This window comes from Lithobates pipiens, unplaced genomic scaffold (assembly GCF_037356315.1).
Source record: "Lithobates pipiens isolate NorthernLeopardFrog02 unplaced genomic scaffold, aLitPip1_a1.2 Scaffold_22, whole genome shotgun sequence".
Taxonomy (NCBI): Eukaryota; Metazoa; Chordata; class Amphibia; order Anura; family Ranidae; genus Lithobates; species Lithobates pipiens.
In genome coordinates, this window is record NW_027507784.1 from 218,979,389 (window position 1) to 220,132,821 (window position 1,153,433).

At 45.0% G+C, this 1,153,433-nt stretch overlaps 1 protein-coding gene and 1 long non-coding RNA gene across 7 annotated transcripts; both read right to left on the reverse strand.

The window, feature by feature from the left end:
• Positions 1 to 420,840: 420,840 nt before the first annotated feature.
• NUBP1 (NUBP iron-sulfur cluster assembly factor 1, cytosolic) lies at positions 420,841 to 937,083 on the reverse strand. 6 transcript variants are annotated; one of them, XR_013261876.1, is made up of 12 exons: positions 936,941 to 937,082; positions 934,541 to 934,648; positions 924,463 to 924,596; positions 850,705 to 850,773; positions 839,612 to 839,644; positions 838,450 to 838,540; positions 694,181 to 694,335; positions 693,514 to 693,624; positions 528,830 to 528,932; positions 527,889 to 527,972; positions 428,576 to 428,709; positions 420,841 to 421,029 (listed from the first exon to the last, which is right to left on the reverse strand). XR_013261876.1 is itself a non-coding variant. In XM_077448859.1 (12 exons), the coding sequence occupies exons 1-12, from the start codon at positions 936,969 to 936,971 to the stop codon at positions 420,989 to 420,991; spliced, it is 1,092 nt and encodes a 363-aa protein (XP_077304985.1). In that variant the 5' UTR covers positions 936,972 to 937,082; the 3' UTR covers positions 420,841 to 420,988. The 6 variants fall into 6 exon arrangements, 5 of the variants coding, with proteins under 5 accessions (XP_077304985.1, XP_077304982.1, XP_077304981.1 ...); XM_077448859.1 differs by lacking the exon at positions 428,576 to 428,709 and adding an exon at positions 508,426 to 508,557; XM_077448856.1 differs by lacking the exon at positions 428,576 to 428,709 and adding an exon at positions 508,426 to 508,557 and having other exon boundaries at positions 936,904 to 937,031.
• Positions 937,084 to 1,121,469: 184,386 nt separating this feature from the next.
• Positions 1,121,470 to 1,122,716, reverse strand: LOC143925482 (uncharacterized). Its single transcript, XR_013261999.1, has 4 exons — positions 1,122,579 to 1,122,716; positions 1,122,322 to 1,122,439; positions 1,122,152 to 1,122,234; positions 1,121,470 to 1,121,745 (listed from the first exon to the last, which is right to left on the reverse strand). It is a non-coding gene; the product is annotated as an uncharacterized LOC143925482 (long non-coding RNA).
• Positions 1,122,717 to 1,153,433: the final 30,717 nt, after the last annotated feature.

The following is a 1,153,433-nucleotide window of genomic DNA, read 5'->3' on the forward strand; positions in this document are numbered from 1 at the left end:
TAATGATATGTGTCTGCGGAGCGTTTTACGTAGGTAAAACCATTAGGGAATTTCGCCAACGTATAGGAGACCACCTTTACTACTCATCGGGCGGTAAGCTCACTGCAGTGGGTTGCCACATAGGCATTCATCATCGGTATCAGCCCCAAGTGGTTAAATTCTTTGTCCTCGAAGTAGTTCGCAAAGACACCCGTGGTGGGGACTGGGACAGAGAGATTTTAAAACGAGAAACCCTATGGATAGAACGTTTAGACGCTCTGGTCCCGCCAGGCTTGAACGAAACAAAAACATATAAGTATTTTCTCAAATGAAAAATCTATACTCTTATTTATTAGCTGTTTCTTCTTGTTTACCCCAGTCCCTCAGTCTGTATGGTATCTTGAGGGCCTGACCCACTGTCTCTTTCCTCTGACACCACCACAAATTTCTGGTGTCTGGTCATCAGTGCACTATGTGGACAAAGGTGTCTATTTTGTTTTAATACTTTAATTTAGTTATTTATCTAATTATGATTTCGCATTATCTTTCCACAGACCAAGTTAACGTATTGGTGAGAATTGCATATGTTGCCATTGTAATAGTTGTAATGCTTTTTCCTTTTTTTGTTTACCCCCCTTTTTCTTAATATCTATTCACAGTGTAAAACGAGGCATGTGATGCTCTAATCATGCTGTTGTAGGACCTAGTTTGGAGTATGGGAGGAGACTCCCAGGGACGGGCATGCGCCTCTCCGGTGGTCCTGATAGGCCCCCACACAGTGGGTGGCAATGGCTGATGCGCGTCGCCACGTTCTGGCGCATGCGCAGTAGGAGCGGCGGACCCGGCGACGTCATAGCCCGGCGCTCGCGCCGTGTTCGTGACGCCGCCGGGTTGGAGGTTAAAGGCGCGCCATTATGGCGCTCCTTTACAGCGTGCGAAACGAAGAACAGGGAGCTTTCAGGCCAAAACCGTCGTTCGGACGAAGGAGGTGCAGGAGATACGCTGCCGATTGGTATGAACTCCCTTATATATTATGTACCCCAGAATCAAATCTATACACTTGGTTGACCGAACGAAATTTTTATTAGGTCAACACCGCACACCGACGACAGTTTGGGCAAAGATTTGGACTCTCCCTTTGACATAGACACAATGTCCACCGTGCACTAGATCCAATATAGATATATCCTTCTGGGCTTTCCTGGCACACCGACAATTGTACCTGGACTTTAATGTCTATCGGAACTGCCGCACTGCTTCACTTTTACCCATGCTGCTTCTTTTAAAGCTCCTGGCTATATTGGTATGTAATCTTTATACCCAAACTGTGACATAAATGCCCACGCTAAAGCTGTGCAAGTCGTTTACATATATATATCTATTATTTAAAAATTTCTTACTATTGTTTTGTAGCTGATTTTGAACCTCCCGTGTCCGCCCCAAAGGGTGGTCAATTACCTGACTCGGTAGGGACTACCCGAACTCCAGTTGTCCTCCGATATCTGCATGGTGGTGAGCTACATGCTTCGTATTCATATTTTTTTCCCTTCTCTTATTAAACTGATTATAAACAATACATCAAATACTTTGAAATAAATATTGTTGTTTGTTAAGTAATATGTGATAAATTTCGTTTTAGACAAAAAAGGTCTCCTGAAGAAGCGACAGAGTAGTCGCAAAACTAGTAGAGAAACCAAAGACCGTATTGGACACAAAATACTGTCGTAACAAATTTTGTCTATGTTATAGTCATAATATGTATTTATTTATATATGTATAAATTTTCTTTTTTTTTAAACAAAACTTTTTTATAAGTAATAATAAATATTTGTATTTTTTATATAAACTTGGTATCAAGACAGTCCATCATTCTGTTGGGTGACTTTAAGGCGAACCATGGTTATGATGTTCCTTTGGTCTTTTTCCCCCCCAAAAAATCTTCAATATATAAGGATGAGGATACCATATACCTTTCTTTTATAATTAGGCACAATCTTATAACAGTTAAAGGGCAAAAATTTATAAACCTATTACAGGACAATTTTATGGTCCAGTTTATTGAGGGCCTAACTAGGAATGAAGCTCTGTTGTACCTGGTAATCTCAAACCATGCAGAGCTTATTACTAATGTCCAGATAAAGGAACACCTGGGTAGCAGTGATCATAACATGATTTCTTTTGAAGTTAGAGCTAAACAAGAAATATATACGGGTAAGATTAAAACACTTAACTTCAAGAGAGCAAATTTTCCAAGGATGAGGGCTGCTCTCTAGGACTTAGACTGGGAGAGAATATTCGCTTCAATGGGCACAGAACCAAAATGGGAATTCTTCAAAAAGACTGTTCGGGACCTCACTGCAAAGTATATATTCCCATGGGCAATAAGTTTAAAAGGCAAAAAACAAAACCTATGTAGCTCACAGCCAAAGTTTAAAAAGCTATAAACTATAAGAGAAGAGCTTTTAAAAAATATAAAAATGAAGGAACACTAGTGTCATTTAAATGTTACAAAGAATTTAACAGAATATGTAAAAAGGAAATCAAGGATGCAAAAATTCAAAACGAATGACAGATTGCAATTGATAGTAGGACAAACCCCAAAACATTCTTCAAATATATTAATAGTAAAAAGGTCAAGTCTGAGCATGTAGGCCCTTTACAAAATAATCTAGAGTGGGTGACAGGGGACACCACATTATTGCCACACCTGTTCACAATCAAGGCATCACTTAAATAGGAGCTGCTTGACACAGTAAGGTCCACCAGAAGATCCTTAAAAGTTACACATCATGCCGAGACCCAAAGAAATTCAGGAACAATTGAGAAAGAAAGTAATTGAGATCTATCAGTCTGGAAAGGGTTATAAAGCCATTTCCAAAGCTTTGGGAATCCAGCGAACCACAGTGAGAGCCATTATCCACAAATGGCGAAGACATGGAACAGTGGTGAACCTTCCCAGGAGTGGCCGGCCGCCCAAAATTACCCCAAGAGTGCAGCGATGACTCATCCAAGAGGTCACAAAAGACCCCACAACAATGTCCAAGGAACTGCAGGCCTCACTTGCCTCAGTTAAGGTCAGCGTTCATGCCTCCACCATCAGGAAAAGACTGGGCAAAAATGGCCTGCATGGCAGAGTTCCAAGGAGAAAACCACTGCTGAGCAAAAAGAACATCAAAGCTCCTCTCAATTTCTCCACAACACATCTTGATGATCCCCAAGACTTTTGGGACAACATTCTGTGGACCGATGAGACAAAAGTGGAACTCTTTGGAAGGTGTGTGTCCAAGTATATCTGGCGTAGAAGGAACACTGCATTTCATAAAAAGAACATTATACCAACAGTAAAATATGGTGGTGGTAGTGTGATGGTCTGGGGCTGTTTTGCTGCTTCAGGACCTGGAAGACTTGCCGTGATAAAAGGAACTATGAATTCTGCTGTCTACCAAGAGATCCTGAAGGAGAATGTCCGACCATCTGTTCGTGTACTCAAGCTGAAACGAACTTGGGTTCTGCAGCAGGACAATGATCCTAAACACACCAGCAAGTCCACCACCGAATGGCTGAAAAAAACAAAATGAAGACTTTGGAGTGGCCTAGCCAAAGTCCTGACCTGAATCCTATTGAGATGTTGTGGTATGACCTTAAAAAGGCTGTTCATGCTCGAAAACCCTCTAATGTAACTGAATTAGGACAATTCTGCAAAGATGAGTGGGCCAAAATTCCTCCAGGACGCTGTAAAAGCCTCATTGCACGTTATTGCAAATGCTTGGTTGCAGTTGTTGCTGCTAAGGGTGGCCCAACCAGTTATTAGGTTTAGGGGGCAATCACTTTTTCACACAGGGCCATGATGGTTTGGATTTTTTTTCACCTTTAATAATAAACACCTTCATTTACAAATTGCATTTTGTGTTTACTTGTGTTGTCCTTGACTATTGTTTAAATTGGTTTGATGTTCCGAAACACTTAAGTGTGACAAACATGCAAAGGAACAGGAAATGAGGAAGGGGGCAAACACTTTTTCACACCACTGTATAAGGGGTCCATATAGTGAACTTGGTGTTGAGTTATTCTCTGTACGGTCAACCCAGAGCACACGGGGGCACTCTTTTCGTCTAGAGTAAAAGAGATTTCATCTTCAAATACGGAAAGGTTTCTTCACAGTAAGAGCTGTGAAAATGTGGAATAGACTCCCGCCAGAGGTGGTTATGGCCTGCTCAGTAGATTGCTTTAAGAAAGGCCTGGATACTTTCCTGAATGTACATAATATAACTGGGTACTAACATTTATAGGTAAAGTTGATCCAGGGAGAATCCGATTGCCTCTTGGGGGATCAGGAAGGAATTTTTTCCCCTGCTGTAGCAAATTGGAGCATGCTCTGCTGGGGTTTTTTTTTGCCTTCCTCTGGATCAACTGTGGGCATAAAATTGGGTATATTGGATTGTACAATATTTTTTATTTATTTATTGTTTTTAAGGTTTAACTGGATGGACTTGTGTCTTTTTTCAATCTGACTAACTATGTAACTATGTATGTAACCCAGAAGAATCCCCGGCCATTCAGGAGATGCAGTGGGCAGCCAGCTCACCAGGGATTTCTCACAAAGGAAGCAATACAAGGAGAACTGGCACATATCAGCAATATGAAATGTTGAGCTTACATATTCTTGAACTCCCTGTATGTAAAGTGAGATTCAATTTCCCCAACTGGGAAGCAGACAGCAATTAAAGAAAAACTCACCCTTACCCCCTCTATCCAAAACAAAAAAATAAAATTCCACTTCAGCAATTTTTTGGATAGGAAATACATAAAGAGGTTCTTCAGTCTCTCTGTAAATAGTCCCGCAGGCTACTGGGACCTTCAGCATGTCCCGGGTAGGTGGAGGGGAAGGGGACTTCAGGTGGAATCACCTAGGTAATTCCATATAAATGGAGTCCGGTACCTGACAAAACTGGGGGGTGAAAGCCAAACTTCCCTGTTAGGTGAAGATCCACTTTCAATTATTTGTCTTGTTTGTTGCTGGGACATCAATGGGGCAATTTTCTTTACATTCTGTCCATATGTCTGAGCAAGAGTGATGTGGTAGTTTGTAGAAAAACCTTAACCTGTTGCCGGCCACGTAAAACATATGTGCAAAAGGGCGGCTTTAACGCCCACATTCACACAGGTTGGACTTGTGTCTTTTTTCAACCTCACCAACTATGTAACATGTCATGCATATCACTGGGCAGCCAATGCTTCTGCGCTGAGGTTGTGCTCCAAGCAGAGACTGATTTTTCAAGAAGCTCTACAAGAGCTCTACCTGTAACACACTGGTATTTTATAACTTTTTGTAGAGTTCACATGTTTCTACACTGAAAAAACAAGAAAGGAGTGTTAGGGACTTTGAGGAAGCCAAAACCTGGTAAGGTCACGTATTTCCATCCCTTGGGACTTTTAATGAAATCATGGCCCGGTAAGGTCATGCATTTCCATCGCTTATTGGATCAAAAAGAAAAGAGCACAGAGAGGTGGGACTTTATATGAAGAACATGGTTGCAAATAGGTAAAAAGGTGAACACTGGAAATTTATTTGATAAAACATATAAACAAAATTGATATCAAGAAAAGCAATGAACATGATACTCACAATAGACATGATGATGACAAAAAAAAAAAATCATACAATGTCACCATTGCCAATAAACATGATAATAATGTACAGTCGCACAATATAACCATTGCCATAGATAAACAATAAACACGATTAGGATCATTGATGATAATAATAATACTACTACTACTAATAATAATAATAATAACAAAGAATTCATATAATCAAACAAATGATAAAGAGTCACCGAAAAATTGGAGTTATATACAGTAATGCTAAAATTTATATCTGCAGGACCTAAGGCCTCACTAAACTTGTACAGATTGGGGTTGCATGATATTGAGTGGTTGGATAAAAATGAATAAAGGTTGAGGCACATGGCAGATAGCTTGATGCGTTTGAATAAGGTGTCACAGGGAGCATGTGCGGATGCCTAGGAGGACGGTAATGCCGGCTTAGAGCTCCGCACCTGTGACGAACGTGCCGGAGGACTACAGGTCACAGAAGTCCCTAATTCTACATAGAATGAGAGAAAAACCTACTACTAAGACTCAGGCACATATAAGTATGGTTTTAAAGGGTACAAAAGGTAAATTTAAAAGTGGAACAAGCAAAGAGAAATTACCTCAGCCGTCTTCCAAGATGGCTGCAGCAGTCTCCTCACAGCCTCATTCTTCATAGCTGGCTAAACCTCCTAAATCCATTATAAACACCACAGAAAATACTGAGGACTCTGACTCTGATTGTGGTGCTTCTGTATTAGAATCAGAGTTTCAATCTGTAATATTTAAAAAATTTGAGCATATTTTACAGAAGGCTTTGAAACAGACATCAGATCATATTACTGACAAACTGACAAGAGAAATTAGAGATCTGGGTCAGAGAACAGCTGAATTAGAAATACGAGTAGATGTCAAACTCAGCACTACATTTCTGAATTTAATAGTCTCAAAGAAGAGAATGTCATATTTCAGTCACGTTTAGAGGACCAGGAGAATAGGGACAGAAGGGCCAACTTGAGGATCAGAGGAATTCCAGAGACTGTCATGGATGTGAATGCCACTATGATTGCTTTATTTCAGGAATTGCACCCTGGTATCTCTGTGGAGCTATTAGAAATGGACAGAGTGCATAGAGCGTTAGCGCCACGTAAACCTAACGCCCCTCCTAGGGACATAATTGCCAAAATGCACTATTTTCGTACAAAAGAACAATTGTTGGCAGCAGTGAGAGAAAAGGGTTCCCTAATGTTCCAAGGACAAGTATACCAACTCTTCTCAGATTTATCTCCTATTACAGTGGCTAAAAGGTGAGCTCTTAAACCATAGCTACAAATACTTCAACAGCACCAGATAACTTATCATTGGGGGTTTCCTTTCTCCCTCAAATTCACACATCTGGAAACCAGATATGTATGTCGCTCTTCAGAGGACTTACAGTCAGCCTTGGTCGAATTAGGTCTTGCAGATCAAACCACAATTAAAGACCAATTCCGCAGAGGATCAGCCTCCAGGTCCCCTCAACAAAACACTGCAACCAGCTCTAAGTCATCTACTCCTTCTCGCCATAATCAGCATAAACGTGGTCGATTTGAACATCAGCCTCCGAATACTGAAGACTCTATGGACTGAGTTTAACATAAATATTTTTTTCTCCTCTTTGATACATTTCCTCTTTTTCAGAACTGCAGGATTCCACTTTTTCTGAAACAACTTAATTTTTAAGTTACTAATTTTTGCAACTTTATGGCCCTTTGGCTTACAATTCTTTGCTGGCCCTCTTCTATATAAAACTTTTTTTTTTTTTTTACTGCTTATTTACTTAAATCCCCCCCCGCTTTTTTTTTCTTATCTTTTTTTTTTGTCTCCCTCTCTCATATCAGTCAAAGATACTTATGTGGTCATTTCCTGAGGTTATAGTCTTGATAGTCTTCCAACCCCCCCCCCCTTTTTTTTTTCTGGATTATATATATATACAGATATTATTATGATAGTATAGATGCTTTTTGTATAGTACCTGTGGTTCTCCGGCGTGGTTCGTCACTTTAGGAACTACTTGCTGCCGTTTCGCCATCCTCAGACCCTTGCTTTTATTATGCGAGACTCTGATGATGGCTCTGGAGCCCCTGTGAGTCCTTTGTTCACTCCCAGGAGTTGCTCTCATACCCTAGTGATTTCTTATTGCATTAACTCACAGTTTTTTCATATTAGGGTTATTCTTCCAAGCTATGTTCTTCTTTATTCTATTCTTTCTTCTCTTCTTTTTTCTCTCGAGGTGGTGACCTGTATTCTAAGTTCCATATCATTGTTCTTATTATGAGCTAGTTTACTTAGACTTTTTATGGCCCCCATAAATATTTTATCTCTTAATGTACAAGGATTTAATATCCCACACAAACAAACAAAAGCAATGAGATCTTTCTCGGCCAAGAAGGCACATATAATCTGTTTGCAGGAAACCCATTTTATTGACAAAGCTGCCCCTAAATTTATTTCTTCCTCATACCCGCAATTTTTTACCATTTCTACCATGGTTAAACAACCGCGGAACTCTTATTGGATTTCAACGCTCCATGCCATTAACCCTCTTAACACAACTAAATGATCCCGAAGGTAGATATCTACTCCTTACTGGATATATAGCAGATATAGTTATTACAATTGTTTGCTCCAAATAAAAAAACTGAATCTTTTTTATCCCATCTTTTTCAAGTGGTTGAGACACATAAATTTGGTACTGTAGTCCTATGTGGTGACTTGAATACGATGGTATTTCCTTTTCTAGATAAGTCTCCCCCAGCCCCTATCACTAGCTCTAATAAGCTTAATCTTCAACATTTACTTGCCAAACATAATCTGGTTGATACATGGCGTGAAACCAATCCGACTAGTAGACGTTTTACATATTAGTCCTACCCACATAAATCTTTCTCCCGTATTGATCATATTCTGGTCCCTTCTAGTATGCTACCTGAAATTCTATCATCTAATATTATTCCGTTCACATGGTCCGACCATTGTGCCGTATTCACAACTATTGCTTCTATAATACCCAGATCACATGATACCACCTGGTGCATAAACGACTCTACATTAGCTAACCCTCTACATCGACAGACGATAGAAAAAGAGATAAATGACTATCTTTCATTTAATGATACTGGTGACACTTCCGACTTGACATTGTGGGAAGCCCATAAAACCGTTGTTCGGGGTAAGTTGATACAACCTGCTGCAAAGCTTAAAAAAGAACGTAAACTCATGTTTACAAAGCTGGAAGCTAACTTCACTTCCTGTCATGATATGTTTCAATCTTCCCCAAATGCCATTAATAATGCTAAATTAGATAAAGCCTGTTTAGATTTAGACCTATTTTTAATGGATTCGGCAGATAAACTCCTCCGTAAACGCCAACATACACAAAACCTCAAAGCTAATAAACCAGACTCCCTTATGGCCAGAAGTTTAAGATCAATAAATCAAATCAGATCCTCCATAAGATTGAAAATGTCCCGTGATTCATATACCAGTAATCCAGTCAAAATTTTAGAGGTGTTTCGTTCCAAATTAGCTAAAATTTACTCCCCTGCTACTGATTTCAATCAGGCCAGTGTGGACAGGCTATTTTCTAATATTAATCTCCCTACTCTTGATATTGAACAAAGAGAGAGAATAGAAAGCCCTATTACTACTAATGAGGTTCAGACTGCTATAAAGGGACTAAAATTACATAAAAGGCCTGGCCCCGATGGCTACTTGACATCGTATTATAAAAACTTTGAGCATATTTTAACATCAGTCTTAACCAGAGCCTTCAACTCCCTTCTGTTGGGTCATTTATTTCAGCCTGAGTCATTATCTTCTATTATAGTTATGTTACCTAAACCACGATCAGATTTAACTATCTGGTCTAATTATCCTCCCATTTCTCTCCTTAACTTAGACATTAAAATATTAGCTAAGGTCCTTGCGTCTCATTTGAATAATTTTATAGGTCACCTAATTCATCAAGACCAAACGGGTTTTATACCCAAGAGACAGGCAGGAGACAATATTAGAAGAACACTATTACTTATTTAAGCCGCTAAAAACAGATGTATCCCAACTTGCCTTCTATCTTTGGATATCAGTAAGGCTTTTGACTCAGTCACCTGGCCTTATATGAAATTTACTCTCAAAAAATTGGGTTTTGGTAATCATTTCCTGACTTGGATCTCTTCCCTCTATAACAATCCCAGGGCATATATTAAATATGCAGGTTATAAATCAGCAATAATAGACATCAGAAGAGGCACAAGACAGGGTTGTCCCTTATCCCCACTACTTTTTGCCCTACTTATGGAACCTTTGGCACAATTAATTAGATCTAACCCAGATATCAAAGGTATTGAACTAGGTGGGCATCACCATAAACTGTGTCTTTATGCGGATGACATACTTATTTATCGATCTCATCCCCACATTTCTGCCCCAATTCTTCTGCAAATATTGGATACATTTTCACATATTTCCGGTCTCTTTGTAAACCCCACCAAATCAAATGCATTGACTATTTCTATAAAACACTCTGACCTATTACAGGCTCAATCCTCTCTACCTTTCAATTGGGTTGATCGCCAATTACCATATTTAGGTGTACATCTTACATCCTCACTTTCTGATCTTTTTGCAGCTAATTATTTACCCTTGCTGAAGCAAGTTGCAGGCTTATTAAAGCAATGGTCCGCACTACCACTATCATGGATGGGTCGGATTAACGCAATAAAAATGTCAATACTGCCTAAGTTTTTATATTTATATAGGGTACTTCCCATTTCCATACCTTTATATTTTTTACGACTCACACAGCGTAGAATTATGTGTCTTTTATTTGGAAGAATATTAAACCCCGTATACCTAAATCCACTTTATATCTTAGTAAAACCAGTGGAGGCATGGGGCTACCTAACTTCGGTTCTTACTACTTTGCAGCTCAACTATCGATACTCCCTAAATATCATTCAACAGAAGACATACCTTTATGGGTATCTATTGAAGCCATTGATTGTGACCCCATATCAGTGGCCATTCTACTATGGATTCAGCCAAAGGACAGATCGCATCTGACTAATCCTATCACAAAACATTCATTGGTTATCTGGGATAGATTTGGTAGTTCATGTAACATAATCCACTTCTTTCCTTTCTAGGGAATCCAGCTTTTTATCCTGCATGGACATTGCTGAAATCTTTTTCAGCATGGTCTTCTACTAATCTGACTAGATTCTATAAGCTATTATCCTCAAATAACTTTCAAACATTCCCTATGCTATGTACGAACTACGGGCTCTCAAACAATGAGATATTTCGATATCTACAAATTAAAAATTTCTATATGCCTCTTATTGGGTCGGGTTTAGCACTTAGTCAGATGTCTAAATTTGAACATATTTGTATAAGTGACCCACATGTTAAAGGTTTAATTTCATATGTGTACCAAACCCTTATTACTACCCCCAATTAGGTACTTCCATCATATTCTGTTAAATGGGCACAGGATTTGGGTCGAATATTTAACAACAATGACTGGTCCAACATTTGGTTAGCTACTAAATCATCATCTCCCAACTGTTATGCTTTGGAAACTAACTTTAAAGTTCTGGCACGATGGTACCTAGTACCAGCAAGGATTGCAAAATTTTCTCCATCTTACCCTAATCATTGTTTTAGAGGTTGCTCCTCTCCTGGTACTCATTTTCATATATGGTGGGATTGTCCGGTGGCGCAAGAATTTTGGAATAACATATTTGCAATGGCCTCTAAAGCTTTAGATATCTATATTGCCCCAGACCCAGCTATTGCACTTTTAAATCTCAAACCAGATTCACTCACACGGACACAATTCAAACTACTTGTTTATATTAATACGGCAGCTAAACAAACCATAGCTAAGGCATGGAAAACCAAAAATGTAATTGTGGCGGAAGCCAAACACAGACTGAACAAAGCTCTCATTTTCGATAAAATTACAGCTATTGAAAACAATATTAGTAAATTTCACATGATTTGGCAACCATGGGTTAAACATTTCTTTCCTTCTGATTTTGACCAGTCATTGCTGTTCCCACAATAAAATCTTTGTGTATCGCTGTTGTGCTATTGATTTATGTCATGTACCAGGTCACTACCTCGAGAGTTTTCATCTCATCCCTTTTCTTCTCTTTTTTCCTCCTTTACTATCCCTCGTCTTCTTTTTTAAATTTTTTTAATTTTATTTATGTTTTATATTTCTCGTTCAAAAGTTTTTATTTTATTTTTTTACAAATGTACTTTTATTCAAAGGGCAAAGAAACATGGAGCATAACAAGTAAGCATTACATTGAACTGATACCACTTGGCATAAAACATTGCACCGATCGGTACGAAATACATCTTGCCCCTGAAGCCTACCAACCAGTAGGGTGAAGAAAATGGGCCAACCAGAGCTTCATCATTGAGCACGCGATACTCTCTCCTCTGCTTCACCGCCATGAGCTTCTTCCTTGTCGGTGATGCCGCTTCAGTTCCGCAGAGGGCAGAGACCAAAGTAGCAAATGACATGCCAGAAACAACAACTTGCCCCATAAATCTCGCCCTGATTTTCCAATTTTTTCAGAGAGAATAAAAGAAGAAAAAAAAAAAGGGGGGGGGGAAAGGTATCGAGGGCGTGGAGGACACTGCAACGTTCTCTCCAGGCCCCACTCCTTCAAAGAGAAAGGAAAGAAAGAAATAAAGAACAAGTCAAGAGTGTAAATAAGAGTAGGACAGAAAGGGATGGGGAGGGAAGGGTAGGAGAATGGGAAAGGAAAAAAGGGGGGTGGAGGCGCTAGGGGCAGTGGGGGGGGGGCAAGGGTAAGGTGGGGACCATGGAGGCAACACAACCCCCCCAATCCAGCCCCCATCTCCAAGCACCCCAGCCAACAGTGTCAGCCCATTAACATCTACTGAGATCTAAATCCGGGACACACCCTCCTCCAAAAGGGCCCTGCCTTCCCTCGAGAATATAAACATGTTCCAAGCCGTCCATGTTTTAGTGAATTGCTCGTTCCGGCCCCTATTAGTGAGGATTAAATCCTCCATTTTTTTGATGTCCTCGACTTTTTTAAGCCACATACCAATTGTCGGTGCTTGTGTATGCTTCCATTTTAGAGGAATACACGCCTTGGTGGCATCTAAGAGATGACGGGTCAACGAGGTCTTATACCGTTTTCGGGAAACATTAGTGGCATGGAGCAGAAAAAAGACAGGATCATCCGGAACAGGACTGTCAGTAAATTTCGATATCGTTTCCCGAACCGTCTTCCAGAACTGCTCCAACAGAGGGCAGCTCCAAAAGATGTGGAGAAACGTCCCCTCCTCCCTCTGACACCTCCAGCATCTATCTGACGATGTCGGGAAGATCCGGTGCAATTTTGCCGGAGTGTTATACCATCTAGTTACAATTTTGAAATTGGTCTCCTGTGTGCTAGTGCAGATGGAAGACTTATGCGTGAAGTAGAGGATATTTTGCTTCTGACGGGTCGAAAAGCTGCACCGCGCGTCCCTCTCCCAGGCCCCGAGGCAGATCAAGTCATAATCATCCGGCGACGAGACCAACATCTGATACGTGGCGGACAAAGCATGGGGCATGGTACCCTCCTCTGAGCAGCAGACTTCATAGGCGGTTAAATCTAGGGCGAAGCTACCAGGGGGAGGTAAAGACTGCAAAAAATGGAGTAGCTGTGACGCTCTCAAGAAATCCAATTTGTATTGCCCCCGCGGGTCTACAAGGGTGGCCGCAGAGGGCCATTTACCCCCCGTAATGAAATGAGACGCCTGAAAAATCCCTGACCGTTTAAGGGAACGATATTGTGGGTCCGTAAGCCCGGGGGTAAACTCAGGTGTTCCAATTATCGGACGAAGCGGAGAGGCCTGCGACACTAGCTTGGCGCTCAAAAAAAGAGACGCGCACACCCGCAAAAGTTTTTATTTTATGTTAAAATAAATTACATGTACAGAATATAAGACAAATTATTTGATACCAGAAATAAAAAGACATATTGAAGTACGGATGATATAAAGCAAATAAGAATTTCAATATATTCTCGTGGGAATGACAATAAATGGCCTTATATATTTTAGAATTTGAAAACATTCTTATAGCTGAGTTTTAAACATTTTAATCACAAGAAAATATAAATATGTCTAAAAGAAAATATATGATTTTAAAGTTTTGACCATAACTTCTAAAGTATGTTTATAGTAAGTATTATATAGTAAGGGAGGAACATAAAAGGTATATAGGAGGGGAAGGGGAGGGAATAATTCTCCAGAGGAGATTTTATATATCAGCTAATGTTGTAATTCTATAAAAAATCTTAATCACCATAACAATAAAACTCGGTTGTCAATATTATCTGACGTATAATATTTAATCCAGGGTTTCCATATGATATCAAACTTTGTCATCTGGTTTTTATCTATAGCGTCCATTTTAGCATGGATGAAAGTCATTCTACGTTTGGTTTCTGCAATATTCACCACGTCTGTTTTCCACGCATTGGCTATAGTCTGCTTTGTGGCTATCAGGAGTGTAAGAACTAATTTGAATTGTTTCTGATTCAGAAAGGCTGGTTTTAAATTAAGGAGAGCTATAATTGGGTCTGGAAAAATTGGACGATCAAAAAATTTTGTAATTATCAGAAAGATCTTTTTCCAAAATGATTGTACAATTGGACAATGCCACCAGGTATGTATATAGGTACCTTTTTCTGGACAGCCACGAAAGCAGAGGCCAGTGTTGTCTGTTGAGAATTTGGCGATTCTCGCAGGAACCAAATACCAGCGTGTGAGAACTTTATATGATGATTCAGACGCCAATATATTTATAGAGGAAGATTTTGTGAAAGACCATATGTTGGACCAAGACCTAGAATCGATCGTACAATCCAAATCTTTTTCCCACTTGGCCACATATTTAGGTATTTATGTATTATATATTTCAAAAGTTGGTTTATTTCTCATCAACATAGAGAAACGATCTCTCTTTTAGAGGGTCTATTCTTCAAAACTTTCTTTAAATACTGGTTGTGCTGAGCTAAAGTTAACCAGGAAAAGAGTTTTACTTTTTAATTATATCTGCCCCCACCTGTTCACAGCTTGAACCCATTTGGGGTGGACAGGTGATAACATACCTTATCTATGTGATCAATACCTGATTATAACTATATTGTTAATTTACGATACTCATGATATGATGCTCGTTATGATCTGTAAACTTCCTTTTTTTTTTCTCTTGAAATTCAATAAAAAGATTTAACAAGGTGAATAAGGTGTCACAAGAGTGACCAAGGAATGGAAGTGAACAAAAGGTGATATGATGCTGGAAGAGGAGGCTGAAAACCAAAAAGGGTGCCAGGAAATGTGACAATGATGACATCAGTGAAACGAAGTGGGGGTCCCAAGCAGATACCTGAAAAGGTGAGAATAAGGGGCTAAGTGAGCCAAAGAGAGGAAAACAGGTTTACCTCAATAAAGCAAAGTGACCAGCTAGAGAAGAGAGTATTCTGTGTATGTTGAAGTAACATAGACAGAGAGCCTCGAGTAACAAACCCGCCTGGGGATATGCCCATGTATAGGCTACCGCAGGACCACCCACCAGCGTCACGCCGTGTGGCAAACTATAGGAGGAGGAGGGGGCCGCCGCCAGCTGGAGGTAATCTCCAGTCAGACGACACCTGGGAGCTCCCCCATTGCTCACAAGGAGGAGAGCCAGCAGCATGGATGCAATAGCGCCAGTTAAGACGCTGCAAGCCCAGTGTGGCTGATGTGTCGGTGACACGCATTGACAGAGCATCCATACCCCTGGGAATCTGAGGAAGTGGGGGCAGGGGCGGAAGCCCGCAAGGCGCGTCACGGCCCCCGGGTGAGAAGACTAAGCCAGAAGCCGGAGAGGCTAGCCAAAACATGCCCAGACCAACAAAATCAATCCATAATCATAATGTCAGGTATAAAAATGGAAAAATATGTAGCTTAATAGAACTAGTAAACAAGGGGAGGCTAAATATAAGATCATTATGTGCAGAAAATGTAAAACCTGAATGACTTATAGAGCAAAACCATGTACTTCCATCCCTGGTTATATTGAAAAAACAAGAAAGGAGTGTTAGGGACTTTGAGAAAGCCAAAACCTGGTAGGGTCATGTATTTCCATCCCTTGGGACTTTGAATGAAAAAATGGCCCGGTAAGGTCATGCATTTCCATCCCTTATTGGATCAAAAAGAAAAGAGCACAGAGAGGTGGGACTTTATATGAAGAACATGGTTGCAAATAGGTAAATACTGTAGGTTAACTGGGAATTTATTTGATAAAACATATAAACAAAATTGATATCAGGAAAAGCAATGAACATGATACTCACAATAAACATGAGGATGACATAAAAATCACACAATATAACCATTGCCATAGATAAATATGATTAGGATCATCTACAAGAGCTCTACCTCTAACACATAGGTATTATATAACTTTTTGTAGAGCTCACATTTTGTTGGTTGAACATTTGACAAAGTGGCACGTTAAAAACGAAAGTTGCGCTTTTGACTGCTGTTGGTTGCAAATGTTTTATCTTCTGTCACTTTTTAAACAACATTTTTAACCTTTCCTTCAGTCTGCTAATTAAGTGGAGTGGTTAAAATTTGACAAGTGCTACATGTACTGTATACATTTTTGTAAAGCTCACATGCTGCTGGCTTGAACTTTGACAAAGTGAAAATTTGACAAAGTGGTGAGTTAAAACAAGAGAACTGTAACCTACAAGTAACATCTAAACCCCCCTTTTTTAACTGCTTAGTGACAGCCCCATGTACATTTACTGGGGCAGGGCGGCCTCTGTGCGCTGGATCACATATCTGGTACATGATCAGTCCCTCTGAGTAGGGCATGCATGCCACCTTCCGCCCCAGCTGTGCTGTGATTTGTTACAGATCAAAATGATTAGCGGTCCTGGCTAATGATTGATTACTGGTACCTGCTGATCGGCTCCGTGATTCACAGAAGAGAGCTCTGTTTTGGTAAACAACACAGAGCTCTGTAAACTGACAGGCGATCTTGCTGTTTTTTTTATATTTCCTGCAAAGATTGTTTAGTAAAAGCAGTACATATTACACACATTACACATTGTTAGGCACACAGTTAACCTCTTGATCACCCCTAGCTGTTAACCCCTTCACAGCCAGTGTCATTAGTACAGTGTATCGTATTAGTACTGATTACTGTATTAGTGTCACTAATGACATCAGTGTCAGTGTCACAGTCTGGAGTCAGGCTCAGAGGCCAGTAGCTATAGCAGAGGAACAGGTCACCCTGACTGATTACGTGGGTTCATCTGAGGTGCGGGGTCTAAGTTCTAACCGATATTCAACAGAGCTCCTGATGGTGGAGATGGTCATTGCTGCGTGTTAGTACCAGGATAGCCCCACCAGAAGGTGAGCAAGCCAGGGTCTGGTAGCAGATATAGCAGGTAGGCATCAAGCAGAAGCGTAGTCGAGTAACAAGCCAAAAGTTGGTAATAAATAGTTGCAGGTTGGGATTCAGCAGAAGCGTAGTCGAAGAACAAGTCAAATGTCAATAACGAATGGTAGCAAAGATACGGTCGGCAGCAAGAGAGACAGGAGCAAGATATTGGCCTGTGAAGGCACAATATTCTGGAGACAAGGAAGTGCAGATACATGGCTTAAATCAGGAATTTTATGGGAGGAGAAAAGAGTTCAAAGTTCAAGGCAAACAAGATTCAAGACAAGATCATTCAAGGAATTGTCTAAGGAACTGTCCAAGGAGATGTCCAGCATTCCAGGTGGCTTAGCAAGCAGAGTCACTGTCTTAGGGCCAGGTTTCTGAGGGAACCTCTGGTGGAATTCCCTTGTTAATCTAGGGGCATGGACATTCTCTTCAGGCTCCCACGAATTTTCTTCTGGCCCATATCCTTTCCATTGAACCAGATATTGCAATTTGTTCCTAGAGATCCTGAAGTCAAGAATTTTTCCCACCACAAATTCTTCTTTACCCTGTACCTCAACCGGTGGAAGAGGAGGAGGAATTCTTCCAGAAAAAATATTTTCATGAAAAGGTTTGAGCAGCAATATGTTACGTACCTGGGATGTGAGCCTGACGTGCAGAGGAAGGCCTCTCGTACAACTCCGACTCGCAGACCACTGGTAGTGATACAGCAGCCAAAGGAGCACGGTGGGGTATGAGTGCCTGTAAACAGTTCAATAGTCCCTGTAGTAGTGGTGATCAGCAGGCAGGTAGTGGATGAGCTCACACGATGCTTGACTGGTGGCAGGCTGGGATGAAGCACAGAGCAGTATCAGATGCAGGCTTGCAGGGCTGGTAGCTGAAGCAGGCTGGATGAGCGAGATGCAGGGTCAGACAGGCCGGTTCGGTAATAATCAGGCAGATCAGGCATAGACAATAGGCAGAAGAGTGGTCAGGTCACAAGCCGAGTCGTACCGGAAGATCAGCAGACAGAATCAGCAGGCAGGATCAGAGTCAAAGGGAAGCCGTGATCAGAACAGGCAGCAGGCAATCACAGGTAACAACAAGCTGTTTAAATAGCCCGCCTGGCTTCAGTATTAGTGACAGGTGTGTGTCTTAAAGTGCTAGTACCCATGCGTGCACGCCGGGATCTTACATGGAAAGCGTGTCTTCATTGCCCCCTCCCCCCCTCCCTACGGGCAACCTCCGGGTGCCCAACTGGTTCCTCTTTTGCGGATTCCTGTGGAAGAAGGCCCGGATTAAGTCTGTGGCATGTACATTTCGTGCAGGTTCCCAGGAATTCTCCTATTGACCATAACCCTTCCATAACCCTTCCACTTGATTAAATATTGTGTCTGACCCCTTCTTTTCCTGCAGTCTAAAACAGCCTCAACCTCAAATTCCTCATCCCCATCAATAATAATAGGTGCGGGAGGACCTGGTCTATGATCTGGAAATGGATCTGGCACAACAGGCTTCAGCAAGGATACATGAAACACTGGGTGGATTTTTAAAAGACTCACGTAAGGTTAATTCAAAAGAAACATCATTAATTTTTCTCCTTACCGGAAATGGTCCTACGAACCTGGGTGCCAGCTTCCTTGAAGGACATAGCATCTTCAAATTCGTTGTTGAAAGCCATACTTGATCTACTGGTTGCAAGGTCAGTTTCCCCCTTCTTTTCTTGTCAAATGATTTCTTGCTGTCTTCCTGCGCTTTCGCGATGGTTTCCTGTAACAACATATTATTGCGAGAGAAAAAGTCCAGAGTATCCTGGACATCTGGAACAGAAGATTCTGCAACAAGATTAGGTAAGAAGGTGGGATGGAATCCATAATTAGCAAAGAACGAAGATTGCTTGGTGGCAGAATGGTTGGCATTATTATAGGCAAATTCCGCCAGGGGTAATAATGATACCCAATCATCCTGGACAAAAGAAGTAAAACAACGGATGTATTGTTCTAGGGTTTGATTAGTCCTCTCTAATTTGATTAGCCCATTGGTTTGTGGGTGGTAAGCAGAAGAGAATGAGAGTTCAATTTGTAGGATCTCACACAAGGCTCTCCAAAATCTGGATGTGAACTGGACACCACGATCAGACACAATATTTGCAGGGACTCCATGGAGCCTGACAATTTTTTTTTATAAACACCCGAGCAGTTTCTGAAGCCGATGGTGTACCTTTTAGAGGAATGAAATGAGCCATCTTTGATAACCGATCCACTACCACAAAGATAGCAGTACATTCTTCAGATGGTGGAAGTTCAACTATAAAATCCATAGCAATCTGCCACTGTCTGTCAGGTATAGGCAGAGGTCTGAGTAATCCCCAAGCCTTGTTACGGGAACTTTTACTCCGGATGCAGGTGGTGCATGCATTTACATAGGCTCCGCAGTCTTTCTCCAATCCTGGCCACCAAAATGAGCGTTGTACAAGTTGGACAGTCTTATGAACCCCAAAATGACCTGCCAAAGGGTGGTCATGACAAACCCCCAAGATCATTGCTCGAACCTCTTTAGGTACAAAAATCTTCTTACCCCTCCATAATAGTCCATTCTTTGCTTGTAGTGCGACCCCTGGAGAACTGGGTGTTTCTGCAGAAGCTTGCTGTAACTGAGACAAAAGGTCATTGTTTAATAGTAGGAAGTTTCCAGCTGGTAAAATGGTGTCTGGTATTAGGATGTCTCTTGGATCTTTGAACATGCGTGACAATGCATCAGGCTTAGTGTTCTTTGATCCGGGCCTGTACATAATATGGAATGAGAATATTGAAAAAAAGAGTGCCCAACGAGCTTGGCGTGGTTTGAGGCATTTAGCGGATCTCAGGTATTCAAGATTCTTATGATCTGTGTAGATCAGAATCCCTCCAGCAAGTACTGCATTCCTCCAATGCAGCTTTGATCGCCAAAAGTTCCGGATCCCTTACATCGTAGTTTCTTTCAGCTGACGTGAGTTTGCGTGAAAAGAATGCCACTGGATGGATTACTTCTTTGAGGCCTTGACGTTGTGATAGAATGGCCCCAAACTGCACTTTCTGAAGCATCCACCTCCACAATATAGGGCAAGGTAGAGTCTGGGTGACTTAAGACAGGAGCAATGCTAAACCGTCTCTTCAAAGTTTCAAAAGCAGCTTTAGCCTCAGAAGTCCAACAGAAATGGATACCTTGTTTGGTAAGCTGTGTAATAGGGTGAATGATAACGGAAAAGTTTTTGATAAACTTGCGATAAAAATTGCCAAAGCCCACAAAGCATTGTATTCCCTTCTTGTCTGTGGGGGCTGGCCAATCTAGTATCGCTGACACTTTCTGTGGGTCCATCTTGATCCCTTCGGTCGAGATGATCAGACCTAAGAACTGGATGCTCTGTTGCTCAAAGTCGCATTTCTCGGCTTTGGCATAAAGTCCATATTTACGGAGCCGGCACAATACACTTTTAACATGCCCTCAGTGCACCTCTAGTGATACAGAGAATATCACAATGTCATCAAGGTAGACAACCACGAAAATATCCAGAAAGTCTTTGAAAATATTGTTAATAAAGTACTGAAAGGTGGCAGGGGCATTACAAAGGCCAAAGGGCATAACTAGATATTCAAAGTGCCCAAATCGGGTGCGGAAGGCAGTTTTCCATTCATCCCCTTCTCGTATACGAACCAGGTTATAGGCCCCTCTTAAATCCAGCTTGGTAAAGATACTTGCTGATTTGAGTCTTTGGAACAGTTCAGGAACTAGAGGAAGGGGATAGTGATTTTTCACTGTTATTTTATTTAGGTCACGATAGTCCACACATGGTCTCAGGGAATGATCCTTCTTTTCTACAAAACATTTACCAGCACCAGCTGGTGAGGTAGAGGGTCGGATGAATCCTTTCTGCAGATTCTCATCAATATAGTCCTTCAAAACTCCTGATTCCCGTTCAGATAAAGGAAAGATGTGCCCAAATGGAATCTCGGCCCAGGTAGGAGCTCAATGGGGCAATCATAAGGTCTGTGTGGAGGAAGAGTGTCTGCTCCTCGTTTGCTGAAAACGTCCAGGTATTCGTAGTAAGAATCTGGAACTACTCAACATAATTCAGGGTCTGCATCCATACACAGCAGGGTAGCAGGTGATTGTGGTGAAGTTTCCAAACAGTGTCTCTGGCAATATTCTGACTGGAACTTGACACTTCCGGATTCCCAGTCTATCTGTGGTTTGTGGGCCTGTAGCCAGGGCAGGCCCAGGATGACGGGGAACAAGGGTGAAGAGATTGCATCTAAACGCAGAAGCTCTCGATGGTTGGTGGAGGAGATGGTCAGCATCGGTGGTGTCTCCTTGGTTACCAGTCCAGATTTAATGCGAGACTCATCGGTCAGAAATACAGTGAGTCCCTGTCCTCTGGTTTGTAGAGGAATATGTTGCTGAGCTGCGAAAGACTGGTCGATTAAACAGCTACATGCTCCAGAATCAAAAATAGCGGTCACTGATACGGTTCTTCCCGACAGCTGGAAAGAAACAGGCAGAGCGATATGAGCTGAGCTGGCAGATAAGGTGGGCAGGGGTGACTGTTTGAGTGAAGAAAGGGAAAGACACTTACACAGCTTGGCAGGACAGGTACGTACAAAGTGACCGGCTTCTCCACAGTACATAAGGAAAAAAGACTAATATTGAGTGGACTTTATACGGCACATGAGTATTTAATCTAAAAAGTATTAGAAATATTTTATTATTTAATTATCAAAAATGTCATACACATAAAACAGTCACATAGGTACAGCAATTATTTGAATAAATTATAGTGTTGCTTGACCCATATTACCTGACCACTGATATTCTCCAGTAAAATATATAATACAATAGTTAACAATACAAAGCCATTGGTTTGGTCTCCAGTAGTAGAAAAATATTCAGAGTCCCAGAGAGTGGTGTCAGGTATCTGGGTCCGTATCTTTAGTTAGCAAGATAGCTCGACATGTTCCGCGCTAGTTTAGCGCTTCTTCAGAAGCGATTCGCACGTAGGATTTGAAAAGCTCTAAGTATATACATTTTTCAGCTTGCTGGTAAGCAAGCAAAATATGCTGTGGAAATGTTCATGGCTGAGAGTCACTTTGTATATACCCTTCACAATTGAGTGCGTCTTTAACCAGAGATAAAGTGCCAAACGTATCGCTGAATATTGCAAAAGATAGTATATACTGGACACTAAAGCCGCGTACACACGGGCGGATTGTATGGCCTACTTAGCCCGTCATACAATCCGACGGGCAGTCCGTCATACTTTCGAATGAACGGACTTGACCACACACGGATGCACAAACAGTCAGTCGAAAGCTTGCGCGATGACGTGTACAGCACGTACGACGGGACTAGAAATAGGAAGTCCAATACACAGCAATGCAACCTTCCACCGTGTAAATCCTTTCTGAGCATGCGCCATTCTTAGTCCGTCGAACTAGCCTACTCACGAGCGGATTGTCCGCTGAAACCAAAGTATGACGGACAGTATTACGGAAATTCCGAAATACTTAGTACGCCAGACTGCACGCTGAAAAAGTCCGCTGAAGCCCACACACGAGCGGACTGTCCGCTAAAATGTGTTTCGACGGACTAAGTTGGCCATACAGTCCGCCCGTGTGTACGCGGCTTTAGATCAAATCGTACCTACTGCAGTAGGTATAGCTCTGTCATTGATGCAGCAGGATTCAGCTATGGTGGAGGTGTTCACTCTCCTTCAGGAGATTTCAATTTAGCGGGTGATACTTTGGTCTGGCCATTTGATCTAAGTGTCCAGTATATACTATCTTTTGCAATATTCAGCGATACGCTTGGTACTTTATCTGTGGTTAAAGACGCACTCAATTGTGAAGGGTATATACAAAGTGACTCTCAGCCATGAACATTTCCACAGCATCTTTTGCTTGCTTACCAGCAAGCTGAAAAATGTTTATACTTAGAGCTTTTCAAATCCTACACGCGAAACGCTTCTGAAGAAGCGCTAAACTAGCGCTGAACATGTCGAGCTATCTTGCTAACTAAAAATACGGACCCACATACCTGACACCACTCTCTGGGACTCTGAATATTTTTCTACTACTGGAGACCAAACCAATGGCTTTGTATTGTTAACTATTGTATTATATACTTTACTGGAGAATATCAGTGGTCGGGCAATATGGGTCAAGCAACACTATGTTTTATTCAAATAATTGCTGTACCTACCGTATATGCCGGCATATAAGACGAGCCCCTAATCTTACTGTTGTTTAAGCATTTTTTTCTTGTACTTACCGTATAAGACGACCCCCTTCCAAGGCTTCCGACGCTTGATATTTCATCCTTCTTGCTGGAGCAGGAGCTGGCGCCATATCCTTCTTCTTGCTTTTGCTGGAACCAATCACGGCGAGCGATGTATTCTATTAATGAATACAAAGCCTGCTTGGATTGGCAGAGGCTGTATCATCATCAGCCCGCGCCTCTCTGACTCTCAAAGCCAATCCGAGCAGGCTACAAAGTAGCCTGCTCAGATTGGCAGAGGTTGTTACTCCAATCCGAGCGGGCTTTGTATTAATTTGAATACATCGCTCACTGGGATTGGCTCAGCGGTATATACTGTATGTAGCCGAAGCTACATACAGTATTACCGAACCCTCAGCCAGTTTTTTTAAGTGTAAAAGGTCGTCTTATACACCGGAAAATACGGTATGTGTTTTATGTGTATGACATTTTTGATAATTAAATAATAAAATATTTCTAATAATTTTTAGATTGAATACTCATGTGCCGTGTAAAGTCCACCCAATATTAGTCTTTTTTCCATATGTAACCCATATCGGGATGTTGGCACATTAATACTGGTGTGTTCATAGTGTCACCCTACGATACATACTATCTCTGCTAGACACTTCCTCATTCTCCACAGTACAGGCAGAGGTTATTCACTCGTCGACATTGCCGTTCTTCTGGAGTCAATGAAGGACGAATCAGGCCCCATTGCATGGGTTCAGGCGCCTCTGGAGTGGTGAAAGCGGAGTTTCCAGGAGCCGGGTTAGGAGGTGCAGGGATCTTAGTTAACATCCAGGCTGGACGGAAGTGCTGTGTGGTTCTTTCAGACCTGCGTTCTCCTAGGCGGCAGTCAATCTGAATGGATAGAGTGATTAGGGCTTCCAGAGAGCTTGGCACCCCAACCCGAGCGAGCTCAACTTTCAGGCTTTCTGAGAGACCCAGACGAAATTGATGACGTAGGGCTGCGTCATTCCAGCTAGTGTCTGCACTCCAGCGCCTAAAGTCAATGACATAGTCCTCGGCCGCTCAACGGCCTTGCTGGAGTGCATAAAGAGCGGCTTCAGCGGTGAAGGTACGTTGGGGGTCATCATAAATAAGCGCCATGGCATCAAAGAACATTTGCATGGTGTTTAGTTGTGCGTTGTTCTCTTCTAACAGCCGTTGGGTCCAAGACTGTGGTTCCCCTTGGAGGAGGGAAATAATGAATCCCACCTTGGTGGTTTCCAGGGAAAAAGTCAGTGGCTGTAGAGCAAAGAAGAGCTGACAGGCATTGTGGAAGGCTCTAAATTTACTCCGATCATCGGAAAACCTCTCAGGATTAGCTACACGGGGCTCAGGGGGTAACATTACTGTATGGCTGGCTGAAGTCCCAGCTTGGGTGGTGGAGGAGGCAGGATCAGATGCAGGAGCTGTAGTTGTTGGAGTGGACAGGGACTTTACCCGCTCTTCCAGACGCACGTATCCTTCCTGCAGCGACTTAACCGCCTGTGTAAGAGCAGCAAGGCGCTGACATATTTCATCCACTGGAGAGGGTCCTCTTGCAGGCTCAGACATGGCTGTTTGGTACTGTTACGTACCTGGGATGTGAGCCTGACGTGTAGAGGGAGGCCTCTTGTACAACTCCGGCTTGCGGACCAGATGCAGGCTTGCAGGGCTGGGAGCTGAAGCAGGCTGGATGAGCGAGATGCAGGGTCAGACAGGCCGGGTCGGTAATAATCAGACAGATCAGGCATAGACGATAGGCAGAAGAGAGGTCAGGTCACAAGCCGAGTCATACCAGAAGATCAGCAGACAGAATCAGCAGGCAGGATCAGAGTCAAAGGGAAGCCGGTATCAGAACAGGCAGCAGGCAATCACAGGTAACAACAAGCTGGATCAGATTCAGAGGTCACACAGGAAACAACACAGGATTTGCAGACCAAACAGCAATGAACCTCTGTTGGAGCCCTGTTTAAATAGCCTGCCTGACTTCAGAATTAGTGACAGGTGTGTGTCTTAAAGTGCTAGTACTACCCATGCGTGCATGCCGGGATCTTACATGGAAAGCCTGTCTTCCCTGACACAATATATGAAAAACAGGTTGAATCTTCATATTGTCAGGAAGTTGTAGGCGAAAAGTTGATTTGAGCAGAAATCTCATAAGGTCCCACAAACTTTTGACCCAACTTGTCACATGGAACCCAAACATTCAAATTTTTGGTAGATAACCAAACTTTGTCACCTACATGAAAAGGTGGGAATATACCTACGATGTCTGTCAGCGGCCTTCTTGTAATATTCCTGTGCCTCCTTCAATTTATCAGTCAATTTCTCCCGGATCTCATGTAATGAAGTTAGTCTGTTGGTAACAGCAGGAATTGAAGTTGAAATAGGGAGATCAGGAATAAAAACTGGCTGATGCCCGGTGTTTAAGAAAAATGGGCTTTGGGAAGTTGAGCTATGTTTAGAGTTGTTATAAGAAAACTCTGCCGAAGGAAGCTAGTCTACCCAGTTATCCTGAAAATAACTCACGAAACATTGAAGGTGTTGCTCCAAAATTTCATTGGCCCTCTCGGTCTGACCATTAGACTGCGGATGAAAAGCCAAGGACAGATTAGGCGGCACAGTAGTGTAGTGGTAGCAGTAAGCAGTAAGAAGAGGTCGCTGGTTTGAATCCCAACCACGACACTACCTGCCTGGAGTTTACATGTTCTCCCTGTGCCTGCGTGGGTTTCCTCCAGGCACTCCGGTTTCCTCCTACACTCCAAAGACATGCAGGTAGGTAAATTGGCCCTAGTATATGAATGGGGACCTTGGCTTGTGGGCTTCTTGAGGGTAGGGACTGATGTGAGTGTGCAATGTACAGCGATAGGGACAATTGTAGACACTCACTCAGGATGGACTGGTGTCTTTATTCAACCTTACTAACTATGTAGTTACCATGTAGATTAATTGTAAGACCCCCGTACACACGGTCAGACATTCCGGCAACCAAATCCGTTGGATTAATTCCGATGGATTTAGTCCAGAAGAGGTCCAGATGTGATGTTGCATACACACGGTTGGACTCAGTTGTCGGAATTTCCGGTTGCCAAGAACGCTGCGACGTAAGCAGCGTACAGCGGCACTAGAAAAAGGAAGTTCAGCACCACGTCCGGCACCCTTTGATCTCCTTCTGCTGATCTCACGTCTATCGCGTGTTAGTAGAAGTTTGGTGAGAGACAATTCACGCTTTTCAGATTTGTGCTTCAGTTCGGTACTGCTCTTCAGTTTCTGCTTTTCTTTGTGTATCTGATTATCAGTGCATGTAGTCAGTAAGCATTTGTTTCTCATTGTGGACTATATCTTGGTATAACAAAAAAGAAGAAAGAGTCCCTTGGGGGTGGATTTTTAAGGCACGTACAAACTAAAATGATATACAAGTTATTTTATTACATAAAACAGACAAAAAGCAAATTAGTATACAGTATACATAAAAAAATACCCCAACAGGTATATATACAACCAATACTGATGCTATATTCGATTACGTCGTATCATTCATTTGAAAAGAATCACCCTATGCGCTTCGGAGCTTAACAAAGCATGTCCTTCTTCAGGGGTGTAAATACAACGTTTTTCTAGAATCTGATAAATAGCAGGGAACAAGGTGTCACAGTTAGATAATATCTAGGCAGGGAGTGGCACACAGATGCAACGAATAATTAACAGGCAAGGTTTAGAAATACTTACAATACTGCTAACAGGTATGGCAATAACCACTAGGCACCATTTGATAAAAACAACTGCCCCACCCCAATAATAAATCTAAATCCACAGTGAGCACTAAGCGCCTACATCCAGGTGACCCCACTGAAATTCAACAGGCTAAGAAACTTACATTTGACATGACCACCTCTTCCCAATCCACACTCTCACCTGCAGCACCTCTTGAGCAGCCGGTGCCCCTAGCAGTTGCAGGGGATCTCTCCCACACTCACACTAACACTATATCTCACAATCCTACTATTAAAACTTCCACCAATATTATTTCTAACGACCCCTCTTTTTTAGAATGTATTCTAGCAGGCACTCCCTCAGTACTGGACAGTCTCAACACATACACCCAACTAGCCCTCTAGTATCCCCTCAGAGGCAGTACCTGACTTAACTATAGTCAATTTATCTTCCCATGAACTTTCTAGTGATTAAATTAATGTCCTTAGAAAAGTCCTCAATTTTTGCCCCAATCAAGATATGGATGTTTTTGAGGTATATAAAGACCTCCAGCTTTTTGTTCGCAAATGATTACTCAAAAAACTTTTTTCCACTAGGGCAATCCCACCTACATTTACTCTACAGGAAACACAAGCTCTTCACCAATTAGTAACCCTTCTAGAAGAAAATCACCCCATTGATCTTATCGACCAACTAGATTTATCCTCATTGTTAACAGACCCTGGTAACCCTCAAGATACCAATACCCAACCAGTTAAGTCTTTCCTGAGGAAAAAATCTGACTTTTGCCCCCCCCCCCCCCCCAAGTACCTGCCCGAATGCTGCTGCATTTTTTAAATTGATTCATAATGATCTGGAAGCACTCAAAATTAGGACATCTACTTCTAATTTAATTTAATCTAATTTGAGCAAACAGGAACATAGAGCCCTCCAGTAGCTTCGTCGCAATAAAAGCATCACAATTAAAACATCTGACAAGGGGGGCAATATTGTCCTTATGGACAATACAACATTTGTAGATATGTGCAACAATGTACTGAATAATGTTGACCGCCGAGTCCCAGCCGACATTATAAAAAAGTACACTCTTAATTTCTATGCCATTATCGATTCAGCTTTTTCAAATCAAATTATTACTCAACAAACTCGGGATTTCATTAGAAATAAATTCCCACATGTCCCTGTTTTCTATGCTCTACCTAAAATCCACAAGAATGTAATTAATCCCCCGGGTAGGCCTATCATATCAGGGGTTGGCTCACTTAGTGATAACGCTAGTAAATTGGTGGACGAATTCTTAAAACCATTTGTTTTTTCCCTCCCCTCTTTTGTTAAGGATACCCTGCATTTCCTGCAAATTATTGATACTTTAACCATCTCAGATCATGCTATTTTCATTACGGTAGATGCAGAATCCCTTTATAATACTATCCCCCATGATAAAGGGATATTCGTTATTCAACATTTTCTATCTAAGAACTCTGGAGTCGACCCCAGATATGGAGAATTTATCGTCTCAAGTTTGGATTTTATTTTGCAGCATAACGTATTTACTTTTATTGGCTCCCATTTCCTCCAGATACAGGGGGTGGCAATGGGGACATGTTGTGCCCCGTCCTATGCCAACCTGTATCTGGGGGAATGGGAGGCAATGGTCCTGGATGATGAGGACTTGTCGATCTAGTCGGACCACATTATATGTTGGTACCGGTACATCGAAGACATCTTCATCATCTGGGACGGCCCCCAAGAGCTACTGGAACAGTGGCTTCTGAGAATCAACAAGAACAACTTTGAATGAATTTTGATCCGAATCGAATCACCTTCCTCGATGTGGAGATTTATAGGGGGGAGTCAGGCACTGTGCTAAGCAAACTTTTTAGCAAGCCAACTGCAGGCAATTCCATTTTGTTTGCATCAAGCTTCCACCCAAAGCCGCTACTTGACTCTATTCCATATAGTCAATACCTCCGGGTAAGGCGCAATTGCTCTGATGAGGCCGTGTTCCGGGAGGAGGCTAATCAGCTCCACGGGAGACTACTCCAGCGTGGCTATTCTCACACCTCCCTGAAGCGAGCCTTCAAACAAGCTAACTCGTATACGAGAGCTGACCTAATTTATTAAAACACAAAAAAGGAAACTGACCAGGTCAGAATTATCACCAATTACAGTACTCAACATGAGCAGGTTAAGAAAATAATCGCCAAATATTGGCATCTACTTACGTGCGACCCTATCTTAGGAAAAATCGTGACACCCCAACCTTCATACACCTTTAAACGTGCTACCTCCCTTGGGGATACTCTTATGCAAAGTGAATTCCGCGATGCCACTCTTCCTGTACACTGTAAATACAAGGGTACCTACATGTGTGGCAAATGCCACTACTGTAGATATATGATGATACAAAAGAATCCACTTTTACCTAATGGTAACATTTTCTATCCTAAACATTTTGTGAATTGCCGCACCAGCGGGGTAATCTACCTGCTCCTGTGTGAGTGCGGCTGTTTTTATGTCGGCAAAACAAAACAGGAGTTTTGGAAACGTGCATATAGGCACATTAACAGCATGCGTACGTGCGACCCAGATCTCCCCCTGGGCCGCCACTCCAGTTTAGTTCATGGGGGCAAATTTCCAAAAATCTAATTTCTCATTTTAGACAGGGTTCATCCCAACCCCAGAGGTGGTGAATGGAATAAAAATCTCCTGCAGATTGAATCTAGATGGATTCATTATTTAAAAGCCACTCAGGCCCCCGGTCTCAATGACACCATCTGGTTCAAACCATTTTTGGAAGGCTTTGTCTCAGGGGGGACGGAACAATAATGTATGGGCCTCCAAATACCTCTCTGAAATACCTCTGTATTTATAGTGTATCTATGTTTTTCTAAAAAAAAACTTGTGTTTTGCCATTTTGCTCGACCCAATTTGGAGTTGTGGTTTTTGTATATGTAATGTCACAATCTTATCGCTTATTGTGTAATTTTCTTACTGTATTTGACCCCGCCTGTGCTCCTGGTCACCACCTGTTGTTTGTGTTTCTATACTTACTTATAAATACCATTACTAGCAAAATTTACCACCTTTTATTTTATTTTTTCTTTAGTATCTTTTTTTTTTTCTGCTCCGCGGGTGGTCTGTGGTTGCGAGCAGGGTTCGCCCGGCACACCCGGCTGCCCAGGATTCTTTCTGCGGGCGGCCGTAAAGAGGGTGACATGGTGGCCACTGTTATTTGGCAGCCTGTCTTGTTCCTCCGGCGGACATTATTTGCTCGCTGGAGTTTCTGTGCCAGTGGGAGGAGTGGGCGGGGCCTCGTTCCGGCGCTGTCGGGCCTCTGTTGCGGACGTCGTGGGCGTGGCCCGGCGTACTGCACGCCGGCGCCATCTTGCTACTCCCGGGGCACATGCGCTGTCCCCGGGATGGGCTTCCTGATGGCGCCGGGTGCGGTGGGCGTGTCCTCGGCCCGACGCCGCTTGCTCATTGGCTTGGGCGGCGTGGGGGCGTGGCCCCGCGCACACCGCCCAGGGGGCTGACGTGTGCAGGGAGTTACGAGCTCTCTAATAGCTGGTGCATCCTAATCAGCACCAGCTGTTTGGAGTTATTGGTGCCTTTATTACCAGCACCGCCCTGACCGGCATCTGCAGACTTCACTTGCAGGACGCCGGCTGGACGGGCTGCCTATCCTTTCTCACAACCTTACACCTCCAAGTAAGTTATTAAAGTGCTGCTTAAACTCTTGCTCTACTCCTCTGTACATTTATTGTGGCAGTCTAAGCTTTCTCCTTCCCCTCTAACTACTAATGCGACACCTGCTTTACTAATTAGTGAATATCCTTTTATCTGCATTAATGATACTTGATATCTGAATACTCCCCATTCTACTGCATAGTAAGCAGGCTATTTCAATATATATAATACATAGTTGCGTTCTTTTGGTGCACTTCCAGTGCTGGACTTTTTGTTATTGCATTGCTGGCTGCTACCTTATTTTATGAATTATCCAGCTTCAGTTCATACTTTTTATCTCTTCAACTGCACTTCTTTCTTTCCACCGTTTTCTACCCTGCACTTTAATTGTCAGCCCCAGTGTTTCCCCACTGGCGCCGCTCACCTTCTGGGGTATAACTTTTTATTTAGTCTTTATATTTTTTTATTTATTCATTTATTATTTTTTAATTTTATTTTAATTTTACTTCATTTTATTCTATCAATTTTTTCATTATTTTCTAATGTTCAATTTTTATTTTTATCCTATCTTAGTTATCATTATTTCTTTATTTATTTTTATAAAAAAGAAATTTACTATTTGATTTTTCTTTTCTCTTCTTGCTTTTTCTTTTCTTTTTTATTCAGGAGTAGTTCTGGGTAAAGAACTATTAAAGTTTCAGTTCACATGAACTTCTCCCCCAATTGGGGACTGCAGAATTTTCTTTATATCACTTCTGCATGACATCTACAATACTTACTGGAGTATAGACAGACTGGGGGATGTGCCTCGAACACTGGCGGAGTCAAACATACCTATATGGTCCTGTTTAACTACTTGTTTTTATCAAATGGTGCCTAGTGGTTATTGCCATACCTGTTAGCAGTATTGTAAGTATTTCTAAACCTTGCCTGTTAATTATTCATTGCATCTGTGTGCCACTCCCTGCCTAGATATTATCTAACTGTGACACCTTGTTCCCTGCTATTTATCAGACTCTACAAAAACGTTGTATTTACCCCTGAAGAAGGACATGCTTTGTTAAGCTCCGAAACGCGTAGGGTGATTCTTTTCAAATGAATGATACGACGTAATCGAATATAGCATCAATATTGGTTGTATATATACCTGTTGGCGTATTTTTTAATGTATACTGTATACTAATTTGCTTTTTGTCTGTTTTATGTAATAAAATAACTAGTATATCATTTTAGTTTGTACATGCCTTAAAAATCCATCCCTAGGGGACTCTTTCTTCTTTTTTGTTATGTTCTAGGATGTGGCACAACAAATTCACGTGGCTCTGTCATACCCTCTCTCTTGTCTATATCTTGGTATAGTACACTTTGATTTGCATTGTTTGCTTCTGCTTTTCAGGTCGTTCTTTCAGGCATTGCTGTTTATCAGTGCTTTCTGTTGTCCGTTCTGACCAGCCAATCGTTTTAAACCATGTTTCGTGTACATACTCGTCGTAGAGTTTGTGCTGTGCAAGGGCTTCATGTTCTTACTTTGAATCAAGCCCGGTCCATGAACATGGAGAGGAGGCGTTTGTGGACTAGGAATTGGTTGCGCCAGCGTGACCAGTTCTCGCACATGCCTTTGCTCCATGAGATCCGGGAGAATAATCCTGATGATTTCAGGAATTATCTCTGGATGACGGACCCCGTTTTTCACCGTCTGCTGGCTTTGCTGTCCCCTTATATCACCAGGCAGGATACCTGCATGCGGCAAGTCATCACTCCGGAGCAGAGGCTCATCACCACGTTGCGCTACTTGGCGACAGGGAGAAGCCTTCAGGACCTGAAGTTCTCCACAGGCATCTCCCCCCAGGCTCTGGGGATCATTATTCCAGAGACCTGTTCTGCCATCATTCAGGTCCTGCAGAAGGACTATATGAAGGTAAGTTTTATCCTTTAACATCACATTCTATGTATTTAATGATTGCTAATGTATTGCATTTCTTTCCTCCTTCCCTAATTACCATGATTGCAATATGCTCTATTTCATATGCTCTGCCCCTTTGTCCTCATGCATATTTGCCTCACTAACTTCCCCACCATGCTCTTCTTGGCCCATAAAACTATAGTCTAGTCAATTAGCAATGTCTTTTGTCAGCTCCATAGTATTGCTTTGTCTTAAACACCCCCTAAAATGTCTACAAATGTTATGTGTGTGCTTCAATTCATGCAGAGTGACATTTTTTTTTTTTTGGTTATGCCAAACTCATTAGGAACCCCCCTTCCCCCAACTGCTAGGTCAGCTGATAGCAATCCTCTATCTGCTGACTTTACCAAACCCAATACACACTCTACCTACCTTTTTGATGGTCACATTTATGGACGAATTCACCAAAGCATGTAGTGCAAGGGCCTGCCTCAATACTTTCAAATGCTATATTTTTTCCCCCCTATTATTATCTTGATATGTAATAGCAGAATGTCAAAATGTGCTTCCATTTTTTACAATTTTTGGTATTATGACACTTCCTACCTGTCCGGTGGGCTGCCAATAGTGTAAGTAAGGAGTGGCTTCCCAAAGTATCACACATTATTTAGGCATTCAGCTCTCAATCAAGTGGAGAGGGTTACCTGTCCAAAACACCCCCCCCCCCCCCTATTTTTTTGCAAGGGCCCATCAGATGAGGGGGATGGGGGGGGGGGGTGATGACTCTGATAAGGGGACCTTATACTTTAGGCTTTAAATACTCATTTCCCAAAATGTTATACTGATCTTGGCCAAAAATGTTGGTGTCTAATCTGCTTGCAATGTTGATTAGCAAAATTACAAATTTTTTGTCCTGTTTCACTCCACAGTTTCCTTCAACGCCACAGGAATGGCAGACTGTAGCCTCCCACTTTGCCAGTCGTTGGGACTTTCCCAATTGTGGAGGTGCAATTGATGGGAAACACGTCTGCATCATCCCCTCAGGGTCGTACTATTATAATTACAAGGGGTTTAATAGTATCGTGATGTTGGCAGTGGTGTCAGCGACCTATGACTTCCTTTATGTGGACGTGGGGCAAAATGGCTGGATGTCGGATGGGGGAGTGTTCTCACGGATGGAATTCTACTGGCATCTCCAGAGTGGCAGTCTGGGCCTGCCATCCCCAGAGGAGAATCAGGAAGGACTCCCGCTCGTCTTCGTCGCGGATGAGGCGTTTGCCCTGGCAAACCATCTGATGCGGCCTTTCCCGATGAGGACCCTCACCCCGGACCAGAGGATCTTTGATTTCCTACTGGTCAGAGCCAGAAGAGTGGTGAACACTTTTGGAATACTGGCCAGCCGGTTCCGCCTTTTTTAATGTCTATCCACATGGCAAAATATAAAATAAATCACATAGTGTTTGCCTGCTGTGTTCTGCACAATTTCTTAAAAAGACATTCAGCAAACTATGTGGTCTCAGTTGGCCAAGATGCAGACTTACTTGAAAACGAGAACCTCACGTCCCTTGAAGCTGCTCGTCCTGGCTTGCCCCCCCAAAGCGCCCGTGAGGTCCGAACCCAATACATAGCGTACTTTGTGGGTAGGGGGGCCATTGATATGCCAGACAATGTCTGAGAGGCATTTTGTAATAAATTTTTCTTTGAAACTACAATAATCTTTGTTTTCATTTACTGCTTGGCTTGGTTTTAGGTGTCTCCTAGGTAAATTTTAGATTTTTGTTGTTGTACCTTTTTCTACAACAGTGCAAACCCAAGTTCTGAGCGAGGTGAGGTGACAGTCTCTTCTTCAGATAATCTTATTATGTTGTGGGTCTGCTACACACACACACACCTTGTTTTTGTTAACTAATGTATGTAGTGCATTACTGACAAAAATCTTGCGCATTTTCAGCACCATGGCAGAAATATGTGGGGTCATGAAAATGGCATGATTGTGAAAATGATCACATCACTGTGGGTGTTATTTACTAAAGGCACATCCACTATGCACTACAAGTGCACTGCAAAAGTACACCTGTGACTGCACTTGGAGTGCACATTGGAGTTGCCTTTAGTAAATAACACCCATTGTCACCGAAAACAACAATTTTACTCCACATACTGCTTTTGCTCATTGAAAAAGGAAGCCACACATTGTTGATAATTTAACTTTTTAATCAAAGCACATTCACATGTGCGTTTAGAAAAGGGTTTTACAACAAACCAACATATTGGGTGTATCAGAAAACATTATTTAAGGTAATTTTTTGGTAACTTGGTGTTTTTGTGTAAACAGGCATGTATCAAAGTGTAACATACAGAACACAGGAACTTACAAAGTTCAACTTTGAAAAGTGAAGACAATATCAGACATGAGTATGTACAAACTGGGCTGATATTGCCTTCATCAGATGGGGTGTCACCCCTGGAAAAGCCAAATTTGGAAGATGCACACAGTGTGTCAACATGTGCTATCTCCCATCATGGGGGATCAATGTACACGTTTTGGGGCTGCAACCCCTTCATCTCAGCCACTTTCCACAAAACGCGTACATTGATCCCCCATGATGGGAGATAGGACATGTTGACACACTGTGTGCATCTTCCAAATTTGGCTTTTTGTAAAATACAAAAGTTGTTTTTTCAAAACACAAAAATAAAACCCTAGCTAGTTTGGGGTATTTCACACTCTCCCCAAAACATCAATGATGTTCTTCATTTTATTTTGAACATCATTGATGTTTTTCTGTATATTTTCTAAATCCTGATTGCACCCCATCATCTCCCCAGTCAGGATCTGGCCACTTTCACTGGTAAAATGAGATTCTTCTTCCACATCACCTACAAAAAAGCAAAAAAACACACCATGTATTATAAATATGCCAACATACATTGGTGGCAATTTGTCCAACTTCAACGATCTCTCCTTCCTCCTCCTCCTGCTCCTCTGCTTCTGGTGTTGGAATTTCGCCTTCTTTGGGAGGGGTGGGGTCCCTGGTGTCCTCAGACTTCCCGAGTCTTCTCTCCCCTATGAGAATGTAAAAAAGGAATACTTAGCACACAGAGGGCATAAATAGGAATATGAAACATTGCTTGGAAGTTTGGTAAAATTGTGTTTTTTTTTGGGCCGAGTTCAAAAGTGAGAACATTATTGTGGACACTTTGTTAAGCTGGAATACTTACCTGCAGAACAATGTTTCTTACGAACGATCAAACCCATGAAGTGGCCATTTTAAACTGTACAACATGAAATCAAAGCACATGGAGCAGTATGCAAGCAAGAATAATCATATGAACACACGACAACTACTTACTTTTTTGAAGAACACGCTTGATCCTTCTGTACTGAGCGTGCTCCCTCAGTTTCAGGTCTGACCAGCGTTTTCTCAGTTGATCCTTGGATCGTCGTACCCCAAAATTCTTCTGAAAACTCTTCACAACTTTAGTCATGATCTTGGCCTTTCTGATATTTGGGTTTGGGTAAGGTCCATACTTCCCATCATAATCGGTCCTCTTCAATATGTCCACCATCTCCAACATTTCTCCAAAAGACATATTTGAGGCCTTAAATCTTCTCTTCCAGGATCGGGACGTTTCAGGTTCCGGCTTTTCTTGCCCTCCTCCTCGTTAGTGGAACTCTGATTGCGCACCTGCATTCTCTCTGCCATGTGCTCTCTCCACTGCGCCGAAAGCGAAGGGGCGGGGAATAGTCTAGAAAGAACGTCAGGGGCGGGCGGAAAATTGTGTGTGTTTGATGAACCAAAAACTAAAACTATGTCCCTTTTTCATACACAGGAAGACATCAGCCAGGAGGAGGGTGTGGAATGCAGCAGCCAGGAGGTGGCTGTGGAAAGTGGCAGCCAGGGGGAGGCAGGGGTAAGTGGCAGCCAGGCGGTGGGCGGGCGGAGGAGCCTGACAGAATGCCAGGTCCCTCCCCTCTGCCTTCCACACAAAAGGGCCAGAAGGGGGAGGAATGTGGAGGAGTCGGCTCTGAGGCTCATCGAGGAGGCTTCAGCGGCCCTCCAAGCCACCCCCACCTATCAAGAGGCCTTTGCCGCCTTGGCTGCATGCAAACTCGAGCAAATGGAGGAGGAGCAAAAGTTCTTGTGCGAGGAGCTAATTCTCCGCACCCTCAACAAGGGTCCGTTGGGCCAAATCACACAAGCAATGCACTTGTGTGATTTGGCCCATGCCCCTCCTCCTCCTTCTGCCACACCTCCAGCACCACAGCCACAGCCTGGATGGAAGCATGGAAGGAAGACCAGAGTGTGATTACCTGGGTCGAGTCTGGTCTGACAGAAGATGCAGCCTCTTGTAGTACCACAGCCTGTCAACATAGATGTCATCTGCTGCTGTTCCGGGCTTCTTGGACTTCAGGACCAGACTTCTCTCCCTCAGACATGTACTCCTCAGGCCACCAATTTTTGCATTTAAATAGTTGATGTGTGCCCTGGGGGCCAAAGGCTTCGCTAATCTCCCCAGTTTCTCCAGCGCTGCCTCCCTCTTTATTCGTTGATGACACCTAAATAAAGTTTTTTTTTTTGTTTGAAGAAATACTTGCGTATGTGTTTTACTTCAAAAAGCACAGTTTATTTGTGAGCAGGCAGGTACATTTCAAAAATACAAAGTTAAATGAATAACAATGGGCACCAACACTAAACAACCTCCTGTAGATTAAAAAAGAAAAAGAAAATACAAAAAAGATAATAATGATGTTGTGGTAATTTTAAAGAAAAAGGCTTGAATGGGAATACCGGGTAGTCGCTCACACCAACCCCATACGTAGTTCCATTCAGCCATATAATGGATTGGACTATACCGGTACTTGGTAATGGAAAAACACTAGTAAAATTTAAAATCGATAATAATTTTAATAAAGGTATAAAACAAAACAAAACAATGACAGAATATCACTTGAAGAAATACAATAATATGCACATCACAGTTAGAGTATTCCTGACGGAGTCTCCACAGGAAACATTCAACCATAACAGGTGCACAACATTTTCCTCGACTAGTTTCGCGGGAAACGCCCGCTTCTTCAGGAGGATATCTATATGAAAATATCACAAACATTAAGCAATATATACATAAAAGAATACATGAGCAATTCAGTTATCACACTATTATTCATTTCACACAAGTGCATTCCCTATGTATTTAAAAAGGAGATCAGCTCACCCCACCTCAAGGAACAGGCTGCAGGCAGAGAGGTCCGTACAATCCCCCCACGGTGGACAAGGGGGATTGGTAAGGGCTGGCTCTGAGTAGATAAGGTTATAATAAATTACAAAAATAAATAAAAAATATACCTTTGGTTAGGGAGAGGAAAAAAGGGGGGGGGGAGAAGAACCAGGGGGAGAAAGGAAGCCCTCGTGATGGTGGACCAATGGAGTGAAAGAAAGGTGGTGTTAGTTTCAAAACTAGTGCAATGAATCATAAGAGCCACATTGGAATAAAATCCAAGTGGCTGCATATCATCCTAGGAGTGTAAAATTTGAGAAGGCGGTTAGGCCAGGAGACTCACATCAAAAGATAATATATAAGTATATATGTGAAAAATGTGTAACAAACCAACCGTGAACATCATGCACCCAAATGCATCCAGAAACAATTAATTAAAAATGTGTAGAAAACAGTAAGACAAGGGGGGGGGGGGGGGGGGGTTGGGGGGGGAACGGGGAAAGGAAAAGGGGGGGAAAGAAATAGGCGGGGGGAAGAAAGGGGGCAGGATGAAGGGGGAGGGGAAACAGGGAAGGGGAAAGGGAAAAGGGGAGGAGGAAGACATGGGAAAAAGGAGGGGAGGGGAAAGGGAGAAGGAAGGCGGGGGGAAAAAAAGGAAGAGGGGGAAGGGGGGGAAAGGGAAAAAATGCAAGGGGGGGAGGGAGGGGGGAAAGGAGGGAGGGGGAAAGGGGGAGGGAGGCATAAACTGGGGGAGGAAGAAAAAAGAAATATACAACATACAGGGGACCACCACCGGGCTAATTATCCTTAATTCCCAACCCAAAAGGAAAAAAAAAGAGATTGCAGTAGAAGCAAGTCGGCTTACCACTAAGCCAATCACCAATCACATAGAAACAGGACATCAAGATTGAGATGGTTTGATCAAATTTGTAAGGACACTGTACTGTTTGCTGAATATCAGATACCAAGTCCACTATTAGATAGCTAACTTAATGGCCATCGATGCTGCAAAAGGTACATAAAACATTGGGATGTATAAAAGGTAAAAGGCAGGCAGGCATCATGAAGCCAGGACACCCAGAAAGTAATTAGGCAAATTTATAATTAGGTAACATAAGGTGTGGTGGTTACCTGTAAGCCGAGACAATGTCCTATTAGGAGCCCTGGAGGAGTGCCATGCAAACCCGTCTATTCAGCGGTCAAACAGACCGCTAAATAGGCTCCCCAACACACACCACGTCTGACGCCCGCCGGAGGTCGGCGACGTCTGACGTCATGTGGTCCGCTTCTCCGCATTGCGCAGGCGCACTGACAAGTCGCTACTGCGCAAGTGCGTCTGTTCGGCGGTCAGATAGATCGCCAGACAGGTTCCTTAGCAACCACTACGTCAGACGCACGCCAGACCTCGGCAGCATGTGGGATTGTACGGACCTCTCTGCCTGCAGCCTGTTCCTTGAAGTGGGGTGAGCTGATCTCCTTTTTAAATACATAGGGAATGCACTTGTGTGAAATGAATAATAGTGTGATAACTGAATTGCTCATGTATTCTTTTATGTATATATTGCTTAATGTTTGTGATATTTTCATATAGATATCCTCCTGAAGAAGCGGGCCTTTCCCGCGAAACTAGTCGAGGAAAATGTTGTGCACCTGTTATGGTTGAATGTTTCCTGTGGAGACTCCGTCAGGAATACTCTAACTGATGTGCATATTATTGTATTTCTTCAAGTGATATTCTGTCATTGTTTTGTTTTGTTTTATACTTTTATTAAAATTATTATCGATTTTAAATTTTACTAGTGTTTGTCCAATACCAAGTACCGGTATAGTCCAATCCATTATATGGCTGAATGGAACTACGTATGGGGTTGGTGTGAGCGACTACCCGGTATTCCCATTCAAGCCTTTTTCTTTAAAATTACAAATTCTGGATGATGGTACTTTATATGATATTATAACGGTATGGATCAGAGGCGATACTCATAGTATGCGGTGTTGTGGTAAGTTGACACACAAAACACACCCCAAAAAATGCAAAGCTGAGCAAACTGACAAAAAAGGAGATGTTGATGAAAAAAAACAACCACAAAATTCCCAAAAAAACAAAAACAATTTAAAATATTGTAGTGCTGAAATGAGTAAAAAAGTCTCCGGAAATACGTTCAGGAGAAGTGTGTTACTATGAGCATCAAAAGAAGTTCATTCTTGCAGCATTGTAAAGAACAAGAGAATGCGCTTCATGAAAGAATATTTAACATTGCAGCGTGACGAATGTGCTATATTGATTACGAGCAGTAGTTTTACCTGAGCGAGCGCTTCCATGTCCGAATTTGATTGTGAGCATGCGTGGCACCTTGTCCGTCGGAGTAGGCTACACATGATTGGAGTATGTCCGATCGAAGCATTTTGTCGGAAAAAATTTCCGGCAAGTTGGAAAAGTTGGTCCATCGGATATTCCAACGGAAACAGTCCGATACAGACCACACACAGTCGGAATATCCGACAAAACGGTCCGATAGGAAACATTCCGTCGGAATCTCTGATCGTGTGTAGAAGGGCTTACACCCAAACCTGAGCAAACAACCTGACCAGCAAGTTTAGAGTTGTGAGCCAACCTGAGGGCTTCTACCCAAACTGATTCAGGTACATAGAGTCAATGCATTTGAGTCCAAAAACCATTGTAATTGAGGTTAATGTCCTTAGGAGGATTATATGGAAGTGTGTCATTCTCATACTCTTCCTTTAGAAGATTAAGAAATGTCTTTGAACTTGTGGCCCCTAGAAAGTTCTTTTGAGGCAGGATTATACATTCAGAGTTTCTTTCCTGGAGAGACCCAGACAACATCTACGATAAGGCATCAGCCTTACCATTCCTTGACCCAGGGCGGTATGAGATAACAAAATTTAACCTGGAGAAAAGGGTCCAACTTGCTTGTCTAGATGACAACCTTTTGGCAGAATGAATAAATTCTAAATTTCTATGATCGGTGAGAACGGTTATAGGGTGCTTAGCAAAAGTGTGGGAACTCCCACCCAAGATCCACTCCCCCACCAAAAAAAAAAATGATACGCTGATATGCATATATATTTCACACAAAATACAGTGCAACATTTATTGTAAAGTGTCAGTTTACAAAAACAAAATAAGTTAACTTGTCAAACTAACAGAATAATCACCACAAGAACGGAGGGGGACAGCAGAATGGAGGGGGGAAGCAGAACGGAGGGGGACAGCAGAACGGAGGGGGACATTGAGGAAAACTGGAGGGGGACAGTAGCAGAATGGAGGGGGACAGCAGCAGAATGGAGGGGGAGTGGGGGACAGCAGCAGAACACAGGGGGAGTGGGGGTCAGCAGCAGAATGGAGAGGGGTGAGCATGCTCACTGTAACTAACAAACCTGGAAGTTTGTCAATGACTCTGGCGGCAAACTCGCAGCGGACCTCGTGGGCGGGACGACTCGGAGGCTCAGGAGAGGAGAAGTTGAACTGGAGAAGTCTGGCAGCTCAGAGTTAGGCTGCACTGCTGGCAATGTGCTACGGCAGCTGTGGGAGTAGTCGGCGGTGGCCCGGGACTGTCTGGGACTGACTGGGTAGTGGGCACAGGCTGTATCCTTACCAGCAGTAAGTGTGGCCTTGTCTGGTGTTGTGTCTGTGGCTGGCTGTTCAGCCTAGCAACCAGTAACCAGTTAGCATAGGATGCGGCTGCTAACGGGAACTGAGTTCCTGTTGTGGAAAAAGTATAGGAACACCGTTCCCATGCGTTCCCGCAGGACTTAAGCCCTGCTTAGCCCCTTCCATTCCGGCAGAAGCCTCCACTCAGAAAATGCTTCCTTAATTGCCAGCAGCTCCTTGATTCCAATGTCACAATTCTTCTTGGCTGAAGACATCAGTCGAGAGAAATAAGCACAAGGATGAAGTTGAATTCTTTTTCCCTATTCGCTGAGAAAGGATAGCTTCCACAGCAGAATTAGAAGCATCAACTTCTACGATGAAAGGTAGTTCTGGATCTGAATGTACCAGTATTGGTGCAGAAGTGAAGAGAGTTTTTAGTTTACTAAAGGCAGCCTGTGCCTCAGGTGACCACAAAAAGGGCATCCCTTTCTTAATCACCTGTGTAATTGGAGCAATTACCTTGGAGAAATTCCTTATAAATCTTCTGTATAAGTTAGCAAATCCAACAAATTGCTGTATCTCCTTAACATTCCTAGGGACAGGCCAATCCCCCACTGCTTTGATCTTATCAGGATCTATACTTACCCCTTCAGAAGAAATTATGTATCCCAAGAACTGGATCTGAGTTTGTTCAAACTCGCATTTCTTTAGTTTGATGTAGTTTATTCCGCCTTAAACTCTCAAAAACAATACTGACATGCTTACGGTGTTCTTCCATATTATCAGAGAAAATGAGAATGTCATCCAAATATGAAATTACAAACTGATCAAGCAAATCTCAAAAAGAATCATTAATGAAATGTTGAACAGTTGCAGAAGCATTGCAAAGTCCAAAGGGCATAACCAAAGATTCAAAATGTCCATAAAACTGTTCTGAAAGCAGTTTTTCATTCATCTCCGGGACAAATGCGGACAAGGTTGTATGCACCCCGTAAATCTAATTTGGTAAAGAGCTTGGCGGAGTGGAGTCTCTCAAGCATTTCTGGAATCAGTGGGAGTGGATAGCGATTCTTAATTGTGATCCTCTTTAAATCTCTGTAGTCAATACACGGATGCAAGGTGGAGTCCTTTTTCGCCATGAAGAATAAGGCTACCCCAGCAGGAGAGGTTGAGTGTCTGATAAAATCCTTCTCTAGATTCTCATTAATCCACTCCCTGAGCACATTCAGTTCAGGTTCTGATAAAGAATAAATGTGACCAAATGGTATTTCTGCCCCTGGAAGCAATTCAATGGGACAACTATAAGAGAGATGAGGAGGCAGCTGATCTGCTTACCTTTTATCAGAAATATCCCAAAACTCAATATATTGCGGAGGTAGCTTGTCGTATGACTGGATAGTTGTCAAAACTGCTTGTAAATCTTGGGTTGGTGGAAGGCTTATTTAATAAGATTTTTTTAAATGTTTTTTGCAATGGTCAGATGTAAAGCTTAAAGAATATGTCTCCTAGTTGATGGAGGGATTATGGATAGAGAACCAAGGAATGCCCAGAATGATAGGGAACTTGGGTGATGCGATTAGCTGAAAGCAGATAGTCTCCTGATGGTCAGTCTCAATTAGGAGTTTAAGCGAAACGGGCTCATGGGTAACAGGTTATGAAGACAAAGGTGAGCCATCCACAGTTTCCATATCAATAGAGGTGACTTTATTTATTATTTGAATGTTATTATTTTGGGCAAATTCAATATCCATAAAGTTTCCCCCCGGCCCCTAAATCCAGCATAGCAGAGCAAGGTATTTCATCGATTTCAAGTCTTTAAGGGATGACAAAATGATAAAGAATTAACTTTATTTGCTTCCTGAATGAAAGGAGAGATGGACTGAGAAATTGAATTTATTTGTTCAGATAGTGTAACATCCATCACTGCAATTGTCCTTTTAAATTTATTGGGACAATTAACTGCGTAATGTCCAGAGTCTCCACAATAAAGACATAAGTTCTCTGAACATCATCTTTCTTTCTCCTGAGTAGTAATAGATCTTTTAATAACATCCACCTGCATAGGTTCAGGAGTGTCAGAATCCAGAAGAACCCTTGGACCCTTAGGAATATACTAAGTAGTAGAAAAACGCATGCACCATTACTGCCTAGGATTCCCAGTCTCTCCTTTTGCATTTCAAGAAGTCTCTGATCAATTTGAATACATTATTTAATAAAAGCCTCAAGGTCGTCAGGACTTTCTACTCTGGCAAGTTCATCTTTTACTTGTTCCGAGAGTCCTTGACGGAACTGACTCTTTTGTGCTGCTGGATTCCAATTTGTATCTGAGATCCAATGTTGGAATTCAGTTGTGTGCTCTGCAACAGAGTGTCTATCTTGCCATAAGTTGTGCAATTTTGCCTCAGCAGTAGCGCAGCAGTTAGGATCATCAAAAACTTGGTTCATCACAGTCACAAAAAGAATTGAAATCATCCAGGACGACATCATCTTTCTCCACATAAGGGGAGGCCCAGGCTAAGGCTTCCTCAGTCAGGAGTTTGATAATAAACAGCACCTTTTTCCTGTCAGAAATAAATGCAGCAGGTTGCATCTGAAAGTACATACAACATTGATTAACCGCTTGCCGACCAGCCGCCGCAGTTATACTGTGTGCGTGACTTACCATCATGTTACGTCAGTAACATAGATGGCCAACAAGGGGGGTGCATGTGCACCACCGGAGGCACGCTCCATTGCAAATGCCCTGTGATCGTGATCGTTCGGGGCACACAGAGAACTAGGATCTGTTTGTGTAAACACATAGTGTCCGGTTCTCCCAGAGGAGAGCAGACAGATCGTCTGTTCATACAGAGTATGAACAGCATTCTGTCAACTCCCCTGCACAGTCCCCTCCCCCCTTCGGTTAGAACACAATCTGCCAATGATATTTTTACAGTAATCAATGCATTTTCATAGCACTGATCGCTCTATAAATGTCAATGGTCCCAAAAATGTGTCAAAATTGTCTGACGTGTGCGCCATAATGTCGCAGTCTTGATAAAAATCACAGATCACCGTCATTACTAGTATAAAAAAAAATTAATAAAAAAGCCATACAACTATCCCCTATTTTGTAGACGCTATAACTTTTGCGCAAAACAATCAATACATGCTTATTGCGATTTTTTTTACCAAAAACATGTAGAATGTCCTAAACTGAGGAAAAAAAAATTTTTTAATATATTTTTGGGGGATATTTATTATAGCAAAAAGTTAAATATATTGCGTTTTTTTTCAAAATTGTCACTCTTTTTTTGTTTATAGCACAAAATATATAAACCACAGAGGCGATAAAATACCACCAAATGAAAGCTCTATTTGTGGGAAAAAAGGACGCCAATTTTGTTTGGGAGCCACGTTGCACGACCGCGCAATTGTCAGTTAAAGTGACGCAGTCCCGAATCGCAAAAAGGGGCCTGGTCCTTTAGCTGCAAAATGGTCTGGTGGTTAAGTGGTTAAGCCATCCAGTCGAGAGGAGCTCTGCCTTCACCTTGGTCACATCACAAGAAACTATCTCCTGTATGCTTGTTTTAAAGACTGCCTTTGCTGACATCCCTTCAGGCTACATATCCTGCTTGCTGTTAACGTTTATCCTCAAGGTTGATGCTTCTGAGAATGGTGTTGGCGCCCTTCCGTCTCAACGTCCTACCTCTGAGAGCCCTATGCATCCTTGTGGCTACTTTTCCAAGAAATTGTCACCTGCGGAGTACAGTTACAAGATTGGTGACACAGACCTGTTGGCGATCATTTTAGCCCTGAAAGAATGGAGACATCTGCTCAAAGGTACCACTGTGCTGGTTCTCATTCTTACTGATAATAAGAATCTCACATTCTTGTCTGAGGCTAAACGCCTCTCTCCCAGAAGTGTGCGATGTGCTCTTTTCTTTTCAAGTTTCAATTACATTGTCTCATTTTTACCCGTTACTAAGAATGTAAGGGCCGACGCCTTGTCACAACGATTTTCCTCCACTTCCAAGTTGGAGTCGGTTCCTGTTCCTGTGATTCCTAGCGATCGTATTCTGGGGTGCCAAAATTCTTGCTGCTCAGATCCATGCTCCTCCTGAGAAACCTTGTTGCTGACTGACTGCTGCTTTGTCCCAGAGAGTCTCCGTATTGCCGTGCTCCAGACTTGCTATTCTCCCAAGGCAGCTGGCCACCCTGGGAAGAATCCACTCGTTTGGGCCATTTTCCAACAATTCTGGTGGCCTAGTCTACATGCTGATGTAATTGCCTCCGTAGCTGCCTGTTCCGTGTGTGCTCAGAGTAAGCCCCTGTACACAGAAATTCAGACGGAAAATGTCCAATCGGACCATGTTGTCGGATAATCCGTGTGTGGGCTCCATCAGACTTTTTCCATCGGAATGTCCGACCAACAAAGTTTGAGAGCTGGATCTAAAATTTTCCGACAACATGATCCGATGTGGATCAATTCCGATCGTCTGTAGGCTAGTCCGACGGACAAAGTGCCACGCATGCTTAGAATAAATTCTCAGACGGAAGCGCTCGGTCAGGTAAAACTGGCATTCGTAATCGATATAGCACATTCGTTACACTGCAATTTTAAAAATTGTTTAATGCAGAGCATTCTCTTTTTCTTTATAATGCTAGAAGAATGAAGTTGTTTTGCTGCTCATATTCACACACACTTCTCCAAAACGTATTTCTTTATTCTTTTTCCTGATTTTATGAATAGAATATTATTATTCATCAGATCTTCCAAATCATTTTTTATTTTATTTTTTGTTTAAATGTTGTGGTTACTTTTTTAATCAAGATCTCCTTTTTTTGACATTTTGCTCATCTTCGTAATTTTTTTGGTGTTTTGTGTGTCAACTTACCACAACACCATTATTATCTTTTTATTTTATTGTTTTATTTTTTTGATCTCTAGGAGGTTGTTTGGTGTTGGAGCCCCTTGTTAATTTGACTTGGTATTTTTGAAATGTACCTGCATACTCACAAATAAACTGTCCTTTTTGAAGTAAAAGACATAGCAAATATTTCTTGACCCAAAAAAACTTTATTTAGGTGTCATAAACATAAAATAAAGAGGGAGGCAATGCTGGAGAAACTGGGGAAATTGGGGAAGCCTTTGGCCCCCAGGGCACACATCAATTATTTAAAGGCAAAAATTGGTGGCCTGAAGAGTACATATCTAAAGGGAGAAAAGGTCTGGTCCAGAAGTCCAAGAAATCCGGAACAGCAGTAGATGATATCTATGTCCCCAGGCTGTGGTCATACAAGAGCCTGCATCTTCTGTCAGACCAGACTGAACCCAGGTCATCACACTCTGGTCTTCCTTTTTTGTGTCATTTGGCCCTTCAACCCCTTATTTAAAGATTGGAAAATTATTTCCTCACACATGAGGCGTTGCCCCTCCTCCATTTGGTCCAGTTTGCAGGCATCTACGGCGGCAAAGGCCTCTTGATATGTGGGGGTGGCTTTGAGGGCTGCAGAAGTCTCCCCAGTTAGCTTGAGTGCCGACTCCTCCACATTCCCCCCATTTCTGGCCCTTTTGGGTGGAAGGCAGAGGGGAGGGACTTGTGATTAAGTCAGGCTCCTAGGCCTGCCAACCTCTTGGCTGCCACTTACCCCTGCCTCCTCCTGGCTGCCACATTCCACAGCCACCTCCTGGCTGCCTCATTCCACGTCCTCCTCCTGGCTGAGGTCTTCGCGTGTATGAAAAAGGGACATAGTTTTCGTTTTTGGGTCATTAAACAAACACAATTTTCAGCTCTTGACTGTTGCAACATTTTTCATTCTTGGCCCAAATATTTTGGCCACTACTGTCTATTGATATGTAAAACACTTTATAAAATCAGCAATTAGTGAGAAAAAAAAACATCACTCATTTTACTCCAAAAATATGTAGAACAATACTGTACCTGGCTCAAGCTGGGCTCCTCCACACCTTCCTGACTGGAAGGCCCAGGTTGGGTGTCAGAAGCCTCAGCAGGGGTGGAATGAAGCACAGAAAGAAGCATGGAAGGAAGAGTGGAGAGTGATTCCCTGACCTCACTCTGGTCTGCCAGAAAATGCATCCTCTCATAGTACCACATCCTGGGGACATAAACTTCATCTGCTGCAGCTCCAGTTTTCATGGACTCCTGCACCTTCTTGCACTCCGTCAGATATGTATTCTTCAGGCCACCAATTTTCATTCTTAAATAGGTGATGTCTGCCCTGGGGACCACCGGCTTCACCAACTCCAGAAGTTTCTCCATCGCTGCCTGCCTCTTTAATTTGTTGCTGTAGTGGGGATGTTTAGCCTGCCACAGACAGGGCAGCTCCCTGTAATTGTCGATGAACAGGGGGAGATAGCTATGGTCATTAAAACCCATCCATATTATCTGCAAGACACAACACAAGACAAACCCTAATGTCAGGCTAAACTCTCCTAATCGTGTCCCAATATAGACCTCAATCTAGAAGCAATATAGGCTAGTGATGTACCAAGTGAAAATTGTACCTTTGTTCAAACAATTGGCGTGTCAGTTCCTCCCTCTGCTCACAGATCGTACATACGACACACGCGTGTTGCGGTTTATATACAGTGTGCATGCTTGAAACTCCACCCACCCGTGACATTCTTTCTAGTCTATTCCCCGCCCCTTCTCTTTTGGCACATTGGGGAGAACACATGGTGGAGACACAGCAGGTTCGCACAAAGTATAAAAGTAACGAGGAGGAGGAGGATGAGGAAAGCCCGGAGACAGAAACGTCCCGATCCCAGAGGAGAAGATTTAAGGCCTCAAATATGTCTTTTGGAGAGATATTGGAGATGGTGGACATATTGAAGAGGAACGACTATGATGGGAATTATGGACCTTACCCAAACGACAGTCCATGGATCAACTGAGGAAACGCTGGTCAGACCTGAAACTGAGGGAGCACGATCAGTACAGAAGTATCAAGCGGGTTCTTCAAAAAAGTAAGTAGTTGTCTTGTGTTCATATTAATATTATTGCTTGCATACTGCTCCATGTGCTTTTATTTAATGTTGTACAGTTTAAAATGGCCACGTTCATGTTCATGGGTTCAATCGTTCGTAATAAACATCGTTCAATAGCCCACTCCAAAGACGATGTTTTGGCAAGTTGCACTTGACTACATTTGTTCACAAAACAGGTAAATATTCCAGCTTTAGAAAGTGTCAAAAATAATGGTTTCAGCTTTGAACTCTGCCAAAAAACACAATTGTATGACACTTTCAAGCAATGTTTCATATTCCTATTTCTGCCCTCAAATATCTGCGTGCTAAGTATTCCTTTTTTACATTCTCATAGGGGAGAGAAGACTCGGGATGTCTGAGGACACCAGGAACCCCCCACCTCCCAAAGAAGGGGAAATACCAACACCAGAAGCAGAGGAGGAGGAGGAAGGAGAGATTGTAGAAATAGGCAAAACTGGAACCACAACAGGTGAGACCACAGCTTCAGGTAAGCTAATCAATGTATGCCTGCATATTTATAATACACTGTGTTTTTTTTGTTGTTTTTTTTTAGGTGATGTGGATGTTGTGGAAGAAGAATCACATTTTACTAGTGAAAGTGCCCAGATCCTCATAGGGGAGATAATGGGGTGCAATTGCGATTTAGATAATATAAAGAAAAGCATCAAAGATGTTCAACAAAAAATGAAGAACATCATTGATGTTTTAGGGAGAATCTGAAACACACAAACTAGCTAGTTAGCATCCATTTTCATAAAAAAAAAAACACTTTTATATTTTTAGAAAAGCCAAAATTGGAAGATGCACACAGTGTGTCAACATGTGCTATCTCCCATCATGGGGGATCAATGTACGCATTTTGTGGGTGCAACCCTTCCTTGCTACTAAAGTGGCTGAGAGGAAGGGGTTGCACCCCCAAAACACGTACATTGATCCCCCATAATGGGAGATAGCACATGTTGACATTACAACAGAACAAAAAAAAAGGGAAAACCCTGCGCTATTTCAAAAAACAAAAGTAGTGAAACTACAAAATTCCTGTGAAGAACACAGCCCAGCTGCTAGCACACAAACAAACCAAGTTCACATTAACATAAATAAATCAGTGCAGCGCTTAAAGGCACCTATCTCAATAAGTGAAAAATGTGTATATCTGACAAACAGACAAATAATATTAATGAAAAGTCCACAAAATGTTTAAAAACAGTCCTGGAATTAATCACTCCGGTGCATCTAGAGCTTTGTTAGAGTCCTCAGATGGCATTCAAGGCTAAATATCTCGCCACGTTCTCAGGCCGCGTACACACGGGCGGACTGTTCGCCCAACTTTGTCCGCTGAACAGTGTTTGGGCGGACAGTCCGCTCGTGTGTGGGCTTTCAGCGGACAGTTTCAGCGGACAGTTTGACGAACAAGGTTTTTCGGAAATTCCGTAAAACTGTCCGCTGAAACCTTGTTTCAGCGAATAGTCCGCTCGTGTGTAGGCTTGTTCGTCAAACAAAGTTGCGCGCATGCTCAGAAAGGATTTTCACGCCGAAAGTTATAATGCAGTGTATAGGACGTCGTATTTTTCGTCCCGTCGTACGTGCCGTTCACGTCATCGCGCACGGTTTCAGCAAACTGTTCGTTCGTCCTGTGTGGCCATGTCCGTCCATGCTAATTTTGAGCGGACTGTTTGCCGAAACTGTTGGACGGACAAAGTTGGGCGAACAGTCCGCCCGTGTGTACGCGGCCTCAGACTTCAAAGCCTCTTGAAAATAGATTATAGGCAAGTAGAGAAGGTAAATACTCCTACCAGATAGGTTGGACACATCCACCGTATAGTAGTGTGTCTTAAGAGCTTGTGGGGGGGCTCCAGCCACTCACCCCAATACACCGGCCAGATGGTATTTTCCTCTTGGGATTCCTTACAATATCCAAATGGGGAAGATGAATAGAGTTTCCATACCACAAATTGCTGTAGAACCTGGTGCCAGAAGTCTCATGAAGGTTCACCATAAAAGGGACAAAACATAAAAGACTGTCAACTCATCTCGCACAGAAATTGGGTTTGCACTGTTGAAGAAAAAGGCCCAAAAAACAAAACAAAACAAAAAGACACCTTAAAACAAACCCAAGCAGTAAATGAAAACAAAGATTATTGCAGTTTGAAAGAAAAATGTATTTTAAAAAATTCCTCTCAAACATAGTCTGACATATCAATGGCCCCCCTACCCACAAAGTACTCCATATTATTATTATTATTATTATTATTCAGGATTTATATAGCGCCAGCAATTTACGCAGTGCTTTACAATATAAAAGGGAGACAATACAGTTACAATACAATTAAATACAAGAGGATTAAGAGGGCCCTGCTCAGAAGAGCTTACAATCTAAAAGGGTGGGGCAGGTGGTACAGAAGGTTATAACTGTCGGGAATGAGTTGATGGAAGTGGTAGGAGATTCGTTTGAGACGTGATAGGCTTCCCTGAATAGATGAGTTTTCAGGGATCGCCTGAAGGTAGCAAGAGTAGGGGATAGCCGGACTGGTGGAGGTAGCGAGTTCCAGAGGATTGGAGAGGCTCTGGAGAAATCCTGGAGACGAGTGTGGGAGGAGGAGACGAGAGAGCTTGAGAGTAGGAGGTCTTGAGAAGAACGGAGGGGACGGTTTGGGTGATATTTGGAGACAAGATTGGTGATGTAGCTCGGGGCAGAATTGTGAATGGATTTGTATGTGGTGGTTAGTATTTTGAATTTAATTTGCTGGGTGATTGGGAGCCAGTGTAGGGATTGGAGGAGAAGGTTGGCAGACACTGAGCGGTTGGTAAGGTTTTAGAGAGGTTTAGTTTAAGGAAATGGTGTGACATCCATGCTGATATGTCAGTTAGTAGGTTAGTAATGTGAGAGGAGACTGAAGGAGTGAGGTGAGGAGTAGATAGATTTGGGTGTCATCGGCGTATAAGTGGTATTGGAAGCCATGGGCGGTTATCAAGTGACCAAAGGAGGAGGTATAAATAGAGAATAGAAGGGGTCCAAGAACAGAGCGTTGGGGGACCCCCAAAGAAAGAGGCAATGGAGAGGAGGATACAGAGTTGTAGATGACACTGAAGGAGCGCTGTGATAGGTAGGCAGAGAACCAGGAAAGAGCAGAATCTCGGAGGCCAAGGGAATGTAGTTTGTTGAGGAGGAGTGGGTGGTCAACAGTATCAAAGGCAGCAGAGAGGTCAAGTAGTAGGAGTATGGAGTACTGGCTGTTGGTTTTAGCAGTTAGTAGATCGTTAGTGAGTTTTAGTAAGGCAGTTTCCGTGGAGTGCTGCGAGCGAAAGCCAGACTGTAATGGGTCAAGAAGGTTATTTTCACTGAGGTAGGAGCTAAGGCGGTTGTAGACTAAGCGTTCTAGAAGCTTAGAGGTGAATGGGAGCAATGAGATAGGTCTTAAGTTGTTCAGGTTGGTGGGGTCCAGTGAGGGTTTTTTAAGTATGGGGGTGATCTGTGCATGTTTTAGAGGTGCCACTTGAGAGGGAGAGATTGAAGATGTGAGTGAGGGAGCATAGGATAGAATTAGACGGTGACTTTAATAGTTGTGAGGGAACAGGGTCCAAGGGACAATTGGTTAGATGAGCATCTGAGAAAAGTTTTGCAACCTCTTCAGTAGTAGCCAATTCAAAAGAGGAGAGTGTTGAATGTGCTATTTGGCCAGGTATGTTGGGTGGGGAAGATGTACGCACAGCGGAGGTGTCCTCGCGAATTGCATCAATCTTGTCTTTGAAGTGATTGGCAATCTCTTGTGCAGTGAGTGAGTTGGTGGGTAGAGGGGGTAGGGGAAGAAGCAGAGAGTTAAAAGTTGAGAAGAGCCGACGGGGATTGGATGACAAAGTATTAATAAGAGATACAAAGTAGGCTTGTTTGGCAGCATGGAGGCAGGAATTGTATTTTAGAAGGGCAGATTTATATATGGTGAAGTCTTGGAGGCATTTGGTTTTACGCCACAGCCGTTCAAGAGCACGGCAACGTCTCTTGAGATTTCTAGTGTTGTCAGTTTGCCAGGGTTGTAATGGTCAGGGACTGATTCTGCGTGTGGTTAGAGGAGCAAGTGCATCTAGTGATGAAGAGAGTGAACTATTGTAGACAGAGATGGCAAGGTCAGGACAGGGGAGAGATTATATCATATAGGTGGTCAGTAGCAGAATAGAGAAGAGAAGGCTTAAGGTGGCGAAGGTTTCTACAAGTGATAGTTTGCTGCTTGGAAGGATGGGTGGTTGGAGACAAAGATACAGTAAAACTAATGAGGTTGTGATCAGAGAGAGGAAAGGGGGTGTTTATGAGGTTGCCAGGGTTGCAGAGATGGGAGAATACAAGGTCAAGGGTATTACCATTAGAGTGAGTGGAAGTATGTGTCCATTGGGTTAGGTCAAAAGATGAGGTTAAGTCAAGAAGTTTAGCTGTAGTTGGGTTGTTAACGTTGAGAAATACATGGCTTTAAGAATATTATAATGATATGGCTGGTAATGTGCGACCTCATCCCATTAATTTTAAATAGAAAGAAGGTGTTGACATTTTGAGTCTCCTATCAAAAATATCAACAAGGGGGTGTGAGCATGGGGACTATTGCGGGGCACAGATACATTTTTTTACACAGAATAGTATCGAAACACTAATATTACATAAAAAACGTTTATTCAAAAACTTATATACAAACATAAAATTACATATCACAAAGTGGTAGAGACGCGTATGGTAATAATTCGACTAGTTTCGCTTTGCAGCTTCATCAGGATATTACCTAAGTCTGAAAATACATAAATTTAGTATGATAAGATATTGTACATTCGTCATTACAGTATCAGACTATAATCATTTTCAAATGGAGACATGATTAGAATGTTTCAAAGTGGGACTGCGCTCCTACCTCTCCAAACCTATTCCTGTGCCTGGTCAAACCCAACGGTGCACATCAGGGAAAGGATCCTTCCCGGCGACTGGGAGGGGATTATATTGTCAGACTGGTGACTCGGATCCAAATCTAATTAACATAGACTAAGTATATATAAAAAAAAAAAAAAAAAAGGGTAAAATTATATGAGATAAAGGTATGATAAGGTGCTCCAGGTAAGGGAAAAGGGCTCCAGTGATGGAAAAAACACTAATCCAGAGGAAAGGGTGGGTAATGATCACCAGCGTAAAATATAGTGAATGTAGATCAAACTGTTAGAGTGAGAGCGTGAATTGGTCCCAAACCTCAAAAAGGATTCCACTTCAAAGTGTAGAGAGTGAAGGTGGTGTGAAAGGTTATGAAGAAAGAGGATTGTGACTAATCATCACAAAGAAATGCCGAAAAGAAGAAACCTCAGAGACAAAGCCACCAAGTGAAAATATCAACCCAGTAGTTAAGCATAATTACCCTCTCATCAAATTGAAAAGAGAAGAGAAAATATAATAATAGTTGGTCCCGGAGGTACAGGGCAGGGAACTGATTAACCAGTAAGGTAATCGGCAGGGGATGTAAAGCAACAAAACATACGATAGAGATTTCCTTTTTAATTAGTTGAGTAGTAAGTACAGAGTCCACAGCTCCCCGATGCCATACTAATAAAAGAAAGGCAAAGCATATTACCGTTTTTGTAACGTAAATAAATACCTAGATAATCCCATGTAATGTCCCAAGTTGTATCACTCACCCCTGAATCACCTGCACCCTGGATTTCCTCCGGGTCCGGTCGCCACCGCTGACTGGCGTATGATACGCCATTAAATACCCCTCAACCCCGCCGTAAACGCAACGCTGTGTCGCCGGCGTATAGCGTCAGCGGGGTCAATGGTCTGAGCAGGGCGCATGTCATTGACCCCCATGCGCACGCGCCCTAGTATTCCGGGCACCAAAAACATGGCCGCGCCGCTAGTGTAGCAGCGTCGGTCCAAGCAGGTGTCCGGTAACTGGCGCATGCACGAGGGCCACAGCAGACATGCGCAAACTGCGCCTGCAAGAGGGGGAGGAAGCGAACCGCCCCCTCGTACATCAGCACGGACAGGGAAAGAGACACCAATCCCACAGTCAACACTGGACGTGGGTGACCGCCCCCTCCCATCCGCAGACCAAACCAGCCGCCGGAAAAGAAACCACCCGCACACCACTGAGTATACAGGACTGATCAGAAACAGGGACATCTGTCAGGAGATGATTGAAGCGCAGCAACACCTCTCAAAGAATAAAAGAAACAATTTTATATTTAAATAGCACATGTCAAATATTTAATGTGTAAAATACAATACAATGGAGTAATAGATTACAAGTGTAAAAAAACAAAAACATATGTACAAAGACATAAATTTTTCTACATTGATGCTATTAGGAACACAGCTGGTAATTATGTCCAACAAAGTCCCCACAACACTTGGGGGTATCCCACATGAAAGACACATAGGACGGGGGTGCCTTAGGACCCCTGTTCAGGGATCCTACTATAGACCATGGGAAACGGATCTAAAATAAGATCCTTCAGAGTGGAAGACCACATATTAAGGGTTACTTATTAGATACACGTAATCATTAATATGGAATTATAAAAAGGCTTTATAATTCCCTGTGCTCAACGAGTTAGTTTCGTTGAGCCCAGGGGGGACAAGTGCATTCAATTTTTCTATCCATAGGACCTCTTTTTGTAGTAGTATTTTGTCCCTGTTGCCACCCCTGATATCAGGCGAAACCACTTCAAGTGCCACAAACTTTATAATTCCTACTTTAAATCGATGATGTAAACCGATGTGTCGGCCAATGGTAGTTAGTTTCCCATTAGTAGTATAATATATGTGGTCTCCCATTCTCTGTCTAAATTCGCGTATGGTTTTGCCAATATAGTATGCACCACACTGGCATGTCATTAAGTAGACAATGCCAGTGGTGCCACAATTGGCCGAACATTGTAGTCTGTAATTTTCTCGATTCGGGAGGATCACAGATGTTCCAGAAGCTATCCAGGGACACATAGAACATTGGTCGCAGGGAAAAGTACCCTTGTGAGCAGATCTCGGGTTAGATTGTATTTGATAGTGGCTGCTAGTCAGCCGATCCCTAAGTGATCTGGCCCTTCGAAATACAATTTCCGGGGTTTGCCTTACATATTGGGTAAGTATATGATTCTCTGTGAGTAGATGCCAGTGTTTAGAAAGTATAGTTCTAAGTGTATCGTGATGGGCCGAGAATTGCGTAATAACTTTAACTGTTTCTGTCGTGGTTTTTTTCCTATTGGGGTACAATAAAGAAGTTCTCTTATGGCCCATCGCCCGATTAAAAGCCTTTCTTAAATTTGTAGAGGAATAGCCCCTGAGTAGAAGACGTTCTCTAAGGGCTGCTGCTTGTATATAGAAATCCTCATCTCTTGTACAGTTTCTGCGAAGCCGCAGATACTGTGCAAATGGAATGCTGCGTAACAATGGTTTGGGGTGAGCACTGGATGCATGCAACAGGGTGTTGCCTGCTGTTGACTTTCGGTAGAGACTTGTCTCAAGGGTTCCATCTGGATTTTTTAAAATATATATATCCAAGAAGGGAATCTTCAAAGAATCTGAAGACACCGTAAATCTTAAATTCAGATTATTTTGGTTAATTACTTTAACAAATTCCAAAAGTTGGTTTTTTGAGCCAGTCCAGATGATGAATAAATCATCAATGAATCTGAACCAGCATAAAAGATACTCCAGATGGACCTGAAACAAGTCGCTCGAAAAGACTTGCCTCTCCCATGCGCCTAAATATAGGTTCGCATAGGAGGGGGCACATGAAGTGCCCATGGCGACACCCTGTGTCTGCAAAAAATATTGTTCCTCAAACAAGAAGAAATTACGAGTAAGGATAAATCTTAATAATTGAAGGATAAATTCATTTAAAGGCCAGGAGGACTCCTCCTGTTCCATAAGGAACATCCTGGCTGTCTCGACTCCCCCCTTGTGGGGAATACTTGGGTAGAGTGCTTCTACATCCAAGGCCACGAGGAGGGAGTCGGGAGGAACCACGATGCCATCCACATGTCTCAGGAGGTCCGTAGTGTCACGGATGTATTACGGGAGACCTGAGACGTGTGGTAATAAAAAACTATCTACAAACTTACTGGCATTATCAGTTAATGAGCCGATACCCGAAATAATGGGTCGGCCAGGTGGTTTTCTTAGGTCTTTATGTGTTTTAGGCAAGCTATAAAAGGTGGGAGTACGGGGAAATTTGGGAACCAGGAAATCCAAGGTTTCCTTATCGATCAGATCCTGACAATAGGCTTCCATACAGATATGTGTAAATTCACTAATAAAACCTGATACTTCAACCAAAGAAATTGGTTGATAACAGATCCTGTTATCGAGTATTTGATGACACATGTCACGATATTGAGGACTGGACATAATTACCACATTGCCCCCTTTGTCTGAGGGTTTTATGACCAGTTCATTTCGCATTTCTAAATTCTTGGGGACCTTTTGTTGTTTGGGAGATAAATTCGATGTATATGGATGCAAATCCGTTTTTTTGAGATCTCTGATACATTCGTATAAAAAAAGCCCAAATCGTCGGACATGTCATCAAATCAGGGAATTTTTGGGATTTCAGTTTAAATTTACGGCTTTTAGATGTACGTGACATCTCGGTAGCAGGAAGATCCAAAGGTAAGGAAGTCACCAGGGTGTCACATTCCATCATGGGTTCCTTCGTGGCTCCCTCGTCATAAAGAAGAAGGAGATCCCGGAGGGCCCTGAATTCCTCCATTGTGAAATGCTTGGTCTGTTCTACTAGTTCTCGTTCAAGGTTCGCATTCAATCGTTTATCATCAAAAATGTACTTAAATGTAAGATTTCTCGAAAAAAGGTAGAGATCTTTAATTGTTTCAGTTGCATTAATTGGTTTTAAGGGGCAAAAGCCCAATCCCAATTTTAAAACCTGAATTTCCTCTGCGGACAGGGGAAATTGTGTTAAATTTATAATGTCTAGATTGGTTGATTGAGAGTGCTGGGAAGGGGAGTGGAAGGAAGTGTGGATTGTTTGCGGGTGAAAGTATCTATTTTGGTTTGCTGTTTTTTGCTTTCCAGCTGTGTTGGATCTAAAAAATCCCCATCAATTGGGGATTTCCTAGAAAGAGCAATGGATCCCAAAACTTTTGGGATCACATTATGTAATGTGGAAGTACTAGGTGTAGCTGATAAAGAAGTGGGAGAAGGAGGAGTCTCTACAGTATTGTGTACCATCTTTTGTTTAGAGGACGACTTTTTTCCTTTGCCCTGAGTGCTCGGGGGTGTATTGCTTGGTCTATTCCGTTTTCTAGAAGATTGTGTACTGTCTGATTTGCGAGAATCTGTCCTATACGGTATAGAGGATGATAGTGAAGAATCTGATTCACTATAGTATCTCGTCTCCTCCATTTTTTGGATACTCTGTGGAGCTGTGCGTCTATCCCTAAATTTGCCTGTCCATTTATAAGCGAAGCCTTCTGAGAAGGCCAGCTTATCTTTGCTAAATTTAATCTGTTTTGATGTAATGATTTCCTTGTTCATTTGTTCAATTTTTCCCGAACTTCAATCCAATGGTTATTGAAGTTAGGTTGCTCTAAAATATGTTTATATTGTAGATTTAATTTATTGATATCAATGTCTAGGACATTCATATCAGAGGTATATTGCGTAATTAATATCTGCATCAGATCCAAACTACAATGGGTTAATGTTTTTTCCCAGGTTAATTTAAAGGACGGTGAAGGGTCCTTTATTGTGGGAAAAACTTGGATTCTCAGCCCCATAGGGCATGGCTCCTCTTTAACATATTGTTTCAAGTATTCCAAATGCCAATGGAGGTGTGACTTTTTTTTGAGTAAATTGTACATACGGTCTAGAAAGGTCCTCATTTCCTGATCCGACCTGTTCCCTGCGGCCAAGCAAGATTCCTGGATTTGAGTCATAAAACCCGTCCACGCTGGACCCAAGATGTCCATGGTTGTGTAGGCGGTAAATGTTGGACCACACACAGCTGTGATTACACCGCTAGCACCAGTGTAGATACAAATACAAAAGAAATATTTTTAATAATCATATAGTAATAATGTCCAAACAAGAACAGAAAAAAACACAATGCATATATAAATATTTAAAAAAAGCCAAACCCTATTGTGCTAAGATAGGGAATTAAAGAAGCAACGAGCTCTGAGGGTTGAAAGTATAGGGATATTCACTGCACAGGGGAGCGGAAGGAGTCAAGTCACCGATTAGGTGAAATCCTATCAACCACCCCAATGGAGCGATCCCATCAACGCCTCAAGGTGTGTTATCCACCTAAATATCTAAGAGAAATAAATGGCTTTAAGAATATTATAATGATATGGCTGGTAATGTGCGACCTCATCCCATTAATTTTAAATAGAAAGAAGGTGTTGACATTTTGAGTCTCCTATCAAAAATATCAACAAGGGGGTGTGAGCATGGGGACTATTGCGGGGCACAGATAACATTTTTTACACAGAATAGTATCGAAACACTAATATTACATAAAAAACGTTTATTCAAAAACTTATATACAAACATAAAATTACATATCACAAAGTGGTAGAGACGCGTATGGTAATAATTCGACTAGTTTCGCTTTGCAGCTTCATCAGGATATTACCTAAGTCTGAAAATACATAAATTTAGTATGACAAGATATTGTACATTCGTCATTACAGTATCAGACTATAATCATTTTCAAATGGAGACATGATTAGAATGTTTCAAAGTGGGACTGCGCTCCTACCTCTCCAAACCTATTCCTGTGCCTGGTCAAACCCAACGGTGCACATCAGGGAAAGGATCCTTCCCGGCGACTGGGAGGGGATTATATTGTCAGACTGGTGACTCGGATCCAAATCTAATTAACATAGACTAAGTATATTAAAAAAAAGGGTAAAATTATATGAGATAAAGGTATGATAAGGTGCTCCAGGTAAGGGAAAAGGGCTCCAGTGATGGAAAAAACACTAATCCAGAGGAAAGGGTGGGTAATGATCACCAGCGTAAAATATAGTGAATGTAGATCAAACTGTTAGAGTGAGAGCGTGAATTGGTCCCAAACCTCAAAAAGGATTCCACTTCAAAGTGTAGAGAGTGAAGGTGGTGTGAAAGGTTATGAAGAAAGAGGATTGTGACTAATCATCACAAAGAAATGCCGAAAAGAAGAAACCTCAGAGACAAAGCCACCAAGTGAAAATATCAACCCAGTAGTTAAGCATAATTACCCTCTCATCAAATTGAAAAGAGAAGAGAAAATATAATAATAGTTGGTCCCGGAGGTACAGGGCAGGGAACTGATTAACCAGTAAGGTAATCGGCAGGGGATGTAAAGCAACAAAACATACGATAGAGATTTCCTTTTTAATTAGTTGAGTAGTAAGTACAGAGTCCACAGCTCCCCGATGCCATACTAATAAAAGAAAGGCAAAGCATATTACCGTTTTTGTAACGTAAATAAATACCTAGATAATCCCATGTAATGTCCCAAGTTGTATCACTCACCCCTGAATCACCTGCACCCTGGATTTCCTCCGGGTCCGGTCGCCACCGCTGACTGGCGTATGATACGCCATTAAATACCCCTCAACCCCGCCGTAAACGCAACGCCGTGTCGCCGGCGTATAGCGTCAGCGGGGTCAATGGTCTGAGCAGGGCGCATGTCATTGACCCCCATGCGCACGCGCCCTAGTATTCCGGGCACCAAAAACATGGCCGCACCGCTAGTGTAGCAGCGTCGGTCCAAGCAGGTGTCCGGTAACGGGCGCATGCGCGAGGGCCACAGCAGACATGCGCAAACTGCGCCTGCAAGAGGGGGAGGAAGCGAACCGCCCCCTCGTACATCAGCACGGACAGGGAAAGAGGCCCCAACCCCACAGTCAACACTGGACGTGGGTGACTGCCCCCTCCCATCTGCAGACCAAACCAGCCGCCGGAAAAGAAACCACCCGCACACCACTGAGTATACAGGACTGATCAGAAACAGGTACATCTGTCAGGAGATGATTGAAGCGCAGCAACACCTCTCAAAGAATAAAAGAAACAATTTTATATTTAAATAGCACATGTCAAATATTTAATGTGTAAAATACAATACAATGGAGTAATAGATTACAAGTGTAAAAAAACAAAAACATATGTACAAAGACATAAATTTTTCTACATTGATGCTATTAGGAACACAGCTGGTAATTATGTCCAACAAAGTCCCCACAACACTTGGGGGTATCCCACATGAAAGACACATAGGACGGGTTGTTAACGTTGACAGGAATGTTGAAGTCACCAAGAATGATGGTGGGTATTTCAGAGGAGAGAAAGTATGGTAGCCAGGCAGCAAAGTCATCAAGAAAGCATGACACCGGTCCAGGAGACCGATAAATTGCTGCAATCCTCAGAGAAATAGGAGAAAACAGACGAATACAGTGCATCTCGAAAGAAGGGAGGGAAAGAGAGGGAGAGATGGGAAGGACTTGGAAGGTGTATTGTGGGGATAGAAGGAATCCAACTCCACCTCCTTTCTGTCCATTGGGTCTGGGGGAGTGAGTCCAATGGAGACCACCATGGGAGAGGGCAGCAGGAGAAGCTGAGTCCAAATTTTGAAGCCAGGTTTCAGTTATGGCGAGTATGTTAAAGCCACGAGAGATGAAGAGGTCATGTACAGATGTTAGTTTGTTACAGATGGAGCGGGCATTCCAAAGGGCGCATGAGATAGGGGGGCTGCTTTGAGGAAGGAGGGGGATAGAAACTAAATTAAGTGGATTGTGGTGGTTGCCAGAGAGGTATTGAAGATGTGGCTTGCAGTTTGAGAGTGGCGGCCCAGGATTAGGAGAAATGTCACCTGAGACTAGGAGAAGGAGGAGGATGACGAACGCAAGATGGGAGTGAGATGAGCATGAGCGCATGTGTCTAGTGTCCTTGGAGTTTATGCCAGCATATGGATGCAGCAAATGCAGGAGATGATGGGTGCAGTAGTAGGGAGAGGGTAGGAGTGAGGGTGATATGTGCATGCTGCAGGGTAGAGGGGAGGGATAGAGTAAGGAGAATTTGTGGATAGAAGACACTGATGTGAGAAGGAAGAGAATGAGGAGCATCGTACTAGAGAGAGTGGGAATCTGACTTGATACAAAATAAATGAGAACTGCTGGTTTGCTTGTTGTCTTGCAGAGTGGAGCAGAGTTCTTGTTGTGTCTTCATCCAGCTTTAGTTATCCTGCTTTCGTTAAACTGCGTCGCTGAAACTGCGCATCACTCGTGACAGAGCCACTCAGGAAAGAGCCATGATGTCTGCGCCTTGCCCCGGTCTGCGCCACCCCATAGACTTATTTAAATTTATAGGGAGAGTAAGAAGGCATGCATTTCTCTATTGGTCATCATAGGGTCTGATTTAAGACACCTGAATATGGGAGAGAAGATGGCCCATACCAGACACAGGCTAGGGTCGTAAAGCTAGTTACTTCTCTTGATCACTCAAGCCAAATGGGGTTTAGAATCAGTCACCATTAATGTTGCTATTGTAGTGTGGTTGTTATATGGCTAGCATTAAATATGGAAGTTTAAAGATTTGACAGTAGAAGACATTTACCAAATGTGTTACAGCAATGTCAGTTCAGCAGAGTAGAGTGTACAGATGCATAAGACATTTACCAAATGTGTTACAGCAATGTCAGTTCAGCAGAGTAGAGTGTACAGATGGATAAGACATTTACCAAATGTGATATACTCCATATATCTTGTTCTGACTTTGCGAGAAAAAAAAGGTGTACTGGCGTCTTCCGCCAGTTTTACTTCACTTCCGGTATCGCGTCACGACCACTCCCTACGCGTTACATCAATCACGTGACTTCTTCAGGGGATATCCCCTGAAGAAGTCACGTGGTTGACGTAACGCGTAGGGAGTGGTCGTGACGCAATACCGGAAGTGAAGTAAGATTGGTGGAAGATGCCAATACACCAATATTTCTTTATGCGCTGTCTCATTTCTTAAATGTGAGAGTCTGATTTTATTTGTAATTGATTTAACTTCATTCTTTTAATAAATACTACACTATCAGAGCCCCTTTCCTCTCCCTATGTTTTTCTTTTGAGTGGCACTTATCAGTGGAAATCGCCACCGCAGTCACTATCAGTTAATACAGGGATGAATGGCCCCCTGGTGGCCTAGCATGGATATTTATGATGTTCCAGTCAGCTATTACTGAAGACCCCCTGGTGGCTAAAGATAAAACGGAGGCTGTTTGGTTTGCTTGATGTGCCTGCTTTTAAAGATCTGAGGTGAGAGTTCTGGGAGCCCAGAGTTTCCCGTTTTTATAGGAGCACCTTTACCTGCTGTTTCTTTGAAATATCGTTTGAACACATCTGACGCCATTGAATGATTATTCTGGGATTTATTTATGGACTGTTTTTTGTGCCTGTTTTTTATTTATTAATATTTTTTAAGCACGTGACATTTTATTAGTATTTGGTTTGCGCAGGACCATTTTATATCTATAGCTGTCACTTTGGTATTGTGTGTAATATCATTAGGTCCAGCTGCAATACTTTAGCACTTTATTGCACACTTACACGTATACATTTTTTTTGAAAATAGTTGTTAAGTGCATTTTATTCATTCGCACATTTATGTACTGTTCTCTATGAGGTATATTATTACCCTTCCTTTTATTCATATATTTTTTCACTTTGAAATAGTAGTGCGAAGGCTCTGTTCACTTTAATAAAAATAAATAAATAAATAAAAATATACACCGCGGTGCTTGTCAAAAGGTGATGCGGGCGTGAGGCACAAAATTCAGTCATATTAAGGCACTGTGGGGGCATACACAATATTGTATAGAAATATATAAGGTGGAATTAATAGGTTAAAATACACTACCCAGTTACCCTCTGGAGGACAGAGCCAGACGTAGAGGATGAGAGGAAAGGAAGGACACAGTCAGAGTAGGATCTCCTGAGCCAGTACGACAGACAAACCATCGACCAGCAGAGGAGGTCCATAAGCGTCACCAGGAGGAATCCTGTGATGCTTACCGGCCGCACAGTGCCCAAAGACCGGCATAGCGCGACCACCCACGTTGCCTCCTAGAGACAAGAAGCATGAATGAAAATTATCATGAAATTACAAATAATATGATAGCAATAGGTATATTATACAAAATAATAATGTATATCAGAGAAAATAATCGAGTGGACAGAAAGAAAAAATCAAAAGGCAAATCACAAAACAAAGCCTTGTTTCCTCTCATCCCCTACGTCTGGCTCTGTCTTGCGCAGGCGCATTGGGAGATGGGCGGTGCGGATGTGATACACGTCTGAGTTCATGGCTGGCCCATCCGATGTCATCATTGGCTTTTCGCCTATTGGACAACGGGGGGTGGGGCATTCACATTTAGGGAGACGTCGTACGAGCGTCTCCTTGAGACTGTAATTCATTCACATCCTCCTGCTGGTCCGTTCGACACCAGCGTTTTTTACCTCGTTTGAATAGGTAATCAATCTTCGCAGATTACACTCATTACCATTATCTTTCCTTTCCTACTGATACAACCATATTCTAACGTATACCTTTCAGATATTAGCCTTTTTCGGTCTGCTTTACTGGATGTACCTGCGAGCTGGCTGTTTACATTTGATGATTAGAGATGTGTTACCATTACTATCCACATTGGATTATTCTGGAATCAATGCAGTAATTACTAGATACTGGTGAGCTTCCCCCAATATCACTACCATGTTACTACATATACTCAGATATTTATATAGTATATAACACACTGGTATTCTAATATCTTTACAATAATCCCCCTCTTTTATATTTTAGCTTCTGATCCACATACTCTGCATTCCTATTTATACGCCTACCTGCTTACTAGCGCCACCTCCAGAGGGTAACTGGCTAGTGTATTTTAACCTATTAATTCCACCTTATATATTTCTATATGATATAGTGTATGCCCCCACAGTGCCTTAATATGACTGTCCTTTGTGCCTCACGCCCGCATCGCCTTTTGACAAGCACCGTGGTGTATATTTTAACCACTTCGCACCCGCCCTATAGCAGAAATACGGCTGCAGAGCGGACGCTAACTGCCGGGAGGCCGTTACTGAACGGCCTCCTGTTTACTTCCACAATGCGCGATCCCGCGAGCGCGCATCGGGGAACTTCTATGCTGGCCGTGTCCCTCGGACACAGCCAGTCACAGATCGCTGTAAACGGGCAATCACAGCGGCCGTTTACAGCGCGATCGTCGTGTCCAATGTGAGATGATCTTATATGTAAATATATGAGATCATCTCTCAGCGCCGCTCTCCCTCCTCACACAGACAGCGTGTGAGAAGGGAGAGATCAACGGCTGCAGCAGCCGTAAGTAAAAAAAAAAAAAGGAAAAAAGTGCCATCCGCCCCAGTGCCATCCTCCCCAAGTGCCATCCGCCCCAGTGCCATCCTCCCCCAGTGCCATCCGCCCCAGTGCCATCCTCACCAGTGCCATCCTTGCCCAGTGCCATCCTCCCCAGTGCCATCCTCCCCAGAGCCACCTGCCCCAAGTGCCACCTGTTAGTGCTATCTGTTCCCAGTGCCACCTGTTAGTGCTATCTGTCCCCAGTGCCACCTGTTGTCAGTGCCATTTGTCCCCAGTGCCATCTATCATCAGTGCCACGTATAAGTGCTATCTGTCATCAGTGCCACGTGTCATCAGTGCCACATAGTGCCATCTGTCATCAGTGCCCCATATTAGTGCCATCTGTCATCAGTGCCACGTATCAGTGTCATTTGTCATCAGTGCCACCTGCCAGTGTCACGTGCCATCTGTTGTCAGTGTCACGTGTCATCAATGCCACTTATCAGTGCCATCTGTCATCAGTGTCACGCGTCATCGGTGCCACGTATTAGTGCCATCTGTCATCAGTGCCATGTACTAGTGCCACGTGTCATCAGTGCCACGTATAAGTGCCATCTGTCATCAGTGCCACGTATAAGTGCCATCTGTCATCAGTGCCACGTATAAGTGCCATCTGTCATCAGTGCCACGTGTCATCAGTGCCACGTATAAGTGCCATCATTGCCATGTATCAGTGCCATCTGTCATCAGTGCCACATGTCATTGTCCTGGTGCTCCAGGGCCTTCAAAAGTGTAATAGGTAGTCAACAAGTTAGATGTGTAATTTATGTTTTTAGAACATGTGACGTGCTCCCTGCATGTTGGGCCTCTCTATGTGGCCAGGCTGTGAAAAAGTCCCACACATGTGGTATTGTAATACTCAGGAGGAGTAGCAAATTTTTTTTGGGGGTGTCATTTATGGTATACACATGCCACGTGAGAGAAATAACCTATTATAATGACAATTTTGTGGTAAAAAAAAAAAAATCTTAATTTGTAAAGAATTGTGGGAAAAAATTACAACATCAAAAAGCTCACCATGCCTCTTACTAAATACCTTGGAATGTCTACTTTCCAAAAAGGGGTCATTTGGGGGGTATTTGTACTTTCCTGACTTGTTCGGGTCGCAGGAAGTGAGATAGTCCACCAGTACATCAGATGTGATCAATTTTGTGCGATTCACACCACAGCTTGTGGACTTTCTAACTTTCTCAAAGACCAAATAATATCCACTGATTTGGGTTATTTTTACCAAAGACATGTAGCAGTATAAATAGTGACCAAAATTAATGACGAAAAATTTATAATTTGCATAATTTTGTCACAGAAACAAAGAAATATGCTTTTTTTTCAAAATTTTCGGTCTTTTTTCATTTATAGCGCAAAAAATAAAAACCCCAGAGGTGATCAAATACCACCAAAAGAAAGCTCTATTTGTGGGAAAAAAAGGACAAAAAATTCATTTGGGTACAGTGTTGCATGACTGAGTAATTGTCATGTCATTGTGGGAGAGCACCGAAAGCTGAAAATTGGTCTGGGCAGGAAGGGTGTTTAAGTGCCCAGTAAGCAAGTGGTTAATTAATTTATTTATTTTTATTGTTTTTATTTTTTGTTATTGTTAACAAAATGTAGCTTTGTATTGTATTTGTGATGTATGTTTCTTTCTTTGTCTTTAAGAGCTTTATTGCGTCCCAGAAGAAGCGTCTTTGGGACGCGAAACATGTCGGACATAAGCATGGGACCCTATATCAGCACATCATTTTAGTGAATATATATCTAAATGTTTATTCTTAATGGCTCATTGTTAGCTATCTCATATTCAAGTATTACATGTGTTGCAATATGATGTTATTTGCTGATTCAGGTCTTGGCGAATGAATGTACCCTCTATCTTTGGCTATTAATTATTCTTTGTATATCTTTTGAATAAATTAATAAAAATTATTTACTGTAAAACTATTTTTGGTTTATACTGGTGCCTATAAAGTCCATAAGTCCCGTCAGTCTTCGTTTTTTGAATACATTCTGCTATTACCTATCAAGATAATAACAGGAGAAAAAACTTAAAACAGTAGCATTTGAAAGTATTGAGGGAGACCCTTGCACTACATGCTTTGGTGAAATCATCCATAAATCTGACCACCAAAGAGGTAGGCATAGTGTGTATTGGGTTTGGCAAGGTCAGCAGATAGAGGATTGCTATCAGCTGACTTAGCAGTTGGGGGAGGGGGGTTCCTAATGAGCTAAAAGCCCAACACTAGGGATGAGCTTCATGTTCGAGTCGAACGTACGTTCGACTCGAACATTGGCTGTTCGGCCGTTTGGCGAATTCCGAACGTTTGGGCCGTTCGCGTCAAAATTCGAGTGGCGCGCGCGGACCACAATGCACTGCGGTGGCGCAGTGCATTGCTGGCTCATGATTGGCCAAGCATGCACTGTGACCCCGCATGCATCCAGCAGCGAGGAGAGCCATGATTGGCCACAGGCATCCTGCCTGTGGCCAATCATAGCTCAGGCTGTGTAGTGCACGCCCCACACTATATAAGGCTGCCTTTGAGGCGGCCTCGTGTAGTGTGTTAGCATCTGAAGCAGTGGGTGTTCTGTGTACCTTCAACACAGTACACACCAATAGTTTTTGGCTGATTTCCTATCTTGCTGCTGTGTAGTGGTTGTTGTCTGTGCCCTGACCGCAGTATACACCACTATATTCACCTCACCTATATAGCTAGTGATCTAGCTTTAACCACTTAACAACTGCCCATTGCCGATTAACGGCTTCAGGGTGGTTGTTTAACTCTGAGAGGCCGTTAATTAACGGCCTCCCAGAATTCTGCTCTCGCGCGCCCCCTGGGGCGCGCACTCGAGAGCATCCGTGACCGCCGGGTCCACATCACGGATCACGGCTTGTCGCGGCCGTTTACCACGTGATCGCTCCGTCAAATGATCACTTGTAAACAAACCGGCGTCATGTTATGACGCCGGTTCCTCCCTCCCCTCTCTGTACCGATCGGTACAGCGGAGGGGAAAGAGATCGGTGTCAGCAGCGATGTGGGCTGCATCTGCAGTGCCCACATCGCTGCTCACCGAATTTAACCCCTCAATTCCCTGCCAATACTCTGCAATACCAGTGCATACTCTGCAGTACCCTGCCATTACTCTGCAGTACCCCGCCATTACTCTGCAGTACCCCGCCATTACTCTGCAGTGCAGTACCCTGCCATTACTCTGCAGTACCCCCCATTACCCCCCATTACTCTGCAGTACCCCCCAATACTCTGCAGTACCCCCCAATACTCTGCAGTACCCGCCATTACTCTGCAGTACCCCGCCATTACTCTGCAGTGCAGTACCCTGCCATTACTCTGGAGTACCCTGCCATTACTCTGCAGTACCCCCCATTACTCTGCAGTAACCCCCATTACTCTGCAGTACCCTACCATTACTCTGGAGTACCCCCCAATACCCTGCAGTACCCTGCTATTACTCTGTAGTACCCCGCCAATACCCCACCAATACTCTGCAATACCCTGCCATAAATTGCCATACCCAGCCATACTCGGAGATACCCAGCCATACTCGGTGATACCCTGAAATACCCAGCCATAGACGCCCCCCACCCCTCACCGCCCTCCGGTGCTTCTACCAACTCGCCAGTACGATCAAAGCCAGAATCTTTTTTTTATTTTTTATTTCAGGCTTCCCAGCCTAGAGGTGAGATGTGGGGTCATATTGACCCCCAGATTTCACTGTAAAGAGGACCTGTCACCCCATATTCCTATTACAAGGGATGTTTACATTCCTTGTAATAGGAATAAAAGTGATCAAAAATATATTTTTGGGGAAAAAAATGTCAAACTAAAATAAATAAAGTAAAATGAACAATAAAAAAAAAAAAAAAATTTTAAAGCGCCCATGTCCCCATGTGCTCGCATGCAGAAGCGACCGCATGCGTAAGCCCCGCCCACATATGAAAACGGTGTTCAAACCACACATGTGAGGTATCGCCGAGAACGTTAGAGCGAGAGCAATAATTCTAGTCCTAGACCTCCTCTGCATCTCAAAACATGTAACCAGAAAAAAAAATTTAAGCGTCGCCTATGGGGATTTTTTAAGTAGCGACGTTTGGCGCCATTCCACGGGCATGTGCAATTTTGAAGAGTGACATGTTTGATATCTATTTACTCAGCATAACTTCATCTTTCACTTTATGCAAACATTGGGCTAACTTTACTGTTTTTTTTGTTTGTTTTTTAAGCACAAAACAGTTTTTTCCCCCCCAAAAAAAAAATTGCTGTGCAAATACCGTGTGAGATAAAAATTTGCAACGACCACCATTGTATTCTCCAGGGTCTTTTGGTATGCATATGCTGTGTGTGTGAAATAACCTGATAATATGACAATTTTGTGGGAAAAAAAAAAAAAAGGAAATAGGCCATCAGTACTTCAGGTGTGATCAATTTTCAGATATTGGCACCATAGCTTGTGGACTCTATAACTTTCACAAAGACCAAATAATATCCACCAATTTGTACTTATTTTTACCAAAGATATGTAGTAGTATGAATTTTGGCCCAAATTTATGAAGAAAAAATTACTAATCTGCTAAATTTTATAACAGAAACGAAGAAAAATTCATTTTTTCGCAGAATTTTCGGTCTTTTTTCTTTTATAGCACAAAAAATAAAAAACTGAGAGGTGATTAAATACCACCAAAAGAAAGCTCTATTTATGTGAAAAAAGGGACAAACATTTCCTATAGGTCCAGTGTTGCATGACTGAGTAATTGTCATTCAAAATGTGAGGGCACCGAAAGCTGAAAATTGGTCTGGTTATTAAGGGTGTTTAAGTGCCCAGTGGTCAAGTGGTTAATAATAGAGCTTGCAGTCAGTAGTGTTAGGAGATAGTGCGTGCTGTCTGCGTGCTCTGTACCCAGTACATACCGCTATAATATAGGGCAGGCCCCTACTTTCAAACATCCAACTTACAAACATCTCCTACTTGCAAACGCAAGGAGACAGCAGCAAGTGAGATGAAAAAAGATGGACGACAAAACAAATTATACAGGGGTGATAACCCTTCCCTATGTTTTCCAAAAAGCTTAAAAATAGTTTGTTTGACTGGAGCTACACTTTAAAAATGTACCGGTTGAAAATTACAAACAGATTTAACTTAACACAACACTTAACACAACAAACCTACACAGTCCCTGTCTTGTTTGCACCACCTGTATACTGCTGTTCTGAGTATATAGGGCCTGGGGGCCACACGCATTTCCTTTTTTTAATATGGGTACGGGGTTCACCTTAATATGCGTACAAGACCCAAATAGGCTGGTAATGGGCAGGGAGGGCTACCCATGCCATTTTTCTGAATGATTTTCAACCATATTGCAGGAACCAGATATAACATTAATCGTCATTAAAATCAGTGCTCCCGCCAAAACGGCAGTTTTTAAAACTTTTTTTTGCAGTGACCCATGTCCCCTGAGGCAGGAGGCAGGTCCCCAAACCCTTTTTAGGACACTATCTTGCATATTAGCCGTTAAAATTAGCACTTTCCATTTCGAACGTTCGAGTCCCATAGACTTCAATGGGGTTCTAACGTTCGTTTCGAACGCGGGGGTCGTTCGCAAGTTCTGGTGCGAACCGAACCGGGGGGTGTTCGGCTCATCCCTACCCAACACTAAGCCCCTGCACAGCACGCACTCTACGGCAAGTACGTACACGAAACATGGCTTCAAAATGGTCGGCTGGTCAGAATGGACTATCAGAAGGCACCGACAAACAGCAAGGCCTGAAAGAAAAAACTGAAAACCAGAAACGAGCGGACAATAAGCACTGAAAATCAAAGCGTACTATATCAAGATATAGTCCGCAATGACCAACAAATGTAAACTGACTACATGCACTGATTTCCATAGATGTTTTCCCCTCAAGCCTGGTGGTCCTCCGAGGGGGAGGTGTCGTTGAGGGGGGGTACTGTCAGGACTGGGCTCAGCCCTTCCTTCTCTGAGCTGGTCGCTCAGCTGTCGGCTAATTGCCATCTCCCATCTCTCTCGACAGTTACTCCGCTGTTGATAATCCTGCTCGTCAGTCCTTCCTACTTAAGCCGTCCAGTCCAGAGGAGCTCTGCCTTCACCCTGGTCACATCACAAGAAACTATCTCCTGCGATCCTGTTTAAAGACTGGCTTTGCTGACATCCCTTCTGGCTCCTTATCTTGCTTGCTGTTCCACTACTTGGATCCCTGATTTCTGGCTTGGCTGACCATCCATTCCGGTTACTGAACTTTGGCTATGTTTTGAACACATTTGTTCTTTTTACTTTTATTATTAAACTACTGTGATTCAACTGAACTTATGTCTCTGCCTGATTTCATGGTTTCTGACAAATGTAATTGAAACTTGACAAGAAAAGAGCCCATCACGCCCTTCTGGGAGAGAGACGTTTAACCTCAGACAAGAATGTGAGATTCTCATGGTCAGTAAGAATAAGAACCGGCACGGTGGTACCTTCGAGGAGATACCTCCATTCTTTCAGAGCTAAAATGATCGCCAACAACTCTCTGTCACCAATCTCGTAATTGCATTCCGCAGGTGACAATTTCTTGGAAAAGTAGACACAAGGATGCATAGCACTCTCAGAGGTAGGACGTTGAGACAGGAGGACGCCAACACCAGTCTCAGAGGCATCAATCTCAAGGATAAAAGGAAACAGTGGATCAGAATGTGCCAACACAGGAGCAGAAACAAAGGCAGCCTTGAGACTCTCAAAGGCCTTAATGGACTCCGGAGACCAACTCTGTGGATTACCATCCTTTCTGGTCATATCAGTTAGGGGCTTGACCAGAGACGAGATGTTACGAATAAACTTCCGATAATAGTTGGAAAAGCCCAAGAAATGCTGCAGAGGATGTAAACCCACGAGTCAGGGCCATTGTAGAACTGCCGAAAGTTTCTCTGGGTCCATCGAAAAACCAGCAGTGGAAATGGCATAACCCAGGAATTTAACCTGTTCACGATGGAACTCGCACTTCTTCCAGTTTACAATAGAGATTGTTCTCTCTTATTATCTGAAACACACGACAGACATCTGTGTGGTGGCTCTCCAGGGACTTGGAAAATATGAGGATATCATCGAGATAAGCAACCACACATAACTGCACAAATCTCGGAGGACATCGTTAATAAATTCCTGGAAAACTGCTGAGGCATTACAAAGGCCAAAAGGCTTTACAAGGTGCTAATAATGTGGGCAGCACAGTGTTGTAGTGGTTAGCACTCTCACCTCGCTGGTTCGTATCCCAACCACGACACTACCTGCCTGGAGTTTGCATGTTCTCCCTGTGCCTGCGTGGTTTTCCTCCGGGTACTCCGGTTTCCTCCCACAATTCAAAGACATGCAGGTAGGTTAATTGGCTTCTGTCCAAAATTGGCCCTAGTATATGAATGGGGACCTTGGATTGTGTGCTCCTTGAGGGTAGGGACAGACATGAATGTTCAATGTACAGGGATATAGACAATTGTAGACACTCACTCAGGTTGAACTGGATGGACTGGTGTCTTTATTCAACCTAACTAACTATGAAATTATGAAACTATAATAGCCTGTTCTGGTATTAAACACAGTTTTCCACTCGTTGCCCTCCTTAATCCTCATGAGATTGTATGCCCCTCTTAAATCAAGCCTCCGGAAAAACATTGCTCCCTTGAGGTGGTCAAATAATTCCGTTATCAATGGAATCGGATAGGCATTCTTAATCGTGAAATGATTGAGACCCCTATAATCAATACAAGGTCTAAGTTCACCACTCTTCTTCACAAAGAAGAAACCAGCCCCAGCAGGAGACAAGGATTTGCAGATGAAACCTTGAGAAAGTGCGTCTCCAACATACTCCTCCATGGCCCTATCCTCCATGGCCCTATCCTCCAAGACCGACAAAGGGTAAACCCGGCCACGAGGGGGTATGGCACCAAGTTTAAGGTCAATTGCACAATCATACGGCCGGTGTGGAGGCAAACTACGGGTTTGAACTTTGTCAAAGACTTCACTAAAATCCTCCTCTGGCAGGGATGAGGGTGAAGAGGTGCACAGGACCTTGGCTACCTTCCGGAAGCATGTCTTACTGCATTGTGGTGACCAGGAGAGAACCTCAGCACAGAGCCAATCAAAATACAGGTTGTGCCTCTGTAACCAAGGATAACCAATAACTTACCGCACAAGGACTAATTAGTGGCGTCCCTAGAGACAGCACATAAGACAACCGGGGCTTGATGGCTTTCCTGCTGAATTGTACTCCCAATTTCAGCACTTACTTTGCCCCTCTCTTCTTAAAACATATAATGAAGCCCTAACAGCTGGAATTCTTCCCCCCACAATGAGGGAAGCCCTGATTATTTTACTACTAAAACCCTGCAAAGATCCAATTAAAATGTGACTCATATCATCCAATCTCTCTTACCAACGTGGATGTTAAGATCCTCGCCAAAATATTGGGCAACCGTCTGAATACCGTAGTTGTGAAATTGGTCAGATGTGATCAAGACTATTTATAAATCTTCAATTTCCATGTGAATGTACAGTACACCTACCTGAGCTATTGTATCCCTAGACACGTGTAAGGCCTTTGATAGCATGGAATGGCCCTATCTTTTTAAGGTACTACAATGGTATGGCTTTGGCCAAAGTGTTGCTTGGATAAGACTCCTTTGCACCTCACCACAGGCTTGCATTCGAGTTAACTCTTGTACTGCAGACACCTTCTCCATTAATAGGGGCACTAGGCAGGGTTGGCCGCTAGGGATGAGCCAAACACACCCCCCCCCCCCCAACCGCCGGTTCGGTTCGCACCAGAACCTTCGAATGGACAGAAAATTCATACAAACATTAGAACCCCATTAAAGTCTAGGGGACTCGAACGTTTGAACTCAAAAGTGCTAATTTTAAAGGCTAATATGCAAGTTATTGTCCTAAAAAGGGTTTTGGGACCCCGGCCCCTGCCCCAGGGGACATGGATCAATGCAAACATTTTTTTTAAACAGTCAGTTTTTTTTGGGAGCACTGATTTTAATGACGCTCAAAGTGAAAAAAAAGTGAAATATTCCTTTAAATATCATGCCTGGGGGGTGTCTATAGTATGCCTGTGAAGTGGCATGTGTTTCCTGTGTTTAGAACAGTCCCTGCACAAAATTACATTTAACGGAAAAAAAGTAATTTAAAACTGCTTGCGCTTTAAATGTAATGTCTGGTTCCGGCAATATGGATGAAAATCATTGCGAAAAATGGCACTGGTAGCCCCCTTGCCCATTACCAGCCCCTTTGGGTCTTGTACGGATATTAAGGGGAACCCCATACCCAAATTAACAAAAAAGGAAGGAGTGGGGCCCCCAGGCCCTATATACTTAGAACAGCAGTATACAGGCGGTGCAAACAAGACAGGGACTGTGTAGGTTTGTTGTGTTAAGTAAAATATGTTTGTAATTTTGAACTGGTACATTTTTAAAGTGTAGCTCCAGTCAAAAGCTTTTTGGAAAACATAGGGAAGGGTTATCACCCCTGTATATTTTTTTTTGCCGTCCATCTTTTTTCATCTCACTTCCTGTTGTCTCCTTCTGTTTGCAAGTAGGAGACATTTATAAGTTGGACGTTTGAAAGTAGGGGCCTGCCCTATCTTCTCTGCAGAAATTTGGGCCTAAGGTGTTGGTGTCTTTAAAAGGACTGAGACCTACAGCCGGGTATTTATGGAGTAAATTCAGGAGGAAGGGCCAACAAACGAGGGAGGTGGGTGGGAGGGGGATTAGGATATACTATAGGGGAAGTTGGGGGGAGGAAAGATAGGAAGGATAGGAAAAATAAGCAGGTAGGACAGAGGGTAATTGATAGTAACATTAGAGTAATTTGTCTTGACTACTGGTTTTTACGAATTTTGGTATAGGAGGATTGTACTGTATATGTAACAATTTTCTTTGTGATCCTTTCAACGGAAAAATTAAATAAAGATTAAATAAAAAATAAAAATAAAAATAAAAAAAAGGTGTTGGTGTTGCCACAACACTGTAAGCACTCAAAGTGACTCTTGGCGTATGCTGGAATGCCCTGCTGTGAACTATTAAATCAAGAATTGTAATTACATGCCATTGTTGAACGATGGTAGAAAAATTGGGCCTTTGGTGGTGGTGGTGGTGCTGGTGCCACAACACTAAGTCCTCACAGTTTCTCTCGGTGGGCGCTGGTATGGGCCCTGCTGAGAAATATTATATCAAGAATTGTAATTACATGCACTTGTTAAACAGGGGCTGAAAAATTGGGCCTTAGGCACTGGTGCAGGTGCCACGACACTGCAATCTCTCCCAGATACACTAGTTGGAGTGCAGGAATGAGCCCTGCTGCAAAGCATTGCATCAAAAATTGTAATTACATGTCCCTGTTAGACAGGGGCTGAAAAATTGGGCCATAGGCACTGGTGCAGGTGCCACGACACTGCAACCTCTCCCAGATACTCTAGTTGGAGTGCAGGAATGAGCCCTGTTGCAAAGGATTGCATCAAAAATTGTAATTAAATGCCCCTGTTAAACAGGGGCTGAAAAATTTGGCCTTAGCCACAGGTGGCGGCGCACAGAATGAAAAATGTTCTTCCAAGCTATCAGCAGGATCATTGAGGAGGAAGAGGATAGTCGGTCAACATAACAGGATAGTCACTCAGCCACAGCAATAGCAGTCTTGAAGGTATGTGACAAAAAAATAAAATAAAAAAAAGTGATTCAGTTACATCAGCTTCAGGTGCTTGGTAGCTGGTGGTGATCCAAGACTGATTCCTCTTTATGAAGGTCAGTCGATCAACTGAGTCGGTGGACAGGCGCAGCCTGTGATCGGTTACAAAGCCACCAGCAGCACTGAATGTGCGTTCTGAAAGAATGCTGGATGCAGGACAGGGCAGTAGCTCAATTACATATTGTACAAGCTTTAGCCAGTGATCCATCCTCAAGACCCAGTAACCCAGAGGATTTTCAGTGGTGTCCAAGTCTGGCCTTGCCCCTAGGTATACCTGCACCATGTAAATCAGATGCTGGTGATAGTTGCTGGAACCGATCATACCTTGGGGCTGCGAACTAAAAAATTGTCTGAACGCATCGGTCAGATGACCACCTTCTCCACCTCTCCTTCTGTGACTGACTGAAGCCTCAGCAACACGTTGTCCAGGACCAGGAGTTTGTAACCTCCCAGTCTCTGGGAACACATTGCACAGACCTTACTGCAAGGCCTCCCGGAGATATCTCATCCTCCGCTCCGTCTGCGATGGCAAGATAAGGTCCGCAACCTTACCTTTGTACCGTGGATCAAGGAGAGTTGCCAGCCAGTAAGGATCCCTCTCCTTGATCCAAAGAATACAAGGATCCTTCCGCAGGCTTTGCAGGATCAGGGAGGCCATGCAGCGTAGTTTAGCTGAGGCATTCGGTCCGGAGTCCTCTGGGTCACTAAAGATGACATGATCCGCAGCCACCTCCTCCCAGCCACGTACAAGTCCACGTGTTTCTTGGGACTGTAAATCATCCCTAAAAGACTGCTGCTGCTAATGCTGAGTGCCAGGCTCCACCTCCATGCTGACACGATCCTCCTCCTCCTCATCCTCTTCCTGTGGGATCGGCGGGACAGCAGGAACACTGTCTGGATAAAGGGGGTCTTGAGAGGCAAGGAAGTCCTCCTCTTCCTGCCTCTGTTCTGCCTCAAGTGCCCTGTCCATTATTACACGTAGCGTATGCTCCAACAGGTGGACAAGAGGTAGAGTGTCACTAGTGCATGCACTGTCACTGCTCACCATCCTCGTGGCCTCCTCAAATGGTGACAGGACAGTGCATGCATCCCTGATCCCTGCGTGGTGAAAAAAAACCAAGCTTCTCTGACCCTGTCCGGGTGTCGTAGTCGCACAGGTACTCATTGATGGCCCTCTGCTGCATGTGCAGCCACTTCAGCATGGCCAACGTAGAGTTCCACCTGGTGGGCATGTCACAAATACGGAAGTTCATGGGCAGGCTCAATTCCTTTTGGAGCTCAGCCAGCCGAGCACTGGCATTATATGACCAGCGGAAATGAACACAGACTTTCTTGGCCTGCCTCAGGACATCCTGTAATCCTGGTACCTGCCCAAGAATCGCTGCACCACCAAGTTAAGGATGTGAGCCACACAGGGCCACTTACGCAGAGTGCCCGCAAGTACTTGGCTGTGACACACCTAATTCTACACCTTCATTCCTTTCAGTGCAGGTTTCAGAGAGGACTGAAGGTATAGTGGGGTTGGATATCACAGCTGATGAGGAGCAAGGAGAGGTCTGCTTTGATCTTTGGTGTGGGTCTTTAAGGTACGATTGCCAAAGAGCTGCATGGCAGGTCAACATATGTCTGGTCAAGCATGTGGTGCCCAAGCGAGATACGCTTGAGACATATGTTGCAAATAGCAGCGGTGCAATCTGATGCACTCGTCTCAAAAAAGGCCCACACCAAAGAACTTTTGGAATAACGCGCAGAGGCAGCGCCCTACACAGGCGGAGCTCTGCGGTGTGATTGAGTTGGTGTGCTGCCGTTAAGCTGGCCCCTGGAGGGCATCATGCCTCATTGGAGATGTGCCTCCTCCCCCTCCTCCTCTCTCCTATCAGGCACACACATGGAGTCAGTGACCTCATCATCCCCTCCCTCTTCATCACTGGAGCAAACCTGGCAGTATGCTGCAGGCAGGAATATGACTGCCAGATTGCTGTCCTTGAGCATCCCCTCTCTCTGGGCTCAGGCTACTGCCTTCCTCAAGCTGGGTATCATCACCAGAGCCTTCAAAATGCTGGGCATCTTCCTGGAGCATGTACCCAACATTGTGCTCAAACAGTTTGGGGGACTCCTCAGGAGGACATGGTGGGTCTAGGGAAGGCGTGACTGATGACATTGAGACGAGGGAAGAGGACACGTTGGCAGCTGCCTTGCCAGTTGGCTTGGTCATCCACTCTACCAAATCTTCAGCATGTTGCGGCTTAACAAGTCCAGCTGCCGAAAATAAGGACAAGTGTGTCCCATGGCCACGTGCTGATGACGATGCACCGCGTCTACGACCAGCACTGTTGCCTCTAGACACAAAGCCTGCTTGCCTTCTTTTATTGGCTCGTGACTGTCTGCCTCTCCTTGTTGGCCTTCCAGACATACTGATGGCCTGCAGGGAGATGAGAGCACCAGCAATTGGGGGTAGCTTCAGGTGTATACTGTGCAGGAGGCCCAATACACCGACTGCAACTGCTCCAGATGCCTGTGGTATAGAAATGGAACAACACCAGCAATTGAGGATAGCTTCAGGTGTATACTGTGCAGGTGGTACAATACACCGACTAACTGCTCCAGATGCTTGTGGTATAGAAACAGAACACCAGCAATTGGGGGAGCTTCAGGTGTATACCGGGCAGGAGGCCCAATACACCAACTTTAACCACTGCAATACCGGGCACTTAAACGCCTTCCTGCCCAGACCAATTTTGAGCTTTCAGCGCTGTTGCACTTTGAATGACAATTGCGCGGTCATACTACACTGTACCCAAATTAAATTTTTATCATTTTTTTCCCACAAATAGAGCTTTCTTTTGGTGGCATTTGATCACCTCTATGGTTTTTATTTTTTGCTAAACAAATAAAAAAAGACCGAAAATGTAAAAAAAAAAATGTTTTTTGTTTCAGTTTCAAAACTTTGTAAATAAGTACGTTTTTTCCTTCACTACTACCTGATGGGCACTGATAAGGCGGCACTGAAGTGGCACTGATGAGGTGGCATTGATGGGCACTGATATGTGGCACTGATAGGCGGCACTGATGGGCACTGATAGACGGCACTGATAGGTGGCACTGATGGGCGACATGGATGGGCACTGATAGCTGGCACAGATTGGCATGGATAGGCGGCATGGATGGGCATGGATAGGCGGTACAGATGGGCATGGATAGGCGGCACAGATGGGCATGGATAGGCACTGATAGGTGGCACAGATGGGCACTGATAGGCGGCACAGATTGGCACTGATAGGCAGCATTATATTGTATTATACTGTACCGATGGATGCCAATCAGTGCCAAACAATAATGCATGCCAATCAGTGATGCCCATTGTGGGCACTGATTGGCATCCATCGTGGGCACTGACTGGCATTCCTGGTGGTCTAGGGTGGCATACATTGTGCTGGGCATCCCTGGTGGTCTGGTGGCGTCTCTGGTGGTCCAGTGTGGGCATCCTCGGGGAGGCTGCGCTGATAATTGATCAGCACACACCCCCCCTGTCAGAGGAGCAGTCGACTGGCTCTCCTCTACTTGTGTCTGACAGATGCGAGTGAGGAAAATCCGATCATTGGCTCTTCCTATTTACACTGTGATCAGCCGTGATTTGACACGGCTGATCACGTGGTAAAAAGTCTCATTCGGAGACTCTTTACCGAGATCGTAGTTGCGGGGTGTCAGACTGACACCCCGCAACAACGATCGCCGCGATGCGCGCCCCTGGGGGCGTGCAGCGGCTCAAAATCCTGATCACGTCATATGAAGTCCGGTCAGGATTTTTAAACCACTTTGCTGCTGTGTTTCTGTTATAGGGCAGGCGGCAAGTGGTTAACTGCTGCAGATGCCTGTGGTATAGGAACAGAACAACACTAGCAATCGGGGGTAGCTTCAGGTGTATAAGGTGCAGGAGGCCCAATACACCCAACTGTAACTGCTGCAGATGCCTATGGTATAGGAACAGAACAACACCAGCAATTGGGGGTAGTTTCAGGTTTATACAGTGCAGGAGGCCCAATACACCCACTGTAACTGCTGCAGCTGCCTGTGGTATAGGAACAGAACAATACCAGCAATTGGGGATAGCTTCAGGTGTATACTGTGCAGGTGGCACAATAAACCTACTAACTGCTCCAAATGCCTATGGTATAGAAACGGAACAAAACCAGCAATTGGGGGTAGCTTTAGGTGTATAGCGTTTCAGGTGGCTCAATACACCCACTGTAACTGCTGCCGCTGCCTGTGGTGTAGAGACAGAACATTAGCAATTGGGGGAGCTTCAGGTGTATACTGTGCAGGAGGCCCAATACACCCACTGTAACTGCTGCAGCTGCCTGTGGTATAGAAACAGAACAACAACAGCAATTCGGGGTAGCTTCAGGTGTATAAGGTGCCGGAGGCCCAATACAGCCACTGTAACTGCTGCATATGCCTCTGTTATAGGAACAGAAAAACACCAGCAATTGGGGTTAGCTTCAGGTGTATATTGTGCAGGAGGCCCAATACACCCAATGTAACTGCTGCAGATTCCTGTGGTATAGGAGCAGAACAACAACAGCGATTGGGGGTAGCTTCAGGTGTATACTGTGCATGAGGCACAATACACCCACTGTAACTGCTGCAGCTGCCTATGGTATAGAAACAGAACAACACCAGCAATTCGGGGTAGCTTCAGGTGTATACTGTGCAGGAAGCACAATGCATCAACTCTAACTGCTGCAGGTGCCTGTGGTATAGCAACAGATCACCAGCAATTGGGGGTAGCTTCAGGTGTATAAGGTGCAGGAGGCCCAATACACCCACTGTAATTGCTGCAGATGCCTGTGGTATAGGAGCAGAACAACACCAGCGATTGGGGGTAGCTTCAGGTGTAGTGATGGACAAACTTCTGACGGGACGCGGCCGATAGTTTGCAAACCGTAACGTTCGCGGCGGGCCCCATTGACTTCAATGGGAGGCGAACTTTGCAAACCTACAGGTCAAATTTGCAGCCACAAAATAATTACTAGCTGTGCAAACATAGTCGCACCACATGGCCAATGACATAACACATGTATGAGGTGAATCTGGGATCGACAACTACAAGCATTCTTTTTTTATATGTGAAATTGTGACAATTCAGGACTGTGGAGCTCATGAAGGCAATGGAGGAGAGGGAAGGTCAGGGTAGGCAAAGAAGGAGATGATCACCAGCAGCGTGACATACAGCAATGACACCTGCACTGTGATAGAGGGATCTGACACCAGCACCGTGATAGAGAGCACTGACATCAGCAGCGTGACATAAAGCACTGACACCAGCACCGTGATATACAGCACTGACACCAGCACCGTGATAGAGAGCACTGACATCAGCAGCGTGACATACAGCAATGACACCTGCACTGTGATAGAGTGATCTGACACCAGCACCGTGATAGAGAGCACTGACATCAGCAGCGTGACATACAACAACGACACCTGCACCGTGATAGAGTGATCTGACACCAGCACCGTGATAGAGAGCACTGACATCAGCAGCGTGACATAAAGCACTGACAACAGCACCGTGATATACAGCACTGACACCAGCACCATGATAGAGAGCACTGACATCAGCAGCGTGACATACAGCAATGACACCTGCACCATGATAGAGTGATCTGACACCAGCACCGTGATAGAGAGCAATGACATCAGCAGCGTGACATAAAGCACTGACACCAGCACCGTGATATACAGCACTGACACCAGCACCGTGATAGAGAGCACTGACATCAGCAGCGTGACATACAGTAATGACACCTGCACCGTGATAGAGTGATCTGACACCAGCACCGTGATAGAGAGCACTGACATCAGCAGCGTGACATAAAGCACTGACACCTGCACCGTGATAGACAGCACTGACACCAGCACCGTGATAGAGAGCACTGACATCAGCAGCGTGACATACAGCAATGACACCTGCACCATGATAGAGTGATCTGACACCAGCACTGTGATAGAGAGCACTGACATCAGCAGCGTGACATACAGCAATGACACCTGCACCGTGATAGAGTGATCTGACACCAGCACCGTGATAGAGAGCACTGACATCAGCAGCGTGACATAAAGCACTGACAACAGCACCGTGATAGACAGCACTGACACCAGCACCATGTTAGAGAGCACTGGCATCAGCAGCGTGACATACAGCAATGACACCAGCACCGTGATAGAGAGCACTGACATCAGCAGCGTGGCATAAAGCACTGACACCAGCACCGTGATATACAGCACTGACACCAGCACCATGATAGAGAGCACTGACATCAGCAGCGTGACATACAGCAATGACACCTGCACCGTGATAGAGTGATCTGACAACAGCACCGTGATAGAGAGCAATGACATCAGCAGCGTGACATAAAGCACTGACAACAGCACCGTGATATACAGCACTGACACCAGCACCATGATAGAGAGCCCTGACATCAGCAGCGTGACATACAGCAATGACACCTGCACCGTGATAGAGTGATCTGACACCAGCACCGTGATAGAGAGCAATGACATCAGCAGCCTGACATAAAGCACTGACACCAGCACCGTGATATACAGCACTGACACCAGCACCGTGATAGAGAGCACTGACATCAGCAGCGTGACATACAGTAATGACACCTGCACCGTGATAGAGTGATCTGACACCAGCACCGTGATAGAGAGCACTGACATCAGCAGCGTGACATAAAGCACTGACACCTGCACCGTGATAGACAGCACTGACACCAGCACCGTGATAGAGAGCACTGACATCAGCAGCGTGACATACAGCAATGACACCTGCACCATGATAGAGTGATCTGACACCAGCACTGTGATATAGAGCACTGACATCAGCAGCGTGACATACAGCAATGACACCTGCACCGTGATAGACAGCACTGACACCAGCACCGTGATAGAGAGCACTAACATCAGCAGCGTGACATAAAGCACTGACAACAGCACCGTGATAGACAGCACTGACACCAGCACCGTGATAGAGAGCACTGGCATCAGCAGCGTGACATACAGCAATGACACCTGCACCGTGATAGAGTGATCTGACACCAGCACCGTGATAGAGAGCACTGACATCAGCAGCGTGGCATAAAGCACTGACACCAGCACCGTGATATACAGCACTGACACCAGCACCGTGATAGAGAGCACTGACATCAGCAGCGTGACATAAAGCACTGACACCAGCACCGTGATAAACAGCACTGACACCAGCACCATGATAGAGAGCACTGACATCAGCAGCGTGACATAAAGCAATGACACCTGCACCGTGATAGAGTGATCTGACACCAGCACCGTGACAGAGAGCAGTGACATCAGCAGAGTGACATAAAGCACTGACACCAGCACCGTGATATACAGCACTGACACCAGCACCGTGATAGAGAGCACTGACATCAGCAGCGTGACATACAGCAATGACACCTGCACCGTGATAGAGTGATCTGACACCAGCACCGTGATAGAAAGCACTGACATCAGCAGTGTGACATAAAGCACTGACACCTGCACCGTGATAGACAGCACTGACACCAGCACCATGATAGAGAGCACTGGCATCAGCAGCTTGACATACAGCAATGACACCTGCACAGTGATAGAGTGATCTGACACCAGTACCATGATAGACAGCACTGACATCAGCAGCGTGACATAAAGCACTGACACCAGCACCGTAATATACAGCATTGACACCAGCACTGTGATATACAGCAGTAACATCAGCAGCGTGACATACAGCAATGACACCTGCACCGTGATAGAGTGATCTGACACCAGCACCGTGATAGAAAGCACTGACATCAGCAGCGTGACATAAAGCACTGACACCAGCACCGTGATATACAGCACTGACACCAGCACCGTGATAGAGAGCACTGACATCAGCAGAGTGACATACAGCAATGACACCTGCACCATGATAGAGTGATCTGACACCAGCACCGTGATAGAGAGCACTGACATCAGCAGCTTGACATAAAGCACTGACACCAGCACCGTGATATACAGCACTGACATCAGCACCATGATAGAGAGCACTGACATCAGCAGCGTGACATACAGGAATGACACCTGCACCATGATAGAGTGATCTGACACCAGCACCGTGATAGAGAGCACTGACATCAGCAGCTTGACATAAAGCACTGACACCAGCACCGTGATATACAGCACTGACATCAGCACCGTGATAGAGAGCACTGACATCAGCAGCGTGACATACAGGAATGACACCTGCACCGTGATAGAGTGATCTGACACCAGCACCGTGATAGAGAGCACTGACATCAGCAGCGTGACATAAAGCACTGACACCAATACCGTGATATACAGCACTGACACCAGTACCGTGATATACAGCACTGACACCTGCACCGTAAGCAGCCCCGGGAGGAAGTCAGCATAGCACAGGGATGGTGGGAGCCCCTCATAATGAGCATAGCACAGGGATGGTGGGAGCCTCTCATAATATGCACAGCAGAGGTACAGCCCCAGGAGAATGACACCTGCACCGTGATAGAGTTATCTGACACCAGCACCGTGATAGAGAACACTGACATCAGCAGCGTGACATACAGCAATGACACCTGCACCATGATAGAGTGATCTGACACCAGCACCGTGATAGAGAGCACTGACATCAGCAGCTTGACATAAAGCACTGACACCAGCACCGTGATATACAGCACTGACATCAGCACCGTGATAGAGAGCACTGACATCAGCAGCGTGACATACAGGAATGACACCTGCACCGTAATAGAGTGATCTGACACCAGCACCGTGATAGAGAGCACTGACATCAGCAGCGTGACATAAAGCACTGACACCAATACCGTGATATACAGCACTGACACCAGTACCGTGATATACAGCACTGACACCTGCACCGTAAGCAGCCCCGGGAGGAAGTCAGCATAGCACAGGGATGGTGGGAGCCCCTCATAATGAGCATAGCACAGGGATGGTGGGAGCCCCTCATAATATGCACAGCAGAGGTACAGCCCCAGGAGGAAGTCAGCACAGCACAGAGATGGTGGGAGCCCCTCATAATAAGCAGCCCCAGGAGGATGTCAGCATAGCACAGGGATGGTGGGAGCCCCTCATAATAAGCAGCTCCAGGAGGAAGTCAGCACAGCACAGGGATGGTGGGAGCCCCTCATAATGAGCATAGCACAGGGATGGTGGGAGCCCCTCATAATGAGCATAGCACAGGGATGGTGGGAGCCCCTCATAATATGCACAGCAGAGGTACAGCCCCAGGAGGAAGTCAGCACAGCACAGGGATGGTGGGAGCCCCTCATAATAAGCAGCCCCAGGAGGATGTCAGCATAGCACAGGGATGGTGGGAGCCCCTCATAATAAGCAGCCCCAGGAGGAAGTCAGCACAGCACAGGGATGGTGGGAGCCCCTCATAATGAGCATAGCACAGGGATGGTGGGAGCCCCTCATAATATGCACAGCAGAGGTACAGCCCCAGGAGGAAGTCAGCACAGCACAGAGATGGTGGGAGTCCCTCATAATAAGCAGCCCCAGGAGGATGTCAGCATAGCGCAGGGATGGTGGGAGCCCCTCATAATAAGCAGCCCCAGGAGGAAGTCAGCACAGCACAGGGATGGTGGGAACCCCTCATAATGAGCATAGCACAGGGATGGTGGGAGCCCCTCATAATATGCACAGCAGAGGTACAGCCCCAGGAGGAAGTCAGCACAGCACAGGGATGGTGGGAGCCCCTCATAATAAGCAGCCCCAGGAGGATGTCAGCATAGCACAGGGACGGTGGGAGCCCCTCATAATAAGCAGCCCCAGGAGGAAGTCAGCACAGCACAGGGATGGTGGGAGCCCCTCATAATGAGCATAACACAGGAATGGTGGGAGCCCCTCATAATATGCACAGCAGAGGTACAGCCCCAGGAGGAAGTCAGCACAGCACAGGGATGGTGGGAGCCCCTCATAATAAGCAGCCCCAGGAGGAAGTCAGCACAGCACAGGGATGGTGGGAGCCCCTGATAATATGCACAGCAGAGGTACAGCCCCAGGAGGAAGTCAGCACAGCACAGGGATGGTGGGAGCCCCTCATAATAAGCAGCCCCAGGAGGATGTCAGCATAGCACAGGGATGGTGGGAGCCCCTCATAATAAGCAGCCCCAGGAGGAAGTCGGCACAGCACAGGGATGGTGGGAGCCCCTCATAATGAGCATAACACAGGAATGGTGGGAGCTCCTCATAATATGCATAGCAGAGGTACAGCCCCAGGAGGAAGTCAGCACAGCACAGGGATGGTGGGAGCCCCTCATAATAAGCAGCCCCAGGAGGAAGTCAGCACAGCACAGGGATGGTGGGAGCCCCTCATAATAAGCAGCCCCAGTAGAAATATGACACCGCTCAACCTCTTCAAACAGGAGGGTACGGGCATATAGTATGGTGTGCTTTTTTTGGACAAGGAAGTGAGCCAAATGAAGAAAGAAGGTCTGTGTGCTCGATTAAAAAAATCATTTATAGGTATATACATGGTCTACTGGTCACATGTGGTGAATTCCTCCGAGATCCATGCCTCATTCATTTTTAGAAATGTGAGGTAGTTAACACTGTCGTGAGCTAGGCGAGTACGCTTATCGGTCACGATCCCCCCTGCTGCGCTGAACGTCCTTTCGGACAGGACACTGGACGAGGGGCAAGCCAACAGTTCGATTGCAAATTGGGCAAGCTTTGGACAGAGGTCAAGCCTGCCCACCCAGTAGTCCAGGGGTTAATCACTCCTCAGAGCGTCCACATCAGCCGTTAACCAGATGTAGTCAGACACCTGACGGTCTAAGCGTTCCCTGATGCTGGATCCGGATGACACCTGTCGATGGGTCGGCTGAAAGAATGACCTCATATCCAAAGTCACCAACACATCTTCAAACCGGCCTCTTCTTGCAGGCGCTGTTGGATTGGTACCCGCAACTCCTTCTCTGGGAGTGGGAATTGCTCCTCTGCCAGCGCACGCAAAAGCAGAATGCAGCATTTCTCCAAGCAAGGCCTGGAAGTACTCCATTCTGATAGCCCTCTGTGACGGCGGTAACATTTCCGCCATTTTGTGTTTGTACCGGGGGTCTAAGTACGTTGCCACCCAGTACTGGTCCTTGACCCTTATGCTTTTTATACGGGGGTCCCTATTAAAACACTGGAGCATGAAGGCCCCCATTTGCACTAAACTGGAAGCGGTGTGGTGGCCTGGCTCCTGCTCATCATCCAGGATAATGTCGTCCTCTTCATTCTCCTCTCCCCATCCACGCACAACAACAGGGATCCCAGAAAGGTTTAAAGCATGCTCTTCTTGCTCCTCCTCATCCGCCCCGGCACCATCCTCCTCTGACTCCTCTTCAGACTCCTGTTGTTGACTTGTCTCAGATAGAGTAGCCCCCCCTGGGAATTCATCCAGCATTGCGACTTCCTCATCTTCCCGCTCCTGCTCCTCCACAGCTTGATCAATGACACGACACAATGCACGCTCCATAAAGAAGGCATAAGGTACCATGTCACTGATGGCGCCATAGCTGCGACTGACCAGTTTGGTGATCTCCTCAAATGGCCGCAGAAGTCTGCATGCGTCGCACATGAGCAGCCACTGGCGCGGTGAAAAAAAAACAGCTCCCCAGAACCTGTTCTGTCGCAGAGTTCATACAGGTAGACGTTAATTCTACGTTTCTGCTGGAGCAGCCTATCAAGCATATAGAAGGTTGAGTTCCATCGCGTCGGGCAATCGCAAATAAGACGTCTGACCGGCAGATTGTGTCGCCGCTGAATGTCAGCAAGGCGAGCCATGGCCGTGTAAGATCTTCTGAAATGGGCTGAGATTTTCCTTGCCTGCCGCAAGATGTCCTGGACCCCAGGGTATTTGACAACGAATCGCTGCACGACCAAGTTTAAGGCGTGTGCCATGCATGGCACGTGCGTAATTTTGCCCTGTTTCAATGCGCTAAGCAGATTGGCACTGTTGTCACACACCACTTTACCAACTGTCAAATTGAGCGGTGTTAGCCACTGATCTGCCTGTGAACGCAAAGCTGAAAGGAGTGCCGGGCCAGTGTGGCTCTTGGCTAGAAGGGGGGTAGGTTGCGCTATGGAGCAATTAGCTAAAAAGTGAATTAAGGATAAAGGATTCGGTAAGAGCAGCCTCTATTAATTTCCACCCATTTGGGTGGAACAATGGAATAAAGAGAGAGAAAGGAATAGATATGGCGCTATACCATTTTCTGCTAAAACCGCATGAGTAAATAAGAAAATCTGATTTGCATAGAATTCTCAGCGTGCTGGCAATTAGTGAAAATTAGTGAAATTAGGGAGTAGAAATAAAACCATAAAGTAAAAATGTTTGTCAATAGACCATAAATGACTATAACAATATACTATTCCCTAATTACAATTATTAAAGTGCAAGTGCCAGTGAATATACATGTGCCAATTTTTACGTCCACAGAGACAAAAAAATTATATCTGCATATCATAAATAAAACATAAACATAAATTAAATTAAAGAGGAAAATTTTAAATTAAAAGGAAAATTTTGTATCTGTGGACTGCAGGTGAATAAGGTGATGGTGATTTGTCAGGTTGATGTGGCAAAAAAATTGGTGCAGAATATGAACAAATTAATATTGCAATTGGTGACACAATATATTAGTGAATAAAATTAAAAATGAAAAATGTACAATAAAAATTAAAGATGAAAAATATACAATAAAAATGGGGATAAGCTAAAATAGGTGACGGAATCTTCCGTGAGTGGGGGAGGGGGGTGACTTCCAATGTTGTTCCTAGTGCTCAGTGGCCACTTATATAATATGCTCTCACCAGAGAAAAGACCCCATCCGGGGTGGATCAGCCTTCACAGTATCAGCCACTGTGTCGATCTCTGGCTTGATTCTGGTGTGATGCTGGGGGTCCCTCGTTTCTCCGTGAGTGTAGTGTGCCACGTTATATATGATAAGAAAGAGGCATATCCATAGTGTGATATCGTTTTAAAATGTGGAGTTTATTCAAATGAATTAAAACTACTTACAAGAGAAAAGGTTGCAATTGCGTTTGTTTGTGTTGTACAGCTTTAAAAGTCCCACTCGGCTTCCTCGCCGTCTGAGCTAAAGGTGTACGCTGCCTGGCCATGCCCTACACGTTTCGTCATACAGACGTCATCCGGAGCCTTTGTTCATATTCTGCACCAATTTTTTTGCCACATCAACCTGACAAATCACCATCACCTTATTCACCTGCAGTCCACAGATACAAAATTTTCCTTTTAATTTAAAATTTTCCTCTTTAATTTAATTTATGTTTATGTTTTATTTATGATATGCAGATATAATTTTTTGGTCCCTGTGGACGTAAAAATTGGCACATGTATATTCACTGGCACTTGCACTTTAATAATTGTAACTAGGGAATAGTATATTGTTATAGTCATTTATGGTCTATTGACAAACATTTTCACTTTATGGTTTTATTTCTACTCCCTAATTTCACTAATTTTCACTAATTGCCAGCACGCTGAGAATTCTATGCAAATCAGATTTTCTTATTTACTCATGCGGTTTTAGCAGAAAATGGTATAGCGCCATATCTATTCCTTTCTCTCTCTTTATTCCAGTGTGGCTCTTAGCTTCCAGGCACAACAGACGCAGCACGGCATGGCAACGTCTCACCTGGCATGTCAAATAGGTTCTGGGGAGCTTGCGCGGCGCAGCGGAAGAGACGCTAGCAGCGGAAAAGGAGGAGTCAGCCGAGGAGGAGAGGGAGGAAGATGGAGTAGGAGGAGGAGGAGAAAAAGAGCCAGGCCTGCATGCAATCCGTGGCGGTAAAACCAAATCTACACGGGTGCCACAGGTTACATTCTTGATGGCCGCCAGAAGGTTCACCCAGTGGGCAGTAAAAGTGATATACCTTCCATGCCCCTGTTTGCTAGACCACATGTCTGTGGTCAGATGTATCTTGGCACAGACACTGTGTGCCAGAGATACATTCACTTGCCGCTGAACATGGCCATATAGCTCTAGGATGCCCTTCTCTGAGAAATACTTCCTTCCTGGGACCTTCCATTGTGGTGTTCCAATGGCCACAAATTTTCGAAAGGCCTCCGAGTCCACCAGTTTATATGGCAGTAGTTGGCGGGCTATCAGTTCTGACAAGCCAGCCATCAACCGTTGGGCCAGAGAGTTATCTGGCGCCATCATTTTTTTACGCTCGAACATTAGGCCCACGGAAGCCTGCCTTTTTGCAGAAAAACGTGAGCTTGGCGTGATGGAAGGTGGAGTGTAGGACAATTGTGAGGAGAGAGGAGAAGGAGAAGTAGAAGACGAGGCTGGACGGGGAGAGCCTGGAGTGTGGCTTTGTGTGTTCCGTTGCTCCCACTGGGCTCGGTGATGGCTGCTCATGTGCCTTCTTAAGGCGGTCGTCCCTAGGTGAGTGTTGGGCTTACCGCGACTAATGCGTTGACTGCAAAGATTGCAGATGGCAACACTATTGTCAGCAGCGGACACGTTAAAAAAAGCCCACACTGCGGAGCAATGTGCCGGCGTCCCGGGAGCCCAAGATGTGACCGTACATGGTCAATGACTCACTCCTGATACATTAGCTGGTCTGCTTTGTCCCTCCTGTGCAATTTAAGTTATTCCTGCTTCTCCTCCCTATCTGCTGGTCCATATCTCCCTCTGAACTCCTCTCCTCTTCCTCTCTTGTGGGCACCCACGTGACATCACTAGACACGTCATCATCGACGTCACCTTCCCCACCGCTATAAGTAGAGATCTCGGAGTAGGCAGCAACACCGGGGACCAACCTCCTCCTTGGGCTGATCTGGGTACTATCGTCAGACTGCTGAGTGGCGCATGTTGCTACCTCCTCTTCCTGATCCAATGCCAAGAGTGGCTGCGCATCAGAAATGTCTTGATATGGATCGGAAAATAATTCCTGTGACTCAAGCGGAAGGTATGTGGTGGTGGTGGTGTTGTTGGTGGTAGTGTCTTTGGGGGTGCACATAGCAGAGAGTGAAGAAGAGGGTGCAGATCGAGAGGATGAGGAGGGTGCAGAAAAGTAAGGCTGAGTGAGCCACTCAACCAAGTCTGGTGCGTCCTTTAAAGTAATTGAACGCACCTTCTGCAACTTCCCACTTTGGCTCAAGCCTGTTGCTCCTGCCCTACCCCTACCACCCCTGCGGAAGGGCCTGCCTCTTCCTCTGCCTGTCATTTTTTAAATGACCCTTTGACAAAACTCTCAGTCCCTATACTGATAAAGGACTGCTGCAGAATAGGGCAGGAGTCATCAGTAGTGCACCTCAACCCTATATATTGTGGACCTATACCAGTCCTTAAGGAATAGCAGACTGTACCTCACTCAACCCTATGTACTGTAGTAAACTATACCTTACCAGTCCTTATAAGGACCTTTGTGGAACTAGTAGGTTGTGATTAGCAGACTGTACCTCAGTCCATATACTGATATAGGACTGCTGCAGTATATGGCAGCAGTCAGCAGCAGTGCACCTCAACCCTATATATTGTGGACCTATACCAGTCCTTAAGGAATAGCAGACTGTACCTCACTCAACCCTATGTACTGTAGTACACTATACCTTACCAGTCCTTATAAGGACCTTTGTGGAACTAGTAGGTTGTGATTAGCAGACTGTACCTCAGTCCCTATACCGATAAAGGACTGCTGCAGTATAGGGCAGCAGTCAGCAGTAGTGCACCTCAACCCTATATATTGTGGACCTATACCAGTCCTTAAGGAATAGCAGACTGTACCTCACTCAACCCTATGTACTGTAGTACACTATACCTTACCAGTCCTTATAAGGACCTTTGTGGAACTAGTAGGTGGTGATTAGCAGACTGTACCTCAGTCCCTATACTCATAAAGGACTACTGCAGCAGAAGGGCAGCAGTCAAGTATAATATTCTTTCTATATTTGGAAGAAAGAATATTATACGTGTACAAGCCTATTACCATACCAGTCCTGAAAAGAACCTTTGTGGACCTAATAGTAACAGCTACTGATTAAACTGACTGTCCCTCACTGCCACACACAACTTCCTGACTGTCCCTGTTTAAACTTACAAAACACAGGCTGCTGCAACAATAACTTGAATAGCACTCAAAACTATATCCTGTACTACTTTACCATACCAGTCCTGAAAAGGACTTTTGTGGACCTAATAGTAACAGCTAATGATTAAACTGACTGTCCCTGCTGCACACAGCGTCCTGTCTCTCTCTCTACACTGACAAAAGACAGGCTGCTGCAACAACGACTTGAATAGCAGTGCCTGAAACCTATATCCTGAACTACACCTAACACCTATACCATACCAGTCCTTAAAAGAACTTTTGTGGACCTAATAGCTAGCGATTTGTGTCACTGCAGTCTCTCCCTGCTCCACACAGCAACCTCTCCCTATAGTGACATACCAAAGAATGTAAAATGGCCGCCGGATCGGGTCTATTTATAAGTTAGGGGGAATGTCCAAGTGTCCATGTGCTGTAATGTCTCAATTGGCTGTCCTGTACCACATGATGGATGTGTCATCATAGGTCAAAGTTCTTTTACACAGTAAACACAGAAGTCCGCCGGGCGAACAGCGGCAATAGTCCGCCGATCGGGTGGACCGCGAACAGCCGAAATTCGCAGCAAAACGACCGCCGGGCGAAACGTTCGGCCATCCCTATTCAGGTGTATACTGTACAGGAGGCACAATACACCAACTCTAACTGCTGCAGCTGCCTGTGGTATACGAACAGAACAATACTAGCAAATGGGGGTAGCTTCAGGTGTATACGGTGCAGGAGGCCCAATACACCAACTCTAACTGCTGCAGATGCCTATGGTATAGGAACAGAAAAACACCAGCAATTGGGGGTAGCTTCAGGTGTATACAGTGCAGGAGGCCCAACACACCCACTGTAACTGCTGCAGATGTCTGTGGTATAGGAACAGAACAATACCAGCAATTGGGGGTAGCTTCAGGTGTATACTATGCAGGTGGCACAATACACTGACTAACTGCTCCAGATGCCTGTGGTATAGAAAAGGAACAACACCAGAAGTTGGGGGTAGCATTCATTGGTTCAATTTTCTCTTCTTCCCGTCTTTTTTGTTTTTGGGACGGTAGACAAAACAAGCTACAATCTGGATCCTCTGTCAACACTGACCAATATTTTGTGAGAATTTTTTTTATTTTTTCATGTTCATTTGAAAACCGTAGTATTAATCTAGTTGTATTCTCAACCTTATTAGATTTCTTTTTTTCAAACAACAGAGCTTGTCTGTCTTGGTTTTTGACACGATTGAAAGCCTTTTTCAGGCAGGATTTAGTGTACCCTCGTGATAGTAGTCTCCTACTGAGTTCGTCCGCCTCTTCTTACAAGGCTTCATTGGTTGTACAGTTGCGTTTTATTCGCAACATTTGGCTATATGGAATCGATTTTTTTAGAGACTCAGGATGGAAACTGCCGGCATGCAAAAGTGTATTGCCGGCAGTTTCCTTCCTGAATAATCTTGTAGTGAGTCTTCCTCCCTTATTTTTCATGATGGTAATATCCAAAAAATCAATTTGAGTCAGATTGTAGGACATTGTAAAAAAAAGGTTTAAGTTGTTTTGATTCATCTTATCCAAGCATGTTTTTAACATTTCTTCCGGGCCATTCCAGACCAAGAATACATTGTCTATGTAACGTTGCCATAGTACGATGTTTTCAGTATACATGGCCAATGCATCATTGGACAAAAAGGGTTTTTCCCACTCCTCAGATAAGATGGGGGCTCATACAATGTGATTTTTCCTCATCTGCTGGGCCAATCGGACATATGTCTAAAGGAGTTTTCCATTCCCATCCTTTGTTGAGTCAGTGTGACTCCAGGGCTTTGTAGTGCGGTGACATATAAGCAGACCCTTACCATCTTCATTCATTGGTTCAATTTTCTCTTCTTCGGCCCTTTTTTTCTGTTTTTGGGACGGTAGCCAAAACAAGAAAAAAACGCCCTTTAGGCACTGAAAATAAACATGTGAGTATTCAAGTGTTGGAATTCAAGTACACTATGTTAAGTTTATAAGTGTGTTTTTTTAAATATTTATTGCTTGTTATGTGTTTACAGAAAGTGGCTTCCCTGAAGAAGAAACTTTTCATACATACTTTTCGAAACACATAGGAAAAATAGCCGCTTGTTTTGTCGCATAAGTTTACGCATGTGGTATTGTTTTATGCCATACACGTATGTCAGCACAACATTGTCATTTTATGGATCTTTATTTGTTGTAATGTCTTTTGGTATTTGTAATACATTTATATTTTTTATATATATTCAGTATAATTCTTTCTATATTGCCTTAAAAATCCCAAACAAATTTGAGGTTTTGATCAATTGTATTCACTATTTCTGGGATGATGGCAATAATATGCCACAGCTCATGAGTCCAACAAATATTCTTTATACGATGCAGGAGGCCCAATATACCCACTGTAACTGCTGCAGCTGCCTGTGGTATAGGAACAGAACAACACCAGCAATTGGGGGTAGCTTCAGGTGTATACGGTGCAGTAGGTACAATACATCCACTGTAACTGCTGCAGATGCCTGTGGTATAGAAACAGAACAACACCATCAGTTGGGGGTAGCTTCAGGTGTATATGGTGCAGGAGGCCCAATACACCCACTGTAACTGCTCCAGATGCCTGTGGTATAGGAACAGAACAACACCAGCAACTGGGGGTAGCTTCAGGTGTATACTGTGCAGGAGGCCCAATATACCCACTGTAACTGCTCCAGATGCCTCTGGTATAGGAACAGAGCAATACTAGCAATTGGGGGTAGCTTCGGGTGTATATGGTGCAGGGGGCCCAATACACCCACTGTAACTGCTGCAGTTGCCTCTGGTATAGGAACAGAACAACACCAGCAATTGGGGGCAGCTTCAGGCGTATACCCTTTCAGGTGGCACAATACACCCACTGTAACTGCTACAGCTGCCTGTGGTGTAGAAACAGAACACCAGCAATTGGGGGAGCTTCAGGTGTATACTGTGCAGGAGGCCCAATACACCCACTGTAACTGCTGCAGCTGTTTGTGTTATAGGACGGGAACAACACTAGCAATTGGGGGTAGCTTCAGGTGTATACGGTGCAGGAGGTCCAATACACCCACTGTAACTGCTGCAGGTGCCTGTGGTATAGGAACAGAACACCAGCAATTGGGGGTAGCTTCAGGTGTATAAGGTGTAGGAGGCCCAATACACCCACTGTAACTGCTATAGTTGCCTGTGGTATAGGAACAGAACAACACTATCAATTGGGGGTAGTTTCAGGTGTATACAGTGCAGGAGGTCCAATACACCCACTGTAACTGCTGCAGGTGCCTGTGGTATAGGAACAGAACACCAGCAATTGGGGGTAGCTTCAGGTGTATAAAGTGTAGGAGGCCCAATACAGCAACTCTAACTGCTGCAGATGCCTGTGTTATAGGAACAGAACAACACCAGCAATTGGGGGTAGCTTCAGGTGTATACAGTGCAGGAGGCTCAATACACCCACTGTAACTGCTAGAGCTGCCTGTGTTATAGGAACAGAACAACACTAGCAATTGGGGGTAGCTTCAGGTGTATACGGTGCAGGAGGCCCAATACACCCACTGTAACTGCTGCAGATGCCTGTTGTATAGGAACAGAACAACACCAACAATTGAGGGTAGCTTCAGGTGTATACTGTGCAGGAGGCCCAATACACCCACTGTAACTGCTGCAGGAGCCTGTAGTATAGGAGCAGAACAACACCAGCAATTGGGGGTAGCTTCAGGTGTATACTGTGCAGGAGGCCCAATACATCCACTGTAACTGCTGCAGATGCCTGTGGTATAGAAACGGAACAACACCAGCAATTGGGGGTAGCTTCAGGTGTATACTGTGCAGGTGGCACAATACACGACTAATTGCTCCAGATGCCTGTGGTATAGAAACGGAACAACACCAGCAATTGGCAGTAGCTTCAGGTGTATACCGTTTCAGGTGGCACAATACACCCACTGTAACTGCTGCAGCTGCCTGTGGTGTAGAAACAGAACACCAGCAATTGGGGGAGCTTCAGGTGTATTCTGTGCAGAAGGCCCAATACACCCACTGTAACTGCTGCAGGAGCCTGTAGTATAGGAGCAGAACAACACCAGCAATTGGGTGTAGCTTCAGGTTTATACTGTGCAGGAGGCCCAATACACCCACTGTAACTGCTGCAGCTGCCTGTGGTATAGAAACAGAACAATACTAGCAATTGGGGGTAGCTTCAGGTGTATATGGTGCAGGAGGCTCAATACACCAACTCTAACTGCTGCAGATGCCTGTGGTATAGGAACAGAACAACCCCAGCAATTTAGGGTAGCTTCAGGTGTATAAGGTGCAGGAGGCCCAATACACCCACTGTAACTGCTGCAGATGCCTGTAGTATAGGAGCAGAACAACACCAGCAATTGGGGTTAGCTTCAGGTGTATACTGTGCAGGAGGCCCAATACACCCACTGTAACTGCTGCAGCTGTCTGTGGTATAGAAACAGAACAATACTAGCAATTGGGGGTAGCTTCAGGTGTATACTGTGCAGGAGGCACAATATACCCACTGTAACTGCTGCAGATGCCTGTGGTATAGAAACAGAACAATACTAGCAATTGGGGGTAGCTTCAGGTGTATACGGTGCAGGAGGCCCAATATACCAACTCTAACTACTGCAGATGCCAGTGGTATAGGAACAGAACAACACCAGCAATTAGGGGTAGCTTCAGGTGTATACTTTGCAGGAGGCCCAATACACCCACTGTAACTGCTGCAGCTGCCTGTGGTATAGGAACAGAACAATACTAGCAATTGGGGGTAGCTTCAGGTGTATATGATGCAGGAGGCCCAATACACCAACTCTAACTGCTGCAGATGCCTGTGGTATAGCAACAGAAAAATACCAGCAATTGGGGGTAGCTTCAGGTGTATACTGTGCAGGTGGCACAATACACCGACTAACTGCTTCAGATGCCTGTGGTATAGAAACGGAACAACACCAGCAATTGGGGGTAGCTTCAGGTGTATACAGTGCAGGAGGCCCAATACACCCACTGTAACTGCTGCAGCTGCCTGTGGTATAGGAACAGAACAACACTAGCAATTGGGGGTAGCTTCAGGTGTATACTGTGCAGGAAGCACAATATACCCACTGTAACTGCTGCAGATGCCTGTGGTATAGAAACAGAACACCACCAGCAATTTGGGGAGCTTCAGGTGTATACTGTGCAGGAGGCACAATACACCAACTCTAACTGCGCTAAGTTGAATCACAAGAAAAGAAGACAGTGTTCCTGCCTATTCTATCTCTCTGAACGCCGCAACACACTACACAAGGCCGCAGGCTGCCTTATATAGTGTGGTTCGTATACTAAACCCCCTGAGCTTTAATTGGTCACAGGCATCCTGCCTGTTGCCAATTATGGCTCTTCTCTCTGCCGGCGCTGTGATTGGCCAAGCATGTGGGTCACAGTGCATGCTTGGCCAATCATCAGCCAGCAATGCAATGTGCTGGCGCAGTGCTTTGTGGGCCGTGAGCGCCACACGAATAAGGCACAAATGGCCAACAAAGTTCTGGCTTTCGCTGAACGGGTGAACAGCCGGTGTTCGAGTCGAACATGCGTTCGACTCGAACACCCAGCTCATCCCTAGTGGCCGCTATCGCCCCTCCTATTTGCTCTGGCCATGGAGCCGTTGGCAGTACGTATTCGCTGCTCTCATCAGATTAAAGGTCTTCTCATCGCAACTATAGAGTGGATTTTGCTATATGCGGATGACACCTTAGTATACCTAGCTGACACTCAGGACTCACTAAAGACACTGTTACTAGAAATAGATAAATTTGGTGTTTACTCTGGATTCAGCATGAATTGGGACAAATCTAACCTTTTTCCCCTGGACCCAGATGCAGCGGTGCAGATACACCCAAATTCCAAACTAAAAGTGGTGTCCTCTTTCAGATTCTTAGGGGTCATAGTGCAATTACCCTTATCCACAACTTGTGTCCCTTGCTGACCCACCTATTAGCTCAGACTAAACAATGGATGGACCTTCCCTTAGATTTAATGGGAATGGCTAACATCCTGAAAATGATCTATTTACCCAAACTGGCGGGATTAGCATTCCCCAACTTCTATCTATATTATTTAGCCTCCCAACTGGTGCATATCCACGACTGGCTACACCATTGTCTCCTCATTGGAGACGCTCCATAATATCATATACAGAGGCTGGGCACCAGCTCACCCAGGCACAGCTATGCTAAATACTTCACTATCTCTTTTTAAAATGATTGTCTCTAACATTACAAAAGAACCATGGTTGAAGTCCCCTAATAACCCTCTGTGGCTTAACCCCATCTATAAAGAACTGTACTCTTTGCCTGGCCCTCAGCAGGAACTTAAGTACATGTGCCATCTATATGACTCACAGGGATTTAAATCCTTCCAATACATGCGTGCTTACTTTGATTTATTATGCTCATATATGTTCTTCTACTACCAACTCTGGCATGCTATACATGCCCAATTTGGCTTGTTGGGTAATCCTATAGCTATACCTCAGTTAGAGAAAGTACTGTGACACCCTGATCCCACTAAGCTCATCTCCACATACTACGCTACCCTCATGACTCAACCCCAGATTCCGAATGGCCCAAACAAAATGGACCCTTATGGACTCTACACTTTCTGAAGAAGGCTGGACAGAATTTAGCGAAACATACAAAACGTCAGTGATATCCTCTAGGGACTGCATCATTAATAAAAAACAAAAAAATGTAGCGCTTAAAATAGAAAACACCTCGTGGAGAGAAGTGTTATTATAACACACAAAAAATATAAATGTAATAGATAGCGTAGCCAAGCTACACCAAATAAAGGCAAGTGCACTTAGTGTATAACTACACAAGTGTGAAAAATAGGATTTTTATATACAGCTTACCTGTAAAATCCTTTTCTTGAGAGTACATCACGGGACACAGGAGCTTCATTACATAGTGGGTTATATAGGCACCTCTGGTGATTGGACACTGGTTAACCCCCAATTAAGGAGAATTCCTCCCCTATATAGCCCCTCCCATATGGGAGGCACCTTAGTTTTGTAGCAAAGCAATAAGAAACCACGTAAAACCCAAGAGGGGCGGGAGCCCTGTGTCCCGTGATGTACTCTCAAGTCTTACAAGGACACATAGTCCTAAGCTACAAAGCAGAGGTACTAGTACAAAGTGCAATCACTGTTGTGCTTAAAGTCTCACAATAAATATATATGCTTAAACTGCACAACCTGATGCTGAGTAGGTGTCTTAGGTTTGCCTGGATCCAATCCCTTGGGATGCTTACTGCCCACAGCTCCTGTGTCTCACACTTACAGCCCCCTGACGCTCTGGGCTTTTTAAAACTGCTGCCTGGCGCCTGCGCAGTACAGCGCCGTGCACACCGACGTGCGCGGCTCACAACCACACTGTCATGGTCGTTCCGGTAATCCAGTGGCATATGGAAGACCTGCCCGCAGAATCCCTATGTTAAGAACTAATCGGTATCCATGGGCGCGCGTTGGCACGAACGGATGCACGCGGGTGCGTGATGGTACGAACAGGCGCACGCGGGTGCGCAATGGTACAAACGGACGCACACAGGTGCGCGATGGTACGAACGGATGCACGCTGGTGCGCGGGGTCACAAACGGGCGCACGGTTATACGCGGCGGCGCGCAGACACGCAGTGCGACCGTTTTTGGCACCCAAAGGGCTACTTAAAGGAACCTGTCACTGTGCCTCCTTGCTGTCCAGTCTACAGCGTGTCCAGTGTTCCTGCTTTTGCTACTCTGTTTACCTTGATCCCATTTTACCCGGCCTGTTCCTGACGACGTCTGTTTGCTGCCAGCCTCCGACCCTTGGCCTGTCTGACTACACTTTTGCCTCTCCCTTGGAACTGTTTGTTGCCCACCTGTTACCGACCCAGCTTGTACCTTGACTATCCCTGGCTATCCGCTGTTCCTGCTTGACCGCTGAGTTTCTTCTGCCACCAGCTGCTCCAGCCTGTCTACTGGTTGTTCCGGCCACCGGCTTCTTCTGCGCTTCAGGACATCTCCTCCCTGCCAGCTGTTCCAGCGCCTCTGCCAAGCTCCTGTGTATCACCTGCTACCTGCTGATTCTGCGGTTCTGTGTTACTCATGCTTCTCCAGAGGTCCCGGCCCCAGTCCTACACTTGCTTGGCACTTGTGCCCTCTGAACTCTAGAGTCCCTGTCCCCACTTTCAGGGGTTCTCGAGCCAGAGGCTTACGAGAAGCCGCTCCCTGCATTCTGGGCTCCTTCACCAGGTACATGACACACACTCCCCCCTCCTCCATTAGCCGGGAGCACGCTCAGCGCGCGTGCACGAGGACCGCCAGAATCCAGGGGGGAAAGATGAATCTCCATCGGAGCTGCGTGGGACCCCCAGACTACGTGGGACCCCTGTATTGCCTATATTGTGGCAGGGATTGCAGTGGAGACATGAGACATCTGGAGAACCAGGCTTCACTGAGCATCTGTACTGAAAGGCATGTAAGTATGCATCAGGCTGCTCTTACTCCCTCTAGTGGTGGAAACCAGGTAAGACATACTACTACTCAAAAGAAGAAATCCATAATATAATTATATATAGGATTAACTTCCCTTACCTGTCCTCGCCGCAGGAATTGCTGAAAACAGACAGATTCCAGCCTTCACCCATCACGGCGGGCAGAGTTGTGCCAACCTTCAGGTTTTTTGGGGTTCTTTCTTAGAAGAACCTCCTACCTGGACCTTGTAAAAGACTCTGCCAGAAACTTTCGTGCCACTGTGTAAATATTACACCAAGTCTGGTTTTCCCAGAGCCCAGTCTTCCAATAGGAGGGGACTTACAGGCAAAACCTTGTTTCTTCGGATGACGAGGCCCGGGTACCATACCATCTTGGGAGTCAAAATATCGGCCCCACATATGGATCCGGTTAGTTGTAGCCCTTAGGCTCCCGCAGGTACCCGCACAGAGCTTTCTTCATAGCACATGTTTTACGTGACCAACCACCATAGACACTGGCGAAAAAACTGAGGTGCCTCCCATATGGGAGGGGTTATATAGGGGAGGAATTCTCCTTAATTGGGGTTAACCAGTGTCCAATCACCAGAGGTGCCTATATAACCCACTATGTTGTGTCCCGTGATGTATGATCAAGAAATTACATTTGCACTATTGAAGAAAATGTCCAAAAAGAAAAGCCCATTGGAGAACCTAGGAGACAGATAAAAGAAACCCAGGCAGTAAAACAAAGGAAATCTTCTTTCAGTTTAAGTTCAAAAATTTGCTGCACTAAGAATCTGAAACAAGGAGCTTGAGACGATCTGGCAATATGTGATAATCAGCCAGCTGAGGTAAGCATTTTTCTTAAATTTCAGTTATCAGACTTCCTTGATCGGTAAGGCATTTTTGGGACAAAGGGTATCTATTTTACTCCCCTTAATCAAACTGTATTGATTGGTGGTTATATGTTATGTTATCACTATCTACTGTCCATTGGAGTGTTATAGATAAGAAAGGGAAGAATAGTGCTGTTCACAAGCATATGTAGTACATTTGCTAGATAAAGTAGTTCAGAGACAAGAGAGAATAGGCACAAGTAGAGAAGAGAAAAAGACTGGCCAGTCATTATGGGCATTAAATTAAGTAAGGGAATGAAGGGTAAGAGACCCTCAAGAATGCCCAGCGCAAGAGGAGCACTATAAAATATATGAACCAAAAGGTGCGGTTCCACCTATACTGAGCCCCTAGAATGGTTAAAGTGGATAGGGATTCACAATGGGTAACTGGTTTACCACCAAAGTCCACAGGGACTAAGAATTATGCAGAGTAAACTGCTAAAGTAACAGCTATCTATGTGAGCAGGGTGGATCAAGGGTGATAATTAACACCAGACAGACAGAAACATTTTGATGTTGTTGTGGGATGAATTTGGGGGTCAGACACTACAATTAGTTAAGTCAAAACAGAGAAATGAGAGGTAAAACAAATACTTTATATGTTGTCTGAGAGGGAAGATGGGATGATCAGTGGCACTATGGCTGCCCATCTGATCTATCTAGAGTATGTGAAGTATGGGATTACAATACATGGGATGCAAAGGATATAAGAACAAAATAATGAAAGCAGAATTTAAAGCAGGGAAATATTAAAGAGCATTTAAAGAAAGTGAGAGACTGATCTGCATGTGTTGCCCTGCCGCGCTGTCTGCTGGGACACACACGGATCCCAGTGACAGCGCAGAGATTTCCTATTGCGCGGCGCGGCTCGCGCATGCGCAGTAGGGAACCGGGAAGTGAAGCCGATTCACTTCACTTCCTGATTCCCTCACCTAGAATGGTGACTACAGCAGCCGAGAGCCGAGCGATCGATCGGCCTCGGCTGCCGGCATCGCTGGAACCCGGGACAGGTGAGTGTCCATTTATTAAAAGTCAGCAGCTGTAGTATTTATAGCTGCTGGCTTTTAATATTTTTTTTTTTTGGTGGAATCCCTCTTTAAGTCAAAACAGAGAAATGAGAGGTAAAACAAAATACTTTATATGTTGTCTGAGAGGGAAGATGGGATGAGCAGTGGCACTATGGCTCCCCGTCTGATCTAGCTAGAGTATGTGAAGTATGGGATTACAATACATGGGATGCAAAGGATATAAGAACAAGATAATGAAAGCAGAATTTAAAGCAGGGAAATATTAAAGAGCATTTAAAGAAAGTGAGAGACTGATATGCATGTGTTGTGTACAAATGGAAAAAATGTAAGCGATTTTAGAGAGATATTTGTGTAAGTGTGTGAATGCTGGACCTTTAGGTCTATCTCTTGTGTGTGTCATGTATGCAGATGTGACCCCCCTCCTTTGTTCTTTCATAAAAGAATGTAGCTGGGATGAGAGGTCAGTGATAAGCTGGAAAAACACCATGCCAATTTTTGTTTTTTAGACAAAACATTTATAACAAAATGTGCTGGGTTAATGAATCTAATGATAAACAATGTGATCACAATTATTTTTTAATCTGTTTTCCAAACATGGTAAAATGAAGGTTACATTTAACTGTGTATTACACAAATTGAATATCCTTTGATAGTGGAAATTAAGTAAAATGTCCTCATTAACCACTTGACAACTGAGCACTTAAACCCCCTTCCTAACCAGACCAATTTTCAGCTTTCAGTGCTCTCGCATTTTGAATGACAATTACTCAGTCATGCAACACTGTACCCATATGAAATGTTTGTCCTTTTTCACACAAATAGAGCTTTTGGTGGTATTTAATCACTGCTGGGTTTTTTATTTTTTGCGCTATAAATCAAAAAAGACGGAAAATTTGGTAAAAAAAACCTTGTTTCTGTTAAAAAAAATGATTGACGAGTATTGCACATTATTGCAGATTATTGCACATAATGGGGACAGAGCAATGCTGTGGGCACTACAGATCCAGCCATCAGTGCTGCTAACAACGATCTCTCCCCCTCTCCCCTCTCACTGTAGAGATCGCTACAGAGAGGGGAGGGAGGAACCGGCCTCATGACAAACGTTTGTTTACAAGTGATCGCTTTGTAATTTATCGTGATCCGTGATGTGCTGTAGCCGTCTTTCAGCTTTGGCCCGGTCGGCAAGTGGTTAAAGAAAATATATCTGTGGATATATATTAGGATTAGGATGTGATATTGAGATTATCACTTGAGTATTAATTTCTGATATGAGTTTAACAATGTTATTAATAAATATAGATATATTGTAACTGGTTTAGACAACCTTTGGTTGGAAATTAAATCCAGGTTATTGGGGAAATTTGTAAAATGGTATTGGTTTAGGGTTAAGATAACAATTTTGTAATTTTACATTTATAAAATAAACCCTTATGGAGAAAAAAAAGATTAAGGTGAGGTTGTTAATTGGAATACAGCTGCCATAATATTTACCAAAGACAAGATGGATGGGATACATAAGACGTTTTTTTACAAAAATGAAATCTAAAGGTCTGATAATAACTTGATGTGTGGTCCATGATGTGAAAGTAATAATAAATAAAATGTAACTATAACATACCCATCACATCAAGTCCACACACCCTGTTAGGATAGACACTGGAGACAAAGGAAGCCACATGTGTTAAATTGATGATGTAGGAATCAGCTGCTGTGAGCCCAGTGCATGACACACTCCCTGAAGACCCAGATATTTAATTTTTTTGTAGATTTGATCCTGTTTTTTTTACTGAGGATGGCAATACCCATACTGAGCATGCAGTTTATCACCCAGAAGGATACTCTATATACAGAGTCGTTGGATCCTTTTTCCCCAACTCAAGAAGCAGAGCTCCATGTTTTAGCAAGCCTGTGAGCTAAAAAAAAAAAAAAAAAAAGAAGTATATATTTATAGATAGTCGAGATAAAGAGAGCTTTTGGTTCCATTTGAAGGGCCAGAAGTTTGTTTTTTACTTTGGCAGGTAAACCAATCAAGCATGCTAAGTTAATTTGATTGGTTGTTTTTAGCCTTCCAGGTTCTTGCTAACATTAAAATTCACACATGGAAGCAGATCAGGCAACTAAGGATGCTGCATTACAGCCCCGGACACTTGCTGGGTCTGTGCAACTCACAGATCCACCCTAGTTTTGGCCCGTATAGCTGGGATTAATAATTCAACTTTATATATAGCCTTTGAAGAAATGGTGGAGATGGTGGACATCTTGCAGAGAAACAATTATGATGGGAAGCATGGACCGTACACCCAGCGGAATTTGCACAAGGCCAAGATCATGACAAAAGTTGTCAAGACTCTGCGGCAGAATTTTGGGGTACGACGCTCCAAGGACCAATTAAGGAAACGCTGGTCAGACCTTAAACTGAGGGAGCCGGTTCAGTATAGAAGAATAAAGAAAGTGCTTCAAGAAAGTTCTTGTCATGTGTTCATATCACTATTATTTACTTGCATGCGCCATGTGCTTTTCTTTACTGTTGTACATTTTAAAATGGCTATTTTCATGTTTGCGGGCACAGTAATCTATCGTAGGAAACATTGTTCACTTATTAAATACAATGTTTTGGGCAGATACAGGGTGAATACATTTGGTCATGTCTATTTGTCTAAAAATAAGTTTTGTACATTGAAGTGAAATGCCAGCTTGATTCAGTGTAATGTAAGGAAAGGACACTCAGCAGCTGTTTACACATCTAGACTCAGGAACACTAGTGTGGGACACAAGAACAAACTTTTTAAGGTGTCCCACACATGTCTTCAGCTAGGAACTCTGCCCAGAACAGCCAATTGTACCCCACTTCACAGCAATGTTTCAAATTCATATTTGTGGACTGAAATATCTCTGTGCTAAGTATACCTTTTATTTCATTCTCATGGGGGAGAAAAGACTCAGAGTTCACCACTCAGAGGACAGCAGGGACCCCCCACATCAACAAGAAGGGGAACACAGCCCTAGACCATCCGAGGATCTTGAGGAAAGAGAGGAGGAAGTGGGCGAGATTGACACCCAAACAGGTGAGTGTCTAACACCTCAGCTTCAGGTAATTTATGTATGCCTGCATATTTATAATACATGTTTTTTTAACCAATTTTCAGGTGTTGTGCTGGTTGTTGAACCACAACCTGAACCTTTCACCAGTGACAGCACCTAAAGTCTCATCCACGATATCATGATGTGGACTGGGGAAATAGACATTATAAGGGAGAGTGTTATGGAACAACAAATGAAGAACATGATCGATGTGTTGGGGAGAACATAATTGTTTTGCAAATCCAATACATTTTCCCATTTGTTGGACTTTAAAACTTTAAAAGCCAAATTTTGAAGATGCACACGGTATGTCAACACATGCTATATGCCATCAGGGGATCTCAATATATACGTTTTGTGGGTGCAGGCCTTTCTTCGTAACTCTAGTAAGTGAGGTGAAGGGGTTGCACCCCCAAAACACGTCCATTGATCCACCATGATGGGAGACAGCACATGTTGACATGAGGCATGGGATCAGGAGGGAAATACCCATTTGGACTCACATTTTGTGTGCATCTTCAAAATGTGGTTTTTACAGGGGTGACATAACCACATCTGATGAAGGCAATATCAACACATTTTTGACACTATAATGTCTGATATTGCCTTCAATTTTTCTATGTTGAACTTTGTAAGTTCGAGGGCTGTGTATATTATGTTTTAAAACATGCCTGTTTCTAAAAAAAAAAAAGGAATTGCAAAAAAACAAAAAAATGTTGCACAAAAATTTGGAACGCACGTGTGAATGTGTACAGAGTAATTTTTTTTGGATAATCAACAATGTGTGGCTTCTTCTTTCAGTGCTCAATACCAGTTTTGTAAATAGTTTTGTGTTTACAGTGACAATGGGGCTTATTTACTATAAAGGAAAATCCACTTGGCACTACAAGTGCTCTAGGAGAACTGAGGAGACAGACAAAAAATAAACACAAGCAATAAAGAAAATGCAAGATTTTATCAGCTCAAATTTTTTTATTTGTTAAAAAAATATTTAGACATTGTCTGGCATTGCAATGGCCCCCCTACCCGTAAAATAATTAACATATTTCTCCTGAACGTCATGATGCTTTGGGGTGTCAAGCCAGGACGACAAGTATCCAGGTCCATCAGAGGATTGGAAGTAATAAGTCCCGCCTCAGGCCCAACTGAGGCTATATAATTTTGTGAATTTTTATGTAAAAAGTTGTGCAAAATGCAGCAGCATAAGATTATGTGGTTGAGTTTATACTCCGCCATGTGTATGGCTGTCAGAAACAGGTGTAACCGGCTGACCATTATCCCAAAGGCATTCTCGACGACTCTTCTGGCTCTGGCCAGCCGGTAGTTAAAAACCCTCCTCTCCGGGGTGAGGGTCCTCTGGGGGAATGACCTCATCAGGTGCTCACCCAGACCGAATGCTTCATCAGCAAGGAAGACGAACGGGAGTCCATCAATGTTGTCTGCATTAGGTGGCAATCCCAGGCCACCACTCTGGAGCCGATGGTAAAACTCCATCTGGGCGAAGACTCCTCCATCCAACATCCGGCCATTCTTCCCCACGTCGACATAGAGGAACTCATATTGTGCCAACACCACCGCCATTAACTATGAAACCCTTTATATTTAAAATAGTATGACCCCAAATGGGGTGGTGGCATGATGTGGACGTGCTTCCCATCTATAGCCCCTCCACAGTTGGGAAATTCACAACGGTCGGCAAAATGGGAGGCCACAGTCTGCCATTCCTGTGGCATTGAAGGAAACTGTGGAGTCAAAACAGAAAAAATAATATTAGTACTTTTGCACATAACATTGCAAGCAGATTAGACACAAACATTCTTGGCGAACATCAGTATAAATTTAATTTTAAGGAGTATTTAAAGACAAATATTTAAGGCCCACTTATCAGATTAATCCCCCCCTCTGATGGCCCATTGTAAAAATTTTAGGGGGCTAGGGTTTGAGATGAGTTTGGGTCACCCCAAAAAAAAAGCCTTTGGCACTCTGCCTGAATTTGAGGACAACAATAACATTTGTGCACATTTTAGGGGATTTTTGGGGTAATGCACTACAATGGAACTGACTAAATACATTGTTAAGTGACTAGGCTAGGTGTATATGGGCCCAGGATAGCATGCTGGGGAGGTTAGTGAAGGAAAATATGCATGTAGGCCAAAAAAAGGAGCATTAAAAGATTACAGCATGCACGAGGACAAAGAGGACATTCACAGCATATTACAATCATGGGAATTATGAAAGAAATACAAAACATTATCAAACAAATACATAGAATGTGATGTTAAAGGAGAAAACTTACCTTAAAGTGGTTGTAAACCCTTACAAACCACTTTGACCTACAGGTAAGCCTAGATTAAGGCTTACCTGTTGGTCCAAGAAATATCTCCTAAACCTATACGGTTTAGGAGATACAGTTAGGGCCATAAATATTTGGACAGTGACACAAGTTTTGTTATTTTAGCTGTTTACAAAAACATGTTCAGAAATACAATTATATATATAATATGGGCTGAAAGTGCACACTCCCAGCTGCAATATGAGAGTTTCCACATCCAAATCGGAGAAAGGGTTTAGGAATCATAGCTCTGTAATGCATAGCCTCCTCTTTTTCAAGGGACCAAAAGTAATTGGACAATGGACTCTAAGGGCTGCAATTAACTCTGAAGGCGTCTCCCTCGTTAACCTGTAATCAGTGAAGTAGTTAAAAGGTCTGGGGTTGATTCCAGGTGTGTGGTTTTGCATTTGGAAGCTGTTGCTGTGACCAGACAACATGCGGTCAAAGGAACTCTCAATTGAGGTGAAGCAGAACATCCTGAGGCTGAAAAAAAAGAAAAAATTCATCAGAGAGATAGCAGACATGCTTGGAGTAGCAAAATCAACAGTCGGGTACATTCTGAGAAAAAAGGAATTGACTGGTGAGCTTGGGAACTCAAAAAGGGCTGGGCGTCCACGGAAGACAACAGTGGTGGATGATCGCCGCATACTTTCTTTGGTGAAGAAGAACCCGTTCACAACATCAACTGAAGTCCAGAACACTCTCAGGGAAGTAGGTGTATCTGTCTCTAAGTCAACAGTAAAGAGAAGACTCCATGAAAGTAAATACAAAGGGTTCACATGTAGATGCAAACCATTCATCAATTCCAAAAATAGACAGGCCAGAGTTAAATTTGCCCAAAAACACCTCAAGAAGCCAGCTCAGTTCTGGAAAAGTATTCTATGGACAGATGAGACAAAGATCAACCTGTACCAGAATGATGGGAAGAAAAAAGTTTGGAGAAGAAAGGGAACGGCACATGATCCAAGGCACATCACATCCTCTGTAAAACATGGTGGAGGCAACGTGATGGCATGGGCATGCATGGCTTTCAATGGCACTGGGTCACTTGTGTTTATTGATGACATAACAGCAGACAAGAGTAGCCGGATGAATTCTGAAGTGTACCGGGATATACTTTCAGCCCAGATTCAGCCAAATGGTGCAAAGTTGATCGGACGGCGCTTCATAGTACAGATGGACAATGACCCCAAGCATACAGCCAAAGCTACCCAGGAGTTCATGAGTGCAAAAAAGTGGAACATTCTGCAATGGCCAAGTCAATCACCAGATCTTAACCCAATTGAGCATGCATTTCACTTGCTCAAATCCAGACTTAAGACGGAAAGACCCACAAACAAGCAAGACCTGAAGGCTGCGGCTGGAAAGGCCTGGCAAAGCATTAAGAAGGAGGAAACCCAGCGTTTGGTGATGTCCATGGGTTCCAGACTTAAGGCAGTGATTGCCTCCAAAGGATTTGCAACAAAATATTGAATAAATAAATATTTTGTTTGGGTTATGTTTATTTGTCCAATTACTTTTGAGCTCCTAAAATGTGGAGTGTTTGTAAAGAAATGTGTACAATTCCTACATTTTCTATCAGGTATTTTTGTTCAACCCTTCAAATTAAACTTTACAATCTGCACTTGAATTCTGTTGTAGAGGTTTCATTTCAAATCCAATGCGGTGGCATGCAGAGCCCAACTTGCGAAAATTGTGTCACTGTCCAAATATTTATGGCCCTAACTGTATTTATCCGAAGACAGGCACCACTGTCTACGGCGCATGCGCCGTAGACAGCGGCGCGCAGGTGCACTGAGCGCGGCATTTCCAACAACGGAGCTGCCGCGCGTGTCGCCTCCCATGCGCATGCGCAGGGAGTGACGTCATCGCGGCTCTGCCGAATGACAGCGGCGGAGCTGCGAGACCCCCCCGAAAAGATGGATGCGCCGGACCACAGGGGATAGCGGTGACATCGCTGGCTCCTGTGTCAGGTAAGTGAGACATAATGGGCTACTATGCGATGCATAGTAGTCCATTATGCTTTGCCTTTGCAGGGAATGAAACTATCAGGGTTTACTTCTTCTTTAATATAGGCCTTCTGCAGGACCTGATTAATAACAGAACAGGTCCCTGGGATAATGATCCCCAGAGCCTGGGGGGGGGGGGAATAAGAGAAAAAATTACTGTGCTCCTAATCTAAAAGATTAAAAAACAAAAACCCAGTTACAGCTGCAGCTACCAGGATGTGATACACATCCAAAATACAATGCATATAAAGAACAAAATTAGCTGCGCTACCTACCTCCACTGAGGCTATTACTGTTTGTGAAAAAATTAAAATTAATCAGATAATTCCAATAAATTAAGTGAAATCAGCTAGAACTATTTATATGCAATCAAAATTAAGTGATAAATGCTCAAAATTAAATATGATTGAATTAATATAGTGATTAATAACAGTTAATTATATTCAAAAAGTGAATAAATAATTATAAATAAATAAATACATTCATTAATTATTGACTATAAATAAATGAATTTAAATATTCAATAAATAAATAATTATAAATAAATACAGTGATTATTAATTATAATTAAATAAGATAAAAACCCAGTGACAAATTAATAAAAAATTATATTCATAAAAAAGTGAACCAGTGACCCACAACCAATGAGAAAAAGTCCAAATAAAAAGTCTTTATAATGGAAGAGATATCTCTTTAAGAGGGTGCCAGTCAGCCGCGCGTTCCACCTTCACCAAACCAGAACCCGTCATCAGTGGGAATGCACGTTTACCAGAAGGCGGTATGTAAACGCTCACTAAATTTGTCACCCGAACTGCACCAATCCTGACTCCTATTGCGGAAACACTTTTGAATGGACCATGGAGATTTTCACATAAACAGGCAATGGTTTAGATGGTAACTCGGAAAACACAAAGAAAGCCTCCCATAGCGTAAACCGAACCAGATATTTTTATTTAACCACTTCAGCTCCGGACCAATAAACACCTTAAGGACCAGAGGTCTTTTTGCAATTTCGCACTGCGCTGCTTTAACTGGTAATTGCGCGGTCATGCAATATTGCACCCAAACGAAATTTGTGTCCTTTTCTTCCCACAAATAGAGCTTTCTTTTGATGGTATTTGATTGCCTCTGCGATTTTTTTTTTTTGCGATATAAATGGAAAAAGAGCGAAAATTTTGAAAAAAAAAGATATTTTCTTCTTTTTGTTATAAGAAAAATCGAATAAACTAAATTTTAGTCATACATTGAGGGCAAAATTTATTCAGCCACATGTCTTTAGTAAAAAAAATGTCAATAAGCGTATATTTTTTGGTTTGCGCAAAAGTTATAGCGTCTACAAACTAGAGTACATTTTCTGGAATTTACACAGCTTTTAATTTATGACTGCCGATCTCATTTCTTGAGGTGCTAAAATGGCAGGGCAGTACAAATCCCCCCCAAATGACCCCATTTTGGAAAGTAGACACCCCAAGGAAATTGCTGATGGGTATGTTGAGCCCATTGAATATTTATTTTTTTTGTCCTAAGGGATTGAATAATGACAAAAAAAAAAAAAAAAAATTTTTTTTACAAAAAGTTGTCACTAAATGATATATTGCTCACACATGCCATGGTTATATGTGAAATGACACCCCAAAATACATTCTGCTGCTTCTCCCGAGTACGGGGATACCACATGTGTGGGACTTTTTGGGAGTCTAGTCGCGCACGGCACCCCGAAAACCAATCACCACCTTCAGGATTTCTAAGGGTGCAAATTTTTGATTTAACTCCTCACTACCTATCACAGTTTCGAAGGCCATAAAATGCCAAAATAGCACAAAACCCCCCCAAATGACCCCATTTTGGAAAGTAGACACCCCAAGCTATTTACTGAGAGGCATGTTGAGTCCATGGAATATTTTATATTTTGCCAAAAGTTGCGGGAATATTACAAACTTTTTTTTTTTTGCACAAAGTTGTCACTAAATGATATATTGCTCACACATGCTATGGGCAGAAGTCAAATTACACCCCAAAATAAATTCTGCTGCTTCTCCCGAGTACGGGGATACCACATGTGGGGGACTTTTTGGGAGCCTAGTTAACTAGCTACCTAGCGACACTAGCGACACTGATGCAGCGTTCAGAAAAATTATCGCTTAGTGACACTGGCAAAAGGGGGTGAAAGGGTTAACTAGCGGAAATCAGGGGGTTAAAACCATTATTGGGTAGTATATCGGGGTACCTAGCGCTATAAAAACCTGGCGGTGAACCTAAAAAAATAACTAGCTACCTAGCGACTGTAGCGACACTAATGCAGCGATCAGAAAAACGATCGCTTAGTGACACTGGCAAAAGGGGGTGAAAGGGTTAACTAGCGGCAATCAGGGGGTTAAAAACATTATTGGGTAGTATATCGGGGTACCTAGCGATATAAAAACCTGGCGGTGAACCTAAAAAAATAACTAGCTACCTAGCGACACATGCAGCGATCAGAAAAATGATCGCTTAGTGACACTGGCAAAAGGGGGTGAAAGGGTTAACTAGCGGCAATCAGGGGGTTAAAAACATTATTGGGTAGTATATCGGGGTACCTAGCGCTATAAAAACCTGGCGGTGAACCTAAAAAAATAACTAGCTACCTAGCGACTGTAGCGACACTAATGCAGCGATCAGAAAAACGATCGCTTAGTGACACTGGCAAAAGGGGGTGAAAGGGTTAACTAGCGGCAATCAGGGGGTTAAAAACATTATTGGGTAGTATATCGGGGTACCTAGCGATATAAAAACCTGGCGGTGAACCTAAAAAAATAACTAGCTACCTAGCGACACTAGCGACACATGCAGCGATCAGAAAAATGATCGCTTAGTGACACTGGCAAAAGGGGGTGAAAGGGTTAACTCTAGGGGCAATCAGGGGGTTAAATCTTTATTGGGGGGTGATAGGGGGCTACCCTGGACCTAACACTAACTGTCCTGACAGTTTTTACTGTCACAACTGACACTGAATGCATTGATCAGTAAAGAAATGATCAATGCAATCAGTGACACTGTGACTGGGGGGGGAGGGGGGGCGGGGGGGGGGGATCGGGGGGCGATCGGGGGGGGGATCGGGGGGGGGTTTGTGTGCCTGTGTGTACCTACATGTCAGTGTAGTGTTCGTGCAGACTTACTTTTACTCTTCTCCTCGTAGTCCAGTCAAAAAGACCGCCCCGAGGAGAATGACATCACTTCCTCCTTCCTGTGTAAACAATACACAGGGGAGGAAGCTTCTCATTGGCCAGGAGCGATCCAGAGGGGGTGGCCGAAAACGAACGGCCATCCCCTCATCACGGAGCGCTCCTAGACCGAATCGGACCGCCGTAACCAGCGGGAGGGGGTCCGATGGGACCCCCCACCCGCTGGAAGGCAATCACGTAGATGTACGTGATTATGCCTGCCTGTGCCATTGTGCTGACGTACAATGGCAATACGGCGGTCCTCAAGTGGTTAAATAAACAAAATAGACTCACAAACATATCAGTAAAAAAAGCATGAAATGCCGGCTGGCATGCGAGCGCCCATTCAGAAGGTCAACGTAATTGCGTCAGCACATCTGGACCACCCTTTTTTTTTTACACGCGTTTCATCATACGGTGACGTCGTCTGGGGTATGGGCGACGCGCTGATGCATCACGTTTAAATAGGGACAGTAATAAAACCAAGCCTCATTGTGAATAATGAAAACCGGAAGTGTAACAGCACTGACAACCAAGCCTTTTTCTGAGTTGGAGGAAACAGGAAGTAGTCATCATTAACAACCAAGCTTCTTTCTGATTTGGAGGAAACAGGAAGTGTAACAGCACTGACAACCAAGCCTTTTTCTGAGTTGGAGGAAACAGGAAGTAGTCATCATTAACAACCAAGCCTCTTTCTGATTTGGAGGAAACAGGAAGTGGTCATAATAACCACAACTAAACACAGTTGCCATATTGAGAGAGGGTACAGCTAATGGCAAAAATAATAAAAATCATAAAAAATCTTTGTATTAGCATCCAAACCTATTAAATAAAAATATAGAGAAAAAATAAGAAATAATAAAATAAAATAAAAATAAATAAAATGAAAGTAGAAATAGGAATAAAAATTAAAATTAAAATAAATATAAAATAAAAATAAATAAATAAAAATAAAAATAAAATAAAAATAGAAACAAAGAAAATGGAAATTAAAATGAATATAAAAAATAATAAAATAAAAATGAATAAAGAAACATAAAAAATGAAAAATGAACATAAAAAATGAAAAATGAAAAATAAATAAAGAAAGAAATGAAATATAAAAATTACATGAAAATGAATATAACTTGAATAGAAATTCATATTTACAAATAATTGCCAAAGAAATATTTTATACCAAAAGAATATATACATAATTTATCAAAAATACTTTTATTTTTCTCCTCAGAAAAAATATTTTTCCCAAAAATGTTTTTCCTTGTTAACAACCAACGAGTTAACAAAATTATCGCAACTAATATCTTACATCAAAAAACCTCCCATATGCCATGTATCATGGATGACTATAATTCCCAACCCAAATCCCAAACTGACCAACCCGATCTCAAGAGTTGTCAATAAATGCGTTGACATCTACGTCTACATTGAGTCCATAGGGGGTATAACATTTTAAACGATAAATCCAGGACATCTTCAATCTTGATATGCCCTTGACAAGAGAACCACCCCTCCAAGGCAGACTAAACTTGTCTATCCCTAAAAAAAATGGTTTTGGCTGGATTTTTATTATCATGTTCAAGATAGTGTCCAGAAACAGAATGTTTGGGAAAACAGTTTATGATATTGGTGATATGCTCATTTAACCATACATAGAGAGGTCATTTAGTCCTCCCCATGTATTGTAGCCCACATTGGCACTGGAGTAAATAAACAACACCTTCAGTGGCACATGTGATGAACGGTTTGATGGTAAATACACGTGATGTACTAAAAGAAACGAAAGTATGAGTTAGTCCCTGGGAGCAACCATTAAAAGAACAAACCCGGAACCTACAGCGCTGGTAATACCCAGTTAAATTTTCAAAGAAACCTTTCTTCGAGACCGGAGGATCTAATACATTGGGTGGCAGCCTATATCTAAGGGAATGGGCACCTCTATACATTACCCGGGGGCCTAGATGGTAAAACGGTGCTCAACACAGGATCATTGTTCAAAATGTACCAATGTTTGTTGATCAACTTTTTAATATTATTGTGTTGTATTGAGTAGGTCGTAATAAATGGAACAGATCCAGACAGATCATTAGAAGAAACCTTGGTTTTAACATTAAGCAGATATTCTCTATTGGTGGCAACAACTTCCTCCAGGGCAAACTTTATCACCTGATCATCATAGCCTTTATCCCAAAAACACTCAGAGAGAACTTTTGCCTGCGTTAAAAAACTGTCAGTCTCCGTACAATTCCTTTTTACCCTTAGAAATTGGCTCTTAGGAATTGACCTCAGCCAAGCCTGATGGCGACAGCTATCAGTAGGAATATATGAATTCCTATTCATACATTTGAAGTATGTCGAAGTAATGAAGCGGTCGTTAGATTTAGAGATGGTTAAATTGAAAAAATTGATACTAGTTTGACTGGCCTCAAAACTTAGACAAATCCCTCTCTCGTTCGAATTTAGAAATTACATGAAAGCATCTAACTCACTACGATCCCCATCCCACAGGAGGAGGATGTCGTCAATGTACCGAGCCCACAGCTTAAGCTGGGGTCTGTGGCCAACATAGACAACATCCTCCCCCCATAGGGCCATAAACAAATTCGCCAAGCTGGGGGCATACTTAGCCCCCATCGCCATGCCCCTTTCTTGCGAAGAAAATCTTTGATCAAACCAAAAATAGTTGTGTGTAGCTGCAAATCTTAAGAGCTCCATAATAAAAAAGACTTCATCTACAAGGCCAGAATCCCGCCTTAAGTAGAATTCATCTGCTAAAAAACCCAACTCATGGGGAATAATTGAATACAGTGATGCCACGTCGGCCGTTACCAACCACATGCTATCAGTCGGGGTGTAATTGGATAACAAATTAATGGCCTGAGACCAAAGGCTGTAAGAATGAATCGATATACATGCCCACCCGGGACGTAAGAGAATCAATCACACTGGCAATAGGACGTCCCGGGGGGCAGGTAAGGTTTTTTATGAATCTTTGGCAAGTAATAGATAATGGGCGTGCGAGGTGCCTTAGGAACAAGATAGGATCTTTCTTTCTTGTCAAGGATACCTTGATCAAATCCTCTCTTAACGATATCTTGTAACTCGTTAAGATATAGAAACTTGGGATAGGATTTGAGTCAGGAATAGGTTTCACGGTCATCCAAGATACAATACATTTCAGCAATATAATCGGCTCTATTTAAAACAACAATCCCTCCCCCTTATCAGCATTTCTAATAATGAGATCCTTATTATTGCATAACGAATCTAGGCCGGCAATAAGCTCAGGACGAGGTGTAGTTCAGATGTGCTGACACAATTACGTTGACCTTCTGAACGGGCACTCGCATGCCGACCGGCATTTCATGCTTTTTTTACTGATATGTTTGTGAGTATATTTTGTTTATTTAAGTAAAAATATCCTGCCTGGTTTATGCTATGGGAGGCTTTCTTTGTGTTTTCCGAGTTACCATCTAAACCATTGCCTGTTTATGTGAAAATCTCCATGGTCCATTCGAAAGTGTTTCCGCAATAGGAGCCAGGATTGGTGCAGTTCGGGTGACAAATTTAATGAGCGTTTACACACTGACTTCTGGTAAGCGTGCATTCCCACTGATGACTCACGGGTTCTGGCTTGGTCATGGTGGATCGCACGGCTGACTGGCACCCTCTTAAAGAGATATCTCTTCCATTATAAAGACTTTTTGTTTGGACTTTTTCTCATTGGTTGTGGGTTCACTTTTTTATGGATATATTTTTTTATTAATTTGTCACTGGGTTTTTATCTTATTTAATTATAATTTATAATCACTGTATTTATTTATTATTATTTATTTATTGAATATAGTTCATTTCAATTAATTTATTTATAGTCAATAATTAATGAATTTATTTATTTATTTATAATTATTTATTCACTTTTTGAATATAATTAACTGTTATTAATCACTATATTAATTCAATCATATTTAATTTTGAGCATTTATCACTTAATTTTGATTGTATATAAAATGTTCTAGCTGATTTCACTTAATTTATTGGAATTATCTGATTAATTTTCATTTCTTTGCACAAACAGTAATAGCCTCAGTGGGGGTAGGTAGCGCACCTGGGGGGAGATGCCTGTTGAGAACTTGAGGTCCTGCAGGCTTCTCCCAGTCGCCAAATACCGCAACTGGCGACTAGCCTCTGCTCCGGAGTGATGGCTTGCCACATGCAGGTATCCTGCCTGCTGATATAAGGGGTCAGTAAAGCCAACAGATGGTGAAAAATGGGGTCCGTCATCCTGAGAAAGTTCCTGAAATAATCAGGATTATTTTCCTGGATCTCACGTAGCAAAGGCATATGAGAGAATTGGTCATGCTGGAGTAACCAATTCTTGGTCCGTGAAATCCTCCCCACCCTGTTCATGGACTGGGCTTGGGTCAAAGAATGCACCCCAACACCAAGCTTCCACACAGCACTAACTCTACGACGAGTACATACACGCAACATGGCTTCAAAGCGGTCGACTAGTCAGAACACACTAACGGAACGCACTGAACAACAGCAAGGCCTGTGAAGAGCGAGCTGAAAATCAGAAATGAGCGGACAAGAACACACTGAAAAAACAGATAAGAACTGTCTACACCAGGCATGTCCAAAGTCCGACCCGTGGTCCGGTTTTGAACAGCCCGCTTGTTTATCCCTCTCTCAACCAGTGTGCCATGGGATCAGGGCTGTCAGATGAGACCGATCTCCAGCACTGTGAGAAGCTCTGTCAGCTTCAAAAGTGAAAGTAAAATACAGAGGTGTGTGCTGTGCTCTCTGCTTCCCCCTACAGTGCAGTATCCAGCTGAATGAGAAAGCTGGAAAGGTACAGTACTATGCTAAAAGCTAGATTATTGTTAAAAAGGGCTTTATTCATGTGTCTGTATGTATGTGTGTGTGTCTGTATATATGTGTGTGCATATGTATGTATGTCTGTATCTATGTCTGTATGCATGTGTCTGTATGTGTGTGCATGTATGTCTGTATGTATGTTTGTATGTGTGTGTATGCATGTGTCTGTATGTATGTTTGTATGAATGTGTGTGCGCGCATGTGTCTGTCTGTATGTATGTCTCTGTGTATGTGTATGCATGTGTGTGCATGTATGTGCATGCATGTGTCTGTATGTATGTGTGTGCATGTGTCTGTATGTATGTCTGAATGTATGTGTATGCATTTGACTGCATATCTGTCTGTATGTATGTGTATGCATGTGTCTGTATGTATGTGTATGCATGTGTCTATGTGTGTGCGGCGTGCATTTGTCTGTATATGTGCATGTGTATGTATGTCTGTATGTATGTGTGTGCATGTGTCTGTATGTATGTGTATACATGTGTCGGTATGTGTGTGCGGCGTGCATTTGTCTGTATGTGTGCATGCATCTGTATTTATGTATGTGTATGCATTTGTCTGTATGTGTGTGCATGTGTCTGTATGTGTATGCATGTGTCTGTATGTGTGTCTGTATGTATGTGCATGCATGTGTCTGTATGTGTGTGCGCTTGTGTCTGTATGTATGTGTATGCATGTGTCTGTTTGTGCATGTGTCTGTATGTGTGCATGCATCTGTATTTATGTATGTGTATGCATTTGTCTGTATGTGTGTGCATGTGTCTGCATGTGTTTGCATGTGTCTGTATGTGTTTGCGCTTGTGTCTGTATGTATGTGTATGCATGTGTCTGTATGTATGTCTGAATGTATGTGTATTGTGGTAGTATGGTACCCCACCAGCAGAAGGATGCAGGGTTCTCAACCAGGCAGGTTGAGGGGCTCCAGGGGAGTTGTTTGTTTGAGAGGAAACTGGCTTTTCAGTTTCCTCATCGTTTTCAAAAATCCAGTTTGGGACCTGGAGCCCGGAGATTCCATAGTGTTATGGGTGGGACGGAATCTCCAATCCTGGGACTGGGTTTTGGGAACAGCCAGAAGTCATGCTGGTTGATTGCACAGGTGGGTCCTGGGCTTATAACAGAGCTAAGACCATGGTTCTGGGCTCCACCCTCCTGAGGAGTCCAGGCAAGCAAGGGAGAAGCATGCATGGCTGTATGGTATAATCAGAGGGCCCAAAGCTGTGGGCTGAGCAGCAAAGAAGAGAAAAAGAGGTACAGTAGTTGTACGACATCCCTGTTATAGGGACAAGAGGGCTGAAGTGTAAGCCTGAATGGCGGTATTGCTGAGGAGAGCCAGGTGGCTTGGCATTTTTCATTTTTATTATTACGCTGTTGCTGTGGAAAGCTGAAACCCCTGCGTGGGGAAACCCACCTGTTATTGGACTTGTTTTCGTTTACTTTTAATAAAAGTGGACCAACAAGCCCTTAAATGACATAACTGGTGTGGACTCTGCTCACTGGTGTGCTCTACACAGAGGCTAAATAACCCCCAAATATCACAGTGTGTGTGTGTGTGTGTGTGTGTGTGTGTGTGTGTGTGTGTATGCATGTGTCTGTGTTTGCGGCGTGCCTGTGTCTGTATGTGTGTGCATGTGTCTGTGTGTGCAGTGTGCATTTGTCTGTATGTGTTTCTGTATGTATGTGTGTGCGGTGTGCATTTGTCTGTATGTGTATGCATGTATCTGTATGTGTGTGTGTGGCATGCATGTGTCTTTATGCATGTGTCTGCATTGTGTGCAGCGTGCATGTGTCTGTGTGTATGTTACGTTTTAATCTGGACTCCCCATTCTTGTACCATCAGAACTGCTTTTGTAGAGCATGTGTGTGATATCAGCCAGGACTGCAGCTCCTCTGAAAAGCAATCCATACACGGATCACTTTTCAGAGGCATTTGAAAGGCGGTAAAGAGGCATTATGTTGCCTCCTCACCACCTGTTTTAAGCCCGTAAATGCAGCATCACTATACCACAACTGTGCAATCCACACAGTTGCAGGGTAGTTGCAGTGCAGGCCCATTCACCCTGGGTATACCTCCAGCTGCAGCCACAGCATGTGTACACCCCCAGCTGCTCTCTCTGCAGCTAAAGGGGGAGAAGTTGGGGGTGGTAGAAACAGCTTAACCATGTGGTTTTACTGCCCCTCCAACCTGACATGTGAACAAGCCCTTGGTTCACATCTGTGTGGCTATGTGCTGCATGTAGGGCAGCCCATTAATTTAATTGGGCTTCTCTACCCACAAAAGTGCCAGGAATGATGTCCCCGAGCTTTTTTTTTTTTTTTTTTTTTTTTTTTTTTTTTTTTTTTTTTTTTTTTTTTTTTTGCACTGCACCAAAAGCACCCCACGTTTTCCAATGTGTGGGGTACCATTAAGATCCCCTGATGATGTCACACGTAGGGACGGGAAGGAAGCTGACTGTGGATGCACTTGCTGCTGATTACTAGAAAAAGGCTTTTTTCTATCTATTAATGTGTGAGTACCCTGTGTATGAAAAATTTTAATAAATGCTATTTGTGAGATACTACACTATGGTATTCCCTCTCTATTAATCTATTGGGTCCTATGGAGCAATAAGAATAAAATTCAAAGGAGAAGGTGACCGAATTTACCAGGAGAGAAGACCTATAAAGAAATCTATATACCTCTATGTGAATCCCTCCTTGCTATAGGTAAGGGGCCACTGCCCACTAAAGTGTGATCACAGCGGGATTAAGCACTGGGAGATCCACACCTCAGTTGAATTTGCACAAGTTTGCACAAAGCACTTGCACTTAAAGGAGACTGTTGTTTGTTTATGGACTTGAATATTTATATCTTTTTATTTTTGATGGATTTCAATATGTATATTTAATCTATAGAGGCCGGATTCATTCTGATATAACGTATGTTACAGCCAGCTCTGTAGTGCGTTTACTACTATATATATTTTTTGTTTATTCCCATGTGATCAGGAGAGGGTACCCTCTTTTTGGTCTAGGTATACTCTTATTTTCTTGTATATCATTTGTTTATTATTAGGGTGGTTCACTTATATCATCTCTGGAGAGTGTTTACTTATTTGCACATTTATAAGACGCACTTGGCACTTTATGATCAATTCACTGTTTTTTGGCTTTGCACTCAATTGAAGCAGTTGTGTTTCTGTGGAGGTTTTCAATTGACTCGGTAGTGCGTTTTACTTTTTTTTTTTTTTTTTTCTGCACTTTATCAAAATAGTAATTTTTTTTTTTTAAGAGACTGTTTTTAGTTACTTGCCTTTGTTCACTTGATTTTCATTTATTTGGATTCTATCACCTTTGTGGTGTGTTTATTTTATTTACTGTAGCACTTTGCACTTTTTGATACTATTCAGTAGACATTTATAGATATATATTTTTATATTACACTATTGATTTATGTAACTAGGCATTATACTTATCACCCTCGGAGGGTTATTTAATATAGGGACAGCGCAATACCAACATATCTTTAATGAAATAACATCGTCACATTATGTACGATCGGATTTTCTGACAACTTTGTCCGAACGTGTGTATGCAACACAAGTTTCGGACAAAATCTGACGGATTTTGTTATCGGTATGTCCGACCGTATGTACAAGATCTTAGACTGAATTTTAATGGTTCCAAGAATGTCAGGCAAAATGGTCAGCCCTCATGCATGTTCACTTCATCAAATCTGGCCCTCTTTGAAAAAAGTTTGGACACCCCTGGTCTACACGCTCTGAAAAGCAGTTACTGAAGAGCAGTAACGGACTGAAAAGCATGAAAGCTGAAAAGTGCAAAATTGTCTCTCACCAAACTTCTACTAACATGAGAGTTAGCAAAAGGAGCCCAAAGGGTGGCGCGCTGGCTATTGCACTTCCTTTTTCTAGTCCCGTCGTACGTGCTGTACATCAGCTCATTCTGGACGGTCTGCTTTTGGTTTGACCGTGTGTAGGCGAGACCGCTTGAATGGAATTCCTTCTGAGTTCTGTCGGAGAAACCTTTTGGAGTTTATTCCGATGGCAAAACCAGTCGTGTTTGCAGGGCATAACTGTTTGGAAGGATCTAAAACTAAAGCCAGGCGACTTGCGGATTGTTAGACATTTATATAAAAGGAAATGTGTAAGTTCTGTATATAATTGTATTCTATTTTGTAAGGATTGTACACTGCCCTCACTGTGCACACGGCACTAATAATGTTTTCATTACATGTTTGCATTCTTTGGAGTCCTGATTAGAATTAGTCAGCCTATGTTTCACCCCTTGTTACCATAAAAGTACAATTGTAATATTAATGTGATACCTACGTAATCATGTTTATAAAAACCTTCAATTGCGTCATAATAAAACAGAACAGTTATTTGGAAAGATGCAGAGTATATCTTTTGTGTCTGTTCCTTATTGCAGTAGTTATTAATTTGGAACCACTAATCAATATGAGGATAGGAGTTGCCTTTCTATAAAATTCTGTGTCAAGACAATCCAAGGTTGGGTATTTTGAGTTTTTTTTGAAGTTGTAACTTTTTCCCATAATTCTTGGCAAAATGAATGCCGCGAACACACTATCTGTTTTTCTGTCGGAATAAACTCTGAAGGTTTCTCAGACGGAATTCCGTTCAAGCTGTCTTGCATACCCCGCAGCCGGAAATTCATTCTTACATTATTCTAGCTGCCACAAAGAGCCAATTTTATCGTCTTATGCCACATACACACAATCGGAATTCCGGCCAGAAAAAGACAGATGAGCGCTCTTCACTGGAAAATGCGACGTGTGTATGCTCCATCGGAATTTAGCTGTCCGAATTTCCGCCAGCCAAAAATTTATAGCATGTTCTCAATTTTCCAGATGGAAAGACTTTCTATCGGTAATTCGATCGTGTGTAGTAGTTGAAGTATTTTCTTGAAAAAAAAAAATCACAATTAATTTTACATCATAAAAACAAACTAAAGATGAAGGCAACGCTGGAGAAAGTGCTTGGATTTGCGAAGCCTTTGGCCCTCAAGGCACACACTAACTTTGTGGGTAAAAAACTTGGTAGCTTGAGAAGTCCATATAGAAAGGAGCAGGGGAGGGCTGGCAGGCTTAGGCCAGGGGGGCAAGTCCAGTCAAGTGGCCCACTGAACCACCGAATCAGCTCACTGAGGGCTCCATTCAAAGCAGAAGAACCAAAATGCAATGCAGGCCCATTAGGGGCACCAGGGCGCCGCCCCCTCTCTCCTCTCCACCCCCTAATATGCATCTTGCTGCAATTCACTGCTGCCTGACCCACCACTAAGATGGGGTAAGTGGCAGACATGCAGCGGGCGGGGTGTCCTCCCAGATCAGTCCGCTTCACTGACCGGAGTGGTCTAGGGGGGTGGCTGTGTGTGTCTGTGCTGCTGGCCGTGCGTGCCGGAGGGGGGGATTGGTTGGGCTAGTCTGCTGGTGGGGGGGGGGGGGGGGGGGGTGCTAGATAAGTCTGCTGGTGGGGGGGGGGAGGGAGTTAGATAAGTCCGCTGGTGGGGAGAGGGTGCTATTAAAAAAAAAAAAAAAAAAAAAAAAAAAAAAAAAAGCAGCCACTGCCAAAATTTAAAATTGTCATGATGACTATGCTATGGATTATTTAATTATATTCCTATTCTATTGCATTCCATGAAGGTTCTCACAGATGCCTTACTTCAGGCTGGGGAGCGTTGTTTCAGTGAGGACTGGAGACACTGAGCCAGGTCCTTGCCACTCTTTTGGGGGTGGGGGTGATGAACCTGAAGCAAGTCTTGTCATTTCTTATTTGCTCTGCAGAGTGCAGACTGCAGCTAGCCTCTCCTCGAGTCAGCGCCCATAAGCCCAGCAGGTCACGTGCAACGTGACGTTCTTGACACCGGGCGTCCCCTCCCCTGACGTGCCACACACCTGGCCGGCCTCAGACTCGTGGGAGTTGTAGTTTGCTGCACTCACACCTCCAGGAGCTTTAGCGCAGCCGGGCTACAACTCCCACAATGCAGCGCAGGCTGGGCAGCAGCATCGAGCCAGCCAATCAGCGGCCACCGCGGCCGACGTTATTAACACTGTGTGACCCAGGCCGTCCGTCACAGCCTGAAAAAAAAAAATTAACAGCCAGCCAGCGCAGCGGCCGTTTTTAAAGATGATGTAGGCGCCGGCCTGGGGGGAAATTTCCACCCTGCCCCCCGGCCCAGCCCGCCCCGGGAAAGGAGGTCAGTCTGGTCCAGGAATCCCAGAGAACAGGAGCAGCAGCAGATGGCATATGTACCCAGGCTGTGGTACTACAAGGCCAAGATCATGACTAAAGTTGTGAAGAGCCTGTACAGGAATTTTGGGGTACGGCGATCCAAGGATCAATTGAGGAAACGCTGGTCAGACCTCAAATTAAGGGAGCACAATCAGTATAGAAAGATCAAGAAAGTTCTTCGAAAAAGTAAGTATTTGTCGTGTGTTCCTATTATTGTTAATATTGCATGCTGACCAAACAGACAATTGTACCCCACTTTCAAGCAATGTTTATCGTTCATATTTGTTGCCTCAAATATCTGTGTGCTAAGTATACCTTTTTTGTTTCATTCTCATAGGGGAGCAAAGTATCGGGAGATATCAGGTCACCAGGGACCCCACACCTCCTGAACAAGGGGAACAGGTCACAACCAGAGGATGTAGAGGAAGGAGAGGTGCTCGAGACTGAGACCACAACAGGTGAGTGTTTGACACCCCAGCTTCAGGTAATAAGAGCTGTATGCTTGCATATTTCTAATACATGGTGTGTTTTTTTTGGATTTTTAGGTGATACACAGGTTGTGGAAGAACAATCAGATCATTTCACCAGTGACAGCGCCCAAAGGCTAATCCGGGACATCATGTGGTGCAGTCAGGATTTACACGTTATAAAACAAAACTATGGATACTGAAGTAAAACTTAACATGATTGATGTACTAGGAAGAATTAAATTTTACAAAAAATTGGCACTATTTTGTGTCAAAAAGTTTTACATTTAAAAAAAGCCTAATTTTGAAGATGCACACAGTATGTTAACATGTGCTATCTGCCATCAGGGGATAGCAATGTACGCATTTTTGTGCCTGCAACCCCTTCCTCAAAACTTAAGTAGGTGAGAGGAAGGGGTTGCACCCCCAAAACACATCCATTTGTCCCCCATGATGGGAGATAGCACATGTTGACATTAGGCATGGGATCAGAATGCAAATCTCCAGTTTGACTGCCAATTTGTGTGCATCTTCAAAATTAGGCTTTTACAGGGGTGACTTCACCCCATCTATGGAAGGCAAGATCCACACATTTTGGACAATATAATGTGTGATCTTGCTGTGACTGAACCCACTGTCACTCTTGCCTTTTAAGTTTTTCAATGTTGAACTTTGAAAGTTCCATAGTCGTGTATGTTCTGTTTTGAAACATGGCTGTTTATGTAACCTTAAACCCAAAAAATATGTAGCTAACTCAAAATTTTATATTTTCTCAAATCGCCTTTCAGGACAACACTGGAAAGAGTGTAGCTCCACCTTGTCATTAGGAAACACATGCCCACTTTAAAAACACCTCCTCTTCCTCCATGGCTTCAGTTATTGTGTTTCCTCCATGGAGGAAGCATGTGCCTGAACCAGGGGAGAGCTGCACTCTGTAGGGGAGTAAGGCTTACATCAGGTACTGGTTGTTTGTTTGTTTCTTTTGACCCCCAGCAGCATCTCCAGTGTGAGAGGACTCCTGGAGCTCCTGGTCTCGCCATCTCTGGGGAGTAAGGACCCTTGGAGTGCCGGCGTCGGGTGCCCGGTGTCCACTGGATTAACACAGGGAGGGCTCTGACGCTGGCGGAGGTCGCTGCAGGTCAGCGCCGTGGCTCCGTTTTCGGCGTCGGGTCCCGGGCTGCAACAGCGTCATTTACGGTGACGCGCGGGCGCACTGAGGGGGGCGTGGCGCCGTGGTTCTAGCGCCCGGAACGCAGGGATCATGGGGTGGGTCAGATGACCGCGTGCTTCCGCTTCCGGCCAGCGGCCGGGAAAATTTAAAAAAATGACGGAGCTGTTTGTGTATAGCTGCCTTACTCAGCGATGGAGGAATGTAAGCCAGCTATGGCGGAGACAGGCGCCCCAAGCACCGGTCCAGCCCAGGTATGTAAGGTGCAGTGGCACCCTCTGCTTCACTGTTGGGCTATGTCTTTGTCTGTTCCTCCCTCTTGGGGGGCCTGTCACTGCAGGTCAGAGGTGACTTCGCTCTGACCGTTTGCCGCCTAGTTCTGGGGTCTCACTAGTGGTCTGTTTGGTGGTGGGTCTCTGCACTGGCTTGGTGTTAAGCGACTGGTTGTTGAGAGCTTTTAGTGAGTTAAGCCTGCATGTCGTTTCAGGAAAAATCACTAGGAAAAGCTAGACCAGGTCAGAGAAAAATGTCCTTCTTGCAAGACCCCCCTCAGAGATTTGTAGCAGAAGGCAATGTGCAGAAATTGTATCAGAGAATTGGTGGAAGAGGAAACATCCCAGCAATATAAGGATTTGTTTTCTTCGGTTAAAGAGCTGACAAACTCAGGTCCATCCTGATACAAAACCCTCCCGCACAGACCGAGCCTCAGAACTTGCCGCCCAGCCCCAGGGCGTCGTCGTCCAGACAGGTGGAGACTGAGGATTCTGGAGACGAAGGGGGTAGTACTCTCATCTCCTTCAGGGATTCTGAGGAGGAGGAAGAGGAAGAAGATAGCAGATGCTCGAAGTACAAGCTATCACTAGAGGAAGTAGATGACAATCTTAAAGCAATCTACACTACTCTAGAAATTCAAGAAGAAAAAGTACAGCTGTCAATTCATGACAAAATGTACCAGGGGTTGGACGAAACAAAACGGAGAGTTTTTTCCAGTCCACAGGGTCCTCTCAGATTCAGTGAGAAAGGAGTGGAAGGACCCAGCAAAAGCCCCTTTCTTCTCTAAAGCTCTCAAGAGAAGGTTTCCCTTCAAAGATAAAGACTCAGAGGTTTGGAACAAAAAACCCAGAGTCGATGCAGCTTTCTCGCAGGTATCCAGACGAACGGATCTAGCCTTTGAGGATATGGGGATCCTTAAAGACCCAATGGACAAAAAAAGCTGACTCCATCCTTTAAAAAGGCTTGGGATGCTGCGTCAGTCAGTCTAAAGCCAGCTATGGCAGCTACGGTAGTGGCCAGGAACCTGGAATGTTGGGTAGAGAAGCTGAAGAGCCATATTGAAGCGGGGACACCCCGCAAGGATCTCTTTAGAGTCCTTTCCACTAATCCTGAATGCGGTCAAATATATGGCAGATGCATCAGCAGAATCGGTTAAACTGGCCGCCAGGTCCTCGGCTCTTGTAAATTCAGCCAGGAGAGCAGTTTGGCTGAAAACATGGTCTGGGGACACGGCCTCTAAGGTCAAACTGTGTGGTCTGCCCTTCTCGGGTGACTTGCTCTTTGGACCCGATTTAGAGTCTGTGCTGGATAGGACGGCTGATAAAAAGAAGGCTTTTCCAGCTAAGAAAAAGCAGGTTGCCAAAAAGAATTCTCGTGCTTTTCAGCAGCCCCATAAAGACCAGGATCGCAAGAGCAGATGGGGTTCGCAGAAGGGCAAAGGCAAGGGTGGAGTCCTCTTTAGATCTCCCCAAGAGCAAGTGACAGTCTCTCCCCAGTGGGAGGGAAACTGTCAGCTTTTCGCGAACAATGGCACAGGCTGTCTCCAAATCTGTTCGTGAAGAGCATTGTCGATCAGGGGTACAGGTTGGAATTTTCAGAACCACCCCCGAGCAGGTTTTATGTGACAACATTGCCAAGGGATCAGGAGAAGGCCTCTGCAATGAAGCTTTTATTACAGGAGCTGATACAGCAAGAGGTTCTAATTCAAGTCCCAGTAAACCAGCAGGGCAGGGGTTTTTACTCACATATTTTTCTGGGGGGGAAAAACCCTCAGGGAAGTACTGTTTAATCCTGAATCTGGAGGTTCTGAACAGGTTCATTCGGTACAAACATTTCAGGATGGATACAATTTTTTTTCCATCACAAAGTTGTTGACCCCAGAATGCTTCATGGCATTCCTGGATCTAAGGGATGCCTACCTTCATATACCCATTCATCAGGCATCGCAGCAGTTCCTGCGCCTGGCATTGAAGGTGGGGAGTTCGGTATGGCACCTCCAATTCAGGGCTCTGCCATTCCGACTCTCGTCCTCTCCCAGGGTATTTACAAAGATTATGGCAGAAGCTTTGGAGCCCCTGAAGTTGAAGGGGATTCCAGTCGTCTCCCTTATCTGAACGACCTTTTGTTTTTTGCGGACTCCAGGGAGCAGGTCCTAGTCAATCTCCAGAGGGCTCAGTCTCACCTCGAGGGCCTGGGGTGGCTTCTAAATCTAGAGAAGTCAAACCTGATCCCCTCACAGGAAATGAAATTTCTGGGGTATACGTTAAACTCGATTCTCCAGAAAGTTTTCCTGCCGCTAGAAAAACAGGAAAAGTTGCAGCTAGCTGTACAGCGGCTACAGAGCAACCAGGCAGTCTCAGTCAGGACGGCTATGGCAGTTCTGGGCCTGCTTACGGCAGCAATCCCGGCTGTTCAGTGGGCCAGGTTCCATTCCAGACCCCTTCAGAGGGAGGTTCTGTCAAGCTGGTCCTATCAGGATCCTTTGGAAAAGCAGTTAAGAATTTCATCAAGGACGAAAAGGGCTCTTTGGTGGTGGAGAGACCAGGCAAACCTCTCAAGGGGCCTGGTGTGGACCTTTCCTGTGGACAAGCGTCTTACTACAGACGCAAGTGCCTGGGGCTGGGGGGCCCACCTGGATGGTCAGACATCTCAGGGGGTCTGGTCCAAACTGGAGGGAGTTGAAGGCGATCTTTCTGGGTTTGGTGGCCTTTCAGCAGAATTTGAGAGGTCACCATGTCCAGGTGTTGTCAGACAACACAACAGCGGTTACCTACATAATGAAGCAAGGGGGAACCAGGAGCAGGAGCTTGATGGAGTTGGCCAATCTGTTGTTAACCTGGGCAGAGCAGAACACTATCGGCAGTGCATCTGAAGGGCTCTCAGAATTTGTTTGCGGACCTCCTAAGCAGGCGGAAATTGCTAGAGGCAGAATGGAGCCTGAATCAGGAAGTGTTCCTGATGATCTCCGAGGCTTGGGGGGGTTCCACAGGTAGACCTTTTTGCCAGCCAGCAGAACTCAAAGGTGGACAGATTCTTTTCTCTTCACCGAGGAGATGCAGCAATAGGGTTGGATGCATTTGCTCACCCCTGGCACTACCAGCTGTGCTACGCCTTTCCCACCCTTTCCTCTAATTCCACTAGTACTGAGGAAATTCAGGGAAGAGGGGACGGACTTAATACTAGTCACTCCTTTTTGGCCAAAAAGGCCTTGGTTCGCGGGTCTTCGCAACCTAGCCTCGAAGCCCCCATGGAGGTTACCACTCAGAAAAGATTTGTTATCCCAGGGGACAGTAAATCATCCAGAGGTGGAACTTCTACAGCTAACCGCCTGGTTTCTGAGGAGGACCTCTTAAAAGCCAAAGGTCTCTCAGATAAAGTAGTGAAGACCCTGCTGTCTAGCAGGAAGGCAGTTACACAGGCAATTTACATGAAGGTCTGGAAGAAGTTCAACTCCTGGTGTAGTTCTAGAGTGCTCAAAGTTAAGAGCACGGTGTCCGTCTTGGAGTTTCTCCATCAAGGAATGGAGAAGGGTCTCGCAGCCAGTACCCTGAAGACTCAGGTGGCTGCCTTTTTATCAGTTTTCTTTGAAAAGACTTTATCTAAAGAGACTTTAATTTCTAGATTTTTTTTTTTTTTTTTTTTTTTTTTTTTTTTTAGGGCTCTTGCTCGAAGTAGACCAGTAGCCCTTAAAGACTTTCCCAGTTGGGATTTGTCTACAGTTTTACAGGGTCTCTCGGGAGCACCGTTTGAACCCTTACAAGAAGCTTCTTTACAGAAGGTGGTTTTAAAAACAATCTTTTTGGTGGCCATCACCTCGGCCAGGGGAGTCAGCGAGCTCCAAGCTCTAGCTATTACAGAACCCTTCCTTAGAGTTTATCAGGACAGGGTGGTACTGAGGACGGATCCAGCATTCCTACCGAAAGTATCCTCTGCTTTCCATCGATCGCAGGAAATAGTGTTACCTACATTCTCTGCAACCCCAGCGAATGCAGGAGAGGAAGTTTTTCACACATTGGATGTGAGAAGGTGTCTATTGCAGTTTCTGAAAATGACTAAAGATTTTAGAAGATCAAACGCCCTTTTTGTGATATTTTCTGGATCACGCAAGGGGGAGAAATCTTCTAAGAGTACGCTGGGTAGGTGGCTTAAGCTGGCTATAACAGAAGCCTATAAAGCAAAAGGAGAAATACCTCCCTCGGGTATTGCTGCTCACTCTACTAGATCCATGGCAGTTTCCTGGGCTGAAAGGGCTGGTGCAACGCCTGAACAAATCTGCAAGGCTGCCACTTGGTCCAGTTATTCGACATTTCTCCAGCACTACCGGTTAGATCTACTGGCTGCGGCAGATCAGGCCTTCGGCAGGAAGGTACTGCAGGCAGTAGTCCCGCCCTAGGGTAAGTTTCTCGGTTATCCTCTCCGGGGTTGTCCTGAAAGGCGATTTGAGGAAGACTAAGTTAGACTTACCGGTGACGGTATTTCTAAGAGCCTTTCAGGACAACCGTTACTTCCCTCCCTAGGTTATGTTTAGTAAATGTATTAAGTTCTACCATGGTGTTGTGCTTTCTGTGCTTTGTTTTCCAGTGTCGGAAGGCCACAATAACTGAAGCCATGGAGGAAGAGGAGGTGTTTTTAAAGTGGGCATGTGTTTCCTAATGACAAGGTGGAGCTACACTCTCTCCGGGGTTGTCTTGAAAGGCTCTTAGAAATACCGTCACCGGTAAGTCTAACTTACCGTATATACTCGAGTATAGGCCGACCCGAATATAAGCCGAGGCCCCCAATTTACCCCCAAAAAAACTGGCAAACTTATTGACTCGTGTATAAGCCGAGGGTAAGACATGCCTGTCCATCCCTGTGTGTGTGTCCGTCCATCCCTGTGTGTCCGTCCATCCCTGTGTGTCCGTCCATCCATCCCTGTGTGTGTGTGTGTCCATCCATCCATCCATCCCTGTGTGTGTGTGTGTCTCCATCCATCCATCCATCCATCCATCCCTGTGTGTGTGTGTATCCATCCGTGTGTGTGTGTGTGTGTGTGTGTGTGTGTGTCCAGCCTACCTGTGTCCCGAGCCTTTGTCCCGAGCCTCCGTCCCGTGCCTTGCCTCCTTGCCTCCGTGCCTCGCCGCCGTGCCTTGCCTCCGTCCCGTCCCGTCCCGTCCCGTGCCGTGCCTTGCCTTGCCTCCGTCCCGTGCCCTCTTCGTCGGCGCCTCGGCGGCCATTGTAAAATTCAAAAGCTGCGCCGCCGCCTTCGCCTGTGATAGGCGGAACACTGAATTTCCCAGCAGCCTGTGTTCCGCCTATCACGTACATCGTATCATCCTCGTCCGTAGTACGAGGATGATACGATGTCCGTGATAGGCGGAACACAGGCTGCTGGGAAATTCAGTGTTCCGCCTATCACAGGCGAAGGCGGAGCCGGAGGCGCGGCTTTTGAATTATAGAATGGCCGCTGTCTGTCTGCTCGACACGCTGATCGAGCGGGCAGACAGCGATGACTCGAGTATAAGCCGAGGGGGGCACTTTCAGCCTCAAAAAAGAGGCTGAAAATCTCGGCTTATACTCGAGTATATACGGTAGTCTTTTTTACAAATGCGTATGGAGTAAAAGAATTTTTACTCAACAATGTGTGGCTTCTTCGTTCAATGATCAATACCATTTTTTTGTGTTTAAATTGGTGTTTACACTGTCAATGGGTTTAAATAATAATGTACAAACCACTTGGTACTGCAAGTGCACTAGGAGCCAGAAAAAAGAAACACAAGAAGGAATTCAAAAGTCCAAATTTTTCCAGCTTTAAATGTAAAATGTATTCAAACATGTGCTGGCAAAGCAATGCCCCCCTCCCGAAAAATATTCCAAATAATTTTGGGGGAGAAAGCCAGGATGGGCTGCATCCAGGGATGTCATTAATTGTGGAAGTCCAGCGTCAGGCCCAACTGTCACCACATAACTTGGGTTGTTTCTTTTCATAAAATTATGCAGGATGCAACAAGATAAAATGATGGTATTCAGTTTGTATTCTGACATATTAATGGCCATTTGAAACAGGCGGAACCAGCTGGCCAGAATCCCAAATGCGTTCTCCAACTCTTCTGGCTCTGGCCAACCGGTAATTAAAAAGCCTCTTCTCAGGGGTGAGGGTCCTCTGGGGGAATGGCCTCATGATATGGTTTCCCAGACCGAAAGCCTCATTTGCTACGAACACAAATGGCAGTCCTTCAACGTTCTCCTCCGAGGGTAGCAATCCCAGCCCCCACTCTCGATGTCGGTAAAACTCATCCGGGTAAATACTCCTCCATCCGGCCATTCCTCCCCACGTCCACATATATAAACTCATATGTTGCCGACACTACCGCAATCAACACGATACTATGAAACCCCTTATAGTTAAAATAGTATGACATCCCGAATGGGGTGGTGGGATGATGTGCTTCCCATCAATTGCCCCTCCGCAGTTGGGAAAATCTCACCGCTGGGCAAACTGGGAGGCCACAGTCTGCCATTCCTGTGGCATTGAAGGAAACTGGAGTCAAACAAAAAAATATAATTAGTAATTTTGCACAAAAAGATTACAATCAGATTATACACAAACATTGTTGGCCAACATCAGTATAACATTTCTTGTAAAGAGTATTTAAAGGCTAAAATATAAGGTCCACTAATCACCCCCTCTGATGGCCCCTTGTAAATATTTTTTTTGGGGGGGGGGGTATGGTTTGGACAGGTAACCACCCTCTCCACTACGTAATGGAGTAATAACAAAGTAATGTGTGTTACTTTGGCCAGCCCCTTCTTAATTACACTATTGGCAGCCCACCGGACAGGTAATAAGAAGTGACATCAAAAAAAATTTTATAAATGGAAGCACATTTGTAGATTCTGCAATTACCTATCAAGATAATAGGAGAATAAAAATGTAATCAGTAGCATTTGAAAGTATTCAGGCAGGACCTTGCACTACATGCTTTGGAGAAATGCATCCATAAATCTGACCACAAAAGAGGTAGAAATCCTCTGTCTGCTGACTTTGCCAAACCCACTACACACTATACCTATCGGCTGACTTATTAGCAGTTGGAGGGAGGGGAGTTCCAAATGATTTTGGGCCCCCCAAAAAAGCCTCTGGCACTCTGCATGAATTTAAAGACCATAATAACATTTGTAAACATTTTAGGGGGTCTTTAGGGTAAAGCATTACAATGGAGATGACAAAATACGTTAAGTGACTAGAATATAGGAGTATATGGGCCTCGGCTAGCATGCTGGGGGGGTTAGTGAAGGCAAAAATGCATGAAGGAGAAAAAAGGAGCATACAAAATTCCAACATGCATGAGGACAAAGAGGAAATTCCCAGCTTATTACAATTATATTAATTATAGAATAATGAAAGAAATACAATACATTAGCAATACATAGAATGTGATGTTAAAGGAGAAAACTTGCACTCATATATTCCTTCTGCAGGACCTATATGATGGCAGAACAGGTCTCTGGGATAATGATTCCCAGAGCCTGGGGGAAGATGCCTGTCGAGAACTTGAGGTCCAGAAGGCTTCTCCCAGTCGCCAAGTATCACAACGTGGCAACTAGCCTCTGCTACGGAGTGATGGCCGCATGCAGGTATCCTGCCTGGTGATATAAGGGGACAGCAAAGCCAGCAGACGGTGAAAAACGGGGTCCGTCATCCGGAGATAATTCCTGAAATCATCAGGATTATTCTCACGGATCTCACGCAGCAAAGGCATATGAGAGAACTGGTCACGCTGGCGCAACCAATTCTTGGTCCACGAACTCCTCCTCACCCTGTTCATGGACCGGGCTTGTGTCAAAGTAAGAACCCCAACACCATGCCCCCGCACATCACAAACTCTACGACGAGTACGTACATGTAACATGGCTTCAAAACGGTCGGCTGGTCAGAAAGGACAACAGAAAGCACTGATAAACAGCCTGAAAGCACGAAACGCAAATCAGCAACGAGCGGACAATAAGCACTGAAAATCAAAGCGTACTATACCAAGATATAGTCCACAATGAGCAACAAATGCTTACTGACTACACGCACTGATAAGCAGATACGCACTGACAAGCACAAACTGTAGAGCAGTAACGAACTGAAGCACAAATTTTGAAAAGCGCGAATTGTCCCTAACCAAACTTCTACTAACACGTGATAAACATGAGATCAGCAGAAGGAGCACAAAGGGTGCTGTATGTGGTGCCGAACTTACCTTTTCTAGTCCCGTAGTACGTGGTTTATGTCACCGCGTTCTTGGCGGTCGGAATTTGGGGTGACTGCATGTAGGCAAGACATCTTGAGTGGAATTCTGTTGGAAAAACCATCAGAGCTTCTTCTGACGAGAATTCAGATCGTGTGTACGCGGCATTAGACGTAATTGTACGAAGTTGGAAGACTATACCTCCCAATGCTCAGTACTCAAAAAGAAGTTTCTTGACAAAGGCTATCCTATTAATCTCATAGATGAAGCCTGTGCATCTTTTAAAACAGGATTTGCCAATCCCTTCCATTAAACACACTTCAGAACCGTCCATCCGATATATTACGCAGTATTATGCTGATTACAAGAAAATGGAGAGCTTTTTAAAAAAAACATTGGCCCATCTTGACTCAAGATCCCCACTTATCTACAAGCATTCCAGATATTCCTAAATTTGCCTATAGAAGGTCTCCCAGCATTAAGAGTGAAATAGTTTGATGCCTCATCTGTTAGCTTTGCTGACCCCTTATATTAGCAGGCAGGACACCTGCATGCAGCAAGCCATCACTCTGGAGCAGAGGCTAGTCAACACCTTGCGGTACTTGGCGACTGGAAGAAGTCTGCAGGACCTCAAGTTCTCTACAGGCATCTCCCCCTAGGCTCTGGTGATCATTATTCCAGAGACCTTTTCTGCCTTCATTCGGGTCCTGCAGATGGACTATATTAGGGTAAGTTTTCTCCTTTAACATTACATTCTATGTATGTAATGTTTGCTAATGTATTGTATTTCTTTCATCATTCCCTAATTACCTTGATTGTAATATGCTGTGAATGTCCCCTTTGTCCTCATGCATGCTGTAAGCTTTAATGCTCCTTTTTTGCCTACATGCATATTTGCCTTCACTAACCTCCCCATAGCATGCTATCCTGGGCCCATATACACCTAGCCTAGTCACTTAATGTATTTTGTCAGCTCCATAGTAATGCTTTACCCTAAACACCCCCTAAAATGTGTACAAATGTTATGTGTAGCAAAAAGAAAAGATAAGATTGCGCTATGGACAAATTTACCTGTTTGCTAGACAAGTTTAAATAAGTTTAAATGTTAAAATGACTACAATAAAGTGAACTGTGAAGGGTTAAAGCTGCCTGTGCTTGAAACCTATCCCTCAAGATGGGAATAGATTAGAAATCTGAAAAATAAATTAAGCTTTGGCGCTAAAACCTAAATGGTGTACTAAAAATGCTAATACTCTGCAAATTCCATAAAATGAAGCCCAATGTGGGAATTTCACCAATACACTGTATACGTGATATTAAAAATATATGTGAATGGAAATATGTATCCGTTATCTTACATAACAACTATACACAAGTGTGGTAAAAAAATAACTATGCACAAGTGTGGTAAATAATATGATAAAAAATACAACTAATCTATCACAACTAAAAATGTAGGTGCTTTGGTAAAAAGTGCTTTTGCTCACATAAATGAGCCAATATTTATACTCTAAAAAGTGACAATCAAAAAGGCATTGTGAAAATACCAAGTGAAAACATCAAAAAAATCATATAATGTCCAATCCAAAATATATTATAATGTCCAACTAGAAATATTTGTTCAAAGTCGCATCATCTAGTTGCTGAAGAAACGCATAAGACTTTTATCAGATAGGAAGGTGAAGCAAGGTGACTGGTGAAAACAAGGGTTAAATTCCTCTCCGGTGCGCCACTCTGTGTTAGAGAAAAAATGTATATATGCGCTCACCAGACATTAAACCCCCAATGGGTTAACCAAGCAGTCACAGTATGAGCCACTGTGCAGCTCTCTCAAGGCTCTGCCACCGCTGTGCTGTGGGGATATTTTACACTCTTCCTTCCGTGAATGGTCCGTTTAGCGTTTGTACATGAAGGGAAACAGAAGTACAACCATGGTGCAATATTGTTGTGTAAACGTACTATGTTTATTAAAATCAGTTTTACTCACAAATTCCAAAAAAGATAGATCGCTGTGAAATATGTTCCGCCGGCGTTACTGCTTGAATAGCAGTGTAAGGTGCACGTTCTAGGCCACGCCCTACGCGTTTCGTCAGAGCTCCAGATGACGTCGCTCTGACGAAACGCGTAGGGCGTGGCCTAGAACGTGCACCTTACACTGCTATTCAAGCAGTAACGCCGGCGGAACATATTTCACAGCGATCTATCTTTTTTGGAATTTGTGAGTAAAACTGATTTTAATAAACATAGTACGTTTACACAACAATATTGCACCATGGTTGTACTTCTGTTTCCCTTCATGTACAAACGCTAAACGGACCATTCACGGAAGGAAGAGTGTAAAATATCCCCACAGCACAGCGGTGGCAGAGCCTTGAGAGAGCTGCACAGTGGCTCATACTGTGACTGCTTGGTTAACCCATTGGGGGTTTAATGTCTGGTGAGCGCATATATACATTTTTTCTCTAACACAGAGTGGCGCACCGGAGAGGAATTTAACCCTTGTTTTCACCAGTCACCTTGCTTCACCTTCCTATCTGATAAAAGTCTTATGCGTTTCTTCAGCAACTAGATGATGCGACTTTGAACAAATATTTCTAGTTGGACATTATAATATATTTTGGATTGGACATTATATGATTTTTTTTGATGTTTTCACTTGGTATTTTCACAATGCCTTTTTGATTGTCACTTTTTAGAGTATAAATATTGGCTCATTTATGTGAGCAAAAGCACTTTTTACCAAAGCACCTACATTTTTAGTTGTGATAGATTAGTTGTATTTTTTATCATATTATTTACCACACTTGTGCATAGTTATTATTTTTTTACCACACTTGTGTATAGTTGTTATGTAAGATAACGGATACATATTTCCATTCACATATATTTTTAATATCACGTATACAGTGTATTGGTGAAATTCCCACATTGGGCTTCATTTTATGGAATTTGCAGAGTATTAGCATTTTTAGTACACCATTTAGGTTTTAACGCCAAAGCTTAATTTATTTTTCAAATGTTATGTGTGTCCTTAAATTCAGGCAGAGTGTCATAGGCTTTTTTTGGGTCCCAAACTCCGCTCAAACTCCCCCCCACTAAAATTTTTACAATGGGTCATCAGATGGGGTGAGGAATCTGATAAGTGGACCTTTATATTTTTGTCTTGAAATACTCCTTAAAATAAATGTTATACTGATGTCGGCCAAGAATGTTTGAGTCTAATCTGCTTGCAATGTTATGTGCAAAAGTACTAATATTTTTATAATGTTTTGACTCCACGGTTTCCTTCAATGCCACAGGAATGGCAGACTGTGGTATCCCATTTTGACGACTGTTGGGACTTTCCCAACTGTGGAGGGGCTATAGATGGGAACCATCCTAATCGAGGTCTTACTATTATAACTAGAAGGGGTTTAATAGTATAGTGTCAATGGCGGTGGTGTCAGCACAATATGAGTTCCTCTGTGGATTGGGGAAGAATGGCCAGATGATGGATGCAGGAGTCTTCGCCCAAACAGAGTTTTACTAACGTCTCCAGACTGGTGGCCTGGCATTGCCACCTAATGCGGAAAACGAAGGACTCCCATTTGTCTTTATTGCTGATGAAGCGTTCAGTCTGGGTGAGCACCTGTTGAGGCCATTCCCCCAGAGGACCCTCACCCCGGAGAGGAGGGGTTTTAACTACCAGCTGGCCAGAGCAAGAAGAGTCGTTGAGAATACCTTTGGGATAATGGCCAGCCAGTTCCGCCTATTTCTGACAGAAATCCATATGGCGGACTACAAAATCAGCCACATCATCTTATCCTACTGCATATTGCACAATTTTTTAAGGAAAAATGCCCAAAATTATATTGCCTCAGTTGGGCCTGAAAAAAAACATTGTATTTGTCATATGTACCATTTGAGAGTCACTTTATATTTAATTAGATAAAATAGAAGGTGTAATTACCGTAGCCTCTTTCTTACAATTGAATAAGAATAGCGCGACATCAACTTTTCCCATAAGCTTTTTTTATTGGACACGGTTTGGTCCATATCGATGTATGCAGCTATTCATATAAATAGCCCTTACTAGGAGTAGCGCAGGAATAATCATTTACTATTAAATAAGTCCTATTGTCACTGTAAACACAAAATTACTTCAAAAACTGGTATTGAGCATTGAAAGAAGCCACACATTGCTGATTAACAAAGATTTTACTCTGTGCACATTCACAGGTGCGTTATAAAATTTTGATGCAAGGTTCTTTTTTCTCAAGTTTTTTTTTTTTTTGTATAAACACGCATGTTTATAAACATAACATACAAAACTCTGGAACTTGTAAAGTTCAACGTAGAAAAACTGAAGGCAATATCGGACATTATAGTGTCAAAAATGTCTTGATATTGCCTTAATCGAATGGGGTAATGTCACCCCTGTAAAAGCCAAAATTTTAAGATGCACACACTTTTGGAGTCAAAATGGGTTTTTCCCTCCTGATCCCATGCCTAATGCGAACATGGGGGTATCAATGGACGTGTTTTGGGGGTGCAACCCTTTCCTCTCACCTACTTGAGTTTTGAGGAAGGGGTTGCAGGCCCAAAACGTGTACATTGCTATCCCCTGATGGCAGATAGCACATATTGACACACCGTGTGCATCTTCAAAATTTGGCTTTTAAAATGTATAAAAGCAGAATAGGTTTAAGTCCAACAAATGGGAAAATGTATTGGATTTGCAAAACAATTATATTCTCCCCAAAAAGTCCAATAAATGTAAAAATGGTGGCATTTGGAAGAAATTCAGATTCTACCCAACACATCACTCATGTTCTTCATTTGTTCCATAACATTGAGTTTCTTCTTTATGATGTCAACTTCACCATTCCACACCATGATGCCGTTGATTAGCCTTTGTGCACTGTCACTCGTGAAATGTTCAGCTTGCTCTTCAACAACCAGAACATCACCAAAATATTTGAGTAAAAAATGTGTATTATAAATAATGCAGGCACACTTATATTACCTGAAGCTGGGGTGTCAGACACTCACCTGTTGTGGGGAAAAATCTCACCAACTTACAACACCTCTCCTTCCTCCAGATCCCTGGAATGTGGTGTTGTGCTGAGTTCCCCTTCTTTCTCAGGTCCTGGGAAGTGAGGTACAATTGTCTGTTTTGGGCAGAGTTCCAAGCTGAAGATATGATTTTTTTTTTTACCTTACCCAAGCTGGAATACTTACCTTTTTTCTGTCCATTTTCACACATGGAGACACCCCAAGTATCCACTGGAGCACATATGTGGGACACCTTAAAAAGTTTGTTCTTGTGTGCCACACTAGTGTTTCTGAGTCCAGATGTGTAAACAGCTGCTAAGTGTCCTTTCCTTACATTACACTGAATCAAGCTTGCATTTCACTTCAATGTACAAAACTTTTTAGACAAATGGATATGACCAAATGTATTCACCCTGTATCTGCCCAAAACATCGTATTTAATAAGCGAACAATGTTTCCTACGAAACATGAAAGTTGCCATTTTTAAACTGTACAACAGTAACGAAAATCACATGGTGCAGCATGCAAGTAATAATAATAATTGGAACACACGACAACTACTTACTTTTTTAGAAGCACTTTCTTGATCCTTCTATACTGATCCTGCTCCCTCAGTTTCAAGTCTGGCCAGCGTTTCCTTTATTTGCTCCTTTTGATCCTTCATACTCCAAAATTTGTGTGAATACTCTTCACAACTTTCGTCATGATGTTGGACTTTCTCACAATCGGGTTGGTGTATGGTCCATTCTTCCCATCATAGTTCCTCCTCAAGATATCCACCATTTCTATAAAAGCTACATTTGAGGCCTTAAATCTTCTCCTCCGGGATTGGGATGTTTTGGCCTCCGTGCTTTTCTCCTCCTCGTTACTGCTATTATCGCACACCTGCTCTGTCTCCACCATGTCGCTCCTACTGCATGCAAAACGAGAAGGGGCAGGGAATATTCTCGAAAGAACATCAGGGGTGGGCGACACAGGTGGAGTTTCACGCATGCGCAGTGTATATCAAGCTAACACGCATGTGTCGTACTTCCGATCTGTTTGCGGAAGAAGAAGCGGAAGTGGCAAGTGTCTTAAACAAAGGTAAAAGTTGAACTTGGGCCATCAGTGGCCTATACTGATTCAAGATTGAGGCCTATATTGGGATAAGATTATGAGAGTTTAGGCTGAAATTTGTTTTTGTCTTGTGTATTGTCTTACAGCAAATATGAATCACTTTAAGGACCCATAATTCATGGTCAGTTTCACAGACAAATACAGGGAGATGAGGAATTTGTGGGAGGTGAAACACAGCTTATATTATAATAAACAAGCTAGGAGGACAACGCTGGAGAAACGTCTGGAATTTGTGAAGACTCGGGTCCCCAATGCAACCATCGTGTTTTGGGATCTTGGGGAACATGTATAAGGAGGAGCATAATAAGTTCCAGAAATCACTCCGATCAAGAGCAGCAGCAGCGCAAGTGTATGTACCCAGGCTGTGGTACTTCAACAAACTGCAGTTTCTGGATGACCATACTGAAGGCAGGGAGTCACTTTCTACCCTTCCCTGCAGCCTTCCCTCCACCCCAGCAAAGGCTGACTAGGAACAACCTGGGCCTTCCATCCTGGAAGAAGTGCATGCGCCCAGCTGGAGCCAGGTATATTATTTTTGGACATATTTATTGTCCTAATATTAATGATGTTAACTAGATCTTATACTTGATAACAAATTAATGATTTAAAACAAAGATTTACATATTAATAGACAGTAGTGGCCAAAAATGTTTGGGACAAGAATGAAAAATACTGGGGTGAGAATGAGAGTCTTTTCTATTTATTAACATTCAATTTGCAAGTCATGAGCTGAAAATTGTGTGTGATTGATGAAGCAAAATCTAAAACGATGTCCTTTTTTTATACATAGGATGAGGAGGGTCTGAAAAGTGGCAGCCAAGAGGAGGCCGTGCTCATTGTCAGCCAGGAGGTGGGCGGGACCATTGTCAGCCAGGAGGTGGGCGGGCCCAGTGTCAGCCAGGAGGTGGTCAAGCCCAGCGTCAGCCAGGAGGTGGTCCAGCCCAGCGTCAGCCAGGAGGTGGTCAAGCCCAGCGTCAGCCAGGAGGCGGTCAAGCCCAGCGTCAGCCAGGAGGCGGGCAGGCCCAGCGTCAGCCAGGAGGCGGGCAGGCCCAGCGTCAGCCAGGAGGCGGGCAGGCCCAGCGTCAGCCAGGAGGCGGGCAGGCCCAGCGTCAGCCAGGAGGCGGGCAGGCCCAGCGTCAGCCAGGAGGCGGGCAGGCCCAGCGTCAGCCAGGAGGCGGGCTGGGCCCAGTAGGAGCCTCACCTAATCTCAGGTGCCTCCCCTCTACAAAAAAGCTCAGGAAAGGGATGATGTCAGAGGAGGCAGTACTGGGCCTCATTAGGGAAGCAAGTGATGTCCTCAGAAGCCCCCCCCCCCCCCCGATGCTGAAGAGGCCTATGGCTGCTATCTAGCCACTAGATTGATGAAACTAGAGGATGGACAATGCCTCTTCTGTGAGGGAATTTTTTAGAGAGGCCCTTCAGAAGGGGTTGAGGGGCCAGCTGACTGAGAACAGCCACGTAGATGAGCTCGCCATCCTCCTCGTCCTCATGCCACAAGTCCACCACCAGAGCCACCGCCTCCAGGGAAGGCTGCAGTGAAGAGAAGAAAGTGATGACCTGGCTTCAGTCTGGTCTGACAGAAGACGCAGGCTGGTGTAGTACCACAGCCTGGGGACATATATGTCATCTGCTGCTGGTCCTGATCTCTGGGAACTCTTGACCAGATTGGGCTCCAAATTATATGGACTCCTCAGGCTAACAATTTTATTTTCCACAGACTTGATGTGGGCCCTGGGGGCCAAAAGGCTTTGCAAATTCCAAAAGTTTATCTAGCATTGCCTTCCTCTTTATTTTGTTACCCAGAATAAATGGAGATCTTATTTTCTGACAATGTGCTTGGGTCAGAATGATAGTCTTTTCTATTTATTAACATTCAATTTGCAAGTCATGAGCTAAAAATTGTGTGTGATTGATGAAGCAAAAACGAAACTATGTCCCTTTTTTATACATAGGATGAGCTCAGCCAGGAGGTCATTGCATTGTGATATATATATATATATTTTTTTTTTTTTTTTTTTTTTTTTTTTTTTTTTTTTTTTTTTGTAGAAAATTTTGTTTGAGTAGGTGGTACATTTCTAAAAGACAATGTCAAATTAACAAGGGACACCAAGCTCCTTGAGGTTAATAAAAGATAATAATGTTATTGTGGTAACTTGACACACAAAAAACAACTATATATGAGATCACTAGAAAATTATTTTTCAATAATCCAAAAAAAAATTGATCTTGATTAAAAAAAGACTATAAAAAATAATTCTAAACATTATTATGGAGATCAGGCTTTTAAAAATTAAAAGATTATTCACGAGAAAATATTAAGAAATAAGTTTGTAAGAACTCTGTGTGAATATCAGCAGGAAAACAACATTATTCTAACATTATAAAGAATGCGCTGCATTAAAAGATCACAAAATTTGCTGTGTGAGGAATGTGCTATCTCCATTATGAATGCTAGTTTTACCACACCGAGCGCTTCTGTCTTGTACTTGCTTCAGAGCATGCGTCGTTTTTGGTATGTCGGAACAGCATACAGACAAGCGGTTTCCTGATAGGAATTATTTCCGTCAGAAAAATATAGAACATGTTCTCATTTTAGGTCCGTCAGAATTTTTGATGTAAAAAGTCAGATGGGGCATACAAACGATCGGCATATACGATGAAAATCTCCAATCGGACTTTTTCTGTCGGTCATTCCGCTCGAGTACACGGCATTAGAAATTAATTTCTCTTTTTTTCTTTTTACACAAAATTGTCATTAACAAGTTATTTCTCACACACGGCACAAGCATACTTGCAATTACATCCCAAAACGCATTTTACTACTCATCCCGAGTATGGTGAAACCACATGTGTGAGACGTTTACACAGCCTGGCTACATACAGAGGCCCAACATCCAAATAGCACCTCCAGGCATTCTAGGAGCATAAATTACACATCTAATTGACTACTGTACCTATCACACTTTTGAAGGCCCTGAAGCACAAGGACAATAGAATTACCCACAAAATGACCCCATTTTGGAAAACAAACACCCCACTGTATATTCTATGAGGCATTGAGTCTTTTGATCATGTTTTTTTTTTTTTTCCAAAAGTTTTTGGACAATGTGGAAAGAAAATGAAAACTTATATATTGACAACTTGTGTAAAAAAAAAATAAGAGATGTCTAACACATAGTATGTACATAGCAAATATTGCACACCAAAATACATTCTGCTACTCGTCCTGAGTATCATGATACCACACATGTGAGACTTTTACACAGACTGGCCACAGACAGAGGCCCAGCATCCCAGTAGCACCAGCTGATGTGTGCTGATGTCAAGACCTTTAGCTAGCTGGGTGGAGCTATAGGTCTTGATGTTATCACGTATCAGCTGGCTGGCTGAAGCCGCGGCTGCTTTGTATTTTGTATACCGCTCGTGTTGGATGTCAGTGCCAGTGGAAAAGTTGTTGTGAATAAAAACTTTAAGTACTGCACCATGAAGCCTCTCTTCTATTCCATAACATACACCATTGCATGGAGTTTTCACCACCACAATAAAAAAAAAAAAAAAAAAAAAAAAAGAGCATATATGCCGAAGCATGGGGGTAGGGGTGGAGGAGTGATTTGCTCCTAACATTAGGGGCGGGTTTCCCCCATGCTTCGGCATATTTTTTAGGCACAGATTGAGTTAAAAATGTTTTATTTTTACTATGTTTTAATGTATTTACTTTGCAGGTATGGTAAGTCTTACTGTTATACTGTAATGTTACTTTGTTTTATTGTTAAACATCATTTGCTTAGCAGGTACACCATTCAGCTGCAGCACTGATTTATTTATCTTGACAGCAAGTGTTTGCTCCCACAATAGCTAAATCAGCGACTCAAACGCTATAGGAGGTGATTTCACCACCACAGTTAAAAAAAAAAAAAAAATGGTGCATGTATGCCCATCATTAGAAGTGGATGGATGAAGGGTGATATTCTAATGGTAGGCATACCCACTGATCAATCCCTTTTTTTTTTTTTTTTCGTTCAGTCCACAGGCTGCATGAAAAAAAGAACATTACAATATATGCCCAACAAGGACCAGTAAGTCCTTGAGTGGTTATACCCAGGGCAGGACTTAGGGTGGTGTCTATACATTATCGTATTTATCGGCTTATAACACGCACCCCAAGTTTAGGGGGGAAGTTTAAGGAAAAAAACTTACATTTAAATGCCCATCAATGCAGCCTTATCAGTGTCCATCTACAGCCTTGTCCATCCATCTGCAGCCTTGTCCAGTGTCATTTGCAGCCTTGTCATTGTAGTCTTGAAGTTTAAAAATGGTGCCGCCGAGATAGAGTCCTGCGTATCTCAGCGGCTCTTGGGTACTCTTGTAGTCCCAAGCGGAGCCGAGAGTAGCCGAGTGTACTGGGCTCGGCTCACAGTCACGCCCAGTCCCTGTGTTATGTCCATCATAGAGCGGGGCTGGGCGTGACTGTGAGTGGAGCCGAGCCAAGTACACTCGGCTATGTATCTCGGCGGGGCCCCCTATTGGGTGGGGCCCATGGGCTTGAGCCCAGTCAAGCCCAATGGTAAGTCCAGTCCTGGTTATACCAGAATGTTGCCTGTAGGTTTAAGTATCATTCTTTTCAACCAGCGGTCGGCTTTCTTGTAAAAGCAATCCTAGCAGCTGATTAGCCTCTAGACTGCTTTTACAAGCAGTGGGAGATAACGTCCCCCCCCCCCCATCTTCCTGTCCCAACAGGGAACCCAAGAATGCAGCCGGTGGTTTGACCCGCTGACCATAGAGCTGATCAGAGACCACAATGGTTCCAATCATCACTATGGCCTAAGAACACGGAAGCTACGAGCATTTCATGACTTTGATTTCCCTGAATATAAACGGCACTATTGGGAAATTGGCAAAGCATTTTCTCACACCGATCTTAATGTGGTCAGATGCTTTGAGGGCAGAGGAGAGTTCTAGGCTCTAATAGACCCCAATTTTTTTTAAAGAGTACCTGCCACACCTATTGCTATCATGGGGATGTTTACATTCCCTGAGATAACAATAAAAATGATAAAAAAAAAAAATGAACTGAACAGTTTAAAAATATAATAAAAAAAGCAAAATAAATAAATAAAAGAGCACCCTGGTCGTCGTCCCAGCCCCCCCCCCCCCCCCCCCATGCTCACGTGCAAAAGCGAACACAAGCGTCGGTCTGGTGTCATATCTAAACAGCAATTGAACCATGCATGTGAGGTATTACCGCGAAGGTCAGATCGAGGGCAGTCGTTTTAGCAGTAGACCTCCTCTGTAAATCTAAAATGGTAACCTGTAAAGGCTTTTAAAAATGTATGTAGTTGGTCGCCGTTACACATCGTATCTATGTACTCGCCATAAGATCATCTTTCTTTTTATTTCATCAAACATTTGGGCAATATAGTGTGTTTTAGTGCATTCAAATAAAAAAAAATGTGTTTTAAAAAAATAAATTGCGTTTTGAAAAATCACTGTATAAATACTGTGTGAAACAAAAAATGTCAACACCCACCATTTTATTCTGTAGGGCCTTTGCTGTAAAAAAATATATAATGTTTGGGGGTTCAAAGTAATTTTCTTGCAAAAAAATGATATTTTGTCATTTAAACAAAGTGTCAGAAAGGGCTTTGTCTTCAAGTGGTTAGAGTGGGTGATGTGGGACATAAGCTTCTAAATGTTGTGCATAAAATGCCAGGACAGTTCCCCCCCCCCCCCCCCCCCCAAAATGACCCATTTTTGGAAAGTATACACCCCAAGCTATTTGCTGATAGGCATGTTGAGTCCATGGAATATTTTATATTTTGCCACAAGTTTTGTGAAAATTACACTTTTTTTTGCACAAAGTTGTCACTAAATGATACATTGTTCAAACATAGCATGGTTATATGTAGAATTACACCCCAAAATAAATTTTGCTGCTTCTCCTGAGTATGGGGACACCTCATGTGTGAGACTTTTTGGGAGCCTAGCCGTATACAGGACCCTGAAAACCAAGCACCGCCTTCAGGATTTCTAAGGGTCTAAATTTTTTATTTCACTCCTCGCTACCTATCAGTTTTGAAGGCCATAAAATGGCAAGATAGCACAAACCCCCCTCCAAATGACCCCATTTTGGAAAGTAGACACCCCAAGCTATTTGATAAGAGGCATGTTGAGTCCATGAAATATTTTATATTTTGGCACAAGTTACGGGAATATTACATTTTTTTTTTTTTTTTTTTTTTTTTTTTTTTTTTTTTTGCACAAAGTTGTCACTAAATGATCTATTGCTAAAACATGCCACGGGCATATGTGAAATTACACCCCAAAATACATTCTGCTGCTTCTGATTATGGGGATACCACAAGTGTGAGACTTTTTGGGAGCCTAGCTGTGTGCAGGACCCTGTAAACCAATCACCGCCTTCAGGCTTTCTAAGGGCATAAAATGGTGATTTCACTTCCTCACTACCTATCACAGATTCGGAGGCCCTGAAATGTTAACTTAAAGCGGGAGTCCGCCGGGACTCTGCGTTTTTTTTTTTTTTTTTTTAAAGTCAGCAGCTACAAATACTGCATACTTTTAAAATAGTGACACTTACCTGTCCAGCGCGCCCGCGATGTCGGCACCCGAAGCCGATCTCTAGATCGACACTCGAGTGCTGCCGCCGCCATCTTGGGTATGGGAATCAGGAAATGGAGCCTTTCGGCTTCATTTCCCGGTTCCCTACTGCGCATGCGCGAGCCGCGCTGCGCAATGAGGACGGTCCCCACTGCCTCTGGGATCTGTGTGTTTCCCAGCAGGCAGCGGGGCACTTGCGGAAGGGGGCGGGCACTTGCGGAAAGGGGCGTAATGTACGCCCCTTTCCGCAGAGAGCTAGCCCGGAAGTGGGTGCAGTTACCTGGATTATCCAGGTAACTGCACCCCCCTCCCCCCTGAAAGGTGCCAATTGTGGCGCCGGAGGGGGGAGGAATCCGATGAGCGGAAGGTCCATTTTAGGGTGGACCTCCGCTTTAACACAAAACCCTCACAAATTACCCAATTTTGGAAAGAAGACACTTCAAGCTGTTTGCTGAGAGGCATGTTGTGTCTATGGAATATTTTATGTTTTGCCACAAGTTTCAGGAAAATTCGCGTTTTTTTTTTTTTTTTTAACCACTTCCCACCCAAAGACGTCATATGACGTCTTTGACTTTGAGTGGAAATATCTAAATGATGCCTGCAGCTACAGGCATCATTCAAATATCCTTGTTTTTAGCCGGTGATTCTGTGTACCATAAGAATGATCATAGCAGCAGCTCCACTGCTTATTGTTCTTACAGGCGATGGGAGGGGACGCCCCCCCTCCCGCTGCCATCTGGTGCTTCCCCAGGCTCTCCCGTGCCATCGGGACCCAGAGAGAGAACCGCCACTGCCGGATGACGACCATAGGGATTTCTGGTGACCAGATGGTCGGAGGCCCAGGCGCAATGTTATGACATTACGTCCGGGCTGCAGATGTAAACAAAGCCCCGATCACTGCTGGTAAGCATGATGTTGTGATATAGCTGAACCGGAGTGACTCCATCTTTATAAGTTCATATAAGATTAACTTGGGTTAAAGTTTTGTATTTACAGACTGTAGCAGTTTCCCATAAAGCATGCAGAAAATATAGCTTGCATAAGCAGTTTTATTCTAAATAAAGAAATTGTGTCTCACTATGTCTGGGCCACCCCAGACATGACATAGAGATATATGGACGCAGGACTCATGACTATGAGTCATGAAAGCAGATTGCATAATTAATGATATGTAATTGAAATGGATATTTTGATGATAGGCAACTCATATCCTCATATTGATTAGTGGTTCCAAATTAATAACTACTGCAGTAGGGAACAGACACAAAAGATACGCTCAGCATCTTTCCAAATAACCGTTCTCCTTTATTATGACACATTTGAAGGCTTTTATACACATGATTACGTAGGTATCACATTAATATTACAATTGTACCTTTATGGTAACAAGGGGCGTTACATAGGCAGGCTAATTCTAATCAGGACTTGAAAGAATGCAAAACATGTACTGAAAACATTGTTAGTGCCGTGTGCACAGTGAGGGCATCGTGCAATACATATAAAATAGAATACAATTATATACAGAACCTACAAATTTCCATTAGTCTCCTCTCATTTGATCAATATTTTGATCACTAACCATACCTGCTATCACCTTTTAACCTGGAACCTGCACATGCTTAGGTGGAGGTAGTCCTGGCCAAAGAGGCAAAAACTCCATTGTGGAGAAAATAATAGCTGAGCAGCTTTTTCATTACAAAATGACTTTTTTCACTGTGAAAAACAAATGATTGATAAGACATATTTACAGAGTACTGGCTGTACACTCCTGTGGCCAGAATGGCCTTCTAGCTTAATTGCTGACTTATCAGCATATGTAAACGCAGACAATTCTACATAAAATGGAAGAGGTACAAAAGACAAATATGACTTCAACATGGCTAAACTACTTTTCAAATATATATATATATATATATATATATATATATATATATATATATATATATATATATATATATATATATATATATATATATATATATATATATATATATATATATATATATATATATATCTATATATCTCTCCCTTACAATTGAAGTAATTGAATCAAAAAATACCCTAGACTGTTATCGCAAGAGGAAAACCAATCAAACACAGAGATTTCTTTAATTTAGTTATTTTTGCAGTGTCTGGTGTGGATCCAGGTGACTTTTCCTTCAAGTTTTGCAAAACTGTATATGAAATAGATGCTGTATTGAGTCTCCAAACATTTCCTTATATATAAATGTCTCTTAACAATCCACAAGTCGCCTGGCTTTAGTTTTAGATCCTTCCAAACTTTTAGGATCTGGAATTGGGGAGAAAACACATAAATAAGTTTGTCAAAAACCTTAAAAGATCAGCAACATTCTCTGTGAGATCCGAATGGAGGACTTTAGCTGCTGAGACAAAATATAAGCAAGTGAGTAACACACTCCCAACCCAAATCTCATAGGGAGAGAGTCCAACATCCACTTAGGGGCTTGATAAAATATAATAAAACATTCAGGCAAAAGTTTTCTAGTTTCTTACTCTACTTTGTCCGCTACATTGTAGACAGTAGGGGGTGTAAAACCTCAAAACGTCTAATAAGGACTCTATAAAAATGATTTCCTCTGTTACTCTCTGTAGATTCTGCAATCTGTACTTACAAACTACTTCTGATAACACTTTTTTACTGTGGCCTTTGCAGTAGCATTTGCCACTGGACATCCAGAAAACATGTCCATACAAACAAAATACATACTCGTAAGATTCCTGACTTGGGCATCTGGATATATCTTTTTGTTATCTCTGGAAGAGATGTTCAGCTTTTGGTAACAGGTAAAACAAGAAGTGGTATGTTTATAAAAACAACTGTGGAGAACCCTGGCTCTATCCCACGTTCATTTACTAAGGCAGCCATAACTACTTGTGACTGATGACACGGTCCATGTGTCAAGCTGAAGGGAAAAGAGTGTCTGGCAGACATAAATGATCACCTTTTCCAAAGTCTTGTTTCGTAAGAAGTTGCCCTCTGTGGACCACTTGTGCTTCTCGTTCTGGGGTCCTTTAAAGTTGAATTATTAATCCCAGCTATACTGGGCCAGAACTAGGGTGGAATCTGTGAGTTGCACAGACCCAGCAAGTGTCTGGGGCTGTAAATGCAGCATCCTTAGTCGCTTGGTCTGCTTCCATATGTGATTTTTACTGTTAGTATGGCTACCTCAGCAAGAACCTGGAAGGCTGAAAACAGCCGATAAAATTAACTTGGCATGCTTGATTGGTTTAAAAACAAACTTCTGGCCCTTCAAATGGAACCAAAAGCTCTCTATCTCTTGACTATCTATATAAATATATACTCTTTTTATAGCTCACAGGCTTTTCTAAAACATGGAGCTCTGCTTCTTGAGCTGGGGAAAAAGGATCCAATGACTCTGAATACAGGGAATCCTTCTGGGTGATAAACTTCATCCTCGGTATAAAACCAGGAATAACACTACAAAAAAGTAAATACTCGGGTCTTCAGGGAGTGTGTCCTGCACTGGGCTCACAGCAGCTGATTCCTACGTCATCAATTTAACACATGTGCTTTTTCTTTGTCTCCAGCCTCCTCCAATAGAGGCAATAAGGTGGCTGGTTTCAAATGTACACATTTTTCATTGTTAGATTTGTACATAAACAAAACAAATTCATATTTTGAACCTTTCATTAGACAAACATTTAGTTAGCTATATATTTGCTGTGTAGAATGTAGGACCATTAAAAATTTTATATTTGACCAAAATAACGTCTAACTTTTGTCTAATAGCACCTTTTGCATAAAGCTACAGCTCTGATATATCAGGGTGAGCCCTTCATTACTGGGTCCAGCTTGCATAAATATAACAATGGCTTTTTCCCATCATGCTGTTTGTGTAAGAACTCCAGTTTCATGTTTCAAAAGGACAACTTTTTCCTGGCAATATTATAATAAATGATAATACCCTGCAGTCATGCAGATATGTCCATAAATCCAAAATATTATTCTACTTATACCCACTGCACTTACAAGGAAAAGGGGCACATCATTTCACAATCCACACATTCTGCTTTGGATTTCAAAAATAAAAATACATAAAAACACAAGGACCAACAATATGTATTATGGATCAGAAAGCACTTTGCCATCAAAAACTATAAACCAACTGGCTGCAGGCAGCAGCTATCCTAACAGGGTGTGTGGACTTGATGTGATGGGTCTGTTATATTTAAATGTTATTATTACTCTCAAATCATGGACCGCACATTAAGTTATTATCAGACTTTAAGATTTAATTTCTGTAGAAAAACTTCCTTATGTATCCCATTCATCTTGGCTTTGTTAAACATTATTGCAGCTGTATTCAAATTAACAACCTCATCTTAATCTTTTTGTTTCTTTCCACTCAATAAATGTAAAATTACAAAATTTGTTATCTTAATCTAAACTAATTCCATTTTTACCAATTTCCCCATTAACCTGAATTTCATTTACAACCAAAGGTTGTCTAAACCAGTTTCAATATATCTATATTTATTAATAAAATTGTTAAACTCATATTAGAAATTTAATACTCATATGATCATTTCAATATCACACACTAATATATATGCACAGATAAATGTCCTTAAAGGGGGACATATTACTTAATTTTACTCAATTTCTCTTTTTTTTTTATTTTTTATGCACTGTTTCCACTATCACAGGATATTAAATTTGTGTAAGACACGGTTAATTTGTAACCTTCATTCTACCATGTTTGGAAAACCGATTAAAAAATAATTGTGATCACATTGTTTATCATTAGATTCGTTAAACCCGGCACATTTTGTTATAAATGTTTTGTCTAAAAAACTGAAATTGGAATGGTGTCCTTGCAGCTTACACCAATCTCTCATCCCAGCTACATTCTTTCATGAGAGCACAAAGGAGGGGGTCACATCTGCGTACATGACACAAGCGATAGAACTAAAGGTTCCAGCATTCACAAACATACTCAAATATATCTCTAAAATCGCTTACATTATTCCCATTTGTACACAACACATGCATATCATTCTCTCACTTTCTTTTAACGCTTTTTAAATACTTCCTTGCTTAAACTTCTGCTTTCTTTATTTTGTTCTGATATCCTTTGCATCCAATGTATTGTAATACCATACTTCACATACTGTACCTTCTATGATCAGACGGGCAGCCATAGTGCTCATCCCATCTTCCCTCTCTGACAACATATTAAGCATTCTGTTTTAACTCTCATTACTGTTTCTTGACTTTACTAGTTGTAGTGCCTGACCCCAAATTTATCCCACAACTTAACATCAAAAAGTCCCTTTCTGTCTAGTGTTAATGTCACTCTTGATCCATCCTGCTCACATAAATAGCTGTTTCTCTAGCTGTATACTCTGCATGATTCTTTGTCCCTGCGGACTTTGGTGGTAACCCAGTTACCCTTTGTGGATCCCTGTCCACTTTAACCATTAATCTAGGGGCTCAGTATAGGCAGAACCGCACCTTCGGTTCATATATAGTGCTCCTCTTGCGCTGGGAATTTTTGAGGGTCTCCTACCCTTCATTCCCTTACTTAATTTAATGCCCATAATGACTGGCCAGTCTTCTCTACGTGTGCCCATACCCTTTTGCCTCTAAACTACTTTATCTAGCAGATGTACTACATATACCTGTGAACAGCACTATTCTTCCCTTTCTCTATAACACACTCTGATGGACAGTAGACAGTGACAACATAACATATAACCACTAATCAATACAGTTCGATTAAGGGGAGTAAAATAGGTACCCTTTGTCCCGAAAATGCCTTACCGATCAAGGAAGTCTGATAACTCAAAATGTAAGCAAAAGGCTTACCTCAGCCGGCTGATTATCAGAAATTCCCGGATCGTCTCAAGCTCCTCGTTTCGGATACTCAGGGTCACCTGATAACCCCACCTGGCTTGCTTCTCCACCTGAAATGGATATTTTGATGATAGGCAACTCCTATCCTCATATTGATTAGTGGTTCCAAATTAATAACTACTGCAGTAGGGAACAGACACAAAAGATACGCTCAGCATCTTTCCAAATAACCGTTCTCCTTTATTATGATGCATTTGAAGGCTTTTATACACATGATTACGTGGGTATCACATTAATATTACAATTGTACGTTTATGGTAACAAGGGGCATTACATAGGCAGGCTAATTCTAATCAGGACTTGAAAGAATGCAAAACATGTACTGAAAACATTGTTGGTGCCGTGTGCACAGTGAGGGCATCGTGCAATACATATAAAATAGAATACAATTATATACAGAACCTACAAATTTCCATTACAGTAATGTACACCTCTGTATTAACCACACCCATGTTCTATGCAATGATAGGCTAATAATAGCGTATATAAGTTGTAGACCCACCCAGAATTAAACCAGATAATCTTTGAACATCAATTTTGACTCATTTCTTCTTCTGTTCAGAAAAAGCTGTCTCCTCAGTACTGCAGTGCTGAGAGGGTTTCATAAGTGTGGTAATTGCCTTAATTATACCTAGCTGGTCTTTGTCAGGTATATAGAAATACCATTTTAACCACAACAGTTTTGGAGGCACTGCTGAGATTTGGATTTAGGACTTGACAGGGTGGGTGGTCAAACTTTGACTTTGGTGAAGTAAACGAATAATTGTTTATTGCCTTAGCTTTGACACAACCTTGGTCGGTTAAATTTTAATTAAGAAGGGAAGTGTGAGACGGACCAGGCTGTTAAAAAGTGGCTCTTGGGAAGCCTGTGTCCTGTGGGACTGTTGAGAAGTTTAAAACGTAATATTACGCTCTTTTTGGGAAAGGGAATAAAAAAAGGGTAATGGGACAATTACCAATTACTACCGGGACCCACAAAACTTTTGCTCTGGCTTTTCTTGTCGTCTATAGCATTTGCATAAAAGTAATAATATCTGTCGTGTTGTGTGGGATACAGGGCTGTATGGGGTAAGGCAGCCCCTGTTTTCACTGTTATATGATGTCCCAAAAGGGGAAAATTAGATTAGAGTGAAGTAAATTTCCCTTGTTATGTTCAGGAACCGTGGAAAGGGTAAGTACTGTTATATGCATGTTCATATAAGTTTGCTAAGGTTTTCTTTGAAGAGAAAATGGTATAGTATATGAATATGACTTCTCCCTTTTGCTAGTATGTTGGTTATAGAGCTTTGGAATGATAGGTGCTTGATTATGCTTGAAAAGTGCATCATTTGTTTGGACACGTTTAAACATGTGTTTGATAACTCTTGGAATGGTATTTTTTGAAGTTTGTGGAAGAATTTGTGTTTAGATGGGAGGGGGTTTGTGAAAAGGTAAGTGGGTATTTCGGAAAATGCCCTAAAATAGTGGTTTGAGATTAGTAAGTGATTAGTAAAGGTGTTAATAAGAAGTATCCCACATTGTTGAGGGTAAGTTAAGTAAGAAGGTGAAAAGAGAGATTTTAGAGTTATTTATTAAAAGAAGGTGTGCATTTTGCAAGGTTTTTCAATGCATTGTTTTTTTTTTTTTTTTTTTTTAGACAAGCCGATTTCAAAGCTGTTTTAAAACTGACACATAGAGAAAGGAAAAAAAAAAGTGAAGCAAAGTACTTTTAAAAATGGACAGTTAGCAGTCACAGTAGTTTTGAGATTTAAAGGGGAAATTTTACTGGCATTGCATACCGAGCTTGAGGGATTTTTTCTCATGTTTGCTGTAGCAATGTGGAGATATTCGTGGTCATGCATTTATTGATTATGAAGTATCTTTGAGGAAACAATTTTAAGGGACAGCCGAGATAGGAGGTTTTGGGCAGGTAAGGAAATTAACACAGAGAGAGTTTTGTTTAAAATAAGGATTTTTAAAGTGTCAGTTAGTTTAATTTGGATTATCGGATAAAAAAAGGATTTTTTTTGTGTAGACTTACCCTGTTTGTCTGTTTGTTTATTGTTGTTTGCTGAAGTTATAATGAGTCGGTACAGGTGGGTCAGTAGAATGTGCAGAACACTGTTTGGCAACAGGCATGGGAAAAGGTTCAACCAAGGGTAAAAAGAGAATGTTGATGGGGAGGCTAGAACCCTTGTTGGAAGCACCCCACCTCGTGCAATGAGCAGACCCTGGTGCTGGGGTCTTGTGAGACTTTTGCGGCATTACGGTACCAGAGATTCATAGAGACACCAAGATGTTGGTTTATTGGGCAGTGATTAGATTGCTGCTGGATGCACTGACAGGGGGACATGGTTACTGTTTTGGGGGGGGGGGTCTAAATGAGGTAGAGGGAGATTATGAATGTTCCTCCTTCCCCCTCGGATTCCCCCAGATTCCCTCATCACTCCCCGATTCTCCACCTCTGAGCTGGTGGGTTTGGGGGTGTGAATTCTGACATGGATCTCCGGTGAGGCGCTAGGGTCGCAGCTTCATGGACTGACCAATTCTGTGTCGATCAGTGAGGATTCTCAGAGTGCAAAGATCATCGGAGGGAGAACATGTTTAAACACTTCTCCCATGACTGTCTGTTTCATGGACTGTTTGTGGACTGTGATCAGTGGTGATCCTTGGGGTAACCGCTGTTCAGTTTCATAAGATGGACACCTAGGTAGAGGAAAGTTGTTACTAGAGCGAATTGCTTAATTTTATGTGTATGTGAATTTTTGTCTTGTCTTGAAATTCCAATTTAGAGTATAAGATTGTTTGTTTTTGTCTTCTAAATGCAGATGTAATGTTGGGTAGTTGATATATGTCCTATGATCCTGCCAAGACAGATCGTTGCTAAAGTGGGCAGGTGAGAGGGACAGAGTAGGGTACTCATCTGTGTGTGGTGCTTTAAGAAGATTGAATTGCAGATTTGGACAAAGACAGATTACTATTTGAGTGATTCCTCCTGTCCAAAGTACTGTTTAACACAATGCACGGAGGTACATATCCGCTCGCAGAGATCTGCTATTTTGTTTTCGGGTGGAAGAGCGGACCAAACCACCAACCATGCCTTCACACTGCTTTTTTGGGGAGCATACTGCTATATTTGCATTCCATAGTCAGCCAGTCAGAGACACTTGCTGAGGTGGAGAATGAATGTTAAAGAAGGATTTGATTCAGAAAAGTTATCTATGAAGGTACATGTTTATTGTTAAAATGTTGCAACTAGTATCAGTCTATTCATGAAATGTGTTGGGCACATATTAAGCCCATGCCCACTCCATAGTAAATTGGGAACATTAAAAGGTGACGTGTCACTGATAAAATTTATATTTATGAGCTGGTACCAAATGTTTTTTTTTTTTTTTTTGAGGAATCTGATCGGATACAAATTTTTTGAGTCTGACTTTAAGGACTGTTTTGGTTGTAGTTGCCTATCCTTACATTATTGAAGTTAAAAGGTGTTTTTTCTGATAACAGCAGATATGCTATATTTGTGCAAATTGTTTTAATAGTGTTTAAGCTGTATTAACAATGATTGGGGATTTTAAAATGTTTTAACAAATTTAAGAATATTATAATTAAGAGTCCAGAATTTGAAAGTAAACAAAGGGAAGTTGTATATTCCCGGTGCTACGCCAGAGAAATTGTGGTTAGTAAAAAGGAAAGAGAAGTAACTGTGTTGTGTAATTCCGGACACTAGAGAGAAAAATATTAAGGTTTGAAGGTGTTATGGACAAATGAAGGATGAATGGAATGGCCAAATGAATGTGGAATGAGAGAGTGGTGAGAGCTTTTCACCGGAAAATGCGACCGTGTGTATGCTCCATCGGAATTTAGCTGTCCGAATTTCCTCCAGCCAAAAATTGATAGCATGTTCTCAATTTTCCAGACGGAAAAACTTTCTATCAGTAATTCCGATCGTGTGTATGCAATTCCGACATGCCAAAAAATCACGCATGCTCAGAATCCAGTACGAGACGGAACCACTCGGTCTGGTAAAACTAGCGTTCGTAATGCAGATTCGTCACACTGCAAATTTTTTAAGTGTTCAATGCCACGCATTCTCTTCTTTATATAATGCTAGAAGAATGAAGTTGTTTTGCTGTTCGTATTCACACAGAGTTATCACAAACGTATTTCTTTATTATTTCTAGATATCTCCTGAATAATCTTTATTTTAATTTAAGCCAGATCTACATAATATATATGTGTTTTTTTGTAAAGTCCGTTTTTTTTTCATTAATATACATTTTTGGATTATTGTATTTTCTTGTGCTCTCCTTTTTTATTTTTTTTATGTCACATTTCCACAGCACCATTATTATGTTGTATTTGTAAACCTGTTTGTTGTTGGTGTCCCTTGTTAATTTTGACATTGTATTTTTGAAATGTACCTGCCTACTCACCCAAAAATGTTATATTTGCTATTTGAAGAAAAACATAGGCAAGTATTTCCTTGAAAAAAAACCCACTATTTATTTTACATCATAAAAACAAAATAAAGATGAAGGCAACGCTGGAGAAAGTGCTTGAATTTGCAAAGCCTTTGGCCCCCAAGTCACACATGAACTTTGTGGCTCAAAAACTCGGTAGCTTGAGAAGACCATATAGAAAGGAGGTCAGTCTGGTCCAGGAATCCCAGAGAACAGGAGCAGCAGCAGATGACATATGTACCCAGGCTGTGTGTACTTCAGACCAGACTGAAGCCAGGCAATCACTTTCTGGTCTTCCCTGCAGCCTTCCCTGGAGGCTGTGGCTCTGGAGATGGACCTGTGGCAGGAGGAGGAGCGCACACAGGTGGTCGTCATCAGTTATTTCGCCACTCAACCCCTTGTGGATGGTTGTAAAAATAATTTTTTCACATCTGCGCCGCTGGCCCTCCTCCATTTGCTGTAAATTGGAGGCTATGTAGATGCCATAGGGCTCTACAGCATTAAGGGGGGATTTCAGGGCGTCATTAGCCTCCTTGATGAGGGCTAGTGTTGCCTCCTCTGTTTTAGTCCCCTTCCTGGGGCTTTTGGAAGGAAGGACGAGGGGAGGCACCTGAGACTGGGTGTTACTGGGCCCTGCCCCCTCCTGGCTGTCACTTTCCTCCGCCTCCTCCTGTGTGCCACTTGCCAGAGCCTTGTCCTGGCTGAGGTCTTCCTGTGTATGAAAAAGGGACATAGTTTTAGTTTTTTTGTTCATCAAACACACACAATTTTCAGCTCATGACTGTTGCAATTTCAATGTTACTAAATAGAAAGGACTATCATTCTGAGCCCAGCATTTTTCATTCTTACCCCAATAATTTTTGGCCGCTACTGTCTATTGATATGTGAAATACTTTTTGTTAAATCATTAATTTCTTATCATTAATAACATATAATTTAACAATCATCATTTTCACATAAAAAATATGTATAAAAATCCTATACCTGGCTCTAACTGGGCTCCTCAATCTCCTCCTGGATGGAAGGCCCAGGTTGGTCCACAGAAGCCTCAGCTGGGGTTGAGGGAAGGCTAGATGGAAGGCTGGAGAGAAGGGGTGCTGGAAGAGTCAAAAGCGATTCCCTGGCCTCAATCTGGTCATCAAGAAAGCGCATGCTGTTATAGTACCACAGACTAGGTACATACACCTTATCTGCTGCTGCTCCTGACCTCAGGGATTGCTGGACCTTCTGATACTCCTTCCTATAGGTGCTTCTCAAGCTACCAATTTTTGTTTCCACAGACCTCATGTCTGCAGGTCTTTACAAATTCAAGCAGCTTCTCCAGCGTTGCCTTCCTAGCTGCTTTGTTATGATATGAGGGGTTTTTCACCTCCCATAGATTTCTCATATCTCTGTATTTATTCAGGAATTTTTGATCTTTAAATGGATACATATTCTCTGCAAGACCAAACAAAAGACCAAAAAACTAATCTCAGCATAATCTTAAAAGCCAATATAGGCCTCAATCTAGATTCAGTATCGTCCGCTCATGTCACCAAAGTTAAAATCTTACCTTCGGTCTAACGTTTGTCGCTTCCGTTCCTCCTTCCTCTGCACACAGAACGTAGTTACGACACACACGTGTTTAAGCTTTATATACACTGCGCATGCATGAAACTCCGCCCGCATCACCCGCCCCTGATTTTCTTTCTAGAATATTCCCCGCACACAGAAAGTAGTTACGACACACATGTGTTTAAGCTTTATATACACTGCGCATGCATGAAACTCCGCCCGTGTCACCCGCCCCTGATGTTCTTTCTAGAATATTCCCCGCACACAGAACGTAGTTACGACACACACGTGTTTAAGCTTGATATACACTGCGCATGAGTGAAACTCCGCCCGCGTCACCCGCCCCTGACGTTCTTTCTAGAATATTCCCCGCCCCGTCTTTCGTCGCAGTGGGAGAGGAACATGGCGGAGACACACCAGGTGCATAATAAGAATAGCAGTAACGAGGAAAGCCCGGAAGCAGGAACGTCACGATCCCGGAGGAGATTTAAGGCCACAAATATGTCCTTTGCTGAGATGTTGGAGATCGACATCTTGAGGAAGAACGATTATGACGGGAATTGTGGTCCATACCCAAACCCAAATCTCAGAAAGGCCAAGATCATGACTAAAGTTGTGAAGAGTCTGCACAGGAATTTTTGGGTACGACGATCCAAGGATCAATTGAGGAAACGCTGGTCGGACCTCAAATTAAGGAAGCACGATCAGTATAGAAAGATCAAGAAAGTTCTTTGAAGTAGTAAGTATTTGTTGTGTGTTCCTATTATTATTAATATTGCATGTTGCTCCATGTGTTTTTTCTTTATGGTGTTGTACATTTAAAAATGGCTACTTTCATGTTCATACGCACAGTAAGCGGTCGTAGTAAACATAGTTTGTTTCCTAACTAAATACGCTGTTTTCCCAGATCCCTGATTAAATACATTTGTTCATGTTTTTGAATTTAATAAAAGAGGTTTAGGACATTGTTGTCTAGTTGTGTTTTGAACCTAGAAGAAACAGCAAACTAGATTCAGTGTAATGTATGGAGATGACAGTCAGCACCTGTCTACACATCTGGACTATCTGCACTAGTGTGGGACACCAGAACAAACTTTTTAGGGTGTCAAACACAGTCCATTGTATACTTGGGGGCCCATAAAAGCTAAGTATTCCAGCTTTAGTAGGGCATAAATCATGTCTTCAGCTTGTAATTCTGACCAAACAGACAATTGTACCCCACTTCCAAGCAATGTTTATCATTCATATTTGTTGCCTCAAATATCTGTGTGCCAAGTATACATTTTGTTTCATTCTCATAGGGGAGCAAAGAATCGGGAAATATCAGGTCACTAGGGATCCCTCACCTCCTGAACAAGGGGAACAGAGGTCACAAGCTGAGGATGTGGAGGAAGGAGAGGTGCTCGAGACTGAAACCACAACAGGTGAGTGTCTGACACCCCAGCTTCAGGTAATAAGAGATGTATGCTTGCATATTTCTAATACATGGTGTGTTTTTGGGATTTTTAGGTGATGTACAGGTTGTGGAAGAACAATCATCAGCTAATTTCACCAGTGACAGCGCCCAAAGGCTAATCCAGGACATCATGTGGTGCAGTCAGGATTTACACGTTATAAAACAGAAAACTATGGATTTCTAAGTAAAACTTAACATGATTGATGTCCTAGGAAGAATTTAATTTTACTAAAAATTGGCACTATTTTGTGTCAAAAATATTTACTTTTTAAAAAAGCCTAATTTTGAAGATGCACACAGTATGTCAACATGTGTTATCTGCCATCAGGGGATAGCAATGTACGCATTTTGGGCCTGCAACCCCTTCCTTAAAACTCAAGTAGCTGAGAGGAAGGGGTTGCACCCCCCCAAAACACATCCATTTGTCCCCCATGATGGGAAAAAGCACATGTTGACATTAGGCATGGGATCAGAATGCAAATCCCCACTTTGACTCCCAATTTGTGTGCATCTTCAAAATTAGGCTTTTACAGGGGTGACTTCACCCCATCTGTGGAAGGCAAGATCCACACATTTTGGACAATATAATGTGTGATCTTGCCTTTTAAGTTTTTCAATGTTGAACTTTGTAAGTTCCATAGTTGTGTATGTTCTGTTTTGAAACATGGCTGTTTATGTAACCTTAAACCCAAAAAATATGTAGCTAACTCAAAATGTTATATTTTTATACCCAAAAAATGTTTTACAACACACATGTGAATGTGTAAGGGGTAAAATAATTTTTACTCAACAATGTGTGGCTTTTTCTTTCAATGATCAATAAAAATTTTTTTTAAATTTGGTGTTTACACTGTCAATGGGTTTAGATAATAATGTACAAACCACTTGGTACTGCAAGTGCACTAGGAGACAGAAAAAAGAAACACAAGCAGGAATTCAAAAATCCAGATTTTTCCAGCTTTAAATGTAAAATTTATTCAAAAATGTGCTGGCAAAGCAATGGCCCCCCTCCCCAAAAAATATTCCAAATAATTTTAGCGCACTTCGCGGGCAAGCCAGGACGGGCTGCTTCCAGGGATGTCATTAATTGCAGGAGTCCAGCATCAGGCCCAACTGTCACCACATAATTTGGGTTGTTTCTTTTCATAAAGTTGTGCAGGATGCAACAAAATAAAATTATGGTATTCAGTTTGTATTCCGCCATATTAATGGCTGTTTGAAACGGGCGGAACCGGCTGGCCAGAATCCCAAACGCGTTCTCCGCAACTCTTCTGGCTCTGGCCAGCCGGAAATTAAAAACCCTCTTCTCAGGGGTGAGGGTCCTCTGGGGGAATGGCCTCTTGATATGGTTTCCCAGACCGAAAGCCTCATCTGCTACGAACACAAATGGCAGTCCTTCGACGTTCTCCTCCGGTGGTGGCAATCCCAAGCCACCACTCTCGAGACGTCGGTAAAACTTGGTCCGGGTAAATACTCCAAATAATCCGACATCCGGCCATTCCTCCCCACATCCACATATATAAACTCATATGTCACGACACCACCGCCATCAACACGATACTATGAAACCCCTTATAGTCAAAATAGTATGACCCCGAATGGGGTGGTGGGACAATGCGGACGTGCTTCCTATCGATTGCCCCTCCGCAGTTAGGAAAATCCCACCGCTGGGCAAACTGGGAGGCCACAGTCTGCCATTCCTGTTGCGTTGAAGGAAACTGTGGAGTCAAACAAAAAAAATATAATTAGTAATTTTGCACAAAAACATTACAAGCAGATTATACACAAACATTGTTGGCCAACATCAGTATAACATTTCTTGGAAAGAGTATTTAAAGGCTAAAATATAAGGTACACTTATTAGATTCATCACCCCCTCTGATGGCCCCTTGTAAATATTTTTTTGGGGGGGGGGGGTATGTTTTGGACAGGCAACCACCCTCTCCACTACGTAATTGAGTAATTACAAAGTATTGTGTGTTACTTTGGCCAGCCCCTTCTTAATTACACTATTGGCAGCCCACCGGACAGGTAATAAGAAGTGGCATCAAAAAAAATGTATAAATGGAAGCACATTTGTAGATTCTGCAATTACCCATCAAGATAATAATAGGAGAATAAAAATTTAATCACTAGCATTTGAAAGTATTCAGGCAGGACCTTGTACTACATGCTTTGGAGAAATGCATCCATAAATCTGACCACAAAAGAGGTAGGTATAGTGTTTAGTGGGTTTGGCAAAGTCAGCAGAGGATTACTATCAGCTGACTTATTAGCGGTTGGGGGGAGGGGGGTTCCAAATGATTTTGGGCCCCCCAAAAAAGCCTCTGGCACTCTGCATGAATTTAAGGACAACAATAACATTTGTAAACATTTTAGGGGGTCTTTAAGGTAAAGCATTACAATAGAGATGACAAAATACATTAAGTGACTAGACTATAGGAGTATATAGGCCTCGGATAGCATGCTGGGGGGGGGGTTGGGTTAGTGAAGGCAAATATGCATGAAGGAGAAAAAAGGAGCATACAAAATTCCAACATGCATGAGGACAAAGAGGAAATACCCAGCTTATTACAATTATGTTAATTATAGAATGATGAAAGAAATCCAATACATTAGCAAACATTAAATACATAGAATGTGATGTTAGAGGAGAAAACTTACCCTCATATATTCCTTCTGCAGGACCTGTATGATGGCAGAACAGGTCTCTGGGATAATGATTCCCAGAGCCTGGGGGAGATGCCTGTCGAGAACTTGAGGTCCTGAAGGCTTCTCCCAGTCGCCAAGTACCGCAACGTGGCAACTAGCCTCTGCTCCGGAGTGATGGCTTGCCGCATGCAGGTATCCTGCCTGGTAATATAAGGGGACAGCAAAGCCAGCAGATGGTGAAAAACTGGGTCAGTCATCTGGAGATAATTCCTGAAATCATCAGGATTATTCTCACGGATCTCACGCAGCAAAGGCAAATGAGAGAACTGGTCACGCTGGCGCAACCAATTCTTGGTCCACAAACTCCTCCTCGCCCTGTTCATGGACCGGGCTTGTGTCAAAGTAAGAACCCCAACACTAAGCCCTCGCACAGCACGAACTCTACGAGTACGTACACGTAACATGGCTTCAAAACGGTCGGCTGGTCAGAAAGGACAACAGAAAGCACTGATAAACAGCAAGGCCTGAAAGAACGAAACGCAAATCAGCAACGAGCGGACAATGAGCCCTGAAAATCAAAGCGTACTATACCAAGATATAACACAATGAGCAACAAAGCAACAAATGCTTACTAACTACACGCACTGATAAGCAGATACGCACCGACAAGCACAAACTGTAGAGCAGTAACCAACTGAAGCACAAATCTGAAAAGCGTGAATCGTCTCTCACCAAACTTCTACTAACACGCGATAAACATGAGATCAGCAAAAGGAGCCCAAAGGGTGCCATACATGGTGCTGAACTTCCCTTTTCTAGTCCTGTAGTACGTGGTGTACGTCACCGCGTTCTTGGCGGTCGGAATTTTGTGTGACCCTGTGTACGCAAGACATCTTGAGTGGAATTCCACCGGAAAAACCATCAGAGCTTTTTCCGACGAGAATTACGATTGTGTGTACGCGGCATAAGTGTGTGTCTGGAATGTGCACAGCAGGTTGTCTCATATTGTGTTTAGACCCATGTTATATTTTCCCTAAAAGTTTGCGGTTATATTAAAAGAATTGATAAAGGGATTTTAGTAAAGGAAGGGTGAAATTTGAAAACATTTTTTGAAGAAGTTACCGAAATTAAATGACTGGGATCAAGATACATTGCTGCATATAGTCCATAGGGTACTAAAATGTCATGGGAAGGATTTATTTGAAATAAGAAATCACAATGACTATTTTGGATATATACCTTCTGAATTCCCAGGGTGTCAGTCATGAAGTGTTGATGATGAAACGTTGTCTATCCATCAATGTTTCTGTTGCCGATGATCAGACATATTTGCAAAGTTGGGAGACTTCTGAGTCAGAATATGTGTTTGGGTAAAATGTTCTGTCCCAAGTCCCTCGGGTCCACTTAGGTCCCGGGAAAAGAAGAAACTAAAGAGGTTTAAGTTTTTTTGAAGTTCTGCTAGAATACTGCATTTGGAAAAATGTTTAGTTAAATATATTGAATCTATATAATGAAAACCCTTGCTGGGAAACATTTTTATTCCTGCATGTTTTACTTATGTTTGAGTCAATTAAGAATATTATTTTTAATACCTCCAATGGTTAAGACCTGAATTGATCAGGTAGATTCTGTGATTACTCATGTCAGATGGGGAGTATCTGCCCCAGCCAGCCTGCATTCACCCACAGCCCTATGCACATAAAGAAATGCCCACCCCAGTCATACCCTACACCCCATTCATACTCTGCCCTATACCCTATCTGGATGAAGTAATGACTACAGCTTTAACATGGAAATCTTTGTTGTTCAAATACCATAGGAGGTGCTCAGATGACTAAAGGCGAACTCCAGCTGGAAAATGTTCCTGCGAATGACACCTCGAGGGGGAGCCAGATGACGCAAACCTGGGGTACAAAATTCCCGTGAGCACCACATTAGAGAGATTCAGATGTGCCAGCCCAAAGTCCCCGGTCTCACCCAACGCATCAGTTCCAGTCTGTCTGTGGATATCAAGTTCTGTCCTTACAAAGAGGCAGTGTTTTGAGGTAGAGAACTCATGTCTGTACATATGAGTGATCACAGAATTGAACCAAAAGGTTTTGGGAAAAGTTGAGCAGAATGAGAGTTATAATGTGGACATTTTTTTCTTTCCTTTTTTGTGAATTTAATGGACATTCAGAAGCCATCCAAGAGACTTTTTCTTTTTGAGCTTTTCTTTGGGACTATTTTTATTTGGCCTAAAGGCTGTCATGCCCCTCCCACTTGTTTCTATTGACTGTCACGTCCCTTCCTCCCTTTTGCATTTCATGGACAATTGCTATGCCGCTGAGATTACGTGTTTGTAGTTTTCTGTTTTTGCATGTTTAAGAAGGTGGTCCGGGTGAGGGTCATGGGGCATATTGGGATTGTTGTAGTGTGCCCGGGACATGCTCGACCATTTCAGTGTATATAATGTTTGAAGGGATGCTGGCATAGGCACTGTATTATATATATGTATTGGTTTGCATGTCATCTACCAGGCTCTGTGTTCTAGGGGGAGCCTTAATGTTATATGTGGCCCACCCGATAATACCACTAATAACACACTCATTGGACATAGAAGGGATGTGTATTCAGAGTCTACAGGAACTCCACAGTATTTGACACCTTAGATCGTGCCCTACATCACACTTCATGCATACCTCTGACCCCCATACTGAGATGATCAAGCTACTTTTACAGCTTGCCCTTGCAGGATTCTCTGAAGGTGCCCAACGGGTCCTTAAGCAGACAGCCACTGGCCTTGGGCGACAGCACGTACATATGTTGTGGAAGAACATGCCATCCATGGATTCTGAATGATTCCAAGGGATGGTGTTACTTGGCCTCATTGGCGCCTGTTGGAAGTGAACAAGAAGTAATGTTATATATCTAAAGTTCGACACATCTGTTTGTACAACCAAACTCAGCCATATTGATATTTGCAGTCCCACATGTTTAAAAGGTATAGAGGAATGTGGCAGAATCTGCATAGCAAAGGAGTTATCTTCAGCCCACCTGGTGTGCACAAAGCTTCAAAGAGATTGATGACGAAGACGGCCCAGGGCACATCGACTGCAATACTGGCCACAGAAGCCAAGTATGGCAGGACAGTCAGTAATATTAGGAGGGCTGTCATGTGAACACTGATTGGTCCAAAGCAAATGGCACTGGCAGTAGGATGCGGTTTGGATGGAGTGTGTTTATCAAAAAGGGATTCATCAAAGAGAGCTCTCTCTCTCTGTTTGCTGCACCTCATGGTGAAGGCCCTCTCCTGGTCTGAGCCTAGCCGATGCAGCAAAGCCTCACGGAGGATCGTGTGATAAGTATCTTTCATATTCTTGTATTATATGTTCTGATTGTAAGCTTTGTGATATTGTAATGTCTTTTTAATACTTTGTTAGCTTTCCTAATTTCTTGGGAAATAAATAAGATAGTGTTTTACTAGCAGCAATGTGTGTGTTTTCATAAGTAACTTTATATCAGTATGCTTAGTAGGGTTTTATAAACTAGAAAACTATGGGAAGAGACAAGGTAGTAATAGTTTGTAGAGCACAGAATGTCTTTCATATGGCACCCCAGATAACATGTGGCAATCCTAAAAGCTGCATAGAACTTACAGGACAGAAGTGCTCAGGTACAAGGCAGCTGATAATGCCACAATAAGTGTGGTGAGTCTTTACTATGGATAGGCAAAAATTGAATTGTTTTGAATGATATCAGGTAAAAGTGGTAACGAATTAAGAATATTGAATGCTAGAAGAGCGATTTTGTTTTTGTTTTTTGTGAGTTGTAAGAGCTAACGATAATTGAGTTTGGTTTAGTACTCAATGCAGTGTTGGTACGTTAGTACAAATAGAAGTGTGTATTGTGTGGATTGTATGGTTGTGAAATGGAACTTGTGTATACATATGTTAAAAAGTATGCCTCTGCCAGGTATCATTCATGTGCAGATGAAACTCTTGAAAGCCAGTATAAGGTTCTATTATCTGTGTCAGCAGCATATAGCTGTTTGCCCGATAATCTGCTAAAAAAAGTTAAAGAAAAGTTGGCTAATGAAATTGCAGTTTTGCTCAGAATTAAAGTTATATCTGAGCAAATAGGGGGGAAGTGGGAAGTAGAGAGGAGACGTCTCGGGGAGGACATAGCGAAAGTCAGTGAAAACCTTCTAAAGATTGCAACAGCCTCCAGTGATGAGATGGATGAATTGTGGGCAAAAGCAGGAGATTTGTCAGAGAGAAACAGCGACCTACAAGAACAGCTCCACAGTTACAGCATGGACTGTGATATGAAGAGCAAACTTTTAGTCATTGCGAATGAAGTTGTCAGAGATGGAAGAGTTGGTTATGTCTTTAGAAAGAGAATTAGCAAATGTACAGCTTCTTACTACAGAGAAAGTTATGGTATCGCTCAATGAGCACAAAGGAACATGCCAATTGGCCAATATCTGCACAATCAATGAGGAGAAGGGCCACGATGAAACAGTCTGCTATGGTACCTATAGCTTCAAGGCAGAATGAGAGTTTGATTACAATCCAAGAGAGACTTGCTTTGTGCCAGATTTTGGGTGAATTTAATGCCCTGGAATCACCAATGAGTCTGCCCAATAAATTTGAAGCTCTAGTAGTTAAATTCCATTTGAGTAATGAGGATGCATGCTCTCTTCTGAAAGCATGGCTACCAGGGCCTTTAGTAGGCCAGTTATCGGCACAAGTTAATGATAACGTAGCAGATGCAGAGGTGCGGAGGAAAGAGTTGCAGCGTATTGTGGACAGTCATGATAATGGTATGAGTGATTTGCAACGAATGAAATTTAGGAGAGGAGATTACCCAATTTTGTTCTGCAGTGAGTATCTTGCATTGTATATGAAAGTGTTCAACTGTCCTGAATTATTGGCGGATGATGCAAGTTTCATATACTCAATGGCCAATAAGTGTTATGTAAGCTATCCCACTAGAATGGCTCTGAGGAATGCTAGATCCTACCAAAATTTTGTCAATATCCTCCGAGACTGCTGTCAAGAGTCCAGGGAAAGGGAGTATGGGTCAAAGGCAGATGTATCCGTAATAAGCAGAGGTACAGGAAGGCAGAGAAAGTTCAGCCATAGTAAATGGAATAGGCATAGACATAGATTTCATAAGCCCTTAAAATTGCTAGCATGGAACAGGAAACCCCAGAAGTACAGGTATCTACAATGAAAACCCCCACCCAGGACAGGGACAGCGTAAATCAAAGGCCTGATATGAAAGATAGCAGCCAGGACAGAATTTCTTATCTCTCTGAAGGAGAGATAAGAAATGACAATCCACACCCTAAGCACAGCCAGCAACAAGACTGGATGAACATTCCAATATTTGCGCCCTGGGCTAATCTACCATTTTGGCTTGTATGTAATTGGATGCAAATGGCATTGATATTTTTCTTGAGTAATATGGCAAAGATTTCCAATACCACAGCGTAGTATAGAAAGGTATGGCAACTATATTGCATTAATGGGAAAGGCTTTGGGGACTTAGGCCCCTTTCACACTAACGTCCCGTTCAGGCCCGCCTGTCAGTTTTTCAGGCGGACCTGAACGGGTGCTCCATAGAGCTCTATGGAGCGTCGGATGTCAGCGGTGACATGTCCGCTGACATCCGACCCGCTCCGATCCGAAAAAGTGTGACGGAGGAAAAAGCTATTTTTCCATCCGTCTGCGGATCGGATCGGGTGACGACGGGCACTGCGGTCCGTCGTCATCCGATCTCCCATAGGGGAGAGCGGCGCTGTGACAGGTCCGTCCCTGCACAGTGTGCGGAGACAGACCTGTCATCTCCCTGCTCAGCGGGGATCGGCGGAGTGATCCCCGCTGAGCAAACGGACATCCACGGGGCGGATCAGAACTGATCCGCCCCGTGTGAAAGGACCCTTAAAGTCAATTGTCATAATTGTGTGTAATCATTGTCTTTGTGTTCCTTTTCCAGAGACCATGGAAGAAGTTAAACGGCTTTAGATACTAACATTCGCGTTTGTTTGCAGGTCTGTCAAAGTGAGAACAACTGTGGTAAAATATATAGCAGAACATGGGTTAGGTTATTGTAAATGCATAATCGATTATCACATGGTACCATGGGCTCATTAGTTAGTAATTGTTTGCAAACAATGAAAAATAAATAGTACTAAAGAGTTACAAATGAAGCTACAATGTTGCGATGAGATACATATGCTTTGTTTTTTGTTTTGTTTTGTTTTCCCCATTAACTAATTGTATTTCAGATCGGAATGAGCACTCTTTTCAGGAGAAAAGTCCATGGATATTAACTAAAAGTTGAGTGTTTGTCATTGTTTTATGGTGGTTGTCTTGTCATGTTGTTTTTGTGATCATGGCCAGATTTATAATTTTTTTTTTACATTTTTTTTTTTTTTTCTCAAAATTTTTTGTTTGATATTGGTTTAGTCGTCTATTTTAGTTATATTTTTATTCAGGTGGAAAAGGTAGTAGGTCTAGTCCACCTGAAAGGGGGGGAATTGACAATGCCCTCAGTTAGAACCAGTCACCTGAAAGGGGGTAGTGCATACATCGTAAAGATACAGATAGATGCATTGTCTTTGTAGCTTGTAAAATTTGAAGTTTTTGAGAAGCAACACTGACGTTCAGTTTAAACATTTTTGATCATACCATGGGGATCCATTTTACAGTGGGTTCAGCCTAAAGAGGTCATGGTTGTTGGGATAGTTTGGTCAGAGTTGCAGAAGCCAGGAATACTAATGTACTGGGTTCCAAGGAGGGAACTATAAGTAAACATGGTAAGCGAGCAGATATTGTGGATAAGAATTTGATACTGCTCTTGTTTTTCACTTCCAGAATCCTAGTGGAGCGAGAATTGGAGATGCTTCTGGAACATGGTTGACAGATGATCATCTGGTTGGCAGTTTGTCTGTGCCACACCACACCACACCGCAAAATTTGTTCTGATAAACATCAGGAGAGAAGAAAAAAACTGAAAGATTCAGATTAATACCTGTTTTTTCGTATGGACAATTTGGTGCTAATGCTGAATCTGAAAGACTGTGCCTAGCAAGAGAACTTGTGAAATATTTTTACCAAAGTCTCTCCTGATGAATGCAAACATGTTATTAATGGTTGGAGGATGGGGAAGAATTATGACACATCCAATCCGTCAAAACATGAAAATGTAAAATATGTGTTTTTTGTTGGAAGGAGGAATTGAAAGAAGAAAGGTTTTAATGTATGACATGTCTTGATGTAACGGAGTTAATATGGTGCAGGTACCCAGGAGGCAGGCTGACGCTTATGCATAATAAGGTAGCTGTTGGTCAGACTAAAGGGTGCCAGGTGACACATCAATGGGGTGAAAACGTCCTCGTAGGGGTGGTGTCTCAATCCTAGCGGTCCTAGAGAGAAGCTTTCGGTTACCAGACACCAGAACTAGACATGGAGAAGATACACCTGGTTGATGTCTCACCTGTGAGGTTGAAACCTGCCCAGATAATGCCAGTAAATACACACAGGAGCATGCTCTGTTAAAATAAAGGGAACAAACGCTGGCTACCAGGGTACCATATGACTTCACCATATGGCGCTGCAACAGCTCACGGTGGTTGATAAAAACGTATCACCCTATATGTGCTGAGTATACACTGAATCAAGTGCGGTCATTGTACCAGTGACTTACTCCCAGAGATGCGATGAAGTCCATGCAGGATGCTTATTTCTGAGGAGTAACCCGAAAGAGGAGGGATGTATTCAGCACTACATATGGGGGGGGGGAACAATAGCTGGGATGGGTGTTGTTAATGGAGTGGACATCAGCCTCCTGAGGAACAAACTTGCAGCCATAGCTTCAGAGAAGGAGCATGACTTTGTTACCCCGGGAGATTGGTGGCATCCTTGATAACATTCAACAAAGTCACAGAAGCACCCAGGTTAGAGTGGCTCCGGATTTTGTCAACCATGTTGAGAGGTTGGTAGAGAGGACAGAAACCTGTCATTGGCTCTGGCGCGCACTCTGTGGCAGGTGGAAATTTCAGCCAACATCAAGCTGATTGTACCGTCTCTATATGAGGGGCAGTGGCCTGATGAGTTAGCATCACCGCTCAGTAAGATTTTGCCAAAACACGTAGCTTACACTAATTCAAAGTAGTGGTCAAATGCCTGTATGGGCTGTACTAAGTTGGATTGTGAAAGGTGTTATGCTGTATGTTCCCATATACAGAAGTGCAGACTCGGTCTGTATATTTGGTGGTATCAATGGGCTTACTGACTGGGGATTCTATCTTGTTGCATTTGAGGCTATATCACACATGTGATCAGAGAAGATGAAAGCTGGAGGCAGGTGGATATTTCCCTTTGTCGGAAGCATGACCATGATGTCCTTTGTATGCCAGCTCAATACATGGGGATGAACGAATAATGTTGGAAAGTTATTTCTCTGTGTTCTGGATGGAGAGATCATTGCTGGGAAGGAGGCACCCGGGTATTATTTAGGACATAGGCGAGTTTGTTTCTTTGTCCTAAAGAATACCGGTGTAGTGTTAGTCATGGAACTAGAGGGTTCCTTGAACCTAACCATAGGTAGAGGTGCATGGTATACCATGGGCATGACCTCTGAAATTCAGGCACAGGGGTGGAATTGTGTGGGTTTGGTCATTGTTGTAAATTTATATGTGTAGTTAAGCAATATTTATCTAGAAGGGTCTCCCATTTCTCTATGCAAGTTGAGGGACGATTTGACGGTAAGGTCTCTGTTTACAAGTTAGAGACTTTGCAGTCAAGTCAGAGCCCTGCAATACCGTTGTGAGCAAGCCTGCCGAATCCCGACCCGTATTTACAGTAAAGGGTTATAGGAGGTTGGGAGCGGGGTGCGCAATACATATATATGTATATATTATGGTAATAAGTTGATTTATTTTTGTGGTAGAGTGTGACCTATGGGTATTGTAGGCTAGTAATCTGGGCAAGAAAGGCCCTCCTCAAGACTCGGTATTTGATAGCTGGTTGATATGTTACTCTGAACATATGCTGGTGAATGGTGAGTGAATGGACATCCCTTGCCTGTACTGCATCCTGTCCTGAAGATACCGGAAAGGAGAAGATACCAAAGATACAGAAGGGTGACAGGGAAGCTGTCGCTGAAGAAGGATGGTGGTATGTCACGCAGTAGCAAAGCGGCACATGTTGGGAAGCACAACACGGTAATACCATTATGGACTGTTCCATGGGAGATGTCTCTGGAGCACATATTGAAAACCACCACATGTTACACAAGCTAAGGACTGTGCCACAGGTACTGGTTCGGAAGCACATGTTGGGGAACCACACACGTTAAGACAGTTATGGACTGTTCAATAGGAGCCGTGTCTGAAGAAGGGTGGTATGCACCTTTTAGGCGCAAAGCGGCTATGTTGGAAGTGAACAAGAAGTAATGTTATATATCTAAAGTTCGACACATCTGTTTGTACAACCGAACTCAGCCATATTGATATTTGCAGTCCCACATGTTTAAAAGGTATAGAGGAATGTGGCAGAATCTGCATAGCAAAGGAGTCATCTTCAACCCACCTGGTGCGCACAAATCTTCAAAGAGATTGATGACGAAGACGGCCCAGGGCACATCGACTGCAATACTGGCCACAGAAGCCAAGTATGGCAGGACAGTCAGTAATATTAGGAGGGCTGAACACTGATTGGTCCAAAGCAAATGGGACTGGCAGTAGGATGCGGTTTGGATGGTGTGTGTTTATCAAAAAGGGATTCATCAAAGAGAGCTCTCTCTCTCTCTGTTTGCTGCAAGATCCTGCCATGTGGTGATTTTGGCCTACTCTGGGTGATGGCTCTGGCCTAAACCTCATGGTGAAGGCCCTCTCCTGGTCTGAGCCTAGCCGATGCAGCAAAGCCTCGCGAAGGATCGTGTGATAAGTATCTTTCATATTCTTGTATTATATGTTCTGATTGTAAGCTTTGTGATATTGCAATGTCTTTTTAATACTTTGTTAGCTTTCCTAATTTCTTGGGAAATAAGATAGTGTTTTACTAACAGCAATGTGTGTGTTTTCATAAGTAACTTTTATATCAGTATGCTTAGTAGGGTTTTATAAACTAGAAAACTATGGGAATAGACAAGGTAGTAATAGTTTGTAGAGCACAGAATGTCTTTCAGTGCCAATAGTGGTGATTCTTGGGGACAGTGAGAAGTGTCACTTGCTCAAGGCTAGTGTTCATCCTAAATGCCCCCTCAAACACTGTTATGCTGGGTCATTGTTTCTGGAAAAGAACATGACCTGGGCATGGTTCCCCTCAGGAGCCTAAGGGGGTATTGACATGATGAAAAGGCAAAATAATTGCTTGGGAGCCCCCTGGGTAACATGGGGGGGGGGGGGTTGGTTTCAATGCTGGATCCTGGATTAATCCTGGATTAGGGCTATTGCTATGTTTGTTGTACTGAGTTTGCTTATGGTGTTACTTTTATATGCCTGTTTCAAGTTTATTATTTGCATGATTTCCCGGGGTACTTGACCTTCCAACCCAGCTGCAGCTAATAGAATATATCTTAACTTTTACTATGGTCACCGTGATGAGTATGCAATGAGAAGAAATAAGTCATGTTCATGATTTGATTTCAGGACTTAAATAGGGGATTGTGATATGGCTGAAAAGGAGTGACTCCATCTTTATAAGTTCATATAAGATTAACTTGGGTTAATCTGCTAGTTGGTTTAAAGTTCTGTATTTAAAGACTGTAGCAGTTTCCTATAAAGCATGCATATAAGAAAATATAGCTTGCAAAAGCAGTTTTATTCTGTACTGTCTAAATAAAGAAATTGTGTCTCAATATGTCTGGGCCACCCCAGACATGACATAGGGATATAGGGAAGCAAGACTCATGACTATGAGTCATGAAAGCAGATGGCATAATTAATGATATGTAATGATATATAATGTACACCTCTGTATTACCCACACCCATGTTCTATGCAAGGATTGGCTAATAATAGCGTATATAAGTTGTAGACCCACACAGAATTAAACCAGATAAGCTTTGAACATCAACTTTGACTCATTTCTTCTTGTGTTCAGAAAAAATGCTGTCTCCTCAGTACTGCAGTGCTGAGCGGGCTTCGTACGTGTGGTAATTACTGTAATTATACCTAGCTGGTCTTTGTCAGGTATATAAAAATACAATTTTAATCACAACACATGAGATTGTGGATTTTTTTTCCCAATCTCATGCTTTCCGGCCCGCATCTCTCCATAAAGAGGACCTGTCACAAATGATTCCTATTACAAGGTATGTTTACATTCCTTGTAATAGGAATAAAAGTGCTAAAAATAAATACATAAACATTTTTTTTTTTTTTAAATGCCCCTGTCCTGGTAGCTCGTGCTCATAAGCGAACGCACACATAATTCCTGCCCACATATGTAAACGCTGTTCAAACTACACATGTGAGGTATCGCCACGTGCATTAGAGCACAAGCAACAATTCTAGCACTAGACCTCCTCTGTAACTCTAAACATGTAACCTGCAAAAAAATGTAAAGCATGGCCTATGGAGATTTTTAAGTACCCGGAGTTTGGCGTCATTCCATGAGTGTGCGCAATTTCAAAGCGTGACATGTTGGGTATCTATTTACTTGGCATAACACCATCTCAAAAAATTGGTCTAACTTTTTAGTGTTTTTGTTATTTTTTAAATCATTAAACTTTTTTTTTTCCCAAAAAAACGCGTTTGAAAAATTGTTGTGAAATAAATACTGTGTGAAATAAAAAGTTGCTAGGACCACCATTTTATTCCCTAGGGTGTCCGATAAAAAAAATATATAATGTTTAGGGGTTCTGAGTAATTTTTATAGCAAAAATTTTTTTTTACACTAAATGATATATTGATCAAACTTGGCATTGTTATATGTGGAATTACAACCAAAATACATTGTGCTGCTTGTCCTGTGGATACCACGTGAGACTTTTTGGGAGCCTAGCGACGTACAGGACCCCAAAAACCAAGCGCCGCCTTCAGGCTTTCTAAAGGCATAAGATTGTGATTTTACTCCTCACTACTTTTCACAGTTACGGAGGCCCTGAAATGTCCAGATATTCACAACCCCACCCCCCCCCCCCCCCCAAATGACCAAATGACCTCATTTTGGAAAGTAGACACCCCAAGGTATTTACTAAGAGGCATGGTGAGAATTTTGCAGATCTCATTTATTTTTGAAAAAGAAGAAAGAAAATAAAGATATTTTTGTTTTCTTTTTTCAATTTTCAAAACTGTGACAAAAAGCAAGATCTGCAAAATATAATATAATATAAGGTATAATATAATATATACTATAAGGTGTCTACTTTCCAAAATGGGGTCATTGGGGAGGAGGAGGTTGTGTTATCTGGGCATTTCATGGCCTCCGAAACTGATAGGCAGTGAGGAGTGAAATCAAAAATGTACACCCTTAGAAAGCTTGAAGGTGATTATTGGTTTTAGGGGTCCTGTACGCAGTTGGACTGCCAAAAAGTCCAACACATGTGGTATCCCCGTACTCAGGAGAAGCAGCAGAATGTATTTTGGGGTGTAATTACACATATGCCATGTTTGAACAATATATCATTTAGTGACAACTTTGTGTAAGTAAAAAGTATAGGATTTTTGTACTCACAGTAAAATCCTTTTCTCTGAAGTTCATTGACGGACACAGCTCCTTTAAATCTTGACCGTAGGGTTATCACGTCACCTTCAGGAGAGGACTAGGCAGAACATGTAATACATGTAAAAACAGCAGAACTGCATAACTCCGCCAGGCGGTCCCTCTGGCTATGACCCCTCAGCCCGCTTCCTGCAGCTCAGTACGTCAACAAGCAGTACAAGGTGGGGTAGGTGCTGTGTCCGTCAATGAACTTCAGAGAAAAGGATTTTACGGTGAGTACAAAAATCCTATTTTCTCTTTTGTTCATTGAAGGACACAGCTCCTTTTAAATCTTGACCGTAGGGACGTCCCCAAGCAGCGTCAAAATAAGGAGTGGAAACAGCAAAACATAACTTCACCCACAAACAGAGGCATGCCTCAACGGCAGAGTTGCCACCAGAACTTGTGGCTAACGTATGCATCAAAAATGCGTGTACAACAAAATTGTAACTTTTCTTAAAAAAGAAAAAGATGTAAATTGCAACTTTTACACAGCCACCTGCAAAACTTTGCAGCCAAAGCAAGCATCTGAAAATGCACTTACATCAACTTTTAGAATTTTGGAAAAGTGTGAACGGACTACCAAGTCGCTGTCTTACACACCTGGGAAACAGACGCTTGATGTCGGAAAGCCCAGGAGGTCCCAATTGCCCTGGTGGAATGGGCCGTGACAGGAAAGGGGGGCACCTGCCCCTTCAAGGCGTAAGCCTGGACCATGATCTGCCTGATCCACCAGGAAATAGTGGTCGACGAAACCGCCAAACCTTTTTTCAAACCGGTCACCGAAACAGAGTCTGACTTCCGGAACGGAGCCATAGCAGACAGTTATACCCTCAGAGCCCAGACCACATCCAGGGAATGTAGGGCAACGTCTTCAGGATGTGTCGGCTTAGGACAAAGGGGTGGTAATACAATGCCCTCATTAAGATGAAAAGCCAAATCCACCTTTAGAAGAAAAGAGGGTCGCGGATGTAGCACCATCTTATCCTTCTGCATAACCAGATAGGGCGACTTGCAAGACAAGGCCGCCAACTCAGAAACCCTTCTGGCAGATGTAATAGCCACTAAAAAGACAACTTTCTGGGAAAGAGTCAACGAGGAAGTTTATCCTGATGTTCTCAAACGGCAGTTTCTGAAGCGCCAATAGCACCAAAATCAGATATCTACAGAGGTAGGGGTGGTTGAACCGGAGGGACTACACGCCGAACCCCTTGCACAAATGTGCTTACCAATGAATGAGACGCCAAGGCTGATATCTGTCCCTTGATGGTGCTTAAGGCAAGTTTCTGTCCACTGCTCGCTGCAAAAACAGTAGGATCCTGGAAACTGAATAAGTGCGTGGACGCCACCCCATCTCCTCACACATTGAGATGTAAATCTTCCAGGTACAATGGTAAATCTTCTGAGAAGATGATTTCCACGCCCTCAGCATAGTGGAAATTACAGAGTCCGACAGATCTCGGTCCTTTAGCACCTGGCTTTCAACAGCCACGCCTTTTAAAATCAGCGATGGTAAAGCAGGATGGAGTATTGGACCTTGTGATAGGTCTTCTCGCATCGGCAACCGCCAAGGAGCCACCAGGTGTACTAGGTCTCTGTACCAAGGACGCCGAGGCCAATCAGTATAACTGGAATCCCCTCAGCCTCCACTCAGCACAGCAGACATGGTAACAGTTTGAATGGAGGAAAGGCTTAAATCAGCTGGTACTGCTGCCATGGAGCCACTAACGCGACTGACGCGTCCACGCAGGGGTCTCTTGTCCTGTACACAAACCTCTGAACTTTGGTTTGAGCCGAGAGGCCAAGAGATCCACATCTGGTCTGCCCCGCTTCAGGCAAAGAAGCCTGAATACCTCCAGGAGCAATGTCCATTCTCCTGGGTCAAGCATCTGGCCACTTAGGTAGTCTGCCTGCCAGTTTTCTATGCCCGGGATGTATATGGCCAACAGGGATGCCACGTGTCGCTCTGCCCACTGGAGGATGTGAGCAAACCCCCATGCTGCGGCTGAGCTCCTTATTCCTCTTTGATGGTTGATATATGCCATCGCCATGACGTTGTCTGACTGGATCCGGATCGGATTCCCCTGTAGCCTCATTGTCCATGTGGAGAGGCATAGCCTGATCGCCCGAAGTTTGAGCACATCGATCGGCAACTGGCATTCCTCCCGCAACCAGAGGCCCTGGGTCGACTGTACCCCCAGCACTCCAACCCAGCCGGTCAGGCTGGCATCTGTTGTGCTCACCGTCCAATGGATAGGAAGGAACGATCTCCCGGACCGAAGGGTCGGAGACCTCAGCCACCAGAGGAGGGAATCCCTGACCAATTGGCTCACCGAATCTGACGATCCTGGGATAACGGAGATTTGTCCCATTTTTGACAGGATCTCCTTCTGCAAGACTCAGGTGTGAAATTGGGCATACGGTACTGCCTCGAAGGAGTTCATCAATAACTTCCCCACAGCTCGGAGAGTTTTCAGCTTGTCTGAAGGGAGAAACACTCTCACTTCCATGGAGTCCAGCACCAAGCCCAGGTACTCCCAGGCGTTGAGGCGGCACGACCACCGACTTTTTTAGGTTCAGCACCCAACCAAACTCCCGTAGAGTTTGCATGGTGATTGCCACATCCTCCCTTAATTCTGAGACAGAAGCTGCTCTCAGAAGGAGGTCATCTAGGTAACCCACAATTGCAATCCCATGTTGCCTTAACAGAATTGGAGCTAATACTAGACTCTGGGTGCTGATGCCAGGCCAAAAGGAAGAGGGAGGAATTTGTAGTGCTCTTCCCCCAACTGCAAATTGCAGAAACTTCTAATGCCTGAGGCATATGGGTATATGCAAGTACGTGTCCTGTATATCCAGAGACGCCAGGAAGTCCACCTGATGGATTGCAGCAACCATGGAGCAAGCTGATTCCATCCTGAACCTTTGTACTTTCACAAAGCAGTTGAGAGATTTAAGGTCCAGGATTGAACATACTCCTTCCTTTTTGGGGGCTACAAACAGATTGAAATAGAATCCCTGAAACCTTTCCAGCTCCGGAACAGGCACTATCACCCCGCCTATGAGCAGGTCCTTTACTGCCCCTAACAGGGCTTCCCAGTGAACCAGGAGTAAAGGTATGCTGGAGGGAAAAAAATTTGTTTGGTGGACAAGAAAGAAACTCTATCTTGTAGCCCAATGAAAACAGTTCGCAGACCCATTGGTCAGACAGCAGTGAGGCCCAACGAGCTGCAAACTCCCGAAGGCGACCCCCCCACCCGTGTGTTGGGTGGGGGCAAACCATCATGCAGAAGTATTTATGCTTGCAGGCTTGTTGGGCTTGCAAAACCAGGAACGCTTTTGTCAATCAGCAGACACCCCGTCGGACTGGGATCGCTTACCTGACTTCCCAGGCGAGCGAAAAAAGCCATTTCTGAGCGGAAAAGGAGGGCCATTGCCTACAGCGTGGCTTTTTACCCTTCCTGGACTGTGGGAGTAACATGTTCTTCCCACCTGTAACATTCTTAATAATGTCGTCCAGCGAAGCTCCAAATAGCCTCTCACCAAGGAAGGACAAATCCGCCAGAGCTTTAGATGCTTGGTCCGCAGATCAGCATTTCAGCCAAATCAGGCGCCATAGCACCACTGCTAATACCGATGCGCTAGAGAGCAGGGGGACTGTATCCAGGGCCGCATCACAGACATACTTAAGGCCATGCATTAACTGGTCTGCTAGTTCTATGCAGACTGGGGGAGTGTCAGAAACCATGAATCAGACCGAGACAGAAGTACAATGAAATCACACTTGTTTATTAAATAAAAATAAAAAGGTAAATAGAAAAAGTGTAGTCAAAGCATAGCCAGAGTCCAGTAACCGGATAGAGTAGTCAGCCAGGCCAGCGTTCAATAACCAGATCGGGTAATCAGCCAGGCCAGAAGTCAGGGTTCCAAGTAGAGCAACAGCAAGCAGGATAAGGAGCCAGAAGGGATGTCAGCAAGCCAGTCTTAAAGAACTGCAGGAGATGGTTTCTTGTGATGTGACCAAGGCGAAGGCAGAGGTGAAGTGAGCTGGACAGTTTTAAGTAGGCAGGTCAGACGAGCATGATCAGGAACAGCTGGTAACTGTGGAGAGAGATGAGAGCTGGCAATTAGCCGACAGTTGAGCAGCCAGTCCAGAGAAGGAAGGGCTAAGCCCACCCTGACAGTAAGACTGTTGCTTCTCCAATTCACGGTGCAATAACTGCCCACTCAGTAAGCGGCTGCGACACCAAGGCCGTGGCCAGTACAGGTCGTAATGCTGATCCCACAGTAAAAATGGACCGGGCCACTGCCTCGGCTCTTCTGTCGGTAGGGTCCTTGAATGCAGGAGTCCCTTCTACCAGAATCGTGGTTACTTTATTCAACCTGGATACCGGGGGGTCAAAGACCGGAGGAGCCGTCCATTTTTTAAGAAGGCTCTCCCCAAAGGGGTAATGCACAGCCATTCTTCTTGGGACTGAAAAGGCCCGTTGCGGGCTTCCCCATTCCTTGTAGATGAACTTAGCAAAATAAGTCAAATATGGAAACACCTTAGGCGTACAGGTCGGTTTACGGGATCCAAAAAGGGACCAACACTTGAGCAGAAGATCCTTCTGCATCCTGTATTTTCAGGGTACCCCGCACAGTGGTGATAAGTGCTCCAACTAGCACTTTTTCCTGTGCTGACCTGGACACGGAATCATCTTCACTGTCCGAACGGTCCTGGTCTGCATCCTCTGACATGTCAGAACAGGGGCTGACAGTCACCACGGGGCCCCAAGTCTGAATCAGAGCTTTCCTCAGAGGATGGGAGCAGGGGTCATTTTTTTACCCGCCATGCGCCCACACGCCACCTACACCCTGGCAATGAACGTTTCCAGGACCGCCAACAAAGTGTCCATAAGCACTGCATTATTTGCAGGTGAGCCGTTTGCAATTGCAGGGATATCTGGGGAAGAAGTGCCAGCTTCTGACGCCATGCTGACCCCCACCTCGTCTGTCACACTTGGGGACTTAGGACAAGGTACACAATCCCACCCTCCTAGCTGCTCACAGACTGAGGGGCCCCCCCGCAGGACTCACCACCCCAACCGAGTGCTGCGCCGTGCTGCCACTGACCGCTGTGTTCTGTGCCTAGTCACAGGTGCCCAGAGAGAAAAACCGCACTGAGGTAAAATGACCCAGCACTGGAGGTAAAAACATGCCGAGGCTATAAGAGAATAGCCACCGGCCATTCTTGTATAGAAAAACACCAGGAAAATGGCCACTGGACCTCTAGAAAATGGCTGACAGACAAAAAACTACAGGAAAATGTCCACGGCCGACGGAACATGTCGGCAGCACATTCTGAGGTAATTCATTACACAGGCACCTCAAAGCAGCGCAAAAAGGACAAAATACCATAAACAGACCCAAACAGACAGCGAAGCCCCTGTCAAGGATCAGAGGACCCCCGGCCCAGGTACATACACCGCACCTCATTCCTAGTCATGCAGCGTCCCCTGCAGTAGGGGAGGGAAAACAGGGATAGGGAGAGAGGAAAGGGAGAGTGAGAGACCCCCCTAACCCACCTCCCAGGGAATGCCCAGCTGCTCTATCCTGAGGAGGCAGGAAGAGCTGTACTTATCCATCTGGTCTGGATAGCTGGAGGCATTCCATCACAGACCCATCACCCAAGCAGTACGGGGTGGCTGCTGGCTATGGCACACTGTGACACAGGCATGTAGCTCACCGGCTGCCCCTGGAGCAGAAGGGGCATGTCGTGGCCCACCCAGCGCGTAGCTAGGGCCTGCTCACACTCAATGGCGAGGCTGGAGAGACTACAAGGATCTACATGATCCAGGCTGTCACCCAGCCGGCTGTTGATAGAAGATCACGGGATCAAAATCTTGCGGAGAAATCCAAAAATCCCCAGGACAAATGGTCCCTTCAGGGAGTCTAAGTCCTTCTCCTTCACTGGGCAGAAAAATAGGATTTTTATAACAGCTTACCTGTAAAATCCTTTTCTTTTGAGGTACATCACGGGACACAGAGATTCAGTAATTACTGGTGGGTTGTAGGGTATCGCTAGGTGATTGGACAATGGCACACCCTAGACATGAAGTTCAATCCCCCATATAACCCCTCCTACTGGAGGTACCTCAGTTTTGTAGCAAAGCAATATAAGTGTATTAGAAGAGGGGAGGGACCTCTGTGTCCCGTGATGTACCTCAAAAGAAAAGGATTTTACAGGTAAGCTGTTATAAAAATCCTATTTTCTTTCTCGTATATCACGGGACACAGAGACACAGTAATTACTGGTGGGATGTCCCAGAGCAATGCTATCTGAGGGGAGGGGAACCATACAACATAGGGTGTACTCAGACCTGAGGACCCTGTACCGCTGCCTGCAGCACACTACGCCCAAAGGCGAAGTCCTCTTGCCTTCTCACATCCACCTGATAAAATTTGGTGAATGTATGGATTAATGACAAGGTTGCGGCCTTGCAGATTTGAGCCATGGAGGCCTGGTGATGCACCGCCCACGAAGCACTAATAGCCCTAGTGGAGTGCGCCTTGATCTGAAAAGGCGGAATCTTTTGCTTCAAACCATAAGCCTGAACAATTACTTGTCGAATCCATTTAGCAATGGTAGATTTTGATGCTGCCTGTCCCTTCTTAAGCCTTGTACACACGGTCGGAGAATCCGTCGTAATGTGTCTTATCGGACCGTGTCGTGGGATAATCCGACTGTGTGTGGTATGCATCAGACTGATTCCGTCCGAATATCCGTCTGACCCAATTTTCCAACATGTTGGAAATATTTCCTGACCAACTGGGCCGGTCGGACCTAATCCGATCATGTGTAGAGCATTTTGATCGGACCAAGTGCCACGTATGCTCACATTCAAATTCCGACACGGAAGTGCTCGTTCAGGTAAAACTACTGCTCGTAAGCGATATAGCACATTCGTCACGCTGCAATGTTAAAAATTCTTTCATCAAGCGCATTCTCTTATTCTTTACAATGCTGCAAGAAGGAACTTCTTTTGATGCTCAAAATCACACACACTTCTCCCGAACGGATTTCATTACTCTTTTTTAACCATTTCAGCAATACAATTTTAGTTTGTGTCACATCTACACAATTTTTGATTTGGTTTTTATTTTTTGGATGTTTTTGGGGGGGGGATTCCCTAAAAATCTCCTTTAAAGACACTTTGCTCATTTTTCCTTATTTATTTTTTATTTATTTTTTGTGTGTAAACTTACAACAACCACATTATTGTATTTTTTATATTTTCTTTTTCTTTTTTAATCTACAGGAGGTTGTTTTAGTGTTGTTACCCCTTGTTATTTAGTTCACTTTGTATTTTTGAAATGTACCTGCCTGCTCACAAATAAACTGTACTTTTTGAAGGAAAACACATTACACAAGTATTTCATCAAACAAAAAAATAATGTATTTTGTTCGCTAGAAACTAAAAATAGGAACGCAGCACTGGAGAAACTTCTTAACTTTGGTACAGCCTTTGGCCCCCAGGGCAGACATGACTAAATTAGATATTAAAAAATTGGTGGCCTGAGGAGTAGATATCTCAGGGAGAGAAGTCTGGTCCCGAAGTCCTAGAGAGCAGAAAATTCAGATGCCATTTCTGTCCCCAGGATGTGGATCTTCAAGAGGCTGCATCTTCTGGCACACCAGACTCAACCCATGCCATCACTCTCTGGTCTTCCTTTGGGACTTCCCACCAGGCATCCTTCCAGGCTGTGGCTGGGCTCCTGTAGCTGGGGCAGGAGGAGGAGGGCGTTGGTGGAACTCCTGGCTGCCTCTTGCCACAGCCTCCCCCTGACTGAGGTCATCCTGTGTATGAAAAGGGGACATAGTTTTAGCTTTTTGATCATCAGTCACACCATTTTGTGCTCCTGGCTTTTGCTAATTGTTATCAAATAGAACAGACTATCATTCTGACACCAGCATTTTTCTTTCCCATCCCAAACATTTTTGGTCACTACTGTCTATTGAGATGTAAACCACTTGGAGAAATCTCAACTTACTGATCAATAAGAACATCTAGTTAACATCATTAAATGTAACACAAGAAATATGTTCAACAATGCAATACCTGTCTCAAGCTGGGCCCCACCACATGGTGCTGCCTTGAAGGCCCAGGTTGGACATCAGAAGCCTCAGCTGGGGGTGAAGGATGCCTTGGAGGAAGCCTGGAGAGTGGTGGCCTGAGTGGTGGCCTGGGTACCCGTTGGTCTACCAGAAAATGCAGCCTGTCAATGTGCACCATCCTGGGGGAATAAACAGCATCTGTATCTCCTGCTCTCAAGGACTCCAGGTGCTTCTTTCTCTCCCTGAAATATGTAAGCTTCATGGTAACAATTTTGCAATTCAGATAGGCCATGTCTGCCGTGGGGACCATGATCCGCAACAAAGCAAGCAGTTTCTCCAGTGCTGCGTTCCTCTTTGATCTGTCATTATAAAACTTGTTGTGGAACTGCCACAGGCAGGGAATCTCCATGTACAGTTCTATAAATAGCCCCATAAAGTTGGCATTGGTGAATGGATCCATATTGTCTGCAAGACACAACACAAGACAAACCCTCAAATACTAATAATGCAATTAAAATCCCTCCTAATCTTGTCCCAACATTGGCCTAGATAGAAGCAGTCTAGTCTAGTGAAGCACCAAGTTAAAAATGTTACCTTCCTTTCCACGTTCGTCGCTCCCGTGCCTCACACTCTTCGCTTCCCGCGCAGTGGGGAGAGCACATGGCGGAGAGAACGCAGGTGCGCACTAATAGTTCCACTAACGAGGAGGAGGGTGAGGAAAGCCCGGAGCCTGAAACGTCCCAATCCAGGAAGACAAGATTTAAGGCCTCAAATATGTCTTTTGGAGAGATGTTGGAGATGGTTTACATATTGAACAGGACCGACTATGACGGGAAGTATGGACCTTACCCAAACCCAAATATCAGAAAGGCCAAGATCATGAATAAAGTTGTGAAGAGTCTTCTGAAGAATTTTGGGGTACACTGATCCAAGGATCAACTGATAAAACGCTGGTCAGACCTGAAACTGAGGGAGCACGAGCAGTACCTAAGGATCAAGCGTGTTCTTAAAAAAAGTAGGTAGTTGTCGTGTGTTCATATGATTATTCTTGATTGCATACATACTCCATGTGCTTTGATTTCATGTTGTGCATTTTAAAATGGCCACTTTCAAGGTCATGGTTTCGTTCGTTCGTATGAAACATCGTTCTGCAGGGAAGTATTCCAGCTTAACAAAGTGTCCCCAATAATGTTCTCACCTTGTAACTCGGCCCAAAAACACAATTGTACAACACTTCCAAGCAATGTTTATGATTCCTATTTCTGCCCTCTGTGTGCTAATTAATCTTTGTTTACATTCTCATAGGGGAGAAAAGACTCTGCAAGTATGAGGACACCAGGGACCACACCCCTCCCAAAGAAGGGCAACTTCCAAAAGCAGAAACAGAGGAGCAGGAGCAGGAGGAGGAGGTGGAAGGAGAGATTGTGGAGGTTGGACAAATTGTCACCACAACAGGTGAGTGTCGGAGAACACAGCTTCCGGTAAGCTCATCAATGTATATCACCATATTTGGATTACATGGTGTGTTTGTTTGCTTTGTTTTCTAGGTGATGTGGAAGAAGATTCCCGTTTTACCAGTGAAAGTGCCCAGAACCTGATTGGGGAGATAATGGGGTGCAATCGGGATTTGGAAATTGTACAACAAAACATCAATGATGTTAAAAATAAAATGAAGAACATCATTGATGTTTTGGGGAGAGTGTGAAAACTAAAAAACTAGATAGGGTTTTATTTTTGCTTTTTAACATAAAAATGTTGTATTTTGCAAAATTAAAAATTTGGAAGATGCACAGAGTGTGTAAACATGCGCTATCTCCCATCATGGGGGATCAATGTACGTGTTTTGTGTAAAGTGTCTGAGATGAAGGGGTTGCAGCCCCAAAGCATGTACATTGATCCCCCATGATGGGATATAGCACATGTTGACACACTGTGTGCATCTTCCAAATTTGTTTTTTTCAGGGGTGACACCCCATGTGATGAAGGCAATATCAGCCCAGTTTGTACATACTCATGTCTGATATTGTCTTCACTTTTCCAAGTTGAACTTTGTAAGTTCCTGTGTTCTGTATTTTACGGTTTGATCCATGCCTGTTTACACAAAAAAAAACAAGTAAAAAAAATATATTTAAACTCTGTTTTGGATACACAAAATTTCTTGGTTTGTTGTAAAAACCTTTAATAAACGCACATATGAATGTGCTTGTATTAAAAAGTTGAATTGTCAACAATGTGTGGCTTCCTTTTTCATTGGTCCTAAAAGGTATTTGTAGTCAAATTTTCTGCTGAGAAGAAGTGCGATTTACTAAAGGTAACTCCACTTTGCACTCCAAGTGCAGTTTCAGGAGTACTTTTGCAGTGCACTTGTAGTGCATAGTGGATGTGCCTTTAGTAAAAAGCACCCACAGTGAGGTGTAATTTTGGACAATCATGCCATTTTCCTGCCATGGTGCTGAAAATTAGCATGATTTTGATCAGTAATGCACTACATACATTAGTTAACAAAAATAAGGTGTGTGTGTAGCAGACCCACAACATAATAACATTATCTGAAGAAGAGACTGTCCCCTCATCTCGCTCTGAACTTGGGTTTGCACTGTTGGTGAAAAAGGCACAACTTTAATAAAACTGGCAAAGTGGGAGGCCACAGTCTGCCATTCCTGTGGCGTTGCAGGACACTGTGTAGTGACACAAGAACAAAAACTAGTAATTTGACAAATCAACATTGCATGCAGATTAGACACCCACATTTTTTTACAAAATTAGTATAAACATTTTTTAACTGAGTATTTAAAGCCTAAAGTATAAGGTCCCCTTATGAGAGTCATAACCCCCCCCCCATCTGATGGGCCCTTGCTAAAAAATGAGGGGGGGGGGGGGTTTAGGACAGGTAACCCTCTCCACTTGATTGAGAGCTGAATGATTAAATAATGTGTGATACTTTGGGAAGCCCTTATTTACACTATTGGCAGCCCACCGGACAGGTAAGAAGTGTCATAATAACAAAATGGAAGCACATTTTGACATTCTGCTATTACATAGCAAGAAAATTAATGTGTTAAAAAAAATAAAAAGAGCATTTGAAAGTATTGAGGCAGGCCCTTACACTACATGCTTTGGTGAATTTGTCCATAAATGTCATCATGAAAAAGGTATTTAGAGTGTGTATTGGGTTGGGTCAAGTCATCAGATAGAAGATTGCTATCAGCTGAGCTAGCAGTTGGGGAGAGGGGGGTTACTAATGAGTTTGGCACAACTCCTAAAAAGATTTTAGGGGGTGTTTAGGGGAAAGCAATACTATGGAGCTGCCAAAAGACATTAAGTGACTAGACTATAGTTTTATGGGCCAAGAAGAGCATGGTGGGGAAGTTAGTGAGGCAAATCTGCATGAGGACAAAGGGGCAGAGTATATGAATTAGAGCATATTGCAATGATGGTAATTAGGGAATGAGGAAAGAAATGCAAGACATTAGCAATCATGAAATACATAGAATGTGATGTTTAAGGATAAAACTTAGCATAATATAGTATTTCTGCAGGAGCTGAATGATGGCAGAACAGCTCTCTGGAATAATGATCCCCAGAGCCTGGGGGGAGATGCCTGTAGAGAACTTGAGGTCCTAAAGGCTTCTCCCTGTCACCTAGTAGCGCAACGTGGCGATGAGCCTCTGCTCCGGAGTGATGGCTTGCCACATGCAGGTATCCTGCCTGGTGATATAAGGGGTCAGCAAAGCCAGCAGATGGTGAAAAACGGGGTCCGTCATCCTGAGAAAAATCCAGAAATAATTAGGATTATTCTCGCGGATCTCACAGAGCAAAGGCATGTGGGAGAACTGGTGACGCTGGCGCAACCAATTCTTGGTCCACAAACGCCTCCCCTCCCTGTTCATGGACCGGGCTTGTGTCAAAGTCAAAGTAAGAACCCCAACACGAAGCCCCTGCACAGCACAAACTGTACGATGAAACATGTTTGGAAAACTGTCAGCTGGTCAAAACGGATACCAGAAAGCACCGATAAACAGCAAGACCTGAAAGGACGACCTGAATAGCAGAAGCAAGCAAGATATAGTCCACAATGAGAAGCATATACTTAATGACTGCATGCACTGATTATCAGATACGCAAAGACAAGCACAAACTGAAGAGCGGTAGCGATCTGAATCGCTAATCTGAAAAGCGCAATCGTCTCTCACCAAACTTCTACTAAAACTCGAGATCAGCAGAAGGAGCCCAAAGGGTGCCGGATGTGGTGCTGAACTTCCTTTTTCTAGTCCCGCCGTACACGGCTTACGTCACCGTGTTCTTGGCAACCGCTAAATCAGACAACTTGGCCCGACCGTGTGTATGCAACAGTTTCGGACACAATCCGTCGGACTAAATCCGACGGACAAAATCCGACGGATTTGGTTGGCAGAATCTCCGACCGTGTGTAGGGGGGCTTAGGACCCTCTGGGAATAGGAACAAAACATCCGTTTTGCGAACCTGAGCCGTCGCTTCCAGATAGGCTTTGACTGCTCTCACTACATCCAAAGAATGTAGTGACTTCTCTTCTGTAGAACCGGGATTTGGAAAAAAGGAAGGCAGAACAATATCTTGGTTTAAATGAAAACCTGGGACCACCTTCGGTAGAAAACTAGGATGAGGGCGTAACACCACTCTATCCTTGTGCATTATCAGATACGGAGAGACCGCTAATTATGATACTCTTCTGGCAGAAGAAATGGCCACCAGACATTGAAACAGAACTGATAAGGCCGAGACTTAGCCCTTGATGGTACTCAAGGCCAGTTTCATCTCAAACCCATTTTGCAGAAATTCGAGGATTCTGCCTATGACATATTTTCTGGGGTGCCAATCCCTGGATTCACACCAGGAGACATATGCTTTCCAGACTCTATGATAAATCATTCTGGAAGCTGGCTTTCTTCCATTAATCAAGGTAGATATCACAGGGCCCGAAAGCCCACGATTCTTCAGAATGTGGGTTTCAATAGCGAAACCGTTAAATTTAGCGTTTGTAAGGTAGGATGGAATACCGATCATTGGGATAGCAGGTCTGGATGGGACGGTAGGGTCCAAGGAGAGCCATGCTGGGGCCACCAGAAGCACCAACTTCTTTTCCTGCCTGATCCTGCAGTCTTGGCAGTAGCAGAATAGGAGGGAACGCATAAATCAGAGAGAACTGATGCCATGGAGTAACCAACGCATCTGTCCCGCATGCAAGAGCATCCCTCATTCTCGACACATTCTTGACACAAAGTTGTCGACCTTGTTGTTGAACTTGGACGCAAAGAGATCTACATCCAGAACCCCCCATCTCTGGCATATGGCCAAAAAGGCATAGGGGTAGAGAGACCATTCCCCTGGCACTAACTGCTGGTGGCTCAAGTAGTCCGCCTGCCAGTTCGCTACCCCCGGAATGAAGACTGTCGATATGCATGGCACATGTCTTTCTGCCCAGATTAAGATCTGGTTTACTTCTTCCTGAGCTGCACGACTCTTGGTGCCCCCTTGGTGATTGATATAAGCCACTGCTGTGGCATTGTCGGACTGGATCCTGACAGGACAACCCTGCAACCTGAGTGTCCAGGCTCTTAGGGCTAGATACGCCGCATGGATCTCCAGCATGTTGATGGATAAGGCCCTCTCGGTCCTGGACCATTTCCCTTGGACAGTCGACTGTTCCAGGACTGCCCCCCAACCCGAAAGACTGGAATCTGTTGTTACCGCTGTCCAGGTAACCGGTAAAAAGGATTTTCCTTTCTGCAGTTTTTCGGGTATCAACCACTAGCTGAGGCTCCGATGCGTTGTAGGTGACAGATGCATCAGAAATCTAACGCCTGAACCTTCTTGTTCCAGGCCGATAGGATACTGTTTTGCAGTAGCCTTGAATGAGACTGAGATGTTGTTGGGGAAGCCACCATCTTCCCCAACAACCTCATACAAAGAAGAATAGAAGGACCCTTCTTTGCCCTGACTACCTGAATAAGTTCTCTTATAGCACTGATCTTTGCTTGGGGTAGGAATACCCTCTGCTGGGCTGTATCCATAACCAGACCCAAATACTCTAGTCTTCTTACTGGTTTTAAAGAAGACTTCTCTAAGTTGAGGACCCAACCTAGGCGTTCCAGGTAGTTGATTGTGGTGACCAGATTTTGGTCCAGGCTGGCTACCGACTGTTCTATCAAGAGCAAGTCGTCTAGGTATGCTATTATCATTATACCTAGGACCCTTAATCTGGCCAGAGGAGGGGCCAAGATCTTTGTAAACACCTGAGGTGAAGTAGCTAGCCCGAAAAGGCAGAGCTACGAACTGAAAGTGGCGTTTTTCTTCTTCAAAACATAGGAACTTTTGGTGAGCAGGGAAAATAGGTACATGCAGGTACGCATCCTTGATGTCTATCGACGGCAGAAGTTCTCCTCCTCGTAGGATGAAGACTACCGATCGGATCGATTCCATGTGAAAGGACCGTATCTCTAGAAATCTGTTTAGATCTTTGAGATGTAGAATGGGTCTGACATCTCCGTTTGGCTTCGGTATCGTGAAAAGGTTTGAATAAAACCCCATTCCCTGCTCTTGCATGGGAACTACCATGATAACTTTTTGTGATAATAGTCGCTCCAACGCTAGAAGGAGAGACTTCTTTTTCTATGTCTCTGGGTACATTTGATCTGAGGAAACGAGGAGAAGGGAATTCTAGTTTGTAACCTAGAGTTATTGTGGAGACCACCCATTTGTCCCAAAATTCCTCCTGCCAGAGCCCTGAGAACTTTAGTAGTCTTCCCCTCACTCGAGTGAGCGGGGGTGCCCCTTCATAAAGGAGGTCTTAGCGTTTTGTCTTGAAGACCTTCTCCCCCAGGACTTATTTTGCCCCTGGGGTTGACTCTGAGTTTTAACCTTAGAGATTGACGGAGAAGGCCGTCGTGACTGCCTGGAGGCTGATGCCCCCGGCACTGGAGAAAGCACCCGTTTAAAGGAGGGACGTTTACTCCTTTTCTTGACTGGTAAAAGGGTGCTTTTCCCACTAGAGATCCTTTGGATATAATTGTCAAAGTCCTCTCCAATCAGTTTTGCACCACGAAAGGGAAATCCCGCCAGGAGTTTCTTACATGGTGATTTGGCTGACCAATTTTTCAGCCACAAGATTCTACGCATGTGTACCAATCCAAGCGTAAGGCGAGACGTCTGAAAGATAGAATCTCTGAAAGCATCAACAGCAAAACACAGAGCCGCTGGAAGGTTAGCTAACTCCCAGACTTGCTGTTCAGGTAAGGCTTTAACCACTTAACAACCGGCCCATAGCTGAATGACGGCTACAGGGCGGTTGTTTAAAGTGGTTTTGTACAGAAAATTGCAAGTTCATCTTATTCAAATGGCTTTGGAACATAGATGCAGTTATGACCATTGAAATAAAATAATATGCAGTATTTATCTTTTATTTTTAATGTTAATGCCAACTTCCGGGCTCTCCTCCCGTGGGAGTAGGCGTGTTTATCGGCTTCGCAATGGTCCCTGGGAACTTTTTTAGCTATTTCCCAGGAATCCGTGGGGGACACAGTCATGCCGAAATTGCCATTTTGAAAGTGGGGAGGCAGCTCTATCTGCCATTACCACTATAGCACATGAGGCAAGAGGAAGGAAAACAAAGAGGACACTCAATGAGCATGTGCGAGATGGAGCGGTGGATGCTGGGAGCTCAGCATCATCGCATCCAGGAAGTAAATGCCTGTGGGCTTCAAACGCCCACAGTGAAAATGGAAACCGCCAGACTGCTTTTTTAAAAGTTTTCCTTAGCAATGAAATCGTCATGCCGGGGGTTAAAAAGACACCGATCGTGGCTGCAAAGACACCGTAGGAATCGCCCACCAGTGACACAGGTAAAAAAAAAAAAAAAGGCAGTGGAATCCCGCTTTAACTCTGGGAGGCCGTCATATGACGTCCTCCCAGAATTGCGCTCTCGAGCGCCCCCTGGGGCACGCACTTAAGAGCATCCGTGACCGCCGGGTCTACATGTTATGACGCCAGTTCCTCCCTCCCACTCTCTGTACCGATCGGTACAGCGGAGGGGGAAGAGATCGGTGTTAGCAGCGCTGTGGGCTGCATCTGCAGTGCCCACATTGCTGCTCACCGAAATTTAACCCCTCAATTTCCTGCCATTACTCTGCAATACCCTGCAAAACCCTGCAAAACCCTGCAACACCCGCCAATACCCTGCAACACCCGCCAATACCCTGCAACACCCGCCAATACCCTGCAACACCCGCCAATACCCTACAACACTCTGCAATGCTCTGCAACACCCCCCAATACCCTGCAACACTCTGCAATGCTCTGCAACACCCGCCAATACCCTGCAACACTCTGCAATGCTCTGCAACACCCGCCAATACCCTGCAACACTCTGCAATGCTCTGCAACACCCGCCAATACCCTGCAACACTCTGCAATGCTCTGCAACACCCGCCAATACCCTGCAACACTCTGCAATGCTCTGCAACACCCGCCAATACCCTGCAACACTCTGCAATGCTCTGCAACACTCTGCAATACCCTGCAACACCCGCCAATACCCTGCAACACTCTGCAATGCTCTGCAACACCCGCCAATACCCTACAACACTCTGCAATGCTCTGCAACACCCCCCAATACCCTGCAACACTCTGCAATGCTCTGCAACACCCACCAATACCCTGCAACACTCTGCAATGCTCTGCAATACCCGCCAATACCCTGTAACACTCTGCAATGCTCTGCAACACCCGCCAATACCCTGCAACACTCTGCAATGCTCTGCAACACCCGCCAATACCCTGCAACACTCTGCAATGCTCTGCAACGCAATACTCTGCAACGCCATACTCTGAGATACCCAGCCATACTCGGAGATACCCAGCCATACCCAGCCATAGTCGGTGATACCCTGCAATACCCAGCCATAGACACCCCCCCTCCCACCGCCCTCCGGTGCTTCTACCGACTCGCCAATACGATCAAAGCCAGAATCTTTTTTTTTTTTTTCAGGCTTCCCAGCTTAGAGGTGAGATGCGGGGTCTTATTGACCCCATATCTCACTGTAAAGAGGACCTGTCATGCCATATTCCATATTACAAGGGGTGTAATAGGAATAAAAGTGATCAAAAAATTTATTTTTGGGGAAAAAATGTCAAACTAAAATAAATAAAGTAAAATGAACAATAAAACATTTTTTTTTTTTTTTAAAGCGCCCCTGTACCCATGTGCTCGCATTCAGAAGCAAACGCATACGTAAGTCCCGCCCACATACGAAAACGGTGTTCAAACCACACATGTGAGGTATCGCTGCGAACATTAGAGCGAGAGCAATAATTCTAGCCCTAGACCTCCTCTCTAACTCAAAACATATAACCAGTAAAAAAAAAAATGCAATCGTCCCCTATGGGGATTTTTAAATAGCGACGTTTGGCGCCATTCCACGAGCGTGTGCAATTTTGAAGAGAGACATGTTAGGTATCTATTTACTCACCGTAACTTCATCTTTCACATTATGCAAAAATTGAGCTAACTTTACTGTGTTTTTTTTTTTAAGCACAAAACATTTTTTATTCCAAAAAAAAGCATTCGTGCAACGACCACCATTGTATTCTCCAGGGTGTTTGCTAAAAAAACATATATAATGTTTTGGGATTCTATGTAATTTTCGAGCAAATAAATGATGATTTTTACATGTAGGAGAGAAATGTTAGAATTGTCCTGGGTGCTCCAGAACGCCTGATGGCGCTCCCTGCATGTTGAGCCTCTGTATGTGGCCACACTGTGTAAAAGTCTCACACATGTGGTATTGCCGTACTCGGGAGTAATAGCAGAATGTGTTTTGGGGTGTAATTTGTGGTATGCATGTACTGTGTGTGAGAAATAAACTGATAATATGACAATTTTGTGTAAAAAAAAAAAAAAAAAAAAAAGTAAAAAAAATCTTGATTTTTGCAAAGATTTGTGGGAAAAAATGACAACTTAAAAAAACGCATCATGCCTCTTACTAAATACCTTGGAATGTCTTCTTTTCAAAAAGGGGTCATTTGGGGGGTATTTGTACTTTTCTGCCATGTTAGGTTCTCAAGAATTGAAATAGGCCGTCAGTACTTCAGGTGTGATCAATTTTCAGATATTGGCACCATAGCTTGTGGACTCTATAAGGCTGCTTTCACACTGGGGCGGGAGCAGCGTCGGCGGTAAAGCGCCGCTATTTTTAGCGGCGCTTTACCGTCGTTTTAGCGGCGGTGTGCGGGCGCTAGCGGGGTGGTTTTAACCCCCGCTAGCGGCCGAAAAGGGGTTAAACCCGCCCGCAAAGCGCCGCTGCAGCGGCGCTTTGCCGGCGGTATTGCCGCGGTGTCCCATTGATTTCAATGGGTAGGAGCGGTTTAGGAGCGGTGAATACACCGCTCCTTCACCGCTGCAAAGATGCGGCTGGCAGGACTTTTTTCACCGTCCTGCCAGCGCATCGCTCCAGTGTGGAAGCCCTCCGGCTTTCACACTGGAGTTAAAGGGGCCGGTTTTTTTCAGGCGTTACACAGGCGCTATTTTTAGCGCTGTAACGCCTGAATACCGCCCCAGTGTGAAAGCAGCCTAACTTTCACAAAGACCAAATAATATCCACCAATTTGTACTTATTTTTACCAAAGCTATGTAGTAGTATAAATTTTGGCCAAAATTTATGAAGAAAAAATTACTAATCTGCTAAATTTTATAACAGAAACAAAGAAAAATAAATTTTTTACAGAATTTTCTGTATTTTTTCTTTTATAGCACAAAAAATAAAAAACCGAGCGGTGATTAAATAACACCAAAAGAAAGCTCCATTTGTGTGAAAAAAAGGACAAAAATTTCATATAGGTCCAGTGTTGCATGACTGAGTAATTGTCATTCAAAATGTGAGAGCACCGAAAGCTGAAAATTGGTCTGGTGTGTGTTTAAGTGCCCAGTGGTCAAGTGGTTAAGCACCTGTTTAACATGGTCTCTCAAATATTGACAGACTCCAATTTCTGCCACTGCAGGTTGTGCTACTGAACCTGCCAAGGAGAAAACATTTTTTAATAGGAATTCCATTTTCTTATCAGTTGGATCCCTAAGCATCTGAACGTTGACAACAGGACAAGTCAGGCTTTTGTTTATGGAGGAAATGGCAGCGTCAACTGCCGGTATCTTAGTAAAATTTTCCTCCATAGGATAAAGTGTAGAAAACTTTTTTAGGAGGAAACAAATGTTTATCTGGGTGATCCCACTCAGAATAGATAAGTCTTTCCAGCAAACCATGCACAGAAAAAGTATTTGCAGTTTGAGGAGGTTTCAGTGAACCCAGAGAGGAAGTGGGTTCTTTAACTGACTTAAACGTGGAATGGACCAATCCAGCAAGAATTTGCACCAACATTTTCTCATCCTGAGAAGCTGAAGAGGGCCCTTCTCCACTAGATTCCTCAGAAGTGGAATCATCAGTTTCTTCACTATCCTCTGAGGGGTATTCCTCTCCTTTACCCCAGAGTTCCTCACTCTGAGGGTCCTGGGTGACAGAGGGGGGCCTAGTGCGTTTTCTTCCACTGAGTGAAGATGCGATTAAGTCCACTAATCTTTCCTCTAAACCGTTTATGGTTGAGGAAAAAAACCTCCTGTGTAATGTACACAGGGGCTGAAGTGCCAGAAGCAACTGCAGCCCCTGACCCAGACGGCTCTCCCTGGCTAGCCTCCCTGGGTCATGCGGGGGGGGGGGAAGGTGCTGCAAAGGGGGGTCCTCAGAGCCTGAAGGGGACCCCTTAGAGCCAATATTCCTCGGGGGATTTGTACCTCTTTTACCCATAGTGCAATGCAACAAAAGGTAGAGGTACCACACAAAAAAAATGCATTGACTGCTGAGCCCTGTAGTTCAGCAACTGCCGCTGCTACTTAAGACTCAGTCTGGTGCCTAAGTAAATGCTGCCCGGGAATGCCTGTGTCTCCCACACTCACATGCGCCTGTCAGCTCTGTGTCCCTCCATAGGCTGTGTGCATCTGAAAAAGAGTGCACTTTAAAGCCTGTGTAGCCTAGTGCTCCGCCCACCCCTCCTCCGACCACTTCCGCCCCCCCCGCTCATTTTTAAAAAGAGTGTTTCCCGCGCGAGCAGAGGCTCCAACCCTGCTGGCAAGCATGGAGGGGAGGCTGGGACAGAGGAGAGGGAAGGGCCGGTGGATGTGAGGCCGCTGTAATGGCGGTGGTGGATGGGGCAGACGGCGGAGGGTGGTGGGGTATATTACCACTCTCCGCCCAGGCCTGTCTCAGCCCCGTAATCCGTGGAGGGAGAATCCCAGAAGGAAAAAACCCCTTACCTTCATCCTTCCTGGAACATGGCTGGAGGAGCATAGAGCGTGGACAGCAGCAGACAGACCAGGCATGAAAAGGTATGTGCTCTCGGCAGCCCCCGGTGGGGACTATAGGCATAGCATACATTTACTTAAAAGGAGAAAACCTACTAGAATTAGAAAAATTCTTGAGGAGTCTCCCTTACCTTATCCAGCTACAGGGTCTGAATAACAGACCCAATCTTCACCTCTCACGGTGGGCTCCGTTAGGAAAAAACCTTCAGAGACTGGGGACCCCTTAAATAGGGGGATCCGCAGTTCTGGGCCCGTAAAACAACCTGCCAGGTATATGGCTGAAAAGAAAAACAAATATTGTATCCCAGGGTCCAGCTCTCTAAAAAGAGAAGCGTTGCAGGTAAAACCTCATTTCTTTGGACACGAGGCACCGGATACCATCCAATTCGGCCTGGAAAAGACACCTTGAATGGATCCGGTCGCATAGCTGGCCCCAGTAAGGATATTACAGCGGAGCTCAGCACAGCACATCTTTACTTGTGACCAACACCTAAGACACTGGTGAAAAAACTGAGGTACCTCCTGTAGGAGGAGGGGTTATATGGGGGATTGAACTTCCTGTCTAGGGTGTGCCAGTGTCCAATCACCTAGTGATACCTTATAACCCACCAGTAATTACTGAGTCTCTGTGTCCAGTGATGTACGAGAAAGAAAGAACTGAGCTGTAGCCAGAGGGAGCGCCCCCTGGGCGGAGCTATGCAGTTCTGCTCTTTTTACATGTATTACATGTTCTGCCTAGTCCTCTCCTGAAGGTGGCATGATAACCCTACGGTCAAGATTTAAAGGAGCTGTATCCATCAATGAACGAAAGAGAAATTGTAATTTTCCCCGAAACTTGTGCAAAATATAAAATATTCCATGGACTCAACATGCCTCTCAGCAAATAGATTGAAGTGTCTTCTTTTCAAAATTGGATCATTTGGGGGGAGTTTATGTTATCTTCTGAAACTGGTAGGTAGTGAGGAAATGTAATCGCCTTCACACTGAGACTACATGGAGCCATTTTTCTTTTTTTTTTCTTTTTTTTCTTTGTAATCGGAAGAAAGGACCAATCAGGCCACAACAGGTACACAATCCAAACAAACACTGTGCAGGTACACGTAATTACAGTATGGGATATAACACACAGTATAACTGCAGCACAGGTATTCCCCGGCATCTTCGTTCTACAACCAGTTGTCCAGGCCCGGCCGGGCCTCCTCCCCTTTTTTTTTAAGGAATGTAAAGAAGATCAAGATCTCCAGTAGAGCACCGAAGTGCTAGGGAAAGCAAGACTAGAAAAAAAGAAAGTAGGAAACGAAGAGAGCAGGAGGGTAGAGGAGAAGGTGGGTCTATGGGAGGACAGAGGGAAGGGGGTTGCGGGAGGCGGGTGGGGGGGGAACCCACGAACATGGGTGTCCGCTGTACACATGTAAGGTAAAGCATCCGTTCAGTAATTCAGGATATTATCCACCTCACGGTGGGTGTTCTAGTGGCTCCCTGAGGGCCTGCCCCTCTTGTGAGTATTTGAATATATTCCAAAGCTGCCATGTTTTGGAGTATAACTCCTGTCTATGTTGACTCGTCAGGACGAGGTCCTCCATCTTATTAACATCCTCGACTTTCCTAACCCAGGTATTCAGAGTGGGCGGGAGCGGGGACTTCCAAGCAAGGGGGATACATGCCTTCGCTGCGTCTACTAAGTGTCGTATCAAGGATTTCTTATAGGAGCGTGTGGGCATGTCGTTTGCATGAAGTAGGAAGAATGCCGGTTCGTTGGGGATTACATAGTCAGTGAATCTCTGTAGGATTTGGCGAACCCCCTCCCAAAAACCCCGAAGTCTGGGGCAGGACCAAAAAATGTGTAGCAAAGTTCCTTTTTCCTCCTGGCAACGCCAGCACACATCTGTCACCGCCGGGAAGAATTTGCTCAGCACCACCGGGGTTCTATACCATCTCGTAAGGAGTTTGTAATTTGTCTCCTGTACTTTGGTGCAGATTGACGATTTGTGTGTGAACAGTACGATTTTCTGCTTCTGAATATCGGTGAACGTGCAGTTCAGTTCCTTTTCCCATTTGATGAGACTCGGAAGCTGAAACCCTTCCGGCGGGGCATTCAATATTGTGTAGGTCAAGGATAAAGTGTGAGCTACAATCCCCGTCCCCGAGCATAGATCGTCCATGGGTGTGGGAGTTGGGGTTACAGAGCAAGGTGGCGTCAGAGTGTCTAGAAAGTGGCGCAGTTGTGCCGCTCTCAAAAAGTCCAGTCGGTATGGGCCAGTTGGATCTGTCAGTTCCGCGGCCATTCTCCAGCGCCCTGCAACACTAAAGTGGGAGGCCAGAGAAAGCCCCGTTTCCCTCAGGACCCGAAATGTTATATCAGATGTGCCCAGAGGGAAACGTGGGCTGTCCAGAATTGGGCATAGTGGCGAGTTTATGGGAGAATAGGGGGTCCTGGGAAGCCAGATGCGCACACACCTCAACAGTGTTTCCTATGAGCGGGTGGCGCTTAAGGGCTGGCGGTACATCATTGTAGCACCATGGTATGACTCTCAGGAGAATCTCGCTTTGGGCTTGCTCCACCTGCGTCCACAGCTTAACCTTCTCATGACGGCACTAGTCAATAAGTCTGCCCAGCTGTGCCGCCTTGTAATATGTGTGCACATCCGGGAACGCCAGTCCCCCATATCGTTTGGGCAATGATAGAATCTTCCTATGAAGCCTGGATTTTTTCCCCGCCCAGAGAAAAGATAGGAATGCCGAGCGTATTTGTATAAAATAGGATAGCGGAATGTGAATTGGGGGGGCTTGGAGGAGGTAGAGAAATTTAGGAAGTATCCTCATTTTCAGGATGTTACAGCGGCCAAACCAAGAATGTAGGCCGCTGTTCCATCTGTTTAACAGGTTTCAGACTCTACGAAGTAGGGGTGGGAAATTAAGCTGAAAAAGTTGGGATATTTTCGGGGGTATATATGTGCCCAAGTACTTCAGGGCAACGTTTGTCCATTTCAGGTTAACATGTTTGTAGGTTTGCCATCTGCAGGATGGGTATTCCTATGGCCATTGCTTCTGATTTACTGAAATTTATACGGAAGTTGGACAGTTTGCCATAAGTTTCAAATTCACGTAGTAAGTTAGGAAGCGAGAGGGATGGGTCGGCCAGTGTGAACATTAAGTCATCCGCGTAAGCCGAGACTTTGTACTGTGTGCAAAGTCTACAATGTCTGGGTTCCTCCTAATATGACAAAGGAACGGCTCCAAAGTCAGAGCAAACAGCAGGGGGGAAGTGGGCATCCCTGCCTGGTCCCATTAGTTATCTCAAACACGTCTGAAAGAATGCCGTTTGCTCGTACTCTGGCCGTCGGATTGGAGTATACTGCAGAGATCCAGTGCATCATCCTGTCCCCCAGCCATATGTGCTCCAAAGTGGAAAACATAAACTGCCAGCTCACTCGGTCGAACGCCTTTTCGGCGTCCATCCCGAGGAATACGCATGGAATGCGGTCTTTGTTCGCCACATGCAGTAGATTCAGGACTTTGATAGTATTGTCCCTGGCTTCTCTGGTCGGTACGAAACCAACCTGGTCTAGGTGTATTACACAGGGCAAGTGCTGTTGGAGTCGAGTGGCCAAAATTTTCGTGAAAAGTTTCAGATCCGTATTCAGCAAGGAGATGGGGCGGTAGCTCCTGCATTGCGATGGGTCCTTACCTTCTTTCAGTATTACAGAGATCTGGGCCTGCACTGTGGAATTATGGAAGCTGGATCCCGTGCTCAGGACATTAAAAAGATTAATCAGGTGGGAACCTAAAGAGGGGAGAAGTGTCTTATAGTATGTGTTCGTGAGACCGTCCGGTCCCGGCGCCTTTCCCGACGTCTAGCGCCGACTGGAGTTCCAGCAACGTAATCGGTTCTTCTAACTTCTCTATAACCTCGGCCGGTAAGGTTGGCATAAGGGAGGTTGCAATATATTGAGAAGTAGCATTTAGGGGCGGCGGGGGTGTGTGTAAATTATAGAGGGAGTCATAGAATGTTCTAAACTCTTGAGAAATGTGTTGGGGCAGGGAGATCTTCTGACCCCCTGCAGAAGTTACATATGGTATATAGGAGGCTAGAGTTTGTTCTTTTAGGGTACGAGCTAAGGTTCTCCCACATTTATCGCCCGATTCATACATTTTCTTCCGGCATATTTGAATCATTTCCTTGGCCTTATAATGAAGCAGGTCAGTAATCTGTCTGCGAGCTTCATCTAGTTCCCTACCTAATTGCGCTGAAGGAGTGTGTTTGTGACGCATTTCAAGAGTTTGCACCTTGAGTAGCAACGTCATCAATTGTGCCGTCCTCTGCTTGCGCAGTCTAGAACCATGTTTAATAAGCACCCCACGGATCACTGCTTTGTGCGCTTCCCATATCACTCCTGGGCTACTCTCAGTAGTCGAGTTAGCCTGGAAGTAGTAGTCTATTTCCCTAGTTACATCCGGGAGGATCTCTGGGTCCTGAAGAAGGCTGTCATTCAGGCGCCAGGGCGGCCTCTGTGTTTTATGGATATCTGTAATGGCGTATCTCAGGGTTATCGGGGCGTGATATGACCAGGTTATCGTACCTATCGCAGCGTCCCTAACAGCATGTAGGTGTCGATGGGGGATTAGGAAATAGTCTATACGCGAATATGTTTGGTGCGGTCTGGAATAAAAAGTGTAGTCCCTTTCCCCGGGGTGAAAAAGTCTCCACGTGTCAACAAGTGCGGAATGTAAAGACGCAGCAATGCGTTTGCGCATCTGTCGGGAGGTAGAAGAGAGACCCGTAGGAGTAAGGGGTACATTGAGGTCTCCTCCCACTATAAGCTGGCCCTCCGTATAGCGAGTAAGATGGGTCAGTCTACTTTTGAGGAAGGCGTCTTGGCGGTCATTGGGAGCATAAATATTCGCCAGGGTCACTAACGCCTCTCCTACTTTCCCTTTCAAAAACAAGTACCGTCCTTCCTTGTCAGATTGTATATCTACGAACTTCCATGGCACTTTGGCCGAGATCAAAATAGAGACACCTCTCGATTTAGCCTCCATGTACATGGAGTGGTAGACCGTGGGGTAGAGTCTATTCTTGAGGAGTGGTAGAGAGTTAGCTCTGAAATGGGTCTCCTGTAGAAATACAATGTCTGCCTTCATACGTCTCATCTCATGGAGTAACATCCGTCTCTTCTCTGGGATGTTCAGTCCCTTCGAATTTAAAGAGACCACATTAAGTTCAGCCATGTTCGTGAGTTCTGGGGGGAGGAGGGGAGTGGGGGAGGGTAGAGTAGGCCCGAGCCTAGGGGGAAGGAAGTGGGTTTAGTAAGAGGAGAGATAGCAGGTAGGCCTTTTGACAGGCCCGAAAAAGAGAGAGGTATGAGAAAGAGTTAAGGCGCAGTCACAAGAGAGAACAGCGCTAGAGGATGTCTAATGGTGCTGAATACAGCTAAAGCGCAGTGAAACACCGGGAATTGAGCGCGAAGTGTGTCCCCGGTCCCACCCACCACCCCCGGCAATCCGGTATATGACAATAACTTACATCGGCAAGAACATATAGTCACTTATTGGAAGCAGTATAAGACATATAACAACGTGGTGGTTACAAGCGGGGAACAAAAACATTGGTTCATCAAAACACAGCTCAACTGTAGTAGAGAGATTATCTTGAGAAAAGAGATGGTTCTAGGTATTCATCAGTCTAACGGCATAACCTCCCCTTTACTCCCTGATATAAAATGCAACAGTATTCCAAGCCTCCCCCCAATGCCCGCAACACAACAAAAACCCTCCCAGGGGGGCACGACCGCTCCCCAGCTCAGTGGGGGTGCCCAAGGACCCCCAGACCACAGAGTAGAACATCTCCCACACAGCAAAACATCCCCCCGTCCTCCCCCCTCCCCCGAAGAGGAGATAATCACATCCCTCTGACCAATAGATTCCAGCCCCCAAGGCAATGTACAGAGTAACAAATGTGGGACGCTTAGCAGGGCCTGTGCTTGTGTTCAGTCTGGTGAGGGAATCCCCCATTCAGTCAGTCAGGTCACCTTCACCCAGAGTCGCTGCATACAGGGAGGGAGCGTAGGCTGTTCAACAGGTGACAATATGTAGTCGTGGGAGCCGGTGCGATACCTGCGGCCCGCAACCCCCCTCCCCCCACTCTCAGCAAACTCAGCTGCCTTGTCCAGCCATCGTCAGGATGTCAATTGCCTCGCTGTCATGTGGGAAGGGTCAGGGTAAAAGTTTCCTCACAGCAGCGCAGGAAGGCACCGTAGCTCGCCGGGCGTCCGCTCCCCCCCCCCCGGTATCTCATGGTGGCTGACAGGGTGATCCGCAGGGATGTAATAATGAGCCGCACAGTCCTAGTCTCACAGCCTCTGTCCCCATGATGTCAAAAAAAAAAAAGGGGGAAATGCCAAGGTGTCTCATCCCTCCGTAGGAGGATAGTCACTGTGGGAGCCAGGAGAAGATAACCAAGCGGGGGGGGAGGTCAGCCGGGGCAGGCAGGGATGAAGAAAAATCAGGCCTGAGGAGGGCAGGGTAGGAGTCACCCCATCAGAGAGAGTCACAAAACTGCTGGGCAGGGATGGGGAGGACATCTGGGGGGGCTAAGAGCAAGTCAGGGGTCAAGCAGCGTTATAAGAGAGCTACTCACGGAACGGTGGGTCCTCCAGATGGGCCATCCTAGGTCTCCGTCTGGTGCATTGTAGTCTAGGCTGTAGTGGGCCCCTGTATGCGGAAGGACCGGATCTTCCTGCCGGGCGAGGGAGTAGTTGTAACCAGTCAGGTACAGGTATCTGGTCCGCGTCGAGGAACCGGAACAGGCCGGGCAGGTCCGCTGGCGACTGCAGGGTGTACATGTTCCCATCCTTCCGGAAGGTGACAGCAAGCGGGTATCCCCAGTGATAGGTACATCCCTTCGCCAGTTCCAGGATGGGGCGAAGCAGGGATCTACGTTTCAGCGTAGCTCTGGAAAGATCTGGAAGAATGGTAATGGCCACTCCGTTCAGATCAACCTCTCCCTGCTCCCATGCTCTTCTCAGGATTTCGTCTTTCTGTGGGTAGCGGAGTAGTTTGCAGAGAACATCCCGCGGACGTTCCGGATCAGCATTTCTGGGCCCCAAAGTCCTGTGGATTCGCTCCACTTCCACGACACTCGCAGGGTCTTCCAGGAGGGTGTGAAACACTTCCTGCACAGCAGCCTCCATAGTTTCCCCCTTGAGGGATTCGGGCATACCCCGGAGCTGCAGGTTGTTCCTGCGGCTCCTGTCTTCAACGTCCTCCAGTTGGAGTTGGAGGGCAATAGCGGTGTCGCGATGTTGGTCTCGGGATCATTCTAAATCCGTTACTCGGTGCTCCAATGTAGAAAAGGAGGCTTCCCCTGTAGACACTCTTTCCGTCAGAGCGGACACATCCTCCCCCACCTCTTGGATATCTCTGCGGTGCGTTTCCTCAAGCCGCAGGATAAACGCCTCAATGTCAGTCCTGATGGGGAGGCCTGTATCAGGGACTGGAGGTCTAGCTCAATCTGGTCAGACCCCCGTGACCCCCCGGTACTTCCATGGGTGCTGGTGTGGGTGGTAGGTTGCCCGAAGCTTGGTGCCGATCCGTTGGGGCGCCCCGGCTTTCTGGTCGTGCCTGTAGTTTCGCGGGTACTCCGCGTGGTGTACCTCGTGGTGCCGTCAAGTCCGCGTCCGTGGATCGTCTCTGTGTGGGGTTAAAATAACATTGTATCACCCCGGCAGGAGTCCCGGTTCGATCTCCCTTAGCGGCAGCCCTTGTCCTGCATCCTCCAGGTGATTGCATGCCGATCTGGTAGCGGAGTACCGCGGGTGGTAGGCCGGGACCGGGAGCTCACAGAAAGTGCGACTTCACTCCGCCATGTCCAGGCCACGCCCCCCAGGGAGCCATTTTTCAGGAACTATTTTTAACCCAAAAGCGCATGAAAAATCCCTCAGTGTGAAAGGGGTCTAAACCATTACTATCTGCCAGAAAACTGTTCAGTTCTCTGAGAGTTTTCACCTTAGGCTAGCAGAGGAAGCAAACAATCTTTATTGATAAAATACGGACATGATGTGAGATTGCAGAATGAAGTGTTTCTGTAGAAGATTGGTGCTCATATTTTCAGTAAAAATTGAATATTGCTTTAAAACCTTTTGTTGCTTCTGGTCATTTTGCTTGGGTAGATATCATATGCTAAAAAAATAAATATCTCAATTTTTCCTTGCATGTACTTCAGCAAGCTATATAAATAAAAAAATCAATGACTGTCTTGTGATTTGAATGCCCATTTCCAATATGGCTGCTGAACGTTTCTCTGCAGATTGTAGAACACTGAACATTTGGAAGTCACGTCCAGGCTTTCCATTACCTTGTCTAATCACAGGGCGGGTTTCTTAGCAACATTGTCCTACCCAGGATCTGCCTAGTAACAGATGTGGAAGCAGAAGTTAGGCTGCAAGTTAGTGCTAAGAGGATGAAACAGGTAGAATTGCAGATTATTTTTCTGATGTCATTGTGTGTGAATGAACCCTCTAAGTCTGCATTTGCGTGAACCTCCACCCATTTTTTGTGCGCATTTGTTTATGCATTTTAGCGCTAGGCCATAGAGGAGCTTCTTTGGGGCTGCTTGTACTTTTTTCCACATACATGTTTATTATGGTAATGCCTGAAAATGCACATAACATACTTTTTTTTTTTTCAGGCAGTGCCATTGAAGTCTGTGGGGCCAAAAATGCCTAAATCTGCCTAAAACAATGGGATTTTAATTGCAGAGCGTTTTGTAGCTTCGAGGTACAAAATAAGGATGAGCGCAGTAGTGTTCGGGTCCTAGTGCGAAGCCACCAAAGAAATCTGTCACTGTACTGCCCAATCGTAAGCATCTGATGTAATCCACATTCCGCACCCATGTGTATGAGGTGGGGAATGCCCCAGATACAGATGATTGGCCTTGTATAGTGACCGCTTTGTGGCGGGCTTGCTCAGGTGGGTTTAGACTAGGATAACTACTATAAAATGCTCATGTGTGAATGGGCCCCCAAGGTGTGTGTGTTATTGACTGTTTCATTTAACCCTTAACAAGGTTGATACACTCAAAAATGAAATTGTACTTATTGGTTGAGCTTCATGGGTTTAATCACCCGCTAAATGATATTGTTTTAGGGTAAAATATCTGGTCTATATTTCTTACCACCAATGTAGCACTGACCCACGAAGGAGCTGCTGATTTGAATTGGGCCTGCACTCTACTGAGAAACCCCCCTTCTTAATGACTCTGTCCCCTTGGCACAGCTGTGGTGCAATAATAATACAGTACAGTGTAAACAGTATAATGTACCTGTGTCTATCCCTCATGATCCGCTGGCTCCACCTGGTGCGGAAAGACAGTGAACCACACACTTGTACTCTTAAACAGGAATACTTTTACTGAAAATATAGCAAATAGGTGGTTACAGAGTTTGCACTGTCTTTCCAATGTAGAACATCAGCACAACAGAAGCCAACAGACAAATACAATAAACAACATGCAAGTATGTTACTATCTAGACCTGGGAGCTCCCCTTATTTAAAGTCTATGTGAGGCCTCACTTAATGTATTTCCTCCTTTATCTTCTTTCTTCACTAGGTTAAATAGTTCCTCAAATAATTGTAATCCAAAGGGGTAAGTAGAGAAAGTTAACTTAGAACACTCCAGGTATAACTCCAGAAACTTGTAATCAACCTTAGGTACTAAAGTGAAACGGGTCTCGAGGCTATGAAATGTCAGTTGCTCAATTACGCTTCCGTGGAACAACAGGTTCCAGCGAGGCCTATTAGCAACCCGCTCACCAATCGGATCAGCGTTCTGAGTGATGGCTTGAGTCCTACAACTGCAGCTTGCTTCCGCTGATTATCCTACCCAGCATGCACTGCACATCAGAGTGTTCATGGGTAGGTCACACAGACTCCTGGGTAGATGAGGTCAAATGACCAAAGTAAACACAGTCACTTCCTGTTATCTTTCCAACACCATGAAAAGGAAAATAACTAAAGTCCATTTCCAGTTTTGGTCACTAGATGGCATCCAATACTAACAAATAACATTGTCCATAGGTTTACATTGTACTTCACATTAATTGCATTAATACACAATTATATCCCCGCTACACACTCCCCCCACTTGAACTCTTTGGTCCCCAAAGAGGCTTTGCACTTTATCATTTATGTGACTATATAAAACGGACAGAGGCGCCTTCCACCAGTTGTCGTATGGTGGGGAGCTGTCCTGTGCACTGACAGCTGAGATTACCATGTTAGGTACAGACGTGCCAAGGGGTGAGATGGGGTTGTCCCCTACTGAATCAGTAGTAGGGAGACCAGGTTGTTCAGAGTTTCTTTTACTAACGTACTGCGATGACTCAGAACATTTGCCCAATGTGCCATAGGTCAGTCTGCGGGGTGGGCGAATGTCTCTTTTCTCTTGGAACTCTTGGTGGTTTCCATTTCCAACTGACAGGTATCTCTAACCCATTTTACAGTCTCAACCAGTGGAGAGTAACTAGGAGTATCCAGCTCTTCATTATGGTCAACTGCTGGCACAAACTCTGGGGCCTCTGCTCTGAGAGTTAAAGTATGACCCTCCTCTGCTTCAGGGAGGACCTCCATATCAGTTTCCGGAGCCTCCGTGGGCCACAGCCAGCTCACCCCTAAGTCTTCATCTTCTTCCTCCAAAGACTTTGAGATCTGGTCGTCTGCCTACTGACTTCACTGGACGTGGATGGGAGTTCCTTCTCCATACTTGTCTTAACCGCCTCTGTAAGGGGAAACAGGTGGTTTCCGGTGCCAGGTTTTCACAGGTCCAGTGCTCCCCTCTGGTTTGATTTTGTATACAGGGATGCACACACAACATAAGGCTGAAACTTCCAGCGATCAGCCAGCTTATGCTTCCCTGGAATGCCCAAATTTCTCAGCAGTACCCGGTCACCTATTTGAAGATCTTGAATCTTTACTCTCAAGTCAAAGTTCTTTTTATTTCTGCTCTCCCTGGATCTTGAAGGGGCTTGGACCTGCTTGTAGGCAATTTGCAAGTTCTTTCTCAGTCTGTTCACATATCCTTTGTAGGAAGACTCTGAAGTGTGTTGTAGCGAGGTTCCAAAAGCCAGATCCACTGGTAGCTGGGCTTCTCGACCGAACATTAATCGATAGGGCGAATAACCCGTGGCATTGCATTTGGTGCTGTTATAGGCATGGACTAATGCAGCGATGTGTCTACTCCAGTGGGGCTTCTGTTCTGCGGTCAACGTACCCAGCATATTCAGGAGGGTCCGGTTGAACCTTTCTGGCTGAGGATCCCCTTGTGGGTGATAGAGTGTGGTCCTCGACTTCTGCATGCCTAATAACCCCAGTAGTTCTTTTATTAGTCTACTCTCAAAGTCTCTTCCCTGGTCTGAGTGTATCCTTTGGGGTAATCCATAATGGACGAAGAACTTCTCAACAAGAGCCTTTGCCACTGTGATTGCTTGTTGATCACTAGTGGGAAAAGCTTGGGCATACCGGGTGAAATGGGCTGTCACCACTAAGATGTCCCCTACTCCACTCAAGTCGTTTTCCAGACAGAGAAGGTCTATGCAGACCAGATCCATTGGACCCTCACTTTCCAGATGGCCCATTGGAGCAGCCCTCTGTGGCAGAATTTTCCGTTGTATACACCTGAGGCAGGAACGACAGTAACTCTCTTCCTCTCTTCTCATGTGAGGCCAGTAAAATCTGTCTTTCACTAACTGCAAAGTCCTTTCGGCTCCCAGGTGACCATGGTGGTCATGTAGAGCAATTAGTACCCACTCTCTGTGTTTCTCCGGCTGTCAGGGCTGGCTTAGCCCTTCCTTCTTTGGGCTGGCTGCTCAGCTGTCGGCTTATTGCCAGCTCTCATCTCTCTCCACAGTTACCAGCTGTTCCTGATCATGCTCGTCTGACCTGCCTACTTAAAGTTGTCCAGCTCACTTCACCTTTGCCTTCGCCTTAGTCACATCACAAAAAACCATCTCCTGTGGTTCTGTTTAAAGACTGGCTTGCTGACATCCCTTCTGGCTCCTTGTCCTGCTTGCTGTTGCTCTACTTGGATCCCTGACTTCTGGCCTGGCTGATTACCTGATCTGGTTATTGAACTCTGACCTGGCTGACTACTCGATCCGGTTACTGGACTCTGGCTATGCTTTTTCTATTTACCTTTTTATTTTTATTTAATAAACAAGTGTGATTTAATTGTACTTCTGTCTCGGTCTGATTCATGGTTTCTGACACCGGCAGGAGCAACTGCCACTTTTCTTCTGAATCGTCGGAAGGGCCCCTTCGGTAGACCACTCCCTGTTGCAGCTGCAACCGATCCCATTCCTTCAGCAGCTTGGCTTCGTTACAAGGACTTTTCTGAAGTACATTGGGTTGTTGACATTCCAGTGCCTTCTTCACCAGTCCACACAATCGGTCTTCTTCCTGATCCTTCCTAAGATCCTTCCTGGACAGCTTGGGAAGGCCTTCTTGCACCACTTGAGAGACATCACAATAACATCTGGGGACTCCTGCTGCAGACACTCCTACAACTTCGGCTCTGGCCCCTCCTTTCCTTTCTCATAGTGACTTGTCCCCTCACACAGGGCTCTGACTCCATCTGGAGTGAGTTGAGTCCAGTCTTCTGGGGAACTCAGGGGGTCATGAGGTCTTCTGGATAGAGCGTCCGGATCACGGTTGCCAACTCCTGGTCTGTATTTCAGGCTAAAGGTAAAAGCCGAAAGGGCTGCGAGCCACCTGTGGCCAGTGGCATCCAGCTGGGCAGTAGTGTGCAAGTAGGTGAGTGGGTTGTTCGTCTTCACTACAAACTCAGCCCCGTACAGGTAGTCTTTAAGCTTGTCTACCACTGCCCACTTCAGGGCCAGGAACTCCAGCTTATGAGTCGGATAGTTCTTTTCTGCAGGAATCAGGCTTCGGCTCACTTAGGCGAAAGGTCGCAAAGACCCTTAGTGTTCTTGGTAGAGTACTCCCCCCAGTCCATCTCGACTGGCATCCACATGGAGCTCGCAGGGCTTGGTTGGGTCTGCATACGCCAACTCCAGAGCTGTGGTGAGGCTCTACTTCACCCGTCTGAAGGCCTCTTCACACTCTGAGGTCCATTGACTCTGGATGGACTATTTCTTCTTCCTGGGTCCCTCTTTCGGCTTCCCAGGCCATTGTCAGTCTTCACCAGACTCTTCCTGGTTCTTCAAGAGCTCAGTGAGGGGGCGGGCTATTTTTGCAAACCCTTCCATGAACCTTCTGTAGTATGAGCAGAATCCCAGGAATGACCTGAGTTCAGTCACGTTGGAGGGCCTGGGCCAAGAAGTGACAGCCTCTAGCTTCTTTGGGTTAGTTGCTACGCCCTCTTTGGACATGACATGTCCCAAGTAAGTCACTGAGGGTTGGTAGAATTGACACATCTTCATGGAAAGCTTCAAACCCTCTTCGTGGAGTCTCTTCTTCCTGCTTCAGATTCTTGTAGGTCTGGACCAACATTGGGTGTATTTTCGTGGGTGGAGGCCCTGGATGGGTTATCAACGGAGTCAGGAGCCTTCTTACCAGGTCGGTGTTTGTCCCGATAATCAAATCAGGGAATTCTTATCAGCTCCTTGGGGGCGAGGGCACACCACGACTAAGGTGTTAAATGTCTCAGCCTTTCCCGCTGTGCTCGGGTCAAATGTGAGTCTGATCGGTAGGTAACCATCATAAGGGAAGTTCTGGGTACCTAACCCCCATATTTCCAGCTCTTCTAGCTTCTGCAGCGGTAAGTGCTTGAGATGTCGGTCGTAGAAGTCCCTGTATAATAGGGTCACCTGAGTTCCAGTGTCCAGCAATGCCTTCGTGTAGATCCCTTCAACTTGTATGGGGACAATTAGTGAGGGTCCCACTAGATTGGGAGGGATCCCACTGGATGTTGTCGCTTTGGCTGGTTTAGGGGCCCGTACCTTCGCCTTTTGCTTTGGGGGCCTTTTAGAGGCAGAGGCTGTTGGATCGGTATGGGAGGTTTTCCAACAGCTGGGCACCCAGTTGACTCCTTCACCGGGGCCCTCTGAAGTTTTCTGCAGGCTGTTTGGGCTTGGCTTCTGTCACTGGGCTAGGGCACATCCGCCTGAAATGTCCTATCCCTCCACATTTGAAGCAGGTTCTAGGTGGGGGTTTGGTAGGGCGGTCAAAGGTCCCTGAGGTTTCTTTCGACAGTACTTTCTCCAGATGAGGGCTTGCCAGTTGAGTCATCATTATTGTCATAATTTCCAGAATTTCCATCTGGGTCTGGAGCAACTTCTCCAGCCCAGTCTGACTTGCAGAAAGGTGGCGATTGGGCGAGAGCCAGGATCCTTGTTCAGTCCTTGCCGCCAGTACACTGGGCTCCCAGACATCCGAGGGAGCATCTACTTGCCGGAGCTCAACACTGGAAGGACTAGGGGATAAAGTTTCCTCTGTTTCTGTGGAGGGGTTCTCCAAGTACTGTCTCAGGGTTACCTTGACATGGTCATTCTTCAACCCTGTGTTCACTGATCTCTGGAACTTCCGTTTTATGAGTTCAGCCCCAAAATGATTTCCAAGCCCTTCCTCATGTGTGGCTGCTAACGGGTGATCCTTGAACTCGATAGCCTGGAATAGAAAGTTTTGGGAGGTCTCATTATCACCCTGCGTAATGTTCATCAGTTTATAATACAACTCGGGAGTATCTTCCTCCTCATAGTAGCTCTTCAGGACTCTCAACTGATTCAGGGTCAATCCAGCTTTCCTTTCCAACATGGCCCTGACACTAGACCCGGTACTGATAGCCTGCATTACTGGCTCCTTGATTTCAGAGTCTGAGTATCCTCTCTCTAGCCCCAACTCCTCTTGGTGTGTGAGACTGATGTAAGACAGTTTGTCTTTCTGTCCCTTTTCTCCTATTTGTCCATCTATGCGGAAATCTTTCCGAATGGTTACTTCTTGTAGAGGGCCCAAGGGGCACATCTTCTGCACGAGGCTAGGACTCTCAGCCATGTGGCCAACAGGGGAACTTTCTTGAGAGGTACGTGCCCCACTGAGGCATTCAGCCATAAGTCTGGAGGCCTCCTGAAATTTTGCATTCACAGCCACCTGTTGTCCAGCTCCCTGCTGAGCAGCAACTCTGGTTTCTTGACTCAAAGGCTCCAGCTGCTTCTGAGTTGGAGAGCCCCACACTTTCTTACTAGGGTGTGCCAAAAGAAATTCCATTCTCTCAGACATTTTTATACTGGCACCATGGAAGTTATCAGGGACATCTTGCCTCCATTCTATCAATGCATAGGAGTTTGCACTGTCGTTCCAACGTAGAATGTCAGCACAACATAAGTCAACAGGCAAATACAATAAACAACATGCAAGTATGTTACTATCTAGACCTGGGAGCTCCCCTTATTTAAAGTCTATGTGAGGCCTCACTTAATGTATTTCCTCCTTTATCTTCTTTCTTCGCTAGCTTAAATAGTTCCTCAAATAATTGTAATCCAAAGGAGTAAGTAGAGAAAGTTAACTTAGAACACTCCAGGTTTAACTCCAGAAACTTGTAATCACTCTTAGGTGCTAAAGTGAAACTGGCCTCGAGCCTATGAAATGTCAGTTGCTCAATTACACTTCTGTACAACAACAGGTTCCAGCGAGGCCTATTAGTAAGTCTAAGTACGTGTAATAGATTAAACGGTGGGCCGCAACCTGCTCACCAATCGGATCAGAGTTCTTAGTGATGGCTTGAGTCCTACAAGTGCAGCTTGCTTCTGCTAATTAGGCCAGATGCTCCGTGTCACTCCGACTGGATCCGGCTCTCCGCTGCTCCAACAAGCGTCTCAGATCCCCGTCGGTCTGATCACCAGCTCTTGGCTCCGTCAAGTCACCCAGCAAACAGTCTGGTTTGCACTCCGTGGTGACTATCTACCAATGCGTCTGAGAACCTTACACACAGTTCCGCACAGGCAGGCAACGTGGTTCCAAGAGACCAAATATGGCCGCTGCAGTTCTTTATATCCTACCCAGCATGCACTGCACATCAGAGTGTTCATGGGTAAGTCACACAGACTCCTGGGTAGAGGAGGTCAAATGACCAAAGTAAAACACAGTCACTTCCTGTTATCTTTCCAACACCATGAAAAGGAAAATAACTAAAGTCCATTTCCAGTTTGGTTACTAGATGGCATCCAATACTAACGAATAACATTGTCCATAGGTTTACATTGTACTTCACATTAATCGCATTAATACACAATTATATCCCCGCTACAACAAAATGAATTGAAAATTGTACAGGGTTAATGGAACCTCCTTGTTAGATTTCAGTAGGTGTGCAAGCCTGTAGTTTCCAACATTCCTAGAAGGGAGATCTGTAGAAGGATGCTGGGAAAATGTGTTTTACAAGTTGTCTGTCAGTAACGTATATACTTCCTTTCTGGTTGATAATACATTCTTCAGGATGTGTGGAATGGGCGCTGTAAGAGTTTTGTAAAATCAGAGGATTATCCTGCAGGAAGAGGGGCACTTGGCACCTGTGTTAGCTCAGAGTTCCAATAAAACCATTAGATGGCATAACTCTTCTGCTTCTTACAAAAAGTTGAAGTATCAAATTTGAAGTATGTATTTTACTAAAATGTAGAGCCTAACTGCAGGGAAAGTAAAAATCCTTCCTTGCAGTGGAGTTGCCCTGTACTGCAAAGATTAACTTCTTATATAGTTTCAGGGGATTTACCTAATCCCTGGTCCCCCTGCTGGCAACTGTCCTATGGCGTCCTTTTGTCCATTGCATGGCTATGGTCTCTGCATCTGTCTTGATGATGTCAGAGGACCTGAGATCGCCCAAGTGTAGGGGAGAAGGGGCTGTGGGGACAAGTCTTGCAGTGTGGAGGAGCTTGTGGGAGCAGGGGATCCAGTAAGTAAAACTGCTTTTCACGGTATCCCAAATCTATCATCAATCATGTGACTCTTGCAGTGTGGGGGCAGCCCCACTGCAAGGGATGATTTTTACTTCTCCAGGAATTCAGCTTTAAAGCAGTAGTAAATGAATGTCATAATGTGCTAGTGTGCATCGCATACTAGCATATTATGTGAGACTTACCTTAAAATTAAGCCCCCAAGTGGCACACTGTCACTGCTGACAGTGCCTCCATCTTCACCTGGTCATCCTTTTGGCTTTGTGGGCTCTGGCTGTTTGAATTGCGTTAGAGTCATTATAACGCCACTCCCACGCATACACACGGGAGCTAGATGAAGAAGTATTAAATATCTCCTAAACGGTATTAAATAGGAGATATCCCTTGTATAAGGTGACCAGATTTTTAAAATGAAATCCGGGGATATATATTTTTTTTTTTTTTACTAGTAATGGCAGCAATCAGTGATATTACGGTGGAAAAATCGGACACTAATGCCGCGTACACAGGACCAGTTTTCCCGTGGGAATAAACTCCAAAGGTGGAAAGATGGAGTTCCAACAGAGTTCCGCTGAAACTGTCTTGCCTACACACAATCACACAAAAGGCCGACAGTCTAGAACGCGGTGATGTACAGCACATACAACGGGACTAGAAAAAGGAAGTTCAATAGCCGGTAGCCAATAGCTTCCGTCTCGTACTTGCTTCAGAGCATGCCATTGGAACAGCATACAGACGAGCGGTTTTCCCGATAGGAATTGGTTCAGTAGGAAATATTTAGAACATGTTCTATTTCTAGGTCCGTCAGAATTTTTGAAAAAAAAGTCAGATGAGGCACACACACGAATATCCAATGAAAAGATTCCGTCTGACTTTTTCTGTCGGACATTCCGCTCGCATGTACGTGGCATTAGTGACACTTTTGACACTTTGTGGGAACCAGTGACACTAATACAGTGATCAGTGCTAAAAATATATACTGTCACTGTACTAATGACACTGGCTGGGAAGGGGATAACATCTAGAGCAATCAATGGGTTAAACGTGTGCCTAACAAGTGTTTTCTCACTGTGGGGCAGGTGGTTTTACTAAGGGAAAACATAGATCCCTGTACTTGCTTTGCAGGAACACAGGATCAATGTCTTCCACACTGACAGAATGGCGAACTGCCTTGTTTACAGAGGCAGACCACTAGGCGAGTCCGCCAGATCCAATGATTGGCTTTGATACCCAGAAATGCGGGATCACGTATATAAGTGATCTTGCGCAATGCGACCGCCTTGTAGCAGTATATCGGCTATCAGGCGATCGGCAACTGGTAAAGATCATCAGCTTTATGATAACTCACAGGCAGCGGGCACTCTATCATAGCTCTGTCACATAACATTAACAAATGAATGGGGTGGGCAACTACATGGCAAATGAAGTTCAATGTAGAAAAATGTAAAATAATGCATTTGGGTGACAAAAATAGGAATGCAATCTATACACTGGGTGGGGGTGGGAGAACCTCTGGGGGAATCTAGGATGGAAAAGGACCTAGTAGATGATAGGCTCAGCAATGGCTTGCAATGCCAAGCTGCTGCTAACATAGCAAACAGAATATTGGCATTAAAAAGGGGATCAACTCCAGAGATAAAACAACAACTTTCCCGCTCTACAAGACTCTGGTCCGGCCGCACCTGGAGTATGCTGTCCAGTTCTGGGCACCAGTCCTCAGGAAAGATGTACTGGAAATGGAGCGAGTACAAAGAACAAGGCAACAAAGCTGATAAAGGGTCTGGAGGATATTAGTTATAAGGAAAGGTTGTGAGCACTGAACGTATTCTCTCTAGAGAAGAGACACTTTAGAGGGGATATGATTTCAATATACAAATACCGTACTGGGGACTCCACAATAGGGATAAAACTTTTTTTGCAAAAGGGAGTTTAAAGTGGTGGGCCACCCTAAAAAATAAAAAAAATAAAGCATTAATATTCTTTAAAAAAAATAAATAAAAAAAAATGTTTTTCTTACCTTGCCAGAAATCCCTGTTGCTAGGCAGTCTTCCTACTCTGCCTTCTTCCGGGCTCCTCAGTGATCTTCGGTCTTCACTGCCTGTTTCCCTTAGTGAGGATGGTGGCGCTGGGACCCGAGAGCCGAGGGACATGTCAGCCTCGGTGGCCGACATCGCAGGCGCCCACGAAAGGTAAGTCTCCTTATTAAAAGTCAGCAGCTACTTTTTTTTTAGCTGCTGACTTTTAAAAACATTTTTTACAGCTGAAACACCGCTTCAACAAGACTCATGGCCGCTCATTAAAATTAGAAGAAAAGTGGTTTAACCTTAAACTACGTAGAGGGTTCTTTACTGTAAGAGCAGCAAGGATGTGGCATTCCCTTCCACAGGTGGTGGTCTCAGCGGGGGGCATTGATAGTTTCAAGAAACTATTAGATAAGCACCTAAACGACCGCAACATACAGGGATATACAATGTAATACTGACATATAATCACACCCATGGGTTGGACTTGATGGACAAATGTCTTTTTGCAACCTCACCTACTATGTAACATGGCTGCTGGGTGCTGATTTTGTTAACTTCTGACCAATAAGTGCCTGCTGCCTGTGAGTTCTGATACCATCAATTATGCCAGAGAGACAGACACAGTGAAATGTAGTGTAGCGGCCAAAACCCTTGGCAGGGCGGCCTTGACTTTTGGGCTTATCGGTTACCGCCGCTTGGCTGGTTCTTCCACATCTAGGGATTCCCAGGGTTAGTACCCAATAACTTTGGACGGTGACACAATAAAAGTCCTTTAGAAAGGTTTTTATTTGCAGGGGTAATATCCAACAACACAGTCTCGTATGGGAACAGAGGGCAAGGGTGAAGAAACTCAAGCACCTTGTACTGCTAATTATCAGAAAGTCTCTAATACCACCCAGAGAGTAGCCACTCGCAGCTGGGCACTCCAACGCTGAACAAATATCTAGCCAGAGATTATGGCAGTCAGCACTTTAATCCAGAAATTGTGAAATCGCTGACCTTGAGTATTTTGTAGCAGAAAGTGAACAGGAGCCTTTTCCTCAGTACCTGGAACGTTTTCTGTCTCCTTGGCAATACTGCAAAAAAGCATGGAGTCGCTAATGTCCTTCACAACCCAGCAACCAGGCACTTCTCGGGATGCCAGCTTGTTGGCCCTCCTCCGAAGAGTCCTCCCCCGGTCACTTACATGAGCTGCGGTGCCCCTCCAAGCCGAGAGCACACCCAGACGCCTTGAATCCTCCCTCAGTTACTGCGCCTCGGACCAGCCGGTTCCGAGTCTCGGGAACAGACGGATCCTTACCCCAGACCAGGCAGGTCTATTGGGGTTAGCCAACCGAAGCATGTTGCGGAGTGACGGACGCTCCCGTGACTGGGACCCCTCGCGGGGCTACCCCGGTACAGAATCAGGAACAGGCAGCGTGACTTCAACATCTTAAGTACCCTTCCCCAGACTCCTCAGCGGGGCCAGGCGCACCCACTGATTGGCTCCGGGGAAAGCCGATACCTAAAGTGTCCAACCAGGCCTGGTTCTGAGCCTGTCATGTGCACCTAACTGTACACATGACAAGGCAGAACTCTAACACAGCCAAAATGATGTCAAAGTTAAATCTACATAATTAACCCTCAGAATCCCTTTACTGTTCTGAGGCAAAAACAGAATTTGTACATGACAGACACCTTGTCCAAAGTGTCATTGCTACAGTAGTCTATTCACAGACACCCCCAAAGCACACCTGTGTTGAAGTCTTGAAGTCACTGGCAGCCCCACGATTGGATCTGCTTCCCCTCTATTCCTGCTGCTGGACATCTTCAGCTGAGCTCAGCTGCCTCTCTCTCTGCCTATTGCCACCACCACCTAAATGATAGCCTCTCAGGTCTCACTCTCCGGGCCCCGGCTACTACTGGGTGGGGAGCGGAGGAAAATGACTCTGCCGGGGAAGGCAAGGAGATAATCAGGCAGGCAGCTGGCAAGGATTTGAGCCAAGGCAGAAGAACATGTGAGCGGAGCCGAAAACTGAAAAATTGTCTCTGACCAGCACATCATCATCAGAAAAGGACACAGATAATGGAAAAAAATATACCCGCCTAAGCTAGTAGGAGTGGGGGTGTGTAATTTAGAATTCGTTTTTTTATTCTGCACTGGCTGTTTTTGAAAATTGCCCCAGCTCCTGTTGAAGTCAAGTCCGGGGACAAAACCAGGGACAACCTTGGTACAGGGACAGTGTCCTCATTCCGGGGACTGTCCCCTGAAACTGGGGACATCTGGTCACCCTACCCTTGTACCTAGAGGTAAGATTTATTATATTATATTGGTATTATATTAATACCACTTTAAAGAGGAGCAGATCTATGGGAGCCATGCCCAAAAAAGTCAGGTAGAGGGAACAGAACGAGTCACCCGTATTGTCTGTGGTGTCCCTGCAATGGAACTTTTCCCATTACTACCTGCCTAAGTGTAATAAAAATTACAAACACAAGAATCAGCACAAGGGACGTGACTTACTGTTAAAGTGATATCAAAGTCTTGTTTTTGTTTTGGTTAAAAATAACAAAGATGTCATATTTACCCACTCTGTGCAGTGGTTTTGCACAGAGCAGCCTAGAGCCTCCTCTTCCCTTGCCAGCACTCCTGGCCCCTCCCTCTTCCCCCAAAACAAGCAGCTTTCTATGGGGGCACCTGAGCTGAGCCGCTGCTCTGTGTGTCAATAAAGACACGGAGTCGCACCTCGGCCCCATCCCCTCTCTCTCCTTATTGGCTCACTGATTTTGATTGACAGCAGCGGGAACCAATGGCGCACAGTGCTGTGTCTCTGCCAATCAGGAGGGACATCAGAGTCTCTCATACAACATCACTGGATTGAGATGGGGCTCATGTAAGTATTAGTGGGGCTGCCGCTCACAGAAAGTTTTTTTCTATCTATTCTTTCTATTTAGAAGTACTTTAACCTCTTACCCACTGGGCACTTAAACTCCCTTCCTAACCAGACCAATTTTCAGTTTTCGTGCCCTCACGTTTTGAATGACAATTATTCAGTCAACGCACACTGTACCAATATGAAATTTTTGTCCTTTTTTCACACAAATAGAGCTTTCTTTTGGTGGTATTTAATCACCACTGTTTTTTTAAATTTTTTGCGATATAAAAGAAAAAAAGACAGAAAATTCTGTAAAAAAAAGAAAAAAATACATTTTTCTTCGTTTTCTTCGCCGCTAGGGGCTACTGAGAGAAGACCAGACAGTCAGATCTCTCTTTTTATTTTATTTGGCGTATAACCCACATAGTCATTATTATGGCTGTGTCCCCTGATGTACGATTAAGAAAAATTATTTAGACACACTATGATCTTTAAATCCAAGTCTAATATTTGATCTGTATCTATGTCTTTGAGTCAAGAAGTTGCACATGGAGGCGACATGGTCAGATTTTGCCTCCCTTAACCACAGCCCCAGAAGAATTTACCCCCTTCCTGACCAGAGCACTTTTTGCAATTCGGCACTGCGTTGCTTTAACTGACAATTGTGCGGTCGTGCGATATGGCTATCAAACAAAATTGATATTGGTTTTTTTTCCCACAAATAGAGCATTCTTTTGGTGGTATTTGATCACTCCTGTGGTTTTTATTTTTTGCACTATAAACAAAAAAAAGAGACAATTTTGAGAAAACAGGATTTTTTAACAGCTTACCTGTAAAATCCTTTTCTTTGATGTACATCAGGGGACACAGGGCCATAGTACTTACTATGTGTGTTATAGGACTTCCATCATAAAGGTCCAGTTCACTCTATCGAAGGCCTTTTTGGCATCCATTGATATCACTACTCTCTGGATCTTGTTAGGTCCCTTCTGTATCCAATGTAGTGTATGTAAAGCTCTAATGGTGTTGTCCTTGGCTTCTCTACCTAACATGAACCCTGCCTGGTCGGGATGTACAACCTGTGCTATTTTATCTTTCAATCTTGTGGCTAATATTTTTGCTAGTAATTTAGTATCTGAGTTTAGGAGGGAGATGGGTCTAAAATTTGCAGTGTCTTGGATCTTTCCCAACTTTTGGTATCACTGTCAAGAAGGCCAGGAGTGCTTCTGGAGGTAGAGGATTACTTGCCGTTATTTGATTGAAATATTTACACAATGGTGTGGTTAATATATCAATATATTTTTTATAATAGGCATTTGTTAAGCCATCTGGCCCTGGGCTTTTCCCTCTCGGTAAGCTTTCTATTGCTTTCTTTATTTCATCTGCCCTGATCTGTTCCTCCATCCTCTCCACCGCCGCTAATGGTAGGGGCGGAAGTTTATATACTCTCTTATTTTTTCTACTTGTTCCCCTCATTCTACTCCCATTGGGGTTGTTTTAATATTCTAGAGGTTCCTATAGAAATTTTCAAATTCTTTTGCTATTACTTTTGTATTTATTATCGATTTACTGTTTACTTGGATGCTGTGAACATGGGAAGATTCTTGTTGCTTTTTTAATTCATTGCTAATAATTTGCCACAGTTGTTCCCATTTTCATAGAATCTATGTGTATAAAATCTATACTTATCTTTGGTTTTCCTGCCCAGATATGTAGTGAGCTCTCCTCTCAGCTTTTCCAGCTGTTTAGCTTCTTCAGGGTCAAGACTATTCTTATGTTTCATCTCTAATTCATATATCCTTCCTAATAAATTCTCTAGCTCCTTCCTTCTCCCTTTTTTTACTCGTCACCCGTGGGCTATTAATTCACCCCTTATAACTACTTTATGGGCTTCCCATATCGTTTGTTCTGATACTTCTCCTGATATGTTTTCCCTAAAATAGTTTATCATTTTATTTTTTATATCTTCCGCCACGTCCACTCCCATTGGCTCCTGGACACCGGAAGAAATTTCATCACCACTGGTGCGTGATCGGAAATCGTTATTGGTCCTATCCTCACTTCCTCTACATATTCCAGATAATACTGGTCCACCATCAGTAAATCAAGCCTCGAATATACTTTATGGGTCTTTGAATAATAGCTATAATCCTTCCCTTCCTCATTGTGGGCCTGCCAGCAGTCTACTAGTTGGGCTGATCTCTGATTTTTTTTTTCACCTGTTTTAGTGCTTTAAATGAGAATACTATTTTTTTGGATGTAGTATCTCATTTGGGGTCCATAATAATATTAAAATCCCCCCCAAAATACATTTCACACCCCTCCTTGAATTTATCCAGCAAGTGCTCACTAGAAAATCTGTTGTATCATTATTTGGTGCGTATATAGTAGCAAAAGTATAACAAAATCCGTATAATATATTAATAATGCATTTGATCTAAATGAACTGCACGGTCTAAACAGGCAATTGATGGTTTCATTGGTGGTTTCATTGGTGGTTTCAAATCATATACATCAAATGCGATCGACCCGGAAACCCAAAAAACAACCACTAACAGCGCTTATACTGCATACCAATGAAACCATCAATTGCCTGTTTAGACCGTGCAGTTCATTTAGATCAAATGCATTATTAATATATTAATAATCATTTAAAGAGCTTATAACCAAAAACATAGAAAGGATCATATATATAGGAAAAACACTATCCCGTGTTAATCAGTCCAGCATCAACATCCTATAATGACAGAGTCATTGAACTCAACATTGAACTCGATGTAAATTGCCATATCAGTAACTATTAGAATAGACCAGATGCCCCCTCAGTTTCATTAGTAAATAGGAAGAGTCCCACTGGTCTAGTCATTATTATAATGATAGAAATAACGTAATAATATAAGAAATCTCTTGTAATATGATCAATAAATGACCAATAAATGACCAATAAACCCCCGAGGATTCACTTAATGTGAGCACTAATATGTTAACATAATAGTAGGGATATCTTTTTAATTTTTATTAATTTTTGAATTGTAGCAATATATTTGTAGTTTTTTTATTTAGGGGATTATCTATTGTAATGTGGCCTCTATTACATTATATGTACAAATACAGAAATAAGCACTTTACCTCCAATACTTTTAAAAGATATAGTAATATTAGTGATCCAGTAGTTTAAAACTCTGCTGAATTTTTATTTATTTATTTTTTATTTATTTTTTGAAACAAACATTGAGTAAAGACTAATGAAATATTGATGTCTTGCCGGTTATTTATGAGTTGTTTTAAAGCGCATTTTGTATGTAAAAGTATCATGCAGAATTGTAATAATGTATGCGTTATGAATGCAATTAGACTTGTGAAGCCAGGCACCATCTATCCTGCAGAGATAATATAAGTAGTAGTGCGGGATAGATGGATTGTTTACCATCGAATGCGGCGGTGGTGTTTCAGCCTTCCGGTGACATTTGAACCGGAAATTGAGTGATAGGAGGGGAAGACCGAAAGGACTACCTCTGCTGACAGCCCCTGGATTCGATGGGAGGGACGAGCGGTGTCGTCAGTTAAGCGGCGCCCCTCGCCAACAATGATTATGGTATAAAAGACTGCTACGTACATAACGTGACCACGCCCTCTGAAGACGTAATCACGAAACGCGTCAGGGCGTGGTCACGCGAGCAGTGAGGGTGAGCAGGAGCCGACAAGGACCCGGGTCTCTACACGGGGGCTGCGACGTACGAGAGCTGCAGCCTACTGGTGAGGCGCTTGTGTGGCATAACTGACACCCTGATTCTATATGCTTTTTACCAGTTGTTTTAGTGTAAGCACATTATGTAAGGGGAGTAGGGTATTAATATTAATAAAAGATACTACACTATATTAGACCCCTTGCATTTTTTGCATGTCCGCAACCAATGAATGGGATTCTAACGGAGCACACAGGACCATACAGCGGGATTCCTCACAGCGGAGATAGGCTTAAAAGATACTAGTGTCTGGTAAGCGGCCATCTGAGTGAATATTCACAGAGGTGAACATTTTGGTGAAGGTGTAGGACTCCATCCACGTATATCCATGCACATGGGAAGATAGATCGCAGGATACATACTCCGATGATGCAAAAAAAAACGTGAAGGACTCTGTCATTATAGGATGTTGATGCTGGACTGATTAACACGGGATAGTGTTTTTCCTATATATATGATCCTTTCTATGTTTTTGGTTATAAGCTCTTTAAATGATTATTAATATATTAATAATGCATTTGATTTAAATGAACTGCACGGTCTAAACAGGCAATTGATGGTTTCATTGGTATGCAGTATAAGCGCTGTTAGTGGTTGTTTTTGGGTTTCCAGGTCGATCACATTTGATGTATATGATATGGTTGTTTTAAAATAACAGCAGCTAAGTATTGAGATTTAACCCCAAGTGGGAATAATTTGACCACATATATGAGCGCTGGGGGCAGGGGCAGACACATCAGTTACTGAGTGGATACCCCTGCAGAATATATTTAAAAAATCCGTATAATGTTCCCTTTATAAATAAGAACCTTCCTTCTGGATCAGTTTGTACTACCATAACGTTCACGGGGCATGTTTTCTCAAAAGCTATAAATACCCCCCTTGCTCTTATTACTGGAGTGTATGTATGGTTGCCATCAGTTTTTTTTCCCTTTTCTCCTGAGAAATTTATCACACATTGAACATTCATCTTACATCCTTAAAACCTACTCCTTCACACCTTTGTTTCCGTAGAGTATACCTTCTACCAGAGGGGTTAGCCCTGGTGGGCAGCCCATGCCCACCCTTCCCCCTCCCTTTTTAGCAAAAGCACTGGCAGCAAGATCGAATAAAATAGTAGGTAAAGTGGTACATCTGGACCAAACCGGGTTTATACCAGATAGATCTACAAGTCTGAATATAAGACGGGTATATCTAACCATGCAAATCCCGACAGAAAATGGAGGGAATAGGGTATTCTATCATTAGATGCGACAAAGGCGTTTGATAGTTTAGAGTGGCACTATTTGTAGAAGGTTTTGGCGGAATTCCAATTTGGACCCCAATTTGTACAATGGTTAAAACTATTATATGAGAGACCAAGGGCCAAGATAAAAATTAATGGGGAGTGTTCTGAGTGGATCCGTTCGGAGAGAGGAACAAGACAGGGGTGCCCTTTGTCTCCCCTGCTTTTCACCCTCGCCATGGAGCCACTGGCTATAGCATTAAGAACCTCCCAGGAGGTACAGGGATTCAAAAGGAAAATGGGAGAGGAAAAGGTTGCCATGTATGCAGACAATGTTTTGCTATTTCTTGGGGATACTCAGTCTTCCTTGAAGGCCGCTATGGGGTTGGCGGAAGATTTTGGACAGTTCTCTGGGCTGGAAATTAATTGGGAAAAATTGGTACTCCTCCCAATAAACCCTCTAATAGAACCACTCCCGCAACAGGTATCCCAAATTAGGGTAGCTGGCCAAACAAAATACCTGGGCATAAATATAACAAGGGATCTAGGACAATTTATAGCAGGAAACGTAATCCCACTTATGACAAAACTGAAGCAGAAGAGTAGGGTGTGGAGCCACCTGCCTCTCTCGGTGGTGGGGGGTATAATTTAATCAAGATGGTGGATGTCGCAAATACTATATGTAATACATAATTCCCCAGTATGGATTCCAAAACATTGGTTTGAAAAACTAGATAGTGTTTTCAGGGAGTTAATTTGGAAGAATGGAGCGGCCAGGATACACGTACAGGGACTGTGGCGTCCAAGGGAGGCGGGAGGCCTGGCATAGCCAAGTACAAGGCATTACTTTTTGGCGGCACAAATTCAGTACCTGAGGGGAAGCAATTTATCGGGAGAAAAGGAGGCAGGAAATAGGTTGCTGTTGAATGACACCGGACATAGTACAGCAGTGGGGGCAGTGGAAGCGGACTCCTTTAGATCTAGATGCCCAACAACACAGTTAATGGTGAGGATCTGGGAATCCGTCAAGGCCATGTTGGGTTATGGTGGATTCTCAGAGTTTTCCCCTTTATGGGGTAATAAAAACTTAAAGGAACTTAAAGTAATGGGGAAAATAGAGGAGTGGGACCAGAAAGGTATCCACTAACTAGCACAGTTATATAGGGCAGGGACACTGAAATCATTTCAGGAGATAAGTGGAGAGTATGAGATTTCAAACCGACTATTTTATAGATACTTACAGGTCAGGCATGCCTTGGATAAACAATTCAGTGTGAAGGGACCAGAATGGAGTGAAATGCCTCTTCTAAGGAAACTGGTAAACGCCAGAACATCCAAGGACTAATATCAAATATGTATAAGCATATAATGGAAGCAGGACAGGAAGGAGAGGTGGAACCCGGTAACAGGTGTAAGTGGGAGAAAGACACGGGGACAATAACAGAGGAGCAAGGGAAGTGGGTCCTGGCATTGGGACCTAAGGTTTCGTTCTTCCCTTCACAAATTATGTCCCACTTATATCTGGTACACATGTCTTACTACACACCTGCAAAATATTTTTTGTTTGGAAGGAGGCCAAATGCAGAATGTCAAAGATGTGGTGATAGAAGGAGAGACCGGGTGCATATGATTTGGTGATGTCCCAAACTGTATAGGTATTGGAGAGGAATAATGAGAAAAAGAAATTCTGTGTTTGGGACATCATTGGACACGGAGGCTAGGATGTGTATTCTGGGCTCAATAGAAGAGGAGGGGGTACCGGGACCCACACAGATAACAATAATTAGATGCTTGTTTCAAGGAAGAAAATTAATCGCATATAAATGGCAAGATAAAAATCCCCCAACGGTTGCAGAATGGGTGAAAGTAGTAAAAGATACTATTGAGAAAGATATATATATATATATATATATATATATATATCTATGTGTGTGTATATGAAGAGGAGTAATTACAAGAAATTTGAAAAAATATGGAAGCAACGGTTAGAGGTGGAATACTTTGGAATAGATGTAGGCGACTAAGGAACGAGGGAATGAAAGTGGGTGAATGAAAGAAGAATGGGAGGTACACATGGGACGAGGGGTGAGAAGGGAAAGGGGAAGGGAGATAATGGAGAGAGTACGGATCGTTTCTATTCTTGTGGTTATTTTTTATGTATTTTACTTTTGTTGTATAATGAAATGTATATGATTTATGAAAAGTGGTTAAATAAAATGGAAACCAAATGTATTTTCTTAAGGAATAAAAAAATATTTAATATAAAAAAAACAAAGTCAGTTGGGGGGAGGTCCAGAATCTCCACAAACATTTTCAAATCATCTTTTGTCCGAACCACGTCGTTTTCCGATTTCTAGACGCTATTAGGGAAAAGGGAAAGCCTGATTGATACTGGATCTCCGCTTTCCTCAGTGTTTCCAATAATGGACACACCATTCTGCGTTGCATTAGGGTTCTGCGTGATATATCAGGGAACAAGGAACAATCTCTGCCCCTTCAAACATAATCTCTGACATTTCTCAGGCCTTCCTTATTATAATCTCCTTCTTTATTCTGTTTTATAAGTGGATTGAAGCGGTGGACTCTGTCTATTTCTATTGGTTCTGGACTATTTGAGCCTATTATCTGTAAGAAGAGCTTCTGTATTGTTGAAAGCAGGTTTTTGTTGTTATAGCTCTCCGGGAGATCCCGCATCCTTATATTTTGACGGCGATCTCTGTTCTCAATATCATCTAATTGAGCTCTATAATTATTTAGCATGTCTTCTTCTTGTTTGTGTCAGGTCACCTGAGACCAGGTGACAGGTGCACTCCGTAGGAGTCGGAAGTGCACAGCTAAGTAGTGGACCTTAGGACTGACTGCTGCGGATTGTACCCAGGGAGATTCAGGACACAGGTCTACTGGATCACTAACACAGATCTCAGTAGGAGCTAGAGCATAGTCTAAGAGCCAGCAGGTGTTCAACAGAGCCTCCAGTGGTGAGGATGGACTTCGCTGCAGTCTGGCTCCAGGTCGCGGCCCCTAGGGTCTCACAGCTCACACTCACAGTAGACTACAGGAGAAGGAAGCAGCAGGCTGGAACAACAAGAGTAGTAAGAGGATAAGGCAGAGGCCAGGGCAACTAGCAGACAGGAACAACAGAGTACACGCCAAAGGTTCAGGGTCACAGGCAGACAGGGATGGTCAGGGACATGCCAAAAAGTCAAGGTCACAAGCAGACAGGAATCGTTGAGAACACGCCAAGGTCAGTAACAGAGACAAACGAAGAGCACACGGCAAGCAGGAAACAGGAAGCCAAACACACAATGAATACACAATGGTTGATCAGCACTGATGGCTTGCAGTGCACAGGTTAATATAGGGTTCCCTGATAGGGCCTGGGGTGGAGCCATGCTTAGAGGAGAGGTTATAAAAACCACCAGGTGGAAGTGGCTGGCCTCTTAGTCTGAACACATGAGGGGGAGGTAAGCAAACACAGGAAGATCACTGCATAACCATGACAGTACCCTCCCTCTTACGAGGCCTCCCCCGCCTGGGTCCAGGCTTAAAGGGAAACTCCAGATGAAACCTCCTTAACAGACAAGGAGCAAAGACCTCAGATGCAGTGATCCAAGACCTCTCCTCAGGGCCAAACCCTTTCCAATGTACGAGGTACTGAAGAATGCCTTTACGGAGCCGGGAATCCAAAACTACCAACGGTGTGGTCAGCCAGGCTGTGTGTACAACCCCAGTACTTTCTAGACTTAGGTTATGTAGCACACTCAATCCTGGACAAAAAAAATAAAGGGATGACAAGTGTCAACCCGCTGCAGTGGCCAGGCTGTGTGAACAACCCCAGTACTCCTTTCCAGACTTAGGGTATGTACTACTGCCCTCTCCCTTCAAATCTACCCTCCTCCTTTCTCAGCACGGACTTGGGGCCGGCCACTGTGGAGTTCAAACAGAATGCAGAGAGCCCTGAGAAAAAGATTGAAAACCCCATCTGGCCGAATGAGGTATTCTTTTCAAAGGATGGATTGAGCCTCTTAAACGGGTTTGAACGGGCATAGTAGCAGTAGGGTGAGGCCAGGTTACAGAAGGTCCTGAACAAGAAGCAGGAAGCTCATTGGGCATGGGCTGGACTGGCATAACTGGTGCAGAGGCCGACTGAATAGTATTGTCAGGTGTAGCGACAATCTCAATCGCATCACAGGGCATAGCGACTGTGGAACTTGCAGACAAGTTAGCCTGGCTGTGCGTCCAAGGGAGATTAGGGACAGGCAAAGGTAAATGGTTATGCAAACTGGAGTGAATGATAGACTCAGGTTCACAGGTGGGCCCCTAATCCAGAGTATCACATGACCTAGAGAGTGTATCAGTCCGACTATTGCAGGACACATCCCAGAGATTGCCATATACAGCGGGAGGAGCAGAAGATACTGGGATGGTGGTAACAGGAAGTTTCTCTTTTGGGGTACCCTTGAGTAGGCAGGAAGAGGAACAGGAGGAACCCCAAGCCAGGATCTGTCCAGCAGACCAATCAACATGTGGAGAATGGAGCCGTAACCAAGGAAGACCTAATATGATAGGAGATGAAGCCTTAGGTAAGACAAGGAAGGATATCCAGCGGCAGATAGCGGTTGAGGTTGTGGAACCGGGGGTCCTAATGAGGCCTGAACCTGTTCAACACGGGATGCCAAATCCTGAAGGAATCGCATCACCTGGGTCTGATGCAATTCTTGGGTCTTCCGACTCCTAGTTGACAGGTGCACTCCGTAGGAGTCGGAAGTGCACCGCTAGGTAGTGGACCTTAGGACGGACTGCTGCAGATTGTACCCAGGGAGATTCAGGACACAGGTCTACTGGATCACTAACACAGATCTCAGTAGGAGCTAGAGCATAGATTCCCCAGGGCGCGGAGTTAAAGAGCCAGCAGGTGTTCACCAGAGCCTCCAGTGGTGAGGATGGACTTGGATGCAGTCTGGCTCCAGGTCGCGGCCCCTAGGGTCTCACAGCTCACACTCACAGTAGACTACAGGAGAAGGAAGCAGCAGGCTGGAACAACAAGAATAGTAAGGGGATAAGGCAGAGGTCCGGGAAACTAGCAGACAGGAACAACATAGTACGCGCCAAAGGTTCAGGGTCACAGGCAGACAGGGATGGTCAGGGACATGCCAAAAGGTCAAGGTCACAAGCAGACAGGAATCGTTGAGAACACGCCAAGGACGGTAACAGAGACAAACGAAGCGCACAGGTTAATATAGGGTTCCCTGATAGGGCCTGGGGTGAAGCCATGCTTAGAGGAGAGGTTATAAAAACCACCAGGTGGAAGTGGCTGGCCTCTTAGTCTGAACACATGAGGGGACGTAAGCAAACACAGGAAAATCACTGCATAACCATGACAGTTTGATAATATCCTGGACCTCTCCTATTACCTGCTTGATCTCATCCTGGTCTTTTTCCAGCGTTTCTAATCTATGTCCCACCGCCCCTATCTCTTCCTTCAGATTCTCCATTGCTTGTTTGCATAATCTCTCTACTGTGGAGATTAGCTCTTGTATGTCTGTTTTTGTGGGTAATGCTTTTATCAGTCTTCTAATGTCACTTAGGTCCTGATCCTTCCCACTCCTTGCTGTTCCCAACTCTGTTACCATCTCATTTCCTGTCTCTATCTCTGTCTTCACACTCTCCTCAGTATGTGCAGTGTAATCTCTGTTAAATTCTATTGATCTAATAGCCAGATTTTCAGCTGGTGTTCTTCTGTCCTCTTTTTGGTCTTTCCCCAGTAGTCCGGTTTCAATGCACAGTTTCTCTGAGCTCCCTGAGCTCTTTCTCCTATTCCTAGTTGATCTCCTAAGGCTTCTGGATTGTCTTTATGGAGGGAGTGAGTATGGGGGGCTTCCAAGCCTGTTTACCACATGGCTTTCTCCATCCTGAGGGGATGCTAAAATGTCCAGTCCCTGAGCTGAAGGTGTATCTCCCAGCTCAGGAAGCCCCCTCCTGCTTTTCCTGATGCCTTCTCCCCCCCCCAAGGTTCCCCTGTACCTTTAGGAATCAATGGGGGGCTCCTCCGCTCCTGTGCCAGGGGGCTCCTCCGCTCCTGTGCCACAGTCTGCACCTGGTCTCCGCTCTTGCAGCCTCTACTTTGCTCCTCTCCTCCTCCGCCGCCTGTATCTGATTGCCTCTGCCACCCATCGGCGGGCTTCTGCTTAGAGGGCTGTGTGTCTGCAACACTGCGGTCAAGCCAGCCGTGGTTTGCAAATGCACGGTCTAGCCAGCCGTCAAAAACAAAAGGTGTGTGCGCCTATTGTGCATAGTGTATGGGATGTCCTGTATCAGAACTGACCATTCTTTTTTTCTACTTATTAGAATTGAGGTAGTTTTAGGCCTCCAAAGTCGAATAAAGTGACATATCTCCAAAACGCTACAGTAAAATGGTTTCAAATGAGGTGTGCTTAGTGTATGGGACATCCTGTACTAGAACTGACCATTCTTTTTTTCTACTTATTAGAATTGAGGTCGTTATAGGCCTCCAAATTCGAATAATGTGACATATCTCCAAAACGCAACAGTAAAATGGTTTCAAATAAGTTTTGCATAGTGTATGGGATGTCCTTTATCAGAACTGACCATTCTTTTTTTCTAGTTATTAGAATTGAGGTCGTTTTAGGCCTCCAAAGTCAAATAACGTGACATATCTGCAAAACGCTACAGAAAAATGGTTTCAAATGAGGTTTGCTTATTGTATGGGACATCCTGTACTAGAACTGACCATTCTTTTTTTTTACTTATTAGAAATTAGAACTTTATAGGCCTCCAAAGTCGAATATTGTCATTTATCTCCAAAACCCCACAGTGAAATGGTTTCAAATGAGGTGTGCATAGGGTATGGGACATCCTGTAGTAGAATTGACCTTTATTTATTTCTACTTATTAAAAATTAGGTCGTTATAGACCTTCATAAAGTCGAATAACGTGACATTTCTCCAACACGCTACAGTAAAATGGTCTCAAATAAGTTGTGCATAGTGTATGGGACGTCCTGTAACTGACCATTCTTTTTCTAAATAATTTAAATGAGGTCTTCAAGGGCCTCTGGAGTCGAAAATGTCCTATATCACATGGGGTGTGTATAATGTATGGGACACTGAATACAAGATAACCAAAAACATATGCAGTAAATGTATTTAGAAAGAGACACTTTATTTTTTCTGCTTGTGCTGTAAACATTTACATAAAACAATGTATTGAGATGTGACCTATAAAGAAAAAACATTAGTCAAAAACAATGTGAGTTTTAACCTCTACAGACCCGTGCTATAGCTGAAAGACGGCTACAGTGCAGACCTGAACTGCCGGGAGAGCGTTCTAGAACGTCCTCACGTGCTCAAGCAGCCTGCGTGCCCCCTGCGTGCCCCCTGCAGGGCGCACTCTGTGATCAGCGAGTCAATGCTCTTCTGTGCCACCTGTAATTGCACAACAGTGCTGCCTGCCAGTGACCACAAGCACCATCCATCAGTGCCACCCATCAGAGCCCACAGTGCCACCTATCGGTGTCCACTACCAGTGCTCATAAGTATCACCTCTCAGTGCCCATCAATGTGACCTATCAGTGCCCATCAGTGCCTTCTCATAAGCGCATATCAATGAAGGAGAAAAATTACCCGTTCGCAAAATTTTATAACTATGAATTTTAACACTATGAAACATTATTTCTTTTCTTTTTTTCAAAATTTTCCAATTTTTTTGTTTGTTGTTTTAGCAAAAAAAAAAAAAAACCCAGATGTGATTAAATACCACAAAAAGAAAGCTCTATTTGTGTGAATAAGAATGCTAAAATTTCATTTGAGTACAGTGTTGTATGACCGTGCAATTGTCATTCAAAGTGTGACACCACTGAAAGCTGAAAATTGGTCTGGGCAGGAGGGAAGTTTAACCCTTTCATGACTAAGCCTATTTTTGGCATTTGGTGTTTACAAGTTAAAATCCATATTTTTTGCTAGAAAATTACTTGGAACCCCCAAACTTTATATATATATATATATATATATATATATATTTTAGCAGAGACTCTAGAGAATAAAACAAGGATTGTTGCAATATTTTATATCACGCGGTATTTGCGCAGCGGTGTTTTAAACGCAACTTTTTGGGAAAAGTGACATGAATTCATGAATTTTAAAAAAAATAAACAATAAAATTAGCCCAATTTTTTTCCATAATGTGAAAGATAATGTTATGCCAAGTAAATAGATACCAAATAGATACCAAACATGTCACACTTTATAATTGCACGCACTCATGGAATGACGACAAACTACGGTACCTAAAAATCTCAATAGGCGACGCTTTAAAAAAAAAATTCCCGGTTACCAGGTTAGAGTTACCGAGGTCTAGTGCTAGAATTATTGCTCTCGCTCTGATAATCACGGCGATACCTCATATGTGTGATTTGAACACCGTTTACATATGCGGGCGCGACTTCCGTATGCGTTTTCTTTGCTGCGCGAGCTCGCGGCGACGGGGGGGGGCGCTTTAAAAAAAAAAAATCTTATTTATTTTAAAATTAATAAATTGTTTTAAAAAAAATAAAAATAAAATGTGATCACTTTTATTGCTGTCACAAGGAATGTAAACATCCCTTGTGACAGTAATAGGTGATGACAGGTACTTTTTATGGAGGGATCGGGGGTCTAAAAGATCCCCGATCCCTCCTTTACACTTCAAAGTATTCAGATCGCCAAAAACTGCGATTCTGAATACTGTATATTTTTTTTAATCTGGCGCCATTGGCAGCCGAGTAAACGGGAAGTGACGTCATGACATCGCTTCCGTGTTTACAATTAGGAGACTGGAATGACGCTGCTTACGGCGTCATTACAGTCCCTCCCTAGCCGCTGGAAGCGACGGATGTGAGATCAGTGCCCCCGATTGAACGGGAGCACCGGTAAGAGCGGTGGGAGGCGGCGGGAGGTCCCCTCCCGCATAACAGTCGAGCGGCTTTTAGCCGCATCGGTTGTTAAGGCTGGAAAGCCAATCGGCCGCTCAGAAAAACGGTACCGGGATGATGCCTGCAGGTGCGGGCATCATGCCGGTATAACCCCCGGAAGCCGAGTACACACATCTGCGTACGCTTGGCGGCAAGGTGCCTAGTAAGGAAGTGGTTAAAAAAGGATAAAGATAGAAAAGAGAAAGATAATAAAAAAAATAAACGCTTGTGCTGTAAACGTTTTCATAAAACAATGAAAGAGAGATAAATAAAGATTGAAAGAGAAAGAGTGAGAGAGAAAGAGAAAAAAGAAAGAAACAGAGAAGAAAAAAATAAAGAATGAAAGCAAGAGAGCGGGAGAGAAATAATAAGAATAATTAAGAAAACAAGAGAAAGAGAGAGAGAGAAATAAAGACAGACAGACAGACAGGGCCAACTCAAACACTCTAAAAGCGAGTTCTCTCTTTGCTGTTACTGAAATTACCGCAAGGGCGTACCTAGAGCTTTTGGCACCCGGGGCGGATCCTATATCTGACACCCCCCACCTTGAAATGTAAAAACATCACATTGTGCCCCCCATGCATCCTTCAATATCTTTTTGTCACTACTGTGTACGCCCTCTCCACAACTGCACCTCTGGACCCCTTTACATTATATGGCACCCTGCACCTCTGGACCCCTTCACATTACACAGCACCCTGCACCTCTGGACCCCTTTACATTACACAGCACCCTGCACCTCTGGACCCCTTCACATTACACAGCACTCTGCACCTCTGGACCCCTTCACATTACACAGCACCCTGCACCTCTGGACCACTTTACATTACACAGCACCCTGCACCTCTGGACCCCTTCACATTACACAGCACCCTGCACCTCTGGACCCCTCTACATTACACAGCACCCTGCACCTCTGGACCCCTTCACATTACACAGCACCCTGCACCTCTGGACCCCTTCACATTATACAGCACCCTGCACCTCTGGACCCCTTCACATTACACAGCAACCTGCACCTCTGGACCACTTTACATTACACAGCACCCTGCACCTCTGGACCCCTTCACATTACACAGGACCCTACACCTCTGGACCCCTTCACATTACACAGGACCCTACACCTCTGGACCCCTTCACATTACACAGCACCCTACACCTCTGGACCACTTCACATTACACAGCACCCTGCACCTCTGGACCCCTTCACATTACACAGCATCCTGCACCTCTGGACCCCTTCACATTACACAGCACCCTGCACCTCTGGACCCCTTTACATTACACAGCCCTTGTACCTCTGGACCCCTTTGCATTACACTGCACCTCTTGACCCCTTTAAATTACACAGCCCTTGTACCTCTGGACCCCCTTTATATTATATGGCACCCTGCACCCCTTCACATTACACAGCACCCTGCACCTCTGGACCCCTTTACATTACACAGCTCTTGTACCTCTGGATCCCTTTACATTATACAGCACCCTGCACCTCTTGACCCCTTTACATTACACAGCCCTTGTACCTCTGGACCCCTTTACATTATATGGCACTCTGGACCCCTTCACATTATACAGCAGCCTACACCTCTGGACCCCTTTACATTACACAGCCCTTGTACCTCTGGATCCCTTCACATTATACGGCACCCTGCACCTCTGGACCCCTTCACATTACACAGCAACCTCCACCTCCGGACCCCTTTACATTACACAGCCCATGTACCTCTGGACCCCTTTGCATTACACTGCACCCTGCACCCCTTTACATTAGACAGCAGCCTACACCTCTGGACCCCTTTACATTACACAGCCCTTGTACCTCTGAACCCCTTTGCATTACACTCCACCTCTGGACCCCTTTATGTTACACAGCTCCCTGCTGCACCTCTGGACCCCCCTTACAGACACCCCCTAACAGTTCTGGACTCCCTGCATTTTACACAGACCCCCCACTACAGTGTAGACCCCCCATTACAGTGCAGACCCGTACAATGTAGACCCCCCACTACAGTGCAGACCCCTACAGTGTAGACCCCCCACTACAGTGCAGACCCCCACTACGGTGCAGACCCCCACTACGGTGCAGACCCCCCACTATGGTGCAGACCCCCCACTACAGTGCAGAACCCTACATTGTAGACCCCCCCACTACAGTGTAGACCCCCCACTACAGTGCAGGCCCTCCACTACAGTGCAGACCCCTACATTGTAGACCCCCCACTACAGTGTAGACCCCCCACTACAGTGCAGACCCCTACAGTGTAGACCCCACTACAGTGCAGACCCCCACTACGGTGTAGACCCCACTACAGTGCAGACCCCCACTACGGTGTAGACCCCCACAGTGTAGACCCCACTACAGTGTAGACCCCCCATTACAGTGCAGACCCCACTACAGTGCAGACCCCCAACTACAGTGTAGACCCCCCCATAGTGCAGACCCCTACAGTGTAGACCCCCCCCCCAGTACACAACCTCCCTACAGTGCACAGACCCCCCTAACACAATACAGCCCCGTTCAGAACACACATGGAGAGCCCAAGGTAATAGCTTTCCCATCCGAGCCAGTCTGCACACCCGGGACCCTGGCACAACGATCCTGCATGCAGGGGGAGGGGGGAGACGGCTTCACTGTGCTCGTCTGTGACAGCTGCTGTAGAGACTGAGTCGAGAAGGGGATCGCCTCGCAGCCCCACCCCCCGTAAACTCGGGGCGGGCTGTGTGTTTTGTCACTACCGTACTCCTCGTAATAGGCGCACACACCTTTTGTTTTTGACGGCTGGCTAGACCGTGCATTTGCAAACCACGGCTGTCTTGACCGCAGTTCTGCAATGTGGGGAGCCACGACCCATTCTCCCCTGCACTCCTCCAGCTTCCAGGGTTCTATAGGTCTGCAGCTCGCCTCCGGTTCCATTCCTCCTTTGCGGGGTCATGTGCGCTCTCAGCCCCCCATTGCACTCCAGCTTCCTCCTCCTGTCGTTTGCAGAGTGGCCCGTCTGCGGGTGGTCATCCCCTTACCGCCACCGATCGTACCGCCGTCCTCTCCACACTCTTCTTCTCCCCTCACTGTGAGCGCTGTGTTTGACCATGGCTGGGACGTGCCGGTGTTCTGCCGTATAGTGTCCGGCCATCATATAGCGTCCGCCCCGTACTGCGCATGCGCAGTACGGAGCAGACGAAGCTTCGGAAAATTTCCGAAGCTGAACGGCGCCTGCGCCGTGAGTGGAGGTGGTAGCCCCACCATCCAAGTGGACATAGGGTTGTGAGTATTAAAGGGCCCCTCGCGGGCGAGCTTCGCTAGCCACGCTTCGGGCTCGGCCTCGCTGCGCTCGGCTCTTTTTTATTCCTACTCTATGTCCACTTGGATAGTGGGGATAGAACTTGGACTCACGGCACAGGCGCCGTTCATCCTCGGCAATTTTCGGAATCTGTGTTGCTGTGTACTGGGCATGCGCAGTACACAGCGGACACTATCCGATGGAGGACGTTATTAGACAAGACACCGGCGTTCGCCTCAGCTGTCTCCAGTCAGTGCATCAGCTCATCAACGCATTGGCTGTTACAGGTCCTGCTCTCTCTCTCCTGGTCTGGGTGTGGGAGAGCTCACGTCTCACACATCCACTCCTTCCATCGCTAACCTATTCGTGTAATACGTGACTTAGAAGTGTTAAGAGGAATAGGTCTGAGAGAGAGGATGATGGGATGGGTGACAGTGTTATACACTACACAGGGCCAAAGGCAAGGGTAAAAGTGAACGGGACCCTGTCAGGAGGGTTTGAGATACAGAATGGAACAAGGCAAGGCTGTCCACTGTCCCTCATATTATTTGCACCGGTGCTGGAACCATTAGTATGTAAAATAAGGAAAAACAAAGGGATAAAGGGAGTAGGAATTGGAGAAAGAGAATATAAAGTATCTGCATACGCCGATGATTTAATGTTTTCTTTATTGAATTCCCAAGAATCCATAAAAGAAACATGCAGGAGGTAAGGATATATGGAGATTTATCAAAATGTAAAATTAATATAGAGAAATCAATAGCATTACCCATTCATGTATCACCATCATTAATGACACATATCCAAAATAATTATCCGTTTGTATGGAAAAGGAGGTCCCAACTTTATTTGGGAGTTCATATTTCAGCGGACGTGAAATTGCTCTATGAGCAAAATTACAAGCCCTTATTGGATAATATAGCAGAGGACCTGCAGAGATGGAAGGGCCAGACGCTAACACTGTTAGGGAGAGTAAACACCCTTAAAATGAATATAGTACCCAGACTCCTGTATGTGTTTAACACGGTGCCCATTCCGCTCCCCCAGAGTTTCTTTAAAAAGACACAAAAAATATTCTTGTCCTTCATTTGGAAAAATGGGAGTGCAAGAATAGAACATAAAATTTTATGTAGAATTAAAGAAGAGGGAGGAGTTGGACTACCAGATATAGTGTGATATTATAGAGCAATGACACTGGTGAGAATTCTGGTGTCAAGACAGTAAAGCATGGGTGACAATGGAAAAAAATATGTCAGAGAGAGATTTAGCGGGAGCACCATGGATACCAAGCAAGGATAGTGGATTATCGAAATGGGCATCTCCCCTAACTCGGAATACATTGGCAGTTTGGGACAGAATGAACAATACTGGTAAATATGCCCCAGGAATATCCCCACTGGCTCCATTAGGAGGATATCCATGGTTCCCCCCTGGAGAGGAGAAGGGAGCACTGGGTCCATGGGAATCAGGGGGGGACACAAGATGCTTGAGGTACACTCCGCAGAGTGTCCTTATCACCCAAGGGGAATTGGAGACACAATATGGAGGTTGGCAGGATGGAGATATAACCAAATGAAATTATTTTTTAAAAAGATAGAGCATCAACTAAGGGCCCAGAATACACTAACCACATTTGAGAGGATATGTTTGAAGATTGTTAGACCAAACCACCTACTATCTCAAATGTACAAGCTGATCCTTACTGAGGAAAAAACATAACCCCCTATTTCATCAAAGAATGGGAAAAGGAATTAAACTATTCACACTGTTACAAACAAAGAAATTAATGGAAACAGCACATTATTTGTCAATAAGCTCATCTATCCAAGAAATGTCATATAAATTTATAGCTCGATGGTACAGGGCGGGAATATTTTTTATATATTTTTTTTTACATCACAAAGAACTTATAAGAATTAATACAAAATATTAAAATATTTTTTTTTACCCATCCATAAGCACGCAAAGTAGGGAATTCACACAGAGGGCACAATATTATTATTATTTTTTCATCACTAAGGACTCACAAGAATTAATACATATAAACATAATAAAGGGATGTGGGTTATAGGGCCACTGATAGGTGATGGACACTGGCACGCCCTAAGGCAAGAAGTGTACTCCCTATATAACCCTTCCCACTACTGGGAGTCCTCAGTTTTGTAGCCAAGCAATACAAGTGTATACCAAGAAGAGAGGGACCTCTGAGTCCCCTGATGTACATCAAAGAAAAGGATTTTACAGGTAAGCTGTTATAAAAATCCTGTTTCTCCAGTCATCTTCCAGGACGGCAGGCCTGAGAGATGACTGGTCCACCTGACAGGAAACACAATCAACAACAAGTTCAAAAGTCCCCACCCCTCCCTCAGACCCTCCTTTATTGATTGTGTTTCCCACAAGTGGCAGCGAAACCAAGTTTCTTCTTTTTTTTTTTTTTTTTTTTATGTTTGTAATTGGAGGGGTCTGGGACCTTTTCCTCTAAATCTTTCCCCAGACTTTGAGACTCGAGCAGACAGGGAGTCTGCGGTAGTCTCAAGTAAGGTCGGATGCTGACCTCCATGGGGTGATCTTCTCCTGAGGGAGACTAATTACAGGCTCACAAGACAGGGGAGTTGTCTTGGTAGCACTGGTCCCCGCCTGGAGGGTTTTGCCTCTCTTACCTAGAGGGGGGGACCCTTAGAAAAGGGGGTCGGGGACCTCTTGTTTTTCTTAAACCCCTTTTTTTTCCCCCAGCTGGGCTCAAGTAGGCAGGGAGCCTGCGTTAGTCCAGAGAGGTCACAGGAGACCCTCGGGGGGGGGGGGGGGAGTTCCTGCCTAGTTACAGGAATAGTTCAGGCTGCATAAACAGGGGAGTTGTTTTCTGCAGCTCTGTTCCCCGTTTGTACTGTTTGCCCCCCCTTACCTTAGGGATCTCGGGCAGCGTCGGTGTAGGAGCAAGGCTCCGTCTGCGGTGCATAGTTGCTGGATACGACGGCGTGCGTTCCAGTGTCTCTGCGCATGCCTGGAAGTTCGTCACGCTGTCCGAACGTCACTTCCGGGCGACGGACTTCTTGAAAAATGCCGCCAACCACCGGGACAAGACGCTGTAGCTGGTGCAGTGGAAAGCACCCAGGCAGCACGGACAGGGCTGGAGACGGGTTGACCACAGATCCAGACCCACGACCACACTACCTTGGCAGCAAACAGGAGGGGACGCTCAGGACAGCACCTGGTCCACTTTAGCGATCCTGCGGGGCAGTGAAGACGCCATGGACATGGAAGGGGCATCCGAGCAGACAGCCAGTGAGGTCGCCACAGGGGGTGAGTGATCCGGCTGTTTATTGTAGGGGCAAGGTACTCTGTGGGACCCCCCTTCTCCTTTAGGACATGTGTAGCTAATGGTGACTTTTTTATTGTCTCTAGGGACCCAGGATTCTGCCCAGGGGTCAGCCAGTAGGTCCAAGGGTAAGGCTACTTCTAAGTCCAGGCGCTGCGGGTATTGTAACTCTAAGCTGCCACAAGACCACAGCAAGCCCTTCTGCGATAGGTGCATTTTTAAGCTCGCTGGCAAGGAGACCACTCAGGTAGCGAAGGATTGTCGGGCCTTACAGTCAGAGATGTTAGCTACCCTTCAGGCCTTCCGTGCTACACTGGAGAAAGGTCGGGATGAGGGTCCCTCTGGGAGAGATACCCCTCTTTCACAAGAAGACTTATCTATGTCCTACACGGGTTCCCAGGACCAGGTCTCTTTTCTATCCGAGGCAGAGGAAGGTCAGGTCCCAGATTTTAGTACTGGGGAGGAGGATTCGGACCAGGATAGCCAGGGAGAGGCTAAACCTGGAGGTCTCTTGTTCTCGACAGACGATATGGAAGGCTTATTAAAAGCCATCTATGCCTCAGAGGATATACAAGTACCTTCTACTCAGGTGTCAGCCCAGGATAGGGTATATAGAGGCTTAGGGAGGTTACAGGCCAGAACCTTTCCTGTGCACCAGTCCCTGAAGGATATAATCCTCAGGGAATGGAAGGAGCCTGAACGCAAGCTTCTTAGGTTAAAAGCCTGGAAGAGAAGGTGTCCTTTCAAGGACGAGGAGGAAGAGAGGTTTTTTAAGAATCCCCGCCTGGATGCAGCCTTAGCACAGGTGTCCAAAAGGTCTGATCTGTCCTTTGAGGATTCAGGAAGCATTCAGGACCAGATGGACAAGAAGTCAGAGATCCTACTCAGGAGGGCTTGGGAAGCAAATGGGGTGGCTATGGCCCCCGCCTTAGCCTCGGCCTGTGTAGCCAGAAATGCAGACGTGTGGCTGGACAGACTAATGGAACACGTCTCGCGTAACAAAGAGGCTAAAGAGATTGTAGACTCACTGGAGGTAATCAGCAGAGCAGTAACATATGTGGCAGATGCAGCAGTGGAGACTGTCAGAACCACAGCTAAGTCAGCGGCACTTCTAAACTCCGCCAGGAGGGCCCTATGGGTAAAGACCTGGGACGGGGACTTTACCTCTAAGTCTCGTCTCTGTGGGATTCCCTTTGAGGGCTCCCTGCTCTTTGGCTCGGGTTTGGATCAGGTCCTCTCCCGGTCCACAGAGAGGGGAAAGAAATTCCCGGTGAAACCTAAAAAAGAAAAGGGCAAGAGATTTTTTCGTGGCCCCCAGTCAAGAGGTCAGCATGAGGGGAGAAGCGACCAGAGGAAGTAGTGGGGTCTTGGGAAGGGAAAGGAAAAAGGTGCGATCCTTTTTTCCGGTTCTGCTCCTTCCCATAAGGAAGCCAAATGACGCCACCGTAAAGGTAGGCGCAAGGCTCCGCGGTTTCCTTTCCGAGTGGCAGAAGGTTACGCAGAGTCCATATATTTTAAGCCTCTTAAGAGAGGGGTACAGACTAGAGTTTCAGCTGTCCCCTCCACAAAATTTTCTTGTTACCTTTCTCCCCAGGGATCCTACCAAGGCAGAGGGTCTGCTGGGAAGTATACGAGAACTGGCAGAGCAAGACGTTATTGCTCCGGTACCAGTCAGTCAGTTGACCCAGGGCTTTTACTCACATGTTTTCGTGGTTCCGAAGCCCTCGGGCAAGTTTCGGTTGATAATAAATTTAAGAGGTCTCAACCGTTACTTATTACACAAAAAGTTCAGAATGGAAAGCATCTATTCTGTAAGGAGACATCTTCAGGCAGGAGTGTTTATGGTCACTCTGGACCTGAAAGACGCATATTTGCATATACCAATTGCTCCAGAACACCAGAAATACTTACGCTTCGCAATACAGATGCAGTAGAAGATAGAGCACTGGCAGTTCAGGGCACACCCCTTTGGTCTGGCAGCCAGTCCAAGGGTTTTCACAAAGGTAATGGCCGAGGTGGTGGTATACCTACATCTCCAGGGAATAGGTTTGATACCCTACCTGGACGATTTACTGGTCTACGGGGTGGATCAGACGCAGACCTTGAGAGACAGGGACACAGTGCTGAGGACCCTGGAGTCCTTGGGTTGGATGGTCAGCCGGGAGAAGTCCTCGCTTACTCCATCTCAGATCAAGCTTTACCTGGGCTACCTGATAGACTCGCAGTCACAGAGGGTGTTCTTACCAGCAGAAAAGGTAGCGAAAGTCCAGGCCGCAGTTATCACCCTCCTCCAAGGGGGGGTAGCCTCCCTGAGGTATATCATGAGACTCTTGGGTCTCATGACCTCTTGTATACCTGCAGTGACTTGGGCGCAACTCCATTCTCTGCAACCCCAAGCCTTCCTTCTTGCCTCCTGGGGAGGAAGAAAAGAAGCACTGGAAAGAAGAGTGTCTATCACAGAAGAGGTTGCTCTCTCTCTACGGTGGTGGCTCGACTCAGACAATCTGTCGAGGGGTCGCTCCTGGTTCCAGATAGACCCGCTGGTCCTAACCACGGATGCCAGCGCCTGGGGTTGGGGGGCTCACTTGGGAGACCGGTATACCCAGGGGTCCTGGAACTGCAGCCAAGCCAGGGAGTCCTCCAATTTCAGGGAACTTCTGGCAGTAGGCAAGGCGCTAAGCTCCTTCCAAGAGCAGCTTCAGGGCAGAGAGGTCCAGATCCTCTCGGACAACCTGGTCCCGGTTGCCTACCTGAACCACCAGGGGGGGACAAGATCAGGCAGGCTGAGGAAGTTGACTCAGGAGATCCTAGAGGAAGCGGAGGGGAGGATCCTCTCGCTCTCAGCGGTACATTTAAAGGGGTCCCTCAATTTTCAGGCCGATTTCCTAAGCAGACAACCCATCCTTCAGGGAGAATGGGGGCTGAACAAAGAGGTCTTTGCCCTGGTGTGCAGACATTTTGGCAGACCAGAAGTAGATTTATTCGCTTCCCGGAGGAATGCGAAGGTCCGCAGGTTTTTCTCCCTCTTCAAAGAATGGGGAGCAGAGGGAGTAGACGCCTTTGTACAGATGTGGGATTTCAGGCTGGCGTATGCCTTTCCCCCACTAGCACTCATTCCCAGAGTTCTACAAAAGTTGGCTCAGTCAAGGACAGACCTGGTGTTGATAGCACCCTGTTGGCCGAAGAGGGTTTGGTTTCCCTCCATTCAGAACCGTTTAGTAGCTCCCCCGCTGCATCTGCCGGTACAACGAGACCTGCTCATTCAAGGTCCAGTCTTTCACCCCGACCCGGGACGTCTCTCTCTGACAGCATGGCTCTTGAGAGGGAAATCCTCCGTGATAGGGGTTGCTCGGAGAAAGTGATAGATACTCTTCTCCTCAGTAGAAAGGGAGTCACCAGGAGAATTTATGCAAAGGTCTGGAAAGTTTTCTCCCGTTGGTTACAGTCTAAGCAGGGGGCTCTCCAGATGATACCTACCATCCTAGATTTTCTTCAAGAGGGGGTGGACCAGGGATTGGCAGTTAGCACTCTTAAGGTCCAGGTAGCAGCCCTGTCTGTGTTTTTTGACAGGAGACTAGCACAGGAACCCCTGATAAAAAGATTTCTGTTGGCCAGGGAAAGGGTGACCCCAGTCAGGTCGGTCAGGTGCCCTCCGTGGGACTTATCCCTGGTGTTAGATGCCCTGACAAGAGGGCCCTTTGAGCCGGTGGCTCAGGTTTCCGTTCGATTATTATCATTTAAGTTAGCCTTCCTTCTGGCCATTACCACGGCCAGAAGGGTTAGTGATTTACAGGCTCTTTCGATTAAGGAGCCATTTTTGCGTATCCTAGAGGATAGGATAATCCTCAATCAGGATCCCCTTTATTTGCCAAAGGTAGCTTCGGGTTTTCACAGAACACAAGAGATTATTCTCCCGTCCTTCTGCCTGAATCCTAAGAATAAGGAAGAGGAAAGGTTCCATCTCTTAGACGTCAGGCGCTGTCTCCTAGCGTACTTAGAGAGAGTAAGAGACTTTAGGAGATCCAGTCACTTACTAATCACCTTCTCAGGGAAGAGAAAGGGTTTGCAAGCTTCTAAGCCAACGATAGCGAGATGGATCAGACAGACCATAACTATAGCTTATGGGCAGGCAGGTAAACCAGTGCCTACCCACCTTAAGGCGCATTCAACCAGGTCCCTGGCGACCTCCTGGGCAGAAAGGGCAGGCGCCTCAATCGACCAGATCTGCAGGGCAGCAACATGGACGAGCCACAAGACATTTCTGAGGCACTACAGACTGGAGCTGTTGTCTCCTCAGGACTTGGCATTTGGCAGGAAGGTCCTACAAGCGGTTGTCCCGCCCTAAGGTAGGCCTGAACTTCTTGCTCATCCTCTCAGGTGTGCCGTCCTGGAAGATGACTGGAGAAAATGACCAGTTACACTTACCGGTAACGGGTTTTCTAGGAAATCTTCCAGGACGGCAGGCCTACTTCCCTACCCTTGTTTTGTTGGTGTGGTATGTTCATTCCTCACAGAATGTTCCCTCTGACACTGGTGTGGGGTTTTTCCTTTGCCATAACTGAGGGTCTGAGGGAGGGGTGGGGACTTATGAACTTGTTGTTGATTGTGTTTCCTGTCAGGTGGACCAGTCATCTCTCAGGTCTGCCGTCCTGGAAGATTTCCTAGAAAACCCGTTACCGGTAAGTGTAACTGGTCATTTTTCATTTCTTATATTGGGGGACACAGAGCCATAGTACTTACTATGTGGGATGTCCCATAGCAATGGCAACTGAAGGGATGGAGACACAACAAAAAACAGAGGACTCATACTGCAGACTGCAGTATACTGCGCCCAAAGGCAATATCCCCATGACCTTTAATTTCGATTTGATAAAATCTGATAAACATATGAACTGAAGACCAAGTCGCGGCCTTACAGATCTGAGCCATAGAAGCCTGATGATGCACCTCCCAAGAGACACTAATCGCCCTGGATGAGTGTGCTCTAACATAAGAAGGAAGAACTTTCTTCTTTAAGCTATAGCTTGAACAATCACTTGATGAATCCATTAGAAAAATAGTGGATTTTGACACTGCCTGTCCACATTTTGGGCCCTCTGGCAGTACAAACAAAACATGTGTTTTGCAAACCTGATCGGTCACCTTTAAATAGACTCTGATCGCTCTTACTACATCAAGAGAATGTAGTGCCTTCTCTACCCTAGATTGAGGCTCTGGGGAGAAAAGAAGGAAGAATATCATCTTGGTTTAAATGAAAACCTGTTACCACTTTCAGGATTCAGGATTAGGATAAAAACCACCTCATCCTTATGCATGATCAAATATGGCTCTTTACAAGACAGAGCCACTAGTTCCGATACTCTTCTAGCAGAAGAAATGGCAACCAGAAAGATTATCTTTCTTGTCAAAAAGAACCAAGGGAATGTCTCGTAAAGGCTCAAATGGCTGATTCTGCAAAGCCAATAAGACCAATTTTAAATCCCAAGGATTTAGAGGTGCCTAGATAGGGAGATTAATCCATGTTACCCCCTGAATGAGCTACGCACCAAGAGTGAGAAGCAAGAGGCTATTGAAAAACCACTGACAAGGCCGGGATCTGGCTTTTGATAGAAGTCTGTCAGGGCTGGCTTAGCCCTTCCTTCTCTGGGCTGGCTGCTCAGCTGTCAGCTAATTGCCAGCTCTCATCTCTCTCCACAGTTACCAGCTGTTCCTAATCATGCTCGTCTGACCTGCCTACTTAAAGCTATCCAGCTCACTTCACCTCTGCCTTTACCTTGGTCGCATCACTAGAAACCATCTCCTGTGGTTCCGTTTAAAGACTGGCTTGCTGACATTCCTTCTGGCTCCTTATCCTGCTTGCTGTTGCTCTACTTGGATCCCTGACTTCTGGCCTGGCTGATTACCCGATCTGGTTATTGAACTCTGGCCTGGCTGACTACTCAATCCGGATACTGGTCTCTGGCTATGCTTTGACTACGCTTTTTCTATTTACCTTTTTATTTTTATTTAATAAACAAGTGTGATTTAATTGTACTTCTGTCTCGGTCTGATTCATGGTTTCTGACAAAGTCAAGGCCAGCCTCCTTTCAGCTCCCATTTGCAGGAAATCAGGGATCCTGTCTATGACATGCTTCCTAGGGTGCCAACACCCAGAAACATATGCCTTCCAGACAGTATAGTAAATGATTCCAGAAGCCGGCTTCCTGGCAATAATTAAAGTAGACACTACCGAAGGAGATCACCCATGATCCTTTATAAAGTGGGATTCAACAGTCAAACCTGTTAAATTTTTGTCCGTAAGGTAGGATGAAATACCGGACCTTGTGCGAGAAGGTTTGGCTATAATGGCAAAAGGACTCCTACTGTCATCTTTATGATCTCAGTAAATCAAGATGTTCTGGGACCCACTGGGGCCACCAGAATCACCTCCTTTCGTTTCTTCTTGATCCTGCGGAGAAGGCACGGAAGTAGCAGAACTGGAGAAAATGCATAGATTAGTGAAAACTGATCCCATGGGAAGACTAATGCATCCATTCCGCCTGCTAGCGGATCCCTTGTTCTCGATACAAAGTTGTCGATTTTGTTGTTGAATCTAGACGCAAATAGGTCCATGTCCAGAATACCCCATCTCTGACATATCGCTAGGAAGATGTTGGGGTGAAGAGACCATTCTCCCGGAAAAAATTGTTGGCGACTCAAATAGGCCAAGTCTCTATTCCTGGAATGAAAATCGCCGATAGGCAAGGAATGCAGTGTTCTTCCCAAGCTAGAACATTATTCACTTCTTATTGGGCTGCACAACTTCTCGTGCCCCTCTGGTGATTGATGTAAGCCACAGCTGTGGCCTTGTCGGACTGAATCCTGACAGGACAGTCCCATAGTCTGACCGTCCAAGATTCTAGGGCCAGAAGTACTGCCCAAATCTTCCAAAATATTGATAGGCAAGGTCCTCTAACCTGGACCATCTCCCCTGGACAGAATCTTCTTCCAGGGCTGCTCCCCAGCCTAGAAGGCTGGCATCTGTTGTTAACACTTTCCAGGATACAGGTAGAAAAGTTTTTTCCCTTTTGCTGGATAACAAACACCAATTTAGGCTCTGACTTACGTTGGGAGCCAAGCGTATTGGAAAAAACCAAGGCCTGAATCTTTTTATTCCAGACTGACAGGAGGGTGTTTTGAAGCAGTCTTGAGTGAAAACTGCGCGTAAGGGATGGCCTCGAAGGAGGCCACCATTTCCCCTAATAATCTCATACACAGCCGAATGGAAGGATTTTTCTTTGTTTTGATAAGTTGAATTAGTCCTACAATGGAACGGATTCTTGTCTGGGGTAAGAATACCTTCTTCTATACAGTATCTATAACCAGCCCCAAGTACTGTAATCTCCTTGATGTTTTAAGGAGGATTTTTCTAGGTTGAGTATCCAACCCAGAGATTCCAGGTAGTTTACAGCTGTGATCAGACTCTGGTTTAGACCTGAGACTGAATGATCTATTTAAAAGGTAGATCATCTAAATAGGCTAGGACCGTTATGCCTTGAGCCCTTAATCTGGCTAAAGGAGGTGCAAGAATTTTCAGAACGCCGTGGTGCTGTGGCTAAACTGAATGGCAGGGCCACAACTGAAAATTATGATTTTCTATTTCAAAGGGCAGAAATTTATGGTGAGCGGGAAATATTGGCACATGGAGATATGCATCTTTGATATTGATTGAAGCCAAAAACTCCCCTCCTTGCAGGATGGACACAACCGATCGGATTGATTCCATGCGAAAGGATCAGATGTTTAAGTGCCGATTCAGATCTTTGAGATCTAGAATGGGTCTTACCTCTCCGTTTGGTTCTGGAACCGTGAAAGGTTTGAATCAAAACCTGTGCCCTGTTTCACTAAGGGAACCTCTGATATCACCGACTGGGATAATAGATGATAGATGATCCAGAGCCAGAGAGAGACTTCTTACTCTCGGAACTCTAGCTGTAACCTAGAGAAAACTGCAGAAGCCACCATCTGACATTGTTTCTGCCAGATCTTTTGAGAAATGCATGAGCCTTCCCCTCACCCAAGCGAGCGGGGATGACCCTTGATGAGGAGGCTTTAGCAGGATGGACTTTATGCCCTAGCTTTGTGGACTTTCTGCCCCAAGATCTCTTCTTACCCTGGTGCTGCCCTTGGTCTTTCCCTTGACCCTGACGGTTGAGGCCATCGAGACTGCCTAGAGGCTAATGCACCTGGCACAGGAGAGGCAGCACGCTTAAAGGAGAAATATTTGAACAACTTCTTTACTGGTAAAAGAAAGATTTCCCATTAGAGATCCTTTGGATGTATTTTATCCAGATCATCTTCAAATAGCCGTTCACCATAAAAAAAGGGGGAACTGTCTAGGGCATTTTTGACAGGGTGCTTCGGCTGACCAATCTTTCAGCCATAAAACTCTGTGAGAATGCACTAGTCCAAGCATAAGCCATGAGGCTTAAATGATAGACTCTTTCATAGCATCTACTGTGAAACATAGTATGTCTAATACGCCAGCCCATTGCTGGGCCTGCTGATCAGGCAGAATCTTAAAAAACTTCTCCATAATTGACTGAGATACACCAATTGCAGCAAGAACTGGCTGCACTACTGAACTTTGTAAAGACATATTGCTTTTAGAAAGAAGTTCCAACTTTTTATCTGTTGGATCCTTTAACATCAGGCAGCAAAAAGGTTGAACCAATTTAGTAAGGGATGCACAAGCAACTTGTCTTGTGATGCTACTCCTTTTATATTAGGATCCTCGGAATATAAGTATCTTCCAAATATTTGGGAAGATCTACCTGATCCCCAGCCTCCTGCACCTCAATAAGAGGGTCCTGAGCACTAGATGGGGATCTGCTATGTTTGGCCTCACTATGGGGAGATATCATAACATCAATCTTCTCTCCAAATTACAAATGATAGAAGAAAAAAAACCCTTGTGTGATATATACAGGGACTGAAGTGTCTAGCACAGCTGCAACAACTGTTCCCCCTGACGGCTCCATCTGACCAGCCGCATCCCTCTCAGAGGAGGATGACATTCTTTTGGAAGGGATTTAGTTTATTGTGAAACCTTTGACCCCTTTAGAACCCTTAGAGGAGTTCCTGGTTCCATTATTACTCACACCTTAGACACTGGTGAAAAAACTGAGGACTCCCAGTAGTGAGAGGGGCTATATAGGGAGTACACTTCTTGCCTTAGGACGTGCCAGTGTCCATCACCTATCAGTAGCCCTATAACCCACATAGTAAGTACTATGGCTCTGTGTCCCCTTATGTAAGAAAAGAAAAACGCATTATTTTTTACATTTTGCTATAATAAATAAGCCTCCAAAAACATATATAAAAAAAAATGTTTCCTCAGTTTAGGCTGATACGTATTCTTCTACATATTTTTGGTAAAAAAAAAAATCGCAATAAGTGATTATTGATTGGTTTTCATGAACGTTATAGTGTTTACAAAATTCTTTTTATTCTTTTTTTTTTAAATGGCGGCGATTGGCGATTTTTATCGTGACTGCGACATTATGGCAGACACATCGGACATTTTTGGGACCACTGTCATTTATACAGCAATCAGTGCTAGACAAATGCACTGATTACTGTGTAAATAACACTGGCAGTGAAGGGGTTAACCACTAGGTGGCAGTGTAGGGGTTAATAAAAAATACTATAAATAGCCGTGCTAAGGTTTTAAACTTGGTTGCTGCCGTTCTACAAATCTACAGCCCCCTACAGAAGGCCGTGGATGTGCAAAGTTTTATAGAGAGGATAGGGCCCAAGGTTCTACCCCAAAATGATACACACTCAGTCAGTAATAAAAGGGTTTCCAAAGTCCTCTCTACCTTCAGAGGAAGAGACCCTCTAAAACAGGGAGACAAGATTACTCTATGTCTTCTCTAATACTGAGAACACGTTACATGTGTTATATTAGGCTATAATATCCAGTAAGACCACCAGATCATACACACAGAGTACCAGCATATGTTGAGTGCATGTACACAACATACACTCAAAGCAAGCAGACCGGGCACACCGACCTCTACATCCACACTCCCAAGGCTATTGTATGAGGCAGTACATAATATCGAGATGGATTAAACAAATAAAATAATTATAAAAAATAGTTGTGAATATAGATATCAAAAAGAAAAGTCTATATATACAGGTCCTTCTCAAAAAATTTGCATATTGTGATAAAGTTCATTATTTTCTGTAATGTACTGATAAACATTAGACTTTCATATATTTTAGATTCATTACACACAACTGAAGTAGTTCAAGCCTTTTCTTGTTTTAATATTGATGATTTTGGCATACAGCTCATGAAAACCCAAAATTCCTATCTCAAAAAATTAGCATATCATGAAAAGGTTCTCTAAACAAGCTATTAACCTAATCATCTGAATCAACTAATTAACTCTAAACACCTGCAAAAGATTCCTGAGGCTTTTAAAAACTCCCAGCCTGGTTCATTACTCAAAACCGCAATCATGGGTAAGACTGCCGACCTAACTGCTGTCCAGAAGGCCATCATTGACACCCTCAAGCAAGAGGGTAAGACACAGAAAGAAATTTCTGAACGAATAGGCTGTTCCCAGAGTGCTGTATCAAGGCACCTCAGTGGGAAGTCTGTGGGAAGGAAAAAGTGTGGCAGAAAACGCTGCACAACGAGAAGAGATGACTGGACCCTGAAGAAGATTGTGGAGAAGGACCGATTCCAGACCTTGGAGGACCTGCGGAAGCAGTGGACTGAGTCTGGAGTAGAAACATCCAGAGCCACCGTGAACAGGCGTGTGCAGGAAATGGGCTACAGGTGCCGCATTCCCCAGGTCAAGCCACTTTTGAACCAGAAACGGCGGCAGAAGTGCCTGACCTGGGCTACAGAGAAGCAGCACTGGACTGTTGCTCAGTGGTCCAAAGTACTTTTTTCGGATGAAAGCAAATTTTGCATGTCATTCGGAAATCAAGGTGCCAGAGTCTGGAGGAAGACTGGGGAGAGGGAAATGCCAAAATGCCTGAGGTCCAGTGTCAAGTACCCACAGTCAATGATGGTCTGGGGTGCCATGTCAGCTGCTGGTGTTGGTCCTCTGTGTTTTATCAAGGGCAGGGTCAATGCAGCTAGCTATCAGGAGATTTTGGAGCACTTCATGCTTCCATCTGCTGAAAAGCTTTATGGAGATGAAGATTTCATTTTTCAGCACGACCTGGCACCTGCTCACAGTGCCAAAACCACTAGTAAATGGTTTACTGACCATGGTATTACTGTGCTCAATTGGCCTGCCAACTCTCCTGACCTGAACCCCATAGAGAATCTGTGGGATATTGGGAAGAGAAAGTTGAGAGACGCAAGACCCAACACTCTGGATGAGCTTAAGGCCGCTATCGAAGCATCCTGGGCCTCCATAATACCTCAGCAGTGCCACAGGCTGGTTGCCTCCATGCCACGCCGCATTGAAGCAGTCATTTCTGCAAAAGGATTCCCAACCAAGTATTGAGTGCATAACTGAACATAATTATTTGAAGGTTGACTTTTTTTGTATTAAAAACACTTTTCTTTTATTGGTCGGATGAAATATGCTAATTTTTTGAGATAGGATTTTTGGGTTTTCAGGAGCTGTATGCCAAAATCATCAATATTAAAACAAGAAAAGGCTTGAACTACTTCAGTTGTGTGTAATGAATCTAAAATATATGAAAGTCTAATGTTTATCAGTACATTACAGAAAATAATGAACTTTATCACAATATGCTAATTTTTTGAGAAGGACCTGTATGTGAAATACTAAATCACAATGCTTCTCTATCACTCAACTATTTCACACTGTATATCTCCATGTGGGAGAAAAGAGGAGCATTATCCATCAATAGTCCATATAGCATTAAAGTCCGAATTTTGTGCAAAAAACAGTTCTCCAAAGTACATAGTGTGCAAAAGTGCAAAAAGTCTGTAAAAAATATACAACCACCAGATATTTTTGTATATGTACCCCAAAAAAAGCTTTCCAAAAATTATATATAGCTAAAGTGCACAGTCAATGTGTATCTGGTCTCAGGAGCTATAAAGTGAATCACAAATAAAAATAACGCATCAGGTTAAAGGTGACTTTTGTGCTTGATCAAAATAATCCAGTGACTTCCGTGCTCACTCACTCGGGTCCCCACTCACCAGATCCTTGTCCCACTAGGGGGTAAAGTGCATGTAGTCCCTCAGTGTCCAACTGTTTCCATTCAGTTCGTCCACCTCCTTTCACTTATCTGTATTCTTTATACCTGGGATGATCCCCCTTTATTTTGTAAAAGGCTTGTGGCAATATGATGGATCCAAACCAACACAGCAGCAGCAAGCCATGTGCTCACATCCATTTGGTTTTCCATCTGTGTTGGTTTGGATCCATCATATTGCCACAAGCCTTTTACAAAATAAAAGGGGACCATCCCAGGTATAAAGAATACAGATAAGTGAAAGGAGGTGGACAAATCGAATGGAAACAGTTGGACACTGAGGGACTACATGCACTTTACCCCCTAGGGGGACAAGGATCTGGTGAGTGGGCGAGCACAGAAGTCAGTGGATTATTTTGATCAAGCACCAAAGTCACCTTTAACCTGATGTGTTATTATTTATGAATGAGTGACTTGTATAGCGCTACCTATGCAAATTGAATTGCCTCAGGGCAGAGTCCATCTGTGGCTTTCCTTTACCCTGTAAGGCCCTGACACGCTTACAAACACATACAACATTGACATACACACATACTAAGGCAAATTTTTTTTTAGACAAGGTCTAATTAACCTACCAGCATGTCTTTGGAGTGTGGGAGGAAACCCACGCAGGCACAGGGAGAACATGCAAACTCCAGGCAGATGGTGTCGTGGTCGGGATTTGAACCAGCAACCCTATTGCTGCTAGGTGAAAGTGCTAACCACTACACCACTGTGCTGCCCTATTTGTGAATTTGTGATTCACTTTACAGCTCGTGAGACCAAATACACATTGACTGTGCACTTTAGCTATTAATAATTTTTGGAAAGCTTTTTTTGGGGTACATATACAAAAATATCTGGTGGTTGTATATTTTTTATAGACTTTTTGCCCCTTTGCACTTTATGTACTTTAGAGAACTGTTTTTTGCACAAAATTCGGACTTTAATGCTATATGGACTATTGATGGATAATGCTCCTCTTTTCTCCCACATGGAGATATACAGTGTGAAATAGTTGAGTGATAGAGATGCATCATGATTTAGTATTTCACATATATATATAGACTTTTCTTTTTGATATCTATATTCACAACTATTTTTTATAATTATTTTATTTGTTTAATCCATCTCGATATTATGTACTGCCTCATACAATAGCCTTGGGAGTGTATGTTGTGTACATGCACTCATCATAGGCTGGAACACAGTGTGTATGATCTGGTGGTCTTACTGGATTATATAGCCTAATATAACACATGTAGCATGTTCTCAGTATTAGAGAAGACATAGAGTAATCTTGTCTCCCTGTTTTAGAGGGTCTCTTCCTCTGAAGGTAGAGAGGACTTTGGAAACCCTTTTATTACTGACTGAGTGTGTATCATTTTGGGGTAGACCCTTGGGCCCTATATCCTCTCTATAAAAAAAGTGTAGGGGTTAAGTGTGTCCTGGGGTGTGTTTCTAACTGTGGGGGGGGGGGGGGGCGTGACTGTGTGTGTGACACATCACTGATCTCTGCTCCAATCACAGGGAGCAGAGATCAGTGACACTGTCACTAGGCAGAACAGGGAGATGCTTATTTACATTAGCATCTCCCCATTCTTCCTCCCTGTGAGGCTATCGCGGGTATCCCTGTGGCGATCGAGTCCACGGGTCCCGTGACCTGACTCACGGAGCTTCTGCCAGCGGCGCGCGCACCCGCTTCTTAAAAGGGCCACGTATAGGTACGTGATTCTGCCTGTACGAGCCCTTCTGCCGACGTACATCTGCGTGAGGCGGTTGGCAGGCGGATATGGATGTCTGTTCACACTTAGCTATCGAATAGATACACCAGCCCTTTTTGCATTTTTTAGTGGGAGAACATTACTTTCAGTTTATCACTTTGCCACTGGGCCTTTCCAAAAGTGCTGGCCATTGCCCTAGGTCTGCTTTACTCTCAAGGTGTCCAATTGTGGATGACCTACTGTGACAAGGCTGTTCCATCCAGATATTCACTGCCAAAGTGCATCGGACAATGCCCTCACTACAAACTGCTCACTGCACCCACTGCATACTGCGCACTGCCTTGTGCTATAGTGAATACCTTTTTACTTGAATTTTACTCAATTGTGACCAAAAGTACACGCATTTGCCAACTAGGCTATACAGTAAATAAACCCCACAGTGTCCACAGACCTTATTATTGCGGCATGTGGGGGATGGGAGTTTCTTTGGTCCAGATGCACCAGACAAAGGAAAACCCAGGAATTTTGATCTGGGCCTTTTATCCACCAAGATGGGCACATTTCTCTAATGTGAGAGGTGGATCCATTAGGTCCCCCTTTTTTGGGGGGCCCGGGTGAAAGTGCTGTGTCAGTGGTTTGCCCTCCAGGGTGATGCCTTCTAGTTGGCTCCGTTGCACCATAAGTGTGTCAGGTTGGGACTGAAAGTGAGTCATCACGCACGCGCATGATGCTTGCTATCCACAGGGACCAAGTTGGGACACCTGCACTGATCCCTCCCTTTATAGGTATATAACTGTGGATAGCCTCCCTCCTCACAGGACAAAGGTGCTGTCCCTAAGGTGAGACCTAGAAAGCATTATTGGCCCACTGTTTGCTAACGGTACAATTTTTTTGTGTTATTATTGTTGTGGAAATTATTATCTTCGCTGTGAGGTCAGCATCATCCTCATGACCAGGATGGCCCTGTTTATTTATAGGGCTAAACAGGGATAACAAAGAGAAGTGGTGGCTTCACAATCAGCCAGACACTTGTGTACCTTCAAAAAGGACCAGACACTTGTATACATTCAAATAGATATCAGGTAGTGATGTGTGCAGAGCAACGTGTGTAGTTTCCCGCTAAAATGTGTGCAGACATCCAAAACCATGTGGCTTGTATTGTGCCGGGTGCAAACACTGCTCTGATCAGGACTGTGTGCATATTCCCACCGTTTACTATTAGCGCAAACCGCACTCTATGAGCAATGCTTTGTATGATTATACAATTGTTCCGATGTGCGCGGGTCTGTTTCCTGGGAGCGTGGATGCAGTTGCCATGAGGTGGCCAGTCTCTTGGTGAGACAAACGAATATCCCTAGACAGTGAACAGATTTCCATGTCCACAGGAAGGTTTTTGCAACCAACAATCCTTTACCGGTGTCTGTGCTGATATTGTAGCAAAAGTGACACTGGGAGACATCTGAAAATATACATTAATAAAAATGTCCACAACAGCCCCTCCTCTTTGTCATATGCTCCCTTGTGTTCCTCGACAAATCTTGTTCTTACACCTGGAAATTAATCAGTCTTTACAGTTCATATGAGTCCAAAAAAAGAAAAACACGGTTCGCCTCGTAGACTCTTTTCTTCAGGAGGGATGACACAAAGTGATCACCGGTCAGCCTGGGATCCTCTGCGTCTGGTATGTGGCTACTTCGGGGCTTCTCATCTCAGCGGAAGATGTGGTCATCTGCGCCAGGCTCTGTTGACTCGACCGATCAGGCAACAGGAGCACCTCATCACGGCATATAGAAGGAATAGAAACACAAACATGAGTATACAGTGGTGTGAAAAAGTGTTTGCCCCCTTCCTCATTTCCTGTTCCTTTGCATGTTTGTCACACTTAAGTGTTTCGGAACATCAAACCAATTTAAACAATAGTCAAGGACAACACAAGTAAACACAAAATGCAATTTGTAAATGAAGGTGTTTATTATTAAAGGTGAAAAAAAATCCAAACCATCATGGCCCTGTGTGAAAAAGTGATTGCCCCCTAAACCTAATAACTGGTTGGGCCACCAATAGCAGCAACAACTGCAACCAAGGGACAACCACAGTTATAGTATGTTTTAACAAGGGGGGCAATCACTTTTTCACACAGGGCCATGATGGTTTGGATTTTTTTTCACCTTTAATAATAAACACCTTAATTTACAAATTGCATTTTGTGTTTACTTGTGTTGTCCTTGACTATTGTTTAAATTGGTTTGATGTTCCGAAACACTTAAGTGTGACAAACATGCAAAGGAACAGGAAATGAGGAAGGGGGCAAACACTTTTTCACACCACTGTATATACCCCTACTTCCTTCAAGCATGATGACTGCACTAGCTATAGCTCTGGCTTTGCCTTGCAGGGATCTAACTTTATCCATATGGGCCTGAACTTTGTCATTAATATGCTCGATCCAGGTACAACGGTCTTCTATGAATTCCCAGAATCCCCCTCTTGGATGCTAACAGATAATCAAGGGCAATCTTTTCCTGTAATAAAAGGGTCTTCATCTGTCATCGTTCCTGTGAGATCTCTCTTACAGCTTTAGTGGTTTCATTGAACAGCTCATCCACAATGGATGAGAAATTGTTCAATCGTTTCATAAATTCAATCCCCCACCCTGTCCAAGCAGGGAACCATGCCCAGACCTGGTTGGAGTTGGTAAACAATTCCCTTCTGGCGCCATCAGAACCTCATGATCGGCCGATGTGATGCGAGTCACTTTGGGCGGGGGACTAGTAGAACCCAGAATCCCTTAGAGAGGTTGGGAAACCCTTGCTTCAGCTCCCCATGCACCTGTGTCTAAGTTACCCTATGTCAATTAGGGGCACATGGTGACCAAGAAAATAATGGACATTAAGAATGTGGCTTGGATTACTTAAAATGGAACAGTAATATTTATCCACAATATCTTCCCAGAAATATACAAAGACTATTGCTGGTTTGTTAGATTCTGAACTATACATATTAATAGAAAGAGCTGGTCACCTTGGCCTCTGGAGCCGGACAGTCTACAACTGGGGACTCCTGCTATTGTTCGTTTAATAAGGTGTGCTGTGTTTATGCTTATGATATTGTGTATTGTCTACAGTTAGCTTGAAATCGGCAAGGCTGGTCTGCAATGTGACATCTGAGTCATGCGGGAGGATGAGATTAGCCATGGGTCAGCCCTACCTCATAAGCTTAACCATTGTGTGTTGTTTGGGTTAAATATTTGGATTATTGTGTATGTGGGGACTAAAATACTTTTCAAATGTAAAAATGGCTGTATACTTGTCCAATAAATTATTCCATGTTCAAGCTGTGTAACTGAGCTAGGCTGGTCTGGTTCCTAGTTACAATATATGGGCTGTAATATCCAATATCTGATCTTAAGACTGGAGGAGGCTGTATACTGACAGAAACATTCACATGGAGTGCGATGGAATTCTGTTACATTGGTGGCAAGCAATGGGCCGCTTCCTGCAGTCTGGGACATCCAAACCTCCACCAGGATCCAAAGTCCGGATAGCAGAACAGGAGATATACAGATATCAGCCGACATAGAGGAGGAATTCAGAAGAAGGTTGCAAGAGATGCAGATACAGCACAGAGGACCAGTATCAGAGCAAGTCCTGCTGGGATGGTATGATTCTATCCACTGTGAACTATGGAAAGGAAACACTAGACTGTGAGCACCAGGGTAAAATTCTCCCCTCCATCCAGGAAAGGTACTGGTTACAGTATGGATTGTAGGTGCTGTTTTTGGGAGAAATCCACAAAAGGAACAGACAGCTGAGTTAAGCAGGCTGGTCTGGGCAGAAATGTGGTTGGATGAGAGCTACAGAGCCTTCCAGTGGCATGTATCCCAAGCATGAAATATAGACCTGGGTTCACACCGCTCAAAGCCATCTGTTAGGATATGATGACCTGCTGGAAGAATCCAGGTGCCTGCCTGGTCCGCAGCCAGAGAAATCTAGTTGAAACAGAGAAAAATGGTGGCACATCCAGAAATAAAATCAAAAAAATGTATTCAAAGTTCATAAAATCAAGAGAACATGGCATACATCAATCCAATAAGGTGCTCAGTGGACGCGTTTCACACAAATGTGTTTACTCATCACTGGGTGCCACCATTTTTCTCTGTTTCAAATGTATCCCAAGCATGCCCTTGGATAGCAGGTGACAGCCACTGGGAAGGCTTTGGCTATGGCGGCCTGGGACTGTTGTACGTGAAGCTGCCATGGGACCCTAACTTTGGGAGCAATTTGGAGGGGCGGTTGGACGATTATTAGACAAGGAGGGCGTTTGATTACAAAGGTGTATTTCAAGCCCACCAACAGAAATAGCTACCTTCCCCTGGCTAGTGGACATCACTTACATTGGTTAAAGAATATCCCGAAAGGTCAAGTTATGCAGATTAGAAGAAATTGCACATTAGATGGTAACTTCCAATCACAATCTGAGGTTATAAAAAAGTGTTTTATTGAAAAAGGCGGTTGAGGCGGTTTTAAATAATATTGTTACATCAGTTGGAAGCATCCCGAGAGAAAAGTGTCTTGAGGATAAACCATGGGAAGTGAACTCTATTCAATGGGGGTTAATTTCCAACTTTCATGTGCAGTATAGGGAAGTGGAGAATATTTTTAAACAACATTGGCATATACTATGTATGGATAAAGTTCTGGGCCAATCACTTCCAAATAATCCATCATTTATATACAGGAAGGCCCCCAATTTTGGTGATATGGTTGTGAAAAAGGTGTTGGATCCACCTAAAAAGCCAATGACCTTTTGGGATCGGGGGGGGGGTTTGCATGTAGAAGGTGTCAAACATGTGCAAAAGTGAACCAACCCATTAGAGGCAGGCCCATTTTTAAGGCAGGGAAAAAGGGGCAGCTGCCCTGGGCCCTGTCATTGTTGTGGGGCCCAAAGCAGCTGCTTCATACTTGCTATATCCTTCATACTTCATATCCTGGTTTAAATGCCCTTGTCCCTTGAGGTTTTAGTCCTGTGCTGTGTCCCAATATCTCAGTGTGAAGTGCTGCTACTAATGCTGCCCAGCTCTGCCCTATTGTTGTGCAAAGATGACTCACCTTCAGACCCTGTGTTTACATGTAAATTACCGGCATTCATATGTAAATAGGGGCAACCAGCGGCATTGATATGTATATCATGCCCCCCCCCCCCCCCCGAGGTCATATCCACAGTAATCTCTAGCAACCAATCAACAAGCAGAAATCATGTGCTGTAACCTCTAGCAACTAATCAGTGAGCCATAATGTGTGCTGTAGCCTCTAGCAACCAGTCAGTGAGCTGTAATTATACACTGTAACCTCTGGCAACCAATTGCAATAGCTGCCTGATCTGATTCAGTAAACAGATTTTGAGTCTAGCTGCTATTTATTGTATGTCTCAGAGCAGGTGGAGAGCAAAACTGCATGGGGAGGGGGGGGGTCCAAGAAACATTTTGCCCAGGGTCCAATCAATATTAAAGATGGCCCTGATTAGAGGCTTAACTGAGTTTGTTTCAACTGGTAACAATGACAAGTTTGAAAGCAAAGAATTCATCACCTGTAACTCCACGCATGTGGTTTACGTCCTACAATGTCCATGTAATTTGATGTACGTGGGACGGAATAAAAGGACTAAAAAAAGTATTGAATGTCGAATTGGACGTGTACTGCTTTATTAGTGATTATTAAATTGTATCCTTGGATGTACTATAATCACTCCATATATACATACAAATAATAATTATTTATTGTATGTGTATTAGTATGATGTATTTAGGGGGGTAGTACAGTCAGTAGAGTACAATCATTTTTTGAGCATATATACAGTGGTGGCAGTCTTAATTTTAATATAAATTTAGTTTTGTTATCCACTTATATTCTATTCCATAATGGGGTGGTACTCAATATGAGAGTGAGCCTTAAGCCGCGTACACACGTAGCCGTCTGTCCGACGAACTTAGTCTGGCGGACTTGCCGTCAGACTGTCCGTCGGACTTTCCGAACGGGCTACTTGCCCACACACGGCACTTTTTCAGCAGACTAATACGGTGTAATCCGCCGTACTATCCGCCCTACTTTTGAAATGAACGGACTCGCCCACACACGCGGAGGAAAGTCCGCTCATTTCGAGCGCGTCTCCAGGTAGGCGGGGCCCGCGAAGGAGACGTCGCTGGCCCCACCACCTGGTATGGACTTAAAGAGGAACCCCAACGCCGAAAAAAATCGGTGTGGGGGTCCCCCCCAAGTCCACAACAGACCCTTGTCCGAGCACGCTATTCCGGCCGGCCAGGAAAGGGGGGATGAGCGAGCGCCCCCCCCCCCTCCTGAGCCGTACCAGGCCGCGTGCCCTCAACATGGGGGGTGCCTTGGGGAAGGGGGGGCCGCGCGGCCCCCCCACCCCAAAGCACCTTGTCCCCATGTTGATGAGGACAAGGGCCTCTTCCCGACAACCCTGGCCGTTGGTTGTCGGGGTCTGTGGGCGAGGGGCTTATCGGAATCCGGGAGCCCCCTTTAATAAGGGGGCCCCCGGATACCGGCCCCCCCACCCTATGTGAATGAGTATGGGGTACAATGTACCCCTACCCATTCACCTGTAAAATAAAGTACAAAAAAAACACAACACACAAGATAAAATAGTTTATTGCACAGCTCCGGGGGTCTTCTGTCTTCGGGGGTCTTCTCGCCGGACTCCTCCGCTATCTTCTTGTAGCTCTTTTACTAGCAGAGGAGTCCGGCTTTCTTCCACGCCGCCGCCCTCTTCTTCCGACTTCGGGGGTCTTGTCCCCCCTCTTCGGTTCTTCTGCCGGGCCACCGCGCCTTCTTATAGCTCTTTTACAGGCGGTGGCCCGGTCTTCTGTCGCCGCTGCCGCCTCCGCCGGGAAAAGTCCGCTCATTTCAAAAGTACGGCGGACTGGCATACACATGGCCGGATTGTCCGCCGAAATGCGAGTCCGGCAGGAAGATTGGAGTGCAAAACTACTTTCTAAGTCCACCGTACTTTAGGGTCAGAAAAGTATGCCGGAGGCTACACACGGGGGGATTGTCCGGCGGACTTGAGTTTGCCGGACTTTTCCACCCGATTGTTTGATCGTGTGTACGCGGCATAAGATTGTCATTTTAGTCTTCATATTTATAGGTACTGTGTTTAAAATGTAGTACCATCATAATAATACTTTATATCTTATACTGAAGACAGATAGCCTCTATGTGACAAAAAGATTTTTTTATGTATACCCGCTGATCCGATAGGGGCATAACTAAGTAGATTTGATTGGGTTGTAGACAGTGCTCTATCAGAAAACTGAACGGATGAATGGTGCTGTACAATTAATGCCGTTCTTTAAGTATCATTAGTGCATCAATGATTTTACAGAGTATATAGAGTTTTATGGAGGGAAATTTATATTTACTTTTTTTGTACCATACAGCGATTTGATCCGCAAATGTGAAATTTATTTAATTTAAATCTTATTCTGATCAATTAATATAATGATTGGTGTATATGTATTAACCAGTAATGGTAAGGGGTTGTGCGTTTTTTAATGGAATTTAATATATAATATGATCCTGATTATTATCATTAGTGATGGACGAACTTCCGACGGGACGTTTCGCGAACGCGGACCGCGAACGCGGCGATAGTTCGCGAACCGTAGCGTTCGCGGCGGGCCCCATTGACTTCAATGGGAGGCGAACTTTGCAAACCTACAGGTCAAATTTGCAGCCACAAAATAATTACTAGCTGTGCAAACATAGTCCCACCACATGGCCAATGACATAACACATGTATGAGGTGAATCTGGGATCGACAACTACAAGCATTCTTTTTTTATATGTGAAATTGTTGTGACAATTCAGGACTGCGGAGAGCATGAAGGCAATGGAGGAGAGGGAAGGTCAGGGTAGGCAAAGAAGAGGGTGCAGGAGATGATCACCAGCAGCGTGACATACAGCAATGACACCTGCACCGTGATAGAGTGATCTGACACCAGCACCGTGATAGAGAGCACTGGCATCAGCAGCGTGACATACAGCAATGACACCTGCATCGTGATAGAGTGATCTGACACCAGCACCGTGATAGAGAGCACTGACATCAGCAGCCTGACATAAAGCACTAACACCAGCACCGTGATATACAGCACTGACAGCAGCACCGTGATAGAGAGCACTGACATCAGCAGCGTGACATACAGCAATGACACCTGCACTGTGATAGAGTGATCTGACACCAGCACCATGATAGAGAGCACTGACATCAGCAGCGTGACATAAAGCACTAACACCAGCACCTTGATATACAGCACTGACAGCAGCACCATGATAGAGAGCACTGACATCAGCAGCGTGACATACAGCAATGACACCTGCACCGTGATAGAGTGATCTGACACCAGCACCGTGATAGAGAGCACTGACATCAGCAGCATGACATAAAGCACTGACACCAGCACCGTGATATACAGCACTGACACCAGCACCGTGATAGAGAGCACTGACATCAGCAGCGTGACATAAAGCACTCACACCAACACCGTGATATACAGCACTGACACCAGCACCGTGATATACAGCACTGACACCTGCACCGTAAGCAGCCCCAGGAGCAAGTCAGCATAGCACAGGGATGGTGGGAGCCCCTCATAATGAGCATAGCACAGGGATGGTGGGAGCCCCTCATAATATGCACAGCAGAGGTACAGCCCCAGGAGGAAGTCAGCACAGCACAGGGATGGTGGGAGCCCCTCATAATAAGCAGGCCCAGGAGGATGTCAGCACAGCACAGGGATGGTGGGAGCCCCTCATAATAAGCAGCCCCAGGAGGAAGTCAGCACAGCACAGGGATGGTGGGAGCCCCTCATAATAAGCAGCCCCAGGAGGATGTCAGCATAGCACAGGGATGGGGGGAGCCCCTCATAATAAGCAGCCCCATGAGGAAGTCGGCACAGCACAGGGATGGTGGGAGCCCCTCATAATGAGCATAGCACAGGGATGGTGGGAGCCCCTCATAATATGCACAGCAGAGGTACAGCCCCAGGAGGAAGTCAGCACAGCACAGGGATGGTGGGAGCCCCTCATAATAAGCAGCCCCAGGAGGAAGTCGGCACAGCACATGGATGGTGGGAGCCCCTCATAATAAGCAGCCCCAGTAGAAATATGACACTGCTCAACCTCTTCAAACAGAAGGGTACAGGCATATAGTACGGTGTGCTTTTTTGGACAAGGAAGTGAGCCAAATGAAGAAAGAAGGTCTGTGTGCTCGATTAAAAAAATTGTTTATAGACATATACAGTCTACTGGTCACATGTGTTGAATTCCTCCGAGATCCATGCCTCATTCATTTTTAGAAATGTGAGGTAGTTAACACTGTCGTGAGCTAGGCGAGTACGCTTATCGGTCACGATCCCCCCTGCTGCGCTGAACGTCCTTTCGGACAGGACACTGGATGAGGGGCAAGCCAACAGTTCTATTGCAAATTGGACAAGCTCTGGCCAGAGATCAAGCCTGCCCACCCAGTAGTCCAGGGGTTCATCACTCCTCAGAGTGTCCACATGGGCCGTTAACCCGATGTAGTCGGACACCTGACGGTCTAGGCGTACCCTGATGCTGGATCCGGGTTACACCTGACGATGGGTCAGCTGAAAGAATGACCTCATATCCGAAGTCACCAACACATCTTCAAACCGGCCTCTTCTTGCAGGCGCTGTTGGATTGGTACTCCTTCTCTGGGAGTGGGAATTGCTCCTCTGCCAGCGCACGCAAAAGCAGAATGCAGCATTTCTCCAAGCAAGGCCTGGAAGTGCTCCATTCTGACAGCCCTCTGTGACGGCGGTAACATTTCCGCCATTTTGTGTTTGTACCGGGGGTCTAAGTACGTTGCCACCCAGTACTGGTCCTTGACCCTTATGCTTTTTATACAGGGGTCCCTATTAAAACACTGGAGCATGAAGGCCCCCCATTTGCACTAAACTGGAAGCGGTGTGGTGGCCTGGCTCCTGCTCATCATCCAGGATAATGTCGTCCTCTTCATTCTCCTCTCCCCATCCACGCACAACAACAGGGATCCCAGAAAGGTTTAAAGCATGCTCTTCTTGCTCCTCCTCATCCGCCCCGGCACCATCCTCCTCTGACTCCTCTTCAGACTCCTGTTGTTGACTTGTCTCAGATAGAGTAGCCCCCCCTGGGAATTCATCCAGCATTGCGACTTCCTCATCTTCCCGCTCCTGCTCCTCCACAGCTTGATCAATGACACGACGCAATGCACGCTCCATAAAGAAGGCATAAGGTACCATGTCACTGATGGCGCCATGGCTGCGACTGACCAGTTTGGTGATGTCCTCAAATGGCCGCAGAAGTCTGCATGCGTCGCGCATGAGCAACCACTGGCACGGTGAAAAAAAACCCAGCTCCCCAGAACCTGTTCTGCCGCAGAGTTCATGCAGGTAGATGTTAACTGCACGTTTCTGCTGGAGCAGCCTATCAAGCATATAGAAGGTTGAGTTCCATTGCGTCGGGCAATCGCAAATAAGACGTCTGACCGGCAGATTGTGTCGCCGCTGAATGTCATCAAGGCGAGCCATGGCCGTGTAAGATCTTCTGAAATGGGCCGAGATTTTCCTTGCCTGCCGCAAGATGTCCTGGATCCCAGGGTATTTGACAACGAATTGCTGCACGACCAAGTTTAAGACGTGTGCCATGCATGACACGTGTGTAATTTTGCCCTGTTTCAATGCGCTAAGCAGATTGGCACTGTTGTCACACAGCCAGACCTGCATGCAATCCGTTTCGGTAAAACCAAATCTACACGGGTACTACGCTCGAACATTAGGCCCACGGAAGCCTGCCTTTTTGCAGAAAAACGTGAGCTTGGCGTGATGGAAGGTGGAGTGGAGGACAATTGTGAGGAGAGAGGAGAAGGAGAAGTAGAAGACGAGGCAGGACGGTGAGAGCCTGGAGTGTGGCTTTGTGTGTTCCGTTGCTCCCACTGGGCTCGGTGATGGCTGCTCATGTGCCTTCTTAAGGCGGTCGCCCCTAGGTGAGTGTTGGGCTTACCGCGACTAACGCGTTGACTGCAAAGATTGCAGATGGCAACGCTATTGTCAGCAGTCACGTTAAAAAAAAGCCCAAACTGCGGAGCCATGTGCTGGTGTCCTGGGAGCGCCAGATGTGACCGTACATGGTCGATGACTCGCTCCTGATACATTTGCAGTCTGCTTTGTCCCTCCTGTGCAACGTAAGTTATTCCTGCTTCTCCTCCCTATCTGCTGGTCCATATCTCCCTCTGAATTCCCCTCCTCTTCCTCTCTTGTGGGCACCCACGTGATATCGCTCGACACGTCATCATCAACGTCACCTTCCCCACCGCTATAAGTAGAGATCTCGGAGTAGGCAGCAACACCGGGGACCAACCTCCTCCTTGGGCTGATCTGGGTACTATCGTCAGACTGCTGAGTGGCGGATGTTGCTACCTCCTCTTCCTGATCCAATACCAAGAGTGGCTGCACATCAGAAATGTCTTGATATGGATCGGAAAATAATTCCTGTGACTCAAGCGAGAGGGATGTGGTGGTGGTGGTGTTGTTGGTGGTAGTGTCATTGGGGGTGCACATAGCAGAGAGTGAAGAAGAGGGTGCAGATCGAGAGGATGAGGAGGGTGCAGAAGAGTAAGGCTGAGTGAGCCACTCAACCAAGTCTGGTGCATCCTTTAAAGTAATTGAACGTAACTTCTGCAACTTCCCACTTTGTCTCAAGCCTGTTGCTCCTGCCCTACCCCTACCACCCCTGCGGAAGAGCCTGCCTCTTCCTCTGCCTGTCATTTTTTAAATGACCCTGTGACAAAACTCTCAGTCCCTATACTGATAAAGGACTGCTGCAGCAGTAGGGCAGCAGTCAGCAGTAGTGCACCTCAACCCTATGTATTGTGGACCTATACCAGTCCTTACGGAATAGCAGACTGTACCTCACTCAACCCTATGTACTGTAGTACCCTATACCTTACCAGTCCTTATAAGGACCTTTGTGGAACAAGTAGGTTGTGAATGATTAGCAGACTGTACCTCAGTCCCTATACTAATAAAGGACTACTGCAGCAGAAGGGCAGCAGTCAGCAGTAGTGCACCTCAACCCTATGTATTGTGGACCTATACCAGTCCTTAAGGAATAGCAGACTGTACCTCACTCAACCCTATGTACTGTAGTACCCTATACCTTACCAGTCCTTATAAGGACCTTTGTGGAACAAGTAGGTTGTGAATGATTAGCAGACTGTACCTCAGTCCCTATACTGATAAAGGCCTACTGCAGCAGTAGGGCAGCAGTCAGCAGTAGTGCACCTCAACCCTATGTATTGTGGACCTATACCAGTCTTTAAGGAATAGCAGACTGTACCTCACTCAACCCTATGTACTGTAGTACCCTAGACCTTACCAGTCCTTATAAGGACCTTTGTGGAACAAGTAGGTTGTGAATGATTAGCAGACTGTACCTCAGTCCCTATACTGATAAAGGACTACTGCAGCAGAAGGGCAGCAGTCAAGTATAATATTCTTTCTATATTTGGAAGAAAGAATATTATACGTGTACAAGCCTATTACCATACCAGTCCTGAAAAGAACCTTTGTGGACCTAATAGTAACAGCTACTGATTAAACTGACTGTCCCTCACTGCCTCACACACAGCTTCCTGCCTGTCCCTATTTAAACTGACAAAAGAGAGGCTGCTGGAACAATAACTTGAATAGCACTTTTGTTGACCTAATAGTAACAGCTAATGATTAAACTGACTGTCCCTGCAGCACACAGCGTCCTGTCCCTCTCTCTACACTGACAAAAGACAGGCTGCTGCAAAAATCAGTAGCACAGCAGTGCCTCAAACCTATATCCTGAACTACACCTAACACCTATACCAGTCCTGAAAAGAACTTTTGTGGACCAAATAGCTAGCAATTTGGGTCACTGCAGTCTCTCCCTGCTCCACACAGCAACCTCTCCCTATAGTGACAGAAGAAAGAATGTAAAATGGCAGCCGGATCGGGTCTATTTATAAGTTAGGGGGAATGTCCAAGTGTCCATGTGCTGTAATGTCTCAATTGGCTGTCCTGTACCCCATGATGGATGTGTCATCATAGGTCAAAGTTCTTTTACACAGTAAACACGGAAGTCCGCCGGGCGAACGGTGGCAATAATCCGCCGATCGGGCGGACGGCGAACAGCCGAAATTCGCCGCGAAACGACCGCCGGGCAAACCGTTCGGCCATCCCTAAATATCATGTGTGTGGAGCATTAAATGCTCAATGTGCGGCAGATTGTATTAATGGATATGGGAACGGAGCGAGAGCTCCTTTGCCCATATACCATACACAGCTGTTGTGGAGTATTAAATGATCTGCTGAGTCCAAATTAATTACTGTATGGTTGTTATACTATATGTATGTGGATTGATATATATCTATATTAAGAGAATGGACTTAGTATTGTGTGCGTTTCTTTATAAATGTTTCTCGTCAATTTTATCTGCAGACGAATTGCAGCCGATTAACATGGACAAATGTCCATGCCGCGCTCGTACATGCTGTTGAATCTGCAGATTAGTATGGTTGGATGTCTCATCTGTAGTGGCTGGTGGATGAGCCACACGCCAACGAGAAATTAATATGGTAATTAGTGACCCCGGAGACGTAAAAGAGAGTGAGCGCTGTGTGGTCCCACCCTCAGATGATGTCGAATGACGAAATGCGTTAGTATTTTGTCTATTTTTGCTGACACATTGAGGTGATATAAGTACAGTGCTGGATGAAGGAGTGAGGACTCACCCCATAGCCGAAGTGTTGATATGCCTGATTGACTTAGTGGTCCCGGTAAGAGCAATACCAAATGGGGATTTCTTCCACACACCCTCCTGGTTTACTTTTACACGCGTGGAGGTGATATCTACTGGTGTCAGCATCTCACTAAAGCTCTTCCTATAAGATACTTTGTTTTCATATATATATTCTTTTGGCAATAATCCTTTATATAGGATATATGGACTATATGGATTGAACATTCTCTTTTTATTGCACAAAGGAATCTGATGCATGAATAATTGACCATCGCTACTAAATCTGTAATTATAGAGATTTGTCTGTGTTATATGTTTTGCATTATTCTTATTTGAATGTGCCTGTAAACAGCAGCTGAAATTGGTTCATGTGGTAGGAAAGTCTATTTGCATTTTTAAGTTTTACCTATTTACATTTTTTAGCGCTTGTATTTGTAAGGAATAGGGAAATCATTTTCTTATAAATTCTTTGACAGGCCAAGACATGTTCGTACAGTCCATTCATTGGCAATGTAATGTAGTCTATCTGAATGCACTGAAACGGATTGTCTGGTTGGGAAGAACGTCGTTTGGGTACTGGTACCGTCCTACCTGGGTTGTGCAATGCACAAACCAGGCAGGCTGCTGAAAAATCAGCAGCTGCGGTAGTGAATCCAGGGGTGATCCAATGCTTATGAACCTGCATACACATAACAATCTTTGACTGATGCCCTGGATAATGAGCCGAATGGGCCATCGTTGTAAAAAGCGACCTTGGTAGACACAATTTATGACTGGATCTAGGGCAGCCAATAGGTACATGATGGGTTAGTACCTGGACCCATGTAGTTGGGTCAGTATTCCAGTGGCATGGCCTTTGCTTTCATAACATAAAAGTTAGAAAGGAAGGTTGTAGTTGGGGAAACCTAAAGCGGGTGCTTTGGAGAGTTCTTGGATCCTGTAGGGTTGACCTGTTATCAGTCAGTTGAAAGCGTGTTTGGGATGGAAGTCTTTTAGTGTCTGGATTCTCTGGGTTATCAGGTGTCGAGTACCCTGAGAGATACAATGTCCTAAAAAGGGGACCTTTTCCCAGCAAAACTGTAATTTTTGCTAGCCTTATCCCCCATGGATGCCAGATAGTTAAGCAATGAGACAGTATACTGATAACAAACAGGATCAGCAAAGCAACAAGTTGTCAACATACTGTAACAGCACCACCTCTGGATTTGTTGGGGTCCATTGATCCAACACCATTTTAAGTTTGCCACTCTCCTCCAAGGGACTAGTCACAGACCCTTGAACGAAATTTGTCCAAGGCAGTTGTCGACCCTAGAATGAGAAAGCAAAAAGGTACTGGCACTGGGGGTCCAGTGATACCAAGAAAATTGCGTTTGGTTGTACAGATGCCAACAAGGTGTGTGGGTTGGGCACCAGAGGGACATTGCTGATAATGATTTTATTTATAGTACTAAACAGAATGCTGCTTCCTGACCTTTGACAGATTTCTTAGCCAATGGGAACAAAGGAGTCTTACAGGGGGATTTGGTTGGTGTGAACTTTTATCAGCAGGTATCAGTCTATTTGGATTTTATCCATCTAAGCCACACTTAAAGGGTAATGTGGTAATTGGGGTAAAACGTCTGATGTTTATTGTGGTTGGCGGAACTGGCAAAAGACCCACATCTAAGGATGAGGCGAACACCCCATCCTGGTTCGGTTCACACCAGAACATGCAAACAGGCAAAAAATTTGGAAGAACGCGCAAACACCGTTAAAGTCTATGGGACACAAACATGAAAAATCAAAAGTGCTCATTTTAAAGGCTTATATGCAAGTTATTGTCATAAAAAGCGTTTGGGGACCTGGGTCCTGTCCCAGGGGACATGTATCAATGCAAAAAAAAAAAAAAAGTTTTAAAAAATTACTTTTTTCAGGAACAGTGATTTTAATAATGCTTAAAGTGAAACAATAAAGATGAAATATTACTTTAAATATCATGCCGGGGAGGGGGGTGTCTATACTATGCCTGTAAAGTGGCACAGTTTTTCTGTGTTTAGAACAGTACCACAGCAAAATGACATTTCTAAAGGAAAAACGTCATTTAAAACTGATTGCAGCTGTAATGAATTGTCGGGTCTCGGCAATATAGATAAAACTCATTGAAAAAAAGGCATGCCCCCCCCCTCCCCCCAGTCCAGACCTTTCAGTTGTGGTATGGATTTTAAGGGGAACCCTGTGCCAAAATAAAAAAAAATGGCAAAGTGCTTTGGTGGTGACTCCAAAGCATCCCCCCATGTTAAGGGCATGTGTCCTGGTACGTTCAGGAGGAGGGGCGCTCTCTCTCCCACACAATTTTTTTTTTTCAAGCTTCCCCCTTAAAGCGGGAGTAAACTTGCTGAATGTTTTTTTCTACACCTATAAGGGAAAAGGCATAATGAGCTAGTATGCACCGCATACTAGCTCATTATGAAATACTTACCTTAGGACAAGGCGCCGACATCTCACTCGGTCCATGATGAGGGAGCTGACATGTTCCCTCGGCGGGTCTTCCGGGTATGACGGCTCCAGCACTGTGAGTGGCCAGAGCTGCGATGTCATCACTCCTGCGCGCATGAGTGCGGGAGTTTTCTTCCCAGCAGGGCCCGGGTCTGCAGGACTTTCAGCCGAGAATCCCCGGAGAGCATGCACTGCTGATGTCAGCGGTTCATTACGAGGGGAATATCTCCTAAACCTTACAAGTTTAGGAGATATTCTTTTTACCTACAGGTAAGCCTTATTATAGGCTTACCTGTAGGTAATATTAGAAATATGACTATACAACCACTTTAATATTCATATCAGACCCAAAGGACCCTTTTCAATGATTTTCATCTACATTGCCAGGACCCCACAAATTCATTACAGCTGTGATCAGTGTTAAATGACTTATTTTGCTTTAGAAATGTCACTTTGCTGTGGTACTGTTCTAAACATGGGAAAGCTGCGTCACTTTACAGGCATATTATAGTCACCCCCCAGGCATGATATTTAAAGGAATAATAGGATTTTTATAACAGCTTACCTGTAAAATCCTTTTCTTGGAGTACATCATGGGACACAGAGCACCATAGTAATTAATATGTGTGTTATAGCCACCTTCAGGTGATGGACACTGGCACACCCTAAACAGGAAGTTGCGTCCCTATATAACCCTTCCCATAATGGGAGTACCTCAGTTTGTGTAACAAAGCAATATACATATACCCCAGAAGAAGAGGGGAGGGACCTGTGTGTCCCGTGATGTACTCCAAGAAAATTATTTTACAGTTAAGCTGTTATAAAGATCCTATTTTCTTTATCGTACATCACGGGACACAGAACAACATAGTAATTACTATGTGGGATGCCCCAAAGCAATGCTATTTGAGGGGAGGGCGACACAACCCGTAGGGCGCCAACAGACTTAAGGACCTATACTGCTGCCTGCAGCACACTGTCGCCAAAGGCGATATACCCATGCTCTTTTTTTACATCCACTTGATAAAATCTGGTAAATGTATGGACTGCAGAAAAAGTTGCAGCCTTGCAGATCTGAGCCATGGAGGTTTGGTGATGCACTGCCCCAAAAGCACTAACTGCTCTAGTAGAGGTCACTTTGACATGAAAAGGTGATATCTTACCTTTTAACCATTAGGCCTGAATATAGGGTTGCCACCTTTTGTTCAAGTCAAACCCGAACACTTTAGCGGGGCACAGCAATTTTTTTTATAATATAAACTATACATCTATTTTGCTATTAAATAACATTTCTAATCATATGAAGTTAATAACAAGAGTCCCCCTTTACATCAGAGTCCACAGAGTTCCCCTTTTACATCTGAACTTGCAGAGTTCCCTTTCACTGTAAGGGGGGACTCTGCAGACTCTGATGTAAGGGAGAACTCTGGGGCCTCTAACATAAGGGGTGCTCTGGAAAACCCGATTTAAGGGGGAACACTGAGAACTCTGATGTACGAAGAAGACTCTGATGTAAGGGGGGACACTGTGGCCTCTGGTGTGAAGGGGAACTCTGATGTAAGGGGTGCTCTGAGAACCCTGATTTACCTTTGTGTACTTACTCAGAGACAGGAGAGAGAAGGGGGATGAGACTTCAATCACAGACAGGGATGGATGGTGAGCTCACTCACTCTGTGGCAGCAGCTCTCATTCAGATGTATCTGAGGCTGCTTGACTTCAAATTTCCGGCCCCAACTTTCCTTTTCTGAGGCACAGCGCCAGGGAATTGAGTGAGAGCAGACAAAGAGGGGTAGGGGTAAGAGGTGCAGATCGAACCCTCTCTCCTCTCCCATCTGTGTGTTTTTTTTGGTGGGGGGGTTGTTAGTGCTGCCTTTAGGCAGTGTGAAAGAGTGTAACAGACACTCTCAGCTGAGACAACTGCAGCCAGCAATCCTGCTGGGAAGCCATAGTCCAGTCTAAATAATGTGTCCGGGTTTCAGACACCTGAAACCCGGACACATGATTCCAAACCCGAACTGTCCAGGTGAATCCTGGACAAGTGGCAACCCTATTTGAATAATAACTTGCCGAATCCACGTAGCAATAGTGGATTTGGACGCTGCCTGGCCCATCTGGCAGCACAATAATGACCCGAGCAATCATCTTTAACCACTTTCCGACCGGCGCACGACGATGTATGTCGGTAGAATGGCACGGGCAGGCAAATTGGCGTACAGGTACATCCATTTGTAATTGCCGCCCTGCCATTGCATGCGCGCCACCGTCCCTGCCATCGCATGCGTGCCGCCAGTCGCGGGTCCCGCGGACTCGATCGCCATGGGGATACCCGTGATCGTCTCACAGGGAAGCTGAACGGGGAGATTGTAAACGGCATCTCCCCGTTCTGCCTAGCAACAAGTGACACTGATCTCTGCTCCGTGTGATTGGAGCAGAGATCAGTGTTCACTAACACACAACCACGCCCCCCACAGTTAGTAACATGCCCCTAGGACATACTTAACCCCATACACTGCCACCCCCTGGTTAACCCCTTCACTGCTAGTGTCATTTACACAGGAATCAGTGCATTTATATAGCACTGATTGCTGTATAAATGACAATTGTCCCAAAAATGTGTCAAAAATGTCCGATGTGTCCGCCATGTCGCAGTCACAATAAAAATCGCTGATCGCCGCCATTACTAGTAAAAAAATATTATTAATAAAAATGCCATAAAACTATCCCCTTTTTTGTAAACGCTATAAATTTTGCGCAAACCAATTAATAATCGCTTATTGTGATATTTTTTTTACCAAAAATATGTACACGAATACGTATCGGCCTAAACGGAGGAGAAAAAATGTTTTTTAATATGTTAAAAATAAAAAATGCAGGGGTGATCAAATACCACCAAAAGAAAGCTCTATTTGTGGGAAAAAAAGGACGTCAATTTTGTTTGGGAGCCACGTCGCGCAACCGCGCAATTGTCAGTTATGGCGACGCAGTGCCGAATCGCAAAAAGTGGTCTGGTCTCGAGCCAGCAAAATGGTCCGGTCTGAAAGTGGTTAAATAGACCTTGACCGCTCTCACTACATCAAGACAATGTAGTGAGTTCTCTACCCTAGAACATGGTTTTGGAAAACGATGGTAGGACAATACCACCTTAGAGAGAAAACTTGAATGAGGACCCAACACGAACCTGTCCTGAATAATTAAATATGGCTTCTTTACCGGAAAGAGCAGCCAACTCTGATACCCTTTTGCAGAGGATACAGCAACCCAAAACACTATTTCCCTATTCAGAAGGACCAAGGGAGTATGCTGTAACAGTTCAAAGGGCTGTTTTTGCATTACCGACAAAAAAACTAAGTTCAAGTCCCAAGGCTTCAAGGGTGGTCTAACTGGGGGAATAAGCCGCATTGCCCCTTGTATAAAAACCCCGGACCAAAGAATGTGAAGCAAGCGGTCTTTGAAATAAGACCAATAAAGCAGAGACTTAGCCCTTAATAGTACTCAAGACCAGCTTAATTTGCAATTTGTAGAAAAAACAAGAATTCTAGCTATATACTTTGCACTGAAAGTGCACTTGGAAGTGCAGTCACTCTAAATCTAAGATCTGAAATTGGTGGAAGCTCTGCTGATTTTATCATCCAATCATGTGCAAGCTAAAATGTTGTTTTTTATTTTCCTTGCATGTCCCCCTCGAATCTACAGCAACTTTACTGCCAAGTGCGCTTTTAGCGCCCTTTCAAGTGCTCTTGCAGTGCAAAGTGGATTCTCCTTTAGTAAATAACCCCCAGTATCTCACAAAAGCGAGTACACCCTTAACATTTTTGTAAATATTTTATTATATCTTGTCATGTGACAACACTGAAGAAATTACACTTTGCTACAATGTAAAGCAGTGAGTGTACAGCTTGTATAACAGTGTAAATTTGGTGTCCCCTCAAAATAACTCAACACACAGCCATTAATGTCTAAACCGCTGGCAACAAAAGTGAGTACACCCCTAGGTGAAAATGTCCAAATTGGGCCCAAAGTGTGAATATTTTGTGTGGCCGCCATTATTTTCCAGCACTGCCTTAACCCTCTTGGGCATGGAGGTCACCAAAGCTTCACAGGTTGCCACAGGAGTCCTCTTCCACTCCATGATGACATCACATAGCTGGTGGATGTTAGAGACCTTGCGCTCCTCTACCTTCAGTTTGAGGATGCCCCACAGATGCTCAACAGGGTTTAGGTCTGGAGACATGCTTGGTCAGTCCATCACCTTTACCCTCAGCTTTTTCAACAAGGCAGTGGTCACCTTGGAGGTGTGTTTGGGGTCATTATTATGTTGGAATACTGCCCTGCGGCCCAGTTTCCAAAGGGAGGGGATCATGCTCTGCTTCAGTATGTCACAGCACATAGAATATGGTATGTAATATACCTCTGCGCCAGCCAATCAAACAAAGAAGTGGAAAGGCTGCTGCGTACACTGAAAGAGGGGTTTCCTTCCCCAAATAACTGGCTAATTGTAAATGATAGTGCCGTGCAGTATATACAGAGATTAAAGAGAAGGGAGAGGGAGGGTGAAGGGAAATAAAGTAAACAGGAGAGTTATATATTACATAGTTACATAGTTACATAGTTACATAGTTAGCCAGGGTGAAAAAAGACACAAGTCCATCCAGTTCAACCTTAAAAACAAATAAATAAAATAAAAAATAATCGTACAATCCAGATACCCAATTTTATGCCCACAATTGATCCAGAGGAAGGCGAAAAAAAAACCCAGCAGAGCATGCTCCAATTTACTACAGCAGGGGAAAAAAATTCCTTCCTGATCCCCCAATAGGCGATCGGATTTTCCCTGGATCAACTTTACCTATGTTAGTACCTAGTTATATTATGTACCATCAGGAAAGTATCCAAGCCTTTCTTAAAGCAATCTACTGAACTGGCCAGAACCACCTCTGGTGGGAGTCTATTCCACATTTTCACTGCTCTAACTGTGAAGAAACCTTTCCGTACTTGAAGCTGAAATCTCTTTTCCTCTAGACGTAAAGAGTGCCCCCGTGTCCTCTGGGTTGACCGTACAGAGAACAACTCAACACCAAGTTCACTATATGGACCCCTAATATATTTGAACATGTTTATCATATCCCCCCTTAATCTCCTCTTCTCAAGAGTGAATAAATTTAGTTCCGCTAATCTCTCCTCATAGCTGAGTTCCTCCATGCCTCTTATCAGTTTGGTTGCCCTTCTCTGCACTTTCTCCAGTTCCCCGATATCCTTTTTGAGAACTGGTGCCCAAAACTGAACGGCATATTCCAGGTGAGGTCTTACTAATGATTTGAACAGGGGCAAAATTATATCTCTCTCTCTGGAGTCCATACCTCTCTTAATACAAGAAAGGACTTGGCTCGCTTTGCAAACAGCAGCTTGGCATTGCATGTTGTTATTGAGCTTATGGTCTACCAAAACCCCCAGATCCTTCTCCACTATGGATTCCCCCAGTTGTACTCCCCCTAGCATGTATGATGCATGCATATTCTTAGGCCCCAAGTGCATAACTTTACATTTATCAACATTAAACCTCATCTGCCACATAGTCGCCCAATTAGACAGTGTATTGAGGTCGGCTTGTAAATTGGAGACATCCTGTAAAGACGTTATTCCACTGCATATCTTGGTGTCATCTGCAAAGACAGAAATATTACTTTTGATGCCAGACCCAATATCATTTATAAAGATGTTAAAAAGTAAGGGTCCCAACACTGAACCTTGGGGTACACCACTGATAACCTTAGACCATTCAGAGTAAGAGTCATTAACCACGACTCTTTGAATTCTGTCTTCTAGCCAATTTTCTATCCATTTACAAACTGATATTTCCAAACCTGTAGACTTTACCTTACACATGAGCCGTGTGTGCGGAACTGTATCGAATGCTTTTGCAAAATCCAAGTATACCACGTCCACCGCCACCCCTCTGTCCAAGGTTTTACTTACCTCCTCATAAAAAGAAATCAGATTTGTCTGACAACTTCTGTCTTTCATGAATCCATGCTGTCTGTTGCTTAAAGTGTTATTGTTCAGCAAGAACTCGTCGATGTGGTCTTTTATTAAACGCTCCAGTATCTTCCCAGCTATAGAAGTTAAGCTAACAGGTCTATAGTTACTTGGTAAAGACTTTGATCCCTTTTTAAATATAGGCACCACGTTCGCCCTGCGCCAATCCAGTGGGACTATTCCCGTCATTAATGAGTCCCTAAAAATTAGATACAATGGCTCTGAAATTACAGAGCTCAATTCTTTTAGGATCCGTGGGTGGATGCCATCAGGTCCAGGTGCTTTATCCACCTTTATTCTGTCTAAGTATTTCTGGACCATATCCCTTTTGAGCCATTGTGGATCATTTGGGGCTGTGTCACTACCACCCCCATTATGGACATGAGCTCCCCCATGCTCTTTTGTGTACACAGAGCTGAAGAAAGTGTTTAATAAATTAGCCTTCTCTTTGTCCCCAGTCACCAACTCTAGATTGTTTTGTAAAGGGCCTACATGCTCAGACTTGACCTTTTTACTATTAATATATTTGAAGAATTTTTTGGGGTTTGTCCTACTATCTTTTGCAATCTGTCGTTCGTTTTGAATTTTTGCATCCTTGATTTCCTTTTTACATATACTGTTAATTTCTTTGTAACATTTAAATGACACTAGTGATCCTTCATTTTTATATTTTTTAAAAGCTCTTCTCTTACAGTTTATAGCTTTTTTAACTTTGGCCGTGAGCCACATAGGTTTTGTTTTTAGCCTTTTAAACTTATTGCCCATGGGAATATACTTTGCAGTGAGGTCCCCAACAGTCTTTTTGAAGAATTCCCATTTCTGTTCTGTGCCCATTGAAGCAAATATTCTCTCCCAGTCTAAGTCCTGGAGAGTAGCCCTCATCCTTGGAAAATTAGCTCTCTTGAAGTTAAGTGTTTTTATCTTACCCGTATGTATTTCTTGTTTAGCGCTAACATCAAAGGAAATCATGTTATGATCACTGCTACCCAGGTGTTCCTTTATCTGGACATTAGTAATAAGCTCCGCATGGTTTGAGATTACCAGGTCCAACAGAGCTTCATTCCTAGTTGGGGCCTCAATAAACTGGACCATAAAATTGTCCTGTAATAGGTTTATCATTTTTTGCCCTTTAACTGTCCCAGCAGTGCCATTACTCCAGTCAATTTCTGGGTAGTTAAAATCCCCCATTATTATCACTGTCCCAGCCCTTGCAGCCCTTTCCATCTGTGCAAGGAGCTGAGTCTCCACCTCCTCATTCACATTGGGTGGTCTATAACAAACTCCAACGATTAACTTTGAACTACCCCCATCTAAATGCAGTTCCACCCATAATGCTTCGGACTCATCACACTCTCCATCCACCAGGTCCTCTTTCACACTTGCTTTGAGATCACTTCTCACATAGAGACAGACCCCGCCACCTTTCCTTTTTACCCTGTCTCTCCGAAAGAGTGCATAGCCAGGAATATTAATAGCCCAGTCATGTGAGGGTTGAAGCCAAGTTTCAGCAATACCGATTACATCATAGCTCTCCTGATGCACCACAGCTTCCAACTCACCTATTTTGCTTGGCAGACATCTGGCATTGGTGAATAAACACTTTAATGCATTATTACATTTTGCTCTGGTGTTTTTCATATTATTTTTAGTAGTACAAATTGCACTATAGTTTTCAATGGCTGTTTGCAACATGGGAAATTTCTTGACACCTGCCATATCCCACCCCCCATCTATCCCCATTCCACCCTCCATTAATGTCTGACCCCTAACTGACCTGTCTGCCCAATGTACTTCTGGTTCACCCTCCCCCCTCAAACCCAGTTTTCAGTTTTCAGTTTTCCATATTCAGAATATAAGCAGAAATAGTGAGGTAAGGGTGTATGAATGGATAAAAACTAAATTTGCTTAGTGTCAAAAGTCACCCCTTGGGCTTAGCATATATGCTCCACAATGAGCATAGTGTACCTCGTAAATAATATATCAGTGATACCAAAAATGTAACTGGATACCGTATATACTCGAGTATAGGCCGACTCGAATATAAGCCGAGGCCCCCAATTTACCCCCCAAAAAACTGGCAAACTTATTGACTCGTGTATAAGCCGAGGGTGAGACATGCCTGTCCATTCCTGTGTGTGTGTCCGTCCATCCCTGTGTGTCCGTCCATCCCTGTGTGTCCGTCCATCCATCCCTGTGTGTGTGTGTGTCCATCCATCCATCCATCCCTGTGTGTGTGTGTGTGTCCATCCATCCATCCATCCCTGTGTGTGTGTGTCCATCCATCCATCCCTGTGTGTGTGTGTCTCCATCCATCCATCCATCCCTGTGTGTGTGTGTCTCCATCCATCCATCCCTGTGTGTGTGTGTCTCCATCCATCCATCCATCCATCCCTGTGTGTGTGTGTATCCATCCATCCCTGTGTGTGTGTGTCTCCATCCATCCATCCCTGTGTGTGTGTGTGTGTGTGTGTGTGTGTGTGTGTGTGTGTGTCCAGCCTACCTGTGTCCCGAGCCTCCGTCCCGTGCCTTGCCTCCTTGCCTCCGTCCCGTGCCGTGCCGTGCCTTGCCTCCTTGCCTCCGTCCCGTCCCGTGCCGTGCCTTGCCTTGCCTCCGTCCCGTGCCTTGCCAGGATCGCCGCTCTTCGTCGGCGCCTCGGCGGCCATTCTACCCTTCAAACGCCGCGCCTCCGCCTCCGCCTGTGATAGGCGGAACACTGAATTTCCCAGCAGCCTGTGTTCCGCCTATCACGGACATCGTCTCATCCTCGTCCGTAGTACGAGGATGAGACGATGTCCGTGATAGGCGGAACACAGGCTGCTGGGAAATTCAGTGTTCCGCCTATCACAGGCGAAGGCGGAGGCGGAGGCGCGGCGTTTGAAGGGTAGAATGGCCGCTGTCTGTCTGCTCGACACGCTGATCGAGCAGGCAGACAGCGATGACTCGAGTATAAGCCGAGGGGGGCACTTTCAGCCTCAAAAAAGAGGCTGAAAATCTCGGCTTATACTCGAGTATATACGGTAATAATATAATAAACCCAATATACATATGAGCAATATCTAAATGCAATAAAAAGTGCCAAGTGAAAAATGTGCAAAATATGAAACCACACAAATATATCACAAAGAAAAAATAGCAGCAAATAAACATGAACATGAACTGATAATAAACATGAACTGATATTCTATACAGTGCATTCCATTGTGCAAATACTGCTAGCAGCAAATAAACAAAAGCTGATATTCTATCCAGTGTATTCCATTGTGCAAACACTGCAAGCAGCAAACAGATTAACCACCTCAATACAGTGCACTTACACCCCCTTCCTGACCAGACCAATTTTCAGCTTTCAGCACTCTCACTGTTTGAATGACAATTACTCAGTCATCCAACACTGAATGAAACTTGCGTCCTTTTTTCCACACAAATAGAGCTTTCTTTTAGTGGTATTTAATCACTAGTGGGTTTTTTATTTTTTGTGCTATAAATGAAATAATACGTACATTTTGTGAAAAAAATGCCTTTTTCTTTGTTTCTGTCATAAATTTTTGCTAATTAGTAATTTTTCTTCAGAAATTTTGGCCAAAATTTATACTGCTACCTATCTTTGGTAAAAATAACCCACATTAGTATATATTATTTGGTCTTTGTGAAAGTTATAGAGTCTACAAACTATGGTGCCAATCACTGAAAATTGATCCCTTCTGATCAGGCCTTCAGTACATCAGGTGTACCTCATTTTTTGAGACACTAACAAGTCAGAAAAGTACAAATACCCCCCAAATGACCCCTTTTTACAAAGTAGACATTCCAAGGTATTAAGTAAGTAGCATGGTGAGTTTTTTTAAGTTGTCATTTTCCCACAATTCTTTGAAAAATGAAGATTTTTTTTTTATTATTATTTTTTTTTTTTACAAAATTGTCATATTATCAGGTTATTTCTCACACACAGCATATGCATACAACAAATTACACCCCAAAATACATTCTGCTACTCTTCCCGAGTACGGTAATACCACATGTGTGAGACTTTTACACAGCCTGGCCACATACAGAGCGCCAACATTGATGTAGTACCTTCAGACGTTCTACGAGCAAAAATGACGCATCTCATTTCTCAACCACCTATTACACTTTGAAGGCCCTGGAGTACCAGGACAATGGAATTTCCCATAAAATGACCCCATTTTGGAAAGCAAACACCCAAACGTATAATCTGTTAGGCATAATGAGTCTTTTGAATGGTTAATTTTTTTCCAGAAGTTTTTGGAATATGTGGAAAAAAATTAAAACGCATTTTTTTTTTACACAAAATTGTCAATTTATAAGATATTTCTAACACATAGCATGTATATAGCAAAAATTACACCCCAAAATACATTCTGCTACTCTTCCCGAGTATGGCGATACCACATGTGTAGGACTTTTACACAGCCTGGCCACATAGAGAGGCCGAACATTGAAGTAGTACGTTCAGGCATTCTAGGAGCATAAATGACACATCTCATTTCATTCCTACCTATCACACTTTTGAAGGTCCTGGAGCACCAGGACAGTGCAATTACCCACAAAATGACCCCATTTTGGAAAGCAAACACCCCAACGTATATTCTATGAGACATGGGCTGCAAATAGGTACTCGGGTACTCTGATGGGCTGTGACAGGTACTCGGGTACTCTGATGGGCCGTGACAGGTACTCGGGTACTCTGATGGGCCGTGACAGGTACTCGTGTACTCTGATGGGCCGGGACATGTACTTGATTACTCTGATGGGCCGGGACAGGTACTCGGGTACTCTGATGGGCCGGGACAGGTACTCGGGTACTCAGATGGCCTGGTGACAGGTACTCGGGTACTCTGATGGCCTGGTGACAGGTACTCGGGTACTCTGATGGCCTGGTGACAGGTACTCGGGTACTCTGATGGGCCGGGACAGGTACTCGGGTACTCTGATGGGCCGGGACAGGTACTCGGGTACTCTGATGGGCCGGGACAGGTACTCGATTACTCTGATGGGCCGGGACAGGTACTCGGGTACTCAGATGGCCTGGTGACAGGTACTCGGGTACTCTGATGGCCTGGTGACAGGTACTCGGGTACTCTGATGGCCTGGTGACAGGTACTCGGGTACTCTGATGGCCTGGTGACAGGTACTTGGGTACTCTGATGGCCTGGTGACAGGTACTCGGGTACACTGATGGCCTGGTGACTGGTATTTGGGAACTCTGAAGGGCAGTGACAGGTACTAATATGGACTGGGACAGGTACTCGGGTACTCAGATGGACTGGGACAGGTACTCGGGTACTCAGATGGGCTGTGACAGGTACTCAGTTACTCAGATGAGCTGTGACAGGTACTCGGGTACTCAGATGGGCTGTGACAGGTACTCGGATGAACTGTGACAGGTACTCGGGTACTTTGATGGGCTGTGACAGCTACTCGGGTACTCGGATGAACCGTGACAGGTACTCGGTTACTTTGATGGGCTGTGACAGATACTCGGGCACCATGATGGACCGTGACAGGTACTCGGGTACCATGATGGACTGTGACAGGTACTTGGTACTCTAATGGACTGTGACAGGTACTCGGGTACCCTGATGGACTGTGACAGGTACTCGGGTACCCTGATGGACCGTGACAGGTACTCGGGTACTCTGATGGACCGTGACAGGTACTCGGGTACTCTGATGGACCGTGACAGGTACTCGGGTACTCTGATGGACCGTGACAGGTACTCGGGTACTCTGATGGACCGTGACAGGTACTCGGGTACCCTGATGGACTGTGACAGGTACTCGGGTACCCTGATGGACCGTGACAGGTACTCGGGTACTCTGATGGACCGTGACAGGTACTCGGGTACTCAGATGAACTGTGACAGGTACTCGGGTACTCAGATGGGCTGGGACAGGTACTCGGATACTCAGATGAACTGTGACAGGTACTCGGGTACTCAGATGAACTGTGACAAATTACTCGGGTACTCAGATGAACTGTTACAAATTACTCGGGTACTCAGATGAACTGTAACAGGTACTCGGGTACTCAGATGGGCTGGGACAGGTACTCGGGTACTCAGATGGGCTGGGACAGGTACTCAGATAATCTGTGACAGGTACTCGGGTACTCAGATGGGCTGGGACAGGTACTCGGGTACTCTGATGAACTGTGACAGGTACTCAGGTACTCAGATAGGCTGGGACAGGTACTCGGGTACTCAGATGAACTGTGACAGGTACTCGGGTACTCAGATGAACTGTGACAGGTACTCGGGTACTCTGATGAACTGTGACAGGTACTCAAATACTCTGATGGACTGTGATTGACAGGTACTATGAGGGGTGGTGACAGGTCCTCTTTATTGGGGGGGCAATCAGTTTGCTTGATGTGTACTGTAGGCGGTAACGAGATGTTACCGCAATCTCCTCTTCACACACGATCGGTTTGTGTGAGGAGGAGAACCCGGTAACATCTCGTTACCGCTGTTTGTTTACATTTTAGTGATCGGCTGTGAAAGGATCACAGCCGATCACGTGGGTAAACAGCCGGCCAATGGCTGTTTTTTTTTTTTTTTTTTTAACAGAAAATTTTATTAGACAAATCAGCATTACATTGCAAAGTACAGTAGATCCGATATTACACAGTTGTAGAAAGGAAAAAAAAAAAAAAAAAAAAAACACCTTCAGGCCAATGGCTGTTTACTAGCGTCGGTGACGAGCAGTGTTCCCAGGGAACACGCCGCCACCGATGTGCGCGTGCATGTGCCGTGCACAGTCGGGGTGTGACCATCTGTGATCGGCCGTGACTTCATCACGGCCGATCACGTGGTAAACAGCCATAACCAATGGCTGTTCACCCCCTTCGGTGGCAAGCGATGTCTCCGTGACACGCCGCCACCGAAGAAACAGGGATGCGCGTGCACGATCGCGCGCATTCCCTGTTTAAACGGGAGGCCGTCATATGACGGCCTCCCGCCACAATATCTGCGCCGCCTGGCCGTCATTTGACAGCCGGCGGTCAGCAACTAGTTAAATAAAGTGCTGGTGCTATGGATGATTAAATAAATCAAACACACAGTCCATAAAACTAGACTAAACGTGCAAATTCTGCCGGTATAAGCTTCAGCAATATTTCAAACTCAGGTGTTGGTGCTGTCATAGATCATGCAAACACAGGGGTGTGGTGATCATTTCTTCCCTCCGTCCAGTAAGTGGGTGGATGTGCCCTTACCTCACGGCTGTAAGGTTACAGCCTTATCACAATGAAGATATATATCTCCTAGCGTCCCCAACTCTGGTATCTCAAGGTGGATGTACCTCAGACCCTACCGCACCACCTTGAGATACCAGAGTTGGGGACGCTAGGAGATATATATCTTCATTGTGATAAGGCTGTAACCTTACAGCACCAGCACTTTATTTAATCCGTTTGCTGCTTGCACAATGGAATGCACTGGATAGACTATCAGCTTATGTTTATTTGCTGCTAGCAGTATTTGCACAATGGAATGCACTGTATAGAATATCAGTTCATGTTTATTTGCTGCTATTTTTTCTTTGTGATATATTTGTGTGGTTTCATATTTTGCACATTTTTCACTTGGCACTTTTTATTGCATTTTTGCACATTTATAGTTGCTGCTATCAGATATTGCTCATATGTATATTGGGTTTATTATATTATTATCCAGTTACATTTTTGGGATCACTGATATATTATATACGAGGTACACTATGCTCATTGTGGAGCATACATGCTGAGCCCAAGAGGTGACTTTTGACACTAAGCAAATTTAGTTTTTATCCATTCATACACCCTTACCTCACTATTTCTGCTTATATTCTGAATATATAACTCTCCTGTTTACTTTATTTCCCTTCACCATCCTTCTCCCTTCTCTTTAATCTCTGTATATACTGCGCAGCACTATCATTTACAATTAGCATGTCACAGTACATGTTGGCATTCATGGTTCCCTTGATGAACTGCAGTTCCCCAGTGCTGGCAGCACTCATGCAGCCCCAGACCATGACACTGCCACCACCATGCTTGACTGTAGGCAAGACACACTTGTCTTTGTACTCCTCACCTGGTTGCCGCCACACACGTTTGACACCATTTGAACCAAATAAGTTTATCTTGGTCTCATCAGACCACAGGACATGACTCCAATAATCCATGTCTTTAGTCTGCTTGTCTTCAAAGTGTTTGTGGGCTTTCTTGTGCATCATCTTTGGAAGAGGCTTCCTTCTGGGACGACAGCCATGCAGACTAATTTGATGCAGTGTGTGGCGTATGGTCTGAGCACTGACAGGTTGACTTCCCACCTCTTCAACCTCTGCAGCAATGCTGGCACCACTCATGCGTCTATTTCCCAAAGACAGCCTCTGGATATGACGCCGATCACATGCACTCAACTTCTTTGGTTGACCATGGCGAGGCCTGTTCTGAGGGGAACCTGTCCTGTTAAACCTCTGTATGGTCTTGGCCACCGTGCTGCAGCTCAGTTTCAGGGTATTGGCAATCTTCTTCTTGCCTAGGCCATCTTTATGTAGAGCAACAAATCTTTTTTGCAGATCCTCAGAGTTTTTTGCCATGAGGTGCCATGTTGGACTTTCAGTGATCAGTATTAGAGAGTGAGAATGATAACAACAAATTTAACACACCTGCTCCCCATTCACACCTGAAACCTTGTAACACAAATGAGTCATGACACTTGGGAGGGAAAATGGCTAATTGGGCCCAATTTGGACATTTTCACTTAGGGGTGTACTCACTTTTGCTGCCAGCGGTTTAGACATTAATGGCTGTGTGTTGAGTTTTTTTGAGAGGACAGCACATTTACACTGTTATACAATCTGTACACTCACTACTTTACATTGTAGCAAAGTGTCATTTCTTCAGTTTTGTCACATGGAAAGAAATAATAAAATATTTACAAAAATGTGAGGGGTGTACTCACTTTTGTGAGATAATGTATGACTCTGGAAGCTGGTTTCATTAATGAAGGTAGAAATCATTGACCTGGAGAGACTACGCCTCTCCAGAATGTGGGCTTCAATAGTGGTGTAGTGGAAGGAACCATGGATCCTCCACTGCCATCTTTATGATTTCTGCATATCAGGACCTTCTGGGCCATGCTGGGGCTACAATAATTACCAGCTTTCTTTCCAGCTTGATCCTGCACAGAAGTTGTGGCAGCAACTGAATAGGGAAAACAGCCTAAATCAGTGAAAACTGACCCCATGGGGTCGCCACGCATCTATCTCGCATGCAAGTGGATCCCTTGTCCTAGACATAAAGTTGACCAACTACATGTTGAACCTGGACACCAAAAAAATCTAAGTCCGGGATCCCCCATCTTAGGGATATAGCCAGAAAGATTTTGGGGTGAAGGGACCACTCCCCCGGGAACAACTGCTGGCGACTCAAGTAGTCCACCTGCCAATTCTCTATTCCCAGAATGAAGACCGTCGATAGGCAAGGAACATCCTTTTCCTCCCAAGCTAGACTATGGTCCACCGCTCTGAGCTGTTTGACGCTTAGTGCCCCCTTTAGCGATTGATATAGGAGGCCACAGCTGTGGCATTGTCGGATTTGATCCTGACAGGACAATCCCATAACCTGAATGTTCAGGGCTTCAGAGCCAGACGCGCTGCCCGAATCTTTAGGATGTTGATGGGCAATGCTCTTTTGGTTCTGGACCACTGTCCCTGGACAGTTGTCTTTTGCAGCACTGCTACCCAACTTGAAAGGTTGGCATCTGTCGTTACCACTTTCCAGATAACTGGTATAAAGGATTTTCCTTCTGCAGATTCCCGGATACCAAGCACCAACTGAGGCTCTGGGACACCTTTGGGGACAGCTGGATTGGCAAATCTAGAGCTTGAACCGTTTTGTTCCAAGCAGACAGGATGCTGTTTTGCAACACTCTCAAATGGAACTGGGCATAGGGAACCACTTCGAATGAAGCCACCATCTTTCCTAACAACCTCATTCAAAGGAGAATGGAGGGATCTCTTTTCCACCTGGCCATCTACCCCAGCTCCCTTATGGTGTTGATCTTTGGCTGAGGCAAGAACACCTTTTTCTGTCTGTCTGTGATCAGACCCAAGTACTGCAGACTTTTTAGCAGTTTTAAGGAAAACTTCTCTAGGTTGAGAATCCAACCCAGATTTTTCAGGTATTTGGCACATGCTTTGTCCAAACGGGCCATGACTGGTCTATTAGCAATAGATCATCTAGGTATGCCAAGACTGTTATGTCTTGTGCCCTTAACCTGGCTGGAGGTGGAGCCAGAACATTTGTAAACATCCGGGTGCTGTAGCTAACCCGAAGGGCAAGGCTACAAACTGAAAATGCTGCTGTTCTACCTTGAACCGCAGAAACCTTTGGTGAGTGGGAAATATAGGGACATGCAGATATGCATCTCTGACTTCAAAAGACGCCAGAAGTTCTCCTCCTTGTAGGATAGAAACCACTGACCTGATGGACTCCCTGTGAAAAGAGCGGATCTTCAGGAACGGATTTAGATTTTTTAGATCTAGAATGTGTCTGACATCTCCATTCGGTTTTGGTACCGTAAAATGGTTTGAATAAAACCCCAAGCCTTGCTCTTGTCAGTAATCGGTCTAGTGCCTGAAACAGATTGCCTTTTCCCTGGATCTTTGGGAACATTTGACCTCAGAAAACAAGATGGTGGAAACTCCTAAATTTCTAGTTTGTACCCTAGAGTCACCATCTGTCCTGAATTTGCTCTTGCCACACTTCTGAGAACTGCAGAAGTCTTTCTCCCACCCTGGCAGGGGGGCACCCCTTCATATTGAGGCTTTAGAAATCTGTTTTTGCAGGTTTCTGCCCCCAGGACTTTTTTAGCCTGGGCCTGGCCCTAAGGCTTTCCTTTAGACTCTGACGGCAAAGGCTTTCGCCACTGCCTAGAGGCTGATGTCCGTGGTGGAGGAGAAAGAGCCCGCTTAAATGAAGGATGTTTATAACTTCTCTTGACTGGGAAAACAGTACTTTTCCCACTTAAAATCTTTTGGATCTATTAGTCCAAATCATCTGCAAATATCCGCTCCCCGTGAAAATAAAAAACACTCAGAAGCCTTTTGCATGGTGCTGCTTTAGCTGACCAATTTTTTAACCACAGGATCCTACGCATTTGTACTAGCACAAGCGCAAGACAGGATGCGTGGTGAATAAGGATGAGCTCAGGCATGTTCGCATGGTCCACATGCAGAGCCTGCCAGGAAGTCAGCACAGCGTTACGCTAATCACAGGCAGTGAGACATTGCCTGATGCACTTCTGCAGAGATTGGACAATGTCTCACTGCCTGTGATTAGTGTAGCGCTGCACGTGGACCATGCCAACACGCCTGAGCTCATCCCTACTGGTGAATAGAATCTTTAATTGCATCTATGGCAAAAATATAATACTCTTGGCAGTTTGGCCAAATCCAGGGCTTGTTGTACAGGAACTTCCTTAAGGGCCTGTCTAAACTGGTCCTTTAGGGACTGACAGATGCCTATTGCAGCGACTTCAGGCTGAGTAACTGCACTTGTCAAAGAAAAAGAGGATTTTAACAGGAATTCCAACCTTTTATCTGTTGGATCCTTAAGCATTTGTGCATGGTCTACTGGACAAGTTAGACTTTTATTCACACTGGAAATCGCAGCGTCAACTGCTGGTACATTGCATCTTTTGGTGAAGTTCTCCTCCATGGGATAGAGTCTGTGAATCTCTTTGGAGGGAGAAAATGCTTATCCGGGTGATCCCATTCAGCATAAATAAGCTGTTCTAGCAATGCATGGACAGGAAGCGCATGCAAAGGTTGTGAAGGTTTTAAGGAACCCAAAGAAGTAACAGAACTTTGAGCTGACTCCGTTAGGGGTAGCTTGAAAGTGGAATGAACCATCTCCATAAGAGATTGTACCAGCAATTTCTCAGATTGCGAAGGGCTGAAAAGAGTTCATCCATCGTTGTTTCCTCTGCAGAGGCGTTATAGTTTGTCATTGCTCCTGATCGCCTGAGGGTAACACCTCATCCTCTACCCACTGTCCCCTTGGTAAAGGGCCTAAGGTGAGGGAGGGATATCTTTTTTTTAATCAACAAAAGTTTTATTGATGTTAACTTTAGGTACCAAATAAGTAATTACAGAGATAAACAGTCAATGACCAGTAATACTCGTTACATTGCTAGTAGTTTACAGAGATTTTAACAGTGTGTGACCATTGACCTCCACCCCATATATTGTGAATCCCTGCAAGGGACCCATCATCTTCGCCGTTCCCTTATCCAGGGGGAAAGCAAGCATGACAATACACATATCCAGTTCATAAGGAAACTCGAACCTGTCACAAAATAGATGGAGAGTACAAAAGAAAGGGAAAAAGGTACCATAAATGGAGTGGAAAGAGTAGACAAACCCCAAACATAGAACATAGAACATGAAGTAAACTAATACAAAAAAAAAAAGAAGCTCTCTCTAGTCATATAGCCACTCCCATCATTGAGAAAGGTGCTTATATCATAGTGTGTACCATCAGGTGTATCCCGCTCAGTGCTTCATCATCTTTCTACTGCAACACGCTCAAAGCCAATCATCCCATTAGCAATCTATCCAGTGCCAGTTGTGGGGGCGCCACATCCGGCGATCCCAACCAACACTGCCATATACCGTAGAATTTATTGGGCGATTTCCTGTGTTCATAAGTATTTTTTTCTCTCACAAGGGTTTTGTTAACCTGCTGGATCCATTGTGTAACCCCAGGTACATTGGCCGAGAGCCAGAGATGGCCAATCAATTTTCTAGCCAAATAAAGGAGCCTCGTGAGCGCGATGTACACCAGGGGGGTATACAGGCCCTCATCAAGACTACCTAAGAGGCATGTCAATGGGTCTACTGCCAATTGCACCCGGAAAACATTATTAATTTTTGCCACAACAGCATTCCAGTACCTTACTAATTTAGGGCATCTCCATAGCATGTGGATTAGGTCCCCCATGTGGGCCTGACATTTTGGGCAAATGGGAGTCTCTTCTTCCCCACTTATGTAGCTGCTCAGGAGTGCGGTATACACGGTGTAATATACACAAATGAGACAGTGAGACAGAGCTGCAGATACAGACACCACCGTCCCACCTCCAGGATCTGTTCCCACTGTTCACCATCAATAGGGCCAATATCTCTCTCCCACTTTTCTCTACATGGCAGAAGGTCAGGAGCTTGTATGCGCGAAAGTAGCTGGGTATAAAATCTGGAAATAGCCCCTTTTTTCTCTGATTCAACAAATATAGAATTCAAAAATGCAGAGTCGTCCAAGCAAAGGTCAGACTGCCTGCCATGTGCTTCCACTGCATGCTTTAGTTGAATATATTGGAAATAATGGCCCCCGAGGGGCAGAAACTCCACCGACAGGAGAGGGTATGGCTTTAGCCTAGGTCCTTGTAAGATCTGACCCAGAAACCTTATTCCTGCTCTCCTCCATACCGGATGCTTGGGAACCCTAGCCAAGGCTGGGTAGTGTCTATTGCGCCAGATGGGGTATAGCTCATGTAACCCGTCACTCCCAGTATCCTCCGGACTTCTCTCCATACTTTCCTCAGTAGTTGAGCAGTAGGGGTGCCAGGTGGTACATTAGGGAATCCCATTTCCATATGGGATAGGGCTGTGTAGGTTTCAGTCTGATCCAGTAATAGTCTCTTTGAGGGGTCCCTGTTTGTCTCTAAGTCCCAACCCGTGAAGTGTTGCAATTGGGCCGCAAGGTAATAAAGCTGTGGGTGCGGAACAGCCATGCCACCCCGAAACTTAGGGTATTGTAAGGTAGTCAGTTTTATGCGTGCCACCCCACCCTTCCAAATAAGGGCTCTAAAATTCGATTCAATGCGCCTGAACCAATACTGTGGTATCCACACTGGGGCATTATGCAGGATATACAGCAGCTGTGGGGCCCAAATCATCTTAGTGAGGTTTACACACCCTGCCATCGAGAGCGGCAGCCTGCACCAGCTAGCTTGCTTTTGTTGAAATTTGCTCAATAGTGGTTTAAGATTCAGCGTGATATAGTCGCCCGGGTTTCCCGTCACCACTATGCCCAAATATTTGAAAGTGGTAACTACAGGTATATGTGAAAGATCCGCCGCCAATGGCCCTGGTAGGGTATCTAATGGCAAGAGAGCGGACTTGTGCCAATTAATGGCGAAGCCAGATAACTGACAAAATTGGTCAATCAGTGTCATGACCGCTCTCAGGGAACCTGCGGTGTCACCTAAGTACAGTAATGTGTATAGTGAAATCTTTTCTTCCTGACAGCCGCGACGCAAACCAACTATGTGAGGTGACTCCCTCACTCTAGCCGCCAGAGGTTCCAAGGCAAGGGCAAACAGCAGGGGTGACAATGGGCACCCCTGCCGCGTACCCCTAAACAGTGGAAATGCCTCAGATAGGGTGTCATTAATCCTCACTCTGGCCATAGGGGCCCTATACAGCAGCTGCACCCAAGAATGTATCACCCAGCCCAAATCACCACGGTATCTCCCACAAATACTTCCATTCCACGCTGTCAAAGGCCTTGGCAGCATCAAGGGAGAAAACAGCTCTATTGTTGGGATTGTCAACTGGGATTTGTGTCGTCGGATGTTCAGTGATGTGGATCTAGTTGGGATAAAGCCGGATTGGTCTGGATGCACCAGGTCTGCCACCACCCCCGACAGTCTAATAGCCAGTACCCTAGCCAAAATCTTCACGTCAGTGTTGAGAAGTGATATGGGTCGATATGAGTCAGGCTGTAGAAGGTCTTTATCAGGCTTAGGGATGACCACAATGATGGCCTCATTCATGGAGGCGGGTAAACCGCCCCCATGGAGGGCATCATTCAGGGTGGCCAACAGAGTGGGAAGGAGAACATCTCCATATTTCCCATATATTTCAGTGGGTAAGCCATCCGCACCTGGCGACTTGTTGTTCGCCAGCTGCGCCACAGCCACGGAAAGTTCCTCCAAAGTTATTGGGACGTTAAGTGCGGCCCGGGCCTGTTGCAACAAGTACGGAAGGGAGCACTGGTCCAAAAATTGGTCCAGCTCCTCCTTCGAGGGATGGACCTTAGAGGCGTATAAACGCCTGAAAAAGTTAGAAAATACTTTGGGAATGTGACTTTGATCTGTAATCACGTCTCCTACTGTATTCCGTATACATTCAATGTGTGTGCTGTCCTGTTGGGCTCTAGCAATCATTGCAAGCCAATGACCAGTATTCTCCCCTTCATTAAAATATTTTTGTTGGAGAAAAAAACGTTTATTCTCCGCGGCTGATACATAGACCTGTCTATAGAGTACCTGTGCCTCCTGCCATTTACGCTTTGAGGCAGGGCAGGGATCAGAAATATATATTTCCTCCGCTTTGGCAGCCTCCTGCATCACTATGTTCTCCCATTCTTTGGTTTTTGTTTTAATGAGGGGGATTTGTCTAATGATCAGTCCTCTCAGATGGGCCTTCAAGGCATCCCATACCACCATAGATGTTGCCGATCCCCGATTAATCTCCAGGAACTCCCGAAGGGCCCCCGGAGACAAATCAGGCTCTGGGAAGAGAGCAAGCCAAAACGGGCTCACCTTCCACAGCTTGTACCTAGGGCTAGGGACAGCGTTGATACGAGCACATAAGAGAGAATGGTCTGAAATGTTGTGTGTGGCATACATCACCGAGGTGGTGAGAGAGTGTGCCAGGTCATTACCCAAAACATAGATCAATTCTAGATAAGCATTTGTAGGACACTGAGTAACTGGAATAACACTGAGTCGCAGGGTTAAGGTCCCTCCACACATCTCGCAAACCAATCTCCGCTAGAAACCTAGCAAAGGGGGTGCCTCCAGTCCCAGCTTTAAATTTGTCTATATGTTTGTCCATAACATTATTGTAATCTCCCAGTGCCCACACCGGTAGGTTAGGGTGCAATGCTAGAAATCTTGCCAGGCAAGTCAGGGTTTCAAACGAGGTTGGAGGGACATAAATGTTAGCAATGATACAGTTTAAACCTGACAGTTTACAAAGCAAAAAGATGTATCTGCCCCGGTCATCAATCACGGATTGTTGCAGCTGAAAAGGCACATGACGTGAGATAAGTATGCTAACCCCCCTAGAGTAAGCTGTGTGGGTGGAGTGAAACTGAGTGGGGAACCCACGGCTTCTAAGTGCAGAGATGGAGACCGCAGCTTTCTGAAGGGTGTGTTCTGCTCGATCCAGCCAGTGAGACGCATTAGCAGGGTTGTCAAAGAATTGCGTTCCCCCATTGGCTGCAACTCTCAGCTTGGCCGGGTACAACATGGCATAGGCGACGTCATATTTTCGGAGTCGCTTTTTAACTTCTGTGAACTTGGCTCACTTGCGCTGCAATTCTGCGGAGAAATCTGGATAAAATGATATGCGGGCATTATCAATTTTCATAAGGTCTCCTTTAGTTCTGGCTTGGGTCAGGGCAGCATCATGATCTTTGTAGTTCATCATTTTAAACAAAAACGGCCGGGGAGGCTCCTCTGGCTTAGGCGGCCTGGGTGGGACTCGGTGGGCCCTCTCCACTGTAAACATAGGAGAGAAGGCATCCTTACCGAAAGTATCAAGCAGCCAGTTCTCTATAAATGCTACCGGGTTCTTTCCCTCTGCCCTCTCAGGTATGCCCACTGCGCGGACATTATTGCGTCTTTGCCTGTTCTCCATGTCTTCCAAACGGGCAGAGTGACCCGTGATAACTGATTGCATATGTCGTATGTCCCTCTGCAATGGTGCCACATCATCCTCAACATTGCTTACTCTGTCTTCTAGAGCAGATGTGCGGTCTCGCAGCTTCTGCATGTCCTGTCTGACTAGAGTCAGTTCCAGCTGAACCCCCTTTATTTCTGTGGTTAAAGTGGTAATGGACGCATTACAAGAGGTAACTGCGGTGTAAATGTCCCTGAGGGTGGGCTCCGGTGCCTTCACCTCCTGGTCTGATGGGGCTGCGCCATTACTGACAGGGCCTGGGTTACTTACTGCGTCCCATGCAGCTGCGTCTGCTGTGTCCTCAGGCCAGCCATTCTCCAGAGCCTTCGGGTCATTACTGTGCACATCGGGATCCAGGAGAGTGGAGGGGAACTTAGAGGGGGTGTTTTTCCCCATAGCTCCGCTGAACATCCTCATGGCTGCTTCTTTGGCTGATCGCTGTGACCGGGCATCCATCTTGCCCGCCATGCTCTGCAGCCTGCATGAGCTCCTTAGCGCCTCTGCGGGACATGTCCGTGAACCGGAACGTGGCAAGGAGGGCACCGCTGGATCGAGGACTGTGCATGGAGTATTCCGGTATGCAGCGGTGGCAGGTCTGGTGTATCAGGATGCAGTAGTCAGGATAAAAGTGCGGAGTTTCGGCGGAGCTCTTACACCATGCTGCCTACTCCATTCGCCGCAAGCCACGCCCCGGGCGAGGGATATCGAACACGTTTCCTATCCTTTTGGATGGAGGAGGTGATTAAAGCCGCTAATCTTCCTTCTAGGCCCAGCAGGACGGAGGAAAATGCATCTTCAGTCAGGTATACAGAGGTTGACATGTGAGAAGCAGCTGCACTACCAATTGGTTCCAATGACTCACCCTGGCTTGCCACATCTTGTAATTCCGGACAGGATGACAGTGGGGAGGCACAACTGGGGTTCCCAGTGCCTGGGGATTAACTTTTTGGTGTCTTTTTTGGGGCCATAGTGCTAAGCATAAAAGCAGAGACACTAAGTAAATGTACTATTTGCTGAGCAATAGTCTAGCAATATAATGCCACTAATAAAGTTCAGCTTGGTGCCTGTATGCATTGCCTTACCTGCCCCCCTCGCTACTGTGTCCTGTGTGTCAGACATCCATCTCTCCAGCTCCTGGCTTCAAAAGCGTCTGTTTTGATGTCTCAGATTGTGAGGCTCTGCTCAGCTTCCCCAGCACCTGCCTAAGCCACGCCCCCTCAGCTCGTTAACCGTCCCCCCTTGTTTAACCTAAACAGCAGTGGACGCTATTCGGGTCTGCCAGTGCAGACCTGCGAGAGGGGATGAAAAGGGAAGACTGAAAGGCGGGAAATTTAAACTTCATGCAGGGCTGTATGGCTTCTGTGGGGACATAAAAATAATCAACATAGGGAAGTCGTTGGCACACCCCCCCAAGGGGGGGGATTCCAAACTACTGTTGTACCTCCCAGCCCCTTGGTCCCCCCAGAGGTGAAAAGAACATGCTGTTGCAACTGAGAAATCCCCCCTGGCTGCTTAGACCACACACGTCTAGTGGAGACTTTAAGGCATGACAACATTTTACTCATGGAAGAACAAAACCATAGGTGTACTTTTTACAGTTCCTAGGCTTCTTCCCTTACCTTATCCTGGCCACAGGATACTGCTGTAACAGACAGATCCAAACTTCACCCATCACGGAGGGCTGCGTTAGCAAACTTTCAAGGACTGGGTCCCTTTTTATCGGGGTTCCACTCCCTTGGACCTGTATTATCACCCCGAAAGGAAAAACATTAGGTAATGTAAGCATGACCGAAAAGCCATGGATCCCAGGGTCCATCCCTGCAAGGAGAGGCGATACAGGCAAAACCTCATGCTTCATATACGAGGCCCGGGTACCATCCACCTTGGCCTCAGCGGCAATTTGGATGGATCTGGTCTATGGAGGCTGTTTAGATCCAGCAAGGATCCCTCCAGCGAAGCTCTTCAGGGCACATCTTCACTCGTGACCAAAACCTTAAGACACTGGTGAAAAAACGGAGTAGCTCCCGGTATGGGAGGGGTTATATAGGAAGGCAACTTCATTTTTAGGGTATGCCAGTGTCCATCACCTGAAGGTGGCTATAACCCACATAGTAATTACTATGGTGCTTTGTGTCCCATGATGTATGATAAAGAAATTTCATTTTTATTGTTTTGCTTTAAGCATTATTAAAATCAATACTCCTAAAAAAAAGGCTGTTTTTAAAACTTTTTTTTGCATTGATACATGACCCCTGGGGCAGGACCCAGGTCCCCAAACACGTTTTATGGAAATAAATTGCATATAAGCCTTTAGAACGAGCACTTTTGATTTTTCATGTTCGTGTCCCATAGACTTTAACGGTGTTCCGCGGCATTCGATTTTGCCGCGAACATCGCATGATGTTCGCTGTTCGACTCGAACATCGGGCTCATTTCTACCCACATCATGCTTAATCATCCAAAGTTTGGGATCCACTTCTGCTAGCACATTCAAACCCAGAAAACAACCAGGTTCTATCATGTATGGTAGACCCACCATTGCATATAGGCGCTCATCCAACAATGCACTACTAATCACAATACCTGTTGGAGTATACTCAATGACCACCTGTATTTCAAACAAAATATCAGCTCCAAATAGATTGATAGGAACATCATCCGATACCAGTACAGGCTTAATGTCCTCTGTGTGTTGCCCCAACCTACAATGCAGAGGTTTTGTTGTTTGTAAGGACACTTTCTGACATGTAAAACCTATAATTGGGGTGGTTTCTCCCAAAAAGGGAATCTTGCCTTTGATATCTTTAGTTCTTAAAGCTATGCGGGCAGCGCCGGTATTGACGAGGCATGGTAGAGGATATTTAATTTCTTAGACATGCAGACTGATATGAGCAGATACAGGTTTGCCAACGACCTATAATGAGTTATAGTAGTTTCCCGTTATCCCTACAACTTGAGTTGTTGGGTCCTCTGGGATAAATTGCCACTTACCCTGAAGTCTAGCTGGTCTGTTATTGCAATATTTTTTATATGGCCTTCCTTTCCACAATTAAAACAAACTACAGGTCTCTTGCGATGCATCGCATTTTTGACCTGTTTCTTTGCTGGTTCAGTATAGGGCAGGGGTAGACAATCTGGGCCCTCCAGCTGTGGTAAAACTACAAATCCCATCATGCCTCTGCCTCTAAGGAGTCATGCCTGTGATTGTCAGGGTCTTGCAATGTCTCATGGGACTTTAGTTTCAAAATAGTTGGAGGGCCAAGGTTACATAGCAAGGTTGAATAAAGACACTAGCCCATCCAGTTCAACCTAAATGAGTGTCTACAACTGTCCCTATCCCTGTGCATTGTACATCACACACTCACATCAGTCCCTACCCCTCAAGGAGCCCACAATCCAAGGTCCCCATTCATATACTAAGGCCAATTTTGGACAGAAACCAATTAACCTACCTGCATGTCTTTGGAGTGTGGGAGGAAACCGGAGTGCCCCGGAGGAATCCCACACAGGCACAGAGAGAACATGCAAACTCTAGGCAGGTAGTGTTGTGGTTGGGATTCAAACCAGCGACCCTTTTTACTGCTAGGCAAGAGTGCTAACCACTACACCACTGTGCTGCCCCTGGTGTAGGGGATTTCTACTACAAAGATTTAAGATGTCTTCTCCTGCTTTTTCCGGTCCACATCCCTCTCTAAAACAGGGAGAGCGGATAGAATGGCAGGTATGGTCACCTCATTAAATTTGGGCCTGCCTGGCCAATAGTAATCTGTCCTGAACTATTGAAGTGATTCCCTCTAGAAATTTGGCCCTAAGACCCATACACACTATCCGATTTCCTGCTGATTTTTGTCTTCAGATTTACCAAAACCATGCAGTGCAAGGGCCTGCCTGATTGCATACAAATGTAACCTCTTAAGGTTTGACCTCATATTATATGGTTTTAGTAAATCTGTAGACAAAAATCAGCAGAAAATCTGTGTGTATGGGGCTTTAGCTGGATGACAGTCGGCTTATGGCCTCTAGGTGGTTCATCAGGACCAACCTCCAGATCTGCATCTAGTGCTGCTTGTTTCAGGCTGATGCCAAAAGCAACACATTCCTCTCCAGAATTTTGACTTAATGTCATTACATCTGTGGTAGATTTTGCACCATACAGATCCAGAAACTTTTCCAGAAGAGCATGGCAAAATTCCTTACCCCCAGAAGTTATCTGATCCTGTGTGGTGATGCTACAGGGAGACATGATAACATCTGTTATCTCATCCCCCATTTTGGTTTTCAGAATTCTGGCGCAGTCCATCCTGCTCATGCCATAACTAAATTGGTTCTGACCCAATATTCTTGCGAACGCCCACGGTTTTATCCTATAGTCTGGCAGTTAGGTTAGAATGCTCCCGATTTCTGATGTCATAAAAGGGATATGCCATACTACCCTTTCCAATGGGGGCCTGACTCTGTTCTCATTGGGGCGGTCCTCATATTGCTGCACCTGGGCTGGGAAAGTCCCAGGGTCAGGGTTTGGTGTATAGTGAGGAGGTGGTTCAACAGTGAGCTTGTGTGAACAATTTCACCCACTGTTGATTTCAGTTTGAAATCACCCAGAGAAGGATGTAAAGAAGGCCTAGTTATATCATCATCTTCTAAAGCCTGAATACAGTCCTTTCTTTTCTTGTTCAAGTCCAAACTCCTCTGGTTTCACATCCAATATTTAAATCTCCATTATTAAACAGATCAGGTTGGAGAGTGGAGGTTTCAGTGATTACAGGAGAGGGTTGAGTGAGAGAGAGTGGGGGCCAAAGAGTTATGAGTGAGATTATGTTTGGAGCTCCAGGATAAAGAGGTTGTAGGAGGAGGAGGCGATGCAGGAGGTTCGGAATAAACAATGGTCGAAGAACCAGCAGCCTCAGTGTCATTGATCTGCAGAAATGTTTGTCAGCTCACCTCTCCATGTGTTCAGCTTGAGAGACCAGCTGCCCTTCACCTGGTTGCTTAAATAATTGCTCCCCAAAGCTTGGCTCCACCCCAGGCACTATCAGGGAACACTATATTAACCTGTGCACTGCAAGTCAGCCCTGCTGATCCTTGGTGTGTGTTCTACATTAGATTCTAGTTACGAATCTTGGCTTGTTCTTGAATGCCAGTCCTTGTCTACTTCATATCCCGACCTTGGTGTGCTCCTTGACTATTCTTACCCGCTTATTGCCTGACCTTTGGCTAGCTCCTGACTATCCTTTGTTGTCACAGTCTGCTGCTTCCTCTCTAACTTCCTGTACTCTACCATGAGCTGGGAGTTCCTGGGGGTCGCCACCTGGAGCCAGACTAAAGCTAAATCCATCCCCACCACTAGGGGCCTCTGGTGAACACCCGCTGACTCTTAGATTATGCACCATGGGAAATCTCATACTCTAGCTCCCAGTGTGATCTGTGGTGGTGGCTCCAGAATACCTGCTCTCCTAAATCACCTAGAGCTCCATCTGCAGCAGTCAGCCGTAGGGTCCACTACCTTGCGGTGCACTCCTGACCCCAATGGGGTGCATCAGTCACCTGGACTCAGGTAACCTGACACCCAGACTTAGCTGATCTTGCTTGGCCCAGAGAGGGCTTCCCTTACTGGATCACTGGATTCGGCTATCCTCTCAGGCCAGATATACATTATGTGATTTTTCCAAACTAAAAAATATCCTTCTGTATACCCTGCCCACTTACTATTATAGATTTCTGAAGCCATAGCTGAGCTACTTCAAAAGTCTTTTTAATCTGGAGTCTCATTTTGAACTCAGTGATGATTTTTTTCCCCCCTCCAGACATCAAAAGTACCTTCCAAAGGAATATACCCTCTAATGTCCTTAGCCCTATAACCAGATTTCATGTACTGAGCAGCTGTCTGACTAGGAGGCCCGATTTCCCTCCCTTCCATGGACGGCCCATTGCCCATGATGATTTAAATCACTTTCGGTGGACTCTGCGTCCAGAGACACCTTGCACTTTACCTTCAGAATGGTTATTGTTGGCGCCTGTATCACTATAATTGGCCACTGGACTTCCGACTGTTTTACACTGGCTTACTGGTCTGCTAGAAAATATTTCTATATAAATGTGTTTGCCAGACAACTACACAATCCAATGAAATTCTCAGCTATACAAAACAATATTATGGCTTCTTTCTCTCTATACCAAAATATCTCATGGGGATGCCTTCTACCGTCTACTTAAGAAATGACTCCACCCAAAATGAAAATAATCATACAACACTGAAACCAATTACACGCTCAAAGCATACAGTTACCTATACCGAAAACACTTTAGGTTCAGTATAGGTTACTTTCATGGACCTACCTACAATCTCCCCATTATACAGAGAGATAAAAACCAAAAGGTTCTTATGCTAAGCAGAATTTACCTGATACAGCAGACAGAGAATCAAGATCCCGATCCCAGAACAGCAAAAAAAATAAAAAAATATAGCATTTATACATCATACTTACCTGTAAAATCCTTTTGTTTGAGTACATCATGGGATACAGAGTCAGGCTAATATTCATTACCTGCTGGGCTTTACTTCATCTCCAGGTGAATGGATACTGGTAGACCAAAGGTCTTTAGACAGGAAGTGATCCACTATATGACCTCTCCCATACAGTAAGCACTTCAGTTTTGTAGCAAGCACCGAATCCTCAAAAAAGAGGGGAGGGATCTGTGTCCCATTATGTACTCAAAGAAAACGATTTTACAGGTAAGTATGATGTAAAAATCCTGTTTTCTTTTTCATACACCATGGGACACAGAGTCAGGCTAATATTCATTACCTGCTGGGACATCCCAGAGCAATAGCCTTGAGGGGAGGGAGACACCCTGCCAAACAATATCCATCAGAACTTATATGGCAGCCCGCAGTACACTGTGGCCGAAAGCCATACCCTCGGCTGCTCGAACATCCACTTAAAACATTTTGTGAATGTATGCACTGATGACCAGGTAGCAGCCTTACAAATCTGAGCCACAGATACCTGGTGGCAAAAAGCCCAGGAGGTTGCTACACCCCTGGTAGAATGAGCTCTCACCATAAAGGGACTAGCTTTGCGTTTCGGACCATATACCTGAATGATCAATTGACAGACCCAACTGGCAATGGAAGCTTTGGAAGCTGCCTGCCCCTTTATGGGTCCTTTTGGTAAAAAAAAAAAAAAAAAAAAAGTCTGATCCTCGGATCTCTGCAGATCTAGACAAATAAACCTTAACTGCCCGGACAACTTCCAAAGAATGCAGTCGTCTCTTTTCCGCCAAACGAGGCTGAGAGAAAAACGAAGGCAAAATGATGTCCTGATTTAAATGAAAGGCCAACAACACTTTGGGGAAAAAAGATGGAACAGGTCATAACATGACTCTGTCATGGTGAAGGATAAAGTACGGTTCCCTGCATGAAACTCCGACACCCTTCTAGCCGAGGTAATAGTCATCAGGAAGGCTAGCTTACGTGACAGCAAGTCTAATGGAATTTCCTTAATAGGTTGAAATGGTTGTTTCTGTAACACAGACAGCACCAAGTTGAAGTCCCAAGGACACATAGGTGACCTAATAGGGGGAAGCAAGCGAGTTGAATGGTAGGCTAAAGGCCTTTGGAAGAATATTGATAGGGCTGAAACTTGACCTCTGATTGTACTCAAAACCAATTTGAATTCCACAGCTGACTATAGAAAAGAGAGAATTTTCTCAATCACATATTTCCGAGGATGCCATTTTCTGGCTTCACACCAAGTGTCCTGGCCTCGCCCCCCGTACTTCCGGAGTCTATGGGTAGCTATCCAGGCAGATAACCTTTTTTTGAGCACACAATAAATGACTGCTGTTTCTTGTCTTTGTCTTTTATTGGCACGTTGCAGATTTTAATATACACATGAATGACACATGTGATATGCGGTAAAACTGAAAACAACAAGAATAATATAACATTACCATACAATAGTAAACATCATATAAAGTAATAACTAAAATGGCTAACTCCTTTCCCTGATGGCCTGTGGAGGAGGAAATTTAATATTGCTCATCTCCAGTGCCATGGATGGGGAGAGATAGCATCTAGGCTGCTGCCATGAGATTGAACATGTTCATCCCTGTGGCTGTTTCACTTCCTGACTAAAGAGGAAATTATGATTTTACATCACTTCCTAAGTGGCTGGATAATTTCTCTCAAACTATATTAATGTTTGGCCAGTAGGTGGCGCAAGCGTAACAGCTAACCTAGAACAAACATAATTTATAGCTTTATAATGCAACAACACAATATACAAATTAAATGACAAGGTGAATTCCCTTTTCTGAACCTTAGGAGAGAGAAAGGTATCCTGGAGACATAACACCAAGCAATATGTCTTCCAGACCTTATGATAAATCTTCCTAGTGACAGCTTTTCTCTTGTTTTGAGATGCCATGGTTAACACCCTGGGTTCAATAGCCATTCCATCAAATTTAGAGACTGTAAATTGGGGTGGAATATAGGATCTTGAGACAGTACACGTGGAAGCGTCCATGACCCATCTATTGTCAGTCTCACAATCTCCAGGAACCAGGGCCTTCTGTGCCAGGCTGATGCCACCAGATTGACTGGAATCCCCTCTCACCGAATCCTGCGCAACAAATGTGGAAGGAGAGGGATCAGAGGGAAAGCATAAACCAGGGAGTACTGGTTCCATGAAACTATCAGAGCTCCAATTGCCATATCTTCTCTTGTTTGAGACACAAACTGCTGTAGCTTGTTGTTGAACCTGGATGCCAGTAGGTCGACCTCTGGCCATCCCCAACATTGGCAAATTTCCTGGAACACCTCTGGGTGTAGGGACCATTCCCCCGGGCAGATCTGCTGACGGCTCAGATAATCTGTCTTCCAGTCCTCTACTCCCGGGATATGGACTCTGCCCAGGCTAGTATGTAGTTCACCTCCTTCGAAGCTGAATGACTCCTGGTACCGCCTTGGTGGTTTATATAGGCTGCTGCTGTGGCATTGTGAGACTGAACGCTGATGGGGCAGTGCTGAAGCTCCACCACCCAGGATTGTATTGCCAGATGTACTGCTCATAATTCTAGGATGTTGATGGGCAGGGTCTGCTCTGTCCCTGACCATTTCCCCTGGGCTATGACCCCGTCTGGTGTTGCTCCCCAGTTTGAGAGACTGGCATCTGTAGTCAGTACTCTCCAAATTACCGGGAGAAAGGATTTTCCCTTTTGCAGGTTCTGATCCTGCAACCACCAGTTTAGGCTTAAGCGTGCTTGAGGAGTAGGGATGAGCCGAACACCCCCCGGTTCGCACCAGAACCTGCAGACGGACCGAAAGTTTGCCCCGAACTTTGGAACCCCGTTAAAGTCTATGGGACTCGAACATTCGAAATCAAAAGTGCTAATTTTAAAGGCTAATATGCAAGTTACTGTCCTAAAAAGGGTTTGGGGACCCGGGTCCTGCCCCAGGGGACATGTATCAATGCAAAAAACAGTTTTAAAAACTGGCTTTTTTTTGGGAGCAGTGATTTTAATGATGCTTAAAGTGAAACAAAAAAGTGAAATATTCCTTTGAATATCGTGCCTGGGGGTGTCTATAGTATCCCTGTAGTCCCTGCACAAAATTAAATTTTTAAAGGAATAAAAGTCATTTAAAACTGCTTGAGGTTTTAATGTAATGTCTGGTCCTGGCAATATGGATGAAAATCAGTGAGACAACTGGCATGGGTACCCTCCCCCAGTCCATTACCAGGCCCTTTGGGTCTTGTATGGGTATTAAGGGGAACCCCGCATCCAAATTAAAAGAAGGAAAGGCGTGGGGCCCCCAGGCCCTATATACTCTGAACAGCAGTATACAGGCGATGCAAACAAGACAGGGACTGTAGGTTTGCTGTTAAGTAGAATCTGTTTGTAATTTTGAACTGGTACATTTTTAAAGTGTAGCTCCAGCCAAAAAATCTATTTTGAAGCTTTTTGGAAAACATAGGGCAGGGTTATCAACCCTGTAACATTTGTTTTGCTGTCTTTGCACCTCTTCAGAAGATTTCACCTCACTTTCTGTCCCAATGACAAATGTTTTTGTATTTTTTTTATTTATTTTTTGTGAAACAAGGATTGGTGATAAAGTGCATCAGTGGAGAGGAGACACATTTTTCCCATATTAAATCTTACAGGAGAGAATTTCCCTTCCTAGGGGTAGATTTCATCTAATTTCCTGTTGTCTCCTTCCGTTTGCAAGTAGGAGTTGTTTGTAAGTTGGATGTTTGAAAGTGGGGGCCTGCCCTATATACTCTGCAGAAATTTGAGCCTTAGGTGTTGGTGTTGCCACAACACTGTAAGCCCTCACAGTTACTCTTAGTGGGTGCTGGAACGCTCCGGCTGTGAACTATCAACTATCAAGAATTGTAATTACATGCCATTGTTAAACAGTGGTAGAAAAATTGGGCCTGTGGTTGTGCTGGTGCCACAACACTGTAAGTCCTAATGCCCCGTACACACGAGAGGGATTAAGTCTGACAGACCTCCAAAGGAGTTCCGCCGGAGTTCCGACGGAGTTCTGGCGGACTTTTCGACCGAACGGACTTGACCACACACCATCACACCAAACTCCGACGGAGTCGAACGTGATGACGTACAACTGGATTCGACGTAGGAAGTTCATAGACAGTAGCCAATAGCTGCCCTAGCGTCGGTTTTAGTCCGTCGGAGTAGCACACACACGAGCAAATTTTTCGAAGGGGACCGGGTCCGGCGGAGTTCCGTCGGGAAAATTTGAAGCATGCTTCATTTCTAAAGTCCGTCAGACTTTGGCGAAGCTAAAGTCCGTTGCAGCCCACACACGATCGGATAGTCTGACGGACTCGGTCCGTCGGAGTTTGGATGTCGAAAAGTCCGCTCGTGTGTACGGGGCTTTACAGTTATTCTTGGTGGGTGCAGGAATGGGCCCCGCTGGGAAATATTAGATCAAGAATTGTAATTACATGCCCCTGTTAAACAGGGGCTGAAAAATTGGGCCTTAGGCACTGGTGCCACAACACTACAAACCCTCACAGATACTCTAGTTGGAGCGCAGGAATGAGCCCTGCTGCAAAGTATTGTATCAGCAATTGTAATTACACGCCCCTGGTAAACAGGGGCTGAAAAATTGGGCCTTAGCCACTGGTGGTGGCGCCCAGAACCAAAAATGTTCTTACAAGCTATCAGCATGATCATTGAGGAAGAGGATAGTAACTAAGCATAACAGGATGGTCAATCAGCATCAGCATAGACAGTCTCAAGGCATCTGACATTTAAAAAAAAATTATTACATATACATATATATATGTGTACATATATATATATATATATATATATATATATATATATGTACATACATATTGTTACATCAGCATCAGGTGCTTGGTAGCTGGTGGTGATCCAAGACTGATTCCTTTTTATGAAGGTCAGGCGATGAACCGAGTCGGTGGACAGGCGCACCTTGTGATCTGTTACAAATCCTCCAGCAGCCACTGAATGTGCGTTCCGAAAAAGAACGCTGGATGCAGGACAGGCTAGTAGCTCAATTGCATACTGTGCAAGCTCTGGCCAGTGATCCATCCTCAAGACCCAGTAACCCAGAGGATTTTCAGTTGTAAAAGGTGTCCAAGTCTGATCTTGCCCCTAATTATTCCTGCACCATGTAAATCAGATGCTGGCGATGGTTGCTGGAACCGACCATACCTTGGGGTGCGGACTAAAAAATTGTCTGAATGCATCGGTCAGATGGCCACCTTCTCCACCGCTCCTTCTGTGACTGACCGAAGGCTCAGCAACGCGTTGTCCAGGACCAGGAATTTGTAACCTCCCAGTCTCTGGGAACGCGTTGCACAGACCTTTCTGCAAGGCCTCCAGAAGAGCTTTCATCCTCTGCTCCTTCTGCGACGGCAAGATAAGGTCCGCAACCTTACCCTTCTAACGTGGATCAAGGAGGGTTTCTAGCCAGTAATGATCCCTCTCCTTGATCTGACGAATACAAGGATCCTTCCGCAGGTTTTGCAGGATCAGGGAGGCAATGCAGTGTAGGTTAGCTGAGGCATTCGGTCCGGAGTCCTCTGGGTCACTAATGACGACATGATCCGCAGCCACCTCCTCCCAGCCACGTACAAGTCCATGGGTTTCTTGGGACTGTAAATGTTCCTTTAAAGACTGCTGCTGATGCTGAGTGCTAGGCTCCACCTTCATGCTGACACAACCCTCTTCCTCCTCTGTGATCGGAGGGCCAGCAGGAACACTGTCTGGATAAAGAGGGCCTTTGAGAGGTAAGGAAGTCCTCCTCTTCCTGCCTCTGTTCTGCCTCAAGTGCCCTGTCCATTATTCCACACAGCATGTGCTCCAACAGGTGGACAAGAGGGACAGTGTCACTGATGCATGCACTGTCACTGCTCACCATCCTTGTGGCCTCCTCAAATGGTGACAGGACAATGCACAATGCAAAAAACCAAGCTCCCCTGACCCTGTGCTGGTGCCATAGTCGCACAGGTACTCATTGATGGCCCCATTGATGCTACGTTAAATTCCACCTGGTGGGCATGTCACAGATTAGGTGGTTCTTGGGCAGGTTAGATGCCTTTTGGAGGTCAGCCAGCCAAGAACTGGCATTATATGAAAGGCGGATAATGTACACAGACTTTCCTGGCCTGCCTCAGGACATCCTGTGAGCCTTGGTACCTTCCCAAGAACCGCTGCACCACCAAGTTAAGGACGTGAGCCAAACAGGGCACATGGGCCAGTTGTCCCTGTCGGAGGGTGGAGAGGGGTTCAGCTGGCATGACGTCAACCACCTCTCAGCCTGCCCCTGCAGAGCTGACAGAATCTCTGCCCCAGTGTGGCTCCTGTCCCCCAAGCACACCAGCGCAAGAACCGCATGGCATCTTTTTGCCTGCTTACTTGTGTAGCCCCTTGAATGTCTACAAAGTACAGTAAGAGGCCATGGAGGTCGAAGAAGAGGAGGGAGTGGAGGAGAGAGGTGTGTCAGAATCACCAGTAGTAGCATTTTGGAGGTGTGGTGGCAGAACAACCTCCAACACTACGGCACCTTGTCCTGCATCCTTCCCAGCTGCCAGTAGAGTCACCCAATGGGCGAAAGATAGGCAACGTCCCTGTCCATGCCTGCTGGACCATGAGTAAGCATTAATATGCACCTTACTGCTGACCGCCCTGTCCAGCGAGGCCCAGACATGGCCTTCCACATGCTGGTAGAGAACCAGAATCGCCTTTCGTGAGAAAAAGTGGCATTTGAGAACCTGCCACTGAGGAACTGCACATTCCACAAACTCACGGAAGGGGCAGAGTCTACCAACTGAAAAGGCAGCAGTTGAAATGCTAGAAATTTAGCCAAGCTAGCATTCAACCACTGGGCATTTGGATGGCTGGGACTGAACTTCTTTTGGCGGTGCCACAGCTGGGGCAGGGAAATTTGCCTGGTACAATCTGAAGTCGGTGTACAGATAACAGATTGGTCGCAAGTACTTGGCTGTGACACACCTAATTCTACACCTTCATTTATCTCAGTGCAGGTCTCAGAGAGATCTGAAGGTATAGTGGGGTTGGAGATCCCAGCTGATGAGAAGCAAGGAGAGGTCTGCTTTGTTCTTTGGTGTAGGTCTTTTAGGTATGCTTGCCAATGAACTGCCCTTAAGCTGGCCCCTGGAGGGCATCCTGCCTCATTGGAGATGTGCCTCCTCCTCTCAGGCACCCACGTGGAGTCAGTGACATCATCCCCTCCCTCCTCATCACTGGAGCAAACCTGGCAGTATGCTGCAGCTGGGGGAACATGACTGTCAGATTGCTGTCCTTCTTGGGCACCCCCTCTCTCTGGGCTCATGTTACTGCCTTCCTCTAGCTGGGTACCATCATCAGAGCCTTCAAAACACTGGGCATTCTCCTGGAGCATGTACCCAACACTGTGGTCAAACAGTTCGGGGGACTCCTCAGGAGGACATGGTGGGGCTATTGAAGGAGTGACTGATGCCATTGAGCCGAGGGAAGAGGCCGTGTTGGCATCTGCTTTGCCAAAGTACCCTGAGCCTAGGTAAGAGAGAATGAGGACAGCTTGGTCATCCACTCTACCAAGTCTTCAGCATGTTGTGGCTCAACGCAGCCAGCTGCCGAAAAAAATGACAATCGTGTCCCATGGCCACGTGCTGATGAGGATGCACCATGTCCACGACCAGTACTGTTGCCTCAAGAACACAGAGCCTGCTTGCCCTCTTATTGGCTTGTGACTGTCTGCTTCTCCTTGTTTGCCTTCCAGACATATTAATGGCCTGCAGAGAGATGTAGCTGCACAAATCTGGGATGTATATATATATATATATACTGATTAAACTGCAGCTAGCAGAATCAACTGCCTGCCTGTAGTATTATTAGTATGAGAACACCAGCAATTGTCTTCAGTTAGCTTTAGTTGCACACTGTGCAGAGGACACAATACACTAACTGAAAATACTGCAGCTCCATGCCTGTGGTATTAGTATGAGAACACCAGCAATTGTATTCGGGTAAGCTTTAGGTGCACACTGTGCAAAGGACACTAAAAACACTGCAGCTCCCTGCCTGTATTTGTATGAGAACACCAGCAATTGTATTCTAGTAAGCTTTAGGTGCACACTGTGCAAAGGACATTAAAACAAAATACTGCAGCTCCCTGCCTGTATTTGTATGAGAACACCGGCAATTGTATTCAGGTAAGCTTTAGGTGCACATTGTGCAAAGGACACAGTACATTAAGTGAAAATACTGCAGCTCCCTTCCTGTCAGTATCTTATGAAGAGAATAACAGGAACGGATCTAGCAAAACTGAATACAGTGTATAAATATATATACACACACACACAACACCTGGGATGCATATATATGCTCTACACACTGTAACTGACTTGCTTGCCTACTCTAACTCAAATTAAATCACACTGTCTCTCTCTCTCTGTCTTTAACCACCGCCGCAACACACTACACAACCGCAACACACTACACAACTACATAACCACCGCCGCAACACACTAAACAAGTCCACCTTATATATTGTGGGGTGTATAACTGGCTTTGGCCAATTATGGCTCTCCGTTTTTTCTGCGCTGTGATTGGCCAAAGCATGCGGGTCATAGTGCATGCTTGGCCAATCAGCAGCCAGCAATGCACTGCGATGCCGCAGTGAATTATGGGCCATGACACGCCACTCAAATTTGGCGCAAATGGCCCATAACAATCAGAATTCGGTGAACGGCTGAACAAGACGATGTTTGCGTTGAACATGGGTTCAACTCGAGCTCGAAGCTCATCCCTACTGAGGAGATGAGAACATTGGATAATCCAGGGAATTTCTTCCTCTGTTCCAAGCCAACGAGATGTCTTGTTGTAAAGGCCTGGAATGGAACTGGGCATAGGACACTGCCTTCGAAGGAGGATACTGTCCTCCCTAGAACTCATACAGAGGCGAATGGAGGGTTGTCTGGTGACCCTTATCTGATGCACCGGATCCTTCAGGGCACAGATCTTTACGGGTGGCAAGAATACTCTTGCTTGGACTGTGTTTAGAATTAGACCAAAATATTTTAGACTTTGAGCTGGTCTCGAGGCTGACTTTTTGGTATTTATGATCCAGCCTAAGCCCACATACACACGGTCGGAGATTTTGCCAACCAAATCCGTCGGATTTTGCCCGTCGGATTTAGTCCGACGGATTGTGTCCGAAACTGTTGCATACACACGGTCGGGCCAAGTTGTCTGATTTCGCAGGTGGCCAAGAATGCGGTGACGTAAGCCGTGTACGGCGGGACTAGAAAAAGGAAGTTCAGCTCCACGTCCAGCACCCTTTGGGCTCCTTCTGCTGATCTCGTGTGTATCGCGTGTTAGTAGAAGTTTGGTGAGAGAGACGATTCACGCTTTTCAGATTTGTGATTCAGATCGCTACAGCTCTTCAGTTTGTGCTTGTCGGTGCGTATCTGATAATCAGTGCGTGCAGTCAGTAAGTAGTTGTTGATCATTGTGGACTATATCTTGGTATAGTACGCTTTGAAAGGCAATTCTTATTGACTGCTTGCTTCTGCTATTCAGGTCGTTCTTTCAGGCTTTGCTGTTTATCTGTGCTTTCTGGTGTCCGCTCTGACCAGCCGACCGTTTTCAAACCATGTTTCCTCTACGTACTCATCGTAGAGTTTCTGCTGTGCAGGGGCTTTGTGTTGGGGTTGCTACTTTGACACAATCCCGGTCCATGAACAGGGAGGGGAGGCGTTTGTGGACCAAGAATTGGTTGCGCCAGCGTGACCAGTTCTCGCACATGCCTTTGCTCTGTGAGATCCAGGAGAATAATCCTGATGATTTCAGGAATTATCTCCGGATGACGGACCCCATTTTTCACCGTCTGCTGGCTTTACTGACCCCTTATATCACCAGGCAGGATACCTGCATGCGGCAAGCCATCACTCCGGAGCAGAGGCTCATCGCCACGTTGCGCTACTTGGCGACAGGGAGAAGTCTTCAGGACCTCAAGTTCTCTACAGACATCTCCCCCCAGGCTCTGGGGATCATTATTCCAGAGACCTGTTCTGCCGTCATTCAGGTCCTGCAGAAGGACTATATGAAGGTAAGTTTTATCCTTTAACATCACATTCTATGTATTTCATGATTGCTAATGTCTTGAATTTCTTTCCTCATTCCCTAATTACCATCATTGCAATATGCTCTAATTTAGATGCTTTGCCCCTTTGTCCTCAGGCATATTTGCCTCACTAACTTCACCACCATGCTCTTCTTGGCCCATAAAACTATAGTCTAGTCACTTAACAATGTCTTTTGGCAGCTCCATAGTATTGCTTTCCCCTAAACACACCCTAAAATGTCTACAAATGTGATAGGGGGGTTGTGCCAAATGTGATGGGGGGGGGTTGTGCCAAACTCATTAGGAACCCCCCTCCCCACAACTGCTAGGCCAGCTGATAGCAATCCTCTATCTGTTGACTTTACCAAACCCAATACACACTATACCTACCTTTTTGATGCTCACATTTATGGATGAATTTACCTAAGCATGTAGTGTAAGGGCCTGCCTCAATACTTTAACCTTTTTTTTTTTTTTTTTTTGCTTTTAACCTATTAATTATCTGGATATGTAATAGCAGAATGTCAAAAAGTGCTTACATTTTGATAAATTTTTTGTATTCTGACACTTCTTACCTGTCCGGTGGGCTGTCAATAGTGTAACTAAGGAGGGGCTTCCCAAAGTATCACACATTATTTAGGCATTCAGCTCTCAATCAAGTGGAGAGGGTTACCTGTCCTAAACAGGGGGGATGATGACTCTCATAAAGGGGACATTAGACTTTAGGCTTTAAATACTCAGTTCCCAAAATTTTGGAGGATCCAAATGGATGCTGGATCTTAGAAACCTCTGAGGGGGCAACCCCATAACCCCAGCTTGTAACCGCACAATATCATTGAGGTGACCCACTCATCCTGAATTGTTTTCCAAATGTCCACAAAGTGCAGCAGCCTTCCACCCACCCAATGGGGTGGGGACGTCCCCTCAAAAGGAGGGCTTGGTGCTGGGTTTAGAAGAATTTTGGACCCAGGGCCAGGGAATGGATGTTTGGAGCAGTCGAGGATTCGGCTTTCGGTAACAGTGTACTGCAGGCTGCTGTATACGTTCTGATGGCTATTGTTTGACAGGGCGTCTTCCCTCCCCTCAAGGCTATTGCTCTGGGGCATCCCAGCAGGTAATGAATGCTAGCCTGACTCTGTGTCCCATGATGTATGAAAAATAAAATAGGATTTTTACATTATACTTACCTGTAAAATCCTTTTTTTGAGTACATCATGGGACACAGAGATCCCTCCCCTCTTTTTTGAAGATTCAGTGCTTGCTCCAGACGAAGAGACTCCAGGGAGGGGGATCTGTCACGCTTCCTGCCACCCTGTGGAATGGAGGCAATCAGGCCGGAAATCCTGTGCGCTAACTCAGCTAAGGCTGAGGACAGTTCATCCTTAGTGATAAAGGGTGAAGCAGCAGCAGCATTGACTGTAGGCACAATACCAAATAGGCGCAATGGCCCAGATTGCCCGGGAGCCTCTGATCTTTCAGGGGATACAACACTAGGGATACGACTAGGTTCATCAAGGACTACTGATGATGTAGGTGTGCCCTTTCCCTGTGGTATTAGTCCAACTCCTCTTTCTGGAAGACATTCAATGCCACAGAGTACTTTGGGTGTAGTTAAAACACCTCAAAAAGGTAAAAAGGTTTAATAGGTTTCACCAAGCCCCTATGCAACAATCCTGCTAAGCAACACCCGTTGACTCACGTGACCCAGATAAGGAGAAATTAACCACTGCAAGTGTCTGTTCAGAGCCTGCTCTGTGTCCCACAGCTGTCTTCTGGAAGCACCACATGATTGGCATACACAGCTTAAATAAGCTGGGTGTGCGTCGGAACGTTCTATGCGTGCGCACGCATGTGCACGATCCCGGCGAGTGGGCGTGACTGTATTCATGTACGACACAAATCTTTGTGTGCACAGATAAAGGCTATGGCGCATGTGCGGCAAATCTGCATGCTCCATGGCAGCCAAACATTAAGTGCTGAGACCAGCTAGGTTCTTGTGAACACACGTAAATACAGGTAAAAAACAGCCAGACACACGCAAAAATAGGATTTTTTGTACTCACCGTAAAATCCTTTTCTCTGTAATTCACCGACCGACACAGCTCCTCTCTTAGCCATTGGGTTGTTATGCCCTATTACTAGGAGATACTAGGCATTAGTTGTAATACAACACTCAGAACTCTTAGTTCTGCCCAGGGGGCGGTCCCTTGGGCAGCAACCCTCCAGCCTGCCATGCAGCCATCAGTACGTCGACAAGCAGTATAATGTAAAGATAAAATGGAGGGGCGGGTGAATTACAGAGAAAAAGATTTTACGGTGAGTGAAAAAAAACAAAAAAAACTCTTTTCTCTTATATTCACCGACCGACACAGTTCCTCTCTTAGCCATTGGGACGTCCCCAAGCAGTGCCAAATGAGGGGTGGGAAAACATAATAGAAACTTCATCCACCATGGCAAGTGGGAACTAGTGTAACTTTACCCAGAAAAAACAACAGTGCGTAGAGAAATCCACAACAAAGCCAGGGTACCCTCAACAGGTGACTACCCAAAACCACACCAAAAAACTGCAGAATGTAATGCAACAGCGCATTAACTTAACGGTACTGCATTTTTTATCGAAACACCAGGAAAAAAGAAAACATATTGCATATTCAATTGCAACTATACGGCCGCCTGCAAAACTTTGCGCCCAAAACAGGCATCAGCTGATGCACTGACGTCTACCTTGTAGAGCTTAGTAAACGCGTGGATGGACGACCAGGTCGCCGCTTTACACACCTGCACGACAGACGCTTGGTGTCGGAAGGCCCAAGACGTTACGATTGCCCTTGTGGAGTGGGTCATGAATGGAAAGGGGGGCACCTGCCCCTTCAAGGCGTAGGCTTGCACTACAATCTGTCTGATCCACCTGGAAATGGTGGCCGACAAGACCACCATGCCTTTCTTTGGACCAGCCACTGAAACAAACAATGAGTCTGACTTCCAAAAGGGAGCAGTGGCAGAAAAATACACCTTAAGAGCCTGAACCACGTCCAGAGCATGTTTTGGCTTAGGACACAGAGATGGTAATACAATACATTGATATGAAAAGCCAAGACTGCTTTCTGCAGAAAAGGCGGTTGCGGACGCAACACTACCTTATCCTTGTGGATAACCAGATAGGGCGACTTTCAGGACAAAGCCACCAATTCTGAAACCCTTCTGGCTGATGTGATGGCCACTAGAAAGACCACTTTTTGGGAAAGAGTCAACAGGGGAATCTCCCTGATATTTTCAAACATCGTTTTTTGAAGCGCGGATAACACCAGGTTCAAATCCCACGGGGGTAACAGTGGACACACCGGAGGGACTACATGTTGCACCCCCTGAACAAAAGGTACTCACTAAGAAGTGAGACGCCAGGGGTCACTGAAAAAAAAAAGACAGCCAAGGCTGAAATATGCCCCTTAATGGTGCTTAACGCCAATTTCTGGTCTACTCCTTGCTGAAGAAACAGCAGGATCCTGGATATGGAAAAGGCGCGGATGCCATCCTTTCTCCTCACACATGGAGATGTAGGCCTTCCAGGTACAATGATATATCTTCCGAGAAGAAGATTTCCGCGCCATCAACATAGTTGGGATTACCGAGTCCGATAGACCCCCGGTTCCTCAACACCTGGCTCTCAATAGCCATGCCGTTAAAGCCAGCGATGGTAAAGCGGGATGGAGAATCAGACCTTGAGACAGAAGGTCCTCTCGCAACGGCAGTCGCCATGGGGCATCCGCCACCAGGCGCACTAGGTCTGCGTACCAAGGATGCTGAGGCCAATCTGGGGCAATCAGTATTACTGGGATCCCCTCGACTTCCACTCTGCAAATCAGACGTGGTAACAGTTTTAGTGGAGGGAAGGCGTAGATCAGCTGGTACGGATCCCACGGAGCCCACGGATCTCTTGTCCTGGACATCAATCTCGGCACCTTCCAATTGAGACGGGAGCCCAGAAGATCCACGTCTGGTGTGCCCCACCTCAGGCATAGTAGCCTGAATACCTCTGGATGCAACGCCCATTCTCCTGGGTCCAGCATCTGGTGACTTAGATAGTCCGCCTGCCAGTTCTCCACTCCCGGGATGGGGCCGGTACGTGCCGCTCGGCCCACCGAAGTATGTGAGCGACCTCCCATGCGGCAGCTGAGCTTCTTGTTCCTCCTTGGTGATTGACGTATGCACAGCCATGGCGTTGTCTGACTGGATCCTGATCGGACACCTCTGAAGTCTCATCGACCATGTGGAGAGGCACAGCCTGCTCAAGCAGATTGATCGGCAACTTGGATTCTTCCGCCGACCAGAGGCCCTGAGCTGACTGAACCCCCATCACTCCACCCCAACCGGATAGGCTGGCGTCCGTTGTGATCACTGTCCACTTCAGGAGGTTGGAACGACTTCCCGGACTGAATCACTGGGGACCTCAGCCACCAGATCAGTGAATCTCTGACTGACTGGCTCACCTGGATCTGTCGATCCAGGGACAACTGAGATTTGTCCTATTTTGTCAAAATCTCCTTCTGCAGGACTCTGGTGTGGAACTGGGCATATGGTACTGCCTCAAAGGAGGCTACCATGAGCCCCAGTACTCACATGCAGAAGCGGAGCGACGACCACTTGCGGTTCATCGGCAGCTTTACCGCAGATCTGAGAGTCTGCAGTTTGTCTGAAAGGAGAAACACTCTCGCTTCCCTGGAGTTCAGCAGCAAGCCCAAGTACCCCAGACGCTGGGTCGGTACAATCAATGACTTCTTTAGGGTCTGCAAGGTGATCGCCACATCTTCCTCTAATTCTGAGTCGGAAGATGCCCTGGTAGTAGGCTTCCCCGACTGCAAACTGCAGAAACTTTTGATGCCAAAGGCATATGGGTATGTGCAGGTACGCATCCTGGATGTCTGAAGATGCCAGGGAGTCCCCTTGATGGAGTGCAGCGACTACTGAGCGAACTGATTCCATTCTTAACCTCTGCACTTTCACAAAGTGGTTGAGGGCTTTTAAGTCCAAGATTGGACGTGCCCCTTCCTTCTTGGGAACCACAAACAGATTTGAGTAGAATCCCTGGAAATGTTCCGATTCCGGAACCGGTACAACCACCCCACAACTCAGCAGGTCCCTTACTGCCCCCAAGAGGGCCTCCCAGCGAGCCGGGGATGCGGGTATGCTGGAGGGGAAGAATCTGTTTGGCGGCCAAAAGAGAAACCCATTGGTCGGATAGTCCAGAGGACCACCGGGCTTCAAACTCCCGAAGGCGACCCCCCACCCGAGACATGGGTGGGGGAAAACCTTCATGCAAGTAGCACTTTTGTTCGTAGGCTTGCATTTCTAGGGATGTTATAATGTCATCCAAAGAGGCTCCAAAGAGCCAGTCGCCAAGGAAGGGAATATCCGTTTTTTGGATGCCTGCACCACTGCTGACACGGAAGCTCTGAATAACAGAGGAAGAGTATCCAGGGCCACGTCACACGCACTTAAGGCCTTACACTAGTTGGTTTGCTAGTTCCACATAGACAGGAGAAGCCTGTTGCTCTCCCAATTTGCGGTGCAACAGTTTTGCCCACTCAGTGTCTGCGACACAAGTGCGGACGCCAGCACTAGTTGCACGGCAGACCCCACAACCATAAACAAGGAATGAGCCACTGCCTCGGCCTTCCTGTCCATGGGATCCTTAAATGCAGGAGTCCCCTCTACCGGGATCGTGGTTACTTTATTTAACCTGGATACTGGGGGGCCCACGACCGGAGGAGCCGGCCACTTCTTGAGAAGGCTTTCTGCAAAAGGGTAATGCACCGCCATGGATTTCGGGACTGAAAAGGTCCATTGTGGGCGACCCCATTCCTTTGGTGAACGTGCTGGCTTGCGGGACCCAAAGGGGACCGCTACATCAGCAGAGGGATCTGCTGGCTCCTGAATCTTCAGGGTATCCCGCACAGCTGTGATAAGTGCTCCAACAAGCGCTTTGTCGTGCACGGATCCGGACGGGGACTCATCCTCACTGTCCGAACGGTCCTGGTCAGCGTCAACTGACAAGACAGAGCAGGGGTCACCAGCCTCAGCAGGACCCGAGTCTGCATAAGAGCTCTCCCCAGAAGACAGGGGGGCAGGGGCCGCTTTTTTCACCCCTTTTTCCCACATGCCGCCTCCATCTTGGCAACGAACGAATTGAGGACCACCTTCAGGGTGTCCATAGGCATTGCGCAGTCTGCAGGCGACCCTGTTGCAATTGCCTGGATTTCGGGGGAAGAAACACCAGTTTCTGAAGCCATGCTGATCCTACCCTGTCTGCCACCCGAAGGGAAATTAGGACAGTGACAGTCCCACCCTCCTTACTGCCGCTGGCTGAGGGGCTCTTTCCCGCTGGACTCACCACCCTGAGGAGTTCTGCGCTATTCAGCAGGTAGTGGCTGTAGTCCCTGTTGGCTCCCAGGTGCAGAGGAAACAGTGCTGTGTCAGTGGAAGCAGATGCAAATGGTGCTAAAACCGCTCTGAAGTGAGCTCAGGCTTCAAGAAAATGGCCGTCCAGCACAAGGACATAAAACACAAGGAAAATGGCTGTGAGGGACAGGACACATGCTGCCGCTAGAAAACACTCAAAAAATGTTTTCAGGCTACAAGAAAATGGTCGCTGGTGTTCAGAATAGGAAATCACCAGGAAAATGGCCGCTGAAGCCCAGGAGAGCATGCTGCATTGCCCACACCTAAAATGGCCGCCAAAAACAGCTCCATGAGGTACAGGGAGAAATCAATGGCGGTGAGCAAACCTCTGCACAGGACATCAGCAAGGCCTCACAGACACATTCCAGGGGCATGAAACAGGACCCAGGACACAGTTAGCCAGCACAACCCCCCCCAGGTGAGAACCCCCCCCTCGGAGAGCCCCTGCATAGCATACACACACCGCTCAGCAGCCACATGCAGCATCCCCCACAGGGAGGGAGGAAAGATAGGGACAGGGAGAGAAGAGAAGGAGGTGAGGGACCTCCGAATCGACCTCCCAGGGAATGCCCAGCTGCTCAGCCCCGCTGAGGCAGGGAGAGCTGTACTTACCAGTCCTGAAGAGCTGGGAAACACTCCATCACAGACCCACTCACTGATCAGTACAGGGTGGCTGCTGGCCCGGTATACTGTGACACAGACTTCAGTAGCCCGGTCATATGTATGCGTCGGAGCATAAAAGCTCACCGACCTCCTCTGGAGCTGAGGTTTCATTGTGGCCTGCCTAGTGTGTAGCTGCGGCCTGCACACGCTCGATGGCCGGACTGGGGAGACTACAAGGATAAGATTATCGGGCCGATGGGCCCACAGGATTCCTAGGTTCACTAGGCAAAATAAAACTGATGGCTGCATGGCAGGCTGGAGGGTTGTTGCCCAAGGGACCGCCCCCTGGGCAGAACTAAGAGTTCTGAGTGTTGTATTACAACTAATGCCTAGTATCTCCTAGTAATAGGGCATAACAACCCAATGGCTAAGAGAGAAGCTGTGTCGGTCGGTGAATAAAAGAGAAAAAGGGTACACGGGTCCAGCGCCCGGAGGTCACATTATAGGCAAAAGTCTTCTTTGCGAGACTCGGGTACCATTTATGTAAGCATAAAAGCCTGTGTCGAATGGATCCGATCGGACAATCCCTTGATTCATTTTTCGAACCATTTGTGGGACTAGAGATCTGGAGCTCAGAGAGCTCAAACAAACCGTGCCATCCACCTTGCAGACACTGGTAAAAACTGAAGTGCTTCATTTAACCACTTGCAGACCGGACCATTTTGCTGGTCAAAGACCAGACCACTTTTTGCGATTCGGCACTGCGTCGCTTTAACTGACAATTGCGCGGTCGTGCGACGTGGCTCTCAAACAAAATTGGCATTCTTTTTTCCCACAAATAGAGCTTTCTTTTGGTGGTATTTGATCACCCCTGCGGTTTTTATTTTTTTTTGCGCTATAAACAAAAATAGAGCGACAATTTTGAAAAAAGATGTTATAATAAATATCCCCCAAAAATATATAAAAAAAAACATTTTTTTCCCTCAGTTTAGGCCGATACGTATTCTTCTACATATTTTTGGTAAAAAATCGCAATAAGCGATTATTGATTGGTTTGCGCAAAAGTTATAGCGTTTACAAAATATGGATAGTTTTATAGCATTTTTATTAATAATTTTTTATTACTAGTAATGGCGGCGATCAGCGATTTTTATTGTGACTGCGACATTGTGGGGGACCCATCGGACATTTTTGACACATTTTTGGGACCATTGTCATTTATACAGTAATCACTGCTATAAAAATGCAGTGATTCCTGTGTAAATGACACTGGCAGTGAAGGGGTTAACCAGTGGGTGGCAGTGTAGGGGTTAAGTGTTCCTAGGGGTGTGTTACTAACTGTAGGGGGGTTGGGCTTTCATTTAGTGAACACTGATCTCTGCTCCAATCACATGGAGCAGAGATCAGCGTCACTAGTTGCTAGGCAGAATGGAGAAATGCCGTTTACTCTGCATTTCCTCCATTTGGCTGCTCCGTGAGACGATCGCGGGGATGCCCGCGGCGATTGAGTCCGTGGGTCCCACGACCAGACTCACGGGGGTCCCGACCAGCGCGGGAGCGCGCCGCCGCCGGCGCGCTCCCAATGGCAGGGCGGCATTGAATATTGGACGTACCTGTACGCCAATATGCCTGCCCGTGCCATTCTGTCTACGTACATCGTCGTGCTCTGGTCGGGAAGTGGTTAAGGAAGGGGGTAATATAGGGGATCACTTCCCGTCTAAAGATCTTTGGTCTACCAGTGTCCATTCACCTGGAGATGAAGTATAACCCAGCAGGTAATGAATATCAGCCTGACTCTGTGTCCCATGATGTATGAAAAAGAAAAACTTGAAGTATGGTTGTCTTACCATAGGCCAGCTTTTTGTTGGTCTGGTTTTGGATCCCTTTTCCCCCTCGAGGTCTGCTAGGTTAAGAATCTCTGTTTGCTCCTAAACAATGGCTCACCAAAATTGTTGTGAACATTATGAGCTTTGCCTATAAGCAAATAATTCCGCTGCAATAATAAGCACAATTACAGCTCTTTTGTATAATCCAGGAAAGCGCGCTTTCATAAAACCAAGCAACACAAAAGCAGTTATCACATTGGGAGGTATCATCCTTGTGACCTAGGAAGGTTTCGTTTATTTAAACGCTGAACAGGGATAACAAAAGAAAGGTGGTGGCTTCACAATCAACCAGACACTTGTATACCTTCAAAAAGGACCAGACACTTATTAACATTCAAAATAGATATCAGGTAGTGATGTATGCAATCGCTTGTGTGCAGTTTCCCATTGACATACACACGCAGGCATCCAAGACAATGTGGCTTGCATTGTGTTGGGTACAAACACTGCGAACATTGCTCTGATCAGGACCGTGTGCATATTCCCACCGTTTACTATTGGTGCGAACCATACTCCATGAGGGTCGGGGAGCCATGTTTTGTATGATTATGCTATTGTTCCCATGTGTGTAGATGCAGTCACAATGAAGTTGCCAGTCTCTTGGTGAGGCATATACTAACATCCCTTAAATGGTGAACAGATTTCCACATCCATGGGAAGGTTTCCACAACCAACGATCTTTCACCAGTGTCTGTATGTGCGGACATGCTCGCATGAGCGTATTGCAGCAAAACTGACACTGGGAGACATCCAACAGTATACAGTATCTCACAAAAGTGAGTACACCCCTCACATTTTTGTAAATATTTTATTATATCTTTTCATGTGACAACACTGAAAAAAATTTTACTTTGCTACAATGTAAAGTAGTGAGTGTACAGCTTGTAAAACAGTGTAAATTTGCTGTCCCCTCAAAATAACTCAACACACAGCCATTAAAGCGGAGTTCCAGCAAAAAAATAAAAAAATTTTGTTTGCGTACTATTTTTAGTGGTATCAAAATGAAAATAAAAGTATACAATGACATAGAAATATTATTGCAATAAATACATTTCTTACTGTAAAATTTGTTTCCTCAGTATTTGACCATTTCCATCATTGATGTGGGCACATGAAGCCCAATCGTGATTGCTTCCTGGAAAATGCATGGAGAGGTGCATGCTGGTTACCTCGATCTCGCACATGCGGGATTTAGCAGCAGCCGTAACACTGATTGTTATGGTAATGTTACAAAACAATGGGCGGCGATGGAGGAAGGTCCCGCCCCATCGTTATGACAACGTAACATGATTACAGCCCTTGGCGCTCGCCCAGTGACTCCTGGGAAATGATGACAGGCACCTTGGAGAGGAAGAGGCAGATTACTAGGGACCCCCTAGCAACAGAACTGAAGAGGTGAGTAAAAAAAAAAGTTTTTTTTCCAAAGGTTTTTCTAGGTATTGAATGGAGTTAAATAATGTTAAAAAAAAAATTCTGACTAGAACTCTGCTTTAACCAGTTCCCGACCGGCGCACGGCAATGCACATTGGCAGAATGGCATGGACAGGCAAATGGGCATACAGGTACATCCCTTTAAATTTGTCATCGTGCCATCGCATGCATGCCAGCCAGAACCTCCGTGAGTCAGGTCGCGGTTCCCCGCGGACTCGATCGCCGCAGGGATACCCGCAATCGTCTCACGGGGAGGTGTTAATGTAAACAAGCATCTCCCCGTTCTGCCTAGTGACAGTGTCACTGATCTATGCTCCCTGTGATTGGGAGCAGAGATCAATGACCTGACACACCCCCCCACAGTTAGAAACACGCCCCAGGACACACTTAACCCTTACCCTTCACTGCCAGCGGTTAACCCCTTCACTGCCAGTGTCATTTACACAGGAATCGGTGCATTTGTATAGCACTGATTGCTGTATAAATGACAATGGTCCCAGAAATAGGTCAAAAATGTCCGACGTGTGCGCTATAATGTCGCAGTCACGATAAAAATTACAGATCGCTGCCATTACTAGTAAAAAAAAAAAAAATATTAATAAAAATGCCATAAAACTCTAGAACTTTTGCGCAAACCAATCAATAAATGCTTTCTGCGATTTTTTATTTTTTTTTGCCAAAAATATGTAGAAGAATATGTATCGGCCTAAACTGAGGAAAAAAATGTATTTTATATATTTTTGGGCGATATTTATTATAGCAAAATGTAAAAAAAAAAGTGTTTTTTCAAAATTGTCGCTCATTTTTTGTTTATAGCGCAAAAAATAAAAAACACAGGGGTGATAAAATATCACCAAGATATAGCTCTATTTGTGGGAAAAAAAGGACGTCAATTTTGTTTGGGAGAAATGTCGCACGACCGCGAAATTGTCAGTTACAACAACGCAGTGTTGAATCGCAAAAAGTGCTCAGGAAGGGGGTAAATCTTCCGGGGCTGAAGCGGTAAATGTCTAAACTGCTGGCAACAAAAATGAGTACACCCCTAAGTGAAAATGTCCAAATTGGGCCCAATTAGCCATTTTCCCTCCTTGGCATCATGTGACTCATTAATGTTACAATGTCTCAGTTGTGAAAGGGAGCAGGTGTGTTAAATTTGGTGTTATAGCTCTCACTCTCTCATACTGGTCACTAGAAGTTCAACATGGCACCTCATGGCAAAGAACGCTCTGAGGATCTGAAATAAAGAATTGTTGCTCTACATAAAGATGATCTAGGCTATAAGAAGATTATCAAGATCCTGAAACTGAGCTGCAGCACGGTGGCCAAGACCATACAGCGGTTTAACAGGATAGGTTCCACATAGAAACAGGCCTTGCCACGGTCAACCAAAGAAGTTGAGTGCACGTGCTCAGCGCCATATCCAGAAGTTGTCTTTGGGAAATAGATGTACTGTATGAGTGCTGCCAGCATTGCTGCAGAGGTTGAAGAGGTGGGGGTCAGCCTGCCAGTGCTCAGACCATACGCCACACACTGAATCAAATTGGTCTGCATGGCTGTCATCCCAGAAGGAAGCCTTTTGTAAAGATGATGCACAAGAGACCAATATAAACTTATTTAGTTCAGATGGTGTCAAGCATGTGTGGCAGCAACCAGGTCAGGAGTACAGAGACACGTGTGTCTTGCCTACAGTCAAGCATGGTGGTGGATGTGTTATGGTCTGGGGCTGCATCAGTGCTGCCAGCACTGGAGTGCTACAGTTCATTGAGGGAACCATGAATGCCAACATGAACTGGGACACACTGAAGCAGAGCATGATCCCTCCCTTCGGAGACTGGGCCGCAGGGCAGTATATCAACATGATAATGACCCCAAACACACCTCCAAGATAACCACCGTCTTGCTAAAGAAGCTGGGGGTAAAGGTAAGGGACTGGGGGGGGGAGAGAAATAGACCTGGCGCTATACCATATACCACTATAAATCTATACGTGAGAACTCTGTTCTGTATAATTTCCAGCGTGCTGGTAATTAAATGCACATCATAAAATAAGTATCATAAAATAGGAAAAACTCAACCAGATATTATTATTAGTATTGCTAAAGTGCAAGTGATAACCTTGTGCGTGAATGCTTGGTAATAGTCTGCGTGCTGGCAATTATATACAACTTATGAAGAAACATAAAAACATAAAAGTAAAAAATTATCTCGGACAATATGCTGCTAAAGTGCTAGTGCCTGTGAGTGTACCTGTGCCAATTGCTGTGAATTGAAAGTATGGAGATGAAATGTGGACTTCAAACCACAAACAAGTGTCTGGTGATTAAATTTTGTTCACATAGTATCATGCATAATGCAATTAGAAATAATTTAGTGATGACTACCACACTGCAATAAATAAAGGTGAAATCATGTGCGGTGCACGATAGATAAAAATATATAAAAATAAAAATGTAAAACCATATAAAATGCAAGTAAAATTAGACAAAAAGGTAAAGAAGTCTCTGATTAGTGACGCAATCTTCCGTGCGTGAAGGAGAGGGGATGTGATAATTTCCAAAAATCTTTCCCGTGTTTAGTGGTCACTTATATAATATGCTCTCACCGGAAAAAAGACCCCATCCGGGGTGGATCAGCCTTCACAATATAAGCTATTGTGTCGCTCTCTGGCTTGCTTCAGATACAATGCTGGGGATCCCTCGTTTCTCCGTGAGTGCAGTGTGCCACGTTGGGTATATTAAAAGAGAGGCATATCCATAGTGTGATACCGTTTAAACCACATTTTATTCATAAAGGATTAAATTTACTTACAAAAGCAGAGTTTTCAAAGTGCGGTTGTGTTACAGCTTTAAAACTGTTTTAAAAGTCCCGCGGGACTTTGGATTGTATAGCCATGGTGGAGCCTGGGGGTTGTGTGTGTGGTGGGCTTGGTTGGCAATGGATGATGTGGGAGTGTAGGGTTGTAGTTGTGGGCCTTACCCTTATGGCAGTGATGGATGTCGTGTTTCCCTTGTGTGGAGGAGTTGGTTGGAGTCAGGAATAGAGGATTGGGTGATTTATGTGTTCAAGTAATCTGGAGGGTAGGTCAGTGTGTGGGGTGAATGGAGTTCCTCTTGGGTTTAGGGGCTGACCAGTGGTGTGAATGAAGTTGTTGGTAAGGTTGTGGGGTGGTGTGTGAGGAGGTGGGGCCCTGGGTGAGTTTGTCATTAGCGGACTAGAATGGATGCCATTTCATTTTGGCATTATTTATTTTCCCTTACTGGCTGATCAACCTCAGAAAACGTGGTTGGTTTCACACTCCCCATTTTTAGATTTGATATGCATCTCCATTTGTCTTCGCTGTAGTTGGGCGCACATACTTCCCTTGCTTTTTGCTGTAGATCGGGCTTTTAGTGGATTCTTTAGGAGATCACAGGTGTATTTGTTTATTATGTGAGTTGTACAAGATAATACATACCAAAAGTCTGTTAAAAACAGTGTTTGAACACTTTTTTAACTATGCTGTCAATATTTTGTAGAGTGGTACGTCACTGATAAAGAACATTTTGTAATGCATCTTCAAAATGCATTGGATGCTTTCCAATAATTAGGAAATTAGGGATGGGCCGAACATCCCCCAGTTCAGTTTGCGCACCAGAACATACAATCAGGCAAAAAAATTGGCAAACTCTTTTAAAGTCTATAGGACACGAACATGAAAAATCAAAAGACTTATATGCAAGTTATTGCCATAGAAAATGTATTGGGATTGGGATACTGCCCCAGGGGACATGTATCAATGCAAAAAATAAAAAAAGTTTTTAAAACAACTGTTTTTTCAGGAGCAGTGAATATTAAGAATGCTTAAAGTGAAACAAAAAAAAAAATTATCGTGCCTGGAGGGTCTCCTTAGTCTGCCTGTAAAATGGCGCATCTGTCTGTGTTTTACAGTCCCGCAGAAAAATTACATCTCTAAAGGATAAAATGTAATTTAAACTTGCTTGCAGCTGTAATGTATTGCCGAATCCCGGTAATATAAATAAAAATCAAGGAAATAAAAATGGCGCGGGTCTCCCCTCCACTCCATACCAGGCCCTTTAGGTCTGGTATGTATATTAAAGGGAATGCCACGCCAAAATGTAAAAAAACAAAAACGTGGGGTCCCCCAAAAATTGCTCCCTCTTTCCTGGCCTGCCAGGCTGCTTGTTTGGATAAGGGTCTGGTATGGATTTTGGTAGGGCCCCACGGCAATTCTTCAACAAAAAAAAATGGGCGTGGAGTTCCCCTTAAAATCTATGCCGGACCCAAAGGGCCAAGTATGGATTGGGGGGAACCCCATGCTGTTTTAAAAAAAAAAAAATGGTGTGGGGTTCCCCTTAAAATCCATACCAGACCCAAATGGCCTGGTATGGACGGGGGGGGGGGGGGGGGGTGCAGTTTTTTTTATTCTGTCATAAGATTCCCCTTAACTACTTTAATACACTGTATTATATACTCTACACTTACTGCACTGTATATATTATACACACACTAGACTGCCTGCACTGAATGTATATATATATATATGTATATATATAGCCTACACTGAATGCAGAGTATATATATTTAACACTGTATAAATATATTAATACACTGCCTGCACTATATATATATATATATATATATAGCCGCCATGTAAGCAGCATTATATAGTGTGGGGCGTGGACTTAGCCCCTTAAACCATGATTGGCTAAAGGTACCCTGCCTTTGGCCAATCATGGCTTTCACAGCAGAGTGCGCTGTGATTGGCCAAAGCATGCAGGTTAGGTGCACGCTTTAGCCAATCACCAGACATCAATGCACTGCGATCTTGCAGTGCATTATGGGATGTTCCGCGGCACTTGAGCGAACTTACGTTAGACTTGAACATCGAGACCATGCCTAGTGGTGATGTCATCCCAGTCTGTAGAGTACAAATGACTGTACCACTGTCTGTTCAGTTTCAAGTTTGACATTGTTAATCCATTTGCCCTTGGGACTATAAAGAGGTGTTACACTGGTATTGTTGAAATAAAAAACAACAGATTTATTGGTTCACACAAGATCTACAGTAACCACAAATGTCAGGTATATGAACAGATTCATAATGTTGTACACATGATATTGCAGTTAAATACAATTTTCCATCATAAAGGTCCACAATAAGTACAAGAATGCATCCTAGTGATCTGACATGTTTTTTGAACACCTGTTCACTTCCTCAGGGGTTGATGAAAACGTGATATCTATAAGGTAAAAACTGTAAAAGTATGTGTATTCCCTGTAACAGTTTTGTAAGTATGGGCACAATATGGCGGTCCTTTAACATTTTGACCCTATACAATTCTTTTACCTTCTCTATTATACTTATACAGTTTTTACCTCATAGATATCAAGTTTGCATCAACCCCTGTGGAAGTGAACAGGTGTTCAAAAAACGTGTTGGATTACTAGGATGCATTCTTGTACTTATTGTGGACCTTTATCATGGAAAATTGTATTTAACTGCAATATCATGTGGGGTATGAGTGCCTGTAAACAGTTCAATAGTCCCTGTAGTAGCGGTGATCAGCAGGCAGGTAGTGGCTGGGAGCTGAAGCAGGCTGGATGAGCGAGATGCAGGGTCAGACAGGCCGGGTTGGTAATAATCAGGCAGATCAGGGGTAGACGATAGGCAGAAGAGAGGTCAGGTCACAGGCAGAGTCGTACCGGAAGATCAGCAGACAGAATCAGCATGCAGGATCAGAGTCAAAGGGAAGCCAGGATCAGAACAGGCAGCAGGCAATCACAGGTAACGACAAGCTGGATCAGATTCAGAGGTCACACAGGAAACAGGATACAACACAGAAGCTGCAGACCAAACAGCAATGAACCTCTGTTGGAGCCCTGTTTAAATAGCCCGCCTGACTTCAGTATTAGTGACAGGTGTGTGTCTTAAGGTGCTAGTACCCATGCGTGCACGCTGGGATCTTACATGGAAAGCTTGTCTTCCCTGACAGCAGCCCTCAATAATCCAGTTTCCCAGCAGGGATCACTCCATAATACGAGGCATGCAATGAAAGATGCTCACATTGTATTCAAAAATAGGATTTTTACATCATACTCATACCTGTAAATTCCTATTCTTTGAGTACATCATGGAACACTGAGTCACACTAATATTCATTACCTGCTGGGTTATACTTCATCATTAGGTGAATGGATACCGGTAGACCAAATGTCTTCAGCCAGGAAGTGACCCCCTATATAACCCCTCCCATACACTAAGCACTTCCGTTTATTTACCAGTATCTGCAAGGTGGATGGCACAGTTTGAGCTCCAGGCCTCTAGTCCCACAAACAGTTCCAAAAATGAATCAAGGGATTTACTGATTGGATCCATTTGATACAGGCTTGTATGCTTAGATAAGTGGTACCTGAGCCTCGCAAATAAGACTCAAGATCCTGCTAGGTTTTGCCTGTAACGTGTCCTCCGGGTGCTGGACCCTGTGGAGTGGAATTCCCTAAACACTACGGCGCTAAGGTAAGGAATTTCCTGCTGGGTGCAGTTCAGGTCCGAGTGGACCCTAAACATGAAAGGGTACCCAGTGCTTGAAGGTCCAAGTGACAGGAACCTGCCATGAATGGTGAAGATTGGACCCTTAGCTTCTAAGTGGCCCTGTGCCTAGACAGTTAAGTGAAACCCCTTTATTTTATTATTGTTTGGTGTCCCAGTGATTGTAACAATCAGTCAAGCTAGCTAAGGGCTGAACACCTGTGTGCGTTGACCATATGGGGGAGTTCAAGGCTAGCTGTGGGTGTTCGTTGCAAAGTGCACTTTTTTTTGCTTGTGTCTCGCTGTTTTTACCTGTGTATGTATTTCTCCTTGGTTTGCCATGGCACCCTTGCGTTTGCAGTAGTGCCATTGGGCGCAGCAGTTTGGCGACCATGGTGCACGCGGCTTTGCCTACACATGTGACATAGCCTTTATCTGAATTGTGTTATATGCGAATACAGTCATGCCCTCTCGCCAGGACCGCAAACACGCATGGAAAGTTTGGGCGCACATCCAGCTTATTTAACCACTTCAATACCCGGGCCATAGTCATATGACATCCACAGATGGGATCTCCCATCCTGGGTGGACGTCATATGACGGCCTCTGTATTTGGCTGCTCCTGCGGGCCCCCGGGGGCCCGCAGCATGGCGATCGTGGATGAGGTGTGTCCCTCGGACACAGCCCATCCCCGATCTGTGGGATTTTCATCCCCATCCACCCCCCCGATACATGTGACCGGCCGTGTCCAATCCCAGCTGGTCACATGTACTGTGCCGTTACAGAGCTCGAGCATGTGCCTAGGGCGCATGCAGCGCACCGATCGGGGATGCGGCTTGTCACCCTGACACAGCCCAACCCCAATCGCAGTAAAGAGCCATCTGAGTACCCGAGTACCTGTCCCAGCCCATCTGAGTACCCGAGTACCTGTCCCAGCCCATCTGAGTACCTGTCCCAGCCCATCTGAGTACCTGAGTACCTGTCCCAGCCCATCTGAGTACCTGAGTACCTGTCCCAGCCCATCTGAGTACCTGAGTACCTGTCCCAGCCCATCTGAGTACCTGTCCCAGCCCATCTGAGTACCTGAGTACCTGTCAGCCCATCTGAGTACCCGAGTACCTGTCAGCCCATCTGAGTACCCGAGTACCTGTCAGCCCATCTGAGTACCCGAGTACCTGTCAGCCCATCTGAGTACCCGAGTACCTGTCAGCCCATCTGAGTACCTGTCAGCCCATCTGAGTACCTGTCAGCCCATCTGAGTACCCGAGTACCTGTCAGCCCATCTGAGTACCCGAGTACCTGTCAGCCCATCTGAGTACCCGAGTACCTGTCAGCCCATCTGAGTACCCGAGTACTTGTCAGCCCATCTGAGTACCCGAGTACCTGTCAGCCCATCTGAGTACCCGAGTACCTGTCGCCCATCTGAGTACCCGAGTACCTGTCAGCCCATATGAGTACCCGAGTACCTGTCAGCCTATCTGAGTAACCGAGTACCTGTCCCAGCCCGAGTACCTGTCAGCCCATCTGAGTACCTGTCAGCCCATCTGAGTACCCAAGTACTTGTCAGCCCATCTGAGTACCCGAGTACCTGAGTACCTGTCAGCCCATCTGAGTACCCGAGTACCTGTCAGCCCATCTAAGTAACTGAGTACCTGTCCCAGCCCATCTGAGTACCTGTCAGCCCATCTGAGTACCTGTCAGCCCATCTGAGTACCCGAGTACCTGTCAGCCCATCTGAGTACGCGAGTACCTGTCAGCCCATCTGAGTACCCGAGTACCTGTCAGCCCATCTGAGTACCCGAGTACCTGTCAGCCCATCTGAGTACCCGAGTACCTGTCAGCCCATCTGAGTACCCGAGTACCTGTCAGCCCATCTGAGTACCCGAGTACCTGTCAGCCCATCTGAGTACCTGTCAGCCCATCTGAGTACCTGTCAGCCCATCTGAGTACCCGAGTACCTGTCAGCCCATCTGAGTACCCGAGTACCTGTCAGCCCATCTGAGTACCCGAGTACCTGTCAGCCCATCTGAGTACCCGAGTACTTGTCAGCCCATCTGAGTACCCGAGTACCTGTCAGCCCATCTGAGTACCCGAGTACCTGTCAGCCCATCTGAGTACCCGAGTACCTGTCAGCCCATCTGAGTACCCGAGTACCTGTCGCCCATCTGAGTACCCGAGTACCTGTCAGCCCATATGAGTACCCGAGTACCTGTCAGCCTATCTGAGTAACCGAGTACCTGTCCCAGCCCGAGTACCTGTCAGCCCATCTGAGTACCTGTCAGCCCATCTGAGTACCCAAGTACTTGTCAGCCCATCTGAGTACCCGAGTACCTGAGTACCTGTCAGCCCATCTGAGTACCCGAGTACCTGTCAGCCCATCTAAGTAACTGAGTACCTGTCCCAGCCCATCTGAGTACCTGTCAGCCCATCTGAGTACCTGTCAGCCCATCTGAGTACCCGAGTACCTGTCAGCCCATCTGAGTACGCGAGTACCTGTCAGCCCATCTGAGTACCCGAGTACCTGTCACAGCCCATCTGAGTACCTGAGTACCTGTTACAGTTCATCTGAGTACCTGTCACAGTTCATCTGAGTACCCGAGTACCTGAGTACTTGTCAAAGCCCATCTGAGTACCTGTCACAGTCCATCTGAGTACCGGAGTACTTGTCACAGCCCATCGGAGTACCTGAGTACCTGTCACAGTTCATCTGAGTACCTGATTACCTGTCATAGTTCATCTGAGTACCCGTGTACCTGTCACAGTTCATCTGAGTACCTGAATGTCTGTCACCAGCCCGTCGGAGTACCCGCGTACCTGTCACCAGCCCGTCGGAGTACCCGCGTACCTGTCACCAGCCCGTCGGAGTAACGGAGTACCTGTCACCAGCCTGTCAGAGTACCCGAGTACCTGTTTGCAGCCCATGCCTCATAGAATATACGTTGGGGTGTTTGCTTTCCAAAATGGGGTAATTTTGTGGGTAATTCCATTGTCCTGGTGCTCCAGGACCTTCAAAAGTGTGATAGGTAGGAATGAAATGAGATGTGTCATTTATGCTCCTGGAACGCCTGAAGGTACCACTTCCATGTTGGACCTCTGTATATGGCCAGGCTGTGTAAAAGTCTCACATATGTGGTATCGCAATACTCGGGAGGAGTAGCAGAATGTGTTTTGGGGTGTAATTTTTGCTATATACATGCTATTTGTTAGAAATATCTTATAAATGGACAACTTTGTGTAAAAAAAAAAAAAAAAAAAAAGATTTTAATTTTCTTTCCACGTTTTCTGAAGACTTGTGTAAAAAAAATTAACCGTTGAAAAGACTCATAATGCTTCATAGAATATACTTTGGGGTGTTTGTTTTCCAAAATGGGGCCTTTGCGTGGGTAATTCCATTGTACTGGTACTCCAGGGACTTCACAAATGTAATAGGTTGCTAGGAAATTAGAGGTGTCATTTATACTCCTAGAACACCTGACAGCGCTCCCTGCATGTTGGGCCTCTGTATGTGGACACGCTGTGTAAAAGTCACACACGTGTGGTATCGCCATACTCAGGATGAGTAGCAGAATGTATTTTGGGGTGTAATTTTTGCTATGTACAAGCTTTGAGTTAGAAATATCTTATAAACTGACCACTTTGTGTAAAAAAAAAATATGTTTTCATTTTCTTTCTACGTTTTCCGAAGACTTGTGGAAAAAAATTTACTTTTCAAAAGACTCATTGTGCCTCATAGAATATATGTTGGGGTGTCTGATTTCCATAATGGGGTCATTTTGTGGGTAATTCTATTGTCCTGGTGCTCCAGGGCCTTCACAAATGTAATAGGTGGTTAGGAAATTAGAGGTGTCATTTGTGCTCCTAGAACCCCTTACGGAGGTCCCTGCATGTTGGACCTCCCTGTGTGGCCAGCCTGTGTAAAAGTCCCACACATGTGGTATCACCATACTCGGAAAGAGTTGCAGAATGTATTTTAGGGTGCAATTGGAAGTATGCATATGCTGTGTATGCGACATAACTTGTTATTATGACAATTTTGTTAAAAAAACAAAACAAAAAAAACATTCTTCTGTTTCCCAAGAATTGTGGGAAAAAAATTACAACTTCAAAAAACTCACCATGCCTCTTACTAAATACATTGGACTGTCTATTTTCAAAAAGGGGTGATTTCGGGGGTATTTGTACATTCCTGACATTCCAGAGTCTCAAGAAATGAGATAGGCCGTCAGTACATCAGGTGTGATCAGATGTGATCAATTTTCAATGATTTGCACCATCGTTTGTAGACTCTATAACTTTCAAAGAGACTAAATAATATCCAATAATTTGGTTTATTTTTACCAATGATGTAGCCGTAAAAATTTTGGCCCAAATTTATGAACAAAAATTACTTATTTGCAAAATTTTATCATAGAAACTAATGTCGCAAAAAATAAAAAACCCAGTGGTGATTAAATACCACCAAAAGAAAGCTCTATTTGTATGAAAAAAATGCAAAAAATTTTGTTTGGGTACAGTGTTGCATGACTGAGTAACTGGCATTCAAAGTGTGAGAGCGCTGAGAGCTAAAAATTGGTCTGGTAAGGAAGGTGTATAAATGCCCTGTATTGAAGTGGTTAAGCTGCTCAGGCCAAGCGTGTGGTGTTCTTCGAGAAGGAAGCTGGGGGACACTTGCAGTGGTTTGTTTTTCCTTACCCGGGTCATGTGAGTAACCAGGTGTAGCTTGGCAGGCTAAAGGTGCTTAGCAGGATTGTTGCATAGGGGCTTGGGTGAGCCCTATTAAAGGGTCTCCCTTCTGAGGTGTTTTTACACCCAAGTACTCTTGGCTTGCAGGCATTGAATGTCTTCCAAAAAGAGGAGCGGGACTAACAAACAGAGAAGGGCACACCTATGTCATCAGTAGTTCCTGATGAACCTAGTCTTATCTCATCTGAACTGTCCTCAGCCTTAGCCGGGTTAGAGCACAGGATTGCCTCCATCCCACAGGGTGGCAGGAACGTGACAGATCCCCCTCCCCTGAGTCTTCTTGTCTGGAGCAGGAATCCTGTGAGGATGGGGAAGAGCTTAAAGCTCAGGATTCGGTGGAGTGCCTGGCAGATGAGTCTGCTTCCGAGCAATCTAGACAAGAAGATATCCACTCGATGTCTGTCTCTCAGTCACAGAGATTTTTGATCCTGACTCTGACCGAAATGGTTCATTCTGCCTTTAAATTGCCTCTTTCAGAGGTGACTGAGCCCCCCTGGTCCTCTTTGGCATCTCTGAGACCTTTTCAGGTCACACAGTTTCCCACTACACCCCCTGTTGGAACAGGTGGTGTATGCTGATTGGGAACATCCTGAAAGGACTGTTTTGCCTCCTAAAAGGTTTTCCCTTTTATATCCCATGGATTAAAAGTTTGTTAAAAAATGGAGCATACCAGCTGTAGATGCAGCAGTCTCTTCCTTAAACAAGAACTCAACGTGTCCGGTAGATAACACACAGGGCTTGAAAGACCCTGTTGACAAGAAATTGGAATTATTAAAAGCTTCCTTTTCCTTGGCCAGTTCAGCTATTCAGTCAGCTGTTGACACAATTGCCATTTGCCAGTCTGTAAAAGATCAGGTCAAACGGCCTGATAGGCATAACCAGGAGAATGATTTGCCTGAAAAGTTAGACAGATATTCCTCGAGCTCTGTTTTTTTCTGTTGATGCTTTAAAGGATTCAATACAGCAGGTTTGTCATCTGACTCTCTTGTCTGTACATATGTGCAGACTTTTATGGCTTAAGAACAGGTCAGCCGAGCTTCCTTGTAAAAAGTTATTGGCTGGTTTTGCGTTTCATGGGGAACGTTTATTCAGTGATCACTTGGACAAATTTATCCAAAAGATTTCCAGAGGGAAGAGTTCTCTACTTCCTGTGTAGCACCGCACCAAATTTCCCTTGTCTTAAAAACTCAGGGACTGCTTCCTCAAATGTATCAACATCAGGGTGGGGTGCTAGGGCCAGGGGCAAGCTGCAAAGCCAGGGCCAGAAAAGGCCTGGGTCCAAAATTCTTCTAAAACCAGCACCAAGCTCTTCTTTTGAGGGGAAGCCCCACACTCCATCAGGTGGTGGGGGGGGGGGGGGGCTACTGCACTTTGCGGACATAAAAACAACAATCCAGGACAAGTGGGTCACCTCAATTATATCTTGCGGTTACAATTTGGAGTTACGAGTGATGCCCCCTCAGAGGTTTCTAAGATCCAGTGTTCCCTCGGATCCTCCAAAAAGAAACTTATTGCTTCAGGCGCTACATCAGCAGTATAAGAACATCATTTTCAGTTAGTGACTCCACCCTTGCTATTGCTTGCTATAGCTCCCCGGGTGTTCACAAAGGTCCTAGCAACAGTACTGAGTCACTTAAGGGCCCAAGGGATCCTTGTGCTTGGGTATCTGGATTAGTGATGGACGAACTTCCGACGGGACGCTTCGCGAACGTGGACCGCGAACACGGCTTATAGTTCACGAACCGTAACGTTCGCGGCGGGCCCCATTGACTTCAATGGGAGGCGAACTTTGCAAACCTACAGGTCAAATTTGCAGCCACAAAATAATTACTAGCTGTGCAAACATAGTCCCACCACATGGCCAATGACATAACACATGTATGAGGTGAATCTGGGATCGACAACTACAAGCATTCTTTTTTTATATGTGAAATTATGACAATTCAGGACTCAGGAGCGCATGAAGGCAATAGAGGAGAGGGAAGGTCAGGGTAGGCAAAGAAGAGGGTGCTGAGGAGATGATCACCAGCAGCGCGACATACAGCAATGACACCTGCACCGTGATAGAGTGATCTGACACCAGCACCGTGATAGAGAGCACTGACATCAGCAGCGTGACATACAGCAATGACACCTGCACCGTGATAGAGTGATCTGACACCAGCACCGTGATAGACAGCACTGACATCAGCAGCGTGACATAAAGCACTGACACCAGCACCGTGATATACAGCACTGACACCAGCACCGTGATAGAGAGCACTGACATCAGCAGCGTGACATAAAGCACTGACACCAGCACCTTGATATACAGCACTGACACCAGCACCGTGACATACAGCACTGACACCTGCACCATGATAGAGTGATCTGACACCAGCACCGTGATAGAGAGCACTGACATCAGCAGCGTGACATACAGCAATGACACCAGCACTGTGATATACAGCACTGACACCAGCACCGTGATATACAGCACTGACACCTGCACCCTAAGCAGCCCCAGGAGCAAGTCAGCATAGCACAGGGATGGTGGGAGCCCCTCATAATGAGCATAGCACAGGGATGGTGGGAGCCCCTCATAATGAGCATAGCACAGGGATGGTGGGAGCCCCTCATAATATGCACAGCAGAGGTACAGCCCCAGGAGGAAGTCAGCACAGCACAGGGATGGTGGGAGCCCCTCATAATAAGCAGCCCCAGGAGGATGTCAGCATAGCACAGGGATGGTGGGAGCCCCTCATGATAAGCAGCCCCAGTAGAAATATGACACCGCTCAACCTCTTCAAACAGGAGGGTACGGGCATATAGTACGGTGTGCTTTTTTTGGACAAGGAAGTGAGCCAAATGAAGAAAGAAGGTCTGTGTGCTCGATTCAAAAAATCGTTTATAGACATATACATGGTCTACTGGTCACATGTGTTGAATTCCTCCGAGATCCATGCCTCATTCATTTTTAGAAATGTGAGCTAGGCGAGTACGTTTATCGGTCACGATCCCCCCTGCTGCGCTGAATGTCCTTTTGGACAGGACACTGGACGAGGGGCAAGCCAACAGTTCGATTGCAAATTGGGCAAGCTCTGGCCAGAGGTCAAGCCTGCCCACCCAGTAGTCCAGGGGTTCATCACTCCTCAGAGCGTCCACATCGGCCGTTAACCCGATGTAGTCAGACACCTGACGGTCTAGGCGTTCCCTAATGCTGGATCTAGATGACACCCGTCGATGGGTCGGCTGAAAGAATGACCTCATATCAGAAGTCACCAACACATCTTCAAACCGGCCTCTTCTTGCAGGCACTGTTGGATTGGTACCCGCAACTCCTTCTCTGGGAGTGGGAATTGCTCCTCTGCCAGCGCACGCAAAAGCAGAATCCAGCATTTCTCCAAGCAAGGCCTAGAAGTGCTCCATTCTGACAGCCCTCTGTGACGGCGGTAACATTTCCGCCATTTTGTGTATGTACCGGGGGTCTAAGTACGTTGCCACCCAGTACTGGTCCTTGACACTTATGCTACCCTCTCCCCATCCACGCACAACAACAGGGATCCCAGAAAGGTTTAAAGCATGCTCTTCTTGCTCCTTCTCATCCGCCCCGGCACCATCCTCCTCTGACTCCTCTTCAGACTCCTGTTGTTGACTTGTCTCAGATAGAGTAGCCCCCCCTGGGAATTCATCCAGCATTGCGACTTCCTCATCTTCCTGCTCCTGCTCCTCCACAGCTTGATCAATGACACGACGCAATGCACGCTCCATAAAGAAGGCATAAGGTACCATGTCACTGATGGCGCCATGGCTGCGACTGACCAGTTTGGTGATCTCCTCAAATGGCAGCAGAAGTCTGCATGCGTCGCGCATGAGCAGCCACTGGTGCTGTGAAAAAACCCCCAGCTCCCCAGAACCTGTTCTGCCGCAGAGTTCATATAGGTAGACGTTAACTGCATGTTTCTGCTGGAGCAGCCTATCAAGCATATAGAAGGTTGAGTTCCATCGCGTCGGGCAATCGCAAATAAGACGTCTGACCAGCAGATTGTGTCGCCGCTGTAAGATCTTCTGAAATGGGCCGAGATTTTCCTTGCCTGCCGCAAGATGTCCTGGACCCCAGGGTATTTGACAACGAATCGCTGCACGACCAAGTTTAAGACGTGTGCCATGCATGGCACGTGCGTAATTTTGCCCTGTTTCAATGCGCTAAGCAGATTGGCACCGTTGTCACACACCACTTTACCAACTGTCAAATTGAGCGGTGTTAGCCACTTATCTGCCTGTAAATGCAAAGCTGAAAGGAGTGCTGGGCCAGTGTGGCTCTTGGCTTCCAGGCACAACAGACGCAGCACGGCATGGCAACGTCTCACCTGGCATGTCGAATAGGTTCTGGGGAGCTTGGGCGGCGCAGCGGAAGAGACGCTAGCAGCGGAAAAGGAGGAGTCAGCCGAGGAGGATGGAGTAGGAGGAGGAGGAGAAGAAGAGCCAGGCCTGCATTCAATCCGTGGCGGTAAAACCAAATCTACACGGGTGCCACGGGTTACATGCTTGATGGCCGTCAGAAGGTTCACCCAGTGGGCAGTAAAAGTGATATACCTTCCCTGCCCGTGTTTGCTAGACCACATGTCTGTGGTCGGATGCATCATGGCACCGACACTGTGTGCCAGAGATACATTCACTTGCCGCTGAACATGGCCATATAGCTCTGGGATGCCCTTCTCTGAGAAATACTTCCTTCCTGGGACCTTCCATTGTGGTGTTCCAATGGCCACAAATTTGCGAAAGGCCTCCGAGTCCACCAGTTTATATGGCAGCAGTTGGCAGGCTATCAGTTCTGACAAGCCAGCCGCCAACCGTTGGGCAAGAGGGTTATCCTGCGTCATCATTTTTTTACGCTCGAACATTAGGCCCACGGAAGCCTGCCTTTTTGCAGAAAAACGTAAGCTTGGCGTGATGGAAGGTGGAGTGGAGGACAATTGTGAGGAGAGAGGAAAAGGAGAAGTAGAAGACGAGGCTGGACGGTGAGAGCCTGGAGTGTGGCTTTGTGTGTTCCGTTGCTCCCACTGGGCTCGGTGATGGCTGCTCATGTGCCTTCTTAAGGCGGTCGTCCCTAGGTGAGTGTTGGGCTTACCGCGACTAATGCGTTGACTGCAAAGATTGCAGATGGCAACACTATTGTTTGCAGCGGACACGTTAAAAAAAGACCACACTGCGGAGCCATGTGCCCGCGTCCTGGGAGCGCCAGATGTGACTGTACATGGTCGATGCCTCGCTCCTGATACATTAGCAGTCTGCTTTGTCCCTCCTGTGCAATGTAAGTTATTCCTGCTTCTCATCCCTATCTGCTTGTCCATATCTCCCTCTGAACCCCCCTCCTCTTCCTCTCTTGTGGGCACCCATGTGACATCACTAGACACGTTATCATCAACGTCACCTTCCCTACCATTACAAGTAGAGATCTCGGAGTAGGCAGCAACAACGGGGACCAACCTCCTCCTTGGGCTGATCTGGGTACTGTCGTCAGACTGCTGAGTGGCGGTTCTTGCTACCTCCTTTTCCTGATCCAATGCCAAGAGTGGCTGCGCATCAGAAATGTCTTGATATGGATCGGAAAATAATTCCTGTGACTCAAGCGGAAGGTATGTGGTGGTGGTGTTGTTGGTGGTAGTGTCTATGGGGGTGCACATAGCAGAGAGTGAAGAAGAGGGTGCAGATCGAGAGGATGAGGAGGGTGCAGAAGAGTAAGGCTGAGTGAGCCACTCAACCAAGTCTGGTGCGTCCTGTAAAGTAATTGAACGAACCTTCTGCAACTTCCCACTTTGGCTCAAGCCTGTTGCTCCTGCCCTACCCCTACCACCCCTGCGGAAGGGCCTGCCTCTTCCTCTGCCTGTCATTTTTAAATGACCCTGTGACAAAACTCTCAGTCCCTATACTGATAAAGGACTGCTGCAGAATAGGGCAGCAGTCAGCAGTAGTGCACCTCAACCCTATATATTGTGGACCTATATCAGTCCTTAAGGAATAGCAGACTGTACCTCACTTAACCCTATGTACTGTAGTACCCTATACCTTACCAGTCCTTATAAGGACCTTTGTGGAACTAGTAGGTTGTGATTAGCAGACTGTACCTCAGTCCCTATACTCATAAAGGACTACTGCAGCAGAAGGGCAGCAGTCAAGTATAATATTCTTTCTATATTTGGAAGAAAGAATATTATACGTGTACAAGCCTATTACCATACCAGTCCTGAAAAGAACCTTTTTGGACCTAATAGTAACAGCTACTGATTAAACTGACAGTCCCTCACTGCCACACACAGCTTCCTGCCTGTCCCTATTTAAACTGACAAAACACAGGCTGCTGCAACAAGAACTTGAATAGCCCTCAAAACTATATCCTGTACTACTTTACCATACCAGTCCTGAAAAGGACTTTTGTGGACCTAATAGTAACAGCTAATGATTAAACTGACTGTCTCTGCTGCACACAGCGTCCTGTCCCTCTCTCTACACTGACAAAAGACAGGCTGCTGCAACAATCACTAGCACAGCAGTGCCTCAAACCTATATCCTGAACTACACCTAACACCTATACCATACCAGTCCTTAAAAGAACTTTTGTGGACCTAATAGCTAGCGATTTGGGTCACTGCAGTCTCTCCCTGCTCCACACAGTAACCTCTCCCTATAGTGACATACGAAAGAATGTAAAATGGCCGCCGGATCGGGTCTATTTATAAGTTAGGGGGAATGTCCAAGTGTCCATGTGCTGTAATGTCTCAATTGGCTGTCCTGTACCCCATGATGGATGTGTCATCATAGGTCAAAGTTCTTTTACACAGTAAACACGGAAGTCCACCGGGCAAACGGCGGCAATAGTCCGCCGATCGGGCGGACTGCGAACAGCCGAAATTCGCCGCGAAACGACCGCCGGGCGAACCGTTCGGCCATCCCTAATCTGGATGACCTCCATCTCAGAGATCACTCAGTAGAGGCTCTAGCAGCAAAGATGGGGGGTTAACATGGCGCACTCTGGAGTTTAGCCAAATATTAGTAAAAAAACTCAGGCTGGATGATGAATGTCAATATTCAACAAGTGACTATATGTACACAATAACACTGCGCAGTAGTCAACAAAAAGAGAGGAAAACTGGAAGAATGGCTGCTAACACGCTAAAACTGGGATCTTTTTAGCTTGGAAAACGTCAAGAGTGTAAAGTGTAAGCGCCAAAGCTTATACGAATGTGACTCTCAGAAAAAAAAAAAAAAAAGAGCTAGTATATACGTATACCTATAGCAAATTAATAAAACATGACCCCAAATATGGGGATAACCACAACATATATGGAAAACAAAATAGTGAATATATAAACAATGAAGTCTATGTATCAATAAGGTTAAACGTGTAGGTGTGTAGCCCAATGAACAATAACAGCAAAAAGTCCCACTTTACTGTGACATAACCCCAAACCTAGGGGTGACAACAAAGTGTACAGAAAACATCAAAATAAGCATATGAATAATAAAGACACTAAAGTCCATAAAATAATAAGGCAAAACGTGCAAGGTCTAAGTCCCAATAAACTTCAGTGTCCACGAGAGTCCCACTTTATTGTGACCAAAGGTAGTTCCACCCAGTGTAGCTCCCACCACCTTAAGAAGCACAGGCTTACCAGATGGACATGACCCGAATAGACATATGCCTAAGGGGTCGGTAATGGCTTGTAATCCCAGCTACTGCAACCCTGGATTCAGCATTCCATCGTTAAAGGGGTCCAAACGCAAATGGTTCATTCAGTATGGCAGACTGCATGCAATCACCGTTTTTATATATATATAGACAGCTCCGGCAACAGTTCAGGCATGAAAGTGGAAGGATAGAGCCGACATAGTATAATAACGTTTTTAAAAGAATTGCTTTAATAAAAATAAAATATCAAACTCACATTTCCATTGCAATAAATAAGCATGTCAGAGGAAATAGGCAGTGGCGGAGTCCTCCCGACGCGTTTCGACCTACAGGTCATCATCTGGGGTGGGCTCCAACCACTGTCACACTGCCTTATATAGATACTACACAGTAAAGTGATTAGAATCCCCCCTGTGTCTCCCACATACCCACTTCCGGTACGGGCAAGATGGCGGACCGGCGTGCGTTCCATGCCTCAGTCCCGATGCGTTCCACCCATACAATGTGATAATAACATAAGAATCACATTATGGGTAGCAAATGCCCACTTCCGGTGCGGGCAAGATGGCGGCCCGGCATGCGCTCCACGCCTCGATGTCACTGCGTTCCACCCATATGGCTCTATGGTAACAAGAATACCTTGTAATACAAAGGCCAATTTGGCATATACCACGGTGACGTGGGGCGTGGAAAGCAAACAAAATCGGAACCAACATGACAGGTCATCTAGGCATGTGGAGAACAAGTGAAATCCACATATTACACCACATAGTGATGTTATGCCAACAACCCGGAACCGGAAGTGCGCACACGCTAGTTGTTCCCAGTAGTACCATGACCGGAAGTAAACAAACGTCACTTCCGGTGTGGTCTAAAAAGGAGAACGAGGCTTGGACATAGACCAGCCTTATTCAATCCACACTAACAAATAGAGAATGGGTACAATAACGACCGCTAGTGTCCAAAAAATAGAATTACTACAGGGCAAATAGGGACAATGCCTAAGACCCTGATACCTTAAAAAAAAAAAAATTATATAATGAATATTTGTTAAAATTTGAAAGAATTTTTAAGAAAAAATTCCTAAATAAAAAAGGTTAAATGAATATATAACTAAGGACTATAAAAAAAGGGAAAGATATAATAGAAAAAATAAATCCTTAGTTAGGAACAAACCTCCATTGTTATATTATTTCCATTAAATTCTTCTAAAAAGAAAATTGATATTATCCTCTTAACAATGGAGGTCTGTATATACATATATACAACAGAAAAGGCGATAACAGAAATACCCAAAGAAAAATCATTGGCTCCAAATCAACTCTTTACAGTAGATTAGTCCACTCACATGAGTGTAACGAGCCAAAATACTGAACTACCCCCTAGATCAAAATCGTGTCTGTCAAAATAGCACAAAAAAAAAAAAAAAAAAAAAGGTTGACAATACACTTTTAAGAGTCATCAATAAATGCGTTAATGTCCCACTCCACATTCATGCCGAGTGGGGAGTGGGACTGGAGTTCGTAGATCCAATAGGTCTCCAACCTAGAGACCCCTCTTGTAAGGGCCCCCCCTCGCCACGGTGGAGTATACCTATCTATCGCAACAAACTGTGTGCCCCGTGGATCATTATTATGACATTCCCTATAGTGTCTTGGTACCGTATGCTTGGACACCTTGCTCTTAATAAGGGAAATATGTTCACCTACTCTGGTGGAGAATGGTCTTGTAGTACGACCAATGTACTGTTTCCCACATGGACAAGTTATTAGGTAAACTATATATCTTGTTTTGCAAGTGCAAAAGGCTTTAATGGAGTATCTTCTCCCTGTCACAGTAGATGTACAGTGGTGTGAAAAAGTGTTTACCCCCTTCCTCATTTCCTGTTCCTTTGCATGTTTGTCACACTTAAGTGTTTCGGAACATCAAACCAATTTAAACAATAGTCTAGGACAACACAAGTAAACACAAAATGCAATTTGTAAATGAAGGTGTTTATTATTAAAGGTGAAAAAAAATCCAAACCATCATGGCCCTGTGTGAAAAAGTGATTCCCCCCCCCCCTTGTTAAAACATACTATAACTGTGGTTGTCCACACCTGAGTTCCCTCTAAACAAGACATTGGCTCTTTCAGGAAGTTTGGGGCCCAAAACAGAATCATTTTTCAAAACTTCCCAATATTTGCTAAAAATGTTTTTCAATTGTCTATGTTGGATATTGAAAGTGGTCAACAAGGACCACTTAAATTTATCATTATCCCTCTGAAACGTCTTGGCCTGTAATAAGGTGTCCCTATTGGTATGTAAAACTTCCTGTAGTTGTTTCTCTAGAGTTAATTCTTGATACCCCTTATCCAGAAACTGTTGCTTTAAACGGTTAGCTTGATCAGAAAAGGTATGGCTATCGGTACAATTGCGGCGAAGTCTGATAAATTGACTCCGAGGAACAGAGGAGAGTCAAGTTTTATGATGGCAACTGTCCATGGAGATATAGCTGTTGCGATCAGTGGACTTAAAATGTGTTTTAAAACTAAATCCTCCTGATGCAATTCCTATCTCCAGATCCAAAAATTGTATCCTATCAGTACTAGTCTGATAAGTTAGCGAAATACCCCTATCATTGGAATTCAAGCCTGAAAAAAACTCTGACAGTGTCTCGGGGGTGCCGCCCCATAGGAGGAGGATATCGTCTATGTACCGGACCCACAAAATTAATGATGGGCTCCGTTGAGCATAGACGACATCCTCCTCCCACTTGGCCATAAAAAGGTTGGCCAAACTAGGTGCAAATTTAGGCCCCATGGCCACACCCCTTTGTTGTAAAAAGTACTGTCCATCAAACCAAAAATAACTGTGGCTGGTTGCGAATTCCAACAGTTCGATAATATAGTCGCGTTGGCAGGGAACCAGCGACTGTTCTCTATCCAAAAAATGGCGCACCGCTTCAACTCCCTTCTCCTGTGGTATACAGGTATACAGGGATGCGACATCTGCAGTGGCTATAATGCACTGTCCCTGGACCTGCAAACCTTCCAATCTTCTAATAGTATCACCTGTATCTTTTAGATAAGAGGGCATATTTCTAACTAGAGGTTGGAGATAAAAATCTACGTAACGACCTATACGTGATGTCACAGAATTGATGCCGCTAACAATTGGTCTACCGGGGGGGTTGACAAAATTTTTATGGACTTTGGGCAAATAATAAATGGTGGGTATTCTAGGGGATAAAGGAACCAGAAATGCTCTTTCCTTTTTATTCAAAATCTTCTGTTCATAACCTTTGTCGATAAGAGCTTTTAACTGTCTCTTATAAACACTAGTAGGATTATTGGGTAATTTATAATATGTGCCAGGTTCGCTCAGAATATTGGCCATTTCCTCCTCATATTTTACCTTATCTAAGATGACGATACCACCTCCCTTGTCTGCCGGGCGTATGATGACTTGTTTCTGGTCACAAAGTGACCGTAACGCTGCCTTAGGCAAGGAGGTGGGGTAATGATTCCTCACTGGTAATTTTGCCAGGTCATTAAGTACCAAATCTCTAAAGATTTTCACCGCAGGCGCAGTGGGTACTGGAGGAGAAAAGAGAGAGGGATTTGATAGCCCCGAATGGACAGTACCTGATGTACTGGCGCGATAATCTGTCCGATATGGATTAGATATTAAATATCTCTGGATGTTAATCTTCCGTATAAACTTATGTACATCTATAAACGTGGTAAATTTATTAAGTTTGTTTGGGGGTGCAAATTTGAGACCTTTATCTAATATAGACATCTCATCATGAGTAAAAGATTTGGTACTCAAATTAAACACACCCTGGCCTATCAAAGCCTTCTTCGCTTTCCGCCTTTGTAATCTCCTTCCACCTCTACACCCTCTCTTGGTTCTTGGCCCCTTTTTCTGGTATACGGTCCTCGTAAAAACCCTGTTGTTCATAATTGATGGTGGGTAAATTGTAGGGGTAGGGGGAAGGAGCATGCCCAATATAAGTACTGTCGGGATCTCTCATATCTCGTAAGGGTGCGAACCTATTCTGTGTAGATGGTATACCCTCCTGATGTTGGAATACCCGATTCTGATAATTAGAAGAATTTACCTCTCTAGGGGGGGATAGTACGGAGAGTCATTATAATCCCTGTGGGTTGAAGTGTTCCTCTGATGGGAATAACCCCTTGGATGACCTCGTCCTCCTCTTTTCCCTCTTTGACCTCCCCTACCTCTCCTTTGGTTATTCGGAGTGTGTGGACTATAATGTTGGATTCGTTGTTGTGTTCCTTTATCTGACCACCTCTGAACCACTTCGCTATAAGATCTAGGCGGTGCGGAGTCCTGAGATACGGAGGGGCCAGGGTTAGAAATAATCCCTGTATTCACAGAGGGGATAGTTTGATTTGGAGGTGGTACTAAGAATAGTTTTTGCCACCCAAACACGTTATTCGTTTTATAATCGTTCGTGTCTCGAGAGTATTTCTTCTGTTTTTTATTCTTCTGTTCACGATCTTCTTTCTCTAAGTGACTAAGCAAGTTAGAAGAAAGGGAGATATATTCGGGTGAACCTTTATACATGTTCAACTTGTCCTTAATCTCTCGTGGACACCGAAGTTTATTGGGACTTACACCTTGCACGTTTTTCCTTATTATTTTATGGACTTTAGTGTCTTTATTATTCATATGCTTATTTTGATGTTTTCTGTACACTTTGTTGTCACCCCCAGGTTTGGGGTTATGTCACAGTAAAGTGGGACTTTTTTCTGTTATTGTTCATTGGGATACACACCTACACGTTTAACCTTATTGATACAGTTTAAGGGGAAAACACTGCGCTACAATTTAGTATATATGGAAAAAGGCCTCAACAGCCAAAAACAGCAGCCAACACCAAAAAACAAACAAAGTTCAACAAACAAAATAATACAAATAGTGTAGCGCTTCACTAATGAATGTGGTCAGCATAAATTGTATGAATAAAGGCAAAAATAATATAAATATGAATGCCTAAAGAAAAGTCCAATATTGGCCGCACATTCCACTATGTAGCAGGCCCAAGGGTGGCCGAACCGTCACAGAGGGGGGAAATTGGACTGGGCGGATGTATTCATGCGAGTCTGCTTGACTGTAACATCAGAGAAGAATGGATAAAATACTTCTTACCGACTTAGTTGGACCCATACAGTCATATGACAGTTGAGTCTAGAAGGCTTTAGGTCACAATATGTGCCCCATCAATACTGTATGCTGGGTGGCCTCAAAAGTCAATCATAGCCATGTGTGGTCAGTGAAGGGTGGGCCCAAGAATGGACATCTAGTGAAAGTAGCAATGTGTAGGTTAGGTTGTCCCAAGAGCTCATGCAAAGCCTCTGTGCAGAGCTGAAAAAGATCCGTGGTGCTCAGTACATGTACTGAGCACCACGGATCTTTTTCAGCTCTGCACAGAGGCTTTGCATGAGCTCTTGGGACAACCTAACCTACACATTGCTACTTTCACTAGATGTCCATTCTTGGGCCCACCCTTCACTGACCACACATGGCTATGATTGACTTTTGAGGCCACCCAGCATACAGTATTGATGGGGCACATATTGTGACCTAAAGCCTTCTAGACTCAACTGTCATATGACTGTATGGGTCCAACTAAGTCGGTAAGAAGTATTTTATCCATTCTTCTCTGATGTTACAGTCAAGCAGACTCGCATGAATACATCCGCCCAGTCCAATTTCCCCCCTCTGTGACGGTTCGGCCACCCTTGGGCCTGCTACATAGTGGAATGTGCGGCCAATATTGGACTTTTCTTTAGGCATTCATATTTATATTATTTTTGCCTTTATTCATACAATTTATGCTGACCACATTCATTAGTGAAGCGCTACACTATTTGTATTATTTTGTTTGTTAACCTTATTGATACATAGACTTCATTGTTTATATATTCACTATTTTGTTTTCCATATATGTTGTGGTTATCCCCATATTTGGGGTCATGTTTTATTAATTTGCTATAGGTATACGTATATACTAGCTCTTTTTTTTTTTTTTTTTTTTTCTGAGAGTCACATTCGTATAAGCTTTGGCGCTTACACTTTACACTCTTGAAATATTCAACAAGTGCAACTGTATGGATAAGCATTAGTCCATAAGATAGTCTTTCTAGTGCTGTTCACTAGTGGGCTGCCAGTCCTAAAAGCAAGAAGAAGCTCTAAAACGATAAGATAAAGAAAGAGACGGCACCCTCTAAGTGCAGCAATTAAGCTAAAAACGATTTATTACATGGATTAAAAACACTCACATGAAAGCAGTGGTGTACAGGCACATCAACATTATTGGGTTCATCCATATATCCCTGGGAAACACAGACCTTGGGAGCTAATATACAAAGGTATCGGCATCCATCCTCTAACCAGTAGCCGGCGGTTTGGTGTGTTCCATGGTTCTTCCGGGTGGTTGGAGCGCAGCCGATAAATGTATTCCTCCTGCTCCTCTGTGTGTAGGTGGTGAAGGCTTCCAGGAACGGGCTTGAGTGAGCGGCGCTTAGGAGCATGCATGCTCCTTCATCAGGCTCTATAGGTGGCCATCATTACTTGTGGTAAGAAATAGGTGAAGGAGGAGGAGTAATAGGGGTGTGCTAAGTAAAGGGGCTGAGCTGGGTAGGGTAGTGTGACGCTAACCGTGGAGACTGGACGAACACAATCGAGTAGTGTAAGATGGCATAGGAGGAGTGCGAGAAATGACAAGTGCCTGTGTGTGAGTGTAAGCGTCACGCACACAGGAAGAGAGGTTCAAGGTTCTACACATATATATATATATATATATATATATATATATATATATATATATATATAGGCATGTGTGCAAAGGAGGGGATATGTTGAACACGGGGGAAGGCGACTAGTATTGACAGGGTATGGAGACTAATATTCAGATGGTTGAAATAAAAAGAAAACGGGGAAATAAATATAAAGAAGAGGGAGGTAATTAAGAACCAAAACAAAAACATTTTTTTATATAAAAAAAATGATATGCCGAGGTTACATATAAGTGGCTAAATATATTAGTATGAAGAAGAGAAGCCGAATCAGTAAGTTCTATTGATCTGGAAGAAAGAACTGATGGAAAAAACGCATAAAGTGAAAATTGAAATAAGAATAAAAATGATAATAATGATAATAAATAAAAATAATAATAATTAAAAAAAAATACTAATATAAAAACGAATAATAAAAATAAAAATAAAGCTAATAAAAATAAACGGAAGGGAGGAGAGAGTACCCTAATGATCTGATGAAAAATATATATATGTTGTTAGATACAATAACGTATAGGCGCAAAGGAGTAGTGCGTTGATAGGGATTGGACTAGAGTAATATAAGGTTGAGGTTATACTATAATAGGGATGGGAGGGGAGAGAGAAAAGGTGGGGGGGGGGGTAAGGGGAAAAAATGGGGTATAATAGGAGGCAACGGAAGGGGGTGGGGGAAGAGAAAAAGGAGGGGGGGGGAGAGAAAAAGGAGGGGGGGGAGTAAAGAGGGGAGAGAGTATAGGGCAGGAAAAAGTTTGATAAAGAACAGGCTAAAAAGCACGACAACATGGGAAGAGGTAAAAGAGTATGTCAAATGAGTGGAAGACTACAGGCGAACGTAAGCTGACACATACAGGCATATAAGTGTAGATGGATACATATAAACATATCTCTCCGTGTAAGGAGTTATAGTAAAACACATTTATATACATAAAGTATGGGCTAAAATAATTAAAATTAAATTTAAATTTAAATAAAAATAAATACCACGTAATATATATATATATATATTGTAAATTGTATACGTAAGGAGGAAATATACACAGACACATATATATATATATATATATATATATAATATATTTATGGTTCAGAGCCCTATGTCCGGTATGGATAAGGATGACAAACAGGGTTAACATAAACTTACCATTTGAAATGGACCTGAAAGTGTGCCTTGGTCTAACGTACGGTATACCAAAATAAGGGGGCATACCCTAGATAAGAAATGAGGATTAAATGAAATGAACATGAAATGAAGTGAAATGAGTACTCTGTGAGGAGTATGATGCCTTGAGAAATGCCCTAAAAAGGGGATGGGAGGGTGGGTATTGCACACAGGAACCGACAAAGAACACAGCAGAATGGGCTGATTAAATACCCCTCCGGGCTCCTCCCATAAATTCCGGCCGCCATACTGGCTGATAAGGAACACAGCTCAACGGGCTGATCAATTACCCCTCCGGGCTCCTCCCATAAATTCAGGCCACCATACTGGCCTTCTAACTTATGGTTCAGAGCCCTATGTCCGGTATGGATAAGGATGACAAACAGGGTTAAGATAGACTTACCACTTGAAATAGACCTGAAAGTGTGCCTTGGTCTAACGTACGGTATACCAAAATAAGGGGGCAAAAACATTCTGGTAGGGAATTGCTCTTTATTGATTGAGTTTGATCACTGAGTGAGTTTAATAGATGCCTGAGCCATTTCCACTTGAGGATTGTGGCTGTACTGGGTGAAGCAGGCAGACTCCTACCTGCCTAGCTATTCAATGACATTGTCTGGGGCCCCGTGACGGGATGCTGCTGAGGCTGCCCCAGTGTGGAAGGAGGGACGAGAGTACCGGATAGGATTTCAGGTGAAAGTTGCATAGAAGTACCCTGATGTGTTTCATAAACTGACCAGTACTCAAGGGCTTTGACAAGAAAGGAAGAAGGGGACTGGAGTCCGACTGTTGGGGGAGTAGCGACGACAGTTGATTGAGTGTGGCAACTGGACACCCACTATTACCGATTCTGTAAAGTGGATGTCTACGCTGGAGCTTACTTGCTGCTCTTTGAAACCCCTAGGTGAAGTACGTCAACTTTAAACTGAATTTATAACGACAGCTGTACCAGCCTACACAGGAAGGACATGACTGCTAGGGATTTAGACCTATCTTTGCAATAATCTCTGCTGGTTGCCTGATGGTGGCCAAAAATTGCAGCGAAGCCTGTGATGGTCGCTACATCTGTCACTAGCTGGGGTGATAGGGGCGAGATAGACGGTATGAACATGATATACCGAACTACGTAGTACGGAACCTCTGATATTGAAAGATCCGTGGCATCCAGATTAAGGGTCTGACAGGGGCCCTGAATCTGGGAGGGGAAGACGAGGATGCATGACATAAAGATCAACCCTGGGGAATGACCATATTGCAGAACTGAGCATACTCGAAACAGACTGAAGCTGCTTCTAGGTATACCCCTGTGTGTGGGTGAAGTGTTTGAAAAAACTGACCTGATAGGGTCAGCTTGTCAAGGGGGAAACTGGCGTGCGAGGATGTTCTACATGTCCCTGATGGCAGTTGTGATGGGCAAGCGTCTAGCGTTAGCTACGGGCAGATGTTTCTGGATACCAGTTAGAGGGGATCTTACTGTATGGGCCATCAACAGACGGCTCACCGGGGTCCTGTAAGGATAGAAATGTTGGATGCTGGCTAGATATAGCCTGACAGTGTTATGAGAAGAAGCCAGCTGAGTGTGACAACTCGACCTCTGGTGTAGAACGGAAGCTGAACTCAACTGCCCAACGGGAGGAATGAGCGTCAGGAATGGCGAGTGGCGTATGAAAAATGTCACTGGGGCCAAGTGGCCAAATGAGTACCGCTGAAAATGATGTGTGGCTGAGTGCCAACAAAAGTGCTTGCAACGATCACAAGTTATGCCAAGTTGCGCGCCAGCCGTGATAGCAAGTGTTGCGCTTAAATGTGTGCTTACAATGATAGCAAGGGAGTTAAGGTCACTGGAGCTGTGTTTGTGGTGGCTGGACTTGGTGGTGTCGCAGAAGTCCGGACACAGGGCTGTGAGCAGTATGACCTGCAAAGACTGAATAAGTTATGCCAAGATGCGTGCTTGCTACGATTGCAAGAAGTTATGCTAGGATGCGTAGTTAGCTAGGTTGAAAAGACAAAAGTCCACCCAGCCCACGACAAAATCAACAATTTAGACAAACAACATTGCACAACCCGACACACCCAATGCTATCCCCACAGCTAATCCAGAGGAAGGCAAAAAACCCCCGCTGAGCATGCTCCAATCAGCTACAGCAGGGGAAAAAATTCCTTCCTGATCCCTCGAGCGGCAATCAGATTTCTCCCTGGATCAACCTACCTACAATATAGCACCCCGTTATACTACGTACATTAGGAAAGTATCCAGGCCTTACCCAGCAATGCACTGAGCCAGCCAGAACTGCCTGCCAGCAAGGATAGTACTACGTTTGTGCCTGGGGCTTGCTAGCGACAACTGCAAAGTTTATGCTAGGATGTGTGCTAGCAACCATTGCAAGAAGTCTATGCTTGGATGCGTGCTTGCAACGATTGCAAGAAGTTTATGCTTGGATGTGAGTCTGCCACGATTTCAGGGAGTTATGCCTAGATGTGCTTGCGGTGACTGCAGGACGTTTGTGATTGGATGCGTGCTAGTAACAAGCTTGCACAAAGTTGTACTTGGATGCGTGCGAAATGAATCCGATATGAATCGGATGTAGGTGTGAAATGAATCTATGAATTGGTTATGTGATAAATCTGACACAAACGATCGTGGAGTACATGAAATGAATCCGATATGAATTCTTGAGTTATACCCGTAAGGCTGAAATGACGGGTGCGGATTAATGCGTTGCTGGTTTGAGTGGATTCGACTTGGTAAGCGATGAATATGTGAAATGAAATGTTTGCCGTGATATAGACAAGAATTGGTATGTTATGATTAACGATGAGTTTGAACTGAACAGAACAAAATGAGGTCAAGACAACTGGGGCATGCCTAGACGAATCAGTGCATGGAGGGTGCTACTGGACTCGACTGACCTGTAAACACAAAGGCAAAACCAGTTGAGAACTCCATACCTGTCACAGACAACTGGCCAAATGGTGACTCCAATTGGAGTGGTGAGCTTTGAAATGAAACGAAATGAAATGAAATGAGACAAACAAACACAATGAAATGTTTTTTTTTTCTTTTTTTTCTTTTTTCCTCTATTTTTTTTCTTTTCTTTTCCCCCTTTTTTTATTTTTCTCTTTTCTATTTTTTTTTTTCTTTTCCTTTTTTTGAAATGAAATGAAATGAGACGAACAAACAAAATGTTGCCTTTGATGAGAACCTGCCATGGCAGAGGCGCAGCTTGGTCGAGTCGCCGGCGCAACTGACAGCGAGCCGGACTCTGGAGCATGTACTGAAATGAGGCAATTCGTGAAATGAGGCCAAATGAGCACGGCCCCTTGGCTAGAACCCGAATTTGTAAAACAACTGGGTTTGAACCGAGGTGTAGGAGGTGACAGTGAAATGAGTGAATCCGCCATGATAGAGGCCCGAATCGCCATGCCGTAACTTTGCGACTGAGCACGAAACGGACTCTGGAGCATGTACTGAAATGAGGCCAGTCCTGGGGCACGCCGAGACGAATTAGAGCATAGGCGTGACTATTCGTGTCGGAGCGTGATAGGTGAAACGAAATGATACCCATGACAAAGACAGGGATCAACGGCTGCGCTCAAGAATCGACAGTGACCCTGTTCTCTGGAGCATGTACTGAAATGAGGCGAAGCAGCTGGGCACACCGGAACGAATCGGTGCATATAACTGCGACAGGATTCGAATCGGAGCGTAATAAGTGACACACCATGACAGAGACCAGAATCAACGACTGGCCCACCGATTCGGTAAAGAATCCGTCTCTGGAGCATGTATAGAAATGAGGCCAAACAACTGGGCGTACCGAGGCGAATCGGTGCATCGGTATAATGCGACTGGATTCGTAACGGGGCGTGATAGGTGACCAGAAATGATATGCCATGACAAAGACAAGAATCGAAAACCGTGGCTGAACCTGCGAATGATTCTGTCTCTGGAGCATGTATTGAAATGAGGCCGACAACTGGGGCACACCGGAGCGAATCGGTGCATCGGACATGCGACTAGATTCGAATCGGAGCGTGACTCGTGACCGAAATGAAATGATTGAAATGATCGAAATGATTGAAATTCTCCGGTTAGTTAGAACTTAGAACGTCTGTTTGGGAATTTTCGAAATGATCCAACCGATTCGGACGTAGAGACCCGTGATTTGGTCGGTATGCGGAAGGTTTGAAAATGAAATGCTCGATGTGGTGTCATGAACGAGTGACCACGACTTCTTTCGAGAAGAATGAAATGAAATGATTGAAATGATTGAAACAATTGAAATGAGCCGGTTAATTAGAACTTAGAACATCTGATTGGGAATTTTCGAAATGATCCGAACGATTCGGACGTTTTAGTAGAGACCAGTGATTTGGTCGGTATAGCGGGTTTGTGAAATGAAATGCTCGATGTGGTGTCACGAACGGGTGACCACTACTTCTTTCGAGAAGCAAGGAGCACAAATGTTTAGAGGTAATGGATGCGTGAAACAATATCGGAAAAATACGAAGGTAACATTTCAGTGAGTGGTTCGTGAGTTCAACGCATCACAGTTTAGTGACATGAAATAACATGAAATGAGAAATGGGAGCCGAAGCCCAACCCGCGACAGCCGGACCAGATGCGTTGCACCACACCGGCAAGTTTTCGAGTATTGCGACTCAGACAAATACACGAACGCTCACGATGGCAAAAACAGAGTGTAACACGAGGACGAAGACAGGACTTCAATGAAGACGGAACTCACGAACACTGCACTCACTCTATCGAATGGTCTCGAATAGTCGGCCCTAGATCTGTGACATAGCAACTATTGCACACAGGAACCGACAAAGAACACAGCAGAATGGGCTGATTAAATACCCCTCCGGGCTCCTCCCATAAATTCAGGCCACCATACTGGCCTTCTAACATATCTCCCCTGTCCTGCCCCAACCAAGCCACTTCCATCTACAATAAAACCCTGTCTTCCACCCTGGACAAGCTCGCTCCAATCACTACACGCAGAATCAGACCTCGACCCCTACAACCCTGGCAAACAGATGACACTAGAATTCTCAAAAAACGTAGTCGCGCTCTTGAGCGTCTGTGGCACAAGACCAAGTCTCTCTAAGACTTCAACCAATACAAATCTGCCCTCCTAAAATACTACTCTTTCCTCCACACTGCCAAGCAGACCTACTTTACAACTCTTATTAACACCTTCTCGTCCAGTCCCCGTAAAATTTTCTCTACACTCAACTCTCTACTCCGTCCCCCGCCGCCTCCACCCACTGACTCACTCACTGCCAAGGAGATTGCTAATCACTTCAAAAACAAGATTGATACAATCTGTGATGAAATCTCCACTCTACAGGTATCTCCCCCAGTTAAGACCCCACTACAACAGGTACTCTCAACACTCCCCTTATTCAAATCTGCTACCACAGACAAAGTTGCTAAACTCCTTTCTAACGCCCACCTAACCACCTTCCCCCTGGATCCTATTCCCTCTCAAACACTACGGTCGCCATCTGACTCTATACTGCACTCTCTAACCCACATCTTCAATCTCTCCCTCACCTCTGGCATTTTCCCCAATGCTCTAAAACATGCACTGGTCACCCCATACTTAAAAAGCCATCCTTGGACCCTACCAACCCTAACAACCTACGCCCTATCTCCTTGCTCCCTTTTTCCGCTAAACTCCTTGAGCGCCTGGTTTACAACCAACTGAGTGACTACCTCATCAAAAACAACCTTCTTGATCCCCTTCAATCTGGATTTCGCCCTCAACACTCAACAGAAACTGCTCTTTTAAAACTCACAAATGACCTACTAACTGCAAAAACCAATGGACACTATTCTGTACTCCTACTTCTGGACCTTTCAGCTGCCTTTGACACGGTTGACCACCCTCTCCTTCTCAAAAAACGTTACTCCCTTGGTCTCCGTGACTGTGCTCTTCAGTGGCTCTCATCCTATCATCTATCCCAACGCACCTTCAGTGTCACTACTTCCTCCACTCCTCTTCCCTTCTCTGTCGGAGTCCCCCAAGGTTCTGTTCTTGGACCTCTTATTTTCAATCTACACCTCTTCCCTGGGTCAGCTGATAGCCTTTCACGGCTTTCAATATCATTTCTACGCTGACGACACTCAAATCTATCTCTCCACCCCTCAAAACACTCAATCAGTCTCCTCACGCATCACCAACTTACTAACAGACATATCTGTATGGATGTCACAACACTTCCTTAAACTCAACTTGTCCAAAACCGAACTTATATTACTAATAGTAATATAGTATTATAATAGTATAATAGTATATTACTATAGTACTAATATTTCCTCCCCCACGTGCCTCTTCCCCTGACTTCTCTGTCAAGAGTAATAGCACAACTATCCACCCATCCCCACATTTCAGGGTGCTAGGTGTTGTCCTGGACTCTGAACTCTCCCTTCAGCCCCACATCCAATCACTTTCCAAAGCTTGCCGCCTCAACCTCCGCAACATCTCTAAACTACATCCCTTTCTAACCAATGAAACCACGAAGCTCCTGATTCACTCCCTGGTTATCTCTCGCCTTGACTACTGTAACTCCCTTCTCATTGGTTCACCTTTAAATAGACTATCCCCCCTTCAGTCCATCATGAATGCTGCTGCCAGATTCATACACCTTACAAACCGCATAGTGTCTGCTACCCCTCTCTGCCAATCCCTCCATTGGCTGCCACTTGCCCAACTAATTAAATTCAAAATATTAACACTTACTTACAAAGCCATCCACAACTCTGCCCGCAGCTACATCACTAGCCTAGTCTCCAAATACCAACCTAATCGCCCACTTCGTTCCTCCCAGGACCTCCTGCTCTCTAGCTCCCTCATCACCTCCTCCCATATCCACCTACAGGACTTCTCCCGAGCCTCGCCCATCCTCTGGAACTCACTACCCGAATCTGTCAGACTGTCTCCAAATGTATCCACTTTTAGGCGATCCCTGAAAACTTTCCTCTTCACAGAAGCCTATCCTGCCTCCATCTAACAACTTCACTATTCTCTCCATTAGCTCATCCCCCACAGCTACTACCCTTTTGTATAACTTGAACCTCCCTCCTAGATTGTAAGCTCTAACGAGCAGGGCCCTCTGATTCCCCTTGTCTTAAATTGTATTGTATTGTAATGTCTACCCCAATGTTGTAAAGCACTGCGTAAACTGTCAGCGCTATATAAATCCTGTATAATAATAATTATATATATATATATATATATATATATATATATATATATATATATATGCGAATGTATATACATCTACACACCTGAGACAAGGGCCATGGGGGATGCGTAGACAGTGTATGGTATAATCAAAGGAGGATATTAATTTCAATTCCCTCGTTTAGACCCCCTGGTGATAGAATGTCTAATTTGTATATCCCAAAAAAATCTCTTTCGCATAGGCGTTTATATCGTTCAGCGGAAGGGAGAGTCAGTGGGATTGATTCAATCACCCAAATGCGTAAACCTATTGATGACTGTTCGTGACATTCTTTATAGTGTCTAGGTACACTGTGTTTATCCTTGCCCTTTTTCAGCCAGGTTACGGTATTCTCCAAACCTTTTACAGAGTGCCTGTATTGTATGGCCTACCAGTGGCAGCTGGTGAAGTTTTTGGATGGGGGGCGCCAGACCCCGCCTATCATGACCCCGCCCATCATTGTTGGCCCCTCCCACTTCTAATAAACCACGCCCCGTATGTAATCCACCTAATCCATCCCCTGTATTCCACTTCCTTCCACCCATAGTGTCATAGTGAGTTATCTGTACACAACAATAGGGCTGGGAAGCTTTAGTAACAGAACTTCACACTGATATATTGGGACATAGCACAGGACTAAAACCTCAAGGGACAAGGGAATTTAAACTGGGATAGTTTGCAAGTATGAGGCAGCTGCTTGGGGACACACAACAATGTGTCATGAAAATCGCATGAAGAAACTGACCCCCAGGTCTTCTGGTTTGCAATCGTGGGCGTCACCGCGGGTGCGCGCGATCGTGCGCGTGCATTCGTACACGCGTGCACGGTCCGTGTTGGCGCCAAACAGCCTATTTAAACTTGCCACTTGCTGATGGTCTCTGCTGTCTGCTCTACAGCGTTATACCTGTGAGACCTGATCCATAGCATTCGTTCCTGATTGATCCGGCCTGCCTGTGACCCATCTGCTATCTGCCTGCACCCGACCCCGGCTTGTTGTGATGATTCTCCTCCCTGTTCCCTTGTACTTTGCTTCCAGTCTGATATCTGACCCGGCTTGCATTGACAATCCATCTGCTAAGGTGAACCTGCTTATATTGAACTGTATCATCTGCTGCAAGTAACCTGCTTATATTGAACCGTTCACCTGCTGCAAGTGCCTGCTTATATTGCACTGTTCCTCTGCTGCGAGTTACCTGTCTTATTGAACTGTTCACCTGCTGCAAGTACCTGCTTATATTGAACTGTGTCATCCGCTGCAAGTAACCTGCTTATATTGAACTGTTCATCTGCTGCAAGTTACCTGCTTATACAGAACTGTTTCATCTGCTGCCAGTTCCTTACTGTTCATCTGCTGCAAGTAACCTGCTTATATTGCACTGCTCATCTGCTGCAAGTTACCTGTCTTATTGAACTGATTCATCTGTTACAAGTGCCTGCTTCTCTGCACTGCTTTCATCTGCTGCAAGTTACCTGCTTCATTGAACTGTGTTACCTGCTATAAGTTTCCTGCTTTGCTGAACTGTGACATTTGCAATAATTACCTGCTTATCCATCCGCTGTGATTACCTCTTCCACTAGACGTTCCCCCCTACTGTTGTGCACCAGTGTGCAAAACTGAACCTCACCTATTCATCCTTCTCATCTGTTGATCCTGCCAGGCACCTGTACCCCTCCTTACTCCTGTGTTCCCTGTTACATTACTAGGAAACCGGTAGTGGGAGTCGTAAAGGGAGGCCTCTTTTCGCAATCCGGGCTCACTACTAAAAGGTACGTGACAGTAGCAGACAGCCAATGTCTGAGCCCGAGCGGGGAGCCTCCGTCATGGAAGAACTTTGTCAACACCTGGCAGGACTTTGAGGCAGTTAAGGGCCTCCAGCAAGGCTACACCCGGCTGGAAGAACGGGTGATCGCCCTTTCCAACCCCTCTGGATCCTTGGGGGCCCCTCAGCCATCAGTTCCTTCAGCTGAAGCTGGACCAGCACCTACAGTTGTGATGTTACCACCAGAACCTAAAGTTCCAACACCTGAGCGATTTTCTGGGAATCGCAGTGGCTTCAGGGCCTTCTGCAACTCCTGCGAATTGTATTTCGCCCTCCAACCACGGATCTTTTCTCTGGAGGCTACCAAGGTGGGTTTTGTGGTATCTTTACTCTCTGGAGACCCCCAGACCTGGGCCCACCGCCTGTTAGAACAGAAGGACGCAGCATTGGCCAATCTAACTACCTTTTTTGATGCAATGGCTCAATTATACGAAGATCCCCAACTTTCAGCGACTGCAGAAACCGCCTTGCGGACCCTCCAGCAGGGATGAAGGGCGGTAGATTATGTGGCCGCCTGGGACTCTCGGATTCCTGGAAAGATGAGCTTGCTAGAGTCGGTGTTCCACAGACCTTAAACGCACTAATTGACTTGGCGATACAGATCGATCGTCGTCTGAGAGAGAGGAGAGCCGAGAGGGCCACAGGTTTCTCTCACCCAACCTGGATGCTTCCAAAGGCCCCAAGCCATTTACATCCAGCACCTGCCGCCTGACCCGGGCCACGTCTGACACACCTGAGCCTATGCAACTTGGGGTCTTGCGACCATCTCTTACCCCCGAAGAACGTCAACGTCGGTGGAATAATAATCTATGTCTCTATTGTGGGGAATCTGGACATTACGTCAGGAACTGTCCTATTAAGCTCCGTAAGTGTCCACCTATGCCTCCTGGTCTCCCAGACTCTTTAATAAAGTTCTCATCTCACCTTATCATTTCTGTCTCCTTTCAGTTCCCAGGAAAGACTTTACAGACGTCCGCCATTATTGATTCCGGGGCACGCAGCTGTTTTATGTATTCATCCTTTGCTGCCCATCATCAGATTCCTCTCCTACCTAAGACCCGTGGACACTCTATCCATTTGGCCGATGGTTCCGCTATTAAATCTGGTCCTGTAATTCAAGAAACTGCACCGCTATCTACTGTTATCTCTGGTTTACATCAAGAACTTCTCCGTATGGACATTATCACCTCTCCACTTTTTCCTGTAATACTTGGGATGCCCTGGCTACAGGCCCACAATCCAACCATAAATTGGGCCATAGGAAAAATTACTTTTTCTTTACCTTATTGCCAGAAGTTCTGTGGTTCCTCCGGTTTCCTGAGACCAGCAACCTTATTATCTATCGACTCAGAGACCGAAATACGTCAGGCCATTCCCGAAGTTTACCATGAATTCCTAGACTTGTTCAGTAAACAAAAGGCAGAGGTGCTCCCGCCCCACCAAGCTTATGACTGCCCCATTGAGTTACTTCCTGGAGCCAAAATTCCGTTTGGAAGGGTTTTCCCCTTAACAGAGGTAGAGCAGGAGAAACTCAAAGAATACCTCGAAGAAAATTTGAAGAAGGGGTTCATTCACCCGTCTACGTCCCCAGCAGGTGCGGGTATTTTTTTTGAGAAGGACCACACTCTCCGACCCTGTGTAGACTACCGCGAATTAAACAACATCACTATAAAGAATCGGTACCCTCTTCCTTTATTCTCTGAGTTATTCCAAAGACTGGGAACTGCTATTGTTTTGACTAAACTCGATCTCCACGGGGCTTACAACTTGATCCGTATCAAGGCCAGAGATGAGTGGAAGAGCGCTTTCCATACCCGATTCAGACACTGAGTATTTGGTGATGCCCTTCGGTTTGTGTAATGCCCCCGCCACTTTCCAATACTTTATCAATGATGTGCTCCGGGACTTTCTGAACTTATTCACTGTTGTTTACTTAGATGATATTTTAATTTTTTTTTCCCTCCCTTGAAGCCCATCGCAAGCACGTCAAAAGCGTGTTGGGTCGGCTCCACCAACGCGGACTATATGCAAAAGCAGATAAGATAAAAGCAGATAAGTTCAAACAGGAAAGTATACCATTCTTGGGGCTGATTATTTCTAGTAAAGGTATAAAAATTGACCCCCAGAAGATTGCTGCGATTTTGGACTGGCCAACTCCTGTAGACAGGAAAGGAATCCAACGTTTTATTGTATTCGCCAACTTCTATCGCAAATTTATTAAGGGTTTCTGGGCTATTGTCGCACCCATCACACAACTAACTCGACAAGGAACCCGTTTTCATTGGACCTCTGAAGCTCAAGAAGCATTCGAGACTCTCAAGGGACTTTTCACCTCCACTCCTATTTTAAGACATCCAGATTCCTCCCTACCATTCGTTTTAGAAGTGGATGCATCCGAAATCACCGTAGGGGCTATATTATCCCAAAGACAAGGAACTAGGGCCCTGCTCCATCCTGTGGCTTTCTTTTCACGCAAACTATCAGCAGCCGAGAAAAATTACGATGTTTGAGACTGGGAGCTGTTAGCGATTAACTCTGCATTAGAAGAATGGCGCTATTTGTTAGGAGCAGCTTCTCATCCAATTTTAATATTTACCGATCACAAGAACCTGGAGTACTTAAGATCTTAAAAAAAGACTAAAACCAAGACAAGCCAGGTGGGCACTCTTCTTCTCCCGGTTCTATTTTCATGTAACTTATCACCCAGGGTCTAAGAGCATAAAACCAGATGCCTTGTCATGGATGTTGCACAAGTCCCAGGAAATTTCTCCTCCAAATACCATTCTCGCTCCTGGGAATTTCCTTCTGCTTCAGGAAGATCTTCTCTCCCGACTTAGACAAGCCTCCTTGGGACAAAGACCTTTTTCAGAACCAGAACTACAAACCAGAGGTGGGTTACTGTGGTATAAAGACAAGATCTACATCCCCGAAACTCTGCGGGTATCTATCCTAGAGCGGTGTCACGACCACGTATAATAATTCTCTCCATTTCGCCACCAGACGCCCTTTTTCGCCAGTTACGGCTTCCACCCTTCATTCCTACCCAACTCCCTTCCTGAATGCTCAGTGCCAGCAGTCCAGGAAAAGATGAACATTTTCTCAACCAACAACAAACTTCTGCAAGAAACAATGACTAGAACTCAAGAGCACAACAAGACAACCTTTGACAAGAAGAGACGAGGCGAGTTAGTACTGGTACCCGGTGATTTGGTGTGGCTATCCACGCTAAACTTGAAGATGGCGTGCCCTTCAAGGAAACTAGGTCCCAAATTTTTAGGACCTTTTTCAGTCAAAAGGAAGATTAACGAAGTTGCTTTCGAACTAGAACTTCCAGACTCACTAAAGGTCCATCCGGTATTCCATGTGTCTTTATTGAAACCTTTCACTCCCAATCCATTTCCTAACCGAAATACCACTCCTCCTGATCTGATCTTGGTTGATGGTGAAGAAGAATTTGAAATAGAAGCCATCCTCAATTTCAGAAGAGGAAACCAGAACCAGTTCTTAATCAAATGGAAAGGATATGGTCCCGAAGAGAACTCCTGGGAGCCTGAGGACAACATTCATGCAAAAAATCTGATTCAATCCTTTAAAAGGGCCCATCCGGAAAAATTTGCCCGAAAGGGCATCCGGAGGCTGCCCCTTGGGAGGGGGCAATGTCATGAAAATCGCATGAAGAAACTGACCCCCAGGTCTTCTGGTTTGCGATCGTGGACGTCACAGCAGGTGCGCGCAATCGTGCGTTCGTGCGCGGTCGCGCGTCCGTGTTGGCGCCAAACGGCCTATTTAAACTTGCCTCTTGCTGATGGTCTCTGCTGTCTGCTCTACAGCGTTATACCTGTGAGACCTGATCCGTAGCATTCGTTCCTGATTGACCCGGCCTGCCTGTGACCCATCTGCTATCTGCCTGCACCCGACCCCGGCTTGTTGTGACGATTCTCCTGCCTGTTCCCTTGTACTTCGCTTCCAGTCTGATATCTGACCCAGCTTGCTTTGACAATCCATCTGCTAAGGTGAACCTGCTTATATTGAACTGTATCCTCTGCTGCAAGTAACCTGCTTATATTGAACTGTTCACCTGCTGCAAGTACCTGCTTATATTGAACTGTGTCATCCGCTGCAAGTAACCTGCTTATATTGAACTGTTCATCTGCTGCAAGTTACCTGCTTATACAGAACTGTTTCATCTGCTGCCAGTTCCTTACTGTTCATCTGCTGCAAGTAACCTGCTTATATTGCACTGCTCATCTGCTGCAATTTACCCATCTTATTGAACAGATTCATCTGTTACAAGTGCCTGCTTCTCTGCACTGCTTTCATCTGCTGCAAGTTACCCGCTTCATAGAACTGTGTTACCTGCTATAAGTTTCCTGCTTTTCTGAACTGTGACATTTGCTATAATTACCTGCTTATCCATCCGCTGTGATTACCTGTTACACTGGACGTTTCCCCCTACTGTTGTGCACCAGTGTGCAAAACTGAACCTCCCCTATTCATCCTTCTCATCTGTTGATCCTGCCAGGCACCTGTACCCCTCCTTACTCCTGTGTTCTCTGTTACATCACCAGGAAACCGGTAGTGGGAGTCGTAAAGGGAAGCCTCTTTACGCAATCCGGGCTCACTACTAAAAGGTACGTGACACAATGCCAGGGCCCAGGGCAGCTGCCCCTTTTGCCCGGCCTTAAAGATGTCCCTGCCCTGGGTTTATGTATCTGACCGAGCAGTGATATTATCAGTCTTAAACGTTATATACAGCAAATGCCTTCTGAACCACTTAAGGACCAGCCTCGTTTTATAATTTAGGTGTTTACATCTTTAAAACAGTTTTTTTTTTGCTATAAAATTACTTAGAAACCCCCAAACATTATATATTGTTTTTTTTCTAACACCCTAGAGAATAAAATTGAGGTCATTGCAATACTTATTTTCATACTGTATTTGCACAATGGTCATACAAGCGCACTTTATTTGGAAAAAAAATTCATTTTTTTTAAATAAAAAAATAAGATAACAGTAAAGTTACCCCAATTTTTAGATATATTCCGAAAGATAATGTTATGCCGAGTAAATTGATACCCAACATGTCACGCTTCTAAATTGCGCCCGCTCATGGAATGGCGTCAAACTTTTACCCTCAAAAATCTCCATAGGCAATGTTTAAAAAATTCTACAGGTTGCATCTTTTAAGTTATACAGGAGGTCTAGGGCTAGAATGATTGAGCTCAGTCTAACATGTGTGGTTTGACCGCCGTTTTCGTATGCGTTCGCTTATGCACGCGAGATCGTCGGGACTAGGTGCTTTAAAAAACATTTTTTTTCACAGTTTTAAAAAAAAAATGGTGTCACTTTTATTCCTATTACAAGGAATGTAAACATTCCTTGTAATAGAAAAAAGCATGACAGGTCCTCTTAAATATGAGATCTGGGTCAAAAAGTCCTCAGATCTCATATTTACACTAAAATACAAAAAAGGTTTATAAAATGTCTTTGCCAGCAAATTAACTGTGAGTAACAAGCAACAGAGCAGACCATTACTTTGCACTTGCTGAATAAGAATACCGCATGGCATGATGTGATCCTCCTGCAAGAAGCATGAAATTATTTGTTTCTTTTACAAATTGCTTATTGCTCTAATATAATAATTCCTGCACAAGTGCACAGCGCACAGGGAGTGGTCTAGTAAAGGCTTAGGTGCATTTGGTAATTAATTATTATTTACTTCATTATTTAATTTTTTTCACAGTCAGAGAGTCAATTATGCCACTCACCGTCTTGCAGCTCCGCTCGGGCTGAGGAACGGAGCTGCCGACGTCACTTCCGGGTTTCGTGAAGCAGCCGAAAGTGACCTGCCTGTCTTTGAATGACAATGCTCCCGCCCGTAGAATCACAGTGATTTTACGGCGGAAGCTAGTCGGCGTTCTACAGTGGGCCGCAAGACGGGTTTTCAACCCGCAAATGAAGCGCCATGGATGCAATCTTGCGATTGCATCGACGTGGCGCTTCTCATAGTGCACTGCGACCGGCGCCACAGTACACTATGTTAAATTACATTTTTTTTTTTATGTCTTAAAGGGCCTGTTTTTTTATTTTTTTTTACTTTTTTTTATTTTATTTTTTTTAGACTGAGGTGGAGCGGCGCCCGGGCGCCCCCTATGGACGGGCCGCCACTGTGGCCTACATATAGTAGGCCGCAAGGGCAATTCAGGCAGTAAATCACATATTCTGAACCAAAAAATGTGGGAATGAGGTATTGTTTTCCTTTGTGGTAGAAGTCTTTCTGTCTATGATTAACATGGGCACAAGTAAGGCATAGCGGTTTCCTGCACTGATACATGCCATTGATGTCAAAGAAGGCAGTAGGGGCGCTGGCAGGGGAAGGTGATCTTTTAGTTTTAAATAAAAAATAAGTGCAGCGCTAAGTGATGAAACAATAGTGAAAAGAAAAATTTACATAAATAATAATATATGAAGAAATATGCTGGATTAATAGCACAAACTCTGCTTAAATATAATAGATTTGCATACTAGAATTAAGCATATATAATAAACATTAAAAAAAAATTATTTAAAGTGACTAAAAATATAGTTACATAGTTAGTAAGGTTGAATAAAGACACCAGTCCATCCAGTTAAACCTGAGTGTTTACAATTGTCCCTATCCCTGTACATTGCACACTCATATCGGTCCCTACCCTCAAGGAGCCCACAATCCAAGGTCCCCATTCATATACTAGTGCCATTTTTTTTTTGGACAGAAGCCAATTAACCTACCTGCATGTCTTTGGAGTGTGGGAGGAAACTGGAGTACCCGGAGGAAACCCACACAGGCACAGGGAGAACATTCAAACTTCAGGCAGGTAGTATTGTGGTTGGGATTTGAACCAGTGACCCTTTTTACTGCTAAGTGAGAGTGCTAACCACTACACCACTGTGCCGCCCTTAATATCTGGTGAAAAAATACTAAAAGTGAAAACTAAGGCAGAGTCCCAAAAAGTGAAAGTATAGTGAAAATCAGTCCATAGATACAAGTCCTTAGGTGAATTTCCAACGAAAATCAGTGAGTATGAAATCCCTTTGCCAAGTGGAAAAACACCAAGGAAGTGAGCAAATATTCTCCTTACCGACTTCAAAGACCAATAGAATGGTCTCAGCAATCCCAGGGAATTCAGTCTCCCAAAAAACAATGCCGCAATACAGCTGATCCTGGATCGGTACCACTCAGGGAATATAAATAATAAAAGCTCCCAATGTGTAGTCTTTAAATAAAGAATTTAATAAAAATAAATAGATTGCACTAACAAGAAAGTTGCAATATAGATATAAAATCATCGGTGTCCCATAACACTCTCCCTGCTTGCTGTCCTCCGCAGAGCTACACCTCCAACGAGGCAAAAGTAATGACTTCAGAGCACCTCCCATGATATATTATTATTTATGTAAATTTTTCTTTTCACTATTGTTATATCACTTAGTGCTGCACTTATTTTTTATTTGTCACTGATTTAGGGGTTTTCTTGTATTCTAAAACTCGTAGTGCTGGCTGCTGTACTGATCGATTTATTTTTAGGACATTCATATCCCTTCTCTAGCGCAGTGTTTGGCCATTTTTTATTTGTGGATCTTTTAGTTTTGCTAAGTGCTATCTGGGATTTTATATTTTTAGCCCATCTATAGGTGACTAAAGGCTTATCGCTTAAAGTATGTTTAAGATGTGGATCTTCACGTAAGATGGACCAGTGTCTGTTAAGAATCGTTTCCATCGTCCTGAATTTATTGTGGAATTTAGTGACGAATCTAACTGGTTGAGTAGTATTGGTAATGTGGGTACCAGTGGGATGAGGACGTGTCTCACTAGCAAAGTCATTAAGGTAATGTGAAAAGGCCTCATCGATAATTTTGTCTGGATAGCCTTTGTCTTTAATTTTTTTTTTTTTGCGTTTCACTATGGGTGATGTAGTCTTGTACCAATGTACAATTGTGCTTCAAGCGACAGAATTGGCTTTTTGGAATATTTTTAAGCCATTGTGGATGGTGACAACTGTCAAAATGTAAATATGAATTTCCAGAGGTAGATTTGGTGTAATTTTGAGTACAGATAGTTTTTTCTTTATGGAAAAGTTCTAGGTCTAGGACTGCTAATTTGTCACTATCAGTGACTGAAGTGAAGGAGAGGCCCATGGTGTTGTTATTACAGTGTTGAACGAAGGATGGAATAAGGATGTCAGGGCCATCCCAGATAATGACTATATCGTCTATGTAATGGCCATAGAAGATTATATTGGCAGCATATGGATTATTGGTATGTATGTGTCGTAGTTCCCAGGGGCCCTTCATGAGGTTGGCGTACCTGGGGACAAAGTTAGCCCCCATAGCTGTGCCATGTATTTGGATGTAAAAGTAATTGGGTGTTAGACAGAACTTCAAAATTTCCAGTAGAAATAGATTCTGACGTGAGTTGAGTTGTGGATCATTATTGAGGTAGTACTGTACAGCTTGTAATCCAATATCATGAGGAATCGAGGTATATAGGGAAACATCATCAAGGGAAAGCCAACGATAGATTGGTTCCCAGGTATAGTGCTGTAGCGTGGTCAAAAGGTGAATGCTGTCCTTAATATAGGATGGCAAATACTGAACTGTGCTTTGGAGGAAATGGTCAATATAGATAGAAAAGTAACTAGTAACCCTCTCAATGGCAGCTACTATGGGTCTTCCAGGGGGATGTGTGGGGTCTTTATGTATTTTCGGTAAATGGTAGAAATAGGGTCTTTGGTAAAAGTCTCTAGAACAGAGCATAATATACACACATAGTATTTGAAAAACTTATGCTGGATTATAAATACCAAAAAGTCAGCATTGAGACCAGCTCAAAGTACAAGTTATTTAGGTCTGATTCTAAACACGGTCCAAGCAAGAGTATTCTTGCCACCCGTAAGGATCTGTGCCCTGATGGATCAGGTGTGTCAGATAAGGGGCACCAGACAACCCTGCATTCAGCTCTGTAAGAGTCTTCTGGGGAGGATGGTATCCTTCTTCAAGGCATTGCCCTATGCCCAGTTCCATTCCAGGCCTTTACAACAAGAGATCTTGTTGGCTTGGAACAGAGGAAGAAAAGCCCTGGATTAGCCAATGTGCTTATCTCTTTAATGCATGTTTAAGCCTAAACTGGTGGTTGAAGGATCAGAACCTGTGAAAAGGAAAATCCTTTCTCTCGGTAACTTGGAGAATACTGACTACAGATGCCAGTCTCTCAGGCTGGGGAGTGACCCTAGGACGGGCTCCCATTAGGTCACCTATGTGTCCTTGGGACTTAAACTTGGTGCTGTCTGTGTTAGAGAAACAACCATTTGAACCTATTAAGGAAATTCCATTAGACTTGCTGTCATGCAAGCTAGCCTTTCTGATGGCTATCACCTCGGTTAGACGGGTGATGGAGTTGGTGGCCCTTTCATGCAAGGAACCGTACTTGAACCTTCAGCACGACAGACGTGTTCTGACCTGTTCCATCCTTTTTGTCAAAAGTGGTGTCGACTTTTCATTTAAATCGGGACATTATTTTGCCGCCTTTTTTCTCTCAGCCTCGTTAGTGGAAGTGAGATGACTGCATTCTTTGGACATTGTCCTGGCAGTCAAGGTTTATTTGTCGACATCTGAGGAGATCCGAGGATCAGACTTTTTGTTTTGCCAAAAGGACCCATGAAGGGGCAGGCAGCTTCCAAAGCTTCCATTGCCAATTGGGCCCGTCAATTGGTCATTCAGGCCTATGGTCTGAAACATAAAGCTCCTCCCTTTAGGGTGAGAGCTCATTCTACCAGGAGTGTAGGAACCTCATGGGCTTTTCACCTTTGGGTATTTGTGGCTCAGATTTGTAAGGCTGCTACCTGGTCTTCAGTGCATATGTTCACAAAATTTTATCAAGCGGATGTTCGAGCAGCTGAGGATTCGGCTTTCGGCCACAGTGTACTGTGGGCTGCCGTATAAGTTCTGATGGCTATTGTTTGGCAGAGTGTCTCCCTCCCTTCAAGGCTATTGCTCTGGGACATCCCAGCAGGTAATGAATATTATCCTGACTGTGTCCCATGATGTATGAAAAAGAAAATAAGATTTTTACGTCATACTTACCTGTAAAATCCTTGTCTTTGAGTACATCATGAGACACAGAGATCCCTCCCCTCTATTTTGAGAATGCAGTGCTTGCTACAAAACTGAAGTGCTTCCTGTATGGGAGGGGTTATATAGGGGATCACTTCCTGTCTGAAGACATTTAGTCTATACCAGTGTCCATTCGCTTAATGATGAAGTATAACTGAGCAGGTAATGAATATTAGCCTGACTCTGTGCCCCATGATGTATGAAAAAGAAAGGGTAATCTATAAAAAGAATAACACTCACATAAGCAGCGAGAATGCAAGCATGTAAACGCCAAAAGATTATTTTCCTCCAGGAAGCAAGATGGCCGATCGTCATTCGCACACACAGCTGTGCTCATAAGTTTACATACCCTGGCAGAATTTATGATTTCTTGGCCATTCTTCAGAGAATATGAATGATAACACAAAGACTTTTCTTTCACTCATGGTTAGTGTTTGGATGAAGCCATTTATTACCAATCAACTGTGTTTACTCTTTTTAAATCATAATGGCAACAGAAACTACCCAGATGACCCTTGAAGTAATGAGAGTTCACCACTCTAAGATAATCACCTCTCCCTGTATCAACTCTCTCCATGATAGACTGGGTGCCAGATCTGGCAGGAACATGAAAACAAAAACACTGGATAGCCACAGTCCAAACGTTCACATTTTATTTCATAAAACAGAGTCCAAATATATCCACAGATAAGTAAAGACCAACATGCACCGCTAATGCATTTCACACCAATCACGGTGCTTACTCATAGCCAAACTGCTTTTAAACAACATACAGGCATCTACTGTATATAGCTCTCTAGAAAATAAAATAAACAATTAAGACATAGACATGTGAAACGTTGATTGTCCATGAACATCACCTGTGAATATCAAGAACATGAATAGCCAATGTCTATTAACCTTTAAGCACTTCAGCCTAGGAAGAATTTACCCCCTTCCTGACCAGAGCACTTTTTGCGATTAGGCACTGCCTCGCTTTAACTGACAACTGCACGGTCGTGCGACGTGGCTCCAAAACAAAATTGACGTCCTTTTTTTCCCCACAAATAGAGTTTTCTTTTGGTGGTATTTGATCACCTCTGCGGTTTTTATTTTTTATGCTATAAAAAAAAAAAGTGTGACAATTTTGAAAAAAACAAATTTTTTTAATTTTTGCTATAATAAATATCCCCCAAAAATATATAAAAAAACATTTTTTTTCCCTCAGTTTAGGCTGATACATATTCTTCTACATATTTTTGGTAAAAAAAAAAAAAAATTGCAATAAGCGTTTATTGATTGGTTTGCGCAAAAGTTATAGCGTTTACAAAATAGGGGATAGTTTTATGGCATATTTATTCATTATTTTTTTACTAGTAATGGCGGCGATCATCGATTTTTATCATGACTGCGACATTAAGGCTGACATCAGACATTTTTGGGACCATTGTCATTTATACAGCAATCAGTGCTATACAAATGCACTGAATTCCTGTGTAAATGACACTGGCAGTGAAGGGGTTAATGATTAGGGGCAGTGTAAGGGTTAAGTGTATCCTGGGGAGTGTTTCTAACTGTGGAGGGGTGTGGCTACGTGTGACACGTCACTGATCTCTGCTCCCGATCACAGGGAGCAGAGATCAGTGACATTGTCACTAGGCAGAATGGGGAGATGCTTGTTACCATTAGCATCTCCCCGTTCTTCCTCTCCGCGACCCGACTCACGGAGCTTGCCGCCTCTTAAAAGACCATGTACAGGTAACTTTTTTTCCATTTCTTTCTTTCTTTCTTCTACAGATGTATATCGTCGCGGTTAAATCGATAAAAGACTTTTCACAATAATTTTCATGTTTAAAAAAAAAAAAAAAAAGGGAACAACGTTTACACATGAAAAGGGAAAGAAATTGGAAAAAAACTTTACACATGATATAAAACGGAAAAGTGTATTCTCACCTTTCTGTAATTTTCCTTTCCTGATGCATCCCATGGCAGCACACACATTGGGTTGTGACTCCGCCTCCACAACCTGATAGGACTGGTTAGCTATAAGATTTGAAGAGGAGTCCACCGTTGCATTCTCAGTAACTATCACCTTAGAGAGGCGGGCTTCTGTGTGCTGCCATGGGATGCGTCAGGAAAGGAAAATTACGGAAAGGTGAGTATACAATTTTCCATTTTCCTGACGCATCATGGCCGCACACACATTGTGAAATAACTCGCTACATGGGTGGGTGCTTCTTAGGTTTTATTTATTCAGGTACAAGGTATGGATGAATTTGTTTGAATGATTGATCTCCCGAACTCAACCATAGTTAATTGAGCCGGGTCTATTCTGTAGTGTGACATGAATGTGGTTTTTGAAGTCCAAGTTGCTGCCTTGCATATAGTCTCTGGGGATACTCTACAGTACGCTACCCATGAAGCCGCTACAGCCCTCGAGTGCGCTTTCAGACTTTCTGGTATTGGATGACGCTGGACTAGATATGCTTTCTTGATAGCTTTAATCAACCAAGAAACTATTGTTCTTGAGGAGGCCGCCTGGCCCTTCTTGGCACCATATGGGATGACCAGAAGGTTCTCCCTCTTTCTAAATGGACTGGTAACTTCCAGGTAGGTGGAGATGACAGACTTCACGCCCAAAGGATGAGGATTCCCGTCTGTATTGAGAAAGACAGGGAGATTAATCTCAGGATTGAAGTGGAAGTTAGACGCTACCTTGGGTACAAACTGGTCCGAGGGTCTGAGGATGACTCTGGGTAAAAAACTAGGTGTGGTTCTTTAATTAGTAGACCTTGCAGTTCGGAAACTCACTTGGCCAACGTGATTGCAATTAGAAGTGATAGCTTGATTATCAAGTCCCATAAGGATATTGATTCTAGTGGAAAAAAGCGTTCTTTTGCCAAAGCTTCCAAAACGATTAACAGATCCCAGGTCGGAAAAATTGATTTCCTGGGAGGCCTTATTTTCAGGCACGTTTTCTGGAACTGTACGATGATGGGGTCCGAAGCCCATTTGACTCCTGCCCTTGCGGATAGGGCAGAGACGTGGACTTTTAGGGTGCTTTAACTTAACCCCTTCTCTAAACCTAGTTGTAGAAACTCTAGCACTTAAGAGACTGATGGAAAGAGGGGATCCCAGGACTGCTGTTGAGCTAGTAAGGAGAATTTTTCCCAAATCCTATTTTATATATATATATATATATATATATATATATATATATGTTGTTTGTTGATTTCTCCTTGCTTGCTGCAGTGTAGATACTGCTCTTAGCGAACATCCCTGATCTAACAACCTTTCCCTTTCAATTTCCAAGCTGTCAGATGTACAGCTCTGGTGACGGGTGTAGGAATTGTCCTTGCAAGAGCAAGTCCAGAGAAAGTGGGAGTGGAAGCAGCTACTCTGTGTTTAGTTGCAGGATGGTCGCAAACCATGGCCTCCTGGGCCAAAAAGGTAATACCGCCACCACTGTGGATGATGAACTCCTCAGTCTGGCCAGAAACCTGGCTATCAGGGGCACCGGAGGGAATATGTACCCTAGACGAAATCTCCAAGGGTGGTGAAGACAGTCGATTCCCACCGCTGTTGGATAGGCGGTCCTTGCTAGGAAGCGGGTACATTTGCAGTTTGCTGGTGTTGCCGCTAAATCTCTATCTGCTGTTCCCCACCTGTGTGTGAGAAGAGCAAAGGCCTGGTGACTGAGAGACCATTTGTTGTTCGATATAAAGACTCGACTCAGATCGTCCACAAGCTGGTTGTGTATCCCTGGTACATATACTGCCTTTAAATATGTCAAATGGACCTGTGCCCACTTGATTATGAGTCAAATTTCTTGCATTAGAATTTTGCTTCTGGTGCCCCCTTGCCTTTGGACATAATTTACAGCCACTGTATTGTCCATGTGCAGAAAGACACTTTTCCCTGAGAGAAGGGGGCTGAAGGTTAGGAGTGCTTGTCATGTGGCCCTGAGCTCCAGAACGTTTGAGACTACTCCTTGTGGGCAGAAGGACCAACGGCCCTGTGCTCCCCAACTGTGACGACTGGCGGCTGACGTTACTATTTCTGGTAGTGGATGTACAATAGGACAACGGCGTGCTAGGTTGCTGATTTGAGTCCACCATCGTACAGATTTTTTTACCGACCCGGTGATCAATATTTGTTGTGTCATTGAGTACCCTCGAATTCTACTGGGACCGCTGAACCATTAGAAAGGGTGAGGGCATTGAGCCCAAGATGCTTAGGCACGTTCTTGCGGACAGGTGGTCTGCCGACAGGAACCTTTTTATTTTGCGGACGAGTGGATGAAGCTTCTCTTGGGGAAGACTGAGCTGTGTTGGTACCGGTGTCTAATTCGGCTCCTAAGAAGACCATTTTCTGTACTGGGACCAGGCTGCTCTTCCTCCAATTTATTATCCACCCGAACTGCTGGAGTTTGGAAATTAGTACTGATTGATGTCGTAAGAGTGTTTCCTGACTGTCGGCTAGAAGAATATCATCGAGTGCAGGACTCTCAGTCCCTTCTCTCTCAGGAGTGCTATAACTGGAAGTAAAACTTTTGTAAAGGTCCTGGGTGCCATTGATATCCCAAACGGGAGACTTTTGAATTGAAAATGTTGTTGACCCATCGCAAAGCGTACTTTTGAAAGGCTTGATGCACGGGAATGTGTAAGTAAGCGTCAGACAAATCGACCAAAAGCATCCAATCTTTCTCTCCTACTGTTAGTAATATTGATTGGAGACTCTTCATCTTGAAGGTTTCGACTAGAATCATTTGGTTGAGGTTTTTTAAATCTAACACCGGCCTCAGATCTCCTGTCTTCTTTGTAACTAAGAAAAGAGGAGAGTAAAAACCCTCTCCTCTCTGCTCCCGTGGGACCTCTATGATTGCCTGCTTCTGAAGTAATTCCATGATGTATTTGACTAGAAGCTTCCGTTTCAGACGCGAAAATGGTAGTCTGGTGGGTTTGTAGTGTTTGAACCTCCATCTGTAACCCTCTTGAATGGTGGATATTGTCCAGGGATCTTTTATTCGGTCAATCCATATTTGGAAAAATAGCCTTAGCCTCGCTCCTACTATTGCAGGCTGGGCATGCGTGGCATCAAAAAGATTTGTTGGTTTCCTGGAATGGCTGCCTTTGATTTTTGAACTCTCAAGAAGGAGGGCTGTGTGTTTCGCCAATTTTGTTTGAATTCCTTCCCGGGTCTATAAGACCTTGCGTCCCGGTACCTCTCGGGCAAATGACGTCTGAAGGGTGGATTTTTTTGCTGTTTCGATCTTCTGTCCGACGGTATTAGACCCGATTTTCCCCCCCGTGACTTTTGATATTGCGGAATCTAACTTTGGACCCAAAAGATTAGTACCATCATAAGGGATCTTGCACCAACTGGATTTAGAAGTTGCGTCAGCGACCCAAGGCTTCAGCCAGAGCGCTCTCCTGGAGGTTAATGAAGCCAGCATCGCTCTCGCTGAAGACCTTATGATGTCCACCGCCGCTTCTGCTACAAAATCTCCTGCTAGGCCGAGTTCTTGCAGAGCTGAGATAATTTTCTCTTGGTCTGCTGCTTCCAGTATTAACTTTTCCACACTGGATGTCCAGCAGGTAATGGCTCTACCGACCGCTGCTAGAGTGATCGCTGGCCTGAAAGCCCCACCCGCTGCTGAATAGGCTTTTTTTAAGATCGAGATCGATCTTACGGTCCATCACATCCTTAAAAGTTACAGGGTCTTCTATTGGTAAGGTTACGTGTCGCGCTAGTCACATCAGTGAGGAGTCTACCACAGGAGCAGAGATAAGAGGGTTCACGGTTGGCTCTTTTAGTGGATAGAGTTTGGCTAATCTATTATTTAGTCTGGATTTTTTCTCTGGCTTTTGCCACTCATCTCTTATAAGCTCTTTGAGTTCTTCGATAAAAGAAAAAACTTCCAGGTCTTTTTTTAGGTTAGGAAAATATTTCCGTAATTTAGGTGAGGCGTCCTTCTCCTCCCAACCGATCGCCTCCTTAACTGATTTTGCAAAGGGGTCTATCAATGCAAAATCGAATAAGGTAGGGGCCAGGGGTTCATCTTCCTCTGGGGAGTCGTCTGGATCTTGAGGGGTGTGTGAAGTTGAGGCTGAATTAGATAATCTAATTGGTTCATATGCCGCCACCTACAAAATTGACTCTTTAACTGATTCTCTTATTATGTTGGATGCTTCCCTTGCATCGGATTCCTTGTCTCGAGTTGCTTCCTCCAGACAGATTTGACACACAAGTTTATTCGGTAGCACTTGCGCTCCGCAAAACCAGCAGGTATCTCTGCGATGACGGGAAGATCTTGACCGACTACGCTGAGAGTGGGAGTGTCTCGAGGGGGGAACGTTCCTTTCGTTTAGAATGGGATGACCCAGATGACCTGCCAGATCTACCAAAATGAGAGGTATTAATGGCAGTGCTCTTTTCTCCTCTTCACTACTTACCAATCCATACGCCCCTTACCTTGTAGTTCTTGGATGGTCTACTGTGGCAGCGGTCTCCATAGGGCAGAATAGAGTATACCTATGACCAGAGGTTTTCAGTATGAGAGCCAATGCAGAGTATGAGCAGCAGGTGCTGGCATAGAATAGAAAAAACTGACTTACCAGAGGCTAGGGCGCCCTTGTCTTACAAGGCAGCAGGCTGTGTGATCAAACCAGGATGGAGAGTGGTGTAAAAATCACAAGCAGCAGTAGAAGTGTAAAAAAGCAGTTTTTAAATAGACTGCCGTCGCTGAGGGGATGACGTCATCACCGCGCATGCGCCCTGGCTGCCCGCGCCGCCCTACGCCATCTTGGATACTGGCAAATGGAGAGGGCAGAGCCAGTGTCACTTCCTGAGTGCCGAGCATCCTAACGCGGCCGCCATGATGGAGAGGGCATCCCGCCGTAGGACTACAGGGCTCAGCATGCTCGGAGGGAGCAAAAGCAAGAAAAAGAAAAACGTAATGAGAGAAAAAGGAAAGTGGAAAGAAGAGAGGTATGCTAATAACCTAGGTAAAGAGGAGAATCATCTGATTAGGCAAAGAGGTGAAAAAGTGAAAGTAAATAGGATGGTGACCGCTGCAAAGTGTAAAAACCTTTTTAAGGCTTGTATCAGATGTAGAATCTTCCTCGCCCCTGAGACCATCAGAGTGGGGCCCCCTGCGTTATAGCTCATTTAGAGACTGTGCTGTCAGGGGCTTCCAGGTAGGAGAGGCTGAACCTAGCTGGGATGATGCGGTAAGGGGGTTCCATCTGCTAACCGATCGAATTAACGATAGGTGAGGGAAAAAAAGGAGAATTCAACGGTGGACTCATCTTCAAATCTTATAGCTAACCAGTCCTATCAGGTTGTGGAGGCAGAGTCACAACCCAATGTGTGTGCTGCCATGATGCGTCAGGAAAACTTTGTATGTAGTAAAATATCTGCACATAAATACACAATGGGGGGGGGGGGGGGGATGAGAGAGAAGGGAAGGGAGAAGGGAGGGGGGAAGGGAAGATGAAAAAGAAAGGACACAAAAAGGGAGTAAAATCAAGATATAATGAAAATGTGTCGGAAACCATGAACCAGACAGAAGTACAATTAAATCACACTTGTTTATTAATAAAAAATAAAAAAGTAAATAGAGTAAGCGTAGTCAAAGCATAGCCAGAGTCCAGTAACCGGATCGAGTAGTTAGCCAGTCCAGAGTTCAATAATCAGATCGGGTAATCAGCCAGGCCAGAAATCTTGGATACAAGTGGAGCAACAGCAAGCAGGATAAGGAGCCAGAAGGGATGTCAGCAAGCCAGTCTTTAACCAGTTGCTTACTGGGCACTTAAATCCCCCTCCTGCCCAGACCAATTTTTAGCTTTTGGTGCTCTCACACTTTGAATGACAATTACTCAGTCATGTAACACTGTACCCAAATTCATTTTTTGTTCTTTTTATCATACAAATAGCACTTTCATTTGGTGGTATTTGATCACCTCTGGGTTTTTTATTTTTTGCGCTATAAATGAAAAAAGACTGAAAGTTTTGGGAAAAAAAAGCATTTTTCTTTGTTTCTGTGATAAAACTTAGCAAATTATAATTTTTTTCATGAATTGTGGCCACATAGTATACTGCTACATATCTTTCATACAAATAACCCAAATTAGTGAATATTATTTGGTCTTTGTGAAAGTTAGAGAGTCTACAAGCTGTGGTGCAAATCATAAAAAAATTGATCACACCTGATGTACTGGTGGCCGATCTCATTTCTTGCGACCCGACCAAGCCAGGAAAGTACAAATACCCCCAAATGACCCCTTTTTGGAAAGTAGACATTCCAAAGTATTTAGTAAGAGGCAAGGTGAGTTTTTTGGTGTTGTAATTTTTTCCCACAATTCTTTGCAAAATTATAATTTGTTTATTTTTTTTTATTTTTTTTTCCCCCACAAAATTGTCATTGTCTCTCACATGAAATGTGTATACCACAAATGTTCCAAAATACATTTTGCTACTCCTCCTCAGTATTACGATAACACACGTGTGGGACTTTTTCACAGCCTAGCCACTTAAAGATTCCCAAAATGCAGGGAGCACCATCATGTGTTCTAGGAGCATAAATTACACATCTAACTTGTTAACTAACTATTACACTTTTGAAGGCCCTGGACCACCAGGATAATGACATGCGACACTGACGTGGCACTGATGACATGTGACACTGATGACAGATGGCACTAATACGTGGCACTGATGACAGATGACATGTGGCACTGATGACAGATGGCACTAATACGTGGCACTGACAGATGGCACTGATGACAGATGGCACTAATACGTGGCACTGATGACACCTGACACTGAAGACAGATGGCACTGATACATGGCACTGAGGACAAGTGGCACTGATAGGTGGCACTGGGAACAGATGGCACTGACAGGTTGCACTGGGGACAGATGGCACTAATAGGTGGCACAGGGGACAGGTGGGTCTTTTGGCTATAGTATGGGTGCAAAGTGGTTAAGCAGAACCACAGGAGATGGTTTCTTGTGATGTGAAGGCAGAGATGAAGTGAGCTGGACAGCTTTAAGTAGGCAGGTCATACGAGCAGGATCAGGAACAGCTGGTAACTGTGGAGAGAGATGAGAGCTGGCAATGAGCTGACAGCTGAGTGGCCAGCCCAGAGGAGGAAGGGCTAAGCTAGCCCTGACAGTACCCCCCCCCCCATGACCCCTCTCCCTCAGAGGGCCACCGGGCTTGAGGGGAAACCATCTATGGAACTCGCCGAGGACAGGGGCATGTACGTCAGAGGATGAAACCCAGGAGCGTTCCTCCGGACCATACCCCTTCCAATGCACCAGGTACTGTATGCGCCCACAGAACCTACGGGAGTCAACAATGGATTGTACCTCATACTCCTCATGGTTCTCAACCTGAATAGGATGAGGACGTGGCACCGAGGTGGTAAATCAGTTACAGACCAACGGTTTCAATAAGGAGACATGAAACATATTTGAGATGCGCATATTAGGAGGAAGTTCCAACGCGTAAGCTACTGGGTTAATCCTGCGAAGGATACGGAAAGGCCCAATAAACCGAGGTGCAAACTTCAGTGAGTGAACACGAAGCCGGAGGTTACGAGATGACAGCTAGACCCTGTCCCCAACCTGGTAGGAAGGCGCTGGCAGGAGTCTGCGGTCAGCATGGAGTCTGTACCTATCATTAGCATGACGCAAAGCCTCCTGGACTTGTATCCAAGTGGAACGAAGACCACGGAGATGCTCCTCTAATGCAGGAATACTCTGCGGAACAAAAGAGTCAGGCAACATGGAATTTGCCATAAATGGAGACAATCGGGAGGCAGAATTCAAGGCACTGTTGTGAGCAAACTCTGCCCAAGGTAATAGGTCAGACCAGTTGTTATGATAGTCAGAAATAGTCAGAAATATAGCAACGTAGGAATTGCTCCAAGGACTGATTGGCTCGTTCTGAGGCCCCATTTGACTGTGGGTGATACGCAGAAGAGAACGCAAGCTGGATTCCCAACTGTGCACAAAAGGCTCGCCAGAACCGGGAGACAAACTGACTGCCCCTATCCCAGACAATCACCTTGGGAAGCCCATGTAAGCGAAGGATCTCCCGAGCAAAAATGGAAGCCAGTTCCTTAGAGGTGGGCAACTTCTTAAGTGGAATACAATGACACATCTTTGAGAACCGGTCAACCACCATAAGGATAACAGTGTTGCCTTGGGAGTTGGGCAATTCCACAATGAAATCCATAGACAGGTGAGTCCAGGGCCTCTCTCCATTGGGTATGGGTTGTAGGAGGCCCACTGGAAGGTGTTGTGGAGTCTTACTCTGAGCACACACGGGACAGGCAGCTACGAAAGCAGTAACTTCAGCCCATAGATCAGGCCACCAGAATTGTTGGGAGATGGCCCAAATGAGTTGATTCTTCCCAGGATGGCAACATACTCCTCCATGGCCTTATCCTCCAAGACCGACAAAGGGTAAACCCGGCCACGAGGAGGTATGGCACCAGGTTGAAGGTCAATTGCGCAATCATAAGGGCGGTGTTGAGGAAAACTACCGGCTTGACCTTTATCAAAGACATCGCCAAAATCACGGTACTCCTCTGGCAGGGAGGGGAATGAAGTGGTGCACAGGACCTTGGATACCTTCAGGAAGCATGTCTCACTGCATTGTGGTGACCAGGAGATAACCTCAGCTCTGAGCCAATCAAAAGAGGGGTTGTGCCTCTGTAACCAAGGATAACCAATAACCAGCGGAAATCTGGGTGAGGAAATAACTTGGAATTGGATTATCTCATGGTGAAGAGCCCCTACGGCGATAGACAACAGAACCATCTCATGAGTCACATGGGCAGGCTGTAAAGGTCTCCCATCAAGAGCCTCAATGGCAAGTGGAGTGTCATGCAGCTGCAGCGGAATCGAGTGCTGCGAAACAAATGCAGCATCAATGAACAGGCCTGCAGCCCCAGAGTCGATTAGAGCCTGTATCTCGAAGGACGACTCGGCCCAAGAAAGGGTGACCAAAACCAGGGGCTTATCCTTGTGGAAAACTGGGGACGAAACTACGCCACCTAAGGTCTGTCCATGACAGGACCTCAAGGTTCGGGCGTCCCCTGGACGGGTAGGACAAGACTTCAAAAAGTGACCTGCCTGGCCACAATAAAGGCACAATCTCTCCCTCCTCCTAAAGGCTCTCTCATCCACAGAGAGACGTGTGAAGCCCAGGTGCATGGGTTCATCTTCACTGACCGACTCGGTTCCAGGAGGCATGGGAGGTGAGGGAGGCACGGGTGGGACTGCAAAGCTCAGAGGCAAACGTACAGGAGGCTTCCGCAAGCGCTCCTTAAAAGAAAGTCTTTCTCTGAGTCTGGAGTCAATGAGGATGGCAAACGAGATCAAGCTCTCCAGCTCAGTAGGTATATCTCAGGCTGCTATCTCATCCTTGATGGAAACCGAGAGACCATGAGAGAAAGCAGCCACGAGGGCCTCATTGTTCCAAGCAACCTCTGCTGCCAGAGCACGGAATTCAATGGCGTAGTCTGCAACAGTTCTTGTACTCTGATGGACATGAGGCACTTGGCAGCAGAAGCGGAGCGTTCGGGAACGTCAAATACCCTTTCAAAGGAGGCCACAAACTCAGGGTAACTGAAGATAACACGTTTTTGCGTCTCCCAAAGAGGATTAGCCCAGGCCAAGGCTCTCTCAGAAAGCAAAGATATCATGAAACCTACTTTGCTTCTGTCCTTGGGAAACGCCTGGGGCAGCATCTCAAAGTATAGCTCAACTTGATTGGATTGAGAAACCCTCTGCATTGAACTGGATCACCCCCAAATCACTGGGGAAGTAGAGCAGAACCAGACATGCCTCTTATAGAGGTAATACTCGAGGCAGGTGCCTGCACAGAGACCGGCGCAGTAGAAGGGACGGCCTGCGACTCAGGTTGTACCGGAGCAGCCACAGTGGGGAATTCCAGGTGAGCCGTCTGACTCAGGAGTGTTTCTAACGCCAAGGCAAACTGATCCATGCGGTGATCTTGCTCATCCAATCTGGAAAAAATATTACCAACAAGTGGATTGAATGTATCTTCTGAATTCATGGGCTTCGCCTACTGTCAGAAACCATGAACCAGACCGAGACAGAAGTACAATTAAATCACACTTGTTTATTAATAAAAAATAAAAATAAATAAATAGAGTAAGCGTAGTCAAAGCATAGCCAGAGTCCAGTAACTGGATCGAGTAGTCAGCCAGTCCAGAGTTCAATAACCAGATCGGGTAATCAGCCAGGCCAGAAGTCAGGGATCCAAGTGGAGCAACAGCAAGCAGGATAAGGAGCCAGAAGGGATGTCAGCAAGCCAGTCTTTAAACAGAACTGCAGGAGATGGTTTCCTGTGACCAAGGCGAAGGCAGAGATGAAGTGAGCTGGACAGCTTTAAGTAGGCAGGTCAGACGAGCAGGATCAGGAACAGCTGGTAACTGTGGAGAGAGATGAGAGCTGGCAATTAGCTGACAGCTGACCAGAGTCTGCCCTCAACAGAGAATTGCTGGCTGACAGTTCCCTGTAGAGCTTGGATGAAACACCACCCTCTTCACCCATCAAGACAACATGAAGGAACTCTATCTGTCTCTGACCCATAGTACCCGTAAAGCTCAAATTGAGAAAATGATCATTGAGATACAGAAGCCATTCACTAATGTCCCCAACTTCCTTGGTGCAAACAAAAAGCAAACCATCTATGTATCGACGGTAAAATGTAACCTTGGGGACTACCAGCACCAAAAATGCGGGACCTCTCCCACCATCCCATGTATTAATTGGCGAGGGAGGGGGAAAACTTGGCACCCATGGAGGCCCAGCACTTCTGGAGATAGTAGTCCCCATCAAACATAAAAAATATTCCAAACTACATAAGATGAACTCTTTAGTCCATCAATTGTAACTGCTGGTGTGTTTCAAGAAGCCACTGCCTGAAGGCCTAAAGAACGAGGAATTGAAGAATACAAACTTGCTTTATTGCATGTAATCCATACTAGATCAGGGCCCCATTCAAGATGTGCTATATCTACTAGAAGTTGCTTGGTATCTCTAAGGAAACCAGGCAAAGTGGAAACCAGAGGCTGTAAGTGGTGATCAAGCCATTGACCCAAATGCTCGTTCAGGGACCTGATACCTGCCTCTATGTCTACCATACAAAGGACTATACACTTTGTGCACTTTACTCTAAGAAGACTTTATTTTAATGATTCCACAGCTTGGTTGGATATGGATGAAGGTGGATCTGATATTGGGGCTGCTTCGGGTGAGTCTTGTTCCTCTCCCCGTGATTTTGCAGTTATGTGATTTTGGAGGATCTTGCTATTGAGTCTGTGTCCAACTCTGTTGAGATATCGGGTGGTTGTACAACCATTTCCTTCAGTTTGAGATCCGACTAATAACGGATTAACTTTCAGGGGAGAGGGACCTGCCTCAACTGGCGCACAGATGTAGGGTTTCCCCAAAACACGACAATCTCACTAGTCTGTAGAGAGAGGCCTTGATGTGTCTCGATAAGGACAGTGATATTGTCATAAGAAATACTGACAAAGGGGGTCTATAGTAGTTTTAGATTCTGAGATTTATAGAAATCAAGCTATCTGCCCATTGTCTGATCAAAATACAAACCTAAGATTAAAAGGGGATCCTACGTCCACTTTTAGCAAGGCTCTGCGCACATTATTTGATGAGTGCAGTGACAGCAGGTATTTTTACCGTGGGTGAGAGAGAGATGTTTATCCCAGAAGCCCCAATAATGCCCATTTTCATTACTTTCCTAAAGTGCACAAAGTGTATAGTCCTTTGTATGGTAGACATAGTGGCAGGTATCAGGTCCCTGAACGAGCATTTGGGTCAATGGCGTTGGGTCAGAGGTATTCCAATCGGCCAATTCTTAAGGTTTTTTTTTTTTAATCATTCAATTTTTATTATTTCAAAGATAAACAGAATACAAAGAAAGAAAAGTAATTACTGTAATATGCATTGTATACAATGAATACTGAAGAATGCATTTCATGAATTAGTGTTAATATAATAATCAATAGTCAAGCAAAGTGAATAAAGTCAACTCTAACAGGAGTTTCTGGGCCAAATAGACCAACATTTATCAAACTGTGAACATTTCAGGGAGTTTATGGCAATGAGGCGTTCAAAAGTGTAGTTTCTATGTACGGCTTTGGCGACGTCTAATAACTGTCATATTTTGTGTGGTAGTGTTATGGTCGGATTTGAATGGGCTTTAAGAAAGTGTGATAGTCGTAGGCATTTGAATACCTTGTCCTCTTTTAGTCAGTATTGAGTAATGATTTGTTCTACGGATTTGTGTTGGGTTCCACTAAACAGGTCAGATAAGTGTGTAATCCCTTCAAGCGTCAGGTCCTTAACTGTCAGCATTGGAATCTTTGCCTCTAGGATAGTCAGTGGAAATTCGTATTTTGTATCTTGGTAATCTGTGTGGCTGTGATCTAGCATATATCTCCAAGCTTTGAGTGAGATTTGTATCGGGGGGGGGGGGGAACCATCTGTCACTCATAAGTAGGTGTATTAGATTATTCGTAGGTGCTGTAGTGTGTTCAATATCCACCCACAATGGAGCATCTGTTGTATGGAACCAATGTTTCATTTGGTCCAGTCTAACCGCTCAGAAATAATCATGTATATCAACTAGTCCCATCCCTCCGGCTTTTTTGTGTGAAGTGAGGTTATTTTGCGCACACCTAGCCTTTTTGCCATTCCATATGCATCTCCAACCTATTGTGGCTAGGTCATTGATGTAGTGGTAAGGGATGTGGATTGATAGGGATCGAAACATGTACAATATTTGAGGTAATATTAACATTTTGTATGCTGTTATTCTACCAAGCCATGATACTTTTTTCATTAGCATAGTTTTGGTTTGGGCTTCCAGTTTGGCAATCAATGGGGTTAAATTGGCTTTGGCAAGATTGGATGTTTTGGCCTTCAGTGTTATCCCGAGGTATGCGATACCTCCCTTACTCCATGTATATGGAAATTGAGTTTGGATATTATCGAGGTTTGCAGTCTCAGCAGCTTTATTGTATACTGTCGCTAAATGGTTTGATAAAATACTTTTGAACGATTTTAGGTATTCATTAGAGTAACCTTCAGGTCCAGGGGCTTTACCATTGGGAAGTGTATCTATAGTTTTTTCAACCTCTTGTGCTGTGAATGGTGCATTTAAGACCTCTAATTGTTGTGGTGAGAGGGTTGGTAGATGGATGTGTTATAGGAATTCTTGTATACTGTCGACAGTAGGTTGGGGGGTGTTGGAGTCTTTATGTAAATTATACAGTGAGCCGTAATAGTCTGCAAATTGATTTGCTATGTCTTGGGGGTTTATTATTTTGTGTTCTTGTGTTGGGTGTTTGAGGTATGCTATTCTCGTCTTTGTGCGTACAGCTTTTTTTTTTTTAAACAGGAGTTGTTTTTTGAACAATATTGCAGAGATTACAATCATAGTAGAAAGCACCGAACATTCAAAAAGTGCTTCACCATAGTCATAACAGTACATAAAGAAATATTTCTTCATCGCGATAGACAATAGGTATCATAGCTGAGCAAAGTTACATCATAGACATTTCATCCATTTCAACAGTACTCCAAAGTTCCTAATTACATGTGCCAGCCTCTTGCAACCACCTATCCCATATTTTATTGTATTTAGCTGGGCATCCCCTATTTTTATATATGAATTTTTTATATGGGAGTGTCAGATTAACTTCCCGTTTCCGATCTTCTATCTTGGGTGGAAAGGGTCTCATCCACTGTCTAGCTATCACTTTTCTAGCGGAAAACAAGGTTTCTTGTAAGAAAGTTTTGGTAAATTTATCCAGTACTTCGGGAAATATCCCTAGGAGACAGGGTTTGGGGTCAAGAGCCAAGGGTGAACCCATGACGTCATGTAGAAAGGACACTATTTGTTTCCAAAGTTCCTGAAGTTTAGGGCAAGACCAGATAAGGTGGAAAAAAGTCCCCGTCTCAAGGGTACATACCGGGCATAGCACAGATTGGTTTGTATTATACTTGGCGGTCCTGAGGGTGGTAAGGTATGCTCTATGAACTATGTAAATTTGAGACAGCCTATCTTGGAGTCTGGGGAACACCATCTTGCACATTTCCAGAGCCTCCTCCCATTCCTCATCTGTCAGCTCTCCTACATCGCCCCCCCAATGAGACTTTAAAGCATACGCCAGTCTCGCCGAGACGGGGGACGTGAGCATACCATAGAAGCATGAAATAAGCTTTTTGGAGTCTGTATCCTTCACTATTGCAATAATAGGGTTGGGAGCAGGCTGTGGCGGTGACTGCGGAAACTGTGTCCTAAGTGCATGCCGAACCTGAAGGTACTGGAATAGCATATTGCCTGGAACACCAAATTCCTCCTGCAGTGTTTGGAATGTTTTGACAGTTCCACCGTGAATCAGGTGATGCATGTAGTATATTCCCCTTGAGACCCATAGCTTAACATCCTGGATTTTTTGAAGTTCTGGTAATTGTTTGTTATGCCAAAGTGGGGTATAGTCATTTGGTGACATTACATTCAATTTAGTTAACGCTAGTTCCCATATTCTCCTGTAATGAGAAAGCATGGAGTGTTTACTTGGTCCTAGTGTCGAGCCCCTGACTCCTATCAAAATAGCAGCTATCGGATCATCAGCAATTTGTGCCCAAGGGGGGCAGAGAAGGGTAAGAAAGCGTTGTTTATCAGTCTTGTCCACATGAAAGAGTTGGGACAATTGTGAGGCAACATAATAGTGATTTAGATCGGGAAGGGCCGTACCACCCATATCTGTTGGGCTTTTCAGAGCCTGCCATGCAAGCTTGTGCCTATTAGTCCTCCATACAAAGGGCCTAATGCCGCGTACACACGATCAAACAAGCGGGTGGAAAAGTCAGACAAACTGAAGTCCGCCAGACAATCCCCCCGTGTGTAGCCTCTGGCATACTTTTTTGACCCGAAAGTACGGCGGACTTAGAAAGTAGTTTTACACTCCAATCTTCCCGCCGGACTCGCATTTCGGCGGACAATCCGGCCGTGTGTGTGCCAGTCCGCCGTACTTTTGAAATGAACGTACTTTTCCCGCCCAGAGAAAAGTCCGCTCATTTCGAGCGGGTCTCCAGGTAGGTGGGGCCCGCGAAGGAGACGTCGCTGGCCCCGCCACCTGGTATGGACTTAAAAGGGAACCCCAACGCCGAAAAAAATCGGCGTGGGGGTCCCCCCCAAAGTACACAACAGACCCTTGTCCGAGCATGCTACCCGTCCGGCCAGGAAAGGAGGGGCGAGCCCCCTCCTCAGCCATACCAGGCCGCGTGCCCTCAACATGGGGGGTGCCTTGGGGAAGGGGGGGGCGGCGCGCCCCCCCCCACCCCAAAGCACCTCGTCCCCATGTTGATGAGGACAAGGGTCTCTTTCCGACAAACCTGGCCGTTGGTTGTCGGGGTCTGCGGGCGGGGGACTTATCGGAATCCGGGAGCCCCCTTTAATAAGGGGGCCCCCGGATACCGGCCCCCCACCCTATGTGAATGAGTATGGGGTACAATGTACCCCTACCCATTCACCTGTAAAATAAAGTACAAAAAAAAACACAACACACAAGATAAAAGCGACAGAAGACCGGGACACCGCCTGTAAAAGAGCTATAAGAAGGCGTGGTGGCCCGGCAGAAGAACCGAAGAGGGGGACAAGACCCCCAAAGTCGGAAGAAGAGGCCTCGGCGACGCAGAATGCCGGGCTCCTCCGCTAGCAAAAGAGCTATAAGAAGATAGCGGAGGAGTCCGGCGAGAAGACCCCCGAAGACTGAAGCTGTGCAATAAACTATTTTATCTTCTGTGTTGTGTTTTTTTGTATTTTATTTTACAGGTGAATGGGTAGGGGTACATTGTACCCCATACTCATTCACATAGGGTGGGGGGCCAGTATCCGGGGGCCCCCTTATTAAAAGGGGGCTCCCGGATTCCGATAAGCCCCTCGCCCGCAGAACCCGACAACCAACGGCCAGGGTTGTCGGGAAGAGGCCCTTGTCCTCATCAACATGGGGACAAGGTGCTTTGGGGTGGGGGGGGCCGCGCCGCCCCCCTTCCCCAAGGCACCCCCCATGTTGAGGGCATGTGGCCTGGTACGGCTAAGGAGGGGGGGGCGCTCGCTCGCCCCTCCTTTCCTGGCCGTCCGGGTAGCGTGCTCGGACAAGGGTCTGTTGTGGACTTTGGGGGGACCCCCACGCCGATTTTTTTCGGCGTTGGGGCTCCCCTTTAAGTTCATACCAGGTGGCGGGGCCAGCGACGTCTCCAGGTAGGCGGACTTTCCTCCGCGTGTGTGGGCGAGTCCGTTCATTTCAAAAGTACGGCGGATAGTACGGCGGACTTAGTACGCCGTATTAGTCCGCTGAAAAAGTGCCATGTGTGGGCAAGTAGCGCGTTCGGAAAGTCCGCCAGACTAAGTCCGTCGGATAGTCCGCTACGTGTGTACGCGGCATAAGAAGACTTTCAAGAGATTTAAAATATTTTAGCGGTAAGTATACCGGAGTGTGCCACAGCATATATAGTAGTTTAGGTAATAAGACCATTTTAATCAAATTAATGCGCCCCCAAACCCCAAGGGGGGGACGAGACCAGGCTTGAATTTTAGTGCGAACTAGGGAGAATAATGGTTCTATATTCAACGCTATATAATCTGCCGGATTCCTAGAGACATATACACCCAGATACTTAATAGTTCCAACCAGCTGGAGAGGCAGACTGGCTTGAGATTTTGACGGTGGAAAACTGTCAATGGGTACGATTTGGGACTTCCCCCAGTTTATACGAAGACCGGAAAAGCTACCAAACCACTCGATCATGCGTAAGTCTTTTGCGAGGGAGGGGGCCAGAGTCCGCTAGGTATAGCAGCGTGTCATCTGCGTATAGACTGATTTTTTTCAGTCAGATGACCTACCGTCAGTCCCCTGATCTCAGGGTCTGCATGAATCGACACCACCAAGGGTTCTGCAGCCAAAGCATAAAGTAGTGGGGATAGTGGGCACCCCTGCCTGGTACCCCTACTGAGGCCAAACGCCTGGGAGGACCATCCATTTGCCACCACCTTGGCTGTTGGGTGTTGGTACAGCAGCTTCACCCACCTAATAAAATTAGGTCCAAAGCCATAGCCCTCCAGGCACTTCCAAAGGTACCCCCACTCCACTGAGTCGATTGCCTTGGCCGTTTCGAGCGACACCACCACCCGCTCACCCACTTCCTCATGTGTAGCCTGTAGATTAATATATAGCCTGCGTAGATTGAACGACGTATCTCGACCCGGCATGAATCCCGCTTGATCAGCCTGAATCAGGGTAAGGATCACGCCGTTCAATCGAGCAGCAAGTACCTTGGCTAAAATCTTAATATCTACCTGCAATAGGGAGATTGGGCGGTAGGATTCTGGGAAACCTGGGTCTTTGCCTGGTTTAGGTATTAAAACGATCGTTGCTTCCCTCATAGAGGGCGGTAATGTCAGGGTATCAAAAAGACATTTGTAGAGGGTGTACTCTGAGACTCGACTGTAGTCTGAGTGCGTCCGCGTTCGCCGGAGATGGATCTGTTATGTATGTATGTTCTATGGAGCTTAATTCCGCCACAGCCTTGTTAAAGGCGTTCGCTGAGTCAGCCTTAAGTCTATTAATGTGGGTAGTCAGTACTGAACGAGCATGCAGTTTAAATGTGTCCCACACAGCCGGAACTGAGGCCGTGTGGTCATTGTCCCCAAAGAACCTTATCCATTCTGCTTCTATGGTGTCATCCTCTGGCAACAGTGACAACCAGAACGGATTTAACCGCCATGTCCGTGGAGGCCTATTTAGGGGTACTCCAAGCACTATAGAGTATGGGCTGTGGTCCGAAAGTAGTCTGGGGCAAAACATTACCTCCATGAGCCTGGAAGTAAGTTGTTGAGAGATTAATACGCGAAAGGGAACCATGGATGGGTGAGAAACATGAGTATTCTCTCTTTTGAGGGAATTTGTGTCTCCAAGTGTCTACGAGATGAATGGTGGCTAGGAGCTTGGAGAGCCTAGTGATTCCTGCTTGCCCTGCCGTCAACTCGGGGGGTTTGAGCCTATCCAGTGCAGAATTGAGCGTAGTGTTGAAATCCCCCAGCCATATTACGGGAATCGCGGGGTGCCTGGTCACAAAGGACAGTCCCTCAACAATTAATGACAGTGAATGGAGGGGGGATATAAAAGGCCATAATAAGGTAGGGTTCCCCATACAGCTTAGCATGCAGAAAAACATACCTGCCCTGTGGGTCAGTAAGCACTGCGCAGAGCTCAAATTGGACAGACTTAGCTTTAAGCACCGAAAACCCCTCTCGAGTGGGACGTGTAGGTGGAATGAAACGCCCAACCAATCCAAGGGTGCTTAAGGGCCATCTGCATTCCACCTTCCACGTGTGTCTCAACCAACACCATCACCTCCGCTCTCTGTTTCTTAAGGAACGTGAAGGCTGCTGTGCGCTTAATTTTATCACGCAGGCCCCTCACGTTCCAGGTAAGAAATCGTACAGATGCCATGCGAAGTCATATACAGTAATGAATACATCCAGCGTTCCACATAACAGCTCCCCAGTAATCGCACCCACATACGATAGTTCTCGGTCAAGCACAGCTAGGGACTGCATATGTATTATTTGTAATAAACATTTGGTAAAAGCAACACATAGTCCAATTATGTTCTCCAACACATTTATAGTAATCTTCTGCATAAAAACCCAAACCAATCTACCCCCCCTCCCCCCGCCCTACCCTGCACCTGCCCCAACTTGTGCGGGTATAGTCCCTCAAAAGCCAAAAATGTCTGTCTGGGAAAACCAGTTTCATCGAATCAGAAAAAAAACATATGAAAATAAACCTGAGAGAGAGTTGTAGCCACCGGTAACAGAAGGCTAAACGAGACAGGCCACCCTGCATAACGATACACACCGGTGATCCCTGTAAAGAGGCAAAGGTGTCAGTTAAGGTCCAGTCCCAGTGGTCAACCACAGCATCGCAATAAGAAGTCCCAGCAGACAACAGAGCAGTTTTTCGCTGCACTATTATCATATAAATGTACTCACCGAGGCCAAGATGCCGAGAGCGGTCGCTGTTGCGACTCGGCGCAGACCACCCCTGAAAGTGGCACAGAGAGTGGTTGCACCAAGAGGCACAAGCTACCAGTAGGACAGTCACTTGCTAGCAGATCAGCAGGTAGCTTGAGCAGAGCTGAGAGGTGATGTCCCGTGGGAAGGTCCGAAAGCAATGGTAGCAAGTCCGTAAGGCAAAGACAGAATCCAGGAGACAGGCCAGGGGTCAAACACAGTCCAGATCAGAAGACAAGTACCAGGAACGCTGAGACAGAAGGATAATCCAAGACAAGCCGGGGGTCGAACACAGGAGACAGCAGGTAAGTCCAGATGCAGGCTGAGGGTCAAACACGTTAGAAAGCAGGAGTCCAAGATCAAGCCAGAGGTCGGGTCAGGAGAAGATCAGCGAGGTCGATAAGGCAATCCGGGTCACAACGGGTAATACAGATAACAGAAGCAGACATGGGAATCACAGGAAGCTGAAGACAAACCAGCAGTGTGTTTAGATGACCTCACTTCCTTTATAGGTCAGCGAGGGGTCACACCCTGTGTGTGTGTGCTTGTGTGCTTTCGTTTATTCCTCTTGCACACAGCTGTGCGCCGGAGTGCTTTAACCGTGCGCATCCTATGACAGTGCCCCCCCCCGAGGGGCGGCCTCCGGACGCCCAAGCTAGCCATCAATTCCGGATGTTGCTGATGGAATGTCTTTATTAATTTGGGAGCGTGAAGGTTCTTGGATGGTTCCCAGGAGTTATTTTCTGAAGGATACCCCTTCCATTTTACCAGGTATTGTATTTGTCTACCGACTTTCCTGCATCCTAGTAAAGCTTCTACTTCGAATTCATCTTCTCCATCGATCTTGATGGGTGGAGGAGGAGGCACTTCCCTTCCAGGAAAAGGACTAGGAACCAATGGCTTCAAAAGGGAGGCATGGAAAACAGAGTGTATCCTGTATGATTCAGGGAGGGCTAGTTCAAAGGCTACAGGATTTATTACCCTTTTGATTTTGAATGGTCCTATGAATCTGGGACCCAGCTTGCGTGTGGGACAAGGAAGTTTGAGATTGGTGGCAGATAGCCAGACTTCCTCGCCAATTTTAAAGGTAGGGTTCTCCTTCCTTCCCCTATCATGGTATTTTTTGTAATCATCCTGGGCCTTCTGTATGGTCTCCTGGATCCTTTGGAAATTAGATTGGATGGCGGCTATCCGATCTTGGACCGCAGGAACAGTGGATTCTGGGATGGAGTTGGGGAGGAAAGAAGGGTGAAACCCACAGTTGATCCAAAAGGGAGTCTGGTTGGTAGTTGTATGAATAGAATTATTGTAGGCGAATTCTGCATATGGCAATAGGGCCGACCAATCATTCTGAGATCCTGAACAAAAGCAGCGAAGATACTGCTCAAGGGTTTGGTTTGTCCGTTCCGTTTGCCCGTTACTTTGGGGATGATATGCCGATGACAAACAGATCTTGATTTCCAGTATCTTGCAGAGTTCTCTCCAAAATCTAGAGGTAAACTGTGGACCTCTATCAGACGTGATACTGCTGGGAACCCCATGGAGCCTGACAACCTCCTTAATAAAGAGATTGGCAGTTTCCAGAGCAGAGGGAGTACCGACCATAGGTAGGAAATGGGCCATCTTTGAAAGACGGTCGACTACTACCAGAATTGTGGTGAAACCTTCCGAGGGCGGTAGCTCCACAATAAAATCCATTGACACGTCTGCCCAAGGTCGGTCAGGAATGGGCAAAGGCCTTAACAGACCCCAGGGCTTGATCTTGGGACCCTTGCTACGCTGGCACGGTACACAAGAGGCAATGTAAGTCTGGCAGTCCTGTCTCCAACATGGCCACCAGAAAGAACGAGAGATCAGTTCCGCTGTTTTCTGTGTCCCAAAGTGGCCGGCCAATTTGTGATCATGACAAATCCTTAGAACTTGAGTCCTAATCTCAAGGGGAACGAAGACCTTGTTTCGGGCCCAAAACAGATTGTCACGTTTTTCCAAGGTAGATAGGACTGATTCATTGCAATGGACTGAAGCTGTTTTGATGGCCGTAAGTAAGTCAGGCTGTGGGAGTAGAAGGAAGTTGTGAGGAGACAAGATCGTACTAGGCTCCGTTACCTGGGAAGACTCAGGGAACATGCGCGAGAGCGCATCCGCTTTGTTGTTCTTGGATCCGGGCCGGTACGAGATATGGAACTGGAATCTTGAAAAGAAAAGCGCCCAACGGGCTTGACGGGGTCTTAAGCGTTTGGCAGTCCGCAGATATTCAAGATTCTTGTGATCTGTGAATATTGTGATGGGATGAGTGGCTCCTTCCAAGAGGTATCTCCACTCCTCCAGGGCGAACTTGATGGCCAATAGTTCTCGGTCGCCTACGTCATAATTCCTCTCCGGTGGGGTTAGCTTCCGAGATGCGAAAGCCACCGGGTGTAACAAAGCTTTAGGCCCTTGTCGTTGAGAGAGGATGGCTCCTGTGGCTGTCTCTGAGGCATCTACCTGCAGTACGAATGGTAATACTGGATCGGGATGCCGTAAAATAGGAGCTGAGGTGAACAAGGTCTTTAGTTTGGTAAAGGCTACTTGGGCTTCTTGAGACCACTGAAATCGGGTATGTTGGCGGGTCAGCTGAGTAATGGGGGCGACTATTGAAGAGAACCCGGCGATGAATCTGCGATAAAAGTTAGCGAAGCCTATAAACCTTTGCACGGCTTTCTTATCCCTTGGAGCAGGCCATTCCAAGATTGCCTTGATCTTTTGGGGGTCCATGGAGATGCCCTCAGTAGAAATGATGAATCCTAAGAACTGAACTGTAGTTATCTCAAATTCACATTTCTTCGCCTTAAGGTACAGCCGATGTTGTCGGAGGATGGTGAGGACTTTCCGCACGTGGACCCTGTGGAGTTCAAGAGAAGCAGAGAAAATAAGGATATCATCTAAATATACCACTATAAAATTATCAAGATAGTCTCTGAAGATGTCATTTACTAGATGCTGAAATGTGGCCGGGGCATTGCACAGGCCAAAGGGCATAACAAGATATTCATAGTGGCCAAATCTTGATCTGAAGGCTGTCTTCCATTCATCCCCAGCACGGATTCTAATGAGATTGTAGGCCCCCCGCAAGTCCAGTTTGGAAAATACTTTGGCAGATCCTAAGCGCTGGAATAACTCAGGGATGAGTGGAAGTGGGTAGCGATTTTTGATTGTGACTTTATTAAGTTCCCTGTAGTCAACACATGGCCTAAGGGATCCATCCTTTTTTCCCACGAAGAAAATACCTGCCCCTGCTGGCGAAGAAGATGGGCGAATGAACCCCTTTTCAAGATTTTCATCAATGTAGGCTTTGAGAGCCTTTAGTTCAGTCTCGGATAAGGGGAAAATTCGTCCAAAAGGGATCTCAGAACCAGGTAACAGTTCAATGGGACAGTCATATGGTCTGTGTGGTGGTAGACGGTCAGCCTTCTTTTTATCGAAGACGTCCTTAAACTCGGAATAGACCTGAGGAATGTGCTGCAGGTGATCAGTGGTGGGGGCCACGGTCATACAAGGAGCTGGAACAGAATCAAAACAACGCTGCATACAGTAAGCGGATGTAAAGGACACTTCCTTCTTGTTCCAACTGATCTGGGGATCATGAGCCTGCAACCAAGGAAGTCCCAGGATGATAGGGAACATGGGAGATGATATTAGGTCGAAGCGTAGAAGTTCTCTATGGCCAGAGTCTGTAATAGTGAGCAAAGGTAGTGTCTCCTGTGTTACTGGACCTGAGAGTGGCAGAGATCCATCTGCTAAATGGACTAGAAGATGTGTTGCTTTATTCTGGCTTGGAATGCGTAGTTGCTGTGCGAGGGAGATGTCCAAAAAGCAACTACATGCCCCTGAATCAATCACGGCTGGGAGTGGGATCTTCTCTTCTGCCAGCTGTAGGGAAACAGAGAGAGTCACATAAGTTTGAGCAGGACCAACATTCTGGTAGTTCATTACACACCGTGGGGGCAACTTACGGGGTCTCACGGGACAGCTGTGAATGAAATGTCCAAGCCCCCCACAGTGTAAGCACAGATTGGCTTGGCGTCTTCGTTGTCGCTCTTCTGGGGTGAGACGAGGACGGACCAAACCTAGCTGCATGGGCTCCCCTTCCGAAGCTGAGGGACCCGAAGGAACCGGGATGGGCGGATACGGGATAGTGGCCTTAGGAAGCATCCAACTAGGCCGAGGGGCCTGGAGGCGTTCGGAGCGCCGCTCGCGCATCAGTCTGTCCAGTTTTGTAGCCAACTGGATTAATTCCTCCAGGGAGGCAGGAGTCTCTACTCGGGCCAACTCATCCTTTAGGTTCTCGGAGAGCCCCAACCGGTATTGATAACGCAGGGCCGCCTCGTTCCAGCTGGTGTCAGCTGACCACTTGCGAAACTCAACGGTGTAATCCTCCACCGGTCTTCTCCCCTGTGAGAGAGCATGCAGGGTAGCCTCAGCCGTGGCAGTACGCTGAGGGTCATCATATAATTGTCCCATAGCCTCAAAGAAGGTGTCCGTGGAGTTTAACAAGGGGCTTCTCTGTTCCATAAGGCTATGGGCCCAGGCCTGGGGTTCCTCAGCCAGAAGAGAGATAATAAACCCGACCTTGACAATCTCTGAAGAAAAGGTCCTGGGTTGCAAAGCCAAGTACAAGGAACATGCATTTTTAAAGGCTCTGAATTTCTTTCGGTCGCCTGAAAATCGCTCAGGCGTGGGTACTCGTGGTTCGGGTACTGCCATCATCATACCGGGTGGAGGCTGGACATGAGGTGTGGAGGCATCGCTGACTGAGGCCTGCGTAGGATTTGTGGGTGCCGGAGCTGTGGCTAGTCGCTGAAGCCTGCTGTCGATCTGCGCATAGCCATCCTGTAGTCTCTGTACTGCTTCTGTGAGTGCAGAGACTTGTTGGCACAGGACTTCTAATGGCGAACCCGCTCTGTTGGCCTCTGTCATGGCTGGTTTGTACTATCATATAAATGTACTCACCGAGGCCAAGATGCCGAGAGCGGTCGCTGTTGCGACTCGGCGCAGACCACCCCTGAAAGTGGCACAGAGAGTGGTTGCACCAAGAGGCACAAGCTACCAGTAGGACAGTCACTTGCTAGCAGATCAGCAGGTAGCTTGAGCAGAGCTGAGAGGTGATGTCCCGTGGGAAGGTCCTAAAGCAATGGTAGCAAGTCCGTAAGGCAAAGACAGAATCCAGGAGACAGGCCAGGGGTCAAACACAGTCCAGATCAGAAGACAAGTACCAGGAACGCTGAGACAGAAGGATAATCCAAGACAAGCCGGGGGTCGAACACAGGAGACAGCAGGTAAGTCCAGATGCAGGCTGAGGGTCAAACACGTTAGAAAGCAGGAGTCCAAGATCAAGCCAGAGGTCGGGTCAGGAGAAGATCAGCGAGGTCGATAAGGCAATCCGGGTCACAACGGGTAATACAGATAACAGAAGCAGACATGGGAATCACAGGAAGCTGAAGACAAACCAGCAGTGTGTTTGGATGACCTCACTTCCTTTATAGGTCAGCGAGGGGTCACACCCTGTGTGTGTGTGCTTGTGTGCTTTCGTTTATTCCTCTTGCACACAGCTGTGCGCCGGAGTGCTTTAACCGTGCGCATCCTATGACAACTATGCAGTTGGTCAGTAGGACTAACATATTTCCCCTTGCTCCGGGAGAAAAAAAGAAAATTTTTAAATAAACAAACAGGCATGTATGTAGAAAAAGTCCCTCAGTGGGGACACCAAAACGAGGAAAAACATCCATAAATGTTGACACCACCAGCAGGCGTGAGAATTCTTCCTCCTTCTGTCTTGGGGGTGGAAAGCTTCTGTCCAGGCCTAAAAGACCTCAAAGTATAAAGGGCTCATAAATCCTGGACGCTAAAGATGTGCACAGTCCCGGAATGCCTCGGAGCCAGCATACTAGCAATAGTGGAGCAGGATAAGTAAATCGGGTAACATGCTATGGCTTCATGATGCTAATGGAAAAAAGAAATGAGCTTAGCTCACCCATCCAGAGATTTCTCAGACAGCTCTATCCTGAGTAGCTCTGCGTTCCAGCCATGCTATGACCTCCCTGGGTTGTTCAAAGAAGAGTGCCCGGTCTCTGGCCTCCACTCTGAGGCACGCTGGGAATAGCATAGAATATTTCACTTGTTGCGCACGTAGTAATCTTTTCGCCTCCATGAAGCTCTGTCGGCGTTTCTGGATTTCCCGCAGAAAAATCAGGAAAGATTGCCACTTTAGTATTGCCGACAGGTATGTTACCCTTTTCCCTGGCCATATGCAGGGCAGCATCTCTATCCTTATAGTTCAAGAGCTTTGCAATAAAGGTGCGTGGAGGTGCTCCCTGCGGTGGAGGTCTGGCAGGCATACGGTGTGCACACTCCACAGCCAGCATGGGGGAGAAAGATTCTCGGCCATATGTGTTAATCAGCAATTGTTCCAGAAAAGTTGTTGGGTCTTTACCTTCTGGAAGACCAATCAATCGAATGTTACATCTGCGTATGCGATTTTCCATTTCGTCCTGTTTAGCAAGCATTAGGTCTATTTGCTTCTGCATGTGGTCAGAACCATTTTGTAATGACGGGAGAGCGTCCTCCACACTGCTAATAGGGGCCTCAGTATCCCTGACCCGGTTACGCAGTTTCTGAAAGTCTTGCCGCATTAAGGAGATGCCCATTTGCACTTCCTCAATTTGTGATGTAAGGGATGTGCGGCATAGTGTAATAGCCTCAAGAAGCCTGTCTGTGTCTCCCGCCTCACGCTGTCCTCCCGTCTCCTCGGCGCCGCCATTTTCCTCCCCCTCCTCACCTTCATGTCGGTGGTACTGTGACAGCCTCGCTGCCGCCGATTGCTGGGATTTCGAGGGAGACAAGGTCACCTGGAGATAGGGGAAGCCTTCCAGACCCGTGCGGGTGATTATTTGCTCTGTGGTGTCGCAGGATTATTGTGGGAGACAGGATTACTCAGCGGAGCACCGGAGATACACATCCTATGCCATGCAAGGTCAGGCCACGCCCCCATGCATACAGCTTTTAGTCTGTTTGCAAGATATTTGCCTGCCTTGTAAGCGTTGGTGTAGTAATTCAATTTTAGGCATCTGAGGTGTCTATCAAATTATTGTGTAAGAATCTCTGAGTTGTTCCCGGAGGAAGGTCAATTTGTTCGTTATAATCGTTGTTGGTGATTTCTTGTTTTGGGCTTCTAAGTCATGAATGTCTGAGAGGATATTCTGAAGCTGCTGAGATCGCCTCCTTTTATCCCTGGCACCCATTTGTATGAGGATACCCCTCAAAGGCTTTATGTGAATTCCTTGAAATATGAGGGTCATTTACTGAGCCAGAATTATCTAAGAAGAAATTGTTGAGGTGTTGGAATAATTGCTTATAGGAAGAAGGTTCCTGTATTAGCCTGGTGTTACAACGCCATATGGGGGGGTGAGGAGACTACCTTTTCTATTATTGACTAGTGGACAAACTTCCGACAGGACGTTTTGCGAACCGCAAGGTTCATGGCAGACCCCATTGACTTTAATGGCAGACGAACCTTAAAAACCTCAAGGTCATATTTTCAGCCACAAAATACTTACTAGCTGTGCACACATAGTCCCACAACATGGACACTGACATAACAAAAGTATTAAGTGAATCTGGGATCGACAACAACAAGCATTCTTTATCTGTGAAATTTTGACAATTCAGGAGTGCCTGAAGGCCATGGAGGAGAGGCAAGGTCAGGGCAGGCTATGAAGGGGGTGCAGGAGATGATCAGTGCCACAGTCAGGGCAGCGCAGTCCTGTGCCAGTGTCCCAGTGTGCCAACCTGTGCTTTAGCCCCTCCCTCTGCCTGGCCCTTACCCCCACCTATGCAGGGCTCCACTGCGGTGGTCCAGAGGTGCCAGTCCAGTGCTGATCCTCAGCCATGGTGCTGGCACTGCCTGCTGATTGGCTTCTGCGCTGCCAACTCCCTCACTGTCTGAAACCAGCACCGCGATAGAGACTGAGCACTGACACCAGCACCGTGATAGAGAGCACTGACACCAGCACAGTGAGAGCACTGACACCAGCACCATGATAGAGAGCACTGAGACCACACCAGCACCGAGATAGAGAGCACTGACACCAGCACTTATATGAGCAACTCGCTGCGGGACCCAAAAAATATGACACCGCTCAACCTCTTCAAACAGGAGGATACGGGCATATAGTACAGTGTGCTTTGTTTGTACAAGGAAGTGAGCCAAAGGTAGAAAAAAGGTCAGTGTGCTAGATTAAATAAATCGTTTATAGAGAGTTATGCATATACATGGTCTACTGGTCACATGTGTTGAATTCCTCCGAGTTCCATGCCTCATTCATTTTTATAAATGTGAGGTAGTCAACACTTTCGTGAGCTAGGCGAGTGTGCTTATCGGTCATGATCCCCCCTGGTGCGCTGAACGTCCTTTCGGACAGGACACTGGACGAGGGGCAAGCCAACAGTTCCATTGCAAATTGGGCAAGCTCTGGCCAGAGGTCAAGTCTGCCCACCCAGTAACCCAGGGGTTCATCACTCCTCAGAGCGTCCACATCGAACGTTAACCCGATGTAGTCGGACACCTGTCGGTTTAGGCGTTCCCTGATGCTGGATCCGGATGAAACCTGTCGATGGGTTGGCTGAAAGAATGATCTCATATCAGAAGTCACCAACACATCTTCAAACCGCCCTCTTCTTGCAGGCGCTGTTGGATTGGTACCCGCAACTCTTTCTCTGGGAGTGGGAATTCCTCCTCTGCCAGCGCATGCAAAAGCAGAATGCAGCATTTCCCGCAGCAAGGCCTGTAAGTGCTCCATTCTGACAGACCTCTGTGATGGTGGTAACATTTCCGCCATGTTGCGTTTGTCCCGGGGGTCTAAGTACGTTGCAACCCAGTACTGGTCCTTGACCTTTTGCTTTTTATACGGCGGTCCCTGTTAAAACACTGGAGCATGAGGGCCCCCATTTGCACTAAACTGGAAGCGGTGTGGTGGCCTGGCTCCTGCTCATCATCCAGGATAATGTCGTCCTCCTTGTTCTCCTCTCCCCATCCACGGACAACAGGGATCCCAGAAAGGTTTAAAGCATGCTCTTCTTGCTCCTCCTCATCCGCCCCAGCATCATCCTCCTCTGACTCCTCTTCAGACTCCTGTTGTTGACTTGTCTCAGATAGAGTAGCCCCCCCTGGGAATTCATCCACCATTGCGACTTCCTCATCTTCCTGCTCCTGCACGGCTTGATCGGTGACACAACGCAATGCACGCTCCATAAAGAAGGCATAAGGTACGATGTCACTGATGGCACCATGGCTGTGACTGACCAGTTTGGTGATCTCAAATGGCTGCAGAAGTCTGCATACGTCAAGTATGAGCAGCCACTGGCGCGGTGAAAAAAAAAAACAAGCTCCCAGAACCTGTTCTGCCACAGAGTTCGTACAGTTAGTCAACTGCACATTTCTGCTGGAGCAGCCTATCAAGCATATAGAGGGTTGAGTTCCATTGCGTAGGGCAATCGCAAATAAGATGTCTGACCGGCAGATTGTATCGCCGCTGAATGTCAGCAAGACGAGCCATGCCCGTGTAAGATCTTCTGAAACGGGACGAGATTTTCCTTGCTTGCCGCAAGATGTCCTGGACCCCAGGGTATTTGACAACGAATCACTGCACGACGAAGTTTAAGACGTGTGCCCTGCATGGCACGTGTGTAATTTTGCCCTGTTTCAATGCTAAGCAGATTGGCATGTCTCACCTGGCATGTCGAATAGGTTCTGGGGATCTTGGGCGGTGCAGCGGAAGAGACGATAGCAGCGGAAAAGGAGGAGTCAGCCGAGGAGGAGAGGGAGGATGGAGTAGGAAAAGAAGAGGCAGGCCTGCATGCAATCCGTGGCGGTAAAACCAAATCTACACGGGTGGCACCGGTTACATGCTTGACGGCTGTCAGAAGGTTCACCCAGTGGGCAGTAAAAGTTATATACCTTCCCTGCCAGTGTTTGCTAGACCACGTGTCTGTGGTCAGATGTATCTTGGCACCGACACTGTGTGCCAGAGATGCATTCACTTGCCGCTGAACATGGCCATATAGCTCTGGGATGCCATTCTGTGAGAAATACTTCCTTCCTGGGACCTTCCATTGTGGTGTTCCAATGGCCACAAATTTGCGAAAGGCCTCCGAGTCCACCAGTTTATATGGCAGTAGTTGGCGAGCTATCAGTTTTGACAAGCCAGCCATCAACCGTTGTGCAAAAGGGTTATGCCTCGTCATTTTTTTCACATTTGAACATTTGGCCCACAGAGGCCTGCCTTTTTCCAGAAAAACGTGAGGACAGCACGATGGAGGGTGGAGTGGAGGACAGCTCATGTACCTTCTTAAGGCGGGCATCCCTAGGTGAGTGTTGGGCTTACCGCGACTTATGCGTTGACTGCAAAGGCTGCCGATGCCAACACTATTGTCAGCAGCGGATACGTTACAAAAAAGCCCACACTGCGGAGCCATGTGCCGACGTCCTGGGAGCGCCAGATGTGACCGTACATAGTTGATGCCTCGCTCCTGATACATTAGCAGTCTGTTTTGACCCTCCTGTGCAATCTAAGTTCCGCCTGCTTTTCCTCCCTATCTGCTGGTCCATATCTCCCTCTGAACTCCTCCTCGTCCTTTCTTGTGGGCACCCACGTGACATCACTAGACACATCATCATCAACGTCACCTTCACCACCACTATAATTAGAGATCTCGGAGTAGGCAGCAACAGGGACCAACCTCCTCCTTGGGCTGATCTGGGTACTGTCGTCAGTGGCGGTTGTTGTTACCTCCTCTTCCTGATCCAATGCCAAGAGTGGCTGCGCATCGGCAATGTCTTGTGATGGATCGGAAAATAATTCCTGTGACTCAAGCGGAGGGTATATGGTGGTGGTAGTGTCTTTGGGGGTGCACACAGCAGAGAGTGAAGAGGGTGCAGATCGAGAGGATGAGGAGGGTGCAGAAGAGTAAGGCTGAGTGAGCCACTCAACCAAGTCTGGTGCGTCCTTTGACGTAATCGAACGCAGCTTCTGCAATTTGCCACTTTGGCTCAAACCTGTTCCTCCTGCCCTACCCCTACCACCCCTGCGGAAGGGCCTGCCTCATCCTCTGCCTGTCATTTTTTAAATGACCCGGTGACTAAAGTCTCTAGAGAAGTGCAGTATGTATGTGGAAGAAGGTATATAACACCCCACTTCAATCTGTCGTTTTGGGGGGCCACTGGCCTATCACACTAGTTATAATACTTTTTTTTTAATTGCGTTTGTCACTTTTTGTAGTATCGCTGCAGAACTGTTCAGCAGTCACAATGCTGCAGAGTGGAAATGCACTATACTATGCTTTCTATATTTGCAAGTATTTTATACCTGTATTACACCCCTATATACTGCACACCAAATAGTACACCTATACCAGTCCTTAAAAGGACCTTTGTGGACCTAATAGTAGCTAGCTAGTAGCTAGTGAATTGTAGATTGTCCCTGCTCCAAACACCAAACTGTCCCTCCCTACACTGAGAAACGACAGCTGCAGAATCGGTCAGCAGCACAGCAGTGCAGTGCACTATAATATGCTTTCTATATTTGAATGAAAGTATATTATACGTGTATTACAACCCTATATACTGTACACCTATACCAGTCCTTAAAAGGACCTTTGTGTGCCTAGTAGCTAGTTATTTGCAGACTGTCCCTGCTCCAAACACCAAACTGTCCCTCAGTCCCTACACTGATAAAAGACAGCTGCAGAATTGGTCAGCACTCAGCAGTGCACCATAATATACTTTCTATATTTGAAAGAAAGTATATTATAGGTGTATTACAACCCTATATACTGTACACCTATACCAGTCCTTAAAGCGGGATTCCACCCTAAAGTGGAACCTCCGCTGATCGGATCCCTCCCCCCCTCCGGTGTCACAATTGACACCTTTCAGGGGGAGGGGGGTGGAGATACCTGTCAAAGACAGGTATTTTCACCCACTTCCGGGCATAGACTCCCGTGGGAGTCTACGCCATTTCCTGCCCTGCCGCGCTGTCTGCTGGGACACACACGGGTCCCAGTGACAGCGCAGAGATTTCCTATTGCACGGCGCGGCTCGCGCATGCGCAGTAGGGAACCGGGAAGTGAAGCCGATTCGCTTCACTTCCTGATTCCCTCACCTAGAATGGTGACTGCAGCAGCCGAGAGCCGAGTGATCGATCGGCCTCGGCTGCCGGCATCACTGGAACCCGGGACAGGGGAGTGTCCATTTATTAAAAGTCAGCAGCTGTAGTATTTATAGCTGCTGGCTTTTAATATTTTTTTTTTTGGTGGAATCCCTCTTTAAAAGGACTTTTGTGGACCGAATAGTAATAGCTTTTAGCTAGTGATTAAACTGACTGTCCCTGCTCCACACAGCATCCTTTCCTTACACTGACAAAAGACAGAATGTAAAATGGCCGCCAGATCAGGTCTATTGAAAAGGTAGGGGGTATGTCCAATTGTCAATGTGCTGAAATGTCTCAATTGGCTGTCCTGTACTCCATGATGGATGTCTCATGGGTCAAATTTCTTCACAATGTAAACGCATATGTCCGCCGCGCAAACAGTGCCAGAAGTCCGCCGGTTTGGTGAATCGCGAACGAGCAAAATTTGCCGCGAACCGACCGCCGGGCAAACCATAAGGCCATCTCTATTATTGACAAGGATACAGCTGCGTGGTCTGACCACGTAATGTCATGTTATATTAGCTGCCTCTACATTCTGTAATAACCATCTGTCTGTTATGAACATATCTATACGGGAGTAAGAGTGCTGTCTATTACAGAAAAAGGTGTAATCCTTTTCATTGGCGTGAAGACACCTACATGTGGCAAATAGTTCTTCCTTGTGGAGAATTGTTTGTAGAGCTGGTGTACTGTTAGATTTGTCCAAGGACGTGCCCATATGTGGGTCAGAGGTTATATTGAGTCGATTTTGTGAAGAACTTTTCTGAGAAAACGTAGTTGGTGTGTATTCGGAGCATATATAGTGACCAAAGTGTAAGGTTTCGAATTTATGTCTCCCGATACAATAATGAATCTTCCTTCCGTGTGAAGAAAAGTGTCTTTGGTTTGAAAGGATAAAGAGTTCTTAATGGCTAGGACTCCCCCTTATTTTTTTGTGTGGATTGCACGCCATATAGATGTGTGGGTAGTCCCTATACGCACATTGTGAATCTTTATCAAGTTGGAAGTGCGTTTCCTGTACGCATAGAATGTCTACCGGCTTCTTTCCAAAGAAAGAATCTTAACTGGGTGGTTTAGCCCACAGGCATTAATGGATAGGCATAATATCGTCATTGTGGGTGGTGCTAGAGATTTTGTGTGGTGTAGTTGGCATTGTATTCACTGTGACCTTAGGGCTTATTTCAGGTAGTTGTCGGTCTTCAGATGCGGGAGGCCTCGATGTGGGAGTTACAGTAGAAGAGTTGAAAATGCTTTGTGCGGAACCATGCATATCAAAGAGAACAAAAGGAACAAAAGAAAAAATGAAGAAGAGTGAACAATAACATTATAATAAATTGATCTATGAAACAATCCTTGGCCAGACATAGCTGCTATTGGTAACGTGGGGTTGTTAAGGAGAGTAAATGTGCAGAACTCATCCTTAGAGGCAAACTTGTGTGTGACTGAATAGAATAAGTTCTCGGAGGTTCTCTGAGGTTTTCTTAGTGGAGGGTTTCTGGGAAACGACTTGCCATTCATGTTGAATGTGTGACGGTCCAGCTGGGAAAGAGTAGTGGGTGCTCTAGTCAGGTAGAATATTCCATTTACATAGAACATTAATCCCTTCTAGTGAGGAAACCGAGATAGTGGTACCGTTATGGGTGATATTGAGTGTAGCAGGGTATTTCCATTTATGGAGGATGTTACGATTCCTCAGTTCCTTGGTGATGGTCTGAATAGGTCTGGGAGTACTCTGATGTTGGCGTATTGTTGAGGGACATTATCTCGTTGGTGGGATGCTTGCAGGATTTGATCCTTGATGTGGAAATAATGTACCCGCAATAAAACATCTCTGGGGGTTTCAGCAGGTAAAAAGGACGGTTTTGGGATCCTATGAATCCTATCTACAATGAGGTCCTGTGCTGTTACCTCAGGAAATAATGTGGAGAAGAGGGTCTGGGCAAACTGCAGAAGCTGGTTGGGGGGTACATCCACTGGTATACCCCTCAATTTAAGGTTGTTCCTTCTTGATCGAGATCTGCTAGCTTATCCTTAATCCAGTCAATGTCTTCACCCTGTGCTGCGTTTGATTCTACCATCACATTGTATGAGGTGACTTCCTCCATTTTGTGTTCCACCTGGTTCACCCTTTGGCCTAGTGAGTGTACCTCCCTCCTGCATTCATTTATCCCTCTGACCATGTCTGTTTGTAGTGATGAGCGTAGGGAGAGTAACATGTCCTTTAACATGGTATCTGACACTGGCCTGTCAGCTGTTGGTAAGTCAGAAATGGCGTCCCCGTCCTGAGTGTGCTGGCTGGCTGTAGCTTGGTGGGTCCTGCTTACCTCCATGTCCGGATCGTATTGCAGCCTATATGGGGATTCTCTCCGCGGCCTGGATTTTGAAAAGATTGTGCTATCTAAAAGGGGAGGTGACAAGTATAGATTGTTATGTAAAAGAGAGGTGTATTGGATCTTTCATCTCGATACTAGAAAGCCCCTTGGCCTTAACTTCAAGTAGGATATCTCACATTTCTACAAGTAACTAGGGCAGTGATGGTGAACCTTGACAGCCCAGATGTTCTGGATTTCCCATGATGCTCATGCACTCTGCATTGTAGCTGAGCATCATGGGAAATGTAGTTCCAAAACATCTGGGGTGCCAAGGTTCGTCATCACTAAACTAGGATATCATTTTCATTATATATTGATTTTACTCCCTTTTTGCGTCCTCTATTTTTCTTCGCCTCCCCCCTCCCCCTTTTCCATCTTCCTTCCTTTTTCATCTTGCCTTCCTTGGAACCCCAGGTGTTTTCTCCCTCCCCTTCTTCTCTCTCCTTTTTCCCCCCCATTGTGTATTTATTTATGTGCACAGATATTTTACTATATACAAAGTTTTATATCATGTGTAAACTTTTTTTGTTTTTCATTTCATTCCCTTTTCATGTGTAAACGTTTTTTGTTTTTCATTTCTTTCCCCTTTTTTTTCTTAAACATGACAGCTATTGTGAAAAGTCAATTATCGATTTAACCTCTTGCCAACCGCCTCACGCTGATATACGTCGGCAGAAGGGCTCGTACAGGCAAACAAACTTACCTGTACGTGGCCCTTTAGGAGGCGGCCACTGGGGCACGCGCCTGTGGCAAGCGCTGTGAGTCGGGTCGCGGGTCCCGCAGCCTCGATCACCGCAGGGATACCTGCGATCGCCTTGTGGAGAGGAAGAACAGAGAGATCCAAATGTAAACAAGCACCTCCCCATTCTGCCTAGTGACACGGTCACTGATCTCTGCTCCCTGCGATCGGGAGCATAGATCAGTGACGTGTCACACGTAGCCACGCCCCCCACAGTTAGAAACACTACCCAGGACACACTTAACCCTTACACTGCCCCATAATGGTTAACCCCTTCACTGCCAGTGTCATTTACACAGGAATTCATTGCATTTGTATAGCACGGATTGCTGTATGGCAATGGTCCTAAAAATGTGTCAAAAATGTCCGATGTGTCCGCCATAATGTTGCAGTCACGATAACAATCGATGATCGCCACCATTACTAGTAGAAAATAAAATAAAATGAATAAAAATGCCATAAAACTATTTTGTAAACGCTATAACTTTTGCGCAAACCAATCAAGCGCTAATTGCGATTTTTTTTACCAAAAATATGTAGAACACGTTTGGGCCTAAATTGAGGGAAAAAAATGTTTTTTATATATATTTTTGGGGGATATTTATTATAGCAAAATGTAAAAAATAATGCATTCTTTTCAAAATTGTTGCTCTTTTTGTTTTGTTTATAGCGCAAAAAATAAAAACCACAGGGGTGATCAAATACTACCAAAAGAAAGCTCTATTTGTGGGAAAATAAGGACGTCAATTTTGTTTGGGAGTCACGTCGCATTACGTGCAATTGCCAGTTAAAGCGATGCAGTGCCAAATCGCAAAAAGTGCTCTGGTCAGGAAGGGGATAAATTCTTCCAGGGCTGAAGTGGTTAAAGGTTAATAGACATTGGCTATTTTGTTCTTGATATTCACAGGTGATGTTCATGGATAATCAATGTTTCACATGTCTATGTCTTAATTGTTTAATTTATTAAATAGAGGGGTATATAGATGCCTGTATGTTGGTGAAGCACTTTGGCTATGAGTAAGCACCGTGATTGGTGTGAAACGCATTAGTGGTGCGTGTTGGTCTGTACTTATCTGTGGATGTATTTGGATTTTTATGAAATAAAAGGTGAACATTTGGAGTGCGGCTAGCCAGTGTTTTTGTTTTTATGTTCCTGCCAGATCCGGCACCCAGTCCATCGTGGAGACAGCTGATGCAGGGAGAGGCAATTATCTTATAACAGCGAACTCTCATTACTTCAGGGGTCATCTGGGTAGTTTCTGTTGCCATTATGATTTAAAAAGAGTAAACACAGTTGATTGGTAATTAATGGCTTCAGCCAAAACACCAACCATGAGTGAAAGTAAAGTTTGTGTTATTCTTTGAAAAATGGCAAAGAAATCAAATTATGCCAGGGTATGTAAACTTCTGAGCACAATTGTGTGTGCGAATGATGATCGGCCATCTTGCTTCCTGGGGGAAAATAATCTTTCGGCGTTTACATGCTTGCATTCTCGCTGCTTATGTGAGTGTAATTCTTTTTATAAATTACCCTTTCTTTTTCATACATCATGGGACACAGAGTCAGGCTAATATTCATTACCTGCTGGATTATACTTCATCATTAGGTAAATGAAAAAAGGGGGTGTTTTATGTGGTGCTAACTAAACTATTCAAAACCATAAATATATAATAAATATATATAATGTGTAAACAATGTGTAAAAAAGTAGCAACCAATGTGCAAAACAATAAAGTGCATGAAATATCAATATGACGTAATAAAAATAAAAATAGTACAGTGCATCAAACAATATGCAATCAATAAGGCCATGCAATAGTGCAATAATGTGCAAGTCCTATAGGCGTGTTTATATCGAATCCAATCTTTAGAAAATTCCAATGGATATAAGTCCATCCAGTGCAAAGTGCAAAAATATGTAAACAATCCACTCAAACTGTGCACTTTATCCAGCAAATGATGATGAACATGCAGGTGTGAATAATAAGTGCAAAGTACACCGTTCCTTCAAACTTCAGTGCTCTAGGTGCACCCACTGTTTCCCCCAGCCTCTCACCTCTAGTAAGCCCCTTAATCAACTGTAAATATTTCAAACCTCTACAGTATATGTAAATACCATATAAATGATAAACAAATTAAAAATAATCCAAAAAATCAATCAGCAATATTGTAAATGAAAAATAAAACAAAATGATCAAAATAGTGAAAAAATAGGATTTTTGTACTCGCCGTAAAATAAAAAATAAAAACCTTTCCTCTGTAGTTCACCGACTGCCACAGCTCCAATATTCTTGACCATATTGTTGTTACGCCACCTTCAGGAGAGGACTAGGCAGAACATGTTATACATGTGAAAAAACAGGGGGCGGTCCCTCTAGCAACAACTCCTCAGCCTGCTTCCTGCAGCCTAATATGTCAACAAGCAGTATAACGTACACCAATAGGAGGGGAGGGTGCTGTGTCAGTTAGTGAACTTCAGAGAAAAGGATTTTACAGCGAGTACAAAAATCCTATTTTCTCTTTCGTTCAGGCACACTGGGGCGGCATACCAGGGGCACCGAGGCCAATCTGGGGCAATCAGTATTACTGGAATCCCCTCGGTCTCCACTCTGCGGAGCAGACGTGGTAGTAGCTTTAGTGGAGGAAAGGAGTAGATAAGTCGATACTGACCCCACGGAGCCACCAGCGCGTCTGACGCATCTGCCCAAGGATCTCTTGTCCTGGATACGAATCTTGGCATCTCCCCATTGAGGCGGGAAGCCAGGAGATCCACGTCTGTTGTGCCCCATCGCAGGCACAGAAGCCTCAACACCTCCGGATGCAGCTCCCATTCTCCTGGTTCCAGCATCTGGCGACTTGGGTAGTCCACCTGCCAGTTTTCTACTCCCGGGATGTAAATGGCCGACAGGGCTGGTACATGTCGCTCTGCCCACTGAAGGATGTGAGCAACCTCCCGTGCTGCAGCCAAGCTTCTTGTTCCTCCTTGATGGTTGACATATGCTACCTCCGTGACGTTGTCTGACTGGATCCTGATAGGACGCCCTTGTAGTCTCATCGACCATGTGGAGAGGCATAGCCTGATTGCTCGAAGCTCGAGGACATTGATCGGCAACTTAGATTCTGACCAGAGGCCCTGGGTCGACTGTACTACCAGTACTCCACCCCAACTGGACAGGCTGGCGTCCATTGTGATCACCGTCCAATGTAGAGGTAGGAATGACTTCCCGGACAGAAGTGTCGGGGACTCAGCCACCACAGCAGGGAGTCCCTGACTAACTGGATCACCTGAATCTGCCAATCCAGGGATAACAGAGATTTGTCCCATTTTGTCAAGATCTCCTTCTGCAAGACTTTGGTATGAAACCGGGTGTACGGTACTGCCTCGAAGGAGGCCACCATGAGTCCCAGGACTCGCAGGCAGAAGCATAGTGACGACCTCCTGCGGTTCATCAAAAATTTTACCACGGTTCTGAGAGTCTGCAGCTTGTCTGAAGGGAGAAACACTCTCGCTTCCATGGAGTCCAGCAGTAGGCCTAGGTACTTCAAGCTCTGAGTTGGTATGAGCACTGACTTCTTTAGGTTCAACAGCCACCCAACGCCAAAATTGGAGCCAATACCTTGGTAAAGGCTCGGGGAGCTGATGCCAATCCAAAAAGGTAGAGCCACAAACTAGTAGTGGGCTTCCCCAACTGCAAATCGCAGAAACCTCTGATACCGGAGTCATACTGGTATGTGTAGGTATGCATCCTGGATGTCAAAAGATGCCAGGGAGTCCCCTTGATGGAGTGCAGTGACCACTGAGCGAACTGATTGCATTCTGAACCTCTGTACTTTCACAAAGCAATTGAGGGCTTTCAGGTCCAAGATTGGACGCACCCCTAACTTTTTGGAGACTACAGATTGGAGTAGAACCCCTAGAACCTTTCCGACTCCGGAACAGGCACTATCACCCCACGGCTTAGCAGTTCCCTTACTGCCCCCAGTAGGGCCTCCCGGCAAGCTGGGAGTAAGGGTATGCTGGAGGGGAAGAATCTGTTTGGTGGCCAAGAGAGGAACTCTATCTTGTAGCCAGAGGAAATCAGTTTGCAGACTCATTGGTTGGACAGCCGAGAGGCCCACTAGGCTGCAAACTCCCGAAGGTGACCCCCCACCTGTGTGATGGGCGGGGGCAAACCTTCATGCGGTAGCACTTTTGCTCGCAAGCTTGCAGTTCCAGGGACGCTTTTGTCCCTCAGCGGTCATCCTATCGGGCTGGGAGCGCTTAGTCGAAGCCCCGGACAAATGAAAAAGCCTTGAGCGGAAAATGAGGTCCCTTGCCTGGGGCGTGGCTCCTTAGTCTTCCTGGCCTGTCGGAGCAAGGTACTCTTCCCACCTGTGGCATTCTTAATGTTATCCAACGAGGCTCCAAAGAGCCCCTCACCAAAAAAGGGTAAATCTGTCAGGGCTTTTTTTTAGATGCTTGGTCCGCAGACCAGCATTTTAGTCAAATCAGGTGCCTCAGCACCACTGCTGACACTGAAGCCCTGGATAGCAGAGGAAGCCTATCCAGGGCCATGTAACAAACGTACTTAAGGTCTTGCACTAACTGGTCTGCTAGTTCCACGCAGACGGGAGTAGCCTGCTGCTTCCCCAATTTGTGGTGCAAAAGTTTTGCCCACTCAGTAAGGGTCTGTGACACAAGTGCTGTGGCCAGTACTGGTCGCATTGCAGACCCCACAACCGTAAACAAGGAACAGGCCACTGCCTTGGCCTTCCTGTCCGTAGGGTCCTTAAATGCACGAGTCCACTCTACCAGGATCGTGGTTACTTTTTTTAAACCTGGATACTGGGGGTTCCACGACCGGAGGAGCCCACCATTTTTTAAGAAGGCTCTCCTCAAAGGGGTAATGCACCGCCATATTTTTTGGACCAAAAAGGTCAATTTCGGTCTTCCCCATTCCTTGTATATGAACTTATCGAAATAAGTCAGATACTGAAACACCTTAGGTGCACGGGCTGGTTTACAGGACCCAAAAGGGACTGCTATTGCCAGCAGAAGCACCTGCTGTACCCTGAAACTTCAGGGTATCACGCACAGATGTGGTAAGTGCTCCAACAAGCGCTTTGTCTTGCATGGACGGGATATCATCCTCACTGTCCGATCGGTCCTGGTCATCATCCTCTGAAGCAACAGAGCAGGGGCCGCCAGCCTCAGCGGGGCCCGAATCTGCGTCCGAGCTCTCCCTGGAGGATGGGAGGGGAAGGAGTAACTTACCACCTTTGCGCCTGCACACACCACCTCCACACTGGCAATGAACATTTCAAGAACCGCCGACAAAGCGTCCAAAATCACTGCACTGTTTGCCGACGAGCCGGTTGCAATAGCAGGGGAACAAACACTAGTTTATGAAGCCATGCTGACCCACCCTGTCTGCCACCCTTGGGGACTTAGGACAGGTGCACAGTCTAACCCTCCTAGCTGCTGCAGACGTAGGGGCCCCCACCGCAGGATTCACCACCCCGACCAAGTTCTGCGCCGTTCAGCTACAAGTGCCTGTGTCAGCTGCCAGGTGTCCTGAATTAGAAAAACCCCGCTGTTCTGAGCAGCAGGGACCAGCGCTGAGCATAAAAATGATGCTGGGCTACAACAAAATGGCCGCCGGCTGCCCAGAATCAAGAACATAATCACAGAGAAAATGGCTGCCAAACTACAGCAAAATGGCCCCTGACCATGCTTTCCACTGAGGCACACCAAAAATGGCCGACAAACAAATGTACACAGTGAAAGGATAGTGAAAATGGCGGTAGAACAGCGCTATGGTGATCAGCACATGCAGACCTCCAGACACCCAGCGGGGAGACCACAGACACCCAGGGATACAGCCACAAAGCGCAGCCCCCCATCCAAGGTGAGAGCCCCCCAGGGGACCCCTGGCTACAGGTACACACACCACTCAGCAGCCCATCATGCAGCATCCCCCACAGGAGGGGGGAGGGAAGATAGGGAAAGGGAGAGAAGAGAGGGAGGAGAGGGACCCCCGAATCGTCCTCCCAGGGAATGCCCAGCTGCTCCATCCCGCCAAGGCAGGGAGAGCTGTACTTACCATCTGGACGAGCTAAGGACATCCCATCACAGACCCACTCTCCGATCAGTACGGGGTGGCTGCTGGCCACGGCACACTGTAACAAAGACATCAGTAGTCCAGTCATATGTGTGCCCCGGAGTGTTGCACTCACTGGCCGCCCCTGGAGCCTGAGGGGCATGTTGTGGCTGACCCAGCGCATAGCTATGGTCTGCACACACTCGATGGCCAGGCTGGGGAGACTACAAGGATAAGGATATCCAGCCTGTCACCCAGCCAGCTGTTGATAGTAGATCACAGGATCCAAGAATCTTGTGCAAAAGGCAAACTTCCGGAAAAAAATCCCAGGACCGATGGTCCTGCAGGGTTCCTAGGCAGGAAGAAAACTGAGCTGCCGGAAGCAGGCTGAGGGGTTGTTACTGGAGGGACCGCCCCCCTGGGTGGAACTGTAAAGTTCTGTTTTTTTCCACATGTATAACATGTTCTGCCTAGTCCTCTTCTGAAGGTGGCGTAAAAACCCTATGGTCAAGAATAATGGAGCTGTGTCAGTCAGTGAACGAAAGAGAAAAAGGTGAAATAACACATCTTTACTTCAAGCTTCAAGTGCTCCACCACTGTGTGAATCCTTCACCTCTCTCCCTGAATTGGACTCACCAGATCAGTACATCGATAACACATAAACCAACTGGTGGACCACACTCTCCCCAAATGATGATCAATCACAGTTCTATGGTCAGATTTCTCTTTCACAGATTACAGCATGTCATGGGAAAGATAAAAAATCAGGAAGGAGACTCCTATAGTGTAAAAAACATCTAACAGGCTTGTTAAAACATTCTCCCACCTGAGCTTTGGATCTCTACAGCTCCTCCAGAGTTACCATGGGACTCTTGGCTACTTCTCTGAATAATGCTCTTCTTGCCTGGCCTGTCAGTTTAGGTGGATGGCCATGTCTTGGTAGGTTTGCATTTGTGCCATACTCTTTCCATTTTCGGATGATGGATTGAACAGTGCTCCATGAGATGTTCAAAGTTTGGGATATTTTTTTTTATAACCCAACTCTGCTTTAAAATTCTCCACAACTTTATCCCTGACCTGTCTGGTGTGTTACTTGGCCTTCATGATGCTGTTTGTTCACTAAGGTTCTCTAACAAACCTCTGAGGGCTTCACAGAACAGCTGTATTTATACTGAGGTTTACTAATTACAGTAGGTGACTTCTGAAGGCAACTGGTTCTGCTAGATGTTAGTTGGGGGTATCGGAGTAAATGCACGCCTGAATACAAATGCACGCCACACTTTTCAGATATTTGTAATAATTTTCCTTCCACTTCACAATTATGAGCCACTTTGTGTTGGTCTATCACATAAAATGCCAATAAAATATATTGATGTTTTTGGTTGCAACATGACAAAATGTAGAAAATGTCAATGGTTATAAATACTTTTTCAAGACACTAATTTTAAAATAGACTGATCGCATAACCAGTCATAATTTATGCTTGAACAGAGACTGCTAAAATAGTTATAAAAAGGTGCAGAGCTATAAAAACAGGATTTTTTAATACAGCTTACCTGTAAAATCCTTTCCTTGGGAGTACATCACGGGACACAGTGTTATATCAGTTACTTTGTGGGTTAGATAGTAACCATCAGGTGATTGGACACTGGCAAACCCTAATTACAAGGTGAGTTCCTCCTCTATATAACCCCTCCCATATGGAGAGCACCTCAGTTTTGTAGCAAAGCAATAAGTATCCCAACGTGTGTATATATATATATATATATATATATATATATATATATATATATATATATATATATATATATATATATATATATATATATATATATATATACATACATATATACATATACATATACATAAATCCCAAAAAGGGGTGGGAGCGCTGTGTCCCATGATGTACTCCCAAGAAAAGGATTTTACAGGTAAGCTGTATTGAAAAATCCTATTATCGTGTTCATACATCACGGGGCACAGAGCTCTATCAGTTACTTACTGGGATGTCCCAGATCAATGCCCAAATATAGGGGAGGGAGACACAGATCAAAAGCAGACCGCCATCGGATGTGGGACCTATACAGCTGCCTGCAGCACACTGTGTCCAAAGGCGGTATCCTCATGCCCTTTTACATCCACCTGAATGTATGGATGGAAGACCAAGTTGCAGCCTTGCAGATCTGAGCAAAAGGAGGCCTGGTGAAGCACTGCCCATGAAGCACTTACTGCTCTAATCAAATGCACTCTCAAATTAAAAAAATAAAAATAAATGAATTTTCATCTTGAAACCATAAGCCTGCCGAATCTACTTAGAGATAGTGGATCTCTACGCTGCCTGGCCCTTTCTCGAATCTTCCAGCAGCACAAACAAAGCATCAGCTTTTCGTATCAGAGCAATCGCTTTCAGATAGACCTTGACTGCTCTTACTACATCAAGAGAGTGTAACAACCTTTCTTCCGCAGAATGTGGACCCGTACAAGGACGATAGGACAACATATTGGTTCAGATGAAATCCTGATACCACCTTAAGCAGCAATTCTGCCTAAGATGGTGCTAATTCTGTTGCTGGTGCTAAGCTGTTAATTCTGATACCCCTCTGGCAGAGGATATGACAAACAGAAACTCAATCTTCTGGTCAAAAGAACCAAAGAAATATGGCGTATTGGTTCAGAAGGCTGTTTTTGTAGAAATAGACCATTCCAATCCCACAGGCACCACAGAGACTTAACTGGCGGAATTAAACCCCTTGGATAAAAAGCCCAGACTAAGGAATGAGAGGCGAGTGGCCTTTGAAAAAAAAGAAATATTGTTAAGGCCAAGAGAACTGACCCTTGATGTGCTCAAGGCCAGTTTCATTTCTACCCCTAACTGTAGAAAGGCGAGACTTCTGCCACTGGCATACCTTTGAGGATACCAACCCCTGGGTTCACACCAGGAAACATATGCCTTCCAGGCTCTGTGACAGACGAGCCTGGAGGACGGCCCCCTAGCATTAACCAGAGTACAGAGATCTGGACCCGAAAGCCCACGACTTTTCAGGATGTATGTATCAACAGTCAATCCATCCAATTTAGATTCTGTAAGGAAGGATGGAATACTAGTCTCTGCGAGAGCAGGTCTGGGTGTAGTAGAAGAATCCACAGTCTTCCTACCTCCATCTTTACGATTCCTGTATACCAAGGCCTTCTGGGCCAGGCTGGAGCCACCAGAATAACCGGTTACTTCCCCGCCCCGGAACTGGAAAAAACACCTAGGTCAGAGAGAACTGATCCCAGGGAATTATGAATGTGTCTGTTCCGCATGCTAGTGGACCCTTTGTTCTTGACAAAAAAATCGTCCGGCTTCATGTTGAACCTGAAGGCTAGACTATTTACATCCGGGGTACCCCATTTCTGGCATATATCCTGAAATATGGAGGGGTGTAGAGACCGTTCTCCTGGACACAGCTGCTGGTGGCTTAGATAATCCGCCTGCCAAGTTTCCATCCTTGGAATGAAGGCTGTAGATAGGCAAGGAACATGCCTCTCTGTCCAAACAAAAAAAATGGTTCACTTCCCTCTGGGCATCCGGACTCCTGGTGCCTGGTAGATTGATACAGGTCACTGCTGTAGCATTGTCGGATTGTATCCGGACAGGACAGCCTTGTGACCTGTAAATCCAGTCCCTGAGAGACAAACGTACTGAATCTCCAGAATATTGACGGGTAGGAACCTTTCGGTTTGGACCACTTTCCTTTGAGCGAAAGCTCTTCTAGGACTGCACCCCAGCCTATAAGGCTGGTATCCGTAGTTACCACTTTCCTGGTGACTCGAATAAAGGATTTTCCTGTAGACTTTTGGTTAGCAACTGAGTCTCTTACGTACTTCTAACATCAGGCACCTGGGAAAAACTAAGGCTTGGATCCTCTTGCTCCAAGCAGACAGTATGCTGTTCAGTAATGGCGTTAAGTGAAAACTGGGCGAAAGGAACAGACTTAAATGAGGCCACCATCTTCCCCAACAACCTCATACAAAAGCAAATGGAAGGTCTATCCCCTGCTTGCCCACTTGGGCCAAATCTTTATGGTCTTGTCCCTTGACCGGGTAAAAGTTACACTGCTTTGGGTTATGTCCCAAATACTCTAGCCTCCATAGGGGCTATAAAGACCATGCTGAACACACTTAAGTTCAGCCATGCTACCGACTGATCTATTGGCAGCAGACTGCCTTGTATGCCATTACAGCTAGACCCTAAGCCCCTTAGACCCTGGCCCTAGAAGTTTATAAAAGACTTGAGCCTGGTGGCAAACCACAATGGCAAGCCTACCAACCAGAAGAGGTGCTGTTTCCCTCAAAAAGTTCTGAAAAACACATATGCAAACGATTCTCCATATGTGTAAGTGGCAAGAGTTAACGCCATATGCCTCAAAAGAAGCGTGCGTTAAAAGAAGCATGAATTTTCTACAATATGTTTAAAACATAAAAAGTGTGCGCTGTACACACGCATACCTATAGTACATGTGCTATGGAACGGGCACCTTGCAAGCGTCTCTGAATGTGTAATGCAAAATTACACATCATGTATCCAGGCAGACACGTATTGTGTACCTATGTGAACATAAGGAATCCTGTATAATTAAGGAGGCTAAATTAACACACCTCATTATGCAACCATGCAAATATAGGTGATCAAGCATTGTGATTTGCGATTCAGCATCTTTTATGCGACCAAACATGCTATGCATTATAAGCACTACTGTGCGGACAAGTAACCTTGTGAAAACAAGGACTCTTGTGTGATCAAGCACCCCTATGCGATCCTGCATCTTTATGCAATCAAGCATCTTTATGCGTTTTTACGCATTTCTGTAAAACAAGCCTTTCCGCGTGACCAAGTATCCTTGGCGAGTGGCCCCTGAAATGCTTTTTAGGCAATTATGCGATTTTAGGCATTTCTGCGTAAATAAGCACTCAACGACCAAGCATTCTCATGCGACTAAGTAAGTCCACCACAAACCAAAAAAACATGCATCTCTATGTGTATTACATGTTCTGGCACATGCATCTTGTACATTTCAATACGCAGGTCATTTATGCAAATATGTGGACTGATAAAAAATAGGATTTTTGTACTCACTGTAAAATACTTTTCTCTGAAGTTCATTGATGGACAAAGCATCTTCATCTTGACCTTAGGTTATATTGCCACCTTCAGGAGAGGACTAGGCAGAACATGTCAAAACAGTAAAACGGCACAGTACCAGGGGGCGGTCCTACTGGCTATAACCCCTCGCACTGCATCAAGCAGCTCAGTTCATCAAAAAGCAGTACAAACATACATGTGGGGGGGGGGGTGCTGTGTCCATCAATGAACTTCAGAGAAAAGGATTTTACGGTGAGTAAAAAAAAAGTTTTTTTAAAATAGCTTACCTGTAAAATCTTTTTCTTTGATGTACATCAGGGAACACAGCCATAGTAATTACTATGTGGGTTATATCAGACCGACGGGTGCTGGACACTGGCACACCCCTAAGGCGTGTACTCCCCTATATAACCCCTCCCATTACTGGGAGTCCTCAGTTTTGTAGCCAATACATGTTTATACCAAGAAGAGAGGGCCCTGTGTGCCCCCTGAAGTACATCAAAGAAAAAGATTTTACAGGTAAGACGTTTTAAAAATCCTATTTTATTTTCTTACATCAGGGGACACTGTGTCATAGTAATTACCATGTGGGATGTCCCATAGTAATGGCAACTGAAGGGGGAAGACAACAAAAAGCAGGAGGCCAGAGGACTCATACTGCAGCCTGCAGTATACTGCACCCAAAGGCAATATCCTCATGACTTTTAATATCGATTTGATAAAATCGAATAAACGTATGAACCGAAGACCAAGTCGCGGCCTTACAGATCTGAACCATGGAGGCCTGATGATGCACCACCCAAGAAGCACTAATCGCCCTGGATGAGTGTGCTATAACATGAGAAGGAAGAATTTTCTTCTTTAAGCTAAAGCTTGAACAATCACTTGACAAATCCATTTGGAAAATATTGGATCTTGACGCTGCCTGTCCATACCTTGGACCCTCTGGCAGTACAAACATAACCTGTGTTTTGCAAACCTGAGCGGTCGCCTTTAAATAGACCGCTCTTACTACATCAAGGGAATGTAGTGCCTTCTCTTCCCTAGATTAAGGCTCTGGGGAGAAAGATGGAAGAATAATATCATGGTTTAAATGAAAACCTGTTACCACTTTTGGTAAGAATTCGGGATGAGGACATAAAACCACCTCATCCTTATGCATGATGAAATATGGCTCTTACAAGACAGAGCCGCTAGTTCTGATACTCTTCTAGCAGAAGAAATAGCAACCAGTAAAGATTATCTTTCTTATCAAAAGAACCAAGGAAATTTCTTGTAAAGGTTCAAACGGCTGATTCAGCAAAGCCGATAAGACCAACTTTAAATCCCAAGGATTTAAAGGTGCCTTGATAGGGAAGCAAGAGGCCATAGGAAAAACACAGACAAGGCCGGGATCTGGCTCTTGATAGAAGTCAAGGCCAGCTTAATTTCAGATCCGATATGCCGGAAATCAGGAATTCTGCCTATGACATACTTCCTGGGGTGCCAACCCCTGGATCCACACCAAGAAACATATGCCTTCCAGACTCTTAAGTAAGTGATTCTGGAAGTCGGCTTCCTGGCATTAATCAAAGTAGACACTACCGCAGGAGATCACCCACAATCTTTTAGAGAGTGGGATTCAACAGTCAAGCCTGTTAAATTTTTCATCCGTAAGGTAGGATGAAATACCGGACCTTGTGCAAGAAGGTCTGGCTATAATGGCAGAGTCCAAAGGACTCCTACTGCCCTCTTTATGATCTTGGTAAATCCAGATCTTCTGGGACCCGCTGGGGCCGCCAGAATCACCTCCTTTTGTTCCTGCTTAATCCTGCGGAGAAGTCGCAGAAGTAGCAGAACTGGAGGAAATGCATAGATCAGTGAAAACTGATCCCATGAGAAGACTAATGCGTCTGTTCCGCCTGCTCAAGTAGTACGCCTGAAAAATGAAAATTGCAGATAGGCAAGGAATGTTGTGTTCTGCCCAAGCTAGAACATTATTCACATCTTTTTGGGCTGCATGACCTCTCAAGCCCCCCTGGTGATTGATGTAAGCCACCGCCGTGGCCTTGTCAGACTGAATCCTGACAGGCCAGTTCCGTAGTCTGACCGTCCAAGATTCCAGGGCCAGACGTACTGCCCGAAACTTCCAAAAAAATTGATAGGCAAGGTCCCCTAAACCTGGACCATGTCCCCTGGACAGAATCTTCTTCCAGGGCTGCTCCCCAGCCTAGAAGGCTGGCATCTGTTAACACCTTCCAGGATAAAGATTTTTCCCTTTTGCTGGATAAAACAATTTAGGCTCTGACTTATGTCGGGAGCCAAGCGTATTGGAAACAAAACAAGGCCTGAATCTTGTTTATTCCAGACTGACAGGATGGTGTCTTGAATCAGTTTTTGAGGATGGCCTTGAAGGAGGCCACCATTTCCCCTAAAAATCTCCTGCACAGCCGAATGAAGGAATTTTCCTGTGTTTTGATAAATTGAACTAGTCCTACTGATTCTTGTCTGGGGTAAGAATACCTTCTTCTGTATGGTATCTATAGCCAGCCCCCAAGTACTGTAATCTCCTTAATAGTTTTAAGGAGAATCTTCCTAGGTTGAGTATCCAACCTAGAGATTTCAGATAGTTACGGCTGAGATCAGACTCTGGTTTTAGACCTGAGACTTAATGATTTATTAAAAGTAGATCTTCTAAATAGGCTAGGACCGCTATGCCTTGAGCCTTTAATCCAGCTAAACGAGGCGTCAGAATCTTTCAGAACACTTGTGGTGCTGTGGCTAAGCCGAATGGCAGGGCCACAACTGAAAAGATAATTTTATATTTCAAAACGCAGAAATTTCTGGTGAGCGGGAAAATTTGGCACATGGAGATATGCAACTCCCCTCCTTGCAGGATGGACACAGCTGATCGAATTATGCTCGGTTCTGGAACCTTAAAAGGTTTGAGCCAAAACCCCCTGTTCCACTAAGGCAGGGATGTGCAATTAGCGGACCTCCAGCTGTTGCAAAACTACAAGTCTCATCATGCCTCTGCCTCTGGGTGTCATTCCTGTGGCTGTCAGAGTCTTGCTATGCCTCATGGGACTTGTAGTTCTGCAACAGCTGGAGGTCCACTAATTGCATATGCCTGCACTAAGGGAACCTCTGATATCACCGACTGGGATAACAGCTGATCCAGAGGCCAGAAAGAGAGACTTATTTTTTCTCTGGATCTTTAGGAACATTCTTCGAGGAGACGCAAACTCTGGGAACTCTAGTCCTAACCTAGAGAAAAAATTGCAGAGATCCATCTGTCTCGACATTGTTCCTGCCAGATCTTGAGAATCGCAAGACCTTTGCCCTCACCCGAACAAGTGGGGGTGCCCCTTCTTGAGAAGGCTTTAGCATTCTGCTTTGTGGGCTTTCTGCCCCAAGATCCTGGTACTGCCCTTGGGGACTTTCTCTTGAACCTGACGGTTGAGGCTGCCAAGACTGCCTGGAGGCAGATGCCCGTGGCATAGGAGAGGCAGCACAATAAAAGGAGAAATGTTTGAACCTTTTTTTTACTGGTAAAGAGAGCTTTACCCTATTAGAGGTCCTTTGGATGTACTTATCCAGATCGTTTCTAAATTTCAGGTAACTCCAAAAACTGTTCCTTAACCCATTGAAGTCCACATTTTTCAATGAGTTAGCGTGACTCAAAATGTGCTCCACCAAAATGGTGGCACAGAACGTTAAAGGGTTAATGGACTGAGATATACCAATTGCAGCAAGAACCAGCTGCATACTAAACTGCAAAAGACATCTCGTCTTTAAAAGGAAGTTCCAACTTCATTTTCTGGATCCTTTAACATCAGTGCATTATCCACCGGACATGTGAGACTCTGCTCACTGCGATTGCAGCATCAATTGCTGGAAACCCCCATTTTCTGTATAGAAATCTTCTTTCATAGATAAAGTGTGGAGAATTTCTTGGGAGGATTGTTTATCCGGAAGTTCCCATTCACAATACATAAGCTTTTTTTTTTTGCTGCTATGCACGAATAGGAAAAAACATCCCCAGGTGGGGGAGGTTCTAATGAACCCAATTAGAGGTAGATACCCCAAGAGACTGTGCTGCAGGCAACAAAAGGGTTGAGTAAGGGAGTACACAAGTAACCTGACTTGTGATGCTACTCCTTCCATATTAGAATCCTTCGAAGAGAATAAATAAGTATCTTCCAAAATTTGGAAAGATCTACCCGATTCCCAGCCTACTGCACCTCAACAAAAGGGCCCTGAGGACTAGATGGGAATCTGCTATGTTTAGTCCTACTATGGAGAGACATCATAGCATTAATCTTCTTTTGAAATGGTAGAAGAAAAAAACAGTTTGAATGATATATACAGGGACTGAAGTGTTCTACCCCTGACAGCTCAATCTGACTAGCCGTATGCCTCTCAGAGGAGGATGACATTCTTTTAGTTTACAGTGCAAAACAAATTACCTTTTAGAGAAGCTATTACCATTCATAGCTTGAAGCATAAAGCCAGAGGCACTATGCAAAAGAGTGTACATTGCTAGGCTATAGTTCTTCTTACCCCCAGTAACATTCTTAATAATGTCATCCTGCAAGGCTCCAAACAGCCTCTCTCCCTGAAAGGGCAAATCTGCCAGTGCCTTCTTAGATGCCTGGTCCACAGACCAGCATTTTAGCCAAATCAGGTGACGTAGCACCACAGCTGATAACGATGCTCTAGAGAGCAAGGGGGCCATATAGGAGACTGCATCACAGACATACTTAAGGCCCTGCACCAACTGGTCCGCCAGCTCCACGCAGACCTGGGAAGCCTGTTGCTTCTCCATATTTACGGTGCAACAATTTAGCCCATTCAGTAAGCGTCTGTGACCCCAGGGCCATGGCCAACACTGGCCGCAATGCTGACCCCACCACCGTAAACATGGATCGGGCAACTGCCTTGGCCCTCCTGTCGGCAGGGTCTTTGAAAACCTGGATACTGGGGGGGTCAACAATTGGAGATATTAATTTCTTCAGGAAAGTCTCCTCAAAAGGGTAACGCACCGCCATGGGTCTCGGGACTGAAAAGGCCCGCTGCTGGCTTCCCCACTCCTTGTAAATAAACTTATCAAAATAAGTTAGGTAAGGAAACACCTTAGCCGTGTGGGCCGGCTTGTGGGACCCGAAAGGCACAGACACCTCTGTAGATGTCCCTGCCGAATCCTCCATCTTTAAGGTATCCTGCACTGCTGTGATGAGTGCTCCTACAAGCCCTTTTTCCTGTGCTGAACTGGACACAGAGTCAGAATCGGCTTTCCCCAGAAGATGGTGGGGGAGGAGGCGTTTTTTACCCCCTTGCACCCGCACACCGATTCCACCCTGGCAACAAAGCACTCCAGGACCGCAGACAGCGTTCATAGGCACTGCAGGTGCAGGGGAATGGGTTGCCATAACAGGCATGTCTGGTGAAGAAGCGCCAGCTTCTGATGCCAGGCTGACCCACACTCACCTGTCACCACTTAGGGACATCACACAAGTGCCCACCCTCCTAGCTGCCACAGACTGAGGAGTCACCTGCAGTACTCACCACCCTGACCCAGGTACTGGCACTGTGCTGCTGCTGTCTGCTCTCCCCTGTGCCAGCCACAAGGTGTTGTGTGTAAAAAGTGCGCTGTTCTAGATGGAAACAGTCACCCAGTGCTAGAGGCAAAACAAGCTGTGGCTACTAGAAAATGGCCGCCTCAGCAAAACACCTCTGACGGCACCGGGAAAATGGCTGACGAAATTCTAGAAAATGTCCGAAAGGGAAAATAAAAATGGTCTGTGGCTACAGAAAAAATGGGCGCAACCTCAGGAAAATGGCCACGGTCCACACAGGGGCCTCCCCACATGGCGTACACACCAAAAAACCCCACCATGGCCCAAGAAACAGGGAAGAGTGCGAGCGGACCCCCAACACAGCCCCCTAGGTATGTGCACCGCACCCCCATATTCCCAGTCACACAGCGGCCCATAGCATGGGCAGGAGGCAAGGGACAGGGAGAGAGAGATCCCCTAGTCGACCTCCCAGGGAATGCCCAGCTGCTCCATCCTGCTGAGACAGGTGGAATCATACTTACCCCTCCTGCAGGGACTGCTGGGTGCATTCCACGGACAGACCCATCACCTGAGCAGTACAGGGTGGCTGTCAGCCATGGCACACTGTGACACGGACAGCAGTAGCTCAGTCATGTGTGCCCCGAAGCATATAGCTTGCCGGCCTCCCCTGGATCAGACGGGGCATGTCGTGGCCAACCCAGTGCGTAGCTAAGGTCTGCTCACGCTCGATGGCCAGGCTGGGGAGACTACCAGGATCTATATTATTAAGCATGCCACCCAGCCCAGCTGTTGATTGTAGATCACAGGAATCAAAAATGCAGAAAAAACTAAAAAAATTCCCAGGACCAATGGTCCCCACTGGGAGCCAGGTCCTTCTACACTAGGCAGAAAAAACTGAGCTGCTGGATGCAGTGTGAGGGGTTATAGCCAGTAGGACGGCCCCCTGGGTGGTACTGTGCAGTTTTACTGTTCTGACATGTTCTGCCTAGTCCTCTCCTAAAGGTGGCAATATAACCTAAGGTCAAGATGAAGATGCTGTGTCTGTCAATGAACAAAAGAGAAAATAATTTATCCCAGGCTGACGTGGGTTCCCGCACTCATGCGTTTGCTGTTTGTGTTAGCAACAATGTGCACAAAACCCTGCACAGCACCTGGTATTTCCAGGCAGGCTCCCATCCAGGTACTAACCAGGCCCGACCCTGCTTAGCCTCTGAGATCCGACAAGATTGGGCGTTTTCAGGGTGATGTGGCCGTAGGTATCTCAGCAGTTATGCATTTGGCTAGTGTGTAAGCAAGCACGTGCACAAGGATCTTGTGGAGGTTCTACACCTCTTTGTAGTAATGGACGGACTTGGAAAGGTACAAGAAGCCTATGGGAATTTAATAAAAAAAAAACAAGTAGGAGACAGAGAATTTGGCCGTCTAGGCTGAGAGTAAGTTATACACAGCCTGAATCTCTGTAAAAGATTGCAGCTACAACTCCAGAGCGTGTGAGGCCTCTGATACCGCCGCCTCTTCAGGTTGCACCTTTTCCCTGTCCCCTGATGGTGATCTTTCATCAGATTGTTGATCCTCTTGATTGAGGCTTTAGGGCAGGGGAAGGGGAACTATCCCAATTTCTGCCCTCTTGTGAGGATGCTGCGATTAAGCAGCTAACTTCTCCTGTACACCACACACTGCAAATGTAAACAGCCATCTTTAAAAGACCCATAATACAGGGCTGCAATGTTGGGAGAGGCTGCAAGCCTGACAGGGGCAATGGCTCATCCTGTGCGGCTGCCTCCATTCTTCCAGTGGGGGGATAGAACCCTTGGATCTAGGCGGTGATTTCTTATTGGCTCTTTTACCTACCTCTGAAGCCCTCTTATGGGCAGACATAGCAGAAGTACTAGTATAAATGCAATCACTGTTGTGCCTAGTCTTACAATATTATTATTAGCTTAGTCTGCACAATCTGATGCAGAGTAGGTGTCTTAGATATGCCTGGATCTGAACCCACGGAGATGCTTACTGCCCACACGACTGAGCACTGATGCGCCATGCATGGCGTTAGCAACCACGCCCCTCCTTCCCCGCTGTAAAAGTGTGCCCCCTGCACACACGTAGGACCAACATGGCACTGGCCGGGGGCGAGAAAGGAGACAACTGGAGGACTACGTGGGACCATTTAGACTTCATGGGATCCCCCCTTTCAGATTATGTGGCAGAGCCTGCAGCGGAGGAGGTGAGCGGCTTCACAGAGCGTGTATCCTAGAAACACCAGATATGTCTCTTAATCCCTCTAGTGGTGGAAAACAGGTAAGACATGCAAATTACTCATAGAAGATAATCCATAAGGTGTATACTTACTCACTTACCTCATCCCCACCGCAGGACTGCTGAGAACAGACAGATGCAACCTTCACCCATCATGGCGGGTAACATTGTGCCAATCTTCAGGGTTCTGGGTTCCTACTTACAGGAGCCTCTTCCCTGGACCTGTAGAAGGCTCTGCCAGAATATTTTCTTGCAACTTTTAATTTGTGCCCCAAAGTGATGGAGCCCAATCTTCAAAGAGAGACAGTACAGGCAAAACCTTGTTTCTTCTTTCACGAGGCCCATCCACCCATCCATCTTAGGCATTTTTATTGGCCCAAGCCATGTTTCCAGTTGTATAGCTCCTAGGCCTCCGCAGAGACCATCAAACAGAGCTGCTTTCTTAGCACATCTTTAACGTGACCAACCACCTTAGATACTGGCAAAAAAACCGAGGTACTATCCATATGGGAGGGGTTATATGGGGGGGGGGGACACGCCTTGTAATTAGGGTTTGCCAGTGCCTGATGGTGACTATGTAACCCACTAAGAAACTGATAGAGCTCTGTGTCCCATGATGTATGAACAAGAAATGTCTATATGCATGCTTGCATTGTGTCCATTTTATGACCGGAATAAAATATTCTTCATAACATAAAAAGGACAAGCACTAACACGGAACATAGCATACTCACCTAATATGCCTCAAGTGGGGTTGCAGGCATTTTCAACCATGGACTAGAAGGTTGAGGTAATAAAAACATTTTACACAAATAAATCCAGGATAGTTGGGCATTTATTAAACATGTAACTCAAACACTGAACAAAGGTAATTATGAAGCTGTTCAATTTAAAAAACAGCTACAGTGTATTAGGTTGAAAATTTCAGTTTAAAATGCTTTTTTCATCTGGTGTCATAAAAGTGATCACTGGTTAGTTTCCCCCTCAGCGCAAAAATCTTGAATTTCTACAAAAGAAAAATAAACAACAATATGTAAATATGCAATGAATATATGGAAACAAAATACATACTATGCATTTCCCTGCTCCTTTCATATGCTAGGTGCTCAGTGCTATATTTCTTGGACTGAGGTTTCATATACACTATTTTACCAAAAGTATTGGGACAACTGCCTTTATACACACATGAACTTTACTGGCATCCCATTCTTAGTCTGTAGGGTTCAATATTAAGTTGGCCCATCCTTTGCAGCTATAACAGCTTCAACTCTTCTTGGAAGGCTGCCCACAAGGTTTAGGCATGTGTCTATGGGAATGTTTGTGAGGTAAGGCATTGATGTTGGAGAGAAGGCCTGGCTCGCAGTCTGTGCTCTAACTCATCCCAAAGGTGTTCTAATCGGGTTGAGGTCAGGACACTGTGCAGGCCAGTCAAGTTCCTCCACCCCAAACTCGCTCATCCATGTCTTTATGGACCTTGCTTTGTGAACTGGTGTGCAGTCATGTTGAAACAGGAAGGGCCAACCCCAAACTGTTCCCACAAAGATGGGAGCATGAAATTGTCCAAAAATGTCTTGGTATACTGATGCCTCAATAGTTCCCTTCACTTGAACTAAGGAGCCAAGCCCAACCCCTGAAAAATAACCCCACGCTATAATCCGTGCACAAAGCAAGGTCCATAAAGACATGGATGAGTGAGTTTTGGGTGCAGAAACTTGACTGGCATGCGCAGAGTCCTGACCACAACCGGATAGAACAACTTTAGGATGAATTAGAGCGCAGACTGCGAGCCATGCTTTCTCGTCCAACATCAGTGCCTGACCTCACAAATGCACTTCTGGAAGAATGGTCAAGCATTCCCATAGACACTCCTAAACCATACGCACAGCCTTCCCAGAAAAGTTAAAGCTGTTATAGCTGCAAAGCGTGGGCCAACTCAATACTGAACCTTACCGACTAAGACTTGGATGCCACTAAAGTTCACGCGCGTGTAAAGGTTTTCAAGCATGTACACATGTGCGGTTACTGAAAAGTTTATAACTGGTTTGTGATGCATTAAAGCGGGAGTCCGCCGGGAGTCCGTTTTTTTTTTTTTTTTAAAAGCCAGCAGCTACAAAGACTGCAGCTGCTGACTTTTAAAATAGTGACACTTACCTGTCCAGCGCGCCCGCGATGTCGACACCCGAAGCCGATCTCTCGATCGTCTCTCGGGTGCTGCCGCCGCCATCTTGGGTATGGGAATCAGGAAGTGGAGCCTTTCGGCTTCATTTCCCGGTTCCCTACTGCGCATGCGCGAGTCGCGCTGCGCAATAAGGATGGACCCGCTGCCTCTGGGATCTGTGTGTTTCCCAGCAGGCAGCGGGGGACTTTCGGAAAGGGGCGTAATCTACGCCCCTTTCCGCAGAGAGCTATCCCGGAAGTGGGTGCAGATACCTGTACTGTACAGGTACCTGCACCCCCCTCCCCCCTGAAAGGTGCCAATTGTGGCGCCGGAGAGGGGGAAGATTCCAAGGAGCGGAAGGTCCACTTTAGGGTGGACCTCCGCTTTAATGCACATTAAACGGCTTGTTTAATGGCAGTAGCAGCAAATGAAAGTAGACAATAACTTACAGTAAATCGCACATAACTCCAAGAAATAGTGATTATTAAAATCGCATACAATCTTTAAAAGATAAGTTCACCTTAATAAAAAAAATAAATGACTGCACATCTTTTTCCACGTAAATAAAATGTACATTTATTTCTTTATTTAAATGTTTATTAAGAGCCTGCAAAGCATTGCATTTGTGCAAAGTGTGCTCCCAGCACAAAGACCGGGCTCCCACTGAGAGCCCCAGGTCTCATACTAATGATTGGGACACAGAACTCCCAGTTGCCAGTCACCTCATCACTGTGATGACCTATAATTGTGTATCAATGTGATCACTCACTGTATAGCCTGCCCCTGTGTTTTTCTTTTCTTCCGAATGGAGAAAAAGATGCATTGTATTTTTCTCTCCTTTCAGGGGAGAAAAAATGTAAACGAACAAAGTGTAAAAAAATTGTTTAAAAAAAGAAAAAACTTCAGAAAAAAAATAGCTAGATCAAGGTTTGATCTAGGTTAGAGTGAGGGTCTGTATATTTTGTTAAGATTTAACTACTTCCGGACCACTGGCCACACATATACTGTGGCTGGGCGGCCTGATTGTGTGAAATAACGTATCTGTACATTGTTCATGATGTCGAAGTCTGGGGGGCACTTGCGCCACCAGCGACCCGCTCCTGCTGTGACTGGACACAGTGGGAGCCAATCAGTGGGTACAGCGGCCACGATGGCTGTCAACTACTGGTGATCGCTTGGAGGAAAAACAGAATGGCGGTCTGTCTATGTAAACAAGGCAGAGTGTCATTCTGTCAGGAACACAGATGTCTCTCTTCCTGCAGTCAGTCTATCCTCCACAGAGTTAGAAAGCATTCCCTAACCTTTTGATTGCCCCTTCCCTGCCAGTGTAATTTATACAATGACAATGCATTTTTTATTTTTTTTGTTTAGCACTGATCACTGTATTGGTGTCACTGGTTCCCAAAAAGTGTCACTTAGTGTCTGGCGCAATGTCGCAGCCCCTAAAAAACGTTGATCGCTGCTATTACTAGTAAAAATAAAAATGACATAAAAATATTCCATCGTCTGTAGAAGGCGATAACTTTTGCACAAATCAGTCAATATATGCTACTTGGGATTTTTTTTAACAAGAATATGTAGCAGAACACAAATAGGCCTAAACTGATGAAGAAATTTGTTATTTTACATATTTTTATTGTGTATGTGTTATAGCAGAAAGTAAAAAAAAAAAAAAATTTTTCCCAAAAACTATTTTTTGTTTATAGCAAAAAAAAAACAAAAAAACACAGAGGTGATCAAATACCACCAAAATAAAGTTCTACATGTTGGAAAAAAGTGCTGTGCAATTGTCAGTTAAGGTGGTTAAAGGAAAAAAAAACATTTTTAAAATTAGTATCTTACTAACTCCTCCCATATACAAATGTTTCTATGGCTACAACTCAAACACAGAGATGCTCCCCTAAGAAGTCTTTATTACCCTGGGATCCTCCCATGATCTTTTAACAATAAAGAAAATTAGTACACTAACGGGACCTGAAGGGGGGTCCTGCTAATGCACACAGAGAGGGCTTTCCGTTCTGGCAATCAATCCATTTCTTTCTTCACCAGAGATGGTGCCAGGCTGTGTGGCTTTCCCCCTCTTATTCAGCTGAGCATGCTGTGTGATTTGCAGTTTCCGGGTCACAATGGGGCCGCCAGTCCTCAGGACTAAATGTCCCACAATCCTATTCTCTGCTCCTTTTTATTGTATTTCTTCCCTGGCCATTATGAAGGAGGGAGAAGAAACATAGCAGGAGACGGACCTGGCAAGCGCTGCTCACTAGTACAGCAGTGTGAGGAGGAGAGGGAGGGGGGTTTTTTAGACCCCGCAACTGCTCTCTCTACTCAGACAGGGGCGCTCCAATCTCCAGCTGCTTCGAGGGGGATGGGCAGTAAAGACAGAGCCCTCTTCCCGTTGATAACAGGGACAGCGGTGGCACAGTCTCTCCTCCCCTGATCCGTTCCTGCATACCTCCCAACTTTTAAAGTTGAGAATGAGGGATATTCTGGGAGAGTGACCTGCGATACACGCAGCTTGTATCAAAGTGCCCATCAGAGCCCCCCCACAGCAGGTGTCCCCCCCATCAGAGCCCCCCCACAGCAGGTGTCCCCCCATCAGAGCCCCCGCCACAGCAGGTGTCCCCCATCATAGCCCCCCCACAGCAGCTGTCCCCATCAGAGCCCTCACAGCAGGTGTCCCCCCCACAGCAGGTGTCCCCCATCAGAGCCCCCACAGCAGGTGTCCCCCCATCATGTGTCCCCCCATCATGTGTGCCCCCACAGCAGGTGTCCCCCATCAGAGCCCCCACAGCAGGTGTCGCCCCACAGCAGGTATCCCCCTATCAGAGCCCCCCCCACAGCAGGTGTCCCCCATCAGAGCCCCACACAGCAGGTGTCCCCCATCAGAGCCCCCCACAGCAGGTGTCCCCCATCAGAGCCCCCCACAGCAGGTGTCCCCCATCAGAGCCCCCCACAGCAGGTGTCCCCCATCAGAGCCCCCCACAGCAGGTGTCCCCCATCAGAACCCCCCACAGCAGGTGTCCCCCATCAGAACCCCCCACAGCAGGTTTCTCCATAGATCAGTACCTGTCCAATAGATCACTGTAGCTTGGGTGCGCTGGGAGCAGAAGCACTGTGCACATTGCAAGGGTGTGGGGCATCCGTGGCATCTTTGGTTACTAGGAGGGCGGCACTCGAACAGCATTTCTGGAAGTGCACTGGATGATTGGCAGCAGCTCCGGCCAACCCAGAAGAGAAGAGCCGACACACGCAGAGGGGGCGGGGCAGACAGTAGACTGCTCCACGCGCACCGGACAGAAAGATTAGTGGAGTCTAGTACTGGAACGTATTCTGTTACTAGGCTCCACAGCAGTACTCAGATGCAGTTCCTTCTTACCCTTATGTTGCCACTATCTATGAGAGGCCACGCTTGCAGGAGTCCACTGTTGGGAGATAAAAGATAATGGATTGTGACCCCAAAGGGGAAGGTAGTACTAGGCCATTGGGGGCCATTCTGGGAGGTGAGCACATAGTGGGACTGGTGGAGGGTCCACTTGGTGTTTTCCACTTATTTGCCTTTATTCACTGTTGGACTGTGTGTACGGACAGCATTTGTTTACAAAAGATACTACTGGATATATGGACTTTATTTGAAATATGCACGCATGTGCTATATTTATTATTTCCACTAGAGGTCACTGGTTGCACATACTAGTCACACAAATGTGTTTTGGGCAACATTATATGTGTTGTTTGTTACACTCCCACTAGGGATCATCATTGAATTTTATAGGGAGGTAGCACTTAATTTTTCATTTCATTTAACTTTGGTCTTCTAATAACAGTTGGAGTTAAGCAACAACCTCCTTTATTTATTATTATTTATTTATTTAGCACCTATCAATTATTGTAAAAGTAGAGCAGAAGTATCGAGAGAACCAGAGCGATCGTGGGAAGAACACAATGACTCGCCAACTGTCCTACTACCTCCCTCCAGCAACAATGTTGAGAAAAAGCAAGGACGACCGTTGCCCACAAAAGCTGACAGATTTTTTACTTCGGCCAGTGCCATCAAGCAGAGTCGGACAAGATGGCGATGGTGCTGCCACCTTGGCTTTCGGAGCCTCAGCCCCCAGCATATATCTCCCCGATGCCTTTTAAGGAGATCTAGATGACATAGCAACTCCACTATCTCCAGGCCAGTCTGCCATTACCAGCCCTGTGGAAAGCAGCCCAGCAAATACCTGCATGAATATTGATTTACCGCAGCATCTATTAACCCCAGGCACTTTTGCACTAAAGTCTTCTATTACATCCATTCCCACCTCTGGACAGCCAGTGCTAGAAACAACCATGAAAGACATGCTTCTCTCACTGCAATCCTCCCTGCTTGCTCAGATTTCTTCAATCATTCACAATTTTACCACTGAAATGCACACCATAGGAGAAAGAATTCACTACGTTGAAAACAAAATAGAGGAATATACCACAACTATCGATGATCTGGTTGTAGTTTATGAGGAAGGCAGGGAAGATCTTTTGTAGATCAAGGCAAAACTTGGGACCTTGAAGATATGCCACAACAATGTTAAGACCTGCAGCATTCCGCAAACTGTGCAAGCCAGTGATCTCCACACATATGCCCGAAATATGATATCTGCTCTTCTACTGAAAGCTTCTCCTATTAAGCTTACCATTGATTGCATCTACTGTATCCCCTAACTTCAAAGTAATTTCTTTCATGAAAGAAAAAATTCTAACCAAGGCGAGAATAGTACAGACCCTCCATGAACCATATGAAGATGTACAAATTTTTGCTAATCTGTCAAAATATACGATTCAACTACGAAGCCAGCTCAACTTGGTCACAAAGGCCCTACACAATCATAAGCTACTGTACAAAGGCCGATTCATTATCCTAATCTGCATGACCAATAGCGTTTAATATTCCATATTGAGTATACAGTATCTCACAAAAATGAGTACACCCCTCACATTTTTGTAAATATTTAATATCTTTTCATATAACAACACTGAAGAAATTACACTTTGATACAATCCTAACCCATGGAGTTCACCAGAGCTTCATCACGGAGCTGGTGAATGTTAGAAACTTTGCGTTCCTCCACCTTCCGTTTGAGGATGCCCCACAGATGCTCAGTAGGGTTTAGGTCTGGAGACATGTTTGGCCAGTCCATCAACTTTACCCTAAGCTTCTTTAGCAAGGCAGTGGTCGTCTTGGAGGGGAGTTTGGGGTCATTATGGTGAAATACTGCCCTGTGGCCCAGTCTCTGAAGGGATGCGATCACGCTCTGCTTCAGTATGTCACAGTACATGTTGGCATTCAGGATTCCCTCGAACTGTAGCTCCTTAGTGCTGGATCATGACACTCCCACCATCATACTGAACTGTAGGCAAGACACACTTGTCTTTGTACTCCTCACCTGGTTGCTGCCACGCATGCTTGACAATAATTTTATCTTGGTCTCGTCAGACCACAAGACATGGTTCCAGTAATTCATGTCCTCAGTCTGCTTGTCTTTAGCAAACTGTTTGAGGGTTTTCTTGTACATCGTCTTTAGATAAGGCTTCCTTCTGGCATGCAGACCAATTTGATGCATTGTGCGGCGTATGGTCTGAGCACTGGCACGCTGACCCCCCCCCCCCCCCCACCGCTTCAACCTCTGCAGCAATGCTGGCAGCACTCATAAGTCTACTTCCCAAAGACAACCTCTGAATATGACACTAAGCATGTGCACTCAAGTTCTTTGGTCGACCATTGCGAGGCCTGTTCTGAGTGGAACCTAACCTGTTAAACCACTGTATGGTCTTTGCCACCATGCTGCAGTTCAGTTTTAGGGTCTTTGCAATCTTCTTATAGCCTAGGCCATCTTTATGTAGTGCCACAATTCTTTTTTTCAGATCCTCAGAGAGTTCTTCGCCATGATGTGCAATGTTGAACTTGCAGCAGCCAGTATGAGAGAGTGAGAGCGATAACACCAAATTTAACACACCTGCTCCCCATTAACACCCGAGACCTTGTAACACTAATGAGTCACATGATACTGGGGAGGGAAAATGGCTAATTGGGCCAAATTCAGACATTTTCTCTTAGGGGTGTACTCAATTTTGTTGCTGGCAGTTTAGACATCAATACCTGTGTTGAGCTGTTTTGAGGGGACAGCAAATTTACACTGTTATACAAGCTGTACACTCACCACTTTACATTGTAGCAAAGTGTAATTTCTTCACATGTTGTCACATGTAAAGATTTAATAAAATATTTACAAATAATGTAAGGGGTGTACTAACTTTTGTGAGTCGCTGTATATGCACCCAATGGATGCAAAACTGCCTTTCTTACTAAAATCCTAAAAAAAAAAAAAAAAAAAAAAAAAAAAAAACTTAGACTTACCGATGACGGTATTTCTAAGAGCCTTTCAGGACAACCCCAGAGAGTGTAGCTCCACCTTCTTCTCAGGAAACACATGCCCACTTTAAAAACACCTCCTCTTCTCCCATGTCATCAGTTATTGTGGCCTTCCGACACTGGAAAACAAAGCACAGAAAACCACACCACCATGATAGAAACTTAATACAATTATTAAGAATAACCTAGGGAGGGAAGTAACGGTTGTCCTGAAAGGCTCTTAGAAATACAGTCACCGATAAGTCTAACTAAGTTTTTATCAAATCGCCTTTCAGGACAACCCCGGAAAGTATAACCGAGAAGCTTGCCTGGGGTGGGACTACTGCCTGCAGTAGCTTCCTGCCGAAGGCCTGATCTGCCGCAGACAGTAGATCTAGCCGGTAGTGCCGGAGAAATGTCGAATAACTGGACCAAGTGGCAGCCTTGCAAATCTGTTCAGGCGTTGCACCTGCCCTTTCAGCCCAGGAAACTGCAGTGGATCTAGTAGAGTGAGCAGCAATACCTGAGGGAGGTATTTCTCCTTTCGCTTTATAGGCTTCTGCTATGGCCAGCTTAATCACTTTCAGACCGGACCAATTTGCTGGTCAAAGACCAGACCACTTTTTGCGATTCGGCACTGCGTCGCTTTAACTGACAATTGCGCGGTCGTGCGACGTGGCTCCCAAACAAAATTGATGTCCTTTTTTTCCCACAAATAGAGCTTTCTTTTGGTGGTATATGATCACCCCTGCGGTTTTTATTTTTTGCGCTATAAACAAAAATAGAGCGACAATTTTGAAAAAAACGCATTATTTTTTACTTTTTGTTATAATAAATATCCCCCAAAAATATATAAAAAACATTTTTTTCCCTCAGTTTAGGCCGATACGTATTCTACATATTTTTGGTAAAAAAAATCGCAATAAGCGATTATTGATTGGTTTGTGCAAAAGTTATAGCGTTTACAAAATAGGGATAGTTTTATAGCATTTTTATTAATAATTTTTTATTATTTTTTTTTTTACTAGTAATGGCGGCGATCAGCGATTTTTATTGTGACTGCGACATTGTGGGGGACTCACTGCTATATAAATGCAGTGATTCCTGTGTAAATGACACTGGCAGTGAAGGGGTTAACCAGTGGGTGGCAGTGTAGGGGTTAAGTGTTCCTAGGGGTGTGTTACTAACTGTGGGGGGGTTGGGCTTTCATTTAGTGAACACTGATCTCTGCTCCAATCACATGGAGCAGAGATCAGCGTCACTAGTTGCTAGGCAGAATGGAGAAATGCTGTTTACTCGGCATTTCCTCCATTCGGCCACTCCGTGAGACGATCGCGGGGATGCCCACGGCGATCGAGTCCACGGGTCCCGCGACCGGACTCACAGGGGTCCCGACCAGCGCGGGAGCGCGGCGCGCTCCCGATGGCAGGGGGGCATTGAATATTGGACGTACCTGTACGCCAATATGCCTGTCCGTGCCATTCTGTCGACGTACATCGTCGTGCGCTGGTCGGGAAGTGGTTAAGCCACCTACCCAGTGTACTCTTTGAAGCTTTCTCTCCCTTGCGTGATCCCGAGAAGACCACGAAAAGGGCATTTGATCTTCTAAACTCCTTAGTCATTTTTAGAAATTGCAGCAAGCATCTTCTGACGTCCAATGTGTGAAAAACTTCCTCTCCTGCATTAGCTGGAGTAGCAGAAAAGGTAGGCAAAACTATCTCCTGAGTCCAATGAAAGGCTGAGGATACTTTAGATAGGAATGCTGGATCTGTCCGAAGAACCACTCTGTCCGGAAACACTTTAAGGAAGGATTCCTTAACTGCCAAGGCTTGCAGCTCGCTGATCCTCCTAGCTGAGGTGATGGCCACTAGAAAGATCGTTTTAAGAACCACCTTCTGTAATGAAGCTACTTGAAAGGGTTCAAACGGAGCTCCCGAGAGACCCTGCAAAACCGTAGACAAATCTCAACTGGGAAAGTCTTTAAGGGCTACCGGTCTACTTCAAGCGAGAGCCCTAAAAAATCTAGAAATTAAAGTTTCTTTTGACAAAGTCTTTTCAAAGAAAACTGATAGGGCTGCCACCTGAGTCTTCAGGGTACTGGCTGCTAGCCCCTTCTCCATTCCTTCATAGAGAAACTCCAGAACGGACACCGTGCTCTTGACTTTGAGGTCTCTGGACCTACACCAGGAGTTAAATTTCATCCAGATTTTCATTTAAATCGCCCGTGTGACTGCTTTCCTGCTGGATAGCAAGGTTCTTACCACCTTATCTGAGAGCTCTTTTGCTTTCAAGAGGTCCTCTTCAGAAACCAGGCGGTTAGCTGCAGAAGTTCCACCTCTGGATGGTTTACTGCCCCTTGGAATAACAGGTCTTTCCTGACCGGTAACTTCCATGGGGGTTTGGAGGCTAAATTCTGAAACCCTGTGAACCACAGTCTTTTTGGCCAAAATGGAGTGACTAGAATTAAGTCCGTCTTTTCCCCTCTGAATTTCCTCAGAACCAGTGGAATTAGAGAGAAGGGGGGAAAAGAGTAGCACAGCTGGTAGTGCCAAGGGTGGGCGAATGCATCCAGCCCTACTGCTGCGTCCCCTCGGTGAAGAGAAAAGAATCAGTCCACTTTCGAGTTTTGCTGGCTGGCAAAAAGGTCTATCTGGGGAATCCCCCAAGCCTCGAAAATCACCAGGAATACCTCCTGATTCAGACTCCACTCTGCCTTTATCAATTTCCGCCTGCTTAGGAAATCTGCCAATAATTTCTGAGAACCTTTCAGATGCACTGCCGATAGTGAGACCGTATTCTGCTCTGCCCAGGCTAATAAAAGATTGGCTAAGTTCATCAAACCTCTGCTCCTGGTTCCCCCCTGCTTCATTATATAGGTTACCGGGGTTGTGTTTGTCTGACAACACCTGGACGTGGTGACCCCTCAACACCTGCTGAAAGGCCAACAAACCCAGAAAGATTGTCTTCAGCTCTCTCCAATTGGATGATCTTTGAGCTTCCCACTTGGACCAGAACCCCTGAGACGTTTGACCGTCCAGGTGGGCCCCCCCAACTCCAGGCACTTGCGTCTGTCATCAGCCGCTTGTCCATGGGAAAGGCCCATGCCAGACCCCTTGAGAGATTTGCTTGGTCTCTCCACCACCAGAGAGCCCTTTTTGTCCTTGTAGAGATCCTCATCTGCTTCTCCAGAGGATCCAGATGGGACCAGTATAACAGAATATTCCTCTGAAGGGGTCTGGAATGTAACCTGGCCCATTGAATAGCCGGGATTGCCGTAAGCAGATCCAGAAATGCCATGGCCGACCTGATCGAGACTGTCTGGTTGCTCTGTACCTGCTTTACTGCGAATTGTATCTTTTCCTGCTTTTCCAGTGTCAGAAACACCTTCTGGAGAACCAAATCTATTGAATAACCCAGAAACCTCATCTCCTGTGAGGAACCAGATTTGATTTCTCCAGATTCAGAAGCCATCCCAGACTTTTTTTTTTTTTTTTTTAAATTATTTTTTTATTGAGCATCCCAGACTTTTGAGGTGAGACTGGGACGTCTCCCTGGAGATTTACTAGGACTTGCTCCCTGGAGTCCGCAAAAAACAAAAGGTCGTCCAAATAAGGGATGACTGAAATCCCCTTTAACTTCAGGGGCTCCAGAGCCTCTGCCATAATCTTTGTAAAGACTCTGGGGGAGGACGAGAGTCCGAATGGCAGAGCCCTGAATTGGAGGTGGCATACCTTAGATCCAGGGATGCCAATGAAACAATCCGGGGTCAACAATTTTGTGATGGAAAAAATTGTATTCATCCTGAAGTGTTTGTACCATATTGTCCTGTTCAGGACTTTTAAATTCAAAATCAGACGGTACTTCCCTGAGGGTTTCCTCACCAAAAATATATGGGAGTAAAATCCCTTGCCTTGCTGACTCACTGGAACTTGGATCAAGACTTTTTTTCTGTATCAGTTCCTGCAATAGGAACGTCATTGCAGAGGCCTTCTCCTGTTCCCTCGGCAAGGCCGTCACATAAAATCTGCACGAGGGTGGTTCTGAGAACTCCAGCCTGTACCCCTGAGCGATAACGCTTTTAACAAACAGACTTGGAGACACGGCGTCCCACTGTTCATAAAAAGCTGACAGTCTCCCCCCCACTGGGGAGAGATTGTCCCTTACTTTTAGAGGCCTGATCTGGGGGGGATATAAAGAGATCTCCGCCCCTACCTCTACCTGTCTGTGAACCCCACTGGGCCTTACTGTCCTGGTCTTTCTTATGGGACTGTTGCCTGTTTGACAGTTTGCTTTTTCTTAGCCGGGAAGGCCTTTTTCTTGTCAGCCGTCCTGTCCAGTACTGACTCTAGGTCGGGACCGAAGAGAAAATCAGCTGAAAAAGGCAAGCTACAAAGCTTGACCTTAGGGGCTGTGTCCCCCGCCCATGTTTTCAGCCAGATTGCCCTCCTGGCCGAATTTACGAGAGCCGAAGACCTGGCGGCTAGCTTTACCGACTCTGCTGATGCGTCCACCATATACTTGACCGCATTCAAAATCAGCGGAAAAGACTCCAAGAGATCCTTGCGGAGCGTCCCCGCTTCTACATGGCTTTTTAGTTTCTCCACCCAGCATTCCAGGTTCCTGGCCAGCACTGTAGTGGCCATAGCTGGCTTCAGACTGACGCTGTATCCCAGGCTTTTTTGAGGATGGAGTCAGCTTTGTCCATCGGGTCTTTTAGGATTCCCATATCCTCAAAAGCCAGGTCTGTTCATTTGGATACTTGCGAAAAAGCTGCATCGACTCAAGGCATCTTGTTCCATACCTCTGAGTCCTTGTCCTCAAAAGGAAACCTTCTCTTGAGGGCTTTGGAGAAAAAAAAGGGGCTCTTTCTGGGTCTTTCCATTCTTTAACTGTATCCGAGAGGACCCTGTGGACTGGAAAAACTCTACGTTTTGTTTTGTCCATCCCCTGGTACATTTTGTCGTGAACCGACAGCTGTACTTTTTCCTCCTGAATTTCTAGAGTCGTGTAGATTGCCCTTAAGATATCATCTACCTCCTCTAGTGATAGCAGGGACGCTCGGTACAAGCTATCTTCTTCCTCTTCCGAGTCCCTGAGGGAGATAAGAGTATTAACCAGTATTACCCCCTTCATCACCAGAGTCCTCAGTCTCAACTGGTCTAGATGAAGATGCCTTGGGACTAGGCGGTAGGTTCTGAGGCTCGGCCTGCCCGGATGGGTTTTGTTTCACGATGGACCTGACCGAACTCAAAGAGTTTGTCAGCTCTTTAACCGAGGAAAATAACTCCTTATACTGCTGGGATGTTTCCTCTTCCACCAACTCCTTGATAAAAACTCTGCACATTGCCTTCTGCCATGAGTCTCTAAGGGGGTTCTTGCAAGAAGGACATTTCCTCTGGCTTGGTTTAGACTTTCCTAGCGACTTTTCCTGAAATGACATACAGTTTTAACTCACTAAGTGATTACCTGTAAGCCTACTACCACCAAGCCAGTGCAGAGACCCACCACCAACAGGCCACCAGTGAGACCCCTGAACCATGCTGTAGGGTCCGAGAGACGTCACCTCTGACCCTGCAGCGACAAGCCCACGACAGTGTGGAACAAACAAAACAACACAAAGATAGCCCATTAATGTAGCAAGAAGGCGCCACTGCACCTCACCTACCTGGGCTGGACCGGTGCTAGGGGCGCCTGCCTCCGCCATCGCCGTCTTGCCCTCATCTATTCCGCTGAGTAGGACAGCTTTTTTCCATTCAATTCCGCCGTTCATTTGAATTTTCCCGGCCGCCGCGTCATCAGAGCTGGCCAGAAGTGGAAGCACCGGTCACCTGACCCGCCCCTTGAACCACGGTGCCACTCCCCCTCAGGGGGCCCTGCATCATCGGAAATGACGCTTTCGCCGGCCGACTTGCAGCAACCTCCGCCAGCAACAGAGCCCTCCCTGCGCTTTCCAGCGGCCTCCAGGCTCACAACGCCAGCGCCCTGAGAGTCCTTACTCCCATGAGATGGCGAGACCAGGAACCCCAGGAGACCCCTTACCCCTGGAGAAGCTGCTGGGGGCCATGACAACACAATCCACCGCTTGGTAAGCCTGCTCTCCCCCAGAGTTTCCCTGGTTCCAGGCACATGCTTCCTCCATGGAGGAAACACAATAACTGAAGCCATGGGGAAGAGGAGGTGTTTTTAAAGTGGGCATGTGTTTCCTGAGAAGAAGGTGGAGCTACACTCTCTCCAGGGTTGTCCTGAAAGGCGATTTGAGAAAAAACTAAAGCAGTTCATAAGAAAGCCTGCTTGTTTGTGGAAACTTTAATATAGTACCCGATTACCACCCGGACTCCACAGCAGCCTTAAAACGTCATGAATCTCCTCTGAAAACACTCACAAGACATGACACTCACAACACATCTATGATATGCTATCATGCCTGTGACAGACTTAGCGGGACAGAGGCTTTTGGAGGGGACTGCAGGCTAGCCTCTAGCCTATTATGGGCCCTGCCTTTTAAGATGGCACTGCTCTTTGCGAGGTGTGTGCCTGGGGAATCCTTGGGGTAATGTTACTTTGGATTCAAGTCCACGTCTCCCCAAAACACACAGAGTATGGGAACTGGAGGACCCATATACATGACTATGGGCCCTGGCATTCGAGGGAGCTACATTTAGGAAGATGTCATGTTATATAATGCAAAAGAACATTATTATATTTAACAGTCAAGGAAGCCATGATGGTCTCTGCCAACTTGAAAGCAGATGTTAAAAGAAAGTTGGTTAACAAGATTTGAACAGCCCTAAGTCTTCTTGAATACTGTTGTTGGAAAGTCTGGGATTCCCGATTAATCAAAGCATTGTCTAGGTGTGAATTCCCATTCACCTATAGTTTGTCTGCTAGTATTGTGTCTCCTCTACCTTGTGAGATGTGATGTGTTTATATTGAATAGCTTGATGTATATACTATATGTCGGTTGTTCCTTAGTTATGTTAATTATATTATTGTTAACAGTTTGTATTGTTAGGGTAATAGGAGAATGTCCTTCTGTGGGGGTATAAAGTATGTCTGTGTCTGAGTTTCAATAAACAGTCTAACTTTGGATTTTACCTAACATCTTGTCTGTGTATGATAGGGGTAAAAAGCGCTGGCATTACCTCTCGGTCTGCTCCGAATGGTTTGGAGGGAGGAGCCATTTTGGCGGAAGGAAGCACATAATCAGTGTGCCAAGCTGTTCCGTCACAATACAAATGAATGAGATTATACGTATTTTTCTCCTTGCCATACTGTAACTCATGGTAATGATAGGGGCGCTGGAATATAAACCTTAATTACAAAAAGTGTGAAACTTATTAATCAAAAACGACTAAAGTGATAGACAACCTGTCACCATACAATAATAATCATATAACAATTGCAAAACGCTAATAAATAATAAAGTCCCAATTGAATGCTAGAGAACAACATATATCCACAGTCCATACAGTGATTCATTTAGTGATAAACTCCATCTATATCCATTTGCCAAAAAAAGACTGAAATCTTCTAAAGAATTGTGAAACGTCCCTTCACCAAGATTTGGACACGGACAACACCCAACCGTGAAGATATAGTTGTCTTCTTACCAGATGATGTTGACTACTTTAATTAAAAAGATAGTCAGCTGAGCTTGTGCAGGTAAATCCCTGCTCACATGGAATATGATGGGTCTCTATGGAAAAAACCTTCCTCCTCATAGATTCAGACGGGGCATAAAAAAGGAGAGCAAACAATAACCATAGTGTAACACCGTTTTAATAAAAAAATTTTAAAAACATAAAGCCAAAAGGCTGCTTACATTTCTCAGTGCCCGACCTGGCACTGGGGCTGCACGCTTAAACAAATCGTTTCGTGGTAGGTTCGTAGTTCCTCGTTGTGTACGGCGTGCGTTCCACCGAATGCGGCCAACAACCAAAACGTCCGGAACTGTGCCTATACGAACGTGACCCTATTTTCCCCGTCTGAGTCTATGAGGAGGACGTTTTTTTCCATAGAGACCCATCATATTCCATGTGAGCAGGGATTTACCTGCACAAGCTCAGCTGACTATCTTTTTAATTAAAGTAGTCAACATCATATGGTAAGAAGACAACTATATCTTCACGGTTGGGTGTTGTCCGTGTCCAAATCTTGGTGAAGGGACGTTTCACAATTCTTTAGAAGATTTCAGTCTTTTTTTTGGCAAATGGATATAGACGGAATTTATCACTAAATGAATCACTGTATGGACTGTGGATATATGTTGTTCTCTAGCATTCAATTGGGACTTTATTATTTATTAGCGTTTTGCAATTGATATATGATTATTATTGTATGGTGACAGGTTGTCTATCACTTTAGTCGTTTTTGATTAATAAGTTTCACACTTTTTGTAATTAAGGTTTATATTCCAGCGCCCCTATCATTACCATATTTTCAGTGCAACAAGTTTTTTTTTTTTCTATAGATTTCTTGTTTTTTAGGGAGCAGCTATAAGTGTTTACTCAGTTAGTTCTGAGTCACAGATTATTATATAATTTTTTCACACAGTGTTTTAGTAAGTGGCGCAGAGTTTATTTACTGCTGTTTTTCAGTTGTATGTACACATACTGTAACTCATACTCACATATAGATCTTTTTCTTACTGATAAATGGTTACTCAAGAAGTTCAAATTTCCGAGATCCATACCATATTCATGGCACCTGTCAGTATCACACTAGCAGACCTGTCTTCTCACCAACAAGCCTATATATGGTGAGCCAAAAATGTTCTACTACAACAACCGCATTATGCGGAAAAGCTTTCAAAGCACAAGCATCAGAGTTTTTTGTAAGCAATGAGGGTTTGGAAAGTGACCCATTTGTGTATGGAACTTGCACAAGGCCTTTATCAATACAACTAGGGTCTCATGCGAAGAAGAGGACATGATGCATAGATCTTCTCTTAACTCTTATTAGAGACACTGAACCAAACTCCTGACCTTACACTATGAACTCATGATTCTTTCTTGAACCTAACCCCCCCGCCCCCCCTGCACAGACCAATTTTCAGCTTTGCTCTGTCACACTTTGAATGAATTGTGCGGTCATGCTACACTGTAACCAAATTAAATTTTTATCATTTTTTTACGACAAATTTCTTTTGGTGGTATTTGACCACGACTGGGGTTATTTGTTGTTAAAAAAAAATAATTAAAAAGACCGAAAATTTTGAATAAAAATACAAAACTATTTTATATTTTGTTATAAAAATTTAGCAAACAGGTGATTTTTCTCCTTCATTGATGTACGCCGATGAGGCTGCACTGATGGTGGCACTAAGGGCATTGATGGGCACTGATGGGTGGCAGTGATGGGCACTGCTAGGTGGCACTGATGAGGAACTGATTGTCACCACTGGTGGGCATCGATAGTTGGCACTGATAGTGACATACACTGGTGGGCACTGATATGCACTGTGTGAGCACTAGCAGACAAAACTGGTGGACACAGATGATGCAGGTGTGTCTCTTCCTCTTCGGGACAGATGTCCCTTACACAGAAGCCAGTGATCTTTTTTTTTTTCTTCAAAAATGATTAATGATCTTCTGTTTACATGTGATCAGCTTATTGTGATCAGTTAATTGGCTGACAGCTGATCACGTGGTAAGGGGCCGGGATCAGCCCTTTACTCGGATCTGGGATCACCCGAGTCTCGTTGACACGGTGATCACAGTGCACAAGTGCACACTGCAGGGGGCGTGCAAAGGGGAAGACGTCTACTGATGGCCTCCCGGTAATGTATGTCCACGCTGTAGCCGTCATTAAGCTATAGCGCAGACGGGAGCAGGTTAAACAAGATGATACCATCCTTCCAGCCCTCCCCAGAGGATATTCATTTCTTCCATCCCTGTCCTTGGCCCAAATCACCACCCTGAAATCACCCTTTACTGTGAGAGAAAGAGTTACTTCCATTAAAAGGCACCCACTAACTGCAAATCCACTGGGCCCAACATACTAATGGGAATACTATAAAGAAATCCAATCGACTGCAGCTCCTTATCACTGTTCACTTTATAATAACGCTGCCTTCTCTTTTTCCTTTCCTACCAAAGTGCTAAAAGCACTCATAATTACAGTACTTTGCCAAAGCCAGGGAAGGAACAGGCATCCCCATAAAACTTTTGACCGATTTCCTTAATGAACCTCCACCTAAAACACTTAAACACATAGCTAACCAGTTGATTGATTTACAGTAAAACCTTGGTTTGAGAGTAACTTGGTTTGAGAGAGTGTTTTGCAAGACCAGCAACATTTTTTAATACATTTTAACTTGATATACAAGCGATATCTTGATATACATGTAGCATCATGTCACAACTGAGTATAAGAGAGAAGAGAGGCTCTTGTGTGTAGCAATATATTGCCAAATGTTGTACCTTCATTAAATGTAACCATGTTGCTAACCTTAGAGGCGCCTCTCTTCTCTTATACTCTGTAGCTCCTGCTGGATTTTGCTTCTAATCCCCTTGTGGAAGCTTCCATTTGTGGATTGACATTTTATGGTTAAACAACCTGGTCACATTCCTATAATCTTTTTATATGGACTACAAACTGAAGGACCTATGAATAAATGGTTGTGGAAATTTGCTTTGATATACAAGTGCTTTGGATTACGAGCATGTTTCTGGAACGGATTATGCTCGCAATCCAAGGTTTTACTGTACTGCCCACTTTTACCCATCGCGACCAATCAGGCTTCACAAAAGGTCGCTAAACAAATGACACCACCAGATGGATTATTATTATTATTAACCTTGTACAGACTACTAGAATGCCTTCTCTTCCCCTTTCCCTGGAAGAAGAGAAGGCATTCAACAGAATTCACTGTTACCTTCACAGCATGCTTCATAAACATGGATTTCAGGGGAAAAGTCTTAATGCAATCTTTGCTACACACCACTCCATTGCAAGTTTATGTCTCATATGTTATCTCATCCATTTCAGATATCCAACAGTATAAGGCAAAGATGACCCTCATCCTCCAATGATTTTCAATCTACAAATGGAACCCCTAGCAGAACATATTATAACTAATCCTGTTTCCTAATTGGACCCCGAGAGCAAAAAAACAGCCTTTGTGCTGATGATGAATGTAAGGAAATGCCTTCTGTGCACAGGCTAAAACATGTTCCCTTTCATGCTCGCAAAGATTGGGCACTGGCTAATGCATATGTGCATACTCACATGTACACAAGCCTGTGCAATGGCGCACACGTGCACCTGTGACAGATGTTGGCACCAAATGGGCCATTTAAACTCAGCCAGTGCTGAGAAACAGTGCTGCTTTGTATTTCAGCCTTCCCTGCATCCTGTGATCCTGTTATTTTGTATCCAGATTCCAATTGCTGACACAGCTTGTGACTCTCTGAATTCCGCCTGCACTGACCCCAGCTTATCTTTGACCTCTGTTTCTGTCTGCTCCATTTGTTTCAATTCCACCGATTGGCTCCTGACCTGGCTTGTACCCAGACCATGCTATTGCCTGCTCCTCTGTACCTGATCCTTCCAGCCAGTATGTGACCTGGCTTGCCTGACTGCTTCCCGATACATCCTGCTGTGCTTGCTGTTGTACAGGGGAGAAAGCACAAGCTATGTGTAGAATACAGTGGATATAAAAAGTCTACATGACCCTGTTAAAATGTCAGGTTTCTGGAATGAAAAAAATGAGACAAAGATAAATTATTTCAGAACCTTTTCCACCTTTAATGTGACCTATAAACTGTATAACTCAATTGGACAACAAACTGAAATCTTTTAGTTGGAGGAAAGTAAAAATAAACTAAAATAATGTGGTTGCATAAGTGTGCACACCCTCTTATAACTGGGGATGTAGCTGTGATCAGAATTAAGCAATCGCATTCAAACTCATGCCGAGTATATACTTGCAATCATTTAAAATGCCTCTGATTAAGCCCAAATAAAGTTCAGCTGTTCTAGTAGGTCTTTCCTGATATCCAACAGCAAAAGCCATGGTCCACAGAGAGCTTCCAAAGCATCAAAGGGATCTCAATTTTAAAAGGTATCAGTCAGGAGAAGGGTACAACAGAATTTCCAAGGCATTAGATATACCATGGAACACAATGAAGAGTCATCATCAAGTGGAGAAAATACGGCACAACAGTGACATTACCAAGATCTGGATGTTCCTCCAAAATTGATGAAAAGACTAGAAGAAAACTTGTCAGGGAGGCTGCCAAGAGGCCTACAGCAACATTAAAGGAGCTGCAGAAATATCTGGCAAGTACTGACAGTGTGGTACATGTGACAACAATCTACCCTATTCTCCATATGTCTGGGCTATGGGGTCGAGTGGCAAGATGGAAGCATGTGGAAAAATGTGCTATGGTCTGATGAAACCAAAGTTGAACTTTTTGGCCACAATTCCAAAAATAGGATTTTTATAACAGCGTACCTGTAAAATCCTTTTCTTGGAGTACACCACGGGGACACAGAGCCACAGTAATAACAGTATGGGTTATATGGCACCTTAAGGTGATGGACACTGGCACACCCTAAATTAGGCTTGTGCAATTCGTTTCGTAACGAATCGAAATTTGGCCAAATTTTGCATCTTTTGAACATTCGGATGCATCCGAATAAAAAAATAACAAAACAACGAATACGAAAGAAATATAACGAATGAATTCAAATGAATTCGGTAATTCTTTAAAGATCTAATGAAACAAAAGGTCAGCTCAAAGTAAATTTTATAGTCCAATCAGCTAATTAATTTTGTGCCGGTGGATGGATTACTGGCAAAATGTATTCCTGAGAACTGAGTTAGCCCCTGTACACATGTTCGGACATTCTGCCAACCAAATCCATTGGATTTTGTCCGACGGATTGTGTCCGAAACTGTTGCATACACACGGTCGGACCAAGTTGTCGGAAAATCCGATCGTTCAGAACGGGATGACGTTAGTTCGTTACAACGGGACTACGTTCAGGCTAGTAGCCAATAGCTTTGGTGTAGGAATTTGATCTGAGCATGCGTGGCACTCCGACCGTGTGTACAAGGGCTTAGAAGGGTGTTGTATTGTATTTGAGCCAAGGCGAAGAGACTTTGTCATTGTGTGTTTTAAAAGATTCAATAAACAAACGACTTTCCAAACTATGAATCATTATCACGAACAAATACGAACAAATGAATTCAACACTCTATGAATAATAACGAATTATCCGAAAACGTATTAAGGTAACATAACGAATATAACAGAACAAAATCATGTATTTTACGAATGACAACGAACCGAAACTAAACTAAATTTTCCGTTGTGCACAAGTCTACCCTAAACAGGAAGTTTAATTCCCTATATAAACCCTCCCCCCAAATCTCTAATCTCAACACCTGGCAAACCCATTGCGTCCGGGTGTGTTTGACTGAAAATGCTAGTAGCCTTGTGGACCAATATCTCCATCCACATGTAATGCCCTTCACTTCATATACCAAGGATACAATGGATTTGCTAAGGAATACTGAAGGGGTTACACTTCCTCCCAACACATGGTTAGTAACCATTGATATTGAGAGCCTATACAATACTATTCCGCAGGAAAAAGGCTTAGCAGTAATTGAAAACCAGTTAAAGGACCGAGGCAAACTAGCTAATGACTATAACAAATTTGTGGTTAAACTTCTGAGTTTTATTCTTACACAGAATGTATTTTTTGTGGTGTTTTTGGATCCTCCCACTAACTCCAGGTGCAGGGGGTTGCAATGGGGACACGCTGTGCCCCATTGTATGGCAACCTGTACCTGGGGGGGTTGGAGAAGGGACTCTTTGCCAGGGGTGACGTGCCGGAGTTATTCGGGCATGTCACTGCCTGGCATAGATATATATTGATGACATACTGATGTTTTGGACTGGCACCAGGGAGGAACTGGATTCGTTTATGACTGCCATTGGAAAAAATCAATATAATCTGAAGTTCACTATGAATTGTGATCTCACCAGAATCAGTTTTCTACATCTTGAAATCTTTTTGAACAGTGATGGATCTTTAGGTACCTCGCTTTATCGTAAATCTTCAGCAGCAAATACAATTTTACATGCGTCTAGTTTACACCCAGTTCCATAAAAAATGAAAAAGTATACCATACAGTCAATACCTTCGTATACGAAGGAACTGTTCAAATGACAAAGATTTCTTTAGGGAAGCATATGATCTATATTCTAGACTGCATAACAGAGGATACAGCCATAGTTTCCTAAAAAAGGCCTTTAACAAAACTCGAAAGCAAAAGAAAAGTTCCTTGATCTATTCTAAAAGAGATAGGGAATCTGAAGAATGTGTTAGGATCATCACGCCGTATTGTAAACAACTCCATCAAATTCGTGCAACTTATAAAAAAAATGTGGCCTCTGCTCTCAGCAGATCCGGTGATCAATATATATATAAAACATCTGGTTATTACTTATAAGAGAGCAAAGTCTATTAAAGACCATGTAGTACACAGCCATCATATTGTAGTGCCCACCACAGCCCCTGATGTAACAGGGACTTTTTCCTGTGGTGGCTGTGATGTATGCAGTTTTATTAGTAATAGCAGTGATATACTTCTTCCCAATGGTCAAATCCATTCAATCTGATACAAGGTGATTTGTCAAACTGCTGGTGTGATTTACATTATGCAATGCCGATGCGTTTGTTACTACATCGGCAAAACGAAACGTGCATTTTTAAAAAAGAATCCGTGACCATGTGGGCCCTATTGCCAAGAGAAAAATGGTAAAAGCCGTGAGCACACATGTAGGTCTGGGTCACAATTTTGATTCACAAATGATTTCTTTCTCCGCCCTTGAGCATTTACCCCTGGATGCTAGAGGAGGTAGTGTGGATCTAGCTTTACTCCAATGATCTCAATGAAACTGCCAGTTTCAAACCCTTTTTGTAATCCACCTGCCTATGCACTTTCCCACAACTGCCTCTGACCTTCTTTGCTTTTCTTTTTCCCCAATTTCCTTTCCCTCTCTCCCCCCCTTTCTTTTGTTTTCTTCTTCCATTCTAATGCCTATATCTTCTTTCCCCCCCTTTGTCTTTCCTATTTTAACAATTATGAGTCTCAAGAACAAAAATACAATAGTGAGGTCATTCAATATATGGTATTAGTCAGTATTTTTATGTTTACTATTAATCACATTGTAGAAACTGGTTTATATACAAATCTTGTGTATGTGTAAATTTAGAATTTTCTTATATTATCTTTGTGTTTCGCCATACCATGGCCCTCACCACCTAGGGTTATAAGATTACTAGATACCTGCTGGATCTAGATGATGGATGGACCCTGCACATCCCCCTTCCTCCCCCTCTTAATTTTTTCCTTCTCCCCTCCTCTTCTAGCCTGTACTTTTAGTTTAGCTAGCTATCCATCTTCTCTTTTCCACATTTATTTCCTTTCACCATCCACACTCTTCCTATCTATTGTTGCCCTGCGCTCGCTGACCGGAGAGCGGAGACGAAGGACAGAGGCGCAGCCACTAATTGGGGCATGTCAGATGCTCCAGCGCTGCCTCCCCTGTCGCTCACCAGCCACGAGGTTGTATGGGCAATGTCGTTTTCACCCTCTGATCTCTCAAGGTGTGCAGCGTGCCATCTATTGATTATATGCATGGCGTCTGCACATATATAAGGAACTCTGTTCCCTCCTGTTCAGCAGGCACAGGAGAGGTCACCATGCTTGTGACATCTCTTTATATAAGGTGGTTAATTAAAATATATCCCGATTTGTCTCCATCTTTCTATTATCCTCTTTTGCTTCTTTTTTTTCCCGTTATCTGCTGCTGCATTTGACTGAGTCTGTTTCTAAATGCTTATCTGAATGCTTATCTTAAAGAATTTCTGCCTATTACCGTCTGTATGTATTTTCCCCAATTGTGTTTGAAGTGGGGACGGACGATCTGTATATAGGATATATGGTCCTTCAAGGATGTAAGCTGACCTGTATATATACATATGCATGTGTGTGTGTATAGGTTTGTTTATGTGTATATATATATATATATATATATATATATATATATATATATATATATATATATACACACACACACACACATATATGTATATGTGGATGCAAGCACTTATTGTCTCATCAAGCAGGAACAGGTATTTATATATTTATTATTTACGCAAACAACAACTATCTTAAAATTCTACTCTGGTTTACATTTTTTAATCAGATAAAACTGCATTATATGTTGGCATCCCTGACTCCCCCCTTTTTTTCTGAGACCTTGTTTGTGGTCCGTAAGTACACTTACCACTGATTTATACACAATATTTACATAGCACCCTTTTTCCCCTCTTTATTACGCACCCCCCTTTTCATACACCACACTTTACTTATTTGTGGGATCTCTACATCACATTCTGTATTACATTCAATTCCTTTTTTACCCTCTCCTCCCTCCCCCTTCCACCCCAATCCCTTTTTTTCATCTTATTCCCATTGTGTTCCCCCCTTCTTCCTCTCCCCCATTTTATTTTTATCCCTCCCTTTTCTTTTCTTCCCCCTCCCTTTCTTCATTCCCTTTTTCTTCTCTCTTAACCCCATTCCCGTTTTCTTTCCCTCCCCCTTCCCCCACTTCCCTATCTGTCCATTGTCGTGTCTCTTCCTTCCCACACTCATTCCATCCATCCCCTTTCCTTCCTTCCCCCTTGCGTCATCATTCTGGCAGAGAAGTGGCGGGAATGTGAGAATCCACCTACTGAACTACTAACCTAGGAGAGAGAGGGTGCACCTACCTATCTTGTATGTGAGAGAGTCCACATACCTACTTAACCCCCTCTTCTTGATCTATTGGCTGTAAAGACTCTGCGTGTGTCTTGTGTGATGGCCGGTTGGCCTGTCCATCTTCCCCGCAAAGCCCGTGAAGGTGGATGCCGATTGGCTAGCTTCTGAGATTATCGGTAGAACTCGGGATTACCCGAGTCGTCTGTATACAGGGATGTCTCGTCGGCTCCCTCTCGGATACTTTCAGAGGAAAGCGTGGCCACGGAGGATTTGTTCATCCTTGGAGAGGGCATCTCCGTAAACGCTGTCGACTCCGCTTGTGAGGGAGTCCACCTGCTCCGGTACGGACCCATACTCACTAGATATACCAGCAAGCCTTGTCACCCAAGATTTGCGATAATCATCAAAATCTGACAAATGGATTGAAAGTTCATTTTTCATTTGTTTTTTTTTATTTAAGTTCTGAATCACTGTCGCTATATATATATATATATATATATATATATATATATATATATATATATATATTACACATTTCCTTTACTGATATAGGACTATTTTTGGCTATTTATGTGGTTCATGGACTATTCACAAGGTTTATGTGTGTTCACATAGTATTAACAGATACGGTTCATGGATTATTCACAAGTTTCATATGTGTTCACTTACCACTATAATTAAGCTCATCGAGAGTATTTACAACACTTATATTCAGCTCAGCAATATTCTTTATTTTGTTTGTTTTCCATGGTGATATTTAATGGTGTTTTGCTGCAGCTTCCCCGTTTTTTTTCTAGCGCAGTATTTTATTATTTTTGTTTATTGTGTATCTGGGTACTACAAGCCCCAGCGTCACAGAGAAATGTTACCCGACTACCCTTTGCAACCAAGGTTAATTCTGGCTTGGCATGCAAGCATGCAAACAAGTTTCAACATTACACACATCCAAAATTTCAGATTCTTTCCCATCCTTTCCTTCTGCTTCTCTCTCTGCAGACACACTTTTAGCATACAGGAAACACTCCCCCCTCAATCTTGCATGTGTTTCCCAATCTTCTGTTCTGATTCTCAACCACATACACATTATTACCTTCACCTATCATAAACATCTTCCCTTTCTTTACTTTCTTTTTTGGTTGGAAGTGCCCCTCAGCATGCCTCGCATACTCGATCAGCTCCTAGGGTCTGCAGATCCTAAAAGCCCCTTCAGGATTGCATTCTTTAGCTGGTGTTCATATGGGCTATCGTATCCATCTATTCTCTATCCTTGCTATAAGAGCATGTCTCATGTTTTTTGAGTGCTGCATCATCCTGAGGCAACACCCCTCCCTGGTTGTTTAATTCACTCCAATCTCCCACTATATGATGCCAGTCAGGTTCCAAGACCTGTCTGGTGACCTGCTCTATTTCCCTCCCAGTGAGATGATAGCTAGCAACCATTCCCATGATACCATCCCTGAATTGAGCTATGTTGACCTTGGGATTGCCGTAAGGGGGACAGCGGGGTGGTTTGTTGCATACCTCTGTCCCATACGGTGGTGGGGACTGCAGGTGTGCAATAGGGTATTGGGAGCAGGTGGTGAATTCAGAGGGGGAGCAGCGACTGTCAATGGGGTGGGGGAGTCCTCTAAAGGGTGTGTAGGGGCTGTCGGGTGCATTTGGTTTGTTGCGTTTTTGTTTAGTCAATACTTGCTGAACTAAACTTCATATTATTGTCCTACCCCATATTATTGCACCTACCACCTCAAGGCGTAGGCTTGAACTACAATCTGTCTGATCCACCTGGAAATGGTGGCCGACGAGACCACCATGTCTTTCTTTGAACCAGCCACCAAAACAAACAATGAGTCTGACTTCCGAAAGGGAGCAGTGGCAGACAAATACACCTCAAGAGCCCAAACCACGTCCAGAGCATGAAGGACCACCTGCTTAGGGTGTTTCGGCTTAGGACACAGAGATGGTAAAGCAATGTCCTCATTGATATGAAAAGCTGAGACCACTTTTGGCAGAAAAGACGGTTGCGGACGCAACACCACCTTATCCTTGTGGATAACCAGATAAGGCGACTTGCAGGACAAAGCCGCCAGTTCCGAAACCATCCTGGCCGATGTGATGGCAACTAGAATGACCACTTTCTGGGAAAGAGTCAACAGGGGAACCTCCCTGATATTTTAAAACAGAGGTTTTTGAAGCGCCGATAACACCAGGTTCAAATCCCACGGGAGTAACGGTGGACGCACCGGAGGGACTACATGTCGCACCCCCTGAACAAAGGTACTCACTAATGAGTGAGACGCCAGGGGTCTTTGAAAAAAAAAAAAAGACAGCCAAGGCTGAAATTTGCCCCTTAATGGTGCTTAACACCAATTTCTGGTCTACTCCTTGCTGAATAAACAGCAGGATGCCATCCTTTCTCCTCACACATGGATATGTAGGCCTTCCAGGTACAATGAAATATATTCTAAGAAGAAGATTTCCGCGCCCTCAACATAGTTGGGATCACCGAGTCCGATAGAGCCAGGTGTTGAGGAACTGGAGGTCTCAATAGCCATGCCGTTAAAGCCAGCTATGGTAAAGCAGGATGGAGAATCGGACCTTGAGACAGAAGGTCCTCTCGTAACAGCAGTGGCCATGGGGCGTCCGCCACCAGGCGCACTAGGACTGCGTACCAAAGACGCTGAGGCCAATCTGGGGCAATCAGTATTACTGGGATCCCCTCGAATTCCACTCTGCGAAGCAGACGTGGTAACAATTTTAGTGGAGGGAAGGCGTAAATCAGCTGGTACTGATCCCACTGAGCCACCAGCGCGTCTGCCCACGGATCTCTTGTCCTGGACACGAACCTCGGCACATTCGGATTGAGACGGGAGGCCAGAAGATCCACGTCTGGTGTGCCCCACCTCAGACACAGTAGCATGAATACCTCCGGATGCAATGCCCATTCTCCTGGGTCCAGCATATAACGACTTAGATAGTCCGCCTGCAGGTTCTCCACTCCCGGGATGTAAATGGCCGACAGGGCCGGTACATGTCGCTCTGCCCACCGAAGTATGTGAGTGACCTCCCGTGTGGCAGCTGAGCTTCTTGTTCCCTCTTGGTGATTGATGTATGCCACAGCTGTGGCGTTGTCTGACTGGATCCTGATCGGACGCCCCTAAAGTCTCATCGGCCATGTGGAAAGGCACAGCCTGATGGCTCTTAGCTTGAGCAGAATGATCGGCAACTTGGATTCTTCTGCCGACCAGAGGCCCTGAGCCGACTGAACCCCCATCACTCCACCCCAGCCTGATAGGCTGGTGTCCGTTGTGATCACTGTCCACTTCAGAGGTAGGAATGACTTCCTGGACTGAATCACCGGGGACTTTAGCCACCAGATCAAGGAATCTCTGACTGACTGGCTCACCTGGATCTATCGATCCAGGGACAACTGAGATTTGTCCCATTTTTTCAAAATATCCTTCTGCAGGACTCTGGTGTGGGACTGGGCATATGCTACTGCCTCGAAGGAGGCTACCATGAGCCCCAGGAGCAGAAGCAGAGCAGAGCGAACACTTGCGGCTCATCAGCAGTTTTACCATGGATCTGAGAGTCTGCAGTTTGTCTGAAGGGAGAAACACTCTGGGTCGGTACAAATTCCCAAATTCTTGCAGGGTCTGCATGGTTATCGCCACATCCTCCTCCAATTCTGAGGTGGAAGATGCCCTCAGGAGGAGATCGTCTAGGTATCCCACGTTGCTGCAGCAACGGCAAAACTGGAGCCAATACCTTGGTAAAGACTCAGGGGACTGATGGCAGACCAAAAGGGAGAGCCACAAACTGGTAGTGGGCTTCCCCCGACTGCAAATCAGACACTTTTGATGCCGAAGGCATATGGGTATGTGCAGGTACGCATCCTGGATGTCTAAGGACGCCAGGGAGTCCCCTTGGAGTGCAGTGACTACTGAGCAAACTGATTCCATTCTGAACCTCTGAACTTTCACAAAGTGATTGAGGGCTTTTAGGTCCAAGATTGGACGTACCCCTTCCTTCTTGGGAGCTACAAACAGATTTCAGTAGAATCCCTGGAAACGTTCCAATTCCGGAACAACCACCCTGTGACTCAGCAGGTCCCTTACTGCTCCCAAGAGGGCCTCCGGGGGATACCCGGGGATACGGGTATGCTGGAGGGGAAGAATCTGTTTGGCGGCCAAGAGAGAAACTATCTTGAAGCAGGAGGAAATCAGATCGCAGACCCATTGGTTGGATAGCCGAGAGGACCACCGGGCTGCAAACGCCCAAAGGCGACCTCCCACCTGAGACATGGGTGGGGGCAAACCTTCATGCTATAGCACTTTTGTTCGCAGGCTTGTTAGGCTTGCGGGTCCAGGGATGTTTCTGTCCTTCCGTGGTCGTCCTGTCGGGCTGGGGACGTTTAGCTGAAGCTCTGGGCGGATGAAAAAGCCGATTATGATATGAGCAGAAAAAGAGGGCCCTTGCCTAAGGTGTGGCTCCTTAGCCTTCCTGCCTTGTGGGAATAGGGTACTCTTACCACCACTGGCATTTTTAATAATGTCATCCAAAGAAGCTCCAAAGAGCCGGTCGCCAAGGAAGGGAAGATCCGTCAGGGCTTTTTTGGATGCCTGGTCAACAGACCAGCATTTTAACCAAATCAGGCGCCCCAGCACCACTGCTGACACTGAAGCCCTGGATAACAGAGGAATAGTATCCAGGGCCGCGTCACAAACGTACTTAAGGCCTTGCACTAATTGGTCTACTAGTTCCATGCAGACAGGAGAAGCCTGTTGCTCTCCCAATTTGCGGTGCAAGTGTTTTGCCCACTTAGTAAGCATCTGAGACAAAAGCGCGGATGCCAGCACTGGTCGCACGGCTGACCCCACAACTGTAAACAACGAGCCACTGCCTCAGCCTTCCTGTCCGTGGGATCCTTTAATGCAGGAGTCCCCTCTACCAGGATCGTGGTTACTTTATTTAAGCCGGATACTGGGGGGTCCACGACGGAGGAGCCGGCCATTTCTTGAGAAGGCTTTCCTCAAAAGGCTAACGCACCTCCATGGATTTGAGGACCGAAAAAGGTCCGTTGCGGGCGACCCCATAACTTGTAAATGAACTTGTCAAAATAAGTCAGATATGGGAACACCTTAGGTGAACGTGCTGGCTTGTGGGACCCAAAGGGGACCGCTACATCAGCAGAGGGATCTGCTGGCTCCTGAATCTTCAGGGTATCACACACAGCTGTGATAAGTGCTCCAAACGATTTGTCGCACACGGACCCGAACGGGGACTCATGCTCACTGTCCTGGTCAGCGTCACCTGACAAGACAGAGCAGGGGTCACCAGCCTCAGCAGGACCCGAGTCTGCGTCAGAGCTCTCCCCAGAGGACAGGGGGCAGGGGCCGGGGCTGCTTTTTTGCACCCTTTTGCCCACATGCTGCCTCCAACTTGGCAACGAACGAATTGAGGACTGCCGTCAGGGTGTCCATGGGCACTGCACAGTCGACCCGGTTGCAACTGCCTGGATTTCGGGGGTAGAAACACCAGTTTCTGAAGCCATGCTGACCCTACCCTGTCTGCCACCCGAACAGGACAGTATCAGTCCCAACCTCCTTACTGCCGCTGGCTGAGGGGCTCTTTACCGCTGGACTCACCACCCTGAGGAGTTCTGCACTATTCAGCAGGTAGTGCCTGTAGTCCCTGTTGGCTCCCAGGTGCAGAGGAAACAGTTATGAGTAAGCGCTAAATTCAGCGTGAAACGCGTCAGCATTCCTTGTTCTACATTCCCTTTGCTGTTGTGATTCGCATGATGTGAAGACTTTTTAGTGGAATTAATAAAGGCACAATCTATTTTACCTGATCCGGAGTGCGGCTGTCCAGAGTTCCTTTGGTTTTTTCATTTCGCAGAGGAAACAGTGCTGTGTTGTGGAAGCAGGTGCAAATGGCGCTAAAACCACTCTGAAGTGTGCTCAGGCTTCAAGAAAATGGCCACCCCGTGTCCAGCACAAGGACATAAAACACAGGGAAAATGGCTGTGAGCACAGGAGCACTAGCTGCTGCTAGATTACACCAAAAAACGTGTTCAGGCTTCAAGAAAATGGCCGCTGGTGTCCTGTATAGGAAATCACCAGGAAAATGGCCACTGAAGCACAGGAAAGCATGCTGCCCTTGCCCACACCTAAAACGGCTGCCGAAAGCAGCTCCATGAGGTACAGGGAGAAATCAATGGCGGTGAGCACAGCGCTGCGCAGAACATCAGCATGGCCTTACAGGCACCTTCCAGGGGCATGAAGAACAGGACCCAGGATACAGCTAGCCAGCGCAACCCCCCCCAGGTGAGAGCCCCTGTATAGACACACACACACACCACTCAGCAGCCAGGTGCAGCATCCCCCACAGGGAAGGGGGGGAGATAGGGCCAGGGAGAGAAGAGAGGGAGGTGAGGGACCCCCAAATCGACCTCCCAGGGAATGCCCAGTTGCTCAGCCCCGCCGAGGCAGGGAGAGCTGTACTTACCAGTCCTGAAGAGCTGGGAGACATTCCATCACAGACCCACTCACTGATCAGTACAGGGTGGCTGCTGGCCCGACATACTGTGACGCAGACATCAGTAGCCTGGTCATATGTATGCCCGGAGCATAAAAGCTCACCAACCACCTCTGGAGCTGAGGTTTCATTGTGGTCTGCCTAGCACGTAGCTGCGGCCTTCACACACTCGATGGCTGGACTGGGGAGACTACAAGAATAAGAGTATCCAGCCTGCCACCCAGCCAGCTGTTGATAGTAGATCACAGGATCAATCAACTTGCGCAAAAAGTCACGCTTCTGTAGAAAAAAAGCACGGACCGATGGGCCCGCGGGGTTCCTAGGTCCTTCTGTTTCACTAGGCAAACTAAAACTGATGACTGTATGGCAGGCTGGAGCCTTGTTGCCCAAGGGACCGCCCCCTGGGCAGAACTAAAGAGTTCTGAGTGTTGTATTACAACTAATGCCTAGTATTCTCCTAGTAATGGGCATAACAACCCAATGGCTAAGAGAGGAGCTGTGTCAGTCAGCGAATATAAGAGAAAAAAAAAATACAAGGTTGAGTGATCATCACCAGCATTCAGACTTTATAAAGAATGAAATGAAAGAAAAGTAAGGGTGCCATAAGGATGGCTAAGATAGAACATGAAAGACACATAGCAGAGGAGAGCAAAAAAAATCCCAAGACATTCTTTAAGTATGTAAATAATAAAAAAGGGAGGACAGACCATATTGGCCCCATAAAGAATGAGGGAGGACATCTGGTTAGAAATGATGGGGAGATGGTGAAGTTATTGAATTTATTCTTCTTCTCATTATTCACGAGGGAATAGGGGGGGCTTCAGTAACCAAAACTGCAGTGTTTATCCTCAAGACACATCACAGGAAGCACCTCCATGGTTAACAGAGGACAGAATTAAAATTAGACTTGGGAAACTTAACATTAATAAATCACTGTGACCAGATGGCTTGTACCCGAGGGTACTTAGGGAATTCAGTCAAGTAATTGCCAGACCATTGTCCCTAATTTTTACTGACAGTCTACTGACTGGAATGGTACCAGCTGATTGAAGAAAAGCCAATGTAGCAACAATATTTAAAAAGGGCCCAAAATACATCCCTGAGAATTACAGACCAGGTAGCCTAACATCAATAGTATGTGAACTCTTGGAGGGGATTTAAAAACAAACAGAAAAAAGCACCACCAGGTCAGGATAGATCAAGTTTAATAGATACACAAAGGTATATGTTCACTTACATACTGGTTAAAAGGAATTCAGCACAAAGGATTCTCCATTAGTGACATCTCTCTGCATGATGTTAGCTCTGTATAATATCCATCCAAAGGCAGACAAAACAGGGTCCCATCCAGCAGGAAGTTGTGATGCAAACCAGTGGAGCGAGTGAGGCTTGGTTCAGCAGGAAGTTGTGATGCAGACCAGTGCTTGAGGAAGGCGCGCGCCTGCGGTTTACAGAGCGCATGTGCCAAAACGTTGTTGCATCATTGGTGACCTCATTGCGTCGGGCTTTTGCTGTTCATAGGTGACTGAGAACCCAGCCTCACTCTCAGCTCCACTGGTGCTTTGTGCTGAATTCCTTTTAACCGGTATGTAAGTGAACATATACCTTTGTGTATCTATTAAACTTGATCTATCCTGACCCGGTGGTGCTTTTTTCTGTTTGTTTTTACATGTCTTTGGAGCTGGTTTCTGGCTTCCCCTGTAAAGCTTGCCCTGGACTATGGGCTGTTGGTTCGTTTACACAAAAGGTTTTTACTTTTATTTTCACAACAATATTGTTGTTGGATTATATCCTGTACTTTTTTTGGAGGGGATGAAAAGGGACTATATACAAGATTTTAGAAATGAGAACGGTATCATTAGCAGTAATCAGCATGGATTTATGAAGAATCGTTCTTGCCAAACCAATCTACTAACCTTCTATGAGGAGGTGAGTTGCCAGCTAAAGGAAGGCCTGTAGACGTGGTGTATCTAGGATTTTTCAAATCATTTGACACAGTTCCCCATAAACGTTTACTGTACAAAATAAGGTCCGTTGGCATGGAACATAGGGTGAGTACATGGATTGAAAACTGGCTACAAGGGCGAGTTCAGAGGGTGGTGATAAATGGGGAGTATTCGGAATGGTCAGGGGTGGGTAGTGGGGTCAACCAGGGTTCTGTGCTGGGACCAATCCTATTTCATTTGTTCATACACAACCTGGAGGATGGGGTAAACAGTTCAATCTCTGTATTTGTGGACGATACTAAGCTAAGCAGAGCAATAACTTCTCCGCAGGATGTGGAAACCTTGCAAAAAGGTCTAAATTAATGGGGTGGGCAACTACATAGCAAATGAGATTCAATGTAGAAAAATGTAAAATAATGCATTTGGGTGGCAAAAATATGAATGCCAGCTATATACTGGGGGGAGAACCTCTGGGAGAATCTAGGATGTAAAAGGACCTGGGGGGTCCTAGTAGACGATAGGCTCAGCAATGCCAAGCTGCTGCTAACAAAGCAAACAGAATATTGTCATGCATTAAAAAGGGGATCAACTCCAGAGATAAAACAATTCTCCCACTGTACAAGACTCTGGTCCGGCCGCACCTGGAATATGCTGTCCAGTTCTGGGCACCAGTCCTCAGGAAGGATGTACTGGAAATAGAGCAAAGCTGATAAAGGGTGTGGAGGAAAGGTTGCCAGCATTGAACTTATTCTCTCTGGAGAAGAGCTGCTTGAGCGGGTATATGATTTCAATATAAAAATACCATACTGGTGACCCCAAGATAGGGATAAAACTTTTTCGCAAAAGGGAGTTTAACAAGATTCGTGGCCACTCATTAAAATTAGAAGAAAAGAGGTTTAACCTTAAACTTTAAACTATGTAGAGCAGGGGTGTCCAAACTTTTTTCAAAGAGGGCCAGATTTGATGAAGTGAACATGCACAAGGGCTGACCATTTTGCCTGACATTCTTTGAAACATTGAAAATTCGGTCTAAGTGTGTCCATCCGAGCACTAATACACTGCCCAACAAGAATTCTCTTGCCTTTGTCGCGCTTGTTCCCAACACACAGACGAATGCTCTGCACTTTAGGGGGCACCGTTAATTTTTAATGGTACCCCACACATTGGAAAATGTAGAGTGCTTTTGGTACAGTGCAATAAAAAAAAAAAGCTTGGGAACTTCTTTCCCTGCATTTTTGTGAGTAGGGAAGTCCATTGAAATTAATGGGCTGCCCTAAACACAGTACGCAGCCACACAGATGTTGCATTTACGGGCTTAAAACAGGTGGTGAGGAGGCAACATAATGCATCTTTACCGCCATTCAAATGCCTCTGAAAAGAGATCTGTGCATGGATTGCTTTTCAGAGGAGCAGCAGTCCTGGCTAATATCACACACAAGCCCTACAAAAGCAGTTTTGATGGTATAAGAATGGGGGGGGGGGGGTCCGGATTAAAAGTAACATACACACAGACACAAGCACACACATGCAGGCACACATACAGACAAATGCATGCCGCACACACATACAGACACATGCATACACATATACATGCACATACATACACATGTGCACACACACATACAGACATAAATGCACACACATACAGACACATGTGCACACACACATACAGACACATGTGCGCGCACACACACACACACATACAGACACATGTGCGCACACACACATGCCTGCAGTCTCTGACCAGCTCCTGTAGCATGCCTGCAGTCTCTGACCAGCTCCTGTAGCATGTCCCCAGTCTCTGACCAGCTCCTGTAGCATGTCCCCAGTCTCTGACCAGCTCCTGTAGCATGTCCCCAGTCTCTGACCAGCTCCTGTATAAAAATATTTTTTAAAAATAGTCAATTTCGGTATCGGTGCTGTATCGGTTTCGGGATCAAGGAAGATTTATTTTCGGTATCGGTTTCGGCACCAAAAAACCCATTCGGTGCATCCCTAGATATTATACTATATGTCTATGGATGTGTGAAATAAGTTGCAATACTCCTCTTACAACAGTCTTAATCCGTAGTGTTCAATATTGAGTTGGCCCAACCTTTGCAGCTATAACAGCTTAAAGCGGACCTCTACCCTAAAGTGGAAGTTCTGCTCGTCGGAACCCTCCCCCCTCCAGTGACGGTGCCTCCGGGAGGGGGGTGCAGATACCTGTATACTACAGGTATCCGCACCCACTTCCGGGAATAGCTAGCCACAGATGCCCGGTGCCCCCCGTTGTGTTCTGGGAAACAAACAGTTCCCAGGTCACAACAGGGACCAGTAAAGATGCGCAGCGTGACTTGCACATGCGCAGTAGGGTACTGGGCAGTGAAGCCGTAACGCTTCACTTCCCGAATCCCTGACAGAGGATGTCGGCGGGGGCAGCCGAGAGATGAGTGATTGCTCGCCATCTGCTGCCGACATCGCTGGACCCTGGAACAGGTATGTGTCCATTTATTAAAAATCAGCAGCTGCAGTATTTGTAGCTGCTGACTTTTAATATTTTTTGTTTAAGGTGCAGCTCCTCTTTAAATTCTTCTGGGAGAGCAGTGCATAAGGTTTAGGATTGTGTCTATGGGAATGTTTGACCATTCTTCCAGAAGCGCATTTATGAGGTTAGGCATTGATGTGGACGAGAAGGCCTGGCTCGCAGTCTCCGCACCAATTCATCCCAAAGGTGTTATATCAGTTGAGGTCAGGATTCCAGTCAAGTTCCTCCACCCCAAACTCACTCATCCGTGTCTTTATGGACCATGCTTTGTGCTGTGGGGATGCGACCCCATGTCACAGGTGAATATGAGCAGTGTATGCCTGATTTTGGCAGGAATACTAATTGCACACCTGTGGGCTGGGTTCATAAACATCCCAGTAATAGAGGTCAGTGCTCATCTTTGGAGACAGCTCCGCCCAGCAGACAGGAGTTCTGGCCTAGAAGTCAGGAGGGAGCAAGTGCAACACGAAACTGCAACAGAGGTGCCGAACATCAGGTCTGGGGAAGACAGACCAAGGCCTAAGGCCTGAGCAGGAGTGCTGTGTTTTTATCCAGGAAGGCTGAATACTGGTTGTTCTGAAGCAGGACTGTAACGCTGAATACAACTGTGGGGGAATCTGATGTTTATTTTTGAAAGTTGTTTCTTTTGGATAAAAATAGGCTGCCATGATTTTTAAAATGCAGTCAGACTGACATGATTTCTTCAACTCGGATGCACCACTAGAGCTTAATCACCACAGACCGTCACAGTGCACTAGTGTGAAGTCATGTTGGAACAGGAAGGGGCCATCCCCAAACTGTTCCCACAAAGTTGGGAGCATGAAATTATCCAACCCCTGAAAAACATCCCCACACTACAACCCCCCCCCCCCCCAAATGATTTGGACCATTGTGCAAAGTAAAGTGAGGTATAAATTACCAGCAGAAGTCGTATAACAGTTTCTATAGATAATTTTCCCATCATTATGGCCTAGTTCAAAGTCCAAAAACACTAGCGTATTAGCATCCCATACATGTGTAAAAGAAAGACTCATAGAATTGTCATTGCAGTGTTGGACAAAAAGATTTATAGTAGAAGGGCTGTCCCAGATGACAATAATTTCATCTCTATATCTACCAAAATAGAGGTTAGAGGCAAATTGCTTTGCATAGTATTGCGATGCATAGTAGTCCATTATGTGTCACTTACCTGACACAGGAGCCAGCAAAGTCACCGCTGTCCCCTGTATTTCCGAGCGTCCATCTTCTTGGTGGGTCTCGCTGCTCTGGCACTGATTCTCCGGAGCAGCGATGACGTCACTCCTGCGAATGCGCACGGGAGCCGATACTCGCGGCATATCGCCGCGATCTGCGGCTTACCCAGTGCGCCTGCGCGCCGCTGTCTTCAGGTAAATATCTCCTAAACCGTATAGGTTTAGGAGATATTTCTTGGACCTACAGGTAAGCCTTAATCTAGGCTTACCTGTAGGTCTGGTAGGTAGGTGTGGTTTGCAAGGGTTTACAACCACTTTAAATAGTAACATAGAGAGTAAGGTTGAATAAAGACACCAGTCCATCCAGTTCAACCTGAGTGTCTACAATTGTCCCTATCCCTGTACATTGCACACTCACATCTGTCCCTACCCTCAAGGAGCCCACAATCCAAGGTCCCCATTCATATACTAGCGCCAATTTTGGACAGAAGCCAATTAACCTACCTGCATATCTTTGGAGTGTTGTAGAGCAATGCATAAAGATTAAATGGTTTATGTGTCAATTTGTCCAGCATTGACCAAAAAAAACCATTGATGATACTAATAAGATGTACCATTTGAGCCTTCTACACATGTGCTTCAGAATTTGTGGTATACTGCTTCTCATGTCCTTGTGGTTTGCTGTATGTTGGCAGAACCATTAGGACCATGAAAGTGGTTGTAACCCCCCCCACAACCCATGTAAATCAGCATAAAAAACCCTAATGAACACTGCTTGTAGATATCTTCTTACTTTCTTACTTGCTTAGTATTGTTGTAATCCTTGTTGTTCTGTAGAATGAAGTCACTGAGCATGCCCAGATCTCCCCTGGTTTACGTCACAAATTTGCTTATTTGTTATCAGGACTTCCTACGTCAGCACTGAACTCTGCTAATCACTCAGAGCTTCCTCCTACACACCATGTGACCTCACACACAGTCTAAACTTGGCCATTACTGCAGTCTTATCAGCTGAAGCTGATAAGTCTGACACAGGCAAACAGACATCGGCACAAGTAAATACTATGAAATAAACAAGTAAGCTATGAACAGGGAAGCAGGGTTGCCATAGAAACGCTGGATTGAGAAGGCGGCTTGGTTAACAGTACAGGAAGTGCTCAATGTAAGGGCGGAAATACAGTGGTGTGAAAAAGTGTTTGCCCCCTTCCTCATTTCCTGTTCCTTTGCATGTTTGTCACACTTAAGTGTTTCGGAACATCAAACCAATTTAAACAATAGTCAAGGACAACACAAGTAAACAAAATGCAATTTGTAAATGAAGGTGTTTATTATTAAAGGTGAAAAAAAATCCAAACCATCATGGCCCTGTGTGAAAAAGTGATTGCCCCCCCTTGTTAAAACATACTATAACTGTGGTTGTCCACACCTGAGTTCAATTTCTCTAGCCACACCCAGGCCTGATTATTGCCACACCTGTTCACAATCAAGGCATCACTTAAATAGGAGCTGCTTGACACAGTAAGGTCCACCAGAAGATCCTTAAAAGCTACACATCATGCCGAGACCCAAAGAAATTCAGGAACAATTGAGAAAGAAAGTAATTGAGATCTATCAGTCTGGAAAGGGTTATAAAGCCATTTCCAAAGCTTTGGGAATCCAGCGAACCACAGTGAGAGCCATTATCCACAAATGGCGAAGACATGGAACAGTGGTGAACCTTCCCAGGAGTGGCCGGCCGCCCAAAATTACCCCAAGAGCGCAGCGACGACTCATCCAAGAGGTCACAAAAGACCCCACAACAACGTCCAAGGACCTGCAGGCCTCACTTGCCTCAGTTAAGGTCAGCGTTCATGCCTCCACCATCAGGAAAAGACTGGGCAAAAATGGCCTGCATGGCAGAGTTCCAAGGAGAAAACCACTGCTGAGCAAAAAGAACATCAAAGCTCGTCTCAATTTCTCCACAACACATCTTGATGATCCCCAAGACTTTTGGGACAACATTCTGTGGACCGATGAGACAAAAGTGGAACTCTTTGGAAGGTGTGTGTCCAAGTATATCTGGCGTAGAAGGAACACTGCATTTCAGAAAAAGAACATTATACCAACAGTAAAATATGGTGGTGGTAGTGTGATGGTCTGGGGCTGTTTTGCTGCTTCAGGACCTGGAAGACTTGCCGTGATAAAAGGAACTATGAATTCTGCTGTCTACCAAGAGATCCTGAAGGAGAATGTCCGACCATCTGTTCGTGTACTCAAGCTGAAACGAACTTGGGTTCTGCAGCAGGACAATGATCCTAAACACACCAGCAAGTCCACCACCGAATGGCTGAAGAAAAACAAAATGAAGACTTTGGAGTGGCCTAGCCAAAGTCCTGACCTGAATCCTATTGAGATGTTGTGGTATGACCTTAAAAAGGCCGTTCATGCTCGAAAACCCTCTAATGTAACTGAATTAGGACAATTCTGCAAAGATGAGTGGGCCAAAATTCCTCCAGGACGCTGTAAAAGCCTCATTGCACGTTATCGCAAACGCTTGGTTGCAGTTGTTGCTGCTAAGGGTGGCCCAACCAGTTATTAGGTTTAGGGGGCAATCACTTTTTCACACAGGGCCATGATGGTTTGGATTTTTTTTCACCTTTAATAATAAACACCTTCATTTACAAATTGCATTTTGTGTTTACTTGTGTTGTCCTTGACTATTGTTTAAATTGGTTTGATGTTCCGAAACACTTAAGTGTGACAAACATGCAAAGGAACAGGAAATGAGGAAGGGGGCAAACACTTTTTCACACCACTGTACGCTCCACTGTGGACTCAGAAAACAATACTTAAGATGGCGCTGCCTAACCCCTGGAAACAAGTTTTTTAAAGTTTCTTTAAACAGTAAGTAATATGCGATTTGGGCTGGATTACAGTGGCTATAGTCTGACAATTACTTATTATAATGGACTAAATGAAAAGAAGCATCAGAGTGGGAGAGTTTACTTCTTGAAGTGCAGCTTTGGGGAACATCACAGACAGATCCAGACAGTGCTGTTCTGCTTTACACAGAGCGCCATCTACAGCATAACTGCAGAATCAGCCTAATTTTTCCAGCACGCTCCAATTCTGGTTCTGCAGAGGCACTTGTCCCCTTCCTTCCATCAGTATATACAGCAAGTTCAACTGCCTTTTTTGTTCCTGAGAGCTGCTAAGCACATGTTTCCTGCGCCCTTCTGCTTATTATGTTCCATGAGCAGAACATGAATGTGCATGTTGATAATGCACATGGAAATCTGTGAACCCAACAGATTATAGCGTTGAATGGGCCTTGAGTGGAAATTAGTTAATGGAACAGCTTTGACTGGGCAAACCATGTGAGCGATATCTTTTTGATCTTAAGGTCTGAGAGGGAGAAGCTTGTTTGGGGGAAGGAAAACCTTTGCTAGACCCATGTATAGGATGAGTTCTAGATATTCCAGATGAAAAGGGAAGGGTGGAGGGCAGACCTTTGAATGTTGATTACCCAACCATAAACCAGAGGACGGAACTTCTACGAGACATAGACGGCCCTATCTCACAACAGGAGTGGGATACGGCACTCAAACAAACAAAACCCTGCAAAAGCCCAGGTCCGGATGGACTTACATCAGCATATTACAAATCCTTCTCCGATATCCTCCAGAACCCGTTTAGGAAAGCTTTCAATTCCTTGAATGCCTCCAGTACCCCTGACACTGAAATGCTCACAGCCCACATCGTTGTCATTCCTAAAGAAGATAAAGATCACACGCAAGCTGCTAATTATCGACCCATATCCCTTTTAAATGTGGACATTAAACTCTTTGCAAAAGTACTAGCCAACAGACTTCTCCCCCTTTTACCAGCATTAATTACAAAGGATCAAGTTGGGTTTGTCCCTGGCCGCGAAGCCAGAGACAACACCATCAAAGCTATTAATATACACCACCTCACATCAAGAACCAAACAAAAGGGTTTTTTCCTATCCCTAGATGCGGAGAAGGCATTCGACAGGGTAGCTTGGGATTACATGCACACTGTTCTACAAACCATTGGACTCGGTCCAAGACTAACAACTTTCATCCAAGCTCTATACCAAAATCCGACTGCCCAGGTCAGAGTCAACAACACCCTGTCGAATGCCTTCCCCATACGCAATGGGACAAGGCAGGGCTGCCCCTTATCTCCTATTCTCTTTATACTTACCCTAGAACCCTTTTTAAATAGTCTCTGTCAGAACCCTGACATAAAAGGGATCCGCACTGCCACTAAAGAATACAAACTTGCCGCCTTCGCGGACGACATTCTACTGTTCCTAACGCAACCGCACACGACAATCCCGGTCCTCTTGAGTGAATTCCGCAAATTCAACCTGCTTTCCAATCTAAAAATAAACTTCACCAAGTCCTATGCCCTCAACATTTCCCTACCCCCGGCCGATGTCACCCTCTGTAAAAACAACTTTCCCTTCCAATGGCGAGACGATCATATCACATACCTGGGTATCAAACTGACGACTAACCTACAGGATCTGTATCCAAAGAATTACCTATCCCTGCTACAGACAATTGCTTCCGATCTCAAACGTTGGGACAAACCTACTTTCTCCTGGTTCGGTAGAGCCGCTATTCTGAAAATGAATATATTGCCGAGAATCCTTTACCTCCTCCAAACGATACCGATACATCTCCCCCAAGCCCTTTTCCGCTCTTATAGAAGCTTATGTTCCAAATTCTTATGGGGCTCCCGCAGACCCAGGATCAACTTTACTCTCCTATCCCGGCCCAAACACCTAGGTGGAATAGGGCTCCTGGACCTCCCCAATTACTACTCAGCAGTACACCTGACCAGAATCATAGATTGGAATGTCCATGCGAATAACAAAGATTGGGTACTTCTAGAATCCTCGTTCACGACATTACCACTTGGATCCCTGCCTTGGATTCCATCCTCCCCCTCTCAAACAGAAATCAAAGCACACCCACTCCTACTTCCAACACTACGATGTTTTCGTAAACTTTGCACGCAATCTTCCCTATCGACTGTCCCAGGTCCTCTAACACCACTGCGAATGAATCCCGACTTTCCTCCGGGGATGCACCATACCTTTCTTCAAAACCACTGGTCACACCCTCAAGTCCTGTTAAAACATTTCTACGAAAAGGGGCGCCCACAAACGTCTACCCAAATAGCTAACACCATGCAGAAACAGCCTATCCCTCCCTGGACGTTCCAACAGATTTCCCACTACTTACACTCGTTAAAGAAAATAACTGACTGCTCCCGACATTTGACGCCCTTTGAGACCCTATGCTCCGAAACTACGCCCTTATCCCATCTCGTCTCCCAAACGCACACGCTCCTGTTCCAAGACTACAACCCCAATACTTCCAAATTTTGCACGACATGGGAAAGAGACCTGGACCTCACACTCACAGAGGATGACTGGCAGAACATCTTTTTCAATATACATAAAGGCTCCATAAATGTATCCACCCAGGAGAATGGATACAAGATACTGTCACATTGGTACCGAACACCGGATAGATTACACAGTTGGAACCCATCTACGCCAGATAATTGTTGGCGATGCCTTCAGAGTAGAGGCACGATGCTCCACATCTGGTGGTCTTGCCCTTTACTCCAACCTTTCTGGCAATCTATACACAAACTGATCAAAGACATTACAACATATGAATTACCTTTTACCCCAGCTCAATTTCTCTTGCACCATACCACTTTGTCACAAACTTCCTATCGTAAAACCATCATAGTCCACATGATCAATGCAGCCAAACAATGTATACCAATATACTGGAAATCCCAGACAATCCCCTCTATTAAAGACTGGCTCCACAGGATGCACAGAATATCAGAAATGGAAGAATTAATACACATATCTAGAGACACCCCCGACAAATATAACGTTAAATGGGCCTGCTGGAAATACTTCACAACTACAAACACATTGGAAAGACTGCACAATACACCGAGTAATTCTTGAACCCCCTAGTCAACCTCTGACAAAGATGTAGAGCCGCACCTTTCCTGCCCTTATGACGGTATGACAATTATCATCATGCGACTTTGGGACTGCTCACTGTTTCACGTCTTAACCTCTTTTTAGGGTATCCACCACTGCGACCCGCATACACTAAGGAGTCACATCCTTTTTATGGAGAACAGCGGTGGACGGATCCTCAACTCCCCCCTACCCAATTCCCGTTTCCCCTCTGTCCTCCCCTCCCCGGCCCTCTCCCGACCGCTGGCACTTGGTCATGTTCCACATCCTTATTAAGGCAATTCCCCCTCCTCCCCCCCCCATTTCACCTTCAGACGGATCCTGCCCCCTAAGCCCGGTCTATAGGGAGCCAGGGCCGAATAACCCGCTCACATGCCTGCTCATACGCTCCCCAATAGCGGGACCGTGCAATGCGCACGTAGACATAGCCTTTCTGTTTTATAATTCTACTGTTAATGCCACATTACTTCACATTGTCTTACGCAGTATTGTGCATGTTTATGTTTACGTGCCATGCTAGTTGTAACAGTTGATTATTTTATATTTTATGTTTTATGTTTCCTGTTATCACCCATTATACTCAATAAAATTTGTTATAAAAAAAAAAAAAAAAACAGAGGAATCTGGGTAGTTTTTGGATGTTTGCAGACAGTTTTGAGGGAGAGGAATCCTTCAGAAGAAGATCATCTAGGCATCAGGTAACCTAGATGCTCTGAATTCTTAAGACGCAAGTAGGGGAGAACCTTTTTGAATACTCTGGGTGCTGTGGATAGGACAAATGGCAGTGCAACAAATGGGATAAAGAGATGGGTAAATGGGAATATAGAGGTAGACATATTAAATGTCTACTGATGCCAAGTATTGCCATTGTTTTAGTGAGGCAATAAATGACCCTCTGAATTCTACATGAAACTTGTGAACGAAAAAGGTACTTATTTCGAGATTTTGGGTCCAGGATAGGACAAATAACTCCAATGGGTTTTGGTACCATGAACAAGTTCAAATAGAACCCTTTAAACCTACCCTACAGAAGGACCAGAACAAACAGTCCCTGGGATGATTTAGGGCAGTGTGTAAATCTGATTGTCCTTTGGCAGATTTTAGTTGATTTAAGAGAGGAAAAAGATGGGGGGAGGATTTGTAACTGTGTTTTGTACCCCTTTGAACCCATAGGCCTGGGACCCAGTCTAATGCAAATTGTAACCTCCTCAACTATAGAGCAAGGGCACAGCTTCATTGTGAAAAAGGCTTTGCCGAAAGGAAGGGCTGTGTTATGGCTTTGAAGATGAAGCCTGAGGAGAGCAGTGTGGTGCTCTACGTTTCTAGGAGGTAGAAGTCCCTTAAAGCGTAACTCAGCTTTTGCTGAGAAAAAAAACATTCTCCTCTGGGTGATCTATGTAAGTTGCAAGGATTATAACAACCTTTGTTGCAGATTCCTACCTTTTGTTATTCTGAAGAAATCCATGTGTTTGTCTGTGCCTCTGGGCTAAGTGTGTCTAATGGGAGTGGTTTCATTATTATCAGTCAGCTGTGGCAGCAGCAGGGCACCAATGAGGAAAGCTTGCCTGTATCCCTTTAGACGTGTTTCTATTGGAAATATCTCACCAAAAATGAAATTTTCGTTGCAGCGAATGCCTGAAATTTGACTTGTATCTTAGGCATACTTTTGGGAAACTTGGTGAGCCAATCACACAGGCAGGAAATAATGTTTCTGGGGAGTGATCAGTACACATTCTGTGTACAAAGCAACCCCGTGTAGCCATATTGCTCTGCATTTATAGAAAATTACAACAGCTGCACGATTCCCTTCCCAATCTTCAAAACAGCATTTCATGATTCTTTCTAACAAGTGCAAAGAGTTCTCACAACTGAAAAAATTAAAATAAAAATAAAAATGAAATCCAGGCAGCCTGACAAGTTATCAAAACATTGCGGATAAGTATTCTACGTTTCTTCTTGGATCAAAGGAATGAACTTCTGCCTGTAGATGAGGTAGGTTTAACCACTTAAAGACCAATCCTTTTTCTGGCACTTGCTGCTTACAAGGTAAAATCAATATTTATTGCTAAAAAATTACTTAGAACCCCCAAACATTATATATATATTTATAGCAGAGACCCTAGAGAATACAATGGTGGTTGTTGCAATATTTTGTTACACTGTATTTGTGCAGCGGCCTTTCAAATACAATTTGGTTTGAAAAAAATACACTTTAATGAATTAAAAAAAAATATATAGGATATTTGTACTCACCGTAAAATACTTTTTTCTGTAATTCACCGACCGACACAGCTCCTCTCTGTAACGAAATGGGTTTGTTAGCCTGCCACTAGGAGAACTAGGCAAAATTGTAACCTAATACACAGAATTTTCAGTACCGCCCAGGGGGCGGACCCTGTGCTAACAACCATACCTGCTGCCTCAGCAGCCTCAGTACGTCAACAAGCAGTATAACGTACAGAAAAGGAGGGGTGGGTGCTGTGTCTGTCGGTGAATTACAGAGAAAAGGATTTTACGGTGAGTACAAAAATCCTATTTTCTCTTATATTCACGGACCGACACAGCTCCTCTCTGTAACTAAATGGGATGTCCCCAAGCAATGCCAAACGAGGGTGGGAAAAAACAGCATAAAAACTTCATCCACCATGGCAAGTGGGAACTAGTGAAACTAAACCCACAAAAAAACAGCAGTGTACGGAAAACACACCGCCACACAACTGGGTATTCTCAACAGGAGAAACCCCCAACACTACAACCTTTTTGCGGAAGTAATGCAACAGTGCATTAACAAACAGTAATGCGTTTTTTACCGAAAAAACAGGAAAAAATCTCAATTGCAACTACACGGCCACCTGCAAAACTTTGCGGCCAAAACAGGCATCAGCCGATGCACTGACGTCTACCTTGTAGAACTTGGTAAACGTATGGACAGACAACCAGGTCACCGCCTTACACACCTGAGGGACCAACGCTTGGTGTCAGAAAGCCCAAGACGTTCTGATTGCCCTTGTAGAGTGGGCCGTGACCGGAAAGGGGGCACCTGCCCCTTCAAGGCCTAGGCTTGTACTACAATCTGTCTGATCCACCTGGAAATGGTGGCAGACGAAACCACCATACCCTTCTTTGGACCAGTCACCGAAACAAACCGTGAATCTGACTTCTGAAAGGGAGCCTTTGCAGACAAATACACTTTTAGAGCTCTAATCACGTTGAGAGCGTGAAGGACCACCTCTTTGGGGTACTTCGGCTTAGGACACAACGATGGTAACACAATGTCCTCATTGATATGAAAAGCCGAGACCACCTTCCATAGAAAAGACGGTTGTGGACGCAACACCACCTTATCCCTGTGGATGACCAGATAAGGCGACTTGCAGGACAAGGCCGCCAATTCCGAAACCCTCCTGGCCGAAGTGATGGCCACTAGAAAGACCAAAAGGGTCAACAGGGGAATCTCCCTGATACTCTCAAACGGCAGCTTCTGAAGCGCCGATAACACCAAGTTTAAATCCCACGGAGGCAATGGTGGATGCACCGGAGGGAGTACATGTCGCACCCCCTGAACAAAGGTACTCACTAATGAATGAGACGCCAGGGGTCGCTGAAAAAAAGACAGCCGGGGCTGAAATTTGGCCCTCAATGGTGCTCAACGCCAATTTCTGGTCGACTCCTTGCTGAAGAAACAGCAGGATCCTTGATATAGAAAATAAGCACAGATGCCATCCTTTCCCCTCACACATGGTAATGTAGGCCTTCCAGGTACGATGGTATATCTTCCGTGAAGAAGATTTCCGCGCCCTCAACATAGTTGGAATCACCAAGTCCGACAGACCTCGGTTCCTCAGCACCTGGCTCTCAATAGCTATGCCGTTAAAGCCAGCGATGGGAAAGCAGGGTAAAAGATTGGACCTTGAGATAGGAGGTCTTCTCGCAGCGGCAGTCGCCAGGGAGCGTCTGCCACCAGACGTACCAGGTCTGCATACCAGGACCGCTGAGGCCAATCTGGGGCCACCAGGATTACTGGAGTCCCCTTGGCTTCCACTCTGCGAAGCAGATGTGGTAACAGTTTTAGCGGAGGAAAAGCGTAGATCAGCTGGTACTGATCACACGCAGCCACCAGCGCAACTGACGCGTCTGCCCACGGATCTCTTGTCCTGGACACGAATCTTGGCACCTTCCGATTGAGGCGTGAGGCCAATAGATCCACATCTGGTGTGCCCCATTTCAGTTACAGCAGCCTGTATATCTCCGGATACAGCCTCTGTCGACTCAGATAGTCCGCCTGCCAATTTTATACCCCCCGGGATGTAAATGGCCGACTGGGCCGGAACGTGTCACTCTGCCCACCGAAGTATTTGAGCGACCTCCCAAGCAGCGGCTGAGCTTCTTGTTCCCCCTTGGCGATTTATGTATGCCACGCGTTGTCCGACTGTATCCTGATTGGACGTCCTTGAAGACTCACCGACCATGTGTGGCAGCCTGATCGCTCTCAATTCGAGCAGATTGATCGGCAACTTGTATTCTCCTGCCGACCAGAGGCCCTGAGCCAACTGAACACCCATCCGTCCACCCCAGCCGGATAGGCTGGCGTCCGTTGTCATCACCGTTCATTGGAGAGGTAGGAATGACTTTCCTGACCGAATCACAGGATATCTCAGCCACCATAATAGGGAGTCTCTGACTGACTGGCTCACCTGGATCGAGCGATCCAAGGACAACGGAGATTTGTCCCATTTTGACAAAATCTTTCTGCAAGACCCTGGTGCGGAACTGGGCTTACGGCGCGGCCTTGAAGGCGGCCACCATGAGTCCCAGGACTCGCAAAAGCAAAGTGAGGGTCTGCACCTTGTCTGAAGGGAGAAAGACTCGCTTCCCTGGAGTCCAGCACCAAGCCTAGGTACTCCAGACGCTGGGTCGGTATAACCATCGACCTCTTTAGGTTCAACAGCCACCCAAATTCTTGCAAAGTCTGCATGGTGATCACAACATCCTCTTCCAACCCTTAGGCAGAAGATGCTCTCAGGAGGATATCATCAAGGTATCCCACGATCACGATCCCGCATTGTCGCAGCAACGCCAAAACTGGAGCCAATACCTTGGTAAAGACTCGGGGGGCTGATGCCAGGCCAAATGGTAGCGCCACAAACTGATAGTCGGCTTCCCCAACTGCAAAACGCAGAAACTTTTGATGCCACAGACATATGGGCATGTGCAGGTGCGCATCCTGGATGTCCAAGGATGCCAGGGAGTCCCCTTGATGGAGTGCAGCGACTACTGAATTAACTGATTCCATTCTGAACCTCTGCACTTTTACAAAGTGATTGAGGGCTTTCAGGTCCAAGATCGGACGTACCCCTTCCTTCTTGGGGACCACAAACAGATTTGAGTCGAATCCCTGTAAGCGTTCCGATTCCGGGACTGGTACAACTGCCCCTCGACTCAGCAAGTCCCCTACCACCCCCAATAGGGCCTCCCGGCGAAATGGGGACACTGGTATGCTGGAGGGGAAAAATCTGTTTGGCGGCCAAGAGAGAAATTCTATCTTGTAGCCCGTGGAAATCAGATCGCAGACCCATTAGTCGGATAATTGGGAGGACCACCGGACTGCAAACTCCCGAAGGTGACCCCCCCACCCGAGACAAGGGGGCAAACCTTCATGCGGTAGCATTTTTTGTCGTAGGCTTGAAATGCCAGGGACGCTTGTGTCCGTCCGTGGCCTGTCGAGCTGGGGACGCTTCGCCGTAGTCCCGGTCAGACGAAAAAGCCGTTTGCGAGTGGAAAAAGATGGCCCTTGCCTGTATCCTTAGCTTCCTGGCTTGTGGGAGTAAGGTACTCTTACCACCGGTGGCATTTTTAATAATGTCATCTAATGAGGCCCCAAAGAGCCAGTCGCCAAGGAAGGGAAGATCCGTCAGGGCTTTTTTTGGATGCCTGGTCAGCAGACCAGAATTTTAGCCAAATTAGGTGCAGCAGCACCACAGCTGATACTGAAGCGCTGGATAACAAAGGGAGGGTATCCAGGGATGTGTCACAAATAGGGATGGCCGAAGGGTTCGCCCGGCGGTCGGTTTGCGGCGAATTTCGGCTGTTCGCGGTCCGCCCGATCGGCGGACTATTGCAGCTGTTCGCCCGGCGGACTTACGTGTTTACTGTGTAAAAGAACTTTGACCTATGATGACACATCCATCATGGGGTACAGGACAGCCAATTGAGACATTACAGCACATGGACATTCCCCCTAACTTATAAAAAGACCCGATCCGGCGGCCATTTTACATTCTTTCGTATGTCACTATAGGGAGAGGTTGCTGTGTGGAGCAGGGAGAGACTTCAGTGACCCAAATCGCTAGCTATTAGGTCCACAAAAGTTCTTTTAAGGACTGGTATGGTATAGCTGTAGTTCAGGATATAGGTTTGAGGCACTGCTATTCAAGTAATTGTTGCAGCAGCCTGTCTTTTGTCAGTGCAGAGAGGGACAGGACGCTGTGTGCAGCAGGGACAGTCAGTTTAATCATTAGCTGTTACTATTAGGTCCACAAAAGTCCTTTTCAGGACTGGTATGGTAATAGGGTTGTACACGTATAATATTCTTTCTTCCAAATATAGAAAGAATATTATACTTGACTGCTGCCCTTCTGCTGCAGTAGTCCTTTATGAGTATAGGGACTGAGGTACAGTCTGCTAATCACAACCTACTAGTTGCACAAAGGTCCTTCTAAGGACTGGTAAGGTATAGCGTACTAGAGTATATAGGATTGAGTGAGGTACAGTCTGCTAATCCTTAAGGACTGGTATAGGTGCACAATATATAGGGTTGAGGTGCACTACTGCTGACTGCTGCCCTATTCTGCAGCAGTCCTTTATCAGTATAGGGACTGAGGTACAGTCTGCTAATCACAACCTACTAGTTCCACAAAGGTCCTTCTAAGGACTGGTAAGGTATAGCGTACTACAATATATAGGGTTGAGTGAGGTACAGTCTGCTAATCACAACCTACTAGTTCCACAAAGGTCCTTAAGGAATGGTATAGGTGTACTATTTGGTGTGCAGTATATAGTTGTGTAATACACGTATAAAATACTTGCACATATAGAAAGCATAGTATAGTGCGTTTCCACTGTCCAGCATTGTGACTGCTGAGCGATTCTGCAGCGATACTACAAAGAGTGACAAACGCAATCCAAAAAAAAAGTATTGTAACTGGTGTGATAGACCAGTGGCCCCCAAAAACAATAGATTGAAGCGGGGTGTTATATACCTTATTCCACATACCTACTGCACTTCTGTAGAGAGTTTTGTCACAGGGTCATTTAAAAAATGACAGGCAGAGGAAGAGGCAGGCCCTTCCACAGGGGTGGTAGGGGTAGGGCAGGAGCAACAGGCTTGAGCCAAAGTGGGAAATTGCAGAAGGTGCATGCGATTACGTCAAAGGAAGCACCAGAATTGGTTGAGTGACTCACTCAGCCTTACTCTTCTGCACCCTCTGCTGTGCATATTATGAGGGGCTCCCACCATCCCTGTGCTATGCTCATTATGAGGGGCTCCCACCATCCCTGTGCTATGCTGACTTCCTCCTGGGGCTGCTTACGGTGCAGGTGATCATCTCCTGCACCCTCTTCTTTGCCTACCCTGACCTTCCCTCGCCTCCATTGTCTCAAGAGTCCTGAATTGTCAGAATTTCACATATAAAAAAAGAATGCTTGTAGTTGTCGATCCCAGATTCACCTCATAGATGTGTTATGTCATTGGCCATGTGGTGGGACTATGTGTGCACAGCTAGTAATTATTTTGTGGCTGCAAATATGACCTGTAGGTTTGTAAAGTTCACTATCCCTGTGCTGTGCCGACTTCCTCCTGGGGCTGCTTATTATAAGGGGCTCCCACCATCCCTGTGCTATGCTCATTATGAGGGGCTCCCACCATCCCTGTGCTATGCTCATTATGAGGGGCTCCCACCATCCCTGTGCTATGCACATTATGAGGGGCTCTCACCATCCCTGTGCTATGCTGACTTCCTCCTGGGGCTGCTTATTATGAGGGTCTCCCACCATTCCTGTGCTGTGGTGACTTACTCCTGGGGCTGTACCTCTGCTGTGCATATTATGAGGGGCTTCCACCATCCCTGTGCTATGCTCATTATGAGGGGCTCCCACCATCCCTGTGCTGTGCTGAGTTCCTCCTGGGGCTGCTTATCATGAGGGGCTCCCACCATCCCTGTGCTGACTTCCTCCTGGGGCTGTAACTCTGCTGTGCATATTATGAGGGGCTCCCACCATCCCTGTGCTATGCTCATTATGAGGGGCTCCCACCATCCCTGTGCTATGCTGACTTCCTCCTGGGGCTGCTTATTATGAGGGGCTCCCACCATCCCTGTGCGATGCTGACTTACTCTTGGGGCTGTACCTCTGCTGCGCATATTATGAGGGGCTCCCACCATCCCTGTGCTATGCTCATTATGAGGGGATCCCACCATCCCTGTGCTATGCTCATTATGTGGGGCTCCCACCATCCCTGTGCTATGCTGACTTACTCCTGGGGCTGCTTACGGTGTAGGTGTCAGTGCTGTATATCACGCTGCTGATGTCAGTGCTCTCTATCACGGTGCTGGTGTCAGATCACTCTATCACGGTGCAGGTGTCATTGCTGTATGTCACGCTGCTGATGTCAGTGCTCTTTATCACGGTGCTGGTGTCAGATAACTATCACGGTGCAGGTGTCATTGCTGTATGTCACGCTGCTGGTGATCATCTCCTGCACCCTCTTCTTTGCCTACCCTGACCTTCCCTCTCCTCCATTGCCTTAATGCGCTCCACAGTCCTGAATTGTCACAATTTCACATATAAAAAAATAATGCTTGTAGTTGTCGATCCCAGATTCACCTCATACATGTGTTATGTCATTGGCCATGTGGTGGGACTATGTGTGAACAGCTAGTAATTATTTTGTGGCTGCAAATTTGACCTGTAGGTTTGCAAAGTTCGCCTCCCATTGAAGTCAATGGGGCCCGCCGCGAACATTACGGTTGGCGAACTATCGGCCGCGTTCGCGAAACGTCCCGTCGGAAGTTCGTCCATCACTAGTCACAAACGTACTTGAGGCCTTGCACTAGTTGGTCCGCCAATTCTAAGCAGACAGGCGAAGCCTTTTGCTCTCCCAATACGCGGTGCAAAGGTTTGGCCCACTCAGTGTCTGTGACACAAGTGCAGATGCCAGTACTGGCCGTATGGCGGACCCCACAACCGTAAACAAGGAGCGAGCCACTACCTCGGCCTTCCTGTCTGTGGGATCCTTGAATGCAGGAGTCCCCTCTACCAGGATCGTGGTTACTTTATTTAACCTGGATACTGGGGGGTCCACGACCGGAGGAGCCGACCATTTCTTGAGAAGGCTTTCCTCAAAAGGGTAATGTACCGCCATGTTTTTGGGGACCGAAAAGGTCCTTTGCGGCCGGCCTCATTCTCTGTAGATGAACTTGTCAAAATAAGTCAAATACGGGAACACCTTAGGTGAACGTGCTGGCTTGCAGGACCCACAGGGGACCAATACATCAGCAGAGGGATACACTAGCTCCTGGATCTTTAGGGTATCACGGACAGCTGTGATAAGTGCTCCAACCAGCGCCTTGTCGTGCCCGGATGGGGAATCACCCTCGCTGTCCGAATGGTCCGGGTCAGCTTCGTCTGATAGGTCAGAGCAGGGGTCACCAGCCGCAGCAGGGCCTGAGTCTGCATCAGAGCTCTCCCCAGAGGACGGGGAGGCAGGGGCCTTTTACACACACCTTTCCTTCCATGCACCGCCTATATTTTAGCAACCAAGGAGTTAAGGACCGCCGCCAGGGTGTCCATGGGCACCACGCTATTTGCAGGTGACCCAGTTGCAATAGCCTGGATTTCGGGGGAAGAAACACCAGTTTTTGAAGCCATGCTGACCCTACCCTGTCTGCCACCGAAGGGGACTTAGGACAGTAAAGGTCCCAACCTCCTGCTGATGCTGGCTGGGGGAGGCTCCTAGCGCCAGACTCACCACCCTGAGGCATTCTGTGATGGTTACTAGCTGTGCCTGTAGTACCCAGGAGGTTACCCAAGTGCAGAGTGAAGAAGCTGGGTCGGCAGCAGCAGTAGAAAAGAGCAGTGAAACGATCTGCAGAGCTTGCACCAGCGTTCAGGGAATGGCTGCCCAGCATCCTGTATAAACAGCGTGTGATGGCACATATCATGCTGTCACTAGAGAACTGCGGTGAAAAGAGCGCTTGGGCCTAAAAAAAATGGCCGCCAATGATCTGAAAATCTCACAGAAAATGGCATCTGAATCTCACAAGGGGAACCTGCTCTGCCCCTATCCAAAATGGCCACCGGACAGCGCCATGTGGTGACAAGAGAAAGCCACAGAACAGTGCTGCCTCCACCTAGCAAAAAACCTCCACAGGCACCTTTTTGGGACCCCCCACACACCGGAACATAGACCATCTCTAGCCGCACAGACCCCATTCAGGTGAGAGACCCAGCGATCCCCTGTACACACACCACCAGCAGACACATGCAGCCGCCCCCCCCCCCCCGGGGGGGGGAAGGAGGGAAGATAGGGATGTGGGAGAGAAGAGAAGGAGGTGAGGTGGCCCCCGAATCGACCTCCCATGGAATGCCCAGCTGCTCAACCCCCCGAAGCAGGGAGAGCGGTACTTACCAGTCCTAAAGAGCTGGGAGACATTCCATCACAGACCCACTCCTGCGCAGTTGCAGGGTGGCTGCTGGCCTCGGTATACTGTGATCCAGACATCAGTAGCCCGGTCATATGTATACCCCGGAGCATTGAAGCTCACAACCACCTCTGGAGCTGAGGTATGTCGTGGCCTGCCGAGCCGTAGCTGTGACCTGCACACGCTCGATGGCCGGACTCGGGGGATTACAAGGATAACTCAACCAGCCTGTCACACAGCCGACAGTTGATAGAAGATCACAGGATCATTCATCTTGCGCAAAAGTATAAGTCATGCATCAAAAAATTGGACCGTAGGGCCTTCAGGGTTCTTAGGTCATTCTCCTTTACTAGGCAAAATAAAACTGAGGCTGCTGAGGCAGCAGGGAGGGTTGTTAGCACAGGGTCCGACCCCTGGGCGGTACTGACAATTCTGTGTATTTTGTTACAATTTTGCCTAGTTCTCCTAGTGGCAGGCTAACAAACCCATTTAGTTACAGAGAGGAGCTGTGTCGGTCGGTGAAGAGAAAAAAACAGGGGGCGTGGCCTGCTGCAGACCAGGGTGGACACTTGAAACCCGAGCTCCGTTCCACGGCCTGGATTTCAGCAACTCACAGCAATATCATCCCTGCCTCTCACCCTAACAGAGTGGGGAAGACTCGGTGACACCTTAGGGCATGTCTAGGCGGCGGTACAACACGCCTGCACCGCGCATCTTATTCGCCAGCCGCTGCCATGCAGAAGACCCAAGATGGTGCCGGCCCTGGCAACACAAGGCATACAAATGCAGGCAACTTGCCTGCTACCTCCGCTCAGTCAATGCTCTACCCAGGGGACCCTCCAGCGAACAGTCTGGAGGGACAACATGGATACTCTCCCTCCCCCAGAGGACACCACAGCTGGGCAACAGTCGGATAGAGGTAATGTCAGGTCACCTTGAGGCGAGGTGACAGGTGCACACGGTAGGATCAGGAGTGCACCGCAAGGTTGTGGACCCTACGGCTGACTGCTGCAGATGGGGGACAGATCCCACTGGGGTTAGAGCGTAAGATTCCCTGGGGCGGAGTCTAAGAGCCAGCAGGTGTTCACCAGCGCCTCTGGTGGTGAGGATGGACTTGGCTGCAACTGGTTCCAGGGCGCGACCCATCAGGGTCCCCCAGCTCACACCCACAGTAGGCAACAGGAGGATAGGGATGGTGAGGGACAAAGCCAAGGTCAGGGCCACAAGCAAACAAGAATAGTCGGGACACACCAAAAGGTCAGGATCACAGGCAAACAGGGATAGTCAAAACACGCCAAAGTCGGTAACGGAAAATAATAGCAGAGCACACGGCAGGAAACAGGAAGCTAACACACAAAGGAATACACAATGGTTGATCAGCACTGATGGCCTGCAGTGCACAGGTTAATATAGGGCTCCCTGATGGGGCCTGGGGTGGAGCCATGCTTAGAGGAGAGGTTACAAAAACCACCAGGTGGAAGTGGCTGGCCTCTAGTCTGAAGACATGAGGGGAGGTAAGCAAACACAGGAAGATCACTGCATAACCATGACAGTACCCTCCCTCTTACGAGGCCTCCCCCTCCCCCACCTGGGTCCAGGCTTAAAGGGAAACTCCAGATGGAACCTCCTTAACAGACAGGGGGCAAAGACCTCAGATGCAGTGATCCAAGACCTCTCCTCAGGACCCAACCCTTTCCAAAGTACGAGGTATTGAAGAATGCCTTTACGGAGCCGGGAATCCAAAACTTGACTAACCTCGTATTTTAGATTATCCTCAGAGACCGAAACAGAGGTAGGGAGAGGACGAGAGGACTTGAGGACAAAAGGCTTTTTAGGAATTAGTAAGGGCATGAGAAGATCAGGAGTCTGAGCAGGGACCCCCACACCCTTAAAGATGAGCTGGGCATCCATAACAGGACCACCAGACTGGGCAGAGGTCAGTGGATCCCTGAGGTCATGTTGGTTAGAAAGTGACATGTCACAAGAGTCAAGCTGGATAGCTGCAACACAAACAGAATGCAGAGAACCCTGAGAAAAAGATTGAAAACCCCTCCTGGCCGAATGAGGTATTCTATCCAAAGGATGGATTGAGCCTCTTAAACGGGTTTGAACGGACATAGTAGCAGTAGGGTGAGGCCAGGTCACCGAAGGTGCTAAACAAGAAGCAGGAAGCTCATTGGGCATGGGCTGGACTGGCATAACTGGTGCAGAGGTCGACTGAATAGTATTGTCAGGTGTAGCGACCATCTCAATCGCATCACAGGGCATAGCAACTGTTGAACTTGCAGACAAGTTAGTCTGGCTGTGCGTCCAAGGGAAATTAGGGACAGGCAAAGGTAAATGGTTATGCGAACTGGAGTGAATGATCGACTCAGGTTCATAGGTGGGCCCCTCATCCAGAGTACCACATGACCTAGAGAGTGCATCAGTCCGATTATTGCAGGACGCATCCCAGAGATCGCTATATACAGCGGGAAGAGCAGAAGATACTGGCATGGTGGTAACAGGAAATTTCTCCTTTGGGGTACCCTTGAGTAGGCAGGAAGAGGAACAGGAGGAACCCCAAGCCAGGACCTGATCGGCAGACCAGTCAACGTGTGGAGAATGGAGTCGTAACCAAGGAAGACTTAATATGATAGGAGATGAAGCCTTAGGTAAGACAAGGAAGGATATCCACTCCTGGTGGAGTGTCCCTACTGACATCTTAACAGGAAGAGTCTGGAAGCGGATAGGGCCCCCTGGAAGAACAGTGCCATCAATCGCCAAGGCCACCAATGGCGTTGTAAGGGGCAAAAGGGTAAGTCTCATGGAGGATGCAGTTTCCCAATCCATGAAATTGGCAGAGGCTCCGGAATCCAGATGTGCTGAGACCGAACGAGAGGAAGCACCGACATGAAGCAACACGGAAAGGAGAAGACGAGAAGGTGAAGGTGATATTTCAGGGTCTAATACTCCACCTTCCAGCTGTATTAGCCCTGAGCGTTTTTCTGGACGAAGAGAACAAGTATCACGGAAATGACCTTTGGCTCCACAATAGAGGCATAGGCCCAGAGTTCTGCGCCTAGCACGTTCTTCGGGAGATAACTTTGTCCGGCCCAACTGCATATGTTCCTCAGCAGGCAGGGGGTGCTCCTAGGATTGAAGAGAAAGGACTGGGAGCTCAGGCTGCCTAAAGAATGGGGAGTGCTGGTATCTTTTTTTCAGGGCCCTCTCCTGAAAGCGAATATCGATCTGGTTACACAAGGTGATGACACTGTCCAGATCAGCAGAAAGGGATCTTCCTGCTAATTCATCCTTTACTCTATCAGAGAGGCCATGTAAAAAGGTTGCAACTAGGGCCTCATTATTCCAACTCAATTCAGCTGTGAGGATACGGAACTGAAGAGCATACTGTCCCACAGACGCGGACTCTTGACGGAGACGCTGAGGAGACACGACCCGGTTCCTTGAAGATATTACGAAAAAGTTTCAAGAAATCAGACAGGCTAGAAACCACTGGATCATTCAGTTCCCACAGAGGGGCAGCCCAGGCTAACGCCTCGCCGGACAGAAGGGATAATATATATGCGACTTTTGCCCGATCGGACAGGAAGTTTTGGGGCAGATGTTCAAAATGAATTGTGCACTGGCTAAGGAACCCCCTGCAAGCCTTGGAGTCCCCAGAGAAACGGACCGGAGCTGGTAGTTGTAATGAATGTGTGGCTGCGACTGATGCGATAGGTGCAGCAGCAGATAGCGGTTGAGGTTGTTGAACCGGGGGTCCTAATGAGGCCTGAACCTGTTCAAAACGGGATGCCAAATCCTGAAGGAATCGCATCACCTGGGTCTGATGCGATTCTTGGGTCTCAAGTCTGCGAACTAGGCTCTGCAATGGATCATCTGCAGGAAGCGGCACATCAGCTGGGTCCATGGCTGATCAAACTGTCAGGTCACCTTGAGGCGAGGTGACAGGTGCACACCGTAGGATCTGGAGTGCACCGCAAGGTTGTGGACCCTACGGCTGACTGCTGCAGACGGGGGACAGATCCCACTGGGGTTAGAGCGTAAGATTCCCTGGGGCGCGGAGTCTAAGAGCCAGCAGGTGTTCACCAGCGCCTCTGGTGGTGAGGATGGACTTGGCTGCAACTGGCTCCAGGGCGCGACCCCCAGGGTCACCCAGCTCACACCCACAGTAGGCAACAGGAGGATAGGGATGGTGAGGGACAAAGCCAAGGTCGGGGCCACAAGCAGACAAGAATAGTTGGGGACACGCCAAAAGATCAGGATCACAGGCAAACAGGGATAGTCAAAACACGCCAAAGTCGGTAACGGAAAACAGTAGCAGAGCACACGGCAGGAAACAGGAAGCTAACACGCAAAGGAATACACAATGGTTGATCAGTACTGATGGCCTGCAGTGCACAGGTTAATATAGGGCTCCCTGATAGCGCCTGGGGTGGAGCCATGCTTAGAGGAGAGGTTAGAAAAACCACCAGGTGGAAGTGGCTGGCCTCTAGTCTGAAGACATGAGGGGAGGTAAGCAAACACAGGAAGATCACTGCATAACCATGACAGGTAAGAGACTGGCTACCTCCCGTTAACTCCCCTAACAAGGAGCCCTATGCCAAAAAGCAGCTTTGGTCCTCTGTTGTGGTAGATACACATGGCAATCAGCAAGCTCCCGTCCTAGCAGCTATCCCTGTTACAGATAACACTGCCACAGAAGCAATGCTGAAATTGATGCTTCTCACCCTGCAACAAGATTTACATAGAGAATTGCAAATCTCTATGTCCCAAATGCATGATAGGAGAGATTGTCTAGAGGAGAGAACAGATGCTCTAGAAGATAACCTGTAGGACTATTCCAAAGTGCACAATGAACTGTTAGATGCACATGACCACCATACAGAAGAAATTCACCACATTAAAATAAAGCTTGCAGATTTAGAAGACCGCTCCAGGCGAAATAATATTAAATTAACAGGTATTCCGGAGTCAATTAAACTGAACGAAATAACTCCCTATCTGCAGCAGCTCATTACTTCTTTGCTCCCTCGCATTAATGCTCGTGAAGCACTAATAGACAGGGCCCATAGAATCACAGAGCCATCAAACCTCTCAGATGATAGATGACAACCAAACCTATTCCAGCTCTATACACCAATCTCAAGCTTTTCACTGATCTATCTCCTGCCACGATGGAAATGCACAGAGATTTCAGCCCCATTACATTTATCTTCCAACAGAAAAAAATGACTTACAGATGGGGCTTCTCAAACAAATTGCTAGTATCGCACCAACATCAAATTGTCCCAATCCTCACGCCAAAGGATGGATACAAGAAACGAACAAATTGGGGTCTCCTCCCCGTTGCCTCTGGTGACACAGGACAAAAAACAGTCCCCCTCGCATGTCACCTGATGCCAGAAATGTGGCATCCAAATCAGCCGGAAAACATTGAATTATGGCAAGCCCAGGTCCTCCAGCTACTTAAATCCAGCCTGGACAAGGCCTATATCAATTCTCTTTTCCACCCCTCGGGTTAAAGTGTGCTAGGCACACTAGTTTGTTTTATCTGTTACTTGTACAGTTTACTCAAGCATTGTCTATTTGTTACTACTGGACAATTTCTTTTTTCTTTGTTTTGTGGTTTGTTTGTATCTTGGGAAATATACTCTGTCCTGTGAAACCACTGCATTGATTTATTTGATACCTGGTAGATCCCGACGAAAGTTGTCTCTTTCTCTCCACTCACTTTGCCTCAGTCCTCTTGCCACCATGACTCTTACGCGCACCTCTTTAAATGTCAAAGGCCTAAATTCACCTTTTAAACAAAACCTACTCTGTAAAGAAGCCCTAACTCAACATGCAGATGTTCTCTGCATGCAAGAGATTCACTTCTCGAAACTCAAACAACCCCCATGTAACCACAAAAAATACCCTAATTTTTTTCAAGGGAACTTGCAAAAAAACAAAGAGGTGTGATGATTGCCATAAGCGCTGCAGTAAACTTCTTACTACATCACAGTGAATCTGATGAGGAAGGCAGATATCTAATCATCTCCGCCATGCTTGATAACCGCCCCCTCACCATAGTGAATATATATGCCCCTAATACAGGCCAGAAAAGAAATTCTACACATCCCTCTTTGCCAAACTGGAACTTTACAGATCCTCGCCCTTAATAATCTGTGGAGACTTTAATGATGTTATCGACCCTCTAACATTATTAGGCGTAGGCACGTTATATTATCTGCCCTACTCAAAAGAGAAGATCTATATGACTCATGGAGGTGCTTGCATGATGTGGAAAGAGACTACACCCTTCTCTCTCCCCCACATCAGTCTTACTCTCGGATTGATCTTTTCGTCACAAACATCTACTTCAATCCATCACTGAATCCAGCATAGGAACAATATCCTGGTCTGACCATGCATCGGTCACAATCAAATTAGCCTCTCATTCCCAAACTCACAGACACACAGTTTGGAGACTAAATACTTCTCTACTTAACAATCCCACATTTGAGACTCAAATAAAATCCGAGATTGAGACTTATTTCCAAAATACCGTATATACTCGAGTATAGGCCGACCCGAATATAAGCCGAGGCCCCCAATTTACCCCCAAAAAAACTGGCAAACTTATTGACTCGTGTATAAGCCGAGGGTGAGACATGCCTGTCCATCCCTGTGTGTGTGTCCGTCCCTGTGTGTCCGTCCATCCCTGTGTGTCCGTCCATCCCTGTGTGTGTGTGTGTCCATCCATCCATCCATCCATCCCTGTGTGTGTGTGTGTCCATCCATCCATCCATCCCTGTGTGTGTGTGTGTCCATCCATCCATCCATCCCTGTGTGTGTGTGTCTCCATCCATCCATCCCTGTGTGTGTGTGTCTCCATCCATCCATCCATCCCTGTGTGTGTGTGTCTCCATCCATCCATCCATCCATCCCTGTGTGTGTGTGTCTCCATCCATCCATCCCTGTGTGTGTGTGTCCGTGTGTGTGTGTGTGTGTGTGTGTGTGTGTGTGTGTGTGTGTGTGTGTGTGTGTGTGTGTGTGTCCAGCCTACCTGTGTCCCGAGCCTCCGTCCCGTGCCTTGCCTCCTTGCCTCCGTCCCGTGCCGTGCCTTGCCTCCTTGCCTCCGTCCCGTGTCGTGTCGTGCCTTGCCTTGCCTCCGTCCCGTCCCGTGCCTTGCCTTGCCTCCGTCCCGTGCCTTGCCAGGATCGCCTCGGCGGCCATTCTAAAATTCAAAAGCCCCGCCTCCGCCTCCGCCTGTGATAGGCGGAACACTGAATTTCCCAGCAGCCTGTGTTCCGCCTATCACCGATATCGTCTCATCCTCGTACTACGGACGAGGATGAGATGATGTCCGTGATAGGCGGAACACAGGCTGCTGGGAAATTCAGTGTTCCGCCTATCACAGGCGGAGGCGGAGAAGGAGGCGCGGCTTTCAAATTGTAGTATGTCCGCCGTCTGTCTGCTCGATACGCTGATCGAGCAGTCAGACGGCGATGACTCGAGTATAAGCCGAGGGGGGCACTTTCAGCCTCAAAAAAGAGGCTGAAAATCTCGGCTTATACTCGAGTATATACGGGTAATGTCCACTCTGTAACCTATCATGCTATTACCTGGAATGCCCACAAAGCCTGCCTATGAGGTCTGTTTATAAAACTTGGTGCACGATCCCAAAAAATTCACTCTTCCATCACAGAGTCCCTCCTACACCGAATCCACATGCTAGAAACAGCCAATAACTTGCCAACTAGCAAACTTTGATTACTACATCAAGTGGCTCAGAATACAAACCACAGCCAATAAACCAGGTGCCTTTATGGCTAAACAATTTAAAAGACAACTTTCTAATAAAAAAATGCATTTCTCACAAGCCCCAGAGGCAATCACATAACGCAAATGAATTTAGCAACTTCTATGCCAAACTCTACAATGTCACAGAAACAGAGCCACTCCCTCTCCCCGCCCCAGCCAGACAGCCATCTTAAAGAGGGATTTCACTGTAAAAAAAAATATTAAAAGCCAGCAGCTACAAATACTGCAGCTGCTGACTTTTAATAAATCTTTTAATTAGGATCCAGTGATGTCGGCATCCGAGGCCAATCGATCGTTTGGCTCTCTGCTGCTGATGCCGCCATTCTAGGTGAGGCAATCAGGAAGTGATGCCTTGCGGCTTCACTTCCTGGTCCCCTACTGTGCATGTGCGAGTCACGCAGCGCAATAGGAATGGTTTTCGCTGTCTCTGGGACCTGTGTGTGTCCCAGCAGACAGCGCGCCAGGACAGGAAGAGGCATAGACTCCCATGGGTGTCTATGCCCGGAAGTGGGTGCAAATACCTGTCTTAGACAGGTATCTGCACCCCCCTCCCCCCTGAAAGGTGCCAACTGTGACGCCGGAGGGGGGAGGGTTCCGATGAGCAGAAGTTCCACTTTAGAACCCTGGAACCTCGCTTTAAAACCCTTATCTTCCATCTCCCTCCCCTCTATTTCCCCAGAAGAACCCGATCTTCTTGCAGAATCATTTTCACACACGGAAATTCATAAGCTCATCAAACTACTGTACCTCTACACAAAGCCCTGCGTCCTGATGGACTCCCTAATGAATACTGCAAACGCTTTGCCGAACTGCTAGTTTCCTATCTATGCAACACATATAACCAGTTTGCAAGCACTGGCAACATCCCCATGAAGTCCCTAGATGTGTTAGTGGTTACCATTCCTAAACCAGGAAAAGCAACAGACAACCCTGCTAACTACAGACCAATATCTCTGCTAAATACGGACACTAAACTTTATTCTAAACTCCTAGCACAAGGCCTTGCAACAGTCATCCCTCTAATTATACACCCAGATCAAGTTGGTTTTGTGCCAGGCAGGCAGGCCTCAGATGGCACCAGGCGGTTTATCAACCTAATACAATGGGTAGAGCATAACCGAACGCCTTCTCTCTTCCTATCTTTGGATACAGAGGAGGTGTTTGAAGAGTCTATTGGCCCTACATGGAAGCGGTTCTCCGTAAATTTGGAATATCTGGTACCTTCTTATCAGCCATACTAAGTCTATATACTCAACCAACCGCACATGTTTGGACTTCTGATGTTGTATCTAGCCCATTTAAAATCACCAATGGCACCTGACAAGGTTGCCCCTTGTCCCCCCTAATATTGGACATCATAATGGAACCATTAGCGCAAGCTATTAGATCAGACCCCTTGATATCAGGAATAACAATTTGGAAATACTGATCATAAAATTGGCCTCTACAACGTTGATGATTATTGCCCTGACAAGGTCTCCCTTCCTGCAGTCCAACACATTTTAGATTAATTCAGTTCAATATCCCTTTACAAGCTAAAAAAATAGTAAATCTAGCTCTATCTAGGACTAGCTCACTTAACTACCCAATCTCCAACAATTTGCCTTTCGCTTGGGGCCCCAACTTTTTTTTTTTACCATTTCTAGGAATCCAACTGACATTTCCCAGCCAAATTTTACTCGGGACTAATCTGGAAGATCTCTCGGGCAGGTTCATGCGGCTAGCAAAAGACTTGAGCTATGTTCCTGCCTCTTGGGCTGGGAGGATTGCTCAAGCCAAAATGCATCTACTACCGCATATACTATACCTATTCCATACAATCTCTCTCCCGTTGATACAAGCTCAAATAAGAAAACCCCAAGGAATTATTAACAGCTTTATATGGCAACAAAACGCTCTAAAATCAAAAAGTCCATACTCTTGGCCCCAGTCCAGGAGGGAAGCCTAGGTGTTCTGGACATCCAAGCATCCTAGACCAACTAAAAACATGGTGGTCAGACCAACACCAAACAACCTGCAAATAAATAGAAGCTACAGTACTTTGTACAAAACCTAAACATGTTTTGGCTGCTACCTGGATTAATCTTAAACCAAAGCACCATATATTGGGCTTCACTAAGGGTACGGGCAGCATTCTCGCAAATCAACTCAGGCATAACACTGGATACCCTCTCAACACTACCCATTGAAGCAATAGCTCTCCTTGCACCGAACTTAACTGTTACAGACTGGATAAATGCTGGTATCTCCAACATTGGTATTCTTTTTTTCCCCCTTCAGGCCTGCATCCCTTTTCTCATCTACAACATTACTTTGGTCTATCTGCTAGAACTTTTTTTCTCCATCTCCGGATAAGATCCCTTCTTTCTAAACTTCGGTGGTCAAAAACAGATTCTTTCTCACAGGCTCTGCTCGAATTTTACAATTCCAAGGACTCTAAAATGAAAGGAATCTCCCTTTTGTACAAGCTGATCACTATGCCAACCTCGGATCTATCTCCTCATCCATCCAATATTGGTCATCCTACAAAACCTCCTCCAAATGACCGCTGGTTGAAAGCCCTCATAGCCCCCCTACGTCTATCTCACTGTATTACTCATTGGGAATCCCTACAGAAACTGTGCCATAGATGGTAAGGCTGACAAGGATTAACCCCTCCACTTCTCCTAAATGTTGGAGAGGCTACAACAAAATTGGATCCCTATCTCTCATCTGGTGGGATTGGTCATCCATCAAAAAGTTATGAGAAAAAGTAAAGAAACTAAGCCATTCACTGTGCAACATCAACATTTCAATGTCCCCACTAGATCTACTCCTGGGTTTGTCAATTCCCTCCTGGCCTAGATACTTGCAAACTCTGGTGACACACATTTTAAAAAGCAGCCCGGTTGGCAATTGCAAGAAAGTGGAAGTCAATCCACCCCCCCCCCCCTTCTAAAAGATGCCATTCGACTACTCAACTTGCATTTCCTGATGGAATACGTGTTTGCCAAAGCCAACACGTCTAAAAACTGTTTCTCCATATCTTGGGAAAAGTGTATCACTGACCGCAGAAGCGCACCCTTGTGCTAGAAAACACACTATAGACTCGCACGTCTCAACTATTACCATTAGGCAATTACTGGACTCTTACCATACTTTATAACCAGCCTAATTTCCCACCACTCTCTACTCAGCTCTTTCACACCCCCCAACCCCTATATTCAAGTACCAAGGTAAGGTTTTTAGGTTGTAGCCAAACCCATCATATTCGCAACAAATTTACAGAGTGTCATCTTTCGTTTATCTGACCCTATTGGTTAACGCAGTCTTTACAGTAGTATTCTCTGCTTATATGTATGCTTGTTTTAAATCGTTTTAACTTCTCAATCTCTGAAGTATTTAAGGATGTACACGGTTATTACTCCTATTCTTTCTCTGATATGTACTCCGAGCCCGAGTATGCCCATATGGCGCTGTTTTGTAAAAACTCTTTTCCTTTTTGAAATCAATAAAAATGAAAAAACAAACAAACAAAAAAAAACTAAACATTAAAAAGTTAGCTCCATTTTTTTGTATAATGTGATAGATGATGTTACGCTGTGAGAATCGTGATCTTTATTGTGAGCAAAAAAATCCAGATTCTCATTTTAGCCAAAATCGTGCAGCTCTACTGCAGATTGAAAACGAATAACATTCAAATACAATAGGACTTGTATCGCAATTGTACATGCTATATTACTTTTTCTTTACTTTCTACTTTTTTTTCCCCACGAAAGGAGAGTTACCGTTTTAGGAGGGGAGGGGGCTTTCACAAATTTGTTAAGTGCCTCACCAAAGAGGCATCCCGCTTCAAAGGGCATATAAGTGAGGCATCTTTTACAGGAAGCCTCAAACTCACCAGGCTGTTTAGCCCTAAGATTCTCTACAGAGAGACAAAAATTAAAGTCATTCTAGAAATGTGTGTCATGACTTGTACTAGAGCATCAGTACAGAAAAGTAAGGCAGAAGGCGGCGTTTGTAAATGTTCTGCCAGAGCATGGCCCTGAAAGACAGGATCCTGCCAATATTCCAAATATCTGAGGTTTGATAAACAGAAATTGCAGCAAAAGCTGGACCTGCAAAAGTAAAGGGAGCCTTTACAAGCATCTCAGATTTTCTGTTTGCAGAATCCTTAAATTAATGAACATCTTCTATAGGCATGATAAGATGTTTAAAACTGAAATGGCAAGGTTTATTGCTGGAGTAATTCACTTTTTAGTGAATTCCTTTTTAGAACATCTTTTTAGACATTTTATACAAGTCTCTTGGTACCCAGAGTCCTGGCGAGATTGAGGAGAAACTGACTGTACTAAGGCTTTTGCGCACAGCCCAAGTCAGCACTGGCAAGCATATTGCTTGTAGCCATAGCATCAAGTACAGTACTGTGCAGAAGTTTTAGGCAGGTGTGAAGAAATGCTCTAAAGTAAGAATTCTTTCAAAACTATATTTTATGTGTTTATTTTTAGCAATTTAAAAAAAAATGTGAAGTGAGCGTACAGAATTAAAGCCTTCAAGCCAGCATCAACTTTTCTAGGTACAAACAGTATTTCTTCTAAAGTAGGTGGTTCCACTTCTGACTCAGGTAGAGGGTGGAGGTGGAGAAGAAGCCTGGTGTTTTTTTGGCTCTGGACAGTGATGGCTGAATTAAAGTGTTCCTAAATCCACCCCCTGCATTCATTATATCTGGTTTCCCACAGCACACTGAAATGTAATCATTTTAGTAAATATAAATTGATAAATAAATTTTCTCATCAACAGTATATAGCAGCCTTGTGATTTCTATTGCTGCGTACACACGATCGGACTATCAGAGTCCACCGGACAATTCGACAGTGTGTGGGCTCCGGCAAACTTTTTCTTCCCAAAAGTCCAGCGGAATTGGAAAGAAGTCTGTGTGCTAGTCCACCAGACTTTTCAAATGAACGGACTTGCCCACACACGGAGTAGACGGGACTAGCAAAGGAAATCAATGTCGCCGCCTCCATTGGTGAGATTGACACTTCGCTAGCTCGAAAAAATGGCATGGGGGTCCCCCCAAAGTCCATACCAGAGCCTTATCCGAGCACGCAGCCCGGCCCGTCAGTAAAGGGGGTGGGGATGAGCCACATGCCCTCAACATGGGGGGTTGGGTGCTTTGGGGAAGGTGGGCCCTGCGGCCCCCCCCACCCCAAAGCACCTTGTCACCATGTTGATGAGGACAAGGGCCAAAGAGCTGGAAGAAGATAGTGGAGGCCCTGCAGAAGAACCGAAGAGCAGGACAAGACCCTCGAAGTCGGAAGAAGACCCCCGGATGGCGGCGACAAAGGAGAAAGCTGGGCTCCTCCGCTAGTAAAAGAATGGAAGATAGTGGAGGAGTCCAGCGAGAAGACCCCCAAAGTCGGAAGAAGACCCCCGGAGCTGTCTAATAAACTACTTTAAAAACCTGTGTTGTGTTTTTTTATTAACTTTTTCCCTCAGGTGAATGGGTAAGTGTACAATGTACCCCATACTCATTCACATAGGGTGGGGGGGCCGGTATCTGGGGGCCCTCTTTTAAAGAGGGCTCCCAGATTCCGATAAGCCCCTCGCCCACAGACCCCGACAACCAACGGCCAGGGTTGTCGGGAAGAGGCCCTTGTCCTCATCAACATGGGGACAAGGTGCTTTGGGGTGGGGGGCCGCAAGGCCCCCTTCCCCATGGAACCAACCCCCCCATGTTGAGGGCACGCAGCCTGGTACGGTTAAGGAGGGGGGTGCTCGCTCATCCCCATCCCCTTTCCTGACCAGCCGGGCTGTGTGCTCGGATAAGGGTCTGGTATGGACGTTTTTTCGGCGTAGGGGTTCCCCTTAAAATCCATACCAGGCGAAGGGGCTAGCAAGGTGTCAATCTCGCCAATCGAGGCGGCGACATTGACTTCCTTCACTAGTCACATCTACAGCCCAAAAAGGTATCTGTTAGATGTTATACATCACGGATGACATACATTGGCTAAGCGGGACAATATGAACTTGGTTCTGCCGTTTTAAGTATATCCCATTTCAGTTTGGAAACATATAGCATCATTGATATGCATACTCTCCAGCTTAATAGACTTTACATATGGGAAGCTTAGAAAAAAGACCATTACCGCTACAAGTGCCTAATGCCAAACAAGAAGTGATATATATATATAAAAAACTCCTGCACTGATTGTCAGTATTGCTGACACTTTGGATACTTTCTGTGCCTCCACTGGACTATTCTTTGCCACACTACATGAATAGGCTGTTCCTACATGAACAGTGAATGATTAATGATCCACAGTGACTTTAGAACTCTGTTTTTGGATTCCAGTGGGCGGCGTTATTATAATTATTATTAGCATTATCACCACTATCTCTATAGCTTTGCGATAACTGCTGTCTTCCTGGCTATCCTTGTCTTCTATTTGGCCTCGAGCCTCCGGGGGGAATTGATGCGGGTCCTACACTGCTAATTAGCATAAGTTGATGCATATTTATTAGCACCAACATTGGATCAGCTTCAATTCCACTGGCGTACGGACGTGTATGTTTTTTGTTTTATGTTCGGTGTAAGCACTGTTTTTTGTGTTTTTTTTTGTTTCCTTCTTGTCTGTGCCTGTTGGGATCGATTAATGTTATTCGGTCGATAACAGTTTATTTTAGTCATTTAAATGGTGGTTTGTGATTAGGCCTTGGAGCTTGTCTTAGAGATTTAAGCTCTGTTTTGAGATTTTGGTGTAGTGTTCCTCAGTGAGCCTCACTTTCTTTTGGGTCACCCGCCTTTAGGGACCTAGGTTTTTTGTTACATGCAGTCTGATAGAGGTTAGAGGACAGTCCCGTGTAATACCCATCGCACGCATAACCAGTAGACCTTTCTTCCCCCCCCCCCCTTTTTTTTTTTTGTTTATTATGCAAACTGAGCATGTGTAGCTCATTCACTGGCTCTATAAATACGTTTTTTTTTTTTTGAGACAGTGGAAGAAGAGGATCAGAGGAGACAGGATCAAATAGCCTTTATATACACAACACAAAGGATTAACCTCTTAGGTTCTACAGTGAGTATAACAAGCATGTTTTACTGCACATACAGACTGATTTTACTGTTGTGGGTTTAGTAATACATTAAATCCATTAGTTGTCCAAGAAATTTTGACATAGCTGCCTTGGACAAATAGGCATGCAACAAGCGGCCTGAGAGAAGCCAAAATTGCATGCATAGAATTGTGGTAAAATAGGGTGCTACTCAGGTGCAAGGGAAGCAAAATAGGTGCTTTGCTGAGCATTGGCAGAGTGAATGTATGCCTGAGATTTGCCATGATTCCCTTGTGCCTGGTTTCTTTTTTCAAAAGATTTTACAAACAAGTTCAACATAACAGCATTCGATACATCAGACGTACATAGTTATACAATCAACAGTAGAGTCAGCAATAGAGAACACATTCCTTATACAACACTCATAAACCCTTAAAGTATTTTCTATTCTATTATCATCGAATACTGTGGAGTGTAATCAGAAGTGTTACAGCCGGTTTTAGAGGAGAGACCTCGGAGGGCTTGCACATGGGTGGGTGTTTGGTAAACCAAAGCATGCCTTCCCAAAACCCTAATGCCGTGATCGAAATTCTCATTGGAAAAGGCTCTGCTGGTTTTTCCGTCTGAATTCCGACGGAATTCCGCTCAAACTGTCTTGCCTACACACGGTCACAACAAATTCCAACAGCCAAGAACACGGTTACGTACACCACGTACGACGGGACTATAAAAGGGAGGTTCAGAACCACGTGCAGCACCCTTTGTATAATGTAGATAATCTTTACATACACCAAAACCTGAATCCACAGCCATACAAATAGAAATATATTTATATTGCAGCGCTTAGTGCACCCCTGGTCTGAGCATTCGGTCCATGACTAAATCATCCAGGGCAAGACCCGGAGTATCCAGCCATGACCCCCATAATTTTTCAAATTTATCGGGATAACAGGGTCATACTATTTTAACTATAAGAGGTTTCATAGTATCGTGTTGATGGTGGTGGTGTCGGTGACATATATGTTTCTGTATGTGGACATGAGGAAGAATGGCCAGATGTTGGACGGAGGAGTATTTGCCCGGACCGATTATACCGATGTCTCGAGAGTGGTGGCTTGGGATTGCCACCTCCAGAGGAGAATGTCTAAGGACTGCCATTTGTCTTTGTCACAGATGAGGCTTTTGGTCTGGGTAACCATGTCATGAGGCCATTCCCCCAGAGGACCCTCACCACAGAGAAGAGATTTTTTAATAATCGGCTGGCCAGAGCCAGAAGAATTTTGGAGAACGCGTTTGGGATCCTGGCCAGTCGGTTCCACCTCTTTCAAGCGGCCATAAATATGGCGGAATACAAACTTAATACCATTGTGTTATCTTGCTGCATCCTGCACAACTTTTTAAAACAAAATAACCCAAATTATGTGGTCTCATTTGGGCTTGAGGCTGGACTTCAGGAATCAATGACGGCCCTGGAAGCGGCCCATCCTGGCTTGCCCCCCCAAAGCACCCGGGAAGTGTGAGAAAATTATTTGGAATATTTTTCGGGGAGGGGGGCCATTGCTTTGCCAGCATATTTTGAATACATTTTATATTTAATCTGCTAAAATCTTTATTTAGATTTACTGCTTGTGTTTCTTTTTGCTGTCTCCTAGTGCACTTGTAGTGCCAAGTGGTTTTTACATTATTAAATAACACCCATTGTCACTGTAAACACCAATTTCAACACAAAAACTGGGATTGATCATTGAAAGAAGCAGCCACACATTGTTGAGTATAAATCCTTGCACATGTGCGTTGTAAAACTTTTTTTTTTTTTAGTTTCAAATTCTGAGTTATCTACATTTGGTTTTTTTGGGTTACATAAACAGCCATGTTTAAAAACAGAGCATACACAACTCTGGAACTTACAAAGTTCAACATTGAAAAACTTAAGGCAAGATCACACATTATATTGTCCCAAATGTGTGGTGGATCTTGCCTTCAACAGATGGTATGAAGTTACCCCTGTAAAAGCCTAATTTTGAAGATGCACACAAATTGTGAGTCAAACTGGGGATTTACATCCTGATCCAATGCCGAATGTCAACATGTGCTATCTCCCATTATGGGGGATCAATGCATGTGTTTTGGGGGTACAATCCCTACCTCTCACCTACTTGAGTTTTGAGGAAGGGGTTGTAGGCTCAAAAATGCATGCATTGAAATCCCCTGATGGCAGATAGCACATGTTGACATACTGTGTGCATCTTCAAAATTTGGCTTTAAAAAATGTTTACAAAATGTCAAAAATAGTTTAAAAAATAGTGGCAGTTTTTTGGGAAATTATATTCTTCTGAGGACATCAATCATGTTCTTAAGTTTTTGTTCTATCTCCAGAGTTTTTTGTTTTCTAAAGTCTAAATCATGACTACACCACATTATGTCTTGGATTAGCCTTTGGGCACTGTCACTGGTGAAATGATGAGATTGTTCTTCCACAACCTGCACATCACCTAAAAATAAACAAAACACACCATGTATTATAAATATGCAGGCATACATCTCTTATTACCTGAAGCTGGGGTGTCAGACACTCACCTCTCTCAATCTCGACCACCTCTCCTTCCTCCACATCCTCAGATTGTGACCTCTGTTCCCCTTCTTCCTGAGGTGGGGGGGGGGGGGGGTCCCTGGTGACATATTTCCCTATTCTTTGCTCTACTATGAGAATGAAACAAAAGGTATACTTAGCATACAGATATTTAAGGCAATAAATATGAATGTGAAACATTGCTTGGAAGGAAGTGGGGGACAAATGTCTGTTTGGGCAGAATTCCAAGCTGAAGACATGATTGATTCCCTTACTAAAGCTGGAGTACTTAACTTTTTTGGGCAAGTTTCCCACCTGGAGAAACCCCAAGTAAACAATGGAGTACCTGTGTGGCTCACCCTAAAAAGTATGTTCTGGTGTCCCACACTAGTGCACCTAGTCTAGATGTGTAAACAGCTGCTGAGTGTCCTCTCCATACATTACGCTGAATCTAGTTTGCTATTCCTTCTAGGTTCAAACACATCTAGACAATGTCCTAAACCTCTTGGAAATTAAAAATTAGCATGACCAAATGTATTTAATCGTGTATCTGGGAAAACATTGTATTTATTAGGGAAACGAACAATGTTTACTACAACCGATTACTGTGACTATGAACATAAAAGTAGCCATTTTAAAATGTACAACACTATAAAGAAAAAACACATGGCTCAGCATGCAATAATAGGAACACAGGACAAATACTTACTTTTTCAAAAAAACTTTCTTGATCTTTCTATAATGATCCTGCTCCCTTAATTTCAGGTCTGAGCAGCGTTTCCTCAGTTGATCCATGGATGATCATATCCCAAAATTCTTGTGCAGACTCTTCACAATTTTAGTCGTGATCTTGGCCTTTCTCATATTTGGGTTTGGGTACGGACCATAATTCCCATCAGTCGTTCCTCTTCAAGATGTCAACCATCTCCAACATCTCACCAAAGGACATATTTTTGAGGCCTTAAATCTCCTCATGGATTGTGACGTTTCTGGCTCCGGGCTTTCCTCCTCCACCTTACTGCTATTATGCACCTGCTGTGTCTCCGCCATGTTCCTCTCCCAATGCGACAAAAGAGATGGGGCAGGGAATATTCTGGAAAGAATGTCAGGGGCGGGCAACATGAACAGACTTTCACACATGCGCGGTGTATATAAAGCTTAACACGTGTGTGTCGTAACTACGTTCTGTGTGCAGAGTAAGGAGGAATGGAAGCGACGAACGTTATAACAAAGGTAAGGTTTTAACTTTGGTGACATGAGTGGCAATGCAAAAAAAAGTTTTAAAAACTGATGTTTTTTCGGGAGCAGTGATTTTAATAATGATTAAAGTGAAACAATGAAAGTGTAATATTCCTTTAAATTTCGTACCTGAGGGGTGTCTATAGTATGCCTGTGAAGGGGCGCATGTTTCCGGTGCTTAGAACTGTCCCCGCACAAAGTGTCATTTATGCAGGAAAAAAAGTCCTTTAAAATCACTCGCAGCTATTATGAATTGTCGGCTCCGTAATACAGAGAACACTCATTGAAAGTCATTGATAAAAAAATAAATAAAAAGCGTGGGGGTCCCCCAAATTCAATTACCAGGCCCTTCAGGTCTGGTATGGATATTAAGGGGAACCCTGCGTCAAATTAAAAAAAAATTTGACGTGGGGTTCCCCCTAAATATCCATACCAGACCCTTTATCCGAGCACGCAACTTGACAGGCCGCAGGAAAAGAGGGGGGGATGAGAGAGCAGCCCCGCCTCCCTCCTAAACCGTACCAGGCCACATGCCCTCAACATTGAGAGGACCATGTCCCCATGTTGATGGGGACAAGGGCCTCATCCCCACAGCCCTGGCCGATGGTTGTGGGGGTCTGCGGGCGGGGGGCTTATCAGAATCTGGAAGCCCCCTTTAACAAGGGGACCCCCAGATCCCGCCCCCCGTTTGAAATGGTAAGGGGGTACAAAAGTACCCTTACCATTTCACAAAGTGTAAAAAATAGTTAAATAAGACAAACACACTTGTGAAAAATTCCTTTATTAAAAAAATAATAATAAAAAAAAAAAAAAAAAAAAAACCGATTCCAGTGGTGGTAATCCACTCTTGCTATCCAGCGACGGATGATCATCTCTCCCTGGTCCAGCGATGGCTGATCTGATCCAGCGCAGCGAATCCATCCATCTTCTGTCTCCACGGAGGAGACACTGCGGGGATCCCGGTGGCCTGAGGTTTGTTATATGTGGAGGGCGGGGCCACCCGTCACCTGACCCTACCCCCCTCTAACACAAGGGGAAACCCGGGCTTCCCCCGTGACGTATGGGTGACCCCGCCCCCTCTGATGTAACACAGGCAGGTTTCCGTTACATCAGAGGGGGCGGGGTCACCCATATGTCACTGGGGAAGCCCGGGTTTCCCCTTGCGTCAGAGGGGGGCAGGGTCAGGTGATGAGTGGCCCCGCCCTCCACATATAACAAACCTCAGGCCACCGGGATCCCCGCAGTGTCTCCTCCATGGAGACAGAAGATGGATGGATTCGCTGCGCTGGATCAGATCAGCCATCGCTGGACCCCGGAGAGATGATCATCCGTCGCTGGATAGCAAGAGTGGATTACCACCGCTGGATTTTTTTATTTTTTTTTTTAATAAAGGAATTTTTCACAAGTGTGTTTGTCTTATTTAACTATTTTTTACACTTTATTTGTGAAATGGTAGGGGTACTTTTGCGTGAGGATTTAGTAAAATAGGCCTTCGGCATTGGGCCTTCTTCTAGATTAGGTCCTCTACGTAACATCTTTAATTGGGCCCTGCCTACGGAGGTTGTTATAGTAATAGCAGATCTATCTCTTTATAATGTGTCTGATGCAGCATGTTAACTGAGGGAAGTGGGGGAAAGGGTAGGTATGGGGGGGCGGAGATTGTAGTCTTAGTGGATATTGTAGCCTTCAGTGAGGAATATTTTCACCATTTAAGTTATGCGTTGTTTTTTAGCTCCTGAAATTCCGGGGAACCTCGGAAGTGTAGCCAGCAGGCCTATGTTTTCCTACATTTTGTCGGATTTTCCTTAACTTGATGGATTTGGTTTTCCATATCCGCTATGCGTTCTACACGTTGCAGCCAGTCGGTAATTTTGGAGGGAGTGGTATTTCTCCACAGGACAGGTATACATTGTTTTGCAGCATTGATGAAGTGGAGTGTGAGGGATTTCTTATATGTCAAGTATGGTATTGTTGTGTGATGTAGCAGGTATTGGGCTGGTGAAAAGTCTGGGGTATAAATAGTGATTTGTATAATTGCTTTGTGGGCTATCTTCCAAAATGTTTGTATGTGTGGACATTCCCACCAAATATGGAGCAGTGTCTCCAAACTGGTTTCTGTCACCTCCTGGATTCTGTCATTGTTATCAATGAAGGTGATCCCCTGCGGAGTACTCATGGAGTAGGGAGCAGAAATAGAGTAACAGAAAAGGGGGTTAGTGTACAGATAAAAAAATCTAAACACAAGAAAAGTGATCTATAGAGACCAATTGGCATCAAGGGGTTAATGGTATACAAATCGCTTTATTGAAAACGTGCAACAATGCACAAGTACTAAAACAGAAATAATCCTACATTCACCACCACATAAAAAGAATGACATTGTCATCCACAGTAAACATTGACATAACCACTCCCCCCCCTTACAGGACGTCAGGATTGGGCCACACATATGGTGGATTGGGTAAGAAAGTGGATCAGACGTGCCCGTGTAAAGTGCTTTCTGGTTGCACACAAGTGATAGGCCAAAAAGAGCAATGTTCATATGCACAGTGTATGTTTGACGAAGACTTGCTCTAAGTGTGTGAGGAGTGCTGCAAAAAGGGACAGGCTATGCATAGCTGATAATGGCTTTGTAAATTCTGAGAATCCAGCAGAGTAGGTCCTCCCTCCATTAAGTGATTAGCTTCAGCATTGAATGCCCAGTAGTCTCTGTAAAACTGTTAAGGGATGTCTGTACACTCCCCTGGATCTAAAGGCTAATGCTGTCCCTAGCAAGCAGAAACCAGTGTGTCTTAAAGAGGAAGTAAACCCTGATGAGTTTACTTCCTCTTTCATTCCCTGTAAAGGCAAAGCATAATGGACTACTATGCATCGCATAGTAGTCCATTATGTGTCACTTACCTGACACAGGAGCCAGCGAAGTCACCGCTGTCCCCTGTAGTTCCGAGCGTCCATCTTCTTGGTGGATCTCCATGGGTCTCGCTGATCCGGCGCTGTGATTCACCGGAGCAGCGATGATGTCACTGCCATGCATGCGCACGGGAGCCGAGACTCGCGCCATTGCCGTCATCGACGATGCCCCGCTCAGTGCGCCTGCGCGCCGTAGATAGCGGTGCCCATCTTCGGGCAAATATCTCCTAAACCGTATAGGTTTGGGAGATATTTCTTGGACCTACAGGTAAGCCTTAATCTAGGCTTACCTGTAGGTCAAAGTGGTTTGTAAATGTGTGCTGTAGGAATAAAAAGTATCCAGCTGAACAGCTGGTGTGATAAGGCAGAGTGTAAACATTGCAGTTGGATCTGTCCCTAACAGTCAAACAGCTCACTGAGACTTCAGCAGTTATCTGCATTCAGAGGTACACCTCAGTCCTCTTCAGGGAGAATCCCAGACCCCAATCTGTCAGTTTGCAAACACTTACAGTCAAGGCAGCCCATGACAAGATGAGAGTACTCACTGTTCACAGTGATTCACTGTTGTCTGCTGGTGCAATCAATCCCCTGCTTCTGTGTAGTTCCTGCAGTGCTGGCAGCTCATGGTAGGTGTAGCTGGCAGGTATAGCTGTGAAGCAGTCAGCCTCATCACAAACCTCACATGTATGTACCCTCAGTAAACAGTCATTGCTCCATCAAAGTTGGTCGGGCTCCTGGGATTGTCTGTCCCCGACTGACGCCATGAACCCGTGATGTCAACATGTTTCACTGATTGGCATAATCAGCTTCATCACGACTACCGAATGCTCAAATGACAGGATATTTATAGCCAATGTTCCTCTCTACTTTTGCCAGCCAATCTGTTTTAAAGCAAAGGCACCTTTTTTGTGGGGAAAAAAATATATAGGTAAAACTGCAAATCTAATCCAGGCTCATTAACAAATAACAGAGCCCTGGGCCGCCTATTTTTAGGATGCAAAGTAGTTTTCAACCAATGTATTCTGGTTACATTTCACTACAATATAATATAATTTAGTTATATCAAAAAGGGTACATATGAGTTGAGACTATTTATTTTTCCAAGAAAACGTATAAATTGTGTTCAGTGTTCAAGCCCTTTAGCGTTTAAGTATCTAATCTATAAGTCCATAGTTTTTCTCTTTTTAAAAGTTCTGTATCAAAATCTCCTCTCCTTTTAGAGAAGTTAAGGCATTAGAACAGCACAGTGGTGTAGTGGTTAGCACTCTCACCTAGCAGTAAGACACTACCTGCCTGGAGTTTGCATGTTCTCCCTGTGCCTGCGTGGGTTTCCTCCGGGTACTCCGGTTTCCTCCCACAATCCAAAGACATGCAGGTAGGTTAATTGGCTTCTGTTCAAAAAAATTGGCCCTAGCATATGAATGGGGACCTTGGATTGTGGGCTCCTTGAGGGTAGGGACCAATGTGAGTGTGCAACATACAGGGATAGGGACAATTGTAGACACTCACACAGGCTGAACTGGATGGACTGGTGTCTTTATTCAACCTTACTATGAGAACCTTTTTACCTGTAGGCCCTCTAACTTGCCCCCATGATAGTGTAAAAAGTGTTGTGCCAAGGGACTGTCTGGAACCTTAGTGCAGCTATCCTTGACGTTCTCACACAACCTGACCTTTAACTATTTTTGTTTTACCTAAGTATTTTTTATTGCAGGGACATGTACTCATATACAGAACACATCATATATGTGTGCTTGAACAATTTATCAGGCTGTTTATTTTATAGGTTCTTTCATTTTCAGCATCAGAGAAGGTCTCAGTCCGTTCAATATAAGAGCATACTTGACATCTGCTGCAAATAAACATGCCCTTAGTACGTGGAAAGGAGGACATGCCGTCATGGTCTTTGCTTTTATTGAACTCGGAATGAATTAAAAATCCCCCAGATTGAGAACTCTCCTTGCTACCACTTGTGGACCTGTCCTTACAATATGTCTAATCCTAGGGCTTTCCATAAGGATACACCATTGCTTTCCCAGAATTCTTTTTACCTCCTCCCACTGTACTCTATATTTAGTAATAAGTCTAACTGGCTGAACTTGAGATTTTTTTTATTCTTTATTACTACTTTTCTAGGTTTTGTCATCGCGGCCCCCCTGGGGGAAGCAAGGGGTCTTTCAGTCTCATACGCTCTCCTTCTCGCCCAACGTATTTGGGAATGCAAGTATCTTAGTTCTTTAAATCTACTATAGAGTTCCTTTGCTTCACTCCTAAAGTCAGCGATGTCTGAGCAATTGCGGCAACATTTCGAAAATTGCACAATGGGTACCCCATTCTTTAGAGGGCGTGGGTGAAAGCTATCAGCTCTAAGCAGTGTATTTTCTGCCGTAGGTTTGCGATAGGAGTTAGTAAAAAGGATTCTCTCCACTTTCCAATTTTAAGGTCCAGGAAAAAGATTTGATGTAAATCATATGTATATGTCAATCTGATGTTCAAGTCGTTGACACTAGGATGCTCTATAAATGTCTCCAGTTCAGGAATGCCTCCAGTCCACATCATAAAGGACATCATCAATTTACCTTAGCTAGAGGGAAACCTGGCCAAGGAACATTGATAAATAGTATACAACTCATTTTGAGGACCCATTATAGGATAGTTTTCTTGCAAGAAATAATTGACTGGAGTCCACACTAGTGGGGGATCGACTTGTACAGCAATTCCACGCCGATCCCCACCAGTATGAAGTCGTCTCCCACCTTTAAGTCAGCAATTTGACCCAATGATTCCCTTGCGCCTGGTTTCTGTCATTGCTATCAACGAAGGTGTTTCCCTATGGGTACTCATGGAGTAGGGTGCAGAAATAGAGTAAGCATGCCCAGAGACGGCATTAGAAGGGTGAATAACACCTGTACTGTGCAAATGTTTAGGCTTACACCGTGCCACAGACTAAATACTTAAATGTGAAAATGTGTAAAAATATAATGTTTACAAGAAAGAACCTTTATTATGTGTACATTTTAAACATTCAAAAGAAAATCAATATTAAACAAAAATAGTGTGTAGTGCTGCAACACAAATCAAAGTCTGAAAAAAATAAAAAAAATAAAAGGGAATTTAGGAATAAATAACAGAAAAAGTCAATGTGTATAACTTTTCATCCCCCTAAAGTCAATAGTTTGTAGAACCACCTTTTGCGGCTATCACACCTCCAAGTCGCTTTGGATAAGTCTCTATGAGCTTTCCAAATCTTACCACTGGGATTTTTGCCCATTCAACTGCTCCAGCACCTTCAAGTTGGATGGTTTGTGCTTGTGAACAGCAATGTAAGTCTGACCACCGATATTTTTTTATTGGATTGAGGCCTGGGCTTTGACTAGGCCATTCCAACACATTTACATGTTTCCCCTTAAAGTGTTGCTTTAGCAGTGTGTTTGGGGTCATTGTCCTGCTGGAAGGTGAACCTCCGTCCCAGCCTCAAATTACACACAGAGTGGTACAGGTTTTGCTCAAGAATATCCCTGTATTAAGCAACCATCCATCTTTCCCTCAACTCTGATGAGTTTCCCAGTCCCGACTGCTGAAAAATACCCACACAGCATCCTTGGGTGATGTGATGTGTTGGGTTTACGCCAGACATAGCATTTTCTTTGATGGACAAAAAGTTAAATTTTAGTCTCATTAGACCAGAGCACCTTCCTCCATACATGCAAACTGCAATTTCGTTTTTTGCTTAAAATAATGGCTTTTTGGCCACTCTGCCATAAAGCCCAACTCTATGGAGTGTATGGCTTAGTGTAGTCCTGTGTACAGATACTCCTGTCTCTGCTGTGGAACTCTGCAGCTCCTCCAGGGTTACCTTAGGTCTGTGTGCTGTCTCTCTGATTAATGCCCTCTTTGCCTGGTCCGTGAGTTTGGTGTGTGGCAGTCTCTTGGCAGGCTTGCTGTTGTGCCATGTTCTTTCCATTTGGTTATGATAGATTTTATGGTGCTCCGAGGGATCAAAGATTTGGAATTTTTTTTATAATCTTACCCTAACTTGTACTTAACAACGTTGTCCCTTACTTGTTTGGAGAGTTCCTTGGTCTTCATGGCAGTGTTTGGTTAGTGGTGCCTCATGCATAGGTGTTGCAGCCTCTGGGGTCTTTTAAAAAGGCGTGTATATGTAACAGATCATGTGACACCTAGATTGCACACAGGTGGACATCATTTCACTAATTATGAGACTTCTGAAGGTAATTGGTTGCACCAGAGCTTTTTATGGGCTTTATAAGAAAGAGGGTAAATGCATACAAACATGCCAATTATCAGTTTTTTATTTCTGAAAAATAGTGTTATGTATATATTTTTCAAAATTTCACTTCACCAACTTAGACTATTGTGTTCTGATCCAACATATATAATTCAGATTTAAAAAAAAAATCCAACAACCAATCCAAAACCAATGGGTGGTCCGATTGGGCCCGCCTAAAAAATGGACAGGCAGACCCGATCGGTGTGCTTGTATGAAAGGGGTCTAAGACCTTGTTCAAACAGGGCATACACAGCGTAGTACAGGTGTTCTGTGCATCTCTGTGCAGGCCACCCCACTGATGTAATTTGAGATGTAGCAATTGCACCAACAGGGCATGACTGGACGTTGAGGTGAGAGGTCATAGCAGCCCAGACCTCGTACCCACTCCCATGCTGGATACCTAGCGATGAAGCGCATGGGGGAACCGAAGCGACATTGGAGGCAGATCGGCTGGCTGGCTGAACAGGTGGCGGAGGGTGCCCCATTTTCGTGGCAGGCACCGGCAGCAAGCTCTCCCGTGGAGATTCCAATGGCGTATCTCCTCAGGGAGAGGGGAGAAGACCACGCGCACCAGGGATAGAGCCGCAAAGGGTGTCAGAGAACGCCGAAGCATCCCCCGCTATTACCAGGAGGCGGGCAGGCAAGCACAGTGAAGGAGAAGGGAAATCAGGCCACCGCAAAGCTGGAAAGATTTGCCCATATACCGGGCAAGACACCCATGAAGGGTGGACAGGCTGGGGGGGACAATAGTTTCCCTCCCAGGCTGGCCCTTCCATGGGGGAGATAGAGCCATGGGGAGAACCACCAGTAGCAGCAGCACCCCAGGAGAGTGTGCCAGTATTAAACAAAATGACAGAGGGGGAAATTTTGGAGCAAACCCCAGGAGGGGAGGAAGAGCCATTCTTGAAAAACATTTTCTATGCAATCAACTAAGTCCTCTTTATCTCAAATGTTTGACCAACTTAGATGCATAAAAGAGCAGCGCTTACTGTTAAGACATGATGTGCAAGAGGTATGTCAACGTACATCTGTTTTAGAGGGGAGACTTAGCCCACGTACACACGGTCTGAGATTTTGCCAACCAAATCCGTCGGATTTTGCCCGTCGGATTTAGTCCGACGGATTGTGTCCGAAACTGTTGCATACACACGGTCGGGCCAAGTTGGCGAAAAATCCGATCTTTCATAACGTGATGACGTAATTTCGTTACGATGGGACTACATTCAGGCTAGTAGCCAATAGCTTTGATGTAAAAATTTGATCTGAGCATGCGTGGCACTTAGTCCAATGAAAATGCTCTACACATGATCGGATTAGGTCCCAGTTGGTCGGGAAATATTTCCAACATGTTGGAAAATTGGGTCGGACGGAGATTCGGACGGAATCAGTCCGATGCATACCACACACAGTCGGATTATCTGACGACACGGTCCGATAAGACTCATTCCGACAGATTCTCCGTGTGTACAAGGGCTTAGACTCTGTCAGGGCTGGCTTAGCCCTTGCTTCTCTGGGCTGGCTGCTCAGCTGTCGGCTAATTGCCAGCTCTCATCTCTCTCCACAGTTACCAGCTGTTCCTGATCATGCTCGTCTGACCTGTCTACTTAAAGCTGTCCAGCTCACTTCACCTCTGCCTTCGCCTTGGTCACAGCACAAGAAACCATCTCCTGCGGGTCTGTTTAAAGACTGGCTTGCTGACATCCCTTCTGGCTCTTTATCCTGCTTGCTGTTGCTCTACTTGTTTACCTGACTTCTGGCCTGGCTGATTACCCGATCTGGTTAGTGAACTCTGGCCTGGCTGACTACTCTATCCGGTTACTGGACTCTGGCTATGCTTTGACTACGCTTTTTCTATTTACCTTTTTATTTTTATTTAATAAACAAGTGTGATTTAATTGTACTTCTGTCTCGGTCTGATTCATGGTTTCTGACAGACTCATAGAAGATGATTTGAATCCAACATCTGAATACGTGTATACATAAAATGGACGAAATGGAAAATAGATTACGTAGGAAAAAATCGAAGGGTCCTAGGTCTCCCGGAGCAAAGTGAGGAGATTATTCCCATAGAGCAGGGGTCTCAAACTGGTGGCCCTCCAGCTGTTGCAGAACTACAATTCCCATGAGGCATAGTAAGGCTGACAGTTAAAAGCATGTCTCCCTTAGGCAGAGGCATGATGGGACTTGTAGTTCCGCAGCAGCTGGAGGGCCGCCAGTTTGAGACACCTGCCATAGAGTATATGGAGGACTGGTTTAACCACTTAAGCCCTGGACCAATTTGCAGCCAAAGGACCAAGCCCCTTTTTGCGATTCGGCACTTCGTCGCTTTAAATGACAATTGCGCGGTCATGCGACGTGGCTCCCAAACAAAATTGGGGTATTTTTTTCCCACAAATAGAGCTTTCTTTTGGTGGTATTTGATCACCTCTGCGGTTTTTATTTTTGGCGCTATAAACAAAAACAGAGCGACAATTTTGAAAAAAATGCTATACTTTTTACTATAATAAAATATCCCTCAAAAATATATAAAAAAACATTTATTTCTGCTCAGTTTAGGCTGATGCGTATTCTTCTACATATTTTTGGTAAAAAACAAACAAAAAAAACCCCGCAATTAGCGATTGATTGGTTTGCGCAAAAGTTATAGCGTTTACAAAATAGGGGATAGCTTTATAGCATTTTTATTAATATTTTTTTTTACTAGTAATGGTGGCGATCAGCGATTTTTACTGTGACTGCAACATTATGGTGGACACATCAGACATTTTTGACACATTTTTGGAACCACTGTCATTTATACAGCAATCAGTGCTATTTAAATGCACCGATTCCTGTGTAAATGACACTGGCAGTGAAGGAGTTAACCACTAGGGGGCAGTGTAGGTGTTATGTATGACGTTATGTGTTTTTTTTTTATTGTAGGGGGGCATGGCCTGGCATGTGACATCGCTGATCGTCCTTCCCTATAAAAGGGAAGAGAGACGATCAGTGACAGCCACACAGGGAAGCACGGGGAGAGGTTTGTTTACACAGACCTCTCCTCGTTCCTCAGCTCTGTGACCCGATCGCGGGACACCACTGGCATTCGGGTCCACTGGTCCCATGACCACGGAGCACAGGACCGGGTCGGGAGTGTGCCGCTGGCGGCGTGCTCCCTACCCACGGCACGTACAGGTACGTGCTTGTGCCCAGACATGCCATTCTGCCATGTACATCGGCGTGAGGCGGTCCTTAAGTGGTTAAAGGAATTTTTGGTAAAGAATCTGTCAAAAAAATGTTCAAATCGAGTGAGCACACAGAGTCCCTTTCAGGGCACCGCCTCCTGGGGGCCAGCTGAGGCCTCTTCTCATTAAACTTTTATGCTACAAAGACAAAGTTACGATCCTCCAAAGAACAAGGGAGATGAAAAATATATTGCTTAATGGTGTAAAGGATCTCCATATACCCGGACTTTGTCCCGGAGCTACAGAAACAAAGGGCCAGGTTTACAGAAGGCAAATGCAGACTGCATAAGCTTAATATAATATATGCAATGCTATACCTGATTCGGCTGCGGATAACAGCCCTGTGAGAAATAAAGGTTAACACCCCTGCAGAAGCGACACTGTGGTTGGATACCAATGAAGGGAAACTTTAGCGGAAAATGGATACATGACAAGGATGGAGATTTAACTATAACCAAGCCTATGTGACTGAAGGCAGAATTTTGTTTTTTCTGTTTTGGCGCTATAATTCTATATTAGGTAGTGGGTGGGAGGCGGGCTGTAGTAGAGTAAAGGGATTAGCAAGTGTGTACTTTTTGCGAGGAATTCATATTTTTTTACTGTTATACTTATTTATTTATTTTCACAATAGAAATGGATCACAAAAGGAGCGGCACATATCACCTTGGCAATAAGGCATGGTCACTTTAGAAGCCCATGGTATGGGCCTGAAGAGGGGCAGGGAAAGATGGGGGGGGGGGGGGGGTGGGGCTTGGAAGTTTGGATAGTCTGCATGGAGTGTATGGGGGAAGGAGGATATGAAGGGGAACGGATGGCGTGTATGTATGAATGAGGGTAAGATGGAGGGAGAAGGGATGAGAGGAATTCATGTGGAAGGAGAAGAACCAAATAGTTATAAGTGTGAGAGAATATACACGAACAAAAGATTCAGGGATAACTATTTTAGTTTAAGTGAAGAGGGGAGAAGTTAAATGATAGTCACTAGAGAAAAGGGAGGGAAATCCCTGGGGCAAACTAAAAGGTTAAAGATATGCTCCTGGAATGTTCGGGGGATGAGGGATCCATCTAAGAGGCAGGTAATCTTTTCTATGCCAAGGCAGCTGGGGTCAAAATACTCTGCCTGCAGGAAACATATTTTCACATTGAGGCATAGGAAATACCAGCTGCAATATCACTTGAGGGGAGTGAGCACTTTGGTGGTTTCAGGGGTGGCCTTTTCCTGCAGGCAGAGTAAGATAGATGAGAAAGGTTGATATGTTTTTCTTTTTTTTTTCAATAGAAGACAGATTGTGCGTTTTGGCCAATGTTTATATCCCCCCACCTTTTGGTATGGAAATTTTGAATAATCTATGATGCATAAACCGGAAATATCGGTAGTAGTGGTGGGAGACATTAACATGACCATGGATAGAAATCTAGATAGATGTCCTTCTGGGGCCACCCCCGGTGGTACATCCGGCAGCCCGCTCCACCAGTTTTTCGGGGAGACAGGGCTGGTGGATGTCTGGAGGAGGTGGTACCTGGATGTAAGGTAGTATTCTTGCCACTCTAAGCCCTTGTACACACGGTCGGACATTCCAACAACCAAATCTGTCGGATAAATTCCAACGGATTTAGTCCGGAAGTGGTGTTGCATACACACGGTCGGACTAAGTTGTCGGAATTTCTGGTTGCCAAGAAACGTGACGTAAGCCGCATATGACGACACTAGAAAAGGGAAGTTCAGCCCCACGTCCGGCACCCTTTGGACTCCTTCTGCTGATCTCGTGTTTATCGCGTGTTAGTAGAAGTTTGGTTAGAAACGATTCACACTTTTCAGATTTGTGCTTCAGATCTTTACTGCTCTTCAGTTAGTGCTTGTGGGTGCGTATCTGCTTATCAATGCGTGTAGTCAGTTAGCATTTGTTGGTCATTGTGGACTATATGTTGGTATATAGTACGCTTTGATTTACATTGCTTATTGTCTGCTCGTTTCTGGTTTTCAGTTAGTTCTTTCAGGCCTTGCTGTTTATCGGTGCTTTGTGTTGTCCGTTCTGACCAGCCGGCCGTTTTCAAGCCATGTTTCGTGTACGTACTCGTCGTAGAGTTCGAGCTGTGCCGGGGCTTGGTGTTGGGCTTTTAGCTTTGACACAAGCCTGGTCCATGAACAGGGCAAGGAGGAGTTTGTGGACCAAGAATTGGTTGCGCCAGCGTGACCAGTTCTCGCACATGCCTTTGCTTCGTGAGAACCGGGAGAATAATCCTGATGATTTCAGGAATTATCTCCGGATGACGGACCCCGTTTTTCACCGTCTGCCGGCTTTGCTGTCCCCTTATATCAGCAGGCAGGATACCTGCATGCGGCAAGCCATCACTCCGGAGCAGAGGCTCATCACCACATTGCGCTACTTGGCGACAGGGAGAAGCCTTCAGGACCTGAAGTTCTCCACAGGCATCTCCCCCCAGGCTCCGGGAATCATTATTCCAGAGACCTGTTCTGCCATCATTCAGGTCCTGCAGAAGGACTATATGAAGGTAAGTTTTCTCCTTTAACATCACATTCAATGTATTTAATGTTTGCTAATGTGTTGTATTTCTTTCCTCATTCCCTAATTAACATGATTGCAAAATGCTCTAATTGATATGCTGTGCCCCTTTGTCCTCATGCATGCTGGAAGCTTTTCAAGTTCCTTTTTTGCCCTTCATGCATATTTGCCTTCACTAACTTCCCCAGCATGCTCTTATGGGGCCAAAAACCTATAGCCTAGTCACTTAGCAATGTATTTTGTCAGCTTCATAGTATTGCTTTCCCCTAAGATGTGTACAAATGTTATGTGTGTACTTAAATTCATGCATCTGAATCTGATAAGGAGACCTTATACTTTAAGCTTTAAATACTCATTTCCCAAAATATTATACTGATATTGTCCAAAAATGTTTGTGTCTAATCTGCTTGCAATGTTGATGTGCAAAATTAAAAAAAATTTTTCTTGTTTCACTCCACAGTTTCCTTCCACGCCACAGGAATGGCAGACTGTGGCCTTCCACTTTGCCAGCCGTTGGGACTTTCCCAATTGTGGAGGTGCAATTGATGGGAAACACGTCCGCATTGTCCCACCCCCCAACTCGGGGTCGTACTATTATAATTACAAGGGGTATAATAGTATCATGATGTTGGCGGTGGTGTCAGCGACCTATGACTTCCTGTACGTGGACGTGGGGAAAAATGGCTGGATGTCAGATGGTGGAGTGTTCGCATGGACGGAATTCTACTGGCGTCTCCAGAGTGGCAGTCTGGGCTTGCCACCTCCAGAGGAGAATGTAGAACGACTCCCGTTCGTTTTCTTCGCGGATGAGGCGTTTGCTCTGGCAAACCATCTGATGCGGCCTTTCCCGATGAGGACCCTCACCCCGGATCAGAGGATCTTTAATGTGCGGCTCGCCAGAGCCAGAAGAGTAGTGGAGAACACTTTCGGGATAACGGCCAGCCGGTTCTGCCTATTTTTGACACCTATACACATGGCGGAATATAAACGAAATCACATTGTACTTGCCTGCTGCGTTCTGCACAATTTTTTGAAAAAAACATTCATCAAACTATGTGGTCTCAGTTGGCCCTGATGCAGACTTCCCGGAAAATGTCAACCTCACGGCCCTTGAAGCAGCTCGTCCTGGCTTGCCCCCCCCCCAAAGCGCCCACGAGGTCAGAAACCAATATATGGAGTACTTTGCGGGTAGGGGGGCCATTGATATGCCAGACAATGTCTGAGAGGCATTTTTTTAATACATTTTTCTTTGAAACTGCAATAATCTGTTTTCATTTACTGCTTGGCTTTGTTTTAGGTGTCTCCTAGGTTTTTTTGCTTTTTTTTGGCCCTTTTTCTACAACAGTGCAAACCCAAGTTCTGAGCAAGATGAGGTGACAGTCTCTTCTTCAGATAATCTTATTATGTGGTGGGTCTGCTACACACATCCCTTGTTTTTGTTGATAATGTATGTAGTGCATTACTGACAAAAATATTGCTCATTTTCAGCACCATGGCAGAAATATGTGGGGTCATGAAAATGGCGTGATTGGGGAAATTTAAACATCATTGTGGGTGTTATTTACTAAAGGTAAATCCACTATGGACTACAAGTGCACTGCAAAAGTGCACCTGAAACTGCACTTGGAGTGCAAAGTGGATTTGCCTTTAGTAAATAACACCCATTGCCACAGAAAACTCCAAATACTGCTTTTGCACATTGAAAAAGCAAGCCACACACTGTTGATAATTGAACTTTTTACTCAAAGCACATTCAGATGTGCGTTTAGAAAAGGGTTTTACAACAAACCAACATATTTGGTGTATATTATTTTGAGGAACATTTTTATAACTTGGCGTTTTTGTGTAAACAGGCATCTATCAAAGCATAATATACAGAACACAGGAACTTACAAAGTTCAACTTTGAAAAGTGAAGACAATATCAGACATGAGTATGTAAAAACTGTGCTGATATTGCCTTCACCGGATGGGGTGTCACCCTTGGAAAAGCCAAATTTAGAAGATACACAAATTGAGAATCAAAAAGTGTCCAGTTTCCTCCTGATCCCATGTCTAATGTCAACATGTGCTATCTCCCATCATGGGGTATCAATGCACGTGTTTTGGGGGTGCAACCCCTTCATCTCAGCCACTTTAGTAGCAAGGAAGGGGTTGCACCCACAAAACACGTACATTGATCTCCCATGATGGGAGATAGAACATGTTGACACACTGTGTGCATCTTCCAAATTTGGCTTTTCTAAAAATCTAAAAGTGTTTTTTAAAATTTAAAAACGATGCTAGCTAGTTTGGAGTGTTTCAGACTCTCTCCAAAACATCAATGATGTTCTTCATTTTTTGTTTAACATCATTGATGTTTTTCTGTACATTCTCCAAATCACGTTTGCACCCCATTATCTCCCCAATGAGGATCTGGGCCCTTTCACTAGTAAAATGCGATTCTTCTTCCACTTTACCTAAAAACACAAAAAAAAAACCCACAATGTATTATAAATATGCAGACACACATTGATTAGCTTACCTGAAGCTGTAGTCTCCGACACTCACCTGTTGTGGTGACAATTTCACCAATTTCAACAATCTCTCCTTCCTCCTCCTCCGCTTCTGGTGTTGGTATTTCCCCTTCTTTGGGTGTTGTGGGGTCCCTGGTGTCCTTAGACGTCCCGAGTCTTCTCTCCCCTATGAGAATGTAAAAAAGGAATACTTAGCATACAGAGGGCAGAAATAGGAATATGAAACAATGCTTGGAATTGTCGTACAATTGTGTTTTTTAGCAGAGTTCAAAGGTAAAAACATTATTTTTGACACTTTCTAAAGCTGGGATACTTACCTGTAGTGTGAACAAATGTAGTCAAGTGCAAGTTAGCAAAACATTGTTTTGGAGTGGGCTAACGAACGATGTTGATTACGAACGATTGAACCCATGACCATGAAAGTGGCCATTTTAAACTGTACAACATTAAATCAAAGCACATGGTGCAGTATGCAAGCAATAATAATAATATGAACACACGACAACTACTTACTTTTTTGAAGAACTCGCTTGATCCTTCTGTACTGATCATGCTCCCTCAGTTTCAGGTCTGACCAGCGCTTTCTCAGTTGAACCTTGGATCGTCGTACCCTAAAATTCTTCTGAAGACTCTTCAAAACTTTAGTCATGATCTTGGCCTTTCTGATATTTGGGTTTGGGTAAGGTCCATACTTCCCATCATAGTCGGTCCTCTTCAATATGTCCACCATCTCCGACATCTCTCCAAGAGACATATTTGAGGCCTTAAATCTTCTCCCCCGGGATTGGGACATTTCTGGCTCTGGGCTTTCCTCGTCCTCCTCCTCGTTAGTGGAATTAGCATGCCCCTTCTGTGTCTCCGCCATGTGCTTTCCCCACTGCGCCGAAAGAGAAGGGGCGGGGAATAGTCTAGAAAGAACGTCAGGGGCAGGAGGAGTTTCACGCATGCGCACTGTATAAAAAACTCAATGCGCGTGTGTCGTACGTACGATCTGTGAAGAGGGAGAAGCTGACATGCCGATCGTGCAAACGAAGGTACAATTTTTACTTTGTACATCACTAGCCTATACTGCTTCTAGATTGAGGCCTGTATTGGGACAAGATTTACTAGAGTTTAGCCCGGCATTAGGGTTTGTCTTGTGTTGTGCCTTGCAGGGAATATGGATGGGTTTAACCACCATAGTTTCCTCCCTCTGTTCATCGATAAGTAAAGGGAGCTGCCCTATCTGTGGCAAGCTACGCATCTACACTACAGTAACAAATTAAAAAGGTAGGCAACGATGGAGAAACTGGTTGCGTTTGTGAAGTCGGTGGTCCGCAGGGCAGACATCAACTATTTAAGAACGAAAATTGGTGGCCTCAGGAGTACATATCTGAGGGAGCGCAAGAAGGTGCTGCAGTCCATGCAAACTGGAGCAGCAACAGATGAAGTTTATGTCCCCAGGCTGTGGTATTATGACAGGCTGCATTTTCTGTCAGACCAGGCTGACGTCAGGGAATTTCTCTCTACCCTTCCTTCCACGCGTCCTTCTATGCTACATTCCACCACTGCTGAGTTTTCCGATGCCCAACCTGGGCCTTCCACTCAGGAATAACTGGAGGAACCCAGCTTGGGCCAGGTATAGTACAACAGTGTTCTACATATTTTGGGAGTAAAAATGAATGATGTTAACTTGATTTTTGCTCACTAATTGCTGATTTTAGAAAGTGTTTCACATATCAATAGACAGTAGCGGCCAAAACCTTTGGGCCAAGAATGAAAAATGCTGGGCTCAGAATGATAGTCTTTTGTATTTGTTAACAATTTGCAACAGTCTTGAGCTGAAAATTGTGTGTGTGTTTGATGATCCAAAGACTAAAACGATGTCCCTTTTTAATATACAGGAAGACATCAGCCAGGAGGAGGGTGTGGAATGCAGCAGCCAGGATGTGGCTGTGGAAAGTGGCAGCCAGGAGGAGGCAGGGGTAAGCAGCAGCCAAGCGGTGGGCAGGCGGAGGAGCCTGACTCAGTCACAGGTCCCTCCCCTCCGCCTTCCACACAAAAGGGCCAGAAAGGGGGGGAATGTGGAGGAGTCGGCACTGAAGCTCATCGGGGAGGCTTCAGCGGCCCTCAAAGCCAGCCCCACATATCAAGAGGCGTTTGCTGCCTTGGCTGCCTGCAAACTCCAGCAAATGGAGGAGGGGCAACACATCTTGTGTGAGGAGCTCATCATACACACCCTCAACAAGGGGTTGTTGGGCAAAATCACACAAGCAACACACTTGTGTGATATGGACCATACTCCTCCTCCTCCTTCTGCCACACCTCCAGCACCACAGCCACATCCTGGAAGGAAGACCAGAGAGTGATAAGCTGGGTTCAGTCTGGTCTGACAGAAGATGCAGCCTCTTGTAGGACCACAGCCTGGGAACATAGATGTCATCTGCTGCTGTTCCGGGTTTCTTGGACTTCAGGACTAGACTGTACCAATTTTTGCGTTTAAATAGTTGATGTGTGCCCTGGGGGCCAAAGTCTTTGCTAATCTCCCCAGTTTCTCCAGCGCTGCCTCCCTCTTTATTTCTTACTGACACCTAAATAAAGGTTTTTTTTGGTTGAAGAAATACTTGCCTATGTGTTTTACTTCAAAAAGGAAAGTTTATTTGTGAGTAGGCAAGTACATTCCAAAAATACAAAGTCAAATTAACAACAAGGGGCACCAACACCAAACAACCTCCTGTAGATTATAAAAGAAAACAATAAAATAAAAAGATAATAATGGTGTTATGGTAAGTTGAAAAACAAAACACAACAAAAAAACTGTGAAGATGAGCAAACTGTCAACATTTTTAACATTGCAGTGTTGACGAATGTGCTATATCAATTACGAGCGGTAGTTTTACCCGACCGAGCGCTTCCGTCTCAAAATTTTATTTTAAGCATGCGTGGCACCTTGTCCGTCGGACTAGGCTACACACAATCGTAACTGACGCGATCGGATCATGTTGTCGGAAAGTTTTATAGCCAGGCCCTCAAACTTGGTCCGTTGGATATTCCGACGGAAACAGTCCGATGGAGCCCACACACTGTCGGATTATCCGACAACACGGTCCGATCTGACATTTTCCGTTGGAATATCCGACCGTGTGTACAAGGACTAAGACACATTTCACCCTGTCTAGGATAGATCTTGTGCTCTGTAATGAAGTGGCCTTGAATATGATGGAAGGTATGAATCGAGGGGTCTCTCAGATCACTCACTGTTTTTTTTTCAATAAAAATAGAAGACTATAGAAGGAGCGATTGGAGGAAAAACCCCTTCTGGCTGGAATTGATTGAGGATTCAGGAAAAATAATATCCAGCCTGGAGGAATTTATTGACCTAAATATGCAGTGAACCTTGGTGGGGGAGATCTGGGACAGCCTGAAGGCATTTCTTTGGGGGTATTAATTCGGCAAATCTCTCAAGTTAAGAAAAAAACTAAATTAAAAGAGACCATTGCAGGAGAGATTGCTAGGAATGCAGAAATGCGATACATGGTGGATCCAACGCCGGCAAGGTATGGGGAGTGGATGGAGAGACAGAACAATATAAGAAGCAGGTCCTGACAAAAGCCAAAAATAAGAGGCTATTTCAAAAGCAGAGTTTTTTTGGGAAGCGAGTAGGTAAAAATTCTGGCTTTAAATAGCTAGGGCAAACACACACTCTTCTACCATATCGGCCATAATAGTCGAGGGAGACAGGATTACTAGGTCAGTTTCGGAAATAGTGAATGAATTTAAAATGATAAAAGCTTGTATTGCTCATCACAATTAAATGTAGGAGAGATGTGGGATTTTTTCAGGGGGTTAAGCATTCTGTCACTTTAAAAGGAGGACACTGACACAAGAGCTACAAAAGGCAACAGCAGATATGGCAAGCCAGAAGGCTCCAGGCCTGGACGGCTTGCCAAAAGAAATATATAAGAGGTATGGCGGCATATTGCTCCCAAAACTCTTAGAGGTGCTCAATTGGGCTGCGGGAGAGGGGAAGTTACCACCATCTATGACAGAAGCAACAATTATTGTATTGCCAAAGGAAGGGAAAAACCAACTTGAAGTAGCATCATACAGACCAATATCCCTCCTTTGTTCAGATGATTTTTTTTTAGCAAAGGTGTTAGCAGCGAGATTAAACAATCATTTCAAAACGAATAAACCTGGATCAAATCGGATTCACACCAGGCAGAGCAGCAAGTGCGACTATAAGGCGGGCATATTTAAATATCTAGTTACCAACGGAAAATGAGGGGACAAGGGCCATCTTATCATTGGATGCAGTCATGGCTTTCAATAGCCTTGAATGGCACTACCTCTGGCATGTCTTAGCGGAATTTCTATTTGGGCCCAATTTCGCTAAATGGATCAATATACTATATGAGGGACCCAGAGCCAAAGTAAGAATAAATGGGGAAAGCTCAGAATATTTTTGGTTGGCGAGACATGGGTGTCCACTGTCGCACCCTGCTCTTTTCCCTGGCAATGGAGCCATTGACTATTGCTCTGAGATCCTCAAATGAGGTACAGGGATTTAGGAGGGTGAGGGGAGAAGAGAAGGTCACGATTTACGTGGACAACATATTGCTGTTCTTGGGGGACACACATGCTTCCATGAGGGCATAAATGGGTATAGTCAGAGATTTCGGTCATCTTTCCGGGATCAGCTGGGGAAACTCGGCACTTTTGCCAATTGATCCTCTTATAGAGCCCTTGCCCCAACAGATAACCAAAGTGAGGGTAGCAAGCCAAATGAAGTACTCGGGTATTAATATATCAAAAGATCCATGACAATACATAGCGGGTAACTTAGTCTCACTCATGACAAAACTAAAACAGAGATGCCAGGTGTGGGCCCAGCTTCCTCTCTCGGTAGCTGGTCGCTGCAATTTAAAGCGGGATTCCGCTCTTTTTTTTTTTTTTCTTACCTGTGTTACAGGTGGGCGACTGCTACCTTCGCTTAGCATCCACATCCGGCGTTTTTTTTGACCCCCGGCGCGACGATTCTTTTCCTCGGGATGACTTTTAAAAAAGTGCTCTGGCGTTTTCCATTTTAAGTGTGGGCGTCTGAAGCCCACAGGCATTTACTTCCTGTGTATCGTGGACGCTCGGCTCCCAGCATGCTCCACTCCATCTCGCACATGCTCAGTGTGCAATAGTGGTAATGGCAGATACAGCTGCCTGCCCACTTTAAAAATGGCAAATTCGGGCACGCCCTCGTCACGTGACGGGCGTCCTAACGAAATCTCGCGAGATTTCGCAATTTCATTGTCCCCCCATGGATTCTTGGGAAATAGCTTAGAAATTTCCCAGGGACCATTGCGAGGACGATAACCACGCCTACTCCCACGGGAGGACAACCCGGAAGTCAGCAGAAACATCTGAAATAAAAGGCAAGTAAAGAATAATTTTTTTTTTCAGGGTTCATTTAGGTAAGTATTTAATATAGTGATTTTAATAAGATGAAGTTTCATTTTTAGGTACCAAACCGCTTTAATTAAAATGGTTTGGATGCCACAGATTCTGTACATGCTACTCAACTCTCCAATTTAGATCTCAAAACATTGGTGTCACGCACTTGGTTATTGAGCCCGATATGCAGAGGGAGGCCTCCCTTACAGTCCTGACTCGCGGCCCCTGGTAGAGCAGGTGCAGAAGGAAGGTAAATAGGCAAGCCGGGTCGGTAACAGACTGGTGCAGATAAGACAAAGGGTCAGGCAGGAGAGAGGTCGTGGACAAGCCGGGGTCAGAAGCAGGCGGATGACAAAATCACAAGTCAGGCAGATAATCTTAGGAACGGATCAGGAACACAGGAAATACTCAAGGAAGGCTGTAGATCAGGCAGCAAGATTCCTCTGTCATGACAGGGTTTAAATAGCGCTTCTGGCGCCAATGGCCGAGCGCGCACTGAACTGTTGCTCTCAGCAAGCCTTTCCTGACATTACCCCCCTCCAAGGGGCAGCCTCCAGGATGCCCAACCGGGCCAACTTTTCAGGGTGAGCTCTTTTGAATGACAGGATTAATCTCTTGGTATGGATGTTATTTTCAGTTCCCAAGAATTTTCTTCTGGGCCGTAACCCTTCCATTTCACCAAGAATTGGATCTGATTATTCCTTTTCTAACAGTCCATAATTGCTTCCACCTCATATTCTTCTTCCCCATTAACAACCACAATTTCCGGGGGATCAGAACTTCGTTCAGGAAAAGGATTAGAGACAGCGGGCTTAAGTAGAAAGACATGGAAGCTCCACAATGAAATCCATGTAAATAGATTTCCAGGGCCTGTCTGGCATGGATAAAGGTTTTAGCGGACCCCAAGCTTTGGTTCGGTTTCACTTGCTCCGGGCGCAGATATAGCAAGATTCCACACAGTCCTTAGCAACCTGGAGCCACCAGAAGGTGCACCAAATCGGCTGTCTTGGAAATGCCAAAGTGCCCCGCTAGGGCATAGACATGACAAAGTTCGAAAATGGTGACCCGGAGGCTCTCGGGTATGAAGATTTTGTCATTAAACCACAGCAGGCCATCTTTTGCAAACAACTTTGTCTCCAGAGAGGTAGGAACATTGACAGAAGCCTGTTTGACCCGGGCCAGTATTAGAAAATTTTCCACAGGTAGAATGGTGTCTGGGAAGGCAGCTGTTCCAGAGTCAAGGCATCTGGTTTTGTTTTCTTTGAGCCGGGCCAGTATGTAACATGAAAGGAGAATCTAGAGAAGAACAGTGCCCATATGGCTTGACGAGGTTTTAAACATTTTGCAGTTTTCAGATATTCTAGATTCTTGTGATCTGTGTACACTAGAATCGGGTAAGCTGCCCCCTCCAGCAGATAGCGCCATTCTTCTAGCGCCGCTTTAATTGCCAAAAGTTCTCGGTTCCTTAACGTCGTCGTTCCTTTCTGGAGCAGGTAATTTATGGGAAAAGAAAGCAATAGGAAACAAGAGAGAGTTGGGACCCTGACATTGTAAGAGCAAGGCTCCGACAGTGATCTCAGAAGCGTCAACCTCCAGGACAAATGGCAGAGCAGGATCAGGGTGTTTCAACACTGAGGCAGAGGTGAACAGATTTTTGAGGGAATCTAAGGCTGCTTGGGCTTCAGGGGTCCAGTGAAAACGGGTTCCTTGTTTGGTGAGCTGAGTGATTGGTGAGATAGTGGCAGAAAACCCCTTAATGAATTTAAGATAAAAGTTCTCAAATTCAACGAACCGCTGGATCCCCTTCTTGTCTGTAGGGGGCGGCCATTCCAAAATGGCTGAGATCTTTTGAGGATCCATCTTGATGCCCTCAATGGAAATAATCAGTCTTAGGAATTGTATACTTTGCTTTTTGAATTCACATTTTTCAGCCTGGGCATATAAGCCGTGTTGACGAAGGCGACCCAGAACGCACTTAACATGCTCATGGTGACTGTCAATGGAGGAGAAAATCAGAATGTCATCCAGATAAATGATAACAAACAGATCTAAGTAGCCCCGAAAAATATTGTTAAAGTGCTGAAAAGTGGCAGGGGCATTGCACAACCCGAACGGCATCACAAAATACTCAAAGTGTCTGAATCGAGTGCAAAAGGCTGTTTTCGACTCGTCACCATTTCTGATGCAGACCAGGTTATAGGCTCCTCAAAGGTCAAGTTTAGTGAAAATAGTTGCAGCCCCCAACCTCTGGAAGAGTTCTGGCACCAGGGGGAGAGGATAGCGATGTTTGATGGTAATCTTGTTGAGTTTGCAGTAATCTATGCAGGGTCGAAGGTTATGGTCTGTCTCTAGGAAGAAGATGCCGGCTCCTGCCAGAGAGGTGGATAAATCCCTGAGGTTATCGTCAATGTATTCCTTGAGAGTAACTAGCTCTTGTTCGGTGAGAGGAAAGTATCTCCCAAAGGGGAACTCGTCCCCAGGGAGGAGCTCAATAGGGCAGTCGTACACTTGGTGTGGTGGTAATGTCTCTGTGCCCTTTTTACTAAATACATCCAAGAAGTCATGAAACTCCTCAGGGACTGACTGGCAGATTTCAGAGTTCAGGCATAGTAAGGCAGAGGAGCTGTTGGGGACTTCCAGAAGACAGTACTGATGGTAATAGGGAGATGAAAAAGATGATGGGGAACAGAGGTGAGGTGATAATATCAAGATGTAACAGTTCTTGATGGCAACTGGCAACGGTGGCCGATGGAGGGGTTGTTTCTTGTGTGACAGGTCCTAATTTGATGGCTGACCCATCAGCAAGGTGCACGAGAAGTCCTTGAGTCTTGGGTAGCAGAGGAATAGAATGTCTGGCTTCAAAGGTGGAGTCCATGAAGCAACTGCATGCCCCAGAATAAAAAGCGGTTACTTGAAGGTTCCTTTTGGGCAACTGCAACGAAACAGGAACAGAGAGGTGAGCAGAGGCATTGATCGCAGCAGAGACTTAGTTAGTAGAACTTAAGAGGCACTTACTGAACTTAGCCTGGCAGGCTCTTACATAATGTCCTGGTTGCCCACAATACATGCATAGATTGTTCATGTGTCTACGTTAACGTTCTTCTCCAGTGAGAAGGGTGGAGAACACAAAACTGCATGGGTTGAGACGTGTCTGGGGTTGGGGCAGGCTGTCCTGAAGGAGCAGGGTAAGACGGGCTAGGAACCCTTGGCAGCATCCAGGTAGAACGGGATTGCCCCATGGTTCTTTCAGACCTGCGTTCCCGCAGACATCGATCAATTTGTATGGCCATGACAATAAGGGCATCCAGGGTCTGCGGTACCCCTACCCTAGCCAGTTCGTCCTTGAGAGGATCTGACAGTCCCATACGAAACTGATAGCGGAGGGACGCATCGTTCCAGTTGGTGTCAGCGGCCCAACGGCCGAATACGGCAACGTATTCCTCAACAGGTCTGTGACCCTGGGAACAAAGCAGTTGCAATTCAACTGTTCAAATTCCACGCCATGTGAACAAAAAAAAACGAATAAAAAATATACACAAAGAGCAGCTCCCTAGAAAAGTGAAAGAAAACACCTGTAGAGTGATAACAATGATTAAGGGTGCTCTGCAAAAAACATTATTCTAAACCACCAATTTGCAAAATAATTTCTGAACCACTAAGTTGCAAATGGCTGTGACAAAAATACTTAAACCAATATGGTGATCACCAGAGTAAAGATATGCACATAGAAAATGACAATAATTACACTGGAGAAATAGTGAACATCAGTGAACCACTATACATAATAATAATAATGAACAATGTAAAGTCCCAATGACGTGTCTCTACAAAGAATAAGTTCTGCCGAATTCTAACGATCCGGAACGTGGAAAACAAATGATAATCGTGATATAGTAGCAAGTCGGGAAAAAGGCTTGCGACTCCCTCCACCATATACGTAGAACTACACCAGTAGTGAAGATACAAGTCCAAACTGCTTACCAGATCCATTTGACCACTTTAATTAAAAAGTAAGTCAAACAACGCTTGCTCATATGGATACCGAGGCAAATGATAGTAGATGGCGTATCTCTCTTCACAGACTCAGGCGGCAAATGTGAAAAAATACAAAAAGATCCATAGCATAATACTGACTTTAATAAAAAATAGGTAAAAAACAGACAGCCAAAGGGCTCCTTACATGGTTTTGTGCCTAACCTGGCACTAGGACTGCTCGCTCTGACCAAAAGAATCACTCTCCAATCCAAGGAAACAATCCTTCCGCATTCGAAATTTGGCGTGCGTTCCAGGCCTGCGAACCAGAGGGCGGGAAATGGCGTTCGAATAGGGTGACCAAGTGCCCCTCCGAAGTACGTTTCGTTGTTAACGTCTTCCTGAAGACGTTAACAACGAAACGTACGTCAGAGCGGCACTTGGTCACGCTATTCGAACGCCATTTCCGGCCCTCTGGTTAGCCGGTCTGCAGGCCTGGAACACACGCCAAATTTCGAATGCGGAAGGATTGTATCCTTGGGTTGGAGAGTGATTCTTTCGGTCAGAGCGAGCAGTCCCAGTGCCAGGTCAGGCACAAAACCATGTAAGGAGCCCTTTGGCTGTCTGTTTTTTACCTATTTTTTTATTAAAGTCAGTATTATGCTATGGATCTTTTTGTATTTTTTCACATTTGCCACCTGAGTCTGTGAAGAGAGATACACCATCTACTATCATTTGCATCGGTATCCATATGAGCAGGCATTATCCTGTACAAGCGTTGTTTGACTTACTTTTTAAATTAAAGTGGTCAAACGGATCTGGTAAGCAGTTTGGACTTGTATCTTCACTACTGGTGTAGTTCTACGTATATGGTGGAGGGAGTCGCAAGCCTTTTTCCCGACTTGCTACTATATCACGATTATCATTTGTTTTCCACGTTTCGGATCGTTAGAATTCGGCAGAACTTATTCTTTGTAGAGACACGTCATTGGGACTTTACATTGTTCATTATAATAATTATGTATAGTGGTTCACTGATGTTCACTATTTCTCCAGTGTAATTATTGTCATTTTCTATGTGCATATCTTTACTCTGGTGATCACCATATTGGTTTAAGTATTTTTGTCACAGCCATTTGCAACTTAGTGGTTCAGAAATTATTTAGCAAATTGGTGGTTTAGAATAATGTTTTTTGCAGAGCGCCCTTAATCATTGTTATCAGGTCTGTGACCCTGCTGTAAAGAGTAGAGGGCTGCCTCCGCAGTCAATTGTGGATCCTCGTACAGCTGTGCCATGGCATCCAGGATGTAGTCAGATTAGTCAGGATCACAGCCGTCTGTTCTAGGAGACGATGTGCCCAAGATTGAGGTTCATCCTGCAGCAGGAAAATTCCAAAGCCTACTTTGGTAGTCTCCAAAGAAAAGGTGCTAGGCTGAAGAGCGAAGAAGAGCTCACAGGAGTTGCGGAAGGCCCTGAACTTTGGACGATCTCCAGAGAATGTCTCAGGTGTGGGTACACGAGGCTCTGGGGGTAACATCACCACTGTAGGTGAGGAAGAGGAACTGGCTGAGGCTTGAGAAGTCCCTTGAGGAACAGCAGGTGGTGCGAGTGCCTGCACACACTCTTCCAGGCGGTTATAGCTTTCCTTAAGTGTCTTTACAGCCTGAGTCAGGCCAGCTAGGTGTAAGCACAGTTCATCCATAGGTGAGGCTCCCTGCTTGGGCTCAGACATGGCTGCCTAATACTATCACACAAATGGTTATTGAGCCCGATATGCAGAGGAAGGCCTCCCTTACAGTCATGACTCGTGGCCCCAGGTAGAGCTGACAGGAGACACAGGAGTGAAGGACAGCATCAGTGCCTGGCAGGATCAACAACTGGTATGCAGGTCTGGTACTCCAGTTGTAGCTGGGACAGCAGGAACAGCAAGCAGGTGGAATGCAGCACACTGGAAGCTGAAGCTGGGATACAGGCAGTCACAAGATTCGGATGGATGGTCCCAAGCACTGAGACACAGGAAGGTCAGGCAGCCCGGGTCATACACTGGAAGGAGGTACTGGAACAGGTGCAGAGGGCAGGTCACTAGGCATGCTGGGTCGGTAACAGACTGGTGCAGATAAGCCAAAGATCAGGCAGGAGAGAGGTCGTGGACAAGCTGGGGGCAGATGCAGGCGGATGGCAAGGATGGTCACAAGGCAAGCGGATAATCTCAGGAACGGATCAGGAACACAGGAAACTCTCAGAGAACGCTGTAGATCAGGCAGCAAGATTCCTCTGTCATAACAGGTTTTAAATAGCGCTTCTGGCGCCAATGGCCGTGCGCACACGGAACTGTTGCTCTTTCCTGACAATTGGTTTAAAAATATGGACAGCATTTTTGAGGAGCTGATCTGGAAGAGTGGAGCAGCCAGAATCCGCCTGTGGGTGTTGCAGCTGCCGAGGGAGGAGGGGGGACTGGCCTTGCTGAATCCAAGAAACCAAGTTTTAGCTGCACAGATGCAGTATATGAGAGGGAGCAACCTGCAGGTAGAAAGGGACATAGGAAGGAATTTGGTGTTGAAAGATATCAGTCATGGCACAGTGGTAGAGGCAGTCGAAGGGGACTCCTTCAGCTCTAGGGGCCCTGCGACTCAACTGATGGTAAAAAGTTGGAAAACCATCAGGATCCTGTTGGGTTATGGTGGTTTCGCTGAATTTTCCCCCCTGTGGGATAATAAGAACTTAAAAGAACTAATGGCAATGGTGAAAATCGAGGAATCGTAACGAAAAGGCATTCACTGCCTGGCTCAACTGTATAGTGCTGGCAGGTTGAAAACATTTCAGGAGATAAGGGAGGAATAAGCAGTCCCAAAGAGGTATTTTTACAGGTACTTGCAGGTTAGACATGCCCTGGACGTGAATTTTGGGGGGAGGGCAGTGGAGTGAAGTGAGATGACCTCTCTCCAAAAGGTGGTTAACACGGGGACGTCCAAAGGGCTGGTTTCTAACATGTATGGGTGTCAGGGCTGGCTTAGCCCTTCCTTCTCTGGGCTGGCTGCTCAGCTGTCGGCTAATTTCCAGCTCTCATCTCTCTCCACAGTTACCCAGCTGTTGCTGATTCTGCTCGTCTGACCTGCCTACTTAAAGCTGTCCAGCTCACTTCATCTTTGCCTTCGCCTTGGTCACATCACAAGAAACATCTCCTGCATTCCTGTTTAAAGACTGGCTTGCTGACATCCCTTCTGGCTCCTTACCCTGCTTGATGTTCCTCCACTTGGATCCCTGACGTCTAGCCTGGCTGATTACCCGATCTGGTTATTGAACTCTGGCCTGGCTGACTACTCAATCCGGTAACTGGACTCTGGCTATGCTTTGACTAAGCTTACTCCATTTACCATTTTATTTTTTTATTAATAAACAAGTGTGATTTAATTGTACTTCTGTCTCGGTCTGGTTCATGGTTTCTGACAATGGGTGTATAAGCAGGGCTGAATTGGAGGGCGATAAGGGACTTTCCATCAGATTTAAATGGGAGGTGAATATCTGAGGACCAACAGAGCAGAATATTGGCATCAGGCCGTAGGTCTCCCTGCCCCTCTCACAGATTGTATCTCATTTATTTTTGTTACATAGATCATATCATACACTTTTGAAAATGTTTAAGTTTGGAAGAAGGCCAGATGCGAAGTGCCCAAGGGGGATGTGAATTGTGATTTGGTGCATATGGTCTGGAGATGTCCCAAGTTGCATAGATACTGGAGTAAAGTAGTGGACAAAATAAACTCTATTGTTTTGCCTGTGACATGTAAAATTAAGAATTTATTTTTCGATAAAAACTATTTGGATTAAAAAAATAAAATAAAAAAATAAAAGGCTGTAATTTAACAAAATGGGGGGTGAATACTTTTGCAAGGAACTGTATTGGAAAGTAAATTTGATGAGCTTGTTCAATATGTGCATGTCCTTGAAGACAATGCTGCCATTAAACACACAGTTTCACAACTCCAATTACAGCAGGAAGATTTGGAAAATAGGGAACGCCGTCAAAAGGATACGTGGTGTTCCTGAATCTATAAGTGAAAGAACTGCGTCCGTACCTCCTGGGTCTTTGTTACTCTGGCACCCCAAAATCCCACATATAGATTGGCAACTTGACAGAGCACACAGATCCCTGGCCCCCAAAACCAATACCTATTGCATTTCCCCACTGCTTTTGTGGCGTCTGATCCCTCCGGGAAAGCTGGAGTAGCGATTCTGATCAAACGCTTTAGTCCTATACGAATTCTTCTTTTTTTGACCACCATGGTTGGTATGTCCTCTTGAGTTGTGCTCATTTGAATACAGCTTTCACTTTGGCTAACATCTATGCTCCTAATTCGGGACAGATTGTAATTTCTCAAAGACCTTTGTGAGAAAACCAGAGTCTCACAGCCCTTTACGGTCATAGAAGATTTTAACCTGTGCATTTCCCCGACCAAATATAAGTGTGCCCTGTTTCAAACCACCCCACCGATCCAAGCCCAAAAACTTTCCACTTCTTTTCGCAAACTAGTTCGATGCAACAATCTTTTTGATACATGGAGAGTGAAACATCCCACCCAAAAACAATGTGTTTTACTCTCCCTCTCAAATTATACTCTAGACTTGATCACTTCTTTGTGACTGCACCTCTATTGTCTAACGTATCACGTGGTCTGATCACACACCTATTCATTTATAGCTTGCTTTATTTGCTCAGACAAACACAGTCACTGGCGTCTCAACGAATCCCTACTGTGAAGTCCTGGAATTAGGAGACAATTTTCCAAAAAATTAAGGTTCAGTGTCAGATATCGCTGGCTCTCGCCTGAAACAAGAGCTGAGCTCCTTACCAAGCTACGTACAGCAGAGACACGCCTATTCCATTCCCCCACGGTGGTGTCGTCTACAAGTTGTGATTTTGGTTCCTAACCGTATCAAGTCATTAGACTTGAACAAGATATCTAAATCATTGCTGTGGTCCAGACAAAAGCTCTATGAGTATGTGAACAAACCACAAAGGATGCTAGTTAATAGGCTCAAACCATTCCCCTTTTTATATCTAAACCTGATAATTTAAAGCAGCCGGGTGGAATTCCCACTTACTGTCCACGGAGTATGTCTAAGTTATTTGGCATTTTAACAAGGGTCTTTAAAACTGATCCACTTTCCCAAGAAAAGTTTGACACCTTTATGGCTTCTTTACAACTACCCAAGATATCTTCTGAACAACAGTCTAAGCTTAACTCGCCCATTGCTGAAAAGAGCAGAAGGTATTAAAAACATTTACCGTCCCATAAGTCTCCGGGACCTACATATTACAAAACTTATCCCAATTCTAGCCCCACTGACCCATCGCATGATTTAATTTGGATTACAAAAATCTTACCCAATTGACTCTCACTACTGCTGTCGTCACTTATACATAAAGATCAGGTAGGCTTTGTTCCAACAAGACATGCAGGAGATAAAACAAGACGCACGATAGACCTTATCGACCTCCTAAGACAAAACGCTCTGCCATGGTTTTAAGCTTAGATGCTGAAAAAGCCTTAGATCACTTAATTTGGCCATTTATCTTTGCAGTTCTTTCTCGATACGGGTTCTCGGGCCCTTTTATTCATGCTTTTTATTTCTAAATCGTCTTCCCAAGTGCAACTGTCTTCTCACCTGTCGCAGTCAATCCCCTTGAGTAACGGCACCAGACAGGGAGGTTCTCTGTCGCCCTTGCTTTTTATTCTTAGTTTGGAACCCCTTGCTGTTGACGTTAGGTCTCACCCGGACGTTGGTAGGGTAATGTGACAGCGGGAATATAAGTTGTCACTTTTTGCCGATGATATTTTGTTGACTCTCACCCATCCCCATATATCACTTCCTTCTCTACATGATATCTTGACCTCCTTTAGTTCCATAGCGGGGTTTAAAGTGACCCTCTTCTAAAACAGAAGCTCTACCCATGTTCCACCTGATCAACTTACCTCCCTCCAACATAACTTTAAATAAATTTAAATATCATTGATGCACACATAAACTTAAATATTTGAGCATCCACATTACCCCCTCCTACTCTACCTTCTATCAGGCCAAATCCCCTCCTATGTTTATGGAAATCCCCGATCTATTGAACTATTGGACCCCCCTTCCTCTTTCTCTACTTGGGAAAATGAATGTCCTTAAGATTCTTCCCAAATTGCTGTACTTGTTTGAAACGCTTCCGGTATCAGTTTCAACGTCGCTCCAGAGAAAATGTCTCCACTTTATATGGAATAATGCTTCTCATCAGATTGAGGGAGCGGTGGTTCTGGCTCGAAGGAACGGTTGGGGTTTGACAGCTCCAGACTTCATAAAATATTATTACGCCTGTGAGTGTAGACTTCCCGGACATCTTGGAAGGCCCCAAATAGATGGGCCAAAATCGAAATGTGGATTACCTCGCTGGTTCACCCATGTAACATGTTATGGCCCTCTTCAGGCAAATATATGCCTCAATTAAGATCTATATGCCTGGCTCCAATGTTGTTTACCCATTTTAATATGGAAGAGATGTTCCAAGCGGTATTCCCTTTCTTTGCCATGCCCCCCACTCTTAAATGTGCTTTTTAATCCTGATATTCCTGATAGTTTATCTTATGATCGGATGTTTCCTTGGACTCAGGCAGGGATTTTTCAATTACATCAACTTGAAAATCCAGGGACACTTCGTTTTAAGTCATTTGCGGACCTCCAAGTGAAACATCAGATTCCTAAAACACTTTGTTACCCTTATTTGCAATTCAAGCATTTATTTTCTTTTAAATCCCCCTCCCTATCTCTAGACAAACCCACTAATTTTCAATTATTATGTGCTAATGGTCCATATGAACCCAAATTAGTTTCAACTATCTATAAAATTCTTCATGAAGACGCCCCCTTAACGGATTCTACTCAATTATATGAAGAAGCGGTCTCACATTTTACAGCATCCTATATCTAAAAGATTGTAGAAAGATTTGGAAGTCCACATCCAAAACCTCAAGGTGTTGTGCAGAAAGAAACCGCATCTAAGATTCTTTTTTCTGGTATAGGACCCCAGATATTCTACACGCATTTAATCCAGAAGCTTCTAGACAACGTTGGAGATGTAAGAAAGAAATGCAAACACCTCTGAGTACAACAACAAAGCCTGGGGAATGCCCAGGAAAAACCCAAGCCAGAGCCTTGTCATGGCACCCTGGTATCCGTGGTCCTAACACTAAACTATGAGTGTCCCCACAGTGGAGGCACATGCATTTTGAGGGATAGATGGGGGCGGTGGGGAGTTTTTGTTTTTCATATCACACCTTTGCAGCCATTGTGCTACTTGCTGGGTGTTTGGTGTGCTCCTGTACCTTTAAAAAGGGGTGGGCTTCCCTTCCATCCACCTGCCCTCATCTATCCATCAGAATGCATGTGCCTCCACTGTGGGGATACTCATAGTTTAGTGTTAGGACCACAGATAACAGGGTGCCGTGGCGAGGCTCTGTGGCTTACACATGCGTTTGCAAATGCATGCGGACTAAACCCCTGTTTTTAACACATACTGTAAGACAGGATCATTTGGTTGTCTGCGAGCTGGTTGGTAAGTAAGGTTGGGTTTTTCCTGGGCATTCCCCAGGCTTTGTTGTTATCTGTTTCATACCTCCAATGCCGATTACTGCGATAGCCTGCTGTAGATGGGGCGGTGGCGAGTTTTTGTTTTTCACTTCACACCTCTTAGTACAGACTGTTAAATTTATATAGGTGAATACATAGTAACTCACATGTAGGTAAGGAATCATAGGCATATCTATGGTGTTTGCCTAGTGAGACATCCATGGCACTTGCCCCCATGGGAAGCCGTCCTGGCCGCTCTGTATACTTTCATGGCCGGAGGTATGTGCGCTCTTTTCCTCAAGCCTGGCTTGAGAAAGGAGGGTGCATACCTCTTAACACCAGGGTGCGCCAGCTCAGAAACGAGTCGCAAGCAAACCAGTGATCTACTCCTGACCAGCACTGCAGTCCAGGGTGCGTTCCAACCCTCAGTTTCAGCTCTTCTCCACAACACCACCATCTTGCCAGCCACAAGAGCATACAGAAAGGCCAGGATGGCTGTGGACCAATGCCATGGATGTCTCACTAGGCTATCCCCACAGAAGTGCCTTTGATTCCTTACCTACCCTGTACTCAGAGGTGCCTGCATTTCTTTCTTGTATATCCTGGAGATGGCTTCTGCTTCCCTGCAACAAGGCTGACCTGAAACAGTGGACTTTTCATCCTATTCGCACACTTGCTGCATTGCCGCTGTCTGTTAAAAGACTGCACAGACTTTTCAGTGCAATAGGATCTGTTTAAGACTTGGCCCCTACATATCTTTTGTTTGAGTGTTGGGGATGTAATGGGGCTATAGGTACCCATCTCCATATCTTCTGGGAATATCCTTCTATTAGTTTGTTTTGTGCCCAGATCCAAGAATTCTTGCAAAAATTATTAAATACCCCATACCTCTGAACACAATACATCTCCCCCTACTTTCTCACAATTTCGCGCTACAGTGGCAGACATACGCAGGATGGAACATTTGACCACACTGATTGATGGCTCACTGCCACTTTTTTTTAAATTTGGAAAGAATGGGATGATTCTGAGTTTTGCACTGAAATAACTAATTTGATATCTTTGGCATTTGTCCTTTGTTCATATTTTATTAAAGTTCTGGTAAGGGTTATGTTTTTTTTTTTTTGTTTTCCATGGTGCTAACCTGTCTCCTATTATATATTTTCTTCCCTTTCATTGCCTTAAATGTTCTTATATGTTTCATTTACCTTTTACTAAATTGTATGGTATAGTACATTTGTGTAATTGAAATTAAGATTAAATGTTCTACTGTCTGATTATACCATGCACTTAAAATTTCACATTTCTATGTATACGTGACAGTTCATTATTTTGAAATGTCTTATTTTCTCTCTCACGTTGTAAGCTTTACAAAACTTCTATAAATTAAAAAAAAAACATCGGTGTGCCCACTTTTCCTGCATGAGCCAGATCTCCAGCATCTGACCACCTCGCAGTACAGCTCGCTAACTCTGTGTCACCTCCAGATCAGCGTGCTTGCCACACTTGTGGTCCTATGTGTGGTTATACTCTGACATGTTTCGTCCATGCGGACTTCCTCATAAAGCCAAAGGTTTTGCCTCCATCCATCACAATAGAAATACCCCAGAAGTCTTTAGGGTCTGGGAAACATGGCCTTGGACCTGTATAAGACCCTGCAGCTAACTAAACATGCTGCACTAAGTGTATATGCAAGCACCCAAGCAGGATCCAGTGCCTGAGGCAACATTACAGGCCATCCCCACAACATGAAGTCTAGGTACAGTTCCCAATGTTTACCAAGGTTGCATCGACACAGATGCAGTGCCTCTATTGGAAGCCCTTAGACATCACTTCTAACAGCATTGAAGAGGGTCAAATATACTAGCCTTGTACAAAGAAAACCAGTCTCCAATTAAGTGACTTTTGTTTTTTCCTCTCAATATTCCCCCCATCAACGTGCATCTGAAACATCTCTTGCTTTGAGATTTGGAAGTTCAATAGAGCAGTGGTTCCCAACCTCAGTCCTCAAGTAGCCCCCCAACAAGCCATGTTTGCATGTTTCCCTTTATCTTGCACAGGTGCTTTAAATCAGAGCCAATGGCTTGGTAAACTGAGGCTGAGAACCACTGCCCTAGAGGACTCCCAAGGGTAAGTGTCCAAATAATTCAAATACTTTGAATGTCCAACCTGTGTCCTGTACTGTACAATAAGTATGAACCTTTTTTCTTCTGTGCTGCTGAGAGATTTCCTATCCATTCCTGTCCTGGGGACAACTTTTTTATCAGACAGGAAGTGAAGGAATCCATCTTAACGGAGCCTTCAACTGCAGTAAAAACTGAAAGGCGCTCTAATTCTTCCCCAATCTATCCAAAACAAACAAAAAAAAGTTTTGGGTATTGATATGCTTTAACTTTCCTGATTTGGACATCTGCAGGATGTTTCATTCTGGGTTATAGTTATACATATTTTCTATTATTGCTATATTTATAGATTGATTTCGTGGCCCTTACTTTGTATTATTTTTCGGTACACCACAGTTGCTGGCGAATCTGGAATCTCACTGAAAAAATTTGTACCTGTATCACAGCTCTTTCCTTAAGAAAAAGGGAAAAACAACAAATTAATCATCTCTTTAAAGACAAAAACTGATTAAAACAAAGTTACTATTCTAGCCCTTTGCCTTGGCTAGGACATTATATTGCATTATATTGCATGCCTTAAACTGAGCGCACACTGGCTAGCGTCCATATAATTTTCAAAATTTGTGAAAGAATTTAACTACATTTTAGGCACTGAGCATAAAAGCTCAGTCATGGTTCTGAAATTACTAGCAATTTTTGCTTAGAGATCGAAAGAAAGAAAACAATGAAACAATTTCCACAAGTAATATGTCAAGAATAATGTCCAAACACAAAATGCTGCAACTCTCTGGGATTCACTAAAATATATTAAACTATGTAGCTCATTTTGTTTTTACAAGTAGTCGATCACTATTCTTACTGGTTAAAGTATGTATGTACAAGAGTGGACACTAAGAAGATGGTGATAGAAAAAATAGGACATATGTAGGGCAGTACATGTTGCCCTGCCCCTACTCTCGCAGGTCATTGAGAACTACAAGCCGCAAGCTTTTAATGGCTATTACTTGTAGGAATCCATTTACAGAAAAATGAATTAATGATGTGGGCAGAACAGCACACAGCCTTGCTGTTATCAAATTGTAACAGCGGGTATGGAGAGAGGATCCTTCGCCTTCTGTCACAGGGATTGGGATCGAGATTGGGGAGAGGCTGCAGATGCTGAAACATGAAACGTGTTTACAGTGTGAAAATAGTATCTGCACAACATTTTTACAAAGGAGAAAAGCTTCATGGCATTGCACTATAATGTTAGGCTGGCTATTGGCATGGATTAAAATTGAATAACTGTCTTTCAACCAACCAGGACTTACCTATATTTGGATCTAAAGGGACCTTTCCCAGCAAGGGAATGTTAAGATCACTACACATTTTCTCTGCACCACCAGTAGTTGAAGGAAATATTTGTGATTCGATCTAAAACAGGAAAATAAAGATAAAAACTGATAACGAAATTGTTTACATTAAGTTGAGTACAGCAATTAGTAAAGTGGTGTTAAGAGACATCTGCTCATTTCCTCTTGTATCACTAAAAGATGAGACTTGCTGTAATTCAAAAAGCTAACACACCAGGAAAAGGGTTATTTAGTGATTCTAAATGATGGTTATTTTCAATTGAGTTGCTAAAATAAAAATCCTTATACTTGTTAAATTAGAACTAAAGGCAAAAAATAGGCATTTTGACTTTCTGTAAAATACTTTACTTGAACAGAGTAGAGGACACTGGAATTGCATAGATCAATAGTCTGCTTTGCTTGCTTTTATCCGGCCCTTGGGACATTGCTGTTTCTCCCACTGATATGAAAGTGAAGAAATGTTAACAGCACACCAAGTATTCCTCAAAATGGTCCAAAGCATTCTTATCGTGGTCACGTGATAAATATACAGCAATTTTTTTGGAGCCACACAGGGCCCCTTCATCAGGCAAGTAACAATTTACAGTGAAAACCAACACGTATTTTAACAGACAATCCACCAATCAGTGCAAAAATTTTGGCCCAGCCCCTGACGTCATAATAACGTTGTGAGCCCACCATTATGCACAATTTAAACTTATGACATAGCTGCTAACTATCTAATATTAATAGTAAGAGAAATATCAATCAAATGCCCAATCCGGTATTCAATAAATGCAAAAAGCCACTGGTCACTATACAATACTGAAATGCCTGTTATAACAGAAAAAAAGATGTCAGACACCGAGCAGCAGGCTGTACAGTCCCATGTCATTGTGTATGTGTGGGTTGACTAGCAGCATGGAGGCATGTGGTTCAGCCTCCAATTCCATGCATGCCAGGGCGCACGTGCCGTAAGAGCAGTTCCTCAGGTGGGCTGCAAGCCATAGCAATCCTAAATACCTCTACGGCGGCCTCCAGACTGGCAGATGTCAGGACTGTACCTGAGGGAGGACAGAGCCATCTAGTGTGAAAAAATATAAGTGCATGAGAGCTGTGTAGACGTGTACAAGAGGAAGTTGCAGAGAGAACAAGAAGCGTGGAAAAGAAACTAGAGAAAAATTTAAAATAAGGAGATAAGAAAAGGAACAAGCTGGAAGAATGAAATTAGTAAACCAAAAAGGTAAAGAAAAAAAGTAATAAGAAAATAGAGAAAGAGGGAATGAAAAGAGAAAAAAAAAAGAAAAATATATCAACAAAAAAAAAAAAGGTAAATACAAAAAGGTAAAAAAAATATAAATAAAATGGGGAAAAAATGGAAAAGAAATGAAAAATGAAAAAAAAAAATAGGATTTTTAAAACAGCTTACCTGTAAAATCCTTTTCTTTGATGTACATCAGGGGACACAAAGCCATAGTACTTACTACGTGGGTTATATCTGCTTATCAGGTGATGGACACTGGCATGCCCCTTAAGGCATGAACTTCCCCCATATAACCCCTCCCACTACTGGGAGTCCTCAGTTTTGTAGACAAGCAATCAAAGTGTACAAGAAGAAGGGAGGGACCTCTGTGTCTCCTAATGTACATCAAAGAAAAGGATTTTACAGGTAAGCCGTTTTAAAAATCCTATTTTCTTTTCTTACATCAGGGGACACAGAGCCGTAGTACTTACTACGTGGGATGTCCCATCGCAATGGCAACTGAAGGGGGGCAGACACAACAAAAAAGGAAGTCAGAATACTGCAGCCTGCAATACGCTGTGCCCAAAAGCAGAATCTAGATGACCCTTAACATCGATTTGATAAAATCTGGTAAATGTATGAACTGAAGACCATGTCGTGGCTTTACAGATCGGAGGTGTAGAGGCCTGATGATGCACCGCCCAGGAGGTACTAATCGCCCTGGTAGAGTGTGCCTTAACATGAAAAGGAGAAATCTTCCTCTTTAAACCATAAGCCTGCACAATGACTTGACAAATCCACTTGGCAATAGTGGATCTAGATGCTGCCTGTCCTTTCTTTGAACCATCCGGCAGAATAAACAAAATATCTGTCTTACGAACCTGAGCGGTCGCCTTTAAATACACTCTGACCTTACTACATCAAGGGAATGTAGCAACCTCTCTTCCCTAGATTGAGGCTCTGGGAAGAATGAAGGAAGAACAAATATCTTGGTTTAAGTGAAACCCCGTTGTTACCTTTGGCAGGAATTCAGGATGAGGGCGTAAAACCACCTTATCCTTATCCATAATCAGATATGGCTCCCTACAAGATAGACCTGCTAGTTCAGAAACTCTTCTGGCAGAAGAAATAGCAACCAGAAATACTATCTTTCTGGTCAACAGAACCAAGGGAATCTCCCGTAAAAGGTTCAAAAGGCTGCTTTTGTAAAGCTGACAGAACCAAGTTCAAATCCCAAGGATTTAGGGGTGTCTTGATCGGAGGACGGATCCGTGTTACCCCCTGCACAAAGCTACGCACTAAAGAGTGAGAAGCTAAAGGCCACTGAAAGAACACTGATGGGCCTAGATCTGGCCCTTGATGGTATTCAAGGCCAGATTCATCTCTAATCCCATCTGTAGGAATTCAAGAATTCTACCTATAACATATTTCCTGGGGTGCCAACCCCTGGATCCGCACCAGGCAGCATATTCCTTCCAGACTCTGTAGTAGATGATCCTGGAAGCTGGCTTCCTGGCATTAATCAAGGTAGATATGACTCAAGGAGATAACCCACGACTCCTTAGGATGTGGGTCTCAATAGCCAGACTGTCAAATTTAGCATCTGCAAGGTAGGATGGCATACCGGACCCTGCGAAAGAAGGTCCGGCCATAATGGCAGAGTCCAGGGAACTCCTACTGCCATCCTTATGATCTCAGCGAACCAAGGCCTTCTGGGCCACAAGAATCCCCTCCCATTGTTCCTGTCTGATCGTGCGAAGAAGATGCGGAAGTAGCAGAACTGGAGGAAATGCATAGATCAGAGAAAACTGATCCCATGGGAAGACTAATGCGTCTGTTCCGCAAGCTAGCAGATCCCTTGTCCTTGATACAAAGTTGTCGACTTTGTAGTTGAATCTAGACGCGAACAGGTCCACGTCCGGAGTACCCCATCTCTGACATATTGCAAGAAAGATGTCAGGGTGAAGAGAACACTATCCTGGAAGCAGTTGTTGGCAGCTCAAGTAGTCCGCCTGCCAATTCTCTATCCCGGGAATGAACACTGCCGATAGGCAAGGAACGATGTGTTCTGCCCAAGACAAAACGTGATTCACCTCTCTCTGGGCTGCATGACTCCTCTTGTCCCCCTGGTGATTGACGTAAGCCACAGCCGTGGCATTGTCGGACTGAATCCTGACAGGACAGCCCTTTAGTCTGGCTGTCCAGGCTCTTAAGGCCAGATGAATTGCTCAAATATCCAATATATTTCCAACCTGGACCACCTTCCCTGGACAGAATCCTCTTCCAGAATTGCTCCCCAGCCTGAAAGACTGGCATCTGTGGTTACTGCCTTCCAGGTGGAAGGCAGAAATGTCCTTCCCTTTTGAAGGTTGCTGGACATCAGCCACCAATTTAGGCTCTGACGTACTTTGGGAGCAAGCTGAATTGGAAAATATAAGGCCTGAACCTTTTTGATCCAGGCTGACAGGATTGCGCTTTGTAGCAATCTTGAATGAAACTGTGCGTAAGGGAAGGCCTCGAAGGAGGCCACCATCTTCCCCAACAATCTCATGCACAACCAAATGGAAGGCTTTTTCTTTACCTTGATGAGGTGAATTAGTTCTACAATGCAACTGATTCTCTTTGGAGGTAGAAATACCTTTCCCTGCCTGTTATCTATGATTAGTCCCAGGTACTGTACTCTCCTTGATGGCCTCAAGGACAACTTATCTAGGTTGAGAACCCAGCCTAGAGATTCCAGGTAGTTTACCTTTGTCACCAGACCGTGGTCTAACCCGGAAACCAAATGATCTACTAAGAGTAGGTCGTCCAAATAGGCTAGGACCATTATGCCCTTAACCTGGCTAAAGCAGGAGCCAGAATCTTTGTGAATACTCGAGGAGCTGTGGCTAGACCGAATGGCAGGGCCCCGAACTGAAAGTGACGGTTTTCTAATTCGAAGTGTAAACACCTCTGATGAGCGTGAAATATTGGCACATGAAGATAGGTATCCTTGATATCGATTGAAGTAAAAAATTCTCCTCCTTGGAGGATGGCTACTACAGGCCGAATCGATTCCATACGGAAGGATCGGATGCACAAGTGCTGATTTAGATCTCTGAGATCTAAAATAGGTCTTACTTCCCTGTTTGGTTTCGGGACCGTGAAGAGGTTTGAATAAAAACCTGTGCCCTGTTCCTCTAAGGGAACCTCTGATATGACTGCTTTGGCTAGCAGATGGCCCAGTGCTAGGAGCAGAGTCTTCTTTTCTGGGTCCTTGGGAATCCCTGACCTTAGAAGCCGGGGAGACGGCAAAACTCGGAACTCTAGTTTGTAACCTAGAGACACCACAGAAGCCACCCATTTGTCCTAACATTGCTCCTGCCAGATCTTTGAAAATTGCAGGAGCCTTGCCCCCACCAGAGCGAGTGGGGGCGCCCCTTCATAAGGAGGCTTTAGTACTCTGCTTGGTGGGCTTCTTTCCCCAAGATCTTTTCTGACCTTGTGCTGTCCCTGGGGTTTCCCTCTTGAACCTGACGGCTGAGGCCATCGAGACTGCCTAGAGGCTGATGTCCCCGTTACAGGAGAAGTGGCCCGCTTAAATGAGAAATGTCTAAATTTCTTCTTTAATGGAAACAGAGTGCTTTTGCCATTGGAAATCTTTTGTAAGTATTTATCCAAATCTTCTCCAAATAGCCGTTCACCATGAAAAGGGAAACTGGCTAGGAGCTTCTTATACGGTGCTTCGGTTGACCAACTCTTAAGCCAAAGAACTCTGCGAGAATGCACTAGTCCCAACATCAGATGTGAAATCTGAATGGACGCATCTCTCATAGCATCTACTGTGAAGCATAGTGTGTCTGCTAAATCAGCGTTCTGGTGAACCTGTTCAACAGGTAAAAATGTAAGCATCTCCTCAAATTGCTCTTTAACCACTTGAGACCCCTGCTATAGCCGAATGACGGCTACAGCGCGGATCTCCTTTGCCGGGACTACGTCTATTGACGTCGTCCCGTGCACGAGCGGCCTGCGCGCCCCCTAAGGGGCGCGCGCGTGGCGCGCACTGTGATCGGCGAGTCTATGAGACTCGCCTGATCACTTATCCGAGCAAGGGGTCGATCCCGACCCCTTATCACGTGATCAGCTGTCAGCCAATGACAGCTGATCATGTGACACAACGGAGCCGATAATCGGCTATTATTCCTCCTCGCGCTGACAGCGTGAGGAGAAAAAAAAAAAGAGCCGTTCACCGGCAGCCGTGCCAGTGCCCACCTGCCCCCTGCCAGTGCCACATCAATAAAAAATGTGTCCCCCCCTGTCAGTGCCACCCAGCAGTGCCCACAGTGCCACCCAGCAGTGCCCACAATCTGCCTCAACAAAGGTGCTGCACCCCAGTGCCACATATCTGTGCCCATCAGTGTCATCCACCAGTGCCCATCAGTGCCCAGCAGTGCCACCTATCAGTGCCACCTATCAGTGCCACCTATCAGTGCCCATCAGTCCCATCTATCAGTGGTACCTATCAGTGCCCCTTAGTGCCACCCATCTGTGCCACCCATCCGTGCCATCTTATCTGTGCCCATCTTTGCCCATCAGTGCCGCCTTAACTATGCCTATCAGTGCCCACCAGTGCAGCCTATCAGTGCCCACCAGTGCAGCCTATCAGTGCCCACCAGTGCAGCCTATCAGTGCCCACCAGTGCAGCCTATCAGTGCTGCCTCATCAGCGCACTTCAATGAAGGAGAAAAATGACCTGTTTGCAAAATTTTATAACAAACTATTAAACGTGATTTTTTATTTTTTGCATCTTTTTTTGTTTGTTTAGCAAAAAATAAAACTCCCAGCTGGAATTAAATACCACCAAAAGAAAGCTCTATTTGTGGGAAAAAAATGATAAAAATGTCATTTGGGTACAGTGTTGTATGCCCGCGCAATTGTCATTCAAAGTGCATCAGCGCTGAAAGCTGAAAATTGGTCTGGGCATGAGGGGGGTTTAAGTGCTCAGTAAGCAAGTGGTTAATGGCCTGGGATACACCCATTGCGGCCAAAACCGGCTGCAGTGCTGAACCAGCTAAAGCCATCTGGTTCTTAGAAAGGTATACCAGCTCCTTTTCCGCTGAGTCCTTCAACATGAGTGCATTATCAACAGGACACGTGAGATTCTTATTTACGGAGGTAATCGCAGCATCAACCGCTGGAATCCTCCATTTCTAATAGAAATCCTCTTCAATAGGATACAGTTTGGCAGTCTTAGCCCTTGTACACACGGTCGGAGATTCAGACAACCAAATCCGTCGGATTTTGTCCGAAACTGTTGCATACACACGGTCGGACAAAGTTGTCGGAAAATCCGACGTGATGACAGTATTTCGTTACGACGGGACTACGTTCACGCTAGTAGCCAATAGCTTTGGTGTAGGAATTTGATCTGAGCATGAGTGGCACTTTGTCCGATCGGAATTCTCTACACATGATCGGAGTATGTCTGATCGGAGCATTTTGACGGAACATTTTACCAACAAGTTCGATGGAGACCACACACAGTCGGAATATCTGACAAAACGGTCCGATCGGACACATCCCGTCGGAATCTCCGACCGTGTGTACAAGGGCTTAGGAGGATAAAACTGCTTATCCGGATGCTCCCACTCTGCGTACATACGCTTTCTTAGCCACGCACGGATAGGAAAGGCATCTCCAGCCAGAGGACATTTTAATGATCCTTAGGGATGGGATCATCAGAAGCCTGCACTGCAGGTAGCAAAAAGGTTGACCGAACCAACCCAGTGAGAGCGTGCACAAGCAAGCTCTCTTGCGGTGATACTCCTTTCGTGTTAGGATCCTCAGAAGAGGATAAGCCAGTATCTTCGATATCTTTAGGAAGATCTGCCTGATCCCCGGCATCCTTAACCTCCAGAGGAGGATCTTGAGCACTTGTAGGGGATCTACTGTATTTAATCGCTCTGAAGGGATAAAATTGCATCAAGCTTCTTCTCTAAGCCAGCAATGGTAGAGGACAACACTTCATGTGTGACATACTCAGGGGCTGAAGCGTCTTGAGCGACTGCAATAACAGCTTCCTCCAACAGCTCAATCTGACCAGCCGCAACACTCTCCAAAGAGGAAGACACTCTTTTGGACAGGGTCTTAGTTTGTTGTGACCCCCTAGAACCCTTAGAGGAGTTCCTGGCCCCCTTGCTACTCATAGCTTACAGTACAAAGCAGAGGCACTACCAGCAAAAGAATGTAACACTTGCTAGGCTATAGTACAGTACAATAACTGCTATTAGTCCTAGCTATACAGTACAATGTCAACAAAAAGGGAGATGCCTGTGTCACTAAACTTGACCAGCAACCACTCTGCTCTGTCCCTCCACCATCAGACTGCAGCTCTGCCTGTGTAGATAAAAAATACTTCCTCCACGTGTGGCCGGCGTCTGACGCCATTTAGCCACGCCCCCCATGCGAAAACGGCCCCCTCTCTCCCGTTGCAACTAGGGAAGTGTATGAGTGCCGGCAACATGGTGGCCGGCGGCGGTAACACAGCCGCGATTTGCCCCAAAAACAAAACGTTTTTTTTAAGAAAAAAGAGGCAGCGGGCTGGCATTCAAAGCAACAAAAATCGCCACTCCGGGGGCCCAGGAAGTGATCAGACCCCCCCTTCATACCTGAGGGTCTGAGCTGGCTTGAACGGAGAGGAGAGAGAAAGCTTCTGCTGTTTCCAGCGTCAGATTGGTGAGTGCTCAATACAGCCTCCAGTGCTGACACATAGACATGACAACATAAATACATGGAAGGAGAGATTCCTTGCAGGAAATCTCCCCTACCTTTCCGCTGCAGGTCTTTATCAGAGATAAAAACTCAATCTTTGCCCTTCACGGTAGGCACCGAGACCTTGAAAGGAAACCTTCAGGAATAAGGGTACACTCAGGTAATCCCACAATCCTGGACCTGTGAGAAGACCCTGCCAGTAAACTTTTATTGTCCTTACTAATAAAAAGTACTGAATCCCAGGCCCCAGCTTAAAAACATTTGCAAGCAAAACCTCATGTCTTTGGATGACAAGGCCCGGGTACCTTTCATTTAGTCCATTACGGAGACATCAGAACGGATCCAGTCAGGATGCCTGTATCGCATCAAAGGATTACTGCCCGTTGAGCTCAGTACACACATCCTTACACGTGCCCAACACCTTAGACACTGGCAAAAAAAAATGAAGACTCCCAGTAGTGGGAGGGGTTATATGGGGGAAGTTCACATGCCAGTGTCCAACACCTGATAAGCCGATATAACCCATGTAGTAAGTACTAAGGAACAGAGACAAGTAAAAGGGAAATGGATAGAGAATTAAAAAAAAAGGTTCCAAAAGTAACCAGAGAATACACATTATGTACAGAGTTACGTCCTGAACTCTTCAATAACCAAATTATCTCTCATTAAGGCAGCAGGTGCAGGATAAAATAAAATTGAGGCCCCTGGGCTGTATAGTGTTAAATGCGTAAATCCAGTAGGCCTCCATGAATAAGAGGAGACAGTCACCTCTTCTCACCAGATGATCAACATGTTCAATTACCATCAATTGGAAGGGTTTCCCCCGTGGGGTTTTAAATTGCAGCAAGAAATTCAAAATGAATTGAAAAAGTATACATTTTATTTAGAAAAAAATTGTTACATAAGAGAAACATTAATTTGTATTAAAACATGAGCTCTGTAGATAAGGCTATTGCATATATCATAATATAGCCGTGATGTATACCTGAGAAAAACATAGCATAATATATGTATATGTAATCATACTAAGAACCCCAACGTGTTTTGACTTTAAAAGTAGAGGTCGTCTCCTGGAGAGGGGGGAGGGGGGGAGAGCAAAAAACACAGAAAAAATATACATTATCAAAGTAAAATCATTTAAAAACTAGCAATGTCAACAAACAATATAAATTGATATTGACACAGGAGTTATAATTGTTAAAATCTATTTACCAATAACGGCTGAGAATAGACTCCTGATTGCTGTGCCTAAAAGCTGCCAAAGGATCCAAGCAACGCGGCAAGCACTCCCGCCCCAACCGCACCGGTGAAGGGGGCAACGGTCAAGAAGCCAAAACCTGGGCCTGCAAGATGCCACGCTTAAGCCCAAACAAAATAAAGGGGGGGGGGGGGGGAGAGCCAGGAACTGAGAACAGGACCAATCTCTCACCAAGTCACTGTTGGAGTGTATAAGGGTAATACATTAGAAGCGAATATTGATTAAAGACTAGTGATTGTTTCAGAGCTGTTAAAGTGTACGGTGAAATAAAAAGTATAAAGTGAATATTAATTATAGAATGAATCTAATTGATTAAAAGTTAGTGAGTGGATTGATGATGTGAGGGAATGCGAATGTGTAAAATATTATACTATTATGGGTGGAGAAAAGGTGAAAAGATGAAAGTAACTGAATGCGTGACGATGTGTGAGAGCAGAAGTGAGAAAAACAGGGTGATGTGGTGATCAGGACGTGCATGTGTACAAAAACAAAACAAAACCAACAGTGAGAGATGAATATGTGGCGAAAAGGAAAAAGGGAGATATCAAGAAAAATAGTGTAAGCAGGACTACGAGAAAAGAGTGAGAAATATGTGGAGATAAAAAGGTGAGTATAGGGGAAGAGTGTGGGTGAAAATGGATGTGAGTGAAGCGGGTGAAAATAGTTAGATAGGATAATATTGGACGGGAGTGCAATAGACCCTACTGGAGTCACCCAGAACTTGAAAAGAAAGAAAGAGTGCACAATATAGGTGCAATGTGGTAAGGCTACAGGGAATGGTGACAGTGATGGAATACACAAGATGATGGTGCAAGACAGGTGAAAAAGAAAGTGAAGTGTATGAGGTGAAAAATTAGTGAGGATTTGAACAGACATGTAACGCTATAGTGCACTCAGAGTGAAAAGTCTTTAAATATTTACCTAAGAAAGTTGGTTGCGTATTTGAATCATCAAACTAGGATGAGAAAAGCATAACTGGGCATGAGGGCCGCACATGCAGCATCCGTTTAAATGGACAATGAAACAATGTTCTCAAGAAATGATGATGCTTATCCTTACCAGGGAGTACAATTTGACTCCCAGGATAGGGAAATCATTATCTTCGAATTAGCCCTGGTCCCCTTCAAAGACCATAGGCTTTTTTTTCAATCTACAAACCAAATTGAAGGAGAATTTTTCTATTTACAACAAAAAAATCTTATATAAGGAGGAGATTCAATTTTGGAGGGATCAGTCAGCCTTTTTAGAGGGGCGAGCTTACAAATGGCACACCACTAATTTACAAAAAAGAAAGCCACATCAGTCGAGGGATTCATAATCCAATGCCGATTTTTCCAAATCAAAGCCCTCCACCTCTGACCAACGGGAACTCTGTGTATCCCAGAGAGGTCGAGGGAGACAAAAAACAGGATTTTTAAAAACAGCTTACCTGTAAAATCCTTTTCTTTGAAGTACATCAGGGGACAGAGAGCCATAGTTTTGTAGCAAAGCAATACACGTGTATACCAAAGAAGGGAGGAACCGCTGTGTCCCCTGATGTACTTTAAAAGAAAAGGATTTTACAGGTAAGCTGTTTCTAAAAATCCTGTTTTCTTTTCATATAACAGGGGACACAGAGCCATAGTAGTTACTATGTGGGATGTCCCATAGCAATGCCAACTGAAGGGAGGGAGACACAATAGTAGGGCACCAAGAGACTAGAGGACTCATACTGCAGCCTGCAGTACACTGTGCCCAAAGGCGATATCCTCATGATCTTTTACATCTACTTGAAAGAATCTAGTAAATGTATGGATTGAAGACCAAGGTGCGGCCTTGCAGATCTAAGCCATAGAGGCTTGGTGATGCACTGCCCAAGAAGCACTAATGGTCCTGGTGGAATGCCTTAAAAAATGAAAAAAAAGGAGGAATTCTCTTCCTTTAAGCCAAAAGCTTGAACAATCACTTGACAAATCCACCTAGAGATAGCAGAGTCCGATGCTGCCTGTCCTCTTTTAGGACCGTCAGGCAAAACAAACGAAAAACATCTGTTTTTATGCATCAGAGTGGTCAGCTTTAAATGCACCTTGACCTCTCTCGCCACATCAAGAGAATGTAGTAACCTTTCTTTCAGAGAATGAAGTTCTGAAAAAAATGAAGGCAGAACAATATCTTGGTTTAATATGAAAAAAAACTGACACTACCTTCGGAAGGAAATTAGGATGAGGCCGCAATCCAACCTTATCGTTAAGAACAAACCAAGATGACTCTTTATAAAAAGGAGCAGACAACCCTGATACTCTTCTTGCAGAAGATATGTAAACCAGGAAATAAAAAACACAGATAAGGCCGATACCTGGCCTTTGAAAGTACTCAGGGCCAGCTTCATTTCTAATCCCATCCATAGGAATTCAAGGATCCTACCTATGACGTATTTTCTGGGGTGCCAGCCCCTGGATTAACACCAGGAGACATATGCCTTCCAGACTCATTAGTATATGACACTGGAGGCCAGCATCCTAGCATACCAAAGTAGAAACTACTGAAGTTGACAGCCCACGGTCTTATTTTAGAATGTGGGTCTCAATAGCCAAACCGTTATATTTAGCATTTGTAAGGAAGGAGGCCTTGTGGACCTTGCAAAAGAAGGTCTGGCCACAGTGGTAGGAACCAAGGGTCACCTACCACCATCTTTATGATTGCGGCAAACCAATAACTCCTGGGCCACCAAAATCACCTCCTTCCCTTCTTGCTTGCTCCTGTGAAGAAGGCTCGGAAGCAGAACAGAAGGGAAAGCATAGATCGGTTAAAAATTAGGATTTTTTTACTCACCGTAAAATCCTTTTCTCTGAAGTTCACTGACTGACACAGCTCCATTAAGCTTGACCGTATGGTTATTACGCCACCTTCAGGAGAGGACTAGGCAAAACAAGTAATACATGTGAAAAAAACAGAACTTTACAGTTCCGCCCAGGGGGTGGTCCCTCTGGTAATAACCCCTCAGCCTGCTTCCTGCAGCTCAGTACGTCAACAAGCAGTATAAAGTAAACCAATAGGAGGGGAGGGTGCTGTGTCAGTGAACTTCAGAGAAAAGGATTTTACGGCGAGTACAAAAATCCTATTTTCTCTTTCGTTCACTGACTGACACAGCTCCATTAATCTGGACCGTAGGGACGTCCCCAAGCAGTGTCATAACGAGGGTTGGGAACAGCAAAAAAATCTCATCCACAACCAGTGGTGTTTCCTAACAGGGGAGTCACCATCTTAGCTAACCACATCAGAAATTGAAGGTCAACAAATGCCACAGTGCAATAATACTCAAAGGTAACTGTTTCTTTAAAACAGAGGAAAAAAAGTGCAGAATTGCAACATTACATGGCTGCCTGCAAACACATTGCGGCCAAAGCATGCATCCAAAGATGCGCTTACATTTACTCTGTAGAATTTAGTAAAAGTGTGAACGAACGACCAAGTCGCCGCCTTACACACTTGAGCGACTGACGTTTGATGTCGGAAAGTCATAAGGTTACAATTTCTCTGGTGGAATGGGCCATGACAGGAAAGGGGGGCACCTGCCCCTTCAAGGCGTAGGCCTGTACCACAATCTGCCTGATCCACCTGGAAATGGTGGCCGACGAGACCGCCATACCTTTTTTCGGACCAGCTACCGAAAACAGAGTCCGACTTCTGAAAGGGAGCCATGGCAGACAAATATACCCTTAGAGCCCGGACCACGTCCAGAAAGAAATAAAGGGCCACCTCCCTAGTATGTGTCGGCTTAGGACAGAGATGGTAATACAAGGTCTTAATTGATGTGAAATGCCGAAACCACCTTCGGCAGAAAAGATTTGCGGACGCAACACCACCTTCTCCTGATGGATAACCAGATAGGGCGACTTGCAAGACAAGGCCGCCAGTTCCGAAACCCTCCTGGCCTATGTAATGGCCACTAGGAAGACCACTTTCTGCAAAAGAGTTAACAAGGGAATTTTCCTGATGTTCTCAAATGGCAGTTTCTGAAGCACCGATAGCACCAGGTTCAGATCCCACAGGGGCAAAGGTGGACTCACCTGAGGAACTACATGCCGAACCCCTTGAATAAAAGTGCTCACTAGAGAGTGAGATGCCAGGGGTCGTTGGGAAAAAAAAACAGCCAAAGCTGATATTTGTCCCTTAATGGTGCTTAAAGCCAATTTCTGGTCTACTCCTCGCTGTAGGAACAGCAGGATCCTGGAAACAGTATAGGTGCGTAGTCTCATCGACCACGTGGAGAGGCATAGCCTGAATGCTCGGAGCTCAAGCACATTCAAATGCAACTTGGATTCCTCCCCTGACCAGAGGCCCTGGGCCAACTGTACTCCTAGTACTCCACCCCAGCCGGTCAGGCTGGTGTCCGTTGTGATCAGTGTCCAATGCAGAGGTAGGAACGACTTCCCGGACCGAAGTGCTGGGGATCTCAGCCACCAGAGCAGGGACTCCCTCACTGACTGGCTCACCCAAATCTACCGATCCAGGGATAATGGAGATTTGTACCATTTTGTCAATATCTCCTTCTGCAAGACTCTGGTGTGGAACTGGGCTACGGTACCTCCTCGAAGGAGGTCACCATGAGGCCCAGGGATCGCATGCAGAAGCTGCACCGGGCTGCAAACTCCCAAAGGCGACGCCCCACCCGATAGATGGGTGGGGGAAAACTTTCATGTGGTAGCACTTTTGCTTGCAGGCTTACGGTTCCAGAGACGTGTATGTCCCTCAGTAGTTGTCCTGCTGGACTGGGGGCGTTTAGTTGAAGTCCCGGACGGATAAAAAAGCCTCTTTTCAGTGGAAAATGAGGGCTCTTGCCTGCGGCGTGGCTCCTTAGTCTTCCTGGCCTGTGGGAGCAAGGTACTTTTCCCACCTGTGACATTCTTAATATTGTCATCCAACGAGGCTCCAAAGAGCCACTCACCAAGGAAGGGTAGATCAGTCAAGGTTTTTTGAATGCTTGGTCCACAGTCCAGCATTTTAGCCAAATCAGGCGCCACAGCAGCACTGCTGACACTGAAGCCCTGGAGAGCAGAGGAAGTGTATACTGGGCCACATCACAAACGTACTTAAGGCCGTGCACCAACTGGTCTGCTAGTTCCACGCAGACGGGAGTAGCCTGCTGCTTCTCCAATTTTGGGTGCAAAAGTTTTGCCCATTCAGTAAGTGTCTGCGACACAATTGCTGGTCGTATTGCTGACTCCACAACCGTAAACAAGGATTGGGCCACTGCCTCGGTATTCCTGATGGCAGGGTCCTTGAATGAAGGAGTCCCCTCTACCGGGATCGTGGTTACTTTGTTTAACCTGGATACTGGGGGGTCCACAACCTTTTTTTAAAAAGGCTCTCCTCAAAGGGGTAGCGTAATGCCATTCTTTTAGGGATCGAGAAGGTCCGCTGTGGCCTTCCCCATTCCTTGTATATGAATTTATCGAAATAAGTCAGATACGGAAACACCTTAGGTGTACGGGCTGGCTTATGAGACACAAAGGGGACCGCTAATTCAGCAGAGGAACCTGCTGTATCCTGAATTTTCAGGGTATCATGCACAGCTGTGATAAGTGCTCCAGCTAGTGGTTTCCCTTGCGTGGACCCAGACGGGGACTCATCCTCACTGTCCGATCGCTCCTGGTCAGCAACATCTGAAGAAACAGAGCAGGTGCCGCCAGTCTCAGGGACGCGTCTGCATCAGAGCTCTCCCTGGACGACGAGGGGGCAGGCACTGCTTTTTACCACGTTTGCACCCGCACACTGGACAGGTGCACAATCCCACCCTTCTAGCTGCTGCAGACTGAGAGGCCCTCACCACAGGACTCAACACCCCGCCTGAGTGCTACGCCGTTCAGGTACAAGTGTCTGCGTCCAGTATCAGCTCCCAGGTGTCCTGAGCAAAAAAATATGATTTTTTGTACTCACCACAAAATCCTTTTCTCTGTAATTCACCGACCGACACAGCTCCTCTCTTAGCCATTGGGTTGTTTGCCCTATTACTAGGAGATAATAAGCATTAGTTGTAACACAACACTCAGAACTCTTAGTTCTGCCCAGGGAGCGGTCCCTTGGGCAACAACCCTCCAGTCTGCCAGACAGACCTCAGTACGTCAACAAGCAGTACAATAAAGATAAAAAGGAGGGGCGGGTGCTGTGTCGGTCGGTGAATTACAGAGAAAAGCATTTTACGGTAAGTACAAAAAATCCTATTTTCTCTTATATTCACCAACCGACACAGCACCTCTCTTAGCCATTGGGACGTCCCCAAGCAGTGCCAAACGAGGGGTGGGAAAACAGCATAGAAACTTCATCCACCATGGCAAGTGGGAACTAGTGAAACTTTACCCACAAAAACAACAGTGTGTAGAAAAAACCAACACAAAAACCGACAGGATTGACTACCCATAACCTCACCAAAAACTGCGGAATGTAATGCAACAGTGCATTAACTTAACAGTACTGTGTTTTTATTGAAAAACTAGGAAAAAAGGAAAGGAAATATATATTGCATATTCAATTGCAACTATACGACCGCCTGCAAAACTTTGCAGCCAAAACAGGCATCGGCTGATGCACTGACATCTACCTTGTAGAAATTGGTTAAAGTATGGACAGACGATCAGGTCACCGCTTTACACACCTGAGCGACAGACGCTTGGCGTCGGAAGGCCCAAGACATTCCGATTGCCCTTGTGGAGTGGGCCGTGACTGGAAAGGGGGGCACCTGCCCCTTCAAGGTGTAGGCTTGCACTACAACTTGTCTGATCCACCTGGAAATGGTGACCAATGAGACCGCCATGCCTTTTTTGGACCAGCCACTGAAACAGTGAGTCTGACTTGAGCAGTAGCAGGCAAATACACCTTTAGAGCCCGAACCACGTCCAGAGCGTGAAGGGCCACTTCCTTAGGGTGTTTCGGCTTAGGACTAAGACGGTAATACAATGTCCTCATTGATATGAAAAGCCGAGACCACGTTCGGTAGAAAAGACAGTTGTGGACGTAACACCACCTTATCCTTTTGGATAACCAGATGGGGTGACTTGCAGGACAAGGCTGCCAGTTGCGAAACCCTCCTGGCCGATGTGATGGCCACTAGAAAAACCACTTTTTGGGAAAGAGTCAACAGGGGATTCTCCCTGATATTTTCAAATGACGGTTTTTGAAGCGCCGACAGCACCAGGTTCAAATCCCATGGTGGTAACGGTGGATGCACCAGAGGGACTACATGTCGTACCCCTGAACGAAGGTACTCACTAAGGAGTGAGACACCAGGGGTCACAGGAAAAAGACAGCCAAGGCTGAAATTTGCCCTTTAATGGCGCTTAACACCAATTTCTGGTCTACTCCTTGCTGGATCCTGGATATAGAAAAGGAGCGTGGATGCCATCCTTTCTCCTCACACATGGAGATGTAGGCCTTCCAGATACGATGGTATATCTCCTGGGAAGAAAATTTTCATGCTCTAAACATAGTCAGGATCACCGAATCCGACAGACCCTGGTTCCTTAACACATGGCTCTCAATAGCCATGCCGTTAAAGCCAGCGATGGTAAAGCAGGATGGAGAATCAGACCTTGAGACAGAATGTCCTCTCGCAATGGCAGTCGCCAGGGAGCGTCTGCCACCAGAATCACTGGGATCCCCACGGCTTCCACTCTGCGATGCAGGCATGGTAACAGTTTCAGTGGATGAAATGCGTAGATCAGCTGGCACTAATCCCACGGAGCCACCAGCGCGGCTGACGCGTCTGCCCACGGATCTCTTGTCCTGGACACAAATCTCGTCACCTTCCGATTGAGATGGGAGGCCAGAAGATCCATGTCTGATGTGCCCCACTTCAGGAACAGTAACCTGAATGTCTCTGGATGCAATGCCCATTCTCCTGGCTCCAGCAACTGCCGACTCAGATAGTCCACCTGCCAGTTCTCCACTCCTGGGATGTAAATGGCCGACAGGGCCGGGACGTGTCGTTCTGCCCACCGAAGTATGTGAGCGACCTCCCGTGCAGCGGCCGAGCATCTTGTTCCCCCTTGGTAAGTGACGTATGCCACCACAGTGGCGTTGTCTGACTGGATCCTGAACGGACGCCCTTGCAGTCTCATCGACCATGTGGAGAGGCACAGCCTGATTGCTCTCAATTCGAGCAGATTGATCAGCAACTTGGATTCTTCCATCGACCAGAGGCCCTGAGCCGACTGAACCCCCATCACTCCACCCCAGTCGGATAGACTGGCGTCCGTTGTTATCACTGTCCACTTCCGAGGTAGGAACGAGTCTGACTGACTGGCTCACCTGGATCTGACGATCCAGGGTCAACTGAGATTTGTCCCATTTTGTCAAACTCTCCTTTTGCAGGACTCTGGCGTGGAACTGGGCATAATGTACTGCCTCGAGGGAGGCCACTATTGAGTCCGAGTACTTGCATGCAAAAGCGGAGCGACGTCCACTTGCGGTTCATAAGCAGTTTTACCACGGATCTGAGGAGTCTGCAGTTTTTCTGAAGGGAGAAAAACTCTCGCTTCCATGGAGTCCAGCAGTAAGCCTAGGTACTCCAGACGCTGGGTCGGTACAATCACGGACTTCCTTAGGTTCAACAGCCACCCAAATTCTTGCAGGGTCTGCATGGTGATCACCACATCCTCCTCTAATTCTGAGGCGGAAGTTGCCCTCAGGAGGAGATCGTCTAGGTATCCCACGATTGCGATCCCACGTTGCCGTAGTAACGCCAAAACTGGAGCCAATACCTTGGTAAAGACTCGGGGGGCTGATGCCAGACCACAAGGAAGAGCCACAAACTGGTAGTAGGCTTCTCCGACTGCGAACCGCAGAAATTTTTGATGCAGAAGGCCTATGGGTATGTGCAGGTACGCATCCTGGATGTCTAAGGACGCTTAAGGATGCTTAAGGACCCTTGATGGAGTGAAGTGACTACTGAGCGAACTGATTCCATTCTGAAAGTCTGCAATTTTACAAAGTGATTGAGGGCTTTTAGGTCCAAGATTGGACGTACCTCTTCCTTCTTGGGAACCACAAACAGATTTGAGTAGAATCCCTGGAAGCGTTCAAAATTCTGGAACCGGTACAACCACCCCGCAATTCAGCAGGTCCCTTACTGCCCTCAAGAGGGCCTCCTGGCGAGCCGGGGATACGGGTATGCTGGAGAGGAAGAATCTGTTTGGCGGCCAAGAGAGAAACTATCTTGTAGCCTGTGGAAATCAGATCGCAGACCCATTGATTGGATAACCGAGGGGACCAGCGGGTTGGGGCAAACCTTCAGGCGGTAGCACTTTTATTCACAGTCTTGGTAGGCTTGTGGTTCCAGGGACGTTTTTGACCATCCGTAGTCGTCATGTGGGGCTGGGGACATTTTGTCGAAGTTCAGCCGTTTGAGCGGAAAAAGAGGGCCCTTGCCTACGGCGTGGCTCCTTAGCCTTTCTGGCCCGTGGGAGTAGGGTACCACCGGTGGCATTTTTAATAATGTCATCCAAGGAGAATCCAAAGAGCCGGTCGCCAAGGGAGGGAAGATCCGTCAGGGCTTTAGTGCACCTTTCTTCCCACGCACCGCCTCCATCTCGGCAACAAACGAATTGAGGACCGCCGTCAGGGTGTCCATGGGCACTGCGCAGTCTGCAGGTGACCCGGTTGCAATTGCCTGGATTTCAGGGGAAGAAACACCAGTTTCTGAAGCCATGCTGACCCTACCCTGTCTGCCACCCGAAGGGGACTTAGGACAGTGACAGTCCCACCCTCCTTGCTGCCGCTGGCTGAGGCGATCTTTCCCGCTGGACTCACCACCCTGAGGAGTACTGCGCTATCCCACAAGCAGTGCCTGTAGTCCCTGTGGGCTCCCAGGAGCAGAGGAAACAAAAGCTGTGTCGATGGCAGCCGCTGGAAGTAGCGCCAAACCGCTCTGAAATGTGCTCAGGCTTCAATAAAATGGCCGCCCAGCGTCAAGTACAAAGACATAAAACCTAGGGAAAATGGCTGTGAGAGCACATGAGCACATGCTGCTGCTAGAGAAACACTGAAAAAAACGTGTTCAGGCTTCCAGATAATGGCCATCAGTGTCCTGTATAGGAGATCACTATGAAATTGCCCGTTGAAGCCCATGAAAGCATGCTGCCCTTGCCCACAGTTAAAATGGCCGCCAGCAGCTCCCTGATGCACAGGAAGAAAACGATGGCAGTGAACACAGCGCTGTACAAGACATCAGTAAAACCTCACAGACACCTTCCAGGGGCATGAAGAACAGGACCCAGGACACCGCAGCCCCCCAACCCAGGTGAGAGCCCCTGTAAAGGCACACACACACCGCTCAGCAGCCACATACAGCATCCCCCACGGGGGGGGAGGAAGAGGGGGACATGGAGAGAAGAGGGAGGTGAGGGACCCCCCAATCGACCTCCTAGGGAATGCCCAGCTGCTCACCCCCACTGAGGCAGGGAAAGCTGTACTTACCAGTCCTGAAGAGCTGGGAGACATTCCATTACAGACCCACTCTCTGATCAGTACAGGGTGGCTGCTGGCCTCTGCACAATGTGACGCAGACATCAGCAGCCCGGGCCTATGTGCGCCCCAGAGCATAAAAGCTCACGACCACCTCTGGAGCTGAGGTTTCGTTGTGGCCAACCCAGCGCGGAGCTCTGGTCTGCACACGCTCAATGGCCAGGCTAGGGAGGCTACAAGGATAAGGGTATCCAGCCTGTCACCCAGCCGGCTGTTGATAGTAGATGACAGTATCATTCATCTTGTGCAAAAATCATGCTTCTGCATAAAAAGCCACGGACCGATGGGCCTGCAGGGTTCCTAGGTCCTTCTTCACTAGGCAAAATAAAACTGAGGTCTGTCTGGCAGACTGGAGGGTTGTTGCCCAAGGGACCGCCCCATGGGCAGAACTAAGAGTTCTCAGTGTGGTGTTACAACTAATGCCTAGTATCTCCTAGTAATAGGGCAAATAACCCAATGGCTAAAAGAGCAGCTGTGTCGGTCGTTGAATATAAGAGAAAACCGCGCCGTTCTGAGCAGCAGGGATCAGCCCTGAGGATAAAAACCACGCCGGGCTACAACAAAATTGCAGCCGTCCGCCCTGTATGAAGGACATAATAAGGCAAATGGCCCCTGACCATGCTTTCCACGGAGTCACACCAAAAATGGCTGACAAACTGTACACAGTAAAAGGACAGAGAAAATGCAGCAGAACAGCGCTATGGTGATCAACACATGCAGACCTCCAGACACCCAGGTACACAGACACCCAGCGCAGCCCCCAATCTAAGGTCAGAGAGCCCCCCAGGGAACCCCTGGCTACAGGTACACACACCACTCAGCAGCCCATCATGCAGCATCCCTCACAGGAGGGGGGAGGGAAAATAGGGACAGGGAGAGAAGAGAGGGAGGAGAGAGACTCCCTAATCGACCTCCCAGGGAATGCCCAGCTGCTCAATCCTACCGAGGCAGGGAGAGCTGTACTTACCATCTGGACGATCCCATCACAGAACCACTTTCTGAGCAGTACGGGGTGGCTGCTGACCACGGCACACTGTGACAAGGACCTCAGTAGTCCAGTCATATGTGTACCCTGGAGCGTTGCGCTCACCGGCCGCCCCTGGAGCCTGAGAGGCATGTCGTGGCTGACCCACGCGTAGCTAGGGTCACACGCTTGATGGCAAGGCTGGGGAGACTACAAGGATCTAGAATATCCAGCCTGTCACCCAGCCGGCTGTTGATAGATCACAGGATCTTAAAATCTTGCGCAAAAGGCAAACATTTAGCAAAAAAATCCCAGGACAGATGGTCCTGCAGGGAGCCTAGGTCCATCTCCTTCAGTAGGCAGAAAAAAAACTGAGCTGCAGGAAACAGGCTGAGGGGTTATTACCAGAGGGACTGCCCCCTGGGCGGAACTGTAAAGTTCTGTTTTTTCACATGGCCCTGTAATGTTGCAATTCTGCACTTATTCCTCTGTTTTAAAGAAACAGTTAGCTTTGAGTATTAATGCACTGTTGCATTTGTTGACCCCAAGTTCTGATGTGGTTAGTTAAGATGGTGACTCCCCTGTTAGGGAACACAGTTGGTTGTGGGTGAAGTTTTTTTGCTGTTCCCAAACCTCGTTATGACACTGCTTAGGGACATCTCTACGGTCAAGATTAATGGAGCTGTGTCAGTCATTGAACCAAAGAAAAAATTGGATTTTGTACTCATTGTAAAATCCTTTTCTCTGAAGTTCACTGACACAGCACACTCCCCTCCTATTGGTTTGCGTTATACTTCTTTTTGACATACTGAGCTGCAGGAAGCAGGCTGAAGGGTTATTACCAGAGGGACCACTCCCTGGGAGGAACTGTAAAGTTCTGTTTTTCACATGTATTACATGTTTTGCCTACTCCTCTCCTGAAGGTGACGTAATAACCCTACGGTCAAGATTAATGGAGCTGTGTCAGTCAGTGAACTTCAAAGAAAAGGATTTTACAGTCAGTTCAAAAATCCTATTTTTTAACCGATCTATGCTTCTTCCGCGCCTTATTCTCAGGAGCAAGCAAGAAGGGAAGGAGGCGATTCTGGTGGCCCAGGAGTTCTTCCTTACAAATTTTAAATTTAACGGTTTGGCTATTGAGACCCACATTCTAAAATAAGACCGTAGGCTTCAGTATTTTCTACTTTGGTATGCTAGGATGCTGGCCTCCAGTGTCATATACTAATGAGTCTGGAAGGCATGTGTCTCCTGGTGTTAATCCAGGGGTTGGCACCCCAGAAAATATAAATTTAACGGTTTGGCTATTGAGACCCACATTCTAAAATAAGACCGTAGGCTTCAGTATTTTCTACTTTGGTATGCTAGGATGCTGGCCCCCAGTGTCATATACTAATGAGTCTGGAAGGCATGTGTCTCCTGGTGTTAATCCAGGGGTTGGCTCCACAGAAAATACTTCATAGGTAGAATCCTTGAATTCCGACGGATGGGATTAGAAATGAAGCTGGCCCTGAGTACTTTCAAAGGCCAGGTATCGACCTTATCTGTGTTTTTTTTTCCGGGTTTCCATATCTTCTGCAAGAAGAGTATCAGGGTTGGCTGCTCTTTCTTATAAAGAGTCATATTGAATTATTCTTAAGGATAAGGTTGGATTGCGGCCGTATCCTAATTTCCTTCCAAAGGTAGTCAGGTTTTTTTCATATTAAACCAAGATATTGTTCTGCCTTCATTTTTTTCAGAACTTCATTCTCTGAAAGAAAGGTCACTACATTCTCTTGATGTGATCAGGGCAGTCAAGGTGCATTTAAAGGTGACCACTCTGATGCATAAAAACAGATGTTTGTGTTGCCTGACGGTCCTAAAAGAGGACAGGCAGCATCAGAATCTGCGATCTCTAGGTGGATTTGTCAAGTGATTCTTCAAGCTTTTGGCTTAAAGGAAGAGAATTCCTCCTTTTTTTCAATTTTTTTAAGGCACTCCACCAGGGCCGTTATTGAGCAGTGCATCACCAAGCCTCCATGGCTCAGATCTGCAAGGCTGCACCTTGGTCTTCAATCCATACATTTACTAGATTCTATCAAGTAGATGTAAAAGATCATGAGGATATCGCTTTTGGGCGCAGTGTACTACAGGCTGCAGTATGAGTCCTCTAGTCTCTTGGTGCCCTACTGTTGTGCCTCCCTCCCTTCAGTTGGCATTGCTATGGGACATCCCACATAGTAACTACTATGGCTCTGTGTCCCCTGATATATGAAAATTAAACAGGATTTTTAAATACAACTTACCTGTAAAATCCTTTTCTTTTAAAGTACATCAGGGGACATAGAGGTCCCTCCCTTCTTCGGTATACACGTGTATTGCTTTGCTACAAAACTGAGGCGCTGCCACCAGTGGGAGGGGTTATATAGGGAGTGCACTTTTTAGTTTAGGACATGCCAGTGTCCATCACCTGAAGGTGGCCTATAACCCACATAGTAACCACTATGGCTCTGTGTCCCCTGATGTACTTCAAAGAAAAGGATTTTACAGGTAAGCTGTTTTTAAAAACCCCGTTTTTTGTCTCCCTCGACCTCTCCGGGATACACAGAGCTCCCGTTGGTCAGAGGTGGAGGACTTTGATTTGAAAAAAAAATAAAAATCAGCATTGGTTTATGAATCCCTTGACTGATGTGGTTTTCTTTGTTGTAAATTAGTGGTGTGCCATTTGTAAGCTCGCCCCTCTAAAAAGCCTGACTGATCCCTCCAGAAATTTAATCTCCTCCTTATGCAAGATATCTTTGATCTTTGAAGGGGACCAGGGCTAATTCCAAGCTAATGATTTCCCTATCCTGGGAGTCAATTTGCCCATTGTACTCCCTGGTAAGGCTAAGCATCATTTCTTGAGAACATCGTTTCAATGTCCACTTAAACGGACGCTGCATGTGCGGCCCTCATGCCCAGTTACGCTTTTCTCATCCTAGTTTGATGAGTCAAATACGCAACCAACTTTCTAAGGTAAATATTTAAAGGCTTTTCACTCTGAGTGCACTATAGCGTTACATGTTTCTGTTCACATCCTCACTCATTTGTTAACTCGTACACTTTGCTTTCTTTTTCACCTGTCTTGCACCATCATCTTGTGTATTCCATCACTGTCACCATTCCCTGTAGCCTTATCACCTTGCACCTATATTGCTCACTCTTTCTTTTTTTCAAGTTCTGGGTGGCTCCACTACGGTCTATTGCACTGCCGTCCTATATTATCCTATCTAGCTATTTTCACCCCCTTCCCTCACATCCATTTTCCCCACACTCTTCCCCTAGACTCACCTTTTTATCTCCACATCTCACTCTTTTTTCGTTGTCCTGCTTAGATTATTTTTTTGATATCTCCCTTTTTGCCACACATTCATCTCTCTCTGTTGGTTTTGTTTTGTGTTTGTTTTGTTTATTCACCCGCACTACCTGATCACCATATCTCCCCATTTTCTCCACTTTTGCTCTCACACACATCCTCACTCAGTCAGTCACTTTCATCTTTTCACCTTCTCTCCGCACATAATAGTATAATACTTTACACCGTCGCATTCCCTCACATCACCACTCCACTCACTACCTTTTAATCAATTAGTTCCATTCTATAATTCATACTCACTGTATCCTTTTTAGTTAAACATACACTTTAATAGCTCTAAAACAATCACTAGTCTTTAACCCTTTCATGACCAAGCCTATTTTAAACATTTGGTGTTTACAAGTTAAAATCTGTATTTTTTCTAGAAAATTACTTTGAACCCCCAAACATCATGTATATTTTTTAGCAGAGAATCTAGAGAATAAAATGGCGTTTGTTGCAATATTTTATGTCACACGATATATGTGCAGCAGTCTTTTAAACGCAACTTTTTGGGAAAAAATACACTTTCGTGAATTAAAAAAAAAAAAAAAAAAATTTATCCCAATGTTTTTGTATAATATGAAAGATGATATTATGCCAAGTAAATAGATACCAAACATGTCATGCTTTAAAATTGCGCACACGGGGCGTGGCCAAGCGCATGGAGGAGCAGGACGTCCGAGAGCTCAGCTCCCGCTCCAACGAACCGAACGGCACACAGCGCCACTGCACCTAGCCTCCACATGAGGAGGGGAGGCAACCAGCACCCCTCGGGGACCCAGAAATCGGGGGACATCGGCTGTTATTTCCCCGCGAAAGGGCCGAACAGCAAGGCTGCGCCAGATTCCAAGATGGCGGCGACCCACTCAGGGCGGCAGCACACACTGCCTCCAAGGTACAGGCCTCTCGGCCCTCCTCTCCTCCATCCTCTCTCAGGTCCCCTGAAACGACCAGCAGGAGCCCAGAGAGCCCAGTACACTCTAGAAGCCCCTCCCCACCCTCGTACAAGCAGGGCAGAAGCTGGGACATGGAGGGCTACATCAAAGCTCTCCCCACTAAGGGGGACATTGAGGCATACATTAGCAGGCTGGAGAGGTCATTCAAGAGAGAGATTAAAGAATTGCGCCAAGACATAGGCCAGCACATAGAGGACATTGAGATCACGGTTGGGGAAGCAGTGAATAGACTCATGGAACATGACCATATCTTGCAGCAGCACACTAATCAAATTCAACACTTATTCTATGGTCTCGACGACCAGGAGAATAGAAGTCGCTGCAACAATATCCGTATACGCGGTGTTCCAGAAGTGATTGAAAACAAAGACCTGTTGCTGGCGGCCACCACCATGTTTAACCAGCTGCTGAACAAACCCAAAGAAACACTGATTGAAATAGATAGGATACACAGATCCCTTGGTCCTCGCAATCCTAACCCAGCATACAGCAGAGATGTCATCTGCCGCGTCCATTTCTTTAACGTTAAAGCTGCACGTGCACAGGAGTCCATTCTGTTCAACGGCACGCCTATTATGCTCCTGACGGATCTCTCAAAACAAACACTGCTAATGAGGAAAGCCTTGAAGCCGGTCATGGATGCTTTACATGCTAAACAGATTAAATATAGATGGGGGTTCCCGTTTCATCTTTTTGCTTCCCATGCCGGTAAATCGGCCACCTTCCGCAAACTTGGGGACCTACCCAACTTCCTTGGCACTTTTGAATTGCCTCAAATCAGGATCCCGGACTGGCCACTGACTGCCCTCACCTCTGGTCTCCCCAGCACCTCGGCCTGGGAAAAACAAACCAAGAAGAAGTGGTCCTGCATGGTTTCCCACCGGCTGGTGGGTGTTTTGCCTCCCCATTTCTTCTTCAGTCCTTCTGAGACCTGAGGTTCAGGTCGATTCTCTTCACCCCGTGGCTTGAATGTTATTCATCTGAACATTTCTCCTCCTTTTCTTTTGTTTTGCATTTTGTCATTTTACCATTTTTACACACTCTCCTTTTGTTGCATTTGTGGACCACCCTCCCCCGCTGCAGGGGCCATGGGTTGCCCCTCTTCCACACTGAGCTCCTGGCGATGTTGGCTCACATCTTGTTGCTGGGGGGGTGGGGGAGGGAGGGAGACCGAGATGGTCTGAGAAACAAATGTTCTGGCTCTTTTATATACCGTTTATAATGCTCTTCAGGTTAAAGTTAATGTCAAAGCGGAGGTCCACCCTAAAATGGACCTTCCGCTCATCGGATTCCTCCCCCCCTCCGACGCCACGATTGGCACCTTTCAGGGGGAGGGGGGTGCAGTTACCTGGATAATCCAGGTAATTGCACCCACTTCCGGGCTAGCTCTCTGCGGAAAGGGGCGTACATTACGCCCCTTTCCGCAAGTGCCCGCCCCCTTCCGCAAGTGCCCCGCTGCCTGCTGGGAAACATACAGATCCCAGAGGCAGCGGGGACCGTCCTCATTGCGCAGCGCGGCTCGCGCATGCGCAGTAGGGAACCGGGAAACGAAGCCGAAAGGCTCCATTTCCTGATTCCCATACCCAAGATGGCGGCGGCAGCACTCGAGTGTCGATCTAGAGATCGGCTCCGGGTGCCGACATCGCGGGCGCGCTGGACAGGTAAGTGTCACTATTTTAAAAGTCAGCAGCTGCAGTATTTGTAGCTGCTGACTTTAAAAAAAAAAAAAACGCGGAGTCCCGGCGGACTCCCGCTTTAAACATGTGTATGATAGACCCTTACGGTCTCACCTACCTGCTTGGTGGTTTCTGCTACTAGTGCTATCATAGACAGATACCTTTTAAGTTAGCTGGGCATTAGGACTTACATATACCTTCAGATGACTTGAGAAATGTTAGGCGCTGTGTGCTATATATCAGCATATTCAGTTCTTCAGTTTATGATAGTTGGGGCAGAGCCCCTGAGATCAGTTTGACCACGTTCCCCACAATAGGGTGTACAGAGTCTTTAGTGCCTCTGTTACTGGTATATCCCCTAGCATCACACTGTAGTGTCCATCACTCCTACCCCCACATGGACACCAGAGGGAGCATTCTCCCTACAAGTTTTCACCTTCAGCTTCATAGCAAGCAAGTAACCACACTGGCACAAGAATCCTGTTTTCGCTCTTACTTGCAATACCCCTCACTTGCCCCTCTTTGGGTGCGCATACGTACATTCTTGACTCAGTGCTTCGGCCCTCTCCCTTCCCTCCTTACCTTATCTTCCCTCCTCTGTCTTACCACTGCAGCACAGCTTTCTCATACACATCCCCACTCAGTTACACTCAATAGCTTAGCATGGCATGCCCTCCACTTCCCCTCGCCATGGCCACCGCCTTAGCCATTAAGTTCTCCTCTCTTAATTGTAGAGGATTTAACACTCCGGAAAAACGTAGACAGATCCTACATCACTTTCACAAGGCCGTAACACATGTCCTGTTACTACAGGAGACTCACTTCCGAGCTGATAAGGTGCCCTCCTCGCCAGATAAACACTACGCGACCTGGTTTCACAGTACGAATCCCCTAGCGAGAACAAAGGGGGTCTCGTGGCTTTCCACAGATCCTTTACTCCACAAGTGCTTGAAAGTGACATAGACCCCAAAGGCAGGTTTTTATTCTTGAAATTGCAATATCTACAAACCGCTCGCCTAAAAACCTTCGGGACTCCTAACCTGATTCTAGGAGGTGACTTGAATGTCCCTCTCATGCTCAGACTGGACTCCTCTACCGGTAAGTCTCACATATCACCTACCTCACTGACCAAGCTACGGGTCGCCTTAACGGACATGTCCCTGGTGGACACCTGGCGACTGCTACACCCTTCTGATAGGTACTATACCTACTACTCCCCTGCACATAAATCCTACAGTAGGATAGATTACATCCTCCTCACCCAAACCCTCCTAGACTTAAACCCTCAGTGCGAGATTGGGGTGAAGCTGTGGTCAGATCATGCCCCCATACACTTAACCCTTGGGAAATTCCCACGATATCCTCACCGTGGTAAATGGCGGCTGAACGACAACTTACTAAACGACACGGTATGCATTGCAGAGGTGTCAAAAGCAATCACAGATTTCACCAGCAACCACGCCGAAACTAGTAACATGTCCAAATGGGAGGCCCTGAAATGCGTTATTCGGGGTATTTTTATAAAACACGGCTCTAGATTGAAAAAGGCGCGCACTGAGGATATACGCCAACTTTTCTTACAGATAGCTTCCCTAGAGGCTTCACATAAACGCACATTAGACATACAGACCTTAATGGAACTCTCTAACGCGAGACGGGACTTTCTGCAGATTTTTACAGCAAGATCGCTGAATGCATGCAACAAAGGCCAACTAGCTTGCATGAGTTCTACATCCTAGACAACAAAGACAAAACATTCCTCACATTATATCTTCTTCCCAACAGAAAAAGTAAGCATTCTGAGATTGTCTCGGAATTCCGTGACTTTTATTCCTCCCTCTATAACCTCCCTTCACCAGGCACATCAAACCCTGCTTCATTATCCGATCTTTATCGCTACATTCAAGACACGGCCTTACCAACCATCTCCACGAATGACAGGGATGACTTGGAACAACATCTGACTCCATAGAGACGATTAAAAGTCTGAAGAATGGTAAAAGCCCAGGCCCTGACGGCTACTCCCCTCAATTCTACAAAAAATTTGCACATCAGCCCGCCCCGATTATGGCCAAGGCATTTGAGGAGGTAGATGAAACACACCCCCTATCTCTACAAATTCTCCAAGCCCAGATAGTTGTCATACCTAAACCGGGGAAAGACCATGCACATTGTGGGAATTATAGGCCCATATCCCTACTGAACATCGATCTAAAACTTTACTCCAAAATTTTAGCAACACGCCTCGCTCCCCTGCTCCCCTCCATTATCCATAGCGATCAAGTGGGCTCTATCCCAGGCTGAGAGGCCAGGGATAATGCCACTAAAACCCTCCACCTTATTTCGTATGCCAAACACTACAACATCCCGACCTGCCTTTTAGCTTGTGACGCCGAAAAGGCATTTGATAGAGTGAACTGGACGTTTCTCCAGGCCTCTCATGCAACAAATAGGCTTGGGCCCACGAATGCTCTCTAAAATCATGGCTCTCTATAAAAGCCTGTCTGCGAGGGTCTTAGCTAATGGGGAATCGTCTGCAGCCTTTGGAATCAAGAACGGCACCAGGCAGGGTTGCCCACTATCACCATATTTTGTTCGCAATTACTGTTGAACATTTAGCCCAAGCCATTGGTAACAATAACTCTATTCACGGGATAATCACTCCCTCGGCTCCCCATAAGCTGTCACTCTACGCAGACGATCTACTCCTGTATGTCACCCAACCCCGCATTAGTCTACCAGCCATCCCGGAGGAGCTTGACCGTTTCGGAACACATAGCAATTTCAAATTGAACCTAAACAAAACAGAAGCTCTAAATATATCATTACAGTCGACAGACCTGAACTTCATTCAAAAGCAAATCTCCTTTAAATGGCAACCACGCTCGGTCAAATACCTAGGGATGGAGATCCCTACTGAGATACAAGACGTGTACTCACTAAATTTTAGCCCACTACTAACCAATATTAGACGTTCCCTTGAAAACTGGCATAACCTCAAGCTCACCTGGTGGGGGAGAATGAATGTTATTAAAATGGATATACTTCCAAAGACATTATACCTGTTCCAAATGCTTCCCATCCTCCTCCCAAAGACATTTTTTCTCGCATTGCGCTCTATGGTGGCCAAGTTCCTGTGGCAACACCACCCCCCTAGACTTAAAGTTTTATGTGCACCCAAACATAAAGGGGGTACTGGCCTCCCGGACTTCCAACTATACCACTCCTCAGCACTATTCTCCAGGCTTCTGGAATGGTTCCCGAGGCCACTCACTAAACCTTCCACCTTAATCGAACAGGACATGGCAAAAGTAGATCTACGAGCCCTCTTATGGGGATATAACGCCAAATTTTGCACGATGCAAGGGGTCTCTCCTCTAATGAAGGTGGCCCCCACGTTATGGTACAATAAGGCTAATCTTTACGCCTTGTCCACCGACCCCAGCCCTCTTTCTCCGTTATTTGACAACTTGGCCCTACCTGCTCTAACAGCCAAGGAACATTGTGGGACATACACACGTGAAAATTGGCCAATAGCTAATCAATTTGTCCATCCTACTACTGGGCATTTCCGCCTCCCCCCATACCCGCAGACTACTATTACGATGGACTGGCTGACCACAATCTCGCTAAACCAATTTTGTAGAAATCTCCACTTAACAGGGAGGGCCCACAGACCACTCACACCATTTGAGGACCTCTGCAGTCTTTCTCAAACCCCTAAACACACCTTATCGTTAATATACAAAGATATTCAAGCCCACTTACATGACTCTTTTCCCGCATACACAAGTGGTCCAGAGATCTGAATATGGAGATCTCCCTGGCACAGTGGACTACCTTGTTTACACTCACTCATAAATCATCCAGGTCCGGGTTCACGCAAGAGAAGAACTACAAATTGTTGTCGAGATGGTACAGGGTTCCAGTCTCGGTGCACAAGATGTTCCCATAAACCACAAATATGTGTTGGCGATGTCACGGAGAACAAGGATCCTACATCCATATATGGTGGGATTGTGTTAAGGTTCATCCATTTTGGGATAATATTTTTGGGATATATAATGATGTATATCAAACTTCGTTGTCTCCTTCGCCTCCGTCTGCCCTCCTATCCATCCTCCCAGGAACGATCCAATCTCAGAGACGTGGTCTTTTAAGATTCTTCCTCTCTGCAGCTCGCCATGTAATTTCCTTATACTGGAAGGACTCCATCCCCCCTATTTCTAGTTGGGTGGATATCCTTAATGAAATGATGCTCATGGAGGAATTGCAGGCGAAGGCGGAAGACACTTATGATAAGTTTACCCTGTTGTGGTCCCTCTGACGTCACCATTCCAAGTCAGAACCATTCCTTAATAATCTTAGGATTTAACAGGCAGGCCTACCGCCACTGTCACGAGGATCCTGCCAGCAGTGGTCAGTCCGGACCTTCCGCCGCGCGTCCGCGGGTGCGCGCGTGTGTGCGCTCGTTGGCGCCAGGCGGGCTATTTAACTCTGTTGATCACGTCCAGTTCTTGCTGTCTGATCTACAGCGTGCGAGTACCCTGATTCTGAGAACCTGCCTTATGTGACCTGTTGACCCGGCTTGTTTACCTACTGCTCCTGCTATCCGCCTGCATCTGACCCCGGCCTGCCTGACTTCCCCTCTGCTTGATCCTTCAGTGCTTTTGCTGTCTGCCCGTTTACCGACCCGGCTCGTCCGACCATCCACCTGCTTGATCCTTGCTACCTCCGCTGACCTCCGACCCAGCTTGCCTGACTGCTCTGCTTCCAGCCTCCTGTTCCGGTGCAGTCTGCTGCTCTACCTCCAGTAGTGGTTCCAGCACCTGCCTGAAGTCCGGCCTCTGCCAGAGTTCCTGCATTGTGTCCTGGTCCAGCCTCTCCGCCTGCCGCTCTGCTTCAGCTTCCTGCACCTGCCTGCTGATCCTGTTTCCCTCTGATTCCAGCCATCCCCTGATCCAGTTGTTGATCCTGCCAGACACTCGTGCCACTCTTGACTCTTGTGTTACCTGTATACACTACCAGGGCCCTTGAGTCGGAGCCACAAGAGAGGTCTCCTCCTGCAAGTCGGGCTCTACCACCAGGTACGTGACAGCCACTTATGACTGGAGGTTGGCGTCGCTGAGGTGACCAAAGAGATATTTGGAGGTGGGATTTACTTGAATCTGCCCCCACACCCGACCTTTACGGCGGATTTTATACCAACAAATGAGAATATTTCACACATAACCTGTCTGGTAAATGCATTTGCTGTGCTTCCCCCCCCCCTTCCTTTTTTTTCTATTCTCCCTTACCCCCTTGCATTGATACTTCGGCTACCCCCCCTATATATGACAGAGTAATGGATAGCAATTATACCTGGGCAGTGTCCGAAAGATGATGACACTGCGCAGGGAAATGAATGTTTATCGCCATGCGAAGAAATGTTCTAAGTCACTAAAGCTGTCCATTTGCTCTTTTATGCACTTGGCACTAAGGAGGGGGCACCTTAGCTCCCTCATCCCCTTCCCCTCCCTGCGCCACCCTTACCCTGTTCACTCCTCTGTACCCCCCCTTTATTTTATGCCTCCCCCCTTTTTTAAGCAGCAGCGGGCATCATCCCGGTATAACCCCCTAAAGTCGAGGCTGCATATTTGCGTACGCTTGACAGGAAGGGGTTAATCAAGCGATATTCTCTTCTAATGTATTACCCTTATACACTCCAACAGTGGCTTGGTGAGAGATTGATCCTGTTCTCGATTCCTGGCTCCTCCCTGCCTCACCCTTTCTTGTGTGGGCTTAAGCACGGCCTCTTGCAGGCCCAACTTTTGACTTCTTGACAATTGCCCCTCTCACCGGTTCGTTTGGGGCGGGAGTGCTTGCCGCGTTGCTCGGATCCTTTTGCAGCTTTTAGGCACAGCAATCAGGAGTCTATTCTCAGCCGCTATTGGTAAATATATTTGAACAATTAGAATTCCTGTGTCAATATCAATTTATATCGTTTATTGACATTGTTGGTTTTTAAATGATTTTACTTTCATAATGTATTTTTTTTCAGCGTTTTTTGCTCTTTCCCCCCAGAAGACGACCTCTACTGTTAGGGTTGGAAAACGTTGGAGTTCTCAGTATTACATATACATCTATCATGCTATGTTTTTCTAATGTATACCTCATGGCTATATTATGATGTACGTGCAATAGCCTAATCTACAGAGCTCATGTTTTAATACAAATTAATGTTTCTTTTATGCAACATTTTTTTCTAAATAAAACGTATACTTTTTCAATTAATTTTGAATTTTTTGCTGCAATTTAAAACGCCACGGGGAAACCTTTCCAATTTATGCCCATTTGGGGCATGCATCGTCTCTTATCTCACTACCAGTATCGCTTTCCATTTTTACTATGTTCAATGGGACCATCCTTTGCTGCCTTAGACAAAGCCATCCTAACGTCAGTCCTATGTCTCTGAAATATTTGTTTAAAGGGACCAATGTATACCAATGAACATGGGCATTTTAGAAGATATACACAATATTCAGTGTTACAGTTAAAATAATTACGTATCCAGTAAGACTTGCCACTATGTGTGTGGATGTGCAAAAGTTTCACCACATATTAAAGAGCTGCAAACTTTACAGTTGTAACATTGCCCTGTTTCTGTGATAGCCTGGTGACTGCTTTAGTCCATTTTGGTCTAGGATCTGCCTGGACAAGTCAGTCTCTTAGAGGTTTTCCACGATTGTGAACCAATAATGGTGGGTTCTTTAACTCAGTCATCAGGATATCATGTAATATAATTAATAGAATATGTAGCATATAATTGAGTTTTGGGTCAATACTACTACCAAATGGCATCCGAAGGAACAACTACATCTCAAAGTGACAAAACACCCGGAAGCATATACAGTCAAGGAGAGATGATTCGCTTTCCATCTGACAGACAAAGCATTTGGATCCGACACTGCAACCGATCATCTGAGAGAAATCAAAGATTTAAAGAGACAAATTTATCTTGAACTACATGGTGAGACCTCTTCTGAGTACTACAAAGAAAGAAAAAACTCCACGGGGTTTCCAAATTAGAAATCAACCTACAATTAGCGGAAACAAACGTGAGTTTTGAGTAAAGTGGTGTGAAATATCGACCCAAAACTCACTCAATGATATGCTCCTTGTCATAGAGAAGGTGAAAGGCCAACTGTTCCAGGTTAATTATAAGCTGACTGCTCTGGAACATTCATTATATAATAGAGCTGCAGGATTCTGTGAAAAATGAGAATGACGATTCTTTTGCTTAGAATGAAGATCACGATTCTCTCACGATTCTCAAAAAACTGTTTTATTTGAAAATTTTACAGGCAGGGTATCGCTGAGTATTGGCAGGGTATCGCAGAGTATTGGCAGGCAGGGTATTACAGAGTATTGCTAGAGTATTGGCAGGGTATTGGCGGGGTATCGCTAGAGTATTGGCGGGGTATTGCTAGAGTATTGGCAGGGTATTGATAGAGTACTGGCAGGGTATTGCTAGAGTATTGGCAGGGTATTGCTAAGTACTGCAGGGTATGGAGGGATGGCTGCTTCCATCTCTGGATCTCTCCCCTCCGCTGTACAGATTAGTACAGAGGGGGAGAGAGGAACCAGTGTCATGACATGACGCCGGTTTGTTTACAAGTGATCGCTCCGTCGGAGCGATTACAGTGTGAACAGCCTGGGTGTAGAAAGATGGCCGCCGCGTCGGAGCGAGGCCGAAGCTGCGGCCTTTCCTAAGGCCGAGACCGCGGAGCGCTCCGCAGATCGTGGCATGTGCCGATTCGAGCAGGGTGACCCGTTCGGATCACAGATTGGTGATAATCCGCTGCACCCCTACTACTGTGTATAGCAGTGCGCACTCACACTGCTTTTTCCCAGCCGCTGTACCCGCCCACAAACAGGGAGCGGCACGCCACATCGCACGCTCCAATGAGTGACGTCAGTTCCGGTGGCTGATGTCAGTTCCGATATCCGGCATTTGCGTTCCACGCTGGTTATGTGGAACCGGCGGCACTAGAAGAAAATCACGGGTCACCCAGAACTTAGATCGCGTGGGGGGGGTGAATCGAGATCGCAATCGTTTTGAGATTAATCGCGCACCTCTATATAATAAAGACCAAAAGTGCTTTACAAGAAATCGACAAGGAGATCAGTACATATGCCACACAACAGTGACAGGCCAAATGTAACCGTCACGTACCTAGTGGAGGAGCTCGACCTGCAGGGAGTGACCTCTCTTGCGGCTCCGAAATGAGGGCCCTGGTAGGAAGAACAGGAAGCACAAGAGTCAGGAGTGGCACGAGTGCCTGGCAGGATCAACAGCAGAAGATGGATCAGGAACCCAGGAAGCACTGTGTAGCAGGACCTCGGACTGGATCAGAAGATAGGCAGGGGCCTGGAAGGAGCTGGATTGGCAGGCAGGTGCAGCAGACAGGAACTGGGCAGCAGGCAGGTACCAGGAGCCAGGAACTGGGGCACCGGAGCAGGACCTCAGACTAACTGGGTTGCAGACAGGAGCTGGTCAGCGAGCTGGAAGCTGGGCAGCAGACAGGGACTAGCAACCAGGATACGGGTGCCGGACCTCAGACTGGAACTGGACTGCATGCAGGAGCTGGACCACAAACTGGGAGCAGAGCAGCAGGCAGGAGCCAGGAACCAGGATACAGAGAGTAGAGAGTCAGACAAGCCGGGTCAGTTATCAGGCGGACAGGGGAGGTACGAGAGGATCAAGCAGAAGAGTAGTCAGACAAGCCGTGGTCGGATGCAGGCAGAGGACAGGGATGGTCAGAGACAAGCCAGGTAAAGTTCAGGCACAGGAAACAGGTTTTCAGGGTTAGAGCACACACGTTGTAGATCAGACAGCAAGATCCCAGTGTGACAGTCAGGTTTAAATCGCTCATCTGGCGCCAACAGGCGCACGCACAAGCACATGCGAATGTGCAGTGGCAAGTCCAGGACGTCTGTTACTGGCAGGATCTTCCCGACAGTAACAAGCTCAAACAGGGAAACCTTGATTACCAGGAGGGTAGAGTATACCCTTGGTTAACTGGCATCACCAAGCCCAGAAGGAGGTTGCGTGCATGACCCACATACAATACTCCACGTGAACATGGTTTTCCAACCACCTCCGAAAGTGAACACCCGTCTAAAAACCCTTCCACCGACAGTGAATGCGGTAATTCAGGTAGCACTGTAGCACCTACTACTGAAGGTAACATGTCACTTTTTCCAGGGGGCGGTCGCGTACAAAAACCAGGAGGAGGCCACAAAAGGTTGCTTTGCTGATCAAATCCAGAGAGAGGACAACAACGAACTGACAGAGGAGCCCGGTGATTAATCCATCAGTAGGGAACATTACAGAAATTCTTCTCCTGTCCAAACGTCTATCATTTTGCCCTTCATTCAGATTTGATTTGAAATTGAGATGTTTCAATTTAAAAGGTCCCTAAAGATAAAACAGTTCTTCTCCACACAACCCCAAACAGTGACAGCAACTATGGGAGAGCCGTTTAGGCTGAAAAGTATGTTTATGCCTTCCAGACAATACCAGTACATTGGCAGTTACTGTGAAACATGGTGTCTGCACTAGAATCAGTAATAGGACCCATACCTATCTTGGGTCAGAGGAATTTTCAGCTTTGAAAACATTAAGGGTCGATAAAAACTCTCTCAGCCACTAGCACAATGGATACATTTTTGCCTTCAGTCTCTGGTTAAGAATATACCTTATGTTCAGGACACGAGTAATTTTTTTTGAACAAACTTGCGAGATTCTCTATGTTCAAAAAGAATTGGAGACTAGCAGCTATGGATAGTTCATCCCTATATACCAGCATACCTAAAACACAGCCGGTTTAACAGCTGTAAAACATTTGTTATCAAAATTGAATGTGCAGAATCTCCCAGTTGATTTTTCTGATCAAGTGTTTACATTTTGTGCTTGAATACAATTTCTTTGCATTCAAAATAAGCCCAGATAAGGGGCACAGCCATGGGCTGCTCCACGGCGCCCCCATTTGCAAATTTGTTGGTAATATAGAAGAATGTGACATTTATGCAACCACTGCTTTCTCCAACCATGTTAGGTGCTGGTTAAGCTATATAGATGACATTTTCCTGATCTGGGATGGCAGCGAACCTGATTTCTTGGCATTTGTTGATTACTTGAATGGGTTTTTCCCTGGCATGGTTTTCAATACAGAGATTTATGCTCAAAGTATCACATACCTTGATGTAATGATTAAAAATGTACACAGGTCATGCAGTACTGCGATTTGTACAAAACTGACAGACAGGAACACCTTGCTTCATTATTGAAGCATGCATCCCAAACACCTTTTAAACTGCCTACTCATCTCCCAGTTTAAGAGAGCATTTGCTCCAGTGAAGAAAAAAGGAACTTGATATGAAATCAAAAGAAGAATCAAAAGAATTTTGGGAATGTGGTTATCCCATTTCTGTACTTGAATAAGCCTTGAGAAGAGCTACCACGAATAGTTGTAGAACCTCAAAAACTGGGAATAGGCCGCTGTTCATACACAAGCTTAACTGTGAATGAGACTGGATCAGACATGCAGACACACAAAACCTGAACATTATTAAAGCCGATGATACCCTGATGACTAATTTAAAGAACACACCATTATTGGTTCATGAACGTGATCTCTAAGGGACTTAGTTGTCCAGGCAGAACCCAAAATATGCTAAAGCAGTCACCAGGCTATAATAGTAACAGGGCTATTATAGGTGTTACAACTGTAAAATTTGTAACTTTTTAATAAGTGGTGAAACTTTTGCACATCCACATAGTGGCAAGATTTATCGGATACATAATTATGTTAACACTGAATATTGTGTATTTTCTAAAATGCCCATGTTCAATGGTATACGTTGGTAAGACTATTGGTCCCTTTAAACTGAGATTTCAGAGACACAGGAGTGTCATTTGGACGGCTTTGGCTAAGGCAGCAAAGGATGTTCCTATCGACCTCTTCAAACCCATGGTTGTTCATTTTGTTATAAACAAACATCAGGTACATGAACTTAAGGGGTATGGTAATTAAACATGTCGACTGTCCGGTAAGAGGGGGTGACCATGACTTCTTACACAAGGAAGCCTACTGGATCTACACGTTAAACACTGTACAGAGCAGGGGCCGCAACTCTAATACATCCTTCACCAGCTTCCTTGATGAGAGATAATTTGGTTATTGACGAGTTCAGGACTGAACTCTGTACAGAGTAGTAAGCAACTGAAAGTACCGGATTCACTGTCCATGGAAGGGTTTTCAGTCCGGCATTTACTCTCAGAGGTTTAATTATTGCTCTTGCTCCAACGATCGCATTGATAACTCGCGTGTGGTTTGAACACCGTTCACATATGCAGGCGTGACTTAAGTATGTGTTGGCTTCTGCGCACAAGTACGGCACTCTTTAAAAAAAATTTTTTTTACATTTATTTTACTTTTTATATTTTATTTTTACACTGTCCCTATTTTGGATCACTTTTATTCCTATTACAAGGAATGTAAACATCCCTTGTAATAGAAAAAAGCAGTACAGGACCTCTTTAATGTGACATCTGGGGTCAAAAAGACCCCATATCTCAAATTTACACCTAAATGCAATAAAAAGTGTATTTTTTCAATAATGTATTTTTCCGTTTAAGACCATTGGGCGGAAGTGATGTTTGACATTGCTTCTGTCATCTAATGGTATGAAGTCGAGTGGGGGCCATCATTCCCTCACTCGACTTCATGCCTCCGAGGGGAAAGAATCGGATTATCTCCGCCGCTACCGATGGCTCAGGTAAGCGGCGGAGATGACCGGTATGCGGCGGGAGGGTACCTCTCCTTCTGCAGATAAAAACTGATCTTGTGGCGGATCTGCCGCAGAGAATGCTTTTACTGAAAGCGGACCGCCCGTCGCTTTTAAAAATAACGGGTTAAGGCATCTATCTGCTGCCATGAGAAATGGTATTCAACTTCAAAGTACCGACATATAACGTCCGTGGGCGGTCTGGAAGTGGTTAACCAAGGGTATACCCTACCCTCCTGGTAATCAAGATTTACCTGATTGAGCTTGTCACATTTGGACTGTCACTGTTGTGTGGTGTATGTAGTAATCTCCTCGTTGATTTCTTGTAAAGCACTTGTTTGTTGGTCTTTAGCATGTAATGAAGGTCCAGAACAATCAGCTCACGATTAACCTGCCACAATTGGACTTCCACTGCCTCTATGATCAGGAGCATATTATTGAGTGAGTTTTGGGTGGATACTTCACAATACTTTACTCAAAGCTCACGTTTGTTTCGGCCAATTGTTGGTAGGTTTCTAACCCACATGATGTTTTTAGCTCTGTAGTATTCAGAAAAGCAGCTGTGCTCTGTGAAGTCTCGGGTATCGGGCAGAGAGCTGACATCAGTCAAGCAAGGACAGGAAAGTGGGTGGCTCCAGACTCCCATTGTCAGTAAGACGCTGCATGAAAATCTGTAGACCCTCCCACAAGTAATTGGCTCGATTTTAACAGAACGGGGGCACTTCTGAGAGAGCTGGAAGGATCAGCAGCTCATATAGAATAGATGTAAGCAAAAAAAAAAAAAAAAGAAGAAACCCATACTTTTTTCAAAATTGTTCCTTTTTTGTTTATAGAGCAAAAAATAAAACCAAAAAGTTGATCAGTTACCACCAAAAGAAAGCTTTATTTGTGCGGAAAAAAAAAAAGGACATCAATTTTGTTTCGGTACAACGTTGCACAACCACGCAATTGTCCGTTAAAGCGACGCAGTGCCATATCGGCCTGGTCATTAACCACTTCCCACCCGGCCAATGCACATATACGGCCGGGTGGGAGCCGTCTACTTCTGATAGGACGTTCAGGAACGTCCTTCAGAAGGAGCGGGATCGCGCGCGCGTGCCCGCGCAGCGGCGCGATCCCGATGTGCTCGTGTCACCCGGATACGGCGCATCTCAGATCGGCAGGAGGGCTCTGTGATTGGCCCTCCTGATCACATGATGGCCATGTCCAATCACGGCCGTCATGTGATGTAAACAAACAACCGGTTGCTAGGCAATCGGCTCCTCCTCTCCTCACACAGAAGTCATCGCTGAGGAGAGGAGAGCAGATCGCTGCAGCCGGCTGATCAGTGAGTATGAGCTGTTTTTTACAGCTTTTTACTCAATGATCACCAGTCTAGTGTAAACACACCACACAGTATAAACAGTCCCCACATATGTCCCCAAAACACACATGTCCCCAAATAATAAAAACACATGTCCCTAATAATAAAAACATGTCCCCCACATATGTCCCATTAAAATCACATGTCCCAATGATTATCTGCACACATATGTACGTGATAACCTGCACACATATGTACATGATCATTTGCGTACATATGTCCGTGATCACACAAACCAATTATTATACACTTAACAGAATTTTTTTTACCAAAAACATGTAACAGAATACATTTTGGCTTAAATTTATGACAAAATTTGATTTTATTGTATTTCTTTTAAAATAGAAAAAAGAAAATATTGTTTTTTTTCCAAATTTCCGCTTTTTTTGCGCTTATATCGCAAAAAATAAAACACAGAGTCGTGAATAAATACCACCAAAATAAAGCTCTATTTGTGCGAACAAAATGATAAAGATTTCATTTGGGTACAGTGTAGCATGACCGCGCAATTGTCACTGAAAGCGCTAGAGCGATGAAAGCTGAAAATTGGGCTGGGAAGGAAGGGGGAGAAAGCGCCTTGTATTGAAGTGGTTAAGGGGGCAAATCCTTCCAGTCCTTAATCAGGCAATTGGATTTGTTCCAGAACCCATCAGTCTCCTGGCCAATGATTTCTGGCCTGGACCTGGTAATCAGTTCTGGCGAATGAGAGACTGTCCCCTGCCTGTGAATGTAAACACAGGCAGAGGAAGTGATGTCACTTACTCTCATAGAAGTCTTTTTTGTTTCCAGAGAGAGGACATCTAACCATGAGTTGCACCAACACTACAATAACACCAGTACACGTAGGCACACTTGTCACCCCTGATCACCCACAGTTAACCCTTTTACTCTGTCGCAGTGTCACCAAATGCAGTTTTCAGATTTTTCACTGATCACTGTACTGGTGTCACTTGTGACACTATTCAGCATTAGGGGCAGTTAGTGGTAGACCCAGGTAGGTTTAGGGTACTTCCCATTAACCCCCTAATAAAGGTTTAACCTTTGGATAACGCCCCAGTTAACCCTTTCACCCCCTATCACCAGCGTCACTAATAGTGCACAAATCTCTTTTCTGATCACTGTATTTAGTGTCACAGGTGACGCTAGTAAGCCAGTTACTGACACTGTCAGGTTTTTAAAGCATCAGGGTATCCACCATATATTACCTAATAAAGGGTTAACCCCCGATCGCCCCCCAGTATAGTATTTAGTGTCAGTTAAGGTCAGCGTAAATCCCAGGCAGCTTCAGATTAGTGCCAGTAGCACTAACACCCACGCACACACCATACACCTCCCTTACTAGTATAGAGATTGAAAGGATCAATATCTTTAATCTAAACAAAAGTAGATTAGCATCCCCAGTAGTATAGTGTTCCCAATAATGCTAGGTTAGCAGGATCAGCCCAGATGCCTGCGTTTGGCCCCTCCACCCAGCCCACCCACGTGCAGTATCAATAGATCACCGTCACTTACAAAACACAGCACACAACTGCAGCGTTAGCAGAGTCACGCCTGATCCCTGCGAACCCTAACAGTTAATTTTTTTGGTAGCGATTGAAGCAGTTACTGACAACCAATTGCTCTTTTGCCTGTGAGTTGCACTATAACTACAGTATACCTGTAAATTTAGAGGCCAAAATGTCTAAACAGAGGTACACTAGTGAAGATGCCTACACATTGCTGACAGATGAGAGCAAAGGGGAAGCCTCACTGTCAGATTCAGGCTCAGTATACAAACCAGTAGAGAGTAGCGACACCCTGACAGATATCTCTGATGACAGAGTCCCTAGTAAGGTCAGGTGTATCCAACATAGTTCTTCTGTTGTTGAGGTGCAAGAACTGCAGGGCTCTATGGAGAAGAGAGCCAGTACTAGTGCCGCTCATCCTTCTGGTGAACTGGCACCAGCAGCCTAATACATCCTGGTTGTATACAAACCAGCACTGCAGTAACACTTGGTGACCTGGCGAGTCCCATAAGTGCAGTTCAAGCTGGTGTGGTGGCTAGCACAAGTAGTGCCCCGCTGCCACCAAGAGTTCAAACACAGGCCTGTAGAGCCCTCTGTACTGTATATGCCAATCCTGATTGGGAGCGCACCACTTCTGCAGCGCCAGTACTTCCCCCATTCACTGGCCAACCTGGAATTCAGGTGTTAACAGTTGATTTTACGTCACTTGATTTTTATTCACAGTTTTTTTACAAAAGGTCTCTATAGATCTATTGTGTACCAAATAAATTTGTATGCTGGTCAATTCATAGCCGCCAATCCCCTTTTGACCCTTGCCGGAGAATGGAAACCCATTACCAAAATTAAGACCTTTCTGAGCCTTACCCTCCTCATGGCCATTACTAAAAAATGTGGGTTGCGGTCATACTGGTCTACTGACCCAATTTCATCATATGCCAGATGTTCTCTGCTTCCATGGCCAGTACTAGATAAGAGCAGATCTTGCGGTTCATGCATTTCAATGAAAATTAACTCAGTCATCCTCGGGGTGACCCTGGATACGATCGGCTACACAAAATTTGGCTCCGTAAACCACTTCAACCAACAATTTGCAGCCTTGTTTATTTCCAATCAAATTCTCTGCGTTGAGGAGTCCCTGATTAAATATGATGGCCGTTTGTCTTTCAAACAGTATCTCCCCATCAAGTGTGCCAGATATGGTCAAGTTGCACTGTGGAGCCCCCCCAACTGCCCAGACTACATAGGGAGCACTGGTAGGATTGTTTGGGACTTGCTGTCACCCTTATTCCGAAAATGGGTACCACTTGTACATGCACAATTATTACACAAGCATGCCACTTTTTAGAGTGTGGAATTGGCGCATGTGGCACTGTGCGATCTAATCGCCGAGGCTTTCCCCTACGGTATGTAGAATCCTGGCGGGAGAGAACCTGCTTGAGATGTAATAATTTGCTCACAGTGAAGTGGAGGGACACACGGAATGTTTTCATTCTGTCCTCCCTTCATGCAGATACGGAAGTTGAAATTCCAGCAGCGACTGGTGTTGTGAAGCCCCTCTGTGTCCACGAATACAACCTTAACATGGGAGAAGTGGACTTCCATGACCAGATGATGGTGCTGTACTTAATTGCTCGTAAGGCCAGAAGCTGGTATAAAAAAAAGTGTCTGTATATTTATTCCAATTGGCTCTGCTGAATGCTTATGTGCTATACAAAAGCATCAGGACAAATTGGATCCTTCCTAAAATTCCAAGAAGAGATCATCACAGACCTTGTTTTTCCAGACAGTGCTGTCGCCCAACTTCCCAATGCAAATGCAGTGAGCCAGCTGCATGAAAGACACTTTCCAGAAGTCCTCCTTGGTAACCATGCCTAAAGAGCAACCCAAAGAGTACAGGTGGGTGGTTTATCTGTTTGTAAGTGTGTCTCTTGTGCACACAGAATGTCGTAGTGGGTTTGTTTGGCTAATTTCCATAGTGATGCTCTTTTTGCTGGGTGGTTGAGTCCTTTGGCAAGTATATTGATTGTCATAACGTTGTGTGATTGGTGAGGTCTGTGAGGTTGGCAAATGCTACTTACAATAGGATAAGGTCAAGGTTCTTGCCAAATGGATGATATAGATGTGGCAGTAGGTAGTGATGCTAGGAGGTATCGGGAAAGTTGAAAATGGTATTTCAGGCAACCACAAAGTATATTGCAGCTTAAAACAGAAAAAAAAAAGAAAAAGGAAAAAGGAAGAGAAGACTGTAGTACAGGTACGTCCCTTTAAATTTGCGGCCGTGCAATGGCGTGCCAGGACCTACGCGAGTTGGAACGTGGGTCCCGCGGACTCTATTGCCTTGGGGACACCCACGATCGTCTCACGGGGTGGAAGAACAGGGAGATGCTAATGTAAACAAGCATCTCCCCGTTCCGCCTAGTGACAGTTAGAGCTGCACGATTCTGGGAAAAATGAGAATCACAATTCTTTTGCTTAGAATGAAGATCACGATTCTCTCATGATTCTCAAAAAACTGTTTTATTTGAAAAATGTACAATCTCTGAGAACATTGGGTTATCAAACCAAATGGCAATAAAATAAGCCATACAGAAAAGCGAGATCATCACTATAACACTGGATAACACATGAATGTTAGTTTGCATGTAGTGGCCACTGGCCACATCCCTGGGATTGTATAGAACATACAAAGGATTGTTCCTCCCCCTTGGATGGGACTTTTAAGGCCATAAACACGGGCATTAGAAATTTGATTTGTTTCACATATAGTTTACATAATGGTCAATAAGAATAATTTGTTTTGCTTTGTTTGTCACATGTTTTATACCAGAATCTAGTGGTTTATGCCTTTAACCATTGATCATTGTTGTATGATCTGTTCATGTAAAAATAAATTTTCTTAGTTTGTGGCCTTAAAAGTCCCATCCAAGGGGGATTTGGGAACAGTCCTTTGTTCTAAAATAACTTAAGCCATAATACTCTGGCTTCAATCAAACAAAATGTGAAATAAAGAAATTACAATTAATTCAAAAAACATTCAGGTAACAGTTACTAACAGATCATCTGCACTGTCAGTGTCACCTAAGAACAGATAAGAGTGTAAATCCAAGGAGACAAGCGTTCGGATAGTTGTTGCTGTGAGCCAGAAGCTAAAACTGGTGCCCCTTCACTTTGTGCAGCTTTGAAAAAGCTACCCAAGGTTCAGGTTGTGAACGTAGTGGCCACATCCCTGGATTGTATAGAACAAATTACTGTTCCTTCCCCCTTGGCCTGCATGGGACTTTTTAAGGCCACAAACACTGAAGTGCATTAGAAATTAGATTTTACATAAAGATAGATCACTCACATAATGATCAATGGTTAAAAAGCATAATTTGTTTTGCTGTGTTTGTCACATGTATTATACCACATCTAGTGGTTTATGCCTTTAACCATTGATCATTGTTGTATGATCTATCTGTTTATGTAAAAATAAATCAATTTACTAACGCACTTCAGTGTTTGTGGCCTTAAAAAAGTTCCATCCAAGGGGGATTTGGGAACAGTATTTTGTTCTAAAATAACTTAAGCCATAATACACTGGCTTCAATCAAACAAAATGTGAAATAAAGAAATTACAATTACTTCAAAAAACATTCAGGTAACAGTTCATCTTCACTGTCAGACAGCGATGCCTAAGAACAGATAAGAGTGCAAAATCCTAGGATAATTGTCTGGATTGTTGTTACTGTGAGCCTGAGGCTGCAACTGGTGCCCCTTCACTTTGTGGAGCTTTGAAAAAGCTACTCAAGGTTCAGGTTGTGAATGTACTGTAGTGGCCACATCCCTGGATTGTATAGAACAAAGGACTGTTCCTTCCCCCTTGGCCTTTGGATGGGACTTTTAAGGCCACACTAAAGTGCGTTAGAAATAGATTTATTTTTATATAAAGATAAAGCATCACATACAATGATCAATGGTTAAAAAGATAATTTGTTTTGCTTTGTTTGCCACATGTATTATACCACATCTAGTGGTTATGCCTTTAAGTCTTTAACCATTGATCATTGATGTTGTGTGATCTCTCTTTTTTATGTAAAAATAAATCAATTTTATAACACACTTCAGTCAGTGTTTGTGGCCTTAAAAGTCCCATCCAAGGGGGATTGGGGAACAGTCCTTTGTTCTAAAATAAGCCATAGTAGTACTCTGGCTTCAATCAAACAAATTTTAAAGAAATGACAATGAATGTAATGAAAAACAATGTAAAAGAAAGAAATTACAATTACATTCAAAAAACATTCAGGTAGGTAGTATCATCATGATACTACCTGAATGTTTTTGAATGTAATTGTAATGTCAGATAAAGATAACAGATTTAAAGATTTTTAGCTAGAAACACGAGCCTATCCACATTTTGTGGCTTCAGTGCAGAACGGCAACAAGTGACAATGTTGCCCCCTGTGCTAAAAACCCTTTCAGAAGGGGAACTGGTTGCAGGAATGCAAAGGTATTTTCTGGCCAGTGCAGACAATCTCATGTACTGCTCCTTGTGTCCTCGTGAGTCTTCCACCAGACTAATGGATCATCTTCACTGTCAGTGTTGCCTAAGAACAGATGAGTGTAGCTCCAAGGACAAGCTTTCGGATTGTTGTTGCTGTTAGACTGAGGCTGGATCTGGTGCCCCTTAACTTGCCGATTTGAAAAAGCTACCCAAGCTCTTTCGAGCCTTCTTTGCATGACATTGACCACTAGGAGTTGTAGGGGGGTGTTCCTTAACTGTTGTTAGTTTTGACATCTTCTCTTTTAGCCTGTTCTGGACAGCAGTTTTGTTATCTTCATTAACCTAAGTCATCCTAAACCTGGGATCAAGGGTTGTGGCTATGTCGAGAAGGTCTTGTGTTTTTTGGTCCTGATATTTTTCCTCCAGATACCCCATTATCTTTGATTTCATTGTGCAAATAAGATCAGAGTCATCTTCCTTAACAGCCAAAACAGAAGAATGAAATAGGTGTAGAGCAGGTTTCACAGAAGAGACACTGACATATTGCTCTCCTGAAAGAGCATCTGTGAAGTCTGCCAGTGGGGTGAGTCTTGTCCACAGCCTCCAGGATCTCTAGGTCTTGCTATGTTGGCAAGAGGTGCCTAGCCTTGTGGTCAGAAGAGAGGACATGGGTGATGGCAGCTTGCTGCTCAAGTATCCTCCTCACCATAGCCTGCCTAGATCCCCACCTTGTTGGGCACTCTGTCTTGAGCTTGTGGTCCGGTAAAAAGAGTTGTTTTTGTGCCTCAGAAAGCTCCCTCTTCCTCCTCCAACTATAGCTAAAACACCCGACAAGCTTTTTGCACAAACCCATAACACGCTCAATTCGTGGGTCCTTCATTGCATTCTTTATTGCGAGATGAAGCCTATGGCCAAAACACTGCAATTGTGTCCATTGATTTATGGATATGGCCTTTACAATGTTGCTTCCGTTGTCTGTAGTGATGCACACAAGATTCTTCTCCTCCAATTTCCAGTTGATGAGAGCATCCTTTAATCCCTGCGCCAAAGCTTCACCAGTGTGGTCCTCAGGGAAAAATCCAGTTTGTAGGCACGTCATCTCAAAATCATCATTAATGAAATGGATTGTTAAACTCATGTATGGTTCCATTGCTATGCTGGACCATAAATCTGAAGTTGCTGCAAAATTAACTACATCTTGCAATTCCGTTGCAACTCTTTTACGACATTCGACGTATAGACCAGGGATTGCAACACGTGAAAAATAAGTACGAGAGGGCAATTGAAAGAGCTTATCAAGGGTTTGAATGAGTTTTTTAAACCCCTCTTTTTCAACAGTGGTCATGGGAGCCATGTCTTTAGCCAGGTGAAATGTGATTGCTTCTGTTATTTCTTTGAGCCTGAGAGTTCCTTTAATTGACGTTTGTTTCGTATGCTTGTAGGTACTTTGTGATTGAGCAGTATTCTTTTTCCCTACCGTCTCATATTCTTGTATGTGATTACATTTCAGGTGATTAAACAGATTGGTGATGTTACCCTTTGGTGCACAAACAACGGGTAAACATTGCTTGCAGTAGATGGTTTGCTGAGTGTCATCATCTGGTTTGAATCTGAAATAAGCCCAAACTTGGGAATAAGCTCCTCTTTTTGGAACAAAAACATCTGGGTTTTTAATTTTATCTGACTCACTTGCGCATTGCTCTACCCCTGGGTCTGTGCCTGCGGCAGCCTCTGTCTCACTAATTTTTCTACGGCCAGGCACTGCAGGCAGGCACCACCAGTGATTGTGCTGATACAGAAGACCCCATCTGGGCTAAAGAGTCCTGTGTATATTCTCCAAATTGCTATGGTGCTGTTGCAGCTGTCTCTCTCTTTCCGTTATATTCAACTGGGTGTGGTGGACGGAAGCAGACAGATCTGTTAACAATGTTCTTGTTGTACCACTACCTAGAGAAAACAAACAGAGCGCACACTGTTATTTGCCTTAGTTTGAAAACACTGTCTTAAAGCGGAATTCCACCCTAAAGTGGAACCTCCGCTGATCGGAACCCCCCCCCCCCCTCCGGTGTCACAATTGACACCTTTCAGGGGGGAGGGGGGTGGAGATACCTGTCAAAGACAGGTATTTTCACCCACTTCCGGGCATAGACTCCCACGGGAGTCTACGCCATTTCCTGCCCTGCCGCGCTGTCTGCTGGGACACACACGGGTACCAGTGACAGCGCGGACCATTCCCATTGCGCGGCGCGGCTCGCGCATGCGCAGTAGGGAACCGGGAAGTGAAGCCGATTCGCTTTACTTCCTGATTCCCTCACCTCGAATGGCGGCGGCAGCAGCTGAGGCCCGAGCGGTCAATCTGCCTCGGCTGCCGGCATCGCTGGAACCCGGGACAGGTGAGTTTCCATTTATTAAAAGTCAGCAGCTGTAGTATTTATAGCTGCTGGCTTTTAATATATTTTTTTGGGCGGAATCCCTCTTTAAGTTGCAGCTAGCTTTATGCACATTGCACATGCATGCACTATTGCACTGACCTTTAAAAGGCAACAGTGTTCGTTTGTTTTGTTTTTTGTTTTTTTAAGTCACAACCTGGTGCTGTCATGGCTGGGCCCCAAACCGCTTGCAGATGACAGTCGGACAGGCCAGGCTATTAAAGAGGGGCATGTGAGGAGTGGACTTAAAATACTGGCAACAACCACTGTCCCTTAATATATTATGAATATTACCACAGTCTGAGTCAGCTAGCCTAGTAGTATTCATATTGTGAATATTACCAGTCAGTCACAGTGACAGTCTTAGTCAGCTACCGTACCCATATTATAAATATTAGCACAGTCAGTCAGCTACCCCCCAGAGGCCCAGACTGAGACTCTCCGGGTCGCACTAGCTGACTGTGGTAATATTCATAATATGGGGGTAGCTAAGGGGGTAATATGGGGGTAGCTGACTCAGCCAGACTGTCACTGTGGTAATATTCATAATATGGGGTAGCGTAGCTGGCTCAGAATGTCACTGTTACTGTGTGTGTGCTGTGGTAATATTCATAATATGGGCATTGGGTAGCGTAGCTGACTCAGAATGTCACTGTGACAGTGAGTGTAACTGTGCTTGCTGCTGTGGTAATAATCATAATAAGGGGCAATGGTCCACTCCTCGCTCGGCTCAATCACTCACACACAGGCTCACACAATACATGAATATACAATATACATGTGGTGGAAGGAGGAAGCTCACTCACGTGTTGGAGTTGGAAATCATCCGCGGCGTGCACACACTGCTGTGCGGTGTTCATTTCCCGGCCACAGTGAGGGTAACGCCCAGGCATCACGACTTCCAGTTCCACTCCAGCGGTGTGTGGGAACTGCTCCGCATCTCGCTCTCCAATGACTGACATCAGTTCCGACTGACGTCAGTGTTACACGGCGCCGCTTACGTAGAACTGGCGGGAATATCAAAATGGTCAGAATATCAAAATCGCGGGCCATCCAGCCTGGAGATCGCGAGGGGGGGGGGAACGAGATTGCGATCTTATTACGATTAATCGTGCCGCTCTAGTGACAGTGTCACTGATCTCTGCTCCCTGTGATTGGGAGCAGAGATCAGTGATGTGTCCCATGTAGCCATGCCCCCCACAGTTAGAAACATGCCCCAGGACACACTTAACCCTTACCCTGCCCCCTAGTGGTTAACTCCTTCACTGCCAGTGTCATTTACACAGGAATCAGTGCATTTGTATAGCACTGATTGCTGTATAAATCACAATCGTCCCAAAAATGTGTCAAATATGTCCGATTTCTCCGCTATAATGTCACAGTCACAATAAAAATCACAGATCGGCGCCATTACTAGTAAAAAAAAAAAAAATTATTTAAAAAAATGCCATAAAACTATCACCTATTTTGTAAACGCTACAAGTTTTGTGCAAACCAAATGATTATTGTGATTTTTTTCAAAAATATGTAGAAGAATATGTATCGGCCTAAACTGAGGGAAAATGTTTTAATATATTTTTGGGGGATATTTATTATAGCAAATTGTAAAAAAAAGTGTTTTTTTCAAAATTTATGCTTTTTTTTGTTTATAGCACAAAAAATAAACGCAGGGGTGATCAAATACCAACAAAAGAAAGCTCTATTTGTGGGAAAAAAATGATGTCAATTTTGTTTGGGAGCCACTTTGCACGACTGCACAATTGTCAGTTAAAGCGACGCAGTTCCAAATCGCAAAAAGTGCTGTGGTCAAGAAGGGGGTAAAATCTTCCGGGGCTTAAGCAGTTAAGGTGGTAAACTCACTTGGTATCTTCTCTGAATTTAATTAGCCTCAGAACCTGTGTAATGAATATGTGTTTGGATTTAAAGGGATAAGGTGGCAACCCTAGTGCTGGGACAGGTCTGCAAAGAGCTACAGTTGGGAATAAGGATTGGATAGAGTCCCCATGGATCTCGCTTTTTGCATAAGTTGTTCTTTCGCATGAAGGAAATAAATGCGAAGGAACGGAGGGTCAGGCAGGAATGGTGGTTTGGGGAGCCTATGGATTCTATTTATGACCGATTTGCCTCTAGGATTGCTTTTACATGGAAGCCAACCGCCGGCTGAAAAAAACCATACCAAGATGATGCCTAAACCTGCAGACATCTTTCTGGCATAACCGCTCAAAATCCACCAATGCACTAGTACATTTCTGGTCCTTGTTGTACATATATTGTAATATTCTTTTTTTTTTAATGCAGCCTGTGGGCTGAATGAAAAAAGAGAAACCGATTCCTCCATTCACATCGATCGGGATGAAAAAGATCTCTGCCAAAAAAGTGGAAAAAAATAAAATATATATATGCCGAGGAATGGGGCAATCTGCCCACTGTCCACCCCAGCCCCAATGCTTTGGCATATATATATTTTTTTTGTTGGTGAAATCACCTCCTACAGTGCTGTAGTCACTGATTTATGTATGCTGAAAGCAAACCCAGTGCTGCAGCTGAATGGTGTACCTGCAAAGCAAACAATGGTGAACAATAAATCACAGTAACAATAAAACATTACAGTATAGCAGAAGAGTATACAGTACAGTAAAACACTAAGAACGGATTATTAACTCAAAACAACCATTTTAGATTTTTTTTGTGTTTCTTTTACACTGTAAAAAAACTTTCAATGTTCCAAGCGGCTAGGGTCTCTCAAACTGCGATAGCCAGTTTCCTGACTATTTAACATCTGTCAAGAACCTGTGTGAATGTATGCCCTAGACTGTGCTATGCTGTACCTTATACTAATACTCCACTAGTGTGTGGTAGCAACAGAGACACCAGGTTGGCCAGGATAAGAGGGACAAAAAAGTGGGTGTCTTCTTATTCTGTATCTGCTGTACACAACATCTTTTTTGGGGTACCAGGAATGGCATCCCAAAAATGCCTCTCATGCAGCCAGCTCACTGCATCTGGTTTGGGAGCTTGGGGCACAGCACATTCTGGATACAAAAGGGGTGTGACGATCTCTTCCTGAAATTTTAGCAAGGATCCACTTTTTCCTGGCACTTTGTATAGCATGAACAGAGTCAATTGAAGTAAATATACAGACACTTTCTTGTACCAGCATCTGGCCTTCTGGGAAATTAGGTACGACCCCATCATCTGGTCATTGAAGTCCACCCCTTAAGGTTATAGTAGTGGAAACAGGGGGGCTTCTCGACAACACCAGTCACTGTTGCAGTTTGGATTGTCGTGTGTATGAATGGAAGGCAGGACAAAAATATCCAGTTTTTCCTTCCAGTTTACTGCAAGCAATTCCTTACTTATCAAGCAGGCTCTCTCCCTCCATCTAAGTCAGGTATTTAATGGCCTTTGGGTGAATCCCCAGCAACTAGGTCGCATGGTGCCACAGCAGCCCATTTGTAATTGATAAAGGTGTCTAAAAAGTGGCACACTTGTATAAAAATTGTCCATGTACAAATGGCACCCAAATAGAACAATGGAGACAACAATTCCAAAACAATATTGCCACAAAATCCATGTATAGCCTGCTGCCCTGTCGCAGTGCTTTTACATTTTGACCCAATATCTGGCACGCTTTCTGGGGAGAAACTGTTTGAAAACAAGTCAGCCATAAAACGTAATCAGGAAGTCATCTACGCAGACAGCTTGTTGGAGAGTATACAAAACTGCAAATTTTTGGTTCACGTGATTTATGAGCTGCCAATTTTGTGGAGCCGATCATATTCAGGGTCACCCTGTGGACGACAGAGTTCATTGTCACTGAAATGCATAAATCGCATTATATTCTCATATCTACTCCTGGCCATGGCAGCAGAGAAGACAGGCCTTTGATGAATCGGGTCTGTGGACCAATATGACCACAACTCATTTTGTAGTAATGCCCATGTTGAGGGTTAGGCCCAGAAAAGTCTTAAAGAGGAAGTAAACCCTGATGAGTTTACTTCCTCTTTCATTCCCTGCAAAGGCAAAGCATAATGGACTACTATGCATCGCATAGTAGCCCATTATGTGTCACTTACCTGACACAGGAGCCAGCGAAGTTGCCGCTGTCCCCTGTAGTCCGCCGCATCCATCTTGCTGGTGGCGTCTCGCAGCTCCGCAGCTGTCATTCGGCGAAGCCGCGATGACGTCACTCCCGCGCATGCGCACGGGAGTCGACACGCGCGGCAGCTCCATTCTTGGAAATGCCGCGCTCAGTGCGCCTGCACGCCGCTGTCTACGGCGCATGCGCCGTAGACAGCGGTGCCCGTTTTCGGGCAAATATCTCCTAAACCATATAGGTTTAGGAGATATTGCTTGGACCTACAGGTAAGCCTTAATCTAGGCTTACCTGTAGGTCAAAGTGGTCTGTAAGGGTTTACAACCACTTTAAATTCAGAAACAGTGATAGGTTTCCATGCAAATTGTCTGGCAAGGTCCAAATTTGGGTTTATGGTGATAAATTGATTGGCATATAAATTGCTTTGGTCTACAATCAATCTGAACAGATATTTCATGAAAAACAGCTAAAAAAAACAAAGGGAGTTAAATCTTCTGTTTTCATCTGAATTCTGGGTTGGGCAGGGAGTGGGGGAAATACGGGCGCTGCAGAATCTGTGGGTCCCAATCAGGATTTGCAAGCCCATCGGGAAGGGCACTATGGGCTCTACGTCGTGCCTCTGAATTCTTGGTGGCTGCGGGATACTATTTGCGCTAGCCACCACACCAGCTTAAACTGCACTTATGGGACACCCAACTTCACCAAGTGTTACTGCAGTGCAGGTTTGTCTATGACCAGGATGTATTAGGCTGCTGGCACTCACCAGTTCACCAAAAGATAGAGCAGCACTAGTACTGGCACTCTGCTGCATACAAGAATCATCATGCAATTGTACCATTTCAGCAAGCAGGGAACTGGGCCAAGTACGCCTGACCTTAGCAGGGACCTCTTCTCCGTCATCAGAGCTATCTGTCAGGATACCGCTGCTAGCTACAGGTTCGCATACTGAGCCTAATTCTCACTCTCACCTGTCATGCTCAGTATCCTGTAGGCCTCTTCACTAGTGTACATTTCGTTCGACATTTTGTCAACTAAATCTATTAGGTACAGGTCTGTGCTGTGTACCAGAAGTGACAAGAGATTTACTGACACTGCGCTTGTTTGGATGGGGGGTCAGAGGGGCTAAACGCAGGTGCTAGCAGGTGTCGGACCAATCCTGCTAACACTGCATTTATAGGAACACTATACTATTGGGAAAGCAAGTATAGTTCTCATCTGATCAAAGATACTGATCCAGACACTATATTAGTAATAGAGGTGGATAATGTGTCTGTGTGAGTGTTACTGGCAATCAAAAAGTTAAAATGTATTATGCCGCGTACACACGATCAAACAATCCGGTGGAAAAGTCCGGCAAACTCAAGTCCGCCGGACAATCCGCCCGTGTGTAGCCTCCGGTGGACTTTTTTTACCCAAAAGTACGGCGGACTTAGAAAGTAGTTTTGCACTCCAATCTTAACACCGGACTCGCATTTCGGCGGACAATCCGGTCGCGTGAGTGCCAGTCCGCCGTACTTTTGAAACGAATGGACTTTTCCCGCCCGGAGAAAAGTCCGCTCATTTTGAGCGCATCCAGGTAGCCGGGGCCAGCGAAGGAGGCGTCGCTGGCCCCGTCACCTGGTATGGACTTAAAGGGGAACCCCAACGCCGAAAAAAAATCGGCGTGGGGGTCCCACCCTAGGTCCACATTAGACCCTTATCCGAGCTCGCTACCCAGCCGGCCAGGAAAGGTGGTGGGGACAAGCGAGTGTGCCCCCCCTCCTGAGCTGTGCAAGGCATCAACATGGGGGGTGCATTGTCCCCAAAGCACCTTGTCCCCATGTTGATGAGGACAAGGGCCTCTTCCCGACAACCCTGGCCGTTGGTTGTCGGGGTCTGTGGGCGGGGGGCTTATCGGAATCCGGGAACCTCCTTTAATAAGGAGACCCCCGGATACCGGCCCCCACCCTATGTGAATGAGTATGGGGTACAATTTACCCCTACCCATTCACCTGTGGAAAAAAGTAAAAAAAAAAACACAACACACAAGGGTTAAAATAGTTTATTGCACAGCTCCGGGGGTCTTCTGTCCGTCTTCGGGGTCTTCTCGCCGGATTCCTCCGCTATCTTCTGCTAGCTCTTTTGCTAGCGGAGGAGCCCGGCTTTCATCTTTGCCGCCGCCGCCCTCTTCTTCCGACTTCGGGGGTCTTGTCCCCCTCTTCAGTTCTTCTTGCCGGGCCACCGCGCCTTCTTCTAGCTCTTTTATGGTCTTCTGTCGCCGTCTTCTGTTCTTCTCTTCAGATGTTGCCTCGTCACATCCTCCGTTTCACAATGGCAGGGACGCTGCGCGCGGCAACTTATATAAGGACATCACCGGATGATGTGCCCGCCTATTATGATGTCACAGTCCCAGCATCCTACCTGGAGACGCGCTCAAATTGAGCGGACTTTGCTCCGCGTGTGTGGGGCGAGTCCGTTCATTTCAAAAGTACGGCGGATAGTCCGGGGACTTAGTACGCCGTATTAGTCCGATGAAAAAGTGCCGTGCGTGGGCAAGTAGCCCGTTGGGAAAGTCTGGCGGACAGTCCGGCGGGAAGTCTTGCTGGACCCTTGGACTAAGGGCATTGTATTACACAAACTGTACAGCACTGTTTTATAACTATACTGACCTCGGTGAGGGCAAGTGAGGACTGCTGGGCCCTTGGACTGAGGATACTATACCAATCGCACTGCATCGCATTAAAAAATTACATTGACCACGGAAAGGACAGGCGAGGAGTTGAGTAATTGAGAGGAAGCAGAGTTGTCACTGTGCCCCCCCTCTCCCTCTGGCAGAACACTTGGCCCCCTCTCCTATTATTGGTTGTAGCAGAACCCCCTGGAAGGGGGGGGGAATACATTACTGCTATATTACTAGCTAAGTCTATATCAATCTCAGGTGAAGACCATGCTTAGTAAAAGGGCTACAGAGCATATGTTGCACGGTGAGGGGAACCAAAAAACCCGGGCAGACAAAGAAAAAGCAAATCAGGCTTCTGCGTCAGTAGCCGCAAAACTTGAACGCTTTGCCCATGCAACCTCACCAATCAGGAGAGGACACCATCAGATAGCAGGGAAACAAGGCAACAAAGGGCAACGGATAGGAGAAGTACCAGTCAATTGGCATTGAACCCCGCTGCCTCACCTATTGGAAGTAAGGTGAACAATCCGGTACTAGCAGAGGGTAAGATAACATATAATACAATAAATCCAGCAGAATGTCCCGTGATAGGGGAAGGTGAACCCACGTTGCGAGACATATTGCTAGAAGTTAATGAATGTAAAGATTCTGTGGCCTAGACAACCAGCTAAGTAGTATTAAAAACGAATTACACTCTATGGGCCAACTGCTGAGCAATACTGTGGAAAGAACTACTGTACTCAAGGGAAGATTAAGCACGGTCGAGGATGAGCTCCTCCCATTGCAACAAAAAAATTACTGGGCTACAGAAACAAATTGCTATGCAGACATCAAAATTAGACGAAATGGAGAATAGAAACCGCAGGAATAATGTGCGTCTGGTTTGCCAGAGGGGAGCGAGGGCTCTAACCCCATAGCTTTTCTGGAAAACTGGTTTAGAGAACTTTTGGGGGATACCTCTTTTACATCACTCTTCGCTATAGAAAGGGCCCATAGAGTCCCCTCTAGATCACCTTTATGAAAGGTGTGAACCTATGCACTAACGGGGTTTTTTTTGAGCACCCCTTTTCCTTTTTGTTCTTCCTTTTTTTTTTTTACCACATTAGGGTGAATCAATAGTAGTGAAAATAGACTAGAAGTGTGTATACTTTTTATGGGGTGAGAGGTATGAAATAAGGTATTTATACAGTGTGAATTATAATATTTCCACTTATGTTGTGAAGGAATGTTATAGATGGATTTTTGCTAGAGACCCCTTTACTATTTTTTTTTTTTTTTGTGGGAGGAGACGGGTTTAATTGAATGTCATGTTAAGATTGTTATATAAACATTACTCTTGAAATTAGGGAGGTCGGGTTCCCAGGCAAATCGGGGGGGGGGGGGGGGGGTGGAGCGGGGCTGGGCGCCTGGGGTTCTGGGTGTATGAATAAGAGGGCCACTATAGAGACCCCTAGGGGACGCCTTGATGGGCAGGGGTGGGTGAGATAGAGAACACACACTGTGCGCACTGGGAGGGTGGTGGGCGGGGCGGGGTGTTGCCCCCCCCGCCCCTTGTTTTCCCTCGATTTAGATGTCACCTATGCAAACAGAGTGTGTATCACCTCGTGGAATGCGAGGGGTTGGGCAACCCAAATAAAAGGGCCGTGGTCCTGTCAGAGATCGAGGGGAGCGGACCTGGTCTACTCTTTTTACAGGAGACACATCTAACTTCTAGCACAGCTCCATGGCTAATTAGTTGGAAATTCCAGCCATGTTTTCATTCTTTTCATTCCTCGTATTCAAGGGGAGTGAGTGTCTTGGTAAAGAGGGGGAACGGATTTCTCCTGTAGGGAGTCCTCTATCGATGAGGAGGGTAGGTTTATATTTTTGTATTGCTTGATTGGCAAGCAATGCTATGTTTTGGCTAATATTTATATACCCCCCTTTCAAGGTGTCCCACTAATAACATTAGGCGATTTTAACGAAATACTAGACAAGAACTTGGATAGATTCCCCGCGCCCGACGGGACTAGAGTTGAGAGGGAAAGCCGATTGCAGGGATTTCTATCAGAAATTGGGTTAAGCGATTTATGGCGAATGCGACATCCGCAGGAAAGGCAGTACTCTTGTTTTTCAAGTACCCACCATACCCTCTCGAGGATAGATATGGTCCTGGGGAATGGGGAGGCATCGGGGCTAGTACAGGACATAGGATATAGGGCAAGAGGGATCTCAGACCATGGAGGATAAATCCCAACTGGTTGGAATTGATTGACAGGCCAAGTGCTTTGATGGAAGAGATTAGGCAATTTTTTTAAATTAATGGGGGTTCAGCAGCACCTGGAGTAGTCTGGGATTCCTTAAAAGCCTACCTTAGAGGAATATTATTACAGCAAATAGCAACAACCAAGAGGAAATCTAGGGAACAGGAAAGGGAATTAAGAAACAGGCTCCCAAGCTGAGAGAGGTTATATAGAAGATCCAACGCCTGATAAGCAGAAGGATTGGTTAGATAGTTAACAGGTATATAAAATGACACTTATGAAGAGGGCCGAGAACGGGTGTATATTTCAATGCCAACACTACTTTGGCGAAGGGGAGAGGGTGGGTCGTGCCCTCTCCCTCCTGATTCAAATTAACAACTCCCCCACAGCGATCCAGCTGATTTAGACACCGCAAGGGGACCTTGTCTCTAGTCCCTCAGAGATTATGGAAGTACTTGGGGATTACTATGGAACCTTATATAAATTGACTACAAGAGGTAGCGGTAGAATAGCCACTGATTTCCTACACCAAACGGGAATTCCAACTTTATCAGAACATGATAAAACGAGCCTCGAGGCACCACTCACATTAGAAGAATTAAAAAATGCAGTGGCGGAAATGCCCAACCATAAATCCCCAGGCCCAGATAGGCTGCCAAAAGAAATTTATAAACGATATGGTGAAGTGCTTCTGCCGGAGCTCCTGGAAACATTGAGGCATGCATTGGACGTGGGCGAGCTTCCCACTTCAATGATGGAAGCCAACATTACTCTAATACTTAAAGAAGGGAAAGATCAGCAGGAAGTCTCCTCGTACCGCCCAATCTCCTTACTATGCTCAGATGTTAAAATCTTAGCCAAAGTATTGGCGACTCGTTTAAATAAATATATACATAAATTAATACACCCAGTTCAGTCTGGTTTAATTCCCGGTAGGACAACCAGTATTAATATTAGAAGAGTTTTCCTCAATATTCAAATACCAAGAGATAATGATGGGCCTGGTGTCATATTAGCTCTAGACGCCATTAAAGCCTTTGACAGTCTGGAATGGGACTATCTATGGGGAGTGCTGGAGCGATTTGGCTTCGGCCCTCTATTTATTAGATGGGTAAAATTACTCTATAATAAGCCTAGGGCAAAAATTAAAATGGGCACTGTATTCTCCAAGACATTCCAGCTAGAGAGAGGGATGAGACAGGGATGTCCGCTGTCTCCCCTCCCGTTTGTCTTGGCTATGGAACCCCTGGCTGTCCTGACGAGATTGCGCCCGGATATCCAGGGATTCCGACGTAGGTCTGGGGAGGATAAAATTGCTTTGTTTACGGACGATGTCCTGTTTATCGGGGACATGAACTCTACTTTAGATAACGTTATACAGATGATGGGAGAGTTTGGGCAGCAATCTGGTTTAGTAATTAACTGGAGCAAATCAGCTCTTTTACCACTGACCAGATTCGGGGATAAATTACCACCTATAATCACATGTTTGGAGGTGGTGTCAAAACTGAAATATCTAGGAGTGTGGATCTCCGGAGAAGTAAACTACTACGTTAATGAGAATTTAGTACCATTATTAATGAAACTGAAACAAAGTGAATACCTGGTGCTGCCTTCCTCTCTCCGTGGCAGGACGCTGCAATTTAATTAAAATGATTTGGCTCCCACAAATATTATATATCTTACATAATTCTCCAATTTGGATCAACCAGAAATGGTTTAAGAAACTGGAATCGCTATTCCGGGATCTAATTTGGAAGAAGGGCCAAGCTCGGATCAGCTTGCAAACAATGCAGCTTCCTGTTAGGAGGGGAGGAGTGGCAATACCGCACCCGAGATCATATTTTTTGGCAGCCCAACTCCAACATTTAGCTAAGGCGGGGTCTCAAGGCAGAGTGTCTGAACCACAAAATGATGATTGAGATCGCACCCCATAGATTACTGGTTGAGGTAGTGGAGGCCAATTCATTTGCCCATAAGTGCCCTACTAGCGTTTTAACGAGGAAAGTGTGGCAGGCAACAAAGCTACTTATGGGATACACGGGGGTGACTGACTATACCCTCCTATGGCACAACGGAAATTTGGCCGAATTAAGTAGCATAGATAGACCCTGGGAATGGGAAAGGCAGGGTATTAATAGGTTAACGCAACTGTATGAAGGGAATCTCATGAAATCTTTTGAAGCCCTTAGGCAAGAATTTAGCATCTCCAATAGGACGTTTTATAAGTATCTGCAGATTAGGCATGGAATCCAAGCCCAGTTCAGGTCACTAGATATAGAGAGGGTTGAAACTCCCTTACTTCAGGATCTTGACGAACGAGCACAAGCGAAAGGTTTCATATCCAAACTATATAAAAAGCTCAGGGACAAGGCCCTGAAGGGAGAGGGGCCCGACAAGAGCAGGGCGGCATGGGCTAGAGATGTAGGGCAGATAACTCAGGTGCAATGGGAGAAGATCCTTGTGGAAAATGGGTAGGAAACCTAGAGATGAGTGCCCTAGATGTAAAGCACCGGGGATCTTATTCATATGATGTGGAAATGCCCAAAGTTGTACAGGTATTGGATAGAAATAGTACATAGAATAAACAGGACCTTTAAAGTGGTAGTATGGTCATTTTTTTAACTTTTACCTACAGGAAAGCCTATAATAAGGCTTACCTGTAGGTAAAAAAAATATCTCCTAAACCTGTACGGTTTAGGAGATATTCCCCTCGGTATGCGCCGCTGACTGCAGCGGCGCATGCGCACAAGGGGGTTCTCTCCGTGAAAATCCGGCAGCGCTCGTGCGGCCGGACTGAAATCTCCCGCGCGCATGCGCAGTGACGATATCGCGGCTCCGGCCACTCACAGCGCCGGAGCCGCGATACCCGGAAGAGACGCCGAGGAAGCATGTCGGCTCCCTCGGCGTGGATCGGGCCAGATGTCGGGGCCTCGTTCTAAGGTAAGTATTTCATAATGAGCTAGTATGCGGTGCATACTAGCTCATTATGCCTTTTGCTTTGCAGGTTTAAAAAAAAAAAAAAAAAACATTGCGGGTTTACTACCGCTTTAAGACTACGGTGAAGCCAGAAGCTAGGACTTGTCTTTTAGGGATCCTGGAGGAGGGTAGATTATCCTCCTCAGTAAGGACGTCAATACTAAGAAGCCTGTACCAGGCCAGGCGGTTAATAGCAATTAACTGGCAAGCCAGAAACCCCCCTGCATTTCAATCATGGGTTAAAGCCATCAATTCCACGTTGTGGTGTGAAAGAGTGTTGTACATAAGGCAGAATAATCTGAAGAAATTTGGGGAGTTATGGAACCCCTGGCTGGGCGAGATGGGTAACCCCTTGGGCGGGGCGCCCGTGGGGCGGGGCTAGCCCCCGTCTGGCTAGTTCGTTGCCCGTGGGGGGGGGGACAGACAGCTTTTTCGCTCCCCCCCCTGTTGGCTTGGCCTCCAGGCGCACCGCCACCCTTTCGCTCCCGGCGGTGTCCACTCTTTTCCAGCCAGTTAGGTACCATCGGAACTGGAGCGGTTGGCGCTAACAGTGTGTGTTCATTAAAGGGGTGGGTTAGGTGGGTTTTTCTCTCTTTTTTTTGGGGGGGAGGGGAGATAAAGTTAAATTTTGTTATAACTTGAATGTTGTGCAAGTCTTGGCTTTGTGATAGCTCAGTTTGAGATGTGACTATTCATGTTCATTTTGTGTTGAAAAGTTAATAAAAAATATTAAATAAAAAAAAATCCTGTATTTTCTGCTAGAAAATCACTTAGAACCCACAAAAAATAGGATTTTTTGTACTCACCGTAAAATCCTTTTATCTGTAATTTACCTACCGACACAGCTCCTCTCAGACCATTGGGTTGTACAACTCTCCCTTTAGGAAACACTAGGCAAAGTTGTAACACAACACTCAGAACTTTCAGTTCTGCCCAGGGGGCGGTCCCCTAGGAATCAACCATCCACCCTGCCTTGCAGTAATCAGTACGTCAACAAGCAGTATAACGTAAAGATAAAAGGAGGGGCGGGTGCTGTGTCTGTCGGTGAATTACAGAGAAAATGATTTTACGGTGAGTACATAAAAATCCTATTTTCTCTTATATTCACCGACCGACAGCTCCTCTCAGACCATTGGGACGTCCCCAAGCAGTGCCAAACGAGGAGCGGGAAAAACAGCATAAAAACCTCATCCACCATGGCAAGTGGGAACTAGTAAAACTGTACCCACAAAACAATAGTGCGTGGAAATCTCCACCACAAAATCAGAGTACCCTCAACAGTGACTACGCACAAAAAAAAGTGCAACAGTGCATTCTTAAAAGGTACTGTGTTTTCATCGAAAAAACGGAAAAAACTAAAAAATATTGCATATTCAATTGCAACTATACTGCAAAAACTTTGCGGCCAAACAGGCATCAGCAGATGCACTGACGTCTACCTTGTAGAACTTGGTAAACGTGTGAACAGACGACCAGGTCGCCGTGTTACACACCTGAGCGACAGGCGCTTGGTGACAGAAGGCCCAAGACGTTCCGATTGCTCTTGTGGAATGGGCCGTAACCGGAGAGAGGGGCACCTGCCTCTTTAAGGCGTAGGCCTGTACCACAATGTCCTCAATGTGAAAAGCAGAGACCACCTTCGGTAGAAAGGACGGTTGCGAACTCAACACCACCTTATCCTTATGGATAACCAGATAAGGCGACTTGCAAGACAAGGCCGCCAGTTCCAAAACCCTCCTGGCCGAGGTGATGGCTACTAGAAAGACCACTTTCTGGGAAAGAGTCAACAGGGGAAACTCCCTGATATTTTCAAGCAGTGGGTCTTGAAGCGCCGATGACACCAGGTTCAAATCCCATGGGGGTAACGGTGGACGCACCGTAGGGACTACATAACGAACCCCCTGAACAATGGTACTCACTATGAGTGAGACGCCAGGGGTCGCTGAAAAAAAAAAAAAAAAGACAGTCAAAGCTGAAATTTTTGCCCCTTAATAGTGCTTAACGCCATTTTCTGGTCTACTCCTTGCTGAAAAAACAGCAGGATCCTGGATATGGAAAAAAGAGTGCGGATGCCAACCTTTCTCCGCACACATGGAGATGTAGGCCATCCAGAAACGATGATATATCTTCCGAATAGAAACATTTCCGTGCTCTCAACATAGTTGGGATCACCGAATCTGACAGACCACGGTTCCTCAACACCTGGCTCTCAATAGCCGTGCCGTTAAAGCCGGCGATGGTAAAGCAAAATGGAGAATCGGACCTTGAGACAGAAGGTCCTCTCGTAATGGCAGTTGCCAAAGAGCATCTACCACCAGATGCACCAGGTCTGCGTACCAGGGATGCCGAGTCCAATCTGGGACCACCAGTATTACTGGGATCCCCTCGGCTTCCACTCTGCAAATCAGATGTGGTAACAGCTTCAGTGGAGTTAAGGCATAGATCAGCTGGGACTGATCCCACGGAGCCACCAGCGCATCTGCCCACGGATCTCTTATCCTGGACACGAATCTTGGTTCCCATCCGATTGAGACGGGGGCCAGAAGATCCATGTCTGACGTGCCCCACCTCAGGCACAGTATCCTGAATATCTCCGGATGCAACGTCCATTCTGCTGGGTCCAGCATCTGGCGACTCAGACAGTCCGCCTGCCAGTTCTCCACTCCGGGAATGTAAATGGCCAAGAAAACCAGTACATGTCGTTCTGCCCACCGAAGTATGTGAGCGACCTACCATGCCGCGGCTGAGCTACTCGCCCCCCCTTGGTGATTGACGTATGCCACTGCAGTGGCGTTGTCTGACTGGATCCTGATTGGACGTCCTTGCAGTCTCATTGACCATGTGGAGAGGCACAGCCTGATCGCTCTCAGTTCGAGCAGATAGATCGGCAACTTGGATTCTTCCATCGACCAGAGGCCCTGAGCCGACTGAACCCCCATTACTCCACCCCAGCCGAAAAGGCTGGTGTCCTGTGCGATTACTGTCCACTTTAGGTAGGAACAACTTTCCAGCCTGAATCACCAGGGACCTCCGCCACCAGATCAGTGATTCTCTGACTGACTGGCTCACCTGAATCTAACGATCCAGGGACAACTGAAATCTGTCCCATTTTGACAAGATCTCCTTCTGTAGGAGTAGAACTGGGCAAACGGTACAGCCCCAAAAGAGGACCACCATGAGCTCCAGGACTCGCATGCAAAAGCAAAACGACGACCACCTGAGGTTCATCCATAGTTTTACCGTGGATCTAAGAGTCTGCAGCTTGTCTGAAGAGAGAAAAACTCTCGCTTCCATTGAGTCTAGCAGCAAGCCTAGGTACTCCAAACGTTGAGTCGGTACAATCACCGAGTTCTTTAGGTTCAACAGTCACCCAAATTCTCGCAGAGTCTGCATGGTGATCACCACATCCTCCTCTAATTCTGAGGCGGAAGATACTTTCAGGAGGAGATCGTCTAGAGATCGTCTAGATATCGCACAATCGCGACCCCACGTTGCTGTAGCAATGCCAAAACTGGAGCCAAAACCTTGGTAAAGACTAGGGGGCTGATGCCAGACCAAAAGGGAGAGCCACAAACTGGTAGTGGGCTTCCCCGACTGCAAATTGCAGAAACTTCTGCTGTCACAGGCATATGGGTATGTGCAGGTACACATCCTGGAAGTCCAAGGGCGCCAGGGAGTACCCTTGATGGAATGCAGCAACTACTGGACGAATTGATTCCATTCTAAACCTCTGCACTTTAACAAAGTGATAGAGGGCTTTTAGGTCAAAGACTGGACGCACCCCTTCCTTCTTGGGAACTGCAAGCATATTTGAGTAGAATCCCTGGAAACGTTCCGATTCCGGAACCGGTACAACCACCCTGCGACTCAGCAGGTCCCTTACTGCCCCCAATAGGGCCTCCAGGCGAGCCGGGGATACGGGTATGCTGGAGAGGAAGAATCTGTTTGTCAACCAAGAGAAAAACTATCTTGTAGCCTAAGAAAATCAGATCGCATGTCCATTGGTCAAAAACCGAGGGAACGACCGGGCTGCAAATTCCCGAAGGCGACCCGCCACCCGAGACATGGGTGGGGACAAACCTAAATGCGGTAGCACTTATACTCACAGGCTTGTAAGGCTTGCAGTTCCTGGGACGTTTTTGTCCATCCACGGTCGTCCTGTCGGGCTGGGGACGTTATACCGAAGCTCCAGGCGAACTGAAAAGTGAACGGAAAAAGGGGCCCTTGCCTACGGTGTGGCTCCTTAGCCTTCCTGGCCTGTGGAAGTAGTGTACTCTACCACTGGTGGCATTTTTACTAATGCCATCCAAAGAGGCTCCAAAGAGCCAAATCAGGTGCCTCAGAACCACAGCTGACACTGAAGCCCTAGATACAGAAGGAGGGTATCCAGGGCCGCGTCACAACGTACTTAAGGCCATGCACTAGTTGGTCTGTTAATTTTGCGCAGACAGGAGAAGCCTGTTGCTCTCCCAATTTGCACTCCAAACTGTGACACAAGTGCGGATGCCAGTACTGGTCGCACAGCGGACCACACAACCGTAAATAAGGAACGAGACACTGCCCCGGCATTCCTGTCCACGGGATCCTTAAATGCAGGAGTTCTCACTACCGGGATCATGGTTACTTATTTAACCTGGATACTGAAGGTCTACAACCAGAGGAGCCAACCACTTGTAAGAAGGCTTTCCTCAAAAGGGTAGCGCACCGCCATGTGTCTGGGGACCAAAAAGGTCCATTCCCTGTAAGTGAACTTGCAAATAAGTCAGATACGGGAACACCATAGGTGAACATGCTGGCTTGCGGGACCCAAAAGGGACCGGTACATCAGCAAGGGGACCTGCTGGCTCCTGAATCTTCAGGGTATCACACACAGCTGTGATAAGTGCTCCAACAAGCGCTTTGTCCCACGCGGACCCAGAGGGGGACTCATCCTCACTGTCCAAACGGTCCTGGTCAGCGTCACCTGACAAGACAGAGCAGGGGTCACCAGCCTCAGCACAGCCCGAGTCTGTTCCAGAGCTCTCCCCAGAGGGTGGGGGGGGGGGGGGACAGGGGCCACCTTATTGCATCCATCTTCCCATGCACCACCTCCATCTAGAAACGAACGAGTTGAGGACTGCCACCAGGGTGTCCATGGGCACTGCGCAGTCTGCAGGTGACCCGGTTGCCATTGCCTGGACTTTGGGGGAAGAAACACTAGTTTCTGAGCCATGCTGACCCTATCCTGTCTGCCACCCGAAGGGGACTTAGGACAGCGACAGTCCCACCCTCCCTGCTGCCGCTGACTGAGGGGCTAATTCCTGCCGTACTCACCACCCTGGGGAGTTCTGCGCTGTCCACAAGTGGTGCCTGTAGTCCTTGAGTGCGCCCAGGTGCAGAGGATGATGGTGATAACCGCTGGAACGATCACTAAAACGATCAGAAAAAATGCTCAGGCTTCCATAAATTGGCCGTTCAGCGTCCAGTACACAGACGGGAAACACAGGGAAAAAAGGATGTGAGAGCACATGAGCCATGCTGCTGTCAGGGAACACTGAAATATGTTCAGGCTTCCAGAAAATGGCCGCTAGTGCCTTGAATAGGAATCACATAGAAAATGGCCACTGAAGCCCAGACAGTCAGCCTGCTCTGTCCACACCTAAAATGGCCGCCAAACATTGCTATGAGGTAGATATATGCTCCTGCAAAGCCAAAGCGCTGCACCATTCCCAGCAGACCCTCACAGGCACCTTCCAGGGGCATATCATACAGGTCCCAGGACCACCGCCATTCAGCCAGCCCCCCCAAGTCAGGTGAGAGCCCACAGAGAGGGGGGAGGGAGGGAAGATAGGGACAGGGGAGAGAAGATAGGAAGGTGAGGGGGCACCGAATCAACGTCCCAGGGAATGTCCAGCTGCTCAGCCCCATCAGAACAGGGAAGAGTTGTACTTACCAGTCCTGAAGTGCTGGGAGACATTCCATTGTAGATCTACTCCTGATCAGTACAGGGTAGCTACTGGCCTTGGCATACTGTGACGCAGACATCAGTAGCCTGTTCATATGTATGCCCAGGAGCATAAAAGCTCACGACCACCTCTGGAGCTGAGGTATGTCGTGGCCTGCCGAGCCGTAGCTGCGACCTGCACACGCTCGATGGCCGGACTGGGGAGACTACAAGGATAAGTTAACCAGCCTGTCACCCATCCGGCTGTTGATAGAAGATCACAGGATCATTCATCTTGCGCAAAAAGTCAAGCTTCTGCATCCAAAAAACACAGACCTATGGGCCCCGCAGGGTTCCTAGGTGCATCTCCTTCACTAGGCAAAATAAAATAGAGTCTGCTAGGGCAGGCTGTGGGGGTTGTAGCCTAGGGACCGGCCCCTGGGCGGAACTAAAGTTCTTGTTACAACTTTGCCTAGTGTCTCCTAAAGAGAAAGGTATACAACCCAATGGTCTAAGAGGAGCTGTGTCGGTTGGTGAATAAGAGAAATTATATAGATTTTTTTTTTAGCAGAGACCTTAAGGAATAAAATAGCAGTTGTTGCAATATTTTATGTCACATGGCATTTGCGCAGAGGTCTTTCAAACACATTTTTTGGGGAAAAAAAGACACTAATGATTTAAAAAAACTAAAAAAACAGTAAAGTTAGCCCGTTTTTTTTCGTCCAAAAGTTTTGATTACCTGTTTTTGTGTATTTAATATTTACATAGTAAGGTTGAATAAAGACACCAGTCCATCCAGTTCAACCTGAGTGTCTACAATTGTTCCTATCCCTGTACATTGCACACTCACATCCTACCCTCAAGGAGCCCACAATCCAAGGTCCCCATTTATACACTAGGGCCAATTTTGGACAGAAGCCAATTAACCTACCTGCATGTCTTTGGAGTGTGGGAGGAAACCGGAGTACCCGGAGGCAAACTGACGCAGGCACAGAGAACATGTGTGGGATTTGAACCAGCGACCCTTATTACTGCTAGGTGAGCGTGCTAACCACTACACCGCTGTGCTGCCCTACATTGTGCAACCAGAATTATTACTACCCCTCTAATGCTGTGTGATCCTATCTATTGCATAGAAAATTAAACCACTGGGGTCACAATGGTATACTTCCCTGAAGTGTCTAGATAGACTGTGCTTTTTAAACCCTTGTTTGATATGCTCTCTAATTCTAGTGGAATTGCCTGGTAGTTCTCCTCACATATTGGAGTCTGCCACATTGCCTCACTTTCAGCTTTATATACTATACTGATACAGAACATCGGCAGCCACAATGCTGGAGCCCCAGAGACGCGTGTAGTCCATACAACACTGATCCCATTACAAACTGTACAGTACCTATTGCCATGGACAGTCTTATTAATGTAAACAAAGATTAGAATGCCCAAATGAGGGAAATATTAACCCTCTGTGTCCCATGGTAATTCTCCATATTAAAACTACTAAATCAGGGAAACAAAACCCTGTCCCTCTATGCACCAGTGGGGATTAACTCTTCCATTTAGATTATTTATATGTATAAAAATGTATTCCTAAGCATGTGCCAAAAAAAGATACCAATGCAGTTCTAAAACATATGATAAATGGTTAAAAAAAATCTATAAAAAGATATATTAAAATAATGTAGACTATGGGGAATGAGAAATCTGACATTGAAATAATATTTAATAAAATAAATATGTAATATTTAATATTTAATTAAATAAAGCAATTGAGGACAAATTTCAATGGTAAGACCTTCAGGGGCCAACATTTCCAGTTTGCGTATCCATTTGGTTTCATTTTGGGAAACCTGAATTTTCATATTAGTACCCATCCAATGATGTGTGATCCTATCTATTCCATAGAAAATTAAACTACTGGGGTCACAATGGTGTACTTCCCTGAAGTGTCTAGATAGACTGATTTTTAAACCCTTCTTTTATATTCTTAATATGTTCTCTAATTTTAGCGGAGAGTTGCCTGGTAGTTCTCTCCACATATTGGAGTTGACATGGGCATTCAATAATCTAAGTGACGTGTGCTGGACCAAGTAATGAACTTCTGTATCCTAGGTTGTCATTGGCTTACCCTACAAGGCACACATTTCTGGCACTTGCAAAATCCCTTTAACTCACTAAACATTTGTTTTTCTAGTCTTTCTATTTTTTCTAGGTAGGTCCACTACATTATGCACAAGGCAAGTCCTAAGGTCATCGGGCTATTGTATAAATAAACTTGGGTCTATCGGTTAATATTTGTGTCAATATGGTATCTCGTTTCAAATTAGGCCGATGACAATTTTTAATTTTCTCCAATGTTCTATATGGTCTACTAAATCCTGTTATGAAAGCCACATCAAAATTACTATCAGCTCCTTGGCATCTCTGATTATCTTCTAACAATTGTTCTTTCTTCATATTCCTTAAATATACTTTGGCTCCAGACTATTCTCTGTGTAGCCCTTCTCTTGAAACCTTTTTATCAGAAGCTCCAAACAGCAATTGACAACATATACATACTTTATTAATGGTTACAACGGAAATGCAAAATACCACCAAAAAGACACATGAATTGACAATTTCTCAATGGCGTGTTTACAAACAAATACATAGATCTGTACGACAAACCAATGAATAGATAATTAAAATACTCTTCATATATCACCCACACGACCCGACGTGTTTCTAGTTGCTGGTATCACAGAACTTTCATCAGGGGTGTAGAGCACAAGACTCTGACATATTGATATTTCTACAATGTAAAAAAAAACCCCAATCTTTAAAGCCACATAAAATACATGCAACAAACAAAAAAGCAATTAGGGAAAAAAAAAAGGGGGGGGGAATTTCTCTCCCCCTTAAAACAACTAAAAGGCCCACCTGAGATAATTTATTAATAGGGTGTATATTTGAAGAACAACACAGGATATGTATCGCTTTACAATATGGGTGTGTCAGCAGACTGATGATTCAATGTATAAAAAATACAGTGCAGGTATATGTTAGCCTGCGCAATTCCTCCAGATGCGTTTTACCTAAACCGGTGAACAAAACAACAAATTGAAATCTCAATTACTTATACGACTACCTCCTATGCCTCTGTGTGGAAAAGTGATCCTATGCCAATAAAAATTATCCGACCAAGTGCAGATGTTTAGAAAACGTCACAATGATCCGAAATAAAAATTGAAAAGAGAAAAAATATAAATAAAAATTGGCCAAAAGCGACCCACAAACCGAGTACCCCATCATCCATTCCACCCGGGGCCACCCGTCACCTGACCCCGCACCCTCTGACGCTGGTGAGGAAAGCCATGGGGTTCCCCAGTGACGTATGGGTGACCCCGCACCCCTCTGATTTAACGCAGGTTTCCGTTACATCAGAGGGGGTGGTGTCACCCATACGTCATTAGGGAATCCCTGGCTTCCCTCACCAGCGTCAGAGGTCTTATTTAACCATTTTTACACTTTCTTTGTGACATGGTAGGGGTACTTTTGTACCCCCTTACCATTTCAAACAGGGGGGGCCGGGATCTGGGGGTCCCCTTATTAAAGGGGGCTTCCAGATTCTGATAAGCCCCCTGCTCGCAGACCCCCCACAACCACTGCTCAGGGTTGTGGGGATGAGGCCCTTCTCCACATCAACATGGGGACATGGTGCTTTGAGGGGTCATGGACCCCCAAAGCATCCTCCCAATGTTGAGGGCATGTGGCCTGGTACGGTTCAGGAGGGGGGGCGCTCTCTCGTCCCCCCCCCTCTTTTCCTGAAGCCTGCCAGGTTGCATGCTCATATAAAGGGTATGGTATGGATATTTAGGGGGACTCCCACATCAAATTTTTTTTTAAATTTGACACGGGGTTCCCCTTAATATCCATACCAGACCTGAAGGGCCTGGTAATTGAATTTAGGGGAACCCCCACGCTTTTTTTTATTATTATTTTTTTTATCAATGAATGAATTGTCGGCTAATACAGAGAACACTCATTGAGTGTTCTCTGTATTACGGGAGCCGACAATGGAAAGTGATTTTAAAATACTTTTTTCCTTGCGAAATGACACTTTGTGCAGGGACAGTTCTAAGCACGGGAAACATGCGCTCCTTCACAGGCATACTATAGACACCCCCCCAGGTACGAAATTTAAAGGAATATTACACTTTTATTGTTTCACTTTAATTATTAAAATCACTGCTCCTGAAAAATTTCAGTGTTTAAACTTTTTTTTGCATTGATCCATGTCCCCTAGGGCAGGACCCAGGTCCCCAAACACTTTTTAGGACAGTAACTTGCACTTTAGATTTCTCCCATAGACTTGTACAGGGTGTTCCAGCTTTTCGAATTTGCCACGAACAGCCCAAATTGTTCACTGTTCGCTGAACAGGCGAACAGGCAATGTTCGAGCCGAACTCGAAGCTCATCCCTAGTCCCTGGTAAAACAAGACACAATTTGTAGGACAGGTTTCAAAATATTAGTACTTACTGACAGAGAGGTCTTCCTCTATGTGAGGCATGTGCGTGTTGCTCTGATGCTGCAAACTAGTGCCATTTAAATTGACCATTGGTCGCCATTCGATTGGCTGGTTATGGTCATGTGTCCGAGGGGTGTGTGATTGGTAAGGCGGGCCCACCTTAATGGGTAAGGGGCGAGCATGTTTCCGTGCCGCCGCAAATCCAGCCAATCCTGCTCCAGGATAATGACATCCCGATGCAGCCGGGCCACCATGGAGCGCAACGCACAAGGCGAAGGCGGCGCCAACACCCCCCACGTCCGCTGCGTACACTGGACGTAGTGTCCAATGCGGAGGCGGCATCATCTTCTGCAAACCAACAGGTCTCCTTATCCTGCTGGGCAGAAGTGACGTAATGACACGTGTGTCAATAGCTGGTGCTGGAACGCACGAGGCGAAGGCGGCGCCGACACTCCACACGCCCACGGCGTACACTGGAACGCAACATGCAATGCAGAGGTGGCGTCACCTTCTGCAAAACAACAGGTCTCCGTAACATACTGAGCGAAAGTGACGTCATGACACATGCGTCAACAACTAGTGCTGGAACGCAGCATCCCATATGGAAATGACGCCGCCTCCCACAGGAGCTAAGGTCCGCTGAGGAAAATAAGATCAAGGAAAAACAAGCAACTGTGCGCAGTGGAAAAAAGACGCCTAAGCACTAAAAATGAGTGGACACAGCAATAAATCGGGCTTCAGATTTCCATTGAAAAAATCCGAAGACATTTGTTTTTAATATTACAGGACACAGCCAGCCATAAGGGGAAAGAGAAAAACAAACGAAAAAAAAAAACCCACCCAGACCCACCTCCACAGAACAGAATACCATATAATAATAGAAACAATATTTGGAGAACTGGGAATCTAGTATTTGTTGGTCAGTTAGAGACCCTCGAGGCCCTCCCACATGCCGGAGGAAAACGCCTCCAAGAAAGGTCTAACGCTAACGCATTCGTTTAGACCCGGTGGACTAGTAGAGCATAAGTCCATTATCCATCTCGTTTCTCTCTGTAATAAAATGTTGTCCCAGTCCCCTCCTCTAGGGCTTGGGTGGACACGGTCCAGTACAGTAAACTTAATCTTGGGAAAATTACCCAAGTGTACGGGGGGGGGGGGGGGGGGACCGTACGCTAAGATCAGGGAACACACGAAGCGGACCACCCCCACAGGGATGACCCATACCAGAATTCTTACACACAAGTGGTAAAAATGACAATACAGAGATACAATGACACAAGGTGGGGTGGTAACCATAGAGACAGCTTTTAATGTAATTAATCTTTCGAATTATGTACTCTCAGTGGATGAGAGGACCCTCTTAAGTAAAGGTCTTACTTTCTGCCCCTCCTCCAATGTGGACACTTTTGAAGCTATAAAAGATATACAACTTTTTGCAAGGAAATTGATTCAGAAATATTTGTACACCAAACCACAAGATAAAACATCTTATGATAAGGAGAAACAAGCCTTAGATGATCTGGTGTCCCTATTGGAGGAGCAGAGGGATGAAATAGATACCATTGACCTTGATAATCTTCTAATGACCAACATTACCTCCATAACAATGGGTATTCAGGGTAAATCACATCTAAAGAAAAAGTCAAACAAATTTCCCTCTTTGGCCCAAAATATCAATTTAAAAGCTTTTGTTACAATGGTAACCAATGACATTAAAAAATTGCCAAAAGGAATACCCGCGGATAATCTTTCCGATTCGGAGAGAGATTAGCCCTAGCCACTCTACACAAACAACATCAACTATTAAACCCTCTGACAAGGGGGTAACATCATAGTCATGAATAATGACCAATATCTCACTATGTGTAATAAGATTCTATCAAATAAGGACTGGTATAAACAAATTTCAAAAAACCCAGATTGAGAAATTTGACAATTTTTTCGGTTAGTAGATCAGGCGTACCTTGAAAATTTCATCACACAAGCAACATGGGAATTCGTACGAACAAAACACTCTAAGATTCCAACCTTCTATAGTCTCCCGAAGGTCCACGAGGACCTAATCGACCCTCCAGGTAGACCTATCCTGTCCGGTAGGGGCAGCATTTCTGAAAATTTAAGTAGGTACATCGATGAGCAATTATGCCCATTAGTGGCGAATCTGCCCTCCTATCTCAGAGACACAACCCATTTGTTTATAAGAAAAAAGTGCAGCGCTTGGCCAATAATTATGAAAGTGACCAAAGAAAAGTTGCAAAAAATATATATGTAAAAGAAACTGTGAAGCCAAATACTCAAATGCTATTGAAAAAAATAAAATAAAAAAAACTCAAGTGTCCATAAAAAATAATCAAATGCCCATACATAAATGAATACACAAAAAAGAAATATGTATATAAATGTCCAGTGTGTATATAAAAATAACTGTGGAAATGACTGGAACTTGATTATTCAATCAAATTATATTTGACCACGTGGACCCGTCACCTCTAAATACTGCTATTAGATGGAGGCTTACCAGATCCCCAGTGAACCCCCCTGTTAGGGGAGGTAAAACTGCGCAAATTCGATCACAGGTCACATAGACGTCCAGATATCCAGATCCTGGAGATTATCCCGATCTGTCGGATCTTTCAGATGTCTTGCAATCTTCGGATTTGCACGATAGCTCTCGGCATGCCTTCTTGATGTCAGGTAGCCATTGTACCCTTAGACAAACTAATTTGTTACAACAATTGGAAGGCCTCCACGTCCCCGAGGATGCTCTTTTGGTCACGGTTGACGTGGAGGCACTCTATTGTTCGATCTCCAACGAAAGGGGTTTGGAAGTTATAAATTTTTTTTTTCGCAATCTCACAGAGATGACAAACCACTACATCAATTCATCCTGCAAGGATTGCAATTCATTTTGTTACATAATGCATTTTCTTTCAATGGATCCTATTTCCTCCAGATACAGGGTGTGGCTATGGGGACCTGCTGCGCTCCCTCATATGCCAAGCTGATTCTGGGGGAATGGGAGATCTTTTTCCTCCCACTGGGTGAGGTGCCCTGCGACCAGATAATCTTCTGGTATCGCAATATTTATGACATAATTTTTGCTTGGAATGGTACTCATGATGCCCTGACTCGCTGTATGAGGCTTATGGAAGATGACACCTTCAACCTCAAGTTCACTGTGACATGTGATCGTGTCAAGGTGATTTTCCTTGATGTGACCATCTCTAAGGACTCTCAAGGTCACCTTATAAGCTCGCTACATAGAAAAGAGACTGCGGGAAATACAATTCTCTATGCGACCAGTCCACATCCAGCTCCCTTAATTAAATCAATTCCATACTCTCAATACTTACGGATTAGAAGAAACTGTACAGAGGAGTCTAGGTTTAGGATTGAATCTAAAAAATTACAGGAGCGGTTACTACAACGGGGCTATTCCCACACATGCATAAAAAAAGCATTCAGAAGAGCATGCACACATAACAGACAGAATTTATTAAGGGGCAATCCCAGGAAAAGTAATGAGGAGATCAGGGGGAAACCTGAACCAACTAGGTTGGTTATGACATACACCATACAACACACAGCCATACAACAAATAATGGAGACATTGGCACATTTTGTCCATTGACCCCACGATTAGGCAATTCATCCCCAAGACTCCATCAATTACTTTTAGGCGTTCCAAATCCTTGAGAGACCACCTAGTTAAGAGCAAATACACAGGGGAATTTAGGGATGACCCTTGCAAGCGTTGTGGCTCTTTCAAATGCGGGGGCTGCCCCCAATGTCAATTCATGAACACAGAACAGAGAGTCATATTGCCAAATGGTAAGACTCTCAGGCCTTTACATTTTGCTTATTGTCTCACATATATATATCTTCTCACCTGTGATTGCGGGTCTTTTTATGTGGGTAAAACTAAACAGCCATTATGTAAGAGAATTAACAGACATATATTAAGTGTACATACTTGTAATCCGGACCTAACACTGGGCCGCCATGCACGTGACATACACTTGGGTAATTTTCCCAAGATTAAGTTTACTGTACTGGACCATGTCCACCCAAGCCCTAGAGGAGGGGACTGGGACAAAAATTTTATTACAGAGAGAAACGAGATGTATAATGGACTTATGCGCTACTAGTCCACCGGGTCTAAACGAATGCGTTAGCTTTAGACCTTTCTTGGAGGGGTTTTCCTCCGGCATGTGGGAGGGCCTCGAAGGTCTCTAACTGACCAACAAATACTAGATTCCCAGTTCTCCAAATATTGTTTCTATTATTATATGGTATTCTGTTCTGTGGAGGTGGGTCTGGGTGCGTGTTTTTTTTTTTTCATTTATTTTTCTCTTTCCCCTTATGGCTGGCCACATCCTATAATATTAAAAACAAACGTCTTCGGAATTTTTCAATGGAAATCTGAGGCCCAATTTATTGCTGTGTCCACTCATTTTTAGTGCTTAGGCGTCTTTTTTCCACTGCGCACAGTTGCTTGTCTTTCCTTGATCTTATTTTCCTCAACGGACCTTAGCTCCTGTGGGAGGCGGCGTCATTTCCCTATGGGATGCTGCGTTCCAGCACTAGTTGTTGATGCATGTGTCATGACGTCACTTCTGCTCAGTATGTTACGGAGACCTGTTTTGCAGAAGGTGATGCCACCTCCGCATTGGACGTTGCGTTCCAGTGTACGCCACGGGCGTGTGGCGTGTCGGCGCCGCCTTCACCTGGTACATTCCAGCACCAGCTATTGACGCACGTCACTTCTGCCCAGTATGATATGGAGACCTGTTGGTTTGCAGAAGATGACGCCGCCTCTGCATTGGACACTATGTCCAGTGTACGCCACGGGCGTGGGGAGTGTTGGCGCCGCCTTCGCCTTGTGCGTTGCGCTCCATGGTGGCCCGGCTGCATCGGGATGTCATTATCCTGGAGCAGGATTGGCTGGATTTGCGGCGGCATGGAAACATGCTCGCCGCTTACCCATTAAGGTGGGCCCGCCTTACCAATCACACACCCCTCGGACACATGACCATAACCAGCCTATCAAATGGCGACCAATGGTCAATTTAAATGGCACTAGTTTGCAGCATCAGAGCGACACTCACAGTAAGACCTCTCTGTCAGTAAGTATTAATATTTTGAAACCTGTCCTACAAATTGTGTCTTGTTTTACCGGGGACAAAACAAACTCTTTAATCACTCTTTTAGGGAAGTAGGCTTTATTTTCAGCCCTCCTTCTGGTTTACCCTTTGTGGATGGGACAAGGCACTTTGGTGTGCATTAAGGATATTTGCTATTCTAGCTTCAATTTTTCACATAAGTGATCTGAGACACCCGTGCTTCTAATCTGTTTCCCATCTATTGATATTTCTTGGGTAAGCAGTAAGTACTGGACTGCATGTCTTTATCGCCTCCTACATATTTTGCTTTATAGGCATCTATGGTCTATACACTTATTTCTCCATCTTTGGATGATGGGGTACTCTGTTTGTGGGTCGCTTTTGGACAATTTTTATTTATATTGTTTTCTCTTTTCTACTTTTATTTCGGATCACGGTGACGTTTTCTAAACATCTGCACTTGGTCGGATAACTTTTATTGGCATAGGATCACTTTTCTAAACAGAGGCAAAGGAGGTAGTCATAAGTAATTGAGATTTCAATTTGTTGTTTTGTTCACCGGTTTAGGTAAAACGCATCTGGAGGAATTGCGCAGGCTAACATATACCTGCACTGTATTTTTTATACATTGAAACATCAGTCTGCTGACACACCCATATTGTAAAGCTATACGTATCCTGTGTTGTTCTTCAAATATACACCTTATTAATAAATGATCTCAGATGGGCCTTTTAGTTGTTTTAAGGGGGGAGAGAAATTCCCCTTTTTTTCCCCCCCAATTGCTTTTTTGTTTGTTGCATGTATTTGTGGTTTTAAAGATTGTTTTTTTTTTACACTGTAGAAATATCAATATGTCATCGAGTCTTGTGCTCTTCACCCCTGATGGAAGTTCTGTGATACCAGCAAATAGAAATGTGCCGAGTGTGGGTGATATATGAAGAGTATTTGAATTATCTATTCATTGGTTTGTCGTACTGATCTATGTATTTGTTTATTTGTAAACCCGCCATTGAGACATTGTCAATTCATGTGTCTTTTTGGCGGTATTTTGTATTTCCGTTGTAACCATTAATAAAGTATGTATATGTTGTCAATTGCTGTTTGGTGTTGGTGGTCATTTAAAATCCCATCTACTCAGGGTTTTTTTTTTCTCTTTATAGTTCATTAGGGATGGAACCACCTCACCAAATTTCTCTGACCCATTGTTAGCCCCTTTTTGACACTTTTTACCAGAAGCTTTGCCTGTCCGTCATAATCCCCAATAAGATAGCAATTTCGCCAAACTCTCGGTTGCCATTTCGGTATATTACCTATTCATTTAGGAATATATATATATATATATATATATACAGATTTTTTTTCTCAAACAATAGGTGCTGGAACTCAACCACGACCCCGCTGAATCCCTCCACCCACACACACCTTCTAAATCACATTAAATATTGGATGTGGTCAGTCAACTTTCACGAATAGTAGGAGGGTCTTAAAGGGGCATTAAATACCAGGATTGCATTACATACAGAGTTCAGGGGGTTACAGAGCTGTCACTTATAAACACAGAAACCAGACTTCTATGTTTACAAGTGGTTGTGGGGAGCAGGCCCCACCCCCAAGGGTCTGAGCCAGAGGTGGTGGAACTGAGTTTCACCAAGTTCCCCCTGGAAAAAAGCCCTGTGTGTATATGTATATGTGTGTGTATTATATATATATATATATATATATACACACACACACACACACACACACACACACACATATATACACATACACACAAACACGTTTCTGTTTGTTTTTTTGAAAAACGTCTTGGTACAAACGGATCTTCCTCTTAAAAATCTCCAGGTCAAGATAATTGATGTTCTGATGACTCCAATTTCCAGTGAAAGAGATGTTGTATCTGTTCTGACTTATTTATGAAGAGAAGCACAGTAAATATTCCCCATTTCTTTCCCATAAAATGATGATGTCATCTATGTATGGCCTGTAAAATGTCAACTGGTTGCGTTTTGCAGTAAATTTCTTCCTCCTCCCATTTGTTCATAAAGAGGTTGGCAACACTGGGAGCATACTTTACCACGTGATCGCTCCATCATTTAAATTCGCGCATGTCAGGTTCAGCTCTCTCCTCACAGCGATCAGTACAGCGTGTGAAGAGAGGAGGGAGCCAGTGCAGCAGCGTGAGTGGGCTGGATATAAAGTGCCCACAGCGCTGATCTGTGTCCATTCATACCACATCAGTGCTCATCCGTGCATCACCACTGCTTATCTGTGCTCATCCAGGCCACATCCGTGTCACATCAGTGTTCATTCATGCCACATCCCATTCCTTTGACATCTTTATGTTAATTTCCTTAAAAGGATAGGTTCATCTTCCATAACATGTTACGTTACATCCATATTCAAGGTGTAAAATGCAATGAATGACATTGTCAAAAGACTCATTATGCCTCAGAGATTATGTTTTGGGGTGTTTACCTTCCAAAATTAGGTAATTTTTTTGTGCTCCAGGGCCTTCAAAAGTGCAATAGGTAGTCAAGAAATGAAATATGTAATTTGTGTCTCACACAAGTGGTATCATCATACTCAGGAGTAGTAGCAGGATGTGTTTTGCGGTGTAGTTGCAAGTACGCATATGCCACGTGAGAGAAAAAAAACTCGTTAATAGGACAACATTGAGAAAAAAAAAATAGGAAAAAAATATCTTCCTTGTGCAAATAATTGTAGAGGAAAAAAATTCAACTTCAAAAACCTCACTATGCCTGTTACTTCCTTGAAATGTCTGCTTTCCAAAAAGGGGTCATTTGGGGGGTGTTTGTACTGTCCTGGCTTGTTAATGTCTCAAGAAATGCACCTGCCAGTACATCAGGTGTGATCAATTTTCAGGGATTGGCACCACAGCTTTTAGACTACAAGTTTCATATAAACCAAATAATATACACAGATTTTGTTTATTTTTACCAAGGATATGTAGCAGTATACAATTTTGGCCACAATTTCTGAAGAAAACGTGTAAAATTTTATAACAAACTAATATATTTTTATTTTTTTTAACAAAATATTACTCTTTTTTTCATTTATGGTTAAAAAAAAAGAAAAACGGTGACTAAATACCACCAAAAGAAAGCTTTGTGTGAAAAAAAAAGAAATTTCATATGGATACAGTTTTGCATTACTGAGTAATTGTCTTTCACAATGTGAGATCACTGAAAGCTGAAAATTGGCCTGGTTTGGAAGTGGGTATAAGTGCCCAGTGAGCAAGTGGTTAAGTGATAACACACTTATGGAGGGACGGTACAATGTACGTTTTTTAATCAAAGTGAACAGGAAATCATTAGAATGATTGTCAAAGGAGACAAAATAAATTGAAGAAAGTAGAAGGTATTATTTTTAAAACTAAAGAGCAAGTTACAGCCTTTTGTTGATCACCCTGAAAATAAAGAAAGGTCTGATCACCTACGGGAGTTTGTGAAAAAATTTGATATGGATATCAGGATTAAAAAACAGAAGAAATTCCGTAGGGACATAATGGACTACAAGAACCAAATACGGTAAGTCTACAAATGGCAAGAAGAGATGGATGAAAATAATGACCTCCCAAATGATGTGTCCATCATGTTTGCCTCCAGGGAGTCATCAGAAGACAGGGATGAAACTAATGACACAGAAAGGGAAGAGGTCCGCCATAGGAAAACTGACTCAAAAAAGGGAAAAGCATAATCATAATGGAACCAACACTCAGGAAAGAGGAAGAAATGAGCAAGGAAACAAACCAAGTAGGGGAGGCCAATATGACACTCCAGGATATAGACCCCCAATAACACATAGAAGACTGGTTCCCACATATAATAGATTCTCCTTATTGAGATACCATGATACAGAATCAGGAAACACAGAGAAAGAGTTATGACCTTGAAAAGAATATTGAGAGGTGCCACCAAGGGAACAGAAGTGGTATGCACACTCCCAACACTCAGGGGTGGAGAGGCCCACCCAGGAACACAGGATGGGATGGACCACTCAGGCCCCAACAAGGAAGATTAGTACCCTACTTGAAACAACAAATATACAAGGAGCGTGGAAGCGACACCAGGATATAGGACCGGGGGAGCAACCAGACACCCCCTGTGGGAAAGAAGAAACAAAATAGAGGAAGTAGAGGAGGGAAGAAGAAAAAGATGGCAAGAGTATTAGGTGCTGGAATTTTTTACCTTAAGTCATGACACATTTACAGGAAGAAATTAGGCTTTTAGATTTGGGCTTGAAACATGCCCCAAACAAGGATTTAGATAAATTTGAGGCATTCATAGACGTGCAGAAGTTTATCAGGAAATAAATTAACAAAAATACTACATGCTAAAAGGGACATAAGGGCTCTGAAATGTCAACGGAATTTAAACATACCAAATTGTTTAATAACCTAAAAGTGGTGGGTAATGAATGACTGGAAGTTTTTCAGAAAGTGGTAAAGGAAAATATTAAAGTATAACTAAAGGCAAAACTTTTTTTTCCGGTTTGGATAGAGTGGAGAGGGTTTAGAACGCTTGTCTGCATTTATTGCTGTTCTGTTCTCTGACTGATATGACCATAAAGGACGGTAAGCCACAGAGTTGGTCTCCGGAGTCCATTAAGGCCTTTGAGTCTCTCAAGGCTGCCTTTGTTTCTGCTCCTGTGTTAGCACATCCTGATCCTACGTTGCCTTTTATCCTAGAAGTTGATGCTTCTGAGACTGGAGTCGGCGCCCTTCTGTCTCAACGTCCTAACTCTGAGAGCGCAATGCATCCGTGTGGCTACTTTTCCAAGAAATTGTCACCTGCTGAGTGCAATTATGAGATTGATGACAGAGAGCTGTTGGCGATCATTTTAGCCCTGAAAGAATGGAGACATCTCCTTGAAGGTACCACTGTGCCCGTTCTTATTCTTACTGACCATAAGAATCTTACATTCTTGTCTGAGGCTAAGCGACTCTCTCCCAGAAGGGCGTGATGGGCTCTTTTATTGTCGAGCTTTAATTACATTGTCTCATTCTTACCCGGTACTAAGAATGTAAGGGCTGATGCCTTGTCACAACAATTTTCCTCCACTTCCAAGTCGGAGTCGGTTCCGGTTCCTATGATTCCTCCTGATCGTATCTTGGCTACGGTTCGCACCAGTCTTGCTTCTCCTTTGGGTGACAAAATTCTTGCTGCTCAGGTCCATGCTCCTCCTGATAAACCTTGTGACCGCTGCTTTGTCCCAGAGAGTCTCCGTACTGCTGTGCTCCAGACTTACAATTCTCCCAAGGAAGCTGGCCATCCTGGGAAGAATCAACTCATCTGGGCCATTTCCCAACAATTCTGGTGGCCTAGTCTACAGGCTGATGTTACTGCCTTCATAGCTGCCTGTTCCGTGTGTGCTCAGAGTAAGACTCCACGACACCTTCCAGTGGGCCTGTTACAACCTATACCCAATGGAGAGAGGCCCTGGACTCACCTGTCTATGGATTTAATTGTGGAGTTGCCCAACTCCCAAGGCAACACTTATCCTTATGGTGGTTGACCAGTTCTCAAAGATGTGTTATTGTATTCCACTTAAGAAGTTGCCCCCCTCTAAGGAACTGGCTTCCATTTTTGCTCGGGAGATCCTTCGCTTACATGGGCTACCCAAGGCGATTGTCTCGGATAGGGGCAGTCAGTTCGTCTCCCGGTTCTGGCGAGCCTTTTGCGCACAGTTGGGAATCCAGCTTGCGTTCTCTTCTGCGTATCACCCGCAGTCTAATGGGGCCACAGAACGAGCCAATCAGTCCTTGGAGCAATTCCTACGTTGCTATATCTCTGACCATCATAACAACTGGTCTGACCTATTACCTTGGGCAGAGTTTGCTCACAACAGTGCCTTGAATTCTGCCTCCCGACTGTCTCCATTTATGGCGAATTATGGTTTCCAACCTTCCATGTTGCCTGACTTGTTTGTTCCACAAAGTATTCCTGCATTAGAGGAGCATCTCCATAGTCTTCGTTCGACTTGGGTACAAGTCCAGGAGGCTTTGCATCGTGCTAATGATAGGTACAGACTCCATGCTGACCGCAGACGCCTGCCTGCGCCTTCCTACCAGGTTGGGGACAGGGTTTGGCTGTCATCTTCCAACCTCTGGTTTCGTGTTCCCTCATTGAAGTTTGCACCTCGGTTTATTGGGCCTTTCCGTATCCTTCGCAGGATTAACCCAGTGGCTTACGCGTTGGAACTTCCTCCTAGTATGCGCAGCTCAAATATGTTTCATGTCTCCTTACTGAAACCGTTGGTCTGTAACCGATTTACCACCTCGGTGCCACGTCCTCACCCTATTCAGGTTGAGAACCATAAGGAGTATGAGGTACTATCCATTGTTGACTCCCGTAGGTTCCGTGGGCGCATACAGTACCTGGTGCATTGGAAGGGGTACGGTCCGGAGGAACGCTCCTGGGTTTCATCCTTGGACCTACATGCCCCTGTCCTCCTCCGCGAGTTCCATAGACGGTTTCCCCTCAAACCCGGTGGCCCTCCGAGGGAGAGGGGTCATTAAGGAGGGGGTACTGTCAGGGCTGGCTTAGCCCTTCCGTCTCTTGGCTGGTCGCTCAGCTGTTGGCTAATTGCCATCTCTCTTCTCTCTCCACAGTTATCAGCTGTTCCTGATGATGCTCATCTGACCTGCCTACTTAAAGCCTTCCAGCTCACTTCACCTCTGCCTTCGCCTTGGTCACATCACTAGAAACCATCTCCTGCGGTTTGTTTAACGACTGGCTTGCCGACATCCCTTCTGGCTCCTTATCTTGCTTGCTGTTGCTCTACTTGGATCCCTGACTTCTGGCCTGGCTGACTACCCAATCTGGTTACTGGACTCTGGCTATGCTTGATTACGCTTTTTCTATTTACCTTTTTATTTTTATTAATTAATAAGTGTGATTTAATTGTACTTCGGTCTCAGTCTGATTCATGGTTTCTGATAATAAGTACATTACTTATTCCAGCACGTCACTTACGTTATTGAATGCCCATGTCAAATCCAATATGTGGGGAGAACTACCAGGCAAATCTCCACTAGAATTAGAGAGCATATTAAGAATATCATAAAAGGATTTGAAAATCACAGTCTATCTAGACACTTGAGGGAAGTAGATCATTGTGACCCTAGTAGTTTAATTTTCTAAGAAATAGATAAGATCACACAGCATTGGAGGGGTAGTAATATAAAAACTCAAGTTTCCCAAAATGAATACATGAACTGGAAATGTTTACCCCTGGAGGTCTTACCATTGAAATTGTCCTCAATTGCTTTATTTCCAATTATTAACACAACCCCCAGACCATTTGGCTGGCCAAAGACCAGAGCACTTTTTGCGATTCAGCACTGCGTCGCTTTAACTGATAATTGCGTGGTCATGCGACGTGGCTCCCAAACAAAATGAATGTCCTTTTTTTCCCCACAAATAGAGATTTCTTTTGGTGGTATCTGATCACCTCTGGGGTTTTTATTTTTTGCGCTATAAACAAAACAAAAAAAAAAAAAAAAAGGGACAGTTTTGAAAAAAAAAAAAATCATAAAATTGTTTACTTTTTGCTATAATAAATATCCCCCCAAAAATTTCCCTCAGTTTAGGCCGATACGTATTATTCTACATATTCTTGGTAAAAAAAATAATTGCAATAAGCATGGCATTGGCATGCATACAGTGATCAGTGCGATTAAAAATTAGAGGTCGACCGATATGGGTTTTTCTCTGGCCGATGCCGATATTTAGAAATCATGGCGGCCGATAGCCGATATATGATGCCGATTTTTTTGGGCCGATATGTTAGGCCGATTTTATTTTATTTATTTATTTTTAATCCCCCTTGATCTAACACACCTTTCCCACTGGGGCGTTTTTTAAGGCGCTTTTGGGCTAAAAATAGCGCCTGTAAAGTGCCTGCAAAATGGCTCCCCTGCAGTCTGCGCGATGCGCTGGCAGGATCTTAAAAAAAAAAAGTCCTGCAAGCAGCATGTTTGGAGTGGTGTATTACGCTCCTCCACCACTCCTGCCCATTGATATGAATGGGCACCACTGCCGAAGCGCATGCAATGCGATTTGGCAGCAGTGCTTCATGGGCGCATTTAACCTCTTCCTTGGCCGCTAGCTGGGTTATATGTGCCCCACTAGCAGCCAAATAGCACCGCTAAAATGATGGTAAAGAGCCGCTAAAACTTGCGTTTTACCATCAACGCCTGCCCGCTCCAGTGTGAAAGCAGCCTTCATAAGTGATACAGAAAATTTCTTACACTTAAACATTTATTAAACAAAACAAACCTCCAATCAGTTTACTTGTATGTACGATTTAGATAAAAAAAAAACAAAAAAAACCTATATATTAAATAAAAACAGGTAGTCAAAACTTTTGGACAAAAAAAAAATGGGCTAACTTTAAAGGTTTTTATTTTTATTTTTTAAATGGTGTATTTTTTTCCCAAAAAAATGCATTTGAAAGACCTCTGTGCAAATGCCGTGTGACATAAAATATTGCAACAACTGCTATTTTATTCCCTAGGATCTCTGCTAAAAAAATATATATAATTTTTGGGGGGTCAAAGTGATTTTCTGGCAGAAAATACAGGATTTTTACTTGTAAGCAACAAGTGTCAGAAAAGATTTAGTCTTTAAATGGTTAAACTGAGAACTTCTACACACTGAGATGACTTCATTCATTCAAGTGTAAACATTCTATCTTTCTGTTCTTTTCTTGGCAGCCTGCCCAGAGAGGAGGAAAGACGTTTCTATGACGACTCAGTCAACTTGCACTGACTTCTATACAGAAGTCATTTCAAAGTCCCGCTGTAGTTCTAAATCGGCTTTTTAGCAGCACAATCGGCCGATGCCGATTATTTAAAAAACGGCAAATATCGGCCGATATATCGGCCGGCAGATATATCGGTCGACCTCTATTAAAAATGCATTGATTACTATAAAAATGTCACTGGCAGTGAAGGGGTTAACACTAGGGGGCAGTGAAGGGGTTAATGTGCATCTCCTAGGAAGTGTTCTTACTGAAGGGAGATGTGGACTGTGCAGGGAAATAGATCGTCTGTTCATACTCTGTCAGGATCTGTCAGTTCTCAGAGAACCGGAAACTGTTTACACACACAACTCCCAGTTCTCGGTGTGCCCTGAGTGATCGCGGGAGCCACGCTGTGATTGAGACTGCCGGTCACTCGCATCAGCTCGGGGCGAGCGGGCATGCGCCCCCTAGTGGCTGTCAATGGCACTGACGTACCATGATGGCGATTTGCGCAGCCCAGCCATGATGCCACAGTATAACAGCGGCGGCTGGTCAGCATGCATTTAAATGTTTCATTTCCCATAGTCTACATTATTTAATTTTTATTTTTAACCACATATTTATCATGTTTTAGAACTGCATTGGCATCTTTTGTGACACATGCTTAGGAATACGTTTTCATATATATAAATAATCTAAATAGAAGTAGTCCCCAGTGGTACATAAAGGGACTATCTTTTGTTTCCCTCATTTAGTAGTTTTAATATGGAGAATTACCATCATATTGTGTTTCCCTCATTTGGGAATTCTGATCTGTGTTTTACTGTTCATGGTAATAGGAACTGTACAGTTTGTAATGGGATCAGTGTTGTATGGACTAAACATGTTCGTCGTGAGCTCCAACATTATCGCCGCCGATCTTGTGTATTGGCATAGTATGTGTAAACACACACTTCCCTGTTCTGAGAGGAGTGACAGATCGTGTGTTCCTATTAGCCAAGAATCATGATCCGTCACTTCCTCTAATCAGTCCCCTCTCCCTTCAGTTAGAAACATGTAGCAGAGAAAACAGTTAACCCCTTGATCACCCCTAGTATTAACCCCTTCCTTGGCAGTGACTTTTTTTTACAGTAATTGGTGCATTTTTATAGCACTGATCGCTGTATCAATGCCAATGGTCCCAAATGTGTCAAAAGTGTCCGATGTGTCCGTCAATGTCGCAGTCCCGATAAAAATCCCAGATTGTTGCCATTACTAGTTTAAAAAAAAATATATATATAAAAATGCTATAAATCTATCCCCTGTTTTGTAGACGCTATAACTTTTGCGCAAACCAATCAGTGTACGCTTAAGATTTTTTTTACCAAAAATATATAGAAGAATACATATCGGCCTAAACTGAGAAAAAAATAGTTTTTTAAAAACGGGGATATTATAGCAAAAAGTACAAAATAGCATTTTTTTTTTTACAAAATTGACACTTTTTTTGTTTATAGCGCAAAAAAAAACAAAAAAAACGCAGAGGTGATCAAATACCACCAAAAGAAAGCTCTATTTATGGGGGGGGGGGGGGGGAGGAGATCAATTTTGTTTGGGTGCAGCTTCGCAATCAGTTAAAGCGTTGCAGTGCAGAATCTCAAAAAATGGCCGGGTCATTAACCCCTCCCCACCCGGTCAATAGCAGATTGATGTCCGGGAAGTGGTTCTGTTATCCTGACTGCGCGTCATATGACGTCCTTCAGGATAACATCCCGCCGCGCGCAGATCTCGGTAAAGAGCCCCGCCGGAATGTCCAATCATGACTAATCACGAATTAAACAGGAAAAAACGTTGATCTCATTCACGTCTGACAGATGCGAGTAGAGGAGAGCCGATCGGCAGCTCTCCTGACAGGGGGGGTCTGCACTGATTGTTTATCAGTGCAGTCCCCTCTTGGATGCCCACACTGGATCATCAGGGAAGCCCCCAGGACCACCAGGGATGTTGGCAACATGTGTATGGCCAGGTATGTAACCCATGGCCATCCACATGTGTGCGCAATCTGTGGCAATCAGTGCCCACAAATGGGCACTGACTGGCACCATCATGTACAAAGTAAAATCAGTGATGCCCAGCAATGCCACCCATCAGTGCCCATCCGTACCAATCAGTGCCCACCTATCAGTGCCACCTTATCAGTGCCTGTCAGTGCAGCCATATCAGTGCCCGTCATTGAAGAAGAAACCGTAATGATTTCAAAAAAATTTTTACAGAAAAAGAAAAACGTAAAAAAAAAAAAAAAAAAGTTGGTATTTTTTTATTTGTTGCGCAAAAAATAAAAATCGTAGAGGTGATTAAATACCACAAAAAGAAAGCTCCATTTGTGGGAACAAAATGTTAAAAAATTTGTTTGAGTACAGGGTTGTATGACCGCGCAATTGACATTAAAATTGCTACAGCACTGAAAGCTTAAAATTGGCTTGGGCAGGAAGGTGTCTAAGTCACTTGGTTTGGCACAGATGAATGACCTCTAGCAATAATTGGAGGACTTTTTACTGATTGCTATATTTTTTGCACTTTATGGGACACTGTGTTCTTTTGCACTGTATTGGGATATATGTCACGATATATATTCACATTTCATTAATTTTATTTATACACTTTTTAGTCTATTTATTCACTATTGCACTTTATATGTACTTTTATAATATTGATTCCTGGTATTTCTAGTTTTATATTCTATTTATTGATCACCGTATGTTTATTTCTACTATATACATTTTGTAATATTGGTATTTTGATAGTTATTTTTTTATATATACACTTAATTTATTTCATGCCAGAGATGATCTTTGGATCGCTCTGAGCTTTCACCTTTATGGCAGGAGCGCAGCACCATACTTATTTATGATAAGTGCCTGGTATTGAAGTGGTTAAGCAGCAAAATCTTCCGGTGCTGAAATGGTTAAACTTATTCTGTTAAATATCGTCAGTTACAATATATATATATATATATATATATACACATATATATATATTTGTCTCAATACACAAGTGCCTATAAAGTCCACCTAGGGGAATTAATTTTGTTTCTTAGATATCTAGAAGTGCAATACGTTGTTTTTATGATATTTAATAAATTGTATGACACTATGGTAGCTTCCCTAATTTAACCACTTCCCGATGAGCGCACGACGATGTACGTCGACAGAATGGCACGGGCAGGCATATTGGTGTACAGGTACGTCCAATATTCGATGCCGCCCTGCCATCGGGAGCGCGCCGCCGCCGGCGCGCTCCCGCGCTGGTCAGGACCCCCGTGAGTCCGGTCTCGGGACCCGCGGACTCGATCGCCGCGGGCATCCCCGCGATCGTCTCACGGAGCGGCCGAATGGAGGAAATGCTGTATAAACAACATTTCTCCATTCTGCCTAGCAACTAGTGACGCTGATCTCTGCTCCATGTGATTGGAGCAGAAATCAGTGTACACTAAATGAAAGCCCAACCCCCCCACAGTTAGTAACACACCCCTAGGAACACTTAACCCCTACACTGCCACCCACTAGTTAACCCTTTCACTGCCAGTGTCATTTACACAGGAATCACTGCATTTATATAGCAGTGATTACTGTATAAATGACAATGGTCCCAAAAATGTGTCAAAAATGTCCGATGGGTCCCCCACAATGTCGTAGTCACAATAAAAATCGCAGATCGCCGCCATTACTAGTAAAAAAAAAAAATTATTAATAAAAATGCTATAAAACTATCCCTATTTTGTAAACGCTATAACTTTTGCGCAAACCAATCAATAATCGCTTATTGCGATTTTTTTTTACCAAAAATATGTAGAAGAATACGTATCGGCCTAAACTGAGGGAAAAAAAAAATGTTTTTTTTTAGATATTTTTGGGGGATATTTATTATAACAAAAAGTAAAAAATAATGCGTTTTTTTCAAAATTGTCGCTCTATTTTTGTTTATAGCGCAAAAAATAAAAATCGCAGAGGTGATCAAATACCACCAAAAGAAAGCTCTATTTGTGGGAAAAAAAGGACGTCAATTTTGTTTGGGAGCCACGTCGCACGACCGCGCAATTGTCAGTTAAAGCGACGCAGTGCCGATTCACAAAAAGTGGTCTGGTCTTCGACCAGCAAAATGGTCCGGTCTGCAAGTGGTTAATATTACACTGCATGGCCTACGTGGAGGAGGAGAAAGGGAATTCATCCCACACAGGGAAAGGATTATTGGATCGGAGGACATTCTACCTGTATGACACTGGGAATCCAAGGAGAGGACAACTTCACCCAGAGCGTTTATTGACCTGCTTACTAAAAGAGGTCAAATAATTGTGGCGAGTATGGAGGGGGAGCATGAGTGGATTTACTGGTTTGGGCACAATGATTCAACAAGAAGTTTAAGTTCACTACGCACTAATATATCACCAAAAACTGTACATATATTCTAATTGCTGTGGGAAGAGTAATTTTAGTCCCACCAGATATATTTAGCACACAGCTTTTGGACTTTTCTTGCACTTATTCATATTACTTATTATTGGTTTAAGAGTTTTAAGATTTTTATTTTCACTATTTGTATCTAACAAGGATCACAATGAGGGATGTATTTTGCAGCACTGTAATTATTATTTTTTTGTTTTGTTTTTTAAAGTTTTATTTATTTCATTTCACAACTTTATTACAAGCAGGGAAAAAAACACACCTATATCATAAATATATTAAATAGCCATTGAGAGTGGGAGGATTTAATCTCTACCCTACCCCTCCCATAATAACATAAAAACCAACCATCCTATTTACTTTACATTCCACGGAAATAACCATTTTTTCCCCCCTCTACCCTCCCCATTCCCCTCCCGGCCCTCCCCTCCACTTCCTGGTTCAAGTTGAAGGGAGGGGAGTCTCCCCCCTCTAAAGTCTATGAACCTCGGCATATTTCTTTATTAGTTTAAAATTCTTCCATGCCTCCCACTGCCTCTGAGGCTCCCTACCTATATCCTCATCTACCCTAAGTTCTTCCATTCTGTATATTTTGTCTATTTTCTCAAGCCACTCTCTTTCTTTAGGGGGTTCTACTTCCTTCCGTTTCTTTGGGCTCAGACTCTTTGCCGCATTTATCAAGTGGATTGTAAGGGAGTTTTTATACTCTTTTAGTGACAAGTCTATACAATGGAAAAGGCAGACCCAGGAGTCTTCGGGTATTTTATTTTTAGTTATCTTTATATATCCTAATATTTCCCTCCAATACTGTTTAATCTTTGGGCAATTCCACCATATATGTGCCATATTCCCCGGTTGTCCACAGCCCCTCCAGCTTTCCCCGGATTGCTCTATTTGGTATTTTGCCACTATGTCCGGTGTCCTAAACCACCTTGCCAAACATTTATAGTTTGTTTCTATAATCTTAATATCTGTTGAAGACCCATGTACCAGCTTCAAAGTTGTATCCATATTCTGCTTATCACCACGTGGGCCTATTTCTTTTTCCCATTTTTTTTTATAAATGTCGGCATCTCCACCTCATCATCCCATACTATGGTCTTGTATATCTGCGAGATACCTGCCCGGGACGTTTTTCCCTCACAGATCCACTCAAAGGCTGTAAATTTCTCTCCATCTCTCAATGGTCGTGGGATCACCGAGACAAAACGTCTGAGCTGGAGGTACCGCCATTCATTTAAATCAAACAAATCTTGTTCTTTCTTTAGTGCTTCAAGTGTGTTTATTTTCCCCCTTTTAATATATGTCTCAATTGAATATTTATTTATCCAATTCCCTCCCATAGTGTTTTTACCTGGTGGAAAGAGATCATTCTCTTTTAAATATATTAGTGGAGATCTAATTTTGTCCATTCTACTACCCGTGTTAATATTGCTGCTTCATAGTATTTTTTAACATCTGGTACACTTAGTCCTCCCTTGGTCTTTTTCCAATTGCAGGGTCCTTAGGATATTATGGGTCTCTTATTTTGCCAGATAAATTTTGTAATTAGAGTTTAAAAAATTCTGAAATTTTAATAATTCTAAAATACACCGGTGGGATATAAATTGGGAGCATCTGGAATTTGTATAATATTTTAGACAGTATAACCATTTTTAGGGCGTTTATCCTTCCCATCTAGGACACAGGTTTTCTTATAATTCTCCTTATTTCTTCTTTTAATTCATCCAAAAAAGGTATGTAGTTAACCTGATAAATCTTATCAATTGATTATGTCAATTTTACCCCTAGATATTTAATTTCCCTCTTCCATATGAAGGGAAATTCCTTCTGGATACACTGCTCTTCTTTTTTTTTTTTTTTTTTTTTTTAACACTTCTGATTTCCCAGGGTTGATTCTGAAGTTGGATAGTTCTCCATATTCCTTGATTGTTTTTAACAAATTTGGCATTGAAATTCTGGGGTTGGAAAGGTAAAACAGTACATCATCATCCACAAATGTGGCTACCTTGTGTGTCACCTCCCCAACCCGCAACCCCCCTTATATTGGGGTTTCCCCTTACCCTCTCCCATCCCCATCTCCTCCTCCTCCTGATCTGTTCTTTGGTAACAGCGGCTGGGAGCGAAACAGGCACCTTCTGAAGGGATGTGTAAGAATGGGTAAGCAGAGCAACAAGCGAACCAGGACGTCTCTGGCGCTGAAACACATGCAACATTACTCCACATTGCTTCAAAGGACTGATTTGAGCTGTTTGGGAGGATAAGAGGAAGAAGAAGATGAAGCGGTCTATCAGGGAAGTAATTTGGATCAAACTCACCATCTCCCTGCGCAAAGACGCACACAAATTCAACATGGATCGGCGCTCCGGCGCACACACATTCGCGGCCCTACTGAGAGGCGTGCAAGAGTGCACACAAGCACACGCATAACGTGAATTCCCTGATCAGCCTATAAAAGGAGCCTTAGCACACAGACAAGTTGCTGGTTTGTCTCACCTCTCCTCTGCTTCCTGTTCTTGTTTGCCACTTCCTGTTTTGACGCGGATTGCCTGAAGACTATGCTGATTCTCTCCTGACCTGAGCCCTGGCTTGTTTAATGGACTTCCTGCTCTTAGCCTTGCTGCCTACCGGACTGATACCTATGTTTGACCCTTGGCCTGCCTCTGGATTAACCTTTGTCTGCTGCACTTAGCCTTGCTGGCTCTCGGACTGATACCTGTGTTTGACCCTCGGCCTGCTTCTGGATTGTCCTCTGCACTCAGCCTTGCTGGCTCCTGGACTGATTACTTGTGTTTGACCCTCAGCCTGTTTCTGCACTTTTCTTACCTGTTTTACAGACTCGCTTGCTACTTACCTTCTGGTCCGGTCTATCCTGCACAAGCCCTCTTCCAGACCTTCACACAAGTCAGGTATCCCGCTGGAGGCTTGTGCCTCTTGGTGCAACCCACTCCCTGTATCACCTCCAGGGGTGGTGTGCGCTGAGTCGCAACAACCACCGCGCTCTGCATCTTTGCCTCGGTGAGTACCCAGGGGCCAACAGAGCAGGTTCACCTTTGGAGATGTTGTGCCAGCAAGTTACAGCCCTCGCAGATGCTGTGCAGAAATTGCAAGAAGGGTACACCCAAATCGACAGCCATCTTCAGCAATTAGCTGGAACACCTGCACCAGTTAACAGCACCAGCGCCTCCCAGCGGGGGCCTCCCTACCACAGGCCCATTCACATTCAACGCCTGCCCTGATGATGGCGACTACTGAAGCGAGGGTACCTACGCCCGAGCGATTTTCGGGCGACCGAAAAAAGTTCAGGGCATTTATATCTGGCCCTGCAACCAAGGACTTTTTCTTCTGAAATAGTGAAAGTCTGATTCATCATCTCCCTACTATCCGAAGAACCCCAGGCATGGGCACATAGCCTTATCGAGCAAAGAAATCCTCTCCTGAACTCTGTGGAAACCTTCTTTAACTCCATGGGTCAGTTATATGATGACCCACAACGTACTGCAACAGCTGAAGCCACTCTGCACACCTTAACACAAGGAAAGAGACCAGTGGAGGACTATACCATCGAGTTCCGTAAGTGGTCAGCTGACACCGGCTAGAATGAGGCCGCCCTCAGGTGCCAATACCGACAAGACCTTTCCGAAACTTTGAAGGATGAGTTAGCTAGAGTGGAGACCCCCGCCTCTTTGGAGGACCTGATTCAATTAGCCACCAAGCTGGACAGGCGCATGCGAGAACAGCGCTCTGAGCGCCTTCAGATCCCTCGGCCCAGCTGGATGCTACCCAAGTCGACCACTCCTTACCCTCCAATTCCGGGCCCTGCTGGCCCCTTGGCCACGGAAGGGGAACCCATGCAGCTAGGACTTGTTCGCCCTTGTCTCACCCCTGATGAAAGGCAACGAAGACGACAGGCCTATGTCCGTACTGCGGAGGGGTTTGCCATTACCTTCGTAACTGCCCAGTGAGACCCTGTAAGCCACCTCTGCAATTTGTTACATAGTTAGTCAGGTTGAAAAAAGACACAAGTCCATCCAGTTCAACCAAAAAATAAAATTATATATATATTTATATATATATATATATATATATATATATATATATATATATATATATATATATATATATAAAATAAATATCATACCAGCCCATATACCCAATTCTATACCCACAGTTGATCCAGAGGAAGGCAAAAAACCCCAGAAGAGCATGATCCAATTTGCTAAAGCAGGGGAAAAAATTCCTTCCTGATCCCCCCGAGAGGCAATCGGATTTTCCCCGGATCAACTTTACCTATAAATTTTAGTACCCAGTTATATTACGTACACTTAGTAAATAATCCAGGCCTTTCTTAAAGCAATCCACTGAGCTGGCCATAACCACCTCTGCAGGGAGTCTATTCCACATTTTCACAGCTCTTACTGTGAAGAAACCTTTCCGTATTTGGAGATGAAATCTCTTCTCCTCTAGACGTAAAGAGTGCCCCCTTGTCCTCTTTGTTGACTGTAAAGTGAATAACTCGACACCAAGTTCCCTATATGGACCCCTTATATATTTGTACATGTTGATCAAATCCCCTCTTATCAAGAGTGAATAAATTCAGTTCCTCTAATCTTTCCTCATAGCCGAGTTCCTCCGTGCTTCTTATCAGTTTGGTTGCCCTTCTCTGCACTTTCTCCAGTGCCCCAATATCCTTTTTGAGAACTGGTGCCCAAAACTGAACGGCATATTCCAGATGAGGTCTTACTAATGATTTGAACAGGGGCAAAATTATATCTCTCTCTCTGGAGTACATACCTCTCTTAATACAGGAAAGGACTTTGCACTATCAAGCCACAAACCTCACGCAGTCTTATGTTACTCTTTCTGTTTCTCTGCAGCTGGCGGAAGAGAGGATTCAACTACCGGCCGTAATGGACTCCGAAGCATGCGGTAGTTTCTTGGACATCTCTGTGGCTCAAAAACTTCACATTCCTCTCCAAGACAAAAAACAAAATCTTCTGGTCCACTTGGCTGATGGGTCTTTACCTTGCTCCGGACCAGTTACACAAGAGACCCAGCCAAATCTCACCATCACGGACTCGAGCCACCAGGAGTTCCTACGCTTTGATTTCTTCTCCCATGTTGCCTATTATTTTAGGACTCCCTTGGTTGCAGGCCCATGATCCCCAAGTTAACTGGGGCAAGAAGAAGGTCTCCTTTACATCCTCTTACTGTTCTCAACACTGTTTTCCTCCAGTTCCAGATACTTGTATGGCAGTCTTTCCTGCATCTGGCAGTCTTCAGCATGTCCCTCCAGTATATCTTGAGTTTAAGGATGTTTTTGATAAGAAGAAGGCCGATTGTCTACCACCTCATCGGTCTTACAACTGCCCCATCAAATTGTTACCAGGATCTGAAATTCCTTTCGGGCGCATATTCCCTCTATCCGAGACTGAACTATAGGCTCTCAAAGCCTACATCGATGAGAACCTGGAAAAAGGCTTCATTCGGCCCTCTTCATCTCCAGCCGGGGCGGGTATTTTCTTTGTTGAGAAAAAAAGATGGCTCCCTCAGACCCTGCATAGATTATAGAGAACTCAATAAAATCAATCAAAAACTGATACCCGCTCCCACTCATCCCAGAACTATTTCAGTGCTTCCGGACTGCCAATATCTTCTCCAAACTTGACCTACGAGGTGCTTATAACCTTGTCCGGATTCATACCAATGACGAATGGAAAACAGCCTTCAGGTCCAGGTTTGGGCACTCTGAGTATTTAGTGACGCCCTTCGGTCTGTGCAACGCCCCGGCCACCTTTCAACACCTGGTGAATGACATTTTCACAGACTACCTTGACAATTTTGTAGTCATATATTTAGACGACATTCTCATTTTTTCTGCCACCATCGAACTACACTTAGGAAACAAACTATACCTTAAGGCAGAAAAATGCGAATTCGAGAAGACCATAGTCCAATTTCTTAGATTCATCATTTCCACTCAGGGGATCGCCATGGACCTCCAAAAGGTCAAGGCGATTCTTGATTGGCCCGCTCCAGGGGACAAAAAAGCTGTGCAAAGATTCATAGGCTTTGCTAACTTCTATCGAAGATTCATTGCCAGCTTCTCATTCATTGTTTCTCCGATTACGCAGCTGACCCATCAACATGGTGGTCCCAGGAAGCTCAGGAAGCCTTCTTTTAACTGAAATCTTTGTTCACTTCAGCACCCATTCTACAGCATCCAGACCCACTTTTGCCATTCGTGTTGGAAGTTGATGCTTCTGAAACCGCCACTGGAGCCATTCTTTCACAAAGATGGGGCCCCAAGGCCCTTTTGCATCCAGTAGCTTTTGCCTCCCGAAAGCTAAATCCTCCAGAAAAGAATTACGATGTCGGTGACCGAGAGCTATTGGCTATTAAGTTTGCCTTAGAAGAATGGAGCTTTCTCTTAGAAGGCGCAACTCATCCTATTACAATTTTTACGGACCACAAGAACAGCCAAGCGCTTAAGACCATGACAAGCCTGTTGGGCACTTTTTTTTTCTAGGTTCAACTTCCACATTTCCTACCATCCCGGGTCCAAAAATGGCAAAGTGGATACACTCTCCCGGATGTTCCCCCGAATCCCCCAGTTTACTGAGCCCAGCACCATTTTGTCACCGCAAAATTTCCTCCTGCTTACACAATCCAACCTGGCAACCGCCATTAAAACAGCCTCAAGCCACTGTACCGATCCCGTAGTGTCTTCCTTGAAGAAGCGCAATGATCTACTTTGGGCACAGGATAAGATCTTTGTCTCTCGGGAAGTAAGGTCAGTAATCTTAAAGCGGTTGTATACTCGCTGAATTTTTTTTTTTTTACCTCACCTGCAAAGCAAAAGGCATAATGAGCGAGTATGCACCGCATACTCGCTCATTATGAAATACTTACCTTAGAACAAGGCCCCGACATCTGTCCTGATCCACGCCGAGGGAGCTGACATGTTCCCTCAGCGTTTCTTCCGGGTATCGCGGCTCTGGCGCTGTGAGTGGCCGGAGCCGCGATATCGTTACTCCCGCGCGTGCGCACGGGAGATTTCTCTCCAGCAGGGTCCGGCGTAGGCCGGGCTTCCAGCCGGGAATCCCCTGTGCGCATGCCCCGTTGCAGTCACCAGTGCATTGTGAGGGGAATATCTGCTAAATCATACAGGTTTAGGAGATATTTTTTTTTACCTACAGGTAAGCCTTATTATAGGCTTTCCTGTAGGTAAAAGTCCCCATTTTGGCTATACAACCACTTTAAAGACTTTTCATGACCACAAGTTGACCGGCCACTTCGGAAGACGTCAGAATTATTTTCCTGTTCCTTCTGGTGGCTTGGTTGGAGGCGGGACTGTCAGGAATATGTCTCCTCATGCATTCCGTTGCAACGCAACAAAGGATTTAAAGCCAAAGCTTGGGGATTACCAAGACCCCTACCTATCCCTGAACGGCCATGGGCAGACGTCTCTATGGAATTCATTGTGGACCTGCCACCCTCAGGAGGGTTCACCACCAGCCTGGTCGTGGTTGACCATCTTTCAAAAATGGCCCACTTCTTGCCCATGATTGGTACTCCCTCTGCCTTGGACACTGCCAATACCTTTATTAAGGAAATAGTCAGACTCCACGGAGTACCTAACAGTATAGTCTCAGATAGGGGGGCTCAGTTTACTTTTAATTCTGGAAAGAACTCTGTAAGGCCCTGGAAATCAAGGTCTGTCTCTCTTCCGCATACCATCCTTAGAGCAACAGTCAGACAGAAAGGACAAATCAATCTCTAGAACAATATCTCCGCTGTTTCTGTTCCGGCTCCCAGGATGACTGGTCTTCCCTCCTGTCTTATGCAGAATTTGCATACAACAATTCTGTACATGCGGCTACTAACCAAACACCGTTTTGGTCAAATTTTGGATTCCATCCCTCCTTCCTCCCAAACTCCATCACTGAAACGTCAGTCCCTGCTGTTCAGGATCGGATAGTCTCTATCCAATCAAATTTTCAAAAGATTCGAGAAACCATGTAAAGATCTCAAGACGACTACAGGAAGTACTACGACAAAGGGAGAAAGGAGAATACAGTTTTTGGAATTGGTAGAAGGTCTGGCTAGCCTCTACTCATCTCAAACTACCCTGCCCTTCACGTAAGTTCGGTCCTAGGTTCATAGGCCCATTCACAATCAAGAGAATGGTGAATCCTGTGGCCTTCGAGTTAGACTTACCCAGATCATACAGAATACATCCTGTCTTTCAAACACAAGTAATCAGTCAAGGAGCCAGCAAGGCTGAGTGCAGAGGATAATCCAGAAGCAGGCCGAGGGTCAAACACAGCTATCAGTCCGGTAGGCAGCAAGGCTAAGAGCAGGAAGTCCGTTAAACAAGCCAGGGGTCAGGTCAGGAGAGAATCAGCATAGTTTTCAGGCAATCCGGGTAATAACAGGAAGTGGCGAACAGGAAGCAGAGGAACACAGGTGAGCTGAGACAAACCAGCAACTTTTCTGTGTGCTAAGGCTCCTTTTATAGGCTGGTCAGGAAATTCACGTTATGCGTGTGCTTGTGCACACGCCTGTCAGTAGGGCCGCGAATGTGCATGCGCCGGAGCGCCGATCCATGGCGAATTTGTGTGCGTCTTTGCGCAGGGAGATGGTGAGTTTGATTCAAATTACTTCCCAGATAGTGCCCCCCCCCCCCCCAAGGGGCGTAACAACTGAACCCAAGACACCAAAGGAAAGCCTAAATACAAGTACAATCCAGAAATACCTTAAAGACGTCAGCTTAAAAAGTCCAGGAATGAAAAAAAAAAACAACAGGGACAAAAGAGAAGAAGTTGACATCTTTAAGAGTTGAAGAAACAAAGAGTAGAACAGGCCGACAACTCAAGAGTTTAAATTGATCTGGAGGGTGTTCAGGACCTAAGCTAGACAGCAGAGCAAAGGGCCATGGCGTATAGGCCAACGAAAATAGAGATGTTGGAAATGTTTGCAAAATTTGGAAATTCAATTAAAACAGAGATAACAAATGTAAGGATGGATATGGGCCACTTATTGAGGAGAGTGGAAGAAGCGGAAGAATTAACAGGAAAACAGGCCAAAGAAATAACAGATCTTAAAACTCAAATGAAAATATTGCAAACAAACCACCGCAATATAGTTTATAAGTTGGAAGAACAGGTAAATCAAAGTGGATGTCAAAATCCCAGGATCAGAGCCATACCTGAACAGAAGGGTGAGGACTTGGTGTTAAAAATGAAAAAAAATATTCAACCCAATATTCGATAGTGGCCTAGGGGATGACCTAAAAATAGTTTGAGTCCACAGGATCAGGAAATCCCCAGGCCTGAGAGAGAAAATACCCCGAGATGTCATTATCAAGTTTCACTCATATGAGGACAAGGCCAAGATTTGGAGTAAACTTAGAGGACTGCCCCCATGTGGGGGACTCGAGAGGGGGAGGGGCGGGGAGGAGGGCGGAGAGTATGCAGTAGGGGTAGGGACGATAGCCTGAAGGTTCAAAGGGGGCCCGGGTGGGTCCTCCGTGCGCCCACTCTGGTTCCTCCTCCCCCTCCAGCCCAATGGAAGGGGCGAGGAAGTCTGTTCACGGGTCAACATGATCAGAGCACCACCCTAGTGAGGAAGTGTACAGGATTGGATCGGAATATGGACGGGGGGAGTGGGTAGGGTGGGGGTGAGGAGAGGGGGGTGAGGAGAGGGGGGGAACTCGCCTTGCAGAAACAAGTAAAATATACGACTCAAAAGCAGAATTTAAGATTGCTGTTCAGTTCCATTCTTGAATAATAGAGAATATGGAAATACATTTTTTGACATATAATGTTAAAAGGTCTTAACTCTCAGGTAAAATGATAAGATACTAAAAGAAAGCGGTCCCTGTTAATGTTACATATACTATAATATAAGTTGTATGGATATGATTATAACAAACCTTTGTCTATTTCTAATGTTTTGCCAAATAGAATCTTTATGGAAGAAAAAAAGATACTAAAAACTCCAGCAATATCAAGCAGAGGTGGTGTTCCTGCAGGAGACTCACCTAACCCAGGAGACAAATATTAAAATATATTCTAAGGACTTCCCGACCTGGTACTATGGAGACTCTCCTAAAAGAGGGGCTAAGGGAGTGGCAATTGGGTTTGCAAAAAAAATAAAGTTTACATTGTTAGAAAGGCTGACAGACACTGAGGGTCGGTACCTTCTGTTGAAAGGTATACTCGGAGAGCGGACATAAACTTTTGCAAACCTGTATTGCCCTAATAAAAATCCAATAAGACTCCTGAAAAAGGTACTGGACCGTTTAATGGATTTTAAGACAGGGGAGGCAATTCTTGCGGGGGACCTACATTTTTGTATGGACCCGTCAATGGATAGCACGTCCCGAGCACAGGGGATGAGTAAGATAAGGATCAATTGAAAGTGACAAAGCTTGAGATGCAAATTATTGACGTGTGGCAGGTGCAACACGCTAAATCTCAAGTTTATACTTTTTTCCTCTGTGCGTGGGACATATTCAAGACTTGACTACTTTTTGGTGGATCATAGAATGTTGGACCAAGTGAGGTCAACAAATATAGAAATAATCTCATTGTCCGATCATGCTTCTGTCTCAATGAAGATGAGGATCCCAGGAATACAAAGACAGCCGTTCACTTGGCGCTTGAATGAAAGTCTTCTTCGGGACGAGAAAATGGTAGAAATTGTACAGAAAGAAATTGAGTCATACTTTTCGAATAATGACACAGGAGAAGTCTCGGATGCTACACTATGGGAGGCACATAAAGCCTTTATTAGGGGGATCCTTATCTCCATTTGTGTGGGGAAAAAAAAAAGAGAATAAAAAAACTGAGAAACTCAGGGAAGAAATCTTTAGATTAGAACAAGAGTATAAAATCGATAATGGCCAGCATCAGGAATCTTTCCATTTATTGGTAAATAAGAGAGAGGAACTCAAGGACATTATGGAGCAAGATACAAGAAGGATATTTAATAGAATTGCAAGAGAGGCATCAATGAGCAAATAAAAATAGTAAACATTTAGCTAGGATGCTGAAAAAGAAAAGGGAAATAAACTTTATTGAAAAAAATCCAAAATAAGTCTGGAACACTGGTAAATACAACAAAAGCGATAGTGAAGGAGTTCAGGGATTACTATGAAGCCCTTTATGCAGTAAGACAGCAGGGGCAGCAGGAACAAGAGGAAGAGGAGAAAAACTATGAATTCTTGAAAAATTGTATACTGCCCTCACTGTCTGACCACAATAGATCCAGTATGGATAGATCCATTACAGAAGAAGAAATTTACAATGCACTAAAAAGCTCTCCCCCCTGGCAAAAGCCCGGGGTCCAGACAGCTTCATCTTAAAAAATACAAAGAGAGGGGGCGTGGCTTGACCTTAGCCAAGATGGCAGCATAGGCTCAGAGCTCCGGTGCAGTGCAGGATAACAGAGCGGCCAACGGAGCACAGCAGCGACAGTTTACAGCCCTTTAGCGGTGGTTCGATCCGGGCACAGCCTGCCGACATGTCCAGGAGGAAAAGAGCGGAAAGGAAACCCTGCAAACAGACTGCATACTTCATGCAGCCGCCGAGACTGCATGGCCAAGATGGCGCCGGCGCGTCCTCCACTCCGCTCTCCACATCTAGCAGCCTGGAGCGATCCGAGGGCAAAGCACATGCTAGTGGTTAACATTCCCCGGGAGACTCACAAGCATCTACCCCGCTGAGCAGAAGTCCAGCCAAGGCCAGGAGCAGAAGAGACGGCTCCGATCCACTGCAGCAGCTTGAGGTGAGATCCCCCTTGACTCCCAGGACGACACAAGAGAACTCCCTGACTCCATTACAACCTTTCCTACATCAAATCAACCTGTCCTTGACACCACCCTTAAAGACATGCTCATTTCTTTGCGCAGCACTATTCATACAGACATGATGTCTTGTATGAGAAGTTTTAGCACAGAACTTAAGGAGGTGGGTGACAGGGTGAGTCATGTTGAAACCAAAATGGGGGAATATGCCACCACCATAAATGATCTCATAGATGTCCATGACTCAGTAGAAGAAGATCAGAATTGGATTAAAGCTAAGCTGGCAGACCTGGAAGACAGGGCCAGGAGGAAAAATGTGAAGCTAAGGGGTATCCCCGAGTCGGTGACACCAGCAGACCTGCGGCCCTATGTTACCAATCTACTAACCACTCTTATGCCAGATCTTTCACCAATAGAAGTATCTATAGACAGAATACACTGCATCCCTAAACCCTCATTTATCCCTGAAAATATCCCTAGGGATGTCCTATTTCGTATGCACTTCTACCAGACTAAGGACCGTCTAATGCAAATCACCAGGAGAGGGGAGCACCGCAATACAGAGTTTTCTAATATTCAGTTCTATGCGGACCTCTCACAGCACACTTTGCAGCTCCGCAAAAATCTGAAAAACATTACCAAAGTTCTGAGGAACCACAGCATCAATTACAAGTGGGGATTTCCTACCAAGTTGGTTGTGAGCAGGTAAGGGCCTAACTATGTAATTTCTTCACCTGACAAAGGCCTTCAGCTTCTAAAGAAATGGAAGATCCTCACCAACGACTCTCCTTCACCTTCTGACACACGCAGTCCAAAAGGTTGGTCGCTGGCTGAATAGCTGCGCCATGTCACTGGAAGTTAGTTCGGCTGCTTGTTAGCGGCCGCTGTGCTACATTACCCAGCCCTTTCTGGGCCCCGCCTGACGGAAACGTGCTCTGTTGGTCAATACAAACCCCACTTACCTGAGCAGATAAGATCTGCACACGGGTTATGATAACCCTCCTTTTAGCCAGTTTTTGTTTTGGTTGTTTTTCCCCTTCTCTGTCTTTCCCACAGGAGCTGTTTGTGCTACCCCCAAATCCAAGACTTACTAATTCCAGAACTCTCGCTACATGATGAGTCCGTGGCAGGGACAGTCTACTCACCGTATCTACACCACTACTATTCTAAGCTAAACCGGGATGAGTTCGGCAGTGAGTACAAATGTCTCCCCGTGATTAGCACCCCATCCAATAGATGTAATGCCTCTTAACATTATGTCGGTCAATGCCCACAGACTAAACCACCCGGCCAAGAGATTTTCTTTGTGGAAAGAGGCCCAATTATCGCACTGCGATGTTCTTTGTGTTCAGGAGACGCACTTTCATAAAGATTCCCCTCCCAAATGCACGTCAAGAGGTTTCCAACACTATTTTCTATCTAGCGCACAGCAGAAGAAGAGAGGCACTATGATAGCTATTAGAGATACTGTCTCCTTTCTATTGCATCAGGAACTTTCCGACCCGAATGGTCGATACATCATATTGGTGTGCGATATTAATAATACTCGTTATACACTAGTAAATGTCTATGTACCTAATGTTCGTCAGATTCGCTTCCTGAACAGACTTATGAAAAAAATAGGTAAAGTCAGACAAGGGGCTTTGTTGTTGTGCGGTGACTTTAATATTGTACCGGATCCCAGGATGGATTCAACCCGTGCCTCAGTTAGGAAATCTCAATCTCTGTATAACTTTTTAAGAACCAACGATATCTTTAATGTATGGCGTTGCAGACATGCTGATGAGAGAGACTACTCTTTCTACTCTCATCGGCATCGTTCTTATAGTAGGATTGATCTCTTCCTCTCAGACAGGTGGCTCCTCCAGAATATTATGCACACTAAAATTAACTCAATCACATGGTCGGACCATGCTTCAGTGCTGGTCACCATCGCAGACAAAAGCCCCCCTAACGCCGCCTATTTGTGGCGATCTAATTCCCAATTAATGCAAGAACCCACTACCAAACTCTTATTGGAGGACCACCTCTGAGTTTTTTCAGATTAATTCTACCCCTGAGATCTCTCCTACTACAGTATGGAATGCCCATAAGGCGTTTATTCGCGGAATCTTTATTCAGCAAGGGGCGTGGTTGAAGAGGCAGAGGCAAAAGCAGACGGACGACCTTCTCAACCAGATTACAATTTTAGAAAATCTGAACAAATCCACTCCCTCTCCATCTTACCACGTGGCATTAGGACGTTTGAGGCATGAACTCAGACTCGTTTTACTGCACAAGTTTGAGCGAGTGGAGCAGAGGCTGAAATTGTCCTTTTATTCCACGGACAATAAGGCTGGGAAAGCCTTGGTGCGTAGACTACAGGGACAACGTTTTAAATCAAAAATTCCTCATCTGTTCAACCCCAAGACTAATATCAAAGAATACGATCCGCAAAGGATTGCCGATTCCTTTAGTGATTACTACGAATCTCTTTACAATTTGAGTAAAGATAGCTCTACCCCACAGCCCTCTAGGGAGGACATAGCAAATTTTTTAGCGAAAGCAAATATCCCTACTCTTACCTCTGAACAGCTGGATAACCTAAATTTGCCTTTCACGCTTGCTGAGATGTATAGGGCTATAGACATATTACCAAGCAACAAATCCCCAGGTCCCGATGGGCTGACTGGAGAATATTATAAGATCTTTAAGTCTGTTCTGGGTCCCCATCTCCTTAAGGTCTATGAGAATGCTGCTGCCTCTGCCCCCTTTCCGCCAGAAATGTTGGAAGCAATTATTGTGACTCTGCCTAACCCGGGCAAAGCCCCGGAGGTTCCTCAAAATTTTAGGCCTATATCCTTGTTGAACAATGACCTAAAGATAAATGCTAAAATGCTGGCACTACGCCTGATGCCGATGCTACCTACTATCATAAATGTTGACCAATCGGGATTCACTAAGGGGCGACAGACCTCGGACGCCACGAGGCGTGTTATAAATATAATTGGTTTGGCATGGGCTCGGCGAACGCCTTCTCTGCTCCTTGCTTTGGACACAGAGAAGGCGTTCGACCGGGTCCATTGGGGGTATCTGTCTGGGGTGTTAGGATATGGTCTGTAAAACCAAATGAACCCATCGGCCATACTGGCTCTCTATACCTCTCCTTCGGCTAGGGTATACTCCTCTGGAATGTTGTCCAAACCCTTCCAAATCACGAATGGCACCCGACAGGGATGTCCATTATCCCCTTTGATCTTTAATATGCTAATTGAGCCATTGGCTGCGTGCATCAGACAAGACCCTAATGTATATGGGTTCGAAGTGAATAGTCGCAAACACGTGGTTGGCCTTTTCGCTGACGACGTGATTCTAATGCTTGCCAGACCAACAACTTCTCTGATGCATGTCGCCAAGATTCTCAAATACTATAGCAAAGTCTCCTATTATAAAGTGAACTCATCCAAGTCCTATGTTCTTGATCTGGGAATTCCCCTACATGAAAGGAAACTCTTGCAGAATACTTACCCTTTCCTATGGCAAGACTTGGAGATTTCTTATTTAGGGATCACACTAACCCCCCACCCTAACCAACTCTTTAAAGCAAATTATATTCCCCTGGTGGACAAATGAAGGTCCGGTCTCCAAACCCTCAGCAAGCATATTCTCTCATGGTCAGGACCCCTTGCGGCGTTCAAAGTGCAACTACTGCCCCAGTTGCTCTATATCTTTCGCACGGTCCCTGTCCCAGTTACAAACCAATTTTTCAGTAAACTACAGACTATGCTCTCAGGATTTCTCTGGGAAGGTAGGAGAGCTAGAAGCGCGTTTAAAAAATTGAGTAAATCTAGACAAGCTGGCGGCCTAGGCTTGCCTGTACTGGTGGATTACTACAGAGCAGCTATCTTAGCACAGCTGAGAGACTGGTTTGCTAACGAACCATCCTCGCTATAATAATAAAAAACCCAGAATTTCAGCTATGGTATTGAGCAGGGAGAAAATACAGGGGGGTTTAGCCTCACCAGATTTTAAAAGATACTATAATGCAGTGGCATTTTCACGGGTGATAGAATGGGCAAAGGGGAAAAATTTGAAGAGGTGGATTAATATGGAAAATACAATGAGCAATATACACTTAGGTCACGTAATATGGAATCCACCTCAACACAGGACTCTGGGACTGAACACACACGAAGTAACGCATATAACACTAAAAATATGGGATAGGTTATTTACACAGAACAAATGGGAGTATAACTCACCTTTGATTTACTTAAAAGAAATTAGTTTTTTTGCACCTGGGAGGTCAGTGCGGGGTAATTGGATAAAAAAAAGAGAACGCACAATTGAGAGACATAATAAAAAATGGGAAATTAGTCACACTACACGAATTACGATTGGATACACAGTAAATGACGATTGATATATGGAGGTACAACCAGCTGAAGCACTTTGTAAAGAGACTGCCACAACCAACTCGATCAGGGGAAGATCTTACTCAGGTGGAGCGGCTCTGCATGCGGGAAAAATCTAAAAATATTATATCACGAATTTATAAAATTCTAATTGATGCAGAAGGTATGGATGTTCTACCATATATCATGAAATGGGAAAATAAATTAAGAGTAAGATGTAGCAAGCATAATTTAGATAAAATATTGAAATTGACACATAGCTTGGAGATAGACACCAAGACGGCTGAAACAAAACTACAAATGTTTGTCAAGATGGTATGCGACAACCGATAAAATGAGTACGTTTCACCGGGAGAAGTCCCGAGTGTTGGAGAGGATGTGGAGCTCTGGGAACAATGGCCCATATATGGTGGGACTGTCCTATAATAAAAAAAAAAATTGGAAAGAGGTTTTACAATTAAGATCATCACCAACAAAGAAGTGCCGGAGGAAAGGGTCCTCCGGCACTTCCTTGTTGGTGATAATCTTAATTGTAAAACATCTTTCCAAATTTTTTTTTTATTATAGGGCAGTCCCACCATATATGGGCCATTGTTCCCAGAGCTCCACATCCTGTTCCACGGGACAGATAGCCCTGCTAGTCAACATAAAGCTTCTATAAATCCAACTTTACTTAACGTAGCAAAATCGTTAATCCCGAAAAAATGGCAGGAAAAAGAGAGCCCCAAAATTCGGGATTGGATAGGGGTTCTACAAAAACTGGAGTATAGACTAAAATCAAGAGGAACAGGTAGAAGGGTCAGACAGAAGGATAAATGGGAAGCGTGGAACATGTTTAAAAAAAACATGGAGATATGTTGCGGAGATTACTAAATACATTTTAACATCAAATATGAGAGAAGGAATATTACGGATAAGAAGAGCAGGGAATCATTCGCCCAAAGGTACAAGGTGGGGAGGGGAAATTGATTTGTATAATTTGTAATTGGATTAAATGTATGTTTTCCTTTTATGGAATGATTAAAATTTTATAAATAAGAAAGAACAAAAAAAAAAAAAAATCAACAAGAGTAGACTGGGGATTCCACGCTCCTGCATTTTCTGGAGCAATAACAATGTCCTTACTCCATTATCTTTTCCTTCTCTTCCTACTAAAAATCCCACCTGGTCTGGATAGATCAACCCCGGCATTAACTTTTTTTTACCCTAAGGGCCAGCACTTTAGCAAACAGCTTGGTGTCAGTATTCATTAATAGATTGGTCTATAATTAGAACAGATTGTCCTCTCTTTCCTTTCTTTCAAAACCGTGGTAATTGTAGCTTTCAAGGCTTCTTTGCTCAAGCCATATCTACTTCCCAATCCATTAAAATATGGGGATAATATTTCTCAACATTATTTTAAATATTCCATAGTAAAGCCATCCGGCCCAGGGCTTTTCCCTCGTGCAGATTTTCTTATTACCTGATGTACTTCTTGTACCGTTATTGTGTTTTCTAACTCCTGGGCTAACTCCTATGTTAATCTAGGGACTTTTGCTTGGAGTATATATTCCTTAATTTTTCCTTTTCTATTGGTCTCTTGTCATCCTGTCTGTCTGTGTTTAGCTGAGTATAACTGCTTATAGAACTCCCTGAACACTCCTAATATATCCTTGGTATTATGTACTAGCTCCCCGTTCTTATTTAATATTTTCCTAATATAATTTATAGATCTTTTTTTCCTTAATATCCTAGATAGACATTTACTATTTTTATTTCCCCATAAATATCTCTTTCGCTATCCTATTATACGTTATCCTAATTTCTTGCTCAATTAGTTAACTCCTCTCTTCTAATTATTATATACTAAGTCCTGTTCCCTTTTCTTTTCTCTTTTTTATAGGATTGTTCTAATCTATAGATTTCCTCGCTTAGTGCTCTGCTCTTATTTTTTCTTTCTTTATTTCCCCTTACCCCTAATACATTCCTATGACATAGGCCTTATGGGCCTCCCATATGATATCCTCTGCAGTGTATCAAAATCAAATAAGTGGTGCTGCGCTACCTTAAAAATAATAAATTAATCTAAAGTGCCTAGTGCTTACTATTAATTAAATACCATTGCATATAACTAAACAATAGTGTAAACCAGCTAACGTGACCATAAATAAGGCAATAGGTGGGTTAAATTTTTAGGTGCTAAAATAAAACATACAATATATAAGCGATATTAAAGTGTCCAGTGCTTCATAGGTTCCAAGTCGCATAAACCAGTGGAAATATATAGTGCAAGCAAGCTCTTTCCTCAGTAAAAATTGACACAATAAACTAAAAACTGTGTCAATAATGACACACACGTGAATCACACAGTGCAATTAGAACACATGAGTAAAGTAAAATAGCAGAGTCTCTTTAAAAAAATATATAAAGTGACGCGTGATTCCTAAGGTGCTTCTCCGGGTACAGGGTGCCAGGAAAACCAGTGTGTACAACCTCTTGTGCCTCTTCAGTGTTCCACACACATCAAGTGAAGTGGCCCCTTACCTTACTTCTGTAAGGTAAACAGCAGAAAGAAAAATCTCAAACAGTCCAGGCGGTGTGTCCCTACTCCCGGACCATAAATCTTATCCCCACGTCAGTTGTTGGAATAACAGGGTCGTTACCTTCTTTTCTCCTCACTTCACGTGGTGTCGCGCGGTAGATGGCCCAGTACCTCGAGAGACTACTGTGAAAACAGGATCCTCTTTACTGTCCTCTTGTTTCTGCCGTCCTCTTGTGTCACTTTAATGTGAAGAGCTTGAGTCCAAGAAGTCAGCAACCGAAATTGTGGCAAAACCAATCCTTTTATCATAGATCATTGCACTTGTTTACTGTTCCTGATGAGTGGGAGTCCCCACGAAACGCGTAGAGCCTTAGCCTTATGCTATATCTTCAACATCATGTGATCTTGAGACTAGCCATTTGTGTATCTAGAGGAACATTTGAAGACCTTCACTTGGGCAGGTCCATCCTTACATTTGTAATCTTACTTTTAATAAGGCATTCCCATCCTTTCGAACATTGCCATAATCTCAATTTTAGTGGGCATTTGGGATATAGGTCTCTGTTCTTCTCCTTCCCCTATGTCTATTCCCCTCTCCATTTCCATCTCCTCTCTCATTTTATCACCTTGTGCCTCCTTTTGTTTAGCTGTCTCTTTCTTAGTAGTTTTGGTGCTTTGTACTTTTTTTTTTGTTTCCATTCCTGGGCTTTTAGAGCTTCCCTCTTTAGTTGTTAAATATTTCTGTATCAAGCTTACGTTTACACTTGTATTTAGGCTCTCTCTTGGGATTTAAAGTTCTGTAAATTTTTGAGAGCGGCCTCTCATATTTTATTCTTGTTTCTATCTCCTTGTCCCGCCATGGAGCGTGATCCAACTGTCCACTTTACTTCCCCCCTGCCTCCTCCTTCCCAATTATCTTTCAGGGAAAAAAGATTTTCTAATAGCAGAGACCCGTTTGATCAGAATCAGTTTTCACAAGATTCTATACATACCATTTCATAATGCACCGGGATGGGTAAAACTTTTTACCTAACGGGGGGGGGGGGGGGGGGATTCCACCACCATTCACCTTTAGAAGGGAGAATTTTTTTTAGCCATTTGGGGTCTTTGATAGTTTCCCTTTCTGTTTTCGTATAGCAGGCAAAAGAAACATTTAATCTCACAGTCCCTTTCATGAAAAAATATACAAACCAGTTTCTTTCCATAATGTACCCAGTTACTTAAGAGGGAATAGGGTTTCCTATTCACTATTTCAGAACGGGAGGTTTATTCCCTATATTCCCACAGCAGGGACACAAGCAACGTCCAGAATCCCCACCCCCCCTTTTTTTTGTTAGCGTTCAGAGAAAGAGCATTTGGCACCAAGGTCCCTTTGACCACCCAAAGTTCACTCATGTCCACATGATACCATTTAGGAAGATTAAAGAAAAAATTTTTACTTTCTGATGGGAGAGGTAGATGGGAAAGGTAAGGAGAGGAAAGGGGGGCTTTTTCTTCCTCTATCCATCCTTCTCTATTTGGCTGCAGTCTCAAATTTACATCCTTATTTACCTTGTATCCGCCAGTCCGCTCTTCTACTCGCCTCGCAGGTGTATGGGGTGTTGTGGCCACTGGTGCCTCCGCGTTCAGTCCTCCCAGAGCCCGGACGTCCTCTCTCACATGCCCGACTCATAGGGCACGGCTAGCGTCCTCTCCATGTGCGCTCACAGGAGCCGCCATCCGACTCCTCCCCCAGCTCACACACGTCACGTCGGCATCCCCATGCTGCAAGTTTTTACCATCCCTCAACCTCACGCGTGAAAAAGCCCTAATAGTGCAGCAAGTCACAATTTTCTGATCAGACCAGTGTAGCTAGAAACAGTGTTCCTGATTTGGGTGTTTATTAACCACGTTTCTGCCAGTTGCCTGGAGCGATCCTTTGCCTGTATATCTCTGCCTGCACCTGAACTGACCCATCTGCATGTACAGCTGACTATGTTCCTGCAAGACATCAGCCCCAGCTATCCCCTGTGGACAACTGCACTCCTGGGACCAAAGGAACTTTTTTCTTCCTTTCTTTAGCCTCTTACTTAGGGGCCAGTGAACATAGCATTCCTGGGGGCAGAGACATATCAGTAGGCCAGACTTGCTTGGCTTATAGGAACTAGTACTGCTATAGGCGATGCACTAAACTAGATTTCCTGACCACTTATATAGAGGCGACCATTACAGTGCATTGGTTTTGATACAATTGGTTGATTTGTGTGATACATAAGATACAATGTCTAGTTTATAATCAGGCTAGATAGTGAAAAATCTCCTCAAAGTGGTATCTTCATGCTCAGAAGGGGTAGCAGAATGTGTTTTGTCTTTTAATGCTCATAAACAAGGTGAGAAAAATTACCAGTTACACTTACCGGTAACAGGTTTTCTAGGAAATCTTCCAGGACAGCACACCTGAGAGATGACTGGTCCACCTGACAGTAAACACAATCAACAAGGTTAAAAGTTCCCACCCCTCACTCAGACCCTCAGTTATGGCAAAGGATAGACCCACACCAGTGTCAGAGGGAACATTCTGTGAGGAGTGAATGCACCCCACCAACAAAGGGTAGGGAAGTAGGCCTGCCGTTCTGGAAGATTTCCTAGAAAACCCCCTACCGGTAAGTGTAACTGGTAATTTTCGCCAGTCATCTTCCAGGACGGCACACCTGAGACAATGAGCAAGAAGTTCAGGCCTACCTTAGGGTGGGACAACTGCTTGTAGGACCTTCCTGCCAAATGCTAAGTCCTGAGGGGACAACAGCTCCACTCTGTAGTGCCTCAGAAATGTCTTATGGCTCGTCCACGTTGCTGCCCTGCAGATCTGGACAATTGAGGCGCCTGCCCTTTCTGCCCAGGAGGTCACCAGGGATCTGGTTGAGTGCGCCTTAAGGTGGGTTGGAACCGGTTTACCTGCCAGCCTATAAGTTATAGTCTGTCTGATCCATCTAGCTATTGTTGGCTTAGAAGCTTGCAGACCCTTTCTCTTCCCTGAGAAGGTGATGAGTAAGTGACTGGATCTCCTAAAGTCTCTCACTCTAAGTACACTAGGAGACAGCACCTGACGTCTAAGAGAGGGAACCTTTCCTCTTTCTTAGGATTCTGGCAGAAGGACGGGAGAATAACCTCTTGTGTTCTGTGAAACACAGAGGCTACTTTTGGCAAATAAAGGGGATCCTGACTGAGGATTACACTATCCTCTAGGATACGCAAAAACGTCTCTTTAATCAAAAGAGCCTGTATATCACCAATCCTTCTGGCCGTGGTAATAGCCAGAAGGAAGGCTAACTTAAATGATAATAGTCTAACGGTAATCTGAGCCACCGCCTCAAAGGGCCCTTTTGTTAGGGTATCTAACACCAGAAATAGGTCCCACGGAGGGCACCTGACTGACCTGACTGGGACTACCATTTCCCTGGCCAACAGAAATCTTTTTATCAGGGGTTCCTGTCCTAGCCTCCTGTCAAAAAACACAGACAGGGCTGCCACCTGGACCTTAACCACTTGCCGACCGCCGCACGACGATGTACGTCGACAGAATGGCACGGGCAGGCATAAGGGCTTACATGTACGTCCTTGCCTGCCCGCGGGTCGGGGGCCCGATCGGGCCCCCGCCCGGTGCCTGCGGAGGTCGGTATTCGTTCGGGAGCGATCCCGGACGAGGGGACGGCCATTCATTCATGGCCACCCCCTCGCGATCGCTCCCGACGAATGAAAATGCTCCGTGACATCACTTCCTCTCCTGTAATGTAAACACAGGAGAGGAAGTGATGTAATCTCTCCTCCGTGTCGGTATTTTTCGTTCCGACACCGAGGAGAGAGGATCGGTGAGTTGCACCAACACGACACTTCACAGTAGAACATGCCAGGCACACTCACACCCCCCCGATCACCCCCCCAATTACCCCTGCCCCCCAGTCACAGTGACACCAATGTCTTTTTTTTTGCATTGGTGTCATTTGTGACTGTAATAACTGTTAGGGCAGTTAGGGTTAGCCCCCTTTAGTTCTAATGTACCCCCTAACCCCCCCAATAAAGGTTTAACCCCGTGATCACCCCCCGTCGCCAGTGTCACTAAGGCTGGGTTCACATTGCAGCGGTTTATGAGAACGAATGTGATTCGCACCGCACTGCAGTGCAAATCACATCCGATCTCTGTGCAATTCGAGTTCAGCCATACAGATAGTATGGCTGAATTCGCATCGCACCCGCCGCAAATTCGCACGGGACCCTTTTTTTGGCCCGCAGCAGAATCGGATCGCATGGGTGTTCACACCATGCGATCCGAGTTTGCAGATCGCACTGCGATATGCGAACTGATCTGGGGGTGTCATTAACACTTCACTGACACTCCCAGCAGTTCGCATAGGGCAGTGTGAACTGCCGCCGGGAGGCATGCGATGCGGGAACCCGCCGCGGATTCGTGGCGTTCCCGCATCGCTACAGTGTGAACCCAGCCTACTAAGCGATCGTTTTTCTGATCACTGTATTAGTGTCACAGGTGACGCTAGTTAGGCAGGTAGGTATTTAGGTTCGCCACAGCTTTTTATAGCGCCAGGGACCCCCATATACTACCGCATAAAGCCCCCTGATTGCCCCCTAGTTAACCCTTTCACCAGTGATCACCATATAACTGTTACAGGTGACGCTGGTTGGTTAGTTATTTTTTTATAGTTTCAGGGCACCCGCCATTTATTACCTAATAAAGGTTTAACCCCCTGATCACCCGGCGGGTGTCATTTGTGACTGTAATAACTGTTAGGACAGTTAGGGTTAGCCCCCTTTAGTTCTAAGGTACCCCCCTAACCCCTCCAATAAAGGTTTAACCCCGTGATCACCCCCCGTCGCCAGTGTCACTAAGGCTGGGTTCACATTGCAGCGGTTTATGAGAACGGATGTGATTCGCACCGCACTGCAGTGCAAATCACATCCGATCTCTGTGCGATTCGAGTTCAGCCATACAGATAGTATGGCTGAATTCGTGTCGCACCCGCCGCAAACTCGCACGGGACCCTTTTTTTGGTCCGCAGCAGAATCGGATCGCATGGGTGTTCACACCATGCGATCCGAGTTTGCAGATCGCACTGCGATATGCGAACTGATCTGGGGGTGTCATTAACATTTCACTGACACTCCCAGCAGTTCGCATAGGGCAGTGTGAACTGCCGCCGGGAGGCATGTGATGCGGGAACCCGCCGCGGATTTGTGGCGTTCCCGCATCGCTCCAGTGTGAACCCAGCCTAATAAGCGATCGTTTTTCTGATCGCTGTATTAGTGTCACAGGTGACGCTAGTTAGGCAGGTAGGTATTTAGGTTCGCCGCAGCTTTTTATAGCGCCAGGGACCCCCATATACTACCGCATAAAGCCCCCTGATTGCCCCCTAGTTAACCCTTTCACCAGTGATCACCATATAACTGTTACAGGTGACGCTGGTTGGTTAGTTATTTTTTTATAGTTTCAGGGCACCCGCCATTTATTACCTAGTCTCACTAGTGTACCCCTAAATTTAGGGGTGTCTACTTTCCAAAATGGGGTCATTTGGGGGGGGTTTGTGCCATCTTGGCATTTTATGGCCTTCAAAACTGTAACGCCCTTAGAAAGCCTGAAGGCGGTGCTTGGTTTTCGGGGCCCCGTACGCGGCTAGGCTCCCAAAAAGTCCCACATATGTGGTATCCCCGTACTCAGGAGAAGCAGCAGAATTTATTTTGGGGTGTCATTTCACATATGCCCATAGCATGTGTGAGCAATATATCATTTAGTGACAACTTTGTGTAAAAAAAATATTCAATCGCTTGAGGCAAAAAAATAAAATATTCAATGGGCTCAACATGCCACTTATCAATTTCCTTAGGGTGTCTACTTTCCAAAATGGGGTCATTTGGGGGGGTTTTGTACTGCCCTGCCATTTTAGCACCTCAAGAAATGAGATAGGCAGTCGTAAACTAAAAGCTGCGTAAATTCCAGAAAACGTACCTTAGTTTGTAGATGTGACAACTTTTGCGCAAAACAATAAATATACAATTATTGACTTTTTTTTTTACCAAAGACATGTGGCTGAATACATTTTGGCCTAAATGTATGACTAAAATTGAGTTTATCGGATTTTTCTAATAACAAAAAGTAGAAAATATCATTTTTTTTCAAAATTTTCGGTCTTTTTACGTTTATATCGCAAAAAATAAAAATCGCAGAGGCAATCAAATACCATCAAAAGAAAGCTCTATTTGTGGGAAGAAAAGGACGCAAATTTTGTTTGGGTACAACATTGCATGACCGCGCAATTACCAGTTAAAGCAGCGCAGTGCCAAAGTGTAAAAAGACAAGGTCATTTACCAGCAAAATGGTCCGGTCTGAAAGTGGTTAAGGGAGCTAACTGTCAACCCCTGGTCCACCCCTTCTTGAAGAAAATCTAGGATGGTAGGTATCATCTGGAGAGCTCCCTCCCTAGACTGTAACCAGTGGGAGACAACTTTCCAGACTTTTGCATACATTTTCCTGGTAACTCCCTTTCTACTCAGGAGGAGAGTATCTATCACTCTCTCTGAGCAACCCCTGTCACAGAGGATTTCCCTCTCAAGAGCCATGCTGTCAGAGAGAGATGGTCCGGGTCGGGGTGAAAGACTGGACCTTGACTGAGCAGGTCTCGTTGTACTGGTAGGCACAGCGGGGGAGCTACTGAGCAGTTTTGAATGGTGGGGAACCAAACCCTCTTCGGCCACCAGGGTGCTATCAACACCAGGTCTGTCCTTGACTGAGCCAACTTCTGTAGTACCCTGGGAATGAGTGCTAGTGGGGGAAAGGCATATGCCAGCCTGAAACTCCACATCTGTACAAAGGCGTCTACCCCCTCTGCCTCCTGTTCCTTGTAGAGGGAGAAAAAAAATCTGCGGACTTTCGCATTCCTCCGGGAAGCAAATAAGTCTACTTCTGGCCTGCCGAAATGCCTGTACACCAGGACAAAAACCTCTTTGTTCAACCCCCATTCTCCATGAAGGATGGGTTGTCTGCTTAGGAAATCTGCCTGAAGGTTGAGCGACCCTTTTATATGTACCGCTGAGAGTGAAAGGATCCTCCCTTCTGCCTCTTCTAGGATCTCTTGCGCTAATTTCCTCAGTCTGCCTGACCTTGTCCCTCCATGGTGGTTCAGGTAGGATATCGTAACCAAGTTGTCCGAGAGGACCTATACCTCTCTGCCCTGAAGCTGCTGTTGGAAAAAGTTTAGCGCTTTTCCTACTGCCAGAAGTTATCTGAAATTGGAGGACTCTCTGGTTTGGCTGTGGTTTCAGGACCCTTGGGTATACCGGTCTCCCAAGTGAGCCCCCCCAAGCGCTGGCGTCCGTGGTTAGGAACAGCGGGTCTATCTGGGACCAGGGGTGACCCCTCGAAAGATTGTCTGAGTTGAGCCACCATCGTAGAGAAAGGGTGACCTATTCTGTGAGAGATCCTCTTTCCTCCAGTGATTCTCTCCCCCCCCCCGCCAAGAGGCAAGAAGGAAGGCTTGGAGCTCCCGAGAATGGAGCTGTGCCCAAGTCACTGCTGGTATACAAGCGGTCAGTCCCAGAAGTCTCATGATATACCTCAGAAAGGCTTCTCCCCCTTCGAGGAGGGTGGTAACTGCACCCTGAACTTTCGCTACCTTCTCTGCTGGTAGGAAAATCTTCTGTGCCTGTGAGTCTACCAGGTAGCCCAGGTAAAGCTTGGACTGAGATGGAGTCAGTGAGGACTTTTCCCAGTTGACCATCCAACCCAAGGTCTCCAGGGTCCGTAGCACCATGTCCCTGTCTCTCAAAGTCTGCGCCTGATCCACACTGTAGACCAGTAAATCGTCCAAGTAGGGTATCAAGCCTATTCCCTGGAGATGCAGGTACGCTACTACCTCGGCCACTACCTTTGTGAAAACCCTTGGACTGGCAGCTAGTCCAAAGGGGTGTGCCCTGAATTGCCAGTGTTCTACCTTCTGCTGTGTGTGTATTGCGAAGCGTAGGTATTTCTGGTGTTCTGGAGCAATGGGTATATGTAAAAATGCATCTGAGTGACCATGAAAACTCCTGCCTGAAGATGCTTCCTTACAGAATAGATACTCTCCATTGTGAATTTTTTGTGTAATAAGTAACGATTGAGTCCTCTTAAATTTATTATCAAAACGAAAACTTGCCCGAGGGCTTCAGAACCACCAAAACGTGAGAGTAAAATCCCTGGGCTGACTGGCACCGGAGCAATAACGTCTTGCTCTGCCAGCTCTCGTATACTTCCCAGCAGACCCTCCGCCTTGGAAGGTTTCCTGGGGAAGAAAGGCGACAAGAAAATTCTGTGGAGGGAACAGCTGAAACTCTAGTCTGTACCCCTCTCTTAAGAGGCTTAAAATATATGGACTCTGCGTGACCTTCTCCCACTCCGAAAGGAACCTGCAGAGCCTTGCGCCCACCTTTAAGGTGGCGTCATTTGGTTTCTTTAAGGGAAGAACCGGGAAAAAGGATCGCACTCTTTTCCTTTCCCTTCCCAATACCCACTTCTTCCTCTGGTCACTTCTCCCCTTATGTTGACCTTTTGACAAGGGGCACGAAAAAAGCTCTTGCCCTTTTCTTTCTTAGGCTTCACAGGGAATTTCTTTCCCTTCTTTGTGGACCGGGAGAGGACCTGATCCAGACCCGAACCAAAGAGCAGGGAGCCCTCAAAGGGGATCCCGCATAGATGAGACTTAGAGATGAAGTCCCCCGTCCCAGGTTTTTACCCATAGGGCCCTTCTAGCGGAGTTTAGAAGTGCCGCTGACTTGGCTGTGGTTCTGACAGTCTCCACCGCTGCGTCTGCCACATATGCCACTGCTCTGCTAATTACCTCTAGCGGGTCTACAATTTCCTTAGCCTCCTTGCTACGCGAGACGTGGTCCATTAATCTGCCAAGCCAAGCGTCCACATTTCTGGCTACACAAGCTAGGGCGGGGGCCATTGCGTCTAGGCGTCTTAAAAATTTCTCTTTCTCCTCGTCCTTGAAAGGACACCTTCTCTTCCAGGCCTTTAGACTAAGAAGTTTACGCTCAGGCTAATTCTACTCCCTGAGGATTATATCCTTCAGGGACTAGTGAACAGGAAAGGTTCTAGCCTGCAACTTCCCTAGGCCCCTGTACACCCTATCCTGGGCTGATACCTGAGCAGAGGGTACTTGTATATCCTCTGAGGCATCAATGGCATATAATAAACCCTCCACGTCATCTGCTAACAAGAGACCCCCAGGCTTAGCCTCCCCCTGGCTATCCTGGTCCGAATCTTCCTCCCCTGAACTTAAGTCTGGGACCTGACCTTCCTCCGCCTATGATAGAAAGGAGACCTGGTCCTGGGACCCTCCCGTATATGATGTGGATAAGTCTTCCTGTGAAAGAGGGGTATCTCTACCAGAGCGGCCCTCTTCCCGACCTTTCTCAAGTGTGGTCCGGAAGGACTGGAGGGTGGCTAACATTTCCCACTGCAAGGCGCGACACTTCTTCACTACCTGAGTGGTCTCCTTGCTTGCAAGCTTAAAAATGCATTTATCGCAAAAGGGCTTGCTGTGGTCTTGTGGCAGTTTGGAGTTACAATACCCACAGCGCCTGGACTTAGAAGTAGCCTTTCCCTTGGACCTACTGGCTGACCCCTGTGCAGAGCCTTCGATCCCTGGAGACAGTAAAAAACATACAGTTAGCTACTCACGTCCTAAAGGGGAAGGGGGGTCTGCCTCAGAGTACCCTGCCCCTACAATATACAGCCGGATCACTCACCCCCTGTGGCAACCTCACTGGCTGTCTGCTCAGATGCCCCTTCCATGTCCATGGCATTTTTGCTGCCCCGCAGGATCGCTGAATCTGGACCAGGTGCTGTCTTGAGCGTCCCCTCCTGTTTGCTGAAGTGACGTGGCCGTAGGTTTGGATTTGAACCCAATTCGCCTCCAACCCTGCCAGTGCTGCCTGGATGCTTTCCACTACACCTCTCTACAGCGTTTGTCCCGGTGATTGGCGCCATTTTTCTGGAAATCTGTCGCCCGGAAGTGACGTCAGATGATCGTGACGGACTTCCGGGCATGCGCAGTGACGCACGCCGTTCGCGTCCAGCCGCCACAGTGAGCGAAGAGGAAGCTCACCGCACTCCACCAACGCTAACCAGGAAGGCTCCAGCGGTCCCCCTTAGGTAAGGGGGGCAAACAGTACAGACGGGGAGCAGTGCTACCAAAGACAACTCCCCTGTCTTGAAAGCTTGCAAATAATCTTCCTGCAACAGGAAAGGATCACCCCCTGGAGGTCTCCATAAGCGTGCAACCTCACCTGAGACTATCGCAGACCCCCTGCCTGCTCGAGTCTCAAGGCCTGGGGGAAAGGTTAAAGGAAAAAGAGTCCCCGACCCCGCCTCTTAAACAAAAAATGCAGAACCTTGGTTTCGCTGCCACTTGTGGGAAACACAATCAAGAACTGAGGGTCTGAGGGAGGGGTGGGAACTTTTAACCTTGTTGTTGATTATGTTTCCTGTCAGGTGGACCAGTCATCTCTCAGGTGTGCCGTCCTGGAAGAGGACTGGAGAAATTTCTTATTAATGGACAACTTTGTTTAAAAAAAAAAAAAAAAAAATTTTATTTTCTTTCTATATTTTCCAAAAATTTGTGGCGAAAAAAAATGTCTTCAAAAGACTCCCCGTGCCTCTTAGAAAATACCTTGGGTATTTTCTTTCCAAAATGTTTTATTGGTGTATACAGTGTCTGGGTGCTCCAGGGCCTCAAAAAGTGATCGGTAGTCAGCAAGTTAGATGCATAAATGAAGGGGTACCGTGGATTTTGGGCCCCTCTGTGTGCCTAGGCAGTGAAAAAAATCTCACACATATGGTATCTCCATACTCGGGAGTAGCAGCAGAATGTATGTTTGGGTGTAATTATAATGTCCTCTACACAGATGACCGGTTTTTCCGTCGGAATAAACTCTGAAGTTTTTACAGACGGAGTTCGGCTGAAACGGTCATGCGTACACACGATAACACCAAAGTCCGATCATCAAGAACACGGGGCATACTGCAATTAAAACAGGCGCCCTTCCGGGGGAGGAGTAGGGTAATGGTGCGTGTCTGCACCTAGAGTTCCGGATGCGCTCCATGTCCCCGCCGCGCCAACAATGCCGCCGTTTGTGGTTCCCCTCTGATCTGACCCTTGTTGGAGCCTTGCCGCTCAGGTAGTGGATGCTCTTTCCTCCCTCGCCCCTTTGTTTTCCCCCCCGGTCGGAACATACCGTCTGGCACTAGTCGGGTGCCCGGCAGAGAACTGGTTCCCGGTGTGTCCGTGGCGAGCCCAGCGCTGAGACGGACGAGCTGGGAGGTACGCCGGCGGCGCTCGTGTGCCGGGATCGCTGGCTGCTCGGAGCTCGGTAAACCTCGGAAGGTATACGAGGAGCTCCGGACGCCCTCTGCTGGATAAAGAGAGATGCTGTTCCATGAGGACATTGGAAGGTATTGTTGAAAAGAAAAAAAACCCAAGAAGGTCAGTAGAAAATAAACAGAAAAATAACAGAATCTGTATGAGAATCCTGAAATTCTGGCAGCATTAAAGCATGAAAACAAATTTGCCTGAAAGCAAGCATGGGGTAAGTGGACTTAAATTACAAAACACAAAGTATACTCCACAATACAATCTTTGTTGAATAATGGGACTGTTGGAAGACCTTCTATGTAATATTTAATATTTAATTAGGAAGCAAGTATACAGTTCTCGTGGTGCAATTGATTAGGCAAGCAAGTAGCAAGTTATGTGACACAAAGTGATCCTGGCATGCGGGATAACCACCTCGCCTAGGAAAGGCAAGATGGGTGATGGCACTGTTAAACAGAATTCCACCCTAGGGCCACGGGATAAATGGAACGAGGGTGTTCCAGATAAAAGGTCCCGGACCAGTGGGTCAATTTTACACCTAACGAGGGGTCAGGGAGGGGGGGGAAGGATGGGAGGGTAAAAGGGGGGAGGGAGGAGGGAGGGGGGAAGGGGGGAGGGAGGAGGGAGGGGGGAAGGGTGGGAGGGCTAAACCTGTTGACACGAAACCACTACCAGTAGTAAGAAAAAGTAAGAAAAAGTCTAGGCTGGTATAATGTCGGAAATTAAAATAGCAACATATAATGTGAGAGGAATGAATTCTCCAAAAAAAAGGTATAATATTCTGCGGGAGTTGGAGGGAAATTCTGTAGATATTGTTTTCCTACAAGAAACGCATTTAGCTTTAGATTCAAATACCAGGTTGAATACGCTGATGTTTCCAACATGGTATTATGCAGATAACCCATGCAGGGGCTCTAGGGGAGTAGCCATTGGGATCTCTAAAAATGTCAATTGGAAAGTGGAAGAAATAAAAGTGGACCCAGAGGGGAGGTTCCTATTTGTAAAAGGATATATGGAAAAAAAAAAAGATATACATTGGTGAACATCTATTGTCCTAATAATGGTCCAAAGAAATATCTTAATAGAATCCTGAACATATTAGAAACATATAAACAGGGCCATACGATTTTGGGTGGGGATTTAAATTTTGCTATAGACCCGCTCATAGATAGCACATCACAGGGTCTGTTACAGGAAAATAAACAACATAGAATCCTAAAAAAGAGGATGCTTACACAACAACTAATGGACACTTGGCGAATATTTAATTTAGGAAAAAAAGACTATACATATTATTCCTCAGCCCATGACATGTATGCCAGATTGGATTACATATTTGTAGACCATGAATTGTTAGAAAACATACTAGAGGTTAAAATAGGAACCATAACCCTCTCGGATCACGTGCCTGTAATAATAAAACTAAAAGACCCAGGAAGAGAAAACAGAAAAGGGTCATGGAGACTAAATGAGTCTCTATTAGAAAATGTGGAAATTGAAAATACTATAAAAAAAGAAATTGAACAATATTTCATAGTTAATGAATCAGAAGAGATCCCAAGGGCTACTCTCTGGGAGGCACAAAAAAGCCCTAATTAGGGGGAAACTAATCTCCATAGGAGCCTGGAAAAAAAAAGAAAGTGAAAAGAAGCTAAATGATCTAAAAAAATAACTTTATGTACTAGAACAAAAGCACAAGAGTCAACGTGATAAAAACATATATAAAGAAATTATACATAAACGTTCACAATTAAATGACAGTATGGAACAAGAAGCAAGAAAAATCTTCAAAAATGTAGCCAAAGAAAGGTACATGTGGGGAAACAAAACGGGGAAACACTTGGCTAGACTAGTAAGGGAAAAAAAAGCCACCAATTATATAGAAAAGATCAAAAATGCGAAAGGGGAAGTAAAATATAGAACATCAGAGATAGCAAAACGCTTTTAAAACATATTATAGCGCCCTATATTCCATCAGGAATACGGAGACAGAAAAACAGAAGGGGACTAGAAAAATTAAAATACAAGAATATTTGAGGGAGATAGATTTACCAAAGATAACCCCAGAGATGTCTAAAAGTTTAGAGGACCCGATTACCCCAGATGAAATTGAGAACGCAATTAAAGGACATGCCCAATGGGAAAAGCCCAGGACCAGATGGTTTTACCATCAGGTACTATAAAAAATTTAAACAACAGCTGGCCCCTCAGCTATGCAAACTGTGGAACAAACTGGCAGAGGAGGAGCTCCTGAGGAAAGAATCACTCCTAGCAAATATTACACTTATCCCAAAACCGGGTAAAGATGGTTCGATCTGTTCTAATTACCGTCCAATAGCGTTACTGAACACAGATACCAAATTATATGCAAAAGTATTAGCGATGAGGATAAAAAAATCTACTCCCAGAATTGATCAACGGTGACCAAGTAGGATTTGTACCAGGAAGGGAGGGCCGGGATAATAGTCTCCGAACTCTTTTGTTAATGGGGAAGGACAAAGAAACCAATCCCCCAATGATCTTGGTTTCGATCAACGCCGAAAAGGCTTTTGATCGAGTGGATTGGTGCTTCATAATGGAAACTTTACAGAAGCTAGGCCTAGGCCCAAGAATGTTGAAATGGATAAATAATTTATATACGTATCCATCAGCTAGAGTGGGGGTGAATGGGAGTATGTCATCCGCATTTGATATGCGAAATGGTACAAGGCAGGGGTGTCCCCTCTCGCCCTTGCTATATGTGATAGCTTTGGAGCCACTATTAGCAAAAATTCGTAATAACCCTGTTATAGGAGGAATAAGATTGGGGGGAGAAGAACACAAAGTGGCGGCATATGCGGACGACATACTCCTATATATGATTAACCCCCGAACGTCATTACCAGGATTGATAAAGGAGATTAGAGATTACGGGGCCCTCTCTAATTTTAAAATGAACCCAATTAAAACAGTTATTCTGAACATTGGATTAGGTATTCAGGAAGAGGAAATCATACGGCAAGAATTCCCTTTTACATGGGAAAAAAAAAGAAATAACATACTTAGGGATCAAAATAACAAAGACATTTCAGGGGTTATATCAGGCTAATTACATCCTACTTATAAATTAAATTAAAGCATTACTAGGGAGGATGAATAAAGGAACAATAACTTGGATGGGAAGAGTCAATGTGTTGAAGATGGTGGTATTACCAAAAATTACATATAAAATGCAAATGCTTCCGATAAATATTCCAATTAGCTTTTTTAAAATAATAAGAACCTTATTTTTAAAATGTATATGGCAAAATAAAAAACCTAGGATAAAATATAATTTATTAACTAGAAAAAAAAAATAGGGGTGGAATGGCATTACCAGATATACACAGATATTATTTAGCAATTATTTTAGCAAGATTGGTCGAATGGACAAATCGAAGCACCAAAAAAAAAAATGGGTAAAAATGGAAGAGACACTGAATGGGTAACAATTACAAAAAAATATTTGGATTCCACCAAAATTTAGATTAATTAGTAGTAGGACGCACAAAATCACTTTAACGGCACTGAAAAAATGGGATATAATACAGCGGAAAAATAAATGGCTATATAATTCACCACTAATCCCTCTCGAGGGTACGATTTTTTTTTATACCAGGACACGGCACACAACTAGGGAAACAAATGAAGGATTTACAAATAAAAGACATCACACAGGATGGGAAATTAATGTTAAAACAAGACTTAATGAAGAGGCATAATTGGCAAATGTTAAAGGATTGGGAATACCTACAGATTCAACACTTTGTCAATTCTATTCCGAAACCAATAAGAAATGAAAATATGTTAACACCAATAGAAAAACTATGTACGGGAAAACAGTAGTTAAACATTGTGTCTCACAGCTATACGATTGTCTGTTGGAAGTGAATAAGAAGTAACGTTATATATCTAAGGTTCTACACATGTGTTGGTACAGCCGAACTCAGCCATGTTGATGTTTGCATGTTTGCATGACACATGTTTAGAATGTGTAGAGGAATGTGGCAGAATCTGCATATCAAAGGAGTTACCTTCAGCCCAACTGGTGCACACAAGCTTCAAAGAGATTGATGACAAAGACGGCCCAGGGCACATCAGATGGGACTGGCCACAAAGCCAAGTATGGCAATATTAGGAGGGCTGTCATGTGAACACTGATTGGTCCAAACCAAATGGGACTGGCAGTAGGGTGTGGTATGGCTGAGGTATGTTTGACAAAAAGGTTTGCGACCATGAGGTCTTTCTCTGTCCCTCTTTATTCCATCATGAGGTGTGGCTGCGAAGGTCAGATAAGTATGGCGTATATTATACTTTGATTGTATGCTATGTATTATTGTAACTCCTATTAATACCTTATGCACGCTGTATTATTTCCTTGGGAAATAAATGAGATTTAATTGACCTTAGATCGTGTATTGATTTCATAGCCAAGGGTGATAGCATTGTGGTATTAACAATAACATGTGCTGGGCGTAATAGATTGATAGATTAGCTGAACTATAGGGACTAGACAAAGGAATACATAACTGATAATAATAAGACTAGATTGAATTGATCAGTTACTTCATTGTCTCTCGGATATAGAGGGCCAAGGAAGTTTACCATTCATAGTTAAATGGGAAAAAGACTTGGGCTATAAAGTCGACGAGACCCAAATGATCAATTCGGTATATGATTATGTATCCGATATAAGATCAATGGAAGTTCATTATAAATGCTTAACGAGATGGCACTTAACACCAGATAAATTACATAGAATAGATCCCTCCAAATCTAAGCTATGTTGGAGAGAATGTAAGTCACCAGGAACAATATTCCATTTTTGGTGGGAATGTCCAGTAATAAAACAATACTGGGGTAAAATAATAGAATATATAGAGATAATAACAGGGGAAAAAATACCTTTAGCCCCAGGAGAGTGTTTGTTTCAAAGAGCAGAAGAAAAAATGAGTAAACAATTCAAAAAAAGAATAAAAAATTTGTTAGTACCTGTTTTACTTAATGCGGCAAAAGCCATAATACCTAAAAATTGGTTACAGGTAAAAAAAAAACCCTGATCAGAGAATGGATACAAAGAATAGAATACATCAACAACATGGAATACCTAAGAAAAATGGAGGAAAATAAAATGAACAGATACGGCATAATGTGGGAAAAATTGAGAATATTTAAAAAGACAAAACATTATACACAAGCATTAATGGAATAAAGAGTAGTGGATACGGGGAGGGTCAACAGATTGAAGAGAAGAGGGTAGGGTGGGTGGGGTAAAATCAAATAAACAAAGTAATTTAATAAATAAGATAAGGTATCTCTAATATACCGGCAAAGGTAATTAAGGAGATGCTAGTTTTATTTTCTCTTTCTATTTGTATGGTTTTCTTTTTTTTTTGTAGACAAATATTAAATTGATATAAGATATATGCAACAAATGGAACTAAAAAAATAAAATAAAAAAAGAGAGGGGAAAGAAAATGATAGTTTGCCACAATGATGTTAAGAAAAAAGGATTCTGAGAGTTAAGCTGATTAGAATCCTTTAACATTAAGAATCTTACTTAAAAAAAAAAAAAAATCAAGAACGCGGGGACGTACATCACGTATGACGGGACTAGAAAGAGGAAGTTCAATACCCAGTGCGCCACCCTTTGGGCTCCTTCTGCTAATCTTGTGTTAGTAGAAGTTTGATGAGAGACGATTCCCGCTTTTCAGACTCCAGCTTTTTCAGATTGTTTTACTGCTGTTCAGTTTGTGCTTGTGGGTTTGTATCTGGTTTTCTGTGTGTACTAGACTATGACTAGCAGTTCATATCTGTTTTTCATTGCATTCTGGTCCACTCGTTGCTGATTTTCAGCTTGCTCTTCATAGGCCTTGCTGTTCTCCAGTGCGTTCTGACCAGCCGACCATTTTGAAACCATGGTGCAGGTACATACTCGTCGTAGAGTTTGTGCTGTGTGGGGGCTGGGTGTTTGGGTTTATACTTTGACCCAAGCCCAGTCCATGAACAGGGTGAGGAGGAGTTCATGGACCAAGAATTGGTTACTCCAGCCTGACCAATTCTCGCACATGCCTTTGCTTCGTGAGATCCAGGAGGATAATCCTGATGATTTCAGTAATAACAGGATGACAGACGCCGTTTTTCACCATCTGTTGGCTTTTCTCAGCCCTTATATCAGCAGGCAGGGTACCTGCATGCAGCAAGCCATCACTCCAGAGCAGAGACTAGTCACCACCTTGCGGTACTTGGTGACTGGGAAAACCCTGCAGAGGAGCTCAAGTTCTCAACAGGCATCTACCCCCAGGCTCTGGGGATCATTATTTCAGAGACCTGTGCTGCCATCATTCAGGTCCCGCAGAAGGACTATATTAAGTTTTCTCTGTTAACATCCCATTCTATGGATTTAACGTTTGCTAATGTATTGTATTTATTTCATCTTTCCCTAATTACCATGATTGGAATATGCTGTGAATGTCCCCTTTATCCTCATGCATGCTGGAAGCTTTCAATGCTCCTTTTTTGGCCTACATGCATATTTGCCTTCACTAACCTCCCCAGCATACTATCCTGGGCCCATACACACCTATAGCCTAGTCCCTTAATGTATATTGTCAGCTCCATTGTACTGCTTTCCCTGAAATGCCACCTAAAATGTGTCCAAATGTTATGTGTGCTTAAATTCAAGCAGGGAGCTGGAAGCGTTTTTTTCTTAGCTCCCAAAATCACCTCAAACCCTTCCCCCACCATACAATTTTAGCAATGGGCCATCAGAGGCATTGAGGAATCTGATAAGTGGGCCTTATATTTTTGTCTTTAAATACTCCTTAAAATAAATGTTATATTGATGTTGGCCAAGAATGTTTGTGTCTAATCTGTTTGCAATGTTATGTGCAAAAGTACTTATATTTATTTTCTTGTTTGACTCCACAGTTTCCTTCAACGCCACAGGAATGGCAGACTGTGGCCTCCCTTTTTTCTGACCGTTGGCACTTTCCCAACTGTGGAGGGGCTATAGATGGGAAGCATGTACACATAGTGCCATTAACCCGGGGTCTTACTGATATAACTATAAGTGGTTTAATAGTGTAGTGTTAATGGCGGTGGCGTCTGCACAATACGAGTTCCTCTATGTGGACGTGGGGAAGAATGGCCGGAGGTCGGATGGAGGAGTCTTCGCCCAGACAGAGTTTTACTAGCATCTCCAGACTGGTGGGCCTGGCATTGCTACCTAATGCAGATAACGTGGAAGATCGTCTAAGTCTTTATTGCAGATGAACACGTCTGTCTGTGCAAGCACCTGTTGAGGCCATTCCCCCAAAAGACGCTCACCGCGGAGAAGACGGTTTTTAACTACCGGCTGGCCAGATCGAGAAGAATCGTTGAGAATACCTTTGGGATAATTACCAGCCGGTTCTGCCTGTTTCTGACAGCAATCCATATGGCGGACTACAAAAATCAACAATATCATCATATGCTGCTGCATACTGCACAATTATTTAAGAAAAAATTCACAGAATTATAGTCAGTCGGGCCTGAGGCCTGACTTATTACAGATTATGCCCTGACGGGCCTGGACACTGGCCGTACTGGCTTGGCCCCCCAAACCATTCGTGAAGTTAGGGAAAAATAGGTTAATTATTTTACGGGTAGGAGGATCATTGCAATGCCAATGTCTAATTTTTATTAATAAAAAAAAACGAATCAGATAAAATCTAGAAATTTCTTTATAGTTTGCTTTTCTTTTTGGCTGTGTCCTAGGTTCTTCTAGTACACTTGTAGTGCCAAGTGGATTTTCCTTTAGTAAACAAGCCCCATTGTCACTGTAAACACAAAATTACTTATACAACTGGTATTGAGCATTGAAAGAAGAAGCCACACATTGTTGTTTCTCAAAATTTTTACTTTATTTTACTTTTAGAAATGTTTTTAAAAACAATATTTTTTTTTATCTGTATTTTTTTTTTTTTTTTTTTTACAAACAGGCATGTTTTAAAACATAACATACACAAGAATCAAAAAACAAGATCGGGAATTAGGGATTTTAACGGTGCAAATAGCGACTAGATAGTAAACATTATTGAATAGGATACAGAATTATAATACAAATATTTATTGAATTCAAAGTTAAAATCATTAACAAATTATGCTTGAAAAATAAAAACACAGGACAATGCAGTGCAGTGGTTGTTCTCATTAAACACACATAATCCCGACATGTTTCGCAATAGGTTGCTTCTTCAGGGGATGTGTGAATATTTCAACAAAATCTAAATCAAAATACAAAATACAAAATAATATAGTAACAAAATATATTACAAAAATGTGTCAAAAATCAATAAGTACGAGTGCAAGCTTAAGAAAAAAAAAAAAAATCCTGAGGTGGACAAATTCCCTACTCTATCATCTACGTAGTGGTTTAAGGTGGGTTTTTTTTTTTTTCTCAAGCTTGCACTCGTACTTATCGTACTTATTGATTTTTTGAAATATTCACACATCCCCTGAAGAAGCAACCTATTGCGAAACATGTCGGGATTATGTGTGTTTAATGAGAACAACCACTGCACTGCATTGTCCTGTGTTTTTATTTTTCAAGCATAATTTGTTAATGATTTTAACTTTGAATTCAATAAATATTTGTATTATATTTCTGTATCCTATTCAATAATGTTTACTATCTAGTCGCTATTTGCACCGTTAAAATCCCTAATTCCCGCTCTTGTTTTTTGATTCATGTTTCAATTTTCAGGGATGTGGTGCCTTATTTATTAGGTGTTGTATGATGTTGAACCACTAAAACTGTTCCATTTTTGCCCCCTGGTGTTTCAATACACTACTTCTCCTTTGGTTCATCATCAACAACAAACAACATATGTTCTTACTTTGCTCCCTTATCAATTATTAATGTAGTTGTGTTTTTTTTTTGTTGTTTTTTGCTCCGTTTTGTTTTCTCCCTTTCTCTCCCCTTCTCATTATGGCGGCCTTTAGTGGCGAGGCCTGGGATGCCTTAGGCCACACGTACACACGGGTGGATTGTCTGTCCAACTTAGTCCGCTGAAACGTGTTTCAGCGGACAATCCGCTCGTGTGTGGGCTTCAGCGGACTTTTTCAGCGGACAGTCTGGCAGACTAAGTCTTTCGGAATTTCCGTAATTTTGTCCGTCCAAACTTGGTTTCAGCGGACAGTCCTCTCGTGTGTAGGCAAGTTGGACGGACTAAGTATGGCACATGCTCAGAAAGGATTTACACGGCCGAAGGTTGAATTGCAGTGTATTGGACGTCGTTTTTCTAGTCCCGTCGTACGTGCTGTACACGTCATCGCGCAAGCTTTCAACGGACTGTCTGTTCATCGTGTGTGGTCAAGTCCGTTCATTCAAATGTTGGAGGGACTGTCTGTCGGATTGTCTGACGAACTTAGTTGGCCAGACAATCCGCCCGTGTGTACGTGGCCTAAATGGATAAAGTTCAACTTACACAAAAAACAGGTGACATTTCAGACAATGATCTTGATTTTGCCTTTCTTAGATTGCAACGTTTACTTGAACGGAAAGTCAGAATTTTCTGGCACAAAAAATATTTTCAGAAATATATAGATAATCTCATTGTACCCTTTGGATTACGAATCCAGATTTTCCCTAACATTAAGAAAGTTGATGATATTATTAAATCTAAATGGGAAGAAAACTTACAAACATGCTCATTTGGCATGATGTCTTTGCTGTGCATTCAGTACGATCATGAACTTTCTGTACTGGATGGTTTAATCTCACATTGGTATGAAGACCATGAATCTAGAATATCGAGTACGAGATTTCAGAAAAAGGAACAGGACCTTCAAGTCCATATTGAAAAATATACCTTAGAAATCATCCATACCAAAGAGAACAAATTTGCTAGGGATAATTCGGCTCGCACTAATGGCTATGCTTACAAATGGACTCGCGATTCCAAACCTAAATCCACTAGATCTTCGAATTCACGCACCACTAGAAATAATGACAATATTCCTAATGTCTCTTCACCTTCTTTTTCCTCTACACAGTCGACCACGTACCGTGATCTGTCTGAGGACAGAGTACCGAAAAAACGAAAAGGCAACTCTGAACATGTTTCCACCGAGTCTCTTCGGAATCAATTGGGCACTCCACTTTCTCGTCGAGCACCACCTTTCTCATCTAAACCAGCGCCTGCACGCACACTTGCTATGTTTCACCCTTCCCACTCTTTCCTCGGGTTCTCGTGGGACACAACCGACGATAGATCAATGCACAGCCCCTTTGGCTCAAGCAACATCTTCTGTAACTTCTTTGCAATCTGCCAATCCATTGGCAAGTACTGCTGATGTCATTATTTCACCTTTAGGCACTCCCTTACCTGCAGATTTGAAATTGGCACCTATTTTTTTAGGGAAGGACTCGGTCCCACCCACGATTTAAACGATATTCATGCACAGAGTAATATTGATTCTTCGACAAATGAGCTGTCAATAATCAATCTATCGTCTTCATAGTTTATCTGAACCTGAATTGGAGGTCTTGAGACTGGGACTAACTTTTTGTCCTGACTTCAATACCACCAAATTTCAACTTATTAAGGATTTACATCTTTTCGCTCGTAGATTGTTGTATCGAGTCATATTTGACAAACCTGCTACTGTATGCCCTAATAAAAATGATAATGTTCAACTGCATGAAAATATAACTGAATATCATGCTATTGAGAACCTGATGGAATTATGGGAGGAAGGAAACACCAATGACGACGATTCTGAAGCAATTTTTGCTCCAGGTCTGTCAATCTCTGGTATTTCCTTCCCCCCTCCCCAATCTTTTAAATGCAAATCTAGAGCATTTCCTTTGCTTAATGCAAACCCAAATATCTGGGCTTTCATACAACAAACAACTATGGAGATTGAAAAGTTGTCTTTTCAATCACCTTCATCCACTAATCTCTCTTTACAACATAAAGCAGCTATTAAATCTTTACAAAACAATACGAATCTAATTATTAAGCCCGCAGATAAGGGCGGAAATTTGGTGATCATGGAAGTTGCACAATATACTTCTATGTGCCTAAATATATTGTCTAATAGAAATTGGTACCGTCCCATTTCTAAAACCGTTATTCTAAACTATCAAAATATTTACTTCAACATTATTTTCAAGGCCTATCAACAAGGGGTCATTGACCTCAACACATGGAAATTCTTAAATACTAAGGATCCAAAGATCCCGACTTTCTACGCATTACCTAAAATTCATAAATCTCAAACAAATCCTCCAGGATGTCCTATTATTTCTGGTTGTTCATGTTTAACCGAAAATGCTAGTGCACTAGTTGATAGCTAGCTAAGTCCACATGTCATTTCCCTTTCTTCCTATGTAAAAGATACAATTGATTTGTTAAGAATGATTGAAGGAATGTCTCTCCCTTCCAACTCATGGCTGGTTGCCTTGGATATTGAAAGTCTCTACAACACAATTCCCCATGACAAGGGAGTTGAAGTTGTACGTAGGTTCCTCTCTGTAAGAGGTTCATCCTTTTCACAATACAGTACTTTTGTTGTGGACCTTCTTGAATACATTTTGAAATATAATGTTTTCATGTTTGACTCTACCCACTACCTCCAGGTGCAGGGGGTCGCGATGGGGACTAAATGTGCCCCATCGTACACCAACCTGTACCTGGGGGGGTGGGAAAAAGATACCTTTTGTAGAGAAGATTTGTCACCGTTCTTGGACAAAATCGTCTCTTGGTTTCGTTACATCGATGATGTTCTTTTTTTCTGGTCAGGTACGGAAATAGAACTAAAAAACTTTTTTGAATTGATCTCTATCAACAATTTAAATTTTGAAATTCACTATGCAATACAGTCAATCCAAAGTTAATTTTTTTGGATTTAACCATTTCTTTGGACAATGAAGGCAGACTTAGCTCTTTCCTGTTCAGGAAACCTTCTGCCGGAAATACGGTTTTACATGCTACTAGTTTTCACCCAACCTCTCCGGTCAATAGTATTCCCTATAGTCAATACTTGCGCTTAAAGCGAAATTGTAGCAAAAACTCTGATTTCCAATCAGCAGCTGATGATCTTTATCAGAGATTGAGAAAAAGAGGCTACAGCCACAAATGCTTGAAACGAGCATACAACCGTGTCAAACCCAAAACTAGAACATCTCTTATCTTTTCTACTCGACGTTCCAACACAAATGAATCGGTTAGAATAATCACTCGCTACTCCAATCAGCATCACAAGTTTAAGGAAATTCTGCATAAGTTTTGGCCACTTCTTTTGGCCGATACTACCACCAAGAAATATATCAAAGACTTCCCTGAAGTCACTTTCAAGAGGGTTCCCTCTCTTAAAGATAAACTAGTGCACAGTCATTTTGAACAAACAGATTTGAATGCTAGAAAAGTAATCAACGGCACCTTTCCATGTGGAAATTGTGATGTTTGTTGCTATGTCAATTCTCATACAAAATTTAAATTGCCAAATGGCAGATGGCATTTTATTAGACACCGAGTCACATGCCAAACACAGGGCGTCACCTATCTTGCCCGTTGCCTCTGTGGCGGATTCTATGTAGGCAAAAAAAAGCGACAATTCTGCATTAGAATCAAGGATCATATTAAACCCATTATCAAAAAGAGAATGGAGATGGCCATCAGCCGGCATGTTGGCCTTTTCCATGCCTTCAATCCTAAATTTATCACTTTTTCTGCATTAGAGCACATTCCTCTGGATTCGAGAGGGGGTAGTGTGGATAATATTCTACTTCAGCATGAAGCTGAATGGATCTTCAATCTAAGGGCCACAATCTCTCCTGGTTTTAATGAAAACTTAAGCTTCAAACCATTTTTGTGAATTTTTCCCGGTCCTCTAGTTCTGGTGACCGCCTTTTGAGAGGGGTGAATATAATTTGTTTTTTTTTTTTGTTTTTTTTTAGTTTTTTCCTTCCTTTTTTCTTTTTTTTTATTATTAATAGCATTTTTTCATAATCTGCTATATGTGTGTATTGATTTATTTATAATAAACTGTAAAATAAACAATATATTACTGTTTGTAATATTATGATGTGCAGCTCCTGAGAAATATTTTTATGTTGTTGACTCTCTCTGATTTGGTGGGAGTCTCCCCTTTCCTTTTTTATTTATTTATTTATATTTCCCCCCCTTTTTTTTTTTTCCCCACCGTGATTGTCCACCTCTCTGGTCCCCCTACCAATGCTGCTCGCACGGACGCCCGGGGGCATAGGCGCCCTGAGTGCCGCTGCCCCTTTTCAGCGCTGCGATGCTCCCCTCTGGCTGGTTCGGAGGGACTGGCCACACTCAGGCCATCCCTCCCCTCCTGTTTTCTCCATCATTCATCTCTCTGTCCTTCTACGTCTGAGTGGGCGGGTGGCTAGGTGGTTGCTTACATAGCCTCGTCCCACTGGCGAGCATGCGCAATAGCGCTCTCTTTGTCCGCATCAAGCCGGCGACGTAAGACGCCGGCTTGATGGCGGGGCTTATAAAAAGCCAGCGTTACACTGTCATTCCTTGCTAGCTGCAGCCAAGGGTGACGCTTTATTCTCAAGACCTTGTACCTACCAGTGAGTTATTCGCTACATCTATTTTATAGTATTATAGCTGATATTCTTTATTTGCCTGGATTCGTCTTTTTCCCTTTTTAATTATTATTTTATTTTTATTTATTTATTTATTTTGATTCTTACGCTTTGCACTGTTACTCAGCTCCCTTTTTAACATGCACATCTAATTTCTTTTTCTCTTTGGTGTGGTCTTGGCTTTGCCACACACACTCTATACACTTGGGTTACCATCATGGTCTTTACCACCTCTGTATTTATCTATTAGTCTAAAACCTTGTTTTGGGGTTCCACTTTTTAATTTCAACTATGTGTATATATATATATATATATATATATATATATATATATATATATATATATATATATATATATATATATATATATATATATATATATATATATATGTGTGTGTGTGTATGTATATATATATATATATATATATATATATATATATATATATATTTCAAATTTTCATTTTTGTCTCTTTGATATTTTTTGTTCAGTTGGTACTCTTTCGGTAGTTTGTCTTCTTGAGTGCTAAATTTTCAACGCTCGCCCATATTTTCACAATTATTCAATTGATGTAAGTACTCATCGAAATATAATATATATCTTTACTATTTCTTCTATTTTATTTTGTATTTGGGAGGGTGTTTACCCCCTTTAGGTTGACTTATTTTAGCAACCTTTATATTTATATTTATTTTTTAATTTTACTTATATTAACTGAGACTTGTCAACAATCCTTTCTTTCATTGTATACTTTCTCCTATCAGCAATTTTTGGCTGGTTTTTTAGCCCCCTGCGACCCAGCATCGTTGTGGTTAACTCCTGAGGTAGACAAATTCCCTACTCTATCATCTACGTAGTGGTTTAAGGTGGGTTTTTTTTTTTTTTTTTTTTTTCTTCAAGCTTGCACTCGTACTTATTGATTTTTGACACATTTTTGTAATATATTTTGTTACTATTATTTTGTATTTTGATTTAGATTTCGTTGAAATATTCACACATCCCCTGAAGAAGCAACCTATTGCGAAACATGTCGGGATTATGTGTGTTTAATGAGAACAACCACTGCACTGCATTGTCCTGTGTTTTTATTTTTCAAGCATAATTTGTTAATGATTTTAACTTTGAATTCAATAAATATTTGTATTATAATTCTGTATCCTATTCAATAATGTTTACTATCTAGTCGCTATTTGCACCGTTAAAATCCCTAATTCCCGCTCTTTTTTTTTGATTCATGTTTCAATTTTCAGGGATGTGGTGCCTTATTTATTGGGTGTTGTATGATGTTGAACCACTAAAACTATTCCATAACATACACAACTCTGGAACTTACAAATTTCAATGTATAAAACTGAAGGCAATATCAGACACAGTATCAAAAATGTCTTGATATTGCGTTCATCAGATGGGGTCACCCCTGTAATGGCCAAATTTTGAAGATGCACACAAATTGGGAGTCCAAATGGGTAATGTCAACATGTGCTATCTCCCATCATGGGGGATCAACAGACGTGTTTTGGGGGTGCAACCCCTTCCTCTCACCTACTAGTTACGAGGAAGGGGTTGCACCCACAAAACATGTAGCGTATTTATCGGCGTATAACATACACTTTTTTCCCCTAAAATCAGGGGGAAATCGGGGGTGCGTGTTATACGCTGATCCCCCTACCTGCCTAAACTTTTCTGCCACTCTCGCCGGCTTTAAGGTATTTTTGGCCGTTCTCGGCTATTTTTCGCTCAGCTGAGATACACAGGACATCCACTCTGTATCTCGGCGGCGCCATTTTTAAAATGGCAAGGAGACAAGCCTGCAAGGCTACAATGCAAGGCTGCAAATGACTGACAAGGCTGCAATGCAAGGCTGCAAATGACACTGACAATGTTGCATTGATGGGCATTTAAATGTAAGTTTTTTTCCTTAAACTTCCCTCCTAAGTTTTTTTTCTTTTAAAATCCCTCCTAAACTTGGGGTGCGTGTTATACGCCGTCACGTGTTATACGCTGATAAATACGGTACATTGAGATCCCCTTATGGCAGATAGCACATGTTGACACACAACATTTTAAAATGTAGAAAAAACTATTTTTTTGGGGAGTCCAACAAATGGGAAAATAGATGCGATTTGTAAAAAAAATAGGATTTTTGTACTCACCGTAAAATCCTTTTGTCTGAAGTTCATTGATGGACACAGCTCCAGTAATCTTGACCACAGGGTTATTAAGCCACCTTCAGGAGAGGACTAGGTAGAATATGTAATATATGTGAAAAACAACACCGTACCCTCTGGTAATAACCCCTCAGCCTGTTTCCTGCAGCTCAGTACATCAACAAGCAGTATAACGTAAACCAATAGGAGGGGAGGGTGCTGTGTCCATCAATGAACTTCAGAGCAAAGGATTTTACGGCGAGTACCAAAATCTTATTTTCTCTTTTTTTCATTGAGGGACACAGCTCCAGTAATCTTGACTTTAGGGACATCCCCAAACGAGGGGTGGGAACAGTAACATAACTCCACCCACAACCAGAGGTGCTCCCTAACAGGGGAGTCACCACTTGAACCAACCTTATCAGAACTTGCGGTCAACTTATGCATCAGAGTGCATTAACATTAAAAAAGGTAACTTTTCTCTTAACAGAAGAAAAAGTGTAAAATTGCAACATTACACGGCCGCCTGCAAAACTTTGCGGTAAAAGCAAGCATCAGAAAATGCGCTTACACCCACTTTGTAGAACTTTGTAAAAGTGTGAACGGACGACCACGTCACCGCCTTACACACTTGACTGACGCTTGATGTTGTAAAGCCCAGGCGGTCCCAATTGCCCCGGTGGAATGGGTCGTGACAGGAAAGGGGGGCACCTGTTCCTTCAAGGCGTAAGCCTGGACCACGATCTGTCTGATACACCTGGAAATGGTGAACGACGAGACCATCAACCCTTATTTTCGGACCAACTACCGAAACTGAGAGTCTGACTTCCGGAAGGGAGCCGTGGCAGACAGATAAACACTTAGAGCCCAGACAATGTCCAGGGAATGGTGGGCCACCTCCTTAGGGTGTGTCGGTTTAGGACATAGAGATGGTAATACAATGTCTTCATTGAGGTGAAAAGCTGAAACCACCTTTGGTAGAAAAGAAGGTTGTGGACGCAATACCACCTTATCCCTGTGGATAACAAGATATGACGACTTGCAAAACAAGGCTGCCAGCTCCAAGACCCTCCTGGCCGATGTAATGGCCATTAGGAAGACCACTTTCTGAGAAAGAGTCAACAAGGGAATTTCTCTGATGTTCTCAAACGGCGGTTTTGGAAGCGCCAATAGCACCAGGTTCAGATCCCACGGAGGCAAGGGTGGACGCAGTTTCTGGCCTACTCCTCGCTGTAGGAACAGCAGGATCCTGGAAACGGAATAAGTGCACGGACACCACCCCATCTCCTTACACATGGAGATCTAAGCCTTCTACGTACAATGGTATATCTTCTGAGTAGAAGTCAGACAGGCCTCGGTTCCTTAACACCTGGCTTTCAACAGCCATGCCGTTAAAACCAGCGATGGTAAAGCAGGATGGAGAATCAGACCTTGAGACAGAAGGTCTTTTCGCATCGATAGCCGCTAAGGGAGCGTCCACCACCAGGCGTACTAGGTCGGCGTACCAAGGACGCCGAGGCCAATCTGGGGCAACCAGTATCACAGCAATCCCCTCGGCCTACACTCTGCAGAGAAGACGTGGTAACAATTTTAGAGGAGGAAAGGCATAGATCAGTCGGTACTGTTTCCACTGAGCCACCAACACTTCTGACGCATCCGCCCAAGGATCTCGTCCTGGATACGAACCTCTGCACCTTTTGATTGAGCCGAGAGGCCAGGAGATCCACATCTGGTGTGCCCCACCGCAGGCAAAGAAGCCTGAACACCTCTGGATGCAACGACCACTCTCCTGGGGCCAGCATCTGGCGACTTAGATAGTCCACCTGCCAGTTTTCTACTCCCGGGATGTATATGGCTGACAGGGCTGGTACATGCCGCTCTGCCCACCGAAGGATGTGAGAGACCTCCCGTGCTGCAGCCGAGGCTTCTTATTCCTCCTTGATGGTTGACATATGCCACCGCCATGGCATTGTCTGATTGGATGCTCATCGACCATGTGGAGAGGCATAGACCGATCATGCGAAGTTCAAGCACATTGACCCGTAACTTGGATTCCTCCCTTGACCAGAGGCCCTGGGTCAACTGTACTCCCAGTACTCTACCCCAGCCGGACAGGCTGGCATCCATTGTGATCACTGTCCAATGCAGAGGTAGGAACGACTTCACGGACCGAAGGGCTGGAGATCTCAGCCACCAGGGAATCCCTGACTAACTGGCTCACCTGAATCTGCCAATCCAGGGATAACGGAGATTTGTCCCATTTTGTCAATATATTCTTCTGCAAAACTCTGGTGTAAAATTGGCGTACTGTACCATCTCAAAGGAGGCCACCATGAGGCCCAGGACTCGCATGCAGAAGCGCAGCAACGACCACATGTGGTTCATCAATAGATTCACAGCGTCTCTGAGAGTCTGCAGTTTATCTGAAGGGAGAGAAACTCTCGCTTCCACGGAGTCCAGCCGTAAGCCTAGGTAGTCCAGGCGCTGAGTCGGCACAAGAATCCACTATTGGAGGTTCAACACCCACCCAAATTCCTGCAGGGTTTACATGGTGATCGCCATATTCTCCCTTAATTCTCAGGTGGAAGCTGCTCTCAGAATGAGATCGTCTAGGTAACCCACAATTGCGGTCCCGTGTTGTCGCAACAATGCCACAATTGGAGCCAATACCTTGGTAAAGACTCGGGGTGCTGAAGCCAAGCCAAAGGGGAGAGCCACAAACTGGTAGTGGTCTTCCCCTACTGCAAATAGCAGAAACCTCTGATGCCTGAGGCATATGGGTATATATGCAAGTATGCGTCCTGGATGTCCAAAGACGCCAGGGAGTACCCCAGATGGAAGGCAGTGACTACGGAGCGAACTGATTCCATTCTGAACCTCTGTACTTTCACGAAGCAATTGAGGGCTTTCAGGTCCAAGATTGGACGTACCCCACACTGTTTGCAGACAAGCCGGTTGCAATTGTAGGGAGATCTGGGGAAGAAACACCAGTTTCTGATGCCATGCTGTCCCACACTGTCTGCCACCCTTGGGGACTTAGGACAAGGTGCTCAATCCCACCCTCCCAGCTGCTGCAGACTGAGGGGCCCCCACCGCAGGACTCACCACCCCAACTGAGTGCTGCGCCGTGCTGTTACAGGAGCCTGTGTCTATTCCCAGGTGTCCAGAGCAAAAAACGTGCTCTTCTGAGGTATAAAAACCAGTGCTGGGGAGAAAAACCACGCTGAGGCTACAAAAGAATGGCCATCGGGCACCCTGTATAAGGGACAATCACAGGAAAAATGGCCGCCGACCATGCTTTCCACAGAGACTCAGAAAATGGTCGACAAGTAACTGTACAGAGAATGAACAGAGATAATGGCGGCAGACAACGCTATGGCGGCAGCACATACAGAGCCCACAGACACCAGCAGAGAGACCACAGCCCCCAATCCAGGATCAGAGCCCCCCGGAGGACCCCTGGCTCAGGTACACACACCACTCAACAGTCCAGTCATGCAGAATCCCCCACGGGGGGGGCGAAGTAGGGACAGGGAGAGAAGAGAGGGAGGAGATGGACCCCCTAATCGCCCTCCCAGGGAATGCCCAGCTGCTCAATCCAGCAGAGGCAGGAAGAGCTGTACTTGCCATCCGGACAAGCTGACACAGTCCTGTCAGTCCGGTCATATGTGTGCTACGGAGCACTGCGCTCATCGGCCACCCCTGGAGCGCATAGCTAGAGTCTGCACACGCTCGATGGCCAGGCTGGGGAGACTACAAGGATCTATATTATCCAGCCTGTCACCCAGCCGGCTGTTGATAGAAGATCACAAGATCTTAAAATCTTGCGTAAAAGGCAAAAATCCAGAAAAATCCACAGGACCGATGGTCCCATCAGGGAGACTAGTCCTTCTCCTTCACTAGGCAGAAAAAAACTGAGCTTCAGGAAGCAGGCTAAGGGGTCATTACCAGAGGGACCGCCCCCTGGGCGGAACTGTAAAAGTCTGTTCTTTTTCACATGTATTACATGTTCTGCCTAGTCCTCTACTGAAGGTGGCATAATAACCATACGGTCAAGATTACTGGAGCTGTGTCCGTCAATGAACGAAAGAGAAATTTAGATTCTCTCAAACACATCTACCATGTTCTTTATTTCTTGTTCCATAACATTCATTTTATTTTGAATCTTGTCGATTTCAGCTTCCTGTTCCACAACCAGCACATCACCTAAAAATTGGTTAAAAAACATGTATTTAGAAATATGCAAACATGCATAGATTGCCTGAAGCTGGGGTGTCAGACACTCACCTGTTTAGGTGACCATCTCTCCCATTTCCTTTACCTCGCCTTCCTCCAGATCCTTGGGGGGAGGGGGGGGGGGCTTGGGCTGATTTCCCAATCTTGTTGTTGATGTGGGGGTCCCTGGTGTCCTCCGAGTCTTTTCTCCCCTATGAGAATGAAACAAAAAGGTATAATTAGCACACAGATATTTGAGTCCAGAAATAGGAATATGAAACATTGCTTGGAAGTAGTGTACAATTGTCTATTTGGGCAGAGATCCAAGTTGAAGACATGATTAATTCCCTTTTAACCAAGCTGGAATACTTACCTTTTTTAGCCAAGTTTCACAGATGGAGACACCCCAAGTATCCACTGGAGCACCTGTGTGAGTCACCCTAAAAAATGTGCTCTGGTTTCCCACACTAGTGCTGAGTCCAGATGTGTAAACAGCTGCTGAGTGTCCTCTCGTTACATTGCACTGAACAAAGTTTGCAATTCATTCTAGTTTCAAAGACATCTAGACAACAATGTCCTAAACTTCTTTTAATAAGACAAATTAGCATGACCAAAATGTGGTTAACCCTGTATCAGCTAAAAAAAAAAAAAAAAACAAGTTAGACTTACCGGTAACTTGTTTTCCAGAAGTCTTTCAGAACAGCACCTGAGAGATAGCGACTCCTCCCTCATCCTTAGGAAACACCTTCTTCCTCCAAACTTTAAAGGGAGGCACCTCCCTACCACACCTCAGTTGTAGAAGAGAACCTCCGGCCCCGGCTGGAACACAAACATATACGTTAGTCACAGCATAGCATAATAAAATACAATAGGGCGGGATGTTGCTGTCCTGAAAGACTTCTGGAAAACAAGTTACCGGTAAGTCTAACTTGGTTTTTTCCCAAGGCGTCTTTCAGGACAGCACCTGAGAGGATAACAGAGACTTACCCCTTAAGCGGGACAACAGCTTGCAGGACCTTCCTGCCAAATGCCTGATCGCTGGCAGAAGTGAGGTCCAGCCTATAATGTTTCACAAATGTGTGAAAACTCGACTATGTTGTTGCCTTGCAGATCTGTTCAGGGGTGGCACCAGCTCTCTCTGCCCATGTAGACGCCAGAGCCCTGGTTGAGTGTGCACAGATCCCTGCTGGCGGGGATAACCCTGCTTGGGAATATGCCTCCGAGATAGATAATTTCAGCCATCTTCCTAAAGAAACTTTAGAAGCCTGGAAACCCTTTTTATTACCACAAAAAAGTACAAACAGTAAATCTGAATGCCTGAAAGGCTTTGTCCTTTCTAAGTAACACAACAGAGTCTTCCTGACGTCCAACATGTGGAAAAGGGTCTCCTTCTCTCCTTCTGGGTTAACACAGAAGGTTGGAAGTAGTATGTTCTGAATACGGTTCTGTACTGAAGCTACCTTCGGTAAGAATTTTGCATCTGTTCTGAGAATGACTATTAGGAAAAATAAACAGGTGCGGTTCTTTAATAGATAGAGCATTTAGCTCACTGATCCTGCGTGCAGAGACAATGGCAATCAGAAAAACGGTCTTTAATATGAGAAACCTAAGGGACGCCTCACCCAGAGGCTCAAAAGGACCCTTTGTTAGAGACTGCAGGACTACCGACAAATCCCATCTAGGAAAAACCCTAAGAGGTGCTGGTCAAGACCTCTTGAGAGCTTTAAAGAATCTGATCACCAGCGGATCTGAGGCCACAGATCTTTCTAAAAACAAAGTGCCGCCACCTGCACCTTCAGCGTACTAACTGCTAGTCCCTTGTCTGCTCCATCTTGTAAAAACTCCAGGATGGAAACAAGGCTGGGGGGATGATGTACACCAAGCATTATAAACCTTCCAAACCTTAGAATAAATGACCCTTGTAACCCTTTTCCTACTTGACAAAAGAGTTGAGATCAAACGGCTGGAAAAATCCTTGCTCCTAAGGAGCTGGCTTTCAGAAACCAGGCTGTGAGTGTCAAGCTGGCCACTCCTGGATGATTTACTGGGCCCTGCAACAACAGATCGTGCCTGAGGGGTAAATGCGAACAAAGCTTGATTGTCAGTCCTAGAACGGTCGAAAACCAGGCTCTTTTTTGCCAAAAGGGCTTGATTAGTATGACTGGTACCTTTTTCTTCAGAATTTTCATTAAAACTGAATTAACTGCAATGGGGGGGAAGCGTAGCAAAGACAGAATTCCCATGGATATGCTACCGCATCTGTCCCCAGCGACCCATCACGACTGTTCAGGGAGAAGAACTGGGGAACCTGGGCATTGTCTTTTGAGGTGAACAGGTCTACCTCTGGTAGCTCCCATTTACTGACAATCATTGCGAAAACCTCTGGGTTTAGAGACCATTCCGCTGCCTGAATAGGGTTCCTGCTTAGGAAATCCACCACCCTGTTTAGATCCCCTTTTAGGTGGACAGCTGACAGCGACAACAAATGCCTTTCTGCCCACCAAAGGATTTCCAGGGCCAGTACTTGGAGCAACCTGCTCCTTGTACCCCCTGCCTGTTTAAATAGGCCACTACCGTGGCATTGTCTGTTAGGACCTGAACATGCTGGGACTGAAGATCCTGAGCAAACGACATCAAAGCTAATGCAATCGCCTTGAGCTCCCTCCAGTTTGAGGACCTTACTGTCTCTTCTTTGGACCAGGTTCCAAGAGTAAAAAAAAAAAACTTTCCTAGGTGGGCTCCCCACCCCCAGGAACTGGCGTCGGTTGTTGGTCTTTTCTCGACTGGAAAAGCCCAGACCAACCCCTCCGATAGGACATCCTGTCTCCTCCACCACCAAAGAGACCTTTTCACCTGGGTTGGCACGCTTACCTCTGTCTCTAGGGATGCCACTGTGTGATCCCAAGATTTCAGAAGGAAAGCCTGCAGACACCTGAAATACAGCCTTGCCCCACTGGACAGCCGGCATTGTTGAGGTTAGAACCCCCAAGGCTGACATAACCTGTCTTACCGTCGTCAGACATTGACTGGTCTGCAGCATAGACACTGCACCGTGAATCTTGTCCTCCTTGTCTAAGGGAAGAAAGATCCTTTGAGCCACAGAATTGATTAGATACCCTAAAAAACCGAATCTCCTGGGATGGGTTTAGGGAAGACTTTTGGAGGTTCAAAATCCACCCCAGAACCTCCAAATGGTTGCGCGCTTTGCCTAAACTGATCTGCAATTCTTCGCTGTATGAAGTTAAAAATAGCAGATCGTCTAAATAAGGAATAACTGCAATATCCTGAAGGCACAGTGGTGCTAACACTTCTGCCATCACTTTGGTAAAAATTTGGGGTGACAATGACAGACAGAAGGGTAAGGCTCTGAACTGGAGATGATGAACCACACCCCCCAACCTCACCGCTGGCCTGAGGAACCTCTGAGACTGGGGAGAGATCAGGATATGCAGGTATGCATCCTTTAAATCCCCTGACGCCATGAAACAACCTGGCGTCAGAAGATTCCTGACTGAGAAAATCGAGTCCATCTTGAACCTTCTGTACTTAATGGATTCGTTTAAAGGCTTTAGGTTGAGAATCAACCCAAATTTTCCTGTCGGCTTTTTTACTAGAAAGACGTGCGAATAGAATCCCTCCTGCTGTTCTTGTAGCGGAACTTGGACTACTACACCCAGCTGCATCAGTTCCTCAAGAGAGGACTTCATGGCCAGGGCCCTTAATGAGTCCCGTGGGGTGTTTGTAATCAAGAACCTTCTTGGGGGGGCTTTGATAAACTCGAGTGTGTAACCCTGCGAGTGAGTGGTCAGAATAAACTGATTTGAAGTTATCTTTGACCACTGTGGAAGAATTTTTTGTAGTGTTCCGCCCACTCACAGGGACGAGTCATTGGGATTTCTTGGCCTGTGTAGGAGGATGGAAGAGAATTCCGCCTCTACCTTTCAGTTTTGTGGCGGACCAATTTTTCGTTCTCCCCTACAACTTGCTGTCTTGATCCTGAGTTTTTTTAGGTTGAAAAATACATTTTGGCACCTGCTTTTTCTTTTTGACCGGGAAGGATCTCTTTTTAATCGGCAGTCCTGTCAAGATTATTATCTAGGTCAGGGCCGAAAAGAAGGTCACCCGAAAAGGGAATCCCACATAGCTTGCTCTTTGATGCTGAATCACCTGGCCAGGTTTTAAAGAGGATGAGTTTACTTCCTCTTTCATTCCCTGCAAAGGTAAAGCATAATGGACTACTATGCATCGCATAGTAGTCCATTATGTGTCACTTACCTGATACAGGAGCCAGCGAAGTCACCGCTGTCCCCTGTAGTCCGGCACATCCATCTTCTCGTGGGTCTTGCTGCTCCGCCGCTGTAATTCGGCGAAGCCGCGATGACGTCACTCCCGCACATGCACATGGGAGCCGCCACTTGCGGCATATAGCCGTTGACCACGGTACGCCGCTGTCTACGGCGCATGTGCCGTAGACAGCAGTGCCTGTCTTTCGGCAAATATCTCCTAAACCGTGTAGGTTTAGGAGATATTTCTTGGACCTACAGATAAGCCTTAATCTAGGCTTACCTGTAGGTCAAAGTGTGTTGTAAGGGTTTACAACCACTTAAAGCCATAAGGCTCTTCTTGCAGCATTAGTTAAAGCTGCTGACCTGGCTGACATCTTAATTGCCTCAGCTGAGACGTCTGCAATATAAGCAACTGCAGCACTCAGGGTAGTTAAAGAAACTAAGATTTCCTGTTTGGGGGAATCTGCCACTATATGTGACTTTAGTTGGTTAATCCAGTATTCCAAATTGCTGGCTACACATGTTGTAGCCATTGCTGGCTTTAAATTGCTCAGAACTGATTGCCATGATCTCTTGAGCAAAACATCCATGCGTTTGTCCATTGGATCCTTCAAAATTTCCATGTCTTCAAAAGACAGGTCCGTGGACCTTGAGACCTGGGAGAAGGCAGCATCCAGCCTGGGCACCTTGTTCCACACCGCCGCAGGGTCCTCCTGGAAAGGAAACCGCCTCTTGTGGGCTTTGGAAGAAAAGGGTTTTCTCTCTGGATCTTGCCACTCTTTCTTAATGGCCTCAGAGATGACCGGATGAACTGGGAACGTTCGCCCCTTAGGCTCGTCCAACCCAGCATACATGCGGTCATGGAGTGATAATTCCTTTCTTTCCTCACTTAAGCCAAGCGTAGCATGAATGGCCTTAAGGAGCCCATCTACCTCTTCAAGGGACAGTTTGAATTTAGAGGGGACTACCTCAGTCTCCTCAATCTCCTCTTCCGAATCTTTAACGGAAATAGCAGGGGACTGCTTTTCCCGAACTGAAGGGTCTTCAGGCAGAGATTCCAACACCCTGAGAGAGAACAACCCCTGGGAGGACTCAAGTGGAAGGCTGACTAGCAGCTGGGTTCACTAGTGAGTCACAAAAAGTATGAATCGTGGCGTATAGCTCCTTCTTTACAGAGGCAACCAGATCCTCACATACAGAGGCTGATTCCTCCTTAACTAAAGAAGTAATGCAGGCACTGCATATAGTTTTCTTCCAATTTTCTCCCAATTTGGCCCTGCGAGAAGGACATCTCTTCTTTGAGTCAGAGCTTTTAGCCTATGGAGAAAAGACAAAAAAAGGAAAAAAACCAGGGGACCCTCAGTGAGACCTGGTCTCTGCTTTGATAAGGATCACCACACAGGTGCACTAAGAAACCAGTCAGCCTCTAGTGCCCAGACAAGCTCCTTGCCACTAGGGGGGGAAAGAAAAAAAAAAAAAAAAAAAAGAGACCAAAAGCCAGAAATAGGAAAAAAAGGCAGACTTTAACCACTGCCTCCTACCTGGACTTTGCTGGTGCCCGTGCCTGTCCCCACTGCTGCAGACGCTGACTACTCCATAGCAGGTGTGCAGAAATTCCACTTGTGGCTTCACACGGTGCTTTCGGACTCCCATAATGCATCTGCACCGGACCGGAAGCGGAAATAGGCAACAGCTCCTGTCCTCCCTCCTCCCCAGTGTCCACGCCGGAAACTAAGTTTTCGCCGACTCAGTGACCCGCTTTGTCGTTTCCAGCGCGACCGCCGAAAGAACATGGTGGCGGCACACACGCGCCGCTGCTCCTACGATCGCGCGGGCCACTGAACCTTCGGCTCTCTCCGAGCACTAAGAGGGGAAGAGGAGCCCGCTTGCTACCGCTGCCGAGGCCTGGGTAGGTCGGGAGGACAGCGGGTCCCTAGAGGAGGAAAAAAGGGAAGGAAGCCTTGTCCCTCGGAAGCACCCAAGAGACCTTGACTCCCTCCCAAAAAGATGTTCCCTCCGGGGCCGGAAGAAACACAATAACTGAGGTGTGGTAGGGAGGTGCCTCCCTTTAAAGTTTGGAGGAAGAAGGCGTTTCCTAAGGATGAGGGAGGAGCCACTATCTCAGGTGCTGTCCTGAAAGACGCCTTGGGAAACATTGTATTTATTTGCAAACAATTACTGTGCCCACATACATAAAAGTAGCCATTTAAAACTGTACAACAGTAAAGAAAAGCACATGGAGCAGCATGCAAGTTAATAATCATAATAGGAACACACGATAAGTACTTACTTTTTTGAAGAATTTTCGTTATTCTTCTATACTGATCCGGCACCCTCAGTTTAAGGTCGGACCAGCGTTTCCTTAATTGGTCTTTAGAGCGTCGTACACCAAAATTCTGCCGCAGAGTCTTCACAACCTTTGTCATGATCTTGGCCTTGCGCAAATTCAGCTGGGTGTACGGTCCAGGTTTCCCATCATAATCGTTCCTCCGCAAGATGTCCACCATATCCACCATTTCTTCAAAGGTAATGTTGGAGGCTTTAAATCTCCTCCTCTGGGATTGTGTCGTTTCGGGCTTCGGCTTTCCTCCGCGATACTGGAATAATTTCCAATCACCTGCTGTGTCTCTGCCATGTTGCCCTTACTGCACACCGAAGAGAGAAGGGGCAGGGAATATTCGTGAAAAATAACATCAGGGGCGGGCAACACGGGCAGAGTTTCACGCATGCTCAGTGTATATAAAGCTAACGCGCAAGTGTCGTACGTACAATCTGTGTGTAGAGGAAGGACAAACGGAAGTGGCGAGCGTGCTAAACTAAGGTAAAATTTCAACTTGGCCCATCACAGTGGCCTATACTGCTTCAAGATTGAGGCCTATATTGGGATAAGATAATGAGAGTTTAGGCTGACATTAGTGTTTTTGTCTTATGTATTGTCTTACAGCAAAGATGAATCGCTTTAAGGACCCTTAATTCATGGGCAGTTTCATAGACAGATACAGGGGTATGAGGAATTTGTGGGAGGTGAAACACAGCTTATATTATATTGAACAAGCTAGGTGATCAACGCTGGAGAAACTCCTGGAATTTGTGAAGACTCGGGTTCCCGATGCAAACATTACGTTTTTGGAAAATAAAATTGGGATCTTGAGGAACATGTATAAGCCCCTGTACACACGGTCGGAGATTTCCACAACCAAATTGGATTTTGCCCGTCGGATTTTGTCCGTCGGATCTTGTCCGAAACTGTTGCATACACACGGTCGGACAAAGTTGGCGAAAAAATCTGATCATTCAGAACGTGATGACGTAATTTCGTTACGATGGGACTACATTCAGGCTAGTAGCCAATAGCTTTGATGTAGGAATTTGATCTGAGCATGCGTGGCACTTGGTCCGATCAAAATTCTCTACACATGATCGGAGTATGTCCGATCGGCCCAGTTGGTCGGGAACTATTGCCAACATGTTGGAAAATTGGGTCAGACGGATATTCCGACGGAATCAGTCCAATGCATACCACACACAGTCGAATTATCCGACGACACGGTCCGATAGGACACATTCCGACGGATTCTCCGACCGTGTGTACAAGGGCTTAGAAGGAGCATAATACGATCCAGACTTATTTACTGTCTTAATGATGTTAACTAGATGTTATAATTGATTACAAAAAATGATGTATACATATCACTAGACAGTAGTGGCCAAAAATGTTTGGGACCAGCTTGAAAAATGCTGTGGTCAGAATGATAGTCTTTTCTATTTATTAACATTCAATTTGCAAGTCATGAACTGAAAATGGTGTGTGATTGATGAAGCAAAAACTACAACTATGTCCCTTTTTTATACACAGGATGAGTTCAGCCAGGAGGAGGGTCTGGAAAGCATCAGCCAAGAGGTGGCCGGGCCCAGCGGCAGCCAAGAGGTGGCCGGGCCCAGCGGCAGCCAAGAGGTGGCCGGGCCCAGCGGCAGCCAAGAGGTGGCCGGGCCCAGCGGCAGCCAAGAGGTGGCTGGGCCCAGTAGGAGCCTCACCTAATCCCAGGTGCCTCCCCGCGGCCTTACCACCAAAAGGCCCAGGAAGGTGACAATGACGGAGGAGGCAGCACTGGGACTCATTAGGAAAGCCAGCAATTTCCTCATAACTCCCCCCCCCCCCAATGCTGAAGAGGTCTATGGCTGCTATCTAGCCACCGGGTTGCTGGAATTGGAGAAGGGCCAACGCCTCCTCCGTGAGGGAATTTTTTATGATGCCCTTCAGAAGGGGTGGAGGGGCTAGCTGACTGAGAACAACATATATGAGCAAGCCTATCCTCTTCCTGCTACAAGAACACCATCAGAGCCACAGCATCCAAGGAAGGCTGCAGAGGCTGCAGGGAAGCATGGAGGTTAGTCTGCAGCGAATTAAAGAAAGTGATGGACTGGGTTCAGTCTGGTCTGAAAGAAGACGCAAGCTGTTGTAGTACCACAGCCTGGGGACAGATATGTCATCTGCTGCTGGTCCTGATCTCTGGGATTCCTGTACCAGACTGTGCTCCCTATTATATGGGCTCCTCAAGCTTACAATTTTATTTTCCACAGACTTGATGTGTGCCCTGGGTCCAAAAGGCTTCGCAAATTCCAAAAGTTTCTCCAGAGTTGACTTTCTCTTTATTTTGTTACCCGGAATAAATAAATATTTTAACTAAATACTTTCCTATGTGTTTTTATTCAAAAAGGACAGTTTGTGAGTAGGCAGGTACATTTCAAAAAGACAATGTCAAATTAATAAGGGACGACAACCTCCTCGAGGTTAATTAAAAATATAAGATAATAATGTTATTGTGGTAAAAAATCGAATTATATGGAGATCACTAGAAAATTATTTTTAAGTAAACCGGAAAATAAATCTTGATGAAATAAAAAAATTATAAAAAGAGTATAAAAAAATAATTGTAAACACTATTTATGGAGATTTGGTTTTAAAAAATATATCATTATTCATGAGATGAGGATAAAATAGGATTTTTTGTACTCCCCGTAAAATCCTTTTCTCTGTAATTCACAGACCGCCACAGCTCCTCTCTTAGCCATTGGGTTGTATACCTCACCTCTAGGAGAAATATTAGGCAAAGTTGTAATACAATACTCAGAACTTTCAGTTCCGCACATGGGGGCGGTCCCTTAGGTATCAACCCTCCTGCCTGCTAGCAGACCTCAGTACGTCAACAAGCAGTATAACGTAAAAAGATAAAAAGAAAAAAGGAGGGGCGGGTGCTGTGACGGCCGGTGAATTACAGAGAAAAGGATTTTACGGTGAGTACAAAAAATCCTATTTTCTCTTATATTCACAAACACATCTCCTCTCTTAGCCATTGGGACGTCCCCAAGCAGTGCCAAACAAGGGGTGGGAAAACAGCATAAAAACTTCATCCACCGTGGCAAGTGGGAACTAGTGAAACTTTACCCACAACAAACAGTGAGTGGAGATATCCAACACAAAACCAAGGTACCCTCAACAGGAGTGACTACCCACAATCACACAAAAAACTGTGGAATGTAATGCAACAGTGCATTAACTTAATGGTACTGTGTTTTAACCACTTAACAACCGGCCCATAGCCGAATGACGCTACAGGGTGGTTGTTTAACTCTTGGAGGCCGTCATATGATGTCCTCCCAGAATTCCGCTCTCGCGCGCCCCCTGGGGCGCACACTCGAGAGCATCCGTGACCGCCGGGCCCATCACGGATCACGGTAAACGGCCGCTCATCGTGGCCGTTTACCACGTGATCGCTCCGTCAAATGACTGAGTGATCAGTTGTAAACAGACCGGCGTCATGTTATGACGCCGGTTCCTCCCTCCCCCTCTCTGTACCGATCGGTACAGCGGAGGGGGAGAGATCGGTGTCAGCAGCGCTGTGGGCTGCATCTGCAGTGCCCACATCGCTGCTCACTGAAATTTTACCCCTCAATTCCCTGCCATTACCCTGCAATACCCTGCAGTACCCTGCAGTACCCGCCAATACTCTGCAGTACCCGCCAATACTCTGCAGTACCCGCCAATACTCTGCAGTACCCGCCAATACTCTGCAGTACCCGCCAATACTCTGCAGTACCCGCCAATACTCTGCAGTACCCGCCAATACTCTGCAGTAAAACTCCAGGCAATACTCTGCAATACCCTGCCATAAATTGCCATACTCTGAGATACCCAGCCATACTCGGAGATACCCTGCAATACCCAGTCATAGTCGGTGATACTCTGCAATACCCAGCCATAGACACCCCCCCCTCCCGCTGCCCTCCGGTGCTTCTACCGACTCACCAATACGATCCAGAATCTTTTATTTTATTTTATTTTTTTCAGGCTTTCCAGCCTAGAGGTGAGAGATGTGGGGTCTTATTGACCCCATATCTCACTGTAAAGAGGACCTGTCATGCCATATTCCTATTACAAGGGATGTTTACATTCCTTGTAATAGGAATAAAAGTGATAAAAAAAAATATTTTTGGGGAAAAAAAAATGTCAAACTAAAATAAATAAAGTAAAATGAGCAATAACTTTTTTTTTAAAGCGCCCCTGTCCCCATGTGCTCGCATGCAGAAGCGAACACATACGTAAGTCCCGCCCACATATGAAAATGGTGTTCAAACCACACATGTGAGGTATCGCTGCGAATGTTAGAGCGAGAGCAATAATTCTAGCCCTAGACCTCCTCTCTAACTCAAAAAATATAACCAGTAAAAAAAATGTAAGCGTCGCCTATGGGGATTTTTAAGTAGCGATGTTTGGCACCATTCCACGAGCGTGTGCAATTTTGAAGAGTGACATGTTAGGTATCCATTTACTCAGCTTAACTTCATCTTTCACATTATGCAAAAATTGGGCTAAATTTACTGTGGTTTTTTTTTTTAAGCACAAAACAGTTTTTTTTCCAAAAAAGGCATTCCAAAAATTGCTTTGCAAATACCGTGAGAGATAAAAAGTTGCAACAACCACCATTGTATTCTCCAGGGTTTTTGCTAAAAAAACATATATAATGTTTTGGGATATATGTAATTTTCTAGCAAATAAATGATGATATTTACATGTAGGAGAGAAATGTCAGAATTGTCCTGGGTGCTCCAGAACGCCTAATGGCGCTCCCTGCATGTTAGGCCTCTGTATGTGGCCATGCTGTGTAAAAGTCTCACACATGTGGTATCGCCGTACTCGGGAGTAATAGCAGAATGTGTTTTGGGTTGTAATTTGTGGTATGTATATGCTGTGTGTGAGAAATAAACTGATATGACAATTTTGTGAAAAAAAATAAAAAAAAGTAAAAAAAATAAATCTTGATTTTGCAAAGAATTGTGGGAAAAAAATGACAACTTCAAAAAACTCATCATGCCTCTTACTAAATACATTGGAATGTCTTCTTTCCAAAAAGGGGTCATTTGGGGGGTATTTGTACTTTTCTGGCATGTTAGGGTCTCAAGAATTGAAATAGGCCGTCAGTACTTCAGGTGTGATCAATTTTCAGATATTGGCACCATAGCTTGTGGACTCTATAACTTTCACAAAGACCAAATAATATCCACCAATTTGTACTTATTTTTACCAAAGATATGTAGTAGTATAAATTTTGGCGAAAATTTATGAAGAAAAAATTACTAATATGCTAAATTTTATAACAGAAACAAAGAAAAATTCTTTTTTTTTTACAGAATTTTCGGTATTTTTTCTTTTATAGCACAAAAAATAAAAAAACCAGCAGTGATTAAATACCACCAATAGAAAGCTCTATTTGTGTGAAAAAAAGGACAAAAATTTCATATAGGTCCAGTGTGAGAGCACCGAAAGCTGAAAATTGGTCTGGTTATTAAGGGTGTTTAAGTGCCCAGTGGTCAAGTGGTTAATTAAAAAAACAGGAAAAAAAAAAAAGGTAAAATATTGCATATTCAATTATTGAATGAAAAAAAAATATTCAATTGCAACTATGCAGCCGTCTGCAGAACTTTGCGGCCAAAAACAGGCATCACCCGATGCACTGACGGCTACCTTGTAGAACATCTTAAACGTGTGGACAGAAGCTTGGTGTCGGAAGGCCCAAGACATTCAGATTGCCCTTGTGGAGTGGACCGTAACCGCAATCTGTCTGATCCATCTGGAAATGGTGGCTGATGAGACCGCCATGCCCTTCTTGGGACCAGCTACCGAGACAAACAGCGAGTCTGACTTCCGAAAGGGAGCAATAGTAGACAAATACACTTTCAGAGCCTAAACCACGTCCAGAGCATGAAGGGCCACCTCCTTAGGGTGTTTTGACCTAGGACAGAGATATGGTAACACAATGTCCTCATTAATGTGAAAAGCCGAGAACACCTTCGGTAGAAAGGAAGGTTGCGAACGCAACACCTTATCCTTATTGATAACCAGATAAGGCGACTTGCAAGACCAGACAAGACAAGACAAGACAAAATCTAGATGTGATGGCCACTAGAAAGACCACTTTCTGGGAAAGAGTCAACCGTGTTGATAGTTTCAAACTGCGGTTTTTGAAGCTATGACAACATCAGGTTCAAACCCCATGGGGGTAACGGTGGACGCACCGGAGGGACTACATGATGAATCCCCTGAACAAAAAGGTACTCACTAATGAGTGAGACTCCAGGGGTCGCTGAAAAAAAGACAGTCAAAGCTGAAATTTGCCCCTTAATAGTGCTTAACGCCAATTTCTGGTCTACTCCTTGCTGAAAAAACAGCAGGGTCCTGGATATGGAAAAAGAGCGCGGATACTAACCTTTCTCCTCATATATGGAGATGTGGGCCATCCAGATACGAAGATATATCTTCCAAGAAGAAGATTTCCAAGCTCTCAACATAGTTGGGATCACCAAGTCCGACAGACCCCAGCTCCTCAACACCTGGCTCTCAATAGCCGTGCCGTTAAAGCCCGCGATGGTAAAGCAGGATGGAGAAGTGGACCTTGAGACAGAAGGTCCTCACGTAATGGCAGTCACCAGGGAGCGTCTGCCACCAGATGCACCAGGTCTGCGTACCAGGGGCGCTAAGGCCAATCTGGGGCCACCAATATTACTGGGATCCCCTTGGCTTCCACTCTGTGAATCAGACGTAACAGCTTCAGTGGAAGAAAGGCATAGATCAGCTGGTACTGATCCCACGTAGCCACCAGCGCGTCTGACACGTCCACCCATGGATCTCTTGTCCTGGACACGAAGCTTGGCACCCTCTGATTGAGACGGGAGGCCAGAAGATCCAAGCCTGGTGTGCCCCACCTCAGGCGCAGTAACCTGAATACCTCCGGATGCAACGCCCAATCTCCTGAGTCCAGCATCTGGTGACTTAGGTAGTTCGCCTGCCAGTTCTCCACTCCCGGGATGTAAATGGCTGACAGAGCCGGTAAATGTCGCTCTGCCCACCAAAGTATGTGAGCGACCTCCCGTGCCGCAGCTGGGCTTCTTTTCCCCCCTTGGTGATTAACGTATGCCACTGCAGTGGCGTTGTCTGACTGGACCCTGATCAGACATCCTTGCAGTCTCATTGACCATGTGGAGAGGCACAGCCTGATCACTCTCAGTTCGAGCAGATTGATTGGCAACTTGATTTCTTTCATCGACCAGAGGCCCTGAGACGACTGAACCCCCATTACTCCACTCCAGCCGAAAAGGCTGGTATCCGTTGTGATCACTGTCCACTTTAGAGGTAGGAATGACTTTGTGGTTTGAATCACCGTGGACCTCAGCCACCAGATCAGTGATTCTCCGACTGATTGGCTCACCTGATCTGACGATCCAGGGACAACTGAGATTTGTCCCATTTTGACAAGATCTCCTTCTGCAGGACTCTGGTGTGGAACTGGGCAAATGGTACAGCGTCAAAGGAGGTCACCATGAGCCCCAGGACTCGCATTCAAAAGTGAAGCGACAACCACCTGCGGTTCATCAGCAGTCTTACCACGGATCTGAGAGTCTGTAGCTTGTCTGAAGGGAGAAAAACTTTGGCTTCCATGAAGTCTAGCAGCAAGCCTAGGTACTCCAAATGTTGAGTCGGTACAATTACCGAGTTCCTTAGGTTCAACAGCCACCCAAATTCTCGCAGAGTCTGCATGGTGATCGCTACATCCTCCTCTAACGCGGAAGATGCTCTCAGGAGGAGATTGTCTATATATCCCATGATCGCGATCCCACGTTGCCGTAGCAACGTCAAAACTGGAGCCAAAACCTTGGTAAAGACTCGGGGGCTGATGTCAGACCAAAAAGGAGAGCCACAAACTGGTAGTGGGCTTCCGACTGCAAATCGCAGGTCTGATGTGTGCGATCCCATTCCCTGTAAGTGAACTTGTCACACAAGTCAGATACGGGAACACCATAGGTGAACATGCTGGCTTGCAGGACCCAAAAGGGACCGGAACATCAGCAGGGGGACCTGTTGGCTCATGCATCTTCAGGGTATCACACACAGCTGTGATAAGTGCTCCAACAAGCGCTTTTTTGCGCCCGGACCCGGACTCATCCTCACTGTCCGAATGGTCCTGGTCAGCATCATCTGACAAGACAAAGCAGGGGTCACAAGCCTCAGCAGGGCCCGAGTCTGTGCCAGAGCTCTCCCCAGAGGACGGGGGGGGGAACAGGGGCCACCTTATTGCACCCATCTTCCCATGCACTGCCTCCATCTAGCAATGAACGAATTGAGAACTGCCATCAGGGTGTCCATGGGCACTGCGCAGTCTGCAGGTGACCCGGTTGCCATTGCCTGGATTTTGGGGGAAGAAACACTAGTTTCTGAAGCCATGCTGACTCTTTCCTGTCTGCCACCCGAAGGGGACTAAGGACAGTGACAGTCTCACCCTCCCTGCTGCCGCTGTCTGAGGGGCTCATTTCTGCCGGACTCACCACCCTGGGGAGTTCTGCACTGTCCACAAGTGGTGTCTGTAGTCCGAGTGTGCCCAGGTGCAGAGGAAACCAAAAACGGAGTTGATGCTAACTGCTGGAATGATCGCTAAAACGATCAGAAAAAATGCTCAGGCTTCAATAAAATGGCCGCTCAGCATCCAGTACACAGACAGGAAACACAAGGAAAAAGGCTGTGAGCCCATGAGCCATGCTGCTGCCAGGGAACACTGAAAATGTGTTCAGGCTTCCAGAAAATGGCCGCCAGTGCCTTGAAGAGGAATCGCATAGAAAATGGCAGCTGAAACCCAGACAGTCAGCCTGCTCTGCCCACACCTAAAATGGCCGCCAAACATCACGAGGTAGAAATAAAAAAAAAAACCTGCAAAGCCACAGCGCTGCACTATTCACAGCAGACCCTCACAGGCTCCTTTCAGGGGCAAACCATACAGGCCCCAGGACCACCGCCATTCAGCCAGCCCCCACATGTCAGGTGAGAGCCCACAGAGAGACCCTATATAGGCACACACATCTGCTCAGCAGCCACATGCAGCATCCCCCCCAAAGGGGGGAGGGAGGGAAGATAGTGACAGGGGAGAGAAGATAGGGAGGTGAGGGGGGCCCCAAATCGACCTCCCAGGGAATGCCCAGCTTCTCAGCCCTGTCAGATCAGGGAGAGCTATACTTACCAGTCCTGAAGAGCTGGGAGGCATTCCACTGTAGACCTACTCCTGATCAGTACAGGGAAGGCTACTGGCCTCGGCATACTGTGACACAGATATCAGTAGCCCGGTCATATGTATGCCCCGGAGCATAAAAGCTCACCGACCACCTCTGGAGCTGAGGTATGTCATGGCCTGCCGAGCTGTAGCAGCGACCTGCACATGCTCGATGACCGGACTGGGGAGACTACAAGCATAAGTGAACCAGCCTGCCACCCAGCCAGCTGTTGATAGAAGATCACAGGATCATTCATCTTGCACAAAAAGCCAAGCTTCTGCAGCAAAAAAAACACGGATCTATGGGCCCGCAGGGTTCCTAGGTACATCTCCTTCACTAGGCATAATAAAACTGAGGCTGCTAGGGCAGACTGTGGGGATTGTAGCCTAGGGACCACCCCCTGGGCGGAACTAAAAGTTCTGAAGTGTTGTATTACAACTTTGCCTAGTGTCCAGTGATAAGGCTAACAACCCATTTTGTTAGAGAGAGGAGCTGTGTTAGTCGGTGAATATAAGAGAAATGAAGGTCTCAGACCTGTAAGATAGGTCCAGGAGGAATAATATAAAATTCTGCGTAATTCCTGAAAATATTAAACCTGCTGACCTGAAAAGATTTCTAACAGAAACGATTTCTAAACTGCTCCCTGCAACTCCCCAACAAGAACTGATGATAGACCATGCACATAGACTTCCTAAACCATCACATATATCACAAATACTGCCAAGAGACGTCATCTCAAAAATGTATTTCTTCCAAGTAAAAGATCAACTGATGCAATTTGGGAGGCATAATTCACTGCTTCCAGATCCCTATGCAGGAATACTACTTTATTTGGATCTGTCACAAGCAACAATCCCGGCAAGCAAAAACTTAAATTCATTCACAAAAATCATCAGAAACCACAGTATCTTTTATAAGTGGATATTTTCTATAAAAAAAAATGAAAGACAGAAGGAACTACATACATTACCAACATGTATAAAAATTTTGAAAACCTGGGGATTACCAAAAGATGAAGAAACTGCACTTAAAACCACACCTGGGAAAATCCCACAGCAATAGAAAAAAAAAAAGTCTTAGTCGACAAGATTCTCCTTTAAGAGGTTTCCAAATTCCTCACAGCACACAGTGCTACTTGTTTACTAGCTTATTATATACAATAGTAAATCGCCCCAGGTAACCGAATTGCTCAGGGAGCCCCCAATCGGGGAATTTTCTGTTCCAAGTTTAACTCTTCTCTCACGTTATTAAAGTGGTTGTAAACCCTTACAAACCACTTTGACCTTCAGGTAAGCCTAGATTAAGGCTTACCTGTAGGTCCAAGCAATATCTCCTAAACCTATATGGTTTAGGAGATATTTGCCAGAAAACGGGCGCCGTAGACAGCGGCGCGCAGGCGCATTGAGCGCGGCATTTCCAAGAATGGAGCTGCCGCGCGTGTCAACTCCCGTGCGCATGCGCGGGAGTGACATCATCGCGGCTTCGCCGAATGACAGCGGCGGAGCTGCGCGACCCCACCAACAAGATGGATGCGGCGGACTACAGGGGACAGTGGCGACTTCGCTGGCTCCTGTGTCAGATAATTGACACATAATGGGCTACTATGCTATGCATAGTAGTCCATTATGCTTTGCCTTTGCAGGGAATGAAAGAGGAAATAATCTCATCAGGGTTTACTTCCTCTTTAACCCCCACAGGCAGTACAAATGAATTTATATATTTCCTCCTTTTATTATTCTGTTCTAAATATAACAGATTAACGATTATTTTTTCCACTCAGTAGCATGCAAGGTACAATACTGCCATCATCTGGGTGAAAAGGGAACCAACTCTGTAAGTACCAATGTCTCTTTACCTCATTCAAGGAATCTTCTAATGGTATTCTTGGTCTTAAACTAATGTTACTCAATGAAAAAGGCCTCAACAGCCCATTTAAGCGAAAAGCTCTCTGGAATGACATATTCAATTTTCAAAGTGACATTGTATGCATTCAAGAAATGCATTTTGCTATGAACAAAGTGCCAAAATTCTCCCATCACAAATTCCCCCATAAATTTCTATCAAACACCAAGAAAGAAAAAAGTAATATTGGCAATAAAAGATTCTGTTTCTTTCCAACCTCTAAACGTTAAGACTGATTCTCAAGGTCAGCACATTATTCTGGCAGTAACCATTGAAAACACAGACTTTACTACTGTCAACATTTATGCCCCGAACAAAAACCCTCATCAATGTATTAAGAAAATTATAAGGAAGGCACATAAAATGTAAAAAGGTCAACTTGCAGAGAATTCAACGCACTGATGGATCCAGATATAGACACCTCCAATCAAGGACACTCGCCTGCGTGGGTTAGCCCTAGTATATGAAGGAGTTGGGGACCTTGTATTGTGTGCTCCTTGAGGGTAGGGACCCATGTGAGTGTGCAATGTACGTGTGGAGCGCTGCGTAAATTGGGTACCTTAAATAAATAATATTATAACAGATAAGCATCTTAATGAGACACAATGTACGGGGATAGGGACAATTGTAGACACACACCCACACTCACTCAGGTTGAACTGGATGGACTGGTGTCTTTATTCAACCTTACCACCTATGACACACCAAAAGAATAAGACTAAACAAGATATTTTGTAATGAAGATTTGTATGATCCCTGAAGGTGTCTGCACTCCACCGAAAAGGGACTATAAATTTTATTCTCATGTTCACATATCCAACTCAAGGATAGATTATTTTACGATGGACAAATTATTACTTCAGAACATATCGAAATTTCAAATCCACAACATTTCTTGGTCTGATTCATGCTCCAATAACAATAGAAATGAATACAGGATTTCCCTGCACCAACAACCAAGTATGGAGGAACAATACCTACATATTTTCCCAAGAGAAACATTTGTCCGTTATAAAATAAAATCTTACAGAATTTTTTTTATTTAATGATACTGGTTTGATAACAAGTACCACACTATGGTGTGCTCATAAAGCATTTGTTAGGTGTCTTTTAATACAAATAGCAGCCAGGGAAAAATAAATAAAAGAAAATCCTTTGAAGTAACCACTTGCATACCAGCCACCACAGTTCTACTACGGCAGAATGGCGCAGCTGGGCGAAAGTACATTATGTAAAGTCGCTTCTCCCTGTGGCCACTGCCCCCAGAGCTGATGTGAGTTCTGGCGGTCGCGATCACCATCTGACTCTTGCGATTGCCGCTGACACACCGAGAACCAGGATCTGTGTGTGCAAACACACAGTTTTTGGTTCTCTGAGGGGAGAAGAGACTGATCGTCTGTTCATAAAAATGTTTGAACAGCAATCTGTCATTTCCCCTAGACAGTCCCCTCTCCCATTCAGTTAGAACAGAGAAGGAACACAACCCCTTGATCACCCACTAGACCCCTTCCCTGCCAGTGAAATTTTTACAGTAACCCGTGCATTTTTATAGAACTGATCACTGTATAAATGCCAATGGTCCCAAAAATGCGTCAGCCATAATGTTGCCGCCATTACTAGTAAAAAAAAAAAAAAAAAATGCCATAAAACTATCCCCTATTTTGACACACGTTCACGGAGCACACAGTGGCCACGCACGCCCACAATGCCACATCTTAAAGGGGACGTACCTATACGCCCACTTGCCCAGCCATGCCATTGTGCCAACGTATATCGTTGTGCGCTGGTCGGCATGTGGTTATACAAATGAACACTAAATTTAAAAATTACATATGGATTTGAAAAAAAAAAAAAAACAAGAGTAGCATTCTCAATACTAACTGCCAACAAAGACCTAGGAGGAATAGGACTGCCAGACATTAGAAACTATCATTATACTTCTTTATTAGACCAAACTAAATATTGGTTTACCACTTCCAATGATAAACTATGGTTAAATATAAAAAATTTTACTAAAGGTCATTGACCTATTCACCCTATGGTGAAGCATGTAATAACCAAAAAAAAAAAAGAATTGTTCCAAACCTCCTTTCTAGCAAATCAACTTTAATAGCTTAGAAACATTCCATCCAAAACTAAAAAGAGAAACTTGTTCGCTAAAATAGCATTGTCCACAAGAATAAGACTACTGTAAAATATGTCAATCAACAAAAGAATGGACCAAACAAGGCTTCCAAACTTATAATTGCCTACCAGCACACTTCAAGAACATAGTGGAAGGGAAATTTAGCAAATGCGCATATCTAAAAAACAATCCTTTCTGACAAAATTGATATCCCAACAGAAATATGGCAATATTTCACACACCACAAATTTCAAAAAGAGGAATTAGGCTTTTCTACAACCTTCTCTCCCCTTCTTCCCCAGAAGAAAAAGATCCCAACATGTTAAAATGGGAAAAGGACCTTTCACAAACCTTTACATGGGAACAATGGCATAAATTCGTATTGATCACTAGTACAGAATCCTCATGTATAGAAAATTGGGATAATTTACAAAAAAATCTTAACAGATGGTACCCGACACAGTATAGATTATCCAAAATATTCCCTTCCACCTCTCTCATCTGCTGGAGGTGTAAAAAATTACTGGGAAACCTATACCATATTCTGTGGTCATGCAAGAATCTTTCAAGTTTTTGGAACTCAGTTTCCTCCTTTATTGCAGAACTGACAATGGCAACAGCATTATTAGGATTAAATCTAGATATATATAGCTTTAGAACAGTAGCATCACATATCCTGATAGTGGCAAGACTTACCACTGCCAATATGTGGATATGCACAGAAGCTCCTAACTTGTCAAATGTCATTATAAGACTAAACACTCAGGCCCAATACGAATTAGTGATAGAGACATTTTTGAATGCTAACATCTTCAAAAAAAAAAAAAAGTTTGGATAAACAAGCCGAGTGCCTCCAATTACTCGAAGAATAGTGATACATGATACACAAAGATATTGTATTTCTTATAGACGCCTCCTCCTCTTTTCATTCCTAACAATTTGAATATTTGGTGACCAGTTCCTGCCTATAGTATGATCCAACTTGGGGTGGGCGGTAGCGGGATATTAAACTTCAGATATTGTACCCTGTTGTAACCTTTTGTTATTATCTGTTCTATTCAATACCAATTGTATTAATTTATATTAGAATGTATATTTTGTCAAAAATAAAAATGTAAAGTTTAAAAAAAAGAATTTGTGATATTATTCAGACACAACCTCAGCAACAGAAGGCTCAGAGGTCTCCTTCTGGCAAACATTATGAAGGACAGGGTCTAGAAATATACATAAAACCTCTGCATTCTGAGGAAGCAAGCATTGTTGCAATTTGGCACATAACTTCTAAGAAAACTAAAAATCTCCCAGGAGCTCATCAAATATGAATGTAAGCAGAAAATAAAAAAAAAGGGAATAAAAACACAAAAAATAGTATATTGGAATAAATAATGTGTTGGATATGCGCTGCTAAACTTCAGTGCTCCAATGCATATTATAAACACCAATAAATAATCTAATACTCAGGTCATATATGTCCATGAACCTTCATGTATATAATTCATTATAACAAAATAATAACGTAAAAATATCATACAACTATAACATAATTCCAATCCCATTTAAGTAGTAAGTCTGTACAGTTGAAAAAAGTGCTAACAAGCACAATACCGATGATGGAAATACTGGGCGCGAGCAGAGGCAGACGCGGACCTGAAGTGACATCATGCGAAAGTAAAGCCCAGGATTGTTTGTATTGATGCACATTTAAAGATTTTTAAGTGTAAGTGCATTTTTGTTTTTAATACATTTTTACATTACCAGCATATTGCACCATAAGAGGCTTTCTGATATTTTCTCCACATGTGGGCAAGGCACTTTGGCAGCATGACTAAAATATAACCATATGGGCACCGCACTCACCCCCCTATTATTGGAACCCTTAGGAAGCTTGAATGGAGAGCCCCCTATATGCACAGAGGAGGAAGAAGCAGTGATCATCTCAAATCTGGGAGGGTCATACAGACTATATGACATCAACCTCACATAGTAGTAGTAGGTGAGGTTGAAAAAAAGACACAAGTCCATCAAGTCCAACCTATGTGTGTGATTATGTCAGTATTACATTGTATATCCCTGTATGTTGCGGTAGTTTGGGTGCTTATGTAATCATTTCTTAAAACTATCAAAGTCCCCCCGCTGAGACCAACGCCTGTGGAAGGCAATCCCACATCCTTGCCGCTCTTACAGTAAAGAACCATCTATGTAGTTTAAGGTTAAACCTCTTTTCTTCTAATTTAATGAGTAGCCACTAGTCTTGTTAAACTCCCTTATACAAGTTTTATCCCTATTGTGGGGTCACCAGTATGGTATTTGTATATTGAAATCATATCCCTTCTCAAGTGTCTCTTCAAGTTCAGTGCTCGCAACCTTTCCACATAACTAATATCCTCCAGACCCTTTATTAGCTTTGTTGCCCTTATTTGTACACGCTCCATTTCAAGTACCTCGTTTTTGAGGACTGGTGCCCAGAACTGGACAGTATACTCCAGGTGCGGCCGGACCAGAGAGTCTTGTAGAGTGGGAGCATTATCATTTTATCTCTGGAGTTGATCCCCTTTTTAATGCATGCCAATATTCTGTTTGCTTTGTTAGCAGTAGCTTGGCATTGCATGCAATTACTAAGCCCATCATCTACTGGGACCCCCCAGGTCCCTTTCGATCCTAGATTCCCCCAGAGGTTCTCCCCCCAGTGTATAGATTGAATTCATATTTTTGCCACCCAAATGCATTAACATATTTATACATTTAACCTCATTTGCCATGTAGTTGCCCGTCCCATTAATTTGTTCAGATCTTTTTGAAAGGGTTCCACATTCTGAATAGAAGTTATTGCCCTGCTTAAACTGTTTGAACTATTGAACTGTTTACCCCATCCTCCAGGTCGTTTATGAACAAATTAAATAGGATTAGCCCCAGCACAGAACCCTGGGGGGAACCCACTACCCACCCCTGACCATTCCGAGTACACTACATTTATCACCACCCTCTGAACTCGCCCTTGTAGCCAGTTTTCAATCCATGTACTCACCCTATGATCCATGCCAACGGACCTTATTTTGTACAGTAAACGTTTATGGGGAACTGTGTCAAATGCTTTTGCAAAATCCAGATACACCACATCTAGGGGCCTTCCTTTATCTAGCTGGCAACTAACCTCCTCATGGAGGTGAAGTTTTAGGTACCTATTTTGGCATTGTGCTTGTTAGTACTTCTTTTAACGGCACAGACATAGTACTTCAAATCAGATTGGAATCTTTACTCTATAGTAGTATGAGATTTTTTAATTATTATTTTGTTATAAACAGTGACAAAAAATTAACGCGTGGTACAGCACTCCCCACTACGACTATAAATCTTAACACACTAGAACGCACATGAGGCCCTATACATCATTAAAAACAAATGGTCTACTACGTGGATCCAGTATAAGGTTCACAGCTATTTCCAGTTCCCGCTACCTTCCAAACTATGCGTTCACCTTTATTACTGACCTTCTGCAGGTCAACATGTAGGGGGGTGGATGGATTCTTGGTGGTAATTATATCCACTATATCCGGCGGCAGTCCTTAGCAGGAATTGGAATACTGACAGTGCTGAACTAATTAAAAACACTAATAAAAACCATAAAAAATGACAACTCACATTTATCAGTGCACTAAAACAGCATGCATAGCACAATAAGGATATGTAGCCCCTTAGGGATCGCTTTGATGTTATAGTGGCAACCAAATGGGGTACAATCTTCCAATTTTACCCTAAGAGCGTGCTGACGTCACTAGGACCCACCACTACGTGTTTTGCCAAACGACATGTGACTTTATCAAGGAGAATCCTTATATTATTATAATGAATTCTATACACTAAGGATCACAGACACATATCATCTGAGTATTAGATTTATTGGTGTTGTTTATTTATAATAGTCACTGGAGTTTAGCAGCGCAATAGCTAACACATCCTTTATAGAGTCCTTTGTTGTGTGGGAACATACATCGATGCTAGCAGCAGCTTCACATTTATTTTATTGTTGGAACAACAGGTAAACCTACGTGCAGGAATTTCTAGATACCACTTTACAGGTAGCACAGGAGTAACACTTTGTATATTGAGACTAACATTGAAACACAGTAAGATCTTACCAATCATGTAAATCATTCATGCATATGAATCAGTTACTAGACAGCAATCAGTTAAGCCTGACAGGAACAAAGCCTTATGTACCCAGCTTGTTAAGAGAAGAGTGGGGGCTCCTGAAATTGCATGTAAAAACAAAAAAGCAGAAAGCAACACAACATTATAGACAAGCTTTAGAACATTGAATCCAGCTTTGTGCTCCATGTTTGCTTCTTTAGAACCAATAGTGGATTCTAAGCTGGCGAGATCTGATTCAGTAGGACTTCTCCCCTTGCCCTTGAGATCTCCCATTTGCACTACTTAACAGAGGCAACATAACTCAGAAGATCAGGTAAAGAAACATTTGGTACTAACAGACCAGCTGCTGAGAGCAAGAAATTTTCACTTTCTTGCACTTCGATGTTCAGCGTTTTAATCCTTTTTCTGTTGAAAACCAGGAAGGCAAAGTGACTGCAGTAAAGTGCTTACTTTATTTCTATTAGTTATCCCAGAGAACTTTCAATTTAATACAATATCAGCATGAAATAGAGATGTAAAAGTCAATACTTTAAAAGTGACCCAGCACAAGTATGTGGACAATTACTTTTCTGCAGCTTTTCTCATCTGCCTATTCAGTTCTGTGACTCAAAGTATTAAAGCTAACAAGGTAACATAACTGTCAGTCAGCGTGTTTTTTTTTTTTTTTTTACAAGTACAGCAATAACTACTGTAGAATTTTTAAGTGAAGCTCGGTCATTGATTCTGCCAGTTTTTCTCTAATAAAATCTTTACTTCAACAAGATGATGTTGAATTGTAGGTATAGGTTTTAGTACTCAGTATTTACAATAAGTGAAATCAACTTTCTGGTTTCATGGTTTTCAAGAACTAGGTCTGGACATCTTGGCCAGATGGTTTTAAAAAAAAGGGATTGCCAACTCAAGGAATATGCGATTTGCTTCGGGCGATCAAGGAGGAATTTTGTTATTCCCCTGCTGGAGCAAATTGAATCATGCTTTATATAGGGCTTTTTGCCATCCTCTTGATCAACTGCAGGTATAGTATTCTGTATACAGAAGTTTTGTATTTATTCTGCTACTAGAGTGCTTACGTGTGCCCTGGTAGTTTGTTGAGAAATACAAGCCATCAGGCACAAAGGCTGTTGGTAATTGTAGTTAATTCATTCGCAGCACTCTGAAGGATGCGGCCATTTTCTTTTCAAAATGACAGCGGGTGCAGGGAGAAGATTCCCGTCCTTCTGTCTATATTACAATAGGGATTGGAGAGAAGCTGGAGGAGCAGGATCATGTTACACCCTAAAAACGGATGATACATGTCACATGTTTCCAAAGGTTAACTTATCCTTTAAATGTTTGTCTGAATTAGGCAAAGGTAGTTTTAAAGGAAACCACTGCCAGAAAGTGCCAATAAGGTTTTATTCAAATCCCCTTCATGTGTTCCCATAAAGCTTACCTTGCATTTTGGGCAAATAAAACCACTCATGTTCTCTACAACTCCTATTATTGGTAATTTCACCTTCTGACAGAAGTTGACTTCTTTTCGCACATCCTGCAAGGACACTTCCTGTAAAGAAATACAAATGAATTAATGTCTGTTATTTTTATAACTTAGCTGGACCACAATATATATATAAAAATCTCTTGTCCATTAGAGACCCAAACAGTATGGATGGACAGAGGGATTTTGGTCAAAATACTAATTTGTTCATCACCAAAATTTCACTGAAGCAAAATGTTTTAAATGGGCTCAATGGGCAGCTTAGGCAAAAGTCGCTTGTAAAAAATCTCCTTAAAAATATTTAGAATGATATAACCGTTTTATGATCTTTTGTGTATGTAACAGTTATTTGCATAATTGTGTTCATTTTTTTCCCTTTTTTTAAATTTCTGTAAAAAAATATAATAGGAGACTCATGATGTAGTATTTTGGAGGGCACGGAGGCACAAGAACAGGTCCAAAATAGTTAAAACGAGTTGCACAATACTCAAGAGCTATTAACAGTCCAGTCCAAGCTATTGTTAAAATATCCTGATTTTCTAAAAAATTTGGGTGATATAGAATCCCTCAATTTAACTCATTCCTACTAAACAGGGTATACACTATCCAGAATAACACTTGCCTGAGGAGTAGTGATAATTACTGCACCATCAATGTGAGCTGCACTAAGATACTGCACTACTGAAAGGTGTTCATCAGAAGTACCAGGAGGAGTATCCACAATCATGTAATCCAATTCACCCCAGTCTACATCTCGCAGGAACTGTTTAATCATGCCTGTAGGATAAGAATAATAAGAAGAATATGTTATCTTACAAAGGGGACAATGACACAGAATGGCAGCTTAAACAGCCCAACCTAAAGCCTGATGCACACTACAGTTTTTATTAAAAAAAAAAAAAAAAAAAAAAACTGACAGCTCCGGTCAGAAGCCGCTGTACTAACCATGCAAGGTTAAGTCCAGTGATCTCCCCTGCTGAGCTGTTGTGTTCTGACAGGGGAACGCCTCCCCATCAGAACGCTCTTATCAGGGCTCTCTGCCATTGTCTCAGAGTGCTAATCGGGAGTCGGTCAGATGCTGGTTTTCCAGCATGCACGTACGACAGAAGTTGGCAGAACGTCAGCCGGTTTTTATTTTATTTTTTTACAATTTTATTACATTTTTAATTTTATTAAAATATAAAATACTTTGTTCAAAATGCTCATTCATAAAAATATAGTTTTCCCCTATTCCCTCTCCTTCCCCATCTCACATTCCTTAAACATGTGTTATAATCTTCCTTCATTTACTCCCTCTACCTCTCTTTTTCAGATTCACATTGTCTCAGAGTATTTCTTTGTATTCTTGAACTCTTTACATCCATTCCAAGTATTTAAAGATTTTTATATTCTATCTTCTCTGTAACAACACAATTCTTCCATGTTATATATAAATTCTACCCTCTGAACTCATTCTCTTAGTGTTTTGCTTTCCAATGCTTGCCAATATTTTGGGATCAGGTGTTTTGCTGCATTTATTAAATGTGGTATTATCGTTCTCTTATATTGCTTTATTGTAAGTTTGGTATTAAAGAAATACGTTTCTGGATTTCTGTTGTATCACTTCTTGCCAAAATTTCTGTATTTTCAAACACTCCCACCATATACGTGTTCCTCTTTTCCCACACCCTCTGCAGCAAAGCAGTGTTTTTTCCTTTTGATATTTGTGTGCTTTGATAGGCGTTATATACCATCTTGACAGACATTTATTATTTGTTTTTCTCATGTTAATATCTATTAATGTACCGTCTACCAATTTCAACATTTTCTCTCTCACTCCAAGTTGCACCACGTTCTGCTTCCTACATATTCAAGAAAGGCTGTACCAATGGTTCTGACATTAGAGAAAGAATCTTATAAATCTGGGAGATTTCATGCCCTGGTGCTTCCTGTAAGTCGAGCAATTTTTCAAATGGTGGTAATAAACTTTCTCCTGATCTTATTGGATGTGGCAGTGGCTTTATAAAATATCTCAACTGATGGTATCTTAGTTCATCTATCACTAGTAATTCCTTTTTGTCACTTTGTGTCGTTTTTTTCTTTAACTCTTTCATAATATCCTTTAACCGCTTGTCAACCGCTGCACGTATATTTAAGTTGACAGAATGTCACGGCTGCGCAAATTTGGTGTACTTGTACGTCCCTTTGAATTTTCCACCACGCCATCACGTGCAAGCTGCTGGCGGTGAGCGCACCTGCTGCGAGCTCCATGAGAAGAATCGCAGGTCCTGCGGACTATGTCTGCGGGCATACCCACAATCGTCTCACGGAGAGGAAGAATGGGGAAATGCTATTGTAAACAAGCATTTCCCCATTCTGCCTAGTGACACTTTCACTGGTCACCGCTCCCTGTAATTGGGAGAGGTTAAAAGTGTTGTCACACGTAGCCACGCCCCCAGTTAGAATCATTCCCTAGGACACATTTAACCCCTACAGCGCCACCTAGTGTTAACCCCTTCACTGCCAGTCACATTTACACAGTAATCAATGCATTTCTAATCACACTGATCGCTGTATAAATGTGAATGGTCCCAAAAATGTGTCAAAATTGTCTGATGTGTCCGCCATAATTTTGCAGTCATGATAAAAATTGTTGATCGCCGCCATTACTAGTAAAAAAAAAAATAATAAAAATACCATAAAACTATCCCCTATTTTGTAGACACTATAACTTTTGTGCAAACCAATCAATAAACGCTTATTGTGATTTATTTTTTTGCCAAAAATATGTAGAAGACTCCGTATCTGCCGAAACTGAGGAAAAAAAAAAGTATTATATATATATTATAGCAAAAAAGAATGAATTTTTTCAAAATTGTCACTTTGGTTTATAGTGTAAAGAATAAAACCAGCAGAGATGATCAAATACCACCAAAAGAAAGCTCTATTTGTGGGGTAAAAAAAGGACATCAGTTTTGTTTGGGAGCCACATAGCAAGAGTAGTTTCCCATTCCCTGGAAAAAAAAATAGTTTGTTCCTTTGAGTGGTATTAGTGGTGAATTATATTCCCATTTCCTTTGTGTATTAAATCCCATACCTTAAATACGTTCATTGGTGATTCACTTGTGTCCTTGGAAAAATTACGATACTGTCATGGTACCCATATCCCCTGATTTGTGTATTAACGTGTGTGCAATTTTAACCCAACTTTTCCCATGTGAATTAAATGTTCTATTTATAATTTATGATAACAAAACTGCAGTGTAATATCTTTTAAAATCTGGAAAAGCTAATCCTCTGTATAATTTTATCTTTACTTAGTACTGCAAATTGTATTCTTGTTTTTTTGTGCTGCCATATGAGCTTAAGTATCTTCTTTAACCACTTGAGATCCGCGCTATAGCCGAATGACGGCTACAGCGCGGATCTCCTTTGCCGGGACTACGTCTATTGACGTAGTCCCATGCACGAGCGGCCTGCTCTGTGATCGGTGAGTCTATGAGACTCGCCTGATCAGAGCAAGGGGTCGATCCCGACCCCTTATCACGTGATCAGCTGTCAGCCAATGACAGCTGATCATGTGATATAACGGAGCCGGTAATCGGCTATTATTCCTCCTCGCGCTGACAGCGCGAGGAGAAAAAAAAAGAGCCGATCAGCCCTGCCAGTGCCCACCTGCCCCCTGCCAGTGCCCATCTGCCCCCTCATCACTAAAGAAGATTAAAAAAGAAGTGCCCCCCGTCAGTGCCACCCAGCAGTGCCCACAGTGCCACCCAGCAGTGCCCACAGTGTCACCCAGCAGTGCCCACAGTGCCGCCCAGCAGTGCCACCCAGCAGTGCCCACAGTGCCACCCAGCAGTGCCCACAATTTGCCTCAACAAAGGTGCTGCACCCCAGTGCCACATATCCGTGCCCATCAGTGTCATCTACCAGTGCCCAGCAGTGCCGCCCATCAGTGCCCAGCAGTGCCACCTATCAGAGCCACCTATCAGTGCCCATCTATCAGTGGTACCTATCAGTGCCCCTTAGTGCCACCCATCCGTGCCATCTTTGCCCATTGGTGCCGCCTTATCTGTGCCTATTAGTGCCGCCTTAACTATGCCTATCAGTGCCCACCAGTGCAGCCTATTAGTGCCCACCAATGCAGCCTATTAGTGCCCACCAATGCAGCCTATTAGTGCCCACCAATGCAGCCTATCAGTGCCGCCTCATCAGCGCACTTCAATGAAGGAGAAAAATGACCTGTTTGCAAAATGTTATAACAAACTATTAAATATTATTTTATTTTTTTGCATCTTTTTTTGTTTGTTTAGCAAAAAATAAAACTCCCAGCTGTAATTAAATACCACCAAAAGAAAGCTCTATTTGTGGGAAAAAAATGATAAAAATTTCATTTGAGTACAGTGTTGTATGCCCGCGCAATTGTCATTCAAAGTGCATCAGCGCTGAAAGCTGAAAATTGGTCTGGGACTGAGGGGGGTTTAAGTGCCCAGTAAGCAAGTGGTTAATGTCTTAAAATACACCTGTGGCACGTGTATAAGAAACATCTGAAAATTATAGATAACTTTTGTCAAGATTCCCATCTTGATGATATTTACTGTATATGTTCCAATTCAGGAAAGTGGCTAAATTGATTTTTTTTTTTTTTTATTTCCTCTCTAACCACTTAAAGCGGTAGTAAACCCGCAAATTTTATTTTAATTTTTTTAAACCTGCAAAGCAAAAGGCATAATGAGCTAGTATGCACCGCATACTAGCTCATTATGAAATACTTACGTTAGAACGAGGCCCCGACATCTGGCCCGATCCACGCCGAGGGAGCTGACATGCTCCCTCAGCGTTTCTTCCGGGTATCGGGCTCCGGCGCTGTGACTGGCCGGAGCCGCGATATCGTCACTCCCGCGCGCATGCATGATTTCATTCCGGCCGCCGGCCACTGCTGGATTTTCAGGCCGAGAATCCCCTTGTGCGCATGCGCCGCTGCAGTCAGCGGCGCATACCGAGGGGAATATCTCCTAAACCGTACAGGTTTAGGAGATATTTTTTTTACCTACAGGTAAGCCTTATTATAGGCTTTCCTGTAGGTAAAAGTTAAAAATTCGAGTATACAACCACTTTAAGGACCGAGCCTCTTAGCCTCTTTCTGAGATTTGTTGTTTACAAGTTAAAAACAGTTTTGTTTTCTAGAAAATTACTTAGAAAAAAAAATTTATAATGTTTGGGGGTTCTAACACCCTAGAGACTAAAATGGCGGTCCTTGCAATACTTTGTCACACCGTATTTGCGCAGCGGTCTTACAAGCACACTTTGTTTGTAAAAAATACACTTTTTTTAAATTAGAAAAGAAGACAACAGTAAATTTAGCCCATTTTTTTTTTATATTGTGAAAGATAATGTTACACCGAGTAAATTGATACCAAACATTTCGCGCTTTAAAATTGCGACCTCTTGTGGAACGACGACAAACTTTTACCCTTAAAAACCTCCAGGGCTAGAATTATTGGTTTCGCTCTACCGATCGTGGCGATCACATGTGTGGTTTGAACACCGTTTTCATATGAGGGCGCTAGTCACGTATGCGTTTGCTCCTGCACGTGAGCTCGTCAGGACGCTCATTAAAAAAAAAAATTGATTTATTTTTACAAAAAAAATAAAAAATAAGTGTCACTTTTATTCCTATTACAAGGAATGTAAACATCCCTTGTAATAGAAAAAAGCATGGCAGGATACCTTAAATATGAGATCTGGGGTCAAAAAGGCCTCAGATCTCATATTTACAGTAAAATGCAATAAAAAAATGGCCCTTTAAGAGCTATCGGTGGAAGTGAAGTTTTGACATCACTTCCGCCCCATGGCGATATGGAGATGGGTGGGGGCCATCTTCCCCTCACTTATATCTATACCCAGGCAGGGGACAGACACGATCGCCTCCTCTGCTGCCGGCGGCGGAGGGCATTGGAATACGGCGGGAGGGGGCCCTCTCTTGCTGCCGATAAAAGTGATCTTGTGGCAAATCCGCCACAGAGACCACTTTTCTTTTAAACCGGACCGTCTGCTGAAGACGAGGATACTGGGGTTATGGCAAAGATATCCTCCTTCAAAGTACCGACGTATAATGACGGTGGGTGGTCCGGAAGTGGTTAAGTGAAATCATTACACTTTAAAAAATAAATTATATATATATATATATATATATATATATATATATATATATATATATATATATACACACACATACACACACATACATATACAGTATCTCAGTGAGTACACCCCTCACATTTTTATAAATATTTTATTATATCTTTTCATGTGACAACACTGAAGAAATTACACTTTGCTACAATGTAAAGTAGTGAGTGTACAGCTTGTATAACAGTGTAAATTTGCTGTTCCCTCAAAATAGTTCAACACACAGCCATTAATGTCTAAACTGCTGGCAACATGAATACACCCCTAAGTAAAAATGTCCATATTGGGCCCAATTAGACATTTTCCTTCCTCAATATCATGTGGCTCGTTAGTGTTACAAGGTCTCAGGTTTGAATGGGAAGCAAGTGTGTTAAAGTTGGTGTTATTGCTCTCCTTCATTCATACTGGTCACTGGAAGTTCAACATGGCACCACATGACAAAGAACTCTGAGGATCTGAAAAAAAAGGATTGTTGCTAAACATAAAGATGGCCAAGACCTTGGAACTGTGCTGCAGCACAGTTCCCAAGACCATACAGTTGTTTAACAGGACAGGCTCCACTCAAAACAGGCCTAGCCATGGTCGACCAAAGAAGTTGAGTGCACGTGCTCAGCATCACATCCAGAGCTTGTCTTTGGGAAATAGACATATGAGTGCGGCCAGCATTGCTACAGAGTTTGAAGGGGTGGGGGCGTCAACCTGTCAGGGCTCAGACCATGTGACACACACTGCATCAAATTGGTCTGCATGGCTGTCTTAACAGAAGGAAACCTTGCCTAAAGATGATGCACAAGAAAGCCCACAAACAGTTTGCTGAAGACAAGCAGACTAAGGACATGGATTACTGGAACCATGTCCTGTGGTCTGATGAGACCAATATAAACTTAATTGGTTCAGATTGTGTCAAGCGTGTGTGCTGGCAACCAGGTGAGGAGTACAAAGACAAGTGTGTTTTGCCTACAGTCAAGTATGGTGGCAGGAGTGTCATGGTCTGGGGCTGCATGAGTGCTGCCCGCACTGGGGAGCTATAGTTCATTGAGGGAACCATGAATGCCAATATGTACTGTGACATACTGAAGCAGAGCATGATCCCCTCTCTTCGGAGACTGGGTGTAGGACAGTATTCCAACATAATGACCCCAAACGCACCTCCAAGATGACCAATGCCTTGCTAAAGAAACTGAGGGTAAAGGTAATGGGCTGTTCAAGCATGTTTCCAGGCCTATTGAGCATCTGTGAGACATCTTCAAACGGAGGGTGGAGAAGCACAAGGTCTCCAACTTCCACTAACTCTGGGATGTCATCATGGAGGAGTGGAAGAGGACTCCAGTGGCAACCTGTGAAGCTCTGATGAACTCCATGCCCAAGAGGGTTAAGGCAGTGCTGGAAAAAAATGGTGGCCACACAAAAAAATAAAAATTACATTAATTTGGACATTTTCACTTAGGGGTGTACTCACTTTTGTTGCCAGCGGTTTAGACATGAATGGCTGTGTGTTGCGTTATTTTGAGGGGACAGCAAATTTACACTGTTATACAAGCTGTACACTCACTGCTTTACATTGTAGCAAAGTGTAATTTCTTCAGTGTTGTCACATGAAAAGATATAATATTTAGAAAAATGTGAGGGGTGTACTCACTTTTGTGAGATACTGTATGTACCAAAAGACACACACACAGTACAGAGCTACTACAGAAATAATTCAAATTCATTAAAAATTAATAATAAATGTCCCATAAATCGATATCAATTTTGATAGTAGTGCTCCAGTGTCATTATCATATCACTGTGCTTCTCAGTAATTCTTAATGCTTCTGCACACTACCACCAGCTATTTAATATGCTCACCTCGAGGATGAGTCAGGAAAACCAAAATGAACACTTTATTTTCACTCCCCAAACCTTTTTTCTTCCTCTCAGCTGTTCAATTCTCCCTTTCACAATCTCCACTCCACCCAATGTGTCCCTCACAGATAGGGGGTTGATCTCCAAAATTATTTAGCTGTTCCTTCGCTTCAAGGGACTCATGTATCATGTAATCAAAAAACACAGCGGATATAGTGCTCTCTGCTAAAAAAAATTATAATTAAACCCCGCTAAAAGAGGACACTTACTAGATATAAAAACAATATGTGCTTGTTACATGTATTAAGAGCAACGTCACAGGCTCAAATCCTCTCCTCTGCACATGTATCGACCTCAGCAGAGGATGGAGTGAAGATCGTGAAAGGGAGAAATTGAACAGAAAATTAGGAAGTTAATTTGAGTGGTGGTGTGCACAAGCAATAGGAATTATTGAGAAGTACAGTGATATCACAACACAAGAGCACTACTATCAAGATTGATATTGATTTATGGGACATTATGAATTTTTTATGAATTTCATTGCATGTATATATAGCACTAAATATAGCATTGAAATTATCACTGTAGTAGTGCTGGATTGTGTATGATTGATACCCAACCCTTAAAAATCTCCATAGGGGAGGTTTAAAAAATTCTACTGGTTGCATGTTTTGAGTTACAGAGGAAGTCTAGGGCTAGAATTATTGCTCTCGCTCTACCGATTGCAGCAATGAGGTGAGGTACGTGTGGTTCGAACACTGTTTTCATATGCGGGTGCTACTTGTGTATGCGTTCGCTTCTGCACGCGAGCTCGGCGGGATGGGAAGAGTTTTCTTATTTACCTTTTATTTTTACACTGTTATTTAAAAAAATAAAAAATAACATTGTGTAACCAGCTCCCAAGGCAACACTGTTATTCTTAAGGTGGTTGACCGGTTCTCAAAGATGTGTCATTGTATTCCACTTGGCTGATTGACTGTATCTTCTGAATTCATGGCCTTCGCCTACTGTCAGAAACCATGAATCAGACTGAGACAGAAGTACAATTAATCACACTTGTTTATTGAATAAAAATAAAAAGGTAAATAGAGAAAGCGTAGTCAAGGCTTAGCCAGAGTCCAGTAACTGGATCAAGTAGTCAGTCAGTCCAGAGTTCAATAACCAGATCGGGTAATCAGCCAGGCCAGAAGTCAGGGATCCAAGTAGAGCAACAGTAAGCAGGATAATGAACCAGAAGGGATGTCAGCAAGCCAGTCTTTAAACAGAACCGCAGGAGATGGTTTCTTGTGATGTGACCAAGGCGAAGGCAGAGGTGAAGTGAGCTAGACAGCTTTAAGTAGGCAGGTCAGACGAGCAAGATCAGGAACAGCTGTTAACTGTGGAGAGAGATGAGAGCTGGCAATTAGCAGACAGCTGAACAGCCAGCCCAGAGAAGGAAGGGCTAAGCCTAATGTATAGTTTTTTAATTGCTAAGACTTTTCAATTATTGCTGCTTTGTTTTATTAATGTGTTCTGTTTAGGGTCTGGCGGCACGTGTGCCTGAGCTCTTTCTTCCTCCTCCCTGTGGGTGACCTGCTCGGCACTAAGGCACTTGGTTGCTCTGATTTGGCCGCACTGCGCCGCACATCAGTTCCTTTTTTCTGACCAGATGTGTGGCGATTGACGGCAATAGGGGTGACTTCTTGGTCCTCCCTTTCCCCGCCTCTGCTGCTAGTACATTGGCTGATCGGTGCCGCTCTGATGGCGCTCTTTGGCGCATGCGCAGTAGCCATCGGCCGAGCCGGCGTGCGTGGCTCCTCCTCAAGCAACACGCCCCCCAGCCGTGACATATATATATAGGTAGTACATAACTTCATTCTCTTGCCTTAGTAGCAGTGTTGTTGGACACATTGGGATTTCAGCTGACACCACACACTCTTGGTTTATGAGGTAACTTAGCCATTGTTATGGCCTATTAATAGTGTAACTTTTTCTGCTATTTACGCTTAATACAAACCGGACTAGGCTCTCTGGGCTATACCACCTGTATTTCATTTCAGATGTCAGCTTCCCTGAACTTTCAATCCTACGTTTACTACGTAATTTGGATTGTTATATCACACATATGTTGCTAATTAGCATTCTCTTCTGATTACCTCTCAAGAGTTATTGTTTGGCTACAGCTCATCTCCCTGGATATCTATAAACACCGTGTATCCAATTTGCTTACTAGCAATCAAGCTCTATTTTACTCCTGCTGCTTATCACTACTTGGTAAGGCAAAAAGCAATATAACCAATTTGTATCTTTTTTTCTACTTACCTACTGCATAATGTGTGGGACTATGTAACTAAAATGTTAAAATACACTGATTTTATTCCCATCTCTTTTTCGGCCACAAATATTTACATATAGGATTTTTTGCTTTTTTTTTTATAATAATATATATATATATATATATATATATATATATATATATATATATATATAATGTCACAATCACTTTGCTTCTTGCCTTTGTTGCCCCCCCCCTCCCTTTGGGGGACAGGTGGGTTTGGGGGGTGGGGCCCACCTGCCGCCGGTTTCTATTCGGAACATTTGTTTTCGGGGGATCTTTCTATTTATTTTTGTAAACTGTACTTATTAAAATGTTTTATGTACTACATATGTTTATCTTTACAAGTTGGTAATTTTGCGATTTCTCTTATATATACTTCCTTAGAATCATAGTTTCATAGTTAGTAAGGTTGAATAAAGACACCAGTTCAACCTGATTGAGTGTCTACAATTGTCCCTATCCCTGTACATTGCACACTTACATTGGTCCCTACCCTCAAGGAGCCCACAATCCAAGGTCCCCATTCATATACTAGGGCCAATTTTGGACAGAAGACAATTAACCTACCTGCATGTCTTTGGATTGTGGGAGGAAACCAGAGTACCTGGAGGTACTGCACTTCCATGCAGGCACAAGGCGAACATGCAAACTCCAGTCAGATAGTGTCGTGGTTGGGATTTGAACCTTCTTACTGCTAGGCGAGAGTACTAACCACTACACCGCTGTGCCGCCCAATAAATCAACTGCTCCTGAAGAAGCGTTTCCCGACGTGCAACATGTCGAGCTAATGACTGAATTATTTATGCCCGAACTCACATCTCTGACCCAATATCTTCATAATATTGATACTTCCACTTGGAAACCATACTTCTAAATCCACTTTGACCACTGTCTGCGGATTTGGTTTTGTATTGTGTTATTGTCATTACCCTATGGTGTCAGACTTGCAAGGGAGTATCAATATTAACTTTACTGATTATCTGTAATTGTTTTTATATATTTTTGTTTAAATAAATTCAACCATTTTTAGATCATTTCTAGTTTATCTATCCACGTGCCTTTAAAAGTCCACACAATTAAAGCTCTCTTCTTTTTATAAGTAATATCGGGATGTTGGCACATTAGTATCCTGTGCATTCATAGTGCCACCCTGTGAAAGCACATTTTAAATTCAAACATTTTTCAATATATCCAAAAGCTGTTTTAAAGGAAAACACACCTGCTACACACTATCATACAGGACTGCAGCGACACATAGGCTGACCTAGAGGAAATACAGGTGCACAGTGTTTATATCCTAAACCTGATTCAGAGGAAACACATTGTCGCACAGTGTTACTTATATCTAAGCCCACGTACACACGGTCGGAGATTTTGCCAACCAAATCTGTCGGATTTAGTCCGACGAATTTTGTCCGAAACTGTTGCATACACACGGTCGGGCCAAGTTGTCTGATTTAGCGGTTGCCAAGAACGCGGTGACGTAAGCCGTGTACGGCGGGACTAGAAAAAGGAAGTTCAGCACCACGTCCGGCACCCTTTGGGCTCCTTCTGCTAATCTCGTGTTTTAGTAGAAGTTTGGTGAGAGACGATTCACGCTTTCAGATTAGCGATTCAGATCGCTACCGCTCGTCAGTTTGTGCTTGTCTTTGCGTATCTGATAATCAGTGCGTGCAGTCATTAAGTATTTGCTTCTCATTGTGGACTATATCTTGGTATAGTACGCTTTGAAAGGCATTTTTTATTGTCTGCTTGCTTCTGCTATTCAGGTCGTCATTTCAGGCCTTGCTGTTTATCGGTGCTTTCTGGTGTCCGTTCTGACCAGCCGACCGTTTTCCAAACATGTTTTGTCTACGTACTCATCGTACAGTTTGTGCTGTGCAGGGGTTCTTACTTTGACTTTGACACAAGCCCAGTCCATGAACAGGGAGGGGAGGCGTTTGTGGACCAAGAATTGGTTGCGCCAGCATCACCAGTTCTCCCACATGCCTTTGCTCCGTGAGATCCGCGAGAATAATCCTGATCATTTCTGGATTTTTCTCAGGATGACTGACCCCGTTTTTCACTGTCTGCTGGCTTTGCTCACCCCTTATATATCCAGGCAGGATACCTGCATGCGGCAAGCCATCACTCCGGAGCAGAGGCTCATCGCCACGTTGCACTACTTGACGACAGGGAGAAGCCTTCAGGACCTCAAGTTCTCTACAGGCATCTCCCCCCAGGCTCTGGGGATCATTATTCCAGAGACCTGTTCTGCCATCATTCAGCTCCTGCAGAAGGACTATATTATGCAAATTTTTAGCCTTAAACATCACATTCTATGTATTTCATGATTGCTAATGTCTTGCATTTCTTTCCTCATTCCCTAATTACCATAATTGCAATATGCTCTAATTCATATGCTCTGCCCCTTTGTCCTCATGCAGATTTGCCTCACTAACTTCCCTACCATGCTCTTCTTGGCCCCTAAAACTATAGTCTAGTCACTTAATGTCTTTTGGCAGCTCCATAGTATTGCTTTACCCTAAACACCCCCTAAAATCTCTACAAATGTGATGTGTGTGCTTCAATTCATGCAAAGTGACCTTTTTTTGGTTTTTTGGAGTTGTGCCAAACTCATTAGGAACCCCCCTCTCCCCAACTGCTAGCTCAGCTGATAGCAATCTTCTATCTGATGACTTGACCCAATCCAATACACACTCTAAATACCTTTATCATGATCACATTTATGGACAAATTCACCAAAGCATGTAGTGTAAGGGCCTGCCTCAATACTTTCAAATGCTATTTTTATTTTTTAAACACATTAATTTTCTTGCTATGTAATAGCAGAATGTCAAAATGTCCTTCCATTTTGTTATTATGACACTTCTTACCTGTCCGGTGGGCTGCCAATAGTGTAACTAAGGAGGGGCTTCACAAAGTATCACACATTATTTAGGCATTCAGCTCTCAATCAAGTGGAGAGCGTTACCTGTCCTAAACAACCCCCCTCATTTTTTAGCAAGGGCCCATCAGATGGGGGGGGGGGGGATATGACTCTCATAAGGGGACTTTATACTTCAGGCTTTAAATACTTATTTCAAAAAATATTTTACTAATTTTGCCAAAAAATGTGGGTGTCTAATCTGCATGCAATGTTGATTTGTCAAATTACTAGTTTTTTTTCTTGTGTCACAACACAGTGTCCTTCAACGCCACAGGAATGGCAGACTGTGGCCTCCCACTTTGCCATTTTTATTATAGTTGTGCCTTTTTCACCAACAGTGCAAACCCAAGTTCAGAGCGAGATGAGGGGACAGTCTCTTCCTCAGATAATCTTATTATGTTGTGGGTCTGCTACACACACACCTTCTTTTTGTAATTAATATATGTAGTGAATTACTGACCAAAATCATGCTAATTTTCAGCACCATGGCAGGAAAATGGCATGATTGTCCAAATTTACACATCACTGTGGGTGCTTTTTACTAAAGGCACATCCACTATGCACTACAAGTGCACTGCAAAAGTACACCTGAAACTGCACTCGGAGTGCAAAGTGGAGTTGCCTTTATTAAAGCGCACTCCTCCTCAGCACCAACTCAAATTTGACTACAAATACATTTTAAGCCCAATGAAAAAGGAAGCCACACATTGTTGAGAATTCAACTTTTTATTACAAGCACATTCATATGTGCTTTTATTAAAGGTTTTTACAACAAACCAAGAGATTTGGGGTATCCAAAACAAAGTATAATCATATTTTTTTTTACTTGTTTTCTTTGTGTAAACAGGCATGTATCAAACCGTAAAATACAGAACACAGGAACTTACAAAGTTCAACTTTGAAAAGTGAAGACAATATCAGACATGAGTATGTACAAACTGGGCTGATATTGCCTTCATCACATGGGGTGTGACCCCTGAAAAATCCAAATTTGGAAGATGCGCACAGTGTGTCAACATGTGCTAACTCCCATCAAGGGGGATCAATGTACATGCTTTGGGGCTGCAACCCCTTCATCTCAGACACTTTCCACAAAACATGTACATTGATCCCCCATGATGGGAGATAGCGCATGTTTACACACTCTGTGCATCTTCAAAATTTTTAATTACCGTATATACTCGAGTATAAGCCGAGATTTTCAGCCTCTTTTTTGAGGCTGAAAGTGCCCCCCTCGGCTTATACTCGAGTCATCGCCGTCTGACTGCTCGATCAGCGTATCGAGCAGACAGACGGCGGACATACTACAATTTGAAAGCCGCGCCTCCTTCTCCGCCTCCGCCTGTGATAGGCGGAACACTGAATTTCCCAGCAGCCTGTGTTCCGCCTATCACGGACATCGTCTCATCCTCGTCCGTAGTACGAGGATGAGACGATATCGGTGATAGGCGGAACACAGGCTGCTGGGAAATTCAGTGTTCCGCCTATCACAGGCGGAGGCGGAGGCGGGGCTTTTGAATTTTAGAATGGCCGCCGAGGCGATCCTGGCAAGGCACGGGACGGAGGCAAGGCAAGGCACGGCACGGGACGGGACGGAGGCAAGGCAAGGCAAGGCACGACACGACACGGGACGGAGGCAAGGAGGCAAGGCACGGCACGGGACGGAGGCAAGGAGGCAAGGCACGGCACGGGACGGAGGCTCGGGACACAGGTAGGCTGGACACACACACACACACACACACACACACACACGGACACACACACACAGGGATGGATGGATGGAGACACACACACACAGGGATGGATGGATGGATGGATGGAGACACACACACACAGGGATGGATGGATGGATGGAGACACACACACACAGGGATGGATGGATGGAGACACACACACACACAGGGATGGATGGATGGATGGACACACACACACACACAGGGATGGATGGATGGATGGACACACACACACAGGGATGGATGGATGGATGGATGGACACACACACACACAGGGATGGACGGACACACAGGGACGGACACACACACAGGGATGGACAGGCATGTCTCACCCTCGGCTTATACACGAGTCAATAAGTTTGCCAGTTTTTTTGGGGGTAAATTGGGGGCCTCGGCTTATATTCGGGTCGGCCTATACTCGAGTATATACGGTATGCAAAATACAACATTTTTATGTTAAAAAGCAAAAATAAAACCCTATCTAGTTTTTTATTTTTCCCACTCTCCCCAAAACATCAATGATGTTCTTCATTTTATTTTGTTTTGTTGTACAATTTCCAAATCCCTATTGCACCCCATTATCTCCCCAATCAAGATCTGGGCACTTTCACTGGTAAAACGGGAATCTTCCTCCACATCACCTAGAAAACAAAGCCAACACACCATGTAATCCAAATATGGTGATATACATTGATGAGCTTACCGGAAGCTGTGTTCTTCGACACTCACCTGTTGTGGTGACAATTTGTCCAACCTCCACGATCTCTACTTCCTCTCCTCCCCCTGCTCCTCTGTTTCTTCTTTTGGAAGTTGCCCTTCTTTGGGAGGGGTGTGGTCCCTGGTGTCCTCATACTTGCCGAGTCTTCTCTCCCCTATGAGAATGTAAACAAAGATTAATTAGCACACAGAGGGCAGAAATGGGAATCTGAAACATTGCTTGGAAGTGTTGCACAATTGTGTTTTTGGGCTGAGTTACAAGGTGAGAACATTATTGGGGACACTTTGTTAAGCTGGAATACTTCCCTGCAAAACGATGTTTCATACGAAAGAACGATACCATGACCTTGAAAGTGGTCATTTTAAAATGCACAACCTGAAATCAAAGCACATGGAGCATGTATGCAAGCAAGAATAATCATATGAACACACGACAACTACTTACTTTTTTTAAGAACACGCTTGATCCTTAGGTACTGCTCGTGCTCCCTCAGTTTCAGGTCTGACCAGCGTTTTCTCAGTTGATCTTTGGATCAGTGTACCCCAAAATTCTTCAGAAGACTCTTCACAACTTTATTCATGATCTTAGCCTTTCTGATATTTGGGTTTGGGTAAGGTCCATACTTCCCATCATAGTCGGTCCTGTTCAATATGTCGACCATCTCCAACATCTCTCCAAAATACATATTTGAGGCCTTAAATCTTGTCTTCCTGGATCGGGACGTTTCAGGCTCCGGGCTTTCCTCACCCTTCTCCTCGTTATTGGAACTATTAGTGCACACCTGCATTCTCTCCGCCATGTGCTCTCCCCACTGCGCGGGGGAGTCAAATCAAAATATATACAATAATTAGGACATCTGAGTCGTCAGGGATCAAAAGGCTGGAAAATTTAGCTCTCACATGCAATGGATTCAACAAAAAAATCAATCGATCAATGATAACCAAATAGAATAACACCGAAAGGGGAAGCCTCAGCAGTAGATAAATGGGAACGTCCGGACCTTAATTGCTTGCAGAGAGACTCTCTCAAGTATCAGTCTGAATTAAGTAATAAATATAATGAAGAAAATAGCATATTTGGAGTAGTGCTGCTATAAAAATAATGTTGCGATTTCTGAAAATGTATGAACGTTAATCATAAAGAAATGTTAGAATCAATAATGTAGACCAAAAGGGCCAACCATGGCCAATCTGTGGCAAAATAGGGGAATACAGACCCCAGCCACTCAGACCCAAAGAGAAGTCCACTGCACGGTACACAGCTATTAAAGCCTGATCTAGAATAAAGATAGAGAAAAGCGGAAACAAACCACGTCAAATGTTGGCTATAGACATGCATTAATAATAGAGATAGTGTATCATCAGAATGTTGCCAAGACATCCGGCGGAGACAGCCACAAGCCTGCCTACCTTAGTTGTTTAATCACAGGGCATCCAAAAAAGACAGCCCCCCTCAGAGAGAGTGAAGGCAGAAAAAAGCTGCCTTATAAAGGGTCTCCCCCACTCAGCGGTGTCTGACGTCGCTGCCGAGTGGCGGGCGGAAATTACCTTGCATCCAATCTCGGAAGGTCCCGAGGAACGTGCCGCGCATGCGCGTGATGACGCAGACTGTCGTCACACGCGCGCAGCGGCCATTTTGGAAACTCCTCTGACCACCGAAGGTATAGGTGGAAGGGAGGATCCAAAAATTACCCACGCATGCGCCGAATGACGCAACACTGCATCACCCAAGCGAGGACGCAATCATAACCACTGGAAAGCCCACATTTAAAAGTGGGTGGAAAAGAGTGGAAAGAAAAGGGGAGGGAACGGACCGGAAAAAACTCTAAATCAACCTTTCAGGGGAAGCCCCAATAAAGGAGATGAGATGGATGAAATGCCAGCCAAAAAAACATACCCACACCCAACCTCATCAGAAAAGGATTAGGTCTCCCTTCACCAGAGAGCGTACTAATCGCTCCTAGGTGGAGGGAAAAGAATCCAAGTTATGTGGCAAAAAGGCCAATTGGTGCAAGGGGAAGAAAGGGGACTTGCATAAATGCAAACAAGCACAAATTGATTAATAATGCCAAAACTGCATCAAAGCGCCGTGCGCCCATACAAGCTAGGTCCAGAGGTACCCAGTAATAATAATAAATAGTACAGGAAAGAAAAAACTAAATTTTTTCCTCTAAATTTATGGAGGCTTCCTAAATGGGTTTAAATCACAGGGGTCAAGAGAGTATCACATAAATGGAGCAAATTAGCAGGTATAATGCATATTCCCAGCCAGTTGATCACTTAACCACTTTATAATACAATATATCAAAAAGTGAGAAAAAAAGGTTACTAAATAGACAGACTTCAATTCATTGATCAAAGAAAGGGTTTGTAGCTCATCGCATCGTTTAACCCTGGGGCACATGTAGCTCTCAAAGTATACATCCAACATGCCTCTTTCCGTAAAAGTATGCGATCATAGTTCCCGCCTCTTTCACCAGGAGGAATCAACTCCAAAGCAAAAAAAATGCGTAAGGGTCTCAAACGCATGAAAAAGGCCCATATGCCGGCTTATTGGGGTCTCCATTTTTTTACATGATACATGATCTCTGATGCGATGAAAAAATGGGCGCTTTGTCTTCCCCACATAGTAGGCCCCACAGTCACATGTCATTATATAGACTATTCCAATAGATTGACAAGTTACCAAAAATGTTGGTCTATACATCTGCCCATGGGGTAATGAAATATGTTTGGATACATAGAGAAAGCGACAAAAATTACACCTGTAACAAGGTTTACTGCCAGTTTCTTTGGTCTTGGTTTTGGCTGACGGGGCATAGTGGCTACGAACCAGTATGTCACGGAGGGATTGGGAACGTCTATAGGTGATCAATGGATGGTCACCTACAAATTTGGATATTTTGGGATCAGCACGTAAGAGGTACCAGTACTTTTTCAAAATACTGCGTACCTGTTGGTGCTGCCCAGAGAAACGAGTAATTACTCTAATGCCCGGGTCCTGCTTGGCGATTTTATTGCCATGAATCAGGGTTAATCTGTTCTGCTTCTTAGTTCGAAGGTAGGATCACTTGAGGCCCTTGTGGCTATAGCCATGTTGTCGCAAGCGTTCCTGAAGTGACTTTGCCTCATTTTCAAAAAGTGCCTCCTCACAGCAGTTCCTCCTCAAGCGGAGGTACTGACTGTAGAGCACGCTGGAAATCAGGGGTAGAGGATGAGAGCTAGTGGCATGTAGTACTGTATTTGCCGCTGAAGGCTGGCGAAAGAGGGTAGACCCCAAACTGCCATCAGCATTCACAAAGATTTGAAGGTCTAGGAAAGTAAGAGAAGTCTGACTTCTTTCCATAGTTAATTTCAAATTGAACTTGTTAATCTTTAAATCCTCAAAAAAGGCCAGGAGATCCCCCTCAGATCCTATCCAGACGAGAAAAACAGACTATATAAAACGTCTCCAAATCGGGATCTGATCAAAGGCATCCTGTAAATTCTCCTGCGATAACAGGTGTCGCTCCCACCCCCCCAGATACAAGTTGGCATAGGAGGGGGCACATTTGGTCCCCATCGCTACCCCCTGCATCTGGAGGTAGTGGGAGCCACCAAACAAAGATATTGTTTTCCAAAATAAATTTGAGGCTCAAAACAAAATTAGAATATCCCAAAGTACAATCGCTGCCCTCGGAAATGAAGCCCTCCACAACTCGCATCCCCAAATCATGGGGTATAGAATTGTAGAGGGCCTTAACATCGAGGGCAACAAGCCATGCACCCTCAGGAACTGAAATGCCAGCCAGAACTTTCAATAAGTCTAAAGTGTCCTGTAGGTATGAGGCCAGTCGCTCAACTTGAGGACGAATGAAGTCGTCCACAAGTTTGCTGGCCTTTTCAGTCAGGCAATCATTGATTGACACTATAGGACGCCCAGGAGGTCTAGTCGCATATAGCAGCACTATTCCAAATATGCTATTTTCTTCATTATATTTATTACTTAATTCAGACTGATACTTGAGAGAGTCTCTCTGCAAGCAATTAAGATCCGGACGTTCCCATTTATCTACTGCTGAGGCTTCCCCTTTGGGTGTTATTCTATTCGGTTATCATTGATCGATTGATTTTTTGTTGAATCCATTGTAGGTGAGAGCTAAATTTTCCAGCTTTTTGATCCCCGACGACTCAGATGTCCTACAGTGCCTTGCGAAAGTATTCGGCCCCCCTTGAACTTTTCAACCTTTTGCCACATTTCAGGCTTCAAACAAAGATATAAAATTTGTATTTTTTGTGAAGAATCACCAACAAGTGGGACACAATTGTGAAGTGGAACGAAATCTATTGGATAATTTAAACTTTTTTAGCAAATAAAAAACTGAAAAGTGGTGCGTGCAAAATTATTCGGCCCCTTTACTTTCAGTGCAGCAAACTCACTCCAGAAGTTCAGCGAGGATCTCTGAATGATGTTGTCCTGAAAGACTGATGGTGATAAATAGAAGCCACCTGTGTGTAATCAAGTCTCTGTATAAATGCACCTGCTCTGTGATAGTCTCAGGGTTCTGTTGAAAGTGATCATTTTGAAATGGGAGTATCAGACCACTGCAAATCTACCAAGACCTGGCCGTCCTTCTAAACTTTCAGCTCAGACAAGGAGAAGACTGATCAGAGATGCAGCCAAGAGGCCCATGATCACTCTGGATGAACTGCAGAGATCTACAGCTGAGGTGGGAGAGTCTGTACATAGGACAACAATCAGTCGTACACTGCACAAATCTGGCCTTTATGGAAAAGTGGCAAGAAGAAAGCCATTTCTGAAAGATATCCATAAAAAGTCTCGTCTAAAGTATGCCACAAGCCACCTGGGAGATACACCAAACATGTGGAAGAAGGTGCTCTGGTCAGATGAAACCAAAATCGAACTTTTTGCCCACAATGCAAAACGATATGTTTGGCGTAAAAGCAACACAGCTCACCACCCTCAACACAGCATCCCCACTTTCAAACATGGTGGTGGCAGCATCATGGTTTGGGCCTGCTTTTCTTCAGCAGGGACAGGGAAGATGGTTAAAATTGAGGGGAAGATGGATGCAGCCAAATACAGGACCATTCTGGATGAAAACCTGTTGGAGTCTGCAAAAGACCTGAAACTGGGATGGAGATTTATCTTCCAACAAGACAATGGTCCCAAACATACAGCAAAATCTACAAAGGATCTGCAAAGAAATGGCCAAGTCAAAGTCCAGACCTGAATCCAATCGAGAATCTGTGGAAAGAGCTGAAAACTGCTGTTCACAAACGCTCTCCAACCAACCTCACTGAGCTTGAGCTTTTTTGCAAGGAAGAATGGGCAAGAATTTCAGTCTCTCGATTTCCAAAACTGATAGAGACATACCCCAAGCGACTTGCAGCTGTAATCGCAGCAAAAGGTGGCTCTACAAAGTATTAACGCAAGGGGGCCGAATAATTTTGCATGCCCCACTTTTCATTTTTTTATTAGTTAAAAAAGTTTCAAAAATACAATAGATTTCGTTCCACTTCACAATTGTGTCCCACTTGTTGGTGATTCTTCACAAAAAATAAAAACTTTATATCTTTATGTTTGAAGCCTGAAATGTGGCAAAAGGTTGAAAAGTTCAAGGGGGCCGAATACTTTCGCAAGGCACTGTAATTATTGTATATATTTTGATTGTTTTTCTGTTTAATCTATGCCCATATATGTTTTCTTTTGGAAACATTGATTGTAATGTTTTCATAAACATTATGCATCTAATTTTTTTCATATGTCTATCCATACAGCATTACATTTGTCATAGATATATAAAGCTCCTGATGAAACTCGTTTGTGAGTGAAACATGTCGAGCATCGTATCATATTGACTGAGATCATAAGAGATTCTTCAAAATCATCGTGTATTGGATGGATCTTTACACATGGTGTTTTTTAGCAAAATTTGTCAATTATCTGTTTTCTTTGTAATACATTTCTGAGATTTTTTATCTTTGGTCTATTGTGTCTGATCCCTATGGGGTTCTCCTTATATTATGTAATTATCGATACCCTCAAAAGTCCCGTGAGGTTAGTTACCTCTTCCCCTGTTCTACATTTGCTAAGGCGTTATGTAGTCAAATGTTTTTTATGGAGGTGCTCATTGAGTTGGTATCAGATTTTTTAGATCGAGGGACACGTTGCTGGATGGTGTTTATTAACGTGTTCCAACGCCCATATTTGTTTTAATAGGTTTTCAGTGGTGGTTGATCTTTGCTGGAGGCAAGAACACCCTCTTCTGGGCTGTATCTATGATCAGGCCTAAGTAATCCAGCCTTCTTACTGGTTTTAAGCAAGACTTCTCTAGGTTTAGGATTCAACCGAGTTTCCAGGTAACTGGTTGTAATGCGTATGCTTTGCTTTAAGCTAGCCCGAAGGGTAAGGCCGCAAACCCAAAGTGCCGTTCCACTTTCGAATTGCAGAAACCTTTGGTGAGTGGGAAATATAGGGACATGCAGATATGCGTCCCTGATGTCGATGGACGTCAAAAGTATCTGCCTTGTAGGATGGAGACCACTGACCTGATCGACTCCATTCGAAATGAGCGAATTTTTGGTAACCGATTTCGATTTTTTAGATTGAGAATGGGCCTGACATCTCCATTCGGTTTTGGTACCGTAAACAGGTTTGAATAGAAACCTAAACCTTGTTCTTTTGTGGGGATCTGTATGATTACCCCTTGAGTCAATAATTGGTCTAATGCTTGAAACAGGGATTATCTTTTCCCTGGATCCTTGGGAACGTTTGATCTCAGAATGCGAGATGGTGGAAACTCCCGAAACTCTAGTTTGTATCCTAGAGTCACTGTGGAGAGAGCCCATCTGTCCTGAGTTTCCCTCTGCCAGACTTCTGCAAAATGCAGAAGCCTAACCCCCACCTTGGTGAGGGGAGACGGCTTTTCATGAAGAGGTCTTCGTATTCTGCTTTGTAGTCTTGCGGCTCCAGGTCTTACTTTGAGCCTGAGCTTGACCCTGCGATTTTCCTCTGGAATCTGATGGTGGAAGCCGTCGCCACTGCCTAGAGGTACATGCGCTTGGCGTAGGAGAGAAAGTCCATTTAAATGAAGGACATTTATACTTTCTTTTCAAATGTTTTTATTGAGATTTTTAGCAGAGTTAGTTACAACAAGGGTTAAAAAAAAAAAATGATATATAGTAACAAAAGTAACATAACACAGTATAATGTAGTGACAGGGTTTTCTCAGCACAATATAGCATAGTAACAAATAGTCCACAATAAAGAATAAAGTAGTATTCCCAAGTATCTAATATTCATAGTCATAAAGGGACTCGAACAAGAGTAAGTCTCTTAGAACTTGTATAATAAAGTCCGTAATATAATTATTGTAAGATTTATAAATAGCGATATGGATAACGGCCACTTCTGGACCCCAAGACACCCCTCACAGGGATCTATCTGTGTCCTGGAGTACCTAGGCCAACATCCTAAAGGAAATTCAAACACAGTAATCTTTTATGAAGGAAAATAAAGATCTATTCTTACTCCGCAGCTCAATTCAGATAAACAGACGTGATACATTTGTCACTTTGCTATGAAATTATTTTTAAAGCCATCCAAAAAAATATTAAAACGCACAGGAGTTCTTTCTTCTATATGATTAAAGAATCAGCATTATCTAAATTGTGGAAGTATAATTTTTGTACCATGTACTCCAAGGTTCCCATAGTTGTTGTTCCTTAATATATAGGGATTTGTCATTAGGAAATAATTCGTAGGAGTGGTGGAGTTGGGTTAATTCTATAACTTCTGTCATAGTAGGAAGAGAGTCAGTTTTGCATTTTCTAGTTATGGATAGTCTCGCAGCTAAAAGTATATGTGTTACTACTTTACGATATTGTTTGGGAATCGTATGTAAATTTATATTCAGAATGGCTAGTTCTGGTGAAAGTTGAAGGACAATACCTGTTACGGAAGTGAGTAAGTGGGAGATTGCCTGCCAGTAGTTATGTAAGCTTGGGCAGTCCCACATAATATGAAATATGGTCCCCAATTGGGTACAATTTCTCCAGCAATTAGGCGACGAGTTCCCCTTGAATTTTGCTAGGATATGTGGAGTCAGGTATAGTCTTTTATACAATTTTTTGTGCCAATTCCCATAGTGTAACACATGCAGTGGCCCTATATATGCTTCGTAGGGAAGCCATCCATTGTTTAATTGAAAAGTCTTGCCCCAAATCTTGTTCCCATTTAAGGAAGGAGGTAGTTTGCTGGGTATGTTTTTTCCCCTAGAATTGGGTATATTGTAGCTACTCCTGTCTGTGAGGTGGCATGGTTATTGAGGAAAGACCATATTTTAACCGGGATTGAAGCTCTGAGTTGTGGATTGTGTAGCAGACACTTTTCTATTTGAATATATGTACATCGCTCAGATTTCGGAAGCTGTAATTCATTAATTAACTGAGAAAAAGACTTTAATGAGCCCTGTTGGAAGAAGGAAGAAAGTTTGATATCCCGACCCAAATTCCAGTCGTGTATTTGTACGCCAGGAATTAATGTTGGTATGATTGTTAGAGGAGGGTTTAACACTGTGATTGGAGTTTTATCCCATTTGTACGTGATGATTCTCTGCCAAGAGTGTAGCGTCGCTTTCACCGTTGGTGGGTATTGAGCTGTAATTGTGGACTTAATTTTCCTACTAAGTAACCAGAATTGCATATTAGGCTGTCGTGTGATGTCTTTCTCAATTTGTCCCCATAAAGTTTTAGGAGTAGGCAAGAACCATTCTTGCAATTGGGTCAAAAGAGTTGCGTCATAATAATCCTGTAGATCAGGTACGGTCGCACCACCTATATTTCTATGTTTAATTAGTATATGGTATGCGCAACGGGATTTTTTGCCATTCCATAGATATTTACCCAAACTGCTTTGTAAGGATTTAAAGTAGTATTTAGGGATACATATTGGAAGGGACCTGAGTTGATATAATAATTTTGGTAAGGTCATCATTTTGAAAGCTGCCAGGCGACCAGCCCATGTAAATTCGAATTTACTAAGTGTTGTCAGATCTGTTTCAAAATGTTTCTTAAATGGTAAAAAGTTTGTTTTAAATAACTGTTTTGTTTTGTTAGTGAGAGTGATTCCTAAGTAAGAAATCCCCTCATCTTTCCAGTGGTAGGGGTATTTATTAGACAATAACTGCCTGGTTGTGTTATCTAATCCTAGGTCTAAAATATGGGACTTGGTTTCATCGATTTTATAATATGATGCTGCTCCAAATGTCGTTAGTATATTTTGGAGATTCGGGAGAGATGAAATAGGATCAGACACTATAAGCACTATGTCATCTGCGAACAGACTTATTTTATTATCCATTTGCCCAATTTTTATACCAGATAGTTTTGTGTCAGATCGTATACGTTCTGCTAGAGGTTCGATGGCTAAATTAAATATTAAAGGAGATAAGGGGCAACCTTGTCGTGTTCCATTCGAGATGCCAAAGGGCCTAGACATCATATCATTTGTGTATACTCTTGCTGAGGAGCCCTTATACAGTGCAAAAATTGCCGATGAAATATTTCCATGAAAGCCGAATTTTAAAAGCACTGACTGTAAATAGCCCCAATGGACCCTATCAAACGCCTTCTCTGCATCCAAAGAAAGGAGCAGAGAAGGCGTTTGATGTCTCTCAGTGAAGTGTATAATATCAATCAGACGTCTTGTTGCATCTGAAGATTGTCGACCTTTAGTAAAGCCAGATTGATCTTTGTGAATGAGGTCTGGTATGTAGTTCATCAGTCGATTCGCTATTGCTTTGGCGTATATTTTGATGTCAATGTTCAATAATGAAATCGGTCTGAAATTTTGGGGAGCGTTGGGATCTTTGCCTGGTTTCGGCAGTGTTATGATCAAGGCCTGAAGCATCTCAGCCAGAAATTCTGATTTGGATGCCGCTTCGTTAAAAAGTGAGCATAAGTGGGGAGCCAGTACATCTCGAAGTAATTTATAGTATTCTCCTATCATTCCGTCTGGGCCCGGAGATTTATTGTTGGGCAGGGAGTCTATAGTTCTAGCAATTTCTTCCACTGAAAATGGGACGTTAAGATCAGAGATTTGATCAGTAGTTAATGATGGGAGACTAATAGTATCTAAGAAATCACTTATTATCTTTGGGTTAGGTGTGGGAGTTTGAGAATCATCTTTAAGATTGTAAAGGGAGCTATAATAAAAGCTAAATGCATTCGCTATGTCTTGGGGGTCTTGCAATTTTTCTCTAGTAATAGGGTGGTATAGATATGGAATCTTTGATTTGGAATATCTGCCTTTGATCCCAAGTGCCATGTTTTTTCCTGCTTTGTTGCTAGTATGGTAATATTTAGCTTTAAGTTTTCTAGTATGTTTTTCAAATGTATCCAATAAAGTCGTTCTGAGTTCCTGTCGTAATATTTGTAGTTTAGTTTTCAGTTGTTGTGATGGGTGAGATTGGTTTTGGGAATCTAATGTTTTAATGTCAGCAGTAAGTTTTGTTTTATTTTTCCTGAATTGAGCATTCAATTGCATTAGGATTCCCCTACTAAATGCTTTATGAGCACCCCATAGGGTGGCGGAGTCTGACACCGATCCCACATTATATTTAAAGAATTCAGTTATCTGGTTTTGTATAGCTGTAGCATAGGTAGGCATTTTGATAAGATATGCATTTGTTCTCCATAGAAAATGGGTCGTTTTGAGAGTGTTTAGGTAGAATAGTCATACTAATTGGGGCATGATCAGTCCAAGTGATGGGTGCAATGTCAGACTCCCTCACCCGCTGCAATAACCACTTATCCGTAAAAATATAATCGATACGAGTATAGGTATTATGTACCAGGGAATGATATGTGTATTCACGATCTCCAGAATGATGGCATCTCCATACATCATAGAGATCGCTTTTATTCAAAAAAAATTTAGGTGCACAGTTGGTTCTGGTTTTGGGATTAGAAGCGTCTAGTTCTTGTTCATGTATTGTGTTGAAGTCTCCACAAATTATTAGGGCACCTTTTCGGCATTTACCCATTTTTCTCATCAGGCCATTCAGAAAATGGGATTGCCTTTTATTAGGCGCATACACATTTACCAATGTATTAAGTGCATTATCAATGGTACATATTAATATGAGGTATCGTCCATTGGTATCTACAATAGATTCATGAAATTGAAAATTAACTGAATGATGTATGGCAATAAGTACTCCTCTTTTTTTTTGTTGGCCTGAGGCTGTAAATATGTGAGGAAAGTTCTTATGGGTGCAAGTGGGAATAGCGCCCGTTTTGAAATGGGTTTCTTGTATACACAATATTTGACATCGCTGGGTGTTAGCCATTTGCCACATCGACACTCTTTTTGCTGGATGGTTAAGACCATTAGTATTTAAAGATATTAACTTTATACTCATAAAAGGATATTAATAAGATGGAAAAAGTAAGTACATACTAGCCTGATAATAGCTTTAAACTCTACTTCCATGTGAACAATCTGTAGTCTGAAATGACTATGAATGTCCAAAAATTTTGTGACTGAAAAGTTTTGATTCAAATTTTGTAGGTTCACAACATACCTGTCCCTTTGAACGCTATGAGTTGTGTATAGGATACTGTGAAGAAAAAAATAAAAGTAAAAACACAAACAAAAATATAACCAAACATTAAACTTAACTTGCAGTGGTAAACATTTCAATGTATACTGCAACATTAGAATGGGGAAGTCGTTCAAAGGTCAGCTGTTACAAAGATTTAGTATTGCGCGGCACGGCGGGCAAGCTGATAGATCGGTTACCTATAGATAGGATTGTATTTTGACCGGATCTAGTCAATGAAAGCTAATGCCACTGTGGCTTAAGTTTCTCGGGATTCTTCTTAGCTCCGATAGGTGGAGTTGGTTCGGGGATAATACCCCATGTGTGAAGTAACTTAATGCCTTGTTCCACAGAAGTGATTGTATGGGAGGTGTCGTTCTTCTGTATCAGTAGTTTAGATGGTTGTTTCCAACGGTATTCAATTTTATGATTACGCAGAGCTTTTGTAATCGTGGAAAGTTGTCTTCTCATATCTAGAGTATGTTTAGACAAGTCAGCATAAATCTGGATTGTATTATATGGTTGTGGAAGTTGTCCTAGATGTCGCACTTTATATAGGATTTGTTCTTTAACATGGTAGAAGTGTACTCTAAAGCCTCATACACACGATAGGACTTTGTACAAACTTTCCCTTGGATTTTTGTACAAAGGGCGTCGGCCCTGAACTTGTATTGCATACACACAGCAGGACTTTTTCAGCCAACTTTCACCAAACCACGTGGTTTTTCTGCTCTTTACCGCCACCTTTGGTCAACTTCTGTATTGTTGTCTGATCTTTTGCATTGGTTCTGAGCATGCCTGTTTGTACTTTGTACAAAAGTCCTATGGTTTTCTGTACACACGATCAGACTTTGCTCCATCGGACTTTTGTTGCCAGAAAGTTTGTCCGTTCGCACAGCCAACAAAAGTCCGATGAAAACCAAAAAAGTTTGTCCGATGGAGCGTACACACAGTCGGATGTTGCTCCAAAACAGCTAATTTGCATGTTTGTTGTCAAAAAGTCTGATAGTGTGTATGGGCCTTAAGTAGTACATCACGTGGTATCTGTGGAGGGAGAAATGATGGGTTCGGAATCCGATGGATACGATTAATTGTGAGCTCTAAGGCTGGTATAGCTGGCAGCAAGTTGGAGAATAAGTCAGTGGCATATATTTTAAGATCAGACTGCTGTATATTTTCAGGGATACCCCTGATTTTGAGATTGTTCTTCCTTGAGCGGTCTTCTAAATCTGTGATTTTAAATTTAAGCCACTCTTTTTCAGCTTTATTTTCTTCATGAGCATCTATTAAGTCATTAATAGTATTGGTCATGTATCCAATAGAGTTCTCAATAGTGAGTACTCTTTCACCTAAGGAGTTCACTGCTTTGGAGAATTGATTTGTGAGTTGTAAAATATCCGTATGAAGCGAAGTATGTAAAGTTAATAGCATTTCTTTTAATTGGGTGTCCAGAATAGGCTGGTTATTAGTGGGGAATGCGGCTATAGGCGAAGCTATAAGAGTTATGACTGTTATCTTGACTAATATGAGGTATTTTATGGCTTACCTCCTGGCCTGTGAAATCCAGCTTGATATGAGTTTTAGCTGGGCTGCGACATGTAGGGCTGAGGCAATCTTCCTGATGAGGAGATTCCAGATGTGTTTTGTGGGTTGATTCTTCTAGAGCAGCATCACGCATGTCAGTGTAGTGCGCTCTCCCTGAGGAGGCCGTTGCTGGTACAGCAGCTGTGAGAGGATCTGCACCATCTTTTTTTCTCCCTCCCGCTGACTGAAAGGAGAATGTCGTTAGTTTTTTCATTTTCCGTTCGTCTTTCCGCTTTTTCGACATCACCTTCAGATTCAGGAACTCTTCCGTCGTCTGTTCGTATCTTTTTTACGGATATTCGCTGTGAATTGTCGCCAATATGCCCGTTCGTGTCACGGAGCTCTCTCACAGAGCGCCCACTCGGCTCGTGCGCTGGCCACACCCCCCCCCCCCCCGACATTTATACTTTCTTTTGAATGAGTACTATAGCTGAAATTACAGGCTGCTTAACAGTACCTGCTACCCCAAGCAGTGTCATAACTAGGGGTGGGAAATGCAAACATAACTTCACCCACAACCAGAGGTGCTCTCCAACGGAAGAATCACCATCTGAACCAACCACATCAGAAAGTGCGGTCAACATATGTATCAGAATGCATTGACAAACAAAATGCCACTATCTGGAACAAGAAGAAAGCGTGTAAAATTTCAACATTACACGGCCCCCTGCAAAACTCTGCGGCCAAAGCAGGCATCAGATGATGCGCTTACATAAACTTTGTAGAACTTTGTGAAAGTGTGAACGGACAACGAAGTCGCCGCCTTACACACCTGAAAGACTGACGCTTGATGTTGGAAGGCCCAAGAGGTCATAGTTGCCCTGGTGGAATGAGCCATGACAGGAAAGGGGGTCACCTGCCCCTTCAAGGCGTAAGCCTGGACCACGCTCAAACGACAGCCAGCCCTTTTTTCGGACCAGCAACTCAAACGAACAGAGAATCTGACTTCCGGAAGGGAGCCGAGGAAGACAGATATACCCTTAGAGCCCAGACCACCTCCTTAGGATGTGCCAGCTTAGGACACAGAGATGGTAACACAATGTCTTCATTGAGATGGAAGGCCAAAACCACCTTCAGCAGAAAAGAAGGTTGCAGACGCAACACCACCTTATCCCTGTGGATAACCAGATAGCGCAACTTGCAAGACAAGGCCGCCAGTTCAGAAACCCTCCTGGCAGATGTAATAGCCACTAGAAAGACCACTTTCTAATAAAGAGTCAACAAGGGAATTTCCCTGATGTTCTCAAACGGTGGTTCCTGAAGCGCTGATAGCACCAGGTTCAGATCCCACGGAGGTAGGGGTGGACACACCGGAGGGACTACATGCCGGACCCCTTGCACAAAGATGCTCACCAATGAGTGAGACGCCAGGGGTCGTTTGGTAAAAAACAGCCAGGGCTGATATCTGTCCCTTGATGGTGTTCAAGGCCAACTTCTGGTCCACTCCACGCTGTAAGAACAGCAGGATCCTGGACACCGAATAGGTGCATGGACACCACCCCATCTCCTCACACATGGAGTTATAAGTTTCCATTTACGATGGTATATCTTTCGAGCATTCAATTTTTGTGCCCTCAGCATAGTGGAAATTACCGTGTCAGACAGACCTCGGTTCCTTAGCACCTGGCTTTCAACAGCCATGGCGGTAAAACCAGCGACGGTAAAGCAGGATGGAGTATCCGCCAAGGAGCATCTGCCACCAGGTGTTCCAGGTCAGCGTACCATGGAGCCACCAATGCATCTGACGCATCTGCCCAAAGGTCTCTTGTCCTGGACATGAACCTCCGCACCCTTCCATTGAGCTGAGAGGCCAGAAGATCCACATCTGGTGTGCCCCACCGCAGGCAAAGTAGCCTGAACACCTCCTGATGCAGTGACCATTCTCCTGGGTCCAGCATCTGATGACTTAGATAGTCCACCTGCCAGTTTTCTACTCCCAGGATGTATGTGGCCAACAGGGCCTGTACGTGTAGCTCTGCCCACCGAAGAATGTGAGAGGCATAGCCTGATCACTCAAAGCTCAAGCACATTGATCGGTAGCTGGGATTCCTCCCTCGACCAGAAGCCCTGGGTCGATTGTAACCCCAGTAATCCACCCCAGCCGGTCAGGCTGGCGTCCATTGTGATCACCGTCCAATGAAGAGGCAGGATGAAAGACTGAAGGGCCAGAGATCTCAGCCACCAGAGAAGAGAGTCCCTGACTAACTGGCTCAACCGAATCTGCTGATTCAGGGATAAGGGAGATTTGGACAATATCTCCTTCTGCAAGACTTGGGTGTGAAATTGGGCGTACGGTACCACCATGAGGCCAAGAACTCACATGTAGAAACGCAGCGATGGGCACCTGCGGTTCATAAACAATTTCACCGCGGCTCTGAGAGTCTGCAGCTTGTCTGAAGGGAGAACACTCACTTCCATGTAGTCCAGCAGTAGGCCCAGGCACGGTGTCGGCACTAGTACCGACTTTTTGAGGTTCAACACCCACCCAAATTCCTGTAGAGTTTGCATGGTGATCACATCTCCCTTAATTCTGAGGCGGAAGCTGCGATCAGGAGATCGTCTAGGTAACCCACGACTGCGATCTCACGTTGCCAAAACAATGCCAAAATTGGAGCCAATACGTTGGTAAAGACTTGGGGTGCTGAAGTCAGGCCAAAGGGGAGAGCCACAAACTGGTAGTGGTCTTCCCCTACTGCAAATCGCAGAAACCTCTGATGCCCGAGGCATATGGGTATGTGCAGGTACGCGTCCTGGATATCCAGAGACGCCAGAGAGTCCCCCTGATGGAGCACAGCGACTACATAGCGAACTGATTCCATTCCCAACCTCTGTACTTTCACACTGCAATTGAGGGCTTTCAGGTCCAGGATTGGACGTACCCCTTCCTTTTTGGGGACTACAAACAGATTGGAATAGAATTCCTGAAACCTTTCCATTTCTGGAACAGGCACCATCACCCCGTGGATGAGCAGATCCCTTACTGCCCCAAACAGGGCCTCCCGGCGAGCCGGGAGTAAGGGCATACTGGAGGGAAAGAATCTGTTTTGTGGCCAAGAGAGGAACTCCATCTTGTAGCCCGATGAAATCAGTTTGCAGACCCATTGGTCGGACAGCCGAGAGGCCACTGAGCTGCAAACTCCCGAAGGCGACCCCCCACCTGTGTGTCGGGCCGGGGCAAACCTTCATGCAGTAGCACTTTTGCTCGCAGGCTTGCTGAGCTTGTGAGGCCAGGGACGCTTCTGTCCCTTAGTAGTCATCCTGTCGGACTGGGAGCATTTGCCTAAGGTCCTGGGCGGATGAAAAAGCCTCTTGATCGGAAAAGGAGGGCCCTTGCCTGCGGCGTGGCTCCTTACCCTTCCTGGACTGTGGGAGCAACGTGCTCTTCCCGCCTGTGACATTCTTACTGTCATCCAGCGTGACTCCAAATAGCTGCTCACCAAGGCAGGGCAAAATCGCCAAGGCTTTTTTAGATGCCTGGTCCGCAGACCAGCATTTCAGCCAGATCAGACGCCGCAGCACCACTACTGATACTAATGCTCTGGAGAGCAAAAAAGTTTATCCAGGGCCGCATCACAGACAAACTTAAGGCCGTGCACTAACTGCTAGTTACATGCAGACTGGAGGTGACTGCTGCTTCTCTAACTCATGGTGCAATAGTTTTGCCCACTCAGTAAGGGTCTGGGACACTAATGCCGTGGCCAGTACTGGTCATATTGCCGACCCCGCTACCGTAAACATGGACTGCCTCGGCCCTCCTGTTGGTAGGGTCCTTAAAATACCAGGATTGTGGTTACTTTGTTTAACCTGGATACTGAGGGGTCCATGACTGGAGGAGCTGTCCATTTTGTAAGAAGGCTCTCCTCAAGGGGGTAATGCACAGCCATTCTTTTAGGGACCAAAAAGGTGCGTTGTGGGCTTACCCATTCCTTGTATATGAACTTATCAAAGTCAGATACGGGAACACCGTGTATGGGTTTGGCTTACGGGACCCAAAAGGGACCACCACCTCGGCAGAGGATCCTGCCGCATCCTGCATTTTCAGGGTATCGAGCACAGCGTTGATAAGTGCCCCAAATAGCGATTTTTTCCTGCGCGGACCCAGAATCCTCACTGTTTGATCGGTCCTAGTCAGCGTCCTCTGACACATCAGAGCAGGGGCCACCAGTCACTATGAGGCCTGAGTGAGTCAGAACTCTCCCCGTAGGATGGGGGGCAGGGGCCGTATTTTACCTATTTTGTGCCCGCACACAGCCTCCACCCTGGCAACGAACATTTCAAGGACTGCCAACAAAACGTCCAAAGGCACTGCACTGTTTGCAGACTAGCCGGTTGCAATTGCAGGGAGGTTTGGGGAAAAGCCAGCTTCTAACACCATGCTGACCCACCCTGTCTGCAACCCTTGGGGACTTAGGACAAGGTGCTCAATCCCACCCTCCTAGCTGCTACAGACTGAGGGGCCCCACCGCAGCACTCACCACCCTGACTGAGAGCAGTGCCATGCTGTTACTTATGGCTGTGTCCGGTGTCAGCTCCCAAGTGTCCAGGACAAAAAAACGCGCTGTTCTGTAGGTACAGGAACCTGCGTTGGGGAGAAAAACCGTGCAGGCTACAAGAAAATAGCCACTGACCATGCTTCTCACAGAGGCCAACAGAAAATGGCCAACAAACAACTACAGAGAATATAAACAGATAATGGCGGTGGTCAGCGGCAGCACATGCAGAGCCCGCAGACACCAGCAGAGAGACAGATGACAGCACAGGTTCATAGAAAAACAAGGACAGGGAGAGAAAAAAGGGAGAAGAGGGACCCCCTTATCAACCTCCCAGGGAATGCCTAGCTGCTCTGTCCTGCTGAGGCAGGGAGAGCTGTACTTAACATCCAGGCGAGCTGGAGGCATCCCATCACAGACCCACATCGAGCAGTACAGGGTGGCTGCGGGCCACGGTATACTGTGACATGACTGGACTACAGCTGTCTTTATGTGTGCCACGGAGCACTGCGCTCACCGGCCGCTCCTGGAGCCTGAAGGCCATGTCGTGGCCGACCCAGGGCAATGCTAGGGCCTGCACACGCTTGATGGCCAGGCTGGGGAGACTACAAGGATCTATATTATCCAGTCTGTCACCCAGCCGGCTGTTGATAGAAGATCACAGGATCTTAAAATCTTGTGCAAAAAGCAAAAATCCGGGGGGCGTGGCCTGACGTGAAGGCGGAAGGTCGTGTTTTCTCGGAGCTCAGCCGGCTCCAGATTTGGGAACCCGCGGACATCCGATCGGTCCGTGATCAGGCCCGGAGCCGCCGACAGCCACCGGACATTAGCCGCAATCTTGCGGCCTACGGGAGCTCCGGAGCCGCCGCGCTCCATTGCCGCGGCGAGCCGAGGGGGAGGAACCATCCTTCAGGAGCTCACCGGAGACAAACCACTCGGCCTGTCCGCGGATTTGGGGACCCGCGGGCGTCCGATCGGCCCGCGTCCAGGCCCAGAGCCGCCGCCAGCCACCAGACACTAGCCGCCATCTTGCGGCCTACAAAACCTCCGGAGCCACCACACTCTATTTCCGCGAGTGGAAGAAAGCGGCCATCCATTCAGCGCTCACCGGAGGCGATCCACTCTGCCTGGGGGCAGTGCTCAGAGGGAACCTGGATACAGCCGGCCACACATAGCAGAAGGGAGCGCTCCGTGGATAGAGGTAGGCGGCGGCCATCTTGGTGCACCCAAACCTCTGCAGCAAGCCCCTCATCCCCAGACCAGAGCCAGAGCCTAACCCCCCCTAAACTGTACTAATACCCCACTTGGAGGAAGTGACCCGGAGGGGACCCGACATGGCCATGTAAAGAGCCAGCTCCCACATACAGAGGGCGTCCATAAGCACTTCAGGGGCCCAAGTGACACCTCACCAGCATGGGAAAATCAAATAAAAGTGCATCAACAACCCGCTCCCAAAAGGACCCAGGTGCCCAACTATCTGGAAATATCCCGGAGCTGTTCAGAACCTGCCAGGCAACGCACCACGAGGCATCGCAGGCGTCCCAAGCTGCACGAGCCACATCCCCAGCCATGCATAGCTGCTCCACAGAGACGATCATGGACGAGGACGATAGTGGACTGCGTACCCCTCACTCCAGCCTTCTGGACATCCAAAGAGACCTCCAAAAGGTTGCCTTGGACATCAAACACACCTTGACAGAAGCTATATCTGACCTAAAAGCTAACATCCATGAAATGAACAATCGACTCACTGATGTGGAGGAGAACTCCCGGATACAGGCCACAGAAATCAGGCAAGTTCAAAAAACCTATGACTCACACTTACCACACATGTTTGAGCTGCACAGACAAGTGGAAGACCTGGACAATAGAGAACGTAGGCATAATCTGCGAGTAAGGGGAGTTCCGGAGGGCATAGATCAGGCCGCACTACCACAAGCTGTCTGCTCTATCTTTAATGATTTACTTGACCGCCCCGCAGACTCCCCCATTGAGATGGAACGGTTACATCGGGCACTAAGACCCCCTCCCCGTGACTCGGAACCTCCCAGGGACATTGTCTGCTGCATAGTGAACTTTCCCCTTAAGGAAGAAATCCTCAGAAAGGCTAGGAACAGGGGTCGCGTACTATTCAATGGTGCTGAGATAAAAATTTTCAAGACCTGTCTCAGATCACATTACAGAACAGATGCAGTCTACGCCCCCTGCTGGACATTCTCCGTGCACGCAATATCCAATATCGTTGGAAATTCCCTTTCTGCCTCTCTGCCTCGACTACGGGCCGCACGGCACTTCTCCGGACCCCAGAGGACTTGCCCTCCTCCTGTGAACAGCTGGACCTGCCTCTGGTGGACCTGCCTGATTGGTGCTCCTTCTACTTCCCCATGGAGCCATGGAAGCCAGTAGCCCACAACGCCTTACCCAAAGCGCAAAGACACCGATCCAGACATTGCAGGCTTGACCCCACGTCACCAGGAGACAGATCCTTGCGCAGAGATTCCTCCCTCCGCAGCCTAGGTCCGGCAGTTACACCACGTAGGAATCACCCAATGGCTTAAGACAGCGAAGCCACGGACCGCGCTACGCTCACACAGACTATCCTAACTTTTTTTGTATGCTTTCCTTGGTTTAACCCCCCTTCCTTTTTTTTTCTGGGTTCCAGTTGTTCAATGCCATCACCACACAGGGACCCGGACCACCTTCTGACATTTCACCAGCGAGATATCAGGTACTTTCTTACCCCCAGTACACTTGCGCCAGGACCACTGGGCACGTCTCCTTTTCTTCCCCTTGGCGTCTATTGATGCTTGATCTGGCACACCCTAAGGGACCATAGGGGAAGGGGGGTTTTCGGATCCCCCACCCCCTTTTTTCTCTTTCCCCCAATATGTGTGTTATTATGTAGATATATATCCTTCATAGTAGACCAGCAGGTGGAGGGGGGACGGGGCTCTAGCCGACAGGGGATGACCCTTATCCTGATACGATCCTTACGCCACTTAATGGTGACAAATGTAGTGATCCCCTCCCGGTGTGGACTTCAGCCTCCTCCACTTGGCGCACTTTCTAGAGTTTGCATTATAGCAGATTCTACGCTTCGCACAATGGTACACCTACTATTCCTCTAGCAGAAGACCACTTTCCTGTCCCACAGGTGCCAACAGTGGACTAGGTCCATGGCTAGCCAGTCAGTGACAGTTGTAACACATATATCTCCCATACGCTAGCCACTGACCACCTTGTTAATATCCATCATTGATTGGCATCCCTCTCTCTCTCCGTAAAATACAATTTTAACATCAGTGAATGAAAGCTGAGACTCTCCTCACCATGACTCCTGCTAGAACACATATATACAACTGGCCATCAGAAGGATGAGGGAGTCCTACACGTTAAATCCGGGGGAAGACTCCATGTGGCCTTCCATACCTCGTACATTATCCACACTACCACTTATCTCTAGAGGAGAAGACATTTAGCGGGGAGTAGTCCTAGCCCTAGGCAGCTGCTACGGTGACCCCCCCATGGGTGGGACCGATGGTGCACTGAGCCAGGGCTGGTCTCCCTTTCTAGAAACTGATCACACAACTGCCCCCAGTAGACGTTAGGTCTCGGCCTCCCTAGCTAATAGGGTCCATTGTGCGCGCCAGGCCCCTTTGTCTCTGAATCTCTGTATATTGCGCTCTCTGAGCGACTGATGTACTGTTTAACTACTCAGTATGATCTCTGGAATACTCAGGATAACCTGTGTGGGGTTTGTGTGACGCTGAGTAGCGTTTTGTTTTGTTTTACGTGGTTTCACTTTGTTTGATCCTGTTCAGTTCTTTCAAAGGTTTTGTTTTATTGTTTTTATTTTTTTGTCTCACTGTTCAGCTGTATCTTTGTTTATGACCTCAAATGATGCCCCAGGTTTTTACCTGAGGTTGCTATACCTAATATCCAAGGGCTAATCCCTTCTATGTACCCCTTGCCCGTCCCTATAAAGCAATCCTTACCTTTCTAAGCCCCCTCCACTGATCTGCTATTGAAAGCCTGCCCTCTCCAATGTCAGAGCACTCGTCCACCCTCGGGTTTACATCCACCCCACAGCTGCCCCTATGGGCCTTAGCTGACACTCCTATTTAGGTGGATTGGAGCCTCCAGTTCCACCTCTGGTAGATATGCACACAATATATGTGTGTACTCTAAGATTAGACGCACACAATCCACCCCGACCTGATCTTCCACCCATCCCTCCCACCACATCCACCCCTCCTGCCCCCCCATCCTAACACCCTTTTTTCACAGCTCGCCCCTCTTCATCATTCTTTCCCCTTCTCCCCCCCTTCTTCTTCTTCTTACTCTACCTATTCTTGCTCATTTCCCCTTATAGAGGTGGGAGCTGCCCCCCCCCCGACCGGCCTCCCGGCCTACCTGCCAACCACCGGTGATCCCTACGAATTCTCTGCCGAAATAGAGGGGCTTGAAATAGAGATCGCAGTAACTGATACCCCGACAGCGTGTGGTATTAGATCCCTCGGCCGTAGTGTAGAACGCAACCCTCTCTGATCATGCAGCAACAACTAACCCTGAAATGCGTATCGCTAAATGTCAAAGGTTTAAACCTTCCAGAGAAAAGATCGCAGGTACTAACAGCCTTGACGAAACACAGAGCCCACTTCCTACTCTTGCAAGAAACACACTTCCATACGGACGCTATACTCAAGCTAGCAAACCACATTTACAATAAGGCATTGCATTCCACTAATCCAGAAGCTAAAACTAAAGGGGTCTCGATCCTTATTGCCAAACACGCTGACTTTCAGCTTAAAGAGTCCAAAATAGATCCAGAGGGGAGATATCTCTTTATCAAGGGCACATTTGCATCTAAACCAATCACACTGGCCAACATTTACTGTCCCAATGAACATCAGATATCCTTCCTCAGAATGGTTTGCGACTTATTAGCCTCCTTCCAAGAAGGCATAGTGATACTGGGGGGAGACTTCAACATTCCAATGAATCCTCTCCTAAACACCTCCACAGGAACGTCCTCACTCCCATACCGTGCGCTACGCCAAATTAAAATACAATTTCAAAACCTGACCTTACACGACACCTGGCGGACCCTATACCCAACTGTCAAGGACTATACTTCTTTTCCTCACCACACCAAAAGTACTCTAGATTAGACTATTTTTTTCCTGTCCCAATGCGACCTGGACTACCTCTCCCAAGCGTCCATAGAATCAATGTTTCTATCGGACCACCATCCTATCTCAATGACTCTCACTTTCCTGGAATCAACCCCCAAATCCAAAATCTGGAGGTTGAACCCATCCCTTCTAAAAGACCCGGCAACTCTGCAACAGATACGCACGCGACTCCAACTGTATTTCAAACAAAATCTAACCCCCGACATGTCACCCCTTACAATTTGGGAGGCCCATAAATGTGTCATTAGAGGGAAACTAATCTCCCTAGCAATCGCCTCTAAAAAGAAAAGCCAAGAACAGATCATGACCCTTACCGAACTAATACACAAACTCGAAAGGACACACAAAAAGGCCACCTCACTATCAACGCTCCAGGACCTTACATTAGCGCGCGCCACGCTCCTAGACGAGCTAGAGAAACGCACCAGAAGGTGATACATCCCGGGCCAAAAAATATTTTACGAGCACGGTAATAAAAGCGGGAGACTCCTAGCCCGCACGATACAGGTAGCCAAGTCGCAGACTACAATCCACCAGATACGAGATAGCAAGGGTAACACACTCTCTAAAATCAAGGACATTGCCAAGCACTTCTAAACGTTTTACTCTAAACTCTATAATTTGCCAAGGGACAAGACGGGGACACCTGGGGCCGGCGATCGTATCGACAAAATAAAAGACTTCCTATGCCAATACTGCCCCAAACCAATCTCACCCCATCAAGCTCAAGCCCTGGAGAGCCCTCTCTCTCCAGAGGAACTCCTTTTGGCAATCAAGCAAATGAAGGTAGGTAGAAGCCCAGGGCCAGATGGTCTTCCTCTTATATACTATAAGACCTTTGCAGATGAACAGTCACCTCCCCTACTACAATCATTCAATGCGCTAGCTAACCCCAAGGCCTCTCCAGGTCGCACACTGGCTTAACTAAACACGGTCCCAGGGGTTCTTTCTGTCCCTCGACGCTGAGAAGGCGTTCGACAGGGTGGCCTGGGACTACATGAGGGCTGTACTGCAAGGAGTGGGACTCCCTCCACGCTTGTGCTCCCACATTGACGCCTTGTATGCAAACCCTTCAGCTAAGGTAAAGGTCAATGGCCTCCTGTAGGACGCCTTCATCAGCAACGGGACACGGCAGGGCTGCCCCTTGTCGCCCTTAATTTTGGTGCTGACACTTGAGCCCCTACTAAACAGACTAAGGGCCAACCCTGACATAAAAGGATGCCGTGTAGGAGATAGGGAATTTAAGGTAGCAGCCTTTGCTGACGATATCCTGTTGTCACTACAGTCCCCGCGTATTTCCCTACCAAATCTTCTCAGTGATTTGAAACACTTCGGGGAGTTGTCAAACTTAAAAATCAACTACTCTAAATCATACGCCCTTAACGTCTCGCTTCCGCCACAAGAAACTACTCACTGTCAGGACTCCTTTCCATTTAGATGGCAAAAAGATAGCATCACGTATCTAGGTATCCAAATTACTAGTCAACTGTCAGAGTTATATAAGCAAAACTTTCTGCCCGCTCTCACCAAAATCCAAACGGAACTAAATGACTGGGCCAACCTAAATGTTTCCTGGTTCGGCAGGGCAGCTTTAATAAAGATGATCGTACTCCCCCGACTCCTGTACCTGATGCAAACAATCCCAATTCACCTCCCTCCCGCATTCTTTGCAACGTATAAAAAAACATGTACCACCTTTATCTGGAAGAACTCTGCCCCCCGTATTAAATACTCCCGCCTAAATCGGGCGAAAACAAAAAGGGGGGATTGGACTTCCGGACCTCCCCAAATACCACTTAGCTTGCCACCTAACCAGAGTGGTGGACTGGCAGATACACAAATTCAGAAAGGCTTGGATTCCTCTGGAGAATCATTTCACAGATGGCCTGCTACACTCCATTCCCTGGCTTACCCCGAATTATTGGAACCAAGCCACCAAATCACATCCACTCATCTGCCCCTCTCTAATAGCCTTCAACAAATATAAAATATTTCAAAATATCCTCGCGACAGGGACCCCTGACCCCCATAGGCAACAACCCAGATTTTCCCCCGGGAGAATGTACTTCGTTCTTAACAAAAAAGTGGCCACACGAGGAGGCGTTAGCCCACGCTCATACGAAAACCTAGCTGCACTCTCCCTGACCCATAGTTTCCCTTTATGATCCTATAGGCAATTGAGGCATTTCCTCGCCTCAGAAGACCCAGCCACCACTTGGTGTAGACAACTTCTCCCAATCGAGCGCCTATGTACAAGCAGAACCCCATTGAGACATCTGATATCAAGCATATATTAATTGCTTCAAGATGGGCCTGACCAGACAGCACACACACTTATCTCCTGGGAAAAAGACTTGCAGGGTAGCCTTACAGATGATCGGAGGGAAGACATATTTACGTACGCTCACAAAGGTTCAATGAATGTAGCAATTCAAGAAAATGGGTATAAGATCACAACTAAATGGTATAGGACCCCTGCTAGGTTACATAAATTCTCCCCTGCAATTCCAAACATTTGCTGGAGATGCAAGACAGCGACAGGCTCTATGCTTCATATCTGGTGGGAATGCCCCCTAATCCAACCCTTTTGGCAGGAGGTTCACGCCATTATTTCACAGGTCACCACCTAAACCTTAAACTACAACCCCGCACAATATCTCCTCCACCTTACGACTCTCCCTAAACAGACCTATCTTAAATCCCTAGCCATGCATATGGTTAACACTGCCAGGATGTGTATCCCTACATCCGGGAATGGCTGTCCAGAGTTGCCAAGATAGAGGAGATGGAGGAGCTGATATATACCTCACATGAACATTTACATAAATTCTCGATGATCTGGGCTTGCTGGAAACACTTCCAAACCACAGACAAATATAAGGCGTTCTTTCCCCCACTACGTAGGGACACTTCAACTAACCTATAATGCTAAGAGATAAGATGTCGGCGGGGGGAGGGGGCTCACCTCATCTCTCTTTACCCCCTGATACCCCCCCCCCCATTTTTCCATCCCCTGCCCCTCTTTCCTTTACCCCCTCCTGCCCACCCAATTAAACATTTTATATGTTGGTCGACATGCTATGACGATATTTGTTTAGCACAGTTCCTTTAGCCACGACCATCTCAGCGTTGAATATGTGTCGCCTTTCATGCGATTTGAAAAGGTCGTGGCAGCACGTTTTATACTTGATGTTTACCTGTTTCACCTGTGTGTATACTATGCATCTTTCAATAAAACCTTTTAAAAGGAAAAAAAAAAGGCAAAAATCCTGAAAAAATCCCCAGGATTGATGGTCCCGGCAGGGAGCCCAGGTCCTTCTTCACTAGGCAGAAAAAAACTGGAGCTGCAGGAAGCAGGCTGAGGGGTTATTACCAGAGGAACCACCCCCTGGGCGGAACTGTACAGTTCTGTTTTTCACACATAATACATGTTCTGCCTAGTCCTCTCCTGAAGGTGGCGTAATAACCCTATGGAGAAGATTAATGGAGCTGTGTCCGTCAATGAACGAAAGAGAAAGAGGATTATAATAGGAATTCCAACTTTTTATCTGTTGGATCCTTTAGCATTTGTGCATTGTCCACTGGACAAGTTAAACTTTTATTCACACTGGAAATCGCAGCATCTACTACTGGAACGTTCCATTTTTTGGTGATTTTTTCCTCCATAGGATAGAGAACTGAGTATCTCTTTGGAGGGAGAAAATACTTATCCGGATGATCCCATTTGGTATAAATTTTTTATTCTTCCATCTAAGCCCTGCAGGGCAGAGGAAAATGCATCTTAAGTCATGTATACAGGGGCTGAAGTGTGAGAAGCAGTTCCACCAATTGCTTCCAATAACTCACCCTGGCTTGCCATGTCAGGTATCTCTGGAGAGGATGACACTGTGAAGGCATGTCTGGCGTTCCCAGAGCCTGAGGGTGGTTTTGGTGCCTTAGTAGTAAGCCTTGAAGCCATAGTGCAGAGCACAAAAAGGTACTCTAAAAACTGTTCTATTTACTTGAACAATAGTAGGAAACCAGTGGTAGCATAGAATGATCTAATGCTAAACAATATGTTTTTTCCTGTACTGCAAATGCCTGTGTAAAACCCTCACATGCACCAGTGCTTCTGTGTCATGTGGCAGCTTTGCTTCAGCTGCTCTGATAGACAATTTCCCAGTATCAGCTTTAAGCTTTTTCAGGTGTGAGCCTGATTGTCTATGCGCCACGCCCTTTACTGTGCTTTAGCAAGAGTCACCTCAGAGGGGAGACGGGGGAGGGGTGATGGGGATTTACACAGCCATTTTATCAGCCTGTCAGATTCATGCTTGTTTAAACAGAACATATAGTTACATAGTAACTAATAAGGTTGCATAAAGACACCTGTCCATCCAGTTCAACCTGAGTGAGCGTCTACAATTTTCCCTATCCCTGTACATCGCACACTCACATCGGTCCCTACCCTCAAGGAGCCCATAATCCAATACAAGGTCCCCTTTCATATACTAGGTCCAATTTTGGACAGAAGCCAATTAACCTACCTGCATGTCTTTGGAGTGTGGGAGGAAACCGTAGTACCCGGAGGAAACCCACACAGGTACAGGGAGAACATGCAAACTCCAGGCAGGTAGTGCCAGCAACCCTTTATACTGCTAGGCGAGAGCGCTACCCACTACACCACTGTGCCGCCCTATCCCATGTATCCCTATCCACTCAGTTTCGCCATTTAGGGGGAGAGGAGACCCCCCCAGCTGCTGAAACACACGCTGTATTAGCACAGATTTAAACAGGGTCTATACACTATTACTCCCTCTAGGAGAGTTTTTAAGGCATTTTACAAAATAATTGAAAGAAAAGTCATGGGTGTACTTTGCCGTTCTTATGCTTTCATTTTATGATTCTCTTGTTGCCAGATACTGCTGTAAACAGACAGATCCAAACTTCACCCACCATGGCGGGCAGCCTGGTTAAACCTTCAAAGACAGGGGCCCTTTTAATAGGAGTTCCATTCCTATGGACCATGTATAGCACCCCTCAGGACAGCTTTAGGCAATGTAGCAAGACCAAAAAGAGTCTTGGTTCCTAGGGTCCCAGGAAAAACCCTCATTCTTCTATGCCAGGCCCGGGTACAATCCTGGAGCCATAGTGCGGGTTGGATTCGGTTATGGAGGCTTTATAAATCCAGCATTGATCGCTCCTGGAGCTCCGCAGATTACATCTTCACTCGTGCCAACCACCTTTAGACACTGGTGAAAAAATGGAGGTACTCCTCAGGAGGAGGAGGAGGGGTTATATAGGGGAGTAAACTTCCTGTATTGGGTGTGCCAGTGTCAACACCTGAAGGTAGCTATAACTCACCAAGTAAATACTTAAGGCTCTGTGATGCACGATAAAGAAATTTGTTCTTTAACCAGTTGCCGACCGCCGCACGCCGATGTACGTCGGTACAATGGCACGGGCAGGCATAAGGACATACATGTACGTCCCTTGCCTCCCGCGGGTCGGGGGCCCGATCGGGCCCCCGCCCGGTGCCTGCGGCGGTCGGTATTCGTACGGGAGCGATCCCGGACGAGGGGACGGCCATTCATTCATGGCCACCCCCTCGCGATCGCTCCCGACGAATAGAAATCCCCGGTGACATCACTTCCTCTCCTGTAATGTAAACACAGGAGAGGAAGTGATGTATTCTCTCCTCCGTGTCGGTATTTTTCGTTCCGACACGGAGGAGAGCGGATCAGTAAGTTGCACCAACACTCTACACACACAGTAGAACATGCCAGGCACACTCACACCCCCCCTTTACCCCCCGATCACCCCCCCAATTACCCCTGCCCCCCAGTCACAGTGACACCAATGTCATTTTTTTTTTTTTTTTTTTTTTTTTTGCATTGGTGTCATTTGTGACTGTAATAACTGTTAGGGCAGTTAGAGTTAGCCCCCTTTAGTTCTAATGTACCCCCCTAACCCCCCCAATAAAGGTTTAACCCCGTGATCACCCCCCGTCGCCAGTGTCACTAAGGCTGGGTTCACATTGCAGCGGTTTATGAGAACGAATGTGATTCGCACCGCACTGCAGTGCAAATCACATCCGATCTCTGTGCGATTCGAGTTCAGCCATTCGCCGCACCCGCCGCACCCGCCACACCCGCCGCACCCGCCGCAAATTCGCACGGGACCCTTTTTTTGGCCCGCAGCAGAATCGGATCGCATGGGTGTTCACACCATGCGATCCGAGTTTGCAGATCGCACTGCGATATGCGAACTGATCTGGGGGTGTCAGTAACATTTCACTGACACTCCCAGCAGTTCGCATAGGGCAGTGTGAACTGCCGCCGGGAGGCATGCGATGCGGGAACCCGCCGCGCATTCGTGGCGTTTCCGCATCGCTCCAGTGTGAACCCAGCCTAATAAGCGATCATTTTTCTGATCGCCGTATTAGTGTCACAGGTGACGCTAGTTAGGCAGGTAGGTATTTAGGTTCGCCGCAGCTTTTTATAGCGCCAGGGACCCCCATATACTACCGCATAAAGCCCCCTGATTGCCCCCTAGTTAACCCTTTCACCTGTGATCACCATATAACTGTTACAGGTGACGCTGGTTGGTTAGTTATTTTTTTATAGTTTCAGGGCACCCGCCATTTATTACCTAATAAAGGTTTAACCCCCTGATCACCCGGCGGGTGTCATTTGTGACTAATAACTGTTAGGGCAGTTAGGGTTAGCCCCCTTTAGTTCTAAGGTACCCCCCTAACCCCCCCAATAAAGGTTTAACCCCGTGATCACCCCCCGTCGCCAGTGTCACTAAGGCTGGGTTCACATTGCAGCGGTTTGAGAACGGATGTGATTCGCACCGCACTGCAGTGCAAATCACATCCGATCTCTGTGCGATTCGAGTTCAGCCATTCGCCGCACCCGCCACACCCGCCGCACCCGCCGCAAATTCGCACGGGACCCTTTTTTTGGCCCGCAGCAGAATCGGATCGCATGGGTGTTCACACCATGCGATCCGAGTTTGCAGATCGCACTGCGATATGCGAACTGATCTGGGGGTGTCAGTAACATTTCACTGACACTCCCAGCAGTTCGCATAGGGCAGTGTGAACTGCCGCCGGGAGGCATGCGATGCGGGAACCCGCCGCGCATTCGTGGCGTTCCCGCATCGCTCCAGTGTGAACCCAGCCTAATAAGCGATCGTTTTTCTGATCGCTGTATTAGTGTCACAGGTGACGCTAGTTAGGCAGGTAGGTATTTAGGTTCGCCGCAGCTTTTTATAGCGCCAGGGACCCCCATATACTACCGCATAAAGCCCCCTGATTGCCCCCTAGTTAACCCTTTCACCAGTGATCACCATATAACTGTTACAGGTGACGCTGATTGGTTAGTTATTTTTTTTATAGTTTCAGGGCACCCGCCATTTATTACCTAGTCTCACTAGTGTACCCCTAAATTTAGGGGTGTCTACTTTCCAAAATGGGGTCATTTGGGGGGGGTTTGTGCCATCTTGGCATTTTATGGCCTTCAAAACTGTAACGCCCTTAGAAAGCCTGAAGGCGGTGCTTGGTTTTCGGGGCCCCGTACGCGGCTAGGCTCCCAAAAAGTCCCACATATGTGGTATCCCCGTACTCAGGAGAAGCAGCAGAATTTATTTTGGGGTGTCATTTCACATATGCCCATGGCATGCGTGAGCAATATATCATTTAGTGACAACTTTGTGAAAAAAAAAAAAAAAAAAAAAAAGTTTGTAATTTTCCCGCAACTTGTGGCAAAATATAAAATATTCCATGGACTCAACATGCCTCTCAGCAAATAGCTTGGGGTGTCTACTTTCTAAAATGGGGTCATTTGTGGGGGTTTTGTGCCATCTTGGCATTTTATGGCCTTCAAAACTGTAATAGGTAGTGAGAAGTGAACTCAAAAATTTACGCCCTTAGAAAGCCTGAAGGCGGTGCTTGGTTTTCGGGGCCCCGTACGCGGCTAGGCTCCCAAAAAGTCCCACATATGTGGTATCCCCGTACTCAGGAGAAGCAGCAGAATTTATTTTGGGGTGTCATTTCACATATGCCCATGGCATGTGTGAGCAATATATCATTTAGTGACAACTTTGTGAAAAAAAAAAAAAAAAAAAAAAAGTTTGTAATTTTCCCGCAACTTGTGGCAAAATATAAAATATTCCATGAACTCAACATGCCTCTCAGCAAATAGCTTGGGGTGTCTACTTTCTAAAATGGGGTCATTTGTGGGGGTTTTGTGCCATCTTGGCATTTTATGGCCTTCAAAACTGTAATAGGTAGTGAGAAGTGAACTCAAAAATGTACGCCCTTAGAAAGCCTGAAGGCGGTGCTTGGTTTTCGGGGCCCCGTACGCGGCTAGGCTCCCAAAAAGTCCCACATATGTGGTATCCCCGTACTCAGGAGAAGCAGCAGAATTTATTTTGGGGTGTCATTTCACATACGCCCATAGCATGTGTGAGCAATATATCATTTAGTGACAACTTTGTGTAAAAAAAAAAAAAAAATTTTTTTTTTGTCATTATTCAATCGCTTGAGGCAAAAAAATAAAATATTCAATGGGCTCAACATGCCTCTTATCAATTTCCTTAGGGGGTCTACTTTCCAAAATGGGGTCATTTGGGGGGGTTTTGTACTGCCCTGCCATTTTAGCACCTCAAGAAATGAGATAGGCAGTCGTAAACTAAAAGCTGCGTAAATTCCAGAAAACGTACCTTAGTTTGTAGATGTGACAACTTTTGCGCAAACCAATAAATATACAATTATTGACTTTTTTTTTACCAAAGACATGTGGCTGAATACATTTTGGCCTAAATGTATGACTAAAATTGAGTTTATTGGATTTTTCTAATAACAAAAAGTAGAAAATATCATTTTTTTTCAAAATTTGCGGTCTTTTTACGTTTATATCGCAAAAAATAAAAATCGCAGAGGCAATCAAATACCATCAAAAGAAAGCTCTATTTGTGGGAAGAAAAGGACGCAAATTTTGTTTGGGTACAACATTGCATGACCGCGCAATTACCAGTTAAAGCAGCGCAGTGCCAAAGTGTAAAAAGACCTCTGGTCATTTACCAGCAAAATGGTCCGGTCTGAAAGTGGTTAACATGGAAGTAATGCACTCTAGCTAGAATATCCCTTGGGACATCAGGAGGGAGGCGCGCGGGTTTGGCAATTCTGTGCGCCCTGTCAATTGTGATGTCACGTGCGTTTAAACGGGGTAGTAGTCGTGAGAACAGTTGTTGTAGGTAGGGGATGATTTCGTTCGGTTTTATCAACTTGGGGACGCCTCTAAATTTTATATTGTTCCTCCTGGAATGGTCTTCTAAATACACAATATAAAATTTAAATTGGCGGATTTCAGATGCATGGTGTTCATGTGAGTCTAGCAATTTGTTGCGTGTGCGCTGACATGGTCATACATGCTTTCCTCAAGCACGTTTGCTCTTCCTTCCAGACAATCTACTTGGTCATGTATCTGGGAGACAGAGATTTGTGGCGGCGGTTTGTAGTCAGATTGGGGTCGGACAGTCACCTTAGGTTGCTATGATCCCTGTCCGTGGAGCAGAGCTCCGTCTTCAGGCATCCATTACGCTCCGTGGCAGACCACACCCCCTTTTTTTTTTACTTGTATTGGAGGTGATCTGCAATTTTTAGCGGTACTGCAACATTGCGACAGATTGGACACTTTTCAAACTTTTTTGGGACCATTGACAATTATACAGCAATCAGTGCTATAAAAATGCACAGATTAGTGTGTAAACGTCACTGGCAGGGAAAGGGTTTGAATAAAAATTTGTGCAAATAAGCAAACGCACTGCAGAGGCAGCCAAAAAATAAAAATAAAAATCAATCCAAAGTATACAAGTTCACATTTCAATATTCAAATCTAATAGTATAAGTGTTCAGTTCATAAATGTTGCAAAAACAAGCTTCAATCGCAAGTTCTTCACTGTGCAATCTCCAGAAAGTGACAACATCCAGGTGTTTTATCACTCCGTGAACACACATGTTGGTAGGCAATGGCCCCTTACCTTGTGGTAAGGAGATAACAGCATGTAAATATAAGCCCACTGGATCTTTTCAAACTCTTCTCCCCAAATCCATAAATACTACTTCTCCTTTAATGTCTTTGTCTCTCAGTGGGAGCAAGGATAAATCAATAGAGGAGTACCATAGTGTAGTAATTCAAAACAATCGTAAAGTTTATTAAATATCATCTCACAGGGTACTCACATAAATTCTCAATGAAAACAGCTTATCTCCAAACGAGCAGCGAACTTGTGCTGTGTGCATCAGAATCGAGCATCTTTCCCGTCCCTACACATGACGTCACGCGTAGGGACGGGAACCAGCGGCCACCAGCTAAGTGCATCGGGTTCCCTGCTGTGCAGCACGTGTGCCCTCTGGTGGCCGACAAAGAGAAGGATGTACCCTTATGGGGTTTCACCCAGGAGAGCCATTCTGCCGTAGTATATCTGCGTGAGCCAGACAGGAACTGGTTAAGACCCAGCAACTCTCCTCCAGGCTGGAAAGAAGGCGGGAAAAAATAAATAAATAAATAAAAGACAGATCTCCTTCTTTCCAGCTAATATCTGGGCTTCATTTACCTACGTGGCTCAGATGTGACGTCGTAACATCATGCCCGGGCCTCTGACGATCATAGAGATGGCTGGGGAACATCTGGTGCCGGTGGATTCTTGGTGGTTCTGATGGCACCGGCAAGCCCGGAGAAGCACTTCGGCCGCTTGTAAGAATAATCAAGCAGCTTTTATTCACAGGTCCTCTTAACCACTTCAATACCAGGCACTTCCTCCTTCCTGCCCAAGCCAATTTTAAGCTTTCAGAGCTGTCGCTTTTTAAATGACAATTGCATGGTCATGCAACATCGTACCCAAATTTACGTTTTTATCATTTTGTTACCACAAATAAAGCTTTTTTTGGTGGCATTTGATCAAAAAATTTGATTTTCTTCATTTGTCATAACATTTTGTAAATAAGTTTTCTCCTTCACAGATGGACACTGATAAGGTGGCACTGATGATGGGCACCAATATGCAGCACGGATGGGCACTGAAGGGCATTGCTAGGCAGCACTGATGCGCATCACTGTAAAGGAGGCACCGGCAGGCATTACTGATGGGCCATTGGTTGATTGCCATTTTTGGGCACAGTTGGCATCCCTGGTGGCCATGGGTGGCATACCTAGTGGTCATCAATGGTGGTCCTGGGTGGGCAAATTAGTGCAGACCCCCCTCCCCATCAGGAGAGCATCCGAGCGTCTCTTCTCTACTTGTGTCTGTCAGACGTGAGTGAGGAAAAGCCGATACGCGGCTCTTCCTGTTTACACCGTGATCAGCTGTGATTGGACACAGCTGATCATGTGCCGGCTGTTATCCTGAAAGATGTGAAAATGACATCCAGTCAGGATAACGGAACTGCCGCCCGGCCATCTTTTTGCTATGGACCAGATGGGAAGTGGTTAGGACCCCACATCTCTTCTCCAGGCTGGAAAGATTGAGGTAAAATATAAAATGACAGATCTTTCTTTCCAGTGGAGATCTGGGCTTTGTTTACTTCCGTGGCCCAGCCATAACGTCGCACCTGGGACTCCGACTGTCAGAGGTGACTGGGGACCATCTGATCCCCAGAAATCTCTATGATCATCAGTGGGTACATTCTTTCTCTGGGCGAGCCGGGAGAAGCGGGGGGGGGGGGGGGGGGATGTCCCTTTTTAAACATACAATGTAAGGGTCTAAATACTCCAGTTAAGAGACATAAAATCCTTAACTGCTTGCTGACCCACCGCCGCAGTTTATATATATATATATATTTATATATATATATAATATATACATACATACACACACACACACACACACACACACACACACACACACACACACACACAGGCTCTTTAAGACACTATAGCAGGTAGCAACATTGATCAGTCTCCTCCCCTAGTCAGTCCCACCCCCCTACAGTTAGAACACATTGAGGGAACACAGTCCCTTGATTGCCTCCTAGTGTTAACCCCTTCCCTGCCAGTGACATTTGTACAGTAATCAGTGGCTATTTTAAGCTCTATATAAATGTCAATGGACCCAAAATAGTGTCAAGTGTGCAATCTGTCTGCGGCAATCTCGCATTCCAGATAAAAAATAAATAAAATTGCAGATGGCCGGCATTACTAAAAAAAAAAAAAAATGCCATAAATATATTCCCTATTTTGTATACGCTATAACTTTTGCAGAAACCAAACAATTATTGCATTTTTTTTTTTTAGCAAAACTGTAGAAAAATACATATTCACCTAAACTAATGAAGACATTTGTTTACATTTTTTGGGGGATATTATAGCAAAAAGTACAAAATAGTTTTTTTTTCAAAATTAAAGCTTTTTTTTGTTTATAGCGCAAAAAATAAAAAAATAAAAACAGAGGTGATCAAATACCACCAAAAGAAAGCTCTATTTGTGGGGAATAAATATAAAGGACATAAAATTTGTTTGGGTACCACGTTGCACTATTGCGCCATTGTCAGAGCGACGCAGTGCCACATAGCAAAAAATGGCCTGATCAGAAAGGGGGCAAATCCTTCCGGGCTAACCACTTAACACCTATTTTTCAGACTTGGTGTTTACAAGTTAAAATATATATATTTTTTTGCTAGAAAATTACTTAGAACCCCCAAACTTATATATTATTTTTCGGACACCCTAGAGAATAAAATGGCGGTCTTTGCAATACTTTATGTCACATCGTATTTGCACAGCAGTCTTACAGGCGCAATTTCTTGGGAAAAAATACACTTTTTACTTAAAAATAAGACAAAAGTAAAGTTAGCCCAATTTTTTTTATAATGTGAAAGATAATGTTACGCCGAGTAAATTGATATCCACCATGTCATGCTTCAAAATTGCACCCGCTCATGGAATGAGGATGAACATTTACCCTTAAAAATCCCCATAGGCGACGTTTAAAAATGTCTACAGGTTACCAGTTTTGAGTTAGAGGAGGTCTGTGGCTAGGATTATTGCTCTCGCTCTAGCGATCGCGGTAATAATGTGCGGTTTTGAACAAAGTTTTCATATGCAGGCGTGACTTGCGTATGTGTGTGTTCGCTTCTGCGCTCAAGCTCGGCAGTACGGGGAAGCTTTACATTTTTTATTATTTATTTTACTTTTTATTTTTACACTGTCTTTTTTTTTAAAAATTAAAATTTTGGTCACTTTTATTGCTATTACAAGGAATGTAAACTACTTGTTTTGTATGTCTTTTTGACTTGTGTTTTTGTTTTTACAAAAAAATAAAAAAATTCCCTTTTAAGAGCATTGGGCGGAAGTGCTGTCGGCATCAGGCTCAAAAGAGACACAATGAGCAGGGGAAGGTGGGGAACGCTTCCTCCTGGGTATTTACCCACACGCTACTTTCACCTGGGATATCAATGACTCAAGGACCGCCGTCAGCACAACTATGGGATGCTGGGGTTTCGAGGGACCTGCCGTCACCATGAGGGGATCGGTGGGTGAGATGTGACCCTGAGGCTTCATAGGAAAGAAGACCCTGTAGTATAAAAGGAATCTTTGGCACCAAGGGATAACCCAATGGCCAAGGTATCCATCAGCAGAGAGGGAGATACACAATGACCCCCAAAAACTCACCCTCCCAGCCAGAAGAGCGCCGTAATTTGGACCCAGCAAACACCAATGGTCGGCATCTATTTTATCCATCCTGGGCAGGAAAAGGCTCCAGCTGTCTCCAGTGTCTCGTTAGACCAAGAAAAAAATGGCCACTGTCATGTCTTCAGCTACACAAACATGGTCGCCGCCGGAGACAAGGCAAACAAAGGAAAAATGGCTGCCAAGATGTCATATAACCTCCCAAACATGGACGTCGGTCATTTGACATGCTCCCAGGATCCTCTCTGACTTCAACATCACTGCACCCTCTGCAAGGGGACCTCCTCCAAAATTACTGTACTCCACCAGGCTGGGTGAACATTGAAGGGGACACTGCTGCGCTCTCAACACTGGGACCCCCAAACTGCACACTACTTCACACAGCAGGGCATGCGCCTAGGGTCTCCATACCCCCAAGGCAGGATTCACACCACCCAGAAGGGGAATGGCAGGGGGAGACCCCCATGGGTACCTACTGCCTGTCCTGGGACTCCCATCAATCTGTGAGGGGGAAGCCCTGAACCGAGGGACTTTAGGATGGGAGGGGGGATCCTGCAGGCAGGTCGGTACCCTCCTGCTTCCACCCCAAACTACACAAAAGGAGGAGAGGGGGGACTGTACTTACCAATCCATGGTGCAGTTAACCCTCCAGACAGAACTTCTCGCCACTGTGACTCGGACCAGAGCACGTTCGCATGCAACCCTGCAAGACATTTTACATGTGGGCCAGCCTCCATCCATAGAGGCTATGTCTCGGCCGATCAAGTGCATAGCTGTGGTCTGCACACACACGCTGAACTGGAGAGAGCCCGGCAGTTTAGGAGAAAATGCATGGAAAAAAGACAAAAAGCTAAATTTGATTGGGCCAAAAGATCGCAGCAAGGAGCTAGGTCCTTACTCCTGACTAGGCAGAAATAAACTGAATACCTACAGCAGGGAGGGGGTTATATACTGACTGAGGACAGCCCATGGGTGTAGCCAGGTGTTTTTTTGTTCTGCCTAGTCTTACTCCTGCGGAGGCGATATAACCCAATGGTCAAGAGTAAGGAGGCGCCGTGTCCTTCCATGAATAAAAGAAAACCTTAGTGATAAAAGTGAGCTGCGACTCTGCTGTAAGATACTGGCACAGTACACAAAATACAAAAAAAGTCACGCTGAATAATAATGATGTGCTGACGTAATTGAGTATTCCCTTTCCCAGAAGTGCAGGTTGCATTGCTGTACACCAGCTTTAAAGAATCTTTTAAGCATTTTTTTTACTTACATTTGAAAAGCCATTTTGTTTTACAAATAAATTCACATTAAGGGTTTTACACTATGAGGAGTATTACCTTTCATGTTCTGGGAGCTAAACCATGGGAGTGATACCTGGATGATCATTACTGTGCAATCTCCTGTCTCAGAGATGATTTTCAGTTTACGCTTTAGGAAGACCTGGCCTTGGTTGTATGGTTACATGCCCTGCTGACCTTTCTCTAACCAGACATTTAAAGTTGGTAAGCCTGTATTTTTACTGTTAAGGTGGCGGTGTCACGGCTGGAATAATTAAAGGGTGACGGACTTCTTGCTACACGCACTGAATTTTGGAATATCTTTTGAACATTTTTTGAAGAGCACATTTAAAAATAAAAAGTTAATATCAAATTTTTATTAGTTTTTTCCATCTACATGCATATTTTTTCACCCTGCGCATTCACTTTATCTGAAGCATTCACTTGGACTTCATGTGAGATCTATCCAAAAAAAAAAATAAAATAAAAAAAAAAGACGACCAGCACTCCTTGGTCTTTAGTCAGCCTGAGCTCCCCTCCCTTCGACCCGTGGAGCATCCCCTGCCAGCTGAGGAACCTTTGCAGCGGGGCCGGACCAGGCTATCTCCCGAGGAACTTACTAGGGGCAGAACTCTGGGCCTGTCTCTCTATTGTGGGGGCAAAGGTAATTTTCTTGACTCCTGAATATGGACAGACAAATGTAAAGAAGCTTTTCGGCTTTCTAAAGAGCTCGTTCTGGTCCACTACGATTTAAAGAAACAGGTCACCTTGGCTTGTGACCTCTCACCTTATGGACTGGGTGCCGTGCTTTTCCATGTCATGCCAGATGTCACGGAGCACCCCATTTCTTTTGCTTCCAGGTCTTTAACCTCCCTGGCGGTATGATTAGTTCTGGTTTTAGGTGCTGAAAGCGGTACAATTATTTTGCATGGAAATTTGGCGTTTTATATTGTAGTCCTGTAATTCTTAGGAATAACTCTTAAATCTGTTCAAACCAGAGTCTAGCAGACATCCCGGGTATGATAAAGTTTATAATATAATAAATAATAATAAAAATTATTCAATAATGTAATCAAATCCAAAAACACTGAAATGTGATCATTTGCAGAATTGTCGCTGTCATTAGATTTAGTGTTTGATCACGAATTTCCCCACAAATCGCTATCGCTCAATTCTGCAGGTGATCATAAATTTATTATTGCTGTTTTCTAGTTGGTCTAAAATCACTTGACATAAAAGGGACACTTTTTGGTTGGTATGGGCAATCTCCCAATTCCAGGCAGAAAAAAACTGTATTTATAATATAAAAGTGCATGCAGGGCACTGCACGGACCACTAGGGACAAAGGGAGTGTGTAATTTTTTTATACAGTGCTGTAATCCAGGGCTCGACAAATTCCAGGCACCAGGTCGTCGTTGCGACTAGAAATTGTGCCCAGGCGCCTGGGTTTTTGTCACTGACAGGTGCCTCTGTTGCTCTGTGTCTGGTGCCTCCAGACACAGAGCACTGTCTGGTAGTTGGGATGGAGCAGGAAGAGAACGGCTCAGCAGTCGCTGACATCCACCTCCTTCTCCACACACTGTTGGCAGAGCAGCGCCACAGTGTGTGAAACTGTATGTAGAGAGGAGCTGTCAAAATTGAGGCTGAATGTCGGGGTGGGCGGGACCTGGGGTGGGCGGGACCCAGCTTTTCAACATCAGCCAATGGGATGAGATCTGGGCGGGCCGATCCGTGTATGTGGCCCCTCCCCTTTTTAAGCAGCCCAATCATTGGCTGGATAGCTGCCGGTCCCACCCACCTCTGACATCACGCTGCATGTGTCAGCTCCTCACTCTCTCCATACAGTTTCACACAGTGCAGCACTGCAGGGAGCATTTAGTTTCACAGTTACACCATCGGCTGTGAAACCTGCCAGTGCCATCCAGTGCCACCTGCCAATGCCAACCAGTGCAATCCAGTGCCACTTGCCAGTGCCAGTTAGTGCCGCCTGCCATTGCCAACCGGTGCCACCTGCCAGTGCCAACCAGTGCAATCCAGTGCCACTTGCCAATCAGTGCCAACCTGTGCCAATGCCACCCATTGCCACCTGCCAATGCCAGTTAGTACCACCTGCCAATGCCACCTGCCAGTGCCCCCTGCTAGTTAGTGCTACCTGCCAGTGCAATCCAGTGCCACCTGCCAATGCCATCTGTCAGTGCCACCTGCCATCCAGTGCCACCTGCCAATGCCAGTTAGTGCCACCTGCCAGTGCAATCCAGTGCCACCTGCCAATGCCAGTTAGTGCCACCTGCCAATGCCAGTTAGTGCCACCTGCCAATGCCATCTGCCAGTGTCACTTGCCAGTGCCAACCTGTGCAATCCAGTGCCACTTGCCAATCAGTGCCAACCAGTGCCATCTGCCAGTGCCAGTTAGTGCCACTTGCCAGTTAGTTCCACTTGCCAATCTGTGCCACACATTGCCACCTGCCAGTGCAATCCAGTGCCACCTGCCAATGCCAGTTAGTGCCACCTGCCAGTTAGTGCTATCTGCCAGTGCCAAGCAGTGCTACCTGCCAGTGCCACTTGCCAGTGCAAACCAGTGCCACCTTCCAATGCCAGTTAAGCCACCTACCAATGCCATCTGTCAGTGCCACGTGCCATCCAGTGCCACCTGCCAATGTCAGTTATTGCCACCAGCCAATGCCAGTTATTGCCACCTGCCAGTTAGTGCCACCTGCCAGTGCCAAGCAGTGCCATCCAGTGCCACCTGCCAGTGAAAATCCAGTGCCACCGGCCAATGGCAGTTAGTGCCACTTGCCAGTTAGTGCCATCCAGTGCCACCTGCCAGTGCAATCCAGTGCCACCTGCCAGTTAGTGCCATCAACCAATGCCAATCCAGTGCCACTTGCCAATCTGTGCCACCCATTTCCACCTGCCAGTGCCACTTGCCAATGCCAGTTAGTGCCACCTGCCAGTGCCGTCCAGTGCCACCTGCCAGTGCAGTCCAGTGCCAATGCTGCCCATCAGTGCCATCTGCCAGTTCCCATTAGTGCCACCTCAGTGCTGCCTATTGGTGCCCATCAGTTCCAACCTCAATGCCACCCCATCAGTGTCCATTAGTGCAGCCTATCAAAGCACATCAGTGAAGGAGAAAAAAAACTTTTTGCAAAATCTTATAACAAAAACAAAAGTTTTTTTTAAATTTTTAAATATTGTCTTTATCTTGGCATTAGGTATGAGCAATTCTTATTGTCCGATGAACCAGACATGCAGTTCTGGGCGATGGGCAGATGATTTAAATAACTGGCTCCTAACTTTTTCAGCTGGCTCCTAGATTCTAAGCAAATTTGTCAAGCCCTGCTGTAATCTGTAAGATTACAGTACAATGTGTGTTTTGTGCGTTTTTACTTTTTTGAATTTGGCGCTGATCTCCGCTCCCGTGCGCCCTAACGTCACAGGGAACAGAGTTCGGCGGCATTCGGGCACTGTGTGAATCGAGCGGAGGCCAGCTCGATCACACAGCGCGGAGGACATCGCTGGATCCAGGGGACAAGGTAAGTAACTTCTCCCTGTGACATCCCTGTAACCAGCGATTCAATCCCGAGTCTGGCTCGGGGTTACCGCTTATGTTGCTAAAATCCCAACCTGAGCCAGACTCGGGATTACCGCTAGGTTAAACTCAGGAGAACAAAACTACTCCCAGATAGACAAGGAAGCTTTGGCCATTGTATGGGCCACAAAAAAATTCCACACGTACATCTATAGATGGGAGTTTACACTTATCACTGACCATAAAACCTCTGTTGTCCATACTGAATCCTGAGAAAGGAATTTCTACAAGAACCGCATCTCGCTTACAAAGGTAGGCTTTATTATTGGGAGGTTATACTTATTCTATCAGATACCGCTCCCACAAGGTCCATGGCAATGCAGATGCATTTTTCCAGATTGCCAATTGGAGACCACCCACCTAGAGACATACACATAGGGGAAGTAGACAGGCCACAGTCCTGCATGTCCACCTCCCTAACTGCCAGACATACAGCCACATATCCCTTTCTGTCTCAGATATTCTCGTATGTTCAGGCTGGATGGCCAGAGAAAGTTTCAGGTGAATTTCGTCCGTACTTTAACAGAAAATGTGAGCTTGTGACTAAGGCAGGTTGCCTACAGTGGGGCAATAGAGTGATTATACCTCAGTATTTGCAACCAACCATGCTAAGGATACTGCATGAGGGCCATCCTGGCATGGTGCGCATGAAGCAGCGAGCCTGGAGCTATGTTTGGTGGCCACAAATGGATAAAGCAAAGCCAGCGATGGTAAGGCAGAATGGAGAAACGGACCTTGGAGACAGAAGGTCCTCTCGCAACAGCAGTCGCCAGGAAGCATTTGCCACCAGGCGCACTAGGTCTGTGTACCAAGGACGCTGAGGCCAATCTGAGGCAATCGGTATTACTGGTATCCCCTCGGCTTCCACTCCTCGAAGCAGACGTGGTAACAGTTTTAGTGGAGGAAAGCCGTAGATCAGCTGGTACTGATCCCACGGAGCCACCACCGCATCTGCCGACTGATTCCTTGTCCTTGGACACGAATCTTGGCACCTTCCGATTGAGACAGGAGGCCAGAAGATCCATGTCTGGTGTTCCCTATCACAAGCACAGTAGCCTGAACACCTCCGGATGCAACGCCTATTCTCCTGGGTCTAGCATCTGGCGACTTAGATAGTCCGCCTGCCAGTTCTCCACTGCTGGGATGTAAATGGCCGGTACATGTCGCTCTGCCCACCGAAGTATGTGATCAACCTCCTGTGCGGCGGCCGAGCTTCTTGTTCCTCCTTGGTGATTGACTTATGCCACAGCCGTGGCGTTGTCTGACTGGATCCTGATCGGACGCCCTCGCAGTCTTATCGACCATGTGGCGAGGCATAGCCTGATCACTCTCAGATCAAGCAGATTGATTGGAAACTTGGATTCCTCCATCGACCAGAGGCCCTGATTTGACTGAACTCCCATTACTCCACCCCAGCCGGATAGGCTGGCGTCCGTTGTGATAACCGTTCATTTCAGAGGTAGGAACGACTTCCCGGTCTGAAGTACCAGGGACCTCAGCCACCAGATCAGGGAATCCCTGACTAACTGGCTCACCTGAATCTGTTGATCAAGGGACAACAGAGATTTGTCCCACTTCGTCAAAATCTCCTTCTGCAGAACTCTGGTCTGGAACTGGGCATACGGTACTGCCTCGAATGCGGCCACCATGAGTGCCAGGACTCAAATGCAGAAGCATAGCGATGACCACTTGCGGTTCATCAGCAGTTTTACCATGGCTCTGAGAGTCTGCAGCTTGTCTGAAGGGAGAAACACTCTCGCTTCCATGGAGTCCAGCAGCAACCATAGGTACTCCAAACGCTGAGTCGGTATGATCACCGACTTCTTTAGGTTCAACAGCCACCCAAATTACTGCAGGGTCTGCATGGTGATCGCCACATCCTCCTCTAATTCTGAGGCAGAAGCAGCTCTCAGGAGGAGATCGTCTAGGTAACCCACGATCGTGATCCCGTGTTGTCGCAGCAACGCCAAAAAAGGAGCCAATACCTTGGTAAAGACTCGGGGTGGCTGATGCCAAACCAAAGGGAAGAGCCACAAACTGGAAATGGGCTTCCCCAACCGCGAATCGCAGAAACCTCTGATGCCGAAGGCATAAGGGTATGTGCAGGTATGCATCCTGGATGTCTAAGGACGCCAGGGAGTCCCCTTGATGGAGTGCAGCGACTACTGAGCGAACTGATTCCATTCTTTTACAAAGTAATTGAGGGCTTTTAGGTCCAAGATTGTATGTATCCCTTCCTTCTTGGGGACTACAAACAGTTTGAGTAGAACCCCTGGAAACGTTCAGATTCCAGAACAGGTACTATCACCCCACGATTCAGCAGCTCTCTTACCACTCCCAAGAGGGCCTCCCGACGAGCCAGGAATATGGGTATGCTGGAGGGGAAGAATCTGTTTTGCAGCCAAGAGAGGAACTCCATCTTGTAACCAGAGGAAATCAGATTGCAGCCCGGTGAACCTCTCGGCTGCCTGACAAATGGGTCTGCGAACTCCCAAAGGTGACCCCCCACCTGCAACTCGGGAGGAAGGCAAACCTTCATGCGGTAGCACTTTTGCTTGCAGGCTTGTGGTTCCAGGGATGCTTTTGTCCTTCAGAAGCCATTCTGTCGGCCTGGGGACGTTTTGCCCGAAGCTCCGGGCGGACGAAAGCAGTTTGTGAGGAAAATAAGGGCGCTTGCCTACGGCGTGGCTCCTTAGCCTTCCTGGCCTGTGGGAGTAGTGTACTCTTACCACCTGTGGCATTTTTAATAATGTCATCCAAAGAGGCTCCAAAGAGCCTGTCGCCAAGAGAGGGTAGATCCGTCAGGGCTTTCTTGGATGCTTGGTCAGCCAACCAGCATTTTAACCAAATCAGGTGGCACTGTTGACACTGAAGCCCTGGATAACAGAGGGAGGGTATCCAGGACCGCGTCACAAATGTACTAAGGCCTGCGCTAGTTGGTCTGCTAGTTCCACGCAGACAGGAGAAGCCTGTTCTCCCCATTCACGGTGCAACAGTTTTGCTCACTCAGTAAGTGTCTGCGACACAAGTGCGGATGCCAGTACTGGTCGCATGGTTGACCCCACAACCGCAAAACAAATAACGAGCCACTGCCTCAGCCTTCCTTTCAGTGGGATCCTTAAATGCAGGAGTCTCCTCTACCGGGATCGTGGTTACTTTGTTTAACGTGGATACTGGGGGGTCCACGACCGGAAGAGCCGACCACGTACTGCCATATATTTGGGGACCGAAAAGGTCAGTTGCGGTTGACCCCATTTCTTGTAAATGAATTTGTCAAATACGGGAACACCTAAGGTGAACGGGCTTGTTTACGGGACCGCTACATAAGCAGAGGGATCTGCTGGCTCCTGAATTTTCAGGGTATCATGCAAAGCTGTGATAAGTGCTCCAAAAAAACGCTTTATCGCGCACGGACCCAGACGGGGACTCATCCTCACTGTCTGAACGGTCCTGGTCAGCGTCGTCTGAAACAACAGAGCAGGGGTCAACAGCCTCAGCAGGGCCTGAGACTGCATCAGAGGTCTCCCTGGAGGGCGGGGGGGGGGGGGGGGGACCGCTTTATAGCACCTTGCGCCCACGCACCGCCTCCATCTTGGCAACAAACTAATTGAGGACCGCCGACCAAGCGTCCAAGGGCACTACGCATTCCGCAGGCAAACCGGTTGCAATTGCCTGGATTTCGGGGGAAGAAACCAGTTTCTGAAGCCATGCTGACCCTACCCTGTCTGGCACCTGTTGGTGAATTAGGACAGTGATGGTCCCACCCTCCTTACTGCTGCTGGCTGAGGGGCTCTTTCCCGCAGGACTTGCCACCCTGACAGGTTCTTCGCTGTCCAGCAAGTAGTGCCCGTGTAGTCTGACAGCTCCCAGGTGCAGAGGAATTCGCTCTGTGTCATTCAAAGATGCTGCTTATGGTGCTGAAATCGCTCTGTATTGTGCTCAGGCTCAAAGAGAAGTGTCCGCCAAGCGTCCAGCATAACGACAAAGCGCTGGGAAAATGGCCTCCGGACTACAGGGACACATGCTGTCTCTAAAGAATGCTGAGAAAACGTACTTAGGCTTTGAGAAAATGCCCACCAGGCATCCAGTATAAAGAACAAAACCACAGGGAAAATGGCCGCTGATTAACAGGAGAACATGCTGTCCCTTGACCATACCCAAGATGGTCGCTGACACTGAAAAACCAGGCGGTACAGCGAATGAAAATGGCGGTGATCAGCGCTTTAGACACCACAGCCTCGAAGGCACCTCAAGGAAAAAAAAAAAAAAACATCACGGGACACAGCCAGCCAGTGCAGCCCCCCCACAGGTGAGAGCCCCTGTACAGACACACACACCGCTCAGTAGCCACATGCAGCATACCCCACAGGGAGGGGGGGAGATAGGGGCAGAGAAGAGAGGGAGGTGAGGGACACCCGAATTGGCCTCCCAGGGAATGCCCAGCTGCTCAGCCCCACCGAGGCAGGGAGAACTGTACTTACCAGTCCTGAAGAGCTGGGAGGCATTCCATCACAGACCCACTCTCTGATCAGTACAGGGTGGCTGCTGGCCTCAGCACACTGACACAGACATCAGTAGCCTGGTCATATGTGCGCCCCGGAGCATAAAAGCTCACCGACCACCTCTGGAGCTGAGGTATGTCGTGGCCAGCCTAGGGCGTAGCTGCAACCTGCACACACTCGCTGGCCAGACTGGGGAGACTAAAAAGATAAGGGTATCCAGCCTGTCACCCAGCCGGCTGTTGATAGCAGATCACAGGATCATTCATCTTGCTCAAAAGGCAAAGCTTTTGCAGCAAAAAACACAGACCGATGGGGCCGTCAGGGTTCCTAGGTCCTTCTCCTTTACTAGGCAAAATAAAACTACAGTAGTATGCTGAGGGGTTGTTACCTAAGGGACCTCCCCTTGGGCTGAAGTAGAAAGTTCTAGTTTTATTATCACATGTTAACATGTAATGCCTAGTCCTCTCCTGAAGGTGGCATAACAACCCAATGGTCTAAAGAAAGAAGCGGTCAGTCAGTGAATATAAGAGAAAAACTGTTATAGTTCACAATCCAATATTAGATTACTTGAAAATCCCCTTTTATTGTGTGGGTGCTGTCTATCTGCTGGTCATCTCTTTCCATAACTTCCTGGATTGGATGATTTGCAACTTCTCCTCTGATGTATACTTGTTTAAGTACTACATATCCCATGGTACTTTGCTGACTAATCAGGTGATTTTTTGTACTGCCTCCTAAAACTCCTCATCACTCCAGCAGTTCATATGGTAGGCTCTGAATTTTGCAATACAGCAATGCATGGGATTTTTCACAGAGCAAATTTGTAAATTTCAAGCTTGTTCAGATTAACAGCAGTAGAAAAGAAATAATTGCAATACAATTTAGAAATTACATACAGTACATTTTGACCATACACATGCTTATATGATAAGCCATGGAAGTTTTACATAGACCAATGTTTCTCAACCTTTTTCCAGTCATGGCACCCTTGAAAATTATTTTCATTCTCAAGGCACCCCAGTTAAGGCTTTATTCACATCACTGCATGCCAGGTAATGCATGCAAAACTGCATGCTTTCCCGACATACACACAAATGTGTATGGGACTAGGGTGGGCAGAATGCAGTGCGAAAAAGGCGCACTCTGTATGCGTTTCCTCATACTGCAGCTGAATGTAATGTTTTTGACGGCACCAAATTGCATGGTACCGCAGTATCATGAGATTTAGCGTGGCACTTTTTTTAAAATTAGTACATGCACTACTTTTTCTGCATTCCAGTGCAATCTGCAGCCCACACAAATAAATTGACTGCAAAATCACACTACATGTTTCCCTCTCTGCTAACCTCTGCACCCCAATCCCACTCTGCTCACCTTTGGACACCAATCTCCCAGCTAATTTCTGCATCCCAGAACCCTTTTGCTAACCTCTGCACCCCCAAACCACCTCTCTGCTCCTCTGTACCCCCAAACCCCCACTACTTACCTCTGTACCCCCAAACCCCCTCGCTGGTCATGATCACAGCCCAAATCCCCTCTGGTCAAATCCATACTGCAAACCCCTCTGGTCACCTCCACACCCGGGAAACCCCTCTCTGGTCACCTCCACACCCGGAAACCCCTCTTGAAGTTCTTCTATCCACACATGGGCAGTGTAGGCCATGTACTGTCCTGTAATGGGAGATGGAGAGCTCAGGATTCAGAAAGCCAGCTCCCCCAGCCACGGTTTCCCACTGCTGACTGCATTGTGCCGACCAAGCTCCTGTTCTGCTGATGTTCAGCGGAGTGGTAGTTCGGACGGGTCTAACAGCCTTTTTTAACCAAGAAGGCACGGAACCTCAGGTGGCACCCCAGTTGAGAAAGGCTGCATAGACAAATCTGCCTTTGTTCAATAACTATTTATTCATGAAAGACAGAAGTTGTCAAACAAATCTGATTTATTTTTATGAAGAGGTAAGAAAAACCTTAGACAAAAAAGTGGCCGTAGTTATAGTATGCTTGGATTTTGCAAAAGTGTTTGACACAGTTCCACACACACATGGCTAATGCGAGAGGTAAAGTCTACAGGCTTGGAAAAATCAGTTTGTAAATGGATAGAACATATAATACAAAAAAGCAGCACTCTATGGGACCAGCATACAAACTTGCAGACCTTTAGCCAAGTCAAGTTAGTTTATTAAATGCACGCTTGAAAGCGTTAAAAACAACTGTCGGGGCGTGTCCGGATCCCGACCTGAATGGCAGCATAGCCTAATAGCTCTCTCCCTGCCTGCCGCTTCAGAGCTCACTAGAGACCACTCTACCCCACTAATATGGGTGGCTCCAGGACGACCTGATCAATGAAACCTTGGGGCACATCGCAACCCCTGCCAATTACCTCATTGGACCTCCGGGACTATTTTATTCTGCCCGAGATGTCGCCGGGTGGGACGCCCAAGATGGCACCGGTCAGCACACCAGCGCAATCTAAAACCGGCTACCAGGATGCCATCTCGGCCCCAGAGCTGCAGGGAACCCCCCCGGACCCACAATCCTACCGGTGGGATGTGGATGGGGAGATCCGAGACCCACAACACAGGCCTAATACCCAGCCAGAGGCCTCTCAGCCAGCACTCCCGGCGGCCATCTTGCGACAGTTAATGAGGCAGCAGCAGTACACTCAATGTACTGAGGCCTTTCCACGGCTGCTGCGCTCTGCCTCAGATCCCGGCCTGCAGGGGACACCTTCCAGTTCACCAGCATCATGGGAAGAGATGGAGGATTTTTCTTCCCTGCCGGGCCCGGCCCACCCACCCTCAGCATTTGGGCCTGCTGATGCCCACACCTTCAGCGAGACCCTCCAGTCGGGTTGTTAACCCTTGGGGCACATCACAGAGGTGCTCAAGATCAGGGGACCCCTGCCTAAACGGGTCCCAGATGACCCCAGCCATAACTTATGGGCAAGCAGCCAGCGCACCAGCCCCCATCCAGACCCATTGGAAAGAGCCCCCCAGTCAGCACAAAGCCCAGCTCCGATCCCCCTCAGGAGGGGCCAATCGACAGCCTTCCCACTCCACCCACAGTACCCTCCATTTACAGGGTCTGGAACAACCCCCACCCATGCCCCCACCATGGCATGCCTACTTGCAAGCGATGCAGACTAAGGACGATTTCAGACAACTTATAGAGGATGTGAAATCTACCTGCAGATCAGAGATTCAGACCCTCCAATCGGGCCTTAAATACTTAGCTGAGTGGAGATGGCGGAGGAGGAAATTCAAGAAACCAAACTTGCGGTCCATAGAACCAAACTCCAGGGGACAGAACACTGTTCCCTCCTCAGACATGCAACGCCACGAGGACCTGAACAACAATGGGCGAAACTAACTGGGGACCCCCCATCCAAATTTATTGAAATGGACAGAGCACACCGGGCCTTGCGGCCCAAAGGCTCCAGCATCAGGGCCCCGCGACATCATCTGTAGACTAAACTCCTACCCCCTGAAGGAGGAAATAATGAGGCAGACCCACCTTGCCCAAAAGGTGACTCTGGGGGACAACCAGGTTCAGCTTTTTCCGGGCTTATCCTGTATTACCCTACAAAAACGCAGATTACTCCAGCCACTGCTTCGCACCCTACAGGAAGAAAGCATCCCCTACCGCTGGGGATATCCCTTCAGCCTCACAGCCAAGCACCAAGGCAAAACAGCCGTCCTGAGATATCCGGAGGATCTGGCAGCCTTCAGCTACACCTTAGATCTCAGGGATCCTCAGCTCCCAGATTGAGATCTCATATCCACTCCACCCATGCCACCCACGGTGTGGCAGAGGGTCCCTCCACCTAAGCGTTCCCGAGGATCTGAGTCATGTCCAAGGAGTCGGTGCACTCAGCAGCGAAGGTCATGAGGGACCGAAGCTTATAGTAATGAAGGTCACACTCATGCTTTATTCCCAGAGAAACAAGCTACACTAAGGATCTTCCTTTTCCTCTACTACCCCCATCAAGGGAGAAATCCTGGCAGCCAGCCTCACACTGAAACACCTCTGATGCCTTGACTACAGTTTTGATCTACATTTCGGGCGAGTCTCGGACAAGACTTTAGAGCTAGACTTCCGATTCTACACTTTTTACCCCCTCCGTTAGCTTATTGGACTATAACAGCAAGCGGCACTAACGGGCTTGCATGTTTGGCTCTGGGTTCCCATGGGCCTCCCCAGGCTGCCCTGACTGGGTTGGGCCAGGGGGGACTCACGGGAAGCCACCCTGACCTAGGCCCTTTGGCCTATAGAAGTCTGGAAATGTTGTTACTATTGCTTACTTATGGTTATGCAACTAACTCCTCTTACCTCTTCTCTAGCTTCTCTTAATCCTCTTCCTCCCCATGTCGTCAACTGGCTCATCAAAGGTTGTCGGCAACACAACTGGACTTCCGTGTGGTGCCCACCTCTATCCTTGGTTCTGTGGAACTCCTCCGGCTGCTGCAGATCAGTATATACACTCCCCACCCTAGCTCCCATGGCTTTTTTTTTTTTTTTTTTTGAAACGTCCACGGCCTGAACGCTAACCGTAAAAGACATCTGGCATTAAGGTTAGGCACCCCCACCCGCAGGCCCTATAGTTGGCGCCTGAACACATTTTTACTCAAACACCTCCCCTCAAAAATGGAGCTAACCTCTACATTTAAAGATTACCTAACTGAAAATAATACTGAGGATATCGCCATCCCCACTTTATGGGAGGCCCATAAGGCGGTGATGAGGTGTAAGTGCATGGCCTTATCAGCCATGAAAAAAAACACACAGGCCATTAGGGTACAAACAGAGAGGGAGCTTAGAATTCTACACAAACAATTGCAAGACACGCCCTCGGTATCTCTCCTTAAAAAAAAAAAAATCACGTCTCTTAGGGCGACACTGGGGGACCTGGCTCTGGGACGAGTGGAGAAAGACTTAAACTAAAACAGATATTTTACGATAAGGAAAATAAGGCTCATTCGCGCTAGGCCAGAAAATTACGAGATGGCACCCAGTCGTTGACGCCCCATCAGATTAAGGACAGTTCAGGCTGTCTGATCTCACACCCAAAGGACAATCTTTGCGGAATTCTACACAGCTCTCTAACAATCCTGATATCCACAGTAACCCCCCCCCCCCCCCCCCACCCGACCTTACTAAAAGAATACAACAATATTTAGAACACAGTGGGATTACTCGGCTTCAGTCTACAGATGTGGACTAAATGGATTAAATGCTCCAATTACACTAGAGGAACTAGAGCTCACTATCAAATCTCTACCAAAACAAAGCCCCAGGCCCGGACGGATTCCACTTTGAGTACTACAAGGAATTCCTTCCCCATATGTGTGAACTATGGGGAACATGCAACGTTCCTTTATCACAATGATTCCCAAACCGGAGGGGGACCCTTCCCAGTGTGCCAATTATAGACCTATCGCCTTCTTAAATTCAGATCTCAAAATCTTTACCTAATTGCTCTCAATTCGATTGAACATGGTCCTGCCTTCCCTTATTCACAAGGACAAGGTGGGCTTTGTCCCTCTCCGGCAAGCGGGGGACAACACTAGGACAATTATTGACCTGGTGGAGGTGGAGAATATGGAGGCCAAGCAAGCTTTATTGCGCAGCCTAGAAGCAGAAAAGGCGTTTGACCACCTGGGCTGGCCCTTCCTGTTCGCCACGCTATGCCACATAGGATTCAGGGGCCCCTTTTATGACGCCATCCAACACCTCTATTCAAATCCCACCTCACAGGTTAAAACTCTCTTTGCCCTTTCCGCCCACCCTGCAGGTGAGGAACGGCACTAGGTAGGGTTGCCCACTTTCGCCCCTGATCTTCACGCTGTGTGGAGCCTTTAGCAGCAAACATCCGGAAGAACCCAGACATTAAGGGTATAGAGATCAGGGACAGGGAGTTTAAAATCTCCCTTTTTGCATATTACATAACTCTCTTGCATTCTCGGCCCAGAGTTTCCCTTCCAAACCTACATGCGGAACTTGACAGGTAAGGAGTCCGGTCGGGCTACAAAATAAACACGTCAAAATCAGAAGCCCTCCCAATTAATCTCTCCGAGAGGGAGATACAACACCTGAAGGCCAACTTCCCCTACAGATGGAAAGTTAGCGCCCTAAAGTACCTTGGGATCAACATCACCCCAAAATTCTCCACTCTATATCAGGAAAACTTCCCCCCTATATTCCATAAAATCAGGACTCTCCAACAATGGAAAAAACACCACATTTCCCTATTAGGGCACATTGCGTCGTGAAGATGACGATCCTTCCAAAACTATTGCATCTCTTTCAAACCCTACCCATCCCAGTCCCCTATGGCCAACTAAGACACTTAGAAACTGATCTACTGCAATTCACTTGGAACTACAAAAGACACAGGATCCCGCGTTCGGTACTTCAGGCGGTGCGGAAGGACGGTGGCCTAGCCTTACCCAATCTTATTAAGTATCAGGCAGCTCAACTTCAACAAATGGACTGAAATAGAAAAACTGTGGTTAGCCCCAACACATCCAAATAGTTTACTGTGGAGTGCAAACGTGGAGGTAGACCCCATCCGACTGTTGGGCCCAATGATACAGCTCAGAAGGCTGTGGCGTAAATTAGCGCAGCAACATAAACTGTCCTCGGACAGTTCACTCCTGACCTCTTTCGCCTGCAACCCCAAGATGCCAGACAGCCTAACCCATCAAATGTCCTCCCCCTGGACCACGAGAAACCTATTCCATTACGGAAACTTGGTAGACCCTCCCACTCGCAAATTACTTTCGTTTGCGGATCTGTAGGCCAAACATGATTTGCCAAGGCAGGTGTTCTACGGGTATCTCCAAATCCGCCATTATGCCTTGATATTTGCTCCAAACTTGCAATTCTCCCCTTTGAAAACCTTGTCTTGGCTGGCTTGGCCCAGAGGGGTCTGATCTCTGATATATATAAAATACTAAGCGCAAGAGCAATTGAAACGATGGGCAAGCATGCCTATATGCTCAAATGGGAAAAGGCATTGGGTGATGAGATATCCATGGAGCAGTGGGGGTCTATATGGACCCAGGCATCCAGGAGCTCGATCTGTATGCTATATAAGGAAAACACATATAAAGTACTATACTTCTGGTACATGACAACAGATGTACTGCATGCCATTTACCCGGCCAGTTCAGACCACTGCTGGCGTTGCATGGGAGCTAGAGGCACACTTTCACATTTATTGGGAAAGCCCACAGTTCAGCAGCTATTAGCCCGCCTGGTTGAGCGGGTGATCCCCGTCGCCCTCAAATTTTTCTTACTGGGCCTCTCACCATTGAAAGTCCTAGCACCGCATAAGAAACTACTCAGCACGTCCTTACAGCAGCACGCTGTCTGGTGGCGCTGAACTGGAAGTGTCGCTCCCCCCTCGCCCTGACAGGGCCCTATTTACTAGGATTAAAGATATCGAGTTGATGGAGAGAATGACAGTCATAACACGGTCTGGGAGCTGTGGCACCGCTGGGAGGAACACAATCTGGAGCCCAACCCAAGTTGACGATAACCTACCCCTTCCCTCTCACCCCCCCCCCCCCCCCACCCTCTTTTTTCTCTCCTTTTCATCCTCACCCCCCCCCCCCCCTTTAATTTGTTTCTCTCTCTCCCTTTCTTTTTCTTTACTAGGAGTCCTCCTGAGACTCATGCTTCCAATTTACTAAACAAGTTAAAATGTTTGGTTGATAACAATCTATGGGTCATGGTTATACTAACTTGATAGAAACAGGAAAGTACATGGCAGCTAGGATACAGAATCCATGAGACCAGGAAGTATTATAGCCATGTAAGATATGACAGTATGTCAAAGTTATGTTCGGTTGACTATGCAATGCACTTGAAATGTACCCGACAAATCTTTAAATCAAAATTGTTATTGATTAAAAAAAAAAAACTGTCAATAATAATAAAAATTGGAGAAGTTTGCAGAAGCAATCATAAAAACAAATTATCATTATTGATATATTGTGAGAAAAATAAGCACGATACCGCCAAGATTTGCAGATGACGAAGTTGCAAATTGTTTTTATGATTGCTTTCGCAAACTTCTACAATTTTATTAGACAGTTTTTAACTCTTTCAAGTGTGCATTTAATAAACTAACTTGACTAAAGGTCTGCAAGTTTGTATGCTGGTCCCATAGAGTGCTGCTTTTTTGTATTATATGTTCTATCCATTTACAAACTGATTTTTCCAAGCCTGTAGACTTTACCTCTCGCATTAGCCATGTGTGTGTGGAACTGTGTCAAACACTTTTGCAAAATCCAAGCATACTATAACTACGGCCACTTTTTTGTCTAAGGTTTTGCTTACCTCTTCATAAAAATAAATCAGATTTGTTTGACAACTTCTGTCTTTCATGAATAAATAGTTATTGAACAAAGGCAGATTTGTCTATGCAGCCTTTCTCAACTGGGGTGCCACCTGAGGTTCCGTGCCTTCTTGGTTAAAAAAGGCTGTTAGACCCGTCCGAACTACCACTCCGCTGAACATCAGCAGAACAGGAGCTTGGTCGGCACAATGCAGTCAGCAGTGGGAAACCGTGGCTGGGGGAGCTGGCTTTCTGAATCCTGAGCTCTCCATCTCCCATTACAGGACAGTACATGGCCTACACTGCCCATGTGTGGATAGAAGAACTTCAAGAGGGGTTTCCGGGTGTGGAGGTGACCAGAGAGGGGTTTCCCGGGTGTGGAGGTGACCAGAGGGGTTTGGGGTATGGATGTGACTAGAGGGGATTTGGGCTGTGATCATGACCAGCGAGGGGGTTTGGGGTACAGAGGTAAGCAGTGGGGGTTTGGGGGGTACAGAGGTGAGCAGAGAGGTGTATATATATGTCCTGTTATCCACCTTTTCCAGTGGTTGGCGGCTCCACTGGGCTTCAGCTGATTTTATATTCTCCAGGATATACATACCTCTACAGATAACTGACCATTATAGCGCTCAAGGACCTTTTGCTATGTTTGTAAATGGATAGAAAACTAGATAAAGGACCGTTTTTAGAGAGTAGTAGTTAATGATTCATACTCTGATCTAAGGTTATTAGTGATTTACCACAAGGTTCAATGTTGGGACCAGGGCTAAAACTGGGGGGGGTGCAATTCCCCCGGGCGCAGCATTTAATTTAGAGGGGTGACACCGTGTGGCCTCCTGGTCAACACTTGGACAGGAGGGGCAGCAGGGCAGCATTTGCTAAAACTAATTGTCAGTATTGAATTCTCTTGCAGCCACTAAAAGCCATCTTCTCCTCCTTTCCATGGCACCAGCTTTCAGCAGCTGCAAGAAAATACAGCCTATCGGTTCCAGCAAATGCCGCCCCTCCACTCCGTGTTCCCGCTCCTTCTGCTGCCCGGCAGCGCTGTGGGGGATGTTAACAGCCCACTCCAACTGTGTTGCACAGGGACCTTTGGGGTGCAGATATCAGCTTGCGAACTTAGGAGTGAGGTGGGGGTGGGGCATCTTTCCTGAGAAGATGACCTGTGTGAGATCTGCCCCTATTCAGGCTACCCACAGTGTGAATTCCCACCTGGCCAGTCGGCACCAGAACTGCAGAGGTGGATGACGATAGGGAGAGATTCAGTGGAGGAAAGGGTACAGAAGTGTGTTAGGAGAGGTAGCTGGGGGAGATACAGAAGTGTGCTAGGAGGTAGAGCTGTGTGCTGAGAGGTAAAACGGTCCTGAGAGGACAAGAGTATACTGGGGCGACAGATGTGTGCTGGGGGTACTGAGTAAAGCTGGGAGGTACAGAAATGTGCAGAAGTGTGCTCCAGTGAACAGATGTGTTGGGGATAGAGATGTGCTATGGAGACACAAAAGTTTGCTGGGGGGAAGGATTACAGAGGTGTGCTGTGTAGGGTACAGAGGTGTTTAATACGCCTCAGTTCACTCAAGAATTCAGTGTGGGGAAACCTGCGATCTGTGCATGTTTCTTGCACCGTATTTAAATCGCACTGCTCTTGAGATCAGCAGCAGGTGTCAGTGTGATCTTAACAACATGCCAAAAGCAGTGCATTTCCTCCGAATCGCATGGTACAAAACGACCATGTGATCCGGTTGCAGTGTGGTTCCAAAAATGATTTTGGTGTGATCCGGTTGCAGTGTGGTTCCAAAAATGATTTTGGTGTGATGCAGTGCGATTTAAGCTTATTCAAAATAAATGGGCTCAAATTGCACCACACTCAATCACATGTGAATTGTACAGGAATGTGGTGCATTTCTTGTGTGAATAACCAAAGCATAGTAAACAGAGTTTAATAAAACAGGAAATTGCTCAGAGGAGAGTACTTCCCTTTAATTCACTGTTCAGTGCAGCTGAGGCCACAGAGCAAGGGACTGGGAAATCTCAGTTCTCATTACCTTTCTCTGTCTCAAAAGTGAGACATTGATAATTCACCAAAGCCCCCTCTGTCCTACAGACACCGTCCACTGCCCTACAGACATTTTTAAGATAGGCTAAGTTCATATTTTTACAGTGACATTTGTTTTATTAAAAGGTTAAGGACCAGCTGCCGAAGTTATACTGCGGCAGGTTGGCTCCCCACGCCACACCCACGGCGATCGGATTAGTTTCAGAACCGATCAGTCTCTACGCCCAGGCCAATGATTTTTGGCCTGGATCTGGTGATTGGTTCTAGGATAATGGCAGCTCCCCTTTTGGAATCCTTTTTGGTTCCAGAGAGAACATCTAACTATGAGTTGCACCAATACTACACTGACTCAGTACACATAGGCACACTTTTCACCCCCCACGTTAGCCCCTTCACTTCCTGTCACTGTGTCAACAAGTGAAGTTTTCAGATATTTTACTGATCGCTGTACTGGTGTCACTTGTGACACCAATCAACATTAGGGCAGTTAGATACACCCCTAAACCCCCCTAATAAAGGTTTAACCCCTTGATCACCCCGCCCCCCCCAGTTAACCCTTTCACCCCGTCACCAGTCTCACTAATATAGTGTACAGATCTATTTTCTGATCGCCGTATTAGTGTCATGGATGACGCTAGTTACTGTTGTAGTCAGGTTTTCATAGCGTCAGGGTACCCACCATCTATTACTGAATAGAGGTTTAACCCCCTGATCACCCCCCAGTACAGGTTTTAGCAGCAGTTAGGGTCAGCATCAGTCCCAGGCAGTGTTAGATTACTGTCAGTAGCATTAACACCCATGCATGCATCATACCCATCCCTTATTAGTATAGTATTTGAACGAATTAATATCTTAGACCTGATCAGATCTATACTAGCGTTGCCAAGAGTCAAGTCTTCTCAGAAAACATGGCGTTAGTGGGATCAGCCCAGACACCTGCTAGCACCTGCGTTTACCCCCTCCGCCCAGCCCAGCATCAATCGATCACTGTCACTTACAAAACACTACACACACAACTGCAGAGTTTGCAGAGTCAGGCCTGATACCTGTGAACTCTAACAGTTTATTTGGTAGCGAGTGAAGCAGTCGCTGACAACCAGTTGGTCCCCTCTAAGGTCAGGCATACCTGATCAGTTCTGTTGTTGAGGTGCAAGAACTGCAGGGCTCTTTTATGGAGCAGAGAGACAGTACTAGTGCCGCTCATCCTGGTGAACGACCAAGCACCAGCGCCCTAGTACATCGTGTTCGTAGTCAAACCAGCACTGCAGTAACACGTGGTGATGTGGTGAATCTGCAGCTCAAGCTGGTGGCTAGCACAAGTAGTGCCCCGCAACCACAAAAGACAAACACAGGCCCGTAGAGCCCATAGTGCCCTTCCTGCTGCATTTGTCAATCCTAATTGGGAGCACACCACTTCTGCAGCCCCCATACTTCACCCATTCACTGGCCAACCTGGAATTCAGGTGGAAACCAGTTGATTTTACATCACTTGATTTTTATTCACTGTTTTTCACAGACGATCTCTATAGATCTATTGTGGACCAAAGTAATTTATATGCTGGTCAATTCAGAGCTACTAATCCCCAGTTGGCCCTTGCCAGAGATTGGAAATCTATTACGGTTTCTGAATATAAAACCTTTATGGGCCTATCCCTCTTCATGGCATTACTAAAAAGTGTGAGTTGCGGTCATGTATGTCCACTGACCCAATTCACAATATGCCCATGTTCTCTGTTTCCATGACCAGGATGCGATATGAGCAAATCTTGCGGTTCATGCATTTCAATGACAATGAACTCTGTCGTCCTCAGGGTGACCCTGGATACGATCAGCTCTACAAAAATTGGCCCCTTGCAAACCACTTCAAACAGTTTGCAGCCTTGTTTATTCTCGATCAAGTTGTCTATGTTGATGAGTCCCCGATTATATTTTTTGGCTGCTTATCTTTCAAACAGTATCTCCCCAGCAAGCGTGCCAGATATGGGGTCAAGTTGTATAAGCTCTGTGACAGGGCAACAGGCTATACATATATTTTTATGGTTTACGAGGGAAAAGACAGTCACGTAGAGCCCCACGACTGCCCAGACTACATACGGAGCGCTGGCAAGATTGTTTGCTTGAAATGTAATAATTTGCTTGCCGTGAAGTGGAGGAATACATGGAATGTTTTCATTCTGTCCTCACTTTACGCAGATACAACAGTTGAAATTCCAGCCGCGACTGGTGCTGTTGTGAAGCCCCTCTGTGTCCACGAATATGATGGCGCCATACTTAATTGCCCGTAATGCCAGATGCTGATATAAAAAAGGTTAAAATTATATATTATATATATATATTAAACAATTGGCTCTGCTGGAAGGCGCATGCGCGGCAGCTCAATGGACGGTCGCATGTCCTGAGAGCTCCGTTCACTCCGACCGTGATCTCCCGCCGTTGAGCCATACGGAGAAGAGCTCCTTACCGCAAACTCGCCCTCACATCTCAGCGGACCATTGCCACCCGCTCGACGACTGATCAACATGGCGAGACGCAGCTTATCCCGGCAGCTGACTCCGGAGATCCAGGCCGCATCCACCGCCATGATGGCGGACGCTGCTCCCACCGCACAAGGCCTGAATCTCCATCCGATGCCATCCATCGCGGATCGAATCCCGTCTGACCAACACTCCAAGGACCCTGCTCTACATACTGTGAGTTACCCGCAGATGTCCCTGTCATCCCCAGCATCTACAGAATCATTGCTGGGGAGGTTTCATGGGGGATCCCCTCTTACTCCTATGGAGGACTATCTCTCCTCTCCGGCGGCGCGTGGGGCTGCCCCATCTACCCACACTAATCCCACTGATCTCCCTTCCCTGCTTGAGACATTCTCCCAAATGCTATCCAGAGGCCTTGCTCAGAACGCATCCCATATTACCTCAATTATTCAAGCTGACCTACAGCAACTTGGGGCCAGGATTGAGGCAATTGAAATTAAAACTGATCAGACTGTTGCCAGAACCATACAGAATACTGATAGGATTTCTGAACTACAGGAGCAGCTGGACACTGCTTATTCTAAATTAGATGACCTCGAAAACAGGAATCGACGGTACAATTTCAGGCTCCGAGGCCTACCTGAATCTTTTAAAGATACAGATACGGTGGTACGCGCTTTCATTTCGTCACTACTACCAGATCTACCAGACCATCGTCTAGAGCTAGATCGCGCTCACCACGCACTTCAACCCCCTCGCCAAGATGGCTTACCTAGAGACATTGTGGTCAAACCCCACTTCTTTAAAACTGAGGAAGAGGTCATGCGAAAGGCCAGAGAGACTGAAAATCTATCCTTCCAAGGTCATCCAGTCCAAATCTTTTCGGATCTATCCCCATACACGATCCAACTGCGGAGATCCTTAAAACCACTTTTACAAGTTCTAACGCAAAACTCTATAGCTTATCGTTGGGCATTCCCGTTCAGATTACACTTCACGTATTCCAACAAACCGTATGGCTTTTCCAACTTCACCGATGGCGAGTGCCTGCTCCTTCAATTGGGCCTCATCTCCCATTCTCCTGCTGACCCCGCAGATCCCAAGTCTTCAAGTTCTTCGAAGAGACCACCCCCTGCAAGCCCCAACCAGCCCCTCTGGCAAAAGCAGAAGGATAAACGGTCCAAAGATGGATGCCCAACCTGAGAGAAAGAATTTGGATAAGTCTTCTGTGTTGATTTTCTCTGATACTAACTCTTTAATTTACACTCCTTGGTGACAGCGCTTAATTTGCGCATTTTCAATTTTCCCCCCTTTTTTTGTGAGGGTATATCCCCTCTCAGACGGGTGCGATTTTGACTTTTTATATATATATATATATATATATATATATATATATTTATATATATATTTTTTTTTTTTTTTTTTTTTTGGTTTTTCTCCTTCTACATCATAGCCCTAGCCGGGCTTTGACACTATGAGCGGCGGCTCTTCTCCACATGGCTATTGATAGCTATCGCAAGCTTAAGGCTCTCCCAATTTTGATTGTTTTACCTTTCTTGTTTTATGTTTTATGCTTTATTTTTCATCTTTTTCATTGTGCGGGCTATAGATGCCCCCCATTTCTTTTGAATGGGCATTGGGCCTCGGGTGGGGTACGGTCGGGGTGGTTTGCACTGCGCCCCCACCAGTCTCCGAGTGACGGGCTGTTCCTTCCCCTCACTCAGAGACTCCCACACTTACCCCTTTGCTGGGAATTTTTCCCGAGACTTGGTTTCTCGGGCCTTACATGCAGGGGACTGACGTGTGTCCTCCTCCCCTGCAGATAGTTTCATGTGTTATATGTGCTTTATCTGTTTGTGTTCTCTCAAAGCTAACCATAGTTCACAGGTGGTTGAGATTTATTTTGTTCTCTCTCCGCAGGATCAGTCAACTCCTCCCTTTCCCCTCTTTCCCTCCCCTCCTTTCCCGGGTCTACCAGGGCATCTCTCCGCTGACAGCTTCACTTCCTTTGGCTGAGGCTTTTCTAGCCTGGGATGATCCCTCTCTTCGCAGGGGTATGGTAAGAGATCCCTCTATAACGTATTTGCTAACCCCTCTGACTCGCTATGCCTGAACACGAACCCCCCCCTTCCTTTTGTATAGCTACACATAACGTGCAGGGGATGAACTCTCCCATCAAACTGAGAAAACTATTTCATTTTTACCAAGCCCAAAAGATAGATGTAATTCTCATGCAGGAAACTCACTTTAAATCCACTTATAATCCCTCCTTCCTACATAGTCGATTTCCCCAGTTCTTCCTGTCTAACGCCAAAAACAAAACTAAAGGGGTCGCAATATGCATATCTAAGAACCTTAGATTCACCTCCACAGAAATATTTAGAGACAAGGAAGGCAGGTTTATTTTGGTTAAGGGATCCCTGGAAGGAATTATCTATTCATTTGTGTCATACTATGCCCCTAACAAGGGACAATCAGCTTTCTTTCACTCCATGATGTCCACGTTGGACCCTCTATTAGAGGGTAAGGTAATAATGGGGGGAGACACCAACCTCCCATTTGACCATTCCCTGGATCAAGCAGGAAAAGGGTCAGCACGTAACAGAAAACCTCCTAAACAGAGCACTAAGATTGCAGCTACTCTACACTCGAGAGGCTTAGTGGACATCTGGAGAGAAAAGAACCCCACATGTAAAGACTTCACACATTACTCAGCCCCCCACCAGGTACATGCCAGGATTGATCACATTGTTTGCAATCACACGCTATTCCATTGGCCATAAAATCGGAAATCAGGGACACGTCACTATCTGACCATTCGCTTGTGCTCCTTCGCGTTCAGTCCACACACAACCCCTGCACTAGAATCACGTGGCGACTTAATGAGGGTCTCCTTAGTGACCCTGCTCTTAGTGCAGACATCTCCACTGCCATAAAGGAATACTTCTCCCTTAACAAGGATCCCCATACTGCCCCGGAAGTTGTCTGGGCTGCTCATAAAGCTGTGATCAGGGGGAGAATCATCCAAATTTCCTCTCAACTAAAAAGAGGAAGGAAGGCTCACATAGACTCTCTATCCAAGGAATTCCGTTTACTAAGCAAAGCTCATAAACGTAATCCCACTAGAGAATCCCTGGAAGCCATGCAAACAGCCAGGACTGCCCTCAATTTGGCTCTCACTACGGAGGCGGAGAAACATTTACGATGGTCTGGGGCACGGTTTTACTATCAGAAAGACAAGATAGGAGCTAAACTTGCAGCCAAATTATCCCAGAGGCTACGTCCTTCTGCGTTCCCGAAAATTAGAGATCAGGACGGAGTTCTAACACAGAATCCCCTCCGCATCATGTCTTCCTTCCACAAATTTTACACCTCTCTATATAAGGATGATAAGAATAATCCACGGACCTCAGTGGATCAATTCTTGGACACCATCTCCCTCCCAAAATTGTCACCAGACCATTCTAACCTACTAGAGGAACCAATTTCGGTTCCTGAAGTCCTAGAGGTGATCAAACGACTCAAAAACAATTCTGCCCCGGGTCCTGATGGTTTCTCTGTGGGATATTATAAGAAATTCGCCCCGGTCATTGCCCCCTTTATGGTTGATTTCTTCAACTCCACCCGGTCCGGCTCTCCCCTGGATAAAGCCCTGAACTTAGCCTATGTTTCTGTCATCCCCAAACCTGGCAAAGACGCATCCTTGGTACAAAACTATCGTCCGATTTCACTTAACAACGACCTAAAAATCTTAACTAAGGTGCTTTCTAATAGGATCTCAACATTTATTTCACAATATATTCACAAGGATCAGGTGGGCTTTATCCCGGGGAGACATGGACCGGACCAAATTAGGCGAGCAGTGGACATCATCTCTATTCTTAACTCACACTGGGATGGCGGTCCCTCACAGGAAGGCTTTTTGCTGTCTGTTGACTTGCAAAAGGCTTTTGATACGCTGACGTGGCCTTTTCTGTTTCAAGTCCTGGAGAGATGGGGCTTCGGTCCTCTTTTTGGGGACCCTCCGAGCTTTGTACTCTACCCCAAGCGCCCAAGTCCGCTTACAAGGTTGTTATTCAGAGACGTTTAGCATCGAAAAAGGCACCAGGCAGGGGTGCCCACTTTCACCCCTGCTGTTCGCCATAGCGATAGAGACCCTAGCTGTTGCCATCAGAGCCCACCCAGACATTAGAGGAGTGCATTGTGGTCAACAAGAACATAGATGTGCTCTATTCGCGGATGATCTCCTCCTCTTTATAACTTCCCCACTGATCTCCACACCTAATATATTTGCCCTCTTGGACGCGTTCGGACTAGCCTCGGGCTTAAAAATGAATGCCTCGAAATCCCTAGCACTAAATGTCTCAGTACCCCTGTCTATAGTAAATACACTACAGAATCACTTCCCTTTTACATGGTGCCCCGATTCATTACCCTATCTGGGCATCTACCTAACACCTAATGTGAACACTCTCTACTCGGCCAATTATCCCTCCGCCCTTGCAAAATTATCTGCAGATTTACTAACCTGGTCCCATCTTGGTCTCTCATGGCTAGGTCGCATCTTTGCGATCAAGATGACCCTCCTTCCCCGCATCCTGTACTTGTTTAGATCCCTTCCTGTCCCCGTAAAGAAAGCCCAACTCCAACCACTTCAATCAAAAATCCTTCAATTCATCTGGGGTTCCAAGGGTTGTAGAGGATCAAAACAATTATTAAAAAGACTCAAAAAGCAGGGAGGTTTAGCGTTACCTAACATTTGGTGGTATTACCAAGCGGCACAATTAACCCAGATTTCTATGGTTTATTCCCGGGGCCCCAAACCTGATTGGGTTGCTATTGAAAGACAGGCCGCCCCCCATTACACCATCGACTATCTCATCTGGGCTCCTCCTAGAAGCAGACCCCCCATCATGTCTCCCACCCTCTCCCATTCGCTTGCCCTGTGTGATCGGTTACACAAAAATCCTGCATTGATCTCGAAACTACGACCTTTAACGCATGTTTTCCACAACCCAGACTTCCCGCCAGGTATGAATATCCTGGCCTTTAGTTGGTGGCTCAACAAAGGACTACTTAGGATTGGCAACTTTTTTAACGCTTCAGGCCCTGTCTCGCTTTCGTTCTGCTTGAAGAAACTCGAGATGCCCCACACCGAACAATTTAGATTCTCCCAACTAGCCCATTTCCTGCACTCCAGATGGCCCAATAGACCAGATCCTCCTACTGTCACGACATACGAGTCGTGGTGTTCAGACATCGCGAGTCAGAGGGGAGGGATCTCCACGATTTATACGTCTCTAGCTTCTGCAGTGTCCAAACCTACCTATGCGTTAGCCTGGGAAAATGATCTTAATATTTCATGGGATAGCGACCTATGGTACACCTGTTTCCAAAGATCCTTCACTGGGATCCTCAACGTATCCCTGATTGAAGCTAGCCTTAAACTTATCACTAGGTGGTACAGGGTTCCCGCTCGACTGGCCCAGATCTTTCCGGAGGCGTCCCCTCTTTGTTTCCGTGGCTGCGGACATATAGGTTCATTACTCCACACATGGTCGACTTGCCCACATATTAGGGGCCTTTGGAATAGGGTATTTGCCCTAATTCGCAAGCTGGTACCAATTCCGGTTCCCCAAAGTCCGGAAGTGGCATTGCTTAACCTCAAAGTGGAAAAAGCCAATAAACCATCTCAGGCACTCATATTTTTTATCCTTCTAGGCACCAAAATCACCATAGCAGCGCACTGGCAACAACATACAGTCCCATTCGGGGCAGTTAAACGAAAGATCTCCTGGATTATGGCGCAAGAGAAGTTGGTCAGTCGCATGCAGGACAGAGCCTCCTTCTTTGAGAAAGTTTGGGAACCCTGGGCCACATTCCACAAAATCCCCCTCTTTCCGGGATTATAAACTTGAATTTTTCTTTTGCTCCAACACCCTGGTAGACCCCCCCACCCCCCCGATTCCCCCTCGCCTTCCTCCCCTTCCCCCTCTCTTACACCTCTTTATCTGACCGATCTAGGTTAAGCTTAGAGTTGACTAATCCCATATCCTCCATGATACCTGCACATTTAACTGTTCTCTATACCCACCTTATAGTTTGCACGGCCTTACAATTTTCATGGCTGGAACAGGGTGTAACTGTAACTATAGTCCATGTTGGTTATAGGTGCTGTGCACATACTGAGCCCGGCGCCGCTTTGGCTTCCCGGGTTTGCCTAAGGAACTCAGTCTTCCGTGCTATTAGTATATTAACAGTTTGTCCTCAATTTTTCTTTAACTTGTCCAGACTCTGACGGACTATTTAGGTCTGGGCTGGGTGGGGGGGGGTCACCTACCACAGCAAGTGCCCTTTTCGGGGTGGTGGGGGACCTTCTGCCACTCTTCCCAGGACCGCCCGCAATAGGGTGTAGGTGTGAGATGCACCCCCAATAACACTAATGAGCAGTGACGATTAATTATTTTAGTCACCTCTAACGGGCCAACTTACCTGGATAGCTGGGATCCACGCCTGGTAGATTTCCTCAAAGTTTTTCTTTTTGGGGCGATTTGGTTTCCTGATGTGCCTACCCAGATCCTGGCCAAAGTTTAATACAGGTTATGTTCCGTTACCTTTTTATGTCAAATTATATATTGCCTATATTTTTCGACACCATATGCCTCTTTCTTACTGGTCATAGTCTATTAACAACCATCTACTGTATTACTGCTTGATGATGTAAGGCTGACGTGTCTTGTTTTTCTTTCGGTTTGCATAAAATCAATAAAAACATTGAAAATAAAACAATTGGCTCTGCTGAATGCTTATGTGCTATTCAAAGCATCAGGATGAACCATGAACCGTCTCATTCCTAAAATTCCCGGAAGAGATCATCACAGCCCTTCTGTTTCCAGACGGTGCTGTGGCACAACTTTCCAATGCAAAAGCAGTGAGCCAGCTGCATGAGAGGTATTTTCTGTATTTCCTCCCTGGTACATCTACCCAAACAATACCCCAAAGTGTCTGCAGAAAACACAGATATAGGCGTGACACCCACTTTTATTGTTCCTCCTGTCCTGACCAAACTGGTCTCTGCATTGGTGATTACTTTTGTCGCTACCACACACTAGTAGAGTATTAGCGTAGGGTACAGCACTACATAGTCCTAGGGCACACTTAAACAGGGTCTCGAAAGAAAAGATGGCCATCACATTTTGAGACACCCTATTCTATGTTTAGATAAAATAAAAGCACAAAAAAAGAAAGAAAAAAAGACAAAAATAGTTATCTTTTCATTCTCTCTCTATGGTTACTCTATTTTATAACTTATTTTTACTGTGTTTTACGGTATTTGCTTTGCAGGTATGGTATGTCTTACTGTTCTACTTTAATATTAATTTGTTTTATTGTTAACCATTATTTGCTTTGCAGGTACGCCATTCAGCTGCAGCATGGGTTTACTTATTCTGACAGCAATAGGGTTTGCTCTCACAATACGTAAAGCCGTGATGCAAGTGCTGTAGGAGGTGATTTCACTACCACAGTTAAAAAATAAAAATTAAAAAATTAAAAAAAAAGAGCATATATGGGGAAGCATGGGGGAAGGGGTGGAGGGGCGATTTGCTGATTGGAGACCAGAATAGCTCCAATTATCTCTATGGCCTAAGAGACCAGAAACAACAAGCATTTCATTGCCTTCACAAGGAAGCTTTTGAGCTCTGCTTGGCAGGCTTCCGCCCCAAAGTCTTTTTCTGCCCTTGGGCCCGGCCCTGAGCCTTTCCTGTAGAGGAGGGTTGAGAAGGCCGTCGCCACTGCTTAGAGCTTGATGCTCCAGGAGAGAGAGAACGCCTAAATGATGGATGTTTGCCCTTTTTGACTGGAAGGAGAGTAGATTTACCCCCTGACATTTTTTGGACGAATTTGTCTAATTCTTTTCCAAACAGACGTTCCCCTTTAAACGGGAACCCAATCAAATGCTTCTTGCACGATAGCTCAGCTGCCCAATTCTTTAGCCATAGGGCTCTTCGCATGTGTACCAACAGGAGAGATAAACGAGATGCTTGTTGGACAGAATCCAAAAATCGCATTAATCATGAAACACAGAATTTGAGGTATTTCTGCATAATTCTCCACTTCCTCACTGGGAAGGAGGCCAAGCGTCCGCTTAACCTGTTCCTTGAGGAACTGACACAACCCGACGGCTGCGACTGTAGGTTGCACTACAGCGCCAGTCATGGAAAAGCAGGCTTTTAATAATGGTTTTCAACCTCGTATCAGTTGGATCTCTTGGAGCATTATCCAAAGGACAGGTCAGGTTTTTATTCACACAAGAAACAGCCGCATCGACAGATGGGACCCCCCATTTCTTGGTGAAACTTTCCTCCAGAGGATAATGCATTGAAAACCTTTTAGGAGGAGTAAACAGTTTATTGGGATGTCCCCAATCCTCATACATCAATTTATCCATTAAAGGATGAATTGGGAAGGAAAAAGCAGTCTGTGGGACTTTCCTGACTCCTAGGGAAGAAAACAGAGGATGTAGCGACTTCAGCAGCAGGCATTCTGAATGTGGTACGCACCAATTCAGTATAATACTGCACCTGTTTTCTGAGCGCCTGGGAGGGGACTCTCTCCTCTTCCTCCGATTCCTCTGACTGCTCAAGATCCCTGTCCCAAGATAGGGATCTCTCCTCATTGTCAGAAGAATCACCTGAGAGAGGAATCTCAGCAGAGGGAGGGGAACTACCCCTTTTCCTGCTATCTTTCAGGAAACCAGAAATAAAATTCATAATTCTCCCTTCAAAACCCTCCAATGTAGCCCTAAGGGAGTCCTCAGTGACATATACTGGGGCTGAAACATTAGGAGAGGCTGCAAAACCTGACAGGGGCACTGACTCGTCCTGTGAGGCTGGCTCCAGTCTTGCAGGGGGGGATGGTAACTTACAGGCATTTTTAGAACCCCTGGACCTAGGCGGTGATTTACCAGTGCCCTTGTTACCTCCCCCTGAGACCCTCTTATGAGGAGACATAGTCCTAAGCTACAAAGCAGAGGTACTAGTACAAAGTGCAATCACTGCTGTGCTAAAAGTCTCACAATAACATATATATGCTTAATACTGCACAACCTGATGCCGAGTAGGTGTCTAAGGTTTGCCTGGATCCAATCTCCTGGGATGCTTACTGCCCACAGCTCCTGTGTCTCTCACTTACAGCACTCTGGGCTTTTAAAACTGCCACCTGGCGCCTGCGCAGTACAGCGCCGTGCACACCAACGTTCACGGCTCACAACCACACTCCCCCCTCCTCCATTAGCCTGGGAGCACGCGCCCACGTGCGTGCACGAGGACCACTGGAATCCGGAGGGGGGGGGGGGGGGGGGGGAAGGAGTCTCATCAGAGCTGCGTGGGACCCCCAGGACTACGAGGGACCCCGGTATTACCTTGTTGTGGCAGGGACTGCAGTGGAGACGCCAGACCTCTGGAGAACCAGGCTTCACTGAGCGTCTGTACTGAAAGGCATGTAAGTATGCATCAGGCTGCTCTTACTCCCTCTAGTGGTGGAAACCAGGTAAGACATACAACTACTCACAATGAAGAAATCCATCATATAATTATATATATATATAGGATTAACTTCCCTTACCTGTCCTCGCCGCAGGAATTGCTGAAACAGACCAATTCCAGCCTTCACCCATCAAGGCGAGCAGTGTTAGCCAACCTACAAGTTTATCTGGGGCTCTTTCTCAGAAGAGCCTCCTACCTGTACCTTGTAAAAGACTCTGCCAGAAACTTGTGCGCTCTGTGTAAACAGTACACCAAGTCTGGTTTTCCCAGAGCCCAGTCTTCCAACAGGAGAGGACTTACAGGCCAAACCTTGTTTCTTCGGCTGACGAGGACCGGGTACCATACCATCTTGGCAGTCAAATATCGGCCCGAGATATGGATCCAGTTTGTTGTAGCCCTTAGGCCCCCGCAGGGACCTGCACAGAGCTTTCTTCATAGCACATGTTTTACGTGACCAACCACCATAGACACTGGTGAAAAAACTGAGGTGCCTCCCATATGGGAGGGGTTATATAGGGGAGGAATTCTCCTTAATTGGGGTTAACCAGTGTCCAACCACCAGAGGTGCCTATATAACCCACTATGTAATGAGCTCCTGTGTCCCGTGATGTATGATCAAGAAACAGAGTTACTTACCGGTAACATCCAGGAGTCTTTCAGGACAGCCATCGTAGAGAGACCCTGGCCCCTCCCCTCTTAGGAAACACCGCCTTCAATTTCACAATTTAAGTCTCATCCTCCCGCCGTCCCCTCAGTTCGTCCAGAGTACCTCCGACCAACTGGGAAGACACAAGAACACGTCAAATAAACTTTTTATCTTACCTGACGTTCCCAAAGATATCCAAAAACCTGGGCGGGAACCGGTGCTGTCCTGAAAGACCCCTAGAAAAGGATGCTACCGGTAAGTAACTCAGTTTTCCCAAGTCAGTCTTTCAGGATAGCCACCGTAGAGAGAATGAGCAAGCACCTTACCTTAGGGTGGGACTACTGCCTGCAGCACTTAATGACCAAAAAGCTTGGTCCTTGGCTGACAGAAGATCCACTCTGTAGTGCTTCACAAACGTAGAAAAACTGGACCGCGTCGCAGCTCTACAAATCTGTTCTGGGGAAGCACCAGCCCACTTTGCCTGAGAAGTCACCACTGCCCTGTTCGAGTGTGCCCTGATCCCAACTGGGGGTTCTAACCCCGTCACGTAAGCATGCCCAATGGCCAACCTTAACCATCTGGCTATTGTACGTTTAGAGGCTCTGAAGCCCTTCCTGGCCCCTGAAAATACTACAAAAAGTAAATCAGACTTTCTGAACTGACTTGTGCAATCTAAATAATGAAGGACACATCTTCTAACGTCCACTCTATGAAAAATGTGTTCCTGTTCTCTCACAGGATTTGAACAGAAAGTAGGCAGCACAATCTCCTGGTCTCTATGAAAACCAGAGGCTACCTTTGGTAAAAAGGCCAGATCCGTCTTAAAAATCAAACGGTCCGTAAAAACCTGAAAAAAGGGTGCGCTAACAGAAAGGGCTTTGAGTTCACTCACTCTCCTTGCCGTAGTGATTGCCACCAAAAACACTGTTCTGAGAGTGATCAATCTTAACGTGCAAGATTCCAATGGCTCAAAAGGTTCCCCCGTGAGAACCTGTAAAACGAATGAAAGATCCCATACCGGGAAGGGGGAATTTCTGACAGGTCTCTGCCTACCTAAGGCTCTAAAAAACCTCACTATCCAAGTGTCTGTTGCTAGATGTCTTTCCAGAAATACGCTTAAAGCGGATACTAGACCCTTCAAGGTCACAAGGGCTAGGCCTTTATCTGCCCCTGCGCACATCAAAAGAGTTCTCTGAGCACCAGCTTTTGAACCACTTCCATAACTTCAAGTAAATGGCCTGCGTTTCCTTTTTCCTGCAACTTAGGAGAGTTAATACTAAGTGATCTGAGAACCCTTTGCCCCTCAGCAATTCCTCCTCTGTAGCCAAGCTGCAAGTTTCCACCGCTCCACCTGAGGACAGCAGATTGGACCCTGAGAAAGAAGATCCTCATGGACTGGGAGCATCCAGGGGGGTTCCACAGACAAACCCTTCAGAATGGAGAACCACTGCCTCCTGGGCCAGTATGGCATGATTAGAATGAGAGGAGTGTTCTCGGCCTGAAACTTCCTCAACGCTGCAGGGATTAGAACGGGAGGGGGGAAAAGCATAACACCTGGAGAATCTCCAGCTTTGTGCTAGTGCGTCCACTCCTAACGCCCTGTCCCCCGTTTATGGAAAAGAAGAGGGCTACTTTCGAGTTCTCCCTCGAGGCAAAAAGGTCTAGCGAAGGAATCCCCCCACCTATGGGTGACCATTTAGAAAACCTCTTGCTTCAGAATCCCTCAGCGTTCTCCTGCTAAGAAAATCTGCTACCTGATTTTGCTCCCCCTTCAAATGTATCGCTGAATGGGATAGGACATTTGCTTCAGCCCACCTGAGGATGGCTTTTGCTAGGGCCTATAAATATCCGCTCCTTGTGCCCCCCTGCCTGTTGACCTAAGCCACTACCGAGGAATTGTCCGACCGGACTCGCACATGATGTCCCTGAAGTTCCCTCTGAAAGGCTCCGAGTGCCAGATCTACTGCTCTCAGCTGCCTCCAATTCGAGGATCTCTTTGACTCCCTCCTCTCCCAGGTACCTTGTACCAATCGGGAGTCTAGGTGTGCACCCCAGCCTGAGCCGCTCGCATCGGTTGTAACAACGACACTGGTAAAACCCATTCCAGGCCTTGTGACAAATTTGCCCCCTTTCTCCACCACCAAAGGGACCTCTTGACCAGAGTTGGAACTGAAACCAGAGAGTCCAAATCCCTGGCTGTGGTCCCAAACCCTCAAGATGAATAGTTGCAGAGGACGGAAATATAACCCCGCCCACTGAACTGCTGGGAGCGTGGATGTCAGCAAGGCCAAGGCCGACATGACCTTCCTCACTGAGACCCGACAGCTGCCCTGGAGAAACAACAATGCTTTGTCTACCTTTTGGATTTTCTCCAAGGGAAGGAAGACCTTTTGTTCTGTTGAGTGCAACACATACCCCAAGAAAGTGACCCTTTGGGATGGGATTAAGTTGGACTTCTCCAGGTTCAGAAGCCACCCCAGGCTCTCTAAAAAGTATTTTGCTACCTGCAGATCCAGAGTCAACTGCACCGGAGAAGGAGCAAACAGGAGAAGACCGTCTAGATATGCGATCACCGAGATTCCCCTGAGTTGCAAGAATGCCAGAACTTCTACCATAACTTTGGTGAAGATACGGGGGGGGAAGAGGATAGTCCAAAGGGAAGTGCTTTGAACTGGAGGTGTAGCACCCCTATCAAGGTTTCTACTGCCAATCTGAGGAAACGGTGGTGGTTCTCTGCGTTGGGAATATGCAGATATGCATCTTTTAAATCTATCAATGCCATGAAACAGTTTGGTGGAAGAAGCGCCTTTACTGGTAAACTGAATCCATCCGAAACCTCCTGTAGGTGACAGACATTCAGAGGCTTCAGGTTCAGGATAAGCCTGAACTTTCCCGAAGGCTTGCGAACCACAAAGATGTGAGAATAGAAGCCTTTGCCCATCTCTCCTGCTGGGACCTGTACCACCACCTCCTGTTCCTCTAACTCCTGTAGAGAGGAAAGAAGAGTAGAGGATTTTTCTGCACTTTGGCAGCGCGGTAACAAGGAGTCTTGGGGGGGGGGCCTCTGAAAACTCCAATCGGTAACCTCTTCTGATGATCCCCAAAACAAACTGATTAGAGGTGATCATCTCCCACTGTGGGAGGAAGGCCCAACTTTCCTCCCACCCTGACCTTGTCATTGGGACTTTTTGGGCTGTTCAGGAGGGTGAAAAATTCCCGCCACGCCCTTTGCCCTTCAGCCCCAACTCTTCTTCTGCCAATCAGTTCTAGGGGCTTCAAACTTTTTCTGAGGACGAGCCTTTCTTTTAGACTGTTCCCCATACTTCCTCTTAATGGGAAAGGCCTTTTTCTTATCTGTCGTGCGATCTAACACGACCTCAAGACCTGGCCCAAAAAGCAAGTCCCCTGTGAAAGGGATCCCACAGAGTTTTATTTTGGATGCACTTCCCCCTGCCATGTCTTCAGCCTTAAGGCCCCCTGGCTGAGTTGGTCAGGGCCGTAGACCTTGCAGACACACTCGCACAGATTCAGCCAAAGCATCCGCAATGTACACCACCCCCTTAAGCAGCCTGGGAGGAGGAGGATAAAATAGTCTCCTTTGCAGTCCCTGCTTCAATGTGTGCCTTAATCTGGTTAAGCCAATGCTCCATATTACGAGCCACCACTGTGGCTGCCATGGCAATCCATAGGGTCTGAAAGCACCCCCATGTCCTCAAAGGCCAGATCGGTATGTCTGGACACATGAGAAGAGGCAGCGTCTAACCTGGGAGATTTGTTCCAGACAAGAGCATTATTTTCCGCAAAAGGAAACCTTTGTTTCAACGCACCAGAAAAGAAAGGTTTCCTTTCAGGATCCTGCCATTCCTTCTTGATGGCATCGATCAAGACATCATGAACCGGGAACACCCGCTTATTCTATTCCCCCAGGCCCTGTACATCTGATCGTGGAGTGACAATGCCTTCCTTTCCTCTTGTATGCCTAAAGTGGTATGAATAGCTAAGAGCTCCTCCACTTAGTCAAGGGAAAGTTTATACCGTGAGGTTCTTTCGGATTCCCCATCCAACCCCTCTCCATCTGATTCCCCTTGGGAATCTGAAGCAACACTGTCAACTTCTTCCTCAACTTACTCTCTGGAACCCCCTGGATTCTCCCCACTAGCAGGCGGAACATCCGTTGGGCTAGGTGGTACACTTTGATGCGCTGGTGGAGGAGTGCTCTGGGGCTGAGGCCACTGGAAACTAGAAAAAAAGTGTTGTGAAGGACTGGAAAGTACTAGAGAGTTCCTTCACAGATGCCGCCAGGTCTGCACCCTGTTCTGCTGCCTGCTCTCTAACTAACCCCTCAATACACTCCCTACAGAGTGCCTTGGTCCAGGAATCCTCCATAGAGGCTCTACACAAAGAAAATTTCTTCTTAGAACCATGGGGGGGACTTGCTCATGGCTTTCTGAAACACACAGAAATAAAAGCGAGGGCAGCATAAGTTTAAAGAACACCAGCGCTACTTAGAGGACCATCGGGAGCGCCCCCCTCCCCAGGACCAACCATCACCAGGGTCCCAGACACACTCCCTTTCCCCCCCGACCACCAAGGGGGAAAAACACCAGTGGAGCTACTGGTTACTAAGGGAACACCTCCCCAGGGTTCCTCTTACCTTTGAGTGGCTGCTGCTGTTGTCCCCAGGAGCCACTCTTGAAGCCTCTGCTTCGGACATTCTCCTGCTGAGAAAGCGTGGTACGAATGTGCCTCCGACAGCTGTCTGCACAGCTTAGAAAGAGAGGCTGCACCAGCCGAACGCTCGGTCCCCTTTCACGAAGCGTGTCCGGAACTGGAAGACGCGGATCCAGCGAAGATGTCTGCCCCTACCAGAAATTAGGTCGCCCATCATCCGGTCCGGCCTCCAGCTCCATGCCGGCTGCAAACACAGCTGGACCTAGGACATCCTGCTGCAGCGCCCCACTGGGCGAACGAACTTCCCCAAGCAAAGTTTGGAGTGCGCGGAAAATGGTCAGTACGAAGTTCAGCTCCCTAGCCGACTGGACTGCCGAGTGGAGTCAGAGAGCCCACTGTCTCCTCCACTCTAGGTAACATAGCCTCAGCCTCCCTGACTGTTTAGCCAAGGTTCCTTAGCGGTGTCTCCCCACCGGAGGAAACACCATAACTGAGGGGACGGCGGGAGGATGAGACTTAAATTGTGAAATTGAAGGCGGTGTTTCCTAAGAGGGGAGGAGCCAGGGTCTCTCTACGGTGGCTGTCCTGAAAGACGGACTTGGGAAAATGTATGCCCTTACAAATCCTGAAGGCAGCGATTGGTTTTTGGGGTCCTGTAGGCAGCTAGACTGCCAAAAAAATCTCACACATGTGGTATCCCTGTACTCAGGAGAAGCAGCAGAATGTATTTTGGGTAGTAATTCCACATATACCCATGCCATGTTTGGACACAATATAATTTAGTGACAACTGTAAATAAAAATAATAAAATTGTAATCTTCACAAAACTTGAGGCAAAAAATTTTAATATTCATTGGGCTCAACATGCCTCTTACCCAGGACATGTGGATGAATACATTTTGGCCTAAACGTATGACTAAAATTGAGTTTGTTGTATTTTTTTTAGAACAAAAGTAGAAAATATCTTTTTCAAAATTGTAAAAAGTGCTCTGGTCCTTAAGTGGTTAATCTAAGCATACCTTATAACAGGGGTGCCCAACATTTTGAGGAGCCGCTTTAGTGACTTGGTAACAGGTCACGGGCCACAATGAGATATATAGGGCGATTGTCAGGTCTGTGTCCCCTTCTGTTTTTTTTAAGCAGATCGGACTGCAGATAGGCAGGTGTAAGCAGACATGAGTCTGTTTACATCTGCCACTCTATAGAGGTGAATGAAGGATCCGATTGAGTCCCCCTGAAAATAAAACAGGCAGACCAAATCAGACTGAGGCTGTTTTCACACTGATGCACAGCGGTTTACCTGCATCTCAACTGACCTTGATCTTCACTAATTCCTCAAGATTCCTGCAGCTGTTGCTGCTGTCCCCCAGGTGGTTATAACTGGTGGCTGATGCTGGCTGTCCTCCAGGGCTGCTACTGCAGACAGGTGCTGGCATTGCTGTTGGGTACTGCTTGCTGGTACTGATACTGCTGGCTGGTACTGAAAGCGGATACTGGTGGCGGGTACTGGTGGCTGGTACTGGCAATGCTGGCCGAGATCGCAGGTTCCCGTGCATTAGTGTGACAGAAGCATGCGGCTGCAGTAGAGCAGAGCCGATGCTTCATGTCACAGAGTAGATTTGGTATCACTCCACCTGTGAAGGCTCTGCTTCCTCTAGCCGCGGCTCCGTTCTTTGCGTTGATGTTCAGTGATGGTAGGTCGAGAATTCTGGGCTTGCTGACCCCCCATCTCAGAGCAAGAAGTGGTGGGCCACAGTGGAAGGCACCGCAGGCCACATGTGGCCCATGGGCCAGCGGCTGGGAACCCCTGCTTTATAGGTACAAGAATGCTTTTGTTTTATTTAAAGTGAATGTAAACCATCACATATACCCAGTGAAGTGAACAGCCTCAGTTGATACACAGAGATGAAACAAATCTCTCTACATAAGTTTTACATATATATCTGCCGTTTTCAGCTTTATATAGTCTTTAGAAAGTTCAGATTGTTTTAGATTATCTCCTCCTGGTTAGCACTGCAGTGAAGCCTGGGCATACAGCCAAGACAGCTGATTAGAGGAAAGGCACATACCCCCTCTCCTCATAGGTAGAGTTTCAGCACTGTTTGTTGAATCATTAAGCACTCTGCTAATCTACTGCATCCTCCCCAACACAAAACGCAGGCTGCTTTTATCTTGTGTGTCAGAGAACTTGTCAGAAGTTCTCATCTTGATAACAGAAGAACGGGCAGGAGAAAGCTATGGGACATAGGGCTTTGAATTGAGATAAGAGAAAACAGGGCAGGTATATGTGCCCAGCTCAAATTTCATGAATCAGGTATACAGCCACTTCAACCACGCTCCTTTAAGCACATCCCACTGTTAACAAAATTCTCCGCATTACTAGTCCTCTCAGAGCACCCATAGGTATCTCAGGTTTTTGACAATCCTATAATATTACTCTAGTATCAAGCTTCACCGCAGCAGCAGATTAGGAGGACTGCCGCAAGGAATCAAGAAAAGCACAAAGAAGCGGGGTTTATTATCCACTTCAATAGTGGGCACTTTCGCCCCCTTCCTTCCCAGACCAATTTTCAGCTTTCAGCGCTCTCGCACTTTCAAGAATTGCGCGGTCATGCAATGCTGTACCCAAATGAAATTTTTATCATTTTGTTCTCACAAATAGAGCTTTCTTTTGGTGGTATTTATTCACCGCTCCATTTTATTATTATTATTTTTTGCAATATAAGCAAAAAAAGATCGGAAATTTGGGAAAAACGCAATGTTTTCTTTATTCTATTTTAAAAGAAATCTAATTTTGTCATAAATTTAAGTCAAAATGTATTCTGCTACATGTTTTTGGTAAAAAAAATCCCATTAAGTGTATAATTGGTTTGTATGATCACGGACATATGTACGTAAATCATCATGTACAGATGTGCGCAGGTGATCACGGACATATGTGTGCAAATAATCATTGGGTCATGTGATTTTACTATTATATATGTGGAGGACATGTGTTATGGGGATCATTACTATGTGGGGACGGGTGTTTACTTTGTGTGTTTTTACTGTGTTGTGACACTAGACTGGTGATCAGTGAGTAAAAAGCTGTAAAAAAACAGCTCATACTCACTCATCACCAGCTGGCTTCAGAGATCCGTTCTCCTCTCCTCAGCGACAACTTCCGTGTGAGGAGAGGAGAGCCGATTGCCTAGCAACCTGTTTACATCACATGACAGCGTGATTGGACACAGTCGTCATGTGATCAGGAGGGCCAATCAGAGAGCCCTCCTGCCGATCTAAAGATGCGCTGTGTCTGGGTGACACAGGCGCACTGGGATCACGCCTCTGCAGGGGAACACTTCTGCGCGATCCCGCTCCTTCTGAGGGACGTTCCTGAAAGTCCCACACAGAAGGACAGAGCGCCCACTTGGCTGTACATATGCAGTAGCCAGGTGGTAAATGGTTAAAGACCCACTTCCTGGCTCACTTTCTTCTCCCACCGTGCCGATCAAAAGTGAGGCTTGAAATCATCTCATTCAAATCTCACCTGGTTGGGGGGAGGGAGGCAGGGAAGTGCTTAAAGTGGAGGGCCACCCTGAAAACAAAAAAAATATTAAAAATTACAAAAAAATATAAAAAAAAAAAAATGAAAATTTTTTTTTTTTTTTTACTTACCAGAAATGCCTGTTGCTAGGCACTTTCTCCTAATCTTCCTCTTCCTCCTCCGCGGAGATCTTCTGTCTTCTGTCTTCGTCGCGGCGTCTTCTGGGTAATGAGTCGCGCTGTGTTCTGGGAACTGTGTGTTCCAGAACACAGCGCGTCCCATTCAGAAAGCGCTGCGGGACTCGCGCATGCGCAGTAGCTGCGGGACTCGCGCATGCACAGTAGGAAACGGGCAGTGAAGCCGTAAGACTCCACTGCCTGTTTCCCTTACAAGGAATGGCAGCACCGGGACCCGAGAGCCGAGGGACGGGTCGGCCTCGGGCGGCCGACATCGCGGGCACCCTGGACAGGTGAGTGTGTTGATTAAGTCAGCAGCTGCTGTGTTTGCAGCTGCTGACTTTTTTTTTTTTTTTTTTTGTATAACCGGCCCTCCTCTTTAACTGAGTCTTTGTCATGGCTGAAATAATGTCTAGTGTCGCCAATGGTTGGGACCCTTACTTTTTAATATTTTTAAAAAACATTTATGGTCTGGGATTAAAAGTACAATTACAGTAATACCTCCGATTGCAAGTAAAGCAGTTTACGAATGTTTCGCAATACGAACCATTTAAAAAAAAAAATATCCTGACTCGATTTGTGAGCGTTGTCTATGAAGACTAGCAGGATTCAAGCCTCTGGGGTGTGCAGCACCGCATGTGACCAAACGTGCGGGGGCGCCGGTAATGCTCGGAGACCCTCTGTTCCCGATCGCCCGTAGTGTCCGAGTGTTTGAATGTCTCCCTGGCAACCGTGCACCTCTGGCCACATGTGGTAGTGCCTACACAAGCAGAGGAATGCAGTATCTGAGTTTTCATTGATTCCTACAGGGAAACTGATATAAGAGTGCTTTGGATTACAAGCATGCTTCTGGAACAAATTATGCTCGTAATCCAAGGTACCGTATATACTCGAGTATAGGCCGACCCGAGTATAAGCTCCCAATTTACCCCAAAAAAACTGGGAAACTTATTGACTCGTGTATAAGCCGAGGGTGAGACGTCCCGTCCTGTGTCTGTGTCCCGTCCGTCCCTGTGTCCATCCCTGTGTCCCGTCCGTCCCTGTGTCCCATCCGTCCCTGTGTCCATCCCTGTGTCCCGTCCGTCCCTGTGTCCCTGTGCTGTGCTGTCCGTCCATCCCTGCCTACCTGTGCCAATCTGCAGCCTCTGTGTGCCACGCTCTCCTCCTGGCAGACGGCGGCCATTCCTCTGTTCAAAAGCCGCGCCTCCCTCTCTGTGATAGGCGGAACACTCAATTTCCCAGCAGTCAGTGTTCCGCCTATCACAGACATCCTCTCATCCTCGTCCATAGTATGGGAATGAGCGGATGTCCGTGATAGGCGGAACACTGACTGCTGGGAAATTGAGTGTTCCGCCTTTTACAGAGAGGGAGGCGCGGCTTTTGAATAGTAGAATGGCCGCCGTCTGTCTGCTCGACACGCTGATCGGGCAGGCAGACGGCGATGACTCGAGTATAAGCCGAGGGGGGCATTTTCAGCCTCAAAAAAGAGGCTGAAAATCTCGGCTTATACTCTAGTATATACGGTACTACTGTACAATCTTTTCAGATGACACCAAGCTATAAAGTAGAATAGCATACTTCCAGGATGTTTCCAACTTACAAGTCAACCTCAATGCGCTGTTTAACACTGTGGCAAATGAGTTTTTAAGTTGATAAATGTAAAGTTATCAATTGGGGGCTAAAAATATTAATGCATCATACAAACTAGGGGGGAGTACAACTGGAAGAATCAATGGTGAAGAAAGGATCTGGGGTTTTGGTAGATAAGAAGCTTAATAATAGCATACAAAAATCATTAGCAAGACTTCATCTGGAATATGCAGTACAGTCTTGGACACCAGTTTACAAAAAGAATATTGGGGAACTATAGAAAGTGCAGAGAAGGGCAAACAAACTGATAAGAGGCAGGGTGGAGCTTAGCTATGAGGAAAAATTAACAGAAATGAATTCATTTTCTCTTGAGAAGGAGATTAAGGTGGATATGATCAACATGTATAAATACCTAAATGGTCCATATAATGAACTTGGTGTAGAGTTATTCACATTAAGGTCATCACAGAGGACAAGGACAAACTCTTTACCCCCTGGAGGAAAAGAGATTTCCAAATACAGAAAGGCATCTTCACAAAAAGGCTTAAGGTACACATGACGCTGAGGCAATCTCCTCTAAACAAATTTTTTGTCAGTTTCAAACCGGCGTTTAAAAAGGCCCATTTTGCGGCGTTTGCATGCCGTGTTTGCATCTAGGAGAGTTTAAGATAACATCACAGGACCCTCCCAAAGCCCAAAAAATCTATTAACTATTTCAGCCATTCTGTGAGACCAGGGTAGAAGCAGCTGAGAGAGCAGCAGTGTACTTGTATCTACCTCAATTTTGGCGATTTTACTATGGATCCCATGAGCATATGTGAGGGAAAAAAAATGCAAATTTTTTAAATATATTTAATTTTTAAATTGCAAATATATATATATATATATGTGTGTGTGTGTGTATGTATACTTTTTTTATAAGCAGTGCATGTAATTTTATTTATTTATTTTTAAAAGCTGTATGGTTAATTTTTAATTTTTCTTATTTTGTAGTTTTTTATGCAAATTTTGATTGCAATTTTTTTAAATATTTTTAATTAAACCTAACCCTAACTTGTTCTTCAAGGCGAAAACCCTAACCATAACCCCCTAACCCTAATGTAAAAACACCTTACCACCTTAATGTAAAAACACCTAACCTTAAGCAGAAACCTTAACCGGAAACCCTAACTTGTTCAAGAGGAAAACCCTAACCATAACCCCCTAATGGGAAACCATAACCTAAACTTGTTCTTCAAGGGGAAAACCCTAACACTAAATGAACATAGCAAGCAATTACACTTTTACACATGTAGTTTTGTAATGTTAAAAAATAGGGCTTTTGAACTAATTTTTTCGCCTTCCTAGAAAAGCCTGTAAACGCAACAGCCTAAAAATAGGATTTTTATATAGAGCTTACCTGTAAAATCATTTTCTTGAGAGTACATCACGGGACACAGGAGCGCCATTACATAGTGGGTTTATATAGGCACCTTCGGTGATTGGACACTGGCTAACGCCAATTAAGGAGAATTCCTTTCCTATATAACCCCTCCCATATGGGAGGCACCTCAGTTTTGTAGCAAAGCAATAAGAAACCACGTAAAACCCAAGAAGGGCGGGAGCACTGTATCCCGTGATGTACTCTCAAGAAAAGGATTTTACAGGTAAGCTATTTTCTTGTTCATACATCACAGGACACAGGAGCTTCATTACATAGTGGGATGTCCCAAAGCAATGCTCAGTTTGAGGGGAGGGAGACACAGATCATAATTATAGACCGCCATGGACCAGAGGATCTAAACTGCAGCCTGCAGTACACTGCGCCCAAAGGCGGTATTCTCTTGCCCTCTGACATCCACCTGATAAAATCTGGTGAATGTGTGGACTGATGACCAAGTCGCAGCCTTACAGATCTGAGCCAGAGAGGCCTGGTGATGCACTGCCCAAGAAGCACTTACAGCCCTAGTTGAGTGCGCTTTCGCTTGAAAAGGAGGACTCTTTCCCTTTACACTATAGGCCTCAAGAATAACTTGTCTAATCCATCTTGAGAGAGTGGATTTTGATGCTTGGCCCTTCTTAGGGCCTTCTGGCAAAATAAACAATCAGTCTTTCTTATCTGAGCAGTTGCCTGGAGATAGATACTGATTGCCCTTACCACATCTAGAGTGTTCAAAGACTTTTCTTCTGCGGACTGTGGATCTGGAAAAAAGGATGGTAGGATTACATCTCGATTCAAATGGAATCCTGAAACCACCTTAGGTAGAAAGGACCTATTAGGACGCATCACTACTCGGTCCTTATGAATAATTAGATAAGGTTCCTTGCTCGAGAGAGCTGCCAGCTCTGACACTCTTCTAGCTGAGGATATGGCTATCAAGAAAACAAATTTTTTAGTCAAAAGAACTAACGAAGCCTGATGCAATGGTTCAAATGGTTGTCCCTTCAATGCCGAGAGAACCAAATTTAGATCCCATAGGCATACCGGAGGTTTGACTAGCGGCCTTAACCGCATGGCCCCCTGAATTTAAGCCCGTGTAGTGTCATATTTTGCTGCCTATCACAGGATGCTGCGGAAGTGACGTTGCTGCCAGAAATTGCGTACTGCGCATGCGCGATGCGTTCCAAACACTCGCGCCGTGCGTTCCAACATAGTTTCGGCAATACAGTTCAGCGAAACCATCACATAATGTTACGGAAGTGATGTTAAACACAACACAAACACTGGGCCGTGCGTTACAACACTAATACTTCCCTTGTTACCTAGTATCATTTTTTACCAACCATGCTGAGCTACGTGCGGTGTTAGGTTTTGCATTGCTGGGACTTTTAGTGCCTATCCTGAGCTACATGCTTCAATGTTCAGTGCCTCATCCTTATCCTCGAGCTTCAATGTTCAGTGTCCTCATCCCTATCCCCGAGCTTCAATGTTCAGTGTCCTCATCCCTATCCCCCTGCTTCAATGTTCAGTGTCCTCATCCCTATCCCTGTGCTTCAATGTTCAGTGTCCTCATCGAAGCAGGGGGATAAGGATAAGGACACTGAACATCGAAGCACAGGGATAAGGATGAGGACACTGAACATTGAAGCACGGGGATAAGGATGAGGACACTGAACATTGAAGCACAGGGATAGGGATGAGGACACTGAACATTGAAGCTCGCGGATAGGGATGAGGACACTGAACATTGAAGCTCGGGGATAAGGATGAGGACACTGAACATTGAAGCTCGGGGATAAGGATGAGGCACTGAACATTGAAGCACGGGGATAAGGATGAGGACACTGAACATTGAAGCAGGGGGATATGGATGAGGACACTGAACATTGAAGCACGGGGATAAGGATGAGGACACTGAACATTGAAGCTCGGGGATAAGGATGAGGACACTGAACATTGAAGCATGTAGCTCAGGATAGGCACTACAAGTCCCAGCAATGCAAAACCTAACACCGCACGTAGCTCAGCATGGTTGGTAAAAAATGATACTAGGTAACAAGGGAAGTATTAGTGTTGTAACGCACGGCCCAGTGTTTGTGTTGTGTTTAACATCACTTCCGTAACATTATGTGATGGTTTCGCTGAACTGTATTGCCGAAACTATGTTGGAACGCACGGCGCGAGTGTTTGGAACGCATCGCGCATGCGCAGTACGCAATTTCTGGCGGCAACGTCACTTCAGCAGCATCCTGTGATAGGCAGCAAAATATGACACTACACCCGCACAAGAGAATGTGATGCAAGTGGCTTCTGGAAAAACACTAACAAGGCTGAAATCTGCACCTTGATAGTGCTTACGGCCAAATTTATTTCTAGGCCTGACTGGAGGAAAGCCAAGATCCTGCATACTTTCTAGGATGCCATCCCCTGGGTTCACACCAGGAAACATATGCCTTCCAGATTTTCTAGTAAATAAGCCTGGAGGCCGGCTTTCTGGCATTGACCAGAGTAGAAAGGACTGGCTCCGAGAGTCCACTGTCTCTCAGAATGTGGGTCTCAGCAGCCAAACCGTTAAATTCAGATTGTGTAAAGGAGGATGGTAAATTGGACCCTGCGAGAGCAGATCTGACTGGAGAGGAAGGATCCAAGGCCTGCCTACCGCCAACTTCATGATCTCTGCGTACCAAGGTCGCCTGGGCCAAGCCGGGGCTACCAATAGAATCAACTTTGTTTCCCTCTTGACTCTTCCCAGGAACCGTGACAGAAGCGGGTATGGTGGGAAGGCATAAATTAGATTGTACCTATCCCAGGGAATTGTCAGAGCATCTGACCCCTGAGCAAATACATCTCTTGTCCTTGACACAAACTTGTCCAGCTTCCTGTTGAATCTGGACGCAAACAGATCTACGTCAGGAGTGCCCCATTTGTGACATATGGTCTGAAATATGTCGGGGTGAAGAGCCCATTCTCCTGGGCATAACTGTTGGCAGCTTAGAAAGTCTGCTTGCCAATTTTCCACTCCTGGAATGAAGACTGCAGAAAGGAATGGAACATGCCTCTGCCCAAGCAAGTATGCGATTCACCTCTCTTTGTGCAACCAGACTCCTGGTGCCACCTTGGTGATTGATATAAGCCACAGCTGTGGCATTGTCGGACTGTATTCGAAAAGGGAGACCCTGTAGTCTGTAGGACCAGTTCATGAGGGCCATATAAACTGCCCAAATTTGCAGAATATTTATGGGCAGTAGTTTTTCGGTCGCAGACCATTTCCCCTGCGTGCATACTTCTTCCAACACTGCTCCCCAGCCTGTCAGGCTGGCATCTGTAGTTACAATCTTCCATGGAAGGGGAAGAAAAGTTTTGCCTTTCAGCAGATTCTTGGGCTGTAACCACCAAACGAGACTCCTGCGTGTCCCTGGGGATAGATATATAGGAAGGTCCAAGGCCTGGGGCTTCTTGTTCCAAGCTGCAAGGATGAATCTCTACAAAGGCCTTGAGTGAAACTGGGCGAATGGAATGGCCTCGAAGGAGGCGACCATTTTCCCTAACAGTCTCATACACAGCCGAATGGGAGAAGTCCTTCTGCCCAGTGTTAGGCGCACCAGAGCCCCTATAGCCATGGCATTTGGCCTTGGTAGAAAAACCCTGCCCTGAGCGGTATCGATGATTATGCCCAGATACTACAACCTGGTAGCAGGCTGCAGGGATGACTTTTCTAGGTTTATAATCCAACCTAGGTGTTTCAGGTGTTCTAATGTTTTGATAACACTGTGGTTCAAGAACGCTATTGTTCGCTCTATGAGCAGCAAATCGTCTAGATAAGCCATTACGGTTATACCCTGAGCTCTTAGGTTTGCCAAGAGAGGGTCTAGAATCTTTGTGAAGACTCGAGGAGCTGTAGCGAGACCGAAAGGCAGGGCCACAAAATGAAAATGGCGCTGATCTACCGGGAACCTTAGAAACTTTTGGTGTTTGGGAAATATTGGCACATGAAGATATGCATCCTTGATATCCATTGATGCCATAAACTCCCCCCCCCCTTGCAGGGAAGAGACTACAGAGCGTATTGACTGCATTCGGAAAGACCGAATGTGCAAAAACTGGTTCAAATCCTTTAGATCCAGGGTAGGTCTGACATCTCCATTTGGTTTTGGAACGGTGAAGAGATTTGAGTAAAAGCCTGAACCCTGTTCTTTGGGTCCACTTCCACTATCACCCCCTGGGATAGTAAGCGATCTAAGGCCAGAAGTAGCAGTCTTTGCTTTAATGGATCCTTGGGGATCCCTGACCTTAGGAAGCGAGATGGTGGAATCTCCTAGAACTCTAGTTCGTAGCCCAGAGATATTGAGGAGGTTACCCACTTGTCCCGAATCTCTTCCCGCCAGGCTTCTGCAAACTGAAGGAGCCTTCCCCCCAGTCGGCCGAGTGGGGGCGCCCCTTCACAAGGAAGCTTTTGGGCTCTGCTTGGCAGGCTTTTGCCCCCAAGTCTTTTACTGCCCCTGGGCGTGACCTTGGACCTTTCTGCTAGAGGGAGGTTGGGAAGGCCGTCGCCACTGCTTAGAGCTTGAAAGAGAACGCCTAAATGATGGATGTTTGTTCTTTTTGACTGGCAGGAGAGTATATTTACCCCCTGTAATCTTTTGGACGAATTTATCCAATTCCTCCCCAAATAAGCGTTCCCCTTTAAACGGGAACCCAGTCAAATATCTTTTACACGACAGCTCAGCTGCCCAATTCTTGAGCCGCAGGGCCCTTCGCATGTGTACTAACAGGAGAGACAAACGAGATGCTTGTTGGACAGAATCCAAAACCGCATCAATCATAAAACACAGAATTTGAGGAATTTCTGCATTTCTGTAGGTTGCACTACAGCGCCAACCAGTAACCAGTAACTCGTAACCAGTAATGTTGCACCTCGGGGCAAGCCCAAATCATATGAATGTAACCTGCCAAACCCGCCTGACAGAGCCAGCACTGCGACGTAGAGTCAGGATAAATCCTATGAAGCCTATATGGGGTGTAATAAAATTTATGCAGTATTTTAAATTGAATCAGCCGATCTCTAGAGGAGATCAAGTGTCTGAAGGGGGAGTCCCACATGTCCTCCCAGTCCTCCCTATCCAGCCCCGGCAGCTCCGCCACCCAAAAAATTCTCGAAGTTTTTCTAATCCACTATGAATCGAAGGCTGCAAAGCCCTGTAGATCGTGGATAATGGTTTAGGCAGCGTCTCCCGGCGCAGAAGCAACTCTATATTAGACTGGTATAAGGTTAGAGGCGAATTACCAAACTGAGTCCCATATGCGTGGCGAAGCTGCAGGAACCGGAAGAAGTACACATTGGGCAAGTCAAACCTAGATTTATGCTGGTCAAATGTCAGTAATGCACCATTCTCTCAGATGTGGTGTAGATAACGAACGCCCCTCGACGCCCACACTATCTGATCCGGAATAGAGTAGAATTCAGGTAGGGAGGGATTCAGCCACAGTGGAGTATTAGGAGAGAGCACCCGGGGCCCAGTCAGCCGGTGGCCAACCACCCCAGACCACGCCCCCAGCACCGTCCTCATCGAGGCGGTGAGAGGATGCGGAGCTCTAGGGCCCCTAAATAAAATGTTCCGCAGAGCTTCAAAGGATCCCACAATTGAGGCCTCCAAGGCAACTGTTGCGTTGGTGGCATCCGACGCAAGCCAGCCGTGGGCATGTGTGAGCATTGCTGCTATAAAAAAAGAGGAAAAAATCAGGGCACGCCAGACCCCCCCTGCGTCCACGGTCTCTTCAGTATGGATAAGCGGTATCAGGGAGGCGTGTTGCCCCATAGGAAACTGGATATGTGAGAGTTTAGTCGCTGAAAAAGAACCTTGGGTATCCACGTTGGAGAATGGCGCATTACGTATAGGAGAGGGGGAAGCAATTTCATTTTAATTAAATTAATTCGACCTATCAGCGTAAGGGGAAGGTTAGCCCACACTTTAAGCCTATTCTGTGTAGTTTGCAGGATGGGAAGAAGATTAAGTTTACAAAAGTCCTGTATTCTGGGAGAAATGATACCAAGATACTTAATTTGTTCCGCCCACTGTAGCGGAAGCAATGGGTGAGCCAGCCTCCCAGCCCCTGGGTCCACCGGAAGAACCTGGGACTTGTCCCAGTTTACCTTCAAACCCGGCACGGCCGGGAAGAACGACAAAAGCTCCAGCGCTGCCCAGAGGGATGGCCCGGGATCCCGGAGAAAGAGAATGTCATCAGCATACAGCGCAACCTTTTCCTCCAAGGATCCCACCCGTACCCCCCAAACGGCTCCCGAGGATCGCAGCGCAACTGCAAAGGGTTCAACCATTAATGAAAAAAGGGCCGGGGACAGAGGGTGCCCCTCTCCACCGGAAATAAGGAGAACAGCACACCCCCCAGTTTAATTTTGTGCATTTGGTTTCCGGTATAACAGTTGGATCCACTTCCTATAAATGGGGCCAAAACCATACAACTTAAGTACTTCCTCCATGTAGGTCCAGGACACAGAATCAAACGCCTTTTCAAGGTCCAGGGCTACTAAAACTCTGGTGTCCTGGTCCGTAGAAGGGATTTGCAAATGGGTGAAGACTCTACGGATATTGATATCTGTTGACTTCCCTGGCAAAAAAACAGTCTGATCTATGTTTACCAAAAACGGGAGGATTCCCATCAGTCTGGTGGCTAACACCTTCGTCAGTATCTTTAAATCATAGTTGAGGAGGGATATAGGACGATACGCTGAACAGTAGGAGGCATCTTTTCCCGGCTTATGTACCAGAACTATGTGGGCCTGTGCTATCGAGTCAGGCAGAGATCCTGTCTCTAAACTAAGGGCATATAACTTATGAAGCCGTGGGACCAAATCAGCTATGTACATTTTGTACCAGTCACCTGGAAGCCCGTCCGGGCCCAGCGTCTTATTAGGTGGTAGGGAGCGAATTGCTGCTTCAATTTCGGGTATCGAAATGTCAGCTTCCAGTAGGGCCACATCCTCCTCTGACAGACCCACCAGAGATAGACCCTGAAGAAATGAGGGGTGTTTAGGGGACAGCTGCGCAGTGGTGGCTCTATATAATGAGCAATAATACGTTTGAAATTCGTTAAGAATGTCAGATGGGTTAGAAGTCATACCCCCTGCCGCAGTATGCATCATGGGCACAACCGTTTAAATTTGAGGTCAGCCACCAGACCGGCCAAAAGCCTCCCATTCTTGTCCCCTGATTCAAATACCCTGGCTCTGAGTGACCACTCCGAGGAGGCCGTTGCATTAGATAAGTGCAGAGAAAGTTCCCTTCGAGCCTGTGCCAGGGAGGAATACGCCCCAGGAGAAGGATCCAATGCAAATTCCCATTCTGCTGTACATACATTAGACTCTAGGTCCTTGGTCTCTGAGGCGCAGTCCACCCTGGCAGCCTTAATTGCTGATATGCAATCCCCTCTTATTGTTGCCTTAAAGGCATCCCAGGTTATCTGTAGGGTGGACACATTATCATTACAGTACCAATATTGAGCAATCTTCCCTCGCATAGTCTCTTCCACCCTCTCATCCAGCGTGTCGCTAGTCTCCAGCCACCTCTGCCCTCCCTCCGAAGCAGAATGACCTCCAGGGGGGAATGATCGGAAATCCCCGCAGGCAGGTAGGTTGCCGAAACTACAAATGGAAGCATAGCCGGAGAGCAAAAGGCCAGGTCTATTCTGGAGCTCGAGCGGTGGACCGCAGATAGGTGGGAGAAGCGCCTCTCTTGTGGATTTTTCCATCTCCAGACCTCCGTGAGCTGCAGGGCCATGGCCCATTGCACCAAATCTGTATCTGCAAGCCTGGTTGGATTGGAAGTATCCAAAGTCCGATCCAGAATGCCATTAAAATCTCCCGCTATGATAAGTCTCGTGACCATATGAGGAGCCAACCTGTCATACACCGTGTGAAGTACAGATGTCGAGAAAGGGGGCGGAACATAAATGTTCACAACCGCAAACAGTTGAGCTTCTATAGATAGCAGCAGTATGACAAACAGTCCCCCCGGGTCCGAGATAACATGTTCTACCTGGCAATTGAGGGATCTGTTTAGGAGAATGGACACTCCTCTGGCATAGTTAGAATATGTGGCATGGAAGGACTGTCTCACCCACCTCCTGCGGAGGGCCAAATGCCTATTGCCCGTCAGATGGGTTTCTTGTAAAAAAAAGAATGTGTGGTTTGTGCGTTTGTAAATACTTGAACATAAGTGCTCTCTTGAACCGACTATTTAGTCCACGCACATTCCACGACACCAATTTAAGCTCCATCTAGCATATATACCAATAGTAAAGCAGCCCATCGGATGGAGGGGGGAGAGCCAAACGCCCTGTCCCCCCATCCTCCGGCCCACCACCCCCATAGCAGTATGTGACAACCAATACCCACATGGAGCTAACAGTACATTCACTCAAGGAAATAGGTAGTATTTAAAGTATGATAAATTAGCAGCAAGCAAACAACCCCTTGCTAACCCGCCAGAACCATTGAGGTAGGTCAGCTTCATCCCCAAACAAAAAACTGGAACAGTTTTACCAAAAACTAATCGCTGGGTGAGGAGAACTAGACAGTTCTAAGTCCCCTACTCTTAGGTGACGCGATGACAGTACTTGAGTTGGAGACAGAGTCGGACAAGGAGGAAAAAAAAAAAAAAAAGGAAAACAAAAAAGAGAGGGGGGGGGGGAACAACGTCCCCAAGTGTAACCTTCTTCCAATCTTTATTGCTCCGTTTATTCCAGGATGCAAAAAATACCAATAGGATCAATCAGGAGCATATGTTGTAATACTGTAGAGGAGTAAGGCCTTTTCAGGGCAGAACCTCGCACTAGTCAGGCATCCGGAGCCACTGCAATCAAGGACATCCTACCGCAGGGCAGAGAACCAGGAGTTCCGGGGAGTCAAAGAACTTTGTAGTGCCCGCATGCACCATCCGTAGGCGGCTCGGATAGAGCACACTGTAGGGTAGGCCCCTTTCCCTGAGGTGCCGACGGATGTCCTGGAAGGTTTTCCTCTTCTTCTGCAGATCTGCCGAGAAGTCGGGATACAGATGTATTTCGGCGTTTTCATACTTGAGGTGCGAATGCTTTCTGGCTTCACTTAGGATACGGTCCCGATAATTAAGGAACCGTACCAGGAAAAGTCTAGGTGGCGCCCCAGGTGGGCGACGGCCAGCCGGCACTATGTGCCTGTTCCACCACGTAGGTCGGCGAGATAGGAGTCAGGTCTAGGATGCCTTTAAAGAAGGCTTCAGCAAATTCTGCAGGACTATCTCCCTCGGATCCTTCCGGTAAGCCAGGCACTCTCACATTGTTCCTTAAGTCGGATCTCGGCATCATCGGATTTAGCTACCAGCATTTTAACCGTGCCCTCTAAAGCCTCAATACGGTGGTCATGATTAGCAGTTAGGTCCTCCGCGGCAGATATGCGCGACTCAGATTCTGTAAGGCGGCCTCTAAACTTGTCCAGGTTGGCCTGTATGCAGTTACATTCCTCCGTGAGCTTATCAATAGGGGTCAGTAGTGAGGATCTACTGTTTTTAATGGCAAGTAGGATCACCGCCGTGTCCCCAGAGGTTGGGATCTCTGGGGCAGATGGGCCTCCCTGCCTCGCCTCCATATTTAGATCAGCCAGCAGTGCGTGAAGCCTGTCCGTTAAAATGGTGTCAGAGCGTTCGGCTTGCGCCGGCGGTTGCTTCTTGCTGGAGTGCGGGGTAGCGGTTTTGTTCTTTGCCGTCATGGAGGAAGGGAAAAGGATCAATGTAAGCAGTTCCTGGTATATAGGAGTGTCAAGCCAATTCCCTCCCAGGTTATGAGGTTGCAAGCATGCAGGGGTAGCTGGGTGGTAAGAATCGTAGTGCCCAGCAGGAACCATCTCCTTCCAGCAGTCACAGCAGCAGGGCGAGAATCAATGGCTAAGGAAAGCAGGAGAGACCGGGGTTCACAAACTACAGTATCTGAGTCCAGGCAGGTAGGAAGAGCAGGGTTGGGCACATAGGATGGATGAGGGTAGTCAAGAAGCCACCCAGGCCTGAGGCCTCCTAACCAAACATTGACCCTCTGTGTAAAATCTTTGGCCAGGTCAGGATGGGATGGGCAGGCAGGCAATAGATGGGCACACAGCCCCAGACGGGAAGTGGTCCGGCCGCGATGGTCCTCCGCGGGTGGCCGCCGTAGGAAAGGCCGGGGATCCACAGGCCTCACTAGGCCGCACTAGGCCCGATCAGTCCACGGCCTCCTCGCTCGCTCCCAAAGCTCAGACAAACCAATGGTTTGTAGTACACCTATAGTACACCAAGTCTGGTTTTCCCAGAGCCCAGTCTTCCAAAGAAGTGGACTTACAGGCAAAAACCTAGTTTCTTCGGATGACGAGGTCCAGGTACCATATCATCTTGGGAGTCAAATATCGGCCCGAGATATGGATCCGGTTATCATAGCCCTTAGACCCCCGCAGGGACCTGCATAGAGCTTTATTCATAGCACGTTTTACGTAACCAACCACCTTAGACACTGGAAAAAAAAACTGAGGTGCCTCCAATATGGGAGGGGTTATATGGGGGAGGAATTCTCCTTAATTGGGGTTAGCCAGTGTCCAATCACCGAAGGTTCCTATATAACCCACTATGTAATGAAGCTCCTGTGTCCCGTGATGTATGATCAAGAAAATAGGATTGTTAAAACAGCTTACCTGTAAAATCCTTTTCTTTGATGTACATCAGGGGGCACAGAGCCATAGTAATTACTATGTGGGGTATATCGGACCGACAGGTGCTGGACACTGGCATGCCTCTAAGGCATGTACTCCCTATATAACCCCTCCCATTACTGGGAGTCCTCAGTTTTGTCTATAGTAAATGATTCTGGAAGCTGGTTTCCTTGCATTAATCAAAGTAGACACAACCGAAGGAGATCACCCACAATCTTTTAGAGAGTGGGATTCAACAGTCAAGCCTGTTAAATTTTTCATCCTTAAGGTAGGATGAAATACTGGACCTTGTGCAAGAATGTCTGGCTATAATGGCAGAGTCCGAAGGACTCCTACTGACATCTTTATGATCTCGGTAAATCAAGATCTTCTGGGACCCACTGGGGCGGCCAGAATCGCCTCCTTTTGTTTCTGCTTAATCCTGCGGAGAAGGCGCGGAAGTAGCAGAACTGGAGGAAATGCATAGATCAGTGAAAAACTGATCCCATGGGAAGACTAATGCATCTGTTACGCCTGCTAGCGGACCCCTTGTTCTCAACAAAGTTGTTGACTTTGTTGATGAATCTGGACGCAAATAAGTCTGTGTCTGGAATACCCCATCTCTGACATATCGCTAGGAAGATGTCAAAGTAAAGAGATCATTCTCCAGGAAATAATTGTTGGTGACTCAAGTAGTAGGCCTGAAAAAATGAAAATTGCCAACAGGCAAGGAATGTTGTGTTCTGCCCAAGCTAGAACATTTTTCATCTCTTTTTGGGCTGCATGACCTCTCGTGCCCCCCCGGTGATTGATGTAAGCCACCGCCATGGCCTTGTCAGACTGAATCCTGACAGGACAGTCCCGTAGTCTAACCGTCCAAGATTCTAGGGCCAGACGTACTGCCCGAAACTTCCAAAAAAATGATAGGCAAGGTCCTCTAACCTGGACTATCTCCCCTGGACAGAATCTTCTTCCAGGGCTGCTTACCAGCCTAGAAGGCTGGCATCTGTTAACACCCTCCAGGATAAATATTTTCCCTTTTGCTGGATAACCACCACCAATTTAGGCTCTGACTTATGTCAAGAGCCAAGCGTATTGGAAACAAAACAAGGCCTGAATCTTGTTTATTCCAGACTGACAGGATGGTGTCTTGAAGAAGTTTTTGAGTAAAACTGAGTGTAAGGGATGGCCATGAAGGAGGCCATCATTTCCCCTAAAAATCTCCTGCACAGCCGAATGAAGGAATTTTCCTTTGTTTTGATAAGTTGAATTAGTCCTAAATTGGAAACTGATTCCTGTCTGGGGTAAGAAAAGAATAGCTTCTTCTGTATGCATGGGCATCCGCAGAACTTTATTCAGGGGTGACATTTTAGGGTCACCCATGCACGCCCCTTTTCAACAATGTCATTAACACATTATCATGGTCAGAGACTGCAGACATAGTACAGTCCCTAGGATAAGTAATGGATAATGGCCAACAGTCCCTCTTACCAGACCCAGCAAAACTACAGCAGTGATCCTTCTGGCTGGATGATCGCTCACACTGGGTTCCCCTGGGGCGACTCTGGTCAGTAGTGTAGCATGTCTGTACCCTGGTAGTGGGTCATTTTTTCTCTTTCTAGTGGCACTGGGCAGTGCGTTTCTCAGGCAGGAAGCTGGGCAGGGAACCTGGTGAGAGCCGCTGTCTCTTGTCCCTGATAGGAGAAAGGGGGGCGGGGGGGCGCGAGTGGGGGAAACATTTGACAGCCCGCAGCACACCTTTCTCCTGTCACAGCGACGCTGAGTCCTCTGCTGGACTGAGCAGGGAAAAGAGTGCACTGATGGGGGTCTTGACAGCACCTTGATGGTGTTACCCCACTGGCAGATGGCACCCGTGTGCGGGCTGCTCGCACCCCGATAGCGATGAAACTGTGCTGAATTTAAGATCTGATCCCTGATTCCAGGGGGGGGCACTTGACCCCCCCCTTGTCCCTACCTGTGGACGCCCATGTCTGTATAGTATCTATAACCAGCCCTCAAGTAATGTAATCTCCTTGATGGTTTTAAGGAAAATCTTCCTAGGTTGAGTATCCAACCTAGAGATTTCAGATATTTACAGCTGAGATCAGACTCTGGTTTTAGACTGGAGACTGAATGATCTATTAAAATTAGATCTTCTAATAGGCTAGGACCGCTATGCCTTGAGCCCTTAATCTGGCTAAAGGAGGTGCCAGAATCTTTCAGAACAATCGTGGTGCTGTGGATAAGCCGAATGGCAGGGCCACAACTGAAAAGATTTTATATTTCAAAACGCAGAAATTTCTGGTGAGTGGGAATATTTGGCACATGGAGATATGCAACTCCCCTCCTTGCAGGATGGACACAGCAGATCGAATTATGAAAGGATCGGATGTTTAAGTGCCGATTCAGATCTTCGAGATCTAGAATGGGTCTTACCTCTCTGTTCGGTTTTGGAACCTTAAAAGTTGTGAGCCAAAACCCCTTGTTCCACTAAGGGAACCTCTGATATCACCGACTGGGATAACAGCTGATCCAGAGGCCAGAAAGAGAGACTTCTTTTTTTCTCTGGATCCTTAGGAACATTCTTAGAGTAGACGGAAACTCAGAACTCTAGTCGTAACCTAGAGAAAAAATTGCAGAAATCCATCTGTCTTGACATTGTTCCTGACAGATCTTGAGAATCGCAGGACCTTTCCCCTCACCTGAACAAGTGGGGGTGCCCCTTCATGAGAAGTCTCTAGCGTTCTGCTTTGTGGGTTTTCTGCCCAAGATACTGGTGCTGTCCTTGGGGACTTTCCCTTGAACCTGACAGTTGAGGCCGTCGAGACTACATAGAGGCAGATGCCCCTGGCATAGAAGAGGCACCGCAATAAACGGAGAAATGTTTGAATCTCTTTTTTACTGGTAAATAGAGCTTTACCCTATTAGAGATCTTTTGGATGTACTTATCCAGATCATTTCTAAATAGCTGTACCCCATGAAGGGAAACAAACTGTCTAAGAGCTTTCACATGGTGCTTCGCTGATCAATATTTCATCCACAGAACTCTGCGAGAATGCACTAGTCCAAGCATAAGCCATAAGGCTTAAATGATAGTCTTTCATAGCATCTACTGAGAGACAGTACTTCAGATACACCAGCCCATTGCTGGGCCTGCTGATCTGGCAGAATTTCAGGTATCCCCACAAACTGTTCCTTAACCATTTGAAGTCCACCTTTTTTCAACAAGTTAGCGTGACCCAAAATGTGCTCCACCAAAATGGACGTTAAATGGTTAAAGGACTGAGATACACCAATTACAGCAAGAACCGGCTGCACTACTGAACTGCAAAAGACATCTTGTCTTTAAAAGGAAGTTCAAACTTAATTTTCTGGATCCTTTGACATAAGTGCATTATCCACCAGACATGTGAGACTCTGCTCACTGCGATTGCAGCATCAATTACTGGAACCCCCCCATTTTCTGTATAGAAATCTTCTTTCATAGATAAAGTGTGGAGAATTTCTTGGGAGGATAATATTGTTTATCTGGATGCTCCCATTCAGAATACATATGCTTTTTTTTTTTTAGCTATGTATGAATAGGAAAAAAATATCCCCAGGTGGGGGAGGTTCTAATGAACCCAATTAGAGGTAGATACCTCAAGAGCCTGTGCCGCAGGCAAAAAAAGGGTTGCGTAAGGGAGTACACAAGCAACCTGACTTGTGATGCTACTCCTTCCATATTAGGATCCTCTGAAGAGGATAAATAAGTATATTCCAATATTTGGGAAGATCTACCTGATCCCCAGCCTCCTGCACCTCAACAAAAGGTGCCCGGAGGACTAGATGGGAATCTGCTATGTTTAGTCCTACTATGGAGAGACATCATAGCATTAATCTTTTCAAATGGTAGAAGAGAAAACCCGTTTATATGATATATACAGGGACTGAAGTGTTCTATCCCTGATGGCTCTATCTCACCAGCCGTATCCCTCTCAGAGGAGGATGACATTCTTTTGGAAATGCATTTAGTTTACAGTGCAAAACAAATGACCTTTTAAAGAAGTTCCTGGTCCCATTACCATTCATAGCCTGAAGCATTAGCTGCTATTAACTATAGCTTCAGTAAGGTATAATGTGCCAAAAGAATAAGCCTGTGTTCGCTAACCTGACCAAGCCAGCCACCTGCTCTGTCCCTCCACAGCCAGCAGTGGCCGCGGTCTGTGCATTTTTTTTTTAAGGCAATTGCTTTGTATCCTGTTCCCTGAAGGGGAAAAAAAACATATTTGGGGGCACAGTAGATCAGACCCCCCCCCCCCCGTCTTACCAGAGGATCTGTTGCGGCTGGAGGAGAGGAGAGTGAAGGCTTCCTTGCCGTTTCCAGTGTCAGGATGGTGAGTGCCCAGTGGTGACACATACTTATGACAACATTATACACAGAAGGAGAAATTCCTGAGAAAATCTCCCTTACCTTAACCTCGCAGGAGGTTTTTACCAGAAATAAAGACCCAAACTTCACCCTTCACGGTAGGCTCTGAGACCTTTTAGGAAACCTTCAGGAACCGGGGAACCTCCGATTACCCACAATCCTGGACCTGTGTCAGCACCCTGCCAGTAAAAACTTTATGACCTCACTACCAAAAAGTACTGGATCCCAGGGCCCAGCTTTCAAAGAGAAGCATTAGCAAGCAAAACCTTGTTTCTTCGGACACGAGGCCCGGGTTACCATTCCTTTAGCCCATGAAAATACATCAGAACAGATCTGGTCAGCATGGCTAGCCCCAGCAAGGATTACTACCAGTGGAGCTCAGCACAGCCCATCTTTACTCGTGACCAACACCTTAGACACTGGCGAAAAAACCGAGGACTCCCAGTAATGGGAGGGAGTATATAGGGAGTACACGCCTCAGGGGCGTGCCAGTGTCCAGAACCTGTCAGTCTGATATAACCCACATACCGTATATACTCGAGTATAGGCCGACCCGAATATAAGCCGAGGCCCCCAATTTACCCCCAAAAAAACTGGCAAACTTATTGACTCGTGTATAAGCCGAGGGTGAGACATGCCTGTCCATCCCTGTGTGTGTGTCCGTCCATCCCTGTGTGTCCGTCCATCCCTGTGTGTCCGTCCATCCATCCCTGTGTGTGTGTGTGTCCATCCATCCATCCATCCCTGTGTGTGTGTGTCTCCATCCATCCATCCATCCATCCCTGTGTGTGTGTGTCTCCATCCATCCATCCATCCATCCCTGTGTGTGTGTGTCTCCATCCATCCCTGTGTGTGTGTGTCTCCATCCATCCATCCATCCCTGTGTGTGTGTGTGTCTCCATCCATCCATCCATCCGTGTGTGTGTGTCTCCATCCGTGTGTGTGTGTGTGTGTGTGTGTGTGTGTGTGTGTGTGTGTGTGTGTGTGTGTGTGTGTGTGTGTCCAGCCTACCTTTGTCCCGAGCCTTTGTCCCGAGCCTCCGTCCCGTGTCGTGCCGTGCCTTCGTCCCGTCCCGTCCCGTCCTGTCCCGTGCCGTGCGTTGCCTTGCCTCCGTCCCGTGCCCTCTTCGTCGGCGGCCATTGTAAAATTCAAAAGCCGCGCCTCCTCCTTCGCCTGTGATAGGCGGAACACTGAATTTCCCAGCAGCCTGTGTTCTGCCTATCACGGACGTCGTATCATCCTCGTCCGTAGTACGAGGATGAGCGGATGCCCGTGATAGGCGGAACACAGGCTGCTGGGAAATTCAGTGTTCCGCCTATCACAGGCGAAGGCGGAGCCGGAGGCGCGGCTTTTGAATCAGAATGGCCGCTGTCTGTCTGCTCGACACGCTGATCGAGCGGGCAGACAGCGATGACTCGAGTATAAGCCGAGGGGGGCACTTTCAGCCTCAAAAAAGAGGCTGAAAATCTCGGCTTATACTCGAGTATATACGGTAGTAATTACTATGGTTCTGTGTCCCCTGATGTAAGAAAAGAAAACAACATTAAAACAAACTTTTGTACATGTACACATAAGATGACATTGGATGAGTTCAGGGAGAGCTGAAAAAAGCAGCTGTCTCTGAACGTCCGTTTACCAGCAGCAGTGTACATGAGGGCTAAGAGCTGTTAAAATGTGGAATAAACTCCCTCAAGAGCTGGTTCTGACCAACTGAGTAGATTGTTTTAAAAAAAGCGTATTGTTTCCTAAATGCACATAATATAACTGGATACTAATATTTTTCGGTAAAGTCAAACCAGGGAATATCCAGGTTGCTTCTTGAGGGATCATAAAGGATTTCTTTCCCCTGCTGGAGCAGAATGTTTTTTTTTTTAGTTTTTTTTTTTTTATTTCCTCTGGTTCAACTGTGGGTATTGGATAGTGTATATATAGATTTTCTATTTGCATGTGTTTTGAACTGTTGAACTGGGAAAGGTGTCTTGTTTCAACCAGATTAACTATGTACCCATTGCTTAGATTTACTTGCCAATTCCCTCCAGTGTTTAAGAAATGTTGCATTGTATATCTTGGTAAAAATATGCATTTCCTATTCTTCCAAAGCTTCATCTCGTAGTCATAATGCAGTATTATATTACTGCCCATAGCAAAGACATTTGTTCAGTAGAGAAAATGGCCTAAAGAGCATTTGTTTTTGCCATCCAGTTTGCACACAACAAATGCAGATTCACTGGATGGATGGCTATGCAAACTTACTTAGAAATTGATCCCTATGTGTACCAAGTAAGAAGACCACTAGGAAACAAACCTGTGCTTTGCCCATACAGGTCAAAGCAACAGGTTTGTTTTAGGATAGTCCAACCAGCAGAATAGCTCACCCAATATTCCATTTGGTTGTGAGGAGCAAAGAAAAACACCTGGTACTTCTGGGTATGGAGAAGCATGTGACTCACTCAACTTTATCCAAAGTGACAAAAATGATCCTTAGAGATAGGCTGTTCACACACCCAGTGCTGTCATATGTGAGAAACAAAGCATTGGGGGAGATTTACTAAAACTGGTACACAGAATCTGGTGCAGCTTTGCATAGTAACTAATCAGCTTCTAACTTCAGCTTGTTCAATTAAAGTAGAACTAGGGGATTTTTTTTCTGTTATGGATAGAGGGGAGATGGATTAGTACACCTGCCAGTTTTTATTGTTGTGTCCTCTCTATTTGTCCTGTTTACCATTATCATTGAAAGTAAAAGAAAATTTTAAATTTTGGGTTGTCCCCTATGGGGGAAATATTCCAATAGGCACACTAGTTCTAGTGACTTGGGGGTCCCCAAGAGTATCCCTTAGGCCCCTTTCACACATACAGACCATTTGTTTGGTTTTCATCCATATGTTGATGGATGAAAACCAGACATCAATGCATTCCAATGGAAAAGCGGATGATCATCTATTTTCATCTGCCATCTATATCCGTTTTTTTTTCTCAACGGATGAAAGCCCTATTTTTCATCCGTCAAAAAAACAGATTGGACAAATAAATGAAAACTGACAAATGGTCAGTTTCTCATCTGCTTTTGTATTGGTAGTTAGGGACAACCAATCACTCTGGAATGGGGGGGGGGGGGGGGTGGTGTGGCAGAGAAAGACAGGCGAGTAGTATAGCAGTATATACAGTGAGGGTGCAGTCTGTACACACAGGCTGATGTCACCTTTTAAATGTAATTGTCAGCTATATATATATATATATATATATATATATATATATATATATATATATATAAAAACCGTGCAGAGCCAGAGCAAAAAAAACAAAAAAAACAAAGACATTCCTCAGCGCAGAAAGATAATTAAGAGAAACAATGTATCTCTGGGTTCTTAGATCAAAAGGAATGAACTTCAGTCTGTAGATGAGGGCAGTTTAACCACTTAGACGAAACCTTTTTCTGAAACTTGTTGGTTACAAGTTAACCACTTGCCAACCAGCTCCTGTACATTTACTGAGGCAGGTTGGTTCTCCTGTGTGAACCAACGTACCTGTACGTCGGTCCATGCAAGGACAATAGCGGGCCCGCCCCGCGGACTTGATGTCTGCCAGGTGACCTGCGATCCATTCTGCCTAATGATATGTCAGAGATATTCTGTTCCCAGTGATCGGGAACAGTGCTCTTTGTCATGTCCCCGTGAGCCCACCACCCTAAAGTTAGAACACACCAGGGAACACACAATCCCTTGATTGCCTCCTAGTGTTAACCCCTTCAATGCCAGTGTCATTTTAACTTTGATCAGTGCATTTTTATAGCACTGATCAATCTAATTTCACTGGTCCCCAAAAACTGTCATTTGGGGTCAGATTTGTCCTCAACAATGTCGCAGTCCCGCTAAAAAGTGCAGATTGCTGACATTACATGTAAAAAAACATTTTAAAAAAGTCCATAAATCTATCCAGTATTTTATAGGTTATAGCTCAAAAAATAACAAAAAGCAGAGGTAATCAAATATCACCGAAAGAAAGCTCTATTTGTGGGAAAAAAAGGATGTAAATTTTGTTTGGTTTTGCGGTGCAATTCTCAGTTAAATCAATGCTGTACCATATCACAAAAAATGGCCTGGTTATTAAGGGGGCAAATCATTCCGAGGCTGACGTGGTTGAAATCACTTTTTGCTATAAAATTACTTAGAGCATTGTATTTATATTTTTAGCAGAGACCCTAGAGAATAAAATGGTGGTTGTTGCAATATTGTATGTCATATTGTATGCGCAGGAATTAAACAGGATTTTTATAACAGCTTACCTGTAAAATCCTTTTCTTTGATGTGCAACAGGGGACACAGAGCCATAGTACTTACTATGTGGGTTATAGGGCCACTGATAGGTGATGGACACTGGCATGCTTTAAGGCAATTAGTGTACTCCCTATATAACCCCTCCCACTACTGGGAGTCTTCAGTTTTGTAGCCACGCAATAAAAGAAAGGAAAGGACCTCTGTGTCCCCTGATGTACATCAAGAAAAGGTTTTTAAAGGTAAGCCGTTAGAAAAATCCTATTTTATTTTCTTACATCAGGGGACACAGAGCCATAGTACTTACTATGTGGGATGTCCCATAGCAATGGCAACTGAAGGGAGGGAGACAGGACATAAAAAAGGGCAAAAAGGAGGCTAGAGGACTCATACTGCAGCCTGCAGTATACTGCGCCCAAAGGCAATATCCTCATGACCTTTAATATCGGATTTGATAAAATCTGATAAATGTATGAACCGAAGACCAAGTTGCGGCCTTACAGATCTGAGCCATAGAGGCCAGATGATGCACCACCCAAGAGGCACTAATTGCCCTGGATGAGTGTGCTCTAACATGAGAAGGAAGACTTTTCTTCTTTAAGTCGAAGCTTGAACAATCACTTGATGAATCCATTTGGAAAATAGTACATTTTGACGCTGCCTGTCCACATTTTGGACCTCTGGCAGTACAAACAAAACGTGTTTTGCGAACCTGAGTGGTGGACTTTAAATAGACTGATCGCCCCTACTACATCAAGGGAATGTAGTGCCTTCTCTTCCCTAGATTAAGGCTCTGGGGAGAAAGAAGGAATAATAATATCTTGGTTTAAATGAAAACCTATTACCACTTTTGGTAGGAATTCAGGATGAAGACATAAAACCACCTCATCCTCATGCATGATCAAATATGGCTCTTTACAAGACAGAGCCAACAAACTCCAATACTCTCCTGGCAGAAAAAAATGGCAACCAGAAAGATTATCTTTCTTGTCAGAAGAACAAAGGGAATTTTTTGTAAAGGCTCAAACGGCTGATTCAGCAAAGCCAACTAATTTAAATCACAATGATTTAGAGGTGCCTTGATAGGGGGAATAATCTGTGTTACCCCCTGAATAAAGCTACGCATCAAGATTGGGAAGAGGCTATTGAAAAAAAAAAAGACAGACAAGGCTGGGATCTGGCCCTTGATAGAAGTCAAGGCCAGCTTAATTTCAGATCCCATGCGCAGGAAATCAGGGATCCTGCCTATGACATACTTGCTGGGGTGCCAACCCCTGGATCCACACCAAGAAACATATGCCTTCCAGACTCTATAGTAAAGGATTCTGGAAGCTGGCTTTCTGACATCAAGGTAGACACTACCAAAGGAGATCACTCACGATCCTCTATAAAGTGGGATTCAACAGTCAAACCTGTTACATTTTTCGTCCGTAAGGTAGGATGGAATAGCGGACCTTGTGTGAGAAGGTCTGGCTATAATGGCAGAGTGTGAAGGACTCTTACTGCCACCTTTATGATCGATAAATCAAGATCTTCTGGGCGCCGCTGGGGCCACCAGAATCACCTACTTTCGTTCCTGCTTGATTCTGCGGTGAAATTGCGGAAGTAGCAGAACTGGAGGAAACGCATAGATCAGTAAAAAAAAAAAAAAAATCTGATCCCATGGGAAGACTAATGTGTCTGTTCCGCCTGCTAGTGGATCCCTTTTTCTCTACACAAAGTTGTCGACTTTGTTGTTGAATCTGGACGCAAATAGGACCATGTCCGGAATGTTCCCTCTCTGACAAATCACTAGGAAGACATCGGGGTGAAGAGACCATATTCCCGGAAATTGTTGGCGACTCAAGTAGTGCGCCTGCCAATATTCTATTGCCGATAGGCAAGGAATGTTGTGTTCTGCCCAAGCTAGAACATTATTCTCCTCTTTTTGGGCTGCCCGACTTCTCGTTCCCCCCCCTGGTGATTGATCTAAGCCACATCCGTGGCATTGTTGGACTGAATCCTGACAGGACAGTCCTGTAGTCTGACCGTCCAAGATTTCTAGGGCCAGACTTACCGCCCAAATTTTCCAAAAAGTTGATGGGCAGGGTCCTCTACCCTGGACCATCTCCCCTAGACAGAGTCTTCTTGCCGGGCTGCTGACCATCCTAGAAGGCTAGCATCTGTTAACACTTTCCAGGATACAGTTAGAAAAGATTTTCCCTTTTGCTGGATAACCACCAATTTAGGCTCTGACTTACGTTGGGAGCCAAGCGTATTGGAAAAAACCAAGGCATGAATCTTTTTATTCCAGACCGACAGGATGGTGTTTGAAGCAGTCCTGAGTGAAAACTGCACGTAAGGGACGGCCTCGAAGGAGGCCACCATTTCCCCTAATAATCTGGAAGGATGGAAGGATTTTTCTTTGTTTTGATAAGTTGAATTAGTCCTACAAAAGATTCCAGGTAGTTTACAGCTGTGATCAGACTCGGGTTTAAACCTGTGAATGAATTATCTATTAAAAGGTAGATCATCTAAATAGGCATGGACCGTTATGCCTTGAGCCCTTAAAGTGGCTAAAGGAGGTTTATTTATTTTTTTGATCAAAAAGCATGTGAGGAGAAAGAATGGACTTTGTAGGCATCAATTCTAAAAATAACAATCGTTTATTAAACAAAATACAAAAGGGAATTTTCATTAAAACGTTATTTTGCAAAGTCAATACATGCAAAACTGTGTTGCTTTTACTCTAAAACCGCAGAAAAATTATACCAAACATCATATTAGTCTAGCAACAGTGTATGGTATGTAGTAACACGCTTGCTCTAAATTTTTCACATATGAATGCTTCATCGGGAGCTTAGTAGCTGTTCTACAAAAAAGGGGGGGGGGGGGGAGGAGACCTATAAGCATATACAAATACAAGAAACTAGGGATGCACCGAATGGGTTTTTTGGTGCCGAAACCGATACCGAAACAGCACCGACACCGAAAATCACTGTTTTTCAAAAATATTTTTATACACGAGGTGGTCAGACTGGCGACGTGGTACAGGAGGTGGTCGGAGACTGGCGACGTGGTACAGGAGGTGGTCGGAGACTGGCGACGTGGTACAGGAGGTGGTCGGAGACTGGCGACGTGGTACAGGAGGTGGTCGGAGACTGGCGACGTGGTACAGGAGGTGGTCGGAGACTGGCGACGTGGTACAGGAGGTGGTCGGAGACTGGCGACGTGGTACAGGAGGTGGTCGGAGACTGGCGACGTGGTACAGGAGGTGGTCGGAGACTGGCGACGTGGTACAGGAGGTGGTCGGAGACTGGCGACGTGGTACAGGAGGTGGTCGGACACTGGCGATATGATAAAAGAGATAAGTGTGGTGTCCCCCGTGCAGCCAGTGTGGTGTCCCCCGTGCAAGCCAGTGTGGTGTCCCCCGTGCAAGCCAGTGTGGTGTCCCCCGTGCAAGCCAGTGTGGTGTCCCCCGTGCAAGCCAGTGTGGTGTCCCCCGTGCAAGCCAGTGTGGTGTCCCCCGTGCAAGCCAGTGTGGTGTCCCCCGTGCAAGCCAGTGTGGTGTCCCCCGTGCAAGCCAGTGTGGTGTCCCCCGTGCAAGCCAGTGTGGTGTCCCCCGTGCAAGCCAGTGTGGTGTCCCCCGTGCAAGCCAGTGTGGTGTCCCCCGTGCAAGCCAGTGTGGTGTCCCCCGTGCAAGCCAGTGTGGTGTCCCCCGTGCAAGCCAGTGTGGTGTCCCCCGTGCAAGCCAGTGTGGTGTCCCCCGTGCAAGCCAGTGTGGTGTCCCCCGTGCAAGCCAGTGTGGTGTCCCCCGTGCAAGCCAGTGTGGTGTCCCCCGTGCAAGCCAGTGTGGTGTCCCCCGTGCAAGCCAGTGTGGTGTCCCCCGTGCAAGCCAGTGTGGTGTCCCCCGTGCAAGCCAGTGTGGTGTCCCCCGTGCAAGCCAGTGTGGTGTCCCCCGTGCAAGCCAGTGTGGTGTCCCCCGTGCAAGCCAGTGTGGTGTCCCCCGTGCAAGCCAGTGTGGTGTCCCCCGTGCAGCCAGTGTGGTGTCCCCCGTGCAGCCAGTGTGGTGTCCCCCGTGCAGCCAGTGTGGTGTCCCCCGTGCAGCCAGTGATGCAGCAAAGAGAGGAGAGCCGCCTCCGCCGTCTGGTTCAATAGAGCGCCGGGAACATCACAGCTTTAATTTCAATAGCTGTGTGTTCCCCCGTCGCGAGCCGTCGCATATAGCCCCTCCCCATTGTCCGGGGAACTGTGATAGACAGATTCCCCCGTCCAATCTGGACGGGTGATCTGTCTATCAAAGTTCCCCGAACAAGGGGGAGGGTCTGTTTGCGACGGCGCATGACGGGGGAACACACAGCTATTGAAATTAAAGCTGTGATGTTGTCGGCGCTCTACTGAACCAGACGGCGGAGGCGGCTCTCCTGCGCTATACACCTCCCATGATGGGCGGCACCAGGCCCCGCCCCATTTTCGGCTGTTTTTTCCTTTCAGCAATTTCGACCGATATGTTTCGGCGGCCGAAATTTCGGTGCATCTCTACAAGAAACAATACATAATCTAACAAAGTACATTTGTAGAGTGTTCCACATTTTTTAGCAGAATTCATCCAAAATGTAAGGATGCAGCAGATAACCATAAGTAACATGCAGCAGGTGATTTGAGGTTGAACGTGTGGGTGAGCCAGTTAGAAAACTAAGAAAAAACTGAAAAAAATAGGAAAAAGTAATAAATAATTGTAGAAAACAGCAAGGGTATATATCCCTATATCAAGGTGTCCACTATTTGAGAAAATATAAAAATAGTAAAGATAGCAGATTTAAAAAAATAAATAAAAAAAAAATCCCGCACAAAAGCATAAAAGCAGAAGTGGAAAGATAGCAATTAGTATTAGCCAAAAGCCTACCTCTGCACATAAAGCATACAGGAGCCATCTCATAGGTAGCCAGATAGTAGATAGTATTGATACAATAGTAACCAGCATAAACAGACCACAGTGACCGAAAGCACAGAAACATATGATAACAAGGGATTAATATATAGTAACTAGTATTCATAATAAAAAGGACATAGAGATGTTTGGCATTTAGCTACTCTCACCTGTTAAACTAAGAGGAACGAATCAAAGCCACCTGGTATATTAGTTAAAGCAAGGAGACATACGTTGTGTTGGGCTCCTGGTAATCAGCCCTAACATACACAGTTTTCTATCTAAAAACAATAGAGCTGAAAGGAAACATGTATCCAATGCTTGAATTTAAAAGGCAAAGGCAAAACAAACAGATATTGTAGCAATCTAGGAATTGATAAGAACAAGTCCAAGAAGCAACAAAGTAGCTAAGATAGTCCTCATAGTGAGACAAAGGGGATACACACCTTAATCTGCAGAAAATTTGTAAGCTGCTGGAAGCAACAGACAGCAACAAACCAACCGACCACCTGTGAAAGATGCCATAGTGTAGAGCTAGACAGGGCTGCTCTATATACACACCCCAGACAGGTGTGTGGCTGATTGCCACATCACCTGACTCAGTCATCACAAAGGTGCACACCCAGGTGCCTTGATAGGAGGAATTATCTGTTACCCCCTAAATAAGCTACACACCAAGATTGGAAAGCAAGAGGCCATTGAAAAAACACTGACAAGGCCGGGTTTTTGGCCCTTGATAGAAGTCAAGGCCAGCTTCATTTCATATCCCATTTGTAGGAAATCGGGGATCCTGCCTACAATAAAACCAGAAATAATAATCATAGAAGAGTCATGACCCCAGGACTTTTGTACCCCTCAACAAACAGACAGACTGCGAGACACCCAAAATTTGGGTGCCCCCCCTGGGGGCGGGCACAGGGGGTGGATTATATGGGAGGACACACTTTGCACTACAGATAAAAATAGATAATAATATAAGATGAGATGACCTGTTTGAGATTGCTGTCAAGAAAAATGTAACCCATGGACAAAGTGGTTTAGTATATAGATGTTAAGATTTTGAAAGATAGCTTGGAGTAAGCAAAAAAATTCTACCATGCCAGACAAAACACCCAGTGGTCCATGGTTCATACAAATAAGTAGTGGGTAGGGAAAACAGAGAGGGTAAGTTGACGCCATTAACAACGCCCCTGCACGAATTACGCCTTCCCTTTCCTTTCAAAGGAAAGTCCAAGCCAGACTCAGGCACCCTGTGAAACAGCAGACATGGCAAGGGAGGGGGTAAATCCTCCACTGAGCAGCCGCGCGGTCTGTCCCTTTATAAAAAAAAAAAAAAAAAGGAACCGCTTTGGGGATATCAACCCCATTGTTGAAAAACATTGGGGGCGCAGGAGGAAAACCAGACCCCCCTTTCTTACCGGAGGATCTGCTTGTGGCCAGAGGAGAGAAATGAAGGCTTCTGCGCTGTATCCAGCATCAGGCGGTGAGTGCTCAATACAGTCCCCAGTGGTGACACATAGGCATGACAGCATTATACACAGAAGGAGAAATTCATAAGAAAATCTCCCTTACCTTTCCTCGCAGCAGGGTTATCCGAGATAAACCCAATCTTCACCCTTCACGGTGGGCTCCGAAACCTTCAGGAATAGGGGAACTTCAGGTTTCCCACAATCCTGGACCTGCAACAGCACCCTGCCTGTAAAAACTTCATGGCCTTACTACCAAAAAGTACTGGATCCCAGGGTCCAGCTCTCTAAAAAGAGAAGCGTTCGCAACCTAGTTTCTTCGGATACAAGGCCCAGGTACCATTCCTTTAGCCCATGAAAGGACATCAGAATGGATCTGGTCAGCATGGCTATCCCCAGCAGGGAAGCTTCCAGTGGAGCACAGCACATCTTTACTCATGACCAACACCTTAGACACTGGTGAAAAAATGGAGGACTCCATGTAGTGGGAGGGGTTATATAGGGAGTACACTTCTGGCCTTAGGAGGTGCCAGTGTCTCTCTAAATAATTAGAAAGGAATTGGAGTTTTTTTTTACCACTAATTTAAATGAAGAGAATATGGAAAATATTATTTGGGAGACACATAAAGCTTATATAAGAGGGATATATATTTCACTAGGTACAAATAGGAAGAGAGAAGGTATTAAAAAGAGTAGGGAGTTGAGGGAGGAAATCCATGGATTAGAGCAAGAACATAAAAAGGCAAATGGCAGGGAAAGTGGACAGGTAGTGGACCTATTACATAAACTGGCTATGAAAAGAGAGGAACTAAAAAAGAGGGAATTAATGGAACAGGAAATGAGGACGATATATAATAGGATTAATAAAGAGAGATATTATAGCAGCATTAAAAATAGTAAGATCTTAGCAAAGATATTGAGGAAAAAAAGATCGAAGAATTATATAGAGAAAATATTAAATAAAGAGGGAGAGTCGGTCTATAAAACTAAGGAAATAGCAGAAGTTTTTAGAGAATATTATGGGCAGTTATATTCCGTGAGAAAAAAAGACAGAAAAACAAGAGATGAAGAGAAGGGGAAAAATCAAAGACTATATATTTCAAGCAAATATCCCTAAAATACCGGGGGAATTGGCGCAGGAATTGGAGAATCCAATCTCAGTCCAAGAAGTAATACAGGCAATAAAAGAGACCAAAGGAGGAAAGAGTCCAGGGCCTGATGGCTATATAATAGAATATCTAAAAAAGTTTGGAGACATACTAGCCCCAATTTTATGTGCATATTATAATGGACTAGGTACAAAATATGGACTGAGCGAGGAGGCCTCCACTGCGACAATCTTCACGATATTGAAAGAGGGAAAAGAGAATACAATATGCTCAAACTATAGACCGATCTCACTACTCAATACGGACGTTAAATTGTTCGCAAAAATATTGGCCGCTAGAATAAAGAAGTTAATGCCTAGCTTAGTCCATGCAGATCAGGTGGGATTCATTGAGGGGCGAGAAGGAAAAGATAATGGAGTAAGGTCAATATTACTGCTTCAGAGGATGAAGGAGAGTAGAATCCAAAGTCTACTCCTATCAATAGATGCTGAGAAAGCTTTTGACCGAGTAGACTGGGGATTCATGATGGGTACCCTAAGGGGAATGGGGTTTGGACCCAAAATTTTGAAGTGGATAAAGGCACTATATAACAGCCCCAAGGCAGTGGTAAGAGTTAATGGGGTACTATCAACAGCCTTCAGAATGAACAATGGGACTAGACAGGGGTGTCCGCTGTCCCTCCTATTGTTCGTTCTGGCATTGGAGCCACTCCTGGAGACGATAAGGAGAAACCCAGATATAAAGGGGGTTGAGATAGAGGGGGAAATACATAAGATAGCCGCATTCGCGGATGATATTCTGTTTTATGTATCTAGCCCACGAATCTCCATGTCAAACTTGTTAAAGGCTTTACAGGAATACGGGGAATTATCTAACTTTAAAATTAACCCAAGCAAGTCAGATATCTTAAACGTAAATATAAATTTGAGAGAAGAACTTGACATTAAGAGAGAATTCCCATTTCTATGGCAAAAAGAAATTCAATATTTAGGGATTAAACTGACTGCATCAATAGAAAAAATATACCAAATAAACTATATCCCCCTTCTAGAAGAATTGAGAGAAGAAATAAGGAGAATGAGAACAAAGCCCCTGTCATGGTTAGGAAGAATTAATGCCTTAAAAATGATTATTCAACCTAAAATCCTTTATAAAATTTCAGCTATTACCAATATATATCCCCCCCCTATATTTTAAAATGATTAATTCTTTAATTTCTTTTTTTTTTTTTGAAACTCCGTTTTTTATTAATAATATTTGGCACAGACATATATAATAAGCAGACTGTATACATTTTTGTGGGATATAAACATAACTTGATAAATAAACAATGACAAGCCGTACAACAATAATTGCCCTGTAGCTCAGTTATATCAAAATCATATTCCACTTGTATTTTTTATTTCCACCCTCTCCCCCCACCCTCCCAACAACAACAAACAACCCAACATAGAACAGATGCACTCATAAGGATGCCAATTAGGTGGGTATGAGGTCTAGTACCTCAAATCATCCTGTCAAGGGCCTAGAAATCCCATGGCAGCGCTAATTACCGCACAACAGATCATAGAGGAGCAGAATTACATGCATCTATCCCATCCACCCAGTCTCCCCATATTTTGAGGAATTTCCCTGGCTTACCCCTTGTTTCATACGTTATTTTATATATTGGCAAGTCTTGGTTAATCAAAGCTTTCCATTTGTTCAGGGAGACCAATGATGTGTGCGTCCAATGTAATAGGACCGTCTTCCTAGCATAATAAAGGAGAAAACGCAAAAATTGTTTCTGATGGTTACTAATGCCAACCTCCTAAAAAACTGAGAGGAGGCACCATTTAGGGCTACAAATATTGGGGAGGTCAAAGGTAGTCGCCACAAAGTGGGTCACCTGAGACCAAAATGGTCTTATCCGCTCACAGTCCCACAACATATGTAGTAGGTTACCTTCTTCCCTACCACATTTATGACACAGAGGAGAAGGCAGTTTCCGCATACGGAAAAGGCGTAGAGGAGTATAGTATATCCTATGAAAAATGCGTATCTGGATCATTTTATCTCTGGCGGAAATAGCAGTGCTAAAATAAGTATCTAGAAGTTCCTCCCAATTATCGTCCGACAGGTCAGGTACATCCCTCGTCCATTGTTGTCTCAGGATTTGCAATCTAGAAATTTTAGGCTCATTCAATAATTTGTAATAATTGGAAACCAGTTTAGTATGTTCTGGTTGGGCAAGCGCCCCTTCCAAAGTAGAATTCTGAAAGGTAACAGCCCGGAGCCCAAGTTGAGACTTGGCCGCATGCTGCAACTGTAAATATCTAAACCTCCAGGATTCAGGTATACCCAACTCTTGTCGGAACGCCGGAAAGGTTTTAAATCTACCCTCCTCGTATAATTGGTGGACATATTTCAAACCCCTTTCGGCCCAATTGCCAGCGAAAGGGAGATCTCTAAAATGTGGGAACACCGGATTATTCCATATGGGTTGATTAGGAGAAATCGTGGGGTGGGGTTCAGGCACCAGTGTCTTACATATCTTAAAGATTTTGAGAGAGTTTGCAATCATATCTGTACCCCTCCTCTCAGAAATCGCTCCTCTAAAGATCACATTTGACAGTGTTTCATAGGAGGAGAGCAACGCTGCCTCTGTTGCAGTAGCATTGTTCAACTGTGGAAATAGCCACCAATGAACATAAACCAACTGTGATGCATAGTAGTACAATCGCAGATTCGGTATTGCTAGCCCCCCTTTGTGTATAGGTAATTGTAAAGTAGCCAATGCAATCCGTGGATTCTTGGGAGACCATAAAAATGTAGATATCAAAGAGTCAATCTCTTGAAAGATCTTCTTTGGTACATACACTGGGCAATTCGCCAAGACATACAGCAACTTAGGGAAAAACACAATTTTAAATAAATTAGCCCTCCCCATCAATGTAAGGGGTAAACCCACCCAGTTATTGAGTTTAGCCTTAAGCGAAGCTATACAAGGAAGAAGGTTATCCTGGATGTATGCCGAAATCGGTAGCCTAACCACCACCCCCAAGTATTTAAATGATGTTGTGAATTGAAGCGGACAATGTTGTGGCAAGTGGGCAGGGGACTCTGAGTCTAACGAAAATACAGTGGACTTAGTCCAGTTAATCTTCAGGCCTGAATATACGCCAAAATCAGTGATCAACCTCAGCATTTTGGGAATCGTGTATTTAGGGTTTGACAAGTAGAGCAACATATCATCAGCATATAGCGAGATACGTTCTTCCAAGGAGCCAATCCACATGCCCTGAAGTTCCGGAGAACTCCTCAATAACCTCGCTAGAGGTTCCACTGCCAGAGCATACAACAGGGGTGACAGAGGACAACCCTGTCTGGTGCCCCTGTGGATTCTGAAGGGTCTAGAAATAATCCCATTAAGCCTAAAGCGGGCAATAGGTTGATCATACAATATCCTAATCCAGGTGATAACATTCTGTCCAAAACCGAATTTTTCCATAATATATATAAGGTACGGCCACTCCACGGAATCAAATGCCTTGTGGGCATCTAAAGATACAATAGCTCGGGGGACAGATAATTTATTGGGGGCTTGTAAATTAGTGTATAATCTGCGAATATTACTATAAGTGGACCTACCAGGGATAAAGCCAGTTTGGTCTGGATTAATAAGAGCAGTAATGATGGTATTTAGACGGGTGGCAAAAATCTTAGATAAAATTTTTAAGTCCGTATTAATTAACGAGATGGGTCTGTAGGATTCACAGTATTGTGGGTCTTTATTGGGCTTGGGAATTAATACAATTAGGGCCTCCTTCATAGATGATGGTAAACAGCCTTGCTCAAAAATAGTCGAGTAAAGCTTTCTTAGTCTAGGGATTAGGACATCTTGATATTCTAAATACCACTCTATAGGGAAGCCATCTGGGCCTGGAGTTTTAGGTTTAGCAAAACTTTTAATGGTAAGCAGTATCTCCTCGGCGGAGATAGGTGATTCTAGAGACATCTTTTGTTCTAAGGGTAGTACCGGGAAGTCAATTCTATCCACATATTCATATAATTCCGGGATAGTATAATGGGCTTGGGAGCGGTACAATTCCGTGTAAAATTTGTAAAAAGTTTCCACAATCTCCTCCTGAGTATCCCTGAGAGTGTTTGAGGTATCATAAACACAGGGGATGAAAATAGGGTCCGGGAGCGGAGCGGCCAAAAACGCCAGCAATTTCCCGCTTCTGTCCCCCATCTCAAAAATCCGTTGACGTTGGTATAGATTTTTCTTTTGTGTTTTCGAGAGTAGTGCAAGTTCATACTCCCTACTAACACTTTGCAGAGTTTGATAATGATGAGGAGAGGGATCTCTAACGTAAGAGTCTTCTGCCCCCTGTAACTGATTGGCCAGAGTTCTCAAACAATCCCCAGTCGCTCTCTTGAAATCCGATACTCCTTGCATATACGCCCCCCTAGAGACCGCTTTGAAAGCATCCCAGGTGATTAGTTCGGGGACCTCTTCCCTATTTTCCTTCCAAAAGTGTGTCACTGCGTCCCTACAAATTGATGCTACCATGGTCTCCTGCAACCAATATGGGCTCATCCTCCACACACGCTCACCCAGGACAATGCCCGCTCTCATAGTCAGATGTAGAGGTGAGTGATCCGATATAGCCCTGGGTAGATAGGAGATAGCCTCCACCTCTGGCAATACAGCCCCAGGGAGGAAAAACATGTCCAATCTAGAAAGCGATCTATAGGATGCCGATGCACAAGAGAATTCTCGGGTATCCCGGTGCTTCCATCGCCAGACCTCCTTGAGGTCATAGGACGCAGCCCAGTCACTTAACACCGTAGATGATGGTCTAGTGCAGCGTAGCCTATCCTGATCAGCATTCATGACCTGGTTAAAATCCCCTCCCATAATAAGGTGACCACGCAACATAGGGAGAACCACCGCCATGCAGGCTCCCAATCTTTGTAGATCAAATGGTGGGGGCATGTAAAGGTTTACCAAAGTATATAACACACCCAGGTATTGCAGTATGACCACTACATAGCACCCCTGCGGGTCAGTCCTAACCTCTAGTATCTGGACAGGTAGGGACCGTAGTATGAGTATAGATACCCCTCTAGAATAGGTCGAGTAAGTGGCATGGAAAGCATGAGCAATATGCCTCTTTTTCAGGGCCATAACCTTTGAACCCATCAGGTGAGTTTCCTGAAGCATAATTATTTGTGCCTTAGTGCGTTTCAAATAGTCAAAGACCAGTGATCTCTTAATCTTCGAGTTCAGCCCCCTGACATTCCAAGTAAGACAGTTAAAGCTCATTCGTATAACGCAGTAGTCATATGAAGGGGGGAGAGGAGAGAGGGCAGGACAGCAAAAGGGTCCCACTCCCCTCCCCCTCCGACACATTATAGACAATAAACCTAAAATGAGAAAGTTGAAACTCCCACCAATATTTTCGGTGTCGTTGCGTGCGTGCATCAGGTATACCAAGGAAAAAAAAACAGGAGCAAACATCTCCAGGCTAACCTTCCCCATTCCCCCCTCCCCCCTCCCTGCTCATTACCCCCAACCATAACGAGCTTTAGCCCAAAAAGAAAAACCAAAAAGGGAAGAAAAACAGAAAAACTGTTTAGTCCAGGGAGTGACCAGTCGTTGCTCCCAGTGTCAGTTTAGTAAGAAAAACTATATCAGATCAGAAAAGAGGAAGCTTGTGCCTCCTCCGGCAAAACATATCACAAATAAGGCACCTGATACAGTAGCCAAAGAAAGATATGCGCATCCCAGAGTAATTGTAGACGCCAGGTCCGGGTCCGCCAGCAGGGCAAAATGGCGGTTCAGTGTCAATTCCGGTGTTTTGGGTAGGACAACTGCAAAGAGGAACCAGAACAGAATAAAGTCAACCAGAAAGTACCGTATAGAGTGGTCGTCCTCCGCCATGTGTATAGAATTCCATCATAAACTGTAGGGAAGGCACACAACGTGACGGCCATGAGAAAACAGGCAGGGACCGGAATGTTACAGTCCATCCAACCAATCCGAGGCTTCATTGGGTGAAAGGAAAAATTGTACCTTGCCGTCATTAACAACTCGTAATTTGGCCGGGTACATCATACTATATGGAAGATTTTTCTCTCGTAGGCGTTTCTTAACATGGAGGAAGGCCGCTCTTTGCTTTTGAGTAGTAGCAGAAAAATCCAGAAAAATGGAGATCTTTTTTCCATTGTATTGTATATCTTGTAAGTTCCGCGCGGTACGCATAATGCATTCTTTATCCCGAAAATGAAGGATCTTGGCTAAAATGGGTCGCGGAGGGGCTCCAGGGGGCATAGGGCGCATGGGCACCCTATGAGCCCGTTCGATTGCAAACAGAGGTGACAGTGCCTCCCGTCCCAACAGAGTGCTCAGCCATTGCTCCAGGAACTGCTCCGCGTCCCTGCCCTCCGCACCCTCAGGAAATCCCACGAAACGTAAATTATTCCTGCGCATTCGGTCCTCAAGGTCTCCCAATTTAGCAGCATGTTCAGTAATCTCTTGTTGATGTGTGCGGAGAGTAGCAGACATAGGTTGCATATTGTCCTCCACCTCACTGATTCTTTGCTCCGCGGTGGAAATCCTAGAGCGAATCTTTTGCATGTCATGCTTAACAATAGAGAGATCCAGCCTAACCGTTTCGATCTGTGTGGTCAGAGTGGTTTGGCATTGATGGATAGCGTCCATAGCATGCTTCAAAGTAAGTTCCTCCTCACCCTCTGCCGGTCTCTCCCCCTCCGACCCCCTGTCCACCTGTGGAGTGGGATCCCCCGGATCGCTGTCTCTCTCCCAGGCCTCACCCTCCTCCCAGGGGTCTACGGCCTGCTCTGCTCTCGGGGACGCTGGGGGGGGGGGTATGCTGTCCATGCGGAGAATCCGCAAAATGTTCCCTGATAGTTGTCGGTGGTTTCGGCTTACCCGGAATACCGGAGGGCACATGTGAGTTCGCCGAGGGGCCAGAGTCAGCCTTCGCCTGTGCCTTGCCTTTAGAGGATTTCCCCGTGGCGGAGGACGCGCCGGCGCCATCTTTGGCCTTGCTGCCCGTCAGCGTGGCAGCCCGGTCCGCGGCGGATTTCTGGCTCGCAGGACCGTTCCGACCCATTCCAGCGGGTGCCCGTGAAGGTAGTGGGCAGTGCGGTGGTGGCTACAAGGTCGGTATCTAGGTAGGGATAACGGATGCTGTTCAGGATGAATCGGTGCCGGAGGAGCTCCGTAAGCTTGCTGCTCACATGTCCGCCGCTGGCCATGCCCCAATTCTTTAATTACTAAATTTATCTGGAACAAGAAACCTAGAACCCCACTGAAGACTTTGCAAAAGGGAAAAGATGAGGGGGGACTGAATGTCCCAGACTTTAGAAAATATTACGAAGCAGCAGTGTTAACACGGGTGGTAGAATTGGCAAAATTAGAAAGTAAAAAAAGATGGGGAAAAATAGAACACAGTTTATCAGGCACAAATCTAGGTAGAGAAATCTGGACTCCTTTAAAATATAGATCACTAGGGAAGACAACACCTTTGGTCACAAAAAATGTGTTTAGAGTATGGGAGGGAATACACAAACATAACAAGTGGAAATATAATTCCCCTTTAATTTATTTAAAAGATAATGATTTTTTTGCACCTGGTAAAAGTATAATAGGAGGGAAATGGATAAAACAAGATAATATGCAATTACGACACATAATTAAAGAGGGGAAATTGAAAACACTAGCAATATTACAGAAAGAAAATGATTGGATGGATTTGAATGAGTGGCGATACCTGCAGCTTAGACATTTCGTCTCAAGACTACCACAACCGCTTAGAGATGGAGAAAATTTGACTGCCTTGGAGCGGATATGTGAGGGGAAATCCCCAAGGGCAGGTATTGCCCATTTTTGTAAGGTCTTGAGACGGGAAAGTGAAGCGGAGGTACCAACTTTCATTAAAAAATGGGAAGAAGAGATAGGAGCACGGGGTGAAAACCAAAATATAGAAAAAATATTGAAGATGGAGCACAGATCCACGGAAAATAGTAAGATGATAGAAACAAATTATAAAATTTTAGTAAGATGGTATAGGACCCTAGATATAATGGCAAAGTACCAGGAGGGACAATCTGGGAAATGTTGGAGGAATTGTGGGCAAACGGGAAGTTTGGCCCATATATAGTGGGACTGTCCCAAGATTAAAGAATATTGGAGAGAAATAATAAGATATATAGAAGTAATAGCTAAAATACAGTTACCTGAGAACCCATGGGTATGCCTATTCCATGCAGTAGATACCCCAATTAAGGAGTATAGGAATTCCCTCATAAGCTCATTAATAAACGTGGCAAAGTCTGATTCCGAAAAAATGGAAAGAAATAGAAGCACCCAAAGTAAAGGAATGGCTAGGAAAAGTTGAGGAAATGTATAGTATTGAAGGGCTGGGAATGGAGGAAGAAAGAGAAAGAAAGATTCCATGTGAAATGGAAATGCTGGAAAATCTTTAGACAATCTATGATTTTTAACGAGGTAATGGGTCGGTAGGGGTGGGGAGAGGGGTGGGAGGGAGATATTTTAGAAGAACTCGAGAAGTAAAGAGAGAAAACCAGGATAATGTGAAAAATTGAAGGGCATGAATGTATTTTGGTAATATGGTTTTCTTTTAATACTTGATTATGTTTTGTACGCAACTTAAATGAAAAATTTAAATAAAGAATAAAAAAAAAAAAAAGGAGGTGCCAGTGTCAATCACCTATCAGTGGCCCTATAACCCACATACTAAGTACTACACTTGTTTATTAATAAAAATAAAAAAGTAAATAGAGAAAGAGTAGTCAAAGCATAGCCAAAGTCCAGTAACCGGATCGAGTAGTCAGCCAGTCCAGAGTTCAATAACCAAATCGGGTAATCAGCCAGGCCAGAAGTCAGGGATCCAAGTGGAGCAACAGCAAGTAGGATAAGGAGCCAGAAGGGATGTCAGCAAGCCAGTCTTTAAACAGAACCGCAGGAGATGGTTTCTTGTGATGTGACCAAGGCGAAGGCAGATATGAAGTGAGCTGGACAGCTTTAAGTAGGCAGGTCAGACAAGCTGGATAAGGAACAGCTGGTAACTGTGGAGAGAGATGAGAGCTGGCAATTAGCCGACAGCTGAGCAGCCAGCCCAGAGAAGGAAGGGCTAAGCCAGCCCTGACACTGTGTCCCCTGATGTAAGAGAAGAAAAAACGATTTTGGTGCGGTAATCAAATTTGAGCAAGGCTGGCCATGCATGGTCGAATTTCAAAACAATTGTATTTTGAGAATCAGAAACGTTGTGCGTTTTGTGATCTGATGGTGCCACCATCGATTTCAAAATTCAACCAATCAAGCCTTCAATTTCACCTCATGTTGCTACAGAAAAGAATTTGTGTCTGGGAATCTTTTCTTTCCGGGAATTTTCTTTTCTTGCACATGCGCATTTCTTTTGATTACATTTCTCGCACAATTATCCCATCATTGGTTAGAAAATAGTTTTTCAAAAAATTTCCAACATGCCCATTACTCAAATTCAAAGGCCGCATGAAAATAGACTGTTGCTGCAACCCGCTAATGGTGCGAAATTAGAACCGCAATTCTTTAGATAAGATTTTTAAAAGCAAATTCTTTCCAAATTCGACCCAAGTATGCCCTGCCTGATCAGGCATGTTGGAAATTTTTGGAAAAACAAACGACTTTCTAATCAATGATGGAGAATTGTGCCAGAAAGGTAATCGAAAAAGAAATGGATATGTGCGAGAAAAGAAAATTCCCGGAAAGAAAATAAGATTCCCGGCCACAAAAATGCTTTTCTGTAGCAACACGAGGTGAAATTGAAGGCTTGGTTGGTCGATTTTCAAAAATCAATGGTGGCATCATCGGATCAATTTGTTTGGAATTCGACCATGTACGGCCAGCATAAGGAAGGGTTTATAACCCCTGTGAAGCTGGCCATACACTAGATGAAAAATCAGCTGGTTAAGTTCAGTGTAAACGACAAATCGGTTGTTTAGCGATAACGATTCTACCGTCATGCAGTTTCTAAATTTTAACCGATAAACCGTTCGAATGCCATACTATGTCACTATGTTAATGTCCGACAAATCGGTTTGGGGAAGGGATGAAATATTTGACCTTTCACACCCATACATTTCCAGTGGGGGTGATCGATAGTTTGTGGTAGCAGGGAATATTCCATTGTGGTCCTTTGCACAGAAAACATTCGTTTATTCACTATGGAATGTGTAGAGGAAACCCCAAAAAAAATTCTATAGCAATGCTGGGAGTGTTGGCCATACAAGAAATGGAGAAAGTGAAATAAAAAGAAAAGAATAAGGAGCAAGGATTGGCTAAGGAACAGAGAGCTTTTTTTTCCCACATGAAATTACTAAGGAAATTGAAGGAGAATACTCCTGATGACTTTAACTATCTACGTATGCCAGATGACTGCTTTCAACATCTATTGGGATTGGTGTCACCACTAATAATGAAACAAGACACAGTTTTGAGATGCTCCTCAACTCCAGACCAGAGACTCATCGCAACCTTATGTTTCCTAGCCACTGGTAGGAGTTTGGAGGACCTAAAATTCAGCACAGGGATCTCTGCACAGTCATTGGGACGCATAATTCCTGAAACCTGTGAAGCCACCCTTAACCACTTGCCGACCGCCGGCCGTCAAACGGACGGCCAGGAGGCGCATCTCTTGTAGCGGGAGGGCGTCATATGACGTCCTCCCATTTAAACAAGGAATGTGTGAGATTGTGCACGCACATCCCTGTTCCTTCGGTGGCGGCGTGTCACAAAGACACTGCTCGTCACCAAGGGGGGTGAACAGCCATTGGGTATGGCTGTTTACCACGTGATCGGCCGTGATGAAGTCATGGCCCATCACAGATGGTTACACCCCCACTGTGCAGCGTGTTCCCGGGAACACTGCTCATCACCGACGCTGGTAAACGGCCGGCTGTTTACCCACGTGATCGGCTGTGATCGTTTCACAGCCGATCACTAAATGTAAACACTGGCCATCAGAGTACCCAAGTACCCGTCACAGGCCATCAGAGTACCCGAGTACCTGTCACAGCCCACCCGAGTACCTGTCACAGCCCACCCGAGTACCTGTCACAGCCCACCCGAGTACCTGTCACAGTCCATCAGAGTACCCGAGTACCTGTCCCAGTCCATCAGAGTACCCGAGTACCTGTCCCAGTCCATCAGAGTACCCGAGTACCTGTCCCAGTCCATCAGAGTACCCGAGTACCTGTCCCAGTCCATCTGAGTACCTGTCACAGTTCATCTGAGTACCCGTGTACTTGTCACAGTCCATTTATGTACCTGAGTGCCTATCACCGCCCTTCAGAGTACCCAAATACCAATCACCAGGCCATCAGAGTTCCAGAGTAGAAAGCAAAAACAAAGAAGATTGCGCTATGGATCAGATTAATAGGTCTGTGGTATGAGCTGCCTCTACTTAATTTTCCCACCCCAATGGGTGGAAATAACTATAAAGGAGAGGGGGGGTAGATCTGGCGCTATACCTTTAAAATATTAGTGAAAAAAAAGTGAAAGGTGGTTTCCAGATGCCGTCGGTGTGACGAAACGCCAAGGGCATAGCCATACAACGTGCACTTTCTACATAGACGGCAGCGGCCGGCGGTATTTTAACAAAGCGATCTGTGATCATTGTTATGTGAGTAGCTTTCTTTTTAATAAATCAACTGTCAATACTTAATACACCATGGATATGTCTTTTCCTCATTATACATAACGTGGACATAATACCAGTGGAAGAGCAGGCGTCTCCCAGGACAACATCAAGCCAATGCCAGAGAGCAGCACAGTGGCTCATACTGTGGAGGCTGGTCCACCCCAATAGGGGTAAGATTTCTGGTGAGAGCAATCACATTACTATTCACTGTGAAGCTTTTTGTTTCATGATGAAAAACATCATCATTTTTTGCGCACTATCCACTTTTGTTTATTTTCCAGTACGGGACTTTTACTTACTGTCATTTTTTGATGTTATCATCACTTTGTGTTTATGAATTTTATTTATTAATTTCATTTAGGAGTATGTGGCTTGGTTTGTTTAAATATTAAATTAAGCACTTTATATATGATATTTATAGCTATCTAGGCACTTAGAGCAGCACTTTTTTTTTTTTTTTTTTCTGAATACACACCACATTTTAGTTTCACCTAGGATTCTTGGGATCTCTTTGTTTTCTTTTGCGTTTCACTACTATCAGTTTATTATTTGCCAGCACGCTGACAAATTTTTCACTTATGTGTTTTTTCACTAATATTTTAAAGGTATAGCGCCAGATCTACGCCTCCTTTATAGAGTTCCAGAGTAGCTATCTCTGCAGCCAATCAGAGTACCCGAGTACCTATTTGCAGCCCATGCCTCATAGAATATACGTTGGGGTGTTTGCTTTCCAAAATGGGGTCATTTTTTGGGCAATTCCATTGTCCTGGTACTCCAGGGCCTTCAAAAGAGTAATAGGTGGCTGTGAAATGAGATGTGTCATTTTTGCTCGTAGAACGCCTGAAGGTACTACTTCAATGTTGGTGCTCTGTATGTGGCCATGCTGTGTAAAAGTCTCACACATGTGGTATCGCCATACTCATAGAGTAGCAGAATGTATTTTGGGGTGTAATTTGTTGTATGCATATGCTGTTTGTGAGAAATAACCTGATAATATGACAATTTTGTAAAAAAAAAAAAAAAAAAAAAAATCTTCATTTTGCAAAGAATTGTGGGAAAAATATGACAACTTAAAAAAACTCGCCATGCTACTTACTTAATACCTTGGAATGTCTACTTTCTAAAAATTGGTTATTTTGGGGGTATTTGTACTTTGCAGACTTGTTAATGTCTCAAGAAATGAGATACACCCGATGTACTGAAGGCCTGGTCAGATGTGATCAATTTTCAGTGATTGTTTGTAGACACTAATGTGGGTTCTTTTTACCAAAGATATGTAGTAGTATACATTTTGGCTAAAATTTATGAAGAAAAATTACTAATTAGCAAAATTTTATGACAAAGAAAAAAGTATCAGTTACTTACCGGTAACTGTCTTTCTGGGAAATCTTCCAGGACGGCACACCTGAGAGATGAGAGGCTCCTCCCTACAGGAAACACAATCAATCGACAGCTGTTTTAAGTCCCCACCCTTCCCCTTGATCCTCAGTTTGTAGAGAAGTAACTCCTGAACCAGGTTCACAAGGGAAATCATTCCTCATAGGTACTCACCTTCTAGTGTTCTAGAATTTTCCCTCCTCCAACGGGCGGGAAGTAGGCCTGCCGTCCTGGAAGATTTCCCAGAAAGACAGTTACCGGTAAGTAACTGGTACTTTTCTCAAGTCATCTTCCAGGACGGCACACCTGAGAGGATAAACAAGTACCTCAGGCCTACCTTAGGGTGGGGCCACTGCAAGACCCTCTTGGCGAACCTTGGCTCTGCAGTGAGCTTTACCTCCACTCCATACGCTCATATGCTTGATGAAGGCATCTTAGCTGGATCATGCGGCTGATCTGCAGGTCTGCTCCACAGATGTTCCTGCCTTTTCCGCTTCAGATGCAGTATCTAGGTGAAATGGCCTCTTAAAAATGGAATCAGAAAACATGTTAAACTTGTAGGTTAGCAATGTTGCCTATCTCACACATCTAACAACCATGGCCTATTATGCCTGTAGGTGCTACTTAGAACCACTAAAAAGATAAATAAGAGACCTGTGTAAGACAAGGACACTACATTAATCAATAAGAGGGCCTGTCTTAACACTATCCTGTTGAGGCAAATAAAACTGCTTCCTTTTTATCTTTATGTCCGCAAAAGACTAAAGGGAAGCCTACTTAAGGGAAATAGATTAACAGAAGCTTGAACCCTGGGTTTAAGGCATGCCCAATCTATGTCCTTACTTACGCCTAAGAGCCTTCTTCAGGAGATTAAAGTCCCTAGCAGGAGTAGACTACCCATATTGCTATGTCTAGTTTTGCTAAAAGGGCAAAATGAAGGCCATGCACCGAGCCGAAACCTATTCGATCGGGTATACATCTTTATACTTCATCCTCAGGCCCTAATACTCCTCTGAACAGAACTCTCCAAGTTCTTACTAAACAGGGCGATTCATTATCCCCTTCCTCCAGTGTCCCATAACCCTACAGGGCTTCAACCCTAGGAAATGGTTCTGGCATCCCTGAATGTAAGTGGTCAAGGTTTTCTGACATGTGGCATCTGCAGCCCGAACTCCTGGCCCCTCCATGGAAAAGAAGGCTGAAATACAAAAAGGTGCTACATGCATTATTAATATCACAAATAAAATGATCATAGATTGTGGGCACGGCACAATAGATTTAGACAGAAAGGACAGGAACCCCCTTTACTGTTGTGCTTTACCTATGTACAGCAAAACAAGGCTATAAATATAAAGACAGAAAGACCCAAACTTCTATGTTGTGTATTTCTGACAAACCACCACAGTTATAAGATTAATATGAACACCAACTCCCGTGTTGTGCATTTCTGCTATGCCACAGAGTAAAATATGGAACACAAGACAATTCTTTCTGTCATGCACTTCTGTAGTGTAGTTCAGATAGAACCAACACTGAGAAAGGACACAAGCAACCTGCAGCATTGTGTTTTTCTGAAACACAAAGCACCAACAAGCTTCAATCTTGAGTATTTCTGCTGTGCAGCAACAAAAGCAGACACTGAGGAAAAAGACAGACAGCCTTTACAGCTGCAATCTTTCTGGTCTGCTGCAAAATAAAACAATAACGCCATGATGAGTATTCCTGCTGTGTAGCAAAACCTCAATCAGAAGGGACAGATAAGTTTAGGGTTCCCACACCCGTGCGACCCAACCTGCGACTTGGGACTGCAAGACGCATGAGAAGTCATATACTATGGCTTCCAATGGGTACCATTCATGTCTGTGCGACACCAGCAGTCCCTGATTCCTGGATCCACAGACCTCAAGATTACACAGATCGCAGGGAAAAAAAAAAATATAGCAATTTTCAGGTCGAACAAGTAAGGGGTCCCCAATGCTGTGACTCCCTGGAGGATTGCAGCCAACAAACCCCTGCTGTGTATCCCTAAGATGCAGAAAGGTAGATCCATGAGAAACACTGCTCACTGCTGTGCCTGATATACAAACGATAAGGCAGTAAATATAGGACATACAGGACACAAACATTCAATCTTTGTGTATGTCTGATGTGTAGTAATATACCAATACTGAGCAGAGAGGCCACCATCCTCAATGTGTCTCTCAGCTGAGCAGCAAAAACAAAATCAGAAAAAGACAAGCAACCTTCACTGCTGTGTCCTTTCTGATATGCAGCCAATAAGGCAGTATATGCAAGAAATAAAAGAGGACAGACAACCTTCAATCTTGTATATGTCTGATGTGCAACAATATAACAATTCTGAATAGAGATAGCACATCCATATTGAAGCGATTTGGCCTTGCGACTCAACATGTCAAATCGCATGGCTAAAATCAGCACAACACCACTTTGTGGATTACCAAAGGCAGTATATGTACTACACCTGGCAGGGGTTCAATTTGTATTTCTGCTATGTAGCCCAACAAATTCGAACCATCAATTTTCACTGCTGCCTTTCTGATAAGGCAGTAATACAGGACACAAAACCTCATAGACCTTAATGCTGTATAAATCTGATGTGCAACAATAAAACACTCTGAATAGAGATAGCACATCCATATTGAAATGATTTGTCATGCGACTCAACATGTCAAATCGCATGTTTAAACTCGGCAGCCATTGCTGTTAATAGCACTGTCTGAATCAGCACAACGCCACGCAAATCAGGACCATCAGACTTCACTGCTGCCTTTCTGATAAGTAACCAACAAGGCAGTAAAACAGGACACAAAGCCCCACAGACAGACCTCAATCTTGTGTATGTCTGATGTGCAGCAATATAACCATTATGAGCAGAGATGTCACCAGACTCAATGATGTGCATTTCTGCTGTGCAACACAAAACCAGAAAGTACAGACCACCTTCACTGTTGTATTTTTCTGATCTGTAGCCAAACAAAGCAGTACCTTTAGTATATAAAGGACAGCAAACAAGCTTCAGTGCAGTGCATTTCTGATGTACAGCAATATAGTCCTTATTAAGCAGAGATGTCACAAATCTCAATGTGTATTTCTGCTGTGCCACAAAAACATCCCAGCAAGGACAAACTTTCACTACTGAGGTCTACTGGTGTGCAGCCAATGAGGAGTCATGGTCTATCCCTTTATGAAATAACCAACAGGCAATTTGTTTCATAGGCATAGCCTGGGCTGTAGATACTAAACCTTCACCACCAGTGAAGGAACAGATCCTAAAATGGTTGGACACCCTACTATTAGTAGTAGTTGTTGTCCTACCTTACCTCCATAGACTGAGCAAACGCTAGCCAGCACATATCCAGGTGGTGCTGATTAGCAACTAAAGTCTCAATGAGCCCAGCCCTAGAGACCAATTTAAGACCTCTCTAGAAGAGGTGGTTACCAGTTTAGCCTGGGAGGTAAATAGCTATTTGCAGGCTTCAAACAATCAATTATGTAGCTCTTGCATAGGTTTGCACAGAATATCCTCAATTAAAAGGATGTAGGGAGCGATCTATGGTGAAATCGCCTTTAGATCTGCCACTGAGTGGATTGTAGCCCAAACCAATAAAAAAAGTTTCTTCTTACCTCCTACACTATAATATAAACACAGTGTAAAGGTGGAGTGGGAGGTTGGAGCTTATGAAAGTTAACTATAGCAGAAAACCCCCAAAAGGAGGATCTGTCACAAGGGAACCCCTACTGTGCCACACAGTAGCTTGGTCTCTGCCCATCCTTGAATGTTAGGTCAGCTTTTAAACATCGTGAAGCAACTTCAGATTCCTAGCAGCTGGGTTAATAGGGCCGGTAACCTAGTGCACCTGCTGACCAGGGGAGCTTCTGAATCCACCAACCACTGCCCAATTAATAACCTGTTCAGTGGTATACCTGGCCTGTAAGTAACTTTGTATCTACCAGGTCCCCTCTGTACGCTATATTCATCCCTACTAATGTACCACAACTGGGCATGTAGGGAGAGGCTGGCAACCTACAGCTGCGATAACCACAGTGTCTCTGCTGTAAGAGGGAGCTGTGGCTGGCGGTTTTAGCAGTGGTGTCTGCGCTATTTGTATCCCGACCCCAGGTACTGCACTGCACCAGTCAGTATATACACGGGGAAGGGGGAGCAATGGCCTACCTACCTCTTTCTCATCTGAGGTGGTTTAGGCACACTTGTTCCTCTGCACCACCATACAGCTTCTCTGATGTAAGAGGGGCTGCAGTTGGTGTTTTTAGCAGAAGCTTAAGGGCTATTTGAATCCAGACCCCAGGTGAGATCTCAAATGCCCAGAAACCCTCTGGCTGGAATTGGGGATTTTGCAGCTAAATTCCCACGGCAAAAGGAAAGTAAAGTACTCACCGTTGTCGTCTTCCTCTTTTTGCCACAGCCAGCGGGCTTGCTTTTCCATCCTTATGGTCCACACGCAAGGAGGATAGCCGCCAAAGTGCTCCCCCCCCCCCCAACTGCTGTCCCCATAGGGAGGTGCCAGGTTAGGCTGTGTCCTGCACTGTACCAGTCAGTCTATATACATGGGGGGGGGGGCCTTCCATTCCTCATTCCCATCTTCATATCTGAGGTGGTTAAGGCAGACATCCACCGTAGTAAACTGGTGCCTCCTCGCTCTAGAGAAAGGAGGATGTGGGCGCCTGCTCCTACTGACTCTCAGCCTTCCCTCCTGGGTAAGAACGCCGCCGCCATTTTCCCGAAGTTTGAAAATGACGCGGGTGCTTGTTGCCACGCCCTCTCCGGCAGCCCACGCGAGCTACCGGGGACCCAGGAGTCGGGGACAAGATCCCCCTGGAAAGAACCGATGGCCAGCACCCCCGTCTGAACAGCCACCTGTACAGGTAAGGAGGGGGAGACAGGATAATGGCCCCTGAAGTTCTGGGTACACCACTGTACCCAGGGTCCTTCAGCTCTCAGGGGGGCTCTTCCAATTTCTGCTGCCCGCCCTGAGGAAAAGATAGGGGAACCCCCCAGGAAGGACAAGAATATCCTACCAGACCCCAGAGGCTTCCCAGGCTTGTGGTCCGGCTCCCAGGGGGAGACCACCAGCCCCAGGCTTCGGGTCATTTGGAAAAAAACAAACAGTTTCGCTGTGTAGGGAGAAACACAATCAAAAACTGAGGATCAAGGGGAAGGGTGGGGACTTAAAACAGCTGTCGATTGATTGTGTTTCCTGTAGGGAGGAGCCTCTCATCTCTCAGGTGTGCCGTCCTGGAAGATGACTTGAGAAAGGCATTTTTTTCACAAAAATTTTTTTTTTTTTTATTTATAGCACAAAAAATAAAAAACCCACTAGTGATTAAATACCACTAAAAGAAAGCTCTATTTGTGTGGAAAAAAAGGATGCACGTTTCATATGGGTACAGTGTTGCATGACTGAGTAATTGCCAAACAGAGTGCTGAAAGCTGAAAATTGATCTGGTCAGGAAGGGGGTGTAAGTGCACTGTATTGAGGTGGTTAATGTGTTGAAAGATGATTTGAAGGTAATTTTTTTTTTTTTTTTTTTTTATTGTTTATTGTAAATAAAACTAGACAACAAATGTGGTTTAGGCCCCACCACAGCCTGACAACAGTTTATAGTTATATTATGAACCATGTAATGAATAGTTCAACTGCTCACATAAATTCAATAAGATGTTAATTAAAACCAGAACAGTTTATCATAGTTCATCATGGACAGACTGATCTCAATAACCAAATATGTCTAACATGACATAGTGAAAATGTATGCAAAAAAAAAAAAAAACGAAACATGGCATATTTTATTTTAATGTAAAAATAAACCTCAATGCCCAAACATATATTACAAGGATGTGTAATGATATTCTGGCATCCAGCTGCTTTGCAGACTTTCTTGTGCTAATGAAGCATGCCACTGATTTTGCCACTGAGGTTGTACTGGAGGATTGTCATATGAGATGTTGCACTCAGGCAAATGTGTATTCTTGGCTAACTAACCTCTCAGTCCCTTATTAAGTAGTGGAATATTGGCTCATTAAGTTTCTGGTCATCCAACATCCTGCAAATCTTTTTTTAGAAGTTAGGCCACTCAAATCATGACCTTCATCTCTCTTCTGATTAAGAGCAGCAAATGCTTGTAAAAAGAAATTGTTTGCAGAGTCTTGTATGACCTCTTTTTCCTATTACTTGGTGTTGTTGCTGATGCAGGAAAGAAGCTTGGTGAAATTTTATTTGCCATATCCTGTGTAATAATGCAAAGTAGAAGATTAAAACAAAGCATTTAACATAATATTACTTTTACAGTTCCCATCATCATCCAGTGAATGGAAAATTATGGCCAAGCAATTCCAGGATCACTGGAATTTCCCAAACTGTGGAGGAGCCCTAGATGGTAAATATCTAAGGATTCTGCCTCTTTCAAAATTTGGGATCTTATTACTACAACTACAAGGGATTTTTCAGTATAATTCTAATGGCTCTAGTCAATGCCAAATATGCATTCCTATTTGTTGATATTGGCAAAAGTGGAAGAAATTCTGATGGAGGAGTGATTGAAAAAACTGAATTCCACACCAGTTCGAGAAATGGAACATTACATATACCAACAACAGTGGAGACGGTCGAAGGTTTGAGATTTGTTTTCATGGCAGATGATGCATTTGCTCTGGGGGAGCATATTTTGAAACTTTCCCCTGAAGAACCTCTCAAGGGAGCAAACAATCTATAATTACAGACTATTCAAGGCAAGGCATGTGGTTGAGAACGCTTTTGGAATCATGTCTAATCGAATTAGAATTTTCCACACGGCAATCAACCTTCGTATTCACAAAATTTATACGATTTTACATTGTTGTGTATTACATAACTATTTGCGTCGTACTAGTGCCTTCTACATGTCTCATCTTGACAGGGAAGATACTGTTGCAGGAAATGTCATACTTAGAGAGTGGAGAAATGGCACGGAGGGACTCATGAATATAGCTTGTGCACAACCACGGCTTCCTACTCAACTTGCACGCCAAATCCACCTAGATTACGTGGAATACATTTTGGGACGTGGAGCTGTTGAATGGCAGAATGATATTTAATTGTTTTATATAAATGTGTAACCGCTGAGGATATATAAAGTTTATGTAGTTACATAAGAAATAAAATAGATTTGTATGTGATGTTACCATTAATTATACAAATATAATTTCTGCTTGACATTCATAATTTTATGTGAATTTAAAGTACTGCATATTCCTAAAACATGAGGGGAAAAAAAATTATTATAGTAAAATAAATTACCCGTCTATGTTTTGCTCACTGCTTACAGCCTCAAGCTCAGGTGACATGGATTCAGTTGGCATCAAACTGGACACTGAGGGTCTTGTATCATCTTTGAGGAAATGAAAGCTTTCAAAATACCACAAGCGTGGAACAGATTTCATCCACACCTGCACCAGATATTTTGGATTCTATGATTTTATTCATTTCCTTTTTAAATATCGTACACAAATTAGCAGTTTTGCCTTTAACTTATTTAATATCTTCTTTTGCATATACAATAGTGCATAGCTCTTGCAACTTAGTATAGGCCTCATTTCGCTTCATCCGGTCACTATATTCCTTTGACTGAACTTTCCATAAGCAGGGCATATCCTTGTACATTTCTATAAACCGAGGTAAAAATTCAGGCGAGGTAAACTTTTCTACCATACTGCCTAAAAAAGAAAAAAGAAAAAAAACAAATCAAACTCTTCAAATACAACAAAGTTACAACAAAGTCTGTCACAACTGTGTATAAACTACTGCAGCTTGCATCAGATATTTCAGATTGCTTTATGTACACACAACTACAACATACAGTAATGGCTATGCAGAGCTGCAAGACTTTAAAAAAATAAAAAAATAAAAATAAGAAAACGTATATTAAGAACAGAGGAGAATTACCTTGAAACAATCCTCAACCCGATAAATCTTGCGTATTATCGTTCGTCATACAATCGTTATGAGGCAACCATGTGCTCTCATGTGGTTTCAGAAATGACTCCAGCCTTCTTCTACTTCTGGCGACATCTTCACCAGCACACACATGGCGGAGGTTGCAGAGGCGTCTACAGCTGCAACGAGGCATGGGGCCCAATAAAAAAAAAAAAGGCCACAGCTATGTCTTTTGAAGAGATGGTTACCATGGTGAAGATATTGGAAACAAAGGGTTATGGTAGCAGATTGGCGAAATATCCAAAGCCAAATACCAGGAAAGACAGAATTATGCTGAAGATGGAGTCCCTGTACAGCAAACATGATGTACAACGTTCCAAGGAACAGCTATGGAAAAGGTGGTCAGTTTTTTTGTGGTTGAAATAGATGGACTAGTCTTTTTTAAAACTAATTTTTTTTTAACACCCAAGAGTTCTCGTATAAAATTACAGTAGAGTAGATCACTTTTTGAGTCGTTCTCCTCACTATAAAGGCTGTCAAACTGTTTTATCTGCTGTGACCTTTGTGGCTACTGAAATGCATATTAAAAAGTCACCTTAGGGTGACTATAGACAAGTAGATCCTAGAAATAAATGGCAAGTGGTCACAGATCTGCCCATGCTGGCACAAATCTCCGCACTGTTGGGACCCACGAAAATTTTCTAAACTTTTGTTGCCAACCACTAAAAAAAAAATTTAAAGAGCGAAAAAGTCTGCTCCTTTTTGTTGGTAGATTAAACTTCATCATTTATTTTGAGATTTTCTTTAAGACGATCTCGGCAAGCAATGAAAGTAGCTTACAGCAAAATCATAAAGTACAGGTGTTATAATATATTCATACTTTATTTTGCAGATTCATATTGCAGCCAATACAAACCATTCTTCTTAGGTCCCCTCCATATTACTGCATCGTCTTGACTGCCAAGCAAGAATCCAACAGACATCACAGAGAGGTTGTCTTCTACAAACTGAAATAATACCAAAGGAAACCTTAGAATTGCCCATAAGTTAAAAGATTTTTGCCAACATACAGAGACTTCTGCACATACTGTCTGTGTCAGTTATGACCGCAATCTCCTTTTACATAAACTGAATGCGATCATACACTGTGCACTTATTGACCATGGTTTTATCCTCTGCACTCCTCTTTAGCACATACTACCAACTTTCAAATCCTCAACAAGCCTATCCAGCATACTCCATGAAACCATACCCTCCACACTTCATTCGGGCACAGACCGACCCGTTATATCCTCCACACTCCTAATCTGCACATTCTGCCCCCTGGAATACTCTCCACCAGCGATGGCCCATCCATACGGGTCAAAGCCACCCTAATCCATGCGCCTGGCCTCTAGCCTACACGCAGGGCGCCGGACACATGGATTTGAATGTGGATTTTATTTTATTATTAGAAGCACATGATGAAAGCCTGAGGCTATAAATGGCTTTCAAAAAGGGTGGGCTGGGGAAGCAGAGCACTACGCCCCGAGCCCACCCAGTTGTGGAACAATAGCCTTCACCTGATTGGCCAAGAGGATTAGCAATCCTATTGGCTGCCAAGGGGGGGGGGGGGGGGGCGGGAGAAGATGCAGGGAAAGCCGGCCAAGAAGCCGAGAAGATGCGAGGTGAAGCCGCTGCTTGCAGGAAGCCCTGCCCAAGACTTAGATGGGGTAAGTGCGGGGCTGGTGACCAACCTGGGGGGGGGGGGGGAGTGTTCCCGTGACCCCCAAAATCCATACCACTGCCACTGTTCTCCACACTCTTCTCTTTAACTTACTGGTCATCAACAAACCCTTTCTACACTCCTCTCCTGCATATACGGTCTCCCTTGTCATAGCTTCAGCACTCTCCTACAGTCCACAGTCATACTCACTGCACTGTCCTATGTCATATCCCCACTTTCCTAAACCTACTGTTTGCGGTCATGCCATTCACACTCCTCTCCTGCACATAATACCCGCTAAGAAACTTGCATCTGAAAAATGCACACTTTTTCTAGTAAATATAACAGCAACTATAAATGTACAAATACTTACAACTGGAGACCACCCAGAGCCACTTTGATGAACCTAGGATAAATAAAATATTCACAATCATTTAAAGTGTTACTAAATCCAAGACCCTACATTCACTATATCTGGTCTCCCACAGTACACAGAAAATGGAAATACAATTATTTTAGAACATATAAACTGCTCAATACCTTTTCTCATTAGCAGTATATAGCAGTCTTGTGACTTCCATCAGTGTCTGGTTAAAGCTTGTAGGAAGAGCTTTCATTCTACTGACTGTCCCATGAGACCTGTGCTGATCACCTACACCCTCCCAAGAAAAAAAAAAAAGAAGCAATACCCACATAACTGGGCATGTGCAGCGTGACTCCAAAGACTGTACGATAGTACAGGAGATGAATTGGGGACTGTGGAAGAAGGGGAGGATCAGAAGACAGGATCAAACAGCCTTTTTACACATTGCGGATGATTAACACCTTAGGTTCCTCAGCGAGAATACCAAGCATGCTTTACTGCTTATATAGACTGTTTTTACTGTTGTGGGTTTCGTAATACTTTAACCCTTTCACTACCAGGACCTACAGAAGTGCCTGCAGGTGGTCAAGTCGTGCGGACCTCCTTTCTCCCTCTCCTATAAGCTCATTGTCACTTCAGTGACCATAAGCTTATATCAAAATTAGGACGGTATTGGATGGAAACTGACTGCCTGTCCATTTCCATCCGATCCAATCTGCTAGATGGATGGGAAATGGGATACCCATTCATCTGTTTAGTGGACTGGGTCAAATCAGATGCAGGTGGGTGTAAACGGACACATGTCCATTAACATCAGCCTCTCCATAGAGAACAATGGGTGGTCCGATTGGGCCCACCTGAAAAAACGGACAGGCCGACCTGGTCAGCTTGTGTAAAAGGGGCCCAGGGCCTTGTTCAAAAAGGGCATACACAGCGTACCTTTACAAGGATCCACGTGTTAAATGCATCTCTATGCGGGCAGTCCCATTGATGTCATTTGGGATGCTTCAACTGCACAAACAGCGCCGTTGCTACCAATTTTATATCCATGTAGGTCTGCAGGTTTATCCCTGAGCTCACACTGCCTGCGTTCAGGGGCATGTACCCACACAGTTGTCAGATTTGTAGCAGCAGCTATGCCTGTGCATCCAAATTGACAAATGGAACTACATGTACGGGGATGCACGGAACACCTGTGCGGGTAAACATGGTCCTCCATAGGAGAACACTTCAGTATGCCACATGTGAATGATGCTTAAGTTGTAATTTAGCAGGAATTTTGTAGTGCTGATCCGCCCCGTGGATATCCGCAGCGGGGATCGCCGGAGCGATCTCCGCTGAGCAGGAAGATGACAGGTCTGTCTCTGCACACTGCGCAGGGACGGACCTGTCACGGCGCCGCTCTCCCCTATGGGAGATCGGGTGATGACGGACCGCAGTGTCCATCGTCACCTGATCCGATCACGGATGGAAAAATTGCTTTTTCCTCCATCACACTTCTTCGGATCGGAGCGGGTCAGATGTCAGCAGACTTGTCACCGCTGACATCCGACGTTCCATAGACCTCTATGGAGCATCCGTTCAGGTCTGCCTGAAAAACTGACAGGCGGACATGAACGGATCGTCCGTGTGAAAGGAGCCTAAAATGAAAAACACCTGTGATTAAACACAGCCAAGCTGCTAGCACACAAACAAACCAAGTTTAAAGCAAAATAAATAAAATAAGTGCAGCGCTAAAAAGCACCTATATAAAGGTGGTTGTACAAAAATAAATGACAAATGATAGACAATGGTCAACTAGAGTCCCCAGAAAACATTCGCAACTATAAAGCCAGTCCACCGAAACTTCAAGCTGGAGTACTTCCCATAGTGGAACATATAAGATTTCTTTAATTGCATACACGAAATGAAGAGCTCCCAACCTTCTCTGGCCTTAGAAGTTCTGTGAATCAGATTATGAAGTATTTATTGAAGGTGGATACTCTTGCCGGATAGATTGGACACATCCACCATATAGTAGTGTGTCAAAGGCTTATGGGGGACTCCGATCACTCCACCCAGGTGTAGACAGCCAGATGATGGCATGCCCCAGTAGACTTTGCGGTCGAAACGCGTAGGGCTAGCATTTTTTCTGCTCCCCACATTGCTGTTTTTGTTTTGATTACTTATCACGTGATTATGGACGAATTGTTTTATGTGTCAAATTATTTTCAATAAACCATTACTGGTTGTATTTCACCATGAGAGGTGTTTTTTATACTTCTCTCCTATGGCGAGACTCCCTGAGATTTTTGGTGTCAAGTTCTACAGCTGTGCACGACTTGGAAGGCTTCGGAAACCAGAAGGGATTCATGACGAGCAACCTGGAGGTGGACCATCATCCGGCTGTCTACACTAGGGTGGAGTGATCGGAGTCCCCCATAAGCCTTTATGACACACTACTATACGGTGGATGTGTCCAACCTATCCGGTAAGAATATTCACCTTCAATAAATACTTCATAATCTGATTCACACAACTTCCAAGGCCAGACAAGGCTGGGAGCTCTTCATTTCGTGTATGCAATTTGAGAAATCTTATGGGAAGTACTCCAGCTTGAAGTTTCGGTGGACTGGCTTCATAGTTACGAATATTTTCTGGAGACTCTAGTTGACCATTGTCTATAATTTGTCATTTATTTTTGTACAACCACCTTTATATAGGTGCTTTTTAGCGCTGTACTTATTTTATTTATTTTGTAAGTTATGCTGTGTTTAGGTGCACCATTAATGATTTAAGGTTTTTTTTAGCAAAAATATTGATTTGATAAACATTTGTGCAAATATTGCGCTGCCTTAAAAATCAGTAGCACCTTCTTTTATTTTACTGTATCTGCTAATAATGATTTTAGTGCAATATTGCTATGGTGCGCAAATATCACGGGGCCTTTTTTAATTTTTTATTCTACTGGTTCTATGCTATCAGAAAATCTATGGTATGGGGGTCTTTCACAAATTCAGAATACTGTAAGGGAGAAATGAAAACCTTCAGAATTTTGCAAAATTAGCTGTTTTTATCTGCCAATAATGGTTTTAGTGTGAATATATTGTTTTGATAAACATTTGCGCAAATATCGCAGGGTCTAAAACAATCAGTAGCACCTTTTTTATTCTACAGATCATATGCTTTCAGAAAATATTTGGTTTTGGGGGCCTTTCACAAATTCTGAAACCTGTAAGGGAAAATGAAAACCTTCGGATTTTTGGAGAAATACCATTTTGCTAATTTTTATATTTAGTATGAATTTAATATTTGCTGTGCATTTATCTGCTAATATTTTTGCTAAAAATCCATTAAAATAATGGTTTTGATAAACATTTGCACAAATATCGTGGAACCTTAGACCTAATCAGTAGCACCTTTCAGAAAATATATGGTTTGAGGGGCCTTTTACAAACCCTAAAAGCTATAAGTGAAAAATAAAAAAAAATAAAGAAAAAATTGCAAAAATGGTGTGGCCACCTGAATGTACAAAATGGAGCACATGGTATGGCAGCGAAAGGGTTAAGAGATATAATAGGATTTTTTGGCGGTCCCTTAAGTAACAACCCCACAGCCTGCATTGCAGCTTCAGTATGTCAACAAGCAGTATAAGGTCAAGAAAAATAGGAGTGGCAGGTGCTGTGTCAGTCAGCGAATTACAGATAAGGATTTTACGGTGAGTACAAAAAATCCTATTTTCTCTTATATTCACCGACTGACACAGCTCCTCTCTTTAGACCATTGAGACGTCCCCAAATGTATGTGCAATTGGAATTATACAGCCGCCTCCAACACTTTGTAGCCAAAACAGGCATCAGCCGATGCCCTGACATCTATCTTGTAGAATTTTGTAAAAGTGTGAACAGACGACCAAGTCGCCGCTTTACACACTTGAGCGACAGACTCTTGATGTCAGAAGGCACAAGACATTCCGAATGACCTCATGGAGTGGGCCGTGACCAGAAAGAGGGGCACATGTCCCTTTAAGGCATAGGCCTGTACTACAATCTGTCTGATCCACCTGGAAATGGTTGCCGACGAGGCTGCAATACCTTTTTTTGGGACCAGCCACTGAAACAAACAGGGAGTCTGACTTCCAAAATGGAGCCGTGAAAGACAAATACACCCTCTGAGCCCGAACCATGTCCAGGGCATGGAGGGTCACCTCTTTAGGATGTGTCGGCTTAGGACACAGAGATGGTAGCACAATGTCTTCATTGATGTGGAACGCCGAAACCACCTTCGGCAGAAAAGAAGGTTGCTGACGCAACACCACCTTATCCCTGTGGATAACAAGATAGGGCGACTTGCAAGACAAGGCTGCCAGTTCCGAAACCCTCCTGGCCAATGTGATGGCCACTAGAAAGACCACTTTCTGGGAAAGAGTCAACAGGGGAATTTCTCTGATATTTTCAAATGGCGGTTTCTGAAGCTCCAACAACACCAGATTCAGATCCAACGGAGGCAACGGTGGGCGCACCGGTGGAACTACATGTCGGACCCCTTGAACAAAAGTGCTCACTAGAGAGTGAGATGCCAGGGGTCGCTGAAAAAAAAAAATAAAAAAAATAAAAAAGACAGTCAAAGCTGAAATTTGTCCCTTAATGGTGCTTAAAGGCAATTTCTGGTCTACTCCTTGCTGTAGAAACAGCAGGATCCTGGATATAGAAATGGAGCGCGGACGCCATCCTTTCGCCTCACACAAGGAGATGTTGGCCTTCCAGGTACGATGATATATCTTCCGAGAATAAGATTTCCATGCTCTCAGCATAGTTTGGATCACTGAGTCCAAAAGACCCCAGTTCCTCAACACCAGGCTAACAATAGCCATGCCGTTAAAACCAGCGATGGTAAAGCAGAATGGAGAATTGGACCTTGAGACCAAAGGTCTTCTTATAACGGCAGTCGCCAGGGGGCATCCGCCACCAAGCGCACTAGGTCTGCATACCAGGGATGCTGAGGCCAATCAGGGGCAATCAGTATTACTGGAATCCCCTCAGCGGATCAGACGTGGCAACAGTTTCAGCAGAGGAAAGGCATAAATCAGCTGGCGTCTGCCCAAGGATCTCCTGTCCTGGACACAAATCTCGCTAACTTCCGATTGAGGCGGGAGGCCAGAAGATCCACATCTGGTGTTCCCCATCGCAGGCACAGTAGCCTGAACACCTCCGGATGCAACGGCCATTCTCCTGGGTCCACTATCTGGCGACTTAGGTAATCTGCCTGCCAGTTCTCCACTCCCAGGATGTAAATGGCCGATAGGGCTGGTACATGTCACTCTGCCCACTGAAGGATGTGAGTGACCTCCCGTGCAGAGGCTGAGCTTCTTTGTTCCTCCTTGGCGATTGATGTACGCCACCGCCTTGGCATTGTCTGACTGGATCCTGATCGGACGCCCTCAGTCTTAAAGACTATGTGGAGAGGCATAGTCTGATAGAGTTCGAGCAGACTGATTGGTAACTTGTATTCCTCCACCGACCAGAGGCCCTGGGTCGACTGAACTCTAGTTACTCCACCCCAGCCGGATAGGCTGGCATCCTTTGTGATCACTGTCCACTTCAGGAGGTAGGAACGACTTCCCGGACCGAAATGCCGGGGACCTCAGCCACCAAAGCAGGGAATCCCTGACTAACTGGCTCACCTGAATCTGCCGATCCAGGGACAACAGAGATTTTTCCAATTTTGACAAAATCTCCTTCTGCAGGACTTTGGTGTGAAGCAGGGCATATGGTACTGCCTCGAAGGAGGCCACCATGAGTCCCAGGACTCGCATGCAGAAGCGTAGCGACGACCACCTGTGGGTCATCAACAGGTTTATCGTGGCTCTGAGAGTCTGCAGCTTGTCTGAAGGGAGAAACATTCTTGCTTTCATGGAGTCCAGCAGCAAGCCTAGGTACTCCAAACGCTGAGTCGGCACAATCACCAAATTTTTTAGGTTCAACAGCCATCCAAATTCCTGCAGGGTCTGCATGGTGATCACCACATACTCCTCTAACTTTGAGGTGAAAATCGTCTAGGTATCCCACAATCGCGATCCAGCAGCAACACCAAAACAGGAGCCTATACCTTAGTAAAGACTCGGAGAGCTGATGCCAAACCAAAAGGAAGAGCCACAAACTGGTAGTGGGCTTCCCCGACTGCAAAACGCAAAAACCTCTGATGCCGAAGGCCTATGGGTATGTGCAGGTACGCATCCTGGATGTCTAAGGACGCCAGGGAGTCCCCTTGATGGAGTGCAGCGACTACTGAACAAACTGATTCCATTCTGAACCTCTGCACTTTCACAAAGTAATTGAGTGCTTTCAGGTCCAAGACTGTAGTCCCCAAGAAGGAAGGGGTACGTCCAAACAAGTTTGAATAGAACCCCTGGAAACGTTCCGAGTCTGGAACAGGTACTATCACCCCGCGATTCAGCAGGTCCCTTACCGCCCCCAAAAGGGCCTTTCCGGCGAGCCGGGAGTATGGGTAAGCTGGACGGAAGAATCTGTTTTGCGGCCAAGAGAGGAACTCTATCTTGTAGCCTGAGAAAATCCGATCGCAGACCCATTGGTCGGACAGCCGAGAGGCCCACCGGACTGCAAACTCCTGAAGGCGACCCCCCCACCCTTGTTGCGGGCGGGGGCAAACCTTAATGCGGTAGCACTTTTGCTCGCAAACTTGTTAGGCTTGCCTTTCCAGGGACGCTGTGGTCCTTCAGAGGTCATCCTGTCGGGCTGGGGACACTTTGTAGAAGCCCCAGGCGGATGAAAAAGCAGTTTGTGAACGGAGAATGAGGGCCCTTGCCTACGGCATGGCTCCTTAGCCTTCCTGGCCTGTGGGAGTAGTGTACTCTTACCACATGTGGCATTTTTAATAATGTCATCCTATGAGGCTCCAACGAGCTGGTAGCCAAGGAATTGAAGATCCGTCAGGGCTTTTTTGCATGCCTGGTCAACAGACCAGCATTTCAGCCAAATCAGGTGCCTCAGCACCACTGCTGACACTGAAGCCCTGGATAACAGAGGAAGGGTATCCAGGGCTGCATCACAAATGTACTTCAGGCCTTGCACTAGTTGGTCTGCCAATTCCACTCAGACAGGAGAAGCCTGTTGCTCTCCCAATCGCGGTGCAAAAGCTTTGCCCACTCGGTAAGTGTCTGAGACAAAAGTGCAGATGCCAGTACTGGTCGCATGGTTGACCCCTACAACCGTAAACAAGGAACGAGCCCCTGCCTCGGCCTTCCTGTCCGTAGGGTCCTTAAATGCAGGAGTCCCTCTAACGTTATCGTGGTTACTTTGTTTAACCTAAATACTGGGGGGGGGGGGGGGGCAGGGGGGGTCGACAACCGGAGGAGCCGACCTTTTTTTGAGAAGGCTTTCCTCAAAGGGGTAACGCACCGCCATGTATTTGGGGACCAAAAAGGTCAGTTGCGGTCAACCCCATTCCTTGTAAAGTAACTTAACAATACAAGTCAGGTACGGGAACACCTTAGTCGAACAGGCTGGCTTACGGGCCCCAAAAGGGACCGCTACACCAGCAGAGGGAATTTTCAGGGTATCATGCACAGCTGTGATAAGTGCTCCAACAAGCGATTTGTCGCGCATGGACCCGGACAGGGACTCATCCCTCACTGTCCTAACGGTCCTGGTTAGCATCATCTGAAATGACAGAGCAGGGGTCACCAGCCTTAGCAGGGCCCGAGTCTGCATCAGAGCACTCCCCGGAGGGGGAGGGGGCAGGGGCCGCTTTTTTACAACCTTTGCGCCCACGCACTGTCTCCATCTTGGCAACAAAGGAATTTTAGACCACCGACAAAGCGTCCAGAGGCACTGCACAGTTTGCAGGCGAACCGGTTGCCATTGCCTGGATTTCAGGGGAAGAAAGGCCAGTTTCTGAAGCCATGGTGACCCTACTGAAGCCAGGCTGCCACCTGATGGGGACTTAGGACAGCGATGGTCCCACCATCCTTCCTGCTCCTGGCTGAGAGGCTCTTTCCCGCAGGACTCACACTGACCAAAAAATGTGTTCAGGCTTCAAGAAAATGGCCGCCGAGCTAGAGGAAAGCATGCTGCTCCTTGCCTCACCAAAGATGGCCGCCGAATACTGTATACCAGGGATATGCACCTCCAGCTGTTGCAGAACTACAAGTCCCATGAGGCATAGTAAGATTCTGACAGCCACAAGCATGACACCCAGAGGCAGAGGCATGATGGGACTTTAGTAGTTTTGCAACAGCTGGAGGTCCGCTAATTCCATATCCCTGCTGTATACCATGAGGGACAGTGAAACAAACAGGCAAGAATGGCGGTGAAGAGCACTACAGCGATCGACAGGTACAGCCTCCAGACACACCCAGGGAGATATCCCCACACATCCAGGGCACAGCCAGCCAGTGCAGTCCCCCCCAGGTGAGAGCCCCCCTGGAGAGCCTCTGCATATGAACCACACACCTTAGCAGCCTCATGCAGCATCCCCCACAGGGGGGAGGAGTTGGGAAGATAGGGAGAGAAGAGAGGGATGTCAGGGACCCCGAACCCACCTCCCAGGGAATGCCCAGCTGCTCAGCCCCACCGAAGCAGGGAGAGCTGTACTTCCCAGTCCTGCAGAGCTGGGAGACATTCAGAGATTCACTCTCCGATCAGTACGGGGTGGCTGCTGGCCCAGCACTGACACAGACATCAGTAGCCCGGTCAAATGTGTGCCCGGAGCATTAACGCTTACCGACCACCTCTGGAGCCGAGGCCTGTCGTGGCCGACCCAGCGCGTAGCTCTGGTCTGCACTCTCTCGCTGGCCAGGCTGGGGAGACTACAAGGATAAGTGTATCCAGCCTGTCACCCAGCCGGCTGTTGACAGCAGATCGCAGGATCTTTAATCTTGTGCAAAAAGTGAAGCTTCTGCAGAAAAAACATGGACCGATGGGCCCATCAGGGTTCCTAGGTCCTTCTCTAGGCAAAATAAAACTGAAGCTGCAATGCAGTCTGTGGGGTTGTTACCCAAGGGACCACCCCTTGGGCGGAACTAAAAGTTCTGAGTTTATTCATTACATGTTATGCCTAGTCTTCTCCTAAATGTGGTGTAAAAAACCCAATGGTCTAAAGAGAGGAGCTGTCAGTCAGTGAAGAGAAATTATATATATATATATATATATATATATATATATATATATATATATATATATATATATATATATATATATATATATATATATATATATATATATATATATATATATACACACACACACATATACACACACACACACTTTTGTCTGCCTGACAACACTGTGTGCGTGTCTGCTTGTTGTCCTGAAACAGCCTGCCCTGACACCGAGTGTGTATTTGTGTCTGCCTGTCCTGACACATATTTGCCCCTACCAACACTACATGTGTGCGTTTGTTTGCCCGACAGTGTGTGTGTGTGTGTGTGTGTGTGTGTGTGTGTGTGTGTGTGTGTGTGTGTGTGTGTGTGTGTGTGTGTGTGTGTGTGTGTGTGTGTGTGTGTGTGTGTATTTAATTTTTTTAGAGCTGCACATCTTCACTGGTCTCACGAGGCGATTCAACCGCGATTATCCTGTCAACGATTTGATTACAATTATCTCATCAACAATTCGATATCACAATTAATGCCCATGGTTTTCATCAAAAACCCATCAGTGCAGCAATATCAGTGCAGCTTCATCAGTACCCATCAGTGTGGCCTCCCCAGGGCCCATCATTAAAGCTCCATGAATGCAGCCATATCATTGCCCATCAAATGCAGCCCCACCAGTGCCGCCTCAATAGCGCCCATCAAGTGTAGCCCCACCAGCGCCCCTCAAACGTAGCCCCCACCAGCGCCCCTCAAACGTAGCCCCCACCAGCGCCCATCAATGCCCATCAAATGCAGCCTCACCAATGCTCAAATGCCGCCTCCCCAGTGCCCAAACGTAGCCCCCACCAGTGCCCATCAAACGTAGCCCCCACCAGTGCCCATCAAACGTAGGCCCCACCAGCGCCCATCAAACGTAGCCCCCACCAGCGCCCAAACGTAGCCCCCACCAGCGCCCAAACGTAGCCCCCACCAGCGCCCAAACGTAGCCCCCACCAGCGCCCAAACGTAGCCCCCACCAGCGCCCATCAAATGCCGCCCCATCAGTGCCACCTCACTAGTGCCCATCAAATGCAGCCCCAACAGTGCCGGATCACACAAAGCGTGGATCTCTGCTTTGATACGGAACTTGGATTTGAATTGCCCGGCGGCCCCTGTAAAATCCCACCTCCTGGACCAACTTCTATGATACACGTCACAATGATTCAATTTCCCGGTATTGAATCAGTGTGCTTTCCATCATAGGAACTGGTCTAGGAGGCGGGATTTTGTTACAGCGGCCACCGGGCATTTCAAATCCAAGGTCAGTGTCAGAGCGGGGGAGATCTCCGCTCTGTGTGATCACATACACACTTTTAGGCATTGAGAGGACGGGGGAGGGGAGGACTCTGACAGGGGCATGCCGGAATAATGTTATTGATGCAAACATGATTCAGCGGTTCTCTGCATCGATGAAGAATAGTTTATTTCAACACCCCTAGTGTCTGCCCGCCTTGACACTGTGTAGGTAGGTGTGTGTGTGTGTGTGTGTGTGTGTTCACCTGCCATGACAGTGTGTGTGCCTGCCCTGACATTGTGTGTATTGTCATGACAATGTGTGTTTCTCACTGCCAGCTCTGATAATGTGTGTTTCTCACTGCCAACTCTGATACTCTGTGTCTGCTAGAACCGTTACTTGTCTCCCCAGTCTATTTAATCATGATAATCCTGTCAAAAATCATCAAGCATCAATCTTCTTTCCAAATTACAAATGGTAGAAGAACAAAAACTCTTGTATGATATATACAGGGACTGAAGTGTTTATGCAACAGTTTCCCCTGATGGCTCAACCTGACCAGCAGCATCCCTCTCAGACATCACCAGGTGACCCCATCCCTTATGACATTATCGACGTGGGCATGCGTTATACAGAAAGATGTGAGACGATTGTGATAAAATTACAATAGTAACATTTACCTCAAAATTGATTTTATATCAACACATCCAAACAATGACGTTAGATATTTAAAATTACCTGTTCTCCTTCTAGACCCATAATCTTTGGAATGGATGGTCCACAGACATCCACATCAAGCAAAGCAATCTGCAAGAAAAGAAAAAAAAAAAAAAAAAAAAAAAAAACAACAACATGGATTGAGGCAAATATAAACAATGGAAACAAGTACTCACACATACTGTATATGGCTCACTGCATCGCTGCACTAGAAAGAACACTCAAAAACAGCCCTTTGCACAGGTGTATGGAATGTGAATGATGTCTTTCATAAATTGTTATTCTGATGCATGGAGCTCAAGTCAAGTCTAGTGGCATTTCACCTACAGTTGTAAGTGATGCACATATTTATTTCTATTGAAGCTTGTACAAGGGGATACAGACTAATGTTTCCAGTTAAAGTATTCAGCATATATTTAAGGAATTTGCATGGATGAGGCATACATTACTAATCAAAAAATAAGATTTTTATAATTAATAAATTATATTATCTATCTATCTATCTATCTATCTATATATATATTTTTATTTTTTTTATTTTTTTTTACTGATGAATGCATGCCGCTGGATTCCGCGCCTGTGTGCATAGATGCGCATTACAACTAAATGGGCTGTGTTTTAGCTGTACTGAGCTTATTCAAGCTGCAGTGTGCAAGAGGCCTAATGCAACATTACTATAATGGAGGGCTGTTAATGATTAAAATTCTCGTGTTCGATTAATCTTTTTTTAAATCGATCAACTAATTTTGATTATAAACGCACATACAGATCCAACTACTTATAGCTGATTTAGTACCGTTGTTATGGCAATGGCCTAAGTCGGACATAGCGGGGCATAGCTTGGACATCACACATCAAACTCAGCCTCAACGTGTCCATAATTGCAGCCTCACCGTGCCCATAATCACAGTCTTACCGTGCCCATAATTGCAGCCTCACCATTCCCATAATGCAGTCTCACCGTGCTCATAATGCGGTCTCGCTGTGCCCATAATCGCAGCCTCACTGTAGTCAGTGCCTGGATTACACAGTCTGCGGGCATCTCCTGCTGTGCGTCTCCGAGCTGAATGTGAAAACTTTGGCTGTGAGAAAAGTCCCGCCCTCCTCCTAGATCAGCTCGTGTGATAGACGCAGTGTTCTGTCTATGACACAAGCTGATCTAGGAGGAGGGTGGGACTTTTCTCACAGCGCGGCCAGTTTTCACACTCAGCTCGGAGACACAGCGTGAGATGCCCGCAGACTGTGTATGACATTTAGTGGAGGAGGAGGGAGCGGAGAGCTGCAGCCACAGCATGGCCCAAAGGGGCCCCCAGGGCAGGCCACCTACCGATCAAAAGAATTTTGATCAAAAAAATGTAAGATTAAACGAGGAATTAAACGTTCATTTCCGCAGCCCTACTATAATGTATATATATATATATATATGTAAATAATATTTTAATAGTATCCAAGTGAAATTGCAGTAATTAAATCTGTAGTTATCAATCTTACCCTCTTACATAGTTACCCAGGTTTCAAAAACACATGTCCATCTAGTTCAACCAATAGAAAAAAAAATAACAACCACCCCCATATACAGAACCCCACACCCAAATTCCTTCCCAACACCCTAAAGGTCATCAGATATTCCTGTAATCAACTAAGGAATTATTACCTATAAATTTTAACCACTTAAGGACTGAGCCTCTTTTTGACACTTGTTGTTTACAAGTTAAAATCTGTTTTATTTGCTAGAAAATTACTTAGAACCCCCAAAACATTATATCATTTTTAAGAGAATAAAATGGCCATCATTGTAATAATTTTCCACAGCGGTCTTGCAAGGGCACTTTTGGAAAAAAAAATACAGTAAAGTTAGACCATTTTTTAAATTTTATTTTGAAAGATAATATTACAACAGGTAAATGGATTCCCAACATGTTACACTTCAAAATTGCACCTGCTTGTGGAATGGTGACAAACTTTTACCCTTGAAATTAATTTTTTTGCTGAACTATTTGAGAAGTATTCTGTTTGGCCACATGACCGTGTTCACATGACTATGATCACACAATTGATGATATATGTCATGTGATCAGATCTCTCTCTATGGTCGCATTGCCCTGTTCACTTCCTGTTGATATCTGTTCAATTATTTGACAGGTGGGTTTGTGGTCACATGACTACAATCGCATGGCAATGTTATGCGCCATGTGACCGGATATATCTCTCTGCTTTCTTTATGCCCTATCAAAGATGGAAATGCAGGTGGTCACATTACTGAGCATGTGACCCATGATCATGTGGAACTGTTCCATGTCACATGACTGTGCTTTTTTGGCACAATTTCAGGCTGTCACGACCCTCTACTTCCTCTCCCTCTATATAAGTTGGTATGCACATGGGTCTGAGCCACACAGCAAGGAAAGCAATCCACAGCACCAAAAGGTAAGGTGGGTGTAGCACCAAAAAAGGTAAGCCGTAACTTTGTTCAACCATTCCAGCAATCATTATGAAACTTTATGTCTTAAAGTGGATATTTATTCCATTGAATTGCTTCTATTACAGGGGCACACTTTTCCCCTATGTGTGCGGCAATACCAACTTGAGCCCCAAAGAAAGCCTCCCCCCCATGTGATGAGCGCATCTATTTACATATTCAGGGTGTTCCGTGCAGGTTTTTTTTTCTTCTCATATGCTAAATACTTTGCTATGCCCTCTCGTTTAGATATTCCATTCACCTCTATACTTAAAGAGGAGCTGCACCTTTCAAAAAAATATTAAAAGTCAGCAGCTACAAATACTGCAGCTGCTGACTTTTTAAATACTTACCTGTTCCAGGGTCCATCGATTTCAGCAGCAGATGACGAGCAATCGGTCGTCTCTCAGCTGCCACCACCGCCATCCCCTGTCAGGGAATCGGGAAGTGAAGCGTTGCGGCTTCACTGCCCGGTTCCCCACTGCGCATGCGCGAGTCGCGCTGCGCGTCTCCACTGGCCCCACTGTGTCCTAAGAACTGTGCGTATTCCCAGAACACAATGGGCGAGGGGGGCAGGGCATCTGCGGCTAGCTTGTCCCAGAAGTATAATCCAGGTATCTGCACCCCCCTCCCCCCTGAAAGGTGGCAATTGTGGCACCGGAGGGGGGAAGGGTTCCAATGAGCGGACCTTCCACTTTAGGGTGGAGGTCCGCTTTAAGGGGACTATATTCTTACTCATTTAATAACTTGGTCTGGTATCCATGGGCCATCTCTTGGTGCTATTGGCAAGTACCATTTGTATATATACTCTCTGGATATCTTCTTTTGGAATTTTTCTTAGAGTATATTATATATATATATATATATATATATATATATATATATATATATATATATATATATATATATATATATATCCCCTATCTAAAGGTTCAATATCTGATTATTGACTTGGTTTACTTTTAGATATTGTATTGAACACACTTACAGTGGGAATTTGTGACCACTTACCGCTGTGTGTGCTTTATACTCAAATACCTATACATGACTACTATATACCAGGTGAGAGCAAAGTCTAGTATAAAATCGGTCTTTGAATTGGGGGACTTTAAAGTAGCACCTTAATCTATGATGCATATGTTCGTTGTTTGTTTATTTAGTAGTATCTACTATAGACCACATGATATATGTGTATCCCACTACTTTAGACACACATATGCAATCTTGTTTTTTTGGCTGTTTGTCAGTTTGGTCAAGTTATCCCACACCTTGAGTCACAAGTTTACCAGGCAAGCTTACACATTAGATTTACATGTAATTAGTCTCTGTGTATATGTACTCCTCCTGGAGAAATGGTTTAACAATCATAATTCATACTACATTGAATACTTACACATGTACTTTCTAGTTTTTAAATATACCAGCACCTATCCAGTATCTGTCCTGAGGAAGCTAATATTTTAGTGAAACGCACAGATGAGCGAGTTTTTGGAGGCATTACTGGATCAGAAATTTTTCTTTTACCTTGATACAGTATTAAATGAATCTTTGTACTGTAGGTCCAGTCCTCTAACTGCATTATTGGGCAACTGTGTCCATACAGGGTGTTTGTATGTTGTTTATATGTTTTTTTAACTTGTAGCACAAGGTGTATTTTTAACGGCCTATAGTACACCACTCAGCGCCAAAATCAGTCAACCAGTTACTCTGCAGTATAATAAAATATCCCTTCTAATTTACTGTGATGTAAAGTTCATAGGAGGGAAAGACTCAGCAGTCCTTTATGCAGCAATGGTGATGATAAAAGTCCAACCAACATTATAGGTGATTTTTGGTGATTATTCTAAGTGTTGTTACGGCACCATCCACCAGAATTCCATAGATTTCACCGCGTGAGGCACACCTCTCAGGGGGATAAACTCACCAGACAATGCAGATAAATAAGCCTTTAGGGTAGTATTCCCTCAATAGGTTAACATTGTACCATCCTCATCCACAGGGATCCAACTGATATAAGTGCTCCGAAAAACGTCATAAAATACAAAAGAACGTTGCACAAAGCGTAATCCTATTTTATTAAACGTTTTTTCACATATGCCAAAAAGTCCCCTATAATAATCTACGTACACAAAGAAAACATTAATCCAGCATTAAGAGTATTTAAATAATGCTCTGTCACTGTTTCCGGCGTCCAGCGCGTGTCTCCCTGCAGACACAGAGACACTTCCTGGACCTAGTCGTCGGTGGAGTGCAATCATCACTTCCGGGAATGTTGTGTGGGTTACGTTCTTACACGTTTCGTCATTTACAACTTTAACAGAGGGCGTGACCGCACGACTCTCTGGCAGGCTTATATTACCCAGCCTTCCAACACACAAGCCAATCCGGCGCTAGCCACCACCAGTGACGGTCCTTGCCACCTTGGCTACCGGACGCCGCAAGCTCTATGCGCAACGAAGGACAGAGGAAACAGAATCATACACTGTGCTGCCTAAATCAATATAACATAAAACTCCCTTTTATGGCAACAATGTTGTGGTGGAGTATCTATACTGAGAGCAATAAAATAAAATGGTGATAGATATACAGTGCATTATCAAATTTAAAAAGTTAACCGCAAACATATGGAGCTTGAAAATTGCTGGATAAAAATCACGTTTCGCCCAAATATTTTTGCAATGCATCAAATCATCCTAGACATTCTACATATGAATATCAATATGTTCTCCATACATTGTGTCATCATAATCAATACAGACACAGTGTATAATCATTTTAAAAAGGAGGTATAAATATACGAATATAAAATATATATAAAAAAAAAAAAAGTAATATATATATATATATATATATATATATATATATATATATATATATATATATATATATATATATATATATATATATATATATATATATATATATATATATATATATATATATATATATAGCTAGGATACACATCAAATATATGTAAAACCATTACCATACAACATGATGATGCCACTTTGCCAGAGGGATGATCTAACACACAATCAGAAGATTTTTATACAAAATGCCCTAGACATTTGTCTGAGCCATAACCATTTTTGATATGGTGGAAACCTCTACTCCCAAAGACGTGGTATTGCTATGGGCGCAAAATTCGCTCCGAGCATAGAAAACTTTTATGGGAAGACAAAAAAATCTTCTCGGTTAAGAGGGATCAACTGCTACTATACAGGAGATACATTGACGATCTGTTTTTTATATGGTGAGGGTCACTCCCGTCTCTAAATTAATTTTTGGAAGAATTTAATTTTAATACCAGCCACATCAGTTTGACAAGTGAAGTGAGCACGAATAATATTAATTTCTTAGATGTTAACATTTATAGGCAAGGCAAAAAACTGGGCACTAAAGTTTATTTTAAAGGGCACAGATTCAAACAGTTATTTACCCACACAGTGGACATTATCCAATGTGGCTGAAAACATCCCCAAAGGACAACTAACCAAAGTGAGAAGGAACTACTCGAATGAAGAGGATTTTGATTCCCAAGCAGGAGTTAGAAAGAAAAAAATTCCTGGAAAAGGGTTATTTGGAAAAACATCTGGATAAGATCATTGAGGGTGTAGCTTCAGCACCAAGAGAGGAATATGGAGCTTCGTCTCAGAATTCCATGCTCAGTATAAAGAGGTTGAAGCAATCAAGCACGTTGGCATGTTCTCTTGATGGACAGAGTATTTAAACCATCACTTCCACCTGAACCTGGCTTTATATATAAACGAGCACCAAACTATGCAGATAAAATAGTGAAAAAAAAGTGTTAGATCCCCATCTAATCGGCCATCCTTTTGGGATAGACACAGGTTCTACGCTTGTAAGAAATGTCGGGCCTTTAGGGAAGTCAATAGACCTCTAAAAGCCCTGGATAGATTCCTGCCCACATCAAATAATAAAGAATTCAGAATTAAAGAATTCATCACATGTAACACTGCATATGTTGAGCTTTAAAAGAGGAAGTAAACCCTAATGGGTTTACTTCCTCTTTGTCTCCCTGCAAAGGTAATGCATAATGGGCTACTATGCATCGCATAGTAGCCCATTATGTGTCACTTACCTGACACAGGAGCCAGCGATGTCACCGCTGTCTCCTGTAATCCGGAGCATCCATCTTCTTCCGGGTATCGCTGGCGGCTCCCGGCCACTCACAGCGCCGGAGCATCGATGACGTCACTCCTGCGCATGCGCACGGGAGCCGCCACCAACGGCGCATGCGCCGTAGACAGCTTTGACTGTCCTTTAGTAAATATCTCCTAAACCATGTAGGTTTAGCAGATATTTCTTGGACCTACAAGTAAGCCTTAATCTAGGCTTACCTGTAGGTCAAAGTGGTTTGTAAGGGTTTACAACCACTTTAAGGATCATAATGTATCCTTGCACTTTAAAATCTACCATAACCAGGACCCATCTGGGCTGAAGTTTTGGGGCATTGACCACTTGAAACATTTCTGGAGGGGCTCGAATCTAGTGCGGGAGACAGAATGGATATATTTGGTAGACACATTGGTGCCGAAGGGGTTAAATGTCAATCTAGACATAAATTGTATTTATCAGTGACTACAAATTCATCCCCTCTTTACTTTATTATTTATGTACGACTATACTTTATACACTGGTGATACTCACATTATAGATTCACTATATAAGAATTTCATTATATTTATTGTGGATGTGAATGTTCTCTCTAGGAAATGGGTCCTATATATTGATTACATACATATAAACAATATAGATTTTCTCTCCTCTTTAGATCAATGAATTAAAAAAAAAATTTTTATATATTTATTTATATAATTTTTCCCAAGTGATCTTCCAGGACAGTCCTTGAGAGATGGAGCTCCTCCCATCGACACAGGAAACACATTGCCACAGTTCAAAAGGCGGTCCCTCAGGTCCCTGGTCAGTCATTTGTGCTTCCTCCGTCGGAGAAACATGTTGCCAGGAACCTGGAGGCCCCTCTCAGGGGCTGCCTGAGAACCTGTAAGCCATAAGGGACCGGGTCCTATTTTTTGGCTGCAGTTGGGTCCATACCTATTTTTTTGTGGCTCGGGTACCGTCCAGCTGAATCGGAGCAGACCCGTTACACTCCTCCTTCCAGTGCCGAGGTGGCCAGGGGCAGAATGACGCTGGTTTCCCCCAGGAGCGGTGAGTGGAACCTTCCATCTCTGCTCCTTGTTGCGGTGGGGTTAGAGACGCCGAGCGTCAGGAGAGGGAGAGCCAGCTCTGTGCCTGTGCAGTCCCGACCAGCGTCCAGCAATACCGGACTAGCGGCAGGATGCGGAGCGGCAGAGGGGGACCATGGAGGCTGTTCCCCAGGACACTACGGCGGAGACGGGCACCAGCCAATCCCAGGTAGGCTGCTGGGCATGCTAATTCTCTGGTGGAGTGGTGGTGTTTGTAGGCTGGGTTCTGTAGTGCCCCACGGTGGTGGTTAACTCACAGTTAAGGATGTATGCAGTTGGTGGGATTCTAAGGAGGGACATGGAGCTGACGCTAAAAAATTCTTTGTCTTCTTATTTTCAGGCTAAAGAGCTACCAAAGGAAGACAAGGCAGGCCGCAAAAAGTGCCCTAATTGTGGGAATAGGCCCTAACAAAGCCCTATGCAAGCAATGCATTGCAAGCTTGCTTAAATCTGAGGCAGATTCCCCCTTAGCAAAATTTTTGGGCTCCTTTAAAGAGGAAATGGCGTCGACATTTAAGTCCCTCCGGGAGTTAATCACTGACGTAGGATCAGCTGCCTCCACTAATAAAACAACTGCAATCTCCTCCTCACCATGCCTTACAACACCCAGCTCAGGGGAGCCCCGTATGGTCAGGGAGCCTAGCCCCACGTTGATTAGCCCAGATTCCTCTGACACAGACTCGGATCAGGAAGAGGATCAAGCAACATCTAAAGCCTCAAAGCATAGATTGTCTCTTGAGGAAGTAGATGAGCTAATGGGTGCCATCTATGATACACTGGAAATTGAGGAGGAAGAAACTCAGTTATCCAGACATGATAAGATGTATGAGGCTCTGGGGAAAAAGAAAGCAAGGGTTTTCCCTATACATAAGGTGCTTTCTGACCTTGTCCTTAAGGAGTGGTCTGAACCAGATAAAAAAGGTTTTCTTTCCTAAATCCCTTAAGAGAAGGTTCCCTCTTGATGAGAGCCCAGAGGCGGTCTGGAATAAAAATCCTAAACTAGACGCCCCTCTGTCCAAAGACTCAAAGCAGGCTGATCTGGCCTTTGAGGATATGGGCCACCTGAAAGATCCCATGGACAGGAGAACAGACATTGTCTTAAAGAGGGCCTGGGATGCCTCTATGGCAGGCTTAAAACCAGCTCTAGCCACTTCTTGTGTAGCTAGAAACCTGGAGTTCTGGTTGTCGCAACTGCAGGAACATCTAAAAGCAGGCACTCCTAGGGAGGAGCTTCTGAAATCCTTCCCTATGCTTTTTAAGGCCACCAGTTTCATCTCTGACACCTCCACGGACTCCGTAAAATTTACGGCTAAGTCAGCAGCACTTTCAGTGGCAGCAAGGAGGTCAGTATGGATGAAAACTTGGGGGGGGGGGGGGGGGGGGAGAGACACGGCGTCTAAAACCCACCTGTGCAGTGTCCCTTTTACAGGAGACTTAGTCTTCGGGCCTGAATTAGATTCCGCCTTAGAAAGGACGGTGGATAAAAAGAAAACCTTTCCCGCAAAAAAGAAAAATTTCCAAAGAAGTTTTTCGTCCCTTTAAGGAACCCTCTAAATCAAAAGAGTTCAACCCCCAAAAAACATTGGTCGGGACATAAAGGGAAAGGGGGCATACTGTTTAGCCGCCCCATTTAGGATCCCAAACCCCAGTGACGTCAGGGTTCCTGTGGGAGGAAGATTAAGCAAAGTTCTTCCACAATGGGAAGAGACAACCTCGAACGGGTTTGTCTTAAATATAATAAAAAGGGGTCATGCGCTGGAATTCCACAGCAGCCCTCCCTCAAAGTTTTTGGTGACAAAGCTTCCAAGTCACTCAGAAAAGGCCAGTGTCTTACCTTTACTGATAGGGGAAATGGTGGATCAAGAGGTATTGACACCAGTCCCTATTCAGGAACAAGGAGACGGTTTTTACTCACACATTTTCGTGGTAAAAAAGCCGTCAGGGAGGTTCAGACTAATTATGAACCTCCGACCACTGAATCGCTCCATCCGTTACAAGAGATTTCGGATGGAGTCCATTTATTCCATAAAGAACCTTCTCCAGAAAGAGATTTATGGCCACCCTGGATCTAAGGGATGCTTATCTGCATATTCCAATAAGGGAGGAATGCCAGAAATTCCTTCGGATGGCAGTGCAGATATACACAAAATTTTACCACTTTCAGTGCAGAGCGCTCCCCTTCGGTCTGTCATCCTCCCCAAGAATCTTTTCCAAGGTTCTCGGAGAGGCTTTAGTTCCACTGAGGCTTCAATCAGTCTCAATTATTCCCTATCTAGACGACCTGCTCCTAACAGCACACTCGGAGAGTCGTCTTTCTCAGGATCTGGAGTTGACTCAACTCAGCCTGAGTCGATTAGGGTGGATTGTCAGACAGGAGAAATCCAAGACAACCCCAACACAGGAGATCCTGTATTTGGGTTACTGGATCAAGTCTGTAGATCAGAAAATTATACTGCCGGAAGAAAAGATTTTGAATCTGTGGCAGAGAACATCTTTTCTTCAATGCAGCCCCAAATGTACGGTGAGGGAAGTAATGTCCGTCTTAGGTCTTATGACGGCAGCCATTCCAGCCGTACAATGGGCAAGGTTCCACCAAAGAGACCTTCAGGGATTTCTGTTGGAACAATTAAAGGGCAGAGATCTGGAGGAGGAGGTATCGATCCCCTCAAAGATAAAACGCTCCCTCTGGTGGTGGAAGGACAGGGAGAACCTTAACAAAGGGGTTCATTGGGTCCTTCCTATAACTTCAACACTGACAACGGATGCGAGCAGCTGGAGCTGGGGAGCCCACCTCGGCTCAAGCTGGGTCCAGGACAAGTGGACCCCGGAAGAGAAATGTTTCTCTTCCAATTGGAAGGAGCTAACAGCGATCCTGAGAGCTGTTTTAGCCTTTCACCCCACCCCCGCTACAATTGACAGACTGTCCGCCTCTAAGGCTTCCCTGCAGACAGGACCTCCTGTCGCAGGGACCTCTTTATCATCCACAGGTGGCCACACTGAAGCTTTCAGCGTGGTTACCGAGGAGGAAATCTTAAGGAGTAAGGGCCTGACAGATGAGGTAATTGCGACCTTACTACAGAGTCGCAAACCAGTCACGAGGGCTATTTACAAAAAAGTCTGGAAAAAATGTAATAGCTGGCTGAATAGCCGTGACATAAATACGGCTAATATTCTACAGTTTTTACAGGAAGGTGTAAACAAAGGATTAACCCCAAGTACTATTAAGGTACAGATAGCTGCCTTAAGTGTGTACCTAGATGAACGCTTACAGGAAAATCCTTTTGTCGCTAGGTTCTGTAAGGCAGTCGCTAGACGTAAGCCCGTCAGAGTCAGCAAAGTCCCATCCTGGGATTTAGCAGTTGTACTAAAAGCTTTCTTGGGGTCACCCTTTGAGCCTATCTCAGAGGCCTCCCTAAGGCTTATTACATTTAAGACAGTACTCCTGGTGGCAATCACTTCAGCCCGTAGGGTCAGTGAGATCCAAGCCCTTTCCATCAGGGAACCATTTCTACAGATCCTAGAAGACAGAGTCATACTAAAGACAGACCCTGGGTTCTTACCAAAGGTAGCATCTAGCTTCCATAGGTCCCAAGATATTGTCCTCCCCTCATTTTGTCAAAATGAAGCAAATGAGAAAGAACGTTTTCATTTATTGGATGTGAGGAGGTGTATTCTAGAATATCTTAAAGTAACAAATCCTTTCAGAATCTCGGACTCCCTTTTTGTCCTTTTTTCCGGGCAGCGTAGGGGGAAAAAAGCTTTAAAAGTAACCATAGCTAGATGGATTAGGCTAGCTATAGCAGAGGGGTATAAGGCCTTGAATAGAGATCCTCCTGCGGGTGTTAAAGCTCACTCAACAAGAGCGTTGTCTGCATCCTGGGCAGAAAGAGCTGGTGCCACCCCGAAGCAGGTATGTAAAGCAGCCACATGGTCAAGCTTTTCCACCTTTACAAGGCATTACCGACACGATCTAATGTCTAGTCAGGATCAGGCCTTTGGGAGGAAAGTCCTCCAGGCCGTGGTCCCCCCCCTAATCTGGTAAGTACTTGGGGATCCTCTCAAGGGCTGTCCTGGAAGAACACTTGGGAAAACTGGAGTTAGTACTTACCGGTAACTCCTTTTCCGATGGTCTTCCAGGACAGTACGATCCCACCCTTTGATTATAGTGATGTACTAATGTTGTTACCTGTTATGGTTTATATGTTTTTCAGTTCCATCCTTCGGTTCTTGGTGAATGACTGACCAGGGACCTGAGGGACCGCCTTTTGAACTGTGGCAATGTGTTTCCTGTGTCGATGGGAGGAGCTCCATCTCTCAAGGGCTGTCCTGGAAGACCACCGGACAAGGAGTTAGCGGTAAGTACTAACTCCAGTTTTTTTTCTTCTCCCCAGTTTTACATATATTTGATGTGATAGAGATAATATATATATATATATATATATATATATATATATATATATATATATATACACATACACACACACACACACACACACATATAAACTTTTTTTAAATATATATTTTTATATTCGTATATTTATACCTCCTTTAGAATGATTATACACTGTCTGTATTGATTATGACACAATGTATGGCGAACATATTGATATTCATATGTAGAATGTCTAGGATGATTTGATGCATTGCAAAAAGATTTGGGCGAAACATGATTTTTATCCAGCAATTTTAAAACTCCATGTTTGCGGTTAACTTTTTTTTTTTTTTTTTATTGATAATGTACTGTATATCTATCACCATTTTATTTTATTGCTCTCAGTATAGATACTCCACCACAACATTGTTACCATAATAGGGAGTTTTATGTTAGATTGATTTAGGCAGCACAGTGTATGATTTGGTTTCCTCTGTCCTTCGTTGAGCATAGAGCTTGCGGCATCCGGTAGCCATGGTGACTGATGGCTGCTGGTGCCGGATTGGCTTGTGCGTTGGAAGGCAGGGTAATATAAGCCTGCCCAGAGAGTCGTACGGTCACACCCTCTGTTGAAGTGGGAAATGACGAAACTCTTAAGAGCGTGATCCGCACGACATTCCCGGAAGTGATGATTCCGCTCCACCGACAACCAGGTCCAGGAAGTGTCTCTCAGTGTCTGCAGGGAGACACGCGCTGACACGCTGGATGGCGGAAATGGTGACAGAGCAATATTTTAATACTCTTAATGCTGGATCAATGTTTTCTTTGTGTGCGTAGATTATTATAGGGGTGCTTTTTGGCATATGTGAAAAACGTTTAATAAAATAGGATTATGCTATGTGCAACTCTTCTTTGAATTTTATGACATTTTTCGGAGCACTTATGTCAGTTGGATCCCTGTGGATGATAATGTTACAATGTTAACCTATTGAGGGAATACTACCCTAAAGGCTTATTTATCAGCATTGTCTGGCGAGTTTAACCCTCGAGAGGTGTGTGCCTCATGCGGTCAAATCTATGGAATTCTGGTGGATGGTGCTGTAACAACACTTATAATAGAATAATCACCAAAAATCACCTATAAACGTTGGTTGGACTTTTATCACCATTGCTGCACAAAGGACTTTTTTTTTACCAATTATGGTTTTGTTTACAAAATCATTGTCTTAATTTAGCGCTGTTTTAGTAGTGGAATTTACAGGAATTGGACTGGTTTATTTTTTTATACTATTGTTTTTTTAATATGTTTTTTTTTAAACTATATTGTAATAAAATGTATACTTTTTTACCGATTCTCGCTCTCATGTGCCCACAAAGTCCGTAAATTCTTTGACTTGGTTAATCCTTGAATATATATTTTAGATGTTGGCATGATGAGGGTCTTCCCTACTTATTTAAGTTAAAAGAATGAAAATGGAAAAAAATTTAACAGGCCTATACATATATTATTTTATATATGGTTTCATGGACATCTTGGAAACCATCTTGTTCTGTTTGTTAAAAGGTGAGTGCTAGTTCATTGCTTTTAGACAAAGACTCTTACAAGTATATTTTAAGAACCTAATCGCATATTCTCAGTTTGTAAATCGTGAGGATCCCAGACAACCAAACAAGACGACTCATGTCTCAAAAGAACGTATAGAGGTTTTTATTTTATTTTTTCTTCTTATTGCTTAAAAAAAATAAAATAAAATAAAAAGCGAAAAGGGGCTTATTGAAAAATGTTGCCTCATGAACATTCTTAATTTCAAGTAATTATATTGGCAATAATTTCTATTGTATTATAATTACATTGTATGGGGCAATTATATGCCTACTTGATTGAACATTACTACATATTTTTGTTTATGTACTTTTATAATATTCAACATGTAGTCATATTTAGAAAAGAAGCAAAAGTTAAAAAATTCCAGCTTAAAAATTATATAAACTATACAAAGTAAAAACACATACATATAAAAGTGGTGTATAAGTCCAGGTACTGAGTGATTTAACTCAGTGGATGTTGGACCATAACCACACCATCTGATTCCACTTCCTATAGGAACAGCACTCAGCAGATTCCTAACAATCTTTTTTGTATAGTGTGTTTGGCTTTTTTAATCAGTATCGAAAGGACATCAGCATGGAAATTCAATATCGATAAACTCAAAGGGTAAAGAACGTCCTGAACTTGAAGATCACCAGACTGGACAAGCCACAATTCTCTTATACAGCTCGGGCATAAGGGAAAGGAATCCTCAGTGTAAAACTAAACTTTTATTCACCAAAATCAACCCAACCCTTAAGTTATTGCACTTACAAGCATAATGTTATAAAAAAAGCATTCAGATAGAAAATTCACTTTGTATGTATTTCAGTTCCGATATTCTCACCACCTTAAAGATAAAATCATCTGTGGTGGGTCCCGGGAAGAATTTGGTTCCGATCACCAATGCAGTCATTCCGTCTTTGTAAATTGGCGTGACCCACACAGCACGGACTTGCAAATATATAAACCTCCCCTATTATACGTTAACCCCCCCCCCCATGTGTTAGTGCCCGACCCTCCATGGTTCCCACCACAGAACGATCAAACTCACACTGCACACCTTATTCATGATATGTAGCCAGGCAGCATCATCGTAGACTCAGGGAATGGCAGCAAAAACACCAGCAGATAAGAGTCATTTAATGTTCGTAAGGCACCGGTTTGTCAACACCTATTCCCAGGGCTGCCAAGATGAATGCATGCACATACATTGGAGGAACTCTGCATATCAATACGTAATTGACTGGTATAATGAATTGCATAGAGCTTAAATGATAACCATGATTATTAAAAAATTAATAACTACACAATTGTCCATCGACATGTTTCTATTCCGCAATGTAACTAATATACCTCCGGGAAGGGGCATGGTGTGGAGATGAGACTTGCTGTGTCAGAGCGCGGTGAACCTCCGGACTCTGGGGAAGCTGAGCCGATCGGGTGCAGAGCTGTAGTGAGACGTGAGAAGGCCCTCCCACTTCCTGAACCCAGGCTCTTTCCGAGATTACTCCCACGAGATTGGAGCTAGACATGGCGACACGCCGGCATCCCGCCCGCAATCTGGCAGTAAGGGGAAACCTCAGACGGGACAGCAGACAGGCGGTCTGAGAGGATATCTGTCCCCGAAGATTGCGGAGCAAGGAAAAGTGGCCCGGAATGGACTAGAGCCAGATGTGAAAAGCACCGGATCTCCTGAATGCAAGGTCAGCCAAGGAAGGCTCAGGTATGAAACGGAAATGCAAATGAAGGGTCAAGGCCCGCCGGGATTTGAAAGGAGAAGCCTAACAAGTATAACACTGGCTGGAGATAGACTGATTTGAGTGTTGGGGATGGAGGAGCAAGATGGCTTGGCCGGGAGGGAGAAGCATACGAATGCAGCCGGGGTCTGTAAAATAACATATCAAGGTATAGAGACTGAGCCTAAAAGAATCCCAGGGGCAGTATGGGACAGAGGATATCCCGGGAGAAGGGACTAAAGGGTTCAGAAAGGTGGACCCCTTAAAAGAAGGTATACGAGGGGTGGACTGTGAAGGGAGAGCCCCCGATGGGGAAGCAGGTGGTGTGAGCCCCGATAAATCCCCAGAAAGATCCCCAGGAAGACCAACATCACAACCTATATTACAACCCACGTTACTAGCACAGAGTCCCTCACTATGAAAGAAGCAATTATGAAAGTAGCCCGTAACCATCCTAATATAGAGTTTGAAGGCTGCCAGATATCCCTATTTCCAGACATATCATACCACACACTAATGCAAACGTAGGACTGTCCGGCCTCTATTGGAGGTGATGTGAACTGCAGAGGTGAAATACAGGTGGGGGCTTTCCTTTTCGGATAACGGCCTCACGAAACAGAAAGACAGCAGTCCTCAAGACGAAAGATGATTTTAAGAACTTTACGGAGACACTAGGCCTACCAGCAGTGGACTTTGTAGATTGGAGATTGAATAGTATTAAATGCCCCATGCGGCGCCCAGAGCAATGGAATCAAGTACCTAGGAGAGGAGGGAGGGAGGAAGATATGATAAACGGATGGACGCTGGCAGAGGATAAATTAAGGAGTGGGGGGATTGGGGGGGTGGGGGGGATGGGGGAAATGGGGGAGTTTCCTCTATAAGTATTATATTTACTAAAAACTGAAAGGGCTCACCCCCCCTCCCCCTGTCCTGCGCCCTGCCCTACGTGCTACCGGTGTCATCTGCCTGTTCCTAGCTCCCTTTTTTCGGTCTCTTTTTTAGCAATCATTAATCTTTTTTTCTCTGGTTGCTCTGTACTGATGGGTGGTGCTCCCCAGGAGCCCGGGGGGGGGGGGGGGGGGTTACCGTGGCTTTAACCCACACTGATGGTTATGCTGCCCCCGATAGGATGGTCTCAGGAAGGGAGACCTTTAATTCCGCATGTAGGGGGGAAGGAGGTGAAATCCAGGGGTGGGCAGTATACTCACCCAGGGAGAGATCACCCTACTAGTGGGGGTAGGGGATATTTGGGTAAAATAGGTACATCCAGGAGGGGGAGGGGGGTGGGGGGTTTTCTCTCTCCTCTTTTTCTCTCCCTTCTTTCTTTATCCTGCCCTTCGTACCTCTATGCCTTCCCGATGTCAGATATATTCGGAGGAGGTCAATGAGGTGGGGGGGCAGGAGGAGGAAGGTAGGGGAAAATGGAAGAGGTTAGGATAATATCTTACAATGTAAGGGGACTGGGTTCCCCATGTAAAAGGGGTCGGCTCTGGTGCGAACTGCGCACTCTGGGAGCAGAGATCGTGTTCCTCCAGGAGACGCACTTTGCGACAGGGGCAACCCCACGATTGCCATGTTCATTGTTTAGTCAGTGGCATCATGTGACTTCCCCTATAAAGGGAGCAAGAGGAGTCTCAATAGCATTCTGTAAGCAATGCCCCTTTTCCTGTGTGGAAGTAGAAGCAGATCCAGAGGAACGTTATTTGTTTGTGAAGGGAAAATTTATGGGCAGTGCTGCACATTTGCGACAATTTATGCCCCTAATAATCGTACGGTGGACTTTATATCAAAAACATTGAAAAAATTAGGGAAGTTTAGGGAGGGGGTATTAATATTAGGGGGAGATTTTAACCTCACACTAGATCCTGGGATGGACACATCTGGCAAAACACCATTATCACTTAGAGCACAGAGACATTTAAAAAAAGAGTTTAAGAATGTTACATTTGGTAGATAGTTGGCAGACACTACATGCACGTGAGAAAGATTTTAGTTATTATTCTAAGACACAATACATATTCACGGATAGACCTATTTATGATAGATCAGTTTGATCTACATAGGGTTCAATCCTCTAAAATTAGATTAATCACAATTTCAGATCACGCTCCAATAGAATTAAGTATGATGAGAATGGTAGGGAGTAAAGGGAAAACGTGGCGTCTAATTGAAAATATATTGGATGATAAGAGTTTTTGAAAAATTATATAAGTTAGCTGATTATTTTGAAGACAATGTTCCAGGTGATGTGTCCGACCAGGCGGTGTGGGAGGCCCATAAGGCAGCAATGAGGGGGGAATTGATTGCGCAGGGTTCATATATCAAAAAGGAACGGCAAAAGGAAATAGAGGAGCTTTTAGAAGAACTACATAAACTAGAAAATAAACATAAAAATAACCTACAACCTGTAGAGGCGAATAGATTGGAGGAATTACGATTGAAAATAATCCAATGCTTAGATCAAAAAGTGAAAAATAAGCAAAGGTATTATGCACATCGATTCTACGAACAAGGTAGTAAAGGAGGAAAGCTACTAGCTAGACAGTTAAAGAGACAACAAGAATGAAAGCATGTCCATAATCTGGTAGTGAATAAGAAACAAATAGATACCCAGAAAATTACAGCAGAATTCCCAAAGTATTATTGACCACATAACAACCGCCCTATAGCCAAATGACGGCTACAGGGCGGTTTCTTAACTCTGGGAGGCCGTCATAGCGGCCGTTTACCACGTGATCGTTCCGTCAAATGACGGAGTGATCACTTGTAAACAAACCGGCGTCATGTTATGACGCCAGTTCCTCCCTCCCCCTCTCTGTACCGATCGGAACAGCGGAGGGGGAAGAGATCGGTGTCAGCAGCGATGTGGGCTGCATCTGCAGTGCCCACATCGCTGCTCACCGAAAATTAAACCCTCAACACCCGCCAATACCCTGCAATGCTCTGCAACACCCGCCAATACCCTGCAACACTCTGCAATGCTCTGCAACACCCGCCAATATCCTGCAATGCTCTGCAACGCAATACTCTGCAACGCCATACTCTGAGATACCCAGCCATAGTCGGTGATACCCTGCAATACCCAGCCATAGACACCCCCCCCCCCTCCGGTGCTTCTACCGACTCGCCAATACGATCAAATCCAGAATCTTTTTTTTTTTTTTTCAGGCTTCCCAGCTTAGAGGTGAGATGCAAAGTCTTATTGACCCCATATCTCACTGTAAAGAGGACCTGTCATGCCATATTCCTATTACAAGGGATGTTTACATTCCTTGTAATAGGAATAAAAGTGATCAAAAAAATTATTTTTGGGGGAAAAAAATGTCAAACTAAAATAAATAAAGTAAAATGAACAATACATTTTTTTTTTTTTTTTTTAAAGCGCCCCTGTCCCCATGTGCTCGCATGCAGAAGCGAACGCATACGTAAGTCCCGCTCACATATGAAAACGGTGTTCAAACCACACATGTGAGGTATCGCTGCGAACATTAGAGCGAGAGCAATAATTCTAGCCCTAGACGACCTCCAACTCAAAACATATAACCATTAAAAAAAATTAAATCGTCACCTATAGGGATTTTTAAGTAGCGACATTTGGCGCCATTGCACGAGCGTGTGCAAATTTGAAGAGTGACATGTTAGGTATCTATTTCCTCAGCGTAACTTCATCTTTCAGATTATGCAAAAATTGGGCTAACTTTTTTTTTTTTTTGTTTTTTTAAGCACAAAACTGTTTTTTTTCCAAAAAAAGGCATTTGAAAAATTGCTGCACAAATACCGTGCGAGATAAAAAGTTGCAACGACCACCATTGTATTCTCCAGGGTGTTTGCTAAAAAAACATATATAATGTTTTGGGATTCTATGTAATTTTCGAGCAAATAAATGATGATTTTTACATGTAGGAGAGAAATGTCAGAATTGTCCTGGGTGCTCCAGAACGCCTGATGGCACTCCCTGCATGTTGGGCCTCTGTATGTGGCCACACTGTGTAAAAGTCTCACACATGAGGTATTGCCGTACTCGGGAGTAATAGCAGAATGTGTTTTGGGGTGTAATTTGGGGTATGCATATGCTGTGTGTGAGAAATAAACTAATATGACAATTTTGTGAAAAAACTAAAAAAAAAGTAAAAAAAAAAATCTTGATTTTGCAAAGAATTGTGGGAAAAAATTACAACTTCAAAAAACTCATCATGCCTCTTACTAAATACCTTGGAATGTCTTCTTTCCAAAAAGGGGTCATTTGGGGGGTATTTGTACTTTTCTGCCATGTTAGGTTCTCAAGAATTGAAATAGGCCGTCAGTACTTCAGGTGTGATCAATTTTCAGATATTGGCACCATAGCTTGTGGACTCTATAACTTTCACAAAGACCAAATAATATCCACCAATTTGTACTTATTTTTACCAAAGATATGTAGTAGCATACATTTTGGCCAAAATTTATGAAGAAAAAATAACTAATCTGCTAAATTTTATAACAGAAACAAAGAAAAATTCTTCTTTTTTTTTTTTTTTTTTTACAGAATTTTCTGTATTTTTTCTTTTATAGCACAAAAAATAAAAAACCGAGCGGTGATTAAATACCACCAAAAGAAAGCTCCATTTGTGTGAAAAAAAGCACAAAAATTTCATATAGGTCCAGTGTTGCATGACTGAGTAATTGTCATTCAAAATGTGAGAGCACCGAAAGCTGAAAATTGGTCTGGTTATTAAGGGTGTTTAAATGCCCAGTGGTCAAGTGGTTAATTATTAAGTTGTTGTATAATATAGAATTGAGTCCAGTGAGGAACGGGGAGGGATCAGAGGAAAGGAAAAAAAATTAGAGAATATTTAAGAGCAGCAGAACTGCCTACTATACCGAAACAAGCACTTGAGGAAATGGAACAAATAATTACTGAAGAAGAACTAAATAGGGTGATAATGAATTTAGCGGTAGGTAAGAGTCCAGGACCGGATGGCTTCACAAAAGTATATTATAAAAGATTCATGCCAATCTTAAGTCGCCCCTTATGCAACTACTTTAATTCGATTAAAATATCTAACCCCTTACCACCTGAGGCGCTATTGGCATATATAACCGTTTTGTCAAAGGGGGGGAAAGACCCCGAATACTGTGCGAACTACAGGACCATCTCTCTGTTGAACTTGGACACGAAGATCCTATCTAAAATGCTGGCCCTTCGAATGCAAGATCAGGTAGCAAAAATAGTCCATCTGGACCACTATGGCACTAATACGTGTCAGTGCCACGTATTAGTGCCATCTGTCATCAGTGCCACATAATAGTGCCATCTGTCATCAGTGCCACATATTAGTGCCATCTGTCATCAGTGCCACATATTAGTGCCATCTGTCATCAGTGCCACATATTAGTGCCATCTGTCATCAGTGTCACGTTTCATTGTCCAGGGGCTCCAGGGCCTTCAAAAGTGTAATAGATAATCAACAAGTTAGATGTGCAATTTATGCTCCTAGAACACCTGATGGCGCTCCCTGCATGTTGGGCCTCTCTATGTGGCCAGGCTGTGAAAAAGTCACACACATGTGGTATTGTAATACTCAGGAGGAGTAGCAGAATTTTTTTGGGGGTGTCATTCGTGGTATACACATGCCATGTGAGAAAAATAACCTATTACAATGACAATTTTGTGGAAAAAAATAAAAAATCTTAATTTTGCAAAGAATTGTGGGAAAAAAATGACAACATCAAAAAGCTCACCATGCCTCTTACTAAATACCTTGGAATGTCTACTTTCCAAAAAGGGGTCATTTGGGGGGTATTTGTACTTTCCTGGCTTGTTAGGGTCGCAAGAAATGAGATAGGCCACCAGTACATCGCACCACAGTTTGTAGACTCTCTAACTTTCACAAAGATCAAATAATATCCACTAATTTGGGTTATTTTTACCAAAGAAATGTAGCAGTATAAATTGTGGCCAAAATGTATTAAGATAAATTAATAATTTGCATAATTTTGTCACAAACAAAGAAATGTGTTTTTTTTCAAAATTTTCAGTCTTTTTTCATTTATAGCGCAAAAAAATAAAAATAAAAAAGAACCTCAGAGGTGATCAAATACCACCAAAAGAAAGCTCTATTTGTGGGAAAAAAAATTACAAAAAATTAATTTTGGTACAGTGTTGCATGACTGAGTAATTGTCATTCAAAGTGTGAGCACCGAAAGCTGAAAATTGGTCTGGGCAGGAAGGGTGTTTAAGTGCCCAGTAAGCAAGTGGTTTAAGAGGTTGGCAAGGCCAGGTGCAAAGTTTGCGCCCATTGCAACACCCCAGCATTTTGCTCACTTTGGGCAATGTGCCAGAAAAACGAATTAAAACCTGGTGGGATATATGCACGTTCAAGCAATATCTTAAGGAGAGAATTATTATGCAGAGTTTAAGATGGGAGATCAACCCCTAGGATGGGTTCGATGACTCCGAATCCCAATTAGAATGGCCTGAATTTTTTAATAGGGTAGGATTTCAATTTCAAGAGCTAGTTTAAAAAAAAATTAAAAAATATATATGAAGGTTTTGGAGGAAAAAATATCTGAGTTTCAGATTCAGTTGGATCCCCTAAAAACGGCATCACAAGTTTTAGAGTTTAATAAAGAAATTATTAAAAGATGGGAAAACTTTGATTGTGACACACAAAAAAATTAAATAAATTTCATAGGGACATTGGAGATTTAAAAAATAATACTATTTATACATTGCAAGATCCCAATCCGAATCAGATGGATACACAGGCATTAACAAGGGAAGTAGCCTCTACAAATAAGAGTAAATCCAAAGGAGGTAATAAACCTGTGGGAGCAATCCCGAAAGAATATCCTACAAATATTAGATTGCAGGGGCACGTTACCCCATGAAAATCTCAGTAGAGGTAGGGGAGCAAGGTGGTTTCACAAAGAAAAGGAAGTGCTAATAATGATCAATATCCACCAAATACTAATGCAGGGTACATGGCACCCCAACCACTACCCCCCCCTCCCGTCTAATCGTTATGAAACCCGGCTTTATTATGGAGAAGTTTATAACTTACCTTCACATTATCCCTACCCCCCACCTATGCTTTTTTTTTGGTGAGAGGGAGGGGACAAACGTGGAGGGGGCATCCACCCTGCCCTTATCAACCACCCAGAACGGTGCCCCCCCCCCCGGAAAAGGATAGACCTTACCCATCACAGATAAGGGAACAAAGGAATCTAAACCAATGAGAAGGTGTAGGGCAGGACGAAGAGTCCAAGAGATTAAGGAGATGGTAAACAGAACAAGGGATTTATAATTTGACCAATATTGCTATGACCGATAAGGAAATTTATATTTTAAACACAGGTCTGAAATGTTCTACAAAAAAGTCATAAATAAATTCAATGGGTAACCAACCTAATATAAGGTCTTTGGAAAATATCACAGTAGGAGTGGATAGTGGCTTGAAAAAGGGATCATTATTTAATCCTCCGTCTATATCCAAGCACAATATTGAGGTAAACAATTTTGAAAGACTTCTGCCGTGTACACACTATCAGAAATTCCGTCAGCAGAAGACAGATGAGAGCTTTTGGTGGGAAAATGTGATCGTGCGTATTGCTGGCGAATTTTGGCCAGCAAAAGATTGAGAGCATGTTCTCAATTTTTGCGATCAAAGTTCTATCCGAAAATCCGTTTGTGTATGCGCAATTCCGACACGCAAAAACTCACGCATGCTCACATTCAACTACATGGCAGAAGCGATCAGTCTGGTAAAACTACCGCTCGTAATGGACATAGCATATTTGTCACGCTGAAATTGTTTTAATAGTGTAATGCAGTGCATGCGTTTCTTCTTTACAATGCTAGAAGAATGAAGTTGTTTTGCTGCTCATATTCAGACAGAGTTCTCACAAACGTCTTTCTTCATTATTTCTCCTTATCTCATGAATAATCTTTTGTTCTTAAAGTCAGATCTCCATAATAACGTTTGGATTTTTTTAAAATCAAGAACCCCTTTTTTTTTGGAATTCTAGTCATCTCCATAATTTTTTTTTTATGTGTGTCAAGTTTACACAACAACATTATCCTGTATTTTTAAAGCTCAAGGAGGTTGGTTGGTATCCCTTGTTAATTTGACATTGTATTTTTGAAATGTACTGTCTACTCACAAACTGACCTATTTGAAGAAAAACACATAGGAAAGTATTTTCAAAAATAGGATTTTTTTACTCACCGTAAAATCCTTTTCTCTGAATTTCATTGACGGACACGGCTCCTTTAAATGTTGACCTTAGCGTTATATCGCCACCTTCAGGAGAGGACAAGGAAGAACATGTAAAAACAGCAAAACTGCACAGCACCGCCCAGGGGGCAGTCCCACTGGCTATAACCCCTCACTCTGCTTTCTGCAGCTCAGTTCATCAAAAAGCAGTACAAACAAATAGGAGGGGTGGGTGCTGTGTCCAATTAAATTCGGAGAAAAGGATTTTACGCTGTACAAAAATCCTATTTTCTCTTTCGTTCATTGACGGACACAGCTCCTTTAAATCTTGACCTTAGGGACATCCCCAAGCAGTGCCAAAAAACGAGTGGTGGAAACCGCAATAAATAACTTCACCCACAAAGAGGAACTCAACAGCGGAGTTGCCAACTTAAACAGCCAGCAGCAAAACCTGCGGCCAAAGATGCATTCACAAGAAACCTTGTAACAAATGAAAGTGTGAATTGCAACCTTACACGGCCGCCTGCAAAGCCTTGCAGACAAAGCAAGCATCCGAAGGTGCACTCACGTCAACTTTGCAAAATTAAGTTAAAGTCTGAACGGATGACCAGGTTGCCGCGTACACACCCAGGAGACAGACGCTTGATGTCGGAAAGCCCAGGAGGTTCCAATCGCCCTGGTGTTATGTGCCATGACAGGAAAGGGGGGCACCCACCCCTTTAAGGCATAAGCCTGAACCATGATCTGTCTGATCCACAGAGAGATGGTGGTCGACGAGACCGCCAGACCCTTTTTCGGACCAGCCACCGATACAGAGTCTGCCCTCCAGAAAGGAGCCGTAGCAGACAGATACACCCGTAGAGCCCGGACCACATCAGGGGAAATGTAAGGCAACTTCATTCGGATTTGTCAGCTTAGGACATAAGGATGGCAGCATGATGTCTTCATCTAGATGAAAAGCCGAAATCACCTTTGGAAGAAAAAAGAGGGCTGCAGACGTAGCACCACCTTATCCTTGTGGAGAACCAGGTCGGGAGGCTTGCACGACAAGGCCACCAATTGAGAAACTCTCCTGGCAGATGTAATTGCCACTAGAAAGACTATTTTCTGAGAAAGAGTCAACTAGGGAATCTCCCCAATATTTTCAGACAGCGGTTTCTGAAGAACTGACCAGATTCAGATCCCACGGAGGCAGTGGTGGTTAAACCGGAGGGGCTACGTGTTGAACCCCTTGCACAAATGTACTCACCAATGAGTGAGTCGCCAAGGGACATTGAAAGAAGACAGCCAAGGCCGATATCTGCCCCTTAATGGTGCTTAATGCAAGTTTCTCATGCACTCCTCGCTGCAAAAACAGCAGGATCCTGGAAACTGAGTATGTGCGTGGACGCCACTCCATCTCCTCACACATGAAGATGTAAGGCCTTCCACGTACGATGATAAATCTTCAGCGAAGATGACTTCCATGTACTCAGCATAGTGGAAATTACAGAGTCTGACAGACCTCGGTCCCTCAGCACCTGGCTTTCAACAGCCATGCTGTTAAAATCAGTGACAGTAAAGCAGGATGAAGTATCGGACCTTGCGATAGAAGGTCCTCTTGCATCTGCAGTCGGGCAAGTTATATCCACCAGTTGTACTAGGTCGGCGTACCAAGGATGCCGAGGCAAATCCAGGGCAATCAATCACCAGAATCCCCTTGGCCTCCACTCTGTAGCAGGCGTGGCAGGAGTTTTAGTGGTGGGAAGGCATAAATCAGCCAATAATGCCCCCCATGGAGCCACCAACGTGTCTGATACCTTCACCCAGGGGTCTCTTGTCCTGGACACAAACCTCTATACCTTAAGAGGCCAAGAGATCCACATCTACTAGCTAGGTCCTGGTCCGCATCCTCTGACACGTCAAAATAAGTGGGGGGCCCCCCCGAGTCTGAATCAGAGCTTTCCCCAGAAGATGGCGGTAGGGGGCTTTTTTACCCCCCTTGCACCCGCATGCCGCCTCTACCCTGGCAACAAAGGACTTCAGGACCGTTGACAAAGCATCCATAGGCATCGCATTTTGTGCAGGTGAGCCAGTTGCAATTGCAGGGAGGTCTGGGGAAGAAGCGCCAGCTTCTGACCCCATGCTGACCCTCACTCGCCTGTCACTACTCAGGGACTTAAGGCAAGGTACACAAAATCCCACCCTCCTAGCTACTCGCAGACTGAGGGAACCCCGCAGGACTCACCACCCTGACAGAGTACTGCGCTGTGCTGCCGCCGTCTGCTTTGTCCTGTGTCAGTCATGAGGTGTTCTGAGTAAAAAACGCGCGGTTATGGAAGCAGTCCAGCTACCAGAAAATGGCCGCTGGCAATTCTAGCAAAAAACTAAGAAAATCGCCGCCAAACCTTGTAGGAAAAGGCTGAGTGTAATACATTGACTAAGGATACAGGAAAATAGCCGAGGACCCCACACCGGCCTCCCCTCATGGCAAACAGCCTTAACACCTCACTGTGGCCAGAAAAAACAGGGAAAGAAGGAGCGGACCAAGACAGCCAGTGCAGCCCCCCACCAAGGCCCAGAGCCCCCCCGGAGTACCCTAGGCTAGATACATGCACCGCACCTCATGCCCAGTAACACAGCGGCCCCAGCATGGGGAGGAGGGAATGAGGGACGGGGAGAGAAGAAAGGGAGAGCGAGAGACCCCCTAGTTGACCTACCAGGGAAAGCCCAGCTGCTCCATCTTGCCAAGGCCAGTGGAGCCGTACTCACCCCTCCTGTCAGAACTGCTGGACGCATTCCACCACAGACCCATCACCTGAGCCATACGGGGTGGCTGTCGGCCATGGCACACTGACACGGACAGCAGTAGCCCAGTCATGTGTGCGCCCCGGAGCACCGGCTCACCGGCCGCCCCTGGACCAGAAAGGGGCATGTCATGGTTGGCCCAGGGTCTGCTCACGGTCGATGGCCAGGCTGGGGAGACTACAAGGATCTATATTACCCAGCCTGGCTGTTGATTGTAGATCACAGGATCAAAATTGCAGAAAACATTAAAAGATTCCCAGGACCAATGGCCCCCCTCAGGGAGCCAGATCCATCTACTACACTAGGCAGAAAAAAAACTGAGCTGCAGGAAGCAGAGCGAGGGGTTATAGCCAGTGGCGGTGCTGTGCAGTTCGGCTGTTTTTACATGTTTTGCCTAGTCCTCTCCTGAATGTGGCGATATAACCCAAAGGTCCAGATTTAAAGGAGCTGTGTCCACCAATGAACGAAAGAAAAAAAAAATCTCCAATTATTCTGGCTGATAAAATAAAGAAGGCAACACTGGAGAAACTGCTGGAATTTGAGGAGCCTTTCTACCCCAGGGCACACAACTATTTGGACAATAAAATTGGTAGCCCGTCGGGGACGTGGTGAAATCTCTACCCAATGACAAAGCTCCGGGCCCGGACGGCTTTCCGTACCGGTACTACAAGACTTTTCTCCCACATTTACTGCCCCATATGGACGACCTTGTTCAACTCGTTCCTCTCATCCACACCTGTCCCAAGGGACATGCAGGCCTCCTATCTTACGCTCATTCCTAAGGTGGGCAAGGACCACACCCTCCCGTCTAATTACAGACCGATAGCACTCCTCAATACTGATCTAAAGATATTTACAAAAACGCTAGCGGGCAGATTAAATACTCTTCTGCCGTCCCTCATACACAGGGATCAAGTGGGCTTTGTTCCCCTTCGCCAAGCTGGGGATAACACAAGGAGGGTCATCGATCTAGTGGATGTTGCGAACAAGGCCAAGATGCAGGCCTTACTGCTCAGTTTGGATGCGGAAAAGGCCTTCGATAGGCTGAGCTGGCCTTTCTTGTTCGCAACACTCCGACGGGTGGGCATAGAGGGCCCCTTCCTCAGAGCCATTCTGCACCTGTACTCATCCCCATCGGCCAGTGTGCGCACCCAATTTGCCACATCCTCGGCCTTCCGGATCTCCAACGGGACCCGGCAGGGCTGCCCGCTCTCCCCCCTCCTCTATGCTCTGTGTATTGAACCCCTAGCGGCCCACATCAGACAAAACCCGAACATCCATGGGATTCCGGTACGTATTCGCGATTTCAAGATCTCCCTCTTCGCTGATGACGTTCTCCTGACTCTTACGCAGCCCCATATCTCTCTCCCGAACTTGCATCTCGAACTGGATAGATATAGTGCTCTTTCGGGGTACAAAATCAATAGCTCTAAAACGGAAGCCCTCCCCCTTAATATCCCCCCCTATACTATATCGGTATTGTCACAATCATTTGATTATACGTGGAGGACGTCCTCTCTAACATACCTGGGGGTCCACCTAACGCCTTCCTACGACTCTATCTATGCAGCCAACTTTCCCCAACTGCTTGTATCTATCAAAACATCCTTAGCCAAGTGAAGATCTCTGAGGCTGTCGCTGCTTGGTCGTCTCGCAACACTAAAAATGACCATTTTACCCAAACTTTTGTACATCTTTGAGACTTTGCCCATCCCTATCCCTGCCTCACTTTTTAAAAAACTCCAGGGTGACCTTCTAAATTTTTTCTGGAACTATAAGAGACACCAGATCAGCAAATCGGTTCTGTATGCCCCCCGTACCCAGGGCGGCCTAGCATTCCCCAATATAGCCAAATACTACTTGGCTGCCCAGTTGCGTCCTGTGGCCTCCTGGTGTACTCTCCACGCTTTTAATCGCTGGACGCAGATTGAGAAGCTGTGGTTAGCCCCCATTCACCCAAACTCCATGCTTTGGAGCTCGGATATGACCCATGGGGGGGGGCATACCTCCTGGGCCCCATGGCGCTGCTGCGCACGCTTTGGCGGCGTGCGAAACTGTCGTATCCGCTTACTACTGACTCCTCACCGGTGACCTCATTCCTGTTCACGCCAAATATCCCGGACAGCCTGACCTCGCAGATGTCCCACTTTTGGATGAACAGAGACTTATTCCATTATGGCCACCCGATAGACCCCAGAACTAGATTTTTGAAATCCTTCCAGGACTTACAGAACACCTTTAATCTACCCAAACAGGCCTTCTTCAGTTATCTGCAACTACGGCACTATGCCCAATCGTTTGTGGCCAACCTTTGTTTTTCCCCTTTAACTGAATTTGAAAAAATATGTTTGGAGGGCTCTTCCCCACAGGGTATGATATCCCGCCCCTACCAGCTTCTGATTGCGTCCCCCTCACCGGACGGGCCAAGACATGCCTATATGGGCAAGTGGGAGCAGGCCCTGGGTGAAACTATACCCCTAAACACGTGGCAGCGTATCTGGTCGCAGGCTTCCAGAAGCTCCATTTGCACACTCTACAAGGAGAACCAATACAAGATCCTATTCCATTGGTATCAGACCCCGGACCTGCTCCACTCCATATACCCACTGACTGACTCCCGTTGCTGGCGCTGCCATAAAGATAGGGGAACGTTATTCCATATCTATTGGACGTGCCCCCTACTTCACCCATACTGGCTGATGGTGCAGTCCTTGCTCCGATATATCTTCGGCGCTGAGGTGCCCTTAGATCCCAAAATTTATCTGTTGGGTCTGCCACCCGTCTCCTTCACTAAAAGGTCACAGAAACGATTGTCGCATGTATTAACCGCAGCCCGCTGCCTGGTGGCCCTAAAATGGAAGCAGACGGACCCCCCCTCCTTATCTGAGCTGCACACCAGGATCAGAGATGTTAAGAGAATGGAATACCTGACGGCCTCCCTAAATGACACCCTTGATAAGCACGACGGAATCTGGGGGCCTTGGGTCCTATTCGAGACTCCCCCAGCCTACTGATGCATGGTTTTTTTCTCATGGGGCTACTGCTGCCTGAGGTGGCTGTTTTTTTGGGACAGCCCTGGGCTCTGGGGGCGGGAGGCTGCCTTAACCCTTTTACACCCTATTTCTATTCTTTCTCTCCTCTTCCTGACTTAGCTTTTCCCTTCTCTGATGCTCCTATTGCTATATGTTGAAGTGACCTGTCACAGGAGACCCGCTATTGCGGCCCTTTTACTCTATAGTAGCTTATTAGGATCTCAGGGGTCATAAACTTTACGAACCGCCACCTATTCTTACCCCTACTCGGGATGCTGGTTTAACTGACAATCTGATGTTGTGATTATTACTGTACTATGCATCATCCTGTGCTCTTTATTGGAAATGCTTTGTTCTCCTTTTTATTCTTTTTTCCCCCCTTTTTTTTTTTGTTGTTCCCATCTTGTTTCTGTTCCCCTCTTGTTTTTCTTTTTGCAATTAATAAAACTGTCAGTTTTCCAAAAAAAATTGGTAGCCCGAGAAGTCCATATAATGGGGAGCACAAACTGGTCTAGGACTCCCAGAGATCATGAACAGCAGCAGGTGACATATGTCCCCAGGCTGTGGTACTACAACAGCCTGAGTCTTCTGTCAGACCAGACTAAACCCAGGGCATGACTTTGTCTTCGTTGGAGCCTTCCCTCCAGCCTTCCTTGGAGGCTGTGGCTCTGGGAGGTGGACTTGTGGCAGGAGGAGGAGGATGGGCTAGCATACAGAAGTTCATGTAATCACTTCTTTGGCAAGGCAATCCCTGAATGGCCTCAAAAACAAAATTTCTCACACCTTAGGAGTTGGCCCTCCTCCATTTGCTGCAATTTAGCAGCTATATAGCAGCCATAGGCCTCTTCGGCATCAGGGAGGCTTTTCAGGGCCACATTAGCATCCTTAATGAGGCCCAGTGCTGCCTCCTTCACGTTACTCCCCTTCCTGGCCCTTTTTGGAAGGCAGGGGGGAGGCACCTTTCATTGGGTGAGGCTACAGGGCCCTGCCACCTCCTGGCTGCCACTCACCCCTGCCTCCTCCTGGCTGACATTCCAGAGCCTCGTCCTTGCCGAGGTCTTCTTGTGTATGAAAAAGGGACATACTTTTAGGCTTTGGTTCATCAATCACACCCAAATTTCAGCTCATGCCTGTTGCAATTTGAATATTAATAAATAGAAAAGAGCATTCGGACCCCAGCATTTTTCATTCTTGTCACACTCATTGTCTACTGTCAATTGATACGTCAAACTATTTTTATTAAATCATTCATTTGTTAGCAACATCATCTAGTTAATCATTTTCGGACAATAAATGTTAAAAAATACTGTACCTGGCTCCAGCTGGGCTCCTCAACTTCTTCCAGGATGGAAGGCCCAGGTTAGTCCTCGGAAGCCTCAGCTGGGGTTGAAAGAAGGGTGGATGGAAGTGTAGAAAGCGATTCCCTGGCTTCCATCTGGTCTTCTAGAAATTGCATCGTGTTGTAGTACCACAGACTGGTTACATAGACATCCTCTGCTGCAGCCCCTGATCTCATGGAAGCCTGGACATTATTAAGCTCCTTCCTATATGTGCTTCTCAAGCTACCAATTTTCTTCTCCACAAATTTGATGTCTGCGTTGGGGGCCTGGGTCTTCACATATTTCAGCAGTTTATCCAGTGATGTCTTCCTAGCTAGTTTATTTTGATATAAGGGGATTTTAACTTCCCACAAATTTCGCATATCCCTGTATTTGTCTATGAAGTGGCCCATGAATTCAGGGTCTTTGAATTGTTTCATATTTGCTACAAGACAAAAACACTATATCAGGCTAAACTCTCCTAATCTTATCCCAATATAGGCCTCAATCTAGAATCAGTATAAGCCACTGATGTACCAAAGTTAAGCTGTTACCTTCGTTAGAACGTTTGTCGTCCTTCCTCAACACACCGAACGTTCATATGACACACTCGTCTTAACTTTATACACTGCACATGTGTGAAACTCCTCCCACCCGACATTCTTTCCCGAAGTTTCCCACCCAGTCTCTTTCATTGCAGTGGGAGAGGAACATGGCAGAAACACAGCAGGTGATTACTACTAGTAGTAAAGAAGGAAAGCCTGGAGCCCGAAACAGCCCGATCCAGGAGGAGGTTTAAGGCCTCCAATATGTCCTTTGAGTAGATGGTGGAGAGGCCGACTATGATGGAAAGAATGGGCCGTACCTAATCTGCTAAAGGCCAAAATCATGATGAAAGTGGTGAAGAGCCTGAAATTGGGATATGACGATCCAAGGAGCAATTACGGAAATACTGGTCAGACCTAAAATTAAGAGAGCAGGATCAGTACAGAAGGATAAAGAAAGTGCTTCAAAAAAGTACTTGTCGTGTGTTCCTATGATGATTATTAACTTGCATGCTGCTCCGTGTGCTTTTCTTTACTGTTGTACAGTTTTAAATGGCTACTTTCATGTTTGTAGGCACAGTAATCGTTCGTAGGAAACATTGTTCGCTTGCCAAATAAATACGATGTTTTTAGCTGATACAGGGTTAACTACATTTGATCATGCTAATTTGTATTAAAAGAAGTTTAGGACATTGTTGTCTTTGAAACTAGAATGAATTGCAAACTTGATTCAGTGGAATGTAAGGAGAGGACACTCAGCAGCTGTTAAGACATCTGAACTCAGGAGCACTAGTGTGGGACACCAGAGCAAATTTTTTAGGGTGAGCCATACAGGTGCTCCAGTGGATACTTGGGGTGTCTCCATCTGTGAAACTTGTCCAAAAAAGTTAAGTATTCCAGCTTGGTTAAAAGGGAATTAATGTTTTCAACTTGGAACTCTGCCCGAACAGACAATTGTACACCACTTCCAAGCAATGTTTCACATTCACATTTCTGGCCACAAATATCTGTGTGCCAAGTATACCTTTTGTTTCATTCTCATAGAGGAGAAAAGATTTGTTCCGCCGGAGGACAACATGAACCCCCCACCTCCTAAAGAAGGGGAGCAGAGTAGTATGGCACCTCAGGATGTGGAGGAAGGAGAGGTGAAAGTAGTCTTGGAATTTGGCAGCACAACAGGTCAGTGTCAGACACCACGGATTCAGGTAATAGATGCTTGCATTTATATTTTTAAGACATGGTGTGTATTTTTTCTTTAGGTGATGTTCAGGTTGTGGTACCAAAATCCAGTCATTTGACCAGTGACAGTGCACAGCTGCTTATCCTGAAAATCACGTCTTGTAGTTGGGATTTGGACCTTATCAAAGAAAAAACCAAGGAGACTGAACAAAGACTGAAGAACATGATTGATGTACTAGGGAATTCTCCCTAAAAATAATAAATAAATCCTAAAAAAAAAAAAAATTCCCGTTTTATTTTTTGTTTTTTTACAAAAATGTTATCTAAAATATTTAATAACGTTTAAAAGCCAAAGTTAGTAGATGCACACAGTGTGTCAACATGTGCTATCTGCCATCAGGGGATGTCAATGTACGTGTTTTGTGGGTAAAACCCCTTCCTCCCAACTCTAGTAGGCAAGAGGAAGTGGTTGCACCCCAAAAACACGTCCATTGATCCCCCATGATGGGAGATAGCACATGCTGACATTAGGTATTGGATCAGACAGGAAATCCCCATTTTGACTCTCAATTTGTGTGCATCTTCTAAATTTGGCTTTTACAGGGGTGACTTCACCCCTTTTCACACTATAAAATGTCTGATATTGCCTTCTTTTTTGCAACGTTTAACTTTTTTATGTTCCAGAGTTGTGTATGTTATGTTTGGAAACATGCCCGTTTCTGTATTTGTTAAAAAATTTCAAGGTAAAAACTTTAAAAAAAATTAGTTTTTTTTACCACCAAATGTTTTATAAAACGCACATGTGAATGTGCACAGAGTAAAAGGCATTCTACTCAACAATGTGTGGCTTCTTCCTTCAATACTCAATAACACTTTTTGTATTAAGTTGGTGTTTACAATGACAATGGGTGTTATTTAAATAATGTGAAAACCACTTGGCACTACAAGTACACTAGGAGAACCTAGGAGACAGAAAAAATAAACCCAAGCAGTAAACCCAAATCAAGATTTACAACTTAGATGGCATAGCAATGCCGCCCCCCCTGTAAAAAATATTCCACATATTGACAACACTTGACGGGCGCAGTGTTGGTTCCTGAAGTCCAGCCTCAGGCCTAACAGACTATATAATTTGGAGCATTTCTTTTTAAAAAGTTGTGCAGGAAGCAGCAGCATAAAACAATGTGGTTCAGTTTGTACTCCACCAGGTTGATTGCCGCTAGAAATAGGTGGAGCCGGCTGGCTATTACAAAGGTATTCTCTATGACTCTTCAGGGTCTGGCCAGGCAGTAATTAAAAACCCTCTTCTCTGGGGTGAGAGTTCTCTCTGGGGAATGGCCTCATCATGTGGTTGCCCAGACCAAATGCTTCATCTGCAAGAAAAACAAACGGAAGTCCTTTGACGTTCTCTTTCGCAGGTGGCAATCCCAAGCCACCACTTTGGAGACATCTGCAGAACTCTGTCTGGGCAAAGACTCCACCACCCGATATCAGGCCATTCTTCCCCACGTCCACATATAGAAACTCATATGTGGCCAACACCACCGCCATCAACACAATACTACGAAACCCCTTATAGTTAAAATAGTATGACCCCAAATGAGGTGGTGGGAAGATGTGAGACGTGCTTCCCATCTACTGCCCCTCCACAGTTGGGAAAATCCCAACAATGGGCAAAGTGGGATTCCACAGTCTGCCATTCCTGTGGCATTAAAGGAAACTGTAGAGTCAAAACAGGAAAAAAAATATAGTAATTTTGCACATAAACATTGCAAGCAGATTAGACACAAACACTCTTGACCATCAGTACAACATTGATTTTAATATTTTAATGTGTATTTAAAGACAATAAATAAGGTCCACTTATCAGATTCCTCACCTCCTCTGATGGCCCATTGTCCAAATTTTGGGGGGGGGGGGCTCTAAAAGGGTTTGTCGGCCCAAAAAAAGCCTCTGACACTCTGCATGAATTTAAGGACAACAATAACATTTGTACACATTATAGGGGGTGTTTAGGGTAAAGCACTACAATGAAGGCAAATATGCATGTAGGTCAAAAAGGAGCATTAAAAGATTCAAGCATGCATGAGGGCAAAGGGGAGATTCACATCATATTACTATCAGGGTAATTATGGAATGATGAAATAAATACAAAACATTAGCAAACATTAAATACACAGAATGTGATGTTAAAGGATAAAACTTACCCCAATATAGTCCTTCTGCAGGACCTGAATGATGGCAGAACAGGTCTCTGGAATAATGATCCCCAGAGCATGGGGAGATGCCTGTAGACTTCTCCCAGTCACCAAGTACTGCAAGGTGGTGACTAGCCTCTGCTCGGGAGTGATGGCTTGATGCATGCAGGTTTCCTGCCTGCTAATATAAGGTGTGAGCAAAGCCAACAAACAGTGAAAAATGGGATCCGTCATCTGGAGAAAATTCCTGAAATCATCAGGGTTATTCTCCTGCATCTCATACAGCAGAGGCGTATGAGAGAATTGGTCACGCTGGAGTAACCAATTCTTGATCCATGAACTCCTCCTCACCCTGTTCATGGACTGGGCTTGTGTCAAAGTAAGAACCCCAACACCAAGCCCCAATATAGCACAAACTCTACGATGAACCACACCATGGTTTCAAAACGGTCAGCTGGCCAGAACTAACCAAACGCACTGAAGAACAGAAAGGCCTGTCAAGAGCGAGCTGAAAATCAGAAACGAACAGACAAGAATGCACTGAAAAACAGATGCTAACTGACTGCACACACTCAAAACCGGATACAAACCAACAAGCACAAACTGAACAGCAGTAAAACGATCGGAATAAGCAAGAGTCTGAAAAGCGCGAATTGTCTCTCACCAAACTTCAACTAACACTAGATTAGCAGAAGGAGCCCAAAGGGTGGCACACTGGATCTTGAACTTCCTTTTTCTAGTCCCATCGTACGTGTTGTACGTCAGTGCGTTCTTTGGCGGTCAGAATTTGGTGCGAATGTGTGTACGCAAGACAGCTTGAGCGAAATCCTGTCGGAATTCCGTCAGGAAAACCATCAGAGCTTTTTCCATCCAAAATTCCGATTGTGTGTAAGTGGCATTAAACAAAATTGTTCCTAAACTAAATCTGAATCCAAGATACAGTATCGCACAAAAATGAATACACCATTCCCATTTTTGTAAATATTTTATTATATCTTTTCATGTGACAACACTGAAGAAATTACACTTTGCCACACTTGGCTATGCAAAGTAGTGAGTGTAAAGCTTGTATAACAGTCTCATTTTTTGTCCCCTCAAAATAGCTCAAACACAGCCATTAATGTCTAAACCTCTGGCAACAAAAGTGCGTACACCCCAAGTGACAATGTCCAAAATGGGCCCAATTAGCCATTTTCCCTCTCTGGTGTCATGTGACTCGTTTGTTTTACAAGCTCTCAGGTGTGAATGGGTAGCAGATGCGTTAAATTTAGTGTTATCGCTCTCACTCTCATACTGGTCACTGAAAGTTCAACATAGCATCTCATAGAAAAAACTCTGAGGATCTGAAAAACAGGATTTTTAAAACGGCTTACCTGTAAAATCCTTTTCTTTGATGTACATCAGGGGACACAGAGCCATAGCAGTTACTATGTGGGTTAATATGCCACCAATAGGTGATGGATACTGGCACACCCTAAAACCAGAAGTGCACTCCCTATATAACCCCTCCCAGTACTGGGAGTCCTCAGTTTTGTAGCCAAGCAATACAAGTGTATACCAAGAAGGGAGGGATCTCTGTGTCCCCTGATGTACATTAAAGAAAAGGATTTTACAGGTAAGCGGTTTTAAAAATCCTGTTTTCTTTTCATACATCAGGGGACACAGAGCCATAGTAGTTACTATGTGGGATGTCCCACAGCAATAGCAACTGAAGAGAGGGAGACAAAAAAAAAAGTAGGGCAAAAAAAAGAGGCTAGAGGACTCATACTGCAGCCCGCAGTACACTGCATCCAAAAGGCAATAGCCTCATGACCTTTAACATTGATTTGATAAAATCTGGTAAATGTATTTAGACCAAGTTGCAGCCTTACAGATCTGAGCCATAGAGGCCTGATGATGCACCACCCAAGAGGCACTGATCGCCCTGGTTAAGTGTGCTTTAACATGAAAAAGGAGGCATTTTCATCTTTAACCACTTCGCGCCCAAGCCAATTCTGACATTTCTCTCCTACATGTAAAATTCCTATTTTTTTTTGCTAGAAAATTACATAGAACCCCCAAACATTATATATGTTTTTTTTAGCAAAGACCCTAGAGAATACAATGGCGGTCGTTGCAACTTTTTATCTCGCACGGTATTTGCACAGCAATTTTTCGAACATGTTTTTTTCAGAAAAAAAACAAAAAAAAAAAAAAAACAGTAAAGTTAGCCCAATTTTTATGAAAGAGGAGGATACGCCGAGTAAATAGATACCCAACATGTCACGCTTCAATATTGCACGCGCTCGTTGAATGGCACCAAACTTTGGTATTTAAAAATCCCCATAGGCGACGCTTTAAATTTTTTTACTGGTTACATGTTTTGGGTTGCAGAGGAGGTCTAGAGCTAGAATTATTGCTCTCACTCTAACGTTCACGGCAATACCTCCCGTGTGGTTTGAACACTGTTTTCCTATGTGGGCGGGACTTAAGTATGCGTTTGCTTCTGTGTGCGAGCTCACGGGGACAGGGGTGCTTTACATTTTTTTTTACTGTTAATTTTTTATTTTTAGTTTGACACTAAAAAAATAAAAATTGATGACTTTTATTCCTATTACAAGGAATGTAAACATCCCTTGTAATAGGAATATGGCACGATCGGACATATTTACAGTGAGATAGGGGGTCAATAAGACCCCCTATCTCACCTCTAGGCTGGGAAGAATAAAATGAAAAAAAAAAAAAAAAAAAAAGATCCTGGCTTCCCTGCCAAATCAGAGCCGTTAATTTGAATACCAAGGCCGGGCGTGACGTCATAACATCGCGCCCGGCCTCCGAAACGATCATAGAGACTCCAGGGACAATCTGGTCCGCCGGAAATCTCTATGGAACAGCCGCTATGATCGTTCTTATGGTGCAGGGAATCGCCAGCTGAAAACGCCGATATCTGAATGATGTCTGTGGCCTCAGGCATCATTTAGATATAACCACCGAAAGCCCATGATGTCAATAGACGTAGTATGGGCGCCAAGTGGTTAAGCCATAAGCTTGAACAATCACTTGACGAATCAATTTGGAAATAGTAGCTTTTGATGCTGCCCATCCCCTTTTTGGACCTTCTGGAAGTACAAACAAAACATCTGTTTTGCGAACCTGAGCGGTCGGCTTTAAATAGACTCTGATTGCTCTTACAACATCAGGGGAATGTAGTGCCTTCTCTTCCCTAGATTGAGGCTCTGGGGAAAAAAGAAGAAAGAATAATATCCTAGTTTAAATGAAAACCTGTCACCACTTTTGGTAGGAATTCAGGATGAGGACGCAAAACCACCTTATCCTTATGCATGATCAAATATGGCTCTTTACAAGATAGAGCCGCTAGTTCCAAAACTCTTCTAGCAGAAGAAATGGCAACCAAAAAGATTATCTTTCTTGTCAAAAGAAGCAAGTAAATTTCCCGTAAAGGCTGAAAAAGCTGACTCTGCAATGCCGATAAGTCCAAATTTAGATCCCAATGATTTAGAGGTGCCTTGATAGGGGGACTAATCCATGTTACCCCCTGTATAACGCTACGCACCAGAGTGGGAAGCAATAGGCCATTGAAAAAAACACTGACAAGGCCGGTATTTGGTCCTTGATAGAAGTCAATGCCAGATTAATTTCATATCCCATTTGCAGGAAATTGGGGATCATGACATACTTCCTGGAGTGCCAACCCCTGGATCCACACCAAGAAACATATGGACTTCCAGACTCTATAGTAAAGGATTCTGGAAGCTGGCTTCCTGGCATTAACCAAAGTAGACACTACTAAAGGAGATAACCCACAATTCCTTTAGAATGTGGGTTTCAGTAGCCAAACCATTAAATTTAGCGTCCGTAAGGTAGGATGGAATAACGGACCTTGTGAGAGAAGGTCTGGCCATAATGGCAGAGTCCAAGGGACTCCTACCGCCATCTTTATGATCTCGGCAAACCAAGATCTTCTGGGCCATGCTGGGGCCACCAGAATCACCTCCTTTCATTCCTGCTTGATCCTGCAGAGAAGACATGAAGTAGCAGAACTGGAGGAAACGCAAAGATCAGTCAAAACTGATCCCATAGGAAGACTAATGCGTCTGTTCCGCATGCTAGCAGATCCTCGTTCGACACAAAGTTGTCGACTTTGTTGTTGAATCCGGGCTCAAACAGGTTCATGTCTGGAATACCCCCTCTCTGATATATCGCTAGGAAGATGTCGGGGTGAAGAGACCATTCCCCCGGAAATAATTGTTGGCGACTCAAGTAGTCTGCCTGACAATTTTCTATTCCTAGAATGAAAATCGGCGATAGGCAAGGAATGTTTTCTGCCCAAGCTAGAACATGATTCACCTCTTTTTGAGCTGCACAAATTCTCGTGCCCCCATGGTGATTGATGTAAGCCACAGCCGTGGCATTGTCGGATTGAATCCTGACAAGACAATCCCGTAGCCTGACCGTCCAAGATTCTAGGGCCAGGCGTACTGCCCAAATCTTCCAAAATGTTGATAGGCAAGGCCCTCTAACCTGGACCATGTACCCTGGACAGAATCTTCTTCCAGGGCTGCTCCCCAGCCTAGAAGGCTGGCATCTGTTAACACTTTCCAGGATACATGTAGAAAAGATTTTCCCTTTTGCTTGGTAACAACCATCAATTTAGGCTCTGACTTACTATGGGAGCCAAGCGTATTGGAAAAAAACTAGGCCTAAATCTTTTTATTCGAGAGACAGGATGGTGTTCTGAAGCAGTCTTGAGTGAAAACTGCATGAGGGATGGCCTCGAAGGAGGCCACCATTTTCCCTAACAATCTCATACACAGTCGAATGGAGGGATTTTTCCTTGTTTTGATAAGTTGAATTAGTCCTACAATGGAACTGATTCTTGTCTCGGGTAAGAATACTTTCTTCTGTACAGTATCAATCATCAACCACAAGTACTGTAATCTCCCTGATGATTTTGAGGATATTTCTAGGTTCAGTATCCAACCCAGTGATTCCAGGTAGTTACAGCTGTGATCAGACTCTGGTTTAGACCCAAGACTGAATGATCTATTAAAAGGTAGATTGTCTAGATAGGCTAGGACCGTTATGCCTTGAGCCCTTAATCTGGCTAAAGGAGGTGCCAGAATCTTTCAGAACACCCATGATGCTGTGGCTAAACCGAATGGCAGAGGCACAACTGAAAATGATGATTTAATATTTCAATTTCTGCTGAGTGGGAAATATTGGCACGTGGAGATATGCATCTTTGATATCGATTGAAGCCAAAAAACTTCCCTCCTTGCAGGATAGACACAACCGATCGGATTGACTCCATGCGAAAGGATCGGATGTTTAAGTGCCGATTCAGATCTTTGAGATCTAGAATGGGTCTTACCACTTAGTTTGGTTCTGGAACCGTAAAAGGTTTGAATTAAAACCTGTGCCCTGTTCCACTAAGGGAACCTCTGATATTACTGACTGGGATAATAGATGATCCAGAGCCTGAAAGAGACTTCTTTTTCTCTGGATCCTTGGGAACATTTTCCCTTAGAAAATGTTCCCAAGGAACTCTAGTCATAACCAAGAGGAAAAAACTGCAGAAGCCACCCATCTGTCCTGACATTGTTCCTGCCAGATCTTGAGAATTGCAAGAGCCTTCCCCCCCCCACCCGAGTGAGCAGGGCACCCCTTCACGAGGAGGTTTTAGCATTCTGCTTTGTGGGATTTCTGCTCCAAGATCTCTTCCGACTCTGGTGCTGTCCTTAGGGACTTCCCCTTGAACCCGACGGTGAGGCTGTCGAGACTGCCTAGAGGCTGATGCCCCTGGTACAGGAGGGGCAGCACGATTAAAAGGAGAATATTTTAACTTCTTTACTGGTAAAAGAGAGCTTTCCCATTAGAGATCCTTTGGATGTACTTAACCAGATCTTCTCTACATAGCCTTCACCATGAAAGGGAAAACTGGCTAAGAGCTTTTTACACAGTGCTTCGGCTGACCAATTTTTCAGCCACAGAACTCTGCGAGAATGCACTAGTCCAAGCATAAGCCATGAGGCTTAAATGACAGAGTCTTTCATAGCATCTACTGGGAAACACAGTGCGTCTGATTTACCAGCCCATTGCTGGGCCTGTTGATTAGGCAGAAAATTAAGTATCTCCACAAATTGTTCCTTAATGGACTGAGATACACCAATTGCAGCAAGAACCAGCTGCGCTACTTAACTTGCTAAAGACATATTGTTTTTAGAAAGAAGTTCCAACTTTTTATCTGTTGGATCCTTTAACATCAGTGCATTATCCACCAGACATGCAAGATTCTTGCTCATTGAGGCGATTGCAGCATCAATTGCTGGACCCCCCCCCATTTTCTTTCATAGAAATCCTCTTCCATAGGATAAAATGTGTAGAATTTCTTGGGAGGATAATATTGTTTATCCGTATGCTCACATTCAGAATACGTAAGATTTTTTTAGTATATGTTCTGCCGAAGCGAGCACCCTGAATAGGGAAAAACATCCCCAAATGGGAGAGGTTTTAATGAACCCAATTAGAAGTAGGTTACTCAAGAGCCTGCGCTGCAGTCAGCAAAAAGGTTGAGTAATGGAGTACACAAGCAACCTGTCTTGTGTTGCTACTGCTTCCATATTAAGATCCACAGAGGAGGATAAATAAGTATCTTCCAAATATTTGGGGAGATCTACCCGATCCCCAGCCTCCTGAACCTTAATAAGAGGGTCCTGAGCACTAGATGGGAATCTGCTATGTTTAGCCCCACTATGGAGAGACATCATAGCATCAATCTTCTTTCCAAATTACAAATGGTAGAAGAAAAGAAAAAAAACAAAAAAAAAAAAATCTTGTACGTTATATCCAGGGACTGAAGCGTTTATGCAACAACAGTTTCCCTTGACGGCTCAATTCAACCAGCTGCATTCCTCTCAGAGGAGGATGACATTCTTTTGCAAATGGATTTAGCTTATAGTAAAAACATTGACCCCTTTAGAACCATTACCACTCATAGCCTGAAGCATAAAGCAAAAGAATGTACATTGCTAGGCTATAGTCCAGCGCCATTAGCTGATATTAATCCTAGCCTGGTAAAGTATAATGTGTCAAAGCCTGTGTCACTAACCTGAATAAGCCATCCTCCTGCTCTGTTCCTCCACAGCTAGCAGCAGCTACACATAAAAAATAAAAATATTGTAACAAAAAAGGAAACTGCCTTTATATCAATCACCCGAAGGGGAAAAAGATCAATATTGGGGGCACAGGAGGAGAACCAGATCCCTCATCTTACCGGAGGATCTGTTGTGGTCAGAGGAGAGGAGAAAATGACAGGTTTCTGTGCCGTTTCCAGCATCAGGTCGGTGAGTGCTCAATACAGCCCCCAGGGGTGACACATAGGCATGACAACATTATACATAGGAGGAGAAATTCCTGAGAAAATCTTCTACCTTTTCCTTGCAGCAGGGTTTATCTGAGATAGAAACCCAATCTCCACCCTTCACGGTGGGCTCAGAGAACTTTAGAAAACCTTCAGGAACAGGGGAACCTCAGGTTAGCCACAATCCTGGACAGCGACAGCACCCCAAACGACGTCACTGTATGACAAAACGCACGTCAGGTGATTCAGATGTGCTGACGCAACTACGTTGGCCGGCAATCCATGCTTTTTTATTGATAAGTTTGTGAGTATATTTCATTTATTTAAATAAAAAAAATATTCTGCCTGTTTTACGCTATGGGAGGCTCTTTGTGTTTTTCGAGTTACCATCTAAACTACTGCCTGCTTATATGAAAATCTCCATGGTCCATTGGGAAATATTTCTGCAATAGGAGTCAGGATTGGTGCAGTTCATATTTAATGAGCGTGTATATACCGCTATCTGGTAAGCATGCATTCCCACTGATTACTTACGGTTTTTGGCTTGATGAAGGTGGATCGCACGGCTGTTTGGCACCCTCTTAAGGAGATCTCTTCTATTACAAATACTTTTTTGCTTGGACTCTTATTGGTGGTGGGATATTGGTTCACCTTTTTATGTTTATAATTCTGTGTTTATTAATTTGTCACTGGGTTTATATCTATTTAATTATAATAACCACTGTATTTATTTCTAATTTTTTATTATTCACTGAATATACTTACATTTATTTCATTATTTATATCTATTTAAATATAATTGTTAACTAATCACTATATTAATTCATTTTGAGCATTTATTATATAATTTTGATTGTATACAAAAAATGTTTTAGATTTATTGTGGTTTGACCATTTGATATTAGTTGATTTCACTTTACTAATTGCAATGAATTGATTAATCTTTTCACCTGTTACATAAATAGTGATAGTCCCAGTGGGTTACACTAAGTGGGGGAGGTAGCGCAGCCACATTTATTCTTTATTTGCAGCAACAGCACCCTGCCAGTAAAAACGTCATGGTGTTACTACCAAAAGGTACTAGATCCCAGGGTCCAGCTGTCTAAAAGAGAAGTGTTCACAAGCAAAACCTTGTTTCTTCAGACACGAGGCCCGGGTACCATCCATTTAGCCCATTAAAAAGGACATCAGAACGGATATGGTCAGCATGGCTAGCCCCAGCAAGGAAGCTCCCAGTGGAGCTCAGCACAGCCCATCTTTACTCGTGACCAACACCTTAGACACTGGCAAAAAAAAAAAAAAAAAAAAAAAAAAAAAAAAAGGACTCCCAGTAGTGGAAGGGGTTATATAGGGAGTACATGTCTTGCCTTAATGCATGCCAGTGTCCATCACCTATGAGTGGCCCTATAAACCATAGTAAGTACTATAGCTCTGTGTCCCCTGATGTAAGAAAAGAAAGTAAAAATCAGAAAAGCTGTCTTTGTGCAGCTCCAGATCGCTCCGCATAGATTCCCCAATGAGGGTCTGGAAAAACCCCAGAGGAAGATCAGATCAAATGATCTGATATGGAATAAAATATGAGATGTAAAATAAAAAAGGGGTATAAACTGGTAGTGTCTGCATAATTTACAGGATTGCAAAGCATCTAGCCATAGTCCATATGGTATACATACCTATGGATAGAGCACATCAGAAATGTCACCATACAGCAGGAGCACATCCAATAATTGCAAAGTGGCTGAAAGAGTATACAAATGTTTGTCCAGCCCAGGAAGTATACCTGTGAAAATGCATACAAAATGGAGGAATAGAGATTTAGAAACCATCCATGAAGCCAGACAATGTGGGCCCATAGATATCAAGGTTGTACAGCCTACCTCCATTGGATGTGTACCCCGTAGTGTGCAGGTGACCAGAGCCATCGCAGCTGTGTATGCATGCCATTAACGGCTCTGATGGGTACCCCAGTAGCATCTGCGCATCGGCATTGAGACGTCATGACACACGCTCAGCGATGCAGAAAGGTCGCCGAGCATGCACATCAGCTGGAGTGCCCGGACAGACTGTACCTCAAGCGCAGGACGTCACCCCAAAGAGGCATGTCGGCGCCCTCCGCTCAGGGGACACATGCGCATAGCCATGGCCAACGACAATAAACAAAGATCAAAAAGAACCTAATTGTGCCAAAGTCATGGAAAAAAGCAGTCATCGGTGCCAACAGGCACCGAATGTCCCCCCAGTGCGCCGGGTGGAGAATCAAATGAGAGCGCAAGGAGGGGAAATTCATATAAATAGGCCAATATGGAGACAAAATAGAGAAAACAGAGGAGAGAAAGCACAGCAATACATATGGAACAACATAGATGGACCGTAAGAGAAAACATTTCCAATGGTGTGAAAATATTGGGATAAAAAGACCCTGTATCAAAATATACAAGTCATACCGTACATAAGGGGTGCCCAACCAGTGGCCCGCAGCCTCCTGTGGGATGGCGGATTGGCAAGCCCAGATCATGGGTTGCAGACCCACCATCCCAGAGCATCTGTGTTGTTAATGAAGCTGGCAAAGCAAGCAACTGTGGAGCAGAGCTATATAAGCTGATGCTTCCTGTATAGCACCGTCTCTTGCCACAGGCAGAGTGATACCAAATGCCCTCTGCCGGGGACAGCAACAGCAGGAGATACCGGAATGGAAGACGGTTATTAAAGGTCAGTTTATTACTAAAATTGCAGTGTATATATGGGTGCATCTGCGCAGTGGTTACTGGGCTGCTTTCAAACTGACCCGCAGGTACAGTGCACCTTCAGGTTACCTGCACTTTGGTGAGCTTCAGAAAGTGCACCACACCTGCAGAATATAATAGAAGTCTATGGAAAAGTGTAGGTAACCCACAGGATAGACACAGATGCACTGCGCTGCATTAGTGTGACAGTCCCCTTTCACTCAATCGGTCTGACCCTATCGGACCCTCCATTCACCTCTATGAAATGGCAGATGTCAGGGCTGGTTTAACCCTTCCTTCTCTGGGCTGGCTGCTCCGCTGGCAGCTAATTGCCAGCTCTCTTCTCTCTCTCCAGTTACCAGCTGTTCCTGATGATGCTCGTCTGACCTGCCTACTTAAAGCCTTCCAGGTCACTTCACCTCTGCCTTCGCCTTGGTCACATCACTAGAAACCATCTCCTGTGGTTTGTTTAAAGACTGGCTTGCTGACATCCCTTCTGGCTCCTTATCCTGCTTGCAGTTGCTCTAATTGGATCCCTGACTTCTGGCCTGGCTGACTACCCGATCTGGTTACTTGACTCTGGCTATGCTTGACTACGCTTTTTCTATTTACCTTTTTATTAATAAACAAGTGGGATTTAATTGTACTTCTGTCTCAGTCTGATTCATGGTTTCTGACAGTTGTAAACAGATTTGTGTCCTTTTACACCCGCCTACCTCCAATCTGATTTGCTAAAAAAAATAAAAACCAAAGGGGATCAATCCACTTCCGTTTGGGCAGATCGGAGAACCCATAGAGTAGAATGGGCTGTGCCCACTCTGCACAAACCTGTCATCCACCTGCTCTGTTCATTTGGCCCACAACTGGTTACCAAATTGCTTAAGTGGCCCTCGCTCTTCAAAAGGTTGAGCACCCCTCCCGTACATTATACCATCTGGTACGTTATCCGTGCTACTTATGTGTGTGCTTCTATACAATTTTACTTCCGTTTATCTTTTTAGGCGATAAAGAAAATTTATATATACTGTGCGTACTGAATATTTACTTAATGAAGTGTACATGTATCTTCCTAATAGACACCGGGCTCTGGATGTTAAAAAAAAAAAAAAAAAAAAAAAATGTGCTGAAGGGCATAAAGCTGGAAACGGGTTCATCCATTTAGCCTATTTGGGTCTGTATGCACCTTATAAAATCAAATGTACCCACATTGAAACATTCCTTTGTCTTTGATGACTTAGATGTTTTTCAAAATATGTATATTGTAATACATTTTTTCTATTTTTGATACAATTTATTGTTCTTGGTCACTTTTTAAGTTACACCCATCAATGAGGGTTTATGCGTTATTTCCAACAATCAACAGTACAGCACTTGTGAAGGCCGAAGTCCTGTATCCCCCTTATGTGAAAAAAAAAAAAAGCACACCTCCGTCTGCTGGGATGTGGTTGCGCAGATTGGAGATGGAAATTAAAAAAAAAATAAAAAAAATAGGATTTTTAAAACAGCTTACCTGTAAAATCCTTTTGAGTACATCATAGGACACAGGGCCTCAAGTAATTACTTGGTGGGTAATGGGCCTACCTTCAGGTGTTAACACTGGTATAACCTATACAGGAAGTTGACTCCCCTATATAACCCCCTCCTCCTTCCAGGAGTACCTCAGTTTTTGTAGCCAAGCAATATAAGTAATATACTCTCACCCCATAAAACAGAGGGGTGGGAGCTCTGTGTCCTATGATGTACTCAAAGGATTTTACAGGTAAGCCGTTTTAAAAATCCTATTTTATTTATCGTATCGTATATCATAGGACACAGAGCCTCAAGTAATTACTTAGTGGGATGTCCCATAGCAATGCTACTTGAGGGGGAAGGAGACACAACCCGTAGGGTAACCCCCAGACCTGAGCACACTGCGCACAAAGGCGACATCCTCATTCCATCCACTTGATAAAATTTTGCAAATGTATGTACTGAAGACCAAGTGGCGGCCTTGTAGATCTGAGACATGGAGGCCTGGTGACGCACTGCCCAAGAAGTACCAACCTCTCGGGTAGAGTGCGCCTTAACATGAAAAGTTTGAATTATAAACGTGCCAAATCCACTTAGAAACAGTGGATTTTGATGCCGTTTGTCTTTTCTTAGGACCCTCTGGCAGAATAAATAAGACGCCAGTCTTACGAATCTGAGCAGTTTTCTTCAAATCGATCTTCACTGCTCTCACTACACCAAGACAATGTAGTGATTTTTCTTGTCTGGAATATGGTATTGGGAAAAACAAAGGCAGGACAATATCTTCATTCAGATGAATGCCACTCTGTCCTCATGAATAATCAAATATGGCTCTTTACCAGAAAGAGCAGCCAATTCTGACTCCCTCCTTGCTGAGGATATAGCAACCAAAAATACCAGCTTCCTTGTCAAAAGGAAGGCTTAAGGGTGATTTAATTGGCAGATTAATCCGCTGTACTCCTTGCATGAAACCCAAACTAAAGAATGCGTAGCAAGCGGTCTTTGAAAAAAAATTATAAGGCTGAGACTTGGCCCTTAATACTCAGGGCCAACTTCATCTCTACGCCTAACTGTAGAAAGGCACGAATTCTGCCTATGATATATCTACAAGGGAGCCAACCCTTGGATTCAAACCAAGAAACATAAGCTTTCCAGACTCGAATATATAGCTCTAGAAGCTGGCTTCCTAGCATTAAATAAAGTAGAGATAACTGACCTGGAATGCCCACGTTTCTTCAGAATGTGGGTCTCAATAGTCAAGCCTTAAATTTAGCGCTAGTAAAGTAGGATGGACTATCGGCCCCTGAGATAACAGGTCTGGCCTTAGTGTAGGGGCCATGGACCCTCCGCTGTCATTTTTACGATCTCTGCGTACCATGACCTTCTGGACTATGCTGGTACTACCAGTATTACCAACATTCTTTCCAGCTTGATCCTGCAAGAAGCCGCGGCAGCAAGTGAATCGAGGGAAATGCATAGATCAGTGAGATCTGATCCCACGGGGTCACCAACACATCTGTTCTGTTCCGTATGCACGTGGGTCCCTTGTCCTGGACACAAAGTTGACTAGTATTGTGTTGAATCTGGACGATAGAAGGTCTACGTCCGGATTCCCCCATCTTTGGCAAATAGCTTGAAAGACTTCGGGGTGAAGAGACCAATCCCTCGGGAATAACTGCTGGCGACTTAGATAGTCCGCCTGCCAATTCTCTACTCCCGGAATGAAAACTGCCGATAGGCTTGGGACATTCTCTTCTGCCCAATTTAGAATCTGGTTCACCTCTCTGAGCTGAGAGACTTCTGGTGCCCCCTTGGTGATTGATATATGCCACAGCTGTGGCATTGTCGGATTGGATCCTGACAGGATAATTCTTTAACCCGGAGGTCCAGGTTTTTAGAGCCAGATACACTGCCTGAATCTCTAGGATGTTGATGGGCAAGGTTCTTTTGGTCCTTGGACAGCCGTCCTCTCTAGTACTGCTACCCAGCCTTAAAGGCTGGCATCTGTCGTTACTACCTTCCAGATAATTGGTCTTAAGGTTTTTCCCTTCAGCAAGTTCTGGGATAGTAACCACCAACTGAGGCTTTGGGACACTCTTGGGGACAGCCGCACTGGCAAGGCCAAAGCTTGAAACGTTTTGTTCCAAGTAGACCGAATACTGCTTTGAAACAGACGAATGGAATTGGGCATAGGGAACTGCTTCGGATGAAGCTACCATCTTAGCTAACAATCACATGCAAAGGCAAATTGAAGGATTTCTTCTTGACCTGAGCATCCTAACTAGCTCCTGTATGGAGCTGATCTTTGCGGGATCTTTTCTGGGTTGCATCTGTGATCATGCCTAGATACTCCAGCCTTTTTACTGGCTTTAAGGAGGACTTTAGGTTGAGAATCCAACCCAAACTTTCCAGGTAGCTGCTTGTAATGGCTACACCTTGTCTTAAGTGAGCCACTGACTGGTCTTTTAACAGTAGATAGTCTAACTAAGCCAAGACCGTTATGCCCTGTGCCCTTAACCTGGCTAGAGGTGGGGCTAGTACCTTTGTGAATTCCCGAGGTTCTGTAGCAAGCCCGAAGGGCAAGGCAACAAAGTGAGGAGGGAATATAGGGACATGCAGATATGCATCTCTGATGTCGATGGATGCCAGAAGTTCTCATAGGATAGGAATGACTGACTTGATTGATTGACTCCATGTGAAAAGGAGCGGATCTTCAGGAACGGATTTCGATTCCAGAGATCTAGAATTGGTCTGATATCTCTATTTGGTTTTGGCACCGTAAATATGTTTTAGTAAAACCCCAAACCCCGCTCGTTTGGGAATCTGTATGATCACTCGTTGTGCAAATAATCGGTTCAATGCTTGCAACAGGGATTGCCTTTTGGCTGGATCCCTGGGAACGTTTGATCTGAGAAAACGGGCCGGTGGAAACTCTCGAAATTCTAGCTTGTATCCTAAGGATACAGTGGAGAGAGTCCATCTGTCCTGAATTTCCCTTTGCCAGACTTCTGAGTACCTCAGAAGTCTTCCCCCCACCTTGGTGAGGAGAGATGCCTCTTCATGACGAGGCCTTGGTATTCTGCTTTGCAGACTTGCTGCCCCAGGTCCTCCCTTGTGCCTGGGTTTGACCCGGAGATCTTCCCGTAGGGTCTGACGGTGAAGGCCGTTGCCCCTGCCTAGAGGAGGATGCCCTTGGCGTGGGGGGAAAAAAGTCTGTTTAAACGAAGGACGTTTATACTTTTTGAATGGCAAAAGAGTACTCTTTCCACTGGAAATAGTTTGAACGTATTTATCCAAACTATCACCAAAGAGAGACATTCTCCCTTAAAGGGGAAACCAGTTATTAGGGCTTCACAAGGTGTTTCAGCTGACCAACCCTTTAACCAAAGGGTCCTTCGCATGTGTACAAGTACAAGCGCCAGACGTGATGCCTGGTGAATAGAATCCTTTATAGCATCTATGGCAAAGCATAATGTCTTAGGTAGCTCGGCCAACTCCTGAGCTTGTTGTGCAGAGAGCTCTTTGTGGGCATCTGTGAACAGGACAGACAGATGCCTATAGCTGCGATTGCTTACGGTCCCTTCCAAGGAAAAGGAGGATTTTAACAGACCTTCTAACTATTTATCTGTTGGATCTTTAAGCATATGCGCATTGTCCACTGGACAAGTTAAACTCTTATTCACATTGGAAATCGCAGTGTCCACTGCTGGAACTTTCCATCCTTTTTTTATTAAAACATTTTTATTTCCTCAAAAAAAAAAAATATATATATAATAATAATAATAGTATCAATATGGGTATCAATATATCATATGCTATTATACAGATTTGAAGAGAATGAGCCATACGGTATATGTCCAGTAGGGTGGTACAATACAGAAGGAGATGCGCTCTGTGGCGTTACACATGTGTCAGTTGTGTTCACCCAACGGTCCCAGACCTTGTTATATTTTGCAGAGCTCCCTCTATAAATATAGACAATTTTTTTTATAGGGCAATGTGCTATTAACCACTTGCTTACTGGGCACTTAAACACCCTTCCTGACCAGACCAATTTTCAGCTTTTGGTGCTCTCACACTTTGAATGACAATTACTCAGTCATGCTACACTGTACCCAAATGAATTTTGTGTCCTTTTTCCCCCACAAATAGAGCTTTCTTTTGGTGGTATTTGATCACCTCTGGGGTTTTTATTTTTTGCGCTATAAATGAAAAAAGACGGAAAATTTTGAAAAAAAAACGCATATTTCTTTGTTTCTGTGATAAAATTTTGCAAATTATCATTTTTTTTTTTCATAGATTTTGGCCACAATTTATACTGCTACATGTCTTTGGTAAAAATAACCCAAATTAGTGGATATTATTTGGTCTTTGTGAAAGTTAGAGAGTCTACAAGCTGTGGTGCGAATCATAAAAAATTGATCACACCTGATGTACTGGTGGCCTCATTTCTTGCGACCCGAACAAGTCAGGAAAGTACAAATATCCCCCAAATGACCCCTTTTTTGAAAGTAGACATTCCAAGGTATTTACTAAGATGCATGGTGAGGTTTTTGATGTTGTCATCTTTTTCCCACAATTCTTTGCAAAAAGAAAAAATATATTTTTTTTTTTCTCACAAAATGTTCAATGTAATAGGTTATTTCTCTCACATGGCATGTGTATACCACAAATGACACCCCAAAATACGTTCTGCTACTCCTGAGTATAACGATACCAAATGTGTGAGACTTTTACACAGCCTGGCCACATACAGAGGCCCAATATTGAAATAGCACCATCAGGCGTTCTAGGAGCATAAATTACACATCTTATTTCTCAACCACCTATTACAGTTTTGAAGGCCCTGGAGCATCAGGACAATGGAAATGCCCACAGATGGCACTGGGGCTGGCACTGGCAGATGGCGCTGGCACTGGCAGATGGTGCTGGCTATTTGCTCTGGCTAATTGCTCTGGCAAATGGGGCTGGCAGATGGCACTGTGGCTGGCAGGTGGCACTGGCAGGTGGCACTGGGGCTGACGGATGGCACTGGCACGTGGCACTGGTGGCACTGAGGCTGACGGCACTGGGGCTGACGGATGGCACTGGTGCTGGCAGGTGGCACTGGCAGGTGGCACTGGGGCTGACGGCACTGGCGCTACTGACAGATGGCACTGGGCTGACAGATGGCACTGGGGCTGACAGTGTTAGTCACAGTATACAATATATCACTCACAGATCCTCTCTCTCCTCACACGCTGTCTCTGTGTGAGGAGGGAGAGACACGGCAATGGGAGATGATCTCATATGTTTACATTTGAGATCATCTCCCATTGGCAGCTGCGATTGCGCTGTGAACGGCCGCTTTGATTGGCCGTTCACGGCGATCTATGTTTGCCCGTCTCCGGGAGACACGGCGAATACAAAACTTCCACGATGCGCGCCCCCAGGGGCGTGCATTGCGGAAGTAAACACAAGGACGTCCAGGGACGACCGCTCGAAGGAACCCGCCTGCTCTACGGCCTTCATTCGGCTATAGGGCGGGCGGGAGGTGGTTAATGTCAGTTTTCCAGTCAGATAATCTAGGGGGAACGTGTCTCATCCAGGAGTTTAGCAATAGTTTTCCGGGCAGAAAATAGAGTCTCCTGCAAAAAAGTTTTGGTGTATTTGTCAGTGCTAGCATCAGGGAAAAAACCCAGTAAGCATGGTTTGGGGTCTAGGATCATCGGAGATCCCATATTGTCATGAAGAAAATCTATCACTTGTTTCCAGAAGCCCTGTATGTAGGGGCAGGACCACAGGAGGTGGTAGAATGTGCCTGTTTCTCAACTACATAATGGACATGTGGAGGGCTGTCCCTGGGTGAATTTCGCTATTCGTATAGGCGTGAGGTATGCGCGGTGTAGGATGTATGTTTGGGTCAGTCTGTCAGACAACTTGGGTGAGAGAGCTTTGCATTCGACCAATGCTTCACTCCATTCCTCCTCTTCCAGGATTCCTAGGTCTCCCTCCCATCTTGGTTTTATGTTGCAAGCCATTTTAGTGAATGAGGGAGTATTAAGCATATTATAGAATATTGATATTAATTTTTGGGGGGGGATCTACACTTTTGACTATGTCCATTATAGGATTACAAGTTGGGTTAGGTAATGATTCTGGAAACTGGGAGCGAATTGCATGTCGGACCTGTAGAAATCGAAAAAACATGCGATTTGAGAGTGAAAATTCAAGTTTCTTGATCATACATCACGGGACACAGGAGCATATTACATAGTGGGTTATATAGGCACCTCTGGTGATTGGACACTGGTTAACCCCAATTAAGGAGAATTCCTCCCCTATATAACCCCTCCCATATGGGAGACACCTCAGTTTTTTCGCCAGTGTCTATGGTGGTCGGTAACGTAAAACATGTGCTATGAAGAAAGCTCTGTGCAGGTCCCTGCAGGGGCCTAAGGGCTACAGCAAACCGGATCCATATCTCGGGCCGATATTTTGACACGCAAGATGGTATGGTACCCGGGCCTCGTCATCCGAAGAAATTAGGTTTTGCCTGTAAGTCCTCTCCCATTGGAAGACTGGGCTCTGGGAAAACCAGACTTGGTGTACTATTTACATAGTGGCACGAAAGTTTCTGGCAGAGTCTTTTACAAGGTCCAGGTAGGAGGTTCTTCTGAGAAAGAACCCCCAAAAAACCTGAAGGTTGGCACAGCTCTGCCCGCCGTGATGAGTGAAGGCTGGAATCTGTCCGTTTTCAGCAATTCCTGCGGCGAGGACAGGTAAGGGAAGTTAATCCTATATATATTATGGATTTCTTCATTTGAGTAGTAGTAGGTCTTATCTGGTTTCCACCACTAGAGGGAGTAAGAGCAGCCTGATGCATACTTACATGCCTTTCAGTACACACACTCAGTGAAGCCTGGTTCTCCAGCTGTCTCACGTCTCCACTGCAATCCCTGCCACAATATAGGTAATAGAGGGGTCCCACGTAGTCTTGGGGTCCCACGCAGCTCCGATGGAGATTCCCTTTCCCCCTCCTGAATTCCGCGGTCCACGTACACACGCGCCGAGCGCGCTCCCGGGCTAATGGAGGAGGGGGGAGTGTGGTTGTGAGCCGTGCACGTCAGTGTGCACGGCGCTGTATTGCGCAGGCGGCAGATTTAAAAAGCCTAGAGCGTCAGGGGGCTTAAGTGTGAGACACAGGAGCTGTGGGCAGTAAGCATCCCAAGGGATTGGATCCAGGCAAACCTAAGACACCTACTCAGCATCAGGTTGTGCAGTTTAAGCATATATATTTATTGTGAGACTTTAAGCACAACAGTGATTGCACTTTGTACTAGTACCTCTGCTTTGTAGCTTAGGACTATGTCTCCTTGTAAAAGGGTCTCAGGGGAAGGTAACAAGGGCACTGGTAAATCACCGCCTAGGTCCAGGGGTTCTAAAAATGCCTGTAAGTTACCATCCCCCCCCTGCAAGACTGGAGCCAGCCTCACAGGATGAGTCAGTGCCCCTGTCAGGTTTTGCAGCCTCTCCTAATGTTTCACCCCCGGTATATGTCACTGAGGACTCCCTTAGGGCTACATTGGAGGGTTTTGAAGGGAGAATAATGAATTTTATTTCTGCTTCCCTGAAAGATAGCAGGAAAAGGGGTAGATCCCCCTCCCTCTGCTGACATTCCTCTTTCAGATGACTCTTCTGACAATGAGGAGAGATCCCTATCTTGGGACAGGGATCTTAAGCAGTCAGAGGAATCAGAGGAAGAGGAGAGAGTCCCCTCCTCCCAGGCACTCAGAAAACAGGTGCAATATTATACTGAATTGGTGCGTACCACATTCAGAATGCCTGCTGCTGAAGTCGATACGTCTTCTGTTTCTTCCCTGGGAGTCAGGAAAGTCCCACAGACTGCTTTTTCCTTTCCAATTCATCCATTAATGGATAAATTGTTGTATGAGGATTGGGGACATCCCGATAAACTGTTTGCTCCTCCTAAAAGGTTATCCATGCATTATCCTCTGGAGGAAAGTTTCACCAAGAAATGGGGGGTCCCATCTGTCGATGCGGCTGTTTCTTTCGTGAATAAAAACCTGACCTGTCCGTTGGATAATGCTCAGGTATTTAAAGATCCAACTGATAAGAAGCTGGAAACATTATTAAAAGCCTCCTTTTCCATGACTGGCGCTGTAGTGCAACCTACAGTCGCAGCCGTGGGGTTGTGTCAGTTCCTCAAGGAACAGGTTAAGCAGATGCTTGGCCTCCTTCCCAGTGAGGAAGTGGAGAATTAAGCAGAAATACCTCAAATTCTGTGTTTCTCATTCAAAATTTTTTATTTTATGTCAAAATAAATTACATGTACAGAATATAAGACAAATTGTGTGATACCAGAAATAAAAAGTAGACATATTGAAGTACGGATGATACAAAGCGAAGAAGAATTTCAAGATATTCTCGTGGGAATGACAATAAATGGCCTTATATATTTTAGAATTTGAAAACATTCTTATAGCTGAGTTTTAAACATTTTAATCAAATTCTGTGTTTCATGATCGATGCGATTTTGGATTCTGTCCAACAAGCATCTCGTTTGTCTCTCCTGTTGGTACACATGCGAAGGGCCCTATGGCTAAAGAATTCGGCAGCTGAGCTGTCATGCAAGAAGCATTTGATTGGGTTCCCGTTTAAAGGGGAACGTTTGTTTGGAGAAGAATTAGACAAATTCGTCCAAAAGATTTCAGGGGGTAAATCTACTCTCCTTCCAGTCAAAAGGAGCAAACGTCCATCATTTAGGCGTTCTCTCTCCTGGAGCATCAAGCTCCAAGCAGTGGCGACGGCCTTCTCAACCCTCTACAGGAAAGGCTCAAGGCTGGGCCCAGGGGCAGAAGAAATCTTGGGGGCGAAAGCCTGCCAAGCAGAGCCCAAAAGCTTCTTTGTGAAGGGGCGCCCCTGCTCGGCCGAGTGGGGGGGGGGGGGGGGGAAGGCTCCTGCAGTTTGCGGAAGCCTGGCGGGAAGAAATCCGGGACAAGTGGGTGATCTCTTCGGTATCTCTGGGCTACAAGCTAGAGTTTCAGGAGATTCCACCTTCTCGTTTTCTAAGGTCAAGGATACCCAGGGACCCAGTAAACCAAAAAACGCTATTTCTGGCCTTAGATCATTTCCTATCCCAGGGGGGTGATAGTAGAAGTGGACCCAAAAGAACAGGGTTCAGGGTTTTGCTCGAATCTCTTCACCATTCCGAAGCCAAATGGAAGTGTCAGACCTATCCTGGATCTGAACCGTTTTTTTATGCATCCAATCCTTCCGAATGCAGTCAATTCGCACTGTGGTCTCCTCCCTGCAAGGGGGAGAGTTTATGGCATCAATAGACATCAAGGATGCCTATTTCCATGTGCCAATTTTTCCCGCACACCAAAAGGTATCTAAGGTTCGTGGTAGAGCGGTGCCATTTTCAATTTGTGGCCTTGCCGTTAGGGCTCGCTACGGCCCCTCGAGTCTTCACAAAGATTCTGGACCCTCTCTTGGCAAACCTAAGAGCTCAGGGTATAGCTGTCATGGCTTATCTAGACGATTTGCTTCTCATGGAGAAACCTGTAGTGTTCCTGAACCACAGTGTTACCAGAACGCTAGAACACCTGGAACGCCTAGGTTGGATTATAAACCTAGAAAAGTCGTCCCTACAGCCTGCTACCAGGTTGGAATACCTGGGTATGCTTATTGACACCGCTCAGGGCAAGGTGTTTCTTCCAAGGCCAAAAGCCTTGGCCATTGGGGATCTGGTGCGCCTAATTCTGGGCAGGAGATCTTCCCCAATTCGGTTGTGCATGAGACTGAAAATGGTGGCCTCCTTCAAGGCCGTTCCATTTGCCCAGTTCCACTCAAGGCCTCTGCAAAGATGCATCCTTGCGGCTTGGAACAGGAAGCCCCAGTCCTTGGATCTTCCTTTGAGTCTATCCCCAGGGACACGCAAGAGTCTCGTCTGGTTGTTACAAACCGAGAATTTGCTGAAAGGCAAAACTTTTCTTCCTCTTCCATGGAAGATTATTACGACAGATGCCAGCCTGTCAGGCTGGGGAGCAGTGTTGGAGGAGACGTGCTCGCAGGGGAAATGGTCTGCGATCGAGAAGCTATTGCCCATAAATGTCTTGGAGATCCAGGCAGTTTATATGGCTCTCATAAAGTGGTCTTACAGACTACGGGGTCTCCCTGTTCAGGTTCAGTCTGGCAATGCCACAGCAGTGGCCTATATCAATCACCAGGGCGGTACCAGGAGTCTGGTTGCGCAAAAAGAGGTGAATCGCATACTTGTCTGGGCAGAAAAGCATGTTCTATGCCTTTCTGCAGTCTTCATTCCAGGAGTGGAAAATTCGCAGGCGGATTTTCTGAGCCGCCAGCAGCTGTGCAAAGGAGAATGGGCTCTGCACCCCGACGTGTTTCGGAACATATGTCACAGGTGGGGTACTCCAGACGTAGATCTGTTTGCATCCAGGTTCAACAGGAAACTGGACAATTTTGTGTCAAGGACAAGAGATACACTTGCTCAGGGGTCAGATGCTCTGACAGTTCCCTGGGATCAGTAAAATCTGATCTATGCCTTCCCCCCGTGCCCGCTTCCGTCGCGGTTCCTGGGAAGAGTCAAGAGGGAGACAAAATTGGTTCTTTTGGTAGCCCTGGCTTGGCCCAGGCGACCATGGTACGCAGAAATCATGAAGTTGGCAGTAGGCAGGCCGTGGATCCTCCCTCTCCGGCCAGATCTGCTCTCACAGGGTCAAATTTACCATCCTACTTTACACAGTCTGAATTTGACGGTTTGGCTGCTGAGACCCACATTCTGAGAGACCGTGGGCTTTCGGGGCCAGTCCTTTCTACTCTGGTCAATGCCAGAAAGCCGGCCTCCAGGCTTATTTACTACAAAATCTGGAGGGCATGTTTCCTGGTGTAAACTCAAGGAATGGCATCCTAGAAACGTCATTAGCATGATCTTGGCCTTTCTCCAGTCAGGCCTAGAAATGAATTTGGCCGTAAGCACCATCAAGGTGCAGATTTCGGCCTCGTCAGTGTTTTTTCAGAAGCCACTTGCATTGCATTCCCTGGTGCGGGCTTTCATTCAGGGGGCTATGCGGATAAGGCCGCCAGTCAAACCTCCGGTATGCCCATGGGATCTGAATTTGGTTCACTCGGCTTTGCAGGGGCAACCATTTGAACCTTTGCATCTGGCTTCATTAGTTCTTCTGACTAAAAAAATTGGTTTTCTTGGTAGCCATATCCACGGCTAGAAGAGTGGCAGAACTAGCAACTCTCTCCAGCAAAGAGCCGTATCTAATTATTCATAAGGACCGGGTGGTCATGCGTCCCAACAGGTCCTTTCTACCTAAGGTGGTTTCGGGATTCCATTTGAATCAAGACGTAATCCTACCATCCTTTTTTCCGGACCCACAGTCCTCAGAAGAAGAATCTTTGCACACTTGTGTGGTTAGAGCAATCAGTATATATCTTTGGGCAACTGCTCAGATAAGGAAAACTGATTGCTTATTTATTTTGCCGGAAGGCCCTAGCAAGGGCCAGGCAGCGTCAAAATCCACTCTCTCAAGGTGGATTAGACAGATTATTTCTCAGGCCTATAGTGTTAAAGGGAAAATCCCTCCTTTTCAAGTGAAAGCACACTCTACTAGGGCTGTAAGTGCTTCTTGGGCAGTGCATCACCAGGCCTCCCTGGCTCAGATCTGTAAGGCTGCAACTTGGGAATCAGTCCACACAGTCACCAGATTCTATCAGGTGGATGTCAGAGGGCAAGAGGATATCGCCTTTGGGCGCAGTGTACTGCAGGCTGCAGTTTAGGTCCTGCGGTCCCTGGCGGTCTACAATTATGATCTGTGTCTCCCTCCCCTCAATCTGAGCATTGCTTTGGGACATCCCACTATGTAAGGAGTTCCTGTGTCCCATGATGTATGATCAAGAAAATAGGACTTTTATATACAGCTTACCGGTAAAATCCTTTTCTTTAGAGTACATCACGGGATACAGTGCTCCCGCCCTTCTTGGGTTTTACGTGGTTTCTTATTGCTTTGCTACAAAACTGAGGTGCCTCCCATATGGGAGGGGTTATATAGGGGAGGAATTCTCCTTAATTGAGGGTTAACCAGTGTCCAATCACCAGAGGTGCCTATATAACCCACTACGTAATGAGCTCCTGTGTCCCGTGATGTACTCTCAAGAAAAGGATTTTACAGGTAAGCTGTATATAATAATCCTATTTTTAGTGTATCAAATGTCTTTAATGTGCCGGCAGAGAGTAAGTGCGATAGGTAGAAGATTCCACTTCTGCACCATGTTTCCGAGTGTGGTATAGTCAAGAATTCCTGTAGTGTCTTATGCCAGATGGGAGAATAGTCGTTATGTGTAGCAATGTCTAGTTTGGAGGCTCATCTCCATATCTTCCTATAGTGGCTTAATAGGGAATTGTGTTCCTCTGATTAAGTAGGACCTTCAGCGCCAGCTGCTATAGCGCATATGGGGTCATTTGTCAATTGGGCCCAGGTGTGGCACAGTAGCAAGGAACAATCTCTCCGTCTTATCTATACGGAACAATTGGGATAATTGGGATGCTAGGTAGTATGAAGCGAAGTCTGGTAGGGCCGTGCCGGCCAGGTCAGTAGGGTTTTTAAGTAATCACCATGCTAATTTACGTCTATTCTTCCCCCAGACAAAGGGTTTGAGGATTGCATCCATGGTTTTGAAATATTTCAGAGGTAGATACACAGGGGTGTGCCATAAGATATATAGAATCTTAGGGAGGAGTATCATTTTAATAAGGTTGATACGGCCCAGTATCCCGAGAGGGAGACATGACCATATTTGCGTTTTGGATTTGATCAGGGCAAATAATTGTTCCACGTTGAGAGAGATGTAATCAATCGGGGACCTAGTAACGCTCACGCCCAAGTATTTGACACAATCCACATGCTGTAGGGGCAATCTGGACTGGAATGCTGTCTGGGGAGCAAAATCGAGTGGAAGAATTTGTGACGTCTCCTTATAAATTTTGAGCCCTGAAAATAAACTGAAGTGTTCAATAATTCGTAAGGCTTCAGCCAGGGAGGGGCCTGAATCTGCTAGATATAGTATCGTATAGTAACGTGTCGTCCGCATACATGCTTATTTTTTCTTCTAGGTCGCCCACACATAGGCCTTGTATCAGTGGGTTACACCTGATGGATATTGCTAGGGGTTCCGTGGTTAAGGCATACAGTAGAGGGGGCAGCCCTGCCTGGTGCCTCTGGAAAGTTCAAAGGTGTCCGACTGCCACCCATTGGCCGTTACCCTGGCCACTGGGGCCTGGTATAGTAAACAGATCCACCTGAGAAATTTAGGGCCCAAATCGTATTGTGTCAGACATTTCCATAGGTAGTTCCACTCTACAGAATCAAACGCCTTAGCCTTATCAAGCGTCACCACAACCCTCTCCCCAAAATTGTCATGGCGGGCGTGCATATTTATTAACAATTTTCTAAGATTATATTAGGATTTCCTACCAGGCATGAAGCCAGCTTGGTCTTCATGAACTAAGGTTAGGATAACCCGATTAAGGCGTAGCGCCAGAATTTTGGCCAGGATTTTGATGTATACCTGGAGGAGTGATATGGGTCTATAGGATTCAGGGAGACCTAGATCCTTGCCTGGTTTTGGAATGAGTATTATGATTGCTTCCCTCATGGATGCTGGTAGAGTAAAAGTCTCAAATAGATGGGAGTAAAGGGCAAAGAGTTGAGGTATGGGAGTCTCACTATATTGTGAATAGAATTCTATGGGTAGCCCATCAGACCCTGGTGACTTGGATCTAGTAAAGCTAGCGATTGCCGTTGCCATCTCTTCAGTCGTCAGTGGCGCCTCTAGCATTTCTATCTGATCTGTGGTCAGCTGTGGAATCATGAGTTTTTCTAAGAAGAGATCAATGGGTGTTGAGTCAATGGATACAGTGGCGGTATATAGGGAGCTAAAAAACCTGTGGAACATTGCCATTATAGTTACAGGGTCAGTTATCTCACCTGATGGGTTTCATAGGGAAATCACTACTAGGGGTCTGTCTTCACTATGAGCCATGTATGCCAATAGTTTTCCCGCTTTCTATGTTCAAAAAGTTTCTGCCTAGAGGAAAAAAAAAAAAAGTTTTCTTCTAGACATCTCATATTGCAACTGATTAGCTACCCTGCATTGTATTTTGAGGCGGGAGGCCTTGTCAGGAGAGGTGTCGGCCTCATACTGACGTTCCGCAAGTGAGAGTTCCTCCCGTACCCTGTCTTCTCAGCTGCGGCTGATTTTAGTTGATTAATTTGGGATGTCAGAGTGGCCCTCGCATGTACTTTGAATGAGTCCCTTATGTTCGCAAATGAGGCAAAGTGAGCGTCGACCTGAAAGTATCTTTATTCATCGCCTATCTGGCCATCATCTGGGAACAATGAAACCCAAAAAGGATTCAGTCTCCATGTCCTGGGTGGTTTAGTTAATGGGATAGTCAATGTCATCCAATATGGACTATGGTCCGACAACAGTCTTGAGCAGAAGGCTGCTTCCAGTAGTCTAGGTACCAGGATCTGTGAAAGTAGGATAAAGTCTATACGGGACATTGTGTTGTGGGTGAAGGAGAAACAGGAGTATGCCCTGGCGGTTGGGTGTTTAGTCCTCCATCAATCAGCCAGATTGAAGTTTGAGACCAGTCTGGAAAACCTAGTATATGGCCTTGAAGTCAACGGAGGCTCTGGTGCTCTGTCAAGGTTAGGGTTTAGTGTAGCGTTGAAGTCTCCCAACCAGATGGCCGGGACTGTCGGATACTGAAACAAAGTCAAGCCCTTCCGTCAAGACTGTCAAGATATATGGTGAAAAGTTTTTGCTACTGGCTTATGTACCACCCCCATTTAGCTTAACACGTAGGAAAACATAGTGACCCTAGACCCTGGGTCTGAGCTCAGATCACACAACTAGGAATGCAGGGACTTGGCTATGAGCAAGGACACCCCTCTTGCGTTTGTTGTATAAGTTGAGTGATACGCCCACCCAATCCATGGGCGTTTGAGAGCGAGCTGTAAGCGGCCATCTATGCGTGTCTCAACGAGGACTATAATGTCTGCCTTCTGCTTCTTAATATATGATAGAACAGGAGGAGCTTAAGATAAGTCATGGTATATGGTATGGTATAGTATGTTGTAGATTATATAGGAGTTCGATCATGTAGTAGCACGGTATCACACAAGAGAGGGTCCTCACCCTACACACGTCAGAAATCTCTCTAGCTAGTAAGTTATGCAGGACTATAATGAACATTGTATTCTGTGATTGGTAGCATTCGTAATGGTTACATTATACTCGTAATATAACAATCCCCCCACCCGGCCCAACATCGACCCCAACTGGTGTAGTTATATAACCATAACAAAACCCCAACTAGTATGTGAGATTGACCAGACGCCTCATTCAAATACAACAGTGACATAAACAAACTCGAATCAGAGTCCAGCGTGATAAAGGCAGGCATAGAAATATTTCACTGGGATGAAACTTCCCAGGACATGCTGTGGTAAGGCTTGTGTGGCATAAAAGGAATGAATTTCAGGTTGAATCTATGCCCACATGCCAGGTCATTCTGGCAGTGCGGGGGGGACTTCACCGAGTTAGTCTCGCATATGGTAGGACTTGTGTATCCGAGTAGTAGTTCTCTGTGTGTAGAGGGGAATGTTAATATTGTATGCGGCTGTAGCCTGGGCAGTTCGTGCATCTCGGCCATAACATTTACGGAAGAAGCACGTGTACATGGGTAAGGTATATTGACTGCGGTGATTGGGTGTTTTGGGCACCATACGGTGTCATCATTGCAATGGATGCGCACAAGAAAGATAGAGTTGCTACTTCAAGGGAGATATGTAGATGCAGGTTCAATAAAGGATGTTGAGTACCTGAAATACATGGGACAACGTCCCACATGTTGTAAGGAAAGAGGCTTGTGGTTCCTTGTTGCAGTACACGGCCGTGTGCTGTATATGGTGGGTTAAACATTCTCGTTCCCATTATTCCGGTGCTCCAGCCAAGCGATGGCGGAACTTTCCTTCTTTTAGTGAATTTTTCCTCCATAGGATAGAGATTTGAGAATCTTAGGAGGTGAGAAATCCTTATCCGGATGATCTCATTTGGAATAAATCTGCTTTTCTAGTAATGCGTGTACAGGAAACTCATTTAAAGGATGTAAAGGTTTCAAGGATCCCAAGGAGGAGACCGGACCTTCAGCTAACTCTGTTAGGGGTAGCATGAAAGCAGAGCGGACCATCTCTGCAAGGCTCTGTACAGTTTGTGAAGCTGAAACTTCAAGTAATGTTTCCTCCGCAGAGGAATAATCGGCTTTTCTTCCCGATCATCTGCGGGTAATAACTCATCTCGTCTCCATAGTTCTTTTGGACCCTCCACTGGACTCTAAAGAGTCTAAAAGGTGGGGAGGGGAATCTAGGATATTATTTGCTTGAAAATAGTCCTAGCCAAACAAGGTCATGCTAACAGTTCTTTTCCTGTACTGTAAATGCTTGTTTTACACTCTTACGTGCCCAGCACTCTGATGTCTCTTAGTGTAACAGACTCCTCTCTTCAGTGGAAAGATTCCTTGTAACAGAGAGGGATTTTATGTGTAAGCCTCAGGTGGACCCAATTGGCATTCTCAGCACTTCCCCCTCAGTAATCAAATGCTGTGTGGATGGACATTATGTCCCGTACACAGCGTCATGTGACCCTGCGGCTACGCCCCTCTGCGTCCTCCGCCAACATGCATCCTCAGTTTTAATATGTCTAGTTCGCGCACGTGGGAGCGGCATTCGGGTCTGCATATTGCAGACATGAAGGGAGAGTGAAGCTAGCTGCCCTTAGGAATTGAAAAGATGCCGGTATGCCGCTGAACAGCAGGCTGGGACACCTACTATCAATGCAAAAGTAAGTAGAAGATGCAGAAGCACCTCTGTAAGAGGAGAGGGGAAGAGGGGGAGGGAAGGGGGTTCTATCAGCATGCTGCTAAACGTTGCAGAGCCAAAGCATGATTTGGGATAACTTTTCCCTTCAGCTGCTAAGCAACTGTGCCTAATTCCCTTAAAGAAAAAAGTAACAACCCCCTCCGCTGGGACTACACATACTGAGACAGCGCTGTTCTAAGACATTTAGGCATGTAAAGTTTTTTTTTTTTGTTTTTTTTAAAGGAAAACGCATAGCCCTTTCCCTTACCTTGTCCTCGCTGCAGGATACTGCTGAAACAGCAGATCCAAACTTAACTCATCATGGCGGGCTGCGTTATAACACGTTCTAAGTCTGGGGCCCTTTTAATAGGGGGTTCAGCTCCTTTGGGCCTTGTATAGCACCCCTCAGGACAGCTTTAGGTAATGTAGCAAGACCAAAAAGTGTCCTGGTTCCTAGGGTCCAGCTCTCAAAGAAGCGTTACAAGCAAAACCTTGTTCTATGGCCTCAGCGGCGAGGATGGATCTGGTTGTGGAGGTTCTTTAAATCCATCATGGATCCCTCTAGGAGCTCCTTAGAGCACATCTTCACTCATGACCAACACCTTAGACTGGCAAAAAACACTGGATTTGGCAATAAAGCTGACAATGCACCATGAGTCACCAGTGTACCTTAGCCAATGGCAGGTTGCCAAATACTACTATACGAGAACTGTGTATGGATTTTCTGGTGCAATTCTGCTGTGTAACTTCTTGCTGTAAGGGTTCTATCACCCCTTTTATACTGTACATCTGTAATAAATCTGTCTTCTAATCAACATGACCGAAGATGACTGATCAGCAAAAGAATGGAATTTTACTGACACTTGTTTTCCCTTTTCCGACTTAATGGCCGGGGTTTGGACAGCTCACTGGAGTTCCTGTTAGTGGGACTGCAGAGACGTTACCCATCTTGGGATGTCAGAGGTAAGCACCTCACAATATAACAATGATATCATAGATTACATTGCCATTACTGATGAGTGTTTATCAGGTCAGACATAAAAATGGTTGTTGGCAAGGCAATTACCAATGTAGGTTTTCTGTTATGCCATTGAACTGTACCATCCCTGACCAGTTTCTAAAAACAAAAATCTATATTTGAAAAAAAAAAAAAAAATAGGATTTTTGTACTCACTATAAAATCCTTTTCTCTGAAGTTTGACTGACACAGCTCCAGTAATTTTGACCATAGGGTTATTACGCCACCTTCAGGAAAGGACTAGGCAGAACATGTAATGCATGTGAAAAAAACTGAACTTTACCATTCCGCCTAGGGGTGGTTCTTCTGTTAATAACCCCTCAGCCTGTTTCCTGCAGCTCAGTACATCAACAAGCAGTATAACGTAAACCAATAGGAGGGGAGGGGGCTGTGTCCGTCAATGAACTTCAGAGAAAAGGATTTTACGCGGAGTACAAAAATACAATTTTCTATTTAGTTCATTGATGGACACAGCTCCATAATCTTTACTGCAGGGACGTCCCCAAGCAGTGTCATAACAAGGGGTGGGAACAGCAACATAACTTCACCCACAACCCGAGGTGCTCCCTAACACTGGAGTCACCATCTGAACCAACCACATCAGAACTTGCGGTCAACATATGCATCAGAGTGCATTAACATTCTTAACAGAAGAAAGAGTGTAAAATTGCAACATTACACGGCCGCCTGCAAATCTTTGTGGCCATAGCAGGCATCAGAATCCCGCCAGTTCCAAAACCCTCCTGGCTGATGTAATCAGCCACTAGGAAGACTCACTTGCTGAGAGGTGTTAAAGGGATTTCCCTGATGTTCTCAAAAGGTGGTTTCTGAAGCACCAACACCAGGTTCAGATCCCACAGAGGTAAGGGTGGACACACCGGGGGACTACATGCCGGACCCCTTATACAAAAGGTGCTCACTAGAGAGTGAGATTGCTGTCTTTTCCCAACGACCCCTGGCAAGGCTGATATCTGTCCCTTGATGGTGCAGGCGGCCAGTTTCTGGTCCACTCCTCACTGTAGGAACAGCAGGATCCTGGAAACGTAATAGGTGTGCAGACGCCACCCCATCTCCTCACACATGGAGATATAAGCCTTCCATGTATGATGGTATATCTTCCGAGAAGAAGATTTCGGTGGCCTTAACAGTGGAAATCACTGAGTGAGACAGACCTCGGTTTCTTAGCCCCTGGCTTTCAAAAGCCATGCTCTTAAAAACAGCAACGGTAAAGCAGGATGGAGAAACAGCCTTGTAAAAGAAGGTCTTCTCGCATCGTAACCGCCAAGGAGCGTCCGCCACTAGGCGTACCAGGTCAGAGTACCAAGGACGTTGAGGCCAATCTGGGGCAATCAGTATCACCGGAATGCTCTCGGCCTTCACTCTGTGGAGCAGACGTGGTAACCGTTTTAGTGGAGGAAAGGCGTAAATCAGCAGGTACTGCTCCCATGGAGCAAACAACACGTCTGACGCGTCCGCCCAAGGATCTCGTCCTGGACACTAACCTCCGCACTTTGATTGAGCTGAGAGGCCAGGAGATCCAAATCTGGTTTGCCCCACCGCAGGCAGAGAAGCCTGAACATCTCCAGATGCAATGACCACTCTACTGTGTACAGCATCTGGTGACTTAGAAAGTCCGTCTGCCAGTTTTTTACTCCCAGGAGGTATATGGCCGACAGGGTCGGTGCATGCCGCTCTGCCCCTCGAAGGATGTGAGCGACCTCCCGTGCTGCAGCCAAGCTTCTTGTTCCGTCTTGATGGTTGACATATGCCACCGCCGTGGCGTTGTCTGACTGGATCCTGATCGGACGTGCTCAAAGTCTCATCGACCATGTGGAGAGGCATAGCCTGATCGCTCGAAGTTCGAGCACATTGATCGGCAACTGGGATGCCTCCCTCGACCAGAGGCCCTGGGTCGACTGTACTCCCAGTACTGCACCCCAGCCAGTCAGGCTGGCATCCGTTGTGATCAATGTCCAACCAAGAGGTAGGAACGATTACCTGGACAGAAGGGCCGGTGATCTCAGCCACCAGAGAAGAGAGTCCCTGATTAACTGGCTCACCTGAATCTGTCGATCCAGTGATAACGGAGATTTGTTCCATTTTGCCAATATCTCCTTCTGCAAGACTCTGGTGTGAAATTGGGCGTACAGTACCGCCTCGAAGGAGGCCACCATGAGGCCCAGGACTCGCATGCAGGAGCCCAGCAACAACCACTGGTGGTTCATCAACAGTTTCACGGCGGCTCTTAGAGTCTGCAGTTTGTCTGAAGGTTAAAACACTCTGGCTTCCACGGAGTCCAGCAGTAAGCCTAGGTACTCCAGCCATTGAGTCGGCACAAGAAACTACTTTTTGAGGTTCAACACCCACCCAAATTCCTGCAGAGTTTGCATGGTGATCACCACACCCCCCCCCCCCTTAATTCTGAGGCGGAAGCTACTCAGAAGGAGATCATCTAGGTAACCCACGATGGCGATCCTGCGTTGTCGTAACAACGTTAAAATTGGAGCCAATACCTTGGTAAAGACTCAGGGTGCTGAAGCCAAGCCAAAGGGGAGAGCCACAAACTGGTAGTGGTCTTCCACTACTGCAATTCGCAGAAACCTGGGTATATGCAAGTACACGTCCTGGATGTCCAAAGACACCAGGGAGTCCCCCTGATGGATTGCAGCGACTACGGAGCGAACTGGTTCCATTCTGAACCTCTGTACTTATACAAAGCAATTGAGGGCCTTCAGGTCCAAGATTGGACGTACCCCTTCCTTTTTGGGGACTACAGAATGGAATAGAAGCCCTGAAACCTTTTCATTTCTGGAACAGGCACTAACACCCCACGGCTTAGCAGGTCCCTTACTGCCCCAAACAGGGCCTCCCGGGTGAGCCGGGAGTAAGGATATGCTGGAGGGGAAAAATCTGTTTGGTGGCCAAGAGAGGAACTCCATCTTGTAGCCCGATTAAATCAGTTCGCAGACCCATTGGTCAGACAGCCGAAAGGCCCACCGGGCTGCAAACTCCCGAAAGCGACCCCCCACCCGTCTGTCGGACTGGGAGCATTTTGCTGAAGTGCTGGGCAGACGAAAAAGTCTCTTTTGAGCGGATGTCTGCAGCATGGCTCCTTACTCTTCCTGAACTGTGGGAGCAAGGTGCTCTTACCACCTGTGACATTCTTAATAAATGTCATTCAACGAGACTCCAAATAGCCGCTCACCCAGGAAGGGTAGCTCTGTCAAGGCTTTTTTTTTTTTTGTTGCCTGGTCTGCAGACGAGCATTTCAGCCACATCAGGAACCGCAGCACCACTGCTAACACCAATGCCCTGGAGAGCAAGGGAAGCGTATCCAGGGCCGCATCAAAAACGTACTTAAGTCCGTGCACCAACTCGTCTGCTAATTCCATGCAGACAGGAGAGGCCTGCTGCTTCTCCAATTCACGGTGCAATAGTTTTGCCCACTCAGTAAGTGTCTGCAACACCAATGCTGTGGCCAGTACTGGTCATATCGCTGACCCCGCTACCGTAAACAGGGAGCGGGCCACTGCCTCGGCCTTCCTGTTGAATGGGTCCTTAAATGCAGGAGTCCCTTCAACCGGGATCATGGTTACTTTATTTAACCTGGATACTGGGGAGTCCACGACCGGGGGAGCTGACCATTTCTTAAGAAGGCTCTGCTCAAAGGGGTAAGGCACCGCCATTCTTTTTGGAAACAAAAAGGTCAGTTGCGGGCTACCCCATTCCTTGTATATGAACTTATCGAAATATGTCAGATACGGAAACAGCTTAGGTGTATGGGCTGGCTTACGGGACCCAAAAGGGGCCGCTACTTTAGCAAAGAATCCTGCCGTGTCAAGAATTTTCAGGGTATCATGCACAGCTGTGATAAGTACTCCAACTAGCACTTTGTCTTGCGCGGAGTCATACTCCCTGTCCAATCAGTCCTGGTCAGCGTCCTCTGACACAGCAGAGCAGGGCCCGAGTCTGAGTCAGAACTCTCCTCGGAGGATGGGGGGAGGGTGGCAGGGGCCATTTTTTACCACCTTCGCGCCCGCACACTGCCTCCACCCTGGCAACGGACATTTCAAGGACCACCGACAAAGCGTCCAAAGACATTGCACTGTTTGCAGGCGAGCGGGTTGCAGTTGCAGGGAGGTATGGGGAAGAAACACCAGTTTCTGATGCCATGCTGACCGACCCTGTCTGCCACCCCTGAACACTTAGGACAAGGTGCTCAATACCACCCTCCTAGCTGCTGCAGACTAAGGGGCCTCCGTCGCAGGACTCACCACCCTGACAGAGCACTGCATCGTGCTGTTACAGGTGCCTGTGTCCAGAGCAAAAAAAGCGCGCTGTTCTGAGGTACAGGAACCAGCGCTAAGGAGAAAAACGCTATGAGACTACAAAAAAAAAAAAAAAAAAAAAAAAAAAAAAAAAAGGCCGCCGGGTGCCCTGTATAGAGAAAAATCACAGGGCCACTGACCATGCTTCCCACAGAGACTCACAGAAAATGGCAGACAGCGCTATGGCGCCAGCACATACAGACCCCATAGACACCAGCAGAGAGATCACCGACAGCTCAGGGACACAGACAGCCAGCGCAGGCCCCAGACAAGGATCAGAGACCCCTGGAGGACCCCTGGCTCAGGTACACACACTGCTCAGTAGCCCAGTCATGCAACATCCCCCATGGAGGAAGTAAAATAGGGACATGGAGAGAAGAGAGGGAGGAGAGGGACCTCCCAGGGAATGCCCTGCTGCTCTGTCCCACCGAGGCAGGAAGAGCTGTACTTACCATACGGACGAGCTGGGGACATCCCATCACAGACCCACACCCGAGAAGTACGGGGTGTCTGCTGGCCACAGCACACCGTGACAAAGACATCTGTAGTCAGGTCATATGTGTGCCCCGGAGCATTGTGCTCACCGGCCACCCCTGGAGCCTGAGGGGCATGCTGTGGACGACCCAGCGTGTAGCTAGGGTCTGCACGCGCTTGATGGCCAGGCTGGGAAGACTACAAGGATCTATATCATCCAGCCTGTCACCCAGCTGGCTGTTGATAGCAGACCACAGGATCTTAAAATCTTGCACAAAAAGGCAAAAACAGAAAGAAAAAAAATACCCAGGACCGATGGTCCCAGCAGGGAGCGTAGGTCCTACTTCACTAGGCAGAAAAACAGCTGCAGGAAGTAGGCTGAGGGGTTATTACCAGAGGGAGTGCCCCCTGGATGGAACTGTAAAGTTCTGTTTTTCACATGAATTACATGCTCTGCCTAGTCCTCTCCTGAAGGTGGCAAAATAACCCTACAGTTAAGATTACTGAAGCTGTGTCCGTCAATAAACGAAAGAGAAAAATAAGAAAAAAACTAGAGTTCCGATTCATGGGCAAGCTAACCTTACAGCCCAGTCATGTTTAAGTTCAGTAGGATATTGCATACGGTAACTGTCATTTTGTTATATAGCTGCTCTAGACCATCGTGACCAGGTTTGACGAGTTGGCCTCTGCTAGAGGCCATCAGTTGGCAACTCAAGTGTAAAATTTACCAATTCAAGAGTATTCACAATAGATGGGGTTTGGTCCATGTGCAGTTCTTAAATTGAGATAGGGGTTTCAAGATCACTACGAATCGGGGATAGAAGGCGAGAAAGATGTGTCGATTAAAGGTAATCTAAAGAGGAGGGTGAGAGATTGTATAGAGGGGGAATAGAATTCTTCCAACATTTGGGCGTTCTTCCCCTTGATGTGTGGAATGTAAAAAGACCTTCCGTGGGTATCCAAGGGCCCTAGCTAGCCACTTGCCACACTTGTCGCCGGATTCATACGTTAAACTTCCTACAGGATTGGCTGTGGATTCGTGGAAGGTCCAAGACCTGGCGGCGATGAAGGTGAGCAAGGTCATTCCCTAAAGAAGGAACTGGTGAGCTCTTATGTTGTAGTTCCAGAACCTGGATCTCAGAGAGCAACTTAGTCAGTTGTGCTCTCACGCTTTTTTGACAACAGGATCCATGTTTGATCAGAATACCCCATATAACTGCTTTATGCTCTTCCTCCACTATACCCGGGTCAGTCTTGTGACTTCTATCAGTGTCAAGCCAATCACTGGTTAAAGCTTGAAGAAGGAGTTTTCTGACTGGTGAGACTACAAGACCCCTAACCCTCTGTCTAGACTATGCTGATTGACCCTGTGCTGATCACATGCATCCTCCCAAAAAAATAAATAAATAAATAAAAAACCCTCTCTAGCAATACACACCAAACTGAGCATGTGAAGCCTGAATCCATAGACTGTTATCAGGCAATTATTAGTCGTCAGGGAGGATCAGAGAAGCCAGGATCAAACATCCTTTTTACACAATGCAGGGAATTAACCCCTTAGGTTCCACAGTGAGTAAAACCAGCAAGTTTTACTGCATATACAGACTGATTTTTCTGTTGTGATTTTAGTAACACTTTAATCTAAGAGTGGAGACACATTTCAGAGTTTTGCACCACCCAGAGGATTAAAGTCATACTCCAACAAAGAAATAGAAAAATGTATAAAAAACACAAAAAGATAGATACCACCTTTGAACAGATTCATAAATACTCCTCATCATGTCTATTGGAAATATGGTTCCACAATTTATTTGAAAAGATTACTAAAGAGAACAAATTAGTTAACAAAAAAATTCATCATCTAAATAGAGTTTTAAAAGGATTACCGAGTAGATAGAATTTTGGAACTGCCCAGAGACACTCCAGATGCCTTTTCAGAACAGTGAACAGTCACGTTAATGAATCTTAAACCTATCCCCTCCCACTTCTTCTCTAAGAGGATTCGTTTTAATCACCATTCTACACTCTTAGGGACCACCACTAAAGTGCAGGTAAAGCCCCTACATCAAAGACAAGAGTGACTTTCCCTACCAGCGACATTATGAAACAAAACACCCTGCGTACAGTTTCTCTTAGCCCTTCTGGTCTTCAAAACGAATAACACTACCCACCTGAGGATAATAGCTCTCTAAACATGGTTCAGATTGCCTATGCCTCACCCCAGCCAGTGTAGATCATTGACCTCAGTAAGTAGATCCTCTAGCCCTTAAACCATCACTATTGGCTGAATCTGTCCCTTCACCTGTCATTTCTGAAAAGACTCCCTCACTCCCAAAAGCTTCCCTCATCCCACATACCCTAAAGTAGAAAATAGCTTGGGGTGTCTACTTTCCAAAATGGGGACATGTGCTATATGGGCATTTCGTGGCCTCCGAAACTGTGATAGGCAGTGAGGAGTGAAATCAAAAACATAATCCCTTAGAAATCCTGAAGGTGGCGATAGGTTTTTCAGGGTCCTGTACGTGGCTAGGCTCCCAAAAAGTCCTACAAATGCGGTATCCCCATACTCAAGAGAAGCAGCAGAATGTATTTTGGAGTGCAATTCAATATATAAAAAAAATAAATAAAGATTGTTGCGCTGACTCAAAAATATATAAAACAAAAAATAAAATAAACAAAATGGCAGCTCACACTATATTGCAGGGAATATGCACAATATAAAAACAAAGAAAATGCGGCGCACAAAGCAAAAAAATTATATATAAACACATTTTAAGTAACACATTCATGTGTAAAAGTCCAAAAACAAGTACTGAAAGTTCAGTGAATCCACAACACATCTCCCTCCACCTCATTCAGCAGAGATAAGGATAGTAGGGGTCCCATCACCGTCACCCAACATGACAGACCCTTACCGTCAGTGCAACGATAATGCACAAATAGAGAAACCACTCTGCTCCACTATTCCTCACAAGCAGTACACTGGAACCAGAAATCTCTCCAATCATGAATATTTACATTTCCATGCAGTTCAGCAGTCATGTGGATAGAGAAAAACAACGCTCATTGCGCAAATATCTTAAGAAACAATGCCCAGGAAAAACAATTCCACTCACATTTAAGTTGATTAAAACAGGCAAACGACTGAAGCGTCCAGTGCTTCAGTGATAGTCGCTGTAGTGCAGTCTGTCCAGGTCCTACGTTAAGCCAGGCTCTGCCCAACGTTTCGTCACTCAAAGTGCATCATCAGGGGCATGGCTAAAGCGTCTATAGAGACAATGTTAAATAAACAGACTGACCCGAAACAGAAAGTGCCCTGCGTTCCACTCATCAAGCAGGAAGAACCAGCAAGACAGGAAGTGATCTCAATCAAGAGTCACAGTTGTTCCACCGCAAAGAAAAAAAAACACAAAAAAAATAAAAAAACTAATAAAAAAAAAAAAACAAGGTACCATGAGTACTCAGTGATGAACTTGACACATCCTCTATAAAAATGAAGGCGTCATGTATAACGTTTTTTTCTTTTATTTGCTTAAAAACTTTGTCAAAACAACCAGATTAGCATGGGATATAGACTGACCACAGAACAGTGACATCTTGTGAGATATATATATATATATAAAAATGTTGCTTTGTGCGCTACATATTCTTTGTTTAAATTCAATATATACCCAATGGTACTGCCTGCCATTTTAGCACCTCAAGAAATTAAATGGGCAGTCAAACTAAAAGCTGTGTAAATTAGTTTGTAAACGCTATAACTTTTGCACAAACCAACAAAATATGCTTATTGAAAAAAATTTTACCCAAGATATGTGGCTGAATCATTTTTGGCCTAAATGTATGACAAAAATGAAGTTTATTGGATTTTTTGTTTTATAACAAAAAGTAGAATTTTTTTTTCTAAATTTTCAGTCTCTCATTTATAAATCACAAAAATAAAAATCCCAGGAGGTGATCAATACCAAAGAAAGCTCTATTTGTGGAAAAAAAAAAAAGACACAAATTTTGCTTGGGTACAGCACAATAACTGGTAATTGTGCATGACCACACAATTACCAGTTAAAGCAGCGCAGTGCCAAATTGCAAAAAGTCCTCGGGTCATTAAGGGGGGTAAAACCTTTCAGTGGTTAAGAAGCTACAAACACTATTTGACCTTGAACCCTTCACATGAGATTTGTACTTCTATTTTCACATGATTGATTGGGGCAAATGGGTATCCTGATGAGGGAAAATTGTGCTACTAAAATATAATGCTTCAGAGAAAACACTAATGCCGAATACACGACCAGATTTTGACGGACTAGGTCCGAAGGTCTTCCCGATGAACTTTCGGCAATGAGTTCTGATGGACTTTCCGAACGAATGGACTTGGCCATACAAGCACAACAAAGTCCGACAGACTCGAATGTGATGACATACGACCAGACTAGAATAAGGAAGTTCATAGCCAGTAGCTGCCCTAGCGTTGGTTTTCGTTCGTCGGACTAGCATACAGACAAACTGATTTTTCGAACGGATTGGAGTCTGTCAGAAAGATTTGAAACATGTTTTATTTCTAGGTCGGACTTTTGGGGAAAAAAAAAAAAAAAAAAGTCTGCTGGAGCCCATACACGATCGTAATATCCAACGGATTCATTCCATCGGACCTAGTCCGTTGAAAAGTCCGGTCGTGTGTATCGTGTGTACGCGGCATTAGGATTTTGCATATATGTAATTGTGCCAAACTGTTTAACTGTTATTTGGTAGAAAAAGATAAAACAAGGACTCACTTGTCTGCCCTCAGCTTCAGCTAACCCATGCGCCAAGTGAGCACTAAATGTGCTCTTTCCCACTCCTCCTTTTCCTGAAAGTACAAGTATCTTGTGTTTCACTGTAGACATCTTTTCTTTAATCTGCTCTATAGCTGAAATGACAACAAAAAACAATTAAGAGGCTACTAGTGAATAGGCATACACTTTGTCTCTGCTGCCAAAACAAAATATTATGTGCCACTGCCTGTTGCACAAGTGCAGTGCGCACTGAAGCCGGGTTCACACTATACTACATGACAGTAGTACGACTTTCATCCTACTTTGCTCTGCGACACCAGTCCTACATTCATCTGACTTTCATGAACAGGATACTATTTTTATCTGACTTTTCAGATAGGACAACTTGTCCTTTGACCAATCAAAACTAACACACAATGGGAGGGGCTACAGCAGAGGGCAGGAAAGAACGTTGGATTCCAAAGCCGGATGGTTAGGACAAGGATCCTACTTCAATGATAGTCAATGGGCTGAAGTAGAATCAAAGTCGGACCAAAGTAGTACCGGGAGCATTTTCAAAGTCGGATCAACTTGTGGCGGACCAGTTAAGGCAGCTCCCATAGGGAAACATTGATTTTTCACATGTCATGCGACATAAGCTCCAAATGTCGGAACGTTTGTCGTACCAGTGTGAACCCCAACCTGAACACACGGGCACTCCATAAGGCCTGCAGCTGTGAAGCTACATGAAGAAAAAATGATGGTGCTGTGCTTCCAGAAAAATGGAACCTTGCAAGAAAACGCTAGAGAGCTAATTATTCAGGTGGAGATATATCAGATGGTATGTATTCAAACTAGCATGGTAGAGGAGAACTCTTCTCCCGGTGTGAAAATTATTCTATCGAAAGAGCTTGCAGCAGTGTGTACACAATAACTGTCACAATACAGGGTGCAACTTATATCTCTATGACATAATAATAGTGCTTAGTGCAATAGTACATATAAAACCACCTACAGTGATCCAACTATAAATCAGACTTCTACGGCAAAAAGTGCTGAGTGCATCACAGCATAACCAAAGTGACTGAAATATAAACAGTTACTGACTAAGTAAGCGCAAACTAGTGACAAATGTTAAAGTGCAAAAAATGCAAGCAAAGTGCTAAGTGTAACACAAAATAAAAAAAAAACACATACAATAATTGAACTATAGATCAAAACTCTATAAACAGAAAGTGCTGAGTGCAAAAAATAGCTAAACAATTGGACTATATCCAGCTGTTAATGATGTGAACACAGTCCCGTGATGATGTCACATAAACATATAAAAGTGATTCTGTGCTGAAAAATGCCTCAGATGCTCTTCCTCCACATAGGTGATCCCACGCATAAGTATGCACACTGGGTAATTACCTTCCCGCTATATAAAATATAGCGTATATGCAGCCTCCTCTTAGATATACCAGGAGTCCCAGGGAAGGGGGTGGAAGGGCCTCAAGGGGTCACTCTCAGATCTCCGTCAAAATATATTCCATCAAGATGTTCCAATATAGCTCAGAGAATAAATATAAGAGCAACCATAGTTTAGCATGTATTTAAAACTCACTACTTTATTAACCGCTTCCGACCAGCGCACGACGATGTACGTCGACAGAATGGCACGGGCAGGCATATTGGCGTACAGGTACGTCCAATATTCAATGCCGCCCTGCCATCGGGAGCACGCCGCCGGCGGCGCGCTCCCGCGCTGGTCGGTACCCCCGTGAGTCCGGTCGCGGGACCCGCGGACATCCCCGCGATCGTCTCACGGAGCGGCCGAATGGAGGAAATGCCGTGTAAACAGCATTTCTCCATTCTGCCTAGCAACTAGTGACGCTGATCTCTGCTCCATGTGATTGGAGCAGAGATCAGTGTTCACTAAATGAAAGCCCAACCCCCCCACAGTTAGTAACACACCCCTAGGAACACTTAACCCCTACACTGCCACCCACTGGTTAACCCTTTCACTGCCAGTGTCATTTACACAGGAATCACTGCATTTATATAGCAGTGATTACTGTATAAATGACAATGGTCCCAAAAATGTGTCAAAAATGTCCGATGGGTCCCCCACAATGTCGCAGTCACAATAAAAATCGCTGATCGCCGCCATTACTAGTAAAAAAATAAAAGAAAAAATTATTAATAAAAATGCTATAAAACTATCCCTATTTTGTAAACGCTATAACTTTTGCGCAAACCTATCAATAATTGCTTATTGCGATTTTTTACCAAAAATATGTAGAAGAATACGTATCGGCCTAAACTGAGGGAAAAAAATGTTTTTTTATATATTTTTGGGGGATATTTATAACAAAAAGTAAAAAATAATGCGTTTTTTCAAAATTGTCGCTCTATTTTTGTTTATAGCACAAAAAAAAAAAAAAAAAAAAAAAAACGCAGGGGTGATCAAATACCACCAAAAGAAAGCTCTATTTGTGGGAAAAAAAGGACGTCAATTTTGTTTGGGAGCCACGTCGCACGACCGCGCAATTGTCAGTTAAAGCGACGCAGTGCCGAATCGCAAAAAGTGGTCTGGTATTTGACCAGCAAATTGGTCCGGTCTGAAAGTGGTTAAAAGGTTAAAATTGCTCACAAACGAAAAAGGGGGAAATAGGCAGTATTAGCAGCAAGACAATTCAAATCGACCGATCTGGTGCGAGCGTCACTTCCGGTCTCCGTATCCTACGTGTTACGTCACTTCAAGTGACTTCAACTGGGCTAGAGGAGCATAGAACAGGAAGTGCAGTATAAAGGAGGACTGGGCAGGGACGAACCGCCCCACAGTCAAATGCTGACGCCCCTTAATGGAGTGTCAGCAGGATATACTTACTTGAAGACACACAAGGCATTCTACATAGCCACTGGTTACATATTCGCTATACAGCCAACAGCGGTGGACAGCTGTGGCATACTATGATGTAATTAATGTGCCATAACACATTAGGTTGAAACAAATTTGTTAACCATGGCCATTATCTCGGGGGTGAAATATAAGTGTCTCCTATTATGCCGTGGCCATTTTATTGGAGGTTATGCAGCTAAATGATGTATACTTGTCTCCTCTCATTGAGGCTGCCATTTATTTGGAGGGAAAATTATCTAAATAGGGGGAAGGCATATTTTTAAAAATCACTGATAAAGCAGTTCAGATTGAATTCTACATTTAACCCCTTGGGGTAAAATGTATCCAGAGAAAATAACCACTTGGATTCGATCTGACTCAATGTTCTCACCTTATGCCAACTTCTCCAGTGCTTGACATAAGGTACAATCCCCCAAATTATGGTGCGTCACAAAGTGTTTTGAAACACTGTGCTTGTCAAAGCCCTTAATGATGTTCTGCACGTGTTCCTTTATTCTAACCCTCAACGGTCTTTTTGTGCGGCCTACAATATGCAGCAACTACATTCAAGCACATACACGGCTCCTTGTGTGTTGCAACAAATAAAGTCCTCAACTTCATAAGTGTTGCCTGTGCTAGTGGCTGTGAACTGGAAGATCTTCTCCGGCTTACTGGTTCTTATGCAAGCGAAACAACGCTTGCAGGGGTAAAAACCCTTACCCGAAAAGAAAGTATAATTTTTCTTAGGTGGATCTGGGATGCTCTTAACTAGTCTATCCCTCAAAGTAGGGGCACGTCTATACATGAATTTTGGTATCTTAGGTAGAACATTCTGTAGATCTTTATCGTTTAATAGAATGTGCCAGTGTTTTTTAATGATTTTTTCTATGCTCTTATATTGGACATTATAGTCCAAAATAATGGCCCCTTCATTAAAACGTTTGCTTGTTTCTTCTTGTCTGGACTTATCTTTTACCAAATCTTGACGTATCATGTCTTCTACTTCCAATATTTTATCCTCAATAAAAGCCTTTTTCATAGCCTGTGTCTTGGAATCTTTGACCCATCAGTCTGGCTTGTTCTCGGAATTCCTCCTGCTTACTACAGTTCCTCCGCAGTCTCATGAACTGACCCTTTGGAATATTGTAAATCCAGTTCTGATGATGGCAGCTGGTCACTGGGAGATAGCTGTTCCTGTCTACATTCTTAAAGAAAGTTTTCGTATGAAGTTTCCCCTCTTCTTGTGAAATCACTAAGTCCAGGAAGGTGACCTGCGTTTCACTGGAGTCCCATGTGAGCACTATATTCAAGTTATTCTTATTGAGTTTCTCTTGAAATTCATTGAGACTGCTCTTGCTGCCTTTCCAGAGAACTATAATGTAATCTATATATCGTTTGCATATGGCCAATTCGACTGGTGGGTTGGAAAACACCATCTTATCCTCCCATTGAGACATGAATAAACCCGCTGCGCTAGGGGCAAACTTGGCACCCATAGCGACGCCTGTAGTCTGATGGTAAAAGTTTTTGTTATACCAGAAATAGTTGTTCTTTAGACAGAAGTCCAAACATTTGACCAGGTATTTTCTTTGAGCAGAGATCAAATTAGAATGTTTTCTAAGACCCCATTTGACTGCTTCAAAGGCCTCATAGTGTGGGATAATAGCATACAATGAGGCTACATCAGCTGTAGCTAGAATATATGGACCTTCATTCGAGCATTCTTCCAGAATTTGTAGAATGTGTTTAGTATGTCTCAGGTAAGCTTTAGTATTTTTCACCACCGGTTGGAGAAAATTGTCGACATACGCCCCCATTCTTGAAGTAAGCGAATCAATACCGTTCACAATTGGTTTTGGCGGGGGAATTGTTCTTGTCTTTGTGAAGTTTAGGTAGATAGTAAATGACTGGGGTCCTCACCGACTCTGGTATCAAAAATTGAGCTTCCTTTTTATTTAGTATAGATTTTTTGAGACCTAAGTGAACAACTAGTTCCAGCTCCTTCCTACCTCTAAACACCGGATTATTCGGTAGTTGTTTGTAGGTATGCTAATACTGCCTATTTACCCCATTTCGTTTGTGAGTAATTTTAACCTTTTAATAAAGTAGTGAATTTTAAATACATGCTACACTATGGTTGCTCTTATATTTATTCTCTGAGCTATATTGGAACATCCTGATGGAATATATTTTGACGGAGATCTGAGAGTGACCCCCTGAGCCTCCCGCCCCCTTCCACCCCCTTCCCTGGGACTCCTGGTATATCTAAGAGGAGGCTGCATATACGCTATATTTTATATAGCGGGAAGGTAATTACCCAGTGTGCACACTTATGCGTGGAATCACCTATGTGGAGGAAGAGCCTCTGAGGCATTTTTCAGCACAGAATCACTTTTATATGTTTATGTGACATCATCACGGGACTGTGTTCACGTCATTAACAGCTGGATATAGTCCAATTGTTTTGCTATTTTTTGCACTCAGCACTTTCTGTTTATAGAGTTTTGATCTATAGTTTGATTATTGTATGTGTGTTTTTATTTTGTGTTACACTTAGCACTTTGCTTGCATTTTTTGCACTTTAACATTTGTCACTAGTTTGCGCTTACTTAGTCAGTAACTGTTTATATTTCAGTCACTTTGGTTTTGCGGTGATGCACTCAGCACTTTTTGCCGTAGGAGTCTGATTTATAGTTAGACCATTGTAGGTGGTTTTATATGTACTATTGCACTTAGCACTATTATGTCATAGAGATATAAGTTGCACCCTGTATTGTGACAGTTATTGTGTACACACTGCTGCAAGCTCTTTCGATAGAATAATTTTCACACCGGGAGAAGAATTCTCCTCTACCATGCTAGTTTGAATACATACCATCTGATATATCTCCACCGGAATAATTAGTTCTCTAGCGTTTTCTTGCAAGGTTATATTTTTCTGGAAGCGCAGCACCATCATTTTTTCTTTTAGTCTATATACTGTATTTTCTGGCGTATAAGAATACCTTTTACACTTAAAAAAATGCCCAAAAATCCGGGGTCGTCTTATACGCCAGGTATACAATGCTGCCCAATGGATGCCAGCCCCCAAATGTCTGCTAATACTGTATGTGGCTTCAGCTACAAACAGTATACGCCGTTGAGCCAATCCCGGCGAGCGATGTATTCTATTAATGAATACAGAGCCTGCTTGGATTGGAGTAACAACCTCTGTCAATTCGAGCAGGCTACACAGAGTAGCCTGCTCGGATTGGCTTTGAGAGAAAGAGAGGAAAGGACTGATGATGCTACAGCCTCTGTCAATCCAAGCAGGCATTGTATTCATTATAATAATACACTGGTCACCATACTTCCCTGGGTAAATCCATTCACTGATCTCCTACTATTATACATCCTACTGTTTGCCTTTGAGGTCCCAGGCACCCAAGAGGGACAGGTGAATCTGGGACATATGACAGGGGGTTTATTAAATGCATTTTGGTGGACAATTCCCATAGAATGTAACCCAAAAGCGGTATAGGTTTGGTTATGAAAAATTCTACTTTCCAGAGTTGTGGCATTCAATAGATCTCCGTTTGTGTTATTATTGTTTGATTTACTTTATGACATATCACATCATGGCAGATGAGTAGTTGGCATTCTTGCTTTGTGTTTTTTAATGGTTCTAATGTTTTTTTTAAATGGTGTTGCCTCAGAAGGGGGTAGTCTTATACCGTGAGTATTGCCCAAAATCTATGTTTTCACTTGAACAATAGGGGGTCGTCTTATACGCCCAGTCGCCTTATACGCCGGCAAATACGGTACATGAGCTGGTGTCTCGTGAAAGTGCCTGCGGCATCCACTAAATAAAAAAACATTCCTCACAAATTCCATTTAAGCGCAGGAGCCCATTGAATATTTTGTGAAGCTACATGAGAGCTTCTAGCACTGCATTGAGGGAGTGGGAAAAACCCACGGGTAAGTTTGCCAGCGCATGCAAGTGTTTCACTCTCCCTCACCCCAGTTGCAATTTAGAAAGAACAGCTCTTTAATGAATGAGGTTACATATTTTATTTAAAGCTGAAACTTGACATACAGCTTTAGGCTTCTTGCACACAAATGTGGCGTTTTTAGGCATTCAGATATTCGTTTTTTACTGATCTGAACAGAACACATTGTTTTAATGTTGCTGGTCAGTATTACATGTGCATGCCACACTCCTATGATTAAAAAAAAGCTAGAAACATTTTTATGCGTGTGTACACCTATACACCAATATGTACATCTGATGTTCATAGATCAGTACTGTGTGCAAGTACCCACAGAAAACAGCTATATTGTTCTAGTTTCATAAGTTAACACCTTTGCAGGCATGAATGTCATGTATGTGATCTATACCTTTCTACTCTGAGAAAAATAAACCAGAAATTCTGCAAATGGCAATAAATGTAAAACACATCTAACTTTGCTTCAGTAGCATAAAGAAAGACAAATCTAGCTCCATGGTGCCTGAGCTGAGGCAGGTTTCAGCAGGACAATGATGGATCTGCTGGGTGGGAAAGTATCTGAACTGAGGACAACATATAGTTTACAAAAAAAAAAAAAAAACACAGCTTCTTAACCACTTAAGGACCACCGCATGGCAATGTACGTCGGCAGAATGGCACCGTGAGGCACAAGCACATACATCTACGTGCTTGCCTTCCAGCGGGTGGGGCTGGCTGCAGTGGTCCGTTTCGCTTCAGGAGCGATCCGGGATGAGGGGATGACCGTTGGTTTCTAGCCATCCCCTCTCGATCGCTCCTGGTGACTGAGAAGCTTACCCCGCCTGTGTAGTGTAAACACAGGCAGGGAGGAAGTGATGTCATTCTCCTTGGGGGCGGTCTTTTTGACAGGACTGCGAGGAGAACACAATAGTAAGTGCACTAACACTACACTGACATGTAGGTACACATAGGCACACAAATCGCCAGGTTTTTATAGCGCTAGGTACCCCCATATACTACCCAATAAAGGTTTTAACCCCCCCGATTGCCCCTAGAGTAAACCCTTTCACCAACGATCACCGTATAAGTGCCACTGGTGACGCTGGTTAGACAGTTAGTTATTTAGGTACCCCGTCAGGTTTTTATATAGCGTCAGGGACCCCCATATACTACCTAATAAAGAGTATAACCCCGATTGCCCCCAGTTAACCCTTTCACCAGTGATCACCGTATAAGTGTTACGGGTGACTCTGGTTAGTTTGCTTTTTATAGCATCAGGGCACCCACCATTTATTACCCAATAAAGGTTTAACCCCCTGATCACCCGGCGGGTGATATCAATTAGGTTTTAGGGTCAGGGTCTGCATCGCTCCAGGCAGCGCTAGGTTAGTGCCAGTACCGCTAACACCCACGCGCAAAGCATACAACTCCCGTAGTGGTATAGTATCTCAACAGATCAAGATCTGATCAAATCAGATCTATACTAGCGTCCCCAGCAGTTTAGGGTTCCAAAAAAACGCATTGTTAGCGAGATCAGCCCAGATACCTGCTAGCACCTGCGTTTTGCCCCTCCGCCCAGCCCACCCAAGTGCAGTATCGATTGATCACTGTCACTTACAAAACACTAAACACATAACTACAGCGATCGCAGAGTCAGGCCTGATCCCTGCGATCGCCAAGTTTTTTTTGGTAGCGTTTTATATTTAAATCCTGAAGGTGGTGCTTGGTTTTAGGGGTCACGTACGCAGCTAGGCTCCCAAAAAGTCCCCCACATGTGGTATCCCCGTGCTCGGGAGAAGCAGCAGAATGTATTTTGGGGGTGTAATTTTACTTATGTCCATAGCATGTGTGAGCAATATATCATTTAGTGACAACTTTATGCAAAAAAAAAAAATAAAAAAATAAAAATTGTAATATTCCTGCAACTTGTGGCAAAATATAAAATATTTCATGGACTCAACATGCCTCTCAGTAAATAGCTTGGGGTGTCTACTTTCCAAAATGGGGTCATTTGGGGGGGTTTTGTGCCATTTTATGGCCTTCGAAACTGATAGGTAGTGAGGAGTGAAATCAAAAATTTGCACCCTTAGAAATCCTGAAGGCAGTGATTGGTTTTCGGGGTGCCGTACGCGGCTAGACTCCCAAAAAGTCCCACATATGTGGTATCCCCGTACTCAGGAGAAGCAGCAGAATATATTTAGGGGTGCAATTCCACATATAACTATGGCATGTGTGAGCAATATATCATTTAGTGACAACTTTTTGTAAACTTTTTTTTTGTGTCATTATTCAATCACTTGGGACAAAAAAAAAAAAAAAAAAAACATTCAATGGGCTAAACATGCCCTTCAGCAGTTTCCTTGGGGTGTCTACTTTCCAAAATTGAGTCATTTGGGGGGGGGGGGGTTGTACTGCCCTGCCATTTTAGCACCTCAAGAAATGAGATAGGCAGTCATAAATTAAAAGCTGTGTAAATTCCAGAAAATGTACTCTAGTTTGTAGACGCTATAACTTTTGCGCAAACTAATAAATATATGCTTATTGACTTTTTTTTACTAAAGACATGTGGCTGAATACATTTTGGCCTAAACGTATGACTAAAATTTAGTTCATTCGATTTTTCTTAAAACAAAAAGTAGAAAATATCTTTTTTTTTTTAAATTTTCAGTCTTTCCTTTTATATCGTAAAAAATAAATATCGCAGAGGCAATCAAATAACATCAAAAGAAAGCTCTATTTGTGGGAAGAAAAGGACGTAAATTTCGTTTGGGTACAACATTGCATGACCGCGCAATTACCAGTTAAAGCAGTGCAGTGCGAAATTGTAAAAAGACCTCTGGTCCTAAGGGCCGGTTCACACTGCGGGCGATGCGAGGCGACACCGACTTGCCTCGCCGCGACCTGCCGCGACCTCAGCGGCGATTTGCAAATGACTTCTGTATAGAAGTCAATGCAAGTCGCCCCGAGGTCGCCCAAAAGTAGTACAGGAACCTTTTTTCTGAGTCGGAGCGACTCGAGTCGCTCCTCTCAGAACGGTTCCATTGTACAGAACGGGAGCGACTTGTCAGATCGCGGCGAGGCAAGTCGTGTCGCCTCGCATCGCCCGCAGTGTGAACCGGCCCTTAGGCTGACAATTGGTCCGGGGCTGAAGTGGTTAATAACATTAAATGCCATACTATGGTAAAACTGGTGCAGGTAGCATTTCCAAAAAGATGCTCACAACCTATCTGTAGTATTGTAAAGTGATTACCTGGATCTGGTCTTGCTGCTGCCGTCCCAGAAGCACATATGGATTGATTGGGACATCCTTGACATGCCATGCTCTTCCCAGCCTCACTGCTACCTGTACCAGGACAGTCTGCAACCAAATCAAATCAGCAGCTAAGTAAAATAAATCAACGTTAGGCCTCTTGCACAATGTACTGAAGTATGAGCAGACACATCTGGTAGGACAAAAAAAATCATAAGGATGGGCTGTATATCACTTCAGGCGCTACATCGCTTTGTGGGCGGTTTTAACCCTTTTTCGGCAGCTAGTGGTGTTAAAACCGCCCCGCTAGCGGCCGAATACCACCGCTAAAACAACGGCAAAACGCTGCTAAAAATAGCGCAGCTTTACTGCCGACGCCGCTCCCGCCCCAGTGTGAAAGGGGCCTTAGGCTGGCCATACATGGTCGAACTTCGAAAGAATTTTCTTTTAGAAATCCGAAAAATCATGCATTTTGTGATCCAATGGTGCCACCATCAATTTCGAATGTGGCCAACCAAGCCTTCAATTTAACCTCATGTTTATACAGAAAATCATTTTTATGGCTGGAAATCTTTTCCTTCCGGGAATTTTCTTTTCTTGCACATGCGCATTTCTTTTTCGATTACATTTCTTGCTCGATTCTCCCATCATTAATTAGAAAATCTTTCATTTTTTCAAACAAATTTCCAAAATGTCCAATTACTCAAATTTGATTGCCATACCAAAATCGTATGTTGCTGCAGTCCACTAAGAGTTCAAAACACGAACGTAAATTCTTGGATAAGAATTTCAAAATTTCAACCCATGTATGGCCAGCCTTACATGTGTAGCATTAACCCCCGAAGGAGCTGCTGGTTATTTTTGGGCCTACCGTTAGCTTCCGCTTCTTCTTGTTTGCGCGTCTAGGGGTTATCCCGTGGTAGGTGACCCAGTAAGTTGAGACTGACAATAGATCCAGTTGAATGGATTTTATTTGCAAACTTCAACCATTGAACAGTCTTAACTTGGGATCAGAGGGTTGAAAAGGAATTCAGGTAAGCTCAATGCCAAAGTCTATAAACATTAAGGAACTTGCTTACTTTGACTGCATCCAGAGAATAGCCATTCGCAGCTGGATGAACACTCAGGTTGGACAGTCCCTCTCTCATGAGGCATAGCAGCCAACAAGGTGCTTACTCAGGAACAAAGAGTTTATCACCGACATTGTTGCAGAACACATAGGAAACTAGGCTGTAGAACACTTGTAGGATACCTGATTCTTTCAGCCCACTTGGCGATATCCCCAAGACCGGATTCTCTCAGTTACTTCAGCCCTTCAAGGCTCTTGTTAAGAAAACTAAACTCACACGTGGTGTTCTTCTAAAAAGTCCTCCCCTGGAATGCTTGAAGTCCAATGGGTCTCTCCCAGACCGGAGACGGCACCCATCCACCTCTAGTTTCCATGCCTGGGCTAGCCAGCCCCGAGGCATTAAAGTCGGGTGGAACCACACCCCAGGCCATAGCCTTCCTAGGGGCTGGCCAGGAGGACCAAGACCAGGTAATCAGCACTTCATACTGGACCAGAACCCCGAACCATGTGACATCCGTATCTTAAATACCCTCTCCCAGAGGGCACAGCGAGAGGGCTACTGACCTGACTCGGAAAGAGAGTAACTTTATCGCCTGACCAGACCATAGTTCCATGCCTGCCACCAGAGACAGATGCCCTCTGTGGCCAGGCTGAACATCTCACAGTCCAGTCAGACTACAGACAAATAGACACAAACCAAACTGTAATTTGGGTAAAGTTTTAACATTTGAAAAACATAGCGTGTGTTCTTCAGGAGCCCGGAGCTACATACGTATTTATGACTATACACACATAAGGACTCTTGCACACCTGCTTCCTGTAAATACTCAGTTTTTAAGCATAAAGGTATTTTTTACTAATGTAAATGCAGCTTGTTTTCAATGTGCCTGCCTGCACATACAGGTGCACAAACACATAATTCATATACATCAATTAAAAAAACAAATAATAACAGAAATCTGAGTTGATGGTATTCTGTGTGTATACACTCAAATATGTGCATAAGCCATATTTTTTCTAATTTAAATAAAAATAGAATGTATCCTTGTGTGTGCACTCATACATTCATGCAAATACGCTCAAGTGCTATACAGCCCAGACTCGTGGTGTTTGTTTTTTTTTCTTCCAGGATTGTCTGACAATCATACAGCGTGCAAGAAACCTTATTAGAAGCAGCATAACAGAGGTTTATGTTTTTGCGTCAACACTTCTTCTCTACCAATAGAGTTCAAACAGAATGGAAAGCCAGCTTAGCATAACAAATTAATTTCAGAAGCACCTGAACGCAGCCTACCCATCCATGTAAACCCCAACCTTCAGGTTTCACTCACGCTCTAGCGCGTTCCCTGGTACATCAGCCATCGCACCATGTAAAGCGGACAATGGTTTCCGGGATTTCAAACTGCTTGTTTGATTCCGGGATGTGTGCGTTTCAAGCCTCGTTTTCGATGCAGTTTCGTAATTAACGTAAAACGTTTGTCGCTGTCTCTGTATGTAATCGTGGTTATTAATAAAGCTGCATGATTTTTATTAATAAAGCGGCTTCAGCTTTACTGATTGATGAATATATATGAAGACGGTATCTTTCTTTGCAATTTGCTTATTAAGTTTGATTCTCTCTGCACTCTCTGTATCTAAAATGTGCATTGTGGAACGTGGGAAATGAAAGCTAGGTGGGGTGTAGTGTCATATTTTGCACCCCATCATAGAATGCTCCGGAAGTGACGTTGCGGCCAGAAATTTAGTACTGCGCATGCGCGATGCCTTCCAAATGCTTGCACATGCGTTCCAGAGGGTTTCCGACAATGTAGTTCAGTGAAACCGTCAGATAATGTCACGGGAGTGAGGGGAGGTAATCGTGACATTAACTTTAGAGAGAACGACGGAGAGAGAGCAGGTAACTGTGGCTCAGGGAGGGGATTACCTCCCCTCACCTCTCTGACATTATCTGACTGTTTCACTGGTCTGCATTGTTGCAAATCATTTGAAACGCATGGCGCAAGTGTTTGGAACGCATCGTGCATGCGCAGTGCTAAATTTCTGGCTGCAACGTCACTTCCAGAGCATTCTGTGATGGGGAGCAAAATATGACACTACAGGGGCATAACTGGAGAGCAGAGGATGTCCTCTTAAAATGCTGCCTATAGGACTCTGGACTGAAAGGTTACACCTCAGATACACAGACACTTAACCACTTGCTTACTGGGCACTTAAACACCCTTCCTGCCCAGACCAATTTTCAGCTTTCGGTGCTCTCACACTTTGAATGACAATTACTCAGTCATGCAACACTGTACCCAAATTAATTTTTTGTCCTTTTTTTCCCACAAATAGAGCTTTCTGTGGTGGTATTTGATTACCTCTGGGGTTTTTATTTTTTGCGCTATAAATGAAAAAAGGCCGAAAACTTTGAAAAAAAACGCATTTTTCTTTGTTTCTGTGACAAAATTATGTAAATTATTAATTTTTCTTCATACATTTTGGCCACAATTTATACTGATGCATGTCTTTGGTAAAAATAACCCAAATTAGAGGATATTATTTGGTCTTTGTGAAAGTTAGAGAGTCTACAAGCTGTGGTGCGAATCATACAAAATTGATCACATCTGATGTACTGGTGGTCTATCTCACTTATTGTGACCCGAACAAGCCAGGAAAGTACAAATACCCCCTAAATGACCCCTTTTTGGAAAGAAGACATTACAAGGTATTTAGTAAGAGGAATGGTGAGCTTTTTGCTGTTGTCATTTTTTTCCCACAATTCTTTGCAAAATTAAGATTTTTTATTTTTTTCCACAAAATTGGCATTGTAATAGGTTATTTTTCTCACATGGCATGTGTATACCACAAATGACACCCCCCAAAAAATTCTGCTACTCCTCCTGAGTATTACAATACCACATGTGTGGGACTTTTTCACAGCCTGGCCACATAGAGAGGCCCAACATGCAGGGAGCGCCATCAGGTGTTCTAGGAGCATAAATTACACATCTAACTTGTTGACTACCTATTACACTTTTGAAGGCCCTGGAGCACCAGGATAATGACACGTGGCACTGATGACAGATGGCACTGATACGTGGCAATGATGACACTTAAACGTGGCACTGATGACAGATGGCACTTATACGTGGCACTGATGACACGTGGCACTAATACGTGGCACTGATGACAGATGGCACTAATACGTGTTACTGATGACACTAATACGTGGCACCGATGACAGATGGCACTAATACATGGCACCGATGATGCATGACACTGATGACAGATGGCACTGATAAGTGGCATTGATGACAGACACGTGACACTGACAACAGATGGCACATGACACTGATAGGAGGCACTGATGACAAATGGCACTGATACGTGGCACTGATGACAGATGGCACTAATATGTGGCACCGATGACAGATGGCACTATGTCGCACTGATGACACTTTGCACTGATGACAGATGCCACTTATACGTGGCAATGATGACAGATGGCACTGGGGACAAATGGCACTGACAACAGGTGGCACTGGGGACAGATAGCACTAACAGGTGGCACTGGGGACAGATAGCACTAACAGGTGGCACTGGGGAGGATGGCACTTTTTTTTTCACTTACGGCCGCTGCTGCCGTTCATCTCTCCCCTCTCACACGCTGTCTGTGTGAGGAGGGAGAGCGGCGCTGAGAGATGATCTCATATGTTTACACTCACATTGGACACGCCGATCGCGCTGTAAACGGCCGCTGTGATTGCCGTTTACAGCGATCTGTGTTTGCCTGTCTCCGGGGGGCACGGTAAAAACACCATAGCGGCGCGCATTGCGGAAATAAACACCAGGACGTCCAGGGACGGCTTCCCGGATGAGAGCGCCCACTCTATAGCCGTCATTCAGCTATAGGGCGGGCCGGGAAGCGGTTAAAGTGGTTGTAAACCCTTACAAACCACTTTGACCTACAGGTAAGCCTAGATTAAGAAACCTACACGGTTTAGGAGATATTTGCCAAAAGACAGGCACCGCTGTCTACGGCACATGCGCCGTGGACAGTGGCGCACTGAGTGCGCCGCTGTTAACGGTGATATGCCGCGAGTGGCGGCTCCCGTGCACGGGAGTAACGTCATCGCGGCTCCGTCGAATGACAGCGCCGGAGCAGGGAGACCCACCAAGAAGATGGATGCTCCGTACACAAGGGGACAGCAGTGACTTTGCTGGCTCCTGTGTCAGGTAAGTGACATATAATGGACTACTATGCATTGTGAGGTGGTCCGGCCCCCCCCCCCCCCCCCCGACCAGACCCCCGCATCTCTGCAGGTGTTTTAACACAGGTGAGGTTTTCTGAGTTAATAAAAAAATGATTTGCATTTGCAAAAAAAAGAAAATCATACATACAAACATTGTGGCCTATCATTGGGTCATAGGATGGGTCCACATCCCATCATGTTCTTTCCAGGAGTGGCTCAAGCGTAGGGCCTCCCCAGTGCTCAGCTCCAGAGCAATCCACACTGGCTCAAGGGGGTCACTGTGCATGTATGGTTACACAAACCATCCTCACCTAGCACGCCATACTCCCACTTCTCCAAACGGGAGTAGAGAGGAATATTTTTCTAGTCTAAACTTCATATTATTTATGTAACACGTTTGTCATTACTACATATACTTCTCTGTGTTTTGGGTTCCCATGTCAATTTTCTGTTGTCACATGTTTTGCATCACATCTTCACGATTGAGTCATGGCATCACCACTGCAGTATTACCTATCACGTCTATAGGTACGTACGGATTGAAATGGCCGTTTCTAATTGCCTTGTGCGGTGGCAAGTCTGCTCATCCATTTCTCATATGGTTTACATTACAATCTTTTTTACGTTGGACGTTTCACTACTCATATCAGTAGCCTGACACGTTTTCAGGTTCAAAGGCCTGAGTTTACGTTGTTAACTTGCGAAAATTTATTATACTATGTTATTTTCTTAAATCAGGGGACACAGAGCCAGAGTACTTGCTATGTGGGTTATAGGGTCACTGATAGGTCATGGACGCTGGCACACCCAGCGTGTGCCAGAAGGGTACTCCCTATATAACCCCCCTGGGAGTCCTCAGTTTTTTTCGCCAGTGTCTCAGGTGTTGGTCACGAGTAAAGATGTGCTGTGCTGAGCTCCACTAGAAGCTTCCCTGCTGGGGCTAGTCATGCTGACCGCATCCATTCTGATGTGCTTTCATGGGCTAAATGGATGGTACCCAGGCCTTTGAAAGGAAAGGAGGGGGGGTGTAATTCATGCGGGGGGCATGGCTAATGGCGTCAGACGCCAGCCACACATGGAGGAAGTGTTTAAGCGCTGTGTATGTGTAGCTGCTACCGGCTGTGGAGAGACACATGTGAAGGATGGCTTGTTCAGGTTAGTAGCATAGGCATTTCCCTTTTGACACATTATACTTTACCAGGCTAGGATTAATAGCAGCTAATGGCGCTGAACTATAGCCTAGCAATGTACATTCTTTTTCTGGTAGTGCCTCTGCTTTATGCTTCAGGCTATGAGTGGTAATGGGACCAGGAACTCCACTAAAGGGGTCAATGTTTTTCACTATAAACTAAATCCATTTCCAAAAGAATGTCATCCTCCTCTGAGAGCGATGCGGCTGGTCAGATTGAGCCGTCAGGGGAAACTGTTGTTGCATTAAACACTTCAGTCCCTGTTTATATCATACAAAATTTGGAAGAAGATTGATGTTATGATGTCTCTTCATAGTGGGGCTAAACATAGCAGATTCCCATCTAGTGCTTAGGACCGTCCTATTGAGGTGCAAGAGGCTGGGGATCAGGTAGATCTTCCTAAATATTTGGAAGATGCGTATTTATCCTTCTCCGAGGATCCTAATATGGAAGGAGTAGCATCACAAGACAGGTTGCTTGTGTACTCCCTTACTCAACCTTTTTGCTGCCTGCAGCACAGGCTCTTGAGGAATCTACCTCTAATTGGGATCATTAGAACCTCCCCCATCTGGGGATGATTTTTCCTATTCATGCATGGCTAAAAAAGCTTATGTATTCTGATTGGGAACATCTGGATAAACAATAATATCCTCCCAAGAAATTCTCCACACTTTATCTTATGGAAGAGGATTTCTATGAAGAAAATGGGTGGTAGAAACGTTTCTACCTGTATCCTGGATAGTGTTAACAACAGATACCAGCCTTCTAGGCTGGGGAGCAGCCCTGGAAGAAGATTCTGTCCAGGGGAGATGGTCCAGGTTAGAGGAGTCTGCCTATCAACATTTTGGAAGATTCAGGCAGTAAGTCTGGCCCTAGAATCTGGGACGGTCAGAATACAGGACTGTCCTGTCAGGCTTCAGTCTGACAAGGACACAGCGGTGGCTTACGTCAATCACCAGGTGGGGACAAGAAGTCTTGCAGCCCAAAGAGAGGTGAATAATGTTCTAGCTTGGGCAGAACACAACATTCCTTGCCTCTGCAATTTTCGCTTCAGGAATAGAGAATTGGCAGGCGGACTACTTGGGTCGCCAACAATTATTTCTGGGAAAATGATCTCTTGACCCCGACATCTTCCTAGCGATATGTCAGAGATGGGGTATTCCAGACATGGACCTATTTGCATCCAGATTCATCATCAAAGTTGACCCAGTGGGTCCCAGAAGATCTAGATTTACCGAGATCATAAAGATGGCAGTAGGAGTCCTTTGGACTCTGCCATTATAGCCAGTCCTTCCCGCACAAGGTCCGGTATTTCATCCTACCTTACAGATGAAAAATGTAACAGGTTTGACTGTTAAATCCCACTTTATAAAAGATTGTGGGTGATCTCCTTCGGTAGAGTCTACTTTCATGAATGCCACGAAGCCGGCTTCCAGAATCACGTACTATAGAGTCTGGAAGGCATATGTTTCTTGGTGAGGATCCAGGGTTTGGCATCCCAGGAAGTATGTCATATTCAGGATCCCTGATTTCCTGAATATGGGATCTGAAATGAAGCTGGCCTTGACTTCTATCAAAAGCCAGATCCCGGCCATTTTCAGTGTTTTTCAATGGCCTCTTGCTTCCCACTCTAGGTGTGTAGCTTATTCAGGGGGTAACACTGATTAATCCCCCTATCAAGGCACCTCTAAATCCTTGGGATTTAAAATTGATCTTATCGGCTTTGCAGAATCAGCCGTTTGAGCCTTTACAAGAAATTTCCTTGGCTCCTTTTGACAAGAAAGATAATCTTTCTAGTTGCCATTTCTTCTGCTAGAAGACTATCGGAACTAGCAGCTCTGTCTTGTAAAGAGACATATTTCATCATGCATAAGGATGAGGTGGTTTTATGTCCTCATCCTGAATGCCTACCAAAAGTGGTAGCATGTTTTCATTTAAACCAAGATATTATTCTTCCTTCTTTCTTCCAGAGCCTCAATCTAGGGAAGAGAAGATACTACATTTCCTTGATGTAGTAAGAGCGATCTGAGTCCATTTAAAGGCGACTGCTCAGGTTCGCAAAACACATGTTTTGCTTGTACTGCCAGAGGGTTCAAAAATGTGGACAGGCAGCGTCAAAATCCACTATTTTCCAAATATATTCTTCAAGTGATTGTTCAAGCTTCAGCTTGAATTCTTTCTTCCTTCTTATGTTAGAGCACACTCATCCAGGCCGATTAGTGCCTCTTGGGTGGTGCATCATCAGGCCTCTATGGCTCAGATCTGTAAGGCTGCGACTTGGTCTTCGGTTCATACGTTTATCAGATTTTTTCAAATCGATATTAAAGATCATGGGGATATTGCCTTTGGGCGCAGTATACTGCAGGCTGCAGTATGAGTCCTCTAGCCTACTGTTTTTTTGTTGTGTCTCCCTTCCTTCAGTTGCCATTGCTATGGGACATCCCACATAGTAGATACTATGGCACTGTGCCCCCTGATGTAAGAAAAGAAAACAGGATTTTTAAAACCGCTTACCTGTAAAATCCTTTTCTTTGATGTACATCAGGGGACACAGAGGTCCCTCCCTTCTTGGTATACACTTGTATTGCTTGGCTACAAAACTGAGGACTCCCAGTAGTGAGAGGGGTTATATAGGGAGTACACTTCTAGCCTTAGGGCGTGCCAGTTTCCATCACCTATCAGTGGCCCTATAACCCACATAGTAAGTATTAGTCCCCTGATGTACATCAAAGAAAAGGATTTTACAGGTAGGCTGTTTTAAAAATTCTGTTATTCCGATCGTCTATAGATCGAGATATATCACATTCTATTTCCCACTTTTGCATGTATGGTAATTTACCATTAGTGTCACAGTTTACCAGGTTACAATACATTTTGGAGAGCAAGCCCTGACCTCTAGGCTATTTCTGACATATATTTTTTCATAGACTGAGGGGAGATTGGGATTTACAATTTGGAAATGTGTTGTAAAGAAATCTCTAATTTGCAAAAATCGATAGTGCTAGTTGTTGGGAGTTTAATATTTGGCTTGTAGGGCTGAGAAAGATGTAAAATTTGTATTTTCAATAAATTTGGATAAGGTGGTAATGTTATTGTTTAACCACCAGTTAAAATGGGGGGGGGGGGGGAGGGGGGGTTGAAACTAAATTAAATTTTGTGTTATATAATTCCCATAGTTGATATGATTGAGATACTAGTATTTTATTCTTAGTAAGTGCTGATATTTTTGCCTACTAATGCCCTAATATGTAAACCTATGGACAATGTTATTCCTTAGTATTTGGCGCCATCTAGTGACCAAAACTGGAAATGGACTTGGATGATTTTCCTTTTCATAATGTTGGAAATATAACAGGAATTTGACCTATCTATTCATAATGCCTGGAGACCTACCCATGGTCACCCTGTACAGCAAGGCATGCTGGGTAGGCTATAAAAGGACCTAGTGTGGCCATCTTAGGTCACTTCTGGATGCATGGCCTGCCAGTGAGGATCTGTGAGGAGTGTCCCCAGAGTGCGGGCTACAGCCACTGCGGAGCTCAGCAAAGACAAACCACATTCATCTGATAGCTGGAGAGACTGAGTAACCGGATCAGGAAGGACACCTGTCGGAGCTATCGGAGGCACCCAGTGCATCTTGCAGGACGGAGCGGTGTGACGGAGCCGGCTGGCTAGAAGCAAGACACAGTGCACCGGAGCAGAACTGCTGCATTTCATCAGATCCAGTTGGTGAGCGGGCTGTGGCCCACAGTTTATTATGCACTTGCATACAGTTAGACTTCCATACAGAGGTGCTGGGACCTGTAGTACCACGGAGGAGGATCTAACAAAGACTGACAATAGGCAGATCTAAAGCCTACTCCTCATCACACTTTAGTACCGCGCCATACCAGAGAACCATTAGAGTACCTCTAGAAACAGTTCCAGGATGCCTTCTAAGTTAACCTTTTACTATCTCACTTTGTTGGATTACAAATCGCTTTCAGCGATAATAGCGAGACGAATAACAGAAATTATATCAGATCATATAAATTTGGACCAAACGGGTTTTATGAAGGGTAGAGAAACAAGGGATAACATTATCAAGACATGTACACTGATGGAATACACTCAGAGAAATGCCATCCCTGCCTGTCTTCTGGCTATAGATGCCGAGAAGGCTTTTGATAGGGTGGGATGGCAATTCTTGGAGGAAGTACTGAGGCAAATAGGAATGGGACCTAAAATGCTAGATAGGATCACTGCATTATATAAAAATTCAAGAGCAAAAGTTAGGACAAATGGGATGTTGTCAGATTATATAAAGATATCAAATGGGACTAGACAGGGGTGTCCCCTATCCCCACTTCTGTACGTTATGATAATGGAACATCTTATGGAAGCTATAAGGGAAAATACGGATATCAAAGGGATAGAGGTTAAAGGTAAAGAATATAAGACGGCTGTATATGCAGATGATCTTTTATTATATATAACTAACCCTATAATTACAATACCAAATGTAATAAAAGAACTGGAAAGTTTTGGGCAATTGAGCAACTTTAAAGTTAATTATGATAAATCTGAAGTAATGAACATCTCATTGGAAGAAGGAATGCAAAAGATAATACTAAATGATTTCCCATTTAACTGGAAACAAGACGCGATTAAGTATCTTGGAATATATATTCCAAGTGACTTAAAACTTCTACAGGACATGAACTATAATAAAGCAATTTATAAGGTAAAAAAAACTTTTAGGAAAATATGATAAAATAACTTATTCCTGGTTAGGGAAAATAAATATTCTAAAGATGGTGATACTACCAATTATGCTATATATTTTTCAAACGGTCCCTATTATACCATCAGGAAAGATTATGAAGGATTTAAGAGAAGCTGCAGAAAGTTTTATATGGTCGCATAAGGTTCCTAGAATAGGAAGAGAAGTATTAATAAGAACAAAAAAAAATGGAGGACTGGCAATGCCTGACTTCTCCAAATACCTCCAAGCAGCGTCAATAATGAGAATTATAGATTGGCAGCATAATGCAAAAAATAAACAATGGGTAAAGCTAGAAGAAGATATAATAGGGGCTAGAATAAAACATCAACCATGTAAAAAATCTAATTTAAGACCAGAAGAAAAGGAGTTACCCATTTTTGTAAAAACAACATTAAAAATTTGGGATGATATTATAAAAAAAGGAAATCTCTCCTCAATGAGTGGCCCTATGACCCCATTATTTGCCAACCCCGAATTTAGACCAGCACTAAAAAGCAAAACATTTCTTAAATGGAATATGGAGGAGCATGAGCGAATAATACAAATCCTGATAGATGGGAGAATGCCAACGTTTCAGGAAATGGGACATGAATATAATAATAAATGGCTGCAATACTCTCAGTTGAAAGCATATATAGATCCATTAATGATAAGTATTAATAGACAATTAACTGTATTCGAGCAAATAGTATTAAATAAGGATAAAGCGAATAAAAAACTTTCTAAGATATACAATCTATTACTCCCCTATGGTGATATTAAAAAAATAGTAGCAGTGAAAAAATGGGAGGAGGAAATAGGGAATGTGTTGCCAGAGAAGGAATGGGAAGGGATATATGGAAGAATACATAAACTATCGGTAGCAATCAAGGACCAAGAAAAAAACTATAAAGTTGCAATAAGATGGTATAGAAGCCCAGTAGTAATGAATAGAATAAATAAAAGGAACCCTGAAACCTGTTGGAGATGCAAAATAGAAAAGGGTACTTTAGAACACATATGGTATAGCTGTTACAAGTTAAGAGATTTTTGGGGTAAGATAACAGAAATATATCAGCGAGTGACAGGTACTAGGATAAACATAGATATAATGATAGTACTATTCTCTCTCACACCTAAATCATTAACACAGAAAGAGATAGAGTTTTTGCACTGTATGACTACAGCTGCAAAAGTTGTAATAGCGCGAAAATGGAAAAAGGAAAATGCTCCATTAATAGTAGAGTGGAAATGTGAAATGAGTGAAACACACTATATGGAGAAGCAAATAAGAGAAGAAGGATATGTGGAGAATCCGATTTCAAAGCATTGGAAAAAGTGGGAGGAGTTTTGCACCTCAGGGATCCTTAAGGAATATTTGGAAGTGAGGAGCGATGGGGTAGGGGGGAGGGATGAGGGCTGATTTATATATATATATATTTTTTTTTTTGGAGAAATATGTAGTAGTTGATGGATGTTTTGTATGTTTTATAATTATAAAGAAATAATAAAGAAAGATTTGAAACAAATCGCGTTCAGCCCTTCATAGCTAGCAGAAGAAAAGAAGATCAAAGACTGTGTGTTATTGCAAGGCCTTGCACCTAGAACTCAATGTAGGGGGAGCTCCCTTGTATTTGTGCTATATTTACCTGTTCCGATTCATTGCATTGTTATGTTATGTTGATGTGACAGCACAACCACTGTAATTCTCGCCTTATTATAACTAAAGTAAAATACCCTTTTAGTTAAGTACATTGGTGTGGAGTATTGTTCTTTTTTCAGCAGGTGGAGCCATTGGATACCGAGGTGACAATCAAGGTATACTTTCATTATATTGTATATTGTGGGGTTATCTTTCACCATTTATTCCACATCAACATTGCACCACAGTGTCAAGGGGACTGAGCCAAGTCAGTGGGGGTTTAATAAGAGTGCAGGTCCAAATAAATTCAGCAGCTCCTTCGGGGGTCAGTGCTACATAAGTGTTCCGGAAACCCTTAATTCTCCTTTGCTTTGTGACTCATGAAGTACAGCTTTTTTCTCAGTTTAGTTCTCGCCAGTTCTCAGAGGAAAAATATCTCCTCTGCAGCCAGGAGAACTCTCAGAAGGAGAACAGAGGAGAAGTGTTTCCTCTGAAAACGGCCGAGAACAGTGTAAAAGTGGGTGGGCTGCCTGTAAACTCATGAGATATTGTGAGATTATGGTGCAGCCGAGTTCAAAAAGTGAAACTAAAGTGTAAAAGAGCATTTAATTACATGTTTTCAGACATGTGATAACTAGGGAAATATGTATATATTCATGTGTTTGTGTGTGTGTATATATATATATATATATATATATATATATATATATATATATATATAATATATATATATTGTGAGGGGGTTAGTTCGGCAGCAGGTGTGTGTATGTCCATGAATGGGTACACAACACAAAATCAGGCACAGCAGACAGCGTTGTAGGTAAAAATAAAAAAACAAAGGTGTGGTTTATTTATGCTACATGCAGTGCAAAATATAACAGCAAAACAAAAAACTTGAAAAGAAATCCTGGTCAGCTTGACTGCTTACTACACACGTAGATTCCCTGTCTAACAACTGGATGCAGCCTTGTTCTGCCCCAGTCCCTATCTCTCTGTTGTAGAAGTGTGCCACGCAGGCGTTAACCCACCGCACAGAACAGATGCCACACTCCTCCAGTCTACACAAACACAGAACTGGTTCCAGGATGGAGCATCTACCTAAGCTTGCTGTTTTTTTTTTGTAGAGGTCTTAATGAGCCCACTTACTTCAGCTGGGCTCATTAACTCTTCCTCTGTAGGACTCCCAGCACTCCCTCTAGTGGTATAAGTTGGCATAAAGCCTGAATCTAGGGCATATATATTTTCCATCCTGAATGCAACCAGGTGATTTTACCTGCCTGCTGTCACGGTATATATTATATATATATATATATATATATATATATATATATATATATATATATATATATATATATATATATATATTCATTTTTAACCCACTGGTGCTGATATTATAAAGAAAGAAGCCTTCTTCATCTTCTCACACCTCTGAGCTGGTGAATCTGGAAGGGAGATATTTTAGTGTAACGGCTGTGAGATCTTCAGTTCTCACTTTTATAAACTGGCCGTAAGGTGATGTGAAATGGAGCACTTGTTCTCTGCCCTTTATCTCAGCTATATAAACTGGTACACCCCAAAGTTCGATCACGGCTGATCTCTGATTTATAAACGGACACCTATGAGATGCAAGGATGTGAGTCCAGCCAAATAGATTTTTGGATCTCTAATTGGAATTTTGTAATACCCATTTTATTTAACCTAACTGGTAGAGCTCTAAATAAATATAATAATTTAGGGAGAACTGACATTTTCATGGCTGCTATTTTACACATTTGATCAGGCCTCTTCATTTTTGTATAAGTGGTATATCGTTTTTGAGATTAAATCCTTAATGTCTGGGGTTAAATGAATACCTGGATACTGTATGTAAGAGTGTCCATGGACCATATAAAAGGGAAGGAGTCACCAATTGAGTTAAATTGTGTCGGAGGGATATTAATTGGCATACCTATTGATTTTGAAATGTTGACCCTTAACCCAGAATTCTGTGTGAAAAGCTGTAAGGATTGAAACAAGTTAGGTAAAGTAGTAATTGGTTGGGTGAGAAATAGAAGCCTATCATCCACATACATGCTTAAAGGGGTTGTAAAGTGTAGCGCCACCCCCGCAAGGGCCACTGTAATATACGGGTCTTCTGTCCCACACCAGTGATGACTCACCCTCCCAGGATCTCAGTAACACCAAAACACTGTTTAAACTTGTACCTGGGCTTTATTAGAACTAGCAAAAAGCCCTGAAAAGAGATAAACTGATTAACAGAATACAAATATTAAGTGCAATAATATACTACAACTTCTCTGTAAAGGAAAACAGGATTTGTGTTCATTCACTTTAACCGCCAGTGGGAGGCCTTGCCTGAAATGCACTGAACAAGTGGTGAACAAAACTGTACAATACAATACAAAGAATAATGCTCAACAATTCCCCAAAAGTGATATTACTGACTATAAGATCCTACCTAGGTCTTGTAGGTTCTAGCTAACCACTGGCCAGTGGGAATTCTATTCACACAAACACACAGAGTCTGCCAGCGTTGGGGCCCTTTAAATCCTGTGTTTGAGTACTCAGACTTTTGTGAAGTAAATTTGTAATCCACAGAATAAAAAGGGGTATCTTCACAAAGTGTCACAAAGATTAACAGATAAAGCTGCATTAACAGTAAATAGGACCTAGCAGCTAGATCCACATACACAAGGATGGCAGAAGATCTCTCACCATTAGGTGCACTTGATATATCCTCCTTCCAGCAATTGGTAGATTGATTGCTGTCTCAGTTGACTGGATGGTGATGGGAGCAACACAGGCCACAGAAACCTCCAAACAGGATAATGATGATGATTGCTGCCGCACTGAAATTGTTCTCTAGATTTCTCTGCACTGTTAGCACATCTTCAGTAATCAGGCAGAATAACACACTGCAAACTCCCCTCTCAAGTGTGCACCTTCCTTTAGGAGAGTCACAGGCTCTGGAAGTGCTCAAGAGTTAAACACATGGGATACTTTCTTCTGTCTGCCTGCCACCATGCCAGTCTGTCTCTCCTCCTGTGTCCTCCTCTCTCTCTCCCAATCACAGCTCTCCTGGGTAGCTATCCAATCCTGTCTTTCATTGTTTTTATTGTTAGGGGTGGGCTTCTTTCTTAGCTACAGCAGGACCCAATCTGCCTTCAATCCTGCAGCTATCAGTTTAGCCATAAAATGCAATGCAATGTTTCAGAGAGCAATATTCTGCATATATTACAGAGGCAATACTAAGCCTGTGCTACAAAAGCTTTGTTTTTTATTTTCTGAATAGGTTCCTTTAAGCTAGTGCATTGTTGGTTCACTTACCTTTTCCTTCGATTTACCTTCTAAATGTTTTTTTTCTTTGTCTGAATTTCTCATTTCCTGTTTCTCCTCAGTAAACTTCACACCATCAACCGAGCGGTGTTTAGTCAGCCAGAACAACTTACTGAATAGCTTACTGAGGAGGAACAGGAAGTGAGAAATTCAGACAAAGAAATCAAAGAAAAAAAAACATTTAGAAGGGAAATCGAAGGAAAAGGTAAGTGAACCAACAATGCACTAGCTTAAAGGAACCTATTTAGAAAATAAAGAATGAACCTTTACAACCCGTTTAATTTGTATGTAATGCTTCCAACTGTGTAGCCTTTGATATCCGGATGTGAGAGTATTGCAATGGGTAAGGGTTCAATTGCTAATGCAAAGAGAAAAGGCAAGAGGGGGCAATCCCTGTCTGGTCCCCCTTCCAACCTCAAAGAAATCAGAGTTGCAACCTGGCATTCTGATTCTGGTGTAGTGTTTATGATATAGAGCATGGAAAGCATTTAGAAATTCCCAGTTGAAACCATATCTGCGTAAAATACTATCCGTATATTTTCATGAAACACTATCACTACCTTTATTAATATCTAGGCTTTAAAGTAGTACTGCTTTAGATCTGAGATGTTAGATGCAAGTCTAATATTGTCAGTTATTTGGAGTAGTAATTATGGTGGATAGTCTGTTTGCTAATCTACTAAAGATTTTCGGGTCATTCATTACTGAAATTGGTCTATAATTTGGGGGTAAAGTATGGTCTTTCTCTGGCTTAGGAATTAATGATGTTTGCATGTAACATTTCCTCTGGAAATATGTCACCACTCAAAATGTTATTATATAATGTTGTTAATTAAAAGCATCTACCCCTGAAGCACAAAATGCATCGGGTACTATTGATACTTGTATATATTTTTTGTTTCAATTATTTTTATTGAAGATAAAAGTATAAGAGTGGACAGTCTTAGAATTAAGATATAGTCATGAAAAGTACAAAGTAGGATACAGGTGTCAATCAGGGTTAAAACAACATTACTATAAGCCCTTGTACACACGGTCGGAGATTCCCGACAACCAAATCCGTCTGAGTTATTCTGACGGATTAATTCCGGAAGAGGTCTAAAAGTGATGATGCATACACATGGTCGGACCAAGTTGTCGGAATTTTCGGTTGCCAAGAACGCAGTGACGTAAGCTGCGTGTGGCGGCACTAGAAAAAGGAAGTTCAGCACCACGTCCGGCACCCTTTGGGCTCCTTCTGCTGATCTTGTGTGTACCGCGTGTTAGTGGAAGTTTGGTGAGAGATGATTCGCGCTTTTCAGATTTGTGATTCAGTTCGCTACTGATCTTCAGTTTCTGCTTGTCTTTGCATATCTGATAATCAGTGCGCGTAGTCAGTAAGCATTAGTTTCTCATTGTGGACTATATCTTAGTATAGTATGCTTTGATTTGCATTGTTTATTGTCTGCTTGCTTCTGCTATTCAGGTCGTTCTTTCAGGCATTGCTGTTTATCAGTGCTTTCTGTTGTCCGTTCTGACCAGCCGACCGTTTTCAAACCATGTTTCGTCTACGTACTCGTTGTAGAGTTTGTGCTGTGCAGGGGCTTCGTGTTGGGGTTCTTACTTTGACACAAGCCCGGTCCATGAACAGGGAGGGGAGGCCTTTGTGGACCAAGAATTGGTTGCGCCAGCGTGACCAGTTCTCGCACATGCCTTTGTTCCGTGAGAATAATCCTGATGATTTCAGGAATTATCTCCTGATGACGGCCCCCACCGTTTTTCACCGTCTGCTGGCTTTGCTGTCCCCTTATATCACCAGGCAGGATACCTGCATGCGGCAAGCCATCACTCCGGAGCAGAGACTCATCGCCACGTTGCGCTACTTGGCGATAGGGAGAAGCCTTCAGGACCTAAAATTCTCCACAGGCATCTCCCCCCAGGCTCTGGGGATCATTATTCCAGAGACCTGTTCTGCCATCATTCAGGTCCTGCAGAAGGACTATATGAAGGTAAGTTTTATCCTTTAACATCACATTCTATGTATTTAATGCTTGCTAATGTATTGCATTTCTTTCCTCATTCCCTAATTACCATGATTGCAATATGCTCTAATTCATATGCTCTGCCCCTTTGTCCTCATGCATATTTGCCTCACTAACTTCCCCACCATGCTCTTCTTGGCCCATAAAACTATAGGCTAGTCACTTACCAATGTCTTTTGTCAGCTCCATAGTATTGCTTTCCCCTAAACACCCCCTAAAATGTCTACAAATGTTATGTGTGTGCTTCAATTCATGCAGAGTGACCTTTTTTTTGGGGTTATGCCAAACTCATTAGGAACCCCCCACCCCCCAACTGCTAGGTCAGCTGATAGCAATCCTCTATCTGCTGACTTTACCAAACCCAATACTCACTCTACCTACCTTTTTGATGGTCACATTTATGGACGAGTTCACCAAAGCATGTAGTGCAAGGGCCTGCCTCAATACTTTCAAATGCTATCATTTTTTTTTACCCTATTATTATCTTGATATGTAATAGCAGAATGTCAAAATGTGCTTCCATTTTTTTTTTGGTATTATGACACTTCTTACCTGTCCGGTGGGCTGCCAATAGTGTAAGTAAGGAGGGGCTGCCCAAAGTATCACACATTATTTAGGCATTCAGCTCTCAATCAAGTGGAGAGGGTTACCTGTCCAAAACACCCCCCCCCCCTCATTTTTAGCAAGGGCCCATCAGATGGGGGTGATGACTCTGATAAGGGGACCTTATACTTTAGGCTTTAAATACTTAGTTCCCAAAATGTTATACTAATCTTGGCCAAAAAATGTTGGTGTCTAATCTGCTTGCAATGTTGATTTGCAAAATTACAAATTTGTGGTCTTGTTTCACTCCACAGTTTCCTTCAACGCCACAGGAATGGCAGACTGTGGCCTCCCACTTTGCCAGTCATTGGGACTTTCCCAATTGTGGAGGTGCAATTGATGGGAAACACGTCCGCATCGTCCCACCACCCAACTCGGGGTCATACTATTTTAGCTACAAGGGGTTTAATAGTATTGTGATGTTGGCGGTGGTGTCTGCGACCTATGACTTCTTGTATGTGGACGTGGGGCAAAATGGCCGGATGGTGGAGTGTTCGCACGGACGGAGTTCTACTGGCATCTCCAGAGTGGCAGTCTGGGCTTGCCACCCCAGAAGAGAATCAGGAAGGACTACCGTTCGTCTTCGTCGCGGATGAGGCGTTTGCCCTGGCAAACCATCTGATGCGGCCTTTCCCGATTAGGACCCTCACCCCAGACCAGAGGATCTTTAATGTCCGGATGGCCAGAGCCAGAAGAGTGGTGGAGAACACTTTTGGAATACTGGCCAGGCAGTTCCGCCTTTTTTCAACGCCTATCCACATGGCGGAATATAAAATAAATCACATAGTGCTTGCCTGCTGTGTTCTGCACAATTTCTTAAAAAGACATTCGGCTAACTATGCAGTCTCAGTTGGACAAGATGCAGACTTGCTTGAAAATGAGAACCTCACGGCCCTTGAAGCTGCTCGTCCTGGATTGCCCCCCCCCCAAAGCGCCCGTGAGGTCCGAACCCAATATATGGAGTACTTTGTGGGTAGGGTGGCCATTGATATGCCAGACAATGTCTGAGCGGCATTTTTGGATAACATTTTTCTTTGAAACTTCAATAATCTTTGTTTTCATTTACTGCTTGGCTTGGTTTTAGGTGTCTCCTAGGTAAATTTTTGTTTTTTGTTGTTGTGCCTTTTTCTACAACAGTGCAAACCCAAGTTCTGAGCGAGATGAGGGGACAGTCTCTTCTTCAGATAATCTTATTATGTTGTGGGTCTGCTACACACACACACCTTGTTTTTGTTAACTAATGTATGTAGTGCATTACTGACCAAACTCTTGCTCATTTTCAGCACCATGGCAGAAATATGTGGACTGAGGAAAATGGCATGATTGTGAAAATTAACACATCACTGTGGGTGTTATTTACTAAAGGCACATCCACTATGCACTACAAGTGCACTGCATAAGTGCACCTGAAACTGTACTTGGAGTGCGAAGTGGAGTTGGCTTTAGTAAATGACACCCATTGTCACTGAAAACAACAATTTTACTCCAAATACTGCTTTTGCGCATTGAAAAAGGAAGCCACACATTGTTGATAATTTCACTTTTTAATCAAAGCACATTCACATGTGCGTTTAGAAAAGGGTTTTACAACAAACCAACATATCTGGTGTATCAAAAACATTATTTAAGGTAATTTTTGGGTAACTTGGTGTTTTTGTGTAAACAGGCATGTATCAAAGCGTAACATACAGAACACAGGAACTTACAAAGTTCAACTTTGAAAAGCAAAGACAATATCAGACATGAGTGTACAAACTGGGCTGATATTGCCTTCATCAGATGGGGTGTCACCCCTGGAAAATCCAAAATTGGAAGATGCACACAGTGTGTTAACATGTGCTATCTCCCATCATGGGGGATCAATGTACGTGTTTTGGGGCTGCAACCCCTTCAACTCAGCCACTTTCCACAAAACACGTACATTGATCCCCCATGATGGGAGATAGCGCATGTTGACACACTGTGTGCATCTTCCAAATTTGGCTTTTTGTAAAAGACAAAAGTTTTTGTTTAAAAACAAAAAAAATAAAACCCTAGCTAGTTTTGGGTGTTTCACACTCTCCCCAAAACATCAATGATGTTCTTCATTTTATTTTTAACATCATTGATGTTTTGCTGTATATTTTCTAAATCCCGATTGCACCCCATTATCTCCCCAATCAGGATCTGGGCAGTTTCACTGGTAAAAAGTGATTCTTCTTCCACATCACCTACAAAACAAAGCAAAAAAACACACCATGTATTATAAATATGCCGACATACATTGATGAGCTTACCGGAAGCTGTGGTCTCCGACACTCACCTGTTGTGGTGACAATTTGTCCAACTTCAACGATCTCTCCTTCCTCCTCCTCCTCCTCCTGCTCCTCTGCTTCTGGTGTTGGAATTTTGCCTTCTTTGTGAGGGGGTGGGGTCCCTGGTGTCCTCAGACTTCCCGAGTCTTCTCTCCCCGATGAGAATGTAAAAAAGGAATACTTAGCACACAGAGGGCAGAAATAGGAATATGAAACATTGCTTGGAAGTGTTGTACAATTGTGTTTTTGGGCCAAGTTCAAAAGGTGAGAACATTATTGTGGACACTCTCTAAAGCTGGAATACTTACCTGCAGAACAATGTTTCTTACGAACGAATGAAACCATGAATGTGAGAGTATTGCAATGGGTAAGGGTTCAATTGCTAATGCAAAGAGAAAAGGCAAGAGGGGGCAATCCCTGTCTGGTCCCCCTTCCAACCTCAAAGAAATCAGAGTTGCAACCTGGCATTCTGATTCTGGTGTAGTGTTTATGATATAGAGCATGGAAAGCATTTAGAAATTCCCAGTTGAAACCATATCTGCGTAAAATACTATCCGTATATTTTCATGAAACACTATCACTACCTTTATTAATATCTAGGCTTTAAAGTAGTACTGCTTTAGATCTGAGATGTTAGATGCAAGTCTAATATTGTCAGTTATTTGGAGTAGTAATTATGGTGGATAGTCTGTTTGCTAATCTACTAAAGATTTTCGGGTCATTCATTACTGAAATTGGTCTATAATTTGGGGGTAAAGTATGGTCTTTCTCTGGCTTAGGAATTAATGATGTTTGCATGTAACATTTCCTCTGGAAATATGTCACCACTCAAAATGTTATTATATAATGTTGTTAATTAAAAGCATCTACCCCTGAAGCACAAAATGCATCGGGTACTATTGATACTTGTATATATTTTTTGTTTCAATTATTTTTATTGAAGATAAAAGTATAAGAGTGGACAGTCTTAGAATTAAGATATAGTCATGAAAAGTACAAAGTAGGATACAGGTGTCAATCAGGGTTAAAACAACATTACTATAAGCCCTTGTACACACGGTCGGAGATTCCCGACAACCAAATCCGTCTGAGTTATTCTGACGGATTAATTCCGGAAGAGGTCTAAAAGTGATGATGCATACACATGGTCGGACCAAGTTGTCGGAATTTTCGGTTGCCAAGAACGCAGTGACGTAAGCTGCGTGTGGCGGCACTAGAAAAAGGAAGTTCAGCACCACGTCCGGCACCCTTTGGGCTCCTTCTGCTGATCTTGTGTGTACCGCGTGTTAGTGGAAGTTTGGTGAGAGATGATTCGCGCTTTTCAGATTTGTGATTCAGTTCGCTACTGATCTTCAGTTTCTGCTTGTCTTTGCATATCTGATAATCAGTGCGCGTAGTCAGTAAGCATTAGTTTCTCATTGTGGACTATATCTTAGTATAGTATGCTTTGATTTGCATTGTTTATTGTCTGCTTGCTTCTGCTATTCAGGTCGTTCTTTCAGGCATTGCTGTTTATCAGTGCTTTCTGTTGTCCGTTCTGACCAGCCGACCGTTTTCAAACCATGTTTCGTCTACGTACTCGTTGTAGAGTTTGTGCTGTGCAGGGGCTTCGTGTTGGGGTTCTTACTTTGACACAAGCCCGGTCCATGAACAGGGAGGGGAGGCCTTTGTGGACCAAGAATTGGTTGCGCCAGCGTGACCAGTTCTCGCACATGCCTTTGTTCCGTGAGAATAATCCTGATGATTTCAGGAATTATCTCCTGATGACGGCCCCCACCGTTTTTCACCGTCTGCTGGCTTTGCTGTCCCCTTATATCACCAGGCAGGATACCTGCATGCGGCAAGCCATCACTCCGGAGCAGAGACTCATCGCCACGTTGCGCTACTTGGCGATAGGGAGAAGCCTTCAGGACCTAAAATTCTCCACAGGCATCTCCCCCCAGGCTCTGGGGATCATTATTCCAGAGACCTGTTCTGCCATCATTCAGGTCCTGCAGAAGGACTATATGAAGGTAAGTTTTATCCTTTAACATCACATTCTATGTATTTAATGCTTGCTAATGTATTGCATTTCTTTCCTCATTCCCTAATTACCATGATTGCAATATGCTCTAATTCATATGCTCTGCCCCTTTGTCCTCATGCATATTTGCCTCACTAACTTCCCCACCATGCTCTTCTTGGCCCATAAAACTATAGGCTAGTCACTTACCAATGTCTTTTGTCAGCTCCATAGTATTGCTTTCCCCTAAACACCCCCTAAAATGTCTACAAATGTTATGTGTGTGCTTCAATTCATGCAGAGTGACCTTTTTTTTGGGGTTATGCCAAACTCATTAGGAACCCCCCACCCCCCAACTGCTAGGTCAGCTGATAGCAATCCTCTATCTGCTGACTTTACCAAACCCAATACTCACTCTACCTACCTTTTTGATGGTCACATTTATGGACGAGTTCACCAAAGCATGTAGTGCAAGGGCCTGCCTCAATACTTTCAAATGCTATCATTTTTTTTTACCCTATTATTATCTTGATATGTAATAGCAGAATGTCAAAATGTGCTTCCATTTTTTTTTTGGTATTATGACACTTCTTACCTGTCCGGTGGGCTGCCAATAGTGTAAGTAAGGAGGGGCTGCCCAAAGTATCACACATTATTTAGGCATTCAGCTCTCAATCAAGTGGAGAGGGTTACCTGTCCAAAACACCCCCCCCCCCTCATTTTTAGCAAGGGCCCATCAGATGGGGGTGATGACTCTGATAAGGGGACCTTATACTTTAGGCTTTAAATACTTAGTTCCCAAAATGTTATACTAATCTTGGCCAAAAAATGTTGGTGTCTAATCTGCTTGCAATGTTGATTTGCAAAATTACAAATTTGTGGTCTTGTTTCACTCCACAGTTTCCTTCAACGCCACAGGAATGGCAGACTGTGGCCTCCCACTTTGCCAGTCATTGGGACTTTCCCAATTGTGGAGGTGCAATTGATGGGAAACACGTCCGCATCGTCCCACCACCCAACTCGGGGTCATACTATTTTAGCTACAAGGGGTTTAATAGTATTGTGATGTTGGCGGTGGTGTCTGCGACCTATGACTTCTTGTATGTGGACGTGGGGCAAAATGGCCGGATGGTGGAGTGTTCGCACGGACGGAGTTCTACTGGCATCTCCAGAGTGGCAGTCTGGGCTTGCCACCCCAGAAGAGAATCAGGAAGGACTACCGTTCGTCTTCGTCGCGGATGAGGCGTTTGCCCTGGCAAACCATCTGATGCGGCCTTTCCCGATTAGGACCCTCACCCCAGACCAGAGGATCTTTAATGTCCGGATGGCCAGAGCCAGAAGAGTGGTGGAGAACACTTTTGGAATACTGGCCAGGCAGTTCCGCCTTTTTTCAACGCCTATCCACATGGCGGAATATAAAATAAATCACATAGTGCTTGCCTGCTGTGTTCTGCACAATTTCTTAAAAAGACATTCGGCTAACTATGCAGTCTCAGTTGGACAAGATGCAGACTTGCTTGAAAATGAGAACCTCACGGCCCTTGAAGCTGCTCGTCCTGGATTGCCCCCCCCCCAAAGCGCCCGTGAGGTCCGAACCCAATATATGGAGTACTTTGTGGGTAGGGTGGCCATTGATATGCCAGACAATGTCTGAGCGGCATTTTTGGATAACATTTTTCTTTGAAACTTCAATAATCTTTGTTTTCATTTACTGCTTGGCTTGGTTTTAGGTGTCTCCTAGGTAAATTTTTGTTTTTTGTTGTTGTGCCTTTTTCTACAACAGTGCAAACCCAAGTTCTGAGCGAGATGAGGGGACAGTCTCTTCTTCAGATAATCTTATTATGTTGTGGGTCTGCTACACACACACACCTTGTTTTTGTTAACTAATGTATGTAGTGCATTACTGACCAAACTCTTGCTCATTTTCAGCACCATGGCAGAAATATGTGGACTGAGGAAAATGGCATGATTGTGAAAATTAACACATCACTGTGGGTGTTATTTACTAAAGGCACATCCACTATGCACTACAAGTGCACTGCATAAGTGCACCTGAAACTGTACTTGGAGTGCGAAGTGGAGTTGGCTTTAGTAAATGACACCCATTGTCACTGAAAACAACAATTTTACTCCAAATACTGCTTTTGCGCATTGAAAAAGGAAGCCACACATTGTTGATAATTTCACTTTTTAATCAAAGCACATTCACATGTGCGTTTAGAAAAGGGTTTTACAACAAACCAACATATCTGGTGTATCAAAAACATTATTTAAGGTAATTTTTGGGTAACTTGGTGTTTTTGTGTAAACAGGCATGTATCAAAGCGTAACATACAGAACACAGGAACTTACAAAGTTCAACTTTGAAAAGCAAAGACAATATCAGACATGAGTGTACAAACTGGGCTGATATTGCCTTCATCAGATGGGGTGTCACCCCTGGAAAATCCAAAATTGGAAGATGCACACAGTGTGTTAACATGTGCTATCTCCCATCATGGGGGATCAATGTACGTGTTTTGGGGCTGCAACCCCTTCAACTCAGCCACTTTCCACAAAACACGTACATTGATCCCCCATGATGGGAGATAGCGCATGTTGACACACTGTGTGCATCTTCCAAATTTGGCTTTTTGTAAAAGACAAAAGTTTTTGTTTAAAAACAAAAAAAATAAAACCCTAGCTAGTTTTGGGTGTTTCACACTCTCCCCAAAACATCAATGATGTTCTTCATTTTATTTTTAACATCATTGATGTTTTGCTGTATATTTTCTAAATCCCGATTGCACCCCATTATCTCCCCAATCAGGATCTGGGCAGTTTCACTGGTAAAAAGTGATTCTTCTTCCACATCACCTACAAAACAAAGCAAAAAAACACACCATGTATTATAAATATGCCGACATACATTGATGAGCTTACCGGAAGCTGTGGTCTCCGACACTCACCTGTTGTGGTGACAATTTGTCCAACTTCAACGATCTCTCCTTCCTCCTCCTCCTCCTCCTGCTCCTCTGCTTCTGGTGTTGGAATTTTGCCTTCTTTGTGAGGGGGTGGGGTCCCTGGTGTCCTCAGACTTCCCGAGTCTTCTCTCCCCGATGAGAATGTAAAAAAGGAATACTTAGCACACAGAGGGCAGAAATAGGAATATGAAACATTGCTTGGAAGTGTTGTACAATTGTGTTTTTGGGCCAAGTTCAAAAGGTGAGAACATTATTGTGGACACTCTCTAAAGCTGGAATACTTACCTGCAGAACAATGTTTCTTACGAACGAATGAAACCATGAATGTGAGAGTATTGCAATGGGTAAGGGTTCAATTGCTAATGCAAAGAGAAAAGGCAAGAGGGGGCAATCCCTGTCTGGTCCCCCTTCCAACCTCAAAGAAATCAGAGTTGCAACCTGGCATTCTGATTCTGGTGTAGTGTTTATGATATAGAGCATGGAAAGCATTTAGAAATTCCCAGTTGAAACCATATCTGCGTAAAATACTATCCGTATATTTTCATGAAACACTATCACTACCTTTATTAATATCTAGGCTTTAAAGTAGTACTGCTTTAGATCTGAGATGTTAGATGCAAGTCTAATATTGTCAGTTATTTGGAGTAGTAATTATGGTGGATAGTCTGTTTGCTAATCTACTAAAGATTTTCGGGTCATTCATTACTGAAATTGGTCTATAATTTGGGGGTAAAGTATGGTCTTTCTCTGGCTTAGGAATTAATGATGTTTGCATGTAACATTTCCTCTGGAAATATGTCACCACTCAAAATGTTATTATATAATGTTGTTAATTAAAAGCATCTACCCCTGAAGCACAAAATGCATCGGGTACTATTGATACTTGTATATATTTTTTGTTTCAATTATTTTTATTGAAGATAAAAGTATAAGAGTGGACAGTCTTAGAATTAAGATATAGTCATGAAAAGTACAAAGTAGGATACAGGTGTCAATCAGGGTTAAAACAACATTACTATAAGCCCTTGTACACACGGTCGGAGATTCCCGACAACCAAATCCGTCTGAGTTATTCTGACGGATTAATTCCGGAAGAGGTCTAAAAGTGATGATGCATACACATGGTCGGACCAAGTTGTCGGAATTTTCGGTTGCCAAGAACGCAGTGACGTAAGCTGCGTGTGGCGGCACTAGAAAAAGGAAGTTCAGCACCACGTCCGGCACCCTTTGGGCTCCTTCTGCTGATCTTGTGTGTACCGCGTGTTAGTGGAAGTTTGGTGAGAGATGATTCGCGCTTTTCAGATTTGTGATTCAGTTCGCTACTGATCTTCAGTTTCTGCTTGTCTTTGCATATCTGATAATCAGTGCGCGTAGTCAGTAAGCATTAGTTTCTCATTGTGGACTATATCTTAGTATAGTATGCTTTGATTTGCATTGTTTATTGTCTGCTTGCTTCTGCTATTCAGGTCGTTCTTTCAGGCATTGCTGTTTATCAGTGCTTTCTGTTGTCCGTTCTGACCAGCCGACCGTTTTCAAACCATGTTTCGTCTACGTACTCGTTGTAGAGTTTGTGCTGTGCAGGGGCTTCGTGTTGGGGTTCTTACTTTGACACAAGCCCGGTCCATGAACAGGGAGGGGAGGCCTTTGTGGACCAAGAATTGGTTGCGCCAGCGTGACCAGTTCTCGCACATGCCTTTGTTCCGTGAGAATAATCCTGATGATTTCAGGAATTATCTCCTGATGACGGCCCCCACCGTTTTTCACCGTCTGCTGGCTTTGCTGTCCCCTTATATCACCAGGCAGGATACCTGCATGCGGCAAGCCATCACTCCGGAGCAGAGACTCATCGCCACGTTGCGCTACTTGGCGATAGGGAGAAGCCTTCAGGACCTAAAATTCTCCACAGGCATCTCCCCCCAGGCTCTGGGGATCATTATTCCAGAGACCTGTTCTGCCATCATTCAGGTCCTGCAGAAGGACTATATGAAGGTAAGTTTTATCCTTTAACATCACATTCTATGTATTTAATGCTTGCTAATGTATTGCATTTCTTTCCTCATTCCCTAATTACCATGATTGCAATATGCTCTAATTCATATGCTCTGCCCCTTTGTCCTCATGCATATTTGCCTCACTAACTTCCCCACCATGCTCTTCTTGGCCCATAAAACTATAGGCTAGTCACTTACCAATGTCTTTTGTCAGCTCCATAGTATTGCTTTCCCCTAAACACCCCCTAAAATGTCTACAAATGTTATGTGTGTGCTTCAATTCATGCAGAGTGACCTTTTTTTTGGGGTTATGCCAAACTCATTAGGAACCCCCCACCCCCCAACTGCTAGGTCAGCTGATAGCAATCCTCTATCTGCTGACTTTACCAAACCCAATACTCACTCTACCTACCTTTTTGATGGTCACATTTATGGACGAGTTCACCAAAGCATGTAGTGCAAGGGCCTGCCTCAATACTTTCAAATGCTATCATTTTTTTTTACCCTATTATTATCTTGATATGTAATAGCAGAATGTCAAAATGTGCTTCCATTTTTTTTTTGGTATTATGACACTTCTTACCTGTCCGGTGGGCTGCCAATAGTGTAAGTAAGGAGGGGCTGCCCAAAGTATCACACATTATTTAGGCATTCAGCTCTCAATCAAGTGGAGAGGGTTACCTGTCCAAAACACCCCCCCCCCCTCATTTTTAGCAAGGGCCCATCAGATGGGGGTGATGACTCTGATAAGGGGACCTTATACTTTAGGCTTTAAATACTTAGTTCCCAAAATGTTATACTAATCTTGGCCAAAAAATGTTGGTGTCTAATCTGCTTGCAATGTTGATTTGCAAAATTACAAATTTGTGGTCTTGTTTCACTCCACAGTTTCCTTCAACGCCACAGGAATGGCAGACTGTGGCCTCCCACTTTGCCAGTCATTGGGACTTTCCCAATTGTGGAGGTGCAATTGATGGGAAACACGTCCGCATCGTCCCACCACCCAACTCGGGGTCATACTATTTTAGCTACAAGGGGTTTAATAGTATTGTGATGTTGGCGGTGGTGTCTGCGACCTATGACTTCTTGTATGTGGACGTGGGGCAAAATGGCCGGATGGTGGAGTGTTCGCACGGACGGAGTTCTACTGGCATCTCCAGAGTGGCAGTCTGGGCTTGCCACCCCAGAAGAGAATCAGGAAGGACTACCGTTCGTCTTCGTCGCGGATGAGGCGTTTGCCCTGGCAAACCATCTGATGCGGCCTTTCCCGATTAGGACCCTCACCCCAGACCAGAGGATCTTTAATGTCCGGATGGCCAGAGCCAGAAGAGTGGTGGAGAACACTTTTGGAATACTGGCCAGGCAGTTCCGCCTTTTTTCAACGCCTATCCACATGGCGGAATATAAAATAAATCACATAGTGCTTGCCTGCTGTGTTCTGCACAATTTCTTAAAAAGACATTCGGCTAACTATGCAGTCTCAGTTGGACAAGATGCAGACTTGCTTGAAAATGAGAACCTCACGGCCCTTGAAGCTGCTCGTCCTGGATTGCCCCCCCCCCAAAGCGCCCGTGAGGTCCGAACCCAATATATGGAGTACTTTGTGGGTAGGGTGGCCATTGATATGCCAGACAATGTCTGAGCGGCATTTTTGGATAACATTTTTCTTTGAAACTTCAATAATCTTTGTTTTCATTTACTGCTTGGCTTGGTTTTAGGTGTCTCCTAGGTAAATTTTTGTTTTTTGTTGTTGTGCCTTTTTCTACAACAGTGCAAACCCAAGTTCTGAGCGAGATGAGGGGACAGTCTCTTCTTCAGATAATCTTATTATGTTGTGGGTCTGCTACACACACACACCTTGTTTTTGTTAACTAATGTATGTAGTGCATTACTGACCAAACTCTTGCTCATTTTCAGCACCATGGCAGAAATATGTGGACTGAGGAAAATGGCATGATTGTGAAAATTAACACATCACTGTGGGTGTTATTTACTAAAGGCACATCCACTATGCACTACAAGTGCACTGCATAAGTGCACCTGAAACTGTACTTGGAGTGCGAAGTGGAGTTGGCTTTAGTAAATGACACCCATTGTCACTGAAAACAACAATTTTACTCCAAATACTGCTTTTGCGCATTGAAAAAGGAAGCCACACATTGTTGATAATTTCACTTTTTAATCAAAGCACATTCACATGTGCGTTTAGAAAAGGGTTTTACAACAAACCAACATATCTGGTGTATCAAAAACATTATTTAAGGTAATTTTTGGGTAACTTGGTGTTTTTGTGTAAACAGGCATGTATCAAAGCGTAACATACAGAACACAGGAACTTACAAAGTTCAACTTTGAAAAGCAAAGACAATATCAGACATGAGTGTACAAACTGGGCTGATATTGCCTTCATCAGATGGGGTGTCACCCCTGGAAAATCCAAAATTGGAAGATGCACACAGTGTGTTAACATGTGCTATCTCCCATCATGGGGGATCAATGTACGTGTTTTGGGGCTGCAACCCCTTCAACTCAGCCACTTTCCACAAAACACGTACATTGATCCCCCATGATGGGAGATAGCGCATGTTGACACACTGTGTGCATCTTCCAAATTTGGCTTTTTGTAAAAGACAAAAGTTTTTGTTTAAAAACAAAAAAAATAAAACCCTAGCTAGTTTTGGGTGTTTCACACTCTCCCCAAAACATCAATGATGTTCTTCATTTTATTTTTAACATCATTGATGTTTTGCTGTATATTTTCTAAATCCCGATTGCACCCCATTATCTCCCCAATCAGGATCTGGGCAGTTTCACTGGTAAAAAGTGATTCTTCTTCCACATCACCTACAAAACAAAGCAAAAAAACACACCATGTATTATAAATATGCCGACATACATTGATGAGCTTACCGGAAGCTGTGGTCTCCGACACTCACCTGTTGTGGTGACAATTTGTCCAACTTCAACGATCTCTCCTTCCTCCTCCTCCTCCTCCTGCTCCTCTGCTTCTGGTGTTGGAATTTTGCCTTCTTTGTGAGGGGGTGGGGTCCCTGGTGTCCTCAGACTTCCCGAGTCTTCTCTCCCCGATGAGAATGTAAAAAAGGAATACTTAGCACACAGAGGGCAGAAATAGGAATATGAAACATTGCTTGGAAGTGTTGTACAATTGTGTTTTTGGGCCAAGTTCAAAAGGTGAGAACATTATTGTGGACACTCTCTAAAGCTGGAATACTTACCTGCAGAACAATGTTTCTTACGAACGAATGAAACCATGAACTTGAAAGTGGCCATTTTAAACTGCACAACATGAAATCAAAGCACATGGAGCAGTATGCAAGCAAGAATAATCATATGAACACACGACAACTACTTACTTTTTTGAAGAACACGCTTGATCCTTCTGTACTGCTCGTGCTCCCTCAGTTTCAGGTCTGACCAGCGTTTTCTCAGTTGATCCTTGGATCGGCGTACCCCAAAATTCTTCTGAAGACTCTTCACAACTTTAGTCATGATCTTGGCCTTTCTGATATTTGGGTTTGGGTAAGGTCCATACTTCCCATCATAGTCGGTCCTGTTCAATATGTCCAACATCTCCAACATCTCTACAAAAGACATATTTGACGTCTTAAATCTTCTCTTCCTGGATCGGGACGTTTCAGGCTCCGGGCTTTCCTCACCCTCCTCCTCGTTAGTGGAACTCTGATTGCGCACCTGCGTTCTCTCCGCCATGTGCTCTCCCCACTGCGCCGAAAGCGAAGGGGCGGGGAATAGCCTAGAAAGAACATCAGGAGTGGGCGGAGTTTCACGCATGCGCACTGTATATAAAACGCAACACGCGTGTGTCATCTGTACGATCTGTGAACAGAGTGAGGAGCTGATGAGACGATCGTGCAAATGAAGGTAACATTTTGAACTTGGTACATCACTAGACTAGACTACTTCTATCTAGGCCTATTTTGGGACAAGATTAGGAGGCTTTATCATGGCATTATTAGTATTTTAGGATTGGTCTTGTGTTGTATCTTGCAGACAAGATAGATCCCTTCAAAAACACCAATTTTATGGGGCTATTCCTTGAAGTATACAGGGAGCTGCCCTACCTGTGGCAGATCAACAACCCATTTCATCAGGACCGAAGAAAGAGGAAGGCAGCGCCGGAGAAACTTCTTTGGTGCGGATCATGGTCCCCACGGCAGACATGGCCTATGTGAAGTTGAAAATTGGTGCCATGAAGATTACATATCTCAGGGAGAGAAAGAAGCACCTGGAGTCCCTGAGATAAGGAGATCCAGATGCCATTTATTACCCCAGGATGGTTTAATTCGAGAGGCTGCATTTTCTGGTAGACCAGGGGGAACCCACGCCACCACTCGACCGTCTTCCTTCAAGGTTTCCTTCACCCCCAGCTGAGGCTTCCAACGTCCAACCTGGGCCTTCCAGGCAACAACATGTGGAGGGGCCCAGCTTGAGACAGGTATTGCATTGTTGAACATATTTCTTTTTGTACATTTAATGATGTTAACTAGATGTTCTTATTGATCAGTAAGTTGTGATTTAACAAAGTGATTTACATCTCAATAGACAGTAGTGAGCAAAAACGATTGGTATAAGAATGAAAAATGCTGGGCTCAGAATGATAGTCTGGTCTATTTGGTAACATTCAATTTGCAACAGTCATGAGCTCAAAATGGTGTGATTGATGAGCAAAAAACTAAAACCATGTCCCATTTTCATACACAGGAAGACCTCAGCCGGGGGAGGCTGTGGCAAGCGGCAGCCAGGAGGTCGACCATCGCCCTCCTTCTCCTCCTCCTGCCACAACTACAGGAGAGCAGCCACAGCCTGGAAGGATGCCTGGCGGGAAGTGCCTAAGGAAGACGAGAGTGATGGCCTGGGTTCATTCTGGTCTGACAGAAGATGCAGCCTCTTGAAGAACCACATCCTGGGGACATAGATGGCATCTGATTTTCCTGATCTCTAGGACTTCTGGACCAGACTTCTCTCCCTGAGATATGTACTCCTCAGGCCACCAATTTTTCTTTTTGGAATTAGTTCATGTCTGCCCTGGGGGCAAAGGCTTCACCAAATTGACAAGTTTCTCCAGCGCTGCCTTCCTCTTTTTAGTTGTTTGAGACCTAAATTGTTTGAAGAAATACTTGTGTATGTGTTTGACTTCAAAAAGGACAGTTTATTTGTGAGCAGGCAGGTACATTTCAAAAATACAAAGGGAAATGGATAACAAGGGGCACCAAACCTAAACAACCTCCTGTAGATTAAAAAAGAAAAAGAAAATACAAAAAAGATAATAATGTTGTTGTGGTAAGTTGACACACAAAACACACCCCAAAAAATGCAAAGATGAGCAAACTGTCAAAAAAAACTGAAAACTTTATGTCAAAATACTTACCGTAATTTTCCTTTCCTGGTGGACTCCATGGCAGCCAACGTGTGGGTTTAGTCCCGCCTCCATTACCCTATAGGTCGATACTCCCATAAATCTTTGCTCCACGCCAGAGGCCGTGTTCAGTAACTATCCTACTCCAGCCATTTGGGAGGGAACTCCTGCTGCCATGGAGTCCATCAGGAAAGGAAAATTACGGTAAGTATTTTGACATAAATTTTCAGTTTTCCTGACAGACTCCATGGCAGCCAACCTGTGGGAAATAACTCGCCAAAACACACCCGGGTGGGCAAAATGCTGCATTACAAAGATTTATTTGACACCGTCAACCGACAAAACTTTAACACCAAAGTCAACTGAGAATAGAGCCGTGGCTCAACACAATAATGAGACATAAAGGTGTGTATTGAAGACCACGAAGCCGCCCTGCATATAACGTCAGGAGCCACATGGCAAGAGGCCGCCCATGAGGTAGAAAGACTTCTGGTCGAATGCGCCGTTACCGCCTGAGGAGGAGCCAAGCCCTTTTCTCTGTATGCCCATTGGATTGCTTGAACTAGCCATGCCGCAATTGACCTAACTGATGCCCTAGTGCCCTTGTTCTTCCCACAGAACAGAACGAACAGGAAATCCGACTGACGGAATGGAGCTGTAGCCTCCAAATATAGCTTTAATGAGCGACCAACATCAAGTGGATGAACCTCCGAGGAACTCGAGGATCTGAATGTGGGTAGAGAGATTTCTTGATTTTCATGAAAAACCGAGGTGACCTTAGGGTTTGACCCCAACATTGGAACTAGGACCACCCGGTCCGGAAAAAATGTTAGAAAGGGTTCTTTGACTCCTAGAACCTGAATCTCTGATACCCGCTTTGCTGAGGTGACCGCCACCAGAAATGCAGTTTTCAAGGTGAGTTCTCTGATGGAAAGAGCCTTATTGAAATGAGAAAAAAAGTCCAGAACTAGTGGCAGATCCCATTTAGGGAATCTGTGTTTTCTCTGGGGTCTCAATCTTACTTCGCCTTTGAAGAACTGTTGGATAAGGGCACACTTGGCCCACGAAACCCCTGTAAATGCGGAGATAGCCGAAAATTGAACCCAAAGGGAACTAACTGACAAGGGTAAGTCCAAGCCTAATTGCAGGAAACCCAAAATGTCTTGAACTGCAGGTGAAATGTAGGAACTAGTTCTGGAAGACATATAGGATACAAATTTGGCCCAGATCCGTTCATATACTTTATTAGTACTTCGTCTCCTTGCACTTAAGAGAGTAGAAATGGCCTCCTTAGGACACCCTAGTGCTTCCAGCCTTCCCCTCTCAAGAATCAGGCCCTCAACTGAAGGTGAGCCGGACATGGGTGGAGAATCGAGCCTTGGGAGAGCAGATCCCGTCTGGATGGGAGAGGAACTGGGTCCCGAAAACTGAGGAAGGATAGGAGAGGAAACCAAGGCCTGTTGGGCCAATGCGGAATTATTGCCAACACTTCTACTTCTTCCCATCTGAGTCTCTTCAGAAACTGAAAAATAATCGGAAATTGGAGGGAAGGAGTATGCCTTGTGGAACCACCACTGTTCTGTTAGGGCATCTATCCCGTAGGCCTGCGGATCCTTGAACCTCGAATAGAACTTTGTTAGCTTCCTGTTGAAACGGGAGGCGAAGAGATCCACTTCTGGAGAAATCCCCAGGGATAGAACCCACTGAAACACATCTTCGTGAAGGGCCCACTCGTTGTTGTCCAAGTGGACTCGTGAGAGAAAGTCCGCTTGGACGTTGAGAACTCCAGGCACATAGGCTGCTGTTAAGTTGGCCAGATTCTTCTGGGCCCAACGCATTATTGGATCTACTTCCCGCAGCAGAGACCGACTTCTGGTGCCCCCTTGCTTCCTTACGCAGTCGTATTGTCCAGCCTGAGGACTACAGATGTTCCCACTATCAGATGCGGAAATGCCAACAACGCTAGGAAGGCTGCCCGTAATTCTAGCACATTTGACACTATTCCCCGAGAGGGAAAGTCCCAAATGCCCTGAGCCATTTCCGACAGACAATGTGCCCCCCAGCCCTTGTTGCTGGCATCTGACTTCACTGTGATCCATTTGATTGGAAGAAGGGAGTGGCAATTCAACAGGTTCTCCCGACGAAGCCACCAGAGGAGGGAACCTCTCATGGTCTGAGTAATATCGATGGACTGGACCTTCTCTCCCGACCATTGGCAAAGGAAACCCATTTGAAAGGGGCGCATCCTCCATTGTGCCCACTTCACCATCTGTATGGTGGACACCATGGTGCCTATGATCTTTAGGCAATGAAGAGCACTGAGACGAGATGAAGAGAGGGCCAGGCGGATCCTGTCCTGTACTTCTGCAACCTTCTCCTCGAGCAGAGAGATGGTACCTCTTGCCGTATTGAAAAGAGCACAGAGGAACACGAGAGACTGTGCAGGAACTAACTGGCTTTTCTCTAAATTCAGGAGCCACCCGAATTCCTTGAGGGTTGCAATAACTTGATCCCTGTGTTTCAAGAGACAATCTCTGTCCTGAGCCAGAAGAAGCAAATTGTCCAGATAATGATGAATCCGGATTTTCCTGATTCTCAACAATGCTACAACTGCTAGCAGGACCTTCGAGAATGTGCGAGGGGAGGTTGACAGACCGAAGAGAAAGCAGGCAAACTGTAAATGAAGCTGGCCAATGGAGAAATGAAGAAACTGTTGGAACTCTGTTGCCACCGGGACGTGGAAATAGGCGTCTTTGAGATCTATTGAGACAAGCCAGTCCCCTGGCTGCACTGAATGTTGGATCGTGGACAGAGTTTCCATTTTGAACTTCTCCTTTCTTATGAAGCGATTTAGACGCGTCAAGTCTATTACAGGTCTCCACGTACCGTTCTTCTTCTGGTCCAGGAAAAGAGGGGAATACATTCCCATGCCGCGTTGGTTGTCTGGAACGGGAATAGCGGTGCCTTGATCCAACAAAGATTTTATGTAGGCTAAAAGAATTTGTCTTTTTTTTTCTGACCTTGGAATGGATGTGGGGACATACTTGAGTTTGGGGACACTGCTGAACGTCCAAGTGTGCCCGAAAGAGACCATCCTGACGGTCCAAAAATCCTGGATCGAGGCCGCCCAGACGTGCCGAAAGTGGAACAAACTAGCACCCACCCGGACCGCCTGGACGGGCCCGATCTCAAAAGGACTGCCCTTTGCAGACTTTTTGAGAGATGTCTGTCTGGACCTCCAAGATCTGGAGAATTCCCGTCCAGGCCTGTAACTGCGTGCCTCCCTGGCATGGTCTTGATCCTGCTTTCTTGGGAACGATCTCCTTTGACTCTGCAGGCGCCTATCCTGGGGGAGAAACCCCGACTTACCTCCGGTGGCCCGAGTTATAGCACTATCCAGCTTATTGCCAAAAAGGGAAGAACCATCAAAGGGAATATGGCACCAAACCTGCTTAGAAGCGGGATCGGCTAGCCAAGGCCGGAGACACAAGGCACACTTGGCAGTTACAGAAGAGAGCATAACTCGAGCCATCAGTCGGATAATATCAATCGAGGCCTCCCCCAAGAAAGCCAAATCCAACCTTAGTTCTTGAATGGGAGAACCCTTAGCAAGATCTTCTGAGACGTTTCTGAGTGTCTCATCAACACTATCAGACCAAACTTCCATCGCTCTAGACAGGGCCGCTAAGGCCAGAGCTGGTTTACAGGCCATGCCAGCCGTAAGATAGATCCTCTTCAGGTCAGAATCAATTCTCCTGTCCAGAGCATCCTTAAAAGAGACTGTGTCCTCTAGAGGAAGGGTCACATGTCTGACCAGTCTCATTACTGCCGCATCCACCAGAGGGGAAGACTCCAAATATTTAACTTCTTCCTCCTTGAAAGGATAAAGTCTCTGAATCTTAGATAGAAGAGAATTCTTTTTCTCTACCTTGCTCCACTCATCCGAGATCACCTCTCCCAACTCTGAGAGGAAAGGGAAGCTTATACGCTCCTTCTTTAGTTGTTTAAAAAATTTTCTTTGCTTCGCCGGAGCCACTACCGGCTCTTCCCAGTTCAGCGTTTCCTTGATGGCTTTGACCAAAGGAGGAAGCAAGGAAAAGTCAAAACCCGAACCAGACTCTTCTTCCTCAGATTCACTATCTGAGAGGACAGCAGACGGATGGCTAGGCAGAGAGGAATCCCATGTGTCCTGGGCGTGAGCATCCCTCGCTGGAGACCTTGGAGACTCTATGGGAGACAAATGGGGGGCTTCAAATTTCTTTAGACTGTCCTTGACCAATTTCTCAACCATAGACTTCAGCTGTTGGTCAGAGTCACTCCTTTCACCTGTCGCTTTGACATAACAGGCATCACAAAGGGACTTGTCAGCAGGAACCTGCATCCTACACCCCCAACATAAACCTTCAGCTGCGTAACTTGAGCAAGCCGTAGAAGTACGGGAAGGTTCCCGGCTACGGAGACTAGTTCTCGCAGGAGAATCATGACATCTGGATCTGGAAGAGGAATGCCGGTGGTGGGACTTAGACGAATCACTTCCTCGGTGAGAACTCCGGCTTTGAGTAGACCTAGAAGGGCTGAAAGAGGGAGAAACCAACAGTGTTAGCAGAACATCCCCTAATGTTCCACTGCCCCCCCCCCCCCGGCAGGTAACCCAAGAAAAAAAGTACCTGCTACGAGAGGGCTGGCCACTAGCAGGTGGCGAGGCATCCAAGGGATCCATCAGGGCTGGAATAAATCAGCCCCAATTAAACAGAGAGAACAGCTAGGACAAGCAAAGATAAACTGACCTTTCCCCATAGACACATACCTATTACTGAAGAAATCAGGGCTCAGGAATGGCACTGCAGGCTTTACAAGCATCCCAGAGACTCTGCAAGCTGTTCTCTGTTTTTAAAACTGCCGCCTAAATGACGTCATCAATTATGCCATAAAAAGCGCTAGTGCGAATGCGCAAAGCCCGCAACGCGCAATGCGCGAACCAAGCCTCGTCCTCACGCCGGTCTCGCGAATGCGCAGAACGACCGAGTGGCAAACGAGGAAGTAGCTGGGCGGCTGGAACGCAAGGAAACCAGCCGCCCAGCTTGCCAGACACACCTCAGAAAACGATGTATGGGGGAAAAAGAGACACAGAGCAAAAACAAAAATATACAGAAAACATAGAATGGCTGCCATGGACAAACATAAAGCTCACCACTCCTGTACATGGACACTAGCCGAGGTAGGTCCCCAAACACATGCCGGACTTCTGGGGGGGGGGCGATAGTCACCTGCTAGTAGCTAGGCTCACGACTAACACGCGGTTTAACCTGTCAGTGACCAGGAATACACCTCTTCAGCGCCTCTTCCATATGCCCCTTTTCCATACTCCGCTAGTAGCTAGAGCTTATTGGAAATATGCAAATCCAAGTCGCTTGGCCGGTCCGCCTCGCAGAAAAAAATGCAAGTCTTCAGGGTAAAAAAGACACATGCAAGGTCCTATGGAGGAGGACAAAAAAAGAACATGGCCTCCGGCAGAAAGCAAAGATTTATGGGAGTATCGTCCTATAGGGTAATGGAGGCGGGACTAAACCCACACGTTGGCTGCCATGGAGTCTGTCAGGAAAGGAGATGTTTATGAAAAAAAACAAACACAAAATTCCCCCCCCCCCAAAAAAAAAAAAAAGTGTAGATGTGATGATTTAAAATATTGTATTGCTGAAATGAGTAAAAAAGATTGAAGAAATACGTTCGGGAGAAGTGTGTGTGACTTTGAGCATCAAAAGAAGTTCATTCTTGCAGCATTGTAAAGAACAAGAGAATGCGCTTCATGAAAGAATTTTTAACATTGCAGCATGACGAATGTGCTATATCGATTACGAGCAGTAGTTTTACCTGAGCGAGTGCTTCCGTGTCCGAATTTGATTGTGAGCATGTGTGGCACCTTGTCCGTCGGAGTAGGCTACACATGATCGGAGCATTTTGTTGGAAAATTTTACCTGCAAATTGGACTTTTGCTGTCAAAGTCCGGTCGTGTGTACGTGGCATAAGTCTTTTTCCCAGTCTACGTATGGTTTAGATTTGTGGAATACTGTTTCTTCTTGCAGTGTAGCATAGATTAGTGAGGTGCCTTTGGTAGGTGTGTCACTTGAGAAGTAGTAGTTCCATATTTTGAGTGGTAACTCTCCTAATTATGGGTATGCTGCGAGACATTTTTGAATCTTGTAGTAATTAAAGACATCTATGGTGGGTGCTTTAAATGTCGTTTGTATTTGGGTAAAGGGTTTATACAGTATCATAGATCTGAGTTCTGCGGTGTAGGTATTTTGGTCTGCTATCCATTTGGGAATAATCAAATCATGATATGATGAGGGGTGATAAGGGGTAGCCCTGGCGAGTGCCATTAGATATTGGAAATGATTTAGATAGCATCTCAGATGTGTACACTTGGGCTGAGGGTTTCCAATATAAAGCCATTATTGCAGAAAGAATGTGGCCTTGGAGTCCAAATTTAAGAAGTGTAGCTTGGAGATCTGTTCAAATTGACTCTGTCGAACGCTTTCTCGGCATCCAGGGATAGAAGCCGAGAAGGCGTCCGCTCAGTCTCCGCACTGTGAATGGTATTAATTTATATTAACTAGATGCTGACCGCCGGCTGTCAAATGACGGCCAGGCGGCGCACCTATTGTGGCGGGAGGCCGTCATATGACGGCCTCCCGTTTAAACAGGGAATGCGCGCGATCGTGCATGCACATCCCTGTTTCTTCGGTGGCAGCGTTTCACGGAGACACCGCTCACCACCGAAGGGGGTGAACAGCCATTGGTTATGGCTGCTTACCACGTGATCGGCCGTAATGAATTCATGGCCGATCACAGATGGTCACACCCCGATTGTGCACGGCGCATGCGCGTGCACGCCGGTGGCGGCGTGTTCCCCGGGAACACTGCTCGTCACCGATGCTGGTAAACAGCCATTGGCCGGCTGTTTACCCACGTGATCGGCTGTGATCCTTTCACAGCCGATCACTAAAATGTAAACAAACCGCGGTAACGAGATGTTACCGGGTTCTCCTGCTCACACACCGATCGTGTGTGAGGAGGAGATTGCGGTAACATCTCGTTACCGCCTACAGTGTACACCAATCATACTGATTGTTCCCCCCAATAAAGAGGACCTGTCACCACCCCTCATAGTACCTGTCAATCACAGTCCATCAGAGTACCTGTCACAGCCCATCAGAGTATTTGAGTACCTGTCACAGCCCATCAGAGTACCCAAGTACCTGTCACAGCCCATCTGAGTACCCAAGTACCTGTCCCAGCCCATCTGAGTACCCGAGTACCTGTCCCAGTTCATCTGAGTACCCGAGTACCTGTCCTGGCCCATAAGAGTACCCGAGTACCTGTCCCGGCCCATCAGAGTACCCGAGTACCTGTCCCGGCACATCAGAGTACCCGAGTACCTGTCACGGCCCATCAGAGTACCCGAGTACCTGTCACGGTCCATCAGGGTACCCGAGTACCTGTCACGGTCCATCAGGTTAACCGAGTACCTGTCACAGTCCATCAGGGTACCCGAGTACCTGTCACAGTCCATTAGAGTACCGAGTACCTGTCACAGTCCATCAGGGTACCCGAGTATCTGTCACTGTCCATCAGAGTACCCGAGTATCTGTCACAGTCCATCAGAGTACCCGAGTACCTGTCACAGCCCATCAAAGTACCCGAGTACCTGTCACAGCCCATCAAAGTACCCGAGTAGCTGTCACAGCCCATCAAAGTACCCGAGTACCTGTCACGGTTCATCTGAGTACCCGAGTACCTGTCATGGTTCATCTGAGTACCCGAGTACCTGTCACAGCCCATCTGAGTACCCGAGTACCTGTTCCAGTCCATCTGAGTACCCGAGTACCTGTTCCAGTCCATCTGAGTACCCGAGTACCTAGTACCTGTCACAGTCCGAGTACCTGTCACAGTCCGAGTACCCGAGTACCTGTCACAGTTCATCTGAGAACCCGAGTAACTGTCACAGTTCATCTTAGTACCCGAGTACCTGTCACAGTCCATATGAGTACCTGTCACCGCCCTTCAGAGTACCCAAATACCAGTCACCAAGCCATCAGAGTACCTGTCACCAGGCCATCAGAGTACCCGAGTACCTGTCACCAGGCCATCAGAGTACCCGAGTACCTGTCCCCAGGCCATCAGAGTACCCGAGTACCTGTCACCAGGCCATCAGAGTACCAGAGTACCTATTTTCAGCCCATCAGAGTACCCGAGTACCTGTCACAGTCCATATGAGTACCTGTCACCGCCCTTCAGAGTACCCAAATACCAGTCACCAAGCCATCAGAGTACCTGTCACCAGGCCATCAGAGTACCCGAGTACCTGTCACCAGGCCATCAGAGTACCCGAGTACCTGTCACCAGGCCATCAGAGTACCCAAGTACCTGTCACCAGGCCATCAGAGTACCTATCTCCAGCCCATCAGAGTACCCAAGTACCTATCTCCAGCCCATCAGAGTACCCGAGTACCTATTTGCAGCCCATGTCTCATAGAATATACGTTGGGGTGTTTGCTTATCAAAATGGGGTCATTTTGTCGGTAATTTAACTGTCCTGGTGGTCCAGGACCTTCAAAAGTGTGATGGGTAGGAATGAAATGAGATGTGTCATTTATGCTCCTAGAACGCCTGAACGTACTACTTCAATGTTCGGCCTCTCTATGTGGCCAGGCTGTGTAAAAGTCCTACACATGTGGTATCACCATACTCGGGAGGAGTAGCAGAATGTGTTTTGGGGTGTAATTTTTGCTATATACATGCTATGTGTTCTTATAAATTGACAATTTTGTGTAAAAAAAAAAAAGCGTTTTAATTTTTTTCCACATATTCCAAAAACTTCTGGAAAAAAATGAACCATTCAAAAGACTCATTATGCCTCGCAGATTATACGTTGGGGTGTTTTCTTTCCAAAATGGGGTCATTTTATGGGAAATTCCATTGTCCTGGTACTTCAGGGCCTTCAAAAATGTAATAGGTGGTTGAGAAATGAGATGCGTCATTTTTGCTCGTAGAACGTCTGAAGGTACTACATCAATGTTGGTGCTCTGTATGTGGCCAGGCTGTGTAAAAGTCTCACACATGTGTATCGCCGTACTCGGGAAGAGTAGTAGAATGTATTTTGGGGTGTAATTTGTTGTATGCATATGCTGTGTGTGAGAAATAACCTGATAATATGACAATTTTGTTCAAAAAAATAATAACCCTTTCATGACTAAGCCTATTTTTGGAATTTGGTGTTTACAAGTTAAAATCCATATTTTTTGCTAGAAAATTACTTGTAACCCCCAAACATTATATATATTTTTTTAGCAGAGACTCTAGAGAATAAAACGGCGATTGTTGCAATATTTTATGTCACACAGTATTTGCGCAGCGGTGTTTTAAACGCAACTTTTTGGGAAAAGGGACACTTTCATGAATAAAAAAAAAAAAAACAGTAAAATAAGCCCAATTTTTTTTGCGTAATGTGAAAGATAATGTTACGCCGAGTAAATAGTTACCAAACATGTCACACTTTCTAATTGCGCGCACTTGTGGATTGACGACAAAGTACGGTACTTAAAAATCTCAATAGGCGACGCTTTAAATTTTTTTTACGGTTGCCAGGTTAGCGTTACAGAGGAGGTCTAGTGCTAGAATTATTGCTCTCGCTCTGACGATCGCGGCGATACCTCACATGTGTGATTTGAACACCGTTTACATACGCGGGCGCGACTTCCGTATGCGTTTTCTTTGCTTCGCGAACTCGCGGGGACGGCGGGCGCTTTAAAAAAATTTTTTTTATTTTTTTATTTATTTTATTTATTTAAAAATGACTAAATTGTTTTAAAAAAAAAATTTATCACTTTTATTGCTGTCACAAGGAATGTAAACATCCCTTGTGACAGTAATAGGTGGTGACAGGTACTCTTTATGGAGGGATCGGGGGTCTAAAAGACCCCCCACCCCTCCTTTACACTTCAATGTATTCGGATCACTGAAAACGGCGATTCTGAATACCGGAATTTTTTTTTAAACCGGCACCATTGGCAGCCGAGTAAACGGGAAGTGACGTCATGACGTCGCTTTCGTGTTTACGATGAGGAGACTGGAACGAAGCCAATTACGGCTTCATTCCAGTCCCTGCCCAGCAGCCGGAGGCAGCGGAATTTGATTCGGGAGCACCGGTAACAGCGGTGGGAGGCGGCGGGAGGGGGGGACGTCCCCTCCTGCTCCTCCAGCATAACAGCCGAGCGGCTTTTAGCCGCATCGGTTGTTATGCCTGGATAGCCAATCGCCTGCTGAAAAAAACCGTACCGGGATGATGCCCGCACCCCCCGGAAGCCGAGTACGCACATCTGCGTACGCTCGGCGGGAAGGGGATAATAAAAAAAAAATCTTCATTTTGCAAAGAATTGTGGGGAAAAAATGACAACTTAAAAAAACTCACCATGCTACTTACTTAATACCTTGGAATGTCTACTTTGTAAAAAGGGGTCATTTGGGGGGTATTTGTACTTTCCTGACTTGCTAGTGTCTCAAGAAATGAGGTACACCTGATGTACTGAAGGCCTGATCAGAAGTGATCAATTTTCAGTGATTGGCACCATAGTTTGTAGACTCTATAACTTTCACAAAGACCAAATAATATTCACTAATGTGGGTTATTTTTACCAACGATATGTAGCAGTATAAATTTTGGCCAAAATTTATGAAGAAAAATTACTAATTAGCAAAAATTTATGACAGAAATAAAGAAAAAGGCATTTTTTTCACAAAATTTACGTTTTATTTTATTTATAGCACAAAAAATAAAAAACCCACTAGTGATTAAATAACACTAAAAGAAAGCTCTATTTGTGTGGAAAAAAGGACGCAAGTTTCATATGGATACAGTGTTGGATGACTGAGTAATTGTCATTCAAACTGTGAGAGCGCTGAAAGCTGAAAATTGGTCTGGTCAGGAAGGGGGTGTAACTGCACTGTATTGAGGTGGTTAATGAGTCTACTGGTTGCATCGAACGGTTGCCTACCTTTCATGAACCCGGATTGGTCTGGATGAATTAGTGATGGCATAATGTTTACTAACCTTTTTGCTATGAGCTTAGCATACATTTTTGTGTTGATATTGAAGAGCGATATGGGTCGAAAATTTTGTGGCGATGTGGGATCCTTGCCTGGCTTTGGTAGTGTAATTATTAGTGCATTTAACATTTCCTATGGGAAAGAAGAGGAGGAGGCAGCATCATTGCACATTTGAGCCAAGAATGGAGCTAGAATTTGCGGAATTGTTTATAGTACTCCCCAGTGAGACCGTCTGGTCCAGGGGATTTGTTAGACGGTAGGGATGTGATTACATCTAAATTTCCATAGGAGAGAACGGGGAATTCAGCGTTGCTAGTTGATTGGGGGATATTTTTGGAAGATCAGTTTCTTTTAAAAAGGTTTATATATCTTCTAAGGATGGTTGGTTAACAGCGGAGTCATCTTTTTGATTATAAAGTGTTTTATAATAATGACTAAACACCTCTGCTATGGCTTGGGTGATAAATGTGTGAGTGCCATGGCTTTCCCTGCTTTATTCCCTGTGGAGTAGTGATTAGCCTTAAATAGTTTTTGAGCTCTATCGTATGACTCTACTAGCAAATTTCTTAATTCTTATTTGAGAAGTATTAGATTTTCTTTAAGGTTAGGATCTGGATTTTTTTGGTTTTGAGCTTCTGCTATTTTAATTTGGGAGGTGATAGTATCAAGATGCTGTGATCTCCTCCTCTTCTCCCTAGTACCTATTTGGATAAGAATTCCTCTGATGACCGCTTTATGAGCGAGCAAAGTCATTTCCTGTATTAAGAGAGGTATGTACTCCAGAGAGAGAGACATCATTTTGCCCCTGTTCAAATCATTAGTAAGACCTCATCTGGAATATGCAGTTCAGTTTTGGGCACCAGTTCTCAAAAAGGATATTGGTGAACTGGAGAAAGTGCAGAGAAGGACAACCAAACTGATAAGAGGCATGGAGGAACTCAGCTATGAGGAAAGATTAGAGGAACTGAATTTATTCACTCTTGATAAGAGGAGATTAAGGGGGGATATGATCAACATGTACAAATATATAAGGGGTCCATATAGGGAACTTGGTGTCGAGTTATTCACTTTACAGTCAACAAAGAGGACAAGGGGGCACTCTTTACATCTAGAGGAAAAGAGATTTCATCTCCAAATACGGAAAGGTTTCTTCACAGTAAGAGCTGTGAAAATGTGGAATAGACTCCCTGCAGAGGTGGTTATGGCCAGCTCAGTGGATTGCTTTAAGAAAGGCCTGGATTATTTCCTAAGTGTACATAATATAACTGGGTACTAACATTTATAGGTAAGGTTGATCCGGGGTAACTCCGATTGCCTCTCGGGGGATCAGAAAGGAATTTTTTTCCCCTGCTTTAGCAAATTGGATCATGCTCTTCTGAGGTTTTTTGCCTTCCTCTGGATCAACTGTGGGTATAGAATTGGGTATATGGGCTGGTATGATATTTATTATATTATAATTTTTTTTTTTGTGGTTGAACTGGATGGACTTGTGTCTTTTTTCAACCTGACTAACTATGTAAGTTTATTACTATGAGTGTTCCACAGTACAGTATTACTTGATGTCGTTCCCTGGTTTAGATTAAAGAATTCTGTTTACTGATATTGGCAGAATGTTTGGGTGATTGTAGGATGGAAGCATTGGCTTTCCAGATTTTTGTACTTGGGGAAGTTGGCAAAGTCTCGATGTTTATTAATACGGGAGCATGGTTGGACCAAGTTATTATGGCTATAGATGATTCAGATAATTTGGTTAGAGTCCACATGTCGACTAGGAAGTAATCGATTCTGGTGTATGAATTGTGCCGGTGGGAAAAGAATGAGTAATCTCTTTCAGTTGGGTAGCGGTATCTCCATACATCATACAAGTCGTTATTCCTTATGAAATTTCCGAAGTAAGTCTATTTTTACGTGAGGAGGCATCTAGGGAATTATCTGGTACAATCTTGAAATCTCTGCATATAATTAGGTTTTCTTGATGGAATGTGGCGATTTTGGACATCAGTTTAGAGATGAATTTAATTTGGTATTGGGCACATACACCTTAACAATAGTGTATCTAGCAGTATTCAGAGTGCAGTCCAGGGCCAGATACCCGCCATCTGCATCAAACTATTGTGGGGCATTAAGTTGATTGTGTTTTTGATTGTAATCATGACCCCAGTTTTCTTAGTGGGGCCTGGAGCATGGTCGATGTGGGTAAAAGGTTTGTTAGTGCGGTGCAGTTCCGCAGATTTTTTAATGTGCATTTCTTGCACACAGATGATATCACACGTAGATTTCTGGGCTGTGCGCCACAGTGAAGTTCTTTTTGCCAGGTGGTTTAGCCCCTTTAGGCGTTTAGTGAGAGGATTTTAGGCATCTCGGCGAGGGGTGTAGGATAGTATGTGGGTTAAGTTCTTACTCACAGTTTGTGGATATGCTCTTCTACGCAGGAAGATCCGTTGTTTGAGGTACTCGTAACCTTTGCCTCTCTTTGCTCTCAGGGAAGAAGAGATGTAGGGTAAAGAAAACTATAGGATGACGATAAAATAAAGTTTGTAATGAAAAATATAAACAAAAATACAACAAGAACTGACAGCAGTTAAGTGAAACTGGTAATGCTGTGTTGAAGTGGGGTGTAAGTTCATGGAGCAATTCGCAACGAGCAAGGCATCCGACCGGAGGTTTGGTAGAGTGAGTCATGTGTGAACCCACTATTAATGTATAGACTAGTGCTTACCAGTATGGCGGGTTTCATTGGAGGATTGAGTGTTTTCAATGCGGTTGAGTTGTGCTGACTTAGACGAGTCAGGAATGATTCCACATATGTTGAGTAGCTTGAGGCCTTCCTTCACTGTGGGGATGTTATGTTTGATCCCATTCTTGGTGACTATGATTTTGGTAGGAATGTCCCATTGGTATGGGATCTTATGGTAATTGAGTGGTTTGGTAATAGTGTTCATTTGTCTTCTCAATTGACAAGTATGTTGTGAGAAATCAACGTATAGTTGGAGATTGGCGTACCCATCTGGGAGCTGACTGAATAGTAGTTGGTCTTTAGCATGAAAAAAATTAACTCTCATCAGGACATCACGTGGGACTTCTGCTGGGAGGTGTGATGGTTTGGGGAGGCAATGAATTTGATCAATTATAGTTTCCATGGGAGTGAGTTCAGATAGGAGTGTGGAAATCAGTTCCCTGGCATATGTGTTAAGATCATGCAGTAGGACGGTTTCATGATCTTTACTTTATTACGATGGGACCTGTCCTCGAGGTCCGCCATTTTGGCCCTCATCCAGTGTTGTTCCTCCTGTGTATGATCATGTGCATCTACAAGATCATTGACCATTTCGGTCATTTCTCCCATTTGTTTCTTAACAAGGTTCATTTTTTGTCCCATATGGTTCATTTGTGAGGAGAATCTGATACACATATTAGAGAGGTCATTGTGAAGGGAGCTCTGAAGGGAGATGAGCATCTCCTTCATTGTAGTGCCTAATACAGGCTGATTTGTGGTGGGGAAGGCTGCTATGGGGGATGGATGAGCTGGGGCTGTATCAGGTATAGGGCTTACCTCAGAAACTGCTGAATTTGCATCCAGTTGCATCCGCGACTTTGCTGGACTATTGCCGGCCGATGAGGCGAAGGACGATGGTAAGGCATCTGGAGAATGAAGTTGTGGGGTTGTTTGCAGGCCATCCGCATCAGGGAGATCTGAATAGACTGCCGTTGTTCCGTGATCAGGGCTGCGGGCGCCATCTTGGATTCTCTTCAGTGTAAAGAAGTCTTTCCATTTTATAGGCTGATGGTATTCCTTCCTTTTGCGGTTCATGCTGGACTTTGTGGGAGAATAATCTAGTGTTCTGGTGGTTTGTGCAGTCGCCGGGGGCTATCATAATAGCGGGGATGCTGTGTTATATTCCGGTCGGCGCAGGAGCTGTGTAAATACACGTCCATACATGCTATATATATATATATATATATATATATATATATATATATATATATATATATATATATATGTTTGATGTCTGTACACTGCTTTTTATATGATTTATTTACCAATGCATGTGGATTGTTTTCTTTTACACTGTATGAATACCCAATCCGCCTGCCTAATATTGCTGCTGTGTTTAACCACTTCCCGACCAGCTGCCGCAGTTTTACTGCGGCAGAATGGCACGGGTGGGCAAAACGACGTTACCTTACAGCGGCCACGTCAATTGGATTCATTTTAGGACTGATCAGTCTCCAGGCCCAGGCCAATGATTTCTGGCCTGGACCTGCTGATCGGTCCTGACAAATGAAATCCTCTTTTACCTGTGTAAGTGTAAACACAAACAGGGGAAATCATGTCATCTCCCCTCGTGGAACTCTTTTCTGTTCCAGAGAGAGGAGAGAGGACATCCAAACGTGAGTTGCACCAACACTACACTGACACAGTACACATAGGCACACATTTCACCCCCCGATTGCCCCCACCAGTTAACCCCTTCACTCCCTGTCACTGTATCACCCAGTGCAGATTTCATAATTTTCTTTGATCACTGTACTGGTGTCAATTGTGACACTAATCAGCATTAGGGTACTTAGTAGTAGCCCCAGATAGGTCTAGGGACCCCCACAAAACCCCTAATAAAGGTTTAACCCCTTGATCACCCCCTGTCACCAGTGATCACTGTATTAGTGTCACGGGTTAGCTAGTTATTTTTTTATAGCGTCAGGGCCCCCGCTGTATATTACCCAATAAAGGTTTAATCCCCTGATAATCCCCTGAACACCCATGCACACACCATACACCCTTCTTAGTAGTATAGTGTCTGAATGGATTGATATCTTTGATCTGATCAGAACTATATTAGTGTCCCCAATCGTTTAGGATCAGCCCAGATACCTGATAGCACCTGCATTTAGCCCCTCTGCCCAGCCCACCCAAGTGCAGTATCAATCGATCACTGTCACTTACAAAACACTAAACACATAGCTGCAGCATTCGCAGAGTCAGGCCTGATCTCTGCAAACGCCAACAGTTTTTTTTGGTAGAGTTTGAAGCAGTCGCTGACAGTCAGGTGCTTTTTTTTTCCCTGTGAGTCTCACTAGTGTACCAGTAAATTTAGAGGCCAAAATCTCCAATCAAAGGTACACTAGTGAAGTGGCCTACCCGTTTTTGAGCCTGACAGATGAGAGTGAAGAGGAAGTCATCCATCTGTCTGATTTTGGCTCAGAATACAAACCAGTAGACAGCAGCGGTACCCTGACAGCTCTAACGACAGAGTAGTGGTCCCTGCCAAGGTCAGGCATACCCGACCCTGCTGTTGTTGAGGTGCAAGAACCGCTGGGCTCTCATATGGAGCTAAGAGCCAGTACTAGTGCCGCTCGTCCTTCTGAACTGGCAAGCACCAGTGGCCTGGTCGTACATCCAGCACTGTAGTAACACATGGTGATGTGGCGAGTCCCATAAGTGCAGTTCAAGCTGGTGAGGTGGTTAGCACATCTAGTGTCCCGCAGCCACCAAGAAGACTGAGACAAGTCCGTCAAGCCCATAGTGCCCTTCCTGCTGCATTTTCCAATCCGAATTGGAAGCCCACCACTTCTGCAGCACCAGTATTTCCCCCATTCACTAGCCAACCCGGAATTCAGGTGGAAACAGTTGATTTTACATCACTTGATTTTTATTCGCTGTTTTTCTCTGAAGATATCTATAGATCTATTGTGGACCAAAGCAATTTGTATGCTGGTCAATTCATCACCACTAATCCCTAGTTGACCCTTGCCAGAGATTGGAGACCTATTACGGTCTCTGAATTTAAGACCTTCCTGGACCCTCCTCATAGGCATAACTAAAAAAAGTGAGTTGCGGTCATATTGGTCCACTGACTCGATTCACCATATACCCGTGTTCTCTGCCTCCGTGACCAGGACACGATACAAGCAGATCTTACAGTTTATGCATTTCAATCACAATGAACTCTATCGTCCTCAGGGAAACCCTGAATACAATAGGCTCTACAAAATTCGGTCCATCATAAACCACTTCAACCAGCAGTTTGCACCCTTGTTTACTCCCGATCAAGTTGTCTACGTTGATGAGTCCCTGATTACATTTTCTGGCCGTTTGTCATTCAAACAGTATCTTCCCAGCAAGCGTGCCAGATATGGGGTCAATATGTATAAGCTCTGTGACAGGGCAACAGGCTATACATATAGTTTTAAGGTTTATGAAGGAAGAGAAAGTTATGTAGAGCCGGACAACTGCCCAGACTACATAGGGAGCACTGGTAAAGTTGTGTGGGACTTGGTGTCACCCTTATTCGGAAAGGGGTACCATTTGTATGTGGACAATTATTACACAAGCGTGCCACTTTTTAGTCACTTGTTTGATCATGGACTTGGGGCATGTGGCACCGTGAGATCTAATCACCAGCGCTTACCCCAGCGGCTTGTAGATTCCCCTCTTAGGCTGGGGGAGAGAGCCTGCTTGAAGTGTAATAATTTGCGCGCTGTGAAGTGGAGGGATAATAAGAATGTTTTTGTTCTGTCTTCCCTTCACGCAGACACGACGGTCCAAATTCCTATGGTGACTGGTGTTATGGAGAAACCCCTCTGTGTCCACGAATATAACCTTAATATGGGATGGGTGGACCTCAACGACCAGTTGATGACGCCATACCTAATTGCCCGTAAGGCCAGGCGCTGGTATAAAAAAAGTGTCTGTATATTTATTCCATTTGGCTCTGCTGAATGCTTATGTGCTATACAAAGCTTCAGGACAAAATGGATCCTTCCTTAAATTCCAGGAAGAGATCCTCAGAGCCCTCCTGTTTCCAGACGGTGCTGTGGCCCAACTTCCTAATCCAAATGCAGTGAGCTGGCTGCATGAGAGGCATTTTTTGTATGTGTTCCCTGGTACCCCACCCAAAGAAATCCCCAAAGAAGATGTCATGTCTGTAGAAGGCACAGATTTATGCATGACACCCACTTTTATTGTCCCCCTTGTCCTAAACAACCTGGTCTTTGAATTGGTGAATGTTTCGAATGCTACCACACACTAGTGGAGTATTAGTGTAGAGTACAGCATTTCACAGTCCTAGGGCACACTTACACAGGTTCTCAGAAGATGAGATGGCCATCACATTTTGAGACCCTAATATGGAACATTTACAGTTTACTGTTTATATAAAAGTGCAAAAAAACACACAAAAAAATAAGAAAGCCAAAAATAATTGTGGTTTTATTTTTCTTCTCTCTTTATTGTTCTCAATCGTATGTTTGCTCTCTATTGTCCACTCTATTGTTCTATATCTATTGTTCTCTCTCTATTGTTACTGTATTTTAGAACGGTAATGTTTTATTTTTTACTATGTTTTATTGTATTTGCTCTGCAGGTATGGTATGTTTTACTGTTATACTGTAATGTTATATTGTTTGTTAACCATCATTTGCTTAGCAGGCACGCCATTCAGCTGCAGCACAAGTTTATTTATTCTGACAGCAACAGCGTTTGCTCCCACGAAACTTAAAGCCGTGACTCCAGCGCTTTAGGAGGTGATTTCACCACCACAGTTAAAAAAAGAGCATATATGCCAAAGCATGGGGGCAGGGGTGGAGGAGTAATTTGCACCTAATATTAGGGGTGGATTGCCCCCATGCTTCGGCATATATTTTTTAGGCACAGATTGCGTTAAAATTTTTATATTTTTACTATGTTTTATTGTATTTGCTTTGCAGGTTATAGTATGTCTTAGCCCTTGTACACGCGGTCGGACATTCCGACGGAAAATGTCCGATCGGGCCGTGTTGTCGGATAATCCGACTGTGTGTGGGCTTCATCTGACTTTTTCCGTCGGAATGTCCGACCAACAAAGTTTGAGAGCTGGATATAAAAATTTTCCAACAACATGATCCGATCGGACAAAGTTGTAGAGAAGTCCGATAGGACAAAGTGCCACGCATGCTCAGATCAAATTCCTAGACCAAATCTCTTGGCTACTAGCCTGAACGTAGTCCCGCCGTAATTAAATAACGTCATCACATTACGAACGATCGGATTTTCTGACAACTTTGTCCGACCGTGTGTATGCAACACCAGTTTCAGAAAAAATCAGTCGGACAGGATTTTGTTGTCGGAACGTTCAACCGTGTGTACAAGGGCTTACTGTTATACTGTAATGTTACTTTGTTTTATCTTTAACCATCATTTGCTTAGCAGGTACGTCATTCAGCTGCAGTACTGATTTATTTATCTTGACAGCAACAGCATTTGCTCTCATGATACTGTCGAGAAGGTCGGCCCGATCGTCCGACTGTCCCCGGAGGTTCTATCCGCAAAGCAGGGGCGTAACTATAGGGGGTGCAGCAGTCGCGACCGCAACCGGGCCCTGTGATGCAGGGGGCCCATGCAGCCCCCTCTACATATGGCCGGCAACAGCATAGGCAGCTAGGGGTACCAGTGCACCATGCACACGGGTGGCTGGAGGGGGAGGGTGACTAGCAGAGCTCCATGCTCCACTATCGCACTGGCTGCTCTTTAGTTGTGCATTCCCCGCATGACCTGTGTCCTCGGCCGGCTCCTCAGAGTACCCCTTTCCTGCTCCATGCATTGCCGCTCAGTCCGATTTCTGTTCTCCCCAGCCAGAGTCCCCCCCCCCAAGTCCGGCCCACACTGCACTGCATACTTCTCCCGGGTAAACAAACTTTAAGCACACAGATGCAGTGCAGTCCTATGAGAGCCCCCCGGAGGACACTGCAGGCTTGTCTGCCAGCCCCCCTCCTCCCCCGTCATACACAGATGATGAAAGGTCTTTCTGGGAGATATGCTGATCACCCGTCCAGCACACTGGATGGAGCCCAGGCCAACATGGATGAGTGCCCTGCCTGCAGCTTGGTCATATTGAGTGAGAGGACCCCATCCCCCACACACCATTACATACCCCCTCCATCTCCCTCTGGGGACAGGGACCCCTTCTCACGTGGGGACAGGGACCCACCACCCCTGGGGACAGGGACCCCTTCTCACCTGGGGGCAGTAACTTCATCTGCCCTGGAGAAAAGGACCTAATCTCTTCTGGGGACTGGGACCCCATCCTACCTATGGACAGTCCCCCAATGGGGCACCTAAAAAAATAAAATAAAATAAAAACTACTGATACCAGTGGTGGAACTACAGGGCTCACAAAGGTCATACCTGTGACCACGCCCTGGAGTTCCACCGCCAGACTCGGAGGGAAGGGCCCTGGCTGGGGTTCAGGGGGGCCTTCATGGTTTCTTGCATCGGGGCCCTGAAGGTTCTAGTTACGCCACTGCCACAAAGTGCTTGGTAAAAGTGGCAGTCGGCACACGCGAGTGCGCGCCAACGCGGGTGGGCGCACGCGGGTGCGCGGTTGCTCTGATGGGCGCACGCGGGCACGCATTAACGCTGATGGGCTTACGCGAGTGTGCATTAACGCTGGTGGGCGCACGCGCGTGCGTGCTGTTGCTGCCGGGTGCACGCGGGTGCGCGCTAGTGATGTTGGGCGCACGCGGTTGCGCGGAGAGGTTGGTGTGCGCGCGCGGGCATGCGGGCGTGCGCGTGAAGGCGTGCCGGCGTGCGCCAAAGGGGTTATTTAAAGGGACATGTTACCTTGCCTCCTTGCTGTCCGGTCTACAGCGTTCCTGAAGAGACCCCCCTGTACCTGTCTGATTCCTGCTTACTCTTGTGACTTGGCTTACCCCTGACGACTCCTTGCTTGCTGCCTGCCTACGACCCCGGCTTGTCTGATGATTCTCCTGCCTGCTGATTCGGTGCCTGCCTGTCCACTACTACGTCTAGCCTGCTGTTCCACTACTGTTCCTGCCTTCCAGTATTCTACTCTACCTGCTTGAAGGTCTGCAGAGTGATCCGTACTACAAGACACCTTCCCTGCCTCTCCAGCGTGTGTGTTCCTGCAGCTCCTGCTTCCTGCTGACCTCAGTTCCAGCCTGCATCTGGTCCTCCTCAGTTCCTGGAGCCGGACTAGCCCTTGCACCGGTGTCCTGCTAGGCGCTTGTGCCCCTTCTGTGCTCTCGAACCTCTGTCCTCTCTACCAGGAGTTCCTGAGCCAGAGGAATACGAGTTGCCACTCCCAGCATCTGTGGGCTCAACCACCAGGTACGTGACAGTACCGGACAGCCATGTCCGAGCCCACGCCGGGAGCCTCTCCGATGTATGAACTCTGCCGTCATCTAGCCAGGCTCACTCAGGCTGTGAAGAGCCTGCAAGAAGGGTACAATCGACTGGAGGGGCAAGTTCAAGCTCTGTCGGCGCCTTCACCTTCTTCATCAGGACCAGCCCCCACTCCCTCCGTGGTGATGCTGCCACCCGAACCAAGGGTCCCCACGCCTGAGAGGTTCTCGGGGGACCAAAGCAAATTCAGGACTTTCCGTAATGCCTGTGGATTGTTCTTTGCCCTGCAACCCGGACTTTCTCGCTTGAAGCCACTAAAGTGAGGTTCGTCATTTCTTTGCTACTGGGTGAGCCACAGTCCTGGGCCCACTGCCTTCTTGAGCGAAAGCACGCCTCCTTTGATAATCTGGACTCATTCTTCCAGGCCATGTCCCAGCTCTACGAGGATCCACAACTGACAGCTACTGCAGAGGTGGCTTTGCACTCCTTACAGCAGGGCCGCAGACCCGTAGAGGATTATGTATTTGAGTTCAGGCGCTGGAGTTCCGATAGCAACTGGAACGACGCCGCCCTGCGCTACCAATTTCGTGTGAGACTCTCTGAGAACCTGAAGGACAAGCTGGCCCGAGTGGGCATCCCAGGGAAGGGACTTTAGAAGCTCTCATTTATCTCTCCATACAGATTGATAGGAGGTTAAGGGAGCGGAGGTCAGAACGCTCTCCCGGTCCTTCCCGTCCAGTTTGGATGCTTCCCCGAGTTACCAGCTACCCTCAACCAGCTTCTTCTGCTCCGATGACTTCTACCACCGATTCTTCTGAACCCATGCAACTTGGTATCCTGCGGCCTTCTCTCACATCAGAAGAACGTCTACGCAGGAGGACTAACAACCTGTGCCTGTACTTTGGGGAACCCGGGCATTACGTAAGGACCTGCCCAGCCAAGCTCCGTAAGTGCCCAGCCACTACCTCTGTTCCTGTATCCACTTTACCTGACTACGCTTCTCATTTGGCTGTTTCCGCTCTCTTACAGCTTCCAGGAGGGAGTATCCGGGTCACCGCAATTATTGATTCTGGAGCCTGCAGTGGCTTTATGGACTTGACCTTTGCCATCAAGAACCACGTTCCTTTGTGGCCCATGGCGAAGGGACTTTCAGTACACTTGGCCGACGGTTCTGCTCTTAAATCCGGGCCAGTTACGCAGGAGACAAGACCACTGTTAACCACCATTTCCGAGAAGCATCAAGAACTATTATGCCTGGACATTATTGATTCCCCTTTATTCCCTATCATCCTAGGCATGCCCTGGTTGAAGGCCCATAACCCACAGATTGACTGGCGCACCGGGAAGATCAACTTCTCCTCTCCCTATTGTAACCGGCATTGCCTGTTAAAGACTACCGATGTTTCTCCATCTTTATTATGCCTGGAAGCTGACAAGGAAATTCACTAATCTGTCCCTGAAGTTTATCACGAGTTCCTGGACGTCTTCAACAAGAAAGGTGCAGAAACTCTCCCTCCACACAGGCCATACGATTGCCCGATCGAGCTCCTCCCAGGAGCCGAAATCCCCTTTGGGAGGATCTTTCCCCTAACAGAGCTGGAGTTGGGGACCTTAAAGACTTATATTGATGAGAACTTGGAGAGGGGATTTATCCGACCTTCTACCTCCCCTGCAGGAGCCGGAATCTTTTTCGTGGAAAAGAAAGACCACTCACTGCGCCCCTGTGTTGATTATCGAGAACTCAACAAGATTACTATCAAGAATCAGTATCCTCTACCTCTGGTACCCGAACTGTTCCAGAGACTGGGGACGGCGGCAATATTCACTAAACTGGATCTCCGCGGGGCCTACAACTTAGTCCGCATCCGGAGTGGCGACGAGTGGAAGACTGCCTTCCGCACCCAGTTCGGGCACTTCGAGTACCTGGTCATGCCCTTCGGTTTGTGCAATGCACCTGCTACGTTCCAGCACTTTGTGAACGACATCTTCAGGGACTATCTCGATCTATTCGTTATTATTTACCTTGATGACATCTTGATCTTTTCTCCTTCTCTGTCCGAGCACCGAGAACACGTTAAAAAGGTGTTAACAAGACTACGTTGTCATGGCCTGTATGCGAAGCCCGAGAAATGTGTGTTTGAGCAACAGAGTATTCAGTTTCTGGGCCTGATCATCTCTGTGGAAGGCATTCAGATGGACTCAAGAAAGTTTCCGCCATCTTGGACTGGCCTGCTCCCACAGATAAGAAGGGCGTTCAGCGTTTCGTGGGCTTCGCAAACTTCTACCGAAAATTCATTAAGGGGTTCTCTACTATTATCTCCCCCATTACAAAGCTCACGAAGCAGGGCTGTCGTTTCCATTGGACATCTGAAGCACAGGAAGCTTTTGTGGCCCTCAAGAACCTGTTCACCTCGGCATCAATCTTGAAGCATCCTGATCCGGTGCTGCCTTACATTCTAGAGGTCGACGATTCTGAAATTGCGGTAGGGGCAGTACTTACGCAGAGACAAGGATCCAAGGCTCCTCTTCATCCGGTGGCTTTCTTCTCCCGTAAGCTTTCTGAAGCCGAGAGGAATTACGATGTGGGAGATCGGGAACTGTTGGCCATCAAATCGGTACTCAAGGAATGGAGGTACCTTCTGGAGGGAGCAGCACACCCCATCCTCATTTATACCAATCACAAGAATCTCGAGTATTTGAAGGTCGCTAAGAGGTTGAAACCACGTCAGGCCAGGTGGGCACTCTTTTTTACTCGATTTTCTTTTCATATGACATACAGACCGGGGTCCAAGAACACCAAGCCAGATGCCCTCTCAAGAATGTTTAGCGGATCCGAGGCCTCTTCATCCCCAGATACCATCCTGCCTCCTGGAAATTTCCTTTTACTTCAGGAAAACTTGCTGGATCAGATCAAACGGGCTTCGCTCCATGTCTCTCCTCCTTCTGGTGTCACTCTGCAGGCAAGAGACAATCTATTGTGGCATCTGGATAAGATCTTTGTACCCCAGGGGGCACGGGTAGCTGTCCTCAGTGCCTGCCATGACCATAAGTTAGCCGGTCATTTTGGGGTACACAAATCACTTGAACTTCTCCAGCGCACTTTTTGGTGGCCACAATTAGCGAAGGACTGCAAAGATTATGTGGAATCCTGCGAGGTCTGCACAAAAAACAAGGGCAGCAGATCCAAGGCCTGGGGTCTGCTCAAACCTCTGCCCGTTCCTGAAAGACCATGGAGGATGATCTCCATGGATTTTATTGTTGAGCTGCCTCCTTCTGAAGACCATTCTACCATCTTTGTGGTTGTGGACAGACTCTCAAAAATGGCGCATTTTCTTCCCATGAAAGGTACCCCCTTCTGCTGCCGAGACTGCCAGGGTGTTTATCAGAGAAATTGTGAGGCTTCATGGGATTCCTGTGGATATTGTTTCTGATCGGGGAGTGCAGTTCACTTCGAGGTTCTGGAGGGCATTATGTGGTTCCCTGGAGATTAACCTGACTAATGGCCAGACAGAAAGAACGAACCAGACTCGGGATCAATACTTACGTTGTTTCTCCTCCTTCTCCCAAGATGATTGGGTCCCTCTCTTACCTCTCGCTGAATTTGCTTACAATAATTCTATTCACTCTGCCACCAAGCAAACTCCATTCTTCGCAAATTATGGATTTCATCCCCTGTTTCTAACGAATAACCTTCCGGAATGCTCGGTGCCTGCTGCTCAGGAAACCTTGGCCTTCTTCAGTGCCAACAACAAGCTTCTTCAAGAAACAATGTCCAGGACACAGGAATATTATCAACAAATTTTTGACAAGAAGAGGAGAGGGGAACTTAACTTGGAGCCTGGGGAGCAAGTTTGGTTGTCAACCCTGAACTTAAAACTGGCATGTCCCTCCAGGAAGCTGGGTCCTAAGTTCATTGGTCCCTTCCTGGTTAAGAGGAAGATCAACAGCGTGACTTATAAGTTACAGCTGCCAGAGTCTTTCTGAATCCACCCGGTCTTCCATGTGGCTCTACCCAAGCCTGCTGTCCCGGATCCCTTCGTTGGCAGAGATACTGGTCCTCCTGAGCCTGTTCTGATCGACGGAGAAGTTGAGTTTGAAGTGGAATAGATTCTGGACTGCAGGAGGAGATGTGGACAGGTTCAGTACCTGGTGAAATGGAAGGGGTACGGTCCTGAAGATAATTCTTGGGAACCAGAATCCAACATTCATGCCGAGAGACTGATCATGGCCTTCAAGAGAGCGCACCCAGCTAAGTTGGCTCAATTGGGCATCCGGGGGCTGCCCCTTGGGGGGGGGGCAATGTCAAGAAGGTCGGCCCGATTGTCCGACTGTCCCCGGAGGTTCTATCCGCAAAGTCCTTGGTAAAAGTGGCAGTCGGTGCACGCGGGTGCGCGCCAATGCGGGTGGGCGCACGCGGGTGCGCGGTTGCTCTGTTGGGCGCACGCGGGTGCGCATTAACGCTGGTGGGCGTACGCGGGTGCGCATTAACGCTGGTGGGCGCACGCGGTGCGCGCTGTTGCTGCCGGGCGCACACGGGTGCGCACTAGTGATGTTGGGCGCATGCAGGTGTGCGGAGAGGTTGGTGTGCGCTCGCGGGCGCGTGGGCGTGCGCGTGTGAACGCACGCGGGCGCGCACCGTGACAGCTCTTGGCGCCAAAAGGGTTATTTAAAAGGACCTGTTACCTTGCCTCCTTGCTGTCCGGTCTACAATGTTCCTGAAGAGACCCCCCTGTACCTGTCTGATTCCTGCTTACTCTTGTGACTCAGCTTACCCCTGATGACTCCTTGCTTGCTGCCTGCCTACGACCTTGGCTTGTCTGACGATTCTCCTGCCTGCTGATTCGGTGCCTTACCTGCCTGCCTGTTCCTGACCCGGCCTGTCCACGACTACGTCTAGTCTGCTGTTCCACTACTGTTCCTGCCTTCCAGTATTCTACTCTACCTGCTTGAAGGTCTGCAGAGTGATCTGTACTACAAGACACCTTCCCCGCCTCTCCAGCGTGTGTGTTCCTGCAGCTCCTGCTTCCTGCTGACCTCAGTTCCAGCCTGCATCTGGTCCTCCTCAGTTTCTGGAGCCGGACTAGCCCTTGCACCGGTGTCCTGCTAGGCGCTTGTGCCCCTTCTGCGCTCTCGAACCTCTGTCCTCTCTACCAGGAGTTCCTGAGCCAGAGGAATACGAGTTGCCGCTCCCAGCATCCGTGGGCTCATCCACCAGGTACGTGACAGATACGTAAATCAATGACTCCAGCGCTGTAGGAGGTGATTTCACCACCACAGTTAAAACAAAAATGGTGCATGTATGCACATCATTAGAACTGGGTGGATTAAGGGCAGTATTCTAATGGTGGGCATACCCACCGATCAATCTCTTTTTTTTCTTTCAGCCCATAAGCTGCATGAAAAAAAAAACCATTACAATATATGCCCAACAAGGATCAGAAACGTACTGGTATGCTGCTGGACTTTGAGTGGTTATACCAGAATAATGCCTGCAGGTTTAGGTATCATCCTGGTATTATTCTCTTCAGCCAGCAGTCGGCTTTAATGTAAAAGCAATCCTAGTGGCTAATTAGCCTCAAGACTGCTTTTACAAGCCGTGGGAGGGAACCCCCCCCCACCATCTTCCATGGTTTTCTCGGGCTCTCCTGTCCCAACAGGGAACCTGAGACCTGAGAATGCTGCCAGTGGTTCCGCCAGCTGACCATAGAGCATAGTGCTTTGAGGGCAGAGGAGAGATCTAGGGTCTAATAGACCCCATTTTAAACAAAAAAGAGTCTGTCACTACCTATTGCTATCATAGGGGATATTTACATTCCCTGAGATAACAATAAATATGATTAAAAAAAATATATAAATGAAAGGAACAGTTTAAAAAAAAAAAAAAATACCATATTTATCGGTGTATAACAGGTGCTGGCGTATAACACGCACCTTAACTTTAAGAGGGAAGTTTCAGGAAAAAAACTTTACACAGCCCCCCTGCATAGTACATGTAAAGGTGGGTCCTTGCTCTGTTAGGTGATCGATTTCCCTCTTCCTATCTTGCCTAGGCCGTGGTCTGGATGTACTTGGGAGTCCCATTCACCGGTGAGATAACCAAGACTCATACACGAGATGTATGTGAATAATGATTACATTTAATGTTTTGAATACAACAGGTTATATGCTGAGACAATTGGGGTGGCACCCTGTGGAGTAGCCAATCAGGGATACCCTCGTAGCTATACACCAAACTTTTCCTAGTAACAGGTTTATTGACAGAACAAGCAGGATAAGCAGAAAATCGTCTTCATGGCAAAGCACATCATTAACCTTCACGAGATAAGAATAAGACTACAATATTCAACAACATTGTGCTAGTAGTCTGTGATCCAGACGTTCTAGGTCACAGACGCAGTTAAGGGAATATAAGATAATTGCATATCTTGGCTTTCTCTGTACAAACTCTCGCGGCCAAGGGCATTCTAAGAAAACAGCATATTTTCCAAATAGCGAGCATCTATGTCTTAGCAGTTAGAATTCTAGCTTGGTCGTACAAAGTTTAAAATGGAAGACAGTATAACAAAATGGAGACTTGCTAATCCTTATAATCCCTCCTGTGATCATAACTTTGGCACGAAGTTATCGATCATCCTCTATACCAGACATCCTTGGAAAAAGCCATAAGTGCTTTTTCTTCGTCATTGGGCTTGGTTGCTATTGTTGGATGGGAAACCTTGGAGGCTGCTATGCAGCAGCACTTGGCGATCACATAGAACATTACTATCAACAACACTATCATCACTAATACGAGAAATATTTTCTTAAAAAATCCCAGTATGCCCCCCCAAATACCTCCAAACCACCCTCCTGTACCCAAGAAAAGGTTCCAATCATCTCCCAAGTTTTTTGCTTTCTGTAGGAGGGTCTGTCTTTGGGCTGAATGACTTTTGATAATATCGTAATAATCGGGTACCGACAGACTTTCCACAGGAACGGTGAAGTTGTGTATGAAGGTGCAATACATCTCTGAATTGGCCATGAGGTTACAAATCCCAGTGATGGCGGCCAAAAGTTGTTCCTGCCTCATTTTTATCAGTTCCTGCACAGTTCGGATCTTCCGAGTTTCTTCGTTTAGCAGAGAAACATCTCTGGAAGTAGAATTCACTACCCCATAGATTATTTCAGCAAAAAGATCTATTTTATCTAGGGCATTCCACATTCCCGGGCTTCCAATGGAGGCGTGTCAGGAAGATCCTCCTCACGGACGTCTGAGCGGCGAAAGTCGCAGAAGATCTTTTACCCAGTTTCAGGAGCGTCACCGCGATCAGCGGTGTGCGCGTGCGCGCGGGAGCGCGCACGCGGGGGCGCGCGCGGCCGTTTGACGCAAATTGGCGCCAATAGCGCTATTTAAACTGGAGCCATGCTTCAGTGCTTTGCTGCCTGATCAACAGCGTTCCTGTGCTTCCTGGTGATCCGTATCTGAACCTGAACCTGTACCTGTACCTGTACCTGTATCCTGATCCGTATCGAACCCGGCTTGTTCCCGACTCTGCTGTTTGCTGCCTGCCCCCCGACTTTGGCTTTGTACCCGACTACTCTTCTGGATTCCGTTTCTGTACCTGATCTGCCCGCCTGTGCCTGACCTGGACTGTTACACCATTCGTCAACTGTAAGTTGCTTGCTGTTGTACTACAGGACACCTCCCAGTCCTCCGCAATATTTGGCTGTACTCCTTCTGCGTTTGTAGCCTTCTACCTCTGGCTGCAGACTACTGGACTCTTCCACTTCCACTTATCCATTGCACCTGCATCCGTTGTTGGACTACAATACCCCTCCGTTGTTTGTCACTTCCTGCAATCACTTATATGCCGTTGCTGGACTACAGGAACCCTTCTGCTGTCTGCTGAACCTTATCTCACCTTTGCCTGCATTCTGACACCGGACTACAATACACCTCCTCCTTCAACGGTCTTCTGCCTCTACCACCTGCTATCCAGTCAGGCACTTGTGCCCCTCTGTGCTCCTGAGCCCCTGTCACCACTACCAGGGTCTCTCGAGTCAGAGGTCTACGAGAGGCCACTCCCTGCACTCCGGGCTCTGCTTAAAGGTACGTGACAAGGCGGCTAATTTTTCCCACCATGATGTTACTTGTCTCTTAGCCCTCCCGAACTCTAAATGCCCATGGGCAGGGGTCATTTTGATGTACTGATTGTCAGAGGCTATACCCATATATGGTACCATCCTGGCAATGGTGCACCAACCACCTGTAGAGGAATCTAGAGGGTAAGGTATGGTGTTGTGACATATTAGACCGCAACACACCATCCATCCATGAGGCAGATGAGGTGCTGGTATTATATCAGGGGGTTGGGATATGCCTGACCTGAGTCCAACTAGGCATAACCAATCTCCTAAACTCGCGGTGCTACTGTACTCTAGTAAAGTATCATTCATGTGGTAGGACTCTAACCAGTCTTTTAGGTCAGTATCGTCAAATGTTTCTGATGATAGTACACAGTCCATTATGTTATGATGTTCCCTATCCTTTCGTCACTATCTCCAATGGTGGAAGTATTCAATCCCTGGATGTCAAACGTCCCATCCCGCAGAAACTTCCCTAAGTCTCTAAGGGTAAGATTTACTAGTGTGTTCCTACAGAATTGGCCATTGGGGATTTCCCCGTTTTCTTTCCAAGCTCCATTTAGGAAACAGAAGGATGGGGGTTGTGTGAAACCAGAGAAAATAAGGGGGAGGGTCTGGTCGTTATATTGGCCATATGGTCTTGTGTCGTCTCGTTAAACAGGTCCTCTACTGGGAGGGGGATTCCCACTACTGGAATTTGATTCCTACCCGTTCCCATGTGGGAGCACACCCAACAGGGTGCCCCTTTTCCCATTACTTGACCAAACGCGTATTGCCATAAAAAATGGTGTGGTATTGTTGGGGCTAAAGAAAACATTTTACTGTCCTGGGGGGGTAGTTCGTTCCGTGCTACCATTACTCCTAAACCTTTGTTGTTATTATTATTATGATTACTGGGCCTTGGAACTAATGCTCTTCTGTCTAGTGATCGGTTCTCAGTACCTTTTGAGCTTCTTGTAAACCCACACGACCCTGTCATGATACATGTCATCATGACTATAGAAAAAACCACAAAAGTCAATACTATCGACCAGAGCAAAATGGTGTGTAGTACATACTGATCTTCTAAGCCCCTGTCTCTTTCTTTTTTCAAAGACTTCAGTCCGAGCTGGTGGGAGGAGGAGGAAAGTCCAGGGAGATTCTGCCGAACTGTTCCTGGAGGGTCTGTAGGTTCGTCTCTGGGGTCCCTTTGGTGGTGGCGTCCTCCTGTTGGTCTTGGGCAAGTGTCCTCTGGGGGTGTTCTGGAGTCGGTGGAGGTTCGGGGCATTTTTTTAGTCTGCTGGCATGGATCCACTGAGGGGTGTAGTCTGTGAGGACAGCAGTCCTGGAGACCTTCTCCACGTTCCATGGACCGGAGTAGATGGGCCCCACGTGCTTCCGTTGGGCAAGCTGCTTGATCAACACTTTATCCCCCGGGATGAAGGGGTGAGTAGGTTCTGTTGGAAGAGGAGAAAAGGTGACAGCAACTTGTTCATTATGTTCTTCTATTGTACTTACCAGATGTTTCACGTACTCTTCCTGTAAAGAATATAGGTTAATGTCAGTCTGTGCATCTAATGCTTTCAGTTGTGTTTGTGCTGGGACACCCATTAGGATTTCGAATGGTGACAAACGTGTCCTAGAGTGGGGGGTGGTTCTGATTTGGAACAATATTCCTGGAAGGAAATCTATCCAGTTTTTTAACGTTCCTCCTGTGGCCTTTTTTAGTTTGTCCTTTATATTCCTGTTCATTCTTTCTACCACTCCTGCACTTTGGGGATGATAGGGAATGTGAAGTTTCCACTGTATTCCCAGGCACCTTGCCAATTCTCGTGTCATATCTGAAGTAAAAGCCGGGCCCTGGTCTGACCAAATGGTGGCTGGTATGCCAAACCTACATACCCAATGATTAAGGAGAGCCCTTGCCGCTATTTTAGCTGTTTCCCCAGTGCAGGGGACCGCCTCCACCCATCCTGACCATTTGTCAACGATAACGCACAGGCATTTGATGCTTCCCTTTTGTTTGGGCATGTGGGTGAAGTCTATTTGTAGGTCCTGTAGTGGGCCTAGGGGTGGGGGCAACTGGCCGTGTATACCATGTCGCTTACCCTGCGTGTTGTTTTGAGCGCATGTGAGGCATGACTTTGTTAGGGTCTTTGCATGGTTCTTTAGATTAACTGTGCAGAAAGTTTTTTCATACAGCTGTTGCAAGGGTTGGGACCCTATATGTCCGGGACCATGCAGGTAGGAAAGGATGAGGGCCGAGCTGGCTTCGGGGATCCCAATGACCCCTCCATTTGTCCAAAGGCCTCTTTGGTCTTTGGACAATCCTTGCTGGACCCAGAAAAGGACATCAGCGTCTGTGGCCATGGACTGGATTTGGGCTGCAACTGAGGGGAAATCTGGCGCTGAAAAATCTTGTTGGAAAAATATCGTGGTAGGGGCGGGTGGATGTGTGGAGGAATTTGCCACCGCTCGAGCGCATCTATCCGCAAGGGCGTTGCCTCGGGCAATGTAGCTACCAGTGGTGGTGTGAGCCTTGACTTTAATAATCGCCAAATGTTTGGGCAGTAGTATAGCCTGGAGAAGGGCCAGGATATGCTCCTTATTGGCTATAATTTTGTTATCAGCCGTTCTAAACCCCCTGTTAGCCCAGATCACCCCGAAATCGTGAACCACGCCGAAGGCGTATCGACTGTCAGTGTAAATATTGACATCCCTATTTGTGAACAGGATGCATGCTCTGGTGAGGGCTACCAGTTCCGCGACCTGTGCCGAGGAAGGCGGAAGTGGCTTAGCCTCCAGAACCAGATCTGGGAGTTGTACTACCGCGTATCCTGTCAGAAAAGTGGAATCCGAAGGGCGCGAGCAACTGCCGTCCACAAAAACTTCCTCTGCACCGGCCAGAGGTACGTCTGTTAAGTCCTTACGTGGGGAGGTGACTTGGTCCAACACTTTTTTGCAGTCATGCATTTTGGAGGGTTCACCATAATTCATGAGTTTGAGCAGAGAATGTAATAGCCTGAGGATGGGGGAGGTGTCAGAGGTGTGTTTGATGGTCAGATTGGAGGTGTTTAGAAGAATGATTTCATACCCGCTGGCTCTTTGGGTGGTCATATGTTGTGTATTGAGGTTTTGGATAAGGTGGGTGACTGAGTGGGTAGTGTATACAGTTAGGGGGTGTCCCAGAACTAACTTGTTGGCTTCTTGAATGGCCATGGCACATGCGGCCATGTTCTGGAGGCAAGCAGGCATGCCCTGGACCTGGAGTGGGAGTTTCTTTGAAAGGAAAGCCACCGGTCGGTAAGAATTACCGTGCTCTTGGGCAAGAACTGCTGCAAAGGCAGATCCATTAACTACACAATATAGATAAAAAGTTTTCCTGTAGTCCACTAGTCCTAAGGCCGGGGCGGAGGCAAGGGAGGAGAGGAGGGTGTTAAATGAGTGTAACATTTCCTCCGTCCATTCCACCACTTTTGGCGCAGTGGAGAGCGTGGCCCTCCTCAGAATGGAGTCATGAAATGAGCAGTCAGGGATCCATTGCCGGCAATAGACGATTGCTCCCAGGAAAGACAAGAGGGCGGCCTTGTCCCTGGGTGGCTGCAGAGCGTTAAGGGCTGTGGCACGGTGGGGGGAAACACTTCTCTCTCCCTTGTTGAGGATGCACCCCAAGAACTCTACAGTAGGGGTCACCCACTGTATCTTTTTCCGTGAGGCCAAGTGACCTGCCTTGGCTAGGTGATCCCGCAAGTTTTTTGAGTCTTCTTCACAAGCTTCTGGGGTAGGGCTGCAGAGAAGGAGGTCATCCACATATTGGATGAGTACCGACCCGGCGCTCGATTGCCAGGATTTGACTGTCTCATTCAATACCATAGAGAAGGCTGCCGGGCTGTCCACATAGCCCTGCGGTAGGCGGGTCCAGGTCAGTTGCCCCCTCCCCCCCCAAGAAAAAGCAAACATGGGCTGGGCCAGTGGATCCACAGGGATGCTAAAGAAAGCGTTAGCTAAGTCAATTACTGTGTAGGCCACAGAGTTTGCCGGTATGCAAGAAAAAATAAAGGCGATGTCTGAGACCAGAGGGGGGAGGGGAACCACCATTTTGTTGACTGCCCTGAGGTCCTGTACCAAGCGCCATTCCCCGCTTGCCTTTCTCACTGGGTATATGGGGGTGTTCCATGAGCTGATGATGGGTGTCAGGATGCCCATGGCTACATACCTATTGATGAGGGGTGTAATCCCCTGAATTTTGTCAGAATGTAGTGCATATTGTTTTTGAAAGACAGGTACTGAGTCTGGGCGCATTTGGGGGGTGTAAGGGGTACAAGGGATGAAACCTACACTCGCGTTATTCTCTGCCCAAATAGCATGGGTTTCCTGGGAGGCAGGTAAGAGTACAAAATACCCTTTTTTGGATTGTCTCTTTGGGCCTTGTAAGTCGCAGAGTGCGGAGCTGGCAGTTACTGCTCCCTGTGGATCAAATTTGATCACCACTCCCAGTTTGGACATTAAGTCCCTTCCCATCAGGGAGACTGGGCATTGGGGCAGGATGGCAAACCGTTGTTGGCAAAGTAGCACCCCCTCCAGGGTGGTTACTGATAAGGGTGGGGTGATAGGGTGGGTAACAGGAGTCCCATTAATACCTATGGAGCTTCCCTCAGAACATTGTGGCGTGTCAAAGGTCACATCATTGATGGAGCTAGAGGTGGCACCAGTGTCAATGAGAAAACAAATGCGTTTTCCATCTACACCCAGGATCACCTGGGGTAGGCTCCTCCAGGACACATTGTAACATACCAGGCTGAGGGAAGGGACATACTTCAGGCAGCCCTATGTCCTGCTTGATGGTTGGGTGGCAGGCCATTGCATGGGAATAGGGGCTGGTGGGGGTGGTGGAACACGAAGGGCGGCATTGTTAGGTGGAGGGGGTCCTCGGGGTCCTTGATAGGGCTGGTGATATCTGGGGCCTGACACTGGTCCTTGGTAAGTTGGGGGACGTTGTTGTTGTGGAGTTGAAGGAAAGGCGTTAGGGTAACGCCTTCGTCCATTTCCCTTCCCCCAAGGTCCCGTTTGGCCCCTACGGTAGGGACAATTGGACTTCCAATGTCCCATTTGACCACAGTTGAAACAACCCTGGTCTGGTGGTTGGGGGGCATATTCTGGTCTTCGAGTGGGGGCATATGGTTGGAGTGCCATTAAAGGGGTTGGGGGTTCAAATGTGTTATAAAATAACCCCCCTTTTTGTTCAAAAACCCCGGAAGTTTCCCTGGAGCGGGTGTCTGACATGAAATCCTCCGGGGGTTGGGTAGCCCATTTGGGGTTAATTAATTTTAGCAGCTGTACTACTTTTGGCTCCCCTCCAGCATTACAGTAGTGGTAAAAAGGGACCCATCCACCCCATCTACCGCTTTCCAGAGGTTGTATACTCGGGTGCAAAAATCATAGAATTTTTCCTTCGGGGCTTGTTTTGTTTGGACCAGATCTTGCAGAGCTGTGACCCCTTTGTAAAGGGTGCTCCAATGTTGTCCTAGGGTTTTCAAGAAAGCTGGCCAGCCCCCTTTTCCCTGGACATGGGCATTAAACAGGTCTTTTACCTTTGGGGGGTCGGGGCAGTCGGGGTCTAGAATATGTATTATACTCTCAAGATCAATCGGGTCCAGATTTGACCCGGCGCACTGGCGCAACAGGAAGGTGGCAGCTTCCCTAGGATGTTTTCTGGGGGATTGACAGAGTTCTTTGAGTTTTGTCAGTGTGCCTAGGGGCAGGGGTAGGTGAATTTCTGTGTTACCAATGGTCATAAGGGGAGCCTTAATATCGGGGGTGTCCTCATCATCCTCGTCAGTAACTACGGGGGTGGCCATAGGTGAGATAATGGATCCTGGCGCTGGTATGGGTACGGGTAGTGGTTTCTCTGTAGCCAACTTGATTTTGACCTTACTCCTGGTGACCACCCCCATCTTAGAGAGTTTTTCCATGGCCTGATTGTCTTCGGGACTCAGGACTACAGCCTCTCCCTCAGTGGGATCACTGCTTTGGGAGGTTCCCGGGCTCTGGTCCGGGTCTCCCTCTGTTTCTCGTTTTGTTTGTGCTAGGGCGGCTCGGGCTTCCCTCAAAATTCTATGTCCCTGTTCTATTTTAGCTCTGGCTGCCTCTACTTCAAGGGCAAACCGTTCCTTCTCTTCTCTAAAGTCTTTTTGCTCAGGGGTCTCCCTCGCCCTCTCGTCGGCTTCCACTCGGTCCTGGTACTCCTGACCCTCCCTGTCTCTTTTGGCTTGGGATTCCCTGTCCCATTGTTGTCTTTGGTGCGGGGTGGAGGCGTTGTACAGTGCAGCGGATATGGCAGCCATGTCTACCCCAAGGCTGGGGTAGATGGCCAAGGCCTGGGCAACCTCGCCCTCGTCAGTTTTGACAAGGACATAAGGAGGGGGTATTTCTGGGGCATTCAGGGGTGTAGTTATAGGGGCCGAGGGTATTGGTTTTCCTTCTGTGAGGGCATGATTTTTGGCATGCTTTTTTTTATAAATTTTTAGAGGGGCTTCCCATATCTTGCAAGATTTTTTCATGTAATCTACATCCCACTTTCCGGGGGGGTATGAGTGCTTATGTAACTGACAAATCTTTTTTACTACATGCCAATCTTCTGTGTTGCAGGGGCCCGCGGGACCTATATCATGGATCCCTAATTGCTGGCACCTTTCCCTAACCTGACTCCAAAATGGTTCTACATAGGGACCGGGCACTATAGTCTGCACATACTGATAGGGAGTAGGTTGTTCATAAGGGGTCCCGTCTTTGCCTACAGTATTCCCCATTATGGGGGGGTGTTATGAGATGCTTGGTAAGGGGGCAGAGGTGATAGCAGCCAGTGGCACGAATCACCTGTTGTTGAACTTCTTCCAGGGAAGATTCAGCAAGGAGGTGGGATTCACTGACTGGGCTATGCAGGTTTATTCTGACTAGCGGGACAACGGGAGAAGTTTCGTCCTGGGGGTACACAGGGCGTTCTCCTAGTCTAGTGGAATATCCCCCTGGGCGAGTGGCTATCAATATCAGGATATCAATTTGTTTAAGAAACAATAAACCAACAGTACAGTGAGGGCAAGGGTTAACAATTTCACAGCAATCTGGATCCCAAGGTAAAGACATTGAAAGAACAGCAAAATACAAAAAAAACAATTGAAAAGGCAAGTTTGAAATACTTACGTAACCTGGAAAGAAAAATATGAACAACTAAATCACATACAATCGTTTTACATGACTAGATAAAATGTGCACTGTGTTTGATTTGATCAAATTACCCTTCGGGCGTCCCTTGAACATCCGACCTTATTTGGGGAGGGCGCAATCTATTGCTTCCCTTCCCTGTAATGTTCCTCTTTAATCTATTTTACTTAATAGTTTTAAGTCAGGCCAACCTAGCCGGACTCTCTTTTAATCTATTTTACTTAATAGTTTTAAGTCAGGCCAACCTAGCCGGACTCTCTTTTTTAGGTACGAGCCCTCTACTTCTCCCGATGGACCAGCCTAGCCCACCGCGGAGGCACAGCAGCAATACAGGTCCCGCACGTGGCGGTCACCGCGGCAGTATGAGTGACACCAAAAGATCCTCACCAATAAGATAAATAAATCAGTAGTCACTCACCTGCCGAATCGATGACCCCACTTCCTGGTACCAGCTGTAAAGGTGGGTCCTTGCTCTGTTAGGTGCTCGATTTCCCTCTTCCTATCTTGCCTAGGCCGTGGTCTGGATGTACTTGGGAGTCCCATTCATCGGTGAGATAACCAAGACTCATACACGAGATGTATGTGAATAATGATTACATTTAATGTTTTGAATACAACAGGTTATATGCTGAGACAATTGGGGTGGCACCCTGTGGAGTAGCCATTCAGGGATACCCTCGTAGCTATACACCAAACTTTTCCTAGTAACAGGTTTATTGACAGAACAAGCAGGATAAGCAGAAAATCGTCTTCATGGCAAAGCACATCATTAACCTTCACGAGATAAGAATAAGACTACAATATTCAACAACATTGTGCTAGTAGTCTGTGATCCAGACGTTCTAGGTCACAGACGCAGTTAAGGGAATATAAGATAATTGCATATCTTGGCTTTCTCTGTACAAACTCTCGCGGCCAAGGGCATTCTAAGAAAACAGCATATTTTCCAAATAGCGAGCATCTATGTCTTAGCAGTTAGAATTCTAGCTTGGTCATACAAAGTTTAAAATGGAAGACAGTATAACAAAATGGAGACTTGCTAATCCTTATAGTACACAGCCCCCGAACAACACAAACTGCCCCTGAACAACACAAATTGCCCCTATACAACAAACAGCCCCCTTTCATTATAAAGACCCCCCCTGCGCTCCCAGTGCTGGGACAGGGACAGCGCTGTGGGCATACTCTAGACTTAAGAGAACTTCACGCTGTCACCCCCTTCTCCTACACCGCTTCTCCCCGTGTCACTCACATACCTCCATTAACGCCGCTCTCTCTCATCCTGGGTCCCGGTCATGTGACTGCTCACCTCTCCTTCATTGACAGTCATGTGACTGCTCTCCTCCAATCAAATGCTACACACGAGGAGGAGGCAGAATGGGAGGAGGAGAGCAGCCACAGCGAGCGGATTCAGAAGCTTAGTTTTACATTGGGTTACATAAGGGGAACAGTGTATCACAGGGGGCTAGCACTGGTTTACTGGCAGCACTGTTCCATGGCCAGGAGAGGCGGGGCGGCCGGCCTGACACCCTCCCAATAAGTTGCACCTGGGCAGGACTGCCTGTTCCCCGCCCCCTGTTGGTGAAATTACAGATATCAGTGTATAATACGCAGGCACAATTTACCCTCTATTTTCAGGGTAAAAAAAATGCGTGTTAGGGCGAACCAAAGCATCAGTCTGGTGTCATATGTAAACAGCAATTGCACCATGCTTGTGAGGTATCACCGTGAAGGTCAGATTGAGGGCAGTCATTTTAGCAGTATACCTCAATCTAAAGTAGTAACCTATAAACGATTTTAAAGGCTTTTAAAAATGTATGTAGTTTTTCGCCACTGCACATTGGTGTGCAATTTTTAAACGTGTCGTCTTTGGTATCCATGTACTCAGCATAAGATCATCTTTTTTATTTCATCAAACATTTGGGCAATATAGTGTGTTTTAGTGCATTAAAATAAATGCGGCCCCTCATCCCAAAGCACCTTGTCCCCATGTTGAGGGTATGTGGCCTGGTACGGCACAAGAGGGGGGGGGGGCGCTCGCTCTTCCCCACCCCCTTTCCTGACCGGCTGGGCTGCATGCTCGGATAAGGGTCTGCTATGGACTTTGGGGGGACCCTCGCGCCATTTTTCAGCATAGGGGTACCCCTTTAAATCCATACCAGGTGACGGGGCCAGCGAGGTGTCAATCTCGCCGATGGAGGTGGCGACATCGACTTCCCTTGCTAGTCCCGTCTACCTGGAGCCACGTTCAAAATGAACGGACTTTACTCCGTCTGTGGGCAAGTCCATTCATTTCAAAAGTCCGGTGGACTCCCGCCATAGTCTGGAGGATTTTCCGCACAAAGTTGTCACTAAATTATATATTGCTCAAACATGCCATGGGCATATGTGGAATTATACCCCAAAATACATTCTTCTGCTTCTCCTGAGTACGGTGATACCACATGTGTGAGAAATTTTTGGACCCCAAAAACCAATTAACGCTTTCAGGCTTTCTAAGGGCGTAAAATGGTGATTTCACTTCCTCACAAAACCCCCATAAATGACCCCATTTTGGAAAGTAGACACTTTAAGCTATTTGCTGAGAAGCATTTTGTATCCATGGAATATTTTATATTTTGCCCTAAGTTTTGGGAAAATTTAATTTTTATTTTATTTTATTTTTTTACACAAAGTTGTTACTAAATGATATATTGTTCAAACATGGCAAGGGTATATGTGGAATTACACCCCAAAATACATTCTGCTGCTTCTGAGTATGGGGATACCACATGTGTGAGACTTTTTGGGAGCCTAGCCACGTACAGGACCCCAAAAACCAAGCACCGCCTTCAGGCTTTCTAAAGGTGTAAAATTGTGATTTTACTCCTCACTACCTATCACAGGCCCTGAAATCTCCAGATAGTACAACCCCCCCCCCCCAATGACCCCATTTTGGAAAGTAGACACCCCAGTTATTTACTAAGAGGCATGGTGAGTATTTTTTCAGCTCTCATTTGTTTTTAAAACTGAAGAAAGGAAAAAAATAAAAATTTTCTCTTTTCAATTTTCAAAACTTTGACAAAAAGCGAGATCTGCAAAATACTCAACATGACTCTCAGCAAATAGCTTGGGGTGTCTACTTTCCAAAATTGGCTAAATTGGGTGGGTTTTGTGCTATCTGGGCATTTCATGGCCTCTGAAATGTTCCTGCAACTTGTGGCAAAATATAAAATATTCCATGAACTCAACATGCCTCTCAGCAAATAGCTTGACATGTCTTCTTTCCACAATGGGATAATGTGGGGGGGGGGGGGGTGGAGGGGGGGGGGGGTTTGTTTTATCTTGACATTTCATGGCCTCAAACTGTGATAGGTAGTGAGGAAGTGAAATCACCATTTTATGCCCTTAGAAAGCCTGAAGGCCGGGAATGGTTTTCAGGGTCCTGTACATGGCTAGGCTCCCAAAAAGTCTCACACATGTGGTATCCCCATACTCGGGCGAAGCACTAGAATGTATTTTGGGGTGTAATTTCATATGTAACAATGGCATGTGTGAGTAATATATCATTTAGTGACAACTTTTTTTTTATTGATATTTTTCAATCACTTGTGACAAAAAATAAAATAGTCAATGAGCTCAACATGCCTCGAACACTTTACTTTACTTTACTTTACACTGACTTTTTTTTTAGTATACACTATAGACAATAGGATTGTTAAAGAAATTGTAGTGGGAGTGGTCAGGGGGGTAGTGAGATGAACAATGCTTCTAAAAAACATTCAATGAATACTTTGCAAACAGTCTGTTTAAATGTTAGGTTAAATCAGCCCAGGAGTGGAGTATTGTGTACCTTATGGGGTTGGTGGCCATTGTGTGTGGCCTGGGTATAATACAGGGGTGTTGATAAAACTATACAAGACTGGGGGAACTTTAGGCACCCAAACATAAGCAGTAATGTGGCATGCACAGCACGTCACGGCGAACACTGGGTGCTGGCCTAATTACAGAGAACCGTGAATGGGCTTAAAGGAGTATGGTTTAATAAATCAAACCTTTATGAACTCATAAAATAGGCTTTGTTTGCTTTACGACAAGAAATAGTCTCATAGATATAGATATGAGACATCAGTCCCGATCACAGCCAGCCCTGCTAGCGACCACCTGCCCCCTGCCAGTGCCCACCTGCCCCCTGCAGTGCCCCACTTATTAAAAGTAAGTGCCCCCCGTCAGTGCCACCCAGCAGTGCCCATAGTGCCACCCAGCAGTGCCCACAGTGCCACCCAGCAGTGCCCACAGTGCCACCCAGCAGTGCCACCCACAGTGCCACCCAGCAGTGCCCAGCAGTGCCGCCCATCAGTGCCCAGCAGTGCCACCTATCAGAGCCACCTATCAGTGCCACCTATCAGTGCCCATCAGTCCCATCTATCAGTGGTACCTATCAGTGCCCATCCGTGCCACCCATCCGTGCCATCTTATCTGTGCCCATCTTTGCCCATCAGTGCCGCCTTATCTGTGCCCATCGGTGCCGCCTTATCTGTGCCTATTAGTGCCGCCTTAACTATGCCTATCAGTGCCCACCAGTGCAGCCTATCAGTGCCCACCAGTGCAGCCTATCAGTGCCCACCAATGCAGCCCATCAGTGCCCACCAGTGCAGCCTATCAGTGCCGCCTAATCAGCGCACTTCAATGAAGGAGAAAAATGACCCGTTTGCAAAATTTTATAACAAACTATTAAAACATGATTTTTTTTTTTGCATCTTTTTTTGTTTGTTTAGCAAAAAATAAAACTCCGAGCTGTAACTAAATACCACCAAAAGAAAGCTCTATTTGTGGGAAAAAAATGATAAAAATTTAATTTGGGTACAGTGTTGTATGCCCGTGCAATTGTCATTCAAAGTGCATCAGCGATGAAAGCTGAAAATTGGTCTGGGACTGAGGGGGGTTTAAGTGCCCAGTAAGCAAGTGGTTAAAGAAGACCGTCATTAAAATAATCAGGGACTGATTAGCAACAAGCAACTCTGGAGAAAATGATCACTTTGGTCAGAAGTATGTAATGTACAATAGTGTGAAAAGTGCAGGAGTCTGTTGAGTCTGGTTACTTTTCATTCAGCCAGTGGGCTGAATGAAAAAAGAAATTAACTCGATCCAAGCAAATTAAGTAATGTAGATGGAGGAATCTCCCTATTGGATTCTGACAGCAGCACTAGACCCTGTCAAGAAGGGGCTAATCAGCAGCTGTAGCTCCCCCACATTCCCAACTCCTAGTACAACCCCCTCCCCCTAATTCCCCTTCCTAGCACAAATCCTCCCCCCTCCAGAATTCCCTCTCCTAGCATAAGCCCTTCCCCTACAAATGCCACCTCCCCAGCACAAATCCTCCAAATCCAATCCTTCCTCCAAGCATAAATTACTCCTCCTAGCACAAATCCTTGCCCACCAAATTCCATTCTCCCAGCACAGCCCTCTTCCCCCAGCACTGGTTTTACTACCCCTTGGCCACTAAAAAGAATGGCTAAGTTCACCCTTATGAACAAGTTACATGTTACACCCATATTTAGGGCATAACATGTAACATGTTCAGCATCCACCTCCTCCCTCTCCCCCCAATACCCCCCACCATGACAGTGTGCGTCCACAAGGCTGGGCCATATATTCACAGATTTCTTAGAAAAAAAAATGGTATATTTTTTAACTGTAAAAAAATTGGCATTTTTTTATTTTTTCCAAAAGTTGAACTTAACCTTTCATAATCGTTCCCATATATTCATAAACCTAAAAACAATTAACACACTGTACTATATATTAGTAAATTACATACTTAGATATAGAAATATGTTCAGTAAGAGCATGTGCGGCAGCCTGAGGTGGCAATAATGTCTCCTTAGAGCTCCGCTCCTCAGGAGTACACACCAGAGGACTACAGGTCCCAGCAGCACCGTTTCTGGCACAAAACTGTAAGAAACTCTGCCTAGCACAGCCTACAACATGAATAATGGTGCTAAAGGGCCAAAAAACAAAATTTAAATCAGCTATACTGAGAAGAGCGTCTCACAGACTGACAGCTGAGATGGCGGCAGCATCCTCCCCCCTCACAGCGCTGCAGCTCACACAGTAAGTGTACTATGCCTCACAGACAGCTCACACAGGACATTAATGGTGAGCCTGTAAATGAGATTAATGTCTCACAAAATATAGAAAACACAGATATATTCACAAATTTTTTATATATGCTAAAGAAAGCACTCAAACAGACTTCAGACCATATTACTGAGAAGTTAACAAAAGAGATAAGAGAACTTGATCAGAGAACCGCAGAATTGGAACTAAGGGTCGATACAATTGATAACCAATTGATAACCACACACAGAATAACTTACTTGAGCTTATCACTCAAGTAAATTTCTCACTACAGTCACGTTTGGAAGATCAGGCAAATAGAAACCGTCCATCGAATTTGCGGATCAGGGGAATCCCAGAATCAGTTTTAGACTTACAGGCAACTGTCACGGTGCTTTTTCAGGAATGAATACCTGGTACCCCTATTGACATACTTGAAATGGACAGAGTACATAGAGCCTTAGCTCCTCTCAAAACGAATGGCCCTCCAAGAGACATAATAACCAAATTACACTATTATAAAACAAAAGAACAGCTGCTTGCAGCCGCCAGGGGTAGAGAAAACCTCAACTTTCAGGGTCATGACTATCAACTTTTCACTGATTTATCTCCACTTACAGTGGCTAAAAGACGTGCGCTCAAACCTCAATTACAGATACTCCAGCGCAATCAAATAACATACCATTGGGGTTTCCCTTTCTGCCTTTGATTCACACATCTGGAAACAAAATATGTTTGTTGCTCTTCAGAGGACCTACAGTCAGCCCTAATTGAAATGGGCCTGACCGAAGCAATCTCGACCAAAGAACAATTCCGCAGACGTCCGACTCCTCGATCTTCACAGCAAATTAAAGCTGCAGGACCCAACTCTTCATCATCTTCATACCAAAATCTTAGTAAATGTGGTCGATTTGAACAATCACCACCTAATACTGTGGACTCAATGGACTGACATTTCAGCTGTATATAATTTCTCTCACTTAAAACAGGTCCCCAGCTCCTCATGCTGGTTAAACTAAATTAAAAAATGTTTTATTTGTTACGTTCATGAATGAAATTAACTTTGGCTACATGGTTTTGTTATAAATATTTAAATTTTTGAACAGTTTTTTATTATATTTTTTTCTCTTTTTAACTATCAGTTAATTATTACCATGATAGCACTCAAACAGTTCCTGTGGTTCTCCGATGTTGTACATTCCTTGGGAACTGCTTGCTGCCCTTTTTACCACCTATAGACTCCCACTAATTATATATATATATTTTTCATGTGGGTCTCTCCTTGTGGTCCCAGACCCTCTCGGGGAGTTCTCTGTACTCGCCTGAGATGCTCCCACACCCTATTTATTAACCCTTACCTAATGATGCATTGTATTCATAATGGGTTTGATTGCTTATTTTATCTTTTTCTTTCTCTCCCTATCTTGTATTATTCCCTTTTGGTTCTCCGGTCAGTAGTCCTGGCTCTTGGTAAGTACTTTGCTTATTATTGTATAATGTTCACCCTAGTTGGTTTATGGTTCCTATAAATATACTGTCATTAAATGTACAAGGGTTTAATATTCCACACAAAAGAACCAAGGCATTACGCTGTTTTGCAATGAAGAAATCCAACATAATTTGTTTGCAGGAAACTAATTTCACTGATAAGATTTACCCCAAGTTTCTCTCAGCTTCTTATCCACAATTCTATACGGCCTCTGCTACAATTAATTATTGGTTTTCATCGTTCCACTCCGTGTAATTTAGTATCACAATTAGCGGACCCCGAGCAGGTTATATTTCTGATAATCCTATTACAGTTGTATCTTACTATGCCCCCAATAAACGCTCAACTGCTTTTTATCCCATCTTTATTGATGTTCATAGGTTTGGTACAGTTGTTGTTTGTGGGGATTCTAATGCAACTATTTTCCCGTTTCTAGATAAATCCCCTCCCAGGCCTACTACAGATATAAACATATTCAACATTTACTAAATACACATGGTTTAGTGGATACGTGGCGAGAGATGAACCCTGCCAGCAAACGATTCACTCATTATTCATATCCACACACTAATACTACTCTTGCTTCCACAATTCCTAGGTCTCATGACACTGCTTGGTGTATAAATGACTCTATGTTGACTGATCCATCTCACCGGTTTGACATTGAGAGAACACTCTCTGATTATATACCATATCTAATGATACGGGGGATGTCTCTGCTCTTACATTGTGGGAAGCACACAAAGCTGTCATTAGAGGTAGATTGATACAACAAGCAACTGTACTTAAAAGAGAACGTAAACTCTTGCTCGCAAAACTCGAATCCGCCTTTGACTGTTATCAGACTTTTCAATCCTTCCCGAATGCCATTAATAACACTAAACTTGAAAATGCCTGTCTTAATTTGGATCTCTTTCTGACTGATTCAGCAGACAAACTCATGTGTAAGTGCCAACATATTCAATACCTTAGGGCAAACAAACCCGATATGCCCATGGCTAGACTCTTTAAAAACTCACAAAATAATCAGACACCTATTAGACTAAAAATATGTAGAGAAGCATATACTAGTAACCCAGTAAAGATTCTAGAGATCTTTCATTCCTGTCAGGAATCAGTCCGTTCCGTGTGATCGGGTCTCCGTTCGTGCACGCGCGTTCGTGCCACGGGTCGACGTGGGCACGCGCGTCGCCAGGCGTGCGCGGGTGCACGCCGTTCGTATGTGCGCGCGGCGCGCGCACGCACGTGTGCACGCTAACGCGATTGGCGCCAGTGGCCCTTTTTAAAGGTACAGCTGCAGATGTTCTGTGCTGTTCGTCTGCAGCTAGTACCTGAAGCAACCTGTTATTCTGCCTGAAAGCTACCCGATACCTGACCCAGCTTCCGTTTGACTCTGCTGTCTTCTCCTGCTCCGACCCCGGCTTGTTTGACCCTTCTTGGACTGATACCTGTTGCCGAACCTCCGCTTGTTGTCTGTTCTTCTGCCTCTCCCCTGCTGGCTCCTGCTTGCTGCTGATTCTACTTGCTCTCCTACTCAGAGATCCTTCCGGGCCTGCTTCTGCCTCTCCAGATCCGTGCACTACCCGGTCGGTCACCACAGTCAGTTTGCCAACTATCATCGGCTGCCTTCTGCTGCAGAGAGCTCCTGCATCTGGAAGATCTTCACCTCACCAGCACCTGCTGCTGCATCTGGCCAGACGCTCCTACCCCGCTGTGCTCCTGTCCCTCTGTTCCCACTTCAGAGAGACTTGAACCAGAGCCGTAAGAGAGGTCTCCTTCCACCAAGTCAGACTCACCATCCGAAAACCTAACAGTACGAACAGCCATGACTGAGTCTGCGGAAGGGGCCTCCGCCATGAAGGAGATCTGCTCGCACCTTGCGGCTCTCACCCAGGCCGTGAAATCCCTTCAGGATGGTTACACCAGGTTGGAAGAGCGTGTTCAGCATCTGTCTACTTCCGGTCCAGCTGTCACAGCACCTCAGCCTCCTCCTGCTCAGCCAGCTACCCATTCAGCCGTTATGATGCTTCCACCTGAACCAAGGGTTCCAATTCCGGAAAGATTTGCAGGGGACCGCTCCAAATTCCGGGCATTTCGCAACGCCTGCCAGTTGTATTTTGCCCTTCAGCCTTGGACCTTTTCTCTGGAAGCAACTAAAGTGGGTTTCGTTATTTCCCTTCTGCAAGGAGAACCCCAGTCCTGGGCCCATCACCTTCTGGAAAATGACAATCCTCTTACCCAGACCCTCTCTTCCTTCTTCGAAGGAATGGCTCAACTCTATGACGATCCCCAGCGGACTGCCACCGCGGAATCTGCATTGTCTGTGCTCCAGCAGGGCCGTAGGACGGCTGAGGACTATGTTTCGGACTTTAGACGCTGGAGCGCAGATACCCAGTGGAACGAGTCGGCCCTAAGACATCAATTCCGCATGGGTCTGTCTGAGGGCCTTAAGGATGAATTGGCCCGTGTTGGTACCCCAGACTCCCTGGAAGGCTTAATTGCCTTGGCTATTCGGATTGACCGGAGACTTCGTGAGCGTAGGGCCGAACGCTCCTCTCAACCCCAAAGACCAGCCTGGATGACCGCTAGAACCCCTACTCCAGCACCTTTCTTCACTCCTTCCCCTCAAGGGGGGCCTGCCAGTGTTGCTCAAGCTACTGAAGAGCCCATGCAGCTCGGATTACTCCGGCCTACCCTGTCACCTGAAGAGCGAGCCGGTCGCCGGCAGATGAACTTATGCCTGTATTGTGGCGGTTCCGGACATTATGTGACCAACTGCCCTGTTAAGACATGTAAGTGCCTCTCTTCTGTGTCTCACAGTTCCGTAACCTTGCCTTCCAACACTTTCCATGTTGCCCTTCTACTCTGATTTCAGCTGCAGGAAAGAACAGTTCACGTCAACGCTATCCTTGACTCCGGGGCCTGCGGTTGCTTCATTGACTCTGCCTTCACCAACTTGCATTCCATTCCTCTTCGGAAAAAGTCTCATGGACTTTCCATCTTCTTGGCCGACGGTTCACAAATTAAATCCAGCCGAGTCACCCAGGAGACCCTTCCACTACTAGCTACCACCTCCTGCCAACACACGGAACTGTTAACACTCGATGTTATCTCATCACCACTTTTTCCTGTGATCCTAGGCATACCATGGCTGCAGGCACATAATCCCTCCGTTGACTGGTCCTCCGGAGAAGTGAGGTTTCTCTCCCCTTATTGCCAGGATCACTGCCTTCCTGGGGTTCCTGTCCAGCCCAGAACGCTCCTCTGTCTGGACCCAGACCTGGACTTGTGTCAGTCAGTTCCCGAACCTTATCACGAGTTTCTGGACGTTTTCAGTAAGCGGGGCGCTGATTCCCTTCCCCCGCACCGCCCTTACGATTGCCCCATTGAGCTTCTTCCTGGGGCAGAGATTCCGTTCGGACGTGTCTTCCCTCTGTCTGAAAAAGAGCAAGAAGCCCTGAAGGTCTATATTTCCGAGAATCTCAAGAAGGGGTTCATCCGCCACTCCACATCTCCTGCCGGTGCCGGAATATTTTTCGTCACAAAGAAGGATCAGACACTTCGACCTTGTGTGGATTACCGGGAGCTGAACAGAATTACAATTAAAAATCGTTATCCCCTACCTCTGATTCCGGAACTTTTTCAAAAACTGAGGTCGGCTACTGTCTTCACCAAGTTGGACTTGAGGGGAGCTTATAATCTGGTCCGTATACGAGCTGGCGACGAGTGGAAGACTGCTTTCCGAACTCGTTTTGGGCACTACGAGTATTTAGTTATGCCTTTCAGGCTTTGTAACGCCCCAGCCACTTTCCAGCATCTGATTAATGATGTTTTCCGGGACTTTCTGGACATTTTCGTCATCGTATACTTAGATGACATTCTGATTTTCTCCGGATCTCTGGAACAGCATCGTGGGCACGTCGGCAGGGTGCTGCTTCGGCTCCGGCAACACGGGCTATACGCCAAGGCCGAAAAATGCAAATTTGAGCAGCAGAATATCCAATTTCTTGGCCTTGAAATTTCCCCAGCAGGCATCAAAATGGACCCGCAAAAGGTTTCCGCTGTTCTTGAATGGCCAGCTCCCACCGATAAAAAAGGGATCCAGCGCTTTGTGGGCTTCGCCAATTTTTATAGGAAGTTTATTAAGGGGTTCTCGGCCATCATCTCTCCCATCACCCAGCTCACTAAGCAAAACATACGTTTCTATTGGGGTCCTGAAGCACAGGCTGCCTTTGAGAAACTCAAGAACTTGTTTACCTCTGCCCCCATTCTCAGCCATCCGGATCCGTCAAGACCCTATATCTTGGAGGTCGATGCTTCTGAGGTAGCAGTAGGGGCGGTGGTTTCCCAGCGTAAAGGTAAAGATGACCTGATGCGCCCCGTAGGGTTCTTTTCTCGAAAACTCTCTCCTGCGGAGAGGAACTATGACGTGGGGGACCGAGAGTTACTTGCCATCAAGTCTGCTTTGGAGGAGTGGAGATATTTACTGGAGGGGGCGGTTCACCCCGTACTCATCTACACGGATCATAAGAACCTTGAGTACCTCCGTACTGCTAAACGTCTGAAGCCTCGGCAGGCCCGCTGGGCCCTCTTCTTCTCTCGGTTCTGCTTTCACATTACCTATCGTCCTGGTTCAAGAAATGTGAAGCCGGATGCGCTTTTTCACATGTTTGATAGCTCCAAGGACATCGCACCTCCAGACACCATCCTCCCTGCTAACACCTTTTTGCTCGTCCAGCCAGACCTATTGTCCCAGTTAAGAAGAGCTTCCCTCATATCCTCCTGTCCCCCAGGAATTTCATTGGTATCCAGAGAGGGGCTGCTTTGGAAGGACAATTTAATCTTCGTTCCTGAAGACGTCCGAATAAGGATTCTGGGTCTCCTTCATGATCATCCCCTCGCAGGGCACTTTGGTGTCCGCAAGACATTAGAGCTTGTACAGCGTACCTTCTGGTGGCCAGGCATGAGGGAATTCTGCAAGCAATATGTAGACTCTTGCCCCGTGTGTAGTCGGAGTAAGGTTCCCAGAAACCGGGCCTGGGGTCTGCTTAAACCACTCCCCGCACCTGATCGACCCTGGCGGATGATCACTATGGATTTTATTGTAGAACTCCCTCCTTCTGAAAACTGTACAGCCATCTTTGTGGTTTGTGACCGCTTGTCTAAAATGGCCCATTTCCTACCCTTGAAGGGAACTCCCTCCGCATCTGAGACGGCTCACATCTTCATTAGGGAGATAATCAGACTTCACGGGGTACCTACCAATATCGTATCCGATAGGGGGGTCCAGTTCACCTCTCGTTTTTGGAGAGCCCTATGTGAGGCCTTGAAAATAGAATTGGCCTTGTCCTCCGCCTACCACCCTCAGACCAATGGGCAGACGGAGCGTACCAACCAAACCCTCGAGCAGTACATTAGATGCTTTTCATCCTTTGTTCAGGACGATTGGGTTTCCCTTTTACCCCTGGCGGAATTCGCCTATAACAATGCCAGTCATGCTACCACAGGGCAGTCCCCGTTTTTTGCTAACTATGGTTTTAATCTGTCTTTTCTTCCTGATATCCTTTCAGAATCCCATGTTCCAGCGGTACAGGACACGATGTCTTTTCTCCAGCGTAATAACCGGACCCTACAGGAGGCCATAGCTAAGGCTTAGGCGGACAGTAAGAGGAACTTTGATCAAGGAAGAAGAGGAGAATTGATTCTTCAAGTCGGGGATCAGGTATGGATTTCCACTTCTAACTTGAAATTAGCTTGTCCCTCTAAGAAATTGGCACCCAAATTTTTGGGGCCATTTCCAGTTAAGAGTAGGATTAATGAAGTGTCATATGAACTGTCCTTACCTGATTCCATGAAAATACACCCAGTCTTCCATGTATCCTTGCTCAAACCTGCGGTACCTGATCCCTTTCCCGGTAGAGGAACAAGACCGCCTGAGCCTGTGCTGATTGATGGCAATGAGGAGTATGAAGTAGAGGCCATTTTGGACTTCAGAAGACGACAGGGACAAGGTCAGTTCTTGATTAAATGGAAGGGCTATGGCCCGGAGAATAATTCATGGGAACCTGCTGTTAACCTGCATGCTGATAGATTAATTCAGGCCTTCTTTTCTGCATATCCGGAAAAAAGAGTCGCTAGGGGCACCCGGAGGTTGCCCCTTGTGGGGGGGCAATGTCAGGAATCTGTCCGTTCCGTGCGATCGGGTCTCCGTTCGCGCACGCGCGTTCGTGCCGCGGGTCGACGTGGGCTAACGCGATTGGTGCCAGTGGCCCTTTTTAGAGGTACAGCTGCAGATGTTCTGTGCTGTTCGTCTGCAGCTAGTACCTGAAGCAACCTGTTATTCTGCCTGAAAGCTACCCGATACCTGACCCGGCTTCCATTTGACTCTGCTGTCTTCTCCTGCTCCGACCCTGGCTTGTTTGACCCTTCTTGGACTGATACCTGTTGCCGAACCTCCGCTTGTTGTCTGTTCTTCTGCCTCTCCCCTGCTGGCTCCTGCTTGCTGCTGATTCTACTTGCTCTCCTACTCAGAGATCCTTCCGGGCCTGCTTCTGCCTCTCCAGATCCGTGCACTACCCGGTCGGTCACCACAGTCAGTTTGCCAACTATCATCGGCTGCCTTCTGCTGCAGAGAGCTCCTGCATCTGGAAGATCTTCACCTCACCAGCACCTGCTGCTGCATCTGGCCAGACGCTCCTACCCCGCTGTGCTCCTGTCCCTCTGTTCCCACTTCAGAGAGACTTGAACCAGAGCCGTAAGAGAGGTCTCCTTCCACCAAGTCAGACTCACCATCCGAAAACCTAACAATTCCAATCTGGCTAAACTATATTCCTCATCTCCGAATTTTGATAAAACCAAAGCTGATAATTTGTTTTCCACTATCACACTCCCTTATCTTGATCAAAAGAAGCGTGATCACCTTGAAAGCCCAATCACTAATTCTGAAGTTTTAATTGCAATAAAATCCTTAAAATTGCATAAAAGACCAGGCCCGGATGGTTTCCTGGCAGCCTATTATAAACAATGTGCGCATATTTTGCATGGTAGGCGGAGGGCAGGGACCTGGCATTCAGTGAGGCTCCTTTGCCCGCCCACCACCTGGCTGCCGCTTACCCCCGCCTCCTCCTGGCTGCCACTTTCCACAGCCACCTCCTGGCTGCTGCATTCCACACCCTCCTGTTCCTGGCTGAGTTCTTCCTGTGTATGAAAAAGGGACATCGTTTGAGTTTTTGGTTCATCAAACACACACAATTTTCTCATCAACACTGTTGCAAATTGTTAACCAATAGAAAAGACTATCATTCTGTGCCCAACATTTTTCTTTCTTGTCCCAAAGGTTTTGGCCACTACTGTCTATTGATATGTGAAACACTTTCAAAACTCAGCAATTAGTGAGCAAAAATCAAGTTAACATCATTCATTTTTACTCCCAAAATATGTACAACAATACTATACCGGGCTCAAGCTGGGCTCCTCCAGTTCTTCCTGAGTGGAAGGCCAAGGTTGGGCGTCGGAAGACTCATCAGGTGTGGAATGGAGCATAGGACGGGTGGAAGGAAGAGTAGAGAGGGATTCTCTGACCTCAGCCTGGTCTGACAGAAAATGCATCCTGTCATAATACCACAGGGTGGGAACATAAACGTCATCTGCTGAAGCTCCAGATTGCATGGACTTCAGTACCTTGTTCCTCTCCCTCATATATGTACTCCTGAGGCTACCAATTTTCTTTTTTAAATAGTTTACGTCTGCCTTGGGGACCACCGGCTTCACAAACTCAACCAGTTTCAACATTGCTGCCTGCCTCTTTGGTTTGTTACTATATTGTGGGTGTGTTGGTTGCCACAGGCAGGGCATGTCTCTGTATTTATCGATGAACAGAGGGAGGAAGCTATGATCGTTGAACCCGTCCATAATGTCTGCAAGACACAACACAAGACAAACCCTAATGTCAGTCTAAACTCCACTAATGCAGGCCTCAATCTAGAAGCAGTATAGCCTAGTGATGTACCAAGTTCAAAATGTTACCTTCGTTTGCACGTTCGTCGCGTCAGCTTCTCCCTCTGTTCACCGATCGTACGGATGACACACGCGTGTTGCGTTTTATATACAGTGCGCATGCTGACGTTCTTTCTATACTATTCCCCGCCCCTTCCGGCGCAGTGGGGAGAGCACATGGCGGAGAGAACGCAGGTGCGCACTAATAATAGTTCCACTAACGAGGAGGAGGGTGAGGAAAGCCCGGAGCCTGAAACGTCCCGATCCTGGAAGAGAAGATTTAAGGCCTCAAATATGTCTTTTGGAGAGATGTTGGAGATGGTGGACATATTGAACAGGACCGACTATGATGGGAAGTATGGACCTTACCCAAACTCAAATATCAGAAAGGCCAAGATCATGAATAAAGTTGTGAAGAGTCTTAATAAGAATTTTGGGGTACGCTGATCCAAGGATCAACTGAGAAAACGCTGGTCAGACCTGAAACTGAGGGAGCACGAGCAGTACATAAGGATCAAGCGTGTTCTTGACAAAAGTAAGTAGTTGTCGTTTGTTCATATGATTATTATTGCTTGCATCCTGCTCCATGTGCTTTGATTTCATGTTGTGCAGTTTAAAATGGCCACTTTCAAGTTCATGGTTTCATTCGTTCGTAGGAAACATCGTTCTGCAGGTAAGTATTCCAGCTGAACACAGTGTCCCCAATAATGTTCTTACCTTGAAGCTCTGCCAAAAGAAACAATTGTACAACACTTCCAAACAATGTTTCATATTCCTAATTCTGCCCTCTGTGTGCTAATTATTCTTTTTTTTCATTCTCATAGGGGAGAGAAGACTCGGCAAGTATGAGGACACCAGGGACCACACCCCTCCCAAAGAAGGCCAAATTCCAAAAGCAGAGGAGGAGGAGTAGGAGGAAGGAGAGATCGTTGAGGTTGGGCAAATTGTCACCACAACAGGTGAGTGTCGGAGAACACAGCTTCCGGTAAGCTCATCAATGTATGTCACCATATTTTTATTACATGTTGTGTTTTTTTGCTTTATTTTGTAGGTGATGTGGAAGAAGATTCCCGTTTTACCAGTGAAAGTGCCCAGATCCTGATTGGGGAGATAATGGGGTGTAATCGGGATTTGGAAAATATACATCAAAACATCATTGATGTTAAAAATAAAATGAAGAACATCATTGATGTTTTGGGGAGAGTGTGAAACAGAAAAAACTAGATAGGGTTTTAGTTTTGCTATTTTAAAACACAACTTTTGTATTTTTCGAAATTACAAATTTGGAAGATGCACAGAGTGTGTAAACATGCGCTATCTCCCATCATGGGGGATCAATGTACGTGTTTTGTGTAAAGTGGCTGAGATGAAGGGGTTGCAGCCCCAAAGCATGTACATTGATCCCCCATGATAGGAGATAGCACATGTTGACACACTGTGTGCATCTTCCAAATTTGGATTTTTCAGGGGTCACACCCCATGTGATGAAGGCAATATCAGCCCAGTTTGTACATACTCATGTCTGATATTGTCTTCACTTTTCAAAGTTGAATTTTGTAAGTTCCTGTGTTCTATATTTTACGCTTTGATACATGCCTGTTTACACAAAAACACCAAGTAAACCAAATTTTACAGAAACTCTGGTTTTGATACACACAATTTCTTGGTTTGTTGTAAAAACCTTTTCTAAACACACATGTGAATGTGCTTGGATTAAAAAGTTAAATTATCAACAATGTGTGGCTTCCTTTTTGATTGCGCCAAAAATGTATTTGGAGTAAAATTTTAGTTTGTGCTGAGAAGGAGTGTGATTTACTAAAGGAAACTCCACTTTACACTCCAAGTGCATTTTCCTGTGTACTTTTGCAGTGCACTTGTAGTGCATAGTAGATGTGCCTTTAGTAAAAAACACCCACAGCGAGGTGTAAATTTGGACAATCATGTCATTTTCCTGCCATGGTGCTGAAAATGAGCACGATTTTGGTCAGTAATGCACTACATACATTAGTTACCAAAAAAAAAGGTGTGTGTGTAGCAGACCCACAACATAATAAGATTATCTGAAGAAGAGACTGTCCCCTCATCTCGCTCTGAACTTGGGTTTGCACTGTTGTTGAAAAAGGCACAACTTGAAAAAACATAAATATATCTAGGAGACACCTAAAACCAAGCCAAGCAGTAAATGAAGGAGTTTCAGAGAAAAATGTATTCTTACAATGCCGCTCAGACATTGTCTGGCATATCAATGGCCCCCCTACCCACAAAGTAGTCCATGTATTGGGTTCTAACCTCACGGGCAATTTGGGGGGCAAGCCAGGATGAGCAGGTTCAAGGCCCGTGAGGTTATCTTTATTTTCCAGCAAGTCCGCTTCTTGTTGGCCAACTGAGACCACAAAGTTCACAGAAACTTTTTTCATAAAATTGTGCAGAACACAGCACGCGAGCACTATGTGATTCAGTTTGTATTCCGCCATGTGAATAGGCGGAAGAAAAAGGCGGAACCGGCTGGCCAGTATACCAAAAGTGTTCTCCACCACTCTTCGGGGTCTGGACAGGCGGAAATTAACAATCCTCTGCTCTGGGGTAAGGATCCTCATCGGAAAAGGCTGCATCAGATGGTTCGCCAGGGCAAACGCCTTATCCACGACAAAGACGAACGGGAGTCCCGATTCTCCTCTGGGGGTGGCAAGCCCAGACTGCCACTTTGGAGACGCCAGTAGAACTCCGTCCGTGCGAAGACTCCACCATCCAACATCCGTCCATTTTGCCCCACGTCCACATACAAAAACTCATATGTCGCAGACACCACCGCCAACATCACGATACTATTAAACCCCTTGTAGTTAAAATAGTACGACCCCGGTTTGGGTGGTGGGACGATGCGGACATGCTTCCCATCTATTGCTCCTCCACAATTGGGAAAGTCCCAACGACTGGCAAAGTGGGAGGCCACAATCTGCCATTCCTGTGGCGTTGAAGGACACTGTGGAGTGAAACAAGAACAAAAATTAGGAAGTTGACAAATCAACATTGCAAGCAGATTAGACACCAACATTTTTGGTCAAAATTAGTATAACATTTTGGGAATTGAGTATTTAAAGCCTAAAGTATAAGGTCCCCTTATGAGAGCCATCTGCTATTACATATCCAGATAATTAATATGTTAAAAAACAAAAGAAAAATAGCATTTGAAAGTATTGAGGCAGGCCCTTGCACTACATGCTTAGGTGAATTCATCCATAAATGTGATCATCAAAAAGGTAGGTATAGTGTGTTTTGGGTTTGGTAAAGTCATCAGATAGAGGATTGCTATCAGCTGAGCTAGCAGTTGGGGGGAGGGGGGTTCCTAATGAGTTTGGCACAACCCCAAAAATTTTAAAAATGTCACTCTGCATGAATTGAAGCACACACATCACATTTGTAGACATAGGGGGTGTTTAGGGGAAAACAATACTATGGAGTTGACAAAAGACATTGGTAAGTGACTAGACTATAGTTTTATGGGCCAAGAAGAGCATGGTGATGAAGTTAGTGAGGCAAATATGCCTGAGGGCAAAGGGGCAGAGCATATGAATTAGAGCATATTGCAATGATGGTAATTAGGGAATGAGGAAAGAAATGCAAGACATTAGCAATCATGAAATACATAGAATGTGATGTTAAAGGTTAAAACTTACCTTCATATAGTCCTTCTGCAGGACCTGAATGATGGCAGAACAGGTCTCTGGAATAATGATCCCCAGAGCCTGGGGGGAGATGCCTGTAGACAACTTGAGGTCCTGAAGGCTTCTCCCTGTCGCCAAGTAGCGCAACGTGGCGATGAGCCTCTGCTCCGGAGTGATGGCTTGCCGCATGCAGGTATCCTGCCTGCGGATATAAGGGGTCCGCAAAGCCAGCAGACGGTGAAAAACGGGGTCTGTCATCCGGAGATAATTCCTGAAATCATCAGGATTATTCTCCCGGATCTCACGGAGCAAAGGCATGTGTGAGAACTGGTCACGCTGGCGCAACCAATTCTTGGTCCACAAACGCCTCCCCTCCCTGTTCATGGACCGGGCTTGTGTCAAAGTAACAACCCCAACACGAAGCTCCTGCACAGCACAAACTCTACGATGAGTACGTAGACGAAACATGGTTTTAAAACGGTCGGCTCCTCAGAACGGAGAACAGAAAGCACCGATAAACAGCAAGGCCTGAAAGAACGACCTGAATAGCAGAAGCAAGCAGACAATAAGAAATGCCTTTCAAAGCGTACTATACGAAGATATAGTCCACAATGAGAAACAAATACTTACTGACTGCACGCACTGATTATCAGATACGCACACACAAGCACAAACCGAAGAGCAGTAGCGAACTGAATCACTAACTGAATCTGAAAAGCGCGAATCGTCTCTCACCAAACTTCTACTAACACGAGATCAGCAGAAGGAGCCCAAAGGGGTCCGGACGTGGTGCTGAACTTCCTTTTTCTAGTCCCGCCGTACACGGCTTACGTCACCGCGTTCTTGGCAACCGCAAATTCCGACAACTTGGTCTGACCGTGTGTATGCAACAGTTTCGGACAAAATCCGTCTGACAAAATCCGTCGGACAAAATCCAACGCATTTGGTTGTCAGAATGTCCAACCGTGTGTACAAGGGCTTAGAGGACTTATCTCGTTATTATATCATCAACTAAAATGAGATCTCTAATGGATCTTTACCCTCATACACCGCTAAATGGGCACAGGACATGAATCGAGAAATAGGTAACAAGGATTGGTGTAATATATGTTTAGCCACCAAATCATCTTCTTCAAATTGTTTTGCAGTAGAAACAATTTACAAAGTTTTAGCACGATGGTACCTAGTACCAGCTAGAATAGCCAAATTTAATTCCACATATTCTCCCAATTGCTTCAGAGGATGTGACACTCCTGGTACGCATTTCCACATATGGTGGCAATGTCCAGTTGCCAAAGAATTCTGGGAGAACATATTTCTTATGGCCTCTAAAGCTCTGGAAACTAATATTTCTCCAGATCCTGTTATGGCACTTCTGAACCTTAAACCCGCTACTCTTCCCCATACAGACTTTCAATTGTTTATTCAACTAAGCACTGGAGCCATACAAACGATTGCTAAGGCATGGAAGTCTCAAACCCTTATTGTGGCCAAAGCTAAGCACAGAATGAACAAAGCACTCATATACGCTAAGATGACGGCTATTGAAGAAAACAAAATCAATAAATTCTGTAGGATTTGGCAACCATGGATTAAACACTTCTTCCCCACCGATTTTGACCAACCCTTGTTACTACCACACTAGATTTATACTGTATATCCTTCAATTAATTTTGACTGTTACGAGCCAGGATGCCTCCCCGAGCAACTCCCTCCTTCTATCTTTCCTAACTGTTCTTTATCCCCCTTTTTATAATTTTCTTTTATAAATACATTGTAGGTAATAAGGATGCTTACTCTTTTTTTCTTTTTATTATATTTGCCTTACATCTAGGCAAGTATATTCAGTTTGACTATTTTATTATTGTCTTTATTCATACACCTATTATTTATTAAGCATATTATGTAAACATAGCTGTAAGATGTTTAGACCATACTATTATATTGTACTACATTCTGATTTATGCTATGTATCCATGCATTACACCTCTTTTTTTTATTTTATTTGTTTTTTCCTTTTGTGAAAACTCAATAAATATATTGAACAAGAAATATGTTCAGCTAATAACATGCATACACACTCAAATGCATACAGATACTGAGATATATTCATAAGCTCAATTACATACAGCACATGCGTATATACACACACACACACACACACACACACTGTAAACAAACACTAATGCCGTGTACACACAATCGAATTGTCTGGCGGACTTTACGATAAAAAAGTCCGCTAGAGCCCACACACAATCGAATTGTCCGGCGTACTGTGGTCCGGCGGACTTGGTCTAAAAACTAATCAGTTTTAACGGCGGCACAGTGGTGTAGTGGTTAGCAATCTCGCCTAGCAGTAAAAAGGGTTGCTGGTTCAAATCCCAACCACAACACTACCTGCCTGGAGTTTGCATGTTCTCCCTGTGCCTGCGTGGGTTTCCTCCCACACTCCAAAGACATGCAGGTAGGTAAATTGGCTTCTGTCCAAAATTGGCCCTAGTATATGAATGGGGACCTTGGATTGTGGGCTCCTTGAGGGTAGGGACTGATGTGAGTTTGTAATGTACAGGGATAGGGACAATTGTAGACACTCACTCAGGTTGAACTAGATGGGCTGGTGTCTTTATTCAAAATGTTAAATTATAGTGTAGCGCTATATAAAATATGATTAAACCACTAAGTGATGTGACAATAATATATAAGTATCAAAATTGCATGACATACAAAAGTGCTTGCCCAAACTGCCCAGCAATTGCATGAATAATGAAAAAATTATAATGAACCCAAAAAAATGTGAAAACAGTCCAAAAAATCTGTTATTCGATTAAATCCAATCCACACGTGAGAGGGAAAGAGCCATCCACCTTCGTCCTATGAAGACCACATGCAGGCACCCTGTGGCATATCCGTCACCAAATAAGATGTAGGCTTACCAGATAGAATGGATCCAAACGAATATACATTCGAAGGATCAATCAAACTTCAGAATATTCTCATATAGAGTTGTCCAACAAAAAAAGGCTCTCCTGGGAATTCTCAATCAAGTATTCAAACGATGGGAAAATCTTCCACTTTAAACCTCAACGCCCATTGTAGAACTCATACAGGAGGAAAAATGAGGGCCACAATAGTGTAAATCCGTTTTAAAAAATTTAATGAAATAAGTAATGAACTTACATGAATCCAAATGAATAAAGCGCTTTTATCATAAAAACAGAGCTGCAGTAGGAGTCCCGACGCGTTTCGTCCTCAAAAGACGTCATCTGGGGTGATTGTCATTGACAGTTTTTTTGGTGTCTTTATTCAACCTTACTAACTATGTAACTAAATTGTTTATAATAAAATGCTGAAAAACCTGGGGACGAGCTTTTTTAAAGTGATTTAAAGATTTCCTTTATTTCTTCTTCTGTGCAAGGGGCATTTCAATTCCTAAGTTATGTAGGTGATATGGAAGGGATAGAGATATTTTCCATCCAAGTGTGCTAATGCTGGGGTATGTGTGTTAGGCCGCGTACACACGCGGGGACTGTTCGGCCAACTTTGTCCATCAAACAGTTTCGGCAAACAGTCCGCTCAAAATTAGCATGGACGGACATGGCCACACACGACGTACGAACAGTTTGCTGAAACCGTGCGCGATGACGTGAACGGCACGTACGACGGGACGAAAAATACGACGTCCTATACACTGCATTATAACTTTCGGCGTGTAAATCCTTTCTGAGCATGCGCGGAACTTAGTTTGTCGAACAAGCCTACACACGAGGGAACTGTTCGCTGAAACAAGGTTTCAGCGGACAGTTTTTCGGAAATTCCGAAAAACCTTGTTCAGCGGACTGTTCGCTGAAACTGTCCGCTGAACGCCCACACACGGGCGGACTGTCCGCCAAAACACTGTTCAGCGGACAAAGTTGGCCGAACAGTCCCCGCGTGTGTACGCGGCCTCAAGGTTAGATATATAAATAGATAAATATGGTCATTATTTCTTGTGGATGTGTGACTTTGATTGGAGTTATTTTTTAGTTTCTAAACATGTGTGAGCAAATTGATTGGTTTAATTTATGGCCAAACATGGTGGAATATGAATTACTTGAAAAAAGAATTTAGATTTCTACCAACAAACCTTTTTTCCCGCTTTATATGAGTAAATTGTCCTATGCAGTGCTTTTTTGTGTAATAGTGTTGATAAGTGCGGGATCTTGGGTATTAATATGTGATCTATACATTTTTTGAAGTTTTTTGGTGAGAGTAATGCCCTGTACACACGGTCGGACTTTCCGATGACAAAATCCGTCAGATTTTTGGATTTTGGGCCAAACTTGTCTTGCATGAACATGGTCGCACAAAGGTGTTGGAAAATCCGATCGTTCTGAACACGGTGACATACAACACGCACGGCCGGACTATAAACGGGCCAGTAGCCAATAGCTTTCGTCCCGTAATTTATTCTGATTATGCGGGTCACATTGTCCATCGGAATTGTCTACACACAATCGGGTTTAAAGTATCGGATTTTGTTGTTGGAAAATTTTAGATCCAGCTCTCAAACTTTGTGTGTCGGAAATTCCGACGGAAAAAGTCAGATAGAGCCCACACACGATCGGATTTTCCAACACCACGATCTGATCGCACATTTTCTGTCGGAAAGTCCAACTCTACGTGAGCTAGCCAGAGAGTTGTAGGTGAGATTTCAGGAGATGTGTTTAAAGAGAGGCATTTTTCAATTGTGGAAGCTATTTATGGTTGTCTTATGGGGTCAGTTATTAGGGATTTATTAAACCTCCAGGAATAAGATGTGGGTGTGAGACCTATAAATTTTGTATCTAATGTAGATATATGATGATCAGACCATGAGCATGGGTATATTGAGGCATCATTGAAATTAGCAAGTATAAAGGGTGTGCTAAAAACATAGTTCAGTCTCGAATATGAGTCATGAGGGTGCAAATAAAAGGTGTATTCACGTGCTCCCACATTTAGAGCTCTCCAGGAATCAATAAGCTTCAGTGCATTTAAGTGTGTGCAAGTTGTTTTAGAGAAGGTCTTTGAGTTAGGGTTTTTCTTACTACGGTCTAAATTTGGTTGAGCGACTGCATTGAAATCACTGCCTAGTATCATGTGGGGAGAGTGATAACATTGCAGTGTGTCAATAAATTGGGAAAAAAGGATGATTGTGTTTCACTAGGGGCATATAGGTTATCAATAATTATTTCCCTACCTATCAGGTAGCCTTAAGACCCCTTTCACATTGCACCGCCCATAGCGTAGGCGGTAAAACGCTGCTATTTTTAGCTCTGTTTTACCATCGGATTTGCGGCACATTTTGGCCGCTAGCGGAGAGCTTTTAACCCCCACTAGTGGCCAAGAAAGGGTTAAAACCGCCGCAATGCGCCGCAACAGCAGCGTTTTTTCCGGCGGTATAGCCGCGCTGCCCCATTGATTTCAATAGGGAGCAGCGGTGGAAGAGTGGCAAACACACCGCTCCTTCACCGCTCCAAAGAAGCTGTTGGTAGGACTTTCCATCTGTCCATACTCTGGCTTTTGGATTGCAATAAAGGGCCATGATTTTCTCCATTGTTTCAGAGTTTCCTAAAAAAAACACCATCCCACTCTGTCAAATACCTTTTCGGTATCTATAGAAAGAAGAGAGGCTAGGATGGATTGTCTCCACCAGTGTAAGTGTCTTCAATGTATTGTCTTTAGCCTCTTGACCCTTCGTGATCCAAAAGGATATACGCTATATAAAGTCGCAGATAAATATTTGTTAAAGAGATCGGGCGATAGTTCGCACACAGCGTATGATCCTTCTCAGGCTTAGGAATGACTGATATATGTGCCTCCATTCCTTGTGGAACAAAGGGTCGAGAGGCAGAGACTGAGTTGAAGATCCTACTCATAATAGGGACCAAAACTTCCTTAAGTGTCTTATAAAAACGTGGAGTAAATCTATCTGGTCCAGGAATTTTGCCCGACACCAGTGAGTTTCTAGCTTTTTGTATTTCTATTATTGAACTCTCTCGCCCTAATTTCCCCACCTCTTCACTAGGTAAGGTAGATATTGTTGTTTCCCATATATATTGACATACTTTTTGGTGAAATGTTTCAGTATCCATGCCTATTTGTTGACTTGGAACATTGTATAGTCTAGAGTAAAAGGAGTGAAATGTTTTTATAATCCCTCTAGGGTCATATGTCATCTCTTCAGGTGGTTTTTGAATTTTTAGTATAGAAGTTGTGGGTAATCATTGGGGTAGTGCCCTTGCCAATAGCCGGCCTGGTTTATTCCCATGCTGGTAAAGCAAAGCGCGATTTTTATCCCTAATGCCGCGTACACACGATCGGACATTTCAACGGACTTAGTCAGGCGGACAATTCAACGGACTTTGCAGCTGAGGTCCTCCGGACTTTCAAAACGAACGGACTTGGCAACACACGATCACTCCAAAAGTCCGGTGGTTTCAAACACGGTGACGTACAGCACGTACGACGGGACTAGAAAAATGAAGTCCAAGACCCAGTACGCCACCCTTTGGCTCCTTCTGATAATCTCATGTTTGTCTCGTGTTAGTAGAAGTTGGGTTAGAGACGATTAGCGCTTTTCAGACTTCAGCTTATTTTTATCGTTTTCTGCGGTTCAGTTTTTGCTTGTGAGGTTTGAATCTGGTTTTCAGTGCATGTGGATCAGTTTGTAGCTGTATAGCAGGTGGTTCTGGTCTGCTTGTTCCTGTTCTTCAGACCGCTCTTCATAGGCCTTGCTGTTCTTCAGTGCGTTCAGTTAAGTTTGTTTGTTTGACCAGCCGACCGTTTTGAAGCCATGGTGCATGGACGTATTCATTCTCAAGTTCATGTTGTGTGGGGGCTTGGTGTTGGGGTTAATACTTTGACCCGAACCCAGTCCATGAACAGGACTAAGAGAAGTTCATGGACGAAGAATTGGCTGTGCCAGCATGACCAATTCTCGCATATGCTTTTGCTTCATGAGATCCGTGAGAATAATCCTGAGGATTTCAGAAATTATCTCAGGATGACGGACCGTTTTTCACCGTCTGCTGGCTTTGCTGACCCCTTATATCAGCAGGCAGGATACCTTCATGCGGCAAGTCATCACCCTGGAGCAGAGGCTAGTCGCCACGTTGAGGGACTTGGTGACGGGGAGAAGCCTGCAAGACCTCAAGTTCACAACAAGCATCTCCCCCCAGGCTCTGGGGATCATTATCCCAGAGACCTGTTCTGCCATTATTCAGGCCCTGCAGAAGGACTATATTAAGGAAAGTTTTCTCCTTTAACATTGCATTATATGTATAGAATGTTTGCTAATGTATTGTATTAATTTAATCATTACCTAATTACCATGATTTGAATATGATGTAAATGTCCCCTTTATATTCATGTATGCATTTTTTTTAATACTCCTTTTGTGGCCTACATGCATATTCGCCTTCACTAACCTCCCCAGCATGCAATCCTGGGCCCATAAACACCTATAGCCTAGTCCCTTTAACAGTGTATATTGTCAGCTCCATTGTACTGCTTTCCCCAAACCACCCCCTCAAATGTCTTCAAGTGTAATGTGTGGTCTTAAAATCATTTACAACCCTCCCCCACCCCCCCATAAATTATTTTCAATGGGCCATCAGAGGGGGTGACGAATCTGATAAGTGGGCCTTATCTTTTATTTTTTTAAATACTACTTCTAAAAAATGTTATACTGCTGTTCTGCAAAAATGTTTTTGTGTAATCTGTCTGCAAAGTTGGGTTTGAAAGCACTTTTTTTTTCTTGTATTACTTCACGGTTTCCTTCCATGTCACAGAAATGGCAGACTGTAGCTTCCCAGTTCGCTGACCGTTTGGACGAATTGTGCCACCACCCCATTCGGGGTCTTACTACAAGGGGTTCCATAGTTTAGTGTTGATGGCGGTGGTGTCGGCACAATATGATTTTCTTTACGTGGACGTGGGGAAGAACAGGTGGTCTGGGATTGCCACCTGATGCAGAGAACGTTGAGATACTCCCTTTTGTTTTCATTGGAGATGAAGCGATCACCTGATGAGGCCGTTCCCCCAAAGAACCCTCACAGGTTTTTAACTGCCGGCTGGCCAGAGCGAGAAGAATTATGGAGAATGACTTTGGGATTATGGCCAGCTGGTTTCATCTGTTTTTCATCTCAATCAACATGGCGAACTACAAATTGAACCACATAATCCTGTGCTGCTACGTACTTTTTTAACCACCTCAATACAGTGCACTTACACCCCCTTCCTGACCAGACGAATTTTCAGCTTTCAGCACTCTCAGTTTGAATGACAATTACTCAGTCATGCAACACTGTACCCATATGAAACTTGCTTCCCTTTTTCCACACAAATAGAGCTTTCTTTTAGTGGTATTTAATCACTAGTGGGTTTTTTATTTTTTGTGCTATAAATAAAATAAAACGTAAATTTTGTGAAAAAAATGCCTTTTTGTTTGTTTCTGTCATAAATTTTTGCTAATTAGAAATTTTTTGTCCATAAATTTTGGCCAACATTTATACTGATACAGTACATATCTTTGGTAAAAATAACCCACATTAGTGTATATTATTTGGTCTTTGTGAAAGTTATAGAGTCTACAAACTATGGTGCCAATCACTGAAAATTAATCACATCTGACCAGGCCTTCGTACATCGGGGGTATCTCATTTCTTGAGATACTAACAAGTCAGGAAAGTACAAATACCCACAAAATTACCCCTTTTTAGAAAGTAGACATTCCAAGGTATTAAGTAGCATGGTGAGTTTTTTTAAGTTGTCATTTTCTCCCACACTTCTTTGCAAAATGATGATTTTTTTTATTGATTTTTTTACAAAATTGTCATATTATCAGGTTATTTCTCATACACAGCATATGCATACAACAAATTACACCCCAAAATACATTCTGCTACTCTTCCCGAGTATGGCAATACCACATGTGTGAGACTTTTACACAGCCTGGCAACATACAGAGCACAAACATTGTAGTACCTTCAGACGTTCTACGAGCAAAAATTAAGCATCTCATTTTTCAATCACCTATTACACTTTTGAAGGCCCTGGAGTACCAGGACAATGGAATTTCCCATAAAATGACCCCATTTTGGAAAGCAAACACCCCAACGTATAATCTGTGAGGCATAATGAGTCTTTTGAAAGGTTCATTTTTTTTTCCAGACGTTTTTGGAATATGTGGAAAAAAATGAAAACGCGTTTTTTTTTTTTTTTTACACAAAGTTGTCAATTTATAAGATATTTCTAACACATAGCATGTATATAGCAAAAATTACACCCAAAAACACATTCTGCTACTCCTCTCAAGTATGGCGATACCACATGTGTAGGACTTTTACACAGCCTGGTCACATAGAGAGGCCGAACCCTGAAGTAGTACCTTCAGGCTTTCTAGGAGCATAAATGACACATCTCATTTCATTCCTACCTATCACATTTTTGAAGGTCCTGGACCACCAGGACAGTGCAATTACTCACAAAATGACCCCATTTTGGAAAGCAAACACCCCAATGAATATTCTTTGAGGAATGGGCTGCAAATAGGTACTTGGGTATTCTGATGGGCTGGTGACAGGTACTTGGGTACTCTGATGGCCTGGTGACAGGTACCCGATTACTCTGATGGCCTGGTGGCAGGTACTCGGGTACTCTGATGGCCTGGTGACTGGTATTTGGGTACTCTGAAGGGCGGTGATAGGTACTCTGGTACTCATATGGACTGTGACAGGTACTCGGTACTCAGATGAACTGTGACAGGTACTCAGATGAACTGTAACAGGTACTCGGGTACTCAGATGGACTGGGACAGGTACTCAGATGAACTGTGACAGGTACTCGGGTACTCAGATGGGCTGTGACAGGTACTCGGGTACTCAGATGGGCTGTGATAGGTACTCGGGTACTCAGATGGTCTGTAACAGGTACTCGGGTACTCTTATGGGCTGTGACAGATACTCGGGTACTTTGATGGGCCGTGACAGGTACTCGGGTACTCTTATGGGTCGTGACAGGTACTCGGGTACTCTGATGGATCGTGACAGGTACTCAGGTACTCTGATGGACCGGGACGGGTACTCGGGTACTCTGATGGACCGGCACGGGTACTCGGGTACTCTGATGGACCGGGACAGGTACTCTGATGGACCGGGACGGGTACTCGGGTACTCTGATGGACCGGGACGGGTACTCCGGTACTCTGATGGACCGGGACAGGTACTCGGGTACTCTGATGGACCGGGACAGGTACTCGGGTTCTCTGATGGGCTGTGACAGGTACTCAAGTACTCTGATGGACTGTGACAGGTACTCAAGTACTCTGATGGACTGTGACAGGTACTCTGTTGGACTGTGAGTGACAGGTACTATGAGGGGGGGTGACAGGTCCTCTTTATTGGGGGGGCAATCAGTGTGATTGTTGTACACTGTAGGCGGTAACAAGATGGTGTGTGAGGAGGAGAAGCCGGTAACATCTCGTTACCGCAGTTTGTTTACATTTTAGTGATCGGCTGTGAAACTATCACAGCCGATCACGTGGGTAAACAGCCGGCCAATGGCTGTTTACCAGCGTCGGTGACGAGCAGTGTTCCCAGGGAACACGCGCGCATGCGCCGTGCACAGTGGGGGTGTGACCATCTGTGATCGGCCGTGACTTCATCATCACTTCCGGTATACGGAGCTTGCGCTCCATGCTGAGACACACTTCCGGTTCCGGTTTTCTGGCTCTCCGGACGCTAGACGGCCCTGATACTGCCTATTGCCATCATCTTGACATCCACGAGGCGGCGTTTTTTTACAAAATTAAGACTGCTACGCTGAAGCCTCTACTGCTTAACATCTTTAATGGCCGTTCCAGCAATTTACCATCTTCGCTCCTCCAGATAGAAGTGGCTGTGATTACCCTCCCCTCCGCTATATTTTATGCCTGACTACTATGTCATTTTGTGAGTAGCCAATTGGCTGTGTGCTTTTATCATATTAAATGGTATTTCTTTTATATACTACACTTAGCTTGCCGCACTTCATGTCTTTTCTACGTTCTCACTTACCAAGGAGATGAAGAACATGATCGATTGGGTTTTAGGGAAAAAGGGATTCGATTCGCCCCAAAACATCGATCATGTTCTTCATTTCCTGCTGCATGGTGTCCAGCCGAGTTATGTCTCTCTATCTGGTTGTGAATCTCATCAATGTGGCCATTCCAGGCCATGATCTGCCCAATTAACCTTTGGGCGTTGTTGCTTGAAAATGGCTCAGCCCCTTGCCCTTCCACAGCCAGATCATCACCTAAAATTTTAGAAAAATAATGTATTTAGAAATATGCAGGCATAAATAGATTACCTTAATCTGGGGTGTCAGACACTCACCTGGTGGGGTACAGATCTCACACACTTCCTCCACCTCTCTTTCCTCCAGATCTTTGGGTGGGCTGGGGCAAGTACCCAATCAGGCTGGTGAGTTTGAGGGGTCTTGGGATCCTTTGATTGTTGTCCTAGTCTTTTCTCTCCTATGAGAATGAAACATAAGGTATACTTTTAGCACATTTGAGGCCAGAAATAGGAATATGAAACATTGCTTTGAAGTGGTGTACAATTGTCTGTTAAAAGATCCAAGTTGAAGACATGATTCAAATTCCCTTTTAACCAAACTGCAATACTTGCCTTTTTTGATCAAGTTTCACAGATGGAGACACCTCAAGTATCCCCTGGAGCCCCTGTGTGGGTTACCCTAAAAAATGTTCTATGGTGTCCCACACTACACTAGTACTCCTGAGTCCAGATGTTGAAACAGCTGCTGTGTCCTCTCCTTACATTATACTAAATCACGTTTAAAAAACATTCTATCTTTTAAGACATCTACACAACAAGATCCTAAACTTATTTTAATAAGACAAATTATCTGGATCAAAATGCAGGTATAACATTGTACCAGTTAAATACATCGTATGTACTGGCAAACTAATGATATTTACAGACATTGTATGTATTGGCTAACGAACGATATTTACGAACGATCATATAAACAGAACAGTAGAAAAGAAAAGCACATGCATCAGCATGCAAGTTAATTAGCATAATAAGAAAGCACGACAAGTACTTACTTTTTTATTTTATTTTTTTAAAGCCACGTCAGCGAATCATCAAGCGAGACTAGAATTAACTTTACGTTCATCACTGTCTCTTATTTATTTTCACATCATTGTAGCTATACTTATTTACTCCCACCTTTTTTTTTTTTTTTTTTTATCAAAATAAATTTCATATATAACTTTAATTCTTTATGATTAAAAGTATGACTTGTTTCGTCTCACTTCATATTATAATTATTTTTCCCTCTTCCCTACTCCCCCTCCCCAAAACCCACCATGTCAGTAGTGTTCCTCTTCTAAATATCTTCCTCTTATAACTATCTTTTTGGTCTCAACTGTGCTGCATAACTCCATTCCTGTTTAAACTCTTTCCATCCTTTCCATTTTTTTTCAAATGCTGCTCTTTCATCTTCATCGTTCATGCATAAACTTTCGCAGTTAAATATTCCCTCTACCGCGTCTACCCATTCCCATATCATTGGGCATTCGGCCTCATACCACTTCCTGGGAATCAATTTTTTCGCTGCATTTAGAAGATGTGGAATAATTGTATCTTGGTATTGTTTAACCCCCCCCCCCCCCCCCCAGTCCCATGAAAAAGCACTATCCAGGGATCCGGTTTTATGGTTATTTGAGTTATTTCCTTTATCCTTTGAAGGATCTCATCCCAGTATGTCTTAATTTTTGCACATCCCCACCCTTGGTGTGTCATTGTTCCTATAACTTTACATCCACGCCAATACTCGGCCTTTGTTCCTTGTTGATATTTAACCACTTTAATACAGGGCACTTTCGCCCCCTTCCTTCCCAGCCCAATTTTCAGCTTTCAGCGCTCTAGCGCTTTCAGTGACAATTGCGCGGTCATGCTACACTGTACCCAAATGAAATTTTTATCATTTTGTTCGCACAAATAGAGCTTTATTTTGGTGGTATTTATTCACGACTCCGTTTTTTATTTTTTGCGATATAAGCGCAAAAAAGCGGAAATTTGGAAAAAAAAAACAATATTTTCTTTTTTCTACTTCAATAAAAATCCAATAAAATCAAATTTTGTCATAAATTTAAGCCAAAATGTATTCTGCTACATGTTTTTGGTAAAAAAAATCCGTTAAGTGTATAATAATTGGTTTGTGTGATCACGGACATATGTACGCAAATGATCATGTACATATGTGTGCATGTGATCACGTACATATGTGTGCAGATAATCATTGGGACATGTGATTTTAGTGGGACATATGTGGGGGACATGTTTTTATTATTAGGGACATGTGTTTTTATTATTTGGGGACATGTATGTTTTGGGGACATGTGTGGGGACATTGTGTTTATACTGTGTGATGTGTTTACTGTGTGGTGTGTTTACTGTGTACACTAGACTGGTGATCAGTGAGTAAAAAGCTGTAAAAAGCAGCTCATACTCACTGATCAGCAGCCGGCTGCAGCGATCTGCTCTCCTCTCCACAGCGATGACTTCTGTGTGAGGAGAGGAGGAGCCGATTGCCTAGCAACCGGCTGTTTGTTTACATCACATGACGGCCGTGATTGGACACGGCCGTCATGTGATCAGGAGGGCCAATCACAGAGCCCTCCTGCCGATCTGAGATGCGCCGTGTCCGGGTGACACGGGCGCATCGGGATCGCGCCGCTGCGCGGGCGCGCGCGCGCGCAATCCCGCTACTCCTGAATGACGTTCCTGAACGTCATATCAGGAGTAGGCGGCTCCCACCCGGCCGTATATGTGCATTGGCCGGGTGGGAAGTGGTTAACCATTTTATCTGGAGTATTGTACCACCGAGAGATGACTTTATAATTCATCTCGGCTGTCTTATTATCTGTTGCCGAACTATGTGTTATTTTCAATATTTTTGTTTATTGTCTCTCTATCCTTTTGTGACCCTAATTCCTGTTCCCATTTTTTTATATATGGCGGTATCTCCCTCTGGCTGGCCAATATAAACAGCTCATATAGCCTTGATATTGTGCCCTTAATTCTGTCTGCCTTGCAGAGCTGTTCTAACCCCGTGAATTCATTTTCAACTCTAATTGGCTGAGGCAGTCTTTGTATAAAATGTACCAGTTGGAGATATCACCATCTATCATTCACCATAAATCCAGTGTGTACTAACTCTTCAAGTGGAATAAGTTTCCCTTTTTTAATTATATCATTTATTTGTGACCCTTCTTTTTTAATCCAGTTCCCTCCTATCTCTCTTTTACCGGGGGGAAAGTATTCATTATCTTTTAAAGCAATCAACTGTGAATTATAGTGTCCATTCAATCTTTTATCTACTCCATCCCAAATCTTAAGTGCAATCCATGTCAACTCGTTTGTGTTTGTATCCAGTGCTCTATATTTAGGGGGATTCCATATTATCTCCCTAAGTTGTACCTTGCTATATATACGTTCAAGATTCACCCACCTTTTTTCATTCCTTTTTTCCCTTACCCATTCGACAATTCTAGACAATAAGGTAGCCTGGTAATAATAGTGCAGATCAGGGACAGCCAGTCCCCCTTTCCTTTTCTCCTGTTTTAATACCCTATGGGAGATCCTATGTTTTTTATTATTCCATATATATTTACTCATTAAAGAATTTAATTTTAAAAAATAGCTGGAGGGTATATTAATCGGCAGCATCTGAAATTTATATAATATTTTGGGAAGGATGAACATTTTGAATACGTTTATTCGGCCCAGCCAAGATATAGATCCGTTAGTTACCTTCCTAAATTCCGCTTTGATTTCATTTAATAATGGGATATAATTTAAGTGGAAAATCTTATCCAATGTACGTGCTAATTTTATTCCCAAGTATTTCAGTTCTTTTGCCCACTTAGATTTACATTTTCCCTGAATTAGTTGTTCTTCCTGTTTGCTGACATTTATATTGAGGATTTCCAATTTTATTTGATTAATTTTAAAATTTGATATTTTCCCATAGTCGTCAAGGGCCTCAATTACTTTTAATAGTGAACTTTTGGGGTTGCTGATATAAAATAATACATCATCCGCGTATGCAGCAAGTTTGTGCTCCTCCTGCCCCGCTGTAATTCCTTTTATTTCTGGATTATTTCTAATCGTCGAAAGTAAAGGTTCCAATGAAAGCACAAAGAGGAGAGGCGAGAGTGGACAGCCCTGTCTAGTCCTGTTTTCCATCTCAAAGGGAGGGGAGGGTAACCCATTAATGTTTACAGTCGCAGTGGGATGTTGATACAATGTTTTGATCCACTTGACCATCCTTGGGCCAATACCCATTTTTTCTATTGTCTGAAACATAAATCCCCAATCAACCCTATCAAAGGCTTTTTGGGCGTCTGTTGATAGTAATAGGGCCGGGGGTTCCGTCTCCTCCCTTTGAGATAGCAATAATAGAGTTCTAACCCCATTATCTTTTCCCTCTCGGCCGGGCACAAACCCCACCTGGTCCGGATGTACCAGGAAATTCATTACTGTCTTCATTCTATTTGCCAATACCTTGGCAAATAGTTTGGTATCTACATTTAAAAGTGAAATTGGTCTAAAACTGGCACACTTAGTTTCGTCTTTCCCTTCCTTTAATATGACAGTAATAGAGGCAGACAATGCCTCTTTACTTATGTCATATTCTTTTCCAATTCCATTCATATACCTGCAGAGTTTCGGTACCAGGATTTCCTTAAACCTTCTATAATAGTAGATTGTAGTCCATCAGGTCCTGGGCTCTTCCGCGAAGCTGAGTCTGCCAATGCCTTATTTATTTCTGCTACTGTTATGGGGCTTTCTACGTTTTCTTTATCTATTTCCCCTATCTTAGGAAGTCTCGCGTTATTGAGGTATCTATCTATTTCTTTTGTGTCCCCCCCTTTTTTCAGCTTCTTGTTTTTTATTGCATATAATCTCTCGTAGTATGTTTTGAATGTTTCTGCAACCTCCTTTGACGTATACACCAAGTCCCCGTGTTCTGTTTGTATTTTCTCTGTTGATAGCTTTTTTCTTTTGAAGTCTATTAGCCAAATATTTAGTGGGTTTATTCCCATCTTGATATTTTGCTTTCCTTAATTGATTAAGGTATTTTTTTGTTTCTTGTTCTCTTAACCCGTGTAGTTCTTTTCTTTTAATTAATAAATTCTGGTAAATCTTCTTATCCGCGATCCCTAATTTATGTTGTTGTTCTATCTTACGGATTTCCTCACTGAGTTTGTTAATCCTTTCGGCCCGTTCTTTTTTTTGTGTGAACCTCGAGCTATCAGAATCCCACGGATATATGCCTTATGGGCATCCCACAGGACTTGCCCAGAGATGCCCTCCGTTTCATTTATTGAGAAATACTTTTTTAATTCTCTACCTACTACTTCACCCCCCTCTTTATCTCGAATTAATTCATCGTTTAACCGCCACCTAGTGGCTGGTTTGCTATATCCAGGGATCTGTATCTTCATTTTTATTGGAGCGTGATCTGATTGTGTTATTATTTCTATGCTTGTTTCCAATACTGTCTCAAGAGCTCTATGTTCCACCAGTATGTAGTCGATCCTGGAGTATGTCCCGTGCACAGGAGAGAAGAACGTATAATACAATTTTTTGGGATGTTGTGCTCTCCAGATATCTACTAATTGATTCTTGTTCAGGTCTTGAATAATCTTTTTCAATTGGGCATTACTCCTTCCCCGTGCACGGGACGTACTATCCAGTTCCGGATTCAGACAAAAGTTCAAGTCTCCCCTCAAAACCACGTATCCACATTTAAATTCCTGTAATTTAGCTAGAATTCCTTTCAAAAATGTTATAGGATTTTTGTTCGGGGAGTAGATATTTACTAGTGTATACTTTATACTACCTAGTTTGCCTTTTAGAAATAGATATCTTCCCTCTGGGTCTGTTTCTCTTCCCTCTACAGTGAAACTAATATTTTTCCCAAATCCTATTGCAACTCCTCTTGCTCTATTAGTGATCGTATCCCCATAATACCAGCTCGGGTAGTCTTTGGAATGGAGCCTAACCTTTGACGTATGTGGGATGTGCGTCTCTTGTAAGAAAATCACATCCGCCTGATACTGTTTCAATTCTGCCAAAATTTTGTGCCTCTTTTTTGTGGTACTGAGCCCCTTGACATTATAGGACAGAAAATTTAAATCCTTTTTTTTGTTATCCATATCCTATTTTTTTAACCAATTTTCTTTCCTTTCCCCAGAGGGTTTCACTACTGACATGTCCCCTTCCTATTATCCCCCACACCTCCCTTCCCCCAACCCCACACCCCCCTCCCTTATCGCCCTCCCTTCCTCTGACCCCCCCTCCCCCTCCCCTCTCCACCCTCCTTCCTCCCTTTGGGCACCAATCGGCCCTCGACTTGTTAATAGGCCACATTTCTCTGCCCATTTCCAAGTCTTCGATATTCTTGAGGTGGGGTTCTACTTTTGGCCTCCATATCTTCCCTCTTTAGATGTATCTCTGGAAAGTGAGAGGGTTACTTTGCCCATCTCTTATCCAGCCCTATATTCATCTAATCTCCTCCCAAACCCCCCCCCCTCCCCTCCTCCCTCCTAGGAGCCTGGCGGCAACTCTCTCATATATTTTCATCCTGCCCCTCCAGCCATCCCGGAATAGCAGGAGTTTGAATTCCTAATTTCTCGCAGAAGACCCCTAACTCTTCAGGGAAACTTAACTTAGCCATTCTTCCATCTCTAAATGCAAGTAAACATGCCGGAAATCCCCAGCTGTATCTGATATTCTGTGCTCTCAACTGTTCCAACAAGGGTTTTAATAGGCGTTTTCTAGCCAAGGTCTCGGGCGCTAGGTCTGGGAATATTTGTATCTCTGTTTCTGCATATTTTAGGGGGGCTTTCCCCCTTAATTTTTTCCAGATCTCAGCCTTATCCTCATAGTGTTCAAATCTAATAATGATATCTCGAGGTCTTCCTGTTTCTTCTGAGTTTTTCTTCCTGACCCGGTGCACCCTCTCGATTTTGGGGGATGCCTCTTCCCCTCGGCCCAATATGGGCCGGAATATATCTTCCATAATCTCCCTGAGCTCCTCTTTCTTATTTTCTGGGACCAGTCTTATTCTCAAATTTTGTCTTCTATTTCTATTCTCTTGATCTTCCAATCGGTAGAGAATTCTCCTCTGGTTTCGGTATGCGACTTTAACTTGTTCCTGTATTTTATTTAATTCCTGAGCTTGTAGGTTAATTCTTTCTTCTGCTGTCTCTACTCTTGTTAGTAAGTGTCCCAAGTCGCTTCTTAGCATACTTATCTCCGATTTTATGGCATTCTCCAATTGTAAGAGCATCTCCCTCATCGCCTCTTTTGTTAACCTTTGGTCATCCGGTCTTTGGTATTCAGCTTTACTCAAATCTGGTTCACTCTCTGTTGTCATTTCATCCCTAGAATGGTCTAAGGTTTCCTCTGATTTTTTTTCCAATCTCCTACCCCTCTCAGAGCTAGAGGGCTGCTTTTCCTTCCCTCCAGTCCTCGGACTCGCCCCTTGAGTCATATATTGTTTTATATTACTTTCAATGGTTAGGTTTTTTGGGGTCTTGGGGCCTCCCCCCTTAGTTTGTTTAGAGGCTCTGCCCATAGTGCTTTTCTTTATCTCCCGTGATCGTCTCGCCAGGTTGTTGGTCTTCTTATGACCCCGTGGGCTTATTGTCTCTTTGCGGCTTATTTGCAGGGCAAGGTTTAATATTCCAATTTAGTGACCCTCCATGTCCCACAGCGATATACTTCAGCTTACCACCAGGGTCGGATATTGATATACCCCTGAGTATGGTACCCTAATAGATGTAATATTCAGGGCGGCCACCAAACCTATCTGGTCCTGGCGTTGCTCTTCACACTCCTATTGACTATGCAGTCCACCGATCGATCTCTTGTATATTTTCGCTGTGTTTGAACTATCGTCGCGACTGCTCTTGAAATTTCCAGATATTTATGGTGTGCGTCCTTGTTCACAGCCTATTTATATTCCTGGTTCCCCTTTGGTCTACTAGGTTAGATATATTCCGTATGCAATCTATTCACTATGGTATTCAGGCTATACCAAAATTATCTTATACCAGGCGTTATTCCTCTGTGTCTCTAACGTTGTCCAATTAATACCCATATATATGCATCTTTGTAGTTATCTATGTTACGAACCAAGGGTAATTTGCCAGCTATTGTACCACACCTATTATTTCCAAGCAGTCATCGCTATATTATACCTGTAGACGCAAGTGAAGAGTTAAAAAAAAACAGTTGCTGGAAATAACTATGTTTCCCCAAAGACCAAGTGATAGAGTTTTCAGGTGGCTCTGTCCTATAAGCAGTAACGATAGTATCAGCGGTCAGGTTAATTGATTCAAAAATCAATCCTATGTCTGCAGATGGAAAGGACACAGCGACCACCGACCGTTAGCCATTTCATATAATACTCCTTAGGAATTCACGGTATTGTGTACCTGATAGCCTCCTTTAGCCCTCTCAATGATATATTTATATATTTATTTGCAACCGACCATGTAATTTTCAAGGCGATTTTTCCGGTCCTCCCATTTCCATTTCTGGACTACCACTACACTGATTAAAATCGGTGACTTATACAACAGTGCCAGAAAATGGAATAATGCAGGACAGTTTTAAAATGTACTCCCGTATTGCTTTTGAAGGTCTGGTCAGCCGTATACAAATAGCCACTAGTTAAGGCAATATTTAAACTGTCCCCTGCATTTCAGCTCAGAATAAACACTTTATTTGAGGAGTGAAAATAGCCCTCTATCAGTCCAGCACAGTTCGTACAGAGAAAAAGACCGATTACAGCATATCATTCACACTTATCTGCATCCAGAGCAAAGTATCTCTCATGCTGATCTCTTGCTAGGAATCCGTCGCCGCTTTTAATCGCTGTGTTTCTCCAGCACTCACAGCGTTATCTGGAGGAGGTAGAGGGAATGGAGGGGCAGCAGGGGGAGAGCGAGGGGGAGGCGAGCGAGCGAGGTCCAGAGAGCTTTTCGCCGACGTTGCCGCTAAGCCTCGCCGTTAGATAGATGGGTGCCGGAGGGGTCCCGCACGGAGGCACAGCATGTCTACCGGAGCCTCTCACCCTTCAGCCGCCTCTGCCTTTTACCTCCGGGTGTCCTCTCCAGCGAGCCTCCTCAGAGCCCCTCCCTCCTAACTGAGCGTCCCTACGTCATCCCGCTCGGGATGTCCTCCGCCAGTACTTACTTTTTTTTAATCACCTTCTTTTAAACTGATCCGGCTCCCTCGTTTTAAGGTCGGACCAGCACTTCCTCAATTGATCGTTAGCCTGTCGTACCCCAAATTTCTGCTCCATAGTGGTCACAACTGAGGACATTATTTTGTCTTTCCGCAAATTGAGTCGGGGATACAGACCATTTTTGCCATCATAGTCCTCCTTCCTCAAGATGTCCACCATCTCCACCATTTCTTCAAAGGCCATATTGGTGGCCTTAAATCTCCTCTTGGATCTGGATGTTTGGGGTTCCGGACTTTCTTCCACGCTAGTTCCTGATAATGTCTCTGCCATCTTTCTGTATATACTCCCACTGCGCAACGAAGAGAGAAGGGGTGGGGATAATTTGTCACAAGGAACGTCAGGGGCGGACGATGTGGGCGACACAGGTGGAGCTTGACACATGCGCAGTGTATATAAAGCTGGTATGTTGCCGTACCCATGTCCTAACGGAAGTAGCGATCGTCCTTAACGAAGGTAAGATTCAAATTTGGCCCATCACAGTGGTCTATACTGTTTCAAAATGTAGGCCTATATTGAGATACGATACTGAGACTTTGGACTGACATAAGTGTTTTTGTTTATTTGATCTGTGTGTGTGTGTGTGTGGTGTGTATGTGTATTTGTGCGGTGTGTGTGTGTGCTATATATTGTGATAAAGATAATACTGTGAGTTTGGAGTGACATTATTGTTTTTGTCTTGTGTAGTGTCTTTCAAAAAAAAATGTGTCCCTTTAAGGAGGAGGCCTTTATGACTAATTTTATTGAGCTGTATCAAAAGAACAGAAACCTGTGGGAGGTAAAGCACCCCTTGTATTTTAATAAACCAGCACGGAAGGAGAAAAGGAGAATAAGGTCTGGAATGACCACTCTACCACCTCCATCCCTGAAATGCACGAAAAGGAGAAATCACCCTGGGACTTTGAGTGAGGTGGGACAGATTAGGCACATGTTCACAAAAAATGCAATAAAATCAATTTATTAATTACATAATGCTGTTTAACCAATTGGGAACAGCAATAAATGTGCGTTGCCCGGCATAGTGGTCAAGTTACCAGCAAAGGTAAAAAACAAATATCAATACATTACATTTGGTGTACATCCATAAATGAGTTTATAAGGAGTAACTGGAACAGTTGATACATATGGATAATACAAGGTAGATACTTGTACATACATGATAAAACAATGTGTGAGCAATGATAATACACATAACAAAAGAATACCCCCTCCCCCCCCCAAAAAAATAATGAATGGGAGAATCGGTAGTGCCTCATTGGGAATGCCTCATTGGTAATGCCCAGCAGTATTATTGTGTAGGGAAACATCAATGCTTCCTGTACGTTTTGCGAGTCTCTCTGCTCCCTCTGCAGGGGCAGATGCATTATATCTGAAACAAGAAATAATAAAATTAGTGGGTATGTGTTGGTGGATAGAAAGGTGGGGGCATGGAAAGGGTTTAATATTGTAATTGGCAGAAGAGGTCAACAAGAAGGAGACCTCACACTTAACAAACCACTGGGTTAGTTCACCGTGCGCTGATGTCGAAATGGCGGCAACAAGATGACCAGGTCGGGAGCTGAGGGGGCAAAGCGAATGGATACCACAGCAGAAAAGGCCGGGATGAACAGCATGGACTGTGAAAGGTATTCAGTCAAGAAGTCTGGGGTATGCCCAAAAACATGTCTAAAAAAACTGGCTCTCTGGGGACGCTGTCCTGCACTGCACATGGAAATAAGGTGCCCTATTACTAAGCAGCCTGCTTACTGCATAGCCTTGTTTAGGCTAGGCTTTCATGTTGGATACCAGCTATTGCCCCGGATTGGTGAATACACTCAAATACCTTTAATTAGGGTTCAGGCTGCTCGACTGTGTGCCCTCTTTACCCCAAACTTTTCGAAACTTCTGGTGTCCTCGATATGTAGTTTTCTACATTATCTTCGTATATGGTATGTATGAGGTATATATTTCTCCTACATACCATCATTTTTCTTTTACATTTTTGATTTCTTTTTTAATAATTTATGTTGATCGGCTTCCCCTCTACCCCCTGCAGTCATCATTGGTGATACATAGGGCTGGATGTTTCATTCCTTTTTCCCCCTCTTGGGATAGTCTCATCAATTGTGGGCCTGTGGATGAGCCAGGGTTGTTGTTCGTCTTCCTTTGGGTCAAAAATAATTGTACCCCTGAAGAAGCCATGGTAATGGCGAAACATGTTGGGACTTTCTTGACCAGCTATCAAATTTCAACCATATCACATTGAGTAGACGACTATTTTATATTTTGTATTGTGGTGTGTTGTGTATTGTTTTTGATAATACATATTTTTATGAATAATTGTTTTTCAAATAAAGCATTAATGTTAAATTTTTATGTTTTGTATCACACTCCATTGTCTCTAATTCTGGTAATTTAGGTCATACTTTATTACTATTAGGCACAGTAATAATCCCCCTTTCCCCAGATAATTTTTTGTCTTGTAATTTGGGATGAGGTGCCCTATTAATTAGATCCTCTCACCGAACTTCCCCTTTTCTCCATGTCTAAAAAATGGTGGTGGCCTTAAATCTCCTTTTGGATCTGGATGTTTGGAGTTCTGGACTTTTTTCCATGCTAGTTCCTGATGATATCTCCGCCATCTTTCTGTATATACTCCCACTGCGCAAGAAGAGAGAAGGGGCAGGGATAATATGTCACAAGGAACATCAGGGGCGGGCGATGTGGGTGACGCAGGCGGAGCTTGACACATGCGCCGTGTATATAAAGCTAGTACGCTGCCGTACGCATGTCCAAATGGAAGTAGCGATTAACGAAGGTAAGATTCAAACTTGGTCCATCACAGTGGTCTAAACGGCTTCAAAATTTAGGCCTATATTGAGATAAGATACTGAGACTTTGGACTGACATAGGTGTTTTGGTTTCTTTGATCTGTGTGTGTGTGTGCGCTATATATTGTGATAAAGATAATACTGTGAGTTTGGACTGTCATTATTGTTTTTGTCTTGTGTATTGTCTTTCAGAAGAAAATGAGTCCCTTTAAGGAGGAGGCCTTTATGACTAATTTTATTTAGTTGTATCAAAAGAACAGAAACCTGTGGGAGGTAAAGCACCCCTTATATTTTAATAAACCAGCACGGAAGGCAACAGTGGCGATACTTCTGGAGTTTGTGAAGACTCGACTCCCCCAGGCAGACATTACGTTACACATTACTAAAACTGGGATCTTGTGTAATATATATAAGCGGGAGCACAACAAGATTAAGAAATCCCTCAAATCAGGAGCAGCAACAGATAAGGTTTATGTGCCCAAGCTGTGGTACTACAACAAACTCTGTTTTCTCGATGACCAGATTGAAGTGAGGCAATCACTTTCCACCCTTCCCTCCACCCCAGCTGAGGCGTCCCAAGTAGAACCAGGCCCTTCCATCCTGGAAGAAGTGGATGCGCCCAGCTGGAGCCAGGTATTTTTAAAAAAAAATATTGATTGTCCTAATATTAACGATGTAAAGTAAAATGTTTGAATTGCTTCCAAATCTATGATTTAATCCCAAAAAATATTATGTATACATATCACTATACAGTAGTGGCCACAAATGTAGATAAAATCTTGGTCTAGCTTAAAATTCTGGGGTCTAAATGATAGCCTTTTATATTTGTTTAAAATACAATTTGCAAATGAGAAACGGAAAATTGTTTGTGATTGATCTTCAAAGCCAAAAAGGACCACTTCTCATATACAATCTCAACGGCCGCAAACCAACCACGGGAACTGTTTAAACTGGTTAATCAATCAATGAATCCGGTGTGCCTAAAACCCCCAGAAAGCGAATCCCAGGATTACTGTGACAAACTGTCGGATTTTTTCATCGATAAAGTCAAAACCATCAGGGAAACAATTTGTCAGAAGAAAACATCCAACCTCAGCCAGCAAATACATAAAGAGGATGTCTGCACCAACATACCGCAACCGCCAAACTTTTCACTATCCCCAATTACCGTAGACACCGCAAAAAACATCATTAATAAACTGCGTGACAGTACCTCACCTATTGACATCATCCCCACAAAACTACTGAAAGAATGCTCCGACATCGTGGCTCCAACCATAACCCACCTCATAAACCGATCATTCCACAAAGGGATTGTTCCCAGCATCCTCAAACAAGGCATCGTCAAACCTCTACTCAAGAAACCAAACCTGGACCCTCAGGATCCAAACAACCGTAGGCCAATTACACGCATCAACACCATTTCTAAGATCATGGAGAAAGCTGTAGTACATCAGCTACAACTTCACCTGGATACTCACAAACTCCTGGACCCGCTGCAATCAGGCTTCCGCCCGGGCCATGGAACAGAAACAGCTCTCCTCAAGATTTGGGATGACGCCCTCGAAGCAGCAGATGACGGAGAGCCGTGTCTCCTCGTACTGCTAGACCTAAGTGCAGCGTTTGATACAGTAGATCACAATACTCTACTCGTCCGCCTCACAGAAGTAGCCGGAGACCAAGACATAGATCTCCAATGGTTCGCGTCCTTGCTAGGAAATCGGTCACAGACAGTGAAACTAGGAAAATTCCTCTCCGAAACTAGGAAAATTCCTCTCCGAAACTCGGGCAGTCACCTGCGGAGTCCCTCAAGGCTCTCCATTGTCACCCGTTCTCTTCAACATTTACATTCGCCCACTCCTTCAAATCATCAGATGCTCAGATCTCTGCTTCCACTCTTACGCTGACGACACGCAACTTTATTTCCGGATCAATGGAAAAAAAGATCACCAACAACAACTTGAAAACTGCATCAAATCAATAGAGGACTGGATGACCACCAACTCCCTCCAGCTGAACGAATCAAAGACAGAGCTTCTTATCTTACACCCTAATCATAAGCCCGCAACCAAAACCTCCTGGTCTCCACCAACCGTCTTTGGGCAGACTATCTCCCCAAAGACCAAAGCGAAGAGTCTCGGGGTTATTTTAGATGCACAAATGTCAATGGATGCGCAAATAGGATCTGTAGTCAGTCGATCTCACCATCTGCTGCGCATGCTTCGCAGACTCATCCCTTTTATCCCAAAGAATGACAAAGCAGTGGTAGTTGGAACAATCATTAATTCACGACTGGACTACGCAAACTCGCTTTACATAGGATTACCACAAAATCAACTTGCGCGATTACAACTGATCCAAAACACGGCGGCAAGGCTGATAACAGGAAAAAAAACCTGGGAATCCATCTCTCCTTCACTGAGGAGCTTACATTGGCTAACCGTAAAAAATCGGATCACGTTCAAGACCCTGTGCCTCACTCACAAATGCGTGCATAGAGAAGCTCCGCAATACCTAATGGAGAAAATAAATCATTACACACCAAACCGCAGTCTTCGATCAGCCAACAAAAACCTCCTCCTCGTGCCCAAAGCCCGGTATAAATCCAAGGGTGATCGGAGATTCGCTGTCCAAGGGCCTCGGCTATGGAATGCTCTACCAATCAACATCCGCCTGGAAGAAAATCACCTGGCTTTTAGGAAAAAACTCAAGACCTTCCTCTTTTAGCAGATGATCAAAGCTTGCCACAGCGCCTAGAGGCGATTCAGTTCGCATTGTGCGCTATACAAGTATTTCATTCATTCATTCATTGATTCATGAAGCAAAAAATGCAACTATGTCCCTTTTTTATACACAGGATGAGCTCAGCCAGGAGGAGGACTTGCCCAGTGGTATAGAGGAGGAGGCCATGCCCAGTCGTACAGAGAAGGAGGCCGGCACCGGTGGCAGGCAGGAGGTGGCTGGGCCCAGTAGGAGTCTGCCAGAATACCAGGTGCCTCCCCCCAGAAGGCCCAGGAGGATGACAAGAACTGAGGAGGAATCCGTTGCCCTCATTTGGGAAGCAAGCCAATTTATGAGTAACCCACCCAATGCTTAAGAGCCTTATGGGACATATTTGGCCACCAGGTTGCTGGAACTTGAGATGGGCCAATGCTAACTATGTGAGGGTCTTTTTTTTTAGGCCCTTCAGAAGGGTTTGAGGGGCGAGCTTACACCAACCACACATCTTTATGATGGAGCCCCTACTCCTACTCCTCCTCCTCCTGACACAAGTACACCACCAGAGGCACAGCCTCCAAGGAAGGCTGCAGAGAAGCATGGAGGGAAGGCTGCACGGAAGAGCTGGAAGTAATTGCTTGGCTTCAGTCTGGGGTCATAGATGTCATCTGCTGCTGTTCCTGGTCTGTGGGAGTCCTGGACCAGATTGTGCTCCCTATTTTATTGACTACGCAAGATCGCAATTTTGTTGGCCACTGAGTTTATGTGTGTCCTGGGTGACAAAAGGCTTCACAAACTCCAAAAGTGTCTCCAGTGTTGCCTTTCTCTTTATTTTGTTAATCATAATAAATGGACATTTCATTTTCCCAAAAAAATGAATGATTAATACAGTTAAAGTGGTTGTAGACCCATACAAACCATTTTGACCTACAGGTAAGCCTAGATTAAGGCTTACCTGTAGGTCCAAGAAATATCTCCTAAACCTACATGGTTTAGGAGATATTTACTAAAAGACAGGCACTGTGGGCTACTGCGCATGCGCCATAGACAGCGGGGGCAGGCGTACTATCGGCGTTAGCAGCATGCCGCTGCTAAAGGCGATATGCCGTTAGTGTCGGCTCCCCTGCGCATGCGCGGGAGTGACGTCATCGCTGCTCCGGTGATGTGAGTGGCCAGAACAGCGACACCCGGAAGAAGATGGATGCTCCAAACTACAGGGGACAACGATGACATTGCTGGCTCCTGTGTCAGGTAAGTGACACATAATGGGCTACTATGCGATGTATGGGAGACCATTATGCTTTACCTTTGCAGGGAGACAAAGAAGAAATAAACCCATCAGGGTTTAGTTCCTCTTTAACCTCCCTGGCGGTATGATTATTATTATTATTATCAGATTTTAGGTGCTGAAAGCGGTACAATTATTTTGCATGAAAATTTGGCGTTTTATATTGTAGGCCTGTAATTCTTAGGAATAACTCACTTAAATCTGTCCAAACCAGAGTCTAGTAGACATCCCGGGTATGATAAAGTTGGAAAAATGAAATCATAAATTATAATATAATACCTATAAATAATTATACCAAATAATAATATAACAATAATAAAAAATATTCAATAACGTAATCAAATCAAAAACACTGAAATTTGCTCAGTTGTAGAATTGTCACTTTCATTACTTTTAGTGTTTGATGACGGATCTCCCCACAGATCGCTCAAGAAACAAAAACAAACAGCACCAATGTCAATCTCACCACAGCAAAACCAAACATTGGTTTTTCAATTAGGATCGGTCACGGTGGACCCAGGGTGTGCGATAAAACCTCAGTACTCTCACCCACTCCTTGTCCCCGTGAAGCACAAGCTGATGCAGCAGATAGCGTTCATCCATCCTAGACCCCGCTCAATAGATTGCCAAAAAGCCACACCCAGACATTTTTCGTCATAGGAGACTTTTTCAATGGGATTTATTTCCCTTTCAATCCAATTGAAAAAGGGGACAAGGAGTGGGTGAGAGTACTGAGGTTTTATCGCACACCCTGGGTCCGCCGTGACTGATCCTAATTGAATCACCAATGTTTGGTTTTGCTGTGATGAGATTGACTTTGGCGCTGTTTGTTTTTGGATACATGAGTGCAATATTTGGGAGTGCTTTTTTAAATAAAGTGGTGTGAGACGTGGTTACACTATTGGAGCATACTGATGTATGACACTTAGGGCGGTGTGTCACGCTTGACGGAAGTCTTACAATTGCATTTGAAACCATATCCAGGAGTGGATGAATGTGCATTAAGCCAAACACGAGGGTGGGGGACAAATCTATTTGGTGTGTGATTGGACAAGGTAAGTGGAGGCACAAGCACAGCGGTGTGTTGGAAGAATATTAATTGCATTAATCATTTGTGTTTGCACAATACATCTGACTGTTTGTTTTTATTTTTCATTATAGACTTGTTTCTATCACTGTATTTTATGGACACTTATGTTTATATATAAGCAATTGGAATATTGACACTTGGTGCACACTGGGTGACTTTTTTAGTGATACTTTGTTCTAATTGTTTTGCCAATAGTATTTGATACATAATTGCACATTAATATATTTCTGCACTACACTTTTTTTCTCAAGTCATCTTCCAGGACGGCACACCTGAGAGATGAGAGGATCCTCCCTACAGGAAACACAATCAATCGACAGCTGTTTTAAGTCCCCACCCTTCCCCTTGATCCTCAGTTTTTGATTGTGTTTCTCCCTACACAGCGAAAACGGTTTGTTTTATTCCAAATGACCCGAAGCCTGGGGCTGGTGGTCTCCCCCTGGGAGCCGGACCACAAGCTTGGGAAGCCTCTGGATCTGGTAGGATATTGTTGTCCTTCCTGGGGGGTTCCCCTATCTTTTCCTCAGGGGGGCAGCAGAAATTGGAAGAGCCCCCCTGAGAGCTGAAGGACCCTGGGTACAGTGGTGTACCCAGAACTTCACGGGCCATTATCCTGTCTCCCCTCCTTACCTGTACAGGTGGCTGTTACAGCGGGGGTGCTGGCCATCGGTTCTTTCCAGGGGCATCGTGTCCCCGACTCCTGGGTCCCCGGTAGCTCGCGTGGGCTGCCAGAGAGGGCGTGGCAACAAGCACCCGCATCATTTTCAAACTTCATGAAAATGGCGGCGGCGTTCTTACCCAGGAGGGAAGGCTGAGAGTCAGTAGGAGCAGGCGCCCACATCCTCCTTTCACTAGAGCGAGGAGGCAGCAGTTTACTACGGTAGATGTCTGCCTTAACCACCTCAGATGGGAATGAGGAATGGAAGGCATTGCCCCCCCCCCCCCCCCCATGTGTATATACTGACTGGTACAGTGCAGGACACAGCCTAACCTTGCACCTTCCTATGGGGACAGCAGTTGGGGGGGGCACTTTAGCGGCTATCCTCCTTGCGTGTGGACCATAAGGATGGAAAAGCAAGCCCGCTGGCTGTGTCAAAAAGGAGAAGACGACAACGGTGAGTACTTTCCTTTGCCTTGGGAATTTAGCTGCAAAATCCCCAATTCCAGCCAGAGGGTTTCTGGGCATTTGAGATAATCTCCCCTGGGGTCTGGATTCAAATAGCCCTTAAGCTTCTGCTAAAAACACCAGCCGCAGCTCCCTCTTACATCAGAGACGCTGTATGGTGGACAGGTGGTGCAGAGGAACGAGTGTGCCTAAACCACCTCAGATGGGAAAGAGGTAGGTAGGCCATTGCTCCTTTTCCTTGTGTATATACTGACTGGTGCAGTGCAGTACCTGGGGTCGGGATACAAATAGCCCAGACGCCACTGTTAAAACCACCAGCCACAGCTCCCTCTTACAGCAGAGACACTGTGGTTATCGCAGGAGTAGGTTGCCAGCCTCTCCCTACATGCCCAGTTGTGGTACATTAGTAGGGATGAATATAGCGTACAGAGGGGACCTGGTAGATACAAAGTTACTTACAGGCCAGGTATACCACTGAACAAGTTATTAATTGGGCAGTGGTTGGTGGATTCAGAAGCTCCCCTGGTCAGCAGGTGCACTAGGTTACCGGCCCTATTTAGCCCAGCTGCTAGGAATCTGAAGTTGCTTCATGATGCTTAAAAGCTGACCTAACCATCTGACAACACTTGGGCTACTCTGAGACTTTGTGTTCTCCACATTTCACAATTGGCTCAACATATATTTACTTCCTTAAACATCTTTCAGGTATTTTTCTTATCTGATGATTTTTTGTTTTTCCTTAGCTGTAAATTTATAGATTTATATTTACTCTATCTTATTTCTCGTGCCTCTACAGACTGCCGGGGAATACTGGGGCTCCTCAGCGGCGCTTCCATTTTATACAGTTTTTACACTGTGATTCTCTCCATTCATAAATTTTTGGATTTTATGAACCCTTTGAAAAGCATGAATTAAAAGACCCACTGGGTAAGGCGGCTATTTTTGTTAATTTTATGTTAATTTTATTTTAAATCTTCAACTGGATAAGTTGTGAAACTGTCCAAGGCTGTTTCAATGTTGAAGTTCATGTTTATACAATTCTATGATATAATGATCTATAACTATGCTATTTTGCATCAATGCCCTTGTTTGAATTTCTAGTCAATTAAGCGGGTGTCTGCTTTGATCAACTAAGGTGGGTTAGAGCAGACACCTCATTGAAATGAAACAACATGTGTTTCAAACTTATGGGATGCATTTAATAAATTTATTGATTATTTTGTATATATTTTTTCAGTTTTTCTGTGTAACTGTACAAGCTGCCATGTCCTGAAGAAGCTCAGAAGAGCGAAACATGTAGAAAAAAATGCAGCATACATAATGTACAAATTCGGTAACATGTATAGTTCTGTATAACTTTGTACCAGTCTTTGTATTGAAGGACCTGTTTATTTTCATATATTTTCCTTTTCCGGAAATGTATATATATATATATATATATTTGTATTTTCAATAAAATTATATTGATTTTATTCTCTGTCATGATATTTGGTACCGTTTAAAAAGTCCTGGGGGTTGGTTACCCTCCAGTCCCTTGTTTGTATCTTCCCTGTATCTTTAAAAATTCACAATTCGGGATGTGGTACCAGTTTACCTTTTGATCAATACCCCATCTATTTAAATCTTTTTGCAGTAGACCTGAGTAGTGAAGGTTTGTCCTTGCTGGGATGTTTTTGTGGCACAGCAGAAATACACATTGAGATTTGTGACATCTCTGCTCATAAGGGCTATATTGGTGTACATCAGAAATGTGCTGCACTGAAGCTTGTTTGCTGTCCTTTATATCCTAAAGGTACTGCTTTGTTTGGCTACAGATCAGAAAAATACAACAGTGAAGGTGGTCTGTACTTTCTGGTTTTGTGCTGCACAGCAGAAATGCACATCATTGAGTTTGGTGACATCTCTGCTCATAATGGTTATATTGCTGTACATCAGACATACGTCTGTGGGGCTTTGTGTCCTGTATTACTGCCTTGTTGGTTACTTATCAGAAAGGCAGCAGTGAAGTCTGATGGTCCTGATTTGAGTGGCATTGTGCTGATTCAGACAGTGCTATTAACGGCAATGGCTGCCGAGTTTAAACATGCGATTTGACATGTTGAGTCGCATGACAAATCATTTCAATATGGATGTGCTATCTCTATTCAGAGTGTTTTATTGTTGCACATCAGACATATACAGGATTAAGGTCTGTGAGGTTTTGTGTCCTGTATTACTGCCTTATCAGAAAGGCAGCAGTGAAAATTGATGGTTCGAATTTGTTGGGCTACATAGCAGAAATACAAATTGAACCCCTGCCAGGTGTAGTACATATACTGCCTTTGGTAATCCGTGTAGCACCACAAAGTGGTGTCGTGCTGATTTTAGCCATGCGATTTGACATGTTGAGTCGCAAGGCCAAATCGCTTCAATATGGATGTGCTATCTCTATTCAGAATTGTTATATTGTTGCACATCAGACATATACAAGATTGAAGGTTGTCTGTCCTCTTTTATTTCTTGCATATACTGCCTTATTGGCTGCATATCAGAAAGGACACAGCAGTGAAGGTTCCTTGTCTTTTTCTGATTTTGTTTTTGCTGCTCAGCTGAGAGACACATTGAGGATGGTGGCATCTCTGCTCAGTATTGGTATATTGCCACACATCAGACATGCACAAAGATTGAATGTTTGTGTCCTGTATGTCCTATATTTACTGCCTTATCGTTTGTATATCAGGCACAGCAGTGAGTTTCTCATTGATCTACCTTTCTGCATCTTAGGGATACACAGCAGGGGGTTGTTGGCTGCACTTCTCCAGGGAGTCACAGCATCGGGACCCTTTACTTGTTCCACCTGAAAATTGCAATTTTTTTCCCTGCGACCTGTGCAATCTTGAGGTCTGTGGATCCAGGAATCCGGGACTGCTGGAATCGCACAGACACAAATGGTACCCATTGGAAGCCATAGTGTATGTCTTCTCATGCGTCTTGCAGTCCCAAGTCGCAGGTTGGGTGTGGGAGCCCTAAACTTATCTGTCCCTTCTGGTTGAGGTTTTCCTACACAGCAGGAATACTCATCATGGCGTTATTGTTTTATTTTGCAGCAGACCAGAAAGATTGCAGCTGTAAAGGCTGTCTGTCTTTTTCCTCAGTGTCTGCTTTTATGTTGTTGCACAGCAGAAATACTCAAGATTGAAGCTTGTTGGTGCTTTCTGTTTCAGAAAAACACAATGCTGCAGGTTGCTTGTGTCCTTTCTCAGTGTTGGTTCTATCTGAACTACACTACAGAAGTGCATGACAGAAAGAATTGTCTTGTGTTCCATATTTTACTCTGTGGCATAGCAGAAATGCACAACACGGGAGTTGGTGTTCATATTGATCTTATAACTGTATTTGGTGGTTTGTCAGAAATACACAACATAGAAGTTTGGGTCTTACTGTCTTTATATTTATAGCCTTGTTTTGCTGTACATCAGTAAAACACAACAGTAAAGGGGGTTCCTGTCCTTTCTGTATTTATATATCAGTTATGACCTAGCTAGCTGCACTTCAAAAAAACGCAGCATTTAGGGTTTGCTTGTGTCTTAATGTTTTTACGTCTTGGCAGCACATCAGAAAACCAGACTGTGAGGACTGTTTGTCTACATTGAGGTTCAGATTTGGGTCTCTTCCCATATTTGATATATGGGTTTAGCTAGTCACACTCAGGCACACAACATTGTTGTCTATGCTTGTGTCCTTTCTGTCTAAATCTATTGTGCCGTGCCCACAATCTATGATCATTTTATTTGTGATATTAATAATACATGTATCACCTTTTGTATTTCAGCCTTCTTTTCCATGGAGGGGCCAGGAGTTTGGGCTGCAGATGCCACATGTCAGAAAACCTCGACCCTTTACATTCAGGGATGCCAGAACCATTTCCTAGGGTTGAAGCCCTGTAGGGTCATGGGACACTGGAGGAAGGGGATAATGAATCGCCCTGTTTAGTAAGAACGTGGAGAGTTCTGTTCAGAGGAGTATTAGGGCCTGAGGCTGAAGTATAAAGATGTATACCCGATCGAATAGGTTTCGGCTCGGTGCATGGCCTTCATTTCGCCCTTTTAGCAAAACTAGACGTAGCAATATGGGTAGTCTACTCCTGCTAGGGACTTTAATCTCCTGAAGTAGGCTCTCAGGCGTAAGTAAAGACGCTCGATTGGGCATGCCTTAAACCCAGGGATCAAGCTTCTGTTAATCTATTACCCTTAAGTAGGCTTCCCTTTAGTCTTTGCTGACATAAAGATAAAAAGGAACAAAAAAGGTTGTCTGTCAGCCCCCCCCCCCTTTTTTTTTGCAGTTTTATTTCCCTGAACAGGGTAGTGTTAAGACAGGCCCTCTTATTAAATAATGTAGTGTCCTTGTCTTACACAGGTCTCTGTTTTATCTTTTTAGTGGTTACAAGTAGCACCTACAGGCACAATAGGCCATGGTTGTTAGATGTGTAAGATAGGCAACATTGCTAACCTACTAGTTTAACATGTTTTCTGATTCCATCTTTAAGAGCCCATTTCACCCAGATACTGCATCCGAAGCGGAAAAGGCAGGGACATCGGTGGAGCAGACCTGCAGATCAGCCGCATAATCCAGCTAAGATACCTTCATCAAGCATATGAGCATATGGAGTGGAGGTAAAGCTCACTGCAGAACCAAGGAAGATGACTTGAGAAAGGTACCAGTTACTTACCGGTAGCTGTCTTTCTGGGAAATCTTCCAGGATGGCAGGCCTACTTCCCACCCGTTAGAGGAGGGAAAATTGTAGAACACTAGAAGGTGAGTGCCTATGAGGAATGATTTCCCTTGTGAACCGGGTTCAGGAGTTACTTCTCTACAAACTGAGGATCAAGGGGAAGGGTGGGGACTTAAAACAGCTGTCGATTGATTGTGTTTCCTGTAGGGAGGAGCCTCTCATCTCTCGGGTGTGCCGTCCTGGAAGATTTCCCAGAAATACAGCTACTGGTAAGTAACTGGTACCTTTTTTCTTTGTGTGTATTCACACTATGATACAGTGATTTATGTCTGGTGTTGTATTCACTGATTATATGTGGTGTGCTTATTATTAAGGAGGTTATAGAAATTTTATGTTTATTCACTATTTAGGTTAATAATGATATCATTTTTTTATTATTTAGTGCCACATATCCTAACTTTATTTTAAGCTAGGTATATCCACTCACAAAACATATATATTGTTGAAATCTAAATTTATAAAAGATGCGTCTAAAAAAGAATTTTAAACATTATTTATGGAGATGTGACTTTTAAAAACTAGAATATTAGTTGAAGATAAATAATGAAGAAATACGTTTGTTTTAACTCTGTGTGAATATAAGCAGCAAAGCAACTTCATTCTTCAAGCATTATAAAGAAGACAAGAATGCGCTGTATTAAAAGATCACAGAATTGGCAGCGTGAGGAATGTGCTAGCTTCAATACGAACGCTAGTTTTACCAGACCGAGCACTTCCGTTCTGTACTGGCTTCTGAGCATGCGTCATTTTTGGTCCGCCGGACTAGCACACAGACTAATGATTTGTCTGCTAGAAAGGCAACTCCGCTGGACAGATTTGAAGCACGTTTTATTTCTAGGTCCGCCAGACATTTGGGAAGAGAAAACCTGCTGGAACCGACACACGATCAAATTGTCCAACGGAGTCCAGTCCAGGCATAAGCCTTAAGGTCTGTTTATTCAATAAAGTCTGTAGTTCTATCCATTTATCTGTTAATACTATTACATTTTATAAAATGGAATTTTTGTTTATGAGCTGTTTCTAATATTGAAATATCTTTTAACAGAGAAAATATTCTAAGGGCTCTGTACGGCTTTAACAGTGGAGAAGCTAGACTTTTTCACCCGAGGCAAAGACTCAGTTTTACTTCCCCCCAGTAACGGGACAAGGTCACTCAGTGCCCAGGGTAAAACTGCACCCCCCCACCATCGCGTGGGGCTCCTGGTAAAGACTAATTTGCAACCCAACTACAACTCTCCACTCCCCCCCCCCCCCAATTCTATTCATAATACAAAGATCATTTAAAGAATGAGGCTGCTGTGACCATCCAAATATAGCATATACACTTCATTAATACTATTACCCTGTTTCCCCTAAAATAAGACCTAGCGTGAGTGTCGGTGATGGCTGCAATATAAGCCCCACCCTCTTTCCCCAAAAATAAGCCCTACCCTGAGAATAAGACATAGAAGGACTTTAACTAGGGCTTATTTGGGGGGTAGGGCTTATATTGCAGCCATCGTCGACAATCACACTAGGTCTTATTTTAGGGGAAACAGGGTATATGCTATATTTCAAAGGTCACCGCAGCTGCATTCTTTAGATCCCATGTATTATGAATAGAATGTTGGGGGGTTTTTCTCATCTATTTTTTTTTTTTAAGAAATTAACTAGTAAGGCCTAATAGTTAGAAAAACATAATAAATTAAATGTCACTGTAAAAATATAAACGTAGGCTTCCTTAAAAGTAGACAGTGTCAGTCAGTAGAGCAGTGAAAGGTGTGTGGACATTATTAGTAGAGCAGTGGAAGGTATGTGGATATTATCAGTAGAGCAGTGGAAGGTGTGTGGACATTATCAATAGAACAGTTTAAGGTGTGTGGACATTATCAATAGAGCAGTGGTTGGTGGCAGTAAGGCAGTAGACCATGTTAGTAAGACACTGGTCATTCATAAAAGCAATGGATGATGTCTGTCAGTAGAGTAGTGGACTGTGGCAGTAGTTTTTGTTTTACTTTAATTTATTTAGTTATAATATTTTTACAATTTTTTTTAGGAGCCCTGCTGGGGGCTTTGGTGAAATATCAGCGGTTTTAAACAGACCTCTGTTGTCTCACTGTTGAAACAGAAAAAGGAATTGAGGACACAGATTCTTTGATTCCTTTCTTTGCAGTCTCAGCAGCACTGAAGATCAATACAGATGCTCCTGTTAATTCACTGAAATAAACTAAAGCACATTAAATGCAGTTTACTATGCTTCAGTTGTGAATGAACACTGAGTGATCATTACCGATTGCTCACTGTGTTCATTCAGAAAAGGAAGGGGCCAGTTAATTGCATATTTGCTGGCTACTACCCCCACTCTCCATCCTGAATAGATCCCCTGCAGCAGCTGGCAGGAGAGGATGGCAGCCAGCAGTGCTATTGGGGGCATAGGACTGGGGTGGGTCAGTTAGTGAGTAAGGGGCATAGGACAGGGGTGGGTCAGTCAGCGAGGGGCATACGACATGGGTGGGCCAGTCAGTCAGTGAGGGGCATAGGAAAGGGGTAGGTCAGTCAGTGAGGGGCATAGGCCAGGGGTGGGTCAGTCAGTGAGGGGCATAGGCCAGGGGTGGGTCAGTCAGTAAGGGGCATAGGCCAGGGGTGGGTCAGTCAGTGAGGGGCATAGGACAGGGGTGGGTCCGTCAGTGATGGAGAAAGGACAGGGGTGAGTCAGTCAGTCAGCGAGGGGCATAGGACAGGGTAGGGTCAGTCAGCGAGGGGCATAGAACAGGGGTGGGTCAGTTAGTCAGTGAGAGGCATAGGACAAGGATGGGTCAGTCAGTCAGTAAGGAGCATAGGATAGGGGTGGGTCAGTCAGTCAGTGAGTGGCATAGGACAGGTGGGTCAGTCAGTCAGTGAGGAGCATAGGACGGGGGGGTTAGTCAGTCAGTGAGGGGCATAGGAGAAGTGTGGGTCAGTCAGTCAGTGATAGGTATAGGACAGGGATGGGTCGGTCAGTCAGTGTGGGGCATAGGACAGGGATGGGTCAGTCAGTGAGGGGCATAGGACAGGGGTGGGTCAGTCAGTGAGGGAGAAAGGGCAGGGGTGGGTGAGTGAACAGCATAGGACAGGAGAGTGTTAGTCATTGAAAGGCATAGGATAGGGTTGGGTCAGTCAGTGAGGGGCATAGGACAGGAGTGGGTCAGTTAGTCAGTGACGGGCATAGGACAGGGGTGGGTCAGTCAGTGAGGGCCATAGGACAGGGGTGGGTCTGTCAGTCAGTGAGGGCCATAGGACAGGGGTGGGTCAGTTAGTCAGTGAGAGGCATAGGACAGGGGTGGGTCAGTTAGTCAGTGAGGAGCATAGGACAAAGGTGGGCTAGTTAGTCAGTGAAGGGCATAGGACGGGGTTGGGTCAGTCAGTGAGGGGCATAGGACAGGGGTGGGTCAGTCAGTCAGTCAGGAGCTTATGACAGGGGTGGGTCAATTAGTCAGTGAGAGGCCTAGGACAGGGGTGGGTCAGTCAGTCAATGAGGGGTATGTGACTAGTCAGTCTTGATCAGTGATGTGCGGAGGGGTCAGTTTTCTCTCACTTGACTCCTCTATGTGCCTCTCCCTGCCATGTATCCTCCTCCGCTCCCTGGACACCTGCTTGGCGTCTTCTCACCCTCTACAGGCACCTCACTCTTCCTGCATTTCCCGACATGGGGGCAGAGCCAAACTTACTTCACCACTCGGTCAGTGCTATTTAGTGAAGTGCGGGGGGTTCTCTTACCGGCATCTCCTATCACAGATCGAACAGCTGCCCGCCCAGTTCATTTGACGGCTCTCTTTAGGTGCAGGCAGACAGCCCTATCTGAAGCGCTCAGCTCCAGTGGTCAGTGAGTCTGTCTGTGAGGTGGGGTGTGGGTTGGTATGTGTTTGTTAGGTGTGGCTGTATCCCTTTGTTCTATTGTGTCTGACTGCCTTGGGAGCAACCTATTATGGTATGTATATGTCTATGTGTATTTGTTCTGAGGAGGGAGGGGGGAATTCTTCCAACAGCTCTCCCTGCTGATTGAACAGTCTACTGATGACATGTTCGAATATCTCTGTGTGCCTGTGTTAAAATAAACAGTTCATTTTTAGCAGCCAAAACGAGTACTGCCTGGCTATTGGTTGTCAGCGGTTGGAATATCTGAAATCTATAATCAGACTGGAGGAAGCGGTATATGACAAAAGCACTAAAGCAGAGTGTGGGACGTTTTGTTGAAATTGGTGGCAAGCAGTAGAATGCTTCCTGCAGTCTGGGACATCCAAAACTCCACCTGAATCCAAGATCAGGATAGCAGACTTCGGTCACCCCAGTGGAGATATGGATCTGGCATCAGAGATCCTGGGGCTTCTGCGGATCGTCCTTTCAGCATACTCCAGGATTGTGTCTGCGGATGAATACTTGGAGCTCAGGCAGCAGATTCAGGTAAAACTGGATTGGGGCCCTCCTGGTCGCTGGTATGCAACGGGGTAAGTGCTTTCCAACCCCAGATCAACGAGCCAGTGAATAACTGGCTTGTTTCTCAGTTGGTATTTCTCATATTAAACCTTATCCATCCCAGCTTCAGAGGAGTGGACTGGAACAAAACCTTTCTCCAAATGGAGCTGCAAGGCAAATTCACTTTCATGCAACTACGATTATTCATGTCTGCGCACATAGATTCCCTCCCATTCCTAATTTTGTTTATTTCCTTTATTCAATCAATTAGTATCTTTTGTGTATTAATATAGTATATTGAACTTCATGTACATCTATGATACTAATCTTATTACTTACTTAAACACTTCCTGACCAGCCGCCGCAGTTATACTACAGCAGGTTGGCTCGCCCCGGGCGAGCCGTCATAGCTATACGTCGGCTCACTTTCAGACCACTAGGGGGCATGCACGCACAACTACGATGCACTGCTGGAGCCTATGCGCGTGTCCGGCGGTCACAATGACTACCGGGCACCTGTGACCGCTCCACAGAGAAAGAACGGAGATCTGTCAATGTAAACAGACAGATCTCTGTGCTGTCAGGGGAGAGGAGACTGATCTGTTGTTATTACTAAGTATGAACAACGATTGGTCTCCTCACCCAGGCAGTCCCATCCCCCCACAGTTAGAATCACTCCCTAGAACACACAGTTAACCCCTTGATCATACCTTACTGTTAACCCCTTCCCTGCCAGTGTTATTTATACAGTAATCAGTGCATTTTTATAGTACTGATTGCCATATGAAAGTCAAAGGTCCCAAAAAGTGTCTGATATGTCCCCCACACTGTTGCAGTCACCATACAAATCGCAGATCACTGCCATTACTACCAAAAAAAAAAAAAAATCCATAAATATAACCCCTATTTTGAAGACGCTATCATTTTTGTGCAAACCAATCAATATACCCTTATTTTTATTTATTTTTTTTTACCAAAAATATGTAGAAGTATACATATTGGCCTAAGCTGAGGAATTTTTTTTTTTTATTTATTTTTATTTTGGGGATATTTATTTTAGCAAAAAGTAAAAAATATATTTTTTTTCAAAATTGTCGCTCTATTTTTGTTTATAGCGAAAAAAAATAAAAATCGCAGAGATGATCAATTACCACCAAAAGAAAGGTCTATTTGTGTGGAAAAAAGGACATTTTGCAAAAAGTCCAATGCCCACGCAATGGTCAGTTAAAAAGACGCAGTGCTGAATCGCAAAAAATGGCCTGGTCATTAAGGGGGCAAGTCTTCCGGGGCTGAAGTGGTTAAGGGTTCTAATTTCTAATCTATGTACATACATTTTCCTGTGAATATGTGGTCAATTCCGATCAGTGGTTTCCTGTGTTGTCCTTAATGGCCTGTAATTTTAATTATTACTATGTTTTATTTTTTGTCCACTAGAGGGCTATAGCAAAACACTTCCATGTCATCTGCTGTTCTCTCCCACATTGAACAAGTACATGGTGTTTACACAAATACCATTTACATCATTTATACCAATGTAATGCTGCGCTATCCAAACTAAATCATATGGTAATCATACTAGATCCTAATATTACTGACTACAGTTAAATAGTGGTGGTGAGATATTCCATTCCTATGTAAAAAAATCTAGTGAACGTAATAATGCAATCTCATGCGATTAAAAGTTGTGATCATAAACAATTAAAAATTTTAATCCTATGCCATCCTCCCAATGACAACCTGTGCAACATATACACCTCTAAATACACATGTTGCATTCACATGCAATAGAGACATTTGCAACCCTGTGCAATGATTGTGATAAATGCGATAATTTCAGTGACAACCTGTAATTTACATCAATCGATAAAGTGCATCAATATACAATAATCAGTATAGAAATTGATCACTTGTAAACAAACCAGTGTCATGTTATGATGCCGGTTCCTCCCTCCCCCTCTCTGTACCGATCGGTACAGCGGAGGGGAAAGAGATCTGTGTTAGCAGTGCTGTGGGCTGCATCTGCAGTGCCCACATCGCTGCTCACCGAATTTAACCCCTCAATTCCCTGCCATTACTCTGCAATACCCTGCAATACTCTGCAGTACCCTGCCATTACTCTGCAGTACCCCCCATTACTCTGCAATACCCTGCCATTACTCTGCAGTACCCTGCCATTACTCTGCAGTACCCCCAATACTCTGCAGTACCCTGCCATTACTCTGCAGTACCCTGCCATTACTCTGCAGTACCCCCCAATACTCTGCAATACCCGCCAATACTCTGCAATACCCTGCCAATACCATGCCATAAATTGCCATACCCAGCCATACTTGGAGATACCCAGCCATACTCGGTGATACCCTGCAATACCCAGCCATAGATGCCCCCCCACCCCTCACCGCCCTCCGGTGCTTCTACCAACTCGCCAATACGATCAAAGCCAGAATCTTTTTTATTTTTTTTATTTCAGGCTTTCCAGCCTAGAGGTGAGATGTGGGATCATATTGACCCCCAGATTTCACTGTAAAGAGGACCTGTCATCCCATATTCCTATTACAAGGGATGTTTACATTCCTTGTAATAGGAATAAAAGTGATCAAAAATTTATTTTTGGGGAAAAAAATATCAAACTAAAATAAATAAAGTAAAATGAACAATAAAAAAAAATAAAAAATTTAAAGCGCCCCTGTCCCCATGTGCTCGCATGCAGAAGCAAACGCATATGTAAGCCCCGCCCACATATGAAAACGGTGTTCAAACCACACATGTAAGGTATCGCCGTGAACGTTAGAGCGAGAGCAATAATTCTAGCCCTAGACCTCCTCTGTAACTCAAAACATGTAACCAGTAAAAAAAATTTAAAGCGTCGCCTATGGGGATTTTTAAGTAGCGACGTTTGGCGCCATTCCACGGGCATGTGCAATTTTGAAGAGTGACATGTTCGATATCTATTTACTCAGCATAACTTCATCTTTCACTTTATGCAAAAATTGGGCTAACTTTACTGTTTTTTTTTTTTTAAGCACAAAACAGTTTTTTCCCCCAAAAAACGCGTTCGAAAAATTGCTGCACAAATATCGTGTTAGATAAAAATTTGCAACGACCACCATTGTATTCTCCAGGGTCTTTGCTAAAAAAAAAATATATAATGTTTTGGGGTTCTGTGTAATTTTCTAGCAAATAAATGATGATTTTTACATGTAGGAGAGAAATGTCAGAATTGTCCTGGGTGCTCCAGAACGCCTGATGGCGCTCCCTGCATTTTGGGCCTCTGTATGTGGCCACGCTGTGTAAAAGTCTCACACATGTGGTATCGCCGTACTCGGGAGTAATAGCAGAATGTGTTTTGGGGTGTAATTTGTGGTATGCATATGCTGTGTGTGAGAAATAACCTGATAATATGACAATTTTGTGGAAAAAAAGGAAAAGAATTCTTGATTTTGCAAAGAATTGTGGGAAAAAATGACAACTTCAAAAAACTCATCATGCCTCTTACTAAATACATTGGAATGTCTTCTTTCCAAAAAGGGGTCATTTGGGGGGTATTTGTACTTTTCTGGCATGTTAGGATCTCAAGAATTGAAATAGGCCGTCAGTACTTCAGGTGTGATCAATTTTCAGATATTGGCACCATAGCTTGTGGACTCTATAACTTTCACAAAGACCAAATAATATCCACCAATTTGTACTTATTTTTACCAAAGATATGTAGTAGTATAAATTTTGGCCAAAATTTATGAAGAAAAAATTACTAATCTGCTAAATTTTATAACAGAAACAAAGAAAAATTCATTTTTTCACAGAATTTTCTGTCTTTTTTCTTTTATAGCACAAAAAATAAAAAACTGAGAGGTGATTAAATACCACCAAAAGAAAGCTCTATTTGTGTGAAAAAAGGACAAAAATTTCATGGGTGCAGTGTTGCATGACTGAGTAATTGTCATTCAAAATGTGAGAGCACCAAAAGCTGAAAATTGGTCTGTTTATTAAGGGTGTTTAAGTGCCCAGTGGTCAAGTGGTTAAAGTGCTCTTGTGCCAAACTAATTCATGCATTAATGTGTCCACAGAATCGCAATATAAAGTCCATTCATAACTATTCTATTCTTCTGGTAGATGATCATTGCAGATGATAAAGCAGATGATAAAACAGTAAAGTGCTCATGTCCACTCTTGTGCTCCCCTTTGGTGTATGCGCTCACCTTAGAGCGTGTGACCCTGCATCTAAGCTCGGTCAAACCACGCTTTTAAACCACCTCTGGGTTTATGGTCAGCATTCAGATCCTTGGAAGGTTGCTTGCAACAATATTCATATAGAAAACAGAGGAAACTGGATAGTGTATTACCGTTTTAAAAGTTTTATTCAAAATGACAATATTCCCTATATTAGGGTACTCACATTTAATAGATGCTATGAGCGCACCACTCTGTAACAAGCCAAACAAATATAAAGACGCTGTACTGGTGTGTCTTCTCCCACTCTGAGCTAACGTTGCTCATGCGTGGTTGGGACAGGGTCATGTGCACACGGCTCAGGAAACCTGTAATGGACACGCTCCTGATCTCCTCCTCCCTCTCAGGCTCAACTGAAACCATTCGGCAAAGCCTGTGATTGGAGGAGAGGAGTATATTACAGACACCCTTGGAAACATGGCTGACATCCACCTGAGGGTCTGGATGCCAGGACGTGTCTCCATGCGGCTGCTCTTAACTTACTAGGTAAGACTCTATGGAACATCCCAGTTTTACTTTGATGCTCTCTCTCACCATTATGTATATTACTACTGTCTGCTCCAGAGATGACTATATTATCACTGCTTGCTCCAATGATGACAATATGCAACTGCATTATATATATATATTTATATATATATATACTTCCAAGCCTAAAGATTTTTGCCACGGTGGACAGTACTGACTCCAATGGAGGACAAATGACATTAGTCATTCGTTTTGTATACACAGATTCATTATATTTGTAAGTGCAGATGCACATCAAGTCTACTATATACACCCAATATGTAATAAATTTTATCTTATCTGAGATACTTAAATATAATGGAATAAATATAATGAAACAAAGATAAATTACTATATTGAAACTAAATTAAATCTAGACATTTACATGCACATCCATGGTCCAACTGATCCTCTGTCATGCATCTACTATTTTTCAGTATAAACCAGCTGCATAGTTCCATACTATTCTTGCATTAGTACTCTGCTCCTACTTGGTACAGGTAGGATATGTATATATTTTCTCTCATTTTATACAGTGGTGTGAAAAAGTGTTCCTCATTTCCTGTTCCTTTGCATGTTTGTCACACTTAAGTGTTTTGGAACATCAAACCAATTTAAACAATAGTCAAGGACAACACAAGTAAACACAAAATGCAATTTGTAAATGAAGGTGTTTATTATTAACCACTTCAGCTCCGGACCAATAAACACCTTAAGGACCAGAGGTCTTTTTGCAATTTCGCACTGCGCTGCTTTAACTGGTAATTGCGCGGTCATGCAATATTGCACCCAAACGAAATTTGCGTCCTTTTCTTCCCACAAATAGAGCTTTCTTTTGATGGTATTTGATTGCCTCTGCGATTTTTTTTTTTTTGCGATATAAATGGAAAAAGAGCGAAAATTTTGAAAAAAAAAGATATTTTCTTCTTTTTGTTATAAGAAAAATCGAATAAACTAAATTTTAGTCATACATTGAGGGCAAAATTTATTCAGCCACATGTCTTTAGTAAAAAAAATGTCAATAAGCGTATATTTTTTGGTTTGCGCAAAAGTTATAGCGTCTACAAACTAGAGTACATTTTCTGGAATTTACACAGCTTTTAATTTATGACTGCCGATCTCATTTCTTGAGGTGCTAAAATGGCAGGGCAGTACAAATCCCCCCCAAATGACCCCATTTTGGAAAGTAGACACCCCAAGGAAATTGCTGATGGGTATGTTGAGCCCATTGAATATTTATTTTTTTTGTCCTAAGGGATTGAATGACAAAAAAAATAAAAAAAACATTTTTTTACAAAAAGTTGTCACTAAATGATATATTGCTCACACATGCCATGGTTATATGTGGAATTGCACCCCAAAATATATTCCGCTACTTCTCCTGAGTATGGGGATACCACATGTGTGGGACTTTTTGGGAGTCTAGTCGCGCACGGCACCCCGAAAACCAATCACCACCTTCAGGATTTCTAAGGGTGCAAATTTTTGATTTAACTCCTCACTACCTATCACAGTTTCGAAGGCCATAAAATGCCAAAATAGCACAAAACCCCCCCAAATGACCCCATTTTGGAAAGTAGACACCCCAAGCTATTTACTGAGAGGCATGTTGAGTCCATGGAATATTTTATATTTTGCCACAAGTTGCGGAAATATTACAAACTTTTTTTTTTTTTGCACAAAGTTGTCACTAAATGATATATTGCTCACACATGCTATGGGCAGAAGTCAAATTACACCCCAAAATAAATCTGCTGCTTCTCCCGAGTACGGGGATACCACATGTGGGGGACTTTTTGGGAGCCTAGCCACGTACGGGACCCCGAAAACCAAGCACTGCCTTCCGGATTTGAATATAAAATGCTACCAAAAAACCTGTTAGCGATGGCAGGGATCAGGCCTGACTCTGCGATCGCTGCAGTTATGTGTTTAGTGTTTTGTAAGTGACAGTGATCGATCGATACTGCACTTGGGTGGGCTGGGCAGAGGGGCAAAACGCAGGTGCTAGCAGGTATTTGGGCTGATCCCGCTAACAATGCGTTTTTTTGGAACCCTAAACTGCTGGGGACGCTAGTATAGATCTGATCAGATCAGATATTGATCTGTTCAGATTCTATACCACTACGGGAGGTGTATGCTTTGCGTGTGGGTGTTAGCGGTACTGGCACTAACCTAGCGCTGCCTGGGGCGACGCAGACCCTGACCCTAAAACCTAATTGATATCACCCGCCGGGTGATCAGGGGGTTAAACCTTTATTGGGTAATAAATGGTGGGTGCCCTGATGCTATAAAAAACAAACTAACCAGAGTCACCAGTAACACTTATACGGTGATCAGTGGTGAAAGGGTTAACTAGGGGCAATCAGGGGGTTCAAATTTTTATTAGGTAGTATATGGGGGTCCCTGGCGCTATATAAAAACCTGACGGGGAACCTAAATAACTAACTGGCTAACCAGCGTCACCAGTGACACTTATACTGTGATCGCTGGTGAAAGGGGGTGAAAGGGTTAACTAGCAGCAATCAGGGGGTTAAAACCATTATTGGGTAGTATATCGGGGTACCTAGCGCTATAAAAACCTGGCGATGAACCTAAAAAAATAACTAGCTACCTAGCGACACTAGCGACACTGATGCAGCGATCAGAAAAACGATCGCTTAGTGACACTGGCAAAAGGGGGTGAAAGGGTTAACTAGCGGCAATCAGGGGGTTAAAACCATTATTGGGTAGTATATCGGGGTACCTAGCGATATAAAAACCTGGCGGTGAACCTAAAAAAATAACTAGCTACCTAGCGACACATGCAGCGATCAGAAAAATGATCGCTTAGTGACACTGGCAAAAGGGGGTGAAAGGGTTAACTAGCGGCAATCAGGGGGTTAAAACCATTATTGGGTAGTATATCGGGGTACCTAGCGCTATAAAAACCTGGCGGTGAACCTAAAAAAAATAACTAGCTACCTAGCGACTGTAGCGACACTAATGCAGCGATCAGAAAAACGATCGCTTAGTGACACTGGCAAAAGGGGGTGAAAGGGTTAACTAGCGGCAATCAGGGGGTTAAAACCATTATTGGGTAGTATATCGGGGTACCTAGCGATATAAAAACCTGGCGGTGAACCTAAAAAAATAACTAGCTACCTTGCGACACATGCAGCGATCAGAAAAATGATCGCTTAGTGACACTGGCAAAAGGGGGTGAAAGGGTTAACTCTAGGGGCAATCAGGGGGTTAAATCTTTATTGGGGGGTGATAGGGGGCTACCCTGGACCTAACACTAACTGTCCTGACAGTTTTTACTGTCACAACTGACACTGAATGCATTGATCAGTAAAGAAATGATCAATGCAATCAGTGACACTGTGACTGGGGGGGGGGGTTGTGTGCCTGTGTGTACCTACATGTCAGTGTAGTGTTGGTGCACACTTACTATTAGTCTTCTCCTCGTAGTCCGGTCAAAAAGACCGCCCCGAGGAGAATGACATCACTTCCTCCTTCCTGTGTAAACAATACACAGTGGGAGGAAGCTTCTCATTGGCCAGGAGCGATCCAGAGGGGGTGGCCGAAAACCAACGGCCATCCCCTCATCACGGAGCGCTCCTGGAGCGAACCGGACCGCCGTAACCAGCGGGAGGGGGTCCGATCGGACCCCCCACCCGCTGGAAGGCAATCACGTACATCTACGTGATTGTGCCTGCCTGTGCCATTGTGTTGACGTACATTGGCAATACGGCGGTCCTGAAGTGGTTAAAGGTGAAAAAAAAATCCAAACTATCATGGCCCTGTGTGAAAAAGTGATTGCCCCCTAAACCTAATAACTGGTTGGGCCACCCTTAGCAGCAACAACTGCAACCAAGCGTTTGCGATAACGTGCAATGAGGCTTTTACAGCGTCCTGGAGGAATTTTGGCCCACTCATCTTTGCAGAATTGTCCTAATTCAGTTACATTAGAGGGTTTTCGAGCATGAACGGCCTTTTTAAGGTCATACCACAACATCTCAATAGGATTCACGTCAGGACTTTGGCTAGGCCACTCCAAAGTCTTCATTTTGTTTTTCTTCAGCCATTCGGTGGTGGACTTGCTGGTGTGTTTAGGATCATTGTCCTGCTGCAGAACCCAAGTTCGTTTCAGCTTGAGTACACGAACAGATGGTCGGACATTCTCCTTCAGGATCTCTTGGTAGACAGCAGAATTCATAGTTCCTTTTATCACGGCAAGTCTTCCAGGTCCTGAAGCAGCAAAACAGCCCCAGACCATCACACTACCACCACCATATTTTACTGTTGGTATAATGTTCTTTTTATGAAATGCAGTGTTCCTTCTACGCCAGATATACTTGGACACACACCTTCCAAAGAGTTCCACTTTTGTCTCATCGGTCCACAGAATGTTGTCCCAAAAGTCTTGGGGATCATCAAGATGTGTTGTGGAGAAATTGAGACGAGCTTTGATGTTCTTTTTGCTCAGCAGTGGTTTTCTCCTTGGAACTCTGCCATGCAGGCCATTTTTGCCCAGTCTTTTCCTGATGGTGGAGGCATGAACGCTGACCTTAACTGAGGCAAGTGAGGCCTGCAGTTCCTTGGATGTTGTTGTGGGGTCTTTTGTGACCTCTTGGATGAGTCGTCGCTGCGCTCTTGGGGTAATTTTGGGCGGCCGGCCACTCCTGGGAAGGTTCACCACTGTTCCATGTCTTCGCCATTTGTGGATAATGGCTCTCACTGTGGTTCGCTGGATTCCCAAAGCTTTGGAAATGGTTTTATAACCCTTTCCAGACTGATAGATCTCAATTACTTTCTTTCTCAATTGTTCCTGAATTTCTTTGGGTCTCGGCATGATGTGTAGCTTTTAAGGATCTTCTGGTGGACCTTACTGTGTCAAGCAGCTCCTATTTAAGTGATGCCTTGATTGTGAACAGGTGTGGCAATAATCAGGCCTGGGTGTGGCTAGAGAAATTGAACTCAGGTGTGGACAACCACAGTTATAGTATGTTTTAACAAGGGGGGGCAATCACTTTTTCACACAGGGCCATGATGGTTTGGATTTTTTTTCACCTTTAATAATAAACACCTTCATTTACAAATTGCATTTTGTGTTTACTTGTGTTGTCCTTGACTATTGTTTAAATTGGTTTGATGTTCCGAAACACTTAAGTGTGACAAACATGCAAAGGAACAGGAAATGAGGAAGGGGGCAAACACTTTTTCACACCACTGTATAATACTTACACAGTAATAACTTTAATCCAAGGGTGACACCTTCCTTTTGGCTTCAGTGTCGTTAGCTGTCCAACGCCCCCATGGTTGCCTGGCTTTATTCAAACCCTATCCTTTTTGGTGCAACACCAATGCATGTTGTGAAGGCCAGCCCCTCTAAACAGGCACATTTCGGAGACACAGTTCCGCCTCTGTCGGTTTAGACATATACAGTGTTGTTTATTATTATATATATTTTTTGACCTCTTGTAACCATTATTTCTTGATCATACATCACGGAACACAGGAGCTTCATTACATAGTGGGTTATATAGGCACCTCTGGTGATTGGACACTGGTTAACCCCAATTAACCACTTCAGCCCCGGACCAATAAACACCCTAAGGACCAGAGGTCTTTTTCCAATTTCGAACTGTGCTGCTTTAACTGGTAATTGCGCGGTCATGCAATATTGCACCCAAACGAAATTTGCGTCCTTTTCTTCCCACAAATAGAGCTTTCTTTTGATGGTATTTGATTGCCTCTGCGATCTTTTTTTTTTTTTGCGATATAAATGGAAAAAGAGCGAAAATTTTGAAAAAAAAAGATATTTTCTTCTTTTTGTTATAAGGAAAATCGAATAAACTAAATTTTAGTCATACATTGAGGGCAAAATTTATTCAGCCACATGTCTTTAGTAAAAAAAATGTCAATAAGCGTATATTTTTTGGTTTGCGCAAAAGTTAGAGCGTCTACAAACTAGAGTACATTTTCTGGAATTTACACAGCTTTTAATTTATGACTGCCTATCTCATTTCTTGAGGTGCTAAAATGGCAGGGCAGTACAAACCCCCCCAAATGACCCCATTTTAGAAAGTAGACACCCCAAGGAAATTGCTGATGGGTATGTTGAGCCCATTGAATATTTATTTTTTTTGTCCTAAGGGATTGAATAACGACAAAAAAAAAAAATTTTTACAAAAAGTTGTTACTAAATGATATATTGCTCACACATGCCATGGTTATATGTGGAATTGCACCCCAAAATATATTCCGCTACTTCTCCCGAGTATGGGGATACCACATGTGTGGGACTTTTTGGGAGTCTAGTCACGCACGGCACCCCGAAAACCAATCACCACCTTCAGGATTTCTAAGGGTGCAAATTTTTGATTTAACTCCTCACTACCTATCAGTTTCGAAGGCCATAAAATGCCAAAATAGCACAAAACCTCCCAAAATGACCCCATTTTGGAAAGTAGACACCCCAAGCTATTTACTGAGAGGCATGTTGAGTCCATGGAATATTTTATATTTTGCCAAAAGTTGCGGGAATATTACAAACTTTTTTTTTTTTTTGCACAAAGTTGTCACTAAATGATATATTGCTCACACATGCTATGGGCAGAAGTCAAATTACACCCCAAAATAAATTCTGCTGCTTCTCCCGAGTACGGGGATACCACATGTGGGGGACTTTTTGGGAGCCTAGCCACGTACGGGACCCCGAAAACCAAGCACTGCCTTCCGGATTTAAATATAAAATGCTACCAAAAAAACTGTTCAGGCCTGACTCTGCGATCGCTGCAGTTATGTGTTTAGTGTTTTGTAAGTGACAGTTATCGATCGATACTGCACTTGGGTGGGCTGGGCAGAGGGGCAAAACTCAGGTGCTAGCAGGTATCTGGGCTGATCCCGCTAACAATGCGTTTTTTTGGAACCCTGAACTGCTGGGGACGCTAGTATAGATCTGATCAGATATTGATCTGTTCAGATTCTATACCACTACGGGAGGTGTATGCTTTGCGCGTGGGTGTTAGCGGTACTGGCACTAACCTAGCGCTGCCTGGGGCGATGCAGACCCTGACCCTAAAACCTAATTGATATCACCCGCCGGGTGATCAGGGGGTTAAACCTTTATTGGGTAATAAATGGTGGGTGCCCTGATGCTATAAAAAGCAAACTAACCAGAGTCACCCGTGACACTTATACCGTGATCAGTGGTGAAAGGGTTAACTAGGGGCAATCAGGGGGTTCAAATTTTTATTAGGTAGTATATGGGGGTCCCTGGCGCTATATAAAAACCTGACGGGGAACCTAAATAACTAACTGGCTAACCAGCGTCACCAGTGACACTTATACTGTGATCGCTGGTGAAAGGGTTAACTAGGGGCAATCAGGGGGTTAAAACCATTATTGGGTAGTATATCGGGGTACCTAGCGCTATAAAAACCTGGCGGTGAACCTAAAAAAATAACTAGCTACCTAGCGACAGTAGCGACACTGATGCAGCGATCAGAAAAATTATCGCTTAGTGACACTGGCAAAAGGGGGTGAAAGGGTTAACTAGGGGCAATCAAGATGTTAAAACCATTATTGGGTAGTATATTGGGGTACCTAGCGATATAAAAACCTGGCGGTGAACCTAAAAAAATAACTAGCTACCTAGCGACAGTAGCGACACTAATGCAGCGATCAGAAAAATGATCGCTTAGTGACAGTGGCAAAAGGGGGTGAAAGGGTTAACTAGGGGCAATCAGGGGGTTAAAACCATTATTGGGTAGTATATCGGGGTACCTAGAGCTATAAAAACCTGGCGGTGAACCTAAAAAAATAACTAGCTACCTAGCGACACTAGCGACACTGATGCAGCGATCAGAAAAATTATTGCTTAGTGACACTGGCAAAAGGGGGTGAAAGGGTTAACTCTAGGGGCAATCAGGGGGTTAAATCTTTATTGGGGGGTGATAGGGGGCTACCCTGGACCTAACACTAACTGTCCTGACAGTTTTTACTTTTACAACTGACACTGAATGCATTGATCAGTAAAGAAATGATCAATGCAATCAGTGACACTGTGACTGGGGGGGGAGGGGGGTCGGGGGGGGGGGTTTGTGTACCTATGTGTCAGTGTAGTTTTTTGGTGCACTTACTTTTAGTCTTCTCCTCGTAGTCCGGTCAAAAAGACCGCCCCGAGGAGAATGACATCACTTCCTCCTTCCTGTGTAAACAATACACAGTGGGAGGAAGTTCGTCGTTGGCCAGGAGCGATCGAGAGGGGGTGGCCAGAAACCAACGGCCATCCCCTCATCACGGATCGCTCCCGGAGGGAAACGGACCGCCGTATCCAGCGGGAGGGGGTCCGATCGGACCCCCCACCCGCTGGAAGGCAGGCACGTACATGTACGTGCTTGTGCCTGCCTGTGCCATTGTGATGACGTACAATGGCAATACGGCGGTCCTTAAGTGGTTAAGGAGAATTCCTCCCCTATATAACCCCTCCCATATGGGAGGCACCTCAGTTTTTTCACCAGTGTCTATGGTGGTTGGTCACGTAAAACTTTAGCTCCGTGCAGGTCCCTGCGGGGGCCCAAGGGCTACAACAAACCGGATCCATACCTTGGGCCGATATTTGACTCCCAAGATGGTATGGTACCCGGGCCTCGTCAGCCGAAGAAGCGAGGTTTGGCCTGTAAGTCCTCTCCTATTGGAAGACTGGGCTCTGGGAAAACCAGACTTGGTGTACTGTTTATACAGAGCGCACAAAAGTTTCTGGCAGAGTCTTTTACATTGTCCAGGTAGGAGGCTCTTCCGAGAAAGAGCCCCAGATAAACCTGAAGGTTGGCTAACACTGCCCGTCGTGATGGGTGAAGGCTGGAATTTGTCTGTTTCAGCAATTCCTGCGGCGAGGACAGGTAAGGGAAGTTAATCCTATATATGTAATTATATGGTGGATTTCTTCATTTTGAGTAGTTGTATGTCTTACCTGGTTTCCACCACTAGAGGGAGTAAGAGCAGCCTGATGCATACTTACATGCCTTTCAGTACACACGCTCAGTGAAGCCTGGTTCTCCAGCTGTCTCACGTCTCCACTGCAGTCCCTGCCACAACAAGGTAACACAGGGGTCCCACGTAGTCTGGGGGTCCCACGCAGCTCCAGTGGAGTTCTCCTTTCCCCCCCTGGATCTCGCGGTCCTCGTGCGCGCGTGCACGTGCGCCGGGCGCGTTCCCGGCCTAATGGAGGAGGGGGGAGTGTGGTTGTGAGCCGTGCACGTCAGTGTGCACGGCGCTGTACTGCGCAGGCGCCAGGTGGCAGATTTAAAAAGCCCAGAGCGTCAGGGGGCTGTAAGTGCGAGACACAGGAGCTGTGGGCAGTAAGCATCCGAGGGGATTGGATCCAGGCAAACCTTAGATACCTACTCAGCATCAGGTTGTGCAGTTTAAGCATATATATTTATTGTGAGACTTTAAGCACAACAGTGATTGCACTTGTACTAGTACCTCTGCTTTGTAGCTTAGGACTATGTCTCCTCGTAAGAGGGTCTCAGGGGGAGCTAGCAAAGGCACTGGTAAATCACCGCCTAGGTCCAGGGGTTCTAAAGGTGCCTGTAAGTTACCATCGTCCTCTGCAAGACTGGAGCCAGCCTCTCAAGACGAGTCAGTGCCCCTGTCAGGTTTTGCAGCCTCTCCTAATGTCCCAGCCCCGGTTTATGTCACTGAGGACTCCCTTAGGGCTACATTGGAGGGTTTTGAAGGGAGAATAATGAATTTTATTTCTGCTTCCCTGAAGGATAGCAGGAAAAGGGGTAGATCCCCTCCCTCTGCTGAAATTCCTCTCTCAGATGATTCTTCTGAAAATGAGGAGAGATCCCTGTCTTGGGACAAGGATCAGGAGCAGTCGGATGATTCAGAGGAAGAGGAGAGAGTCCCCTCCTCCCAGGCGCTCAGAAAACAGGTCCAGTATTATACTGAATTGGTGCGTACCACATTCAGAATGCCTGCTGCTGAAGTCGCTATGTCCTCTGTTTCTTCCCTGGGAGTCAGGAAAGCCCCACAGACTGCCTATTCCTTTCCAATTCATCCCTTAATGGATGAATTGTTGTATGAGGATTGGGGACATCCCGATAAACTGTTTGCTCCTCCTAAAAGGTTTTCTATGCATTATCCTCTGGAGGAAAGTTTCACCAAGAAATGGGGGGTCCCATCTGTTGATGCGGCTGTTTCTTGCGTGAATAAAAACCTGACTTGTCCCTTGGATAATGCGCAGGTATTTAAAGATCCAACTGATAAGAAGCTGGAAACCTTATTAAAAGCCTCCTTTTCCATGGCTAGTGCTGTAGTGCAACCTACAGTCGCAGCCGTGGGGTTGTGCCAGTTCCTCAAGGAACAAGTTAAGCAGATGCTTGGGCTCCTTCCCAGCGAGGAAGTAGAGAAGTATGCAGAAATGCCTCATATTCTGTGTTTCATGATTGATGCGATTTTGAATTCTGTCCAACAAGCATCACGTTTGTCCCTCATGTTGGTACACATGCGAAGGGCCCTATGGCTAAAGAATTGGGCAGCTGAGCTGTCATGCAAGAAGCATTTGATTGGGTTCCCGTTTAAAGGGGAACGTTTGTTTGGAGAAGAATTAGACAAATTCGTCCAAAAAATTTCAGGGGGTAAATCTACTCTCCTTCCAGTCAAAAGGAGTAAACGTCCTTCATTCAGGCGTGCTCTCTCTCCCGGAGCATCAAGCTCTAAGCAGTGGCGACGGCCTTCTCAACCCTCCTCTACAGGAAAGGCTCAGGGCCGGGCCCAGGGGCAGAAAAAGACTTGGGGGCAAAAGCCTGCCAAGCAGAGCCCAAAAGCTTCCTTGTGAAGGGGCGCCCCCGCTTGGCCGAATGGGGGGAAGGCTCCTGCAGTTTGCAGGAGCCTGGCGGGAAGAGATCCGGGACAAGTGGGTGATCTCTTCGGTATCTCTGGGCTACAGGCTAGAGTTTCAGGAGATTCCACCTTCTCTCTTTCTAAGATCAAGGATCCCCAGGGATCCAGTAAAGCAAAAACCGCTATTTCTGGCCTTAGATCACTTACTATCCCAGGGGGTGATAGTAGAAGTGGACCCAAATAAACAGGGTTCAGGGTTTTACTCAAATCTCTTCACCGTTCCGAAGCCAAATGGAAGTGTCAGACCTATCCTAGATCTGAAGGATCTGAACCGGTTTTTACGCATCCGGTCCTTCCGAATGCAGTCAATCCGCACTGTGGCCTCACCCCTGCAAGGGGGAGAGTTTATGGCATCAATAGATATCAAGGATGCATATCTCCATGTGCCAATTTTTCCCGCACACAAAAAATTTCTAAGGTTCGCGGTAGAGCGGCGCCATTTTCAATTTGTGGCCTTGCCGTTCGGGCTTGCTACGGCCCCTCGAGTCTTCACAAAGATTCTGGACCCTCTCTTGGCAAACCTAAGAGCTCAGGGTATAGCCCTCATGGCTTATCTAGACGATTTGCTTCTCATGGAGAAAACAGCAGCATTCCTGAACCACAGCGTCACCAGAACGCTAGAACACCTGGAACGCCTAGGTTGGATCATAAACCTAGAAAAGTCGTCCCTACAGCCTGCCACCAGGTTGGAATACCTGGGTATGATCATCGACACCGCTCAAGGCAAGGTGTTTCTTCCAAGGCCAAAGGCCTTGGCCATTGGGGATCTGGTGCGCCTAATTCTGGGCAGGAGATCTTCCCCCATTAGTTTGTGCATGAGACTGTTAGGGAAAATGGTCGCCTCCTTCGAGGCCATCCCATTCGCCCAGTTCCACTCAAGGCCTCTGCAAAGATGCATCCTTGCGGCTTGGAACAGGAAGCCCCAATCCTTGGATCTTCCTATGCGTCTATCCCCAGGGACAAGCAGGAGTCTCATCTGGTGGTTACAAACCAAGAATTTGCTGAAGGGCAAAACTTTTCTTCCTCTTCCATGGAAGATTGTCACGACAGATGCCAGCCTGACAGGCTGGGGAGCAGTGTTGGAGGAGACGTGCTCGCAGGGGAAATGGTCTGCGATCGAGAAGCTATTGCCCATAAATGTCCTGGAGATCCGGGCAATTTATATGGCTCTCATAAAGTGGTCTTACAGACTACGAGGTCTCCCTGTTCGGGGTCAGTCCGACAATGCCACAGCAGTGGCCTACATCAATCACCAGGGCGGTACCAGGAGTCTGGTGGCCCAAAAAGAGGTGAATCGCATACTTGTCTGGGCAGCAAAGCATGTTCCGTGTCTTTCTGCAGTCTTCATTCCAGGAGTGGAAAATTGGCAGGCGGATTTTCTGAGCCACCAGCAGTTGTGCCCAGGAGAATGGGCTCTGCACCCTGAAGTGTTTCGGAACATATGTCTCAGGTGGGGTACTCCAGACGTAGATCTGTTTGCATCCAGGTTCAACAAGAAACTGAACAATTTTGTGTCAAGGACAAGAGATACACTTGCTCAGGGGTCAGATGCTCTGACAGTTCCCTGGGATCAGTACAATCTGATCTATGCCTTCCCCCCGAGCCCGCTTCTGTCGCGGTTCCTGGGAAGAGTCAAAAGGGAGACAAAATCGGTCCTTTTGGTGGCCCCGGCTTGGCCCAGGCGACCGTGGTAAGCAGAGATCATGAAGTTGGCAGTAGGCAGGCCATGGATCCTCCCTCTCCGGCCAGATCTGTTCTCACAGGGTCCAATTTACCATCCTGCTTTACGCAGTCTGAATTTGACGGTTTGGCTGCTGAGACCCACATTCTGAGAGACTGTGGACTTTCGGGGCCAGTCCTTTCTACTCTGGTCAGGGCCAGAAAGCCGGCCTCCAGGCTTATTTATTACAAAATCTGGAGGGCATATGTTTCCTGGTGTGAACTCAGGAAATGGCATCCTAGAAAGTATGTCATTAGCAGGATCTTGGCCTTTCTCCAGTCAGGCCTAGAAATGAATTTGGCCATAAGCACTATCAAGGTGCAGATTTCGGCCCTGTCAGTATTTTTTCAGAAGCCACTTGCATCGCATTCCCTGGTGCGAGCTTTCATCCAGGGGGCCATGCGGATAAGACCGCCAGTCAAACCTCTGGTATGCCCATGGGATCTGAATTTGGTTCTCTCGGCTTTGCAGGGGCAACCATTTGAACCTTTGCATCTGGCTTCATTAGTTCTCCTGACTAAAAAATTGGTCTTCTTGGTAGCCATAGCTACGGCTAGAAGAGTATCAGAGCTAGCAGCTCTTTCCAGTAAAGAGCCGTATCTAATTATTCATAAGGACCGGGTGGTCATGCGTCCCAACAGGTCCTTTCTACCTAAGGTGGTTTCGGGATTCCATTTGAATCAAGACGTAATCCTACCATCCTTTTTTCCGGACCCACAGTCCGCAGAAGAAGAATCTTTGCACACTTTGGATGTGGTTAGAGCAATCAGTATATATCTTCGGGCAACTGCTCAGATAAGGAAAACTGATTGCTTGTTTATTTTGCCGGAAGGCCCTAGGAAGGGCCAGGCAGCGTCAAAATCCACTCTCTCAAAGTGGATTAGACAGGTTATTTCTCAGGCCTATAGTGTAAAGGGGAAGATTCCTCCTTTTCAAGTGAAAGCGCACTCTACTAGGGCTGTAAGTGCTGCTTGGGCAGTGCATCACCAGGCCTCCCTGGCTCAGATCTGTAAGGCTGCAACTTGGGAATCAGTCCACACATTCACCAGATTCTATCAGGTGGATGTCAGAGGGCAAGAGGATATCGCCTTCGGGCGCAGTGTACTGCAGGCTGCAGTTTAGGTCCTCAGGTCCCTGGCGGTCTATAATTATGATCTGTGTCTCCCTCCCCTCAATCTGAGCATTGCTTTGGGACATCCCACTATGTAATGAAGCTCCTGTGTCCCATGATGTATGATCAAGAAAATGGGATTTTTATATAGAGCTTACCTGTAAAATCCTTTTCTTGAGAGTACATCACGGGACACAGGGCTCCCGCCCCTCTTGGGTTTTACGTGGTTTATTATTGTTTTGCTACAAAACTGAGGTGCCTCCCATATGGGAGGGGTTACATAGGGGAGGTATTCTCCTTAATTGGGGTTAACCAGTGTCCAATCACCAGAGGTGCCTATATAACCCACTATGTAATGAAGCTCCTGTGTCCCGTGATGTACTCTCAAGAAAAGGATTTTACAGGTAAGCTGTATATAAAAATCCCATTATTGTAGCTATATGACTTACCTCCTCATAACACCCATGAAGGAAGAGACATTGATACTCTGAAATGCGTTGGGTGCAAGTGGGAGAATCTCACACTCAATCTTTGTGGTGATTTTGTAATTTGTACACAGCAACTGTAACCATTCCAATGTATTTTGCTTTTACTTCTTACTCTGTTTATCATTTTTAATACATTTTATACTTTTTCTACCAATTATATCAGTGCCTTTAAAGTCCACTTAGGGGATACCCGCTTTCCCCAGTCATCTTCCAGGATAGCACACCTGAGATGATGGGTCTCACCTGACAGGAAACACAATCAACAACAGAGTTTAAAAGGCCCTACCCTTCCCTCTGTCCCTCTGTTATAGATTGTGTTTCCCACAGCGTAGCAGCGAAACTGTTTATTTCTTTGATTTTAGAGACCAAGGTCTGGGCCTGAGGTCTCCCCTCCCGGGTCATCAGACCCAGAGCAGCCAGTGGTGATGGCGGGGTCTGAGAGGGCTCCGGTCTATCCGGGGGGGGGGGGTATTTCCCTCTTGCTCCTCTTGAGTCTCTCTTGAACTCCCCTGAGAGACTAGTGGCATTAAGACACGGTGAGGGTGTCTATAACCCCAGGGACCTTATACCCCACTCTCCCCTCCTACCTGACAGTAGTGGATGGTAAGGAGGGGCCTGCCAAGTACCTTCACTTGCAAGGGGGGAGTCCGGGAAGCTCACTACAAGATGTCCCAGCTCAGCTGGGCCTAGTGCGGCTGGGTTTCCGCTAGGCCGCAACAGCATCCTCCAGCCGATACTGCACATGTCCAGATGTCGACACGTCATTTCCGGTGACCAGGACTACAGCACAATGGCGGCAAGTGGAGGAAGAGTCACTATAAAGGAAGTAAAGGAGCGGGTCCTACGCCCCCCAATCATGCTGGAATGACCCCTCCTGGAGGGTAATCATCCAGTAAAGATGGAGAAGGAGGATGGACCAAGTCTAGCAGCTGCAGAGGTCGCCACAGGGGGTGAGTGATCTGCCTGTGTCAGAAAATGTTCCATCCGCTGATAATATCTGTCTTTTTGGTGTGCAGTACTGAGGTCCACAAGCAGGTGTCTCCTGGCAGTTTCAAACTGTCAGGAGAGCTTTTCCCTGCTGATGTTATGTAATCTTTGGGCTGCAGTACTGGCGTCCACCAGCGGATGGATCCTGGCAGTGTGGAGCAGACAGCACCTCCTGCAATCAGGTGTCACTTGAGGCCAATCACAGGCCTATAAATAGCTGGCAAGCATTCACATGTTTGCCTTGGTATTGTCCTTGTGCCCTGACCTGCTGCTTGTGATCCTGATCCTGATCTTGAACCTGTGCCCTGAACCTGTGTTTCTGATCCTGTTTCCCTGTCCTGGTCCCTACCCTGTCCCACCTGTTGCCATCATTCCTGCCCTGCAGTCTGATCCATCCTCTCCCTGTCCTGTGTTCCTACCCCATGTGCTGATTTTCCTGTGTATGACCTTGGTCTGGCTTGTGTCTCCGATTCTGGACTGCCCTGTGTTTATCTACTGATCCTCTGTGCATGACCCTGGCCTGTTTACGATCCTGGTATTTCCCATTTATTGTACATATCTGTCTGTTGTTTGGGGGTCTCTGTTGGTTGATTTATTGCACTGTGTGGTTGTATTTATATTTATTTACTTTCCTTAATAAATCATTATATTTCACTTATACACGTTTGGGTTTCCTCTGTTGCAGCCCACACAGTTCTGGTCTTATCTGATACATGACAGCCTGGTGCGGGGAGAAGGTTTGAGATGGCCCTATTCCTCTCTCCCCCACAGGTTATCCCGAGGGTAATGGTTTAAATGGGCTTTTCTTTTTTACAGAAACTGAAGGCCCTGGCCAGAGGTGGACCAGCAGGTCTAAGACAAAGGCCACCTCAAAGTCTAGGCGTGGTCGAGGACCACAACAAGCCTTTTTGGTTTAAATGCATTTATAAATTAGCGGGTAAGGAGACAGCACAGGCTATGAAGGAATGCTGTGCACTACAGTCTCAAATGCTGGTAACCCTCCAGTCCTTTAGGACTACAAATGAGAAGTGACAGGTAGAAGCCCCTTCTGGTAGGGAGAGCTCCCCCTCGCAGGAGGATAGGGCTACCAGTTATTCTGGGGGGGGGGGTCGCAAGAAACAGCCCCCTACTACTCAGATGAGGAGGAGGTACAGGACTCAGAGCAGAGCTCTCGAGAGGAAGGAGAGGACTCTGATCGGGCTAGCCAGGTGGAGGCTAGGGGTCACCTTTTCTCTGCCAAGGACATGGAGGGTCTCTTTAAGGCTATCTATGCATCTGAGGACGCCCAGGTTTCAGCTCAAGATAAGGTTTATAGGGGACTGGGCAAGCCACAAACTAAGTTTTTCCCAGTGCACCAATCCCTTAAGGATATAATCCTAAGGGAATGGAAGGAGCCTGAGTGTAAGCTGTTAAAACTTAATACCTAGAAACTCAAGTGCCCTTTTAAAGGAAGGAAAATTCTTTAAGATCCCTTGCGTGCATCTTTAGTGCAAGTATTCAAGAGATCGGACCTCTCCTTTGAGGACTCTGGCAACATCCAAGATCAGATGGATAAGAAATATGAAATCTTGTTGCGTAGAGCCTGGGATGCTAATATGGCAGCTATAGGTCCAGCATTGGCCTCCGCCTGTGTTGCCAGAAACGCAGACACGTGGCTCAACACAGGGCTGGACTGGTACAACAATTTGATCCTGGACTTCATCCAGACCAGCCCACTTTTATGAATAAAATGCTGCCCCCTCCAAAAAAAAATCAGCCCCACCAAAAGGACCCCACATCCATTATTGAATATCATGAAATGGTGAGAGAGGTGGGAGTGAGAGAGTGTGGTTGGGGGAAAGGGGGTGGATGAGAGAGAAGGGGTGAGGGTAAGAGAGAGTGAGTGAGAGGAGGGGGCTGCGAGACAGTGGGGGGGCTGAAAGACAGTGGGGGGCTGAGAGACAGAAAAGAGTCTGAGAGACGGGGGCTGAGAGAAAGAGGGGGGGCTGAGGGAAAGAGGGGGCTGAGAAAGAGGGGAGGGCTGAGACAGACCACATAGCACTGTTCATATCTGCAGTCCGTCCTCTGCTCCCCCCGCAAGCTCTGTGTGCAGGCAGATATGATGCAGGGTACCTGATGGCCAGCAGCAACAGCGCCGAGTCTCCCTCTTGATCCGGGGGTGCTCTCGTGTTCTGCTTCTTCCAGCAACTCCTTGGCAGCCTCCACCTCCCGCCTGTCCTCTTCCTCCGGGCCCCCAGTCAGCCTGTCTCTGGCCCAGGCTGCACTGTTCTTGCAGCAGAGAGGAGTTGGAGGAAGCAAGGTTCTGGGAGCGCCGGAGTGGCTGCGCCCGCTCCTGTTTGCTTCTTCGGTGGTCAGGGAGGGGGTTGTGTGCTTCTCCCTCCCGGGCTCTCATATCTAACTGCCCTCTTCGCTGGCCCCCTTCCCCGAATCCCCACCACTGTTTGCTGCCATGACCCGCTGCCGCCGAATGCTGCATAGCATAAAAACTGGCCCATTGAGCCATCGGCCCACCGGGAAACTCCCTGTAGTTCCAATGGCCAGTACATGCCTGGCTCAAAAGGTTGATGGACCATGTCTCATATTTACATAGTTACATAGTAAGGTTAAATAAAGACACCAGTCCATTCAGTTCAACCTGAGTGAGCTTCTACAATTGTCCCTTATCCCTGTACATTGCACTCACATCGGTCCCTACCCTCAAGGAGCCCACAATCCAAGTTCCCCATTCATATACTAGGGCAATTTTGGCAGAAGCCAATTAACCTACCTGCATGTCTTTGGAGTGTGGGAGGAAACTGGAGTACCTGGAGAAAACCCACGCAGGCACAGGGAGAACATGCAAACTCCAGGCAGATAGTGTCGTGGTTGGGATTGTGCCGCCTCATATAAAAAATAATCCAAGTCAGTGGTAGACTCCCTGGAGGTCATTGGGAGGGCCGTAGCTTCCTTGGCAGATGCGGCTGTGGAGACAGCAAGAACAACTGCTAAGTCAGTGGGTCTACTGAACTCTGCTAGAAGAGCCTTTTGGGTTAAACATGGGTTGGAGATTTTACCTCTAAATCTCGACTCTGCGGTATACTGTTTGAGGGTTCCCTGCTCTTTGGTTCTGGACTAAAACAGGTCCTGTCACGTACCTTAAGGCAGAGCCGGGGATGCAGGGAGCGGCTTCTCGTATACCTCCGACTCGGGAACCCCTGGTAGAGATGACAGGGGCTTGAGAGTGCAAAGGGTGATGGCAGGGGCTCGAGAGTGGCTGACTGGGTAGCTGGTGTAGAGGGCAGGATACCGAAGATAGCAGGGAGGTGTCCTGTAGTCCAGCAGCAGGATGCAGCGACCAGCAGGGAGGTGTCTTATAGTCCAGCAGTAGGATGCAGACAGCAGGTAGGATACAGCGGACAGCAGGGAGGTGCCTTGTAGTCCAGCAGCAGGATGCAGACAGTAGGCAGGATACAGCAGACACCAGGGAGGTGTCTGTAGTCCAGCAGCAGGATACGAACAACAGGCAGGGTACTGGGTAGAGAAGACAGTCTGGGTCAAACACAGGCGGGCAGATCAGGTACCAAAATTAAATCGAAAGAATAGTCAGAGTCCATGCCGGGATCGGGGCGGGCAGCAAGCAGAGATGTCAGTAACAATCCGAGTCAGATCAGGTAAATCAGATAAACAGATAGCAGGGGTCGCAGGTAACGCTGTTGTTTAGACAGCAAAGCATGAGTCCCCTTAAAATAGCACATCTTGGCGGCAAGTGCTGTCATGGCACGCGTGCACTCCTGTGTGCTGCTAATTGCGCTATTGGGCACGTGCGTGTGCAGAACAGTTCTCTTGCGCACAGGCATTCTTCTGACCCGCAGATTGCTTGGAAGTTTGCGTGAAAGGTTTTCCTGACCGGTCCTCTCGCGATCCACAGAAAAGGCAAAAAATTCCCTACAAAGCCCAAAAGGGATAAAAATACATTTTTTCGAGGCCCCTCTGCAAAAAGCCAGTTTAAGGGTAAAAGTGAGCAGAGGAAAAAGTGAGGGCTTGGGAAGGGCAAGGAAAAAGGTGGAATACATTTTTCCGGGTCCAGACCTTCCAACAAGGAAGCCAAATGACGCCAACATAAAGGTTGGCACAAGGCTCTTGTGGTTTCTTCCCCAGTGGGAGAAGATCACACAGAGTCCTTACATCCTAAATCTCATAAGAGAAGGTTACAAGTTGGGGGTCAAGTTTTACCACTAGATGAAATGAAAATAAAAATAAAAAAAGGAATTTAGGAAAATGAATGAATGGCGGTATTTACAGTTATGCCACTTTGTAAAAAATGTACCTCAGCCTATGATAACAAATGAGGAATTGAAGCCCTTGGGACTATGCATGTTAGAAAACACCAAGAACATGATATCAAAAATGTATAATTTACTATTAAGAATGGATGAACTGGAGACTCTGCCATTCATGAACAAATGGGAGAGAGATTTAGGCACATACATGGAAAGGGATATTAAAAAGAAAATATTAATACTAACCCACAGCTCGGCAGTTCATAGTCGCACTGCAGAGATGAACTACAAGTGTTTATCGAGATGGTATGCCACGCCTGACAAAACTAGTAAATTTCAAGGGGAAACCTCAGCAGATTGCTGGAGAGGATGCAAAGCAGTAGGTAGTATGGGTCATCTATGGTGGGGTTGCTCTATTATTAAAGAATACTAGGAAAAAATCACCAGATATATAAGAGAAATCACTAAAAAGAAGAGAGTGATCCATGGGTCATTTCGCTGCACGGAACAAAGGAGGGCATCGAACAATACAAAGACTCTTTTGTGCCTCACCTTTTAAACGCAGCAAAGAGACTCATACACAAAAAATGGAGAGTGGCGGAGAGTCCAACCGTATGGGAATGGGTAGATGCAGTTGAGGAAACCTATAGAATGGAATATATGAAGCACCATTTAGAAAAAAGAAATGAAGGGATAAGAGGAAAGTGGGAGTGTTGGAGGAATTTCAAAAGATCTTGATACTATGCTGAAATTATAAAATCACAGGAAATGGATAAATAAAAATAACCAATATCACAAGACAAAGGAGCTAGAAGGCCGCTCAGAGGTGGGGGGAGAAAATAAGGAGAGGGGGAGTGGGGGGGGAGGTAAGGGGGGAGTTTTAATTATATATATATATATATATATATATATATATATATATATATATATATATATACACAGTGCCTTGCGAAAGTATTCGGCCCCCTTGAACTTTTCAACCTTTTGCCACATTTCAGGCTTCAAACATAAAGATATAAAATTTAAATTTTTTGTGAAGAATCACCAACAAGTGGGACACAGTTGTGAAGTGGAACGAAATCTATTGGATATTTTAAACTTTTTTAGCAAATAAAAAACTGAAAAGTGGTGCGTGCAAAATTATTCGGCCCCTTTACTTTCAGTGCAGCAAACTCACTCCAGAAGTTCAGCGAGGATCTCTGAATGATCCAATGTTGTCCTAAATGACTGATGGTGATAAATAGAATCCACCTGTGTGTAATCAAGTCTCTGTATAAATGCACCTGCTCTGTGATAGTCTCAGGGTTCTGTTGAAAGCGCAGTGAGCATCATGAAGACCAAGGAACACACCAGGCAGGTCCGTAATACTGTTGTGGAGAAGTTTAAAGCCGGATTTGGATACAAAAAGATTTCCCAAGCTTTAAACATCCCAAGGAGTACTGTGCAAGCGATCATTTTGAAATGGAAGGAGTATCAGACCACTGCAAATCTACCAAGACCTGGCCGTCCCTCTAAACTTTCAGCTCAGACAAGGAGAAGACTGATCAGAGATGCAGCCAAGAGGCCCATGATCACTCTGGATGAACTGCAGAGAACTACAGCTGAGGTGGGAGAGTCTGTCCATAGGACAACAATCAGTCGTACACTGCACAAATCTGGCCTTTATGGAAGAGTGGCAAGAAGAAAGACATTTCTCAAAGATATCCATAAAAAGTCTTGTCTAATGTTTGCCACAAGCCACCTGGGAGACACACCAAACATGTGGAAGAAGGTGCTCTGGTCAGATGAAACCAAAATCGAACTTTTTGCTAACAATGCAAAATGATATGTTTGGCGTAAAAGCAACACAGCTCATCACCCTCAACACACCATCCCCACTGTCAAACATGGTGGTGGCAGCATCATGGTTTGGGCCTGATTTTCTTTAGCAGGGACAGGGAAGATGGTTAAAATTGAGGGGAAGATGGATGCAGCCAAATACAGGACCATTCTGGATGAAAACCTGTTGGAGTCTGCAAAAGACCTGAAACTGGGACGGAGATTTATCTTCCAACAAGACAATGATCCCAGATATACAGCAAAATCTACAAAGGAATGGTTCACAAATAAACGTATGCAGGTGTTAGAATGGCCAAGTCAAAGTCCAGACCTGAATCCAATCGAGAATCTGTAGAAAGAGCTGAAAACTGCTGTTCACAGACGCTCTCCATCCAACCTCACTGAGCTCGAGCTGTTTTGCAAGGAAGAATGGGCAAGAATTTCAGTCTCTCGATGTGCAAAACTGATAGAGACATACCCCAAGCGACTTGCAGCTGTAATCGCAGCAAAAGGTGGCTCTACAAAGTATTAACGCAAGGGGACCGAATAATTTTGCACGCCCCACTTTTCATTTTTTTATTAGTTAAAAAAGTTTCAAAAATTCTATAGATTTCGTTCCACTTCACAATTGTGTCACACTTGTTGGTGATTCTTCAAAAAAAATAAAAATTTTATATCTTTATGTTTGAAGCCTGAAAAGTGGCAAAAGGTTGAAAAGTTCAAGGGGGCCGAATACTTTCGCAAGGCACTGTATATATACATAATAAAAATAAGTTTTAATAATAAATTCCCCCCTTACATTTGGGGAACATAAGATATATCAAGGCCACAATGATGTGGATTAAGATGAGACACAAGGAACATCAAGGTGACCTGGGTCTCTGGAGTTTGAAACACTGAGGTGGCAAAAAAAAAAAAAACAAGTTGTAATTCCAATCGAACCCCCCCTCCAAATTTCCTCATTACCTGTCTTCCCAAAGATCCACTGAAAGCAAGGGGCTTTCTGGGGAGTGTCCGAACTCGCAGAACAGGAGGTCATTGTACCTGTCTTCCCGTGAGTCAGATGACCCTAAGGTTTTATTCCCACATTTTCGTGGTTCCGAAACCATCGGGTAAGTTTCAACTGATTATAAATCTAAGGAAGCTGGACTGGTACCTGCTATACAAAAAGTTCCGGATGGAGAGTATCTATACGGTCAGGAGACACCTTCAGGAAGGGGTCTTCATGATAACATTAGATCTAAAAGATGCTTATTTGCATGTTCCCCTTGCCCCTCAACATCAAAAGATCATGCGATTTGCAGTACGAACAGAGCAGGGTGTACAGCACTGGCAGTTCAGGGCTCTCCCCTTCGACCTAGCGGCCAGCCCCAGAATCTTTACCAGGGTTCTCGCACAGGTGTTATCCTTCCTGCAGCTCCAGGGGATAGAATTGATCCAGTACTTAGACAATATGCTGATTTACAGCCCAGCCCTAGAGCAGCTCCGGGTAGATCGAGACAGAGTGTTGTCCACTATGGATTCCCTTGGTTGGATGGTCATCCGGGAGAATTTCTCCCTGGACCCCTCGCAGTTTACTTAGGATCCCGGATGCACTCTGTGGCCCAAAGAGTTTTCCTTCCTCCAGAGAAAATCTCAAAGGTTCAGGGGGTGGTGTCGGCTCTCCCTGAGACCGGAGAGGCCTCTTTAACCACTTCCCGACCAGCGCACGACGATGTACGTCGACAGAATGGCACGGGCAGGCATATTGGCGTACAGGTACGTCCAATATTCAATGCCGCCCTGCCATTCTGCTGGCCGGGACCCGCGGACTCGATCGCCGTGGGCATCCCCGCGATCGTCTCACGGATCGGCCGAATGGAGGAAATGCCGTGTAAACAGCATTTCTCCATTCTGCCTAGCAACTAGTGACGCTGATCTCTGCTCCATGTGATTGGAGCAGAGATCAGTGTTCACTAAATGAAAGCCCAACCCCCCCACAGTTAGTAACACACCCCTAGGAACACTTAACCCCTACACTGCCACCCACTGGTTAACCCCTTCACTGCCAGTGTCATTTACACAGGAATCACTGCATTTATATAGCAGTGATTACTGTATAAATGACAATGGTCCCAAAAATGTGTCAAAAATGTCCGATGGGTCCCCCACAATGTCGCAGTCACAATAAAAATCACTGATAGCCGCCATTACTAGTAAAAAAATAAATAATAAAAATGCCATAAAACTATCCCTATTTTGTAAACGGTATAACTTTTGCGCAAACCAATCAATAATCGCTTATTGCGATTTTTTTTTAACCAAAAATATGTAGAAGAATACGTATCGGCCTAAAATGAGGGAAAAAAATGTTTTTTTATATATTTTTGGGGGATTTATTATAACAAAAAGTAGAAAATAATGCTCTATTTTTGTTTATAGCGCAAAAAATAAAAACCGCAGGGGTGATCAAATACCACCAAAAGAAAGCTCTATTTGTGGGAAAAAAAAGGACGTCAATTTTTTTTGGGAGTCACGTCGCACGACCGCACAATTGTCAGTTAAAGCGGCGCAGTGCCGAATCGCAAAAAGTGGTCTGGTCTTTGACCAGCAAAATGGTCCGGTCTGCAAGTTATGAGAGTGATGGGGCTTATGACTTCTTGCATCCCAGCTGTCCCCTGGGTCCAGCTCCACTCCCGGGGGCTCCAGGGATTCCTTATCTCCCCCTGGGATGGGAGAAGAGAATCCCTGGATGTGAGAGTTTGTCTCGTAGGGGAGGTAAGAAGCTCCCTAGATTGGTGGCACAATCCGATCAACTTATCTGGGGGTCAGACATGGACACAACAAGATCCGATAAGCATAACCACGGACGCAAGCAAGTGCCTGAGGCTGGGGTGATCACTTGGGAGATCACTATGCCCAGGGTCCCTGGGACTGGAGGCAGGGCAAGGCTTCCTCCAATTTCAGGGAGCTTCTGGTAGTCGGAAAGGCGTTAAGCTTTTTCGAGAACCAGGTCCAAGGGAGGGAAGTACAAATCTTCTCGGACAACGTGGTAGCGATGTCCTACCTGAATCACCAAGGAGTGACAAGGTCAGGCAGGTTAATGACACTGACGCAGGAAATCCTGGGGGAAGCAGAGAAGAAAATTCTGTCTCAGCAGCCCATATAAAAGGGTTCCTCAATCTTCAGGCAGACTTCCTCAGTAGGCAGCCCATTCATCAGGGAGAGTGGGAGCTAAACAAGGAATTTTTCTCTCTGGTAAGCCATCATTTTGGCAAACCAGAGAGAGATTTGTTTGTCAGCCAGAAGATCTTCTCTCTCACTAGGGAAAAAGGTTCCTGGGGGTGGATGCCTTAGCCCAGAACTGGGATTTCGGTCTGGCGTACGCATTTCATCTCCTAGTGCTTATTCACCGGGTGTTAGAGAAGCTGTCCCAGTCACACGGATGCCTCATCTTGATTTCACCCTGGTGGCCGAAGCGGGCTTGGTTTCCCACTCTGAGGAGGTGGTCGATCGGTCCTCTGTTGCATCTCCCAGTCCGACGCGATCTCCTCTACCAGGGCCCAGTCGTTCATCCCGATGCACGGTTTCTTTCCCTGACGGGCCTGGTTTTTGAGAGGGAGATCATCGGGAGTAGGGGATGTTCCGAGAAGGTAACTGACACACTTTTGCTTAGTAGAAGAACAGTTACTAGATGAATCTATGCAAAAGTCTGGAAGGTCTTCTCCCTCTGGGCTCAGGCTAGGGAAGGCACTCTCCCAACAGTCCCGACAGTCTTAGATTTCCTTCAATATGTGCTGGACCAGGGATTAGCAGTTAGCACCTTCAGAGTTCAGGTGGCAGCCCTGTCAGTGTTCTTTGACAGTAGACTAGCTTGGAATCCCCTGGTAAAAAGGTTTTTTGACGGCCAGGGAAAGGTTAACCCTGATAAGGACTATCAGATTTCTACCGTGGGATTTGTCCCTTGTACTGGACACCTTAACGAATGGACCTTTTGAGCCGGTGGCTCAAATTTCATTTACATTTCTTTCCCTTAAGATGGCCTTCCTTCTGGCCATCACCACAGCCCGAAGGATTGGAGACCTACAAGCTCTGACTATTAAAGAGCCCTTTTTGTTGTTCCTGGAGGATAGGTTAATTCTCAGACAGGGCCCGTTATATTTACCTAAAGTGACCTCGTGCTTTCACAGGTCACAGGAGATTGTTCTTCCATCATTTTGTCAGAACCCCAAGAATAACAAGGAAGAAAGATTTCACTTATTGGACGTTAAACATTGTTTTTTAGTCTATTTAGAGAGAGTTTAGGAGGTCAAACCATCTACTAAATAGTTTTGGTGGCCAGAGAAAAGGGTCTTCAGGCCTCAAAGCAAACGATGGCCAGGTGGATCAAACAGACTATCTCAATAGCTTACAAGCATAGACCTGTCCCAAACACCTTAAAGCTCACTCAACCAGATCTCTGGTGACCTCCTGGGCAGAAAGGGCAGGCGCTTCGATTGATCAAATCTGCAAGGTAGCAACATGGATGAGCCATAATACTTTCCTGAGGCACTACAGAGTGGAACTGTTGTCCCCACAGGACTCTCGCCCTAAGGTAGGCCAGAACTTCTTGCTCATGGGCGTAGCATAAGGGATTGCAGGGGTCACAATTGCAATCCCGTCCCTAGCTCCAGGGACCCCTGCAGCATCCCTGTCATAGTATCATAGCCTCCACAAAGTCCAGCTCCGATCTGCCCTAGGGCCCCACAGCCATACACCAGTACTGGGCTTCCACTTTGCCTTCCACAGTCCACACCCATCTGTTATTGGCTGGGTAGAAGCTGAATGGAGAGGAGCATGGGGTGAGAACAGTCCAGGATGGGGAAGTGTCTGTGCTGCGTGCTGGCAACATGGAATGGTAACTAGTGATGGACGAACTTCCGACGGGACGTACCACGGCCGATAGTTCGCAAACCGTAACGTTTGCGGCGGGCCCCATTGACTTCAATGGGAGGCAAACTTTGCAAACCTACAGGTCAAATTTGCAGCCACAAAATAATTACTAGCTGTGCAAACATAGTCCCACCACATGGCCAATGACATAACACATGTATGAGGTGAATCTGGGATCGACAACTACAAGCATTCTTTTTTTATATGGGAAATTGTTGTGACAATTCAGGACTGTGGAGCGCATGAAGGCAATGGAGGAGAGGGAAGGTCAGGGTAGGCAAAGAAGAGGGTGCAGGAGATGATCACCAGCAGCGTGACATACAGCAATGACACCTGCACCGTGATAGAGTGATCTGACAGCAGCACCGCGATAGAGAGCACTGACATCAGCAGCGTGACATACAGCAATGACACCTGCACCATGATAGAGTGATCTGACAACAGCACCATGATAGATAGCACTGACATAAGCAGCGTGACATAAAGCACTCACACCAGCACCGTGATATACAGCACTCACACCACCACGTGATATACAGCACCGACACCTGCACCGTAAGCAGCCCCAGGAGGAAGTCAGCATAACACAGGGATGGTGGGAGCCCCTCATAATGAGCATAGCACAGGGATGGTGGGAGCCCCTCATAATGAGAATAGCACAGGGATGGTGGGAGCCCCTCATAATGAGCATAGCACAGGGATGGTGGGAGCCCCTCATTAAATGCACAGCAGAGGTACAGCCCCAGGAGGAAGTCAGCACAGCACAGGGATGGTGGGAGCCCCTCATAATAAGCAGCCCCAGGAGGATGTCAGCATAGCACAGGGATGGTGGGAGCCCCTCATAATAAGCAGCCCCAGGAGGAAGTCAGCACAGCACAGGGATGGTGGGAGCCCCTCATAATGAGCATAGCACAGGGATGGTGGGAGCCCCTCAAAATAAGCAGCCCCAGTAGAAATATGACACCGCTCAACCTCTTCAAACAGGAGGGTACGGGCATATAGTACGGTGTGCTTTTTTTGGACAAGGAAGTGAGCCAAATGAAGAAAGAAGGTCTGTGTGCTCGATTAAAAAAATAGTTTATAGACATATACATGGTCTACTGGTCACATGTGTTGAATTCCTCCGAGATCCATGCCTCATTCATTTTTAGAAATGTGTGGTAGTTAACACTGTCGTGAGCTAGGCGAGTACGCTTATCGATCACGATCCCCCCTGCTGCGCTGAATGTCCTTTCGGACAGGACACTAAACGAGGGGCAAGCCAACAGTTCGATTGCAAATTGGGCAAGCTCTGGCCAGAGGTCAAGCCTGCCCACCCAGTAGTCCAGGGGTTCATCACTCCTCAAAGCGTCCACATCGGGCATTAACCCGATGTAGTCGGACACCTGACGGTCTAGGCGTTCCCTGATGCTGGATCCGGATGACACCTGTCGATGGGTCGACTGAAAGAATGACCTCATATCCGAAGTCACCAACACATCTTCAAACCGGCCTCTTCTTGCAGGCGCTGTTGGATTGGTATCCACAACTCCTTCTCTGGGAGTGGGAATTGCTCCTCTGCCAGCGCACGCAAAAGCAGAATGCAGCATTTCTCGAAGCAAGGCCTGGAAGTGCTCCATTCTGACAGCCCTCTGTGACGGCGGTAACATTTCCGCCATTTTGTGTAAGTACGTTGCCACCCAGTACTGGTCCTTGACCCTTATGCTTTTTATACGGGGGTCCCTATTAAAACACTGGAGCATGAAGGCCCCCATTTGCACTGAACTGGAAGCGGTGTGGTGGCCTGGCTCATCATCCAGGATAATGTTGTCCTCTTCATTCTCCTCTCCCCATCAACGCACAACAACAGGGATCCCAGAAAGGTTTAAAGCATGCTCTTCTTGCTTCTCCTCATCTGCCCCGGCACCATCCTCCTCTGACTCCTCTTCAGACTCCTGTTGTTCACTTGTCTCAGATAGAGTAGCCCCCCCCCCCCGGGAATTCATCCAGCATTGCGAGTTCCTCATCTTCCCGCTCCTGCTCCTCCACAGCTTGATCAATGACACGACGCAATGCGCGCTCCATAAAGAAAGCATAAGGTACCATGTCACTTGGGGGTGCACAAAGCAGAGAGTGAAGAAGAGGGTGCAGATCGAGAGGATGAGGAGGGTGCAGAAGAGTAAGGCTGAGTGAGCCACTCAACCAAGTCTGGTGCGTCCTTTAAAGTAATTGAACGCACCTTCTGCAACTTCCCACTTTGGCTCAAGCCTGTTGCTCCTGCCCTACCCCTACCACCCCTGCGGAAAGGCCTGCCTCTTCCTCTGCCTGTCATTTTTTAAATGACCCTGTGACAAAACTCTCAGTCCCTATACTGATAAAGGACTACTGCAGCAGTAGGGCAGCAGTCAGCAGTAGTGCACCTCAACCCTATGTATTGTGGACCTATACCAGTCCTTAAGGAATAGCAGACTGTACCTCACTCAACCCTATGTACTGTAGTACCCTATACCTTACCAGTCCTTATAAGGACCTTTGTGGAACAAGTAGGTTGTGAATGATAGGAAGACTGTACCTCAGTCCCTATACTGATAAAGGACTACTGCAGCAGAAGGGCAGCAGTCAAGTATAATATTCTTTCTATATTTGGAAGAAAGAATATTATACGTGTACAAGCCTATTACCATACCAGTCCTGAAAAGAACCTTTGTGGACCTAATAGTAACATCTACTGATTAAACTGACTGTCCCTCACTGTCTCACACACAGCTTCCTGCCTGTCCCTATTTAAACTGACAAAACAGAGGCTGCTGGAACAATAACTTGAATAGCACTTTTGTGGACCTAATAGTAACAGCTAATGATTAAACTGACTGTCCCTGCAGCACACAGCGTCCTGTCCCTTTCTCTACACTGACAAAAGACACTCAGGCTGCTGCAACAATCACTAGCACAGCACTGCCTCAAACCTACAGTGGTGTGAAAAAGTGTTTGCCCCCTTCCTCATTTCCTGTTCCTTTGCATGTTTGTCACACTTAAGTGTTTCGGAACATCAAACCAATTTAAACAATAGTCAAGGACAACACAAGTAAACACAAAATGCAATTTGTAAATGAAGGTGTTTATTATTAAAGGTGAAAAAAAATCCAAACCATCATGGCCCTGTGTGAAAAAGTGATTGCCCCCCTTGTTAAAACATACTATAACTGTGGTTGTCCACACCTGAGTTCAATTTCTCTAGCCACACCCAGGCCTGATTATTGCCACACCTGTTCACAATCAAGGCATCACTTAAATAGGAGCTGCTTGACACAGTAAGGTCCACTAGAAGATCCTTAAAAGCTACACATCATGCCGAGACCCAAAGAAATTCAGGAACAATTGAGAAAGAAAGTAATTGAGATCTATCAGTCTGGAAAGGGTTATAAAGCCATTTCCAAAGCTTTGGGAATCCAGCGAACCACAGTGAGAGCCATTATCCACAAATGGCGAAGACATGGAACAGTGGTGAACCTTCCCAGGAGTGGCCGGCCGCCCAAAATTACCCCAAGAGCGCAGCGACGACTCATCCAAGAGGTCACAAAAGACCCCACAACAACGTCCAAGGAACTGCAGGCCTCACTTGCCTCAGTTAAGGTCAGCGTTCATGCCTCCACCATCAGGAAAAGACTGGGCAAAAATGGACTGCATGGCAGAGTTCCAAGGAGAAAACCACTGCTGAGCAAAAAGAACATCAAAGCTCGTCTCAATTTCTCCACAACACATCTTGATGATCCCCAAGACTTTTGGGACAACATTCTGTGGACCGATGAGACAAAAGTGGAACTCTTTGGAAGGTGTGTGTCCAAGTATATCTGGCGTAGAAGGAACACTGCATTTCATAAAAAGAACATTATACCAACAATAAAATATGGTGGTGGTAGTGTGATGGTCTGGGGCTGTTTTGCTGCTTCAGGACCTGGAAGACTTGCCGTGATAAAAGGAACTATGAATTCTGCTGTCTACCAAGAGATCCTGAAGGAGAATGTCCGACAATCTGTTCGTGTACTCAAGCTGAAACAAACTTGGGTTCTGCAGCAGGACAATGATCCTAAACACACCAGCAAGTCCACCACCGAATGGCTGAAGAAAAACAAAAATAAGACTTTGGAGTCCTGACCTGAATCCTATTGAGATGTTGTGGTATGACATTAAAAAGGCCGTTCATGCTCGAAAACCCTCTAATGTAACTGAATTAGGACAATTCTGCAAAGATGAGTGGGCCAAAATTCCTCCAGGACGCTGTAAAAGCCTCATTGCACATTATCGCAAACGCTTGGTTGCAGTTGTTGCTGCTAAGGGTGGCCCAACCAGTTATTAGGTTTAGGGGGCAATCACTTTTTCACACAGGGCCATGATGGTTTGGATTTTTTTTCACCTTTAATAATAAACACCTTCATTTACAAATTGCATTTTGTGTTTACTTGTGTTGTCCTTGACTATTGTTTAAATTGGTTTGATGTTCCGAAACACTTAAGTGTGACAAACATGCAAAGGAACAGGAAATGAGGAAGGGGGCAAACACTTTTTCACACCACTGTATATCCCGAACTACACCTAACACCTATACCATGATACCAGTCCTTAAAAGAACTTTTGTGGACCTAATAGATAGCGATTTGGGTCACTGAAGTCTCTCCCTGCTCCACACAGCAACCTCTCCCTATAGTGACAGAAGAAAATGTAAAATGACCGCCGGATCGGGTCTATTTATAAGTTAGGGGGAATGTCCAAGTGTCCATGTGCTGTAATGTCTCAATTGGCTGTCCTGTACCCCATGATGGATGTGTCATCATAGGTCAAAGTTCTTTTACACAGTAAACACGCAAGTCCGCCGGGTGAACGGCGGCAATAGTCCGCCGATCGGGCGGACCGCGAACAGCCGCAATTCGCAGTGAAACGACCGCCGGGCGAACCGTTCGACCATCCCTAATGGTAACCAAGCTCAGTGGGTTAAGAGGAGGAGAGTGCTATTCTGTAGCTATGATGGAACAGATGTCACTGGTGAGGTAAGACACTGCTCAGTGTCTTCTCATCACTAGCTGGGATTCTCTGTACCCCCCCCACAGGAAAGTCCACTTACCCCACATCCCTGACAACTGGGGGACCTTCCCCCCAACACCTGCAAACAGTGACAGAGAAACCTTCAGATATTTCTAAAACAAATCCCTTAACACCTCCTGATGGGCTGCAGGCTCCATATTTCGTGTCACATGGCTTTGTCCCCCCAGATCTAAGTTCCCTTCCCCAAAGCCCCTGACCACCCCCTCTGCCCTGGATGCTATGCCACTGCTGAGCTTCTTTCCCAGAATAGAACTCTATACTGCTCCTCCTTTGCAGGGCTGAAATCACATTCCTTTACAACACAGCCAGTCAGCCATGATCTGCGCAGGGTGTATCTGCCTACTGTAACTACACTGCGGTTCCGACCAGAGAATTTCACAGGTCAGAACGGCAACATAAAAGCCAGATACACCTTATGAAGGCTGATAGACTGCATGTAAAGGAATGTGATTTCAGCCCTGTGTATTGTGGGGGGGGGGGGGGGGGGCTGTTTACAGTAGTGGAATGGGAAATGAGCTCTGCCAAATGACCTGCCAGGGGTCCCCATCCTCTGATTCTCCAGCAGTGATCCATATCCTCTAATGTAAGGAGGAACTCTGGGAACTCTATACTCTTAAGCCACTTTGAGTATCTTGGCGTGCGGTGGGTGTATCTGCACACATGGTAGAAGTGTTGGGTGGTAGTGGGGGGGGGGGGGGGGGCAGGTCAACTTTTGCATCGGGGCCCACAAGCTTCAAGCTACGCCTCTGGGTGGCAGTTAAGTGAACTGCAGACCAGAGGGAGACAGAGTGACAGAATAGAGAAGAAGCTGTACTGAAGGTTACTGACTGACAGCTAGTGTCAGATTACAGAGTGACACAGAGACACAAACAACAAAAATGACTGACTGTGTATGTGAGTACCAGTGTATTGTGAGTACCAGTGTATTGTGAGTACCTGTGTATTGTTTGTATTGTGAGTGCCTGAGTATTGTGTGTATTGTGAGTACCTGTATATTGTGAGCACCTGAGCATTGTGTGTATTGTGAGTACCTGTGCATTATGAGTACATTTATATTGTGTGTATTGTGAGTACCTGAGAATTGTGAGTTCCCAAGTATTGTGTTGTATTGTAAGTACCTGTATATTGTGAGTACTTTTGTACTGTGAGTACCTATGCATTGTGAGTACATTTGTACTGTGTGTATTCTGAGTACCTGTGTATTGTGAGTACTTGTGCATTATGAATACCTGTGTATTGTGTGTACCTGTACATCATGAGTACATTTGTATTGTGTGTATTGTGAGTTCCTGTATATTCTGAATACCTATGTATTGTGAGTACATTTGTATTGCCTGTATTGTGAGTACCTGAGTATTGTGTGTATTGTGAGTACCTGAGTATCATATGTAGGGATGAGCTGGGTGTTAGCCTGTTCGGTGAAGCCAGAACTTGATGGGCCATTTGCGCCACATTCGTGTGGCGCTCACGGCCCACAATGCACTGCGGCATCTCAGTTCATTGCTGGCTGATGATTGGCCAAGCATGCACTATGACCCGCATGCTTCGCCAATCACAGAGCCGGCGGCAAGGAGAGCCATAATTGGCCACAGGCATTATGGCTCAGGTACTGCCTGTGGGCAATTATAGCTCACGGGTAGGGATGAGCTTCGTGTTCGAGTCGAACATACGTTCGACTTAAACATCGGCTGTTCGCCCGTTCGGCGAATTCCGAACATTATGGGCCGTTCACGCCAAATTCGTGTGGCGATCATGGCCCACAATGCACTGCGCCATCGCAGTGCATTGCTGGCTCATGATTGGCCAAGCATGCACTGTGACCCCGCATTCTTGGCCAATCACAGCGCCGACAGCAAGGAGAGCCATGATTGGCCACAGGCAGGATGCCTGTGGCCAATCATAGCTCAGGCTGTGTAGTACACGCCCCGCACTATATAAGGCCACCAGCGTGGCGGCCTTGTGTAGTGTGTTGGCGTCTGTAGGAGTTAGTGGGTGTTCTGTGTACCTTCAACACAGTATACACCGATCGTTATCGGCCGATTTTGCGTTCTAGCTCTTCTCTAGCTCTTCTGTAGTGGTTCTTGTCTGCGTGCCCTGACCGCAGTATACACCGCTATATCCACCTATATTGCTAGCTATATTTCTCTTTTTAAATAGAGCTTGCAGTCAGTTGTAGGAGACTGTGCATGCTGTCTGCGTGCCCTGACCGCAGTATACACCGCTATATCCACCTATATAGCTAGCTATCTTGCTCTTTTTAAATAAAGCTTGCAGTCAGTTGTAGGAGATTGTGCGTGCTGTCTGCGTGCCCTGAACCCAGTATACACCGCTATATCCACCTATATAGCTAGCTATCTTGCTCTTTTCAAATAGAGCTTGCAGTCAGTTGTAGGAGATTGTGCGTGCTGTCTGCGTGCCCTGAACCCAGTATACACCGCTATATCCACCTATATAGCTAGCTATCTTGCTCTTTTTAAATAGAGCTTGCAGTCAGTTGTAGGAGATTGTGCGTGCTGTCTGCGTGCCCTGAACCCAGTATACACAGCTATATCCACCAATATAGCTAGCTATCTTGCTCTTTTTAAATAGAGCTTGCAGTCAGTTGTAGGAGATTGTGCGTGCTGTCTGCGTGCCCTGACCACAGTATACCCCGTTATATAAACCTACATAGCACTTCTCTAATTGAGCCATCTGCCATCTGCCATCTGCAGGAGTTAGTGGATGTTGTGTGTGCCTCCAGCCCAATATACACTACCCAATTGCTGGTTTTCCCATCTCCCTTCAGGCCATTACCATGTCTGGAAGGCCAGCAAGGAGAGGCAGACAGGCGCGAGCTGATAAAAGAGGGCAAGCAGGCTCCGTTTTTAGAGACAACAGTGCTGGTCGTGGACGCGGTGCATCGTCATCATCAGCACGTGGCCATGGGACACGCTTGTCTTTTTCGGCAGCTGGACATGTTGAGCCACAACATGCCAACGACTTGGTAGAGTGGATGACCAAGCCCTCTTCATCCTCCTCATCCTCTCTCACCCAGTCTCAGGGTACTAGCAAAGCAGCTGCCAACGCATCGTCTTCCCTCCTCTCAATGTCATCATCAGTGACTCCTTCCCTAGACCCACCACGTCCTCCTGAGGAGTCTCCTGAACTCTTTGAGCACAGTGTTGGGTACATGCTCCAGGAGGATGCCCAGTGTTTTGTAGGCTCTGATGATGATACTCAGCTAGAGGAAGGTAGTAGCGTGAATGCAGAGAGAGGGGATGCTCAAGAAGGACAGCAATCTGGCAGTCATGTTCCACAAGCTGCAGCATACTGCCAGGTTTGCTCCAGCGATGAAGAGGGAGGGGATGATGAGGGCACTGACTCCACGTGGGTGCCTGGTAGGAGAGAGGAGGAGGAGGAGGAGGAGGAGGCACATGTCCAATGAGGCAGGATGCCCTCCGGGGGCCAGCTTAGGGGCAGCACACCGACTGAATCACACCGCAGTGCTCCGCCTGTGCAGGGCGCTGCCTCTGCGCGTTATTCTAAAAGTTCTTTGGTGTGGGCCTTTTTTGAGACGAGTGCATCAGATCGCACCGCTGCTATTTGCAACATATGTCTCAAGCGTATCTCACGTGGCCAAAACATCAGCCGCTTGGGCAGCACATGCTTGACCAGACATATGTTGACCTGCCATGCAGCTCGTTGACAAGCGTACCTCAAAGACCCACACCAAAGAACAAAGCGGACCTCTCCTTGCTCCTCATCAGCTGGGATCTCCAACCCCACTAGACCTTCAGTCCTCTCTGAAACCTGCTCTGAGAGGAATGAAGGTGTAGAATTAGGTGTGTCACATCCAAGTGCTTCCGGGCCTTCTGCTAGCAGTACACCCACGTCCGATTATAGCAGGCAAATGTCCCTGCCCCAGCTGCTGGAGCGGCAAAAGAAGTTCACTCCCAGTCATCCACATGCCCAGCGGTTGAATGCTAGCTTGGCTAAATTGCTAGCACTTCAACTGCTGCCTTTTCAGTTGGTAAACTCGGCCCCCTTCCGTGAGTTTGTACAATGTACGGTTCCTCAGTGGCAGGTCCCCAAACGCCACTTTTTCTCATGGAAGAGCGATTCCGGCTCTCTACCGGCATTTGGAAGGCAATGTCTTTGCCTCGCTGGACAGGGCGGTCAGCGGTAAGGTGCATATTACCACTGACTCATGGTCCAGCAGGCATGGACAGGGACGTTACCTGTCTTTCATGGCCCATTGGGTCACTCTTCTGGCAGCTGGGAAGGATGCAGGACAAGGTGCAGTAATGTTGGAGGTTGTTCCCCCACCACTCCTCCAAAATGCTACTATTGGTTGTAACACACCTCTCACCTACACCCCCTCCTCTTCTTCTTCCTCCATGGCCTCTTCCAGTGCTCTGTCCTCAGAACAAGCGGTGCTCCGTAGGCGTTCCAGGGGCTACGCAAGTACGCAGGCAAAACAATGCCATGCCGTGCTTGCGCTGGTTTGTTTGGGGGACAAGAGCCACACTGGGGCGGATGTTTTGTCAGCTCTGCAGGGGAAGGCCGAGAGGTGGTTGATGCCACGCCAGCTTAAGCCAGGAATGGTGGTTTGCGACAATGGCACCAACCTCCTCTCCACCCTCCGACAGGGACAACTGACCCATGTGCCCTGTGTGGCTCACGTCCTTAACCTGGTGGTGCAGCGGTTCTTGGGCAGGTACCTGGGCTTACAGGATGTCCTGAAGCAGGCCAGTAAAGTCTGTGTGCATTTCTGCCGATCATTTAATGCCTGTGCTCGGCTGGCTGAGCTCCAAAAGGAGTTGAACCTGCCCAAGAACCGCCTTATATGTGACATGCCCACCAGGTGGAACTCAACGTTGGCCATGCTGCAGTGGCTGCACACGCAGCAGAGGGCCATCAATGAGTACCTGTGCGACTACGGCACCAGGACAGGGTCAGGGGAGCTCGTTTTTTTCTCACCACGCCAGTGGGGCATGATCAGGGATGCATGCACTGTCCTGTCACCGTTTGAGGAGGCCACAAGGATGATGAGCAGTGACAGTGCATGCATCAGTGACACTGTACCTCTTGGAGCATACGCTGCGTGGAATAATGGACAGGGCACTTGAGGCAGAACAGAGGCAGGAAGAGGAGGACTTCCTTGCCTCTCAAGGCCCCCTTTATGAGGAGGAGGATTGTGTCAGCATGGAGGTGGAGGCTGGCACGCAGCAGCAGTCTTGTAGGGATGATTTACAGTCCCAAGAAACCCGTGGACTTGTACGTGGCTGGGAGGAGGTAGCTGCGGATCATGTTTTCCTTAGTGACCCAGAGGACTCCGGACCGAATGCCTCAGCTAACCTATGCTGCATGGCCTCCCTGATCCTGCAAAGCCTGTGGAAGGATCCTCGTATTCTTCGGATCAAGGAGAGGGACCATTACTGGCTGGCCACTCTCCTTGATCCACGGTACAAGGGTAAGGTTGCCGACCTTATCTTGCCGTCGCAGAGGGAGCAGAGGATGAGACATCTCCGGGAGGCCTTGCAGAAAGGTCTGTGCAACGCGTTCCCAGAGACTGGGAGGTTACAAACTCCTGGTCCTGGACAACGTGTTGCTGAGGCATCGGTCAGAAGGAGCGGTGGAGAAGGTGGCCGTCTGACCGATGCTTTCAGACAATTTTTTAGTCCGCAGCACCAAGGTAAGATCGGTAAATCGCTAGCGTCTTATTTACATGGTGCAGGAACACCTAGGGGCAAGGTCAGACTTGGACACCTTTCTCACCGAAAATCCTCTGGCTTACTGGGTCTTGAGGATGGATCACTGGCCAGAGCTTGCACAGTATGCAATTGAACTACTGGCCTGTCCTGCATCCAGCGTTCTTTCGGAACGCACCTTCAGTGCTGCTGGTGGCTTTGTTACTGATCACAGGGTGCGCCTGTCCACCGACTCAGTTGATCGACTGACCTTCATCAAGATGAATCAGTCTTGGATCACCCACAGCTACCAAGCACCTAAAGCTGATGTAATCGAATAATTTTTTTTGAAATATCACATCCCTTCAAGACTGCCTATGCTGATGCTGAGTGACTGTCCTGTTATGTTGATTGTCTATCTTCTTCCTCCTCCGCTGATATGTTGGAAGAACATTTTTGGTTCTGGGGGATGCCACCAGCCCAATTTTTCTGCCCCTGTTTAACAGGGGTGTTTAATTACAATTTTTGATGCAATGCTTTGCAGCAGGGCTCATTCCTGCACTACAACTAGAGTGTATGGGAGAGGTTGCAGTGTCGTGGCACCAGCACCAGTGCCTAAGGCCCAATTGTTCTGCCCCTGTTTAACAGGGGCATGTAATTACAATTCTTTATATAATATTTCACAGGAGGGCCCGTTCCTGTGCCCACACAGAGTAACTGTGAGGACTTATAGTGTTGTGGCACCAGCACCACAACCACCAAAGGTCAATTTTTCTACCACTGTTCAACAATGGCATGTAATTACAATTCTTGATATAATCGTTCACAGCAGGGCGCTCCAGCGCCCACCAAGAGTCACTTTGAGGGCTTACAATGTTGTGGCAAAACCAACACCTTGTTCCGCCATTTCTGCAGAGCATATTGGACAGGCCCCTACTTTCAAACATCCAACTTACAAACATCTCCTACTTGCAAACAGAAGGAGACAACAGCAAGTGAGATGAAAAAAGACAGACGGCAAAACAAATTATACAGGGGTGATAACCCTTCCCTATGTTTTCCAAAAAGCTTAAAAATAGATTTTTTGATTGGCGCTACACTTTAAAAATGTACCAGTTGAAAATTACAAATTCTACTTAACATAACAAACCTACACAGTCCCTGCACCGCCTGTATTACTGCTGTTCTGAGTATATAGGGCCTAGGGTCCACACGTATTTGCTTTTTTTTTAAATATGGGTACGGGATTCCCCTTAATATCCGTACAAGACCCAAAGGGGCTGGTAATGGGCAGGGGGGGCTATCTATGCCATTTTTCTCAATGATTTTCATCCATATTGCCGGAACCAGATATAACATTAAAACCGCAAGCAGTTTTAAATGACGTTATTTCCATTTAAATGTCATTTTGTGCAGGGACTGTTCTATAAAACGGGAAACACGTGGCACTTCACAGCATACTATAGACACCCCCAGGCACGATATATAAAGGAATATTTCACTTTTTTTTTCACTTTAATCGTCATTAAAATCAGTGCTCTTGCCAAAACGGACATTTTTAAAAACATTTTAGGCATTGACCCATGTCCCCTGGGGCAGGAGCCAGGTCCCCAAACCCTTTTTAGGACAGTATCTTGCATATTAGCCATTAAAATTAGCACTTTTTATTTTGAACGTTCGAGTCCCATAGACTTCAATGGGGTTCTAACGTTCGGACGAATTTGGGGTCCGTTCGAAAGTTCTGTTGCGAACCAAACCGGGGGGTGTTCGGCTCATCCCTACTCACGGGGTTAAGTACATGCCCCACACTATATAAGGCCGCCTGCATAGCAGCCTTGCGTAGTGTGTTGTGGGCGGCTCAGAGACAGATAGGCAGAGACTGTCTAAATTTATTTTGAACCTAGTGCAATTACAGTCGGTGTATTGTGCCACCTGCACACAGTGTACACCTGAAGCTACTCCCCAATTGCTGGTGTTGTTCTAGTCCTATACCACAGGCAGCTGCAGCAGTTAGTCCATGTATTGTGTCACTTGTACACCTGAAGCTACCCCAATTGCTCGTGTTCTTCAGATCCTATACCACAGGCAGGAAGCTGCAGTAATTATTACAGTTGGTGTACTGTGCCATCTGCTCAGTGTGCACCTAAAGCTACCCCAATTGCTGGTGTTCTCATCTCCCTGCAGGCCATTAGTATGTCTGGAAGGCCAAAAAGGAGAGGCAGACAGTCAAGAGCCAATAAAAGAGGGCAAGCAGACTCTGTGTCTAGAGGCAACAGTGCTGGTCGTGGACGCGGTGCATCGTCATCAGCACGTGGCCATGGGACACACTTATCCTTATTTTTGGCAGCTGGACGTGCAACAACATGCCGAAGACTTGGTAGAGTGGATGACGAAGCCCTCCTCATCCTCCTCATCCTCTCTCACCCAGGCTCAGGGAACTGGCAAAGCAGAAGCCCACGTGGCCTCTTCCCTTGTCTCTATGGCATCATTCACTCCTTCCCTAGACCCACCATGTCCTCCTGAGGAGTCCCCCAAACTGTTTGAGCAAAGTGTTGGGTACATGCTCCAGGAGGATGCCCAGCGTTTTGAAGGCTCTGATGATGATACCCAGCTAGAGGAAGGCAGTAGCGTGAGCCCAGAGAGAGGGGATGCCCAAGAAGGACAGCAATCTGGCAGTCATGTTCCACCAGCTGCAGCATGCTGCCAGGTTTGCTCCAGTGATGAGGAGAGAGGGGATGATGAGGTCACTGACTCCATGTGGGTGCCTGATAGGAGAGAGGAGGAGGAGGAGGCACATCTCCAATGAGGCAGGATGCTCTCTAGGGGCCAGCTTAAGGACAGCACACCGACTGAATCACACCGCAGAGCTCTGCCTGTGCAGGGCGCTGCCTCTGCACTTTATTCCAAAAGTTCATTGGTGTGGGCTTTTTTTTTGAGACGAGTGCATCAAATCGCTCTGCTGCTATTTGCAACATATGTCTCAAGCGTATCTTGTGTGGCCAAAACATCAGCTGCTTGGACACCACATGCTTGACGAGACATATGTTGACCTGCCATGCAGTTCATTGGCAGGTGTATCTTAAAGACCAACACCAAAGAACAAAGCAGACCTCTCCTTGCTCCTCATCAGCTGGGATCTCCAACCCCACTATACCTTGAATCCTCTCTGAACCCTGCACTGAGAGGAAAGAAGGCTTAGAATTAGGTGTTTCACAGCCAAATACTTGCGGCACTCTGCTAACAGTACACCAAAGTCAGATTGTACAAGGCAAATTTCCCTGCCCCAGCTGCTGGACTGTTGAAAGAAGTTTACTCCCAACCATCCACATGCCTAGCATTTGAATGCTAGCTTGGCTAAATTGCTAGCACTTCAACTGCTGATTTTTCAGTTGGTAGACTCGGATGTAGAAGCTGGCCCTGGGAGAGCAGGTCTGCTGACAGTGGGAGAGGAAGCGAATCTGCTGTGTTCAGCTGAAGGAGAGTAGTGAACCATGGCCTCCTCGGCCAAAAGGGGATCACGGTCACTACTAATGCTGTCGACCTCTTGAGCCTCAGAAGAAACCTCGCTATGAGGGAAGTTGGAGGGAAGATGTAGCCGAGGTTGAAGTACCAGGGATGTTGAAGGTAGTCTATTCCCTCAGCTGAAGGGAAGGGGGTTCTTGATAGGATTAGCTGCTAGGTCTATGTCCAGTGTGTCCTAGATCTGAGTTATGAGCATAAATTCTTGGGGACTCGGAGACCACTCGTTGGAAACAAAAGTTCTGCTGAGTGTATCTGCTAGGAGATTCTCAGTCCCTGGAATATAAGCCGATCCAGTAAGTTCAATTGAGCCCACTCAATCACAGGGTGAATTTCCCGCATCAGGGAGGAGCTTCTGGTACCCCCCTGCCTGTTGATATAGGTGACGGCCACTTTGTTGTCCATCTTCAGAAGGACTCGTTTCCCCCTCAGTTAGGTACTGAAGACCAGGAGGGCCTGAAAGGCTGTTTTCGTCTCCAGCACGCTTGAAACTGCATCCCGGCTCCTGAATGGCCAGTGGCCCTGAGCTGCATGGTGTTGGTAGTGAGCCCCCCTTCCTTCCATGCTTGCATCCGAGGTCATGGATTCCTGTGGAAGGGGAACTATATGCTTGCATCTCGTCAGATTTCAGGAACGAGTCCACCACTGCAAGGATTATTTGACCTCCTCCGAGATGTAGATCGGTTGGGTGATGGATGAGCCGTCTCATTGACGCAGAAAGGAAGTCTGAAGGTTTTTTGTGTTCCATTGGGCCCACTAGACCATAGGAATGGTCGCAGACAGAGTGCCTAGAAGACTGAGACCCCCTCTGTCCAGCAGGGATATTGCTGAGATTGCTCTTCTCACCTTCTGAATCAGTAGGGAAATCTTGTCCACCGGTAGTTCCACCGTGTTTGCCAGAGTATCCAACTCTGCACCTAGGAAGATCATCCTCTGGGTAGGATGAGCATTGTTTTTTTGCAGTTTATCAACCAGCGCAGGCCTTGTAAAGTGGCCACTAGAACCTCCTGATGCTGGATAAGGCACTCCTGGCTGCTTGAGAGGAGAAGAATGTCGTCCAGGTAGAGATGGACTCTCAATCCTTTCTCCCTTAAGGACGCTATCACTGGAAGCAGTACCTTTTGTGAAGGTTCTGGGGGCGGTAGAGATCCTGAATGGGAGACATTGAAACTGGAAGTGGCCCTGATTCACAGAGAACCGAAGGAACTTCTGGAAGGCGGCATGGATCGGAAAAAATGAAGATAGGCATCCTGAAGATCTATGGAGAGCATCCAATCCCCCAGATTTATGGCTTGGAGGATCGATTGTAAACTCTCCATCTTGAATGTCTCCACCCAGATGGAACAATTGAGGTTTTTTAGATCTAGAGCTGGGCAAAGGTCCCCTGATTTTTTTCTTGACTAGAAATAATGGGGAGTAGAATTCCACTACTAAATTATTTTTTAGAAATATTCCCCCAGTTGTTTACCCCGGACCAACACAAATGTATGGATGAGTCCCTTGTTAAATTTAGTGGCAAGCTTAAACTCAAACAATTTATTCCCAGCAAAAGGGCCCGCTATGGGGTGAAGGTAGACAAATTATGCGAACGAGTCACAGGTATCAGCAAAGAGGTACTCACCGAGGCCAAGATGCAGAGAGCGGTGGCTGTTGCGACTCAGCGAACACCACCCCTGGAGGTGATACAGGGAGTGGGTTGCACCAAGAGGCACAAGAGAAGAGGACTTATCCTGCGACTTGAGCGGGTCCGTCTGTGGCCAGAATGGCTTCTCCTGCGTGAAGTCTCTCTGTACCTTGGTTCGGGTGAATTTGCGGACCTGGCAGGGCTAACCATATAGGCAGCGTTAGGATTGCTCTCTTTTTTAAATCTTCACTACTTACCAAAGTCCCCCCCCCCCCTTACCTATTAGGCTGATGGTGATCTGCTAGGGCAGTGGTCTCCATGGAAAGGAGAAAAAGGCAAGCCTAAGAAAATACACAGTACAAACAATTGGCATGTAGAGGAACAGAAAAAGAGGAAACACAGCAGTAAAGGCAAAAAAGAAAACATTGATACAGTAATAATCAGCCACTTACCTCAGTATGGTGAATGAGGATCTTGAAAAATGAAAGGCAGGAAAAGTAACTACCGCAATCTAGGCTCTGGACACCAAGTGCAATGCAGCTTTAGTCAATCAGCTTTTTAAATTGGCCGCTGAGGTCACGTCCTGCTCGCACATGTGCAGTAGCGCTGAGCGGCGGCCGGCGCCATCTTAGATACTAACAGCAAAACTAACAGCCTGCCCAGAGCAATTGTGCTGTGCATGTGCGGAAGCGCTGGGACACTCAGCACACCTCCCGGCGACCCTGGGAAGACTACAGTGCCCAGCAGAACACCCAACACAGATGGGGAAAGAAGGAAACAAAAACAGGTACACAGGGAACAGGGAACAGATAGAATGAAGACCACTGCATTATGACCAAGCCTGTTTAAGGTAAGGGGGTGCTGATCCATGCGGTACCAACAGGTGAGGAAAAATAAGAGAATACTGGGGTGGGAGCCATATCGTCATCTTATAGTTATGTGGTCCTATCAGGTTGTGGAGGCGGAGTCACAACCCAGAGTGTATGCTGCTATGATGCGACAGGAAATAGTGATGAGAAAAAGATTTGCCTTCCACCTCTACACACACTGCCGCTTACCGACTCCTGTTGATATTTTATTACAGGAGATCACATGCGCTTTTGGCTTAATACCCAACCCGGGCCTTTTATTTACATAGTCAAGGTTTCAGCGTCTTCCCAGGCATTATACCCTTTACAGGTACATTTTGCCAGATATTCCCCAAAGGAAAATAAAAGCTTCCATAGCATAAAATCTTTGGGTGACTTTAATAAATAAAAAAGTATTGCACTTACATTTGTTTAGGTAAATTCATGCAGTATAAAACACAGAGTCGGCCGAATGCAGCCCATGGTTTCCGGGACTTGCCTGTATTACAGTGACGTCAGCACGTCACTCTTCTCTACTTATTTTGTCACACCTGACGTCGCCCTGGGGCACAGCCCATTTGGTCTCAATATAGATGGAGATGGGAATGCATTTATAGATAACTCTAAAGCTCCATACACACTATCAGTTTTTCTGCAGTTTTTCCTTCAGGTTTACCAAAACCATGTAGTGCAAGGGCCTGCCTGCTTGCATACACATTGAAACTCCTAAGGTTTGACCTCATATTAAATGGTTTTGATAGTGATTGTATAGTGTGTATGAGGCTTTAAAGTATACTGTTGTTGTAAACTTGATCTGAGTTTTAGATGATATTTCATAAATGGAATTTTAAGGTAGATAAAAACACCACCAATCATCTCCAATTGAACATCTACAATGAGAGATTTTCTAGCTGTCATCTTTCGCCTTCTCTTTCTTTCCTTTATTCCTGGAAACTGCTAAAATGTGGCTCATCTGGGGTAATTTTTAACAGAATCATATTTGAATAGGGTTATTGCCGAATATTATTATTAGAGTTCTGATATTTTTCACTAATGTAAACCTTGGTACTTATACCAAAGGTTTTAAGTACTTGTAGCGTAGTAAATCATTTTTCAAGTTTAATTGTTACTTGACCCCAATACACCGTCCTTTGAAATTAATTGGATCTCTGATTTGGGAGAGTAATTGTTCAGTAGAAAACACTACAATTATATCATTTTTATAAAATTGTATGTGTGGTCTTTTTACCTAGTCCTAGTCTTTTCTATATTCATTTCAATTTTCATTTTAAATCACAAATTTATATCTCAAATTATTTAGGATAGCACAGTAATTTTTTAATTATTGTGATATTGTGGGTGCAAGAAACCCATTTAAAGCAGGTGGACTTCCCTTTCTCCAGAATAGATTTTTCCCCTGTGCATATCATTCTTTTAACCAAGAAGCAAAATCTAAAGATGTTTCTATTTTGATCTCCGGTTGTATATCCTGGTCTCTTATGGATAGACGTTTGGATATAAATAGCCGTTATCTCTTTCTTAACCACTTAGCCAAATGACGGCTACAGCACGGACCTCAATTTCCGGGAGGCCGTCGTATGACGAACACCCTTTTCTTTGCTCCCCGTGCACGCACACGAGTGCACATCGGGGCAAATTCTGTGTTGGCCTAGTCCCTTGGACACAGTCAAACATAGATCGCTGTAAATGGCCAATCACAGCAGCCATTTACTACGCGATCGGCGTGGCCAATGAGAGATGATCTCAAATGTAAACATATGACATCATCTCTCATTGCTGGCTCTCCCTCCTCACACAGAGACCGTGTGTGAGGAGAGAGAGGATCATACAGCGATCTGTACCTTCAGTGAGTTAACTGCATAAATTACAGTGTCTAAACAGTGCCACATCAGTACAGTGCCTATTTGGGATCTGTGCCCACCTGTGCCAATCTGTGGAATCAGTGATCAGTGTCCATCTGTGCACATCTTTGCAATCAGTGCACATCTGTGCTGCCTCATCAGTGCCCATCTGTGCCACCTCATCAGTGCACATCTGTGAAATAAATCCATGCACATCTGTGCTGCCTCATCAGTGCCCAACTGTACTGGCTCATCAGTGCCCATCTGTGTCACCTCATCAGTGCACATGTCAGAGAGGTTACCTGGCTGGACGGATGGTTTGCCGCGTGGGCGCGCTCCTGTGGGCACTCGTGTGCATGTGCCGGCTGACCCCGATGCGCACATCCCTGTGGGCACCAGCTGGCGTGCTTCTGTGGGCACCAGTGCGCGCGCCAGTGTTCGGGCGCATGCAGGTTTGCACGTGCCTGTGCGCGTTGGCGCACACACGTGCACGCTGTTTGCCGCCGACTGGTCTATTTAGTCTGGCTAAACCCATTGACCGGTGCTGCCTGATCAACAGCTTTCCATGACCCTTGCTCCTGAACCTGAATTTCGGCTTGATTACCTATTGACTCGGCTTGAATTGGACGTAAATTATGAGCCAGTCCTCAGTAGTGAAACACTGAGTGACTCAGAGGAGGAAGATATTCTGCCCGCCAAACAAAGGCGTTCTGTTGAGGCAGCGGCATCCATCAGCACCGCATTGCCATCCACCAGCACTGCAGTACCTTGGCAAGAAAGGCCAAGGACCCATGAGAGCCTTCCCTATGCCCTTCAGAACCCCTTGTGGCTTCCTCCTAATTCAGGATAAGCCAACATTCCCCCTTTCACTGCCCAGCCAGGAGTTCAGGAGGACATGGAGAATTTTTCTCCAATCCATATTTTTTATTACATTTTTACAGAGGACATGCTATCAAAAATTGTGGCCCAGTGCAACCTGTATGCACAGCAATTTATTTTAAATAATTCAACGTCCTATTATGCCCATCCCTACAAGTGGAGAGACCTAACGGTGGAGGAGTTGAAGGTTTTTTTAGGCCTCACATTTTGTATGGGACGCACAAAAAAAAAACAAAAAAAAAAAACTTTGAATTCCTATTGGTCAATCCACCCCATGCCAATCTTCTCCAAGGTAATACCCAGAACCAGATACCTCATGATAATATGGTTCCTCCTTTTCAATGATAATACCAAGTGCCCTCCCTGAAATGACCTAAATTATGACAGGCTTTTCAAAATTTGGCCACTACTAAATTATTTTTTAGAAATATTCCCCCAGTTGTTTACCCCAGACCAACACAAATGTATGGATGAGTCCCTTGTTAAATTTTGTGGCAAGCTTAAAATCAAACAATTTATTCCCAGCAAAAGGGCCCACTATGGGGTGAAGGTAGACAAATTATGCGAACGAGTCACAGGTATCAGCAAAGAGGTACTCACCGAGGCCAAGATGCAGAGAGCGGTGGCTGTTGCGACTCAGCGAACACCACCCCTGGAGGTGATACAGGGAGTGGGTTGCACCAAGAGGCACAAGAGAAGAGGGCTTGTGCAGGATGGACCGGACCAGAAGGTAAGTAGCAAGCGAGTCTGTAAAACAGGTAAGAAAAGTGCAGAAACAGGCTGAGGGTCAAACACAAGTAATCAGTCCAGGAGCCAGCAAGGCTGAGTGCAGAGGATAATCCAGAAGCAGGCCGTGGGTCAAACACAGGCCGGGAGCCAGCAAGGCTAAGTGCAGCAGACAAAAGTTAATCCAGAGGCAGGCCAAGGGTCAAACACAGGTATCAGTCCAGTAGGCAGCAAGGCTAAGAGCAGGAAGTCCGTTAAACAAGCCAGGGGTCAGGTCAGGAGAGAATCAGCATAGGAACAGGAAGCAGAGGAACACAGGTGAGCTGAGACAAACCAGCAACTTGTCTGTGTGCTAAGGCTCCTTTTATAGGCTGGTTAGGGAATTCACGTTATGCGTGTGCTTGTGCGCACTTGCACACGCCTCTCAGTAGGGCCGCGAATGTTCGTGCGCCGGAGTGCCGATCCATGGCGAATTTGTGTGCGTCTTTGCACAGGGAGATGGTGAGTTTGATCCAACTTACTTCCCTGATAGTGCCCCCCCCCAAGGGGCTGGCTCCGGACACCCAAGCTGGCCATCAACTCCGGATGTTCCCGATGAAAAGCTCTAATCAATCTTGGAGCATGAGGATTACCAGAAGGTTCCCAGGAGTTGTCTTCTGATGGGTTCCCTTTCCATTTTACTAGGTACTGAAGTTGTCTGCCCAACTTTCTGCAGCTAAGGATAGCTTCCACTTCAAATTCATCCTCCCCATCTATTACAACTGGAGGCGGGGGAGGCTCCTCTCTTCCGGGAAATGGACTAGGAACCACTGGTTTTAAGAGAGATACGTGAAAGACAGGATGTATTCTGTATGATCTGGGTAAGTCTAACTTGAAGGCCACATCCTGGGAGTCGGAAGAGAAAAAGCAGAGATATTGTTTTAGAGATTGATTTGTCCTTTCTGTCTGACCGTTGCTTTGAGGATGGTATGCGGATGAGAGACAGACCTTGATTTCCAGGGCCTTACAGAGTTCTTTCCAGAATTTAGAAGTAAACTGAGTGCCCCTATCTGAGACAATACTGTTAGGTACTCCGTGGAGTCTGACTATTTCCTTAATAAAAGGTATTGGCAGTGTCCAAGGCAGGGGGAGTACCAATCATGGGCAAGAAGTGGGCCATTTTTGAAAGACGGTCAACCACGACCAGGATGGTGGTGAACCCTTCTGAGGGTGGCAAGTCCACAATAAAGTCCATAGTCTCAGTCCATGGCCGTTCAGGGATAGGTAGGGTCTCAGTAATCCCCCAAGGTTTGGCTTTAAATCCTTTGTTGCGTTGGCACGGAATGCATGAGGAGACAAATTCCCGACAGTCCCGACTCCAACCAGGCCACCAGAAGGCACGGGAAATTAATTCTGATGTCTTCCATATTCCGAAGTGGCCAGCCAACTTGTGGTCATGAAAAGTCTTTAAGATCACTGGCCTTACTTCCTGAGGGACAAAGATCTTATCCTGTGCCCAAAGTAGATCATTGCGTTTCTTCAAGGACGACACTACAGGATCGGTACAGTGGCATGAGGCTGTTTTAATGGCAGTTGCCAGGTCGGATTGTGTAAGCAGGAGGAAATTTTGCGGTGACAGAATGGTGCTGGGCTCGGTAAACTGGGGAGATTCAGGGAACATCCGGGAGAGTGCAACCGCTTGGCCATTTTTGGACCTGGGACGGTAGGAAATGTGGAACTTGAACCTAGGAAAAAAATGCCCAACGGGCTTGTCGTGGTCTTGAGCTGGCAACCATTCAAGGGTATTCCCTGTATTGCAGGGATAAGGAAGGTAAAAAAGGGGGAGGGGTATGCCTGTATATCAAAAATGATGTACAAGTGAATGAGGGATGACATCACTAATGGAGCAAGGGAGGAGGTGGAATCCTTATGGGTAGAGCTACAAAGGGAGGAGACTAAATCAAAAGTAATACTGGGAGTATGCTACAGGCCCACTAACCAGAGGGGGGAGGGGGAGGCAGACCTGCTATCACAGGGAAGTGTCATTATAATGGAGGATTTTAATTATCCAGATATAGACTGGGTGTAAGGAACCACGTATTCATCTAAAGCTCGCCATTTCCTAAATTTCTTGCAGGACGATTGGTCAGATGGTAAATGCACCAACAAGAAACAAAGCGTTATTAGATCTACTGATTACCAACAATACAGACCTGATCACAGATGTGGAAATATGGGGCAATTTAGGAGACAGCAGTCACAGGTCAATTCGTTTCAGTAAAAAAAACCACAAATAGGAAACATAAGGGGAATACAAAGACACTGAACTTCAAAAGAGCCAACTTCCCTAAACTACGATCCTTGCTAGAAGATACTAAATGGGATAAAATCTTAGGAACAAAGAACACGGAAGAAAAATGGGTATGCTTTAAGAGCAAATTAAATATGGGTGTTTGCCAGTGTATCCCAATGGGAAATACATTTAAAAGAGCTAATAAAAGTCCTGGGTGGCTTAACTCCAACCTAAAAATGCATATAAAAGCAAAGGAGAAGGCCTTCAAAAAATACAAGGCTGAGGGATCATAATCGGCACTCCAACTTTACAAAGAATGCAACAAGAAATGTAAAGGTGCAATTAGGGCACTAAGATAGAACACGAAAAGCACATAGCAGAGGAGAGTAAAAAAAATCTCAAGAAATTCTCAAGAACTCAAGAAAAAAAGTATATAAAAATAGTAAGAAAGGGAGATCAGATTACCTCCAGGTGCAGGGGATTGCGACGGGGACAAAGTGTGCCCACTTCCTGCCTTAGTCTCAGTCTCATATTATTATCCAGGTTTTATATAGCGCCAACAGTTTGCACAGCGCTTTACAACATGAGGGCAGACATTACAGCTACATTACAATTTTGTACAAGAGGAATCAGAGGGCCCTGCTCGTTACAGCTTACAATCTAAAAAGGGAGGGTCAATTGCTACAAAAGGTAATAGCTGTGGGGGGGGGGGGATGAGCTGATGGAGGAAGTAAAACAGTGTTAGAAGCAGGATATTCTACTTTGAAAAGAAGGGTTTTCAGGGATCGTCTAAAGATGGATAGATTAGGGGACAGTCGGACAGATTGGGGTAGGGAGTTCCAAAGGTTGGGAGAAGCTCTGGAGAAATCCTGGAGGCGAGCGTGGGAGGAGGTGACAAGGGACTAGGTTAGTGATGTAACTAGGGGCAGAGTTATGGATGGCTTTGTAAATTATTGTTAGTACTTTGAATTTTATTTGTTGGGTGAGTGGAAGCCAGTGGAGAGATTGGCAGGGGGGGGGGGGGGGGACACTGAATGGCTGGTAAGGTGGATTAATCTGGCAACGGCATTCATTATGGACTGAAGGGGGGATAGTCTATGTAAATGTAATCCAGTGAGGAGGGAGTTGCAGTAGTCAAAGCGAGAGATGACCAGGGAGTGAATTAGAAGCTTGGTGATGGGAGCTAAAGAAGATGGCGCCACACACCAGCTACACACCGTGGCCAGAGGCACACCTCCCCCAGAGACGAGCTGAAAGCATGCGGTAGCTACTGATATTGCCTATGCTACTGAAGCAACGATATCCTGGAGCCCAAGTATCCTGCTGCCAGCGGAGCCAGACACAGACATAGGTACTCACTCATTCCTCACGCTGAAGGAGTTGGTCAGACAAGGACAAGCGGAGGAGAGGGAGGGAGTGAGGCCGGAGGACTGATCCGAGAGCCCCAGGTCTGGGACGTGGTTCACGGACTGCTCAGGTGACTGTCTGCTGACACCTCCCCCAAGAGAGAGAGAACAGAGAGCACTCAATCCTGAATATCCAGAGAGAGGACGCTGGTGCTGCCGATGATGAGACGGCTTTGAGGGGGTAAGGGGGAGAGAGAGAGCGGCTATAGTTATATGGCTGCAAATGTGTGAACTGAGATAACTATCCCGCTTATCCCGCTGACCACTACGAGAGGTCTGATACAGCAAAAGCAAAAGCACTCTATTTGAAAATGCCTTTTATCTGTAATAGCGGCTAAAACCAGCCTAAGCCTCTATTACCAGCCCTCATAAATACCAAAGTGGATGAAAGACTTGCTGTTTGGCTTTTGTATTGAGGCTAAGGGAGAAATGAACTGGATTGGATTGTGGAAGACAAAGTAAGAGTGGACTGCTCTAAATAAAACGCCTCTTTTTTCTCAGAAAAAAGTAAGGAAAGGAATCTATATGAATGTATAAACTATAAATAACAAATAATAATTTAATTGAGGCAAATGACCACAAATCAACTATAAACAGTGAGAGAGGCGCCCAGGAGGAATCATTGGATTGTTTTTTTTTTTTTTTTTTGTTTTGTTGTGTTTTTTTTTTTTCTCTTTTTTTTGATTGGACATTGATTGGACATTGTACTTGAACCCCTGCTTCTTTTTGATACAGCTGAGGTTAAAAATTGTTGGACACTATCTCCCTCTCTGTAGCAATTAAGAGACTAAGATTAGGGCAGGCATTTGTATATCGGCTACAATTTCTTGCTTGCTTTCTCCTCCCCGCGCTGTCACCTGTCCCCCCACCCTTTTTTTTTTTTTTTTTTTTTTTTTTTTAGGGCTAAACAAAAAGGATATATGGCTTGGAATAAAAATGTTTTGGTAGATGGAAAAAAACAGTAAATAAGTAAGAAATAATATCCCCTGTAAGTGCCCCCCCTTTTTTTTCCCCTTTTCCCTGCTGCTGGGTATATCCCACTCCCTCCTCCTCCCCCTATATCTTCCCCCCCCTTTTTTTTTTTTCTTTTTTTTGCAATATTTTGTAATCTTAGCATTTTGTGCACCTTTGTATTTTTGTACTCTTTGCACTTTTGCACTTTTTTTTAATTTTTATTTTTTTAGCATTTTTGCATTTTCAGCATTTTTGCAATTTTTGTACCTTTAGCATGTTTTGCACTTCGTGCATTTTTTGCACTTCCTGCATTATTTGCACTCATCCCCCTCTTTTTTTTTTTTTTTGAAAAAAATATTTTCTTACAATTTATTTTTTCCTGCACTATTTTTATATCTTGTGCACTTTTTTGCACACCCTTCTTCCCCTTCCCTTTTTTTTCTGGGAAAATTATGTATAAGTGCTGGGACACACAATGTATATAACTTATAGTTTTGGAAAATTATATAATATTAAGATTGTATTGCAATTGAAAACGGATTTGCACATAGGTATATTGGGGGGAGAGGAGAGGGAGGGGGAAAAAGAAGAAGGGAATAAATAAGGAAAAGGTGTCTGCTTCTCAGAAGGAATCATAGTCTAGGGGAGACCAGGTAGGTGAATTGAGTAAAATAATACCAACGCCTATTAACGCAAATTTGAAAAGCTAAATTGAAGGGGAAGGGGTAAGAAAGGATAATGGTAAGGAGGGGAGCCAAAGCTGGGAAAACAGAAAGTGGGAAAGGGAATTCTATAAAAACGTATGGCCCAGGGTAGAGTAGACCAGAGGGAGGAAAAAGAAGTGGAAAGGGGAGAAGGAACATCACCTGCCCGGGAAGGACAGATAAGCAAAAAACCTAATACAGAAGAAGGTGTAACTCCACAGAAAAGCTCGAAAGAACGATATCAACAAAAAGAATCAGGAAAGATGTGCGAACCAGAAAAAGGAATTAACCCCCAAAACACTCCCCACTAAACAAGACATGGCAGAAATGATGTCACATCTGGAAGGGATGATTAAGGGCAAATTAAAGGCAACTCATGCAGATATTCAAAATGTATTAAAAAGGGTAGAAGAATTGGAAATACAATTAGAAGAACATAAAAAAGCTATTTCGTAATTACAGAAAAGGGCGGATCTGGATTGGATAGAAATGAGAAATATCAGATATAAACTGGAGGACCAGGAAAACAGGAATAGGCGAAATAATTTAAGAATTCGTGGCCTACCAGAATCCGTGAGAAGCACTGAATTAGAGAATGTGCTTCGAGAAGTGTTTAATAAAATAATGAAAAAAGAAGAAACATCTCATATAGCTTTTGATAGAATACATACAAAAGGGAAGCCAAGACCCGAGACAGAGAGAAATGTAATTGTGAGATTTGCCCAATATGAAACAAAACAACAAATCCAGCAAGATGCAAGAGGCTCTGAAACCATTAAATATGAGGGAGCTATGTTGCTTATCGTTTCTGACCTATCACAAGAGACATTGAGCCGTAGAAGGGCCCTGAAACCTCTAATAAATCAATTACAAGAAAAGAAGATCACTTATAGATGGGGCTTCCCTGCATGTTTGATAGCTAAAAACCAAGGAATATCAGCTACCTTAAGATTCCCAGAGGACTTGAAAGAATTTTGCAACAAATTGAATATGCCATGCGTTACCCTAGAGAATTGGGAAAAGAAACCCCTAGACTGGATGAAATTGAGAGACCAGCCATGGAATAGAGTGTAGGGTTTTTTTTTTTTCTCTCTCTCTTTTTTCTTTTTTAAAAGGAAGGAGAGGGGGATGGAAGGGGTAAAAGTGGGGTAAATAATAAATAACAGGTTGGTGGGCAGGAATAAGGGAGGAAAAATGAGAGAATAAAGTTTTTGGGCAAGGATGAATTTGAGTAGGCTCGTTGTGTGGGGAGGTAGGTGCCGGGGGCTGGGCGGTGCCCGCATGCTCCCCCGAGACCACCTCCGAAAGGGGGTGAGGCTCGGGGGCCCATGCGGGCACTTATACTCCCTCAAGGAAGGTCCAACCAGGGCTAGGGTTTGGTAATAGGCGCTAGCCTGGAGGACGGTAACATTGATATTCAATGTGTAAAGGGTGGGGGGGTGGGAAGGGAGGGAGGAGAAATATGTTTTTTCACATTGATTAATGTATGGTGTACCGACTGGATCGATCTAGGTAAAAAAAATGTATGGTATTTTTTTTTTTGATTTCACGATGGAATGTCTATGGCTAGTTTTAACCAATCTCCATGAAAAATGGCCCCTTTGAAGATTTTTACATATAATGTTAGAGGGCTAAATAGTCCCAATAAGAGATATCAGATTTTGCAGGAACTGAAAAAATGGTCATCAAATATTGCTTTCCTACAGGAAACTCATTTTAAATGGTCACATAATAGTGGTCTGAAGTCTAAAAACTATCCAACTTGGTTTCATGGATACTCCTCTAGTAAGAGGGCAAGAGGAATTGCTATTGGGTTTGATAGAAGTACCCCTTTTATTTTAAAGACCATGGAATCGGACTCTGAAGGGAGGTACCTATTTATCAAAGGTTTTATTTTTAATAAAATGTATACGTTGGTTAAGATCTACTGCCCTAATTATCACCCTTGTCCTTTTCTTGGGAAAGTATTGAATAAATTAGAATGTTTTAAAGAGGGAGGGGTGATTATGGCTGGGGACCTTAACTTTGTATTTGACCCTACCCTGGACCCCCAGCCTTACGCTCAGAAGGTAAATATCTTAAGATAATTAAACAAAAGTTAAATCGGCAGCAACTAGTGGAGGTGTGGAGAATTGCGCATCCAGGGGGGAAAGGATTTTACCTACTATTCCCAGGTGCATCATTCTTATTCAAGAATTGATTATATCTTCTTAGATCATCAGCTCCTGGAGGGGCTAAGGGAAGTAGAATTGAAATCAATAACCCTCTCAGATCACCCCCCATTATGGCTGTTTTGGATCTGGAGGACATACTGGTCAGGCAAAGAGTATGGAAGTTAGATGAATCCCTTTTACATGATCATAAAATATTTGAAGCTCTGGAAAGGGATATGAATCTATTTTTTAAAGAAAATAATGTAGAGAATATTACACCAACTGTTTTGTGGGAGACTCATAAGGTGTATATGAGAGGGAGATTGATAGCAGAAGCAGGATTTTAAAGGCACCAGTAATGAATTTCAAAGAAATTTCTTTCTAATCAATCGGTATTGGTTTTATATAAATTTATTCCAAAAATAGAAAATCATACAGATAGAAAGGTTAAAAAGATAGAAAGGTTAAAAAGACTGTTAGACATAGGAAATGGATCTATACACATAGGAAGGCTGCATCAGTATACATATCGAGGTACAAATATTACAGAAATTCCATATCTATACAGGGGAACTAGTCACCCACAGTAGAACAAAGATAGGTCAATAGGTATTATGATGAAAAACTGATGCAGGATCCAAGGGAAGTGCCCGACATGTTTCGCGTTCTTACGGACAACGCTTCTTCTGGGGCGTGATTAAAATTACTTATATACTTCAAAAGACAAAAAAAGAAAGACAAAACATGTATGAATACATAGGTATATATGACATCCATTGTTATAAGCAAAACCCTAAAAAAAAAAAAAGGTTTACTATATACAGCATTTTCACATTATATAGAGAGAAACTAGTATATATATATATATATAGAATTGTATAGAAACATACTTGTCAGGAAAGGGGGCCATGCAGAATTTGGGGGCTATAGGTGCCGGAACGTATAAGGGACACTGTGGGAGCATACACGTATAAATCTATACGTGTACATCAGGTAAAAGAGGTGATGTAAAAGGGAAAGTTTTTTAGTGTTTCATTTTATTATTATATTATTATATTAAAGATAATATATTAAAGAAATATGTAGATAGTTCAAAGATAAAAAACTTTTTATGTCCTACCCCAAGACCATCCGTAGGTGGCGCTAGAGGCACACACATAAAGGCTGGCAGTGTGCTGCAATGATTAATTCATATAAGTAAAGCTGCAAATGAAAAGAATTGTCAGTGTGAAAAAAAGATTTTACTGCTATGTATATAGGGATGTAAAATGTAATTCTGCAGACACTCACCAGTTCTAGTAAAACACAGTCTAGTCCATATGGGGAAAGTGGGGAGGAAAAATACTGATGTCCCTGCTCGCCTAGTATCCTGTTGCCATGCAGTGGAATAGAGCTGCATAGATAGCGTCTGAAAGAGTAGAATGTGAAATGAAAGGTAGTAAGGGGAGGGGGAGGAGAGGGGAAGGGGGAAGAGGAGGGGAGGAGGTCGGAAAAGAGAGAGGGGAAGGGGAATAGAGGGCAGAGGTATCCACTGCAGAAAGGCTTACCTTCTATGTGTATCAGTGTGGAGCATCCGCCATACTGCACATGTGACTGCAGGCAGAGTGATGAAACCTCTGAGGGAGACGCTGGTGATTGCATCTCCCTAAGTACGTGGATGCCCCGCCCACCGCTACTCAGACTGGCCAGAATGCCAGTCCGTCAAATGCGGTGGGCCGGCCGATGCCCCTGAGCATGCCACGCCCCTTTGAAAGACGCTCACACCTCCCCGCAGGTGCGGCTGTGTCATACCCAGGCGCTGGGGCGGGACGTCGGGACGTATATTGCTCAGGGACAGAGCTAGAGAGGGGGGAACGTAGGAGATGGACCGGCCCCCATCCTCCACTCCTAATGCACCAGAGAGCATGTAATGCTCAATGGTGCTTGTCGGCCGCACAGTGTCCAAACGGCCGGCACAGCGCCCCCTACCGCATGGTCCTAAAAAGACAGGCATGCTATATACATACAAGAAAAGCATGTAAAACAAAAATCAACGAGCAAAAACATGAGTTCCAACTTTAAAGTAGCTGGATACATAGACATATATGTACTTCCACTGGACACAAAAAGAGGAGAAACACCTAAGTTTAAACATGCATCTAAAAAGGTGTGTAAAAGAAGGAACGGGGGACACATAGGTGGGGGAATGGAAAAAAGGAAGGGAAAATAACAGGAAAAGTATATTGAGGAAAAATGCAGAGAGATGATGACTGAGGGCGCTAATTATTGTGATTATTGTTTGAAGGAGAAGTGTTAGTGAGCCAGAGTAAATCATGCTGTCCGTCAATTCCAGGCGGATAGAGATTGTTGTATTGAGACGACAGGCGAAATATAGAAGTTTTAAAGAAACGGTTTGTACGAATGTGATTAGTTTATTCCAGGAAGGAAAGTCGCATTAAGTTTTTCTATCCACAAGGTCTCCCTTCTTAAAATGGCTTTGTCCCAATCTCCACCTCGGGGATTAGGTGGTATCACATCCAATGCAATGAATGATATCACTGAGGTATTAAATCTGTGATAGAGGTCTAGATGTCTACTAATGGAGGTAACCATCTTGCCCCCTGATGAGAAGTAGACGTGGTCCCTTATGCGTGCCCTAAAATGTCTAATCGTTTTCCCTATGTAGAAGGCTGAGCATTCGCATGTCATTAGGTAGATGACGCCACGTGTGTCGCAATCCGCATAAAATTTTGGGGTAAAGGTATCCCCGTTAGGTAGAACAAAGGATTGGCCAGTCCTGATCAGGGGGCAAAAAGGGCACCTTCCACATCTATAAATCCCATAGGAGGAACGACTCCGAGGATTTTCATTAAAATCACTATTCGTGAGAATGTCGCTTAGGGATTTGGCCCTGCAGAACGTAATTTGAGGTTTCTTTTTTATATATTTAGCTACGATAGGGTCCTCTGTAAGGAGGGGCCAGAAGGTATCCAGCGTGTCGCGTAAAATTGAGTGGTGGTTGGAAAACTTGGTTATGAAGCGTACCCTGTTTGTCTGATTGGGATTAGCTTGTGATTTATATAGGAGGGTGGCACGAGGTTGACGTTTGGCTATATTGTATGCTCTATGCAGTGTTGCGTGAGGTGTGAGCGTCTTTCAAAGGGGCGTGGCATGCTAAGCGGCATCGGCCGGCCCACCGCATTTGACGGACTGGCATTCTGGCCAGTCTGAGTAGCGGTGGGCGGGGCATCCACGTACTTAGGGAGATGCAATCACCAGCGTCTCATCACTCTGCCTGCAGTCACATGTGCAGTATGGCGGATGCTCCACACTGATACACATAGAAGGTAAGCCTTTCTGCAGTGGATACCTCTGCCCTCTATTCCCCTTCCCCTCTCTCTTTGCCGACCTCCTCCCCTCCTCTTCCCCCTTCCCCTCTCCTCCCCCTCCCCTTACTACCTTTCATTTCACATTCTACTCTTTCAGACGCTATCTATGCAGCTCTATTCCACTGCATGGCAACAGGATACTAGGCGAGCAGGGACATCAGTATTTTTCCTCCCCACTTTCCCTGTATGGACTAGACTGTGTTTTACTAGAACTGGTGAGTGTCTGCAGAATTACATTTTACATCCCTATATACATAGCAGTAAAATCTTTTTTTCACACTGACAATTCTTTTCATTTGCAGCTTTACTTATATGAATTAATCATTGCAGCACACTGCCAGCCTTTATGTGTGTGCCTCTAGCGCCACCTACGAATGGTCTTGGGGTAGGACATAAAAAGTTTTTTATCTTTGAACTATCTACATATTTCTTTCATATATTATCTTTAATATAATAATAAAATAATATAATAATAAAATGAAACACTAAAAAACTTTCCATTTTACATCGCCTCTTTTACCTGATGTACACGTATAGATTTATACGTGTATGCTCCCACAGTGTCCCTTATACGTCCCGGCACCTATAGCCCCCAAATTCTGCATGGCCCCCTTTCCTGACAAGTATGTTTCTATACAATTCTATATATATACTAGTTTCTCTCTATATAATGTGAAAATGCTGTATATAGTAAACCTTTTTTTAGGGTTTTGCTTATAACAATGGATGTCATATATACCTATGTATTCATACATGTTTTGTCTTTCTTTTTTTGTCTTTTGAAGTATATAAGTAATTTTAATCACGCCCCAGAAGAAGCGTTGTCCGTAAGAACGCGAAACATGTCGGGCACTTCCCTTGGATCCTGCATCAGTTTTTCATCATAATACCTATTGACCTATCTTTGTTCTACTGTGGGTGACTAGTTCCCCTGTATAGATATGGAATTTCTGTAATATTTGTACCTCGATATGTATACTGATGCAGCCTTCCTATGTGTATAGATCCATTTCCTATGTCTAACAGTCTTTTTAACCTTTCTATCTTTTTAACCTTTCTATCTGTATGATTTTCTATTTTTGGAATACATTTATATAAAACCAATACCGATTGATTAGAAAGAAATTTCTTTGAAATTCATTACTGGTGCCTTTAAAATCCTAAAGTCCCCATCCAGTCCTTTCTCGCAATAGCTACTCACTAAGGATGATGGCACCATTTTGACCTGGTCATATCTGAGATATCCTCTAACCAGCCACTTTAGTGTTTGTGATATCTCGCATTTCTTTTTTCTTTGTTGATAGCAGCCAAGAGAAGGAAAATAAGGTCAGCGCGAAAATCACTGATCTTACAGGAAATCCAGGAGTTGGAACAGTTACACAAAGGGTTAAATGACCATAAAATAATGGTCGAACTTATGGGAAAACGGGAAGCACTGAGAGATCTACTGGAGCAGGAAACCAGGCAGGCCTTTTTAAAGTCCGCCAAAAGGCAATATGAATTTGGTAATAAACCGGGGAGAATCCTGGCAGGGGTAATTAAACCTAGAAGAAATTTTAATTATATTGCAAAAATTAAAGATAAGAAGGGAGTAATGAAATACTCAACAAGAGATATTAGTAACATCTTCTCAGAATACTATCAGCTATTATACAAGGTAAATGACAGCCAGGACCCCAAGGACAAACAAAATAGAAGGGAAAAAAATTGAACAATATCTCCGGAAGGTAGAACTACCGAGGATAGCAGAGGAGGATGCTGATATACTCGATAGGGATATCTCTGAGGAGGAAATAGAGAGAGCAATTAAGGATAGTAAGAATGGGAAGAGTCCAGGGCCCGATGGGTACACGTCATTATACTTTAAAAAGTTTATGGGACCCCTGACACCTTATTTCCATAAGTATATGAATTCAATCGGGGAAGGAAGGGAAATACGTAAGGAAGCTTTGGGGGCCTTGATAACTATACTAGCAAAGGAGGGGAAAGACCCAACATTATGCTCTAGCTTTAGACCTATTTCTCTGATTAATGAGGATGTAAAAATTTATGCAAGGATCCTAGCTGAGAGATTGAAACAGCATATGCCAGATTGCATAGAAGGAGATCAAGCAGGTTTTGTACCTGGGAGGGAGGCGAGGGATAATATATTGAGGACAACCCTCTTAATGCAGGAAGTTAGGAAGAGGAAGCAGTCTTCCCTTTTCCTATTGGTAGATGCGGAAAAGGCCTTTGATAGGTTAGAATGGGAATATATGCTGCAGACATTATATAAATTTGGTTTAGGCCCAAGAATGTTAAGGTGGATAGAGGCTTTATACTCTAACCCCACAGCTCAGATTCAGGTGAATGGGACTTCAATGGATGCCCATTGTCTCCCTTACTTTTTGTATTCTCTCTGGAACCTCTTTTGGCATCTATAAGAGCGAATTATGAAATTGAGGGAATAAAGGTCTCAGGGAATGAGCATAAGATATCTGCATTTGCAGATGATATTATGCTTTATATAATGAGCCCCAAACAGTCCCTCCCTAGGATCTTGCAGGAGTTGGAGGAATATGGGAGTGTCTCGAATTTTAAGATTAATAGGGAGAAAACTGAGATACTAAATGTCTATACCTCCCCAAAGGAGAGAAGAGAACTTAGAGCTCTTTTCCCCTTTGTGTGGAAAGAGAGAGGCCTGAAGTATTTGGGAGTATACTTATCGACATCAGTTGCAGACTTATATCAAGATAACTATCTCCCTCTCTTAAATAGAATTAAACAAGACCTTAAAGGATACCCCGCACATAGACTGTCATGGTTCGGTAGGATAAGTGTAATTAAAATGATGATCCTTCCAAAGGCTTTATATATTTTTCAGAGTCTCCCGATAAATGTCCCAGGGGCCTATTTTAAAATTATTAAATCCTTGATCCAGAAATTCATATGGAATAAAAGAGGAAGTTGCGTTTCCTATAAGATATTGAATAGACCTAAGGATAAGGGAGGGGTATCCCTTCCAGACTTTCAAAAATACTATTCAGCAGTGGTAATGAGGAGAATTCTGGATTGGGTTTATAACGCCCCATATAAAAAATGGGTACTACTGGAAGATAATATGAGTAAAGTTGCCCTGAGTCAGACCATCTGGATTCCAATGAAGTTTAGGGGTCTCCCTAGAGGAATATCCCCGATTACAATGGAAACATTAGGAACATGGGATGGGGTACTTAACCACTTTCAGACCGGACCATTTTGCTGGTAAATGACCAGAGGTCTTTTTACAATTTGGCACTGCGCTGCTTTAACTGGTAATTGCGCGGTCATGCAATGTTGTACCCAAACAAAATTTGCGTCCTTTTCTTCCCACAAATAGAGCTTTCTTTGATGGTATTTGATTGCCTCTGCGATTTTTATTTTTTGCGATATAAACGTAAAAAGACCGCAAATTTTGAAAAAAAATGATATTTTCTACTTTTTGTTATTAGAAAAATCCAATAAACTCAATTTTAGTCATACATTTAGGCCAAAATGTATTCAGCCACATGTCTTTGGTAAAAAAAAAGTCAATAATTGTATATATATTGGTTTGCGCAAAAGTTGTCACATCTACAAACTAAGGTACGTTTTCTGGAATTTACGCAGCTTTTAGTTTACGACTGCCTATCTAATTTCTTGAGGTGCTAAAATGGCAGGGCAGTACAAAACCCCCCCCAAATGACCCCATTTTGGAAAGTAGACCCCCTAAGGAAATTGATAAGTGGCATGTTGAGCCCATTGAATATTTTATTTTTTTGCCTCAAGCGATTGAATAATGACAAAAAATTTTTTTTTTTTTTTTTTTTACACAAAGTTGTCACTAACTGATATATTGCTCACACATGCTATGGGCATATGTGAAATGACACCCCAAAATAAATTCTGCTGCTTCTCCTAAGTACGGGGATACCACACATGTGGGACTTTTTGGGAGCCTAGCCGCGTACGGGGCCCCGAAATCCAAGCACCGCCTTCAGGCTTTCTAAGGGCGTAAATTTTTGAGTTCACTTCTCACTACCTATTACAGTTTTGAAGGCCATAAAATGCCAAGATGGCACAAAACCCCCACAAATGACCCCATTTTAGAAAGTAGACACCCCAAGCTATTTGCTGAGAGGCATGTTGAGTCCATGGAATATTTTATATTTTGCCACAAGTTGCGGGAAAATTACAAACTTTTTTTTTTTTTTCACAAAGTTGTCACTAAATGATATATTGCTCACCCCTCCGTTCAGGCGACAGTTTAAATCCCTGGGAGAAATTGATTGACCAAGGAGGAGTGGGCAGACAGGGGATTTCTAAAATATATAGGACCCTAATAACTTTGATGGAGGATGAGGCGATGCCCTCTTTGGGGAGATGGGAAGGTGAACTGAACCAATCAATTACAGAAAAACTGAAAGGGAAAGTTATAGATTACACCCATTCCACTTCAATAGATACAAGGATACAAGAAATGAATTATAAATTATTGGTTAGGTGGTATTATGTTCCATCTAAAATGCATAAAATTAATCAAGACTTATCACCCCTATGCTGGAGAGAATGCGGGAAGGAGGGAACTCACGCCCATATATGGTGGCAATGTAGCGCAATTCAGTTATATTGGGAAAAAGTGGTGGGCCTAATTAAAGAGATTGATGGGACTGAAATAGAACTGGATCCCTGGAAATGTTTGTTTCACGCGACCGAGGGCCCCAGGGAAAAATATAGAATAGCATTAACTCCATTTCTGCTGAATGCAGCGAAAGCACTGATCCCGAGATATTGGAAAGTAAAGGAAATACCAGGGATAGGAGATTATGGAAGAATTAATATACCTTCAAAGGGGAGCAGGAATGAGATTCCAGGATACTTGGAGGAATTGGATGGAATTCAGAAAGTCTTCAACATATCTTGGAACTATGGGGGATGGAGTGGGCGTCTAGGGGTGTGCAGCTGGATGCATATACTCCATAACCCATGGGGGGTGGGGTTTCTCCTTTTTTTTTTTTCTTTTTTTTTTTTTTCCTGGGGGGGTGGGGGGAGGGGATATGGGGGGACCCCTTTTCTTCGGGTTTTTATTTATTATTTATTTATTTTATTTTTTTGAGTATTCACGGAAATTTATGGTAGAAGGGAGTGGGGATGGAAGGAGAGGAATCCCCACCTTACACGTATCACAAATTGAAATTAAGAAAAGGAATCACGTGGGAGAGGCAATAATAAGGGTAAGATAAGACCATAAGAAGATAATTTTGAACACTGAGGTGTGGAGGGTGTGGAGGGTTTGTCCCCCCCCCCCCTTTTTTTTTTTGTACATATTTATTTATTTATTTTTTAGGTATATTAAGGATCGATCCGGTCGGGTACCCAATGTGTATTTTCTTACTGTCTGTTTTTATATGAATGTTGAAAATACTGAAATACCATGAATGCTAAACAAAGTGATTTGTAATAGTATGTATAAGAAATATTTTTTACTGTTTTTTGTAAATGTGGAAAACGAAATAAATAATATTAAGAAGAATAAAAGATAAAAAAAAAAAAAAAAAGAAGCTTGGTGATGTCATTAGTCAAAAAGGGGCGTATTCTGGAAATGTTGCGGAAGGCTATGGCGGCATGATTTGGACAGGGATTGTATATGGGCCTGAAAGGACAGTTCAGAGTCTAAGGTTACCCCTAGCACCCTGGCATGTGGGGATGGACTGATAGATGTGCCATTGATCTTGACAGAGAAGTCAGGGGAAGGGGCATGTGGGGGAGGAAATATTAAGAGCTCGGTTTTAGATAGATTAAGTTTGAGGAAGTGGTTTGACATCCAGGCTGATACGTCTGTTAGTAGATCAGTGATGCGTGAGGAGATTGATGGGGTGAGCTGAGGGGTTAGATATAGAAATAGGTATAGAAATAGATTTGGGTGTCGTTAGCATATAAATGGCAGTGAAAGCCATGGGAGACTATCAGCTGATCCAGGAAGGACGTGTAGATCGAGAATAGTAGAGGTCCAAGGACAGAACCTTGGAGGACCCCAACGGTGGGATTTTCCAATGGAAAATGTGCGATTGGATCATGTGGTCAGAAAATCTGACTGTGTGCTGGCTCCATCTGACTTTTTCCGTTGGAATTTCCGACGCACAAAGTTTGAGAGCTGGATCTCAAATTTTCTGACAACATGATCCGATTGCGTCAATTCCGAGCGTGTGTAGCCTAGTCCGACGGACAAAATGCCAAGCATGCTCAGAATAAATTCTGAAACTGAAGCGCTCTTTCAGGTAAAACTAGCATTCATAATTGATATAGCATATTCGTCACGCTGCAATGTTAAAAATAGTTTAATGGAGCGCATTCTCTTTTTCTTCATAATGCTAGAAGAATGAAGTTGTTTTGCTGCTTATATTCACACAGGCTTCTCCAAAACGTCTTTCTTTATTCTTTTTCCTTATTTTATGAATAGAATATTTTTATTCGTCAGCTCTCCTGAATAATTTTGGATTTTTATCTTTTAATTTTTTTTTTAATTTTGTGGTTGCTTTTTTAATCAAGATCTCCTTTTTTTTACATTTTGGTGTGTTTTGTGTGTCAACGTACCACAACACCATTATTATCTTTTTATTTTATGGTTTTATTTTTTAATCTCGTGGAGGCTGTTTCATATTGGCGTCCCTTGTTAATTTGACTTTGTATTTTTGAAATGTACCTGCCTACTCACAAATAAACTGTCCTTTTTGAAGTAAAACACATAGGCAAGTATTTCTTTAACCAAAAAAAACACCTTTTATTAGGTGTCATAATCAAACAGGAAGGCAACGCTGGAGAAACAATAATTTAACTGCAAATTGGTGGCCTAGGGAGTACATATCTGAGGGAGAACAGTCTGGTCCAGAAGTCCAAGAGATCAGGAAGAGCAGGCTGTGGTCATATAACATCCTGCATCTTCTGTCAGTGCAGACTGAACCCAGACCAGCACTCTCTGGTCTTCCTTAGACACTTCCTTCCAGGCTGTGGCTATGCTCTTGTAGTTGTGGCAGGAGGAGGAGGGAGATGGTCAACCTCCCAGCTGCCACTTGCTACAGCCTCCTCCCAGCTGTCACTTGCCACAGCCTCCTCCCGGCTGAGGTCTTCCCGTGTATGAAAATGGGACATAGTTTTTTTTTGGTCATCAATCACACAATTTTGTGCTCATGACTGTTGCAAATTAAATGTTAACAAATAGAACAGACCATCATTCTGACCCCAGTATTTTTCAGTCTTGTCCCAATCATTTTTGGTCACTACTGTCTATTGATATGTAATTACTTTGTTAAATCAGAACTTACTGATCAATAATAACATCTAGTTAACATCATTAAATGTACGACAATAAATATGTTGAACAATGCTATACCTGTCTCAAGCTGGGCCCCTCCACATGTTGCTGCCTGGAAGGCCCAGGTTGGACATTAGAAGCCTCAGCTGGGGAGAGGAAGCCTTGAAGGAAGACGGTAGAGTGGTGGCCTGGGTTCCCTCGGGTCTGCCAGAAAATGCAGCCTGTCATAGTACAAAATCCTGGGGACATAAATGTCATCTGCATCTCCTGATCTCATGGACTCCCGGACCTTCTTGCTCACCCTCAGATATGTACTCCTCAGGGCACCAATTTTGACCTTCACATAGTTGATGTCTGCCGTGGGGACCATAGTCTTCACTAAAGCAAGCAGTTTCTCCAGTGCTGCCTTCCTCTTTCTTAGGTCCTTATAAAAGGGGTTGTTTATCTGCCACAGGCAGGGCAGCTCCCTGAGCATGTTAATGAATAGCCCCAGAAAATGTGGTTCCTTGAAGGGTTCCATATTCTCTGCAAGACACAACACAAGACAAACCTTAATGTCAGCCTAAACTCTCCTAATCTTGTCCCAATATAAGCCTCAATCTAGAAGCAGTATAGGCTAGTGATGTACCAAGTTAAAATGGTACCTTCATTCGAACGATCAGCGCTTCAGTTCCTCTTTCCTCCGCTCACAGATCGTACGCACGACGAACTTGTGTTACATTTTATATACAGTGCGCATATATTTATATACAGTGCGCATGCGTGAAGAGGAACGACTATGATGGGAAGTATGGATCTTATCCAAACCCAAATGTCAGAAAGGCCGAGATCATGACTAAAGTTGTGAAGAGTCTTCAGAAGAATTTAGGGATACGACGATCCAAGGATCAACTAAGAAAACGCTGGTCAGACCTGAAACTGATCAGTACAAAAGGATCAAGGGAGTTCTTCAAAAAAGTAAGTAGTTGTGTGGTCATATTATTATTATTGCTTGCATACTGCTCCATGTGCTTTTATTTAATGTTGTACAGTTTAAAATGGGCACTTTCATGTTCATGGGTTCTATCGTTCATAGTAAACATCGTTTGTTCACCCACTTCAAATGCGATGTTTTGTCAAGTTGCAGTAAACTACATTTGTACATGCCTATTTCTTTTCTTTTTTCTTTTTTTTTTAAATTAATTTCTCTTTATTTATTGTTTCAATTCATGGTATCAAAATCCAAATATTTTTCAAACAGGAAATACATATCATAAAAAACATAATACACTGGAATTTGCTGACTGACAGGTCCATTTCCGTATCTCCCCATCCCCCCCTCCCTCTCCCCCCCACCCCGATCACCACCCTTATTCCAATTAAACACCACACAATCACTATAACTATCATTATTTCAAGACTCAACTATTAATAGGTATTAACCTCTATCTAATCTTTATCCTCACCCAGTAGTACTAATCCAGTGGATGCTCCATTTCCTTCCACCAAGGGGCCCATATTTTCTCAAACCCTTTAAGATTTCCCCTACGTATATATACCGTCCTTTCCTTCCACACCAGGTCATTAATAACTTGGGTCCATTCACTCGAAAGAGGTGCTCCTACCGCCTGCCATTTTTGTGCTATCAGTTTCCGCGATTGGAACAGGCACTGTGTGACTGCAGTTGTTGTATTCCACCCTTCCCCAGGAACTCTCCTATAACCCAGTATACATGTTCCTGGGTCTAGGTCCAGCCTTGTCCCAAAGATCCTGTTTATGATTTCAACTATTTCTTCCCAGTACCGGAATAGCTTTGGACACCTCCATATCATGTGTATGAGGTCTCCAAAGCCACTACATCTAGGGCAGTTAGCGTCCGTCCTCTTACCGAACTTAAACAACTTCTTAGGGGTGAAATAGGCTCGATGTATCAACATCAGGTGCGATATTTTTTGTGATGGGGACACTGAGATTAGTGGTCCTAGCTCCAATATTCTCCTTCACTGTTCCTCAGTAATTGCACCTATGTCCTCCTCCCATTTCTCCTTTTGCTTAACCAGGTCGGGTTCCTTATTGGAACCTTTACATAGTGATTAATACATGGTGGATATAAACCCCCTGGACTTATCTACCGTATGTATCTTCTGTGATAGAGATGTCTTATCCAGCACAGGTATCTGGGAGCCAAACTGTGCTTCCAAAGCGTGCCTAAGTTGTAGATATCGGAAAAATGTCTGTTGTGGTATACTATATTCCCTTTTTAAATCCATAAATGACTTCAGAGTTCCACCCTCATATAATTGACCCAGTCTTATCATCCCCTTCTTCTCCCATGTGTTGATTTTTCTTAATAATAATACCTCCTGCAAGTTTTTATTATCCCATAGGGGCGTATATTTTGACCATTCCCTACACCCTGTAAATTTTTTTGCCATTATCCATATTTTCGCATCATTACTATTGTAGGGACCTTATGCTTAAAGGAGTTTGCCTCTAGTGCATCAGTCAGGATTTCATGTGGAGCTTCTATCAACCTCCCCCCACTATTTAAATTACCCACCTCCTCCTGATCACAATCCACCATATGTTGCAACTGTGCTGCTAGGTAGTAATTCCTGGGGCAAGGTACCGCCACTCCCCCTCTATCCGTTGGTAACTGCAGCGCCTGGAGCCGGATTCTCGCCCGTCCCTTTTTCCAAATTAACTCCCGAAAGAGAGTTTCACATTTTCTAAACCACCTCTTACATATCCAAACTGGTGCATTATGCAAGACGTATAACAACTGTGGTAGCCATATCATCTTAACCACTTTCAGACCGGACCATTTTGCTGGTCAATGACCAGAGGTCTTTTTACAATTTGGCACTGCGCTGCTTTAACTGGTAATTGCGCGGTCATGCAATGTTGTACCCAAACAAAATTTGCGTCCTTTTTTTCCCACAAATAGAGCTTTCTTTTAAAGGTATTTCACTGACTCTGCGATTTTTATTTTTTGCGATATAAACGTAAAAAGACCGCAAATTTTGAAAAAAAATGATATTTTCTACTTTTTGTTATTAGAAAAATCCAATAAACTCAATTTTAGTCATACATTTAGGCCAAAATGTATTCAGCCACATGTCTTTGGTAAAAAAAAAGTCAATAACTGTATATTTATTGGTTTGCGCAAAAGTTGTCACATCTACAAACTAAGGTACGTTTTCTGGAATTTACGCAGCTTTTAGTTTATGACTGCCTATCTCATTTCTTGAGGTGCTAAAATGGCAGGGCAGTACAAAACCCCCCCAAATGACCCCATTTTGGAAAGTATATACCCTAAGGAAATTGATAAGAGGCATGTTGAGCCCATTGAATATTTTATTTTTTTGCCTCAAGCGATTGAATAATGACAAAAAAAAATTTTTTTTTTTTTTTTTTACACAAAGTTGTCACTAAATGATATATTGCTCACACATACCATGGTTATATGTGGAATTGTACCCCAAAATACATTCTGCTGCTTCTCCTGAGTATGGGGATACCACATGTGGTTGACTTTTTGGAAGCCTAGCCGCGTATGGGGCCCCGAAAGCCAAGCACCGCCTTCAGGATTTCTAAGGGCATACATTTGTAATTTCACTCCTCACTACCTATCACAGTTTTGAAGGCCATAAAATGCCAAGATGGCACAAAACCCCCACAAATGACCCCATTTTAGAAAGTAGACACCCCAAGCTATTTGCTGAGAGGCATGTTGAGTCCATGGAATATTTTATATTTGGCACAAGTTGCGGGAAAATTACAAACTTTTATTTATTTTTATTTTTTTTTCACAAAGTTGTCACTAAATGATATATTGCTCACGCATGCCATGGGCATATGTGAAATGACACCCCAAAATAAATTCTGCTGCTTCTCCTGAGTACGGGAATATCACATGTGTGGGATTTTTTGGGAGCCTAGCCGCGTACGGGGCCCCGAAAGCCAAGAACAGCCTTCAGGTTTTCTAAGGGCGTAAATTTTTGACTTCACTCCTCACTACCTATTACAGTTTTGAAGGCCATAAAATGCCAAGATGGCACAAAACCCCCACAAATGACCCCATTTTAGAAAGTAGACACCCCAAGCTATTTGCTGAGAGGCATGTTGAGTCCATGGAATATTTTATATTTGGCACAAGTTGCGGGAAAATTACAAACTTTTATTTTTTTTTTATTTTTTTTTCACAAAGTTGTCACTAAATGATATATTGCTCACGCATGCCATGGACATATGTGAAATGACACCCCAAAATAAATTCTGCTGCTTCTCCTGAGTACGGGAATATCACATGTGTGGGATTTTTTGGGAGCCTAGCCGCGTACGGGGCCCCGAAAGCCAAGAACCGCCTTCAGGTTTTCTAAGGGCGTAAATTTTTGACTTCACTCCTCACTACCTATTACAGTTTTGAAGGCCATAAAATGCCAAGATGGCACAAACCCCCCCCCCCAAATGACCCCTTTTTGGAAAGTAGACACCCCTAAATTTAGGGGTACACTAGTGAGACTCACAGGTAAAAAAGCACCTAGGCTGTCAGCGACTGTATCAAAACGCTACAAGAAAAACTGTTAGCGATCGCAGGGATCAGGCCTGACTCTGCAAACGCTGCAGTTATGTGTGTTGTGTTTTGTAAGTGACATTGATCGATCGATACTGCACTTGGGTGGGCTGGTCTGGGCTTGGCAGAGGGGCTAAACGCAGGTGCTAGCAGGTATCTGGGCTGATCCCGCTAACAATGCGTTTTGGGAAACCTAAACTGCTGGCGACGCTAATATAGATCTGATCAGATACTATATTACTAAGGGAGGTGTATGCTTTGTGCGTGGGTGTTAGCGGTACTGGCACTAACCTGACGCTGCCTGGGGCGACGCAGACCTTATCTGACCCTCAAAGTTATATCACCCGCCGGGTGATCAGGGGGTTAAACCTTTATTAGGTAATAAATGGCGGGTGCCCTGAAACAATAAAAAAATAACTAACCAACCAGCGTCACCTGTAACAGTTATATGGTGATCACTGGTGAAAGAGTTAACTAGGGGGCAATCAGGGGGCTTTATGCGGTAGTATATGGGGGTCCCTGGCGCTATAAAAAGCTGCGGCGAACCTAAATACCTACCTGCCTAACTAGCGTCACCTGTGACACTAATACAGCGATCAGAAAAACGATCGCTTATTAGGCTGGGTTCACACTGGAGCGATGCGGGAACGCCACGAATCCGCGGCGGGTTCCCGCATCGCATGCCTCCCGGCGGCAGTTCACACTGCCCTATGCGAACTGCTGGGAGTGTCAGTGAAATGTTAATGACACCCCCAGATCAGTTCGCATATCGCAGTGCGATCTGCAAACTCAGATCGCATGGTGTGAACACCCATGCGATCCGATTCTGCTGCGGACCAAAAAAGGGTCCCGTGCGAGTTTGCGGCGGGTGCGGCGGGTGCGGCAGGTGCGACGCGAATTCAGCCATACTATCTGTATGGCTGAACTCGAATCGCACAGAGATCGGATGTGATTTGTGAGATCGGTGCGAATCACATCCGTTCTCATAAACCGCTGCAATGTGAACCCAGCCTTAGTGACACTGGCGACGGGGGGTGATCACGGGGTTAAACCTTTATTGGGGGGGTTAGGGGGGTACCTTAGAACTAAAGGGGGCTAACCCTAACTGCCCTAACAGTTATTACAGTCACAAATGACACCAATGCAAAAAAAAAAAATGCAATTGGTGTCACTGTGACTGGGGGGGCAGGGGTGATTGGGGGGGGTGATCGGGGGGTGAAGGGGGGGTGAGAGTGTGCCTGGCATGTTCTACTGTGTAGTGTCGTGTTGGTGCAATTCACCGATCCTCTCTCCTCGGTGCCGGAACGAAAAATACCGACACGGAGGAGAGATTACATCACTTCCTCTGCCTGTGTTTACATTACAGGAGAGGAAGTGATGTCACGCCTCACTTCCATTCGTCAGGAGCGATCGCGAGGGGGTGGCCATGAACGAATGGCCGCCCCCTCATCCCCGATCGGGCCCCCCACCCGCGGAAAGGCAGGGACGTACAGGTACGCCCATATGCCTGCCCGTGCCATTCTGTCGACGTATATCGTCGTGCGGCGGTCGGCAAGTGGTTAATCAGGCTGCATCGGCCTGCCACTGACAGGGGAAGCCGGCTCCAGGCGTCACAGTTCTTATTGAATTTACTCAATAACGGACCTATATTTTTATCCACATACTGGCTGACATCTGTTAAATATATACCTAGATATTTCAATGCCCCTACCAACTCCATTTGTGGTATCCCCAATGCAGTCACAGCACTCAGGCTATCAACTTGGAGCAGTTCTGATTTCCCCCAGTTTATTAATAAACCTGTAAATCCTCCAAAATTTTCTACCAGTTTGATTGCCTTCTCAAGGGATTGGCCAATGTCTCCCAGGAAGAGGAGAACATCATCTGCATATAGAGCGATTCTCTCCTCCCTGCCCCCCTCCCTTTGAAACCCAGTAATCTCAGAATGTGACCTAACAGCGATCGCCAGCGGCTCCATCGCCATAGCAAAGAGCAACGGGGAGAGTGGGCATCCCTGCCGTTTACCTCTACTCATTTCAATTTTTTCGGATTGGTCCCCATTGATTCTTATTTTTGCACTAGGTGCACAATACATCATTTTAATCCACCCAATAAATATGGGTCCAAATCCACACCCCTCCAGGATACGCCATAGATACCTCCACTCTAGGCTATCAAAGGCCTTGGTCATGTCCAAAGACAGAATGGCCCTCAAGCCCCCACTCACCACTGGTGTTTGTATGTTCAAAAATGCCCTTCTTATATTCATGCTGGTTGATCTTCCCTTTATAAATCCTGTCTGGTCAGGGTGTTTAAGCCTATCAATAATTTTGTTCAGCCTATTAGAGAGTACCTTAGCCAATATTTTAATATCAGAACATAAAAGCGATATTGGCCTATATGTCTCTACATCCCGGGGGTCCTTCCCTTCTTTAGGTATCACGATAATAATCGCCTCCATCATAGATGCTGGTAATCTCCCCGCTAACTTTGCCCCTTCCAAGGTCCTAAGCAACTCCAAAAGTAGGATCTCGCTATATTTCTTATATACCTCCACCGGGAGTCCATCTGGTCCTGGAGATTTTTGGGAGGCCATTCCGGCCACCGCCTGACGTAATTCACCTAAAGTTATAGGGGCCTCTAGATCCTCTCTCTCCTCTTGGGTGAGAGTTGGGAGCTTCAATTTCTCCAGGAAGGATACCATGTCTTCTTCCTTCCTCTGATCCCGTGTTTTATATAAGTCCCCATAGTAGGCCCTAAAAATCTCAACTATCTCCTTCCCACTGGTGGTAACTGTCCGATCCATGGACTTAATCATTGGGATGGTAGAAGGGGAGAGTTAGCTTTCACTAAACGAGCCAGCATTCTCCCTACCCCCTCTCCCTCTCCAAAGCGGCATTGTTTCTGAAACACGCGTATTTTCTTCTCTTTTAATAATCACCGATTTATACCCGTTGTTTATTTAGCCATATTGCCTGTTTCTCGGGTGTTGGATCCTTAACGTAGTTAACCTCTGCCTCTATTACTTCTTTCCTAATTCTTTCCTCCCAGCTCCTGGATTTTTGTTTAATTTTGACCACCTGTTGAATCAGTATCCCTCTAACAAATGCTTTTAATGCATCCCAAGTTATATCAATTGGGGCAGTATTTGTATTAAACATTATGAACTCTTTTAGATTCTTTAAAACTGCTTCTACATCTTTCATTAACTTGAGCCAGAATGGACTAATTCTCCAGCTCCCCATCATCATTTCCTTCCTACCAATACTCACTGATATTATCAAAGGCGAGTGGTCCGATCGCCCTCTAGGCATATACTCGATCTTTTTCACGCTTTGTAATGCTTCTTCATTCCCTAAAGCCAAGTCTATCCTGGAGAGTGTTGAATACGAACTCGAGAAGCAAGAATATTGCTTAGCGTCCGCGTTCCCCACCCTCCACATATCTATTAATCCGACCTCCTTCAGGAATTGACTTAATCTCGTTGTCCCTGTCCCTTGAGTCTTAATAGGAAATCTATCGATCCGGCTGTCAAGCACTTCATTAAAGTCTCCCAATATTATGACTGGTACATCCTCTTTATCCACCAAAAAATCCATGAGTCTGTACACCACCTCCATTTTAAACGGGGGCGGTATATAAACCCCCACCAGAACATACAATCTGCCCTCCAAGGTACAATACAAAAAGACATAGCGACCCAGTTCATCAATACTAGCCTGCCTGCAGGAGAATCTCACCCCGGTTCCTATTATCACACTCACTCCTCTCGAATAGGATGTGTAAGTAGAGTGATACTGAACCTGATACCTCCTATTTTTAAGTTGAGGTGTAGTTACTTTAGTTAAATGTGTCTCCTGCAGGCAGGCCAGTCCGGTCCCATATCTCTCCAGCGTAGAGAATACTGCCGCTCTTTTAACTGGGCTACCCAGGCCTCTGACATTCCAGGAGGCCATATTAAGTATTTTATCCTGTATTACACAACATAAACAAAGTGACAAAATCAGTGAAAAGTGACAAAAGTGCAAACACATGAGTTGCAAACAGAGAGCCCCTATAATATTTCATTCCTCTTGTGCTCACTCCTCTTTCACTTAAGGTGAAGATTCTTACAAAGTACCTTATTATTTTTGTAATGAGTCCCGTGACTTCCCTTTGAATTGACATTTGTGTGTGATCTATGTTAACTTCAACTTTAACTCTCTTGTGATTTTCCAATCTTTCTTGAGCCTTTGAGCCGTGCTGGGTATAAGAGTGCATATGTAATCTTGCATACTTTTGAATTGCCCACAGAGTACTCCCAGCGAGGATTTACATGCGTTTACAGCTTGAAGAACATCCCTTTATGTGGGATCTTCCTCAACCGGGGGACTACTCTTGATAGCAATTTCACTCTCACTCTGAGTCGCCCCTTGATGCCTACTTGCGCTCTTTTGACCTGATGCAGCGGCCATGATTGAGCCTGTGTAACCTTGACTCTTTCTGTCTGCCACTCCCCCCTGGTGTGGTTTTACTTGCGACGACTGCGTCTGTTGTAACATCTGTGTCGACTGTTTCCCCTTCGTCTGGGACTGGCCTGGGGTGCGAGCATACCGTTCTAACTTAGTTGCGGCGGCTTGTGCTGCCTGGGTGTTCTTTTCCTTAGAGGAGCGGAGCTGTTGTGCCCCCCCGTTTTCCTGTGTTACCTGCTCCTCTCCTCGCCGTCTGAAGGTCGCTGTAAATATGGGCAGGCGGTATCAGCAGGTCGCACAGATACACGGGGCTGATAGTTATAAACCGAGAGGTGGGGAGAGAAAAAAAAAAGGGGGGGGGGAGGGGAGGGGGAGAAGGTTCTTATACTGGGTACGTTGAGTATATGTGGACAAGTCAGCTTTCCATCATCTTTCCATCAGTAAAAACACCCCACAACGCTAATATCTTATTGCAGAAGGAGGAGAAAATAAAAATCACTAACGCTCCTGGGGTCTCTATTGTGCGGAGGGGCAAACAAAGCTTTTGAATTCACAGTCCTCAGTCCAAGTGCCCCTTTGTCAGTGTTTAGTAATGTGGGCCTGTTTATACAGTCTATTCAGAAGATTTTTTTTTTTTTTTTTTTTTTTTTTTTTAGCACATCATTGCAATCCAACATTTCTCACATAGACCTTATGATATTATGCTGCCATGCCTAAAGTGGGGGTGCTAGGCAATATTTATAATACAATCTACATAGTTACTCTGCCACGTTACTTCGCTCCAAAAAAAAAAAAGGGCACTAACGCTCCTGAGTTCCTTGTTTATACAGGGGAGAAAACTTTGAAGTTCACAGTCCTCAGTCCTGTGTGGCACCATGTTACTGCACTTCAACCCCCCATCAATCACTTCTCATACCTCGTGCCTCATGTCTCAGGAGCGTCCTTAAGCATCTGAGGTCTCGTCCAGGTGCTTTCCTCGCAGGAGAGAGTCTCCTTTCCCAGCCTCTCCCCTCCTCCTTCCCCGAAGGCGCTGTTCAGGGCTGTGCGGCGCTCGCTGTTCATCCACGCCGGGGCCCACTGTCACCCATCTGCCTCTCACCTCTTCCTGGTGCTTCGGCGGGACTCGGCGGTATTTGGCAATTTCCGGAGCTTACCGTCGCTCCTCGGCTCTTCCCGGCTTCCTTCAGCTTTCCCCAGCGAGCTTACATCAGAGCAGCAATAGACACGGGGTGAGAGTCTGCCGGCGAGCCGCTCACATCACAGACCTCTCCTCGCTCACCTCACCCAGACACACCTCTCACATCCGGTCACTCCCCAGTCGTACATGCCTATTTCTAGTTAAATTAAGTTTGTTGTCTAGAGGGCTTGGTAATAGAATGAAAAGCAAACTTGATTCAGTGTAAAGGAGAGGACACTCAGTAGCTGTTTACACATCTGAACTCAGGAGCACTAATGTGGGACACCAGAACACCCTTTTTATTAGGGTGTCCCACACACGTGCTCCAGTGGATACTATAGGGGTGTCTCCATCTGTCAAACTTGCACAAAACAGGTAAGTATTCCAGCTTTAGAAAGTGTCAAAAATAATGATTTTCAGCTTTGAACTCTGCCAAAAAAGACAATTGTACGACACTTCCAAGCAATGTTTCATATTCCTATTTCTGCCCTCAAATATTAGTGTGTTAAGTATTTATTTTTTACATTCTCATAAGGGAGAGAAGACTCGGGACATCTGAGGACACCAGGGACCCCACACCTCCAAAAGATGGGGAAATTCACAAGCAGAGGAGGAGGAGGAAGGAGAGATTGTTGAAATTGACATCACAACAGGTGAGTGTCTGAGACCACAGCTTCAGGTAAGGTAATCGATGTATGCCTGCATATTTATAATACACAGTGTTTTTTTTGGTTTATATTTAGGTAATGTGGATGTTGTGGAAGAAGAATCACATTTTACTAGTGAAAGTGCTCAGATCCTCATCGGGGAGATAATGGGGTACAATCGCGACTTAGATAATATCAAGAAAAACATCAATGATGTTCAACAAAAAATGAAGAACATCATTGATGTTTTAGGGAGAATCTGAAACACCCAAAAGCTAGCATCCATTTTATTTTTAAAAAAACACTTATATTTTTTAAAAAGCCAAATTTTGAAGATGCACACAGTGTGTCAATATGTGCTATCGCCCATCATGGGGGGATCAATGTACATGTTTTGTGGGTGCAAAAGCAGTATTTGTAGTAAAGTTGTTCTTTTCTGTGGCAATGGGTGTTATTTACTAAAGGCAAATCCACTTTGCACTCCAAGTCCAGTTTCAGGTGTACTTTTGCAGTGCACTTGTAGTGCATACTGGATTTGCCTTTAGTAAATAACACCCACAGTGCTTTTTAATTTGCCCCAATCATGTCATTTTCATGACTCCACACATTTCTGCCATGGTGCTGAAAATGTTGAATATTTTTGTCAGTAATGCACTATATACATTAAAAACAAAGTGTGTGTAGCAGACCCACAACATAATAATAATAATAATATTATCTGAAGAGACTGTCACCTCATCTTGCACAGAAATTTGGTTTGCACTGTTGAAGAAAAAGGCCCAAAAAAAAAAAAAGCTAGGAGACACCTAAAACAAACCCAAGCAGTAAATGAAAACAAATATTATTGCAGTTTGAAAGTGAAATTTATTAAAAAGAATGCCTCTCAGACATTGTCTGGCATATCAATGCCCCCCCCTACCCGCAAAGTACTCCATGTATTGGTTTCTGACCTCGAGGGCGCTTTGGGGGGGGGGGGGGGGCAAGCCAGGATGGCCATCTTCAAGGGCCATCAGGTTGGCATGTTCTGGTAATAAGTCTGCGTCAGACCCAACTGAGGCCACATAGTTCGGAGAGTACTTTTTCAAAAAATTGTGCAGAAAGCACAATATGGTTCAGTTTATATTCCTCCATATGGATGGGTGTCAAAAATAGGGGGAACCGGCTGGCCATTATCCCGAAAGTGTTCTCCACTATTGGACCTCTGGTCCAGGGTGAAGGTCCTCATCGGGAATGGCTTCCCGATAAGATGGTTTCCCAGTGCAAACGCTTCATCCGTGACAAAGACGAAGGGGAGTCCTTCCACATTCTCCTCTGGAGGTGGCAAGCCCAGACTGCCACTCTAGAGACGCCAGTAGAACTCCGTCTGCGCGATCACTCCACCGTCTGACATCCAGCCATTTTTCCCCAAGTCCACATACAGGAAGCCGTACGTCGCTGACACCACCACCAAGATAACGATACTATTATACCCCTTGTAATTATAATAGTAAGACACCGAGTTGGGGGGGTGGGACGATGACACCGAAGAAATTATACTTTGCTACAATGTAAAGTAGTGAGTATACAGCTTGTATAACAGTGTAAATTTTCTGTCCCCTGAAAATAACTCAACACACAGCCATTAATGTCTAAACCGCTGGCAACAAAAGTGAGTACATCCCCAAGTGCTAAATGTCAAAATTGGGCCCAAAGTGTCAATATTTTGTGTGTGTGTTTTTTTTTCCAGCACTGCCTTAACCCTCTTGGACATGGAGTTCACCAGAGTTTCACAGGTTGCCACTGGAGTCCCTTTTCCACTCCTCCATGAGGAAATCATGGAGCTGGTGGATGTTAGAGACCTAGCGCTCCTTTAGCTTCCATTTCAGGATACCCCACAGATGCTCAATAGGGTTTAGGTCTGGAGACATGCTTGGCTAGTCCTTCACCTTTACCCTCAGCTTCTATAGTAAGGCAGTGGTCATCTTAGAGGTGTTTTTGGGGTCGTTATTAGGGATGAGTTATGAGATTGTGCCTAATTATAAAAGAAAGGTATATGGTATCCTCATCCTTGTATATTGAAGATTTTTTTGGGGGGAAAAAGACCAAAGGAATTCATACATGGAACATCATAACCATGGTTCGCCTTAAAGTCACCCAATAGAATGATGGACTGTCTTGATACCAAGTTTATATAAAAAATACAAATATTTATTATTACTTATAAAAGAGTTTTGTTACAAAAAAAAGGGGAAATTTTATACATACAAAAGTAAATACATATTATGACTATAACATAGACAAAATTTGTTACGACAATATTTTGTGTCCAATACGGTCTTTGGTTTCTCTACTAGTTTCGCGACTACTCTGTCGCTTCTTCAGGAGACCTTTTTTGTCTAGAACGAAATTTATCACATATTACTTAACAAACAAAAATATTTATTTCAAAGTATTTGATGTATTGTTTATAGTCAGTTTAATAAGAGAAGGGAAAGATATGAATACGAAGCATGTAGCTCACCACCATGCAGATATCGGAGGACAACTGGAGTTCGGGTAGTCCTTACCGAGTTAGGCAATTAGGGATGAGCTTCGTGTTCGAGTCGAACATATGTTCGACTCGAACATCGGCTGTTCGCCCGTTCGGCGAATTCCGAACGTTATGGGCCGTTCGCGCCAAATTCGTGTGCCGCTCACGGCCCACAATGCACTGCGATGGCGCAGTGCATTGCTGGCTCATGATTGGCCAAGCATGCACTGTGAACCCGCATGCTTGGCCAATCACAGCGCCAGCAGCGAGGAGAGCCATGATTGGCCACAGGCAGGATGCCTGTGGCCAATCATAGCTCAGGCTGTGTAGTACACGCCCCACACTATATAAGGCCGCCAGCGTGGCGGCCTTGTGTAGTGTGTTGGCGTCTGAAGCAGTTAGTGGGTGTTCTGTGTACCTTCAACACAGTATACACCGATCGTTATCGCTCTTCTGTAGTGGTTGTTGTCTGCGTGCCCTGACCGCAGTATACACCACTATATTCACCTATATAGCTAGCGATATATCTATCTTTTATAATAGAGCTTGCAGTCAGCGGTAGGAGCTTGTGCGTGCTGTCTGCGTGCTCTGAACCCAATATACACCGCTATATCCACCTATATAGAAAACTATCTTGCTCGTTTTAAATAGAGCTTGCAGTCAGCGGTAGGAGCTTGTGCATGCTGTCTGCGTGCTCTGAACCCAGTATACACCGCTATATCCACCTATATAGCAAACTATCTTGCTCGTTTTAAATAGAGCTTGCAGTCAGCGGTAGGAGCTTGTGCGTGCTGTCTGCGTGCTCTGAACCCAGTATACACCGCTATATCCACCTATATAGCAAACTATCTTGCTCATTTTAAATAGAGCTTGCAGTCAGCGGTAGGAGCTTGTGCGTGCTGTCTGCGTGCTCTGAACCCAGTATACACCGCTATATCCACCTACATAGCTCTTCTCTATTTGAGCCATCTGCCATCTGCAGGAGTTAGTGGAAGTTGTGTGTGCCTCCAGCACAATATACACTACCCAATTGCTGTTTTTCCCGACTCCCTTCAGGCCATTACCATGTCTGGAAGGCCAGCAAGGAGAGGCAGACAGGCGCGAGCCGATAAAAGAGGGCAAGCAGGCTCTGTGTCTAGAGACAACAGTGCTGGTCGTGGACGTGGTGCATCGTCATCATCAGCACGTGGCCATGGGACACGCTTGTCCTTCTTTTCGGCAGCTGGACATGTTGAGCCGCAACATACCAACGACTTGGTAGAGTGGATGACCAAGCCCTCTTCATCCTCCTCATCCTCTCTCACCCAGTCTCAGGGTACTAGCAAAGCAGCTGCCAATGCATTGTCTTCCTTCCTCTCAATGTCATCATCAGTGACTCCTTCCCTAGACCCACCACATCCTCCTGAGGAGTCTCCTGAACTGTTTGAGCACAGTGTTGGGTACATGCTCCAGGAGGATGCCCAGTGTTTTGTAGGCTCTGATGATGATACTCAGCTAGAGGAAGGCAGTAGGGTGAATGCAGAGAGAGGGGATGCTCAAGAAGGACAGCAATCTGGCAGTCATGTTCCACAAGCTGCAGCATACTGCCAGGTTTGCTCCAGCGATGAAGAGGGAGGGGATTATGAGGGCACTGACTCCACGTGGGTGCCTGGTAGGAGAGAGGAGGAGGAGGAGGAGGAGCAGGAGGCACATGTCCAACGAGGCAGGATGCCCTCCGGGGGCCAGCTTAGGGGCAGCACACCGACTGAATCACACCGCAGAGCTCCGCCTGTGCAGGGCGCTGCCTCTGCGCGTTATTCTAAAAGTTCGTTGGTGTGGGCCTTTTTTGAGACGAGTGCATCAGATCGCACCGCTGCTATTTGCAACATATGTCTCAAGCGTATCTCGCGTGGCCAAAACATCAGCCGCTTGGGCACCACATGCTTGACCAGACATATGTTGACCTGCCATGCAGCTCATTGGCAAGCGTACCTCAAAGACCCACACCAAAGAACAAAGCGGACCTCTCCTTGCTCCTCATCAGCTGGCATCTCCAACCCCACTAGACCTTCAGTCCTCTCTGAAACCTGCTCTGAGAGGAATGAAGGTGTAGAATTAGGTGTGTCACAGCCAAGTGCTTCCGGGCACTCTGCTAGCAGTACACCCACGTCTGATTATAGCAGGCAAATGTCCCTGCCCCAGCTGCTGGACCAGCGAAAGAAGTTCACTCCCAGCCATCCACATGCCCAGCGGTTGAATGCTAGCTTGGCTAAATTGCTAGCACTTCAACTGCTGCCTTTTCAGTTGGTAGACTCGGCCCCCTTCTGTGAGTTTGTACAATGTGCGGTTCCTCAGTGGCAGGTCCCCAAACACCACTTTTTCTCACGGAAGGCGATTCCGGCTCTCTACCGGCATGTGGAAGGCAATGTCCTTGCCTCGCTGGACAGGGTGGTCAGCGGTAAGGTGCATATTACCGCTGACTCATGGTCCAGGAGGCATGGACAGGGACGTTACCTGTCTTTCATGGCCCATTGGGTCACTCTTCTGGCAGTTGGGAAGGATGCAGGACAAGGTGCAGTAGTGTTGGAAGTTGTTCCGCCACCACGCCTCCAAAATGCTACTATTGGTTGTGACACACCTCTCTCCTCCACCCCCTCTTCTTCTTCCTCCATGGCCTCTTCCAGTGCTCTGTCCTCAGAACCAGCGGTGCTCCATAGGCGTTCCAGGGGCTACGCAAGTACGCAGGCAAAACGATGCCATGCCGTGCTTGCGCTGGTTTGTTTGGGGGACAGGAGCCACACTGGGGCGGATGTTTTGTCAGCTCTGCAGGGGCAGGCCGAGAGGTGGTTGACGCCACGCCAGCTTAAGCCAGGAATGGTGGTTTGCGACAATGGCACCAACCTCCTCTCCGCCCTCCGACAGGGACAACTGACCCATGTGCCCTGTGTAGCTCACGTCCTTAACCTGGTGGTGCAGCGGTTCTTGGGCAGGTACCTGGGCTTACAGGATGTCCTGAAGCAGGCCAGGAAAGTCTGTGTGCATTTCCGCCGATCATTTAATGCCTGTGCTTGGCTGGCTGAGCTCCAAAAGAAGTTGAACCTGCCCAAGAACCGCCTTATATGTGACATGCCCACCAGGTGGAACTCAACGTTGGCCATGCTGCAGCGGCTGCACACGCAGCAGAGGGCCATCAATGAGTACCTGTGCGACTACGGCACCAGGACAGGGTAAGGGGAGCTCGGTTTTTTCTCACCACACCAGTGGGGCATGATCAGGGATGCATGCACTGTCCTGTCACCATTTGAGGAGGCCACAAGGATGGTGAGCAGTGACAGTGCATGCATCAGTGACACTGTACCTCTTGTCCACCTCTTGGAGCATACGCTGCGTGGAATAATGGACAGGGCACTTGAGGCAGAACAGAGGCAGGAAGAGGAGAACTTCCTTGCCTCTCAAGGCCCCCTTTATCCAGTGTTCCTGCTGTGCCACCCATCACACAGGAAGAGGAGGATGAGGATGAGGATGAGGAGGAGGAGGAGGAGGAGGAGGATGATTGTGTCAGCATGGAGGTGGAGGCTGGCACTCAGCATCAGTAGCAGCAGCAGTCTTGTAGGGATGATTTACAGTCCCAAGAAACCCGTGGACTTGTACGTGGCTGGGAGGAGGTAGCTGCGGATCATGTTGTCCTTAGTGACCCAGAGGACTCCGGACCGAATGCCTCAGCTAACCTACGCTGCATGGCCTCCCTGATCCTGCAAAGCCTGCGGAAGGATCCTCGTATTCTTCGGATCAAGGAGAGGGACCATTACTGGCTGGCCACTCTCCTTGATCCACGGTACAAGGGTAAGGTTGCCGACCTTATCTTGCCATTGCAGAGGGAGCAGAGGATGTCCGGGAGGCCTTGCAGAAAGGTCTGTGCCACGCGTTCCCAGAGACTAGGAGGTTACAAACTCCTGGTCCTGGACAACGTGTTGCTGAGGCATCGGTCAGAAGGAGCGGTGGAGAAGGTGTCCGTCTGACCGATGCTTTCAGACAATTTTTTCGTCCGCAGCCCCAAGGTATGATCGGTTCCAGCAACCATCGCCAGCGTCTGATTTACATGGTGCAGGAATACCTAGGGGCAAGGTCAGAGTTGGACACCTTTCCCACCGAAAATCCTCTTGCTTACTGGGTCTTGAGGATGGATCACTGGCCAGAGCTTGCACAGTATGCAATTGAGCTACTGGCCTGTCCTGCATCCAGCGTTCTTTCGGAACGCACCTTCAGTGCTGCTGGTGGCTTTGTTACCGATCACAGGGTGCGCCTGTCCACCGAATCAGTTGATCGACTGACCTTCATCAAGCTGAATCAGTCTTGGATCACCCACAGCTACCAAGCGCCTGAAGTTGATGTAACCGAATAATTTTTTTTAAATATCACATCCCTTCAAGACTGCCTATGCTGATGCTGAGTGACTGTCCTGTTATGTTGATTGTCTATCATCTTCCTCCTCCGCTGATATGTTGGAAGAACATTTCTGGTTCTGGGTGATGCCATCAGCCCAATTTTTCTGCCCCTGTTTAACAGGGGCGTTTAATTACAATTTTTGATGCAATGCTTTGCAGCAGGGCTAGTTCCTGCACTAAAACTAGAGTATATGGGAGAGGTTGCAGTGTCGTGGCACCAGTGCCTAAGGCCCAATTTTTCTGCCCCTGTTTAACAGGGGCATGTAATTACAATTCTTGATATAATATTTCACAGGAGGGCCCGTTCCTGTGCCCACCCAGAGTAACTGTGAGGACTTATAGTGTTGTGGCACCAGCACCACAACCACCAAAGGTCAATTTTTCTACCACTGTTCAACAATGGCATGTAATTACAATTCTTGATATAATCGTTCACAGCAGGGTGCTCCAGCGCCCACCAAGAGTCACTTTGAGGGCTTACAATGTTGTGGCAAAACCAACACCTTGTTCCGCCATTTCTGCAGCGCATATAGGGCAGGCCCCTACTTTCAAACATCCAACTCCTTTTTTTAATATGTGTACGGGGTTCCCCTTAATATGCGTACAAGACCCAAAGGGGCTGGTAATGGGCAGGGAGGGCTACCCATGCCATTTTTCTCAATGATTTTCAACCATATTGCAGGAACCAGATATAACATTAAAACCGCAAGCAGTTTTAAATTATGTTATTTCCGTTAAATGTCATTTTGTGCAGGGACTGTTCTAAACACGGGAAACATGTGGCACTTCACAGGCATACTACAGACACTCCCCAGGCATGATATTTAAAGGAATATTTAACTTTTTTTTTTCACTTTAATCGTCATTAAAATCAGTGCTCCCGCCAAAATGGCCATTTTTAAAAACATTTTAGGCATTGACCCATATCCCCTGGGGAAGGAGCCAGGTCCCCAAACCCTTTTTAGGACAGCATCTTGCATATTAGCCGTTAAAATTAGCACTTTTAATTTCGAATGTTCGAGTCCCATAGACTTCAATGGGGTTCTAACTTTCGTACGAATTTGGGGTCCGTTCGAAAGTTTTGGTGCGAACTGAACCGGGGGGTGTTCGGCTCATCCATAGTCGTTATGTTGGAATACTGCCCTGTGGCCCAGTCTCCGATGGGAGGGGATCGTGCTCTACTTCAGTATGTCACAGTACATGTTGGCATTCACCGTTCCCTCAATGAACGCTCCCCAGTGCCGGCAGCACTCATGCAGCCCCAGATCATGACACTCGCACCACCATGCTTGACTGTAGGCAGGACACATTTGTCTTTGTACTCTTCATCTGGTTGCCGACACATACACTTGACACCATCTGAACCAAATAAGTTTATATTGGTCTCATCAGAACACAGGACATGGTTCCAGTAATCCATGTCCTTAGTCTGCTTGTCTTCAGCAAACCGTTTTCAGGCTTTCGTGCATAATGTTTAGAAGAGGCTTCCTACTGGGACAACAGCCATGCAGACCAATTTGATGCAGTGTGCAGTGTATGGTCTGAGCACTGACAGGCTGACCACTCACCCCTTCAACCTCTGCAGCAATGCTGACAGCACTCATACCTCTATTTCCCAAAGACAACCTCTGGATAGAACGCTGACCACTTGCACTCAACTGCTTTGGTCGACCATGGAGAGGCCTGTTCTGAGTGGAACCTGTCCTGTTCTTGGTCAGCATGCTGCAGCTCAGTTTCAGGGTCTCTGGGTTCTTAAAGCCCAGGCCATCTTTATGTAGAGCAACAATTCTTTTTTTCAGATCCGCAGAGAGTTCTTTGCCATGAGGTGCCATGTTGAACTTCCAGTGACCAGTATGAGAGCGATAACACCAAAATGTAACACACCTGCTCCCCATTTGCACCTGAGACCTTGTAACACTAACGAGTCATGTTACACCGAGTAGGGAAATGGCTAATTGGTCCCAATTTGGGCATTTGCACTTAGGGGTGTACTCACTTTTGTTTAGACATTAATGGCTGTGTGTTGAGTTGTTTTGAGAGGACAGCAAATTTACACTATTATACAAGCTGTATACTACCTACTTTTTATTGTAGCAAAGTGTAATTTCTCCAGTGTTGTCACATGAAAAAGGAACTGTATAATAAAATATTTACAAAAATGTGAGGGCTGTACTCTTTTCTGTGAGACATACACATATACATATTGTAAGGGATCTTCCCGGGGTAGGGTGTGTTTGGACACAGTTCACAGCAGACTTGGAATTTATAAAGCAGATCTTGGCGTTTATTCGTGGTACAAACAGTCCAGCAAACAAAATATACAGCAACACCGTGCTTTCTAAGTACAACAAAAATAAAAGTCCTAGCCCGGCTGGGCGCTTACTAACAGGTTCTGCTCACCTATCTGACACTTACAAACACAGCGTCTTTCGCCTGGATATCGCAGGGTGGATTTTAGCTCCAGCAGTGGCTGTGCTTGCAGCTTCCTTCAACACACAGATTGTTCATTCCCTGGCTGAGAGCAATCACCTGCAGACCCTGCAGAGCCTTTAGCTTCCCAGGCTAATTAGGATCAAAGCTCACCTGATCCCAAACCCAGAACTGGATCGGGGGATGTGGAATGACAGGTCCCTCTACCAAACCTACCTGCCATTCCATATAAACCCAGGCCCGGCAAAATTAAATAACAACTCAGCAGCATATCGCTGCTGAGAAACTGATCCATCCTGGATTTACCATCTCACACTGTGTAGCAACCTAGGTGAGATGTACACCCCCTCGATCACTTCTCCAGTGACATGTCTACATATCCCCCCCCTCTTTTTCAGACCGGAGGGCTGAGCCTTTTGTCCCCACAGACAACTTACCCTTGACAATGCGTCAGCATTTGCCTGTAATTTCCCTGGCCTGTGTTCCACCGTGAAATTAAAGTTTTGTAGGGAGAGAAACCATCTAGTCACTCTTGCATTTCTCTCCTTGTTTAACTTCATCCATGTTAGGGGGGCATGGTCTGTCACCAACTTAAATTTCCTGCCTAGCAAGTAATACTTTAAAGATTCTAGGGCCCACTTTACTGCCAAACATTCTCGCTCCACAATGGCATAATTTTTCTCGGCCGGGGTTAGTTTTCTACTCAAGTACGTCACTGGATGCTCCTCACCATTCACTACTTGTGAGAGTACTGCACCTAAGCCTGTGTTAGAGGCATCTGTCTGGACCAGAAATTCTCGCCTGAAATCGGGGGTAACTAACACAGGTGGTTGGCACAAGGCAGACTTAAGGCTTTGGAAAGCCTTCTCGGCCTCTGGGGTTCACGTGACCATTGCTGTCTTTCCGCCCTTTGTCAAGTCAGTTAGTGGAGCAGCAACTGAGGCAAAGTTCGGCACAAATCTACTTTAATACCCCGTAATACCCAGGAAAGCTCTAACCTGTTTCCTTGTCAGGGGTCTAGGCCAATTCTGTATTGCCTCAATTTTATTTAGCTGTGGCTTAATCAACCCTCTCCCAATAATGTAGCCCAGATATTTGGCCTCTTCTAGGGCTAGAGCACACTTCTCGGCATTTATGGTCAACCCCGCATCACTTATGGCATCCAACACGGCCTGTACCTTACAGAGGTGACTTTCCCAATCAGGGCTAAAAATGACCACATCATCGAGGTAGGCAGCTGAGTAATCACGATGTGGTCGCAGAATCAAGTCCATCAACCTCTGGAAAGTTGCAGGCGCTCCATGTAACCCGAATGGCATCACTACATACTGGAATAGCCCATCAGGGGTGGAGAATGCAGTTTTCTCTTTAGCCTCACCAGAAAGTGGAATCTGCCAGTAGCCCTTTGTGAGATCGAGAGTGGTTATGTACCTGGCGTTACCCAACTTCTCAATCAACTCATCTACCCTGGGCATAGGATACGCATCGAACTTGGAGATCTCATTCAACTTTCTGAAATCGTTACAGAACCT

Excerpts from the sequence above, each read along its gene's own strand:
- NUBP1 (XM_077448859.1), bottom strand. The coding sequence starts at position 936,971 with ATGGCTGATGTACCAGGGAACGCGCTAGAGC. Across the intron at positions 694,336-838,449 it reads GAGGGGACCTAAGAAGAATG|GCATGATTAAACAGTTCCTG; the intron begins GTTTGTATTGGC and ends CTTATCCTACAG. Across the intron at positions 421,030-508,425 it reads TGAAATTGTCACCACAACAG|AAATTCAAGATTTTTGCGCT; the intron begins GTGAGTGTCGGA and ends TTTCTTTTGTAG.